Source organism: Pseudophryne corroboree, chromosome 9 (assembly GCF_028390025.1).
Source record: "Pseudophryne corroboree isolate aPseCor3 chromosome 9, aPseCor3.hap2, whole genome shotgun sequence".
Taxonomy (NCBI): Eukaryota; Metazoa; Chordata; class Amphibia; order Anura; family Myobatrachidae; genus Pseudophryne; species Pseudophryne corroboree.
In genome coordinates this window covers 317,071,086-318,224,518 of record NC_086452.1, presented here as the reverse complement: position 1 = coordinate 318,224,518, position 1,153,433 = coordinate 317,071,086, and the positions used below count along the sequence as shown (strand labels likewise).

At 47.9% G+C, this 1,153,433-nt stretch overlaps 7 protein-coding genes and 2 pseudogenes across 11 annotated transcripts; 4 read left to right on the top strand and 5 right to left on the bottom strand.

Annotated features, from left to right (window-relative positions):
* Window positions 1–41,786: 41,786 nt before the first annotated feature.
* On the bottom strand, window positions 41,787–197,345 carry POLR3H (RNA polymerase III subunit H). The gene is made up of 7 exons (XM_063940466.1): window positions 197,217–197,345; window positions 147,436–147,564; window positions 128,398–128,494; window positions 86,435–86,521; window positions 85,552–85,615; window positions 67,467–67,674; window positions 41,787–42,607 (listed from the first exon to the last, which is right to left on the bottom strand). The coding sequence occupies exons 2-7, from the start codon at window positions 147,544–147,546 to the stop codon at window positions 42,554–42,556; spliced, it is 621 nt and encodes a 206-aa protein (XP_063796536.1). The 5' UTR covers window positions 147,547–147,564; window positions 197,217–197,345; the 3' UTR covers window positions 41,787–42,553.
* Window positions 197,346–203,677: 6,332 nt separating this feature from the next.
* CSDC2 (cold shock domain containing C2) lies at window positions 203,678–336,611 on the top strand. 3 transcript variants are annotated; one of them, XM_063940463.1, is made up of 4 exons: window positions 203,678–203,911; window positions 315,674–315,886; window positions 319,800–319,922; window positions 329,390–336,611. In XM_063940463.1, the coding sequence occupies exons 2-4, from the start codon at window positions 315,717–315,719 to the stop codon at window positions 329,550–329,552; spliced, it is 456 nt and encodes a 151-aa protein (XP_063796533.1). In that variant the 5' UTR covers window positions 203,678–203,911; window positions 315,674–315,716; the 3' UTR covers window positions 329,553–336,611. The 3 variants fall into 3 exon arrangements, with proteins under 3 accessions (XP_063796533.1, XP_063796534.1, XP_063796535.1); XM_063940464.1 differs by having other exon boundaries at window positions 203,908–203,993; XM_063940465.1 differs by lacking the exon at window positions 203,678–203,911 and adding an exon at window positions 304,490–304,658.
* A 2,974-nt stretch (window positions 336,612–339,585) lies between these two features.
* PMM1 (phosphomannomutase 1) lies at window positions 339,586–442,886 on the bottom strand. 2 transcript variants are annotated; one of them, XM_063940461.1, is made up of 8 exons: window positions 442,751–442,886; window positions 383,917–384,034; window positions 380,948–381,024; window positions 363,947–364,038; window positions 349,103–349,202; window positions 346,906–346,981; window positions 344,905–345,020; window positions 339,586–342,390 (listed from the first exon to the last, which is right to left on the bottom strand). In XM_063940461.1, exons 1-8 carry the CDS (start codon window positions 442,829–442,831, stop codon window positions 342,268–342,270), a joined length of 783 nt encoding a protein of 260 aa, XP_063796531.1. In that variant the 5' UTR covers window positions 442,832–442,886; the 3' UTR covers window positions 339,586–342,267. The 2 variants fall into 2 exon arrangements, with proteins under 2 accessions (XP_063796531.1, XP_063796532.1); XM_063940462.1 differs by lacking the exon at window positions 442,751–442,886 and adding an exon at window positions 435,579–435,640.
* A 24,054-nt stretch (window positions 442,887–466,940) lies between these two features.
* On the bottom strand, window positions 466,941–571,581 carry DESI1 (desumoylating isopeptidase 1). Its single transcript, XM_063940460.1, has 6 exons — window positions 571,257–571,581; window positions 568,499–568,520; window positions 534,969–535,038; window positions 515,292–515,401; window positions 502,574–502,696; window positions 466,941–467,930 (listed from the first exon to the last, which is right to left on the bottom strand). Exons 1-6 carry the CDS (start codon window positions 571,345–571,347, stop codon window positions 467,837–467,839), a joined length of 510 nt encoding a protein of 169 aa, XP_063796530.1. The 5' UTR covers window positions 571,348–571,581; the 3' UTR covers window positions 466,941–467,836.
* Window positions 571,582–571,619: 38 nt separating this feature from the next.
* On the top strand, window positions 571,620–793,082 carry XRCC6 (X-ray repair cross complementing 6). 2 transcript variants are annotated; one of them, XM_063940459.1, is made up of 13 exons: window positions 571,620–571,729; window positions 607,466–607,559; window positions 612,270–612,382; window positions 618,603–618,741; window positions 626,272–626,526; window positions 626,839–627,022; window positions 634,347–634,533; window positions 659,358–659,526; window positions 756,589–756,750; window positions 758,159–758,288; window positions 759,103–759,203; window positions 791,046–791,159; window positions 792,330–793,082. In XM_063940459.1, exons 2-13 carry the CDS (start codon window positions 607,478–607,480, stop codon window positions 792,530–792,532), a joined length of 1,839 nt encoding a protein of 612 aa, XP_063796529.1. In that variant the 5' UTR covers window positions 571,620–571,729; window positions 607,466–607,477; the 3' UTR covers window positions 792,533–793,082. The 2 variants fall into 2 exon arrangements, with proteins under 2 accessions (XP_063796529.1, XP_063796528.1); XM_063940458.1 differs by having other exon boundaries at window positions 571,632–571,776.
* Window positions 708,409–708,527, bottom strand: LOC134961895 (5S ribosomal RNA; annotated as a pseudogene).
* On the top strand, window positions 711,768–711,886 carry LOC134961894 (5S ribosomal RNA; annotated as a pseudogene).
* A 280,216-nt stretch (window positions 793,083–1,073,298) lies between the features above and the next one.
* On the bottom strand, window positions 1,073,299–1,151,743 carry LOC134958092 (uncharacterized). Its single transcript, XM_063940451.1, has 6 exons — window positions 1,151,627–1,151,743; window positions 1,147,152–1,147,426; window positions 1,145,055–1,145,219; window positions 1,126,881–1,126,996; window positions 1,126,130–1,126,215; window positions 1,073,299–1,073,929 (listed from the first exon to the last, which is right to left on the bottom strand). Exons 1-6 carry the CDS (start codon window positions 1,151,640–1,151,642, stop codon window positions 1,073,748–1,073,750), a joined length of 840 nt encoding a protein of 279 aa, XP_063796521.1. The 5' UTR covers window positions 1,151,643–1,151,743; the 3' UTR covers window positions 1,073,299–1,073,747.
* Window positions 1,142,182–1,143,526, top strand: LOC134956994 (cyclin-dependent kinase 5 activator 1-like). The gene has a single exon (XM_063938792.1). The coding sequence runs from the start codon at window positions 1,142,451–1,142,453 to the stop codon at window positions 1,143,231–1,143,233; it is 783 nt and encodes a 260-aa protein (XP_063794862.1). The 5' UTR covers window positions 1,142,182–1,142,450; the 3' UTR covers window positions 1,143,234–1,143,526.
* Window positions 1,151,744–1,153,433: the final 1,690 nt, after the last annotated feature.

Below are 1,153,433 nucleotides of genomic sequence, written 5' to 3'. Positions count from 1 at the left end.
CCCGAAGTTCCAATACATTTATTGGTAGGCAACTTTCTTCTTTGGTTCATTGCCCCTGGAAACACAATCTTCCAGACACTGCTCCCCAGCCCTGAAGACTGGCATCTGTTGTCATAATCTCCCAATCTGATATCCAAAAGGGTCTTCCCTTGTCCAGATGGGATGTCTGTAGCCACCAGGCTAATGACCTTCTTACTTTTACCGAAAGTACCATAGTCTGTTTCTTTATCGTCTGATGTAATCCATTCCATTTGGCAAGAATCAGACGCTGCAGAAGTCTTGAGTGAAATTGTGCATATTCCACCATGTCGAAAGTTGACACCATCAAACCCATTACTCCCATTGCTGCATGAATGGATACCGTTTGACTGTGTAGCAAGTCCTGAATCTTTGACTGTACCTTGGATATCTTGTTCCGAGGTAAAATTACTCTCAGACGTCCGGAATCCAGTACAGCCCCCAAGTGAATCATCCGTTGTGACGGAACTAGAGACGATTTGCCAAATTTATGAGCCACCCATGTCTCTGCAGACATGTTATTGTCTGTTGGAGATGACATAGCAGCAATTCCTGTGACTGTGCCAGGATTAAAAGATTGTTGCGGTATGGGAAAATTCTTATCCCCTGCTGGCGGAGATAAGCTGCCATAATCACCATAATCTTGTTAAATACTCTGGGGGCCGTGGCTAACCCAAAGGGTAGAGCTTGGAACTGTTGGAGGATAGCGAACCTGAGTTAACACTGATGGGACAGTGCTATAGGAACATGTAGTTAAGCATCCTGTATATCCGGGGATACCATTGAAAAAGTCTAGTTGCTTTCTAACAAATATTTAAGATGCCAGCTCTATTATATACTGCAGACGCCAGGTGCATTTTATTACCATATACGATAAAAGTACGCTGTACATCGCAAAACACTGCATCCCATAAGAGAAAAGAATACACCCACACATTATCTGAGTTCCAAAGCTCATTGATGTATATATACTGTATTTGTTATTAAAAGGATATGTATTCAATATATCACAATGTACAGTATATATATATATATATATATATATATATATATATATATATAGTTACATGGTTACAATTTATACAGTAAGCAGTTAATACAATCTAAGTCAAATACAGCCACAGCCAGTAATACATCACCATCTCTCTCAATGCACTTTATAATCGCTCCAGTTCCTCCATCTTCAGCTGTGTCTCAACTCCAGCTAACAGAAGCAAAATATTGCCAACACTCCATCTCGCTCAGGACCCAGGGGAAAAATCATGCTTCTGTGTGTCTCTTCAGCAATACACTGAGAGTTGAGGGCATGCACAGATCTCTTGTGTCTAGTCTAGGGGAGGGAACTTTCTCATTCATGATGAGTCATTGGTCAGTTCATATGCAAGCCTTGAAGACATCAAAAGGGCTGGCATGAGTTTCCTGTCCATCACATGCTTGGAATGTCCATTGTTCTAATAAGAATGACTTTAGCTTTCATACATTTAATCATATCTACTTGTTGCAATGAGCTACAACTTAATAACAGGCATCAAATTGATATACACATTAATCTGGTTGCTTTAATACCAAACACGACATGTCATCTTGCTTCGTTCCAATAATACACATACATGACGTTACTCCATTATATAATTAAAACATTATGATGTCTGGCGCTTGATATGTTCAAATTATGTGCTGTATGAAATATGTGTCGAATCTATCTCTGTGGCATGTCTGTGTAAATGCATATGTTACCATATATTGCTGCGCGTATTTGCAAGCATAGTGACTCATAATGTGGGGAGTCTGTATGTTCTCTCTATGTAATATTGTTTTGACTTTGACACCCTTTAGCAGTTAACAATAACTGCCATAAATTATTAACATAAGAAAAATATTTCAGACAATAATCGGTGACCTAGACACAAGTATGTATTCATTTTGCAAATCAGACATTTAACTATATTTGGGGAAGACAGGGAGGAGGACAAGACATCCTCTATATACACTCGGCGGTCACGGGACCACTGGTTGGGTGTGGGACAACATTCAACCTATAGAGTATGCTGGGACAGTGCTTTGGCCTATAATGTCTGATTTGGACGAACATTTCACACATACATGTACCTACGTCTTTGTACACTGATGTTCGGATTCGATTGAGGTTCTGCTGGGTAGATGAAGAAAACACAAACAAATCGTGAAAGTGACATATAAAATTTTCATGATTTACATATTCCTATCATTTTCTGAACATTGTTTCCATTTCTGGAACGTATGCTAGGTCTGTTTAATCATTGAACAAGGGTTATAAGTAGCGTTCTTCCTAAATAACATAAACCTTCGGAGTTCGGGGAGAGCCACTCATAAACCTTTCTTCCACACATATTAATGAGCTCTTTATCTGCAATGTGTGAATAGCCATTGTCTGATTGTTCCTGATTACCTCCCAATTTCCTGAAATTGGTGAGATTTAAACATACCAAGGATTTATCTGTGGTACTGATGGATCTTAAGGCTAGGGGGTCTAGTTATATTATACTCTTTGTCCACCAGTCCCCTCCCCCTTCCGTGTAATTCAAGTACCTCAGCTAACTCTAAAAAAAAAATGGCACTAATCCTGCATCTTTTCGTCTTAGAGGTACCTGTGAGCACATCCAACATTCCGTTTGGTTTAAGACCTTACCCACTAGTGAGTGGTAATCACTCAAGGGATGTCTGTCACCTTATTGCTAGACTGACATCTCTGGATGCTCTTATCTTTAAATATGGGGTCACAATAGCTACAACAAACAGTATTCCTCAGACAATAGCCTATCACATTACCTCTGAACTCCGTAACTACTAGACCTTTGATTTTTCTCTGGCATTAACAAACTGATCAGCTAATCCTGGGATCCTATAAGGAAATCACTCCTTCCTCCAGAACCAGTTCCAGTCCCACACTCGACTCCTCATGAAAAACCTTGCAAAAATAGAATGTCCTGAAAAAAAATGTTTGTCAGCGGGAAAAAGAGAAATAGAACAAAAAAACTCTTGTCCATAGCAAATCAATTACAACGACTGGTCTTTCTGTGATCCTTTAGCACGCTCAGGTAGTGTTCAACAGTGCTGGCTCTCAGTTTTCACGGAACAGACTCTCTGGTGATACTTTTGCGATCTCACTCCATTTACGAGTTCCTTCCGGACTACAGACTTTCCTGCAGTGGGAATCGTGGACACAAGTCTCTCTCTCAGCTACTTTCACTGGGATAGTGCTGTCAACAAAACTTGGTATGGTCCTTCCCACCTATCTATTAGGCAACCTGAGCGTAAGAACAATCACAGTCTCTTGGTTCACAATCAAGACAGTATTTGGCACACCAGCAATCAACAGAAGTTCTTTTGTCAAATTCTCAAATGCTGGCTCCTCTCGATAAGGTACTATACTGTCACCTCACTGGTGTATTTCTGATCATTGTGCGGATCTATCATGACATGAGGTTGTCTTCCAAAAATACAAAAACCAAAAACACATTTAGAAGAGGGTGATAATACTAGTGGCAGTGTCTATGACCACAAAAGTCCAATTTCAAGCACTGCTCCTACTCCTAGGTGTACCATTATCTACACACAAATTTCTGCGCAATTTTTCTTTGCGGTAAACACAGCAGCATCCGTGGCGTCAGGAAATGCCTCTACCCAGTTTGAGAAAACATCAGTGCACACCAATACATAACAATAATTCCTAAAGGGTATTAACTGTACGAAGTCGATTTGTATTACCTGAAAAGGTCCGTCTGCAGGAGGGATATGGGATGGCTCTGTTGGTATTGCCTTACCAATATTATTCCTCAAGCAAGTAAGACATGTCATTGCTTTCTTACCTGCATGAGAAGAGTACCCTGGTGCACTCCAGTAGGCACTTACCAGCTTGCACATACCTTCCTTACCCTAGGTGAGTTAGACCATATGCCGCCTCAGCTAGGCTTGGGAGATGCGTCCTGGGGGCCACTAGCTTACCTTGTCCATCTCTCCAGAGTACTGGGGACTCCTAACCATACCCCTTCAACTTCCAGACCTCCTTTTCCTGTAGGGAACACAAATTTGTATCTTAATTTAACTGTTGCGTTTGCAATGTAGAGTATCATGAGCATAACTAAAAAAAAAAAAAACATCTCTAGAGGAGAGAAAGAAGGAGAAAATTAAAAAGAAAATGTCAGGTTTGCCATTCACCAACAGGCATATCAGTGTCTATACAAAATTTCCCTTCACCAGTATTCTCATCCTTCCTTCACCCTTTGTGCATGACAAGGCACACTGCAGTAATACTGGTGTTATTGTGCTGGTGAGATATACTGGTTCGGGCAGAACTCTGAAGGACCAATTAGGCATGTAGTGTTTGAACTGTAATCGGGTCCATGTATTGTACCACCCTGTGTGAACGCAAAAGATGAAGAGGAAACTGTGGAGAAACAGAATAAAGGTTGGTGACAGATGAGTTTGTAGGGTAAAGAAGATTTTATAAAAATTTGACAACTGGATTGGGCACTACGGGGAAGTGATTCTCTACTTGGTCTACTCCCCTTAAAAAAATTCTGTTTGTTGTATCGCTATTGGGACTATCCCAGCCATCAATCCAGTGTCGTGTCCATCCTAAGTTCATAGGAAACCCGGTATCTCGGAGATAATTTCCTCTACCTGTGATGGACATGAATCTAGAACAGTGAAATGTAATATTAGTCTTCGTGGGTGTCTAACATACTTTGTACTTCCTGAGCGGGAGCACATTATATGTATATCATATCTAACAAAGCTCCTGTTAAGTTAATCAGGGGCCATTTCTGCTAGGAAAAAGAAGCAAAGTTTAGAGGCCCCATCTTAACCCCAGCAAGTTTTGTCAAAGGGTAATGTTGCATTTATTTTGTTCTTCCCATTAGCCGAATCTGTGTTTTCTATATGGCTTGTGATTCCTTACTATATGTCCCTTGGTCCCGTCTATGTGTTTAATAATGTGGCTTGTGTTTTCTGTCTAGGGGGTCTATATTGACTATGTGTCCTACTACTCCTACAATCTCTGGCAAACTGCCCTTCCTTCCTACAAGTGTAACATATTATTGACCTTGACTTACCAATAGGGATCTGGGGTTTCGACTGATGGGTCTTTCCTGTATGTGCCTGTATACTTACCGTCCTCAACCTCTCCTCCTGTTGTTCTCTGCACCTAGCAATATTCTTGTGATGTTCAATAGCGCACTCTCTAAGATTAGCTACTGTGATCCCTTTCCAATTTGGCAAAGAAGTCTGCACCCTGACCCTCAATGCCTTATTGAGCCCGTCCATTAGCACAGACAGCCACCTCCCATTTGCCGAATTAGTGTTTACCAGTGATCTTATCCAGACAGAGAGTTTTCTATTACTGTAAAAGACAAAAAAAATATTTAACAAGCTTCTAGGTCAGGCTTTTTCAACCAGTGTGCCGTGGCACACTAGTGTGCCGCGACCAGTTGCAAGGTGTGCCGCGGAGCCAGAGCAGCTTCCTGCACCTTCAGAGTGAACTGTTGTCTCGGGCTCTTCTTAGAGGATCAGTCGTGCTCTGGCCGTGACCTATGCCTTGAAGACACGGCGGTGTGATATCATAGGTCACAGCCGCCGCATATCACCACCCAGCCAACCCACCCGCCTGCATACACATCTTCCAGTTCCCGCCTGCATACACAGCTTTCCTTGCCGACCCACATCCACACCTGCCCGACCGCCCACTGCTCAGTATTCACAGCACTCCACTATGAACAATCCCCACCACTGAGGAACAGGGAGGAGGTCAGCTGACCGGTAGGGGCTAATATGTTATGTTATTTCTCCTGTGGGGAACAATAGGTTTTCAATAGGATTTATGTGGGGACAATAAGGATTTGTGCATTTATGGGGGAACAATGTGAATAATTCATTGGGGGGGGGAGCAATAGGATTTATCTAGGGAGTAACATGATTTATGTGGGGAGCAATGTGATTGTTTTTTTCTGTGTAGGCCAATGTGTGGGGGGGGTTTTCTGTGGGGAACTGATGGTGTGCCTCGGGAGTTTTAAAATGTTGTTCGGTGTGCCGCGAGTAAAAAAAAGGTTGAAAATCACTGTTCTAGGTCATGCAAAGTATTAATTTAATCCTTCCCATCCCGTATTAAGGGTCTGTACATGGTCCAACAAACTTTTCCGAGCTCATCTTGACTAGGGGCATTACAAGGAATGAATACTTCTTATATGGTAACTAAAAGAAATACCCGGGGGTTACCCTGTCTCTGTCCGCTTTCCTACTGGCAAATACTAATGTGCGGACACATTTTTCTCCATTTCTGACGTTACTTTCTTGATTTTTATTTTATTTTTGGGTTTTACTATATATGTACACGAATGATACCATACTTACCAGTTCCACTGGTCTCAGCCACTTCCCCCGCAGGCTACTGCTCTTCTTTTACCGGTTGGATACTCCTCTGAGTGCATGAGAAATGGCTGAAACCAATCAGGTCGCCTTCTCCTCCTAAATAAAACTTTGACATTCATTAGTACATATATAGGTTACATTCAAATTTTTATTATTTTCTATAGTTTGTATGCTGGCCGTAACTGCTTCCACATCTACATATGGCGGTGTACTTGCCTTCTCTTTTTCTTCCTACTTGTTTATTGTTGCTACAAGTTCAAACAGTTCTTATATTTCCGTACTTGTCTTATATGACTTTGGTTAGACATACCACCTGCAATACCTTAGGATCAAACTCACCATCCCCAGGGAATGGTGCCCTATCTTCAGCAGTCATACGTACCCATTCATTGAAATAAGCCACCGTGTGTGAACCAGGGCCCTCATTCCGAGTTGTTCGCTCGCAAGCTGCTTTTAGCAGCTTTGCACACGCTAAGCCACCGCCTACTGGGAGTGAATCTTAGCTTATCAAAATTGCGAACGAAAGATTCGCAATATTGCAAAAAGACTTCTCTGTTCAGTTTCTGAGTAGCTCGAGACTTACTCTTCCAGTGCGATCAGTTCAGTGCTTGTCGTTCCTGGTTTGACGTCACAAACACCCAGCGTTCGCCCAGACACTCCTCCATTTCTCCAGCCACTCCCGCGTTTTTTCCAGAAACGGTAGCGTTTTTTCACTCATTCCCATAAAACGGCCTGTTTCCGCCCAGAAACACCCACTTCCTGTCAATCACACTCCGATCCCCAGAACGAAGAAAAAACCTCGTAATGCCGTGAGTAAAATACCTAACTGCATAGCAAATCTACTTGGCGCAGTCGCAGTGCGAACATTGCGCATGCGCAGTTAGCGGAAAATCGCTGCGATGCTAAGAAAATTACCGAGCGGACAATTCGGAATGACCACCCATATTTCTCACACATAATAAACCTTGCTGGCCCTTTTAGCCTTAATTCTCCAGCCTGAACCCTGCATAAATGTCTTTCACTTGAGCAACTGGCTCCCATATTTGTGGGTCTTGCCTTCTCAGCCGTTCCCACAAACACAAACTCCAAAATACTCAATGCAAGCAGACGGTGAAAGTTACTCTAGCGCCTTTCACTCGCTCTTGCCCACGCTGGCCAGTACAACGATACACTGTCGATAGTGGATCGCAATGTACCCAACTTAGGGCTTCTATAAGACATTACAACACCGTAACTTCTTTCAGTGGAGGTTCTGTTGGAATATTTTCCTGAGAGAGGCAGCGAAAAATTCCTTTTCGGTATCTTTCCACTGGAATTTTTTGTAGGGTGAAAAACAGAGAAATTAGATAACTATTGTTCACCCTTTCCAATGGACTTCCACCAGGGAGATTTCCCGACGTTATCAAAGAAAACCCCCTTATTCTATACAATCACGTCTGCGTATGCTTTTCCACAGCGCATATGGCACAATGGTATCACGTTGTGCTGTGTAGAACACACGGACATGCGATTCAATCGCACAGCCTATAGATTAGGGGTGGGCAAAATACGGCCCGCGGGCCGGATGCGGCCCGCAAACCGATCCTGCCCGGCCCACTGCCTCCCACCAGCGAGCAATGACAAGCGGCCCGACTGCTTGTCATTGCTCTGCAGTACCTTCAAGCTGCCGATGCAGTCTCCCCTGCTGCTGCACGTCGCTTCCAGAGTCCCCAGTGACAACGGCTGTGTTCAGCCAAAAAAGGGGCGGAGCTACGGGCTGACGAGGGGGCGTGACTACTCGGGACCTAAGGGGGCGGGGCTACACGGGACAAGAGCAGACTACTACAGATCAATCCTTCCTGCCACTACCAGCCAGATCAGTGAGTTACTGGAAAAAGTGAGTGAAAGAAATAAAGTGTGTGTGTTAGTGTGCGTATATTTGTGTGTGCGGGCAGTGGCGTCAGACTGTTTTTAGGTTGGGGGTAGAGATATTTAGCTCTCGCTGTACCAACCCCTCCCGTGTTCTGTCACCATGTCACCCCCCCATGTTCTGTCACAGTGACACCCCCGTGTTCTGTCACTGTCACCCCAGTTTTCTGTCACCGTGTCCCCCCCGTGTTCTGTCACTGTCTCACCCCCACCATGTTCTGTCACTGTGTCACACCCCCGTGTTCTGTTACTGTCACACCCCAGTGTTCTGTCACCCCCACCGTGTTCTGTCACCGTGTCACCCCCACCGTGTTCTGTCACCGTGTCACCCCCACCGTGTTCTGTCACCGTGTCACACCCCCGTGTTCTGTCACCGTGTCACACCCCCGTGTTCTGTCACCGTGTCACACCCCCGTGTTCTGTCACTGTGTCACCCCCACCGTGTTCTGTCACTGTCACCCCCAGTGTTCTGTCACCGTGTCATCCCCCGTGTTCTGTCACAGTGTCATACCCCCTGTGTTCTGTCACAGTGTCACCCCCACCGTGTTCTGTCACTGTGTCACCCCCACCGTGTTCTGTCACCGTGTCACCCCAGTGTTCTGTCACTGTGTCACCCCCACCGTGTTCTGTCACTCCCACTGTGTCCTGTCACTGTCACCCCCCCCCCCCCGTGTTCTGTCATTGTGTCACCCCCCCCCCCCCCCCGTGTTCTGTCACTGTGTCACCCCCTGAGTTCTATCACTGTGTCACACCTTTCCCCAGGGGCCATAAGACACTGGATAATTTGCTTGCTGCGCAATGATTATCCCAAATAAAAATGTTAATGTGTAAAAGGGGGCTCTACCTGCTGTAATGTGTAAAAGGGGGCTCTACCATCCATACTGTGTATAAGGGAGCTCTACCTGCCATAATTTGTGTAAAAGAGGCTCTACCTGCCATAATGTGTGTAAAAGGGGCTCTACCTGCCATAATGTGTGTAAAAGGGGCTCTACCTGGTGTAATGTGTGTAAGTGGCGCTACTGTGTGGCGCAATTTGAATAATGGAGCAGCCTAATATGAATCTGTATTATTTTTTGCCCATGCCCCTTCCACACAAAGCCACGTCCCTATATTTTTGGCACGTGGGGGGGGGGGGGGGGAGCTGCTATTTTATGCGTGGCCCACGGATAGTGACAAGAAAGTGTCAAGTGGCCCCTCAGCTGAAATAATTGCCCACCCCTGCTATAGATACTAGTTATCTATATGCCCTACAATTGCTGTAGACCACCTAGAACACTTAGACCACTCTAGACCACCTAGATTTGGGACACCTAGACCACCTAGATCACTTAGACCACCTAGTTCTGATCACGCAAGGTAGCAAACTCTACACCACTGGGCCTCTACTAACCCAGTGTTTCCACGGGACCCGAATTTCCGGGGTTCAGCTCCACTCACTCCGCTTTCGCTCACTCAATTACACCTTGTTTTTCTTTTCTGTACAGAAAATTCCACCTCCCTTAGGTTGGTGGTTTTAACCCAGAGGCAGTACCATTTAAACAAAGTCTTACACTAATCTGCTTTTGAAATCGGAAAGTTATGTGCTATTGTATTAAATGTATACTATCCCACCTTTGATTGAACTATCGTGTGATTTGTACTTTGTGCCTGCAATCCTACGCAACCTTGCGTAAACATGCGACCGTGCGTGCCTTTTACGCCGCGAGTGCGATCCTGTACTTTGTCCATACCACGTGTACAACGTATGTCCGCAATTCAACAAACCACACAGTCTCTATATATATGAGCAATAAAAGCTACTATCACTCAAACACAACACCCAGTTTTTCTGTATAAACCTTTAACGACTAGGCCAGAACTGCATTTCATGTCTTTATAATTACACCCTTAAATACATTTATTTCAAATGTATCTATATATCTATTATCTATATAGCATACAAATGTTTCCGATTTCACACAGATCTATAATCCATTCACTATATACTGTACTTCTATAAAACCCCTTCATATGTATTTGTGGGCACACTGAATAACTTGTTTCTCTCAGGGCCTCTAATTTGCATATCAAAGATATTTGCTTTTCACTACTACTAAAAAAAAAAAAAAAGTAGTTACACAGGTTAATTTGCATTTCAATGCCTATACTCCAAAGTTTGGAAGAAAATCAAGGGCAAAAAAACAAAACTTTTTTTCTCTCTTTTTCTATCTGTGTGCAACCCCCCACTTGACGTAAGGTTATTACACACAGACAAGAAGGGAAAACAAAAACATTCACTTATCTCACCATTTACTCTCACTAGGCCCAATTGAAACTATTTGTAATTGATTATGGCATGGGTTAAATAAATTCATTGGTAACTCATAAATGGTATAAGAAAAGAACACTCTGCGCTATTTGAGAACCTTCCAGACTCCAAATAAAGTGAATTCACATGTATACATAAAACACCTTTTTATTCTGGATTAGATTAATCACATAAATCTCTAATTAGTAGATGGAACCACATAAAATTCTTAATCTAATAAAAAAGCTAGCATATGCATATATAAATTTAACAACTCTAATTAATTCTTATTTTCAAAAGCCGGCTTTCTATATGCATCTAAAATAAAATATGGATCAGCTCTCATGCGTATATAATAACCACAATATGTGCAATAGGGGATATACTTATTAATTGATGTGCAAATCAGTATTCTCAGATTGTCCACTAACTGCTTGTAGAGCGACGGAATAATCAGATGTAGTAATCACCGCTTGTTGTTACAAAGTCTCAAAACGGCTCCTTGTTTTATTACACTGAACACTCGTTGTTACAAAGTCTCAAGCAATTCCTTTTGCATAGATAATAGTAACAGTTCCTGATTGCCTAATCAGGCTGGCTAAATAGTAAAAACTCTCACCCTCCGTTTTACACGTAGACGGATCCAGCTGGAGATACACTGCACTGCCGGTCAGGTGCGGCTAGGGAGCTCCGGACGTCTCCGGCCCCCAACGTATGAAATGCCGCTGCAGTCCCAAATGAAGCCGCTGATGTAATTTCGCTGGCGTCCGGCATGGTGCAGTGATTCTTAGGTGATAACCGCAATGAATGATATTGTCATCAGATGTCCCTTCTTTCCTCTGACTAGTTTCGCTCGTCACTGGAGCGAAACTAGTCAGAGGAAAGAAGGGACATCTGATGACAATATAATTCATTGCGGTTATCACCTAAGAATCACTGCACCACGCCGGACGCCAGCGAAATTACATCAGTGGCTTCATTTGAAACTGCAGCGGCATTTCATACGTTGGGGGCCGGAGACGTCCGGAGCTCCCTAGCCGCACCTGACCGGCAGTGCAGTGTATCTCCAGCTGGATCCGTCTACGTGTAAGACGGAGGGTGAGAGTTTTTACTATTTAGCCAGCCTGATTAGGCAATCAGGAACTGTTACTATTATCTATGCAAAAGGAATTGCTTGAGACTTTGTAACAACGAGTGTTCAGTGTAATAACACAAGGAGCCGTTTTGAGACTTTGTAACAACAAGCGGTGATTACTACATCTGATTATTCCGTCGCTCTATAAGCAGTTAGTGGACAATCTGAGAATACTGATTTGCACATCAATTAATAAGTATATCCCCTATTGCACATACTGTGGTTATTATACACGCATGAGAGCTGATCCATATTTTATTTTAGGTGCATATAGAAAGCCGGCTTTTGAAAATGAGAATTAATTAGAGTTGTTAAATTAGTATATGCATATGCTAGCTTTTTTATTAGATTAAGAATTTTATGTGGTTCCATCTACTAATTAGAGATTTATGCGATTAATCTAATCCAGAATAAAAAGGTGTTTTTATGTATACATGTGAATTCACTTTATTTGAAGTCTGGAAGGTTCTCAAATAGCGCAGAGTGTTCTTTTCTTATATTGTCTAGCTGGTAATCCCCCTTTCTTAAAGGGGAACCACTGATTTTGTGCTTACACTAGCACAATTAACATTCAGCAGCTGATTAATATCTGTATTCCTATTAACTATTAAGGTTTGTTTTAGAATAAATATAAAATTTTAAATTTAGTACTAGCGCCGTGAGACATTCTTGTATGAAGTAACTCATAAATGGTGCTGAATTTTGTAGATATGTGGAAACTTTGTGACAAAGGAAACTGATTGTTCTGAGCAGACTGAAAATCAGCTATTTAGAAAGTGACCTTCCTAAAATGGCCACTGCTCCTCCCCCTTCCACATCCATGAGGTTTACACAAGATGGTGGACACACCATGTGGCTAGGCCAAAATGGAGGACAAACCATGCGGCTCCTTTGTCACAGAGAGATCACACTCCACTCAGGCACCAATGTTACTTTAGGCCTGAGTTTAAAAATATACACATTTTCTCAGCATGCTAACACAGCTATATCATGGCTATGCAGCAACTTTTAAATGTATTTTAAATATACTTAACGGATAAATAAACAATCTAATCTGAATCAAACACAACATGATTTATTTGAACTTTGTTTTGCAACAATAAAAATACGCTTTAGCATCTTATATTATGAGAAACACAATGTCCCTTGAATTTCATATCAGCGGCTTACTGGTAACACAACAATACACATGGATGTGATTCGTCAGCATGTCGCGATGCGTCCATCGTTAGCCGGTCGATCACAGCCATGTTTGTAATGTACAGTGCATCATTAAGAACGTGATATCGCAGACGCAGCCCCCATCTGTAAATGCCAAATTGCTTTCAAACAAATATTTAAGATGTCAGCTCTATTATATACTGCGGACGCCAGGCGCATCTTATTACCATATATGATAAAAGTGCGCTGTACATTGCAAAACACTGCATCCCATAAGAGAAAACAATACACCCACACATTATCGGAGTTCCAAAGCTCATTGATGTATATATATTTGTTATTAAAAGGATATGTATTCAATATTTCACAATGTACAGTATATATATATATATATATATATATATATATATATACATACATACATCTGGAGGTCCGGCTCTCCCGTCAAAAGTAGTTATGCGCTGGGTGCCTGAACGAGGAAGCAACAGCAACAGCAAGTGGATGGTACGGCACTCCAAGCGTCTCAATAAATCAAATTCAAACCAACATAGGGAATGACAACGTTTCAGTGCTTTTAATATAGCACTTTCGTCAGGTCAGCATATATTAAAAGCACTGAAACGTTGTCATTCCCTATGTTGGTTTGAATTTGATTTATTAAGACGCTTGGAGTGCCGTACAATCCACTTGCTGTTGCTATATATATATATATATATATATATATAGTTACATGTTTACAATTTATACAGTAAGCAGTTAATACAATCTAATTCAAATACAGCCACAGCCAGTAATACATCACCATCTCCCTCAATGCACTTTATGAATGCTCCAGTTCCTCCATCTTCAGCTGTGTCTCAACTCCAGCTAACAGAAGCAAAATATTACCAACACTCCATCTCGCTCAGGACCCAGGGGAGAAATCATGCTTCTGTGTGTCTCTTCAGCAATACACTGAGAGTTGGGGGCGTGCACAGATCTCTTGTGTCTAGTCTAGGGGAGGGAACTTTCTCATTCATGATGAGTCATTGGTAAGTTCATATGCAAGCCTTGAAGACATCAAAAGGGCTGGCATGAGTTTCCTGTCCATCACATGCTTGGAATGTCCATTGTTCTAATAAGAGTGACTTTAGCTTTCATACATTTAATCATATCTACTTGTTGCAATGAGCTACAACTTAATAACAGGCATCCAATTGATATACACATTAATCTGGTTGCTTTAATAACAAACACGACATGTCTATCTTGCTTTGTTCCAATAATACACATACATGACGTTACTCCATTACATAATTAAAACATTATAATGTCTGGCGCTTGATATGTTCAAATTATGTGCTGTATGAAATATGTGTCGAATCTATCTCTGTGGCATGTCTGTGCAAATGCGTATGTTACCATATATTGCTGTGCTCGCTGCGCGAGATGCCACTGTTGATGTACTGACAGCCGGTATCCCGTCCATCGGCAAATCACATTGCACCTGAGCAGAAGCATCTTTCCGGGTAAATTACCATATATTTTCAAATTTAACATTGGGGGTGGTTCAGAAGTGGACATAGGTAAAACAATGGGCACTAGTGCCCTATGTTTTACCCCTGTGCGTGTGCCTCTGAGGAGATGCAAAACAAAAATTGTATAGGCGTTTCTGGGCAGCAACAGTTGCAGATGTTCAGTGACTGCGCCTAAATCGGCAGTTGTACCGACACTGACGCCCATGGTCACTCGGATATTCTCTGCTGCCATGGGCAGATGCCATCGGCCGTTGCTTTAGCACAAAGATACAGTAGCAGCTGTGATAGACACTACTAATCTGTGTCCACCTCAGACTAACCCAGGGGTGGACTGGCCCACAGGGGTACAGGGGGTAACCCCTGGTGGCCCCATTGCCTGAGAACCCATCCCAACTTCTAGGGCTCAGGTTCCACACTGTGTAAATGAATTATACATGATACATTATACCGCAGAGAACTATGGTGTATTTTCCCCAGTCCGACACTGGACTAACCCCCCTTGTCTCTGTATTTTATTATCATGTCTAGCACAGGCCTTATTATGCTGACTTATTGCAATGTGTTGGCTGAAAAGCTCTTTTCTCCTAAATTATGCTAGGCATGACTACATGTCATCATTGAGCATATTATACAGGAGATGTGTGTATGTATGTGTATATATATATATATATATATATATATATATATATATATACATACATACATACATACACACACACACACACAAACAAACAGAAAGTTCAGCACTCACCAGTTGCTAGGTTTTAATTTTGAGACTCTGTGATAGTGTAGGACCTGCATGGAGATGGGGTAGCTTGGCGAGCGGTTTGCAGGCTTCCGTGCATTGGCCAATTCACTAACTAAACCCCCATCATTTATTTATTGATGTTGTGAAAATAAGTGAGCTTGCTTTGGTGAGTGCTGAACTTTGTATATTTTTAAGTAGGTGGCCATTGGCTGCATGCACCCCACCCTATGAGTGGTGAGTGCAGACACTGCACCCCGCTTCTGGGGTGGTGAATGCTGTGGTTTTACATTTGTTGGTGTATATATATATATATATATAATAAAATGAACAGCAAAAGACTGTGGCACTCCAAGACTTGAAAAGATAGTTTACTGGTTCACATCCAAAAACATGCCATTCGTAAATTTTCAGAATGAATGGCTGCCCACAGATCAGCGATTAAACTTACCCTTGAAGGCAAATTTGTTGACCAGCCGGTGGCCAAACATTTCAAACAGGTTGGCCACTCCTTAGAATCCCTCAAGTACTTCATGATTGATCATGTCCCCCTATCAATTCGTGGGGGTGACAGATCTAAATCTCTTCTTATTAAGGAAGCACGCTGGATTACCCGATTGGGGACTATATCTCCAGGTGGCCTTAATGAGAAAATTAATTGGAGTACATTGATGTAGCGTTGAGCTCTGAACTTATATTTATATATATTTATTTATGCTGGTTTAATGCGTTGTGAAAACACGTATATCCTGATATCCTGTGATGTATGGTTTAGGGCCAACAGTATGGTGCTTGCCACAGATGTCCGATACATGTATGTTTCTCCAATCTCAGCACATTTTTTAACTTTGTTTTGCTTTTTTATGTATTTTGTTCCTATATATTAGGTATGGGGACGTTATGGTTTATCTTTGTATGTCACGGTGCTTCCGACCCTCCCCTCTCCCTATGCAGAATCTCCCCTGTTCGAGCCTCCTATTTCCTTATTGAGGTGGATCCAGCGATTGGCTGATGGTGGAACGCATACCAAAGCGTTCCCTTAGCAACCATCAGCGGCAGGATGCGGAAATGACGTCGCGGACGGAGCAGTGGGACCGGAACGCGAGGGAGCAGGCGATGGGAGGAAACGCCGTCGGTGGGGGTCTCTATTTATTGTGGTAAGTGTTCTTGTATTTCATTTCTGTCCATTCTGAGGACGGGGCTTGCTGCCCCGAAACGTTAATGGGATGAATTAAACTGTTTTCTATGGTTTTCCTGTCTCTGAGTGCCGTTTTCAATTGGATTGCTATTTCTTTGCTCTAACTGGCACCAGAGCAAGCTGATTTGATTTGAGTGCCGGCACATACTGGAAGTTTATATATATATATATATATATATATATATATATATATATACATACATACACACAAACAGAAAGTTCAGCACTCACCAGTTGCTAGGTTTTAATTTTGAGACTCTGTGATAGTGTAGGACCTGCATGGAGATGGGGTAGCTTGGCGAGCGGTTTGCAGGCTTCCGTGCATTGGCCAATTCACTAACTAAACCCCCATCATTTATTTATTGATGTTGTGAAAATAAGTGAGCTTGCTTTGGTGAGTGCTGAACTTTGTATATTTTTAAGTAGGTGGCCATTGGCTGCATGCACCCCACCCTATGAGTGGTGAGTGCAGACACTGCACCCCGCTTCTGGGGTGGTGAATGCTGTGGTTTTACATTTGTTGGTGTATATATATATATATATATATATAAAATGAACAGCAAAAGACTGTGGCACTCCAAGACTTGAAAAGATAGTTTACTGGTTCACATCCAAAAACATGCCTATAGCTGCTGCCCTTCTTGGGTGCTGAAATAGGAAGCATGATGTTTCCATGGTGGCCATTTTCAAGTAGTCATATATGCAGATAGGTACTGTATTATGCATGCGATGCCGTCGGCCATGTTATTATGGACAATATTCATTCAAAACTTATAGGTTGGCATAGACGATTGTCTCCGCGTGTAGTACATGCAAAAGAGATGGACTTAAATCAGAAAGCACTTGTGGAGAACTACATTAATATTACATATAATAATCAAATACTGGTTGCAGATTGGGATCCACTATTTAAGGGTATTGTTTTAGATCAAATAAATTTGCTTATCAAATGCTCCCTAGAAGTCTAATATGCTGACTATGAGGAGACAAATATTAATAGGACATGGAAAAAAAAGACTATTAATTTAACTACAAAATTTGCATATAGGTAAAACGGGCAAGAGAATTAACCGACTGGAATAATACACAAAAATTGTATAAATGTACGCAGAATAAATAGACAAGTGCGACAAAAAGGAAAGCTCAAAGTATAAATTAAGCAAATAAACCCCAAGTTCATTTCATAGAACAGCACCCGGTCTTCCCAGGTAGTCTCCTAACCCAGTACTGACCGGGTCCAACACTGCTTGGCTTCCAAGATCGAACGGTACGTGGATTATAAAAAGAACAGAAGAGGACCGATCTACACTGGATTATGTGAGTATAATTTTTCCCACAGGTACACCATGGATTCTACATGGAGAAGAGGACCAACCCTCGTGTGAACATAGGTAAGTATGTATGTTTGGAGGTGTGCATGTATGTAATAAACTTATACTTTTAAGGTGTGTGTCTCCTGTTTTTATTGGGGTATTTTTTTTAGTAGTAGTACAACAGGTACCAGCGGGCCCGGTTTTCCACCGCATGCTGGTACTTGTGGTTCTCCAACTACCAGCTTGCGGGGGAGGCTTGCTGGTACTTGTAGTACTGCTACTAAAAACAATATTCACATTTTTACAAAAAGGCTATCAGCCCCCCATCCGCCGCCCTTGGAAGGGGGGGGACAGCCTCGGGCTTCACCCCTGGCCCTTGGGTGGCTGGAGGGGGGGACCCCTTGATTTAAGGGGTTCCCACTCCTCCAGGGTACCCCGGCCAGGGGTGACTAGTTGGGTATGTAATGCCAGGGCCGCAGGGACCAATATAAAAGTGTCCCCCGGCTGTGGCATTATGTACCTGGCTAGTGGAGCCCGGTGCTGGTTTCAAAAATACGGGGGACCCCTACGCTTTTTGTCCCCCGTATTTTTGGAACCAGGACCAGGCGCAGAGCCCGGTGCTGGTTGATTAAATATGGGGGAACCCCTGTCATTTTTCCCCCCATATTTTTTTAACCAGGACCGGCTCATAGAGCCCGAGGCTGGTTTTGCTTAGGAGGGGGGACCCCACGCATTTTTTTCCAGCAAATTTAACACTTTCCCACCCCTTCCCACTGATAAACATGCACGGATCTCATGGATCCGTGCATGCCTATCAGAACACGGTTAAAAAAAGCAGGTCTGTTTTATTTTAGCTTTTTTTTACGATTTGTATTGTTTCACGGCAGTGTTTGGCTATTGAAAGACAAAGGGCGATCTGGCACAGGATTATTCAAATGTGATAATTTGTAAATTAGGAAGAAAAGGACCAAAGTTGGACAGTATATTACCCCTATTAATAGGGAGAAAACAATATAAGTTATCTAAGGTATGCTGTCCTTGTTGGTGGTGCACCCAGAGCCAGAAAGTACGTAGACTTACAAGGGGAGAAAACAGAAGGCTCTTGTGTGGGCGCACTCTTAAGAAAAAAAGTTGATAATGTATGAAAATCTAGAAAATGCTTAAGACATAACTTTTATTGACATTATTAAGAGCAAGAATACACCTCCCAAAGATCTATAAAACAAATTAAAAAATTGAAAAAATATATTAAAAATGTTCTGGTCTCTTTAATACAAAGAGTATTGGAAAGGTTGTAGACATTGAATTGTCATACCCCCATTTCCCCTGACCAGTACAGTGTTTCTGTATTGATGGTTGGTCAAAACACAGTTTCTATAAGGAAGTCAAAATGAATAGACTAGAATGGTAATCAGTGGTCACCACTCTAGGGATTGTACACCTGAGTTACATATAAATACCATATTTGCAGGCAATAATTGTAGGCATCATATTACAGTCAAACAACTGTTATTATTGTAAACACTATGATAGAAGAATACAGATGAGTATTAGTGGTGATACTGCTGTTGGTGTTTTTATCACATAAGGGAGGAAATTAATTAATGATAAACATGCACGGATCTCATGGATCCGTGCATGCCTATCAGAACACGGCATGCACGGTAAAGTGGTGTCTGAAGATACTAAAGGCCACAGAGCTCTAGAGGCACGTGGAATTACAGGGCTCGTCGTGTTATATTGAGTGACAAACGGAATTACCTCCCCTTTAGCCATCTTGGTACTCGGGGACATGAGATTGCTTCTGGGGATGGCCAGAACCTCCTCTTTTTTGTGTCAGCAATCTTTTGCGGTCATATCCTCTTTGCAAGAATTTGATGATGTGTGCTATCCTTATCATCTGTGACCTTGGGAGTCCGTTGACTAAGCCTTTAGGATGGTGGCTATTAGCCCTGAGGAGGGTATTTTGGTCCGTCGGTTTGGTATAGAGGCCTGTTTGTATCTGTCCATCTTTGATTGTTATTTGGACATCCAGATAGTTGATAGATGATTAGTTGGTAACGTAAGTAAACTTGATGGAGGATTCTCGTGCATTCGCTGCAGTCATCAGTGACTCAAACATAGGTAGAGGTCCGGTCCAGATGATGAATAAATCATCTATAAAGCGGGTGTACAAGAGAATATGCTGGGCCACTGTTTGATCCTTGAAAAAGATCTCCATTTCCTCCTTGAACATAAAAATATTAGCAAACGACGGGGAGACGTTGCTCCCCATCGCACACCCCGTTCTTTGGCGGAAAAAATGACCATCGAACAGAAAGAAATTGTGTGTTAGAGTGAGCTCTAATAGGTCAAGGAACAACTTGTGGTCCAGGTCAGACATACGCTCCGCAGTGATGAATTCTTCTACAGCTTTCATGCCCTGTTGGTGTGGGATACTAGTGTAGAGGCACAGTTACTGTTAGACACTAGAACAGTGGGTTCTTTAGCATATCATATATTCTCACATTTCCTGACCATTGCAGCACGGTAATTCCCTTTTATGATACGTTTCTCCCCATTCCACTACTCCCACCCAGGTTCTGGGCACAAGGGCTGTGCATTCTTATTTCACCTTTCTCACTGTATTTTATCATAGTCCCACACTACCCGCTGTAGGCACACAGCAGGCAGTCCCTCTCACTAGCGCAGTGTAAACCATACTGCTTATTCGTTACATGGACTGTGGGTGATTCAAGTCTAACCTCACCAAAGTATAAGTATATAAGTATATAATAAGAATTTACTTACCGATAATTCTATTTCTCATAGTCCGTAGTGGATGCTGGGAACTCCGAAAGGACCATGGGGAATAGCGGCTCCGCAGGAGACTGGGCACAAAAGTAAAAGCTTTAGGACTAGCTGGTGTGCACTGGCTCCTCCCCTATGACCCTCCTCCAAGCCTCAGTTAGGATACTGTGCCCGGACGAGCGTACACAATAAGGAAGGATTTTGAATCCCGGGTAAGACTCATACCAGCCACACCAATCACACCGTACAACCTGTGATCTGAACCCAGTTAACAGCATGATAACAGAGGAGCCTCTGAAAAGATGGCTCACAACAATAATAACCCGATTTTTGTAACTATGTACAAGTATTGCAGACAATCCGCACTTGGGATGGGCGCCCAGCATCCACTACGGACTATGAGAAATAGAATTATCGGTAAGTAAATTCTTATTTTCTCTGACGTCCTAGTGGATGCTGGGAACTCCGAAAGGACCATGGGGATTATACCAAAGCTCCCAAACGGGCGGGAGAGTGCGGATGACTCTGCAGCACCAAATGAGAGAACTCCAGGTCCTCCTCAGCCAGGGTATCAATTTTGTAGAATTTTACAAACGTATTTGCTCCTGACCAAGTAGCTGCTCGGCAAAGTTGTAAAGCCGAGACCCCTCGGGCAGCCGCCCAAGATGAGCCCATCTTCCTTGTGGAGTGGGCATTTACAGATTTTTGGCTGTGGCAGGCCTGCCACAGAATGTGCAAGCTGAATTGTACTACAAATCCAACGAGCAATAGTCTGCTTAGAAGCAGGAGCACCCAGCTTGTTGGGTGCATACAGGATAAACAGCGAGTCAGATTTTCTGACTCCAGCCGTCCTGGAAACATATATTTTCAGGGCCCTGACAACGTCTAGCAACTTGGAGTCCTCCAAGTCCCTAGTAGCCGCAGGCACCACAATAGGTTGGTTCAGGTGAAACGCTGAAACCACCTTAGGGAGAAACTGAGGACGAGTCCTCAATTCCGCCCTGTCCGAATGGAAAATCAGATAAGGGCTTTTACAGGATAAAGCCGCCAATTCTGACACGCGCCTGGCCCAGGCCAGGGCCAACAGCATGACCACTTTCCATGTGAGATATTTTAACTCCACAGATTTAAGTGGTTCAAACCAATGTGACTTTTTTTGGAACCCAAAAACTACATTGAGATCCCAAGGTGCCACTGGAGGCACAAAAGGAGGCTGTATATGCAGTACCCCTTTTACAACGTCTGAACTTCAGGGACTGAAGCTAGTTCTTTTTGGAAGAAAATTGACAGGGCCGAAATTTGAACCTTAATGGACCCCAATTTCAGGCCCATAGACACTCCTGTTTGCAGGAAATGTAGGAATCGACCCAGTTGAATTTCCTCCGTCGGGCCTTACTGGCCTCGCACCACGCAACATATTTTCGCCAAATGCGGTGATAATGTTTTGCGGTTACATCCTTCCTGGCTTTGATCAGGATAGGGATGACTTCATCCGGAATGCCTTTTTTCCTTCAGGATCCGGCGTTCAACCGCCATGCCGTCAAACGCAGTCGCGGTAAGTCTTGGAACAGACAGGGTCCTTGCTGAAGCAGGTCCCTTCTTAGAGGTAGAGGCCACGGATCCTCCGTGAGCATCTTTTGAAGTTCCGGTTACCAAGTCCTTCTTGGCCAATCCGGAGCCACGAATATAGTGCTTACTCCTCTCCATCTTATCAATCTCAGTACCTTGGGTATGAGAGGCAGATGAGGGAACACATACACTGACTGGTACACCCACGGTGTTACCAGAGCGTCTACAGCTATTGCCTGAGGGTCCCTTGACCTGGCGCAATACCTGTCGAGTTTTTCCCAACGGTTTATAATCATGTGGAAGACTTCTGGGTGAAGTCCCCACTCTCCCGGGTGGAGGTCGTGTCTGCTGAGGAAGTCTGCTTCCTAGTTGTCCACTCCCGGAATTGCTGACAGTGCTATCACATGATTTTCCGCCCAGCGAAGAATCCTTGCAGCTTCTGCCATTGCCCTCCTGCTTCTTGTGCCACCCTGTCTGTTTACGTGGGTGACTGCCGTGATGTTGTCCGACTGGATCAACACCGGCTGACCTTGAAGCAGAGGTCTTGCTAAGCTTAGAGCATTGTAAATGGCCCTTAGCTTCAGGATATTTATGTGAAGTGATGTCTCCAGGCTTGACCATAAGCCCTGGAAATTCCTTCCCTGTGTGACTGCTCCCCAGCCTCGCAGGCTGGCATCCGTGGTCACTAGGACCCAGTCCTGAATGCCGAATCTGCGGCCCTCTAGAAGATGAGCACTCTGCAACCACCACAGGAGGGACACCCTTGTTCTTGGTGACAGGGTTATCCGCTGATGCATCTGAAGATGCGACCCGGACCATTTGTCCAGCAGGTCCCACTGGAAAGTTCTTGCATGGAATCTGCCAAATGGGATTGCTTCGTAGGAAGCCACCATTTTACCCAGAACCCTTGTGCATTGATGCACTGAGACTTGGCTCGGTTTTAGGAGGTTCCTGACTAGCTCGGATAACTCCCTGGCTTTCTCATCCGGGAGAAACACCTTTTTCTGGACTGTGTCCAGGATCATCCCTAGGAACAGAAGACGAGTCGTCGGAACCAGCTGCGATTTTGGAATATTGAGAATCCAATCGTGCTGCCGCAACACTACCTGAGATAGTGCTACACCGACCTCCAACTGTTCCCTGGATCTTACCCTTATCAGGGAATCGTCCAAGTAAGGGATAACTAAAATTCCCTTCCTTCGAAGGAATATCATCATTTCGGCCATTACCTTGGTAAAGACCCGGGGTGCCGTGGACCATCCCTACGGCAGCGTCTGAACTGATAGTGACAGTTCTGTACCATAAACCTGAGGTACCCTTGGTGAGAAGGGTAAATTTGGACATGAAGGTAAGCATCCTTGATGTCCCGAGACATCATGTAGTCCCCTTCTTCCAGGTTCGCAATCACTGCTCTGAGTGACTCAATCTTGAATTTGAACCTCTGTATGTAAGTGTTCAAAGATTTTAGATTTAGAATCGGTCTCACCGAGCCGTCCGGCTTCGGTACCACAACAGTGTGGAATAATACCCCGTTCCCTGTTGCAGGAGGGGTACCTTGATTATCACCTGCTGGGAATACAGCTTGTGAATGGCTTCCAAAACTGTCTCCCTGTCAGAAGGAGACATCGGTAAAGCCGACTTTAGGAAACGGCGAGGGGGAGACGTCTCGAATTCCAATTTGTACCCCTGAGATATCACCTGAAGGATCCAGGGGTCTACTTGCGAGTGAGCCCACTGCGCGCTGAAATTCATTGAGACGGGCCCCCCACCGTGCCTGATTCTGCTTGTAAAGCCCCAGCGTCATACTGAGGGCTTGGCAGAGGCGGGAGAGGTTTTCTGTTCTTGGGAACTGGCTGATTTCTGCAGCCTTATTCCTCTCCCTCTGTCACGGGGCAGAAATGAGGAACCTTTTGCCCGCTTGTCCACGAAAAGACTGCGCCTGATAATACGGCGTCTTCTCATGTTGAGAGGCGACCTGGGGTACAAACGTGGATTTCCCAGCTGTTGCCGTGGCCACCAGGTCTGAAAGACCGACCCCAAATAACTCCTCCCCTTAATAAGGCAATACTTCCAAATGCCATTTGAAATCCGCATCACCTGACCACTGTCGTGTCCATAACCCTCTACTGGTAGAAATGGACAACGCACTTAGACATGATGCCAGTCGGCAAATATTCCGCTGTGCATCACGCATATATAGAAATGCATCTTTTAAATGCTCTATAGGCAAAAATATACTGTCCCTATCTAGGGTATCAATATTTTCAGTCAGGGAATCCGACCACGCCAACCCAGCACTGCACATCCAGGCTGAGGCGATTGCTGGTCGCAGTATAACACCAGTATGTGTGTAAATACATTTTAGGATACCCTCCTGCTTTCTATCAGCAGGATCCTTAAGAGCGGCCATCTCAGGAGAGGGTAGAGCCCTTACAAGCGTGTGAGCGCTTTATCCACCCTAGGGGGTGTTTCCCAACGCACCCTAACCTCTGGCGGGAAAGGATATAATGCCAATAACATTTTAGAAATTATCAGTTGTTATCGGGGGAAACCCACGCATCATCACACACCTCATTTAATTTCTCAGATTCAGGAAAACTACAGGTAGTTTTTCCTCACCGAACATAATACCCCTTTTTGGTGGTACTCGTATTATCAGAAATGTGTAAAAACATTTTTCGTTGCCTCAATCATGTAACGTGTGGCCCTACTGGAAGTCACATTTGTCTCTTCACCGTCGACACTGGAGTCAGTATCCGTGTCGGCGTCTATATCTGCCATCTGAGGTAACGGGCGCTTTAGAGCCCCTGACGGCCTATGAGACGTCTGGACAGGCACAAACTGAGTAGCCGGCTGTCTCATGTCAACCACTGTCTTTTATACAGAGCTGACACTGTCACGTAATTCCTTCCAACAGTTCATCCACTCAGGTGTCGACCCCCTAGGGGGTGACATCACTATTACAGGCAATCTGCTCCGTCTCCACATCATTTTTCTCCTCATACATGGTCGACACAAACGTACCGACATACAGCACACACGCAGGGAATGCTCTGATAGAGGACAGGACCCAACTAGCCCTTTGGGGAGACAGAGGGAGAGTTTGCCAGCACACACCAGAGCGCTATATATATACAGGGATAACCTTATATAAGTGTTTTTCCCCTTATAGCTGCTGTATCTTTAATACTGCGCGTAATTAGTGCCCCCCCTCTCTTTTTTAACCCTTTCTGTAGTGTAGTGACTGCAGGGGAGAGCCAGGGAGCTTCCCTCCAACGGAGCTGTGAGGGAAAATGGCGCCAGTGTGCTGAGGAGATAGGCTCCGCCCCCTTATCGGCGGCCTTATCTCCCGTTTTTCTATGTATTCTGGCAGGGGTTAAATGCATCCATATAGCCCAGGAGCTATATGTGATGTATTTTTTGCCATCTAAGGTATTTTTATTGCGTCTCAGGGCGCCCCCCCCCAGCGCCCTGCACCCTCAGTGACCGGAGTGTGAAGTGTGCTGAGAGCAATGGCGCACAGCTGCGGTGCTGTGCGCTACCTTATTGAAGACAGGACGTCTTCTGCCGCCGATTTTCCGGACCTCTTCTGCTCTTCTGGCTCTGTAAGGGGGACGGCGGCGCGGCTCTGGGACCCATCCATGGCTGGGCCTGTGATCGTCCCTCTGGAGCTAATGTCCAGTAGCCTAAGAAGCCCAATCCACTCTGCACGCAGGTGAGTTCGCTTCTTCTCCCCTTAGTCCCTTGATGCAGTGAGCCTGTTGCCAGCAGGACTCACTGAAAATAAAAAACCTAATTTAAACTTTTACTCTAAGCAGCTCAGGAGAGCCACCTAGATTGCACCTTTCTCGTTCGGGCACAAAAATCTAACTGAGGCTTGGAGGAGGGTCATAGGGGGAGGAGCCAGTGCACACCAGCTAGTCCTAAAGCTTTTACTTTTGTGCCCAGTCTCCTGCGGAGCCGCTATTCCCCATGGTCCTTTCGGAGTTCCCAGCATCCACTAGGACGTCAGAGAAATATATATTTTTACTTTAAGTACATTTATGACTGGTGGTTTTCTGCCATGGCAGTGTTCTTTAGTAGGGTAATGTGTGTATTTGGTGCAGGGTACTGTACTCCCTCTATGTCACCCACAGCGCACTACAATTCCCGTCAGGCTCTGCGGCAACGACGGAGCCTAGGTTGCCATGGCTCCGGGCGGCTGCTTGACGATGACGTCACTCGCTAGCGCCGAACGGCGGTTCCGTTTGGCACATGCTGCACGAACACCAGGGGTGTCCACACTATAAAGGTATGTTCTATTTTATCTTTCACTGTTGTACACCTTGACAAAGGGGCATGTGAGCCCCGAAACGTCGGTTTTCCATGTGTTGTTTCAATACAAGTTTGTGATTTCAAGACTCCGAGTGCCGCTCTTTCTTCCTACTATTATATATATATATATATATATATATATATATATATAAACGAGAACCCTGCCCTCTCAGTTGTTTCATTCACCTTAATACATAACAGGATAAATAATGGGGATTTAGTTCATGAATTGTACAATGCATATAAACTTGCAGCCCACATCAAGGAGCCCCATCTCACTGCAAGTCCTACTCTATCACAAACTTTCACATAGATTTTTTTGAGTCCTGGCAACTGCTATCACATAGGAGAAAATGTGCTTACCTGGTTTAAAGCTCACCTGTCAACTAACTTATGGCTTTATAAAGTGAGACAGTCACCAACACACCAAAGGAGCAGGTGACACAGGTTTAAAGTAAATTAGCTTAGAAAGGGGTACATAAATGAGAGCTATGATCACCAATGGACCAATTAGAAATGAACTCTGTTATACACATACAGGAATACAGATGCCGGAATCCCAGGAACAGTCGCCCAGTATTCCCACTAGAGTGGTGGCCCACGCCACCAGCCGAGGGTGTACACCGGTTCCTGCAAGTTGCCTTCCTCCGGCAGGGTCCACAGGTTATCCACAGGATAACATTGGGATATGATGGAGCGACAGCGGATTGGCACCAAACGATCACAAGCTTTCTGGCCTCCCAGAATGCACCGGGCTCGTCCATATAATCCCACCCACTGACTTAGTCAAATCAGTTTCTTGTTTGGTGCGGCAGGAGTAGGACCATGGTCACAGGGCTGCTGTGTTATGGCAACCCTAAGCTTTATTTGATTTTTATAGTCTTACTATGGTTTTTAAATTATCTTTCCTAACAGCATCTTACACGCATATTGGAAACAGTTGCTCCAACAACTCTCCGCCGGGTCGCAACAAGGCTTACCCACGGTACAAGTGCTGTCTCGACGGGCATCTGTGTCGGATGTTACTAGCAGGTCCAGAAGACTTTACCAGGCTGTGGCCGGAGCATGGGGAGAAGGTAAGGCATCGGTTCTGCTTAGAAGGGGAATACAGACACAGCCGCACTGTTTTGGGAGGAGACTACCAAACAGTAGATGGCACGCCACTACCACGGGTGCTCTAGAAGCTAGGCTTTAGGGATCATAAGGCACCAGGATTAGTTGAGGCTGCGATCCCTAGAGTTGATGTCAGCAGTGGGGAGTCAGACGCTCTCCTGGTCGCCCCTCCCCCCGGTTCATGACCAGTTACCGTGCGTCTCCCGCCATGAACTGATTGCCTCACTTCCGTCTCAGACGCTACCACAAGGGGACTCGGTCGCAGCATAGGCCGCAGCGTTTGTATACACTAAGGTGTACCGCTAAGAGACTGGGTTGCAGACATGAGCGTCTGCATGCACTAATGTTCACTGAGCGTCTGTGTCCACAAAAAATGACCGGAGCGGCAGTGTACACTAGTAGCATCTGGATCCACTCAGCGTTCGCTAATGTATTGATCGATCCTGGAAGTGGGGTAAGTCTCCTACTCTGAGTACGGGTTATACAGCACTAAATTTCTATCTACTTTTGTTAGTATGAATAGTTAACTTTAGTGCCTATTGCATATGAGTTTTATGTACAATACTGTGGTTTTCTTCGCATGCGTCTGAATACTTTAAAGATCTGTATAGAACAGAATTCAGTCATATGTACTCCTACATGCTTTGAGATGTGTTCGTAGTTGATAATCTGCTCATATGATGTGTATGTGTGTGTATATATATATATATATATATATATATATATAATATGTGACTGACTGCTAGTGTGATGCTGACTTAATAAATGATTGTCGGTTGATACTTCTGATCCTTAATGCAGGTGCATGGGAAGGGTCACACATCACTTTAGAGGAAAAGTGATTACAGTCACAAATTGTGTAGTACACTGTGAAGGTGCTGAGTATTTATCATGTCTAAGGGCGGCATACACTGACAGAAACACTCATATGTTGTTATTGGGCAAAAACTATTATCCTCTATGATCTGGTACTGGATGGTTATGTGTAAAAAAGGATTTGCTGTTTAGCATAATACATTCCTGATTTACATCAGGTATAGATAGACCCATTGAGGCGATGTTTGCACAGACCTTGTACAGTTTAGCTGAAATGTTAATTCTTACATTATTAACACATGCTGCTCACTGATTGTGGTATATCCCCAACAGCGTCTTCAATAAGACAAGCTGATGAACCGAATGTAAATAAATCAACGACTTCACAGACTACACATGATAATCATCAGACGATGAAAGCTCCATATACTCTACTTCAGCATTCGAAGAACAGGTAAAAGATATCAGCTAAATAAATAAGCTGAATAAATGAGAGCAGAAATAGGCTAGTCTGTCAATAGAGGCAGCAGAGTCTGGGGTAAAAAATAAGGTACTTCTGTTTAAACGTCCCAAAAGGGCATCTGCACAAGGGCAGAATTCAGGAAAAAGGTTTGGGTTACACTCAATAAAGTAGAATGCCCGGTAAATGGGATTTCAATACCTTTTTCAAGCTAGGGACTGTTTAAAATACGGAAATGCCTCCCAAAATAGATATGCATATCATTGGATAATGCAAAAATCTATAGGGCCTCTGCCATCAAAAGAATAAGACCATATTGTCTTTGTCTGGGGCAGTCATAAGGCCAGCCAGGACTTCACCTTGGAGTACGGCTACACCACACTGGATAGGCCCAATCTCACTAGATTTTGGAAGCTAAGCAGTGTTCGGCCTGGTTAGTTCTTGGAGGGGAGACCACCTTGAAATACCAGGTGCTGTAGGTACATTGGGCTGAGGTACTGGAAGACAGGTTTCAGCGCCCTGCAAGGGAGTAAGTATCCCATATAGCTCATATGGACACTAATGTTCTAGGGCATCAGCATAACAAACGCTGTTCAAGAACAGCTTAGTTCACATACATGGGAAGCTGATTCAGAATCTAAGAAGGTTCTGGAAATTTTTGCCTGGGCTGGAAGTTTCTGTTTGAGTTAACAGTTATTCCGGAGTCAGAAACAGACTCCAAGAAGGTCACGTTCCCTTCCACATATAACCCCAAATCTAGGGGTCTGGTTTGGCCTTGTCGGTCATATAGGAACGTAACATCCCCAATACAATAAGTTTGGTAAGGCAAAGAAGCAAAGGCAACCAGAGGCCAGCTTCCAAACCAGAGGCCATCAGCATGATGGTGTGGGTCTCCTTCTGGCAGATTCCAGAAAGATAAGGGGCCGACTTCTTCAGTTTGCACAGATTTGATAGCAATCTACAGATAGATGCCTGGGTGCAAGAAGCGGTAATTCTAAGGTAATACTTTCCCTTCTGGAATGATGCTCTTAAAAGGCTTCGGTCTCAGCCCATCTCGGGTAGAGGCGTAGGCGAGGGATTGGCATGAAGCAATTCAGAAAATGTTTTGTCAGGAATAATCCTTCCAGTAACCCATGCACTGTGGGGGGGTTATTCCCACCTGGGTCAAAAACAATCCCTCACCCCATTATCAAGTTCAAAAACAGAGAAATTTGGGTAACACGGTTTACGTGGAGGCAACTCAATAGTTGGGTGGGGAGCCGATATATTATAGGATATTCCTGGATAAATCAGGAATCTTACCTTCAGGCTCCTATAACACTGTCCATCAGTGTTATCTCAAGGTTTACCATCCTTCAGCAAGATTTCAGTTAGGCCTTACCCTTTGGGTTAGCCACAACCCCAGAGTATTTACCAGAATGATTATGCCAATTCATCTCCATTAGTAGAGGTTCATAAAATTACCATACCTTGACCACCTTCCTATCCTGACACAAATACAGGATTATACAAATAACTTGTCTGCAGAGGCACGGGTGGATCGTAAATGGGATCATCTCTGGTTCCGTAACATAACTCATGGTGGGGCTATACTGAATTCGAGTTTGCAGAAAGTAGTTACCTCGGAACAAGATATCCAAGGCAAAGCTAAGAGAGTGGTTACAATGACAAACAATATCAATTCACGCAGCAATAAGAATGATGGGTTTGATGGTGTTAACAATACACATGGTGGAGTGGGCATAATTCCACTCAAAACTTTTTCAGCATCTCCTCCATCTAAGGCCGCATCACACTGGATATGTCCAATCTCAATGATGTTGGAAGTTAAGCAGTGTTGTACCTGGTTAAATTCTCGGAGCGCAACACCATCGGTGAATACCAGGTGGTGTAGATGGGCCAGATGGACAGTACACAAACAAGGGCTACAGACATTCCATCTAGATTAGAGGATACCTTTTTCTTTTTGGATATCAGGTGGGGAAATCCTGACAAAAAAATACAACTCTTTACGGATATGGAAGCCATTATCTGGAAATGTATGATTCTGGGGATTATGGACCACAGAAGAAAGATGCCTGCTAATAAATCTGATTCAGGCACGGGACATTCATCTGTCCAGATCTGCAAGGACAAGGAAATGGCAATAGTGTACATCAACTTTCAGAGAGGAACACGCAGACAAAATAGCAAGAAAGGAGGTAAATCACATACTAAAGTGTGCAGAACTCCATCTTTCAGCTTTGTCCTCAGGGTTTGTTCCGGGAGTCCTAAACTGAAGAGCTGATTTCTCAGTCGACATTCCATTCAGATAAATGAATGGGCTTTACACCCTAAAGTAGTGTCAAACTCGGGTAGACAAATGGGCTTGGCCAGAGATAATTCTCATGGTGTCCCATCTGAACAACAAAAGCCATAATAGGGACAGGAACAATGGAAGTGATCTTTGTGGATATCTTTTTAATGGGAATTTTTATTTCTCTTACAGTATGTGTTTCTCTGACGTCCTAGTGGATGCTGGGAACTCCGTAAGGACCATGGGGAATAGCGGCTCCGCAGGAGACTGGGCACAAAAGTAAAAGCTTTAGGACTACCTGGTGTGCACTGGCTCCTCCCCCTATGACCCTCCTCCAAGCCTCAGTTAGATTTTTGTGCCCGGCCGAGAAGGGTGCACACTAGGGGCTCTCCTGAGCTTCTTAGTGAAAAGTTTAGTTTTAGGTTTTTTATTTTCAGTGAGACCTGCTGGCAACAGGCTCACTGCATCGAGGGACTAAGGGGAGAAGAAGCGAACTCACCTGCGTGCAGAGTGGATTGGGCTTCTTAGGCTACTGGACACCATTAGCTCCAGAGGGACCGAACACAGGCCCAGCCTCGGAGCTCGGTCCCGGAGCCGCGCCGCCGGCCCCCTTACAGAGCCAGAAGCAAGAAAAGGTCCGGAAAAATCGGCGGCAGAAGACATCAGTCTTCAACAAGGTAGCGCACAGCACTGCAGCTGTGCGCCATTGTTACTCAGGCACACTTCACACTCCGGTCACTGAGGGTGCAGGGCGCTAGGGGGGGGCGCCCTGAGCAGCAATGTAAAACACCTTGGCTGGCATAAATACACCACATATAACCCCCAGGGCTATATGGGTGTATTTTAACCCCTGCCAGAATTACCAAAAAAGCGGGAGAAAAGGCCGCCGAGAAGGGGGCGGAGCCTATCTCCTCAGCACACGGGCGCCATTTTCCATCACAGCTCCGCTGGAAGGACGTCTCCCTGACTCTCCCCTGCAGTCCTGCACTACAGAAAAGAGTAAAAAAGAGAGGGGGGGCACTAATTTGGCGCAGTTTTATATTAACAGCAGCTATAAAGGAAAAGCACACTTGATAGTGGTATTCCTGTATATATATAGCGCTCTGGTGTGTGCTGGCATACTCTCCCTCTGTCTCCCCAAAGGGCTAGTGGGGTCCTGTCCTCTATCAGAGCATTCCCTGTGTGTGTGCGGTGTGTCGGTACGATTGTGTCGACATGTTTGAGGAGGAAAATGAGATGGAAGCGGAACAATTGCCTATTATACAGTTGTCACCCCCTAGGGAGTCGACACCTGAGTGGATGAGCTTGTGGAAGGAACTGCGTGACAGTGTCAGCTCCTTACGACAGACAGTTGACGACATGAGACAGCCGGCTAATCAGCTTGTGCCTGTCCAGGGGTCTCAAACGCCATCAGGGGCTTTAAAACGCCCGTTACCTCAAATGGCAGACACAGACACGGATACTGACTCCAGTGTCGATGATGAGGAGACAAACGTGACTTCCACTAGGGCCACACGTTACATGATTGAAGCAATGAAAAATGTATTGCATATATCTGATAATACAAGTACCACTAAGAAGGGTATTATGTTTGGTGAGAAAAAACTGCCTGTAGTTTTTCCTGTATCCGAGGAATTAAATTAAGTGTGTGATGAGGCGTGGGTTTCCCCCGATAAAAAACTGATAATTCCTAAAAGGTTATTGGCATCGTACCCTTTCCCGCCAGAGGATAGGGCACGTTGGGAAACACCCCCTATGGTGGATAAAGCGCTCACACGCTTGTCTAAACAGGTAGCACTACCCTCTCCTGATACGGCCGCCCTAAAGGAACCTGCCGATAGAAAGCTGGAGAATATCCTAAAATGTATATACTCTCACACGGGTGTTATACTGCGACCAGCAATAGCCTCAGCCTGGATGTGCAGTGCGGGCCTGGCGTGGTCGGATTCCCTGACTGAAAATATTGATACCCTTGATAGGGACAGTATATTATTGACTATAGAGCATTTGAAGGATGCATTTCTATATATGCGTGATGCACAGAGGGATATTTGCCGACTGGCATCAAGAGTTAGCGCGCTGTCCATTTCTGCAAGAAGAGGTTTATGGACGCGGCAGTGGTCAGGTGATGCGGATTCTAAAAGGCACATGGAAGTATTGCCTTATAAGGGGGAGGAGTTATTTGGGGTAGGTCTATCAGACCTGGTAGCCACGGCAACTGCTGGAAAATCCACATTTTTACCCCAGGTAGCTTCTCAACCTAAGAAGACGCCATATTATCAGACGCAGTCCTTTCGGCCCCATAAGGGCAAGCGAGCAAAAGGCGCCTCATTTCTGCCCCGTGGCAGAGGGAGAGGAAAAAGGCTGCAACAAACAGCCAGTTCCCAGGAACAAAAGCCCTCTCCCGCCTCCGCAAAGTCCTCAGCATGACGCTGGGGCTTTACAAGCGGACTCAGGCACGGTGGGGGCCCGTCTCAAGAAGTTCAGTGCGCAGTGGGCCCACTCGCAAGTGGACCCCTGGATCCTTCAGGTGGTATCTCAGGGGTACAAATTGGAATTCGAGACGTCTCCCCCTCGCCGTTTTCTAAAGTCTGCTTTACCGACGTCTCCCTCAGACAGGGAGGCAGTATTGGAAGCCATTCACAAGCTGTATTCCCAGCAGGTGATAATCAAGGTACCCCTCCTACAACAGGGAAAGGGGTACTATTCCACACTATTTGTGGTACCGAAGCCGGACGGCTCGGTGAGACCAATTTTAAACCTGAAATCCTTGAACACTTACATACAAAGGTTCAAATTCAAGATGGAGTCACTCAGAGCAGTGATTGCAAACCTGGAAGAAGGGGACTATATGGTGTCTCTGGACATCAAAGATGCTTACCTACACGTCCCAATTTACCCTTCTCACCAAGGGTACCTCAGGTTTGTGGTACAGAACTGTCACTATCTGTTTCAGACGCTGCCGTTTGGATTGTCCACGGCACCCCGGGTCTTTACCAAGGTAATGGCCGAAATGATGATACTCCTTCGAAGGAAGGGAGTTTTAGTTATCCCTTACTTGGACGATCTCCTGATAAGGGCAAGATCCAGGGAACAGTTGGAAGTCGGGGTAGCACTATCTCAGATAGTGCTGCGCCAGCACGGTTCGATTCTCAATATTCCAAAATCGCAGCTGATCCCGACGACACGACTTCTATTCCTAGGGATGATCCTGGACACAGTCCAGAAAAAGGTGTTTCTCCCGGAGGAGAAAGCCAGGGAGTTATCCGAACTAGTCAGAAAGCTCCTAAAACCAGGCCAAGTCTCAGTGCATCAATGCACAAGGGTTCTGGGAAAAATGGTGGCTTCTTACGAAGCAATCCCATTCGGCAGATTCCACGCAAGAACCTTCCAGTGGGATCTGCTAGACAAATGGTCCGGGTCGCATCTTCAGATGCATCAGCGGATAATCTTGTCTCCAAGGACAAGAGTGTCTCTCCTGTGGTGGTTGCAGAGTGCTCATCTTCTAGAGGGCCGCAGATTCGGCATTCAGAACTGGGTCCTGGTGACCACGGATGCCAGCCTGAGAGGCTGGGGAGCAGTCACACAGGGAAGAAATTTCCAGGGCTTGTGGTCAAGCCTGGAGACATCACTTCACATAAATATCCTGGAGCTAAGAGCCATCTACAATGCTCTGAGCCTAGCAAGACCTCTGCTTCAAGGTCAGCCGGTGCTGATCCAGTCGGACATCATCACGGCAGTCGCCCACGTAAACAGACAGGGCGGCACAAGAAGCAGGAGGGCAATGACAGAAGTTGCAAGGATTCTTCGCTGGGCAGAAAATCATGTGATCGCACTGTCAGCAGTGTTCATTCCGGGAGTGGACAACTGGGAAGCAGACTTCCTCAGCAGACACGACCTCCACCCGGGGGAGTGGGGACTTCACCCAGAAGTCTTCCACATGATTGTGAACCGTTGGGAAAAACCAAAAGGTGGACATGATGGCGTCCCGCCTCAACAAAAAACTAGACAGGTATTGCGCCAGGTCGAGGGACCCTCAGGCAATAGCTGTGGACGCTCTGGTAACACCATGGGTGTACCAGTCAGTGTATGTGTTCCCTCCTCTGCCTCTCATACCCAAGGTACTGAGGATCATAAGAAGGAGAGGAGTAAGGACTATACTCGTGGCTCCGGATTGGCCAAGAAGGACTTGGTACCCGGAACTTCAAGAGATGCTCACAGAGGACCCGTGGCCTCTACCTCTAAGAAAGGACCTGCTCCAGCAGGGACCCTGTCTGTTCCAAGACTTACCGCGGCTGCGTTTGACGGCATGGCGGTTGAACGCCGGATCCTGAAGGAAAAAGGCATTCCGGATGAAGTCATCCCTACCCTGATCAAAGCCAGGAAGGATGTAACCGTACAACATTATCACCGTATTTGGCGTAAATATGTTGCGTGGTGCGAGGCCAGGAAGGCCCCTACAGAGGAATTTCAACTGGGTCGTTTCCTGCATTTCCTGCAAACAGGACTGTCTATGGGCCTAAAATTAGGGTCCATTAAGGTTCAAATTTCGGCCCTGTCAATTTTCTTCCAAAAAGAACTGGCTTCAGTTCCTGAAGTACAGACGTTTGTCAAGGGGGTACTGCATATACAACCTCCTTTTGTGCCTCCAGTGGCACCTTGGGATCTCAATGTAGTTTTGGGATTCCTAAAATCACATTGGTTTGAACCACTTTCCACTGTGGACTTAAAATATCTCACATGGAAGGTGGTAATGCTGTTAGCCCTGGCTTCAGCCAGGCGTGTCTCAGAATTGGCGGCTTTATCCTATAAAAGCCCTTACCTAATTTTTTATACGGACAGGGCAGGAATTGAGGACTCGTCCTCAATTTCTCCCTAAGGTGGTTTCAGCATTTCACTTGAACCAGCCTATTGTGGTGCCTGCGGCTACTAGGGACTTGGAGGACTCCAAGTTGCTGGACGTAGTCAGGGCCCTGAAAATATATGTTTCCAGGACGGCTGGAGTCAGGAAATCTGACTCGCTGTTTATCCTGTATGCACTTAACAAGCTGGGTGCTCCTGCTTCTAAGCAGACTATTGCGCGTTGGATTTGTAGTACAATTCAGCTTGCACATTCTGTGGCAGGCCTGCCACAGCCAAAATCTGTAAAAGCCCATTCCACAAGGAAGGTGGGCTCATCTTGGGCGGCTGCCCGAGGGGTCTCGGCTTTACAACTTTGCCGAGCAGCTACTTGGTCAGGGGCAAACACGTTTGCTAAATTCTACAAATTTGATACCCTGGCTGAGGAGGACCTGGAGTTCTCTCATTCGGTGCTGCAGAGTCATCCGCACTCTCCCGCCCGTTTGGGAGCTTTGGTATAATCCCCATGGTCCTTACGGAGTTCCCAGCATCCACTAGGACGTCAGAGAAAATAAGAATTTACTTACCGATAATTCTATTTCTCGTAGTCCGTAGTGGATGCTGGGCGCCCATCCCAAGTGCGGATTGTCTGCAATACTTGTACATAGTTATTGTTACAAAAATCGGGTTATTATTGTTGTGAGCCATCTTTTCAGAGGCTCCTCTGTTATCATGCTGTTAACTGGGTTCAGATCACAGGTTGTACGGTGTGATTGGTGTGGCTGGTATGAGTCTTACCCGGGATTCAATATCCTTCCTTATTGTGTACGCTCGTCCGGGCACAGTATCCTAACTGAGGCTTGGAGGAGGGTCATAGGGGGAGGAGCCAGTGCACACCAGGTAGTCCTAAAGCTTTTACTTTTGTGCCCAGTCTCCTGCGGAGCCGCTATTCCCCATGGTCCTTACGGAGTTCCCAGCATCCACTACGGACTACGAGAAATAGAATTATCGGTAAGTAAATTCTTATTTTCTCAAATCATCCTGCTACTCAGGATAAGTGAGGAAAATACAACAAAGATGCCGGGATCCTAATAAGCCCCGGCTTGGCCCAGAAGGCGTTGGTACACTGATCCACAGAAAATGTTGAATACCTTTTCTATTTCCTCTACGCTCAGACTCACAGATATCTGGATCAACTGTTTTGATGGCGTGGCTCTTGTAATCTATATACTGGAGGTCCAGAGAATTCTCACAAATGCTCAGAGCAAGGAAAAACTTCTTCGACTCATATTTATCACCAAATTTGGCAAGCTTAAATGCATTGGTGCAATGAAAGAGGTATGGACCCGAAATCTTGCAGAGTTTCCAGGGTTTTAGCATTCCTTCAAACAGGAATAGATAAAGGTTTAGCGGTGGCTTCCTTGGAAATACAAGTGTCAGCATTGACTGTATGGTTCCAAAAGGAAAATGCCAAATTGCAGGATGTGCACACTTTTTCCCAGGGAATGCTGCGCATTCAACCTTCCATTTTTCCTACTACAGGGTCAGGGAATCTAAAATCTAGTCCTCAAAGCCTGTCTAGTTGCTCTGTTTAAACCACTAAGTGAAGTGGATTCTAAATGGTTGACATCTAAAGTTCTCGTTCGGCTGACTATGGCATCAGCTAGAAGAGAGTCAGATTTAGGAGCACTGTCATGTTAATCTCCTTTTCTGATGTTATCCAGATAAAGTAGTTCTCAGAACTAGGTCTAGGTATCTTCCTAAGGGGTGATCTATATTCCACCTTAATGAAGATATTATGGTCCTGGTTTTTCAGGAATCGGGATTTTTCTGTGGGAGATGCGTCGCTGGACGTAGTCCGGGCATTAAATATCTACATGGATTGTACCAGTGCCATTACAAAGACACATTCTCTTTTCATCCTCTACGGTTTTCACAAGAGGAGACGGGCTGCTACTAAACAGACGCTAGCAAAATGGCTTCGAATGACGATTTCAGAAGCATATTCTTAAGCTGATCTCTCTGTCCCGGCTAATGTCTCTGCTCACTTTACATGTAAGGAAGGTCTTTCATGGGTAGCACAATATTGTGCTTGGGCAGAACAGATATGTAAGGCAGCCACATGGCTTCCAATGAACACACTCAATCAGACAATATGCCTGGGATATCTTTGCCTCTCATGATGCTCAATTCGGGCGTAAGGTTCTCCTATTAATCAGGATAATATTTGGACTTCCCACTAAAAATTGCTTTGGGAAGTCCAAATATTATCCTGTGGATAACCTGTGGACCCTGCCGGAGAAATATACGTTGTGGTAAGAACTTACCGTTGATAACGGTATTTCTCCTATGTCCACAGGTTTCCACAGGGATCCCACCCTGACGCACCTGATTTGAGAATCTTTATATTCCCTAAACTCTTCCCTTTCGCATGGAAGAGTGTGCATGTGTATTTTTCGCCTGAATAGAGTTCTACATAATGCTCCTGCCTAAATGCTATGGAAATAACTGATTTGACTGAGTCAGTGGGCGGGATTATATGGACGAGCCCAGTGCATTCTGGGAGGCCAGAAAGCTTGTGATCGTTTGGTGCCAATCCGCTGTTGCTCCATCATATCCCAATGTTATCCTGTGGAAACCTGTGGACATAGGAGAAATACAGTTATCAATGGTAAGTTCTTACCATAACGCATATATTTTTGCCACAAATACTCAGCTCCTGTTCTACTCAGCAAGTATATATCGGAATCAATACCAGCTTTTGACACTAACCATCGGTGGTACCAGCAATGGTGGTTAATTTTACTTCTGGTTCTATTGATTGCTGATGTCTGTACAGAATTTCTGGTAGTTGGACCATCCCTAGGTACTGAGTTGTAGGTCCTGGATTGTGTGCCTACATTATGGAACATATCTCAGCTGCCAAGCTGGAGTTCCTGAGAAGAGCACAATATGCAGATGGAGCCTTCTTTATCCCACCCTGCCTAGTTGCAGGTGTGCACTCCCGGTGTGACTAGGCGATCCGTCCGTCTAGTCACGCCGGGAGTGCACAAGCCGCTTCCCATTCAGAGAGTCTCTGCCCGGGTGAAGACGCTCTCCATTAAAGTGAATGGGGAGCGTCTCTGTCCGGGGGCACGCGTCCAAACCGAGGCACTCACAGTGATTAGGTGCGCCCAGGCGGGCACGCCTAGTCACATAAAGAGCCAAGATAAAGAAGGTTCCATCTGTATCAGATACATATTTGGCTACAGTTTGCAGAATTCTACTAGTCCAGTTCCCGCAGTTCCTGGCTGAGGGTTCCAACTTCTCAGTTCTGTGATATATGCCTAAAACAGAGTTCCTCTCAGTGGTTCCAGATGCTGGCTGGCGAGTTTCAGTTCCCTGATTCAGTTACCTGCATGGGCCAGTGTCATTCCCTCTTGTTGGTCCACTGTGGCCTATGCACAGTAGTCACATCCAACCTCCCAAGTTTTTATTTTCCTTATCAGACCTGCGTAAGGGTCCTGACTCGAATTAGAAACCACCAGACAGTGACAGATATTTGAATCTCCAAAAAGGAGAGAAAACATTGTTATTGCCCATATCAACAACGAGAAAGAGCATTCTCCACCTACTGATCCAGTTACCCTATTATACCTTGAGATCTTTAAAGAAATAATTCTTGGCATTCTTTGTATCGATTGATTGTATACTTCTCTCTAAAAAGAAACACAAACCGAAGTAAAAAAAAAAAAAAAAAAAAAAACACGCCAGAGTGTGAATTCTGGCTACACTTCTTGGTATATTTGGCAGGGGCGGATTTAAGAGTGAGGCTGCCCCTAGGCACAACAGTAATGGCCGAACCCCATGCCTGCCTAATTTTATTATTTTTGTTGATAGATTATAAGCCCTCATTTGATGATAGCCAAATATTATTATTACAACAACAACAACAACAACAACAACGCCACATAGCCTACCCCCATAATTACACAGTGCCCCGTGGCCTGCAAACAGTCACATACTGACCTATACCACGCCCATAGTCGCACACTGCCATTAGCCTGCCCATAGTCACACAGTGCACAATAGCTGCCCCTCAGTCACACAAACACTGTAAAAGTCCAAGTCACCATACACAGACATACACACTGCCCCAATTGTCCTGCACATATATACCTCCTCCTTCTGTGGTCCAGTATACCGGCAAGCTCCGAGTCCTCTCTTCGTGGTCACCTTCTATCTCGCGGGCCGGGAAGAGCCTGCTAACTCCGCAGCAGGAGCAAACAACTATGAAAGCAAAGTAGGCGGGCCGGATCATGCTAGGACCAGCAGAGAGGACGGTCGGTGACTCACAGGTTTCAGCACTTCGGGTAGGGCCCTTAACCAGTTGCTAGGCAGTATTTTATCTGACCTGGTCGCAGAGGCACTCGCCTCCTGTACACCCAGTGCGGAGGCTGAAAAAGGGGGCGTGGATTCATGTGAATGGGTGGGGCTTCATTGGAGGGTCAGGTCTTCAGGGGTGGCACCTGCTTTTCAACTGTTTACGGACCGAAAAGGGGCTTTGCGTCCCGACACCCTTTTTTTTTTTTTTGTCACCTGGGTGGTTTGGGAGGTGAGGGCTGACTCCCAGGGATTGTTGTCCATGCAGTTCTGGCTCCTACACAGTGATGGGAGCCGAGTGCTGCACATAATGTAACAGTGCAGCACTCGGTTCCTGTCACTGTGCAGGAGCCGGCATTTTGGTGTCACCCCTTGGTGGATGACACCCGGGAGCGGGCCGCAGCCCCCTTGTGATGCCACTGCCTGGTCGCGCAGGATGCGACCAGTCAGATAAACAGTGCTAGCAGCAGCAGGGAAGGGAAACTTCCCTCCGCTGCTGCTGTCACAGGGACCGGAAGGTCCCTCTACCCCCCTGCACCCTCCCTAGTGTTGCTGTGCTGCCGATCATTGCTGATCGGTCAGCACGGCAGGATCCCCCCCTTTCCCCCCAGCGGCTGCAGACAATAGCAGCCGCTGGGGAAGTGTAAAAGAAACCCAGCCCCAAGCCACCCCCAGCCCCGTGTACCTGGCGGCTGTCCGGGCTCTAACAAGGTAAAATCACAATGATCGCGATGTTACCGATGTTTCCGACCGATGTTTGACCCCCCGAAAAAGTGTTGTTTTTTTATTTTCTTTTTTACTAAAATCATTTTGCATAGGGTTAAATTCATGTTCTTCACCTAATTCACTCATAAAAAAAACCTGACAATTTCTGAGCGTTTTTTTGGGGGGGAAATAGTCAGTTAAGTGGTTAAAGGCTGCGGTTTCTGGCTAGCCTGTGCCTTCAAATGCTCCTGACATTTGGACCACAAGAGAAAAATGCCTCTGAGATAGTCAGGGCCGGATTCCGGGGACCCGTGAATGGGCCCATTGGGAACTGCTGGGCCCTAGGCAAGTGCTTAGGCTGCATAGCGATAAAGCCGGTACTCATTTCATGCATATATCCGTTTAGAAAATATAGTCTTTAAAGGGGCGAAGGACTAAAAAATATATAATACAAGTTCTGTAAATTCTGATTTAGTTCAAGAGTAAGAGGGGATCAGAGGTTTTTTGTTTCCTGCAGCATTCTTAGCTCTGTATTCACAATCATGGTCCTGATAAAATGCATGGACTTTCCTACAGGGTTTCATGAAGAGTGGTGCTTAGAGTAGTGGCAAAAAAAAAAGAAGAGGAGGAAGAGCGTTACCAGCAGCAGGAGTTGCCAGAGAAAGAGCGATTTTCCTGCAGTCAGGAAACCACTGCCTGAAAAGTTCTTCATAATAGCCCAGCAGCTGTTGAATCGCTCATGTGACAGGTGTAGGACTTCCTTTATGCATACGTCACAGTTGCACAAAAGTCACTGCTTTACCAATAGATATAAAAATACACATAAGCGCTAAAGTTATAAGAGATGAACACCATGTTTATTACAGCCTTTAAAAAAAAAAAAAAATTAAAAAGCCACATGAAATTTACAAATCTTTACAGAAATACAGAGCTACACAGAAGAGGATACTGCATAATGCCCATGAGTTCTGTTCAAAAAGCTATTTTATTAACACTGCCAGTGATCTTAAAGCTACAATCTCAGTTTTTGCTTTTTTAACTTAATAAATTCCACTTTTCACTGTAAGATATACATCACTCTTTTGTTTTTCACTTATCTTTTTCAGCTATTACTTCTAGTTTTTCAAGTTTCATGTGACCACCATGGCAACCACAGTCACATGACAAATAATACAAAGAGTCAGGAAAGCCTAATTTACAACTGAAACTCAAATCTGTTTCCCCAATCTGTTTCTTTGGGAATGAGCTTGAAATGCTCTGCAGCTTTAAATAAGACAATTTGATTTGTTGGTTTCAACTTAATTTCTTTAGTCGAAAGTAAAAGAATACCACCTTAGATAAAAAGAGCCCCCCATGCTGGTAATTTTCGGTCTTTAGCATAAAGGATTCTGAACCAAGCTTACAAGGAAAAATGTGCTCCTTCTCTTCCTTAAAATCAGGTTTCAACATCTGATTTTATAAGCCTCATAAGCTCCCATTGGTCTCAATAGCTGAGCAATGTCCTTCAGTGGCTACAGCGGTACTATATTTTAGTCTTCAGTATTCTGGATGACGGAGAGGCTTACAGAACTGGAAAAGCCACAAATACAGCATTGTTGTTCATCAGTTGTTGGTCCACCAGGAAAGAAGGCCCAGCCCCGGCTCACTTATGGAGCCCTTAATGGAATGGAAACAAGGAACAGGTTTTAGAATTCAAATTGTTATCATTCAAAAAGACAAGAGGCGGGATGTAATGACGCCCAAGTTCGGAGGCTGTGCAGGATGCTGGCCGAAATCAGAGGTTTTTTTAAAGGGGTAATTACTTTCAAGCCAAAACATGCCTTATAAGTGATTGCGCCATTAAAAAAAAAAGTCATTCCACACGGCCACCGAACTAGGGCGTCATTACATCCCACCAAAGATGTTTGTTTATTCACAAATGAGTGATCTAGGAAGGAAAGAGTTAAAACCTTTCTAAACACTGCAATGCGCATATTAATATCCATTATTTTTCTTACACTGAAGATAATTTCCAATGGGCAAAACCAGCTAGAAGAGTTCTTCAGTTTGTACAACTGTGCCTAGCTTTTCACGAAGGGAACATTTGCAGAGAAGCTGATGTTTGCACAGACAAACAGAAAAATTTATGTTGAGAATTCTCCTTTGCCAAGTACACAATAGGCGTATCTAATTTGGCAAAGCAAGATTTCACCATGAGATTAGCATAATAGGGTGGAGCGTGCAGTTTAATAGTGTTACTTGATACGCAGACAAAGGGAAGCCATTCACATGTGACAGTGCGTGTGTATGTAAATAAATATATATATATATATATATATATATATATATATATATATATATATATATAAAAATATAAAAGAAACAACGATATTCAAACTCTGCGCTGCATAACCGTGTTTTCCAGAGTCTCTTTCAAGCAATTGTCCCAATGCAGCTCAATCCATCTCCCAGCCCAGGAGCAAACGGTATTGGTGCTAAAATTCTATCTCCCATGTGAATTAGACAGCTGTATACTAATCAGATCACTGATCCCTAACTATCCATATGAGCAATTAGAATGGTGTCCGTTGTAATAGTGAATATATAAACCTCCGTATTTAATAGAGAACTGGTTCTACATAAAATGTCTTAATATGAATTTTTGTTATATATGTATATATTGTGGTAGATATGCTACTTGTAAAGGTAAAATATGATATTGTAAAGTGAGAGGTATTAATCTCGTTCTTTGCTCTCATATGGATAGTTAGGGATCAGTGATCTGATTAGTATACAGCTGTCTAATTCACATGGGAGATAGTATTTTAAATATCTAATTAAATTGGGCTTTTTTAATATATAAAAAAAGATGATATAAACTATGTGGATCGAACGAGATAAACACCTCCTGCTAAAAAGTTTTTTTTATATGTATTGTGTTGGTGAGTTTTTATGCTGCTATAACATTACCAAGTTTAAATGTGTCACTAATTAGTGTAACCAATGAATAACGGTAGTTTAAATTGGAATGGGCATATAACATCCAGCCTATGTACACCAACCACACCCCCTGACGAAGACACTGATTGGTCGAAACGTGTTGGGTGTGGCTACTTGCTGTGGACGTTGTGACGTCACCTGCGGGTCCGGAGCCGGCGAGAGAGATTCAGCACGACTGGGCACAACGGTGACGGGTCTCTGAACTCTATTGAGCTTGGAATTTTAAACTGCAATGTATGTGGATATTACATATTCTTTATAAAAGTGAATACACTTACCAGTGCGCTCTCCTGATTTGTTTTTATATATATATATATATATATATATATATATATATATATATCTATACATACATACATACATATATACACACACACACATATATATATATATATATATATATATACACACATATACACTGCTCAAAAAAATAAAGGGAACACTAAACTAACTCATCCTAGATCTGAATGAATGAAATATTTTTATTAAATACTTTGTTCTTTACATAGATGAATGTGCTGACAACAAAATCACACAAAAATGATCAATGGAAATCAAATTTATTAACCCGTGGAGGTCTGGATTTGGAGTCACACTCAAAATTAAAGTGGAAAAACACACTACAGGCTGATCCAACTTTGATGTAATGTCCTTAAAACAAGTCAAAATGAGGCTCAGTAGTGTGTGTGGCCTCCACGTGCCTGTATGACCTCCCTACAATGCCTGGGCATGCTCCTGATGAGGTGGCAGATGGTCTCCTGAGGGATCTCTTCCCAGACCTGGACTAAAGCATCCGCCAACTCCTGGACAGTCTGTGGTGCAACGTGGCGTTGGTGGATGGAGCGAGACATGATGTCCCAGATGTGCTCAACTGGATTCAGGTCTGGGGAACGGGCGGGCGAGTCCATAGCATCAATGCCTTCGTCTTGCAGGAACTGCTGACACACTCCAGCCACATAAGGTCTAGCATTGTCTTGCATTAGGAGGAACCCAGGGCCAACCGCACCAGCATATGGTCTCACAAGGGGTCTTAGGATCTCATCTCAGTACCTAATGGCAGTCAGGCTACCTCTGGCAAGCACATGGAGGGCTGTGTGGCCCCCCAAAGAAATGCCACCCCACACCATTACTGACCCACTGCCAAACCGGTCATGCTGGAGGATGTTGCAGGCAGCAGAACGTTCTCCTTGGCGTCTCCAGACTCTGTCACGTCTGTCACATGTGCTCAGTGAGAACCTGCTTTCATCTGTGAAGAGCACAGGGCGCCAGTGGCGAATTTGCCTTTCTTGGTGTTCTCTGGCAAATGCCAAACGTCCTGCACGGTGTTGGGCTGTAAGAACAACCCCCACCTGTGGACGTCGGGCCCTTATACCACCCTCATGGAGTCTGTTTCTGATCATTTGAGTAGACACATGCACATTTGTGGCTTGCTGGAGGTCATTTTGCAGGGCTCTGGCAGTGCTCCTCCTGTTCCTCATTGCACAAAGGCGGAGGTAGCGGTCCTGCTGCTGGGTTGTTGCCCTCCTACGGCCTCCTCCACGTCTCCTGATGTACTGGCCTGTCTCCTGGTAGCGCCTCCATGCTCTGGACACTACGCTGACAGATTGGATGAGCTGCACTACCTGAGCCACTTGTGTGGGTTGTAGACTCCGTCTCATGCTACCACTAGAGTGAGAGCACCGCCAGCTTTCAAAAGTGACCAAAACATCAGCCAGAAAGCATAGGAGCTGAGACGTGGTCTGTGGTCACCACCTGCAGAACAACTCCTTTATTGGTGGTGTCTTGCTAATTGCCTATAATTTCCACCTGTTGTGCATTCCATTTGCACAACAGCATGTGAAATTGATTGTCAATCAGTGTTGCTTCCTAAGTAGACAGTTTGATTTCACAGAAGTGTGATTGACTTGGAGTTACATTGTGTTGTTTAAGTGTTCCCTTTATTTTTTTGAGCAGTATATATATATATATATATATTATATATATATATATATATATACACACATATACATATACATATATATATATATATATATATATATATAGATATATAGAGGAAAATACTGGCGGCACTCAAAGGACTTATAAAAATAGTAATAGATAAAGACACTTGCGCCTATAATGATAATTATAGGCGCAAGTGCCTTTATCTATTACTATTTTTATAAGTCCTTTGAGTGCTGCCAGTATTTTCCTCGCTATAATTTCCACTGTGAGTGGTAAGGAAGGCACCAAGGCATTTCTGGACTTGGCTGGCACTCCGTCTGACAACGCCGAATCTCTCTCTCTCTCAATATATATATATATATATATATATATATATATATATATATATATATATATATATATATATATATATATATATATATATATATATATATATATAATAGAATTTACTCACCGGTAATTCTATTTCTCGTAGTCCGTAGTGGATGCTGGGTACTCCGTAAGGACCATGGGGTATAGACGGGCTCCGCAGGAGACTGGGCACTCTTAAAAGAAAGATTAGGTACTATATATGGTGTGCACTGGCTCCTCCCTCTATGCTCCTCCTCCAGACCTCAGTTAGGAAAACTGTGCCCGGAAGAGCTGACATTACTAGGAAAGGATTTGGAATCCAGGGTAAGACTCATACCAGCCACACCAATCACACCGTACAACTCGTGATAACTATACCCAGTTAACAGTATGAACAATAACTGAGCCTCTCTCAACAGATGGCTCATACAATAACCCTTTAGTTAAGCAATAACTATATACATGTATTGCAGAGAGTCCACACTTGGGACGGGCTCCCAGCATCCACTACGGACTACGAGAAATAGAATTACCGGTGAGTAAATTCTTATTTTCTCTGACGTCCTAGTGGATGCTGGGTACTCAGTAAGGACCATGGGGATTATACCAAAGCTCCCAAACGGGCGGGAGAGTGCGGATGACTCTGCAGCACCGAATGAGCAAACTCAAGGTCCTCCTCAGCCAGGGTATCAAACTTGTAGAATTTTGCAAAAGTGTTTGAACCCGACCAAGTAGCAGCTCGGCAAAGTTGTAAAGCCGAGACCCCTCGGGCAGCCGCCCAAGAAGAGCCCACCTTCCTCGTGGAATGTGCTTTTACTAATTTAGGATGCGGCAGTCCAGCCGCAGAATGTGCAAGCTGAATCGTGCTACAGATCCAGCGAGCAATAGTCTGCTTTGAAGCAGGAGCACCCAGCTTGTTGGGTGCATGCAGGATAAATAGCGAGTCAGTTTTTCTGACTCTAGCCGTCCTGGACACAAAGTTTCAGGGCCCGGACTACGTCCAGCAACTTGGAATCCTCCAAGTCCCTAGTAGCCGCAGGCACCACAATAGGTTGGTTCAAATGAAACGATGATACCACCTTAGGGAGAAATTGGGGACGAGTCCTCCATTCTGCCCTTTCCATATGGAAGATCAGATATGGGCTTTTACACGACAAAGCCGCCAATTCTGATACACGCCTAGTCCAAGCTAAGGCCAAAAGCATGACCACTTTCCACGTGAGATATTTTAGCTCCACGGTCTTAAGTGGCTCAAACCAGTGGGATTTTAGGAATCCAAAACACGTTAAGATCCCAAGGTGCCACTGGAGGCACAAAAGGGGCTGAATATGCAGCACCCCTGTAACAACGTCCGAACTTCAGGCAGTGAAGCCGGTTCTTTTTGAGAGAAAAAGGGATAGGGCCGAAATCTTGGCCTTTATGGATCCTAATTTTAGGCCCATAGTCACTCCTGACTGTAGGAAGTGCAGGAATCGACCCCCCTGGAATTCCTCTGTAGGGCCTTCACGGCCACACACCAAGCAACCTATTTTCGCCATATACAGTGAAAAAGTCTTGCTGTCACGTCTTTCCTAGCCTATATCAGCGTAGGAATAACTGCATCCGGAATGCCCTTTTCCGCTAGGATCCGGCGTTCAACCGCCATGCCGTCCAACGCAGCCGCGGTAAGTCTTGGATCAGACAGGGTCCCTGTTGCAACATGTCCTGACTGAGAGGCAGAGGCCATGGGTCCTCAGAGCATTTCTTGCAGTTCCGGGTACCGAGTCCTTCTTGGCCAATCCGGAGCAAAGAATATTGTTCACACTCCTCCGTTTATTACAATTCTCAGCCCTTGGGTCTGAGAGGAAGAGGAGGGAATATATAGACCGACTCGAACACCCACGGTGTTACTAGTGCGACCACAGCTATCGCCCGAGAGTCCCTTGACCCAGCGTAAAACCTTTTTTATCTTTTTATTGAGGTGGGACGCCATGTAGTCCACCTGAGGCAGTTTCCATCAATTTGCAAAACTGCATGAAGACTTCCTGATGAAGTCACCACTTTCCCGGGTGGAGGTCGTGTCCACTCCCGGAATGAACACTGCTGACAGTGCGCTTACTTGATTCTCCGCCCAGCTAAGAATTCTGGTGGCTTCTACCCTCGCCACCCTGCTCCTTGTGCCGCCCTGGCGGTTTACATGAGCCCCTGCGGTCTGACTGGATCAGAACCGGTTGGTCGCGAAGCAGGAACTCCGCTTGACTTAGGGCGTTGTATATGGCCCTTAGTTCCAGGATATTGATGTGAAGGCAAGTCTGTTGGCTTGACCACAAACCTTGGAATTTTCTTCCCTGTGTAACTGCCCCCCACCCTCGGAGGCTTGCATCCGTGGTCACCAGGACCCAGTCCTGAATGCCGAATCTGCGGCCCTCGAGAAGGTGAGCACTCCGCAGCCACCACAGGAGAGACACCCTGGCCCTGGGGGATAGGGTGATTAACCGATGCATCTGAAGATGTGATCCGGACCACTTGTCCAGTAAGTTCCATTGTCCTTGCATGGAACCAGCCGAAGGGGATGGCCTCGTATGATGCCATCATCCTTCCCAGGACTCGAGTGCAGTGATGCACTGACACCTGTTTTGGTTTTCAATGGATTCCTGACCAGTGTCATGAGCTCCTGAGCTCTCTCTATCGGGAGATAAACCCTCTTCTGGTCTGTGTCTAGGATCATGCCTAGGCGAGGCAGATGAGCTGTAGGAACCAACTGCGACTTTGGAATATATAGAATCCAGTCGTGTTGCCGTTTCACTTCCAGAGAAGGTGATACGCTGTCCAGCAACTGCTCTCTTGATCTCGCTTTTATGAGGAGATCATCCAAGTATGTGATAATAGTGACACCTTGCTTCCGCAGGAGCACCATCATATCCGCCATTACCTTGGTGAAATTGGTAATGACAATCCCGTACCGCAATTCTGAGGTACGCCTGATGAGGTGGATAAATGGGGACACGAAGGTATGCATCCGTTATGTCCCGATTCATTTCAGGCTTGCATTGACCGCTCTTAGCGATTCCATCTTGAACCTGAACCTTTTCAGGTATATGTTCAGGGCTTTTAATACAATATGGGTCTAACCGAACCGTCTGGTTTCGGGATTATAACATGGTCGAATAATAACACCCTCTTGTTGAAGGAGGGGACCCTTGACCACCACCTGTTGAAGATACAATTTACGAATTGCAGTTAACACTGGCTCCCTCTCTTGGGGGGAAGCCCGCCGGGTCCTCGGTGAGGGGGCATCTTCTCACAGTCCAGCCTGTATCCCTGCGATACAATTACTATTGCCCAGGGATCTAACAGGGAGTGAACCCACTTGTGGCTGAACTTACGAAGGCGTGTCCCCACCGGGCCTAGCTCCGCCTGTGGAGCCCCAGCGACATGCGGTGTATTTTTGTAGAGGCCGGGGAGGACTTCTGTTCCTGGGGACTAGCTGTGTTGTACAGCTTCTTTCCTCTGCCCCCGGCTCTGACAAGAAAGGACGCACCTCAGACTTTCTTGTTTCTTTATTCGAAAAGCTGCATTTAATAATGTCGTGCTTTCCTAGGCTGTGCAGGAATATAAGGCAAAATATCAGAATTACCAGCTATAGCTGTGGAGACCAGGCCCGAGAACCTTTCTCCACACAATCCTCAGCCTTCCATATGCCTCTTAAGTCGGCATCATCTGTCTAATGTATATTCTACAGGACACGTCAAGCAGAAATCGACATAGCTTTTGTCTCTAGGACCCAGTATACTCATGTCCCTTTGGGCATGCTTTATAATTATATATCTATCACTTAAGACAGCATCTTAAAATATTTATATGCATACTAGGGTCTCAATCTCTGCTGATAAGGTACCTGTCCACGCTGCCACAGCGCTATAAACCCATGCCGACACAATCGCCGGTCTGGGTAGTATACTAGAATGTGCACACTATCTGCAGGATCCCTGAGAATAGCTAGTGCAAACCGGACACCCAAGGGGAAGATTCTCAACACATCCTGGCCCTAGTGGGGAAAGGATACAGCCTGAGAATTCTCTTGTGGGAAGCTGCCGTCTCTTGTCTGGAGATTCCCGCTCTTTTTCCTCATGAGAGGAGGGAAATTTACCTCAGCATTCTTCCCCTTAACATGTGTACTCTCGTGTCAGGGACAGATGAGTCATCAGTGATATGCAAATCATCTTTTATTCCAATAATCATATATTGAATATCTTTTAGCCCTCTTGGCTGTAACTTTGCATTATCGTAGTCGACAGTGGAGTTAAACTCCGTGTCGATACTTTGTTATTTTGGATAGTGAACATAGAGAGACTCTGAAGGACTCTGTGACATAGGGACAGACCAGGGTAGATTTCCTTTCTGTTCCCTAACCTTTTGTGCAATAATTTTAACTCAGCACTTACACATATCCAAACAGGTGTCGGCGTTGTCGACGGAGACACCCTCCCACACACATATCCGCTCTATCACCTCCTTAGAGGAGCCTTTTACCTCAGACATGTCGACACACGCGTACCGACACACCGCACACACAGGGGATGCTCTATTTGAAGACAGTTCCCCCACCAGGCCCTTTGGAGAGACAGAGAGAGAGTATGCCAGCACACACCACAGCGCTATATAATACAGGGATGTACACTATACGGAGTGATTTTTCCCCTATAGCAGCTTATATACACAGTTTTGCGCCTAAATTTATGTGCCCCCCCTCTCTTTTTTACCCTTTGTGTACCAGGATACTGCAGGGGAGAGCCTGGGAAGCTTCCTTCCAGCTGAGCTGTGAAGAGAAAATGGCGCCGGTGTGCTGAGGAAGAAGGCCCGGCCCCCTCAGCGGCGGGCTTCTGTCCTTTTATGTACTTTAATGGCGGGGGTTAATGCACATATACAGTTTATCAGACTGTATTATGTGCTTTTCGCCAAGTAAGGTAATCTAATTGCTGCCCAGGGCGCCCAGCACCCATCAGTGACCGGAGTGTGTGGTGTGCTAAGGGAGCAATGGCGCACAGCTGCAGTGCTGTGCGCTACCTTAATGAAGACCGGAGTCTTCAGCCGCCGATTTTCAACTTCTCTTCGTTCTGCTGGCTCTGCAAGGGGGACGGCGGCGCGGCTCCGGGACCGGACGACCGAGGACTGGGCCTGTGTTCGATCCCTCTGGAGCTAATGGTGTCCAGTAGCCTTAGAAGCCCAAGCTAGCTGCAAGCAGGTAGGTTCGCTTCTCTCCCCTCAGTCCCACGTAGCAGTGAGTCTGTTGCCAGCAGATCTCACTGAAAATAAAAAACCTAACAAATACTTTCTTTTCTAGGAAGCTCAGGAGAGCCCCTAGGGTGCATCCAGCTCTGGCCGGGCACAGATACTAACTGAGGTCTGGAGGAGGGGCATAGAGGGAGGAGCCAGTGCACACCAGATATAGTACCTAATCTTTCTTTTAAGAGTGCCCAGTCTCCTGCGGAGCCCGTCTATACCCCATGGTCCTTACGGAGTACCCAGCATCCACTAGGACGTCAGAGAAATATAATATATTTATATTATATATGCACACATATACATACATATATATATATATATATATATATATATATATATATCACACACACACACAGAAATCACAGAGCTCTGAGCTTACCATAATAAACTCACTCACCATAATAACAACCGTACATCAATAGACCCAATTTCACTGCAAGCTTAAATGCATTAATCAATTCATGAACCACAACCCCACTGTTGGTTCTGTATTATGGTGAGTTTAAAATATCTGTCCATCTATGGTTCCCTGGATGGGAATAGGCTTGCCCCCCCAGCGTAGAGCAGGAACCAGGTGGTACTCAGTGGGTTTTCCCAAGAATGCAAGTGTATTCAAACAGAAACAGGCATAGTGGTAGTGGTTTTTGTTTGAATACACTTACCATCTTGTGAAAACCCACTGAGTGCTACCTGATTCCCGCTCTGCGCTGAGGGACAAGCCTATTCCCATCCAGGAAACCAAGCTTTGTATGTATTTTTTGAGGAGGGCACCGTGGGTCATGTATTCTATATAGGAGTGCTTATTTAACTATTATATATATATATATCTATCCTCCACAGACAGCCGGCACTCGGGTACTCAGGTAAAACGGGCTCAGGTGCTCCATCCACAGCAATAATACAGTTTCCCAGATAGAGAGGTGGCACTCAGAGGCTTGAAGATACACATGCAAAAAGCTGTATTGAGATCAACGTTTCGGGGTGCAATCCCCTTTCTCAAGATTACATTACAGCACACAAAGACACGACAAGAATGTAAAACACTTACCCTCTAAATACCCCACCACCGAGTGCACAAGCGGCTCCCGCCAGTGTCCGCGTCCCAGAGCACTTTTGCAGCTCTCAGCCGGACTTCCGGTCAGTGCGTTCCACTCGACGGCGGAAGTCAGACCTGCGTTCCACCTGTTGCTATGGCACCGCCACTGGATCAAGGCGGTGCAGCGCTTCCCTAGCCCTCACGGTAACCGCTCTGTATGTGTTGAGAGTCTGATAGATCCTTCGGGGATCGCAGTAGCTACAGCGGCACGCTCCAAACCCTCACCTATGTGACAAAATATTTAAAAAAAAAACATTAAAAACACAGGAGTGTAAAAATACTAACTAAATAAATCGATGTATACATCAACCTGACATCTATATAGAAAAAAAAAAAAGAGTATGCAGAACACAATCTACCAAAATATATGGTTATAGCGCCAACAACTGATAATACATATTCAAGAATTTATCAAGCAAATATGCATAATGAATCTAGAAACCAGCTGGATTTTTAGATTTCAGTACAACCGTATGGTTTGAATGAAAAGATCAACTGGAACTCCCTAGTCTAAGTGTCATCCAAGCAACATGATCATTATGCATATTTGCTTGATAAATTCTTGAATATGTATTATCAGTTGTTGGCGCTATAACTATATATTTTGGTAGATTGTGTTCTGCATACTCTTTTTTTCTATATAGATGTCAGGTTGATGTATACATCGATTTATTTAGTTAGTATTTTTACACTCCTGTGTTTTTAATGTTTTTTTAATATTTTGTCACATAGGTGAGGGTTTGGAGCGTGCCGCTCTAGCTACTGCGATCCCCGAAGGATCTGTCAGACTCTCAACACATACAGAGCGGTTACCGTGAGGGCTAGGGAAGCGCTGCACCGCCTTGATGCAGTGGCAGTGCCATAGCAACAGGTGGAACGCAGGTCTGACTTCCGCCGTCGAGTGGAACGCACTGACCGGAAGTCCGGCTGAGAGCTGCGGAAGTGCTCGCGGACGCCGGCGGGAGCCGCTTGTGCACTTGGTGGTGGGGTATTTAGAGATAGATAGATATATAATCTTACACACATATATATATATATATATCTCTCTCTCTATCTCTCTCAAAGAAGGAGAAAAAAATAAGAATTTACTTACCGATAATTCTATTTCTCGTAGTCCGTAGTGGATGCTGGGGACTCCGTCAGGACCATGGGGAATAGCGGCTCCGCAGGAGACAGGGCACAAAAGTAAAAGCTTTAGGATCAGGTGGTGTGCACTGGCTCCTCCCCCTATGACCCTCCTCCAAGCCTCAGTTAGGATACTGTGCCCGGACGAGCGTACACAATAAGGAAGGATTTTGAATCCCGGGTAAGACTCATACCAGCCACACCAATCACACTGTACAACCTGTGATCTGAACCCAGTTAACAGCATGATAACAGAGGAGCCTCTGAAAAGATGGCTCACAACAATAACCCGATTTTTGTAACAATAACTATGTACAAGTATTGCAGACAATCCGCACTTGGGATGGGTGCCCAGCATCCACTACGGACTACGAGAAATAGAATTATCGGTAAGTAAATTCTTATTTTCTCTGACGTCCTAAGTGGATGCTGGGGACTCCGTCAGGACCATGGGGATTATACCAAAGCTCCCAAACGGGCGGGAGAGTGCGGATGACTCTGCAGCACCGAGTGAGAGAACTCCAGGTCCTCCTCAGCCAGGGTGTGCCCCTGACCAAGTAGCAGCTCGGCAAAGTTGTAAAGCCGAGACCCCTCGGGCAGCCGCCCAAGATGAGCCCACCTTCCTTGTGGAATGGGCATTTACATATTTTGGCTGTGGCAGGCCTGCCACAGAATGTGCAAGCTGAATTGTACTACACATCCAACTAGCAATCGTTTGCTTAGAAGCAAGAGCACCCAGTTTGTTGGGTGCATACAGGATAACAGCAAGTCAGTTTTCCTGACTCCAGCCGTCCTGGAAACCTATATTTTCAGGGCCCTGACAACATCTAGCAACTTGGAGTCCTCCAAGTCCCTAGTAGCCGCAGGTACCACAATAAGCTGGTTCAGGTGAAACGCTGACACCACCTTAAGGAGAAACTGGGGACGAGTCCGCAGCTCTGCCCTGTCCGAATGGACAATCAGATATGGGCTTTTGTGAGACAAAGCCGCCAATTCTGACACTCGCCTGGCCGAGGCCAGGGCCAACATCATGGTCACTTTCCATGTGAGATATTTCAAATCCACAGATTTGAGCGGTTTAAACCAATGTGATTTGAGGAATCCCAGAACTACGTTGAGATCCCACAGTGCCACTGGAGGCACAAAAGGGGGTTGTATATGCAGTACTCCCTTGACAAACTTCTGGACTTCAGGAACTGAAGCCAATTCTTTCTGGAAGAAAATCGACAGGGCCGAAATTTGAACCTTAATGGACCCCAATTTGAGGCCCATAGACACTCCTGTTTGCAGGAAATGCAGGAATCGACCGAGTTGAAATTTCGTCGTGGGGCCTTCCTGGCCTCACACCACGCAACATATTTTCGCCACATGTGGTGATAATGTTGTGCGGTCACCTCCTTCCTGGCTTTGACCAGGGTAGGAATGACCTCTTCCGGAATGCCTTTTTCCCTTAGGATCCGGCGTTCAACCGCCATGCCGTCAAACGCAGCCGCGGTAAGTCTTGGAACAGACATGGTACTTGCTGAAGCAAGTCCCTTCTTAGCGGCAGAGGCCATGAGTCCTCTGTGAGCATCTCTTGAAGTTCCGGGTACCAAGTCCTTCTTGGCCAATCCGGAGCCACGAGTATAGTTCTTACTCCTCTACGTCTTATAATTCTCAGTACCTTAGGTATGAGAAGCAGAGGAGGGAACACATACACCGACTGGTACACCCACGGTGTTACCAGAACGTCCACAGCTATTGCGCTATTGCCTGAGGGTCTCTTGACCTGGCGCAATACCTGTCCAGTTTTTTGTTCAGGCGGGACGCCATCATGTCCACCTTTGGTCTTTCCCAACGGTTCACAATCATGTGGAAGACTTCCCGATGAAGTCCCCACTCTCCCGGGTGGAGGTCGTGCTGAGGAAGTCTGCTTCCCAGTTGTCCACTCCCGGAATGAACACTGCTGACAGTGCTATCACATGATTTTCCACCCAGCGAAGAATCCTTGCAGTTTCTGCCATTGCCCTCCTGCTTCTTGTGCCGCCCTGTCTGTTTACGTGGGCGACTGCCGTGATGTTGTCCCACTGGATCAATACCGGCTGACCTTGAAGCAGAGGTCTTGCTAAGCTTAGAGCATTGTAAATTGCTCTTAGCTCCAGTATATTTATGTGGAGAGAAGTCTCCAGACTTGATCACACTCCCTGGAAATTTTTTCCTTGTGTGACTGCTCCCCAGCCTTTCAGGCTGGCATCCGTGGTCACCAGGACCCAGTCCTGAATGCCGAATCTGTGGCCCTTTAGTAGATGAGCACTCTGCAGCCACCACAGGAGGGACACCCTTGTCCTTGGTGACAGGGTTATCCGCTGATGCATCTGAAGATGCGACCCGGACCATTTGTCCAGCAGGTCCCACTGGAAAGTTCTTGCGTGAAATCTGCCGAATGGAATCGCTTCGTAAGAAGCCACCATTTTTCCCAGGACCCTTGTGCATTGATGCACTGAGACTTGGCTCGGTTTTAGGAGGTTCCTGACTAGCTCGGATAACTCCCTGGCTTTCTCCTCCGGGAGAAACACCTTTTTCTGGACTGTGTCCAGGATCATCCCTAGGAACAGAAGACAAGTCGTCGGAACCAGCTGCGATTTTGGAATATTGAGAATCCAACCGTGCTGCAGCAACACTACCTGAGATAGTGCTACACCGACCTCCAACTGTTCCCTGGATCTTACCCTTATCAGGGAATTGTCCAAGAAAGGGATAACTAAAATTCCCTTCCTTTGAAGGAATATCATCATTTCGGCCATTACCTTGGTAAAGACCCGGGGTGCCGTGGACCATCCATACGGCAGCGTCTGAACTGATAGTGACAGTTCTGTATCATAAACCTGAGGTACCCTTGGTGAGAAGGGTAAATTTTAACATGAAGGTAAGCATCCTTGATGTCCCGAGACATCATGTAGTCCCCTTCTTCCAGGTTCGCAATCACTGCTCTGAGTGACTCAATCTTGAATTTGAACCTCTGTATGTAAGTGTTCAAAGATTTTAGATTTAGAATCGGTCTCACCGAGCCGTCCGGCTTCGGTACCACAACAGTGTGGAATAATACCCCGTTCCCTGTTGCAGGAGGGGTATCTTGATTATCACCTGCTGGGAATACAGCTTGTGAATGGCTTCCAAAACTGTCTCCCTGTCAGAAGGAGACATCGGTAAAGCCGACTTTAGGAAACGGCAAGGGGGAGACGTCTCAAATTCTAATTTGTACCCCTGAGATATCACCTGAAGGATCCAGGGGTCTACTTGCCAGTGAGCCCACTGCGCGCTGAAATTCATTGAGACAGGCCCCCCACCGTGCCTGATTCTGCTTGTAAAGCCCCAGCGTATACTGAGGGCTTGGCAGAGGCGGGAGAGGGTTTCTGTTCCTGGGAACTGGCTGATTTCTGCAGCCTTTTTCCTCTCCCTCTGTCACGGGGCAGAAATGAGGAACCTTTTGGCCGCTTATCCACGAAAAGACTGCGCCTGATAATACGGCGTCTTCTCATGTTGAGAGGCGACCTGGGGTACAAACTTGGCTTTCCCAGCTGTTGCCGTGGCCACCAGGTCTGAAAGACCGACCCCAAATAACTCCTCCCCTTAATAAGGCAATACTTCGAAATGCCGTTTGGAATACGCATCACCTGACCACTGACGTGTCCATAACCCTCTACTGGTAGAAATGGACAACGCACTTAGACTTGATGCCAGTCGGCAAATATTCCGCTGTGCATCACGCATATATAGAAATGCATCTTTCAAATGCTCTATAGGCAAAAATATACTGTCCCTATCTAGGGTATCAATATTTTCAGTCAGGGAATCCGACCACGCCAACCCAGCACTGCACATCCAGGCTGAGGCGATTGCTGGTCGCAGTATAACACCAGTATGTGTGTAAATACATTTTAGGATATCCTCCTGCTTTCTATCAGCAGGATCCTTAAGGGCGGCCATCTCAGGAGAGGATAGAGCCCCTACAAGCGTGTGAGCGCTTTATCCACCCTAGGGGGTGTTTCCCAACGCACCCTAACCTCTGGCGGGAAAGGATATAATGCCAATAACATTTTAGAAATTATCAGTTGTTATCGGGGGAAACCCACACATCATCACACACCTCATTTAATTTCTCAGATTCAGGAAAACTACAGGTAGTTTTTCCTCACCGAACATAATACCCCTTATTGGTGGTACTCGTATTATCAGAAATGTGTAAAACATTTTTCATTGCCTCAATCATGTAACGTGTGGCCCTACTGGAAGTCACATTTGTCTCTTCACCGTCGACACTGGAGTCAGTATCCGTGTCGGCGTCTATATCTGCCATCTGAGGTAACGGGCGCTTTATAGCCCCTGACGGCCTATGAGACGTCTGGACAGGCACAAGCTGAGTAGCCGGCTGTCTCATGTCAACCACTGTCTTTTATACAGAGCTGACACTGTCACGTAATTTCTTCCAACAGTTCATCCACTCAGGTGTCGACCCCCTAGGGGGTGACATCACTATTACAGGCAATCTGCTCCGTCTCCACATCATTTTTCTCCTCATACATGTCGACACAAAAGTACCGACATACAGCACACACACAGGGAATGCTCTGATTGAGGACAGGACCCCACTAGCCCTTTGGGGAGACAGAGGGAGAGTTTGCCAGCACACACCAGAGTGCTATATATATACAGGGATAACCTTATATAAGTGTTTTTCCCCTTATAGCTGCTGTATAGTTAATACTGCGCCTAATTTGTGCCCCCCTCTCTTTTTTAACCCTTTCTGTAGTGTAGTGACTGCAGGGGAGAGCCAGGGAGCTTCCCTCCAACGGAGCTGTGAGGGAAAATGGCGCCAGTGTGCTGAGGAGATAAGGCCGCCGATAAGGGGGCGGAGCCTATCTCCCGTTTTTTTATGTATTTTGGCAGGGGTTAAATGCATCCATATAGCCCAGGAGCTATATGTGATGCATTTTTTGCCATCCAAGGTGTTTATTATTGCGTCTCAGGGCGCCCCCCCCAGCGCCCTGCACCCTCAGTGACCGGAGTGTGAAGTGTGCTGAGAGCAATGGCGCACAGCTGCAGTGCTGTGCGCTACCTTGTTGAAGACAGGACGTCTTCTGCCGCCGATTTTCCGGACCTCTTCTGCCTTCTGGCTCTGTAAGGGGGCCGGCGGCGCGGCTCTGGGACCCATCCAAGCTGGGCCTGTGATCGTCCCTCTGGAGCTAATGTCCAGTAGCCTAAGAAGCCCAATCCACTCTGCACGCAGGTGAGTTCGCTTCTTCTCCCCTTAGTCCCTCGATGCAGTGAGCCTGTTGCCAGCAGGTCTCACTGAAAATAAAAAACCTAAACTAAAACTTTCACTAAGAAGCTCAGGAGAGCCCCTAGTGTGCACCCTTCTCGTTCGGGCACAGAGATCTAACTGAGGCTTGGAGGAGGGTCATAGGGGGAGGAGCCAGTGCACACCAGATAGTCCTAAAGCTTTCTTTAGATGTGCCCAGTCTCCTGCGGAGCCGCTATTCCCCATGGTCCTTACGGAGTCCCCAGCATCCACTTAGGACGTTAGAGAAAGAGGGGGTGCTCCATAGTGCATAAATGTTTTCATTTTAAAACATTAAAAAGGCACTGCACAAGACAAAATCCAGTACTGCGCATACCGCAGTGTAACCAGTGTGGGCTGGATACCGCACAATATCACACAGAATCCATCCGGCATACACAGGATTACCACTGCAGGGCAACAATCACCTGCTACTGACCGCCACTGGAGATCGTCACAGGTTGGATAACAATAGCCGCTGATGGCAGGACAGTGAGCACTGGGAATCGTGACAGTCACACACAACGCATTAAAACGCATTTAGTCAATGGACTTTGTCAGAGGGCTGTGCTCTGTGACGTTCTGACACGCCTTTATTGTCCGGTCTGACCAATCATAACATGTATAAAACTACATCAGTACCAATCACCCTGTTTGGCACGTCAGTTTTGTACTGCTGAATCACAGCATTATAAAATATAATACTTAATTACCGCCTAAATACTAAAACAACTACAGGTTGAGTATCCCATATCCAAATATTCCGAAATACGGAATATTCTGAAATACGGACTTTTTTGAGTGAGAGTGAGATAGTGAAAACTTTGTTTTTTGATGGCTCAATGTACACAAACTTTGTTTAATACACAAAGTTATTAAAGATATTGTATTAAATGACCTTCAGGCTGTGTGTATAAGGTGTATATGAAACATAAATGATTTGTGTGAATGTAGACACACTTTGTTTAATGCACAAAGTTATAAAAATATTGGCTAAAATGACCTTCAGGCTGTGTGTATAAGGTGTATATGTAACATAAATGCATCCTGTGCTTAGATTTAGGTCCCATCACCATGATATCTCATTATGGTATGCAATTATTCCAAAATACGGAAAAATCCCATATCCAAAATACCTCTGGTCCCAAGCATTTTGGATAAGGGATACTCAACCTGTATTAGATATAATGATTTATCACGAGGATAGGTATAGTTATTATAATGTTTTAAAAATAAGATTTTACTCACCGGTAAATCTATTTCTCGTAGTCCGTAGTGGATGCTGGGACTCCGTAAGGACCATGGGGAATAGCGGCTCCGCAGGAGACTGGGCACAACTAAAGAAAGCTTTAGGACTACCTGGTGTGCACTGGCTCCTCCCACTATGACCCTCCTCCAGACCTCAGTTAGGATACTGTGCCCGGAAGAGCTGACACAATAAGGAAGGATTTTGAATCCCGGGTAAGACTCATACCAGCCACACCGTATAACTCGTGATACTATACCCAGTTAACAGTATGAAATACAACTGAGCCTCTCAACAGATGGCTCAACAATAACCCTTTAGTTAGGCAATAACTATATACAAGTATTGCAGAAAATCCGCACTTGGGATGGGTGCCCAGCATCCACTACGGACTACGAGAAATAGATTTACCGGTGAGTAAAATCTTATTTTCTCTGACGTCCTAAGTGGATGCTGGGACTCCGTAAGGACCATGGGGATTATACCAAAGCTCCCAAACGGGCGGGAGAGTGCGGATGACTCTGCAGCACCGAATGAGCAAACTCTAGGCCTTCCTCAGCCAGGGTATCAAACTTGTAGACTCTTGCAAAAGTGTTTGAACCCGACCAAGTAACAGCTCGGCAAATTTGTAAAGCCGAGACCCCTCGGGCAGCCGCCCAAGAAGAGCCCACTTTCCTCGTGGAATGGGCTTTTACAGATTTAGGGTGCGGCAGTCCAGCCACAGAATGTGCAAGTTGAATCGTGCTACAGATCCAGCGAGCAATAGTCTGCTTAGAAGCAGGAGCACCCAGCTTGTTGAGTGCATACAGGATAAATAGCGAGTCAGTTTTCCTGACTCCAGCCGTCCCGGAAACATATTTTTCAGGGCCCTGACTACGTCCAGTAACTTGGAATCCTCCAAGGCCCCAGTAGCCGCAGGCACCACAATAGGTTGGTTCACATGAAAAACTGATACCACCTTAGGAAGGAATTGGGAACGAGTCCTCAATTCCGCCCTATCCATATAAAAAAATTAGATAAGGGCTTTTGCATGATAAAGCCGCTAATTCTGATACACGCCTGGCCGACGCCAAGGCCAACAGCATGACCACTTTCCACATGAGGTATTTTAGCTCCACGGATTTAAGTGGCTCAACCCAATGCGACTTCAGGAAATCCAACACCACGTTGAGATCCCACGGTGCCACTGGAGGCACAAACAGGGGCTGACTATGCAGCACTCCCTTAACAAAAGTCTGAACTTCAGGCAGTGAAGTCAGTTCTATTTTGGAAGAAAATCGATAGAGCCGAAATCTGGACCTTAATGGAACCCAATTTTAGGCCCATAGTCACCCCTGACTGTTGGAAGTGCAGAAATCGACCTAGCTGAAATTCCTCCGTTGGGGCCTTCCTGGCCTCACAGCACGCAACATATTTCCGCCATATGCGGTGATAATGGTTTGCGTTCACTTCTTTCCTAGCTTTAATTAGCGTAGGAGTAACTTCCTCTGGAATGCCCTTTTCCTTCAGGATCCGGCGTTCAACCGCCATGCCGTCAAACGCAGCCGCGGTACGTCTTGGAACAGACAGGCCCCCTGCTGCAGCAGGTCCTGTCTGAGCGGCAGAGGCCATGGGTCCTCTGAGATCATTTCTTGGAGTTCTGGGTACCAAGCTCTTTTTGGCCAATCCGGAACAATGAGTATAGTTCTTACTCCTGTCCTTCTTATTATTCTCATTACCCTGGGTATGAGAGGCAGAGAAGGGAACACATACACCGACTGGTACACCCACGGTGTTACCAGAGCGTCCACAGCTATCGCCTGAGGGTCCCGTGACCAGGCGCAATATCTTTTTAGCTTTTTGTTGAGGCGGGACGCCATCATGTCCACCTGTGGCCTTTCCCAACGGTATACCATCATTTGGAAGACTTCTGGATGAAGTCCCCACTCTCCTGGGTGGAGTTCCTGTCTGCTGAGAAAGTCTGCTTCCCAGTTATCCACTCCGGGAATGAACACTGCTGACAGTGCTAACACATGATTTTCTGCCCTTCGGAGAATCCTTGTGGCTTCTGCCATCGCCATCCTGCTTCTTGTGCCGCCCTGTTGGTTTACATGAGCGACCGCCGTGATGTTGTCTGACTGGATCAGCACCGGCCGGTGTTGAAGCAGGGGTCTAGCCTGACTTAGGGCATTGTAAATGGCCCTTAGTTCCAGAATATTTTTGTGTAGGGAAGTCTCCTGACTTGTCCATAGTCCTTGGAAGTTTCTTCCCTGTGTGACTGCCCCCCAGCCTCGAAGGCTGGCATCCGTGGTCACCAGGACCCAGTCCTGTATGCCGAATCTGCGGCCCTCTAGAAGATGAGCACTCTGCAGCCACCACAACAGCGACACCCTGGCCCTTGGAGACAGGGTTATCCGCCGATGCATCTGAAGATGCGACCCGGACCACTTGTCCAACAGATCCCACTGGAAGATCCTTGCATGGGACCTGGCGAATGGAATTTCTTCGTAAGAAGCTACCATCTTTCCCAGGCCTCGCGTGCATTGATGCACCGACACCTGTATTTGTATTAGGAGGTCTCTGTCTAGAGACGACAACTCCTTGGACTTCTCCTCCGGGAGAAACCCTTTTTTCTTGTTCTGTGTCCCGAACCCTACCCAGGAACAGTAGACGCGTCGTAGGAACCAGCTGCGACTTTGGAATATTCAGAATCCAGCCGTGCTGTTGTAGCACTTCCCGAGATAGTGCTACTCCGACGAACAACTGCTCCCTGGACCTCGCCTTTATAAGGAGATCGTCCAAGTACGGGTTAATTATTTCGGCCATTACCTTGGTAAATACCCTCGGTGCCGGGGATAGACCAACGGCAACGTCTGGAATTGGTAATGACAATCCTGGTGAGGAGGGTAAATAGGGACATGCAGGTAAGCATCCTTGATGTCCAGTGATACCATGAAATTCTCCAGGCTTGCACTAATCGCCCTGAGCGATTCCATTTTGAACTTGAACCTTCGTATATAAGTGTTCAAGGATTTCAATTTTAGAATGGGTCTCACCGAACCGTCTGGTTTCGGTACCACAAACATTTTGGAATAGTAACCCCGGCCTTGTTGAAGGAGGGGTACCTTGATTTCACCTGCTGGAAGTACAGCTTGTGAATTGCCGCCAGTACTACCTCCCTTTTTCCGAGGGCAGCAGGCAAGGCTGATGTGAGGTAACGGCGAGGGGGAGTCGCCTCGAACTCCAGCTTGTATCCCTGTGATACTACTTGCAGAGCCTAGGGATCCACCTGTGGGCAAGCCCACTGGTCCCTGAAGTTCCCGAGACGCGCCACCACCACACCTGTCTCCACCTGTGGAGCCCCAGCGTCATGCGGTGGACTCAGAGGAAGCGGGGGGAGATTTTTGATCCTGGGAACTGGCTGTCTGGTGCAGCTTTTTCCTTCTTCCCTTGTCTCTGTGCAGAAAGGAAGCGCCTTTGACCCACTTGCTTTTCTGAAGCCGAAAGGACTGTACCTGAAAATACGGTGCTTTCTTAGGCTGTGAGGAAACCTTAGGTAAATTTTTTTCTTTTCAGCTGTTGCTGTGGATACGAGGTCCCAGAGACTATCCCCAAACAATTCCTCACCCTTATAAGGCAGAATCTCCATGTGCCTTTTAAAGTCAGCATCACCTGTCCACTGCCGGGTCTCTAATACCCTCCTGGCAGAATGGACATTGCATTAATTCTGGATGTCAGCTGGCAAATATCCCTCTGTGCATCCCTCATATATAAGACGACGTCTTTAAAATGCTCTATTTTAGCAAAATATTATCCCTGTCTAGGGTATTAATATTATCTGACAGGGTATCAGACCACGCTGCAGCAGCACTATTCATGCTGAGGCAATTGCAGGTCTCAGTATAGTACCTGAGTGTGTATATACAGACTTCAGGATAGCCTCCTGCTTTTTATCAGCAGGCTCCTTCAAAGTGGCCGTATCCTAAGACGGCAGTGCCACCTTTTTTGACAAACGTGTGAGCGCCTTATCCACCCTAGGGGATATCTCCCAACGTGACCTATCCTCTGGCGGAAAGGGTACGCCAGCAGTAACTTTTTAGAAATTACCAGTTTCTTATCGGGGGAACCCACGCTTCTTTACACACTTCATTCACTCATCTGATGGGGGAACAAAACACTGGCTGCTTTTTCTCCCCAAACATAAAACCCCTTTTATGTGGTACTTGGGTTAATGTCATAAATGTGTAACACATTTTTCATTGCCGAGATCATGCAACGGATGTTCCTAGTGGATTGTGTATATGTCTCAACCTTGTCGACACTGGAGTCAGACTCCGTGTCGACATCTGTGTCTGCCATCTGAGGTAACGGGCGTTTTTTGAGCCCCTGATGGCCTTTGAGACGCCTGGGCAGGCGCGGGCTGAGAAGCCGGCTGTCCCACAGCTGTTACGTCATCCAGCCTTTATGTAAGGAGTTGACATTGTCGGTTAATACCCTCCACCTATCCATCCACTCTGGTGTCGGCCCCACAGGGGGCGACATCCCATTTATCGGCCTCTGCTCCACCTCCACGTAACCTTCCTCATCCAACATGTCGACACAGCCGTACCGACACACCGCACACACACAGGGAATGCTCTGACTGAGGACAGGACCCCACAAAGTCCTTTGGGGAGACAGAGAGAGAGTATGCCAGCACACACCAGAGCGCTATATAATGCAGGGATTAACACTATAACTGAGTGATTTTTCCCCCAATAGCTGCTTGTATACACATATTGCGCCTAAATTTGGTCCCCCCCCCCTCTCTTTTTAACCCTTTGAGCCTGAAAACTACAGGGGAGAGCCTGGGGAGCTGTCTTCCAGCTGCACTGTGAAGAAAAAATGGCGCCAGTGTGCTGAGGGAGATAGCCCCGCCCCTTTTTCGGCTGACTTTTCTCCCGCTTTTTTCATGGATTCTGGCAGGGGTAATTTATCACATATATAGCCCTGGGACTATATATTGTGATGATTTGCCAGCCAAGGTGTTTACATTGCCCTCAGGGCGCCCCCCCCCCCAGCGCCCTGCACCCATCAGTGACCGGAGTGTGAGGTGTGCATGAGGAGCAATGGCGCACAGCTGCAGTGCTGTGCGCTACCTTGTTGAAGACTGAAGTCTTCTGCCGCCGATTTTCCGGAACACTTCTTGCTTCTGGCTCTGTAAGGGGGCTCCGGGAACGAACACCAAGGTCGGGTCCTGCGGTCGATCCCTCTGGAGCTAATGGTGTCCAGTAGCCTAAGAAGCCCAAACTACCACCAGTTAGGTAGGTTCGCTTCTTCTCCCCTTAGTCCCTCGCTGCAGTGAGTCTGTTGCCAGCAGATCTCACTGTAAAATAAAAAAACTAAAATATACTTTCTTTCTAGGAGCTCAGGAGAGCCCCTAGTGTGCATCCAGCTCAGCCGGGCACAAGATTCTAACTGAGGTCTGGAGGAGGGTCATAGTGGGAGGAGCCAGTGCACACCAGGTAGTCCTAAAGCTTTCTTTAGTTGTGCCCAGTCTCCTGCGGAGCCGCTATTACCCATGGTCCTTATGGAGTCCCAGCATCCACTTAGGACGTCAGAGAAAAATCATTGTGTCATTCTGATACATTTTAAAGTTTATACAGGCCATACATTGTAACCTTTTACTCAGCAATATTGCTGAGTAAAAGAGTACATTTCGAAGAACTTTTAAAACAAACGCATCGCAATATGTATACAAATATACTTTTTTGGAGGAGGCTAAACATTAATGATCAGCGAAAATTCTTATTAAACAAGTTGACAATTTATTTCAGTAATCAAATTATACCAGTCAAACCACACAAAAACCCCAGTAATTTGCGGGGTCAACGCAGGTCGATGTATGGCGTGAAAGGGGTAAGTCCCGAATTCCCAGGTCACCTGGCCCCATATTTTAACCCGGGAATAAAGCAAAGTAGTGTCAGGTGTGGTGTGAACAGTTTACCCGGGTCAATGGGATCCGGGACCCGTTCACACTATGCAGAACGTGACGTGGAAATTATCTCCTCTCCAAGCGCCGCCTCCACACCTGCCCCTGATGACATCAGTGTTGCCTCTGCACCAGCTGGCAACCCAACCCAGCATTTTGCCGGGTCGTGTTGCCAGTCTGAAACGGGTCTCATGGTGGGTCGAACCCATGTACAATTTGATGTGAAAGCGGAATGAATGGGATGATTTATAACCCTTCATTTAGCCCTTAAGGGGTCTGGGTATTTAAAGCCAGGATCCATTCTGTTTCCCTTCTCGTTAATTCCTTTTCTCTATCAACCCCTCTTAACCTAATTCCAACATGTTCAATGCCTTTAAATTTCAAGGTATCTGGATCACTATTGTGACAGTCCTGCAAATGGCGGGGTAGGCTATGATTTAAAACTGTTTTTTATATTACGCATATGTTCCAAAATACGTGAATATGGTTGCCTGATGAAAATGCACTAATAAAAGCGTTGAAACGTTGATATTTAACATGGGGGTTTGACACTCTCTTTTTCCCCAAGACTTCCAGAGTGTCACCTCTTCGTTTACTACTATTGGGTCCAGTTTCTGAAAGATTGGGTAACCAGGTCACCAAGACACAGATAGATAGATAGATAGATAGATAGATAGATAGATAGATAGATAGATAGATAGATAGATAGATAGATAGATATCTATCTATCTAACAACAGCTGTGACCGGCACTCCTACAGCAAAAGATGGATACCCGGGTGCCTTCCCGTGGAACCACAAGGCCCAGCAAACAAAAAACCATGTAATGGGCGGCACTCCAATGGATTTTAAGAAATTATACAGCTCACCAAGCCAGCCTAGTTCAACGTTTCAGGTGCCTTTATTTACACCTTTCGTCAGGATACTGACTAAAGGTTTTTTAGATATGGTTTTATATATATATATATATATATATATATATATATATATATATATATATATATATATACATACATACACATATGCACACACACATACACACACACACACCTACACGTGTGTGTGTGTGTGTGTGTGTGTGTGTGTGTGTGTGTGTGTGTGTGTGTGTGTGTGTGTGTGTGATGTTTATTATTCTCTCTATTGTTTTTGTAAAGGATTGACACAGAAAGTGGAGGGCTTTGTAGAATAACTTCAACACAGACATATATACATAAAATAATATACAGTATGTTGTGCCTCTCACCACCAATGTATATGGTGCTTCCTTGCGTTGCGTCTCCTCTGCAGTTGTGGAGGAGGAAGCTTCAGCAGAGCTGGGCCCAGTTGGAGAAGTATCTATGAAGGTCTCATCTACCACACGGAATCTGATGTCCTCTCCAATATCCATGTACAGATCATGAGCTCCTTCCTCGGTCTCATACTCCCATACCCATACTTGCTCTGCTTCATCACTGGTGTAAAGGCGATAAGGACAAATAATAGTAATTTCTTCCACATAAAATCAGGGCTGGACAAAGCCCATAGGTATACAATCATTATTATTTTTTTCGACAGTAGGCAACAAGTCTTAAAGCTGGATACACAGTAGAGTTAGAAGGTGCATGTCCAAACTGAAATTTAAATTGCAGTGTAACCATAAAGCTGTTTAACATTTGTTGGGTACATGCAAAAGCAGCCAGTATTTACCCTGCACATAAAAAAATATATAATTGTATTTGCTCCCCTTACATTGCAACATGGTCTGTTCCAGATAGAAAGTTACTGGAGTTTTTTTTTCTTCTTTACTTCCAAATCAGAAACTGTCCTTTATACCGTAAAATAAAAAAGTTTCCCTATTTTCACCTGCTTAGGAAGAAATGTGATTTTAGTCTGTAAAATCAATGAGAGTTTGGATTTGAATTACAAATGTCATTTGGAGTGTGAGTTCGCCAGGAGGACAGCTCGCAGGACCCAATTCGTACCCAATTAGTTCACATGCTTTAACAACAACGAAAACAACAACCTGAAACTCTTACCAGATTATACAGATGTGTCCTCTTACATCCATGTTGCGGTCACGCGAAACAGCCCTTGAAGCCGTGCCATGCCATGGCGGGACTCTGTAGCGCAGAGCATATAATTTAGCATTTATTTCCACAAAAATGCGTCTAAATAAGGTGTGTACACATGGTGACATTTCTTCTTTCTATTTTGACTATATAGTTAAAATCGGAAGGAAAGTTAGTGCAAATCGGAAGGTGTTTTGCTGCTTGCGATACTAATCCAGATGCGCGGTCAGTATTGCAAGGCTAGATAGACTGTGCAGGCAAGTCAATCTTGCCTATCTAGTGTACTACTATCTAGTACAAAGTATAGTCAAAATTGGCACGTAGTCAAAATCGTACATAGTCAAAATCAAAAGCACAGATAGTCACAATTGGTGCTTCTGGGCTCTGAGGGAGTTCAAGGGAAATCGCTCAGTCAAAATCAGGTATAGCATGGATCTTTGCACCTTTAGTCGCAAAGTAATTCAATAGGACACACCAGCAGATCCTGTTGACTAAAACGATATGCAGCATGCCTATATTCTGTGTGTAATTGCAGCTGTATATGCACCCGAAATGCCACATTACAGTGTTTTCCAGGAAAACACTGATGCATAGCATTTTCTATGCAAATACAGTTGCAGTTACAAACAGAATATAGGCATGCTGTATATAATTTTAATCAGCAGGCTCTGCTTGTGCGTCCTATTGCATTACTTTGTGAACAAGACCCTTTATTGCAGTAAAATGCAGAAAAAGATGCTAGGCGCTACAGTCACGTGGCACTCACGCGTTGTGTAACACGACATGTAGCGCACGGAGCAAAGTTGTAAGAGGACACATCTGTACATTACATTCTGATTCCATTACTGCCTGTGCATAGTGCCATGTGCACAATGCATTTATCCAAAACACAAATAGGGTTCCTCTGTGCAGCTATTGCCATGAGAGACAACACTAATATATTGTATTATTCATGCAAAATAGTTCTACTCATCTTCAAAATACAGTTCAAGATTGCAATTTGCTCTCGCAAAAGACAGACTAACCCATAACCCACTGCTCTTCCACTGTAACGAACAGAAGATCAGTTTTTCCTTTTTTTCCAAACACATAGTACATGTTGTAATAAATTTGTTACATGCCAGTGAAGAAACTGGAGGCAGGTGCTATACATTTCTAGCAGAATAATAGAAGGAACCAACACATGGGATTCCTATCCCATTTTAAATGTTAGTAATATAAATGCGATTTGAATGGTTTAAGTCAGTTATTTCATCTCGGTAGATTTGGGAGAACTGGATTAAATGTCTGTTTTTAAACAATAAGACAAATACTGGTCACTTGTAACCATCAGACAATTGCGTAACTACAAAACTCAGCATGTTATTATTTGTAGTTCCGCAACTTCTAAAACTTAATTTGTAGAACCCATTGAATTCAATCTCAATATTGAGTGAAGCTTGAAGCAGCAGAAAATGACCTTTTACTTCAGTTTAGTTCAGCAAATCAGGAAGACGGAAGAAGTTGGCAGGACACAACAGACTCACCCAAATAACTCTGCATTCCTGTCCTGTATGGAAAGCAATGACTCACTATCTTCCTGACAGCTCCCCCTGTGCCTCTGACATCAGCGTCAGCTTCCAGAACTAATAATAACTAACTGTACATGAACAAAGTACCTCCTGTCCCAGTTGTATTATGCAGAATGTAAGGATTGTTGCACACGATTTCAATTAGTACCTAGTGTAAATGGGGACAGATGGCCACACCTCTAATTTCCCCAGTCACCGCAGCTGGAAGGTCACCTCCACCCAGCACATAATATAAAAGGTACCATCACTGAGACGGGATCAGTACGATTTGTCGGTGGACAGGATCCCGGCTCTCATGATCCCGACAGCGGGATCCCATCCGCCGGCAGCGCGGCATGCGCTAGAAAGCCCATTGCGGGCTTGCTGCGCTCGCCATGGGTTCTATTCTCCCACTTTGGGTGTCGTGGACACCCACAGACAGGAGAATAGCCTGTGTCGCCGGTATACAGTCGGGATTCTAGTGTCAGCATTGTGACCTCCAGGATCCCGACTAGCGGTATTTTCACCACTTCCCACTGAGACTACTTCATACATAGGGACTAAAATCTCCCTTTGGCCGAGAATGAATTCAATTACATGCACTGTGCAGAAAATAAACACAGTAATGACTAAACTGCCCACGTCTTGCCCAGAACCAATAGCCCCACCCACAACTTACAACTCCCCCACATATGCTTGTTCAACTGAGGACATATTTAGCTTTCGTAAGACAGAACTGTAAATAATAAGACCTCAATACAGAAACATTATACAGGAAAGGGGAGTTCTCCCTCTCTACTCAGCAGGTGGAGCTTTGATTAGGTAGTTTCCAGTTCTAGTACACATTAGGCAACAAGTCTTAAAGTCCATTTATGTCTGTTTTCCAGTGTTTGGGAGCAAATGGTCAATTGTCATCTGCTCCCATACATTACCAGATTTTTGTTCCAACCAGAAAGATTGGACAGATATTCTTATAGAGTGGAAGACTACGGTCAGTGTGTATTGTTGCAACTTTTCTGGTTCCTTATTGCAGAATGAAAAATGAATACCTAGATTGTATGGCATGCATTATAGAGCAGCCTTCTAAAATTCAGGATAATGTTTGGGAATCATAGCCAAAGCACTTTAAACTGCACATCCTTTATGAAAATAAGAATTTACTTACCGATAATTCTATTTCTCGTAGTCCGTAGTGGATGCTGGGAACTCCGTAAGGACCATGGGGAATAGCGGCTACGCAGGAGACTGGGCACAAAAGTAAAGCTTTAGGACTACCTGGTGTGCACTGGCTCCTCCCCCTATGACCCTCCTCCAAGCCTCAGTTAGGATACTGTGCCCGGACGAGCGTACACAATAAGGAAGGATTTTGAATCCCGGGTAAGACTCATACCAGCCACACCAATCACACCGTATAACTTGTGATCTAAACCCAGTTAACAGTATGATAACAGAGGAGCCTCTAGAAAAGATGGCTCACTACAACAATAACCCGATTTAGTTAACAATAACTATGTACAAGTATTGCAGACAATCCGCACTTGGGATGGGCGCCCAGCATCCACTACGGACTACGAGAAATAGAATTATCGGTAAGTAAATTCTTATTTTCTCTGACGTCCTAGTGGATGCTGGGAACTCCGTAAGGACCATGGGGATTATACCAAAGAACCCAAACGGGCGGGAGAGTGCGGATGACTCTGCAGCACCGAATGAGAGAACTCCAGGTCCTCCTCAGCCAGGGTATCAAATTTATAGAATTTAGCAAAACGTGTTTGCCCCTGACCAAGTAGCTGCTCGGCAAAGTTGTAAAGCCGAGACCCCTCGGGCAGCCGCCCAAGATGAGCCCACTTTCCGTGTGGAATGGGCTTTAACAGATTTTGGCTGTGGCAGGCCTGCCACAGAATGTGCAAGCTGAATTGTACTACAAATCCAACGAGCAATAGTCTGCTTAGAAGCAGGAGCACCCAGCTTGTTGGGTGCATACAGGATAAACAGCGAGTCAGATTTTCTGACTCCAGCCGTCCTGGAAACATATATTTTCAGGGCCCTGACAACGTCTAGCAACTTGGAGTCCTCCAAGTCCCTAGTAGCCGCAGGCACCACAATAGGTTGGTTCAGGTGAAACGCTGAAACCACCTTAGGGAGAAACCGAGGACGAGTCCTCAATTCCGCCTTGTCCGTATGGAAAATCAGATAAGGGCTTTTACAGAATAAAGCCGCCAATTCTGACACGCGCCTGGCCCAGGCCAGGGCCAACATCTTTAAGTGGTTCAAACCAATGTGACTTTTGGAACCCAAAAGCTACATTGAGATCCCAAGGTGCCACTGGAGGCACAAAAGGAGGCTGTATATGCAGTACCCCTTTTACAAACGTCTGCACTTCAGGGACTGAAGCTAGTTCTTTCTGGAAGAAAATTGACAGGGCCGAAATTTTAACCTTAATGGACCCCAATTTCAGGCCCATAGACACTCCTGTTTGCAGGAAATGTAGGAATCGACCCAGTTGAAATTCCTCCGTCGGGCCTTACTGGCCTCGCACCACGCAACATATTTTCGCCAAATGCGGTGATAATGTTTTGCGGTTACATCCTTCCTGGCTTTGATCAGGATAGGGATGACTTCATCCGGAATGCCTTTTTTCAGGATCCGGCGTTCAACCGCCATGCCGTCAAACGCAGCCGCGGTAAGTCTTGAAACAGACAGGGTCCTTGCTGGAGCAGGTCCCTTCTTAGAGGTAGAGGCCACGGATCCTCCGTGAGCCTCTCTTGAAGTTCCGGGTACCAAGTCCTTCTTGGCCAATCCGGAGCCACGAATATAGTGCTTACTCCTCTCCATCTTATAATTCTCAGTACCTTGGGTATGAGAGGCAGAGGAGGGAAAACATACACTGACTGGTACACCCACGGTGTTACCAGAGCGTCTACAGCTATTGCCTGAGGGTCCCTTGACCTGGCGCAATACCTGTCGAGTTTTTTGTTGAGGTGGGACGCCATCATGTCCACCTTTGGTTTTACCCAACGGTTTATAATCATGTGGAAGACTTCTGGGTGAAGTCCCCATTCTCCCGGGTGGAGGTCGTGTCTGCTGAGGAAGTCTGCTTCCCAGTTGTCCACTCCCGGAATGAATACTGCTGACAGTGCTATCACATGATTTTCCGCCCAGCGAAGAATCCTTGCAGCTTCTGCCATTGACTGCTTCTTGTGCCACCCTGTCTGTTTACGTGGGTGACTGCCGTGATGTTGTCCGACTGGATCAACCCGGCTGACCTTGAAGCAGAGGTCTTGCTAAGCTTAGAGCATTGTAAATGGCTCTTAGCACCAGGATATTTATGTGAAGTGATGTCTCCAGGCTTGACCATAAGCCCTGGAAATTTCTTCCCTGTGTGACTGCTCCCCAGCCTCGCAGGCTGGCATCCGTGGTCACCAGGACCCAGTCCTGAATGCCGAATCTGCGGCCCTCTAGAAGATGAGCACTCTGCAACCACCACAGGAGGGACACCCTTGTCCTTGGTGACCGGGTTATCCGCTGATGCATCTGAAGATGCAACCCCGACCATTTGTCCAGCAGGTCCCACTGGAAAGTTCTTGCGTGGAATCTGCCGAATGGGCTTGCTTCGTAGGAAGCCACCATTTTTCCCAGAACCCTTGTGCATTGATGCACTGAGACTTGGCTTGGTTTTAGGAGGTTCCTGACTAGCTCGGATAACTCCCTGGCTTTCTCCTCCGGGAGAAACACCTTTTTCTGGACTGTGTCCAGAATCATCCCTAGGAACAGAAAACGAGTAGTCGGAACCAGCTGAGATTTTGGAATATTGAGAATCCAACCGTGCTGTCGCAACACTACCTGAGATAGTGCTACACCGACCTCCAACTGTTCCCTGGATCTTACCCTTATCAGGAGATCGTCCAAGTAAGGGATAACTAAAACTCCCTTCCTTCGAAGGAGTATCATCATTTCGGCCATTACCTTGGTAAAGACCCGGGGTGCGGTGGACCATCCAACGGCAGCGTCTGAAACTGATAGTGACAGTTCTGTACCACAAACCTGAGGTACCCTTGGTGAGAAGGGTAAATTGGGACACGAAGGTAAGCATCCTTGATGTCCAGAGACACCATGTAGTCCCCTTCTCTTGAATTTGAACCTCTGTATGTAAGTGTTCAAAGATTTTAGATTTAAAATCGGTCTCACCGAGCCGTCCGGCTTCAGTACCACAACAGTGTGGAATAATACCCCTTTCCCTGTTGCAGGAGGGGTACCTTGATTATCACCTGCTGGGAATACAGCTTGTGAATGGCTTCCAAAACTGCCTCCCTGTCTGCTTGTAAAGCCCCAGCGTCATGCTGAGGGCTTGGCAGAGGCGGGAGAGGGCTTCTGTTCCTGGGAACTGGCTGATTTCTGCAGCCTTTTTCCTCTCCCTCTGTCACGGGGCAGAAATGAGGAACCTTTTGCCCACTTGCCCTTATGGGAACGAAAGGACTGCGCCTGATAATACGGCGTCTTCTTATGTTGAGAGGCGACCTGGGGTAAAAAACGTGGATTTCCCAGCTGTTTCCGTGGCCACCAGGTCTGAAAGACCGACCCCAAATAACTCCTCCCCTTTATAAGGCAATACTTCCATATGCCATTTGGAATCCGCATCACCTGACCACTGTCGTGTCCATAACCCTCTTCTGGCAGAAATGGACAGCGCACTTACTCTTGATGCCAGTCGACAAATATCCCGCTGTGCATCACACATATATAGAAATGCATCTTTTAAATGCTCTATAGGCAATAATATACTGTCCCTATCTAGGGTATCAATATTTTCAGTCAGGGAATCCGACCACGCCAACCCAGCACTGCACATCCAGGCTGAGGCGATTGCTGGTCGCAGTATAACACCAGTATGTTGTGTAAATACATTTTAGGATACCCTCCTGCTTTCTATCAGCAGGATCCTTAAGGGCGGCCATCTCAGGAGAGGGTAGAGCCCCTGTTTTGACAAGCGTGTGAGCGCTTTATCCACCCTAGGGGGTGTTTCCCAACGCACCCTAACCTCTGGCGGGAAAGGATATAATGCCAATAACTGTTTAGAAATTATCAGTTTTTTTATCGGGGGAAACCCACGCTTCATCACACACCTCATTTAATTTCTCAGATTCAGGAAAACTACAGGTAGTTTTTCCTCACCGAACATAATACCCCTATTGGTGGTACTCGTATTATCAGAAATGTGTAAAACATTTTTCATTGCCTCAATCATGTAACGTGTGGCCCTACTGGAAGTCATATTTGTCTCTTCACCGTCGACACTGGAGTCAGTATCCGTGTCGGCGTCTGTATTTGCCATCTGAGGTAACGGGCGCTTTAGAGCCCCTGACGGCCTATGAGACGTCTGGACAGGCACAAGCTGAGTAGCCGGCTGTCTCATGTCAATCACTGTCTTTTGTAAAGAGCTGACACTGTCATGTAATTCCTTCCAACAATTCATCCACTCAGGTGTCGACCCCCTAGGGGGTGACATCCCTATTACAGGCAATTTGCTCCGCCTCCACATCATTTTCCTCCTCATACATGTCGACACAAACGTACCGACACACAGCACACACACAGGGAATGCTCTGATAGAGGACAGGACCCCACTAGCCCTTTGGGGAGACAGAGGGAGAGTTTGCCAGCACACACCAGAGCGCTATATATATGTATACAGGGATAACCTTATATAAGTGTTTTTCCCCTTATAGCTGCTGTATTGTTTATACTGCGCCTAATTAGTGCCCCCCTCTCTTTTTTAACCCTTTCTGTAGTGTAGTGACTGCAGGGGAGAGCCAGGGAGCTTCCCTCCAACGGAGCTGTGAGGGAAAATGGCGCCAGTGTGCTGAGGAGATAGGCTCCGCCCCTTTCTCGGCGGCCTTTTCTCCCGTTTTTCAGTGTAATCTGGCAGGGGTTAAAATTCATCCATATAGCCCTGGGGGCTATATGTGATGTATTTTCGCCAGCCAAGGTGTTTTTATTGCTGCTCAGGGCGCCCCCCCCAGCGCCCTGCACCCTCAGTGACCGGAGTGTGAAGTGTGCTGAGGAGCAATGGCGCACAGCTGCAGTGCTGTGCGCTACCTTGGTGAAGACAGGATGTCTTCTGCCGCCGATTTTCCGGACCTCTTCTTGCTTCTGGCTCTGTAAGGGGGCCGGCGGCGCGGCTCTGGGACCGGACTCCATGGCTGGGCCTGTGTTCGATCCCTCTGGAGCTAATGGTGTCCAGTAGCCTAAGAAGCCCAATCCACTCTGCACGCAGGTGAGTTCGCTTCTTCTCCCCTTAGTCCCTCGATGCAGTGAGCCTGTTGCCAGCAGGTCTCACTGAAAATAAAAAACCTAAAACTAAACTTTTCACTAAGCAGCTCAGGAGAGCCCCTAGTGTGCACCCTTCTCGTTCGGGCACAAAAATCTAACTGAGGCTTGGAGGAGGGTCATAGGGGGAGGAGCCAGTGCACACCAGGTAGTCCTAAAGCTTTACTTTTGTGCCCAGTCTCCTGCGGAGCCGCTATTCCCCATGGTCCTTACGGAGTTCCCAGCATCCACTAGGACGTCAGAGAAATGTAGGCTGGTGCACTCCAATGGTGCCAGTGGGATCATGCCAAAATTGTCTTCGCAAATGGCGACATGCTACCTTTTTTTTATATACTTTCTGTATACACAGGGGGCACAGGCATAAGCACCTTGCAGATAAGCTACTTCTGGTCCCACCTATACTACTCTACTCTTTGCTCCTCCACTTGCTGTGCGGTTCCTGGGCAGCTTTTCTCATCCACCTTCATTGTGCCACTGTCTGCAACACTTCCATCCCCTTTGTGTCTGCCTCTGTCTCCAGTTTCGGATATATAACCCTGTTGCCCATGTGGGCCTCTGACCTCTCTTTCTGTTTAGTGCCATCCTCTTATTCTGCTGTAGTTGATTGGAGCCCTGGTGGCTGCCTATCCGAACCAATAGAGATTAACTTTAGGATGACAGGTAAAGCACAATCATCTGAGCAACTGGATAGTAAAGATGTAGGAGGTGTTTCTATTGCATAAAATGACCAATTTCTGTGGGAGAGAGAGATATGTACTTACATTGAGGGTAACCTCACCTTAGACTGGTCCGTGAGATAGCTCTGACAATATAAAAAAAAAAAATTGCATTGATCATTATTATAGGAGTTCTCCTTTTTAGGAATGTATTATTTTTTTCACCTTTTGCTGTTTATATCTATGGAGTATTTTCTTTTCTTTTCTACAGCTCTAATTCATTATGTAGATCTTATATTTAGTACTATATCTGGTTAGTATATTGATTTATATTAATTTAGTTATTATAGCTCTTATTGTTCAGTTATAGTTATTTCGCTTTAAAGCTCTTGTTGTTTATGGCTCTTTTACGTCTGAAAATGAGGTGAAATGTAAATGAATCATCTAAAGCTCTAATAGGTGTTTATGTAAATAGGGATGTGTCTGATATGCAGGATCTCTCTTTGGTCCTTATTATTACTTAAAAAAAAAAAAAAAATAAGAATTTACTTACCGATAATTCTATTTCTCGGAGTCCGTAGTGGATGCTGGGGTTCCTGAAAGGACCATGGGGAATAGCGGCTCCGCAGGAGACAGGGCACAAAAGTAAAGCTTTCCGATCAGGTGGTGTGCACTGGCTCCTCCCCCTATGACCCTCCTCCAAGCCAGTTAGGTACTGTGCCCGGACGAGCGTACACAATAAGGGAGGAATTTTGAATCCCGGGTAAGACTCATACCAGCCACACCAATCACACCGTACAACTTGTGATCTAAACCCAGTTAACAGTATGATAACAGCGGAGCCTCTGAAAAGATGGCTCACAACAATAATAACCCGATTTTTGTAACTATGTACAAGTATTGCAGATAATCCGCACTTGGGATGGGCGCCCAGCATCCACTACGGACTCCGAGAAATAGAATTATCGGTAAGTAAATTCTTATTTTCTCTATCGTCCTAGTGGATGCTGGGGTTCCTGAAAGGACCATGGGGATTATACCAAAGCTCCCAAACGGGCGGGAGAGTGCGGATGACTCTGCAGCACCGAATGAGAGAACTCCAGGTCCTCCTTAGCCAGGGTATCAAATTTGTAGAATTTAGCAAACGTGTTTGCCCCTGACCAAGTAGCTGCTCGGCAAAGTTGTAAAGCCGAGACCCCTCGGGCAGCCGCCCAAGATGAGCCCACCTTCCTTGTGGAATGGGCATTTACATATTTTGGCTGTGGCAGGCCTGCCACAGAATGTGCAAGCTGAATTGTATTACACATCCAACTAGCAATAGTCTGCTTAGAAGCAAGAGCACCCAGTTTGTTGGGTGCATACAGGATAACAGCAAGTCAGTTTTCCTGACTCCAGCCGTCCTGGAACATATTTTCAGGGCCCTGACAACATCTAGCAACTTGGAGTCCTCCAAGTCCCTAGTAGGTGCAAGGCACCACAATAAGCCGGTTCAGGTGAAACACTGACACCACCTTAGGGAGAGAACTGGGGACGCGTCCGCAGCTCTGCCCTGTCCGAATGGACAAACAGATATGGGCTTTTTTGAGAAAAAACCACCAATTTGACACTCGCCTGGTCCAGGCCAGGGCCAAGAGCATGGTCACTTTTCATGTGAGATGCTTCAAATCCACAGATTTGACTGGTTTTAAACCAATGTGATTTGAGGAATCCCAGAACTACGTTGAGATCCCACAGTGCCACTGGAGGCACAAAAAGGGGGTTGTATATGCAATACTCCCTTGACAAACTTCTGGACTTCAGGAACTGAAGCCAATTCTTTCTGGAAGAAAATCGACAGGGCCGAAATTTGAACCTTAATGGACCCCAATTTGAGGCCCATAGACACTCCTGTTTGCAGGAAATGCAGGAAACGACCGAGTTGAAATTTCTTTGTGGGGCCTTCCTGGCCTCACACCACGCAACATATTTTCGCCACATGTGGTGATAATGTTGTGCGGTCACCTCCTTTCTGGCTTTGACCAGGGTAGGAATGACCTCTTCCGGAATGCCTTTTTCCCTTAGGATCCGGCTTTCCACCGCCATGCCGACAAACGCAGCTGCGGTAAGTCTTGGAACAGACATGGTACTTGCTGAAGCAAGTCCCTTCTTAGCGGCAGAGGCCATAAGACCTCTGTAAGCATCTCTTGAAGTTCCGGGTACCAAGTCCTTCTTGGCCAATCCGGAGCCATGAGTATAGTTCTTACTCCTCTACGTCTTATAATTCTCAGCACCTTAGGTATGAGAAGCAGAGGAGGGAACACATACACCGACTGGTACACCCACGGTGTTACCAGAACGTCCACAGCTATTGCCTGAGAGTCTCTTGACCTGGCGCAATACCTGTCCCGTTTTTTGTTCAGACGGGACGCCATCATGTCCACCTTTGGTATTTCCCAACGGTTTACAATCATGTGGAAAAAACTTCCCGATGAAGTTTCCACTCTCCCGGGTGGAGGTCGTGCCTGCTGAGGAAGTCTGCTTCCCAGTTTCCATTCCCGGGATGAAACACTGCTGACAGTGCTATCACATGATTTTCCGCCCAGCGAAAAGTCCTTGCAGTTTTTGCCATTGCCCTCCTGCTTCTTGTGTCGCCCTGTCTGTTTACGTGGGCGACTGCCGTGATGTTTTTCCCACTGGATCAATACCGGCTGACCTTGAAGCAGAGGTCTTGCTAAGCTTAGAGCATTATAAATTTACCCTTAGCTCCAGAATATTTATGTGGAGAAAAATCTCCAGACTTGATCACACTCCCTGGAAATTTTTTCCTTGTGTGACTGCTCCCCAGCCTCTCGGGCTGGGCTCCGTGGTCACCAGCATCCAATCCTGAATGCCGAATCTGCGGCCCTCTAGAAGATGAGCACTCTATAACCACCACAGGAGAGACACCCTTGTCCTTGGATATAGGGTTATCCGCTGATGCATCTGAAGATGCGATCCGGACCATTTGTCCAGCAGATCCCACTGAAAAGTTCTTGCGTGAAATCTGCCGAATGGAATTGCTTCGTAGGAAGCCACCATTTTTACCAGGACCCTTGTGCAATGATGCACTGTTTTTAGGAGGTTCCTGACTAGCTCGGATAACTCCCTGGCTTTCTCTTCCGGGAGAAACACCTTTTTCTGGACTGTGTCCAGAATCATCCCTAGGCACAGCAGACGTGTCGTCGGGATCAGCTGCGATTTTGGAATATTTAGAATCCACCCGTGCTGTTGTAGCAGTATCCTAGATAGTGCTACTCCGACCTCCAACTGTTCCCTGGACTATGCCCTTATCAGGAGATCGTCCAAGTAAGGGATAATTAAGACGCCTTTTCTTCGAAGAAGAATCATCATTTCGGCCATTACCTTGGTAAAGACCCGGGGTGCCGTGGACAATCCAAACGGCAGCGTCTGAAACTGATAGTGACAGTTCTGCACCACGAACCTGAGGTACCCTTAGTGAGAAGGGCAAATTTGGGACATAGAGGTAAGCATCCCTGATGTCCCGGGACACTATATAGTCCCCTTCTTCCTGGTTCGTTATCACTGCTCTGAGTGACTCCATCTTGATTTGAACCTTTGTAAGTGTTCAAAAAATTTTTTAGAATAAGTCTCACCTAGCCTTCTGGCTTCAGTACCACAATATAGTGTGGAATAATACCCCTTTTCTTGTAGTAGGAGGGGTAATTTAATTATCACCTGCTGGGAATACAGCTTGTGAATTTTTTCCCATACTGCCTCCTTGTCGGAGGGAGACCTTGGTAAAGCAGACTTCAGGAGCCTGCGAAGGGGAAACGTCTCGACATTCCAATTTGTACCCCTGGGATACTACTTGTAGGATCCAGGGGTCCTGTACGGTCTCAGCGCCATGCTGAGAACTTGTCAGAAGCGGTGGAACGCTTCTGTTCCTGGGAATGGGCTGCCTGCTGCAGTCTTCTTCCCTTTCCTCTATCCCTGGGCAGATATGATCTTATAGGGACGAAAGGACTGAGGCTGAAAAGACGGTGTCTTTTTCTGCAGAGATGTGACCTAGGGTAAAAACGGTGGATTTTCCAGCAGTTGCCGTGGCCACCAGGTCCGATGGACCGACCCCAAATAACTCCTCTTCCTTTATACGGCAATACAACTTTGTGCCGTTTGGAATCTGCATCACCTGACCACTGTCGTGTCCATAACATCTTCTGGCAGTTATGGACATCGCATTTACTCTTGATGCCAGAGTGCAAATATCCCTCTGTGCATCTCGCATATATAGAAATGCATCCTTTAAATGCTCTATAGTCAATAAAATACTGTCCCTGTCAAGGGTATCAATATTTTTAGTCAGGGAATCCGACCAAGCCACCCCAGCTCTGCACATCCAGGCTGAGGCGATCGCTGGTCGCAGTATAACACCAGTATGTGTGTATATACTTTTTATGATATTTTCCAGCCTCCTGTCAGCTGGTCCTTGAGGACGGCCCTATCTATAGACGGTACCGCCACTTGTTTTGATAAGCGTGTGAGCGCCTTATCCACCCTAAGGGGTGTTTCCCAACTCGCCCTAACTTCTGGCGGGAAAGGGTATACCGCCCATAATTTTCTATCGGGGGGAACCCACGCATCATCACACACTTTATTTAATTTATCTGATTCAGGAAAAACTATGGTAGTTTTTTCACATCCCACATAATACCCTCTTTTGTGGTACTTGTAGTATCAGAAATATGTAACACCTCCTTCATTGCCTTTAACGTGTGGCCCTAATAAGGAATACGTTTGTTTATTCACCGTCGACACTGGACTCAGTGTCTCTGTCTGTGTCTGTGTCGACCGACTAAAGTAAACGGGCGTTTTAAAACCCCTGACGGTGTTTTTGAGACGTCTGGACCGGTACTAATTGTTTGTCGGCCGTCTCATGTCGTCAACCGACCTTGCAGCGTGTTGACATTATCACGTAATTCCCTAAATAAGCCATCCATTCCGGTGTCGACTCCCTAGAGAGTGACATCACCATTACAGGCAATTGCTCCGCCTCCTCACCAACATCGTCCTCCTACATGTCGACACACACGTACCGACACACAGCACACACACAGGGAATGCTCTGATAGAGGACAGGACCCACTAGCCCTTTGGAGAGACAGAGGGAGAGTTTGCCAGCACACACCAAAAACGCTATAATTATATAGGGACAACCTTATATAAGTGTGTTCCCTTATAGCATCTTTTTTATATATTTCTAACGCCAAATTAGTGCCCCCCCTCTCTGTTTTAACCCTGTTTCTGTAGTGCAGTGCAGGGGAGAGTCTGGGAGCCTTCCCTCCAGCCTTTCTGTGAGGGAAAATGGCGCTGTGTGCTGAGGAGATAGGCCCCGCCCCTTTTTCGGCGGCCTCGTCTCCCGCTCTTAACGGATTCTGGCAGGGGTTAAATATCTCCATATAGCCTCCGGAGGCTATATGTGAGGTATTTTTAGCCAAAATAGGTATTCATTTGCCTCCCAGGGCGCCCCCCTCCCAGCGCCCTGCACCCTCAGTGACTGCCGTGTGAAGTGTGCTAAGAGGAAAATGGCGCACAGCTGCAGTGCTGTGCGCTACCTTTAGAAGACTGAGGAGTCTTCTGCCGCCGATTCTGGACCTCTTCTTACTTCAGCATCTGCAAGGGGGCCGGCGGCAAGGCTCCGGTGACCATCCAGGCTGTACCTGTGATCGTCCCTCTGGAGCTGATGTCCAGTAGCCAAGAAGCCAATCCATCCTGCACGCAGGTGAGTTCACTTCTTCTCCCCTAAGTCCCTCGTTGCAGTGATCCTGTTGCCAGCAGGACTCACTGTAAAATAAAAAACCTAAGCTAAACTTTTCTAAGCAGCTCTTTAGGAGAGCCACCTAGATTGCACCCTTCTCGGCCGGGCACAAAAATCTAACTGGCTTGGAGGAGGGTCATAGGGGGAGGAGCCAGTGCACACCACCTGATCGGAAAGCTTTACTTTTGTGCCCTGTCTCCTGCGGAGCCGCTATTCCCCATGGTCCTTTCAGGAACCCCAGCATCCACTAGGACGATAGAGAAAAAACTCTTTCTTAGTTCATTCAGGCTTTGGTTACTTTGTAAAGTGTATTTTTGTATGTGGTTGGTGTGTTGTGTTCTATTCTATTGCTCTGATGCTGTGTGTGTTAGGTTCTAATTATATGGTGGTAGGTGCAAGTAGGGAGCAGCGGATTATGCTAGGTATGCACCTGACCAACAGATCGATCATCTGAACCTGATAATTGGTAAGTGCACATACAATTACCAATCTTCTGCCCGATGTGTCATGCCTGTCCAGCTGAGATGTCATTCACAGGTAGTTCCTGCAGCAAGTGTACAGTCTGTCTGTAGATATATCGGGCATCGGCTATCTTGCAGGGCTGACGCAATATGTCCGAACAAAGTCATTCACAGGTGGTCTGGTCATGTGACCGGCGCTCGGGATCCCGGCGGTTACCATGACAGCACCGGGATCCCGAGCGATCAAAAGTCCTACAGTCGGCATGATTCCCACTAATAGGGACTACTACCACTCGTAGGTGTCAGCTGCACCCACAGAGTGGGAATAGAATCTGTGGCGAGCGCAGTGAGCCACCGAGCCCCTGCATGGCGAGCGCAGCAAGCCCGCAAGGGGCTTTGTGCTCACCCTCCCCGCTGGCATTCTGCGGCCGGGATCCCGGGGTCGGTATGCTGACCACTGAGATCCCCACCGCTGGTCACCCAGCCCCAATCCATTCTCATACTTATTTTGGGTGTACTCACCCGCCGACCATCTCGTGATATATCGGCCGTTCAATTAAATGGCCAAAATGTTAGTCTGTACCCAGCAATAGTCAGGGATGACACAAAAAAATAAAATTAAAGTTTATGTGATGGATACTATTCATAAACTTAAAAACCTCATTAGCACACACTGAAATGGTCTTTTGAGACACGTCTTGTCAAGGATTTGTCGGTGAAGGCTTCACCATGCAAACTCAGCAAATGTTAAGGTGATACACATTACGCCTTTGGGTTATTGGGTTAAGCTTCTTTGGTTATGTCTATCTCAGGGTGGCAATAGCTGGTTTAGACTTTTAAAAAGGATTTTAGATTATTATAAAAAAAAATTCCAATGGACCTGAAGCCTAAATTTGTCAAACGAGCTAGGACATTTGATTCATTGTCATAATTTACACTGCTATGGACTCAGGAAAATATAGCGCTCCTGATTAGGCTTGTGGGGGATGGTAAGCAGTGGCATGACTGCAGCTGCTGCAAGCTCCCAGCTCAATTTCAACTTGTACTGACTCCTCTAACCTTGGCAGATACTGTATTATACAGATCATGGCTGACATGGGTACGGAATACTAATTGTTCAATATTTACTACACAAAAGCAGTATACATGGTATTCTTTCTTTGACTAACTCTAAAACATGGTGAAATTGTATGTGGTACTATATATATTGTATGTGGCACTATTTATTTATTTTTTTGACTTTTTTTCCCCCCTACTACAACCTGTGACCAGTGAACTTCCTGTATATCAGCCCAAGACGTTAATTAGCTAAACTGGGTTCATTGTGGGCTGTATTCTCCATATACTTTGTTTAAAAAACTGCTTTGGACAGAGCTGTCCAGGACAAACGCTGTATCTCTTTAATCCGAGTTCCCCTTTGTATATGGCCACATTAAGGACCACAATGGACCCATATTCCATATATCTTGTATAAAATCTCTTTTGGAAAGAATTGTCCAGGCAAAAGCTGTATTTCTTCATTCGGAGTTCTATTTTGCGTATGATACCTGCCCCTGAAGAAGTCCTTGTCAGGATGAAATGCATAGGAGTGTATCAGTTCAATGTCCATTGTCCAATCCTGTGAGGAACCTATCTCTTGAGCTCACACCTGAATAAGGTGAAGGTGGGAGTTGGTGTCATCTCTCCTGTATTGGGCGTGGCCTACTGTCTTCAAATTGAATTTTATATGCAAGCTGTTTTTTAAATAAAATAAAAAATTGATAGGCCATTTGGCCTCTTTGGGGTGTTTTTAGTGAGAGGGCATCTCCACAGAATTTCCTTTTGTTTCCACCAATTATACCAAAGAAAGGTCGTCATAAGATCTATAATGGTTAGCATTACTGCCTCACTGCACTGAGGTCATGGGTTCGATTCCCACCATGACCCCATCTGTGTGGAGTTTGTATATTCTCCCCATACCTGCGTGGGTTTCCTCCGGTTACTCCAGTTTCCTCCCATAATTGAAAAATATATTGGTAGGTTAATTGGATCCCAACAAAATTAACCCTAGCGTGAATGTGTGTGTGTACATGTGGTAGGGAAAATAAATTGTAAGCTCCACTGGGGCAGGGACTGATGTGAATGCCCAAATATTCTCTGTAAAGTGCTACGGAATGTGTGCGCTATATAAATAATTGGTAATAAAACTAAATAAATAATCTTCAACCAAATATTCTCTCCACAGATGAACATTTAATTCCAAATAGAACAGAATACGCCCTCTGGAACTTTTTTCTGTATACTCAAGAGTCCTGTGACTCCTATAGAGGAAATCAGTTATTATAATAATAGACAATAGCCAATAGCAGAGACATCATATGTTATTCTTCATAATATTTCTAATGTAAGCTGAATAAATGACCTAACGATTTTCTGCATATTGTAAAATAACACGCACTACAATTACATTCATATCATATTCATATACATGACCGACTGCTTGAAAAGGATACAATTTAGCAGGCTGCTGCAGGGACTCTGGAGGTATAATGATATCATCAAAAAAGCCAAGAGACACTGAAGGAAAACAAGAGTGAATTATTACCGTGCCAGCTCTGAAAGATCTTACAGTACAGCGAACATAAGACAGATGTCTTGTTTAATAACATGCTTAATATCATTTCCTACCTAGAGAATGGTCTGTGTACGTTATGATGCCAGATACATAAAATTGCTGGTTCAGTATTGCTATGGCAGATCTCTTGTAGTACAGAATGTAACATATCACACTACAGGTTGAGTATCCCATATCCAAATATTCCGAAATACGGAATATTCCGAAATACGGACTTTTTTGAGTCAGAGTGAGATAGTGAAACCTTTGTTTTCTGATGGCTCAATGTACACAAACTTTGTTTAATACACAAAGTTATTAAAAATATTGTATTAAATGACCTTCAGGCTGTGTGTATAAGGTGTATATGAAACATAAATGAATTGTGTGAATGTAGACACACTTTGTTTAATGCACAAAGTTATAAAAAAATATTGGCTAAAATTACCTTCAGGTTGTGTGTATAAGGTGTATATGAAACGTAAATGCATTCTGTGCTTAGATTTAGGTCCCATCACCATGATATCTCATTATGGTATGCAATTATTCCAAAATACGGAAAAATCCCATATCCAAAATACCCCTGGTCCCGAGCATTTTGGATAAGGGAGACTCAACCTGTATCAGACAGTGTTTGATTCTTAAGGGAATGGACCAAATGGTCATTACACTGGTCTATTATCCAAGGACAAACCACAGCATCAGTTAAAATGGGATGTCTAAAATAGGACAACTCTAAACTTGCTATGCTCATTCATATAAGAAGGAACAAACACCCTTACCATGAACCCCTTCCTGGCTGCAGCCTTTGATTTTTCCCATTAGGATCTCATCAAGAAAAGGATGGAAGACAACATATCGGAAATGAACTGAAAGGCAAGAACACAACACAACACATAAGACCGAACAGAAACATAATTGCCGAGAAATGAAGCGCTGTTGATAGATTTCATATTCTCTATTTCCAATCTAATGGCATGTCACAGTGATCGCGCTGAGACCAAAAAAAAGTGGGTCCCAGGGACCCCTCACTTTTAAAAATTGGGGTCCTACCTGTCCTTTCTGGCTCCCATCGGAATGAAGGTTTTAATTAGTCTTATTAATGATTCAAATATAAAAACACAAACTTGATTTGGACACTACAAAAGTGGTGCAAGGGGGAGGATGGGGTTACGATGCTGCTGGGCTGTGTAGCATGCAGGACACCACACACTATAGACGTAAAAAGACATTTTGGTGCCCTTGTGGCAGTAAGAGAATTGGTGCTCCCTCACCCACACTGTAAACAGCGACAGTGCGCACCAAAGGCGTGCCAACATTTTTTAGGGGTGTGACTTTGTGGGGAATGGGCGTGGTCACATAATAGTATCAATTCAAATTACTCCACACAGTAGTGCCGCTTATACACATTGCACCAGGTAGAACCTCCTATACACACTGAGCCAAGGAGAGCACGTTATACACATTGCGCCAGGCAGAGCACGTTATACACAGTGCACCAGGTAGAGCATGTTATACACATTGCGCCAGCAGAGCACGTTATACACATTGCGCCACACATTGCGCCAGGCAGAACACGTTATACACAGTGCACCAGGTAGAGCAAGTTATACACAGTGCACCAGGTAGAGCACGTTATACACACTGCGCCAGGCAGAGCACGTTATACACATTGCGCCAGGCAGAGCACGTTATACACACTGCGCCAGGCAGAGCACATTATACACATTGCACCAGGCAGAGCACATTATACACATTGCGCCAGGTAGAGCACATTATACACATTGCGCCAGGCAGGGCTTGTTATACACAGTGCACCAGGTAGAGCATGTTATACTAGAGCACGTTATACACCTGCGTCAGGCAGACCACGTTATACACATTGCGCCACACATTGCACCAGGCAGAGCACGTTATACACACTGCGCCAGGCAGAGCACATTATACACATTGCACCAGGCAGAGCACATTATACACATTGCGCCAGGTAGAGCACATTATACACATTGCACCAGGCAGAGCACGTTATACACACTGCACTAGGCAGAGCACATTATACACATTTCACCAGGTAGAGCATGTTATACACATTGCACCAGGCAGAACACGTTATACACATTGCGCCAGGCAGAGCACATTGTGCACATTGCGCCAGGCAGAGCAAGTTATACACAGTGCACCAGGTAGAGCACGTTATACACACTGCGCCAGGCAGAGCACGTTATACACATTGCGCCACACAATGCACCAGGCAGAGCACGTTATACACACTGCGCCAGGTAGAGCATGTTATACACATTGCGCCAGGCAGAGCAAGTTATACACAGTGCACCAGGTAGAGCACGTTATACACACTGCGCCAGGCAGAGCACGTTATACACATTGCGCCACACATTGCGCCAGGCAGAGCACGTTATACACACTGCGCCAGGCAGAGCACATTATACACATTGCACCAGGCAGAGCACATTATACACATTGCGCCAGGTAGAGCACGTTATACACAGTGCGCCAGGTAGAGCATGTTATACACATTGCGCCACACATTGCGCCACACATTGCGCCAGGCAGAGCACGTTATACACAGTGCACCAGGTAGAGCATGTTATACACATTGCGCCAGGCAGAGCACGTTATACACATTGCGCCAGGCAGAGCACATTATGCACATTGCGCCAGGCAGAGCAAGTAATACACAGTGCACCGGGTAGAGCACGTTATACACACTGCATCAGGCAGAGCACGTTATACACATTGCGCCACACATTGCACCAGGCAGAGCACGTTATACACACTGCGCCAGGCAGAGCACATTATACACATTGCACCAGGCAGAGCACATTATACACATTGCACCAGGCAGAGCACATTATACACATTGCGCCAGGTAGAGCACATTATACACATTGCACCAGGCAGAGCACGTTCTACACACTGCACTAGGCAGAGCACGTTATACACATTGCACCAGGCAGAGCACTTAATTATATGATAAAAAAACAGGACAACATTATTAAATAATACATTTTATATATGTAATGGGTTTATGGTGCCGCTATAATAGGAGCCCCGAACTGGATTTAGACCCTACAGTGTTGTGGGGGAGCGAGGGGTGAGAGGGTGACAATGCTGTTGGGCTGTTATCATATCGGAAGTATGCGTTCAGGATCCCGGCTGTCGGGATCCCAGCAGCCGTAATACCGACGCCGAAATCCTGACAGCCGCCAGAATGCCGATGCTGGCATCCCGAGGAGATCAGGATACCAGCAACGATATCCTGGCAGTCAGGATCCTGAAGGTAAGTATGCACTGCCGCCACTGGTTTAGCGTGCACGCGACGGGGGGGGGGGGGGGGGGGGTTAGGATATGGTGTTGGGGAGGTTAGGGTTAGGCTGCAGAGAGGGGGGATAAGTGTTAGGCACTAAGGGGGTTTAGGCTGCGGGAAACGGAGGGTTAGGGGTGGGAGGTTAGGGTACCCTCTGCACCCTTGTCGGCATTGCTGCGATCGGGATGCTGGTGTCGGTATACTGAATGTCGGCATCCTGACCGCCGACTTCGGACACTGGTTTCGAGTCATGCTGCCTGTAATTTATGTGCTGAGTGATCAATTTCAGTGACAATAACTGTGCTGGCTGTCTTTACAGTAACCAGCAGCAACCAACAATAACCAACAGTAACCAACAAAGACAGCCAGCACAGCGAATGTCACTGAAGTTGATCACTCAGCACATAAATTACAGGCAGCATGACTCGAATCCAGTGGTTGTACCCAGTGTCCTCTATGCTGCACAGGTCAGCAGCATCACACCCCCACCCCATGCAACATTTTTGGGATGTTTAACACCTGTTTGCCGGCGCCATGCAGCCCCCATCTCTGCCTTCCCACCGATATGAGCAGCCCCCCAGCCGCCATCGCAAATCCAGCTCACCCTTCCTCAGTGTGATGGCACTTACAGTCCTCGGTCACCGGCGTTCACCTCCCCCCGCAGCACAGTGTATATCGCGCCGCAGAGCCGTCCTCGTACTCTGGGGGTCATTCCGAGTTGTTCGCTCAGTATTTTTTTGTCGCAACGGAGCGATTAGTCGCTAATGCGCATGCGCAATGCCCGCAGTGCGACTGCGCCAAGTAAATTTGCTATGCAGTTAGGTATTTTACTCACGGCATTACGAGGTTTTTTCTTCGTTCTGGTGATCGTAATGTGATCGACAGGAAGTGGGTGTTTCTGGGCGGAAACAGGCCGTTTTATGGGTGTGTGCGAAAAAACGCTACCGTTTCTGGGAAAAACGCGGGAGTGGCTGGAGAAACGGAGGAGTGTCTGGGCGAACGCTGGGTGTGTTTATGACGTCAAACCAGGAACGACAAGCACTGAACTGATCGCAGATGCCGAGTAAGTGTGGAGCTACTCAGAAACTGCTACTGTACACTTAAAGTATTATCCAACTCTCAGAATGTAAGAGTGCTATCAAGACAGTTAACTAAGGCCACGTGTGTGTGTGTGTGTGTGTGTGTGTGTGTGTGTGTGTGTGTGTGTGTGTGTGTGTGAAGATAGGCAGGATACGAGCAGGTGGGATAAAAAGTAATACATTTATTTTATATTATAAAGATTAAAAAAAAAATAGACTAAACATGAAAGGTAAAAGTGCTCAAAAAATACTAGGATTAAAAGTGGTTAGAACCATAAAACATGAAAAGTATATAAATATGAGATAAGAGAATGCTGCTTATCTTAAATGTGGAGAGTCATATAGGACACACCCACATTCTCTTATCTCATATTTATATACTTTTAATGTTTTATGGTTCTAGCCAATTTTAATCCTAGTATTTTTTGAGCACTTTTACCTTTCATGTTTAGTCTATTTTTTACTATTTTTTTTCTTTAGAATATAAAATAAATGTATTACTTTTTATCCCACCTTCTCGTATCCTGCCTATCTTCATAAATTGTATTTAGTTGAACAGACACAGTCGGTCGCTGGTACCCCTATCCCCCCCATCCCATTTAACTTATTAAAAGCACCTTACCCATGCTGAAAACTTAGGGGGTAGCTGACACCTTATATGAACAAGGGAGTGTCTGTATAGTAATAATTTTATTTAACTATTTCTGTCCACACCCACCTGTGGCGCCATACTCTCATTGCTTTTATATATACACACACATTATATATATATATATATATATATATATATATATATCTCTCTCTGTGGAGCGCACTTATTGTGATATGATATGGTGTATTTCTATCTGATTATTAGTTGAATACAATTTAATATAATTATACTCGGTTGCTAATAAAGAGAGGATGACTTTACAAACACACCCTTTTTCTTCAAAAACATTTATTTTTTATTGCTAAAAATGATTTAAAATTCTCATTTCATTAAAAGAAGTTGATAAACATTTTCCCAATGTATTATTGTTCATTATAAGTACAATATTGAATTTCAACTTTTCCAAACAATAAAACATGTCTTTTCACCCAATGCGTTTCGTCTTATGACTTCTTCAGGGGTGTTTTTTATGGATAACAGATAATTATTTAATTTGAAACGGCTGTTTTTTCATAAAAATATGGTCCATATTAAACTGAAAGTTATTTTTAAAAATAACAAGCTTCCATGATTTAGCAGTGTTTGTAGAGCTTCCTATTTGAAACCGCTGATAATTTATATTATCCTTGTAAATGATTTATCAAACTTTTTATTTATAATCTTCCTACAATCATATATCAATAAAAATAAGGATCCCAAAGTGAACTGAATATTATTAGGCCTCTTAATTCCCAGCAGCTCTCATATGTGTCCGCATACATAGGGATCCAAAAGTAGAATGAGACATTATACACTGCTCAAAAAAATAAAGGGAACACTAAAATAACACATCCTAGATCTGAATGAATGAAATATTCTTATTAAATACTTCGTTCTTTACATAGTTGAATCTGCTGACAACAAAATCACACAAAAATTATCAATGGAAATCAAATTTATTAACCCATGGAGGTCTGGATTTGGAGTCACACTCAAAATTAAAGTGGAAAAACACACTACAGGCTGATCCAACTTTGATGTAATGTCCTTAAAACAAGTCAAAATGAGGCTCAGTAGTGTGTGTGGCCTCCACTTGCCTGTGTGACCTCCCTACAACCCACACAAGTGGCTCAGGTAGTGCAGCTCATCCAGGATGGCACATCAGTGCGAGCTGTGGCAAGAAGGTTTGCTGTGTCTGTCAGCGTAGTGTCCAGAGCATGGAGGCGCTACCAGGAGACAGGCCAGTACATCAGGAGACGTGGAGGAGGCTGTAGGAGGGCAACAACCCAGCAGCAGGACCGCTACCTCCGCCTTTGTGCAAGGAGGAACAGGAGGAGCACTGCCAGAGCCCTGCAAAATGACCTCCAGCAAGCAGCAAATGTGCATGTGTCTACTTAAACGATCAGAAACAGACTCCATGAGGGTGGTATGAGGGCCCAACGTCCACAGGTGAGGGTTGTGCTTACAGCCCAACACTGTGCAGGACGTTTGGCATTTGCCAGAGAACACCAAGATTGGCAAATTCGGCACTGGCGCTCTGTGCTCTTCATAGATGAAAGCAGGTTCTCACTGAGCACATGTGACAGACGTGAAAGAGTCCGGAGACGCCAAGGAGAACGTTCTGCTGCCTGCAACATCCTCCAGCATGACCGGTTTGGCAGTGGGTCAGTAATGGTGTGGGGTGGCATTTCTTTGGGGGGCCGCACAGCCCTCCATGTGCTCGCCAGAGATAGCCTGACTGCCATTAGGTACTGAGATGAGATCCTCAGACCCCTTGTGAGACCATATGCTGGTGCGGTTGGCCCTGGGTTCCTCCTAATGCAAGACAATGCTAGACCTCATGTGGCTGGAGTGTGTGTCAGCAGTTCCTGCAAGACGAAGGCATTGATGCTATGGACTGGCCCGCCCGTTCACCAGACCTGAATCCAATTGAGCATATCTGGGACATCATGTCTCGCTCCATCCACCAATGCCACGTTGCACCACAGACTGTCCAGGAGTTGACGGATGCTTTAGTCCAGGTCTGGGAGGAGATCCCTCAGGAGACCATCCGCCACCCCATCAGGAGCATGCCCAGGCGTTGTAGGGAGGTCATACAGGCACGTGGAGGCCACACACACTACTGAGCCTCATTTTGACTTGTTTTAAGGACATTACATCAAAGTTGGATCAGCCTGTAGTGTGTTTTTCCACTTTAATTTTGAGTGTGACTCCAAATCCAGACCTCCATGGGTTAATAAATTTGATTTCCATTGATAATTTTTGTGTGATTTTGTTTTCAGCACAGTCAACTATGTAAAGAACAAAGTATTTAATAAGAATATTTCATTCATTCAGATCTAGGATGTGTTATTTTAGTGTTCCCTTTATTTTTTTGAGCAGTGTGTATATATATATATATATATATATATATATATATATATATATATATATATATATATATATATATAAACAAACATACATATATATATATATATATATATATATATATACACACACACACACACATATATACATACATACACACACACACACACACACACACACACACACACATGCATACACATATACACACATTTAAAGAAAAAAATATTTCCTACTGCACTCCGGTCGTGCCAATAACTGGCTCGGGTGTCCTCCTATGGGTTACAGTCCCCAAATACACTTGCACACAATATGACAGGCAGCACTGAGAGACTTATACTCAGCTGCATAGATGCATAAATACCCCGTAGGGTGTGCCTTAATGTGGTGACGTTTCGGGGACTTCTCCCCTTCTTCAGACGGTCTTCTTGGTCTGAAGAAGGGGAGAAGTCCCCGAAACGTCACCACATTAAAGCACACCCTACGGGGTAGGTAGATAGATAGATAGATAGATAGATAGATAGATAGATAGATAGATAGATAGATAGATAGATAGATAGATAGATAGATAGAAAATTGTATCTTTAGGGGGCGCCTATTGTTAAGATTTGTGTAGATTAACACCTTTCAGAGACATCAAAGCATGTGTCTACGGTATAGAGATTGGTCTATTTGTTACAACCAATTGTACATTGAATACAACAACATTAATTATTCTTCAAAGTATATATAATTTATTAAAACATTTATATAAAAAATAAATCTTAAAAATGTTGATATCTTGTAGCAATAGAACAATAATTTGTACTAAAAAATAGGTACTCTTATGTTTCTAGATAGTTGAAAAACGAGTTTTATGGTAAGAACTTACCCTTGTTAAAACTCTTTCTGCGAGGTACCCTGGGCTCCACAAGCCTGGACAATGGGGTGTAGAGTAGGATCTTGATCCGAGGCACCAACAGGCTCAAAGCTTTGACCTTCTTCCCAAGATGCATAGCGCCACCTCCTAGATCACCCCGCCTCCCAGCATAGGAGCTCAGTTTAGTTAACCAGCCCAATGCAGTAGCAGAAAAAGAGACGACAACGGTTAGTAGCCACATACACAACACTCTCACGACAAGAGAAGTGTCAGCGGCTAATGCCATATCAACCCAAAGAAGCTAAGTGCGTCAGGGTGGGCGCCTTGTGGAGCCCAGTGTACCTCGCAGAAAGAGTTTTAACAAGGGTAAGTTCTTACCATAAAACTCGTTTTCTGCTGCGGGGTACACTGGGCTCCACAAGTCTGGACAATGGGGATGTCCTAAAGCAGTTCCTTATGGGAGGGGACGCACTGTAGCGGGCACAAGAACCCGGCGTCCAACTGGAAGCATCCTGGGAAGCGGCAGTATCGAAGGCATAGAACCTTATGAACGTGTTCCCGGAGGACCACGTAGCCGCCTTGCACAGTTGATCAAGGGTCGCACCACGTTGGGCCGCCCAAGAAGGTCCAACAGACAGAGTAGATTGGGCCGTAATGTGAACAGGAGCTGACAGACTAGCCTTCACATAAGCATGCGCAATCACCATTCTGATCCACCTGGCCAGGGTCTGCTTGTGAGCAAGCCAGCCACGTTTGTGAAATCCAAACAAAACAAAGAGAATCAGACTTTCGAATAGAAGCAGTTCTCTTCACATAGATACGGAGAGCCCGTACCACATCCAAAGACTGCTCTTTGGGAGACAAATCAGGAGAGACAAAAACTGGAACCACAATATCCTGATTAAGGTGGAACTAAGAAACCACCTTAGGCAAATATCCGGGACGAGTCCTAAGAACCGCCCGGTCACGGTGAAAAATCAGCTATGGGGAACTACAAGACAAGGCACCCAAATCCGACACTCTTCTAGCAGAGGCAATAACCAACAGAAACACCACCTTAAGGGAAAGCCACTTAAGGTCAGCTGAACCAAGAGGTTCAAATGGAGACTCCTGCAACGCCTCCAAAACCACCGACAAGTTCCAAGGAGCCACAGGCGGGACATAGGGAGGTTGGATACGCAACACACCCTGAGTGAAAGTATGAACATCAGGTAAAGTCGCAATTTTTCTCTGAAACCACACCGACAAGGCAGAAATAAGAACCTTGAGGGAGGCCAGACGTAGGCCTAAATCTAGGCCCTGCTGTAGAAAAGCCAAAAGTTTGGCTGTGCTAAACTTGGAAGCACCATAATGGTTAGATGCGCACCAAACAAAGTAGGAATGCCAGACCCGATGGTAAATCCGAGCAGAGGCCGGTTTCCGGGCCTGCAACATAGTTTTAATGACCTCTTCAGAAAAACCCTTAGCTCTTAAGACGGAAGCTTCAAGAGCCACGCCGTCAAAGACAGCCGGGCTAGGTCCTGGTAGACACAGGGGCCCTGAACGAGGAGGTCTGGGCGTTGTGGAAGTAGAAGTGGACGCTCTGACGATAGGCCTTGCAGGTCTGAGAACCAGTGCCGTCTGGGCCACGCCGGAGCTATGAGAAGCAGATTTCCTTTTTCTTGCTTGAACTTCCGAATTACCCTGGGCAGGAGTAACACCGGAGGGAACACGTACGGCAGCCGAAACCTCCACGGCACTGCCAGCGCATCCACGAATGCTGCTTGAGTATCCCTTGTCCTTGCTCCAAAAACCGGAACCTTGTGATTGTGTCGAGACGCCATCAGATCCACATCTGGAAGACCCCACCTTTCCACGAGGAGTTGAAACACTTCTGGATGGAGGCCCCACTCGCCGGCATGCACGTCCTGACGACTGAGAAAGTCCGCTTCCTAATTCAGGACTCCCGGAATGAATATTGCCAATATTGCCGGTAGATGGCGTTCTGCCCAACGTAGAATCCGTGAGGCTTCCTTCATTGCCAAACGGCTTTGAGTGCCGCCTTTATGATTTATGTAAGCCACTGTGGTGGCGTTGTCAGACTGTACTTGAACAGGACGGTTCTGAATCAAATGCTGGGCTAGGTTCAACGCATTGAAGACCGCCCGCAATTCCAGAATGTTGATAGAGAGGAGAGATTCCTCCTTGGTCCACAGGCCCTGCAAGGAGTGCTGCTCCAGCACCGCGCCCCAACCTCTTAGACTGGCATCTGTCGTCAACAGGACCCAGTTGGATATCCAGAAAGGACGGCCTCTGCACAATTGTCGGTCCTGGAGCCACAGGAAACAAAAGACGGACCCCCGGAGTCAAAGAGATCATTTGAGACCTGATCCGGTGAGGCAGACCGTCCCACTTTGCTAGAATCAGCTTCTGGAGGGGGCGAGAATGGAATCGGTCATACTCCACCATGTCGAATGCTGATACCTTGAGGCCCAGCACCTGCATTGTCGAATGTATCGACACTTGCGGACGAGATAGGAAGCAACGAATCCTGTCCTGAAGTTTCTGGACTTTCTCCTGAAACAAGAACAACCTCTGGTTGTGAGTGTCCAACAGCGCTCCCAGATGCACCATGCTCTGAGCAGGGACCAGGGAGGATTTCTTCCAGTTGATGAGCCACCCGTGGGCTTGTAGAAACCAGACCGTCATATCCAGATGACGCAGGAGAAGATCTGGGGAATTTGCCAGGATTAACAAGTCGTCCAGATACGGCAGTATCCTGACCCCTTGACGGCGGAGTACCACAGTCATCACCGCCATAACTTTGGTGAAGACTCGCGGAGCCGTTGTTAAACCAAAAGGTAACGCCCGAAACTGGTAATGGAGGTTGCCAATAGCGAGCCTCAGGTATTGTTGCTGTGTCACTGCTATAGGAATATGCAGGTAAGCATCCTGTATGTCCAGAGAGACCATGTAGTCCCCAGGTTCCAAGGCCAGAGCTATAGAGCGAAGGGTTTCCATACGGAACTTGGAAACCTTCACAAACTTGTTCAGTGCCTTGAGGTTGAGAATGGGCTGGGAGGACCCATTCGGTTTCGGGACTAGAAACAGCGGAGAATAGTACCCCCGGGCCCTCTGAGCAAGAGGCACCTGTACTACGACTCCTGTATCCAGGAGGGTCTGTACCACCGAATGTAGAGTGTTTGCCTTTGTCTGATCCGACGGGACGTCTGTCTGGCAAAATCGATGAGGGGGTCGGTTTTTGAAGGCTATGGCGTAACCTTGAGTGACGACTTCCCATACCCAGGCATCTGAAGTGGTCTTCAACCATTCCTGGGTATACCCTAGAAGCCGGCCCCCCACCCTGGGATCCCCCAGGGGGAGGCCCGCCCCGTCATGCGGCAGGCTTATCGGTCTTGGCTGCTGGCTGACGGCCAGCCCAGGCTCTTTTGGGCTTCGTCTTACCAGGTTTGGAAGTGCAGGCCTGCTTATGGTACGCCTGACCTTTTTGCTTTACCTGAAGGACGAAAGGGGCGAAAGGACGTGCCTTTGGCCTTCGACACAGAAGGAGCTGTATTAGGCAGACAGGCAGTTTTGGCAGTAGCCAAGTCAGCCACTATCTTATTTAAGTCCTCCCCAAACAGAATATCCCCCTTGAAAGGGAGTACCTCCAGGGTTTTTCTAGAGTCCAGATCCACAGACCAGGATCTCAGCCACAATATCCTGCGAGCCAGGACTGACGTAGTGCCTTGGCTGCTAGGATACCGGCATCAGAAGCCACCTCTTTAATATAGCGAGAAGCTGTGACAATATATGACAAGCATTGTCTAGCATGGTCAGAGGAGATTTCAGCTTCTAACTCCAAGGCCCATGCTTCAATAGCCTCTGCCGCCCATGTAGCTGCAATAGTGGGCCTTTGTGCAGCACCCGTGAGGGTGTAAATCGCTTTTAGACAACCCTCGACACGTTTATCCGTAGGCTCTTTTAGAGACGTGACGGTAGTGACAGGCAGAGCTGAGGAAACCACCATCCTAGCCACATGTGAGTCTACTGGAGGAGGAGTCTACTGGAGGAGGAGTTTCCCAATTCTTAGACAGCTCTGGCTCGAGGGGATAGCGAGCCAGCATCTTCTTTTGAGGCACAAACCCCGGCTTTGCCAGGGTTCCTGACGTATATCCACTAGGTGGTCAGAGTGAGGTAAAACTTGTTTAATCACCTTCTGACGCTTGAACCTATCTGGTTTCTTAGGAGGAACGGATGGCTCCGGATCATCCGTAATCTGCAGAATTAACTTAATAGCCTCCAAAAGATCAGGAACATCCACATGTGAACTACCCTCCCCATCAGCTGTATCCGAGTCAGAACCTGTGGGGTCAGCGTATGTGCTGTCTTCATCAGACGAGATGTCAGTGACAGCAGTGGATTGTGAGGAGACTAGCGCTCGCTTAGAGGACCTCTTGGACTTAGGCGAGCGTTGGTCAGACTTTTTAGTAGTCAGGGACTGGTTCAACTTCTTTAATTGAGCAGATAAATCGTCCGCCCACGGCAGGTTAGCTGCAGGGACCACATACGGTTGTACCGGCATTGGGGGTCCCGTAGGGGGTGTTAGTTTATGAACTCGCATATGCAGAAGCGTGGAAAAATCGGCCCACGGAGGGTCAGTATGTGCCTCCGTTGCCACAGTCCCACTGGGGGGCAAGGAGCCCCCAGAACCAGAGCCCACAGTTGCTATATTCTCCCCATATGTGCCTGTGGCTTCAGCAACACCAGCAGTGTGTTCTGCCCCAGAACCGTTACCCTCAGAAGCAGACATGATATAACTTGCAGTATGAGGTAACACAGTACAATTATTAGCAGCACTATATCCCTAAACCCAAACCCCTGCGCAGTGTAGTCAGCACCAGCAGAGATAAAGGAGAGATATGGTGACTAAATCACAGGAGAAAAATACGTAATACAGTATATCTTTGTGAAAATCCTATATTAAATAACACCTGACGCACCAAGCCCCCTCAGGTTATAGAAAATAGGGATAGCAAGTTGAGTGAAAGACACGAGATGGACACCACTCAGCTATCAATGCACACACAAATAGTCACAGTTTGTACAATGCAGAGGTTATTGCAGACAATAATACTGCACTGGACTAGCTTACACAGCTATATAGTCAATAGATATAACACTACACAGTAAGAAACTGGATGTATATCACAGGGTAATTGTACTATAAACCCCTGACTAAATGCACTCTTTCTTACTAACACTGACTAAAAAGGCAGGTAGAATACTTAAGTGTCATGTAAAGGCACAGCGCTGACAACCAGGCGGCTTTACATAGGAGGATTTGCCCAAGCAGTCCCAGGAACAGTGAGCTGAGGAGTAATGGCGCCGCAGACACTGACAGGGAGTGAGGAAAAGACAGAGATGCAGCTCCAGGGCGGGAACACTTGCTGGAAATGGCGCCATAGGGCTGGGGGAGGGGCTTCAGGTCTAAGCCTTATCCCCCTTGCTGGCAAAACCACGGGGTACTGTGGGCGATATTAAAATCGGTTTTAAGAGAAAACCTGACCTGCGCCCATGCCCTGGTGATCTAGTGGGATCGCCTGTATCCACAGTGTCCACCGCCAGCGCGCGTTGACTGCCTCCCACTGACCACGCCGGATCGCGATAAAGACCGGGTCCTGCGAGCGGGACCCACTTACCACCTCCCGAAGCGCGGCCACGCGATCCTGGAGAGCCCCAGCCGTGTGTGTCTAACATGAAGAAAACCGGAGCCTCCGCTGTAGGTACCTGGCAACCAGGGCTCGGGAGTGTACAGCGCCGCTGGGGAGAGCTGGAGCTGCAGCAGTGAATGTCACAAGACATTTACCACCGCTGCTGCCCTTGATGTCTTCACTTTTTACCTCATAAAAAGCTTTTCTCAGGGCTGCTTGGAGCAGCCCCTCTGTTAAGTGCCTGCTTACTGCAGCACCAACTGACAAAACTGAGCTCCTGTGCTGGGAGGCGGGGTGATATAGGAGGCAGCGCTAGGCATCTTGGGAAGAAGGTCAAAGCTTTGAGCCTGTTGGTGCCTCGGATCAAGATCCTACTCTACACCCCATTGTCCAGACTTGTGGAGCCCAGTGTACCCGCAGCAGAAAATAGCTTTTGAGTCCTTTCAGGCAGAGGACCAATCTGTGGGGTTGCTGCCGATCATAAGAAATTACTGGCTACAGTAATTATAACCAAACAATAACATCATTAGAGTTTAATAATCATCATTTGTCGTAAAAAAAAAAGCAGTGGCACACCGACACTTATGAAATAAGTTTCAAACAGCAGTGGTCATTAATCCACGTTTCGAGCTGTTACCCCCTTCATCAGGACTTACCCGAAACGTTGATTAAATGACCACTGCTGTTTGAAACCTTTTTTCATAAGTCACGGCTTTTTGTCTTTATAGTAGGGGTGCTGTCCCCTTACTGAAGGCACTTGGGCAAGTATGCAGCATAAACAGACCGTGCCAGATCACAAGTGAGAATATATTATAAACATACACACACACATACATATTTATATGTATATACATATGTACAGGAACCAGCACACCACCTCTTCAAAGTAGTATAAATCATTTAATGAAAGTGCATGAGCAGCAAATATTAATCCATAAAAATAAGATTTTACTTACCGATAAATCTATTTCTCGTAGTCCGTAGTGGATGCTGGGGACTCCGTCAGGACCATGGGGATTAGCGGCTCCGCAGGAGACAGGGCACAAAAATAAAGCTTTAGGATCAGGTGGTGTGCACTGGCTCCTCCCCCTATGACCCTCCTCCAAGCCTCAGTTAGGATACTGTGCCCGGACGAGCGTACACAATAAGGAAGGATTTTGAATCCCGGGTAAGACTCATACCAGCCACACCAATCACACCGTACAACTTGTGATCTGAACCCAGTTAACAGTATGACAACGTAGGAGCCTCTGAACAGACGGCTCACAACAAGAACAACCCGATTTTTTTGTAACAATAACTATGTACAAGTATTGCAGACAATCCGCACTTGGGATGGGCGCCCAGCATCCACTACGGACTACGAGAAATAGATTTATCGGTAAGTAAAATCTTATTTTCTCTAACGTCCTAGTGGATGCTGGGGACTCAGTCAGGACCATGGGGATTATACCAAAGCTCCCAAACGGGCGGGAGAGTGCGGATGACTCTGCAGCACCGAATGAGAGAACTCCAGGTCCTCTTTAGCCAGGGTATCAAATTTGTAGAATTTTACAAACGTGTTCTCCCCCGACCACGTAGCTGCTCGGCAGAGTTGTAATGCCGAGACCCCTCGGGCAGCCGCCCAGGATGAGCCCACCTTCCTTGTGGAATGGGCCTTGACAGATTTAGGCTGTGGCATGCCTGCCACAGAATGTGCAAGTTGAATTGTGCTACAAATCCAACGAGCAATCGTCTGCTTAGAAGCAGGAGCACCCAGCTTGTTGGGTGCATACAGTATAAACAGCGAGTCAGATTTTCTGACTCCAGCCGTCCTTGAAATATATATTTTCAATGCCCTGACAACGTCCAGCAACTTGGAATCCTCCAAATCGCTAGTAGCCGCAGGCACCACAATAGGCTGGTTCAGGTGAAACGCTGACACCACCTTAGGCAGAAAATGAGGACGCGTCCGCAGTTCTGCCCTGTCCGAATGGAAAATCAGATATGGGCTTTTATACGATAAGGCCGCCAATTCTGACACTCTCCTGGCTGAAGCCAGGGCCAGTAGCATGGTTACTTTCCATGTAAGATATTTCAAATCCGCCGATTTGAGTGGCTCAAACCAATGGGATTTGAGAAAATCCAAAACTACATTAAGGTCCCACGGAGCCACTGGGGGCACAACCGGGGGCTGTATATGTAGTACTCCTTTTACAAAAGTCTGGACTTCAGGAACTGAAGCCAATTCTTTCTGGAAGAAAATCGACAGGGCCGAAATTTGAACCTTAATGGACCCCAACTTGAGGCCCATAGACAATCCTGTTTGCAGGAAATGTAGGAATCGACCCAATTGAAATTCCTCCGTGGGGGCCTTCCTGGCCTCGCACCACGCAACATATTTTCTCCAAATGCGGTGATAATGTTGTGCAGTCACCTCCTTCCTGGCTTTAACCAGTGTAGGAATGACCTCTTCCGGAATGCCTTTTTCCCTTAGAATTCGGCGTTCAACCGCCACGCCATCAAACGCAGCCGCGGTAAGTCTTGGAATAGACACGGCCCCTGCTGAATCAGGTCCCGTCTTAGAGGTAGAGGCCACGGATTTTCCGTGAGCATCTCCTGAAGTTCCGGGTACCAAGTTCTTCTTGGCCAATCCGGAGCCACGAGTATCGTTCTTACTCCCCTTTGCCGTATAATTCTCAGTACTTTGGGTATGAGAGGCAGAGGAGGAAACACATACACTGACTGGAACACCCACGGTGTTACCAGAGCGTCCACAGCTATTGCCTGAGGGTCTCTTGACCTGGCGCAATACCCGTCCAGTTTTTTGTTGAGGCGAGACGCCATCATATCCACCTTTGGTTTTTCCCAACGGTTCACAATCATGTGGAAGACTTCTGGATGAAGTCCCCACTCTCCCGGGTGTAGATCGTGTCTGCTGAGGAAGTCTGCTTCCCAGTTGTCCACTTCCGGAATGAACACTGCTGACAGTGCTATCACATGATCTTCCGCCCAGCGAAGAATCCTTGCAGCTTCTGCCATTGCTCTCCTGCTTCTTGTGCTGCCCTGTCTGTTTACGTGGGCGACTGCCGTGATGTTGTCCGACTGGATCAACACCGGCTGACCCTGAAGCAGGGGTTTTGCCAGGCTTAGAGCATTGTAAATCGCTCTTAGCTCCAGTATATTTATGTGAAGAGACATCTCCAGGCTTGACCATACTCCCTGGAAGTTTCTTCCCTGTGTGACCGCTCCCCAGCCTCTCAGACTGGCATCCGTGGTCACCAGGACCCAGTCCTGTATGCCGAATCTGCGGCCTTCTAACAGATGAGCACTCTGCAACCACCACAGAAGAGACACCCTTGTCCGTGGCGATAAGGTTATCCGCTGATGCATCTGCAGATGCGATCCGGACCATTTGTCCAGCAGATCCCACTGAAAAGTTCGTGCGTGGAATCTGCCGAATGGGATTGCTTCGTAAGAAGCCACCATCTTTCCCAGGACTCTTGTGCATTGATGCACAGACACTTTTCCTGGTTTTAGGAGGTTCCTGACAAGTTCGGATAACTCCTTGGCTTTCTCCTCCGGAAGAAACACCTTTTTCTGAACCGTGTCCAGAATCATTCCCAGGAACAGCAGACGTGTTGTCGGGGTCAACTGAGATTTTGGGAAATTCAGAATCCACCCGTGTTGTTGCAGCACTACTTGGGTTAGTGCTACTCCGTCCTCCAGCTGTTCTCTGGACCTTGCCCTTATCAGGAGATCGTCCAAGTAAGGGATAATTAATACGCCTCTTCTTCGCAGAAGAATCATCATTTCGGCCATTACCTTGGTAAAGACCCGAGGTGCCGTGGACAATCCAAACGGCAGCGTCTGAAACTGATAATGACAGTTTTGCACCACGAACCTGAGGTACCCTTGATGTGAAGGGCAAATTGGGACATGCAGGTAAGCCTCTTTTATGTCCAGGGACACCATAAAGTCCCCTTCTTCCAGATTCGCTATCACTGCTCTGAGTGATTCCACCTTGAACTTGAATTTTTGTATGTACAGGTTCAAAGATTTGAGATTTAGAATAGGTCTTACCGAGCCGTCCGGCTTCGGTACCACAAATAGCGTGGAGTAATACCCCTTTCCCTGTTGTAGGAGGGGTACCTTGACTATCACCTGCTGAGAAAACAGCTTGTGAATGGCTTCCAATACCGTCGCCCTGTCTGAGGGAGACGTTGGCAAAGCAGACTTTAGGAACCGGCGAGGGGGAGACTTCTCGAATTCCAACCTGTAACCCTGAGATACTACCTGCAGGATCCAGAGGTCCACCTGTGAGCAAGCCCACTGCGCGCTGAAATTCTTGAGTCGACCCCCCACCGCTCCTGAGTCCGCTTGTAAAGCCCCAGCGTCATGCTGAGGGCTTTGCAGAACCCGCGGAGGGCTTCTGTTCCTGGGAAGGAGCTGCTTGCTGCCCTCTCTTACCCTTTCCTCTGCCTCGGGGCAGATATGACTGTCCTTTTGCCCGCTTGTTCTTATAGGACCGAAAGGACTGCGGCTGAAAAGACGGTGTCTTTTTCTGTTGGGAGGGGGTCTGAGGTAAAAAGGTGGATTTCCCGGCAGTTGCCGTGGCCACCAAATCCGATAGACCGACGCCAAATAATTCCTCCCCTTTATACGGCAATACTTCCATATGCCGTTTGGAATCTGCATCACCTGACCACTGTCGTGTCCATAAACTTCTTCTGGCAGATATGGACATCGCACTTACTCTCGATGCCAGAGTGCAAATATCCCTCTGAGCATCTCGCATATAAAGAAAAGCATCCTTTAATTGCTCTAAAGTCTGTAAAATACTGTCCCTATCCAGGGTATCAATATTTTCAGTCAGGGAATCCGACCAGACCACTCCAGCACTGCACATCCAGGCTGAGGCGATGGCTGGTCGCAGTATAACACCAGTATGTGTGTATATACTTTTTAGAGTAGTTTCCAGCCTCCTATCACTGTGTGTTTATTGCTAAAAAGATATATTTGGTAACTACAGCAGAGAGCTGATCACTGTGTGTTTATTGCTAAAAAGATATATTTGGTAACTACAGCAGAGAGCTGATCACTGTGTATTTATTGCTAAAAAGATATATTTGGTAAATTGTTAAGTGGATTAATATCTGTAGTCAGCAAAAACCTTGTGATTGACTGGGGCTTAGTGATCTCACAGTTGGTAGTTGATTATCACCTTTTGGTTGAGGGTTGCTGTGTGGGGGAGGGGGTGTAATCACAAAGAGCATGTGTTTGTAGACTTACTTAACCAGTATAGTATAGGACGTCAGGCCTATAAGGACGTTGCAGTGACTAGTATATGAAGTGGCTAGTTATTAAGTGGCAGCTAATATCAATAGCAGTGTTATACCTGTGTTAAACCGAAGGAAAACAGAAGGCAAACAAACTTACAAATTAACAAAAGGCCTGCATTACAACCTAAAAACTCTGGAACTTTATGTGGCCTCTCCTCGCCTCAAACATGAGAACACCAAGACCATGCTTACAACCTCTCTGTCTGAGAACATCAAGTCTGTCCCTGGGCCTAACCATCAAGATGAACAGGGAACTGTGGGGGAAGAGCACCAGGACCGGGATCAGCAGGGACATCCCCATTGCGTCTGAGTATGCCCCCCTCATTCTCATACCCAACCGAACTAAGATCTGATCAAAATGTTATCCCAATCCTACTTCTGCCACTAGTTACCTGCTATTGTGTTTTTTTTTTTTTTTTTTCTCTCCATTGCTCGCTTCCAACCCACCATGTGTTTTCCTGTAATGTTTACCTCCACTGATTGCACACCTTTCCATTGTGCCCTACATGCAGGGTACATCATACTATTACTTAAGCATCAGTTTTCCCATATATGAACTTGGCCCTTGCATGGCTCACCTCCCACAGTGTAACCTTCAAAGTGCGCCCAACATGGCTACCCCATATGGTACACTTGTGGATGGGATGAAAAAATACATGGACCTTGTGGTTTTGTTGGAACCCTACTCTAAACTGTAGGACTCTGAAATCACCCCCATTTTGTGTCATCTCTTCTAGGGGTAGACTATTCCACCTGGGTAATCCTACGCTTAGCGCCCAAGATGGCTGCTGCACTTGGTACCTATAAGGGTGGAATACACAACCCTTGGAAGTTATTACCCAAAATGCCTTCACCAATCCTGCATTATGCTTTCTGTGGACTTAAGATTTTTCTTTTATGTCTGTGTTGCTTGTCTATTGTTGTATTACTCAAATCCTCTGTATCATGTGCATTGTTTTTGATGTCTGTAAAGCGCCTTGAGTCCTGTTGGAGAAAGAGCGCTATATAAATAAAATTATTATTATTATAATTATTACTATCAGCTGGATCCTTGAGGGCGGCCGTATCAGGAGACGGTAACGCCACTTGTTTTGATAAGCGTGTGAGCGCCTTATCCACCTTAGGGGGTGTTTCCCAGCGCGCCCTAACCTCTGGCGGGAAAGGGTATAATGCCAATAACTTTTTAGAAATTAGCCCTTTTCTATCTGGGTTAACCCACGCTTCATCACATACATCATTCAATTCCTCTGATTCAGGAAAAAATAAGAATTTACTTACCGATAATTCTATTTCTCGTAGTCCGTAGTGGATGCTGGGAACTCCGTAAGGACCATGGGGAATAGCGGCTCCGCAGGAGACTGGGCACATCTAAAGAAAGCTTTAGGATCACCTGGTGTGCACTGGCTCCTCCCCCTATGACCCTCCTCCAAGCCTCAGTTAGGATACTGTGCCCGGACGAGCGTACACAATAAGGAAGGATTTTGAATCCCGGGTAAGACTCATACCAGCCACACCAATCACACTGTACAACTTGTGATCTGAACCCAGTTAACAGCATGATAATAGAGGAGCCTCTAGAAAAGATGGCTCACTACAACAATAACCCGAATTTTTTGGTAACAATAATTATGTACCAGTATTGCAGACAATCCGCACTTGGGATGGGCGCCCAGCATCCACTACGGACTACGAGAAATAGAATTATCGGTAAGTAAATTCTTATTTTCTCTGACGTCCTAGTGGATGCTGGGAACTCCGTAAGGACCATGGGGATTATACCAAAGCTCCCAAACGGGCGGGAGAGTGCGGATGACTCTGCATCACCGAATGAGAGAACTCCAGGTCCTCCTCAGCCAAGATATCAAATTTGTAGAATTTTACAAACGTATTTGCTCCTGACCAAGTAACTGCTCGGCAAAGTTGTAAAGCCGAGACCCCTCGGGCAGCTGCCCAAGATGAGCCCACCTTCCTTGTGGAGTGGGCATTTTAAGATTTTTTGGCTGTGGCAGGCCTGCCACAGAATGTGCAAGCTGAATTGTACTACAAATCCAACGAGCAATCGTCTGCTTAGAAGCAGGAGCACCCAGTTTGTTGGGTGCATACAGGATAAACAGCGAGTCAGATTTTCTGACTCCAGCCGTCCTGGAAACATGTATTTTCAGGGTCCTGACCACGTCAAGCAACTTGGAATCCTCCAAGTCCTTAGTAGCCGCAGGTACCACAATAGGTTGGTTCATGTGAAATGCAGAAACCACCTTAGGTAGAAAATTTGAGGACGAGTCCTCAATTCTGCCCTTTCAGAATGAAATATTAAGTAAGGGCTTTTATATGATAAAGCCGCCAATTCTGACACCCGCCTGGCTGAAACCAGGGCTAACTCGTCACTTCCATGTGAGATATTTTAAGTCCACAGTGGTGAGTGGTTCAAACCAATGTGACTTTAGGAAACTCAACACAACATTGAGATCCCCAAGGTGCCACTGGAGGCACAAAAGGAGACTGTATATGCAGTACCCCTTTTACAAATGTCTGAACTTCAGTCACTGAAGCCAGTTCTTTTTGGAAGAAAATCGACAGGGCCAAAATTTGAACCTTAATGGACCCTAATTTTAGGCCCATAGACAGTCCTGTTTGCAGGAAATGGAGGAAACGACCCAGTTGAAATTCCTCTGTAGGGGCCTTCTTGGCCTCACCCCACGCAACATATTTTCGCCAAATGCGGTGATAATGTTTTGCGGTTACGTCTTTCCTGGCCTTGACCAGGGTAGGGATCTTCAGGATCCGGCGTTCAACCGCCATGCCGTCAAACGCAGCAGCGGTAAGTCTTGGAACAGACAAGGCCCTTGCTGGAGCAGGTCCTTTCTTAGAGGTAGAGGCCACGGTTCGTCCGTGAGCATCTCTTGAAGTTCCGGATACCAAGTCCTTCTTGGCCAATCCGGAACCACGAGTATAGTTCTTACTCCTCTCCTTCTTATGATTCTCAGTACTTTTGGTATGAGGGGCAGAGGAGGGAACACATACACTGACTGGTACACCCACGGTGTTACCAGAGCGTCTACCGCTATTGCCTGAGGGTCCCTTGACCTGGCGCAATATCTGTCTAGTTTTTTGTTTAGACGGGACGCCATTATGTCCACCTTTTGTTTTTCCCAACGGTTTACAATCAGGTGGAAGACTTCTGGGTGAAGTCCCCACTCTCCCGGGTGAAGGTCGTGTCTGCTGAGGAAGTCTGCTTCCCAGTTGTCCACTCCCGGAATGAACACTGCTGACAGTGCTATCACATGATTTTCCGCCCAGCGAAAATCCTTGCAGCTTCTGCCATTGCCCTCCTGCTTCTCGTGCCGCCCTGTCTGTTTACGTGGGCGACTGACGTGATGTTGTCCGATTGGATCAATACCGCCTGACCCTGAAGCAGGGGTTTCGCTTGACTTAGGGCATTGTAAATGGCCCTTAGTTCCAGAATGTTTATATGAAGAGATGTCTCCAGGCTTGACCATAAGCCCTGGAAATTCCTTCCCTGTGTGACTGCTCCCCAGCCTCGCAGGCTGGCATCCGTGGCCACCAGGACCCAGTCCCGAATGCCGAATCTGCGGCCCTCTAGAAGATGAGCACTCTGCAACCACCACAGGAGGGATACCCTTGTCCCTGGTGACAGGGTTATCCGCTGAAGCATCTGAAGATGCGACCCGGACCATTTGTCCAGAAGGTTCCACTGTGCGTGGAATCTGCCGAATGGGATTGCTTCGTAGGAAGCCACCATTTTTACCCAGAACCCTTGTGCATTGATGCACTGAGACTTGGTTCGGTTTTAGGAGGTTCCTGACTAGCTCGGATAACTCCCTGGCTTTCTCCTCCGGGAGAAGCACCTTCTTTCTGGACTATGTCCAGAATCATCCCTAGGAACAGAAGACAAGTCGTCGGAACCAGCTGCGATTTTGGAATATTGAAAATCCAATCGTGCTGCCGCAACACTACCTGATATAGTGCTACACCGATCTCCAACTGTTCCCTGGATCTTACCCTTATCAGGGAATCGTCCAAGTAAAGGATAACTAAAATTCCCTTCCTTCGAAGGAATATCATAATTTCGGTCATTACTTCAGTAAAGACCCGGGGTGCCGTGGACCATTCCTACGGCAGCGTCCGAACTGATACAGTTCTGTACCATAACCTGAAATACCCTTGGTGAGAAGGGTAAATTTTGACATGAAGGTAAGCCTCCTTGATGTCCCGAGACATCATGTAGTCCCCTTCTTCCAGGTTTGCAATCACTGCTCTGAGTGACTCAATTTTGAATTTGAACCTCTGTATGCAAGTGTTCAAAGATTTTAGATTTTAGATTTTAAAATCGGTCTCACCGAGCCGTCTGGCTTCGGTACCACAATAGTGTGGAATAATACCCCGTTCCCTGTTGCAGGAGGGGTACCTTGATTATCACCTGCTGGGAATACAGCTTGTGAATGGCTTCCAAAACTGCCTCCCTGTCAGCGGGAGACGTCGGTAAAACAGACTTTTGGAAACGGCGAGGGGAATACGTCTCGAATTCCAATTTGTACCCCTGAAATATTATCTGAAGGATCCAGGGGTCTACTTGCGAGTGAGCCCACTGCGCACTGAAATTCATTGAGAACGGGACCCCACCGTGCCTGAACTTGTAAAGCCCTAGCGTCATACTGAGGGCTTGGCAGCGGCGGAAAAGGGTTTCTGTTCCTTGGAACTGGCTGATCTCTGCAGCCATTTTCCTCTCCCTCTGTCACGAGCAGAAAAGAGGAACCCTTTTGTCCGCTTGCCAACCAGGACTGCGCCTGATAATACGGCGTCTTATTTTGAGAGGCGACCTGGGGTACATCCCCTCTTTTAAGGCAATACTTCCAAATGCCGTTTGGAATCCGCATCACCTGACCACTTTACTGGAATAATTGGACAACGCACTTATACTTGATGCCAGTCGGCAAATATTCCGCTGTGCATCCTGCATATATAGAAATGCATCTTTTAATTGCTCTATAGGCAATAATATACTGTCCTTATCTAGGATATCACATTTCCAGTCAGGGAATCCGACCACGCCAACCCAGCACTGCACATCCAGGCTGAGGCGATTGCTGGTCGCAGTATAACACCAGTATGTGTGTAAATACATTTTAGGATACGCTCCTGCTTTCTATCAGCAGGATCCTTAAGGGCGGCCATCTCAGGAGAGGGTAGAGCCCTTGTTTTTACAAGCGTGTGAGCGCTTTATCCACCCTAGGGGGTGTTTCCCAACGCACCCTAACCTCTGGCGGGAAAAGGTATACTGCCAATAACTTTTTAGAAAATATCAATTGTTATCGGGGGGAAACCCACGCATCATCACACACCTCATTTTATTTCTCAGATTCAGGAAAACTACAGGAAGTTTTTCCTCACCAAACATAATACCCTTTTTTTTGGTGGTATTCATATTATCAGAAAAGTGGAAACTTTTTCCATTGCCTCAATCATGCAATGTGTGGCCCTATTGGAAATCACGGTTGTCTCTTCACCGTCGACACAGGAGTCAGTACCCCTGTCGGCGTCTGTATCTGAGGTAACGGGCGCTTTAGGGCCCCTGTATGAGACGTCTGGACATGCACAAGCTGAGTAGCCGGCTGTCTCATGTCAACCACTGTCTTTTATACAAAGCTGACACTGTCACGCAATTTCAACAGTACATCCACTCAGGTGTCGACCCCCTAGGGGGTGACAACACTATTTCAGACACTCTACTCCGTCTCCTCATCATTTTTCTCCTCATACATGTCGACACCAACGTACCGACACACAGCACACACACAGGGAATGCTCTGATAGAGGACAGGACCCCACTAGCCCTTTGGGGAGACAGAGGGAGAGTTTGCCAGCACACACCAGAGCGCTATATATATACAGGGATAACCTTATATAAGTGTTTTTCCCTTTATAGCTGCTGTATTGTTATATACTGCGCCTAATTTGTGCCCCCCTCTCTTTTTTAACCCCTTTCTGTAGTGTAGTGACTGCAGGGGAGAGCCAGGGAGCTTCCCTCCAACTGAGCTGTGAGGGAAAATGGCGCCAGTGTGCTGAGGAGATAGGCTCCGCCCCTTTCTCGGCGTCCTTATCATCCTTTTTCTGTATGTTTTGGCAGGGGTTAAATGCATCCATATAGCCCAGGAGTTATATGTGATGCATTTATTTTAGCCATATAAGGTTTTTTTATCGATTTATTGCGTCTCAGGGCGCTGCCCCCCCCAGCGCCCTGCACCCTCAGTGACCGGAGTGTGAAGTGTGCTGAGAGCAATGGCGCACAGCTGCGGTGCTGTGCGCTACCTTATCTGAAGACAGGATCGTCTTCTGCCGCCGATTTTTCCGGACCTCTTCGCTCTTCTGGCTCTGTAAGGGGGACGGCGGCGCGGCTCCGGTGACCCATCCAGGCTGAACCTGTGATCGTCCCTCTGGAGCTAATGTCCAGTAGCCTAAGAAGCCCAATCCACTCTGCACGCAGGTGAGTTCGCTTCTTCTCCCCTTAGTCCCTCGATGCAGTGAGCCTGTTGCCAGCAGGTCTCACTGAAAATAATAAACCTAAACTAAAACTTTCACAAAGAGCTCAGGAGAGCCCCTAGTGTGCACCCTTCTCGTCGGGCACAGAAATCTAACTGAGGCTTGGAGGAGGGTCATAGGGGGAGGAGCCAGTGCACACCAGGTGATCCTAAAGCTTTCTTTAGATGTGCCCAGTCTCCTGCGGAGCCGCTATTCCCCATGGTCCTTACGGAGTTCCCAGCATCCACTAGGACGTCAGAGAAACTACAGGTAGTTTTTTCACCCCCCACATAATACCCCTTTTTGTGGTACTTGTAGTATCAGAGATATGCAAAGTCTCCTTCATTGCCGTGATCATATAACGTGTGGCCCTACTGGAAAATACGTTTGTTTCTTCACCGTCGACACTAGATTCAGTGTCCGTGTCTGGGTCTGTATCAACCGACTGAGGTAAAGGGCGTTTTACAGCCCCTGACGGTGTCTGAGACGCCTGGGCAGGTACCAACTGGTTTGACGGCCGTCTCATGTCGTCAACTGATTTTTGTAATGTGCTGACATTATCACGTAATTCCATAAACAAAGCCATCCATTCCGGTGTCGACTCCCTAGGGGGTGACATTACCATTACCGGCAATTGCTCTGCCTCCACACCAACATAGTCCTCATACAGGTCGACACACACCAGACACACAGGGAATGCTCTATTGAAGACAGGACCCCACTAGCCCTTTGGGGAGACAGAGTTAGAGTTTGCCAGCACACACCCAAGCGCTATAATATATATGGGAACAACCCTATATAAGTGTTGTATCCTTATAGCAGCTTAAATATAGTAATATCGCCAAAAAAAAGTGCCCCCCCTCTCTGTTTTACCCTGTTTCTGTAGTGCAGTGCAGGGGAGAGTCCTGGGAGCCTTCCTCACAGCGGAGCTGAGCAGGAAAATGGCGCTGTGTGCTGAGGAGAATAAGCCCCGCCCCCTATTTCGGCGGGCTCTTCTCCGGAGTCTGTGAGATCTGGCAGGGGTTAAATACATCCATATAGCCTCAAGGGCTATATGTGATGTATTTTTAGCCATAAAAAGGTATTATACATTGCTGCCCAGGGCGCCCCCCCAACGCCCTGCACCCTCCGTGACCGCTGTGTGAAGTGTGCTGACAACAATGGCGCACAGCTGCAGTGCTGTGCGCTACCTCAGGAAGACTGAAAAGTCTTCTGCCGCCTGCTTCTGGACCTCTTCCATCTTCGGCATCTGCAAGGGGGGTCAGCGGCGCGGCTCCGGGACGAACCCCAGGGTGAGACCTGTGTTTCGATTCCCTCTGGAGCTAATGGTGTCCAGTAGCCTAAGAAGCCAATCCATCCTGCACGCAGGTGAGTTCACTTCTCTCCTCTAAGTCCCTCGATGCAGTGAGCCTGTTGCCAGCAGGACTCACTGAAAATAAAAAACCTAAAAAACTTTTTCTAAGCAGCTCTTTAGGAGAGCCACCTAGATTGCACCCTGCTCGGACGGGCACAAAAACCTAACTGAGGCTTGGAGGAGGGTCATAGGGGGAGGAGCCAGTGCACACCACCTGATCCTAAAGCTTTATTTTTGTGCCCTGTCTCCTGCGGAGCCGCTAATCCCCATGGTCCTGACGGAGTTCCCAGCATCCACTAGGACGTTAGAGAAAGTATAATTATCAGACATGCAGTGACAAAGCATGTATAGCATCAAATTGGCTCAGGCAGGCCCGACAGCCGTTTCAGTGTATAAACACCTTCCTCAAGGGTCAGCCATTTCAAACAAATGCTCACCGAGGACATTAAATACCCACCCTAATAAAACATAAAGATCTCATCCGTGCATGAACAACAAGTTATAGACATATCCACCGGCCACCGCGTACCATCTCCCAGTGCCCAGAACCAATGTACAACAAACCTTAGTATGGGGAGGAGACAAAGGTTCCGGTGTACTTATTGATAATGCACAGATGACTTTTTTTTATTTTTTTAAATTTGAGTGGGTATTTAATGCCCTCAGTGAGCAGTTGTTAAAGTTAATAGGGCCCTGCTTGTGCTGGATTACAGTCTAAAGGGGGGGGGGGGGGGCAGACACGAGTGATAGAGAGGGAAGAGACTGGAAGCAAGTAGCAATGAGCAGTGGGCTTTAATAAAGATGTGGGTCTTTAAAGCCCATTTGAAATTTTGTAGAGAGGTGGAGAGTCTGATTTGGAGAGGGTGTGAGTTCCAGAGGTAAGGAGTGGCATGGCAAAATCTTGGGAGTTGGGAGTGGAAGGAAGTAATCAGTTGGAATGAGAGTTGGTGATCATAGGTGGGTGGGAGTCTAAAGTGAGATGAGGTCAGCGATGTGAATAGGAGATGATTGGGTGAGAGCTATTGTAAGTCAGTGAAATAAGTTAGAAATGAGTTCTGAAGGGGAAGTGGAACCAGTGTAGGACTTGTAGGAGAGGGGAGGCACATAACAGAAAGCATAGCGTTAAAGAAGTCAACCCAGCTAATGCTCTGACAGAAGCAATAAAATGCTTATTTTGCTCAAAGGATGAACACATTGAAGCAGGTACGCGATAAACACAGAGACAAAATCCTCTTAATATGGGTTACATCAAGCACAGCGTCCAATCTGTTGCACACCCCCACACATCTAGTTTGAACATGGGGATAAATCAGCAGGTGATATTCCTCCTATACAGTAGCTCCTATTACACACCTCAGTGACTACATACCACTCCTACATGTGAATTAATATTGGAATTTGAGAGTGCTATAACCTGCTGCAGTGGGTACTACTGGTAAAAGATTCACTAGATAGTCTATTTCCTTTTCATTTAAATTGCAACAACACAAATGTATTGTTACTTGTTTCACTATTCTTCAGTATTTATCATCATTGTTTACATTACACTCTTTGATAAATAATCTGTCAATTTTATAAAAAAAATAGTATCTTTTGCTAACCAAAGTGTCTAAGATGGTGACTGAAAATTATATGATGGCGATACATGGATAGGTCCTTTGATGGCATCAAAACTGCACATCATTGACTTAATAATACATGTCCACACAAGAAGACCAGGGAAAATGTATCCACGTCTGCAGGGACAGGATATCAATGAAAGGACCGCATTATCCAATCGGACGCTGTGTAATTTCATTGATATGCTTTGGAACCGTTAACGGTTATAATTTCTGTAGGATGTGTACTATGGTTTTATTATGTACACACTTTATTTTTTGGAAAACAACAACTGACTCAAACTACCAATTATTTACATTTAGTAAACCGGTTGTTACACAAGTATGGAAAGACCAGGTTACATAGAGGAATAACCTTCAGAGCTTTCTGTTAGGTGTTTCCCCAGCTCTCTGCACTACAAAAAAAAGGAAGCAAACCATAAAGGGATTTTGAAGTTTTGGACCTCTTCATGTACTAGTAGAAGGGAGGACCTCTCCCAACCCCTTTACTTGTAGTGAAAGATGATAATCAGTACAGTGCTCCTAAATAGCAATACATAAAAATAAGAATTTACTCACCGGTAATTCTGTTTCTCGTAGTCCGTAGTGGATGCTGGGAACTCCGTAAGGACCATGGGGAATAGCGGGCTCCGAAGGAGGCTGGGCACTCTAGAAAGATCTTAGACTACCTGGTGTGCACTGGCTCCTCCCACTATGACCCTCCTCCAAGCCTCAGTTAGGTACTGTGCCCGGACGAGCGTACACAATAAGGAAGGATTTTGAATCCCGGGTAAGACTCATACCAGCCACACCAATCACACCGAACAACTCGTGATATGAAACACAGTTAACAGTATGAAACGATAGAGCCTCTCAACAGATGGCTCAACAATAACCCGATTTAGTTAACAATAACTATGTACAAGTATTGCAGATAGACCGCACTTGGGATGGGCGCCCAGCATCCACTACGGACTACGAGAAACAGAATTACCGGTGAGTAAATTCTTATTTTCTCTAACGTCCTAGTGGATGCTGGGAACTCCGTAAGGACCATGGGGATTATACCAAAGCTCCCAAACGGGCGGGAGAGTGCGGATGACTCTGCAGCACCGAATGAGAGAACTCCAGGTCCTCCTCAGCCAGGGTATCAAATTTATAGAATTTTGCAAACGTGTTTGCCCCTGACCAAGTAGCTGCTCGGCAAAGTTGTAAAGCCGAGACCCCTCGGGCAGCCGCCCAAGATGAGCCCACCTTCCTTGTGGAATGGGCATTGACAGATTTAGGCTGTGGCAGGCCTGCCACAGTATGTGCAAGCTGAATTGTACTACAAATCCAACGAGCAATAGTCTGCTTAGAAGCAGGAGCACCCAGCTTGTTGGGTGCATATAGGATAAACAGCGAGTCAGATTTTCTGACTCCAGCCGTCCTGGAAACATATATTTTCAGGGCCCTGACAACGTCTAGCAACTTGGAGTCCTCCAAATCCTTAGTAGCCGCAGGCACCACAATAGGCTGGTTCAGGTGAAACGCTGACACCACCTTAGGGAGAAACTGGGGACGAGTCCTCAATTCTGCCCTATCCATATGAAAAATCAGATAAGGGCTTTTACATGATAAAGCCGCCAATTCTGACACTCGCCTGGCTGATGCCAGGGCCAATAACATGACCACTTTCCACGTGAGATATTTCAGATCCACGGTTTTTAGTGGCTCAAACCAATGTGATTTCAAGAAATTCAACATCACGTTGAGATCCCACGGTGCCACAGGAGGCACAAATGGGGGCTGAATATGCAGCACTCCTTTCACAAATGTCTGAACTTCAGGTACTGAAGCTAGTTCCTTTTGAAAGAAAATCGACAGAGCCGAGATCTGTACTTTAATGGAGCCTAGTTTTAGGCCCATATTCACTCCTGCTTGCAGGAAATGCAGAAATCGACCCAGTTGAAATTCCTCTGTTGGGGCCTTTTTGGCCTCGCACCATGCAACATATTTCCGCCATATGCGGTGATAATGTTTTGCCGTAACATCTTTCCTGGCTTTAATAAGCGTAGGAATGACTTCCTCCGGAATGCCCTTTTCCTTCAGGATCCGGCGTTCAACCGCCATGCCGTCAAACGCAGCCGCGGTAAGTCTTGGAACAGACAGGGGCCCTGCTGTAGCAGGTCCTGTCTGAGCGGCAGGGACCAAGGGTCCTCTGAGATCATCTCTTGAAGTTCCGGGTACCACGCTCTTCTTGGCCAATCCGGAACCACGAGAATTGTGTTTACTCCTCGCTTTCTTATTATTCTCAGTACCTTTGGTATGAGAGGTAGAGGAGGGAACACATACACTGACCGGTACACCCACGGTGTCACTAGGGCGTCCACCGCTATCGCCTGAGGGTCTCTTGACCTGACGCAATACTTCTCTAGTTTTTTGTTTATGCGGGACGCCATCATGTCCACCTGTGGACGACCCCATTGATTTACAATCATTTGGAAGACTTCTGGATGAAGTCCCCACTCTCCCGGGTGGAGGTCGTGCCTGCTGAGAAAGTCTGCTTCCCAGTTGTCCACTCCCGGGATGAACACTGCTGACAGTGCTAGTACATGATTCTCCGCCCATCGGAGAATTTTTGTGGCTTCTGCCATTGCCGTCCTGCTTCTTGTGCCGCCCTGTCGATTCACATGGGCGACTGCCGTGATGTTGTCTGACTGGATCAGCACCGGCTGGTGTAGGAGCAGGGATTTTGCTTGACTTAGGGCATTGTAAATGGCCCTTCGTTCCAGAATATTTATGTGAAAGGCAGTCTCCTGACTTGACCATAGTCCTTGGAAATTTCTTCCCTTTGTGACTGCCCCCCAGCCTCGTAGGCTGGCATCCGTGGTCACCAGGACCCAGTCCTGTATGCCGAATCTGCGGCCCTCCAGAAGATGAGCACTGTTCAGCCACCACAGAAGAGACACCCTGGTTCGTGGAGACAGGGTTATTAAACGATGCATCTGAAGATGCGATCCGGACCACTTGTCCAACAGGTCCCACTGAAAGATTCTGGCATGGAACCTGCCGAATGGAATTGCTTCGTAAGAAGCTACCATCTTTCCCAGGACCCGCGTGCAGTGATGCACCGATACCTGTTTTGGTTTTAGGAGGTCTCGGACTAGAGAAGACAACTCCCTGGCTTTCTCCTCCGGGAGAAACACTTTTTTCTGGGCCGTGTCCAGAATCATTCCCAGGAACATTAGACGTGTCGTGGGGACCAGCTGTGACTTTGGGATATTCAGAATCCAACCGTGCTGGCTCAGCACTTCCTGAGATAGTGCTACTCCCACTAATAACTGTTCCTTGGATCGTGCCTTTATTAGGAGATCGTCCAAGTATGGGATAATTAAAACTCCCTTTTTTCGAAGGAGTATCATCATTTCCGCCATAACCTTGGTAAATACCCTCGGTGCCGTGGAGAGTCCAAACGGCAGCGTCTGGAATTGGTAATGGCAATCCTGTACCACAAATCTGAGGTACTCCTGGTGAGAATTGTAAATGGGGACATGCAGGTAAGCATCCTTGATGTCCAGGGATACCATGTAATCCCCCTCGTCCAGGCTTGCAATAACCGCCCTGAGCGATTCCATCTTGAACTTGAAATTCTTTATGTATGTGTTCAAGGACTTCAAATTTAAAATGGGTCTCACCGAACCGTCCGGTTTCGGTACCACAAATAGTGTGGAATAGTAACCCCGGCCTTGTTGAAGTAGGGGTACCTTGATTATCACCTGCTGGGAATACAGCTTGTGAATTGCCGCTAGCACTGCCTCCCTGTCTGAGGGAGCAATCGGCAAGGCGGATTTTAGGAAACGGCGGGGTGGAATCGCCTCGAATTCCAGCCTGTATCCCTGAGATACTATTTGAAGGATCCAGGGATCCACCTGTGAGCGAACCCACTGATCGCTGAAATTCCTGAGGCGGGCCCCCACCGTACCTGGCTCCGCTTGTGAAGCCCCACCGTCATGCGGCGGACTTGGAAGAGGAAGCGGGGGAGGACTTTTGTTCCTGGGAACCTGCTGTTTGCTGCAGCCTTTTTCCCCTGCCTCTGCCTCTTGACAGAAAAGACCCTCCTTTTCCCCGCTTGTTTTTCTGGGATCGAAAGGACTGAACCTGATAAAATGGCGCCTTCTTAGGCTGTGAGGGGACATGGGGTAAAAATGCTGACTTCCCAGACGTTGCTGTGGAAACTAGGTCGGAGAGACCATCCCCAAATAATTCCTCCCCTTTATAAGGCAAAACTTCCATGTGCCTTTTGGAATCTGCATCTCCAGTCCACTGGCGAGTCCATAAGCATCTCCTAGCAGAGATAGATAGTGCACTTACTTTAGATGCCAGCCGGCAGATTTCCCTCTGTGCATCTCTCATGTATAAGACGGAGTCTTTGATATGGTCAATTGTTAACAGGATCGTGTCTCTGTCTAGTGTGTCAATATTTTCTGACAGGTTATCTGACCATGCAGCGGCAGCACTGCACATCCAAGCTGACGCAATTGCTGGTCTGAGTATAATGCCTGAGTGTGTATATACAGACTTCAGGATCGCCTCCTGCCTTCTATCAGCAGGTTCCTTAAGGGCGGCCGTATCCTGGGACGGTAGTGCCACCTTTTTTGACAAACGTGTGAGCGCTTTATCCACCCTCGGGGGTGTTTCCCAACGTAACCTATCCTCTGGCGGGAAAGGGAACGCCATTAGTAATTTCTTAGGAATCACCAATTTCTTATCAGGGGAAGCCCACGCTTCTTCACACACTTCATTTAATTCATCTGACGGGGGAAAAACTACAGGTAGCTTTTTCTCCCCAAACATAATACCCTTTTTTGTGGTACCTGGATGTAAATCAGAAATTTTTAACACCTCTTTCATTGCCTCAATCATGCAGCGAATGGCCTTAACGGGCATTAAATTTGACTCATCGTCGTAGACACTGGCGTCAGTATCCGTGTCGACATCTACTTGTGCCACCTGAGATAACGGGCGTTTTAGAGCCCCTGATGACTTTTGAGACCCTTGGACAGGCACGAGCTGAAGACTCGGCTGTCCCACAGTCGGCATGTCGTCAAATTTTTTATGTAAGGAGTCTATACGTGCACTCATTTCTTGCCATAATACCATCCACTCAGGTGTCTGCCCCGCAGGGGGTGACATCTCTGCTAAAGGCATCTGCTCCCCCTCCACATCATTATCCTCCTCAAACATGTCGACACAGCCGTACCGACACACTCCACACACACAGGGAATGCTCAAATAGAGGACAGGACCCACAAAAGCCCTTTGGGGGGACAGAGTAAGAGTATGCCAGCACACACCAGAGCGCTATATATATACAGGGACTAACTGAGTTATGTCCCTAATAGCTGCTTATACTGTATACAGTGCCAATTTAGTGCCCCCCCTCTCTTTTCCCTCTTACTGTACTGTAGAAATGCAGGGAAGAGCCAGGGAGCTTCCTTCCAGCCGAGCTGTGAGGGAAAAATGGCGCCAGTGTGCTGAGGAGATAGGCTCCGCCCCTTTTTCGCGGCCTATTCTCCCGCTTTTTTTGGGATTCTGGCAGGGGTATTTACCTCATATATAGCCCCAGGGGCTATATATTGAGGTATTTTAGCCAGCCAAGGTGTTTTTATTGCTGCCTCAGGGCGCCCCCCCCCAGCGCCCTGCACCCTCAGTGACCGGAGTGTGAAGTGTGTATGAGGAGCAATGGCGCACAGCTGCAGTGCTGTGCGCTACCTTGGTGAAGACAGGATGTCTTCATGCCGCCGATTTTCCGGACCATCTTCCTGCTTCTGGCTCTGTAAGGGGGACGGCGGCGCGGCTCCGGGACCGAACATCAAGGCTGGGCCTGCGGTCGATCCCTCTGGAGCTAATGGTGTCCAGTAGCCTAAGAAGCCCAATCCGGCTGCAAGCAGGCGAGTTCGCTTCTTCTCCCCTTAGTCCCTCGCTGCAGTGAGCCTGTTGCCAGCAGGTCTCACTGAAAAAAACAAATTCTAAGACTATAACTTTCTAAGAGCTCAGGAGAGCCCCTAGTGTGCATCCAACCTCGGCCGGGCACGAAATCTAACTGAGGCTTGGAGGAGGGTCATAGTGGGAGGAGCCAGTGCACACCAGGTAGTCTAAGATCTTTCTAGAGTGCCCAGCCTCCTTCGGAGCCCGCTATTCCCCATGGTCCTTACGGAGTTCCCAGCATCCACTAGGACGTTAGAGAAATAGAATAAAGTGCTGTTAGCCCAGAACCTAAGTTAAAATAATTTTTCAAAAATATGTAACACAAACGGCCGGTGTTTGCACATACGAAATTAGTTAAAAACACATTATTATTATTATTTGTTATTTATATAGCGCACACATATTCCGCAGCGCTTTACAGGGAATATTTTGGCCATTCACATCAGTCCCTGCCCCAGAGGAGCTTACAAACTATATTCCCTATCACATGTACACACACACATTCATGCTAGGGTTAATTTTGTTGGGAACCAATTAACCTACCAGTATATTTTTTGGGCTTGTTGGAGGAAACCGGAGTACCCGGCCCGGAGGAAACCCACGCAAGTACGGGGAGAATATACAAATTTCACACAGTTAGGACCATGGTGGGATTTGAACCCATGCCCTAAGTGCTGGGAGGCAGTAATGCTAACCATTACACCATCCATACTGCCCATAAAACTACTATTGCTCCCTATAGCCAAATTATTTCTTGAAATAGGTTATAACTATATAAAATAGTTAATTCTAAACTGCTGTTATTATGTATCTGATAAATGTTTTACCACAAAATCATCTGTAACTTGTATCCTCTAATCAATTCAAAACAACTGATACATTCACTTCCTAGATTATTCCTGTTATAATAGCAATCCAAACAATATGCTTAACGGCAATCCCAAATAAGTGATTTGAAAAATATGACTAGTAATTCATTCAGATTACAAATAACTTATGCGGTCAAGATTTCATCAATGGAACCGCATAGATAGCTGTGGTAAATAAAAGGTTGTTACATCTTCAATAGTTATGATTGCCCTTCCATAATGAATATTTGTTCACTATACTTGCTCTACCAGTGATTCAGGCACTGTATACTGACCGTATGCCTGCTCCCATTTTTGAGCCATGGCACCCTAGAGTATCAGATTATTTTTTTATTATATTTTTTACCGGCACCCCTAGGCCAAAAGTTTCTTATTAAAAAGTTTAGAAAATAGGATTTTAATATACCTACCGGTAAATCCTTTTCTCATAGTCCGTAGAGGATGCTGGGGTCCATTTTAGTACCATGGGTATAGACGGTTCCGCAGAAGCCTTCAGCACTTTCAGACTTTTCAACAGTGTGAACTGGCTCCTCCCTCTATGCCCCTCCTCCAGACCTCAGTATAGGAACTGTGCCCGAGGAGACGGACAACTTCGAGAGAAGGATGATATTAAGCTAGTGGCGAGATTCACACCAGCTCACACCGCTCAACCATGCCACACAACATGGCATACAACTCAAAACATGCCAACGAGCATGAATAACTTTACAGCAACTGCTGAATAACAACTTAACACGTGATAACTTGTGTAAGAAGAAAAAACATAATGCAGGAAAAAGGAGCACTGGGCGGGCGCCCAGCATCCTCTACAGACTATGAGAAAAAGATTTACCGGTAGGTATATTAAAATCCTATTTTCTCTTACGTCCTAGAGGATGCTGGGGTCCATTTTAGTACCATGGGGATGTACCAAAGCTCCCAGTACGGGCGGGAAGGTGCGGATGTCCCTGCAATACTGACTGACCAAATTGAAGGTCGTCAGCAGCCAAGGTGTCAAACTTGTAGAATTTAGCAAACGTGTTTGCCCCTGACCAAGTAGCTGCTCGGCAAATCTGCTCAGCAGCCGCTCAGGAAGAACCCACTTTCCATGTAGAATGGGCCTTTAACGAAGTCAGTATCGGCAATCCTGCCGTGGAATGAGCGTGCTGAATCGTACATCTGATCCAGCGTGCAATAGTCTGCTTAGAAGCAGGACACCCAATCTTGTTGGGGTCATACAGGACAAACAAAACTTCTGTTTTCCTTATCCAAGCTGTTTTCGTGACATAAGTCCTCAAAGCTCTGATGACATCCAAGGATCTTGAAACAGCTGAGGTGTCAGAAGCCACTGGCACCACAATAGGTTGGTTCATATGGAAAGAAGACACAACCTTTGGAAGAAATTGCTGACGCATTCGCAGTTCAGCCCTATCTTCATGAAGTAAGGGCTCTTGTGAGACAAAGCCCCTAACTCAGACACTCGTCTGCCTGATGCCAAGTCCAACAGCATGACCACCTTCCAAGTGAGAAACTTCAAGTCCACTTCTTGCAGAGGTTCAAACCAATATGATTTAAGGAACTGCAACACCACATTAAGATCCCATGGTGCCGCAGGTGGTACAAATGGAGGTTGGATGCGCAGAACCCCCTTCACGAACGTCTGAACCTCAGGAAGGGAAGCCAACTGTTTCTGAAAGAAAATGGACAAGGCCGAAATTTGGACCTTGATACGTCCCAATCTTAACCCTGCATCCACACCAGCCTGTAGAAATAGGAGAAGACGTCCTAATTGAAACTCCACCGTTGGAGAATTCTTGGATTCACACCAAGATACATATTTTCTCCAAATGCGATGATAATGTCTAGACGTTACTCCTTTCCTGGCCTGAATAAGTGTGGGAATGACTTCACTGGGAATACCCTTTCGAGCTAGGTTCTGGCGCTCAACAGCCATGCCGTCAAATGTAGCCGAGAGGGTCCTTGCAGCCACAGCAGATGATGGTAGATAGTGTGGTCAGGCTCTCCAAGTGCCTGATAGCATACAGAGTAAAACCCCAAAGGTGGCTGTGTCCGTATGTCCCAGGGTCAATAGCAGGTAAAAAGCAAGAGCCACGCTTAACGCGTATCGGACTATGGGGGTAATTCCAAGTTGATCGCAGCAGGAAATTTTTTAGCAATTGGGCAAAACCATGTACACTGCAGGGGAGGCAGATTTCACATGTGCAGAGAGAGTTAGATTTGGGTGTGGTGTGTTCAATCTGCAATCTAATTTGCAGTGTAAAAATAAAGCAGCCAGTGTTTACCCTGCACAGAAACAAAATAACCCACCCAAATCTAACTCTCTCTGCACAGGTTATATCTGCCTCCCCTGCAGTGAACATGGTTTTGCCCAACTGCTAACAAAAACCCTGCTGCAATCAACTTGGAATTACCCCCTATATGTCCTTCATCAGAAGCGTGGTTAACGGCTACAGAGATGTGCTTTTATACCCAGTAGGATAAAAGTTCCAGCTGGCTCCAACTGTTCACTCCAGGTCGCGCTCCGAACAGTGCACATGCGCGGTCATTGATCGCCGGAACCGGAAGTCGTTCATGCAGTTCACGTGCGTTCCAGGCTACTGGAAGTTGTATACTCGGCTCCCCTTCACCAAAGAATGCAGATATCCTTGCGGTTCACATGCATTCCACTAATCAGGAAACGCTGTCAGCCGCTCTTTGAGCCCATGGTGAAGTGATCCTTTTTGTGACGGTTTATGTAAGCTACTGCTGTTACATTGTCCGACTGGATCTATATGAGACGATCTTGAAGAAGATGCGCCGCTTGTAGAAGGCTGTTGTAAACGGCCCTCAACTCCAGAATGAGTTTGTGAAGAAGTGTTTCTTGACTTGACCATCTTCCTTGGAAGCTTTCCCCTTGCGTGACTGCTCCCCAACCTCAGAGACTTGCATCCGTGGTCACTAGTATCCAGGCTTGAATCCCGAACCTGCGTCCCTCCAGGAGGTGAGAACTTTGTAGCCACCACAGGAGCGAAATTCTGGCTTTCGTTGACAGGAGTATTCTCTGGTGCATGTGTAGATGCGATCCGGACCACTTGTCCAGTAGATCCCACTGGAACACCGTGGCATAGAATCGGCCATATTGTAGAGCCTCGTAGGCCGCTACCATCTTCCTCAGCAGGCGAATGCACTGATGAATCGACACGTGTGCTGGTTTCAAAATTTGTTTGACCATCCTCTGGATCTCCAGAGCCTTTTCCACCAGTAGAAATACTTTCTGTACCTCAGTGTCCAGTATCATTCCCAGAAAGGATAACCTCATTGTCGGTTCCAATTGTGATTTTGGAAGGTTTATGATCCAACCGTGCTGTTGAAGCACCGTCAGAGATAGTGCAATGTTTTGCACTAACTTCTCCCTGGATCTCGCTTTTATCAGGAGAACGTCCAGGTAAGGAATTATGTTGACTCCTTTCTTGCGAAGGAGAACCATCATCTCCGCCATCACCTTGGTGAATACTCTCGGTGCCGCGGAGAGTCCGAATGGCAATGTATGTCCACCGACACCATAAATTTCTTTCCTCCAAGCTGGAGATTACTGCTCTCAGGGACTCCATCTTGAACTTGAATCTTTTTAGACAAAGGTTCAGCGATTTTAGGTTTAAAAAAATCGGTCTGACTGAGCCGTCCGGCTTCGGAACCACAAACAGGCTTGAATAAAATCCTTTTTCCTGTTGCAGCCCAGGAACTAAGGTAATTACTTTTTCCTGACATAATTTCTGTATTGCTTCCAGTAAATTTATTCTGTCTTGAACAGAAACTGGTAAGGCTGATTTGAAAAATCGGCATGGGGGGAGATCTTGAAACTCTAACTTGTAACCTTGGGATACTATTTGTAGTATCCAAGGATCTAGATCTGATTGTACCCAGATCTGGCTGAAGAGTTGTAGGTGTGCCCCCATCTGAGCGGACTCCCGTAGGGGAGCCCCAGCGTCATGCTGTGGTTTTAGCAGGAGCAGCGGCTGACTCCTGGTGCAGTTGTAGGTTTCCTACCTCTTCCCCGCCCTCTTCCTGCGAAGAAGGGGGTACCTTTGGCTTTTTTTGTGTTTGTTGGGCTGAACGGACTGCATCGTATGCGAATGATATGCTTTCTTTGCAGGTGCCGGTGCATAAGGGAGAAATGCTGATTTACCTGAGGTTGTCGTCGAAATCATGACATCCAGCTGGTCCCCAAATACCGCCTCACCTTTGTAGGGGAGCGCTTCAATATTCCTCTTTGATTCTGCATCTGCATTCCACTGGCGAATCCACAGTGCTCTGTGAGCTGAAACCGCCATAGCTGAGGATTTGGAACCTAATAACCCAACATGGTGGGCCTGAGTAACGTTCCGGTAGCCATATAAAGGGACTTTAAGGTCGTCTCTAAGTTACTGTCAGCAGGCTCCTTTAATGACGCCAACCCTGGGGCAGGTAAAATTATTTTCTTAGACAACCTAGAAACTGAGGTGTCCACCATGGGGGGGTGACTCCCACCTTTTCCTGTCTTCCTCCGGGAAAGGGTACGCCAAACGTACTCTCCTAGGAATATTACATTTCTTTTCTGGGTTAGACCAGGAATTTTCAAAGAACGTATTCAATTCCTTTGAAGGAGGAAAAGTTATCACCTGCTTTTTATTTAAATTAAAATAAGCCTTTTCCTTAGGTTCAGGTGTTGAATCTGTAATCTCTAACACCTCCCTAATAGCAACTATCATACATTGAATGCTTTTTGCTAATTTGGGGTCCACCCCTCTCATATCCCCAGTGTCGACATCTGTGTCGGAATCTGTGTCTGTGTCACCTTGCATAATCTGCTCAAGTGACCTTTTCTGGGAACTTGAGGGGTCCCGTGTGGATGACGTGGAGGGATCAGCAAATACTACATCCTCCACTGACTTTCTCCAGTATTTTGTATGTTGTTCAGACTCAGAGAATTTTCTAGAAAGCTTTGACATATTATTTTGTAATTTTCTCACCCACTCTGGCTCCTTCTGTGATGGAAGGGCCACCACATTACACTCCTGCGTATCTAAAATGGCTTCCTCAGGGACAATGTCTCCATTGTCTGACATGTCACAAACGTGCACTTTCACACCATAATCATACAGGGGAGCCATCGGTGACAGACCCACACTAAAATCTGTCAGAGAAACGCAGAGATTTGCCAGTTCACACACTGCGCCCTATATGAAGAGAATTGTATATGTATATTTATTATACAAAACCTTCAGCGCTTTATTTCAATATTAGGCACACTCACCTAATGTAATAAACACTCTCCTCCCTCTCTATAACACCCTGATACTTGTTTCAGCGTTGTTATGAGGAGGAACAGTGTCTGTCAGCTTTTCTCTGTGACCCTGCATGAGAAAATGGCAGAGTGAGTGTCTGGAAAGTCTGAGGAGAAGCCCGCCTTCCTGCCTCGGCTACAATGATTTTTATACTGGCTGGGGTTTGTAAATCAGAGGCTATACATGCATTTACCGTTTTGCCAGTGAGAGTAAGGATTTTCCATGCAGTTCAGGGCGCCCTCTCCGTGCCCTGCACCCTGTGTGTGTTTTGAGATGCATGCTCGCGCAGCTTCAGCCGCTGCGCTGTACCTTTTTTGCCGCCAACGATGACCGGAGCTGCAGGACTCCGGTAATATACTCACCAGCCTTTTGACTTCTGGCTCTGTTAGGGGGTGGCGGCAGTGCTGTGGGAGTGAACGCTGGCCAGGCTTGGGCTGTGTTCAGTACCCTTCAGGAGCTAATGGTGTCCTGTCAGCAGAAGCAGAACCATTAACCATACCTCCCAACTGTCCCGATTTTTGCGGGACAGTCCCGTTTTTTGGGGACTGTCCCGCTGTCCCACCCGCGGGCCACAGTGTCCCGTGGGGGGGGTGACAGTTGGGAGGCTCTGTCTGTCGCTGCCCTGCTTAGCAGAGCAGCGTTGAATAGACGCTGTGCACATGCGCACAGCATCTATTCAGTGCAGACAGGGGGAGAGGGGGCATGCCAGCGGCTCACAGAGCGCTGGGCATGACCCCTCAGTGACGAAAACGGGGGCATGGCTCGCGATCGCGGGTCCTCCCGCGAAGTCACGCCCCCTTTTCATAGGCCATGCCCCCTTTTCGGGAGCGCGTGCGGCTTCGCCGCGCGTGTGTCCCTCTTTGAAAGCGGGCAAAGTTGGGAGGTATGCATTAACTAATTGAGAAGTTGGTTCCTACTTCCCCCCATATGTCCCACGAAGCAGGGAAGCTGTTGCCAGCAGCTTCCCTGTAAAACAGAAAATCTAACAAAGTCTTTTTCTAGCAGAACTCTTCAGAGCTCCACTAGAGTGCATCCAGTCTCCCGACACATTTTCTAAACTGAGGTCTGGAGGAGGGGCATAGAGGGAGGAGCTAGTTTACAATGTTGAAAAGTCTTAAAGTGCCGAAGGCTCCTGCGGAACCATCTATACCCATGGTACTAAATGGACCCCAGCATCCTCTAGGACGTAAGAGAAAGAAATATTAAAAGTAAATTGTGTTTATATGTCATCCTTAGGTTCAATTGTGTGGTGAGGAACAAAGTTTGCTTCGGCTTGTCCACATATTTTATTATTGACAGTCACCAGCACACTGGTTTTGCCTATTGCACTGACCATAAATAATTTGCATTGGTCCTGGATCCAATACAAAGCACCCCTGCAAGTGTCCTGAGGCACCCCAGGTTTCCGCCCAAATTTTCCCACTTAATAATGTAATGTTAAAGCGTTTGAAAGCGGAGTAGTTCATAGGGTCAACCATACTTAGGTCAACAGTCACTAGGTCGACTACTACTGGTCAACAGAGACTAAGTCGACACCTAAAATAGGTCGACACAAAAAAATTGGTGCCATTTTCTTCTTAGAGTGACCGGGAACCCCAATTAGTGCACCGTGTCCCCTCGCATGACTTGCGTCGCCCAGGTTACCGTTCCCAATCGTAGTCCACGTGGATTGTGAAGCATGAAAAAGTTCCAACAATGAAAAAAAAAAAAACTCATGTCGACCTTTTGGCATGTTGACCTAGAAACCATGTCGACCAAAAGGGGTCGAATTAAGTGTGGTCGACCTAGAGACCGGATACCGATTGAAAGGCAGGAAACAAACAGATAATATCTAGCACTAACCTTTGGTGTGAGAAGCTCCATCGCCAGGGAAAATATAAGAGTCTTCCAGTTTAGTAATGTCATGTAGGCAAATACAAAGGCCCACATTATATACAACCTGGGAGAGTTTAGAACAAGAAATGGTCATGAATAATAAGACGTAACATGTAAATTACCAGTCAAGTTTTTGTCTTCTCTAAATGCAAACAAATAAAGACACTGCATTATAAAAGTGTCACAACAGAGAATTAAAAAAATAAAATAAAAATCATTGCATGAAGTTTATTAAAACAGAAACACGTGAAGGGGCAGACGAGGAGGGGCCAAGTGGTTCTTATCTGCCGTCAAATTCTATGTTTCTATCTGACCTAATCTGTCATTTTTATGTGCAGCACAAAGTAAAAAATAGAGTTATGACAGACTTACCATTGTTAACTCTCTTTCTGCGAGGTACATTGGTTCCACCGGAAAACAATCGGGGTGTAGAGTGGATCTTGATCCAGAGGCATCAACTGGCTAAAGCTTTAGGCTGTCCCAGGATGCATTGGGGCCTCCTCTATAAACCCCACCTCCAGGCACTGGAGCTCAGTTTTGTTAACCAGTCTAATGCAGGAGCAGGCAAGAGAGAAGGCAGATGTTAGTCTCATAGAACCACATTGTCACGAAAGGAGAAGATACCAGCGGCTAATGCCATACAAACCCATAGAAGCAAGGTTCGTCAAGGGTGGGCGCCCTGTGGAAAAAAATGTACCTCACAGAAAGAGAGTTAACAATGGTAAGTCTACCATAACTATTTTCTGCAGCAGGATACATTGGTTTTAACAGGAAAACATCAGTGATGTCCTAAAGCAGTTCCCCAAGGGAGGGGATGCACCTTAGCGTGTATGAAAACCCGATGTCCAAAGGAAGCATCCCAGGAGTCGGAAATATCAATGAACTGCCCGGTCTCTGTGAAAAACCAAATAGGGTGAACGACAGAACAAAGCACCTAAGTCAGACACCTGTCTTGGCGAGGCAATAGCCAGCAAGAACGGGACCTTGGCCGTGAGCCATTTAAGGTCCGCTGACTCAAGAGGTTTAAATGGAGACTCTTGCAGGGATTTCAGTCCCACAGTTAAATCCCATGGAGCCACAGGGGGACATAGGGAGGCTGAATCCGAAGAACACCCTGAGTGAAAGTATGAACATTAGGTATAGATGCAATTTTTCTCTGAAACCATACCCACAAGGCAGATATGTGAACCTTGAGGGAGGCCAGACGGAGACCTGAGTCAAGGCCTCATTGCAGAAAAACCAGATTCTGGACATTCTGAATGTAGACATCATATTTCTTATCAGCATACCACGTGAAGTAAGAATTACAAACCCTGTAATAAATCCGGGCAGAGGCCGGTTTGCGGGCTTTCAACATAGGCTGATAAACATTTTCAGAAAAACCTTTGGCCCTCATGAGTGATGCTTCAAGAGCCATGCCGTCAAAGCCAGTCTGGCCAGGTCTGGGTAGAAACAAGGGGCCTGCATGAGGAGGTCCGGGCGCTGTGGAAGTAGAAGGGGGTTATCTGTCGACAGACCCTGCAGGTCTGAGAACCAATGCCTTCGAGGCCACGCTGGGGTGACTAGAAGTAGTATTCCTCCTTCTTGTTGATCTTCCGTAGTACCCTGGGCAGGAGTGACATTGGAGGGAACATGTAAGGCAGCCGAAAGTTCCATGGAACCACCAGTGCGTCCACAAACGCTGCTTGAGGATCCCTCGTCCTTGATTCAAAGACCGGAACCTTGTGATTGTGTCGAGACGCCATCAGGTCTACATCTAGTAGGCCCCATCTGTCCACTAGGAGTTGAAAAAGACTTCCAGATGAAGACTCAACTCTCCGGCGTGCACGTCCTGGCGACTGAGGAAGTCCGCTTCCCAGTTCAGGACACCTAGAATAAATACTGCCGATATGGCTGGCAGATGGCATTCCGCCCAACACAGGATTTTTTACACTTCCATTACTGCCAAGCGGCTTTGAGTGCCGCCTTGATGGTTTATGTATGCCACTGTGGTGGCATTGTCTGATCATACTTGAACAGGCCTGTTCTGTACTAGAGGTAGGGTGATAAATAGTTCATTGAACACTGCCCTCAGCTCCACAATATTTATTGGAAGGAGTGATTCCTCCTTGACCCAACGGCCTTGAAAATAAGATTTTACTCACCGGTAAATCTATTTCTCGTAGTCCGTAGTGGATGCTGGGGACTCCGTAAGGACCATGGGGAATAGACGGGCTCCGCAGGAGACTGCTAAGAAAGATTTAGTACTACTGGTGTGCACTGGCTCCTCCCTCTATGCCCCTCCTCCAGACCTCAGTTAAGGAAACTGTGCCCGGAAGAGCTGACATTACAAGGAAAGGATTTTGGAATCCAGGGTAAGATTCATACCAGCCACACCAATCACACCGTATAACTTGTGAAAACTTACCCAGTCAACAGTATGAACAACAATAGAGCATCAACAATGGATGCCAACATAACGTAAGCCTTTATTAAGCAATAACTATATACACGTATTGCAGAAAGTCCGCACTTGGGACGGGCGCCCAGCATCCACTACGGACTATGAGAAAATAAGAATTTACTTACCGATAATTCTATTTCTCGTAGTCCGTAGTGGATGCTGGGGACTCCGTCAGGACCATGGGGATTAGCGGCTCCGCAGGAGACAGGGCACAAAAGTAAAAGCTTTAGGACTAGGTGGTGTGCACTGGCTCCTCCCCCTATGACCCTCCTCCAAGCCTCAGTTAGGATACTGTGCCCGGACGAGCGTACACAATAAGGAAAGATTTTGAATCCCGGGTAAGACTCATACCAGCCACACCAATCACACTGTACAACTTGTGATCTGAACCCAGTTAACAGCATGATAACAGAGGAGCCTCTGAAAAGATGGCTCACAACAATAATAACCCGATTTTTGTAACAATAACTATGTACAAGTATTGCAGACAATCCGCACTTGGGATGGGCGCCCAGCATCCACTACGGACTACGAGAAATAGAATTATCGGTAAGTAAATTCTTATTTTCTCTGACGTCCTAAGTGGATGCTGGGGACTCCGTCAGGACCATGGGGATTATACCAAAGCTCCCAAACGGGCGGGAGAGTGCGGATGACTCTGCAGCACCGAATGAGAGAACTCCAGGTCCTCCTCAGCCAGGGTATCAAATTTGTAGAATTTAGCAAACGTGTTTGCCCCTGACCAAGTAGCAGCTCGGCAAAGTTGTAAAGCCGAGACCCCTCGGGCAGCCGCCCAAGATGAGCCCACCTTCCTTGTGGAATGGGCATTTACAGATTTTGGCTGTGGCAGGCCTGCCACAGAATGTGCAAGCTGAATTGTACTACAAATCCAACGAGCAATCGTCTGCTTAGAAGCAGGAGCACCCAGCTTGTTGGGTGCATACAGGATAAACAGCGAGTCAGTTTTCCTGACTCCAGCCGTCCTGGAAATATATATTTTCAGGGCCCTGACAACATCTAGCAACTTGGAGTCCTCCAAGTCCCTAGTAGCCGCAGGCACCACAATAGGTTGGTTCAGGTGAAACGCTGACACCACCTTAGGGAGAAACTGGGGACGAGTCCGCAGTTCTGCCCTGTCCGAATGGAAAATCAGATATGGGCTTTTGTGAGACAAAGCCGCCAATTCTGACACTCGCCTGGCAGAGGCCAGGGCCAACAGCATGGTCACTTTCCATGTGAGATATTTCAAATCCACAGATTTGAGCGGTTCAAACCAATGTGATTTGAGGAATCCCAGAACTACGTTGAGATCCCACGGTGCCACTGGAGGCACAAAAGGGGGTTGTATAGGCAGTACTCCCTTGACGAATGTCTGGACTTCAGGAACTGAAGCCAATTCTTTCTGGAAGAAAATCGACAGGGCCGAAATTTGAACCTTAATGGACCCCAATTTGAGGCCCATAGACACTCCTGTTTGCAGGAAATGCAGGAATCGACCGAGTTGAAATTCCTCCGTGGGGGCCTTCCTGGCCTCACACCACGCAACATATTTTCGACAAATGCGGTGATAATGTTGTGCGGTCACCTCCTTCCTGGCGTTGACCAGGGTAGGTATGACCTCTTCCGGAATGCCTTTTTCCGTTAGGATCCGGCGTTCAACCGCCATGCCGTCAAACGCAGCCACGGTAAGTCTTGGAACAGACAGGGTCCTTGCTGAAGCAAGTCCCTTCTTAACGGCAGAGGCCATGGGTCCTCTGTGAGCATCTCTTGAAGTTCCGGGTACCAAGTCCTCCTTGGCCAATCCGGAGCCACGAGTATAGTTCTTACTCCTCTCCGTCTTATAATTCTCAGTACCTTGGGTATGAGAGGAAGAGGAGGGAACACATACACTGACTGGTACACCCACGGTGTTACCAGAGCGTCCACAGCTATTGCCTGAGGGTCCCTTGACCTGGCGCAATACCTGTCCAGTTTTTTGTTGAGGCGGGACGCCATCATGTCCACCTTTGGTTTTTCCCAATGGTTCACAATCATGTGGAAGACTTCCGTGTGAAGTCCCCACTCTCCCGGGTGGAGGTCGTGCCTGCTGAGGAAGTCTGCTTCCCAGTTGTCCACTCCCGGAATGAACACTGCTGACAGTGCTATCACATGATTTTCCGCCCAGCGAAGAATCCTTGCAGCTTCTGCCATTGCCCTCCTGCTTCTTGTGCCGCCCTGTCTGTTTACGTGGGCGACTGCCGTAATGTTGTCCGACTGGATCAGCACCGGCTGACCTTGAAGCAGAGGTCTTGCTAGGCATAGAGCATTGTAAATTGCCCTTAGCTCCAGTATATTTATGTGGAGAGAAGTCTCTAGACTTGACCACGTTCCCTGGAAATTTCTTCCCTGTGTGACTGCTCCCCAGCCTCTCAGGCTGGCATCCGTGGTCACCAGGATCCAATCCTGAATGCCGAATCTGCGGCCCTCTAGTAGATGAGCACTCTGCAGCCACCACAGAAGAGACACCCTTGTCCTCGGAGACAGGGTTATCCGCTGATGCATCTGAAGATGCGATCCGGACCATTTGTCCAGCAGATCCCACTGAAAAGTTCTTGCGTGAAATCTGCCGAATGGAATCGCTTCGTAAGAAGCCACCATTTTTCCCAGGACCCTTGTGCAATGATGCACTGACACTTTTCCTGGTTTTAGGAGGTTCCTGACTAGCTCGGATAACTCCCTGGCTTTCTCCTCCGGGAGAAACACCTTTTTCTGGACTGTGTCCAGAATCATCCCTAGGAACAGCAGACGTGTCGTCGGGATCAGCTGCGATTTTGGAATATTTAGAATCCACCCGTGCTGTTCTAGCAGTACCCGAGATAGTGCTACTCCGACCTCCAACTGTTCCCTGGACTTTGCCCTTATCAGGAGATCGTCCAAGTAAGGGATAATTAAGACACCTTTTCTTCGAAGAAGAATCATCATTTCGGCCATTACCTTGGTAAAGACCCGGGGTGCCGTGGACAATCCAAACGGCAGCGTCTGAAACTGATAATGACAGTTCTGTACTACGAACCTGAGGTACCCTTGGTGAGAAGGGCAAATTGGGACATGAAGGTAAGCATCCTTGATGTCCAGGGACACCATATAGTCCCCTTCTTCCAGGTTCGCTATCACTGCTCTGAGTGACTCCATCTTGAATTTGAACCTTTGTATGTAAGTGTTCAAAGATTTCAGATTTAGAATAGGTCTCACGAGCCGTCTGGCTTCGGTACCACAAATAGTGTGGAATAATACCCCTTTCCCTGTTGTAGGAGGGGTACTTTGATTATCACCTGCTGGGAATACAGCTTGTGAATTGCTTCCAATACTGCCTCCCTGTCGGAGGGAGACGTTGGTAAAGCAGACTTCAGGAACCTGCGAGGGGGAGACGTCTCGAATTCCAATCTGTACCCCTGGGATACTACCTGTAGGATCCAGGGGTCCACTTGCGAGTGAGCCCACTGCGCGCTGAAACTCTTGAGACGACCCCCCACCGCACCTGAGTCCGCTTGTAAGGCCCCAGCGTCATGCTGAGGACTTGGCAGAAGCGGTGGAGGGCTTCTGTTCCTGGGAAGAGGCTGTCTGCTGCAGTCTTTTTCCCTTTCCTCTACCCCGGGGCAGATATGACTGGCCTTTTGCCCGCTTGCCCTTATGGGGACGAAAGGACTGAGGCTGAAAAGACGGTGTCTTTTTCTGCTGAGAGGTGAGTTGGGGTAAAAAGGTGGATTTTCCAGCTGTTGCCGTGGCCACCAGGTCCGAAAGACCGACCCCAAATAACTCCTCCCCTTTATACGGCAATACTTCCATATGCCGTTTGGAATCCGCATCACCTGACCACTGTCGTGTCCATAAACATCTTCTGGCAGAAATGGACATCGCACTTACTCTTGATGCCAATGTGCAAATATCCCTCTGTGCATCACGCATATATAGAAACGCATCTTTTAAACGCTCTATAGTCAATAAAATACTGTCCCTGTCCAGGGTATCAATATTTTCAGTCAGGGACTCCGACCACGCCACCCCAGCGCTGCACATCCAGGCTGAGGCAATCGCTGGTCGCAGTATAACACCAGTATGTGTGTATATACTTTTTAGGACATTTTCCAGCTTCCTATCAACTGGCTCCTTGAGGGCGGCCGTATCAGGAGACGGTAACGCCACTTGTTTTGATAAGCGTGTGAGTACCTTATCCACCCTAGGGGGTGTTTCCCAACGCGCCCTAACTTCTGGCGGGAAAGGGTATAATGCCAATAATTTCTTAGATATCAGCAATTTTTTATCGGGGGAGACCCACGTATCATCACACACTTCATTTAATTCTTCTGATTCAGGAAAAACTACGGGTAGTTTTTTCACACCCCACATAATACCCTTTTTTGTGGTACTTGTAGTATCAGAAATATGCAAAGCCTCCTTCATTGCCGTGATCATGTAACGTGTGGCCCTACTGGAAAATACGTTTGTTTCTTCACCGTCGACACTGGAGTCAGTGTCCGTGTCTGTGTCTGTGTCGACCGACTGAGGTAATGGGCGCTTTAGAGCCCCTGACGGTGTTTGAGACGCCTGGACAGGCACTAACTGACTTGCCGGCTGTCTCATGTCGTCAACAGTTTTTTGTAAAGTGCTGACACTATCACGTAATTCCTTAAATAAGACCATCCAGTCAGGTGTCGACTCCCTAGGGGGTGACATCACTAATACAGGCAATTGCTCCGCCTCCACACCATTTTCCTCCTCATACATGTCGACACACGCGTACCGACACACAGCACACACACAGGGAATGCTCTGATAGAGGACAGGACCACACTAGCCCTTTGGGGAGACAGAGGGAGAGTTTGCCAGCACACACCAGAGCGCTATATATGTATAGGGACAACCTTATAAATAAGTGTTTCTCCCTTATAGCTGCTATATATGTTTTTATATGCCAAATTAGTGCCCCCCCCCCCTCTCTTTTTTACCCTGTTTCTGTAGTGCAGGACTGCAGGGGAGAGTCAGGGAGACGTCCTTCCAGCGGAGCTGTGAGGGAAAATGGCGCTTGTGTGCTGAGGAGATAGGCTCCGCCCCCTTCACGGCGGCCTTTCTCCCGCTTTTTATGAGGTAAAATGGCAGGGGTTAAATACATCCATATAGCCCAAGAGCTATATGTGATGTATTTTTTACCATAAATAGTGTTTTCATTGCGTCTCAGGGCGCCCCCCCCCAGCGCCCTGCACCCTCAGTGACCGGAGTGTGAAGTGTGCTGAGAGCAATGGCGCACAGCTGCAGTGCTGTGCGCTACCTTTCTTGAAGACAAGATGCCTTCTGCCGCCGATTTCTGGACCTCTTCACTCTTCTGGCTCTGTAAGGGGGCCGGCGGCGCGGCTCCGGGACCCATCCATGGCTGGGCCTGTGATCGTCCCTCTGGAGCTAATGTCCAGTAGCCAAGAAGCCCAATCCACTCTGCACGCAGGTGAGTTCGCTTCTTCTCCCCTTAGTCCCTCGATGCAGTGAGCCTGTTGCCAGCAGGACTCACTGAAAATAAAAAAACCTAAGTCTATACTTTTATTCTAAGCAGCTCAGGAGAGCTACCTAGATTGCACCCTTCTCGGCCGGGCACAAAAACCTAACTGAGGCTTGGAGGAGGGTCATAGGGGGAGGAGCCAGTGCACACCACCTAGTCCTAAAGCTTTTACTTTTGTGCCCTGTCTCCTGCGGAGCCGCTAATCCCCATGGTCCTGACGGAGTCCCCAGCATCCACTTAGGACGTCAGAGAAATAGATTTACTGGTGAGTAAAATCTTATTTTCTCTAACGTCCTAGTGGATGCTGGGGACTCCGTAAGGACCATGGGGATTATACCAAAGCTCCCAAACGGGCAGGAGAGTGCGGATGACTCTGCAGCACCGAATGGGCAAACACAAGGTCCTCCTCAGCCAGGGTATCAAACTTGTAGAACTTAGCAAATGTGTTTGAACCCGACCAAGTAGCTGCTCGGCAAAGCTGTAATGCCGAGACCCCTCGGGCAGCCGCCCAAGAAGAGCCCACTTTCCTTGTGGAATGGGCTTTCACTGATTTTGGATGCGGCAATCCAGCCGCAGAATGAGCCTGCTGAATCGTGCTACAGATCCAGCGAGCAATAGTTTGCTTTGAAGCAGGAGCACCCAGCTTGTTGGATGCATACAGGATAAACAGCGAGTCAGTCTTCCTGACTCCAGCCGTCCTGGCTACATAGATCTTCAAAGCCCTGACTACATCAAGCAACTTGGAATCCTCCAATTCACGAGTAGCCGCAGGCACCACAATAGGTTGGTTCAAATGAAAAGATGACACCACTTTCGGCAGAAATTGCGGACGAATCCGTAATTCTGCCCTGTTTATATGGAAAACCAGATAGGGGCTTTTACATGACAAAGCCGCCAATTCTGACACACGCCTAGCCGAAGCCAAGGTCAACAACATGACCACCTTCCACGTGAGATACTTTAGCTCCACAGTCTTAAGTGGCTCAAACCAGTGGGATTTCAGGAAACCCAACACCACGTTGAGATCCCAAGGTGCCACTGGTGGCACAAAAGGGGGCTAAATATGCAGCACTCCCTTAACAAACGTCTGAACTTCAGGAAGAGAAGCCAGTTCCTTTTGAAAGAAAATGGATAGGGCCGAAATCTGGACCTTTGTGGACCCCAACTTCAGGCCCATAGTCACTCCCGACTGTAGGAAGTGCAGGAACCGGCCCAGCTGGAATTCCTCTGTAGGGGCCTTCCTGGCCTCACACCAGGTAACATATCTTCGCCATATACGGTGATAGTGTTTTGCTGTCACGTCCTTCCTAGCCTTTATCAGCGTAGGAATAACATCATCCGGAATGCCTTTTTCCGCTAGGATCCTGCGTTCAACCGCCATGCCGTCAAACGCAGCCGCGGTAAGTCTTGGAACAGACAGGGCCCCTGTTGCAACAGGTCCTGTCCGAGAGGCAGAGGCCATGGGTCCTCTGTGAGCATTTCTTGCAGTTCCGGGTACCAAGTCCTTCTTGGCCAATCTGGAACAATGAGTATTGTTCTCACTCCTCTTTTTCTTACGATTCTCAGCACCTTGGGTATGAGAGGAAGAGGAGGAAACACATAGACCGACTGGAACACCCACGGTGTTACCAGGGCGTCCACAGCTATCGCCTGAGGGTCTCTTGACCTGGCGCAATACCTTTGTAGCTTTTTGTTGAGACGGGACGCCATTATGTCCACCTGTGGCAGTTCCCATCGATTTGTAATCTGAGTGAAGACTTCTTGATGAAGTCCCCACTCTCCCGGGTGGAGGTCGTGCCTGCTGAGGAAGTCTGCTTCCCAGTTGTCCACTCCCGGAATGAACACTGCTGACAGTGCTTGCACGTGATTCACCGCCCAACGAAGAATCCTGGTGGCTTCTGCCATCGCCACTCTGCTTCTTGTGCCGCCCTGGCGGTTTACATTAGCCACTGCGGTGATGTTGTCTGACTGAATCAGCACCGGTTGGTTGCGAAGCAGAGGCTCCGCTTGACTCAGGGCGTTGTATATGGCCCTTAGCTCCAGGATATTTATGTGCAGACAAGCCTCCTGACTTGTCCACAACCCTTGGAAGTTTCTTCCCTGAGTGACTGCCCCCCATCCTCGGAGGCTCGCATCCGTGGTCACCAGGACCCAGTCCTGTATGCCGAACCTGCGGCCCTCGAGAAGGTGAGCACTCTGCAGCCACCACAGAAGAGACACCCTGGCCCTCGGGGACAGGGTGATCAGCCGATGCATCTGAAGATGCGATCCGGACCACTTGTCCAACAGATCCCACTGAAAGATCCTCGCATGGAACCTGCCGAAGGGAATGGCTTCGTATGATGCCACCATCTTTCCCAGGACTCGCGTGCAGCGATGCACCGACACCTGTTTCGGTTTTAAGAGGTCTCTGACTAGAGTCACGAGCTCTTGAGCCTTCTCCGCCGGGAGAAACACCTTCTTCTGGTCCGTGTCCAGAATCATGCCCAGAAAAGGCAGACGCGTAGTAGGAATCAGCTGCGACTTTGGAATATTCAGAATCCAGCCGTGCTGTTGCAACACTTCCTGAGAGTGTGCTACGCTGATTAGCAACTGCTCTCTGGACCTTGCCTTTATGAGGAGATCGTCCAAGTATGGGATAATTGTGACTCCTTGCTTTCGAAGGAGCACTATCATTTCTGCCATTACCTTGGTAAATATTCTCGGTGCCGTGGAGAGCCCAAACGGCAACGTCTGGAATTGGTAATGACAGTCCTGTACCACAAATCTGAGGTACTCCTGATGAGGTGGATAAATGGGGACATGCAAGTAAGCATCCTTGATGTCCAGAGACACCATAAAAGCCCCCTCTTCCAGGCTTGCAATGACCGCTCTGAGCGATTCCATTTTGAACTTGAATCTTTTCAGATAAATGTTCAGGGATTTTAAATTCAATATGGGTCTGACCGAACCGTCCGGTTTCGGTACCACAAACATTGTGGAATAGTATCCTCTTCCTTGTTGAAGGAGGGGAACCTTCACCACCACCTGCTGGAGATATAACTTGTGAATTGCCGCCAACACTACTTCCCTTTCTATGGGGGAAGCTGGCAGGGCCGATTTGAGGTAACGGCGAGGGGGCATCACTTCGAATTCCAGCTTGTATCCCTGAGACACAATCTGTATAGCCCAGGGATCCACCTGTGAGCGAACCCACTGGTGGCTAAAATTTCGGAGACGCGCCCCCACCGCTCCAGGCTCCTGTGGAGCCCCAGCGTCATGCGGTGGATTTAGTGGAAGCCGGGGAGGACTTCTGTTCCTGGGAACTAGCTGTATGGTGCAGCTTCTTTCCTCTACCCCTGCCTCTGGCAAGAAAGGACGCACCTCTGACCTTCTTGCTTCTCTGTGATCGAAAGGACTGCATTTGGTAATACGGTGCTTTCTTAGGCTGTGAGGGAATATATGGCAAAAAGTTTGACTTCCCAGCCGTAGCTATGGAAACTAGGTCCGAGAGACCGTCCCCAAACAATTCCTCACCCTTGTAAGGTAACACCTCCATGGGCTTTTTGGAGTCGGCATCACCTGTCAATTGCCGAGTCCACAGGACCCTTCTGGCAGAAATTGACATTGCATTTATTCTAGAGCCCAGTAGGCAAATGTCCCTCTGGGCATCCCTCATATATAGGACAGCGTCTTTTATATGCCCCAGGGTCAGTAAAATGGTATCCTTGTCTAAGGTATCCATTTCCTCAGACAGATTATCTGTCCATGCTGCTACAGCACTACACATCCAGGCCGACGCGATTGCCGGCCTCAGTATAGTACCTGAGTGTGCATAAACAGACTTCAGGAATACTTTCCTGCTTCCTATCTGCAGGATCCTTTAGGGCGGCCGTATCCTGTGACGGCAGGGCCACCTTTTTAGATAAGCGTGTCAGAGCTTTATCTACCCTAGGGGAGGATTCCCAGCGCATCCTGTCCGTTGGCGGGAAAGGGTACGCCATAAGTAACCTTTTGGAAATCAGCACTTTCTTATCGGGGGAATCCCACGCTTTTTCACATAATTCATTTAATTCATGTGAAGGGGGAAAAGTCACCTCTTGCTTTTTCTCCCCATACATATACACCCTTTTGTCAGGGACAGGGTTTACCTCTGATATGTGCAATACATCCTTCATTGCTATAATCATGTAGCGGATGGCTTTAGCCATTTTAGGCTGCAATTTTGCATCATCGTCATCGACACTGGAGTCAGAATCCGTGTCGATATCTGTGTCAACCATTTTGGATAGTGGGCGCTTCTGAGACCCTGACGGCCTCTGCACTGTAGGATCAGGCATGGGCTGAAACCCCGACTGTCCCAAGGCATCAGCTTTATCCAACCTTTTATGTAAGGAGTTTACATGATCATTTAACACCTTCCACATATCCATCCAATCAGGTGTCGGCGCCGTCGGCGGAGACACGTCATTCATTTGCACCTGCTCTGCTTCCACATAGCCTTCCTCGTCAAACATGTCGACACAATCGTACCGACACACCACACACACAGGGGATGCTCTATTTGAGGACAGACCCCCCACAAGGCCTTTTGGAGAGACAGAGAGAGAGTTTGCCAGCACACACCCCAGCGTTATATAACCCAGGAATTACACAGTAACTTAGTGTTTACCCAGTAGCTGCTGTATTTGTGATTTTGCGCTAAATTTATGTGCCCCCCTCTCTTTTTACCCTCTTTCTACCGTGATTCTGCAGGGGAGAGCCTGGGGAGCTTCCTCTCAGCGGAGCTGTGGAGAGAAAATGGCGCTGGTGAGTGCTGAGGAAGAAGCCCCGCCCCCTCAGCGGCGGGCTTCTGTCCCGCGATTTTGTGCAAAATAATGGCGGGGGCTCATGCATATATACAGTGCCCAACTGTACATATGCTCTATTTATGCCAGAGGTACTTAATTGCTGCCCAGGGCGCCCCCCCCCCCCCTGCACCCTACAGTGACCGGAGTGTGTGGGTGTAATATGGGAGCAATGGCGCACAGCTGCAGTGCTGTGCGCTACCTCATATGAAGACAGGAGTATTCTGCCGCCGCTTTTGACGTCTTCTTACTTCTCTCGCCGGCTTCTTGCTTCTGGCTCTGCGAGGGGGACGGCGGCGCGGCTCCGGGATCGGACGACCAAGGGTGAGTTCCTGTGTTCGATCCCTCTGGAGCTAATGGTGCCCAGTAGCCTAAGAAGCACGACCTAGCCGCAGTTAGTAGGTTTGCTTCTCTCCCCTCAGTCCCACGTAGCAGAGAGTCTGTTGCCAGCAGATCTCTCTGAAAATAAAAAAACCTAACAAAATACTTTCTTATTAGCAAGCTCAGGAGAGCTCACTAAAGTGCACCCAGCTCTGTCCGGGCACAGATTCTAACAGAAGTCTGGAGGAGGGACATAGAGGGAGGAGCCAGTGCACACCAGTAGACCTAATTCTTTCTTAGAGTGCCCTGTCTCCTGCGGAGCCCGTCTATTCCCCATGGTCCTTACGGAGTCCCCAGCATCCACTAGGACGTTAGAGAAAATATCCACGGAAAAGAAACCTTTATGTGCTTTCTAACTCACTTTTTCAAGTAAGCATACACGTAAGGATTCATTACCGTATCTTCACGGCATCACTTTTGGGTGACCCCATAAGAAGGTGGACGTCGTATCTCTTTTCTGGGACCATCGTCATCACCTAGTTTCCCCTTTACACAGTGGAAAGAACTGTAGTGTCCATACAGGATTACATTATTGTATTTTGCTTTTCTTTTTTTTTCATGCATATCATGACATCGCTGTGAGGATCGTTTAAAACAAGGGGACATTTGGAGCGCAGAAAGTGAGACAGTATTTTTCTGTTACATATTGTTTTTGTAGGTTGGTGACCTATTTGTACTGTCTTCTGCTGCTCCATTTTGCAGCGCCTTAGAAAGATTTCTTTATTTATTTGTTGTACCCCAGAAGGAGGCCCGCCCCGTCATGCAGCAGGCTTGTCATGTTTTAAAGCAGGCTGACAGGCTGCCCAGGATTGTTTGGCCTTGGGCTTTGTGGTTTTGGAAGCACGAGATTGTCTCGTGTATGCCTGACCTCTTGCATTCCCTTGAGGCCGAAAGGAACGGAAAGTAGTACCTATTGCCTTCTGTGCAGAAGGATTAGTAGTGGGGAGAAAAGCAGTCTTAGCAGCTGCTATTTCAGACACTATTTTATTTAGGTATACCCCAAACAACGTCCCCAGTGAAGGAGAGTACCTCCAAGGTCATTTGGAGTTCAGGTCCACTTTCCATGACCTCAACCACAGTATGCAGCGAACCAGGACAGATGTGATCGAAGCCTTGGCAGCCAATACACCCACCTCAGAGGACGTCTCCTGAACGTATCAGGTGGCGGTGGTATTGTGAGACCGGTATTGTCTGGCATTGTCAGATATGTCCTCGGGCAGCTCTTCCTCTAATGCCTGAACCCACGCCTCAATTGCAGCCCAGGAGGCAGCTATAGTAGGTCTATGAATGGCTCCAGTAAGGGAGTATACAGACTTCAGGCATCCCTACCTACGCGGTTCCTTCAGTGAGGTAACAGTGTTGACAGGCAGAGTGAATGAGACCATAAGGCGGGTGAAGAGAGAATCCACCAGTGGTGAAGTTTCCCATTGTTACATGACTCTGCAGGGAGGGGATAGCGAGCCAAGGCCCGTTTTTGGTAGAGGGAATTTCCTCCCTGGATTAATCAGGGTTCCCGTCTGATATCTACAAAATGATCAGAATGGGTTAATAAGGTTTTAACCACCTTCTGCTGTATAAACTTATCAGTTTTATTTGCCACAGTAGTGAAATCCTCCTCTTTGAAGGAAATGCTTCTTAGCAACCACTAAGGCTAGGACATCAATCTGCAGGGGAGAATCCTCAGCAATAACACAGGATTCAGTGTCTGTCAGGACCGTATGCTCCCCCTCCTCTTCAGATGGAACATCAGAGGATTTTGGATTGCAAGGAGGAAGCAGTCCGCTTAGAGGGCCTAGAGACACGGGAGTGACCTGATGTAAGTTTCTGTTAAACCAAAGACTAATACATTGCTGCAGTTGGTTAGACAGTTTCTCCACTCAAGGCGGACTAACCATAGGGACATATGAGGTGCACTGCACCGGTGGTCCCATAGGGGGCGCTTATGCGTTTCACCAGTGTACCCAGTAGGTTGGTGAATGCAGCACAGGGTGCTCTATTGCATGAGCTGTGGACTGACTGGGAGGCATATGACATTTAGTACACAGACCATCATATATAACACTTCCCCCTCTGGTAAAACCATGAAGCATGCTCTGCATGATGCAGGAGCTTCCACTGATTTACTGCCCTTTCTGTTCGACATTATACGAGAATGCAACAACAGAGCAAATAAATCCGAGAAGAATACTCGCACAATATATTCTGTAACAGGTACACTCTTTCTTAACGAACGCTGTCTGTATAAAAATACGTAGAATACTCATGTGTTTGTAAAGTCACAGCGCTGTATACAGACGGCTTTACAAGGGAGACCTTGCCCTGCAATCCCAGAGACCAGTAGCAACTATGCTAAGAAGAGGGCGCCCGGCGTCTCTGTCAGGGAATGAGGGAGAGTGTGAGGCAGCTCCAGGCCGGGATAATCTACTCAGAGATGGTGCCCTGGGCTGGGGGAAAGGCTACGGGTCAAGCGCCGATTCCCCTCTACTGGACTTCCACCGCCGGTACTACAAAGCCTTATTAAATGGGGCGTTAGTAAACCCAACCTGTACTCTTACGCCATGGCGGTCTAGTGGGGTCCCTGCTCGGTGACAGTGTCCAACCAGCCCCGCAACCCTTCTCCCTAGGTCGCGGATGGAAAGCAATTTTATGGCGGGTGCCGCCTGGGGGACCCTCTTACCTCCTCCCCGTAGCAGCCACGCGATCCACGTGAGCGGTCGGCGACTGTGTGCCTAAGCCGTAGCGTCTCCGCCGCAAGTAACCGACAACAGAGCAGCGGGAGTTTGCGACACCGCTTGGTAGGTGATGGAGCTGCAGCGCTGAAGTGTCTCCTGACATACAGCGCTGACAGCCCAATTCTTGGAAAGGCATTTTCAGGGCTGCCCAGTGCAGCCCTCCTGTTAGGTGACCTGCAAGCACCAACTAAAAAAAAAAAAAAAAACTGAGCTCCAGTGCCTGGAGGCGGGGTATAGCGGAGGCCCCAATGTATCCTGGGTCTGCCTAAAGCTTTAGCCTGTTGGTGCCTCTGGATCAAGATCCACTCTACACCCCAATGTTTTCCTGTGGACACCAATGTATCCTGCTGCAGAAATCGTGGTTGATATTAGTAACATTATCTATTTCCTTTTACTTGGTTTTCATAATGTTTCCCCTATTTATTCACTAATACGCAGCAGACCATGAAGCAGGGATGAGGGGTGTAAGGCAAAACCATTTTATAACCACAATTCCTGTACCTACACATTACACTTAACACTTAATTTAGTACATACTCCTCAAACACAATGCTGAGGCCACCCAACGTCCCCGTACTCTTCCCCTCCCCGGCGCTAACTACCATACTTTGCCACTCTATGTATCACCTTCTAGTGCAGGGGTGTCAAACTCGCGGCCCACATGCGGCCCCTACCGCATCCTTTTGCGGCCCGGGGACAAGGGTCCTTTTGCGGCCGGACCACCTTGCATGCAGCGCCGGTTCGTGAGCCAATCAGAGCTCGTGGACCCGCAGCCAACAGGAGCTCTGATTGGCTCATTGGCCTGATTTAAGATACGCGTGCCGTCGGAGACTGGACTGAGGAGCAGGAGAGGCGTGCGCAGCGATCTCCTGCCCTCACACACAGCCAGGCAGCAGAGGCGGCGATCACATTGGGGGCATATGTTTATCTGGCACTTTTAGGGGCATATGTGTATCTGACACTGCACTACTGGTGGCATAGGCCCTCATTCCGAGTTGATCGCTCGCTAGCTGCTTTTAGCAGCAGTGCAAACGCTAAGCCACCACCCTCTGGGAGTGTATCTTAGCTTAGCAGAAGTGCGAACGAAAGGATCGCAGCGCTGCTACAAAAAAAGATTGTGCAGTTTCAGAGTAGCTCCAGACCTACTCCTAGCTTGCGATCATTTCAGACTATTTAGTTCCTGTTTTGACGTCACAAACACGCCCTGCGTTCGGCCAGCCACTCCCCCGTTTCCCCAGCCACTCCTGCGTTTTTATCTGGCATACCTGCGTTTTTCAGCACACTCCCCGAAAACGGTCAGTTACCACCCAGAAACACCCACTTCCTGTCAATCACTCAACGATCAGCAGTGCGACTGAAAAGCGTTGCTCGAGCTTGTGTAAAACTGCATCGGCTTTTGTGAAAAGTACGTCGCGCGTGCGCAGTGCGCACCATGCGCAGAAGTGCCGAATTTTAGTCTGATCGCTGCGCTGCGAACAACGGCAGCTAGCGATCAACTCGGAATGACCCCCATAGTTGTATCTGGCACTATTGGTGGCATATGTGTATCTGGCACTGCACTACTGAGGGTATATTTGTATTTGGCCCCCATTTGTGTATCACACACACTTTTTTTGGCCTTCGGTGCGCACACACAGTGCCACTAAGAAATTTTTCCTACCTGCATCATAGTTGCCACGCCCCCCCTCCCGCCACACCGCCCCCGCAATGCTCCGTCTCCACCCTGGAAACGGAGCGTTGCCGCCCCCCTCCCTCCCCCGAGACTGCCTCTGCCTGATTGACGGACAAAAGTAATTGCATTTACTGCACTGCCGCGCCGCCACCCCCCCCCCCCCCCCCCCCAAAAGAAAGTGCCGGCACAAGTGCAGGACAGGCGCTGTGCATGCGCACGAGGGGCAATCGCAATAATTCTGGATGGAACGAGATTTGCGATCCAACCTGATTAGCCCCTATGTAAGTACACAGTTGGTGCATGGGAGGAATCGATCCTAACTTAAATACACATGCAGTAATCGGTACTACTCAACAAAACCATTTCCAAGTAAATTACTGTTGAAATATGACTTTTCTGTAATTTGACCCAAAAAAAAAAAAGAAACGTTTATACATTGAAGACTATTTAAACACAAACACCATCAATCCATTTATTGTTATATCAATATTAAGTCCCACCTGACCAATTCTCTTTACTGTGTAAAGCTGGGTACACACCTATACAAAAGTCTGGCCGTTCTTTAGACCTTGGGCGAATGGCCATTGGATTGTATAGGTGTGTACGCTGTCCCAATTTGTGTTATATGATCGATAAACGGATAAAAATGTTCTGCAACATTTGGCCTCAGTCAGGCGAATCTGGTATCCGTTTGGATGGTTGACCATGTTATGGTCGACAGTCATTAGGTCAACATTGACGATACATGAAAATAGTCGACACATGAAAAGGTCGACATGAGTTTTAAAAAAAAATTGTGGAACTTTTCCATATTTTACGATCCACGTGTACTATGATTGGGAATGGTAACCTGTGCCGAGCGCAGCGGTAGCAGAGCGAAGCACCTTGCACGAAGCATGGCGAGCAAAGCGAGGGGACGCGGTGCCCTAATTGGGGTTCCCCGTCATTTTACGCAGAAAAAGACACCAAAAAAAGTTTTTTTTAAAACATGTCGACCTTTTCATGTGTCGACCATTCCAATGTCGACCAATAGTGTTGACCATTCATACCAGAACTGGTGAATCTTATGTGCAGTTTAATATTCAGCCGTCTGGACGGGCCATATAAGAACAAAAGTGCAGTAGGGTTATTTGGTTCACATCGGACGTGACTGTAGCCAGATTCAGGAGAATGTGTACAGTGGTACAATCATTTTCTTGCGATAGTTTGTACGGGAGGAGATCGAACATTGCAAGTAAAATTGTATAGGTGTGTAGGTGCATATAGGCTGTAGTTTGGGGACGTTCGATCGAATGCTGAAATTAAAAGCTTGATTGTATATGTTTGTACTCAGCTTTACACTTAACTCAAACCACAAAAAAGATGGAGTGAATCCATAGCTTTAGCTTGACGCCTGAGAACAACTTATATTTAAAGTTTCCCACCTTATTGGCCAATTTCTTGTTCAGCTCTTCTGCGATTGAATCATTTAGTTTGCGTTCAAACTGCCACGGAGTTGTCCGCACAGTGTCCATCATCTCTACTAGGACAAACATCGCGAACAGTGGCAAGGACTTTATTAGAAGAAGAGAGGAAACAAAATAAAAAAAGGAAATTAAAAAACAAAACAAAAAAAAACCCCAACATTATATGCCGCAGCCTACTAATTAAATATATTGCAACATAATTCACTTACAAAATCATTAAAGACAATAAGACATGTATTCAATTTAGACATCCAGTACTGCCCTAGTTGCTCAACCAATTAAAGATGGTTATATGGATTATATTACTGGTCGCACTGGTTTGTATATATTAAAGGACTGAACACCCATTTTAATAATGGCTCCAAACATTATGTATTCATGTCAGGGGGGTGCTACCACAGGCAGAGAGATATCAATTGGAAATACTCGGGAAAGGGTATAGGACAGGGGTGGCCAACCAGTCAGAGACAAAGAGCCAAGAAATCTTGTTAGGTATATCAAAGAGCCGACTTCGAGCCGAAGATGCACGTGCAAAATGGGGTGTGACCTTGTGCCTGCTAGGCCACGCCCCTGGTATGAAATACATTGAAAAAGACAGATCCAACATAAAATACAATGAAAAAGCCACTTCTACAGTACATCAAATAACTGATATGCCAGATCCGCATAATATATATTGAAAAAGTCAGATTCACATAATACACTTCATTTCCCCCAGCACCCGCCTGTGTCACTCCAGCCAGCAGCCTCTTGTGTCACTCCAGACAGCTCCCCCATGTGTATTTGGCTCCCTCAATTCTCAGTCTACGTAATGCTGCTGCATGTCTGGCTGGAGTGCAGCGGTTTACAGATCTCTGGTGGTGACGTGACTTTCAGTGTTGGGAGCCACATTTGAATAAAGAAAGAGCCACATGTGGCTCAAGAGCCACGCGTTGGCCTCCACTGGTATAGGAGAAAAATCGACTGCCCTAGAGTGGTGCTCAGTAATAAACAACAAATAAAACATAACTTTTATTCTATAGTCTACATTTTAAAAGCTAGCGAAATATAGATTAAAATCAAAAAGATAAGTGTGAAGAAAAAAAAGTTGTGATTAAAAATAAAATTCTGCACACTGAAGGTCTTCGTGTTATTCAATTCTCATAATAAATTTATATACCGGTAAATTGATGTTCGTGTCTCGTTTATGAAATATTTTTAGAGTTATCTAATATTCTTGGCTATTCAGCTCAGACAATTTCACTTGTGTGTTTATTTCACTGTAGAGTTGACAGCACCGTGTGTATCAGTTTGCTACATTTGTTTCAATTTAACAGTGATTTCACATAGTTTCTTTTTTAGAAATATTGAATCATTATTGTGTCCATCTCACACTGTCAATGCAAGTACAGCAATAATAAAGAATTTAATTGTTCTATGCAGTTTATCCGTACGAGTATGTTCCTTTGGCTGTGAATCTGTCTCTCGCTCATAAATGATTATACACTACGTTGGATAGTATTAGATGATGTAGAGTTTAATGTTATTGATGCATCTATCAGCTTCTTATCCAAATAACCAAACGTGCATTATAAACCCCACAATGTGAGTTAAAGATGTTACTGATCAGATCGTACCACAATGACACCAATCTTTATGTAACATCTTTAACTCAAGTTATGCCACGGGTTCCGTTGCATAACTTGGGTGAAGTCATGTTCCACAGAAGCATGATCGGAACACCAGCTTTCAGTGCGCATAGAGTCAAGCATCTAGTTTTTCCATTATTGTTCCTCTCCCTGATGTCACATTGAGATCAGTTTCTTTCTAGGGGCCTAATTCAGTGACCGTGGGCCTAATTCAGACCTGATCGCAGCAGCAAATTTGGGCTCTAATGGGCAAAACCATGTACACTGCAGGTGGGGCAGATGTAACATGTGCAGAGAGAGTTATGGTGCCCATATACTTGTGAGATATCTGGTACAATCCTTCCATTTTGACCAAATTGGTGCGATAAATCGCAGGATTGTATGCGCATCTCAAGATATTATGTGCTGCACTTAATATTTAATCGGATCGCACGTGCGATCGCTTGCCGTTTTTACCACATTCAATTTATCACACTGCGATGTGCGATCTGTGAGGTATTTAGTTCACTTCCTGGACACTCCCCTCCACCCACTGATTTCTGGTCACAAGGGGCATGCGATAAACTGCATGATTGTATGCGCATTGAATGCACAAAAAAAGCACTGTCTATGCTTTTTATCGCATGGGGAGCTTCGAGGGAAATCGAAGCGCGATATCGCATTGCGTGATATCGCACAAGTGTATGGGCACCTTTAGATTTGGGTGGGTTATATTATTTCTGTACAGGGTAAATACTGACTGCTTTATTTTTACACTGCAATTTAGATTTCAGTTTGAACACACCCCACCCAAATCTAACTCTCTCTGCACGTTATATCTGCCCGCTCCCCCCCCTGCGGCGAACATTGTTTTGCACATAAGATAACAAATTTGCTGCTGCCATCAGGTCTGTATAAGGCCCACGGTCACTAAGCTATACATATCCAAATTCATCCGTTTTTCGTTTGATGCCGGGATGAACGGACAGATTAAAAAAAAATTGTCTCCATAGTCCATAAACTGTCCCTAGAAGTTTCTTTCTCAAAACAATAGGCACAAGTCTTCAGTTTTATTATATGTATACACAAACCCTTTATTTTGTTGCTATGCTTAACAACACAAATTGACCAAATACTACTAGGGTTTTATGTGGAAGGTGATAGCAAAATTTCTACATCACACACAGACATCCAACCAGTATAGTCCCATATAACACACCACCAATACATTTAGATTCTTGCAAATATGACTTCCATAAATTACAATTCTTTAACCTGGCCATCCTCTTCTTCATTTAAATACATGCACTACTTTACTGACAATTTCCATTTTGCCTGGTCGACTAATGTGCTTTATTTTCTTTAACCTCTTTCCCCAAAGAGACTAGTTTTTTCTAAATTGCTTCCATATTACACAGCTTTCAAAAGCATTTTCCATTTGCTCTTTGTGATCGTTGAAAAACTCAAACATTATGGTTAATCTAATCAATTTGACCCACATGGATGATTTACGTCCCCCACCCTCAAGTCACTTGTTTTAATTCATTTCTATCCCAACCTTTATAGTCCAGCTAAAGTATCTCACCAGCATATTAATGCACCTCCCTATATTGCACTACGTAGATAATCCCTAAAATGTTGCACTACTCCCCGGAACCCATACCCATTGCACTCCTATACCTCAGAATTTCATTTTAATTTCACTTAGATTGGACCAACACCACGCTTCACAAAGAAAAACATTTTGACACATGGCTCCCGTATATTCACACTTTATCCCCAATACTTAAAGAGGCCTTACGGAAATGTTTCCAAAATACAAATTGGTACAATCTGGAAGTGTAAAGGGCCCCATACACAAGAACGATAATGCCCGATTTCAGCCAATTTAGGGCATTCAGGCCGATATATCGGGTGAAATCGGGCATTTTGGATGTGTTTCCGATCCGATGCGCATTCCCGTGAGGGTCGAATCGGCTCCCCTAGATCGTTCGTGCTGCACTCGTGATATGTCGGATCCCGCAGGCATGGCTGGGATCACATGCGATATATCGCATGCAAAATGTACCAAATCGTATGGAACCACTCCCGGGAAGCTCCCGGGACAGTTCAAGGGAAATCGCCTCCGACTTCAGCCTCAGGACATATCGTTGTAGTGTATGGGGCTGATCATGCTGATTTGATTACCTTATAACCTTCACAATAATGGGTAAGAGACACAGTACGCAATTGGCGTATGGGGTACCGTAAGGGTACGCACTTAGCGTAGCATACGCTCGGCCGTGATCGAGACGCACATGCGGCACGCTCGCTCACAGCTTAATGCGTGGTGTCGAGCACGCTATAGGCGAGCGACTACCGTAATGCTACGCTACCAGCGTGGCGGACGCTCGAGACCACGAGGAGATCACGAGCGGCGCAGACGCTTACAAGATGACAATCAGTAAACCTTGAATGATACACACAGAACGGATACTCTTATACTGTAAACCTTTGTACTAGAACACTGTAGCACACAGAACGGATACTCTTATACTGTAAACCTTTGTACTAGAACACTGTAGCGATATAACGCTGCTTAACCTGATTTACACTAAAGCTGTTTGAGCGATCGAGACGCTCCTATTACCCTCTGCAATGTAATGAACACACGATACCGTGCTAAGGATCCAACACCTTTACTAACAAGCTTTTAAGTTATATCGAAAAAGGTAAACAGTTCACAAGTCATACACTACAGACTAACATATAATTCTAACAGAATATCTAGACAGAAAATATACAATAGCGTCACAAACTTATACTATAACAGAGAGAAAGGGAATGGCCAATACACACAGAGAATAAGTTGGTTTGCAGAGAATTCCTTACACACACTGGGAATGATCGCTGCGCAGCCTGGTACCAGCTCCGAGTTAGTCAACATGAAAACCGTTTGTGGAGTGAGAGTGAGCTGCCCAGGCTGGCTGATCTTATATACACTGTGTACAGTATACTACAAAGGGACCCATAATCTCATTGTTCATTGGACACAGGAATGTCTCCTCGCATCATAACAAAAGGTCATAGGTTAGTTTGAACAGGTGGGCTGTGACTATATCAAACTGCTCAAGTGGGATGGAATCTGAAGATTCCCGCCGCATGGGTAATGAATCGCAAATATATGAAATGTCCAGAATCTACTAATGGCCATAACTATACGCAGGAGCGATTAATCTTTACCTAACCAACACCGGATTGTTGCTATTAAAATGTTCTTTAGTTAGGTACCAGACACAGCTGTTCAAACCCTGTCTGACCCTTCGTACCATACAAAGAGGAATTCCTCTGTCCAGCGACCATTTACATTAACCAAACTTAGTCATTATTAAGGGGAACATTATCTATAAAACATGCTATTTGGTTCTATTATTAAACGATTGAGTCGCCCGCTAGACACACACAAACTCTACCGTAAATGCACATACCACGCGCTCGAGCGCATGGCCGAGGCGCCATCACGCGGCTGCGTATATCCGCACGCACGGGAAAGAATGTGCACGTGCAGCAGGCACGCGCATGAGGTGAATATATGGCAACGTGTAGCATGATATTTTTCTGACTTTGACAGGGCCCTTTAGACTCTGGTACTCCATTCTGACCTGTCCCTGAATAAGGATGTCACCTCATTTCCTAAATCTGTAATTTGACTATATTATGTATGTGTTTTCCATCTTACATATTACTCCGTACTTGCTCTGGATTTTCACATGTGTAATGTTTCTTCCCTTAATTGGTTGCTGTATTGTACTACAAGTTTATTCTGTTTTGATTCTGTATATTTGTGCAATATACATGTATTGCTTACACTGATTTTGCCTGTCAAAAAAAATAAGAATTTACTCACCGGTAATTCTATTTCTCGTAGTCCGTAGTGGATGCTGGGAACTCCGTAAGGACCATGGGGAATAGACGGCTCCGCAGGAGACTGGGCACATCTAAAGAAAGAATTAGGACTATCTGGTGTGCACTGGCTCCTCCCCCTATGACCCTCCTCCAAGCCTCAGTTAGGACACTGTGCCCGGAAGAGCTGACACAAGAAGGAAGGATTTTGAATCCCGGGTAAGACTCATACCAGCCACACCAATCACACCGTATAACTCGTGATAGGAAACCCCGGTTAACAGTATGATAACAAAAGCTGCACCAGCAGTGAAACGCGTTGGTGACTAAGACTGGGATCCTTAAATTGCAAGATCTGCCGGCTGTCCATCTCTGGGAAAGGTGATCCGTATGGAATAATCTCTGGGAAGATATTGCATCAGGACCTGCCAGGGTTCATCTCCCATACTAATTTCCTGCACAGGACAATCAAACAAGTGAGAGAATCCCCATGACTACGGAGTGCTAACCGAGTGGAGGACTCACTACAGTAAACCGGTAAAAACACCATCTACCTATTTCCCTAGGATAAGGCACCTTGCTATATACCCAGCAATTCAAGATTTCTTCGACCAATAAGCAGTGTTGATTTAGGCCCTATTTTTTGGAGCTTTTAATTTTCTCATTTATACTTTTTTGTATCTGTGGTACCACCATTTTTTATCTGTTGCAACAGTGAAATGTATGTAAATATACAGTGAAATGTATGTTCTCAATAAATTTTAATATCTATTTAACTAGTTATTAGCGCTGAATTACCTTTCATCTATGATAACAAAAGGAGCCTCTGAACAGATGGCTCGCAATAATAACCCGATTTGTATAACAATAACTATTTACAAGTATTGCAGACAATCCGCACTTGGGATGGGTGCCCAGCATCCACTACGGACTACAAGAAATAGAATTACCGGTGAGTAAATTCTTATTTTCTCTGACGTCCTAGTGGATGCTGGGAACTCCGTAAGGACCATGGGGATTATACCAAAGCTCCCAAACGGGCGGGAGAGTGCGGACGACTCTGCAACACCGAATGAGAGAACTCCAGGTCCTCCTCAGCCAGGGTATCAAATTTGTAGAATTTTGCAAACGTGTTTGCCCCTGACCAAGTAGCAGCTCGGCAAAGTTGCAAAGCCGAGACCCCTCGGGCAGCCGCCCAAGAAGAGCCCACCTTCCTTGCGGAATGGGCTTTTACAGATTTAGGCTGCGGTAGTCCTACCGCAGAATGTGCCAGCTGAATAGTGCTACAAATCCAGCGCGCAATAGTCTGCTTAGAAGCAGGAGCACCCAGTTTGTTGGGTGCATACAGGATAAACAGCGAATCAGTTTTCCTGACTCCAGCCGTCCTGGAAACATAAATTTTCAGGGCCCTGACTACGTCCAGTAACTTGGAATCCTCCAAGTTCCCAGTAGCCGCAGGCACCACAATAGGTTGGTTCAAGTGAAAAGCTGATACCACCTTCGGGAGAAATTGAGGACGAGTCCTCAATTCTGCCCTATCCATATGGAAAATCAGATAAGGACTTTTATAGGACAAAGCCGCCAATTCTGACACACGCCTGGCTGAAGCCAGGGCCAACAGCATGACCACTTTCCACGTGAGATATTTCAAATCCACAGTCTTAAGTGGTTCAAACCAATGTGATTTCAGGAACTCCAAAACCACATTGAGATCCCAAGGTGCCACTGGGGGCACAAAAGGAGGCTGAATATGCAGAACTCCCTTGACAAAAGTCTGAACTTCAGGCAGGGAAGCCAGTTCTTTCTGGAAGAAAATCGACAGGGCCGAAATCTGGACCTTAATGGACCCCAATTTGAGGCCCAACGTCACCCCTGTTTGCAGGAAATGTAGGAATCGACCCAGTTGAAATTCCTCCGTTGGGGCCTTCCTGGCCTCACACCACGCAACATATTTTCGCCAAATGCGGTGATAATGGTTCGCGGTGACATCCTTCCTGGCTTTGATCAGGGTAGGAATGACTTCCTCCGGAATACCCTTTTCCTTCAGGATCCGGTGTTCAACTGCCATGCCGTCAAACGCAGCCGCGGTAAGTCTTGGAACAGACAGGGGCCCTGCTGCAGCAGGTCCTATCTGAGCGGCAGAGGCCAAGGGTCCTCTGAAAGCATCTCTTGAGGTTCCGGGTACCAAGCTCTTCTTGGCCAATCCGGAACCACGAGTATAGTTTTCACTCCTCGCCTTCGTATTATTCTCAGTACCATGGGAATGAGAGGCAGAGGAGGAAACACATAAACCGACTGGTACACCCACGGTGTTACTAGAGCGTCCACAGCGATCGCCTGAGGGTCCCTTGACCTGGCGCAATATCTTTTTAGCTTTTTGTTGAGGCGGGACGCCATCATGTCCACCTGTGGTCTTTCCCACCGGTGTACAATCATTTGGAAGACTTCTGGATGAAGTCCCCATTCTCCCGGGTGGAGGTCGTGCCTGCTGAGGAAGTCTGCTTCCCAGTTGTCCACTCCCGGAATGAACACTGCTGTCAGTGCTAACACATGATTTTCCGCCCATCGGAGAATCCTTGTGGCTTCTGCCATTGCCCTCCTGCTTCTTGTACCGCCCTGTCTGTTTACATGGGCGACCGTCGTGATGTTGTCTGATTGGATCAGTACCGACTGGTTCTGAAGCAGGGGCCTTGCTTGGCTTAGGGCATTGTAGATGGCCCTTAGCTCCAGAATATTTATGTGAAGCGAAATCTCCTGATCTGACCACAGTCCTTGGAAATTTCTTCCCTGTGTGACTGCCCCCCCAGCCCCGAAGGCTGGCATCCGTGGTCACCAGGACCCAGTCCTGTATTCCGAATCTGCGGCCCTCTAGTAGATGAGCCCTCTGCAGCCACCACAGCAGCGACACCCTGGTCCTTGCTGACAGGGTTATCCGCTGTTGCATCTGGAGATGGGACCCGGACCATTTGTCTAACAGGTCCCACTGGAAAGTCCTTGCGTGGAACCTTCCGAATGGAATTGCTTCGTACGAAGCGACCATTTTTCCCAGGACTCGTGTGCATTGATGTACCGACACCTGTCCTGGTTTTAGGAGGTCTCTGACTAGAGATGACAACTCCTCGGCTTTTTCCACTGGAAGAAACACTTTTTTCTGGTCTGTGTCCAGAATCATTCCCAGGAACAGAAGACGTGTCGTCGGGACCAGCTGTGACTTTGGAATATTGAGAATCCAGCCGTGCTGTTGTAGCACTTCCCGAGAAAGTGCTACCCCCACTACCAACTGTTCTTTGGACCTCGCCTTTATCAGGAGATCGTCCAAGTACGGGATAATTGAAACTCCCTTCTTGCGAAGGAGTATCATCATTTCGGCCATTACCTTGGTAAAGACCCTCGGTGCCGTGGATAACCCAAACGGCAGCGTCTGGAACTGATAGTGACAGTCCTGTACCACAAATCTGAGGTACTCCTGGTGAGGGGGGTAAATGGGGACATGTAGGTACGCATCCTTGATGTCCAGGGAGACCATGTAATCCCCCTCTTCCAGGCTCGCAATAACCGCCCTGAGCGATTCCATCTTGAACTTGAACTTTTTGATATAAGTGTTCAAGGCTTTTAAATTTAAGATGGGTCTCACCGAACTGTCCGGTTTCGGTACCACAAACATTGTGGAATAGTAACCCTTTCCTTGCTGAAGGAGGGGTACCTTGACAATCACTTGCTGTGAATACAGTTTTTGGATAGCCACCAACACTGCCTCCCTGGCAGAGGGAGTTGCTGGTAAGGCAGATTTTAGAAAACAGCGGGGGGGGGGGGGACGTCTCGACTTCCAGCCTGTACCCCTGAGATACTACTTGAAGGGTCCAGGGATCCACCTGTGAGAGCCCACTGTGTGTTGATATTTCTGAGACGAGCCCCCACCGTACCCGGGTCCGTCTGTGAAGCCCCAGCGTCATGCTGTGGACTTACCGGACGCGGGGGAGGACTTTTGCTCTTGGGAACTGGCTGTATGCTGCAGCTTTTTCCCTCTACCTTTGCCTCTCGGCAGAAAGGACGCGCCTCGAGCCCTCTTGTGTTTTTGGGGCCGAAAGGACTGTACTTGATAATACGGTGCTTTCTTTTGCTGTGGGGTAGCTTGTGGCAAAAATTTCGATTTCCCAGCCGTAGCTGTGGAAACGAGGTCTGAGAGACCATCCCCAAACAGTTCTACCCCCTTATAAGGCAAAACTTCCATGTGCCTTTTTGAATCGACATCACCGGACCACTGCCGAGTCCATAACCCCCTTCTGGCGGCAATGGACATTGCACTTATATTTGATGCCAGCCGGCAAATATCCCTCTGTGCATCACGCATGTATAAGACAGCGTCTTTTATATGCTCTACTGTCAGCAAAATATTGTCCCTATCTAGGGTATCAATATTATCCAACAGGGAATCTGACCACGCAGCAGCAGCACTGCACATCCATGCTGATGCAATCGCTGGTCGCAATATAATGCCCGTGTGTGTATATATAGCTTTTAGGGTAGCTTCCTGCTTTCTAACGGCAGGATCCTTTAGGGCGACCGTATCCGGAGACGGTAGTGCCACCTGTTTTGATAAACGTGTAAGCGCTTTATCTACCCTAGGGGATGTTTCCCAACGTGACCTATCCTCTGGCGGGAAAGGGTACGCTGCCAATAGCCGTTTAGAAATTATCAATTTCTTATCGGGGGAAGTCCAGGCTTCCGCACACACCGCATTTAATTCCTCAGATGCAGGAAAAACTACTGGGAGTTTTTTCTCACCGAACATAATACCCTTTTTTGTGGTACTATCAGAAATGTGTAATACATTTTTCATTGCCTCAATCATGTAACGGGTGGACCTATTGGAGGGTACATTTGTCTCATCGTTGTCGACACTGGAGTCGGTATCTGTGTCGACATCTGTACCTGCCATCTGAGGTAGCGGGCGTTTTAAAGCCCCTGATGACATTTGAGACGCTGGAACAGTCACAAGCTGAGTAGCCGGCTGTCCTATGTCGTCAAACCTTTTATGTAATGAGCGGACACTGTCACGTAATTCCTTCCATAAGTCCATCCACACAGGTGTCGACCCTTCAGGGGGTGACAACACACTTACAGGCATTTGCTCTGCCTCCACATCATTTTCCTCATCATACATGTCGACACAGCGGTACCGACACACAGCACACACACAGGGAATGCTCTGACAGAGGATAGGACCCCACAAAGCCCTTTGGGGAGACAGAGGGAGAGTATGCCAGCACACACCAGAGCGCTATATACCACAGGGATATCACCTATAAAGTGTGTTTTCCCCTTATAGCTGCATTATATTATACTGCGCCTAAATTTGTGCCCCCCTCTCTTTTTTACCCTTTCTGTAGTGCAGGACTGCAGGGGAGAGCCAGGGAGCGATCCTTCCAGCGGAGCTGTGAGGGAAAATGGCGCCAGTGTGCTGAGGGAGATGGCTCCGCCCCTTTTTCGGCTGGCTTTCTCCCGCAATTTTAAGATTTCTGGCAGGGGTTAATATACACCTATATAGCCTCTGGGGCTATATATGGTGTCAGTTTGCCAGCCAAGGTGTTATTTATTGCTGCTCAGGGCACCCCCCCCCCAGCGCCCTGCACCCATCAGTGACCGCAGTGTGTGGTGTGCATGAGGAGCAATGGCGCACAGCTGCAGTGCTGTGCGCTACCTTGGAGAAGACAGAAGTCTTCAGCCGCCGATTTTCCGGACCTTCTTGCTTCTGGCTCTGTAAGGGGGACGGCGGCGCGGCTCCGGGAACGGACGACGAGGTCGGGTCCTGTGTGCGATCCCTCTGGAGCTAATGGTGTCCAGTAGCCTAAGAAGCCCAAGCTACCACCACTTAGGTAGGTTCGCTTCTTCTCCCCTTAGTCCCTCGGTGCAGTGAGCCTGTTGCCAGCAGGTCTCACTGTAAAATAAAAAACCTAAATTATACTTTCTTTCTAGGAGCTCAGGAGAGCCCCTAGTGTGCATCCAGCTCAGCCGGGCACAGAAATCTAACTGAGGCTTGGAGGAGGGTCATAGGGGGAGGAGCCAGTGCACACCAGATAGTCCTAATTCTTTCTTTAGATGTGCCCAGTCTCCTGCGGAGCAGTCTATTCCCCATGGTCCTTACGGAGTTCCCAGCATCCACTAGGACGTCAGAGAAAAATAAAAATGTTGCACTACTAAGAAAAAAATGGAGCATATATGTATTTAACATCTGCCTCGTGTACACAGAGGAAAGAGGTTCTTTTCCCCATAATTTACAGCAGACCGGTATTATAAAATGCGCTAATAAGTAGTAGGCTAGAACGTACAACTACAACTTTCAAATATGCCAATTTGTGGGGACTGCCCACTTTGCCCCCAACAGTTGGCTACTCTCTTCCTACTGCCGGGAAGATGGCAGTACTGCTCTGGTGTTCATTTTTTTTTTTTTTTCTACATCAATAGTTTTTATTGAGAGAAAATAAACATTTTTGCGGGGTACAGAAAAGAAAAAAAAGGGGGGGGGGAGGCATTAGAACATAAAAATGGGAGGGGGGGGGGGGACATAGGGGACGAAGTAAATAATAAGAATTTACTTACCGATAATTCTATTTCTCGGAGTCCGTAGTGGATGCTGGGGTTCCTGAAAGGACCATGGGGAATAGCGGCTCCGCAGGAGACAGGGCACAAAAAGTAAAGCTTTAGGATCAGGTGGTGTGCACTGGCTCCTCCCCCTATGACCCTCCTCCAAGCCTCAGTTAGGATACTGTGCCCGGACGAGCGTACACAATAAGGAAGGATTTTGAATCCCGGGTAAGACTCATACCAGCCACACCAATCACACTGTACAACCTGTGATCTGAACCCAGTTAACAGTATGATAACAGCGGAGCCTCTGAAAAGATGGCTCACAACAATAATAACCCGATTTTTGTAACTATGTACAAGTATTGCAGATAATCCGCACTTGGGATGGGCGCCCAGCATCCACTACGGACTCCGAGAAATAGAATTATCGGTAAGTAAATTCTTATTTTCTCTATCGTCCTAGTGGATGCTGGGGTTCCTGAAAGGACCATGGGGATTATACCAAAGCTCCCAAACGGGCGGGAGAGTGCGGATGACTCTGCAGCACCGAATGAGAGAACTCCAGGTCCTCCTTAGCCAGGGTATCAAATTTGTAGGATTTTACAAACGTGTTTGCCCCTGACTAAGTAGCCGCTCGGCAAAGTTGTAAAGCCGAGACCCCTCGGGCAGCCGCCCAAGATGAGCCCACCTTCCTTGTGGAATGGGCATTTACATATTTTGGCTGTGGCAGGCCTGCCACAGAATGTGCAAGCTGAATTGTATTACACATCCAACTAGCAATAGTCTGCTTAGAAGCAAGAGCACCCAGTTTGTTGGGTGCATACAGGATAACAGCAAGTCAGTTTTCCTGACTCCAGCCGTCCTGGAACCTATATTTTCAGGGCCCTGACAACATCTAGCAACTTGGAGTCCTCCAAGTCCTTAGTAGGCGCAAGGCACCACAATAAGCTGGTTCAGGTGAAACACTGACACCACCTTAGGGAGAGAACTGGGGACGAGTCCGCAGCTCTGCCCTGTCCGAATGGACAAACAGATATGGGCTTTTTTGAGAAAAAAACCACCAATTTGACACTCGCCTGGCCCAGGCCAGGGCCAAGAGCATGGTCACTTTTCATGTGAGATGCCTCAAATCCACAGATTTGACTGGTTGTAAACCAATGTGATCTGAGGAATCCCAGAACTACGTTGAGATCCCACAGTGCCACTGGAGGCACAAAAGGGGGTTGTATATGCAATACTCCCTTGACAAACTTCTGGACTTCAGGAACTGAAGCCAATTCTTTCTGGAAGAAAATCGACAGGGCCGAAATTTGAACCTTAATGGACCCCAATTTGAGGCCCATAGACACTCCTGTTTGCAGGAAATGCAGGAATCGACCGAGTTGAAATTTCCTCGTGGGGCCTTCCTGGCCTCACACCACGCAACATATTTTCGCCCCATGTGGCGATAATGCTGTGCGGTCACCTCCTTCCTGGCTTTGACCAGGGTAGGAATGACCTCTTCCGGAATGCCTTTTTCCCTTAGGATCCGGCGTTCCACCGCCATGCCGTCAAACGTAGCTGCGGTAAATCTTGGAACAGACATGGTACTTGCTGAAGCAAGTCCCTTCTTAGCGGCAGAGGCCATAAGTCCTCTGTGAGCATCTCTTGAAGTTCCGGGTACCAAGTCCTTCTTGGCCAATCCGGAGCCATGAGTATAGTTCTTACTCCTCTACGTCTTATAATTCTCAGTACCTTAGGTATGAGAAGCAGAGGAGGGAACACATACACCGACTGGTACACCCACGGTGTTACCAGAACGTCCACAGCTATTGCCTGAGGGTCTCTTGACCTGGCGCAATACCTGTCCCGTTTTTTGTTCAGACGGGACGCCATCATGTCCACCTTTGGTATTTCCCAACGGTTCACAATCATGTGGAAAAACTTCCCGATGAAGTTTCCACTCTCCCGGGTGGAGGTCGTGCCTGCTGAGGAAGTCTGCTTCCCAGTTTCCATTCCCGGAATGAAACACTGCTGACAGTGCTATCACATGATTTTTCCGCCCAGCGAAAAGTCCTTGCAGTTTTTGCCATTGCCCTCCTGCTTCTTGTGCCGCCCTGTCTGTTTACGTGGGCGACTGCCGTGATGTTTTTCCCACTGGATCAATACCGGCTGACCTTGAAGCAGAGGTCTTGCTAAGCTTAGAGCATTATAAAATTACCCTTAGCTCCAGTATATTTATGTGGAGAAAAATCTCCAGACTTGATCACACTCCCTGGAAATTTTTTCCTTGTGTGACTGCTCCCCAGCCTCTCGGGCTGGCCTCCGTGGTCACCAGCATCCAATCCTGAATGCCGAATCTGCGGCCCTCTAGAAGATGAGCACTCTGTAACCACCACAGGAGAGACACCCTTGTCCTTGGATATAGGGTTATCCGCTGATGCATCTGAAGATGCGATCCGGACCATTTGTCCAGCAGATCCCACTGAAAAGTTCTTGCGTGAAATCTGCCGAATGGAATTGCTTCGTAGGAAGCCTCTTTTCCTGGTTTTAGGAGGTTCCTGACTAGCTCGGATAACTCCCTGGCTTTCTCTTCCGGGAGAAACACCTTTTTCTGGACTGTGTCCAGAATCATCCCTAGGCACAGCAGACGTGTCGTCGGGAACAGCTGCGATTTTGGAATATTTAGAATCCACCCGTGCTGTTGTAGCAGTATCCGAGATAGTGCTACTCCGACCTCCAACTGTTCCCTGGACTTTGCCCTTATCAGGAGATCGTCCAAGTAAGGGATAATTAAGACGCCTTTTCTTTGAAGAAGACTCATCATTTCGGCCATTACCTTGGTAAAGACCCGGGGTGCCGTGGACAATCCAAACGGCAGCGTCTGAAACTGATAGTGACAGTTCTGTACCACGAACCTGAAGTACCCTTAGTGAGAAGGGCAAATTTGGGACATGGAGGTAAGCATCCCTGATGTCCCGGGACACTATATAGTCCCCTTCTTCCTGGTTCGTTATCACTGCTCTGAGTGACTCCATCTTGATTTGAACCTTTGTAAGTGTTCAAATTTTTTAGATTTAGAATAGGTCTCACCTAGCCTTCTGGCTTCAGTACCACAATATAGTGTGGAATAATACCCCTTTCCTTGTTGTAGGAGGGGTAATTTGATTATCACCTGCTGGGAATACAGCTTGTGAATTGTTTCCCATACTGCCTCCTTGTCGGAGGGAGACCTTGGTAAAGCAGACTTCAGGAGCCTGCGAGGGGGAAACGTCTCGACATTCCAATCTGTACCCCTGGGATACTACTTGTAGGATCCAGGGGTCCTGTACGGTCCCAGCGTTATGCTGAGAGCTTGGCAGAAGCGGTGGAAGGCTTCTGTTCCTGGGAATGGGCTGCCTGCTGCAGTCTTCTTCCCTTTCCTCTATCCCTGGGCAGATATGACTCTTATAGGGACGAAAGGACTGAGGCTGAAAAGACGGTGTCTTTTTCTGCAGAGATGTGACTTAGGGTAAAAACGGTGGATTTTCCAGCAGTTGCCGTGGCCACCAGGTCCGATGGACCGACCCCAAATAACTCCTCTTCCTTTATACGGCAATACACCTTTGTGCCGTTTGGAATCTGCATCACCTGACCACTGTCGTGTCCATAAACATCTTGTGGCAGATATGGACATCGCACTTACTCTTGATGCCAGAGTGCAAATATCCCTCAGTGCATCTCGTATATATAGAAATGCATCCTTTAAATGCTCTATAGTCAATAAAATACTGTCCCTGTCAAGGGTATCAATATTTTTAGTCAGGGAATCCGACCAAGCCACCCCAGCTCTGCACATCCAGGCTGAGGCGATCGCTGGTCGCAGTATAACACCAGTATGTGTGTATATACTTTTTATGATATTTTCCAGCCTCCTGTCAGCTGGCTCCTTGAGGACGGCCCTATCTATAGACGGTACCGCCACTTGTTTTGATAAGCGTGTGAGCGCCTTATCCACCCTAAGGGGTGTTTCCCAACGCGCCCTAACTTCTGGCGGGAAAGGGTATACCGCCAATAATTTTCTATCGGGGGGAACCCACGCATCATCACACACTTCCTTTAATTTATCTGATTCAGGAAAAACTACAGGTAGTTTTTTCACATCCCACATAATACCCTCTTTTGTGGTACTTGTAGTATCAGAAATATGTAACACCTCCTTCATTGCCCTTAACATGTAACGTGTGGCCCTAAAGGGAAATACGTTTGTTTCTTCACCGTCGACACTGAAATCAGTGTCCGTGTCTGTGTCTGTCGACCGACTGAGGTAAAAGGACGTTTTAACGCCCCTGACGGTGTTTGAGACGCCTGGACAGGTACTAATTTGTTTGCCAGCCGTCTCATGTCGCCAACCGACCTTGCAGCGTGTTGACATTATCACGTAATTCCATAAATAAGCCATCCATTCCGGTGTCGACTCCCTAGAGAGTGACATCACCATTACAGGCAATTTGCTCCGCCTCCTCACCAACATCGTCCTCATACATGTCGACACACACGTACAGACATATAGCACACACACACAGGGAATGCTCTGATAGAGGACAGGACCCCACTAGCCCCTTGGGGAGACAGAGGGAGAGTTTGCCAGCACACACCAAAGCGCTATATTTTACAGGGATAGCCTTATAATAAGTGCTCCCTTATAGCTGCTTTTATAAAATCACAATTTCGCCAAATTTTGCCCCCCCTCTCTTGATTTAACCCTGTTTCTGTAGTGCAGTGCAGGGGAGAGCCTGGGAGCCTTCCTGACCAGCGGAACTGTGTGAGGAAATGGCGCTGTGTGCTGAGGAGATAGGCCCCGCCCCTTTTTCGGCGGGCTCGTCTCCCGCTCTTTAACGGATTCTGGCAGGGGTTAAATATCTCCATATAGCCCCCGGAGGCTATATGTGAGGTATTTTATGCCAAAAAATAGGTTTACATTGCTTCCCAGGGCGCCCCCCCCCCAGCGCCCTGCACCCTCAGTGACTGCCGTGTGAAGTGTGCTGAGAGCAATGGCGCACAGCTGCAGTGCTGTGCGCTACCTTAAGAAGACTGAGGAGTCTTCTGCCGCCGATTCTGGACCTTCTTCTCTTTTCAGCATCTGCAAGGGGGCCGGCGGCGAGGCTCCGGTGACCATCCAGGCTGTACCTGTGATCGTCCCTCTGGAGCTAATGTCCAGTAGCCAAAGAAGCCAATCCATCCTGCACGCAGGTGAGTTCACTTCTTCTCCCCTAAGTCCCTCGATGCAGTGATCCTGTTGCCAGCAGGACTCACTGTAAAATAAAAAACCTAAGCTAAACTTTTCTAAGCAGCTCTTTAGGAGAGCCACCTAGATTGCACCCTTCTCGGCCGGGCACAAAAACCTAACTGAGGCTTGGAGGAGGGTCATAGGGGGAGGAGCCAGTGCACACCACCTGATCCTAAAGCTTTACTTTTTGTGCCCTGTCTCCTGCGGAGCCGCTATTCCCCATGGTCCTTTCAGGAACCCCAGCATCCACTAGGACGATAGAGAAATCCAGTTAGAGATACCACCACACGTAAGGGAGCAGAGGGAATATAGATATTACAATGGAAGCGATGGGGTAACAGTAATTCTCATAGACCAATGAAATAAGACCACATGAAACATATAAAATTCACAATACATAGGAGAAAATAATACATGACACTAAGTACCGGTGGAGTTGCTCATGGGGCGTAAATGAAAATCAGGGCAAAATCAACAGAATGGTATGAGAAAAACAACCTATGACATTGAAAGGAAGGGGCTAAAAAGCAGGTGGATGAGCGACTACTCAACAGGAGGGGATTCATTTAGACTGAATTGGATTGGATCACTTTGTAGTGTATTCGGAAAGTATCGTGAGCCCGCACCTTCAGTAACATACAGGCGCCATGGGGACCAACGGGTCGAGAGAGAGGAAGAAGCGTTGGGGGAAGGAATATATTCTGTTTCCATGAGGAAATGGTGTTTTGTCTTGTATATAACTTTTGATAAGGTAGGAGGTAGGGGTTGTTTCCACATCTGTGCAAGATTGGCTCGAGCAGCTATTAAAATATGGCCTAGGACATATTTACTGGCAGGGGGAACATTAGCGGGGAAAATATGGACTAATGCCATAATTGGGTCTGGAGAGAGACGTAAATCCAGCACTGTGTTTATCAAATTGAAAACCTCAGACCAGTAACTAGAGATCGCTGGACAGGACCAGAAGATGTGGAATGTGTGACCTATAGAGCCACAGAGCATCCAGCATTTGTTGCTACAGGAGGGCCAGAATCTATGTAGTCGATCTGGTGTCAGATAAAGTCTGTGGACTAATTGTATATACATTTCAGTGTGGTTCATGCAGCAGGACCTGGAGAAGGAGGACAGAAAGACTTTTTCCCATTCAGTAGATGTTAATGTTCTACCCAGATCCAATTCCCATTAAAAGTTGGGAGTTAGATTTAGGAGGGGAAGCAGGGGTAATTCAAACTTTGTACCAGAATGAGATATCGCCTTTAAATTCGATAAAAGAGTGTTTGCAGGTTTGCATCAGGGGAGGTCAAGGCAGAGGGGATCGATTTCCACCAGTGAGCGATTTGCAAGTAGTGAAGAAATTCGGAAGTAGGTAAGGAGAATTTCTGCTGCAGGACTGAAAAGGGGGATAGGAAAAGGCCATCTAGTAAGTCACTTAAGGACAAAATCCCTAGATTTCTCCACCTGGAGAGGTTTAGGTGAGGTATTAGTAATGAAAGCGTCGCGATAGAGATGTGTGATAAATTGCAAGCAGGGGATGTCATGTTGCCGGATAGCTTATCCCAGACTTTTAAAGAGGCTTTGGTGGACGGGAGTAGGTCTGGGAGGTATGGACAGAGCGATTTAGGCATGTAAATCAGGTCTGCAAGCGGTAAGGGGCGTGTTCGAGACTGTTCAAGCCTCACCCAACCAATCTTGGAGTTAGGAGTAAAATAGTGTTTAAGGGAAGCCAGTAGACATGCTTCTTGATAAATATGGATGTCAGGAAGACAAAGTCCCCCAAGAGCCTTAGGTAGTACCATTCTAGAGTGGGCTAATGTGGGTGGCTTTGAAGACCAGACATATTTTGTCAAAATAGAAGAGCAGGCTTGAAGGATCGTGCAGAACAAGTACATTAGTTTGGGCAGAAGGGGCATTTTAAAAGGCAGCCATGCGACCCAACCAGGATACATCATACGAGAGTCAGGAGTTTGATAGGGCTTCCAGCTTCAGCACCAGAGGGGAAAGGTTGGAGATGAAGGCTGATGAGGTGTCTAAGGGAATATTGATGCCTAAATATTTTATCGCAGAATTTTGCCAATTATACGGGTATGTAACTTGAAGGGAGGGTAAAGAATGGGCCAAATTGTTAGGGAGAGCATCAGTTTTGTGGTGTAGAGCTTGTAATAAGAAGCCGAGCTATAGGCATCGAGTATAGAGTGTAAAGAAGGGAGAGTGGAAATGGTGTCAGAAACAAAGAGGAGAACATCGTCTGCAAAAAGGCTCAGTTTATGACAGGAAGGGCCAACCCCCAGGGCCGGGATATTGGGGTCGTCACGTATAGCGGTGGCAAAGGCTTCAATTGACAGGACGAATATTAGTGGGGAGAGGGGGCAGCCCTGACTGGTCCCATTTGTGATAGAAAACGTGTCGGATAGGAATCCATTGCTGAACACCCGGGCCGTGGGAGAGCTATATAGGGCCAAGATAGAGGATAGGATGTGATCGTTAAAGCCAAAACGGGAGAGAACTTCACACATATATAACCAATTTAGTCTGTCGAATGCTTTCTCAGCATCAAGGGACAGTAGAAGGAGGCCTTGGTCAGACGTTAAAGAGTCGACCAAATTGAAAACTCTGCGTGTGTTATCTGACGCTTGTCTTCCCAGGACGAAACCTGTTTTAGGCCGGGTGTATCAGCAATGGAAGGAATTTGTTGATGCGGGTAGCGATCAATTTGGCATATAGCTTAATGTCGCAATTAAGCAGCGCAATGGGGCGGTAATTGCGACAGTAAGCGGGATCTTTCCCGGGTTTGGGGATAGCTATAATTTGTGCTTCTAAGAGCTCCGTGGGCAGGGTGCCCAGGGTGGAAAATTCGGTAAAGAGGTCAAATAGGGAGATAATAGGTCTTGGAATGTAGTTAAAAAAATCGGTGACAAACCTATCAGGGCCTGGGGCTTTACCACGTGGTAGCGACTGAATAACTGCAGAAATTTCAGTGGTGGACCAGGGAGCATTGAGTACTGATAGTTGTTCCTGGGTGAGGGTGGGAAGAGACAATTTATTGAGAAAGGAGGAAATAGAGGAAGGAGTGGGTTGAGGTGTGGAGAAATCAGATGACAAATTGTAAAGAGTCGAATAGTATTGTGCAAACTGATTCGTTATATCTCCAGGGTTCAGGATTTTTAGCTTGGAAGGGGAATAAATATACTTAATCCTGTTTCTGGCTTGTTGGGCTCGGAGTTTACGGGCTAGCATTCTACCAGATTTATTACCAAATAGGTAGAACTTTTGGCGCAGTCTATTCAGAGCCGCATGGGTACGGACTAAAAGTAGTTTCTGGAGTTGGCTGCGATATCGGCAAGTTCCTTTTTGAGGGTTTTAGTGGGACCAGTCATATTTTTTGATTCTAAGTCTTTCAGTTTAGCTTCTAAGGATAACTGTAGTTGGATGGCTTGTTTTTTGAGGGCTGCTCCAGCTTGAATAGCAGCTAAATGAGTGACCGCTTTGAAAGCACACCAGTGATTAATAGTGTATTTATCAATAGGGGAATTAACAGCTAGAAAGGAGTGTATTGAATCTAAGATGTGTTTTTGGATAGGGTGTTCTGTAAGAGATATGGATCGAGAAGCCACGGTCTGGGAGGGGTCGGGGCATCGTGGAGGTTCCATTTCCAAACAATAGGGGCATGGTCAGATCAAGCGATTGGTAAGATATCGATGTCTTGAGACTTTTGGAGAGACCATCTGTCAGAGGATTAAATCAATTCTGGTATAGGAGTTGCGGACCGGGGAGAAAAATGTATATTCCCGACCAGAAGGATTGTTAGTCCTCCAAATGTTGTAGAAGTCAAATTCGGTCAGTAGTTACGGAAGGCTAGGGAGGGACCCGCTTGGGCGGAAGGGATGGGATGTTGGGGAAGGTAAGATTTGTCCATCTTGGGATCTAAAACTAGATTGTAGTCACCCAAAATGACCAGAGAACCTTTAAGTGATTTGCGGATGAGGAGAAACGGTTTACGGAGAAACGGCACCTGGTTAGAGTTGGGAGCATATAGGCAAACAAAAGTAGTGAGTTTGTCTTCTAGGAGGCCCGTAACGATCAGGTAACGGCCACTTTTATCTGCGATTTGGGAGTGTAGAACAAGAGAGACATGTTTGCTAAATAGTAAGGCAACTCCATTACGCTTGAATGGGCCATTCACGTGATACCTTACAGGGTAATGACTGTTTTTGAGTAGGGGAGGGTTAATAGAGGAAAAATGCGTTTCCTGTAACGCAACAACATCTGCCTTCTGGGAATGAAAAAAGGAAAGAGCCAGCCTACGTTTATTGGGTGAATTCAGCCCTTTGACATTGAGGGAGAGTAGGTTCAGCATTGAGAATACGGGTTAGGGACGTGTTGTAGGAGTCTATGTTGTAAATAAGAGAGACATCTGAACTTGAAGAAGGTACCTCGCTGGATAGGGGGATGATGAGTATTGAAAAGATGGAGGGGGAGGGGGACAAAAGGGGAGCAAATAATATAGGGGAAACCAAAAAATGTAGGAGGGAACCAGAAAAGGTCCGGTATATTGGACCTGCATGACTACTGCAGGGGACAGGGAGCAAACTGGCAATAGTATAAGAAGGATCGGGGGTAACCTGGCGGTGCAGACACTGCAGACACCGCCACTCAGTGATATCAACTAAACAGAACCAAAACATGCAGCACAGTATCACATGAACCTATAGAGAACAGAGAGAGGGGGGGTGGGGTTGACAAATAGCTGACAAACCGCACACACCACATGCAACAGGCCCCTCTGAGATAGCAGCTAACATCAACTTACAAAAATCAGTGAAAGAGTGAACCTGATGAAGGTAGACCTTGGAAAAATCCAACAATGAGATTGCATATAATATGTAGTATATACTTCCCGTCCCAGTGGAGGGGAAGAAGGTCTAGAACTGCAGAGGACCAAAGTATAAGTGAAAGGACCTGTGGCATACTCAAACATTTCAAGTGTTCGACCATTCCTGGTGGACAGTTGAGGCACGGGCTGAATCGGGGGCTTCTTAACAGAGATATCCGAGTCCATCAGTAGCTTGACTCCCGCATCCAAGGAGGAGATAGTGTAGGTGGAGTCCTCATAGAAAACTAGCAATTTGACTGGAAATCCCCAGCGGTAAGGGATGTCATGGGACCGTAGAGCCACCATGACAGGGGCAAAAGCACGCCTCTTAGCGAAGGTAGCAGCCGAAAAATCCTGAAATATCTGAAGACCTCCGAGGACGTCAGAATGTTTGGATTCTCTAGCAGCTCTCAGGATGCGTTCCTTTACCGTAAAAAAATGAACTCGAAGGAGAGTGTATCTAGGTAGGTCAGATGAGACGTGCGGGGACTGGGGAGACGATGAATACGGAGCTCTTTGGTATCAGCAGCAGGGAGGAGTTTTCTGAACAGGGCAGTAGCATAGGATTCCAGATCGGAATTGGAGACGGAGTCGGGGATGCCTCTGATTTTGACATTACTGCGTCGAGATCTGTCCTCTATATCTGCTAATTTAGATTTAAACTGCTCCTAATCTTGTTGTTGACGATCATGGGAGGAGAGCAAGTCATTGTGTGAGACGACAAGTTCTCCCATTTTACGTTCCAAGTGGTCAGTTCTGTCACCTAAGGCAACCAAATTGGTCTTAACTTCGCGGATAGCCGAGGTGACGTCTTTAGAAAGGTCTGACTTGAAAGCAGATTTTGGCAAAGGGACTTCACGGTCAAAGGTGCATCAGATTCGCAGTCCACCCCTGATGCTGAAAAGGTGGACGACAGAGCGTCCGGTACGGCATAGGTAGTATTGGCGGTCGCAGTGGAGCCGCCCTGTGAGGGGGTGATTGGAGGAGGCTTCTGGGGAGGGAAGGAGATTTTGGCGGGTAACGGATCCTTATTTTTCTTGGGAGGCATATCTTGACAACAAAAATGTCCCAGGCGATAAATATAAGGCTCACCGACACCGCTGGGTCCAGTCAAAAAACAAGTATGGAGGGGGTTCACTCAGTCAGATTGAAAGGTAGATCATATAATCACATTGCAGAGAGGACAGTAGTATAGGAGAGCTCACACTTTCTCACAACTGCCGGAACACAGAGCTTGGTGCACTCTACTGAGGTGATTTAGTATTTGATGGGAAGGTGCAGCTGTCTGTCCCTAAAAGCTGCAGACAGGGAGGGAATGAGCAGGCAGGAACACTGTATAAGGAGCAAGCAGAGTATGGCTGCAATCTCCACAATGCTGGGCTAAGGAGTTTTAATAGATTAGGGCAGAGGTTCCAAGCTGTGTGCCGTGGCTCCCTGTGGTGCCTCAGGACACTTGCAGGGGTGCCCTGGGTTGGTGGTCCAGGACAAATTCAAATTATTCATGGTCAATATAATAGGCAAAACCAGTGCTGGTGGCTTCCAGTCATAAAATATGTGGTCAAACAGAAGCAAATCTTGTCCCTCACCACACAACTGACCGTAAGGATGACATATAAACACGATCTACTTAATGTAATATTTCTTTCTAAATTTCTCAATAAGAAATTTTTAGCCTAGGGGTGCCGTGAAAAAAATTCTGATATTCTAGGGCGATGTGATTCAAAAAATGTTTTAAACCGCTGGATTAGGGACTGCACCTGCCACTGCAGAAATGCACGGAGATTAGGTCAGGAGGGGTAGGTTGTGAAGTGAGGGCTATTGCCTCACTGATATTAGCATACCTCCCAACATGACCCTCTCCAGGAGGGACAGAATGCTCTGCTTCTGGACTTTTCTCTTAATTTATGACTGCCAGCACCTGTTTTGAACAGGTAAATGGATAAGAAAGGTGTTTCCAAACAGGTGATGGCAATCATACATTAAGAGGGAAGTCCAGTAGCACAGTATTCTGTCCCTCCTGGAGAGGGTCATGTTGGGTGGTATGTATTAGGAGACCCCGTCCAGCAGATGAGTCACTGGCCCTGACACGGAGCCCTCCACCCAGCAGCAGCAGGAGTTCAGACCCCGGCCTCCGAAGCAGAAATGGGCCACAGCTCACAAGGTAGAGGCAGGTTTTTCCCACCATGAATGCTCGGCTACATTTCCTCAAAAATAATGGAAAAAGGCCGCCATAGTATAACAAAATTTAATAACAAAACATTACATACAAAATGTACAAAAAAAGGCAGTCGTACTAGACTCTAACCCTGTGGATTCGATACTTCCCAGTATCTTTTTCAAATGCTTTGAAAAAGATAATGGGAAGTATCGAAACGCATTGTACTGAGGTTGAAGGCAGGAGTTTGGACTATCACCAGGTCGGATAGAGCTTGCAGGGACGCCTGTTTCATACTATCTAACGCTTGTTTGTCTACTTTTCGGAGTGGACCAATCCACAGGGTGAGAGTCTAGTACGACTGCCTTTTTTTGTACATTTTGTATGTAATGTTTTGTTGTTATTAAATTTTATTATGCTATGGCTGCCTTTTTCCATTATTTTTGAGGAAACGTAGCTGAGCGTTCATGGTGGGAAAAACCTATTAATACATCTGTGCTATTGTCTACTTGCATGGTAGACCAACACACAGGGTAGGAGTCCATCTATATACTGTTGATGCCCATATACATTGGAACACGTTTCTTTGCCCTATGATGTGTTTTCATTGTTTTTGAGGACACGTGGTTGATTATCTGTGGTGGGGAAAACCCTCTCAACACACCTGCACATTTGTCTACTTTGATTGTAGACCAATATATATGGTAGGAGTCCATCTTATTGTTGGTATCCTGGTTCTTTAAGAATAAACATCTCTGCCCTATGAAGTATTTTTCTTCTTTTTGAGGAATCGTACAGGATAAAGGGAGAATCTTCATGTGACAAGAACAGTTGTTCATCAGAGTCCATTAGCGCCGAGGGATACAATATTGGTGAAATTGTTGTGTATTGCTTTTGGGAGTGTTGGTGACACTCTTCGCCAATTGTATCACAAAGGCTGCCTGTTGTTGCGCAGGTGTTGGGCTCATAACTTTTCTTTTAGTATGACCTAATACTTAAAATTATACTTAATACCGAACAGTTAGTTTGTCATGGATACAATTTTTTTCAAGTGCCCAAATACTGCACAATTAGTGTGTCACAGACACAATTACTGCCCTGCCATAGAATGCTAAGCAGCTCCCAGATGATGCCCCCACTAGTTGGCACCACAGAATGCTAAGCAGCTCTCATAACAGATAATGCCCCCACAGAATGCTAAGCAGCTCCCAGATACTGCCCTATCTTTCTGGCACCACATAGGTTTTTTGTTTTGTTTTGTTTTTTTTAACAGCTCACAGCATATACTACACAGAACAGAGAGATACTGAAGTTGTGTTCACTGCTGCTCAGTCATGCGACTGTTCCCGCCTGAACAGCACGCCCTTACTTTGATTCAGGGGGGAGGGAACGCAGCCCTCACCTTGCTCTGTGACGGGCCACGCACCCGCCCCGTCTCCACAACACTGACCTTGCAGCCAAAGGAGTCCATCCCCTGACATCCAACACTCTCACCAATTATTATTACCAGTTATTTATATAGCGCACACATATTCCGCTGCGCTTTACAGAGAATATTTGGCACACATTCATGCTAGGGTTAATTTTGTTGGGATCCAATTAACCTACCAGTATATTTTTGGGATTGTGGGAGGAAACCGGAGCACCCAGAGGAAACCCATGCAAGTACGGGGAGAATGGGGGGTAATTCCAAGTTGATCGCAGCAGGAAATTTTTTAGCAGTTGGGTAAAACCATGTGCACTGCAGGGGGGGCAGATATAACATTTGCAGAGAGAGTTAGATTTGGGTGGGTTATTTTGTTTCTGTGCAGGCTGCTTTATTTTTACACTGCAATTTAGATTGCAGATTGAACTCACCACACCCAAATCTAACTCTCTCTGCACATGTTATATCTGCCCCCCTGCAGTGCATATGGTTTTGCCCAACTGCTAAAAAATTTCCTGCTGCAATCAACTTGGAATTACCCCCAATATACAAACTACACACAGTTAGAGCCATGGTGGGAACCCATGACCTCAGTGCTGTGAGGCAGTAATGCGAATCATTACACCATCCGTACTGCCCAATCAGACCTTGGTGCAGGTGGACACTGATTCTGGACTGAGCACCCAATGGTAAGATCATGTGACACGTACGTCGGCATAGCTAGGCCGTGTCACAGTCACACGATCTTCCCATTGGGCGGTCCATCTGGAATCAGCGTCTACCTGCAACAAGGTGTAATTGTTGAGAGTGCCAGGTGTTAGGGGACTCGGAGTCCGTGAGTGCCGGGTGGCATGGCTTCTCTTGACGGGCGGACCGCCCAAAACTTTAAGCCTGGTGAGAAGACTGCAGGGAATTCAACTGTTTTGGGAGCTACTGCAATTAATGGGTGACAAATGAAGCAACTCAATTACTCCGGGTAACCATTAATTATTGCTCTTGCTGCGCCCAAAAAGACATTTAAAATTCTGGTTAGGGTGTGCAAACAGTTGTTTAGGCACCTAAAATCACAGAAGTTTTGCACATTTCTTCTTTCCACCTCAGGAGGCTGTAAAAAAAAAAAATAAAAAAAAAAAAATGTGTGACCGCATTCAGCAGCTACCTATCATTTTATACAGTGTACTAGATCAATACTACCTCAAAGCTGGTTGGTTGTTATGGGCAACTTCTCCACTGTGCCATTATAGGCCAATTAAAAATAATTAAAAACTTTTAAGTGCCTAATTAATCATGCAGGGGGGTGTCCCAGGGGTTCAGAACCAAATCCCTATTTTTAACTTAAAATAGGGATTTTCCCTAAGTTCATCACCTGCCCAGAGTTGGTAAATTTAAATTTGCAGTAAAATTACTGCAAAAACAGTTTTTACGGATAATTGAATACGCGATTTCACGGATTTCATGGTAAATAACCTTTTTTTTTTACAGCAATTTTTGCGGCTAATTGAATTCACCCCATCGTTTCTTTATTTTGAGAAAGCGTCATTTCAAAGCCCCCTCTAGAAATTATATGTTCCTTGGAAATATACAGAAAAATAAAGAGAGGGAGCCGAGAGCAAAGGCTGTCCAAAATGGAAGCTTCATAATATTAAGCAGGTCTAGAACATGAAGTGACGCACATTAACTGTAAACTAATTAGTTTACAGTTCATTAGTAAATTATCCCAACCCCATGGATATTGAAGGAATCAAAACTACTGTATAGGGCAGAGGTAGGCAACATGCGGCACTTTAGCTGCTGTGTAACTACACATCCAGCCTGCCTGTCTACAGTTTTAGCATGATCTAACAGTAGAACTGTGGCATGTCATGCTGGGATCTTTAGTTCCACTGCTGCTGGAGTGCCACAAGTTGCCTACCCATGATACAATGGGAGGGGTGTAGTATGGTATGCCGGCGGCCGGACTCCCGGCGACGAGCATACCGGCGCCGGGAGCCCGACCGCCGGCATACCGACAGTGTGGCAAGCGCAAAGGAGCCCCTTGCGGGCTCGCTGCGCTCGCCACGCTGCGGGCACGGTGGCGCGCTACGCTATTTTATTCTCCCTCCAGGGGGTTCGTGGACCCCCACGAGGGAGAATAGCTGTCGGTATGCCGGGTGTCGGGATCCCGGCGCCGATATACTGTGCGCCGGGATCCCGACATTCGGCATACTGAAGACCACCCAATGGGAGCTGTATCAATCATACAAAAGAGAACAAGTGGGTGTGTTGCCTAAGGCAGACAATAAGGTTCTAGCTATTTTTTTTATTTTTTTTTATTTTTATCTAGTACACTGGTTCTCAAACTCGGTCCTCGGGACCTCACACAGTGCATGTTTTGCAGGTCTCCTCACAAAATCACAAGTGAAATAATTAGCTCCACCCGTGGACCCGTTAAAAAGTGTCAGCGAGTAATTAATACACCTGTGCACCTGCTGGGTTACCTGCAAAACATGCACTGTGTGGGGTCCTGAGGACCGAGTTTGAGAACCACTGATCTAGTACATAGGTTCTCAAACTCCAACCTCAGGTCCTCAAACAGCTCATGTGTTTCAGGTCCCCTAGCAGGGGATCAGGTGTATTCATTCTTGACATAGGGGGTAATTCCAAGTTGATCGCAGCAGGACATTTTTTAGCAGTTGGGCAAAACCATGTGCAGTGCAGGGGAGGCAGATATAACATGTGCAGAAAGAGTTAGATTTGGGTGGGTTCTTTTATTTCTGTGCAGAGTAAATACTGGCTGCTTTATTTTTACACTGCAAATTAGATTGCAGATTGAACACACCACACCCAAATCTAATTGGCCCTACACACATGCCGATATCACTGCACGATATGAACGATCTCGTTCATTAATGAACGAGATAAAGTTCATATCATGCAGTGTGGAGGCTCCAGCGATGAACGATGCGCGGCCCCGCACTCGTTTATCGCTGGGGCCATGTCAGCTGTGCATGCAGGCCAATATGGACGAGATCGTCCATATTTGCCTGCAAGTCTACGGAGCCGGGTGACGGGGGGAGTGAAGAAACTTCACTCCCCCCGCCACTGCCCCCCCGCCACCGGGTCGCCCGTATCGGCGGTCGGGCAGCTCGGCGGCACATCGCCGAGTGTGTAGGGCCTATAACTCTCTCTGCACATGTTAAATCTGCCTCCCCTGCAGTGCACATGGTTTTGCCCAACTGCTAAAAAATTTCCTGCTGCGATCAACTTGAAATTACCCCCATAGTGCGGTAAGAGCATGAAAACGCATTGGACGGACACTAGGACCCTCATTCCGAGTTGATCGCTAGCTGCCTTCGTTCGCAGCTATCAGGCAAAAAAAATCGGCACTGGTGCGCAATGCGCACGCCCGGCGTACTTTCACAAAAGCCATTGCAGTTTCACACAAGGTCTAGCAACGCTTTTGATTCGCACTGCTGACTGCAGAGTCATTGACAGGAAATGGGTGTTTCTGAGTGGTAACAGACCGTTTTCGGGGAGTGTGTGTAAAAACGCAGGCGTGTCAGATACTAACGCGGGCGTGCCTGGAAAAACGCAGGCGTGGCTGGCCGAATGCCGGGTGTGTTTGTGACGTCAAAACAGGAACTAAACAGTCTGAAGTGATCTCTAGCTAGGAGTAAGTCTTGAGCTGCTCAGAAACTGCACAATCTTTTTCTGTAGCAGCGCTGCGATCCTTTCGTTCGCACTTCTGCTAAGCTAAGATACACTCCCACAGGGCGGCGGCTTAGCGTTTGCACTGCTGCTAAAATCAGCTAGCGAGCGATCAACTCGGAATGAGGGCCTATAGCGATACCAGCATTATTCCTGCACCGAACCGAGCCATCTGTGATTATTGCGACACCCTCCAGTGATGTCATCATCCTGCACTCCACCGGACTTGGTGGAAGTGTGTCACAAGCAGCGGCCAGCCAACATCAGGCTGAGGAATACCACTGCCACCATAGGGTAAGCCAGTTAGGGACAGACCATCTGCAAGACTGGTGTCGCCTTTACTTTTCCCAAAAGGGCTTAAACATTGTATTTAACCATTATTTTCTTTACAGGTGCCACTTTAACACATTTTAACATCATTCAAGCGCTTTAATATTAATTTAATGTACCTATTTTTAATCGAGCTGCTGACACATTAAGCGCAAGATCCAAAAGGTGGAAATACCTGTAATTATTTCACTTGTGATTCTGTGAGACGTACTTCTGAGAGCCAAAAGGTGGCAGCTCCCCAGTAAATGTATTGCATATTAACAATTCTGGCAGTCAAAAACAGGTTTTGGTACCCCAGTTCACCCATCATATTAGAAGAAAAAGATAAAACTAACAAGGCACTAAAATAAATTAGTTGGTATGGTAACTGAAATGTATGGGATGTAAAAAGCATAAGCAATTGTACCAGGGGGCCTGTATGCAGATTCTGGGTGGGCCCCCTCTCCATAGCGCCGTAGGCTCTGGCATTCTGCCGGAGTATACAGCACATGCGCAGGTCTCTGGAAACATTGCACCCGCCATGGTCCAGAGACAAATTTTGTACTCCACATGCACAGCGGCCATTTTTGGTGTTACTGTTGCCGCTGCTGTAGCGCCCATCGCGGGACTCCGGAAAGGTAAACATTACAAGAACATGATAGAAACGCCCATGACTTATATACATCTGCCCTTAAAATGGAAGGTCTGGAAACCTAAACCAATATCACAACGAAAGAAACATATAATAATCATATAATAAGTGCCCATATAAACAGCTGTCAATTTGAAAAATTCAATAAAAAAGGTATTTATTAGACAAAAGTATAAAAAAATTATTTAAAAATATTGTGACCGGACGCCTTCCTGCCCTCACTGGCTGCATCCTACGATCACAGAATAAGTTTGGGTCACATAGGACCTGGCCAATTAGGGGATTCCCGCTTACAGTCAGTTACTGACTCAACCTACTGCGCAGTGGGCGGGTACAATATTGCCACCACCAGGCTCCTTATTTCTGTGGCACCTGGAACCACGTTTTTGCTCAGGCTGCTACCGCCGGCACCTGACAAACTGCTTGCTGCGGTGTATGCATCGACACGCTTTTTGCCACACCTGTTTGGCGTTGGCTAACCCCCACTGGTCACTGACCAGGCCTCTGCACGGTAGCATGGCAGAGGCAGAACTTGGAGACGTTAGGCTTATACCCTGGACAGCAGGAGAACGGGAATGCTATTGGGCATTCCTGGGTGGCGCAAAATGGAAGACAATAGTTGTCTTAAGGCAAGGATGTTTACTGCTTAATAGCCTTAAAAAAATAAAATTAAAATAAAAAAAAGACTCTTCCCTGTTGCCAGGGGGAACAGCATACAATAAGATGTTCACAGCAGAATGAAATAAGATGGTATACATTTCTGATTTTTTATCTCAATTCTACATACTGTACCACAGGGGGTAAGTCCTCCCTGTTCTCTCCAACCAATCACCGCTCGTGTATGTGCTGTCCATGCCTTGAACACATGCAGTTACTATTGTTCCCTATGGACAGTGGGTAGTGGTTATTCCTTTAGGTTGCTGTTCTCCTGCGGAGTTAGACACTTTCAGTATGGGAGGAGAGAAAAAAAAAAGAAGTTTTCCTCCGAAAACTTCTTCCAGAAACTGCCCACCGATGGGGAACCCTAAGGAGCTCCAGGAAAGCAGTTAGCTGATTGGGAAGCTAACTCTTTTCTCTGCCTCCCCATGCAACTCCCACCTTGGAGGCTATTTGGGAGGCATTCCATTTTTGTGGGAGAGGGCTGGGGGGAATCCAGCAGCCTACACAAAGCCCTGGATCCCCCTGGGACACTAGCAGCCAAGTAAGTGTATTTTAACTTTAAATACATTTAAAATTCCTTTCACATAAATGTTTAAATATCCACTGACAGGCTCTAACCATAGCACGCACTGCAGCTGGGGATCTGCTTTCCCCAGCTCAGTGCTACGCTGAGTGTACACATACACTTGAAACACAGTTAAAATACACATCTTGTGCCTGATGCCCTGCACATATATTTACACAATGTTTGTATGCATTTTATGTTTTCACTGGGCGTCCATGTCGGCGGGAGACTGCTGGGGATCTCCCTGCACTGCTGAGGCGCCTGGAGCTAAGCTCTCGAACCTCAGCGACTGGCATCCCACATATCGCCACCTCAGTACGGGGTACAAGGAGCTGGCTCTCCCAGAACCCCAGCGTGTGACACACAACACCTTTCTCCCGCCATCCATGGAGCTGGCCAGTCCGGTCTCCCTTTGTATGGCACACTCAGGCTGCAGAAGCTCTGATATCCCCCCGCCGCACTATGAGCCGGAGGTCAAGGACTCCCAGTCGCAGCCCCGTGCAGCTCCCTCCACCCCCGACGCACAGGGGGTTAACATAGTTGCCTGCCGTTAGGTTATGCTGGGGACCTCAGTAGTCGGCACTGAGTGCTGCAGCCTGGGACGGTTCCCCCGGCTGCAGCAACTCCTGGCAACCCTTGTGTCCTGGCACAGCGCACCAGGGGTTAACACCTCACTGCCACAGGAGAGGGTCCGGCCACAGAGGCCAAACATAATTTTATATTAATATTTTAACCCCATCGGCGCCTAGTGCCGAAGATGAGTTTGAAAATGGCGCCTAGCGCCAGTGTCATTTTAGAAGTGGTGCCAAGCGCGCATTATCTTCAAGATGGCGCCGGAAACGGAGGGTTAACCCCTTCCCATGCGGCAGACGCCATTAACCATGTGGCCGAGGGGGGGATCTCCGGTCACAAATACATATATAAAAAATTCATGCAAGACCAGATACGCAGATGAAATAATACATCGGTGGCCACAGATATATATGAACAATTAGTGAAGAAAAAAAGTAGATCCAGCTAAAATAGAATAGCGGACAAGTTGCTCATAGCAACCGATCAGGATAAAGGTCTCACATACATTTCTATAAAATGATGGGTAAAAAGGTTGCTATGGGCAACTTCTCCACTGCTTGATACATCAATCCCATAGTGAGACTCCCAACTGCCCACATCCTAGTTAGGGTCCCATTTATCATTAATTGCATTTGCAATGCGACCTGGGTGCAATGGGGGTCATTCCGAGTTGTTCGCTCTGTAAATTTCTTCGCATCGCAGCGATTTTCCGCTTAGTGCGCATGCGCAATGTTCGCACTGCGACTGCGCCAAGTAAATTTGCTATACAGGTAGGTATTTTACTCACGGCTTTTTCTTCGTTCAGGCGATCGGAGTGTGATTGACAGGAAGTGGGTGTTTCTAGGCGGAAACAGGCCGTTTTATGGGAGTGAGGGAAAAAACGCTACCGTTTCTGGGAAAAACGCGGGAGTGGCTGGAGAAACGGAGGAGTGTCTGAGCGAACGCTGGGTGTGTTTATGACGTCAAACCAGGAACGAAAAGCATTGAACTGATCGCAGATGCCGAGTAAGGTTGAAGCTACTCCGAAACTGCTAAGAGGTGTGTAATCGCAATTTTGAGAATCTTTCGTTCGCAATTTTACTATGCTAAGATTCACTCCCAGTAGGCGGCGGCTTAGCGTGTGTAAAGCTGCTAAAAGCAGCTTGCGAGCGAACAACTCGGAATGAGGGCCAATATTAGCTCCCAGATCACATTTTATAATGCGATTAAATTAGCGGGTTGTATCTTTCTGCAGCCGCAGTGACAGGCACTCTGAAAATAAGAATTTACTCACCGGTAATTCTATTTCTCGTAGTCCGTAGTGGATGCTGGGAACTCCGAAAGGACCATGGGGAATAGCGGGCTCCGAAGGAGGCTGGGCACTCTAGAAAGATTTAGGACTACCTGGTGTGCACTGGCTCCTCCCACTATGACCCTCCTCCAAGCCTCAGTTAGGTCACTGTGCCCGGACGAGCGTACACAATAAGGAAGGATTTTGAATCCCGGGTAAGACTCATACCAGCCACACCAATCACACCGTACAACTCGTGATATGAATCCCAGTTAACAGTATGAAACAACTGAGCCTCTCAACAGATGGCTCAACAATAACCCGATTTAGTTAACAATAACTATGTACAAGTATTGCAGATAAACCGCACTTGGGATGGGCGCCCAGCATCCACTACGGACTACGAGAAATAGAATTACCGGTGAGTAAATTCTTATTTTCTCTAACGTCCTAGTGGATGCTGGGAACTCCGAAAGGACCATGGGGATTATACCAAAGCTCCCAAACGGGCGGGAGAGTGCGGATGACTCTGCAGCACCGAATGAGAGAACTCCAGGTCCTCCTCAGCCAGGGTATCAAATTTGTAGAATTTTGCAAACGTGTTTGCCCCTGACCAAGTAGCTGCTCGGCAAAGTTGTAAAGCCGAGACCCCTCGGGCAGCCGCCCAAGATGAGCCCACCTTCCTAGTGGAATGGGCATTTACAGATTTTGGCTGTGGCAGGCCTGCCACAGAATGAGCAAGCTGAATTGTACTACAAATCCAGCGAGCAATAGTCTGCTTAGAAGCAGGAGCACCCAGCTTGTTGGGTGCATACAGGATAAACAGCGAGTCAGATTTTCTGACTCCAGCCGTCCTGGAAACATATATTTTCAGGGCCCTGACAACGTCTAGCAACTTGGAGTCCTCCAAGTCCCTAGTAGCCGCAGGCACCACAATAGGCTGGTTCAGGTGAAACGCTGACACCACCTTTGGGAGAAATTGGGGACGAGTCCTCAATTCTGCCCTATCCATATGGAAAATCAGATAAGGGCTTTTACATGATAAAGCCGCCAATTCTGACACACGCCTGGCTGTGAAAGAAAATCGACAGAGCCGAGATCTGTACTTTAATGGAGCCTAGTTTTAGGCCCATATTAACTCCTGCTTGCAGGAAATGCAGAAATCGACCTAGTTGAAATTCCTCTGTTGGGGCCTTTTCGGCCTCACACCATGCAACATACTTCCACCATCTGCGGTGATAATGATTTGCTGTAACCTCTTTTCTAGCTTTAATAAGCGTAGGAATGACTTCCTCCGGAATGCCCTTTTCCTTCAGGATCCGGCGTTCAACCGCCATGCCGTCAAACGCAGCCGCGGTAAGTCTTGGAACAGACAGGGCCCCTGCTGTAGCAGGTCTTGTCTGAGCGGCAGAGACCACGGGTCCTCTGAGATCATCTCTTGAAGTTCCGGGTACCACGCTCTTCTTGGCCAATCCGGAACCACGAGAATTGTGTTTACACCTCGCTTTCTTATTATTCTCAATACCTTTGGTATGAGAGGTAGAGGAGGGAACACATAAACTGACTGGTACACCCACGGTGTCACTAGAGCGTCCACAGCTATCGCCTGAGGGTCTCTTGACCTGGCGCAATACCTCTCTAGTTTTTTGTTTAGGCGGGACGCCATCATGTCCACCTGTGGATGACCCCACTGATTTACAATCATTTGGAAGACTTCTGGATGAAGTCCCCACTCTCCCGGGTGGAGGTCGTGCCTGCTGAGAAAGTCTGCTTCCCAGTTGTCCACTCCCGGGATGAACACTGCTGACAGTGCTAGTACATGATTTTCCGCCCATCGGAGAATCCTTGTGGCTTCTGCCATTGCCATCCTGCTTCTTGTGCCGCCCTGTCGATTCACATGGGCGACTGCCGTGATGTTGTCTGACTGGATCAGCACCGGCTGGTGTAGGAGCAGGGATTTTGCTTGACTTAGGGCATTGTAAATGGCCCTTAGTTCCAGAATATTTATGTGAAGGGAAGTCTCCTGACTTGACCATAGTCCTTGGAAGTTTCTTCCCTTTGTGACTGCCCCCCAGCCTCGTAGGCTGGCATCCGTGGTCACCAGGACCCAGTCCTGTATGCCGAATCTGCAGCCCTCCAAAAGATGAGCACTCTGCAGCCACCACAGAAGAGACACCCTGGTTCTTGGGGACAGGGTTATCAGGCGATGCATCTGAAGATGCGATCCGGACCACTTGTCCAACAGGTCCCACTGAAAAATCCTGGCATGGAACCTGCTGAATGGAATTGCTTCGTAAGAAGCTACCATCTTTCCCAGGACCCGCGTGCAGTGATGCACAGATACCTGTTTTGGTTTTAGGAGGTCTCTGACTAGAGAAGGCAACTCCCTGGCTTTCTCCTCCGGGAGAAACACTTTTTTCTGGACTGTGTCCAGAATCATTCCCAGGAACATTAGACGTGTCGTCGGGACCAGCTGTGACTTTGGGATATTCAGAATCCAGCCGTGCTGGCGCAGCACTTCCTGAGATAGTGCTACTCCCACTAACAACTGTTCCTTGGATCGTGCCTTTATTAGGAGATCGTCCAAGTATGGGATAATTAAAACTCCCTTTTTTCGAAGGAGTATCATCATTTCCGCCATAACCTTGGTAAATACCCTCGGTGCCGTGGAGAGTCCAAACGGCAGCGTCTGGAATTGGTAATGGCAATCCTGTACCACAAATCTGAGGTACTCCTGGTGAGGATGGTAAATGGGGACATGCAGGTAAGCATCCTTGATGTCCAGGGATACCATGTAATCGCCCTCCTCCAGGCTTGCAATAACCGCCCTGAGCGATTCCATCTTGAACTTGAATTTTTTTATGTATATGTTCAAGGATTTCAAATTTAAAATGGGTCTCACCGAACCGTCCGGTTTCGGCACCACAAATAGTGTGGAATAGTAACCCCGGCCTTGTTGAAGTAGGGGTACCTTGATTATCACCTGCTGGGAATACAGCTTGTGAATCGCTGCTAGCACCGCCTCCCTGTCTGAGGGAGCAATCGGCAAGGCAGATTTTAGGAACCGGTGGGGTGGAGCCGCCTCGAATTCTAGCTTGTACCCCTGAGATACTATTTGAAGGATCCACCTGTGAGCGAGCCCACTGATCGCTGAAATTCATGAGGCGGGCCCCCACCGTACCTGGCTCCGCCTGTGGAGCCCCACCGTCATGCGGCGGACTTGGAAGAGGAAGCGGGGGAGGACTTTTGCTCCTGGGAACCTGCTGTTTGTTGCAGCCTTTTTCCCCTACCTCTGCCTCTAGAGAGAAAAGACCCTCCTTTTCCCCGCTTGTTTTTCTGGGTCCGAAAGGACTGAACCTGATAAAATGGCGCCTTCTTAGGCTGTGAGGGGACATGGGGTAAAAATGCTGACTTCCCAGACGTTGCTGTGGAAACTAGGTCGGAGAGACCATCCCCAAATAATTCCTCCCCCTTATAAGGCAAAACTTCCATGTGCCTTTTGGAATCTGCATCTTCAGTCCACTGGCGAGTCCATAAGCATCTCCTAGCAGAGATGGACAATGCACTTATTTTAGATGCCAGCCGGCAGACTTCCCTCTGTGCATCTCTCATATATAAGACTGAGTCTTTGATATGGTCAATTGTTAGCAGAATCGTGTCTCTGTCTAGTGTGTCAATATTTTCTGACAGTTTATCCGACCACGCAGCGGCAGCACTGCACATCCATGCTGACGCAATAGCTGGTCTAAGTATAATGCCTGAGTGTGTATATACAGACTTCAGGATCGCCTCCTGCTTTCTATCAGCAGGTTCCTTAAGGGCGGCCGTATCCTGAGACGGTAGTGCCACCTTTTTAGACAAACGTGTGAGCGCTTTATCCACTCTAGGAGGTGTTTCCCAACGTAACCTATCCTCTGGCGGGAAAGGGAACGCCATTAGTACCTTCTTAGGAATTACCAATTTCTTATCAGGGGAAGCCCACGCTTCTTCACACACTTCATTTAATTCATCTGACGGGGGAAAAACTACAGGTAGTTTTTTCTCCCCAAACATAATACCCTTTTTTGTGGTACCTGGATGTAAATCAGAGATATTTAACACCTCTTTCATTGCCTCAATCATGCAGTGAATGGCCTTAATGGGCATTAAATTTGACTCCTCGTCGTCGACACTGGTGTCAGTATCCGTGTCGACATCTACTTGTGCCATCTGAGATAGCGGGCGTTTCAGAGCCCCTGAAGACTTTTGAGACACCTGGACAGGCACGAGCTGAGAACTCGGCTGTCCCGCAGTCGGCATGTCGGCAAATTTCTTATGTAATGAGTCTATACGTGCACTCATTTCCTTCCATAAGCACATCCACTCAGGTGTCTGCCCCCCAGGGGGTGACATCCCTTCTAAAGGCATCTGCTCCGCCTCATTATCCTCATCAAACATGTCGACACAGCCGTACCGACACACTCCACACACACAGGGAATGCTCAATATAGAGGACAGGACCCACAAAAGCCCTTTGGGGGGACAGAGTGAGAGTATGCCAGCACACACCAGAGCGCTATATAAGGCAGGGACTAACTGAGTTATGTCCCTTATAGCTGCTTTTTAATATAAACTATATACTGCGCCAAATTAAATGCCCCCCTCTCTCTTTTTTACCCTTTTCTGTAGAGTAGTCTGCAGGGGAGAGCCAGGGAGCTTCCTTCCAGCGGAACTGTGAGGGAAAAATGGCGCCCAGTGTGCTGAGGGAGATAGCTCCGCCCCTTTTCCGCGGCCTATTCTCCCGCTTTTTTATGGAATCTGGCAGGGGTATTTACCTCATATATAGCCCCTGGGGCTATATATTGAGGTATTTTTGCCAGCCAAGGTGTTTTTATTGCTACCTCAGGGCGCCCCCCCCCCCCCCCCCAGCGCCCTGCACCCTCAGTGACCGGAGTGTGAAGTGTGAGAGGAGCAATGGCGCACAGCTGCAGTGCTGTGCGCTACCTTGGTGAAGACTGATGTCTTCATGCAGCCGATTTTCCGGACCATCTTCTTGCTTCTGGCTCTGTAAGGGGGACGGCGGCGCGGCTCCGGGACCGAACATCAAGGCTGGGCCTGCGGTCGATCCCTCTGGAGCTAATGGTGTCCAGTAGCCTAAGAAGCCCAATCCGGCTGCAAGCAGGCGAGTTCGCTTCTTCTCCCCTTAGTCCCTCGCTGCAGTGAGCCTGTTGCCAGCAGGTCTCACTGAAAATAATAAACCTAAGACTATCTTTCTTCTAAGAGCTCAGGAGAGCCCCCCTAGTGTGCATCCAACCTCGGCCGGGCACAAAATCTAACTGAGGCTTGGAGGAGGGTCATAATGGGAGGAGCCAGTGCACACCAGGTAGTCCTAAATCTTTCTAGAGTGCCCAGCCTCCTTCGGAGCCCGCTATTCCCCATGGTCCTTTCGAAGTTCCCAGCATCCACTAGGACGTTAGAGAAAGGAGCCTGTACCTAAGTTGTGCCGAGTGTGGTAACAGAGGGGGTCATTCTTACCTGAACGCTCGCTGCAGTTCTTCGCAGCGCATCGATCAGGTCAGAACTGCACGTGTCAGCGCTGCAGTGCGCCGGCGCATGGCTGACAGCAGACGGCTGTTGTTGCCTAGCGATCGCCTCTGCCTGATTGACAGAGGCGGTCGCTGGGCGAGAGGGGGCATCACGGTCTGGCCAACGCAGGAGTGGCCGGACCGCGCGGGGGGGGGGGGGGGGGGAATGGGGGCGCAGCTGCTGCGTGACGTCACACGCAGCCACTGCAAGCCGGGCAGCGATGAGTAGCTACCGGCCAGCATGCAAAAGCTGCACAGCTACAATCAAGTCGGAATCACCCCCAGAGCTGCTAAATACACACGGCCCCATTGACCACACATGCACAGCAGCCTTTTCCAGTGAGGGTTCTGGGGGAGCCCTCTGCCGGATGCAAATGTGATGAGTAGGCCATAGTCTACTTCAGGGCTGCAAATGTGATGAGTAGGCCATAGGCTATTTCAGATAGCGGTAGCTGCAGGGAACAATCGCTGGAATGCTTCACATTTCAGATATTGGTAAAGCTATAGAGGATGCAGCTGCAGGTGGGAATGGAGGGATCGTAGCAGGTGTCGGAGATATCTGCTGCGATCCCTCCTACATAAATTCAGGGGAAACTTAATATTTTAGTTTAACAGCTGAAAGTGTGCATTTTCGGGGCAATAGCCACAAATACGGTTTGATAAATGGGCCCCTCAGTCTGCCAGTGACTTACTTTGTGTTGTCACAATAGACCCTAGGTTTGTCAATGCTGTTACTTGTTCATCACCTGTACAGTGCTGCAGAAATTGTGTGGCACCTTAAAAATGAATATATAATAATAAGATTTTACTCACCGGTAAATATATTTCTCGTAGTCCGTAGTGGATGCTGGGACTCCGTAAGGACCATGGGGAATAGCGGCTCCGCAGGAGACTGGGCACAACTAAAGAAAGCTTTAGGACTACCTGGTGTGCACTGGCTCCTCCCTCTATGACCCTCCTCCAGACCTCAGTTAGGATACTGTGCCCGGAAGAGCTGACACAATAAGGAAGGATTTTGAATCCCGGGTAAGACTCATACCAGCCACACCAATCACACCGTATAACTCGTGATACTATACCCAGTTAACAGTATGAAATATAACTGAGCCTCTCAACAGATGGCTCAACAATAACCCTTTAGTTAAGCAATAACTATATACAAGTATTGCAGACAATCCGCACTTGGGATGGGCGCCCAGCATCCACTACGGACTACGAGAAATAGATTTACCGGTGAGTAAAATTTTATTTTCTCTGACGTCCTAAGTGGATGCTGGGACTCCGTAAGGACCATGGGGATTATACCAAAGCTCCCAAACGGGCAGGAGAGTGCGGATGACTCTGCAGCCCCGAATGAGCAAACTCTAGGTCCTCCTCAGCCAGGGTATCAAACTTGTAGACTCTTGCAAAAGTGTTTGAACCCGACCAAGTAACAGCTCGGCAAATTTGTAAAGCCGAGACCCCTCGGGCAGCCGCCCAATAAGAGCCCACTTTCCTCGTGGAATGGGCTTTTACAGATTTAGGGTGCGGCAGTCCAGCCGCAGAATGTGCAAGTTGAATCGTGCTACAGATCCAGCGAGCAATAGTCTGCTTAGAAGCAGGAGCACCCAGCTTGTTGGGTGCATACAGGATAAATAGCGAGTCAGTCAGTTTTCCTGACTCCAGCCGTCCTGGAAACATATTTTTCAGGGCCCTGACTACGTCCAGTAACTTGGAATCCTCCAAGTCCCAAGTAGCCGCAGGCACCACAATAGGTTGGTTCACATGAAAACAGATACCACCTTAGGAAGGAATTGGGAACGAGTCCTCAATTCCGCCCTATCCATATAAAAAAATTTAGATAAGGGCTTTTGCATGATAAAGCCGCTAATTCTGATACACGCCTGGCCGACGCCAAGGCCAACAGCATGACCACTTTCCACGTGAGGTATTTTAGCTCCACGGATTTAAGTGGCTCAACCCAATGCGACTTCAGGAAATCCAACACCACGTTGAGATCCCACGGTGCCACTGGAGGCACAAACGGGGGCTGACTACGCAGCACTCCCTTAACAAAAGTCTGAACTTCAGGCAGTGAAGTCAGTTCCATTTTGGAAGAAAATCGATAGAGCCGAAATCTGGACCTTAATGGAACCCAATTTTAGGCCCATAGTCACCCCTGACTGTAGGAAGTGCAGAAATCGACCTAGCTGAAATTCCTCCGTTGGGGCCGTCCTGGCCTCACAGCACGCAACATATTTCTGCCATATGCGGTGATAATAGTTTGCGTTCACTTCTTTCCTAGCTTTAATTAGCGTAGGGATAACTTCCTCCGGAATGCCCTTTTCCTTCAGGATCCGGCGTTCAACCGCCATGCCGTCAAACGCAGCCGCGGTACGTCTTGGAACAGACAGGCCCCCTGCTGCAGCAGGTCCTGTCTGAGCGGCAGAGGCCATGGGTCCTCTGAGATCATTTCTTGGAGTACTGGGTACCAAGCTCTTCTTGGCCAATCCGGAACAATGAGTATAGTTCTTACTCCTCTCCTTTTTATTATTCTCATTACCCTGGGTATGAGAGGCAGAGAAGGGAACACATACACCGACTGGTACACCCACGGTGTTACCAGAGCATCCACAGCTATCGCCTGAAGGTCCCTTGACCTGGCGCAACATCTTTTTAGCTTTTTGTTGAGGTGGGACGCCATCATGTCCACCTGTGGCCTTTCCCAACGGTGTACAATCATTTGGAAGACTTCTGGATGAAGTCCCCACTCTCCCGGGTGGAGGTCGTGTCTGCTGAGAAAGTCTGCTTCCCAGTTGTCCACTCCGGGAATGAACACTGCTGACAGTGCTAACACATGATTTTCCGCTCATCTGAGAATCCTTGTGGCTTCTGCCATCGCCATCCTGCTTCTTGTGCCGCCCTGTCGGTTTACATGAGCGACCGCCGTGATGTTGTCTGACTGGATCAGCATCGGCCGGTGTTGAAGCAGGGGTCTAGCCTGACTTAGGGCATTGTAAATGGCCCATAGTTCCAGAATATTTATGTGTAGGGAAGTCTCCTGACTTTTCCATAGTCCTTGGAAGTTTCTTCCCTGTGTGACTGCCCCCCAGCCTCGAAGGCTGGCATCCGTGGTCACCAGGACCCAGTCCTGTATGCCGAATCTGCAGCCCCCTAGAAGATGAGCACTCTGCAGCCACCACAACAGCAACACCCTGGCCCTTGGAGACAGGGTTATCCGCCGATGCATCTGAAGATGCGACCCGGACCACTTGTCCAACAGATCCCACTGGAAGATCCTTGCATGGGACCTGGCGAATGGAATTTCTTCGTAAGAAGCTACCATCTTTCCCAGGGCTCGCGTGCATTGATGCACCGACACCTGTATTTGTATTAGGAGGTCTCTGTCTAGAGACGACAACTCCTTGGACTTCTCCTCAGGGAGAAACCCTTTTTTCCTGTTCTGTGTCCAGAACCATACCCAGGAACAGTAGACGCGTCGTAGGAACCAGCTGCGACTTTGGAATATTCAGAATCCAGCCGTGCTGTTGTAGCACTTCCCGAGATAGTGCTACTCTGACGAACAACTGCTCCCTGGACCTCGCCTTTATAAGGAGATCGTCCAAGTACGGAATAATTATTTCGGCCATTACCTTGGTTAATACCCTCGGTGCCGGGGACAGACCAACGGCAACGTCTGGAATTGGTAATGACAATCCTGTACCACAATTTTGAGGTACTCCTGGTGAAGAGGGTAAATAGGGACATGCAGGTAAGCATCCTTTATGTCCAGTGATACCATGAAATTCTCCAGGCTTGCAATAATCGCCCTGAGCGATTCCATTTTGAACTTGAACCTTCGTATATAAGTGTTCAAGGAGTTCAATTTTAGAATGGATCTCACCGAACCGTCTGGTTTCGGTACCACAACATTCTGGAATAGTAACCCCGGCGTTGTTGAAGGAGGGGTACCTTGATTTCACCTGCTGGAAGTACAGCTTGTGAATTGCCGCCAGTACTACCTCCCTTTCTCCGAGGGCAGCAGGCAAGGCTGATGTGAGGTAACGGCGAGGGGGAGTCGCCTCGAACTCCAGCCTGTATCCCTGTGATACTACTTGCAGAACCTAGGGATCCACCTGTGGACAAGCCCACTGGTCCATGAAGTTCCCGAGACGCGCCCCCACCGCACCTGTCTCCACCTGTGGAGCCCCAGCGTCATGCGGTGGACTCAGAGGAAGCGGGGGAAGATTTTTGATCCTGGGAACTTGCTGTCTGGTGCAGCTTTTTCCTTCTTCCCTTGTCTCTGTGCAGAAAGGAAGCACCTTTGACCCGCTTGCTTTTCTGAAGCCGAAAGGACTGTACCTGAAAATACGGTGCTTTCTTAGGCTGTGAGGAAACCTGAGGTAAATATTTTTCTTCCCAGCTGTTGCTGTGGATACGAGGTCCCAGAGACCATCCCCAAACAATTCCTCACCCTTATAAGGCAGAATCTCCATGTGCCTTTTAAAGGCAGCATCACCTGTCCACTGCCGGGTCTCTAATACCCTCCTGGCAGAATGGACATTGCATTAATTCTGGATGCCAGCTGGCAAATATCCCTCCGTGCATCCTTCATATATAAGACGACGTCTTTAATATGCTCTATGTTAGCAAAATATTATCCCTGTCTAGGGTATTAATATTATCTGACAGGGTATCAGACCACGCTGCAGCAGCACTATTTATGCTGAGGGAAATGCAGGTCTCAGTATAGTACCTGAGTGTGTATATACAGACTTCAGGATAGCCTCCTGCTTTTTCTCAGCAGGCTCCTTCAAAGTGGCCGTATCCCCAGACGGCAGTGCCACCTTTTTTGACAAACGTGTGAGCGCCTTATCCACCCTAGGGGATATCTCCCAACGTGACCTATCCTCTGGCGGGAAAGGATACGCCAGCAGTAACTTTTTAGAAATTACCAGTTTCTTATCGGGGGAACCCACGCTTCTTTACACATTCATTCACTCATCTGATGGGGGAACAAAACACTGGCTGCTTTTTCTCCCCAAACATAAAACCCCTTTTATGTGGTACTTGGGTTAATGTCAGAAATGTGTAACACATTTATCATTGCCGAGATCATGCAACGGATGTTCCTAGTGGATTGTGTATATGTCTCAACCTCGTCGACACTGGAGTCAGACTCCGTGTCGACATATGTGTCTGCCATCTGAGGTAACGGGCGTTTTTTGAGCCCCTGATGGCCTTTGAGACGCCTGGGCAGGCGCGGGCTGAGAAGCCGGCTGTCCCACAGCTGTTACGTCATCCAGCCTTTTATGTAAGGAGTTGACATTGTCGGTTAATACCGTCCACCTATCCATCCACTCTGGTGTCGGCCCCACAGGGAGCGACATCCCATTTATCGGCCTCTGCTCCGCCTCCACGTAACCTTCCTCATCCAACATGTCGACACAGCCGTACCGACACACCGCACACACACAGGGAATGCTCTGACTGAGGACAGGACCCCACAAAGTCCTTTGGGGAGACAGAGAGTATGCCAGCACACACCAGAGCGCTATATAATGCAGGGATTAACACTATAACTGAGTGATTTTTCCCCCAATAGCTGCTTGTATACACATATTTGCGCCTAAATTTAGTGCCCCCCCTCTCTTTTTAACCCTTTGAGCCTGAAAACTACAGGGGAGAGCCTGGGGAGCTGTCTTCCAGCTGCACTGTGAAGAAAAAATGGCGCCAGTGTGCTGAGGGAGATAGCCCCGCCCCTTTTTCGGCTGACTTTTCTCCCGCTTTTTTCATGGATTCTGGCAGGGGTAATTTATCACATATATAGCCCTGGGACTATATATTGTGATGATTTGCCAGCCAAGGTGTTTATATTGCCCTCAGGGCGCCCCCCCCCAGCGCCCTGCACCCATCAGTGACCGGAGTGTGAGGTGTGCATGAGGAGCAATGGCGCACAGCTGCAGTGCTGTGCGCTACCTTGTTGAAGACTGAAGTCTTCTGCCGCCGATTTTCCGGAACACTTCTTGCTCCTGGCTCTGTAAGGGGGGCGGCGACGCGGCTCCGGGAACGAACACCAAGGTCGGGTCCTGCGGTCGATCCCTCTGGAGCTAATGGTGTCCAGTAGCCTAAGAAGCCCAAACTACCACCAGTTAGGTAGGTTCGCTTCTTCTCCCCTTAGTCCCTCGCTGCAGTGAGTCTGTTGCCAGCAGATCTCACTGTAAAATAAAAAAACTAAAATATACTTTCTTTCTAGGAGCTCAGAAGAGCCCCTATTGTGCATCCAGCTCAGCCAGGCACAAGATTCTAACTGAGGTCTGGAGGAGGGTCATAGTGGGAGGAGCCAGTGCACACCAGGTAGTCCTAAAGCTTTCTTTAGTTGTGCCCAGTCTCCTGCGGAGCCGCTATTCCCCATGGTCCTTACGGAGTCCCAGCATCCACTTAGGACGTCAGAGAAATTAATAATAACTTCCACGTGACATAAATAACATTCACAGAGTAAAACATGTTATTTGTGAAAACCAGTTTTTCTTCTCAGCAGGGGCGTATCTACCCATTGGCCAGGAAGGCACTCGCCAGGGGCGCCACCCTCGACCAATAGGTGGAATCGCTTAGTAGTGGCATTGCCTGGAGGATCTCACAGCAGTGGCAAACGCAGGATTTGCATGGGGGGGGTTTCCAGAACTGGGTGGAGGCAATCACGGGGGAGGGGACTAAGGTGACCCAGTATATGCTGGGTCCGTAAAACTAGTGTGTGTGTGTGTGTGTGTGTGTGTGTGTGTATATATATATATATATATATATCATATTAAACATGCATACACATATACAGGTTGAGTATCCCATATCCAAATATCCGAAATACAGAATATTCCGAAATACGGACTTTTTTGAGCGAGAGTGAGATAGTGAAACCTTTGTTTTCTGATGGCTCAATGTACACAAACTTTGTTTAATGCACAAAGTTATAAAAAATATTGGCTAAAATTACCTTCAGGCTGTGTGTATAAGGTGCATATAAAACATAAATGCATTCTGTGCTTAGATTTAGGTCCCATTGCCATGATATCTCATTATGGTATGCAATTATTCCAAAATACGGAAAAATCCGATATCCAAAATACCTCTGGTCCCAAGCATTTTGGATAAGGGATACTCAACGTGTGTGTGTGTGTGTGTGTGTGTGTGTGTGTGTGTGTGTGTGTGTGTGTGTGTGTGTGTGTGTGTGTGTGTGTGTATATATATATATATATATATATATATATTAGTATGTTCCCTTAGTGCGCTCTTATTATACACTACTGAAATGTCTAATTACTTTATGTCAGTTAGTGTCTGAGTTTACTAACATAAATACTATTATATTTCCAAACGGGAAAGCAAGCTTCAACACAGAGAGAATCCTTTGTCGGTAAGGATCAAAAAAAGATAAAAGAAGAAATATCTCTGTGGAGCGCTCTTATTCTATAATCTGATATAATTAGATGATTGTTGGTGGATGTTATATAAAGAGAGGATGACCTTACACATTTATACACCCATATTAGAATCACATATATCTCTTTATTAAAAGATTTTGATTTAAAACTTATCATAAAACTTTTCCTTTTCTTTTACATTGGAGATACAATTGTATATTTCAACATTATTTGTATAAGGAAAAAAACAACAATATAATGAGCTTTCACCCAACGCGTTTCGTCTATATCGACTTCTTCAGGGGTGTTTTCTAAATAACAGCTCTCTGTTTATATTGGAATAACTGTAGTATTCAAAAGGTATGAAGTTCTAATTGAACCAAAGTTGTACTGAAAAATATTTATTACCAAGTTGAAAAAACTTGAAGAAAATTATTCCCAGAATATGATAGCATTTATTGGGATTCCTTATTATAGGCCACCTAATGAATTATATTCTTCTCCAGCATGTAGATATATATTTCATTCATTTTTCTTGGCTCATTGGGTTGGCATTTCCTCAGTTTTTCAAAGTATCAGTGAAGTCCAACAGAAGAGATCCACTTGTAAACTTAGGATAAAAATATCCCTTTAATTTTCCAGCAGTTGTCCTATAGGTCTGCCTGCATAGGTATCCAATATTGGAAGGGAATATATATATATATATATATATATATATATATATATATATATATATATATATATATATATATATATATATATATATATATATATATATATATATATATGTACACACATACAGTACACGTATATATACACATGTATAGATATCATATGTGTGTGTGTTTATATGTATGTATGTATGTATATATGTATATATATGTACTATAATTAAAATAAAGTAAACTTTTATTTAACACTTACAAGTGCCACCAGGAAGACATCAGGTTGCAGAGGACGCTAGACAGCCATTAATAATACTCATGCAGTTTAAAAAATAAAAAAAAATTATTATTTTTTTAGTGGAGGGGGGTTTCTGGGTGCTTGGAAACCCCCCCTGAGTGCGCCATTGGACAGTAGGCAGGAACAGTCGCAAGTGTTCAGCACCGCAGTGCACTAGTGAAGAATGTGAAAGTAAACTACAGTTCCCAGCAGCCCTTGCTGTCGGGAGCTCCTGGAAGCAAGGGTTGTTGGGAGCTGTAGTTTACTTTCACTTTCTTCACAAAGTGTGGTGCGGTGCTGAGGAGTGGTGTTCCTGCAACATATTAATTGATATGTGCTTTGAGGGGGAGGACTATATGCTGGGAGGGGAGAGGACTATATGCAGAGGGGGAGGGGAGGACTATATGCAGGGAGGAGGGAGACCATGGCTATGTGCTGGAAGGGGAATAGAGATTACGCCTATGTGCAGGGAGGAGGGCAACTACGGCTAAGTACTGGGAGCATGATGGAGACTATGGCTATGTGCTGCGAGCGGGATGGAGACTACTTCTATGTGCTGGGAGGGCGATGGGGGCTACTCCTATGTGCTGGGAGGGGGAGGGGAACTACGGCTATGTGCTGGGAGCGGGATGGAGATTACGGCTATGTTCTGGGAGCGAGATGGAGATTACGGCTATGTGCTGGGAGCGAGATGGAGATTACGGCTATGTGCTGGGAGCGAGATGGAGATTACGGCTATGTGCTGGGAGCGGGATGGAGATTACGGCTATGTGCTGGGAGCGGGATGGAGATTACGGCTATGTGCTGGGAGCGGGATGGAGATTACGGCTATGTGCTGGGAGCGGGATGGAGATTACGGCTATGTGCTGGGAGCGGGATGGAGATTACGGCTATGTGCTGGGAGCGGTATGGAGACTACGGCTATGTGCTGGGAGCGGGATGGAGATTACGGCCATGTGCTGGGAGCGGGCTGGGAGGGGGATGGGGACTATGGCTATGTGCTGGGAGCGGTATGGAGACTACGGCTATGTGCTGGGAGCGGGATGGAGACTACGCCTATGTGCTGGGAACAGGATGGAGACTACGGCTATGTGCTGGGAGGGGAATTGAGACTACAGCTATGTGCTGGGAGCGGAATAGAGACTACAGCTATGTGCTGGGAGCGGAATAGAGACTACGGCTATGTGCTGGGAGCGGGATGGAGACTACGGCTCTGTGCTAGGAGGGGAATAGAGACTACGGCTATGTGCTGGGAGCGGGATGGGGACTACTTTTATGTGCTGGGAGCGGGATGGGGACTACTTTTATGTGCTGGGAGCGGGCTGAAGACTACTTTTATGTGCTGGGAGGGGGTGGGGACTACTTTTATGTGCTGGGAGGGGGTGGGGACTACTTCTATGTGCTGGGAGGGGGTGGGGACTACGGCTATGTGCCTGGGACAGGAAGTTATCTACCTATTGGCCAGGATAGCACTCACCAGGTGCACTGGCCGAGGAATGGGCGCTGCCTGGTGGTGCCACCCTTGGCCAGGGCGCGGAATCACTTAGTAGTGGCTGTGCCTTGGCTGGTGGGTCGCACAGCAGCCAAGAGCTGGCGCCGGTGTTCGGTACCACAGTGAAGAAACTAAAAACTACTAGAATGCTATTCTTAATATATCACTACATCACCACTACTAGGTAGTGTGCAGAGATACCTTTTCACTGCCATTAATATTTGATTATACCCCCTGGCCGTGGGTGGCATAGCCAGGCACTGCTGCTTTCTGCACAGTGTGACAAAGATTACTGTGTGGGCATGATTTGTAAGGGGCACTAGTGTGTGATATAATTTGAATTGGGAGTACTATTGTGTGCTCATGCCCCTTTTTTGAACATGCACCTTCCCTATTTCAAATACGGGAGGGGGCCACCAAGTCCCTTACTTTGCCAGGGGCGCCCGGTCCCCTAGAATACACGGTTGGTTCTATATCGGAGTGGCTGAAGGGACCTTGTGACGTATTGAGGGGAGGAGCTACGTCACCAGGGGGAGGAGCTACGGGCGAACAGGGTACCCGAAAAGTACGCTCGCTCCGCTCACCACCTAATTACTAAAGGTAATAGTTGGTGGCGTGGATAGTAGAGGAACTATCCCGCTGGCCTAGCTCCTCCCCCTTGCGTCGTAACTCCTCCCCTTTACGGAAAAGGTCCCTTAGCCCACTTGATTCTAGCATCTACCCTAGATTTACACCTCTGCTTCTCAGTAGTCTCACTCTCCATCTACAGTTACTTGGAACTCCCCTTTGCCACCACATGGGGCCCCACACCCAGCAGACTGGCTCTGTCCTGCACCCTGACAACATTAGTACCTGCAGCCCTCCTCAGGAAGATCCTGCATACAGCACACGTGTAGTAGGGTCCACGAACAGTGATCACTCTCTCTGCAACATTTCCGTTCAGCAAACGTCACCCAGGCAACTATTCCGCCCTCTTAACCCGTAGCCAATCACCTTACGCAAAAGTGGCAGGAGAGACAGCGCATGCGTGCGTCGCACACTCTCAGGAGTGTCAGCTCTGGCGTCCTATGGGAAAACGCTCTTCCTGCGCAGGCGCACTGGGGACTGTACGATACACACGATTGTTTTCCTTCTTGTTTTCACCCCAAGTTTAGGTGTTTGTGCAATTTGTATACGCATGCGCATGCGCAGTTGCTTTTTCTTCCCCGACTATTAAATAGAGTAGGGCAGCAGTTTGTTGTCACTGTTGTTTGTCAGTATGTGTCAGTTATACCATTACCAATATATACCCGTCAGGTCTATTAACCCCTGTGCCTCTTTTTCTCTCTATGTAAATAATTTTAATATGTCCCGCGAGATAGAGATCTAGCAAACTGTCCCTGACTTGCTGGCACTTGTTGTTCCATCCAGCAGCAGAGAGCCGCATGCTGCATACAGCGGCCTTGGCAGACGTAGCAGACGAGCTTCATCAGGAAGAGCTTTGCTTTTCACAAATGTTAACATATTTTCTCTATCGTCCTAAGTGGATGCTGGGGTTCCTGAAAGGACCATGGGGAATAGCGGCTCCGCAGGAGACAGGGCACAAAAAAGTAAAGCTTTACTAGGTCAGGTGGTGTGCACTGGCTCCTCCCCCTATGACCCTCCTCCAGACTTCAGTTAGATTTTGTGCCCGAACGAGAAGGGTGCAATCTAGGTGGCTCTCCTAAAGAGCTGCTTAGAGAAAGTTTAGTTTAGGTTTTTTTTCTTTACAGTGAGTCCTGCTGGCAACAGGATCACTGCAACGTGGGACTTAGGGGGAAAGTAGTAAACTCACCTGCATGCAGAGTGGATTTGCTGCTTGGCTACTGGACACCATTAGCTCCAGAGGGATCGAACACAGGCCCAGCCGTGGAGTCCGGTCCCGGAGCCGCGCCGCCGACCCCCTTGCAGATGCTGAAGCGTGAAGAGGTCCGGAAACCGGCGGCTGAAGACTCCTCAGTCTTCATAAGGTAGCGCACAGCACTGCAGCTGTGCGCCATTTTCCTCTCAGCACACTTCACTGGGCAGTCACTGAGGGTGCAGAGCGCTGGGGGGGGGCGCTCTGAGAGGCAAATATAAACCTTATACAAGGCTAAAAATACCTCACATATAGCCCATAGGGGCTATATGGAGATATTTAACCCCTGCCTGACTGGAAAAATAGCGGGAGAAGAACCCGCCGAAAAAGGGGCGGGGCCTATCTCCTCAGCACACGGCGCCATTTTCTGTCACAGCTCCGCTGGTCAGAACGGCTCCCAGGTCTCTCCCCTGCACTGCACTACAGAAACAGGGTAAAACAGAGAGGGGGGGCACATTAATGGCTATATATATATATATATTAAAGCAGCTATAAGGGAGCACTTAATATAAGGATATCCCTTGTATATATAGCGCTTTGTGGTGTGTGCTGGCAGACTCTCCCTCTGTCTCCCCAAAAGGGCTAGTGGGTCCTGTCTTCATTAGAGCATTCCCTGTGAGTTTGCGGTGTGTGTCGGTACGTGGTGTCGACATGTATGAGGACGATATTGGTGTGGAGGCGGAGCAATTGCCAAATATGCAGATGTCACCCCCCAGGGGGTCGACACCAGAATGGATGCCTTTATTTGTGGAATTACGTGATGGTTTATCTTCCCTTAAACAATGAGGCGGCCGGACAATCAATTAATGCCTGTCCAGGCGCCTCAAACACCGTCAGGGGCTGTAAAACGCCCTTTGCCTCAGTCGGTCGACACAGACCCAGACACGGGCACTGATTAGCTGATACTACAGATACCGTAAAACAGGGTATTATGTATGGTGTGAAAAAACTACAAACAGTTTTTCCTGAATCAGAAGAATTAAATGACGTGTGTGATGAAGCGTGGGTTGCTCCTGATAAAAAGTTGATAATTTCAAAAAAGTTATTGGCATTATACCCTTTCCCGCCAGAGGTTAGGGCGCGCTGGGAAACACCCCCTAAGGTGGACAAGGCGCTCACACGCTTATCCAAACAAGTGGCGTTACCCTCTCCTGAGACGGCCGCACTTAAGGATCCATCAGATAGAAAGATGGAAGTTATTCAAAAGAATATATACACACATGCAGGTGTTATACTACGACCAGCTATAGCAACTGCCTGGATGTGCAGTGCTGGAGTAGTTTGGTCAGAATCCCTGATTGAAAATATTGATACCCTAGATAGGGACAATGTTTTACTGTCGTTAGAACAAATAAAGGATGCATTTATCTATATGCGTGATGCACAGAGGGATATTTGCACACTGGCATCTCGGGTGAGTGCTATGTCCATTTCAGCCAGAAGAGCCTTATGGACACGACAGTGGACAGGCGATGCGGATTCAAAACGTCACATGGAGGTTTTGCCGTATAAAGGGGAGGAGTTATTTGGAGTTGGTCTATCAGACTTGGTGGCCACGGCTACTGCCGGGAAATCCACTTTTTTACCTCAAGTCACTCCCCAACAGAGAAAGGCACCGACCTTTCAACCGCAGCCTTTTCGCTCCTACAAAAATAAGAGAGCAAAGGGCTTGTCGTACCTGCCACGAGGCAGAGGAAGAGGGAAGAGACACCAACAGGCAGCTCCTTCCCAGGAACAGAAGCCCTCCCCGGCTCCTGCAAAAACCTCAGCATGACGCTGGGGCCTCTCAAGCGGACTCGGGGACAGTGGGGGGCCGTCTCAAAAATTACAGCGCGCAGTGGGCTCACTCGCAGGTAGACCCCTGGATCCTGCAGATAATATCTCAGGGGTACAGGTTGGAATTAGAGACGGATCCTCCTCATCGTTTCCTGAAGTCTGCCTTACCAACCGTCTCTTCCGAAAGGGAGAGGGTGTTGGAAGCCATTCACAAGCTGTACGCTCAGCAGGTGATAGTCAAAGTACCCCTATTACAACAAGGAAAGGGGTATTATTCCACTCTATTTGTGGTACCGAAGCCGGATGGCTCGGTAAGGCCTATTCTAAATCTGAAGTCCTTGAACCTCTACATAAAAAAGTTCAAGTTCAAGATGGAGTCACTCAGAGCAGTGATAGCGAACCTGGAAGAAGGGGACTTTATGGTATCCTTGGACATCAAGGATGCGTATCTACACGTTCCGATTTACCCCGCACACCAGGGGTACCTCAGGTTCATTGTTCAAAACTGTCACTATCAGTTTCAGACGCTGCCGTTCGGATTGTCCACGGCGCCTCGGGTCTTTACCAAGGTAATGGCCGAGATGATGATTCTTCTTCGAAGAAAAGGCGTATTAGTTATCCCATACTTGGACGATCTCCTAATAAGGGCAAGGTCCAGAGAACAGCTGGAGACAGCTTTAGCACTATCTCAAGAGGTGCTAAGACAACACGGGTGGATTCTGAATATTCCAAAATCCCATTTAATCCCGACAACTCGTCTGCTGTTCCTAGGAATGATTCTGGACACGGTTCAGAAAAAGGTTTTCCTTCCAGAGGAAAAAGCCAAGGAGTTATCCGATCTGGTCAGGAACCTCCTAAAACCAGGAAAAGTGTCAGTACATCAATGCACAAGAGTCCTGGGAAAAATGGTGGCTTCTTACGAAGCAATTCCATTCGGCAGATTCCATGCAAGAATATTCCAAAGGGATCTGTTGGACAAATGGTCAGGGTCGCATCTGCAGATGCACCTGCGAATAACCCTGTCACCAAAGACAAGGGTGTCACTTCTGTGGTGGTTGCAGAAGGCTCACCTATTAGAAGGCCGCAGATTCGGCATTCAGGATTGGATCCTGGTGACCACGGACGCCAGCCTGAGAGGCTGGGGAGCAGTCACACAAGGAAGAAACTTCCAGGGAGTATGGACGAGTCTGGAAAAGTCTCTTCACATAAACATTCTGGAACTAAGAGCAATCTACAATGCTCTAAGCCAGGCGGAACTTCTCCTGCAAGGAAAGCCGGTGTTGATTCAGTCGGACAACATCACGGCGGTCGCCCATGTAAACAGGCAGGGCGGCACAAGAAGCAGGAGTGCAATGGCAGAAGCTGCCAAGATTCTTCGCTGGGCGGAGAATCACGTGATAGCACTGTCAGCAGTGTTCATCCCGGGCGTGGACAACTGGGAAGCAGACTTCCTCAGCAGACACGATCTTCATCCGGGAGAGTGGGGTCTACATCCAGAAGTCTTCAACATGTTAATAGACCGTTGGGAAAGACCAATTGTAGACATGATGGCGTCTCGCCTCAACAAGAAACTGGACAAATATTGCGCCAGGTCAAGAGATCCACAGGCAATAGCTGTGGACGCACTGGTAACTCCTTGGGTGTACCAGTCAGTGTATGTGTTTCCTCCTCTGCCGCTCATACCAAAGGTATTGAAGATCATACGGCAAAGAAGAGTAAGAACAATACTAGTGGTTCCGGATTGGCCGAGAAGGACTTGGTATCCGGAACTTCAAGAGATGCTCACGGACGAACCGTGGCCTCTACCTCTGAGAAGGGACCTGCTACAGCAGGGTCCCTGTCTTTTTCAAGACTTACCGCGGCTGCGTTTGACGGCATGGCGGTTGAACGCCAGATCCTAAAAGGGAAAGGCATTCCAGAAGAAGTCATTCCTACCTTGATTAAGGCACGGAAGGAAGTCACCGTGAAACATTATCACCGCATTTGGCGAAAATATGTAGCGTGGTGCGAGGATCGGAGGGTTCCGACGGAGGAATTCCAACTGGGTCGTTTCCTACATTTCCTGCAATCAGGATTATCTATGGGTCTCAAATTGGGATCCATTAAGGTTCAAATTTCGGCCCTGTCAATATTCTTCCAAAAAGAATTGGCCTCTGTCCCTGAGGTCCAGACTTTTGTCAAGGGAGTACTGCATATACAGCCTCCTGTGGTGCCTCCGGTGGCACCGTGGGATCTAAATGTAGTTTTAGATTTCCTCAAATCCCATTGGTTTGAACCATTGAAAAAGGTGGATTTGAAATATCTCACATTGAAAGTGACTATGTTACTAGCCCTGGCCTCTGCCAGGAGAGTATCTGAATTGGCGGCTTTATCTTATAAAAGTCCTTATCTAATCTTCCATTCGGATAGGGCAGAACTGCGGACTCGTCCGCATTTTCTCCCTAAAGTGGTATCAGCATTTCATCTGAACCAACCTATTGTGGTGCCTGCGGCCACTAGCGACTTGGAGGACTCCAAGTTGTTGGACGTTGTCAGAGCCTTAAAAATATACATTGCAAGGACGGCTGGAGTCAGAAAATCTGACTCGCTGTTTATATTGTATGCACCCAACAAGTTGGGCGCACCTGCTTCTAAGCAGTCGATTGCTCGTTGGATTTGTAACACAATTCAACTTGCACATTCTGTGGCAGGCCTGCCACAGCCTAAAACTGTAAAAGCCCACTCCACAAGGAAGGTGGGCTCATCTTGGGCGGCTGCCCGAGGGGTCTCGGCATTACAACTCTGCCGAGCAGCTACGTGGTCGGGGGAGAACACGTTTGTAAAATTTTACAAATTTGATACCCTGGCAAAGGAGGACCTGGAGTTCTCTCATTCGGTGCTGCAGAGTCATCCGCACTCTCCCGCCCGTTTGGGAGCTTTGGTATAATCCCCATGGTCCTTTCAGGAACCCCAGCATCCACTTAGGACGATAGAGAAAATAAGAATTTACTTACCGATAATTCTATTTCTCGGAGTCCGTAGTGGATGCTGGGCGCCCATCCCAAGTGCGGATTATCTGCAATACTTGTACATAGTTATTGTTAACTAATTCGGGTTATTGTTAAGGAGCCATCTTTAAGAGGCCCTTTCTGTTGTCATACTGTTAACTGGGTTTAGATCACAAGTTGTACGGTGTGATTGGTGTGGCTGGTATGAGTCTTACCCGGGATTCAAAATGCCTCCCTTATTGTGTATGCTCGTCCGGGCACAGTACCTAACTGGAGTCTGGAGGAGGGTCATAGGGGGAGGAGCCAGTGCACACCACCTGACCTAGTAAAGCTTTACTTTTTTGTGCCCTGTCTCCTGCGGAGCCGCTATTCCCCATGGTCCTTTCAGGAACCCCAGCATCCACTACGGACTCCGAGAAATAGAATTATCGGTAAGTAAATTCTTATTAAAACATTGTTAATGTTGTTGGATTACATTTTCGTCTAGTTAAAGTGTCCATTATCTCTCACGCACCACACATACATTTCTTTTAAAAGCAATGATTTCAGTATTGTAAGGGATATAGATTATGGGTAATCAAGGGTGTAGTCCTCATTGTTATACATGCAGTGTAATTGTAATTAGCTTTCTAACATAAGTAAGTGACCCATTTGTAGTCATCCGGTAGCCAGTGGGTTAATCTGCCCTATCCCTGGCACAGGTGGGAGATCTGCTGTGTGAGCAGTGAAGCCTGGCACATTGCTGTTCACTCTGACTGTGGCTTTAATGGGACAGCCTTTTAAAAACCACTCCTATCTCTGGTCACGGACGTCAGGCTAAGGGGTGTGAAGGAGATGTGCTGTAGCTACAAAATAACAAGAAAGATTTGGATCGTGGGAGAACGTTACCCTTTAAGTGTCTCTCCAAGGTGAGGAATGGGGATACATACAGTAATACATGTCTGTTTGGGGAGAAGGAAATATTAATGGTCTTCAGTGTGGGAAGCCAAGGTAAGGAATAGCTTCTAAAGCCAGAATCCAAATGAGCTTTGTCGTGCACAGCGTTCTAGAATTTGTGAGCAGTCATGTTGTTCACTACTAGATTATTCTACAAAAGCTTGGTCTGGCCATGGAGAAAAGGGACTGGTTAAATAGGAATTGACATTGTTATTACACGCCCACCTACAACCCAAATCAAATTGTAAACTGTATTTACATTGAATTCTTACATTTGGAAAATAACTATTGTTACATTTTTAAGATGTTGTGAAGTTTGTGCAAATAAAAAAAAAAATTGTAATGCAGTCAAGATGACAGCCACAACATAAAACTCTATGTGTATTAAACAGTACTTGTACCAGATTATCTTCTCACACAGAATAATATGCATCATTTTAGGATGATTACAAAAACTAAATTATTTCTTGGTTGCAGTGTTTGGACCTGCGCTTCTCAAATGCAATATTCTGTGTATTGTTGCTTGCCGAAAAAGGAGAGATTTCTCAATATGTCACAATCCCAGTAGAGTAGGGGCTGATTGCAGTAGTACATTGTTGAGCTTCCTTGTGTGCTTCAGCAACATTTCCATTTACCAATAATAGGATTTTTCGTCTGGATCTCATTTTTAATGTTCTGTAGTATGCACCTGCCTATAAAATGAGACACTAAGAAAGATTCAGACATTTGTATGGCAGGGTGTTAAATATTATCTGGTGAAATCCTTTTGCAACAACACCTCAAGGGACTACCCTAATACCCAAAGCAGGCAGTTTTTTGCAGAGCAGCTTTTAGCAATACTTATTACATGGCTGGCAGCTTCTATGCAAAATCTATTTCCCTAGTGTTGAGTACAGATAATGCTTTGGTCTGGCAGAATGGAGGTGCAAACTGAATTGTGAAGGAGCAAATTATTCATCATTGCAATTAACCAATCCACAGGACTACAAAATGAAAATGTGGAACAGTTTGTAGTCTTACACATTTTGTCTTATTTTTGTTCCTGGTCCTTTTTATTATGGTTGGCAGATAAAAACTTGCAGTTAGTTAATAAAAGACAAAGGGCTGTTACAGAATCTTGTCTAAAAAAGATTTATGTCCAAAATATGTGCTCAGAACTGTGCTATGGCTATAACATGATGAGAATATTTTAGCATGTGATCATCTATCTAAAAGAAGGACATCATTATTGCATGTAGTCTATAAATGGGAGGTATCATTGTACTAGTATGTATAAGGATGAGATATATAAAGTGTATTAGATGTTCACTGGTATTATTGAAGGCAAACCATGTTGCAATATTGTACATTTTACAGTATGTATGGATTATTTCTTTATTCACTACATATTAATGGAACCCCACTGCATGGTGACGTGTGCTGGGGAGAACCTATGTGTGTGATTGGTGCATGTCACTGTGGATGCCTTACTATTCATTGTGGCCTATAAGCTATATTTGTTGCCACTCATGAAGCATACTGTATGTTATAGTTGCCTCGTCCCTGTTGTACAGGGACAGACCCAGGTGTTGGTGATATATTTACCTGGAATATACTTATTCTTTAACAGTGAAAATCTGCATAATAAGGTTCCTCTTTTTGTGCCTTTTAGTTGCTATGTTTGTACAGGTTGAGTATCCCATATCCAAATATTCCAAAATACGGAATATTCCGAATTACGGACTTTTTTGAGTGAGCGTGAAATAATGAAACCTTTGTTTTTTGATGGCTCAATGTACACAAACTTTGTTTATTACACAAAGTTATTTAAAAATATTGTATTAAATTACCTTCAGGCTGTGTGTATAAGGTGTATATGAAACATAAATGAGTTGTGTGAATGTACACACACTTTGTTTAATGCACAAAGTTGTAAAAAAATATTGGCTAAAATTACCTTCCGGCTGTGTGTATAAGGTGTATATAAAACATAAATGTATTCTGTGCTTAGATTTAGGTCCCATCACCATGATATCTCATTATGGTATGCAATTATTCCAAAATACGGAAAAATCCGATATCCAAAATACCTGTGGTCCTAAGCATTTTGGATAAGGGATACTCAACCTGTATATATGTTTATTTGCTATGTGTTATAAGATTATTTCTGCAGCAGGGTACATTGGGATTCCACAGGGAATACATTGGGGTGTAGTGTTAGATCTTGATCCGAGGCACCAACAGGCTAAAGCTTTGACTGGTTCCAGGATGCATTGCACCGCCTCCTCTATAACCCCACCTCCAGGCACTGGAGTCAGTTTGTAAGTTGGTGCGTGCAGTGCAGGTTACTAACAGGTAGGCTGCGCTAGGGAGTCCTGAAAAGAGCTTTTTAAGAAGACTTCAAGGGCCACAGCACTATTTATGTCAATCTGACATTCTGTGCTGCGGCTCCATCACCTCTCCAGCAGCGCTGCATACTCCCGCAGCTGGGTTCCCGGGTACTTGCAGCGGAGGTGCATCGGTCACCAGGCACACCACCGCTGACGCTTTCCAGGATTACATGGCTGCACATCAGGGAGATGGTAAGAGGGTCCCCCAGGTGGGACGTGCCGGTTAATCGCGGTCCCACGAAATGGACCGCGCCGCTGGCGTGGATAGTGTACTCCACTATATCCACCAGGGCAAGGGAGCACAGGTCAGATTTACTAAAATCCATTTGATCTAGGCTCCACAGTACCCGGTGGTGAGGACAAGCGTAGGGGATAAGGCGCTGACCCATCTACTGCTGGTGTTCCCGCCCTGGAGCTGCATTTCACTCCCTAACAGATCAGCCCATCTTCACTACTAGCTGGGCTGATCTCCGGGACTGCAGGGCTCTGTCTCTTCTGTAAAGCCACCTGTCTCATCAGCGCTGTGCATTTACAGGCACTTAAGTCGGTGGCGTAACTAGAAATTTTTCTCCCCCAAGCCAAAAAATCCTTCGGCGCCCCCCCCCCCCCCCCCCCCCATACCTCTCATAATTGGCACTAGTAAAGGGACAAATATGCGTGCGCCGCAGGTGCGCCCCGCCAAAAAGGGGGTGGGGCTTCGTTGAAATGGGCGTGACTTTGCGTAAAGGGGCGTGGCATTGCAGGAAAAGACTACCTTATACCCCAGTTTTGCAACCTGCACGCCCAGACGTTAGCCACCACAGGAAAGAAAAATAATCCTGATTCATGCCCCTTACATTATTTGTCATTTCTCTGACGTCCTAGTGGATGCTGGGTACTCCGTAAGGACCATGGGGAATAGACGGCTCCGCAGGAGACTGGGCACATCTAAAGAAAGATTTAGGTCTATCTGGTGTGCACTGGCTCCTCCCCCTATGACCCTCCTCCAAGCCTCAGTTAGATTTCTGTGCCCGGCCGAGCTGGATGCACACTAGGGGCTCTCCTGAGCTCCTAGAAAGAAAGTATAGTTTAGTTTTTTTATTTTACAGTGAGACCTGCTGGCAACAGGCTCACTGCAGCGAGGGACTAAGGGGAGAAGAAGCGAACCTACCTAAGTGGTGGTAGCTTGGGCTTCTTAGGCTACTGGACACCATTAGCTCCAGAGGGATCGCACACAGGACCCGACCTCGTCGTCCGTTCCCGGAGCCGCGCCGCCGTCCCCCTTACAGAGCCAGAAGCAAGAAGGTCCGGAAAATCGGCGGCTGAAGACTTCTGTCCTCTCCAAGGTAGCGCACAGCACTGCAGCTGTGCGCCATTGCTCCTCATGCACACCACACACTTCGGTCACTGATGGGTGCAGGGCGCTGGGGGGGGGGGGGGGGGCGCCCTGAGCAGCAATATTAACACCTTGGCTGGCAAAACTGACACCAAATATAGCCCCAGAGGCTATATAGGTGTAAATTACCCCTGCCAGAATAACACAAAAAGCGAGAGAAAGCCCGACAAAAAAGGGGCGGAGCCATCTCCCTTAGCACACTGGCGCCATTTTCCCTCACAGCTCCGCTGGAAGGATCGCTCCCTGGCTCTCCCCTGCAGTCCTGCACTACAGAAAGGGTAAAAAAGAGAGGGGGGGCACAATTTTAGGCTCAGTATAATATATATATGCAGCTATAAGGGAAAACACTCTTTATAGGTGATACCCCTTGTGTATATAGCGCTCTGGTGTGTGCTGGCATACTCTCCTGTTATGCACACCAGTGCCTGCAGGAAAGTACTGGTGTTTGAACTGTTATGCAAAACAAATGGACTTACAGACAGACTGGGGAATATGACATAACGTACACAGAAGGTGATAGGGTAACAAAATACACACAAAGTGAACAGAGAAGCCCAGAGGCTAAGGAACTGGGTATCTCCCTTGTATTAGAACTGCTCAGATGGGAAAAGCAAGATGTTGTGTTTTAATACGTAGAGAACCCGAAATGCTGTTGCTAAGGGCAACAGCAAAACCCTAAAGGGTTACCAACGGGTGTGGCAGTAAACTCCTTGGTCAGAGATGGAATGATAGACACAAGGAGAGTCTCCACAATCCTAATTCTCACTTGCAGTGCACAGGTTCAGCTTACTGCCACTAAACTGACCCCTGACACCTAGCACAGTGAGACAGGATTAGACAGGCAAGTCTTAGAATACAGCCGCAAACTTGCTAAGTTCACAGAGTAGTAACAGAACCCCAGCAAGCTAAACGACTGACTCCAGTCTTACTGCTAGGTCTGGATTGGCAGAGTGTAATACCAAATCCCCAGGCCTATTTGCAGTAAGCAACAAACAAATACAAAGCTACACAGTACTGGCTAACTTTCAGAAACTGACTAACCAACAAAGATTCAGCAGCATCTGCTTACCCTGAGAAGAGGCCTTATAAAGCAGGTGCTGTCCACGCCCCACTCAGACCTCACAGACTGTGAGCACAAAAACCAGCACCGGATCCCCTGCCATGCACAGAGCCTATAACCACTGCACAGCAAAAGACCCGAACCGGAGTATCAGCTGCGCTCAGGTCACTCCGCTAGCACTTGTCTCCCGGTTGCCATGACGACGTGGCAGCACAGGGCAGGAGACCCTAACAGTACCCCCCCTCTGACGAGGGGTCAAAGAACCCCTACCACCGGGTTTATCGGGGAACTGCGAGAAGAAAGAGCGTATCAGTCTGGGAGCATGAAGATCACAACTGCGCACCCACGACCGCTCCTCCGGGCCATACCCCTTCCAGTGCACCAAAAATGACAGCCGACCCCGAACCACCTTGGAGTCAAGAATCCTTTCAACAACAAACTCCCTCTGGCCACGTATCAGAAGAGGGGAAGGTCTTCCACTGGAAGAAGGATTACTAATCGCCCGTTTTAAAAGGGAACAATGAAATGTTTTATTGATACCCAAAGAACGGGGCAGATCTAACTGAAATGCCACCGGATTGATAACCCTGGTGATCTTATAAGGGCCGATGAACCGGGGGCCTAACTTATGAGATGGCTGTCTCAACTTCAAATTCTTGGTAGACAACCAGACGAAGTCTCCTAATTTGAAGCTGCAGGGTCTTTTCCGCTTATCAAAAACCCTTTTGGTCACTAATGACACAGACACAAGGGCTTTCTTCACTTTCCGCCAAATACCTCTAAGGACCGAAACCACAGAGGAACCACCAGGCGTGGAGTCCAGGGGGTCAAAAGAATTGGCCTTAGCATGATGCCCATACACACAAAGGAAGGGAGAGATCCCTGTAGCAGAGTGAGCCGCGTTGTTATAGGCAAACTCCGCCATGGACAGATGAGCAACCCAGTCAGTCTGACACTTGGAGACATAACACCTGAGGAACTGCTCCAAGGACTGGTTCACCCTTTCAGTCTGCCCATTAGACTGCGGATGGTAGCCCGACGACAAGCTGACAGAAATCTGGAGATCGGAACAAAATGCCCTCCAGAATTTGGCCACAAACTGGGATCCGCGGTCAGAGACCACATCAAGTGGCAACCCGTGGAGACGCACAACATGCAGCATAAATAATTCAGACAGGCGTCTGGCCGATGGCAGCCCAACCAGTGGAACGAAGTGCGCCATCTTCGAAAACCTGTCAACGACAACCCAGATGGCTGTCATCCCCGAGGATTTGGGCAAGTCCACCACAAAATCCATTGAAATGTGGGTCCATGGCTTAGATGGGATAGAGAGTGGATGTAATGGGCCAACAGGAACCCCTCTAGGAGTCTTATTTCGGGCACAGATGTCACATGCCCGAACCCACTGATCCACATCCTTAGCCACCGAGGGCCACCACACCGCCCTAGATAGCAACTCCCGAGTTCTGGCAATACCCGGGTGACCTGCAGACTTCTTGGCATGGAATTCCAGGAACACTCGCTGTCTTAACCTAGGAGGCACAAACAAAAGACCTACCGGAAGGTCTGGAGGAGCCTGCTCCTGTGCTCTAAGGACTAATGATAAGAGGTCCTGGGTAATGCCCACTTTAATACATGATGGGGAAACAATGGGCAACGGCTCCTCGGTGGTCTCCTGGATTGGAGCAAAACTCCGCGAGAGCGCATCAGCCTTGATGTTTTTTGACCCAGGGCGATATGTTATCAAAAAATTAAAGCGAGCAAAAAACAAAGCCCATCGTGCCTGCCTGGCATTGAGACGCTTCGCTGACTCTAAATATGCCAGATTCTTATGGTCAGTGAGAATTGAGACCACAAACTTAGCCCCCTCAAGCCAGTGTCTCCACTCCTCGAGTGCATCCTTAATAGCCAACAATTCCCGGTTACCCACGTCATAATTCATCTCGGCAGGCGAAAATTTACGGGAAAAGTAAGCACAGGGATGAAGGCGATTATCAGACACTCCCATCTGAGAAAGCACTGCCCCAATACCCATCTCAGAGGCATCCACCTCCACCACAAAAGGACGCTCTGGATCTGGGTGTCGCAGCACCTTGGCCGAAACAAATGCCCTTTTGAGACGGGCAAAAGCCGCTTTAGCCTCACAAGACCAGTGAGCAACATCCGCCCCTTTCTTAGTGAGTGCCACCAAGGGCGCCACTATAGACGAAAATCCAGCGATAAATCGTCTATAAAAATTTGCAAAGCCCAGGAAACGCTGAAGCGCCTTCAAACTAGTGGGCTGCACCCAATCCAGGACTGCCTGTACCTTGGAACCCTCCATTTGGAAACCTTCTGGGGAGATAATATATCCTAGAAATGCGATTTGCTGAACTTCAAATTCGCACTTCTCCAGCTTCGCCCCAAGCCGGTGGTCTCTGAGTTTCTGGAGGACTAAGCGTACATGCTTCCGATGTTCCTCCAGGGAATGGGAGAAGATTAGGATGTCCTCTAAGTATACAACTAAGAATCTATCCAAATATTCCCTGAGTACATCGTTCATGAAATCCTGGAAGACTGCCGGGGCATTACAGAGCCCAAAAGGCATCACCAAATATTCATAATGCCCTGAGTGGGTATTAAAGGCAGTCTTCCATTCATCCCCCTCTCTTATTCGGATTAGATTGTACGCCCCGCGTAGGTCAATCTTAGAAAAAATGGTGGCAGTACGAAGCTGGTCAAACAAGACCGAAATGAGAGGCAGTGGGTATGAGTTTTTAATCGTGATACGGTTCAATTCCCTGAAGTCGATGCAGGGTCGCAACGAACCGTCCTTTTTTACCCACGAAGAAGAACCCCGACCCAACTGGAGACTGTGAAGGTCTGATAAATCCCTTAGCCAAGTTCTCCTGAATGTACTCTGCCATAGCCTGAGTCTCAGGACGTGACAGGGAGTACAACCTGCTCTTGGGAAGCTTAGCATTTGGCAACAAATCAATGGCACAGTCATAGGGGCGATAGGGAGGTAGTACCTCTGCAACTTTTTTGGAGAACACGTCCGCAAAATCTGCATAACACCCTGGCAATCCTGGCAAACTTAGCTGCGAGAGCCTGACTGGAAGGCTCAAGCAACTCCTGAAACAATCAGTACCCCAACTAAGAATCTCCCCAGAGACCCAGTCAAATTGAGGATTGTGGGCCCTTAACCAGGGTAACCCCAACACCAATGGGGCAAAAGTACAGACAGTCACATAAAAGGACAATTTTTCAGAGTGTGTGGCTCCAATAAACAAAGAAATCTGGCTAGTGCAAGAGGTAATTTTACCTTGGGATAATGGTTCCCCGTTTAACCCACAAATCTCAATTTCCGATGCCAAGGGTACTAAGGGAACAGAGTGTTTCAGGGCGAATTGGCGGTCCATAAAAACCCCGTCGGCCCCACTGTCCACAAAGGCCTCAGTCTTGACAGTTTGACCGAGGATCTTCAAGGTCACCGGAATGATAAAAGTCTTCTTGGGAAATTCTGACTTCTGGCCTGACAGGATATTTCCCATCACCCTCAGGCCCTGAAGTTTTCCGGCTTTTCTGGGCATGATACTACCACATGACCTTTATTCCCACAGTACAAACACAACCCCTGCTGTCTCCTCCGCGTCTTCTCACGCGAGGAGAGGCGGGTAGCCCCAATCTGCATAGGCTCCTCGGAAAATTCCTCAGAGTCTGAGGTTCCCTTGGGAAGGAAGGAAATCTCAGTCTCCCTTTCAAGCCTACGCTCTCTCAGCCGTCTATCCACCCGGATGGATAACTGCATGAGCTGATCCAAGCTATCAGGCAAGGGATATTGTACCAGTTGGTCCTTTATCTGGTTAGAAAGACCTCTTCGGTACTGGTGTCTCAGGGCTGGGTCATTCCACTGGGTATCATGGGCCAACCTCCGAAACTCCGTACAGTAAACCTCAACTGGCCTTCGCCCTTGCTTAAGGATCGAAATCTGAGCCTCGGCTGAGGCCGTCTTGTCAGGGTCATCATACAACATGCCCAGTGCCGTAAAAAAAGCATCAACACTTTTAAGCGACGGACAGTCAGGCTGCAACCCATATGCCCAGACCTGTGGGTCTCCTTGTAGCAAGGAAATCACTATGCCCACCCGCTGAATCTCCGACCCAGAAGACTGAGGCCTAAGCCGGAAGTATAGCTTGCAGCTCTCCTTGAAACAAAAGAACTGCGAGCGATCTCCAGAAAAATGATCCGGGAGATTTACTTTCGGCTCCTTAACCCCTGCAAGTGCTGCTGCTGCGGGAGCTCCGCCAGCAGCCTGGGAGGTGTGCATTTTAATGGACAAATCATTAAATTGTCGAGTCAGGACCTGCACCTGATCGACCACCTGTTGCAACGTATTTTGAGGGGTATGCTCCATATTCCCACAAAATTTCAACAGGAGTATTAGGCTGCTGAATATGTTATGCACACCAGTGCCTGCAGGAAAGTACTGGTGTCAGGACTGTTATGCACTCCAGTGCCTGCAGGAATGTACTGGTGTTTGAACTGTTATGCAAAACAAATGGACTTACAGACAGACTGGGGAATATGACATAACGTACACAGAAGGTGATAGGGTAACAAAATACACACAAAGTGAACAGAGAAGCCCAGAGGCTAAGGAACTGGGTATCTCCCTTGTATTAGAACTGCTCAGATGGGAAAAGCAAGATGTTGTGTTTTAATACGTAGAGAACCCGAAATGCTGTTGCTAAGGGCAACAGCAAAACCCTAAAGGGTTACCAACGGGTGTGGCAGTAAACTCCTTGGTCAGAGATGGAATGATAGACACAAGGAGAGTCTCCACAATCCTAATTCTCACTTGCAGTGCACAGGTTCAGCTTACTGCCACTAAACTGACCCCTGACACCTAGCACAGTGAGACAGGATTAGACAGGCAAGTCTTAGAATACAGCCGCAAACTTGCTAAGTTCACAGAGTAGTAACAGAACCCCAGCAAGCTAAACGACTGACTCCAGTCTTACTGCTAGGTCTGGATTGGCAGAGTGTAATACCAAATCCCCAGGCCTATTTGCAGTAAGCAACAAACAAATACAAAGCTACACAGTACTGGCTAACTTTCAGAAACTGACTAACCAACAAAGATTCAGCAGCATCTGCTTACCCTGAGAAGAGGCCTTATAAAGCAGGTGCTGTCCACGCCCCACTCAGACCTCACAGACTGTGAGCACAAAAACCAGCACCGGATCCCCTGCCATGCACAGAGCCTATAACCACTGCACAGCAAAAGACCCGAACCGGAGTATCAGCTGCGCTCAGGTCACTCCGCTAGCACTTGTCTCCCGGTTGCCATGACGACGTGGCAGCACAGGGCAGGAGACCCTAACATCTCCCTCTGTCTCCCCAAAGGGCTTTGTGGGGTCCTGTCCTCTGTCAGAGCATTCCCTGTGTGTGTGCTGTGTGTCGGTACCGCTGTGTCGACATGTATGATGAGGAAAATGATGTGGAGGCAGAGCAAATGCCTGTAAATGTGTTGTCACCCCCTGAGGGGTCGACACCTGTGTGGATGGATTTATGGAAGGAATTACGTGACAGTGTCAGCTCCTTACATAAAAGGTTTGACGACATAGGACAGCCGGCTACTCAGCTTGTGACTGGTCCAGCGTCTCAAATGTCATCAGGGGCTTTAACACGCCTGCTACCTCAGATGGCAGACACAGATGTCGACACGGATACCGACTCCAGTGTCGACGACGATGAGACTAGTGTACCCTCCAATAAGGCCACCCGTTACATGATTGAGGCAATGAAAAATGTATTACACATTTCTGATAGTACCCCAGGTACCACAAAAAAGGGTATTATGTTCGGTGAGAAAAAACTACCAGTAGTTTTTCCTGCATCTGAGGAATTAAATGAGGTGTGTGTGAAGAAGCCTGGACTTCCCCCGATAAGAAATTGATAATTTCTAAACGGTTATTGGCAGCGTACCCTTTCCCGCCAGAGGATAGGTCACGTTGGGAAACGTCCCCTAGGGTAGATAAAGCGCTTACACGTTTATCAAAACAGGTGGCACTACCGTCTCCGGATACGGCCGCCCTAAAGGATCCTGCTGATAGAAAGCAGGAGGCTACCCTAAAAGCTATATATACACACACGGGCATTATATTGCGACCAGCGATTGCATCAGCACTGATGTGCAGTGCTGCTGCTGCGTGGTCAGATTCCCTGTCGGATAATATTGATACCCTGGATAGGGTCACTATTTTGCTGACAGTAGAGCATATAAAGGACGCTGTCTTATACATGCGTGATGCACAGAGGGATATTTGCCGGCTGGCATCAAAAATAAGCGCAATGTCCATTGCCGCCAGAAGGGGGTTATGGACTCGGCAGTGGTCAGGTGATGCCGATTCAAAAAGGCACATGGAAGTTTTGCCTTATAAGGGGGTGGAACTGTTTGGGGATGGTCTTTCAGACCTCGTTTCCACAGCTACGGCTGGGAAATCGACATTTTTGCCACAGGCTACCCCACAGCAAAAGAAGGCACCGTATTATCAAGTACAGTCCTTTCGGCCCCATAAACACAAGAGGGCTCGAGGCGCATCCTTTCTGCCGAGAGGCAAAGGTAGAGGGAAAAAGCTGCAGCATACAGCCAGTTCCCAAGAGCAAAAGTCCTCCCCCGCGTCCGGTAAGTCCACAGCATGACGCTGGGGCTTCACAGGCGGATCCGGGTACGGTGGGGGCCCGTCTCAGAAATTTCAGCACACAGTGGGCTCTCTCACAGGTGGATCCCTGGGCCCTTCAAGTAGTATCTCAGGGGTACAGGCTGGAATTCGAGACGTCCCCCCCCCCGCCGTTTTCTAAAATCTGCCTTACCAGCAACTCCCTCTGCCAGGGAGGCGGTGTTGGTGGCTATCCAAAAACTGTACTCACAGCAAGTGATTGTCAAGGTACCCCTCCTTCAGCAAGGGAAGGGTTACTATTCCACAATGTTTGTGGTACCGAAACCGGACGGTTCGGTGAGACCCATCTTAAATCTAAAATCCTTGAACACATATCAAAAGGTTCAAGTTCAAGATGGAATCGCTCAGGGCGGTTATTGCGAGCCTGGACGAGGGGGATTACATGGTCTCCCTGGACATCAAGGATGCGTACCTGCATGTCCCCATTTACCCTCCTCACCAGGAGTACCTCAGATTTGTGGTACAGGATTGTCATTATCAGTTCCAGACGCTGCCGTTTGGGTTATCCACGGCACCGAGGGTCTTTACCAAGGTATTGGCCGAGATGATGATACTCCTTCGAAAGAAGGGAGTTTTAATTATCCCGTACTTGGACGATCTCCTGATAAAGGCGAGGTCCAAGGAACAGTTGTTGATCGGAGTAGCACTTGCTCGGCAGGTGCTACAACAGCACGGCTGGATTCTCAATATTCCAAAGTCACAGCTGGTCCCGACGACACGTCTTCTGTTCCTGGGAATGATTCTGGACACAGACCAGAAAAAAGTGTTTCTTCCAGTGGAAAAAGCCGAGGAGTTGTCATCTCTAGTCAGAGACCTCCTAAAACCGGGACAGGTGTCGGTACATCAATGCACACGAGTCCTGGGAAAAATGGTAGCTTCGTACGAAGCAATTCCATTCGGAAGGTTCCACGCAAGGACTTTCCAGTGGGACCTGTTGGACAAATGGTCCGGGTCCCATCTCCAGATGCAACAGCGGATAACCCTGTCGGCAAGGACCAGGGTGTCGCTGCTGTGGTGGCTGCAGAGGGCTCATCTACTAGAGGGCCGCAGATTCGGAATACAGGACTGGGTCCTGGTGACCACGGATGCCAGCCTTCGGGGCTGGGGCGCAGTCACACAGGGAAGAAATTTCCAAGGACTGTGGTCAAATCAGGAGATTTCGCTTCACATAAATATTCTAGAGCTAAGGGACATTTACAATGCCCTAAGCCAAGCAAGGCCCCTGCTTCAGAACCAGCCGGTACTGATCCAATCAGACAACATCACGGCGGTCGCCCATGTAAAAAGACAGGGCGGCACAAGAAGCAGGAGGGCAATGGCAGAAGCCACAGATATTGCGCCAGGTCAAGGGACCCTCAGGCGATCGCTGTGGACGCTCTGGTAGCACCGTGGGTGTACCAGTCGGTTTATGTGTTTCCTCCTCTGCCTCTCATTCCCAAGGTACTGAGAATAATACGAAGGCGAGGAGTGAAAACTATACTCGTGGTTCCGGATTGGCCAAGAACAGCTTGGTACCCGGAACTTCAAGAGATGCTTTCAGAGGACCCTTGGCCTCTGCCGCTCAGACAGGACCTGCTGCAGCAGGGGCCCTGTCTGTTCCAAGACTTACCGCGGCTACGTTTGACGGCATGGCGGTTGAACACCGGATCCTGAAGGAAAAGGGCATTCCGGAGGAAGTCATCCCTACCCTGATCAAAGCCAGGAAGGATGTCACCGCAAAACATTATCACCGCATTTGGCGGAAATATGTTGCTTGGTGTGAGGCCAGGAAGGCCCCAAAGGAGGAATTTCAACTGGGTCGATTCCTGCATTTCCTGCAAGCAGGGGTGACGTTGGGCCTCAAATTGGGGTCCATTAAGGTCCAGATTTCGGCCCTGTCGATTTTCTTCCAGAAAGAACTGGCTTCACTGCCTGAAGTTCAGACTTTTGTCAAAGGAGTTCTGCGTATTCAGCCTCCTTTTGTGCCCCCAGTGGCACCTTGGGATCTCAATGTGGTTTTGGAGTTCCTGAAATCACATTGGTTTGAACCACTTAAAACTGTGGATTTGAAGTATCTCACGTGGAAAGTGGTCATGCTGTTGGCTCTGGCTTCGGCCAGGCGTGTGTCAGAATTGGCGGCTTTGTCCTATAAAAGCCCTTATCTGATTTTCCATATGGATAGGGCAGAGTTGAGGACTCGTCCTCAGTTTCTCCCGAAGGTGGTATCAGCGTTTCACTTGAACCAGCCTATTGTGGTGCCTGCGGCTACTAGGAACTTGGAGGATTCCAAGTTACTGGACGTAGTCAGGGCCCTGAAAATTTATGTTTCCAGGACGGCTGGAGTCAGGAAAACTGACTCGCTGTTTATCCTGTATGCACCCAACAAGCTGGGTGCTCCTGCTTCTAAGCAGACTATCGCGCGCTGGATTTGTAGCACTATTCAGCTGGCGCATTCTGCGGTGGGACTACCGCAGCCTAAATCTGTAAAAGCCCATTCCACAAGGAAGGTGGGCTCGTCTTGGGCGGCTGCCCGAGGGGTCTCGGTTTTATAACTTGGCCGAGCTGCTACTTGGTCAGGGGCAAACACGTTTGCAAAATTCTACAAATTTGATACCCTGGCTGAGGAGGACCTGGAGTTCTCTCATTCGGTGTTGCAGAGTCATCCGCACTCTCCCGCCCGTTTGGGAGCTTTGGTATAATCCCCATGGTCCTTACGGAGTCCCCAGCATCCACTAGGACGTCAGAGAAAATAAGATTTTACTCACCGGTAATTCTATTTCTCGTAGTCCGTAGTGGATGCTGGGCGCCCATCCCAAGTGCGGATTGTCTGCAATACTTGTAAATAGTTATTGTTACACAAATCAGGTTGTTATTGCGAGCCATCTGTTCAGAGGCTCCGTTGTTATCATACTGTTAACCGGGGTTCCTATCACGAGTTATACGGTGTGATTGGTGTGGCTGGTATGAGTCTTACCCGGGATTCAAAATCCTTCCTTATTGTGTCAGCTCTTCCGGGCACAGTGTCCTAACTGAGGCTTGGAGGAGGGACATAGGGGGAGGAGCCAGTGCACACCAGATAGACCTAAATCTTTCTTTAGATGTGCCCAGTCTCCTGCGGAGCCGTCTATTCCCCATGGTCCTTACGGAGTCCCCAGCATCCACTACGGACTACGAGAAATAGAATTACCGGTGAGTAAATTCTTATTTTTTCCTCCTTTTATAGTAATGCCCAGTATACATTATTCCACATACTGCAATGGCCTTAGCCATTATGCCACACACAATAATGCACATGACACAATATGCACACACTGTAATGCCCCCGACACATTATGCCACACACCGTAATGCCTGTGACACATTGACAGGAATCGCAATGCCCGTTATACATTATGCTACACACTGCAATGCCCCTGATACATTATAGCACATACAATGTCTGTGACACAGTATGACACACACCACAATGATCCTGAGACATTATACCACATACCACAATGCCCGTGATATAGTATACAACACACCGTAATGCCTGACACATTATGACACACACCGCAATGTCCGTGATACATTATGCCACACACCGTAATGCCCATTACACATTAAGTTCTACAGTAAGGCTTCTAATTACTTTTAAATTACCTGCTCGTTGCCAGGGGTTTCATGCTCTTGGTTCCATGCACGGTGCCAGGGGTTTTCATGCTCAGGGTGTCATGCTCGTTGCCAGGGGTTTCATGCACTGGGTGTCATGCTCGTTGCCAGGGGTTTCATGCACTGGGTGTCATGCTTGTTGCCAGGGGTTTCATGCACTGGGTGTCATGCTCGTTGCTAGGGGGTAGTGCTTGTTGCTAGGGCCATGCTCCCAGTGCCACATATGCCCCCAGTGCCAGATATTCCCCCACAGTGCCAGGTATATGCCCCCAGTGCCAGATATTCCCCCACAGTGCCAGGTACATGCCCCCAGTGCCACATATACCCCCCCCCCCCCAGTGCCACATATGCCCCCTCAGTGCCTGCTCCCCACAGTGCCACATATGCCCCCTCAGTGCCTGCTCCCCCTAGTGCCAGATATTCCCCCACAGTGCCAGGTATATGCCCCCAGTGCCACATATGCCCCCTCAGTGCCTGCTGCCCCCAGTGCCAAATATTCCCCCACAGTGCCAGATATATGCCCACAGTGCCAGATCTTCCCCCACAGTGCCAGGTATATGCCCCCAGTGCCAGATCTTCCCCCACAGTGCCAGGTATATGCCCCCAGTGCCAGATCTTCCCCCACAGTGCCAGGTATATGCCCTTAGTGCCAGATATTCCCCCACAGTGCCAGGTATATGCCCCCAGTGCCAGATATTCCCCCACAGTGCCACATATGCCCCCTCAGTGCCTGCTCCCCACAGTGCCAAATATTCCCCCACAGTGCCAGGTATATGCCCCAGTGCCAGGTATATGCCCCCAGTGCCAGATCTTCCCCCTCAGTGCCAGGTATATGCCCCCAGTGCCAGATCTTCCCCCACAGTGCCAGGTATATGCCCCCAGTGCCAGATCTTCCCCCACAGTGCCAGGTGTATGCCCCCAGTGCCAGATCTTCCCCCACAGTGCCAGGTATATGCCCCCAGTGCCAGATATTCCCCCACAGTGCCTGCTCACCCCCCCCCCCCCCCCCCCCCGCTCCTTTGTGTTGGAGGGACACGGAGCGCATAGCGCGCCTCTCCTGTGTCCCTCCTGGCTCTCCTGCCGGTCTAATAAAGGAAGTGCCGGTTCGTGAGCCAATCAGAGCTCACGAACGGCACTTCCTTTATTAGACAGGCCGGGGGAGAGCCAGGGAGGGACACAGGAGAGGGGCGCGATGTGCGCTCCGTGTCCCTCCTTACAGCAGCGGAGGGAAGGAGACCGCAGATTGACATGCGGACGCTCGTCCGCATGTCAATCTGTGCAAAGTCAGTGGCGCCCCCGCAGCCCCTCGCCCCCAAGCCACCGCGAGGACTGCGGGGGCAGTAGTTACGCCACTGACTTAAGTATTCTACATGTCATTTTAGACCGTGTTAGTTAAGAACAAGTGTACTGCTATCTAAATATTTGGTACAAGTATTCTGTGATATACATCCAGTATCTACTGTGCATTGTTATATCTATACTCATACATATTTATATGTAAATTACTAGTCCAGTGCAGTTTTATTGTTTATATGTAATAACTTCTGCATTACACATGTGACTGAGTGTGCCTGTAGCTGTTGTGTGGGATTCCATTCTCCTGTATCACATATTGCTATCACTATATTCTGTACCCTAAGGGGCTAGGTGCGTCAGGGTCCCATATATATAGTTACACAGAATATACAATTTGGTATTTTTACTGTGTGTTTCAGTCACCTCATACCGCTTAAATCGTTTGTTTACTGTCACATAACATAGGTTTTTTTTGCAGGTATTGTGTTTGGCTATATTGTACTGTTACGTCCTAAGGCCACATTCCTTATGTCTGCCACACAGGGCTGGAAATCTGCGGACGCTTCTGCATCCTGCAGTACTGTCACCACGGATTTACCTGAGGGGGGAGTTTTTGCTGCTGGTTCAGGCGCTGAGTGCCATACACCCAGTCAACCTGCAGCACCTGTGACCAATCAGGACCCACCTGGGGCAGCGTTCTTAATTATGCTGAGTACACTTGTGACACGTCTTACGCCCCCTGTGGGACCTTCAGTGCCATTGCAGCCACATATTGTCCCTGTAGTTAATCCGCCCTGGGCGGATACTCTGTCTACCTAATTACAACAATTAAATCAATCCTTGGTTAGACAAAAGTCTACCCCATGCCCCCCTGGGGCCAAGGGGTCATCTAAACCGGCCATTTGTTCCTCACAATCCACTAATATTCCGGATAATTCTTCCGATGAGGATGGGGAATATACTGATCCATCAGACACTGATACAGTTGCTTCTGATGAGGAATCTACAACCCAGGTTGATGTTCCTGACCTAGTGGAGGCTATTAAGCGAATTCTTCAAATAGATGATAACATCGAGCCTACTACTGCGTCTAAGAAACCTGATAAGTTCAAACGTCAGAAGGTTGCTAAGGTAGTCTTACCACATTCTGACCATTTAATAGACATACGTCAGGAATCCTGATCATCGCCAGGAAATAAATTTTCCCTGTCTAAAAAGATGCTAGCTCGTTATCCTATCCATGCGGAGTTGAGTAACAAGTGGGAAACTCCACCACCGGTGGACTCTTATGTCACTCGTCTTGTGGTGTCATCTACTCTGCCTGTCACCACTGTCACCTCACTGAAGGAACTGACTTATAAGCGTGTGGAGGGATGCCTTAAGTCTATTTTCTCTTACTGGTGCAGTACATAGACCCACTATGGCCGCCTCCTGGGCTGCAAAAGGAATTGAAGCATGGGTTCAGGTAATTGAGGATGAGCTGCCTCAGGATTTTTCTGACACTGCCAGGCAATATCTGTCTTCTGTTACCACAGCCTTCCACTATATTCAGGAGGCGGCCTCTGATGCAGGTGTAATGGCAGCCAAGGAATCTACTACGTCTATCCTGGCTCGTCGAATTATGTGGTTGAGGTCCTGGAAGGTGGACCTGGACTCCAAAAAGACCTTGGAGGTGCTCACTTTTAAGGGAGATATCCTATTTGTGGAGGATCTGAACAAGATTGTAAATGACTTGGCTACTGCCAAGACTGTGTTTTCTCCCAAATACTAATCCTTCTGCTCCGAAAGCTAAGAGTACCACCTTTCGTTCCTTTCAACCTCCAGGGAAAGCAAAGGGTCAGGCGTATCCGCGACAGGCTCGTGCTTCCAAAACCACTAAGCCTAAATCTAAACAATCCTGGGCCGCCCGTCAGCCTGCTTCCAAACAAGACAAACCTGCCGTATGACGGGGCACGCCTCCCTCCCCCTGGGGGACCCCAGGGTGGGAGGCCGACTTCTGCACCCTGGCCTGGTTAAAGACCACTTTGCGTACCTGTGAGACACAACTCTAATCTCTTTCAAGAGACGCCCCCCTCGCCAGTTTTGCACAACATTATCTTTGCGGATCCGTTAAAAGCGCAAGCTCTACACTTGGTTGTACAATCCCTCCTGGATACAGGCGTAGTAGTGCCAGTACCTCTGTCTCAGAGAGACACGGGATACTATTCAACCCTGTTTCTAGTTCCAAAGCCAAAGGGGTCCTTCCGGCCTATACTCAACCTCAAATCCTTGGACAAGTTTAAGAGTATCCAAATTCCGTATGGTAATTCTGCACTCTATAGTACTGGCCATGGAACCCGAAGACTATATGGTATCCCTGGACATACAGGTTGCTTACCTGCACATACCTATTGCCATGTCGCATCTGCAATATCTGCGGTTTGCTATTGGCGACCTACATTATCAATTCCAGGCACTGCCTTTTGGATTGGCCACAGCCCCTCGGATCTTCACCAAGGTCGTGGCCATGATGACGTCTCTTCTCCGCCGTCAGGGAATCAGGATCCTGCCGTATCTGGACGACTTGCTGATCCTGGCGAACTCCCAAGAGGTTCTTCGCAGTCATCTGGAACTGACGGTCCAATTCCTACAAGCCCTCGGGTGGCTCATCAACTGGAAAAAAAGTCCTTGCTGGTCCCTGCTCGGAGCATGGTGCACCTGGGGGGACTACTGGACACACACAACCAACGATTGTTTCTGTCTTCAGAGAAAGTCCTGAAACTTTAGGACAGGATCAGATATTTCCTCTCTCACCCAAGAGTGTAGATACACTCGGCGATGCAAGTAGTAGGCCTCGTGGTGTCTGCTTTCGACATGGTAGAGTACGCTCTATTTCATTATTTCATCTATTTCACTCCGCCGTCTGCAGAGGTTGATCCTTTCCAAGTGGGACGGCCTGTCTCATCGGATCAGGTCTCAAATGATCTCCTTGACTCCGGAGGTTCATCTGTCACTGAGCTGGTGGCTACAGGACCAACCGTTGAGCAGGGGTCGTCCCTTCTGGATCTCCAGCTGGGTCCTCCTAACAACAGATGCCAGTCTGCGGGGTTGGGGCATGATGTTGGAGCAACACTCTCTCCAGGGTCGGTGGACCAGGGAGGAGTCTCTCCTCCCGATAAACATTCTGGAATTGCAGGCGGTGTTCAATGCATTGACACTGGCCATGCCCCTAGTACAAAACAGGCCTGTTCAAGTACAATCGGAGAATGCCACCACGGTGGCATACATAAATCATCAAGGCGGCACTCGAAGCCGCATGGCAATGCTGGAAGTATTAAAAATCCTCCTTTGGGCGGAACGCCATCTGCCAGCAATATTGGCAGTGTTCATCCTCGGAGTCTTCAACTGGGAAGTGGATTTCCTCAGTCGTCAGGACGTTCACGCCGGAGAGTGGAGTCTTCATCTTGAAGTCTTTCAACTCCTAGTGGACAAGTGGGGCCTACCAGATGTAGACTTGATGGCGTCTCGACATGATCACAAGGTTCCGGTCTTCGGAGCAAGGACAAGGGATCCTCAAGCAGCGTTCGTTGACGCACTGGCAATTCCATGGAACTTTCGGCTGCCAAACGTGTTCCCTCCAGTGTCACTCCTGCCCAGGGTACTACAGAAGTTCAAGCAAGAAAGAGGAATACTACTTCTAGTCGCTCCAGCGTGGCCCAGACGGCATTGGTTCTCAGACATGCAGGGTCTATCAATAGAGCGTCCTCTTCTACTTCCTAAAAGCCCAGATCTCCTCATTCAGGGCCCTTGTGTCTATCCGGACCTGGCCAGACTGGCTTTGACGGCGTGGCTCTTGAAGCTTCACTCCTGAGGGCCAAGGGATTCTCTGAGGGGGTTATTCAAACTATGTTGAAGGCCAGCAAACCGGCTTCTGCACTGATTTGTTACAGGGTCTGGAACTCTTACTACACATGGTGTGCTGCTCAAAATTATGATGCCTATTTGTTCAGAACTTCTAGGCTTTTGGCTTTTCTGCAACAAGACCTAGATTTAGGCCTTCGTCTGGCCTCCCTCAAGGTTCATATATCTGCCTTGTCGGTGTGGTTTCAGAGGAAAATTGCGTCTATTCCTGACGTTTATACTTTCACTCAGGGCGTTTTACGGATTCACCCTCCCTATGTCCCTCCTGTGGCTCCATGGGATCTGTCTGTTGTCTTAAAGGCCCTACAAGAGTCTCCATTTGAACCTCTTGAGGCTGTGGACCTAAAATGCCTTACGCTTAAGGTTTTGTTTTTACTGGCTATTGCCTCTGCTAGGAGGGTGTCGGACTTGGGCGCTTTGTCCTGTTGTCCACCCTTTCTGATTTTTCACTGGGACCGGGCAGTTCTTCGAACTCGCCCTGTTTATCTACCTAAGGTGGTATCATCTTATCTTTTCATCTTAACCAAGAGATTGTGGTTCCCGCCTTTTTTCTCTTCTGGTTTGTGCTCCAAAGAGCAGTCTTTGGATGTGGTACGGGCTCTCCGTATTTACGTAGAGAGGACTGCCTCCCTCAGCAGGTCAGATACCCTTTTTTTTTCACAAACGTGGCTGGCCTGCGAATAAGCCTACCTTGGCCAGATGGATTACAATGGTGATTGCACAAGCCTATGCACAGGCTGGTCTTCCAGCTCCTGCTGCTATTAAAGCCCATTCTACTCTGCCTGTTGGACCTTCTTGGGCAGCCCGCCCAGGTGCGTCCGCTGAACAATTGTGCAAGGCAGCTACGTGGTCCTCAAGGAACACGTTCATCCGGTTCTATGCCTTTGAGATTTCCGCCTCCCAGGATGCTTCCTTTGGACGCTGGGTTCTTGTGCCAGCTATGGTGCGTTCCCTCCCATGAGGAACTGATTTAGGACAACCCCGATGTATTCCCTGTGGAATCACAGTGTACCCCACTGCAGAAAAGGAGATTTATGGCAAACCTTCCATGGTTAAATCTTTTTCTGCAAGGTACACTGGATTCCACAGTGCGCCCACCCTGAGGCACTTAGCTTCTTTGGGTTTGTATGGCATTAGCCGCTAGTCCCTTCTCCTGTCTTGAGAATGTGGTTCTATGTGACTAACATCTACCGTCTCTTTTACCTGCTACTGCATTGGACTGGTTAACGAAACTGAGCTCCAGTGCCTGGAGGCGGGGTTATAGAGGAGGCAGTGCAATGCATCCTGGGAACAGTCACAGCTTTAGCCTGTTGGTGCCTCAGATCAAGATCCAACTCTACACCCCGATATATTCCCTGTGGAATCCAGTGTACCTCGCAGAAAGATTTAACCATGGTAAGTCTACCATAAATCTCCTTATTTATTGAAGACAACTATTTAAAATCTGAAAAAAATGTCCTACAGATTGTAAGCTTGCGAGCAGGGCCTTCCTACCTCTGTCTGTTTTTACCCAATTTGTCTTATCACTGTTGATTCCAGTTGTAAAGTGCAGCAGAATATGCTGTGCTATATATGAAACTGTAACTAAATGTCATACTGTAATGCGCCATTCATGTATGCAGCAATATATAGGGTTTTTGACCGTGAACGCACATCAGCCCAGGTTTTTGCAGTGTGTGAACAGAAATAACTCAGGACCTGGGTCCGCTATCCTGCTCTGTACCAGAGTTTTTCCCAGGTGCAACCCAGATCACCTGTAGTGTGACTGTATTCAACCCAGGTTTTTAGACCTGGGGTGTAAGAAAGGTTTTCATTGGCTGTTACTTAGCTGACAGAGGAGGAGAAGCTGCAGACAAGCCAGAGAGCAGCATACATGTAACATCTCTGGGTCTTTCTCGGGTTCTCAATGTAGGGGGGGCAGTATGGAATGTGTATATACTGTAGGTCCAGAGTTCTGCTATATTCCTTTGTATTGTGCTGCCTTTAGCAGTCTTCCGCAGCCATCTCCGTCTCCCCGCTCTGACCCACTGACGAGGGAAAAGCGGTGATGAGCACGGCCTCACTATGCAAGAGCTGCCTCACAGGCAGATAACACCTCCAAACAGATTGGATTAATTGCGACCAGGAGGACACACCCCCAGCACATGTTTGGCTCACCTTGGGATCTCTGTTGCAGCAGATTTTGGGCAAAAGGGATCCGAAGTAATCCACAGAGAAGGTGACCAGGATAAGAGGTGGCAGCGTCAATCAGATCACCTGTAGCACCCCCACAGATTCCCCTAATGCCCCTCTCCCTCCACTGCAGTTGTCATCGGCTAAGGTAAATGTGCACATAAAGCAGAATTAGCATTACTGTGAACCAAAATAAAGCATCTCCTTTAAGTACACACCAAATTTCAGGGCAGATCTGGGTTCACTGTGGAGGCAGCCAACGTAGGGATTTCCCGGGTGTTACGTGTAGTGTTAATGGGGTCTCATCTCAGACCTGTGAATTTCCCGGGTTGATAGACCTGGGTCATACCTGTGTATTTCTCGGGTCTTATGTCTGAAAGAGGTAAAATGAAGGAAGCATAATGGGGATTGTAGTGCTCACTAAAGGGCCCTACACACTCGGCGATGCGCCGCCGAGGTGCCCGACGGCCGATACGGCCGACGAGCAACCCGGCGGCGGGGCGGCAGTGACGGGGGGAGTGAAGTTTCTTCACTCCCCCCGTCACCCGGCTGCATTGAAGTGCAGGCAAATATGGACGAGATCGTCCATATTGGCCTGCATGCACAGCCGACGGGAGATCAGCGATGAACGAGCGCGGGGCCGCGCATCGTTCATCGCTGGAGTCTCCACACTGAAAGATATGAACGAGTTCTCGTTCATTTATGAACGAGATCGTTCATATCTTTCAGAATATCGGCATGTGTGTAGGGCCTATAAGACAGTATCTTCATGATGTATCAGCTCCCAGGTTATTACTTTAAAATCTTGACAAGAATGAAGTCATACTTCTAATTTAGGGATACCTGGATTATTTACGGGTAGGAAAGCTTTTCCTGTAATGTGGTTGGTATTGCACAACACAGCAAATTAAGTGAAAGAAGGGAGAGATTACACAAAATGACAGCATTGTAGGGTGGAGTGCATATACCTTTTGTCACTAGCATTTTTTTCTTTTATCTCAATGGAAGCTTGTATGTTCTAAATTGGAATGTCAGATGCAGACTCTGATGATCTTTTTCAGATAATGGGGCTCACATTGAAATGGATGCAAGAAGGAAAGATGCATTACGGAAAAAAGGAATTTCTGTACATTTGTTCAGTTGGATGTACAGTATGCCATCACACAGGAGCGTAGCTGTACCTACAGGGGCCCCATAGCACAATTTCCACAGGAGACACACACACACACACACACACACACACACACACACACACACACACACACACACACACCAGCATACTACACAGACTACTCAGAGGATGCAGCGCAGGAATACACTGGTAAAAAATAAAAAGCGGATAAAGAGGACCGGTAGCGCAACTAGATGCGGAGGGTGGGAGCTGGGCCGTGGAGGCAGACTGGGCCCCATACAGATGCACCCCCTGCACTTGTATTGTACGTAATCTAAGAATGTAATGAAGTCTCTCATACACATAGAAGAGAGAATAGTGTCTGGACAGTCTTTAATAAATATGAAAGATGTGTGTGTGTGTGTGTGTGTGTGTGTGTGTGTGTGTGTGTGTGTGTGTGTGTGTGTGTGTGTGTGTATATGTGTGTGTATATGTGTATATATATATATATATATATATATATATAAATAAAAATACAAGCTAAAATAAATACAAAGATCTGGGTTTTTTAATGCTTTCAACTTAAAATGGGAATTGTTTTTACTGCCTCAGTCCAAATGAAAATATCAATTAAGTAATGCAAATAGGTGAATGCAAGTTCATATACTATAGCACGTCTAGCCAAGTTGTGACCCGCCATCTGATGTGAAACTTCAAGTCTCAGCATGTCCTGCCCCAGTTTTGTTATTAGGGAACACTAAAACTGTGGCAGAGCATACTGGGATGCAGGACTGCCATCAGAAATGATAGGGCCCGGGACGTACAAACTAGGAAGGCCCCCCCCCCCCAATCCCGGACCCATAGCTCCCCCAAAGCTTACCGGAGGGGTCCCGGGTGGCAGCAATGAGGATCGCGAGGACAGGCCAGCTGCCTGCGCAGTGCGCACCGGCAGGGCAGACAGCCACGGAGGCACACAGAGCAGCAGTGTGTATTCTTTCTATTGGTTCGTGGCCGGCCCAATCAGAGCTCACAGACCGGCAACCAATCAGGAGCTGGTAGCTCCTGATTGGCTGCCAGTCCGTGAGCTCCATTTGGCTCAGCTGGGGCCTGGGACTGGAATCCCCACCGTCCCCCCTTGATGGCGAGCCTGCTGGGATGTGTAGTTTTACAACAGCTGGAGAGCCACAGTGCCTGTGATACAGCAACCACACTAATGTAATAAGGGATCAATCCGCATTAGGGAATCAGAAGTTGCTAACTCGTGCAAATGGTTGTACCAGTTCCCCAGTGGTACGGCTCCTGAGAGGTGTCGCTAGCCTTGGTGTCACCTGGTGCAGGTGAAAGACTCTATGCGTGTGCCATAAAAATGGGGGCTGTCTATGTGTGAAGGGGCGTGGCTTTGCAGGAAGAGCGTAGTTTCGCTTCCCAACCCCTGTTTTCATCACTCCAGGAGGCAAATTTACTAAGATGAAAGTTCTATTTAAGATGGGATGTTGCCCATAGCACCCAATCAAATTCCAGGTATTATCTTCTAGAAGGTGCTAGATAAATGAGAAGTAGAATCTGATTGGTTGCTATGGGCAACATCCCATCTTAAATAGAACTCCCATTTTAGTAAATTTACCCCCTGGGGTCCTGGAGATGTCACTGAAGAGGAGCCGGCATTCAAGTGTCATTTGGAGCAGCCTCCACACTATACGCATCTGACACAGGGGTCAATCCAATTAGCTGTGAGCTGCCTTGTGCAAGCTGCAAGTTGCCGTTTTCAGTGAAAATTTGCTATGCAAATTCATTATATGCCCCAACTTTAATGAACGCATTTATTTAAGCCCAAAATAATTTCTTTGGAAACATTTTTTTTAATTATTTTTCTACTTTTAAACTGCCAAAATCACTTTTTTTTTTCTATATTTTTTTTTTTTTTGCATTTTTGTTGGTTTAATTCCTTTGTAATTAAATGAAATTCGTAAGATTTTTACATTCCTTTACTTTTTTTAAAAAGCATAAATCAGCCCTTTGACACCTTTTCAAAAGCATCTAGTATTTTCCTTTTGCCCACTAACATCCTTCTATATAATTCAGCTAATGAAATTGTCACTCTTCTAGTGTCCAGGAAGGTCTACCAACTTTTTAATTCAGTTCACCTACATCGCATATTATAGAATATTTGCACACCCCTGCTGTGAGTTCCGCGTATAGGCATTTTTTAATTGGATTGGAGAATTCTCGGATGCATTTTGTGAAGTCTGAGTTTCATGGAACAAACTTGCACTCACAAACTTGCACGAAATTGGAATGGAAGCATAGAATTTGCTGACAGATAAACCACATGGCCGACCCAGTCTGCCCTTTAGGGTTATGGGTTAGAGTATTAGGATTCTTTTAGGAGTTCGGGGTATTAGGGTTAGTTTAGAGTAGGGTGGCCAGTCCCGGGCCATTTTTTTTTTTTTTTTCAATCCCGGGAACACCCGGGATTGGCTGCATTTCAGTGGCCCATCCCCCCCCCCCCCCCCCTTCCCGCCCTGCCCAGGTCATATAAAACACACCAATCTCATCGGGCTAAGGGGTGGGACACTTCCAAGACGTTCTGGCGGCTGGGTGGGTGCAGCGGTGAGATCCTGCTGTGCGGTGTCACGTAGAGTAAGAGGTCACACTGCGCAGCCGCTGGATCTTACCGCTAGAGCCGGGGGAGGTGAGCAGAAGGTGCCGGGCAGCGTTTGAGCATCCTAAGGGCGCTCAACGCTGCCCGACATATAAAAAAATAGGTGGGTGGCCAAATCTCGAAATCCCCAGGATTGGAAGCTCTAATCCCGGGATTGAATCCCGGACAATTTTAGATTGGATCCTGCCAATCTCGATCCCGGGATTGGCCACCCTAGTTTAGAGGTTTGCATATTAGGGATAGGGTATTAGGGTTGTTTATAGCGGTTTGGGCTAGTTTTAGGGTTAAGGGTTATAGTTAGAGCATACCTGCCTACTTTTCTATTGTCCTCTCCAGGAAAAGTCACAAACACTTGCATCATTAGGCCCTGCCCCCTCACAGTAAAGTGCCATGAATCTCACATATTTGAATAGGGACAGGACCTAAATTACACCATTACCAGAGAATCACATCACTAAGCTCCACCCCCTCAGCACGGACTGCGGATTCCCAGTATTGTTTTTCAGATTCTGCCCACTTTACTAGGAAGCGTGCAGGATGCCGGAGGTGTCTCCTGCAGGTTCTGGGAGAGCAGGCTACTATGAGTTAGGGTGAGGATTGCGGTTATGTATAGGCAAACGCAGTTGCCCGGAAACCCCCTTCCCCACAGCCTGGCCAGTGGCAACTGCATGCAGTATAAAGGGTGGAATGGAGTTGCTGCACATGCCCAGTGGCAGCAGATTTTCCTAACAAGTCTCAGTCTGTGTGTCTGTAGATATGAGTGTTCAATTAACTTACTGCATACCTCCCAACATTGGAAGATGGCAACACGGAACTCCCTGGTCGAATAGGATGCATGGCCTATATAAAAGGGGGCATTGCTTTGTGGAAGTGCCGCAATTGCGAACCACACCCCTATTTTCCATTTACCATAGGGGCATGCCCAGCGCTCTGTGAGCGGCTGGCATGCCCCAAACCCAGTGCCAGATTAAGGTCCACATGGGCCTGGAGCTGAAATTTACAAAGGGTGTATTATATGCAGCCGCCAAGGGTGTGACTAATGATGTGGAGGGGCATGACCAGTAGAACCCATTACTACACTCACAGGAGCACCCATGACTACTCACACCGCAGCACCCAATTCTACACTGACACCACAGAACCCATTACGACACTCATACAGCAGAACCCGTTACCACTCTCACACACACACACACACACACACACACACACACACCAGCACCCATTAACTACCCCCACCTAGCACTCATAAGCCATTAATCGATCAATTTCAACATCCTAGTGCCCACTAACACATTCACCTCCCCACACCACCACATATACACACCCACATATATACACACACAAAGTACACATAGACACACCACATATATATACACACACACACACACACACACACACACACACACCTCCACCACCACATATACACACACAACTACACATTACATACACACACATAGAATACACACAAGCTCCCCTACCACAACATATACACACAGACGCAGTTTGCTATTAAAATCTGGTATAATCCAATTTATTAGGATATAAAGCATAAAAACTCTATATTATTTACAGTTTTTATGGTTTATATAATGCTGATGGTCCTAATACCAGTATACATAGACCGTACAATACATGACAAACAAAAAAAGAAACATTTAAACACTTAAAATGGCATTTGAATAATGCAGTGGCAGGAAGGAATATTTCTGCTGACCTATTTGATTGGAGAAAAATCTGAATATAGGTAGAGACGCCTTATGCGGTTTACTCTCCCTTGATGGCTATTGTACCTCTACAAACAGGTAAAAACTGGGGGGGAAATGTATTCCTTATGATGCATTCCTTAGGAAAAATAGGGGAAAACAGGGATTTTGCTCCAATCAAACAGGACAACAGAAATATTACTTTTCGCCACTGCATTATTCAAATGGCTGTTTAAATGTTTGTTTATTTTTTTGTTTTTTTGTCATGTATTGTATTGTATTGTATTGTATTGTATTGTATTGTACTGTCTATGTATACTGGTATTAGGACCATCTGCATTATATAAACTGTAAATAATATTGTGTTTTTATGCTTTGTATCCTAATAAATTGGATTATACCAGAATGTAAAAGTAAACTGCATATGTGATATTATTTGTTTAGGAATGTGCACTGGGAGTTATATACGCTAAGCATCCAATCTGTAAGGGCTAGTGCAGTGATTTTCAACCTTTTTCAAGTTGCGGCACACCAGCCAAGATCTTAAAATTGCCAAGGCACACCACCCCAGTAACACTCCCCCCCCCCCCCCCCCCCAAAAAAAAAAACACAAAAAAACCCCACACAGTGGCCCACCGGGAGATAAAACACACACATTGGTCCCCGCAGTAATTGAACACATTGCCCCCCCCCCAGTAGTGCCACACATTTGCCCCCACAGTAATACCACACATTAGCTCCCACTGTAATAAAACAGATTTATAGTAATGCCACACACCTGCCCCCATAGTAATTATACACACCTGCCCCATAGTACTTATACACACCTGCCCCCATAAAAATGACACACACCTGCCCCCCAGTAATACCACACACCTGCCCCCCATAGTAATGCTACACACCTGCCCCCCCCGTAATTCCACACATTGCCTGCCTGCCCCCACCCGCTGTAATTACACAGATTAATATATATATTTTGATATACAGTTACACAGTACCTGTACAAAGGGAACCTGAAATATTTCCCTCTCAGTGGGGAGAAGTGAAAGCAGGCAGCACGGAGCAGCAGTGGGCAGGCAGACATGAATGTGACGGCCTGGGTAGCATAGCGCTGCACTTCCGTGAAAACAGGCCTGCTCTCACGGAAGTGTAGCACTGTGCTACCCGTGCACTGGATAGTAAGGACGGCGGAAGTTATCTGGGGCCGGCGGCAGCAGCAGGTCTCTAATGGCTGTGGAGGGCACCCCTGGCTGGCGGCAGCGGCGGGTCTCTGGCGGCGCGGAGGGCACCTCTGGCCGGCGGCAGCGGCGGGTCTCTAATGGCGGCGGAGGGCACCTCTGGCTGGCGGCAGCAACGGGTCTCTGGTGGGCGGCGGCAGGCATCACGTGCGGGCGATGGCGGCACACCTGGCAATCCCTCGCAGCACACTAGTGTGCCGCGGCACACCTGTTGAAAAACACTGGGCTAGTGGAACCCCTTCCCTCCTCAGCTGCTTCTTATATAACAAATAGGTATTAGCGCAGCCCTCCCAAACCTAGCATATACACACAGACCCCCATCACCACATATAAACACACACACACACACCACATATATACACACACACACAGTACACACATTACACACACATAAAGTACACACCTCCACCTCTATCTATTATTATTATTATTATTATTATTATCCTTTATTTATATGGCGCCACAAGGGTTCCGCAGCGCCCAATTACAGAGTACAAATGCACATTAAAAAAATAGGAAAACAGTGACTTACAGTTGAATACAATATAGGACAAGTACAGGGCAACTAAGCATAACTACACCAGTAAACATAGAGATAAGTTCCAGGTGGTCAAAAAACTGTGGGATCTGGGCAGTTGAGGATTATTAAAGTAAGAAAAGTATAAGCACATGAGGGAAGAGGGCCCTACTCGTGAGAGCTTACATTCTAAGGGGAGGGGTAGACAGACAGGGATGACACAGATGGGGTACATAGAGAGCGTGGAACAGAGGGTTATGTTGAGATTTGGCTAGGTTTGGTAAAGAAATGGGTCTTAAGAGCCCGTTTGAAGTTTTGTAGAGAGGTGGAGAGTCTAAGGGGGAGAGGTAAAGAATTCCAGAGAAAGGGAGCAGCACGTGAAAAATCTTGGAGATAGGAGTGGGAGGAAGTAATCAGAAGACAGGAGAGTCGGCGTGCATTAGCAGAGCGAAGAGGACGGGTGGGAGAGTAAAGGGAGATAAGGTCAGAGATGTAGATGGGAGAGGAGTGGGTGAGGGCTTTGTAAGTGAGTGTGAGAAGTTTGAATTGGATTCTGAAAGGGAAGGGAAGCCAGTGGAGGGCCTGTAGGAGAGGGGAGGTAGATGTAGTGCGTTTGGTGAGGAAGATGAGCCGGGCAGCAGCATTGAGGATAGATTGGAGTGGAGAGAGGTAATTGTCAGGGAAGCCAGTTAAGAGGAGATTACAGTAGTCCAGTCTGGAAATAATCAGTGAGTGAATAATGATCTTAGTGGCATCCTGGGTGAGAAAAGGTCTGATTCTAGAAATGTTTTTGAGATGAAAATGACAGGTTTGTGAGAGGTGCTGAATGTGTGGTTTGAAGGAGAGGGAGGAGTCAAGGATTACGCCAAGACAGCGTACTTGGGGGCTAGGGGAGATAGTCGTGCCATCAATGGATAATGAGATTGTGGGAGGTGAGGCTGTGCGGGAGGGTGGGAAGATGATCAGCTCAGTCTTAGACATGTTGAGTTTAAGAAAGCGCTGAGACATCCAGGAAGAGATAGCAGAAAGACAGTTTGAGGTACGAGTGAGGAGAGCCGTGGAGAGATCAGGGGAGGAGAGGTAGATTTGAGTGTCATCAGCATAGAGGTGGTATTGGAAGTTAAAAGAACTAAGGAGTTCACCTAAAGAGGACGTATAGAGAGAGAAAAGGAGAGGACCAAGAACAGAGCCTTGGGGGACACCAACAGTTAGTGGAAGTGGGGGGGAGGTAGCATCATGAGAGGAGACAGAGAAGGAACGATCAGAGAGGTAGGATGACAGCCAGGAGAGGGCAGTATCACGCAGACCAAGAGAGTGAAGGATTTGCAGAAGGAGAGGGTGGTCCACAGTGTCAAAAGCAGCAGAGAGGTCAAGAAGAATAAGCAGAGAGTAGTGGCCCTTAGATTTGGCTGCATGGAGGTCATTGCAGACTTTTGTGAGGGCAGTTTCAGTGGAGTGGAGAGAACGGAAACCAGACTGGAATGGGTCAAGCAGTGAGTGAGAGGAAAGAAAGGCAGTGAGGCGATTATAGACAATACGCTCAAGAAGTTTGGAGGCAAAGGGGAGGAGAGAGATGGGTCGATAGTTGGAGAGAGTGTTAGGATCAAGAGTAGGTTTTTTAAGAATAGGGGAGACAAGAGCATGCTTGAAGGCAGAGGGGACAGTGCCTGATGAAAGGAAGAGATTGAGAAGGTGGGCAAGATGGGAACAGGCAGAAGGGGAGAGGTAACGGAGGAGGTGGGAGGGGATAGGGTTGAGCGGGGAGGTTGTGGGGGGGGAGGAACGGATGAGGGCCATGACTTCCTCGCCAGATACATGGGAGAACGATGTCACAGTTGGTAAGAGGGAAGGGGAGGGGTGGCAAGGGATGGGTGGTGGCTGGTTGCTGGTCTGGTGGGAAGTGATATCCTGACGTATGGAGTCAATCTTGGATGTGAAATAAGTGGCAAAGTCAAGAGCAGACAATGAGGAAGGGAGAGGAGGTGGTGGTGGGCAGAGGAGGGAGTTAACAGTGGCAAAGAGGCGCCGGGGGTTGGAAGACTGTGTAGAAATGAGGATTTTGAAGTATGATTGTTTAGCAAGGGAAAGGGCAGATATGGTATGTATCGTTTTTTTCAGGCAGAGAACGGATTATAATAAAACTGGTGGTCAGTGTCACTATCAGCAAAACTCTGCACTGTACTGAGTACTCCTAACAACTGCTCCCCAAAATTAGTAGTAAATCAAATGTCGCTCGTCTCTCTAAACGGAGAGGACGCCAGCCATGTCCTCCTGCCTATCAATCTCAATGCACGTGTGAAAATGGCGGCGACGCGCGGCTCCTTATATAGAATCCGAGTCTCTCGAGAATCCGACAGCGGGATGATGACGTTCGGGCGCGCTCGGGTTAACCGAGCAAGGCGGGAGGATCAGAGTCTGCTCGGACCCGTGCAAAAAAGGCTGAAGTTCGGGGGGGTTCGGATTCCGAGGAACCGAACCCGCTCATCTCTAATACACACTGGGCGATATTGAGCTGAAAGCAGCTCACTTTTGGTGTGTTGTGCTGCTCAAAGCCACCCAATGTGTATTGTGACAAGAACACTGGGATAGTGTTTGAGGGCAGGTATGTTTGTCCCAGGTTCTTGTCTTACATGTATTAGAAAAATTAAAACTTCTAGGAATGTTTTTTGTTTTGTTAGAACCTTTTCAGTTTGTTGGAAAAGCTGGGTAAGGGCCCTGAAAGAGAGATGGGGCAAGTTCCAGACATTGGGCCCAGTTCGGGTCTTTGGCCTCACAGAAGGCTAATCAGGCTTTCAGCTGTGTAAGAGTGTTATAGAGCTGCTGGCCTGATTAGGATGTGCAGGCTGCCTGGGAAGACTGCAGGATCTCTGTGAGAGAAACACGCTTCCTGATACAAGTGAGCTATACAGTGTTTGCTGGAGAACTCTGTGTTTTTTGTTTTAGTGATAGTTCGGAACATCTTGTGTTTAGTTAGTGCCGGACAGGCAAGGTATTTTCTTTTGGTGTTTGTTTTATTTTCTGTACAATAAAACTGGCTGGGGCCAGTTGTACCAGAAACTGGACTTGTGTTGTTCCTCAGCTGCTGCGTGCTGCCATATACCCCAGGAAACGGCACCTTGCACCCTTACAGTGTAACAGTATGGACAAACGATGAGCACTGATGCGCGCTCCCGCTTCAGTGCTGGCGGCCGCCGTTAATCTACTGGTATTACCAGTAGATGAACGGTGGGGTGAGCGGCTTTCCATAGAGTTCTGCTATGGAAAGCTGCTCATCCCCGCTGACATCGCTGGGCAGCGGGGAAAAGCGCTCGGTGTCAGTAGCGGATCTTGCCACGGGCAAGCAGGACTTTTGCCCGGGGCGCCGCCTTCCGGAGGGCGCCGCACCATGGCAAGATCCGCTGCTGCTGTGCCCCCCGATGCCGCTGTGAAGGGAAACTAGACGCTACGCGTCTAGTTTCCCTTCGTCGGCTGCCCGTTGTGAAGGGAAACTAGACGCTACGCGTCTAGTTTCCCTTCGTGGAGAGGACCTTTACTGTAACGATGTGCGGTGCGCGTTGACGTCATCACGCACCGCACAGCAAAGGTCCTCTCCACGAAGGGAACTAGACGCTTAGCGCCTAGTTTTCCTTCGTGGAGAGGACCTTTGTTGTGCGGTGCGCAATGACGTCATCGCGTACCGCACATCCTACTACAGTACAGGGGGCGTAACTGACCACGCCCCTTGCATGAAGCCACACCTCCTAATGCCGCCCGGGGCGCAAGAAGCCCCGGAACCGGCCCTGCTCAGTGTGTATGCACCTTTTAGGGTGAAAATCCCTGTGTACTTATGTCACTGTCCTATCAGTATTTTGTTGGGTATCCTTTATTTTTAATGACAGCAGCACAGCGATGTGGCATTGAGCCAACCAATGTTTGGAGCTCTTCCTCCTTTATGTGGTGCCATGAGACAATTATAGCCTCGATTAATTTGTTTATTGAATGGACGCTTCAGATGTACCAGTTTTTTCAAACGGAACCACAAATGTTATATGGGGTTCAGGTCCTGATTTTCACGGGACTATCCCACCCGCAGGCTGCAGTGTCACGCAATGGGAATGGGGGGGGGGGGGGGGTGTTGGGAGGCTCCTGTCACTCACAGAGCAGCTGCGAATAGATGCTGTGTGCATGAGCACAACCTCTATTATTCATGAGAGACAGAGGGTCTGGGCAGAGCCGGATTAACAATGGGGCGGATGCCCCTTATGCACATAATGCCCACAGTAGTGCCACTTACAACATCTTTGTCACTCCAGCAGCTCAACACCTGTGTCCCACCAGCAGCTCCATGCCCTGTGTCCCTCCAGTAGCTTCCCTGTCTCTCTTTGTCACTCCATCTTGTCTTTAGCATGCACAGAGCCTGCTCCTCTTCTGGCTCTTCATCAGCAGTGACGCATGACATCCCATACTCCGTACCGGAAAAGAAAGCCGCTGGGACCTAAGGAGGGGATGAACGCCACCCAAAAGACACAGCCTGTGAGAGTACCAGGAGGGGCAGGCCGCAGGTGAAGGAGGACCATGGAGCCGCCAGGACCTGAGGAAGGGGGAGATGGCTACAGCTCATCAGTGACATTAGCACCTCCTGCATCATCTAATTGATGTTGGTGTTGAGGCGGGCTTTTCTGTTGGAATTACTGTGGAGGAGATGGAATTAGTTCCACCTACCATTACAGGTGGTGGAACTCTGTTCCACCCCGTCCCCCACCACTTTAACCCCTGGTCCACATTGTCCAGTGTGTATTCACTATATCCCGCGGGTCATTAACAATGTACAATATGTTTAGTTGTTACCTTGAAATTTAAAGATATTGTACAAGACTGGATGTGGCCGGGTGCCATCACAGACGATATAGTAAATCATATCATTCAGTGTGTATGGACTATATAATTTGCAGGGGGAAATCTTGCACAATGTCACATCCGATGTGCATCGTGAAGTGTTTATCCAGCCTTAGAGTTGGGGAACTGAACTACAGGCATATTAGTGAAACATTCAGTTTTTAATGTAATGGTTTATTTATCATTGATGCTTTAGTTGGTGAATTCTGTGCTGCTGTATATTGCAGCGATGCAGAAGACAGGTGTACTCCCTCACTCCCTATTTATCAATCCAGTGGCTTTCTACCCTTCACCAGCAGCTTGAAACTGCCAGCTAGGGTTTCAGGTAATAGGCACATGCACACTAGTTGGAGGGGTGACTAGGCTGAGAGGGGATCCAGCAAAGTCTCTCTCTCTCCTCTTTCTCTCTCTCTCTCTTTCTCTCTTTCTCTTTCTCTTTCTCTCTCTCTCTCTTTCTCTTTCTCTCTCTCTTTCTCTCTCTCTCTCTCTCTCTCTCTCTCTCTCTCTCGTATTTTTTAAATCCCCAAACCATCTGAGTTGGTGATTGAAGAGCAATCACCTGAATGAGTCAATACCCCTCCCCAAGCAGTACATTTATACAGAAAATATTGATGCTGATTCCTGTAGTACTCTAACTATGTATGTGTTGTGACAAGCAATGTTTTAAGGTATCCTATAGCATTGTTATCAAATTGGGCGCACATTAAGATGTAGTCACAATTCATTCATAAAGGCAACTACTAGGCTTTTTTTTAGATATTAGCATTTTAGCAAATGATCCCCCATATAGGGGTATCATTTGCTTCAATCCACATTCTAACTATTCTCTTTACCCACCTCAGTCTTCTCCATTAAACTGCTGTGTCCCCCTTCATGTTAATTCTCATTGCCCTCATTACTTAAACCTATTCATCCCCTCATCAGCATTCACTGCCCACTCAAACCTCTACACCATCCCAATGCCCCCACATTATAATCTTCCTATCAACATGATACCCTCATCATCATTATTCTTTCACCGTCATCGATTCATCATTGCAAAAACACCCTTGTCCACAGGGTTGGCAAACTAAATATTAGGGCTCAGCACACTCATGCAGTTGGGGACCCCCCCGCCCATCCCTCCCTGGTAGGTACACACTGGTCAGCCATCGGCACATCCCCCTGTGTCTTTCAGACTTATCCCCCCGTGTTTCTCCAGCCTCAAACCACTTCTCTCCAGCCATCAAGTCATCATTGCCTGTGTCTGTCCAGTACCATCCCTTTGTCTCCAGCTTCATCCCCCTTGTGTTTCTTCATCTCCAGTCATCCACTCATCTCCCCTATGTCTCTTAGCCCCATCCTCCTGTGTCTCTCATCCTCCTTCCCTACCCTGTCTTTCAGACTCACTACCGCTTCCAGTATCACTCAACTTCGCCCCCAACCGATTTGTCTCACCGCTTCACCCCCCATCCTCGTGTCTCTCGGGCTTATCCTCCCCTGTGTCTCTCCACGTCATTACTCCCTACTGTCCCTTACCACCTGTTACCTGCTGAGGTTGCTGATCCTGTTTGCAGGTGGCTCGGCTCCTCTTTGAACCAGAGGTATGACCGCACGGAACTGACAACAATAACTATGCTATTGCTCCGGGCTCTTGCTGCTGTCTGTACTATGCTGAAAACAGCAGCAGAGCAGCGCCATTGTGCCGGCAAGGGGGACACACGTGCTGTACTCTTGAGATTTGTTGAGAGGCTAGGGCCCCTCAAAATCTCAGGCCCAGTACAAGAATCCTCTTTATACCACCCTGGCGCCATGCCTGCCTATTCACAAACTATTCATTAACTCGCCTATTACTCAGGCATTATTAAAAGCTTCTTCTGGCTTCATTCACTGAAATCCTCCATCATTAATCCCTTATTTAGACACCAAAAGCCATCTATTTTTGGAAATGGAGCCCACCGTCTCCTCTAAATGGCTGCAGACTGTCAATCTCATCTGCAGCCCAGTGACGTGCGGCGTGGTAAATGGCTGGGGAGGCACTGGCTAGTATCAGAGCCAGATTTATACACACATATATGAACCTGAGGGCTCATTTGGGCATTACAGTATACAGAGTTGCGGCAGTATATACTGCTGAAATTTGGTGAGTTTTGACAGAGCCGTAACTAGACATTTTAGTGCCCTGTTTCAGAAAGAAAATTGGTGCCCCTTCTCCCTCCATATTTAAAGCAACGACCGTGCGAGCATAAAAAAATATAAGGGTGTGGCTTCATGGGGAAGGGGCGTGCCCAAGAAATCCCAAATTCAATTACACCACACTATTCACATTACTCTACACTAGGGGTGGGTAACATGCGGCCCGCGGACCGATCCTGCCTGGCCCGCTGTGCCCCACCAGAGTGCAATGACAAGAGGCCCGACAGGCTGCTTGTCATTGCACTGCTCGCAGACGCGGCGCCGCTGAGGAAAGCCCGGTCACGTCACATGGTCAGCTGACCGGGATTTCCTCTATCTCATGCGCTGGGCGTCACGGGGGGCGGCGCTGGGCGGGCACTGCAGAGTGGGACTCGGAGCAGAACGAAGCGGCCAGTGGGGAGCACAAGCGGAGGCCAGTGGGGAGCACAAGCGGAGGCCAGTGGGGAGAAGAAACGGCGGCCAGCGGGGATCAGCAGCAGCAGCAGCGCGGATCATCACTGACAGTGGGGATAGTCACTGACAAATAGGTAAACCCCCTGGATAAAGCTAAAGCTGCCCTATAAGTTATGGGGAGGGGAGTTAAAAACGGTTGTATGGGTTTAGGGGAGTGTGTGGGGGGGGGGGGGGGAGGGTAAGGACTGCTATATAGGTTTAGGGGAGGGTGGGGAAAGGGGGGTAGGGACTGTCTGCCGTAATGTGTAAAAACGGGGGCGCTGTCTGCCGTAATGTGTAAAAACGGGGGTGCTGTCTGCCGTAATGTATAAAAACGGGGGCGCTGTCTGCCGTAATTATAAAAACGGGGGTGCTGTCTGCCGTAATTATAAAAACGGGGGTGCTGTCTGCCGTAATGTGTAAAAACGGGGGGTGCTGTCTGCCGTAATGTGTAAAAACGGGGGCACTGTCTGCCGTAATGTATAAAAACGGGGGTGATGTCTGCCGTAATGTGTAAAAAGGGGATGCTGTCTGCCGTAATGTGTAAAAACGGGGGCGCTTGCTGCCGTAATGTGTAAAAACGGGGGCGCTTGCTGCCGTAATGTGTAAAAACGGGGGTGCTGTCTGCCGTAATGTGTAAAAACGGGGGCACTGTCTGCCGTAATGTATAAAAGCGGGGGCGCTGTCTGCCGTAATGTATAAAAGCGGGGGCGCTGTCTGCCGTAATGTATAAAAGCGGGGGCGCTGTCTGCCGTAATGTATAAAAGCGGGGGCGCTGTCTGCCGTAATGTATAAAAGCGGGGGCGCTGTCTGCCGTAATGTATAAAAGCGGGGGCGCTGTCTGCCGTAATGTATAAAAGCGGGGGCGCTGTCTGCCGTAATTATAAAAATGGGGGTGCTGTCTGTCGTAATCTGTAAAAAGGGGACGCTGTCTGTCGTAATGTGTAAAAAGGGGGACACTGTCTGCCATAATGTGTAAAAAGGGCACGCTGTCTGCCGTAATGTGTAAAAAGGGATCTCTTTTTGAGTATTTTGTGTGTGGCCCTCGAATATTCGCTGGAAGTGTTAAGCGGCCCCCCAGCAGAAATAATTGCCCACCCCTGCTCTACACAGTAGTGCTGCTTATACATGTTTCACCACAGAAGAACCCCTCACGCACATTACTGCCATGTAGAGCCCCTCACACACATTACTGCCATGTAGAACCCCTTCACCTCATTCATCCTCCCCATCTTTCTTCCCCCCCCCCCCGAATTCATTGTGAGCCATCCAGTGTAACGGAGTGCATAACGCCATGACAACAACCGGCGCCTGTCTCCTAAACCCGGAAGTCCCTCTTCAGTCCCTGACACTGCAGGGGAGAAAGAGGGTGGGCTGAGCGCACGGAACACAGATTCTGCCTGCCCAGCGCTACAGCTGCTTGCTCCTCTAATATATACCACCTAGGGCTGCACAGTGCACACAGCTATCCACACGATCGCATACATAGGTGGGGTGGATGTGGATGGTGCACCCACAGGGCAAATGGGTATCCAGTGTCTAGGTCGACAGGGTCTCTAGGTTGACATGCTCTAGGTCGACAGATCAAAAGGTCGACTTGAGTTTTTCCCCTTTTTTTTTTTTTTTTTTACTTTTTCATACTTAACGATCCACCTGGACTACGTTTGGGAATAGTAACCTTGCCCGAAGCATGGCGAGCGGGCGCGGTACACTAATTGGGGTTCCCCGTCACTGTACAGAGAAAATGACCGCAAAAAAACAAACTCATGTCGACCTTTTGACCTGTCGACCCAGACCATGTCGACCTACAGACCCAGTCGACCTAGCATCCCTAGTTACTGTCTTACCAATAGTGGTCGACCTAGACACTGTCGACCCTCCATACCACACCCGGGCAAATGTGCTGTGGGCAAAGCGCTGTCTGCCCTCCCTAGTTATGACCCTGAGTTTTGATCAGAGATATGAGGACAAGGTATGCAGGGAAGGCAGTGCCTAACCTGACGTAGTCCAGTATACATCCGAGTTTTGTCAATAAATAAATAATCAGAGACCCAAGGCGCAAAACACTTATGCAGCTATCCGAGAATGTGAGGGCCACTTCACCCTCGTAAAAGAACAAAATACAAAAGTAAATACTCGAATACAAGCGCTCAGTGTTATTCCATACAAATGATATGTAACACCTTGGTAAAATGTGAATGTAGTCTTTTGCTAAGTCCCCTGTGTGGGCAACGAGTTGTAATAGGATAAGATTATAAGGTTAATAAATGTGCCCTGTGTAGAGAGAGTTAAAAAGAAAATTCATATAATTACACCTAGCCTCTCATAGGAGGATACTGGCATATTTGGTATAGATACTTTCACAGAAAGAGGTAATAGGGAACAAATGCCCCTCACAGAGGGGAGTTGGTGCTGTCGGCCTGAATTTGGGTCTACTGGACTGCCACACTGCCTACCTAGGAAGGGGGTGCTGGCACGAGGCTATTATCGGAGCAACCAGCTCGTGCAAGAGGCTTCTGGCGGGACAGATCCGGGGCCCTGGCGAAAAGGTTATAAAAAGGAGAGGGGAGAGGAGAACCGTTGAGCGACTGAGGAGACGGAGATCGGGTCCGGAGCTGCGCAGTGAGAAGCAGCGCGACCGCTAAATAGGACACATAGATCCGGACAGTGACAGCGGAGAAGATCGTGAGATTACCCCGTTCGTGACTCTAGTTTCCCTCGTCTGTGCAGTAAAGTCCCGGTCCGGGTGCAGGGCGAAAGGCGGCGGTGAACGAGGAGGTCTGACGGAGCCGAACGAGTGAGGAGGCTTCAGCTGAGTCGCGCCCTCCGGGAGGTGGCTGCAGCAGGTTAAACCAACCCGAGCAGAGCTGGGCGGCCACCGGATCAGTGAGTGACACTAGCTGGGAGTCGAGGAGGCGGCTCCGGTGATTCCTTATAAGGTTAGAGGTGGGCCTGAATAGTTATTAACACAGTGGCCTCACGCTGAAGGGAAAATATCCCAGTGTTACAGCAGTAACCATTCAACTGCCACAGAGCGTCCCTGTACTGAAGGGGAAATAGCCTAATGTCACAGTAGAGACTGTTTAGTTGCAGCTTCACAACAAGAGGAATTTATTATAAGAATACCCAATTCTGCATTTGTCATATTTACAAGTGAAAGCTTATTTCTCAGAGTGACAGTCAGCACTAAAAGAAACAGTATTAAATTCCTGTTAAGCAACCAAAGTTAAATAGAGAAAGTACTGTTTTAGTTGAATCTGGAACCACACTTACCTCAGGCACAGCGTAGACATAGTGAGTAAGAGTAATACCGGCAGCTCACTTTGTCAATCGGAAAGATTGATTTAGACACAGAGACTCCTTCAGGAAGCTATAGTAATTAAAGAAGTGAAGAGATATTTGTTATTCCACTCTCGGACACACTCAAGGAATTCTAGTATAGTACAGTGTCACAGAATTTATTGAGAATAACTAGATGCCGTCACATGCAAATAACTTAAGGACATATTACAGTTAGCCCACAATTCACACCCCTCTGTATTTATTTTGAGTTGGACAACATCGAGAGTACATTGCAGTTAACATCAGAGATCAGAAAGAGGATTCTATTAGAAGCACGTATACAGGAGACCACAAGCTTTTATTGAATGTACTTCCGATTAATTCTTTAAAAAAAAAAAAAAAACTTCATGTGCACCAACGTTATGGCCAATAGTCACTGCGCAGTGTAGACATTAATGGGAGGTAATAAGGAGTAATAAAGCGTCTAGAACGTATATGATAATAAGCTATAAGAATAAATGCTGGGTACAACGATATTTCTGTTTTAAATGTGAGCAGTTACTGTATGTATTTATTGTGTATGTAAGAACATTAATATTGAGTTCAGTTTGCCACGTCCCAGTTCCAAGGTGGAGATCTACGGAAATCAACAGTTGCTCTGAAATAAAGTAAACCTTTATCTTTACCTGTTGAGTGTGTGAATATATATGCTATTGTTTGATAGGATTTCTTGAACTACTAAATATTTGTTAGCCACAATATCAAGGAATAAGCGAGAGTGCATTACAGATATACTTAATGTCCATATAAGACTGTTGGAGGAGTCCAACTTCCAAATGGGTCCCGCTGCTGTAATGTGGATCCAAAGGGAAACTTCTGCTCCGCAAATTGACTCAGGATGATATACAATGGAAACAGAAATAAAACACCATGGTGCAATATATCCTTATATAAGGAAAGGTGATGTCATTTCTGGTAGCAATGAATCCACTGTGAAATAAATTGCATACCCCACTCACAGTAAAGATAGCATATCTCCGCATATAAAGGTATCTTTGCCTCTATCACACAAAAGAGCCGTGACGATAAATGCGTACCATTACTCACTCAAGAATGGGCGCTGATCCTCATGTAACGGTTTCTTTTCACGCTGCTCCACAAATGAATGAACGGGTGGTAGTAAAATAAAACACTTTATTCAAAATACATACAGGGGACCCCACATACAACTCAGGGGTGGAAAGTGTAACAACTGGTAGGCCGTTGGCCGAAAACGGCACTCGCCAGCTAGATGAAAAAACACAATTCCAGCCTCAAGAGGAGAGATGTGTATGAATCCACCTGTCAGATCTAATCCAACGCGTTTCTCCCCATTAATGGGGCTTTTTCAATGAACAAGAGTGCTCAATATCTGTGCCTATTTAAATAAAACCACAGGAAATCGTTACCAATGAAAATTTAATTGGTTCAAATTAGAAACAGACAGGTTACCTAGGTAACGCGTCTCCACGTGTACCCAGAATCCCGTGCTGTTCAATTGAGCTATACTGGCGAAGAACACTTCCGCCCGTTCTGAGCATCTCCATAGTAACATCTCCCTGACGCATCAACGGACTTCCGCCCACACCCAGCGTATGAGGGCTAGAACCCGCACTGACGGACTTCCGCCCTCAGTACCCAGCGCTAACGGACTTCCGCCCTCAATCCCAATGTCTCAATTTGATCTCTGGTGACCTAACTAATTATCCGCGTTACCATGGTACCGTGCCCGAAATAAACGAGCATAATGTTATTATGACAGATAGTTTCCTGGGTAATATTACATAAATCACTATATTGAGTAAAAACCCTAGTACACAAAACCTGCTTGAGGCTGCAATTATGTGCTAGAATAAAAGAAAATACAATGCAAGATAAAAACACCTTATAGAAACCACCTTAATTCAAATTCATGGTTCAAGGCATGCGGGACTAAAGTTTGTAGATTAAAAATCCACTTCATTTCGCTTTTTGCTAATCTTATATCTCTGTCATTGCTACGCCATAAATCTTTAGTCAACTCTATACCCCAAAAAGATATAATGTGGTCAGTGGAACAGTTATGTACCTCCTTAAAATGTAGAGAAAATGGATGGGTAACAAGTCCCTTACGTATATTTCGTACGTGTTCTCCCCAACGAATTTTCAAAACCCTGCTAGTTTTACCTATATATAATTTTTTACATGAGCATTGTATCACGTAAATGGCATATTTGCTATTCCAGGTGATGAACTGTTGAATTTTGAATTCTTTCCCATTCCAATTAAAGGAATCGAATTTTCTCTGACGTCCTAGTGGATGCTGGGAACTCCGTAAGGACCATGGGGAATAGCGGCTCCGCAGGAGACTGGGCACAAAAAGAAAGCTTTAGGACTACCTGGTGTGCACTGGCTCCTCCCCCCATGACCCTCCTCCAAGCCTCAGTTAGATTTTTGTGCCCGACCGAGCAGGGTGCAATCTAGGGGGCTCTCCTGAGCTTCTTAGATAAAAGTTAGTTTTAGTTTTTTTATTTTCAGTGAGACCTGCTGGCAACAGGCTCACTGCATCGAGGGACTAAGGGGAGAAGAAGCGAACCTGCCTGCTTGCAGCCAGCTTGGGCTTCTTAGGCTACTGGACACCATTAGCTCCAGAGGGATCGAACACAGGCCCAGTCTCGGAGTCCGGTCCCAGAGCCGCGCCACCGGCCCCCTTACAGAGCCAGAAGCAAGAAGAGGTCCGGAAAATCGGCGGCAGAAGACATCAGTCTTCATCAAGGTAGCGCACAGCACTGCAGCTGTGCGCCATTGCTCCTCATGCACACCTCACACTGGTCACTGATGGGTGCAGGGCGCTGGGGGGGGGGGGCGCCCTGAGCAGCAATATTAACACCTTGGCTGGCAAAAATACATCACATATAACCCCCAGGGCTATATGGATGTACATTAACCCCTGCCAGAATCCATAAAAATGCGGGAGAAAAGTCAGCGAAAAAGGGGCGGAGCTATCTCCTCAGCACACTGGCGCCATTTTTCCCTCACAGCTCCGTTGGAGGGAAGCTCCCTGGCTCTCCCCTGCAGTTAATACACTACAGAAAGGGTTAAAAAGAGAGGGGGGGCACAATTTAGGCGCAGTATACATATATATGCAGCTATAAGGGAAAACACTTTTTATAGGTGCTATCCCTGTGATATATAGCGCCCTGGTGTGTGCTGGCATACTCTCCCTCTGTCTCCCCAAAGGGCTTTGTGGGGTCCTGTCCTCTATCAGAGCATTCCCTGTGTGTGTGCTGTGTGTCGGTATGGCTGTGTCGACAGGTATGTGGAGGATAATGAGGAGGAGGCGGAGCGAATGCCTGTAAATATGTTGTCACCCCCTGCGGGGTCGACACCGGTGTGGTTGAACTTATGGAAAGATTACGTGAAAGTGTCAACTCCTTACATAAAAGGTCGACGACACAGAACAGCCGGCTACTCAGCTTGTGCCTGTTCCAGCGTCTCAAATGTCATGGGGGGCTCTAAAATCGCCCGCTACCTCAGATAACAGACACAGATGTCGACACGGATACTGACTCCAGTGTCGACGTCGATGAGACTGGTGTACCCTCCAAATAGGTCCACCCGTTACAGGATTGAGGCAATGAAAAATGTATTACACATTTATGATTATACCCCAGGTACCACATAAAAGGGTATTGTGTTTGGTGAGAGAAAACTATTAGTAGTTTTTCCTGCATCTGAGAAATTAAATGAGGTGTGTGAGGAAGAGTGGTCTTCCCCCGGTAAGAAATTGATAATTTCTAAAACGGTTATTGGCAGCGTACCCTTTCCCGCCAGAGGATAGGTCACGCGGGGAAACACCCCATAGGGTAGATACAGCGCTTACACGCTTATCAGAAAAGGTGGCACTACCGTCTCCGGATACGGCCGCCTTGAAGGGACCTGCTGATAGAAAGCAGGAGGTTACCCTATAAGATATAGTCACACACTAGGGCATTATATTGCGACCAGCCGTTGCTTCGGCATGGATGTGCAGTGCTCCCGCTGCGTGGTCAGATTCCCTGTCGGAAAATAACTATGGATAGGGACAATATTTTGCTGAAAATAGAGCATATAAAAGACGTGGTCTTATACATACGTGATGCACAGAGGGATATTTGCCGGCTGGCATCAAAAATAAGCGCTAGGTCCATTGCCGCCAGACGGGGGTTATGGACTTGGCAATGGTCAGGCGATGCCGACTCGAATCGGCACATGGAAGTTGCCCTATAAGGGGGTAAAACTGTTTGGGTATGGTTTTTCAGACCTCGTTTCCACAGCTACTGTTGGGAAATCGATTTTTTTGCCACAGGCTACCCCACAACAAAAGAAAGCACCGTATCATCAAGTACAGTCCTTTCGGCCCCAGAAAAGCAAGAGGGCTAGAGGCTCATCCTTTCTGCCGAGAGGCAAAGGTAGAGGAAAAAGCTGCAACACACAGCTAGTTCCCAAGAGCAGAAATCCTAACTGCGTCCGGTAGGTCCACAGCATGGTGCGGGGGCTGCTCAGGCGGACCCGGGTACGGTGGGGGCCCGTCTCAGAAATTTCAGCGGACAGTGGGCTCTCACATGGATCCCTGGGTCCTTCAAGTAGTATCTCAGGGGTACAGGCTGGAGTTCGAGACGTTCTTCCCCCCGCCGTTTCCTAAAATCTGCCTTACCAGCACCTCCCTCTGCCAGGGAGACGGTGTTGGTGGATATTCAACACTATAATCACAACAAGTGATTGTCAAGGTGCCCCTCCTTCAGCAAGGAAGGGGTTACTATTCCACAGTGGTTGTGGTACCGAAACGTTTCGGTGAGATCGATATTGAAATTAAAATACTTGAACTTTTATATCAGAAGATTCAAGTTCAAGATGAAATCGCTCAGGGCGGATATTACGAGCCTGGACGAGGGGGATTACAGGGTCTCCCTGGACATCAAGGATGCGTACCTGCATGTCCCCATTTACCCTCCTCACCAGGAGTACCTCAGATATGTGGTACAGGACTGTCACTATCCGTTCCAGATGCGGCCGGTGGAGTTGTCCACGGCACCGAAGGTCTTTACCTAGGTAATGGCAGAAGTGATGATACTCCTTCGCAAGAAGGAAGTTTTTATTATCCGTACTTGGACGATCTCCTGATAAAGGCGAGGTCCAAAGAACAGTTGGTAGTGGGGGTAGCACTCTCTCGGGAAGTGCTACAACAGCACGACTGGATTCTCAATATTCCAAAGTCACAGCTGGTCCTGACGACACGTCTTCTGTTCCTGGAAATGTTTCTGAACGCAGACCAGAAAAGAGTGTTTCTTCCAGTGGAAAAAGCCGAGAAGTTGTCATCTCTAGTCAGAGACATCCTATAACCAGGACAGGTGTCGGTACATCAATGCACACGAGTCCTGGGAAAAATGTTAGCTTCGTACGAAGCATAATTCCATTCGGAAGACTCCACGCAAGGACGTTCCAGTGGGACCTGTGGGACTAATGGTCCGGGTCCCATCTACAGATACAACAGCAGATAACCCTGTCAGCAAGAAACGGTGTCGCTGCTGTGGTGGCTGCAGAGGGCTCATCTACTAGAGGGCCGCAGATTCGGAATACAGGACTGGGTCCTGGTGACCACGGATGCCAGCCTTCGGGGCTGGGATGCAGTCACACAGGGAAGAAATTTCCAAGGAGATTTCGCTTCACATAAATATTCTGCAGCGAAGGGCCATTTACAATGCCCTAAGCCAAGCAAGGCCCCTGCTTCAGAACCAGCCGGTACTGATCCAATCAGACGACATCACGGCGGTCGCCCATGTAAACAGACAGGGCGGCACAAGAAGCAGGATGGCGATGGCAGAAGCCACAAGGATTCTCCGATGAGCGACCTACACCCAGGAGAATGGGGACTTCATTCAGAAGTTTTCCAAATGCGGGTAAACCGTTGGGAATGACCACGGGTGGACATGATGGCGTCCCGCCTCAACAAGAAGTTGAAAAGCTATTGCGCCAGGTCAAGGGACCCTCAGGCGATCGCTGGGGACGCTCTAGTGACACCGTGGGTGTACCAGTCGGTTTATGTGTCTCCTCCTCTACCTCTCATACCCAAGGTACTGAGAATAATAAGAAGGCGAGGAGTGAAAACCATACTCGGGGTTCCGGATTGGCCATGAAGAGCTTGGTACCCGGAACTTCAAGAGATGCTTACAGAGGACCCTTGGCCTCTGCCGCTTAGACAAGACCTGCAGCAGCAGGGACACTGTCTGTTCCAAGACTTACCGCGGCTGCGTTTGACGGCATGGCGGTAGAACACCGGATCCTAAAGGAAAAGGGTATTCCGAAGGAAGTCATCCCTACCCTGATCATAGCCAGGAAGGATGTCACCGCAAGACATTATCGCCGCGTTTGGCGAAAATTTATTGCTTGGTGGGAGGCCATGAAGGCCCCGACGGAGGAATTTCAACTATGTCGATTCCTGCACTTCCTGCAAGCAGGGGTGACGTTTGGGCCTCAAATTGGGGTCCATCAAGGTCCAGATTTCGGCTCTGTCGATTTTCTTCCAGAAAGAACTGGCTTCACTGCCTGAAGTTCAGAATTTGGTTAAAGGAGTACTACATATTCAGCCTCCTTTTGTGCCTCCTGTGGCACTTTTTGGATCTCAACGTGGTGTTGGATTTCCTAAAGTCGCATTGTTTGAGCCACTTAAAACCATGGAGCTAAAGTATCTCGCGTGGAAAGTGGTCATGCTGTTGGCCTTGGCCAGGCGTGTGTCAGAATTGGCGGCTTTGTCATGTAAAAGCCTTATCTGATTTTCTATATGGATAGGGCAGAGTTGAGGACTCGTCCTCAGTTTCTCCCAAAGGTGGTCTCAGGTTTTCACTTGAACCAACCTATTGTGGTGCCTGCGGCTACTAGGGACTTGGAGGATTCCAAGTTGCTGGACGTAGTCAGGGCCCTGAAAATTTTATTTTTCCAAGACGGCTGGAGTCAGGAAAACTGACTCGCTGTTTATCCTGATGGCACCCAACAAGCTGGATGCTCCTGCTTCTAAGCAGTCTATTGCGCGCTGGATTTGTAGCACTATTCAGCTGGCGCATTCTGCGGTAGGATGACCGCAGCCTAAATCAATAAAAGCCCATTCCACAAGGAAGGTGGGCTCATCTTGGGCGGCTGCCCGAGGGGTCTCGGCTTTACAACTTTGCCGAGCAGCTACTTGGTCAGGGGCAAAACACGTTTGCAAAATTCTATGAATTTGATACCCTGGCTGAGGAGGACCTGGAGTTCTCTCATTCGGTGCTGCAGAGTCATCCGCACTCTCCCGCCCGTTTGGGAGCTTTGGTATAATCCCCATGGTCCTTACGGAGTTCCCAGCATCCACTAGGACGTCAGAGAAAATAAGAATTTACTTACCGATAATTCTATTTCTCGTAGTCCGTAGTGGATGCTGGGCGCCCATCCCAAGTGCGGATTGTCTGCAATACTTGTACATAGTTATTGTTAACTAATCGGGTTCTTGTTGTGAGCCATCTATTCAGAGGCTCCTCTGTTATCATGCTGTTAACTGGGTTTCATATCACAAGTTGTACGGTGTGATTGGTGTGGCTGGTATGAGTCTTACCCGGGATTCAAAATCCTTCCTTATTGTGTACGCTCGTCCGGGCACAGTATCCTAACTGAGGCTTGGAGGAGGGTCATGGGGGGAGGAGCCAGTGCACACCAGGTAGTCCTAAAGCTTTCTTTTTGTGCCCAGTCTCCTGCGGAGCCGCTATTCCCCATGGTCCTTACGGAGTTCCCAGCATCCACTACGGACTACGAGAAATAGAATTATCGGTAAGTAAATTCTTATTTTCTGATCTTAGAAGGCTCTTACACATACTACAATCCCCGCAACTATGGAAACCTCGATTTCTCACAGTGCCCCCTAATGGTTTATCTATATATGCACTCGCTGTTCGTTTGTCCTTCAGGTTGGGTGCACTTGTATAAATGAACTTTGGTTTCTCCGGTAAAATGGAAGCTAAAACCGGATCCCTTTTGAGGAGATGCCAGTTCTTCTGGAACACCCTCTCAACCTGTTTATGATAACCATTAAACTGAGTAATGAAGGCTATATTTTGCTGTGTCCCTAGCTCAGATTCTTTCACTCTTGTACTGAGCAGAGTTTCCCTATCAATCTCAGAGATTTTTTCTAGGGATCTCTGTAAAGAAAGGGGCTTGTAACCTTTTTGGATACATTTCTTTTTCATAACTTGTGCCTCTGCAATATAATTCTGATTCTCTGAACAATTACGTCTCAGGCGGGTGAACTGACCTTCTGGTACGTTCTTAAGCCACTGTGGTAAATGATTGCTTTGTGTACTAATATAAGTATTTGAATCTGTCGGTTTAATATAAACCGTAGATTCAACTTTATTCACAATGTATATATTCAGATCCAAAAAATTTACCTTGATGTTACTCCAATTAAAGGTCAAATTAATGCCCAAATCGTTATTATTTAGATAAAGACAAAACTCGCCAAGGGTATTAAGGTCCCCCTTCCATATAAAGAGGACGTCGTCTATGTACCGCCACCATTGGACCAGGCTCGCCCCCCAGCTATTACCACCCCACACTGAGGCATCTTCCCACCTGGACATGAAAAGATTGGCATAGCTGGGGGCGAACCTGATCCCCATGGCGGTACCGACCTCCTGATTATAGTACTCTCCGTCAAAATTAAAATAATTATTCTGTAAAATGAAAGCAATTCCCCTTAGAATAAAATCCCGGAGATTATCTTGTATATCTGCAGTTATTAAGGTCTGTTTAACTGCCTCTATCCCATCTTCATGTTTAATGATCGTATACAGGGATGTAACATCACCTGTTACTAACCACATGTCACTCTCCCATTTTATAATTAAACCCGCTGACAAGGGGGGAGGGATTTTATTCTAAGGGGAATTGCTTTCATTTTACAGAATAATTATTTTAATTTTGACGGAGAGTACTATAATCAGGAGGTCGGTACCACCATGGGGACCAAGTTCGCCCCCAGCTATGCCAATCTTTTCATGTCCAGGTGGGAAGATGCCTCAGTGTGGGGTGGTCATGGCTGGGGGGCGAGCCTGGTCCAATGGTGGCGGTACATAGACGACGTCCTCTTTATATGGAAGGGGGACCTTAATACCCTTGGCGAGTTTTGTCTTTATCTCAATAATAACTGATAAAGCTAAAAATGTATCTTATATAATACCCTTTATGAGGTCTAAGAACACTGTACGCTAACTACGTATGAAGTACCGTAAGGGTACGCACGTTGCGTAACAATCGCTTAGCCGTGGTCGAGACGCTCAAGCGTTACGTTCGCTCACGGCCAAGAGATCACTGGCAGGCACTCTATTGGCTGCCGACTACCGTAATGATTCGCTATAGCGATGCGACCGCTCGAGACCACGAAGAGATCACCAGCGGCACACACGCTCACAATGTAAAACCTTTATATCTAAACCATAAACAGTGTATTATGCAGTAAACCCTTTGTGTAGTGATATGGTGTAAATGCAACACAGTATAACCTTACTAGCTTAAAAGCAGTTTGAGCGTCACCGACGCTCTGAGAATACTTAACCCTATAAGAAATGCACAGATACCTGGGCTTAGGGTCCAACGCCTAATATATATATATATTTGATTGATATACTTGCAAAAGAATTAATACAAATACAAATCATACACTACAATATAACATAGACTAACTAACCAGGTAACTACACAGTGAATACAATACAATTAAGTTTAAGAGAAAAATGAGAGAAAGAGAAGAGAGAAAGATATGGCCCACAATAACCAGAGAGAAACAGTATGATTACGGAGAAAAACTTACGCACAAAGGAAACGATCGCATGCGCCTCTGGACATCCAGCTCCCGATTTTCAGCAATGATAACCGTTGAAGAGTGAGAGCTGGATGTGATCGGCCTTCCTATTTATGCCCCACACACAATGCAATTCAATGGTCCCTACAATCTCATTGTTCATTGGACACAGGAATTCGGCTTCGCATTATAACAAAAGGTCATAGGTTGATTCATACAGGTGGGCTGTGACTATTTCCAACAGCTCAGGTGGGAGGGAAACTGGGTTTCCCGCCGCATGGGTAATAAAGTGCAAATAAAGTAAATGTTCATAAACTTCTTATGTCCATAACTATTCGCACGAGCGATTTGATCTGCTTCAAACCAACACCGGAATATTTCTAATTACATATTCTTCCGATGGATACTAAACACCACTGTATTACTCCTGTCTGACCCTTCGTATCAAACAAAGAGGGATTTCTCTGTTCATGAACATTCTATATTAACCAAACTTTCAGAATCTATCAAAGGGACCATGATCTACAAAATACATTATATAGTGAAAATATGTAACGATTGAGTCGCACGCTACGATCACATAAACTCTACCGTAAATACGCATACCGTGCGCCTGCGGGTGCCCGCGACTGTGAGTATGCGCACGTACGGGAGAGCGTACGCATGCGCAGCACGGACCTGTGTGAGGTGCAAACATGGTAGTGTGCATAGAGATATTTTTCTGACTTTGACATAACGATTTGGGCATTAATTTGACCTTTAATTGGAGTAACATCAAGGTCAATTTTTTGGATCTGAATATATACATTGTGGATAATAAAGTTGAATCTACGGTTTATATTAAACCGACAGATTCAAATACTTATATTAGTACACAAAGCAATCATTTACCACAGTGGCTTAAGAACGTACCAGAAGGTCAGTTCACCCGCCTGAGACGTAATTGTTCAGAGAATTAGAATTATATTGCAGAGGCACAAGTTATGAAAAATAAATTTATCCAAAAAGGTTACAAGCCCCTTTCTTTACAGAAATCCCTAGAAAAAATCTCTGAGATTGATAGGGAAACTCTGCTCAGTACAAGAGTGAAAGAATCTGAGCTAGGGACACAGCAAAATATAGCCTTCATTACTCAGTTTAATGGTTATCATAAACAGGTTGAGAGGGTGTTCCAGAAGAACTGGCATCTCCTCAAAAGGGATCCGGTTTTAGCTTCCATTTTACCGGAGAAACCAAAGTTCATTTATACAAGGGCACCCAACCTGAAGGACAAACGAACAGCGAGTGCATATATAGATAAACCATTAGGGGGCACTGTGAGAAATTGAGGTTTCCATAGGTGCGGGGATTGTAGTATGTGTAAGAGTTGCCCTACTAAGATCAGAAAATTAGATTCCTTTAATTGGAATGGGAAAGAATTCAAAATTCAACAGTTCATCACCTGTAATAGCAAATGTGCTATTTACGTGATACAATGCTCATGTAAAAAATTATATATAGGTAAAACTAGCAGGGTTTTGAAAATTCGTTGGGGAGAACACGTACGAAATATACGTAAGGGACTTGTTACCCATCCATTTTCTCTACATTTTAAGGAGGTACATAACTGTTCCACTGACCACATTATATCTTTTTGGGGTATAGAGTTGACTAAAGATTTATGGCGTAGCAATGACAGAGATATAAGATAAGCAAAAAGCGAAATTAAATGGATTTTTTATCTACAAACTTTAGTCCCGCATGGCTTGAACCATGAATTTAAATTAAGGTGGTTTCTATAAGGTGTTTTTATCTTGCATTGTATTTTCTTTTATTCTAGCACATAATTGCAGCCTCAAGCAGGTTTTGTGTACTAGGGTTTTTACTCAATATAGTGATTTATGTAGTATTACCCAGGAAACTATCTGTCATAATAACATTATGCTCGTTTATTTCGGGCACGGTACCATGGTAACGCGGATAATTAGTTAGGACACCAGAGATCAAATTGAGACATTGGGATTGAGGGCGGAAGTCCGTTAGCGCTGGGTACTGAGGGCGGAAGTCCGTCAGTGCGGGTTCTAGCCCTCGTACGCTGGGTGTGGGCGGAAGTCCGTTCATGCGTCAGGAGACGTTACTATGGAGATGCTCAGAACGGGCGGAAGTGTTCTTCGCCAGTATAGCTCAATTGAACCGCACGGGATTCTGGGTACACGTGGAGATGCGTTACTTAGGTAACCCGTCTGTTTCTAATTTTAACCAATTAAACTTTCATTGGTAACTATTTCCTGTGGTTTTATTTAAATAGGCTCAGATATTGAGCACTCTTGTTACTTGAAAAAGCCCCATTAATGGGGAGAAACGCGTTGGATTAGATCTGACAGGTGGATTCATACACATCTCTCCTCTTGAGGCTGGAATTGTGTTTTTTCATCTAGCTGGCGAGTGCCGTTTTCGGCCAACGGCCTACCAGTTGTTACACTTTCCACCCCTGAGTTGTATGTGGGGTCCCCTGTATGTATTTTAAATAAAGTGTTTTTATTTTACTACCACCCGTTCATTCATTTGTGGAGCAGTGTGAAAAGAAACCGTTACATGAGGATCAGCGCCCATTCTTGAGTGAGTAATGGTACGCATTTATCGTCACGGCTCTTTTGTGTGATAGAGGCAAAGATACCTTTATATGCGGAGATATGCTATATTTACTGTGAGTGGGGTACACCATTTATGTCACAGTGGATTCATTGCTACCAGAAATTACATCACCTTTCATTATATAAGGATATATTGCACCATGGTGTTTTATTTCTGTTTCCATTGTATATCATCAATTTGCGGAGCAGAAGTTTCCCTTTGGATCCACATTACAGCAGCAGGACCCATTTGGAAGTTGGACTCCTCCCACAGTCTTATATGGACATTAAGTATATCATTTGTATGGAATAACACTGAACGCTTGTATTCGAGTATTTACTTTTATACATCAGAGTTTTAACTATAAAAATGGTTAGAATAACAAAAAGAAGATATTTACAATATCTTCTTTGTTTTTTTCGTATCATTTTTATAGTCCAAACATCAGAGTGTACTAGAGTATGACCGGAGAGGCTCTGCCTTACCTGCGTCACCTGACTGCATGTCACTGCTGTAGCTGTAGTGCGTCCAAAGATGCAGGAAACGTACTGCGGCATTAATTCACAGATCTGTCTGGCACATATACCATCAGTACTTTGTGCTATGTGCCTCAGATCCTTCTGGATCTAAATTAAGCCCAGTGTTAAATATATAAAATACCTAAAATAAGCTCCTTCCCACACACATATGTGTGCCCTATAAATCTGCAAGAGAACAAAATGTCCTATAGATGCATTGGTAAAAAAAAACAAAAAAAAAACGGGGATAGGATGGCTTGAAACTCGATGGGTGGCTATGTCAAAGGAGATAAAGAAATTGTCGCTGTCTAAATAACTATTATTGTATTCACTGCTGAAAATCCATAGGAGACACCTACACTAGAGGCAAAAAAAGACCCTGTTGTATTGTAGATCCAAATATAATTATTACAGAACGGATGTTACTTGAACTCTAAATTTAAAGTATAATGGGTGTACATCAATAGAATAAAATAGTGCATGCAGTTTAATAAGCAAACCTTTTAGCCAATCACTGTTGAGAGCTATAATTCCATTTGACATGAGAGTAGAAAATGTAGGCAGTAGGGAAAAATATGTTCACTATGGACCTGTTGCAAAAAATGTATGACGGAAAGATATCAATATTTTGCAGGGATGTGGCTGAGAGCACACTTGCATGTCCACAGAGCTCCTGCATGTTACATTGGGATCTCCATAACCAAAAACTCATCTTCTACTACACTGTTCCCCTTCATTCCTAGGAATGCTGGGGACCCATCTATTGACTCCCTTAATTCCACATCTTCATATGGTACCACATGTCTGCCACCGCAAATCTGAGACCTTGTCCTTTTAATTGGTATTTTCTGTGCTTGTGGCCTCAGCTCCCCAACAGCACCTCTCGGGGCTTTGGTCTTAGCTGCTAGCTCTATTGTGCTGGGGTTGTAAGCTGTTCTGAGAGCTGGTCAGTAGTTGGGGTTGTTGCCTCACCCTCCATGACCTTCCCCGGGCCGTATTAACAGCAGTGTAGGCCCCTGGGCAAAAAAAATGCACTGGGGCCCCTAACCATCCTCCAGGAGTAATGGTGGGGGTGCTATCAGCGGCAGCTTTGATCTTCTGCTCAGCATGTAGGATCTGGAGCAGTAATTTCTGCTAACTACCCCTTTTACTGCACACATGGTGGGAGATGGGGCAGGATGGAGAACACTGAACTGTAGAAGGGGGCATTGGGCTGAATGAAGGGGCCCTGGTACATGACTTCCAGGGTGGTAGGGGGTGTTTAATACGCAGGGGAGGGGTGTGTAGTGGAGTGGGCTTAATATTACTAATTTTCTGGTGGGAGGGCAGCTTGCTTGACTACAGATATCTGCAGTTCCTGGAAATAGATCTCTTAGCTTTCAATGGGGTAAAAAAACTTGAGAGACCCACCTTTCAGGAGGTACTGGAAACTAGGAACAGCGTTCAGGAGCCAGAGCAATCTACCGAAGAAAATATGAAACTGCATACAAGGCATGTGGAGCTGGAGCAAGGACCAGCTGCTGGAAGACTGATGTCTCTGGTTCTGAGCATAGTAGAGACCAGCTGCCAGTGTCCCACGAAAGGGGACTAACCCCTCAGAAAAACTCTTAAGTCAGACCGATCCTGAGATATCTGACTGGAAGAGCAATTAACAGGCTCAGGTGGGGACCTCTGCTTTGAAGTTGTGTATATCCGGTTCCCCAGGGCCGATTTTCAAAAATCTGGTACCCCTGGAAATCAGCCTAGGGCCCTTATACTCCTGGGGCCCTTGGACAACTGCCCACTGAGCCCATATAAAACGACGGCCCTGGACCTTCCTGACTCGTGGCCTCTGTTCTTGCTCTTTTTAATTTTGCTTGTGAGCATCTTCAGGACCACCCATACAGCCTGTTGTTGTTGTTGTTGTTGTTGTTGTTGTTGTTGTTTTGTATTTTTAAGGCCTGTAGCCCAAGGCCTGCCTCTGAAATATTGACCTAGTTTTAGTCTGGATTCTTATAGATTTCATCTATTTAGTGCATCCATGTGTTAATATTCTGCTCAACTGTATCCAAGTTACTATTTATCATGCATATTGATCTCATCTTTGTAAATTTTGGGTGATGTAAAAAATGTTAGAAGATAATATATAATGATTGTTGTAACCTAGGAAATACTAGGTAGCGAAAACCATAGCATTGATTACAACACACACACACACACACACACACACACACACACACACACACACACACACACACGCAATACTCAAATATGTGTGCCTGGTGTGAGATGGGGGTGAGGAGAGGTGCCATTGCATGCCTTTTGTAGCTGCATTTAGTCCTACACCTCTCAAACTTACCACTATATGAATGATGTTCACCACAAAAAAAAAAAATATATATATCCTTGGAAGGACCTGACTTAAACAGTCCAGTCTAAAGCAAGAGTGAATCTTCCCAGGTGATTGACCTTTAGGCCAAGAAACGTGTTGGGAGTTGGGGAGTCATAGCTTACTCATACTGGTCAGTGCTCCCTGAATATAAGGGAGAATCCCTGAAATACTAGCTACCTCTCTGACTCCCTGAAGAGTCTAGCAATCTCCCTGATTGCAGCATACCTTCGTTATGTAGCTGTTTTATACTTGGAATAATTTCAAATAGGATAATTTCCCTGCATTGTTTATGAGGCACAATGGGCCTGATTCAGGTTCAAAAACAGAAGAGTACCGATGTTTGGTCTGGGCAAAGATCTCCATCCAAGGATGGAGATTTCCTGGCCTCTTTATAGCAGATGCCATGGACTGTTTGCCCAACTCCATGAGTCACGCAGCCAACGAATAGTGCGCAGATGACCAATGTTGCATCCTAGAATGCAGCTCAGACCAGTAATATATGCAGGTGGCGTGACCAGTGCCAGATTACCAAATAGACACAGTAGGCACCGGCCTATGGGCCCATGCCTTTTAGGGGCTCCATGACAATAGATCAAAATAATATTGATTTGATCTTGAAAGAAAAATACAATCAAGCTATCTTAAATTGTTTCCAAAAGATAGAACAAACCGACTCAAAGAAACAACAAGTTTACATTAGACTTTATAGAGAAATTCCTGTATTAATGTAAAGTACCCATTAACAACTTAAAGTACCTAAACCATAGATATCAGAGTCACATTACAGTTTCCAGATCGTAAACTATAGGTTGGTAAAATGTAAAAACCTATTGGGAGATCATTTGTGGGGCGTGTTTGTGTGTGGTGGTGAGGGGTGTTTGTGAGATTTCATCTGCCTAGGGGCCTCCACAGGGTTTAATCAGACACTGGGTGTGACACCTCCTGCTGCACTGCCATATTATAGTTACTTCTGCTGCTTTCCTGTAATATCTCATCCAACCACATCTGAATCTAGCCCAAGTAGCCCTATAGCTACATGCATTTGCAAATAATGTTTACAATCTTACAGTACCTATGCTTTTTCTACACTGCTGTTATAGAATGTAACATGGAAAATGTCTTTACTAACTCCAGAGATTTCCTAGAAAACCTGCAGAAATGCACAAATGTGTTAATTGTATCCTAATATGGTGTCATTAATGTGGATATTGTAGAGAGCTAGTAACCCGTTTTTAAAAGGACTCCAGTGCCAGAAACAATTTCACCAAAGCCTACGATGCAAGCACAAGATGCCTGAAGGGTTTTACATAGCAAACATTTATTACAACATAACTGGCAAGTGGGGACCTGTTTAAGGCAGCACGGCGTATGGGTTGTGGCAACTGTCTTTTAGGTAAAATCACAGATCATAATCTGTATGCTGACAGAAGAACTTGACAGTACAGAAATGAAATCTGTATATCTATGAATAATTGAATGTCTTAAGAGGTATTATTTATAAAGAGCCAACATAGTTTAGAGCACTATGCAAATAAGGTAGCACATGCAATACATACTTACAGACTTTTTGGCTGCTCTCTCTGGGAGAGAGCAGCCAGGTCGGCTCGGCAGGGGGGCGGGCTGCGATGTGCGTGCAGAGGGGGGCGGGCCGGGGGTGAGGTGGGGCGTGGTGGGGCGGGGGCGTGACCACGGGATCGTGTCGTGTAAGCCCCGCCCCCCGTTGTGTAATGCCGCTATTACCGGCATTATACAGCAGGGGGCGTGGCTATGATGACGCGATTCAACAAGAATCGCGTCATCGCCTGCCCGGACCACCCACTTTACTCGCTAAGTGGGCGGCCGGGCAGGGAGGGACCCCTGTAATCGGGAGACTTGCCTGCTCTTCCGGGGGGCCGGGAGGGTCACCCGATTTTTGGGAGCCTCCAGGCCATTCCGGGAGAGTAGGCAAGTCTGATGCAATAGGAAGTCTGGGCCTGGGAACGGACGCAGTAACATAGTGGCCGTGTCTGTATACGCAGCTATTGTGCTAAATGATGCTAATGCAGCAGGAGGAGTCTTATGTTAATAGACTCTTCCCGGCTGCTTCTCTGATTTGCAGCCGAGCCCAAGGACACCGCATCGGCCTTACACCATACTTGCCTACTTTTGAAAACTAGTTTCAGGGAGATTTCAGGTGGCAGCAGAATACGCAGCGCTTTCCGTTGGTGGGGGTGGGGGGTGGGGGGGGTCATGCATGTCTAGGTCCACCTATGAGGGAATTTATTGCCACTCGGGTGTGTCCTGATGAAAACTATAGTAGTAAAAGTAGCACAAAAAAAAAGCGTGTAATAATATAGGTACACTAGAGTATTAATAGGTGCGCTATATATTAAGGTAGTGTGTACTGTACGTACACTTGTGAGAAGAGACGGACAAATAGAAAACCTACAGTATATATACTGGTGTGTGTATATGTATGTGTGTGTAAAATACACATACACACACACACACACTACACCCAGTACACACAGCACCATAATACATTACATTATATACACACAGCCAGAGCCGTAACTAGACATTTTGGCGCCCTGTGCCAGAAAAAGAATTGGTGCGCCCCACCACCCACCCACATGTAAGACAGGGACTGCACGCCGAAAGCGCGCATAAAAAATATAGGGGCGTGGCTTCATGGGAAAGGGGCATGACCACATAATTCACATTACATTACCCTGCACAGTAGTGTACATTTTGTCACATTACACCACACAGTAGTACCCCTTATACACATTACGCCAGGTAGCCTCTTACACACATTACGCCAGGTAGCCTATGCCAGTTAGCCTCCTACACACATTACCGACAGTATCACATTAAATTACACCCCCCCATATTACATACAGTAGCACATTACATTTTACCCTACCCCATATTACACACAGTAGCACATTGCATTACCTGCCCATATTACACACAGTAGCACATTACACCACCCCATATTACACACAGTAGAACAATACATTACACTCCCCGTATTACACACAGTAGCATATTACATTATACCCCCCATATTAAACACAGTAGCACAGTACATTACACTCCCCATATTACACACAGTAGCGCATTACATTACATTACACTCCCCCATATTACACATAGTAGCACATTACATTACACTACCCCCATATTACACGCAGTAGCACATTACACCCCCCATATTACACACAGTAGCACATTACATCACACCCCCCATATTACACACAGTAGCACATTACATCACACCCCCCATATTACACACAGTAGCACATTACACCCCCCATATTACACACAGTGGAGCTATTATTTATTTATTTTTTCACAACTCTTCATGCGCCAAAGACACACTGTGCATGTGCAACGATTGATTAGCGATTGTACATGCACAGAGGTTTTATTCGCAAAGTGAGTGACCTTGAGGGAAAATAATGGGTGTCACTGACCTAGGTTGGGGGTGTTGTGAACTCGGGGGTTCTCCCGATGGTAGGGGAGAGGAACCACAGTTAGGTCGGAACAGGGATGGCTTGATATAGGTCTTCCTCATACAGGACTCTGACAGTAAAGCTTGGTGAAAATATTGAAGGACTTTATTACAGGAAGGGAGCAACACAATGTCACATAACAGAGAAGGAGTGTATGGAGAAATGTCCAGGAAGTACTTGTGAGTGATGGTAAAGGATACTGGTGACAGAAGAACTTGAGAGCGGTGGTTAAAAGACACTGATGATTTGAGGAACTTGAGAGCGGTGGTTAAAGACACTGATGATTTGAAGAACTTGAGAGCGGTGGTTAAAGACACTGCTGATTTGAGAGCGGTGGTTAAAGACACTGATGATTTGAAGAACTTGAGAGCGGTGGTTAAAGACACTGATGATTTGAAGAACTTGAGAGCGACGTTTAACCTGCAGGCCACGCTGACTCCAAGAAGCACTGGTGACTGGAGCACAGTGGAACCCAGCAGCGGCTGGGAGCGCTGGAAGCTGTGCAACAACTGACACCTGGAAATGCCGGAGGCACTGGGTTATGCTGCAGAGAGATCCGCCGAGAACAGAAGCACTGGCATCCACTTCTGGGGAAAGACGATACTCAGGCGCCGAGGCTCTGCCCGGCGTCTGCATTTGAATCTCCCGCCTCCGCTGGATTGGCGGAACAGTCCAATGATGTCACCTGCTCCCCGCCCACGTGATGCCGGGTGTCATGGCGGCGCCCCTGCCCCGGGGAACCGCCGGGAGCCGCGCCAGCCAGACGCCGGAGCCCGTGGACCACCGAAGGCGGAGGCCGCAACACAGACCAGCAAGCACGCAGGGGTAAGCGCGGCGAACGCCGCCTATGACGTGTGACAGTACCCCCTCCTCCAGGAGTGGCCCCCGGATACTTTCCAGGTTTTGTTGGATGTCTGGAATGGAAAATCCGCACCAGTCGGGGAGCCATAACTTCAGTAGCCTTGACCCAGCTCCTCTCCTCGGGGCCAAACCCTTTCCACTCCACCAAATACTGTAGATTCATGTGAAGATAACGAGAGTCGAGAATAGCTTTGATTTCAAAGTCCGTTCCAGCTTTAGACTCAGCAGAGGTTGGCCTCGGGGATTTTAAATGGAACCGGTTTAAAATAAGGGGGCGAAGGAGAGAGACATGAAAGGAGTTTGGTATCCGGAGGTGGGAAGGCAATCCCAATTTGCAGACAACCGGGTTCAGGACTTGTAACACGGGGTAAGGACCAATAAACTTTGGGGCAAACTTCATAGTGGGCACCCTTAACCGGAGGTTGCGGGTGGAGAGCCATACCCTGTCACCAACCTTGTATTGGGGAGCTGCCCGTCGCTTCCTATCCGCAAAGAACTTATAGCGGCCGGAGACTTTCTTGAGATTAGCATGAACTCGACTCCAAATTTGGCTGAAGTGTCGAAGAGTAGAGGCTGCAGCAGGAACATCCTCCGGAGGGCAAATGGGTAATTCAGGAACTTGAGGATGGAACCCATAATTAATGAAAAATGGGGACTCACCAGTCGAAGAGTGGTACAGATGATTATGGGCAAACTCGGCCCATGGCAACAGTTCCACCCAATCATCTTACGAGGGAGAGAGATAAACACGGAGAAAAGTGTCTCTAAATCTTGATTGACGCGTTCAGTTTGCCCATTGGTTTGTGGATGGTAAGCGGATGAAAACTTGAGTTTTATTTCTAAGGCCGCACAGAGAGCTCTCCAGAATCTTGCAGTGAATTGTACCCCCCGGTCAGAGACGATTTCCTGAGGTAAGCCGTGCAGGCGGAAATGTTCTCTGATAAATAACAACGCCAACTTGGGATCTGATGGTAACCCAGTCAAAGGTACGAAATGTGCCATCTTAGAGAAACGGTCGATAATTACCCAGACAGTATTGTGACCCTTGGAGAGGGGCAATTCGGTGACAAAGTCCATAGAGATATGGGTCCAAGGCCTCTGAGGAATGGACAGTGGATGCAACAACCCCGCAGGAGGCAAACGAGGAATTTTGTGCTGAGCACACTGAGGACATGAGTTGACATAATCTTGAATATCCTTCTTCATAGTGTCCCACCAGTTAGACCTTCGTAGAAACTCCCACATCTTTTGAACTCCAGGGTGACCGGAAAACTTGGAAATATGAGCCCACTGTAACAACCTTGGTCGAAATTTAGCTGGCACAGACATTCTCCCAGGAGGAGGACCCAGAGCGGTGGGAGCCGCTGACATAGAAACTGGACTGAGAATCAAAGCCTTCTCAACGGAATTCTCCTCATCCGAAGCTGTTAAGGAACGGGATAAAGCATCAGCCTTGGTGTTAAAAGTCCCGGCCCGGTACTTAATAACAAACGAGAACCGAGTAAAGAAGAGCGCCCATCTAGCTTGACGGGGATTCAAGCACTGGGCCGTCTTGATGTACAGCAAATTCTTATGATCAGTGAAAATTGTAATTAGGTGTTTAGCACCTTCCAAAAGATATCTCTACCTCTCCTCTCCTGATCTGTCCCCCTCTGTCCTCTCTCAGGTCTCCAGCTGCTTCTCTGCCATCTCCTCCTGGATGTCTGAGCGCTCTCTGAAGCTCAACATGGATAAAACTGAACTTATTATCTTTCCCCCAGCCAGAGCAACACCCCCTACAAACATCTCTATCACTGTTGACAACACTATCATCTCCACCGTTCCCCAACTCCGCTGCCTGGGCATCACTCTTGACTCCTCCCTCCTTTGCACCCTACATCCAAGCTCTGGCGCAATCTTGTCGGTTCCAGCTACGCAACATTGCTCGCATCAGGCCATTTCTCTCCCAGAGTGCAACTAAACTAATCATCCACTCACTGGTCATCTCACGACTTGACTACTGCAATGTGCTCCTCACTGGCCTCACTTGCTCCCACATCGCTCCCCTCCAATCTGTCCTCAACTCTGCAGCTAGGCTCATCTTCCTCTCCCGCCGCACCACTTCTGCCACTCCCCTTCCACAAAATCTACACTGGCTCTCATTCCCCTACAGAATCCTCTTCAAACTCCTCACCCTCACATACAAGGCCATCTCTAATTCCACTGCTCCCTACATCTCCAACCTCCTCTCCCTTCATACTCCCTCCCGCCCACTACGGTCGGCTGATGACCGTCGCCTCTCCTCTGCCTTGGTCACTGCTTCCCATGCACGAGTTCAGGATTTTGCCCGTGCTGCACCCCTTCATTGGAATGCGCTCCCCCGTTCATTAGACTCTCCCCGACCTTGCAAAGCTTCAAATGGGCATTGAAAACCCACCTATTCATCAAAGCGTACCCCTCCAATGCATAACCTAGTCCTTAGGCTGCTCCTCCATCCCCCTGCCCCATGCCTTGGACATCTCTGCTTTGCTCGCATACCACCATCAGGCTTACCTGCTTGCACCTCATGTCATCTGTCTGTTGCCCCTCCCCACTAGATTGTTAGCTCTTCAGAGCAGGGCCCTCTTTCCTCTTGTCTAAACCCTCTTCTTGACACATTTCACTCAGCGACCATCTTTACCTGCTTTCTCTCCTGCTGGTAAAGGCTCATCTCTATCTATGGCCGCCAGCCCCAAGTAGTACAATGATTACTCCTTCGCTACTTACATCTAAGCTGTATTATGTTTTGAGAATTGTGTTGCTCTTTGTTACCTGCACTCCATTTTTGTTATTTATTTACTGTTATGCTAAGTTTTGTCTCCCTGTACTGTCCTTTGTACGGCGCTGCGAAACACTTGTGGCGCCCTATAAATAAAATGTAATAATAATAATAATATCTCCATTCCTCCAAGGCAGAGTTTATTGGCAAAAGCTCTTTGTCTACAATGGTGTAATTCTGTTCCGCAGGAGAGAATTTGCGAGAATGGAAACCACATGGATGTAACTTCCCATCTGTAGCGTACTGCGAAAGCACGGCACCTATGCCTACCGTGGAGGCATCAACTTCCAAAAAGAATGGTTCTGAAAAATTTGGTTGTTGAAGTACTGGAGCAGACATAAAGGCTGCCTTTAACTGAGCGAATGCTGCTACAGCTTCGGAGGACCAATGGCTTGGGTCAGAACCCTTCTTGGTTAGGGCAGTAATAGGTGCCACGATGGTAGAAAATCCCTTTATGAATTTCCGGTAGTAATTTGCAAAACCCAGAAATCGTTGTACCGCTTTCAAGGAAAGAGGCGGAGTCCAGTCCCGGATGGCAGTGAGTTTCTCTGGATCCATACGAAGCTCCGTGCCCGAAATGATGTAACCAAGAAATGGAATAGAAGGAACCTCAAAAGTACATTTTGAAATCTTGCCATAAAGATGATTCTCTCGCAATCGAAGCAGTACCTCCTTGACCTGTGCTCTGTGAGATTTTTAGAAAATATCAGAATGTCATCCAAATATACCACTACACTTAGGTATAGCATATCCTGAAAGACTTCATTAATGAATCCTTGGAAGACGGCAGGGGCGTTGCTGAGGCCAAACGGCATTACCAGATACTCGTAATGCCCGTCCCTGGTATTAAAGGCCGTCTTCCATTCGTCCCCCTGTCGGATACGTATCAAATTATAAGCTCCCCTTAAATCAAGCTTGGTGAAAACTCGGGCTCCGCGAACTCTATCAAAAAGCTCAGTAATGAGTGGCAAAGGATACTTATTTTTAATGGTGACATCATTTAGACCACGATAGTCAATACATGGTCTCAGACCTCCGTCCTTTTTCTTTACAAAAAAGAAACCCGCCCCCACCGGGGAGGTAGAGGGGCGGATGAATCCTTTCTGCAGATTAGACTTGATATAGTCCGACATAGCTTGGGTCTCTGGTAATGATAAGGGATAAGTGCGACCCCGAGGTGGCATTTTCCCTGGAATGAGCTCAATGGGGCAGTCCCAGGGTCTATGCGGTGGTAGCTGATCGACCGCTTGCTCAGAGAACACGTCAGAAAACTCCCGACAGGCCTCCGGAATGAGCCCTTCAGCTGACTTGGAAGATACACGGAGTGGATAGACAGGGGTGAGACAATTCGAATGACAAAAAGGACTCCAAGATGTTATCTGTGTCGAACTCCAGTCGACGTGAGGGTTGTGAAGTTTGAGCCAAGGAAGGCCAAGGACCAGATCGTGGGGCATCTCCCGAATCGCTAGAAATTCCAGGTGTTCTTGATGCAGAGCTCCCACTTGCAATTTGATTGGTACTGTACAACTTGAAATCAGACCGTTAGAAAGTTGGGTACCATTGATAGCAGTTAACGTAATAGGTCGTTCGACCGACCGTAGCTGAACACCCAGATCCTGGGCACAGGAAAGGGAAATAAAATTCCCTGCAGCCCCTGAGTCCAGCAAAGCCTTAATGGGTTTGGCTAATGACCCGGAGAACAGAGACACGGAGAGTAAACAGTCCACTGGCGGAGAAGGTTTAGAAGAAACCCCTAGCTCGAATCCTCCGGAACAAGCTAGGACTGCCGGGCGAGACTTGCAAAACTTGAGAAAATGATCCGTGGCTCCACAGTAGAGGCAGAGTCTACCCTCACGACGACGCTGATGTTCCTCTGGGGACAGCCGAGATCGATTAATCTGCGTGGGTTCATCAGGACTTGGAATAACCGTCTGCTTGGACGGAAGAGATCGGACCCTTGATCGATCTGACCGACTACGTTCGCCACCTTGTTCCTGCATGCGAAGATCCAACTTTACACAGAGCAAGATCAAATGTTCTAAAGAATCCGGCAAATCTCTAGTGACCAACTCGTCCTTTAGACGATCGGAGAGCCCGTTCCAAAAGGCAGCCCGAAGGGAATCCTTATTCCAGCGCAATTCTGAGGCTATGGTCTGAAAGTTAATCACATACTGTCCCACTGAACGAGAGCCTTGCCGGACACTAAGCAAGTCTGCAGAGGCAGGGGTCGTCCTGCCGGGCTCATCAAAGATCCTCCGGAATGACGTAATAAAATTGGTGTAACTAGAAACCAATGGATCAGATCGCTCCCATAATGGAGACACCCAATCCAACGCTGAACCCTCGAGCAAAGAAATTAATGTATGCCACCTTGGACCGATCAGTAGGGAAGTTATGTGAAAGCAGTTCAAAATGTACCTCGCACTGATTGAGAAAACCACGGCAATTCTTTGGATTCCCATTATAGCGAGAAGGAGTAGGGAGCTGAAGGCATGACCTGGTTCCAGAGGATGATGGAACATTACTAGAGACAACCACTGGAGCGGGTACTGGAGCTGGGGCAGGTACTACTGAAGCCAGAGAAGCCTGAATTTGATCCAGCCGGCCAGATAATTCCTGGAGATAATGCATCACCTGGCCTTGTGCTGCTTCCTGACTTTGTACTCGAGAAATCAAGTCCTGGATGGTACTTGCCTCTGGGCTCCGATCCCCCGGGTCCATGAGGCCTGAGTATACTGTCACTGACCTAGGTTGGGGGTGTTGTGAACTCGGGGGTTCTCCCGATGGTAGGGGAGAGGAACCACAGTTAGGTCGGAACAGGGATGGCTTGATATAGGTCTTCCTCACACAGGACTCTGACAGTAAAGCTTGGTGAAAATATTAAAGGACTTTATTACAGGAAGAGAGCAACACAATGTCACATAACAGAGAAGGAGTGTATGGAGAAATGTCCAGGAAGTACTTGTGAGTGATGGTAAAGGATACTGGTGACAGAAGAACTTGAGAGCGGTGGTTAAAAGACACTGATGATTTGAGGAACTTGAGAGCGGTGGTTAAGACACTGATAATTTGAAGAACTTGAGAGCGGTGGTTAAAGACACTGATGATTTGAGAGCGGTGGTTAAAGACACTAATAATTTGAAGAACTTGAGAGCGGTGGTTAAAGACACTGATGATTTGTAGAACTTGAGAGCGACGTTTAACCTGCAGGCCACGCTGACTCCAAGAAGCACTGGTGACTGGCGCACAGTGGAACCCAGCAGCGGCTGGGAGCGCTGGAAGCTGTGCAACAACTGACACCTCGAAATGCCGGAGGCACTGGGGTAACCTGCAGCCCACGCTGACTCCAAGAAGCACTGGTGACTGGAGCGCAGTGGAACCCAGCAGCGGCTGGGAGCGCTGGAAGCTGTGCAACAACTGACACCTGGAAATGCCGGAGACACTGGGGTATGCTGCAGAGAGATCCGCCGAGAACAGAAGCACTGGCATCCACTTCTGGGGAAAGACGATACTCAGGCGCCGAGGCTCTGCCCGGTGTCTGCCTTTTAATCTCCCGCCGCCGCTGGATTGGCGGAACAGTCCAATGACGTCACCTGCTCCCCGCCCACGTGATGCCGGGTGTCATGGCGGCGCCCCTGCCCCGGGGAACCGCCGGGAGCTGCGCCAGCCAGACGCCGGAGCCCGTGGACCACCGAAGGCTGAGGCCGCAACACAGACCAGCAAGCACGCAGGGGTAAGCGCAGCGAACGCCGCATATGGCGTGTGACAATGGGAGTGTCTAGAAAATCGCTGGCATGTCTGTACCATTTTCTGAACGTTTCCTAGTCAGTCACTGCAAATTCGTTTGCAGCCAGAGAGGCCCTGGCATCTTATGAGAGCTGCTAAGTCTGAGACAGCATAGGGTTGCTCAGAGTTCCGATAGTGCAACCGATGTGCATCCAATGTTCTTCCTTATGTACACGAGTGTTGGAACTAAGACACCGGCAGTGCGTGACTCTGTGCACAAGACGCCGGCTGGGTCATTAGTATATTTTTGCAAGTACCATGTAAGCGAAATTACAGCTGCACATGCAACTGCATGCACCTCTGACCCAAGCCATATATCTTATAGTTATACTTGCCCACCTCCTGGCTGCTCTCTCCAGAAGAGAGCAGCCAGGTCATCTCAGCAGGGGGGCAGGGCAGAGCTATGATGGCTAGAGGGGGCGGGATGGAGGTGGGGTGTGGTTACCGTGATCGCATAATTTAAGCCACACCCCCACTCTGTAATGCTGATATTACCAGCATTATACTGTAGGGGGTGTGGCTAGGTGGGCGGCCGGGCTGGGGGGACATTAAAAATCAGGAGACTTGCCTGCTCTTCCGGGAAGCCGGAAGGGCCTCCCAATTTTCTGGAGCCTCCCGGCCATTCCGGGAAAGCAGGCAAGTACAATTAGTCACTAAAGGTACTGTAAATGTTTGGGCCTCACAGGAAAATTGTGATGGTGCCGTCTGTACACTAGAAAAAAGTCAGACGCACCACAATGTCTTCTCCATCGCCAATCCGTATCCACGGTGTCAGTGTATGAATTGCATTTGTAACAGTCTCATACATTTGTGTGAATTATATATACTGTAATTTTACTATTTTTAGTTTCAAAATCATATGTCTGCCTGGACAAATTTATTATAAAGCCATAAAAGTTTGACTTAAATCCACATTTCTTTATCTCTGGGACAGAAGGCCTGATTCATGTGTGTAAGGTATTGCGGCGGTGCATTTCAGTCTAATTCAAATTTGAATGCAGCAGGAGGCGTCTGTAGGAGATAGCATTAGCGTGGATCTAACAGTCTGGGTGCTGTGTGTGAGGACTCCAGCTTGGATCACCATCGCGACCATCGGTAGCAAAACTTGATGGTTACAGGCATCGGCCAGCCTGCATAAGTTGAAGCTCACTCAGGGTGGCTGTAGGATCTGGACAACGGGGTCCAGGAAGTCTGTGTCAGACGATGCAGACCCTGGACCTGTCACCCCTTCAAAATGGGGGCAACTGGGAAAAAAGGGGGATCCCCTGGTTGTTGCCCCCCCCCCCCCCCCCCCCTCCCTATTTTCCCATATCAGCCCAGGCTCAGCGTCTGTCCATCCCCACTATACGCACACACACACACACACACACACATACATACATACATACACACACACACACACACACACACACACACACACACACACACACACACACACACACACACACACACACACACACACACACACACACACACCCACCCCCTCCCCTCCTTAAATGTAACAATTTTGTTGCTCCTAGATTGCAGCATCTAAAGTGGCATGCACCCACATCCAGGTACATGCAGTCTTGTACAGTATCTTTAGATTTCAAGTTGAAAACTAAACATATTGTACATCGGTAATGACTTGCTGGAGTGAACATCGTTAACGATATACTGAATACACACTGGACGATGTGAACGATATATATCGTCCAATCCACCGGATCCGAGAATATATTGGGTGCATATCGCCAAGTGTGTACGATGTACCCAGCCTAAAATGCCAGATTTTAGTAGCATCTAAGATGTGGGTCAGAAGGGGAAGCTGTGTCATGTTATCATTATTTCTCTGACGTCCTAAGTGGATGCTGGGACTCCGTAAGGACCATGGGGAATAGCGGCTCCGCAGGAGACTGGGCACAACTAAAGAAAGCTATAGGACTACCTGGTGTGCACTGGCTCCTCCCACTATGACCCTCCTCCAGACCTCAGTTAGAATCTTGTGCCCGGCTGAGCTGGATGCACACTAGGGGTTCTCCTGAGCTCCTAGAAAGAAAGTCTATTTTAGTTTTTTTATTTTACAGTGAGATCTGCTGGCAACAGACTCACTGCAGCGAGGGACTAAGGGGAGAAGAAGCGAACCTACCTAACTGGTGGTAGTTTGGGCTTCAGAGGCTACTGGACACCATTAGCTCCAGAGGGATCGACCGCAGGACCCGACCTTGGTGTTCGTTCCCGGAGCCGCGCCGCCGGCCCCCTTACAGAGCCAGAAGCAAGAAGTGTTCCGGAAAATTGGCGGCAGAAGACTTCTGTCTTCAACAAGGTAGCGCACAGCACTGCAGCTGTGCGCCATTGCTCCTCATGCACACCTCACACTCCGGTCACTGATGGGTGCAGGGCGCTGGGGGGGGCGCGCCCTGAGGGCAATATAAGACACCTTGGCTGGCAAATCTACACCATATATAGTCAGGAAGGCTATATAGGTGTAAAAATACCCCTGCCAGAATTCCAGAAAAAGCGGGAGAAGTCCGCCGGAAAAGGGGCGGGGCCATCTCCCTCAGCACACTGGCGCCATTTTTTCTTCACAGTGCAGCTGGAAGACAGCTCCCCAGGCTCTCCCCTGTAGTTTTCGGGCTCAAAGGGTTAAAAAGAGAGGGGGGGGGCACTAAATTTAGGCGCAATATGTGTATACAAGCAGCTATTGGGGGAAAAATCACTCAGTTATAGTGTTAATCCCTGCATTATATAGCGCTCTGGTGTGTGCTGGCATACTCTCTCTCTGTCTCCCCAAAGGACTTTGTGGGGTCCTGTCCTCAGTCAGAGCATTCCCTGTGTGTGTGCGGTGTGTCGGTACGGCTGTGTCGACATGTTGGATGAGGAAGGTTACGTGGAGGCGGAGCAGTGGCCGATAAATGGGATGTCGCCCCCTGTGGGGCCGACACCAGAGTGGATGGATAGGTGGAAGGTATTAACCGACAATATCAACTCCTTACATAAAAGGCTGGATGACGTAACAGCTGTGGGACAGCCGGCTTCTCAGCCCGCGCTTGCCCAGGCGTCTCAAAGGCCATCAGGGGCTCAAAAAAACGCCCGTTCCCTCAGATGGCAGACACAGATGTCGGCACGGAGTCTGACTCCAGTGTCGACGAGGTTGAGACATATACACAATCCACTAGGAACATCCGTTGTATGATCTCGGCAATGAAAAATGTGTTACACATTTCTGACATGAACCCAAGTACCACATAAAAGGGGTTTTATGTTTGGGGAGAAAAAGCAGCCAGTGTTTTGTTCCCCCATCAGATGAGTGAATGAAGTGTGTAAAGAGCGTGGGTTCCCCCGATAAGAAAATGGTAATTTCTAAAAAGTTACTGCTGGCGTACCCTTTCCCGCCAGAGGATAGGTCACGTTGGGAGATATCCCCTAGGGTGGATAAGGCGCTCACACGTTTGTCAAAAAAGGTGGCACTGCCGTCATTGTGATATGGCCACTTTGAAGGAGCCTGCTGATAAAAAGCAGGAGACTATCCTGAAGTCTGTATATACACACTCAGGTACTATACTGAGACCTGCATTTGCCTCAGCATAAATAGTGCTGCTGCAGCGTGGTCTGATACCCTGTCAGATAATATTAATACCCTAGACAGGGATAATATTTTGCTAACATAGAGCATATTAAAGACGTCGTCTTATATATGAAGGATGCACATAGGGATATTTGCCGGCTGGCATCCAGAATTAATGCAATGTCCATTCTGCCAGGAGGGTATTAGAGACCCGGCAGTGGACAGGTGATGCTGCCTTTAAAAGGCACATGGAGATTCTGCCTTATAAGGGTGAGGAATTGTTTGGGGATGGTCTCTGGGACCTCGTATCCACAGCAACAGCTGGGAAGAAAAATATTTACCTCAGGTTTCCTCACAGCCTAAGAAAGCACCGTATTTTCAGATACAGTCCTTTCGGCTTCAGAAAAGCAAGCGGGTCAAAGGCGCTTCCTTTCTGCACAGAGACAAGGGAAGAAGGAAAAAGCTGCACCAGACAGCCAGTTCCCAGGATCAAAAATCTTCCCCCGCTTCCTCTGAGTCCACCGCATGACGCTGGGGCTCCACAGGTGGAGACAGGTGCGGTGGGGGCGCGTCTCGGGAACTTCAGGGACCAGTGGGCTTGCCCACAGGTGGATCCCTAGGTTCTGCAAGTAGTATCACAGGGATACAGGCTGGAGTTCGAGGCGACTCCCCCTCGCCGTTACCTCACATCAGCCTTGCCTGCTGCCCTCGGAGAAAGGGAGGTAGTACTGGCGGCAATTCACAAGCTGTACTTCCAGCAGGTTAAATCAAGGTACCCCTCCTTCAACAAGGCCGGGGTTACTATTCCAAAATGTTGTGGTACCGAAACCAGACGGTTCGGTGAGACCCATTCTAAAATTGAAATCCTTGAACACTTATATACGAAGGTTCAAGTTCAAAATGGAATCGCTCAGGGCGATTATTGCAAGCCTGGAGAATTTCATGGTATCACTGGACATCAAGGATGCTTACCTGCATGTCCCTATTTACCCTCTTCACCAGGAGTACCTCAAAATTGTGGTACAGGATGGTCATTACCAATTCCAGACGGTGCCGTTGGTCTGTCCCCGACACCGAGGGTATTTACCAAGGTAATGGCCGAAATAATTATCCCGTGCTTGGACGATCTCCTTATAAAGGCGAGGTCCAGGGAGCAGTTGTTCGTCGGAGTAGCACTATCTCGGGAAGTCCTACAACAGCACGGCTGGATTCTGAATATTCCAAAGTCGCAGCTGGTTCCTACGACACGTCTACTGTTCCTGGGTATGGTTCTGGACACAGAACAGGATAAAAAGGGTTTCTCCCGGAGGAGAAGTCCTAGGAGTTGTCGTCTCTAGACAGAGACCTCCTAATACAAATACAGGTGTCGGTGCATCAATGCAAGCGTGCCCTGGGAAAGATGGTAGCTTCTTAAGAAGAAATTCCATTCGCCAGGTCCCATACAAGGATCTTCCAGTGGGATCTGTTGGACAAGTGGTCCGGGTCGCATCTTCAGATGCATCGGCGGATAACCCTGTCTCCAAGGGCCAGGGTGTCGCTGTTGTGGTGGCTGCAGAGTGCTCATCTTCTAGGGGGCCGCAGATTCAGCATACAGGACTGGGTCCTGGTGACCACGGATGCCAGCCTTCGAGGCTGGGGGGCAGTCACACAGGGAAGAAACTTCCAAGGACTATGGAAAAGTCAGGAGACTTCCCTACACATAAATATTCTGGAACTAAGGGCCATTTACAATGTCCTAAGTCAGGCTAGACCCCTGCTTCAACACCGGCCGGTGCTGATCTGGTCAGGCAACATCACGGCGGTCGCTCATGTAAACCGACAGGGCGGCACAAGAAACAGGATGGCGATGGCAGTAGCCACAAGGATTCTCCGATGGGCGGAAAATCATGTGTTAGCACTGTCAGCAGTGTTCATTCCCGGAGTGGACAACTGGGAAGCAGACTTTCTCAGCAGACACGACCTCCACCCGGGAGAGTGGGGACTTCATCCAGAAGTCTTCCAAATTATTGTACACCGTTGGGAAAGGCCACAGGTGGACATGATGGCGTCCCGCCTCAACTAAAAGCTACAAAGATATTGCGCCAGGTCAAGGGACCCTCAGGCAGAGCTGTGGACGCTCTGGTGACACCGTGGGTGTACCAGTCGGTGTATGTGTTCCCTTCTCTGCCTCTCTTACCCAGGGTAATGAGAATAATAAGAAGGAGAGGAGTAAGAACTATACTCATTGTTCCGGATTGGCCAAGAAGAGCTTGGTACCCAGAACTCCAAGAATTGATCTCAGAGGACCCATACAGTCAGGGTGACTATGGGCCTAAAATTGAGTTCCATTAAGGTCCAGATTTTGGCTCTATCGATTTTCTTCCAAAATAGAACTGGCTTCACTGCCTGAAGTTCAGACTTTTGTTAAGGGAGTGCTGCATAGTCAGCCCCCGTTTGTGCCTCCAGTGGCACCGTGGGATCTCAACGTGGTGTTGGATTTCCTGAAGTCGCATTGGGTTGAGCCACTTAAATCCGTGGAGCTACAATACCTCACGTGGAAAGTGGTCATGCTGTTGGCCTTGGCGTCGGCCAGGCGTGTATCAGAATTGGCGGCTTTGTCAAGCAAAAGCCCGTATCTGATTTTTTTATATGGATAAGGCGGAATTGAGGACTCGTTCCCAATTCTTTCCTAAGGTGGTATCAGTTTTTCATGTGAACCAACCTATTGTGGTGCCTGCGGCTACTTGGGACTTGGAGGATTCCAAGTTACTGGACGTAGTCAGGGCCCTGAAAAGTATATGTTTCCAGGACGGCTGGAGTCCGGAAAACTGACTCGCTATTTATCCTGTATGCACCCAACAAGCTGGGTGCTCCTGCTTCTAAGCAGACTATTGCTCGCTGGATCTGTAGCACGATTCAGCTTGCACATTCTGCGGCTAGACTGCTGCATCCTAAATCAGTGAAAGCCCATTCCACGAGGAAAGTGGGCTCTTCTTGGGCGGCTGCCCGAGGGGTCTCGGCTCTACAACTTTGCCGAGCAGCTACTTGGTCGTGGTCAAACACATTTGCTAAATTCTACAAGTTTGACACCCTGGCTAAGGAGGACCTAGAGTTTGCCCATTCGGTGCTGCAGAGTCATCCGCACTTTCCCGCCCGTTTGGGAGCTTTGGTATAATCCCCATGGTCCTTACGGAGTCCCAGCATCCACTTAGGACGTCAGAGAAAATAAGATTTTACTCACCGGTAAATCTATTTCTCGTAGTCCGTAGTGGATGCTGGGCGCCCATCCCAAGTGCGGATTGTCTGCAATACTTGTTTATAGTTATTGCCTAACTAAAGGGTTATTGTTGAGCCATCTGTTGAGAGGCTCAGTTATATTTCATACTGTTAACTGGGTATAGTATCATGAGTTATACGGTGTGATTGGTGTGGCTGGTATGAGTCTTACCCGGGATTCAAAATCCTTCCTTATTGTGTTAGCTCTTCCGGGCACAGTATCCTAACTGAGGTCTGGAGGAGGGTCATAGTGGGAGGAGCCAGTGCACACCAGGTAGTCCTAAAGCTTTCTTTAGTTGTGCCCAGTCTCCTGCGGAGCCGCTATTCCCCATAGTCCTTACGGAGTCCCAGCATCCACTACGGACTACGAGAAATAGATTTACCGGTGAGTAAAATCTTATTTTTTTTTTTTTTACCTGTGTTGACATTTTGGTTGCTGACATTATAACTGTCTAGCTGCTTCTACATTTTTATTTAATTTTTTTATACATATTTATTTAAAGTTTTAGAATACACGGTAAAGAATGCAAAAACTTATTTTTAGGTGCGAAGCTAAGAAAGTCAACAATAACGGGGAGTTAAATGTAAGAAACGTGAATACGGGGAAGAGAAAAGTTACATAGGGAGGAGGATAGAGAGGGGGGGGGGGGGCGGCAGGAAGAGGGAGAGGCCTAATCCAGGCCCACAGCATTATACTGGGGTAAATAGGTAAAAAATAGTATAAAGAATGACTATGGTAAAGAGAGGTCCCACCAGCACAGTGCCGTAACTATAGGCATTTTAGCGCTGTGTGCAAGAAACGGCATTGCGCCCTCCCCCCCCCCCCCCCCATGCAAGATAGGGGCAGTGCATGCCGCAGGCGCGCAAAAAATATATAGGGCGTGGCTTAATGGGGAAGGGGCGTGGTCACAAAATAATATCTATTCATACTACGGTGCACAGTAGTCTCCTCCATTATTCAAATTACGCTGCACAGTAGCGCCACTACACCAGGTAGAGCCCCTTTCACACATTACGGCAGACAGTCCCCCTTTTTACACATTACGGCAGACAGCGTCCCCCTTTCACGCATTACGGCAGACAGCGTCCCCTTTTTACACATTACGGCAGAGTGTCCCCCTTTTTACACATTACGGCAGACAGCGTCCCCCTTTCACGCATTACGGCAGACAGCGTCCCCTTTTTACACATTACGGCAGAGTGTCCCCCTTTTTACACATTACGGCAGACAGCGTCCCCCTTTCACGCATTACGGCAGACAGCGTCCCCCTTTTTACACATTTACGGCAGCCAGTCCCCCTTTTAACACATTGCGGCAGACAGAATAGAGAGAGAGAGATATACTTACCATCTCTCCCACTGGCAGTCAGGCTCCTCGTGCTGGCAGCTCCGGATGCAGAGGGGAAGGAGGAGGAGGGAGGGGGACTGGAGCCGCAGCAGCGCTATGTAATTGGTAGAGGCGCCGCTGCAGCAGTCCCCTCTCCTTTCGTATTGGCTGCCCGCCGCCGCCGCTGTGAATGCAGGGATGAAGGTACCGCATCCCAGCATTCACAGTAGCGCCGGGCAGCCAATACGGAAGGAGAAGGGACTGCTGCAGCAGCGCCTCTACCAATTACATAGCGCTGATGCGGCTCCAGTCCAGTCCCCCTCCCTCCTTCTCTGCTGACTCCGGCGCTGCTGCTCTCCTCCCCTGCCTCCGGACCGGCTTCTCCAGCGCGGCGCACACAGCAGAGGCGGCTTGTAATGAGTCAGTTTGACTCAATACAAGCCGCTGGCCGTTGCACCCTCAGGGCAACTGCGCTGTGTGCCAGGCACACCTGGCACACATGTAGTTACGGCGCTGTACCAGCATTAAGGCGAGGGGTCCAAATAGCCTGAGGGAACAGCTTCATGGGGTGTAGAGTTATAATATACAATCCAGTCACACCAAACCATGAGAAGTTTATTGAAGGTATTGTGTAAATAAGCAGATATTTTTTTTTTCCTTTGATTAGCAAGTGCCACATTTTATTCATATGCTGCTGACTGGAAGGAGGCTCAATACACTTCCACTGTCTAGCAATCAACAGGGCAGATGTATTAACCTGGAGAAGTGATAAAGTAGTGATACACCAGTGATAAGTGCAAGGTGATAATGCACCAGCCAATCATTATGGATCTGGAAAATGACAGAATCTGACTAGCTGGTGCGTTATCACCAGAGGCAGAACTCTGGGAGGCAACGGAGTCATCTGCCGCCGGGCTCCTGCTCTGAAGGGGGGCACTTCTCCTCCCATTCTGTGACACCATTGAATTAAGTTATTTGATAGCTGTCGCTATCTTTTCACTGGCCGACTTCCTCACTGGTCCCTGCACCATACAAATCACACCCTCTTTATTATACTGAATATACACATTTTACAAGTATCACACCCAGGATTAGAAACCACAACCTATTACACTGGAAGCAGACACCTTACTGATGAAGCCGTTTGCTCCTGTATAGGAAATATGAGAATTTTAACTATATGAAGTTACTTCTCTGACATTTACACCTAACTTCATATAGTTAGAATTCTCATGCTTCCTCTAAAGGAGCAAATAGCTCCATCATTAAAGTGTCTGCTGTTAGTGTAAAAGGTCATGAGTTCTAATCCTGGGTATGACTGCTAAGAAATGTGGGGGTCGCATCAACTCCCACTATTCCAACCCCTAATTGGTTAATACTTTTTTCCATCATAAAACATTTATTCAAAACATATTCAAATTAATACAGAGGAGATATATTATTCCACACTTTTAGATGTATGACTCTTAGCGCTGAATACAAATGTTGAAGGATCACAACAATCTCCTCCTTCTCCTTATAGTTGGTTCGGAGATGGCTTCACAACACAGACAACCCAACGCGTTTCGTCTTATACAAAAGATTTCATCAGGGGTATCTCTCAAGCAGCTGAGAAGTACAGTAGTTTATACAAACAGTATAATGCGACAAAACTTGTTCATACATGCATGATGGAAACTTCAATATAACACCGAGGCTTTCTGATGAACAATCAGTGTGGCCTTGTGGTGAGATAACTTGTACAAAAATTCGGAAACCAAGGTACTGAAGGGTCACTTAGAAAGGAAACCTTCTATACATCTGCACTGGATGCTCAGTACAGGCTGGATTTGGTGCAGTTGAAGATTATTAAAGTAAGAAAGGATAAGCACATGAGGGAAGAGGGCCCTGCTCGTGAGAGCTTACATGCTAAAGGGGAGGGGTAGACAGACAGGGGTGACACAGATGGGGTACACAGAGCGCGTAGAACAGAGGGTTAGGATGAGATTTGGCTGGGTTTGGTGAAGAAGTTGGTCTTGAGAGCCCGTTTGAATTTTTGTAGAGAGGTGGAGAGTCTGAGGGGGAGAAGTATGGAATTCCAGAGAAGTGGTGCAGCACATGAAAAATCTTGGAGGTAGGAGTGGGAGGAAGTAATCCGTAGGCAGGAGAGTCGGCGTGCATTAGCAGAGCGAAGAGGACGGGTGGGAGTGTAAAGGGAGATTAGGTCAGAGATGTAGATGAGAGAGGAGTGGGTGAGGGCTTTGTAAGCGAGTGTGAGAAGCTTGAAATGGATTCTGAAAGGTAAGGGGAGCCAGTGAAGGTCTAGTAAGAGAGGAGAGGTGGACGTAGTGCATTTGGGGAGGAAGATGAGCTGGGCAGCAGCATTGAGGATAGATTGGAGTGGAGAGAGGTATTTGTCATAAATGCCAGTCAGGAGGAGATTACAGTAGTCCAGTCTGGAGATGACCAGTGAGTGGATAAGAGTCTTAGTAGCATCCTGGGTCAGAAAGGGTCTGATCCTGGAAATATTTTTTAGATGAAAATGGCAGGTTTGTGAGAGGTGCTGAATGAGTGGTTTGAAGGAGAGGGAGGAGTCAAGGATTACTCCAAGACAGCGCACTTGGGGGCTAGAGGAGATAGTAGTGCCATCAATAGATAATGAGATTGTAGGAGGTGAGGTTATGCTGGAGGGAGGGAAGATGATATGTGTCGGCTGTCGTTATCACATTAATTGTACACCATAAAATACACTGCTCAAAAAAATAAAGGGAACACTTAAACAACACATCCTAGATCTGAATGAATGAAATATTCTTATTAAATACTTTGTTCTTTACATAATTGAATGTGCTGATAACAAAATCACACAAAAATGATCAATGGAAATCAAATTTATTAACCCATGGAGGTCTGGATTTGGAGTCACTCAAAATGAAAGTGGAAAAACACACTACAGGCTGATCCAACTTTTTAAATATTAATTTTTATTATTTTGCGGGTAAACCAAGCAAAAGGGAGAGGGGTACAGAAAAGAAAAAAGGGGAAGGGTTAGGGGGGTACACAGACTGTTCAGCAAAAAACATAATTGCATAGAGGATTATACAGGAAAACAACGTGAGGCTAAATCCAACCAACAGTAAATACATAATAAAATGGTAACCTATAGTCCTAAGTGTCGTGAGGGGGTGTGGGATCTGGTGAGCGATTGTGCCAATAGGTAGACCACGAATACCAGCGGAGCAGTGGGCAGGATGGGGTAGAGGCATAGGCCACTCCCGCTGTCTCAAATTCGCAGTGCGACTGTACGGCCATCTCTATCGCTGTAATATGGGGAACCCCTGTGGAGCGCCATTGGCGAGCAATTAGTAGTTTGGCTGAGATAAGAATATGGCCTAAGATGTATCGATCGCCCGGCGATAAGTCGCCATAATATAGGTGAAGGAGAGCCAGTCGTGGGTGGGGAGTTATATAAAGGCCCAGCACCAATTCTAAAAGGTGGAAGACAGAGTTCCACAGCGGGGTAAGCACTGGGCAGTCCCAGAAGATATGCATTAAGATACCGACCTTACCACAATTACGCCAGCACAGATTGGATGTGGATGGTTGCATCGCATGTAAGCGAGATGGGGTGAAATATAAACGGTGGAGGAGTTTATAGGATAGCTCTATATGTGATATACATTTAGATACTGTATAACAGGATCGGAAAATCGTCTCCCATTCCTCCTCCGAGACGGAACACCTAAGGTCCGCCTCCCATTTCGCTTGGAAGGGGGATTTCTGCGGTGGTCGGGGATTGATAATGTAGTTATACCATTTAGTGATGCCTCCCCTGCCCTCCCCGGTATCCAGGAACTTCTGAACAAGTTTGGGTAAGGTGGATAGAGTGTGGGGGGGATACTGAGGCCCCGTGAAGCCAATGTCTGAGTTGCAAATATTTATAAAATTCCCCGTGTGGCAACTGGAATCTTTCCTGTATCTGGGCAAAAGAAAGGAGAGTATTATTCACCATGATATCCTGCAGAGACAGGATTCCCCTCAATATCCAGGAATTGAATCTCAAGTCAGGGATCAAGGAGGCTATGCCCGTCAATGAGAGAGCAGGGGTGGGGAGAGTTATAACGCTTCCACTATGCGCTACTTCCAACCAAGCCCTCCGAGCAGATTGGACAGAGAGATCTATTGGCTAATAGTTTGCCCTCTGACTTCGGGAGTAGCAAAACATCGGTCAGGGGTAGCAGGGCAACGAGCCCTTGTTCGAGTTTGACCCACGATTTATATGGAGGATGTGAACACCAGGCTCCTATTTGCGCAAGTCGGCATGCTAGTTGATAGGAATGCAAATCTGGATATGCTAGACCCCCTTCTCGTTTGGCCCGGATCATTGTTTTCCTGGCTAACCTCGGTTTCTTACCTTTCCATACATAAGAGTTGAATATAGCATTACATTTAGACAAAAGATAGTTGGGTGTGAGGATAGGGATGGCCCGAAATAGATACATGAGCCTGGGGAGGACCGTCATCTTCAGTGCAGCTATTCGCCCTAACCATGAGACATGATGCATCATCCAGTCCGAGACCAAAGCTGTAAATTTACGCAATAGCGGGGGGTAGTTAGCGGAGACCAGATCATCCAACTTCTGGGTGATATGAATCCCCAGATATTTGAGGCTTCTATCCTGCCAGGAACACGAGTAGGAAGCTTTCAGCGCGGATAAGAGGGGGCGGCGGAAAGTTAATAGGGAGTGCCTCCGTCTTGGTATTATTAAGTTTATAATAGGATACAGCTGAATATTCAGACAAGAGTGTGTGTAAAGCTCGCAGGGAGGTAGTAGGAGTAGTGAGTGTCAGGAGGACATCGTCCGCGAATAAACATATCTTATGAGATTGTCCCAGATATTCCACTCCTTTAATCAAGGACGAAGATTTTATTTTCTCAGCCAAAGGCTCTATTGCCAGAGCAAATACTAGCGGGGACAGGGGGCACCCTTGGCGTGTGCCATTCGTGATCCTAAAAGAAGAGGAGAGGAGCCCATTCACACACACTCTTGCTGAGGGGTGAGAGTATAAAGCCAAAATGGAGGAGAGAACTCTGCCGGTAAGACCAAACTTACAAAGAACCGCCTGTAAGTACCCCTAGTGAAGGCGATCGAACGCCTTCTCCGCGTCCAGTGAAAGCAACAATAATGGAGAATCGGACGTAGAAAAGGCGTCTAGCACGTTTATTACCCGCCTAGTGTTATCGGGGGACTGTCTGCCGGGGACAAAACCCACTTGATCACAATGGACGAGCGAGGGGAGCAGGGGGTTAAGCCTGTTGGCCACAAGTTTTGCATAGATTTTCAAATTAGTATTTAATAGAGCTATGGGGCGATAGTTGGGCATCATAGCGGGATTCTTCCCTGGCTTGGGAAAGGCAACTACACGAGCCTCCAACATTTCTACCGGGAAATTCCCGACGGAGGAAGCATGATTATAGACTCTGTCCAGAACAGGGGTAAGAGTGTCTTTGAAGCATTTATAGAATTTATTTATGAACCCATCGGGGCCTGGAGCTTTGTCCAACGGGAGTGAGTCTATAGCTTGAGTAATTTCCGTACGGGACCAAGGTTGGTTTAAAGCCTGTAGAGTAGTTGAGTCGATGGAGGGGAGATGGACCTCTTTCAAAAAGGCCGCTATTTTAGCTGGTGTAGGTTGTGGGATAGATACATTGTCTTTTAAATTATAGAGGGAGGAGTAGTATGTAGCAAAGGAGTCGGCAATATCTGACGGGTCGGTTATTTTGATATTATTTAAATTGATAATGGATTTCACCCTCTCTTTAGCATTTTTCTCCCTCCGCTTGCGTGCAAGCATTCTACCTGCCCTGTCCCCCTGCGTATAAAACTTTTGTCGCAATCGGAAAAGGTTTTTGTGGACCTCTGTTAAAGCCAATTTATTCATCTCGTCTCTGACCCGAGTCAGGTCCCGATATATTTTCTTATTAGAAGGATTCAGCTTAAGTAGGGTTTCTAAATCTTTAAGACGGGCTTCGAGTTCTAACTGTTTTTCCCGGGAGGTCCTACGAATATAAGCAGCCGCCTGGATTGCCGCTCCCCGGACCACCGCCTTAAGGGCACTCAATGTGTAAATACGGACGTGTCGGCTGGGACATTGGTTTCGATGTACAGGGAAAGGGCCTGTGTAATAGACCGGTTAGCATCCGCATTTGAGAGGAGATAGTCCCCAAGGTGCCACAGGGTAGGAGAGGTCCGCACGCGGCGGAGGTTCCAATGGATAGAGAGGGCAGAATGATCGGACCATGATACTGGCAGGATAGAAGCCTTCAAACCTGTTGGAGGGTCCACTTATCCGTTATTGCTAGATCGATCCTAGAAAAAGAGCCACATACCGGGGAGAAGAACGAGTAATCCCTACAAGTCGGGTTTTTAGCTCTCCAGACATCATAGAGGTCATACTCATGTAATGTATTCCGAAAGGCATGAGAGCTATCCCGCAACGAGCTCGCACTGGAGGTGGGGCGGGCTAAAGATTTATCTACCGCGGGGTCAAGGACCATGTTAAAATCCCCCAGCAATAACAAAGCACCCGATAAGTGCATCTGAAGGGTTTTAAAGAATTTCCTAAAGAAAGGTATTTGTTTGGTATTAGGAGCATACAGCGTGGCTATAGTGACTGTCCTGTCTTCCAGTTTACCTATCAGAATAAGGTATCTACCCCCTTGATCTTTAATGTGATGATCTAGAGAGAAATCACATGTACTAGAAAATAAGATAGCAACCCCAGCCTTTTTCTTTGGGCCATTGGACGTATAACAAGTGGGGAATTTGTTATCTTTAAGGGAGGGGGGTGACAAAGACATGAAGTGGGTCTCCTGTAAGGCCACTATGTGCGCCTTACATTTGGCAAAATGGCGCAAGGCCAGTCGCCGTTTATTGGGCGAATTCAGCCCTTTCACGTTTAAGGAAAGAACATTAACCATTAGGCATGTCAGTGAATAATGCAAAAATCAATCTACATACATAAACTGTGTATCGGGACCTACGTGAGTACTTGTGTACCAAAACATGGAGAGGCAGGGAAGGTAGAAGAAATAGTAAGAGAGTAAAACAGAGCGGGCACCACAAGGATGCCAAACAGGGTTGCCTAAATAGGCAACACATGGGGTCGTGGCGAGGTTCGGGGAGATATCCCCCCCTCACTCCTAGAACAATCAACATATAATAACAACATCAAAGAGACATAGGGTAAATACCTCCTCCCGGACAGCGCCAGGATCCACGCACATAGCGTTAAAAGAAGTAAAGATATCTCTCTGAGGGAGTGCAAGGCAAACATTGGGCAACAAGGTTATAATAGAAATAGTACCCTGCAAGCTAAACTTATACCACACATATGCATAAATATACATCTTGCTCCGTGGCCATCCGAAGCACTGCCGGGAGGGCAAAGTAAAGGCCTACATTAACGTAAAAAGGAACAAGAAGATCAAGTCCGGCTACAGCATACAACCTGGGTGAAGTAAGTAATCTCTAGAGTCAGTTGCCGGCTATTGACCACTCCTGAGCCAATTTGAGGGTTGCAGGTGCCTTTTCAGATGAATCATCCCTCTTCCAGGAATCTAACAGTTTCAAACCAGCCTCCGGCGTGATTATCGCGTGCATGACACCGTTACGCCTAACAAGCAATTTTGTCGGAAACCCCCATCGGTAAAGGATATCAGCTCTCTTTAGTGCCGTAGTCACCGGATAGAACGAGCGTCTCATAGCTAGGGTAGCCGCTGAGAGGTCTCCGTACACTTGTATATCTCCCAAGGTCGTGGCCGGCAGATCCGGGCGCATAGCTGCCTGCAGGATTTGTTCCTTGACATGGAAGTAATGCATCCTCATCAAAGTGTCTCTCGGAGCGTCTTTCGGGGCGTTTCTAGCCTTTGGTAGGCGATGGATACGATCAATGAGGAAATCATCAATAGAGCTGGTAGGGAGAAGAGTCATGAAGAGGTCTGTCGCGAATTGTTTGAGCTCTGAGTTGGAGACCGTTTCTGGGATGCCGCGGAGTTTTACATTGTTACGGCATGACCTGTCCTCAAGGTCACAGGTCTTCCGTCTTAGGTCCGCGACCTCGGCTTGTAGCTCTTCAAGTTGATTAATCATCTCATTATGAGACTTCACCACCTCCTCACACTTATTATCGAGGTGGTCCGTACGTTGGCCTATGGCATCGACCGTCTGCTGGCAACTTTTGAGCGCCGTCTTAACTTCCATCGTAATATCATCTTTAAAGGAAGCCAGGAGTTGCCGCATAGAGCCGAGTGTGAGGGGTGCGTCGTCATCCAGTTGAGAGAGTTTTGTTTGATTCACACGGGAAGTCATAGACACGTCGTCACCTCCCGGGAATTGCTTGGAGAGGGGATCTGACACAGCAGGACTTTTCAGGCTCTGGGATGCCGGAGACTGTTTGAAGAAAGTGACCGGACGGACCGGGGTCGGGTCTTTTTGGCGTTTAGGCGGCATTATCCCAGAGGGTATGCCCCACCGCGGTAGTCGTTGACAAGAGAAATCGGAAGTAGGAGGATAAGTAAACCTATGTCAGCTTGATATATGCGCCAGGGGCGGGATCACAGCATCAGGAGTGAGGGAGAGTTCCAGACATCACTTCAATGGTTACATCAGCATGGCTCAGGCAGAGGTGAGTCTCCCCGTGGCACCCAGCAACCCAGTGCAGCGAGGGGGGAATCTGCCAGATGGATATGAAGGGCTAAGGGAAGCGCCTGAGGTTTCCCAACAATAATGCCAGATGGTCTCCCTTTTATGGCTGCGTACCAAGTATCAAAGAATGAAGGAACAGAGAGAGGTCTCGTATATAGAGGGTACACAAACATGGAGCCTTGTAGGGATGAGGAGACTCAGGCTGATCCAACTTTGATGTAATGTCCTTAAAACAAGTCAAAATGAGGCTCAGTAGTGTGTGTGGCCTCCACATGCCTGTATGACCTCCCTACAATACCTGGGCATGCTCCTGATGAGGTGGCGGATGGTCTCCTGAGGGACCTCCTCCCAGACCTGGACTAAATCATCCGCCAACTCCTGGACAGTCTGTGGTGCAATGTGGCGTTGGTGGATGGAGCGAGACATGATGGTTCAGATGTGCTCAATTGGATTCAGGTCTGGGGAACGGGTGGGCCAGTCCATAGAATCAATGCCTTCATCTTGCAGGAACTGCTGACACACTCCAGCCACATGAGGTCTAGCATTGTCTTGCATTAGGAGGAACCCAGGGCCAACCGCACCAGCATATGGTCTCACAAGGGGTCTGAGGATCTCATCTCGGTACCTAATGGCAGTCAGGCTACCTCTGGCGAGCACATGGAGGTCTGTGTGGCCGCCCAAAGAAATGCCACCCCACACAATTACTGAACCACTGCGAAACCGGTCATGCTGGAGGATGCTGCAGGCAGCAGAATGTTCACCTTGGCGTCTCCAGACTCTGTCACGTCTGTCACATGTGCTCAGTGAGAACCTGCTTTCATCTGTGAAGAGCACAGGGCGCCAGTGGCGAATTTGCCAATCTTGGTGTTCTCTGGCAAATGCCAAACGTCCTGCACGGTGTTGGGCTGTAAGCACAACCCCCACCTGTGGACGTCGGGCCCTCATATCACCCTCGTGGAGTCTGTTTCTAATCGTTTGAGAAACGCATGCAAATTTGTGGCTTGCTGGAGGTCATTTTGCAGGACTCTGGCAGTGCTCCTTGTGTTCCTCCTTGCACAAAGGTGGAGGTAGCGGTCCTGCTGCTGGGTTGTTGCCCTCCTACAGCCTCCTCCACGTCTCCTGATGTACTGGCCTGTCTCCTGGTAGCGCCTCCATGCTCTGGACACTACGCTGACAAACACAGCAAACCTTCTTGCCACAGCTCGCATTGATGTGCCATCCTGGATGAGCTGCACTACCTGAGCCACTTGTGTGGGTTGTAGGCTCCGTCTCATGCTACCACTAGAGTGAAAGCACCGCCAGCTTTCAAAAGTGACCAAAACATCAGCCAGAAAGCATAGGAGCTGAGAAGTGGTCTGTGGTCACCACCTGCAGAACAACTCCTTTATTGGGGGTGTCTTGCTACTTGCCTATAATTTCCACCTGTTGTCTATTCCATTTGTACAACAGCATGTGAAATTGATTGATTGTCAATCAGTGTTGCTTCCTAATGGGCCCTACACACTTGTAGATTCGAAAGATTTAAAAGATGAAAGATATGATTTCCCATGAACGATTCTGTGCATACACACTGAACAATGTCTGATGAAAGATTTGAAAGATTTGAAAGATCCAGCTTCATTTAAATACTGGGCATGGTTTTAGGAAGGTGGGCAGGTCTTCTTTGTACAATAAAGAACAGCATCCATTTAAAATCACTGCATATCTGCTCTGTAGTTTGTTTGGTGCAGTGTATACCTGGTAAACCTTTTTAGCACAACCCATAAATAAAGACTCCACACAATTTTTAGTAACAATTTGTAATTATAAATTTTAGAAAAATAATAAATTAGAAACATTCTGGGCTGGATTCATTGATTTTTGAGCCATGACAGCAGGGATTACACTAATAGCGGCATCAGGCATTCCAACAATTAGCCAGATACAGTGCAGAAAAAACAGTGGTGCCAACATAACTTGGGATGAAGAAGAAGTAAAAGAATTTGAGGACAGTATTTCAAAAGTGCACATGAAATAAAAGCATTCACAACGTTCTATTACAGGGGCAAATGAAGTGTAGAAAACCAACATTATGGTACAATTGACTTCAAGAAAAAACATATTGGATGAGGCAGGTCAAATACAAATCTGAAGCCAGCAAACAAACGCAAATTCAAAAATTCAAAAACATTTTGAATAAAAATTTTGGTCGCCTTGAACAGTGGAGTGTGCACTCAACAGAGTGGTGTACACTCCACCTGAAAAGGTGCCAGGGAAGGGGGATTGTGGCATTTGGTAACCCGGAGCAGGATATGTGGGGTATTGTTGAGGAGGAATTACCGGCGCAGAATACATGGGAGGGTGAGTTGGGGGAGGGGCATAAGATGTACTAGGCACCTGTCTGGTATCTAACACAACGCCACTGTGGTTGGTCAATTCATCATCCTGGCCATGTGATATAATGGCATGTACCAGACGCTGGGCGTATTTTTGCTGAGTGGGGTTCATGGCCCGCAACTCACAGGCTAAATGGTCTCCAATAGCTTCAAATCTATCCGGACTGTTTTTTAGGACCTCCTCTGCCTGCCTCAGAAATGTATCTGACCTGCTGGACGAGACAGATCTTCCAGGGATAGTCGGCCGGCGTCTCTTTCTAGCCGGAGGCTGGGGCGTTCCCATCGCCGCCTCACTCTCCTCCAGCTCCGGCATTACAGTGGCTTGGTCTGCCGGCTCATCCACTGCAGGTTCCACGTCCAGCTCCCTCGAAGACAGCTGACTTATCCCCAAAAATTAAGAAAAATATGTGAAAACAATAAGGCAACAAATTAAACAAGAAACAGTGACATCTGTATTGTGCGGACACTTACCGGATCCACACTCTCCTCTTCCTCAGGCTCGAACATCTCGGGCGTGTTCGGCTCCTCCATGCTCCGCGCTGTCGTCGAAGGCTCCTCATCCAATACGAACTTCATCAAGTCATAATACCATAATGTTGGCTTCTTGACTTGATCTGACCCCGCTCCTGAACGTTGGGAATCTTTGTATTTCCTGTGCTCCTTAAGAAATACTGTCCTCAGATTCTGGATCTTCCTCTTCACCCACTTGATGTCTGCACCACTATCTTGGACAAGGCTGTACCTGGCCAATTGCTGGTATGCCAGATTTTTCTTTCCTCTGTTGGCGTAATCCCTTGTTCCCACACGCCACAAGCACTCATTGGTCTGGTATAGATTGATGAATCCAGCCCAGAACTCACGGTTTGCATCCATGTCTCTGTGAAAGGTGAGATTTAATTTTAAAATATTAAAATCAGAACTTAACACAGTAATCAGATATAATATGTTCAACTAATTATTTATATATATATAATCATGGTGAGAGAGCTTGTGTTTCACCACATATGCCCACATTCGAGAAGAAAAAAAGTCCTGCACATTCTGCACAGCTGCAGCTGGAGAAACAGATGTCCGTGATTTCATGCTCACCCAGAGACAGCAGGAAGTCAGGAGCACGAAAGGGGTTTAAAAATCCCTCTTGCCCAAAATGCATTGCGCTGGTGCCTGTTAGATGCCAGTGAGCCGGGTTGAGTTTATAGGACCATGGTATGTGTAGCTGCAAGCCACTGCAGCAGAGTTACTTTTCAGTACGGGAATTGCTAGGACCTTTTATGTCTGTCTGTTTATTTTCTCTATGTACCTCTGTGACCAGGCCCAAGCCTGTGTATGCTGTGCTACAGTGTCTGATATCATTAAAGACACTGTGGTTATAACCTGAAAATCTGCCTACGAGTCCTTGTTTACAATACCCATGTTACGAAATATATATGCACAAAATAATATAATAAAAATGTATGTGTGTGTGTGTGTGTGTGTGTGTGTGTGTGTGTGTGTGTGTGTGTGTGTATGTATGTATGTATATATATATATATATATATATATATATATATATATATATATATATATAATGAGAGAGAGAAAACAAATGGAGGCTGCAGGCAATGAGTACACAACTTATAACTCTTTTAATATGAGTATATGTATACATACATCTAGTTTGAGTATCACAACATAGAGGACTATCACTGGCGCCTCCGGACAGCACACACAGAAAGCCGCTAGTTGCCGCTCGTCAGATACTCCTGGTCTGAGACCGCACACCGTCAGGTCAGCCAAAGAGACTTAGTACGTCCAGTGTCCCGCTATCACGCCAACATGTTTCGTCCCAAGGACTTCGTCAGAGGGTGTGACACCTCCTTTTGGCTGATCGTTCAAATCGTGCAGTATTATCTACAAGTGTGTAGGGCCTATAAGTGGACAGTTTGATTTCACAGAAGTGTGATTGACTTGGAGTTACATTGTGTTGTTTAAGTGTTCCCTTTATTTTTTTGAGCAGTGTATATTGCTTCTGTTGGCTTAGTACATTTACCCCAAAAGTCTCTCTTTCCCATGTGGTCTATGCAATGATACTAGTAGATTGTAATACAAACAGAAACTACGTAGTGTGGAAACCTAAACTGTGCAATAAATAAAAAAAACAATATGCAGTCTACAGAAAGGCCAGACACCTTACATCATATGTTGTACTGGATAAAACAAAAGATTTGTAGAGTGGTCAGGAATAAATAAAAGATGCGCCTCAATGTATATCCTTAGGTGGTTATGCTGGGATCAAAGCATGTATGATAAAACAGGTGAACAAGTCCGGTTACCGGTTCCCTCTTCAATCGCTCAAGCAGCATGTTCCGGATGGTGGCTGAAGTGGGGCAGAGGTCCTTTCGACAGCTCTGGATACTCTGGTTGGAGACCGGGGGAACTTCAGAGGAGAGTTTTAGATTTGATATCTATATATTATATATTTATATTTGATGCCTGCATTTGTTTTTACTCTTGTAAATGAATTTATGGACTGTGTGTTTAATAAATAAGAATTTACTTACCGATAATTCTATTTCTCGTAGTCCGTAGTGGATGCTGGGGACTCCGTAAGGACCATGGGGAATAGCGGCTCCGCAGGAGACTGGGCACAAAAGTAAAAGCTTTAGGGCTACCTGGTGTGCACTGGCTCCTCCCCCTATGACCCTCCTCCAAGCCTCAGTTAGGATACTGTGCCCGGACGAGCGTACACAATAAGGAAGGATTTTGAATCCCGGGCAAGACTCATACCAGCCACACCAATCATACCGTACAACCTGTGATCTGAACCCAGTTAACAGCATGATAACAGAAGAGCCTCTGAAAAGATGGCTCACAACAATAATAACCCGATTTTTTGGTAACAATAACTATGTACCAGTATTGCAGACAATCCGCACTTGGGATGGGCGCCCAGCATCCACTACGGACTACGAGAAATAGAATTATCGGTAAGTAAATTCTTATTTTCTCTAACGTCCTAAGTGGATGCTGGGGACTCCGTAAGGACCATGGGGATTATACCAAAGCTCCCAAACGGGCGGGAGAGTGCGGATGACTCTGCAGCACCAAATGAGAGAACTCCAGGTCCTCCTCAGCCAGGGTATCAAATTTTGTAGAATTTTACAAACGTATTTGCTCCTGACCAAGTAGCTGCTCGGCAAAGTTGTAAAGCCGAGACCCCCTCGGGCAGCCGCCCAAGATGAGCCCACCTTCCTTGTGGAATGGGCTTTTACAGATTTTGGCTGTGGCAGGCCTGCCACAGAATGTGCAAGCTGAATTGTACTACAAATCCAACGAGCAATAGTCTGCTTAGAAGCAGGAGCACCCAGCTTGTTGGGTGCATACAGAATAAACAACGAGTCAGATTTTCTGACTCCAGCCGTCCTGGAAACCTATATTTCCAGGGCTCTGACAACGTCCAGCAACTTGGAGTCCTCCAAGTCCCTAGTAGCCGCAGGCACCACAATAGGTTGATTCAGGTGAAACGCTGAAAACCACCTTAGGGAGAAACTGAGGACAAGTCCTCAATTCCGCCCTGTCCGAATGGAAAATCAGATGAGGGCTTTTACAGGATAAAGCCGCCAATTCTGACACGCACCTGGCCCAGGCCAGGGCCAACAGCATGACCACTTTCCATGTGAGATATTTTAACTCCACATATTTAAGTGGTTCAAACCAATGTGACTTTTGGAACCCAAAAACTACATTTAGATCCCAAGGTGCCACTGGAGGCACAAAAGGAGGCTGTATATACAGTACCCCTTTCACAAACGTCTGAACTTCAGGGACTGAAGCTAGTTCTTTTTGGAAGAAAATTGACAGGGCCGAAATTTGAACCTTAATGGACCTCCATTTCAGGCCCATAGACACTCCTGTTTGCAGGAAATGTAGGAATCGACCTAGTTGAAAATTCCTCCGTCTGGGCCTTACTGGCCTCGCACCACGCAACATATTTTCGCCAAATGCGGTGATAATGTTTTGCGGTTATATCTTTCCTGGCTTTGATCAGGATAGGGATGACTTCATCCGGAATGCCTTTTTCCTTCAGGATCCGGCGTTCAACCGCCCTGCCGTTAAACGCAGCCGCGGTAAGTCTTGGAACAGACAGGGTCCTTGCTGGAGCAGGTCCCTTCTTAGAGGTAGAGGCCACGGATCCTCCGTGAGCATCTCTTGAAGTTCCGGTTACCAAGTCCTTCTTGGCCAATCCGGAGCCACGAATATAGTGCTTACTCCTCTCCATCTTATAATTCTCAGTACCTTGGTTATGAGAGGCAGAGGAGGGAACACATACACTGACTGGTACACCCACTGTGTTACCAGAGCGTCTACAGCTATTGCCTGAGGGTCCCTTGACCTGGCGCAATACTTGTCGAGTTTTATAAACATGTGGAAGACTTCTGGGTGAAGTCCCCACTCTCCCGGGTGGAGGTCGTCCACTCCCGGAATGAATACTGCTGACAGTGCTATCACATGATTTTCCGCCCAGCGAAGAATCCTTGCAGCTTCTGCCATTGCCCTTCTGCTTCTTGTGTCACCCTGTCTGTTTACGTGGGTGACTGCCGTGATGTTGTCCGAATGGATCAACTCCGGGTGACCTTGAAGCAGAGGTCTTGCTGAGCTTAGAGCATTGTAAATGGCCCTTAGCTTCAGGATATTTATGTGAAGTGATGTCTCCAGGCTTGACCATAAGCTCTGGAAATTCCTTCCCTGTGTGACTGCTCCCCAGCCTCGCAGGCTGGTATCCGTGGTCACCAGGACCCAGTCCTGAATGTGCGGCCCTCTAGAAGATGAGCACTCTGCAACCACCACAGGAGAGACACCCTTGTGCTTGGTGACAGGGTTATCCGCTGATGCATCTGAAGATGCGACCCGGACCATTTGTCCAGCAGGTCCCACTGGAAAGTTCTTGCGTGGAATCTGCCGCATGGGATTGCTTCATAGGAAGCCACCATTTTTCCCAAAACCATCTCATTGATGTACTGAGACTTGGCTCGGTTATAGGAGGTTCCCGACTAGCTCGGATAACTCCCTGACTTTCTCCTCCGGGAGAAACACCTTTTTCTGAACTGTGTCCAGGTTCATCCCTAAGAACAGAAGACGAGTCGTCGGAATCAGCTGCGATTTTGGAATATTGAGAATTCAATTGTGCTGCCGCAACACTACCTGAGATAGTGCTACACCGACCTCCAACTGTTCCCTGGATCTTACCCTTATCAGGGAATCGTCCAAGTAAGGGATAACTAAAATTCCCTTCCTTCGAAGGAGTATCATCATTTCGACCATTACCTTGGTAAAGACCCGGGGTGCCGTGGACCATCCATACGGCAGCGTCTGAAACTGATAGTGACAGTTCTGTACCATAAACCTGAGGTACCCTTGGTGAGAAGGGTAAATTTGGACATGAAGGTAAGCATCCTTGATGTCCCGAGACATCATGTAGTCCTCTTCTTCCAGGTTCGCAATCACTGCTCTGAGTGACTCAATCTTGAATTTGAACCTCTGTATGTAAGTGTTCAAAGATTTTAGATTTAGAATCGGTCTCACCGAGCAGTCCGGCTTCGGTACCACAACAGTGTGGAATAATACCCCGTTCCCTGTTGCAGGAGGGGTACCTTGATTATCACCTGCTGGGAATACAGCTTGTGAATGGCTTCCAAAACTGTCTCCCTGTCAGAAGGAGACATCGGTAAAGCCGACTTTAGGAAACGGCGAGGGGGAGACGTCTCGAATTCCAATTTGTACCCCTGAGATATCACCTGAAGGATCCAGGGGTCTACTTGCGAGTGAGCCCACTGCGCGCTGAAATTCATTGAGACGGGCCCCCGCCGTGCCTGATTCTGCTTGTGAAGCCCCAGCGTCATACTGAGGGCTTGGCAGAGGCGGGAGAGGGTTTCTGTTCCTGGGAACTGGCTGATTTCTGTAGCCTTTTTCCTCTCCCTCTGTCACGGGGCAGAAATGAGGAACCTTTTGCCCGCTTGCCCCCGAAAAGACTGCGCCTGATAATACGGCGTCTTCTCATGTTGAGAGGCGACCTGGGGTACAAACGTGGATTTCCCAGCTGTTGCCGTGGCCACCAGGTCTGAAAGACCGACCCCAAATAACTCCTCCCCTTAATAAGGCAATACTTCCAAATGCCGTTTGGAATCCGCATCACCTGACCACTGTCGTGTCCATAACCCTCTACTGTTAGAAATGGACAACGCACTTAGACTTGATGCCAGTCGGCAAATATTCCGCTGTGCATCACGCATATATAGAAATGCATCTTTTAAATGCTCTATAGGCAATAATATACTGTCCCTATCTAGGGTATCAATATTTTCAGTCAGGGAATCCGACCACGCCAACCCAGCACTGCACATCCAGGCTGAGGCGATTGCTGGTCGCAGTATAACACCAGTATGTGTGTAAATACCTTTTAGGATGCCCTCCTGCTTTCTATCAGCAGGATCCTTAAGGGCGGCCATCTCAGGAGAGGGTAGAGCCCTTGTTCTTACAAGCGTGTGAGCGCTTTATCCACCCTAGGGGGTGTTTCCCAACGCACCCTAACCTCTGGCGGGAAAGGATATAATGCCAATAACATTTTAGAAATTATCAGTTGTTATCGGGGGAAAACCACGCATCATCACACACCTCATTTAATTTCTTAGATTCAGGAAAACTACAGGTAGTTTTTCCTCACCGAACATAATACCCCTTTTTGGTGGTACTCGTATTATCAGAAATGTGTAAAACATTTTTCATTGCCTCAATCATGTAACGTGTGGCCAGTGCCGTTTCTAGCGGCGGGCGAGCCGTGCAACCGCACGGGGCACCCGCCGCGGCACTTTGTTACTCCTTATCGCCTCTGCCGAGCGCTCCTGCTCGGGGGCGGGGCTTCGCGGAATGACGCGTTGCGTCGTGACGTCACGACGCAATCGCGTCATTCCGCGAAGCCCCGCCCCCCGAGCAGGAGCGCTCGGCAGAGGCGATAAGGAGATAAGCAAGAAGGAGGCGGCGGCCGGCGCGAGGGACGTGAGGCGGCGGGACCGAAGAGCGGGAAGACGTAAGTATTCTCTCTCTCTCTCTCCCCCCCTCTCCCCCTTCCTTCCCCTCAACTTGAAACCTGCCTGCCGCTGCCGCACTGTGTAAAATGGGGACACCTGCCTATGGGGATACCTGCCTGCCGCACTGTGTAAAATGGGGGCACCTGCCTGCGTACTGTGTAATATGGGGGCACCTGCCTGCGTACTATGTAATATGGGGGCACCTGCCTGCGTACTGTGTAATATGGGGGCACCTGCCTGCGTACTGTGTAATATGGGGGCACCTGCCTGCGTACTGTGTAATATGGGGGCACCTGCCTGCGTACTGTGTAATATGGGGGCACCTGCCTGCGTACTGTGTAATATGGGGGCATCTGCCTGCGTACTGTGTAATATGGGGGCATCTGCCTACGTACTGTGTAATATGGGGGCATCTGCCTGCGTACTGTGTAATATGGGGGCACCTGCCTGCGTACTGTGTAATATGGGGGCACCTGCCTGCGTACTGTGTAATATGGGGGCATCTGCCTGCGTACTGTGTAATATGGGGGCATCTGCCTGCGTACTGTGTAATATGGGGGCACCTGCCTGCGTACTGTGTAATATGGGGGCATCTGCCTGCGTACTGTGTAAAATGGGGATATCTGCCTGCCGCGCTGTGTAAAATGGGGATACCTGCCTGCCGCACTGTGTAAAATAGGAATACCTGCCTGCGTACTGTGTAAAATGGGGGCACCTGCCTGCGTACTGTGTAAAATGGGGTTATCTGCCTGCCGTGCTTTGTAAAATGGGGATATCTGCCTGCCGTGCTGTGTAAAATGGGGATATCTGCCTGCCGTGCTGTGTAAAATGGGGATACCTGCCTGCCGTGCTGTGTAAAATGGGGATACCTGCCTGCCGTGCTGTGTAAAATGGGGATACCTGCCTGCCGTGCTGTGTAAAATGGGGATACCTGCCTGCCGTGCTGTGTAAAATGGGGATACCTGCCTGCCGCACTGTGTAAAATGGGGATACCTGCCTGCTGCACTTTGTAAAATGGGGGCACCTGCCTGCGTACTGTGTAAAATGGGGATACCTGCCTACCGTACTGTGTAAAATGGGGACACCTGCCTTCCGTACTGTGTAAAATGGGGACACCTGCCTGCCGCGCTGTGTAATATGGGGACACTTGCCTGCTGTAATGTGTAAAAAGGGGACTTTTTTATTTTTATTCCCCCCCCCCTGTGGTGGGTGTGATGATATCAGATGAGGCCATGCCCACTTTAATGAGACCACGCCCATTTTAATCAGGCCACACACCCTTGTCGGGAGCGCGCGCGCCTACGGCGCGCGCATGCATTTTCTTTTTATGGCTATATGGGGGGGGCACACTTTTTTTTTTTTTTTTTTAGAGCAATTGGGAGGGGGGGGGGGCGCATTTTGAAATCTCGCACTGGGAGCCAAATTGTCTAGAAACGGCCCTGCGTGTGGCCCTACTGGAAGTCACATTTGTCTCTTCACCGTCGACACTGGAGTCAGTATCCGTGTCGGCGTCTATATCTGCCATCTGAGGTAACGGGCGCTTTAGAGCCCCTGACGGCCTATGAGACGTCTGGACAGGCACAAGCTGAGTAGCCGGCTGTCTCATGTCAACCACTGTCTTTTATACAGAGCTGACACTGTTACGTAATTCCTTCCAACAGTTCATCCACTCAGGTGTCGACCCCCTAGGGGGTGACATCACTATTACAGGCAATCTGCTCCGTCTCCATCATTTTTCTCCTCATACATGTCGACACAAACGTACCGACATACAGCACACACACAGGGAATGCTCTGATAGAGGACAGGACCCCACTAGCCCTTTGGGGAGACAGAGGGAGAGTTTGCCAGCACACACCAGAGCGCTATATATATATATACAGGGATAACCTTATATAAGTGTTTTTCCCCTTATAGCTGCTGTATCTTTAATACTGCGCGTAATTAGTGCCCCCCCTCTCTTTTTTAACCCTTTCTGTAGTGTAGTGACTGCAGGGGAGAGCCAGGGAGCTTCCCTCCAACGGAGCTGTGAGGGAAAATGGCGCCAGTGTGCTGAGGAGATAGGCTCCGCCCCCTTATCGGCGGCCTTATCTCCCGTTTTTCTATGTATTTTGGCAGGGGTTAAATTCATCCATATAGCCCAGGAGCTATATGTGATGCATTTTTTTGCCATCCAAGGTGTTTTATTGCGTCTCAGGGCGCCCCCCCCCCAGCGCCCTGCACCCTCAGTGACCGGAGTGTGAAGTGTGCTGAGAGCAATGGCGCACAGCTGCAGTGCTGTGCGCTACCTTGTTGAAGACAGGACGTCTTCTGCCGCCGATTTTCCGGACCTCTTCTGTCTTCTGGCTCTGTAAGGGGGCCGGCGGCGCGGCTCTGGGACCCATCCATGGCTGGGCCTGTGATCGTCCCTCTGGAGCTAATGTCCAGTAGCCTAAGAAGCCCAATCCACTCTGCACGCAGGTGAGTTCGCTTCTTCTCCCCTTAGTCCCTCGATGCAGTGAAGCCTGTTGCCAGCAGGTCTCACTGAAAATAAAAAACCTAAAACTAAACTTTTCACTAAGCAGCTCAGGAGAGCCACCTAGTGTGCACCCTTCTCGTTCGGGCACAAAAATCTAACTGAGGCTTGGAGGAGGGTCATAGGGGGAGGAGCCAGTGCACACCAGGTAGTCCTAAAGCTTTTACTTTTGTGCCCAGTCTCCTGCGGAGCGGCTATTCCCCATGGTCCTTACGGAGTCCCCAGCATCCACTTAGGACGTTAGAGAAAATTACCTTTACTGCATGGACGTATTTATTATGGGTGCAGGGTGTGCAATGCACATGGGCCCCTGCATTTTGGGGGGCCCACCCTGCATCCATTGAAAATACCTCTCCATCGGCAGCCACAAATATCACCGGAAACATGACACAGGCACATGTTTCCGGATGTCTGTGCATACACCCTATAAAAATGCCCAGTAGAGTTCTGGCACTAACCAGGAGTCTACTGTACTGCGGGTAAAGCCAGTGAGAGTGAAGGACCCTGAACAGGGGCTGCACAGGGGCCCTCTCCTCTCTTGATACGTCCCTGCTTTCCTGGTATACACAATGTATATATTTTTCTTCTACTTGGTATTATATGTCAGTCTGAGGAGACAAGATTGGGGAGACTACTATAAGGAAATACATTAAGGTGCATCTTTCATTTACTCCTGTAAGAATAATAGCATATTGGTGATGGACTCTCTCGTCTCTTCACTATATCCATCCAGGCTTGGACTGGCCCACATGGGTACAGGGGAAACCACCGGTGGGCCCCACTGCCTGGGGGCCCACCTCCTGCTCTAAGGATCAGGTTCCAGACTATGCACTTGAATGATACATTATATATATGTTGCCTTATACTGGGCTGTAGTGTATTTTCTAGAGTGCATTGCTGTTATTAATCTGTTATTAATCTGATACATAGTCATGCATGCAGCATCTGAATTTACTGTATATATTTATGAAGGGGGCCAGACGTTGCACTCTCTAATGGTTAGTCAAACCAATGAGGTGGCAGGCCACACCCCCTCTGCAGACTGACCACACCCCTAAACATGGGCCCCTACCACTGCATTCCCCCGGTGGGCCCTATATGCCCCAGTCCGACACTGTATCCATCTGAATATGGAGCATAAAGGGGACTTTGGGGGTCATTCAGACCTGGTTGCAAGCAGGCGATTTTTGCACTGCTGCGACCAGGTAGTTGCCGCTTACATGGGTGGGGGGCTAATTGCTGTGCAGGGGTGCGAATGCATGTGCAGAGAGCTGCACAAACAGGCTTGTGCAGTCTTTGCACAGCTCAGGACTTACTCTTCCTGTGCGATGATCCGGCCCGGAGCTAACGTCCGGAACCCTCCCTTCAAACGGCTGGACACGCCTGCGTTTCTCCGGACACTCCTAGAAAACGGTCAGTTGACACCCACAAACGGCCTCTTCCTGTCAATCTTCATGAAATCGCTTTCTTCGTTCATCCGGTCGCTGTCCAGTGATCCCCATCGCCGTGGGGCGACGCAGTGCATATGCATGCGCAGTTCCCAATGTTCCCAACCGCAGTTAAAGCAACTACTTCAAGCATACTGAGTTAGCATCAGCGGTGCAAGTGGGCGGCTACGGGTGGGTACGGCGTACCCTTAAGAATTTAGCCGTGAGTACGCCGTACCCACGCCGACAGGCCGCTGTTACTCGCTGCTGCTCCCCTCCCTCCGCTGCTGATCGGCACAGCTGCTTGAGGGGAGGAGAGCGCAGCGTTCGCTCTCCTGCCCCTCACTGTCTTTCTTCAATTCAGCGCTGGCCCGTGAGCCAATCAGAGCTCGCGGACCTGCAGCCAAGGCTGCCGGACCGCGAGCTTTGATTGGCTCACAGATGGCGCTGAATTGAAGGAAGACAGTGACACCCGCACCGACTGAGGGGCAGGAGAGGCGCAGGCTGCGTTCTCCTTCCCGCACACGCACATGATAGGATCAAGACTCCAGCAGCAAGGGAAGGGGGGCATGTATAACTGGCACTGGGGGCATATCTGGCACTGGGGGGACATGTGTACCTGGCTCTGGGGGCATATCTGGCACTGCGGGCGACGTGTATTTGGCACTGTGGGCATATCTGGCACTGTCGGGGCATTTGTGTATCTGGCACTGGGGGCATATCTGACACTGAGGGCATATCTGGGACTGGGGGGCATATCTGGCACTAGGGGGACATGTGTATCTGGCACTGGGGGCATATCTGGCACTGGGGGGCATTTCTGTATCTGGCACTGGGGGGCAATGTATATCTGACACAGTGGGGGCATTTGTGTATCTGGCACTGTGAGGCAATGTATATCTGGCACTCTGGGGGCATTTGTGTATCTGGCACTGTGGGGCAACGTGTATCTGGCACTAATGGGGTCATATGTGTATATGTCCCTCCCCCATATGTGTATCACGACCCCATTTTCATTGGCCACGCCCCATGTGGCATATGGTCACACCCATTTTTGGGCGTGCGCACCTTCGGCGTGCGCACACAGTACCTATAAGGCATTTTTTTTCTACTTGCCCCACTGGTTAGCATAAACCCCAGATATCTATATTTTATGTTGTCATCTGTTGTACAAGGAACAGCTTAATTGTCCAGGTCTGAAATTAAGATCTGGACATCCCACTGTCCCATTCTAATGTGAAACCCATGTACAAAGTTAGTGTTGAGGACTGGAGTAAGAAAAACAGCAGCCTTTTATTTTGTACATTTGTATGAGACAAAAAATGAAAGGGGTCCCAGTCATAGAATATTCACACGAATTTCACAGAAAGTGAATACAAATAAAAAAGTATTGCTAGATTTTGCCCTATATTTGGTTCTTGTACTGTGTATGCCGTCTGCAAAGCCGTGCTAGCCGCATTGACGCTGCACCCCAAATAGGTTGTCTAGCAGTAAGTTTTTGGGATCATCAGTATCATTTTGTTAGGGTCTACTTAGATGATGAATTAATTTATTTACAGATCTGTCCTTTCACCAGCAGGATGTCAGTGCTGCAACGCCTACAAGACAGCAGTCTCTATGCAAAATCCAAGACTTCCAGATTCCTTTCCTTTCCTTTCCTTTCCTTTTTGCAGAGTGCTGGCAGCCACTTTTAGTACAATTTTCTGTCTGGATTGAAGCCCCTTTTAAAGGAATTTGGAATGCTACTTTTTAAAGGAGACATTTTTTTTTAACAGATATTATATATAATATATTATTAATATATATGTTTATCTGTCTAGGATTTAGCATGAAATGAATTAAAGGTGCCCACACACAGTACAATATAGCTGATGATCCGACTCATAGAAACAATAAAACAGCTATATCGTTCCGTGTGTGTGCATGATATAGTCATTGCGTGCTCCCGTGGGATTGTCTGACGCTTTGCCTGATCTTTCTGCATGTTCAAATGATCAGCGATGAGACTGACGATCCCATGCAGCGCTATGTGTGTGTGTATGGGGGGTGTTATGGCATAGCGGGTGGGCACTGGAAATCATGTGTACACGTCGTACCCTGTGTGGCCGCCTTAAGTCCAAAATATCCTATAATAGCAGCCACTCCCCCTCTGACCTGTTCCATCTCCAGATAAAAGACAAACAATTTGTAAAAATAAGAGGAGAGCACTAATAGTGTAGTATGTACAGGCTCTTAATCAGTGGGCAGTGGACACCCTGCCTTCTAAGAGCCATCCAGAGTTCATAGTATGCCACACTGTTTCAGACTCCGAACCCCCCCCCCCCCCCCCACCCCCGTCTGCCATTACCCCCCCAGCTATGCCACTGGTCCAAGGCAATCCCAACTGGTAGCAATCTGACGGCTGCCAGCACTACAGATCATCAATGATGATCCAATCAGCAGTGGGGGCCTGGTAGGCCCCTTAAGCACCAGGTGCCCCGCTGCGACAAATCAGATGCACCACCGGTAGTTCCGCCCCTGATGTTACCCCTTTCAGTAAGGTGCCAAATTACTATGTACATTTCATAAAGGAAAATAGGTTTAACTGATAACACTTTCAGATCTTCCAAATCCAGATATACAAAAACTCCGGTCTCCTGGAGTATAATCTACAATAAACCTATAAATGATTGGAAAGTACTGTAGGTGTATGTGACTCACTATTGCACTCTTACCAGTAGGTAAAGTTGTAATGGATGAATTTTATTTTTTGAACAGATACCAAACACCTGAATTTAGTACTTGAAGTTTGGATCATAGCTATGTCTTTTATGAATTTCAACAAAATGCCGCCGGCCAGAATCTCGACAAATACGGGTAATTCCCACTCGGTTGGTGGGTCCACGCCACCAACGGAGTGGGAATACAACCTGTGACGAGCGAAGAAAGCCACTGCGCCTGAAGTGTGGTGAGTGCAGGGAGCCCGCGAGTGGACTCGCCGCCTCGCTGTTAGGTTTCCGACAGATGGGATGCCGCTGTCGGTACAGTAACAGCCGGCATCTCGTCTGCTGTGATATGCTATGTATTCTGTTTAAAAACTCCATTGATTTGTGAGTTTGTTTTTTACTTTCTGTTTGGAGCCTTTTTGAAATAGTCTCTGTTACTTTGCTTTCCATATTAAGCAATTTTTCTTCAGTTAACCTTCATTCTTAAACATGCTCTTTTTTTACTTTTATTGTGTGACTTTATATACATTGGCAGATTTTATCTATGGGCTGCATGAATGCAGCTCCACCCCAGGTTAAATCTGCCACCCAGCTCAAGGTCAGTGAAGCCAGATGCAGTTTGTGACTGCACTGGCTTCACTGTGGCTGGCAGTGACTTCCTATTCCCACACAAGGCAGACCGGGCTGCGATTAGCAGAGAGCTGGCTTCCTGTTGGGAGCTCTCCCTGCCTGGTCGTCTGTCCAATCCGACTTCTATGGGATGAGATGATGCAGAGCATAGAAGCCGGGGGTTTGTGCACATGTGCTGGTCCCGGGGGCCTGTCAGCTCCATTGTGCAGGCACTGGGATTCGGGACATGGGACTCTTTGGCAAAAGAAAACCTAAACAAACAAAAAAAAAGTAGGAGCCGCTGCTGTTTACATCTGTGGATTGAAGGGTCACTCTGGTATAATTTTTCCATGTTGTCAGGTATGAGTTCTTTTCTACACCTGTGTACATCTATAAACCTATTTTTTAAGTGTGGTTTTAATTCTGCTACAGATCTTATTTCCAGGGTGTTAATCAACGGCTATTATCAGTGGAGTAGGCAGCTTTTGGATGAACAAAAGGCTCCCCAGGCTCAGGTGTTTCCAACATTCCCCTTGTAAGGCCCATCAGACCCCCCCCACCCCACCACCACCACTGCCCCACCTGTATATTCTCTATTGCCCCCCCCCCCCCCCACACACACACACACACACACACACACACACACACACACACACACACACACACACACACTGCATTATGTTCTTCAACAAAATAAATTATAATATATGCCCTGTTTTGAGCCCTTCCCTACCCCTCACCTGTATATCCTGTAGTGTACACCCCATCTGTATGTTCTGTACTGTTCTGCCCCCACCAAGAACGCAGTAAAAAAAAAAAACCACATAAATCACCCCAAAAAAAACAGTGTAAACGGTACGCCCGCATCGCTGGGACAGGCATAGGTGAAATTTTTCAACTTGGGGAGTGTGTCGCCCATAGTAACTTGAAGTTGCAAATGCAGGCCCTGATGCATGCACAGTATGATCAGTTCACAGACTGCTTTGGTTGCAACTCTGAATCCGACCCTGATAGTTTAATCTCTAAACTACAGTGTGTTCTCTTCTTTTCTTCATTAACATAGTGTTAAATTCCATACAATTTACATGTTTCACTGGAAGATTGCCTTTATGATGTGCTGAGTCTGGGCCACATAACCTGTTGCTGAATATGCTCGTCTGTTCAAGCATCAACACGCAGGGAAGATTGTGGGTTAAACTATTCTGTCACCAGAACAGAGAACACATATTAAGTAACGTAAAATGGAGATATGGAGAATTAACAAGTTCTCACCATACATAATAGTACTTTTCCGGCTGTCATTATCCCAACAGCGGGATTCCAGCCACAATTTATGCCGGCAGCGGAGCAAGCACTAGAAAGCCCCTAGCGGGCTTGCTTGCGCTCGCCACGCTACGGACACCCATAGAGGGAGAAAAGCCTGTGGCACCGGGATCCTGGTGGCGGCAATTCACTGCCTGTCAGGATTCCGCCGTCTGCATTGTGACCGCCAGGATCCCGACAGGTGGTCTCGTGATTGCCTCCCGGCCAGTGTACTTACCACTGGAGATTGCAGCTTCATGAGGGAAGGTGTTAAGGGGACTCCTTTGTTCCTATATGTAAGGTGCCAAATGGAGTTGAAAACAAATGTATTCCTGTACCTATATATTGTATGAGGGGAAGAAGGAAATTGGGTTTGGAATCTGTATTGATTCATGTAGCTGGTTTGATTGATTTACGAATCCTAAATGGTATAACGTATGCAGGAATAGGATAAGAAACATTTGTTCATTTGAGAAGTCAAACACCAACCTTATTTTGAATGTTTGTGATAAATACTGTATATCAAAGGAGAATTGTAAATGACCAGTTGATAATAAGAATTTACTTACCGATAATTCTATTTCTCATAGTCCGTAGTGGATGCTGGGGACTCCGAAAGGACCATGGGGAATAGCGGCTCCGCAGGAGACTGGGCACAAAGTAAAAGCTTTAGGACTAGCTGGTGTGCACTGGCTCCTCCCCCCATGACCCCCCTCCAAGCCTCAGTTAGGATACTGTGCCCGGACGAGCGTACACAATAAGGAAGGATTTTGAATCCCGGGTAAGACTCATACCAGCCACACCAATCACACCGTACAACTTGTGATCTGAACCCAGTTAACAGCATGATAACAGAAGGAGCCTCTGAAAAGATGGCTCACAACAACAATAACCCGATTTTTGTAACAATAACTATGTACAAGTAATGCAGACAATCCGCACTTGGGATGGGCGCCCAGCATCCACTACGGACTATGAGAAATAGAATTATCGGTAAGTAAATTCTTATTTTCTCTAACGTCCTAGTGGATGCTGGGGACTCCGAAAGGACCATGGGGATTATACCAAAGCTCCCAAACGGGCGGGAGAGTGCGGATGACTCTGCAGCACCGAATGAGAGAACTCCAGGTCCTCCTCAGCCAGGGTATCAAATTTGTAGAATTTAGCAAACGTGTTTGCCCCTGACCAAGTAGCTGCTCGGCAAAGTTGTAAAGCCGAGACCCCTCGGGCAGCCGCCCAAGATGAGCCCACTTTCCGTGTGGAATGGGCTTTTACAGATTTTGGCTGTGGCAGGCCTGCCACAGAATGTGCAAGCTGAATTGTACTACAAATCCAACGAGCAATCGTCTGCTTAGAAGCAGGAGCACCCAGCTTGCTGGGTGCATACAGGATAAACAGCGAATCAGATTTTCTGACTCCAGCCGCCCTGGAAACATATATTTTCAGGGCCCTGACTACGTCCAGCAACTTGGAATCCTCCAAGTCCCTAGTAGCCGCAGGCACCACAATAGGCTGGTTTAAGTGAAATGCTGAAACCACCTTAGGAAGAAATTGAGGACGAGTCCTCAATTCTGCCCTGTCCGTATGAAAAATTAGGTAAGGGCTTTTATAGAATAAAGCCGCCAATTCTGAGACACGCCTGGCTGAAGCCAGGGCTAACAGCATTACCACTTTCCATGTGAGATATTTTAAGTCCACAGTGGTGAGTGGTTCAAACCAATGTGATTTTAGGAATCCCAAAACTACATTGAGATCCCAAGGTGCCACTGGAGGCACAAAAGGAGGCTGTATATGCAGTACTCCCTTGACAAACGTCTGAACTTCAGGAACAGAAGCCAGTTCTTTTTGGAAGAATATTGACAGGGCCGAAATTTGAACCTTAATGGACCCTAATTTGAGGCCCATAGACAGTCCTGTTTGCAGGAAATGCAGGAACCGACCCAGTTGAAATTCCTCTGTAGGGGCCTTCCTGGCCTCGCACCACGCAACATATTTACGCCAAATACGGTGATAATGTTGTACGGTTACATCCTTCCTGGCTTTGATCAGGGTAGGGATGACTTCATCCGGAATGCCTTTTTCCTTCAGGATCCGGCGTTCAACCGCCATGCCGTCAAACGCAGCCGCGGTAAGTCTTGGAACAGACATGGTCCCTGCTGGAGCAGGTCCTTTCTTAGAGGTAGAGGCCACGGGTTTTCCGTGAGCATCTCTTGAATTTCCGGGTACCAAGTCCTTCTTGGCCAATCCGGAGCCACGAGTATAGTCTTTACTCCTCTCCTTCTTATGATTCTCAGTACTTTTGGTATGAGAGGAAGAGGAGGGAACACATACACTGACTGGTACACCCACGGTGTTACCAGAGCGTCCACAGCTATTGCCTGAGGGTCCCTTGACCTGGCGCAATATCTGTCCAGTTTTTTGTTGAGGCGGGACGCCATCATGTCCACCTTTTGGTTTTTCCCAACGGTTCACAATCATGTGGAAGACTTCTGGGTGAAGTCCCCACTCCCCCGGGTGAAGATCGTGTCTGCTGAGGAAGTCTGCTTCCCAGTTGTCCACTCCCGGAATGAACACTGCTGACAGTGCTATCACATGATTCTCCGCCCAGCGAAGAATCCTTGCCACTTCCATCATAGCCCTCCTGCTTCTTGTGCCGCCCTGTCTGTTTACGTGGGCGACTGCCGTGATGTTGTCCGACTGGATCAACACCGGCTGACCCTGAAGCAGAGGTCTTGCCTGACTTAGGGCATTGTAAATGGCCCTTAGTTCCAGGATATTTATGTGAAGTGACGTTTCCATGCTTGACCACAAGCCCTGGAAATTTCTTCCCTGTGTGACTGCTCCCCAACCTCTCAGGCTGGCATCCGTGGTCACCAGGACCCAATCCTGAATGCCGAATCTGCGGCCCTCTAGGAGATGAGCACTCTGTAACCACCACAGGAGAGACACCCTTGTCCTTGGAGACAGGGTTATCCGCTGATGCATTTGAAGATGCGATCCGGACCATTTGTCCAGCAGATCCCACTGAAAAGTTCTTGCGTGGAATCTGCCGAATGGAATCGCTTCGTAAGAAGCCACCATCTTTCCCAGGACCCTTGTGCATTGATGTACTGACACTTGGCCTGGTCTTAGGAGGTTCCTGACTAGGTCGGATAACTCCTTGGCTTTCTCCTCCGGGAGAAACACCTTTTTCTGTACTGTGTCCAGAATCATCCCTAAGAACAGCAGACGTGTCGTCGGAATCAGCTGCGATTTTGGAATATTTAGAATCCATCCGTGCTGTCGTAGTACTACTTGAGATAGTGCTACTCCGACCTCTAACTGTTCTCTGGACCTTGCCCTTATCAGGAGATCGTCCAAGTAAGGGATAATTAAGACGCCTTTTCTTCGAAGAAGAATCATCATTTCGGCCATTACCTTGGTAAAGACCTGGGGTGCCGTGGACAATCCAAACGGCAGCGTCTGAAACTGATAGTGACAGTTCTGTACCACAAACCTGAGGTACCCTTGGTGAGAAGGGCAAATTGGGACATGGAGGTAAGCATCCTTGATGTCCAGAGACACCATATAGTCCCCTTCTTCCAGGTTCGCTATCACTGCTCTGAGTGACTCCATCTTGAACTTGAACCTTTTTATGTAAGTGTTCAAGGATTTCAGATTTAAAATGGGTCTCACCGAGCCGTCCGGCTTCGGTACCACAAACAGCGTGGAATAATACCCCTTTCCCTGTTGTAGGAGGGGTACCTTGATTATCACCTGCTGGGAATACAGCTTGTGAATGGCTTCCAATACCGCCTCCCTGTCGGGGGGAGACGTTGGTAAAGCAGACTTCAGGAACCGGCGAGGGGGAGACGTCTCGAATTCCAATTTGTACCCCTGAGATACTACCTGCAGGATCCAGGGGTCCACTTGCGAGTGTGCCCACTGCGCGCTGAAATTCTTGAGACGGGCCCCCACCGTGCCTGAGTCCGCTTGTAAGGCCCCAGCGTCATGCTGAGGACTTGGCAGAAGCGGGGGAGGGCTTCTGTTCGTGGGAAGAGGCTGTTTGCTGCAGTCTTTTTCCCCTTCCTCTGCCCCGGGGCAGATATGAGTGGCCTTTTGCCCGCTTGCCCTTATGGGGACGAAAGGACTGAGCCTGAAAAGACGGTATCTTTTTCTGCTGCGAGGTGACTTGGGGTAAAAAGGTGGATTTTCCAGCCGTTGCCGTGGCCACCAGGTCCGATAGACCGACCCCAAATAACTCCTCCCCTTTATACGGCAATACTTCCATATGCAGTTTGGAATCCGCATCCCCTGACCACTGTCGCGTCCATAATCCTCTTCTGGCAGAAATGGACATCGCACTTACTCTTGATGCCAGAGTGCAAATATCCCTCTGTGCATCTCGCATATATAGAAATGCATCCTTTAAATGCTCTATAGTCAATAATATATTGTCCCTGTCCAGGGTATCAATATTTTCAGTCAGGGAATCCGACCAAGCCACCCCAGCACTGCACATCCAGGCTGAGGCGATTGCTGGTCGCAGTATAATACCAGTATGTGTGTATATACTTTTAAGGATATTTTCCAGCTTCCTATCAGCTGGTTCCTTGAGGGCGGCCGTATCAGGGGACGGTAACGCCACTTGTTTTGATAAGCGTTTGAGCGCCTTATCTACGCTAGGGGGTGTTTCCCAACGCGCCCTAACCTCTGGCGGGAAAGGGTATAATGCCAATAATTTTTTAGAAATTAGCATTTTTTTATCGGGGGAAACCCACGCTTCATCACACACCTCATTTAATTCATCTGATTCAGGAAAAACTACGGGTAGTTTTTTCACACCCCACATAATACCCTTTTTTGTGGTACTTGTAGTATCAGAAATGTTCAAAACCTCCTTCATTGCCGTGATCATGTAACGTGTGGCCCTACTGGAAAATACGTTTGTTTCCTCACCGTCGACACTGGAGTCAGTGTCCGTGTCAGTGTCTGTATCGACCTGAGGTAACGGGCGTTTTATAGCCCCTGACGGTGTTTGAGACGCCTGTACAGGTATTAACTGATTTGCCGGCTGTCTCATGTCGTCAACAGTCTTTTGTAAAGTGCCGACACTATCACGTAATTCTTTCCATAAGACCATCCAGTCAGGTGTCGACTCCCTAGGGGGTGACATCACTAACACAGGCAATTGCTCCGCCTCCACACCATTTTCCTCCTCATACATGTCGACACAGCGTACCGACACACAGCACACAAACAGGGAATGCTCTGATAGAGGACAGGACCCCACTAGCCCTTTGGGGAGACAGAGGGAGAGTTTGCCAGCACACACCAGAGCGCTATATATATATACAGGGATAACCTTATATAAGTGTTTTTCCCTAATATAGCTGCTGTATATATTAATATGCCAATTTAGTGCCCCCCCTCTCTTGTTTTACCCTGTTTCTGTTGTGCAGGACTGCAGGGGAGAGTCAGGGAGCCTTCCTCCAACGGAGCTGTGAGGAAAAAATGGCGCTTGTGTGCTGAGGAGATAGGCTCCGCCCCTTTTTCGGCGGCCTTTCTCCCGCTTTTTTGTGGAAAACTGGCAGGGGTTAAATACATCCATATAGCCCAGGAGCTATATGTGATGTATTTTTAGCCATTTAAGGTATTTTCATTGCGTCCCAGGGCGCCCCCCCCCCAGCGCCCTGCACCCTCAGTGACCGGAGTGTGAAGTGTGCTGAGAGCAATGGCGCACAGCTGCGGTGCTGTGCGCTACCTTATTGAAGACAGGACGTCTTCTGCCGCCGATTTTCCGGACCTCTTCACTCTTCTGGCTCTGTAAGGGGGCCGGCGGCGCGGCTCCGGGACCCATCCATGGCTGGGCCTGTGATCGTCCCTCTGGAGCTAATGTCCAGTAGCCTAAGAAGCCCAATCCACTCTGCACGCAGGTGAGTTCGCTTCTTCTCCCCTTAGTCCCTCGATGCAGTGAGCCTGTTGCCAGCAGGTCTCACTGAAAATAAAAAAACCTATTTAAACTTTTACTCTAAGCAGCTCAGGAGAGCCACCTAGATTGCAGCCTTCTCGTTCGGGCACAAAATCTTAACTGAGGCTTGGAGGGGGGTCATGGGGGGAGGAGCCAGTGCACACCAGCTAGTCCTAAAGCTTTTACTTTGTGCCCAGTCTCCTGCGGAGCCGCTATTCCCCATGGTCCTTTCGGAGTCCCCAGCATCCACTAGGACGTTAGAGAAAATATGAGTTGTATTGGACCTTCTGACTATATATAGGGGTCCAGAAAGCCTCAGAGGGGATACCATCTTACTTTATTTTGCTGTTAACAACATCTTTTTGTATTCGGTTACTCCTGGCAACAGGGGGGGTCCTTTTCAGGGCTTGATTTGAGCAATAAACATCCTTGCCTCATTGAGCAATAAACATGCTTGCCTCAAGATGACAATTGCCTTCCATCTTGTGACACCCAGGAATGCCCAATAGCAGTCCCGTTCTCCGGCTGTCCAGGGTAAACCCATCATCTCCACGTTTCGCCTTCTGCCACGCTACATGCAGAGGCCTGGTCAGTGACCAGTGGGGGTCAGCCAATGCCAAACAGGAGGTGTGGCAAAAGCATGTCGACGCATACTTATAAGTAAGTGGGTATTTAGGTGCCGGCGGTAGGAGCCTGAGCAGAACCGTGGTGGCAGCATCATACCAGCCCATGTGCAGTGGGTGGAGTCAGTAACAGGCGGTCCTGTGTGACCCAAACCGATTCTGTGATCGTAGGACACAGCCAGTGAGGGCGGGAAGGTGTCCGGTCACACCAACTGTCTCTAATTTTCATGAACAGACCCAGGTTTTTAAGATATGTCCCTGAAAATGTATCTGGTTACTCTGACAAATCACACATTACGTTACCACTCTTGGTTGGACCACAGCAGAGATGAGGAAGGTAATGCAGACTGCTTCTATTATTGACCTCACAAAGTCATATAGGAGTAAAGCTGGGTACACATTATGCGATATATTGTTTGTCTAGCTGAGGACTGATGTATTGCGAAGGTGCGCGCTAAAAAGGGTGTGAAGCTTTGCAGAAAGGGGCCATGGTCTATGGCTTGTTAGGCCACGCCCCTCCTATTGCCATTTTAGGGGGCGCGACTGCAAGTCATGCCCCCTTTGCAGAGCTGGCCCTAACCAATATGATGCCCTAGGCAAGATTTTGGTTGGTGCCCCCTAGCACCGCCGCTAGGTTAGCCTCTGACCCTGCACCCCCTTCCTAGCACCATCTCCCCTCACCTATATCAGTCCTCATTATATTTTAAATAGGAACAGCGTGCACATTTGGCTCACAGCCAAAAAGGGGTGTGTTCTTGCTGGTAAGGTGCATTGCCACACAATAGTACCCCCAATTCAATTTACACCACAAAGTAGTGCAACTTTATACACATTTTATCATGTGATAGTGTCCCTTATTCATGTTACATCACACAATAGTACCACTTTACCTTATATACGTTACTTCTCACAGTAGTGCCCCTTTTTCACCTTACATCACACTGAATTGCTCCTTATTAACATTACACCACACCATATTCCTTTATTCACATTAGACCACACAGTAGTGCCCTTTCTATAACTTACACCACACAGTAGAGAACCTTGTACTCATAATGCCACACAATAATGCCCCTTACAAATATGACACACATTATTAATGTCCTTAGAAACATAATGCACCTTTCACATGATGCCAACCTTTATTAATGTCCTTATACACATAATGTCCCTTACACATATGCCGCACATTATTAATGTCCCTTATAGGCCCTACACACATGCTGATTTGTTTGAAAGATATGAACGATCTCGTTCATAAATGAACGAGAACTCGTTCATATCTTTCATTGTGGAGGCTCCAGCGATGAACGATGCGCAGCCCCACGCTCGTTCATCGCTGGTCCCCCGTCGGCTGTGCATGCAGGCCAATATGGACGACCTCGAGGGTATATACCACTTCAGATACAGCAGATGTCATATCTCACAGTATACTTCTTATTAGGCTCATTCAGATATACCCAAAATGGAAGAGATAAGCAAATATAGTGAAAAACTGAAAATGAAACATGTAAACCTCATAACAAAATCACAATGAAACATGTTTTCATGGGGGAGTATCAGGATGTGCCCTATTCCTCTAATGCATAGGTTCTCAAACTCGGTCCTCAGGACCCCACACAGTGCATGTTTCGCAGGTCTCCGTCCTCACAGATCGCAAGTGAAATAATTAGCTCCATCTGTGGACTTTTTAAAATGTGTCTGTGAGTAATTAATACACCTGTGCGCTTGCTGGGTTACCTGCAAAACATGCACTGTGTGGGGTCCTGGGGACCGAGTTTGAGAATCCCTGCTCTAATGAATGTTGCCACCATCGGTAAAGACTGAGATATAAATTGCCTCACACATTTTTAACTTTGCAGCTGTGTATAAATCCTGAATTGCGCAAGCAGCTCTCTTCAATGTTTAGATTACTGATCTCAGTCCCTAATAAAATTATTTTATCACTGGTCAGTCCCTCAGAATGGTTACTGGCTATTGGATGCTTGAAGCAGCTGCACCTACTCTCATCTCTGACCTTTTGTCTCTGCCACATGGCAAGTTTGCAACAATCTTTGTATCCACAGTTGTAGTGGACGTCTGGTATGTGACAATATTTATGAGGATAGTGACATGGATTTTCCACATTTCGTAAGCTGACGGCTCCATTTTAAAGGTTATAGCTGAATATACAGTACAGGGGGCGAAACTCACAAAATTTGAAAGAGAATATTGGGGGTAATTCTTAGTTGATCGCAGCAGCAAGTTTGTTAGCAATTGGGCAAAACCATGTGCACTGCAGGGGGGCAGATATAACATGTGCAGAGAGAATAAAGGCCCGTACACACTGGTCGATATATCGGCCGTTCTCTTGAACGGCCGATACATCGCGGGACCGTCGGCCAGTGTGTACGGCCGATACGTCTGTGAACTCCGTCGTTCACAGACGTATCGCGTCGGCTGCGCAGCACAGCCGACGGCCAATATATCTAACGATATATTGGCGCGTCGCTGTGTGTGTACGGCCGCCCGTACACATGCTGCGGCGGCTGGCGGTGATTGACAGGTGAACTGGGCGGGCGCCCGCCCGGCCAGTTCATGACGTCAGTCCCCCGACGGATCGTGCCCGATCCGTACATAGATATATCTGCAGATCAATTGATCTGCAGATATATCTACTAGTGTGTACCCACCTTAAGATTTCGGTGGGTTATTTTGTTTCTGTGCAGGGTAAATACTGGCTGCTTTATTTTTACACTGCAATTTAGATTTCAGTTTGAACACAGCACACCCAAGTCTAACTCTCTGCACATGTTATATCTGCCCCCCATGCAGTGCACATGGTTTTGCCCGACTGCTAACAAAATTGCTGCTGCGATCAACTCAGAATTAGGCCCCTTGGTGGTAAAAATGGGGAAAGAAGAGAAAGCAGAACATAGTATAAGGGCCATGTACACAACAATTCTAAATGTCATGAAAAAGAACTGCGACTCTGGGGGCGATTCAATTGTTAGGCATCTGCCACTAGAGAGCAAACCCTCAACCCCCCCCCCCCCCCTCCATCCCATGGCAGCAATTAAGTTGTTGTGCTGTGCAAGCGTGAATGCAGCAGGCGCTGACATTTCTGCTTGCTGCCTTCCGAGGTGGTGGCCAGAAATGTGCGAAAAGTGTTGCATTGAGGACAGGTCGGGTTTAGCTAAACCTGGTGCTTTTGTGCGCCGAATCAGAGCAACAATTTAATTGCTGTGACGGGCACCCAAAAGACAATTAAGTAACTAATTTCCAGTTGCAGAGAACAGATTTGAATGCATTGATCAAAAATATCTAATAAAATACTAATTAGTGGCTTGCTGACTTTTGAAGCAAGAGTATTCTATCTACATATATAATAAGATGTGGGTATATACTATCCAAAGAATCAGAATCATGGTAATATGTCCTCTAATGATAAAATACATTACTTTTGTTGTTAGTAACATACTATTTTTACTTTGTCAGTAATTCATTATATCTTTCTTTAGGTAAGAGAAGATTAAACCCGTCTACATTTTGATCTGTGCAGAAATGTCGTCAAATCCTACCACTCCAACGCAACCTATACAGTCCCCAAAGTCGCCAATGGCTCTATCATATCCTTTCCACAGAGAAGGGAGCAGACTCTGGGAAAGGAGTCACTTTCATTTAGGGGAGTTGCCAAGCCCCCTCCCAACCAAAAGGACTCGGACATATTCTGCGTATGTATCATACACGATTGTATAATGTCCATCTGTGGCCTTTTTGCAAGGATGTGTTTTACAAATGTACACATCATTTTGTTTGTGTAGTCTTTTACATAGTACAAATAATAAACTTACAGGAATAAAAATGGATCAGGCAGCATTTTTTTTACATAGGTTAGTAAGATAGCATATTCTTCCTCTTATTAACCACTGGAAGTAATAGTATTTTATATCAATCAGTTCCTTTAATAATCTAAGCGGTATGCGGTTAACATACCGACAGTCGGGATCCCAGCGGTCACAATACAGACACGGGGATCCCAACAGGGGCACCATACCGCTGCCAGTATACCGGCGAGGTAGGTAATTTCCCCCTCTATGGGTGTCCACAACACCCATAGAGGGAGAATAGAACCTTTGCGCCCACCAAGCCCGCAGTGTGGCGAGTGCAGCGAGCCCGCAAGGGGCTTAGGGCCTAATCAGACCTGATCTTAGCAGCAAATTTGTTAGCAGATGGGCAGAACCATGTGCACTGCAGGGGGAGCAGATATAACATGTGCAGAGAGAGTAAGATTTGGGTGGGTTATTTTGTTTCTGTGCAGGGTAAATACTGGCTGCTTTATTTTTACACTGCAATTTAGATTTCAGTTTGAACACACCGCACCCAAATCTAACTCTCTCTGCACATGTTATATCTGCCCCCCCCCCCCCTCCCCTGCAGTGCACATAGTTTTGCCCATCTGCTAACAAATTTGCTGCTACGAACAGGTCTGAATTAGGCCCTAAGTTGCGCTCGCCCACCTGCCGGCATTCCACCGATGTCGGCAATATTACATTCTGCATCCCGAGCGGCGGAAATCATACCGAACCCTTTCCAGCAGCATTATTGAAGTCAGTCCTGATACGACATCCCATTGACGCTGGGCTGAGCTGCCCTTTATAATTTACCAGAATTCAGACACTGAATGCCAGCGCGAATCTCGTGCAGTGAAGGGTCACTCTGATATTGAATATGACTGTTGTTACTTAAGTAGCTGAACATAGCTTAGACAGGTCCGGTATTATTTCCCATTGAGTCCTTTTTACCTAGTAATGTTGATAATATCACGCGAGATCTCTTGCATTAGGCTAAAGAACTTCAAAGACCTAAAACACTGGCGTGATGGGATATATATATATATATATATATATATATATATATATATATATAACTATTCATAAAGACCGCAGTCCCTATTTATAATATTATTATTATTATTATTATTATTATTTTGTATGTGGACGCCGGCATTGTGTCCTCCATTGGGATCCCGGCGTCAGTATATTGATGGCTGGGATCCCAGCCATTTGGAAGCTAACTGCTTCCTATGACAAGACTATTTTTATGCTGCTGTTTCAGCAGAAGGATGGAATGAGGATTGTTCAGGATGTGATTAGTGACACTTTCTATCTGCCCCTCTCCTGGAGACGGTAAATGATATCACTTTCTAGTTTTAAATAGCTTGCACTGTACGAGGATAGATCACATTGATGACAGGCCCTTTTTATTAAGCCATTTTCCCACCTCATTTAGAGCCATACGTTAATGATGAAAACAAAAAGGCATCTGTCTGCCTCTGCCTGCCTCCCTTAGGCACAAGTGTACTATGGCCCTCATTCCGAGTTGTTCGCTCGCTAGCTGCTTTTAGCAGCCGTGCAAACGCTAGGCCGCCGTCCTCTGGGAATGTGTATCTTAGCTTAGCAGAAGTGCGAATGAAAGGATCGCAGAGCGGCTACAAACTATTTTTGAGCAGTTTCAGAGTAGCTTCAGACCATTCAGTTCCTGTTTTGACGTCACAAACACGCCCTGCGTTCGGCCAGCCACGCCTGCGTTTTTCCAGGCCCGCCTGCGTTTTTCCGATCACTCCCTGAAAACGGTCAGTTGACACCCAGAAACGCCCCCTTCCTGTCAATCACTCTGCGGCCAACAGTGCGACTGAAAAGCTTCGCTAGACCTTGTGTAAAAAACCATTGGCTGTTGTGAAAGTATGTCGCGCATGCGCATTGCGCCGCATGTGCAGAAGTGACGCTTTTTTGCCTAATCATTGCGCTGCAAACGAAAACAGCTAGCGAATAACTCGGAATGACCACCTATGTCTAATCCAGGCCTGCCTGTAGAACATTCATATAAACCACACTGCTCTATAAATGTTAAAATGACATCTGTAGACAGGGACCCATGTATCCCAGTATTTCCAAGTAGTCTTTTTTTTTCTGTTACCTATTTCGTAATAATTCCAGACTACTGACAAACCTATATGAACAGAAAAAATAGTACATCAGGGAGAATACCCCTGCTCTAAGGGCCTAATTCGGAGTTGATTGCAGCAGCAAATTTGTTAGCAGTTGGGTAAAACCATGGGGGTCATTCCGAGTTGTTCGCTCGCTAGCTGCTTTTAGCAGCATTGCACACGCTAAGCCGCCGCCCTCTGGGAGTGTATCTTAGCATAGCAGAATTGCGAACGAAAAATTTGCAGAATTGCGAATAGAAATTTCTTAGCAGTTTCTGAGTAGCTCCAGACCTACTCACAGATTGCGATTAGCTCAGGCCGTTTCGTTCCTGGTTTGACGTCACACACATGCCCAGCGTTCGGCCAGCCACTCCCCCGTTTCTCCAGACACTCCCGCGTTTTTCCCTGACACGCCTGCGTTTTTCCGCACACTCCCAGAAAACGGCCAGTTTACGCCCAGAAACACCCACTTCCTGTCAATCACACTCCGATCACATCAACGATCAAAAATCTTCGTTCGGACGTGAGTACATCTACTAAGTTTTGTGCTAAAATACTAACCGCATGCGCACTGCGTACCATGCACATGCGCATTTTTGCCTTAATCGCTCCGTTGCGAAAATCGTCAACGAGCGATCAACTCGGAATGACCCCCAATGTGCAGTGCAGGTGGGGCAGATATAACATGTGCAGAGAGAATTAGATTTGGGTGGGGCGTGTTCAAACTGAAATCTAAATTGCAGTGTAAGAATAAAGCAGCCAGTATATACCCTGCACAGAAACAATATAACCCACCCAAATCTAACTCTCTCTGCACGTTATATCTGTCACCCCCGCAGTGCACATGGGGGGTAATTCAGAGTTGATCGCAGCAGCAGATTTGTGAGCAGTTGGGCAAAACCATGTGCATTGCGGAGGGGGGGGGGGGGGGGCAGATGTAACATTCACAGAGAGAGTTAGATTTGGGCGGGTTATTTTGTATCTATGCAGGGTAAATAAATACTGGCTGCTTTATTGTTACACTGCAATTTAGATTTCAGTTTGAACACACCTCACGCAAATCTAACTCTCTCTGCACATGTTATATCTGCACAGCGGCGATGCTTTTGCATTTCAGGAGTAACTCCCGGCCAGCGCAGCTCCTGCGGCTGGCCGGGAGAACCTCCTCGCTACTCGGGTCGCAGCGGCTGCGTGTGACGTCACGCAGCCGCCGCTACCCGGCCCGGCTCCCCCAACGGACCGGCCATGCCTGCTTAATGCCGCCGCCCAGCCACCGCCTCTGCCTGTCAATCAGGCAAAGGCGATCGCTACAATACAACGGCCTTCGGCGTATGCGCAGATCCGACCCGATCGCTGCGAAAAACTGCAACGAGTTATCGGGTCGTAATGACCCCCTAAGTGGTTTACCCTATTTGCAAATCAACAAAGCACATGACACAGTATATGTATGGGCTGAATAAATCACTGGTTACATGGGTGTCCCCGGTTTTAATCTCAAAACATTGGCATCCCTTGATCTTTGCAAATAATGTGAGATAGGAAAATGTGCTTACATAGTGGATCACTGACCGTATTATCTGCAGACAGAGTGCTTTACTCATATGACATTAGTGACCACAGCACGCTAATACCCTGCTTCATGCTTTGCCCTCCCCCAGCACTGCCCGGGCTTCTGCAGGACCTATCTACAAAGGTGTCTGCAAGCAGTTTTCCCGCTCCCAGGGTCACGGATTCATCACTCCTGAGAATGGAACAGAAGACATATTTGTGCACATCTCCGAGTAAGTGCTCTGCTTAGTTTCAGTACATTTTCTTATTGGCTACCTGTCAGTTTATTGTTCATCAGTTATATTTCATATTGATTTTACAAGGGGAAACTATCCTTTTGTTGGTCCTTAATGTTAACAATATATTTTAGTGTTTGCAAATATCATCATGTTTGCTCTACGTGTGCATTTTTACAGATCAATACTGATAAATGAGAACTCTGGGCAACATTTGGTAGCACATCATGATATATGTAGTACAGTCTAGCAAGATACAAGCAGCTTGATGATTCTGACACAAACTGGACAATGGACCTAATTCAGTAAGGATTGCAGAAACTAGAGATGGTTCCTGCTGGCGCAGCTTAGCTGCGCCCACAGGAGTTTCCTGCCGCCATATTCTTGATCACGGTGGCTGCGTATGACATCACGAAGCCGCCTTGAAAATGCCCCCGTTTGGCCGTCTCTGCCTCCATTTGCGCCGCACCGCCCCGCGCAACTCTGTCTCCTCCCTGGAAACTGAGCGTTGACCCACCCCCCCTCCCGCCCCGCAACCGCCTCTGCCTGATTGACAGGCAAAGGTGATCGCATTTTCTGCGGCATGCGCCCGCATCTTTTTCTCAATATTTGCAGTTTGATCGCTTACTGTGATCCAACCTGAATTAGGCCCAAAGTCTGGGTTTTCTCACTCTACTGTGATCACCTCTCCTGTAGGTTTAGCTAGAACACATAATATTACAAAATTCACAATTTATGTCTAACAGATACTGGGGGCTGAATTCAAGTAACCACATAAACGAGGCTAATCGAAACCCAGGGCTGTGACTTTTTCCTACACCATTAGAAATGCACACTGGTCGCAATGGGGGTTAACACGGACTTTAGTTTGCACCTCCTGAGTATGGGTAAAGTAGGAAACAAATCTTTATTTTAAGCTAAAAACTAGGTTCAAAACCTCTTGTACACCCCCCTAATGATTAATAAGGCACCAGGCCATTTTCCCAGTGATTTCTCTACTACGCCTGAACCAGTGCCATTTTCTTGGAGATGAGACCACAAGGTAAGTATCTGTTGTCAGGGGCAAACGCAGGATTTGTGAAGGGGGGTTTCCAATGTGGGTGTGGAGCCATGCATACTGTAGGTGGGGGCAGGGGAAGGACTAAAGTGACACTATATGTGTACATAAATATATAGCACACATACCTCTTTCATTTTATACGCACACACACAATCTCTTTCACTTTGTATATGCACACACACCCCTTTCACTTTATACGCACACCTCTTTCACTTATAATGCACACACACCTCTTTCACTTTTCTCTAACGTCCTAGTGGATGCTGGGGACTCCGTAAGGACCATGGGGATAGACAGGCTCCGCAGGAGACATGGGCACTTTAAGAAAGAATTTAGGTTCTGGTGTGCACTGGCTCCTCCCCCTATGCCCCTCCTCCAGACCTCAGTTTGATACTGTGCCCAGACAAGCTGGGTGCTTTTCAGTGAGCTCTCCTGAGTTTACTGATAGAAAGTATTTTGTTAGGTTTTTTATTTTCAGGGAGATCTGCTGGCAACAGACTCCCTGCATCGTGGGACTGAGGGGAGAGAAGCAGCCCTACTCTCTGAAGCTAAGTCCTGCTTCTTAGGCTACTGGACACCATTAGCTCCAGAGGGATTGGTACGCAGGATCTCACCCTTGCCGTCCGTCCTGGAGCCGCGCCGCCGTACCCCTCGCAGAGCCGGAAGATAGAAGCCGGGTGAGTATGAGAAGTAAAGAAGACTTCAGAGGCGGCAGAAGACTTCATGATCTTCACTGAGGTAACGCGCAGCACTGCAGCTGTGCGCCATTGCTCCCACACACCTCACATACTTCAGTCACTGTAAGGGTGCAGGGCGCAGGGGGGGGAGCCCTGGGCAGCAATATAAACCTCTTATTTGGCAAAAGGAGCATATATACAGCTGGACACTGTATATATGCATGAGCCCCCGCCAATTTTACACTTTTAGCGGGACAGAAGCCCGCCGTCGAGGGGGCGGGGCTTCTCCCTCAGCACTCACCAGCGCCATGTTTTTCTCCACAGCACCGCTGAGAGGAAGCTCCCCGGACTCTCCCCTGCTTATACCACAGTAGAAGAGAGGGTTTTAAAGAACAGGGGGGCACATAATTCGGCGCAGACAATAACAGCGCTACTGGGTAAACATTAAATTGCTGTGTTTTTCCTGGGTCATATAGCACTGGGGTGTGTGCTGGCATACTCTCTCTCTGTCTCTCCAAAGGGCCTTGTGGGGGAATTATCTTCAGATGAGCATTCCCTGAGTGTGTGGTGTGTCGGTACGTGTGTGTCGACATGTCTGAGGTAAAAGGCTCTCATAAGGAGGAGATGGAGCAAATGTGTGTGTGAGTGGTGTCTCCGTCGACAACGCCGACACCTGATTGGATATGTGAAATTAAGTGCTGAGGTAAATTTATTGCACAAAAGATTAGAGAACAGACAGTGAATCTACACAGGTCTGTCCCTATGTCGCAGAGACCTTCAGAGTCTCACAATGCTCACTATCCAAAATAATAGACACTGATATCGACACGGAGTTTGACTCCAGTGTCGAATACGATAATGCAAAGTTACAGCCAAAACTGGCAGAAAAGTATTCAATATATGATTATTGTAATAAAAGTTGTTTTGCATATCACTGATGACTCATCTGTCCCTGACACGAGGGTACACATGTTTAAGGGGAAGAAAGCTGAGGTAAATTTCCCTCCTCTCATGAAGAAAAAGAGCGGGAATCTCCAGACAAGAAGCTGCAGCTTCCCAAAAAGAATTTTCAGGGAGTATCCTTTCCCTAATGGGGCCAGGATACGAGGGGAATCTTCCCCTAGGGTGAACAAAGCCTTGTCACGTTTACCCAAAAGGTAGCGCTGACTTAACAGCTATCCTCAGGGATCCTGCAGATAGCTTGCAGTAAAAGTACTTTGAAGTCCATTTACACACATGCTGGTACACTACTCAGACCGGCGATTGTGTCGGCATGGGTTTATAGCGCTGTAGCAGCGTGGACAGATACCTTATCAGCGGAGATTGAAACTCTAGATAAGGATACCATGGTATTGACCCTAGTATATGTGTATATATGTGTGTGTGTGTATGTGTATATATATATATATATATATATACATATATATACATATATATATATATATATTAGACATACGAACCGTCACTCCGTGCTGGAACTGTAATTTATAGGTGCCTTCAGTGAAGAGGGTGAATAGCAGACAAAGGGACTGCGGCACTCAAATCCAAATGATTTGGATTTGAGTGCCGCAGTCCCTTTGTCTGATTTTTATATATATATTTATATATATATATATATATATATATATCAGACAAAGGGACTGCGGCACTCAAATCCAAATGATTTGGATTTGAGTGCCGCAGTCCCTTTGTCTGATATATATATATATATATATATATATATATATATATATATATAATATATATATAAAACATGCCCAAAGAGACATTAGTCTACTGGGTTCTAGAGTCAACGCTATGTCGATTTCTGCTAGAAGTGTCCTGTGGAACATGCAATGGACAGGTGATGCCGACTAAAAGAGGCATATGGAAGGTTTACCTTACAAGGCTGAGGAATTGTGTGGAGAAGGGCTCTCGGACCTGGTCTCCACAGTTATAGCTGGTAATTCTGATCTTTTGCCTTATATTCCCTCACAGCCTAAGAAAGCACGACATTATCAAATGCAGTCCTTTCGGTCGCAGAATAACAAGAAAGTACGAGGAGCGTCCTTTCTTACCAGAGGTAAGGGTACAGGGCACAGCTAGTTCCCAGGAACAGAAGTCCTCCCCGGCCTCTACTACATCCAACGCATGACGCTGGAGCTCCGCTAAGGGTGTCCGCCCCAGTGGGAGCACGTCTTCGACTCTTCAGCCACATCTGAGTTTACTCACAGGTGGTTCCCAGGGCAATAAAAAAATGTTTCTCAGGGTTACAAGCTGGATTCGAAAGGTGTCTCCTCGACGGTTTTTCCTTATCGGACCTACCGGCTTCTCCCCCAGGAAGGGAGATAATATTAAATACAATTCACACATTGTATCTCCAACAGGTGGTGCTCAAGGTTCCCTTCCTGCAACAAGGAAGGCGATATGACTCAACCTTGGGTGTAGTCCCGAAACCGTACGGTTCGGTCAGACCTATTTTTAGAAATTAAAATCTCTGAACCTATACGGGAAAAGGTTCAAATTTAAAGTGGAATCGCCCAGAGCGATCATCGCCAGTCTGAAAGGGGGGGATTTGATGGTGTATCTAAACATAAAGGCTGCATACCTTCATGTTCCCATTTATCCACCCCATCAGGCGTACCTGACAATTGCGGTACAGGATTGTCATTACCAATTTCAGGGTAATTGGTTGAAATAATGGTGCTCCTACGCAAGCAAGGAGTCACAGTTGTCCCATACTTGGACGATCTCCTAATAAGGGCGAGATCAAAAGAGCAGTTGTTGAACAGCGTGTCACTTTCGCTAAAGGTGTCACAGCAACACGGCTGGATTCTCAATTTCCCGAGGTCACAGTTGGTTCCTATAACTCGTCTGGCCTTCTTGGGTATGTTTCTGGATACAGACCAAAAATGGGTTTACCTTGAGATAGAGAAGGCCCAGGAACTCATGACTCTGGTCAGGGACCTATTGAAACCAAGACAGGCGTCAGTGCATCACTGCACTCGAGTCCTGGGAAAAACATTCCCTTCAGCAGGTTCCATGCGAGGACTTTCCAATGGGACCTACTGGACAAGTGGTCCGGGTCACATCTACAGATTCATCAGTTGATCACCCTATCCCCCAGGGCCAGGGTATCTCTCCTGTGGTGGCTGCAGAGTGCTCACCTTCTAGAGGGCCGCAGATTCGGCATTCAGGACTAGATCCTGGTGACCACGGACGCGAGCCTCCGAGGCTGGGGAGCAGTCACACAGGGAAGAAATTTCCAAGGTCTTTGGTCAAGTCAAGAGACTTGTCTTCACATCAACATATTGGAACTAAGGGCCATATACAACGCCCTAAGTCAAGCGGAGATCTTTCTTCGCGACCAACCGGTTCTGATCCAGTCAGACAACGTCACCGCAGTAGCTCATGTAAACCACCAAGGCGGCACAAGGAGCAGAGTGGCGATGGCGAAAGCCACCAGAATTCTTCGCTGGGCGGAGAATCATGTAAGAGCACTGTCAACAGTGTTCATTCCGGAAGTGAACAACTGGGAAGCAGACTACCTCACCAGACATACGTCCTGGAGAGGGGAGACTTCATCAGGAAGTCTTCGCACAGATTGCAGTTCGGTGGGGACTGCCACAGATAGACAGGATGGCATCCCGCCTCAACAAAAAGCTGCAGAGTTATTGCGCCTGGTCAAGAGACCCTCAGGCAGTAGCGGTAGACGCCCTAGTGACACCGTGGGTGTTCCAGTCAGTCTATGTATTTCCTCCTCTTCCTCTCATACCCAACGGTTGAGAATAATAAGAAAAAGGAGGAGTGAGAACAATCCTCATTGTTCCAGATTGGCCACGAAGGATCTGGTATCCGGATCTGCAGGAAATGCTTACAGAAAATCCGTGGCCTCTTCCTCTAAGGCAGGACCTGTTGCAACAGGGCCCATGTCTGTTCCAAGACTTACCGCGGCTGCGTTTGACGGCATGGCGGTTGAACGCCGGATCCTAGCAGAAAAAGGCATTCCGGATGAGGTTATTCCTACGCTGATAAAGGCTAGGAAGGATGTGACATCTTAACATTATCACCGTATATGGCGAAAATATGTTTCTTGGTGTGAGGCCAGGAATGCTCCCACGGAAGAATTCCATCTGGGCCGTTTCCTTCACTTCCTACAAACTGGAGTGAATTTGGGCCTAAAACTTAGGCTCCATTAAGGTTCAGATTTCGGCCCTATCCATTTTCTTTCAAAAAGAGTTGGCTTCTCTACCAGAAGTTCAGACGTTTGTAAAAGGAGTGCTGAGTATTCAGCTTCTTTTTGTGCCTCCGGTGGCACCTTGGGATCTTAACGTGGTGTTAAGTTTCCTAAAGTCACACTGGTTTTAACCACTTAGAACGGCGGAGTTAAAATATCTCACGTGGAAGGTGGTCATGTTATTAGCCTTGGCTTCGGCTAGACGTGTGTCAGAATTAGCGGCTTTGTCACATAAAAGCCCCTATCTGGTTTTCCATATGGATAGAGCAGAATTGCGGACCCGTCCACAATTTCTGCCGAAAGTGGTTTCATCTTTTCATATGAACCAACCTATTGTAGTGCCTGTGGCTACTCGTGACTTGGAGGATTCCGAGTTGCTTGATGTGGTCAGGGCTTTGAAGGTTTATGTAGCCAGAACGGCTAGGGTCAGGAAAACAGAGTTGTTGTTTATCCTGTATGCATCCAACAAGCTTGGTGCTCCTGCTTCAAAGCAAACTATTGCTCGCTGGATCTGTAACACGATTCAGCAGGCTCATTCTGCGGCTGGATTGCCGCTGCCAAAATCAGTTAAGGCCCATTCCACTAGAAAGGTGGGCTCTTCTTGGGCGGCTGCCCGAGGGGTCTCGGCATTACAACTTTGCCGAGTGGCTACTTGGTCAGGTTCCAACACTTATGCAAAGTTCTACAAGTTTGATACCCTGGCTGAGGAGGACCTCTTGTTTGCTCAATCGGTGCTGCAGAGTCATCCGCACTCTACCGCCCGTTTGGGAGCTTTGGTATAATCCCCATGGTCCTTACGGAGTCCCCAGCATCCACTAGGACGTTAGAGAAAATAAGATTTTACTTACCGGTAAATCTATTTCTCGTAGTCCGCAGTGGATGCTGGGCGCCCGTCCCAAGTGCGGACTTCTTCTGCAATACTTGTATATAGTTATTGCTTCAATAAGGGTTAAGTTATGGTTGCATCAGGGTTTGACCTGATGCTCTGTTATTTGTCATACTGTTAACTGGTTGTTATCACATGTTATATGGTGTGATTGGTGTGGCTGGTATGAATCTTGCCCTGGATTACCAAAATCCTTTCCTTGTACTGTCAGCTCTTCTGGGCACAGTTTCTCTAACTGAGGTCTGGAGGAGGGGCATAGAGGGAGGAGCCAGTGCACACCAGAACCTAAATTCTTTCTTAAAGTGCCCATGTCTCCTGCGGAGCCCGTCTATCCCCATGGTCCTTACGGAGTCCCCAGCATCCACTACGGACTACGAGAAATAGATTTACCGGTAAGTAAAATCTTATTATTACACTCCTCTCACTTATTACACACACACACACATCTTTCACTTTATATGCACACACACCCTTTTTCATTTTATACGCACACCTCTTTCACTTATTACGCACACACACTTTTCACTTATTACGCACACACACATCTTTCACTTTAAACGCACAAACACATTTCACTTATTATGCACTCACACCTCTTTCACTTATTACGCACACATACATCTCTTTCACTTTATACGCACACCGCTTTCACTTATTACGCACACACACATCTCTTTCACTTTATACGCACACCGCTTTCACTTATTACGCGCACACACAAACACACACACTTCTTTCACTTTATATGCACACACACCTCTTTCACTTATTACACACACACACACTCCTTTCACTTTATATGCACACTGCTTTCACTTATTACGCACACACACTTTTCAATTATTACGCACACACACACCTCTTCACTTATTACAAACACACACTTCACCTTAATAACACACACACTTCACCTTAATAACACACACACACACTTCACCTTAATAACACACACACACACACACACACACACACACACACACACACACACACACACACACACACACACACACTTCACCTTAATAACACACATACACTTTACTTTCCCCTCTCCCCTATATCACTTAATAATATGTATGCACATAAACACAGGTGGATGCGATGCCTCCCCTGCCGTCCCCCAGCACCCCACACTTGCGCCACACATGCTTGAGCCGCGGGCTTCATATCTGTGACTATGTCTGGCCGGGACGGAGGAAGAGAGTGCTTATCCCGGCCAGCATTGTTACCATGGGCACTGCTGCTCCTGAGAAGCTGTGCTCCCCAGCGCCACCTATTGTCGAGTCAGCCCGCTGCCGGCGGCTCTATGAATAGACCAGCTCCTCCGTCTTTATTACAAAAAACAAACAAAACCTAATCGTTCAGCTGGGGCAATGGAGTGGAGAGCAGGGGGGATTTCTAGGTACTCAGAGACCCCCTCTGCGTGCGCTAGTGGTTGTCTATGTATTAAGAGCCGGATTATTTATAAGGCAGTACAGGTGGTGGACCAAGGGCCCGGTGGCTCAAAGGGGCCCCATCTGCTGCCCACTGCCTTTTATAACCTTTTACAAATGAAATAGTAATAAGGGGAGAGGAGGGTGTTACAGAGGCTGTGATGCCATTACACTGGCACAGGCAGTACAGCAGGAGAGGTCCATTTCTGCAGCTCCTTCACCCTACAGAGAGCAAAGGACATCACATCAGGCTGAGCTGCATCAGGGGTCAGTGAAGCCAAGCCCTGATTGGAGGAGCTCCCCTGAACCCACTGGTGCTCAGCGTCATGGGGCTTGATTACACTAGTGTCTGGCTGCAGCCGAAATCATGACAATCAGCCAATCACTGACCAAGTAGATGCCACTTTTTTTTTTACGAGTTCTGCATATTATCTTAGACATTTAGTAATCACTGCACACCTGTCCCCTTCGTGTACCAATACCTGACAACATACATGTGAAAGCACTCAGTTAACAGAGACATATATATTATATAATAATTTACTTTTATTTTACTTTTATAAACAGGTGGTGAATTGTTTATTTTTTTATGTTTTATTTGGGTGAGGAGTCTGAATTCCTGTGTGCCACTGTCCTTGTAATGTTTATGGAGGACTATGCAACATGTCCTATTATAGGTTCATCTCTTACAGAGCCGCTGCTTTCTTCTACCACTTAAGCATCACAGCATCATTATGTCATGTCACGTTAAAGCAAAAAAGAGAAACAGTTTGAAGTGAAAAGGAGCTTGGGAGAGGGGAAGCTAAAGGAGAGATCTGGGGATAAAAGAGAGCAGAATAAGGAGAGGAGTAGAAAAGAAGAGCTAAATTTAGAAAAACAATCTGGAGGGGTGGGGGAGAGATGCTCAAGTGAAGACGCAAGATAGCTATGCCAAGAAAAGGGATTTTGGCTGTGACAGGTGATGCTTCTGGTAGAGAGAAATCCTAGGCTAGAGACACCATGGAACAGGAAAACCACTAGGTGTCAGGTAAGTATTGTGCATTATAGAGGAGATGAGCTGCTGTTTGGCCTGCTTCCCTGAAAGCTAAGGTAATAGAATTGTTGTATTTTGAATAGAATTTATTATATTTTGTGGATGAAATACCTATGTGTATTCTGTCTCATTCTAATTCAGGCTTGCATTACTCTGTTACAGCATTGAGGGAGAATATGTGCCTGTCGAAGGTGATGAGGTCACTTACAAGATGTGCCCAATCCCACCCAAGAACCAGAAACTTCAAGCTGTGGAGGTTATCCTCACTCACCTTTCTCCTCACACAAAGCACGAGACATGGTCAGGACAGATCATCAGCTCCTAGACTGCGTAACAGCCTTTCATAGGTGGCGGGGACCATAAAGAGACATACTACTGCCATATAGACAGTGTCTACACCTACAGCAATGGCACCAGATCTTCTGGAAAGGTTGAGCCAGTTTCATGCTGGGAATATATCTTTATAAAGGAAGATGAGGAATATGGACTGGTTCAAGCTGTCCCTAAGATCTGGAATCAATTACTAGATTTGTCACTTGTCCTAAAGCTAACATTATTGAGCTGGACTTCAACCAGTTCATGACATGATTGTCCAGAATATAAGATCAGCAGATAGCAGTGAATGGTAACCATGATGAGGAGTTCTCACCTGCTCCTTTCTCTTGTAATTCTTTAGTGATGACATTTTCTTAATTCACAGAGATGTATAAGGGTCAGGGTTTCTGTTGCAGTAGTTGTTTTACGGAGCTCTCTAGGGATTCTCCACTTTTTTTAATCTTTATCCCGAATTTGTGGGACTTCAAGTTTTAAAGCATTAACAATATCTGCTTTTCTATATTTTGTATCATTGTATTATCATTGTTAAATTGGTATTTGTACCATACAATTTTCTAATGCTTCATTATATGATTAGTAACTGCAACATGTCGGTTAATCTTGGGGCTTGATATATAGTACATTGACTGTGTAGATGGAGGAGGAAAATAATTTTATACATTGATTATTGGTGGACATTAATGTGGCCTGCTTTCAGCCTTCGAAATAGAGCTCTCCATTTAAGTATTGTTCAAAGAATTTTATTGTGAATTATTTTTTTATTTAATATATTTTTATGTGTGTGCCTTAAATCTTGTAGCCTAGTGTATTGTTGTGCACTGAGCACAACTTTTATTTTTGTTGATTTCTTCTTTATTTTATATTTTTATCTTTTTGTTAATAGATTATTGTTGCCCGTTGTGCATGTTGGGAATTTTATTTGTTAATTATGTCTTGTTCCCCTTAGACAGCACAACAGTGCAATTATGTTGGTGCTGTACAGTTTCCCTTTATTCAAATTTACAAACACACCATAAGATGCATCAGTCGGTTTCACTCGTTTCTGTGACATGACTGTACACTGCCAGGTGATATGTAAGATCTCTTTCCATAAAGTTCTGTTATGACATTGTTTTGAACTTGATAATGATCCATCATTACGCCATAACTAATGCTTTACAAATGGGATTGTTGGCAATATGTTGGGGTGCATACATATATCTACACATATATCATCTTTTAGAAGATATTTTGAGTTTTCCTCTGGAATACCAAAGCGGAGTAGCTGATATAGCTATCATGAGTCTGGTTGTGAGGTCGGGGCCCGGTGATGTGGGTCTCTTACTACAGGGATCTCTGCTTGCCTCTTCTACAAATCTGTGGGGCCAACCCATGTGCAGTGATCTGTAAGGCCAAACAGGGCTTCACTGCATAGAAGAGCAGATTGTGGACTTTCGGCGTGGATAGTACTTCCTCTCAAAATTATGCTATGGTCCCAGCAATTGAATGTTATGTCCCTTATCTAATACCATTACTGCACATTTGTACCATCCTACCAAGTCCTTCATTGTCCGCATGATGGACAATGTTTCTAATATAAGTCTGTATTTTGTATCTAAAAACTTAAATTGACGTCTGTAAAAGGGATTGAAAACTATTCCCTAACGTTGGTGATAATGGATAATCATAGGAGCGTAGTATTGTATTAAATTCAGAGACCACAACTACTGTAAAGGGCCCTACACACTTATAGATAACAATGGTAGATATGAACAATATCATTCACAAATGAACCATAAATCATTCATATCGACCAGTGTGGATGTACCAACGATGAACGATGCGCGTCCCTGCAGTCGTTCATCTTTGATCTATCCTCGTTTACATCTGGATCGTCCAAATTGGCTTGCATGTATAATGTACTGTCATATCGGCCATAGATATCGTCCAGTGTGTATGTATTGCAAACATCTTTGGGGGGAAAAAAGACCGTTAAAATTGCCCAGTGTGTAGGGCCCTTAAGTCAGTTATTTCTATAGCAACAATAAAAGTAGTGAGATGGTGCTAGTCATGTTCTTCTTGCATAGCTGAAAAAAATCACTGAGTATGGTAATGGCCATCAAGGTGCATTTATGGTTTTCTATGTATTCATTAATCTGCTTGGCAATGCAGCTATAGACAGCAAATAGTTAATTAGCAGCCTATGCTTAACCACTACAAGAAAGGGTGTAGTACGGGTGACCGGCGGTCTCCTGACCGCCGGTCACCTTACCGACGCTGGGATCCCGGCAGCATACCGACGCCGGGATCCCGGCGGGGAGGGGCGAGTGCAGCAAGCCCCTTGCGGGCTCGCTGCGCTCGCCACGCTGCGGGCTCGGTGGCGACCTGCGGCTGCCACGGGTTCTATTCCCACTCTATGGGTGTCGTGGACACCCACGAGTGGAAATAGTCCCTGTTGGTCGGCATGCCGACCATCGGGATAGTGAGCCGTCGGGCTCACGGAGGAGGTCATGTGACTGTCGGTCAGCCGACCGGCGGTCACATGACTACCACCCACAAGAAACTGTATTATTTAGCTGTTTAGGAAATCAGAACTAATTTGTAAATTGTACAGACATGAAAAGCTATGATCTTTTCTTTGAGGACTAAAATGACAAGTAAAATAAAGCTAAAAGCACATTTAAATAATTAGCAAAGAAAAAATAAGTGAGTCAGAGCAACTTCAGATACTGTTCCTATTGCATGATTATAAAATGCACTACTTAATAAAGATATACTAATATATATATATATATATATATATAAACATAGCTTAGTATAATGGGTCTAAATCAGAGATGTATGCTAATGCATTTATACGCAGCTAAAGGCCCTCATTCCGAGTTGATCGGTCGCAAGGCGAATTTAGCAGAGTTACACACGCTAAGCCTACGCCTACTGGGAGTGAATCTTAGCTTCTTAAAATTGCGACCGATGTATTCGCAATATTGCGATTACTAACTACTTAGCAGTTTCAGAGTAGCTCCAGACTTACTCTGCCTGTGCGATCAGTTCAGTGCTTGTCGTTCCTGGTTGACGTCACAAACACACCCAGCGTTCGCCCAGGCACTCCCACCGTTTCTCCGGCCACTCCTGCGTTTTTTCCGGAAACGGTAGCGTTTTCAGCCACACGCCCCTGAAACGCCGTGTTTCCGCCCAGTAACACCCATTTCCTGTCAATCACATTACGTTCGCCGGAGCGATGAAAAAGCAGTGAGTAAAATTACTTTCTACATAGCAAAGTTACTTGGCGCAGTCGCAGTGCGAACATTGCGCATGCGTACTAAGCGGATTTTCACTGCGATGCGATGAAAAATACCGAGCGAACAACTCGGAATGAGGGCCAATGTGCGAACATATGCTAATGCTGTAGCTGCCTGGAAATGGATTGAGACGCCCACTGGCGGCTTTACAGATTGAAGCAAGTGCATACAAATATGCAGTGGTGGGCACAATCCTTTGCTTCTACTCTCCGTTACCTCCCCCAAATGGTCCCTGACTGTCAATCAATTTGCAAATAAACAATCACTCAACTCTATAAACATCGCCATTGCGTACATCTCTGAATGAGGCCCAATGTCCTCTATGATGTTTGGTTGTGTGTATTCTCAAGGTATTTGTGTAAGTGAAGTGTAGTTTGGCCTAAAAGTTGATATGATGATCCCTAAACAAGCTAAGCAAGTGCGTAGATATCACAGCTACAGGTATACAACATAAAATATACACAGGTATGGGGTCTCTGCTCTGAATACCCCTAATCCAAACAGTACAGTTCAGAAAACGAATAGAATAATGCTGATGGATTCATAGATCAGGTATACAAACATGATCGCCAGGTGCTTCATTCTACAGCCACTTGGAGGGATGCTGCTGCTAAATCTAATGAGGAAGGTAGCAGCAGTGTGGCCCTGTGGGGAGTAACAGTTACCCAATGTAATTGTAGGAATTTTTTGGCTTCGTGCCCCAAATTACAGGAAGAAAACATTTTACAGAGAAGTCTCAGTCTGGAAAATGGATCCCGTTGCTGTATATGTGTGTTGTGTGGCCCATAACAACCATTCAGATTCTAGCTATTATCTTCTAGAAGGTGCCAAATGAATAAGTAGAATATGTTTTGGTTGCTATGGGCAACATCACCACTTCTAAAAAAAAACCGGCCACAGATATGTGGTGGCATATGCAAAGCCGCAGTGCTCTCTTCAGCGATTCTATTATTTTTAGATTTGTGATTGTATTTAGTTTTAGTATTTTTTTTTTCTTTTTTATTGCTATAGCATTGCTCCCAAACGGTCAGACCTATGACCATGTGGCTATGCCTTGTGAAGTGCTCAGTGATGCCTTAGTCACGTCCTCTTTCTTCTGAACACCCACATATTGGCAGTGGCACCAGCACCATTGGTTATGCAGAACAGTGGTGACTAGGACATATCTTTCAACTTGTCTCAAGGCAGGACAGAGCTGAGACTTTCCTGCTTAATTTGGGAGAACTGGGAGGTATGATATAGCAACCTTGCTTCTACAGTAGATCTCATACATACTTGCCAACTCTCCCAGCATTAATAGTGCAAAGTTAAGGGGGGTTCTCCAGGGTCTCCCAACAGGCCAGTCCCCTCCATGCCGCCCACATCCTGACTGAGGCACTGAGGTTGGATGACGTGAGGCCATGACACTGTGTTGCCCTACTCCCACTGTAAAATTCCACAAACCGCGGCTTTGAAGATAAGGGGTGGGGTACAATGACATAATTGTGCCCTCCCACCCCCCTTCCCAACACTCCCCTCATTGACTTTCCTGGAGATGCCCTGAAAAAGCTATCAAGATTGGTCTCATAACAGATGTAGAGGAGTTATATGTTGTGGCCGCAAAACAACTGAAGATATTTACCACCTAAATTGATTCCTTACAGCCTTAATACCAATTTTGTCAAACATGTGAATTGCCAAATTGGGCACTACTGGCTGCATAGTGGTCATTTGTACAGTCGGCTGATGACATACACAGGTGCCAACTGTGGTTTTCTGACAAAAATGTTGAAAATCTGTTTTCATTTTCATTGTTCTTGACAATCGTCCACACACACAACCATTTGGTGGTAAATTGGTATATTTTGAGTATATGACTTGCAAAATCACATTTTTATGCATAGTTGATTGCTCTCCTGAAATATCCGTGAGACTCCCAGATTGACTGAACTACAGACTTCTGGGGATGGGTTGGGTATGGGATCCCAGCAATCAGAATACAGACGCAGGGATCTCAACCGCCAGAATACTGGCAGGGGTGCGAGCGCAATGAAGCCCCTTGCGGGCTCAGTGGCTCGCTGCACTTTGCAACAGGTTCTATTCCCACTCCATTGGTGTCGTGGACACCCAGGAGTGGGAATAGCTGTGGCGGCACTGCCGGCATTCTGGCGGTCGGGATCCCGGCATCAGTATTCTGACCGCCGGGATCCTGACTACATCTCCTGGGGAGTAGGTAATTCTCAGTGAATGCATCTCACTGGCTTGCAATGTGTCATAATGATGAAGCTCAGACATCAGAGGCCTGAAGATGTGATGTGAACCACCCACATGGTGCTAGTTGCATCTTCACTGCCCCCCATCCATAAACCTTTTTCTCTGAGAAAAGAATACAAATAGGTAAGTTAGCTTTTCCCCAATTGATTAGGAAGGAATTACAATAAGCTACTGGTCAGTTGCAGCAAATTTCAATTGATATACAAAAAAAAGTAAGCTACAGACTTGAGCTATGTGTAACAACACTATGCATGTTACTGTCTACATTACTCATTTATCATGATGTATAGTGTACGTTAAGCATATAGCGGGGGTGTTTCAAACCATTGAGAGAGATAAAGTACCAACCAATCAGCAGCTATGCCTTTTTACAGACTGTATTTGTTAGAAGCTGATTGATTGGTACTTTATCTCTCTACACTTTAACACTCTCCAAGGTTTGATACATCTCCCTCATAATTTTTTTCTTTTTAGGGCTATTTTAGTATGATATTAGGTTACTCGCACTGAATATAGAAGTTAAATGCACTGAGATTTTTATTAGATTTCTGCATATATATTATTCTTTCCCAACTGTATTTTAATTGATGTATAATAGTGATGAAAGGGTAAATGCACTATATGACACATTAAATGGATATACATACAGTCTATTAATGCATTTGATACTATATAATATTATAATTATCTTACATGAATTGAATTTATTGCAGTAGGTAGAGTATATGGACAGAAAGTCAGACTTGCTTAATTTGCGATAGTTTTAAAGCTCTACAAAGGAACCCAATTAAAGACAAAGGGTCGGATGTAAGGACGTCCGAATTCAGCGGCCGGGTGGGATGCTGGCCGAACTCTGACGTTTTTTTAAAGGGGCAACACTTACAATACAAAACCATGCCTTGTAAGGGATTGCCCCTTTAAGAAAACGTCTGAGTTCGGCTGGCATCCCACACGGCCGCCAAATTTAGGCGTCATTACATCCGGCACAAAGTTTATTTTTTTGGGTTAGATATGCAGATCATTAAAACCTCTGAATGTGATTTTTATTTCTTTTTTTCTTGTCTGAAGTGACAAGCCTGCTATGGAATGTCTGGGCCAATTTTACACAAGACTTGCCTAACAGACTAGCCACACTGACCTATATGGCTTGTGTTACTGTGGAAATCCCCAGCTTTGTGCAGGTCAGCACTGGGAGGGAATTCTGGAACTACTTAGCTGGCAACAACCAGAAGTGGAGCAGGGGAAAACAAGATAACTGCATGGGAATATTTAGTAATTATTTGCTCAGCTATGGAAAAATCAGTTTATGTATTTTTTTTTTATTGGACTCATAAGTTAGTTCCATTTAGTTAGTTGGTTCTGGCAGGACCATCTTAACAGCATGGTATGCCCTGGGCAAAGCAATATATTGTAGTCTGTGGCCCCTATCCATCCATTCACAGGAATAAAGAAAAAAATAAAATTTATTTATATATATATATATATATATATATATATATATATATATATATATATATATATACGCACACAAAGTAATAATACTGCGCCACATGTGAAACTGACAACTGTCTCAGAGGATTTTAACAATGTTGAAGTTTTCAAACAAATGTATATTGACACTCCCCAAAATATAGGGCGTCTGCTGGCCCCCAAGGATACAGGGATGGATGGTAAATCCCTGAAACAAATGGGTCTACCGAAAAAAAAGGAAGGGGGGTACAAGCGACTAATGGTGTCTCTAATAAAATGATATACCCAGTGTAAAAGTATAAGAAGCAACTTCTTAACAATATTCTAAAATATCACATCGATATACAATTCTCTTTAAAAAAATGGGATAAAAAGTTCATACAAAAAAATAAATAATATAAATAAATAAATATATAAGTAAAGTGCAGGATATTTTTAAAAAGAGGTAAATATCTTATCTGGATTAGAGGTCAGGACAGTTCTCCAACGCATTTCGTCTCAGACTTCATCAAGAAATATTAAATTAAGTAAATTGTGTTTATATGTCATCCCTAGGTTCAATTATGTGGTGAGGGACAAGATTTGCTTCTGTTCATCTGCCTATTTTATGATTGTCAACCACCAGCACTGGTTTTGACTATTACATTTACCACAAATAATATGAACTGGTCCTGGAACGCCAACCCAGGGCACCCCTACAAGTTCCTTAAGGCACCCTAGGGTGCCACGGCACCCAGTTTGAGAGCAACTGAATTAATGTATTTGCCAACATAAGTGCAAAATAATCTCTTGATTTAATAGGAGACATGTTACATTTTCCCCAAGCGAAAAGTGTCTAAATACAGAAACATGTTTTTATTGAAGCACAAATTGTTCACACACAGGAAAAAAAAATGTTTATAGAAAACGGTATGTAAAGCATTTTGTTAAAATGTGTCTTTTAATTTTTTTAAACACTGTGCTCATTTTCTATTGGTTAGAGCTCACAGTTAGTGAAGGCAGCCATTTTGTGGCCTGTACTTAATGACAATGGGACTCATTACTTAATTAGTGATTATCCCTTAGGCATGCCTTAATGAATTTACAAGGGTGCATTCTCATGAACACTGGTTCCATAGAATGACTGCCTCCCAGTTAGGCATACTAGCCGCTTTTCCCAGACCTTCTACAGTACGCCCCTCTTCCTCAGACATAATAATTATGGATTGGATGGGGAAGGGACTCAAGAACCCTCACTCAAAATACAGAAAAGTAGAAGATGGAGTGGAACATTATTTTGATGTTGTAGGATCTTGTATTCAGACTTCATTGGACAAACTTTACTTCCTGAATTCTTCACAACAAATAGATGGCTGTTCATACACCTGTCCAACATGCATAGGTAAAGATGAAGTTCATGAACATATCATTTGTAAAACAAATCTGCATTTACCACTGCAAATGTTTGGGGATATAATACATGTATTTTAATAACTTTATCAAAATTATTTTACCACAAACATGCTTTTTCCATAAACAAGTTGCGTTGAGAGTATGTTCAAAAACTACTGACTGACATTACTTGGGGCGGTATAGTATCATGCTATTGAAGCCTGTTTACATACAAGTTAAGATATTTTTTTCTGTGGTGAATTGCTATAAGCAAAATGAAATACTACCATCTGCTCTTACAAAAATCTGTTTTTATCTCATGAAAGTCTTTTGCCAATATTAGCATTACCACTAGCGCATCTTTTTTATAATAACAACACCCTGTTTTTTTTTTATAATAAAAACACATACTGGACAGTTTTATAATATAAAACCACAGAACCATGCTGTTTTGTATAATAAAAAACACAATCACACACTTTATACAACAAAAGTGTTTATTCTTTTTCTTCTTTTCAAGTTCCATATTGTTAATATTCCAAATTGTCCATATGTGGTTTAAAAATCTACCTTGCTATATATATTTGCTTGCAAACAACAGGTTTCACTCATCACTTGGACAGTCATTTAAATCCAAGTTAAAATAGATGCACACAATACTGCCATCTTGAGGACACTGCAAAAATTGCTGCATTCTACAGCGGCTAGGTGACTTTGGGGTAGATGTATTAACCCGGAGAAGGCATAAGGAAGTGATAAAGCAGTGTTAAGTGCAAGGTAAAATGCACCAGCCAATCAGCTCCTAACTGTTAATTTACATATGGGAGCTGATTGGCTGGTGCGTGTATCACCTTGCATTTATCACTGGTTTATCACTTCCCTATGCCTTCTCCAGGTTAATACATCTGCCCCTTTATTTGGAATCTCACTTATGATAGGAAATGGAAATGCTGCCTAATTAATCCATATAAAACTAAAGTACAACTAACAGATTGTAAAATATATTTTCTTACATTTGTTTATGGATTTGCAATTCAAATTTTATTTGTCAAATTGTAATTTTTTGGGGTTAATTCACTGTTCTAAAGACTTCCCATACATTTTCATTTTAATCAGATGACTGGGTTTCACATAGCTGAAATCCATTAGTACAATGAATAAAAAAACAGATTGGACCCTGTTATTTGCTAACTGTACACTTGGAAAGATCGTGCTTTATAAAGCAGATGACATTTGATTTGCTAGTATATAATTCCTTCATAGTTTCAATTAAGAAAATCTAGACAACAGAATCATACTGTACCACCCAGTTCCGATAATTATGATAAATTATGCTTGTCTTTCTATTGTAGCAAGGAATTTTATAAATGCATAAAAACAAAACTGTACAATATGTCTATGTTTAAAGATTTATGTCTGATTGTTTCACAGTTTGTGTGTTGGCAATAAATCAATAAAAATGCAATAAAACTAGTTACACTTGTGTGTATTGTTAACAGGCGTCCCATCAAGTATAGGGTAACTGTGTTTTCCATCAAACATTCATAACACGTAAGTTTCTCATTTATCTATGTAATCTATCAAACATTCTGTGAGTAAAGGTAATATGTAAAAAGCACACCTGGGGAGACCAAATGAAAATGGCACTTTCATTAGAAATAATTTTATTCTTTTCACATTAATAGAAGACAATCTTTCAATAAAATGTAATTTTAGCAGCACTTAAACATTTTTATATTGTCTGGCTCTAGAACTGCAGGATTATAGCTGGCCTGACGCCTCATGGCCACTGGGAGACTGATGGCTCAAAAAGGGCAGGGTTCCAGTAGTGCTGCAATAAGCAGTATCCAGTCACTTTATATAGTTTCAGTACTAGACAATGGGGATTTACCTACTACAGCCATAGTTGCTGCTGCATCTGAATTTCTTCCAATAATGACCTTATGTAACAATGGGGGTGATTCAGACCTGATCGTAGCTGTGCTAAATTTAGCACAGCTACAATCATCCACACTGACATGCGGGGGGACGCCCAGCACAGGGCTAGTCCGCCCCGCATGTCAGGTCCGGCCCCACCGCACAAGTACAAAAGCATCGCACAGCGGCAGCCGTCGGCTGTTTGGCATGCGCCGGCGCATGCGCACTTCTGACCTGATCACTGCGCTGCGATGAACGGCAGCGTGCGATCAGGTCAGAACGACACCCCTATGTGCAGTGCGTTGTATAACTAGCCATTTGTTTGTGCAAGTTTGTTTTTTACATTTCCAACCCTGTAATTCCCATCAGCTGGGCGTAATGTTATTACATTTATTTACATTTACCAATGATCCGGTAAGGAATAACGGGTCGACACAGTAAAGGTTGACATGAACTTTTTGTTTAAAAAAAAAAAGTTTAGTTTACTCCGTAACATCAACAGGAACTCCAATTAGTGCTGCACTCGGCACAGGTTACTATTCCCAATCGTAGTCCACTTGGATTGTAAAGTATGGAAAAGTAAAAAAATAAAATGTGAAAAACTCATGTCGACATTTCCCTGTGTTGACCTTTGACATGTTGACCTGTCAATGTCAACATTGGAACCATGTCGACCTAATGCATGTCGACCAACACCTGTTGACTGTCGATCTAAGTGTGGTTGACCTAGCAACCGCATAATGTTATTTCAAACTGTACCTATAGTCTATTTTGTGGGCTAAACAAATAGTAACGAGAATATAGCCAGTCTTTTTAGTAACTAATGACATCACTGTAATAGAGAGAACACAGGGCGTGATGTACTTACAGGAAAATGCTGTAAAAACTGCGGGTTTACAGCATTTCCTGAATGTACTAAGACCCAGATGCCAGGTTTCCGATGTGGAGGGTAACGCCAGCAAAATCTGGCATTACCCTATAGAAGCCTATGGGCTTCTTTCTGTATCAGTGATGTCAGAGGGATCCAATCGGATCCCTCCCAGCATCCCCAGTGGACCGCCTCGTCACTGTGCATGCGCAGAGGGACTCCCGGGTCATAAACCCGGAAGTCCAAGGACCAGCGGCCGTCGTAAAGGGCAGCTCTTATCGATACTAATTGCATATGTACTAACATATGTAATTAGTATCGGCACGCTGTGTGGTGAGATGTACTGCAAAACGTTGGTACATCTTGCCCACAGTACCTGAATAACCTTATAAAAGGCATGCCTGCGAAGGTCCAATAAGAAAAATACTATTTTAAGTGCTTTTCAACTGGATTCGTCAATCCAGTTGAAATCATGAACAGTGTTTTATTGGGATTGTAAAATATTAACTAATTAACTAATGAATGATATTTACTAATGATATGTTACATGATGTTACATGGAAATTACTAAAGAGGAAGAAACCAATGTATAGCTACACACTACAACCTCTCAGCATAGATATAGACATAAAAATATATACAAAATTCACACACAAATATAATATACAATTCATGTATCTATAAACATTGGTATAACAGAATCAAATAATGGACAGTAACAAAAGAAAGGGTCATAAATATTCACATCTAAAAGACAAACTATCCTGCTAAAAACACTTTGGGGATAAGAAAACTTCTATGTTGGATGTTGTTTTACTTGGCAGTTTGTTCACACATGTTATACATGGAACATGAATATACTTACTGTATTAAACTGGGAACTTTACAAATGCGTGTGACTACAAACAACTACTGTATTTGAATCTCTAGTTTATGAATAATTTCAAAGCAACAATAGTGCAACAAGCAACAACAGTAAATAAAATGTGTTTTATCTGCATGAGTCAGTTACTGGAATATCAGTTAAAAAATAACAACACATCAAATAATCAATTTCTAATTAAAAATGCAGTAGGCTTGTGTGGTTATGTAATCATTCATTCGGCAGTACAATTATTCAAACCAAAAAGATGGCCTTATAGTTGGCAAGACACATCTTAACAAACCAACAACAGTAACAACTACACACAACTTTGGTACTTGTGATTAAACCCCGTTGTTAGATCACATATAACATCTAACATTTAATGTAAACCATCATCATACTGATCCTGCATAGTTAGAATCTAAAAGGTAGTAGAGGAAAATGCCTCACTATTTATTGTCTTCAGCTTTGCTATCAGTGATGTATCCATTGCATTACCCAGAACACCAGAAAATGGATCCAGGTGTAGCTTCCAATACAGCCAGCTCTTCTCAGTAATGACACCATCTAAGAACACGAAGACAGATTCTGATCCATGATAACAGACCTTTCTAGCAGGGTGTCTTTATACACTAGTCTCTGGTCCAATTCTACATTCAGTGACACTCAGAAACCAGGTTCAAATCTCATGGTTTCTCTCAGAGAAGAAGAGCCTCCGACACCTCCGTACAGTGTCCTCAGGAGATGCCACTGTATGCCCAACCGTACGTGGGTCTGTATATATTTCATAATCATTGCCACCCTGTAAAGCAACAATACGGTCAGTAAGGTCGAGTATATACATATGCTAAAAGTCCTTTCTGACAGGTTTATATCGATTTAAACACTTGCAACATCATAATGCCCAATAAAATGCAATGGTGTTATAACAGAATGTACATTAAATATTAAGGAGATGTATGAAACCTTCAAAAGAGTGGAGAAGTTGCCCAAATCAACTAATCAGCATTTACTTATGATTTTATAGAATGTACTTAATAAATGTAAGCTATGAGCTGATTGGTTGCTATGGGCAACCTCTCCAGGTTTAATGCATTTGTACCTTAGTACAGTATGCACGCTTCAGGTATTCTGCTAAAAGCAATGACCATATACAAAGTAACTGCAAACCCAAATATCTACAAATTAGTATGAGTAGACTGAGCTTTGGATCTAGGAGTGGAGACGTACATAAGGTATTGCTACAATTTGAGGGCTCTGTCTTACTGCCCTGATGGGAAAAACTTTGTACTTAGGTTCAAAAAGTTAACTGTTGCTCTGCGTGCCTTCTGTCAGCATGCACACCAATGAGTGGAAATCTGAAAAGTGAGCTGCACTAAAAAAAAAAAAAAAAAAAAAAAAGTTTATTTACGGTTACGTGCAGGGTCTGCTCTACCATCAGGAAGCTTTAGGTGGCTGCCTAGGGGCGCCATGCCCTGGAGACAGTAGCAGCTCTTGACACGGGCAAGCAGACTTTTTGCCCGGGGTGCCGCTGTCCTGAGGGCGCCGCCGCCGCTGCTGTGGCAAGAGCCGCTACCGTGCGCTGCGCCTGACGTCATCGCGCACCGCACGGCATTGTGGGAGCAGACACTAGAGATCAATTATGACCTCTAGCGTCTGCTCCCACAGTGCCATGCGGTGCGCAATGACGTCAGGTGCAGCGCACGGCACCGACAGTGTGCGGCGCTATGGGAGAGACATCACAACGTCTCTCCCATAGATCCAAGGTGCGGCGGCCGGAGATGGAGGGCAGCAGCAGCGGTTTGGAAGCAGGAGCGGGGCTGGTGAGTATTTTTTTCTTCAAGCGTCGCTACTAGGGGCACAGCAACAGGGGGCAAAACTACAGGGGCACAACTACTGAGGGCACAGCAACAGGGGGCACAACTACTGAGGGCACAGCAACAGGGGGCAAAACTACAGGGGCACAACTACTGAGGGCACAGCAACAGGGGGCACAACTACTGAGGGCACAGCAACAGGGGGCACAACTACTGAGGGCACAGCAACAGGGGGCAAAACTACAGGGGCACAACTACTGAGGGCACAGCAACAGGGGGCACAGCAACAGGAGGCAAAACTACAGGGGTACAACTACTGAGGGCACAGCAACAGGGGGCAAAACTACAGGGGCACAACTACTGAGGGCATAGCAACAGGGGGCACAACTACTGAGGGCACAGCAACAGGGAGCAAAACTAAAGGGGCACAACTACTGAGGGCACAGCAACAGGGAGCAAATCTACAGGGGCACATCTACTGAGGGCACAGCAACAGGGGGCACAACTACTGAAGGCACAGCAACACGGGTAAAAACTACAGGGGCACAACTACTGAGGGCACAGCAACAGGGGTCAAAACTACAGGGGAACAACTACTGAGGGCACAGCTACAGGGGATAAAACCTACAGGGGGCAAATCTACTGGTGGTACAGCTACAGGGCGCATAACTGTGGCCACACCCCTTCCCTATGAGGCCAAGACCGCATTTTGTGCCGCAGGACTGCGGCGCGCACTAACCCTTTTTAAGCTATTTGATATATTTTTTTAGATTTTTTTTTTTTTTTTTTTTTGTGGGGGGGGCATTGGAAACTTTAGCCCTGGGCGCCACAGGGTCTAGAACCGGCCCTGCCTGGAGAGCACCACTGAATTCATCTAGTAAAAACGGAGGGATGTCTCTGTATGCGGCCTCCTTTTACACTGTGCTGGTTGCTGCTGCGGGACTAATCAGGCTGCACCACGTAGTGCTCAGCGCTTCCTCTGTGCTGACACGTGTAATATCAAGTCATGATAAGGCACACAGGAGGCGAATATCCTATGACTTCCGAGGGGTGACACCATGGGCGCTCCTCATAGCCCTGATGCACCTCCTCCATGCCTCTGGATACCGGCTCTCCAGCAGCAAGCAGCACCTGACTACATATTTGCACACAGCAGCGTTGCTTTAATGCTGCTGCCGCCTGTAAGAGTAAACATGCCAATTACAAGGGAAAACAAAGAAACAACTTTTAAGTAAGTAACCCATAGGGGTTTCTGCGGGACTACAGACAGTATAGATATTAGATCTTACAGCCCTATAGATGGTTTGCACTTGTAAACAGCATAATAGTGAAACGCAGGCACTGGGGCACAATACACAGGGGGGCCCCGGTGGAGGGTGCTGGTATATTAGATTGTGCACACCTCCAAACATGACACATTCCAGGAGGGACAAAATGCTTTCTACTTGGACTTTCTCCCCAAAATAAAAATAAAATAAAAAATAAAGGCAGAATCTCACCGGTGATGTTTCGTTGCCAAAAAAGTGAATGCGGCTAAATTTCTCCTCAGCCAGAATATCCAGGCAGTAACGCTTGTCCCAGCCTTCTGGGAATATGTCAAAGCTGATCATCCCACCTAGAAACAGGCAGGGAAAGAGTGAGAGAACAGAGCAGAGGTCATGGGTGGACGGGGTGGGAGTAAATGCGAGAGTGGTAACATTTGTATGCCATAGGTTTCTCATCAGCAATCATTAAGCTTCAAAAGTAAGATAACGAAAGATGAAAATATTCCTGGGGGAATTATGATGTGATGTGTGTGGGCCTCAGTGACATGGAGAAAAGGAGACTACAGCTGCAGAGCTCTTATATCAATGGAAACAACCTCTCATAAACTTACTGCTCACTAATGCAATAGTGGCATATGTATATAACTAAGGATTTGGTGAAAGCCAGATTGGTCCGCACTCTGGAGCACCAGACCGGACTGGTTCCCTGGAGCAGTGCTGGTTATAAACCCGGAAGTCCTTGTATCGCAAAGGTCAGCAGATCTCTTCTCTGTGATTTTGTCAAGTATCTTGTGATCAGAGGTGGAATGCATCCCATGCAAAATGTGCTGCTTCATGCATCTCGCCTCAAGCAGTACGGATGGTGTAATGGTTAGCATTACGGCCTCACAGTACTGAAGTCATGGGTTCAATTCCCACCATGGCCCTAACTTTGCAGAGTTTGTATATTCTCCTCGTACTTGCGTGGGTTTCCTCCCACAATCCAAAAATATACTGGTAGGTTAATTGGCTCCCAACAAAATTAACCCTATCGTGAATGTGTCTGTGTATACATGTGATATATAAATAACTGGTAATAAATAATAAAAAATAAAAAAAATAAAAGTGTGTAACTGCTGTAAAATCAAAGGGTGCTGCTGCAACTATGGTATGGAGGGATGCGGTTACATTGCCGGCAGTCTGAATCTCAGGCAGTCCGGAAACAGACGCCGGATTCTTGACCACTGACAATGCAGACAGCTGGAATGCCGGCTAACGGGCTATTCCCACTCGTGGGTCTCCACTGCACCCATAGGGTGGAATTCAGTTGTTTGAAAAGTCGGTTGGGTGTCTATTAGGTAGGACAAAACAGACACCCAACTGACTTTTCAAACAATTGAATTCCCCACATAGAGTGGCAATAGAATTTGTGGCGAGCTTCATTGCGCTCGCCCCCCGGCATTCTGGCGGCCTGGATCCCGGCATCGGTATGCTGACCGCCGAGATCCCAGCCGCTGGCATACCATACCCAAAGCGGTATGGGGGCTAGCCTTTTATGTCAAAGTCACTTCCTACCACTAGAGAGCAGATCTTGACAACTGTAACAGTAATCAAAAGGATGCATGTAGTTAGATTGCTCCATTAGTTACTGTGTATCAGCAAGCATGGACTGACCACTAGAAGGATCTTTACTTGCCAAAGGAGGTGACAAATTGTCTACGTGCCCCCTGCTTCTGCCTCCTCTCCTTTTCTCATCAGAGCTTACAGGATGCTGTACAAGTGGACGATGCACAGACATAAATCAAAGAAATTGGAATGAGACAGAGCCGGCTCAGCATTTCAAAGCCGCCTTCATCTTTCTTTGGAGGCTAAAGTCAAATCAGTTACAGAAATGTGGGTTTTCCAAGAGTATGAGGATTAGGAAAATAAAGAATTGAAGATGAATATTGTGTTTTGGAAATTAGTAGGTACGGGAGAACTAGCCATATTGTTACTGCTCTACTGCTTCCATATACTGATTGACAGATAGTATTGGAAAAAAACAAGGAAATGTGCCTTCTACACCTGCGTTGGCACCCACATTTGCTGTATGACAGATGTCACATACATGGCGCACAGAGAGCTCCATAAAGGGCGCACTGCAGGGAGCAGGTCCAGTTCCTGAGTCCGGACCATTCCAGCTTTCACCCAATCCCTAAGTAAATTGAGAATAAAGTGGAAAACATGACATATCAGTGAGCAAGAAAGAGAGATCACCTCTTGTAAAGCGCAGTCCTTTTCCTGCAAACTCTTTCTGCAGCGCCGCCACAAACTTCTCACGGATTTTTTCTTTCTGTAAATACAGACAAATTGAAGGATAAACAACAAGAACCGTTGCTTAGTGACTGGACACTGTTCTGTCCTATAATCTCACTCATCACTTTTAACACACACAATAAGATATCTTTAGCATCAGTGCATCATCCTATGAAAACATCATACATAGGAAATCAGATTTTGTAACTGCAGGATGACTCTTGATCTATTGATATTCAGATTGTTGTGTATTATTTATTTCATAATACTGATCAGGATCCAAAATCATATATATATCATCTAGTGCAGATATTTCCAGGTTACAGTTTTATGTAATAAAAACAGAAGCAAAAGCCGGAAGAAAACAGGAAAAAGACATCACTACTTGTATTATTTGTTATTTATATGTTTACACAAGTTCCACACATAGAGGAAACCAGTACTATTTTTTTGGAAAAATAGGTTTAGGAACTACGGGTCTGAGGGCGGAGCTATTAAAAAAGTTATAGATAGTTTTAAAAAAAGAAGGCACTCAAAATAGACTTTAATTGAAACTATAGATCGATAGTTTATAGAAAAGAAGGCACTCAAAATGAACTTCAAAATAAAATGTATCTTATGGAAATTACATTGTTGTCCAGGACAGGTTCAGGAACCCAGTATTTTTCAGCAGGAACTGCTGGTTCCTGCTGAAAAATAGCACTGGAAATAACACATAATCTGCACAAGTAGCGCATAGTAACAAGCAAGAACATAACTAACATAAAGTGCTGAAATGACATAAATATAGAATACAGATGCCAGAAGGCCCTGCTTGCTAGAAACAAAAAGGGAGGGGGAGTTCAGATGGCAATATTATCTACAGAGTAGCCTACAGTACCAATATTAAAGCATATATTACATCACTGCTCTGATAATCTGTGGCTAACCTGAGGGGATTGGAAGGAGGGAAAAGTTTGAACTGCGAAGCGGAAAGAGATGGGGAGAGAGAGATGATAGCTTAAGGTAGTGGTTCCCAAACGCGGAATGCGGTCACGTGACCGGCGCTCGGGATCCCAGCGGTCAACATGCCGACGCCGGAATCCCAAGCGCTCAAAATGCCGGCAGTCAGAATGTCTACCCACAGGGTCTATTCCCACAGGGTCTATTCCCACTATGGCGAGAAGCTATGGCTTTGTTGTGCTCCATTCCAGCCCCCAGCCCCCCCCCCCCCCCGCTAGCATATGGAAGCTAGTCCTTGGTTACATGATGAGGCAGTTCTCTATGCTTGGCTTTTGTACTCAGATTACTATTTCTCAGAATTCCTGAGAAAGGTCCACATAACCCCAGTTTGCTAAGGAATTAAAAGTTTCCATTATTGAATCTGACCTTGATCACCATATACATTCGCATCGACTTTCATTTTTACTTTCGAGTACTGAAGAACACTAGGAGGTCTAATTTATGTAATAAGTTTCAAATTCCTTGATCTGTGTGGTTTCTGCGATATAGCTGTTAAATTTAAAGTGCCAATTTGTTCTCTAAGGCAAAACCTGGTTTTGCCTTAAAACAAATTGCCACTTTAAATTTAGCGGCTGTATTGCTAAAATCACGCTAGGTACAGGAATACAGAACCTAATACAGATACTGTAGTGATCGCTAAGCTTCTGCTGGACATCTGAATTGCGCTGCATGTCATCTTGGGGCATATTCATCATCATTTAACTTTCAGAATTGATTCAAATTGTAATTTTTTAACTCCATTCCCCATTCAGCAAAGCTGTAACATAGGAAATGTGACTAATATCTCCTTTATTACAGCCTGCTTCGGTAATTTTCTACACCCCCCCCCCCCCCGACGCAGCGCTCCCTTTACCAGCCAGGCAGCCCCATAATCAGTGCAGGCAGGGGGTCGGGGGGTGGGGTGGGACTGCGGCTGCAGTGCTCCCTTTATTAGCTAGGAGACACTTGTGATGCGAAGGGGAGGGGGAGGGGAATCGAACAGCTTACACCTGGATAAGGTATGCAGGGGGCTTTGGCTACACTGAATAATACACAGTCTAATAAAATGACCTTCAAATCTGTTTAAAGTGTCCTGGACGTTTAATATTTATTTACAAAGTAACAATAAAGTTCTGCTATTAAGTTCTGCAGTTTAATAACATATGATATAGCATACCTTATCTAACTCATTAAATTCAATCCTCTCCTCCTGACTGCAGCTACGGCCGATGGGCGAGATGTTCAACATTCCGTTGCGAAATTCAATGAATGTTCCCCTGTAGATCCACAAGAATGAGGGTAGAATATAAATCACTGGTAATGAGCAATTCTATGCAGAACATTATGCTGAATAAGTCATTCCCCAGAATGTAAGAATAGCACATATTAGCAGTGCTTTTCTATGATGGCACACAGGGGTAGGCAGTACCAGCACTGTTTTATCAGTCTAAGTTTTAATTACAATAACTAGTTCCACATACAGGAAGAAACCAGTTGAATAATTTCAGAAAGTAAGAAAATATTCATCCGCACACTTATTCAGAGTATGGATGACGGATCATACTATAAATCTTATAACAGCTTTAGGCGAGCACCTGCATCTTCTTTCATAGAAAAAAAAGCACCGTAAATTAGGAAGCAATATGCAATGTAAAATAACAGAGCTACATATTGATGTATTGTACTCATGCTTACACAGCAAGGTATATAAAAGGGTTACTTTCAATACCGAAATACCGTCGCAGGAATCCTGACACCCGCCAGAACACCGACACTGTAATACAGAAAACCTCTGTATCCAGACGCCCAAATCTCAGCAGCCGGGATACCGAAGGTAAATATACAGGGCGATGTTAGGATTAGGCTCTGAGGGGAAGTGGGGTGGGGGGACGGGGACATTTTGCCAGACATACGGGGGATTAGGTTTAGGCTGCTGGGGTAGGGAGGTTACGGTTAGGCTGCAGACAGGGGGCAGGGTTAGGCACCACGGGGGGAGGGGTGGGTGGGTTAGGCACTAAAAGGGGAGGGTTAGGTTTAGGAAGCAGGGTGTGTAGGGTTAGGTTTAGGCACTTACCGGGGAGGTTATGGTTAGGCACTCACGTGGGAGGTTAGGGTTAGGCTGCGGTCACGAAGGGTTAGGATCATGGGGTTATGGTGGTGAGTTACAATACATAACTCAACCCTGTCATCAGGATGCTGGCGTCGATATTCTGAGCACCAGCACCCTGTGCTTGTTTCATGCTTCATTATACCCCATTTTAACATGAAAATGACCAGTGCCCCTGTATGAAAGATATACTGCTGCTTCAGAATGAGGGGGCAGATTTAGAGATGCATGCAAGTACGATCGCAAATTGCCCATGAATTTTATGCATGGGCCAAATGAGGATATTTACCAATATACATGTGGCTGCACTCCGGGCTGTCGGAAGACGACAAGGGTCTAGGTACTGGGGGTTGTGGGCAAATATGGGAGGCACGAGCATACCCCCTCCCAAAAAAATGTGACAATGTCCCCCTCAGCAGCTGAACGGGGCCAACTGATCCATCTTTCAGACCCGTCAGAAAGGCATGTCTGTGAGTCACTCCTACACATACCTGTATGCAGCCTGGCCCCGCCCACCAGCCCTGTCACAGCTGAAAACACCCACTGACACGGGGTTACTGCATTAAAAGGTGGAGCCAGGTGCAGTATGAATGACAAGGTGATGCCAGTAAACGCATCATTGGCTGGTGGAGAAGAGTGGAGGTGTCACAGTGTGAGGTTCCCGGAAGTGGCGTGTGTGCCTGGAGCAATGAGACCTGGGCCAAAGGCAGGTTCGGGTAATCAGTACACGCATGCTCCTCTCTCTGCGACCCCGGCTGCCCTTCCACTTATCCATTCACTTAGTTTCATAGCCGTCATCATTATCAGTGTGCACTTGCGCTAGCCCTACACTAAGCTCAAGAGATGCGCCTGAAAATAGACAAATCTCTGCATAGCCCATAACTCTATATGTTCTTACTAAACTTAGCGTACGTATAAACACCTAGTTACCACAAAGTGACGTCATTTTGCCTGCAAGTGGAGCTGCGGCTGATTTGCATACAATTCTGAATCGCCTGTAGAAGCATGTACTAAGCTGGGAACGGGATGTACTTATGTGACCGGTGTTCAGGAGACCGCCGGTCACAATATCTCCCTCTACATCCAGCCCCCTCACAATTCCGATGGTCAGCATGCCGACCAACAGAGACTATTCCCACTCGTGGGTATCCACGACACCCATAGAGTGGGAATAGAACCCGTGGCGACCACAGTTCGCCACCGAGCCCGCAAGGGGCTTGTTGTGCTCGCTGTAAATGAGGCATCATCAGTAGACATGTTTTCACCAGTTTCGCCAATGAGTACCAACTCTATGGAAATTGTGCAGTTGTCTCAGTGGTTTTATAAGGTAGCGCTCAGTGTCTGACAGGGGCCCATATTAAAGGGTGTGGCCAGCCTCCACAGAGGTGTGTGTAACCCTATATATATATATATATATATATATATATAAAAAAACAATGTAAGAACAGATAGTATGAGCGCAAATAACAAGGTAAAAGCTTTTTTTAAATATGCTACAGGCGATGCAAGTACTGACACCCAACTGTGAGGATTGATACAACTGCTGTGAACAAAAAAGACCAGGCCTACTGACGAAGTCGAATGACGAAACGCGTATGGGCGTGGTCTGACGTTTGGATTTGGAATTAAGAATATTCCGTTTGCACGGTGGGGTAAATCATATGCTGGTTATACGAGCGGTGGTTTGACCGCCTTTTATGGTACGGGTTTTACTTGTCACCAATTTGGACTTTTTAAATAAAATTCCTGTACTCTTTTAATGCACTATTGGCGCTCCCTGCTTCTTCAATTTTTTGGCAATATATATATATATATATATATATATATATATATATATATATAGTAAATACTGCTAGTACATAGTAATGTACAAGATTAAGAACAGCAATGCACTGTGGAGAATACACCATAGTCCTGTGCAGTATAATGTACAATTCAAGTGCACAGTCGGGAGGTTCCCTTGTACTCCTGGGGGTCAGTTCAACTCAGGCACCACTACATACATTGCACCATTTTTATGGATCCTAGGTCACAAAACTGTCATTGTGATTTACTATCTACTTTTTTTACATAAAAATAAATGGCTTGTTTTAAAAACAGTAAACAATTATATTTTACATATTATGATTTGGAATCTTTCCTTAAACAACTCTTGTCAGTGAGGAGCTAAAGTGAAACATGTTTTATGTGCGCGTATTCAGTTTCTGGTGCATATATGTAATAGATATACCACTCTTGGGTGTGCGATCGCACTCTGATATTCAACCACCCGAGAGTGCGACCACACACCCAAGAGTGGTTTATCTGTCTTATAAAATGGTCCCTATTGTGACAAAATAGTTGTATGTGGAGATGAAACATATGTCTTTGTATGATGCCTAATTTACAGGTGATCACTAAAATCCAGCTGCAAAAGTCATCTTAAACACAGATGTTTGCTGATTGAATAAATTATCATTGTACAAGTCCTGTGTGATAAGGTCTGATGTCATATTATTTTAGTTATGTGGTACATTTGTCATTTGGGAAATGTTTCTGTCAGAAATATCAGCCATAGGGGCATATTCATTATCCTTTTTTATGTCACAATTTCTGCACTCCTGTATCTCTTCACAAGTTGCCGGGACACAAATGTAAAGTGCAAGCGGGGGGGGAGAGGGGGGGAGGGCACGGCTGCAGCACTGCCTACATACAAGCCAGGCAGCCCTGTACAGCTCCGGGGGATGGGGGAGAGGAGAGACACTTAAGATGCGGGGAGGGATTGGGCAGTTTACACATGGATGGGGGGGGGGGCTTTGGCTACTGCTGTGGGTTACTCTGGCGGTGACATGCGCAGTGGGAGGAAGTCCTAATGGACACCTCAGCTGCAGGGGGGAAAATATCACTTTTCCTAAAACCTGCTTCTCAAAATTTGCAGTATTTTGGAAAATAGGATTTTAATACCTACCGGTAAATCCTTTTCTCTTAGTCCGTAGAGAATGCTGGGGACGCATCAAGAACCATGGGGTATAGACGGGATCCGCAGGAGACATGGGCACTTTAAGACTTTGAATGGGTGTGAACTGGCTCCTCCCTCTATGCCCCTCCTCCAGACTCCAGTTACAGGAACTGTGCCCAGGGAGATGGACATTTCGAGGAAAGGATTTATTGTTAAACCACGGTGAGCATCTTACCAGCTCACACCTCAAACATGCCGCAGAACGTGGCATTCCACAGAATACAAGCCAACGGAATGAACAATTGCAGCACCTGGCTGACAAGAAACATAACACAACATGTGTGTAACCACAAATAATCACTGCAGATATAGTACGCACTGGGACGGGCGCCCAGCATCCTCTACGGACTAAGAGAAAAGGATTTACCGGTAGGTATTAAAATCCTATTTTCTCATACGTCCTAGAGGATGCTGGGGACACATCAAGAACCATGGGGTTATACCAAAGCTCTAGAATGGGCGGGAGAGTGCGGACGACTCTGCAGTACCGAATGACCAAACATGAGGTCAACCTCGGCCAAGGTATTAAACTGTATTATTTAGCCAAATTGTTTGCTAAAAGGCTGCTCGGCAAAGTTGCAATGCCGAGACTCCCCCGGTCAACCGCCCCGGACGAGCCCACCTTTCTAGTAGAATGGGCCTTCACCTATTTCGGTAACGGCAATCCTGCCGTGAGATGAGCATGCTGAATCGTACCACAGATCCAGCGCGCAACGGTCTGCTTGGAAGCAAGACACCCAATCTTTTTGGAAGCACACCTTAGACACTCCACATCTTCGGCACCACCCGGGATGCAGAGCACCGCACCGGGTATGCACCTTTTTCAGTGTGGTCTGCTGCGCTCCGAAGGGGTTCTTGTTTCATGCTGCAGGATCCCGATGTGCGCCTTCCTCCCCGCTGTTACTGTCACGGTAAGCATTAGTATCGTTTACCGCAGAGGCCATTTTCTGAGGCATATGTGTTAAACCTCAGGAACTGAGATGCCCTTCTCACCATACAGCTGTGTGGCCGAGCCGGGCGGGGGGACAGTCAGGAGAAGCATGCCGGATATCAGCAGCAGAGGGTGCGGGCTGTACATACTTGAGGCAGCTGGATATTCAACAGTGCTGAAAGCCTCCGGAGCCCGCACCCCCGGAGCTGCAGTACACCGGCAGAGGACACCCATCCCCCGAACCCTGCGTAGCCCAAAGCCGGAGATCAGCAGCATGTTGAACGCGGAAGTAGAAGCTGCTTATTGCCGGTCAACGTGCTGCTGATCTCCGGCTTTGGGCTCCGCACGTGCCTTACAGCCCCCACCCTCGGCTGCTGATATCCGGCATGCTGCCCCTGCTGCTGGCTTTCCACCCGCCCGGCTCGCCCACCCAGCTGGATGGTGAGTGAGAAGGGCATCTCAGTGCCCGTGGTTTAATACATATCTCTCTTCAGTAAATGGCCATTAGTACATCCCACACACACTGATTACACACACACAGACTGGCCACCCCCAAATCCTACACACACCCACTCAGACTACACACACACATTCTCATACTTTCCTCTCCCCCACACACACACTGGACTGCAAAAATGTACACACACTGACACTGTTCCACACACACAATTAACACACACTCACTGTCCCACACACACAATTAACACACACGCACACTGTCCCACACACCAGTGGCGTGCGGTGAGGTCAGTGACGTGCGGTGAGGCACTACAGCCATAATGTCTGCCGAATCATGCCGATGACCCCTACTGCCACCGAGCCAATGCCCGCCACTGCCTCTGAGCCGATGCCCGCTGCCACCACCAATGGCTTACAAACTCGCCCACCATCAACTGACCCAGCCCTCCGCCACTAATTTGCAACTCAGTCCAAAGCCGCCAATGCCCGCTGCATGCCTGCTCATCATACTTGTGATATATTGTACATTTTTATAGAAAACAATAATAATTTGTGTTTGGGACTGGGAAGGGAGTGGGAGGAGGACATGAATGCAATTTTGGCTTCCATTAACTTAATGGAGAAGGGTCTGAATGGGTTAAAAATTAAAAAAAAAAAAAACTGCGTGAGGTCCCCCCTCCTAAGTATAACCAGCCTCGGGCTCTTTGAGCCGGTCCTGGTTGTTTAAATACTGGGAAAAAATTGGACAGGGGTTCCCCGTATTTAGACAACCAGCATCGGGCTCTTAGTCCGCTCCTGGTTCCAAAAATACGGGGGACAAAAGATGTAGGGGTCCCCCCGTATTTAAAACCAGCACCGAGCTCCACTAGCCAGGGACATAATGCCACAGCCGGGGGACACATTTATGTAGGTCCCTGCGGCCGTGGCATTACCCCCCCCCAACTAGTCACCACTGGCTGGGGTTCCCTGGAGGAGTGGGGACCCCTTAAATCAAGGGGTCACCCCCCTCCAGGCACCCAAGGGCCAGGGGTGAAGCCCGAGGCTGTCCCCCCCATCCGTGGGCTGTGGATGGGAGGCTGATAGCCATGTAAGTAAAAAAAGAATATTGTTTTTTGTTGTTGAACTACAAGGCCCAGAAAGCCTCCCCCGCTTGCTGGTACTTGGAGAACCTCAAGTACCAACATGCAGGGAAATAACGGGCCCGCCGGAACCTGTAGTTCTACAACAGAAAAAGAGAGAGAGACTAACCTGCTGCTGCTGCTGGGGAGACCACACACTGCAGGGCCACGACGGGAAGACGGAGCTGGCGGAGGAGGGGGAGAGCCGCACACCGCCGCTCCTGTCAGCGGCAGCGGAGGAGGACGGGGCGCACACTACAGACGCCAATAACCGCCGGGACAATTAACACACACAATTAACACACACTGTCCCACACACACACACACACACACACTGTCCCACACACACACACACACACACAATTAACACACACGCACGCACACTGTCCCACACATACAAATAACACACACGCACTGTCCAACACACACACACAATTAACACACACTCACACTGTCCCACACACACACACAATTAACACAACCACACAATTAACACACATTCACACTGTCACACACACACACAATTAACACAACCACACAATTAACACACATTCACACTGTCCCACACAATTAACACACATTCACACTGTCCCACACACACACACAATTAACACACATTCACACTGTCCCACACACACACACACACACACACACACAATTAACACACTCACACTGTCACACACTCACACAATTAACACACACTCACACACAATAAACACACACACACTGTCCCGCACCCCCCTCTCCCGACAGAAAAAATATATAAACATAATTGTAAAGCCCGCTCACCTGTTAAGGTCGCGCGCGCGCACCTCCGAGGTCGCGGTCGCGCGCACGCGCGATCGCGTACAGTACAATGTGCAGGGAGGAGGGGGGGGATCCGGGGAGGCTCCTGGCTGCCGCTGCCTGTCCAGTGTGACAGGCACAGTAGCCGGGGAGACAGGGAGAGCACCGCAGGTAGCGCCGGCGGAATCCCTGTCGCATGGGGTGAGCGGGCCGTGCCGGTGGCGCCCCCACTGTTGGGGCTTCCACAGCGCCCAGGGCACGTGCCCTGCTCGCCCCGTGCTAGATACGCCTCTGCGGACTAGGATTGGGCAGTCAACCGCCATGTCGTCAAATGTAGCCGCGGTAAATTCTAATACACGCACGGCCCCTGCCGCAACAGGTCTTCGCACAAAGGAAAAAAACAGGGATCTCCTATGAGTAATTCCTGGGATCTGGATACCAAGCTCTCCTTGGCCAGTCTGGGACCATGAGGCTCGCTCGAATTCCCTTTTATGATCCCAGAACTTTTGGAACGAGAGAAAACGTAGGGAATACATATACCAACTGAAAATACCCACGGTGCCACCATTGCATTCCCTGTTCCTGTTTGAGGGTCCCTTGACCTGGAACTCTGAAGCTTCTTGTTAAGACGAGATGTCATCATTCCTACTTGAGGAAATCCCAAAGACATGTCACCTCTTCAAGGACTACTTGGAGGAGGTCTCCCCTCCTCTGGATGGATATCGTGTCTGCTGAGGAAGTCTGCTTCTCAGTTGTCCACTCTTGGAACGAACATCGCCGACAGAGCGCTTGTATGATTTTCTGCCATTGCTGTTCTGCTTTTCGTCTGTAGAAAACAGTTGTAAACGGCCCTTAACTCTAGACCGTTTATGTGGTGACAAGTTTCCTAACTTGACCATCTTCCTTGGAAGTTTTCCGCCCTGTGTGACTGCCCCCCCCCCCCCAACCTTGGAGGCTTGCGTCCGTGGTCTCCAGGATAGAGACCTGGATCTCGAACCTGCTCCCTTCTAGGAGGTGAGAACTGCGCAGCCACCACAGGAGTGAGATTCTGGTCTTGGAAGACAGGATTATCCTCCGGTGTATGTGTAGGTGGGAACCGGACCACTTGTCCAACAAGCCCCACTGGAACACCCTGGCATAGAACCTGCCAAACTGAGTGGCCTCGTAGGCCGCAACCATCTTTCCCAGCAAACGAATGTATTGATGAATCGACACTCTTGCTGGTCTCGGAATTTGTTGAAGAACTGTTAGGGAGAGTGCAATGTTTTGCACCAACTGGTTCCTTGACCTCGCCGTTATCAGGAGACCGTCCCAGTATGGGAAAATTGTGACTCCTTACTAGCGACAGAGAACCATCATTACTGCCATTACCCTAGTGAAAATCCTTGGAGCCATGGATAGACCAAACGGCAACGTCTGAAATTGTTTAATGACAACCCTGAATTGCAAACCTCAGGTAAGCCTAATGAGGAAGAAAATGTAATTAGGCCTCCGTTATGTCTGAGACCATGAAAAATACTCCTTTTTCCAGATTGGAAATCACTGCCCTGAGAGATTCCATCTTGGATTTGAATTTCTTTAAGTAGAAATTGAGGGATTTCAGATTTAGGATTGGTCTGAACGAGCCGTCTGGCTTCGGGATCATAAAGAGGCTTGAATAAAAGCCTTCTCCCTGTTGTGACAGGGGAAACCAGGCCAATGACCTGATCCTGATACAACCTTTGTATTGCGTCACATACTACCTCCCTGTCCGGAGGAGAATCGGTAATTTGAAAAATTGGTGAGGGGAAACGTCTGGAAACTCCAGTATGTACCCTTGTGACACTATTTGTAAAAACTCCCGGGTCCAGGTCCGTTCCAGGACTGACTAAAGAGTTTTAGACGTGGCCCCACCAGTGTGGGCTCCCACAAGAGAGTCCCAGCGTCATGCGGTGGATGTGGCAGAAAACAGAGAATGATCTCTTCTTCTGTGATCTTGAAGAGGTTGCGGACCTCTTCCCTTTTCTCCTTCCTCTACCTGCAAAGAAAGAGGAATCTGTACCTATTGGGCCGAAATGACTGCATCCGACAATGATGTGTCATCATCCGCAGTGAGGGAACATAGGGCAAGAAGGCGGACTTACCAGCGGCAGCTGTCGAGATCAAATTAACTAGGCCGTCACCAAACCAGGCTTCACCTTCATAGGGAAGAGACTCCCCTTCTTCTCGGAGTCCCCATCAGCATTGCATTAGTGAATCCACAACGCCCTCCTAGCCGAGACCGCCATGGAATTGGCCCGTGAACCCAAGAGTCCTATATCCCTTGCAGTCGCACGAAAGTATGCTGCAGTGTACCTGATATGACCCAACATAAAGAGTATCCCATCTCTCCCCAGGGTATCTACATCGGATGACAAGGTACCCGACCATATTTGAATACTACTAGTCCTCCATGCGCATGTAATGGCAGGACTAACTAACGTAGTTGTGTACACATAACTAGAATATAACGTAGCTTCCTACATACGATCCGCTGGATTTGTGACAGGGCCCCGTGCAGAACAGGGGGCGACTCCCACTTTATTCTGTCCGCGGCAGGAAAAAGAAATAAACAATCAGAATCGTCATGAGGATTTGAAAACATCTTGTCAGGGATGACCCAGACTTTCTCACATAGAGCTCTCAGCACATGAGAAGGAGGCACGATACCTCAGCTTTCATTATTATATATATATACAGGTACACCACCTATTTTCCGGCATCCTCGGTTCCAGTGCCGTGCCGGATTATCGATTTTGCCGGATTAACGGTGGAAAATAATTTTGCACCTTCAGAACATTCAAGTTTTAGTGCTGTATGATATAACTTAGCTTGTTCCTGTACCATGATGCCTGACAAGTCTACACCATCACTCCGACGTTGTCGAAACCATTCCAACAACACTCGATCAAGCTCAGTGCTTTTACTAGATTTCATAGTTTTCCTAATGCTCATTTGCTTCTTAGATTGACTTTCTGCAAAGAACTGTAATATTTTCTCCCTGTGTTTTTTTATGTCATACACTGTTGAGGAACCGAGACCGTATGTATCACACAGCTTCTTCACTGAAACACAGCGGTCGAGTTTTCGTAATATCTCAACTTTGGCCTGCACCGATATAGACTTGTGTTTACGCTTTATTCCTGTACCATCACTGTTCTTGGAAGGCATAGCAGCACTACTGTCACTTGAACTGTCTGCGAACGCCATAACAGCCCCACTGTTGCTTGCTGTGTCACCTGCAGTGCCCTCAGAAGCTGTACTCACTGACACTTGTGCGCGCTGTGTCTTCCGCCCATGTGCGGTACTTGCTGTGACCTTGGACGCCATAACAGCCCCACTGATGCTTGCTGTGTCACCTGCAGTGCCCTCAGAAGCTGTACTCACTGACACTTGTGCGCGCTGTGTCTTCCACCCATGTGCGGTACTTGCTGTGACATTGGACGCCATAACAGCCCCACTGTTGCTTGCTTTGTCACCTGCAGTGCCCTCAGAAGCTGTACTCACTGACACTTGTGCGCGCTGCGTCTTCCGCCCATGTGCGGTACTTGCTGTGACCTTGGACGCCATAACTGCCCCACTGATGCTTGCTGTGTCACCTGCAGTGTCCGTGGAAGCTGTACCCACTGACACTTGCGCGTATTGCGTGTTACGCCCATGTGCAGAAAATGTTCCGGATTAAAGGATGTCCCTAACCCCCTTTAATCCGGACAAATCAAAATTGTCCGGATTAAAAGAGGTTCCGGATCATCGGTTGACGGAAAATCGGTGGTGTACCTGTATATACATATCCACACATAGACCCTTCTGTCAGGAACAGCCAGAGTCCCCAGCGACGTCTTTAATGTGCACTACTGATGTACTGAATGCTCTTTTTTTTTTTTTTTTAAGCGTAACTAATCAGGAAACATTATGGTCGACATAGGAAGACACAGTATCCGTGTCGATATCAGAGAGTAGTAACTGGGCAAAATAAAAAAGGGGTCTGCGGGAAATATAGCTATGAACATGACATCCATAGATATTCTTACGTCCGTGTTTGGTACCTGGGACACAGATTTATGCAACCTTACTATGTATATATGTATATATATGTATATATATATATATATATATATATATATATATACATACATACATACATACATACATACATATACACAGTGGCGGATCCAGGGGGGGGGGGGCACGGGCTGTCATTTGTGGCTACCCCCCCGTCCCCCGTCCCCCCCCCCCGCGGCGTCGGCGCCGCACAGGGAGATGACGGGCGCCCGCTGAGATTGTGTTACCAGCGGGCGCCCGTCTCCCTGCACAGCGGTAGCCGGAGGCAGGAGCTCAGTACTGAGCTCCGGCTTCCGGCGCTGTCACTGCGCCGTGCGCTATGGGAGAGACGTCAGTCATGACGTCTCTCTCATAGTACTGAGGAGAGGACGCCAGCCAGAAGGAGGACTGCAGCGGCGCGGGAACGGGGCTCGGTAAGTATTATGTTTTTTCTTCCTTAATGCAGCGGGGGCATCTCCTGGGGGAAACTACGGGGGGACATTACTACTGGGGGGGGGGCACCAACAAGGGGCATTACTACTGGGGGGGGGCATCAACAAGGGGCATTACTACTGAGGGGGGGCATTACTACTGGGGGCATTATAACTGGGGGTATCACTACTGGGGGGGCAGCTACTGGGGGCATTATTACTGGGGGGGGCAGCTACTGGGGGCATTATTACTGGGGGGCACCTACAGGGGCATTACTACTTGGGGGCTAAACTACAGGGGCATTACTACTTGGGGGCTAAACTACAGGGGGAGCCAAACTACTGGGGGCATAACTACAGGGGCCAAACTATTGGGGGCATTACTACTTGGGGGCTAAACTACAGGGGCATTACTACTTGGGGGCTAAACTACAGGGGGAGCCAAACTACTGGGGGCATAACTACAGGGGCCAAACTATTGGGGGCATTACTACAGGAGGCTAAACTATAAGGGGGGCATAACTACAGGGGCTAAACTGCAATGGGGCATTACTACTGGTGGCTAAACTATAAGGGGGGCATAACTACAGGGGCTAAACTACAATGGGGCAAACTATAGGGGGGCATTACTACTGGTGGCTAAACTACTGGGGTCATAACTGCAGGGGCATTACCACTGGGGGCATAACTACTAGGGCGCTAAATGACTGAGGGCATTACTACAGGCAACATTACTACTGGGGGCAATACGGGCATTGCATAAGGGACACCACTACTATGGGGTCTATATAAGGGGCACTACCAGTACAGTGGACATTGCATAATGAGCGCTACAACTGTGGGCATTGTATAAGAAACGCCACCTCACATGCACCGAAGCTGCACGCAAATGTACTTGCCCCTTCCATGGTGCCCCCCCTATCATTTTCTTCTGGATCCGCCCCTGCATATACATACATGTACAGCCCTTATGCATCACATTATCATGCACATTTTTGCCCAGTCAGATATTTGTGGTGCTGACAGGGCCACCCGCACACGTCTGTGTCCCCCATATAGTTTTCTCTTGGGAAAAACATTAATCTACTGACATGCAACCCCGCCCTGCACCCTGTAGTGCCGCTGTGTGTGGGAGCATGGCGCGCAGCTTGAGATCGCTGTGCGGTACCTCAAAGCCGTCACTGAAGTCTTCTGATCTTCTTCTACTCACCTGTCTTCTGACTTCTGGCTCTGCAAGGTGGGTGACGGAGGGCTCTGGGAATGAACCCCTAGGCGTACCTAGTGTTCCAAACCCTCAGGAGCTAATGGTGTCCTGTAGCCAGAAGCAGAGCCTTTAAACTCACAGAAGTAGGTCTGACTTCTCTCCCCTAAGTCCCACGAAGCAGGGAGACTGTTGCCAGCAGCCTCCCTGAAAATAAAAAACCTAACAAAAGTATTTTCAGAGAAACTCAGTAGAGCCCCCTGTAGTGCATCCAGTCTCCCTGAGCACAATTCTAAAACTGGAGTCTGGAGGAGGGGCATAGAGGGAGGAGCCAGTTCACACCCATTCAAAGTCTTAAAGTGCCCATGTCTCCTGCGGATCCCGTCTATACCCCATGGTTCTTGATGTGTCCCCAGCATCCTCTAGGACGTATGAGAAATTATATTTTTCTCAGAGAGCCATGATGAATAGTGAAAACATTGTGAAATAAAAGAGCGAGAACTGAAAACTACAAATTCTCCTTTCACAAGGCGGTCGTTGAGAAATAATGCAGGGTCATGTGATCTAATGTGTCCAATCATGTGGGTGAAATCTGTGTCAATATGCCACACCATTTTATAATTGTGCATAATGCACAGTGCAACCATAATCACCAAAGGAAAGGTGGTACAAATGCTGTGTTTGTGTTAGTAACAAGTTTGACAGCCAGTCACATAACAACGGCCTAATTATTGTATAAACAGGAAGTGGCATCTTTACCTAACTGTGGCAACGAAAATAAGGGAAGCAAAAAAAAATAAGCTTTGTGGCATTATGTGTCATATTGTCAATGCATGTGACAGTCTGAGCAAGTCAGAGAACGAATCCAATAGCATCTGTGTGGCTATCCTGTCTGTGGTTAATCTTCATTTAGACACTATTTTTTCTTATGCTTCAAGAATATTTCCCTTGCACATAGAGGGGGTTATTCATAGTTGTTAGCAAACCAAACAAGTTAGTAATTGGGCAAAACCATGCGGCACTGCAGGTGGGGCAGTGATATTTAGATTGGTTATTTTGTTTCTGTGCATGGTAAATACTGGCTGCTTTATTTTTAATAATCTACAACAAGGCAGGATGGATCTGTAGATTCATGTTGTATATGCCAAATTGATACCCTATATCTACATGTCCCAGTAGAATGTTCATCAGAACATTTTACAGGTTTTCAACCATCCTGTTTTGGTTAGCCAGTGCCCACAAGTTAGCAATTGGGCAAAACCATGCTGCACGGCAGGTGGGGCAGATGTAACATGTGCAGAGAGATTTAGATTGGTTATATTGTTTCTGTGCATGGTAAATACTGGCTGCTTTATTTCTACACTGCAACTTAGATTTCAGTTTGAACACACCCCATCCAAACTCTCTGTGCACATGTTACATTCTGCCCCACCTGCAGCGCAACATGGTTTTGCCCAATTGCTAACTTTTTTTGGTTTGCTATCAACTCTGAATAACCTGCAGAGTAATGTATTAAAAAGTCTTTAGCCTTTTAAGCCTTTAGCTTTCAAATTAACTTTGTATTTTAAATATCCCATATGATAGTGTGCTGTCTATATATAGCATTAACGCTATAGGTCCCAATTTTAGCCAGTGTTTTTGCTTATTCAGAAAATATAGCCCTAAACATTGTGCTCATACCTCCCAACATGACCCTCTCCAGGACGGACAGAGTGCTCTGCTTCTGGATTTTTCTCTTAATGTATGATTGCAGGCACCTGTGTTGAACAGGTAATGGATAAGAAAGGTGTTTCACTAGAGGTGCAGGCAATCATACAGTAAGAGAAAAGTCCAGAATCAGAGCATTCTGTCCCTCCTGGGGAGGGTCATGTTGGGAGGTATGTTGTGCTCTAGTGTCAGCAGATTGGCAAGAAGTGCATGCTGCTACTTACCGTTTCTTTGGCAGCTTAAGCCTCGCAATATAACGGAGGCAGAAGTTAATGAGATCCTGAAGCAGTTCCTCCCCCAGGTGATTTTGGATGGCCTTGGAAAACAAGTCATATGTCAATATGTGTTGGATACACCGGACATACTTTTGTTGTTCTCAAATGCACATTTGCTCTGAATTACTCAGACAATGGGGGAAATTCAATTAGCCCGTTAATTTACCAGGGCGTGAAAAAGGGGGGTAGCCTCGAGACTTAACACCCAAGGCTATTCAAATAGAGACTCTTTTTTTTTTGCCCCGTGTGTTAACCCATAGAATCCAGGATAAATTACCGGACCTATGAGTTAACACGATCACAGCACCCAAAAACAGGTAAATTATCGCCGGGGATTTCTTTCTAGGTCTGCCCAGACATGAAAACAAATCCATGTTAAGTGCATCCTGCAGGCTGCCTTTGGGGTTAATTGGATAGCTCTGGGGGTAAATTACCGCAGCTAAATGAATTCCCCTCCATGATTTTAAAGGCTTCCCATGATAAAAGATCAGTGGGTGCTTATCATGCAAACTACTGTAGAATTGATAAATTTATAATAAATATTAGTTCAAACATAGAACAAAAAATAAATATTAGTTCAAAAAGAACATATAAAAAAATAGATATTTAGCTTTACAACATATTTTGGGGGATTATTAATATATACTGTACTTAGTATGTTCTATCAGGGCCGTAACTACCTGTGTGCCAGGTGTGCCTGGCACACAGCGTAGTTGCTCTGAGGGCGCAACGGCCAGCGGCATGTAATGAGTCAAATTGACTCATTACATGCCGCCTCTGCTGTGTGCGCCGCGCTGTGGAGGAGAAAGCAGCGCCGGAGGCAGCAGAGAAGGAGGAGGAGGGAGGGGGACTGGAGCCGCAGCAGCGTTATGTCATTGGTAGTAAGCGCCGCTGCAGCAGTCCCCTCTCCTTCCGTATTGGCTGCCCGGCGCTGCTGTGGATACTGGGATGCGGTTCCTTCATCCCAGCATCCACAGCAGCGCCGGGCAGCCAATACGGAAGGAGAGGGGACTGCTGCAGCGGCGCTTACTACCAATGAAATAGCGCTGCTGCAGCTCGAGTCCCCCTCCCTCCTCCTCCTTCTCCCCTGCCTCCGGAGCTGCCAGCACGAGGAGCCTGACTGCCAGCAGGAGAGATGGTAAGTATCTCTCTCTCTATCTTGTCTGCCGTTATGTGTAAAAAGGGGGACTGGCTGCCGTTATGTGTAAAAAGGGGGACGCTGTCTGCCGCAATGTGTAAAAAGGGGGACTGGCTGCCGTTATGTGTAAAAAGGGGGTCTGGCTGCCGTTATGTGTAAAAAGGGGGACGCTGTCTCCCGCAATGTGTAAAAAGGGGGACTGTCTGCCGTTATGTGTAAAAAGGGGGACTGTGCCTGCCGCAATGTGTAAAAAGGGGGACTGGCTGCCGCAATGTGTAAAAAGGGGACGCTGTCTGCCGCAATGTGTAAAAAGGGGGACTGGCTGCCGTTATGTGTAAAAAGGGGGACTGTGCCTGCCGCAATGTGTAAAAATGGGGACTGGCTGCCGTTATGTGTAAAAAGGGGGACGCTGTCTGCTGCAATGTGTAAAAAGGGGGACTGGCTTCCGTTATGTGTAAAAAGGGGGACTGTGCCTGCCGTAATGTGTAAAAAGGGGGACTGTGCCTGCCGTAATGTGTAAAAAGGGGGACTGTGCCTGCCGTAATGTGTAAAAAGGGGACGCTGTCTGCCGTAATGTGTAAAAAGGGGACGCTGTCTGCCGTAATGTGTAAAAAGGGGACGCTGTCTGCCGTAATGTGTAAAAATGGGACGCTGTCTGCCGTAATGTGTAAAAAGGGGGGCGCTGTCTGCCGTAATGTGTAAAAAGGGGGGCGCTGTCTGCCGTAATGCGTAAAAAGGGCGGCGCTGTCTGCCGTAATGTGTAAAAAAGGGGATGCTGTCTGCCGTAATGTGAAAAAAAGGGGATGCTGTCTGCCGTAATGTGAAAAAAAGGGGACGCTGTCTGCCGTAATGTGTAAAAAGGGGGGGTGCTGTCTGCCGTAATGTGTAAAAATGCGGGTGCTGTCTGATGTAATGTGTAAAAAGGGGACGCTGTCTGATGTAATGTGTAAAAAGGGGGACTGTCTGCTGTAATGTGTAAAAGGGGCTCTACCTGGTGTAGTAGCGCTACTGTGCAGCGTTATTTGAATAATGGAGACTACTGTGCACCGTAGTATGGATTGGTATAATTGTGTGGCCACGCCCCTTCCCCATGAAGCCCCCCCCCCTTTTTTTTTGCGTGCCTATGGCGCACACTGCCCCTATCTTGCATGGGGGGGGGGGGGAGGGCGCCAATGCCGTTTCTTGTTACGGCACTGTGTACTATTAAACTGTAATAAGCTGACTGTATGCTTATAAGTATATTGTATATACACAATGGCCACTTCATTATATAAACCTTTCTATAGTAATGGGTAGGACCTCACAGACCCATAGAGATTCTGCTCCGTATTTAATTGACAATATCATACAGTTGATGCGCATTTTATTGGGTTCACATTCATGTTGCGAATATCTCATACCATCACTTCCCAAGGGTGCTCTATGGTAGTGAGACCTGGTAATTGTGCAGGCCATTGGGGAACATGAAACTCATTGCCATGTTTGTGGAAGCAGCCTGAGAGATGTCATGCTCTTTGTGGCAGGACACGTTATCGCACTGGAAGTAGCCATTAATAGATGGGTAGACAGTGACCATAAAGGAATGCACATGTTCAGCAACAGTACTCAGGTAGGCTGTGATAATTATATTGTATACAGGGGTCTAATGTGTGCCAAGGGAACATAATCTACAACACTGCACCACAACCACCAGCCTGGTGATACAAAGCTGGATGGATCTGTAGATTCAAGTTGTATATGCCAAATTGATACCCTATACAGCAGGGCTGGCCAAACCGGTCCTCATGATCTACCAACAGTTCACATTTTCCAGACTACCTAGCTGGTGCACAGGTGTAGTCATTACTAATTAAGATGTGCTGCATTCATTCCTAACTGACAATTCTACAGATCTCCAGGAGGCCTGGAAAACATGCACTGTTGGTAGATCTCGAGGACAAGTTTGGCCAGCCCTGCTATACAGGTTGAGTATCCCTTATCCAAAATCCCACATTTTTGGGTTCCCTACAGAGATAATGACATATATATTATACTAGGTGATAAATCGCGCCCTACAGGCGCTCTTCACACCGTCGCAAGGTGCTACACCCCCTTAACCCTTGCACGCCCTTGGGGCATGCAATATTTTTATTATATAGAGTATTACCACCAACCATAATTTTGTGAGTGGTTAAATATTGCACGGACAAAGGGCGTGTGATGGTTAAGGGGCCGTAGCCCCTTGCGACGGCGTGAACAGCGCATGCAGGGCCCGATGAATCACCTAGTAGGTGCTGTGGTTGGGGGAGTGGCGGAGACGTGGATGGGGGTACCGCAGGTGGGGGAGGGGCAGTTGTGGGGGTGCCGAGGGTGAGGGAGGGTGCGGTGGTGACGCGGGTGGAGGAGGAGCAGGTGCGGGTGTGCTGTGGGTGGGGGAGGGAGTCAGGAGTCACCGCAGGTGGGGGAGGAGCAGTTGCGGGGGTGCCACGGGTGGGAAGGGACAGGTGTGGTGGTGCCATGGGTGGGGGAGGGGCGCGTGTGGGGGTGCTGTGGGTGAGGGAGGGGTCCGGAGCCACCGCGAGTGGTAGAGGGGAATGCCGCGGTTGGGCAGAGGTACTGCGAGTGGGGGAGGGGCGGGTAATGCTTCACCTACTTCTCCTCCTGGAAGTAGCTAAGCTGTTGTCCTCTCTTTGGCAGTGGCTCTCCTGGAGACTCGCACAGCAGCCAAGCAGCCAGTCACTATTGTGAGCATCGGTGTCCCAACGCGCCGCATTACAGGGAAGAAGATGCACTCAATTAACTACAGCTCCCAGCTGTAGTTTGAGTGCATCTTCTTCCCTGTAATGCGGCACGTTGGGACACTGGCGCTAACAATAGTGACTGGCAGAACTGACTGACTCGCTGAATCAATGTAAAAGTTGAGAGTACTGTGCAGTGTCAGTGACACTGCACACCCACTGCACTGCACAGCACTGTCACCTTTTACATTGATTCAGCGTCCAGACATTACCCTCCGCGATATCACCCACTCTATCCGTTACAGTAGCCATCTCGGGGCTTCCAGGCCCAGGAGCTGTGTTGCAGAGTCAGGGCCTCTGGGGATCTGAGCGCGGCTGTGGCGGGGAGGCACTTCTGTGACATCACGCGCAGAGGAGGCTCCGGGTCTCAGAGAGTATGCGGTGCAGGGAGGGCTATGAAAGCCTTCCACTGCGCCGCTTTCATACACATATATGCCGGTGGCCGCAGCAGCTTTTGTTCCACCTGCGCCGCAGCTAGGGAGTGGGGATTGTTGATGCCGGAGGGGGCAGGTGGACTGGCAGCAGGACTTAGGACGCGTGTCCACGTCCTTTTACCCGCGGCCACACCCCTTTTCGAATTTGTAGCAATTTGTTTGTGTAAATTGTTGGAGGGTATGTTGCTGCAGATGCAGTGGGCCTATTTTGGGGTGTGGACCTGGAGCTGCAGCTCCATCAGCCCCATTGTTAATCCTGCTCTGGGAACACACAGCAGCCAAAGGGCAGAGCCTCCCATTGGATGTAACCTGTGTGGGGGGGCGTTTCTCGCCCAATCAGCTGTAGACTGTGTGTGATAGACATGCTGCTAACCCAATGAGAGCTCCAAGCCATGCCCAGCGTTATACACAAAGGCACAGAGTTACAGATCTGGGCTATTATATAGGAGATATTATGTGTATATATAGATATTATATATGTCATTATCTCAGTAGGGGAACCAAAAATGTGTAATTCTGAATTTTGGATATGGGATACTCAACCTGTATCTACATGTCCCAGTAGAATGTTCATCAGAGCATTTTACAGGTCTTCAACCATCCTGTTTTGGTTAGCCAGTGCCCACTGTACCCTCAGTTTTCTGCTTTTAGCTAGACGGACAGAGGCATATTAACCAAGGATGCGGTACATGTGCAGTTTATGATTGTGCTTACCCCTCGTGCTGGTGCATGTGTAGTGAAGACTCTAGCAGAGGGAAAGTGCACAGATGCCATATTCTCAGTGAGTTCTTCAGTGGCAGCCTCTAGGTTAGTATATTTAATAGGTGCCGATGGGTCATCCACTGCAAGGTTTGATGTGTTGTGCATTTCAAAATACTCTTCTACAGTATATACTACAGTTTTAATTTTGGTTATTTGAGTTAGGCTGGGTACACACTTGCAGATGTCACATAAGATCGATATCCGCAAAACGATATCTTTACTTCTCGTCAGCGCGGTGCATGCCCTCTTGTACAATTTCTTTAGATTTCAAGCTAAAAACGAAAGATATTGTACATCGTCAGTGACCTGTGGGAGCGCGCATCGTTAACGATATACTGAATACACACTGGACGATGTAAACGATATATGGGCCCTCATTCCGAGTTGTTCGCTCGCTGCTAATTTTAGCAGAATTGCTAATAGGCTAAAATCCGGCAGTTCTGCGCATGTGTATGCACAGCAGGGCGCACGCGCTAAGCAAATTTACACAAAACTATGCTATTTTACTCACAGGCGAACAAAGCTTTTCAATCGCTCTGCTGATTGACAGGAAGTGGGTGTTTCTGGGCGGAAACTGGCCGTTTTCAGGGAGTGTGCTAAAAAACGCAGGTGTGCCAGGTAAAAACGCAGGAGTGGCTGGAGAAACGGAGGAGTGGCTGGTCGGACGCTGGGCGTGTTTGTGACGTCAAACCAGGAACTAAACGGACTGAGGTGATCGCAATCTAGGAGTAGGTCTGGAGCTACTCAGAAACTGCAAGGAAATTGCTTTCGTTAGCAATTCTGCTAATATTAGCAGAATTGATAATCTTTCGTTTAGCAATTCTGCTATGCTAACATACACTCCCAGAGGGCAGCGGCTTTGTGTTTGCATTTCTGCTAAAAGTAGCTAGCGAGCGAACAACTCAGAATGAGGGCCATTGTCCGATCCGACAGATCGGGAGATATATTGGGTGCATATCACCAAGTGTGTACCCAGCCTAACTCTTGCTTTACGGTCAAATTTAAGTCTGCCATTCTCCTCACTGACAAAGCATTATCACCCACAAAAGTCACTGTCACAGATCATATTTCTTCACCAATCTGGCATTGGGTTTAAACAACTGAACCTCTTCACTGCATGTTCTTATACAGTGAGATGCTGCCTCGTTGGCCAATTAGATAATTGGATTTACAAGCAGTAGTATAGGTTTAGTTAACAGAGTGGACCTTTTGTTGCAGTCACCTGTGACTTTATACTAATGCCACTAGTACTGAGATTCCCACTCACACTGTCTATAGATGCTGCACTACCGTTCAAACTTACACAAACCATATGGCAGTATGGCCAAATATGTGAGTGGCTTGTGCATATATGTATGCAACCACTTGCAGCTACACTCCCGCAACATTCCTGCAAAACTCCCATAAGATGCTACATCTTCATGCATCTCTTTAACCACCCACCTGTTACCTCCCAATCACTGTGCAGGAACGCCCCTTTACACTTCTGCTATAATGCATCTAAATTTGTTCTGCGACTCTGTATGAACAAAATTGGGACGCATCCGCAGACAAAAAAAATTGCTCCACTTTGTCCGATATCGCAGCTGCATCCGGCCCTGAATCAGGTGCAAAATTAATGTCAATGGGGATAATTCAGACCTGATCGTAGCAGCAAATTTGTTAGCAGTTGGGCAAAACCATGTGCACTGCAGGGGGGACAGATGTAACGTGTAGAGAGAGTTAGATTTGGGTGGGGTGTATTCAAACTCAAATCTAACTTGTAGTGTAAAAATAAAGCAGACAGTATTTACTCTGCACATAAACAAAATAACCCACCCAAATCTAACTCTCTCTGCAAATGTTATATCTGCCACATCTGCAGTGCACATGGGCCCTCATTCAGAGTTGATCGCTCGCTGGCTACTTTTTGCAGCCGTCCAAACGCATAGTCGCCGCCCACGGGGGAGTGTATTTTCACTTTGCAAGTGTGCGATCGCATGTGCAGCCGAGCGGTACGAAAACGTTTTTTGCAGTTTCAGAGTAGGTCTGAACTTACTCAGCCCTTGCGATCACTTCAGCCTGTCCCGGCCCGGAAATGACGTCAGACACCCGCCCTGCAAATGTCTGGACACGCCTGCGTTTTCCCTACCACTCACAGGAAACTGTCAGTTGACACCCACAAACGCGCTCTTCCTGTCAATCTCCTTGCAATCGGCTGTGCGAATGGATTAGTCGCTAGAAGCATTGCACAGCAACGATGCTGTTTGTACCCGTGCGACGCGGTGCATGCGCAGTAGTAACCCGATCGCTGCGCTGCGAAAAACGTCAGCGAGCGATCAACTCGGAATGAGGGCCATGGTTTTGCCCAACTGCTAACAAATTTGCTGCTACGATCAGGTTTATATTACCCCCAATGTTCCTTAATGAAACATTCCATTCCTATGCACCACAAAGTGTCAGCTAAGAAGGGCTTCCTTGGTTTATCAGTGGCGATGGCACTGTGAGGCTTGCAACAATCATGGGGTCAGGACTCAGAGGCAAACCTTATCCTGTATATCTCACCTCCTTATAAAATCACAGTGCTAAAGTCAAAGTTTGTTCTATCTTGAAATTTAACAAGACATACGTGACGTGTGACCATTAGCACTGCGATTTTGTGTTTGTACACTGCACGATCATACAAAATTACAGGCGATGCAGTTGTACACAATACACAACTCCTACATACGTATGTAGGCTAAGTTCAGAGAAGGTGTGTTAATGGAATGCCATGCTATACAGAACTGTGCTTATCATAAAACATTGTATGAAAGTATGTTTTCAGGTGGATCTTTTGCACCAGGGTAAGGTGAGTGCAGGTACACACTGATCAGGGGTTAAAGCAGAGCCGGCCCTAACCAATATGATGCCCTAGGCAAGATTTTGGCTGGTGCCCCCTAGCACCACCCCTGGTTCCGCCTCTGACCTTGCACTTCTTTACCAGAACCATAACCCCTCAGCCATAACAGTCCTTATTTTGGTGTTTGTACCCCCTATATTTTAAATAGGAACAGTTCGCACATTTGGCGCACAGCCCAAAAAGGGGTGTGTTTTTGCTGGCAAGGGGCATGGCCACACAATAGTAACCCCAATTCCAAATACGCCACACAGTACTGCACTTTATTCACATTTGATCATGCGATAGTTTCCATAATTAATATTACATCCCACAGTAGTATCACTTTACCTTATAAACGTTACTCCTCACAGTAGAGCCCCTTATTCACATTACATCACACTGAATTGCTCCTTATTCACATTACACTACACCCTATTGCTCTTTATTCACATTAGACTACACAGTAGTACCCTTTCTATACGCAACACCACATAGAAGAGCACCTTAAACACATAATTCCACACAGTAATGCCCCTAACACATATGAGACACATTATTAATGTCCTTCTAAACATAATGTGCTTACACATTATGACAACCTTTATTAATGCCCTTTTACACAGAATGTCCCTTACACATATGCCGCACATTATTAATGCCCTAATACACATAATGACACACATAGTGCCCCCTACACATTTGCTGCACATTGTTAGTGCCCCTATACACATAATGACAAATACAGTAGTACCCTGTTACACATACTGTATGCCACACATTATTAATGCCCTTATACACATAATGACACATAGTGCCCCTTATACATATGTTGCACATTAATGCATTTTTACATGACACACATAATGCTCCTTACACATATTCCGAACACTACTGCACAACCAACCCACTCACATGCACACAGCACTCACACTGCTGCTAACACTGTGACCTCTGCCTCTGCTTGGATACAGATGTGTCCTCATAAATCTTGCCTCAGTGCTAACGTCGGGCACATTTTTTAATGAAAATGCATCTTATTTGCATTGTTATGTGGCTAGGATGCACAAGCAGCTTCTGCTGATTAAAATGATATACAGCATGCCTTTATACTGTGAGAGACTGTGGCTGTATCTGCATATGAAATGTTACACACAGAATATAGGCATGCTGCATATCCTTTTAATCAGCAGAAGCTGCTGATGCCCCTGGGCATATCAAATGCCCTAGGCAATTGCCTAGTTTGCCTATAGCTATGGCCGGCTCTGGGTTAAAGTGTGTGTGTGTGTGTGTGTGTGTGTGTGTGTGTGTGTGTGTGTGAGTGTGTGGGGGGGGGGGACAGGGTGGACATGAGTTCCTCCACCTGTAATGGTAGGTGGGACTAGTTCCACCTCTTCCATGGCCCTGCACAGTAATTCCTACTGAAAAGTCCACCCAAATACTCACGTCAATATATGATACGGGGAGTGCTGGTGTCACTGACAAGCTGCAGCCACCTCCCCTTCCTCAGGTCCTGGCAGGTCCATGATCCTCCTCCACATGCTGCCTACCCCTCCTGGTACACGGATGGGAGGAGGAGGGAAACTATTGTGTGAACACGACCTTTCCTTGTGAGACCAATGTCTCTTTATATAGTATGGGAGGTAGGGCGCAAATCTTATAGTTTGCAGGAGGTGCCAAAAACACTAGCACTGGCACTGGCTATGCCTAAAGGGAGGGAAGGGGGGTAGATGGCGGAGGAAATTTGTTCCACCGCCTCCCCAAGGCCACTTTAAGCCTTGATGATAATGATGACAGCTATGAGACCAAGCATATGGATGGGGGAGGTCCAGCCACAGATGCATACATGCGGATGGACGGCCACCAGCATGCAATAGAAAGGATTTCAGATTCTGCTAAAAAGCAGAATCTGCAATCCTTACTGAATATTTCCTAGGGCTTCCATTCCCAGTGAGCTCTGCCTCAGCCTGAAGTCTGCACTGCTGTACACTGTAACACTCACTACTACTGTGTGGGGTGGGCGCTCACCTCTCCGGAGTCCTGACTACCTTGATTGACCTTCGGCTGATTTTATCAGTGCAGCAGCTGCAGCTTAGAGCTCTGTTCAGTATCCAGTATGCTGGGTCTGCCTCTTCTCAGTGATGTCGGGAGGAGGTGTGGTCGGGAGGAGGTGTGGTCTCTGCAAGCAAGACAACTGCTAGCCTGCTACTGTACTGTAACTGTGTAAACCTGTGCAACTGGGTTGGAGCAGCTCCAGCCGGGGGCTTCTCCCAGAGAGAGGGGAGCCCAGGGATACTCACCCTCTGTGCCCCCTTCCTGTTAATCCAGCTGTGTCCATTAGCACAAATCAGATAACTCCATCTGAAGTTGGCATTACATATGGGCCAGACTGCAATCCCTATCCTATATAATAAAAGCCAACACTGCTCCTCACCTCTGTTAGCTGACACAGCTCAAACTGAAAGTGAAACTGCAGGGAGATGTTACAGCCTCCTAACCTGCTACTGGTACTATTAATAATACTGAATTAGTCTTGACGTCTCTCTCATCGTGCTGAGGAGAGGACGCCAGGAGGAGGTCTGGAAGCGGGAACGGGGCTCGGTAAGTATGTAGTTTTTTATCTTTCTTAGTGCAGCGGGGGCATCTACAAGGGGCATTACTGCTGGGGGGGCATTACTATTGGGGGCATTATTACTGGGGGGCATCTACTGGGGGCATTACTACTGGGGGGGTCGTCTATTGGGGCATTACTACTGGGGGCAGCTACTGGGGGGCATCTACTGGGGGCAAACTACTGGGGGCCATTATTACTGGGGGCAAACTACTGGGGGACATTATTACTGGGGGGCATTATTACTGGGGCAAACTACTGGGGGTAAGCTACAAGGGGGCAAACTACAAAGGGATAACTACTGGGGGTATACTGCAGGAGGGCATTACTACTGGCGGCGTAACTACAGGGGCATTACTACTGGCAGCGTAACTACAGGGGCATTACTACTGGTGGCGTAATTACAGGGGCATTACTACTTGGGGGCTAAACTACAAGGGGGCATAACTACAGGGGCCAAACTACTGGGGGCATTACTACTGGGGGCTAAACTACAAGGGGGGCATAACTACAGGGGCTAAACTACAATGGGGCAAACTACAGGGGTCATTACTACTGGTGGCTAAACTACAAGCAGGCAAACTACTGGGGGCATTACTACTGGGAGGCTAAACTAAAGGGGGGGTAAACTACTGGGGTCATAACTGCAGGGGCATTACCACTGGGGGCATAACTACTATGGTGCTAAATGACTGGGGGTATTACTACAGGCAACATTACTACTGGGGGCAATACGGGCATTGCATAAGGGGCACCACTACTATGGGGTCTATATAAGGGGCACTACCAGTACAATGGACATTGCATAATGAGCGCTACAACTGTGGGCATTGTATAAGAAGCGCTACTGTGGTGGGCATTATGTGTATTATGGGGTGCTACTACTGTGGGCATTATTACGCTGCCCCCTGCCCCTCACACACTGCCCCCTGTACCCAGCACCTCACACACTGACCCCTGCATATGACCCTCACACGCTGCCCCCTGTCCCTCAAACGCTGCCCCCTGCACACTGCACCATGCAACGAAGCCGCACGCAAATGTACTTGCCCCTTCCATGGTGCCCCCCCTATCATTTTCTTCTGGATCCGCCCCTGGTAGGGGCAGATAGGGACAGTGGAGAGAGATGCAGATTTTTTTCAATATAGTCACCTCTGAGTGACACGGGCACACACTCAAACACTCCCTCTGTACACTGCACCCCCCACCATATACTGCCCCTATATACACTGCATCCCCATCCTCTTCGATATTCTGCACCACCCACAATATACTGCCCCTATATACACACTGCACCCCTATACCCCTTCATATAGTGCCCCCTATATACATGACACATCCTCCTCCATATACTGTTCCTGCCATATACAGCATACTCTGCACCCCCTCCTGTACTATGCTGCAACCCCAGGTTACTTGCCATCCCAGTATTCAGCAACAAGAAGCAGCAGTAACCAGGAAACGGATACAGGAACTACCAGACGGTCCCGCAGTGCTCAGAGCTGAGGCATCGGGGACACGTGTGGCCACTTACTGGTGGAGGTAAAAGGCAAATCAATCTGGCAGAAAGAGGTGAGACCCTGTGTTGGGAGAGCAGTGCGGTGACCGGGAGGAAGAGGGGTCGGTGCTGGGGCTGCAGATGATGCAGGTGAGTCGGAGGCAGATAACCAGCTCAGCTGCTTTATATATACTGCGCACAAACGGAGGGGCAGGGTCCTGTGCTCGGTCCTCTCACACCCTGGACAGGCCATGCCCAGCTTCTGGTGGCTACTGGTGTCCTCTTACCCCCAGACTGCCCGGGAGCTTGGCGGGGACTGGTGAGCTGACACGTGCCAGTACTGGTGTATATAGTGCAGCATCATTATAGCCTACCCATCGCCCGCCCTTCCAATATAATCCAGCCCTGGTGTCTGTCATTTTGATGTGCTTTTAACTAGTTAAAGATAATAGAGACTTAGGTCTCTTTTGCATAAGATATCTGTGCTATCTCCTGCATTAGGCTATCGTTGCATACCCCTGATACTTACAATCCTGTGGAAACAGCAGTGTACCTTTCCCATTACCGTTTGTAAATCAGACTATAATTTCAGTTAACAGTTTGATGACTGCACATGTGTGAGCGCAGAGTGCCTACAGATCCCTCTCCTAGTAACTATTGCGATCCATAGCCCATAGAGTACAACGGCTAACACCATCTGAAGATAACCTTAGCTACCAGGGCCAATCTCCTTAATGCTTCACAGTCCAGAGCATAGTAAATTTAGCATATAAGCACCTCCCATATAAAGCTATGGGGCAGTGGTGGAACATGTAAGTGGTGGGCCCAGGTGCAAAAATATGCTCTGGGCCCCTACTCCTCTACCCCATGGGGAAAGGCAGTGAGTGACTGTGGAGAAGCAGTGGGGGACAGCAGAAGAGACTGTGGGTGATGAAGAGGCAGGTGTTGACTGGGGAGACAGTGGGTAATGGAGAGGCAGTCATTGAAAGGAAGATGCAGAGGGTAACTGCAGAGTAAGTGGGAGATGGAGAGGGTGACAGGTAGAGGCAGGGGGTGACAGGTAAGAAGCAGACAGGAAGAGGCAGTGAGTGACTGGGGAGTCAGTGGGTGACAGGAAGATGTACAGGGTGACAGGGAGTGGCAATTCATAACAGCAGAAGGCAGTGGGTGACAGGGAGAGGCAGAGGGAGACAGGGAAAGGCAGTGGCAAACAGCTGAAGACAGTGGGTGACAACAGAAGGCAGTGGGTAAAAGGAACAAGCAGTGGATGTTAGGGAGGCAGATGGTGACAGCAAAGGCAGTGGGAGACAGGGAAAGGTAGTGGGTCACAGTGGCAAACAGTGGGCAACAGAAGGCAGTGGGTGGCAACAGAAGGCAGTGGGTGATGGAGAGACCGATGGTGATGGGGAGAGAAAGTTGGTGACAAGTGAAGTGAAAGCAGTGGGTGACAATGAGATAGTGGGTGAATGGGGAGGCAGTGGATGACATCTGTAAGGTGCCTGCAGGCAGAGACACTGCAGTATTGTGCATGTATGGTACCTTTCTGAATAAAGATCTCTGTAACATCCATTATGTACAGCCAGCGCCAAATGTGAAAACTAATAGTTGATGATAGAGTTGGGCTCAGCTCCTGCATGAAGTGAAAGTCCTGTAATGTGTGTATACCCCTGTTTTGCCACCTAATGAAGAGCCGCCCTGGCTCGGATGGATGGATGGGCGCAGGCAAGGGAAGATTGGCTCTTCATATCTGTCCCGCAGAGACTGGCACTTCATCCTTGGCGGAAACGCCTCCCCCTTAGCACCTAGCCAGTCATTTGGGAGGAGACAGGCAGAGAGGTGGAGGCAGGGATAGATGAGAGGGAAGGCCCCCTCCTCCTCTGGATGGAACGCTGCACATGATCATGTACCACCATGTTACTCTTACACAGTAACAAGATGGTGCTGCACATGCACAGTACTAAGGTCGTGGCCATTATAGTACAGTTGCTGAAGCCTCCCCGGAGGAGCAGCAACACGGAGCCGCACAGTAGTGAACTCCATTCTCAACATTAAATGCATTGCATCAGATTTTAAATATACTTGTTTCCAAGCTAAATTGGTGTATAAGTGATAAAACCAGAGAGCTGTTTATGTAGCGCTGCCATTCGTATTATGTATTTTTCTCTGTTTTAGACTTAAATGGAAAGAAGACTCCCCAGATGTCTTATAACTCTGCATTATTTATATATATATATATATATATATATATATATATATATATATATATATATATATATGTAGCGGTTGCGGTTTGGCACTCAAGGTGGGGATACAAGGATACTTGCTGCGGTGCCCTCCGAGGATCTATGGCTAGATCCAATATAGTAGCAGAAGAATCAGCGGCACTCAGCAGACTTGATATAAGGTAAAAAAGTCTTTAATCTGGTCTGGATTAAAGACTCTTTTACCTTATATCAAGTGTCTGCTGAGTGCCGCTGATTTATATATATATATATATATATATATATATACATACAATTAGAATGGTGCTCGGCACTCCTTGTAGGTAGCAGGTGTATAAATTGCCCGGTGCCCTCCGAAGCAAATATGCAGAGATGATCAATGAATAGGTGGGCGGCACTCACTCACAAGACCCGTGAGTGCCGCCCACCTATTCATTGATCATCTCTATATATATATATATATATTCCAAGTAGAAGATACGGCACTCCAGGACTAATATAACATTCATGATGATGTGTGTAACAGCAGTGAAGTAGTCAGGTTTTAAAACGCTGTGATAGTGTAGGACCTGCATGAAGGTGGGGTACCTTGAAAATCGGTATGCAGGCTTCCGTGCATTGGCCAATCCACTAACTAAACCCCCATCATTTATTTATTGAATTGTTGAGGATAAGTGAGTTTACTTTTGTGAGTGCTGGGTTCTTTGTTTGTATTTATTAGAGCGATGTGGTCATGGGCTACATGCACCCCGCCCTGTGAGTGGTAAGTACAGCTGTGTACCCCGCTTCTGTGGTGGAGAGTGCTGTGTTACATGCACCCCACCCTGTGAGTGGTAAGTGCATAGCTGTGCCCCGCTTCTGGTGTGGTGAGTGCTGTGTTTTTTTCTCTGTGCGTATACGATGGGGTTAATCTATGGTTAGCTCTTATTAACCGTGGCCACTAGCTTTCTCATGCACCCCTGTGTGGACTTTATTATCCTGAACCTGTCTCAGCTGTTCCTTAGCAATCATCTTTGAGCCAGTGCAAAAGGTGACTAGTGTACCTTTAAAAGCCATAAAGGGTGTGGCAGGTACACATTAAATCTAGCAGGCAGATGATGTGTGTAACAGCAGTGAAGTAGTCAGGTTTTAAGACTCTGTGATAGTGTAGGACCTGCATGAAGGTGGGGTACCTTGAAAATCGGTATGCAGGCTTCCGTGCATTGGCCAATCCACTAACTAAACCCCCATCATTTATTTATTGAATTGTTGAGGATAAGTGAGTTTACTTTGGTGAGTGCTGGGTTCTTTGTTTATATATATATATATATATATATATATATATATATATATATATATATATATATATATAAAGGAGATTGACTCACTGATTGACTCATCACAAATTCTCTTAAACCACAAGGCCTACAATCTTGAAACTTGACAGGTAGCTTCTCCTTAGGTCCCAGGTACTTGCTAAGAACCGGTTTTACAAATGTCACTGCTCATCAATGGAATACGTCAAAAATGTATGTGTGTATGTATGTATGTATGCAAGTATGTATGTGTATATGTATGTTCCAGCATAACTACGGAATGCCTGCAGCAATTTACACCAAACTTGGTACACATATGACTTACAATCTGGGAACAAACACTGTGGGGGTAACACACCACTGGCATCCCTAGGGGTGAGGCAGCAGCACAGAGTATTTCTGCACACAGCATGCCTGGAGCAATTTACACCAAACTTGGTACACATATGACTTACAATCTGGGAACAAACACTGTGGGGGTAAGACACCCCTAGCACCCCTAGTGGTGGGACAGCAGTGCCGAGTATATCAGGAGACAGCATAACTCCAGAATGCCTGGACCAATTTACACCAAACTTGCTACACATATGACTAACAATCAATGACATGATGTGAGGAAGGGAATGGAGGCAGCAAGAAGCCACAGACTGAGAGTTGTATAGTGGGAAGAGCAGGGTCCCTGGGGGGACCAAAATGGGGTCTGGCCACTACACATAGTGGGTCAGGGAAGCAAGATATGCCTATATACTAGATCTCCAACCAAAGTCAATTAACAAACAACTATAATTCTAATTTACCATCCTCATCCCGTAGCGAAGCACGGGTATTCGGCAGGTAGTTTATATACCCCTAGATTTAGTACCTGAAGTCTATATCTGTATGGCATTTTTACTGTATGCCCTTGCTGTGTGTACATGGGTTTCCCCTGGCTGCTGTGGTTGACACCCACAATCCAAAAACATACTGATAGAATAATTGGCTCCTGACAAAATGGACTTGTGTGCATTTGTGCAGTAGGGAATTTCAACTGTAAGCTCCAGTGGTGCAGGGACTGATGTGAATGAATGATTAAACAATCTTGTAAAATAAGAAATAATAATTCAGTTATAACACAATACAAACCATAGTATTAAATGTTTTTACCAATCTAAGGCCCAGATTTATCAAGCCTTGGAGAGTGATAAATAGCATGATGATAAAGTACCAACCAGTCAGCTCCTAACTGTCATTTTCAAACACAGCCCCCACAGTTAGGAGTTAATTGGTTGGTACTTCATCACCATGGAATTTATCATTCTGCAAAGCTTGAAAAATCTTGGCCTAAGCTTAATAGACAAAACTGTGTTCGAGTCTTACTTGTCTTGAAAGCAGTTGGCCATCCTTATACTGAACCGTTCCATTCTCAGCAAACACATAGTCAAATTTGTGAACCACTACATGAGGAAACACAAAAGACAGAGCCTGTGATCACCATTATACTGTAGGTCAAGAACCTCATCTGTAAATAATGAACATGCAAACAACAATCTTATTTGTAGTAGTTAATATGAGATATATTGCAGTATTCCTATTGTAGATAAAGAAGAGTTGGAACTTGCACAAAATTAAATTATCAAAGATCCAATCAGCACACAGCAGTCTATTCTACCACATGTATAGGAAGAACTGCAAACGTATTCATGAACATTTATATTCCATGACAACTCAAAAATTAAGAGGCCATACTCCCATCCTCATCGGTACGTTGTTTCTCATTTTATGGAAATAAATTTGAAATACGAAAAAAAAAAAATCCAAATCACAGGTTCAATATACAGTCCATCTGCATCACTGAACTTATACTTTACACCAGTGGTTCTCAAATGCGGTCCTTAAGGCATCCCAATGGTCCAGGTTTTAAGTAGATAAATCGCTCAGCACAAATGGTTAAATAAAATTAACTGAGGTACTAATCAAGTCACCCTGTGGCCAATTATAGATATACTTAAGATCTGGACCATTGTGCCTTGAGGACCACATTTGAGAACCTCTTCTTTACACTGACATTGGAGGGGGAGGGGGGGTATCGAATTAGGTATGAGCCATTTTTGGTGGATCAAAATGGCCAGATATTGCGATTTTGACCAATGGTTATTATTGCAGTATCCAATTAGGGTCCATTTTGATCGCCCGAAAACAGACCCTCGATTGCGTGAAAACACATGGGATTGTTATTGCAGCCCCGGCAGCCGCTTATCGCGGATTATGCTTTGGGTGCCTGAGGCACCCTAAGCATAATGTGCAATAAGTACCGGCATCGGGGGGAGGAGTGCGCTATATCAGGGGTAATTGACCACGGGTAATTGGATACCCCCCTTTGTGTTACCACATAGAGGATCTGGAGAGATAATCACACCTTTTTAGATTGATATGGTAAATATCAGCACTTAGGGCCTCATTCAGGCTGGATCGCAGTGTGCGATCCAACCGCAAAAAAACACGAAAAAGACGTGGGAGCATGCGCAGCACCTCTCCTGCGCATGTGTCCTTATTTCCGGAGACGGAGAGTTGCGGGGGCGGTGACGGAGAAACGGGGGCGGCGACGGGGAAATGGGGGGCAGGTGGCGGTCAGCATGCTGTGTGGCCTTGCCCTGCAATGGGCGGCCCCCAGCATGCTAACAAAAAGATTGCAAATTCTGCTAATTAGCAGAATTTGCAATCCTTACTGAATTAGCCCCTTAGAGGGAATATTGCCCCTTTATCATAAGCACGTCTGACATTATTTTCTACACATGTTCTGTAAAGTTTCATTCCATGAACTGGTCGCATCAGTTACAAAACAAAACAAAAAAATCCAGAACTGACAAATACATGAAATTATCATAGCAATCTTGAACACTATACAGTAAACTGGACTATTAATACTAGGCCACAATTATTTGCAGTTCAGAAAATATCTCATGTGACTTCACTTGGAAACAAATAGTGTGTTTTTTTTTGCCTCAGTCATAACTCTGTATTATTACAGGTTGAGTATCCCTTATCCAAAATGCTCGGGACCAGAGGTATTTTGGATATCGGATTTTTCCGTATTTTGGAATAATTGCATACCATAATGAGATATCATGGTGATGGGACCTAAATCTAAGCACAGAATACATTTATGTTACATATACACCTTATATACACAGCCTGAAGGTTATTTTAGACAATATTTTTTATAACTTTTGCATTAAACAAAGTGTGTCTACATTCACACAATTAATTTATGTTTCATATACACCTTATACACACAGCCTAAGGTCATTTAATACAATATTTTTAATAACTTTGTGTATTAAACAAAGTTTGTGTACATTGAGCCATCAAAAAACAAAGGTTTCACTATCTCACTCTCACTCAAAAAAGTCCGTATTTCGGAATATTTGGATATGGGATACTCAACCTGTATTATTATTATTATTATTATTATTATTATGCTAGACAATGTCAGGGTTGTCAATGGTCATAATTGTAACTAAGCACATTTACTGTTTATCCACAGTTCCCATATGAAAATAACAAACATATAGTAAGACATATAATAAATAATGTTAAATCGGTTACAACATTATGGCCTGGTGCTGGGTTCTCTGGTACTGCCCTGCACAAGATTGGCACATGTGCTATGAAGCCCCATTAGCTGGATGAAGAATGTTTATCCCACTGCTGGCCAGGCTCCTCAGCAGCACTGCACGCTCCTGCTGCGCGTTCCAGGTTCAGACAGCCCAGACAATCAACAAACATTATACAAAACCTCCCAGGTGCGTGGCACTCATGGCTTCCTAAAGATTCATGTAAATTGTTTACTACATGAAAAATAATCCAAGTATGTGATCTCATAATAACATGTCTGGAACTGTCCACAAACAGGGAAACTTATTTATTTGGACTTGGGGCTGAAAATGTGGTCATATTGGCCAAACAACAGGATCACACGGTCCTCAATTAGAATGTTCATCCCATGAGTGCTGACACCTAATGATTGTGGCAACCGGGTAACTATTTCCATATTAGTGCCCAGAAAAAATATTTTGATGAGGCATTTATGGAAATGCAATGTTTAGAGAATTTGCTTGTGACAATCCTCTAAGACATAGGTTCTCAAAGTTCTCAAGGCAACCAACGGTCCTGGTTTTAGGTATATCCATGGCTCAGCACAGATGGTTAAATCAAATTGTCTGAAGTACTAATTAAGTCAACTTTGGCCAAGCATGGATATACTTAAAACCTAGACCGTTGGGGTGCCTTAAGGACTGCATTTGAAAACCTCTGCCCCAATAAATAACCTTTGATGTTTACGTTACCTTGGTCTCCATCTCCAAGCTGCTCTGCAATCTTTGAGTAATCTGAGCCTCCTACCACTCCAATCTTTACCCTCTGCCGGAGCTCCTGTAAAAACATGTCCACTTCTGGATCCACTTTCTGTAATAGAGGAAAGACAGGAAGATTGGAAAGAGTGCACAATCATACCTCTCATTACTAAATGGTACAAGTAAAGTATTGAAAATGAATACAGGTGGAGTCTCCCACATCCAAAATTCTGAACTATGGAATATTTTGAAATACAGAAATTTTGGGAGCTTGACTGAGGTAGTGAAATCTTTGTTATCTGATGGCCTCTTCCTGCCAATCACTCTGCGACTGGTTCCTCACTATGAGCGACATCCCAAAAGGTACCCTTGTGCATGCCCGGACTACCGATAATTACTCAGTTGTGACACCATCAAAGTTGTGACCGCATTTGATTCAAGCCCACAGTGCTGAACCCCTGGCACACCCCCTCCTAACGGGATGTAGTTGGCATACGTACTGGATGCCGGTGGTCAGGAGACCCAAGCCGGAATCCTGACGCCTGCTGGAATGTTATTGCTGGAATCTCGTCAGCTGGAATCCTGAACGCAAGTTTCCTGGGGAGGGTTAGGGTTAGGCTGCAGGGAAGGGGTATGTTAAGGTGCATACACACGGTGCGATTTTCTGTACCATATGGACTATATAGTCCATATTACACAGAAACATTGTGCATGTCACACCGTGTGTATAAGCTTGCGATGCCAATGCGCGGTCCCGCAGGATCAGCATCGCAAGAAAATATAGTGGGTGCAGGAAGGGCTGATACTGACTACATGTCTCCGGGCACAATATAGTCGGTATCGGCTGCGACACCCCATTGCACCCTGAGTATGCACCTTTAGAGTTATGCTGCTGGGGAGAGGGGGGGGGGGTGTTTGTAGGATAGGGTTAGGAGAAGGGATAGGATTAGGGTTAGTTTACTTGAGCGCCCCTTATGGAATTATGGCAGTCGGGATGCTGGAGACCACCGGCATCCTAACTGCCACCATCCCGTGCCCAACCCCTCCTAATGAATACACTTGGAGGGGTTAAAAATAGCATAATTTGGCTAGCATGTCAGTTTTCAGCTAAAGCTCTAAAAACCCAAAAATGGTTTAAATGATGTGGGACAGGTATGTGGAGATTTTTATTTATGGGATAGGGGTTTTTAAAAGTTGCAGATGAGAGGTAAATGTGTTTATTCCAACTTTTTATAAACCATACTTGCCTACCTGACCCTCTCCATGAGGGAGAAAATGCTCTGTTCCTGGACTTTCCTGGTAATGTATGATTGCCATCACCTGTGGTGAGCTAGTTAATTGATAAGAAAGGTGTCTCACCACAGGTGATGGCAATCATACATTACCAGGAAAGCCCAGGAACAGAGCATTTTCTCCCTCATGGAGAGGGTCAGGTAGGCAAGTATGTTATAAACTTGTATAAAAACACACTGAAAATAAAAAAAATTGACAGTCATTTCTGTACCCCAAAATGCTGGAAGGACATTAATTCTGACCAGGGCTGCCATCAAGGGGGTGGTTGGGGCACAACTGTCCAGGGCCCAGCCGCTCTGACAAAGAGTGGAGGGCCCAGGCCTCGTGCCACCCACCACCTGCTACTGAGAAGGCCCCCAGCTCTTAGTACTGAAAATGCCCCTCACAAAATGGCCACTGCCTCAGAGGAGACAACTTAAATGCTAGAGGAGGCGGACATTTTGGGAGGGACATTTTCAAAAGGTTGAAATAGACAGGTGGCCTACGCCAGGACAGCAGACTTCTTGTGGTGGCGGTGGCCTTTCCCCTGACAGTGAGCAGAACCCCTGAAAATGAGCAGAACCTCTAACATCAAACAAAACCCCTGAAAGCAGGTAATGGGACATAATATGGTGACAGAGGCACTACTGTGGGGACATAATATGGTGTCGGGGGAATTACTGTGGGGCATACTTGCCTACCTGACCCTCTCCATGAGGAAGAAAATGCTCTGTTCCTGGACTTTCCTGGTAATGTATGATTGCCATCACCTGTGGTGAAACACCTTTCTTATCAATTAACTAGCTCACCACAAGTGATGGCAATCATACATTACCAGGAAAGTCCAGGAACAGAGCATTTTCTCCCTCATGGAGAGGGTCAGGTAGGCAAGTATGCTGTGGGGCTTTTTATGGTTACTTTGTGGGGCATAATATAGTGTTGCTCAAAGTATGTGCACAGGAATATATACAGTACCAGTCAAAAGTTTGGACCATACTTGCCTACCTGACCCTATCCATGAGGGAGAAAATGCTCTGTACCTGGACTTTCCTGGTAATGTATGATTGCCATCACCTGTGGTGAAACACTGTTCTTATCAATTAAGTAGCTCACCACAGGTGATGGCAATAATACATTACCAGGAAAGTCTAGGAACAGAGCATTTTCTCCCTCATGGAGAGGGTCAGGTAGGCAAGTATGCTGTGGGGCTTTTTATGGTTACTTTGTGGGGCATAATATAGTGTTGCTCAAAGTATGTGCACAGGAATATATACAGTACCAGACAAAAGTTTGGACCATACTTGCCTACCTGACCCTATCCATGAGGGAGAAAATGCTCTGTACCTGGACTTTCCTGGTAATGTATGATTGCCATCACCTGTGGTGAAACACTGTTCTTATCAATGAAGTAGCTCACCACAGGTGATGGCAATAATACATTACCAGGAAAGTCTAGGAACAGAGCATTTTCTCCCTCATGGAGAGGGTCAGGTAGGCAAGTATGGTTTGGACACACCTTCTCATTGAATTGTTTTTATTTCTTTTAATTATTTTCTACATTGTATATATTAATACTTGTTGTAAACAAAAAAGTGTTAAATAAAACAAAATATGTTTTATATTTTAGATTCCTCAAAGTAGCCCCCTTTTGCTTTGATGACAGCTTTGCACACTCTTGGCATTCTCTCAATCAGCTTCATGAGGTAGTCTCCTGGAATGGTTTTGAATTAACAGGTGTGTGCCTTGTCAAGAGTCAATCTGTGGCATTACTTGCCTTCTTAATGTGTTTGAGACCGTCACGTGTTGTGCAGAGGTAGGGTTAGTACACAGTGGACACCCTATATGACTACTGTTGTAATCCATATTCTCTACCATATCATCTCCTCAGGGTGGGTGTGTACATAACAAACCCTAATTTCATCAAGAAAATTGAGGCGAGTTTGGAATTGGATTGCAAATATAGGACCTAATGCAGTAAGGATTGCAAATTCTGCTAAATAGCAGAATTTGCAGTCCTTTTGCTAGCATGCTGGGGGCCGGCCATCGCAGGGCAAGGCTGCCCAGCATGCTAACCGCCACCTGACCCCCTTCAACAAGCAGAAACTGCCCATAGGAGGTCGGCCGCCATGTTCCCGATTGCGGCAACTGCATGTAATGTCACGCAGCTGCCGCTAGCACACCCCCATTCATGCCGAACCGCCCCCGCAATGCTCCATCTCTGCCCTGGAAACGGAGCGTTGCCACCCACCCCGTGACCGCCTCTTCCTGATTGACAGGCAGAGGCGATCACATTTTCTGTGGGCACATGCGCAGGACAGGCACTGCGCATGTATCCACAGGGCGATCGTAATAATTCTGTTTGGATTGCGATTTGCGATCCAACCTGAATTAGCCCCATAATTTGCAGTGCGATCTGTACACATGGCAAACTTAAATTATTTTGTTTTGCATATTAGACTACTAGCAAAAACACATTGCCAAAATGTTGCAAGTTGCAACCACCATTGTGATTCTGGCAATTTATCCCTACAGCAAGATTTAAAGCGGCAATATGTAAAACCAGATTGGCATTTTAAGTTTTTCCTCTTTAAATCTAGTGGCTAAATAACGGAAATCGCACCACTGCCTGCATCTTGCAGGCTATTACATTCTGGCCATTGCATTTGTGCTCACTGTTGGTCTCTATAAATTATTATTATTACTACTACCAGTTATTTATGGTTCCGGTATGAAAGATAGATAGTGTCTAGTTAGACAGTCAATAGATAGACACCATATGTTAGATGGACATTAGGTCGACAGGGTCAAAAGGTCGACAGGGTCAAAAGGTCGACATGAAAAAGGTAGACACCATGTTTTTTGCATTTTTGTGGTTTGTGTGGATAGTTTTGTCATCTGGGACCCCCAATTGTAGAAAGGCATACGCTCGCCACGCTTCGGGCACGGTGGCTCGCTGCGCTCGCCACAAGGCTTATAACCAACTCTATGCCGACATGGATAGAGAAAGTATGAAATAATCCAAAAACATGTTACATTTAAAAAAAAAACATTTGTCTATCTTTTTTCATGTCGACCATTTTCACCATGTCGACCTTTTGACCCTGTCGACCTTTTGACCCTGTCGACCTTTTGACCCTGTCGACCTAATGTCTGTCTAATATATGGTGTCTATCTATTGACTGTCTAACTAGACACTGTTTATCTATCAAACGGATAGGGTTATTTATATAGCGCACACTTAATCCAGAACGCTTAACAGAGAACATTTGGCCATTCACATAAGTCCCTGCCCCAGTGGAGCTTACATTCTATATTTCCCTATCACATGTTGGGAGCCAATTAACCTACCAGTATATTTTTAGATTGTGGGAGGAAACCGGAGTACCCAGAGGAAACCCATCCAAGTATGCGGAGAATATACAAACTCCACACAGTTTGGGCCATAGTGGGAAATATGTTTACTTATGATGAATTAAATAGAATAGAATAGAATACAGTAAACTATGAAAACTGCAATGCAACCAGAATTCTATTACAAAGTATCTGTGGTCACAGACTCAGTGACCTATCAGAATTAAAGGTTCCTAGTGTCAGATTTCTTTACATGTATTCTATTTTAGAGCTAAAAACATTGTAAGGGGAAACATTTCTAACTATAATGTTGACGAGGTAATCAAAGTATTACAGCAATAAAGGTTGTGACACATGTTACTAGAGTACTGCAAAATAGGAAAATCAGGAGATACTGTAGCAAAGAAACAGAACTATAAAAGTGGGAACAAAGGTTCAAAGGGCAAACATCATATAGTTTAGTTAATTTACGGAGTTTGATATTTCCATCGCTGAGCTACACTAATCTTAAGTATTCTTGACAACTCTATGGTGCTGAACATGTTGTACTAACCAGCTACTTTGGTATGTGTTGTGAATGTAGAGAAAAACCAAGTCTATTTCAGAAAGGAATGAGGCACTGAGACTGATGCAGATTTGTCCACAAAATGAGTGTAATTTACTATTGAAAAATCCACAAATAGGGTATTTCCTCTTATGTGCAGTGTTGGATATGCACCAGCTCTGTGTAGGTTATGTGAGGAGTTGGATATGCACCAGCTCTGTGTAGGTTATGTGAGGAGTTGGATATGCACCAGCTCTGTGTAGGTTATGTGAGGAGTTGGATATGCACCAGCTCTGTGTAGGTTATGTGAGGAGTTGGATATGCACCAGCTCTGTGTAGGTTATGTGAGGAGTTGGATATGCACCAGCTCTGTGTAGGTTATGTGCAGAGTTGGATATGCACCAGCTCTGTATAGGTTATGTGCAGAGTTGGATATGCACCAGCTCTGTATAGGTTATGTGCAGTGTTGGATATGCACCAGCTCTGTGTAGGTTATGTGCAGAGTTGGATATGCACCAGCTCTGTATAGGTTATGTGCAGAGTTGGATATGCACCAGCTCTGTATAGGTTATGTGAGGAGTTGGATATGCACCAGCTCTGTGTAGGTTATGTGCAGAGTTGGATATGCACCAGCTCTGTGTAGGTTATGTGCAGAGTTGGATATGCTCTGTATAGGTTATGTGCAGAGTTGGATATGCACCAGCTCTGTGTAGGTTATGTGAGGAGTTGGATATGCACCAGCTCTGTGTAGGTTATGTGAGGAGTTGGATATGCACCAGGTCTGTGTAGGTTATGTGAGGAGTTGGATATGCACCAGCTCTGTGTAGGTTATGTGAGGAGTTGGATATGCACCAGGTCTGTGTAGGTTATGTGAGGAGTTGGATATGCACCAGCTCTGTGTAGGTTATGTGAGGAGTTGGATATGCACCAGCTCTGTGTAGGTTATGTGAGGAGTTGGATATGCACCAGCTCTGTATAGGTTATGTACAGAGTTGGATATGCACCAGCTCTGTATAGTTTATGTGCAGAGTTGGATATGCACCAGCTCTGTGTAGGTTATGTGCAGAGTTGGATATACAGCAGCTCTGTGTAGGTTATGTGCAGAGTTGGATATGCACCAGCTCTGTATAGGTTGTGAGGAGTTGGATATGCACCAGCTCTGTATAGGTTATGTGAGGAGTTGGATATGCACCAGCTCTGTATAGGTTATGTGAGGAGTTGGATATGCACCAGCTCTGTGTAGGTTATGTGAGGAGTTGGATATGCACCAGCTCTGTATAGGTTATGTGCAGAGTTGGATATGCACCAGCTCTGTGTAGGTTATGTGAGGAGTTGGATATGCACCAGCTCTGTGTAGGTTATGTGAGGAGTTGGATATGCACCAGCTCTGTGTAGGTTATGTGCAGAGTTGGATATGCACCAGCTCTGTATAGGTTATGTAAGGAGTTGGATATGCACCAGGTCTGTGTAGGTTATGTGAGGAGTTGGATATGCACCAGCTCTGTGTAGGTTATGTGCAGAGTTGGATATGCACCAGCTCTGTATAGGTTGTGAGGAGTTGGATATGCACCAGCTCTGTATAGGTTATGTGAGGAGTTGGATATGCACCAGCTCTGTATAGGTTATGTGGGGAGTTGGATATGCACCAGCTCTGTGTAGGTTATGTGAGGAGTTGGATATGCACCAGCTCTGTATAGGTTATGTGCAGAGTTGGATATGCACCAGCTCTGTGTAGGTTATGTGAGGAGTTGGATATGCACCAGCTCTGTGGAGGTTATGTGCAGAGTTGGATATGCACCAGCTCTGTGGAGGTTATGTGAGGAGTTGGATATGCACCAGCTCTGTGGAGGTTATGTGCAGAGTTGGATATGCACCAGCTCTGTGTAGGTTATGTGAGGAGTTGGATATGCACCAGCTCTGTGTAGGTTATGTGCAGAGTTGGATATGCACCAGCTCTGTATAGGTTATGTGAGGAGTTGGATATGCACCAGCTCTGTGGAGGTTATGTGCAGAGTTGGATATGCACCAGCTCTGTGTAGGTTATGTGAGGAGTTGGATATGCACCAGCTCTGTGTAGGTTATGTGCAGAGTTGGATATGCACCAGCTCTGTATAGGTTATGTGAGGAGTTGGATATGCACCAGCACTGTATAGGTTATGTGAGGAGTTGGATATGCACCAGCTCTGTATAGGTTATGTGCAGAGTTGGATATGCACCAGCTCTGTGGAGGTTATGTGCAGAGTTGGATATGCACCAGCTCTGTGTAGGTTATGTGAGGAGTTGGATATGCACCAGCTCTGTGTAGGTTATGTGAGGAGTTGGATATGCACCAGCTCTGTATAGGTTATGTGAGGAGTTGGATATGCACCAGCTCTGTGGAGGTTATGTGCAGAGTTGGATATGCACCAGCTCTGTGTAGGTTATGTGAGGAGTTGGATATGCACCAGCTCTGTGTAGGTTATGTGAGGAGTTGGATATGCACCAGCTCTGTATAGGTTATGTGAGGAGTTGGATATGCACCAGCTCTGTATAGGTTATGTGAGGAGTTGGATATGCACCAGCTCTGTATAGGTTATGTGCAGAGTTGGATATGCACCAGCTCTGTATAGGTTATGTGAGGAGTTGGATATGCACCAGCTCTGTATAGGTTATGTGCAGAGTTGGATATGCACCAGCTCTGTGGAGGTTATGTGCAGAGTTGGATATGCACCAGCTCTGTGTAGGTTATGTGAGGAGTTGGATATGCACCAGCTCTGTGTAGGTTATGTGAGGAGTTGGATATGCACCAGCTCTGTATAGGTTATGTGAGGAGTTGGATATGCACCAGCTCTGTATAGGTTATGTGAGGAGTTGGATATGCACCAGCTCTGTGGAGGTTATGTGCAGAGTTGGATATGCACCAGCTCTGTGTAGGTTATGTGAGGAGTTGGATATGCACCAGCTCTGTGTAGGTTATGTGAGGAGTTGGATATGCACCAGCTCTGTATAGGTTATGTGAGGAGTTGGATATGCACCAGCTCTGTATAGGTTATGTGAGGAGTTGGATATGCACCAGCTCTGTTTAGGTTATGTGAGGAGTTGGATATGCACCAGCTCTGTATAGGTTATGTGAGGAGTTGGATATGCACCAGCTCTGTATAGGTTATGTGCAGAGTTGGATATGCACCAGCTCTGTATAGGTTATGTGAGGAGTTGGATATGCACCAGCTCTGTATAGGTTATGTGTGTCACGATCCGGGTATCTGGACGCCATTTCTTACCCATCAGATGCCTCCTAAGGCTGGCTCAGCGCTCCAGGACCGGATCCCATCTGTTATCCTGATGTGTACATTCCTGTATCCTCTCCTGTCACTCTGGGACGCTGTCACAGTAAACGCCATATTACACCTGGCATGGCGTCTCCCGCGGCCTCCGCCGCCGTCCCTGAACTTCTGCATGCAGAGTGTCGATTACGTCAGCCGCGGCCTCCGCTGTGTCCGCGTGGTTGGATGTGCATCTGTCAGCCTGGCGCCTCCTGTCTCCGGTGGCCGGCGCCGCCATTACTGTTTTCATTACCACATGGATTACAAACCAAACTTCCCTCCAAGTGTCTGCATGGGCGCAGCCATCTTGGATTCTGTCAGCTGATCATTTCCACCAATCTGTTCTCAGTATTGATAATCTGCATAATTGCCTAGCCAATCCCTTCCTTGCTGCAGGTATAAATACACTGTGCCTGAGCAAGGAAGGCGTCAGTGCTTTGGTTGTCAAACCTAGTTCCTGTTTGTCTCTCTCCTGTGATTGTCTTCCAGGTTCCAGCTCCTGTCTCAAGACTTCCACCATAGAGACCCGCACCAGCATTCCACCTGCGGTGTAGCCTGACTCTCCAATCCATTGTGGATTCATCTGTTTCCAGCTACAACATTACCTGCTTCCAGCTCAGCTTCCAGCAGAGTACAGCTTCCCTTAAAGGGCCGGTGTCCTTTCTACACTTTACCACTCTCCACCGGTATTATTATTTCTCCGCTCTCAAGTTCTACATTTCAGTTCATATTTCATCGCTCCCAAGTTCATTTATTATTTAACTGGTTCCAGCCAGTATCCACTCCGTGCTAACAACAGTCTGGTTCCAGCCAGTATCCACAGCAGCTGTTTTATCTTCAGCAACCCAGCTTTTCCTGGAACACCAGCTGGCACAATCCTGGGTTATCTCCATTGCTACAGTCGGGCCTGGTAAGGACTTTCCATCTAGAAGATCATAAGAACTATCTCACACTACCAGTGCCCTGTGGCTCCTGCCATCCTGTAGTACCCAGGAACTGTATTTATTCTTTGCTGACTTTTTACGTTTTCTTTTACTGCTGCTGTGTTGCGGAGTTGTCATAATAAACATCATTGACTTTTATCCAAGTTGTCGTGGTCACGCCTTCGGGCAGTTATTATTCATGTTACTTACATGTCCAGGGGTCTGATACAACCTCCCAGGTTCCGGTACATCTCAGCCCCTACAACTGAGGCTGCCTCCCGTCAGCTCAGGCCCTCAGTTGTGACAGTAAGCACTGACCTAATGAATCCAGCCGGAGACCAGGATCAAGCGGCCAGGCCGATGCAAGAACTGGCAGCCCGACTAGAACATCAGGAGGCTGCACAGGGCCACATCATCCGCTGTCTCCAGGATCTCTCTACTCGGCTGGATGGGATTCAGACAACTCTCCGTGGATCAGGCGCGTCTGGTGCGTCAACCACAGTGACTCCAGCTATAACCCCACCCACCTTACCCATTTCTGCTCCACGTCTTCATCTTCCAACGCCAGCAAAATTTGACGGATCTCCAAGATTCTGCAGGGGATTTCTCAACCAGTGTGAGATTCAGTTTGAGCTACAACCTGGCAATTTTCCCAGTGACCGTACAAAAATTGCCTACATTATTTCTCTTCTCAGTGGCTCAGCCCTTGATTGGGCATCACCGTTATGGGAGAGGTCCGACACCCTGCTATCTTCCTACACTGCCTTCGTGTCAACATTCAGGCGCATCTTCGACGAGCCAGGCCGGGTAACCTCAGCTTCATCCGAGATTCTCCGTTTACGCCAGGGGTCACGTACTGTAGGACAATATCTGATACAGTTCCAGATCCTGGCATCCGAACTGGCATGGAACGACGAGGCCCTGTATGCTGCATTCTGGCATGGCTTATCTGAGCGTATTAAAGATGAGTTAGCTACCAGAGACTTACCTTCTAAGTTAGATGAGCTAATCTCACTCTGCACGAAAGTTGATTTACGTTTCAGAGAGAGAGCAACTGAGCGTGGAAGATCATCTGCTCCAAAATCTTCTGCTCCTCCTCCTCGTCAACTGTCACCATCTAAAGATGAGCCCATGCAACTTGGCCGTTCCCGTTTAACTCCTGCTGAGCGCCGAAGACGTCTCTCCGAGTCTCTCTGTCTCTATTGTGCAGCTCCGTCTCACACCATTAATGCCTGTCCCAAACGTCCGGGAAACTCCAAATCCTAGCTCGCCAAGGAGAGGGCCGGCTAGGAGTAATGATCTCCTCTCCATCTCCTCAAGATTGTAATCTCCCAGTCTCGCTTCAAGTTGCTCAACGTTATCGGAACGTCATTGCCCTCCTTGATTCCGGAGCAGCTGGGAACTTTATTACCGAAGCCTATGTTAACGGTGGTCCCTACCCACCGAGAGACTTCCTTCGTCCATTTCTTTAACTGCCGTGGATGGCAGCAAAATTTTTGATGCAGTTATTTCTTTAAGGACTCTACCAGTTCGTCTGAGAGTGGGAGTTCTTCATTCCGAACTTATTTCTTTTTTAGTGATTCCAAGAGCCACACATCCTGTGGTCCTGGGCCTTCCATGGCTCCGTCTTCACAATCCTACAATTGATTGGACGACTACGCAAATCCTGGCATGGGGTTCCTCCTGTGCTGAGACATGTTTGTTTAAAGTATTGCCTGTCTGTTCTTCCTCCCCCAGGTCGTCTGATGTTCCACCTCCTCCATATCAAGATTTCACGGATGTGTTCAGTAAAGCTTCTGCTGATATCCTTCCTCCTCATAGAGAATGGGACTGCCCGATTGATCTCGTTCCAGGGAAGGTTCCACCTCGAGGCCGAACTTATCCGTTGTCTCTGCCTGAGACGCATTATATGGAGGAATATATTAAAGAGAACCTAGCAAAGGGGTTCATTCGACCTTCTTCTTCTCCAGCCGGCGCAGGCTCCTTTTTTGTAAAAAAGAAAGATGGTGGTCTGCGGCCGTGCATCGACTACAGAGGTTTGAACGACATTACCATCAAGAACCGTTATCCTTTACCCCTGATTACTGAGCTCTTTGACAGAGTTAGCGGAGCTACCATCTTTACAAAGCTGGACTTGAGAGGTGCATACAATCTCATCCGGATCCGTGAGGGTGACGAGTGGAAGACCGCCTTTAACACCCGTGACGGACATTATGAGTACCTCGTCATGCCCTTCGGATTGAGCAATGCTCCAGCTGTCTTCCAGCATTTTGTCAATGAGATCTTCAGAGACATTCTATACCGTCATGTCGTGGTCTATCTAGACGATATCCTCATTTTTGCCAACGATTTAGAGGAACATCGTTTTTGGGTTAAAGAGGTTCTGTCCCGTCTCCGTGTCAATCATCTCTATTGCAAATTAGAAAAATGCGTCTTTGAAGTCAAGTCCATTCCGTTTCTAGGGTACATTGTGTCCGGTTCCGGACAAGAGATGGATCCTGAGAAACTACAAGCAATCCAAAATTGGCCGGTACCCTTAACCCTCAAAGGGGTCCAGAGGTTCTTAGGGTTCGCCAACTATTACCGAAAGTTTATACGAGACTTTTCCACCATTGTGGCGCCTATTACTGCTTTCACTAAGAAGGGTGCTAACCCGTCCAAGTGGTCTGAAGAAGCCATGCAAGCATTTCATCTTTTAAAACAAAGGTTCATCTCTGCGCCTGTTCTGAAACAGCCTGACATCGACTCTCCTTTCATCTTAGAGGTGGATGCCTCCTCCGTTGGAGTAGGAGCGGTGTTATCTCAGAGGGCTAAAGATGGCCATTTACACCCTTGCAGTTTCTTCTCCCGGAAGTTCTCCCCAGCTGAGCGCAACTATGCCATTGGCGACCAGGAGTTGCTAGCCATCAAGCTCGCTCTAGAAGAGTGGAGGTATCTGTTGGAGGGAGCTTCTCATTCAATCACCATACTTACAGACCACAAGAACCTTTTATACCTGAAGGGCGCACAATGTCTCAACCCTCGTCAGGCCAGATGGGCACTTTTCTTTTCCAGGTTCGACTTTAAACTCCAGTTCTGTCCGGGCTCTCAGAATCGCAAGGCCGATGCCCTTTCCCGCTCATGGGAGCAAGAAAATGAGTCAGAGTCTTCAGACAAGCATCCTATTATAAATCCGTTGGCATTCTCCACGGTAGGGATGGACTCTACGCCCCCATCAGGGAAAAGTTTTGTGAAGCCGATGCTAAGGAAGAAGCTCATGCATTGGGCCCATGCTTCCCGTTTTGCCGGACATACAGGTATCCAAAAAACCCTGGAGTTTATCTCTAGGTCCTATTGGTGGCCAACTCTGAAAAAGGACGTCTTGGAGTTTATTGCATCTTGCCCAAAGTGTGCCCAACATAAAGTATCCCGCCAGTCGCCTGCGGGGCAACTGGTTCCACTATCCGTTCCCCGTCGACCACGGACCCACTTGTCGATGGATTTCATTACAGACTTACCCATGTGCAACAAGTTCAATACCATCTGGGTGGTAGTTGACCGGTTCACCAAGATGGCACACTTCATTCCTCTCACCGGTCTTCCGTCAGCTTCCAAGTTGGCTCAAGTATTCATACAAGAGATCTTCCGACTCCACGGTCTTCCTGAAGAAATTATCTCAGATCGAGGAGTTCAATTCACAGCCAAATTCTGGCGAAGTTTATGTCAAGTCCTCCAAGTCAAGCTAAAGTTTTCCACGGCTTACCATCCTCAGACCAATGGTCAAACCGAGAGGGTGAATCAGGACTTGGAGGCCTTCCTCCGCATCTATGTGTCCTCCTCTCAAGATGACTGGGTTCAATTACTTCCCTGGGCCGAGTTCTGTCATAACAACCAGTATCATTCTTCATCTGCTTCAACACCATTCTTCACTAACTTTGGATTCCACCCTAAAGTCCCTGAGTTCCAACCGCTTCCAGCAACTTCTGTTCCCGCAGTGGATATCACCTTGCATCAGTTTGCCAATATCTGGAAGAGCGTACGATCAGCTCTGCTCAAGGCATCGTTCAGGTACAAGAAGTTTGCGGATAAGAAGCGTCGAGCAGTTCCTGCTCTCAAGGTGGGTGATCGGGTATGGTTATCCACGAAGAATTTGAGGTTAAGAGTTCCCAGTATGAAGTTTGCACCTCGCTATATCGGTCCTTTCAAGATTGAACAAGTCATCAATCCTGTTGCTTACAGACTCCAGTTGCCTCCCTTCTTAAAAATACCCAGGACATTCCATGTTTCCCTGTTGAAACCGCTGATCTTGAATCGGTTTCATTCCTCACTTCCTCCAACTCCGAAAGTCCAAACTCAACGAGGCGTTGAGTATGAAGTGGCCAAGATCCTGGACTCACGTCACCGTTACGGTCAACTACAATATCTTATTGACTGGAAGGGTTATGGTCCTGAGGAACATTCATGGACCAATGCTTCTGATGTCCATGCTCCTGCCTTGGTCCGGAGATTCCATTCCAAGTTTCCTCAAAAGCCAAAGAAGTGTCCTGGGGCCACTCCTAAAGGGGGGGGTGCTGTCACGATCCGGGTATCTGGACGCCATTTCTTACCCATCAGATGCCTCCTAAGGCTGGCTCAGCGCTCCAGGACCGGATCCCATCTGTTATCCTGATGTGTACATTCCTGTATCCTCTCCTGTCACTCAGGGACGCTGTCACAGTAAACGCCATATTACACCTGGCATGGCGTCTCCCGCGGCCTCCGCCGCCGTCCCTGAACTTCTGCATGCAGAGTGTCGATTACGTCAGCCGCGGCCTCCGCTGTGTCCGCGTGGTTGGATGTGCATCTGTCAGCCTGGCGCCTCCTGTCTCCGGTGGCCGGCGCCGCCATTACTGTTTTCATTACCACATGGATTACAAACCAAACTTCCCTCCAAGTGTCTGCATGGGCGCAGCCATCTTGGATTCTGTCAGCTGATCATTTCCACCAATCTGTTCTCAGTATTGATAATCTGCATAATTGCCTAGCCAATCCCTTCCTTGCTGCAGGTATAAATACACTGTGCCTGAGCAAGGAAGGCGTCAGTGCTTTGGTTGTCAAACCTAGTTCCTGTTTGTCTCTCTCCTGTGATTGTCTTCCAGGTTCCAGCTCCTGTCTCAAGACTTCCACCATAGAGACCCGCACCAGCATTCCACCTGCGGTGTAGCCTGACTCTCCAATCCATTGTGGATTCATCTGTTTCCAGCTACAACATTACCTGCTTCCAGCTCAGCTTCCAGCAGAGTACAGCTTCCCTTAAAGGGCCGGTGTCCTTTCTACACTTTACCACTCTCCACCGGTATTATTATTTCTCCGCTCTCAAGTTCTACATTTCAGTTCATATTTCATCGCTCCCAAGTTCATTTATTATTTAACTGGTTCCAGCCAGTATCCACTCCGTGCTAACAACAGTCTGGTTCCAGCCAGTATCCACAGCAGCTGTTTTATCTTCAGCAACCCAGTTTTTCCTGGAACACCAGCTGGCACAATCCTGGGTTATCTCCATTGCTACAGTCGGGCCTGGTAAGGACTTTCCATCTAGAAGATCATAAGAACTATCTCACACTACCAGTGCCCTGTGGCTCCTGCCATCCTGTAGTACCCAGGAACTGTATTTATTCTTTGCTGACTTTTACGTTTTCTTTTACTGCTGCTGTGTTGCGGAGTTGTCATAATAAACATCATTGACTTTTATCCAAGTTGTCGTGGTCACGCCTTCGGGCAGTTATTATTCATGTTACTTACATGTCCAGGGGTCTGATACAACCTCCCAGGTTCCGGTACATCTCAGCCCCTACAACTGAGGCTGCCTCCCGTCAGCTCAGGCCCTCAGTTGTGACAATGTGCAGAGTTGGATATGCACCAGCTCTGTGGAGGTTATGTGCAGAGTTGGATATGCACCAGCTCTGTGTAGGTTATGTGAGGAGTTGGATATGCACCAGCTCTGTGTAGGTTATGTGAGGAGTTGGATATGCACCAGCTCTGTATAGGTTATGTGAGGAGTTGGATATGCACCAGCTCTGTATAGGTTATGTGAGGAGTTGGATATGCACCAGCTCTGTATAGGTTATGTGCAGAGTTGGATATGCACCAGCTCTGTGTAGGTTATGTGAGGAGTTGGATATGCACCAGCTCTGTATAGGTTATGTGCAGAGTTGGATATGCACCAGCTCTGTGTAGGTTATGTGAGGAGTTGGATATGCACCAGCTCTGTGTAGGTTATGTGAGGAGTTGGATATGCACCAGCTCTGTGTAGGTAACATATGTCAACCACCATTTTGTAAAATCAGGTATTTTATGTGCAACAAACACCTTTGCTTTTAGCCATGAATAAAACTGCTGCTTCCTCTGTAAAACAGCAGAAACAAATCATGTACGAAGAAGAAAAATATATATTTACCACACACACACACACACACACACACACACACACACACACACACACACACACACACACACACGTATATTGCCACGAAGAATAACCAGCAAGCAGTCACAGTCAGTCACAAGCTGTTCCCTAGTGTCTGAAACATTCAGCAGCATCCTGCTCTGCTATTTTCACCTGCATACAGTACAGGCATCTTTTTCCATATATATGTATCTCTTTGTGCAGTTATTCTGAATGTCCATTTACATCTCACACATACGTAAGTGGCAGAATCACATAATTACATTAGTGTATATATGTGTGTGCCACCGTTCTGGGCACAGTACTCACTCCGCATCACCCCATTATGTTTCAGGGCACATGTAATGCATCATTCAGTCTTGAATTAAACACATTATCTACTATTTAGGCTACTTATTATTTAATATAAGATCCTGAGGCAGCAGTTCTTTCACCTATTAGTATCGGGAATAAATAAATAATATGTTGTTAATGCAGCTTGAGCTGTCTGCCATGTCTTGTTCATAATTGCCAGCTAATTATCATTCCAGACATACCAGAAATACAAGCTGGGGGTCATAACTGTATGTAAAGTGTTGAGTAAATGTCCATTGGCCTAATGAACTACATTCCTCAGATGTTCTAGCTAGTAATGTCTATTTAAGTTTAAGGAACATTATTACAATTATATGACAATTGTTTCCACAAATATCAGCAACCTCAATAATATTTGTCTGTTGTTCAAGTTTATTTCCCCCAGATTAAATTTTATTAAAACTTTACATGTGAAATAGAGAAAAGAAAACAAAACAAGAAAAGGGTATAAAAGTAAAACTATCCAAAGGAGGTGACAGTGTAGGGGGAAGGGTGGACACAGTGCTATAATTCAACCATATTTCATGTAATACAATGTTTTGCAACAGACTTCTTGGTTTATACGTAACACATAGATAAAAGACATTGGTCAACAAAAAAAATGTATTTTATTTGAATGACTATTTTCTGATTCTCTATATTGAAAAAGAACCAAAACCTTCGTTTATTTTTGAAAAACGTTGCTTTTGTCCCTTTTACGATCAATAAATATTAAAGATTTTGAATGACCATATAAGGAAAAGTGTGTTTTAGTAAGTAAGGGAGGGGACGAGTGGGGGGAAAGCAAGTGGTATTTTGACCCTCATTACACGTAAGCAGTGTGTAACTATCAGAGGCGTCACTAGGGTTGGTGTCACCCGGTGTGGTAACTCATGGTGTCACCCCCCATGATCCTCCTCCTGTATCACACCACACGGAACCCTTAGTAATGTACTAGTACTAGTTTTACTTGTAAATCATAATTCCTGTATATCACTGAATGCAATGGCAATAGTAGTGACATAAACAGCTAACAAAATTAATATCATACCTTTAAATTACAATATCATATGCACAGCCCACATGAACAAAAAAAAAACCTGTAAAAGCCATATACACTTAAAAAAAAAAAGTTACAGCACTATACTCACCATTGGCTGAAGTCTTACTGTTATGCGGGTCCCTCACCGTGGAGCTCACAAACGGGCAGGCTGTGGGAGACCAAGCAGCAGGAATGCGAAGCTGCAATGCATCAGGCCATCAGTGGGATGGGGATAACCAGGCACAGTGGTGGGCGGCCAGGAGCCATTTTAAATGTGGCGCCTACTTGCAAACCAATAGGAGCTTGCGGTCCGGCAACGCTCCTGATCGGCTGTCGGTCCGTGAGCTCAGAATGGCTGGAGGTCGGCGCCTCATTTGAAGTATCGTCAGCGCTATCATCCATAGCTGTCCAGCCCCTGCCTTACCGCTTGTGTCGATGTTCCCTTCGTGATCAGGACCAGGAAGTGACAGCACGAGAGGGCAGTAGATTACTTCCGCCCTTACAGCACCTTAATGTTTTATCCATTCTCCGTTCGTTTGTGGTTATTTCGTTTTACCTATGCACCATTGGACGCTCGACACGCTTTGGGCTGGGTGTCTCGCTCTGCTTCGCTCGCCACAGGTTACTATTAAAAATAGTTTGTGACATGGACCCAGGAGGTTATGGGAAAGGTCCCCTCACGAAAGATAACTAGACGCTACCCTACCTGACCGCATGCCCGGCCCCATCCTCACTACGTTCCCAGTCCCCTCCTCATAGTGTTCACGGCCCTGGTCGCCAGGCACCAATAGTCGCCATGGCGTCTTGGCCGCCGGAATTTGTCGTGCCATGCAATACACACTTACAAAATCTAATCTAAATTACCTTTTATCTTTTTGATAATCAAATAAACATTTAGTATCAGTTGTACAGCAGTCACATAGGGTTGTGTCTATGTTGCCTTCGTGCAAAGGACCTGGACGTGACAAAATGAGTGGGCATGAGAGAACTTCCGCCCTTACAGCTCCTACATGTTTTCTTTGTTCTCTGATTGGGGTATTTTTTTTGTCTATGCAGCATTGGACCCTCGCCACGCATCGGGCTCGGTGTCTCGCTCGCCACACTTTTCTATTCCAAATAGATTGTGACATGGACCCAGGGGGTTATGGGAAAGGTCCTCTGCACGAAGAGAATCTAGACTCTACCAGTCACATAGGTGTACTAACCTCCCCTGCAGTATTATTTGGCTTGTCTCAGAGCTCTTTTTGTATTATCTTTGCGGATACTGGTCACCGCTCCGCTGCCCGGCGCTACCCATTGCTCCCCGTCTTCATTCTCCTCTCTGCCATCCGCATCATCACCGCTGTGGCCACTGATTCCTCTGCTCTCCGTAGAGCTTAGTCAGCACTGCGCTCCCCCTGTCATCTGCCTAACAGGAAGTTGTGACAAGTGCGCATGCGCAGCTGACAGGAGGAGCGCAGCGCAGACCAAGCTCTACGGAGAGCAGAGGAATCAGTGGCCGCGGCGGAGATGATGCGGATGGCAGAGAGGATAATGAAGATGGGGAGCGTGGGGGCGCAACGGGTAGCGCCAGGCAGCGGAGCGGTGACCAGTAGCCGCAAAGATAATACAAAAATTGCGCTGAGAAAAGCCAAATAACATGGTGGGGGAGGTTAGTACATCCCACCCTGAGACTGTACAGGAGAAGCTTATATCCACTTACTCAGCACTGCAGTCTCAGCTCCAGATGAAAATACAGGCCAGCCCAGCCCCTGCTTCAAGATGTGAGCTGCGCCACAGGACTCAGCTACATGCACCGACCCACACAGTGTCAGCTTATCCCGCAGAGTCCCCGCCCGCTCCTCCCAGCCCCTCCCAGCCTCCCTCTACAGCCGCTACAGTGCAAAGAGAAAGACTCGCGAGATGATGATGTCATCATCTCACGAGTCTGTTCTCCGTCGATAGCTCCGCAGCGGCACAGACTGAGACACAGTGCCGCTGCGCTGCGGCTGCCGGACCCCAGTAGCAATGACAATACCCCAGGCGGCAGCGCACACGAAGCGCGCTGTCCGGTGTCTGTTTAACTTTAAACATAGCGGGCGTGAGTGACTGCGGTCCGCTTTAGGAGGAGGGGGTGCGGACGTGAGAGTGCCTGTACTTGGTGTCACCCTATTGAAGGGTGACACCGGGTGCGGGCCGCACCCCCCGCACCCACTAAGTGACGCCACTGGTAACTATTCAGATAGCTAAACCATGTCTATCTCTCAATGCACAGACATTGAGATTTCTGGAACTGTAAACCTTTTATTAATACAGACTGGAATGATTGTCCATATAATACATAGTTGCCTACCCTCCTGCATTCTGCAGGAGACTCCCTGAAATAGTAGCGATCTCCCTGACTCCCTGAATAGACCAGCAATCTCCCTAATTGCACCTTTTCCCCATTATGTAGCTGTTACACTCTTGTGGGGAAAAGAAATCAGAGGTACATACATTCAAATGGGATCATCAGTGCTATTCACCTGCATTGGGTATAAGGCACAATTATCCCTATGGCTACATACATTTTAAATAAGGTTTCTTATGGCCACTTACAGTATATGGAACCTCTTGTAAAACACAATACACAAAAAAACCTGCAAAATATAAGAATCTTTTCTTCAACAAGTAGAACTTACTAACTGTGGGGCTCATTTACATTTGGATGCAAGTCATTTTTAGGACACGCCTCTCTGAGGTAGCAGTATGCGTCCGCGCTGATAGGTGTTACTGTCACAATCTCCCTGAAATTATGTTTCAAAAGTAGGCAAGTATGATATAATATAGCTGTAGTTCTGCAGAATAGATCACTGTACATGTTACAAATAAGAGAATAAACAGTGCACAGAAATAAGATACAAGTCTCTGGGGTAGAGGAGACTTAACACAGCCTGCCAGCAACTCATGCACAGATAACTGAGTAGTAACAAGAATGAAGGATCTAACCCTTTGACCTGTCACATGGCAAAAGGCAGCTAAGCATAGACAAACAAATGCAGAAAAGATAACATGGGTGCCTATTCGGAAGAGCAAGGTAAACATTTTCATCAAGATGGGATGGACTTTGAACTCGTTATCAGGGACAATACTATGAGAATATGATGGGGGATTATATTTGGGGGCTAATACGAGAAAGTCCATACAATCACAGAAAAAATATGAAAAATATTAATTTCTAAACTTTTTTTTTATATATTCTGTTACAGTAGTTGTTTGTTTAAAAAAATAAATAGTAATTTAATACCTACCGGTAATTCCTTTTCTCATAGTCCGTAGTGGATACTGGGGTAACTTTAGTACCATGGGGTATAGATCGGGTCCATTGGAGCCTGGGCACTTTAAGAAATCAATAGTGTGTGCTGGCTCCTCCCCTCTATGCCTCACCTGCAGACTCAGTCTAGGAAAACTGTGCCCGAGGAGATGGACATACCATGAGAGAAGGAATAACAGTAAACCAGTGAGATAACAAACCAACACACAACAGTAAGAAGTATAGCAGAGCACACCCGAACAGAGGAGAACAACGCTAACCATACAAGGATAACAACGTTAACCAAACATGGAACTGGGACCGCAACAGCAGACCCAACCAAGAACACTTGCAACCAAGTAAGCAGGAGTACGAAGCACTGAGGCGGGCGCCCAGTATCCACTACGGACTACGAGAAAAGGAATTACCGGTAGGTATTAAATTCCTATTTTCTCTGACGTCCTAATGGATATTGGGGTAACTTTAGTACCATGAGGAAGTCCCAAAGCTCCCAGAATGGGTGGGAGAGTGCGGAGACCCCTGTAAAACTGCCTGACCAAACTGAAGGTCATCTCGAACCTATAGAACTTGATGAACGTGTTCGAACCAGACCAAGTAGCTGCTCGGCACAATTGTAAGGCCGAGACGGCCCGGGCAGCCGCCTATGAAGAACCCACCAATCTTTTGGAATGGGCCAGGACAGAAAATCGACAGTGGCAACGCTGCTGAGGAATAGGCTTGTTGGATAGTCAATCTGAGCAAACGAGCAATGGACTGCTTAGAAGCAGGACATCCAATCATGGTAGCGTCATAAAGGACAAACAGCGAGTCAGACTTTCTGTGACAAGCTGTCCTTTTGACATAAATCGTCAAAGCCCTTACCACGTCCAAGGACTTTGGAGCAACCGACGGATCTGACAGTACCGGAACCACTATCGGTTGATTAATGTGAAAGGCCGAAACCACCTTCGGCAAAAATCCTGAGCTCTTGCCCCATCCTCATAAAATATCAAATACGGGCTCTAATAAGATAAGGCCCCCAATTCTGACCCACATCTAGCAGAGGCTAGAGCCAGAAGCATGACAGTTATCCAGGTAAGATATTTCAAGTCCACCTTGTGTAAAGGTTCAAACCAGTCTGACTGGAGAAAAGTCAAGACCACAGAGAGATCCCACGGAGCCGTGGGAGGTACAAAGGGCAGTTGAATGCAAAGAACACCCTTAAGGAAAGTCTGTACTTCCGGTAGGACCGACAGTTGTCTCTTGAAGAAGATGGAGAGAGCCGAAATCTGAACCTTGATAGAGCCTAACTGTAGGCCCATATCCACGCCTGCTTGCAGGAAGAGCAGAAACGGGCCAAATTGGAACTCCACAGAAGGATGTTTTCTACCCTCACACCAAGAAACGTATTTCTTCCAGATGCTGTGGTAATGTTTTGACGTAACCACCTTATGGACCTGGACCATAGTGGAAATAACCTTAGACCTTTTCTGGTTAGAATCTCCTTCTCAACTTCCAAGCCGTCAAACAAAGCCACAGTAAGTCTGGATAGACGAACGGACGTTATTGCAGAAGGTCCTTGCGAAGCGTCAGAGGCCAGGGTTCCTCCAGAGACAGGGTCAGGACGTCTGCGTACCAGGCCCATCCAGGCCAATCTGGGGCAATTAGAATTGCCTGAACTCATTCCTTTTTGAGTCTTTTTAGAACTCTTGGAATGAGAGGGATTGGAGGAAACAGGTAAACAAACTGGTAAGACCACGGCGCCGTCAGAGCGTCCACTGCTGCCGCCTGCGGATCCCTCATTCTGGAACAGTAACGGCGAAGCTTCTTGTTGAGACAAGAAGCCATGAGGTCTATCTGCGGCCAGCCCCACCGGTGAACCAGTTGTTGAAACACCTGAGGATCAAGGCCCCATTCCCCCATATGGAGGTCGTGCCTGCTGAGGAAGTCCGCCTCCCAATTGTCCACTCCTGGAATGAATATGGTGGAGATGGCCCTTGCGTTGACTTCCGCGCAGAGGAAAAATCTGCAACACTTCTCGCATGGTGGGGGTCATTCCGAGTTGTTCGCTCGTTATTTTTTTGTCGCAACGGAGCGAATAGTCGCTAATGCGCATGCGCAATGTCCGCAGTGCGACTGCGCCAAGTAAATTTGCTATGCAGTTAGGAATTTTACTCACGGCATTACAAGGTTTTTTCTTCGTTCTGGTGATTGTAATGTGATTGACAGGAAGTGGGTGTTTCTGGGCGGAAACTGGCCGTTTTATGGGAGTGTGTGAAAAAACGCTACCGTTTCTGGGAAAAACGTGGGAGTGGCTGGAGAAACGGAGGAGTGTCTGGGCGAACGCTGGGTGTATTTGTGACGTCAAACCAGGAACGACAAGCACTGAACTGATCGCAGAAGCCGAGTAAGTCTGGAGCTACTCAGAAACTGCTAAGAAGTGTCTATTCGCAATTCTGCAAATCTTTCGTTCGCAATTTTGATAAGCTAAGATTCACTCCCAGTAGGCGGCGGCTTAGCGTGTGCAAAGCTGCTAAAAGCAGCTTGCGAGCGAACAACTCGGAATGACCCCCGGTGTCCCTGCTTTTTTCCCCTCCTTGTCTGTTTATGTACGCCACTGCCGTAGCAGTGTCTGACTTCCCCTAGATGGCTTGATCTCGGAGAAGATAGGAGGCTTGCAGAAGAGCCTTGTAAATCGCCCTGAGTTCTAGAACATTTTTCAGGAGTGCAGATTCCGGACTCGACCGCTTCCCCTGGAACTGAACCCCCTGGGTTACAGCCCCCCAACCTCGGAGGCTGGCATCCGTTGTTAGTAGAACCCAAGACTGGATAGCGAAACTCCGACCCTCCATGAGGTGAGAGAATTGTAGCCACCATCACAGGGAGATTCGGGCGACAGAGTTACACTCATAACATAGGTGAGACCCCGAACACTAGTCCAACTGATCCAGTTGGAATGAACGTGCATGGAATATGCCGTACTGGATTGCCTCATAGGAGGCTACCATAATACCCAATAGGCGAATGCAGAGATGAATTGAAACCCTGCGGGGTCTGGGAACGGAGTGGACCATGGCCTGGAGAGTCAGGGCCTTGTCCAGTGGAAGGAATACCTTCTGAGACACCGTGTCCAGTATCATACCCAGGAACTTAATTCTATGAGACGGTTCCATGTGCGATTTCTGAAAATTTCAGGATCCACCCATGTTGGAGAATGTCCAAGCAGGGGACTATGTTGACTCCCATCTTGCGTAATTGCAGGATCATCTCTGCCATGACCTCTGTGAACACCCTCTGAACTGTTGAGAGACATCACCGATGAAGCTGTTTCAACAAAGGTGACGGCAATCGCAAATTCAGAGGATCGAAACGCGTCAGTGGGACTTCTTCTTTCTATGGTGTACCTGTCTGGAAAAGCGGTGAGACTTTTTCCCCCCACTTTTTGGGATCCATATAACATCTAGGGAATTAAGTCTCCCCTAAACTGGACAAAATAGGTCACCTTTTTATGTTAATTTTTAAGTGTTTTTATTGAATACTTTGTGTACTTTGGAGAATATTTCCAAATCTTGTGGAATAAAACTCGTTGTTTTTATACTACCGGGTGGTTACTGCTCTCCATAAATGACGAGGTGGATGTGAAATTTATGAGGAAGACGTTTGAGACACACTATATGCAAACAAACCAAGAGAACCACAGTGAGTTTGATGTAGAGGAGGGAACCCCGACACACTTGTCCTATATGGTGAATTCGTTTAAAGAGAGAAATACTATGAAAGGCTTGTAATATAACCCCTTCTTGTGAGTGTTCTGTAATAGGGGGTAACCCCAAGAACAGTTCTACACAGGTGGTGGGATAACTTCAGAAAGGTGTTAAAGAAACTCCAGAATATTGTGGAATATCAGCATAGGACTTTAACATCTGCAGTTCATACCATCAACACTTTAGTGTGAATGCTTCACCTAGGGGGTAACCCCGATAACATATGTGTATGAAGAGTGGTGGTGAAAAAATTCCAGGGACTCACCAATCAGTGTTGAAATATTGTGCAATATTGTTAACAGTACTACACTATCTTTTGTATTTTATCTTTTTCCTTTTATGTTAATTGAATCCTCACCTGGGAAGATCACAAGACGCTCATGTGAACAGGGGAGTAGATATTTTTCTATACTTAGCGCTGTTTCTGTTTGATCGAATTTTTACTGTCTGCATTGTGTGAAGTGAGTGGTGTATCACTTAGATCTACGGATTGGCTGCTTTGTATTGCACCCAGTAAGAAGAACCTCCAAATCTTTGTTGGAGCCGCTACAGTGTATACACAAACATTTTTTAAGCCGTAATCAGCAGTGCACTTGCTATTAAAAGTTCTTGAAAACTTCCCATACTCTAATGAATTGCAATTTTGTATCAAGGAGTGAAGTTTGTTATTAATTGCCATTTGAACCATTCTGTGGAATACGGAGTTAATGTCTCTGAAGGAAAAAATAAGATTTTACTTACCGGTAAATCTATTTCTCGTCGTCCGTAGAGGATGCTGGGGACTCCGTAAGGACCATGGGGAGAGACGGGCTCCGCAGGAGTCATGGGCACTTTAAGAAAGAATTTAGTTCCTGGTGTGCACTGGCTCCTCCCTCTCTGCCCCTCCTCCAGACCTCAGTTAGAGAACTGTGCCCAGAGGAGATGGACAGTACGAGGAAAGGATTTTTGTTAATCCAAGGGCAAGATTCATACCAGCCACACCAATCACACCGTATAACTTGTGATAACAATCCAGTAAACAGTATGACAATAACATAGCATCAGTTCACGCCCGATGCAACAATAACGTACCCCTTATTGAAGCAATAACTATATACAAGTATTGCAGAAGAAGTCCGCACTTGGGACGGGCACCCAGCATCCTCTACGGACTACGAGAAATAGATTTACCGGTAAGTAAAATCTTATTTTCTCTAACGTCCTAGAGGATGCTGGGGACTCCGTAAGGACCATGGGGATTATACCAAAGCTCCCAAACGGGCGGGAGAGTGCGGATGACTCTGCAGCACCGATTGAGCAAACATGAGGTCCTCCTCAGCCAGGGTATCAAACTTATAGAATTTTGCAAAGGTGTTTGTACCCGACCAAGTAGCAGCTCGACACAGCTGTAATGCCGAGACCGCTCGGGCAGCCGCCCAAGAAGAGCCCACTTTCCTAGTGGAATGGGCCTTGATCGATTTAGGTAACGGCAATCCTGCCGTAGAATGCGCCTGCTGAATCGTGATACAGATCCAGCGAGCAAGAGTCTGCTTTGAAGCAGGGCCGCCAAGCTTGTTGGCTGCATACAGAACAAACAGTGCTTCTGTTTTTCGGACTCTAGCCGTCCTGGCTACATGAATTTTCAAAGCCCTGACCACATCAAGGGACTTGGAATCCTCTAAGTCCCGTGTAGCCACAGGCACCACAATAGGTTGGTTCATATGAAAGGATGAAACCACTTTTGGCAGGAACTGAGGACGTGTCCGCAATTCCGCTCTATCCATATGGAAAACCAGATAGGGGCTTTTATGTGATAAAGCCACTAATTCCGACACTCGCCTAGCCGAAGCCAGGGCTAATAACATGACCACCTTCCAAGTGAGATATTTCAACTCCACCGTTTTCAGTGTGTCACGATCCGGGTATCTGGACGCCATTTCTTACCCATCAGATGCCTCCTAAGGCTGGCTCAGCGCTCCAGGACCGGATCCCATCTGTTATCCTGATGTGTACATTCCTGTATCCTCTCCTGTCACTCTGGGACGCTGTCACAGTGGACGCCATATTACACCTGGCATGGCGTCTCCCGCGGCCTCCGCCGCCGTCCCTGAACTTCTGCATGCAGAGTGTCTGAGTGGCGATTGCGTCAGCCGCGGCCTCCGCTGTGTCCGCGTGGTTGGATGTGCATCTGTCAGCCTGGCGCCTCCTGTCTCCGGTGGCCGGCGCCGCCATTACTGTTTTCATTACCACATGGATTACAAACCAAACTTCCCTCCAAGTGTCTGCATGGGCGCAGCCATCTTGGATTCTGTCAGCTGATCATTTCCACCAATCTGTTCTCAGTATTGATAATCTGCATAATTGCCTAGCCAATCCCTTCCTTGCTGCAGGTATAAATACACTGTGCCTGAGCAAGGAAGGCGTCAGTGCTTTGGTTGTCAAACCTAGTTCCTGTTTGTCTCTCTCCTGTGATTGTCTTCCAGGTTCCAGCTCCTGTCTCAAGACTTCCACCATAGAGACCCGCACCAGCATTCCACCTGCGGTGTAGCCTGACTCTCCAATCCATTGTGGATTCATCTGTTTCCAGCTACAACATTACCTGCTTCCAGCTCAGCTTCCAGCAGAGTACAGCTTCCCTTAAAGGGCCGGTGTCCTTTCTACACTTTACCACTCTCCACCGGTATTATTATTTCTCCGCTCTCAAGTTCTACATTTCAGTTCATATTTCATCGCTCCCAAGTTCATTTATTATTTAACTGGTTCCAGCCAGTATCCACTCCGTGCTAACAACAGTCTGGTTCCAGCCAGTATCCACAGCAGCTGTTTTATCTTCAGCAACCCAGCTTTTCCTGGAACACCAGCTGGCACAATCCTGGGTTATCTCCATTGCTACAGTCGGGCCTGGTAAGGACTTTCCATCTAGAAGATCATAAGAACTATCTCACACTACCAGTGCCCTGTGGCTCCTGCCATCCTGTAGTACCCAGGAACTGTATTTATTCTTTGCTGACTTTTACGTTTTCTTTTACTGCTGCTGTGTTGCGGAGTTGTCATAATAAACATCATTGACTTTTATCTAAGTTGTCGTGGTCACGCCTTCGGGCAGTTATTATTTATGTTACTTACATGTCCAGGGGTCTGATACAACCTCCCAGGTTCCGGTACATCTCAGCCCCTACAACTGAGGCTGCCTCCCGTCAGCTCAGGCCCTCAGTTGTGACAGTAAGCACTGACCTAATGAATCCAGCCGGAGACCAGGATCAAGCGGCCAGGCCGATGCAAGAACTGGCAGCCCGACTAGAACATCAGGAGGCTGCACAGGGCCACATCATCCGCTGTCTCCAGGATCTCTCTACTCGGCTGGATGGGATTCAGACAACTCTCCGTGGATCAGGCGCGTCTGGTGCGTCAACCACAGTGACTCCAGCTATAACCCCACCCACCTTACCCATTTCTGCTCCACGTCTTCATCTTCCAACGCCAGCAAAATTTGACGGATCTCCAAGATTCTGCAGGGGATTTCTCAACCAGTGTGAGATTCAGTTTGAGCTACAACCTGGCAATTTTCCCAGTGACCGTACAAAAATTGCCTACATTATTTCTCTTCTCAGTGGCTCAGCCCTTGATTGGGCATCACCGTTATGGGAGAGGTCCGACACCCTGCTATCTTCCTACACTGCCTTCGTGTCAACATTCAGGCGCATCTTCGACGAGCCAGGCCGGGTAACCTCAGCTTCATCCGAGATTCTCCGTTTACGCCAGGGGTCACGTACTGTAGGACAATATCTGATACAGTTCCAGATCCTGGCATCCGAACTGGCATGGAACGACGAGGCCCTGTATGCTGCATTCTGGCATGGCTTATCTGAGCGTATTAAAGATGAGTTAGCTACCAGAGACTTACCTTCTAAGTTAGATGAGCTAATCTCACTCTGCACGAAAGTTGATTTACGTTTCAGAGAGAGAGCAACTGAGCGTGGAAGATCATCTGCTCCAAAATCTTCTGCTCCTCCTCCTCGTCAACTGTCACCATCTAAAGATGAGCCCATGCAACTTGGCCGTTCCCGTTTAACTCCTGCTGAGCGCCGAAGACGTCTCTCCGAGTCTCTCTGTCTCTATTGTGCAGCTCCGTCTCACACCATTAATGCCTGTCCCAAACGTCCGGGAAACTCCAAATCCTAGCTCGCCAAGGAGAGGGCCGGCTAGGAGTAATGATCTCCTCTCCATCTCCTCAAGATTGTAATCTCCCAGTCTCGCTTCAAGTTGCTCAACGTTATCGGAACGTCATTGCCCTCCTTGATTCCGGAGCAGCTGGGAACTTTATTACCGAAGCCTATGTTAAACGGTGGTCCCTACCCACCGAGAGACTTCCTTCGTCCATTTCTTTAACTGCCGTGGATGGCAGCAAAATTTTTGATGCAGTTATTTCTTTAAGGACTCTACCAGTTCGTCTGAGAGTGGGAGTTCTTCATTCCGAACTTATTTCTTTTTTAGTGATTCCAAGAGCCACACATCCTGTGGTCCTGGGCCTTCCATGGCTCCGTCTTCACAATCCTACAATTGATTGGACGACTACGCAAATCCTGGCATGGGGTTCCTCCTGTGCTGAGACATGTTTGTTTAAAGTATTGCCTGTCTGTTCTTCCTCCCCCAGGTCGTCTGATGTTCCACCTCCTCCATATCAAGATTTCACGGATGTGTTCAGTAAAGCTTCTGCTGATATCCTTCCTCCTCATAGAGAATGGGACTGCCCGATTGATCTCGTTCCAGGGAAGGTTCCACCTCGAGGCCGAACTTATCCGTTGTCTCTGCCTGAGACGCATTCTATGGAGGAATATATTAAAGAGAACCTAGCAAAGGGGTTCATTCGACCTTCTTCTTCTCCAGCCGGCGCAGGCTTCTTTTTTGTAAAAAAGAAAGATGGTGGTCTGCGGCCGTGCATCGACTACAGAGGTTTGAACGACATTACCATCAAGAACCGTTATCCTTTACCCCTGATTACTGAGCTCTTTGACAGAGTTAGCGGAGCTACCATCTTTACAAAGCTGTACTTGAGAGGTGCATACAATCTCATCCGGATCCGTGAGGGTGACGAGTGGAAGACCGCCTTTAACACCCGTGACGGACATTATGAGTACCTCGTCATGCCCTTCGGATTGAGCAATGCTCCAGCTGTCTTCCAGCATTTTGTCAATGAGATCTTCAGAGACATTCTATACCGTCATGTCGTGGTCTATCTAGACGATATCCTCATTTTTGCCAACGATTTACAGGAACATCGTTTTTGGGTTAAAGAGGTTCTGTCCCGTCTCCGTGTCAATCATCTCTATTGCAAATTAGAAAAATGCGTCTTTGAAGTCAAGTCCATTCCGTTTCTAGGGTACATTGTGTCCGGTTCCGGACTAGAGATGGATCCTGAGAAACTACAAGCAATCCAAAATTGGCCGGTACCCTTAACCCTCAAAGGGGTCCAGAGGTTCTTAGGGTTCGCCAACTATTACCGAAAGTTTATACAAGACTTTTCCACCATTGTGGCGCCTATTACTGCTTTCACTAAGAAGGGTGCTAACCCGTCCAAGTGGTCTGAAGAAGCCATGCAAGCATTTCATCTTTTAAAACAAAGGTTCATCTCTGCGCCTGTTCTGAAACAGCCTGACATCGACTCTCCTTTCATCTTAGAGGTGGATGCCTCCTCCGTTGGAGTAGGAGCGGTGTTATCTCAGAGGGCTAAAGATGGCCATTTACACCCTTGCAGTTTCTTCTCCCGGAAGTTCTCCCCAGCTGAGCGCAACTATGCCATTGGCGACCAGGAGTTGCTAGCCATCAAGCTCGCTCTAGAAGAGTGGAGGTATCTGTTGGAGGGAGCTTCTCATTCAATCACCATACTTACAGACCACAAGAACCTTTTATACCTGAAGGGCGCACAATGTCTCAACCCTCGTCAGGCCAGATGGGCACTTTTCTTTTCCAGGTTCGACTTTAAACTCCAGTTCTGTCCGGGCTCTCAGAATCGCAAGGCCGATGCCCTTTCCCGCTCATGGGAGCAAGAAAATGAGTCAGAGTCTTCAGACAAGCATCCTATTATAAATCCGTTGGCATTCTCCACGGTAGGGATGGACTCTACGCCCCCATCAGGGAAAAGTTTTGTGAAGCCGATGCTAAGGAAGAAGCTCATGCATTGGGCCCATGCTTCCCGTTTTGCCGGACATACAGGTATCCAAAAAACCCTGGAGTTTATCTCTAGGTCCTATTGGTGGCCAACTCTGAAAAAGGACGTCTTGGAGTTTATTGCATCTTGCCCAAAGTGTGCCCAACAAAGTATCCCGCCAGTCGCCTGCGGGGCAACTGGTTCCACTATCCGTTCCCCGTCGACCATGGACCCACTTGTCGATGGATTTCATTACAGACTTACCCATGTGCAACAAGTTCAATACCATCTGGGTGGTAGTTGACCGGTTCACCAAGATGGCACACTTCATTCCTCTCACCGGTCTTCCGTCAGCTTCCAAGTTGGCTCAAGTATTCATACAAGAGATCTTCCGACTCCACGGTCTTCCTGAAGAAATTATCTCAGATCGAGGAGTTCAATTCACAGCCAAATTCTGGCGAAGTTTATGTCAAGTCCTCCAAGTCAAGCTAAAGTTTTCCACGGCTTACCATCCTCAGACCAATGGTCAAACCGAGAGGGTGAATCAGGACTTGGAGGCCTTCCTCCGCATCTATGTGTCCTCCTCTCAAGATGACTGGGTTCAATTACTTCCCTGGGCCGAGTTCTGTCATAACAACCAGTATCATTCTTCATCTGCTTCAACACCATTCTTCACTAACTTTGGATTCCACCCTAAAGTCCCTGAGTTCCAACCGCTTCCAGCAACTTCTGTTCCCGCAGTGGATATCACCTTGCATCAGTTTGCCAATATCTGGAAGAGCGTACGATCAGCTCTGCTCAAGGCATCGTTCGGGTACAAGAAGTTTGCAGATAAGAAGCGTCGAGCAGTTCCTGCTCTCAAGGTGGGTGATCGGGTATGGTTATCCACGAAGAATTTGAGGTTAAGAGTTCCCAGTATGAAGTTTGCACCTCGCTATATCGGTCCTTTCAAGATTGAACAAGTCATCAATCCTGTTGCTTACAGACTCCAGTTGCCTCCCTTCTTAAAAATACCCAGGACATTCCATGTTTCCCTATTGAAACCGCTGATCTTGAATCGGTTTCATTCCTCACTTCCTCCAACTCCGAAAGTCCAAACTCAACGAGGCGTTGAGTATGAAGTGGCCAAGATCCTGGACTCACGTCACCATTACGGTCAACTACAATATCTTATTGACTGGAAGGGTTATGGTCCTGAGGAACGTTCATGGACCAATGCTTCTGATGTCCATGCTCCTGCCTTGGTCCGGAGATTCCATTCCAAGTTTCCTCAAAAGCCAAAGAAGTGTCCTGGGGCCACTCCTAAAGGGGGGGGTGCTGTCACGATCCGGGTATCTGGACGCCATTTCTTACCCATCAGATGCCTCCTAAGGCTGGCTCAGCGCTCCAGGACCGGATCCCATCTGTTATCCTGATGTGTACATTCCTGTATCCTCTCCTGTCACTCTGGGACGCTGTCACAGTGGATGCCATATTACACCTGGCATGGCGTCTCCCGCGGCCTCCGCCGCCGTCCCTGAACTTCTGCATGCAGAGTGTCTGAGTGGCGATTGCGTCAGCCGCGGCCTCCGCTGTGTCCGCGTGGTTGGATGTGCATCTGTCAGCCTGGCGCCTCCTGTCTCCGGTGGCCGGCGCCGCCATTACTGTTTTCATTACCACATGGATTACAAACCAAACTTCCCTCCAAGTGTCTGCATGGGCGCAGCCATCTTGGATTCCGTCAGCTGATCATTTCCACCAATCTGTTCTCAGTATTGATAATCTGCATAATTGCCTAGCCAATCCCTTCCTTGCTGCAGGTATAAATACACTGTGCCTGAGCAAGGAAGGCGTCAGTGCTTTGGTTGTCAAACCTAGTTCCTGTTTGTCTCTCTCCTGTGATTGTCTTCCAGGTTCCAGCTCCTGTCTCAAGACTTCCACCATAGAGACCCGCACCAGCATTCCACCTGCGGTGTAGCCTGACTCTCCAATCCATTGTGGATTCATCTGTTTCCAGCTACAACATTACCTGCTTCCAGCTCAGCTTCCAGCAGAGTACAGCTTCCCTTAAAGGGCCGGTGTCCTTTCTACACTTTACCACTCTCCACCGGTATTATTATTTCTCCGCTCTCAAGTTCTACATTTCAGTTCATATTTCATCGCTCCCAAGTTCATTTATTATTTAACTGGTTCCAGCCAGTATCCACTCCGTGCTAACAACAGTCTGGTTCCAGCCAGTATCCACAGCAGCTGTTTTATCTTCAGCAACCCAGTTTTTCCTGGAACACCAGCTGGCACAATCCTGGGTTATCTCCATTGCTACAGTCGGGCCTGGTAAGGACTTTCCATCTAGAAGATCATAAGAACTATCTCACACTACCAGTGCCCTGTGGCTCCTGCCATCCTGTAGTACCCAGGAACTGTATTTATTCTTTGCTGACTTTTACATTTTCTTTTACTGCTGCTGTGTTGCGGAGTTGTCATAATAAACATCATTGACTTTTATCTAAGTTGTCGTGGTCACGCCTTCGGGCAGTTATTATTTATGTTACTTACATGTCCAGGGGTCTGATACAACCTCCCAGGTTCCGGTACATCTCAGCCCCTACAACTGAGGCTGCCTCCCGTCAGCTCAGGCCCTCAGTTGTGACACAGTGGTTCAAACCAGTGTGACTTTAGGAAGTCCAAGACCACATTAAGGTCCCAAGGCGCCACCGGAGGCTGAATATGCAGTACTCCCTTAACAAAAGTTTGAACTTCTGGGAGAGAAGCCAATTCTTTTTGAAAGAAAATGGATAGGGCCGAAATCTGGACCTTAATGGAGCCTAATTTAAGGCCCAAATCCACTTCAGTTTGTAGGAAGTGAAGGAAACGGCCCAGATGGAATTCTTCCGTAGGAGCATTCCTGGCCTCACACCAAGAAACATATCTTCGCCATATATGGTGATAATGTTTTGCTGTTACTTCCTTCCTAGCCTTTATCAGCATAGGGATAACCTCAACCGGAATACCTTTTTCCGCTAGGATCCGGCGTTCAACCGCCATGCCGTCAAACGCAGACGCGTTAAGTCTTGGAACAGACAGGGTCCCTGTTGCAACAGGTCCTGCCTTAGAGGAAGAGGGCACGGATCTTCCGTGAGCATTTCCTGCAGATCTGGATACCAGGTCCGTCGTGGCCAATCTGGAACAACGAGGATTGTTCTCACTCCTTTTCTTCTTACTATTCTCAACACCTTGGGTATGAGAGGAAGAGGAGGAAATACATAGACGGACGGGAACACCCACGGTGTCACGAGGGCGTCTACCGCTACTGCCTGAGGGTCTGTGGACCTGGCGCAATACCTCCAGCTTTTTGTTGAGGCGGGACGCCATTATGTCTATCTGTGGCAGTTCCCACCGACTCACAATCTGTGCGAAGACTTCTTGATGAAGTCCCCACTCTCCCGGGTGTAGGTCGTGTCTGCTGAGGAAGTCTGCTTCCCAGTTGTCCACTCCCGGAATGAACACTGCTGACAGTGCGCTTACATGATTCTCTGCCCAGCGAAGAATCCTGGTAGCTTCCGCCATTGCCGCTCTGCTCCTTGTGCCGCCTTGGCGGTTTACCTAAGCCACTGCAGTGATGCTGTCTGACTGGATCAGAACTGGTTGGTCGCGAAGTAAGGCCTCCGCTTGACGTAGGGCGTTGTATATGGCCCTTAGTTCCAGGATGTTGATGTGCAGACAAGTCTCTTGACTTGACCAAAGACCCTGGAAATTTCTTCCCTGTGTGACTGCTCCCAAACCTCGTAGGCTTGCGTCCGTGGTCACCAGGATCCAATCCTGAATGCCGAATCTGCGGCCCTCGAGAAGGTGAGCACTCTGCAGCCACCACAGGAGCAACACCCTGGCCCTGGGGGACAGGGTGATCAACCGTTGCATCTGTAGATGTGATCCGGACCACTTGTCCAACAGATCCCATTGGAAAGTCCTCGCATGGAACCTGCCAAAGGGAATGGCCTCGTATGAGGCCACCATCTTTCCCAGGACTCGAGTGCAATGATGCACGGACACCTGCCTTGATTTCAAAAGGTTCCTGACCAGAGTCATAAGTTCCTGGGCTTTTTCTATCGGAAGATAAACCCTTTTCTGGGTCGTGTCCAGAATCATGCCCAAGAAAGGCAGACGAGTCGTAGGAACCAACTGCGACTTTGGGATATTGAGAATCCAGCCGTGTTGTTGTAACACTTTCAGTGAAAGAGATACGCTGTTCAGCAACTGCTCTCTTGATCTCGCTTTTATGAGGGGATCGTCCAAGTACGGGATAATTGTGACACCCTGCTTGCGCAGGCGCACCATAATTTCCGCCATTACCTTGGTGAAAATCCTCGGAGCCGTTGAGAGACCAAACGGCAATGTCTGAAATTGGTAATGACAGTCCTGTACCGCAAATCTTAGGTACGCCTGATGAGGTGGATAAATGGGGACATGAAGGTACGCATCCTTTATGTCCAGTGACACCATAAAATCCCCCCCTTCCAGGCTGGTGAGGACCGCTCTTAGCGATTCCATCTTGAACTTAAACCTCTTCAAGTATAGGTTCAGAGATTTTAAATTAAATATGGGTCTTACCGAACCGTCCGGTTTCGGAACCACAAACATGGTCGAATAATAACCCCTTCCCTGTTGAAGGAGGGGAACCTCGACCACCACCTGCTGAAGATACAATTTTTGTATTGCATTTAACACTATATCCCTCTCTAGGGGGGAAGACGGTAGGGACGATTTGAAAAACCGTCGAGGAGGCACCTCTTCGAATTCCAGCTTGTAACCCTGAGACACAATTTCTATTGCTCAGGGATCCACCTGGGAGTGAACCCACATGTGGCTGAAATTCCGAAGACGCACCCCCACTGGCCCCGACTCCGCCAGTGGAGCCCCAGCGTCATGCGGTGGATTTTGCAGAGGTCGGGGAGGACTTCTGTTCCTGGGAACTAGCTGTATTGTGCAGCTTCTTTCCTCTGCCCCTCCCTTTGGCAAGAAAGGACGCACCTCGGACTTTGTTTCTTTGTGAACGAAAGGACTGCATTTGATAATGCAGTGCTCTCTTAGGCTGTGAGGGAACATAAGGCAAAAAATTTGACTTTCCAGCCGTAGCTGTGGAGACCAGGTCAGAGAGACCTTTACCGAACAATTCCTCACCCCTGTAAGGTAAAACCTCCATATGCCGTTTTGAGTCGGCATCACCTGTCCATTGCCGAGTCCACAGGACCCTTCTGGCAGAAATCGACATAGCGTTTATTCTAGAACCCAGTAGACTAATGTCTCTTTGAGCATCTCTCATATAAAGGACAGCGTCTTTAATATGCCCCAGGGTCAATAAAACAGTATCCCTATCTAGGGTATCAAACTTCTCTGATAAGGTATCAGTCCATGCCGCTACTGCACTACAGACCCAGGCCGACGCGATTGCCGGTCTGAGCAAGGTACCTGAATGTGTATAAATGGACTTCAGGGTACCCTCCTGTTTGCGATCAGCAGCTTCCTTGAGGGTAGCCGTATCCTGGGACGGCAGGGCTACCTTTTTGGATAAGCGTGTTAAAGCTTTGTCCACCCTAGGGGAGGATTCCCATCGTAACCTGTCCGTTGGCGGGAAAGGATACGCCATAAGAATCCGTTTGGAAATCTGCAGTTTTTTATCTGGAGATTCCCAAGCTTTTTCACATAACTCATTCAGTTCGTGTGAGGGGGGGAAAGTAACCTCAGGTTTCTTTCCCTTATACATATAAACCCTTGTGTCAGGGACAGGGGTTTCCTCTGTGATGTGCAAAACCTCCTTAATTGCTATAATCATATATTGGAGTGATTTAGCCAACTTTGGCTGTAACTTTGCATCATCGTAATCGACACTGGAGTCAGAATCCATGTCGGTATCTGTGTCAACAATTTGGGATAGTGGGCGCTTATGAGACCCCGACGGTCCCTGCGACATAGGATCAGGCACGGGTTGAGACCCTGACTGTCCCAATGCATCAGCCTTGTCTAATCTTTTATGCAAGGAATTTACAATATCATTTAAAACCTTCCACATATCCATCCAATCAGGTGTCGGCGCCGTCGGCGGAGACACCACATTCATTTGCTCCCTCTCCTCTCCCACATAGCCTTCCACATCAGACATGTCGACACAAGCGTACCGACACACCACACACACAGGGAATGTCCTTTCTGAAGACAGTTCCCCCACGAGGCCCTTTGGAGAGACAGAGTATGCCAGCACACACCCCAGCGCTATATAACCCAGGAATAACACAGTAACTTAATGTTAACCCAGTAGCTGCTGTTTATATACTTTTTTGCGCCTAATTATGTGCCCCCCCTCTCTTTTCAACCCTCTTCTACCGTGTATCAGCAGGGGAGAGCCTGGGGAGCTTCCTCTCAGCGTGCTGTGGAGAAAAAATGGCGCTGGTGAGTGCTGAGGGAGGAGCCCCGCCCCCTCGGCGGCGGGCTTCTGTCCCGCTTAAATTTTATATAGTTGGCGGGGGCTCCTACATATATACAGTTCCCAGCTGTATATATGTGTTCATTTGCCAGAATGAGGTCCCAAATGCTGCCCAGGGAGCCCCCCCCCCTGCGCCCTGCACCCTAACAGTGACCGGAGTATGAGTAGGTGTGTGGAGCAATGGCGCACAGCTGCAGTGCTGTGCGTTACCTCCAGTGAAGATCACGAAGTCTTCTGCTGCCTGTGAAGTCTTCTTGCTTCTCATACTCACCCGGCTTCAGTCTTCCGGCTCTGCGAGGGGGACGGCGGCGCGGCTCTGGGACGGACAGAGAGGGTGAGATCCTGCGTACCGATCCCTCTTGAGCTAATGGTGTCCAGTAGCCTAAGAAGCAGGACCTAGCTTCAGAGAGTAGGGCTGCTTCTCTCCCCTCAGTCCCACGATGCAGGGAGTCTGTTGCCAGCAGAGCTCCCTGAAAATAAAAAACCTAACAAAAAACTTTCTATCAGCAAACTCAGGAGAGCTCACTGAAAAGCACCCAGCTCCTCTGGGCATAGAATCAAACTGAGGTCTGTAGGAGGGGCATAGAGGGAGGAGCCAGTGCAAACCAGGAACTAAATTCTTTCTTAAAGTGCCCATGTCTCCTGCGGAGCCCGTCTCTCCCCATGGTCCTTACGGAGTCCCCAGCATCCTCTAGGACGTTAGAGAAACACCGGTTATAACCTTTATATGTCATCGGATTCATTTAACTGCTGTGCCATAAGGAGAACTTTGTGTCCAGTCATTTGGAATTGCTTATGAACTTTATTTTTGAGGATCCCATTTATTTATTTACCTATTTTAGGTTTTTAATGTATGTACATATGTGCAATATAACTTATGACTGTTATTAATTCCATACTCAGTTTATATGGGTTTCGTAATTAAATGTTAAACAATATTAATTAAGTCGGTTGCGCTCTCTGTGTTTTCTTTATACTGGCCATAACAGTGTGTTTTTTGGTGTAAAAAGAGTGCAAAGCCCATGGTACTAACGTTAGAGAAATTGTAAAAAAAAAGTAATTCAAATTCATAACAAAAGTTTGTTTTAATTTTACATATAATAAAGTTATGAAAATAGGGACATTTTCTTAAAATCCGTAATTTCATTCTGATAGCTACAAAAGCAAACTTTTTTGGGTAAAACTATTTTTTTCTTTAATTAGTAATGTGGAAGAAATAAAAATCAGAAATGCAGAACCCAGACTCAAAATTCGTGTTGACCAGTGTGATCAAACAAAAAATTGACCTACCCCTCAAAACACCTGTACATTAAACCAGTATTTTCACTCTCTATACTGGCTGGTTAGAGTAATCAGCATCTTTTTCGGCCATGTAATCAAATGAGTAAAACCACTGGGCTCTGCAGTGAGTAATGTTATCTTGTAAACCACTGAACACTCCTGTGTCCAGGTTGGGTTTGTGTGTGTGGGGGAGGTGAGCGCAACGAAGCCCCCATGCAGCGGGCTCATGGCTCGCTGCGTTCGCCACAGGTACTATTCCCACTCTATGGGTGTTGTGGACACCCCACCCACGAGTGGGAATAGTCCCTGTTGGTCGGCATGCCGACCGGTGGGATATTCATGGTTCGGGATCCCAGCATCGGGATTGTGACCAGCGGTCTGTCACATAACTGCATCTGCTGTGTATGTATACAGTGACATGAAAAAGCTATTGCCCCCTTCCTGATTTTTTTTTTCATATTTGTCAGACTTAATTGTTTTAGATATTCAAACAAATTTGAATATATGAAAGATAACCTGAGCAAACACAAAATAAAATGATCATTTCATTTATTGAAGGAGACAAGTTATCCAACACTTATATCACCCATGTGAAAAAAATAATTGCCTCTACACCTTATAACTGGTTGCGCCACCTTCAGCAGCAACAAATGCTTCTGAGATCTGGAGAGCAGACTTTCACATCACTGAGGAGGCATTTTGTCCCACTCTACTTTGCAGAATTGTTTCAATTCAGCCACACTGGAGGGTTTTTGACCATGAACTGCCAGTTTAAGGTCCTGCCACAGCATCTCAACTGGATTCAAGTCAGGACTTTGATAAGAGAAAAACCTTAATTTTGTTTCTTTGGAGCCATTTAGAGGTGGATTTGCTATTTTGCTTTGGATCTTTGTCTTGTTATATAACCCGTTCGGGCCGCACAGAAGACGTAAAGTTTAGCATTACTGCCTCACAGCACTGAGATTGTGGTTTCAAGTCCCATCAATGCCCTGTGTGGAGTTTGTATATTCTCCCTTTGCTTGCATGACTTTCCTCTGGGTACTCCGCTTTCCTTCACAATTCAAAAATATACGTGTAGTTTAATTGACAACCAGGAAAAAAATGAACCCTATTGTGTACTTGTGCGTAAACATGTAGTAGGGAATTTAAATTGTAAGTCAAATTGACTCTTTACATGCCGCCTCTGCTGGGTGCCGTGCGCCGCGCTGGAGGCAGAGAAGGAGGAGGAGGGAGGAGGACTTGAGCCGCAGCAGCGCTATTTCATTGATAGTGGCGCCGCTGCAGCACTCCCCTCTTCTTCTGTACTGGCTGCCCAGCGCTGCTGTGAATGCTGGGATGCGGTTCCCTCATCCCAGCATTCTTAGCAGCGGCCAGCCAATACGGAAGGAGAGGGGAGTGCTGCAGCGGCGCCGCTACCAATGACATAGCGCTGCTGCGGCTCAAGTCCCCCTCCCTCCTCCTCCTTCTCCCCTGTGGCTGCCCGGGATCTCTGCCAGCACGAGGAGCCTGAGAGATAGTAAGTATCTCTCTCTCTCTCTCTCTTTTTCTCTCTCTCTCTCTGGTGTCTGTCTGCCGCAATGTGTAAAAAGGGGGACTGGCTGCCGCAATGTGTAAAAAGGGGGACTGGCTGCCGCAATGTGTAAAAAGGGGGACTGGCTGCCGCAATGTGTAAAAATGGGGGACTGGCTGCTGCAATGTGTAAAAAAGGGGGACTGGCTGCCATAATGTGTACAAAAAGGCGACGCTGTCTGCCGTAATGTGTAATAAGGGGGACGTTGTCTGCTGTAATGTGTAAAAAGGGGGACGCTGTCTGCCGTAATGTGTAATAAGGGGGACGCTGTCTGCCGTAATGTGTAATAAGGGGGACGCCGTCTGCCGTAATGTGTAATAAGGGGGACGCCGTCTGCCGTAATGTGTAATAAGGGGGACGCCGTCTGCCGTAATGTGTAATAAGGGGGACGCCGTCTGCCGTAATGTGTAATAAGGGGGACGTTGTCTGCGTAATGTGTAATAAGGGGGACGTTGTCTGCCGTAATGTGCAATAAGGGGGACGTTGTCTGCCGTAATGTGTAATAAGGGGGACTGTCTGCCGTAATGTATAAAAAGGGGGACGCTGTCTGCCATAATGTGTAAAAAGGCACACCTTCTGCCGTAATTTGTAAAAAGGGGCTCTACCCGGTGTAGTGGCTCTACTGTGCAGCGTAATTTGAATAATGGAGACTACTATGCACCGTAGTATGAATTGGCATTATTTTGTGACCACGCCCCTTCCCCATGAAGCCACGCCCCTATATATTTTTTGCGCGCCTGAGGCGCGTACTGCTCCGGTCTTGCGTGTGTGTGTGTGTGGGGGGGGGGTGCCAATGCCATTTCCTGCACACAGCACCAAAATACCTCGTTACGGCACTGCTGGCAGTAATAAGGTATGGTTATCATTATAACTAGTCTAATTGAACCCAATCATTAATTCGATTTGATTTATTGGTTGAATAAGAAACGAAGGGGTAACAATAGTTTTTTTCTTTAATAAATTAAATGATCATTTAAAAACTGTAACTTGCGTTTAGTCAGGTTGTCTTTGATATATATTCAATTTTGTTTGACAATCTGAACAATTAAGTGTGACAAATATGGGAAAATAGAAACCAGGAAGGGGCAAAAACTTTTTCACGCCACTGCAAGCACTGCACTGGACATTAAAGTTGAGAAATGACTTAAGAGAAAGCTCTCTTGCTTAGACAGAGTACACACTAAAGAGATATTGTCGTGATTTGCTGAATCATGCATATTGCCTAGTGTGTATGCCCGACTGTGTGCTCCCGTAGGTCACATGCTACATCTTCTAGTCGCCTGTGCTGCCGTGGCTAATCAGATGATATCGTTTGCAGCGCTGTGAAGTGTAATGATGGACAGAATTAGGTATTTGTTCATTACATCGTGTAATGTGTACTGTCCTGACAATATGCATGACTGCCGGTGGTCTTAGTGTGAATGCGGCCTAATGATTAATTATATCATGTGTAAAAGTATAAAAATAGATCCATCGTTGACCATTTTACCGGGTTAGTATCGGGAGACCGGCGTCTGGGATCCCGGAGGTCACCATACCGACTCCGGTCGCCAGATTGCCGGCAGGGGGAGGGGCGAGTGCAAGGAAGCCCCTTGCGGGCTCGCTGTGCTTGCTACGCAGCAGGCTCAGTGGCTTGCTGCGCTTGCCACAGGTTCTATTCCCACTCTATTGGTGTCGTGGACACCCACGAGTGGGAATAGTCTTTGCTAGTCGGAATGCCGACTGTCGGGCTGATTAGAGAGCCGGCTGTCGGGCTGACTAGAGAGCAGACTGTCGGGATGGCCAGAGATAGGGATTCCGTGGACGATATAGTGACCGCAGGGATCCCGACTGCAGGTCACATGACTACATCCCATTTTACCAGCCATACTTCCCTTTCTTTACTAAATGCCAAAATAGTGAAGTTTGCAAATGTACATTAGCAGTAACAAATACTTGGTACATAAAAGGAGGTGAACCCTCTGGTTATGTACGTGTAGTGTTGCTATTAAATGTCTGCATAACAGATAAACAATTACCTGCACTAGGTATGTCAGGCTACACCTTTATAATATAACGTGGAATAACAAAAACAAAGCAATGAGTAGTACAAAGGTTAGCTGTCCCTGTAGTAAACAATTCAGAGCAGTCAGATGAGTCAGCTATGTACTGTAACATGTGCAAAGGTTTTCAGTATGAAATATAGATTCTGGCTTCTGGTATAAAGCCTTTTTTTACAATTATCTTTTATGGCAAAGAAGCCACATCATGAGATCAATTAATGTTGAACCAGCAGTCTACAAGATTCAACTATGGCTCTGCATATTTGCATATATCTATGTGAAATGACTCATGAGCTTAATGTGTCTTCAGAAAATTAATGCAATTTACTTTCATTATTACTTTTTTATCATTTTTTGTATGGCAGTGGGCGGTCATGCATGGCGTTAACAAAAAAAGTTTGATAGGCAGCGCGAGAGGGAGAGCATCTCCCACCGTCACCCCTCTGCTACCCCCCTGCCCCCTCTATCCCTCCCCTCCATCTATCCCACCCTGTCCTCCTTCCACCCGACTTCAGAAAAGGAAGTCCACTCCCTCATCTTATCCTCTCCCCCCACCACCTGCCCCCTGGACCCCCTCCCCTCCCGTCTTCTCCGCTCCCTCTCCCCCACTGCCTGCTCCCACCTTGCTCACCTCTTTAACCTGTCCCTCTCCACCGGCATCTTCCCCTCACCATTCAAACATGCTCTGGTCTCACCTATTCTCAAAAAACCCAACCTCGACCCCTCATCACCCACTAACTACCGCCCCATCTCTCTTCTCCCTTTCGCCTCCAAATTACTTGAACGACTAGTCTACAGCCGTCTCACAAGCTACCTCTCTGACAACTCCATCCTCGATCAACTACAATCTGGCTTTCGCCCACTCCACTCAACTGAGACTGCCCTGGTGAAAGTCACCAATGACCTGCTTTCGGCCAAATCCAGGGGCCACTTCTCTCTGCTCATCCTTCTGGACCTCTCTGCTGCCTTTGACACCGTAGATCATCCTCTCCTCCTCGGCACACTACAAAACGCTGGCCTCTCTAGCACTGTCCTTGACTGGTTTTCTTCTTACCTCACTAACCGCTCCTTCTCTGTGTCTGCCTCAAGCACCACCTCACACCCTTCTATGCTTCCTGTTGGTGTCCCTCAGGGTTCTGTCCTTGGACCCCTTCTGTTCTCCCTGTATACCTCTTCCCTGGGTGCGCTCATTAACTCATTTGGCCTTCAATACCACCTCTATGCTGATGACACACAACTCTACCTCTCATCTCCTGATCTGTCCCCCTCTGTCCTCTCTCAGGTTTCCAGCTGCCTCTCTGCAATCTCCTCCTGGATGTCTGAACGCTCTCTAAAGCTCAACATGGACAAAACAGAACTCATCATCTTCCCCCCATCCAGAGCAACACCCCCGACCAATATCTCCATCATTGTTGACAACACCACCATCTCCCCCGTTCCCCAACTCCGCTGCCTGGGCGTCACTCTTGACTCCTCCCTCTCCTTTGCACCCCACATCCAAGCTCTGGCACAATCCTGTCGTTTCCAGCTACGCAACATTGCTCGTATCAGGCCATATCTCTCCCAGAGTGCAACTAAACTCATCATCCACTCACTGGTCATCTCACGACTTGATTACTGCAATGTCCTCCTCACTGGCCTCGCTTGCTCCCATCTTGCTCCCCTCCAATCTGTCCTGAACTCCGCAGCTAGGCTTATCTTCCTCTCCCGCCGCACCACATCTGCCACTCCCCTTCAACAAAATCTACACTGGCTCCCATTCCCCTACAGAATCCTCTTCAAACTCCTCACCCTCACATACAAGGCCATCTCTAATTCCACTGCTCCCTACATCTCCAACCTCCTTTCCCTTCATACTCCCTCCCGCCCCCTACGGTCGACTAGTGACCGTCGCCTCTCCACCGCCCTGGTCACTGCTTCCCATGCACGAGTTCAGGATTTTGCCCGTGCTGCACCCCTTCAGTGGAACGCGTTCCCCCGCTCCATTAGACTCTCCCCAACCTTGCAAAGCTTCAAACTGGCACTAAAAACCCACCTATTCATCAAAGCGTACCCTTCTAATGCATAACCCAGAGCAGTAGCCGCGCCTCCACCCCCTGCCTCATGCCGTGAACATCTCAGCTTTGCTTGCATACTGCCATCAGGCTACCTCCCGCTTGCCTGCACCTCTTGTCGTCTGTCTGTCGCCCCTCCCCAATAGATTGTTAGCTCTTCAGAGCAGGGCCCTCTTTCCTCTTGTTATCTAAGCCCTCGTCTCAACACATTTCACTCACAGCTCTCCCCTACTCAACGACCATTTTTATCCTGCTAGCAGGGCCGGCGCCACCATTAGGCAGCTTTAGGCAGCTGCCTATGGGCGCCTGCCACTGGAGGGCGGTATGATCCTGCTAAAACAACTTTTTTGTCCAAACAGCTGCATCTGTTGTTTGACTAGGGGATCGGAGGAGGCGGCGGTGGTTACGGCGGACCCGCGTATGCTGCAGCGTTTGCGGGAGTGACAGGCTCGGGGGATGCCTGGGTATACTTTCTCTTGACAGAGAGAGACACTGGTGAGTGGAGGAGGCGGCGGAGCCGAGCGTGCTGCTGCGGCTGATGTGTGCGGAAGTGACGGGTTCAGGGGCTGCTTGCCTGGACGGAGACGGCGGCGGAGCAGGGCATGCTATTGCTGTGTGGGGAAGTGATGGGTTCGGGGGGGCGCAGCTTCTCTGGACGGGAGCAGAGGTACAGTGGTGGATCAGCAGCCTGAATCCTGGAGGTCAGGACACTGCGCCCTGCTGCCCTCTCCCTGCTGTGCCATATTAACTGGATGCGGAAGACCCTGTGTCACAACAAGGCTGGTAGTGGACAGAGTGCGGACAGGAGCAAAGCTGTGTTTGTATATGTGTAGGCTCAGGCTGTACAGTATATGTGTGTCTATGTGCAATGCATGCTGTATGTGTGTGTATATATACCTTGTGTATACTGTATGTGTGTGTACATGTTCAATGCATGCTGTATGTGTGTATATATACTGTAAATATGCATACTGTATGTGTGTGATATGCGTGTGTGTATATATGTGCAATGCATTCTGTATTCATAGGTGTGCCATGGGGGGTGCCTGGTGCGCACAGGCACCCCACACACACGCGCCTGCTGCTGCAGTATCAGAGTGCAGAATGCCGATTCCTGTGTCGTCCTCTCCCCCTGCTGCACCGCTGCACCCGGTCAGGAACGTCTTACTATGCTTAGCAGCCATGGAGATACAGAACAGCTGGCAGCATTTGAAATGTGGCACTGGCCGCGAGCCAATTGGAGGCCACAGACCAGCAGCCAATCAGGAGCGGCAGCTTCTGATTGGCTGCCAGAACGTGAGCTCGGGCGCCACATTTGAAATGCTGTCAGCGCTCATCGCTGACAAGTGCGCATACAGGGAGGTTTCAGTAGTTGTAAGTTTCCCCTGAAACTTCAGAGAGACGCGATCGCATATCCATGGTGGTCCAGAAGGGGGGCACATGTTGTGCTCCGCAGAGTATGAGGCCGAGCTGTACTGAGGAAAACAGCATATCCTCACAGCCATGCCATGCAGCTCCTTCCCTCCAGAGTACCGTACAGCAAGTGCAAGCACACATTCTTGTGTGTGATGAATTGCACGCTGCCCAAGATTCGCATACAGGCCTGCTAGATCTCGACTCCCTCACTCTACTACAGAAAAAAAAGAGTGAGAAACATGTCAAAATGAAAGTGACAGGATGAGAAAGAAAAGTAATAGGCCCTACACACTCGGCGATGTGCCGCCGAGCTGCCCGAACGCCGATACGGGCGACCCGGCGGCGGGGGGGCAGTGACAGGGGGAGTGAAGTTTCTTCACTCCCCCCGTCACCCGGCTCCGTAGACGTGCAGGCAAATATGAACGATCTCGTCCATATTGGCCTGCATGCACAGCCGACATGGCCCCAGCGATGAACGAGCGCGAGGCCGCGCATCGTTCAACGCTGGTGCCTCCACACTGCACGATATGAACGTTATCTCGTTCATTAATGAACAAGATCGTTCATATCGTGCAGTGATATCGGCCAGTGTGTAGGGCCCATAACAGACAGTAAGTTAATAGTATATAGTGAGTAAAGTGGGGTTTAGAAAACAGAGGGAGTGAGACACACAGAGGTGGGAGGCTGAGAGGCACAGAGTGAAAGGGGGGCAGACTGAGAGACACAACGGTGAGAGGCACAGACTGAAGGGGGAGCAGTTGAGAGACCTAGAGTAAGTGTGGGTGTTAAGCCAAGAGGCAGATAGTGTAGGGGGCAAGCTGAGAAACAGCGAAGAGTAGGAGGCTGAGAGGCACAGAGTGAAGGGGGATGGTGAAAGATGCAGATGGGAGGTGATGGCGTGGCAGGGAGATGCAGAGCGGGATATGATGGTGTGGCTGAGAGACAGGGAGGTGATTATGGTGTGGCTGAGACAACTCAGCTGAGATGATGGTGTGCAGAGAAACAACTCGGAGGAGATGATGGTGTGCAGAGAGACAACTCGGCTGAGATGATGTGGCCGAGATGATGGTGTGGCCGAGAGACAACTCGGAGGAGATGATGGTGTGCAGAGAGATGCAGGGAGGAGATGATGATGGGGCTGTGAGATGCAGGCAGGAGATGGGGTGGCTGAGAAACTCAGAGGACAGGAGGTGACATGAGTCTGGCTGAACCTCTGTTGTATGTTGACATTGGTTCTATTCCTACACAAACAGGCATCTTCTGGACCATGTATTATCCTACATGATAGTGAATACTGACTGAAGACGCCGTCTGCCCAGGGAGAACACATTTCTTCAGAGGTTCCTTGTTGTGAGAAACCACCAAATGGGTAAGCTGCATTTGGAATGGAAAGGAATGACATTAGGTGGCACTAGACACGCCCCTCCGATGGTGCACCCCCTAATAAAATGTGCTGCGCACGCCTATGGCTGTGTGTGTGTGTGTGTGTGTGTGTGTGTGTTATTACTAATGAGATAGTGCCTATCTATAATATAAAACAACAGTCTGTGGTACTGTATTATACCTTATCTGTTTTTGGGACTGGGTTCATATTAACATTTCATTTACGTAATACTGTATAAATCATAAGTTTTTATTTTTGTGCTATGTGCCGCTTCAGGAAGACCAGAATCAGACTACACAGCTTCTATATCACACCTCACACTTCACGTGTTTATTAGAATTCACTTTCAGAAATATTGATGGAGGGGGGGGAGCAGTGGGATGAAATTTTGCCTAGGGCGCCGAGAAACCTTGCACCGGCCGTGCCTGCTAGTAAAGGCTCATCTCCATCTATGACCACCAGCCTCTAGTAGTACGATGATCACTCCCTCAATACTTACATCTTAGCTGTACTATGTCTTGAGAATGTGTGGTGCTCTGTTACCTGTACTCTATTTCTGTTATTTATTTACTGTAATGCAATGTTTTGTCCCCTGTACTGTCCTTTGTACGGCGCTGCGTAACACATGTGGCGCCTTATAAATAAAATTTAATAATAAAATAGCTAGACAAGAAGTGGCATGTGAGAGTTTAATGTGTTTAATAGTAAGGAGCTGAGTTCAGTAGCGACTTTGGGGTCAGTGACACCTGGTGTGGATAATAGACTCCCCATTTGCGGACAGGTGGCATGGCCTTGCAGGAATCCCCCATTTGTGTTACTATGGGGGCGTAGCCTCGCTGGAAGTCCCTCTGGTTACATCACTCTGGGGGTGTGGCCAGCATTCCCATAAATGCTGGGCTGCCTCCAGAGACTGGCGGCACTGCTGTCTACTCTTCAATGACAGGAGCCGAGTGCTACACACTGACTAGGGTAACAGTGCAGCACCCAACTACCTGTTACTGAGGAGGAGCAGGCAATTTGGTGTCACCACCTGGAAGAGTGACACACGGGTGTGGCCCGTGTCATGATCCAGGCTATTTCAAGTAGGAATAGGCCTGTTAATATGTATGTGACATCAAGATATGTGATTGCTGTATCAATGTATTTTGTATTGAAAAAAATGTCTGTGGATGAAACCTGGTTTGAGAGTTACTTGCCTTGTAGTGTTTACTCAGGCACCCCAGGAGTCCAGAAATAGTAAATCATTCAAAGGTTTGTGCTATGTAGAAAGGTAACAAGCTTCAATGCTATTCCTGATCTTATCTGTATATTGTGGCAAATTACATTGCAAAGGAACAGAATTTCAAAGGCCAGGGTCAGGCCTGGCTTGTGTCATTTCAAACAAGTTGTTTACTTTCACAACAGGGGGTGCATCCTTATGGGTCAGCAAAGACGTTTTGGCTACAACAGGTGATAAACATCCTTTTAGCCAGTTGTAAAAACTGTCCCAGTATAAACCTGGTTCATACCTTCAAACAAAATGAGATGGGTAATTAAATAATCCCTACTCATGTGACCAGGAGGGCCCGTACTAACTCTCTAAGCATCAAACAAGCCATTAAAAAATAAGGCCATCCACCCCTGTTAGTATGGTTAAGAGAAGCCACAGTATAAGCTAAGACTCCATTCACTCCTGCCTTGGAAGGGTTAAACAAACTCTCCAGAGGGAGGGGGCCTGTGAGTGCAGCCTGGGTTTTAAATAGGTGAAACACAGGCTGTTCAGGGTTCATTCTGCATGAGGCTATCGAAGGATACAGGTGTTCCATGTCATCAAGGGGAGGCCTCGCGCTGGGCGTGGTCCCTCAAAGTCATCACATTGCGATCATTACATGGAATTTCTATTGGACCCAGGGGCGGATCCAGAAGAAAATGATAGGGGGGGCACCATGGAAGGGGAAGTACATTTGCGTGCGGCTTCGGTGCATGTGAGGTGGCGCTCCTTATACAATGCCCACAGTTGTAGCGCTCATTATGCAATGTCCACTGTACTGGTAGTGCCCCTTATATAGACCCCATAGTAGTGGTGCCCCTTATGCAATGCCCGTATTGCCCCCAGTAGTAATGTTGCCTGTAGTAATGCCCGCAGTCATTTAGTGAGTGTGGCCAATTAAAATGAGACGTGATACACAGACATATGCCCCCAATAGTGCAGTGCCAAATCCACAATTGCACCCACAGTGCCAGATCCACAATTGCACCCACAGTGCCAGATCCAAAAATGCCCCCACAGTGCCAGATCCAAAAATGCCCCCACAGCGCCAGATCCAAAAATGCCCCCACAGTGTCAGGTATACAAATGCCCCCACAGTGCCAGGTAAACAATTGCCCCCACAGTGCCAGGTAAACAATTGCCCCCACAGTGCCAGGTAAACAATTGCCCCCACAGTGCCAGGTAAACAATTGCCCCCACAGTGCCAGGTAAACAATTGCCCCCACAGTGCCAGGTAAACAATTGCCCCAACAGCAGTGCTGCAGCTGCTTACCGCTGCTGCTGCTGCTTATCTGCCCGCCTCTGAGGGTGTCAGAAGGAGAGCGCGGCTATGCCTGACGCCGGTGGCGGCGGCATGTAGGACTTCAAACTAGCCGCCGGTTCGTGAGCCAATCAGAGCTCGCGGACCGGCGGCTCCTGATTGGCTCACGAACCGGCGACTGGTTTGAAGTCCGCAACACGCCGCCAGATAGCCGCGCTCTCCTCCTGACAGCTGAGACACGCTGCCGCCGGACTGAGCGGCAGCATGTCTCAGTGACACAAGCGGGGGGGACGGGAGGGGCCACAAATCAGTGCCGTAACTAGACTTTTCAGCGCTGTGTGCAAGTAACCGCAACGGCGCCCCCCCCCCCCCCCCTTGTCATGTTTTGAAATGAATGCTGCCTCTCCCCCCTCCCATAATTCACATACTGCTAGTTACGCCACTGCCAGAGCGGCAACTAGACATTTTGGTGCCCTCTGCCAGAAAAAGAAATGCCCCCCTCCGTTAGCCACATTACACTGCACAGTTACATTACACAGCACGGTAGCGTCCACCAGTCACATTACACCGCACGGTAGCGTCCGCCAGTCACATTACACCGCACGGTAGCGTCCGCCAGTCACATTACACCGCACGGTAGCGTCCGCCAGTCACATTACACCGCACGGTAGCGTCCGCCAGTCACATTACACCGCACGGTAGCGTCCGCCAGTCACATTACACCGCACGGTAGCGTCCGCCAGTCACATTACACCGCACGGTAGCGTCCGCCAGTCACATTACACCGCACGGTAGCGTCCGCCAGTCACATTACACCGCACGGTAGCGTCCGCCAGTCACATTACACCGCACGGTAGCGTCCGCCAGTCACATTACACCGCACGGTAGCGTCCGCCAGTCACATTACACCGCACGGTAGCGTCCGCCAGTCACATTACACCGCACGGTAGCGTCCGCCAGTCACATTACACCGCACGGTAGCGTCCGCCAGTCACATTACACCGCACGGTAGCGTCCGCCAGTTACATTACACCGCACGGTAGCTTCCGCCAGTTACATTACACCGCACGGTAGCTTCCGCCAGTTACATTACACCGCACGGTAGCATCCGCCAGTTACATTACACCGCACGGTAGCATCCGCCAGTTACATTACACCGCACGGTAGCATCCGCCAGTTACATTACACCGCACGGTAGCATCCGCCAGTCACATTACACAGCACGGTAGCGTCCGCCAGTCACATTACACAGCACGGTAGCGTCCGCCAGTCACATTACACAGCACGGTAGCGTCCGCCAGTCACATTACACAGCACGGTAGCTTCCGCCAGTTACATTACACCGCACGGTAGCTTCCGCCAGTTACATTACACCGCACGGTAGCATCCGCCAGTTACATTACACCGCACGGTAGCATCCGCCAGTTACATTACACCGCACGGTAGCATCCGCCAGTCACATTACACAGCACGGTAGCGTCCGCCAGTCACATTACACAGCACGGTAGCGTCCGCCAGTCACATTACACCGCACGGTAGCGTCCGCCAGTCACATTACACCGCACGGTAGCTTCCGCCAGTTACATTACACCGCACGGTAGCATCCGCCAGTTACATTACACCGCACGGTAGCATCCGCCAGTCACATTACACAGCACGGTAGCATCCGCCAGTCACATTACACAGCACGGTAGCATCCGCCAGTCACATTACACAGCACGGTAGCATCCGCCAGTCACATTACACCGCACGGTAGCATCCGCCAGTCACATTACACCGCACGGTAGCATCCGCCAGTTACATTACACCGCACGGTAGCATCCGCCAGTTACATTACACCGCACGGTAGCATCCGCCAGTCACATTACACAGCACGTTAGCATCCGCCAGTTACATTACACCGCACGGTAGCATCCGCCAGTCACATTACACAGCACGTTAGCATCCGCCAGTTACATTACACTGCACGGTAGCTTCCGCCAGTTACATTACACTGCACGGTAACGTCCGCCAGTCACATTACACCGCACGGTAGCATCCGCCAGTTACATTACACCGCACGGTAGCATCCGCCAGTTACATTACACCGCACGGTAGCTTCCGCCAGTTACATTACACCGCACGGTAGCATCCGCCAGTTACATTACACAGCACGGTAGCTTCCGCCAGTTACATTACACTGCACGGTAACGTCCGCCAGTTACATTACACCGCACGGTAACGTCCGCCAGTTACATTACACCGCATGGTAGCGTCTGCAGTCACATTACACCGCACATTAGCGTCCATTAGTTACATTACACCGCATGGTAGCGTCTGCAGTCACATTACACCAGACAGTAATACTCCAAATATACATATAGTTTTATACCATAGCAGAAGAATATTTACACACAATCTTATGTATTCAATTTACAGGGGACATTACATAAATGTATATGCAGTTTTGGGGTTTGTTTTTTTACAAAATCTCTGCACTAGTAGTTTATCTAAAAAGTCACAGAGAGAAAGTCCAGAATTTCCAAACACAAGAAAAGTATTTCTTAATGTTTTACTGAAATAAGTAGTAATTAGCAGCACATACTGTACCTACAATATAAGCAGCACTTGCTCGAGGGGTGGGAGGGACGAAGGAAGAGACTTCACTTGCTGTGTTAAGCAGCAGCAGCAACAGCCGTCTCTCCTGTACTCGGAAGTCAGTGTACAGAGCAGGAGGAGGGGGGGCGGAGCAGAGCCCAGCAGCACACGGAGGAGAGACTCACAGACACAGATTGCCCAGCGCTGCCTGCTGTGCCTGTGATCTATATTAGCAGCGCTGCCTCCGGCGGGGAAGGAGCCGGGCGCAGCGCTACTAATATACTGTACACTACAGCGGGCAGCGCAGCAGCTGGGGGCAGCCAGGGGCGGATCCAGAAGAAAATGATAGGGGGGGCACCATGGAAGGGGAAGTACATTTGCGTGCGGCTTCGGTGCATGTGAGGTGGCGCTCCTTATACAATGCCCACAGTTGTAGCGCTCATTATGCAATGTCCACTGTACTGGTAGTGCCCCTTATATAGACCCCATAGTAGTGGTGCCCCTTATGCAATGCCCGTATTGCCCCCAGTAGTAATGTTGCCTGTAGTAATGCCCGCGGTCATTTAGTGAGTGTGGCCAATTAAAATGAGACGTGATACACAGACATATGCCCCCAATAGTGCAGTGCCAAATCCACAATTGCACCCACAGTGCCAGATCCACAATTGCACCCACAGTGCCAGATCCACAATTGCCCCCACAGTGCCAGATCCAAAAATGCCCCCACAGTGCCAGATCCAAAAATGCCCCCACAGTGCCAGATCCAAAAATGCCCCTACAGTGCCAGGTATACAAATGCCCCCACAGTGTCAGGTATACAAATGCCCCCACAGTGCCAGGTAAACAATTGCCCCCACAGTGCCAGGTAAACAATTGCCCCCACAGTGCCAGGTAAACAATTGCCCCCACAGTGCCAGGTAAACAATTGCCCCCACAGTGCCAGGTAAACAATTGCCCCCACAGTGCCAGGTAAACAATTGCCCCCACAGTGCCAGGTAAACAATTGCCCCCACAGTGCCAGGTAAACAATTGCCCTCACAGTGCCAGGTAAACAATTGCCCCCACAGTGCCAGGTAAACAATTGCCCCAACAGCAGTGCTGCAGCTGCTTACCGCTGCTGCTGCTGCTTATCTGCCCGCCTCTGAGGGTGTCAGAAGGAGAGCGCGGCTATGCCTGACGCCGGTGGCGGCGGCATGTAGGACTTCAAACTAGCCGCCGGTTCGTGAGCCAATCAGAGCTCGCGGACCGGCGGCTCCTGATTGGCTGCCGGTCCGCGAGCTCTGATTGGCTCACGAACCGGCGACTGGTTTGAAGTCCGCAACACGCCGCCAGATAGCCGCGCTCTCCTCCTGACAGCTGAGACACGCTGCCGCCGGACTGAGCGGCAGCATGTCTCAGTGACACAAGCGGGGGGGACGGGAGGGGCCACAAATCAGTGCCGTAACTAGACTTTTCAGCGCTGTGTGCAAGTAACCGCAACGGCGCCCCCCCCCCTTGTCATGTTTTGAAATGAATGCTGCCTCTCCCCCCTCCCATAATTCACATACTGCTAGTTACGCCACTGCCAGAGCGGCAACCAGACATTTTGGTGCCCTCTGCCAGAAAAAGAAATGCCCCCCTCCGTTAGCCACATTACACTGCACAGTTACATTACACAGCACGGTAGCGTCCACCAGTCACATTACACCGCACGGTAGCGTCCGCCAGTCACATTACACCGCACGGTAGCGTCCACCAGTCACATTACACCGCACGGTAGCGTCCGCCAGTCACATTACACCGCACGGTAGCGTCCGCCAGTCACATTACACCGCACGGTAGCGTCCGCCAGTCACATTACACCGCACGGTAGCGTCCGCCAGTCACATTACACCGCACGGTAGCGTCCGCCAGTCACATTACACCGCACGGTAGCGTCCGCCAGTCACATTACACCGCACTGTAGCGTCCGCCAGTCACATTACACCGCACGGTAGCGTCCACCAGTCACATTACACCGCACGGTAGCTTCCGCCAGTCACATTACACCGCACGGTAGCATCCGCCAGTCACATTACACCGCACGGTAGCATCCGCCAGTTACATTACACCGCACGGTAGCATCCGCCAGTTACATTACACCGCACGGTAGCTTCCGCCAGTCACATTACACCGCACGGTAGCATCCGCCAGTTACATTACACCGCACGGTAGCATCCGCCAGTTACATTACACCGCACGGTAGCTTCCGCCAGTTACATTACACCGCACGGTAGCATCCGCCAGTCACATTACACAGCACGGTAGCTTCCGCCAGTTACATTACACTGCACGGTAACGTCCGCCAGTTACATTACACCGCACGGTAACGTCCGCCAGTTACATTACACCGCATGGTAGCGTCTGCAGTCACATTACACCGCACATTAGCGTCCATTAGTTACATTACACCGCATGGTAGCGTCTGCAGTCACATTACACCAGACAGTAATACTCCAAATATACATATAGTTTTATACCATAGCAGAAGAATATTTACACACAATCTTATGTATTCAATTTACAGGGGACATTACATAAATGTATATGCAGTTTTGGGGTTTGTTTTTTTACAAAATCTCTGCACTAGTAGTTTATCTAAAAAGTCACAGAGAGAAAGTCCAGAATTTCCAAACACAAGAAAAGTATTTCTTAATGTTTTACTGAAATAAGTAGTAATTAGCAGCACATACTGTACCTACAATATAAGCAGCACTTGCTCGAGGGGTGGGAGGGACGAAGGAAGAGACTTCACTTGCTGTGTTAAGCAGCAGCAGCAACAGCCGTCTCTCCTGTACTCGGAAGTCAGTGTACAGAGCAGGAGGAGGGGGGGCGGAGCAGAGCCCAGCAGCACACGGAGGAGAGACTCACAGACACAGATTGCCCAGCGCTGCCTGCTGTGCCTGTGATCTATATTAGCAGCGCTGCCTCCGGCGGGGAAGGAGCCGGGCGCAGCGCTACTAATATACTGTACACTACAGCGGGCAGCGCAGCAGCTGGGGGCAGCTAATCAGTGTGGATGCGGATGCTGCCACAAATGACAGGGGGGGCACGGGCCCGAGTGCCCCTCCCCTGGATCCGCCACTGGGGGCAGCTAATCAGTGTGGATGCGGATGCTGCCACAAATGACAGGGGGGGCACGGGCCCGAGTGCCCCCCCCCTGGATCCGCCACTGATTGGATCAAAACCATTCATGGTTTATATATATCGACCATAGAAAGGCCATCCCTAAGTGTCAGTCATTGGTAAAGTGGAAAGAGTTAGAGGATAAGGATTAAGGCTGTGGCCACACATAGCGGCCAAGCGAGTCCTGTTCAGCAGGACCCGCTTGGCCGGGATGAGCCTGCACATAGGGCGGCCCACACATGTGCGGCAGTCCTGCCGCCGCCGGATCCGACCGCAGCATGCTGCTGTAGGGTCGGATGACAGGACGGCGGGATTTAATAGTGAACACATACATTTCAATGTATGTGTTCCAGCAGCACTGAAATCCTGTGTCACTGGCCGGATCCTGTTCTGCGGGATCCCGCAGGACAGGATCCATGTGCACACAAATCCCCCCTACTGGCCAAGCGGGCCCTGTTCAGCGGGACGCTATGTGTTGCCCAGCACTTAGGAGAGAGCTCTTTGCAAGTGACTGTGATCAGTTTGAATAGGAATCTTGACGTGATTTAGAAATGGACATAGTTAGGACAGCTCCTCTGTCCAGTGTTGGACTGGCCTGCAGGGGTACAGAGGAAACCCCCAATGGGTCCCACTGCCTGAGGGCCCATCACTCTTCTAGGGATCAGGTTCCAGACTGTGCACTTGAATTATATATTATTATTATTTAAAATGTTATATTACACTGCACAGGACTGTTGTGTATTTTCTACAGGGTACTGCTCATACCTCCCAACTGTCGATTTTTTTTAGATTGTCCCGCTGTTGCACCTACTGGCCGCAGTGTCCCATGAGAGGGGGGGCACTTGGGAGACTCGGTCACTGGCTGCTCTGCTTAGCAGAGCAGCGGTGAATAGACGCTGTGCGCATGCATACAGAGTCTGTTTACGGAGACAAAAGGGACAGGGGGACATGCCAGCAGCTCACAGAGCGCTGGCAATGCCCCCATAGTGACGTGGAATGGGGGCGTGTCTCACGATAGAGGCTTTATTGCGAGGCCACACACCCATTTCCAGGCAGGCACGGCTACACCGCGCAGGAGTCACTCCTTCTGCCTCTCAAAAGTTGGGAGGTATGCATTGCTGGTACAGTATCATACATACACCTGCAGTATGTGTGTGTATATATATATATATATATATATATATATATATATCTCTCTCTCTCAAGGGGACCATACTACTGCCCTTCATGCCCCAGTACAACATTGCCATGCAGTGACTGTGCTGAAATATGCACGGAGCATATTTCTTTCCTGTTTTGATTCAATTTGCCTATTGCTTTTAGGGACTTGCAGAAATTTGAGGTCCACTGATGTGGGCTGCAAGCTTAAATGTTTTGATCAAAATCCGCTCTGTTTTATTTACTACATACACACAGATTTGCAGTACATTATTGTTAGCGCACATAAAACAAGTCTTTCTGTTTTATATAAAATATGAAAAAGCCACAGGAGGCTTCTTGAGACGCTCCCTGCTGGCTTCTGTGATCCACTGCTGCATCCAAGGATGCTGCATCGAAACATCTGTGTGAGCATCGGTAATCTGAGTAAGCTGAGGGTTATTGGGATGTCCAGGAAAATCTCACTGGAGACACTGGCTTTAGCACGTCCAGAAAATGGGGTCAACATGTCCCCATTTTCTGGAATGGTGCCTGTTGCCCCCAAACACCAGTAGCAGTATGGCAACAATCGCAGCCCCAGATCTGCATATATGCAGTGCAGCTTATGTGCATGCACAGTTCTAAAAACATCGGAGATGGGCATAAACATTGGTTTTATGTACATCTCTGAATTAGGCCCTCTATTGGTAAAGGAGAGGCAGATCTGGCAGCAACATTACTGCTGGATGAGAAATGTGTAAGAGGAAGGTCAGACTGAAGGAGGTGCAGTAGTCCGTGTGATACAATGAAAGCGGGCACAAGAATTTTGGTAACATCAAAGTTGAGGAAGAGTCTTACTGTGGTGATGTTTAAAAGGTGAAAAGAACAGGCTAGAGAAAGAAACTGTATGTGGGCCTGCGTTTTTACCGCTACTCCCTGTAAACATCTCATTAACACCTCCAAATGGTCACTTTCTTGAAACTCTCATTGCGAGCAGGATCAGAGCGCATTGTGATCGCAACACATGCGCAGTCTGATGATGATCGTGATGGTTGTATGTACCGGCCAGCCTGTGTAAGCTGAAGCCTACTCAGGCTGACAGTCTGATCCGGACACCCAGATCCAGGAAGTCTATGACTAAAAGGAGAGACACAGAGAGGGCAGAGGTGAGGAGTGCACCAGAGTGAAGTGGAGCCCCCAACATTATTGTCACGCCAATTTTTGCATTGCGTTCCCTGTGAAAAGCTGGGCCACTTGCTTGTGTCTGCCCCCCAGGCTGAGAGTTGCTAGTCAGTCCCTGCCCATCAGTATTTAAGCATCTACAGATTTAGAATACAGCATCTAAAGTGGGCGTCTCAGTCCTTACAACATTTAGATCTCGGCTGTATACAGGGGAAAGGCTTATAGCAGTATTTTAACAAAATCGGAGACACAAGACTGGATGCTGCAGCATCCAACTCAGAATCAGGCCCATTGTGTTGAACAGGTTTGGTATCTAGAACTGGACTTGCATTCTGGCACATCGAAGTCATGCCTGAAAGTAGCAGTGATCTTATCAGTGTTCCCAAACTCTTAATTCTTCTGAGACTTGCTATTAATAAAAGTCATGGGCTGCACTCATTGCAATCTGAACTACGGGCCTGCTTCAGAAATGTACATGGGGGGTGGCTGTGCATGTGCAGAACCCGTTGTGCATAACAGGTCCTATGTCCTTGCATACTGTGGGTGTTTGTGGGTGGATGAAGCTGGCCAACGTTCATGAAAACGGGCAAGTGGCCCCCGTTTTCTGGCCGTCGTGAGCCCATGGTCTGCATCAGATACAGATTTCCTGGCCTCAGCAGCGTGAACAGCCAGACCATCCTATGTAACCTGAGGGTTACTCAGATGGCCGATGTTCACACAATGATCCTATGCTGCATCTTCAGGCACAGCAGCGGATCACACAAGCATCCAATCAGGAGAAGCCAATTTACACATGCAGCCTTGTGAAGCATTGGCATGTTTTTGTACAACAGCTGCATCCAAAGACATAGCTAATGTACAAGCTGCATCATCTCTGAACCAGGCCCTAAGCCATACGGATGTATGATGCTTACAGCAAAATATATTAAATCTGATTAGGATTAATAGGGTTATTTCTTTTTATAGATATGGGAAATATAACAGCGCATTTGTTGTCATCTATATCGGAGGTAAGAAATCTGTACGACTGATGTAGAACTACATATCCCAGCATGCTGGGTTACCTTGCCCCGTGCAAGGCGGCCCCCAGCATGCGATTTTATCAGTAGCAGTTTTTGCTTTTTTAGCAAAACTGCTACTGAAGCTGAATGAAGTCCTATGTACACAGGACCCCAAAACACTAGTAAGTATTTGTTTCTCTTACTATCAGGTGAAATCCAACACAGCAGCTTTAACTCTGTAATTAGAGCAGCTGCGCTGGACTTTGACTGATACAGAGAGGGTGACGCGATAAGTGATCGCCACAGAAGAGACCCCCCTCTAAATGCTTTTGAAAGAGAAGGGATTTAGGGGTCTATGTACGAAGCCTTGGAGAGAGATAAAGTGGATGGAGATAAAGTACCAACCAAACAGCTCCTAATTGTCACGTTACAGGCCGTGTTTCAAAAATATCAGGAGCCGATTGGTACTTCATCCCCGTCCACTTTATCTCTCTCCAAGGCTTAGTACAAGTGTAAAAGCCCATTAAATAGTTGAAAAATATGCATTGATATGTCAGATTGTATTAAACAAATGTGTACAAGAAAATAACATTCCTTGCAAGTATAAGAAACAACACTCATTTAGAATAATATTCTGGATGTCGATAAACACATAAACATGTACTGAAAATGCATGTGAGATACTGAGACAGTTGAAGCATGCAGCGGGTTTTTTCATACCTTTCGTGCTGGGGTTAATGTCCCATCCACATCAAAAAGACACAGTATGTCTCTTTGTTTTTGGATCTCTGTCTCTGCCATTGCAACTCCATCTGCAGAGGCGGTTGCCTGTGCAATGAATGGAAGTAGGGTGGGTAGGGGGCTGGTTCGGGTCAAAGGGAGGTGTGGCAGCTTTGCTAGCCAATTAAACAGTAGACACGTAGTCAGCTGGTTGTGATAAACAAGACAGACTCATCACGTACCACAGACTGCTTCCTGCAGCATGTTACAATAACACTAAAGCCAAGTGGGTTAAAGGTCGCTGAGGGAAAGGACTGTGAACCTGCACCTACTGTATGTAACCTGAGAGCTCAACAAGAGGAAGCTGATGCAAAGAGCAGTCATTATTCAGGATGCTGATAAACAATAGTATGCACTGAGAAAAACCTACAAGATAAATGAAGATCTATAAGTTTAACAAAAACGGTCACAATCAACTTTGTCTCAGTAAAGTTGCATACACACTGGCTGTTTTTGCCCAGTGTGGTTGCATAGCGATGATGTGAACATCACTGGCAGGAAAATCGCTCTGTGCATACACACTGAGCGATTTTCACCAAGCCCAGCGATGTTCACGGGGGAATAAACCACTTTCCACAGTAGGAGACTGTGGAAAGTGGTTCACTCGGCTGGTAAAACTGTCTGACGGACAGCAGTGGCCAGCAATGATGCGGAAGCGCGCAGCAGTGCTCACCGCCAGTGTTGCCAACTCTGAAATGAAAAACAAGCAACCAATGACTGAAAAATAAGCCCAAAACAAGCCCAAACCAATCCTAAAAAGCCCCAAAAAAGCCCAACTCAAGTTTTGTTTTGTTTTTAATAAAAAAATAAACATTATTGTTTGTCTTATTAAAATACATATAATGATTTATACAATCTGCCTTTAAGGTCTTTACAATGATATTTATCAGCACAAAACTGGCTTTTAAAGAATACTGGAATTTGTATAAATATTATAGTTAGAGTTGTGAATTTAAGATATTAAACTTTCATGTTTCCTCTAAAGAAAAATCTCAAGTGAAAATTGGCAACTGTATATACTGTATCTGTGGTCATTTGTATTCACTGTGAAATAGTTATTCTATGGAAAGATAAAACAAATAATCTTACAACATCCAACTTTGTACTTCTATTAAATAAATAAAGAGGCCAAATCAAGGTAACAAAATAAAAGTACTTTATTATTAAAACATTGTAGGTAACATTTTTGTATTATTAAGACAATTAAAAATAATAAATGCATATATAAATATTAAATAGTAACTAAATTCAAATAACAAAGGAATTACTGAGAGGTAAAGTGCATTGCAGATGGCACACTGTGAGGTAAAGTGCATGGCACACTGTGCAAAGTAAAGTGCATTGCAGATGGCATACTGCGAGGTAAAGTGCATGGCACACTGTGTGAAGTAGGGTGGTCTTCAGTATGCCGGCTGTCGGGATCCCGGCGCACAGTATACCGGCGCCGGAATCCCGACACCCGGCATACCGACACTTATTCTCCCTCATGGGGGTCCACGACCCCCCTAAAGGGAGAATAAAATAGCGTGCCGCGCCACCGTGCCCGCAGCGAGCCCGCAAGGGGCTCATTTGCGCTTGACACACTGTCGGTATGCCGGCGGTCGGGCTCCCGGCGCCAGTATGCTGGGCGCCGGGAGCCCGACCGCCAGCATACCATACTTACCCTGTGAAGTAAACTGCATTGCAGATGGCATACTGTGAGGCTAAGTACACGGCACACTGAATTACAAAGGTTTTATGTAAAATGGATATAAGCAAATTAATCTGAGCTGTCTCCATCGTCTATAGAAGCTTCCATGTTATACATCCCTGAGTTGAAGCGCTGAAGCATATTGGTAGTTTGTTTAAAATCCTTGCAACAAATACCCAAGCGTCTTAAACCATATCTGACATAAAGAATACCACATAAAGTGGTCCTGAATTGCTTCACTGTTGTGTGTCTGGTCAGTGTCTTTGTTGTTGTCATTGTTAAAAACAAATTAGCCCTACTGAATACACACAACCGGCAATCTGCAACAATAGACATAATGAATGACTCATCATCATTTCTTTAAGACTCTATTCATCCACAACGTCTCACCTACAGTATGTCTGTGTGAGGATCTGTGTTATATGGATGAATGACTAATTATCTCTGAAAGTCGGTGTCAGTGATACCTAAAAACAAAAGAAGCCCAAAATCAAGCAGCAAAAAACAAAAATTATAAGCCCAAAAACAAGCAACCACCCAAAAAAATAAGCAACCAGAAAAAAAAAACAAGCCCAATTCCGCTTGTTATAAGCTGAATTGGCAACTATGCTCACCGCCCGGCCATACACATTAGGAGGTTTTGAGCTCAAAGTAGCACAAAACACCAAAAGTTAGCTACTTTGAGCTCAACATCGACTAGTGTGTATACACCTTAAGTCAAATCCTTATATTGGATAAAACATCTAATTTAATAATTCTCACTTACCAAACTAGATTGAAGCATCAGGTGTATTAAGAAGAACTATAACCTAAAAATAAAATAAAAAATTCCAAAACATTACTCAAACCATTAAAGTACTTATTCATATTTCTGGTCAATGGTCACAACAGGTCAAATTAACATAGAATTTGACGGCAGATAAGACCCCCTTAGTCCATGTACTCGGCATTTTTTTAACCTCAGCCCTTTTCAGGGGCAAACGCAGGATTTGGGATGGGGGGTTTCCGCATGTGTGAAATAAAAAATAAATATATATATATATATATATATATCTACCACCCACAGTATGTCTATTACCAAAATGGGGACAGACTGTTGTCGTGCCCATCCCCGCCCCCCCCCCCCCCACACACACACACACTGGGACTGCAGAGTACCCAGCAACCAACACCCTCCACAGACAGACAGCACCGCCCTTACCTCCACAAACAGCACCCCCCTCCTCTCCCCAGACAGAGAGATGGACAGCACCCCTCCTCCCTCCTGAACAGAAGCAACGCGGTCACGCTCCCGGCAGCAGCCCTAGCAAAATGGAGGCTAGGAGCCGCTGCTGCTGTAACACCGCCGAGCACCACGGACCTTGCTCGGCGCCGCAGTTACCTGAGCCCCAGCTAATAAAGAAAAAATAGGATTTTAATACCTACCGGCAAATCCTTTTCTCTTAGTCCGTAGAGGATGCTGGGGACTCCAAAAGGACCATGGGGTATAGATGGGATCCGCAGGAGACATGGGCACTTCAAGACTCTAAATGGGTGTGAACTGGCTCCTCCCTCTATGCCCCTCCTCCAGACCTCAGTTACAGGAACTGTGCCCAGGGAGACGGACATTTCGAGGGAAAGGAATTTTGTTAACCAAGGGTGAGATACATACCAGCTCACACCACAACACACCGTACAAAAAATCAGCAACAGGCTGATCGAAACCAAAACACAACCTTTGTGTAACAAAAGCAATAACTATGAACAAGTACTGCAGATAGAGTCCGCACGGGGACGGGCGCCCAGCATCCTCTACGGACTAAGGGGGTAATTCTGAGTTGATTGCAGCACCAAGTTTGTTAGCAATTGGGCAAAACCATGTGCACTGCAGGGGGGGCAAATAAAACATTTGCAGAGAGAGTTAGATTTGGGTGGGTTATTTCGTTTCTGTGCAGGGTAAATACTGTCTGCTTTATTTTTACACTGCAATTTAGATTTCAGTTTGAATACACCCCACCCATATCTAACTCTCTCTGCACATGTTATATCTGTCCCCCCTGCAGTGCACATGGTTTTGCCCAACTGCTAAAAAATTTGCTGCTGCGATCAACTCAGAATTAGGCCCTAAGAGAAAAGGATTTACCGGTAGGTATTAAAGGATCATGGGGTTTATACCAAAGCTCCAGACCGGGCGGGAGAGTGCGGATGACTCTGCAGCACCGATTGAGCAAACATGAGGTCCTCATCAGCCAGGGTATCAAACTTGTAGAATTTCGCAAAAGTGTTTGAACCCGACCAAGTAGCTGCTCTGCAAAGTTGTAGCACTGAGACTCCCCGGGCAGCCGCTCAAGATGAGCCCACCTTCCTGGTAGAATGGGCCTTCACTGATTTTGGTAACGGCAATCCAGCCGTAGAATGAGCATGCTGAATCGTATTACAGATCAAGCGCGCAATAGTCTGCTTAGAAGCAGGAGCCCCAATCTTGTTGGAAGCGTACAGGACAAACAGAGCCTCCGTTTTCCTAATACGAGCCGTTCTGGCTACATACATTTTCAAAGCTCTGACCACATCGAGAGACTTTGAATCAGCCTAGGCTTCAGTAGCCACAGGTACCACAATAGGTTGGTTCATGTGAAACGAAGAAACCACCTTTGGTAGAAATTGTTGACGAGTTCTCAACTCCGCTCTATCCCCGTGGAAAATCAAATAGGGGCTTTTTGTGAGACAAAGCCGCCAATTCCGACACCCGCCTTGCGGACGCCAAGGCCAATAGCATGACCACTTTCCAAGTGAGAAATTTCAACTCAACCGTTTGTAAAGGTTCAAACCAATGTGACATAAGGAACTGTAACACCACGTTAAGGTCCCATGGTGCCACAAATGGAGGTTGGATGTGCAGCACGCCTTTCACAAAAGTCTGTACTTCTGGAAGAGAGGCCAATTCCCTTTGAAAGAAAATTGATAAGGCCGAAATCTGCACTTTAATGGAGCCTAACTTCAGGCCCGCATCCACACCTGCTTGTAAAAAATGGAGAAACCGACCCAGCTGAAATTCTTCCGTAGGAGCCTTCTTGGATTCACACCAAGACACATATTTTATCCATATACGGTGGTAATGCTTCGCCGTTGCCTCCTTCCTAGCTTTCAGTAGAGTGGGGATGACCTCACCGGGAATACCCTTTTGCGCTAGGATTTTGCATTCAACCGCCACGCCATCAAACGCAACGGCGGTAAGTCTTGGAACACGCACGGCCCTTGCTGTAACAGATCCTCTCTTAGAGGAAGAGGCCAGGGATCTTCTATGAGTAATTCCTGAAGATCCGTATACCAGGCCCTCCGTGGCCAATCTGGAACAACGAGTATCACCTGAACCCTTGTTCTTCTTATGATCCGTATCACCTTTGGGATGAGTGGAAGTGGAGGGAACACATAGACCGACTGATACACCCACGGTGTCACTACGGCGTCCACTGCTACTGCTTGAGGGTCCCTCGACCTGGAACAATATGTCTGAAGTTTCTTGTTGAGGCGAGACGCCATCATGTCTATTTGAGGAATTCCCCGACGACTTGTCACTTCTGCAAAGACCTCTTGATGAAGACCCCACTCTCCTGGATGGAGATCGTGTCTGCTGAGGAAGTCTGCTTCCCAGTTATCCACGCCTGGAATGAAGACCGCCGACAGAGCACTTGCCTGTTTTTCCGCACAGCAAAGAACTTTTGTGGGCTCCGCCATCGCCGCCCTGCTCCTTGTTCCGCCCTGGCGGTTTATGTGCGCCACTGCTGTTATGTTGTCCGACTGAATCAGGACGGGCAGGCCGCGAAGAAGATGTTCTGTTTGTAGAAGGCCGTTGTAGATGGCCCTTAATTCCAGAATGTTTATGTGCAGACAAGCCTCCTGGCTTGACCATTTTCCCTGGAAATTTTGTCCCTGTGTGACTGCTCCCCAACCTCGGAGACTTGCATCCGTGGTTACTAGGAACCAATCTTGGATCCCGAACCTGCGACCCTCTAGAAGGTGAGAACTTTGGAGTCACCACAGGAGAGAAATCCTGGCCCTGGGACATAGGCTTATCTTCCGGTGCATGTGTAGGTGAGACCCGGACCACTTGTCCAACAGGTCCCACTGAAAAACCCTGGCATGGAACCTGCCAAACGGGATTGCCTCGTAGGCCGCCACCATCTTCCCCAGCACCCGAGTGCATTGATGAATCTCCTTGACCATGTTCTGTATTTCCAGAGCTTTTTCCATCTGGAGAAAAATTCTCTGTAGTTCTGTGTCCAGAATCATGCCCAAGAACGACAGCCATGTTGTCGGAATCAACTGCGACTTTGGCAAATTTAGGAGCCAACCATGTTGCTGCAGAACTGCCAGGGAGAGCGCAACTTTTTTTAGTAACTGCTCCTTTGATCTCGCCTTTATCAGGAGATCGTCCAAGTACGGGATAATTGTGACACCCTGCTTGCGCAGGAGCACCATCATTTCTGCCATTACTTTGGTGAAAATCCTCGGGGCCGTGGAAAGACCAAACGGCAACGTCTGAAATTGGTAATGACAATCCTGAACAGCAAACCTCAGGTAAGTCTGATGAGGAGGATATATGGGGACATGTAGGTAAGCATCCTTTATGTCGACTGACACCATAAAATCCCCCCCTTCCAGACTGGAAATAACTGCTCGGAGAGATTCCATCTTGAATTTGAATCTTTTCAAATATAGATTTAGGGATTTTAAGTTCAGAATCGGTATGACCGAGCCATCCGGCTTCAGGACCACGAACAGGCTTGAATAAAACCCTTCTCCCCGTTGTGACGGGGGTACCGTGACAATGACTTGCCGTTGACACAGCCTTTGTATTGCAGCGCACACCACTTCTCTTTCCAGAAGAGATGCTGGCAAGGCCGATTTGAAAAAAATCAGTGGGGGGGGCACGTCTTGAAACTCCAGTTTGTATCCTTGGGCCACAATTTCCAGCACCCAAGGATCCAGGCCTGAGTGAGCCCAGACCCAACTGAAGAGCTGAAGACGTGCCCCCACCGGTGCGGACTCCCGCAGCGGAGCCCCAGCGTCATGCGGTGGACTTGGCAGAAGCCGGGGAGGACTTCTGCTCCTGGGAGATGGCCACAACCGGTGATCTTTTTCCCCTTCTCTTACCTCTAGCAGCAAGGAAGGAGGACCCTCGTCCTTTTTTGAATTTACTAGACCGAAAGGACTGCATCTGATACTGAGGCGTTTTCTTTTGCTGTGGAGGGACAAAAGATAGAAAAGATGCCTTACACGCGGTAGCTGTAGATACCAGGTCCGCGAGGCCCTCACCAAAACAAAACACCATAGCCCTCTTAGAGTCAGCATCACCATTCCATTGATGAGTCCGTAATGCTCTCCTAGCCGAGATTGCCATGGCATTGGCCCTTGATCCCAATATCTCTCGCAGCCTCCCTTAGATAGACTGCAGCGTCCCTGATATGACCCAGCGTCAAAAGAACGCTATCCCTATCCAGGGTGTCTGTGAATGCCAAATTAATTTCTCACAAATATTTAAAATGCCTGCTCTAATATATATTGTAAATGCCTGCACCTCTTATTACCATATCCCATGAATGTGCGCTATACATCGCAAAACACTGCATCCCATAAGAGAAAACAATACACCCACACATTATCTGAGTTCCAAAGCTCATTGATGTATATATTTGTTATTAAAAAGGATATGGATTCAATATATATTACAAAGTACAGTATACCTATAGTTACATGGTTACACTCACACAGTAAGCAGTTAAAACATATAGTTACATACAGTTACATGCCATTACATACAGTTTCAGTTACAGGCCAGCGATACAATTACCATTCCCTCCAATGCATTTTATGTCTCTCTCTCTTTGTAAATAAATACAGGAACTGATCTGGCAGCAAGTCCATCATCCTCTGAGACCAAAAAGCCACTGAGCTCCTGTGTGATCAATAAGTGTTATCTAGTTTTTGGGTGAGGGATTCACGGTGAGTCACCAGTCCCTTTGTATATGCTAATCAGGTTCAGCCTTGAAGACATCCAAAGGGCTGGTCTGAGTTTCCTGTTCATTACCTGTTTGGAATATCTATTGTTCTAATAAAAGTGATTTTAGCTTTTATACATTTAATCATAATTCTGTGTTGCAATGTCCTACAATTTAATAACAAGTATCAAATGAATCCACACATTAATCTGGTCGTTTCAATAGTAAACATGACCGGTCTATCTTGTTTCGTTCAAATAATACACATACATGACACCACTCCATCATATACAATTCTAAATCATCATGATGTCTGGCGCTTGATACCACCACAATTATGTACTGCATGAAATAAGTGCCGAATCCATCTCTGTGGCATGTCCGTGTAAATGCGTGTGTTACCATATATTGCTGTGCTCGCTGCGCGTATTTGCAAGTATAGCGACTCATATGTGTGTAGTTTGTATGTTCTCTTCATGTAATATTTTTTTTGACTTCGACAGTGTCCAAGTCAGATAATAAATTATCTGCCCACTTTTCAATTGCACTGCTCACCCATGATGATGCCACTGCAGGTCTGAGCAGTGTACCCATAGTGACATAAATAGATTTCAAGGTAGTTTCCTGCTTACGATCCGCAGGATCCTTTAGGGCCGCCGTGTCAGGGGACGGGAGCGCCACCTTCTTGGACAGCCGTGCTAGAGCCTTGTCTACATTGGGGGTCGACTCCCACTTTTTCCTGTCCTCAGAGGGAAACGGGTATGCCATAATAATTCTCTTGGGAATCAGCAACTTTTTGTCAGGAATTTCCAGCGCCTTTTCAAAAAGAGTATTCAGTTCAAGAGAGGGAGGAAACGTTACCGGAGTTTTCTTTCCTTTAAACATACAGACCCTTGTCTCAGTAACAGCAGGGTCTTCCGTGATATGGAACACCTCTTTTATTGCCACAATCATGTACTGAATGCTCTTAGCCAGTTTAGGATTCAACCTGGCATCACCATAGTCGACACTGGAGGCCGAATCCATGTCGGTATCTGTGTCTGCTATCTGGGTAAACGAAAATTTCTGTGATCCTGAGGAGGTCTGAGTTGTGACAAAACATCTTCCATGGATTGTCTCCATGCTTGGTTCTGAGACTCCGATTTAAGACACTCCACATATCTACCCAATCAGCAGTCGGCGGTGCCGACAGAGTCACTCCCACATTCTGTTCTGCACCCACATCAGCCTCCTCCTGGGAAGAGCATTCAGCCTCAGACATGTCGACACACGCGTACCGACACCCACTATCACACTGGGCTATAGGGAACAGACCCACAGTAAGGCCCTTCAGAGAGACATAGATGGAGTTTGCCAGCTCACACCCAGTGCCTCACCCGGTCTGAAGGAATATACAATGCCCCAGACCTTGCAGCGCTATATATATATATATATATATATATATATATATATATATATTTTTTTTTTTTTTTTTTCCAACACCAAATATGCTGTGCCCACCGTTTTTTGCACCCTGTTACTTGTGACAGAAGTGAAGGGCCAGGACCAGCGTCTCTGCAGCTTGCTGCGAAGAGAAAAGATGGTGCTGATAAGAGCTGGAAGGACGAAGCCCCGCCCCCTAAATGGCGCGCTTGTGTCCCGCTTATTTTTATATTGGTGGGGGTCTGTAATCTGTATACAGTGCATGCGCACTGTATACCTCTGTGCCAGATCTTAAAAGAGGTTTTATTGCTGCCCAGGGCGCCCCCCCCTGCACCCTGCACCCGTGTAGTGCCGTTTGGGAGCGGGAGCAATGGCGCGTAGCGCGACCGCTGCGTGGTACCTCCGAGACTGATGTCTTCTGCCGCCTTCACTGAAGTCTTTTTTGCTTCGGTTACTTACCCGGCTTCTCTCTTCTGGCTCTGTGAGGGAGATGGCGGCGCGGCTCCAGGAATGAGCAGCTAGGCTATACCAAGTGATCAGACCCTCTGGAGCTAATGGTGTCCAGTAGCCTAAGAAGCAGAGCCTTTAACTCACAGAAGTAGGTCTGCTTCTCTCCCCTCAGTCCCACGAAGCAGGGAGCCTGTTGCCAGCAGTGCTCCCTGAAAATAAACCTAACAGAGAGTCTTTTCTAGAGAAACTCAGTAGAGCTCCCCTAGTGTGTGTCCAGTCTCTCTGGGCACAGAATCTAACTGAGGTCTGGAGGAGGGGCATAGAGGGAAGAGCCAGTTCACACCCATTTAGAGTCTCCTGCGGATCCCCTCTATACCCCATGGTCCTTTTTGAGTCCCCAGCATCCTCTAGGACGAAGGAGAAAAATATATGTATACACCATATATCGCCAGCTGCGTGATGGATCAGTGGACAGGGGGGGAGGGGTTTCCAGAGACTCGGAACCCCCCCCCTGGCTGTGCTAGTGCCTTTTGATCCTTAAGATGTGTGGGTACACACTTGACGATGCGCTCCATGAGCGATATCGCCTAGTGTTTTCCCTATCCTCCCGGGCGGCCGACATAGTGCGTACAAACTGTACGTTATCACTAACGATATTGTTCAGTGATGTCACACTGCCACCGGCCCATACATGAAGTTTTGGACAAGAACTCCAAATTAAGCTGCATGTATAGGCGACGGAGGCTGTTGCTAATGCCCCTCGTGTGCACGCATCATTCGTTTGTAGCGTACACTGGGCGATATTACAAACGATATTGCTCAAAAGGGTGAAAATGAGCGATATCATTTAAAATAAGAATTTACTTACCGATAATTCTATTTCTCATAGTCCGTAGTGGATGCTGGGACTCCGTAAGGACCATGGGGAATAGCGGCTCCGCAGGAGACTGGGCACAAAAGTAAAAGCTTGAACTAGCTGGTGTGCACTGGCTCCTCCCCCTATGACCCTCCTCCAAGCCTCAGTTAGGATACTGTGCCCGGACGAGCGTACATAATAAGGAAGGATATTGAATCCCGGGTAAGACTCATACCAGCCACACCAATCACACCGTACAAGCTGTGATCTGAACCCAGTTAACAGTATGATAAACGAAGGAGCCTCTGAAAAGATGGCTCACAACAATAATAACCCGAATTTTGTAACAATAACTATATACAAGTATTGCAGACAATCCGCACTTGGGATGGGCGCCCAGCATCCACTACGGACTATGAGAAATAGAATTATCGGGAAGTAAATTCTTATTTTCTCTAACGTCCTAAGTGGATGCTGGGACTCCGTAAGGACCATGGGGATTATACCAAAGCTCCCAAACGGGCGGGAGAGTGCGGATGACTCTGCAGCACCGAATGAGAGAACTCCAGGTCCTCCTCAGCCAGGGTATCAAATTTGTAGAATTTAGCAAACGTGTTTGCCCCTGACCAAGTAGCTGCTCGGCAAAGTTGTAAAGCCGAGACCCCTCGGGCAGCCGCCCAAGATGAGCCCACCTTCCTTGTGGAATGGGCTTTTACAGATTTTGGCTGTGGCAGGCCTGCCACAGAATGTGCAAGCTGAATTGTACTACAAATCCAACGAGCAATCGTCTGCTTAGAAGCAGGAGCACCCAGCTTGTTGGGTGCATACAGGATAAACAGCGAGTCAGATTTCCTGACTCCAGCCGTCCTGGAAATATATATTTTCAGGGCCCTGACTACGTCCAGTAACTTGGAGTCCTCCAAGTCCCTAGTAGCCGCAGGCACCACAATAGGCTGGTTCACGTGAAACGCTGAAACCACCTTTGGGAGAAATTGAGGACGAGTCCTCAATTCTGCCCTATCCGTGTGAAAAATCAGGTAAGGGCTTTTATAAGATAAAGCCGCCAATTCTGAGACACGCCTGGCTGAAGCCAGGGCTAACAGCATTACCACCTTCCATGTGAGATATTTTAATTCCACAGTGGTGAGTGGTTCAAACCAATGTGATTTTAGGAACCCCAAAACCACATTGAGATCCCAAGGTGCCACCGGGGGCACAAAAGGAGGCTGTATATGCAGTACCCCTTTGACAAACGTCTGGACTTCAGGCACTGAAGCCAGTTCTTTTTGGAAGAAAATCGACAGGGCCGAAATTTGAACCTTAATAGACCCTAATTTTAGGCCCATAGACAGTCCTGTTTGCAGGAAATGTAGGAAGCGACCCAGTTGAAATTCCTCTGTAGGGGCCTCTTTGGCCTCACACCACGCAACATATTTTCGCCAAATGCGGTGATAATGTTTCGCGGTTACATCCTTCCTGGCCTTTATCAGGGTAGGGATGACTTCTTCTGGAATGCCTTTTTCCTTCAGGATCCGGCGTTCAACCGCCATGCCGTCAAACGCAGCCGCGGTAAGTCTTGGAACAGATAAGGTCCCTGCTGGAGCAGGTCCTTTCTTAGAGGTAGAGGCCACGGGTCCTCCGTGAGCATCTCTTGAAGTTCCGGGTACCAAGTCCTTCTTGGCCAATCCGGAACCACGAGTATAGTTCTTACTCCTCTCCTTTTTATGATTCTCAGTACTTTTGGTATGAGAGGCAGAGGAGGGAACACATACACTGACTGGTACACCCATGGTGTTACCAGAGCGTCCACCGCTATTGCCTGAGGGTCCCTTGACCTGGCGCAATATCTGTCTAGTTTTTTGTTGAGACGGGACGCCATCATGTCCACCTTTTGGTTTTTCCCAACGGTTTACCATCTCTTGGAAGACTTCTGGATGAAGTCCCCACTCCCCCGGGTGAAGGTCGTGTCTGCTGAGGAAGTCCGCTTCCCAGTTGTCCACTCCCGGAATGAACACTGCTGACAGTGCTATCACATGATTCTCCGCCCAGCGAAGAATCCTTGCAGCTTCTGCCATCGCCCTCCTGCTTCTCGTGCCGCCCTGTCTGTTTACGTGGGCGACTGACGTGATGTTGTCCGATTGGATCAATACCGCCTGACCCTGAAGCAGGGGTTTTGCTTGACTTAGGGCATTGTAAATGGCCCTTAGTTCCAGAATGTTTATATGAAGAGATGTTTCCATGCTTGACCACAAGCCCTGGAAATTTTGTCCCTGTGTGACTGCTCCCCAGCCTCTCAGGCTGGCATCTGTGGTCACCAGGATCCAATCCTGAATGCCGAATCTGCGGCCCTCTAGTAGATGAGCACTCTGCAGCCACCACAGAAGAGACACCCTTGTCCTTGGCGACAGGGTTATCCGCTGATGCATCTGAAGATGCGATCCGGACCATTTGTCCAGAAGATCCCACTGAAACGTTCTTGCATGGAATCTTCCGAATGGAATCGCTTCGTAAGAAGCCACCATTTTTCCCAGGACCCTCGTGCACTGATGCACTGACACCTGGCCTGGTTTTAGGAGATTCCTGACTAGCTCGGATAACTCCCTGGCCTTCTCCTCTGGGAGAAACACCTTTTTCTGGACTGTGTCCAGAATCATTCCTAGGAACAGGAGATGTGTCGTTGGAATCAGCTGCGATTTTGGAATATTTAGAATCCACCCGTGCTGACGTAACACTAACTGAGATAGTCCTACTCCGACTTCTAACTGTTCCCTGGACCTTGCCCTTATCAGGAGATCGTCCAAGTAAGGGATAATTAAAACGCCTTTTCTTCGAAGAAGAATCATCATTTCGGCCATTACCTTGGTAAAGACCCGAGGTGCCGTGGACAATCCAAACGGCAGCGTCTGAAACTGATGACAGTTTTGTACTACAAACCTGAGGTACCCTTGGTGAGAAGGGTAGATTGGGACGTGGAGATAAGCATCTCTGATGTCCAGAGACACCATATAGTCCCCTTCTTCCAGGTTTGCTATCACTGCTCTGAGTGACTCCATCTTGAATTTGAACCTCTTTATGTAAGTGTTCAAGGATTTTAGATTTAAAATTGGTCTCACCGAGCCGTCTGGCTTCGGTACCACAAACAGCGTGGAATAATACCCCTTTCCCTGTTGTAGGAGAGGTACCTTGATTATCACCTGCTGGGAATACAGCTTGTGAATGGCTTCCAAAACTGCCTCCCTGTCGGAGGGAGACTTTGGTAGAGCAGACTTCAGGAACCGGCGAGGGGGAGACGTCTCGAATTCCAGTTTGTACCCCTGTGATACTACCTGCAGAATCCAGGGGTCCACTTGCGAGTGAGCCCACTGCGCGTTGAAATTTTTGAGACGGGCCCCCACCGTGTCAGAGTCCGCTTGTAAAGCCCCAGCGTCATGCTGAAGACTTGGCAGAAGCAGAGGAGGGCTTCTGCTCCTGGGAAGAGGCTGCCTGGTGCAGTCTTTTTCTTCTTCCTCTGCCCCGGGGCAGAAATGAGTGGCCTTTTGCCCGCCTGTACTTATGGGAACGAAAGGACTGAGTTTGAAAAGACGGTGTCTTTTTCTGCTGAGAGGTGACCTGGGGTAAAAAGGTGGACTTTCCGGCCGTTGCCGTGGCCACCAGGTCCGATAGACCGGCCCCAAATAACTCCTCCCCTTTAAACGGCAATACTTCCATATGTCGTTTGGAATCCGCATCCCCTGACCACTGTCGCGTCCATAACGCTCTTCTGGCAGAAATGGACATAGCACTCACTCTTGATGCCAGGGTGCAAATATCCCTCTGTGCATCACGCATATATAGTAATGCATCCTTCAAATGCTCTATAGTTAGTAATATACTGTCCCTATCCAGGGTATCAATATTTTCAGACAGGGAATCCGACCACGCCACTCCAGCACTGCACATCCAGGCTGATGCGATTGCTGGTCGCAGAATAACACCAGTATGTGTGTATATACCCTTCAGGATATTTTCCAGCCTTCTATCCGCTGGTTCTTTGAGGGCGGCCGTATCAGGAGACGGTAACGCTACTTGTTTAGATAAACGTGCGAGCGCTTTATCTACTCTAGGGGGTGTTTCCCAACGCGCCCTAACCTCTGGCGGGAAAGGGTATAGTGCCAATAATTTATTAGAAATTAGCACTTTTTTATCGGGGGAAACCCACGCTTTATCACACACCTCATTTAATTCATCTGACTCAGGAAAAGCTACTGGTAGTTTTTTCACTCCCCACATAATACCCTTCTTTATGGTACTTGTAGTGTCAGAAATGTTCAATGCCTCCTTCATTGCCGTGATCATGTAACGTGTGGCCCTACTGGACATTACGTTTGTCTCCTCACCGTCGACACTGGACTCAGTATCCGTGTCTGGGTCTGTGTCGACCCACTGAGGTAACGGGCGTTTTATCGCCCCTGACGGTGTCTGAGACGCCTGGACAGGCACTAATTGATTTGTCGGCTGTCTCATGTCGTCAACAGTTTTTTGTAAAGTGCTGACATTGTCACGTAGTTCTTTAAATACAACCATCCAGTCAGGTGTCGACTCCCTAGGGGGTGACATCACTAATACAGGCAATTGCTCTGCTTCCACATCATTTTCCTCCTCATACATGTCGACACAATCGTACCGACACCCAGCACACACACAGGGAATGCTCTGATAGAGGACAGGACCCCACTAGCCCTTTGGGGAGACAGAGGGAGAGTTTGCCAGCACACACCATAGCGCTATATATATATATATATATATATATATATATATATATATATATATATATACATACATACATATAGGGATAACCTTATATAAGTGTTACTCCCTTTTATAGCTGCTGTTTATAATTTAGCTGCCAATAGTGCCCCCCCTCTCTCGTTTTTACCCTGATTCTGTAGGGACTGCAGGGGAGAGTCAGGGAGCCGTCCTTCCAGCGGAACTGTGAGGGAAAATGGCGCTTGTGTGCTGAGGAGATAGGCTTCGCCCCTTCACGACGGCCTTATCTCCCGCTTTTTTCTGGAAAACTGGCAGGGGTTAAATACATCCATATAGCCCAGGAGCTATATGTGATGTATTTCTTTTGCCATCCTAAGGTATTTCTGTTTTTATTGCGTCTCAGGGCGCTCCCCCCCAGCACCCTGCACCCTCAGTGACCGGAGTGTGAAGTGTGCTGAGAGCAATGGCGCACAGCTGCAGTGCTGTGCGCTACCTTAGTTGAAGACAGGAACGTCTTCTGCCGCCGATTTCACCTGACCTCTTCGTTCTTCTGGCTCTGTAAGGGGGCCGGCGGCGTGGCTCCGGGACCCATCCAGGCTGAACCTGTGATCGTCCCTCTGGAGCTAATGTCCAGTAGCCTAAGAAACCCAATCCACTCTGCACGCAGGTGAGTTCGTTTCTTCTCCCCTTAGTCCCACGATGCAGTGAGCCTGTTGCCAGCAGGACTCACTGAAAATAAAAAACCTAAAATAAACTTTTACTCTAAGCAGCTCAGGAGAGCCACCTAGCATGCACCCTTCTCGTTCGGGCACAAAAATCTAACTGAGGCTTGGAGGAGGGTCATAGGGGGAGGAGCCAGTGCACACCAGCTAGTTCAAGCTTTTACTTTTGTGCCCAGTCTCCTGCGGAGCCGCTATTCCCCATGGTCCTTACGGAGTCCCAGCATCCACTTAGGACGTTAAGAGAAAATATATTGCCTAGTGTGCATGTACCATTACTTCATCGTAAGGATATCCTTATGCCTATGCATGTTTAAATTGCTCTACTGTTTTTGCATCTACCACCTCTGATGGAAGGCTATTCCACTTCATAAAACAATTACTTCACAGAAAGGATAGTTGTTAAGTCATTTTTCCTTTGAACCTACCTCGCTCCAGTTTCAGTGCATGTCCTGTTTCTATCATGTTCCCCCTTTCCCTTCTGTGCCCCAAACTAAATCCTTGGATAAGGTCCTCTTATAGTAGCCACCAGTTTACGGCAAGATTGGACCACGAGTTGAGGTCCGTTGGCGATGTTTCCACGCCAGTACAATGCCAACTCACTAATTGACCCCTAAATATCACACTACTGTGCTCTTGATTGACAGCTACCTATTACAAGATTTTTTTTTATTATCAGCTATATAAAAGACCAATTTGTTCTACAGCGTGTAGTGCAATTAGGGCTGCCACCTCTCCCTGATTTCCTGGATTCTTCAGGATTTGGTGGCAACCCTCCAGGAAGCTTTTCCCTTCACCCGGATTCCAGGATTCTGCAGGAATAAGGGGACCCTGCGAGCACCAGTATTGCTCCTTGGCAGCCGAGTAACTCGGTGAACTACAGTGACTGTCTCGCGAGATGATGACATCAAATATCGCGAGACTGTATTCAGCCCAGACTGAGCCGAAGCTGCCATCGGCAGCTCTTCCTCAGCGTTTCCCCAGGCTGCACCTGCGGACCGCAGACTGAGCCGAAGCTGCCATCGACAGCTCTTCCTCAGCGTTTCCCCGGGCTGCGCCTGCAGACTGAGCCAAAGCTGCCTTGACGCTGCCATCGACAGCTCTTCCTCAGTGTTTCCACGGGCTGCACCTGCGGACCGCAGACTGAGCTGAAGCTGCCTCGACTCTGCCAACGGCAGCTCTTCCTCAGCGTTTCCCCGGGCTGCAGTGGTGAAGTAACGCCAGCCCAGCCCATGTGAGAAGAGCAACGAGAGCTCACAGGCATGTCACACATATATTTATAATATAATGAGCATACATGAAACAAATAGAGGTTCAAGTTATATATAGATATATGTATATTTTGTAATCACTAACAGACACCTTTTAGTAGAGCATTTGTTTGTTTAACCTGTTGAAGCTTGATATTGATTAGGTTGTGTGCAACACTTACACTTCCATGGTTCTTCCCTTTTTCACACAATCTAGTTTTAAGGCACCAAATGCCTGTACTTTGTCCAAGTGGCGACTATTATATTCCTATTTATATAGATACACTGTTCCATTTAGATTGTAAGTAAAATATTTTATAAACATGGTACATCATTTTATTTACATGAACAGTGCTTGGTGCCGCATTGTGGTGGTGGTGGTGGGGGGGTTTGAATTAGGGGGGTGGATCTCCATGAATCGATGATGCATGAGGTGGCAACCCTAAGTGCAATGTATCACAATTAGTTATTTTTTGGTTATGTTATGTTTATATCACTACACTGTACTATTATACCACATAGAACTTCCATTTTTGTACTAAGAGTCAGTCCACATTGCTGCCTGTGTTTTTTTCTGCTAAAAGAATATTTTTCCTAGATGATGGATGAGAGTGTGTTAACAAGAAAGTAGGGTACTACTAGCAAATGTGTTAGCAGTTGGGCAAAACCATGTGCACTGCAGGGGAGGGGCAGATATAACATGTGCAGAGAGTTAGATTTGGGTGGGTTATTTTGATTCTGTGCAGGGTAAATAATGGCTGCTTTATTTTTACACTACAATTTAGATTTCAGTTTGAACACACCCCACCCAAATCTAACTCTCTGCACATGTTATATCTGCCTCCCCTGCAGTGCACATTGTTTTGCCCAACTGCTAACAAATGTATTGCTGTGGTCAACTCTGAATTAGGCCCAATATCAGAGCCAGCTCCACAAAGCTTCCTTTTCAAATAGGAAAGGCTTTAGGAGGTCTCCCTGCCCACGTATGTGCATTAGATACAGACATGTTGACAGAGGTGCCTGTAGTTCTTGCTCACTGTCCAGCTCTAATAAAATGACATCCTGGCAGAGCATGTAGAGAAAGATCACACTGGCCGGGGTGATGAAGCATGTGTCCTACTAGCATCCAATAGGTAAGTTTTGTGATGTAGGCCATGCACCATTTAGTTGCCCTTCTTTGTACAGTCTCTAATGTATTTATATCCTTCTGGAGATAAGACCACCAGAACTGAACATTGTATTCTAGATGAGGCCGCACCAATGACTTATACAGGGCATTAGTACTTCTTTTTGCTACTGAATCCTGTCCTTATGGCACCAAGATCCATCATAATTTTCAACCCAGGATATGTCCTTTATAATTTATACCTCCAAAACAAATGTATCATACATAAAAGTAGTTTAAAACCTACAATTTGAACCTAGATACCAAATAAGGGGTGTAGTATGTTATGCTGGTGCTTGGGATCCCGACCGCCGGCACGCAGGGTGAGCGCAAAAGAGCCCCTTGCAGGCACGGTGAATAGTTGTCGGTATGCTGGCTGTTAGGATTCCAGCGTCGGTATGGTGAGCGCCGGGATCCCGACAGCTGGCATATCAAATGCCTCCCCCAAATAAGATATGGATGAGAATATTGTATAAGATTTAATAGTACATATTGTTCCCATTGCATAGGTACATCTTTGCATTGCATGTACTTTACAGATTCAGTCATTTTATTATACAATATAAAATGGACACTTTTCGCACAAGGACATGGGCTTCCTGAACAGACCCTGACAATAATGCCAAGCAAAAGACTAGCCATACTTCTGTCATTTAAAGAGAATGGTTTTTAACAGGACTATTAACTATGGGCCTAATTCAAATCTGACCGCATCAGCAAATTTGTTAGCTAATGGACAAAAACCATGCGCACTGCAGGTGGGGCAGATATAACATGGGCAGAGAGAATTAGATTTGGGTGGGTTATTTTGTTTCTCTGCAGGGTAAATAATGGCTGCTTTATTTTTACACTGCAATTTAGATTTCAATTTGAACACACAACACCCAAATCCAACTCTCTCTGCACATGCGCCCCCCCCCCCCCCCCCCCTGCAGTGCTGCGATCAGATCTGAATTAGGCCCTATGTACGCTTTCCTGGAAACACTGGCAAATAATTAGTCTCATCCCTGCTATATATTACAGTACACATACCTGGTCAAGTCACATTATTATGACCACAAGCTAATAGCCAGATTAACTGCCGTGTGTATCACGGACAGTAGCTAGACGGGCTAGGAGTGACTCAATAAGGTGCTGGTAGTTTGGCACAGGTACATTTTCACAGTGAGCTGCTCCACTATAGTCTGTTAAACCTCACGCACCTTTATAGGAGACGTTGGATATGTGTGCAGACGGCCTATCACACACCTTATATACCCACCAGGCCAGCGCATGGACTACGCACTGCTGACATCAAATGTAGGAGGTGGTCATAATAATGTGACCGAAAATATACATACATACACACACATACATACATTCCATATTACATAGTGCTTTAGCAGAGAGCAAATAATCACTGACTTCAGTGGTTGCCCCATTGCGGCTTATACAGTGACCCTGGTGAAGTGAGTATTAGAACCAATTATAGCCTAAGAAGTAGGTCACTATGTTCAGTTGTCAGGATGGGATTAAAATATTCAGAGGAACTCATGATTATTAAACCCACATATTTTATGTAACACCACCTATTTTAAGGGGATGTAGTTATGTGACCGGCGGTCAGGAGAATGGAATAGAACCTGTGGCGAGCGCAGCTTGCCATCGAGCCCGCAGCGTGGCAAGTGCAGTGAGCCCGCAAGGGACTTCATTGTGCTTGTTTCCCATTCTGCGGCCGGGATCCTAACGTCGGGATGCTGACCGCCGAGATCTCGTCCGCCAATTACTCATACCAACCCATTTTAAGTACTGCTACAACTACTTTAGCAATAATTCCTCCATTATTCTTTTCTAGTGTAAAATGTGGACTGCTACCACTGCAGACTCTGCACTGCTTCCAGTTGGACATACTTTATGGGTTTTGCACATTATAACATTAGCTACAGTAGCATTTGTATCATAGTATAGCACATTATAAGCAATGGCAGATAGAGTCTAGAAACCAACATCTAAAAAACTCCAAAGCCTATAAGTTGAATTACTTGAAGCCACCCCCAGAGGTAGCAATGCAGGCCCAGCAGCGTTAGCAATTATTAAAAGTAAATTTGGTCTATTAAGAATCTGTTAAATATGATAATAAGATTAAAAATATATTAAAAGCACTAAGATGCAGAAATGCAGTAATTTGAGTGGCTAATTCTGTAGTTTTTTTCCAGGTTGGCCACAAAACATTGTACACAACCTTAAATGTTTCCAGCAATCATGACTATTTCAGTCCTATAGTACAGTACTGAAAGAAAATAAGGTTGAGTGAAATGGCTGAGATCTAGCAGTGTGTGAATGATTCATCTGGGCCGGTATATGTGCACAAAATGGGAACTTCACATGTACTGTATATATTTGTAATGGTATTAATAGTACATAAATAAACATTTTTTGCATAGTACCTTATATTAGGTTGAACTGTTTTTAATCTGTATCTTGTAAATAACAAAATATTAGGATAATACAACATATTTTTTATTATACATTCAATTCCTATATTTTCATAGGAAAATGACACAGGGATAGAATCCATAACACATACAAAAAAAACAAAAAAACAAATGATGTTAAAACTGTATGTACAAAACGGATACACCATGTAAGATGTATTAAATCAACGGTTACATTGCAAGACTACAGTCAATATAAATTATCTGCTCATACATGTGTACATACCTTAAACGCACTTCAAGGCACGAATAATTTAAAAACATGTATGTAGAGCTAGTGTATTAAAAGAACACAACTGTGGTTCAGCAGCTATAATGTGTCAGTTGGCCATGGAGTCAGTGGCGTTTAGCCAATCCCAACTCTGCTTTGAACTTTATACTTCATATGAAACAAAATTAAAGAAAATGTGTGATTTGAAGTAAACAGAGTATTATGGCATTGCATACTGTTGATTGTAGCACAAGTAACTTCATGAGCATCATACTGTAGGTGTAGTTCAACTGAAAACAGAAGTGCTGGAAGCTGTGCATCAGATAGTCAACATTAGAGCATTCTAGGTAATTTTCATTGTAAAGTTTAAGACTACAGAGAAAGTCCAAAATACATGCACAGGAAATCTGGGAGATGAAGCTAAATTTCCAGTTTAGGAAACCCCAGCTACCTGAATTAAATAAAGGCTAGTGTCAATACTTAGTGCTTTGCATAATGCAGGCATGGCCAACCTGTGGCTTTCCAGCTGTTGTGAAATTACAATCCCAGCATGCCTTGCCACAGTTTTGCTATTATGGAATGCTAAAACTGTGGCAGGGCATGCTGGGATGTGTAGTTTCACAACATCTGGAGAGCCACATGTTGGCTAGGCCTGGCATAATGGTAACACTATTAAACCGGCCCAAGAAAATTCTGAAATAGACAGGGATTTCAGCTCCACCCCTCTCAGGGTCCATGTATACCCAGCATTACCTTATCACCAAATATAAAACTCAATATTTAATTTGCAAAATAGGAGGTCTATAACAGCAGCAAATACTTTGCCATACAATACATAGTAATGACATACAATAGATTTTTTAACTAGATTGAAAAGGAAAACTTTTACATTTGGAAGGAAAGCTGCAATTGAAAAATACAATAAATATTTTTTTAAATTTATCAATTATACCTTTTGCTCTGTAATAACTTTACTTTTACTATATTACAGTGTCAACCTAATGCATGTCGACCTAGACATGGTAGATCTTCTACACCACACCCCTACAGCTTGAAAATAATTTACCATTGGTATAAAAATTACTGTGTGCTTCCACCACTAGAACTAACAATGAGGCTTTCTGCGCTGAAACACTTACAATACAGTATAGTGCACATAAAACTACATTGGTAGTACATTAGAATTTCAATATGCATAAATGAGATCTCAGAAAAACAACTAAGAGCACTGTCAAAATGTATTTTACAACACCATCATTATCTGATGAGGTGATCACTGCAAAGTGGTTTCACTGTGAGACTGCGGCAAGTGGCCTTTTCAATGTGGAATCACTTTGGTTTCACAGTGCATTAGCTTTTCCCATTCACTTTTTTGTTAAGCTGAAGGAACATATTTATCTCTTTACACCTTGAATGACAGTAAGTCAGAAATAAAGAAAGAACATTGTTTTTCTTCAAGTTAATTTTTAACCAAAGCCCATGTGGATTTGGAGAAAAACACGGTGAAGTGCTATTCAATGTACTTTGCCCCTTCCTTGTTGAATAAAGACAATGACAGATCAAACACTCAGTGCTAATTCAGTTGCACGCAATTCTATTTTGTGGCTGGATCTTAAGATTTTCAGCACCGAGCATACTCTGTAGCAGAGCATATGAAGCTTTGAGTACTATATGCATCGCAATGTGCGCCTGAATAGGTGTAACTGGGTGATCACACATAGGATAAGTGTTTGGGGAATTTGGGAGCAATGCAATTATACACATATGCAGAAATCCATCTGGTTTCAAAATAATATTATATATACCCAGATGCAGGAGAGTTAAATTTATAAGATGTAATGGTTTTACTGCTGTTTATGGGATGCTCAGCCCCATTAAAGGAAAAACTAATGGTATGAAGAAAACAGCGCTGAGACAGTTAAGTAAGAGTTATGTGGGTGTTCAATTAGGTCCGTTGTTTTCGCCTAGGCGAAATTTTTTTAACTTTTCACTATTTTTAGGGCGAATGGAAAATCGCCCTATTAAATAGCAGGGCTATTTTTTCGCCTAGGCAAAAAATTCAGCAGTAGCGAAATACACGTGGATCGGCGAAGCCACGTGTTTTCTCTCCTTTGCCTGCGAAAACGTTAGCCGTTTTTGCAGATTTTGAGGCATTTTTCACCAATACCTTTTCACAAAAATAAAAAAAATAAAAAAAGGCATTGGTGAAAATACCTTAAAAAGTCAAAAAACGAACTGAATACCCCCTACAATCTGCAAATGGCATACATTACTTACAACATATTTTTATTTATTTATTTTCTAATGTTGAAAGGCCTGTATGCCATTTATAGACTGGGTATCCAATTAGCTGCAATAACCACTTTTTCTACACAAAAAAAACAGTTATCACCCAATTTAATTGCAGGTGAAGTTAAAGCGTGATAATTCTTCATAGGATTTAATGCACATTTTTTTCACCACCACCTGAGCAGGTAAAAAGTTAGAGAAAATCACTATTTTAAAAGGTAAAAATGATGGCACATCCTCCCTAATGATACTTAGATTTTTTTTTTTATTATGTTAATTTGGCCAATAATGACATGTCATATTTGGGGTGAAAATGTGCAAAATAGGTTCATTTATTTGGGACAGGTATATGCGGGTGCTGTATGAATGGGACAGGTGTTTTTAAGATTGCATGTGGGTGTTAGCTCTAGGAATTAAAAATAACACCAATTAGGGCTTAAAATAACACAAATATATACTTAGTCATTTTTATGAATCCCTAATTTAAGTATAGCATTATTTTACAGAAAGATACTTGCTTTCTTTCATTTTTTCACTGTATTAGAAAAATGCTTATAACAGCCATTTGACGCAATTTAAGAACCCCAAATACTTTTATTATGGCCACTCATAGACTTCTATACTGTTAGCCAATATTATATTGTCCTTTTTTATGAGGTACAGCCAGATTTCCCCATTTTATACTGTACTTATTGGTTACAGCAAGGGGGGAGTTGAATCCTTGTGTTTTCCTTTTTAAGATAACCCTTTCCTTTACACATTTACAGACATACATACATATACACACAAATACAATCCAAGGTGTGGGTGCATCAGGTGTTGTACTTTCAGCCACAGCATTTGGGTGTGTGGACCAACACTCCTGGAATATTTATATTCATTTCTTTAAAGTTATGTTTATTTTTCTTGAAAGGTAATTTCACAGAGAACTATATATACACACACATCTCAATTTTGGGTATTCGGAGTTAAAATAAAAGACAAAAACATAACAATCACATATACATACCCGTACTTTCTGTTCTCTGGATCCACCAATGTGTCATAGGTAAAGAAGCACAGCCAGTTAAATGTTGAAGATTTATGGAGCACACCTTTCCCCTTAGCAACCCCCCGGGATAGGCTTAAGAAGTTTCCTTTAGCTATACTCAGGTCCTGGCTTGCCACACAGGTTATACGTGTACTACATAGGTTATGTGTGTTAACCAGTCGAATAGATATGCATTTTCCCAAACTAAGGGGAAGGGCAGCTCATTTAAAATTTGACATTTAGCTCCTTTAATGCAACACTGCATTAGCCATGCAAGTGCTGCTTGTTTGCCATTCAATGACGCCCAACTGCACCTACTCTGCCCCCAACGCCACACTCTTGCGCCTACCCAGAGATCTGCACATTCAGGAATATAAGACATTCACAAAGAGCTGTATCTAAAGTTTTTTAATTTGATTCATACAGACTAAGCAGAAAAAAGATGTAGGAGTATGGCATAACTATTAGCCCTCTCAGGACATTGGTGGATCCAGGAAATGGATTGCAGCAGGCTGTGTGATTGGTTTTTGTTAACACTTTGTACTCCACCCAAAAACCGCTTATATTAACTTTTAATGGAGCTCTTTTCTGACGCAATGCCAAACATGAACAATCACAATATGTATGTTATAGAGGCCTGGTGTAAATGGAAAGAAACAAAGAACACTTATGGTCAGAACAGATACTAAAAAGTGTTAAGTTAAAAAGCGGAGGCACAGCCCACGCTGGGAGGCAGCCCATCCCGGTTAACTTGGTCCACTGTGCCTGTTAAAACTGTTTCCCCCTGGAGGTTGAATTTGCACAGAATCCAGAAATGGACGGAGGGCTTGTCCAAAAGGTCTGGAAGAAATAACAAACATTTATGATTAATAAAATGAGAAATCCTTTTTAAGTACTGAAGGAAAGAGTCAAGAACAGCAACCCAAGTTCTGGTAAACGGAGGCAGGAAATGTTGCTTACAACCATAGCATAACTTGAAAAATCCTAAAAGGTAAGCTGCTTTTCTTGATGCAAGTATGCTATATAATATAGTATGAAAAAGTACCTCAAATAAAGGATTGTGTGAGATGGGCAAAATACAACATAATGACAATATTAATAATGGTATGGCAATGACAATTAATATGCAATTAGTAGGAAAATACATAAAAGCCAAAAAACAACCACATATGTTAACACTGGCAAGAACTTGGATAGCAATGGAGCCACCCAGTTTATTGAGACCATGAAAGATATGTGTATGCTGGTGGGAAATATTACTGATGTAATAAATTATGATCATACTGGTACATCTAGTCCAGCACTAAAGATTAGGTTGTATATGCAGGAAACTGAAGGATGTTTTCTTACATTTAATGCTTACAGTGTGAAATGACTGAAGACTGTTGTTAGTGACTGCCTGACAATTGTTACTTGTGTGTAATATGGTTATATCTTCATACCGTTATTTTGCCAAGTTGGGAGAGGTCTATTCCTTGACTTTTTCTGTCTATTTAAACTATAAAAAAACCCTCAAGAAAAAAAATTATAATACTAGATTTACAAAGCTTGACAGAGGGAAAAGGGGGGGGGGGGGGGGGGGGGGGGTTTCGCACCAGATCTTATATATATTTTGAAAAAATATATTGATCTATTTGATGGACTCTAGATAATGAGGCATATACGTCCCGTTATTAGTACATCAATCCATAGATCAAGTGCAACCCTCCAATATGGAATGGACTAAACAGTATAGACAAAGAGGAAAAGAATTGGATTTTAATGGGTGCACATTTTTTTCAATTACTCAGGGAAAACATAACTTATTAACCTTTTGCATTAAAATTTCTCAGCAATTCCCATACTCTCAGCCTGTCTGGCTGGTATGATGTTTTATATTTACAAAATAACCCACTCAGGGGCTGACTGGAGTGAAATATAAATTTGGTGTAAAAAGTGTAGAGTAAAGTGAATACAAAGACGTGTTCTGTGAATAAAGAAAAAAAAAAATTATTAGATGCGTCCTGTCTCTATTGCATAATTATTATATTATCGTACATATTTTGCAACTTGTCTATTCAATTTACATGGATTTAATCAGCTTTAATCTGATATCACATTCACCACTGTAGTTGAATTGTCTTGGCTACAAATGGTTACACTTTAGAAAAGGGAAGGGATACATTTAGAAATGTTTCTAGACAGCCAAATGTATCTTTATTGGCTGCTCATGCTGTCAGAAGTTTCACTGATTCATGCTCAGTGGGATTTTATACCATAGCCATTATTCATAAAATGGTAAATGGTCCTATGACTATGAGACCTGAGGAAGCTTGTAATAAGTGAAATGCGCATCGGCACACGATGCGTCCTGCAAATAATATATTAATATAATATTAATATTATGTCATGCATGTAATGTATTAGCAACTGTCATATATATAGGGGGAGGAGCCTCTGTAATCGAGTGCACTGATAGGCTTTCATGGTGCTGCTTATAGCACATGCAGCTATAGCAGAAAAGACACCAGCGGGCAGTACAGATTGAATCCTGTCAGAATAACCAATTATTGCCTGCTACAGGAAGGGGACGCTCACCCTGTTTGCAGGAATATTATATGGGGGATAAGCATTAATTATCTAGTGCATAGATTGATTTAACCATTATTAAAGTATTGCCACAGTGCATATTCTAGTAATCAGAAGGATACAGAGGTTTACCAATTAATGCACAGTATGAGATGCCCTAGCACTCTATGGCATAGCACAATAAAGGGTTTCTGTATAGGAAATAAGTACCATGAGATGTTGATAAGACACTGATTTTTACCCAACTATAAGGCTGCCAATTCATGAGACATTCCTAGAAAGTACATCACTAGGATGTAAGTTCCCATGAATAATATGATCACGACATGAGGATTGTAAATGTTTGCATCCAAACAGGCATTGAATAAATATCATTTGTGATTAGGGGACACCCTATTACAAAGATTTAAGTTCCCATGAATTGAAGGTGCACACATACACAGAGATGCATTCAGATCACTGCATACTATAATTGGAGCAAGTGATCAAATAAAAGCAAATGGGTGTGGTATAAAAGATAGTGTCTAGTTAGACAGTCAATAGATAGACACAACATGTTAGACAGACATTAGGTCGACAGGGTCAAAAGGTCGACTTGAAAAAGGTAGACACCATGTTTTTTGCATTTTTGTGGTTTGTGTTGATAGCTTTCTCATCTGGGACCCCCAATTGTAAAAAGGCATGCGCTCGGCTCGCCACAAGGTTTATAACCAACTCTATGCCGACATGGATAGAGAAGGTATGAAAATAGTCCAAAAACATGTTAAATAGAAAAAAACATTTATCTTGTTTTTATGTCGACCATTTTCATGTCGACCTTTTTACCCTGTCGACCTTTTGTACGTCTACCTTTTTCATGTCGACCTTTTGACCTTGTCGACCTTTTGTACGTCTACCTTTTTCATGTCGACCTTTTGACCCTGTCGACCTAATGTCTGTCTAACATATGGTGTCTATCTATTGACTGTCTAACTAGACACTATCAACCAGATACCAAAGCAAACATATATTATCTGGGAAGAGTGCATATGTGTGTATCACAAACTACAATATCTGCATAGATATATCCTATACAGGCAGAGGCAGACATTATTACCATTTTATGAATAATGGCTATGGTATAAAATCCCACTGTGCAGATACATTTGGCTGACTAGAAACATTTCTAAATGTATCCCTTCCCTTTTCTAAAGTGTAACCATTTGTAGCCAAGACAATTCAACTACAGTGGTGAATGTGATATCAGATTAAAGCTGATTAAGTCCATGTAAACTGAATAGACAAGTTGCAAAATATGTACGATAATAATTACGCAATAAAGACAGGACGCATCTAATAATTTTCTTTATTCACAGAACACATCTTTGTATTCACTTTACACTTTTTACACTAAATTTATATTTCACTCCAGTTAGCCCCTGAGTGGGTTATTTTGTAAATATAAAACTTCATAAGAGCCAGACAGGCTGAGAGTATGTGAATTGCTGAGAAATTTTAATGCAAAAGGTTAATAAAAGTTATGTTTTACCTGAGTAATTGAAAAAATGTGCAAACATTAAAATCCAATTCTTTTCCTCTTTGTCTATACTGTTTAGATTTACAAAGCAACTACACGTACTGCATATGCACACACTAATATCACATACCTGTTACATCCTCTTTAAACACATATGTACTCTCTTATATCAAATTCATATTAGGATTACTTACTGCTCCCAGAGCAGACTGCAGCAGCGTTCTCCCTGGGGCCTATTTCACTTGTGCACCACAAAGCATTTTTCCCAAACCACTACACCACTAATCCACTGCAAAGTCAGTGACTGACAGACAGGGATCGTGGCAGCAGTTCTCAATCCTTATTATATCATCCCACTCACTGTACTGTATGTGCCACTCCTCATTATATCCCTCCAACATACTATCCATCCCACTCCTCATTCAATCTCGCCCACTCAGTGAGGCATAGCATACACTTCTGTACAGACAGAGTGCGCTCTTCAGAATGCATATTGTAAAGCACTTTTCAGGACTTCCAGTGCAAATATAGATTAGATAAACGGTGCCGCGCTATTGCTCAGTCCTCTCATGGGTGTTCTGTACATTATTCCACTATATACTTGGTGACTCACTATTCAAGTTATTTAGAAACTGGTGAGGAACTGTATCAGGCCTATTAAATAGTGGAGAAGTTGCTCATTGCAACCAATCAGATTCTACCTATCATTTTATATATTGTACTTGATAAATACTAGCTAGAAGCTAACTGGCTATTATGGGCAACTTCTCTCTTTAGAAGTTTTGGTACATAACCTCCTAAGCTGAAGTCTCCCTGACACACAGCTGAAGCATGGAGAACACACTTATCTGCACTACTGCACAAATGTAATGTGCTCTTCCACATAGCCTGTAACACCAGAGACTTCGTAATTAGTCTAAAGGCCCATACACACTAGAAGACTTGAACAATGTGGAAGATGAGCAATTTCCCTTGAACTCCCTGACAAACTAAATATAGAGTGTACACACTAAGCTTTGTTACAAATGATCTGAACAACGAACGATCTGCTCATATGTTTGGAAAAGATCGTCTAGTGTGTATGGGCCATAAGAGTGTTCAGTTTGCTCCCATCCAGCTACATCATAATACCACCTGACAGTGCCGTATCTAGACATTTTGGCGCTGTGTGCAAGAAACAGCATCAGCGCCCCCCCTTAACGCAAACCGGCGGCAGTGCGCGCCGTAGGCGCGCGCCAAAAAATATAGGGAAAGGGGTGTGGCCACAAAATAATACTGATTCATATAATGGTGCACAGTAGTCTCCATTATTCAAATTACGCCGCACAGTAGCGCCACTACACCAGGTAGACCCGCTTTTTCACATTACGGCAGACAGATTCCCCTTTTTACACATTACGGCAGACCGCGTCCCCTCTTTACACATTACGGCAGACAGCGTCCCCTTATTACACATTCAAGCAGACAGCGTCCCCTTTTTTACACATTACGGCAGACAGCGTCCCCCTTTCTCTAACGTCCTAGTGGATGCTGGGGACTCCGTCAGGACCATGGGGATTAGCGGCTCCGCAGGAGACAGGGCACAAAAATAAAGCTTTAGGATCAGGTGGTGTGCACTGGCTCCTCCCCCTATGACCCTCCTCCAAGCCCCAGTTAGGTTTTTGTGCCCGTCCGAGCAGGGTGCAATCTAGGTGGCTCTCCTAAAGAGCTGCTTAGAAAAAGTTTTTAGGTTTTTTATTTTCAGTGAGTCCTGCTGGCAACAGGCTCACTGCATCGAGGGACTTAGGGGAGAGTAGTCAACTCACCTGCGTGCAGGATGGATTGGCTTCTTAGGCTACTGGACACCATTAGCTCCAGAGGGATCGAACACCGGCCCAGCCATGGAGTCCGGTCCCGAAGCCGCGCCGCCGACCCCCCTTGCAGATGCCGAAGATGGAAGAGGTCCAGAAGCAGGCGGCAGAAGACTTTTCAGTCTTCCTGAGGTAGCGCACAGCACTGCAGCTGTGCGCCATTGTTGTCAGCACACTTCACACAGCGGTCACGGAGGGTGCAGGGCGCTGGGGGGGGCGCCCTGGGCAGCAATGTATAATACCTTTTTATGGCTAAAAAATACATCACATATAGCCCTTGAGGCTATATGGATGTATTTAACCCCTGCCAGATCTCACAAACTCCGGAGAAGAGCCCGCCGAAATAGGGGGCGGGGCTTATTCTCCTCAGCACACAGCGCCATTTTCCTGCTCAGCTCCGCTGTGAGGAAGGCTCCCAGGACTCTCCCCTGCACTGCACTACAGAAACAGGGTAAAACAGAGAGGGGGGGCACTTTTTTTGGCGATATTACTATATTTAAGCTGCTATAAGGATACAACACTTATATAGGGTTGTTCCCATATATATTATAGCGCTTGGGTGTGTGCTGGCAAACTCTCCCTCTGTCTCCCCAAAGGGCTAGTGGGGTCCTGTCTTCAATAGAGCATTCCCTGTGTGTCTGCTGTGTGTCGGTACGTGTGTGTCGACATGTATGAGGACGATGTTGGTGTGGAGGCAGAGCAATTGCCGGTAATGGTGATGTCACCCCCCAGGGAGTCGACACCGGAATGGATGGCTTTGTTTATGGAATTACGTGATAATGTCAGCACATTACAAAAATCAGTTGACGACATGAGACGGCCGGAAGACCAGTTAGTACCTGCCCAGGCGTCTCAGACACCGTCAGGGGCTGTAAAACACCCTTTACCTCAGTCGGTCGACACAGACCCAGACACGGACACTGAATCTAGTGTCGACGGTGAAGAAACAAACGTATTTTCCAGTAGGGCCACACGTTATATGATCACGGCAATGAAGGAGGCTTTGCATATCTCTGATACTACAAGTACCACAAAAAGGGGTATTATGTGGGGGGTGAAAAAACTACCTGTAGTTTTTCCTGAATCAGAGGAATTGAATGATGTATGTGATGAAGCGTGGGTTAACCCAGATAGAAAAGTGCTAATTTCAAAAAAGTTATTGGCATTATACCCTTTCCCGCCAGAGGTTAGGGCGCGCTGGGAAACACCCCCTAAGGTGGATAAGGCGCTCACACGCTTATCAAAACAAGTGGCGTTACCGTCTCCTGATACGGTCGCCCTCAAGGATCCAGCTGATAGGAGGCTGGAAACTACCCTAAAAAGTATATACACACATACTGGTGTTATACTGCGACCAGCCATCGCCTCAGCCTGGATGTGCAGTGCTGGGGTGGTCTGGTCGGATTCCCTGACTGAAAATATTGATACCCTGGATAGGGACAGTATTTTACAGACTTTAGAGCAATTAAAGGATGCTTTTCTTTATATGCGAGATGCTCAGAGGGATATTTGCACTCTGGCATCGAGAGTAAGTGCGATGTCCATATCTGCCAGAAGAAGTTTATGGACACGACAGTGGTCAGGTGATGCGGATTCCAAACGGCATATGGAAGTATTGCCGTATAAAGGGGAGGAATTATTTGGCGTCGGTCTATCGGATTTGGTGGCCACGCCAACTGCCGGGAAATCCACCTTTTTACCTCAGACCCCCTCCCAACAGAAAAAGACACCGTCTTTTCAGCCGCAGTCCTTTCGGTCCTATAAGAAGCGGGCAAAAGGACAGTCATATCTGCCCCGAGGCAGAGGAAAGGGTAAGAGAGGGCAGCAAGCAGCTCCTTCCCAGGAACAGAAGCCCTCCGCGGGTTCTGCAAAGCCCTCAGCATGACGCTGGGGCTTTACAAGCGGACTCAGGAACGGTGGGGGGGTCGACTCAAGAATTTCAGCGCGCAGTGGGCTTGCTCACAGGTGGACCCCTGGATCCTGCAGGTAGTATCTCAGGGTTACAGGTTGGAATTCGAGAAGTCTCCCCCTCGCCGGTTCCTAAAGTCTGCTTTGCCAACGTCTCCCTCAGACAGGGCGACGGTATTGGAAGCCATTCACAAGCTGTTTTCTCAGCAGGTGATAGTCAAGGTACCCCTCCTACAACAGGAAAAGGGGTATTACTCCACGCTATTTGTGGTACCGAAGCCGGACGGCTCGGTAAGACCTATTCTAAATCTGAAATCTTTGAACCTGTACATACAAAAATTCAAGTTCAAGATGGAATCACTCAGAGCAGTGATAGCGAATCTGGAAGAAGGGGACTTTATGGTGTCCCTGGACATAAAAGATGCTTACCTGCATGTCCCAATTTGCCCTTCACATCAAGGGTACCTCAGGTTCGTGGTGCAAAACTGTCATTATCAGTTTCAGACGCTGCCGTTTGGATTGTCCACGGCACCTCGGGTCTTTACCAAGGTAATGGCCGAAATGATGATTCTTCTGCGAAGAAGAGGCGTATTAATTATCCCTTACTTGGACGATCTCCTGATAAGGGCAAGGTCCAGAGAACAGCTGGAGGACGGAGTAGCACTAACCCAAGTAGTGCTGCAACAACACGGGTGGATTCTGAATTTTCCAAAATCTCAGTTGACCCCGACAACACGTCTGCTGTTCCTGGGAATGATTCTGGACACGGTTCAGAAAAAGGTGTTTCTTCCGGAGGAGAAAGCCAAGGAGTTATCCGAACTTGTCAGGAACCTCCTAAAACCAGGAAAAGTGTCTGTGCATCAATGCACAAGAGTCCTGGGAAAGATGGTGGCTTCTTACGAAGCAATCCCATTCGGCAGATTCCACGCACGAACTTTTCAGTGGGATCTGCTGGACAAATGGTCCGGATCGCATCTGCAGATGCATCAGCGGATAACCTTATCGCCACGGACAAGGGTGTCTCTTCTGTGGTGGTTGCAGAGTGCTCATCTGTTAGAAGGCCGCAGATTCGGCATACAGGACTGGGTCCTGGTGACCACGGATGCCAGTCTGAGAGGCTGGGGAGCGGTCACACAGGGAAGAAACTTCCAGGGAGTATGGTCAAGCCTGGAGATGTCTCTTCACATAAATATACTGGAGCTAAGAGCGATTTACAATGCTCTAAGCCTGGCAAAACCCCTGCTTCAGGGTCAGCCGGTGTTGATCCAGTCGGACAACATCACGGCAGTCGCCCACGTAAACAGACAGGGCGGCACAAGAAGCAGGAGAGCAATGGCAGAAGCTGCAAGGATTCTTCGCTGGGCGGAAGATCATGTGATAGCACTGTCAGCAGTGTTCATTCCGGGAGTGGACAACTGGGAAGCAGACTTCCTCAGCAGACACAATCTACACCCGGGAGAGTGGGGACTTCATCCAGAAGTCTTCCACATGATTGTGAACCATTGGGAAAAACCAAAGGTGGATATGATGGCATCTCGCCTCAACAAAAAAACTGGACAGGTATTGCGCCAGGTCAAGAGACCCTCAGGCAATAGCTGTGGACGCTCTGGTAACACCGTGGGTGTTCCAGTCAGTGTATGTGTTTCCTCCTCTGCCTCTCATACCCAAAGTACTGAGAATTATACGGCAAAGGGGAGTAAGAACGATACTCGTGGCTCCGGATTGGCCAAGAAGAACTTGGTACCCGGAACTTCAGGAGATGCTCACGGAAAATCCGTGGCCTCTACCTCTAAGACGGGACCTGATTCAGCAGGGACCGTGTCTATTCCAAGACTTACCGCAGCTGCGTTTGACGGCGTGGCGGTTGAACGCCGAATTCTAAGGGAAAAAGGCATTCCAGAAGAGGTCATTCCTACACTGGTTAAAGCCAGGAAGGAGGTGACTGCACAACATTATCACCGCATTTGGAGAAAATATGTTGCGTGGTGTGAGGCCAGGAAGGCCCCCACGGAGGAATTTCAATTGGGTCGATTCCTACATTTCCTGCAAACAGGATTGTCTATGGGCCTCAAGTTGGGGTCCATTAAGGTTCAAATTTCGGCCCTGTCGATTTTCTTCCAGAAAGAATTGGCTTCAGTTCCTGAAGTCCAGACTTTTGTAAAAGGAGTACTACATATACAGCCCCCGGTTGTGCCCCCAGTGGCTCCGTGGGACCTTAATGTAGTTTTGGATTTTCTCAAATCCCATTGGTTTGAGCCACTCAAATCGGCGGATTTGAAATATCTTACATGGAAAGTAACCATGCTACTGGCCCTGGCTTCAGCCAGGAGAGTGTCAGAATTGGCGGCTTTATCGTATAAAAGCCCATATCTGATTTTCCATTCGGACAGGGCAGAACTGCGGACGCGTCCTCATTTTCTGCCTAAGGTGGTGTCAGCGTTTCACCTGAACCAGCCTATTGTGGTGCCTGCGGCTACTAGCGATTTGGAGGATTCCAAGTTGCTGGACGTTGTCAGGGCATTGAAAATATATATTTCAAGGACGGCTGGAGTCAGAAAATCTGACTCGCTGTTTATACTGTATGCACCCAACAAGCTGGGTGCTCCTGCTTCTAAGCAGACGATTGCTCGTTGGATTTGTAGCACAATTCAACTTGCACATTCTGTGGCAGGCCTGCCACAGCCTAAATCTGTCAAGGCCCATTCCACAAGGAAGGTGGGCTCATCCTGGGCGGCTGCCCGAGGGGTCTCGGCATTACAACTCTGCCGAGCAGCTACGTGGTCGGGGGAGAACACGTTTGTAAAATTCTACAAATTTGATACCCTTGCTAAAGAGGACCCGGAGTTCTCTCATTCGGTGCTGCAGAGTCATCCGCACTCTCCCGCCCGTTTGGGAGCTTTGGTATAATCCCCATGGTCCTGACAGAGTCCCCAGCATCCACTAGGACGTTAGAGAAAATAAGATTTTACTTACCGATAAATCTATTTCTCGTAGTCCGTAGTGGATGCTGGGCGCCCATCCCAAGTGCGGATTGTCTGCAATATTTGTACATAGTTATTGTTACAAAAAAATCGGGTTGTTCTTGTTGTGAGCCGTCTGTTCAGAGGCTCCTACGTTGTCATACTGTTAACTGGGTTCAGATCACAAGTTGTACGGTGTGATTGGTGTGGCTGGTATGAGTCTTACCCGGGATTCAAAATCCTTCCTTATTGTGTACGCTCGTCCGGGCACAGTATCCTAACTGAGGCTTGGAGGAGGGTCATAGGGGGAGGAGCCAGTGCACACCACCTGATCCTAAAGCTTTATTTTTGTGCCCTGTCTCCTGCGGAGCCGCTAATCCCCATGGTCCTGACGGAGTCCCCAGCATCCACTACGGACTACGAGAAATAGATTTATCGGTAAGTAAAATCTTATTTTTTACACATTACGGCAGACAGCATCCCCCTTTTTACACATTACGGCAGACAGCGTCCCATATAAACATACGTATATATATATATATATATATATATATATATATATATATATATATATATATATATACACACATATACACACACACACACACACACACACACACTACATACATAGACACACACACACATAAAGCAACACAGAGAGCCAAAAATTCTAATTTTATAAACCGCAGCATAATAAAAAACAACATTATAACAGCAGGATGATTTAAACAAAAAATAAAAAAATACAGCTAGCTTACTTTTTTTCTCTGCAGCTGGCAAGCTGCTTGTGGCACTCTGCTGGCTGGCTCCACAAACTCTTCTTTCCTGCAGCCTGCGTGCCCAGCCAATGACTGAGCCGCAGGCTGCACCTTAACACCATTGGACAGCTGAGCCGTCGCTCAGCTGTCCTGAACTTCTATGCGGTGCTGGAGCCTCTGCTGTTCGGTTGCCAGGGCAACCTACAGAGAGCCGTCGGAGGAGCGCAGTGCCGCAGATCGGAGGCTCTGACCGCGACTGCCGCCTGCCCAATCACCCGCCGATCAGTGAGCCGCCTCCTCAGGGACGGGCAGTGGGAGCACAGCCAGGGGGAATATGCGCTCTAACTAGGTGTGCGCTGTGGGCAATGCCCCTTCAGCACACACCTAGTTACGGCGCTGCCACCTGACTTCAAACATTTTCTGGGGAGAACACTGTGCAGTAATAGAAAGTGACAGTATAGCGACAAGTTTGGCTTTGTATTACATGCCTTATTGTCACTCCCACACAGAAATAAATATGTAATTATTGAATATATGCATACAATGGCAAATATAACACTTAACAGTTTCATCTGTCGATATCTATGCCAGCCACTAGATAGGCGAGGTGTCCTGACCCTACGTAAAATAATTAGTATACTTCAGGGACTAGGGTGCTCCAAGACATCTTTGTGCAGTAAAATGATGATGAAAAGATGTAGTCTTTCAGTTGATAACCAGAAATGTCCCGAAATATTCTTTAAGTGGTCTAATAATGTGATAATGATCAGTGTCCATAATGCACAAGTCCGTATTCCAACTGATCACAGTCCAGCAGCACAATTTAAACCAAAAATACAGTTCAGAAGAAAATGTTTGCTCCAGCAAAAACTCCCAATTCAATATGACTGTATCCAGCAAGGCTGTTACCTGAATCATTCCAGTCACATGTGCAACATGCCACATGTCTTAAAACAGCGCCTCAAAAAACAGGGGGATGGGTATGAGCAGTTGCTTGAATCATAAATAGTCCAAATATATGTTTATTCAAGTATCTTGAGCAAACGTCAATGTAAGTAACAGTATAAAATATATTGTTTTACAATAGTTAAAATTAGATAATGGAGGTAGGGGACTTTTTCAAGGGAGCAAAAATTTTCTTCTGGACTGTGTTTTTGGTTCAAATTGTGCTGGACATTGTGCTGCTGGACTGTGGTTGTTTGAAATTATATTCCACACTAAACACATTGATCACTCCCACTCACGCTACATGTAGAGGAACAAGGAAGGACAGACCTGCACAGAAGGGGGATCTGACGGGTAGGGATAATGTTGGTTTCTTCATCTGTCAGGGTGGTCACGACTCACTTACTAGATTCATCACCTATATATATACCCATATCAATAACAACAACCAAAACTTAGAATTCACCACTGTATACAGTAAAACGAAGGTAGAATTTTTAGATCTAAATATATTCATCACAGATAACGAAAAACATACCAACACGTTCAACAAACCAGTGGCTGTCAATAGCTTCATACTAGCCTCCAGCACCCACCACCCAAACTGGTTGAACAGTATCCCAGTAGGCCAATTCAAAAGACTCAAGAGGAACTGCTCCCGAGTCAGCGATTATGAGACACAAGGACAAGAACTAAGTTTAAAATTTAGAAAGAAACAGTATGATACAGAAAAGGAATAGACAGCATATACCACGGTTAAGGGAAATGATAGGCCTCCCGTCCTACAACACAAAATGAACAGAACAGAAAACAGACAAAGAGATCCTTCTCATAACACAATACACAAAACAAGCAATTCAGATTAAAAAGATCATAGACAAACACTGGCCGATTCTACTTCAAGATGACACATTAGCAGATATCATACCTCCAAAACCAAAAGTAGTTTTCTGGAAAGAGCCATACATTAAGAAGAAGTTGGTACACAGCCATATACCACCAAAAAGCAAAACACAAACAACTACAGACGAAACACATAAAAAGGGGGGCTTCTACCACTGTGGGACCGGCATGGGCTGCAAAACTACAAAAGCTAGAAGCACCACACCTTGCCAAGCAGTAATGTCTGTTTCAAATTCCACAAACATTTAAAATACAGGACAACATAACATGCCACAGCAAGGGCATCATATACATGTTAGAATGTCCATGCACGCAACAATACATAGGAAGGACTATACGACCACTCAAAATTAGAAAAAACGAACACCTACGGAATATAAAAAAAGGTTAGGAAGAACATCCACTTTCCTTATATTGCAAAGGATATCATGAATCGAACCCCACACTACTCAAGTTCACAGGGCTGAAGGAGGTTAAGAAAAACAGGAAGGGGGGGGGGGTGGAAGGGGGACTACATACACACCATCAACAGGGAGGAACTGCATATGATAATCAATATGGGGACCCTAACACCCAAAGGCCTCAACCAGGACAATGAAGTACGATCCATAATTTGTAAATTAAGATACAGGTTGAGTATCCCTTATCCAAAACGCTTGGGACCAGAGGTATTTTGGATAACGGATTTTTCCGTATTTTGGAATAATTAGATACCATAATGAGATATCATGGTGATGGGACCTAAATCTAAGCACAGAATGCATTTATGTTTCATATACACCTTATACACACAGCCTGAAGGTCATTTTTGCGAATATTTTTTATAACTTTGTGCATTAAACAAAGTGTGTCTACATTCACACAATTCAATTATGTTTCATATACACCTTGTATACACAGCCTGAAGGTCCTTTATTACAATATTATTAATAACTTTGTGTATTAAACAAAGTTTGTGTACACTGAGCCATCAAAAAACAAAGATTTCACTATCTCACTCTCACTCAAAAAAGTCCGTATTTCGGAATATATGGATATGGGATACTCAACCTGTAATACCTTTACATCCTGGGTTCAAACACTCTCTACAAGCACACTAGTATCCAAGTAAATATATTCATAACAACTAGCTAACAACTTTTTGATAGGGATAATACATTTATACAGAAAACAGGCACAAAATTAACTATTTTATTCAATTCACACTTATTGAAAAAACATAATATAATCTGCTGTTACATATTCACATGCAATGTTCAAAACAGACTGCATGAACAATGGGAATTTATGTATAAAATGTGAGATCTAGTTGCAAACAATTTAAGTCATTTGCTTGTACCAAAAAATGTTACTTTCATCAAGAAAATAGGATTTTAATTACCTCCCTGTAAATCCTTTTCTCGTGTAGTCCCTAGAGGATACTGGGGTCCATTTAGTACCATGGGGTATAGACGAGTCCACTAGGAGCCATGGGCACTAAGAATTTGATAGTGTGGGCTGGCTCCTCCTACCAGACTCAGTCTAGAAACTGTGCCCGAGGAGATGGACATACTTCGAGAGAAGGATAGATAAGGATAGTGGTGAGATTCCGAACGAGCACACACACACACAAGAGGAAAGCCAAGCTAACCAAACTTGAAACAGGAACAGCAACGGCTGAACCAACATTACTTAACCAAGTAACAGTGCAGGAAGAACGAAGCACTGGGCGGGCGCCCAGTATCCTCTACTAACTACGGACTACGAGAAAAGGATTTACCGGTAGGTAATCAAAATCCTATTTTCTCTTACGTCCTAGAGGATACTGGGGTTCCATTTAGTACCATGGGGATGTACCAAAGCTCCCAAACCGGGTGGGAGAGTGCTGAGGTTCCTGCAAAACTGATTGTACTCTGAGGACCTTCAGTTTGGCCAAAGTATCAAACTTGTAGAAGTTAGCAAACGTGTTCGAACCTGACCAAGTAGCTGTTCGGCAGAGCTGTAAAGCAGAGACACCCCAGGCAGCCGCCCAGGAAGAACCAACTGACCAAGTAGAGTGGGTCTGTACAGATTTTGGACGTGGCAAATTTGCAGAGGAATAAGCATGCTGGATAGTAAGTCTGATCCAGGGTGCAATTGTCTGCTTTGAAGCAGGACACCCAATCTTATTGGGAGAACACCTTTCAAGAACGTCTGGAGCTCAGAGAGAGAAGCCAATTGTTTCTGAAAGAAAATGGACAAGGCAGAAATCTGGACTTTTATGGAGCCCAGACGTAGGCCCACATCCACGCCTGACTGCAGAAAAAGCAGGAAACGTCCCAGATGAAATTACACAGCAGAATAATTTCTGCTATCACACCAAGAGATATATTTTTTCCAAATACAATGGTAATGCTTAGACGTTACCCCCTTCCTGGCTTGGATCATAGTCGGGATAACCTTGTTAGGGATCCCTCTCCTGGCTAGAATCAGCCGTTCAACTTACATGCTGGCAAACGTAGCCACGGTAAGTCCTGATAGACGAACGGGCCCTGTTGCAGAAGATCCTCGCGCAGAGGTAGAGGCCATGGATCTTCAAGGAGAAACTCCAGAAGGTCCGCGTACCATGCCCTTCTTGGCCAGTCCGGAGCAATGAGTATTGCTTGAACCTCTTCCCTCTTTATTCAATTTAGAATTCTTGGGATCAGATTAATTGGAGGAAACACATACACCATCTGATAGAACCATGGAGTCGTCAGGGTATCTATCGCCACAGCCTGTGGGTCTCTCGACCTGGAACAATACCGCCTGAGCTTCTTGTTGAGATGAGAGGCCATCATGTCGATCTGTGGATATCCCCACCGACTTGTCAAACACCTGAACACTTCCGGGTGAAGGCCCCACTCCCCCGGGTGTAGGTCGTGTCTGCTGAGGAAGTCTGCATCCCAGTTGTCTACTCCCGGAATGAAGACTGCTGACAACGCCACAGATTACTTTCTGCCCAGAGGAGAATTCTTGACACCTCTGACATTGCTGCTCTGCTTTTCGTTCCACCCTGTCGGTTTATGTACATTACTACCGTTACATTGTCCACTTAGATCTGAATTGCCCGATCCTGAAGAAGATAGGAGGCCTGCAGTAGGGCGTTGTATATGGCCCTGAGTTCCAGAATGTTGATTGGAAGGATAACTTTCTGACTTTACCATCTTCCCTGAAACTGCACCCCCTGAGTGACTGCTCACCAACCTCTGAGGCTTGCATCCGTGGTTAACAGAATCCAGTTCTGAATTCCGAACCTCCGTCCTGTGACGAGGTGAGAAGACTGTAGCCACCACAGAAGGGAGATCCTGGACTTTGGTGACAGATGGATCCTCTGGTGCATTTGAAGATGCGATCCGGACCATTTGTCCAACAGATCGAGCTGGAAGGGTCTTGCGTGAAACCTTCCGTACTGAAGTGCCTCGTAAGAAGCCACCATTTTTCCCAGAAGGCAAATGCACAGATGCACAGACACCCGGGTTGGCTTCAGGACATCCCGAACCATCGACTGCATTACCAATCCCTTTTCCAACGGAAGGAACACCTTTTGTGACTTTGTGTCCAGTATCATTCCCAGGAATGGGAGCCTCCGTGTTGGCTCTAGGTGAGATTTCGGATGGTTCAGAATCCACCCGTGATCCTGGAGGAGTTTGTTTGAGAAAGCAAAGCTGTCCAGCAACCTTTCCCTGAACGGCGCTTTTATCAGCAGATCGCCCAGGTACAAAATGACGTTCACTCCCTGTTTGCGGAGTAGAAACATAATCTCTGCCATCACCTTGGCGAACACCCTCGGTGCCGTGGAGAGACCAAATGGCATGGCCTGGAACTGGTAGTGACAGTCCTGTAGTGTAAACCGGAGATAAGCCTGATGAGGCACGCATCCTTGATATCCAGAGACACTAGGAATTTCCCCTCCTCCAGACCCGAGATCACCGCTCTCAGAGTCCTTCTTGAATTTTAACATCCGTAAGTATGGGTTCAAAGATTTGACGTTCAGAATAGGTCTTACCGAACCATCCGGCTTCGGTACTAAGAACAAGTTGGAATAGCATCCCTTGTTTAGTAGATAAGGTGGAACTGGAACAATGACCTGAGTCTGTACCAGTTTTTGGATGGCATGCTGTAAAGTTATACTTGCCTCTTGTGAAACAGGTAAGCCTGATTTGAAGAATCTGTGAGGTGGGAGCTTTTGGAACTCCAGTCTGTAACGCTGGGAAATAAGATCTATGACCCAGGGATCCTGGCACGAATTTGACTGAAGAATTGTAGACTGAAGAATTGTAGTCGGGCTCCCATCTGACAGTCCACAGTCATGCTGAAATCTTTAAAGGAAGTAGAGCCTGAGCTCTGTTCCTGAGCACCCGTTGTTGCTGGTTTGCGTGGTTTACCTCTTGCGCTGCTGGAGGACATAGAAGCACCTCTGGATTTGCCCTTGAACCTGGCTGTCTGAAAGGACTGTAAATTAGAAGCTGAATAAGTCTTCTTGGTTAGGGGGGCTGCAGAAGGAAGATACGTAGACTTACCCACAGTAGCTGTGGAGATCCATTTGTCTAATTCATCTCCAAACAAGGCCTCTCCAGTGAATGGTAGGCCTTCCACACCTTTCCTGGAGTCCGCGTCAGCAGTCCTCTGGCATAGCCACAAGCCCCTGCATGCCGACACTGCCATAGCAGTTGTGCGTGCGTTAAGCACGCCTATTTCCTATATGGCTTCCACCATAAAGTTTGCAGAGTCCTGAGTAAGACAACATCCCCCCTAGATAAGGAATCTAACCCCTCAATTAGGTTAAATGACCATTTAGCAATGGCTTTTGTGATCCACGCACATGCAATAGTGGGTCTTTGGGCCACCCCCGCAGCTGTGTACAATGATTTGAGTGTAGTCTCAATTTTACGATCAGCCGTGTCTTTCAGGGAGGCTGCACCTGCAACAGGCAATACAATTTTACGTGACAGCCTGGAGACTGATGCGTCCACTATCGGTGGATTTTCCCATTTTTTCCTATCCTCCAGAGGAAAAGGAAAAGATGAGAACAACCTTTTAGGGGTCTGAAACTTCTTATCAGGATTAACCCATGGTTCTTCAAACAGGGTATTCAATTCCTTTGACACAGGAAAAGTAACTGAGGGCTTCTTTTTTTTTTTTTTTTTTTTTAAATTGTTTATTTAAATTTACAGGTTATAGACATTACAATAACTTTCCCCCACATGTGGGGTGATCCGATACATTTTAACAGTATGCTACTCAAAGCAGTGTTATAACCTTATGACAAAGAATATACGGTTCCCACAATGTAAAACAGAAAAAAAAAAAAAAAAAAATTAAAAACGTTGTTGGTACGAGCAACAGTGATGGGTATACATAGTATATTCAGTTGGGCGGGAACCGAAACTTAAACACAACGTTATAGCAATGAAAGGAGGATAGTTAAAGAGAAAGAGCAAGAAGAGTGAGAAAGAGGGACGGTTAAGACGAGAAGGGAGAAGAGTGGGAGGGGGGAGAAGAAACAGGGTTAGTGGGGCCGTTGATGCGCCCCCAGATTCCGCCAACCGCGCTCCTGTTGTCCGAACCGGTTGAAGAGTACTCCTGAGTGACACGATAAGGGCATGCTAGGGGTAAACTCCGATCAACACGACCGATTATAAGATTACAAAGATCATAGTAAGAGAGCCATCGAGCCCCCGTGGGATCGTGAACCATGCGCAGGCGTCTGAGAGTCGAACCATAGTTCCCATATCAGGAGGTACTGGAAAGATCTATTATGGAGGTATGCAGTGATTTTTTCCATGCTTGCGAAGTACCATACTTTGTTGATGACCTGCTGTATAGGGGGGGGCTCCCTCTGTTTCCAGTGGAGAGCGATTGAGCACCGGGCTGCGTTTAGGATTTGTGTCAGTAGTTTACCAGAGTTTGGAGGTGCGTTAACAATGGGGAGGCCCAGCAGGAAAGACCAAGGGTCTTTGTATATCCGAGACTGGAGCACACCACTCATCAGGTGTGCGACTGAGTCCCAGAATAGGGTGATTTTAGGGCATGTCCACCATATGTGAAGGAAAGAGCCCTGTCCGCCGCATCCTCTCCAGCACATGGGTGAAGAGGAAGGAAACATTTTGTGGAGTCTAGAGGGGACAAAGTACCACCTATATAAGATTTTATATGCGTTTTCCTTTACTAGGGTTGAGATAGAGGACTTCGCGGCCGCAGTGAAAACGTCCGACCAGTCATAGTCAGTTGGTATCGGGCCTAAGTCCCGTTCCCATTGGAGTATAAAAGCCGGGGTCGCCGCCTGATCCCATGTCTGGAGAAGGGAATACAGTAGGGAGATGATTCCTCGGGCTAGTGGTTTGTGGTAGCAGTGGGATTCCAAAGTAGAGAGAGGTTGGAATGGGGACGAATTCAATAAAGAAGCGACAAAGTGTCTCACCTGGAGATAGGTGAAAGGGTTCGCATCTGGGAAGTCGTATTTTGCCATGATCTCCGGTAAAGGTGCACTGGTACCCCTGGACAGCACGTCTTGGACAAATCGGATGTTGTGATCCGCCCATGGGCGCGAACGGGTCAATGACTGACCCGGGACGAAAGAAGGATTGTCCCACAGGGGGGTAAGCGCCGAGGGGGATGACCGCAGGTGATAGCGGCGCGTGCAGTAGTCCCAAGCCTGGCACGTGAATTCCAACACAGGGTGCAGTTGTAAATGGGGAGGTCTTGCCCTAGGGGGAGTTAAGAGTAAAGAAGACAGAGATGTGGTGTGACTAAGCGCCGTTTCCAGCTGAAGCCACCGTAAGGACTGTGTAGGGGCAAACCAGGCCACCGCCTGACTGAGGTGGGTAGCCAGATAGTAAAGACGGATATCTGGGAAACCTCTGCCCCCGTCCTGCACTGGTTTGCGTAGGGTAGAAAAACCTATTCTAGGGGTCTTATTTCTCCATACAAAGCGGAGCAACCATGAGTGTATTTGTGTTAAGACCGCATCCGGAACTTTCACCGGTAGAGTCTGAAACAGATAAAGGAGACGAGGTATGATATTCATCTTAAGAGTAACAATTCGGCCCAACCAGGAAATGATCAAAGATTGCCATTTATGGAGGTCGGCCTTAAGGTTTTTAAGCAGTGGTGAGAAGTTTTCTTTATATAAGTCTCCATAGCGGCTTGTAATAAAGATCCCTAGGTATCGGATCTTAGAGGTGCACCAGGAAAATTTAAAGTTGTTTTGCATGTGGGAGAGTCGGGGAGGGGGAATGTGGAAGGGGAGAGCTTCCGTCTTGGACCAGTTAACCTTGTAACCCGAGACACGTCCGTATTCCGACAGGAGTTTAAACAGGTTCGGCAGAGAAGTGTGCGGTGATGAGAGCGATAGAAGGACGTCATCTGCGAACAAAGAGATCTTGTAGACAGAGTCCCCCACCTCCAGTCCTCCAATATCGGGCGAGGCACGTTATGCGGGCTGCCAATGGCTCTATCACTAGGGCAAAGATCAGAGGCGAGAGTGGGCAGCCCTGTCTGGTGCCGTTGGAGATGTCCAAAGGGTCTGACTGCACCCCATTCACGGAAACCCTGGCGGAAGGGTTCGTGTACAGGGCCTGAATCCCTGCAAGAAATTCCCCCTGAAAACCAAAGTGAGCAAGAGTTTCGAACATAAAGGGCCACCCTATCCTGTCAAATGCTTTCTCCGCGTCCAGAGAGAGCAAGAGAGCAGGAGTACGTGTTAGGTTGATGTGGTGAGCCAGAGTAACAACTCGTCTCGTGTTGTCTCGGGCTTGGCGACCGGGGATAAATCCCACCTGGTCATTATGGACCAGGTGGGGTAAGATATTATTCAGTCGGAGGGCTAGGATTTTTGCGTATATCTTGATGTCCGTGTTAAGTAGCGAGATAGGTCTGTAGTTCGCACAGTTGGATGCGATCTTTGGGAATTGGATGCCATCTTTGGGAATTACTATGATCTTAGCCTCCAGAGCCGATTTGGAAAATGAGGCTCCCTGTAAGACGGCATTGAAGAGGGTCGTGAGGTGGGGCGTCAGTTGTGGGAGAAAAGATTTGTAATAGGCGGCTGTGAAGCCATCTGGTCCAGGGGCCTTGTTAAGTTTTAGAGATTTGACAACGGTGGCAATCTCTTCGTCGGATATCTTTGAGTTCAGTTCGGCGGAAACCGAAGAACTCAAAGTAGGTAGGTGGCATTGCGACAGGAAGGTGCGAATGGCCCCAAGAAAGTCTGGGCTTGATTGAGTGGCCCCATGGGCATTATACAACTTCTCGTAGAAGCGGGAAAAGGCGTCAGTGATGTGTTTGGGGTCGTTTGTTTTCTCACCCGAGGATGACTGGATCGACATTACATTGTTCCTTGCGAGTTTAGCCCGAAGCCTAGAGGCTAAAAGCCGATCCGCCTTATCCCCTTTTTCATAGAAGGATTGATTGAGCCATTTTAAGCTAGTTTCCACCTTAGCCGTCAGTAACATATTCAGTTCACCTCTGGCCGCGGACAAGGAGGAAAGGTCTGCTTCTGAACCTGACTGTTTATGTGCCAGTGAGAGGGAGGTAACCAGATCCGAGAGCTCTCGGATGCGTCTGGATCTGGCCTTTTTATTGTAAGACGAGGCGCTGATCAGGCAACCTCGTATTACCGCCTTGTGGGCGTCCCATAATAACATCGGGGGAACCGACGGAGATATGTTTGTCTCAAAGTAATGGGAGATTTCGGTGGCTAGATGGGCTTTCGTTTGGGGGTTAAGAAAGAGTCTGTCGTTTAACCTCCACACATGGTGGCGGGCTGGGGGATGCGGGCCTGGAACATCCACGGTGACCGGGCCGTGATCCGACCAAGTGCTAGGGTGAATGGAGGTGTCCAGGATACATTGAGCGGGTTCTGAGCTCAGAAAAATCATGTCCAGTCTAGTGTAAACATCGTATATGGGGGAGTAGTATGTGTAGTCCTTAGCATTCGGTTCCTTCACTCTCCATGCGTCGAAAAGAAGGTGATGTGATAATAGAAGGTTCAGAGCAGCTGCATTACGCGTGTGAGAGGAGCGCATAGATCTGGGCAGGGGTTTCGATCTATCTAGGGCACTGTCCAGAGCCACATTAAAGTCCCCCCCCAATACCACGTTACCCCGTCTGTGCAGGGTTATGAGATTATTTAGGGAATGGAAGAAAGGGGCCTGAAGTTGATTTGGGGCATAAATATTCAGGAAAGTGTAGGGGGACCCATTTAACAGCCCCACTAAGAGCAGATATCTACCTTCAGGGTCCCGCAGTATTTCAGAGGGGATGAAATCCAGATGTCTAGCAAAGAGTATTGATACCCCCTTCTTCTTACGTATGGGGTCGCAAGCATGGAAAGTGTTTGGGAAGGATTTTGACTTAAGTTCTGGGTGTGACTTACCAGTAAAGTGGGTCTCCTGTAGAAATATAATGTCGCCTCTCAGTTGTTTAAGGGACTGAAATAACAGAGATCGCTTACGTGGGCTGTTTAAGCCTTTCGTGTTCAGGGTAATTATTCTAAGAACCATGGTACAGGAGCGGAGCTCTCTTCACGTGGCGGCGCACCCGCGGAACCCTGAAAGAGATTGGGGAAAGAGAGGAGGAGAAGGACAGAAAAAGATAGGGAGAAGGAGAAGGAGAACAGATGGGGAACAAACAAAACTTAGTATCAGTAACTGGAAGACATATCAAATCCATTCTCGCTGGTCGGACCCAAGGAGGAAATAGACCCGTAGGTCTGGGTCGTCCGACGTCGACCCTTGGGGTCGAGTGGGGGGTAGGTGAACCTAGCAGCCCAGAGAGGGAACCGGGTCCCGTGTGTGAACAAACTCGGTTAAAATAAGCAGATTGCAATTAGTAAGCTAAGGGAGCTACAGGGGGAGGGAAGAGGGAGGGGGGGGGGGGGGAGGGAGGGGAGCAGAGGCAATGGAGTCAAGGGTAAAACTTGGCATGGTGATCCCATAACAACTATAGTAACAGCAAAACTTGGTAGAAATCGACAGAGGGGGCCCGAATCAGTCGGGCCACCCGGGACCGGCGCCCACACGGTCGCCCGCGTAGAGCCCCGGCCCCGAGGGCCCGACCCGACCCCCACACAATAAATTTAGTAAGGCCTTGAACGGTAAACAGTAACCAACCCGAGGGCCCCATACCCTACTGCATCTCAGCATGACTCTTAAGTAATACTCTAAGTACCGTTAGAAGGCTAACGCAATTGACAAGTCCTTGTGGTGAGAACCACTAATGTTGGATCATGTATCTAGAGAGGCATGAGGAGTAGTTCCGACGGTGGTCCAACTTGAGGATGGAGCTGTGAGGGAAGGGGAGGTGTTGACTGGTAGAGAGTTTTGAGGAGCGGTCTGGGGGCCAGAGATGTTCAGTCGGTTGAGAAGCTGAAGGGCCTCGTCGGGGGATCTGGCGGAGAGGAATTTGCCATCTGCCTTGACTTGGAGGGCAAACGGGAAGCCCCACCTATATCTGATGTTGTTGTCTCTCAGGGTTTTGGTTATGTCCTTTAACTCCCTCCTTCTATTTAATGTGACTGGCGACAGGTCTTGGAAGATCGCGAGATCAGAGCCTTCAAAAGGGATAGTCGAGGACCTCCGGGCTTTGGCATAAACTTGGTCTTTGACCACAAAGTAATGAAAGCGCAGGATTACATCTCTCGGTGTCTTGGCGTCTTGGGATCTGGGACGTAGAGCTCTGTGTGCCCTGTCAAGGAGTAGCATGTCATCCGGGATGGAGGGAGCAAGGGAGCGGAAGAGGCGGAGTAGATAATCCGTGAGGTGATTTTGTTCTACCGTCTCGGGAACGTTACGGACTCTAAGATTGTTCCGACGCCCTCTGTTGTCCAAATCTTCTTGTTTGTCCGCTAGTAGCATAACGTCTGTACGCATTTGTGCTATCTCCTGTTCTGATTCTTGTTGGAAAGCGATAAGCTCCTCTTGTTTCCGTTCGATAGCATCTACCCTGGAGCCCAGGCCGTCCACATCGGTTTTCAGACCTGAGATAGCCTCTTGTACCTCCGCGCGGATTGATTTTTTAATATTGCGCATTTCGGACAGGAGAAGGGCGACGTCAGCTTTTGTAGCGGGAGTGGAGGAAGAGTCTTCATCCGAATCTCGGTCTGACGTCACCGAGGCAGGAGGGGGCGAGGAAGTTTTCCTAGCGGATGATGGGGCAGAGTTCTTAAAGTAGCCCACCAGGTTGTGGGCGTTCGATTTCTTCCCCCCTTTTGGCATGGTGGCAGAAAGACGTGAGATAAGCTGGTAGTCAACACCTGGGCGGAGTAGCTCCTATAGCATTAGAGACACACACGGGATCGGGTGCATTACGAAACGAGATCACATGATAGGCACTTCACAGATGATGATCAGGAAGATCCAGACGGGTGCGCTCTGAAGTTTAGGTATTGATCAGGCCCCAACGTAGTGGGTGTATTCTCCCGGCCTGCGAAAGCGTTGGAAACCTCTGAAGGGAGGGCCCCCGCAGTGAGCTGTAAGCGGGCCTGTCTGGAAGGGTGTCCCACAGATGCAGCACTAGCCCAGGTTGGAGTATTGCAGACCTATCGGAGAGGACTTAGTATGAGCAGCTTGTCCCCGTGAGATCTCAATCTGAGGGTATACTGCTGGGGAGAGAGAGTGCTCATGCAGGGGTATTCTCCCAGCAGCAATGCAGAGAGCTTCACAGCAGTGTAATGTGAGGCTGTGTGGAGATATTTATACCCAGGGGTATCTAACAGGCATCCCGGGGGTCAGTGGGTGCTACTAAGCTGGAGATCCAGGGAAGAGCTGAGACCCCTCCAAGATGGCCGCCGGGTGTCCCTCAGCTCCGCCAAGCAGCGCGGCCCACGGCGTGGTCCAATACAAGGGCAGCAGGGAGGCCTCCAAGAGGGTGAGCATCGGCGTGTTGAGTGCTCAGGAGCGAGGGTGAGGGTGGGGAGCCTGAACCGCGGACCTCGCCGGCCCGGCGGTAAAATCCAGGTCCCGGCTTGTAGTAAGCTGCTAGGCCGCTATCCGCGGGAGCTCCAGGGTCTGCTCCCCGATTCCGCGGCACGCACCCGGCTGTAGCAGGCAAGTCGAGAGGGGTAGGGACAGCGGCGGGAGGGGGGGAAGGTTCTCCGATGCTGCGCCGGAGTAAACCCGCGAGAGAGGACTCACCCGCCATACGGAGCCGCCGCCGCCGCCAGCACCCCTCAGTCCCGATATCAGCTGCACGTCTCAGGCTCCGGGGAGATCACCAGTCGATGCTCCGGAGTATGCGTGTGCACACCCAGGTCCCTCCTTCTGTCGGCCCGCACAACCACGTCTCCGGGCGGGGGGGGGGGGGGGGGGGGGGGGGGGGAGTCCCACTTCAGTCCCCGGCTTCTTGTGGAGGGGAAGGCCGCAACCTGCAGGAACCCTGAAAAGGGCTCCCCGGCTCTGCAGTCCAGACCCTCCAGTCCCAGGTGTAATAGGGAGAGGGTACACTACTTTGCAGGTGTGTGTAAGCCCCCAATTCACTTTTTAGAGCTAGAATAAGAGACTCCATGTGTTTTGGCCCTCATGTTCAAAATTCTGTTGGCGGAACCCTGAGGGCTTCTTTTTTACATTAAGATAAGATTCCTCCCACTCCTCTGACACCTTATCAGGAATATGCAGAACATCTCTGATAGCCTCTATTCCCTGTGACAGAGCTGCATCCCCCCTCTGAAACCACCTCTCCCATGTCTGACCTGCAGGATATGGGCGAGAGATCGTTTTTGCGGACAAATGGAAGGGATTGAGACGCTGTTTTGGTGACTGAGTCTCTGTTCATAAACTCATCCACAGTCTATTTTAAGTATTGCGTCTCTTTCTCATTGCGGGACAATTTTGTAGAAAGAGTGGAGATCATTCCCTTAAGAGAATTAACCCATTCCGGTTCAGCCCCGCTAGTCTGTGAACCCTGAGTACCCAGTAGTGAGCCCCCAGGTGAAGAGGAACACACTGCGGTACAAGAGACACACTCTTTGGGCTGTATTCAATAGCTGTCGGAAGCTGCCGACTTGTGGATCGGTGGAATAGGCGCCGATCCGCATGCTTCTGTCGTAAAGGGGCCAAATCAGACAGGTTTTGGCCCCCTTTCCAACATTCTCTCCGCTATCAGCCCCTCCCCTGCTGCCGCTGTCAGCGCACACGGCAACCGCTGACAGCAGCTGCAGGGCAGGACACCAGGAATGGCCAAATCCGACAGGATTTGGCCGTTCATTTAATAGCCCTTGTCGGATCCATTCCGACAAAATGCATGTCGGAATGGATCCGACACTTATCGAATATACCCCTTTGCCTGACATAATGTAAATGTGACAGAGCACACACACACACACACACACACACACACACACACACACACACACACACACACACACGAAGCGTTAAGCACAATTAATACACAAAAAGCCCTTCAGGGAGACAGAGTTGTTTGGAGCCAGCCCGCACCTCGCCCTTATCGCTAATGCCAAGCTTGACCGGGTCACATACTAAGTACCCTGATAGGGGACTTTGTACACTAATAGTCGCTCCCCCCCCTCCTATGACCCCCTGGTACCGCTGAGGTAATCTGGAGTCACACTGGAGGAGCTGCGTGTCCCTGACCTGTCAGCGTCTGTGTCCACTGCAGAGGGAAAATGGTGCTGGTGAGCTGCTGCATCCTCTCATAATGAAGCACCTTCCCTTCAATGGCACGCGGTCTTCCCGCTTTTTTTATACTGGCTGAGGTAATCTGGTGCTTAAAATGAGAGCACTGTTTTAAGGCTGTTGTGCCAGTATGGGTACTGTGTACAGTGTACTGAGACGCAGTTGTGTACTGTGTCCGGAGACGCATTCCGCCCTGTGTAGAAGCCGTGCGTCTCCGTACCCTCATGCCTCCATAATGGCTGGCGCCCTGCTAGCCGGGATGCCGGCTCAGTACTCATCACTCTTCTGGCTCTGTTAGGGGTGGCGGCGTGCTGCGGGAATGTACGCTCGCCGTGATGGGGCTTGCGAATAGTTTCCTCAGGAGCTCAGTGTCCTGCCAGCGGGGAACGGGACCATTAACCCTTCAAGAGGTTGGGGCCCCCCCCCCTAAGTCCCATGAAGCAGGCAGGCTGGTGCCAACCAGTCCTGCCTGAAAATAACAAACATAGAAAATAAATGCAGAAAACTGTTCAGGAGCTTCCTTCAGAGTGACCGGCTCCTCCGGGCACATTTTCTAAACGGAGTCTGGTAGCAGGGGCATAGAGGGAGGAGCCAGCCCATACTATCAAATTCTTAAAGTGCCCATGGCTCCTAGTGGACCAGTCTATACCCCATGGTACTAAATGGATCCCAGTATCCTTCAGGACGTAAGAGAAATCTGCAACACTAAACAGTAACTGAACAACCAATCCACAGAAGAACTATTGCTTGACATCTAGAAAAACCAATCACAATCTAAGTATGAACTACCAACAGTAAATGCTCCCACCCACAAGATGGCTTCTTAACCTCACTTATGTTAGAGAACAGTGAATCACACAGACTCCCAGAGGAAGGCCGGCAAGACAAAACGCGTTGGAAGATACAAACACAAAGTCACCCAGAAGTACGGATATTAAGGACACGGATACTCCTAAGAAGCCTGGCGCTGGGTGTACAAAAACGGAACCAGCACAGCAAGGAACATCGCAAGTGGAAAGGACAGACAGGTGGCACCCAAAGGAGAGCAAAAAGGCGAGTCTCTGCAAGTGAGGGGGTGTGTCCGGCAAAAAGTTCTGCAGAGCCCAAGCCGGCACATTCCCTCCCCAGGCAACGATGAGCCAGGTCCACGACACAAGCTCCCGGGGAATTCTGGAACAAGACCAACCGAGGAAGCAGGCATGGCACCCAGAGTGGAGTCAGCCCGGAGCCCCTGTGTTCATCCTGAACGCTGCCCGAGTCCCACTTTCTGAGACGAATGGCCGCAACGGTAGCGCTCAAGACCACACAGACTTTTAGCCACTGGACGCCGGTCTCTACCACCGATAGTGATCATTGGATATCTCATTCATCTCCGCATTAGATACTGAGTGCACAGAACTTTCAAATTAACTGAATTATTTTTGCACCACAGTACTTTACATATGTGATTTATGCATTAATGCACTGTATATGTATGCATACTCCATTTTAATTAATCATAAGTAAAGGTTTCAGAACCAGTTCAGGTTATTGCATTCATTGGCAGTTATCGATCATTATACAACAAAGGCATTAACAAGCCAGACTACAGGCATTAGACACAGAGGGGCGATAGCGCAGTTAGGTTAATAAACCAACCATATCCCAATTATTTGAAAAGGGGAGTGGACATCCCCTATAACTGTAGCACACCCCGTTCACATTAGCATCATAACTCAGACCTTTCCATTACATAGTTAGTGAGGTTGAAAAAAAGACCAATAGCCCATTGAGTTCCACCTGAATTATATTATATTCCCTATTCTATTCTGGTTAAAGGTGATGTATAAATTAATGATTCTTAGCAATTTAGTGAATTCTTAAGGGTGTACACTAGAGGGCAGCAAAGGCCTGTAGAATGCCCAACTTTCCTCGGTATAGGATTGGAATACATTATTTGTTTTCAACTTTGTATACATGGTGAGCATTTTATTTTCATATTATTATTGCATTTTTGTCAATAATCCTGCACTCAAAATGACTACTGTACATTATTGGTATTCACTTGATTTTTGAAGTAGTACACGGAAAAACGATTTTTTAAACAATTTTTTAAACGTGTTTATTGTCTCTAAGTTTGTACATATATATTGTGATGCACTTGTGTCTAAATGAATTGTATATTTTGCACTGTATGGCACTTTAAAATCACGATTTATGCATGCACATTGTTCATTACACACTGCTCTGTTTAACAGTGTGTAACCATGGTGACTGGGGCCGGACGGGTGACGTCACTTCCGGTGCGCCGGGGGACCCGCGGCCGGAAGCGCCACTGTAGAAAGGCGTCCACGACTGCCTGGGGACACACTGGAGGAAGGAGGGTAAGATGTCTAATACTGTTATCTATTTAATGCACTGTTTGTGGTTTGTTCTGGTTGTCTGAGGAAGGGGATCTTTGCCCCGAAACGTCACATTAAAATAGCCCCAAGGGGCTTGTTCACTGTTTTTTGGTTTGTGAAAGTCTCTGAGTGCCGCCCAACCCATGGAATATATACAGCAGGGACAAGACTGATGGGAAGGCACCCGAGCAAGTTACACGTAAGACCGGAGTGCCAGGGTCTTACTTTGGAAGCAATATATGGACACAGCGCACTGCTGCGGTAGATAAGTTCGCTGGTTCTGACCAAAGGCACCCGGCTGTGCAATTTTCCCTCCACAGTATCTCTGTCTTGCACTGAGTCTGCACTTGCACTTTTCATACTTTTGATTCCCGCAGTGGAATGACACATTGCACTTTATGAACTGGGCACTTTTTTGGCACAAGAGCACTTTACTTTTTACTGAGGAAAGGTGAAACCACATTGGATATAATATGGCTACCTCTACCTGTGATGAGGATTTCACTTCATTTTGAATAGAATGCGATAATTATGAAACTTTAAGCTTCTCTGATGTGGATGCCGAGAACATTTTACATAAAGATACTGCTCTCACTGAAGAATTAATTGAATCTAATGCAGAGATCTACAAGGAATTTAAACTAAAAAAAACGCGAAATTGATTTTTTGTACCACAGTCGCACATTGTCCGACTATTTTAGAGCCAAACAGATACCCCGTGGCTTTAGGGTTCATAATATACCAACAATATGTCGGCACAACACAAGTTTCTGTAAGCACAGGATCTCCATCCTTAACAAGTGTTCCATGGACTTAATGCTGCTAGTGATCGAGGAGTCGACGAAGGAGTGGAATGTAACTAAAGAAAAAATTGTTACATATGAGCATGAACACTTGGAGACGCTGACACTGGACCAGGTGGGGAATTGGATGGTTAAACTCAAAGACAGTTGGAGACTTACAAAAACGACCTACTGAGATACAAAAAAGAAAAACACCGGAAGGTGCAGGCTGATTATGCACAGCACCAGGTTTATAATTGGCTGCACCAGACCCCTAATACCTTTCGGGGAAGACAGAACTTGCAGGCCTATAAGAAGCCCCTGAGAGTGAGATTCTCCAGCACATCGGCTAGTGAATCTGAGGATGCCACTCACATTTCCTCCCACAGCACTGTTGCGACGACCCCTTTAGGGGTACGTACCCGGGCGGACACGAGGTCAACACGGCGCTTGGGGGGGACACAGTCGCAAAGACAAGCAAAGGGGAAGACAATGCAAGCACAAGTAGAATCCATCTTTAACTTATCTAAACATGTGCTTACTGCTTCTGAAAAAAGTCTTTTAAATAAAGGCCTGTCGTTCATTCCAACAAATAAAGCAGACAAGTTTAAATGGAAAGTGGAATCATTTAAATTTAATAGGGCATTGAAATTGCGAGAACATTTTTCTAAACAGCCTACTAGGAATATTTCCTTTCCATTACCTGAGCGGATACAGCACATGGGCCGCCGGTCAAGTTTTGAGCCCCAATCCTTCAACCCTACTTTGAAGACATTCCATCGGCTCCTGGAGGACAGTTTGGGTCCCCCAGAACAGCCGATTAAATATAACTTGTCTCGTGAAGAGAGGGACGCTTTGAAAGGATTACAAACGCGCACAGATATCATTATCCGTGCAGCTGACAAGGGGGGTTCCATAGTCATCCAGGACACAACCACCTATATGCAGGAATGCGAATGCCTGTTGAGTGACACTACAACATATCAAAGATTGGAATGTGACCCCACCTTGAGGTTTAAGCACGAGTTGGACTTTATCTTGACAGAAGCAGTTGAGCAGGGGGTGTTAACCCAGGTACTGGCGGACAAACTGTCTACAGCCTTTTCGGTCACCCCGATATTTTATACATTACCCAAGGTCCACAAGGATGCACAGCGGCCCCCGGGTAGACCAATCATCTCTGCTCGTTGGTCTCTATGCGAACCAGTGTCTATCTTCTTAGACACTTTTCTACAACCATGTATTCAAAATACCTTTACGCACCTTAAAGATTCCAGCACTATATTAAAGAAATTTGCACAAATACATGAGGTACCGAAAGGTGTGACGCTGGTGACACTTGATGTCACCAGCCTATACACATGTATTCCGCATAAGGCTGGAGTGGAGGCGGTACGTAAGTTGATCTATGGTAATGCACTTTACAATGGACCCGATATTGATCTGTTTTTAACATTACTTCTTTTTACCTTGGAGCACAATTATTTTATGTTCAATGGGGTGTTTTATAAACAGGTCACGGGCTGTGTAATGGGGTCCTCGGTGGCTCCGTCTTTCTGACCCAGACACCCTTCAGGATACCATTGCAGCTATTACCATCTTGGACATTTTTCAACATATGGACGTGGAAAATTAATAAAATTAATAGAGGGAAAACCACCAAACATCTGCGTCGGATCGGAGACAGCCTCTGGACCCTCGCTAGGTGGGATACCCGGCCAATCCACTGCAATTTTGGTAACTATACCACAAGATTGGATACATCTGCATATTTAAAACTAAGGATCCTGTTGATATTGTGACCGGTCACAGGGACATTACTAATACCAAGAGGTGTGCACATTTACATCAAAATGTCGGTGGTCAGAGACTGGCTATAGAGGCTCTATATATATTTTTTATGGTTCATATCTGTGAGAGTTTTCTTTTTTTATATATATGTTGAATAATATTAAAACGTATGTAATTTATTTTAAGGAAACACCTGTTTTTTAGATTCTTTATTAGCGCTGTTTTCATGTTCTACACGTTGTATTCCATATTCGTATTGCCCTTACAGTGAAGAATCCCTTCCTGCGAAGAGTACGAAATTTCCTCTCCTCAAGCCTTAACAGGTGTCCACGCGTTTTGTGTAGAGGTCTCTTAACAAATCACCTGATAGCTCCGCATATTGCCCCTTTATATATTTGTAAAGATTAATCATATCTCCTCTTAGTCGTCTCATTTCTAGTGTAAACATATCTAACCTAGAAAGCCTCTCCTCATAGTCTAGTGTCTCCAACCCCTTAATTTATTTGGTTGCACACCTCTGAACCTTTTCAAGTTCTAATATAGATCTGTTTTATAGTGTGGTGCCCAGAACTGTACACAATACTCAAGATGCGGCAGTGCCAAAGATTTGTACAGTGGCAGGATTACGCTCTCATCCCTTGTCTCAATTGCCCTTTTAATGCATGCCTAATACCTTGTTTGTCTTTGTTGACACTTTGACATTGTGTACTGCTGGTAAATCGACTATCAATGAGCACCCCTAAATCCTTTTCTAATACCGTTTCCCCTATATTTTCCCCATTTAATTGGTAGGTTGCATGTTTATTCTTAGTCCTAAAGTGCATAACTTTACATTTTTCCCACATTAAACCTCATGCTCCATTTCGTTGCCCAAACCTCAAGTTTAATTAAATTGCTCCGAAGAGACTCCACAGCCACATCTGATTTGATTACCCTACATATTTTAGTATCATCTGCAAAAATGTACACTGTGCTTTCTAGTCAGTCATTCCCCTAGATCATTTATGAATATGTTAAACCACAGGTTCTCAAACTTTGTCCTCAGGACCCCCCACACAGTGCATGTTTTGTAGATCTCCTCACAGAATCACAAGTGAAATAATTAGCTCCATCTGCAGATCTTTTAAAATGGGTCAGTGAGTAATGAATACACCTGTGCACCAGCTGGGTTACATGCAAAACATGCACTGTGTGCGGTCCCGAGGACAGAGTTTGAGAACCTGTGTGTTAAACAATAGTGGCCCCAGCACAGAACCCTGTGGTATTTCACGGATTACTTTAGCCCAGGTGGAAAACATCCCATTAACCACCACTCTGTTCCCTGTTATCAACCCAATTACTCACCCATGCATACCTCCCAACTTTTGATTTTCCTAAAGAGGGCCACACGCGCGGCGAGGCCACGCGCGCCCCTGAAAAAAGGGTGTGGTGTAAGAAAATGGGCGTGGCTTTGCGAAGGGAGAATATTTCAGGTCATATCTTTTCATTGCGCAAAGACATCTTGGAGCACCATAGTCTCTGAAGTGTACTAAATATCGATTAGAGAATTGTGCATAGTGTCTGTGGACAACATACACTTAGAGGTCACTTGGTGATGCACACAAGCTCCATGCAACACTTCGTGGTTCTTCATACATACCATGTGTGGATGTTCTAAGGAAGGATTTTTGGTGCCTTCTTCATGTGTGTCAAACCTGTAAGACTGCTGCATGCACACGTGACGGTGTGGAACCCAGCCCCAGAGGAAAACACATCCCACTAGGGACATCTTGGCAGTGTATCAACTGTGTCCTCTTGTACTGCCCACCCAACAACTGCATTTGATATCCAAGTCCCCAGGACAATTTGCTACACCGGGAGCTGGGGAGAGGAAGCCAAGGGACCTACCAGGTGCACTGTAGTGAAAAAAGCCCTCCGAGGAGAAAAGAGGACAGATCCAATAGCAGCAGAAATTACGTTATACACTCGAAGGGGTAAAGATGGGAGTTCTATTCAAGATAGGACCAATCAGATTCTACTTCTCAATTATCTAGCACTTTCTAGAAGATAATACCTGGAATATCATTGGTTGCTATGGGCAACATCCCATCTTAAATAGAACTGCCACCTTAGTAAATTTACCCCGAAGACAGTGGTTCCCAAACTTGGTCATCAAGGAGAAATAACGCTCCACGGTTTATCAATATCCATGCTTGGACACAGGTGACTAAATTAGTACCTCAGTCAATATGATTTAACCAGCTGTGCTGAGCCAGAGATCTTTAAAACCTGGACTGCGAGTGCTCCTCAAGGTCAGAGTTTGGGAACAACTGCTCCAAGAGATCCTCTCTGCAATCTGGACAGATATCACCCAGAGACTGAACGGACGTGCACTGTGGGGGGAGGGGTGGAAAAATAAAAATCCTGTAACGGAGGTGTCAATAGCTAGCGAACTAGTAAATGATGATCCAAAATACCAGTAAAAGATTTGTGTGTGTAATACTGGCGAGTATGATGGTACCTATGTGTAGGGATCAGTGTGTATGAGAGGATGTAAGCAGTGTATTGGCATCACTGTATATCTAGTTTGAGAAATAATCAATGTATATCCAGTTGGCTTAAAATTAATGAGACTCTTTTGTAGTGATCACAGCATATCACGTGCGTGAGAGTGTGTGACCAGTATATAGCGATCAGTGTGTATTGTGTGTATCAGTCTAATACGGAAAATTGGAAGCAGAAGGAAACTTTTTTTTTTTTTTTTTCATTGGGTGGGAGGGACAGTGCTACATGTTATTACCATGGTAATAGAATGTCAGACATATCACCACTTACTATTACCTCTGTATTACTATAGGACCAGCATAATAATCATACCTGCTATGGACGAGGCATAAGGGGGATTGCTTTGTTTTGTCAGCATTCGTCACGTTGCCAGTGATAAAATACGGACATGATTAGAATGTTTACAAAATAGTCCAGGTAGTGCAGCGGTTTCACTATCCTGCTCCGTCAGTGTCACGGAGTCCCAGCAGAGTCTAATGAAGCAGTTCCGGGTGGGAATACACTCCCCCTATCCCTCTCCTAGTGCCTAAGCCTAACCCTTCACTCCAGCAGCATAACTCTAATGTTGGCATTGTGCAGAATCTAGACACTGTGGTGCAACATTATGCTTTGTTGACATGGTGAATGGGCAGAAAAAATATATACAATCAACTAAATGATAAAAAAGATTTTATGGCTTAGAGATCAGTTCAGCTGCGAATAAATGGATGCAATAAGTGAACAGATGTAGGGTTAACGTCATGCAAAATGAAAAGGGCAAAGTGCAGCAGTTTAGAAATGGAAAATTGGAACATTTTGCGCCATAAATCATGCAAATATATGACATTGTCAAGTCTGTATATATTTTACTTATTTCTGCTTCCCTGTCCATAGCTGTACTAGGGTTTCAAATAACTACTACACTGTATCATGTGGAGACCCTCAGAAACTTAGGGAAGGCACTCACGTGGACAGGACCTCGGATGGCAGTTCTGTGATGTATGAAGGGATTTTCCTCCCTGTTAGGAACTGAGCCACTTCATTGGAAAAAGTATTACAGTTGTGATCAAACAAATGGTAGGACTCCCCACTGTGAAACAAAACAGAGCAGCAAATATGAAACTTACCATTGCCTGACAGAATGAATGAGATTGGTAACAAACTAGTGTTCTTAATTTACAAAAAAACAACAAATGGCAATAGAGAAGCCTGGGTCTTCCTGTCGTGGCACCTCTATCTTTTACAGCACAAGAAAATAAATGAGGATGTGATGAGGTTACCATAGACATGCAGTGGAACACTTCTGGATAAAAATAAAATCAAATCAACATTAACAGTATATTTTAAACTGAAACTGATCAAGAAGACTTAAGTTGTGTACACACGGTGAGATAGTTGCTATGTTCCGATTTTGACTATGCGATTTCCCTTGAACTCCCCCAGATCCCAGATTTTGACTATCTGTGCTTGAGATTTTGTCTATGTACGATTTTGACTAAGGGCCAATTTTGACTATACTTTGTACTAGATAGTACACTAGATAGTCAAGATTGACTTGCCTGCAAAATCTATCTAGCCTTACGATACCGACCCCACTGTGGCGCGCATCGGGATCGAATCTGTATCGCAAGCTGCCTAATGGCCCATACACACGATTCTCACTATGCGACAGGGGCTAGGTCGGCACATAGTCAGTATCGCAAGCACACGATACTGACTATGTGCGATTTTGGCCAAGTGTCAATTTTGACTATATCTCTTCTACAGAGAGTCAAAATTGACTTGCCTGCACAGTCTATCTATTCTTGCGATGCCAACCCCGTGGGACCGCGCATCGGCATTGAATCGGGATCGCAAGGTGACTTTCACCGTGCGATCTGCACTAACTATTCATACGATTTTGACTATATAGTCAAAATCTTACAGATTTATCTCACCGTGTGTACACACCTTAACATTCAAAATGTAAAATACAAACTACAAACATCTCCATAACTGTACAGGAAACCATTCCTAAAATAGTACAAACTACTCTAACTTGTATCTGTTTTTTTTCTTTTCTTTAGAATATGTCAATATATTGTGCAGTGCTGCACAGTGAATAAATATAAAAAGTATACAGATGACATAATACAAATAGGGAATAGCCACTGTGACAACAGTGGTTGTCACAGTGCAGTCTAGCTGGAAACCATTAAAACATAGGGTACAAAAGCATGGTTTTAGCAATGGACTAGTCACATGCAAGCATGTTGGAGAGGGGGAGAGATATAATAAGATGACCCTGGACTTTTCCACCTACTTCACATCCATACGCCAGGACATCACATCCTAACAGACCCTCAGCAGCCTCCCCCACCCTATTCCTGACAGTCCCTCTCCACCCATCTCACCAACCCTGACATCTTTTTCTCCTGTATCTGGAGATAAAAATAATGGCCCTCATCTGGTCCCCCCCAACCACATTCCCACTTGACCCTATCCACTCCCGCCTCTTCCACTATCTGTCTCCTGCTGCCTGTTTTCATGCTGCCCACCTCCTCAATCGCTCCCTCTCATCAGACATGGTTCCCTTCAAGAATGTCCTCGTCTCCCCTATTCTTAAAATACCTACCCTTGATACCAACACTCTCTCCAACTACTGACGCATCTTCCCCCCCCACCCCCCCTTTGCCTCCAAACTCCTCGAGTGTATTGTCTGCAACCGCCTTACTGCCTTTCTTTCCTCCCACTCCCTGCTTAACCCATTTCAGTCCGGCTTCCGTCCTCTTCACTCCAAAGTCTGCAATGACCTCCATGCTGCCAAATCCAAGGGCCACTACTCTGCTCATTCTCTTTGACCTCTCTGCTTATTTTCGACCACCCTCTCTTCCTGCAAATTCATTAACTCTATTGGTCTGCATGATACAGCTCTCTCCTGGCTATTCTCCTACCTCTGTGACTGCTCCTTCTCAGTCTCCTCTCATGACTTCACCTCCCTCCAAAGTCCACTAACAGTAAGTGTGTCCCAAGCCTCTTTTCATGGGTATCTCCTTTTCTCTCTATACGTCCTCTTTAGGTGAGCTCATTCGCTCTTTCAACTTCCAAGATCACCTCTGTACTGATGATACTCAAATCCTTACCTCCCCTGATCTCTCTCCTCACTCGTATTTCCAACTGTCTCTCTGCTATCTCTTCTTGGATGTCTCAGCGCTTTCTTAAACTTAACATGTCTAAGACTGAGCTGATCAGTCAACCTCATGACAATTTCACTATCTATTGATGGCACAACTATCTCCACTAGCCCTCAATTATGTTGTTTTGGAGTTATCCTTGATTCCACCCTCTACTTCAAACCACACATTCAGTACCTCTCGCAGTCCTGCCATTTTCATCTCAAAAGATATTTACAGGATTAGATCCTCTCTCACACAGGATGCTACTAAGACCCTCATCCACTCACTGGTCATCTCCAGATTGGAATACTGTAATCTCCTCCTATCTGGCCTACATGACAAACACCTCTCTCCACTCCAATCTATCCTCAGTGCTGCTGCCCAGCTCATCTTCCCCTCCAAACATACTACGCCCACCTCTCCTCTCTTATAAGCCCAACCCTGGCTCCCCTTCAGAATCCAATTCAAGCTTCTCACAATCACTTACAAAGCCCTCACCCATTCTTCTCCTGGTTACATATCTGATCTTATCTCTTTACACTCCCACCGCCCTCTTCGCTCTACAAATACAGGCTGTCTCTTCTGTCAACTGGTTACTTCCTACCTTCCTGTCTCAAAGATTTTGGCCATGGTGCTCCCTATCTCTGGAATTCTCTAGGTGCTCTCAAGACCCACTTCTTCATCAAACCCAGCCATCTCGCATTCTAAATCCTCTGTTTCATACTCACTTGGACCTCATCAGCCCAATCTGTCTGCTCCTCCCCTTCAGAATTTAAGCTCTCATGAGCAGGGCCCTCTCCCCTTATGTGCTTTTCCCTCTCTATTTTCTTCTTCATACTCTCTACAATGGCACCTTACCCTCAGTTTCTGCCTCCCTAATGATTATTTTAGTGTCCTGTCGCCTGATGCAACTATGTTTATATACCCTGTACTTCTCCTTCATTGTCTTGTACAGTAAGTTGTCGTTTTTTTGTCTGGTCCATTTGTTTATGTTTTTTGTTAGGCGCTTTGGAAACTTTGTGGCGCCATATAAATATACAAAATAATAATAATAATAATAATAATAATAGAGACAAGCTATTGAAATAGTTTGAATGTGACAAGAAAACGACAAGCCAGAATCTTGTGATGCCCTGGACAATGGGCTTGTGTCTTTGGAGCGATAACATTGTTATAATAAGCCGATATAGGACTTGGGAGAGTTAACTGAAAATGTTAACGACCAGCAGTATACTTTTAAAGAATACATTATGGAGCAGAGAACAGAATTACATTTATAAGTGTTCATTAGAGGGTGGGAACTGGGTTTCATGAGAAAAACCATTTAATCAAACCTAACATTGTAGATGATATTGCAAAGATGAGAAGATTAAATGGAAGATAGGAGATGAGATAAAGGCCAGAACTACCATTAAGGGGGGTACACACTAGAGAGATGTGTGCTGAGCAATCTATCACAGACTGCTCAGCACACATTTCTCCCCCCCCGTTCAGCACACAGCACGATGTGTGCTGAGCAAGGGGGGCGGGGGCCGCTCACTTCACACAGTGCTGAAGTGAGCGACCCACTAGATCAGGCCTGGCCAACCTGTGGCTCTCCAGCTGTTGTGAAACTACAAATCCCAGCATCCGCTTCCACAGTTCTAGCATTCCCTAATAGCAAAACTGTGGCAGAGCATGCTGGGACTTGTAGTTTTACAACAGCTGGAGAGTCACAGGTTGGCCAATCTAGCACCGGCGATAGCGTGCTATTGCTGGGGGGCATACACACGAGAGATCCCTGCTTAAAATCTAAGCAATTTAGTCAGATTGCTTAGATTTGAAGCAGGGATCGCACCGTGTGTACCCACCTTTAGACTAGCCAATGGTTAGGTGGCACCTAAAACATTGAATGACTGACATAAGGCCTAATTCAGGGATGATTGCACAAGCAAAATCTCTCCCTAACGGGCAAAACCATGTGCACTGCAGGTGGGGCAGATACTTTATAACATGTGCAGAGAGTGTTAGATTTGCAGAGTCGGCCTTAGGCATAGGCAAACGCCTAGGGCATTTGGTATGCTTAGGGGCACCAGCAGCTTCTGCTGATTAAAATGATATGCAGCATGCCTATATTCTGTGTGTGTGACTGCGGCCGTATCTGCATATGAAATGCTACGTTGCAGTGTATTCCTGCAAATCACTGTAATGTAGCATTTCGTATGCATATACAGCCGCCGTCACACACAGAATATAGGCATGCCGCATATCATTTTAATCAGCAGAAGCTGCTTGTGCATCCTAGCCACATAGTAATGCAAATATTATGATGCATTTTCATAAACAAAAGGCGCCCGACGTTAGCAGATCTGTCAGCTGACTCATGCCAGGCATCTCCTGCAGAACTAGCGGCGGTGCTAGGGGACACCAGACAAAATCTTGCCTAGGGCATCATATTGGTTATGGCCGGCTCTGTAGATTTGGGTGGGGTGTGTTTAAACTAAAATCTAAAATTGCAGTGTAAAAATAAAGCAGCCAGTATTTACTCTGCACAGAAAATAGGAATTTGATACCTATCAGTAATTCCTTTTCTCGCAGTCCATGGTAGATACTGGGGAACTGTACTTTAGTACCATGGGGTATAGATCGGGTCTACTGGAGCCTGACACTTTAAAAACCTTTAATGTGTGTATGTGTGTGCTGGCTCCTCCACTCTGTGCCCCTCCTACCAGACTCCGTCTAGGAAACTATGCCTGAGGAGAAGGACATACCACGAGACAAGAAAACAGGTACAACAGCAGTGAGGCAATATGCCAACACACAACCATAAGCAAAAGGAGGGCACTAACCCTAACAGCGGATAGCAACACCAACCAAACCAGGATAGCAAAGCTATGCCAACAACATAAGGGGACCGCAACGGCCGCCCAACCACTGACTCAGGTAAGCAGGAATTGAAGCACTGAGGCGGGCTCCCAGTATCCACTACAGACTAAGAGAGAAAGGATTTACCGGTAGGTATTCCTATTTTCTCTTACGTCCTAGTGGATACTGGGGAACTGTACCCTAGTACCATGGGGAAGTGCTCCCAAACGATTGGGAGAGTGCTGAGACCCCTGTAAAACCGCCTGACCATACTGAAGGTCATCTTTGGCCAAGGAATCGAACCAATAGAATTTAACAAAAGTGTTCGAACCAGACCATGTAGCAGCTCGGCACAACTGCAAAGAAGAGACCCCCCCGGGCAGCCGCCCAGGAAGAGCCCACAGACCTCGTCGAGTGGTCCTGAATAGACGTCGGCAAAGGCACAGCCGCCAAAGTATAGGCCTGTTAACCTGAGCCAACGAGCAACTGATTGCTTAGAAGCCGGACGACCAATATTGGTGGCATCATAAAGGACAAACAGCGAGTCAGATTTCAGATGACGAGCAGTCCGTTTGACATAAATCTTCAGAGCCCTCACCACATCCAAGGACTCTGGACCAACGGAAGCGTCCGACAACACCAAAACCACAATGGGTTGATTCACATGAAAAGCCGATACCACTTTTGGCAAAAACGGAGGTCAGGTCCTGAGTTCTGCCCTGTCTTCATGAAAAATCAAATAAGGATAAGGCCCCCAATTCAGAGACACGTCTGGCAGACGCCAATGCTAATAACATCACCGTCTTCCAGGTAAGAAATTTAAACTCCACCCTATGTAAGAGTTCAAACCAGTCCGATTGAAGGAAGGACAGAGCCAATTGAGATCCCATGGAGCCGTGGGAGGTAAGAAGGGTGGTTGCATATGAAGAACTCCTTTAAGGAAAGTTTGTACTTCCGGCAACATGGCAAGTTGTTTCTGGAAGAAAATAGAGAGCGCCGAAATCTGCACTATGATGGAGCCTAAACGTAGGCCCATATCCACTCCCAGTTGCAGGAAAAGCAGAGAACGACCAATTCTAAATTCCATGGGAGAAACCTTTCTACTTTCACACCAGGAAACATACTTTTTCCAGATACGATGATAATGTTTAGACATAACCATCTTCCTGGCCTGGACCATGGTGGAAATAACCCTGGAGGGAAGAGCTTTTCTTGCTAGAATCTCCCTCTCAACTTCCAAGCAGTCAAACATAGCCGCTGTAAGTCTGGATAGACTAACGGACCTTGTTGAAGATCCTTTTGAAGCGGCAGAGGCCAGGTATCCTCCAGAGCCATGGTTAGGAGGTCCGAGTACCACGCCCGTCGAATGAATGCTTTCCCTTCTTAAGTCTTTTTAGAACCCTTGGGATTAGTGGTAGAGGAGGGAACAGGCACACAAACTGGTACGTCCATGGTGCCGTCAGCGCGTCCACTCCTACGGCCTGCGGATCCCTTGTTCTGGAACAGTAACGGCATAGCTTCTTGTTGAGACGAGAAGCCATCAGATCTATCTGCGGACAGCCGCACCGGTGAATTAACTGTTGAAACACCTGGGGATGTAGGCCCCATTCCCCCGGATGGAGGTCGTGTCTGCTGAGGAAGTCTGCTTCCCAGTTGTTCACTCCTGAAATGAATATGGCCGAGATGGCCCTTGCGTTGGCCTCCGCACAGAAGAGTATTTTTGACACTTCTCGCATTGCCGCTCTGCTTCTTGTTCCCCCTTGTCGGTGTATGTACGCCACAACCGTGGCGTTGTCTGTTTGAACATGGATCGCCTGATCTTTCAGGAGATGGGAAGCTTGCAGAAGAGCATTGTAAATTGCCCTGAGTTCCAGGATGTTTATCGGCAGAGCAGATTCCTGAATGGACCATATCCCCTGGAACTGGGCCCATTAGGTCACAGTCCCCCAACCCCGGAGGCTGGCATCCGTTGTCAGTAGAATCCATGAGGGGATATTGAAATTCCTGCCTTCTACCAGGTGAGGAACTTGTAGCCACCATAATAGAGAAATCTGGGCTTTCGGAGATAAGGTCACTTCCTGATGCATGTGAAGGCGAGACCCCGACCATTTGTCCAGCAGATCCAGCTGAAATCGGCAGGCATGAAATCTGCCATATTGGATTGCCTCGTAAGCAGCAACCATCCTGCCCAGCAAGTGGATGCAAAGATGTACGGATACCTTGCGAGGACGGAGCACTGAGCGGACCATAGCCTGGATAGCCAAGGCCTTGCCCATCGGAAGAAACACCTTAGTCTTTATCAGGAGATCGTCCAAGTAGGGGACTATGTTGACTCCCATCATGCTTAGTTGCAGCATCATCTCCGCCATGACTTTGGCGAAGACCCTCGGAGCTGTGGATAGGCCAAAGGGCAAGGCCTGAAACTGGAAATGGTCGTCCAATATGGCAAACCTGAGGTAAGCCTGATGAGAAGGCCACATGGGAATATGTAGGTAAGCAACCTCGACATCTAGAGATACCAGGAATTCCTCTCCTGCAGACCAGACACCAATGCCCGCAGGGATTCCATCTTGAATTTGAACACCTGCAGATACGGGTTTAGAGACTTCAGGTTCAAGATGGGTTGCACCGAACAGTCTGGTTTTGGAAGGACAAAAAGACTGGAGTAAAAACCCCTGTTGTGTAACGGATGAGGTACCAGAACCACCACCCCTGTCCGCAAAAGTTTTTGAATAGCCTCTTGAAAGGTAACTTTTGCTGCAGGCAAAACTAGTAAGCTCGAAAAATCTGTGAGAAGGAAGCACTTAAAATTCGAGCCGGTATCCCTGGGAAATTAGGTACCTCACCCAAGGATCCCAGCAGGACTTCGCCTACACGTGGATGAAATGTTGAAGGCGAGCACCTACCTGAAAATCGCCTTGCTGCATTGGCCAACCGTCACGCGGAAGGCTTAGCGGCAGGGGATCCGGTGGGCTGGTCCAGGGATGCAGCAGTTGCAGGTTTACGGGACTTACCATGAGATCCTCTCGGAGTGCTGGAGACCCCTCTGCCCCTGCCTCTGAACCTCGCCACACGAAAGGACTGCAAGGAGGGTCCTGTGTAAGAACGTCTAGCAGGGGGCGCAGCCGACGGCAGATAGGTAGACTTACCCGCTGTTGCCTGGGATCCATTTATTTAAAATGTCACAAAACAAGGCATCACCTGTAAAGGGAAGATTTTCTACAACATTTTTGGATTCAGCGTCCGCTGACTATAGACGTATCCACAGAGCTCCGAGTGTCGAAACTGCCATAGCAGTAGTGCGGCCATTTATCTTACATAATTCCTTTATAGCCTCGCTCATAAAATTTGCAGCATGCTGTATGTGTTGCAGCAGAGTAATGACCGCATCCTGGGGCAGAGTATATAATCCATTAATACTATTAATCGGACCACTTGACTACTGCCCTAGAAATCCACCCACAAACTATTGTGGGGAGCTGTGCTACGCCTGCTGCCGTATAAATTGCCTTGAGACTGGTCTCAATTTTACGGTCAGCAGGATCTTTTAGGGATATAGCCCCTGGCATCGGCAGTACCAATTTCTTAGACAGTCTGGACACAGACATATCAACCGACTGGGGGATTTTCCCATACCTTCCTGGCCTCAACTGGGAGGGGAAAAGTAGATAAGTTTTAAATTTCTTGCCAGGGTTTACCCATGCCTCCCTGGCCAGGGAGTTTAATTCCTTAGACACAGAAAAAGTGGCTGAGGTCTTGGGTCTAACATTACAGTACAACTCCACATCTGGTTCTGCTTCCTGATTTGATATGTGAAGAACCTCTCTTACAGCATAAATGAGGGCCTCCACCCTGGGGGACAGAGAGCTGTCCTCATCCATATCATCATCATCATCATCATCATCCACATCAGGCTGATCAGAATCAGACTGGAGCACCTGTGGCAGTGAGTGTTTATGTGAAACCAACAGAGGGGGCTGAGAAGCCTTTCCGGTATCTGCTGCTTTGGCCATACAATCAACAGACTGTTTTAACACCCGTCTCTCCTTTTTAGCTGCAGCTAATTCTGAATTCACATTCTGAATCATGCTTTTAAAAGTATTTACCCAGTCAGGTGCCTATGAACTGCATCTCTGTGGAGATAAGGAGCACTGTTGACACACACATGAGGGACCCCGCTGAAGAAGAGTTACAACCAGCACACATAACCATGTCAATAGACATATTGTACACAACTGTAGTATAGCGCAACTCACTGAAAAACCACCTCCACACAGACCCAAGAGAGCCCCTGGAGTGACACAGAGAAACAGAGACCAGCACACAGAACACAGCAGCACAGTATATGAAAATATGTGTATCACCTTATAGATGTGCAGCGGCGCTACCGCTGATGTGTTCCCCCCCTGCTATGACCCCCTGGTACCAATACAGAGTGTGCAACAGCGTGGGTCCGTGGAGGAGCAGCGTGCATGCAGCCTTCATGATCCGCAGCAGCAGGAAATGGCGCCTTCCTGCCTCTGGTCCCGCTCTCTGGAAAGCCCCGATCTATACCCCATGGTACTAAAGTACAGTTCCCCAGTATCCACTAGGATGTAAGAGAAACAATATAACCCACCCAAATCTAACTCTCTCTGCACATATTATATTTGCTCCATGGAAGGGACAGAAGAAACAATATCTGCCCCAATGGAGTCCTGTGACAGTGACCACTTAAAATTGGTCAATACACAGAGCTAGCGGGGGAATCGTTTATGGCAAGATCAAACAAAGGACATGTGGACACCCGCTTAGGTTAGAGGAGAGGAGATTTTGCACACAGAGATGGAAAGGTTTTTTCACAGTAAGGACCATACATATTTGGAATTCTCTGCCTGATAGAGTAGTAATGGTGGACTCGGTTGTTGCTTTTAAGAATGGGCTAGATAAATTCCTAATGGATAAGGATATAAAGGGTCATGGTGGGTAAATCATGCAATATAGTATTAAAATGAAGAAAGAAAAAAAAAGGAATTGACATAACGGCTAAACATTTACCACAGTTAAATTAGTCTTAAAAATATTACAGAGTAGGAGAGCACTAACAGGTTGAACTTGATGGAAAAATTGTCTTATTTTCAACCTTGGAAACTATGGGCCTAATTCAGACCTGATCGGTGCTGTGCGTTTTTTGCACAGCAGCCGATCAGGTCTGAACTGCGCATGTGCCGGCACATGCTGGACAGCTGTCTCAGCCCTGTGATCGCCTCTGCCTGATTCAGAGGCATAGGCGGTCACTGGGCGGGCCGCCGTTTAGGTCTGAATTAGCCCCTATGTTACTATGTTAAACCAAGAGGTGATCCCATGGCAGAAGCTGGTGGTAAGCAGTATGAGGTGCCTAGTGCAGCACCTCTGCAGCTTGCTCTGGGCATTTCAAACTGAGGGGGAGTAGCTTGAGCTTTTGTCCACTACACTACAAGGCTGTTGGTATGCGGCCACGGTGCGATACATACCCTAAAATGTGAAAGTACTTAACTAGCTATCCATGGCACAGCATCTAAGTCGCGCCAACCGTCTCACACCATAGAGCACAAAAATGCTAGGTGTATGAGGACATGTGTGGCCATTACAGGTCACTCAGTGACTGAGATATAGGGGTATATGCAATTGCAGTTGAAGTGCCGAAAATGTCGAACAATGGGTCATTTTCAAAAAACCTGTCGAATTTGATTCGACAATGCAACACAGTACTTTGACAAAAAACCTGTCGTTTCATTTTCGACTTTTGGCAATTCGACATTTTTTTCAATTCGACATGTCTGCGATGTTAAAATGCGGCTTTTCGACAAAAGTATATTCAATTGAAGAATGTCGATTCGACAACAGTGCTTTTCGACAGTTATTTCGTCAATTTCATTCCGCCTCATTTTCCTGTCGTGATCTAATAAATTTTTTTAAAAACATGAATTTTTTTGTGCTGTTTTTTATTGCTAATAACATATCTATTTATATTAGAAGGGATTATCTACTTGGTTTGTCCTTAGGAGCCACAAGTATTATTTAATCGATTTTTTAAAAGAATATATATTTTTTTTATATTAACTACAATAATATGGAGAGATCAGTGCATGTTATTAGGTTGGAAAAGGTGTGAAAGTGTTAAAATTCCTGAAAAAAAAAAAATGCGTGGGGTCCCCCCTCCTAAGCATAACCAGCCTCGGGCTCTTTGAGCCGGTCCTGGTTGTAAAAATACGGGGGGAAAAAAAATGACAGGGGTTCCCCCGTATTTTAACAACCAGCACCGGGCTCTGCGCCTGGTCCTGGTGCAAGAAATACAGGGGACAAAAGATGTAGGGGTCCCCCGTATTTTAATCACCAGCACCTGGCTCCACTAGCCAGAGAGATAATGCCACAGCCGGGGGACACTTTTATATAGGTGCCTGCGGCCGTGGCATTAAATCCCCAACTAGTCACCCCTGGCCGGGGTACCCTGGAGGAGTGGGGACCCCTTAAATCAAGAGGACCCCCCTCCAGCCACCCAAGGGCCACGGGTGAAGCCCGAGGCTGTGTCCCCCCCCGCCCCCAAGGGCGGCGGATGGGGGGCTGATAGCCAGTGTAAAAAAAAAAGAATATTGTTTTTTGTAGCAGAACTACAAGTCCCAGCAAGCCTCGCCCGCAAGCTGGTACTTGGAGAACCACAAGTACCAGCATGCAGGGGATAAACCCAAATAAAAACAGCACACAAACACACACACACACAGTGACAGTATAACTTTATTACATACATGCACACCAACATACACACATACTTACCTAGGTTGACACGAAGAGTCGGTCCCCTTCTCCACGTAGAATCCACGGGGTACCTGTAAATAAATTTATACTCACAACAATCCAGTGTAGATCGGTCCTCTTCTTGTTTGTAATCCAAGTACTTGGCAAAAAAAAAAAATGAAGAACCCGAACCACGCGCTGAAAGGGGTCCCAGCCTCGGGCTACATCCCTGGCTCTTGGGTGGCAGGAGGAAGGGGACCCCTTGATTTAAAGGGTCCCCACTCCTCCAGGGTACCCCGGCCAGGGTTGACTAGTTTGGGATTTAATGCCACGGCCGCAGGGACCAATATAAAAGTGTCCACCGGCTGTGGCATTATCTCTCTGGCTAGTGGAGCCCGGTGCTGGTGTGAAAAATACGGGGAACCCCTACGTCTTTTGTCCCCCGTATTTTTTGCACCAGGACAGGACGCAGAGCCCGGTGCGGGTTGTTAAAATACGGGGGAACCCCTGTCATTTCCCCCCCCGTATTTTTACAACCAGGACCGGCTCAAAGAGCCTGAGGCTGGTTATGCTTAGGAGGGGGGACCCCACGCTTTTTTTTCCCGTGATTTTTTGAACACTTTTGTGCCGTCCATGAAGTCGAATCCAGGCTGCCCACTATTCGTCAATTGGTCCGTTTTTCGACAGCGGGACTGTCGAATCCGTTATTTATGGAATATGTCGAATTCGAGTCCCGGCGGGAGGGTTTTGACTGTCGAATTGTGTCGAATCAAAAAAACGGTCGAATTCCAGCTGGAATTCGACCACAATTGCATATACCTATTAGTTTGTAAACTATAGAAATAAAGGATTGCAAATGCATGATACGTAGCAGTGTTTACTTTTTTATTTTAAGAAACAGTAAGTTTTACTAATGTTTAGGACAAGGCCTACCTGAAGCCAGATTCCCCCAAGGAAGACAGGTACTCTAGGAAGATCTCTTCTGTCACCTCAGTGCTCCCAAGATCCACCACGGTGTCTGGGTCACCCAAAAGTGTGCCCCCCTAACACAAAAAAGGAAGCATCACTGATAATCAGAATATATGCACTTTAATAGTTTCCAAATGTAATTCATTTGTGCTTATTTAGAAGCGTTAAAAAAAATAAAAACAATAGCACAAATTAACCATCACGGACTATTGACCACAAATTTGATGATGTCAATACACAAACCATTTGCATTTAGGAACTCTCCAGTATATGTTGACAAGAATGTCTCTAAGCCACCATAACATTACAATATTCGTCTAGTGGAATACATTAATCATATGGAAAAATAAGAATTTACTTACCGATAATTCTATTTCTCGTAGTCCGTAGTGGATGCTGGGGACTCCGTCAGGACCATGGGGAATAGCGGCTCCGCAGGAGACAGGGCACAAAAGTAAAAGCTTTAGGATCAGGTGGTGTGCACTGGGTCCTCCCCCTATGACCCTCCTCCAAGCCTCAGTTAGGATACTGTGCCCGGACGAGCGTACACAATAAGGAAGGATTTTGAATCCCGGGTAAGACTCATACCAGCCACACCAATCACACTGTACAACCTGTGATCTGAACCCAGTTAACAGCATGATAACAGCGGAGCCTCTGAAAAGATGGCTCACAACAATAATAACCCGATTTTTGTAACAATAACTATGTACAAATATTGCAGACAATCCGCACTTGGGATGGGCGCCCAGCATCCACTACGGACTACGAGAAATAGAATTATCGGTAAGTAAATTCTTATTTTCTCTAACGTCCTAAGTGGATGCTGGGGACTCCGTCAGGACCATGGGGATTATACCAAAGCTCCCAAACGGGCGGGAGAGTGCGGATGACTCTGCAGCACCGAATGAGAGAACTCCAGGTCCTCCTCAGTCAGGGTGTGCCCCTGACCAAGTATCAGCTCGGCAAAGTTGTAAAGCCGAGACCCCTCGGGCAGCCGCCCAAGATGAGCCCACCTTCCTTGTGGAATGGGCATTTACATATTTTGGCTGTGGCAGGCCTGCCACAGAATGTGCAAGCTGAATTGTACTACACATCCAACTAGCAATCGTCTGCTTAGAAGCAAGAGCACCCAGTTTGTTGGGTACATACAGGATAACAGCAAGTCAGTTTTCCTGACTCCAGCCGTCCTGGAAACTATATTTTCAGGGCCCTGACAACATCTAGCAACTTGGAGTCCTCCAAGTCCCTAGTAGCCGCAGGTACCACAATAAGCTGGTTCAGGTGAAACACTGACACCACCTTAGGGAGAAACTGGGGATGAGTCCGCAGCTCTGCCCTGTCCGAATGGACAATCAGATATGGGCTTTTTTGAGACAAACGCCGCCAATTCTGACACTCGCCTGGCCGAGGCCAGGGCCAACAACATGGTCACTTTCCCTGTGAGATATTTCAAATCCACAGATTTGAGCGGTTTAAACCAATGTGATTTTAGGAATCCCAGAACTACGTTGAGATCCCACAGTGCCACTGGAGGCACAAAAGGGGGTTGTATATGCAGTACTCCCTTGACAAACTTCTGGACTTCAGGAACTGAAGCCAATTCTTTCTGGAAGAAAATCGACAGGGCCGAAATTTGAACCTTAATGGACCCCAATTTGAGGCCCATAGACACTCCTGTTTGCAGGAAATGCAGGAAACGACAGAGTTGAAATTTCTTCATGGGGCCTTCCTGGCCTCACACCACGCAACATATTTTCGCCACATGTGGTGATAATGTTGTGCGGTCACCTCCTTCCTGGCTTTGACCAGGGTAGGAATGACCTCTTCCGGAATGCCTTTTTCCCTTAGGATCCGGCGTTCAACCGCCATGCCGTCAAACGCAGCCGCGGTAAGTCTTGGAACAGACATGGTACTTGCTGAAGCAAGTCCCTTCTTAGCGGCAGAGGCCATGAGTCCTCTGTGAGTATCTCTTGAAGTTCCGGGTACCAAGTCCTTCTTGGCCAATCCGGAGCCACGAGTATAGTTCTTACTCCTCTACGTCTTATAATTCTCAATACCTTGGGTATGAGAAGCAGAGGAGGGAAGACATACACCGACTGGTACACCCACGGTGTTACCAGAAACGTCCACAGCTATTGCCTGAGGGTCTTTTGACCTGGCGCAATACTTGTCCAGTTTTTTGTTCAGGCGGGACGCAATCATGTCCACCTTTGGTCTTTTCCAACGGTTCACAATCATGTGGAAGACTTCCCGATGAAGTCCCCACTCTCCCGGGTGGAGGTTGTGCCTGCTGAGGAAGTCTGCTTCCCAGTTGTCCACTCCCGGAATGAACACTGCTGACAGTGCTATCACATGATTTTCCGCCCAGCGAAAAATCCTTGCAGTTTCTGCCATTGCCCTCCTGCTTCTTGTGCCGCCCTGTCTGTTTACGTGGGCGACTGCCGTGATGTTGTCCCACTGGATCAATACCGGCTGACCTTGAAGCAGAGGTCTTGCTAAGCTTAGAGCATTGTAAATTGCCCTTAGCTCCAGTATATTTATGTGGAGAAAAATCTCCAGACTTGATCACACTCCCTGGAAATTTTTTTTCCCTGTGTGACTGCTCCCCAGCCTCTCAGGCTGGCCTCCGTGGTCACCAGCATCCAATCCTGAATGCCGAATCTGCAGCCCTCTAGAAGATGAGCACTCTGTAACCACCACAGGAGAGACACCCTTGTCCTTGGAGATAGGGTTATCCGCTGATGCATCTGAAAATGCGATCCGGACCATTTGTCCAGCAGATCCCACTGAAAAGTTCTTGCGTGGAATCTGCCGAATGGAATCGCTTCGTAATAAGCCACCATTTTTCCCAGGACTCTTGTGCAATGATGCACTGACACTTTTCCTGGTTTTAGGAGGTTCCTGACTAGCTAGGATAACTCCCTGGCTTTCTCCTCCGGGAGAAACACCTTTTTCTGGACTGTGTCCAGAACCATCCCTAGGAACAGCAGACGTGTCGTCGGAAACGGCTGTGATTTTGGATATTTAGAATCCACCCGTGCTGTCGTAGAACTACTTGAGATAGTGCTACTCCGACTTCCAACTGTTCTCTGGACCTTGCCCTTATCAGGAGATCGTCCAAGTAAGGGATAATTAAGACGCCTTTTCTTTGAAGAAGAATCATCATTTTGGCCATTACTTTGGTAAAGACCCGGGGTGCCGTGGACAATCCAAACGGCAGCTTCTGAAACTGATAGTGACAGTTCCGTACCACGAACCTGAGGTACCCTTGGTGAGAAGGGCAATTTGGGACATGGAGGTAAGCATCCTTGATGTCCAGGGACACCATATAGTCCCCTTCTTCCTGGTTCGCTATCACTGCTCTGAGTGACTCCATCTTGATTTGAACCTTTGTATGTAAGTGTTCAAAGATTTCCCATTTAGAATAGGTCTCACCGAGCCGTCTGGCTTCAGTACCACAATATAGTGTGGAATAATACCCCTTTCCTTGTTGTAGGAGGGGTACTTTGATTATCACCTGCTGGGAATACAGCTTGTGAATTGTTTCCAATACTGCCTCCCTGTCGGAGGAAGACGTTGGTAAAGCAGACATCAGGAGCCTGCGAGGGGGAGACGTCTCGAATTTCCAGTCTGTACCCCTGGGATACTACTTGTAGGATCCAGGGGTCCACTTGCGAGTGAGCCCACTACGCGCTGAAACTCTTGAGACGACCCCCCACCGCACTTGAGTCCGCTTGTACGGCCCCAGCGTCATGCTGAGGACTTGGCAGAAGCTGTGGAGGGCTTCTGTTCCTGGGAATGGGCTGCCTGCTGCAGTCTTCTTCCCTTTCCTCTATCCCTGGGCAGATATGACTGGCCTTTTGCCCGCTTGCCCTTATGGGGACGAAAGGACTGAGGCTGAAAAGACGGTGTCTTTTTCTGCTGAGATGTGATTTGGGGTAAAAAAGGTGGATTTTCCAGCTGTTGCCGAGGCCACCAGGTCCGATGGACCGACCCCAAATAACTCCTCCCCTTTATACGGCAATACTTCCATGTGCCGTTTGGAATCTGCATCACCTGACCACTGTCGTGTCCATAAACATCTTCTGGCAGATATGGACATCGCACTTACTCTTGATGCCAGAGTGCAAATATCCCTCTGTGCATCTCGCATATATAGAAATGCATCCTTTAAATGCTCTATAGTCAATAAAATACTGTCCCTGTCAAGGGTATCAATATTTTCAGTCAGGGAATCCGACCAAGCCACCCCAGCGCTGCACATCCAGGCTGAGGCGATCGCTGGTCGCAGTATAACACCAGTATGTGTGTATATACCTTTTTAGGATATTTTCCAGCCTCTCAGCTGGCTCCTTGAGGGCGGCCCTATCTGGAGACGGTACCGCCACTTGTTTTGATAAGCGTGTGAGCGCCTTATCCACCCTAAATGGTGTTTCCCAACGCGCCCTAACTTCTGGCGGGAAAGGGTATACCGCCAATAATTTTCTATCGGGGGAAACCCACGCTCACACACTTCATTTAATTTATCTGATTCAGGAAAAACTACAGGTAGTTTTTTCACACCCCACATAATACCCTTCTTGTGGTACTTGTAGTATCAGAAATATGTAACACCTCCTTCATTGCCCTTAACATGTAACGTGTGGCCCTAAAGGAAAATACGTTTGTTTCTTCACCGTCGACACTGGAGTCAGTGTCCGTGTCTGTGTCTGTGTCGACCGACTGAGGTAAATGAGCGTTTTACAGCCCCTGACGGTGTTTGAGACGCCTGGACAGGTACTAATTTGTTTGCCGGCCGTCTCATGTCGTCCACCGACCTTGCAGCGTGTTGACATTATCACGTAATTCCTTAAATAAGCCATCCATTCCGGTGTCGACTCCCTAGAGAGTGACATCTCCATTTCAGGCAATTGCTCCGCCTCCTCACCAACATCGTCCTCATACATGTCGACACACACGTACCGACACACAGCACACACACAGGGAATGCTCTGATAGAGGACAGGACCCCACTAGCCCTTTGGGGAGACAGAGGGAGAGTTTGCCAGCACACACCAAAAACGCTATAATTATACAGGGACAACCTTTATATAAGTGTTTTTCCCTTATAGCATTTTAATATATATATACATATCGCCAAATAAGTGCCCCCCCTCTCTGTTTTAACCCTGTTTCTGTAGTGCAGTGCAGGGGAGAGCCTGGGAGCCTTCCCACCAGCATTTCTGTGAGGGAAAATGGCGCTGTGTGCTGAGGAGAATAGGCCCCGCCCCCTTTTCGGCGGGCTTCTTCTCCCGTTTTTCTGAGACCTGGCAGGGGTTAAATACATCCATATAGCCCCCAGGGGCTATATGTGATGTATTTTTAGCCAGAATAAGGTACTATCATTGCTGCCCAGGGCGCCCCCCCCAGCGCCCTGCACCCTCAGTGACCGCTGCTATGAAGTGTGCTGACAACAATGGCGCACAGCTGCAGTGCTGTGCGCTACCTTATGAAGACTGAAGAGTCTTCTGCCGCCGTTTCTGGACCTCTCACTTTTCGGCATCTGCAAGTGGGTCGGCGGCGCGGCTCCGGGACGAACCCCAGGGTGAGACCTGTGTTCCGACTCCCTCTGGAGCTAATGGTGTCCAGTAGCCTAAGAAGCCAATCCATCCTGCACGCAGGTGAGTTCACTTCTCTCCCCTAAGTCCCTCGTAGCAGTGAGCCTGTTGCCAGCAGGACTCACTGAAAATAAAAAACCTAACAAACTTTTACTCTAAGCAGCTCTTTAGGAGAGCCACCTAGATTGCACCCTTCTCGTTCGGGCACAAAAATCTAACTGAGGCTTGGAGGAGGGTCATAGGGGGAGGAGCCAGTGCACACCACCTGATCCTAAAGCTTTTACTTTTGTGCCCTGTCTCCTGCGGAGCCGCTATTCCCCATGGTCCTGACGGAGTCCCCAGCATCCACTTAGGACGTTAGAGAAATAAGATTTTACTTACCGGTAAATCTATTTCTCGTAGTCCGTAGTGGATGCTGGGGACTCCGTAAGGACCATGGGGAATAGACGGGCTCCGCAGGAGGCAGGGCACTTTAACAAAGAATTAGGAATACTGGTGTGCACTGGCTCCTCCCTCTATGCCCCTCCTCCAGACCTCAGTTAAGGAAACTGTGCCCGGAAGAGCTGACAGTACAAGGAAAGGATTTTGGAATCCAGGGTAAGACTCATACCAGCCACACCAATCACACCGTATAACTCGTGATAAACTTACCCAGTTAACAGTATGAACAACAACAGAGCATCAGACAAACCTGATGCAACCATAACATAACCCTTATTTAAGCAATAACTATATACAAGTATTGCAGAAGAAGTCCGCACTTGGGATGGGCGCCCAGCATCCACTACGGACTACGAGAAATAGATTTACCGGTAAGTAAAATCTTATTTTCTCTAACGTCCTAGTGGATGCTGGGGACTCCGTAAGGACCATGGGGATTATACCAAAGCTCCCAAACGGGCGGGAGAGTGCAGATGACTCTGCAGCACCGAATGAGCAAACACAAGGTCCTCCTCAGCCAGGGTATCAAACTTGTAGAATTTTGCAAAGGTGTTTGAACCCGACCAAGTAGCTGCTCGGCAAAGCTGTAATGCAGAGACCCCTCGGGCAGCCGCCCAAGAAGAGCCCACCTTCCTTGTGGAATGGGCTTTTACTAATTTTGGATGCGGCAATCCAGCCGCAGAATGAGCCTGCTGAATCGTGTTACAGATCCAGCGAGCAATAGTCTGCTTTGAAGCAGGAGCACCCAGCTTGTTGGATGCATACAGGATAAACAGCGAGTCAGTTTTCCTAACTCCAGCCGTTTTGGCTACATAAATCTTCAAAGCCCTGACCACATCTAGTAACTTGGAATCCTCCAAGTCACGAGTAGCCGCAGGCACCACAATAGGTTGGTTCAAATGAAAAGATGACACCACCTTTGGCAGAAATTGCGGACGAGTCCGTAATTCTGCACTGTCCATATGGAAAACCAGATAGGGGCTTTTACATGACAAAGCCGCCAATTCTGACACACGCCTAGCCGAAGCTAAGGCCAATAGCATGACCACTTTCCACGTGAGATATTTTAACTCCACGGTCTTAAGTTGCTCAAACCAGTGAGATTTCAGGAAACTCAACACCACGTTAAGATCCCAAGGTGGCACAAAAGGGGGCTGAATATGCAGCACTCCCTTTATAACGTCTGAACTTCAGGAAGAGAAACCAGTTCCTATTGAAAGAAATTGGATAGGGCCGAAATCTGGACCTTAATGGACCCTAATTTTAAGCCCATAGTCACTCCCGACTGTAGGAAGTGAAGAAAACGGCCCAGCTGGAATTCCTCCGTAGGGGCCTTCCTGGCCTCACACCAAGCAACATATTTTCGCCATATACGGTGATAATGTTTTGCTGTCACGTCTTTCCTAGCCTATATCAGCGTAGGAATAACCTCATCCGGAATGCCTCTTTCCGCTAGGATCCGGCGCTCAACCGCCATGCCGTCAAACGCAGCCGCGGTAAGTCTTGGAACAGACAAGGTCCCTGCTGCAACAGATCCTGCCTTAGAGGCAGAGGCCATGGGTCCTCTGTGAGCATTTCTTGCAGCTCTGGATACCAAGTCCTTCTTGGCCAATCCGGAACAATGAGTATTGTTCTCACTCCTCTTTTTCTTATGATTCTCAGCACCTTGGGTATGAGAGGAAGAGGAGGAAACACATAAACCGACTGGAACATCCACGGTGTCACCAGTGCGTCTACAGCTATCGCCTGAGGGTCTCTTGACCTGGCGCAATACCTCTGTAGCTTTTTGTTGAGTCGGGATGCCATCATATCCACCTGTGGCAGTTCCTACCGACCTACAATCTGCGCGAAGACTTCTTGATGAAGTCCCCACTCTCCCGGGTGGAGGTCGTGCCTGCTGAGGAAGTCTGCTTCCCAGTTGTCCACTCCCGGAATGAACACTGTTGACAGTGCTCGTACGTGATTCTCCGCCCATCGAAGAATTCTGGTGGCTTCCGCCATCGCCACCCTGCTCCTTGTGCCGCCTTGGCGGTTTACATGAGCCACTGCGGTGATGTTGTGATTGAATCAGCACCGTTTGGTTGCGAAGCAGGGTCTCCGCTTGACTTAGGGCATTGTATATGGCCCTTAGTTCCAGGATATTGATGTGAAGGCAAGTCTCCTGACTTGACCACAGCCCTTGGAAACTTCTTCCCTGAGTGACTGCCCCCCACCCGCGGAGGCTTGCATCCGTGGTCACCAGGACCCAGTCCTGAATGCCGAACCTGCGGCCCTCGAGAAGGTGAGTACTCTGCAGCCACCACAGAAGAGACACCCTGGCCCTGGGGGATAGGGTGATCAGCCGATGCATCTGTAGATGCGATCCGGACCATTTGTCCAACAGATCCCATTGAAAAGGTCCTCGCATGGAACCTGCCGAAGGGAATGGCCTCGTATGACGCCACCATCTTTCCCAGGACTCTCGTGCAGTGATGCACCGACACCTGTTTTGGTTTTAAGAGGTCACTGACCAGTGTTATGAGTTCCTGAGCCTTCTCCGTCTGGAGAAAAACCTTCTTCTGGTCTGCGTCCAGAATCATGCCCAGGAAGGGCAGACGTGTCGTAGGAATCAGCTGCGACTTTGGAATATTCAGAATCCAGCTGTGCTGTTGTAACACTTCCTGAGAGCGTGCTACACTAATCAGCAACTGTTCTCTGGCCCTCACCTTTATGAGGAGATCGTCCAAGTATGGGATAATTGTGACTCCCTGCTTTCGCAGGAGCACCATCATTACCTTGGTAAATACTCTCGGTGCCGTGGACAGACCACACGGCAACGTCTGGAATTGGTAATGACAATCCTGTACCACAAATCTGAGGTACTCCTGATGAGGTGGATAAACGGGTACATGAAGGTAAGCATCCTTTATGTCCAGAGACACCATAAAATCCCCCCCCCCTTGCGATGACCGCTCTGAGCGATTCCATCTTGAACTTGAACTTTTCAAGTATATATTCAGCGATTTTAAATTCAATATGGGTCTGACCGAACCATCTGGTTTTGGGACTACAACATGGTCGAATAATAACCCCCTCCTTGTTGAAGGAGGGTAACCTTGATCACCACCTGTTGATACAATTTGTGAATTGCAGTTAACCCTGTTTCCCTCTCGGGGGGAAGCCGGCAGGGCAGTCAGTGAGGAGGCATCTTCTCAAAGTCCAGCTTGTATCCCTGAGACACAATATCTATTGCCCAGGGATCTAACAGGGAGAGAACCCACTTGTGGCTGAACTTACGAAAGCGTGCCCCCACCGGGCCTAGCTCCGCCTGTGGTGCCCCAGCGACATGCGGTGGATTTTCAAAGAGGCCGGGGAGGACTTCTGTTTCTGGGAACTAGCTGTGTTGTGCAGCTTGTTTTCTCTGCCCCCGCCTCTGGCAAGAAAGGACGCACCTCAGACTTTCTTGTTTCTTTGTTCGAAAGGCTGCATTTGATAATGACGTGCTTTCCTAGGCTGTGTAGGAATATAAGGCAAAATATCAGAATTACCAGCTATAGCTGTGAAGAACCTTTCTCCACACAATCCTCAGCCTTCCATATGCCACTTAAGTTGGCATCATCTGTCCATTGCATATTCTACAGGATACGTCAAGCAGAAATCAACATAGCTTTGCCTCTGGGACCCAGTATACTCATGTCTCTTTGGGCATGTTTTATAACATATCTCTTAAGACAGCATCATATATATATACAGGTTGAGTCTCCCTTATCCAAAATGCTTGGGACCAGAGGTATTTTGGATATGGGATTTTTCCGTATTTTGGAATAATTGCATATTATAATGAGATATCATGGTGATGGAACCTAAATCTAAGCACAGAATGCATTTATGTTACATATACACCTTATACACACAGCCTGAAGGTAATTTTAGCCAATATTTTTTATAATTTTGTGCATTAAACAAAGTGTGTGTACATTCACACAATTCATTTATGTTTCATATACACCTTATACACACAACCTGAAGGTCATTTAATACAATATTTTTAATAACTTTGTGTATTAAACAAAGTTTGTGTACATTAAGCCATCAAAAAACAAAGGTTTCACAATCTCACTCTCGCTCAAAAAAGTCCGTATTTCGGAATATTCCGTACTTCGGAATATTTGGATATAGGATACTCAACCTGTATATATATTATATATAGAAAATACAATAAAGAAGGCACTCAGAGACTGTTCAAATGAAGAAAATTTTTCAATGTATTGGAAAACAAGCTAATAACGTTTTCGAGGCCAAAGCCCCGTCCTCAGGCCAATACACACATCTACAGCCTGAGGACGGGGCTTTGGCCTCGAAAACGTTATTAGCTTGTTTTCCAATACATTGAAAAATTTTCTTCATTTGAACAGTCTCTGAGTGCCTTCTTTATTGTATTTTCTATTGGACATCTTTTGGAGTGGCACCGGAGCAGCTGATCATTATAATTGAGTGCCGGTAGATTGGGGATCATATATATATATATATATATATATATATATATATATATATATATATATATATATATATATATATATATATATATATATATATATATATATATATACATACTAGGGTCTCGATTTCTGCTGATAAGGTACCTGTCTACGCAACTACAGCGCTATAAACCCATGCCGACCCAATCGCCGGTCTGAAATATGCACGCTATCTGCAGGATCCCTGAGAATAGCTAGGGCTACCTTTTGGGCAAACGTGACACCCTAGGGGAAGATTCCCATCACAACCTGGCCCTAGTGGGGAAAGGATACTGCCTGAGAATTCTTTGTGGGAAGCTGCAGTCTCTTGTCTGGAGATTCCCGCTCTTTTTCCTCATGAGAGGAGGGAAATTTACCTCAGCTTTCTTCCCCTTAAAATGTGTACCCTTGTGTCAGGGACAGATGAGTCATCAGTGATATGCAAATCATCTTTATTACAATAATCATATATTGAATACTTTTCTGCCATTTTGGCTGTAACTTTGCATTATCATAGTCGACACTGGAGTCAAACTCCGTGTCGATATCAGTGTCCATTATTTTGGATAGTGAGCATTGTGAGACTCTTAAGGTCTCTGCGCCATAGGGACAGACATGGGTAGATTTCCTGTCTGTTCTCTAATCTTTTGTGCAATAAATTCACCTTAGCACTTACACATATCCAAACAGGTGTCGGCGTTGTCGACGGAGACACCCTCTCACACACATATTAGCTCCATTTCCTCCTTAGGGGAGCCTTTTACCTCAGACATGTAGACACACACGTACCGACACACCACACACACCGGGGATGCTCTATTTGAAGACAGTTCCCCCACAAGGCCCTTTGGAGAGACAGAGAGAGAGTATGCCAGTACACACCCCAGCGCTATATGACCCAGGAATCACACAGTAACGTAGTGTTAACCCAGTAGCTGATGGATATATTGTTTTTACGCCAAATTTATGTGCCCCTCCTCTCTTTTCACCCTCTTCTATCGTGCTTCTGCAGGGGAGAGCATGGGGAGCTTCATCTCAGCGGAGCTGTGGAGAGAAAATGGCGCTGGTGAGTGCTGAGGAAGAAGCCCCGCCCCCTCAGCGGCAGGCTTCTGTCCCGCGATTTTGTGCAAAATAATGGCGGGGGCTCATGCATATATACAATGCCCAACTGTATATATGCCCACTTTGCCAAGAGGTCTCTAATTGCTGCCCAGGGTGCCCCCCCCCCTGCGCCCTGTACCCTACAGTGACCGGAGTGTGTGGGTGTAATGTGGGAGCAATGGCACACAGCTGCAGTGCTGTGCGCTACCTCATATGAAGACTGGAGTCTTCTGCCGCCACTTTCGAAGTCTTCTTGCTTCTCACGCCGGCTTCTGGCTCTGTGAGGGGGACGGCGGCGCGGCTCCGGGATCGGACGACCAAGGGTGCGTTCCTGTGTTCGATCCCTCTGGAGCTAATGGTGTCCAGTAGCCTAAGAAGCATGACCTATCCGCAGTTAGTAGGTCTGCTTCTCTCCCCTCAGTCCCACGTAGCAGAGAGTCTGTTGCCAGCAGATCTCTCTGAAAATAAAAAATCCTAACAAAATACTTTCTTATTAGCAAGCTCAGGAGAGCTCACTAAAGTGCACCCAGCTCTGTCCGGGCACAGATTCTAACTGAGGTCTGGAGGAGGGGCATAGAGGGAGGAGCCAGTGCACACCAGTATTCCTAATTCTTTCTTAAAGTGCCCTGTCTCCTGCGGAGCCCCTCTATTCCCCATGGTCCTTACGGAGTCCCCAGCATCCACTAGGACGTTAGAGAAATATTGTTTAGAAAATAAATTGAGTGCAGTACAGAGCTAGAATCCCATGGACAATAAAAACCAATAGTTACGAGGAGAACCAAAATTACTTAATAAGCTTTTTTTCCCCCTCTGATAATTTGAAATATGGCAATAAAACAAGACTGAATTAACTAACAGACAGACAAAGAAGTAAAAGGTCCCCCTACTGGCAAGCTTATAAGATATTAATGTGCAATAAAGGGCCAAAGTCAATTAGCCCTGGTTGATTAACGCAGGCTAATTGATATGCTGTGGGGTCATTCCATGCCAGTTCACCCAGACATGACACCCACCGACTTAGATTTTCATGAAACTTTGTACACTTGATACTACAACAGAGCTACTAAACCATGTTACATTTTTCTGTTCTAGGCCTCATAGTTTTTGAGCTATAGGGAGTCAAAGTTATGAAAAATTGCTAGGAAATGCCACTCCTGATGCTCCGTTTTTTTTTGTGTGAGGTGTATCTGGAAAAAAATAAATTAATAAATAATATCACATCTCAGTGCCTAATCCACGAATCACTTTGAAATTTTGACCCATCGTCAATTGAAATATGGAGATACTAGAAAAAAATGTTTTAGCAATCTTACTTTAACTATGAGAGTTCATTATACAGTACATTCCTTTATGTCACACTTAATTTTTTTTGGTGCAAAAAAAAGTGGGTTCAATTAGCATTATCAACCTAAGGCGGATGATTTGTTAGTTCAGTTTTTTTGTTTAAATTGAATCCTAAAATATACTTTAAAAGGCTATGAAAGAAAAATAATGGGATTTTGATTGCCTGTATGAGTATTTTAATGTTTAATTATAATCCTCACTTTAAAAATGAAAATGACTATTTGGTATAATCTTGCCCGCCAGGGGAGTATTTTCATTTGTATATTTCTATGTGTATGTGCAGATTTCCAATTACACATAGGGGAGTATTTAATTAGCTGCGATTTTTGTACAAAAAAATGATTTTACTGCAAACTGTGAAAGACCCCTGTCAATTAGCCGCAATAATTTGTCATTGATAATTTAACCGTGAATTTCACTTCACCTACAGGCCGATTTTTGCATTTTCACTGCAATAATTTTTGCCCAAATCCTGTTTTCGGGATTTTGAAATTGAATAGGTGCAAATTTAAAAATCTCGAAAACAGGATTTGCGTGAAAATTCTTACAGTGAAAATGGGGAAATCAGCATGTACCTCAAAAAATGCCAAATTAACATAGGATAACAGTATAGAAGTGTATTAGAGGTCATATTAAATAGATTTGGGGTATTAAATTGCGTCAAATGGCTGTTACATGCATTTTTTTTAAAATGGAAAAAAAATGATAAAAGCAATTTCTTTCCAGCAAAATAAGTGCTCTGATTAAATTAGGGGTACATAAAAATGGGTATAAGTATATATTTGGGTCATTTTAGGAGACTTTAAAAAAAAAAAAAAAAAGTGGAAAAAGACTGACTACTCCCACCTGCAAGTCTTTCCCACTCATAAAGCACCCAGTAGCGGATCTTGCCACGGGCAAGCAGGACTTTTGGCTGGGGTGCCGCCTTCCGCAGGGCGCCATCCAGAGGGCGCCGCACCAGGGCAAGATCCGCTGCTGCTGTGTGCCCCCCGCTGCCCCCCTGCTGCCGCTGGCCGCTGCCCCCCGCTGCCGCTGTGAAGTACGCATCTAGTTTCCCTTCGTGGAGAGGTCCTTTACTGTGCGGTGCGCGATGACGTCATCGCGCACCGCACATCATTTCAGTCTGTACAGGGGGCGTAAATGACCACGACCCCCATTGCCGCCCGGGGCGCACAGAGCGCCAGAACCGGCCCTGAAAGCACCCCAATGTACCGGTCACATTCTTTGAACCCCAAATTCAGTCTCTTTGCACTTTTTCACCCCAAAAATTACATTATTGTCCCGTTAAAAATAATTCAAGGTGCCTAACATAATCATTAGGAGGGAGGGGACGGGGGGGTACCAGGGCTTCTGAACCAAATCCTGACATTTTTACCTTTATTTTCCCCAACTTTGCACATGCTCAGAATGAGTGAAGTGAAATTCATGGTTAAATTGTCTGATTACAAAATAAAGCGCTGCATACCGGAAATTAATTAATGCTAATTTAATAACACATTAAAAGTGATCAATTACAACACATAAACATATTGCATTCACATAAACCCATTTATAATAAAATTATTAAAATTAATTTAATTAACCTATAAATGAATCTAGATCAAAACCTATCAATGATGCATCACTGGTATATTAGCTATCTAATAACTGCTTGACTTTCGCTGGGGGGCCCCCTGATCTCCGTTAATCGATCACAGTTATATCCTTTTAAGCCATTAATTGCCAAGATGTTAGTTTCCAGATGACCAATTAGTGAGTTAGTATAGCAAGTGTAGTTAGTAAAACCAGCAATGTCCATTCACTGATATTAGTATGACAGTTTAGTCCTCCAAGGTTAACATGGACATATAACCATAGTATTAATCAGCTCTATTGCAAATCACATAAGCTGTCCTGGGCACTGGTTGCCGAGTGGGCTTTGATAGTCAGGGAATCTCACCGACCAGCTGATTGTCTGCTCCGGCAAAGTTTCTGCTGTCGACTCCTCCCTTCGACCGTGCCTCACCTCAGACCCGCTCGAATATACGTGTCCCAGAAATCAACGTGGCTCAGTCCGGTTGTTAACCTCCTCGTTCTCAACGCGTTTCTCCGCCTTTGAATTCAGCGGCTTCCTCAGGAGAATTATTACTGACGGGGAGTCACAGTAATAATTCTCCTGAGGAAGCCGCTGAATTCAAAGGCGGAGAAACGCGTTGAGAACGAGGAGGTTAACAACCGGACTGAGCCACGTTGATTTCTGGGACACGTATATTCGAGCGGGTCTGAGGTGAGGCACGGTCGAAGGGAGGAGTCGACAGCAGAAACTTTGCCGGAGCAGACAATCAGCTGGTCGGTGAGATTCCCTGACTATCAAAGCCCACTCGGCAACCAGTGCCCAGGACAGCTTATGTGATTTGCAATAGAGCTGATTAATACTATGGTTATATGTCCATGTTAACCTTGGAGGACTAAACTGTCATACTAATATCAGTGAATGGACATTGCTGGTTTTACTAACTACACTTGCTATACTAACTCACTAATTGGTCATCTGGAAACTAACATCTTGGCAATTAATGGCTTAAAAGGATATAACTGTGATCGATTAACGGAGATCAGGGGGCCCCCCAGCGAAAGTCAAGCAGTTATTAGATAGCTAATATACCAGTGATGCATCATTGATAGGTTTTGATCTAGATTCATTTATAGGTTAATTAAATTAATTTTAATAATTTTATTATAAATGGGTTTATGTGAATGCAATATGTTTATGTGTTGTAATTGATCACTTTTAATGTGTTATTAAATTAGCATTAATTAATTTCCGGTATGCAGCGCTTTATTTTGTAATCAGGTTGTTTTTCTCAATTTTTGGGAGAATCAGTGATCTCCCATATAGAGCTGCAGCATATTGGGATATTTTTTCCTATTTGGAGGGATTCCTTAGCTCAGTCGGCGCCGAGGCTCTATATATATGTGTGGGTGTTTACTATATACACATACATATATATTATATTCTTTCTTTTTAACCATGGTTAAATTGTCGATGATAAATTATTGCGGCTAATCGTCTTTCACGATTTGCAGTAAAATCAGTTTTTCGTGCAAATAAACGGTTATCGCACCTAACTGAATACTCCCCTATGTGTAATTGGAAATTTGCACATACACATAGAAAAATACAAATGAAAATACTCCCCTGGCGGGCAAAATTATACCCAATAGTAATTTTCATTTTTAAAGTGAGAATTATAATTAAACATTAAAATACTCATACAGGCAATCAAAATCCCATTATTTTTCTTTCGCCTTTTAAAGTATATTTTAAGATTCAAATTAAACAAAAAAGGAACATGAGAACTCATCTGGCTTAGGTTGATAATTCTAATTGAACCCACTTTTAATTTTTGCACCAAAAAAAAAATCATTAAGTATGACATAAAGGAATGTATAATGAACTCTCGGAGTTAAGCAAGATTGCTAAAACATTTTTTTTTCCAGAATCTCCATATTTCAATTGACAAAGGGTCAAAATTTCAAAGTGATACGTGGACCAGATACACCACAGAAAAAAATGGAGCATCAAGAGTGGCATTTCCCAGCAATTTTTCAAAACTTTGACCCACAATATCTCAAAAACTATGAGGCCAAGAGCAGAAAAAATTGACATGGGTTAGTAGATCTGTGGTAGTATCAAGTGTACAAAGTATCATGAAAATCCGAGTCGGTGAGTGTCATGCCTGGGTGAACTGGCATGGAATGACCCAGTGGCTATTAAATTATAGCCTAAGATCAGCCCTCAATTAACGCAGATTTCTGTTCGAGCCTGAGGAGGCTCCAACAGAAATCAAAGTTAACTGCCCAGATCGCAGGTGCTGCAAAACTGTTAACCCATGGCACCGGTGAACTTATCCCAGATTCTATGGGTTAACGCCTGGTAGCAGGTGATTTATTGTGCGAGGAAAAAGGGGCTGTAATTAAATAGTCAAGGGAGTTAAATCCCAAGGCAACCACTTTTCCCAGCACAGTAAATTACCACATGTAATTGAATCCGGCCCTAAATTTTCCAATACAGACAAGTAGCTGTGTTGCCAATAGCTACCAATCAGACTCTGTTCAACACTATTTAAATGCAGCAGAGAATGGATAGCTAAAATTTGACTGACTGCTATGGGCAACACCACGACTTTACATTTTCAGAAGCTTTATTAAATCTACACCTAGATATTTATGGCACTGCCTGGGGTTTGCCTCCTCTTCAGTGCCCCCCTTTCCCTCCTTTTTTCCCTCCTCTTAATCCATCTCCCTAATCTGTCTGTTTTTGTAAACAGCACTAAATTTTATTATATAGATTACCTTTTTCCTTTTCATTCCCAAAATTGTACTATTGGTGACATCCTTGCTTTTTCTCCTCTACAGTGTTTTTCTGGCATTTTTCCTTTCTTCTATACTGTTATGTATTTTTGGTTGTGGATAAAATTGCAAAGTTGTTATTGGGCGATTTGTTTTCATCATGAGGTGGTATGTGATGAGTAAGTGTGGAATAACAAAAGTGTTTGGAGACTGCAGATGGATGTTATGCAGGGACTCTGTAGTAAACACCACTGAAACTGGTGCCAGGGGTCAGAATTCAGGCCAACTGTACTAAACGAACAACATAATTCTAATCACTCTTCAGCTTCATCTATACATAGGAACATAGGCATTATCCAGAGTTGTTAGCAAACAAAAAAAGTTAGCAATTAGGCAAAACCAAGTTGCACTGGAGGTGGGGCAGATGTAACGGTGCAGAGAGAGAGTTAGATTTGGGTTGGTTATTTTGTTTCTTTGCAGGGTAAATACTGGCTGCTTTATTTTTACACTGCAATTTAAATTTTAAACACACCCCACCCAAATCGAAATCTCTCCGTACATGTTACATCTGCCACACCTGCAGTGAAACATGGTTTTGCCCATGAGTGTGCTTTTTTGGTTTGCTAACAACTCTAAATAACCCCCATAATACTTTGCATTAGACCATATAGTGTTCCTACTATTGGTTCACACAGATTCCAATGGGGATAATGCAAGTACTCTGTGGGGTGAAATGATCCAGTCACATGGCAATGTTGATTTGGAGTGGGGGGAGGTGGGGTTTGGGGGTGTATGTCAAAGCCAGATTAACAACAGGGCGGCTGGGGCGGTCACCCAGGGGCCCTTTCACATAGCTATTTCTCCAATGGACACTGTGGCATATGTGAATTGGGGTTTCTGTCTGGCATAATGTGCGCTGAAGGCACTAAACTGTATTTAACACATTTGTGACGCCTGAAGTTATTTGATGTCTAGCTATATGAAGTCCCCCAAAGATTGTAATCCAACCCTGTTGGGTGGGGTCAGAAGGCTGTTTGATTAGGAGACTAACTGTATTTATAGGACTGTTTAGAGGTGTGGTAGGCAAGGCGGTTTAAGTGGCAGATTCAGTTGAGTTTTGCTATTCAATTAGGGGACTGACAATGGGACGCGCACTGCATATTTTTTTTTCTCACACCTCCACAGCAAATTTGATTATACAGAAAATCCTTAATTTTAGGAAAAATCACCAACACTTGCTCTGGCACCCTGGCAAGAACCCCCTTGAAGACTAATTAAGCAATTGGAGGTTTCCAATTAGCTAAATTAGGCTGTAATTACTGACCTGACCCAGCATCAGAAGCTGGGCCTTCTGCAGCAGCGGTATGTAGTGTGTGTGTGTATATATATATATATATATATATATATATATATATATATATATATGTATGAATGTGTGTCTGTGACCCCCGGTGTAAGTGTAACCCCCCCCCCCGCCCTGGATGCTGGGAGAACTACATATCCTAGCAGCACCACCTGTAGCCTCCCAGCAGTCCCCCCTCCTCAGTCAGAAGATGGAGGGAGACCACCGGACAGGTATCTTTTATTTTTTATTTTTGTTATACGCAACAGGGTTTTGAGCGCTGAAAACTCCACAACCATTTTTTTTTTTTTTTTAAATTGGATACCGTGGTTATAGGGACCGTCCAAATTGGGTGTGAGGTAAGCTAGGTTTTTTTTTACCTCACACCCAATTGAATTCCCCGCAAAGAGTGTGATTCAGGAAGTCTTGTTGAATGAGTGAGGTAATTCCATAGAATGGATGTATTCAAAATAAAGTTCAGTAAATGGTATATTTTAAATAGGTGTGGTGAATGTTCGACATTCACAATGTCTTCATGTTCATGATGCCGAAATTGACCATGTAAACATCTAAGTTACGTAGACATGGTTGAAATGCCGACACAGTCTGTTTACTGTAATTCTGCCCCTAATCCTAATGGAAATGCTAACATCTTGATCAGAGATATACTGACGGAGGGGACAGGAAATGTGCATTCACTGACCTCAACTGATATATTCTCAAAAATGAAGTTAAAGCAGCATTTGTGATTTATTTTTTATTTTTAGTAAGACTTCCTTATCAAAGATAGCCCAACACAAATGAGCATACAGGCTACAAATAGTTTATTTTATATGCTTTAGAATTGCTGATATTCTACAGACTTCATTACATTGGCATACTGTAAAATGACATTTCTGTTACACTCTTAGTTATTAAAGGGTTGCACAAATCTGAGGAAGCCATCCCATAGCAACACCGGAGACACTGGCAATCATGTTCTTACCGGCACACAGCTAGTGATGCCCCCTCCGCCATAGAAGAATTCCTCTTCAAAGACAACGATGGAAGTGTGCCTGGGCAACAAAGCACATAATGGTTAACGGCAACTGGTGAGATTGAGCTACAGTCACATGACCTTTAGCTAGGACACATGACAATCACACATTTTTGGACAGAATTATTAATGTTTCACGGGCATTAATGTTATGTATTAAATATCAGATACCAAAAAATATACTTGGAAGAAAAAGACATCATAGCCATCCAAAACAACATTGTAGATGTATGGAAAAATAGAAAACATTAATTCTTCTACAAACAATTAACAATTATGTGAATTTAACAAAAACACACCATTGTCGGAGTGATTGTAAAATGAAGACTTCGGAAACTCTTTGCTCTCCAAATGTTCTATAACTACAAGAATCAGCAAAACATTGCTGCCTCTTTAGTTCTGATGTTCTATTGTGTTTCACCCTCTTTTCTAAAGTAATTGCTTGACATAGCCAGGCAGGTATTCCACTATATTCTATGGCAGACCACATTTGTGTAACAGTAAAATAAATATATTGATAATTTAAAAAAAAAGTGGACATCTTAAAATCACACACACTAATAAAAAAAGACATACTTACATTTTTTTTGGGGTTATTCAATTAGCGCTGAAACCGAAAGAAATTTACAGGGATTGACATTTTTGCAGTGAAAAAAAATAAATTTTCGTGGGTATGCACACTCCCAAGATTCACCCTATTCATATGTAAATTCGCGAAAACGGGATTGTGCGAAAATTGGTGAAAAATGAAAAGTCCAAATAATATTCACATACAGGATGCGCAATGAATGAACCCGGCAGCCTAGTTGATACACAAATAGGGACAAACATCAATCCCTGGATATATACAATGCGGACAACAAGTGGAACAGAAACAGGCGCCTTAGTTCATGAATGTTCACATATTCAAATAGTCTTATGTTTCAAAAAGCCTTCACAGGCATAAAAAGAAACAATTTATTCCATATAAACAGAATTAAAAAGACATATACACAACATGTAAATACATGTGTTAAAAATCCCCAGAGTGTTTAAGGGAACAAGAGTGACTTGAAGATCTAAGTGCATGGAATACCTCACCCAGAAATGGTGGTGCGGTGGGCTTAGCTAAATATAAGCAAGTGTAGGTCCCGGGCTGTGGAGCCTGGCACCACCGCACAGAGATTTTCCTCAGCACACAGTCACTCGTCTTATCGATAATCACAGCTGATCATCCTGGTCTTCAACGCGTTTCGGTCACTGCATAGACCTTTTTCAAGAAGCGGATCCACAGCCCGGGACCCACACTTGCTTATACTTAGCTAAGCCCACCGCACCACCATTGCTGGGTGAGGTATTCCATGCCCTAAGATCTTCAAGTCACTTGTTTTCTTAAACACTCTGGGGATTTTTAATACATGTATTTACATGTTGTGCATATGTCTTTTTAATTCTGTTTATAGGTGTGAGCTGGTATGAACAATAAATCCTTTCCTCGAAATGTCCGTCTCCCTGGGCACAGTTCCTATAACTGGAGTCTGGAGGAGGGGCATAGAGGGAGGAGCCAGTTCACATCCTTTCAAAGTCTTAAAGTGCCCATGTCTCCTGCGGATCCAGTCTATACCCCATGGTTCTATGGTGACCCCAGCATCCTCTACGGACTAAGAGAAAAGGATTTACCGGTAGGTATTAAAATCCTATTTTCTCATACGTCCTAGAGGATGCTGGGGTCACCATCGAACCATGGGGTTATACCAAAGGTTAAGGTCTTCATCGGCCAAGGTGTCAAACTTGTAGAACTTTGCAAATGTTTTTGACCCCGACCAAGTAGCTGCTCGGCAAAGTTGCAATGCCAAGACCCCCTGGGGCAGCCGCCCAGGACGAGCCCACCTTTCTAGTAGAATAGGCCTTCACCGATTCCGGTAACGGCAATTCAGCCGTGGACTAAGCATGTTGAATCGTATTACATATCCAGCGTGCAATGGCCTGCTTGGAAGCAGGACACCCAACCTTGTTGGGAGCATACAGGACAAACAGAGCCTCTGTTTTCCTAATCTGAGCCGTTCTGGCCCGCATCCACACCAGCTTGTAGAAAATGGAGAAAATGTCCTAGCCAAAACTCTTCCGTAGGAGCCCCCTTGGATTCACACCAAGAAACATATTTTCTCCAAATACGGTGGTAATGTTTAGACGTTACCCCTTTTCTGGCCTGAATAAGTGTGGGAATGACTTCACTGGGAATACCCCTACGGGCTAGGATTTTGCGCTCAACTGCCATGCCGTCAAACGTAGCCGCGGTAAGTCCTGATACACGCACGGCCCCTGCTGTAACAGGTCCTCGCGCAGAGGAAGAGGCCAGGGATCTCCTATGAGTAATTCCTGAAGATCTGGATACCAAGCCCTCCTTGGCCAGTCTGGGACAATGAGGATCGCCCGAATCTTTGTTCTTCATATGATCTTTAGAACTTTTGGAATGAGAGGAAGTGGAGGGAATACATACACCGAATGAAACTCCCACGGTGTCACCAGTGCATCCACTGCAATTGCTTGAGGGTCCCTTGACCTGGAACAATATCTCTGAAGCTTCTTGTTTAGACGAGATGCCATCATGTCTACTTGAGGAACTCCCCAACGACTTGTCACCTCTGCGAAGACTTCTTGGTGGAGGCCCCACTCTCCTGGATGGAGATCGTGTCTGCTGAGGTAGTCTGCTTACCAGTTGTCCACTCCTGGTATGAAGATCGCTGACAGAGCGCTTGTATGCTTTTCCGCCCAGCGGAAAATCCTTGTGGCTTCTGCCATCGCCGCTCTGCCCCGACGGTTTACTGCTGTTACATTGTCCGACTGGATCAGTACGGGCAGATCTCGAAGATGTTCCGCTTGCAGAAGGCCGTTGTAAATGGCCCTTAACTCCAGAACGTTTATGTGGAGACAAGTCTCCTGACTTAACCATCTTCCTTGGAAGTTTTCTCCCAGCGTGACTGCCCCCTAGCCTCGGAGGCTTGCATCCGTGGTCACCAAGATCCAGTCCTGGATCCCGAACCCCTCTAGGAGGTGAGAGATGTGCAGCCACCACAGGAGTGCGACCCTGTTCCTGGAAGACAGGATTATCCTTCGGTGCATGTGTAGGTGGGACCCGGACCACTTGTCCAACAGGTCCCACTGGAACACTCTGGCATGGAACCTGCCAAATTGAATGGCCTCGTAGGCCGCAACCATCTTCCCCAGCAACCGAATGCATTGATGGATTGACACTCTTGCTGGTTTCAGAATTTGTTTGACCAGACTCTGAAGTTCCAGAGCCTATTCCACTGGAAGAAAGACTCTCTGTAGTTCTGTGTCCAATATCATTCCCAAAAAGGACAACCGTGTCGTCGGAATCAACTGTGATTTTGGCAAGTTCAGGAGCCAACCATGTTGCTGAAGGGAGAGTGCAACGTTTTGCACCAACTGGTCCCTGAATCTCGCCTTTATCAGGAGATCATCCAAGTATGGGATAATCGTGACTCCTTGCTTGCGAAGGAGAACCATCATCTCCACCATCACTTTGGTAAAAATCCTCGGAGCCGTGGACAGACCAAACGGCAACGTCTGAAACTGGTAATGACAATCCTGAATTGCAAATCTCAGGTAAGCCTGATGCGGAGGATAAATGGGAACATGCAAGTAGGCATCTTTTATGTCCACCGACACCATAAAATCACCTGCCTCCAGACTGGAGATCACTGCTCGGAGAGACTCCATTATGAATTTGAATTTCTTTAGGTAGAAATTTAGGAATTTCAGGTTTAGGATTGGTCTGACCGAGCCGTCCGGCTTCGGGACCACAAACAGGCTTAAAATAAGAATTTACTCACCGGTAATTCTATTTCTCGTAGTCCGTAGTGGATGCTGGGAACTCCGTAAGGACCATGGGGAATAGCGGGCTCCGAAGGAGGCTGGGCACTCTAGAAAGATCTTAGACTACCTGGTGTGCACTGGCTCCTCCCACTATGACCCTCCTCCAAGCCTCAGTTAGGTACTGTGCCCGGACGAGCGTACACAATAAGGAAGGATTTTGAATCCCGGGTAAGACTCATACCAGCCACACCAATCACACCGTACAACTCGTGATATGAAACACAGTTAACAGTATGAAACAATAGAGCCTCTCAACAGATGGCTCAACAATAACCCGATTTAGTTAACCATAACTATGTACAAGTATTGCAGATAAACCGCACTTGGGATGGGCGCCCAGCATCCACTACGGACTACGAGAAATAGAATTACCGGTGAGTAAATTCTTATTTTCTCTAACGTCCTAGTGGATGCTGGGAACTCCGTAAGGACCATGGGGATTATACCAAAGCTCCCAAACGGGCGGGAGAGTGCGGATGACTCTGCAGCACTGAATGAGAGAACTCCAGGTCCTCCTCAGCCAGGGTATCAAATTTGTAGAATTTTTGCAAACGTGTTTGCCCCTGACCAAGTAGCTGCTCGGCAAAATTGTAAAGCCGAGACCTCTCGGGCAGCCGCCCAAGATGAGCCCACCTTCCTTGTGGAATGGGCATTGACAGATTTTGGCTGTGGCAGGCCTGCCACAGTATGTGCAAGCTGAATTGTACTACAAATCCAACGAGCAATAGTCTGCTTAGAAGCAGGAGCACCCAGCTTGTTAGGTGCATATAGGATAAACAGCGAGTCAGATTTTCTGACTCTAGCCGTTCTGGAAACATATATTTTCAGTGCCCTGACAACGTCTAGCAACTTGGAGTCCTCCAAGTCCCTAGTAGCCTAGGCACCACAATAGGCTGGTTCAGGTGAAACGCTGACACCACCTTTGGGAGAAACTGGGGACGAGTCCTCAATTCTGCCCTATCCATATGGAAAATCAAATAAGGGCTTTTACAAGACAAAGCCGCCAACTTTGATACTCGCCTGGCAGAAGCCAAGGCCAATAACATAACCACCTTCCACGTGAGATATTTCAGATCCACGGTTTTTAGTGGTTCAAACCAATGTGATTTTAAGAAACTCAACACCACGTTGAGATCCCAAGGTGCCACAGGAGGCACAAACGGGGGCTGACTCTGCAGCACTCCTTTTATAAATGTCTGAACTTCAGGTACTGAAGCTAGTTCTTTTTGAAAGAAAATCGACAGAGCCGAGATCTGTACCTTAATGGAACCCAATTTAAGGCCCATAGTCACTCCTGCTTGCAGGAAATGCAGAAATCGACCTAGTTGAAATTCCTCTGTTGGGGCCCTTTCGGCCTCACACCATGCAACATATTTTCGCCATATGCGGTGATAATGAGTTGCTGTAACCTCTTTCCTGGCTTTAGTAAGCGTAGGAATGACTTCCTCCGGAATGCCCTTTTCCTTCAGGATCCGGCGTTCAACCGCCATGCCGACAAACGCAGCCGCGGTAAGTCTTGGAACAGACAGGGCCCCTGCTGCCGCAGGTCCTGTCTGAGTGGCAGAGGCCATGGGTCCTCTGATATAAATTCTTGAAGTTGTGGGTACCAAGCTCTTCTTGGCCATCCACGAGTATCGTTCTTACTCCTCGCCTTCTTATTATTCTCAGTACCTTTGGTATGAGAGGCAGAGGGGAGAACACATAAACCGACTGGTACACCCACGGTGTTACCAGAGCGTCCATAGCTATCGCCTGAGGGTCCCTTGACCCGGTGCAATATCTTTTATAGCTTTTTGTTGAGGCGGGACGCCATCATGTCCACCTGTGGCCTTTCCCAATGGTGTACAATCCTATTGGAAGACTTCTGGAGGAAGTCCCCATTCTCCCGGGTGGAGGTCGTGTCTGTTGAGAAGATCTGCTTCCCAGTTGTCCACTCCGGGAATGAACACTGCTGACAGTGCTAACACATGATTTTCCGCCTATCGGAGAATCCTTGTGGCTTCTGCCATCGCCATCCTGCTTCTTGTGCCGCCCTGTTGGTTTACATGGGCGACTGCCGTGATGTTGTCTGATTGGATCAGTACCGGCTGGTTTTGAAGCAGAGGCCTTGCCGGCCTCAGGGCATTGTAAATGGCCCTCAGGTCCAGAATATTTATGTGTAGGGAAATAACCTGACTTGACCAAAGTCCCTGGAAATTTCTTCCCTGTGTGACTGCCTCCCAGCCTCAAAGGCTGGAATCCATGGTCACTAGGACCTAGTCCTGTATGCCGAACCTGCGGCCCTCTTGAAGATGGGCACTCTGCAGCCACCACAGTAGAGATACCCTGGTCCTTGGAGACAGGGTTATCAGCCTATGCATCGGAAGATGCGATCCGGACCACTTCTCCAACAGGTCCCTCTGAAAAGTTCTTGTATGGAACCTGCCTAATGGGATTGCTTCGTAGGAAGCTACCATTTTTCCCAGGACTCGCGTGCAATGATGCACCGCTACCTATTTTGGCTTCAGGAGGTCTCTGACTAGAGATGACAACTCCTTGGCTTTCTCCTCCGGGAGAAACACTATTTCTGGTTTATGTCCAGAACCATCCCCAGGAACAGTAGACGTGTCATAGGAACCAGCTGTGACTTTGGACTGTTTAGAATCCAACCATGCTGTTGTAGCACTTTCCAAAATAGTGCTACCCCGACTACCAACTGCTCCTTGGACCTCGCCCTTATAACGAGATTGTCCAAGTACGGGATAATTACAACTCCCTTTTTTTGAAGGAGTATCAACATTTCGGCCATTACCTTGATAAAACACCCTCGGTGCCATGTACAGTCCAAACGGCAGTGTCTGGACTTGGTAATGGTAATCCTGTACCACAAATCTGAGGTACTCCTGGCGAGGATGGTAAATGGGGACATGCAGGTAAGCATCCTTGATGTCCCAGGATACCATGTAATCCCCCTCGTCCAGGCTTGGAATAACCGCCCTGAGCGATTCCATCTTGAACTTGAATTTTTGTGTTCAAGGATTTTAAATATAAAATGGGTCACACCGAACCATGCGGTTTCGGTACCCCAACCCGTGTGGAATAGTAACCCCGTCCTTGTTGAAGTAGGGGCACCTTGAGTATTACCCGCTGGGAATACCGCTTATTAATTGCCTCTAGCACAGCCTCCCTGCCTGAGGGAGTTGTCAGCAAGGCATATTTTAGGAAACGGCTGGGGGGAGACATCTCGAATTCCAGCTTGTACCCCTGAAATACTACTTGAAAGAAACAGGGATCCACCTGTGAGCGAGCCCACTAATTGCTGAAATTTTTGAGACGGCCCCCCACCGTACCTGGCTACACCTGTGGAGCACCCGCATCATGGTGTGGCCTCACAGGAGGCGGGGGAAGAATCTTGATTCTGGGAACAGGCTGACTGGTGCAGCTTTTTTCCCTCTACCCTTGTCTCTGTACAGAAAGGAAGCGCCATTTGACCCGCTTGCTTTTCTGAAGCCGAAAGGATTGTACCTTTGTCTGTGAGGAAACCTGAGGTAAAATTATTTCTTCCCAGCAGTTGCTGTGGATACGAGGTCCCAGAGACCATCCCCAAATAATTCCTCACCCTTATAAGGCTCTCTATGCGCTTTTTAAGTCAGCATCACCTGTCCAGTGACAGGTCTCTAATACCCTCCTGACAGAATGGACATTACATTTATTTTGGATGCCAGCCGGCAAAATATCCCTCTGTGCATCCCCCATATATAAGACGACGTCTTTAATATGTTTTTATGTTTTCCAACTAGTATCCCTGTTTGACAGGGTCACCGACTACGCTGCAGCAGCACTATCTGCAGGTCTCAGTCTAGTACCTGAGTGTGTAAATACAGACTTCAGGATAGCCTCCTGTTTTTTATCAACAGGCACCTATTAAAGTGGCCGTATCCTAAGACGGCAGTGCCACCTTTTTTGACAAACGTGTGAGCGCCTTATCCACCCTAGGGGATATCTCCCAGCGTAACTTATCCACCTGGCGGGAAAGGGTACGCCATCAGTAACTTTTTATAAATTACCAGTTTCTTAACGGGGGAACCCACGCTTTCACACACTTCGTTTATTCATCTGATGGGGGAACAAAACACTGCCTGTTTTTTCTCCCCAAACCTAAAACCCATTTTTAGAGGTGCTTGGGTTAAAGTCAGAAATGTATAACACATTTTTTATTGCCGGGATCACGTCACGGATGTTCCTAGTGGATTGTGTATATGTCTCCACCTTGTCGACACTGGAGTCAGACTCCGTGTCGACATCTGTGTCTGCCATCTGAGAGAGCGGGCGTTTTTGAGCCCCTGATGGCCTTTGAGACGCCTGGGTAAGCGCGGGCTGCGAAGCCGGCTGTCCCACAGCTGTTACGTCATCCACCCTTTTATGTAAGGAGTTGACACTGTCGGTTAATACCTTTCACCTATCCATCCACTCTGGTGTCGGCCCCACAGGGGGCGACATCACATATATCGGCCTCTGTTCTGTCACCATATAAGCCTCCTCATTCAACATGTCGACACAGCCGTACCGACACACCGCAGACACACAGGGAATGCTCTAAACGAGGACAGGACCCACAAAAGCCCTTTGGGGGGACAGAGTAAGAGTATGCCAGCACACACCAGAGCGCTATATATATACAGGGACTAACTGAGTTATGTCCCTAATAGCTTTTATATAATATACTGTATACAGTGCCAATTTTAATGCCCCCCCTCTCTTTTCCCTCTTACTGTACTGTAGAATTGCAGGGAAGAGCCAGGGAGCTTCCCTCCAGCCGAGCTGTGAGGGAAAAATGGCGCCAGTGTGCTGAGGAGATAGGCTCCGCCCCTTTTTCGCGGCCTATTCTCCCGTTTTTTATGGAATTCTGGCAGGGGTATTTACCTCATATATAGCCCCTGGGGCCATATATTGAGGTATTTTAGCCAGCCAAGGTGTTTTTATTGCTGCCTCAGGGCGCCCCCCCCAGCGCCCTGCACCCTCAGTGACCGGAGTGTGAAGTGTGTGAGAGGAGCAATGGCGCACAGCTGCAGTGCTGTGCGCTACCTTGGTGAAGACAGAGTCTTCATGCCGCCGATTTTCCGGACCATCTTCTTGCTTCTGGCTCTGTAAGGGGGACGGCGGCGCGGCTCCGGGACCGAACATCAAGGCTGGGCCTGCGGTCGATCCCTCTGGAGCTAATGGTGTCCAGTAGCCTAAGAAGCCCAATCCGGCTGCAAGCAGGCGAGTTCGCTTCTTCTCCCCTTAGTCCCTCGCTGCAGTGAGCCTGTTGCCAGCAGGTCTCACTGAAAATAACAAATTCTAAGACTATAACTTTCTAAGAGCTCAGGAGAGCCCCTAGTGTGCATCCAACCTCGGCCGGGCACGAAATCTAACTGAGGCTTGGAGGAGGGTCATAGTGGGAGGAGCCAGTGCACACCAGGTAGTCTAAGATCTTTCTAGAGTGCCCAGCCTCCTTCGGAGCCCGCTATTCCCCATGGTCCTTACGGAGTTCCCAGCATCCACTAGGACGTTAGAGAAATAAAAGCTTTCTCCCTGTTGTGACTGGGGAACCCTGACGATAACTTGATTTTGACACAACTTTTGTATTGCATCGCAAACTACCTCCCTGTCCAGGAGAGAAGCTGGTAAGGCAGATTTGAAAAAACGGCGAGGGGGAACGTCTTGAAACTCCAGTTTGTACCCTTGGGATACTATTTGTAAAACCCATGGCTCCAGGTCCGAACGAACCCAGAACTGACTGAAGAATTTGAGAGGTGCTCCCACCGGTGCGGACTCCCGCATTGGAGCCCCAACGTCATGCGGTGGAATTGGCAGAAGCCTGGGAGGACTTCTGCTCCTGGGAGGCCGACAAGGCTGGTGATCGTTTACCTCTTCCCCTTCCTCTAGTAGCCAGGAAGGAAGAACCTCGGCTCTTTCTGTATTTATTGAGCCGAAAGGACTGCATCTGATAATGGTGCGTTTTCTTTTGTTGTGGAGGAACATAAGGCAAAAAGGATGACTTACCTGCGGTAGCCGTAGATACCAAATCATTGAGGCAGTCACCAAACAAGGCCTTACCTTTATATGGAAGAGATTCCATACTTTTCTTGGAATCAACATCAGCATTCCATTGGTGAATCCACAATGCTCATCTAGCTGAGACTGCCATGGCATTGGCCTTTGATCCCAAAAGGCCAATATCTCTCTCAGCTTCCTTTAGGTATGCTGCAGCGTCCTTGATATAACCCAGCATCAAGAGGATGCTATCCCTATCTAGGGTATCAACATCAGAAGAAAAGTTGTCTGCCCACTTTTCGATCGCACTACTTACCCACGCAGATGCAATGACAGGCCTGAGTAGCGTACCAGTGGTCGCATAAATGGACTTTAACGTAGTTTCTTGTTTACGATCCGCAGGATCCTTAAGGGCTGCCGTACCCGGAGACGGGAGAGCCACCTTTTTAGACAAACGTGACAGGGCCTTGTCTACAGTGGGGGGTGACTCCCACTTTTCCCTATCTGCAGAGGGAAATGGATAAGCTACCGTAATTCTTTTGGGAATCTGAAACTTTCGGTCAGGACTTTCCCAGACTTTTTCAAATAGCGTGTTCAGCTCATGAGAGGGAGGAAACGTTATCTCAGGTTTTCTTTCCTTATACATACAGACCATTTTACAGGGACAGCCGGGTCCTCAGTGATATGTAATACCTCTTTAACCTCCACAATCATGTACTGAATGCTTTTTGCCAATTTTGGATCTAATCTGGAATCGCTATAGTCGACACTGGAATCCGAGTCCGTGTCGGTATCAGTGTCTGCCAACTGGGCCAACGTACGTTTTTTGTGACCCTGAGGGGACCTGAACATGCAATAACATATCTTCCACAGATTTCTTCCATGCTTGGGTCTGAGACTCAGAGTTATCCAACCTCTTACTAATAAGAGCCACATTAGCATTCAAGGCGTTCAACACATTTGCCCAATCAGGCATCGGCGGTGCCGACAGGGTCACCCCCGCAGCCATTTGTGTCCCTAATACAGCCTCCTCCTGGGAAGAGCCTAAAGCCTCAGACATGTCGACACACGTGCACCAATCACCCACAGACACACCGGGCATATAGGGGACAGACCCACAGTAAAGTCTGTCAGAGAGACACAGAGGGGATTTGCCAGCTCACAACCCAGCGCCAAATCAACGGATCTGAAACCACTAAGAAATTGCCTCAGACCTGTAGCGCTTTAACTATCACGTATATTGCACCAATTTATATTGTGCCTCCCCCCGTTTTGCACCCGATACTTGTCAGTGTGAGGAGGACCAGCGTCTCTGCAGCTTGCGGAGCGGAAATGGCGCCGTGAGGAGAAAGCTCCGCCCCCGTAATGGCGCGCTTCTGTCCCGCTTTTTTAATACTTATACTGGCGGGGGTGAGGACAGTGCCTTGGCACTAGTGTTCCATCTTGCCAGCGGTAGATTGAGGATTTTTTTTAGCTGCACAGGGCACCCCCCCCCCTTCCCCCACGCCCTGCACCCTGTAGTGCTGTGTGGGAGACGCTGCGCGGTACCTCAGAAAATGCCGTCACTGAAGAAGAAGTCTTTTTTTCTTCGGTTACTCACCTGTCTCCTGGCTCTGAAAGGGGGTGACGGCCGGCTGCGGGAGTGAGCATCTCGGCGTACCCAGCGATCAGCACCCTCAGGAGCTAATGGTGTCCTGTAGCCAGAAACAGAGCCATTGAACTCACTAGAAGTTGGTCATACTTCTCTCCCTTAAGTCCCACGAAGCAGGGAGACTGTTGCCAGCAGCCTCCACGAACATAAAAAACCTAACAAAAGTATATTTCAGAGAAACTCAGTAGAGCTCCAATGTAATGCGTCCAGTCTCACTGGGCACAATTCTAAAACTGGAGTCTGGAGGAGGAGTGGCATAGAGGGAGGAGCCAGTTCACACCCTTTGAAAGTCTTAAGTCTCCCCATGTCTCCTGCGGATCCCGTCTATACCCCATGGTTCTATGGTGACCCCAGCATCCTCTAGGACGTATGAGAAAAGCATTTGACAGGGTGGATTGGGGTTTCATGTGCGGCGTTCTACGACACCTTGGACTCGGCAATGCCTATCTCCATAGAATCTTGTCCATTTATGACCCCCGACCGAGCGACTTAGTACTAACATCGGATTCCTTTACGATATCTAATGGTACCAGACAGGGATGCCCCTTATCTCACTTGTTATTCGTGTTATGTATAGAAGTTCAGGTCAGGGCTATTAGAGCTAACCAAAATATTTCAGGCTTGTGATGGAAAGGACAAGAATATAAATTGTCTCTCTATGCGGACGATTTACTTGCTCTGATTTCGAACCCAACGTTTTCTCTCCCAAACTTGATCTCTGAATCTCACAGATTTGGAGCTCTTTCAAACTTTAAGATAAACTATTCCAAATCTACAGCAATGAACTTGACGGCCCCACCTCATGTGGTGGATAGTATGAAGCAATCATTCCCCTTTACATGGCACGATCACAAGCTGAAATATTTAGGTGTTCAGATCTCAAATGATTTGACTAAATTGTTTTCTTTTAAGTTTATTCCATTACTGAAGTCACTCCGTGTAGACTATCAAAGGTGGAGATGTTTACGTCTATCATGGTTTGGTAGAATAAACGTGGTTAAAATGAATTCTTTGCCCAAAATATTGTTTTTTTTTCTGCAAACTCTCCCCATATATATTCCACCCTCACGGTTTTGTTCCATTCAGAGTCTTATCTGTATATTCGTCTGGGGAAGCAACACCACAGTGATGTTAAATAGAATTCTTGAATGGTCCAGAGCAAAAGACCGTAAACAATGGGTGTCGTTGGAAGAAGGTTGCTTCTCACACTACATTGAAGTTGTTCCTTGGCTGCCTTCCCATCCAAAGGTTACTCACCCTACGGCCTCTCCCACTCTTAAAATAAATGGGGTAAGCTTCGGTTATGTAGCCATATATTGTTCAAATAGTCCCCTCTCACCTCTTTCCTTTTTAACCCAGATTTTATTCCTGGTCTTCATGGTGCCGCTTTTACACAGTGGGCTGAGACTTCAGAGTGGGTCAGCTGGTGTGCTCAGGCAGGGTACAGTCTTTTTCAGATATTCAATCACTCTGGAACCTACCAGGCTCCGAATTCTGGAAATACCTTCAATTAGGCCACTTTATTACATCCTCTGACAATATTTCTGATATAACGAGTGATCTAACCGCTTTTGAACGATTGTGTGTTTCCCCTCAATCTCCCAGATATATACTATTATAATTGAAAACCTTTTTACCTGCCCATTTCAGTTTACTATTTCTTGGGAGAGAGAACTTCAGGGCCTAGTCGCACAGTTTAACTGGGACTTGATATTTCGCACAACGCAAGCGAGTTTGCTCTGCCTATCCACGTTGCAAAATCTTTATAAGATTTTGTATAGATGGTATAGAATATCCCTGATTCTCAATAAGATGTATTCTACTGTATCTGGCCAATATTGGAGATGTAAATCTGCTCCAGGAAGTTTTTTTACATATATGGTGGGATTGTACCCTTATATCTCCTTTTTGGATTGAAGTGCTCAGAGTTAATACTTAAAGATGTGGTGACCAAAGACCCAGGGTTCTGGGTACTTAATTTAACTTCTGCCAACGCACACAACTACAAACAATTGCTGCGGAGACATCTTAATAATGCGGCTAAGGCTATAATACCTGCAAACTGGAGATCTACTACGCCTCCCTTGATTAAACACTGGCTTAAGAAGATTGAGTATTTCATGGAGATGGAGGCTCTTATATCTTTCTCCACAGGGCGAATCTCCAATTTCGCAGCTATTTGGCTATCTTGGCTTGAATTTAAGGAATCACCCACATACCACACTTACATGAATTTGTAGGTAGGTTTTCAGTGCTTTTTACATTACAATTTAGTTTATTGGAAGTGGAGATGTTTATAATATGTCTATTTTGCTTGTCACCTTGTTTTCACTAGGGATACCTTTTCTCCTGTCTTTCTTACTCTTTCTTTTTACTTTCTTTCCTTTCTGTTTCTTCTAATCGGTTGTTTTGATGTTTAGTTTTAAAGACAGACTTTTCTGTATTATTGTAAATGAAGACATTTATTTTTGAAGATTGTACGAAATATTTAAATGTTTCTGGCTGTCTCTCACTGTGCTTTTACAGAAAAAATTTTGATATCTGTATAAATTGCTCTATCTGTATGTTTACTGTCTTAATAAAAGCAGTTTAAATAAAAAATAAAAAAAATGAAAAAAAAAAGCCAAAGTGCCTAATTAGTCATTCAGGGGGTTGTCCCAGGGGCAGAGCCGGCCATAGGTATAGGCAAACTAGGCAATTGCCTATGGCATTTAATATGCCCAGGGGCATCAGCAGCTTCTGCTGATTAAAATGATATGCGGCATGCCTATATTCTGTGTGTAGCATTTCTTATGCAGATACAGCCACAGTCTCACACAGTATATAGGCATGCTACATATCATTTTAATCAGCAGAAGCTGCTTGTGCACTGTAGCCACATAGAAATGCAAATAAGATGCATTTTCATAAAAAAAGGTGCCCAACGTTAGCATTGAGGCAAGATTTATGAGGACACATCTGTATCCAAGCAGAGGCAGAGGTCACAGTGTTAGTGGCAGTGTGAGTGCTGTGTGCATGTGAGTGGGTTGGTTGTGCAGTAGTGTTCAGAATATGTGTAAGGAGCATTATGTGTGTCATGTAAAAATGAATTAATAATGTGCAACATATGTTTAAGGGGCACTATGTGTATAAGGGTATTAATAATGTGCGGCATATGTGTAACCGGGTACTACTGTATGTGTGTCATTATGTGTATAGGGGCACTAATAATTAGTGATGAGCGGATTCGGTTTTACTCGGTTCTCAAAACCGAATCTTATTGACTCACGTGTTTTGGATAGCCAATAAGATTCTGTTTTGAGAACAGAGTAAAACCGAATCCGCTCATCACTACTAATAATGTGCATCAAATGTGTAGGGGGCATTGTGTGTGTCATTATGTGTATAAGGGAATTAATAATGTGCAGCATATATGTAAGGGACATTACGTGTAAAAGAGCATTAATAAATAAAGGGGCATTACTGTGTGGAATTATGTGTATAAGGTGCTCTACTATGTGGCGTTGCGTATAGAAAGGGCACTACGGTGTCGTCTAATATGAATAAAGAGCAATAGGGTGTGGTGTAATGTGAATAAGGAGCAATTCAGTGTGATGTAATGTGAATAAGGGGCTCTACTGTGAGGAGTAATGTTTATAAGGTAAAGTAATACTACTGTGGGATGTAATATGAATTATGGACACTATCGCATGATCAAATGTGAATAAAGTTGCAGTACTGTGTGGCGTAATTGGAATTGGGGTTACTATTGTGTGGCCATGCCCCTTGCCAGCAAAAACACACCCCTTTTTGGGCTGTGTGCCAAATGTGCGAACTGTTCCTATTTAAAATATAGGGGGTACAAACACCAAAATAAGGACTGCTATGGGTGAGGGGTGATGGTGGTGGGAAAGAGGTGCAAGGTCAGAGGCGGAACTAGCGGTGGTGCTAGGGGGCACCAGCCAAAATTTTGCCTAGGGCATCATATTGGTTAGGGCCGGCTCTGCCCAGGGGTTCAGAATCAAATCCCAACATTTAACTGAAAATGGGATTTTCCCCAAGTTTATCACCTGCTCAGAGTAGGTGAATTGAAATTTGCGGTAAAATTACTGTGAAAAAGTTTTTGCGGACAATTGAATAGGCGTTTGGCGAATTTACCACGTATCGGTAATTTCACATCTTATCACGAAAATGCTTTTTCGCCAGTAATTCAATTCCCCCTTAGTGTCTAGAAAGCTTTGATACTCTTAGTATATCAGTATATATGAGAAAGTATCACTATTAAAAAATTCCAAATATTTTTCTATTTTTTAACCAGGTAGCCTGTAGCATTTCTTTCCTATTGTCAGATTGGTAGATTCATGTAACTTAGATCTAACCGCATATGACGTCAGCCACCAATAACTTTGGGTTACAAAGATCCTAGGACTCATCGCAGGTAAGAAAACCAAGACAGAGTGCTTTTCCAGCATTCTTGATTTACATACACAGAGGGAAATTCATGGTAGCACAATTTTAACTAATTGAAGCAATAGCATAGGCTTCAGACGGAAGGCAACACTCCTGATGACACTTTTTATTTTGTTCCCAAAATCACTATTGTGAGTTAGTGTAACGATAAAAAGCTACACCGGTTATTGTGTGTTAAGACACAAGAGGTTTTCTATTATCCAAACCCCAACACCTTTATTTAAAATGGAAAGACACACACACACACACACACACACACACACACACACACACACACACACACACACACACACACACTCACTGATGGGCCCTACACACTTGCCGATGTGTGCAGCCGATACGACTCAGTGAGGGTCATTCTGACCCGATTGCACGCTGCGCTTCGTCGCAGCTGTGTGATCGGGTCGGAACTGCGCATGCACTGCGCCCGCATTGTGCAGGCAGGTCGTTGCCCGCAGCGATTCCGTTAGCGACGAAAGCGGTCGCAGCGGCGACCGTAAAAAGATGGACAGGAGGAAGGCGTTCCCCGGGCGTCAACTCACCATTTTCTGGGCGTGAAGATCCGAACGCAGGCGTGTCGAGGCGTTTGGAGGGCGGATGTCGGACGTCAATTCTGGGACCTGCAACGCTGGATTCATCGCACAGGGTAGGTAAGTATTACCCTGGTATTATTTTACAAAAAACTTTTTGCATAGCAGGGCTGCACAAGCGATCACAGCCTTGCTATGCAAAAAAACACCCCCCCCCCATAGGCGGCGTCTAGTTGATCGCACAGGCAGCAAAAAGTTGCTACATGCGATCAACTCGGAATGACCCCCAGTGTGTATGTACCAACGATGAACGACGTGCGGTCCCGCGGTCGTTCATCGTTGGTTTTCCCTCATTCTGCATAACAAGCTAATTTGGATGATGGTCGTTGAAATCGACCATCGTCCAAATCGGAAATGTTGGCAAGTGAGTAGGGCCCATTAGAGTTGACAAATTACAAGTGAAAAACCCATTCATATGGCATGAGATTTCCTTGGGCCTCATCATTCAACCCAAATTTCATTTTGGAATCTAAATAAAAAGTTATCTTAAAACAGAAAGTATCCTCATTTTTTCCGGTTACGTTTAATATATAGGAAGCTTGAGTTACGGTAAGTTAGACATGATGAGGAGGTAAATATCTAGAAGAAACGAAAATGAGCTATCAAAACCAGGACACACAGGAACCAAAGCATTACTACAAGGCAAAGGGAGGTCACAGTTGCTAGCATGGCACTTGTGTGTAACATGGCTACTTAGTCCCAATTACAGCTGAAGGTGGCTGCCAGAAGTTATGTTTAATATTATAAAGTACAACATGCACAAATAGGATTTTAATTACCTACTGGTAAATCCTTTTCTCGTAGTCCGTAGAGGATGCTGGGGTCCATATTAGTACCATGGGGTATAGACGGGTCCACCAGGAGCCATTGGCACTTTAAGAGTTTAACAGTGTGGGCTGGCTCCTCCCTCTATGCCTCTCCTACCAGACTCAGTCTAGAAACTGTGCCCGAAGAGACAACATACTTCGAGAGAAGGAAATACACAGATAGTGGCGAGATTCATACCAGCTCACACAACAAGGCAAATCCAGACAACATGCCGGAAAACTCAGCAACAGCTGAAACAGTACTGAAACAGTAAAGAACGCAGAACTTACCTAGGAGTCAGGCAGTACTGAACTAAGGCCTTTGAAGCAATTGAAGAGTCAGTAGCCACTGGCACCACAATAGGTTGGTTGATATGAAAAGCTGATACAACCTTAGGCAGAAACTGCGGACGAATCCGGAGTTCCGCCCTATCTTCATGGAAGACCAAATAGGGACTTTTACAGGACAAAGCCCCCAATTCCGACATGCATCGAGCAGAAGTTAAGGCCAACAAAGTGACCGCCTTCCACGTAAGAAATCCGATTTCAGCCTCCTGTAGAGGCTCAAACCGATCCGATTGTAGGAACTGCAATACCACAACAAGATCCCAGGGTGCCGTTGGTGCCACAAAGGCAGGCTGGATGTGCAGAAACCCTTTCAAAAAGGTCTGAACCTCAGGGAGGACAGGCAATTGTTTTTGGAAGACAATGGACAAAGCTGAGATCTGGACCTTGATGGAGCCCAATCTCAGGCCCATATCCACACCAGCTTGCAGGAAAAGGGGAAAACGTCCAAGATGGAACTCCACCGCAGGAAATTTCTTGGATTCACACCAAGACACATATCTTTTCCAATTTCGATGGTAATGTTTAGATGTTACCCCCTTCCTAGCCTGTATCAGGGTAGGAATCACCTCGTTCAGAATTCCCTTTCGAAGCTAAGATCTGGCGCTCAACCACCATGCCATCAAACGTAGCCGTGGTAAGTCTTGATAAGCCAACGGCTCCTGCAGCAGCAGATCCTCCCGAAGAGGTAAGGGCCTTGGATCTTCCAGCAGAAGATCCAGCAGATCCGCGTACCAAGCCCTCCTTGGCCAGTCCGGAGCAATGAGGAATGCCAGAACTTTTGTTCTTTTTACAAGTTGAAGAACTTTTGGAATCAGAGGAAGTGGAGGGAACACATACACCGACACGAACACCCACAGTGTTACCAGTGCGTCCACCGCCACTGCCTGTGGGTCTCTCGACCTGGAAAAGTACCTCCGCAGCTTCTTGTTGAGGCGGGAGGCCATCATGTCTATGTGAGGAACCCCCCACCAACTGGCTACCTCCTCGAACACCTCCGGATGGAGACCCCACTCTACTGGTCCAAGAGATCCAGCATGAAACCTTCCGTACTGCAGAGCCTCGTAGGAGGCAACCAACTTCCCCAGAAGGCGGATGCACTGATGAACCGATACCTGGGTAGGCTTCAAGACATCCCGGACCATTGTTTGAATCACCAACGCTTTCTCCACCGGTAGAAACACCCTCTGCACCTCAGTGTCGAGGATCATCCCCAAGAAAGACAGCCTCCTTGTTGGCTCCAGATGAGATTTTGGAAGGTTCAGGATCCAACTGTGCCCCTTGAGCAGATGTTTTGTGAGAGCAATGGATGTTAACAACTTCTCCCTGGACGACGCCTTGATCAGAAAATCGTCCAGATACGTTCACCACTTGTTTGCGGATTACCATCATCTCTGCCATCACCTTGGTGAAGACCCTCGGTGCCGCGCAGAGACCGAACGGCAGTGCCTGAAACGGGTAGTGATCATCTAGCAGTGCAAACTTGAGATATGCCTGATGCGGTGACCAAGTGGGCATGTGGAGGTACGCATCCTTGATGTCCAGGGACACCAGGAACTCCCCCTCCATCAGTCCTGAGATGACAGCTCTCAGAGACTCCATCTTGAATTTGAACTCCCTGAGATAAGGGTTCAAAGATTTTAAGTTCAGAATCGACCGTACCGAACCATCCGGCTTCGGTACTACAAAAAGGTTTGCATAGTAACCTTTGTTCCACTGATGAGGCGGAACTGGAACAATGACCTCGGACACAACCAATTTTCGGATAGCTTCCAGAAGAATTGCTCTGTCTGCCGGCAAAGCTGGAAAGCCTGACTTGAAAAAACGGTGAGGTGGGAGAGCTTGAAACTCCAGCCCGTACCCCCTGAACACTATATCTTGTATCCAAGGGTCCAGGCCAGACGACACCCAGACGTGGCTGAACTGCCGGAGTCTTGCTCCCACCTGACCTTCCTCCAGGCTATGCGGTCCACCGTCATGTGGAGGACTTTGAAGTACCAGAAGCAGGCTTCTGGTCTTGGGAACCTGCGGGAGCAGGCTTTTTCCCTTTAGCATGACTACCTCTGAAGAAGGTGTGAGAAGGCCTGTTTTTAATAGGCCTCGCGGGTCGAAAGGACTGTGACGTGGCTGGTGTAAAAGGCTCCTTCGTAGCCGGGGGAGAAAAAGAGACTTACCCGCAGTAGACGTGGCAATCCACGCATCCAGCACCTCCCCAAACAGAGCCTGACCTGTATAGGGTAGGCCCTCCACACTTTTCCTGGATTCCACGTCTGCAGACCATTGGCGCAGCCAAAGACCCCTGCATGTCGAGACGGACATGAAGGAGATCCCCGCAGCCATGGAACCTAGGTCCTTCATGGAATCTACCAGGAACCCTGCAGAATCCTGAATGTTATATAAAAATAAATCAACGTTACCTCTATCCATCGTAGGCAAGACCTCCTGCAGAGTGATTGACCACCTGGCTATAGCTTTAGAAATCCATGCACAGGCAATAGCAGGCTGTAGTATAGCCCCTGAAGCCGTGTATATGGATTTGAACGTAGCATCTACCTTGCGATCTGCCGGGTCCTTCAACGCGGTAGATCCCGGGACTGGTAAAACCACCTGTTTTGACAGCCTGGAGACAGAGGCGTCAACTATAGGCGGAGACTCACATTTTTTTCTATTGTCTTCTGGGAAGGGAAAAGCAACCAGGACCCTTTTAAGGATCTGGAATTTTTTCTCCAGGTTTTCCCAGGCTTATTCAAATAATAAGATTTTAAACCTACCGGTAAATCTTTTTCTCCTAATCCGTAGAGGATGCTGGGGACTCCGTAAGGACCATGGGGAATAGACGGGCTCCACAGGAGACATGGGCACTATAAAGAACTTTAGAATGGGTGTGCACTGGCTCCTCCCTCTATGCCCCTCCTCCAGACCTCAGTTAGAGAAACTGTGCCCAGAGGAGACGGACAGTACGAGGAAAGGATTTTTGTTAATATAAGGGCAAGATTCATACCAGCCCACACCATCCACACCATACAACATGGAATATACGAACCAGTTAACAGCATGGAACAAAACAGTATCAGCCCGATACTGATCAAAACTGTAACAAAACCCTTAAGTAAGCAAAAACTATATACAATTCTTGCAGAGGTAATCCGCACTGGGACGGGCACCCAGCATCCTCTACGGACTAGGAGAAAAAGATTTACCGGTAGGTTTAAAATCTTATTTTCTCTTACGTCCTAGAGGATGCTGGGGACTCCGTAAGGACCATGGGGATTATACCAAAGCTCCCAAACGGGCGGGAGAGTGCGGATGACTCTGCAGCACCGATTGAGCAAACAGGAGGTCCTCATCAGCCAGGGTATCAAACTTGTAGAACTTCGCAAAGGTGTTTGAACCCGACCAAGTAGCAGCTCGGCACAGCTGTAATGCCGAGACACCTCGGGCAGCCGCCCAAGAAGAGCCCACCTTCCTAGTGGAATGGGCCTTTACAGAATTCGGTAACGGCAATCCAGCCATAGAATGAGCCTGCTGAATCGTGTTACAGATCCAGCGAGCAATAGTCTGCTTCGAAGCAGGAGCGCCAACCTTGTCGGCTGCATACAGAACAAACAGTGCCTCTGTTTTTCTAACCCGAGCCGTTCTGGCCACATAAATTTTCAATGCCCTGACCACATCCAGGGACTCTGAATCCTCCACGTCCCACGTAGCCACAGGCACCACAATAGGTTGGTTCATATTAAAAGAAGAAACCACCTTGGGCCAAAATTGAGGACGAGTCCGCAATTCTGCTCTATCCACATGGAATATCAGATAGGGGCTCTTGTGAGACAAAGCCGCCAACTCCGACACTCGCCTTGCAGATGCCAAGGCCAACAACATGACCACTTTCCAAGTGAGATATTTTAATTCCACCGTTTTAAGTGGTTCAAACGAGTGAGACTTAAGGAACCGCAACACCACGTTAAGGTCCCAGGGTGCCACTGGGGGCACAAAAGGAGGCTGGATATGCAGCACTCCCTTCACAAAAGTCTGGACTTCTGGGAAAGAAGCCAATTCCTTCTGAAAGAAAATGGATAGGGCCGAAATCTGAACCTTAATGGAACCTAATTTTAGGCCCAAATTCACTCCCGTCTGTAGGAAGTGAAGGAAACGGCCCAAATGGAATTCTTCCGGAGGAGCATTCCTGGACTCACACCACGATGGGTTCACTATGGTATGCCGGCGGTCGGGCTCCCGGCGACCAGCATACTGACGCCGGGAGCCCGACCGCTGGCTTACCGACAGTGTGGCGAGCGCAAATGAGCCCCTTGCGGACTCGCTGCGCTCGCCACGCTACGGGCACGGCTATTTTATTCTCCCTCCAGGGGGGTCGTGGACCCCCACGAGGGAGAATAAGTGTCGGTATGCCAGCTGTCGGGATCCCGGCGCCGGTATACTGTGCGCCGGGATCCCGTCAGTCGGCATACTAAAGACCACCCCACCACTATATATACTTTCGCCATATACGGTGATAATGTTTCGCCGTCACGTCTTTCCTAGCCTTTATCAGAGTAGGAATGACCTCATCCGGAATGCCCTTTTCCGCTAGGATCCGGCGTTCAACCGCCATGCAGTCAAACGCAGCCGCTGTAAGTCTTGGAACAGACAGGGCCCCTGTTGTAAAAGGTCCTCTCTGAGAGGAAGAGGCCACGGATCTTCTGTGAGCATCTCCTGCAGATCCGGATACCAGGCCCTTCGCGGACAATCTGGAACAATGAGAATAGTCTGTACTCCTTTTCGTCTTATGATTCTCAATATCTTTGAGATGAGCGGAAGAGGAGGAAACACATAGACCGACTGAAACACCCATGGTGTCACCAGAGCGTCCACCGCCACTGCCTGAGGGTCCCTCGACCTGGCGCAATACTTCGGTAGTTTCTCGTTGAGGCGTGACGCCATCATGTCTATCTGAGGCAGTCACCACCGACTTGCAATCTCTGCGAAGACTTCCTGATGAAGTCCCCACTCTCCTGGATGTAGATCGTGTCTGCTGAGGAAGTCTGCTTCCCAGTTGTCCACTCCCGGAATGAAGACTGCTGTCATGGCGCTTACATGATTTTCCGCCCAGCGAAGAATCCTGGTGGCTTCTGCCATTGCCACTCTGCTCTTTGTTCCGCCTTGGCGGTTTACATGCGCCACTGCGGTGATGTTGTCTGACTGGATCAGAACTGGTAGGTCGCGAAGCAAATCTTCCGCTTGTCGAAGGGCATTGTATATGGCCCTCAACTCCAGTATGTTGATGTGAAGACAAGCCTCCTGGCTTGACCACAGACCCTGGAAGTTTCTTCCCTTTGTGACTACTCCCCAACCTCGGAGGCTCTCGTCCGTGGTTACCAGAACCCAGTCCTGAATGCCGAACCTGCGACCCTCCAGAAGGTGAGCACTCTGCAGCCACCACAGGAGAGATACCCTGGCCCTGTGGGCAGGGTGATCATCTGATGAATCTGTAGATGAGACCCGGACCACTTGTCCAGAAGGTCCCATTGAAAAGTTCTCGTATGGAACCTGCCGAATGGGATGGCCTCGTAAGTCGCCACCATCTTTCCCAGAACTCGAGTTCAGTGATGCACCAACACCCTCTTTGGCTTCAATAGGCCCTTGACCAAAGACATGAGTTCTTGGGCCTTTTCCGTCGGAAGATAAACCCTTTTCTGGTCCGTATCCAGAATCATGCCTAAGAAAGGCAACCGAGTCGTTGGTACCAACTGTGACTTCGGGAAATTGAGAATCCAGCCGTGCTGTTGCAACACCCTCAGGGAGAGTGATACGCTGTTCAGTAACTGTTCTCTCGATCTCGCTTTTATCAGGAGATCGTCCAAGTACAGGATAATTGTGACACCCTGCTTGCGCAGGAGCACCATCATTTCCGCCATTACCTTGGTGAAAATCCTCGGGGCCGTGGAAAGCCCAAAACGGCAACGTCTGAAATTGGTAATGACAATCCTGTACAGCAAACCTCAGGAACGCTTGATGAGGCGGATATATGGGGACATGAAGGTATGCATCCTTTATGTCCAGGGACACCATATAATCTCCCCCTTCCAGGCAGGCGATGACCGCTCTGAGCGACTCCATCTTGAACTTGAACATTTTTAAGTATAGGTTTAAGGATTTTAAATTCTAAATGGGCCTGACCGAACCGTCCGGTTTCGGGACTACAAACAGGGTTGAGTAATACCCAATGCCCTGCTGCAGCAGGGGGACTTTGACCACCACTTGTTGAAGACACAATTTTTGAATCGCATTTAACACTATCTCCATCTCTGGGGGAGAAGCCGGTAGGCCGATTTGAAAAACCGGCGAGGAGGCACCTCTTCGAATTCCAGCTTGTAACCCTGGGAAACAATATCTATTGCCCAGGGATCCACCTGTGAGTGAACCCAAACGTGGCTGAAAAGTCGAAGACGTGCCCCCACTGGGGCGGACTCCCTCAGCGGAGCCCCAGCGTCATGCGGTGGATTTTGTAGAGGCCGGGGAGGACTTCTGCTCCTGGGAACTAGCTGTGGTTGGCAGCTTTTTCCCCTTACCCTTACCTCTGGCAAGAAAGGAAGATCCTCGCACTCTCTTGGGTTTATGCGACCGAAAAGGACTGCATCTGATAATGTGGTGCTTTCTTAGGCTGTGAGGAAACATAAGGCAAAAAAGTTGATTTACCTGCCGTAGCCGTGGAAACAAGGTCCGTGAGACCTTCCCCAAACAATTCCTCACTCTTGTAAGGTAAAACCTCCATATGCCTCTTCGAGTCGGCATCGCCCGTCCATTGTCGGGTCCATAGGGCTCGTCTAGCCGAAATGGCCCTAGCATTGGCTCTGGAACCCAGTAGGCCAATGCCTCTCTGAGCCTCCCTCATATATAGGACAGCATCTTCAATATGACCCAGGGTCAATAAAATGTTTTCCTTATCCAACGTATCTATATCAGCAGATAAGGTATCTGTCCACACTGCTATCGCGCTACAAACCCAAGCCGATGCTATCGCTGGACTGAGTAAGGTACCAGTATGTGTGTAAATAGACTTCAAGGTAGTCTCCTGCCTGCGATCAGCAGGATCCTTGAGGGTTGCCGTATCTTGAGATGGCAGCGCTACCTTTTTGGATAAGCGGGTCAATGCTTTATCCACCCTCGGGGAGGATTCCCACCGTATCCTGTCCTTAGTCGGGAAAGGATACGCCATAAGAATCCTTTTGGGAATCTGCAGTTTTTTGTCTGGAGATTCCCAAGCCTTTTCAAATAATTCGTTCAGTTCATATAATGAATACTTTTAGCCAATTTTGGCTGCAACTTTGCAACATCTTAGTCGACACTGGAGTCAGAATCCGTGTCGGTATCAGTGTCTACTATTTGGGATAGTGGGCGCTTTTGAGACCCAGAAGGTCCCTGCGACATAGTGAAAGGCAGACTTTGACTCCCTGTACACTCCCTGTACTCAGCTTTGTCCAACCTTTTGTGCAATAAATTCACATTTGCATTTAAAACATTCCACATATCCAACCAGTCAGGTGTCTGCGTTGCCGACGGAGACACCACACTCATTTGCTCCACCTCCTCCCTAGAAGAGCCTTCCGCTTCAGACATGCCGACACACGCGTACCGAAACACCACACACTCAGGGAATTCTCTCATCTGGAGACAGTTCCCACACAAGGCCCTTTGGAGAGACAGAGAGTGAGTATGCCAGCACACACCCAGCGCCAATGACCCAGGGAAAAAAAATTACCCAGATAGCGCTATATAATAAGAATTTACTTACCGATAATTCTATTTCTCGGAGTCCGTAGTGGATGCTGGGGTTCCTGAAAGGACCATGGGGAATAGCGGCTCCGCAGGAGACAGGGCACAAAAGTAAAGCTTTTACAGGTCAGGTGGTGTGTACTGGCTCCTCCCCCTATGACCCTCCTCCAGACTCCAGTTAGGTACTGTGCCCGGACGAGCGTACACAATAAGGGAGGATTTTGAATCCCGGGTAAGACTCATACCAGCCACACCAATCACACCGTACAACTTGTGATCTAAACCCAGTTAACAGTATGATAACAGAGGAGCCTCTGAAAGATGGCTTCCTAAACAATAACCCGAATTAGTTAACAATAACTATGTACAAGTATTGCAGATAATCCGCACTTGGGATGGGCGCCCAGCATCCACTACGGACTCCGAGAAATAGAATTATCGGTAAGTAAATTCTTATTTTCTCTATCGTCCTAAGTGGATGCTGGGGTTCCTGAAAGGACCATGGGGATTATACCAAAGCTCCCAAACGGGCGGGAGAGTGCGGATGACTCTGCAGCACCGAATGAGAGAACTCCAGGTCCTCCTTTGCCAGGGTATCAAATTTGTAAAAATTTACAAACGTGTTCTCCCCTGACCACGTAGCTGCTCGGCAGAGTTGTAATGCCGAGACCCCTCGGGCAGCCGCCCAAGATGAGCCCACCTTCCTTGCGGAATGGGCCTTAACAGATTTAGGCTGTGGCAGGCCTGCCACAGAATGTACAAGTTGAATTTTGTTACAAATCCAACGAGCAATCGACTGCTTAGAAGCAGGTGCACCCAACTTGTTGGGTGCATACAGTATAAACAGCGAGTCAGATTTTCTGACTCCAGCCGTCCTTTAAATGTATATTTTTAAGGCTCTGACAACGTCCAACAACTTGGAGTCCTTCAAGTCGTCTGTAGCCGCAGGCACTACAATAGGCTGGTTCAGGTGAAACGCTGATACCACCTTAGGGAGAAAATGCGGACGCGTCCGCAGCTCTGCCCTATGTCGAATGGAAAATTAAATAAGGGCTTTTATAAAACAAAGCCGCCAGTTCAGATACTCTCCCGGCCGAAGCCAGGGCCAGTAACATAGTCACTTTCCATGTGAGATATTTCAAATCCACATTCTTTAGTGGTTCAAACCAATTGGATTTGAGGAAATCTAAAACTACATTTAGATCCCACGGTGCCACCTTAGGCACCACAGGAGGCTGTATATGCAGTACTCCTTTGATAAAAATCTGGACCTCAGGGACTGAGGCCAATTCTTTTTGGAAGAATATTGATAGGGCCGAAATTTGAACCTTAATAGATCCCAATTTGAGACCCATAGACAATCCTGATTGCAGGAAATGTAGGAAAACGACCCAGTTGAAATTCCTCCATCGGAGCACTCCGCTGCTCGCACCACGCAACATATTTTCGCCAAATACGGCGATAATGCTTCGCGGTGACTTCCTTCCTTGCCTTTATCAAGGTAGGAATGACTTCTTCTGGAATGCCTTTTCCTTTTAGGATCTGGCATTCAAACGCCATGCCGTCAAACGCAGCCGCGGTAATTCTTGAAAAAGACAAGTACCCTGCTGAAGCAGGTCCCTTCTCAGAAGTAGAGGCCACGGATCGTCCGTGACCATCTCTTGAAGTTCCGGGTACCAAGTCCTTCTTGGCCAATCCGGAGCCACTAGTCTTACTCCTCTTTGCCGTATAATCCTCAATACCTTTGGTATGAGAGGCAGAGGAGGAAACACATATACCGACTGGTACACCCAAGGTGTTACCAGCGCGTCCACAGCTATTGCCTGCGGATCTCTTGACCTGGCGCAATACCTGTCCAGTGTTTTGTTGAGGCGAGACGCCATCATGTCCACCATTGGTTTTACCCAACGGTTTAATAGCATGTGGAAAACTTCTGGATGAAGTCCCCACTCTCCCGGGTGAAGGTCGTGTCTGCTGAGGAAGTCTGCTTCCCAGTTGTCCACGCCCGGGATGAATACTGCTGACAGTGCTATCACGTGATTCTCCGCCCAGCGAAGGATCCTGGCAGCTTCTGCCATTGCCCTCCTGCTTCTTGTGCCGCCCTGTCTGTTTACATGGGCGACTGCCGTGATGTTGTCCGACTGGATCAACACCGGTCTTCCTTGAAGCAGAGGTTCCGCCTGGCTTAGAGCATTGTAGATTGCTCTTAGTTCCAGAATGCTTATGTGAAGAGACTTTTTCAGGCTCGACCACACTCCCTGGAAATTTCTTCCCTGTGTGACTGCTCCCCAGCCTCTCAGGCTGGCCTCCGTGGTCACCAGGATCCAATCCTGCATGCCGAATCTGCGGCCCTCCAATAGATGAGCCTCCTGCAACCACCACAGAAGGGATACCCTTGTCCTCGGCGACAGGGTTATCCGCAGGTGCATCTGAAGATGCGACCCTGACCATTTGTCCAACAGATCCCTTTGCATGGAATCTGCCGAAAGGGATTGCTTCGTAAGAAGCTACCATTTTTTCCCAGGACTCTTGTGCATTGATGTACAGACACCTTTCCTGGTTTTAGGAGGTTCCTGACCAGGTCAGATAACTCCTTGGCTTTTTCTTCGGGAAGAAAAACCTTTTTCTGAACTGTGTCCAGAATCATCCCCAGGAACAGCAGACGAGTTGTCGGCATTAATTGGGATTTTGGAATATTCAGAATCCATCCGTGCTGCTTTAGCACCTCTTGAGATAGTGCTAAACCCATCTCTAGCTGTTCTCTGGACCTTGCCCTTATTAGGAGATCGTCCAAGTATGGGATAATTAATACGCCTTTTCTTCGAAGAAGAAATATTATCTCGGCCATTACCTTTGTAAAGACCCGAGGTGCCGTGGACAAACCAATCGGCAGCGTCTGAAACTGATAGTGACAGTTTTGTACAACGAACCTGAGGTACCCCTGGTGTGAGGGGTAATTGGAACGTGGAGATACGCATCCTTGATGTCCAAGGATACCATAAAGTCCCCTTCTTCCAGGTTCGCTATCACTGCTCTGAGTGACTCCATCTTGAACTTGGACTTCTTTATGTACAGGTTCAAGGACTTCAGATTTAGAATAGGCCTTACCGAGCCATCCGGCTTCGGTACCACAAAAAGAGTGGAATAATACCCCTTCCCTTGTTGTAGAAGAGGTACCTTGACTATCACCTGCTGAGAATACAGCTTGTGAATGGCTTCCAAAACCGTCTCCCTTTCTGAGGGGGACGTTGGTAAAGCAGACTTCAGGAAACGGCGAGGTGGCTCTGTCTCTAATTTCAACCTGTACCCCTGAGATATTATCTGCAGGATCCAGGGATTTACCTGCGAGTGAGCCCACTGCGCGCTGTAATTCTTGAGACGACCGCCTACCGCCCCCGAGTCCGCTTGCGAAGCCCCAGCGTCATGCTGAGGCTTTTGTAGAAGCCGGGGAGGGCTTCTGTTCCTGGGAAGGAGCTGCCTGTTGCTGTCTCTTCCCTCGTCCTCTGCCTCGTGGCAGATATGAATAGCCCTTTGCTCTCTTATTTTTAAAGGAACGAAAGGGCTGCGTTGAAAAGTCGGTGCCTTTTTCTGTTGGGGAGTGACTTGAGGTAGAAAGGTGGATTTCCCGGCCGTAGCCGTGGCCACCAAATCCGATAGACCGACCCCAAATAACTCCTCTACGCATCGCCTGTCCACTGTCGTGTCCATAAAGCTCTTCTGGCCGAAATGGACATAGCACTTACCCGTGATGCCAGTGTGCAGATATCTCTCTGTGCATCACGCATATAAAGAAATGCATCCTTTATTTGTTCTAACGACAGTAAAATATTGTCCCTGTCCAGGGTATCAATATTTTCGATCAGGGACTCTGACCAAACTACCCCAGCACTGCACATCCAGGCAGTCGCAATAGCTGGTCGTAGTATAACACCTGCATGTGTGTATATACCTTTTTGGATATTTTCCATCCTCCTATCTGATGGATCTTTAAGTGCGGCCGTCTCAGGAGAGGGTAACGCCACTTGTTTTGATGAGCGTGTTAGCGCTTTGTCCACCCTAGGAGGTGTTTCCCAGCGCTCCCTAACCTCTGGCGGGAAAGGGTATAAAGCCAATAACTTCTTTGAAATTAGCAGTTTTTTATCGGGGCACCCCACGCTTCATCACACACGTCATTTAATTCTTCTGATTCGGTAAAAACTACTGGTAGTTTTTTCACACCCCACATAATACCCTGTTTAGTGGTACCTGTAGTATCAGCTAAATGTAACATCTCCTTTATTGCCAAAATCATATAACGTGTGGCCCTACTGGAAAATACGGTTGATTCGTCACCTTCACCACCGGAATCAGTGCCTGTGTCTGGGTCTGTGTCGACCGACTGAGGCAAGGGGCGTTTTACAGCCCCTGACGGTGTTTGAGGCGCCTGGACAGGCACTAATTGAGTGTCCGGCCGCCTCATGTCGGCAAACGACTGCTTAAGCGAGTTGACGCTATCCCGTAATTCCACAAATAAAGGCATCCATTCTGGTGTCGACCCCCTAGAAGGTGACATCCTCATATTTGGCAATTGCTCCGCCTCCACACCAATAACGTCCTCATACATGTCGACACACACGTACCGACACACAGCAGACACACAGGGAATGCTCTATACGAAGACAGGACCCACTAGCCCTTTGGGGAGACAGAGGGAGAGTCTGCCAGCACACACCAAAAAGCGCTATATATGACAGGGATAGCCTTATGATTAAGTGCTCCCTTATAGCTGCTTTTATATTAATATATTGCCATTTATTTTGCCCCCCCTCTCTGTTATACCCTGTTTCTGTAGTGCAGTGCAGGGGAGAGACCTGGGAGCCTTCCTGACCAGCGGAGCTGTGACAGAAAATGGCGCCGTGTGCTGAGGAGATAGGCCCCGCCCCTTTTCCGGCGGGCTCGTCTCCCGCTATTTAGTACATTTAGGCAGGGGTAAATATCTCCATATAGCCTCTGGGGCTATATGTGAGGTATTTTTAGCCTTTTTAAAGGTTTTCATTTGCCTCCCAGGGCGCCCCCCCCCCAGCGCCCTGCACCCTCAGTGACTGCCGTGTGAAGTGTGCTGAGAGGAAAATGGCGCACAGCTGCAGTGCTGTGCGCTACCTTAAGAAGACTGCAGGAGTCTTCAGCCGCCGATTCTGGACCTCTTCTTGCTTCAGCATCTGTGAGGGGGCCGGCGGCGTGGCTCCGGTGACCATCCAGGCTGTACCTGTGATCGTCCCTCTGGAGCTTCATGTCCAGTAGCCAAGAAGCCAATCCATCCTGCACGCAGGTGAGTTCACTTCTTCTCCCCTCTGTCCCTCGTTGCAGTGATCCTGTTGCCAGCAGGAATCACTGTAAAATAAAAAACCTAAGCTAAACTCTCTAAGCAGCTCTTTATGAGAGCCACCTAGAATTGCACCCTTCTCGGCCGGGCACAAAAATCTAACTGGAGTCTGGAGGAGGGTCATAGGGGGAGGAGCCAGTACACACCACCTGACCTGTAAAAGCTTTACTTTTGTGCCCTGTCTCCTGCGGAGCCGCTATTCCCCATGGTCCTTTCAGGAACCCCAGCATCCACTTAGGACGATAGAGAAATATATATATATATAAAAAAAAAACACTGCGCCAAATTATGTGCCCCCCCCCCCCCTTCTTTCAAACCCTCTGTCACCGTGTTCAGCAGGGGAGAGTCCGGGGAGCCAGCTTCTCAGCGGTGTGCTGTGGAGAAAATGGCGCTGGTGAGTGCTGAGGATCAAGCTCCGCCCCCACAGCGGCGGGCTTTGGTCCCGCTTGATTTCTTTTAAAAACTGGCGGGGGATCTCTTATATATAGTGTAGAGCCCATATATGTCCTGATTTTGCCAGACCAGAGGTTTAATTGCTGCCCAGGGCGCCCCCCCTGCGCCCTGCACCCTTACAGTGCCTGCCGTGTGTGTGTTGTGCGGGAGCAATGGCGCGCAGCGTTACCGCTGCGCGTTACCTCAGTGAAGAGTCAAAGTCTTCTGCCGCCTCTGAAGTCTTCTTTCTTCTCATACTCACCCGGCTTCTATCTTCCGGCTCTGTGAGGAGGATGGCGGCGTGGCTCCGGGACGAACAGCTAAGAGAGACCTGCGTTCCGACTCCCTCTGGAGCTAATGGTGTCCAGCAGCCTAAGAAGCAGAGCCTAGTAGTTAAGTAGGTCTGCTTCTCTCCCCTCAGAACCTCGTTGCAGGGAGCCTGTTGCCAGCAGGCTCCCTAAAAATAAAAAACCTAACAACATTTCTTTCTTTCAGGAAACTCAGGAGAGCTCCCTGTAATGCACCCAGTCTCCTCTGGGCACAGTATCAAACTGAGGTCTGGAGGAGGGAGGAGCCAGTGCACACCCATATCTAAAGTTCTTTTTAGTGCCCATGTCTCCTGCGGAGCCCGTCTATTCCCCATGGTCCTTACGGAGTCCCCAGCATCCTCTAGGACGTAAGAGAAATATCATTTAATTACTTCGATGCCGGGAAGGTGAGAGGGGCCTTCTTACTGTCCGTGAAAAAGGCCTCCTCAACCTGCTCAGGAGGTGTGTCAGAAATATGCAACACATCCCGTACGGCCTCAATAATCAATTGCACCCCCTTAGCAAGTGATGCCGTCCCCCTCGACACATCCCCATCACCGTCTGCAGTGTCAGAATCGGTGTCCGTATCATTCTGCATAATCTTGGCAAGTGCACGTTTGTGAGAATGTACCGCAGGGGACCCCGAGGGAGCAGTATCAGACCATACAGCCATAGAGGATTGCAATACCCGAGTTGCATGCTCAGTTCTTGTAACCCTCTCAGAAATCTGAGAAATAGTCCCCCTAAGAGAGGCTAACCACTCCGGTTCTCTAGCTGGGATCTGCGCTACAACAGTGCAATCCTGATTACATGGGATGGGATCTTCCCGAGAAGATAAATACTCTGCAGCATATGAAACAGAGTCTCTAGACATGTTTGCTAATACACCCCACATACACACGGGGTACAAGGCAGACAGAGTTTCCTCCCCAAGAATGGCAAAGAGACACAGAGATTGGAGCCAACCCACACACAGCGCTATTACAGGTATAGGGAGACCCTAAACCAGCGCTGTGTCCCTTAATAGGTGACAGTCTTTACACAGCCTCCCCTCCCTTCTACAACCCCCTGGTACCGTACAAATAGCGGGAGTTGCACTGGAGGGACTGTTCTTCCACTTGCATCCGACTGCAGGCAGGAAAATGGTGCTGAAACGCTGCTGGGTCCGCTCTGAGGAGAAGCTCCGCCCCCTTAATGGAGCTGTCTTCCCGCTCTTCTTAGATTATACTGACCTGAGGTGTTTGTGCTGGCTGAGTTCCACAGACCCCGACAGGCTTTTTTGGTCAGTGTAGGGTCAGGCGCTGGCTCGGGCAGCGCCACACCCTGGTACCGCTGAGCAGTCCGGGATCTACCCTTATGCCGCCATCTTCACACCGACCCCCCCGCTTGTTAGGGGGGGGGGGGGGGCGATGACTCACTCGCCACACTTCAGCTCTGCAAGGGGGTGGCGGCATGCTGCTGGGAGCGATCTATCCCCTCTGGAGCTCAGTGTCCAGTCAGCGGAGACGGTTGCTCAGACTCTGCAGGGCGGACACTGCTCCCCCCCTCAGTCTCGCGATGCAGGGAGGCTGTTGCCACCAGCCTCCCTCTAAAATAAAAACTCTAAGATAAACTTTTTCTAAGAAAGCTCTGTAGAACTCCCCTAGCTGTGACCGGCTCCTCCGGGCACATTTTCTAAACTGAGTCTGGTAGGTGGGGCATAGAGGGAGGAGCCAGCCCACACTGTTAAACTGCCAATGGCTCCTGGTGGACCCGTCTATACCCCATGGTACTAATATGGACCCCAGCATCCTCTAGGACGTAAGAGAAAACATGTTTCCTGAGCATAATTATTAATATATTTTAGAAACACAAACAATAAAGTAAAACACTTACCAGATACCTTCTAGCTGTTTCCCTGAGGAGAACAAAGAGAGTATGACAATAAGTACATAAACCACAGGGTGACAGCACCAGATTACACACATATACACGACATATGTGACAACACCATATTACAAACACATACACACTACATATGTGACAATGGGTGCCACAGGGTGGCAGCATCCTAACACCCACATACACCCCCCCCCCTCATATGTGACAATGGTGCCACAGGGTGGCATCACCCTATTACACACATAAACACACTACATATGTGACAATGGGTACCACAGGGTGGCAGCATCCTAACACACACACACACACACACACACACACACACACACACACACACACACACACATGTGACAATGGTGCCACAGGGTGGCATCACCCTATTACACACAAACACACTACATATGTGACAATGGGTACCACAGGGCGGCAGCACCCTATTACACACATTACATATGTGACAATGGGTGCCACAGGGTGACAGCACCCTATTACACACACGTGACAATGGTGCCACAGGGTGACAGCACCCTATTACACACACACACTGCATATGTGACAATGGGTGTCACACATGTGAAAATGTGTGCCACCGGGTGACAGCACCCCATTACACACACTACATGAGAAAATGGGTGCCACAGGGTCACAGCGCCCTATTACACATACATACACATGTGACAATGGGTGCCACAGGGTGACAGCACCCTATTACACACACTACACGTGACAATGGGTGCCACAAAGTGACAGCACCCTATTACACACACATACACGTGACAATGGGTGCCACAGGGTGACAGCACCCTACTACACACACGTATACATTACATATGAGACAATGGGTGCCACAGGGTGACAGCACCCTATTACACACACTACACGTGACAATGGGTGCCACAGGGTGACAGCACCCTATTACACACACTATATATGTGACAATGGGCGCCACAGAGTGACAGCACCCTATTATGCACACACTACACATGTGACAATGGGCGCCACAGGGTGACAGCACCCTATTACACACACATGTGACAATGGGCGCCACAGGGTGACAGCACCCTATTACACACACATGTGACAATGGGTGCCACAGGGTGACAGCACCCTATTACACACACATGTGACAATGGGCGCCACAAGGTGACAGCACCCTATTACACACACATGTGGCAATGGGTGCCACAGGGTGACAGCACCCTGTGGCAATGGGTGCCACAGGGTGACAGCACCCTATTACACACACATGTGACAATGGGTGCCACAGGGTGACAGCACCCTATTACACACACACTGCATATGTGACAATGGGTGCCACAGTGTGCCACACATGTGAAAATGTGTGCCACCGGGTGACAGCACCCCATTACACACACTACATGAGAAAATGGGTGCCACAGGGTCACAGCGCCCTATTACACATACATACACATGTGACAATGGGTGCCACAGGGTGACAGCACCCTATTACACACACTACACATGTGACAATGGGTGCCACAGGGTGACAGCACCCTATTACACACACACTGCATATGTGACAATGGGTGCCACAGTGTGCCACACATGTGAAAATGTGTGCCACCGGGTGACAGCACCCCATTACACACACTACATGAGAAAATGGGTGCCACAGGGTCACAGCGCCCTATTACACATACATACACATGTGACAATGGGTGCCACAGGGTGACAGCACCCTATTACACACACTACACATGTGACAATGGGTGCCACAAAGTGACAGCACCCTATTACACACACATACACGTGACAATGGGTGCCACAGGGTGACAGCACCCGACTACACACACGTATACATTACATATGTGACAATGGGTGCCACAGGGTGACAGCACCCTATTACACACACTACATGTGACAATGGGTGCCACAGGGTGACAGCACCCTATTACACACACTACATGTGACAATGGGTGCCACAGGGTGACAGCACCCTATTACACACACTATATATGTGACAATGGGTGCCACAGAGTGACAGCACCCTATTATGCACACACTACACATGTGACAATGGGCGCCACAGGGTGACAGCACCCTATTACACACACTATATATGTGACAATGGGCGCCACAGAGTGACAGCACCCTATTATGCACACACTACACATGTGACAATGGGCGCCACAGGGTGACAGCACCCTATTACACACACATGTGACAATGGGCGCCACAGGGTGACAGCACCCTATTACACACACATGTGACAATGGGTGCCACAGGGGGACAGCACCCTATTACACACACACGTGACAATGGGCGCCACAGGGTGACAGCACCCTATTACACACACACGTGACAATGGGCGCCACAGGGTGACAGCACCCTATTACACACACATGTGACAATGGGCGCCACAGGGTGACAGCACCCTATTACACACACATGTGACAATGGGCGCCACAGGGTGACAGCACCCATTACACACACATGTGACAATGGGTGCCACAGGATGACAGCACCCTATTACACACACACTACACATGTGACAATGGGTGCCACAGGATGACAGCACCCTATTACACACACACTACACATGTGACAATGGGTGCATGGTTGCCAACACATCTCTGACTACAGACCTGGGTAGGTTTTCAGGGTCTCCTCCCACCTGATAGCTCTGCCAGTGACAGACAGTGGTGGCTGCAGGTGGCAGTTTATAGCATAACATCCTACTAGCACTGTTCCCTCATGACCCCATACATGGCACACACATATTCATATTTACCCAGCATGACAGGGCTGAGGCGGCGGGCCAGGCCCCTGGAGAGGTCGTACACATACAGACGGACGGGATTCGGTACCGGAGCTTGGTCCATAGCTACAACGTAGAGTCTCACACCCACCGCAGACCGAGAACAGCAGCAGCTTCTGTTCTGACTGACAACCCGGCAACAGTAGGCGGGCTTACGTTACTGCACACGCCCACTGCGGGGAGCTTCGCCATTCAGAGCCATCACCTTGTACACAAAAACCCGCCTATCGTAGGCTGCACAATATGGTATGGAGGAGGCCACGCCTATTTGCCATGTCATTACCAATAAGGACGCTGCTGTGTCACTGAGAACATGCTGATACATCATGACACGCCCCCTGGCTGCGGCGCTGGGTAATGACGTTTAGCTCATGGCGTCACTAAAGTGACCCGGGAAGGTGGAACGCAAATAACGTGTCTCTTCAGCGGCGGGAAGTTCCTGGGAGGTATTACCTGTATTACAGACTATTATATCGCACTGCAATAGACACAGGTGACTTATCCGCTGCTGTCGGCGAACTATAAGGTCCAGCATTCTGCCAGGGATTTTTGGTAGATAGTACTAGCAGCTCGGACATGTGTTGCTGTAGCTGGTATCGCCACATCACTGCTCAGGGTTAGCCGTGGTGGTGCTATACTCCTATCTGTCATGTCACAGGCTGTGTTTGAAATATGCCAGTTAGGAGCTGATTGGTTGGTATCACTGTGCTATCTATTACTCTCAAAGGCTTGATAAATCTGGGCCATGGTAAGATAGCCCAGAGTTCCACAATGACACATACTTTCCAAATACTTCCTAAATTCCGTGGATGTATAGGAGTTGCCACAGTCTCCCTCCGCTCTAATGGCTTCCGCTGCTCTGCACCACCCTCAGCGCTGCATACTGTGCTTGGGGGAAACTGCTTCTGCCCAATGCTAAATTGTGCCTGCAAGATATCGTATGTTTATTCTGCTGTACGAGAAAAACTAATTGTGGGAAATACTAAAAGCAGTGTAAATACACGTGTCAGCTGTGATATGTGTCAAATTTCATTCAGTGAAAACAGAAATCTTTGCACAATATTGTGAGCGCTCTCCAGATTCCAAGTCACATTAAAAATTCAAAACACCAGTGTGTATCACACAAAGGTAAGATAATAAGATTTTAAACCTACCGGTAAATCTTTTTCTCCTAGTCCGTAGAGGATGCTGGGGACTCCGTAAGGACCATGGGATATAGACGGGCTCCGCAAGAGACATGGGCACTCTAAGACTTTAGATGGGTGTCAACTGGCTCCTCCCTCTATGCCCCTCCTCCAGACCTCAGTTAAAGAACTGTGCCCAGAGGAGACGGACAGTACGAGGAAAGGATTTTTGTTAATCTAAGGGCGAGATACATACCAGCCCACACCATACACACCGTACAATCTGGAATATACCAAACCAGTTAACAGTATAAACAAAACCGCATCAGCCAGAGACTGATCACAACTGTAACATAACCCTTATGTAAGCAAAAACTATATACAAGCCTTGCAGAAATTGTCCGCACTGGGACGGGCGCCCAGCATCCTCTACGGACTAGGAGAAAAAGATTTACCGGTAGGTTTAAAATCTTATTTTCTCTTACGTTCTAGAGGATGCTGGGGACTCCGTAAGGACCATGGGGATTATACCAAAGCTCCAGACTGGGCGGGAGAGTGCGGATGACTCTGCAGCACCGATTGAGCAAACATGAGGTCCTCATCAGCCAGGGTATCAAACTTGTAGAATTTTGCAAAAGTGTTTGAACCCGACCAAGTAGCTGCTCGGCACAGCTGTAATGCCGAGACGCCTCGGGCAGCCGCCCGAGAAGAGCCCACCTTCCTAGTGGAATGGGCCTTTACCGAATTTGGTAACGGCAATCCAGCCGTAGAATGAGCCTGCTGAATCGTGTTACAGATCCAGCGAGCAATAGTCTGCTTAGAAGCAGGAGCGCCAACCTTGTTGGCCGCATACAAGACAAACAGTGCCTCTGTTTTCCTAACTCGAGCCGTCCTGGCTACATACATTTTTAAGGCCCTGACCACATCAAGGGACTTGGAATCCTCCAAGTCACCCGTAACCACAGGCACCACAATAGGTTGGTTCATATGGAACGACGAAACCACCTTAGGTAGAAATTGAGGACGAGTTCCACATGGAAAATCAGATAGGGGCTCTTGTGAGACAAAGCCGCCTATTCGGACACCCGCCTCGCAGATGCCAAGGCCAACAACATGACCACTTTCCAAGTGAGAAATTTTAACTCCACCGTTTGAAGAGGTTCAAACCAGTGTGATTTAAGGAACCGTAACACCACATTAAGGTGCCACTGTGAGCACAAAAGGAGGCTGGATGTGCAGTACTCCCTTTACAAAAGTCTGGACTTCTGGGAGAGAAGCCAATTCCTTCTGAAAGAATATAGATAAGGGCGAAATCTGCACCTTAATGGAGCCTAACTTAAGGTCCAAATCCACTCCTGTCTGTAGAAAGTGGAGAAAACGACCCAGCTGAAAATCTTCCGTAGGAGCATTCTTGTCTTCACACCAAGAAACATATTTCCTCCAGATACGGTGATAAATTCTTCGCCGTTACCTCCTTCCTAGCTTTGATTAGAGTAGGGATGACTTCCCCCAGAATACCTTTCCTAGCTAGGATTTGGTGTTCAACCGTCATGCCGTCAAACGTAACCGCGGTAAGTCTTGGAACACACAGAGCCCCTGCTGCAACAGGTCCTCCCTGGGAGGAAGAGGCCACGGATCTTCTACGATCATTTCCTGAAGATCTGAATACCAGGCCCTTCGTGGCCAATCTGGAACAATGAGTATTGTCTGCACTCTTGTTCGTCTTATGATTCTCAATATTTTTGAGATGAGTGGAAGTGGAGGGAACACATAGAACGACTGAAACACCCACAGTATCACTAGTGTGTCCACCGCCACTACCTGAGGGTCCCTCGACCTGGAACAATACGTCCGAAGCTTTTTGTTGAGGCGTGACGCCATCATGTCTATTTGAGGAAGTCCCCAATGACTTGTTATCTCTGCAAAGACCTCTTGATGAAGTCCCCACTCTCCTGGATGGAGATCGTGTCTGCTGAGGAAGTCTGCTTCCCAGTTGTCCACTCCCGGAATGAAGATTGCTGACAGAGCGCTTACATGATTTTTCGCCCAGCGAAGAATCCTGGTGGCTTCTGCCATTGCTGCTCTGCTCCTTGTCCCGCCCTGGCGTTTACATGCACCACGGCTGTGACGTTGTCTTACTGAATCAGAATGGGTAGGTTGCGAAGAAGACTCTCCGCTTGTTGTAGGCCGTTGTATATGGCCCTTAATTCCTGCACATTGATGTGTAGACAAGCCTCCTGGCTTGACCATATTCCTTGAAAATTTCTTCCTTGTGTGACTGCTCCCCATCCTCGGAGGCTCGCGTCCGTGGTCACAAGAACTCAGTCTTGAATGCCGAATCTGCGACCCTCTAGAAGATGAGCACTCTGAAGCCACCACAGGAGAGACACCCTGGCCCTGGGGGACAGGCTTATTCTCTGATGAATTCGTAGATGGGACCCCGACCACTTGTCCAGAAGGTCCCACTGAAAAGTTCTCGCATGGATCCTGCCGAACGGAATGGCCTCGTAGGCCGCCACCATCTTCCCCAATACTCGAGTGCATTGATGAACTGACACTCTTTTTGGTTTTAGCAGGTCCCTGACCATGTTCTGGAATTCCTGGGCTTTTTCCGTCGGGAGAAAAACCCTCTTTTTTCCCGCGTCCAGAACCATGCCCAAAAATGACAGCCGAGTCGTCGGAACCAACTGCGACTTTGGTAGATTTCGAATCCAGCCAAGTTGTTGTAGTACTCTCAGGGAGAGAGACGCTTTTCAGTAACTGATCTCAATCTCGCCTTTATCAGGAGATCGTCCAAGTATGGGATAATTGTGACTCCTTGCTTTTGCAGGAGCACCATCATTTCCGCCATTACCTTGGTGAAAATTCTTGGGGCCGTGGAAAGCCCAAACGGCAGCGTCTGAAACTGGTAATGACAATCCTGTACAGCGAATCTCAGGTATGCCTGATGAGGAGGATATATGGGGACATGAAGGTATGCATCCTTTATGTCTAGTGACACCATAAAATTCCCCCCTTCCAGGCTGGAGATCACTGCCCGGAGAGATTCCATCTTGAATTTTAACCTTTTCAAATATAGGTTCAGGGATTTTAGATTCAGAATTGGTCTGACCGAGCCATCCGGCTTCGGGACCACAAACAGGGTTGAATAAAACCCCTTCCCCTGTTGCATTAGGGGATCCTTGATAATCAGCCGCTGTTGACACAGCTTTTGTATGGCAGCTGAAACTATTTCCCTCTCTGGGGGAGAAGCTGGCAAGGCTGATTTGAAAAATCGGTGTGGAGGCACCTCTTCGAACTCCAGTTTGTAGCCTTGGGATACAATTTCTACCGCCCAAGGATCCACATCCGACTGAACCCAGACCTGGCTGAAGAGCCGAAGACGTGCCCCCACCGGTGCGGACTCCCTCAGCGGAGCCCCAGCGTCATGCGGTGGATTTTGTAGAGGCCGGGGAGGACTTTTGTTCCTGGGAACTAGCCGTAGCTGGTGTTCTTTTCCCTCTACCTCTGGCGAGGAAGGAAGAGCCCTGACCCTTTCTGAACTTATGCGACCGAAAGGACTGCATCTGGTACTGAGGTGTTTTCTTTTTCTGTGGGGGAACGTAAGGCAAAAAAGAAGACTTACCCGCGGTAGCTTTGGAAACCAGGTCCGCGAGGCCCTCCCCAAATAAAACTTCACCTTTGTAAGGCAAAGCCTCCATATGTCTCTTTGAATCAGCATCACCTGTCCATTGACGGGTCCACAGGGACCTTCTAGCAGAAACTGCCATGGCATTGGCTCTTGAACCCAAGAGCCCAATATCTCACGCAGCCTCTCTCATATATAACGCTGCGTCCTTAATGTGACCCAAGGTCAACAAAATACTATCTTTATCTAGGGCAGGCATTCCCAACCATGGTCCTCAAGGCACACTAACAGTGCAGGTTTTAGTGATATCCAGGCTTCAGCACAGGTGAATTAATTAGTAGCTCAGTTATTTTGATTTAACCATCTGTGCTGCAGCCTGGATATCACTAAAACCTGCACTGTTGGTGTGCCTTGAGGACCGTGATTGGGAATGCCTGATCTAAGGTGTCGATGTCAGATGACAAGTTATCTGCCCACGCTGCAGTTGCGCTACCCACCCATGCCGACGCGGTAGTCTCCTGTCTGCGATCCGCAGGATCCTTGAGGGCTGCCGTGTCCGGGGACGGTAATGCAACCTTTTTGGACAAGCGCGTCAAGGCCTTGTCCACCGTGGGCGAGGATTCCCACCGTAACCTGTCCTGTGAGGGGAAAGGATACGCCATAATAATCCTCTTGGGAACCTGCAGTCTCTTGTCAGGAGTTTCCCAAGCCTTTTCAAATAAAGCGTTCAGCTCATGAGATGGGGGAAACGGAACCTCAGGTTTCTTTTCCTTAAACATGCAGACCCTCGTGTCAGGGACAGAGGGGTCCTCTGTGAGATGCAAAACATCTTTTATTGCAATAATCATATATTGAATACTCTTGGCCACCCTTGGGTGCAACCTTGCATCATCATAGTCGACACTGGAGTCGGAATCCGTGTCGGGATCAGTGTCTGCTATCTGGGAAAAGGGACGTTTATGGGACTCTGAAGGGCCTTGTGATACAGTCAAAGCCATGGATTGACTCCCTGCTTTTTCCTTGGACTCTGCTTTGTCCGATCTCTTATGTAATAAGGTCACATTAGCATTTAAAACATTCCACATATCCAACCAATCCGGTGTCGGCTGTGCCGACGGAAACACCACCACCATCTGCTCTGCATCCTCCCATGACGAGCCTTCCGCTTCAGACATGTCGACACACACGTACTGACACCCCCACACACACTGGGATATATGAATATGGGGACAGCCCCCCAATAAGGCCCTTTGGAGAGACAGAGAGAGAGTATGCCAGCACACACCCAGCGCTACTAGACACTGAAAACACAGTCCCAGCCTGTACAGCGCTTTTGTTTTTTTCTCTAACGTCCTAGAGGATGCTGGGGACTCCGTAAGGACCATGGGGAGAGACGGGCTCCGCAGGAGACATGGGCACTTTAAGAAAGAATTTAGTTCCTGGTGTGCACTGGCTCCTCCCTCTCTGCCCCTCCTCCAGACCTCAGTTTGATTCTGTGCCCAGAGGAGCTGGGTGCTTTTCAGTGAGCTCTAATGAGTTTGCTGATAGAAAGTTTTTTGTTAGGTTTTTTATTTTCAGGGAGCTCTGCTGGCAACAGACTCCCTGCATCGTGGGACTGAGGGGAGAGAAGCAGCCCTACTCTCTGAAGCTAGGTCCTGCTTCTTAGGCTACTGGACACCATTAGCTCCAGAGGGATCGGTACGCAGGATCTCACCCTCGCCGTCCGTCCCAGAGCCGCGCCGCCGTCCCCCTCGCAGAGCCGGAAGACTGAAGCCGGGTGAGTATGAGAAGCAAGAAGACTTCACAGGCGGAAGAAGACTTTGTGATCTTCACTGGTGGTAACGCACAGCACTGCAGCTGTGCGCCATTGCTCCACACACCTACACATACTCCGGTCACTGTTAGGGTGCAGGGCTCGGGGGGGGGCGCCCTGGGCAGCATTTGGGACCTCATTCTGGCAAATAAACACATATATACAGCTGGGCACTGTATATATGTAGGAGCCCCCGCCAAAGAAATAAAATTTAAGCGGGACAGAAGCCCGCCGCCGAGGGGGCGGGGCTTCTCCCTCAGCACTCACCAGCGCCATTTTTTCTCCACAGCACGCTGAGAGGAAGCTCCCCAGGCTCTCCCCTGCTGATACAGAAGAGGGTTGAAAAAAGAGGGGGGGCACATAATTAGGCGCAAAAAAGTATATAAACAGCAGCTACTGGGTTAACATTAAGTTACTGTGTTATTCCTGGGTTATATAGCGCTGGGGTGTGTGCTGGCATACTCTCTCTCTGTCTCTCCAAAGGGCCTCGTGGGGGAACTGTCTTCAGAAAGGACATTCCCTGTGTGTGTGGTGTGTTGGTACGCTTGTGTCGATATGTCTGACGTGGAAGGCTATGTGGGAGAGGAGCGGGAGCAAATGAATGTGGTGTCTCCGCCGACGGCGCCGACACCTGATTGGATGGATATGTGGAAGGTTTTAAATGATAATGTTAATTCTTTGCATAAAAGATTAGACAAGGCTGATGCATTGGGACAGTCAGGGTCTCAACCCGTGCCTGATCCTATGTCGCAGGGACCGTCGGGGTCTCATAAGCACCCACTATCCCAAATTGTTGACACAGATACCGACATGGATTCTGACTCCAGTGTCGATTACGATGATGCAAAGTTACAGCCAAAGTTGGCTAAATCACTCCGATATATGATTATAGCAATTAAGGAGGTTTTGCACATCACAGAGGAAACCCCTGTCCCTGACACAAGGGTTTCTATGTATAAGGGAAAGAAGCCTGAGGTAACTTTTCCCCCCTCACACAAACTGAATGAGTTATGTGAAAAAGCTTGGGAATCTCCAGATAAAAAACTGCAGATTTCCAAACGGATTCTTATGGCGTATCCTTTCCCGCCAACGGACAGGTTACGATGGGAATCCTCCCCTAGGGTGGACAAAGCTTTAACTCGCTTATCCAAAAAGGTAGCCCTGCCGTCCCAGGATACGGCTACCCTCAAGGATGCTGCTGATCGCAAACAGGAGGGTACCCTGAAGTACATTTATACACATTCAGGTACCTTGCTCAGACCGGCAATCGCGTCGGCCTGGGTCTGTAGTGCAGTAGCGGCATGGACTGATACCTTTTCTTTTTCATCCACTAGGGGTCACTGGAGTACTCTTGGGATATGGACGGTGCGTAGCAAAGGAAGGCACATTTAAATATTTAAATGAGCAACCCTCCACTTCCCTCCTCCATACTCCCAGGATCCCCAGTGTTTTTATGTGCCTCAAGGAAGCACATCATGAGCTGAAAGCTCACGTTTGATTTTACTTTTTATTTCATTTTTGATTGATTTTACAGACAATACCTTCCCCACTTACTAAGAAGTGTGGGTCCGGAATTGTACTGCCTCCAGCCGCTGCTGACACGTGGGCGCTTGCAGGAGAAGCACGGCCGTGTCAGCCAGGCAGCATGCGGTCCTTTCCCCACTTCCCCACGGTACCTCTCTGAAGATCTGAAGTTTTCTGCCGCCTTTGTCGTTTTCTTACTTCATATACTTACCCGGCTTCTATCTTCCGGCTCTGTGAGGAGGACGGCGGCGCGGCTCTGGGACGAACAGCGAGAACGACACCTGTGTTCCGACCCTCTGGAGCTAATGGTGTCCAGTAGCCTAAGAAGCAGAGCCTATCAGTAAAGTAGGTCTGCTTCTCTCCCCTCAGTCCCACGAAGCAGGGAGCCTGTTGCCAGCAGTGCTCCCTGAAAATAAAAAAACCTTACAAAAGTCTTTTCTTAGAAACTCAGTAGAGCTCCCCTGTAGTGCACCCAGTCTCCTCTGGGCACAGGATCTAACTGAGGTCTGGAGGAGGGGCATAGAGGGAGGAGCCAGTGCACACCCATCTAAAGTCTTAGAGTGCCCATGTCTCCTGCGGAGCCCGTCTATACCCCATGGTCCTTACGGAGTCCCCAGCATCCTCTAGGACGTAAGAGAAAATCACATTAATCACCATTAAATCGTTAAAATCCTCTGACATACACTGGAATAAGGCAAAGATACACAGTTGAAGTCCCCTTAAATAGCATTCTTGAGTATGTGATGCTGATTTCCTTAGTGCTTTTCACTACTTGAAAGACAAGTGTCTCCCTATCACAATGTAACACTTTGCAGTGATATTGGTAATGGAAGACACTCAGAACAGAACATAATTCAGGCCTGATTGTTGCTGTGCGTTTTCGCACAGTAGACGATCAGGTCTGAACTGCACAGGTGCCGCAGTGCGCCGACGCATGCCAGAGATGCGATAGGCAACTCAGCCCAGCGATCGCCTCTGCCTGATTGACAGGCAGAGGCATTCGCTGGGCGGGAGGGGGTGTGCAGGCGGTGTTGGGCCACAGTTTTGGGGGCGCGGTCCGGGCAACGCAGGTGTGACCGGACTGTTTTGGGGGGGGGGGGGGGGGGGGGGGGGCGAAAGCGGCCCACAGCGGCTGCGTGATGTCACATGCAGCTGCTACGATCTGAAGAGCCAAGGTTAGCTCCCTTCCAGTGTGCAGGAGCTGCGCAGGTAGGGAGCTACTCTTCAGGCACAAAAGCATTGCCACCGTGGGATGCTTTTGTACCTGTGCGGGGGGGCAGACTAGCCCTGTGTTGGGCGTCCCCCTGCATGTCTGTCAAAAGTGATCGTAGATATGCTAAATTTAGCACATCTACGGTTAAGTCTGAATTACCCGGATAGTGTAGAGATCCTTTTTAAAAAACATGTTTAATATGCACGATCCACTTACAATAAATGGCAAAGAAAAACAACATAACATGAAGCTCCATTATGGCATAACAACATCAGCCTGGGGTATCCCAGGAATCACAGATGTTCCAGAGTAAGTAGGTTCCAAGCTATTTACGGGAACTTCAACAGTGTATCTTTGCCTTACTCCAGTGGATATCAGAGGATTTTGTACTTTTTATGGTGATTAATGTGATTATCTTTTGAGTAATACACACTGGTGTTTTTAATGTTTAATTGAACTTGGTATCTGGAGAGTGCTCATAATATTGTGCAAAGATTTTTTTGTTTCATTATTGTTAAATGAGTTCGTATGGTATGTGTACTCTTTTGTAGCTGCACCCCAGGTTCTATTGCGCACTTTAAAAAAAAAAATATTTCTCTGACGTCCTAGTGGATGCTGGGAACTCCGTAAGGACCATGGGGAATAGACTGGCTCCGCAGGAGACTGGGCACTCTAAAGAAAAGATTAGGTATTATCTGGTGTGCACTGGCTCCTCCCTCTATGCCCCTCCTCCAGACCTCAGTTAGAATCTGTGCCCGGCCAGAGCTGGGTGCTCCTAGTGGGCTCTCCTGAGCTTACTAGTAAAGAAAGTATTTATTAGGTTTTTTATTTTCAGTGAGCTTCTGCTGGCAACAGACTCACTGCTACGTGGGACTAAGTGGAGAGAAGCAAACCTACCTGCTTGCAGCTAGCTTGTGCTTCTTAGGCTACTGGACACCATTAGCTCCAGAGGGTTCGAACACAGGCACCTGTCCTCGATCGTCCGTTCCCGTGGCCGCGCCGCCGTCCCCCTCGCAGAGCCAGAAGAACAGAAGCTTGAAGACGACGAAATCGGCGGCAGAAGACTCCTGTCTTCATTTAAGGTAGCGCACAGCACCGCAGCTGTGCGCCATTGCTCCCAGCACACTTACACACTCCGGTCACTGTAGGGTGCAGGGCGCTGGGGGGGGGGGGGGGGGGCGCCCAGGGCAGCAATTGAAGTACCTTTTGGCAATAAAAATACATATATACAGTCTGGCACTGTATATATGTAAAAACCCCCGCCATTTTTTTACACAGAAAGCAGGACAGAAGCCCGCCACTGAGGGGGCGGGGCCTTATTCCTCAGCACACCAGAGCCATTTTCTCTTCACAGCTCCGCTGGAAGCAGCTCCCCAGGCTCTCCCCTGCAGTATCCAGGTACAAGAAGTGTAAAAAAGAGAGGGGGGGCACATAAATTTAGGCACAAATAAAACATATAAGGCAGCTATTGGGTAATCACTTATTATAAGTGAAAATCCCTGTGTTATATAGCGCTGTGGTGTGTGCTGGCATACTCTCTCTCTGTCTCCTCAAAGGACTTTGTGGGGTCCTGTCCTCAGTCTGAGCATTCCCTGTGTGTGTGCGGTGTCGGTACGGCTGTGTCGACATGTTTGATGAGGAGGGTTACGTGGAGGCAGAGATAAGTGATAACATAACATAAGTGTGGTGTGGCCCCCGTCGGGGCCGACACCTGATTGGATGGATATGTGGAAGGTCTTAAACGACAATGTAAGCTCCTTACATAAGAGGTTTGATGACGCTGCAGCCTTGGGACAGCCGGGGTCTCAGCCCGCGCCTGCCCAGGCGACTCAGAAACCGTCAGGGGCTCATAAACGCCCTCTATCTCAGATGGTTGACACAGATGTCGACACGGAGTCCGACTCCAGTGTCGACGATGATGAGGCACATTTACAGTCTAAAATTACCAAGGCCATCCGATACATGATTATTGCAATGAAAGATGTATTACACATTTCTGAGATTAACCCTGTTAATACCAAGAGGGTTTATATGTTTGGGGTTAAAAAGCAGCCAGTGACTTTTCCCCCATCTGATGAATTAAATGAATTATGTGAAGAAGCGTGGAGTTCCCCTGATAAGAAACTAGTGATTACTAAGAGGTTACTGATGGCGTACCCTTTCCCGCCAACGGACAGGTTACGTTGGGAAACATCCCCTAGGGTGAACAAGGCGCTGACACGCTTATCTAAAAAGGTGGCCCTGCCGTCTCAGGATACGGCCGCCCTAAAGGAGCCTGCAGATAGAAAGCAGGAAGCTATCCTGAAGTCAGTGTATACACACTCTGGTACTCTACTGAGACCTGCTATTGCTTCAGCATGGATGTGTAGTGCTGTAGCTGCATGGACAGATACTCTGTCAGACGACAGAGATTCCCTCGACAGGGATACTGTTTTGCTAACCCTGGGCCATATAAAAGACGTCGTCTTATATATTCGGGATGCTCAGAGGGACATTTGCCTGCTGGGCTCTAGAATTAATGCTATGTCCATTTCTGCCAGGAGGGTCTTATGGACTCGGCAATGGACAGGAGATGCTGATTCTAAAAAACACATGGAGGTTTTGCCTTATAAGGGTGAGGAATTCTTTGGGGACGGTCTATCGGACCTCGTGTCCACAGCGACAGCTGGAAAGTCGACTTTCTCGCCTCAGGTTTCCTCACAGCCTAAGAAAGCACCGTATTATCAAATGCAGTCCTTTCGTTCTCAGAAAGGCAAGAGGGTCAGGGGCGCATCCTTTCTTGCCAGAGGCAGGGGTAGAGGTAAGAAGCTGCACCATGCAGCCAGTTTCCAGGAACAAAGGTCCTCCCCTGCTTCCACTAAGTCCACTGCATGACGTTGGGGCTCCACAGGCGGAGCCAGGTGCGGTGGGGGCGCGTCTCCGAAACTTCAGCAACCAGTGGGTTCGCTCACAGGTGGATCTCTGGGCTTTACAAATTGTATCTCAGGGATACAAGCTGGAATTCGAAGCGACTCCCCCCCGCCGTTACCTCATATCAGCCTTGCCAGCTTCCCACATGGAAAGGGAGGTAGTACTGGCGGCAATTCACAAGCTGTACCTCCAGCAAGTGATTATCAGGGTCCCCCTCCTTCAACAGGGAAGGGGTTACTATTCCACAATGTTTGGTGTACCGAAACCGGACTGTTCGGTGAGACCCATTCTGAATTTAAAATCCTTGAACACTTATATAAAGAAATTCAAGTTCAAAATGGAATCGCTCAGAGCGGTTATTGCAAGCCTGGAAGAGGGGGATTTTATGGTGTCGCTGGACATCAAGGATGCTTACTTGCATGTCCCCATTTACCCACTTCACCAGGAGTACCTCAGGTTTGTGGTACAGGACTGTCATTACCAGTTCCAGACGTTGCCGTTTGGCCTGTCCACGGCACCGAGGATATTTACCAAGGTAATGGCCGAAATGATGATACTCCTTCGGAAGAAGGGAGTTATAGTTATTCCGTACTTGGACGATCTCCTCATAAAGGCGAGGTCCAGAGAGCAGTTGTTGATCAGCGTAGCACTCTCTCAGGAAGTGTTGCAACAGCACGGCTGGATTCTGAATGTTCCAAAGTCGCAGCTGATTCCTACGACGCGTCTGCTTTTCCTGGGCATAATTCTGGACACAGAACAGAAGAAGGTGTTTCTCCCGGTGGAGAAGGCCCATGAATTAGCATCTCTGGTCAGGGACCTCCTGAAACCAACACAGGTATCGGTGCATCACTGCACGCGAGTCCTGGGAAAGATGGTGGCTTCATACGAAGCCATTCCCTTCGGCAGGTTCCATGCAAGGATCTTTCAGTGGGATCTGTTGGACAAGAGGTCCGGATCGCATCTTCAGATGCATCGGCTGATCACCCTGTCCCCAAGGGCCAGGGTGTCTCTTCTGTGGTGGCTGCAGAGTGCTCACCTTCTCGAGGGCCGCAGGTTCGGCATACAGGACTGGGTCCTGGTGACCACGGACGCAAGCCTCCGAGGATGGGGGGCCGTTACTCAGGGAAGAAACTTCCAAGGGCTGTGGTCAAGTCTGGAGACTTCTCTACACATAAATATACTGGAACTAAGGGCCATTTACAACGCCCTGAGTCAAGCAGAGCCCCTGCTTCAAAACCGGCCAGTGCTGATTCAGTCAGACAACATCACGGCGGTCGCCCATGTAAACCGCCAGGGCGGCACAAGAAGCAGGATGGCAATGGCGGAAGCCACAAAGATTCTTCGGTGGGCGGAGAATCACGTGCAAGCACTGTCAGCAGTGTTCATTCCGGGAGTGGACAACTGGGAAGCAGACTTCCTCAGCAGACACGACCTCCACCCGGGAGAGTGGGGACTTCATCAAGAAGTCTTCACACAGATTGCAAAGCGATGGGAACTGCCACAGGTGGACATGATGGCGTCCCGCCTCAACAAAAAGCTAAAAAGATATTGCGCCAGGTCAAGGGACCCTCAGGCAATAGCTGTGGACGCCCTAGTGACACCGTGGGTGTACCAGTCGGTATATGTGTTTCCTCCTCTTCCTCTCATACCCAAGGTACTGAGAATAGTAAGAAAGAGGGGAATAAAAACAATACTCATTGTTCCGGATTGGCCAAGAAGGACTTGGTACCCGGAACTGCAAGATATGCGCACAGAGGACCCATGGCCTCTGCCTCTCAGACAGGACCTGCTACAACAAGGGCCCTGTCTGTTCCAAGACTTACCGCGGCTGCGTTTGACGGCATGGCGGTTGAACGCCGGATCCTAGCGGAAAAAGGCATTCCGGATGAAGTTATTCCTACGCTGATAAAGGCTAGGAAGGACGTGACAGCAAAGCATTATCACCGTATATGGCGAAAATATGTTGCTTGGTGTGAGGCCAGGACGGCCCCTACAGAGGAATTCCACCTGGGTCGATTCCTGCACTTCCTACAGTCAGGGGTGACTATGGGCCTAAAATTGGGGTCCATAAAGGTCCAGATTTCGGCCCTATCCATTTTCTTTCAAAAAGAACTGGCTTCACTGCCTGAGGTTCAGACGTTTGTTAAGGGAGTGCTGCATATTCAGCCCCCTTTTGTGCCACCAGTGGCACCCTGGGATCTTAACGTTGTGTTGGATTTCCTGAAATCCCACTGGTTTGAGCCACTTAAGACCGTGGAACTAAAGTATCTCACGTGGAAAGTGGTCATGCTGTTGGCCTTAGCATCGGCTAGGCGTGTGGCGGAATTGGCGGCTTTGTCATGTAAAAGCCCATATCTGATCTTCCATATGGACAGGGCAGAATTGAGGACTCGTCCCCAATTTCTCCCAAAGGTGGTATCATCGTTTCATTTGAACCAACCTATTGTGGTGCCTGCGGCTACTCAGGACTTGGAGGATTCCAAGTTGCTGGACGTAGTCAGGGCTTTGAAAATATATGTTTCCAGAACGGCGGGAGTCGGGAAGACTGACTCGCTGTTTATCCTGCATGCACCCAACAAGCTGGGTGCTCCTGCTTCAAAGCAAACTATTGCTCGCTGGATCTGTAACACGATTCAGCTGGCTCATTCTGCGGCTGGATTGCCGCATCCGAAATCAGTAAAAGCCCATTCCACAAGGAAGGTGGGCTCTTCTTGGGCGGCTGCCCGAGGGGTCTCGGCTTTACAGCTTTGCCGAGCGGCTACTTGGTCGGGTTCAAACACCTTTGCAAAGTTCTACAAGTTTGATACCCTGGCTGAGGAGGACCTTGTGTTTGCTCATTCGGTGCTACAGAGTCATCCGCACTCTCCCGCCCGTTTGGGAGCTTTGGTATAATCCCCATGGCCCAGCATCCACTAGGACGTCAGAGAAAAATAAGAATTTACTCACCGGTAATTCTATTTCTCGTAGTCCGTAGTGGATGCTGGGCGCCCGTCCCAAGTGCGGACTTTCTGCAATAAATGTATATAGTTATTGCTTAAATAAGGGTTATTGTTATGAGCCATCCGTTGAGTGAGGCTCAGTTGTTGTTCATATTGTTAACTGGGTAAGGTTATCACAAGTTGTACGGTGTGATTGGTGTGGCTGGTATGAGTCTTACCCTGGATTCCAAAAATCCTTTCCTTGTAATGTCAGCTTTTCCGGGCACAGTTTCCCTAACTGAGGTCTGGAGGAGGGGCATAGAGGGAGGAGCCAGTGCACACCAGATAGTACCTAATCTTTTCTTTAGAGTGCCCAGTCTCCTGCGGAGCCCGTCTATTCCCCATGGTCCTTACGGAGTTCCCAGCATCCACTACGGACTACGAGAAATAGAATTACCGGTGAGTAAATTCTTATTTTCTGCAGCCGGGTACACTGGTATTCCACAGGGAATAACATCGGGGTGTAGAGTTGGATCTTGATCCAAGGCACCAACAGGCTAAAGCTTTGACTGTTTCCGGGATGCATTGCACCGCCTCCTCTATAACCCCGCCTCCAGGCACTGTAGCTCATTTTGTTAGTTGGTGCCTGCAGTGCAAGTCACTAACAGGTGGGACTGCGCTAGGCAGCCCTGAAAAGAGCTTTTTTAGAAGACTTCACAGGCCGCAGCACTATTTATGTCAATCTGACATTCTGTGCTGCGGCTCCATCACCTCCCCCAGCAGCACTGCATACTCCTGCGGCTGGGTTCCTGGGTACTTGCAGCGGAGGCGCACCGGACTTCAGGCACACACCGCTGATGCTCTCCTGGATCGCGTGGCTGCACATCAGGGAGGAGGTAAGAGGGTCCCCCAGGTGGGAGCTGCCGGTAAATCGCAGTCCCAGGAGACGGACTGCGCCACTGGCGTGGACACTGTACTGTACACGGACCCCACTATATCCACCAGGGCAGGGAGGGAGCACAGGTCGGATTTACTAAAATCCATTCACAATAGGCTCCATAGTACCCGGTGGTGAAGTGCAGCATAGGGGAAAAGGTACTGACCTGTAGCTTCTCCCCCAGCTCCGGGCGCCATCTACTGCTGGTGTTCCCTCCCTGGAGCTGCATCTCTCCCTCCCTCACTCCATGACAGAGATTTTGGCGTCATCTTCACTACTAGCTGGGGTGATCTCCGGGGGTGCAGGGCTCTGTCTCCTCTGTAAAGCCGCCTGTCTCATCAGCGCTGTGCATTTACAGGACACTTAAGTATTCTACATGTCATTTTAGACAGTGTTAGTTAAGAACAAGTGTACTTATATCTGAATATTTGGTACAAGTATTCTGTGATATATATCCATATATATATTGGGTGTAGTGTGGTATGCCGGCAGTCGGGCTCCCGGCGACCAGCATACTGGCGCCGGGAACCCGACCGCCGGCATACCGACAGTGTGGCGAGCGCAAATGAGCCCTTTGCGGGCTCGCTGCGCTCGCCACACTGCGGGCACGGTGCACGCTATTTTATTCTCCCTCCAGTGTTGTCGGAGTGCCGGCTGTCGGGATTCCGGCGCCGGTATACTGTGCGCCGGGATCCCGACAGCCGGCATACTGAAGACCACCCTACATATTTATATGTAGTTTTACTAGTCCAGTGCAGTTTTATTGTTTATCTGTAATAACTTCTGCATTGTACTTGTGACTGAGTGTGCCTGTAGGTGTTGTGTGGGATTCCATTCTCCTGTATCACATATTGCTATTAGGGAAGCCAATCCCGGGCCATTTTTTCAATCCCGGGTATCGGGATTGAAAAATGGGGGATTGGCTCTTAGCTATGTGGCCGCCCCCTCGCCCCGCACACATAACTCTCACCATATACCGTGGGCGGGCGCGCGGTTGTGGAACATCCTTTGATCGCTGCTGGCGGGTCCCAGCAGCGGCTGACGGCGCAGCGTGACCTCTCACGCTGTGCTGGGGAGCCGGAAGAAGGGAGCCGGGCGGCGTCTGCGCGTCCTGTGGACGCTCAGCGCTGATCCCTCAATACCCGGGATTGAAGCTTCCAATCCCGGGATTGAATCCCAGCCATTTTTGGCCCTAAATCCATTTTTGGCCCTATATCTGTCACATAACATAGGGCAGGGGTGGCCAGACTTTTGGAGTCGGCGATCTACTTTGATAGCTGCAAAGCTTTTGTGATCTACCTAGGTGGGATAATACCCCCCCAAAAGGGGCGTGGCATAATAAAGTGGGCGTGGTATAACAAAAAGTGGGCGTGGTATAACAAAAAAAGGGACGTAGCCTTGCTACACAGAGTGTAATGACTGTCTCGCACGAAATAACACATTGGCCCCCACAGGTAAAACCTCAAACACATATGCCCGCACAGTGCCAGATACACATGCCCCCACAGTGCCAGATATGCCCCCACAGTGCCAGATATGCCCCCACGGTCCAGATACAAATATGACCCCACAGTCCAGATACAAATATGACCCCACAGTCCAGATACAAATATGACCCCACAGTCCAGATACAAATATGACCCCACAGTCCAGATACAAATATGACCCCACAGTCCAGATACAAATATGACCCCACAGTCCAGATACAAATATGACCCCACAGTCCAGATACAAATATGACCCCACAGTCCAGATACAAATATGACCCCACAGTCCAGATACAAATATGACTCCACAGTCCAGATACAAATATGACCCCACAGTGCCATGTGCCCACAGTGCCAGATATGCCCCCACAGTGCCAGATACAGATATGACCCCACAGTACCATGTGCCCACAGTGCTAGATTTGCCCCCACAGTGCTAGATTTGCCCCCACAGTTCCAGATATGCCCCCACAGTGCCAGATACAGATATGACCCCACAGTGCCACATATGATCCCACAGTGCCAGATATGCCCCCACAGTCCAGATACAGATGACCCCACAATGCCATGTGCCCACAGTGCTAGATTTGCCCCCACAGTGCCAGATACAGATATGCCCCCACAGTGCCACATATGCCCCCACAGTGCCACATATGCCCCCACAGTGCCACATATGCCCCCACAGTGCCACATATGCCCCCACAGTGCCAGATACAGATATGATCCCACAGTGCCACATATGCCCCCACAGTGCCACATATGCCCCCACAGTGCCACATATGCCCCCACAGTGCCACATATGCCCCCACAGTGCCACATATGCCCCCACAGTGCCACATATGCCCCCACAGTGCCAGATACAGATATGACCCCACAGTGCCATGTGCCCACAGTGCTAGATTTGCCCCCACAGTGCTAGATTTTCCCCCACAGTGCTAGATTTTCCCCCACAGTGCTAGATTTGCCCCCACAGTTCCAGATATGCCCCCACAGTGCCAGATACAGATATGACCCCACAGTGCCACATATGATCCCACAATGCCATGTGCCCACAGTGCTAGATTTGCCCCCACAGTGCCAGATACAGATATGCCCCCACAGTGCCAGATATGCCCCCACAGTGCTAGATATGCCCCCACAGTGCCAGATACAGATATGACCCCACAGTGCCATGTGCCCACAGTGCTAGATTTGCCCCCACAGTGCTAGATTTGCCCCCACAGTTCCAGATATGCCCCCACAGTGCCAGATACAGATATGACCCCACAGTGCCACATATGATCCCACAATGCCATGTGCCCACAGTGCTAGATTTGCCCCCACAGTGCCAGATACAGATATGCCCCCACAGTGCAAGATACAGATATGACCCCACAGTGCCATGCTGCACAGAGTGTAATGACTGTCTCGCACGAAATAACACATTGGCCCCCACAGGTAAAAAAACCTCAAACACATATGCCCGCACAGTGCCAGATACACATATGCCCCCACAGTGCCAGATATGCCCCCACAGTGCCACATATGCCCCCACAGTCCAGATACAAATATGCCCCCACAGTGCCACATATGCCCCCACAGTGCCAGATACAGATATGACCCCACAGTGCCATGCTGCACAGAGTGTAATGACTGTCTCGCACGAAATAACACATTGGCCCCCACAGGTAAAAACCTAAAACACATATGCCCGCACAGTGCCAGATACAGATATGCCCCCACAGTGCCATGTGCCCACAGTGCCAGATATGCCCCCACAGTGCCAGATATGCCCCCACAGTGCCAGATACAGATATGCCCCCACAGTGCCACATATGCCCCCACAGTCCAGATACAAATATGACCCCACAGTGCCATGTGCCCACAGTGCTAGATTTTCCCCCACAGTGCCAGATATAGATATTCCCCCACAGTGCCAGATATGCCCCCACAGTGCCAGATACAGATATGACCCCACAGTGCCATGTGCCCACAGTGCCATGTGCCCACAGTGCTAGATTTGCCCCCACAGTGCTAGATTTGCCCCCACAGTGCTAGATTTGCCCCCACAGTTCCAGATACAGATATGACCCCACAGTGCCACATATGATCCCACAGTTCCAGATATGCCCCCACAGTCCAGATACAGATATGACCCCACAATGCCATGTGCCCACAGTGCTAGATTTGCCCCCACAGTGCCAGATATGCCCCCACAGTGCCAGAAACAGATATGACCCCACAGTGCCATGCCCCCACAGTGCCAGATATGCCCCCACAGTGCCACATATGCCCCGACAGTGCTGCTCACCGCTGTGTAGAGAGCGCAGCGCGCGCTTCTCCTGCCTGCCGCCCTGCCTCTCAGTCTGGTCTCCGGCGGTGACGGCAGCGTGTATATCTCAAATCAGGCGCCGGTCCGCGGGCTCATTGGCTAACGATCCGGCGCCTGATTCGAGCTATACACTCCGCCGTCACTGCCGGAGACCAGACTGAGGGGCAGGGTAGCAGGCAGGAGAGGCGCGCGCTGCGCTCTCCTTGCCTCGGGTGGATGGGCGGCGGATCGCGATTGACTGGTCGCATGTCCGCGATCGACTGTTTGGCCACACCTGACATAGGGGTTTTTCGCAGATATTGTGTTTGTCTGGCTATATTGTACAGTTACTCCCTACGGATACATTCCCTATATTGTCTGCTACACAAGGCGGGAAATATGCGGGCGCTTCTGCAACCTGCAGTGCTGGCGCCACGGATTAACCTGAAGGGTAAGTTTTAGCTGCTGATTCAGGCGCTGCGTGCCATACACCCAGTCTACCTGCGGTACCTGTGGCCAATCAAGTCCCACCTTGCGCAGCGTTCTCAGGTATGCTAAGTACAGTTGTGACATGTCTTGCGCCCCCTGTGGGACCTCCTCTGCCATTGCAGCCACATGTTGTCCCTGTAGTTAATCCGCCCTGGGCGGATACTCTGTCTACCCAATTACAACAATTAAATCAATCCTTGGTTAGACAAAAGTCTACCCCATGCCCCTCTGGGGCCTAGGGGTCATCTAAAAGGGCCATTTCTTCCTCACAATCCACTAATATTTTGGATAATTCTTCTGATGAGGATGGGGAATATACTGATCCGTCAGACACTGATACAGTTGCTTCTGATGAGGAATCTACAACCCAGGTTGACGTTCCTGACCTAGTGGAGGCTATTAAGCTAATTCTTCAAATAGATTATGACATTGAGCCTATTTCTGCATCTAAGAAACCTGATAAGTTCAAACGTCAGAAAGTTGCTAAGGTAGTCTTACCACATTCTGACCACTTAATTGCAATATGTCAGGAATCCTGGTCATCGCCAGGAAATACATTTTCTCTGTCTAAAAAGATGCTAGCTTGTTATCCTATTCCTGTGGAGTTGAGTAACTTCTGGATCTCCAGCTGGGTCCTCCTGACAATGGATGACAATCTGTGGGATTGGGGCGCGGTGTTGGAGCAACACTCTCTCCAGGGTTGGTGGACCAGGGAGGAATCTCTCCTCCTGATAAACATTCTGGAATTGCGGACAGTGTTCAATGCGTTGACACTGGCCCTGCCTCTAGTACAGAACAGGCCTGTTCAAGTACAGTCAGACAACGCCACCACGGTGGCATACATAAATCATCAAGGCGGCATTCAAAGCCGCATGGCAATGCTGGAAGTATCAAAGATTCTAAATTGGGCGGAACGCCATCTGCCAGCAATATCAGCAGTGTTCATTCCCTGAGTCCTCAACTGGGAAGCGGATTTCCTCAGTCGTCAGGACATTGACGCCGGAGAGTGGAGTCTTCATCTGGAAGGCTTTCAACTCCTGGTTGACAAGTGGGGCCTACCAGATGTAGACCTGATGGCGTCTCGACACAATCACAAGGTACCGGTCTTCAGATCAAGGACAAGGGATCCTTAAACAGCATTCGTGGACGCACTGGCAATTCCATGGAACTTTCGGCTGCCATACGTGTTCCCTCCAGTGTCACTCCTGCCCAGGGTACTACGGAAGTTCAAGCAAGAAAGAGGAATACTACTTTTAGTCGCTCCAGTGTGCCCCAGACGGCTTTGGTTCTCAGACCTGCAGGGTCTCTCGATAGAGCGTCCTCTTCTACTTCAACGCCCATACCTCCTCGTTCAGGGCCCTTGTGTCTACCCGTACCTGGCAAGACTGGCTTTGACGGTGTGGATCTTGAAGCTTCACTCGTGAGGGCCAAGGGATTCTCTGAGGCGGTTATTCAAACTATGTTGAAAGCCCGTAAACCGGCTTCTGCACGGATTTATCATAGGGTCTGGAATTCTTACTTCACCTGGTGTGCTGGTAAGAATTATGATGCATATACTTTCAAAACTTTCAGACTTTTGGCTTTTCTACAACAGGGCCTGGACTTAGGCCTTCGTCTGGCCTCCCTCAAGGTTCATATATCTGCCTTGTCGGTATTGTTTCAGAGGAAAATTACGTCTATTCCTGACATTCATTCTTTCACTCAGTGTTTTAAGGATTCAGCCTCCCTATGTCCCTCCTGTGGCTCCATGGAATCTGTCTGTTGTCTTAAATGCCCTGCAAGAGTCTCCATTCGAACCTCTTGATTCTGTGGATCTTAAATGTCTTACGCTTAAGGTCGTGTTTTTATTGGATTTTGCCTCTGCTAGGAGGGTGTCGGACTTAGGCGCTTTGTCCTGTCGTCCACCATTTCTGATTTCTCTGACGTCCTAGAGGATGCTGGGACTCCGTAAGGACCATGGGGAATAGACGGGCTCCGCAGGAGACAGGCACTTTAAGAAAGACTTTAGACTCTGGGTGTGCACTGGCTCCTCCCTCTATGCCCCTCCTCCAGACCTCAGTTTTAGACTGTGCCCAGAAGAGATGGGTGCACTGCAGGGAGCTCTCCTGAGTTTCCTGCTAAGAAAGCATATTTGTTAGGTTTTTTTCTTATTTTCAGGGAGCACTGCTGGCAACAGACTCCCTGCATCGAGGGACTGAGGAGAGAGGAGCAGACCTACTTAAATGATAGGCTCTGCTTCTCGGCTACTGGACACCATTCGCTCCAGAGGGAGTGGAACACAGGTCCGTACTGGGCGTTCATCCCAGAGCTGCGCCGCCGTTCTCCTCACAGAGCCGGAAGAAAGAAGACTCTGAGGCGGCAGAAGCCTTTCGGGTGCTTCACTGAGGTAACGCACAGCACTGCAGCTGTGCGCCATTGCTCCCATACACTTCACACACTCCGGTCACTGTAAGTGTGCAGGGCGCAGGTGGGGCGCCCTAGGCAGCAATGAATACCTCTCCTATGGCAAAATGACCTATATACATGTACAGGTGGGCACTGTACATGTATATAAAAGAGCCCCCGCCATGTTTTACAAAGTTTGAGCGGGACAGAAGCCCGCCGCCGAGGGGGCGGGGCTTCTCCCTCAGCACTCACCAGCGCCATTTTCTCTCCACAGCACCGCTGAGAGGAAGCTCCCCGGACTCTCCCCTGCTTGACACACGGTGAAAGAGGGTTTTAAAGTAGAGGGGGGGGGGGGGGGGGGGGGGGCACATAATTGGCGATTATACATTACAGAAGCGCTACTGGGTAAACATTCTGTGTTTTTCTCCGGGGTCATATAGCGCTGGGGTGTGTGCTGGCATACTCTCTCTCTGTCTCTCCAAAGGGCCTAAAGGGGAACCTGTCTTCAGAAAAGAGTTTCCCTGTGTGTGTGGAGTGTGTCGGTACGCGTGTGTCGACATGTTTGACGAAGGCTCGCCTAAGGAGGAGGGGGGAGAGCATGATTGTCAGGTCGCCGTCGGCAACGCCGACACCGGACTGGATGGATATGTGGAATGTCTTGAATGCTAATGTAAATTTATTGCATAAGAGATTAGACAAGACTGAGGCTAGGGATCAGTCAGGTAGTCAGACCATGCCTGTCCCAGTGGCACCGGGACCTTCTAGGTCTCAGAAACGCACATTATCCCAGATCACTGACACAGATACCGACACGGATTCAGATTCCAGTGTTGACTATGAGGATGCAAAATTACAGCCAAAAGTGGCTAAAGGTATTCGTTACATGATCATTGCTATTAAAGAGGTTTTGCATATTACTGAGGAACCCCCTGTCCCTGACACAAGGGTACACATGTATAAAGAGAAAAAGCCTGAGATCACCTTTCCGTCCTCATTTGAGCTAAGCGAATTGTGCGAAAAGGCTTGGGAGTCTCCAGACAGGAGACTACAAGTTCCCAAAAGGATTCTTATGGCGTATCCCTTCCCACAAAAGGACAGGATACGATGGGAATCTTCGCCTAAAGTAGACAAGGCGTTGACACGCTTATTCAAGAAGGTGGCACTGCCTTCCCAGGATACTGCTACCCTTAAGGATCCTGCGGATCGTAAGCAGGAAGTTACCATGAAGTACATTTACACACATTCTGGTACTATTGTTAGGTCGGCTATGGCATCAGTCTGGGGTTGTAGTGCTGTCGCAGCATGGACAGATTCCTTGTCTACGGAGATTGAGACCCTAGATAAGGATACCATACTAATGACCCTAGAGCATATCAAGGATGCTGCGTTATATATGAGGGATGCTCAAAGAGACATTTGTTTACTAAGCTCCAGAATAAATGTCTATTTCTGCTAGGCGACTCTTGTGGACCCGACAGTGGACGGGGGATGCCGACTCAAAGCGGCATATGGAGTCGTTGCCTTACAAGGGGGAGGAGTTGTCTGGAGAAGGCCTCTCGGACCTGGTCTCTACTGCTACGGCTGGTAAATCGAATTTTTTACCTTATGTTCCCCCACAACGTACTAAGAAGGCACCTCATTACCAAATGCAGTCCTTTCGTTCAAATAAAAGCAAAAAGGTACGGGGATCGTCCTTTCTTGCCAGAGGTAAAGGCAAGGGAAAAAAGCTGCACACAGCTAGTTCCCAGGAGCAGAAGTCCCCCCCCTACATCTGCAAAATCCACCGCATGACGCTGGGGCTTCCCTGGGGGGGGTCAGCTCAAGTGGGGGCACGTCTTCGATTTTTCAGCCACGTCTGGGTTCACTCACAGGTGGATCCCTGGGCAATAGAGATTGTTTCTCAGGGATACAGGCTGGAATTCGAAGAGATGCCTCCTCGCCGGTTTTTCAAATCGGCTCTGCCAGCTTCTCCGTCAGAAAGGGAGTTAGTGTTAACTGCAATTCAAAAATTGTACCTGCAACAGGTGATAGTCAAGGTTCCTCTTCTCCAGCAAGGAAAGGGGTATTACTCAACCCTGTTTGTGGTTCCGAAACCGGACGGTTCGGTCAGACCCATTTTGAATCTGAAATCCCTGAACCTGTACTTGAAAAAAGTTCAAGTTCAAGATGGAATCGCTCAGAGCGGTCATCGCCAGCCAGGAGGGGGGGGATTGGATGGTTTCCCTGGACATAAAGGATGCTTACCTTCATGTTCCGATTTTTCTTCCTCACCAGGCTTTCCTGAGATTTGCGGTACAGGACTGTCCTTTCCAATTTAGACGTTGCCGTTTGGGCTTTCCACGGCCTCGAGAATTTTCACCAAGGTAATGGCGGAAATTATGGTGCTCCTGCGCAAGCAGAGTGTCACAATTATCCCATACTTGGACGATCTCCTCATAAAGGCGAGATCTCGAGAGAAGTTACTGGACAGCGTGTCACTGTCTGTGAGGACGTTGCAACAGCACTGCTGGATTCTCAATATTCCGAAGTCCCAGCTGGTTCCTACAACGCGTCTGACCTTTTTGGGCCTGATTCTGGACACAGAACAGAAAAAGGTTTTTCTTCCGATGGAAAAGGCTCAGGAGCTCATAGCTCTGGTCAGGAACCTATTAAAGCCAAAAAAGGTTTCAGTGCTTCACTGCACACGTGTCCTGGGGAAGATGGTGGCATCGTACGAGGCCATCCCCTTCGGCAGGTTCCATGCGAGGACTTTTCAATGGGACCTACTGGACAAATGGTCCGGGTCTCATTTACAAATGCATCAAAGGATCACCCTGTCTCCCAGAGCCAGGATATCTCTCCTGTGGTGGCTGCACAGTGCTCACCTCCTGGAAGGCCGCAGGTTCGGCATTCAGGACTGGATCCTGGTGACCACGGACGCAAGCCTCCGAGGTTGGGGAGCAGTCACACTGGGAAGAAATTTCCAAGGTCTCTGGTCAACTCTAGAGACTTGTCTCCACATCAACGTCCTGGAGTTGAGGGCCATATACAACGGCCTACGTCAAGCGGAGGCATTACTTCGGGACAAACCGGTTCTGATTCAGTCGGACAATGTCACAGCAGTGGCTCATGTAAACCGCCAAGGCGGCACAAGGAGCAGAGTGGCCATGGCAGAAGCAACCAGGATTCTTCGCTGGGCGGAGAATCATGTAAGTGCACTGTCGGCAGTGTTCATCCAGGAGTGGACAACTGGGAAGCGGACTTCCTCAGCAGACACGACCTGCATCCGGGAGAGTGGGGACTTCATCACGAAGTCTTCGCACAGATCGCGGGTCGGTGGGGACTGCCTCAGATAGACATGATGGGGGTCCCGTCTCAACAAAAAGCTAAAGCGATATTGCGCCAGGTCAAGAGACCCTCAGGCGGTAGCTGTAGACGCTCTGGTGACACCATGGGTGTTCAGATCGGTCTATGTGTTCCCTCCTTTGCCTCTCATACCCAAGGTGTTGAGAATAATAAGGCAAAGAAGAGTGAGAACAATCCTCATTGTTCTAGATTGGCCACGAAGGACTTGATATCCGGATCTGCAAGAGTTGCTCACAGAAGATCTGTGGCCTCTTCCTCTAAGGCAGGACCTGCTGCAACAGGGGCCCTGTCTGTTCCCAGACTTACCGCGGCTGCGTTTGACGGCATGGCGGTTGAACGCCGAATCCTAGTGGAAAAAGGTATTCCGGAGGAGGTCATTCCTACCCTGATTAAGGCTAGGAAGGACGTGACATAGAAACATTATCACCGCATATGGCGAAAATATGTTTCTTGGTGTGAGGCCAGGACTGCTACTACGGAGGAGTTCCATTTGGGCCGTTTACTCCACTTCCTTCAAACAGGAGTAAATTTGGGCCTAAAATTAGGATCCATAAAGGTTCAAATTTCGTCCTTGTCCATTTTTCTTTCAAAAAGAATTGGCTTCTCTTTCTGAAGTACAGACATTTGTGAAGGGAGTGCTGCATATTCAGCCTCCTTTTATACCTCCGGTGGCGCCTTGGGATCTTAACGTGGTATTAAGTTTCCTCAAGTCACCTTGGTTTGAACCACTCAAAACAGTGGAGTTGATATATCTCACTTGGAAGGTGGTCATGTTGTTGGCCTTAGCTTCTGCAAGGCGTGTTTCGGAATTAGCGGCTTTGTCATATGAAAGTCCCTATCTGGTTTTTCACGTGGATAGGGCAGAATTGAGAACTCGTCCTCAATTCCTGCCTAAAGTGGTTTCATCCTTTCATATGAACCAACCTATTGTCGTGCCTGTGGCTACGCGAGACTTGGAGGATTCCGAGTCACTTGATGTGGTCAGGGCTTTGAAGATTTATGTGGCCAGAACAGCTAGGGTCAGGAAGGCAGAGGCACTGTTTATCCTGTATGCAGCCAATAAGGTTGGCGCACCTGCTTCAAAGCAGACTATTGCTCGCTGGATCTGTAACACGATTCAGCAAGCACATTCTTCGGCAGGATTGCCATTGCCAAAATCGGTTAAGGCCCATTCCACTAGGAAGGTGGGCTCTTCTTGGGCGGCTGCCCGAGGGGTCTCGGCATTACATTTGTGCCGAGCAGCTACTTGGTCGGGATCAAACACCTTTGCAAGGTTCTATAAGTTTGATACCCTAGCTGAGGAGGACCTCCTGTTTGCTCAATCGGTGCTGCAGAGTCATCCGCACTCTCCCGCCCGCTTGGGAGCTTTGGTATAATCCCCATGGTCCTTACGGAGTCCCAGCATCCTCTAGGACGTTAGAGAAAATAAGATTTTACACTTACCGGTAAATCTATTTCTCGTAGTCCGTAGAGGATGCTGGGCGCCCGTCCCAAGTGCGGACTTCTTCTGCAAGACTTGTATATAGTTATTGCTTACATAAGGGTTATATTATAGTTCATCGGTTTGGACCGAGACTATGTTGTTTGTTCATACTGTTAACTGGGTAGTTTATCACAAGTTATACGGTGTGATTGGTGTGGCTGGTATGAATCTTGCCCTTGGATTAACAAAAATCCTTTCCTCGTACTGTCCATCTCCTCTGGGCACAGTTTCTCTAACTGAGGTCTGGAGGAGGGGCATAGAGGGAGGAGCCAGTGCACACCCAGAGTCTAAAGTCTTTCTTAAAGTGCCCATGTCTCCTGCGGAGCCCGTCTATTCCCCATGGTCCTTACGGAGTCCCAGCATCCTCTACGGACTACGAGAAAGAGATTTACCAGTAAGTGTAAAATCTTATTTCTCTAACGTCCTAGTGGATGCTGGGGACTCCGAAAGGACCATGGGGAATAGCGGCTCCGCAGGAGACTGGGCACAAAGTAAAAGCTTTAGGACTAGCTGGTGTGCACTGGCTCCTCCCCCTATGACCCTCCTCCAAGCCTCAGTTAAGATTTTGTGCCCGAACGAGAAGGGTGCAATCTAGGTGGCTCTCCTGAGCTGCTTAGAGTAAAAGTTTAAATAGGTTTTTTATTTTCAGTGAGACCTGCTGGCAACAGGCTCACTGCATCGAGGGACTAAGGGGAGAAGAAGCGAACTCACCTGCGTGCAAAGTGGATTGGGCTTCTTAGGCTACTGGACATTAGCTCCAGAGGGACGATCACAGGCCCAGCCATGGATGGGTCCCGGAGCCGCGCCGCCGGCCCCCTTACAGATGCTGAAGCAAGAAGAGGTCCATAAATCGGCGGCAGAAGACTTTCCTGTCTTCATAAGGTAGCGCACAGCACTGCAGCTGTGCGCCATTGCTCTCAGCACACTTCACACTTCGGTCACTGAGGGTGCAGGGCGCTGGGGGGGGCGCCCTGGGAAGCAATGAATTTACCTTATTTGGCAAAAAATACATCACATATAGCTCCTGGGCTATATGGATGTATTTAACTCCTGCCAGTTTTCCAGAAAAAAGCGGGAGAAGAGCCCGCCGTGAAGGGGGCGGGGCCTATCTCCTCAGCACACAGCGCCATTTTTCCCACACAGCTCCGCTGGTAGGAAGGCTCCCAGAATCTCCCCTGCATCCTGCAACTACAGAAACAGGGTAAAAAAGAGAGGGGGGCACTTATTTGGCAAAATAACAGATATAAGCAGCTATAAGGGATAGACACTTATTGTAAGGTTGTCCCTATACATATATAGCGCTCTGGTGTGTGCTGGCAAACTCTCCCTCTGTCTCCCCAAGGGGCTAAGTGGGTCCTGTCCTCTATCAGAGCATTCCCTGTGTGTGTGCTGGGTGTCGGTACGTGTGTGTCGACATGTATGAGGAGGAAAATGATGTGGAGGCGGAGCAATTGCCTATAATGGTGATGTCACCCCCTAGGGAGTCGACACCTGAATGGATGGCCGTAATTAAGGAATTACGTGACAGTGTCGGCACGTTACAGAAAACTGTTGACTACATGAGACAGCCGGCAGCTCAGTTAGTGCCTGTCCAGGCGTCTCAAACACCGTCAGGGGCTATTAAACGCCCGTTACCTCAGTGGGTCGACACGGACCCAGACACAGACTCCAGTGTCGACGGTGAAGAAACAAACGTATTTTCAGTAGGGCCACACGTTACATGATCACGGCAATGAAGGAGGTTTTGCACATCTCTGATACTGCAAGTACCACAAAAAGGGGTATTATGTGGGGTGTGAAAAAACTACCCGTAGTTTTTCCTGAATCAGATGAATTGAATGAAGTGTGTGATGAAGAGTGGGTTACCCCCGACAAAAAACTGCTAATTTCTAAAAAATTATTGGCACTATATCCCTTCCCACCAGAGGTTAGGGCTCATTGGGAAACACCCCCTAGGGTGGATAAGGCGCTCACACGCTTATCAAAACAAGTGGCGTTACCGTCTCCAGAAACGGCCGCCCTTAAGGAGCCAGCAGATAGGAGGCTGGAAAATATCCTTAAAAGTATATACACTCATACTGGTGTTATACTGCGACCAGCAATCGCCTCAGCCTGGATGTGCAGTGCTGGGGTGGCTTGGTCGGATTCCCTGACTGAAAATATTGATACCCTGGACAGGGACAATATATTATTGACTATAGAGCATTTAAAGGATGCATTCCTATATATGCGAGATGCACAGAGAGACATTTGCACTCTGGCATCAAGAGTAAGTGCGATGTCCATTTCTGCCAGAAGAGGATTATGGACGCGACAGTGGTCAGGGGATGCGGATTCCAAACGGCATATGGAAGTATTGCCGTATAAAGGGGAGGAGTTATTTGGGGGCGGTCTAGCGGACCTGGTGGCCACGGCAAAATCCACCTTTTTACCCCAAGTCACCTCGCAGCAGAAAAAGATACCGTCTTTTCAGGCTCAGTCCTTTCGTCCCCATAAGGGCAAGCGGGCAAAAGGCCACTCATATCTGCCCCGGGGCAGAGGAAGGGGAAAAAGACTGCAACAGACAGCTTCTTCCCACGAACAGAAGCCCTCCCCCGCTTCTGCCAAGTCCTCAGCATGACGCTGGGGCCTTACAAGCGGACTCAGGCACGGTGGGGGCCCGTCTCAAGAATTTCAGCGCGCAGTGGGCTCACTCGCAAGTGGACCCCTGGATCCTGCAGGTAGTATCTCAGGGGTACAAATTGGAATTCGAGACGTCTCCCCCTCGCCGGTTCCTGAAGTCTGCTTTACCAACGTCTACCCCCGACAGGGAGGCGGTATTGGAAGCCATTCACAAGCTGTATTCCCAGCAAGTGATAATCAAGGTACCCCTCCTACAACAGGGAAAGGGGTATTACTCCACGCTGTTTGTGGTACCGAAGCCGGACGGCTCGGTGAGACCCATTTTAAATCTGAAAGCCTTGAACACTTACATAAAAAGGTTCAAGTTCAAGAAGAAGGGGACTACATGGTGTCTCTGGACATCAAGGATGCTTACCTCCATGTCCCAATTTGCCCTTCTCACCAAGGGTACCTCAGGTTTGTGGTACAGAACTGTCACTATCAGTTTCAGACGCTGCCGTTTGGATTGTCCACGGCACCCCGGGTCTTTACCAAGGTAATGGCCGAAATGATGATTCTTCTTCGAAGAAAAGGCGTCTTAATTATCCCTTACTTGGACGATCTCCTGATAAGGGCACGGTCCAGAGAACAGTTAGAGGTCGGAGTAGCACTATCTCAAATAGTACTACGACAGCACAGATGGATTCTAAATATTCCAAAATCGCAGCTGATTCCGACGACACGTCTGCTGTTCCTAGGGATGATTCTGGACACAGTACAGAAAAAGGTGTTTCTCCCGGAAGAGAAAGCCAGGGAGTTATCCGACCTAGTCAGGAAACTCCTAAGACCAGGCCAGGTGTCAGTGCATCAGTGCACAAGGGTCCTGGGAAAGATGGTGGCTTCTTACGAAGCGATTCCATTCGGCAGATTCCACGCAAGAACTTTTCAGTTGGATCTGCTAGACAAATGGTCCGGATCGCATCTTCAAATGCATCAGCGGATAACCCTGTCTCCGAGGACAAGGGTGTCTCTCCTGTGGTGGTTACAGAGTGCTCATCTCCTAGAGGGCCGCAGATTCGGCATTCAGGATTGGGTCCTGGTGACCACGGATGCCAGCCTGAGAGGCTGGGGAGCAGTCACACAGGGAAAAAATTTCCAGGGCTTGTGGTCAAGCATGGAAACGTCACTTCACATAAATATCCTGGAACTAAGGGCCATTTACAATGCCCTAAGTCAGGCAAGGCCTCTGCTTCAGGGTCAGCCAGTATTGATCCAGTCGGACAACATCACGGCAGTCGCCCACGTAAACAGACAGGGCGGCACAAGAAGCAGGAGGGCAATGACGGAAGTGGCAAGGATTCTTCGCTGGGCGGAAAATCATGTGATAGCACTGTCAGCAGTGTTCATTCCGGGAGTGGACAACTGGGAAGCAGACTTCCTCAGCAGACACTATCTTTACCCGGGGGAGTGGGGACTTCACCCAGAAGTCTTCCACATGATTGTAAACCGTTGGGAAAAACCAAAGGTGGACATGATGGCGTCTCGCCTCAACAAAAAACTGGACAGATATTGCTCCAGGTCAAGGGACCCTCAGGCAATAGCTGTGGACGCTCTGGTAACACCGTGGGTGTACCGGTCGGTGTGTGTGTTCCCTCCTCTTCCTCTCATACCAAAAGTACTGAGAATCATAAGAAGGAGAGGAGTAAAGACTATACTCGTGGCTCCGGATTGGCCAAGAAGGACTTGGTACCCGGAAATTCAAGAGATGCTCACGGAAGACCCGTGGCCTCTACCTCTAAGACAGGACCTGCTCCAGCAGGGACCATGTCTGTTCCAAGACTTACCGCGGCTGCGTTTGACGGCATGGCGGTTGAACGCCGGATCCTGAAGGAAAAAGGCATTCCGGATGAAGTCATCCCTACCCTGATCAAAGCCAGGAAGGATGTAACCGTACAACATTATCACCGTATTTGGCGTAAATATGTTGCGTGGTGCGAGGCCAGGAAGGCCCCTACGGAGGAATTTCAACTGGGTCGATTCCTGCATTTCCTGCAAACAGGACTGTCTATGGGCCTCAAATTAGGGTCCATTAAGGTTCAAATTTCGGCCCTGTCGATATTCTTCCAAAAAGAACTAGCTTCTGTTCCTGAAGTTCAGACGTTTGTCAAGGGAGTACTGCATATACAGCCTCCTTTTGTGCCTCCAGTGGCACCTTGGGATCTCAATGTAGTGTTGGGATTCCTAAAATCACATTGGTTTGAACCACTCACCACTGTGGACTTGAAATATCTCACATGGAAAGTGGTAATGCTGTTAGCCCTGGCTTCAGCCAGGCGTGTATCAGAATTGGCGGCTTTATCCTATAAAAGCCCTTACCTAATTTTTCATACGGACAGGGCAGAATTGAGGACTCGTCCTCAATTTCTCCCTAAGGTGGTTTCAGCATTTCACTTAAACCAACCTATTGTGGTGCCTGCGGCTACTAGGGACTTGGAGGATTCCAAGTTGCTGGACGTAGTCAGGGCCCTGAAAATATATGTTTCCAGGACGGCTGGAGTCAGAAAATCTGACTCGCTGTTTATCCTGTATGCACCCAACAAGCTGGGTGCTCCTGCTTCTAAGCAGACGATTGCTCGTTGGATTTGTAGTACAATTCAGCTTGCACATTCTGTGGCAGGCCTGCCACAGCCAAAATCTGTAAAAGCCCATTCCACACGGAAAGTGGGCTCATCTTGGGCGGCTGCCCGAGGGGTCTCGGCTTTACAACTTTGCCGAGCAGCTACTTGGTCAGGGGCAAACACGTTTGCTAAATTCTACAAATTTGATACCCTGGCTGAGGAGGACCTGGAGTTCTCTCATTCGGTGCTGCAGAGTCATCCGCACTCTCCCGCCCGTTTGGGAGCTTTGGTATAATCCCCATGGTCCTTTCGGAGTCCCCAGCATCCACTAGGACGTTAGAGAAAATAAGAATTTACTTACCGATAATTCTATTTCTCATAGTCCGTAGTGGATGCTGGGCGCCCATCCCAAGTGCGGATTGTCTGCATTACTTGTACATAATTATTGTTACAAAAATCAGGTTATTGTTGTTGTGAGCCATCTTTTCAGAGGCTCCTTCTGTTATCATGCTGTTAACTGGGTTCAGATCACAAGTTGTACGGTGTGATTGGTGTGGCTGGTATGAGTCTTACCCGGGATTCAAAATCCTTCCTTATTGTGTACGCTCGTCCGGGCACAGTATCCTAACTGAGGCTTGGAGGAGGGTCATAGGGGGAGGAGCCAGTGCACACCAGCTAGTCCTAAAGCTTTTACTTTGTGCCCAGTCTCCTGCGGAGCCGCTATTCCCCATGGTCCTTTCGGAGTCCCCAGCATCCACTACGGACTATGAGAAATAGAATTATCGGTAAGTAAATTCTTATTTTTTTCACCGTGACCAGGCAGTTCTTAAAACTCGCCTGGTTATCTAACTAAGGTGGTACAGGTTGAGTATCCCTTATCCAATATGCTTGGGACCAGAGGTATTTTGGATATCGGATTTTTCCGTATTTTGGAATAATTGCATACCAGAATGAGATATCATGGTGATGGGACCTAAATCTAAGCACAGAATGCATTTATGTTTCATATACACCTTATACACACAGCCTGAAGATCATTTTAGCCAATATTTTTAATAACTTTGTGCATTAAACAAAGTGTGTGTACATTCACACAATTCATTTATGTTTCATATACACCTTATACACACAGCCAGAAGGTTATTTAATACAATATTTTTTATAACTTTGTGTATTAAACAAAGTTTGTGTACATTGAGCCATCAAAAAACAAAGGTTTCACTATCTCACTCTCACTCAAAAAAGTCCGTATTTTGGAATATTCCGTATTTCGGAATATTTGGATATGGGATACTCAACCTGTATCATCTTTTCATCTTAACCAAGAGATTGTGGTTCCGGCCTTTATCTCTTCTGGTTTGTCCTCCAAAGAGTGGTCTTTGGCTGTGGTACGGGCTCTCCGTATTTACATAGAGAGGACTGCCTCCCTCAGGAGGTCAGATACTCTTTTTGTACTTTTTGGTGCTCCTGCTGCTATCAAAGCCCATTCTACTTGTTCTGTTGGACCTTCTTGGGTGGCCCGCCGTGGTGCGTCCGCTGAACAATTGTGCAAGGCGGCTACATTGTCCTCCGTGAACACGTTCATCAGGTTCTATGCCTTTGATACTTCCGCCTCCCAGGATGCTTCCTTTGGATGCCGGGTACTTGTACCCACTACAGTGCGTCCCCTCTCATGAGGAACTGCTTTTGGACATCCCCAATGTTTTTCCCTGTGGAATACCACTGTACCCCGCTGCAGAAAAGGAGATTTATGGTAGACTTACCATAGTTAAATCTCTTTCTGCGAGGTACACTGGATTCCACAGGGCGCCCACATTGACGTACTTCTTTGGGTTTGTGTGGCATTAGCCGCTAGTACCTTCTCCTGTCGTGAGAATGTGGGTCTATGTGACTAATATTTACCGTCTCTTTTACCTGCTACTGCATTGGACTGGTTAACGAAACTGAGCTCCAGTGCCTGGAGGTGGGTTATAGAGGAGGCGGTGCAATGCATCCTGGGAACAGTCAAAGCTTTAGCCTGTTGGTGCCTCTGGATCAAGATCCAACTCTACACCCCAATGTTATTCCCTGTGGAATCCAGTGTACCTCGCAGAAAGAGATTTAACTATGGTAAGTCTACCATAAATCTCCTTTTCCAAATTTAATTCAGTCTAAAAGTTAGAGTGACATGTGGGAATACATAAATATCTGCCAGATTCATTTTCTATAAAGACTACTTCAGTTTGATAATATTAACCAGGCATTGCCTATACGTGTGTCCTCATACACTGATGTTTAAGTCGCGGCAAACGCCCATCTTGGTGCGCCAGCTCGCAGAGCGTCTTTCTCACACAAAATGTGAGACCTTCGTATGAGTAACACTACTGGGAGCGACAGAACTACTTTGTTGGCGTGCACAAATCAGTTTGATGTACACAACATATGTATGTTTGTGTGTGACAAGTCTGAATCTATGTAACAAGGGCTCTGATGCAGTGGCCGCAGATTTTGTCCCACGCCAAGTTCCATTGTGCTTCAACTGCATCATTTTACATGCTTAGAATTCCTGTACAGTTGAAGTCGCAGCCCAGCGTCTCTAGTACACGGAGAGTGGTGTTTTGCTGCTTCTTCGATGCAAGTTTTAAAGAAAAATCTGTTAGCTACACCTTTCATGGCATGTCAGTCACTTGCTGTAGGGCGTAGTGTTCACTCTAGGCTGTTTTAGCAGGGCGCCGCGCCCTGCACGATTTTTTTTTGTATGGTCAAAATCCGTCCTGCCCTTTCTGCGGCGCCCTGCTAGAACAGCCGCCAGCTTCCTGCTCTCCCAGCGTGTAAAGATGCTGTGCACATGCGCGCGGCATCCATTCACGCTGTGAAAGAGCTTGGAGGAAGCCCAGCACCTACGGAGGCCGCTGGGATGCCAAACGCATCCCTCGCATTGTACTGCGTCTTATTTTCGTAGCGATGCAAATTAAGATGCATTTTTTTGGAAAAAACACGCTCATAGCTGGCCGAGTCACACAGGAACTTGCAGCTCTCCTGCGCCCTGTGTGCGTGAATCATTACATACGGATGGTAGTTGAGGAAGGACGCTTATTCAACTGCTGTTAGTTAACAAATCTTGCTTCAATGGTTGTACAGTAAAATACCTCGGGGCAGTTACTAACCAGCATGCTGTCAAAGCCTTTAATTATTTCAGAGCAGTATAAGCATGACGTTGCATATGTTGCAAATTGTTGCTTGAAGAAATGCTGTTTTCTAGCGTTCGTCCTGTCTTTTAACTTAGTAACAACACAATGTCAGGCTATGGTTTCCTCTTTGTTCTGGAATCGCTATGCATGCAGATCTTGTGTTTTTCCCACTTTGTAAATTTTCATTTCACTTATGTAGCCTAAATTTTATTTACATACGGTACTTTAATATATGCATTCCTTCCAGACATCCGTAAGCATGCCAGAATGGGGTTCCTACTATGCCAATGAGGAGGGAGATGAAGGTGAAGATGTGGAAGATGGAGAAGCAGAACATAGTGGTAAGAGAACTTGGATGTCATTTCTTATGTCACAGAAGTAGGTGGACACTGTCAGCCTACATTCGCATGTTAAAACATAAAAGCAGAAACAATATAAAGAGAAAAAAATGCATGTTGGGCCTGCCACCTTTTAGCCAGCACTGGCACTTTTAGACTAGTGCTGGTTTCTCTAAAATCAGAGGAATGCCATAGTGGGTTCCCTCTGATTTGGGGGTAACCAGCACAGGGTTTTGCCAGTCTTGGTTAGTGGAACCAGAGGGGATAGAGCGGGTACTAGTAGTGTGGGGGTCCCCCCACCATAGTTTCAGATAGAACCAGTCCAGTTGGCAAGACTGTTCAAAAATGCGTGCGGTCCCCCTCATGGGTATAACCAGTCCTGGCGCTACCTGATACACTTGGGTTATGGGAACAAATGTAAAAAAAAAAAAAAAAAAGATTTTTTTTATACTTTGGAGAACCACAATTGCCAGCTTGCCCTGTGGTTTGACAAGGATTAATTCAACTAAAGATGCATACATGGTTTAATAAAAAAAAACACAGTTTACTTTCAGACATCTTTTAGTATATTCGTACCTATTGTTCACTCTAGGATTTTTTTAAAGCAGGGTGCTGATCACGGGGAGGGCACATTTTTCATTCGTGAGGGCACATTTTTAAGTTAGAAGGGCAAAATTATGTACATACTATAATGCTTGGTGCTCCCATTCCTATAGCAAAAATTTAGTGGCGTTGTTTCACGGGGAAGAGGCGTGACCATATAATAGTACCAAATCACACTATACCACACAATAGTGCCGCTTATACACATTGCACCAGGTAGAACCTCCTATATACACTGCGCCAGGTAGAACACGTTATACACACTGCGCCAGATAGAACACATTGCGCCAGATAGAGTACGCTATACACATTGCGCCAGCAGAGCACGCTATACACATTGCGCCAGCAGAGCACGCTATACACATTGCACCAGCAGAGCACGTTATACACATTGCGCCAGCAGAGCACGTTATACACATTGCGCCAGGCAGAGCACGTTATACACATTGCGCCAGGCAGAGCACGTTATACACATTGCGCCAGGCAGAGCACGTTATACACATTGCGCCAGGCAGAGCACGTTATACACATTGCGCCAGGCAGAGCACGTTATACACATTGCGCCAGGCAGAGCACGTTATACACATTGCGCCAGGCAGAGCACGTTATACACATTGCGCCAGGCAGAGCACGTTATACACATTGCGCCAGGCAGAGCACGTTATACACAGAGCATTGAGGCACACTGCACCAGGGAGAGAGCACTGAGGCACACTGCACCAGGGAGAGAGCACTGAGGCACACTGCACCAGGGAGAGAGCACTGAGGCACACTGCACCAGGGAGAGAGCACTGAGGCACACTGCACCAGGGAGAGAGCACTGAGGCACACTGCACCAGGGAGAGAGCACTAGGAGGGAGGGGAGGACGGGCACAGGGCATTTGCAGAGCGGCACTCACCGTTGCGGAGGAGGGCGCTGTGCCGGGTCAGCGGGGCCGGTCTCTTGATGCTGACGGCGGAGACCAGGTCAGCGCGCAGCGCCATGGTGAGGGAGAATCAAACCATGCCGGAGGACTGGCGGGAGACACTGCAGGCTCTGATTGGCTGCTCCTCCCCGCTGCACGCTGACCCAGTCTCCGCCTTCAGCTGAGAGCTATCAGTAAGGCAGGGGGAGGAGTAACAGCGCGGCGGGGACAGGGAGAAGTGGAAGTGACAGTGGGACGGGGAGAAGTGACAGCGCTGCGGGGACGGGGAGAAGGCAGTCCTTGGCAGGGCGGGCACAAACAGGCAGGGCGCAGTCTGTCACTCAAAAAAGGGGCAGGGTGCAGCGCCCTGCGAAAGAAGCTTCGAGTGAACACTACCTACCTGATCCAAAGGTTCTGAAATGGTTAAAATGGATGCTGTGAAGAAAAAAATTAAACATAACTTTTATAAATGTCAAATTATGATTGTCATCCATGTATTCCTATTACTGAAACTGAACTGTCTGATTTAAGTTGGATCCTGGCCTCTAATCACTGGAATACCGCATTCTAAGGGGTATATTCAATTGAAGTCGGATCTATTCAGACATTCATTTGTCGGAATGGATCCGACAAGGGCTATTCAATGCCATCTCAATTCGACTTTAACAAAAGTCGGATTGAGATGTGGGTGCTGAGACGGGGGAGAGCCGCGGGCAGACGGGGGAGAATAGCGCTACAGCAGCAGCTATAGCAGCGTAGCCGGAGGATGTGTCACAGCCGCCGCTCACGGCAGCATCCACCCGGCTCCAGCAGGTCTCGCTTGCTGGAGCCGGGTGGACGCTGCTGTGAGCGGGTGCTGTGACACATCCTCTGGTTACGCTGTGCCCCTGCTGTAGCGCCGCTCTCCCCCGTCTGCCCGCTGGTCTCCCCCTCTCCTCCTCTCGGCTTCCTCATCTCAATCCGACTGTTTTTAAAGTCAGATCGAGATGGTCGAAACCCGTTTTCGTCAGAAGCATGCGAATCGGCAGCTATTTCGACGATCCACGTGCTTTTCGACAAGTCGAATTTTTCGACTTGTCGAATAATTTGGGGTTATATTGAATAGGTAGGAAACCTCTTCCGACCTAAAAAAGGCAAAAACTGCCGTCTTTTTGACAGACGGCAGCTTTCGACTTCAATTGAATATACCCCTAAGGTATGTATTTGCAGAGGTTTGCGCTAAATCCAGTGGTGTCTTAGCAACACCTCTTTAGCCACTGTGAGGCCATGAAAAATATGGCGCAAACCAATACCGGAGCACAGAATATTATTAATGTGCAATATAAATATCAGCATAAATATGTGTGTTCAGTAGATGAACAAAATGGTAGTGCAGTCAAATTACCTATAGCAGTAGTTCCCAAACTCTGTCTTCAAGGAGCACTAACATTCCAGGTTTTAAGTATATCCATGGCTCAGCACAGATGGTTAAACCATATTGACTGAGGTACTAATTAAGTCACCTGTGGCCAAGTATGGATATGCCGATAGTGCTTCATGAGAACCGAATTTGGGAATCACTGACCTTCAGTGTACTGTACAACTCAGCAGTTTCAAGTAAGATTTTTATTTATTTATTTGGGAACAATAAATGAACACACTGCCATTTAGACAATCCATTAACTTGCAAAAAAAGTTCACATCAGAAATGTACTACATAAAATTTCTACAGAACTTTAAAACCTCCCATTTCACATGCTGAGTGATCAGCAAAGAACATGTGCCAAATGTAGAAATCATTCCACAGAGATTCTCAGATTTGGTGAAAACTCACAATCTAATCTAGTGAATATAGGTGGTCATTCTGAGTTGATCGCTAGCTGAAAATGTTCGCTGCGCAGCGATGATGCAAAAAAACAGCACTTCTGCGCATGCATATACGGCGCAATGCGCACGCACGACGTACTTTCACAACGGCCAATGTAGTATGTTCTAGCGATGCTTTTCAGTCGCAATGGCCGCCACAGAGTGATTGACATGAAGTGGGCGTTTCTGGGTGGCAACTGACCGTTTTCAGGGAGTGTTCGGAAAAATACAGGCGTGCCAGGAAAAACGCAGGCGTGGCTGGGTGAACTCAGGGCGTGTTTGTGACTTCAAATCCAGAACTGAATGGTCTGAAGTGATCGCGAGCGCTGAGTAGGTCTGGAGCTACTCTAAAACTGCACTATTTTTTTGTAGCTGCTCTATGATGGAAGCAATCGCACTATTGCAAAGCTAAAATACACTCCCAGAGGGCGGCGGCGGCTTAGCGTTTGCACGGCAGCGAAAAACTGCTAGCGAGCGACCAACTCGGAATGACCCCCATAGTGTCTGTAAATTTGTAATTCTATTTTTAAGGGATTAGCATACATTCAGAACTAGTCAGATTTCTCCATTGCAGAGCTGGATTTAATAAATATGAACCAACAGATGTCCATTTATTTAGCAGGGATGCGTGATTTGAGTTTTAACACATTAGGCCTGATTCTAAGTCGCATGCAAGTTTGAATGTGTACATATTTAGCAAGCTTTATCAAACTGCGCATATTCCACAGTGAACATCCGAGCGTTCCTGAGTTGGTTGAATCTTGGTTTTCTCTGTCCGTAAAATTGGGCTTCATTAGGTGTCATCTGGGCCTATGCCCTTAAGAGAATAGTTTAGTGGTCATGTAGCCAGAATTACCCAGTCATGCCTATTTCGAGGGGAGGCGTATTTGGTATCTCTTGCGCCTAGAATGGGGTAGATCTAAGTCCTGATAATAGTGAGCCAACTGCGTAAGTGGACAGAAGGCTGCGGGCAGTACAATTCTATAGATCATTGCAACTCAGAATACTGCAGACACTTACTCGAGACTTCTGATAGCGATGACGTTTGGAATTTTTCAGAGATGTGTGTGACGTTTTTTAAAATTTATAAATTTATAAATATTGTGACTGTTGCTGTGATTCTTAGGGGCAGATTTATTAAAGTTTCCAAACGGTACAAGTGGAGGTGTTTCCCACAGCAGCCAATTAGATTCTCTGTCATTTTGTAGAATGCAATAGAGAAATGATAGCTAGAATCTAGGTTTCTGTGGGCAACACTTGTCAGGTTTAGAAGCTTTAGTTACTCTACCCCTCAATGTTGTTCTCCACTGGTGCAGGTTTTCATGTTACATTGTTATACATATTCTCTGTACTGTATTAGAGTTCCGTTTCGGGGGTAGAGACAGCCTAATCTTCCTTGTTGATGCCTCAAAACAAATGTTTAGGAGTCTGGATGATGATGATGCTTCAACACCATTTGACATTGCTCTGCAGGTAATAACCATTTTCACTGATACATCATTCTAAATGAACCTTTGGATTAGACCTGTAACAACATTATAATTCTCTATGAATCATCTTAAAGTTAACTTTTTAATACTAAATTCAACTCCTAAGTAATAGGCTTCTAAATCTCTAGATCTATAATACAATAAATCCTGAGACTATATAAGGGATAAGATGAGAGGATGTCTCTCTTCAAATTCGATTAATGCGAAAATAGGTCTTAATTACTCTTGTTTGGCTTTTATTGATTATTATGACTGTCATCCAATTTTATAAATGTATACATTGTTTATTGTTAAGATTCACCTGTGCATTAAAATTATGTGCTGAAAGATTAGAATTATTTAGCAATTTTTGTTTAAAAAAGAAGAAGAAAACACTGCCCATTAGAGTATATGCTATGGATTTTATTTATTTTTTAATTAAAAAACTCATAATTGTATCCTATAATTATTATTTTTATAAAATCTGAAAGGTATACAAGTAAATATTAATTAGGTCATAACTAGTTAGTTGGAAGCCGGCAGCGGATAGTGTAATAGGAATTCCATTTGTATTCTGTGACAGAGGAGTGCAGTCACTTCTGCAGAATATGGTCACACAGCGATGTACGATGTGCAAACATGCACTTTTTACAGTCAAGATTAGTCCTTGAGAGGTTATCAGACTTTCTCTGACGTCCTAGTGGATGCTGGGACTCCGTAAGGACCATGGGGAATAGCGGCTCCGCAGGAGACAGGGCACAAGAATAAAAGCTTTAGGATCAGGTGGTGTGCACTGGCTCCTCCCCCTATGACCCTCCTCCAAGCCTCAGTTAGATTTTTGTGCCCGAACGAGAAGGGTGCAGGCTAGGTGGCTCTCCTGAGCTGCTTAGAATAAAAGTATATTTTAGGTTTTTTATTTTCAGTGAGTCCTGCTGGCAACAGGCTCACTGCATCGTGGGACTAAGGGGAGAAGAAACGGACTCACCTGCGTGCAGAGTGGATCGGGTTTCTTAGGCTACTGGACATTAGCTCCAGAGGGACGATCACAGGTTCAGCCTGGATGGGTCCCGGAGCCGCGCCGCCGGCCCCCTTACAGAGCCAGAAGAGCGAAGAGGTCCGGTGAAATCGGCGGCAGAAGACGATCCTGTCTTCAGACTAAGGTAGCGCACAGCACCGCAGCTGTGCGCCATTGCTCTCAGCACACTTCACACTCCGGTCACTGAGGGTGCAGGGCGCTGGGGGGGAGCGCCCTGAGACGCAATATAACATGATATACCTTAGATTGGCTAAAGAATACATCACATATAGCTCTGGGGCTATATGGATGTATTTTAACCCCTGCCATTTTTTACAGAAAAAGCGGGAGATAAGGACGTCGTGAAGGGGCGGAGCCTATCTCCTCAGCACACAAGCGCCATTTTCCCTCACAGCTCCGCTGGAAGGATGGCTCCCTGACTCTCCCCTGCAGACTTGCTACTGAATCAGGGTAAAAAAGAGAAGGGGGGGCACTATTGGCAGCTAAAAACTATATAAACAGCAGCTATAAGGGAATAACACTTATATAAGGTTATCCCTGTATATATATATAGCGCTTGGTGTGTGCTGGCAGACTCTCCCTCTGTCTCTCCAAAGGGCTTGTGGGGTCCTGTCCTCTATCAGAGCATTCCCGGTGTGTGTGCTGTGTGTCGGTACGTGTGTGTCGACATGTATGAGAAGGAAAATGATGTGGAGGCGGAGCAATTGCCTGGGTTAGTGATGTCACCCCCTAGGGAGTCGACACCTGACTGGATGATCGTATTTAAAGAATTAAGTGATAATGTCAGCACTTTGCAAAGAACGGTTGATGACATGAGACAGCCGGCAAATCAATTAGTGCCTGTCCAGGCGTCTCAGACACCGTCAGGGGCCCTAAAACGCCCGTTACCTCAGTGGGTCGACACAGATCCAGACACAGATACTGAGTCTAGTGTCGACGGTGAGGAGACAAACGTAATGTCCAGTAGGGCCACACGTTACATGATCACGGCAATGAAGGAAGCATTGAACATTTCTGACACTACAAGTACCACAAAGAAGGGTATTATGTGGGGTGTGAAAAAACTACCAATAGTTTTCCCTGAGTCAGATGAGTTAAATGAGGTGTGTGATAAAGCGTGGGTTTCCCCCGACAAAAAACTGCTAATTTCTAAAAAATTATTGGCACTATATCCTTTCCCGTTAGAGGTTAGGACACGTTGGGAAACACCCCCTAGGGTAGATAAGGCGCTCACACGTTTATCTAAACAAGTAGCGTTACCGTCTCCTGATACGGCCACCCTCAAAGAACCAGCAGATAGGATGCATTACTATATATGCGTGATGCACAGAGGGATATTTGCACCCTGGCATCAAGAGTAAGTGCTATGTCCATTTCTGCCAGAAGAGCGTTATGGAGGCGACAGTGGTCAGGCGATGCGGATTCCAAACGACATATGGAAGTATTGCCGTATAAAGGGGAGGAGTTATTTGGGGCTGGTCTATCGGACCTGGTGGCCACGGCAATGGCTGGAAAATCCACCTTTTTACCCCAGGTCACTTCACATCAGCAGAAAAAGACACCGTCTTTTCAAACTCAGTCCTTTCGTTCCCATAAGTACAAGCGAGCTAAAGGCCATTCCTTCCTGCCCCGGGGCAGAGGAAGGGGAAAAAGACTGCACCATGCAGCCGCTTCCCAGGAGCAGAAGCCCTCCCCTGCTTCTGCCAAGTCTTCAGCATGACGCTGGGGCTTTACAAGCAGACTCAGACATGGTGGGGGCCCGTCTCAAGAATTTCAACGCGCAGTGGGCTCACTCGCAAGTGGACCCCTGGATTCTACAGGTGGTATCGCAGGGGTACAAACTGGAATTCGAGGCGTTTCCCCCTCGCCGGTTCCTGAAGTCTGCTCTACCAAAGTCTCCCTCCGACAGGGAGGCAGTTTTGGAAGCCAGTCACAAGCTGTATTCCCAGCAGGTGATAATCAAGGTACCCCTCCTACAACAGGGAAAGGGGTATTATTCCACGCTGTTTGTGGTACCGAAGCCGGACGGCTCGGTGAGACCAATTTTAAATCTAAAATCCCTGAACACTTACATAAAGAGGTTCAAATTCAAGATGGAATCACTCAGAGCGGTGATAGCAAACCTGGAAGAAGGGGACTATATGGTGTCTCTGGACATCAAGGATGCTTATCTCCACGTCCCAATCTACCCGTCTCACCAAGGGTACCTCAGGTTTGTAGTACAAAACTGTCATTATCAGTTTCAGACGCTGCCGTTTGGGTTGTCCACGGCACCTCGGGTCTTTACCAAGGTAATGGCCGAAATGATGATTCTTCTTCGAAGAAAAGGCATCTTAATTATCCCTTACTTGGACGATCTCCTGATAAGGGCAAGGTCCAGGGAACAGTTAGAAGTCGGAGTAGCACTATCTCAGGTAGTGTTACGTCAGCACGGGTGGATCCTAAATATTCCAAAATCGCAGCTGATTCCAACGACACGTCTACTGTTCCTAGGAATGATTCTGGACACAGTCCAGAAAAAGGTGTTTCTCCCGGAGGAGAAGGCCAGGGAGTTATCCGAGCTAGTCAGGAACCTCCTAAAACCAGGCCAGGTGTCAGTGCATCAGTGCACGAGGGTCCTGGGAAAAATGGTGGCTTCTTACGAAGCGATTCCATTCGGAAGATTCCATGCAAGAACGTTTCAGTGGGATCTACTGGACAAATGGTCCGGATCGCATCTTCAGATGCATCAGCGGATAACCCTGTCGACAAGGACAAGGGTGTCTCTTCTGTGGTGGCTGCAGAGTGCTCATCTACTAGAGGGCCGCAGATTTGGCATTCAGGATTGGGTCCTGGTGACCACGGACGCCAGCCTGAGAGGCTGGGGGGCAGTCACACAGGGAAAAAATTTCCAGGGCTTGTGGTCAAGCATGGAAACATCTCTTCATATAAACATTCTGGAACTAAGGGCCATTTACAATGCCCTAAGTCAAGCGAAACCCCTGCTTCAGGGTCAGGCGGTATTGATCCAATCGGACAACATCACGTCAGTCGCCCACGTAAACAGACAGGGCGGCACGAGAAGCAGGAGGGCAATGGCAGAAGCTGCAAGGATTCTTCGCTGGGCGGAAAATCATGTGATAGCTCTGTCAGCAGTGTTCATTCCGGGAGTGGACAACTGGGAAGCAGACTTCCTCAGCAGACACGACCTTCACCCGGGAGAGTGGGGACTTCACCCAGAAGTCTTCCACCTGATTGTAAACCGTTGGGAAAAACCAAAGGTGGACATGATGGCGTCACGTCTAAACAAAAAACTAGACAGATATTGCGCCAGGTCAAGGGACCCTCAGGCAATAGCGGTGGACGCTCTGGTGACACCGTGGGTGTACCAGTCAGTGTATGTGTTCCCTCCTCTGCCTCTCATACCAAAAGTACTGAGAATCATAAGAAGGAGAGGAGTAAGAACGATACTCGTGGTTCCGGATTGGCCAAGAAGGACTTGGTACCCGGAACTTCAAGAGATGCTCACGGAAGACCCGTGGCCTCTACCTCTAAGAAAGGACCTGCTCCAACAGGGGCCTTGTCTGTTCCAAGACTTACCGCGGCTGCGTTTGACGGCATGGCGGTTGAACGCCGGATCCTGAAGGAAAAAGGCATTCCAGAAGAAGTCATCCCTACCCTGGTCAAAGCCAGGAAGGATGTAACCGCAAAACATTATCACCGCATTTGGCGAAAATATGTTGCGTGGTGTGAGGCCAGGAAGGCCCCTACAGAGGAATTTCAACTGGGTCGTTTCCTCCATTTCCTGCAAACAGGACTGTCTATGGGCCTAAAATTAGGGTCCATTAAGGTTCAAATTTCGGCCCTGTCGATTTTCTTCCAGAAAGAACTGGCTTCAGTACCTGAAGTTCAGACATTTGTAAAAGGGGTACTGCATATACAACCTCCTTTTGTGCCTCCAGTGGCACCTTGGGATCTCAATGTTGTTTTGAGGTTCCTTAAGTCACATTGGTTTGAACCACTCACCACTGTGGACTTAAAATATCTCACATGGAAGGTGACGATGCTGTTAGCCCTGGCTTCAGCCAGGCGTGTGTCAGAATTGGCGGCTTTATCATATAAAAGCCCTTACTTAATTTTTCATTCTGACAGGGCAGAATTGAGGACTCGTCCTCAATTTCTTCCTAAGGTGGTTTCTGCTTTTCACATGAACCAACCTATTGTGGTGCCTGCGGCTACTAGGGACTTGGAGGACTCCAAGTTACTTGACGTTGTCAGGGCCCTGAAAATATATGTTTCCAGGACGGCGGGAGTCAGAAAGTCTGACTCGCTGTTTATCCTGTATGCACCCAACAAGCTGGGTGCTCCTGCTTCTAAGCAGACTATTGCTCGTTGGATTTGTAGTACAATTCAGCTTGCACATTCTGTGGCAGGCCTGCCACAGCCAAAATCTGTGAAAGCCCATTCCACAAGGAAAGTGGGCTCATCTTGGGCGGCTGCCCGAGGGGTCTCGGCTTTACAACTTTGCCGAGCAGCTACTTGGTCAGGGGCAAACACGTTTGCTAAATTCTACAAATTTGATACCCTGGCTGAGGAGGACCTGGAGTTCTCTCATTCGGTGCTGCAGAGTCATCCGCACTCTCCCGCCCGTTTGGGAGCTTTGGTATAATCCCCATGGTCCTTACGGAGTCCCAGCATCCACTAGGACGTCAGAGAAAATAAGATTTTACTTACCGATAAATCTATTTCTCGTAGTCCGTAGTGGATGCTGGGCGCCCATCCCAAGTGCGGATTGTCTGCAATACTTGTACATAGTTATTGTTAACTAAATCGGGTTATTGTTGTTGTGAGCCATCTTTTCAGAGGCTCCGCTGTTATCATGCTGTTAACTGGGTTCAGATCACAAGTTGTACGGTGTGATTGGTGTGGCTGGTATGAGTCTTACCCGGGATTCAAAATCCTTCCTTATTGTGTACGCTCGTCCGGGCACAGTATCCTAACTGAGGCTTGGAGGAGGGTCATAGGGGGAGGAGCCAGTGCACACCACCTGATCCTAAAGCTTTTATTCTTGTGCCCTGTCTCCTGCGGAGCCGCTATTCCCCATGGTCCTTACGGAGTCCCAGCATCCACTACGGACTACGAGAAATAGATTTATAGGTAAGTAAAATCTTATTTTTTTGTTTTGGGTTTGACCTGATTTTTATTTTAGTGCATCCGTAGTGTCTACACCAGCAAGATCATCAGCAGTGACCGTGATCTCTTGTCTGTGGTGTTTTTTGGTACCAGAGAAAGCAAAGATCCGCTTTCTATAAAACACACGTATGTTCTTCATGATTTGGATACACCAGGTAATTTTTAGTTTAGTTTTGTTTCATCCAACAATTGTTATTAAAAGTGCTTTGAGAATACAGATATAAATCTTGAAAAGTAACTTGATTTAATTTCATGCTGTTTCTGGGAGAATGTTATATCTAAATGCATGTTGTACAATACAATATTAGGCGAATGATTCAGTGCAGGGCGATGTTTGGCTGTGCACACAACCATTATATACGGCACCCTTAACATCAGTAGTTTTTCGGTGTAACCTTTATGAGATGCAGAGTACAACTAGCGATGTTGTTGGCCGCAGTGTGAGATTTTGGATGTCATAGCCATTGCATTTAACTGAATTGCTCCCAGGATTTTAGTTAATGAAAAAGATTAGCAGATCTAATCACTGCAATTGCCAATAAAATAACACCTTTTCTCTAACGTCCTAGTGGATGCTGGGAACTCCGTAAGGACCATGGGGAATAGCGGGCTCCGAAGGAGGCTGGGCACTCTAGAAAGATTTATGACTACCTGGTGTGCACTGGCTCCTCCCACTATGACCCTCCTCCAAGCCTCAGTTAGATTTCGTGCCCGGCCGAGGTTGGATGCACACTAGGGGCTCTCCTGAGCCCTTAGAAAGAAAGTATAGTTTAGGTTTTTTATTTTCAGTGAGACCTGCTGGCAACAGGCTCACTGCAGCGAGGGACTAAGGGGAGAAGAAGCGAACTCGCCTGCTTGCAGCCGGATTGGGCTTCTTAGGCTACTGGACACCATTAGCTCCAGAGGGATCGACCGCAGGCCCAGTCCTTGGTGTTCGGTCCCGGAGACGCGCCGCCGTCCCCCTTACAGAGCCAGAAGCAAGAAGAGGTCCGGAAAAACGGCGGCAGAAGACATCAGTCTTCACCAAGGTAGCGCACAGCACTGCAGCTGTGCGCCATTGCTCCTCATGCACACTTCACACTCCGGTCACTGAGGGTGCAGGGCGCTTGGGGGGGGCGCCCTGAGCAGCAATAAAAACACCTTGGCTGGCAAAAATACCACAATATATAGCCCCAGAGGCTATATATGTGGTAAATACCCCTGCCAGAATCCAGAAAAAAGCGGGAGAATAGGCCGCGGAAAAGGGGCGGAGCTATCTCCCTCAGACACACTGGCGCCATTTCTCCTTCACAGATCCGCTGGAAGGAAGCTCCCTGGCTCTCCCCTGCAGTCTACACTACAGAACAGGGTAAAAACAGAGAGGGGGGGCACTAAATTTAGGCGCAATATATATATAATATAAAAAGCAGCTATAGGGGACATAACTCAGTTAGTCCCTGCATTATATAGCGCTCTGGTGTGTGCTGGCATACTCTCACTCTGTCCCCCCAAAGGGCTTTTGTGGGTCCTGTCCTCATTCGGAGCATTCCTTGTGTGTGTGCGGTGTGTCGGTACGGCTGTGTCGACATGTTTGATGAGGATAATGATGTGGAGGCGGAGCAGATGCCTTTAAAAGGGATGTCATCCCCTGCTGGGCAGACACCTGAGTGGATGGGCTTATGGAAAGTAATGAGTGCACGTATAGACTCCTTATATAAGAAAATCGACGACATGCCAAATGTGGGACAGCCGACTTCTCAGCTCGTGCCTGCCCAGGCGTCGCATGGGTCGTCAGGGGCTCTAAAACGCCCGCTACCTCAAGCAGACCCAGATGTCGACACTGATACTGACACCAGTGTCGACGACGATGAGTCTAACCTGATGCCCACTAAGGCCATTCACTGCATGATTGAGGCAATGAAAGAGGTGTTACACATTTCTGATATAACTACAGGTACCACTAAAAAGGGTATTATGTTTGGAGAGAAAAAACTACCCGTAGTTTTTCCCCCATCAGATGAATTAAATGAAGTGTGTGAAGAAGCGTGGGCTTTCCCTGATAAAAAATTGGTAATTCCTAAGAAGGTACTAATGGCGTTCCCTTTCCCGCCAGAGGATAGGTCACGTTGGGAAACACCACCTAGAGTGGATAAAGCGCTCACACGTTTGTCTAAAAAGGTGGCACTACCGTCTCCGGATACGGCCGCCCTCAAGGAACCTGCTGATAGAAAGCAGGAGGCGATCCTGAAGTCTGTATATACACACACAGGCATTATACTTAGGCTAGCTATTGCGTCAGCTTGGATGTGCAGTGCTGTCGCTGCGTGGTCAGATAAACTGTCAGAAAATATTGACACATTAGACAGAGACACGATCCTGTTAACCATAGACCATATAAAAGACTCAGTCTTATATATGAGAGATGCACAAAGGGAAATCTGTCGACTGGCATCTAAAGTAAGTGCATTGTCCATTTCTGCTAGGAGAGGCTTATGGACTCGCCAGTGGACAGGAGATGATGCAGATTCAAAAAAGCACATGGAAGTGTTACCATATAAGGGTGAGGAATTATTTGGGGATGGTCTCTCGGACCTAGTTTCCACAGCAACGTCTGGGAAGTCAGCATTTTTACCCCATGTCCCCTCACAGCCTAAGAAGGCGCCGTTTTATCAGGTTCAGTCCTTTCGGACCCAGAAAAACAGGCGTGGAAAAGGCGGGTCCTTTCTGTCCAGAGGCAGAGGTAGGGGAAAAAGGCTGCAACAAACAGCAGGTTCCCAGGAGCAAAAGTCCTCCCCCGCTTCTTCTTCCAAGTCCGCCGCATGACGGTGGGGCTCCACAGGCGGAGCCAGGTACGGTGGGGGGTCGCCTCAAAAATTTCAGCGATCAGTGGGTTCGCTCACAGGTGGATCCCTGGATCCTGCAAATAGTATCTCAGGGGTACAAGCTGGAATTCGAGGCGTCCCCACCCCACCGGTTCCTAAAATCTGCCTTGCCGATTGCTCCCTCAGACAGGGAGGCGGTGCTAGCGGCAATTCACAAGCTGTATTCCCAGCAGGTGATAATCAAGGTACCCCTACTTCAACAAGGCCGGGGTTATTATTCCACACTATTTGTGGTACCGAAACCGGACGGTTCGGTGAGACCCATTCTAAATTTGAAATCTTTGAACACGTACATAAAGAATTTCAAGTTCAAGATGGAATCGCTCAGGGCGGTTATTGCAAGCCTGGACGAGGGGGATTACATGGTATCCCTGGACATCAAGGATGCTTACTTGCATGTCCCCATTTACCATCCTCACCAGGAGTACCTCAGATTTGTGGTACAGGATTGCCATTACCAATTCCAGACGCTGCCGTTTGGACTGTCCACGGCACCGAGGGTATTTACCAAGGTTATGGCGGAAATGATGATACTCCTTCGAAGAAAGGGAGTTTTAATTATCTCGTACTTGGACGATCTCCTAATAAAAGCGAGGTCCAAGGAACAGTTGTTGGTGGGAGTAGCACTATCTCAGGAGGTGCTGCACCAGCACGGCTGGATTCTGAATATCCCAAAGTCACAGCTGGTTCCGACGACACGGCTACTGTTCCTGGGTATGATTCTGGATACAGTCCAGAAGAAAGTGTTTCTCCCGGAGGAGAAAGCCAGGGAGTTGTCATCTCTTGTCAGAGACCACCTGAAACCAAAACAGGTATCAGTGCATCGCTGCACACGGGTCCTGGGAAAGATGGTAGCTTCTTACGAAGCAATTCCCTTCGGCAGGTTCCATGCCAGAATCTTTCAGTGGGACCTGTTGGACTAGTGGTCCGGATCGCATCTTCAGATGCATCGCTTAATAACCCTGTCTCCAAGAACCAGGGTGTCTCTACTGTGGTGGCTGCAGAGTGCCCATCTTCTAGAGGGCCGCAGGTTCGGAATACAGGACTGGGTCCTGGTGACCACGGATGCCAGCCTTCGAGGCTGGGGGGCAGTCATACAGGGAAGAAACTTCCAAGGACTATGGTCGAGTCAGGAGACTTCCCTTCACATAAATATTCTGGAACTAAGGGCCATCTACAATGCCCTAAGTCGAGCAAAAGCCCTGCTCCTACACCAGCCGGTGCTGATCCAGTCAGACAACATCACGGCAGTCGCCCATGTAAATCGACAGGGCGGCACAAGAAGCAGGATGGCGATGGCAGAAGCCACAAAAATTCTCCGATGGGCGGAGAATCATGTACTAGCACTGTCAGCAGTGTTCATTCCGGGAGTGGACAACTGGGAAGCAGACTTCCTCAGCAGACACGACCTCCACCCGGGGGAGTGGGGACTTCACCCAGAAGTCTTCCAGATGCTGGTAAACCGTTGGGAAAAACCACAGGTGGACATGATGGCGTCCCGTCTCAACAAAAAGTTAAAAAGATATTGCGCCAGGTCAAGGGACCCTCAGGCGATAGCTGTGGACGCTCTAGTGACACCGTGGGTGTTCCAGTCGGTTTATGTGTTCCCTCCTCTGCCTCTCATTCCAAAGGTATTGAGAATAATAAGAAAGCGAGGAGTAAACACAATTCTCGTGGTTCCGGATTGGCCAAGACGAGCGTGGTACCCGGAACTTCAAGAGATGCTCTCAGAGGACCCGTGGCCTCTACCGCTCAGACAGGACCTGATGCAGCAGGGGCCCTGTCTGTTCCAAGACTTACCGCGGCTGCGTTTGACGGCATGGCGGTTGAACACCGGATCCTAAAGGAAAAGGGTATTCCGGAAGAAGTCATTCCTACGCTTATTAAGGCCAGGAAAGATGTTACGGCAACGCATTATCACCGCATATGGCGAAAATATGTTGCATGGTGCGAGGCCAATAAGGCCCCAACAGAGGAATTTCAACTAGGTCGATTTCTGCATTTCCTGCAAGCAGGAGTGGATATGGGTCTAAAACTAGGCTCCATTAAAGTACAGATCTCGGCTCTGTCGATTTTCTTTCAAAAAGAACTAGCTTCAGTACCTGAAGTTCAGACTTTTGTAAAAGGAGTGCTGCATATTCAGCCCCCATTTGTGCCTCCGGTGGCACCTTGGGATCTCAACGTGATGTTGAGTTTCTTAAAATCACATTGGTTTGAGCCACTAAAAACCGTGGATCTGAAATATCTCACGTGGAAAGTGGTCATGTTATTAGCCTTGGCTTCAGCCAGGCGAGTGTCAGAATTGGCGGCTTTATCATGTAAAAGCCCTTATCTGATTTTCCATATGGATAGGGCAGAGTTGAGGACTCGTCCCCAATTTCTCCCTAAGGTGGTGTCAGCGTTTCACCTGAACCAGCCTATTGTGGTGCCGGCGGCTACTAGTGAATTGGAGGACTCCAAGTTGCTAGACCTTGTCAGGGCCCTGAAAATATATGTTTCCAGGACGGCTGGAGTCAGAAAATCTGACTCGCTGTTTATCCTGTATGCACCCAACAAGCTGGGTGCTCCTGCTTCTAAGCAGTCTATTGCTCGCTGGATTTGTAGTACAATTCAGCTTGCACATTCTGTGGCAGGCATACCACAGCCAAAATCTGTAAATGCCCATTCCACAAGGAAGGTGGGCTCATCTTGGGCGGCTGCCCGAGGGGTCTCGGCTTTACAACTTTGCCGAGCAGCTACTTGGTCAGGGGCAAACACATTTGCAAAATTCTACAAATTTGATACCCTGGCTGAGGAGGACCTGGAGTTCTCTCATTCGGTGCTACAGAGTCATCCGCACTCTCCCGCCCGTTTGGGAGCTTTGGTATAATCCCCATGGTCCTTACGGAGTTCCCAGCATCCACTAGGACGTTAGAGAAAATAAGAATTTACTCACCGGTAATTCTATTTCTCGTAGTCCGTAGTGGATGCTGGGCGCCCATCCCAAGTGCGGATTGTCTGCAATACTTGTAAATAGTTATTGTTAACTAAAGGGTTATTGTTGAGCCATCTGTTGAGAGGCTCAGTTGTTTTCATACTGTCAAACTGGATATAGTATCACGAGTTGTACGGTGTGATTGGTGTGGCTGGTAAGAGTCTTACCCGGGATTCTAAATCCTTCCTTATTATGTCTGCTTGTCCGGGCACAGTGTCCTAACTGAGGCTTGGAGGAGGGTCATAGTGGGAGGAGCCAGTGCACACCAGGTAGTCATAAATCTTTCTAGAGTGCCCAGCCTCCTTCGGAGCCCGCTATTCCCCATGGTCCTTACGGAGTTCCCAGCATCCACTACGGACTACGAGAAATAGAATTACCGGTGAGTAAATTCTTATTTTATTACAAATATGGGGTATTGTTGTCCCATATGGATATTATAATTTGAATGATGGATGTCTGAGTTAAAAATATTCAATGGTAATGGCGTGTTTTAAGTATTTTGCTTTTAAGAAAATGAACCAGCTCCTTTCTGTGATGGCTGTGGCTATTCATTGGTTCTTACACATAACACCTTTATAATCTCTATCAGTACCTTCCTTTATGCATAAGTAAGGTGAAAAATATGCACACCGGTTGTACAAGCAAATCTTCTAAGCACTGTCTTTCATACTTTATAAACTTTTATTAAACATAGACAAAAACCACCCAGAAAATAAATAAATAACCAGATGGCTGGTGTTAAAATTAATTGTCCCTATAGGGACATATACATAAAAAAGGCAATTTTTTTGGCAGAGCAACTACTCCGCAACGACATAGATTGTAAGCTTGCGAGTAGGGCTTTCCTACCTCTAGTACTGTTATTGCCCAGTTTTCTTTTATCATTGTTGTTTTCAGTTGTAAAGCACAACAGAATTTGCTGCGCTATATAAGAAACTTAATAAAATAAATAAATTGACTTTGATAGTTCAGGTTGGTTAAATAACTTGTCAGAGTCGAAAATTGAGTGGAGGGCACGTGCTTTTTCCCTTTGGGTTGTAAAAGCCATGTGTGATGTAGTTTAAATGAATTTAATAAGTGGTCAGGTTGTTTAAGAATAGTGCGTCAAAGCCGTGCATTTTTCCCATAGAAAAAGCATTTAGTGGGGGAAACGCGCTTTTTCTCTTTGAGTTGTAGATTGCAGCAATACCCTTGCCAATTTTTTTCTGCCCTAAATTCGGTTGATATAATGAATTCTATCTAAATTCTGTACCCAAAAGTGTACAATTTCGGTATACGAAACTTGCGGGTTTCATTTAACTGTCGGTATACAAACCTTAGATGAACACATTGTAGAATACAATACATTCCTTTTTGCTCGATTTTGAGCAGTGCATTGACTAGTTCATGTGGTTTTGGTTTATTTTATGTGTTGTTTTTGTGTATGTTTAATGTTGTATAGTATGAAATACAGTGCTTCTGTTTTTCTTTAATATCACATTGCCTTTCAACAATTTTAAACTACATTGCAAATTGAATATTTTTTTTTTCTTTTCAAATTTGATTTTATGACATAAAAATACTTGTAAAATAATAAAATTATTGATACCTTGTTTATTTAATTGCTATATAAAAGAATTTTGCAAAAGAGAATCTAAAAAACCCACTGTAAACTTTAGGGGAATTACTTTTTTGTATCTTGCGAATAAGTTATAAGTTACCTGACCATACATTTTAAAGTGGTTTTTAGGATTTAATTTGTTTGAATGAAAAAGCTTGTTGGTGTTCGTACTTGATTCAGACATGATTTTATAGAAGACAAGCGTTATGAGATTACCTGTAGATCATTATACTGTCCGTCCTTTGTATAGGTGCAAAGCGAATTCTGGATCTGGACAAATACCGGGAGGCGAAAGGAAGATTGTACTTCTCTGAAACCATAGGTCATTCAGAAGATTTCTCCCTGGGGGATGCTCTCTGGCAATGCTCAAACCTCTTTAGTAAAGTTAAATTACAAATGAGTCACAAGCGCATAATGCTGTTCACTAATGAAGACAATCCACATTCCAATGATGCTGCCAAAACAACGCAGGCAAGAATCAAGGCAAAGGACCTGCGTGACACTGGTAAGGGTCAGCTTGTATTGTTTACTAATGTGGCAATAGTCCCAAAGTGTGGTGATACTTGACTGTTATGCATTGTATGCCTGAATCTGTGTTTGGAGCAGTGTATGGGCATATGGACATTTACAGCAGATAAATGAAGAATGAACACGTGAACCTTAAAACTGAAGTAGGGCTTGATTCATCCTATGAGTTGAAGTGTATTACTATTTCTAGGTGACGTCCTAAAATGTTTGGGTAGCTGTGGGGACCTAGCTTTCATACAGAGTAATAAATGTCTTACCCGAGCTTGACTTAAGTTTATGACTTTTTCAGGGATCTTCTTGGATCTCATGAATCTTGAGAAAACTGGTGGTTTTGACATATCTTTATTTTATCGTGATATTGTAAACACTGATGAGGATGAGGACCTTGGTGTGCAGAATAAAGCATCCAGCAAGGTAGAGGACCTCATGAGAAGAGTGCGGGCCAAGGAGAACAAGAAGAGGGCCCAGTGCAGGTAATGGCCAGCATTTGTCTGTCCTCCACGACTCTTGGTAACATTGTGAAAATTCTGGATGTTTGCAGCACCTGCTGATTTATAAATGTTACGCCAATATGAGTTATAATAACAATGTGATTTGTATGGCACGTTTCTCCCAATATGACTCAAAGTAATTGTAAGTACAGTACTATATTTAAAAGGAAAAACACCTACATTTATAGACACTTTTTTTTTTTGTGCCAGTTTATATATTTTTTAATCACATTTCAATAGAAACCCAAACCAGTAAACCCCAACCAGTGTTTCTGGTGTGTAACAGAAATGTAGTAAACTAATATGGAATATTCTGTAGTTAATTTTTACCTTTTTACATAATTTTTGTTTTTCAATCGGTTTTCTTTATTGAAGCATGACAAATACATAGCATCAAATAAGTCCTTGCAATATAAATACAGTATAACACACACCAGGAGTAAGTGTCACGTTCCACAATGGTGGCAATAGCGTATTCCTAAAACACTGTTCCTTATGTGAGTGGGAGAGGGTATGTATGTTCCTTTCCCATGTCTCGAAAAATCTTTCGGTGAGCTTCTCCTTTTTATTATGACATTAAATTAGTGTTGTAATTTACAATATAGGAAACAAAACGGGCAGTTTTTATTTTAATTTTTTTGAGGGGGGGTTACATGATCTTTGTAAGCGAGGATACAGTTAAGTGCTAAGCAGGAACATTTTATATGAATCCTAAGCCTATTCTGTGCTAATTTCATATTAATTTTATCCTCTATTTCTCTCGCATCCATAAGGGATACTGGGGTTCACTTAATACGATTGAGTATAGAAGGGGTCGAAAGGAGCCAGTGCACTTTAAATTTCTTAGACTGGGTGTGCTGGCTCCTCCCCTCTATGCCCACTCCCACAGGCAGTTTAGAAAAAAGTGCCCTCAGGAGAGGATGCACACTCTGGGAGCTCCAGAGGATTTTTCTTCAGTTTCTTTTAAACTTTATTATTTTAGGTATACTGTCTGGGCAACAGTATACCTGCACCGTGGGAGTTAGGGGGGAGGGGGAGGTGTTGGTCACCGACCTCTGTAAGGTGTCAGAGCAGCTTCCCTGCTGCAGGACCACCGTCCTGAGAGGTTGTCAGTTCCGGGGTCACTATCGCAGCACGCCGTACACCCTTAACAAAGCCTGAAGGTGACATCAGTGGTGAGTACAAATCGGGGGCCCCGCTAGGGTGCGGCAAAACGCAGGGGCGGCATACGGGACCCTCCAGAGGGGGACCCGCTATAGCTCCCCCCTGTGTACACTGGCAGCGGTAGTGCAAACTAGCAGCCTCTGTGATGTTTGCACATGATAGGGAGACTTTGCCAGTATAAATATTCTCTGTAGCTCTGGCGCCATTATAGGGGGCGGAGCTTTCTCTTAGCGGGACCAGCGGCATTTTGGCGCCTTCCTCTGCCCAGCGCTGCAGCAGCAAGGACACACTGCTCCTCCAGACACTCCGGGGTACACAGGAAACTGGTACAGGGGTGTGTTACAAGGGGGAGAGCCGCTATTGTACACAATCTAATGTCTTGAATAGGACAAGTAATGAGTGTTGTTACTGTAATTATGGTCAAACACGCAATATGCAAGGTTTGTCACACCAGATTCTCCCCTTTTATAACTGGTTCCCTATCGTGTGACCAATGCAGTCAGTCTTCCCAAGTTAGTGTGGAGACTGGGGGCTGAGGGTCAGGAGCCATCCTGGCTCAGTGCCATAAAGGCTATGATGGCAGACATGTCATCTCAGCTCAATGCTAATAAACAGACAACACAACAACAACTGCAACAGGCTGTTGCAGACCTCTCTGCTAAGGCTGATGAAAGACCGCTTCCCCTCACTGGTTCAGGGCCTCTTAAACGTAGACTGCCTGCTGTACTCTCAGAATCTGATGAGGATATTCAGGAGGAGGGGGAGGATTTGGAACCTAATATAGAAGATTCCACTTCTGCACAGGTTATTGAGCCCCTTATTCTTGCTATCAGGGATGTATTAAAAATACCTTTGGAAGACGCTGCTGCACCGCAATCGTTTTTCCTAGAGCAGAAGAAGCTTAGCATAACCTTCCCTGATTCTATGGAACTAGACGAGGTTTTTAAACAAGCCTGGAAAACTCCTGAAAAAAGATATCGGGTTACAAGGAAGTTTTCACGCTCTTTCCCATTTACACCAGAAGGTAGGAAGAACCCCCAGCCGTTGATGTCTCAGTCTCCCGCCTCTAAGAAGGTGGTACTGCCGGCCCCTGAGTCTTTTCAGCTCAAAGACCCTAGGGACAGGAAAATTAGAAATTACAGTAAAGTCTATTTACACAGCGGCTGGTGTATCGCAAAGACCTGTGATCGCGGGTTGCTGGGTGTCTCATGCCATCCATACCTGGGCGACTCAACTTTAAGAGGTCTTTGCGGGGGATATGCCCCTGGTCACTACGGTGACACTCCTCAAACACATTCAAGACACTGCACGCGTGTTGTGTGACTCTCAAGGAAATAGGCACTATTAATGCTAGGACTACTACCATGGCAGTGTCAGCGCGCAGAGCTTTGGGGATGCGTCAGTGGATTGCGGACGCAGATTACAAGCGCAGTGTTGAGTATTTACCTTTCTCAGGGGAGTGGCTCTTCGGGGTTGAATTAAATACATGGATTTCTAAGGTCACTGCAGGAAAATCCACGTTTCTCCCCTCAGGGGCCCCGCCGGCTAGGCGTTCCTACCCAGGGCCGTCCAACCAGTCCTTTCGGACCACTAGGTTCAGATCAAGAGAGTGAGGTGCCTCCAATGCGGCACGAGGCACCAGAGGTAAGTCAAGAAAACCAGTTGCTGCTGTTTCCCAGGTACCAAGCACCAGTGCAGTTTCCACAAAAGCCTCAGCATGACGGTGCCTACCCACCCCGAGGGGACCTCGAGGTGGGAGCTCATCTGCACCACTTCAGCCGCATCTGGGACAGATCCTGCCAGGATACCTGGGTAAGGGACCTAATTTCCCAGGGCTATAAGCTGGAGTTCAACAGCGCTCCTCTCCAATGATGTTTCATATCAGGCTTAGCAGCTTTGGAGGATATACGGGTTACGCTGCAACTGGCTATCCTAAAGTTGGTCCAGTCCCAGGGCATTGTTCCAGTACCACTGCCACAACAGGGAGAGGGCTACTACTTCAACCTGTTTGTGGTGCCAAAACCGGACGGTTCGGTACGGCCCATTCTGAATCTGAAATCCTTGAACCCTTACCTCAGGGTTTTCAAGTTCTAGATGGAATCCTTGAGAGCAGTGATTGCGGGCCTGGAGGAATGGGAGTTCCTGGTCTCTCTGGATATAAAACGACGCTTATCTCCATATCCCTATTTAGCCGCCTCACCAGGCTTACCTGCGGTTTGCTCTGCTGAACGATCACTACCAGTTCCAGGCCCTACCCTTCGGCCTATCCACAGCCCTGAGGTTATTCACCAAAGTGATGGCGGAGATGATGTTCCAACTCCGGGTCCAGGGGGTCAATATTGTCCCTAATCTGGATGATCTCTTGATAAAGGCAAGATCCAGAGAGCTTTTATGGCTCCATATAGACCGCACTATCCAACTTCTGTCACACCATGGGTGGATCCTCAATTTCCAGAAGTCCCACTTGGAGCCAACCCAGCGGCTCCTTTTCCTGGGAATGTGGCTGGATACTGTGGCCCAGAAAGTGTTCCTCCCAGATGACAAAGCAAAAACACTTCAGGAGATGGTACGACTAGTCCTACGGCCTACTCTGATATCCATTCATCTTTGATAAAGTTGTTGGAAAAGATGGTAGCCTCCTACGAAGCCATTCAATACGGAAGGTTCCATGCCAGAACTTTTTAATTGGATCTCCTGTGCAAGTGGTCCGGATCACATCTTCTAATGCACCGGATAATTCGGCTGTCACCTCAGGCCAGGCTCTCCCTCCTGTGGTGACTACAGTCCTCCAACCTACTGGAAGGTTGCAGTTTTGGGATTCAGGATTGGATCCTTACAACAGATGCGATTCTGAAAGGATGAAGAGCTGTCACCCAAGCAGCTCAGTTCCAGGGCAGATGGTCAACCCACGAAGCCCTTTTTCCAATCAATGTTCTAGAACTTCGAGCGATCTACAATGCTCTGCTTCAGGTCTGTCCTCTGCTCAGGGATCAGGCGATTCAAGTTCAGTCGGACAACGCCACAGCAGCGGCTGACATAAATCGACAAGGAGGGACAAAAAACAGAGCCTGCATGCGAGAGGTGTCAAAAATACTCCTCTGGGCAGAAAGAAACGCAAAAGCGATGTCCGCCATCTTCATTCCGGGGGTGGACAACTGGGAAGTGGACCTCCTCAGTTGCCACGATCTCCACCCGAGAGAGTGGGGTCTCCACCAACAGGTGTTTCAGCAGATCATCGACTTGGGGATTCCTACAGATAGACATGATGGCTTCGCAACTCAACAAGAAGTTTCGCTGGTATTGCTCAAGATGCGCTGACGTCTCCTTGGCCTTATCGCTTGGTCTACCTGTTTTCTCCGATTCTGTTGCTTCCGAGGGTGCTCAAACGAATCGGGAATCAAAGAGCCCAGGCGATTCTGATTGCCCCAGATTGGCCTTGGAGGGCGCGGTATGCAGATCTGCTGGACATGTCTGCAACAGGGGCCTATGTGTCTACCCGGACTTACGGCGACTTATTTTGACAGCTTGGAGGTTGAGCGGAGCATCCTAGCTCGCAAAGGCCTTTCCAAGAAGGTTATTGCAACCATGGTTCAGGCCAGAAAACCTTTAACGTCAAAACACTATCATCATATCTGGAGGAGATATGTCTCCTGGTGTAAGGAACGCACATATCCACCTGCAGAGTTCCACTTAGGACGTCTCTTACGTTTCCTGCAGGCTGTTGTGGATAAGGGCTTACGTCTGGGTTTTCTTAAGGTCCAGATTTAATCTCTCTCAATTTTCTTCCAGAAGAAGTTGAGTGTTGCCAGAAGTTCAGACCTTCTTGCAAGGAGTTCTACACATACATCCTCCCAATGTGCCATCCACAGCACCCTGGGACTTGAATGTGCTGTTGGAATTTCTACAGTCCTCCTGGTTTGAACCTTTGATGATGGTAGAAGACAAGTACCTCACGTGGAAGACTGTGATGTTGCCAGCCCTGGCTTCTGCTAGGCGTGTCTCAGAATTGGGGGCCCTATCGAGTAAAAGTCCTTACTTGGTCTTTTATGAGGACAGAGCTGAGGTCAGGACTAGACAGCAGTTCCTGCCGAAGGTGGTCTCTGCATTACACTTGAATCAACCGATTGTAGTCCCGTCAAGTTCTCGTACATCTGCTCCTCCGGAGTCGTTGGGTGCCATGAGGGCCTTGAAGAGAACGGCTCGTATCAGAAAGACTGATTCCTTGTTCGTGCTGTATGATTCAGAAAAAGGGTTGCCCCGCTTCAAAGCAGTCCATTACTCGTTGGATTAAGTTGACTATCCAACAGGCCTATGTGTCGGCAGCCTTGCCCGTTCCACAGTCTCTGAAGGCCCACTCCACATGATCAGTGGGGTCTTCCTGGGCTGATGCCCGTGGAGTCTCGGCCTTGCAACTATGCCGAGCTGCTACCTGGTCGGGGGAAGAACACCTTTGTGAAGTTCTACAAGTTTGATACCCTTGCCAAAGAGGATACCCAGTTTGGGCAGGCAGTACTACAGGCGTCTACGCACGTTCCCGCCCTGTCTGGATGCTTTGGGACATCTTCATCGTATTAAGTGAACCCCAGTATCCCTTATGGATGCCAGAGAAAACGGGATTTTAATACCTACCGGTAAATTCCTTTCTTGTAGTCCATAAGGGATACTGGGCGCCCGCCTCTGTGCGTTGACTTCTCTGCAGGTTTTTCTTTTTCAAACAATACCTGTTCAGCTGTTGCTGTTTTTGTTCCAGTCGTTGCTGGTCATTTTATGTTGTGGTGTGCTGGTGTGTGAATCTCACCACTCATTGTTATGTTCCTTCTCTCAAGTATGTCCTTTCTCCTTCGGGCACTGTTTTACTTATAACTGCCTGTGGGAGAGGACATAGAGGGGAGGAGCCAGCACACCCAGTTGAAGAAATTTTAAAGTGCACTAGCTCCTTTGGACCCCGTCTATACCCCATCATATTAAGTGAACCCCGGTATCCCTTATGGACTACAAGAAAGGGATTTACCGGTAGGTATTAAAATCACATTTTCTAAAGATGGTGGCTGATCACTCCATACTGTGATGCACCAAGACGATCGTTGCCTGTCTAAAGCAGTGTTTCTTAAACTCTTTCCTCATGGCCCCCTAACAGAGTGTGCCTTCAGGGTATCCTTAGGTATAATTGGTACCACCTGTAAATAGAACCTGTGCTCCAGCTAGATGATCAGGAAAACATGCACTGTTAGGGTTCCATGAGGACTGGGTTAGAGAAAAGCTAGTCTAAATGTATAGTGGGGTTGCCAAGAATTGTATCTTCCAGTTCTTTGCCACTTTTAGTTCATAATACAGTGTTCAATCTAAATTCTGTGTTTTGCAAAACAAAAGTGAGTGCTTTATAGTGACCTCATATAAATCACCAGAATTTTTACTTGCCAACTGAAGATGTAGGGAGATTAAAAGATACCTGGATCAGTATTTGTTTTTACAGCATCTTGCTATCTTAAAGGCTTTTAGCAATTACATGTGGGTGAAGTTTGAAAGGGCAAATGAGTGTTTAATATCACCAAGGGCTGCATATGATTCGTTATGAGAGCTTCTTAGCACCAATCCCCCTTTCAAACTAACCTTACCATTCACTAACAAAAGAATTAGGGCAGGATGTACTAAGGCAATGTTGCAGTCAAAACTCGGAAAGCTGCCAGTTTCGGTGGTTTGACGCATTCCCATGTATCAAGCAAAACTTTCCGGTTTCTCACCACAGAATTCCCCTGAGAGAGATTGGACATGAACAGTCTGACTCCTAGGTCATTAAACCTTGGAGACCTCTGAACGCAAAGGACAGCTCTTATCCGGAAGAGTTGTTCCTTTGTGTTTTTGTTGCATTTATTCATGCATACGTTAATAAACAATGCTATGCTTGCAGTAAGTTGTGGAATGTATCGCATGCAATATGCGATGCAGGATACATCCCGCCCTTAATTAGAGTTTATACAACCCGTTTTACAACAAAGCATTTCTTATAACCTTATAGTGTATATGTGATAACTACATTCAAGGCCCCTTTGTAGCGGTAGAGCATACCATCCACAGCTAAAAGTATATAATTAACATCTGTGTAATATACATAGTCAATAATAATTTATCTTGCCTATTATAGAATCTCTCTGAAGCTGAGTGATGACCTGTGTCTCACAGTGGGTGTGTTTAATTTGGTGATAAAAGCTACGAAACCCTACCCTGTAAAGCTGTACCGTGAGACCAATGAGCCCGTAAAAACCAAGACACGTTCTTTCAACAAGGAGACGGGCAGCCTGCTGCTTCCCAGTGACACGAAGAAAGCTCAGGTACATAGAGTGTAAAAGGTTCTGCTGCTATGTTGAAATGATTTAATAACATATAATTAATTAACCGTTCACAAAGGTAACTTCCAGTTTATCCAGGAAATATACACAGTCGAGTCACATTATTCTGACCACCATCTTATAGCCAGAGTAACCCCTTTGGAGCCCCATACGCAGCAGGGTTCGCTGAACTGTTCATTTCTCTAACGTCCTAGTGGATGCTGGGGACTCCGTAAGGACCATGGGGAATAGACGGGCTCCGCAGGAGACTGGGCACTCTAAGAAAGATTTAGTACTACTGGTGTGCACTGGCTCCTCCCTCTATGCCCCTCCTCCAGACCTCAGTTAGAATCTGTGCCCAGCCAGAGCTGGGTGCTTTTAGTGAGCTCTCCTGAGCTTGCTAATAAAGTATTTTAGTTAGGTTTTTTTTATTTTCAGAGAGCTTCTGCTGGCAACAGACTCTCTGCTACGTGGGACTGAGTGGAGAGAAGCAAACCTACTAACTGCGGCTAGGTTGCGCTTCTTAGGCTACTGGACACCATTAGCTCCAGAGGGATCGAACACAGGACCTGACCTTGTCGTCCATTCCCGGAGCCGCGCCGCCGTCCCCCTCGCAGAGCCAGAAGACAGAAGCCGGCGGGTTGAAGCAAGAAGACGTCAAAATCGGCGGCAGAAGACTCCTGTCTTCATATGAGGTAGCGCACAGCACTGCAGCTGTGCGCCATTGCGCCCACACTAACCCACACACTCCGGTCACTGTAGGGTGCAGGGCGCAGGGGAATTACCTCCTGGCAAAAAGCAGCATATATACAGTTGGACACTGCTATATGCATGAGCCCCCGCCATTAATTTTACACAAAATCGCGGGAGAAGCCCGCGGCTGAGGGGGCGGGGCCTTCTTCCTCAGCACTCACCAGCGCCATTTTCTCTCCACAGCTCCGCTGAGAGGAAGCTCCCCAGGCTGTCCCCTGCACTATAGAGAGGGTGAAAAAGAGAGGGGGGGCACATAAATTTGGCGTAAAAAACAATATATACAGCAGCTACTGGGTTAACACTAAGTTACTGTGTGATTCCTGGGTCATATAGCGCTGGGGTGTGTGCTGGCATACTCTCTCTCTGTCTCTCCAAAGGGCCTTGTGGGGGAACGGTCTTCAAATAGAGCATCCCCTGTGTGTGTGGTGTGTCGGTACGTGTGTGTCGACATGTCTGAGGTAAAAGGTTCCCCTAAGGAGGAGAGAGAGCAAATATGTGTGTGAGAGGGTGTCTCCGTCGACAACGCCGACACCTGTTTGGATATGTGTAAGTGCTGAGGTGAATTTATTGCACAAAAGATTAGAGAACACACGGGAAATCTACCCATGTCTGTCCCTATGTCACAGAGACCTTCAGAGTCTCACAATGCTCACTATCCACAATAATAAACACTGATATCGACAAGGAGTTTGACTCCAGTGTCGACTACGATAATGCAAAGTTACAGCCAAAATGGCTGAAAGGTATTCAATATATGATTATTGTAATAAAAGATGATTTGCATATCACTGATGACTCATTTGTCCCTGACACAAGGGTACACATGTTAAGGGGAAGAAAGCTGAGGTCAATTTCCCTCCTCTCATGAGGAAAAAGAGCGGGAATCTCCAGACAAGAGACTGCAGCTTCCCACAAAAGATTCTCGGGCAGTATCCTTTCCCCACTAGGGCCAGGATGTGATGGGAATCTTCCCCTAGGGTGTCACGTTTGCACAGAAGGTAGCACTAGCTATTCTCAGGGATCCTGCAGATAGCGTGCACATTCTAGTACACTACTCAGACCGGCGATTGTGTCGGCATGGGTTTATAGCGCTGTGGCAGCGTGGACAGGTACTTTATCAGCAGAGATTGAGACCCTAGTATGCATAGAGATATATTTTTATATATATATATATATATATATATATATATATGTATATATGGAGATATATATATATTAAAGATGCTGTCTTAAGAGATGGGTATATATATATATATATATATATATATATATATATATATAAAACATGCCCAAAGAGACATGGGTATACTGGGTCCTAGAGTCAAAGCTATGTCGATTTCTGCTTGACGTGTCCTGTAGAATATGCAATGGACAGATGATGCCGACTTAAGAGGCATATGGAAGGCTGAGGATTGTGTGCAGAAGGGTTCTCGGACCTGGTCTCCACAGCTATAGCTGGTAATTCTGATATTTTGCCTTATATTCCTGCACAGCCTAGGAAAGCACGACGTTATTAAATGCAGCCTTTCGAATAAAGAAACAAGAAAGTCCGAGGTGCGTCCTTTCTTGCCAGAGGCGGGGGCAGAGAAAAGAAGCTGCACAACACAGCTAGTTCCCAGGAACAGAAGTCCTCCCCGGCCTCTACAAAAATCCACCGCATGTCGCTGGGGCTCCACAGGCGGAGCTAGGTCCGGTGGGGGCACGCCTTCGTAAGTTCAGCCACAAGTGGGTTCACTCCCTGTTAGATCCCTGGGCAATAGATATTGTGTCTCAGGGATACAAGCTGGACTTTGAGAAGATGCCCCCTCACCGACGGCCCGGCCGGCTTCCCCCCACGAGAGGGAAACAGTGTTAACTGCAATTCACAAATTGTATCTTCAACAAGGTGGTGATCAAGGTTCCCCTCCTTCTACAAGGAGGGGGTTATTATTCGACCATGTTGTAGTCCCGAAACCAGACGGTTCGGTCGGACCCATATTGAATTTAAAATCCCTGAACCTGAAAGGGTTCAAGTTCAAGATGGAATCGCTAAGAGCGGTTGTTGCAAGCCTGAAAGGGGGAGATTTTATGGTGACTCGGGACATAAAGGATGCATACCTTCATGTCCCCATTTATCCACCTCATCAGGCGTACCTCAGAATTGCGGTACGGGATTGTCATTACCAATTTCAGACGTTGCCGTTTGGTCTCTCCACGGCCTTGAGAATATTCAGCAAGGTAATGGTGGAAATGATGGTGCTCCTGCGGAAACAAGGTGTCACTATTATCACGTACTTAGACGATCTCCTCATAAAAGCGAGATCAAGAGAGCAGTTGCTGAACAGCGTATCACTTTCTCTGGAAGTGTAACGGCAACACGGCTGGATTCTATATATTCCAAAGTCGCAGTTAGTTCTTACAGCTCATCTGCCTCTCCTAGGCATGATCCTAGACACAGACCAGAAAAGGGTTTATCTCCCGATAGAGAGAGCTCAGGAGCTCGTGACACTGGTCAGGAATCTATTAAAACCAAAACAGGTGTCAGTGCATCACTGCACTCGAGTCCTGGGAAGGAGGGTGGCATCATACGAGGCCATTCCCTTCAGCAGGTTCCATACGAGGACCTTCCAATGGGACTTACTGGACAAGTGGTCCGGATCACATCTTCAGATGCATCGGTTAATCACCCTATCCCCCAGAGCCAGGGTGTCTCTCCTGTGGTGACTGCAGAGTGCTCACCGTATCGAAGGTCGCAGATTCGGCATTCAGGACTGGGTCCTGGTGACCATGGATGCAAGCCTCCGAGGGTGGGGGGCAGTCACACAGAGAAGAAATTTCCAAGGGCTGTGGTCAAGGCAGGAGACTTGCCTTCACATCAATATCCTGGAACTAAGGGCCATATACAACGCCCTAAGTCAAGCGGAGACCCTGCTTCGCGACCAACCGGTTCTGATTCAGTCAGACAATATCACCGCAGTGGCTCATGTAAACCGCCAAGGCGGCACAAGGAGCAGGGTGGCGATGGTAGAAACCACCAGAATTCTTCGCTGGGCGGAGAATCACGCAAGCGCACTGTCAGTAGTGTTCATTCCGGGAGTGGACAACTGGGAAGCAGACTTCCTCAGCAGGCACGACCTCCTCCCGGGAGAGTGGGGACTTCATCAAGAAGTCTTCGCGCAGATTGTAGGTCGGTGGGAACTGCCACTGGTGGACATGATGGCATCCCGCCTCAACAAAAAGCTACAGAGGTATTGCGCCAGGTCAAGGGACTCTCAGGCGATAGCTGTAGACGCACTGGTGACACCGTGGATGTTCCAGTTGGTTTATGTGTTTCCTCCTTTTCCTCTCTTACCCAAGCTGCTGAGAATCATAAGGAAAAGAGGAGTGAGAACAATACTCATTGTTCCGGATTGGCCAAGAAGTACTTGGTATCCAGAGCTGCAAGAAATGCTCACAGAGGACCCATGGCCTCTGCCTCTAGGACAGGATCTGTTGCAGCAGGGACCTTGTATGTTCCAAGACTTACCGCAGCTGTGTTTGACGGCATGGCGGTTGGACGCCGGATCCTAGTAGAAAAGAGGGATTCCGGATGAGGTTATTCCTACGCTAATAAGGGCTAGGAAGGACGTGACGGCTAAACATCATCACCGTATACGGCGAAAATATGTTGCTGGGTGTGAGGCCAGGAATGCCTCTACAGAGGAAGTCCAGCTGGGCCGTTTCCTTCACTTCCTACAGTCGGGAGTGACTTTGGGCCTAGAATTGGGGTCCATTAAGGTCCAGATTTCGGCCTGATCCATTTTCTTTCATACAAAACCTAGCTTCTCTACCTGAAGTTCAGACGTTTGTAAAGGGAGTGCTGCATATTCAGCCCCTTTTTTGTGCCACCAGTGGCACCTTGGGATCTTAACGTGGTGTTGAGTTTCCTGAAATCTCACTGGTTTGAGCCGCTTAAGACCGTGGAGTTAAAATATCTCACGTGGAAAGTGGTCAAAAATTGGCTGCTTTGTCATGTAAAAGCCCCTATCTGGTTTTCCATATGGACAGGGCAGAATTACGGACTCGTCCGCAATTTATGCCAAAGGTGGTGTCATCTTTTCATGTGAACCAACCTATTGTGGTGCCTGCGGCTACTCGTGACTTGGAGGATTCCAAGTTACTAGATGTAGTCAGGGCTTTGAAGATTTATGTAGCCAGATCGGCTGGAGTCAGGAAACCTGACTCGCTGTTTATCCTGTATGCATCCATCAAGCTGGGTGCTCATGCTTCAAAGCAAACTATTGCTGGCTGGATCTGTAACACGATTCAGCAGGCTCATTCTGCGGCTGGCTTGCCGCCTCCAAAATCAGTAAAAGCCCATTCCACAAGGAAGGTGGGCTCTTCTTGGGCGGCTGCCCGAGGGGTCTCGGCATTACAGCTTTGCCGAGCAGCTACTTGGTCGGGTTCAAACACTTTTGCAAAGTACTACAAGTTTGATACCCTGGCTGAGGAGGACCTTGTGTTTGCTCATTCGGTGCTGCAGAGTCATCCGCATTCTCCCGCCCGTTTGGGAGCTTTGGTATAATCCCCATGGTCCTTACGGAGTCCCAGCATCCACTAGGACGTTAGAGAAAATAAGATTTTACTCACCGGTAAATCTATTTCTCGTAGTCCGTAGTGGATGCTGGGCGCCCGTCCCAAGTGCGGACTTCTTCTGCAATACTTGTATATAGTTATTGCTTAAATAAGGGTTATGTTATGGTTGCATCAGGTTTGTCTGATGCTCTGTTGTTGTTCATACTGTTGGATATGTTATCACAAGTTATATGGTGTGATTGGTGTGGCTGGTATGAGTCTTACCCTGGATTCCAAAATCCTTTCCTTGTAATGTCAGCTCTAACGGGCACAGTTTCCTTAACTGAGGTCTGGAGGAGGGGCATAGAGGGAGGAGCCAGTGCACACCAGTAGTACTAAATCTTTCTTAGAGTGCCCAGTCTCCTGCGGAGCCCGTCTATTCCCCATGGTCCTTACGGAGTCCCCAACATCCACTACGGACTACGAGAAATAGATTTACCGGTGAGTAAAATCTTATTTTTACTGTAGCGCGTTGGTCGGCCCTTCGCAGTCGATGTTCACCTCTCACATCAGTGGCACCTGATACTCCGCAATTTCCACGCTGACTATTCGTAATGGTGTTATTTCTGCTGCGGGGTACACTGGGCTCCACAGGGAATGACATTGGGGGGTGTAGAGTAGGATCTTGATCCGAGGCACCAACAGGCTAAAAGCTTTTGACTGTTCCCAGAATGCATAGCGCCGCCTCCTCTATAACCCTGCCTCCGTGCACAGAAGCTCAGTTTTGTAGTTGGTGCCATGCACTGCAGGCACACAACAGGTGGGCTGCTCCAGCAGCCCTGAGAAGAGCTTTTCAAAGTAAAAAATGAAGACTTCAAGGGCTGCAGCAGAGGCACTGTAAGTGTTACATGTCAGTCAGATATCTCCTGCTGCAGCTCCATCACCTCTCCCTGGTTGCCGGGTACCTACAGCGGAGGCTCCGGTTCTTCTTTGTCAGTCACAGACACCACCGCTGCCCTCCTGGATCGCATGGCCGCACACAGGGAGGAGATAAGAGGGTCCCCCAGGCGGGACCCGCGGGAATCGCGATTCGGCACGGCCGGTGGGAGGCGGGCCGCGCGCGCTGGCGTGGACACTGTGGCAGTACAGGGACCACACTAGACCACCAGGGCAAGGCAAGGGCACAGGTCGGTTTTATTAATAACCGTTTATTATACAGCCCACAGTACCCGGTGGTGAAGTCCAGTAGGGGGATAAGGCGTTGACCTGTAGCCCCTCCCCCCAGCCCCAGGGCGCCATTTAGCGTAAATGTTCCCACCCTGGAGCTGCATATCTCTCTCTCCCTCACTCCCTGTCACCGTTTGGGCGCCATTAGGACAAGCTGAGCTGATCCTGGGACTGTTTGGGCAAATCCTCCTCTGTAAAGCCGCCTGCATGTCAGCGCTGTGCATTTTACAGGACACTTAAGTATTCTACATGTCTGCTGACAGTGTTAGTTAAGAAAGAGTGCATTTAGTCAGTGTTCTATAGTACAAGTACCCTGTGATATACATCCAGTATTTCTCTAACGTCCTAAGTGGATGCTGGGGACTCCGTAAGGACCATGGGGAATAGCGGCTCCGCAGGAGACTGGGCACAAAAGTAAAGCTTTAGAACTACCTGGTGTGCACTGGCTCCTCCCCCTATGACCCTCCTCCAAGCCTCAGTTAGATTTTTGTGCCCGAACGAGAAGGGTGCACACTAGGTGGCTCTCCTGAGCTGCTTAGTGAAAAGTTTAGTTTTAGGTTTTTTATTTTCAGTGAGACCTGCTGGCAACAGGCTCACTGCATCGAGGGACTAAGGGGAGAAGAAGCGAACTCACCTGCGTGCAGAGTGGATTGGGCTTCTTAGGCTACTGGACATTAGCTCCAGAGGGACGATCACAGGCCCAGCCATGGATGGGTCCCAGAGCCGCGCCGCCGGCCCCCTTACAGAGCCAGAAGACAGAAGAGGTCCGGAAAATCGGCGGCAGAAGACATCCTGTCTTCACCAAGGTAGCGCACAGCACTGCAGCTGTGCGCCATTGCTCCTCAGCACACTTCACACTTCGGTCACTGAGGGTGCAGGGCGCTAGGGGGGGGCGCCCTGAGCAGCAATAAAAACACCTTGGCTGGCGAAAATACATCACATATAGCCCCCAGGGCTATATGGATGAATTTTAACCCCTGCCAGAATCCATAAAAAAGCAGGAGAAAAGTCCGCGAAAAAAGGGGCGGAGCCTATCTCCTCAGCACACTGGCGCCATTTTCCCTCACAGCTCAGTTGGAGGGAAGCTCCCCTGGCTCTCCCCTGCAGTCACTACACTACAGAAAGGGTTAAAAAAGAGAGGGGGGCACTAATTAGGCGCAGTATTAACAATACAGCAGCTATAAGGGGAAAAACACTTATATAAGGTTATCCCTGTATATATATAGCGCTCTGGTGTGTGCTGGCAAACTCTCCCTCTGTCTCCCCAAAGGGCTAGTGGGGTCCTGTCCTCTATCAGAGCATTCCCTGTGTGTGTGCTGTGTGTCGGTACGTTTGTGTCGACATGTATGAGGAGAAAAATGATGTGGAGACGGAGCAGATTGCCTATAATAGTGATGTCACCCCCTAGGGGGTCGACACCTGAGTGGATGAACTGTTGGAAGGAATTACGTGACAGTGTCAGCTCTGTATAAAAGACAGTGGTTGACATGAGACAGCCGGCTACTCAGCTTGTGTCTGTCCAGACGTCTCATAGGCCGTCAGGGGCTCTAAAGCGCCCGTTACCTCAGATGGCAGATATAGACGCCGACACGGATACTGACTCCAGTGTCGACGGTGAAGAGACAAATGTGACTTCCAGTAGGGCCACACGTTACATGATTGAGGCAATGAAAAATGTTTTACACATTTCTGATAATACGAGTACCACCAAAAAGGGGTATTATGTTCGGTGAGGAAAAACTACCTGTAGTTTTCCTGAATCTGAGAAATTAAATGAGGTGTGTGATGAAGCGTGGGTTTCCCCCGATAACAACTGATAATTTCTAAAATGTTATTGGCATTATATCCTTTCCCGCCGGAGGTTAGGGTGCGTTGGGAAACACCCCCTAGGGTGGATAAAGCGCTCACACGCTTGTAAGAACAAGGGCTCTACCCTCTCCTGAGATGGCCGCCCTTAAGGATCCTGCTGATAGAAAGCAGGAGGGTATCCTAAAATGTATTTACACACATACTGGTGTTATACTGCGACCAGCAATCGCCTCAGCCTGGATGTGCAGTGCTGGGTTGGCGTGGTCGGATTCCCTGACTGAAAATATTGATACCCTAGATAGGGACAGTATATTATTGCCTATAGAGCATTTGAAAGATGCATTTCTTTATATGCGTGATGCACAGCGGAATATTTGCCGACTGGCATCAAGTCTAAGTGCGTTGTCCATTTCTACCAGTAGAGGGTTATGGACACGACAGTGGTCAGGTGATGCGGATTCCAAACGGCATTTGGAAGTATTGCCTTATTAAGGGGAGGAGTTATTTGGGGTCGGTCTTTCAGACCTGGTGGCCACGGCAACAGCTGGGAAATCCACGTTTGTACCCCAGGTCGCCTCTCAACATGAGAAGACGCCGTATTATCAGGCGCAGTCTTTTCGTGGACAAGCGGGCAAAAGGTTCCTCATTTCTGCCCCGTGACAGAGGGAGAGGAAAAAGGCTGCAGAAATCAGCCAGTTCCCAGGAACAGAAACCCTCTCCCGCCTCTGCCAAGCCCTCAGTATGACGCTGGGGCTTTACAAGCAGAATCAGGCACGGTGGGGGGCCGTCTCAATGAATTTCAGCGCGCAGTGGGCTCACTCGCAAGTAGACCCCTGGATCCTTCAGGTGATATCTCAGGGGTATAAATTGGAATTCGAGACGTCTCCCCCTCGCCGTTTCCTAAAGTCGGCTTTACCGATGTCTCCTTCTGACAGGGAGACAGTTTTGGAAGCCATTCACAAGCTGTATTCCCAGCAGGTGATAATCAAGGTACCCCTCCTGCAACAGGGAACGGGGTATTATTCCACACTGTTGTGGTACCGAAGCCGGACGGCTCGGTGAGACCGATTCTAAATCTAAAATCTTTGAACACTTACATACAGAGGTTCAAATTCAAGATTGAGTCACTCAGAGCAGTGATTGCGAACCTGGAAGAAGGGGACTACATGATGTCTCGGGACATCAAGGATGCTTACCTTCATGTCCCAATTTACCCTTCTCACCAAGGGTACCTCAGGTTTATGGTACAGAACTGTCACTATCAGTTCAGATGCTGCCGTATGGATGGTCCACGGCACCCCGGGTCTTTACCAAGGTAATGGCCGAAATGATGATATTCCTTCGAAGGAAGGGAATTTTAGTTATCCCTTACTTGGACGATTCCCTGATAAGGGTAAGATCCAGGGAACAGTTGGAGGTCGGTGTAGCACTATCTCAGGTAGTGTTGCGGCAGCATGATTGGATTCTCAATATTCCAAAATCGCAGCTGGTTCCGACGACTCGTCTTCTGTTCCTAGGGATGATCCTGGACACAGTCCAGAAAAAGGTGTTTCTCCCGGAGGAGAAAGCCAGGGAGTTATCCGAGCTAGTCAGGAACCTCCTAAAACCGAGCCAACTCTCAGTGCATCAATGCACAAGGGTTCTGGGTAAAATTGTGGCTTCCTACGAAGCAATCCCATTCGGCAGATTCCACGCAAGAACTTTCCAGTGGGACCTGCTGGACAAATGGTCCGGGTCGCATCTTCAGATGCATCAGCGGATAACCCTGTCACCAAGGACAAGGGTGTCCCTCCTGTGGTGGTGGCAGAGTGCTCATCTTCTAGAGGGCCGCAGATTCGGCATTCAGGACTGGGTCCTGGTGACCACGGATGCCAGCCTGCGAGGCTGGGGAGCAGTCACACAGGGAAGGAATTTCCAGGGCTTATGGTCAAGCCTGGAGACATCACTTCACATAAATATCCTGAAGCTAAGGGCCATTTACAATGCTCTAAGCTTAGCAAGACCTCTGCTTCAAGGTCAGCCGGTGTTGATCCAGTCGGACAACATCACGGCAGTCACCCACGTAAACAGACAGGGTGGCACAAGAAGCAGGAGGGCAATGGCAGAAGCTGCAAGGATTCTTCGCTAGGCGGAAAATCATGTGATAGCACTGTCAGCAGTATTCATTCCGGGAGTGGACAACTGGGAAGCAGACTTCCTCAGCACGACCTCCACCCGGGAGAGTGGGGACTTCACCCAGAAGTCTTCCACATGATTAAAAACTCGACAGGTATTGCGCCAGGTCCAGGGACCCTCAGGCAATAAGCTGTAGACGCTCTGGTAACACCGTGGGTGTATCAGTCAGGGTATGTGTTCCCTCCTCTGCCTCTCATACCCAAGGTACTGAGATTGATAAGATGGAGAGGAGTAAGCACTATATTCGTTGTTCCGGATTGGCCAAGAAGGACTTGGTAACCGGAACTTCAAGAGATGCTCACGGAGGATCCGTGGCCTCTACCTCTAAGAAGGGACCTGCTCCAGCAAGGACCCTGTCTGTTCCAAGACTTACCGCGGCTGCGTTTGACGGCATGGCGGTTGAACGCCGGATCCTGAAGGAAAAAAGGCATTCCGGATGAAGTCATCCCTATCCTGATCAAAGCCAGGAAGGATGTAACCGCAAAAACATTATCACCGCAATTGGCGAAAATATGTTGCGTGGTGCGAGGCCAGTAAGGCCCGACGGAGGAAATTCAACTGGGTCGATTCCTACATTTCCTGCAAACAGGAGTGTCTATGGGCCTGAAATTGGGGTCCATTAAGGTTCAAATTTCGGCCCTGTCAATTTTCTTCCAAAAAGAACTAGCTTCAGTCCCTGAAGTTCAGACGTTTGTAAAAGGGGTACTGCATATACAGCCTCCTTTTGTGCCTCCAGTGGCACTTTGGGATCTCAATGTAGTTTTTGGGTTCCAAAAGTCACATTGGTTTGAACCACTTAAATCTGTGGAGTTAAAATATCTCACATGGAAAGTGGTCATGCTGTTGGCCCTGGCCTGGGCCAGGCGCGTGTCAGAATTGGCGGCTTTATCCTGTAAAAGCCCTTATCTGATTTTCCATTCGGACAGGGCGGAATTGAGGACTCGTCCTCAGTTTCTCCCTAAGGTGTTTTCAGCGTTTCACCTGAACCAACCTATTGTGGTGCCTGCGGCTACTAGGGACTTGGAGGACTCCAGGTTGCTAGACGTTGTCAGGGCCCTGAAAATATATGTTTCCAGGACGGCTGGAGTCAGAAAATCTGACTCGCTGTTTATCCTGTATGCACCCAACAAGCTGGGTGCTCCTGCTTCTAAGCAGACTATTGCTCGTTGGATTTGTAGTACAATTCAGCTTGCACATTCTGTGGCAGGCCTGCCACAGCCAAAAATCTGTAAATGCCCACTCCACAAGGAAGGTGGGCTCCATCTTGGGCGGCTGCCCGAGGGGTCTCGGCTTTACAACTTTGCCGAGCAGCTACTTGGTCAGGAGCAAATACGTTTGTAAAATTCTACAAAATTGATACCCTGGCTGAGGAGGACCTGGAGTTCTCTCATTTGGTGCTGCAGAGTCATCCGCACTCTCCCGCCCGTTTGGGAGCTTTGGTATAATCCCCATGGTCCTTACAGAGTCCCCAGCATCCACTTAGGACGTTAGAGAAAATAAGAATTTACTTACCGATAATTCTATTTCTCGTAGTCCGTAGTGGATGCTGGGCGCCCATCCCAAGTGCGGATTGTCTGCAATACTGGTACATAGTTATTGTTACCAAAAAATCGGGTTATTGCTGTAGTGAGCCATCTTTTCTAGAGGCTCCTCTGTTATCATGCTGTTAACTGGGTTTAGATCACGAGTTATACGGTGTGATTGGTGTGGCTGGTATGAGTCTTACCCGGGATTCAAAATCCTTCCTTATTGTGTACGCTCGTCCGGGCACAGTATCCTAACTGAGGCTTGGAGGAGGGTCATAGGGGGAGGAGCCAGTGCACACCAGGTAGTTCTAAAGCTTTACTTTTGTGCCCAGTCTCCTGCGGAGCCGCTATTCCCCATGGTCCTTACGGAGTCCCCAGCATCCACTACGGACTACGAGAAATAGAATTATCGGTAAGTAAATTCTTATTTTACTGTGCATTGTTATATCTATTGTCTGTATAGCCATACTTAGTATTACTCTGTATTACTAGTTCAGTGCAGTTTTATTGCATGTCATAATTTCTGCATTGTACAATGTGACTATGTGTGTGTGCATATAGCTGCTGTGTGACCTCCATTTCGTGTATCTCACTCAGATTGCTATCCCTATATTCTATAACCTGAGGGGGCTACGTGCGTCAGGGTTATTATCTAATATAGGTGTTTCACAAGATATACTTATTGTGTATTTTTCTCTGTGAATTTTAGTCACCATATATCTCTGGAATTCTCTGTTTGTGCAAATACACTACACAGGGGGTTCTTGTAAGGTATTGTGCTGCTGTTATTGTACTGGGTTGCCTCGCATTGAGCTTTCAGATATGTCAGCTACGAGGGGTGACAGAGCTGGGGCTGATCCCATATTGCGTGGTGGTGACGCTGCAGACACGTTTGAGGAGAATATAGCAGCTGGGGGTTCATTGCCCCCCAGTGGGACCTTAGCAACGGGGGTTCAAAATTACCCGCCTTGGCCTACTTCTTCCACACTATTGACTACGCTAGTAACTAGACTTGTGCCCCCTATGGGACCTTTGGTACATCCCCATGGTACTAATGTGGACCCCAGCATCCTCTAGGACTTAAGAGAAAATAGGATTTTGGTTACCTACTGGTAAATCCTTTTCTCGTAGTCCGTAGAGGATGATGGGGGCCCGCCCAGCGCTTCGTTTTCCTGCGATCGTTATCTGGTTTAGTACAACTTTGTTTAGTTATGTACTGTATTGTTACTTGGTGCTGTAAGTAATGTTTCAGCAGTTGCTGCAGTTTTTCAAGCTAGTTAGCTTGATGTGCTTTGTATGTGTGAGCTGGTATGAAATTCGCCATTATCTGTGTTAAATCCTTCTCTCGAAGATGTCAGTCTCCTCGGGCACAGTTTCTAGACTGAGTCTGGTAGGAGGGGCATAGAGGGAGGAGCCAGCCCACACTCTCAAACTCTTAAAGTGCCAATGGCTCCTGGTGGACCCGTCTATACCCCATGGTACTAATGTGGAGCCCAGCATCTTCTACGGACTACGAGAAAAGGATTTACCGGTAGGTAACCAAAATCCTATTTTCGCTCCTTTCATCCTTCAGGGAAAACAAAGGGTCAGGCGTACCCGAAACAGGCTCGCACTTTCAAACCTACTAAGCCCAAACCCAAACGGGCCTGGGCTGCCCGTCAGCCTGCTTCCAAGACTGACAAGCCTGCTGCATGACGGGGCGGGCCTCCCTCTGGGGGATCCCAAAGTGGGGGGCCGACTTCTAGGGTATACCCAGGAATGGTTGAAGACCACTTCCGATGCCTGGGTACGGGAAGTCGACACTCGAGGTTACGCCGTATTCTTCAAAAATCGTCCCCCTCATCGATTTTGCCTGACAGACGTCCCTCACCGGAGTGAGTGGTAGTACAGGTGCCTCTGGCTCAGAGAGGCAAGTGTTACTATTCACCCCTGTTCCTTTTCCTGAAACCGAATGTGTCCTCCCGGCCCATTCTCAACCTCAAGTCCTTCAAAAATTTGTGAGGGTCTCCAAGTTTCGTATGGAAACTCTTCGCTCTATTGTTCTGGCCTTGGAACCTGGGGATTATATGGTCTCCCTGGACATACAAGATGCTTACCTGGATATTCGTATTGCAATGTCGCATCATCAATACCTGAGGTTTGCGGTTGGCAACCTCCATTACCAATTTCGGGCGTTACCTTTTGGTTTGACCACGGCTCCGCGAGTCTTCACCAAAGTCATGGCGGTAATAACGGCTGTACTCCGCCGTCAAGGCTTCTGCTCGGATTTACCATAGGGTCTGGAATTCTTACTTTGCTTGGTGCGCATCTAACAATCATGACGCTTACAAGTTTAGTACGGCCAAACTTTTGGCCTCTCTACAACAGGGCCTGGACTTGGGCCTTCGTTTGGCCTCCATCATGGTTCATATATCTGCCTTGTCGGTTTGGTTCCAGAAAAAATTGCAACCTTACCTGATGTGCATACGTTCACTCGGGGTGTTTTGCGAATTCAACCTCCTTATGTCCCGCCTGTGGCTCCTTGGGACTTGGTGGTTCTGGAGGCGTTGCAAGGGTATCCTTTTGAGCCCCTTGAATCTGCAGACCTTAAGTGGCTTTCTCTTAAGGTAGTGCTTCTGCTGGCTATTACCTCTGCTAGACGGGTGTCGTATTTGGGTGCCTTGTCTTGTAGGTCACCATATCTAATATTTCACCGTGATTGGGCGGTTCTTCGGACACGTCCCGGGTATTTACCTAAGGTGGTGTCTTCTTTCTACCTTAATCAGGAGATTGTGGTTCTGGCCTTTGCCTCTTCTGAATTGTCTTCCAAAGAGCGGTCTTTGGATGTGGTACGGGCTCTCCGTATCTATTTGAAGAGAACTGCTTCCCTCCGGAAGTCTGATTCTCTCTTTGTACTGTTTGGTTTTCACAAACGTGGCTGGCCTGCTCACAAGCAGACCCTGGCCAGATGGATTAGAATGGTGATTGCACATGCTTAGGTACATGCTGGCCTTCCAGCTCCTGCTACCATTAAGGTTCGTTCTACTCGGTCTGTTGGACCTTCTTGGGCGGCCGGCCGTGGTGCGACCCTTGAACAATTGTGCAAGGCGGCTACGTGATCCTCAGTGAACACGTTCATAAGGTTCTATGCCTTCGATACTTCCGCCTCCCAAGATGCTTCCTTTGGACGCCGGATTCTTGTGCCCGCTACAGTGCGTCCCCTCCCATAAGGAACTGCTTTAGGACATCCCCAATGTTATTACCTGTGGAACCCAGTGTACCCCGCAGCAGAAAAAGAGATTTATGGTAAGGACTTACCCTTGTTAAATCTCTTTCTGCGAGGTACACTGGGCTCCACAGGGCGCCCACCCTGACGCACTTAGCTTCTTTGGGTTGGTTAGGCATTAGCTGCTGACACCTTCTCCTGTCGTGAGAATGTGGTGTATGTGGCTACTAACGGTTGTCGACTCTTTTACCTACTAATGCATTGGACTGGTTAACAAAAACTGAGCTCCTGTGCACAAAGGCGGGGTTATAGAGGAGGCGGCGCTATGCATTCTGGGAACAGTCAAAGCTTTTAGCCTATTGGTGCCTCGGATCAAGATCCTACTCTACACCCCCCAATGTCATTCCCTGTGGAGCCCAGTGTACCTTGCAGAAAGAGATTTAACAACAGTAAGTTCTTACCATAAATCTCGTTTTATCTAGTCATGATTCACCTTCACGACAGCAGACGCAAACAGTTCACAAACTGCGCTGTTACAGAAATACTGCCACCCTTGGCCTGAAAGACGATAATCATCCCTTTTTGCAAATCTGATAAATCGTTCCTTTTATCTATGACTGCAGCGGGTGTTATGTGTGAAGAAGGCCTATCGCACACCTTATATACCCACAAAACTAGCGCAAGAAAGTTTTGTAGTGTGCCTGCCACACTTAATTTATATACAGCTTTGTGAGTTTATACACTTTCTCATATGTACCTTTACTATGTATTGGTGACATGCTAAGTTTGTCTAGTTTGTATGTATTTAATGCTTTCAGAATATACTCCATTTATTAAAAAAAAGTACTTTCATCAGTTTTGATAATATTCCCACACACACACACACACACACACACACACACACACACACACACACACACACACACACACACACACACACACACACACACACACACACACACATACTTGTTTTTGTGACCTCATCGGGACACATGTCTGGAACATCCCTCACGGGGACACCATTTTCCTTACCCCTGGAAGGTCCCAGCCTGGAGCCTGTGCATGGGGACAGAGGGTGGGGTCATGTGTGGCATGGGAGGGGACCATGGGGACATACCATATGGATCAATTTATGTGTGACACCCTCCCCCCAGGTGGCCATCTGGTGCAATGGCACCCTTATTTGATTATGTATTGATTTATTTATTCATTTATTTATGTATGTATGTATGCATGTGTTTGTTTGTTTGTTTGTTTGTTTGTTTACTTATTTTTTTATTTATTTAGTTAGTTCATGCTCTCATTATCGCAGTTATTCGGTTCTTTATTTAGAATTTAACTGAAAGCCAGTTCCGAGCCTTTAGCGCTTGGCTTTCAGCCCTTCGGCACGCATCACAAATCCTTCTTTCCCGGGACCTTGCAGGAGTGGATGAACTGCATCAGGTGTCTTTCAACAGCTCTGACTTCCGCTGGGGTCCATGGTTTCCTCTTAGCACCTCTGCTGTCACCTACGTGGGAGAGGAAAGGACTGTCACCCTGCAAAGCCATTACCAGCCAAGGCCACCCTCCACCAACCCCCACCGGTATGGAAGGTTGCACCCACCTTTAGAAGTGGCTCCCTCTACTGCCACACTGTTTGCTTCTTTCTTGGTTTGCACCACTGTCGCCTCACTGGCTTGCCTCTCTGGCTCATCCCCAGAGTCATCACTTGCCACCTGGATTGGTTCTGGAAATAGAGAGAGACAGTAAATCCCATCACACCAGCCCCACTTACAGTGTCGGTCCCAGGAGCCACCCGTCGAGTGATACTTACTTACCATCTGGATCGATGGAGATCTCCTCCAGACTGCGGCCCCTGAATTCAGCCATTCTCCCTTGCTCCAGGGCCACGAAGATCTTGCTTAACTTAGCCAGCTGCAGGGTACCTTCTGGAAGACTGTAATACTGTCTGTGCACCCGGATTTCATGCCCGAGGAAATCTGCTAGCTGGTCCATCTCGGTGTCGCTTAGGTTGAGGACCCTGGAAAGGGTGGCCACATGCTTCCGGAGGCGGGTGGAGGACAGTGCTTTGGGATGCTTGGCCCCACACTCCCGGGCATAGAGACGAATGCAGTCGGATCCCCTGAAGTGTGATAAGGCGGCTGGCCTGGCAAACTTAGAAATTGTCAGGCCTGACACCACACCCTGCCCTCAGGAGTTCCATCGCTTTCTGCATGCATGGGGATAACAGGACGAGAACCTTCCTGCCTTTTTTTCCATGTATCTCAATACAGGTGAAGTGGTGACAGAAAGCCTTCTCCATCTCCTGGTCCATGTCGCCCTGCAAGTCGGCAGTGTGCCGTGATTCAAATGAGGATAGCCGCATCTTGGAATCCTCACCTTCCCTCCTGCGGTTGAAGAGGATCAGCTGCGTGAGGGTAACCTTGGCCAGCATTAAACACTGCTTTGCAGAAGGGTGGGCAGACAACCCATTGATGTACTCACGTTGCCGGTCAAGGAGGTACAGGTTCAATCGCTACACATCGTCAGTGAAGGGTAGGAGGAACGGGGTATTCCATTTTATCTCTCGCAGGGTCTTCAGGGCAGCAGTTGAGATGAGCTCGCTCCACCTCGCCTCGTACAGTTTCCTGAAGCTCCGTGCGCTGTCCACTGTCAGGGCACCTCCCTCCATCAGTGCCTGGCACTTGACCATGGCGGAAATTTTTTGCAAGCTGTGGCCCACCTTCAGGGCCAGCGAGTGGACTTTATAGGTGTTGGTCTTTTCATTGTAGTCGGCCAGGCTCCTGACGGCATGCACCACATGGAAGAAGTTGGGTGGGCAAATGAAATCTTCCATGCTCCGCAATGGAGTGAGCTTCATCGCATGCAGCAGGAGCCAACCCACCTCTCGGAGCTTCTGGCGGATGTACTCGTGCTTGCCGACATCAGACCCCAGTCGGTTGTAGAGGTGGCGCCCGAACTGTATGATGCAGCTGTCCCCCTTGATCACGGCTACCACATAATCGTAATTCATTTGGCTCAACAACTTCCACAGGCCGGTGCCAACACCTGGCGGAACGGGTGTGGCGTAAGTGCAGAGGGACTGGACCCTGGTTCTACTGGGTTTGGGGTGGCCACCCTTTTTTCGAAGAGGGCACCTCTTCACATGTCGCCACAGGTGTCGCCTGGAGAACAGACCTTGGTTGTGTGCGCAGTGCATGAAATCTTGGGGAGCTGCTGCTTTGGCCGGCTGCTTGCAAGGTAGTAGGACACCACTGCCCTCGCGCAGAACACCGATATTATGTGCCCCAGGTGGTGAATCAGGTCCAGCTTCACTGACCTTTCCCTGTAGTTCTTGTCAAAGCTCAGTGCCCTTGCAACCTCCGGCTCACTGCGGTGGACGGCTTCCACGTGCCTCGCAATTTTGGAGTATGGCCTCTCACACCATAGGCAGAAGTTTTTCTTGTTGCTATATGTTCTGGAACCATCCCCTTTTAGGTTAAGAACCTGGACTGACACGCCGTGATGCGTCCGTCGGTTCAGGCCGCCGTCTGTGGAGGAAGCCTTGGCTACTTCCAGCGCCTGTCTCCCGTTACAAGATTTCTCTTCCCCGCTGCTGTCAACTGAACTGCTGAACTCAGATGAGTCAGGGAGATAGTCTTCATCACTGCCATCCGTTTTACTGTCTGCCCGATCCGCGTTCATTGTCTTGAGGAAACAAGCCAAGGACTTCCGGGAGTGGAAAACAAACCGAGGACTTCTGGGAGTGAGCAATATAACTGGTAACTTCTGGGGGTGGGAGACAAACCAAGGACTTCCGGGAGTGTGTGATGCTGTGTGTTTTTTGCCTGCTCCGTTAAAAAAAAAATGCATGCAGCTGGGTTGTCCAATATACCCATCCACTGCTGCAGCAGAAGGCATAAAAATAATACGCACGCAAAACCATAATGAACCCCCCCCCCCCCCCCCCAACAAAAACACACACAAAAAAACACACACATTTTTTTTAAACTCTCCCCAAAACCCCCCAAAATAAACAGTACGAGAAAAATACCTTGAGCGGCAGCGGGGTTTGTCCAGTATTCCCGTCCGCCACTGCAGTGCCTGGGGCAAGATCAAGACACCCTCCTCCCCTCCGCTCCCCTCCCCCCCCCCCCCCCCCAAAAAAAAAAACCAACCCAAAAAAACAAGAAAAACAACACACCCCAAAACCCCCCAAAATAAACAAAAAGACCCACCAAAAACCAGTACGGGAAAAATGGAAAAATACACACGGGCCGGTAGCAGGTGTGTCCCCCCACCCCTAAAAAATAATAATGATAAAAACACCCACACAAAAAAGAGGACCTTCCACCCCCCTCCTCCCCTCCCAAGAAAAAAATAAAAATAACCACAGAACGGGGGAAAAAATCCCCATGTCCGGGGTTGTCCTGTATCCGCATCTGCTATTGCCCCGCTGGGGGTTCTGGCCGAGTATTAAGCCCAGGGAGGGAGCAGCCACGGGGGACGGGAGGACCAGGGGACAGACACCCCCCCCGACACCCGACCCAACGGCGTACCCGCCGACCGGAGTGTCACCGCCCAAGTCCCCGGGCCGGGAATTCGGGCGCAACAGCTTCAAGCAAGCTTTGGGTGCGAGGGCACGAGACGCCCCATATGCCCACCCCCGCAGTCAGCCAAATTTTGACTGACTTTGTGGCATTTGATTATAATATCGGAGATGGTAGCTCAGGCTCCTCTGGCTCCTCAGCTTTGCACATGCAACAAATGTCTGATCTTTTATAGTTCTTCTCTTATTTAGGAGTTCAATGGTGACAACACATCATCAGTAGGCCAAAACTAACCTGTCTTCACAATCGTCTCTCGAGAACAGTCTCACCAAGCGCGGTGGGGGGTGCCCAATCCCCTAACCGCCAGCGCCCAACACCCCTCCCTGACACTGAAGGGAGAGACAACAGCAGACAGATAACCTCCTGCAATAGCCCGCGGCGATGACATTCAACCATGGGAAATTATTAAGGGATCCAGGGTAGCCGGAGGAGGTGACCCCTCCAGTCACCAGCACCACCCTGCAGTGCCTGTCACATACCCCCACCGCCTAAGTGGGGGAAAAACATATCTATCAACCCCCTCCAGAATGGAGAGGAGTACGGACAACCTCAGTCGACAGCCCCTGCCCATGCCACTCGAACGCGAGCAAGCATTGGGGATTCCGGCAGCCCTCCGAACACTGTGGTGATGCTGGGGGAGGCTGCAGGCGGGGCAGCGGATCGGCCGTGGGAGGATACCCCCTCCAGCTGACATCACCACCATGCAGAGCCTGTCTCGCACCCCCGCCGCCTAAGGGGGACAAGGGTGGCTATCTCCCCCCCCCCCTCCAGGATAGGGGGGGGACACAGACAACCTCAATCGATCCCCAACCCATGCTTCTCAGCCGTGAGCAAGCAGTGGGGAATCCGCACCCCCGCCACCTATGGGGGACGATGGTGGATATCACCCCACTTCTGAGATGGAAGTGGAACTGACAACTTCCCGCGACAGCCCTCACCCGTGCCACTCAACCGCAAGCAAGCATCGGGGAATCCGGCAGCCCTCCGGATCCTGTGGTGATGGGGGGGAGTTAAGAGGCTGCAGGCGGGGCGGTGGAGCGGACAGTGAAGGTGACACCTCTGGGCCAATATCACTGCCCTACAGAGCCTGTCCCGCACCCCTGCCACCTAAGGGGGACGAGGGTGGCAATCTCCCCCCACCCTCCAAGATGGAGGGAGAACTGACAACCTCCCACGACAACCTACAGTTGTGCCACTCAGCCGAGGGCAAGCATTTTGGGATACAGCAGTCCTCCATACCCTGCAGTGATGCGGGGGGCTACCGGCAGGATCTTGGTAGCCAGCAGTAACAGAAGATGAGTCAGCCGCCGCCATCTTGAAAGCAGCAGCAAACACCACGGAGGACAAGGGGCCATGTGCCAAGTTGGCACCAGCAAGAGCAGTAGGGCCTGGTGGATGGCCATCAAAGGCGGGCCAAGGGGGAAGTTCGGAGTCAGAAGGATGGTGAGACCCACTCCGTGTGGTTCCCAGGCGCCGGTGCACATCGAACAGCCCCCAGGTAAAGGGGGACCGCACCCGCTCAATCTCACATTTTTCTCCTCACCCAACAACCCGTATGCTGGGAAAACATTTCAAGCCGTTCTGGGGTATGGTTTGGGTAAGCAGCGATTTAAAAAGGTCGCCTCAAGCCTCCCGACCCAGATCCCCGTCGGTTGAGGCGAGGGTGAGCTGTCCGCCCCCAGGGAACCCCGCTGTCCCCAACCCACCACATCCCGATCTACACCTGACAGGTTTCATCTTGTCCCGAGGGGTTAAAGGGTATAAAAGGTTCATCTCACGGAGCACTGACACCACGCTCCAGGATACAGACGTCGACACATGGGTAGTCCCGGGCCCACTCAGCATGCAGCTTCCACTGACTCGCTCCAAAGGGGCCTCCCGTTCTCCCTTTCTCTCCTGGACGGTCTCCAGCCAGACTTGCTCAGAGCGTACGCTTCACTCTCACGCCATGTGAGACTTTCTCATGCGCTTTCTCTACCTCCGCCCTGTCTGGCTCTTCTCTCCGCAGGGCCCCGCAGCTGAACCCTTCCGTGCGGCCACCTTACCATGGCAGCGCACGGGGCCCTCTCCAGGGACTCATGAGGAGCTGCCGTTGACGAACCGCATCCTTGGTCCAAGGGTAAACTTTGCTAGGCGATGGGCACACTTCCCCGGCTCCCCTGGTGTTGTCATACACCTGCTGGACTGACAGAGCAGACCATACTGCCTGGAGTCAGAAACCGGGCCCACCCAGCTCTGGCCCGGAGCACTGGGCGGACACCTGGGGAACAGAAACCCTTACAGCGGAGGGGTTCCAGGCACGCTGTGGGCAGAAGGAGGGCCGAGTTTTCTGGAGCTGGCCGGGACCTTTGGGTTCCAGCCAAGCGAGCGTCCCTCCCAGCTGGGTCTCTGGGTGCCACATCGATCAGTTTGCGGGACAAAGAAAAGAGGACCTTCTATCGCGTACCTGTCTTTTCCCAGCTGGACTCTGTTCTCAGCCTGTGAATCTCTCAGCGGGGTTCTCAGACATAGCAGGACAGGTGATGCGTGCAGCACTTTTGCAGTACACTCTCTGATTTTCCCCAGGCTCTTGGAACCACTCCCAGCCTAAGGGTTTGCCCATACACACTCATCGGCATGATTTCCGCAAATTGCAGTACCCAGTTCAGCCCGCCATCCCAGTCCGTGGGCTCCAACCAACGCCCGGAGGAGCCCCATTTCGGGCTCTGAGGGGAGGTCGGAGAAACGGGTGACTGGAAGTCCCGGAGGGACTGCGCCTTCCCAGTCTACCAAGGGGGGGGACGCTGCACCAGTGGATAGGGAACCGTGCCAAGCCCAGTCCGCAGGCTCCAGCCGACACCCGGAGGAGCCCCATTTCAGCCTCGGAGGGGAGGTCAGAGGAACGGTAGACTGGAAATACCGGAGGGACTGCATTTCCCTCATCTGCCACCGGGGCACGCTGCGCCAGGGGTGAGGGAGCCGGGCCAAGCCCGGTCCGCGTGCTCCAACCGACGCCTGGAGGAGCCCCATTTCGGCCTCGGAGGGGAGGTCGGAGTAACGGAAGACTGGAAATACCGGAGGGACTGCGCTTCTCCTGTCTTCCACTGGGGTGCGCTGCTCCAGGGGAGAGGGAGCCGGGTAAAGCGCGGTCCGTGGGCTCCAACCGACGCCCGGAGGAGCCCCATTTCAGCCTTGGAGCCCTGCCTGGGTTGCCTCTGAAAGGGAAGACCACTCTCTATTGTTTAGTCTGTATCCAGTCTCTAAGCTCCAAAGCATTTTTGTCACAGATCCTTACCTGCAGTTCCAGCCTCTCAGCCACATCACCTTCCCCTGAGGAACTGGCCATATCGGTATGCCTGAGGGGTTCTTTTCAGTTTAGCAGATCGGGTGGAGCGAGCGTCATTCTCGCGGGCCATGCTCAGATTTTACCCTAGCTCCTGGAAACGTGTCCAGGCACGAGGGATAACTGTCCACACTCATTTGGGGGAGTTCCAGAATGGGAAATTCAGCACTTTTTATTGAGATAAGTCGAATAGCTCCTCTCCAGCGCCCTGGAAAATTATAAGAAGGGCCCCGGCTAGAGCCCCTACCAGGGGATAGAGGGAGGGAGCACGTGCGGCGCCCCCTGGTGCCCGCCGGGCTGAACTGCAGTGGGCCTAGATAATTATAGGAAGGCGTCCCGGGTCCCCAAAATTACGGGAGGCGCCCTGTCTGCTACACCTGCAGGGGCACGCCCTGTCTGCTGCTTCTGTAGGGAGCAGAAAGAGGGGGCACGCGCGGCGCCCCCCGGTGGCCGCCTGGCGGAACTGCAGCGGAACCCCGAAAATTATGGAAAGGCGCCCTGGGTCCCCAAAATTACAGGGAGGCGCCCTGTCTGCTACACCTGCAGGGGCACGCACGGCACCTCCCGGTGGCTGCCGGGCGGAACTGCAGCGGGCCCAGATAATTATAGGAAGGCACCCCGGGTCCCCAAAATTACGGGAGGCGCCCTGTCTGCTGCTACTGCAGAGAGCAAAAAGAGGGGGCACGCGCGGCGCCCCTCGGTGGCCACCTGGCGGAACTGCAGCAGGGGCTGAAAATTATTGGAAGGCGTCCCGGGTCCCCAAAATTACGGGGAGGCGCCCTGTATTCTGCTCCTGCAGGGGGCAGAGGGAGGGGGCTAGCACGGCGCCCCTGGTGGCCACTGGGCAGAACTGCAGTGGGGCCCCAAAATTATTGGAAGGTGCCCCGGGTCCCCAAAATTACGGGCAGGGGCAGTGGGCAGGGGCATGCGCGATGCCCCCCGGTGGATGCCTGGCAGAACTGCAGCATTCCCCCAAAATTATTAGAAGGCTCCCCGTGTCCCCAAAATTACGGGGAGGTGCCCTGCCTGCTGCTCCTTAAGCGGGAGGGTGCACGCGTGGCGCCCCCGGTGGCCACCTGGTGGAACTGCAGCGGGCCCTGAAAATTATGGGAAGGCACCCCGGGTTCCTAAAATTACGGGGAGGCGCCCTGTCTGCTGCTCCTGCAGGGGGCAGGGGGAGGGGACACGCGCGGTGCCCACCTGGCGAAACTGCAGTGGGCCCCTAAAATATATAAATCTATATTTTTTAGGGGACTAGTCAGTTGCTTTAACACACAATCTGCATTGCGCACACATACACACACAGTATTGTCTGGAAAATGTGATTCTCGAGGACATGTCCGATTTTGATGCTGGGTAGTTGGTACATGCCTTTAATATCACCTTGTGGGGTCTGAATCATGGGGACCTCATTTCAGGTTCCCACCATGTTGAAAGTCCCACCAGTGTTGGTGTGCTGTCTGGTCTGTGTCCCCATAAGGATAGTAATACGAGTATACACACATACACACACCTTTTTGCTGCCACATTCTGAAATAGAAGTGCATTTTTTAATTCCATTATGAAATCGCCTGTCTTTTAATGCCATATTTTGGGTAGTGCTATGAAATGGGATCGTCCTATTTCTATTTGACATTGAAAGACTACCATGAACAAACATTTACTGTTCCTCCTTTTTCTTTGTGCAGACTTACAGTAACCGGCAGATTGTTTTGGAGAAGGAAGAGACAGAAGAGCTGAAGAGGTTTGATGATCCTAGCTTAGTATTAATTGGGTTTAAACCAATCAGTCTGCTTAAGAAACACCATTTTATAAGGCCTGCACAGTTTATTTACCCAGAGGAGTCTCTCATCAGTGGTAAGTCGGAAGGAATCTATAAAAGACATGTAAATAACCACTTACTCCTCCGCTATGTTTGTGTGATGAGAATTGCTTACTAACCAAATTGCAGGCACATACACTACTAGTCGAAAGCTTTAGAACACAACTATTTCTTTTTTCAGCCACGGGGGACACTGGGATCACTGTGGGTATAGAGTGGAGCAGCGGAGCCTGGGCACCAAATAGTTAATTTCTCATACGTCATAGAGGATGCTGGGGTCCACTTCATGACCATGGGGTATAGACGGTTCTGCAGGAGCCATGGGCACTCTTAGACTTTTCAATGGGTGTGAACTTACTCCTCCCTCTATGCCCCTCCTCCATACCTCAGTTTTAGAAATGTACCCAGGCAGACTGGATGCACTCTGAGGAGCTCTACTGAGTTTCTCTGAAAAAACTTTTATGTTAGGTTTTTTTATTTTCAGGGAGAACTGCTGGCAACAGTCTCCCTGCTTCGTGGGACTGAGGGGGCAGAAGTAGGAACCAACGTCCTGAAGAGTTTCATGGCTCTGCTTCTGGCTGACAGGACACCATTAGCTCCTGAAGGGAACTGAACGCTAGCCGTGTCTAGATGCTCACTCCCACAGCACGCCGTCACCCCCCTCACAGAGCCAGAAGTCAGAAGACAGGTGAGTGTAAGAAGACAGATCTTCAATCAAGTAAAGTGACGGCTGAGGTACTGCGTGGCTGGCGGGAGCGCAGCGCGCCATTGCTGTCCACACATACACAGGCACTGCAGGGCGCAGGGGAGGGGCGCCCTGGGCAGCAAATAACCTCGTAAACTGGATAAAAGGGGGGCATAAGATGCCAAGACACAGCCCTACACTCGCCAGTATAAATATTATGTGAAAAATCTCTGAGGAGAAACGCGCCATTGCGGGGGCGGAGCTTCCTCCTCAGGCAGCCAGCACACTGTTCAGCACCATTTTCTCTAATTCACAGACTGCAGAGAAGACGCTGGTCCTCCTCCACTTCTGAACAAGTATCGTGGTGAAAAAAGGGGGGGCCTTGGTGCTAAATCATATTGTTCATAATATAATAGCGTTTAAAGGTTTCTGTGTACGGAGTATGCGACACGGGGATTTTGTCTCTGTGTACAAAGTACGCGGCACAGGGATTTTTTCTTTGTCGCTGGGTTGTGAACTGGCTGCTCCAAAACTATGTCCCTCTGACAGATTTTACTGTGGGTCTGTCTCCTATAAGTCCCAGTGTGTCTGTGAGAGTGTGTTGTACACGTGTGTGGCATGTCTGAGGCAGGGAGTTCCTCCCCGGAGGAAGGCATTTTAGGGACACAGAGTTGTAATGTGGTGGCGCTACACCAAGAGCCTGCATGGGTGAAAGAAATACGTGATAGTATGCATCATATCAATAGGAGATTAGATAAGTCTGAATCTCATGCTAAGTGCTGGAGAAAATCTGTGTAAGATGTGATTTTTCAGGGCTCTGTTCTTCCATCCGCAGGCGACCCCTCTGGGTCACATAAGAGACCATTTGCGAATATTGTGAATACTGATACCGACACGGACACTGATTCTTGTGTCGACGATAGTGACTCCAGAGAAATAAATCATAAATTGGCAAAAAATATACAATATATGATTGTAGCTATAAGGGAAGTGCTGGAAGTCACGGAAGCCACCCCTGTACCTCAAGAGAAGGTTTATTTCTATAAAGAAAAGAAATCCAAGGTCACCTTCCCTCCTTCCCACGAGCTTAATACTCTCTTTGAAGGGATGCGGGTGAATCCCGAAAAGAAATTTCGTATTCCCAGTGAATTCAGCTAGCTTATCCTTTCCCGGTGGAGGACAGGAAAAAATGGGAGACACCCCGTGTTAGACAGAGCACTGTCCAGGCTGACAAAGAAGGTAATTCTCCCTGCACCTGGCACGGCTTCACTAAAAGAGCCGGCAGACCGAAAGATGGAAACTACATTGAAATCCATTTATGTTGCCAATGGTACGCTGCTCAGGCCCACTATTGTGCTATTGAAAAATGGTCAGAAAGCGTGTCATCAGAAATTGACACGATTGATAAAGATGAGATACTCCTTAAGTTAGGGAATATCAAAGACGCTGCCGCATACATGCTAGAAGCGATGAAAGATATTGGACTCTTAAGTTCACAAGCCGCTACCATGGCAGTATCGGCTCGGCGGGCGTTGTGGATTTGCCAATGGAACGCGGATGCAGATTCCAAAAGAAATATGGAGGCTCTCCCATATGAAGGTGAGGCCTTATTTGGCGATGGCCTGGATGCGTTGGTCTCGGCGGCTACCGCAGGTAAGTCAACATTTTTGCCCTCTGCACCTGCACCGGCAAAAAAGACATATCACCCACACATGCAGTCCTTTCGGCCCAATAAATACAAAAAAAGCAAGAGGTTCCTCCTTCTTTGCAGGAAGGGGAAAGGGAAAGAAGTCCACAGTGATTTCAGGTTCCCAGGAGCAGAAGTCTACCCCTACTTCTGCCAAATCTTCAGCATGACGCTGGGGCTCCTTTGCGGGAGGCCGCTCGGGTAGGGGCACGTCTCAAACTGTTCAGCCAAGGTTGGATTCTGTCTGGCCTGGATCCCTGGGTGTTGCAAATGGTGTCCCAGGGATACAAGCTGGAGTTTCAAGACGTTCCCCCATGCCGATTTTTCAAATCGACCTTGCCAGCTTCTCTTCCGGAAAGGGAAGCAGTAACAGCGGCAATCCAAAAATTATGTCAGGATCAGGTCATATTCCTGGTACCTTTGTCACAACATGGAGAAGGGTTTTATTCAAGCCTTTTTGTAGTTCCGAAGCCAGACGGCTCGGTCAGACCGATCCTAATCATAAAAAATCTGAATCTCTACTTGAAACGATTCAAGTTCAAAATGGAATCACTGAGGACAGTGATTTCCAATCTGGAGGAGGGGGACTACATGGTGTCTGTAAACATAAAGGATGCTTACCTGCATGTTCCCATTTATCCTCCTCACCAGGCTTATCTGAGATTTGCGGTTCAGGATTGCCATTACCAATTCCAAACGTTACCTTTCGGTCTCTCCACGGCGCCGAGGGTATTCACCAAGGTGATGGCGGAGATGATGGTTCTCCTGCGTCAAAAAGGAGTCAATATAATTCCTTATCTAGACGATCTCTTGATAAAGGCGAGATCCAGGGAGCAGTTGGTACAAAACATCACACTCTCCCTGTCGATACTCCAACAACACGGTTGGATCATAAATTATCCAAAGTCACAGTTGGAACTGACGACAAGATTGTCTTTTCTCGGGCTGATTCTGGACACAGAAGTTCAGAGAGTTTTTCTTCCGGTGGAAAAGGCAATGAAAATCCAGAAAATGGTAAAACAAATATTGAAACCATCAAGTGTGTCGATCCATCAGTCCATTCGGTTGTTGGGGAAGTTGGTGGCGGCCTACGAGGCCATACAGTTTGGCAGGTTCCATGCCAGAGTATTCCAGTGGGACCTGTTGGACAAGTGGTTGGGATCCCACCTTCACATGCACCGGAAGATAATCCTGTCGTCAAAAGCCAGGATTTCGCTCCTGTGGTGGCTACACAGTTCTCACCTACTAGAGGGACGCAGGTTCGGAATTCATGACTGGCTCCTGGTAACCACGGATGCAAGTCTCCGAGGCTGGGGAGCTGTCACTCAGGGAGAAAGCTTCCAGGGAAAATGGTCAAGTTAGGAAGCCTGCCTTCACATAAACATGCTGGAATTGAGAGCCATTTACAACGGCCTACAATAAGCGGTACATCATCTTCAAGATCATCCCGTGCAGATCCAGTCAGACAATTTAACAGCAGTCGCGTACATAAACAGGCAGGGCGTAACGAAAAGCAGATCGGCAATGGCAGAGGTGACGAAGATCCTCCTCTGGGCAGAAAGACATGTAAAGGCTCTGTCGGCAATTTTAATTCCGGGAGTAGACAACTCGGAAGCAGACTTCCTCAGCAGACACGATCTCCATCCAGGAGAGTGGGGCCTCCACCAAGAAGTCTTCACAGAGGTGACAAGTCTTTGGGGAGTTCCTCAAGTAGACGTGATGGCATCTCGTCTCAACAAGAAGCTTCAGAAATATTGTTCCAGGTCGAGAGATCCTCAAGCAATAGCAGTGGATGCGCTGGTGGCCCAGTGGGTGTTCAGGTCGGTGTATGTCTTCCCTCCACTTCCGCCGATCCCAAAAGTGCTCAGGATCATAAGAAGAACAAGAGTTCGAGCAATCTTCATTGCCCCAGACTGGCCAAGGAGGGCTTGGTACCCAGATCTTCAGGAGTTGCTCATAGAAGATCCTCTTCCTCTTCGCGAGGACCTGCTGCAGCAGGGGCCGTGCGTGTATCAAGACTTACCGCAGCTATGTTTGATGGCATGGCTGTTGAGCGTCGGATCCTACCCCGAAAGGGTATTCCCAAGGAAGTCATCCCCACCCTTATTCAGGCCAGGAAAGGAGTAACGTCGAAACATTACCACCGTATTTGGAGAAAATATGTGTCTTGGTGTGAATCCAAAAAGGCTCCTACGGAGGAGTTTCAGTTAGGACGTTTTCTCCATTTTCTGCAGGCTGGTGTGGAGGCGGGCCTCCGATTGGGATCAATCAAGGTCCAGATTTCGGCCTTGTCAGTGTTCTTCCAAAAACAATTGGCCTCTCTTCCAGAGGTTCAGACCTTCGTGAAAGGGGTTCTGCACATCCAGCCTCCGTTTGTGCCTCCAGTGGCACCATGGGACCTTAACGTGGTGTTGCAGTTCCTTCAATCAGTTTGGTTTGAGCCTCTACAAGAGATAGAGTTGAAGTTTCTCACTTGGAAAGTGGTGATGCTTTTGGCATTGGCATCCGCACGGCGGGTGTCTGAATTGGGGGCCTTGTCTCACATGAGCCCTTACCTGATCTTCCATGAAGATAGGGCAGAGTTGAGGACTCGTCAACATTTTCTTCCGTAGGTGGTTTCATCTTTCCACATAAACCAACTTGTGGTGCCAGTAGTTACTGACACGTTCACCGAGTCAAAGTCTCCTAGATGTGGTTAGGGCTTTGAAGATTTATGTCGCTAGAACAGCTCGAATACGGAAAACAGAGTCTTTGTTTGTTCTGTATGCTCCCAACAAAATTGGGTGTCCTGCTTCCAAGCAGACTATTGCGCGTTGGATCAAAAGTACGATTCAGCACGCTCATACTACGGCTGGATTGCCGTTACCGACGTCGGTGAAGGCCCATTCCACTAGGAAGGTGGGCTCATCCTGGGCGGCTGCCCGGGGGGTCTCGGCATTGCAACTTTGCCGAGCAGCTACTTGGTCGGGGTCAAACACATTTGCTAAATTCTACAAGTTTGACACCTTGGCCGATGAATACCTCAAGTTCGGTCAATCGGTGCTGCAGGGTCATCCGCACCCCAGCATCCTCTAGGACGTATGAGAAAACAGGATTTTGATACCTACCGGTAAATCCTTTTCTCCTAGTCCGTAGAGGATGCTGGGCGCCCGTCCCCGTGCGTACTTTACCTGCAGTTTTATTAGTTTCAGCACGTTGCTGTAATTGGTTCATGCCTGTTGGCGTGTGTTATGTTGAATGCCATGTTGTGCAGCATAGTTGAGGTGTGAGCTGGTATGTATCTCACCACTAGTTTAAAGTAAATCCTTTCCTCGAAATGTCCGTCTCCCTGGGCACAGTTCCTATAACTGAGGTCTGGAGGAGGGGCATAGAGGGAGGAGCCAGTTCACACCCATTGAAAAGTCTTGAGTGCCCATGGCTCCTGCGGAACAGTCTATACCCCATGGTCATGAAGTGGACCCCAGCATCCTCCTACGGACTAGGAGAAAAAAAAATTACCGGTAGGTATCAAAAACCTGTTTTTTCTTTCCCACTAGCACAGGCTTCCTCTACCCTTTACCCCGCCCTCGCTTATAGGACCACCTGGCCCCTCAGCCTATAGGATCAGTTTAAGTTTGGAGCCCGAGGAGCGGGGACGGGTTTGAGAGGCTACTTGTAAGCATCCTCTTTCCTTAACTTATTTATTTTTCTTTACTGAGCAGGCAGTGAGTCAGCATCAGACGCCCTCACCACCGCTCCCCTTTCACTGCGACACTGGCCAGCTCCTGCGCACACCATACAGGGCAAGCCTCATCCGGAAAGTGGGGAGCAGATAAGGCTTTCTTTATGGTGTGGGAGGCCACTGGTGCTGCCAGCAAGTGGGGGCCAGGTCCATTCCTTTGTGGGAACACAAAGAAGTTACAGGGGCCATGTCTGAACTGTATGGCAGATGACCATGCTCCTGGATGCATGCATGGGCCAGAAAATGCACCACCTTCCTGCACTTGTGGCAGGTGTATAGTTGTGATGGAGTAGAGCACCACGAGTGCAGGTTCTTGTATGGCGCATGGAAATGGCTTCCAGCGCTTGTGGCAGGCACTGGTTGGCGTACCAGTGATATTGCACTGTTGTTACGGTAGCTACATGACCAGTCTTGGCCACAGCCACATTCTGCTTGACCAGTCTGCGCTCATGTCGGAACTTCTGTAGTGGTGCACCTCCAACTGGGGTCCACTAGGCCGACAGTTATTTGGTCAAGGGGCAAAACTGTTTATCCAGGATTCATCACTACTGATGATCTTCCAGACAGAGTTTGAGCATCTGCCATCAAACCTGGCTGCCATGTTGCAGAACCAAGTCGCCCGAGTCTTCTCCTGCTCTCAAGTCAACTGATGGGCCACCCATCATGCAGAAACCCTGCTCAGACCAAGCTCTTTGTGGAGTATCAAGTGGATAAATCCCGGTGAGATGACTATTTCCTTATCTAGTCACCCTGGTGTCCACCTCAACTTATGGCCCATGTGGCAGCAATGTTGTCCCCAGTGATGGTGGACACAGGTTGGTCACAGGGCTTCTAGTCTTCCAGGGACCTTTATCCGTGCAAAAATTCTGCAAACCACTCAAACACAGTGGTTCAGGATGGTTCTACCTCCACAAAAGCAGCTTGCAGTTTGTCAAAAGTTTCCCGCTGTCTTGTAGCTATAAAAGATCATGGCTCTCCAGTGGTCCACCCACTTACTGCACACCCCTTGCATGCGTGTATGTATATATAAGCACACACACAATATATATGTATACATTCCTTTTATCATCCATCTATGGGATGCATTACCTGTTGGAAATGCCTTAAGTGGATTGGAGGCGGGCACTAGCTAGTTCAAACTAACCCTTCCCTATAACCTGGCTCCTCAGTTTTGTTTTTAGTGCCTTGGAGAAGGCTTTAACTAGGTCCTAGTTTTATACTTAAGTATTTATTCTCCTGCAGGGCCCACAGGTTATCCACAGGATAAAATTGGGATATGATGATGCGACAGCGGATTTGCACCAAACGGTCAAATCTTTCGGCCTCCCAGCATGCAACGGGGCCGTCCATATATTCCTGGCTCAGGCAAATCAGTTTTTTGTTTGGTGCGGCAGGAGCCGGACCATGGTCAAGATTCCAATCCTCAATGCTGGTGCAAAGCAGGGTAGGGTCAAATTGTATGTCACTTTAACAAAATTGAAAGTGATTACAGTCACAAATTGTGTAGAACACTGCAAGTGTGTGATTATTTATCATGTCTAAGACCGGCATGGGTGAGGAAAATACACTCATGTCATGTTTTTCTTGCAAAGCTGGGTTAACCTCTCAGGATCTGGCTCAGAATGGTTTGTGTGTAAATTGTTTTAGCTTTCTCCAAAGTCTCTTGAAAAATCCAAGGCAGACACAGGTGCAAGAACCCCCATGGGCTACGTTTGCACAGACATTATCCAGTATAGCAAAAACAGGATGAAAGGCCAGTGGTAAGTAAATCACATAGACATGAAACAACATCTTCACAGTCTACACATGTTTCAGATTAGGATTCATCTGAGGATGAAGACGCATTACACTCCGGTTCTGCATACGAAGATGAGGAGGAAGGTCTCAGCCCAGTGGACATATCTGAGTTAATGCGATGAAAGCCATTCTATCTTTAGAAGAATCAGCAGAGCCTTTGTTAAAATCCAAGGCACCTGTGTTTAAACATCCCAAAACAGTTAGGACTGAGTTTCCTGGGTCAGAACAGCTGAAGAAAATTATGAAAGAGGCTTGGGCTACGCCCAGTAAGAAATTTAGAATTCCAAGGAAATGGAATTCCAATTATCCTCTTCCGGCTGGGGACTGTTTAAAGAGGGAGGTGGCCCCCAAAGTAGATACGTATGTCATTCGATTAGTGCGATAATCTACATTACCTTTACCTTCAACATCATTAAATGATGTCACGGATAGGAGAGTAGATGGGACAATCATAAGACCAGCCATGGCTTCAGCCTGGATGGCAAAAGCAGTGGCCTCCTGGGCTGATGCACTGAAAGGGGATCTTTCAATGGCATCTAGAGAGCAAAAATCCCATGTTGCTCATATCAAACAGGCTGCAATGTTTTTGGAAGAAGCAGCTTTGGATATGGGTACAATTGCCTCTCAGGCATCAGCTTCAGCACTAGCCGCTCACAGAGTAGTTTGGCTATGTACATGGAAAGCTGATTCAGAACAAAAAAGGTTTTGGAGTCTTTACCTTTTAGTGGAGATATTCTTTTTGGTAAAGAATTAACCAATATTTTGGAGTCAGAAGCAGACTCCAAGAAAGTGAAGTTTCCTTCCACTTACAAATTCAAGTGTAAAATTCCAGCTTTTCGGTCTCAAGGGAAAGCAAAAGATGATGGCAAACAGTCCCAATACAACAAGTCTGGTAAGACTCGAAAACATTGGGCTACCAGAGGACCGCCTTCTAAAATAGAAGATAAGGCATCAGCCTGATGGTGTGGGCCTCCACCTGGGGGATCCCAGGGTGGGAGGCAGACTTCTTCAATTTGCACATATCTGGCAGCAGTCTACCACAGATGCCTGGGTGCAAGAAGTGGTATCTCTCGGTTATGCATTTGCTTTCAAGAAACGCCCTCCTCAAAGGGTTTTTTGTACCAGCCCATCTTTAGTAGAGATGAAGGCCAGGGCTTTGCAAGAGGCAGTTTAGAAATTGCCTCAGTCAGGAGTAATCATTCCAGTTCCTCCTGCACAACGAGGACAGGGTTTTTACTCCAACCTGTTTCTAATCCAGAAGCCAAATGGGTCGTTCCGGCCCATATTCAATCTCAAAGTGCTAAACAAGAACATTTGGGTGCCTCTGTTTCATATGGAGACCATCATTTTGGCCATGGAGCCAGGGGATTTTATGGTATCCCTGGATATCCAGGATGCTTACCTACATGCTCCTATAGCCCTGTCCCATCAGTGCTATCTCAGGTTCGCTATCCTCCAACAGCATTTTCAGTTCCGGTCCCTTCCATTTGGATTGGCCACAGCCCCTGTAGTATTTACCAAGATTATGGCAGCTTATCTCCGCCAGCAGGGTATAAGAATTTTTCCATACCTTAAGAATCTTTTAATCCTGGCACAGTCTCAGGAATTGCTTTTGTATCATCTGCAACAGACAACAGCGTGTCTGCAGAAGCACGGTTGACTCATAAATTGGACAAAATTGTCTGGTTCCGTCACAGTGGATGACTCGCTTGGGGGCTGTATTGGATTTGAGCCTTCAGAGAGTAACTTTACCTCTGAACAAAATAGCCAAAGTTCAGTCAAGGATTCAGGAGCTGCTACACAATCTAAAGATAACCATTCACGCAGCAATGCATGTGATGGGATTGATGGTGTCGACATTCGACACAATGGAGTATGCACAGTTCCACTTGAGGCCTCTGCAGCATCTGATCCTTGCCAAATGGAATGGGTTGCATCAGATGATAAAAATGCAGACTATGGTCCTTACACTGGAAGTAAGGAGGTCATTAGCCTGGTGGCTACAGACATCCCATCTGGACAAAGGGAGACCCTTTTGGATATCAGATTGGGAAATTCGGATAACGGATGCCCGCCTTCAGGGCTGGGGAGTGGTGTCAGGAAGGATTTGTTTCCAGGGGCAGTGGACCAAGGAAGAAAGTTGCCTGCCAATACATATATTGGAACTCCGGGCCATATACATGGCACTGATTCAGGCAAAGGACATCCTTCAGGGGAACCAGTTAAGGAGGTAAGTCGCACGTTAAAGTGGGCAGAACTTCATCATCTAGCCTTGTCCGCAGTGTTTGTTCCGGGAGTCCTAAACTGGGAAATGGATTTTCTCAGTCGGCACGCCATTCATGCAAACAAATGGGCTCTACACCCTGAGGTCTTCCAGACCCTGGTCGACAGGTGGGGGTTGCCGGATATAGGTTTCATGGTGTCCTGTCAGAACAACAAAGTTTCTCACATACTGGTCAAGAACAAAGGATCCTAAAGCGATCTTTGTGGATGCCCTGTCGGTGAGATGGGACTTTCATCTGGCCTATGTGTTTCCCCCAATCGCCATATTACCCAGGGTGATGAGAAAGGTAAAACAAGGAACGGGTGCCGTGAAACTAATAGCCACGGCTTGGCCCAGAAGACATTGGTACTCAGAGAAAAGAAAATGGCCCAGACGCGCTGTCACAGCTGCCAGAAGGGATTGTCAGTCCCTGAAAATATTTCAGAATAAGAAAGTGTAAACTGGCGCTTATGTGTTTCTCCAATATTAATAATGACTGTGGATCAATTTCAATAAAAATAACATGAAATTTATTACCTATACATCACAAACTAAAAAACTAAACACATCCTGAACATATATATCCGATATAAAATTGAGGCATATATGGAGCTGAGAAATGTTTAAAGGTGGCTGCTTTCAGTGTCCACAAAAGGATCCCGGACTAAGTGCCTTGTGCAAAGTTCTCTGGTGAGAGGAAATATGTACAGCTGGTATTACCCGTGTTGATGGAGGCTTCCAGAGGTGTGGAGATTTTTCAGCAAGCAAGCTGTGGCAATGGAACAACCTGGGTCTCTCCCATCAATGCTGTACAGATGAAATTCCTCAGAGTTCAAAAAAGGCAGGTTTGAAAGTCCATATCTGGATCCGTCTTGAAAGTGGAACACTTGTAATAGTCGTCGCAGCTTCAACACTTCTCAGATCTGCAGAGGTTGTCGATGGATGCTCCATTCCTACTCCCTCAATGTCCAGATCTACTGTCTCAAGGTCCTCATCACAGACACCTGGATCGACTGTCTTCGAAGGCGTGGCTCTTGAGACTTCCATTCTGAAGTCAAGAGGATTCTCACAACAGGTAATTCAAACAATGCTCAGAGCAAGGAAACCTTCCTCAGCTCGCATTTATCACCGAATATGGCTAGCCTATTTTCAATGGTGCAGTGAACGAAAATTTGACCCTAGGTCTTTCAGAGTTTCCAGGGTCTTAGCATTCCTTCAAGCAGGAATGGATAAAGGTTTAAGGGTGGCTTCCTTGAGAGCGCACGTGAGAGCATTGAATGTATGGTTCCAAGGACTAACACTATCAGAATGGGAGCAATTACTTAGAGGTTTGTGTGAACCAGTTTTTCCCACTCTGAAAGGCGGCCTCTGGAAAGTCACTACACTTCACTGCAATGTCACTAGTACTCGCCCTATCCAGACACACATCTGAGGGGGCCACAGACAAACTTGGTAAAGTATAAATGGAATTACCTTGTTTGTCAATATACTGCAGGACAGCACGCTACTTCCATATAGTTTAGGTGGCCGTCCATTAGCCTCCCCATGTTTCAGCATCCAATGGTGTCAGGTTACAGAGTGAGCTGGTCTTTGGCATTTTTTTGTGCTGTAACAGCAAGCCAGGGTAACGCCCTAATCACTCAGGATAACGATTAACAGTCGGGCAATCAGTACAAAAGACTCACTCCCCAAATAAGCTGTGGTTTAGATGGAGTTAGAGCTGATGGCTGTCTGACTGGGATGCATTTGCACTGGGGGATTGCTGAAAGAGTTAAGGAGCAGTAACAATAATTTCTCTGGCAGGGTCCACAGGTTATCCACAGGATAACAATGGGATATGATGAAGCAACAGGGGATTTGCACCAATCGGTCAGCTTTCCGGCCTCCCAACATGCAACGGGCCCGTCCATATATCCCCGCCTACTGGCTCAGGCAAATCAGTTTTTTTGTTTGGTGCGGCAGGAGCCGGACCATGGTCAGAGGGCTGCTGGTTTTTAGCAGCCCTAAGCTTTCTTATGGTGGTGAGAAAGATACCTCAACCATCAGGAAGAAACTCGCAGCCGTAAAGCGATGAAGGAGGTAAGTCACATACTAAAGTGGGCAGAACTTCATCATCCAGCCTTGTCCGCAGTGTTTGTCCCGGGAGTCCTAAACTGGGAAGCGGACTTTCTCAGTCGACACGCCATTCAGGCAAGCGAATGGGCTCTACCCCTGGAGGTCTTCCAGACTCTAATAGACAAGTAGGGGTTGCCAGAGATAGATCTCATGGCGTCCCGTCTGAACAGCAAAGTTCTCACATACGGGTCAAGAATAAAGGATACCAAAGCGATCTTTGTGGATGCCCTGTCAGTGAGATGGGACTTTCAGATGGCTTATGCGTTTCCTCCAATCACCCTATTACCTAGGGTGGTGAGAAAGATAAAGCAAGGGAAAGGTGCCATGATACTAATAGCTCCGGCTTGGCCTAGATGGCATTGGTACACCGATCTGCAGAAAATGTTGATGGATGCTCCACGTCTGCTCCCTCAACGTCCAGATCTACTGATGCAGGGTCCTTGTTATCACAGACATCTGGATCTACTGTCTTTGATGGTGTGGCTCTTGAAACCTCTATCCTGAAGTAAAGAGGATTCTCACAACAGATAATTCACACTATGCTCAGAGCAAGGAAACCTTCCTCAGCTCGCATTTATCACCGAATATGGCAAACCTATATTCATTGGTGCAGTGAACAGAAAATGGACCCTAAGTCTTTCAGAGTTTCCAGGATCTTAGCATTCCTTCAGGCAGAAATGGATAAAGGTTTGAAGGTGGCTTCCTTGAGAGTGCTAGTGTCAGCATTGACTGTATGGTTCCAAAAGAAAATTGCCAATTTACAGGATGTGCATACTTTTTTCCAGGGAATGCTGCGCATTCAACCTCCTTTTGTTCCTCCTACAGTGCCTTGGGACTTAAGTTAAGTCCTGAAAGCCCTTCAAGTTGCCCCATTTGTACCACTTGATAAAGTGGATCTTAAATGGTTGACAGCTAAAGTTCTCTTTCTACTGGCTATGGTGTCAGCTAGAAGAGTATCAGATTTAGGGACATTATCTTGTCGTTCCCCATTTCTGATTTTTCTCTTACGTCCTAGAGGATGCTGGGGTCCATCTAGCACCATGGGGTATAGATGGGTCCTTTGGGAGCCACTGGCACTTTAAGAGTTTAATAGTGTGGGCTGGACCCCCCCCCCTTTATGCCCCTCCTACCAGACTCAGTTTAGAAAATGTGCCCGGAATAGCCGGTCACCGCTAGGGGAGCTCTTAGGAGTTTTTCTAGTTTTAATATTTTCTGAGTTTAGTTAGGTACAGGCAGGCTGCTGGCAACAGCCTCCCTGCTTCGTGGGACTTAGGGGGGGAGTAGGAACCAACTCTTGAAGTTAATGGTTCTATATCTCTGCTGACAGGACACTGAGCTCCTGAGGGAGCTGATCGCAAGCCCACGAGGCGACCTCTCACTCCCGCAGCACGGCCGCCACCCCCTAACAGAGCCAGAAGAAAGAAGAGTGGTGAGTACAGCGCCTGCGGCTCAGGAAGTGGGTCGCCGGCAGGTATGGCGGCACAAGGGTGGGAGTGCAGCTCTGACAGGCTGCGCTCCAAAAGGCTCAGCAGCATTTGGTGTACAGCGCTGTGAGGGGCGTCCTGGGCCAGCGCAAACACCCTACATTGGTCAAAGACTGCTAACAGGGGCTAATCCCGCTGTTAGCGATAAAATTCCTCAGGCCAGAATAAACCTCTTAGTGCGGGACTTCTCAGAACGGATCCAGCACTCACCAGAGCCATTTTCTCCCTGCAGATCATCAGAAAGAGACGAATGAGGGGCTGGAATTTGAGATCAAATTCCAGTAAGGGTTACTTCTAATTAATTAATTAATTTTTGTATATATTTCCTAATGCAATTGATAATGTGCCCCTCATTCTCTTAGGTTATGATCCTCTGTATACAAACCTACCAGTGTCAAATAAGCTTGGTTTTTATATTGGTAGGTATTTTGTCTCAAAAAATTCCCCATATCATCTTCATACTCTATATTTTATACTCATTTTGTCTCTGTTTTGGGACAGCAGTCCTTAAGTTATTCTTTTTATCCTTTCCCAAACAAGTTACCCCTGATGAAGTATTTCTAGACTAAACGCGTTGGGTCTGTCAGTCAAAAACAATCCACCCAGTCTGTGAAGATACTCCCCCCTGAGCTCTCACCTTGTAAAAGGTGAGGGAGTATCTAAAAGTTATCATTGTATACTAAACATTCTGGATACAATTTACTGGCACTAATTTTAAAAAGAATGAGACAAACTAATTGTGACATCTTTTTGTTCAATTATATGTTATTAAACTATTGTTTTACTAATTGGCCTTGGGCCTCTTGTTTGGGTGACTATTTGGTGAGGGGTTGTCTGTTACAGGTCCCCTGATATAAGTATTCTCCAGTGTGGTTATTGTTGGAAGAATCATCGTAAATTACGTTTCACTCAGCGCGCTTGGGAATTGTGTTTTTATCTTGTATGTTGTTGAGATCTGCCAACAGGGATCTCTCCCAGAGTGCTGCTCTTATTATAGGCGCAAGATAAGGGTACTATTGGGTTTTATATATATATATATATATATATATATGATATTATAAGGTATGCATACAAAATAACATATGTACAGTATATCATTCAGGATAACTTATATAAGTATAAGATAGGGTTGCAGTGTTACAGTTACATAAGAAACAGTTACATCCAGCATACATCACCCTTAGCTCAGTGGACAGTCATCTCCATTTAGAATTAGCAACAACTGAATTCCTGGGTAAGGGAAAATACTTATATACTGTGTATTGGAGAAGGTATGTGTCTGGGGCTGGGTCTTCTGCTATTGGTCCAGGGATGGGACATATCCAGTACACTGGGGATCATTGGTTGGCTCAAACGGTGGGCGATAACGAAGTCCTTGAGATGTGATTACTGTTGTTTACATCTGAGTTCCCGCCCCAAGACCATTCAAACCCACCACATTATCATACAGTAATATACATGAATCCGGTATTGCTAATAACTTGTTGCCGTAATATGTGACAATATCCTCGCAACCGCCGAATTATTTTTTATGTGACCCTGAACAATTTGATCCCACACACGGTATCCTTTTGCAGTGTCCTTGATATTTAATGGAACAATACCTTTATATTTATATATACATATACATATACACAGTTAATCAGTTGTGTAAAGGCTATGTATAACTCATTGTGTAGGGGACAGGTCAGTGCTGTGTAAATCATAAAACCTGAATACATAATACCTATGACATATCACTCTTAGTGCAAGTATCAATATCTGGTCTGTATTTTATTGAATATAAATACACAGAATTCTGAAGTGCATGAATGTGTGTTAAGCACACAATCAAGAATCTGCATGTCCTTGCTATTGTATCGTATCTGGCTTCTTGTTTGTTCTGACCTATGGTGTAACAATGACAGTCCAGGATCTATTGACTCGACACACAACAATTGTTTGTGCTTACAGTAAGGCACACATAAGGTATTTACCTTTCCAACAGAACAAAAGTCTATGAGTAAAGAACACTAGATTGTATGTTCACAATGGCTGTTTAAGCAATCTGATATGTTTAAGACACTATTTGATTTGTATTCCTGGAGATACTACATTTGAGTGTGTAAGAATTATTTGCAATTTTTGTCACAGTATGATATTTATTAACTAATGCATCTTCTACTGTATTGATGCATGCATCGTAGATGCATCCATTAATAAATGCCATAGTGTATTCTAAATATCGAAATATGCAATTTGACTTTGACAGTATCTTCTCCTGAAGAGTCTATTCCATGTACTCAGGACTGCAATATATACCTTCTCAGCCTTCTGAGTCCAAACCCCCATGGGTGTATTCTATAAGGGGAATGATATCCCAGATTTCATGTAGGATTTCACATAATTAGAAAGAAACGCAGGTTTTGAGGAAATCTGTAGAGGGTTTGAAGTATTCAGCTCCCACTACCTCATCTAGGACCCCTACTACATACGCGAAAAAGCGTGCTCTTGCCGAGATAATGCAAGCTGACACGATACCGACTCTGATACAGGGGACGGTGAAGGGGATATGCAGGGGGGAGATGCATCCCTGGCTAAGGGGGTGCACCTAAACCTGAGCAGGTAGAGGAGGCTTACTTTACAGAAAATAAGAAATCCTCCCTTACCTTCCCTGCTTCTAAGGAGTTATACTCCTTGTTTAAAAAATCCTGGGAAAACCCAGAGAAAAAATTCTAGATCCCAAAAAGGGTTCTCATTGCTTTTCCTTTCCCTGAAGAGGACAGGAAAAAGTGGGAAAACCCGCCTATAGTAGACGCTTCTGTATCTACAGTAGGTTGTCTAAAAATGTGGTTTTACCTATCCCTGGTTCAACCGCTTTGAAACAGCCTGCTGACCGCAAAATTGAGTCTACGCTGAAATCACTATACACTGCTACAGGGGTAGCTTTAAGGACCACTATTGCTTGTGCGTGGATTTCTAAAGCCATAGTAAAGTGGTCAGGCACATTACTAGAGGAATTAGATACTATGGATAGGAGTGACATTGAATTGTTTTTGCGTCACATACAGGATTCTGCAGGTTTCATGGTGGAGGCCATGGAGGACCTTAGCCTGCTTAATGCAAGGGCTTCTTCCATGGCTGTCTCGGCACGCAGTGGAGTCTGGCTACGGCAATGGACTGCGGTTGCGGAATCCAAGAGAAGTGTGGGGCACCTACCCTTCACAAGTCAGGCTCTGTTTGGGGACGCATTGGATGCGTGGATCTCCACGGCAACTGTGGTTAAGTCAACCTTCCTTCCCTCAGCAACACCACCGACTAGGAAATCTTATCTTACATCTATAATGCAGTCCTTTTGGACCGCGAAAGTTAAAAAGTTCAAACCCACTTCCACTTTCTTTAGAGGAGGTCGGGGGAAATCCAGAAAACCTGCACCAACAGGTTCCCAGGAACAGAAACCAGGTTCTGCTTCCTCCGAGTCTTCAGCATGACGGTGGACCTCCCAGCCTGGAGATCAGGCAGGTGGGAGCAAGTGATTTCAGTCACATCTGGGCGTCTTCTTGCCTAGACCTCTGGGTAAAAGATATTTCTCTATCGTCCTAAGTGGATGCTGGGGTTCCTGAAAGGACCATGGGGAATAGCGGCTCCGCAGGAGACAGGGCACAAAAAAGTAAAGCTTTTACCAGATCAGGTGGTGTGCACTGGCTCCTCCCCCTATGACCCTCCTCCAGACTCCAGTTAGATTTTGTGCCCGAACGAGAAGGGTGCAATCTAGGTGGCTCTCCTAAAGAGCTGCTTAGAGAAAGTTTAGCTTAGGTTTTTTACTTTACAGTGAGTCCTGCTGGCAACAGGATCACTGCAACGAGGGACTTAGGGGAGAAGTAGTGAACTCACCTGCGTGCAGAGTGGATTTGCTGCTTGGCTACTGGACACTAGCTCCAGAGGGACGATCACAGGTACAGCCTGGATGGTCACCGGAGCCGCGCCGCCGGCCCCCTTGCAGACGCTGAAGAGAGAAGAGGTCCAAAATCGGCGGCTGAAGACTCCTGAGTCTTCATAAAGGTAGCGCACAGCACTGCAGCTGTACGCCATTTTCCTCTCAGCACACTTCACACAACAGTCACTGAGGGTGCAGAGCGCTGGGGGGGGCGCTCTGAGAGGCAAATAAAAACCTTATTAGAGGCAAAAAATACCTCACATATAGCCCACAGAGGCTATATGGAGATATTTAACCCCTGCCTAACTTCAAAAATAGCGGGAGACGAGGCCGCCGAAAAAGGGGCGGGGCCTATCTCCTCAGCACACAGCGCCATTTTCTCTCACAGAAAAGCTGGAGAGAAGGCTCCCAGGCTCTCCCCTGCACTGCACTACAGAAACAGGGTAAAACAGAGAGGGGGGGCACTGATTTTGGCGATATTGTATATATATAAAAGATGCTATAAGGGAGAAACACTTATATAAGGTTGTCCCTATATAATTATAGCGTTTTTGGTGTGTGCTGGCAGACTCTCCCTCTGTCTCCCCAAAGGGCTAGTGGGTCCTGTCCTCTGTCAGAGCATCCCCGGTGTGTGTGCTGTGTGTCGGTACGTGTGTGTCGACATGTATGAGGACGATGTTGGTGAGGAGGCGGAGAAATTGCCTGTAATGGTGATGTCACTCTCTAGGGAGTCGACACCGGAATGGATGGCTTATTTAGAGAATTACGTGAGAATGTCAACACGCTGCAAGGTCGGTTGACGACATGAGACGGCCGACAATCTATTAGGACCGGTCCAGGCGTCTCAGAAACACCGTCAGGGGTTTTAAAAACGCCCATTTACCTCAGTCGGTCGACACAGACACAGACACGGACACTGAATACAGTGTCGACGGTGAATAAACAAACGTATTTCTCATTAGGGCCACACGTTAAGGGCAATGAAGGAGGTGTTACGTGTTTCTGATACTACAAGTACCACAAGAAAGGGTATTATGTGGGAGTGAAAAAACTACCTGTAGTTTTTCCTGAATCAGATAAAATAAAATGAAGTGTGTGATGATGCGTAGGGTTACCCCGATAGCAAATATTGGCGTTATACCCTTTCCCGCCAGAAATTAGGGTACGTTGGGAAACACCCCTTAGGGTGATAAGGCGCTCACACGCTTATCAAGTGGCGTTACCGTCTCCAGATACGGCCGCCCTCAAGGAGCCAGCTGATAGGAAGCTGGAAAAATATCCTAAAAAGTATATACACACATACGGTGGTTATACTGCGACCAGCGATCGCCATCAGCCTGGAGATGCAGTGCTGGGTTGGCTTGGTCGGATTCCCTGACTGAAAATATTTTATTCATGTAGAGCATTTAATAGGATGCATTCTATATATATGTATGTGAGATGCACAGAGGGATACTTGCTCTCTGGCATCAAGATAAGTGCGTTGTCCATATCTCCCAGAAGATGTCAGGGACACGACAGTGGTCAGGTGATACAGATCCCATACGGCAGATGGAAGTATTGCTGTATAAAGGGAAGGAGTTATTTGGGGGTCGGTCCATCGGACCTGGGGACCACAGCAACAGCTGGGAAATCCAACCTTTTTTACCCCAAGTTACATCTCAGCTAAAAAAGACACCGTCTTTTCAGCCTCAATCTTTCCTTTCCCATGAGGGCATGCAGGCAAAAGGCCAGTCATATCTGCCCAGACATAGAGGTAAGGGAAGTAGACTGCAGCAGGCAGCCCTTTCCCAGGAAAAGAAGCCCTCCACCGCGTCTGCCAAGTCCTCAGCATGACGCTGGGGCCGTGCAAGCGGACTCAAGGTGGGGGGGTAGTCTCAAGAGTCTCAGGGCGCAGTGGGATCACTCGCAAGTTGACCCCTAGATCGTACGAGTATTATCCCAGGGGTAAAGATTGGAGAGTCGAGACATCTTCTCCTCGCAGCTTCCTGAAGTCTGCTTTACCAACGGCTCCCTCCGACAGGGAGGCAGCATTGGAAACAATTCACAAGCTGTATATCCAGCAGGTGATAATCAAAGTACCCCTCCTACGACAAGGAAAAGGGTATTATTTTTCCACACTATATTGTGGTACTGAAGCCAGACGGCTTGGTGACACATAGTCTAAATCTAAAATGTTTTGAACACTTACATAAAAGGTTCAAATCGAGATAAAGTCACTCAGAGCAGTGATAGCGAACCGGAAAAAAGGGGACTATATGGTGTCCCTGGACATCAAGGATTACCTCCATGTCCAAAATTTGTCCTTCTCATCAAGGGTACCTCTGGTTCGTGGTACAGAACTGTCAATATCAGTTTCAGACGATGCCGTTTGAATTATCCACGGCACCCCGGGCCTTTTTACCAAGGTAATGGCCGAAAAGATGTTTCTTCAAAGAAAAAAGGCATCTAAATTATCCCTTACTTGCACGACCTAAAAAGGGCAAGTTCCAGAGAACAGTTGGAGGTCGGAAGAGCACTATCTAAAGTAGTTCTTCGACGGCACGACTGGATTCTAAATATTCCAAGAATCGCAGCTGTTTTCCGACGATACGTCTGCTGTTCCTAGGGATGATTCTGGACACGGTTCAGAAAAAGGTTTTTCTTCCCGAGGAAAAAGCCAAGGAGTTATCCGACCTGTCAGGAACCTCCTAAAACCAGGAAAGGTGTCTGTACATCAATGCACAAGAGTCCTGGGAAAAATGGTGGCTTTTTACGAAGCAATTCCATTCGGCAGATTCCATGCAAGAATTTTCCAAAGGGATCTGTTGGACAAATGGTCAGGGTCGCATCCTCAGATGCACCTGCGAATAACCCTGTCGCCAAGGACAAGGGTATATCTTCTGTGGTGGTTGCAAAAGGCTCATCTATTGGAGGGCCGCAGATTCGGCATACAGGATTTGACCCTGGTGACCACGGACGCCAGCCTGAGAGGTTGGGGAGCAGTCACACAAGGAAGAAACTTCCAGGGGGTATGGACGAACCTGGAAAAGTCTATTCACATAAACATTCTGGTACTAAGAGCAATCTAAAATGCTCTAAGCCAGGCGGAACCACTCCTGCAAGGAAAACCGGTGTTGATTCAGTCGGACAACATCACGGCGGTCGCCCATGTAAACAGACAGGGCGGCACAAGAAGCAGGAGTGCAATGGCAGAAGCTGCCAAGATTCTTCGCTGGGCGGAGAATCACGTAATAGCACTGTCAGCAGTGTTCTTCCCGGGCGTGGACAACTGGGAAGCAGACTTCCTCAGCAGACACGATATACACCCGGGAGAGGGGGGTCTTCATCCAGAAGTCTTCCACATGCTAATAAACTGTTGGGAAAGACCAATGGTAGACATGATGGCGTCTCGCCTCAACAAGAAACTGGACAAGTATTGCGCCAGGTCAAGAGATCCACAGGCAATAGCTGTGGACGCACTGGTAACACCTTGGGTGTACAAATCAGTATATGTGTTTCCTCCTCTGCCTCTCATACCAAAGGTATTGAAGTTTATACGGTGAGGAGGAGTAAGAAATACTAGTGGCTCCGGATTGGCCAAGAAGGACTTGGTACCCGGAACTTCAAGAGTTGGTCACGGACGACCCGTGCCCTCTACTTCTGAGAAGGGACCTGCTACAACAGGGTCCCTGTCTCTTTCAAGACTTACCGCGGCTGCGTTTGACGGCATGGCGGTTGAACGCCAGATCCTAAAAGGGAAAGGCATTCCAGAAGAAGTCATTCCTACCTTGATTAAGGCAAGGAAGGAAGTCACCGCGAAACATTATCACCGCATTTGGCGAAAATATGTCGCGTGGTGCGAGGATCGGAGTGTTCCGACGGAGGAATTTCAACTGGGTCGTTTCCTACATTTCCTACAATCAGGATTGTCTAGGGGTCTCAAATTGAGATCTATTAAGGTTCAAATTTCGGCCCTGTCAATATTCTTCCAAAAAGAATTGGCCTCAGTTCCTGAGGTACAGACTTTTGTTAAAGGAGTACTGCATATACAGCCTCCTGTGGTGCCTCCGGTGGCACCGTGGGATCTAAATGTAGTTTTAGATTTCCTCAAATCCCATTGGTTTGAACCATTGAAAAAGGTGGATTTTAAATATCTCACATGGAAAGTGACTATGTTACTGGCCCTGGCTTCCGCCAGGAGAGTATCTGAATTGGCGGCTTTATCTTATAAAAGCCCTTATCTAATCTTCCATTCGGATAGGGCAGAACTGAGGACTCGTCCGCATTTTCTCCCTAAGGTGGTATCAGCGTTTCACCTGAACCAACCTATTGTGGTGCCTGCGGCCACTGGCGACTTGGAGGACTCCAAGTTGTTGGACGTTGTCAGAGCCTTAAAAATATACATTTCAAGGACGGCTGAAGTCAGAAAATCTGACTCGCTGTTGATACTATATGCACCCAACAAGTTGGGTGCCCCTGCTTCTAAGCAGACGATTGCTCGTTGGATTTGTAACACAATTCAACTTGCTCATTCTGTGGCAGGCCTGCCACAGCCTAAATCTGTTAAGGCCCATTCCACAAGGAAGGTGGGCTCATCTTGGGCGGCTGCCCGAGGGGTCTCGGCATTACAATTCTGCCGAGCAGCTACGTGGTCGGGGGAAAACACGTTTGTAAAATTCTACAAATTTGATACCCTGGCAAAAGAGGACTTGGAATTCTCTCATTCGGTGCTGCAGAGTCATCCGCACTCTCCCGCCCGTTTGGGAGCTTTGGTATAATCCCCATGGTCCTTTCAGGAACCCCAGCATCCACTTAGGACGATAGAGAAAATAAGAATTTACTTACCGATAATTCTATTTCTCGGAGTCCGTAGTGGATGCTGGGCGCCCATCCCAAGTGCGGATTATCTGCAATACTGTACATAGTTATTGTTAACAAATTCGGGTTATATTGTTAAGGAGCCATCTTTAAGAGGCTCTTTCTGTTATCATACTGTTAACTGGGTTTAGATCACAAGTTGTACGGTGTGATTGGTGTGGCTGGTATGAGTCTTACCCGGGATTCAAATTGCCTCCCTTATTGTGTACGCTCGTCCGGGCACAGTACCTAACTGGAGTCTGGAGGAGGGTCATAGGGGGAGGAGCCAGTGCACACCACCTGATCTGGTAAAAGCTTTACTTTTTTGTGCCCTGTCTCCTGCGGAGCCGCTATTCCCCATGGTCCTTTCAGGAACCCCAGCATCCACTACGGACTCCGAGAAATAGAATTATCGGTAAGTAAATTCTTATTTTTCTCTATCGTCCTAGTGGATGCTGGGGTTCCTGAAAGGACCATGGGGAATAGCGGCTCCGCAGGAGACAGGGCACAAAAAGTAAAGCTTTTTCCGATCAGGTGGTGTGCACTGGCTCCTCCCCCTATGACCCTCCTCCAGACTCCAGTTAGATTTTTGTGCCCGGCCGAGAAGGGTGCAATCTAGGTGGCTCTCCTAAAGAGCTGCTTAGAAAAAGTTTAGCTAGGTTTTTTATTTTACAGTGATTCCTGCTGGCAACAGGATCACTGCAGCGAGGGACTGAGGGGAGAAGGAGTCAACTCACCTGCGTGCAGGATGGATTGGCTTCTTGGCTACTGGACATCAAGCTCCAGAGGGACGATCACAGGTACAGCCTGGATGGTCACCGGAGCCGCGCCGCCGGCCCCCTTGCAGATGCTGAAGTCAGAAGAGGTCCAGAATCGGCGGCTGAAGACTCCTGCAGTCTTCTAAAGGTAGCGCACAGCACTGCAGCTGTGCGCCATTTTCCTCTCAGCACACTTCACACGGCAGTCACTGAGGGTGCAGGGCGCTGGGAGGGGGGCGCCCTGGGAGGCAAATGAGTACCTATAAAGGCTAAAAATACCTCACATATAGCCCTAGAGGCTATATGGAGATATTTAACCCCTGCCTAATTTTTCTAAATAGCGGGAGACGAGCCCGCCGGAAAGGGGGCGGGGCCTATCTCCTCAGCACACGGCGCCATTTCCTCTCACAGCTCCGCTGGTCAGGACGGCTCCCAAGTCTCTCCCCTGCACTGCACTACAGAAACAGGGTAAAACAGAGAGGGGGGGGCACATTTATGGCGATATTTTGATATAACAAAGCAGCTATAAGGGAGCACTTATTATAAGGCTATCCCTGATATATATATAGCGCTTTTGGTGTGTGCTGGCAAACTCTCCCTCTGTCTCCCCAAAGGGCTAGTGGGTCCTGTCTTCATTAGGAGCATTCCCTGTGTGTCTGCTGTGTGTCGGTACGTGTGTGTCGACATGTATGAGGACGATATTGGTGTGGAGGCGGAGCAATTGCCAAATATGAGGATGTCACCCCCTAGGGAGTCGACACCAGAATGGATGCCTTTATTTATGGAACTACGGGATAGTGTCAACACGCTAAAGCAGTCGTTTGACGACATGAGACGGCCGGACAATCAATTAGTGCCTGTCCAGGCGACTCAAACACCGTCAGGGGCTGTGAAACGCCCTTTGCCTCAGTCGGTCGACACAGACCCAGACACAGGCGATGACTCCAGTGGTGACGGTGACGAATCAACCGTATTTTCCAGTAGGGCCACACGTTATATGATTTTGGCAATGAAGGAGGCGTTACATTTAGCTGATACTACAGGTACCACTAAACAGGGTATTATGTGGGGTATGAAAAAACTACCTATAGTTTTTCCTGAATCAGAAGAACTAAATGACGTGTGTAATGAAGCATGGGTTGCCCCTGATAAAAAGCTGATAATTTCAAAGAAATTATTGGCATTATACCCTTTCCCGCCAGAGGTTAGGGAGCGCTGGGAAACACCTCCTAGGGTGGACAAGGCGCTAACACGCTTATCTAAACAAGTGGCGTTACCCTCTCCTGAGACGGCCGCACTTAAAGATCCATCAGATAGGAGGATGGAAAATATCCAAAAAAGTATATACACACATGCAGGTGTTATACTACGACCAGCTGTAGCGACTGCCTGGATGGGCAGTGCGGGGGTAGTTTGGTCAGAGTCCCTGATTGAAAATATTGATACCCTGGACAGGGACAATATTTTACTGTCGTTAGAACAAATAAAGGATGCATTTCTTTATATGCGTGATGCACAGAGGGATATATGCACACTGGCATCACGGGTAAGTGCAATGTCCATTTCGGCCAGAAGAGCTTTATGGACGCGACAGTGGACAGGCGATGCGGATTCAAAACGGCATATGGAAGTTTTGCCGTATAAGGGGGAGGAGTTATTTGGAGTCGGTCTATCAGATTTGGTGGCCACGGCTACAGCCGGGAAATCCACCTTTCTACCTCAAGTCACTCCCCAACAGAAAAAGGCACCGACTTTTCAACCGCAGCCCTTTCGTTCCTTTAAAAATAAGAGAGCAAAGGGCTATTCATATCTGCCACGAGGCAAAGGTCGAGGGAAGAGACAGCAACACGCAGCTCCTTCCCAGGATCAGAAGCCCTCCCCGGCTTCTACAAAAGCCTCAGCATGACGCTGGGGCTTCTCAAGCGGACTCGGGGACGGTGGGGGGTCGTCTCAAAAATTACAGCGCGCAGTGGGCTCACTCGCAAGTAGATCCCTGGATCCTGCAGATAATATCTCAGGGATACAGGTTGGAATTAGAGACAGATCCACCTCGCCGTTTCCTGAAGTCTGCTTTACCAACGTCCCCCTCCGAAAGGGAGACGGTGTTGGAAGCCATTCACAAGCTGTACTCTCAGCAGGTGATAGTCAAGGTACCTCTTCTGCAACAAGGGAAGGGGTATTATTCCACTCTTTTTGTGGTACCGAAGCCGGATGGCTCGGTAAGGCCTATTCTAAATCTGAAGTCCTTGAACCTGTACATAAAGAAGTTCAAGTTCAAAATGGAGTCACTCAGAGCAGTGATAGCGAACCTGGAAGAGGGGGACTTTATGGTATCCTTGGACATCAAGGATGCGTATCTCCACGTTCCAATTTACCCCTCACACCAGGGGTACCTCAGGTTCGTTGTACAAAACTGTCACTATCAGTTTCAGACGCTGCCGTTCGGATTGTCCACGGCACCTCGGATCTTTACAAAGGTAATGGCCGAGATGATGATTCTTCTTCGAAGAAAAGGCGTATTAATTATCCCATACTTGGACGATCTCCTAATAAGGGCGAGGTCCAGAGAACAGCTAGAGATGGGATTAGCACTGTCTCAAGAAGTGCTAAAACAGCACGGGTGGATTCTGAATATTCCAAAATCCCAGTTAATGCCGACAACTCGTCTGCTGTTCCTAGGGATGATTCTGGACACGGTTCAGAAAAAGGTTTTTCTCCCGGAGGAAAAAGCCAAGGAGTTATCCGAGCTTGTCAGGAACCTCCTAAAACCAGGAAAGGTGTCTGTACATCAATGCACAAGAGTCCTGGGAAAAATGGTGGCTTCTTACGAAGCAATTCCATTCGGCAGATTCCACGCAAGAATTTTCCAAAGGGATCTGTTGGACAAATGGTCAGGGTCGCATCTTCAGATGCACCTGCGGATAACCCTGTCTCCAAGGACAAGGGTGTCTCTTCTGTGGTGGTTGCAGAGTGCTCATCTATTGGAGGGCCGCAGATTCGGCATACAGGATTGGATCCTGGTGACCACGGACGCCAGCCTGAGAGGCTGGGGAGCAGTCACACAAGGAAGAAACTTCCAGGGAGTATGGACGAGTCTGGAAACGTCTCTTCACATAAACATTCTGGAACTAAGAGCAATATACAATGCTCTAAGCCAGGCAGAACCTCTGCTTCAGGGAAAACCGGTGTTGATCCAGTCGGACAACATCACGGCAGTCGCCCATGTGAACAGACAGGGCGGCACAAGAAGCAGGAGTGCAATGGCAGAAGCTGCAAGGATTCTTCGCTGGGCAGAGAATCATGTGATAGCACTGTCAGCAGTGTTCATCCCGGGAGTGGACAACTGGGAAGCAGACTTCCTCAGCAGACACGATCTTCACCCGGGAGAGTGGGGACTTCATCCAGAAGTCTTCCACATGCTGGTAACCCGTTGGGAAAGACCAATGGTGGACATGATGGCGTCTCGCCTCAACAAAAAACTGGACAGGTATTGCGCCAGGTCAAGAGATCCGCAGGCAATAGCTGTGGACGCGCTGGTAACGCCTTGGGTGTACCAGTCGGTGTATGTGTTTCCTCCTCTGCCTCTCATACCAAAAGTATTGAGAATTATACGGCAAAGAGGCGTAAGAACGATACTAGTGGTTCCGGATTGGCCAAGAAGGACTTGGTACCCGGAACTTCAAGAGATGATCACGGAAGATCCGTGGCCTCTACCTCTAAGGAGGGACTTGCTTCAGCAGGGTCCCTGTCTGTTTCAAGACTTACCGCGGCTGCGTTTGACGGCATGGCGGTTGAACGCCGGATCCTAAAGGAAAAAGGCATGCCGGAAGAAGTCATTCCTACTTTGATTAAAGCAAGGAAGGAAGTAACCGTGCAACATTATCACCGAATTTGGCGAAAATATGTTGCGTGGTGCGAAGATCGGAGTGCTCCGACGGAGGAATTTCAACTGAGTCGATTCCTACATTTCCTGCAATCAGGATTGTCAATGGGTCTCAAATTGGGATCTATTAAGGTTCAAATTTCGGCCCTGTCGATTTTCTTTCAAAAAGAATTGGCTTCAGTCCCTGAAGTCCAGACCTTTGTTAAGGGAGTGCTGCATATACAGCCTCCTGTGGTGCCTCCAGTGGCACCGTGGGATCTCAATGTGGTTTTGGACTTCCTAAAATCTCATTGGTTTGAACCACTAAAAAAGGTGGATTTGAAATATCTCACATGGAAAGTGACCATGCTTCTAGCCCTGGCTTCTGCCAGGAGAGTGTCAGAATTGGCAGCTTTATCTTACAAAAGCCCATATCTGATTTTCCATTCGGACAGGGCAGAACTGCGGACTCATCCGCATTTTCTCCCTAAGGTGGTGTCAGCATTTCATCTGAACCAGCCTATTGTAGTGCCTGCGGCTACAAGTGACTTGGAGGACTCCAAGTTACTGGACGTTGTCAGAGCATTAAAAATATATATTGCAAGGACAGCTGGAGTCAGAAAATCTGACTCGTTGTTTATATTGTATGCACCCAACAAGATGGGTGCTCCTGCGTCTAAGCAGACGATTGCTCGTTGGATCTGTAGCACAATCCAACTTGCACATTCTGTGGCAGGCCTGCCACAGCCTAAATCTGTAAAGGCCCACTCCACAAGGAAGGTGGGCTCATCTTGGGCGGCTGCCCGAGGGGTCTCGGCATTACAACTTTGCCGAGCAGCTACGTGGTCAGGGGAGAACACGTTTGTAAAATTTTACAAATTTGATACTCTGGCTAAGGAGGACCTGGAGTTCTCTCATTCGGTGCTGCAGAGTCATCCGCACTCTCCCGCCCGTTTGGGAGCTTTGGTATAATCCCCATGGTCCTTTCAGGAACCCCAGCATCCACTAGGACGATAGAGAAAATAAGATTTTACTTACCGATAAATCTATTTCTCGGAGTCCGTAGTGGATGCTGGGCGCCCATCCCAAGTGCGGATTATCTGCATAAATTGTACATAGTTATTGTTAACTAATTCGGGTTATTGTTGAAGGAAGCCATCTTTCAGAGGCTCCGCTGTTATCATACTGTTAACTGGGTTTAGATCACAAGTTGTACGGTGTGATTGGTGTGGCTGGTATGAGTCTTACCCGGGATTCAAAATCCTCCCTTATTGTGTACGCTCGTCCGGGCACAGTACCTAACTGGAGTCTGGAGGAGGGTCATAGGGGGAGGAGCCAGTGCACACCACCTGATCGGAAAAAGCTTTACTTTTTGTGCCCTGTCTCCTGCGGAGCCGCTATTCCCCATGGTCCTTTCAGGAACCCCAGCATCCACTACGGACTCCGAGAAATAGATTTATCGGTAAGTAAAATCTTATTGTTGCCCAGGTGTACAAACTGGAGTTTCAGGAACTCCCACCTCACCTATTCTTCAAATCAGGCTTACCAGCTTTGCTGACATAAAGTGCTATCCTAGAGTAAGCCATTCACAAATTGGTGCAAGCAAATGTCATTGTTCCAGTTCCACCTCACCTAAAACCCAAGGGTTATTACTCAAACCTGTTTGTGGCACCGAAACCGGATGGTTCGGTAGGGCCGATATTAAACCTAAAATCATTGAACCCCTTCTTGAGGGAATTCAAATTCAAGGTGGAGTCTCTGAGAGCGGTAATCTCGGGTCTGGAGGAGGGGGAATTCCTGGTATCCCTGGATATCAAGGATGTGTACCTTCACATTCCGATCTGGCCACCTCACCAGTCTTATCTAAGATTTGCACTGCTGGACTGTCACTATCAATTCCAGGCGCTGCCATTTGGCCTCTCCACTGCACCGAGTGTGTTCACCGAGGTCATGGCAAAGATGATGCTACTCCTCCGCAAGCAGGGAGTGAACATAATTCCATATCTGGACGATTTGCTGATAACAGCATCTTCCAGGGAGAAGCTGTTACAGAGCATTGCTCTCTCAACTCGTTTACTCCAGGATCATGGGTGGATCCTGAACCTTTCAAAGTCACATTTGGAGTCGACAAGGAGACTGCCTTTCCTGGGGATGATTCTCAACACGGAAGTGCAGAGGGTGTTTCTACCAGTGGAGAAAGCGTTGGTGATCCACTAAATGGTCCGGGATGTCCTGAAGCCTCCCCGTGTATTGGTTCATCAATGCATTAGATTTCTGGGGAAGATGGTTGCCTCCTACGAGGCTTTACAGTACGGAAGATTTCATGCACGGTCTTTCCAACAGGATCTCCTGGACAAATGGTCGGGATCTCATCTTCACATGCACCAGCGAATACGCCTGTTGCCGAAAGCCAAAATCTCGCTCCTCTGGTGGCTGCAAATTTGTCACCTTCTCGAGGGCCGCAGGTTCGGGATTCAGAATTCGATCCTTCTAACTGGATGCAAGTCTCAGAGGTTGGGGAGCAGTCACCCAAGGGGAAAACTTCCAAGGAAAGTGGTCAAGTATGGAATCCATCCTTTCGATAAACATTCTGGAACTGAGGGCCGTGTACTACCGCCTTCTACAAGCGGCACATCTTCTCCAAGATCAGGACACGATCTCCATCCAGGAGAATGGGGCCTCCATCTGGAGGTATTCGCAGAGGTAACAGGCCGATGGGGTGTACCTCAGTTACTGATTTCCTGATTTCGGCCTTGTCCATTTTTCCCCAGAAACAATTGGCTGCTCTCCCTGAGGTTCAGACATTCTTGAAAGGGGTTCTGCACATCCAGCCACCCTTTGTGCCTCCAACGGCACCTTTGGATCTTAATGTGGTGCTGCAGCTCCTGCAATCGGATTGGTTCGAACCTTTGCAGGAGGTGGACCTCAAGTTTCTTACTTGGAAGGCGGTCACACTGCTGGCATTGGCATCTACTAGACGTGTGTCAGAATTGGGGGCTTTGTCATGCAAGAGCCGCTACTTGATTTTCCATGACGATAGAGCTGAGCTCAGAACTCGTCAGCAATTTCTTCCGAGGGTTGTGTCAGCTTTTCATATCAACCAACCTATTGTGGTACCAGTGGCTACTGACTCCTCAATTACCTCAAAGTCCTTGGATGTGGTGAGGGCTTTGAAAATTTATGTGAAGAGAACTTCTCGTCACAGAAAGGGATCGCGGCTAGCTGTTAGGTCGCGGCTCGATGACGTCACACTGCGGCTCGGCGTCGGAGTGTTCGGGCCGGTCAGATGGTATACTGTAGCTCTGTGCCTCCAACGCGTTTCGTGCGTCACCACGCACTTAATCATGGTGACGCGATCCCTTACCGCTGGACGCAGCGGTATGGGAGAGAAGGGTTCAACATACCACCTCTTGGACTCCTGCATGGTACCGGTTAGTAGTCAGGGACAGTTAGAACGTTCACATTTTGTGAATCGGAATGGACTGAGCTCAAATTCTCCAAAAGGAGCTGTAAACACGTTTTATACTAACAGTCTTTTCTCTGACGTCCTAGTGGATGCTGGGAACTCCGTAAGGACCATGGGGAATAGACGGGCTCCGCAGGAGACTGGGCACTCTAAAAGAAAGATTAGGTATTATCTGGTGTGCACTGGCTCCTCCCTCTATGCCCCTCCTCCAGACCTCAGTTAGAATCTGTGCCCGGCCAGAGCTGGGTACTCCTAGTGGGCTCTCCTGAGCTTGCTAGAAAAGAAAGTATTTGTTAGGTTTTTTATTTTCAGTGAGATCTGCTGGCAACAGACTCACTGCTACGTGGGACTGAGGGGAGAGAAGCAAACCTACCTGCTTGCAGCTAGCTTGTGCTTCTTAGGCTACTGGACACCATTAGCTCCAGAGGATTCGAACACAGGGCCTGGCCTCGATCGTCTGTTCCCGGAGCCGCGGCGCCGTCCCCCTTGCAGAGCCAGAAGACAGAAGAGAAGCGATGAAATCGGCGGCAGAAGACTCCTGTCTTCATTAAGGTAGCGCACAGCACCGCAGCTGTGCGCCATTGCTCCCACAGCACACCACACACTCCGGTCACTGTAGGGTGCAGGGCGCTGGGGGGGGGCGCCCTGGGCAGCAATTATAATACCTTTTGGCATAAAATACACATAATACAGTCTGAAAACTGTATATGTGTAAAAACCCCTGCCATTAAGTTACACAAAACGCGGGACAGAAGCCCGCCGCTGAGGGGGCGGGGCCTTCTTCCTCAGCACACCAGCACCATTTTCCCTTCACAGCTCCGCTGGAAGCAGCTCCCCAGGCTCTCCCCTGCAGTATCCTGATACAAGAAGGGTAAAAAAGAGAGGGGGGGCACATAAATTTAGGCGCAAATAAGATATTTAAGCAGCTATTGGGTAAATAACTTTTTATAGTGTAAATCCCTGTGTTATATAGCGCTGTGGTGTGTGCTGGCATACTCTCTCTCTGTTCTACCCAAAGGACTTTGTGGGGTCCTGTCCTCAGTCTGAGCATTCCCTGTGTGTATGCGGTGTGTCGGTACGGCTGTGTCGACATGTTTGATGAGGGTTACGTGGAGGCGGAGCAGGGGCAGATAAGTGTGGTGTCGCCCCCGACGGGGCCGACACCTGATTGGATGGATATGTGGAAGGTCTTAACCGACAGTGTCAACTCCTTACATAAAAGGTTCGATGACGCAGCAGCCTTTGGACAGCCGGGGTCTCAGCCCGCGCCTGCCAAGGCGACTCAGAAGCCGTCAGGGGCTCATAAACGCCCGCTAGCTCTGATGGTAGACACAGATGTCGACACGGAGTCTGACTCCAGTGTAGATGAGGATGAGACAAATGTACAGTCTACAAAAGCCATCCGATGCATGATTACTGCAATGAAAGATGTATTGCACATTTCTGATATTAACCCGGTTACCACCAAGAGGGGTATTATGTTTGGGGAGAAAAAACAGCCAGTGACTTTTCCCCCATCTGATGAATTAAATGATTTGTGTGAAGAAGCGTGGAGTTCCCCTGATAAGAAACTAGTGATTTCTAAGAGGTTACTGATGGCGTACCCTTTCCCGCCAACGGATAGGTTACGTTGGGAAACATCCCCTAGGGTGGACAAGGCGCTAACACGCTTATCTAAAAGGGTGGCACTGCCGTCTCAGGATACGGCCGCCCTAAAGGATCCTGCAGATAGAAAGCAGGAAGCTATCCTGAAGTCTGTGTATACACACTCTGGTACTCTACTGAGACCTGCTATTGCTTCAGCCTGGATGTGTAGTGCTGCAGCAGCATGGACTGATACCCTGTCAGACAACATTGATTCCCTCGACAGGGATACTGTTTTGCTAACCATCGAACATATAAAAGACGTCGTCTTATATATGCGGCATGCACAGAGGGACATTTGCCTGCTGGCATCTAGAATTAATGCAATGTCCATTTCTGCCAGGAGAGTATTATGGACTCTGCAGTGGACAGGTGATGCTGATTCTAAAAAACACATGGAGGTTTTGCCTTATAAGGGTGAGGAATTGTTTGGGGACGGTCTCTCGGACCTCGTATCCACAGCAACAGCTGGGAAGTCGACTTTTTTACCTCCGGTTCCCTCACAGCCTAAGAAAGCACCGTATTATCAAGTGCAGTCCTTTCGGCCTCAGAAAGGCAAGCGGGTCAGAGGAGCATCCTTTCTGGCCAGAGGCAAGGGTAGAGGAAAGACGCTGCACCAGGCAGCCAGTTCCCAGCAACAAAAATCCTCCCCTGCTTCCACTAAGTCCACCGCATGACGTTGGGGCTCCACAGGCGGAGCCAGGTGCGGTGGGGGCGCGTCTCCGAAACTTCAGCAACCAGTGGGTTCGCTCACAAGTGGATCTCTGAGCTGTACAAACTGTATCTCAGGGATACAAGCTGGAGTTCGAGGCGACTCCTCCTCGCCGTTACCTCAAATCAGCCTTGCCAGCTGCTCCCAGGGAAAGGGAGGTAGTACTGGCGGCAATTCACAAGCTGTACCTCCAGCAGGTGATAATCAAGGTCCCCCTCCTTCAACAGGGCAGGGGTTACTATTCCACAATGTTTGTGGTACCGAAACCGGACGGTTCGGTGAGACCCATTCTGAATTTAAAATCCTTGAACACTTATATAAAGAAGTTCAAGTTCAAAATGGAATCGCTCAGGGCGGTTATTGCAAGCCTGGAAGAGGGGGATTTTATGGTGTCGCTGGACATCAAGGATGCTTACTTGCATGTCCCCATTTACCCACCTCACCAGAAATACCTCAGGTTTGTGGTACAGGACTGTCATTACCAATTCCAGACGTTGCCGTTTGGTCTCTCCACGGCACCGAGAATATTTACCAGGTAATGGCCGAAATGATGATACTCCTTCGGAAGAAGGGAGTTATAATTATCCCGTACTTGGACGATCTCCTCATAAAGGCGAGGTCCAGAGAGCAGTTGTTGGTCAGCGTAGCACTCTCTCAGGAAGTGTTGCAACAGCACGGCTGGATTCTGAATATCCCAAAGTCGCAGCTGATTCCTGCAACGCGTCTGCTTTTCCTGGGCATGATTCTGGACACAGAACAGAAAAAGGTGTTTCTCCCGGTGGAGAAAGCCCAGGAATTGTCATCTCTGGTCAGGGACCTCCTGAAACCAAAACAGGTGACGGTGCATCACTGCACGCGAGTCCTGGGAAAGATGGTTGCTTCTTACGAAGCAATTCCCTTCGGCAGGTTCCATGCAAGGATCTTTCAGTGGGATCTGTGTGACAAATGGTCCGGATCGCATCTTCAGATGCATCGGTTGATCACCCTTTCCCCAAGGGCCAGTGTGTCTCTGCTGTGGTGGCTGCAGAGTGCTCATCTTCTCGAGGGCCGCAGGTTCGGCATACAGGACTGGGTCCTGGTGACCACGGATGCAAGCCTCCGAGGATGGGGGGCAGTCACTCAGGGAAGAAACTTCCAAGGACAGTGGTCAAGTCTGGAGACTTGACTACACATAAATATACTGGAACTAAGGGCCATTTACAACGCCCTGAGTCAAGCAGAGCCCCTGCTTCAAAACCACCCAGTACTGATTCAGTCAGACAACACCACGGCGGTCGCCCATGTAAACCGCCAGGGCAGCACGAGAAGCAGGATGGCAATGGCAGAAGCCACAAGGATTCTTCGATGGGCGGAGAATCACGTGCTAGCACTGTCAGCAGTGTTCATTCCGGGAGTGGACAACTGGGAAGCAGACTTCCTCAGCAGGCACGACCTCCACCCGGGAGAGTGGGGACTTCATCAAGAAGTCTTCACACAGATTGTAAATCGCTGGGAACTGCCACGGGTGGACATGATGGCGTCCCGCCTCAACAAAAAGCTAAAAAAATATTGCGCCAGGTCAAGGGACCCTCAGGCGATAGCTGTGGACATACTAGTGACACCGTGGGTGTACCAGTCGGTTTATGTGTTCCCTCCTCTTCCTCTCATACCCAAGGTACTGAGGATAGTAAGAAAGAGAGGAGTAAGAACTATACTCATCGTTCCGGATTGGCCAAGAAGAACTTGGTACCCAGAACTACAAGAGATGATCTCAGAGGACCCATGGCATCTGCCTCTCAGACAGGACCTGTACAGCAGGGGCCCTGTATGTTCCAAGACTTACCGCGGCTGTGTTTGACGGCATGGCGGTTGAACGCCGGATCCTAACGGAAAAGGGCATTCCAGATGAAGTGATTCCTACGCTGATAAAAGCTAGGAAGGATGTGACAGCAAAGCATTATCACCGCATATGGCGGAAATATGTCGCTTGGTGTGAGGCCAGGAAGGCCCCAACAGAGGAATTCCAGCTGGGTCGATTTCTGCACTTCCTACAGTCAGGGGTGACTATGGGCCTAAAATTGGGGTCCATAAAGGTCCAGATTTCGGCCCTATCTATTTTCTGTCAAAAAGAACTGGCTTCACTGCCTGAAGTTCAGACGTTTGTAAAGGGAGTGCTGCATATTCAGCCCCCTTTTGTGCCTCCAGTGGCACCTTGGGATCTTAACGTTGTGTTGGATTTCCTGAAATCACACTGGTTTGAGCCACTTAGGACCGTGGAGCTAAAGTATCTCACGTGGAAGGTGGTCATGCTGTTAGCCTTAGCTTCAGCTAGGCGTGTGTCAGAATTGGCGTCTTTGTCATGTAAAAGCCCGTATCTGATCTTCCATATGGACAGGGCAGAATTGAGGACTCGTCCCCAATTTCTCCCAAAGGTGGTATCAGCGTTTCATTTGAACCAACCTATTGTGGTGCCTGCGGCTACTCGGGACTTGGAGGATTCCAAGTTGCTGGACGTAGTCCGGGCTTTGAAAATGTATGTTTCCAGGACGGCTGGAGTCAGGAAAACTGACTCGCTATTTATCCTGCATGCACCCAACAAGCTGGGTGCTCCTGCTTCAAAGCAAACTATTGCTCACTGGATCTGTTGCACGATTCAGCTGGCACATTCTGCGGCTGGACTGCCGCATCCTAAATCAGTGAAAGCCCATTCCACAAGGAAGGTGGGCTCTTCTTGGGCGGCTGCCCGAGGGGTCTCGGCTTTACAGCTTTGCCGAGCTGCTACTTGGTCGGGTTCAAACACATTTGCTAAATTCTACAAGTTTGATACCCTGGCTGAGGAGGACCTTGAGTTTGCTCATTCGGTGCTGCAGAGTCATCCGCACTCTCCCGCCCGTTTGGGAGCTTTGGTATAATCCCCATGGTCCTTACGGAGTTCCCAGCATCCACTAGGACGTCAGAGAAAATAAGAATTTACTCACCGGTAATTCTATTTCTCGTAGTCCGTAGTGGATGCTGGGCGCCCGTCCCAAGTGCGGACTCTCTGCAATACATGTATATAGTTATTGCTTCACTAAAGGGTTATTGTTATGAGCCATCCGTAAAAGGAGGCTCAGTTGTTGTTCATACTGTTAACTGGGTATGGTTATCACAAGTTGTACAGTGTGATTGGTGTGGCTGGTATGAGTCTTACCCTGGATTCTAAATCCTTTCCTTGTTGTGTCAGCTCTTCCGGGCACAGTTTCCCTAACTGAGGTCTGGAGGAGGGGCATAGAGGGAGGAGCCAGTGCACACCAGATAGTACCTAATCTTTCTTTTAGAGTGCCCAGTCTCCTGCGGAGCCCGTCTATTCCCCATGGTCCTTACGGAGTTCCCAGCATCCACTACGGACTACGAGAAATAGAATTACCGGTGAGTAAATTCTTATTTTTTCTACAGGTGCCACTGTTTTCATACATTTTTTCATAACTTTTTACAGCGCTCGTTATATGAATTTTATTAGTGTCCGTTTTAAACAGAGCAGCTTAGATACGTACTGCGCAGTTGTTCACACATTCCAGTTCTCAGAACTAGATCTGGGTATATTCCGAAGGTTGTGTCTAAACTCCACCTTAATGAAGAAATTGAGGTAGTCCCGGCTTTCCAGGTAGCGGGTCTTTCTGCGGGAGATGCATCGCTGGACGTGGTCCGTGCATTAAGGATCTACGTGGATCGTGCCAGTGCCATCAGAAAGACAGATTCTCTCTTCATTCTCTACGGATTTCACAAGAAAGGATGGCCTGCTGATAAGCAGACACTGGCAAGATGGCTTTGGATGACTATTTCAGAAGCATGTTCTCAGGCTGATCTCCCTGTTCCGGCTAATGTCTCTGCTTACTCTACTCATAAGGTAGGTCCATCATGGGCAGCACAATGTGGTGCTTCAGCAGAACAGATATGTAAGGTAGCCACATCGTCTTCCATTAACACGTTCATTAGACATTATGTCTTGGGTACCTTTGCCTCTCATGACGCTGAATTCGGGCGAAGGATTCTCCTTTCCAATCGGGAGCGTCCCCACCACTAAATTGCTTTGGGAAATCCCATTGTTATCCTGTGGATAACCTGTGGACCCTGCTGGAGAAATATACGTTATGGTAAGAACTTGCCGTTGATAGCGGTATTTCTCCTAAGTCCACAGGGATCCCACCCTGAGGCACCTGATTTGAGGATCCTTTTACTCACTAACCTCTTCCTTCTTGTACGGAAGTGTGTGCATTTGTGTTCTTATCTCCTGATTAGGGCTATCTATGATGCTACTGCCTTGAGCTTTGGAATGCAACTGATTTGCCTGAGCCAGGAGGCGGGGATATATGGACGGTCCCGTTGCATGCTGGGAGGCCGAAAAGCTTTGACCGATTTGTGTAAATCCGCTGTTGCTTCATCATATCCCATTGTTATCCTGTGGACTTAAGAGAAATACCGTTATCAACGGTAAGTTTTTTCCATAACGTATATTTTTTACCATGTGTATGTAACTTATTGTGGTTGAGTGTTGACTGTTTGGCATTTAGACATCATCACTGGTGCAGTGTATTCATATGATTGTGTGTACAGAACTAAGGTCATAAGTCAGTTACATCACTCCCAAGAGTTGCCCTATTCTCAGCCAGTTAGGGTGCCTGGGGGGGATCTTTCGGGCCTATCAGGGAATGCCTAGAGGTATCAGCAGAGGGACCTTCAGTGGGCGTGTTGTATCAGGCCCCTCCCGTCCTGCGGCAAAGTAGGCAGGGCAATCGGCATGAATATTTAGAGCCAGGAACCTGTCCTTGAGTGGGTGCCTGGTTGCTCATGTTCAAGGATACTTGGAGTCGTTAAGAATCCAGATGATTGGGTAAAGGGTTTGGTCACAAGAGGATAATCCTTGATCAAGAGAGTCATGTTCCAAGAAAAAGTTCTGGTTATCCCTCCCAAGGTAGGTGAAAAGGAAAAAGACAGGTGAGACTTTGTCAGGTTCCAGGGGAATTGTTCCAGTACCAAAAATCAGAAAAGGGTACTCCAGCCTGTTGCTGGTGGACAAACCAGAAGGGTCATTCTGATTTTTTTTTTCTCAATCTGATATGGCTGAATCCTAAAATTCAAGATGAAGTCGGTAAGGACAGTAATTGGTTCTATGGAAAAGGACTAATTCCTGACATCAGTAGACATAAAAGATGCCTACCTTCATATTCCCATATTGAGGGGTCATCAATGCCTTCTGAGGTTTGCAGTAGGGATTGTCATGATCAGTTTCAGGCTCTGCCTTTCTGTCTCTACTGCTTCCAGAGTTTTCACTAAGATCATGGCACATATGTTCTGTCTGTTAAGAAAAGAGGGAGTGAATGGGTTAGCATACCTAGATGACCTTTTGATAAGGGCCTCTACGGTAGGCCTTTTGCATCAAAATTTGCAGTTCTCTACAGAACTGTCACAAACTTTGGCAGGCTCATAAATTTGCCAAAATCAAATTCGGTCCCATTTCAATAGATGATGTTTCTGGGGCTCCTCTTCGACACTCTGTGTCATCGGTTGTTCCTTTTTCAGGTGAAGATTCAGGAGCTCAAATCCAATAAAAGGGTAGTCCCCGGACTGCCAAGGATTTCAATCCTCAGGGCCATGCAGTTACTGGGAAGAATGGTAGCTTCATTCAAAGCCGTACTGTTCGCCAGATTTTATGCTCATCTTTTGCAAAATCAGTTATTACATCACTGGGTAAAGTAAGACCCTCATCTGAAAAGACATGTTTAGATTAGCACTCCAAGTACGTCAGTCCCTTCGTTGGTGGGTGGAGGAGAGAAATCGAAACAAAGGTTGCCTCCTGGTGGTAATGGACTGGATTATGGTTACCACAGATGCCAGCCTAACAGGCTGGGGTGCCGTGGTACTGGGGAGACACCTTCAGCCAGCGAGGAAGTCTTGCTTCCTATCAGTATCCTGGAGCTAAGAGCAGTCCGAAACACTGATTCAGGGCTAAGCTCTGTTAAAAGGCCAGTCTCTGCGAATCCAATCGGACAATGGCACAACAGTTGTTTACATAAACAAGCAGGGTGACACTCGCAGCTGGGGAACAATGAAGGAAGTATCTCACATTCTTCAGAGGCAGACTGAGTACATACAGGAGAATGGTAATTACACCAAGTGGTGTTCAACGAGATAGTTTCCAAGTGAGGACAGCAGACCTAGATGTGTTGGCCTCCCGTATCAACAGGCAACTACCAAAATACGGAGCATGCTCCTGGGACACTCAGCCATTTCTAATAGATGCCATGAGAACACCCTGGTTGTTCCAGTTGGGGTACATATTTCCTCCTCTGGTGATGATCCCAATGGTATTATGGAGGATTCAATCAGTGGCTCGGTCGTCATTCTGGTAGCACCAGATTGACAGTGCCGACATTGGTATGTAACCCTTCAGAGCACGGTGGCAGACGTTCCATTTTCGGTTACCTCTGTGACTAGATCTATTGATTCAGGGTCCCTGCCAGCATCCAGATTGGCCTCAATTGGTTTTGACAGCATGGTTCTTTAATTCAACATTCTGAGATCTAAAGGTTTTTCCAAATCTATGGCAAATACTTTGATCCAGGCTCGTAAGCCAGGCATGTCAAAAATATATCATTGCATCTGGAAGAGGTATATTAATTGGGGTGACCAGAACAAGTTCAAACCTGAGAGTTTTCATTTATCTCGGCTTTTGTCTTTCTTACAGTATGGAGTAGTGATGGGACTTAGGTTATCCTTGCTCAAAGGACAGGTATCAGTCCTGTCTATCTTGTTTCAAAGGAAGTTGGCTGTTATTCCTGAAGTACATACTTTCCTTCAGGGGGTAACTCGCAAATAGCTTCCATATGTTCCGCCAGTTCCACCTTGAAACCTGAACTTTGTGTTAGAGGAGCTTCAGAAAGCACCATTGAACCTTTGGAGTCTGGAATTGCGATACATTTCCTTGAAAGTGTTTTTTCTGCTGCTAATTGCTTCAGCAAGAAGAGTTTTTGTGTTAGCGGCCCTTTCCTGTAAGTCTCCTCTCCTCATTTTTCATAAGGAGAGGGTGGTGTTACGCACTAAACCTTCCTTTCTTCCAAAGGTGGTTTCAGCATTTCACATTAACCAGGACATAGGGCCTAATTCACACCTTGTCACAAGCAGGCGTTTTTTGCACTGCTGCGACCAGGTAGTCGCTGCCTACAGGGGGAGGGGGAAATCGCTGTGCAGGAGTGCGATCGGATGCTCAGAGATCTGCACAAACCAAACTTTGTGCAGTCTCTGCACAGCCCAGGACTTACTCTTGCCGTGCGATGATCGGGCCCGGAGCTGACGTCAGAATCCTTCCCTCCAAATGGCTGGAGACACCTGCGTTTTTCTGGACACTACCTGGAAACGGTCAGTTGCCACCCACAAACTGCCTTTTCCTGTCCATCTTCTTGCGATCGCCGGTGCGATCGCTTTCTTCGTACATCCCGTCGCTGCGGGGCATAAGCATGCGCAGTTCAGACCTGAATGCTGCTGAGCATAAACGCACAGCAGCGATTGGGTCTGAATTACCCCCATAGTCCTTCCAGCTTTTCAGCAGGCTTCAACCAATGAAGCCTTGCCATTAAGTTTGTTGGATATGGTCTATGCCTTACAGTGCATCCGGAAAGTATTCACAGAACTTCACCTTTTCCACATTTTGTTACGTTACAGCCTTATTCCAAACTGGAATAAATTCATTTTTCCCCTCAAAATTCTATACACAATACCTCATAATGACAATGTGACAAGTTTTTTTTTTTAGATTTTTGCATATTTATTAAAAATAAAAAACTAAGAAATCACATGTACATAAGTATTCACAGCTTTTGCTCAATACTTTGTGATGCACCTTTGGCAGCAATTACAGCCTCAAATCACACAAACTTTTTCACATTGGGGTATTGTGTGTAGAATTTTGAGGGGAAAAATACATTTATTCCATTTTGGAATAAGGCTGTAACTTTTTGAATATGATGCCACAACAATCTTTAGACAGTTTCGCCTATTCCTCTTCGCAGCACCTCTCAAGCTCCATTGGATGGGAAGCGTCAGTGCACAGCCATTTTCAGATCTCTCCAGAGATGTTCAATCAGATTCAAGTCTGGGGTCTGGCTGGGCCACTCAAGGACATTCACAGAGTTCCACTGAAGCCACTCCTTTGATACCTTGGCTGTGTGCTTAGGGTCATTGTCCTGCTGGCAGATGAGCCATCTCCCCAGTCTGAGGTCAAGAGCGTTCTGGAGCAGGTTTTCATCCAGGATGTCTCTGTGCATTACTGCATTCATCTTTCCCTTTATCCTCACTAGTTTTCCAGTTCCTACTGCTGAAAAACATCGCCACAGCATAATGCTGCCACCACCATGCTTCTTTGTAGGGATTGTATTGGCCTGGTGATAAGCAGTGCCTGGTTTCCTCCAAACATGACGCCTGGCATTCACGTCAGAGAGTTCAATCTTTGTCTCATCAGACCAGAGAATTTTGTATCTCATGGTCTGAGAGTCCTTCAGGTGCATTTTGGCAAACTCCAGGCGGGCTGCCATGTGCTTTATACTAAGAAGTGGCTTCGGTCTGGCCACTCTACCATACAGGCCTAATTGGCGGATTGCTGCAGAGATGGTTGTCCTTCTGGAAGGTTCTCCTCTCTCCACAGAGGAATGCTGTAGCTCTGACAGAGTGACCATGTGGTTCTTGGTTACCTCCCTGACTAGGGCCCTTCTCCCCCGACAGGGCAGTTTAAACGGCCGGCCAGCTCTAGGAAGAGTCCTGGTGGTTCCGAACTTCTTCCATTTATGGATGATGGAGGCCACTGTGCTCATTGGGACCTTCAAAGCAGCAGATATTTTTCTGTACCCTTCCCCAGATTTTTGTATCGAGACAATCCTGTCTCGGAGGTCTACAGACAATTCCTTTGACTTCAAGATTGGTATGTGCTCAGACATGCACTGTCAAGTGTGGTACCTTATATAGACAGGTGTGTGCTGCACCTGAGCTCAATTTTGAGCTTCATGGCAAAGGCTGTGAATACTTATGTACATGTGATTTCTTAGTTTTTTATTTTTAATAAATTTGCAAAAATCACACAAACTTTTTCACATTGGGGTATTGTGTGTAGAATTTTGAGGGGGAAAAATAAATTTATATTTACTTTCCGGATGCACTGTATGCATTTACGTGGAATATACTGCGTCTTTACGACGTACGGATTCCGTTAGTCCTAATTGATGCTGCTGAAAGAGGATCCATTGCAAGATGAGTTACAGCTGCCATCAGGCAGGCTTATCTGTCCTCCAATGTGATAGTTCCAGACTCAATTCGGATCCAGTCGATTCATGAGGTCAGAGCTTCCTGGGCAGTATGACTTGGAGCCTCGGTAGAACAGTTGTGCAGTGTAGCCACCTGGTCTTCCGTACATACATTTACAAACTTTACCATTTCCATACATTTGGCACTATTGAGGCCAATGTAGGGCGGAGAATTTTGAGAGCAGTTGCTTTCGATCCCCTCCCCTTAATTTGGCTTGCTTGGTTATGATCCCACAGGTAATGGCATCCCCCAGATGGACGATAAAGGAAACAGGATTTTAACTCACCAGTAAAATCCGTTCCTTGAAGTCCATCTGGGGGGTGCTGAGATCTCTCCCTTGTTTGATTTCAGGTTCTGTTAGTTGGGTTCTCAGTTCTTTTGTGAGTTTTTCTCCAGGCTTGGTTAAACAATAGACTGAGGATCCAGGTTATGGGATGGGGATATATCGAGGGTGGGAGTCAGTTTGAACTAGTGAGTGTCTGCCTCCAACCCACCTAAGGCATAACCCACAGGTAATGGCATCCCCCAGATGGACTTCAAGGAATTGATTTTACTGGTGACTAAAAATCCTGTTTTATAATTTAAACATTTTTTGTAAGCCTTGTACATACTGTTATTTCTACAGCACCACTTATTTTTTTTATTTGTGGTACTTTTACATTTATTGCCTTCCCCCATTTTACACACTCCTATCCCCAGGTAATACATTGAGTATGGTCATACTGTTAACGCACCTAGGGATAGAGGTACTGTGTATAGTTCCCTGCATGAACTGCAACAAGGTTATTTCTGTGCAGCCTCAGGACCTTGATGGTTTGCATGAGGATTGCTTTACAGAGGTGCAGCGTGACGGTTCTTTTGTCACAGCTCCCCTTTCGGAACCCTTTCGCAGACATTGATACAATTAGCTAATCAACTGGCATGCTCCCAGCCCTTACCCTCCCTTACAGAAATCTGTGGGTGGGGGTCATTCTCTACCTCCTCATTTGGGTGCAGGTGTTCCCAGTGTAAGATACCAGAATCAGCATCTGTTCAGGGCCTCTCTCAATCTTTTCAGGGCTTCATGTAGATGTCTACTTCATTACAACATATACTTGAGCACTCGTCTAAGCCAGCCAGACGGGATAAATCTATCCCCCTTCACTCTGGGTATGACTTTTTAGAACCAGAGGAGGAGCTATCTGTTACCAGTGCCAGGTTGAAGTGGATGTATTGGTAAAGGCCATTCGGTCCATTCTGCTTTTCAAGAACTCATATGCTGCCTCCTGTTGACGCACTGCTTTTTAAAGTTAAGGAGAATGAGTCTGCAATATTTCCCTCCTCTTCTCAATTAGAGGACTTCCTAGCAGAAGCCTTTTACCTAGCATTTGCACATTTTGACCTTTTACCCTATTCTGATAGTTAATTGCGAAGCTCCCCCATTGGTGGATGCTCATAGTGCCAGGTTAGTTGAGTCCACTACTTTGCTTATCCCGAACACTATTTCTCTTAAGGATCCTACTGACAGAAAGGTGGAAAACTTTCTAAAGTCTATCTATGCTGTACGTCCAGCACTAGCGTCGACTTAAGTTGCTTAGGCGTTTGGCCACCAGGCAGACTCCCTTGGGGAAGGTCTGCGTAAGGGTACTAATAGGTCGTAATTGTTGTCCAAGGTGGACCTCATTTTGGAGGCCTGTGTTTATCTTGGCGAGGCGGCCTTTGATTCGGGACGTCTAGTCACTAATGCCTCTGCTTCTGCTGTGGTTGCTACACGAAACCTTTAATCACGGTACTTGCGGGCAGACTCGGATTCCAACGAGATATTGGAAGCTCTCCCTTAAGCGGGGATATATTTTTTGGTCCGGAAATAGACAAGATTGTGGCCATGGTAGTGGCATCTAAGACATCCTTTTTGCCTTCCACAGGCCTAAATCGATCTGTCCTTTCGCCCACAGGTAAAGGCAAAGGGACAGTCCTACTCCAGATCTGAGGGATCCTCGTCTTAAGGTACCAAGCCCCGAGGCCGCCAGTTCTACCCCACCCATAGTCCAACACCCAAGCTTATAGACAAGCCTGCCACATGCCGGGGCAGGTCCCAACCTGGGAACTTCTAGCATTCGAGGCCGGCTTCTGCTTTTTTCCAAGGCCTGGCTACATGCCACTTCTGATGTGTGGGTAAGAGTTTTTCTCTCTAAGGGTTAGACTGTCACATTTCAGGAGTTGTTTCCCACTCAATTCTTTTCCACAGGCCTCCTCTCAGATTCTGGAAAATCTGGCCACCCACGTGATTGTCCCAGTTCCTTCTCAGAAGGTCACCAGTTTTTACATCAATTTCTTTTTGATGCAAATGCCCTATTTTCAACCTCAAATCCACGTCAAATCACTCAATCTGTACCTCAGATGAAGTCACTATGTTCTGTCATTTTAAAGTTGGGTATACACTAGACGACGTGAACCCAGCCGACCCGGCGGGCGATGGGACCCTGCTTTGGCAAGTGTATACACACTTGCTGATGCAGGGAGAGACGGAGCAACGTGGAATGCCTTGCTGCATTTTGCAGCATGGCATCGCTAGAGAGGTTTTCTGTCAGTCCTTCAGCATGGTGTTCACGAATGTTCTGGCAGTGATGGCAGCGCATTCTCTTTATATGGACGACTTACTCATTCTGGCTCAGTCTCTGGAGGTCCTTCAATAGCACCATCGTCTCACTGTGGATGTTCTTGAATCACATCGATCTGGCGAAAATCATCCATTTCTCAATTCCAAGAAATGCATCACTTGGGAGCCTTGCTCAACTCCAAGGTACAGTGAGTGTTTTTTCCCAAAGATAAACTCCAGGCTCTACAGGACAAAATTCAGGCCTTCCTGTGTCAGCGCACAGTGTCAATTCATTCTTGCGTACAGATTTTGTGTACTCTGGTCCCCACCTTCAACATGGTGGAGTATGCTCAGCTCCACTGCAGACTGCTTGAGTTACAGATACTAGCTGCTGGTCACAATTGATCAGTCTGTCTCAGGAGATGTATCACTCCTTGACGAGGAGGCTCCAATCCTCACACTTGAACAAGGGTCATCACTTCTGGTTCCAGGATTGGGTACTTCTCTTGACTAATGCAAGCCCTCGGGGTTGGGAAGCGGTTACATGTCAACACTGCGTTCAGGGTCAGTGGACAGCGCAGGAGGTGGTCCTTCCAATCAACATCCTTGAACTCAGGGCTCTTTGTCATACCAAGTTCTTCCTTCATTGCAGACCGGTCAAAGTTCAGTTTGACAACGCAACAGCGGTTGTGTATATAGATCGTCAGGGCGGAACTCGCAGCAAAGGAGTTCATGAAGGAGGTCAGCCATATTCTTTGATAGGCTTAATGGCATCTACCGGTGCTGTTAGCAGTTCACATTTCTCGCAACCAAAACTGGGAGGTGGAATTTCTAAGCTGCCAGGATGTCCACTTGGAAGAATGGTCTCCTCACCCCGACGTGTTTCACGTTTTGGTGCATTGCTGAGGTTGCCCAGACATAAACATGATGGCATCACCTCTTTAAATCTCCCCCAATCTCGATGATATCTTGGTGATATCTTGGATCATTCGGAAAACTGAATTTGTGGTAATTTACCGCAGGTAATTGAATTCCCCCTCGGGCTGTTAGACTTCACTTAAGCTATTTAAAATGTAGCAGCTTCCTAGAATGCTTTAGCAAACCTTAATAGGTTTAAACATTTTTTTTATCTTTCACACTGTTACAGGTATATTCTTCAGTGTAGTTTACTAAAAGTTTTACAGGTCAGAGCTCATTCTATTCTCACCTGAATATTTGTAACTGTAAGGGATTATGATTCCTGACACATATATACAAGAAAGGTATCTTAATTTGTACTTCCGCATTTATGTGTAGTTTTTCATTATTAATTTACGTTTTTCACAAGCAGGGCTGGCCTGCTAGCAAGCGAACTTTAGGCTGATGGCTTTGTTTTATGATCTAACATGCTTATTTACTCACGGATCGACCGGTCCCGAGTTCGGTGGGTGCTCATTAAGCCAGGGTAGTTGGGGCTTCCTGCGCAGCCCAACGTGGTGCGGGGAAGAGGGGGGGGGGGGTTACACTAGCACTTCATGTGGATAACCTAAAATGATACAAAAGTAATCAGTAAGCTGCTAAGAAAAATAATTAAGTTTAGCAAATCCTGAAAAATAATGTAAACGGGTTAGAAACTTACAGCTGTTCTGCTGCAATGAAAAAAGACTGGCCTGGGCCATGAAGCATCGCCAGTGGAAGACTGGAAGAAGCTCTTATGTACTCATGAATCAAAATTTTTGGTTCATCACACAGGGTTTTTGTACACAATCGAGTAGGCATGAGGAGGATTCCTTTGTTTGTGGGGTCTGTTACTAAATTGCAGCTTGTAAAAGACACTGCTTAGTAAATCCCATACACTGAGGAACCATCCTTTAGTCTACTCAACAGGGTACACAAAAACACTGCGTGTTTTAAGTCCAATAATTATAAGGGCAATGCTTTTAATATCAAAACACCCCATGTTTTACTATTAAAAGTAATGCCCTTTTAAATTGTGGGCTTAAACGTGCTGCTAAATGGTGACTTTTACAAACTGCTGCTTAGTAAATAAACCCTTGTGACACAAACTGTCAAATATGGAGGTGGAAGCATGATGGTATGGTACTCTTTTACTGGAACTTGAGTCGTTGACTGGTACCATAGCATTTTGTATTTCCATGCAATTCCCTCTGGTCTATGCCTAGTTAGACCAAATTGTTCATCCTACAGCAAGAAGATAAACCAAAACATACCTACGTCAGTTATTTTTCAGGAAAAAGAATGGCTACTACAGTCTCCAGACTTAAACCCCATCCATCTCTTTTGGGATGAACTCTGTGAAAGCAAAGCAATCTACAAGTGTAACACATTTGCTGGAATTTCTGCAGCAGTGTTGGGAATAACTTCCCGAACAATATTTGATTTTCATTGTAGGAAGATTGCCACCAGTGTATCATTGATGAGTCCAAAATGCAGATAACATTTTGTTAATCATTCTATGGGCAAGATTCTGATGTTTTTACCGCCGGCAGCCACTATATGGCGTCGAATAGAGCTATTCAAATGTAGCTCCGTTCGGGCGCGATCGGCTGCTGGCTTCTACATTTCAGCTCACACCCGCGAGCTTTACGCGCCAAAACCCAACACTAATGGACGTGATCAGTGCACTAGGGGACCTCATTTGTATATCACCCCCTGCGATCTCCCGTCATTTTAGATGGGAAATTGGTGGCAATAACATTTGAATTCCCCCTATGACTTCTTTTTAATCTCCATTTGTGTATTTGTTCTATGCTTTAAGACATTAAATTGCGTCCATTTTAATAAAAACTGGACAATTGGAGGTGTTAAAAAAACAATAGTTCTCAGTCATCCAATCTGGGGGACACTGCTCACCATGGGTGAGCTGGTATTTAATATACAACTATAAGACTGAAGCTCCTCCCCCTGCAACGTTTGGCCTTCATTGTTATTTAAGTGGTGTGTGCTTCTCATAATAACTCATATTTGGAGTCCGGCGTCAGTATAACAGTTGTTAATAACATTTATAACCACCCATGCTGATTCTTGTAGTACATCTGGTATGCCTCAGGAGCCCAACTGATAAATGGCCCCTTTACAACCAACCATTTCCCCTCTATGGGGTGTGTTCAATTGAACTCGGAAACTGCCGTCTTGTCGGAAAGACGGCAGTTTCCGACTTTAGGTCGGAAGGGGTTCCGACCTATTCAATGCTGCCTCCTTTAAGCCGCCGAGCCACGTGTTTTGACGGAAACGTGGCCAAATCCGTCAGGTTTTATCCTCGTTTCTGACAATGTCAATCCGACTTTACTAAAACTCATTGAATACTCAGATGTCGGATCCTTTCTGTAGGAAAGGATCCGACATCTATTGAATACATGCAAGTAGACAGGGGGCGATCGGGCACAGGTTTGATTTAGATACAATATTTTGAAAAATAGCAGAAAAAAGACCAAAATTGGACAGTGTATTGACCTAAGTAGGGAGATAACAATATATGTTATCAGTAATATACAGTCCTGGTTGGTGGTGCACCCAGAGCCAGAAGTACGTAGACTATACAGTGGGAGAGAACAGAAGGCTCTTGTGTGGGCGCACTCTTAAATAGAAAAAGATACTAGATGAATGTGAAAATATTATAGAGAATATTTTAAGATATAACTTTTATTAATAAAGTTAAAACAAGATAAACTTCCCACAAATCTTGTAAAATAATCGGAGATTATTGAGAAATTAAAAAATGTTCTGGTCTCTTAATTCGCAAGAGTATGGAAAGGGTTGTAGACATGGAGTAGTCATACCCCCATTTCCCCTGACCAGTACAGGAATTCTGTATTGATGGAACCGGGGGTTTAGTCAAAACACAGTTTCAATGAAATTAAGCTAAAAATAGCTGGAATGGTAATCAGTGGTCACCACTCAAGGAATTATACACCTGAGTATTATTAGTATGCCATAGCCCTATTTGCGGGCAGGAATTGTGAGCAAGAGGTTATGGTCAGTTGATGTAGATATTGAAAGCATTATATGAAAGAGAAAATAGAATTAGTGGTGATACTGCTGTTGGTGTATGTTGGTCACATAAGAGAGGAAATTAATTCCAGACCTACCACACCAGGTATTCACAGGCAGTCACCTCTCCTGATACTAACCTGGCCCAACGCTGTTTGGCTTCCAAGATCGGACGAGATCGGGCACTGACAGCGTGGTATGGTCGTAGGGATTTATGTGTACACCAATGAGAGTGCACCTATATAGGAAATTGAAATTGAAAAATGAAGGGTAAAGATGATAGAAAAAGGAATTGCAGATGAGGTAAGTGCGTGAAAATATGTGGATCTGCTTTCCACGTTAGACCCGGTTTAGGAGATTCCACTGGTGTGGTACTCTATCCCGAGAATCGTGAATGAGAGTCCACGAAAATTGGTGAAAAAAGATTATAGATTTGGATAGAGATATTAAGGTTTGTATCTGTAATAAGATGATGCAAAGGTTAAGCTGTCACTAAGAGGTGTAAAAAATGCAGGTGGGGCTAAGCCCAATAACCGACCTCAGACGTTATTAGGCGTCAGAAAATTGTAACCTTAGGCAAATAACTGTTGTTTTTTTAATAACCTTGAGCAAAAGAATATATAAAAGATACAGATAATACAACCCCTAAAAAGTAAATAAACATACAAATAAACATGAAAAATGAAAAAATGAAAATGTAAAAGTGAGCTGTATTAGGTAATATGACCCGGCACCGGCAGCATAAAGCGAACTACTCGGTGTGCTGTACAGTGCAGGGTGATGATATTGTTAATACAAATGATATATCCCTTAAGGATAAGAGCTATATAAGATACAGATAATAAGACCCATAAACAGAATCAGATGTAAGAAATATAACCCCTAATAAAGGAAGCTATATGAGTTGATATGACCAAGTTATTATGACACAAAGTGAAATACTTAGTATGCTGCACAGGACAAGGCTAAGATCCTGTTGCAGACATAATGAATACTGATAACAAATTGATAGGACATAAACAATTTGTCCCTATCCATAGAAAAAAATGTCAGAGCAGATGAGAGACAAACTGACCAAAACCAATGCTGGCATATAAACAATGATATACGGTGACTCAAAGAATGGCCTCAGATACATAGGAGGCTAAGTGCTGGCTGGTCTAACGGAAGTAATCCTTGCAACAAGGATAATCAAAGTAATTTGTGGGAGCTTACGATTCTCCAATGAATTAGTTATGATCCGTTAGGATGGCGCCATGATATGACTGTGTGGACGGAATTCCCCGCAGAAAACGCGTTTCACCCTGAGGGCTTGTTCACTTCCTGGTTCCGTACAGTGAGGTGGGTTGGGATGCTATTTGAGGGCGGCTGGTGGTGTAATTAACCAATGAAAGAGAGCCGCGTATTACCGCTGTACTTAGCGGTTGCTAGGTAACGAAATAGCGGAGGTGCAGCCGGAGTTGAGGATCTGATTGGAGGACGCGATCTCGCGAGATTAAAGACGCCATCTTTGTTATGGGAAAAGGAAGAAGGGAAAATGCGGAGGGGACACAAGTGAGAAAAAAGTGTGTATAGAGCCGCTTGGCTAAATGACAGTCTAGCGGAGGTGGGCAGGGAACATGTATATATGCACACACATGAGTTTGTTATGCTGCCTATTAACATGATTATATCGATTGTATTAGAATGGGGAAAAAAATGTGTGTAATAACCGGGATAGGGTGGGATATGAATGGGAAACAATTTGTTACTATGAATAGATAGGACGTGCCATTGTGTTGGCTGGGATTGAAGGAGGGGCAAATGAAATGAGTGAGAGGGCCCTCTCACTCATTTCATTTGCCCCTCCTTCAATCCCAGCCAACACAATGGCACGTCCTATCTATTCATAGTAACAAATTGTTTCCCATTCATATCCCACCCTATCCCGGTTATTACACACATTTTTTTCCCCATTCTAATACAATCGATATAATCATGTTAATAGGCAGCATAACAAACTCATGTGTGTGCATATATACATGTTCCCTGCCCACCTCCGCTAGACTGTCATTTAGCCAAGCGGCTCTATACACACTTTTTTCTCACTTGTGTCCCCTCCGCATTTTCCCTTCTTCCTTTTCCCATAACAAAGATGGCGTCTTTAATCTCGCGAGATCGCGTCCTCCAATCAGATCCTCAACTCCGGCTGCACCTCCGCTATTTCGTTACCTAGCAACCGCTAAGTACAGCGGTAATACGCGGCTCTCTTTCATTGGTTAATTACACCACCAGCCGCCCTCAAATAGCATCCCAACCCACCTCACTGTACGGAACCAGGAAGTGAACAAGCCCTCAGGGTGAAACGCGTTTTCTGCGGGGAATTCCGTCCACACAGTCATATCATGGCGCCATCCTAACGGATCATAACTAATTCATTGGAGAATCGTAAGCTCCCACAAATTACTTTGATTATCCTTGTTGCAAGGATTACTTCCGTTAGACCAGCCAGCACTTAGCCTCCTATGTATCTGAGGCCATTCTTTGAGTCACCGTATATCATTGTTTATATGCCAGCATTGGTTTTGGTCAGTTTGTCTCTCATCTGCTCTGACATTTTTTTCTATGGATAGGGACAAATTGTTTATGTCCTATCAATTTGTTATCAGTATTCATTATGTCTGCAACAGGATCTTAGCCTTGTCCTGTGCAGCATACTAAGTATTTCACTTTGTGTCATAATAACTTGGTCATATCAACTCATATAGCTTCCTTTATTAGGGGTTATATTTCTTACATCTGATTCTGTTTATGGGTCTTATTATCTGTATCTTATATAGCTCTTATCCTTAAGGGATATATCATTTGTATTAACAATATCATCACCCTGCACTGTACAGCACACCGAGTAGTTCGCTTTATGCTGCCGGTGCCGGGTCATATTACCTAATACAGCTCACTTTTACATTTACATTTTCATCTTCATTTTCATTTTTTCATTTTTCATGTTTATTTGTATGTTTATTTACTTTTTAGGGGTTGTATTATCTGTATCTTTTATATATTCTTTTGCTCAAGGTTATTAAAAAAACAACAGTTATTTGCCTAAGGTTACAATTTTCTGACGCCTAATAACGTCTGAGGTCGGTTATTGGGCTTAGCCCCACCTGCATTTTTTACACCTCTTAGTGACAGCTTAACCTTTGCATCATCTTATTACAGATACAAACCTTAATATCTCTATCCAAATCTATAATCTTTTTTCACCAATTTTCGTGGACTCTCATTCACGATTCTCGGGATAGAGTACCACACCAGTGGAATCTCCTAAACCGGGTCTAACGTGGAAAGCAGATCCACATATTTTCACGCACTTACCTCATCTGCAATTCCTTTTTCTATCATCTTTACCCTTCATTTTTCAATTTAAATTTCCTATATAGGTGCACTCTCATTGGTGTACACATAAATCCCTACGACCATACCACGCTGTCAGTGCCCGATCTCGTCCGATCTTGGAAGCCAAACAGCGTTGGGCCAGGTTAGTATCAGGAGAGGTGACTGCCTGTGAATACCTGGTGTGGTAGGTCTGGAATTAATTTCCTCTCTTATGTGACCAACATACACCAACAGCAGTATCACCACTAATTCTATTTTCTCTTTCATATATTGCTTTCAATATCTACATCAACTGACCATAACCTCTTGCTCACAATTCCTGCCCGCAAATAGGGCTATGGCATACTAATAATACTCAGGTGTATAATTCCTTGAGTGGTGACCACTGATTACCATTCCAGCTATTTTTAGCTTAATTTCATTGAAACTGTGTTTTGACTAAACCCCCGGTTCCATCAATACAGAATTCCTGTACTGGTCAGGGGAAATGGGGGTATGACTACTCCATGTCTACAACCCTTTCCATACTCTTGCGAATTAAGAGACCAGAACATTTTTTAATTTCTCAATAATCTCCGATTATTTTACAAGATTTGTGGGAAGTTTATCTTGTTTTAACTTTATTAATAAAAGTTATATCTTAAAATATTCTCTATAATATTTTCACATATTCATCTAGTATCTTTTTCTATTTAAGAGTGCGCCCACACAAGAGCCTTCTGTTCTCTCCCACTGTATAATCTATTGAATACACCCCTATATCTGTGAGGCTCCTGTGTCCTTTACAGGGTATTATTGCTCAACTCCTCATCTGACTTTTTTTCTCTAGCATCCATAAGGGATATTGGGGACACATTAGGACGATGGGTATAGACGGGGTCCAAAGTGTCACGATTCGGGTACTGAGACACCATTTTCTACCCGTTAGGTGTCTCCTGAGGTTGACTCAGCGGGCCAGGGCCGGGCTTTAACTATGGTTAATGCTCGCAGCGCTGGTTTTAGCGGCAGCCTCGGTATATGTACTCGCAGAGGTGCGGCGCTCTCAGCCCCGTCGCGGCCGTCACCGCCGCGCCGTTGGTCCTCTCCTGGATGTACGTCCTCCGTGTGTCTCTGCTGCCGCTTCTGTTCCTGTGGCCGCTGTGCGCGTCTGGGCGCGTGAAGTTCTGCTGCTGCGGCCTCAGCTGCCATTGTTACACATGCTTCACAGTACTTAATTCCCCTTCAGTTCCTGTCTATGGGCGCAGCCATGATGGACTCTAGTCACATGTCCTTATTCCACCTATCCTCAGTGCTGCTGGAGCCCAGGTATTATGGTCAGCCAATCCCTGCTGTTCATCAGGTATAAATATCCTGTCTCCACACCCAGAAGGTTGTCAGTGCTTCCATTGTCTATCCTGTGTATACAGTGTGCAGTTCACTGTGGACTTCTCCTGCAGTTCAGCCTGACTCCCTGGTGGTTTCCCCTTGTGGTGTTGTTCCAGCTCTCCAGTGTTTAAGCCCTGTGGTGCAGCCTGTCATCTTTGCTCCCGCACCCAGTGCTAAACCAAGGATTGTGCTCCGGCTTTCTAGTAGCCACTCTCCGGTTACCCTCTGTGGTCCTGCGAACCCCAGCTTCTTCTACAGCTCTCCTGCGAACCCCAGCTTCTTCTACAGCTCTCCTGCGAACCCCAGCTTCTTTTACAGCTCTCATACGAACCCCAGCTTCTTCTACAGCTCTCCTATGAACCCCAGCTTCTTTTACAGCTCTCATACGAACCCCAGCTTCTTCTACAGCTCTCCTGCGAACCCCAGCTTCGCCTACACTTTTTCCACGAACCCCAGCTTTATTTATTATTTACCTGAGCACCCCAGTATCATTTACAGTTCACCTGCTACTCCCAACTTCACGTTATACCTCACCTGGGCTCCCAAGTGTTATACTGAACTTTCTCATTCCGGATTACTGGTCCTAACCAGCTGTATTATACTCACCTGTGACTTTTGTTTGTTTCATTGCACCTTATATGACTTTTTATTTAATAAATATCCTCAAAGATATTTCCAGTTGTCGTGGTCACGTCTTCGGGCACTTAATGCTACTGTCTGACGTATATGTCTAGGAGTCCACTCACTCCTCCTAAATTCTGGTACCCGTCAGCCCCTATAACTGAGGCTTCCAGCTACCTTCACCAGCCCTCAGTTGTGACACAAAAGAGCCAATGCACTTCAAATTTCTTCCACTGGGTGTGCTGTCTCCTCCCCTCCATGTCCCCTCCCACAGGCAGTTTAGAAAAAAGTGCCCTCAGGAGAGGATGCGCGCTCTGCTAGCTCCAGAGTTTTTCTTCATTTTATTTTAAACTTTTGTTTCGGTATGCTGTCTGGGCAACCGCATACCTGCGCCGTGGAAGTTAGGGGAGGGGACGGTCACCGGCCTCCCGAGGTGCAGAGCCGCTTCCCAGCTGCAGGACCACCATCCCGAGGGGTTGTTTGTTCAGCGGGGCACTGCGCCTTAGCTGTCGCAACCGCAGCAAGCCGCACACCCCTAACATTGCCTGAAGGTGATCGTCGGTGGTGAATACACATTGGGGGCCCGCTAGGGGGACTCCCCCGGTTCTTGGTGCGGCAAAAATGTGGGTGAGGCATACGGGACCCTCCTGGGGAAAACCCGCTATAGCCCGTGCGTGAGACTGGCTAGCGATGGCTGTACTAAACATTTATGTAAGGCTACAGCGTGTTTAAGAGACATGGCCAGTATAAATATATATCTGTAGCTCTGGCGCCATTACGGGGGGCGGAGTTACATCAGAGCGGGCTCAGCTGCATTTTGGCGCCTTCCTCGGCATAAGCAGCAGCTGCCTCACACAGCTCCTCCAGACTGTCGCACGCTGGATCACTGGTACAAGGTGTTGATTATTTGTTATTTGTGCACAGATATTATTCCTCTGAAGGAATTACATTATATAAACAGTTCTCACTGTTATGTAAAAACGCTGACTGCCTCACTGGGGCTCTGCAGCGTTGGGTGTGCTGGCGTCCTCTCTTCCTCTGCGTCTCCTCTCACATGCAATAGGGCAGGCATTGTAATCAGTCTGTGTTGTATGTGTATGGTGTGTTTCATAATGGTAAAACAAAAGTTATGCTGTGTATGTAATACCAGATTCTCCCCTCTTTCATCTGGTTCCATATCATATGAGCAATGTAGTGAGTCATCACAAAATGCTGAGGACAATGAGGGGGGGGAGTCACGAGCCCACCTGGCTGGGGCTATCAAAACTATGATGTCTGATATGGCACATCGGCTCACTGCAAATGCCAACAAAACACAAGAACTGCAAAAAGCAGTAGCAGATCTAGCTGCCAAGGCTGAGGTTCCCATCCCCCCTATCTAATACAGGTTTACAAAACGTGCTTTTCCTACACTTCTATCAGATTCTGATGATGATATACAGGGTGATGGGGACGGTGTGGATCCCTTAAGTGGGGATTCCACTGCTACACAGGGTATTTAACCCTTAATTTTAGCAATAAGGGATGTGCTAAAGCTCCCCCTAGAGGACGCTGCATATCAGCAGTCGTTTTTCATCCCTCAAGACAAACTGACTGTCACATTTCCTGATTCTAAAGAATTAGATGATTTATTTAAGCTAGCCTGGAAGAATCCAGATAAGAAATATCAGGTGTCAAAACGGTTTTTGCATACATTCCCCTTTGCCCCTGAGGATAGAAAGTTCTTGGAAGAATCTCCGGCTGTAGACGTCTCAGTCTCTCTAAGAAGGCGGTACTCCCAGCTCCAGGCTCCTTTATGGTAATGGACCCGGTGGATAGGAAAATTGAGGCTACACTGAAATCTATCTACATTGTTGCAGGTGTATCTCAAAGACTGGTTATTGTAGGTTTCTGGATGACACATGCAATTCACTCCTGGGCTACTCAAATTCAGGAGGGTCTCTCGGGTGACATGACCCTAGTTACTACGGTGACTTTGCTAAAACACATTCAGAACACGGCAAGAGTCCTCTGTGACTCCCTAAAAGAGATTGGCAATATTAATGCTAGGACTACTGCTATGGCTGTGTCAGCACGCAGAGCCATATGGTTGCGCCAGTGGATTGCAGAGGCTGACTCCAAACGCAATGTGGAATTTCTTCCCTTTACAGGTGAATGTCATTTCGGAGGCGAATTGGACGCATGGATCTCCATAGCTACTGCTGGGAAATCCGCGTTTCTTCCTTCGGGGGATCCGCCTGCCTTCCTTCGGGGGATCCGCCTGCTAGACATACCTACCCGGGACCATCTACTCAGTCCTTTCGGTCCACCAGATTTCGATCTAGAGCCAGAGGTGCATCAAATGCAGCTAGAAGCACCAGGAGTAAACCTAAGAAACCAGCCATTGCCAGCTCTCAAGAACAGAGCACCAGTTCAGCTTCCACAAAGACCTCAGCATGACGGTGCCCACCCCGGGTAGATCTCAAGGTGGGAGCCCGGTTACGTCACTTCAGCCACATCTGGGAAAGTTCCTGCCAGGTCGCCTGGGTAAGGAACCTTATTTCTCAGGGTTACAAGCTGGAGTTCGATGGTGCTCCTCCCCAACGATTTTTCAAATCAAGCTTACCAGCTTTGGAAAATATGCGTGTTATGCTACTACAGGCCATCACAAAGATGGTCCAGTCCCAAGTCATTGTTCCATTACCCCTGCAACAGCAAGGAAAAGGTTACTACTCCAGTCTGTTTGTTGTACCAAAACCAGACAGGTCTGTGAGTCCAATTTTGATTCTGAAGTTCTTGAATCCTTACCTAAAGGTTTTCAAATTCTAGATTGAATCTTTGAGAGCAGTGATCGCAGGCGTGGAACGTCAGGAATTCCTAGTGTCCCTGGATATCAAGGACGTCTACCTCCATATCCCAATTTGGCCTCCTCATCAGGCCTATCTGAGGTTCACGCTGCTGAACGATCACTACCAGTTCCAGGCGTTACCCTTTGGCCTGTCTACATCTCCGAGGGTGTTCACGAAGGTGATGGTGGAAATGATGTTCCAGTTCAGGATCCAGGGGGTCAACGTGGGCCCTTACCTGGACAATCTCCAGATAAAAGCAAGTTCCAGGGAGCTCCTACTGCTTCATATAGATCGCACTATGGGGGTCATTCCGAGTTGATCGCTAGCTGCCGTTGTTTGCCATGCAGCAATCAGGCTAAAAATTGGCATTTCTGCGCATGCGTATGGGCAGCAATGCGCACGTGCGTCGTACGGGTACAAAGCCCTTTGTGGTTGTGCACAGGTTGTAGCAAAGTTTTCAATCGCACTGACGGCCGCAAGAAGATTGACAAGAAGGGGGCATTTCTGGGTGTCCGTTTTCAGGGAGTGTTTGCAAAAAATGCAGGCGTGTCTGAAAAAAATGCAGGCGTGGCTGGGCGTATGCTGGGTGGGTGTATGACGTCAAATCCGGACACGAATAGGCTGAAGTGATCGCAAGCGCTGAGTAGGTTCAGAGCTACTCTGAAACTGCACAAACTTTTTTTGCAGAGCTCGGCTGCACATGTGTTCGCACTTCTGCTAAGCTATAATACACTCCCCAGTGGGCGGCGGCATAGCGTTTTCATGGCTGCTAAAACTAGCTAGCGAGCGATCAACTCGGAATGACCCCCCATATACCTTCTGTCACACCACGTGTGGATCCTCAATCTACAGAAGTCCCACCTGGAGCCATCTCAATGGCTCCTGTTTCTGGGAATGCTACTGGATACTGTAGCGCAGAAAGTGTTCCTCCCAGAGGACAAAGTGGGAACTCTCCAGGAAATGGTTTGCATGGTTCTCTGACCGACTCAGATTTCCATTCATCTTTGCATAAGATTGTTGGGAAAAATGGTAGCCTCGTATGAGGCCATTCAGTATGGACGGTTCCATGCCAGACCCTTTCAACTGGACATCCTGAACAAGTGCTCCGGTTCTCATCTTCAGAACCACCGGATGATTTAACTGTCACCCCGGGCCAGGATTTCACTCCTGTGGTGGCTGCAGTCTTCCAATCTCCAGGAAGGTCGATGCTTTGGGATTCAGGATTGGATTCTCCTCACGACGGATGCAAGTCTGAGAGGATGGGGAGCTGTCACCCAAGGGGTGCGATTCCAGGGCAGGTGGTCTGCCCAAAAGGCCGTACTACCGATCAACATCCTGGAACTTCGGGCTATCTACAATGCAATGATTCAGGCCTCCTTTCTGCTCCGGGATCAGGTAATCCAGGTACAGTTGGACAACGCCATGGCTGTGGCGTACATCAGTTGACAAGGAGGGACAAAGAGCAGGGCCTGCATGCGAGAAGTATCAAGAATACTCCTTTGGGCGGAAAGAAATGCAATAGCACTGTCCGCAATCTTCATTCCAGGAGTAGACAACTCGGACTTCCTGAGTCGCCACGATCTCCACCCAGGGGAGTGGGGCCTACATCCTCAAATGTTTCAACAGATCATGGACCGGTGGGGTTGCCCCCAGGTCGACATGATAGCGTCTCGCCTCAACAAGAAACTTCGCTCCTATTGCTCACGAACCAGAGACCCTCAGGCGTGCGCAGTGGATGCACTGACGTTGCTTTGGCTTTACCAGCTGGTCTACATATTTCCTCCGATTCCGTTGATCCCAAAGGTTCTCAAGAGGATTCGGCATCAAGGAGTACAAGCAATTCTTCTTGCCCCAGATTGGCCTTGGAGAGCATGGTACACGGATCTAATGGACATGTCCGTCGAAGACCCTTGGCCTCTACCACTCAGAAGAGATCATCTTCAACAAGTCCGTTCGTCTACCCGGACTTACGGTGGCTTCGTTTGACGGCATGGAAGTTGAGCTGAACATCCTAGCTCACAAGAGCCTTTCCAAAAAGGTTATTGCTACCATGGTTCACGCCAGGAAACCTGTGACGTCAAAACACTATCATAATATCTGGCGGAGATACGGCTCCTGGCGCGAGGAACCCACATATCCATCTGCAGATTTTAACTTGGGAAGACTTCTTCGTTTTCTGCAGGCTAGAGTGGATCAAGGCTTACGACTGCGATCCATTAAGGTTCAAATTTTAGCTCTTTCAATCTTATTTCAAAAGAAGTTGGCTATTCTGCCTGAAGTCCAGACCTTCTTGCAAGGGGTGCTTCATATCCAACCTCCGTTTATGCCGTCTACGGCACCTTGGGATTTGGATGTGGTATTACGATTTCTACAGTCCTCCTGGTTTGAACCTCTGATGACGGTAAAAGACAAGTATCTCATGTATAAGATGGTGATGTTACTGGCCCTGGCTTCTGCTAGATGTGTCTCAGAATCGGGGGCCTTATCGTATAAAAGCCGTATTTGGTCTTTTACGAAGACAGAGCGGAGCTCTGGACTAGACAGCAGTTCCTGCTGAAGGTTGTTTCGGTTAATTCATCTGAATTAACCTATTGTGGTTCCATCCTGTTCTGACGCTTCTGCTCCTCCAGAGACATTGGATGCTGTACGTGCCTTGAAGATCTATGTCATGCGTACAGCTCGGACCAGAAAGACTGATTCCTTGTTCGTGCTCTATGATGCGCAGAAGAAGGGTTGCCCTGCTTCAAAGCAGTCCATTGCTCGTTGGATTCGACTTACTATCCAACAGGCCTATGTGTCGGCAGTAGGGAGGCCAATCCCGGGCCGTTTTTTCAATCCCGGGATTCGGGATTGAAAAACGGTCAATCCCGGGATCCCGGGATTACAGTAGGGATTAGAGAAAATTGTAGTGAGCAGGGCTGGAGGGAGTGTGTAGGTAGCGGGAGCGGGAGGTAGGGAGTGTGTAGGTAGCGGTGCGGGAGGTAGGGAGGGTGTAGGTAGCGGTGCGGGAGGTAGGGAGGGTGTAGTAGGTAGCGGTGCGGGACTCAGTCAGGACAGAGGGTGTAGGTCGCGGCAGGGAGGGAGGAAGGCTGCATGGAGGGAGATAGGGTGGGTGTAAGTAATAGTACTTACTATTAGACGGGCGGCAACCATTAAAACACTGAACGCGGCGGCATTTCAAATGAAGCGCCGGCCGCCAGCCAACCAGAGCTGGCGGACCGGCAGCCAATCAGGGAAGCGGCCGCAGCAGTCGCTCCTGATTGGCTGCCGCTGCAGCTTCCCTGATTGGCTGCCGGTCCGCCAGCTCTGATTGGCTGGCGGTCGGCGCTACATTTGAAGTGCTGCGCGCGTTCTACTTGTTCATGGCTGCTGCCCGCCTAAATGAGTAAGTATTATTACTTACACACCAACCCTCCTGCCGCCGCGCATGCGCAGAATAATCCCGTGAATCCCGGGATTGGATGCTCCAATCCCGGGATTCAAATCCCGGCATTTTTGGGCCCAAATCCCGGGATCCCGCCGATCCCGGGATTGGCCTCCCTAGTCGGCAGCCTTACCTGTTCCTAAGTCTTTAAAGGCCCTCTCTACTAGATTGGTGGGCTCTACCTGGTTGGCTGCCCGTGGAATCTTGGCCTTGCAACTATGCCAAGCCGCTACCTGGTTGGGGAAGAACACTTTGAATTTCTATAAGTTTGACACCCTGGCCAAAGAGGATACCCAGTTTGGGCAGGCGGTGCTGCAGATGTCTCCGCACGTTCCCGCCCGTTCTGGATGCTTTGGGACATCCCCATCATACTAATGTGTCCACAATATCCCTTTTGGATGCTAGAGAAAATAGAATTTTAAATATCTACAGGTAAATCCTTTTCTCGTAGTCCATAAGGGATATTTGGCCTCTGTGCGGTGACTTTCTGCAGGTTCTCTGATAGGTATTTCTGTTCAGCCGATGCTGTTTATGTTGCCAGACGTTGCTGACTCAGTTGTGTTATGGTGTGCTGGTGTTTAAATCTAACCAACCTTATCATTGTTATGTTCCTTCTCTCAAGTATGCCATTCTCCTTCGGGAACTGTTTTACCTATAACTGCCTGTGGGAGGGGGCATGGAGGGGAGGAGCCTGCACACCCAGTGGAAGAAATTTGAAGTGTACTGGCTCCTTTGGACCCCGTCTATACCCATCGTACTAATGTGTCCCCAATATCCCTTATGGACTACGAGAAAAGGATTTACCGGTAGGTATTTAAAATCCTATTTTTCCGCCTTTTGGCTACTGATGCTATGGGTTTTAAGGTGCTGGAAATCTTCTGAATTCCACCAACATCATCTCCTGCTGCCTTTGCCATTCTTTGTGTTTCATTGTTAGTATGACTGTGACTTCAGGAAGACATGGATACTGGTCTCACACACTCCTCTTGTTCAGATTTGCTCTCCTTCTCTCCTCCACCTGCATGACCTTCCTCTAGGTATGAAATCTCTATGTCCAACCATGCACATATGGATCATTCTTTCCAACCCAAAGGTGCCCTTACTTTGGATATTTATTTTATTTGTCATAGTTACAAAGCTAAATTGCCCTTAGGATAGCATAACATGTATTGCATTATGTATGCATAACTGCATCCTGCACTGTCTATTTTGATGCTGTTCTATCCCCTGTGCCAGCCTCTGTTATATGTGGCCAGCCAGGGGGCAAAAAACTATCCATATTATTATGATGATGGCTTCCTTCTAAATTATGAATTTTAGGAATATTAATGACTCTTACAAGGTTGTTCGCTCTACATTTTAAGTCTGTAAAATTCAAAATCCTTTCTCCAAAACCAGTAGGGTATTTTTTAAGATGCAAAAGAACATGACAAGGATTTCATACAGTATGAACCAGTAACAATATTGTTTTGACCAAGTGGAAATTGCCAGTCACTGGGTATATTATGAACCTCTTGCAATCAGCCAATCTCCTCTCTTCCAACATCACAATTATCCAGACGTCAGGGCCCCTACTGTAAGAACCTTTCCCCAGTCTTGTGGCTAGCTTTGTTCTCCTTTCCCATGGCCTGGATCAGTCAAGCTACAATTTTCTTACGAAACCATCTAAAAGGATACATTTTGATATTGCACCATTGTCTGAGCTGGGTGTGATACTAAATGCCGGTGGTCGGGGTGCCAGCGGTCACATAACTGACCGCTGCATCCTAACTTTTAGAATGTTGACAGGGGACGGGGTAAATAATTTATCCCTCCCCTGCCCTTTACTCTAACCTGCCTGGGGTGGCGGCTAGTGCCAAGGACACAAGGATTCTGCACGGTGTCAGGATTCTGGGGTCGGTCATCTGACCGCTGGCGTCCACCACGCCGGGATGCTGACTGCATCCCATCTGAGCTACCACCCTTGTCTGAGCTCTCAGCTTTTAGCTCTGTCATACCCTTAGACTCAAGACCTTGTCACCAGACCCTTCCTCTTAGCCATTTTTGGGCAACATTTCTATTCAGGTAAATCTTATTTCAGAAATGATCAATCAAGAGTTTCCTTCTCTTAAATCACTCAGTAGTTGAAGGGGAAAGATTTTTCTGTTAATCCCAAGGCTGGGAACAGGAGGTCCATATGAGGAAGGTATGTCAACATTTCTGCAGTGGGGTACACTGTGTTCCACAGGGAATACATTGGGGTGTAGAGTTGGATCTTGATCCAGAGGCACCAACAGGCTAAAGCTTTGACTCTTCCCTGGATGCATTGCACCGCCTCCTCTACTGGAGCTCAGTTTGTAAGTTGGTGCCTGCACAGCAGGTCACTTAACAGGGGGGCTGCGCTAGGCAGCACTGAAAATAGGATTTTAATACCTACCGGTAAATCCTTTTCTCGTAGTCCGTAGAGGATGCTGGGGATGCTTCAAGAACCATGGGGTATAGACGGGATCCGCAGGAGACATGGGCACACTATAAGACTTTGAATGGGTGTGAACTGCTCCTCCCCCTATGCCCCTCCTCCAGACTCCAGTTATAGGAACTGTGCCCAGGGAGACGGACATTTCGAGGAAAAGGATTTATTCAATTATTTTAATCTAAGGTGAGATACATACCAGCTCACACCACTAACACGCCGTACAACATGGCATTCAACAACAACGCATGCAACGGCATGATCAAAATCAGTCACAAACTGGCTGAACTCAACACAACCTGTGTGTAACTATAACCAATAACTGCAGATACAGGCCGCACTGGGACGGGCGCCCAGCATCCTCTATGGACTAAGAGAAAATTTTTATCACCTCTGGAATGAGTGGAAGTGGAGGGAACACATAGACCGACTGAAACACCCACGGTGTCACTAGAGCGTCCACCGCTATCGCTTGAGGGTCCCTTGACCTGGAACAATATCTCTGAAGTTTCTTGTTGAGGCGGGACGCCATCATGTCCACTTGAGGAACTCCCCAACGACTTGTCACTTCTGCAAAGACCTCTTGATGAAGACCCCACTCTCCTGGATGAAGATCGTGTCTGCTGAGGAAGTCTGCTTCCCAGTTGTCCACTCCTGGAATGAAGACCGCTGACAGAGCGCTGGCCTGCTTTTCCGCCCAGCGAAGAATTTTCGTTGCCTCGACCATCGCCGCTCTGCTCTTCGTTCTGCCTTGGCGGTTTATGTACGCCACTGCTGTCACGTTGTCTGACTGAATCAAGACCAGCAGACCTCGAAGAAGATGTGCTGCTTGCAGTATGCCGTTGTATATGGCTCTTAATTCCAGAATATTTATGTGTAGACAAGCTTCCTGGCTTGACCACTTTCCCTGAAAATTTCTTCCCTGTGTGACTGCTCCCCAGCCTTGGAGGCTTGCATCTGTGGTCACCAGGATCCAGTCCTGAATCCCGAACCTGTGTCCTTCCAGAAGGTGAGAACTGTGCAGCCACCACAGAAGTGAAATTCTGGTTCTGGGAGATGGAATTATTTTCCGGTGCATGTCCAGGTGAGACCCGGACCACTGGTCCAGCAGGTTCCACTGAAACACCCTGGCATGGAACCTGCCATACGGAATGGCCTCGTAGGCTGACACCGTCTTCCCCAGCAACCGAGTGCAGGGAAGAACTGACACCTTTGCCGGTTTCAGAATCTGTTTCACCATGTTCTGTATTTCCAGAGCTTTTTCCACTGGAAGAAAAACTCTTTGCAATTCTGTATCCAGAATCATACCCAGGAACGACAGCCGTGTTGTCGGATCCAAAAATATACACAAAAGATTGGCGCTCTACAATACACACACTATATGTGGTTGGATTCAGACGGCTGCTCACCAGTTGTGGGCGGGCTGCCCCAACAATGGATCAAAGTAAGTGTGAAAAAAGAAAGAGTGGGAGCGCAGAATGAATCCAATATATTGTTTTATTTAAAATATTAATATGTCATCCACATAAAAATGCAGTACATGAACTAGCCTAAGAATAAACAATTGATATTATATAAATGTAAACGAGACTGCCATATCTCCTGAACAAATATGAATAAAAAACCTTTAATAAACCCTAGTTAGGGCTGCATTAATGCTTCATGAAAATCAGCCGTGCGTCCACGAGCTGAAATGATTGTAAAAAGGAGACTGATAAAAAGTGCCTCTGTTATAAGTCACTGTCCTCCTTATACACAATAGAATCTCATTGGTAGAGAGTGTCCCAGTACTGGACTTGCGGACAGCCGTGCTGTAGTATTATGTGGCAAATGGATAGTGATGGTCAAATTCACTTTGTGGTATATCACCTGATGTAGAAGCCTCTCCGTCAAAGGCGCTGTACTGAGCCGGGTTTGCAGCGGCTCTGTGCAGTGAACGTACAGCTGGTCTCGTCACCGGTGAACCATCCAGATGAACACGGTTGTTTAATTCTGCTGAAGGATGCTGTACCAGTCTGGATATGCAACAGTGTAAAAAGACTGGAGCAGCAGATTCTCCGGCCGCTGGTGGAAAAATCCGTATTAATTGCGGCTACGGTCCACTCGATGCATGCGGCTCACAGGGTGTCAGGAGAATATAGCAGTCCAAATGAGGTCCTTCAAAGGAGTACCTTAACGCGTTTCTCGGCCCACAACGCTGGCCGTTTCATCAGAAGGAAATGAATAAGCAGATCATGGCTAGCCTTGGTATATATACCTTGTTAATTAGTAAATCTTAATCAGCTGTGCCGTTACATTCAATTGATTCTAAACACAGGTCTCCTGTTAAACTAGTAAGTCTTAATCAGCTGTGCCGTTACATTCAATTGATTCTAAACACAGGTCTCCTGTTAAACTAGTAAATCTTAATCAGCTGTGCCGTTACATTCAATTGATTCTAAACACAGGTCTCCTGTTGAACTAAGCCAGTAAATTGAACCACTAAAAGAATTAGTGAAAAGAAAAGTGTATAATAATGTAGATATATGGACATGTATATTCAAACACAAATATACAAATCTACTACAAGGTATATAGAATATAATATTATCTGAGATATATCAGTTGCTATTCATCTACTGATTCTAAAGACATTGAATATCTTCCATGGGCTCAAAATAATCATTCTAAAAAAGGAAAAAAGTTTTTTTTTTTATATTGTGAAATGGATTTAAATCCTTCATTTATATTGTAAATTACATAGTAAATATCGTTATAAACTCATTTAAAGAACAACAGTGAACTTCATCTATATATTTAGATAGCGATAGTAAATGTATTGTTAATCGAATAATAAGTACAACAATTTTCTTAAGATAGCATATAATTTAAATATACAGGAATTCTTTGAGGAGATACTTCTTTAGAAAAGAAAGGGAAAAGAGAGAGGAGAAGAATCCATGCCGTGTGTCAGTGCCTCACCCAAGACCTCCAGAATAGCATACACTGGAGGTAGTCAGGTGAGGCAGTAGCACACGGCATAAATGTCAATGCTAGATAATGTAAAGGATCTACCCGAGACTATCATATCAGAAGAAACGATTATCTTTGATAGCATACCTCATCTATCAAAAGGATCATACATTATTTAATTCTACTGTATCATTAAGACCTTCTGGGCATAATGTACTGAGTTTAAAGATCCAAAAAGCTTCACGTTTGCATAGAAGATTATACCTATCTCCTCCTCTTTTGGTGGAATTTATTTTTTCGATGGCCGTAATGGTCACATCTTCGATTGCTCCTTGTGTGCATCTATAGATGTGTTGAGACAGACTATGGGTTAGTAAACCTTTGAGAATATTTCTCCTATGTTCTAAAAAACGAATGTTAACAGTTCTAATGGTCCTGCCCACATATTGTAATCCACACCTACATTGGACTACATAGATTACATATTGTGATTGACAATTTAGAAAATCGGTTATTTCAAATGTTTCTTGAGTAGTATAAGAAACTATCTTGTTGTTATTTTTTACCACATGTTTGCAAGTCAGACATTTGTCTCTACCACATTTGAAAAAACCTTTTGGCTTAGGAGGCAGCCAATTTAGTTTATTCAAAGTGGGTTCAACCGTATTGGGAGTAACGTATGGGGTAAACATACTAGGAGCAAGTTTTTGTTTGAGTGACATTGCCTTTCTAAAGGTGACATTACCATATTCTGGGAGTACTGAATTTAGATATTTATCACTACGCAAAAGAGACCAATTCTTAGATATTATATTTTTAATCTCCTTAGAAGAAGAATTATATTGAGTAATGAAAGTGGGGGAACGTTCAACTTTAATCTTTGAGTGAGAGTTCTTTTTCTTATTCTTAAATAGGATGGAGTTTCTTGGAATAGTAGAGATTTCTCTCAGAGCTCCATCTAACAGTGAAGAAGGATAGCCTTGTTTGACAAAGGACGTGTATAAAATCTTACTTTGTGACTGAAAATCAAATTCGGTGGAACAGTTCCTCCTAAGTCGGAGGAACTGTCCTTTAGGAATGTTATCTTTCCAAGGTCGAAAGTGACTACTGTCATAGTGCAAATAATTGTGACAGTCAACAGTTTTGGTGTATGTGGTAGAATCAATTTTACCGTCATTAACAGTGAGTAAAATATCTAAAAAATTAATCTGGTTAGTACTGAAAGAATGTGTAAATTTCAAACCAAAGGTGTTAGAGTTAAGTGATCTCATGAAATCCGGTATCAATTTATTGTCCCCATCCCAAATAATAAAAATGTCATCAATGTAACGGCCATAGAGGACCAGGTCTCCCCCGCAGGCGCCACCCCAAATGTGCCTCTCTTCGAAGAGGCCCATATAGAGGTTCGCATAACTGGGGGCAAACCTGGTCCCCATGGCCGTCCCACATGTCTGAAGAAAAAATTTGGAATTAAAAGTAAAATAATTGTGTTCTAAGATGAATCTGATAGAGAGAAGTAAGAAATCTCTCAAACCAGTTTCAATTTCGTGATCTCTATGAAGAAAATGATTAATGGCCATCAGGCCAAATTCATGTGGAATATTACTATAAAGTGACTCTACATCACAAGTGAGGAAAGTGTAAGAATTTTTCCAAGTAATAGAATCTATAAGTCTAAGAAAATGTGCAGAATCCTGTATGTATGAAGGAAGAGCTGTCACATATTTTTGTAGATGTGCATCCACATAAGCGGAAAGATTAGTGGTTAATGAACCTATGCCCGATATAATGGGCCTCCCCGGTGGGGACTTCAGACACTTGTGCACTTTCGGCAGATGGTAATAAATTGGAATAATAGGATAATCAACTTTCAAAAATCTATAGACATCATCTGATATTGTGCCTTGATTCAAGGCCGAATCTAATAGTGAAATTAATTTATCTTTAAAAGAAGAGGTAGGATTGCATGACAGTTTTTTGTAAAAAAGGGGATTATTTAATTGACGAGAGGCTTCGGCTAGATAGTCCACTGTGTTTTGTAAAACCAAGCCGCCACCCTTATCAGCCTGCTTGATGATGATATTCTTATCTTTGATAAGTTCTTTCAAGGCTTTTCTTTCGGCCTTAGTCAGATTATCTCTGAAACCCACCTTTTCTGCTTTAGTACACAAGTCTCTGAAGTCATTCAGAGTAGTGGTGTAAAAACTTTCTAAAAAGGGTCCTCTGTGCTGAAGGGGATAGAAATCTGAAGGTTTTTTGAAAATCTTTTTGGGAGGGCTTGAAATGTCAAACACTCTCACTGTAGTATTTGTATTTTCACTTTCCTCATAAAGACTCTCTAACATGTCTAATGCTAGTGTGTCATTCTTATCCAGTACTATTGGCAAAGCATCAATGTCTTGTTTTTGTAAAGATTTGATGCAAAAATATCTTTTCCTGCTCAAAGTGCGAATATATTTATTTAAATCCACAAAGAGTGTAAATAGATTAGGTTTAGCTTGAGGTGCAAATTTTAAACCTTTTGATAATTTGTTTTCAGAATCATTCAGAATTTTATCTGAAAGGTTAAAGATGGTAGAAGGTGATTCTAATCCCATCTCACACTCTTTGTGGACTTTCTGTAATCTTCGTCTCCTCCCTCCTCTACATCCTCGTCTCTTCCTCTTTTTTGTGTGGGAAGTGATTGGGGGTAATCTCTTGGTGTCTGAACGTTCCGTACCCTTGGAGAGTGGGGGGTTGGACCTCTTTCTAAAAAAGAGGTTGATGTATTGGAATGGTATTTAGAATGATTGAATGGTCTCTTATTGTCATAGTATTTGTCTACATTTTCATAGGTCCCGGTCTCCACAGGGAGCCTATCTGCAAGAGGTGCAAATCTATTAGGGTGAGACCAACTTTTTTTCTTATAGTTCTCTCTATAAGGAGAGAAATTATCCCTCAAAGGTCTAGAGGAATAATGTCTGTCTCTTGACCCATCATAATGTTGTCTATGAGACCATTGGTCTCTGTTTCTAACTCTCCCTGGAGATCTGAATGTCTGTTGGGAGGTCTGATTGGAATAACTGTCAGTCCTCTTTTTGTTGTAAGTTCTAACTTGTCCTTTAGCATAATCCTCCCTATCTCTAACAAGTTTTTTATCCTTATTCTGTATTAATGATTTCTCAAAATCTTCAATTTTTTTATTTAATTTAGAATCCCTATGATCAAAGTTCTCCTGCTTAGAAAAAGGAGCAAGTGCATGTTGTACTTCTTCGATCTCTTTCTGTATTTTATTGACTTTTTGTTCTCTGTATCTAATCAGGAGGCGTATGAGGTTTTTTGAACATTGATCAAGTATAGTTTCCCATTCAGATGCAAAAACAGCATCCTCTTTAAATGAACAAGATTTAAAAATCCTCAAGCCTCTAGGAATCATGTCTCTGTCGAGGTATTTCTGTAAGGTCACTTGATCCCACCAGTGTCTAGTTTCAGTCAATGATAGATCTTCTAGTTTGTTAAATAATTTATACATATCACTGGTGGTATCGCTGTGGTTCTCACCATAATCTTCTTTACCTTCTCCATGTAAATATTTCTGTCTACGCTCTAGGCGTTCACTTAAGCATCTTAATTGAGACATTTAGATTGAAAAGAGAAATAAACAATATTTATATATGTATAAAAAAGCCCACTGAAAAATAAATAAGTGATTGAATAAATAAATTAATCTGTGAATATAGTATGAATAGCAATCTTAACAAGTTTAAGGAGACCTGTGTATGAAACCACTAATGGCATATATATATATATATATATATATATATGTGTATAAATAAAAAAGGCACAGCAATTATACGTGTTGTGTATTTGTAGAGCTGCCAAAAGAGCCCAAAAAAAGGAATAAACCAAAAATATACACAAAAGATTGGCGTTCTACAATACACACACTATATGTGGTTGGATTCAGACGGCTGCTCACCAGTTGTGGGCGGGCTGCCCCAACAATGGATCAAAGTAAGTGTGAAAAAAGAAAGAGTGGGAGCGCAGAATGAATCCAATATATTGTTTTATTTAAAATATTAATATGTCATCCACATAAAAATGCAGTACATGAACTAGCCTAAGAATAAACAATTGATATTATATAAATGTAAACGAGACTGCCATATCTCCTGATGTCGGATCCAACTGTGATTTTGGCAAATTTAGGAGCCAACCATGTTGTTGCAGAATCGTCAGTGAAAGGGCAACATTCTTCAACAATTGCTCCTTGGACCTCGCCTTTATGAGGAGATCGTCCAAGTACGGGATAATTGTGATTCCCTGCTTACGCAGGAGAACCATCATTTCCGCCATTACTTTGGTGAAAATCCTCGGAGCCGTGTATAGACCAAACGGCAACGTCTGAAATTGGTAATGACAACCCTGCACCGCAAATCTCAGGTAAGCCTGATGTGGAGGATATGTGGGGACATGTAAGTATGCATCTTTTATGTCGACCGACACCATAAAATCCCCCTCCTCCAGACTGGAGATCACTGCTCGTAGAGACTCCATCTTGAACTTGTATCTTTTCAGAAAGAAATTGAGGGATTTTAGGTTTAGAATCGGTCTGATTGAGCCATCCGGCTTCGGGACCACGAACAGGCTCGAATAAAAACCTTCCCCCGTTGAGACGGGGGTACCGTGATAATCACTTGATTTTGACACAACTTTAATATCGCAGCGCTTACTATCTCTCTTTCTGGAAGAGAAGCTGCTAAGGCCGATTTGAAAAATCGGTGAGGGGGCATGTCGTGAAACTCTAACTTGTACCCCTGGGTTACAATGTCTACTATCCAGGGATCCAGGTCCGAGTGTACCCAGACGTGGCTGAAGAGCTTGAGACGTGCCCACACTGGTGCGGACTCCCACAGAGGAGCCCCAACGTCATGCGGTGGATTTGGTAGAAGCCGGAGAGGACTTCTGTTCCTGGGAACTTGCCACAGCCTGTGACTTTTTTCCCCGACCTCTCCCCCTTGCAGCAAGGAAGGAGGACCCACGTCCTTTTTAAATCTATTGGGCTGAAAGGACTGCATCTGATAGTGATGCGATTTCTTCTGCTGCGCAGGGACATAAGGTAAAAAGGAAGACTTACCCGCGGTAGCCGTAGACACCAGGTCAGTGAGGCCGTCGCCAAACAAAACCCTACCGTTAAATGGTAGAGTCTCCATCGCCTTCTTAGAGTCAGCATCAGCATTCCACTGATGTAACCACAACGCTCTCCTTGCAGAGACTGCCATGGCATTGGCTCTTGAACCCAAAAGGCTAATATCCCTTACAGCTTCTTTTAAATATGCTGCAGCGTCCCTGATATGACCCAGAGTCAAAAGTACACTATCCCTGTCTAGGGAAACTACCTCAGATGACAAGTTATCTGCCCACTTTTCAATAGCGCTGCTCACCCATGCCGCAGCAACGGCAGGCCTGAGTAGCGACCCTGTAGTGACATAAATGGATTTTAGTGTATTTTCCTGCTTATGATCCGCAGGATCCTTTAGGGCTGCCGTGTCAGCGGACGGATGTCACAACTGAGGGCCTGAGCTGACGGGAGGCAGCCTCAGTTGTAGGGGCTGAGATGTACCGGAACCTGGGAGGTTGTATCAGACCCCTGGACATGTAAGTAACATGAATAATAACTGCCCGAAGGCGTGACCACGACAACTTGGATAAAAGTCAATGATGTTTATTATGACAACTCCGCAACACAGCAGCAGTAAAAGAAAACATAAGTCAGCAAAGAATAAATACAGTTCCTGGATACTACAGGGTGGCAGGAGCCACAGGGCACTGGTAGTGTGAGATAGTTCTTATAATCTTCTAGATGGAAAGTCCTTACCAGGCCCGACTGTAGCAATGGAGATAACCCAGGATTGTACCAGCTGGTGTTCCAGGAAAAGCTGGGTTGCTGAAGATAAAACAGCTGCTGTGGATACTGGCTGGAACCAGACTGTTGTTAACACGGAGTGGATACTGGCTGGAACCAGTTAAATAATAAATGAAGCTTGAGAGCGATGCAATATGAGTAAAATGTAGAGTTTGAGAGCGGAGAAATAATAATACCGGTGGAGAGTGGTAAAGTGTAGAAAGGACACCGGCCCTTTAAGAGAAGCTGTACTCTGCTGGAAGCTGGGCTGGAAGCAGGTAATGTTGAAGCTGGAAACAGATGAATCCACAATGGATCAGAGAGTCAGGCTACACCGCAGGTGGAATGCTGGTGCGGGTCTCTATGGTGGAAGTCTTGAGACAGGAGCTGGAACCTGGAAGACAATCACAGGAGAGAGACAAACAGGAACTAGGTTTGACAACCAAAGCACTGACGCCTTCCTTGCTCAGGCACAGTGTATTTATACCTGCAGCAAGGAAGGGATTGGCTAGGCAATTATGCAGATTAACAATACTGACAACAGATTGGAGGAAATGATCAGCTGACAGAATCCAAGATGGCTGCGCCCATGCAGACACTTGGAGGGAAGTTTGGTTTGTAATCCATGTGGTAATGAAAACAGTAATGGCGGCGCCGGCCACTGGAGACAGGAGACGCCAGGCTGACAAGTGCACATCCAACCACGCGGACACAGCGGAGGCCGCGGCTGACGTAATCGCCACTCTGACACTCTGCATGCAGAAGCTCAGGGACGGCGGCGGAGGCCGCGGGAGACGCCATGCCAGATGTAATATGGCGTTACTGTGACAGCGTCTCAGAGAGACAGGAGAGGATGCAGAAATGTGAACATTAGGATAACAGATGGGATCCGGTCCTGGAGCGCTGAGCCAGCCTTAGGAGGCATCTGATGGGTAAGAAATGGCGTCCAGATACCCGGATCGTGACAGCACCCCCCCTTTAGGAGTGGCCCCAGGACACTTCTTTGGCTTTTGAGGAAACTTGGAATGGAATCTCCGGACCAAGGCAGGAGCATGGACATCAGAAGCATTGGTCCATGAACGTTCCTCAGGGCCATAACCCTTCCAGTCAATAAGATATTGTAGTTGACCGTAACGGTGACGTGAGTCCAGGATCTTGGCTACTTCATACTCAACACCTCGTTGAGTTTGGACTTTCGGAGTTGGAGGAAGTGAGGAATGAAACCGATTCAAGATCAGCGGTTTCAACAGGGAAATATGGAATGTCCTGGGTATTTTTAAGAAGGGAGGCAACTGAAGTCTGTAAGCAACAGGATTGATGACTTGTTCAATCTTGAAAGGACCGATATAGCGAGGTGCAAACTTCATACTGGGAACTCTTAACCTCAAATTCTTCGTGGATAACCATACCCAATCACCCACCTTGAGAGCAGGAACTGCTCGATGCTTCTTATCCGCAAACTTCTTGTACCTGAACGATGCCTTGAGCAGAGCTGATCGTACGCTCTTCCAGATATTGGCAAACTGATGCAAGGTGATATCCACTGCGGGAACAGAAGTTGCTGGAAGCGGTTGGAACTCAGGGACTTTAGGGTGGAATCCAAAGTTAGTGAAGAATGGTGTTGAAGCAGATGAAGAATGATACTGGTTGTTATGACAGAACTCGGCCCAGGGAAGTAATTGAACCCAGTCATCTTGAGAGGAGGACACAGATGCGGAGGAAGGCCTCCAAGTCCTGATTCACCCTCTCGGTTTGACCATTGGTCTGAGGATGGTAAGCCGTAGAAAACTTTAGCTTGACTTGGAGGACTTGACATAAACTTCGCCAGAATTTGGCTGTGAATTGAACTCCTCGATCTGAGATAATTTCTTCAGGAAGACCGTGGAGTCGGAAGATCTCTTGTATGAATACTTGAGCCAACTTGGAAGCTGACGGAAGACCGGTGAGAAGGGATGAAGTGTGCCATCTTGGTGAACCGGTCAACTACCACCCAGATGGTATTGAACTTGTTGCACATGGGTAACTCTGTAATAAAATCCATCGACAAATGGGTCCAAGATCGACGGGGAACAGATAGTGGAACCAGTTGCCCCGCAGGCGACTGGCGGGATACCTTATGTTGAGCACACTTTGGGCAAGATGCAATAAACTCCAAGACGTCCTTTTTCAGAGTTGGCCACCAATAGGACCTAGAGATAAACTCCAGGGTTTTTTGGATACCTGTATGTCCGGCAAAACGGGAAGCATGGGCCCAATGCATGAGCTTCTTCCTTAGCATCGGTTTCACAAAACTTTTCCCTGATGGGGGCGTAGAGTCCATCCCTACCGTGGAGAATGCCAACTGATTTATAATAGGATGCTTGTCTGAAGACTCTGACTCATTTTCTTGCTCCCATGAGCGGGAAAGGGCATCGGCCTTGCGATTCTGAGAGCCCGGACAGAACTGGAGTTTAAAGTCGAACCTGGAAAAGAAAAGTGCCCATCTGGCCTGACGAGGGTTGAGACATTGTGCGCCTTTCAGATATAAAAGGTTCTTGTGGTCTGTAAGTATGGTGATTGAATGAGAAGCTCCCTCCAACAGATACCTCCACTCTTCTAGAGCGAGCTTGATGGCTAGCAACTCCTGGTCGCCAATGGCATAGTTGCGCTCAGCTGGGGAGAACTTCCGGGAGAAGAAACTGCAAGGGTGTAAATGGCCATCTTTAGCCCTCTGAGATAACACCGCTCCTACTCCAACGGAGGAGGCATCCACCTCTAAGATGAAAGGAGAGTCGATGTCAGGCTGTTTCAGAACAGGCGCAGAGATGAACCTTTGTTTTAAAAGATGAAATGCTTGCATGGCTTCTTCAGACCACTTGGACGGGTTAGCACCCTTCTTAGTGAAAGCAGTAATAGGCGCCACAATGGTGGAAAAGTCTCGTATAAACTTTCGGTAATAGTTGGCGAACCCTAAGAACCTCTGGACCCCTTTGAGGGTTAAGGGTACCGGCCAATTTTGGATTGCTTGTAGTTTCTCAGGATCCATCTCTAGTCCGGAACCGGACACAATGTACCCTAGAAACGGAATGGACTTGACTTCAAAGACGCATTTCTCTAATTTGCAATAGAGATGATTGACACGGAGACGGGACAGAACCTCTTTAACCCAAAAACGATGTTCCTCTAAATCGTTGGCAAAAATGAGGATATCGTCTAGATAGACCACAACATGACGGTATAGAATGTCTCTGAAGATCTCATTGACAAAATGCTGGAAGACAGCTGGAGCATTGCTCAATCCGAAGGGCATGACGAGGTACTCATAATGTCCGTCACGGGTGTTAAAGGCGGTCTTCCACTCGTCACCCTCACGGATCCGGATGAGATTGTATGCACCTCTCAAGTCCAGCTTTGTAAAGATGGTAGCTCCGCTAACTCTGTCAAAGAGCTCAGTAATCAGGGGTAAAGGATAACGGTTCTTGATGGTAATGTCGTTCAAACCTCTGTAGTCGATGCACGGCCGCAGACCACCATCTTTCTTTTTTACAAAAAAGAAGCCTGCGCCGGCTGGAGAAGAAGAAGGTCGAATGAACCCCTTTGCTAGGTTCTCTTTAATGTATTCCTCCATAGAATGCGTCTCAGGCAGAGACAACGGGTAAGTTCGGCCTCGAGGTGGAACCTTCCCTGGAACGAGATCAATCGGGCAGTCCCATTCTCTATGAGGATGAAGGATATCAGCAGAAGCTTTACTGAACACATCCGTGAAATCTTGATATGGAGGAGGTGGAACATCAGACGACCTGGGGGAGGAAGAACAGACAGGCAATACTTTAAACAAACATGTCTCAGCACAGGAGGAACCCCATGCCAGGATTTGCGTAGTCGTCCAATCAATTGTAGGATTGTGAAGACGGAGCCATGGAAGGCCCAGGACCACAGGATGTGTGGCTCTTGGAATCACTAAAAAAGAAATAAGTTCGGAATGAAGAACTCCCACTCTCAGACGAACTGGTAGAGTCCTTAAAGAAATAACTGCCTCAAAGATCTTGCTGCCATCCACGGCAGTTAAGGAGATGGACGCAGGAAGTCTCTCGGTGGGTAGGGACCACCGTTTAACATAGGCTTCGGTAATAAAGTTCCCAGCTGCTCCGGAATCAAGGAGGGCAATGACGTTCCGATAACGTTGAGCAACTTGAAGCGAGACTGGGAGATTACAATCTTGAGGAGATGGAGAGGAGATCATTACTCCTAGCCGGCCCTCTCCTTGGCGAGCTAGGGTCTGGAGTCCTGGACGTTTGGGACAGGCATTAATGGTGTGAGACGGAGCTGCACAATAAAGACAGAGAGACTTGGAGAGACGTCTTCGGCGCTCAGCAGGAGTTAAACGGGAACGGCCAATTTGCATGGGCTCATCTTTAGTTGGTGACAGTTGGCGAGGAGGAGGAGCAGAAGATTTTGGAGCAGATGATCTTCCACGCTCAATTGCTCTCTCTCTGAAACGTAAATCAACTTTCGTGCAGAGTGAGATTAGCTCATCTAACTTAGAGGGTAAGTCTCTGGTAGCTAACTCATCTTTAATACGCTCAGATAAGCCATGCCAGAATGCAGCATACAGGGCCTCGTCGTTCCATGCCAGTTCGGATGCCAGGATCTGGAACTGTATCAGATATTGTCCTACAGTACGTGACCCCTGGCGTAAACGGAGAATCTCGGATGAAGTTGAGGTTACCCGGCCTGGCTCGTCGAAGATGCGCCTGAATGTTGACACGAAGGCAGTGTAGGAAGATAGCAGGGTGTCGGACCTCTCCCATAACGGTGATGCCCAATCAAGGGCTGAGCCACTGAGAAGAGAAATAATGTAGGCAATTTTTGTACGGTCACTGGGAAAATTGCCAGGTTGTAGCTCAAACTGAATCTCACACTGGTTGAGAAATCCCCTGCAGAATCTTGGAGATCCGTCAAGTTTTGCTGGCGTTGGAAGATGAAGACGTGGAGCAGAAATGGGTAAGGTGGGTGGGGTTATAGCTGGAGTCACTGTGGTTGACGCACCAGACGCGCCTGATCCACAGAGAGTTGTCTGAATCCCATCCAGCCGAGTAGAGAAATCCTGGAGACAGCGGATGATGTGGCCCTGTGCAGCCTCCTGATGTTCTAGTCGGGCTGCCAGTTCTTGCATCGGCCTGGCCGCTTTATCCTGGTCTCCGGCTGGATTCATTAGGTCAGTGCTTACTGTCACAACTGAGGGCCTGAGCTGACGGGAGGCAGCCTCAGTTGTAAGGGCTGAGATGTACCGGAACCTGGGAGGTTGTATCAGACCCCTGGACATGTAAGTAACATGAATAATAACTGCCCGAAGGCGTGACCACGACAACTTGGATAAAAGTCAATGATGTTTATTATGACAACTCCGCAACACAGCAGCAGTAAAAGAAAACATAAAAGTCAGCAAAGAATAAATACAGTTCCTGGATACTACAGGGTGGCAGGAGCCACAGGGCACTGGTAGTGTGAGATAGTTCTTATAATCTTCTAGATGGAAAGTCCTTACCAGGCCCGACTGTAGCAATGGAGATAACCCAGGATTGTACCAGCTGGTGTTCCAGGAAAAGCTGGGTTGCTGAAGATAAAACAGCTGCTGTGGATACTGGCTGGAACCAGACTGTTGTTAACACGGAGTGGATACTGGCTGGAACCAGTTAAATAATAAATGAAGCTTGAGAGCGATGCAATATGAGTAAAATGTAGAGTTTGAGAGCGGAGAAATAATAATACCGGTGGAGAGTGGTAAAGTGTAGAAAGGACACCGGCCCTTTAAGAGAAGCTGTACTCTGCTGGAAGCTGGGCTGGAAGCAGGTAATGTTGAAGCTGGAAACAGATGAATCCACAATGGATCAGAGAGTCAGGCTACACCGCAGGTGGAATGCTGGTGCGGGTCTCTATGGTGGAAGTCTTGAGACAGGAGCTGGAACCTGGAAGACAATCACAGGAGAGAGACAAACAGGAACTAGGTTTGACAACCAAAGCACTGACGCCTTCCTTGCTCAGGCACAGTGTATTTATACCAGCAGCAAGGAAGGAATTGGCTAGGCAATTATGCAGATTAACAATACTGACAACAGATTGGAGGAAATGATCAGCTGACAGAATCCAAGATGGCTGCGCCCATGCAGACACTTGGAGGGAAGTTTGGTTTGTAATCCATGTGGTAATGAAAACAGTAATGGCGGCGCCGGCCACTGGAGACAGGAGACGCCAGGCTGACAAGTGCACATCCAACCACGCGGACACAGCGGAGGCCGCGGCTGACGTAATCGCCACTCTGACACTCTGCATGCAGAAGCTCAGGGACGGCGGCGGAGGCCGCGGGAGACGCCATGCCAGATGTAATATGGCGTTACTGTGACAGCGTCTCAGAGAGACAGGAGAGGATGCAGAAATGTGAACATTAGGATAACAGATGGGATCCGGTCCTGGAGCGCTGAGCCAGCCTTAGGAGGCATCTGACGGGTAAGAAATGGCGTCCAGATACCCGGATCGTGACAACGGAAGCGCCACCTTTTTGGATAGACGCGATAAAGCTTTGTCTACCGTGGGGATTGACTCCCACCTTTCCCTGTCCCCAGAGGGGAATGGATATGCCACTGGAATTCTTTTGGGAACATGTATCTTTTTGTCAGGATTTTCCCAAGCCTTTTCAAAAAGTTCGTTCAGTTCATGAGAGGGAGGAAACGTTACCTCAGGTTTCTTTCCTTTAAACATGCAGACCCTTGTATCAGGGACAGCAGGGTCCTCAGTAATATGTAGTACGTCCTTTATCGCCACAATCATGTACCGAATACTCTTGGCAAGTTTTGGATGTAATCTGGCATCACTATAGTCGACACTGGAATCAGAGTCCGTGTCTGTATCTACTATCTGGGCAAATGCACGTTTCTGCGACCCCGAAGGGGTCTGGGTCTGTGACAAAGGATCTTCCATGGATTTTCTCCATGTTTGGTTCTTAAACTCAGATTTATCAAATCTCTTAGTCAATTTTGTCACATTTTCATTTAAAACACTCAACATATTCACCCAATCATCCGTCGGCGGTGCCGACAGCCACTCACAGTATTTTCTGTCCCCACTCCAGCCTCCTCCTGGGAAGAGCATACCGCCTCAGACATGTCGACACACACGTACCGACAGCCACAAGCACACTGGGGCTATAGGAGACAGACCCACAATAAAGCCTGCAAGAGCGACACAGAGAGATCTGCCATCTCACACCCAGCGCCTATCCCGGTACTGAGGCCAGTAAGGTGACTGCCCAGCCCTGTTAGCACTTTTAATATAATCAATCAGCACCAAATTGCCTGTGCCCCCCCCCCCCCCCTCCCTGTTTTTCACCCTGTTACTTGTACAGCAGTGCGGAGGACAGGGTCAGCGTCTCTGCAGCTTCTGAGGAGAGAGAAGATGGTGCTGGTCAGAGCTGTGCTGCTAAGCCACGCCCCCTACATGGCGCGCCTCAGTCCCGCTCAAAATACTGATTATACTGGCGGGGGTCCCTGAACTAGTGCCCGGAGCACTGTTGCTATACGTGCCAGTCTGATCTGAGGTCTCATGCTGCCAAGGGCGCCCCCCCTGCGCCCTGCACCCTGCAGTGCCGTGATAAGCGTGGGAGCATGGCGCTCAGCGCGCCCGCTGCGCGGTAACTCTTTTGCCGTCACTGAAGTCTTCTGCATTCTTATACTCACCCGGCTTCTATCTTCCGGCTTTTGTGAGGGGGCGACTGCGCGGCTCTTGGAACAAGCAGCTAGGCGTACCGTAGTGATCGAACCCTCTGGAGCTAATGGTGTCCAGTAGCCTAAGAAGCAGAGCCTTTGAACTCTTAAGAAGTAGGTCAGCTTCTCTCCCCTCACTCCCACGATGCAGGGAGCCTGTAGCCAGCAGGTCTCCCTGAAAATAACAAAACTAAATAAAGTATTTTTCTGAGAAACTCAGGAGAGCTCCTCAGTGTGCATCCAGTCTCACTGGGCACAGAATCTAACTGGAGGAGGAGGGGCATAGGGGAGGAGCCAGTTCACACCCATTCAAAGTCTTATAGTGTGCCCATGTCTCCTGCGGATCCTGTCTATACCCCATGGTTCTTGAAGCATCCCCAGCATCCTCTAGGACGTATGAGAAAAGAGCTTTTTAGAAGACTTAAAGGACCGCAGTACTTTCTGTGTCATTATGACGTGCTGTGCTGCAGCTCCGTCGCCTCCCCTGCAGCGCTACATACTCCCGCGATCGGTTCCCCGATACTTGCAGCGGAGGCGCACCGGTTCACAGGCACACCACCGCTGACGCTCTCCAGGATCACGTGGCTGCACATCAGGGAGGAGGTAAGAGGGTCCCCAAGGCGGGATCTGCTGGTAAATCGCGTTCCAGTCGTGGTTCCAGTAGACGGACCGTGTCGCTGGCGTGGACACTGTACTGCACAGGGACCCCACTATATCCACCGGGGCAGGGAGCACAGGTCGGATTAAAAAAAATCCTTTTTACATAGGCTCCAGAGTACCCGGTGGTGAGGACCAGTATGGGGGATAAGGAGCTTACCTGTAGCCCCTCCCCCAGTTCTGGCCGCCAGCTACTGCTGGTGTTCTCGCCCTGGAACTGCTTCTCACCCTCCCTCACTCCTTGGCTGAGATTTGGGCGCCATCTTTCCAAAGTAGCTGCGGCTGATCTCCGGGACTGCAGGGCTGTGTCTCCTCTGTAAATCCGCCTGTTTACTCAGTGCTGTGCATTTACAGACACTTAAGTATTCTACTTGTAATTTTAGACAGTGTTAGTTAAGAACAAGTGCCCTTCTGCCTAAACATTTAGTACAAGTGTTCTAAGATATACATCCAGTATCTAACTGTGCATTGTTATATCTGTTTTTGTCTGAATTAATTTCTGCATTGTAACTGTGATTGAGTGTGCCTGTAGCTGCTGTGTGGATTTCACTAGTGTATCCCACCTATTGCTATCACTGTATTCTGTACCCTGGGGGGCTAGGTTCGTCTGGGTCTCGCGTGTGTGTATGTATATATATATATATATATATATATAGATATATATATAGATATATATAGATATATATAGATAGATATAGTGTTACACAGTATTTACTGTTTAGTGTATTTACTGTCTTTCAGTCACATCATACTGCTTTAATCCTCTGTTTGTGTCCCATAACGCAGGGGGTTATTTGCAGGTATTGTATTTGTCTGGCTATATTGTACTGTTTAGCTCTGCGGATACATCTATTATCATGTTTGCAATGAAGGGCGTGCACCAAGGATTTACCTGAGGGGGAAGTTATAACTGATGGTTTGTGTACTGGGTGCCATACATCTCCCAGTCAGCCCGCAGCGTCGGTAGCCACTCAGAAGCCACCTTGGCAAGCGTTCTCCAGTATGTTGCATACGCTTGTGTCACGTCTTACGCCCCCTGTGGGACCTCCTGTGCCATTGCAACCACATATTGTCCCTGTAGTTAATCCACCCTGGGCGGACACTCTGTCTACCCAGATACAACATTTAAATCAATCCTTGGTGGTACAAAAATCTGCCTCACGTCCCTCTGCGGTCAAGAGGTCATCTAAGCGGGCCGCTTCCTCCTCACAATCCACTAACATTTCAGTTAATTCTTCTGATGAGTGTTCCGTCAGACACTGAATCAGTTACTTTTGACGAGGAACCTACAACTCAGGTTGATGTCCCTGAACTAGTGGAGGCTATTAAGCTGATTCTACAAATTGACGACGAGGTAGATCCCACTACTGCGTCGAAGAAACCTGATAAATTCAAACGTCAGAAGGTTCCTAAATTAGTTTTACCGCATTCTGACCATTTAATTGACATACGTCAGGAATCCTGGTCTTCTTCAGGAAAGAAATTCTCCCTAAGAAGATTCTAGTTCGTTATCCTATCCCCATGGAGTTGAGTAACAAGTGGGAAAATCCACCGCTTGTGGACTCTCATGTCGCCCGTCTTGTTGTGTCATCTACTCTGCCTGTCACCACTGTCACCTCATTGAAGGAACGACGGATAAGCATGTGGAGGGATGCCTGAAGTCTATTTACTCACTTACCGGTGCTGTACATAGACTCACTATAGCAGCCTTGTGGGCCGCAAAAGAAATTGAAGCATGGGTTCAGGCATTGACAGTGATCGCGCTGAGCCCCCAAAAAAGTGGGTCCCACGGACCCCTCGCTTTTAAAAATTGGGGTCCTACCTGTTCTTTTCTGGGTCCCATTGGAAAGAAGGTTCATATTAATGTTATTAATTATTCAAATTTAAAAACAGACTTGACTTGGACACTACAAAAGTGTTGCAAGAGGGAGGGAGGGGGTGACAGTGCTGCTGAGCTGTGTAGCAAACAGGACACTGGCGCAGAGCTGTAACTAGACATTTTCGGTGACCTTTGGCAACAAGTAATTGGTGGTCCTCCTCCCATAATTAAAATCAAGGACAGTGCGCGCCGGAGGCGCGCACCAAAAGTTTAGGTGCGTGGCTTCATGGGGAAAGAGCATGGCAACATAAATGTACCAATTCACATTACACCACACAGGTAGAGCACGTTATACACATTTCGCCAGGTAGAGCACGTTGCACGCATTGCACCAGGTAGAGCACGTTACACGCATTGCGCCAGTTAGAACACCATATACACATTGCACCAGCTAGAGCACGTTATACAGATTGCACCAGTTAGAACACCCTATACACACTGCACCAGGTAGAGCATGTTGTACACATTGCACCAGCACGTAATACAGATTGCGCTAGTTAGAACCACCTATACACACTGCACCAGGTAGAGCACGTTATACACACTGCACCAGGTAGAGCATGTTCCAGACATTGCACGTTATACACGTTTTATATGGTAGCAGGGAGTAAGGACAGAGCGGCACCAGAGAGTAGGGACAGAGAGAGGCACCAGAGAGAGTAGGGACAGAGAGAGGCACCAGGGAGTAGGGACAGAGGTAGCAGGTTGTAGGGACAGAGATAGACACCAGGGAGTAGGGACAGAGGGAATAAGGACAGAGAGTGGCACCAGGTAGTAAGGACAGAGAGTGGCACCAGGGAGTAGGGACAGAGTTAGCAGGGACAGAGAGAGGCACCAGGGAGTAGGGACAGAGAGAGTCACCACAGAGTAGGGACAGAGGTAGCAGGGAGTAGGGACAGAGAGAGGCACCAGGGAGTAGGGACAAAGAGTGGCACCAGGGAGTAGGGACAGACTTAGCAGGGACAGAGAGAGGCACCAGGGAGTAGGGACAGAGGTAGCAGGGAGTAGGGACAGAGAGAGGAACCACGGAGTAGGGACAGAGGTAGCAGGGAGTAGGGACAGAGAGAGGAACCACGGAGTAGGGACAGAGGTAGCAGGGACAGAGAGAGGCACCAGGGAGTAAGGACAAAGAGTGGCACCAGGGAGTAGGGACAGACTTAGCAGGCACAGAGAGAGGCACCAGAGACAGAGGTAGCAGGAAGTGGGGACAGAGAGAGGCACCACGGAGTAGGGACAGAGGTAGCAGGGACAGAGAGAGGCACCGGGAAATAATGACAGAGGTAGCAGGGACATAGAGAGGCACCAGGGAGTAGGGACAGAGAGAGGCACCAGGAAGTAGGGACAGAGTGTGGCACCAGGGAGAAGGGACAGTGTGTGGCACCAGGGAGTAGGGACAGAGTTAGCATGGACAGAGAGAGGCACCAGGGAGTAGGGACAGAGGTAGCAGGGAGTAGGGACAGAGAGAGGCACCACGGAGTAGGGACAGAGAGAGGCACCAGGGAGTAGGTACAGAGAGAGGCACCAGGGAGTAGGGACAGAGAGAGGCACCAGGGACAGAGTGTGGCACCAGGGAGTAGGGACAGAGTGGTAGGAGAGAGTGCAGCCTGGAACTCCCATTGGGGAGCACCACCATACCAACACCCTCCAGGGACCAGGCCCCCACCGCATACCTGTAAAAAGAACACTCTGGGCTCCTCCATGGACATGCCGGCAGCAGCAGCGGAGTCACGCCGGGGGTATCCCTCACCTTCCCTGGCCAGCTCGTATCTCTTCATCCCAGAGCTCTCCGTCCTCGGCCCCGCAGGACTCAGGCCGCGCCGCAGCACACAGGACAGTCCGGGGATCGACATGAGGCCTACACCGGAGTCAGAGGATGCGGCCAGGGGGGAGCTGAAAACACGGAGGGGGCGGCCGCCTGGGTGGTGAGAAGAGGGGAAATTAGCGCGGGGAGCGGCAGCAGCGGACTTAGCCGGGCGGGTGTCCAGTGGGCTGCCAGGGAGCAGCGGTTAAATCACGGCCACACTACTTGCGGAGGGGGGCACCTGCAGCCGTTATACGTGTGGAGGAAGGGGGGGAGCATGCGGAGCAGAGGATAAGGGGAGGGCGGAGATTATCACACTCTTCATGGTCTCCGCCTCTTCCAAGTTCCTCCCTCTGTTGCTGTGGAGACCTGCCTGACTGACCGCACAGGACAGCGCTGCGTGTGAGAGCGCGTCCTGAGGGACCCAGTGCTTTTTTATATTTGTGTCCCCATCATCAATTTTGGGGTAAAATACGCGCTATAGCGCGTTTTTGCGATCACTGCATTGAAGGATGAGCTGCCTCAGGATATATCTGAAACTGCCAGACAATATCTGTCTCATATTACCACCGCCTCTCACTATATTCAGGAGGCGTCATCTGAGGCAGGTGTAATGGCTGCAAAGGCATCTACTACGTCTATACTGGCTCGCAGAATTCTATGGTTAAGGTCCTGGAAGGTGGACCTGGACTCCAAAAAGACCTTGGAGGTGCTCCCTTTTAAGGGAGACATCCACTTTGGGGAGGATCTAAACAAGATTGTGACTGACTTGGCGACTGTTAATATCTACTTATTGGCAGTTGCCAAAAAAACACCACAATGTATATCTGGTAAAATCTGCTTTGTGTTTGCATTTGACATCAAGTTGCCGTGTGATGTGCTTAATATGGAGGGCATGCTTTTTCTCCTCTTATGCAGCCGTAATGCATAGCTGCATTTAATAATTGAATTAAAAGGTGCAGCATAATTAGAGAAAAAGTATAACCACCTATCTGTGTAACTGGAATGTGCAAACTGTATCCGTTATTATGAGGTCTCCATTGAAAAGCAATAATGTATTATGTCAATACTGATTTAGAATCCTAAAGACCATCTGCTATAAGAAGGTGATACACTCCTTGTTGTGCATAGCAAGGAACCACTGCCTGGGTTATTGATTACGGTCTGATGATTCTATATTGTGAAATTATATATAGGAGTGTGTCTATGACAGCTATGTAATATTCTTCTTACATTCAGGATATATGTACAGGTGTTAACGGGTGAAGGTTTTATGAAATAATTGTCAATAAGGTTGAAAACCGATTCCTAACCTATAATCTTATATGGAAATGTTTTGTATGCTGTAGCGGCCATAACAACATATCACTGCTAAAATAATAGGCGAATAACTAGGCCTTAAAATAACTATTTATGATACTTTGATTTAAGGCTCTAAGCTGTATGACTTAGGCATTGATTTAAATTGGATTTAAGTAAAAATTTCATTCATACAAAAAAATCACCACGGTGATAAATATTGTCCTTTAATAAATATTTAGAATAAGGAGGGGGTGACTTACATTTGAATTATTTACAAACTCACACAAATCACAACTACTTACCCCTATTATCTTAAGTAAAAACATTAAACGTTACGTTTTAAAATTAACAATCATATCAATTTAATCATCACATATACAAATATAAAAGAGTGCACCAAAAAAGCAAGCTTTCTTTTTTTTGGCAACTGCCAATAAGTAGATATTAACATGTTAAGGTTTTGATTGTTGGGAGCACTTCCAGCACCATAAACTATAAACCTATTATAGAGGATTCATTTTTAGTGGCTGTTTTTTTACGAATTGAAAGTATCAATTATATTTCAGGTCTGGTGCAGGATACTAAAATGCAACTGCACATTGACTTGGCGTTTTTCCCAAGTACTAATCCTTCTGCGCTGAAGGCTGAGTACCACTTTTTGTTCCTTTCGACCTCCAGGAAAAACGACTGGTCAGGCGTACCCGAGACATGCTCGTGCTTCCAAAGCAACTAAGCCCAAACCTAAACAATCCTGGGGTGCCCTTTAGCCTGCTTCCAAACAAGACATGCCTGCTACTTGACGGGGCGGGCCTTCTCCTGGGGGATCTCAGGGTGGGAGGCCGACTTCTGCAATTCGCCCAGGTCTGGTTAAAGACCACGTCAGACGCCTGGGAGAAGTTGTCTTTCACGGTTACACTGTCTCTTTCAAGAGTTGTCCCCCTCGCCAGTTCTGCACAACGGTTATTCCTTTGGATCCGTTTAAAGCGCAAGCCCTACACCGGGTTGTGCGATCTCTCCTGGACACAGGAGTAGTAGTGCCGGTACCCCTGTCCCAGGGAGGCAGGGGATACTATTCGACCCTGTTTCTAGTCCTGAAACCAAATGGGTCCTTCCGGCCTATACTCCACCTCAAATCATTGAACAAATTTGTGAGAGTGTCCAAATTCCGCATGGAAACCCTGCGCTCTATTGTACTGGCCATGGAACCCGAGGACTATATGGTATCCCTGGACATATAGGATGCTTACCTGCACATACCTATTGCCATTTCGCATCAGCCATATCTGCGGTTTGCTATTGGCAACCTACATTATCAATTCCAGGCTCTGCCATTTGGACTGGCCACGGCCCCTCGGATTTTCACCAAGGTCCTTCTCCGTCGTCAGGGTATCAGGATCCTGCCGTATCTGGACGACTTGCTGATTCTCGCAAACTCCCAAGATGTTCTCCACAGTCATCTGGAAATGACGGTCCAATTCCTACAAGCCCACGGGTGGCTCATCAACTGGAAGAAGTCCTCGCTGGTCCCTGCTCGGAGCATGGTGCACCTGGGGTCACTGCTGAACACACACAGCCAAAGACTGTTTCTGTCTCCAGAGAAGGTGCTGAAACTTCACGACAAGATCAGATACTTCCTTTGCAAGTACTAGGCCTCATGGTGTCGGATTTCGACATGATAGATTTTGCTCAATTTCATTCCCGCCCTCTGCGGAGGTTAATCCTTAACAAGTGGGACGGCCTGCCTCATCGGATCAGGTCTCAAATGATCTCCTTGACTCCGGAGGTTTGTCTGTCACTGAGCTGGTGGCTACAGGACCAACAGTTGAGCAGCGGCCGTCCCTTCTGGAAACCCAACTGGGTCCTACTGACAATGGATGCCAGTCTGCAGGGTTGGGGCACGGTGCTGGAGCAACACTCTCTCTCTCTCTCCAGGGTCAGTGGACCAAGGAGGAATCTCTCCTCCCAATAAACATTCTGGAATTGCGGGCAGTGTTCAGTGCCTTGACTCTTGCCCTGCCTCTAGTACAGAACAGGACTGTTCAAGTACAATCAGACAACACCACCATGGTGGCATACATAAATCATCAAGGCGGCACTCGAAGCCGCATGGCAATGATGGAAGTGTCAAAGTGGATCATTTCCGACCCATGCGCACGCAGCGGTTCTTCGCTGCGGTGTGAACGGGTCAGAAATGCGCATGCACGGCGGTCGCATTGCGTATCGTCGCTGGGCAACGACGCCACCAGCGACGGATGTGATCGCAGCGGCAATCGCAAGAAGATGGACAGGTGGGAGGCGTTCCGGGGCGGATACTCACCGTTTCCAGCCGTTTTCGGGGAGTGGTAAGAAAAACACAGGCATGTCCAGGCGGACGGAGGGCGGATGTCTGACATCAGGACCGGGACCTTCATCGCTGGATCCATAGCACTGGGTGAGTAACTGCAGGGCTAGTCTTGTTTTGAGTTAAACTTTTTTAGCATAGCAGGGCTGCACAAGCGGTCGCAGCCCTGCTATGCTAAAAAAAACACTCCCCCCATAGTCGGAGATTAGTTGATCGCAACAGCAGCAAAAAGTTGCTTGATGCGATCAACTCGGAATGAGGGCCAAAAATCCTTTGTTGGGTGGAACGCCATCTGCCAGCGATATCAGCAGTGTTCATTCCGAGAGTCCTCAGCTGGGAAGCGGATTTCCTCAGTCGTCAGGACGTGCACGCCGGAGAGTGGTGTCTTCATCGGGAAGTCTTTCAACTCATAGTGGACAAGTGGGGTCTACCAGATGTAAACCTGATGGTGTCTCAACACAATCACAAAGTTCCGGTCTTCGGATCAAGAACAAGGGATCCTCAAGCAGCATTCATGGACGCAGTGACAATTCCATGGAGCTTTCGGCTGCCATACGTGTTCCCTCCAGTGTCACTGCTGCCCAGGGTACTACGGAAGTTCAAGCAAGGAGGAGGAATACTACTTCTAGTCGCTTCAGCGTGGCCCAGACCGCATTGGACCTCAGACCTGCAGGGTGTCTCGATAGAGCGTCCTCTTCTACTTTTTCAACGCCCAGACCTCCTCGTTTAGGGCCCTTGGGGTAAATTTACTAAGTTCCCGATTTTGACCGAGATGCCGTTTTTTCATCAAAGTGTCATCTCGGTAATTTACTAAACACTAATCACGGCAGAGATGAGGGCATTCGTAATTTTTTGCAAGTCCAAGTAAAAAATTACGAATGAATACACCATCGGTCAAAACGCGGCTGTTTAAGTATGAATCTCGGTCATTTACTAAGAAGTGCAAAGCAAAAAACAAACAAACACTGCCGTGAAAAATTACAACTCGTAAAAAAGTGCTAAAAAAAACAGACCTACTTTTTTTTTCCGTGATTGGATAGGCATGCAGGGATCCATGAGATCCGTGCATGTATATCAGTGGGAAGGGGTGGGAAAGTTGTTATTTTATTTAAAAAAATTGCGTGGGGTCCCCCCTCCTAAGCATAACCAGCCTCGGGCTCTTTGAGCCGATCCTGGTTGCAGAAATATGGGGAAAAAATTGACAGGGGTTCCCCCATATTTAAGCAACCAGCATCGGGCTCTGCGCCTGGTCCTGGTTCCAAAAATACGGGGGACAAAAAGAGTAGGGGTCCCCCGTATTTTTAAAACCAGCACCGGGCTCCACTAGCTGGACAGATAATGCCACAGCCGGGGGTCACTTTGATATAGTGCCCTGCGGCCGTGGCATCAAAAATCCAACTAGTCACCCCTGGCCGGGGTACCCTGGGGGAGTGGGGACCCCTTCAATCAAGGGGTCCACCCCCCCCAGCCACCCAAGGGCCAGGGGTGAAGCCCGAGGCTGTCCCCCCCCATCCAATGGGCTGCGGATGGGGAGGCTGATAGCTGAAAAACCCGAATACGACAGCTTAGTAAATTAGTCGTAATCAATTCAAAAAGTTGCAGTTTTACACTTTCGATGTCATTCGTGATTGAACTTTGACCTGAAACGGGAAAATACGAATCTTAGTAAATGTACCCCCTTGTGTCTACCTGGACCTGGCCAGGCTGTCTTTGACGGCATGGCTCTTGAAGCTTCACTCCTGAGGGCCAAAGGATTCTCTGAGGCGGTTATCCAAACTATGCTGAAGGCCTGCAAACCAGCTTCGGTACGGATTTATTATAGGGTCTGGAGTTCTTACTTCACCTGATGTGCTGCTATGAATTACGATGCATACAAGTTCAGCACTGCCAGACTTTTGGCTTTTCTGCAACAAGGCCTGGACTTAGACCTTCGTCTGGCCTCCATCAAGGTTCATATATCTGCCTTGTCATTGTGGTTTCAGAGGAAAATTGCGTCTATTCCTGACGTTCATACTGTCACTCAGGGTATTTTACGTATTCAGCCTCCCTATGTCCCTCCTGTTGCTCCATGGGATCTGTCTGTTGTCTTGAATGCTCTGCAAGAGTCTCCATTTGAACCTCTTCAGTCTGTGGACCTTAAATGCCTTACGCTTAAGTTCGTGTTTCTGCTGGCTATTGCATCTGCTAGGAGGGTGTCAGACTTAGGCGCTTTGTCCTGTCTTCCGCCCTTTCTGATTTTTTCACCGTGACCGGGCAGTTCTTAGAACTCGCCTCGGTTATCTACCTAAAGTGGTGTCATCTTTCCATCTTAACCAAGGGATTGTGGGTCTGGCTTTTATCTCTTCTGGTTTGTCCTCCAAAGAGCGGTCTTTGGATGTGGTACGGGCTCTTCATATTTACGTGGAGAGGACTGCACCTATCAGGAGGTCAGTTACTCTTTTTTTGTACTTTTTGGTTTTCACTATGCGCAGGCTGGACTACCAGCTCCTGCTGCTATAAAAGCCCATTTTACTCGGTCTGTTGGACCTTCTTGGGCGGCCCGCCAAGGCGCGTCTGCTGATCAATTGTGCAAGGCGGCTACGTGGTTCTTAGTGAACACGTTCATTAGGTTCTATGGGGTATATGCAATAGCGGGCGAATCGCGGCATTAGATCCGCCTCTGTGTGATTCGCCCGCTATCGCCAGCTGCAGCCCTGTCGCCGGGACGCTGGTTTCACTATATTCAATGTAAAACTGATTCGCCCCTCCCGCAGGCGGATCCAGGCCAATCGGCGAGCAGTGGGCGTGCTGAATTCGCCTTCCTGCCCAATAGCTAGGAACGGTAAAATCATGGAAAAAAATGGCGTGGGGTCCCCCCTCCAAAGCATAACCAGCCTCGGGCTCATTGAGCTGGTCCTGGTTCTAAAAATGCGGGGGAAAAAATGACAGGGGATCCCCCGTATTTTTAAAACCAGCACCGGGCTCTGCACCTGATGCTGGTGCCAAAAATACGGGGGACAAAACGAGTAGGGGTCCCCCGTATTTTTAACACCAGCATCGGGCTCCACTAGCTGGACAGATAATGCCACAGCCGGGGGTCACTTTTATATAGTGCCCTGCGGCCGTGGCATCAAATATCCAACTAGTCACCCCTGGCCGGGGTACCCTGGGGGAGTGGGGACCCCTTCAATCAAGGGGTCCCCCCCCCCCAGCCACCCAAGGGCCAGGGGTGAAGCCCGAGGCTGTCCCCCCCCCATCCAATGGGCTGCGGATGGGAGGGCTGATAGCCTTTTTGTGTAAAAAAAAAAGATATTGTTTTTTCCATTAGTACTACAAGTCCCAGCAAGCCTCCCCTGCAAGCTGGTACTTGGAGAACCACAAGTACCAGCATGCGGGAGAAAAACGGGCCCGCTGGTACCTGTAGTACTACTGAAAAAAAAATACCCAAATAAAAACAGGACACAGACACCTTGATAGTAAAACTTTATTTCATACGTCGACACACACATACTTACCTATGTTGACACGCCGACTGCAACGATCTCCGACGATCCGAGGGTACCTGTCAAAAAATTATACTCACCTTCCAGCGTCCGTCCAGAGGTCCAGGTCCAGTGGTAAATCCACGTACTTGGCAAAATAAAAAACGATCAGCGAGCCATACGTACTAGAAAGGAGTGTAATGTTTTCACATTACACTACTTTCTCCCGAATGCCGGGACATCACGTGACTCTTGTCACTGATGTCCCTTCAGCCAATCAGGAAGCGCTACTTCCGTGGCGCTCAGCTGATTGGCTGGACGCCGTCTGTATTCTGACAGCGCCTTGCAAAGCCGCTCCATTACTTTCAATGGTGGGAACTTAGCGGCTAGCGGTGGGGTCACCCGCCGGTCACCGCTGACCGGCGGGTGACCTCACCGCTAGCCGCTAAGTTCCCACCATTGAATATAATGGAGCGGCTTTGCAAGGCGCTGTCACAGCGATCAGCCAATCAGGTGAGCGCAACGAATTTGCGCTTCCTGATTGGCTTAGAGACCTGTCAGTGACAACTGTCACTGTCAGATCTTAATCGTGGAAAGGTGACCCATGTGTCAACATGGGACACCTTTCAGTCCGTTATGGAGCGGGTAAATGCGCTTTCTTTTTTTGCCAAGTACGTGGATTTATCTCTGGAGCCTGTTGAGGTGAGTATATTGATCTTTTATTTTCAGGTACCCCGGGATTCTACATGGAGAAGAGGACCGATGTCGGCGTGTGAACATAGGTAAGTATGTGTGTGTCGGCAGTGTGTAATAAAGTTTTACTGTCGACGGTGTCTGTGTCCTGTTTTTATTTTGGTATTTTTTTTTCAGTAGTACTACACGTACCAGCGGGCCCGTTTTTCTCCCGCATGCTGGTACTTGTGGTTCTCCAAGTACCAGCTTGCGGGGGAGGCTTGCTGGGACTTGTAGTACTAATGGAAAAAACAATATCTTTTTTTTACAACAAAGGCTATCAGCCCTCCCATCCGCAGCCCATTGGATGGGGGGGGACAGCCTCGGGCTTCACCCCTGGCCCTTGGGTGGCTGGGGGGGGGGACCCCTTGATTGAAGGGGTCCCCACTCCCCCAGGGTACCCCGGCCAGGGGTGACTAGTTGGATATTTAATGCCACGGCCGCAGGGCACGGCATAAAAGTGACCCCCGGCTGTGGCATTATCTGTCCAGCTAGTGGAGCCCGGTGCTGGTGTTAAAAATACGGGGGACCCCTACTCGTTTTGTCCCCCGTATTTTTGGCACCAGCATCAGGCGCAGAGCCCGGTGCTGGTTTTAAAAATACGGGGGATCCCTGCCCGATTTTTCCCCTGCATTTTTAGAACCAGGACCAGCTCAATGAGCCCGAGGCTGGTTATGCTTTGGAGGGGGGACCTCACGCCATTTTTTTTTCTGATTTTACGTTCCAGCAATAAAAAAAAAAAAATATTATTTTAAAAAATATATAAATAATATTTGTGCCTCCCCCAAAAAAAAAAAAAAAACCTAATCCCTTCTAATATAAATAGATCTACTATTCCCAAAAAAAAAAACACAAAAAAAAACATGTTTAAATTTTTTTTATTGGTTTTCACCCTCCAAAGTGTGGCGGATGGAAAATCGCGAATTTGCTGTCTAAAAGCACTGCAGGCGAATTTCCAAACTTGAATTGAATATGCTGGAGGCGAATTGCAGCATCTGTACCATTGCAGAAAAGGCGAATTCGGAAAAACGCGAATTGAAAAAAGGCGAATTTTGACGGGCCGTTTTTTTGCGAAAAATGACTGCACTGCATAGGCGAATTGATTTTTGGAGGCGAAAACGGCCCGGAATTCGCCTTTTTTGCCGATTCGCCCGCTATTGCATATACCTCTATGCCTTTGATACTTCCGCCTCCCAGGATGCTTCCTTTGGACGCCGGGTTCTTGTGCACGCTACAGTGCATCCCCTCCCATGAGGAACTGCTTTAGGACATCCCCGATGTATTCCCAGTGGAACACAGTGTACCCCACTGCAGAAAAGGAGATTTATGGTAGACTTACCATAGTTTAATCTCTTTCTGCGAGGTACACTGGGTTCCACAGGGCGCCCACCCTGATGCACATAGCTTTTTTGGGTTTGTATGGCACTAGCCGCTGGTCCCTTTTCCTGTCATGAGAATGTGGTTATATGTAATGAACATCTGCTGTCTCTCTTACCTGCTACTGCATTGGACTGTTTAACGAAACTGAGGTCCAGTGATCGGAGGCGGGGTTATAGAGGAGGCGGTGCAGTGCATCTTGGGGACAGTCAAAGCTTTAACCTGTTGGTGCCTCTGGATCAAGATCCAACTCTACACCCCGATGTATTCCCTGTGGAACCCAGTGTACCTCGCAGATAGAGATTTAACTATGGTAAGTCTACCATAAATCTCCTTTTTCTTTTTCCCTAGAATAGGTTTTATTTTATTTTTATTTTTGACCATTTACCGTCATAACCTAGAACAGTGCTACTCCTTTGTCTGGAAGAGGTGGTTACAGTGCTAATAGAGGACCTTTTCAAGTCAGTTGAACCTCTTTGGAGAGTCCAAAAAGGTTGTTTAGTCCAATTTGTACAATATCTCAATGCGTGCGTACCCTCAAGGTCAAATGGCTTGACAAGCGCAACAGTGCCCTTGTAGTACAAAGGCAGTTTCTCCAGAACCAGGAGAGGAAGTATTTTCATTTAAGGAAAATGTTGAAAGACAGTCATGATTGCAAGGTACATAGGGGCAGATGTATTAAGCTTGGAGAAGTGATACATGGAAGCTGATAACGCACCAGCTAATCAGCTCTTAACTGTTATTTTTTAAGCCCATAATGATTGGCTGATGCATTATCACCTTTCACTTCTCTAGGCTTAATACATCTGTACCATAATACTGTCTTACGATTTGTACAATTGCTAGTTCATCTGATCATGTCTCTTCTTTAGTCACACAATCGTTAACTACACAGACATACAGATTTAATATTGATGGCAGACAGTGCGTTTGCCTTACAGTAGCCACACACTGTCCAGCAAAAGCTGCAATTATTTCCCTATGGTACCTTATGCATCATTTTTATTCGCAGAAAAATAAAATAAAAAAACATGAATGCAGGGATGGTTGTGCTATCAATGTCCTTAAATTCACTGATTAGATCGTCCACAGTTCAAACGATGCAAGTGCTGGCACTCCAAAAGACAGCGTAACCACAGCTGTAATTTTCCAATGTGCACTAAAAGAGAGTGAAGGCGCACTCAATGAGCAAGTATAACAGGTAATTTATTACAATGATAAAAGCTCACATACATCTCGGATTAAAATAGCCGGCTCACGAACACATCCAGAGTGCCTCCGGATAGCAGCGTGTGAATTGTTCTCTGCCGCTCAATCATCAGATGGTCTCATCAGCGTGTATGCTTGTGGACTCCGCAACAAACTCCGATCACTCAGAGCCGTCCTTCCCGGCCACGCCCAACGCGTTTCGTCACTGCCGGACTATAATAAGCTCATTTAGGCAGAGTCATCTTTCCCTTCTGTTTGATGTTATTGCACTTTGATTGTTTTTGTGTATCATGAACCAATGTACAGAGTGGTAGAGAATACTCGTAGATGGATCCAAACACGTCTCTTTATTCCAAGCAATGTTCGTTGCACCCTTGCACCTCCGTTTTAGGTTTGTAAAGTCCTTTACACCTGCTGCCATAACAATATAGAAGAACTGGAAGCGGTCAGTTTACCTATAATCAAAATCCAGACTGTCAAAATCCCGACATCTATTGACCGACGGTCAAAACCTGACATTTAAAATACTGACATGGTCATAATACTGACATTTAAAATGTCGACAGGTCAAAAAGTCGATGTGTGTTTTTCATGATTTTTTCATTTAAACTGACTTGCTCATACTTTACCATCCCAGTGGATCTGGAGGGGGAACATAATAGTGTGCCAAGCGTAGTGTGGCACCGTGCCCGAAGCATGGCGAGCGGACGCGGTACATTTATACGGTGTTCATGTCGACCTATGTTGACATACACACACACACCAAAAAAAAAAACTTGTCGACTTGTTGACCTGTTGACATTTTAAATGTGTATTTTGACCTTATCAGTATTTTGACCATCTGTCATTTGTTGTCGGGATTTTGACTATAGATATGTCATACTGATCCCAGAAGAACATTAGACTGAATCTCATTGATTTAAGATGCAAAAAATGCATTTGCTGAAAGCAAACCATATCATTTATATGTGAGTACTATTCTGGTTACTGTCAACAGTAGCAGATCCAAACCAAATGGTTTTTGTTTGGAGAAAGCAGCTGACAATAAAAACAAAGTATCAGTCTTGACAGAGGTCCTGATGTGTTTCTTCATGTGATTGTGATTTATTCGGGGGCAGTAGTGTGTAATAGATCCTCCCGTAAGTCTGTAAACCCTTCTGGGGCTTATTTCACACCTAATTTTGTTTACCTTCTAATGAATATCTGTGTAACGTCCTTTTGAGCATTGTATCCCATTTAAGGTTACTTCGGGACCTACTGGATTTGTCAATTCATAGAATGGGTTTATTCCGCCAAGAAGAAGGATTTCCTCTCTAGGCTCACAACTCACTACGAAACTCCAATTGTTAGAAACTTTTGCGCTATATTATAAATTTATATGATATGGCTGACAAAAATAACAGACTCCTATTGAATTAAAAATATTTAATAATATATGAATAATCACAAATCATAAAACAAGACCGGTCTTAGTAGTTTAAACATCTAAGATGACAAGTATATATTCTTTCCAATAAAAGGAGGTGGACTTAAGCATATTCTGTGCACAGAGGTGTAAAAACTAGCTCTATAGCTAAATGACTTGATTTACAAAGTAAAAAAAAAATAGATCAAGTGTAGCTGCTGGTAGAACCCGTATAATAGATGTTTCCAATAGACAGTCACTTTGTATCAAAGTTCCTTTGAATGTAATAATCCAACATAGGTCAGTAAAATGAATGAGAGCCGTTTTCAACCGGAATCTTACGTGAGGTGTGAGCAAGTAGTATCAGCAGGTGTACATCCCGACGTCCACCACACTGGCTTCTAGCTGCGGGGAAAACGGCACCTGCACTGGCGCCTGCTACAACCTGTCCTGCTGGGTCTGAATGCTCCACAGGTCTCCACCTCTACGTGCCGTTTGCGGGCACCGGTGAGCAGCTCCTCTCCACTCAAGAATAAACAACCAGCAGATGAATGCTGCGGCCAGTATGTACTACGGGTCTAACTCCAGCTGTGGTCCAACAGTTCAGCCTCTGACGCGTTTCGCTCCTCCCACACGGGCTTCCTCAAAGAAACAATTCATAGAATGGGTTTATTCTGCCAAGAAGAAGGATTTCCTCTCTAGGCTCACAACTCACTACGCCAGAACCATCAGTAACATATGTGAAACTGGACTTCTATGAAAACTTCACTGAATATTTATAAACTCAGTGCATTTTGTATTTTTGTGGCTTGTGATTGACTGCACTCTTATATCCACTATGTTGTTTCTGTGGGACAACTTTAGAACTGCACACTGTTTCTGTGTCCCTCTACGCAGCAGATGAGGAAACTGGACTTTCATACTTGCTTTAAGATTATTTTCTTGTAGTTTATTGTTGGGTTACAGGGCTTTTCCACTTTTTTTTACCTTGGTCGTTTTTCTGTGGCTGACGTGTTGCTTATTTATTGGTTGTGTTCTCCTCCTAGGTTTTCTTTAAGACTGACTGGATAGCTGGTCATGCTTTGGTCTGTGGGTATAAATATAACCTGCAGCAGGAGTAGATGTCTCTTTTTTTTCACTTAGTGGCAAATCTACAGGAATCAGGGACTTCACTGTTCCTGTGGCAGTTTATGAACGGAGGGGTAAATGTATGAAGCAGTGATAACTGTGGAGAAGTTTCCCATGGCAACTAATCAGCATTGAAGTAACATTTATAATTTGCATACTATAATATTATACAGAGCAGCTGATTGGTTACCATGGGCATCTTCTCCACTGGCTCACTTCTCCACTCTTGTGACTGCTTCATACATTTACCCCTGTAAGAGGAAAAGATTCCATGTTATGTTAAAAAATGTTTTATTTTATAGTTCTAGACATGTTTTTTTTTTCTTCCCCTTTCAGGTAGCAGCACTTTATTTCAGGCCTTGCTTATCAAATGCCTAGAACGACAGGTTATGGCCATTTGCAGGTATACCCCCCGGAGAAATACACCACCACGTTTTGTTGCATTGGTACCACAGGAGGAAAAACTGGATGAGGAAAACGTACAGGTTAAACCCCCAGGTGAGCACAGTCAGAAGTAATCTGAATGGCTAATTGTCAGTGACCGGGGGTTGATGTGACTGTTATCACTGCTTGATACACCAACTCTTATAGTCCCTACACATTAGGTGATTTCACTGAACGATAATGATTGAGAACTCGTTCATATTGTTCAGTGTGTAGGCACCAACGATGAACGATGTGCGGCCCCGTGCTCATTCATCGTTGGTGCCGGATCGCTCATGCATGCAAGCCAATATGGACAATCTTTTCCATATTAGCTTGCATTGCTATGGTGCCGAATGATGGGGGGAGTGAAGAAACTTCACTCCACCCCCATCACCCCCGATGCCAGGTCGGCCGTATCTGCCGTCGGGCAGCTCGGCGGATATCTCCTTATGTGTAGGGCCCATGAGGTTTGGTAGCACTTATACTTCTAGATCTATCTGCTGCCTTTGACACTGTTGACCACTCTCTTCTCATACAAACACTACAATCCCTAGGTCTTAAAGACACAGCCCTTTCTTTGTTCCTACCCTACCTATCTAATAGCACCTTCAGTGTTCGCTTCTCTGAATCTACCTCCACTTCGCTACCTCTTTTAATTGGAGTACCGCAAGGCTCAGTCTTGGGTCCTCTGCCTTCATCTATACCTCATCTCTTGGTAAACTAATCATCTCTTTTCAGTATCGCGACTTGTGTAGCGCCATGGGTACCTCAAAGGGCCGGATGGTGAGTGAGAGAGCCAATGCTGCGTCCTAGAACGCAGGTCAGATCACTACTGCAGCAGGAGGCGTCTGCTTGTAATAGACGCCTTCTGCTGTATTACCATACAGAGCTGTCACTGCTGGTTCCAAGGCAGCAGCAGTGATCGCAACTCCAACCACCAGTGGGATGTAATGCAGTCCGAGATCGCCGGAGGTGCAGGATCTCGGACATTTCTTTAAAGCGCAATCACTTACAAGGCATGGTTTTATCTTGTCCCTTTAAAAAAATGTCCGAGATCGGCTAGCAACCCTCCGGTGATCTCAGACTGCATTACATCCTGCCGCAAATCTGAATCAGGCCCAGGGTACACGCAATCTGCATGGAATACTGAGAACAAACGAAAATTAATGAATAGGTTGCATTTCAGCCATATCAATAATGGGGGCATGGTGGAATTTGTTGATTATCTTTATATTTCCGTAACCTGAAAATAGTCTATGGGCCTAGACTGTAATTTATTGCTCAGTATGATCTGTGTCCATCTATCCAATCATTTATGTGAAGGCTTACTGCGCGGAATTAGGGGAGTGTATATGCACATGCCCTTTCCATCCTTCCTGTGGCAGAAATCAAAATGTTTTGCCTTTTTGGTTTCAGAAATCAGAATTTTGGGGAAACAATAGAAAATAAATTGGTTTTTTTTCTGTTTATCTGGATACAGGTTTCAATCTTATTTTCATTCCATTTGCTGATGACATTCGTAAAATTGAATACCCAGAACATATACCGGCTAATGACGAACAGGTGGACAAGATGAAGGAAATTGTGCATAAACTCAGATTTAAATACAGGTGTGTTGCTTTATAAATTTATTAATCAGTGTTAAATGTAATCAAGACTAATACAGTATTGTAGATAAATGTATTCGCTCAAAGTAAGAATAGCACTTGCAGCACCAACAACCAAACTTTTCAACCAATCGGTGATGGCCAGTATAATTCCAGGTGACTGGTGAATGTAAACCTTTAGTATTAGGAAGAGAGCTGTTGTTGTGTGATATTATAGGTTACTGGTATGACTTCATCTCCAGTACTTTGTACAGTTCTGACGGACTGGTCTCCAAAAGGCATTATTAAAATAGAAAAGTAAAAAAAATGTAAAGAAGGACTTCTAACATGGAGAATGCACTGCATACCTGAACTTCTCAGGAATTACTTCAGAAGTTGTAGAGATACATTCATATTTATCAAAAGGCATTATTCACGCTCGGGAAGACCATAAACGCTTTGATAGTGGAGGGTGACAAATTGAAAGGTAATAAAGGAAAGAAGAGTTAATGGACCAAGAGAATAGTCAGTAATGGGCAAGAGGTGGCCTTCGGCTATAGGTTGTAATGCTTGTTTAAAATGTTTGATTAGATTTTATTAAGGATAGGTTACTCTTTCATTGATTAAATGTATTTATTTAACTTACTACTGAGATTAAGGGTAAAGTTGCTGCCTTTTGAAGGTTTGAGGGTTGCCTAATGCGGCCTCTGAAGTGTATCATGTTCCCTTTCACTGTCCTAGATCCTCCTGTAGGTTGTTCTATGCCATCATGTTACGTTTTTATGTAGCTCTCACAAGCTGGTCATGTCTCTAAAGCCCATTGTACATGGTTTCCCAGGAGTGATGCCTTTGAGAATCCCGCACTGCAGCAGCACTTCCGGAACTTGGAAGCCCTTGCTCTTAATTTGACTGAGCCTGAACCCATTGAAGATCTGACACGTAAGATCCAGCCCAGCATCCCTCTTTTTAACCACACCTATCAGCTTTTAGGGCTATTAAACCCCTCTGTGCTTTCTCTTCACATGTCATCCAGTTATTTCTTGTCTTCTGTTAAGAATGATAATAATTATTAATAAATTAAATAAAGTAGTGCCTTGATGAAGCCTGTACAAGTGAAATGTGCATTGGCTCTATAGCTATGTGCTCCCTATATGATTCAAATGCATATTTAATATTGTAATCGTGAGCTAGTGATTTGTTTATATATGTGGATGTTTTTCATACATGTTGCAGAACGAAGGAACACTGGGGGTAATTCCAAGTTGATCGCAGCAGGAAATTTTTTAGCAGTTGGGCAAAACCATGTGCACTGCAGGGGAGGCAGATATAACATGTGCAGAAAGAGTTAGATTTGGGTGGGTTATTTTATTTCTGTGCAGGGTAAATACTGGCTGCTTTATTTTGACACTGCAAATTAGATTGCAGATTGAACACACCACACCCAAATCTAACTCTCTCTGCACACATGGTTTTGCCCAACTGCTAAAAAATTCCTGCTGCGATCAACTTGGAATTACCCCCCCTGAGAATACAATAAAGGCACACAGGCTACTGCATTGAACACTCGGTTAGGTGCTTCTGCTATTACAGTACAGCATGGTGTAACATATAGTACCATCTTCCGCTGGAAATAGAAATCCACAAAATGAAATGTCACTGTGGTCATTGAATAATCTGTTCACTGATATCAATCCCTAATATCAGGACTTGATGCTACAGTCCTATACAGTTATTTAAGGGACATAGGGGGTAATTCCAAGTTGATCCCAGCAGGATTTTTGATAGCAACTGGGCAAAACCATGTGCAGTGCAGGAGAGGCAGATATAACATGTGCAGAAAGAGTTAGATTTGGGTGGGTTATTTTATTTCTGTGCAGGGTAAATACTGGCTGCTTTATTTTTACACTGCAAATTAGATTGCAGATTGAACACACCACACCCAAATCTAACTCTCTCTGCACGTGTTATATCTGCCTCCCCTGCAGTGCACATGGTTTTGCCCAGTTGCTATCAAAAATCCTGCTGCGATCAACTTGAAATTACCCCCATAGCCCAGATTTAATCTGCCTTATTTATGATCAAACGCACAGTTCACATGGTGCACATATTATGTGTTTGAGAACGAACTATTAGATAACGTGGAAACACATCAAAGATTAACTACTGATTTAATTCCTGTATGTTGCATGAACTGTGTGATTACATGTGATGGTATAAGTGCAGACCATGTGACAATACCATAAGTGGATATGTGAAGTGATCATTTGTGGAACACATCAAATGCAGTACAACTATCTTTCAGTATTAGAGATTAACTATAGAACCCACAGGGACATTTATCCTGCAGGCGTGCTAATCTATTGGCAGTATTGTGCACATCCCCTAGAACAGCAGTATAACAGCTGTACATTATTGAGCATTTGAATATACTACACTAGCTATATCAATAATATTGGAAAAGGTGATGATTTATACCTATTATCTGTCTTATCCATAATATACGGGCCACAAATACATGGTACACTCGTCATAATTATAGATACGCTCAAATCAGCCTTCAAATCAGTTCAAAAGCAAACATGAATGGAAGCATTCACGATTGCACCTGCTTACAGTGTTCCTGACACACATCATTTACGTGCATATATGTAAATTCATAATCAATCTATACACTGTGTAAGATCCTTTTTATAAGCCATTTTATGGATGTCTAATACTCACCTCTGCATAAAAAGTATCCTTATTGTAGAAGATAAGTGGCAACAAAAGATTATTACATTACTCGGATACATTTGTATAAACTACATTGCATAAATCCACCTAGCTCAGGGATAACCATCTAAACAGATACATTTGACAGTGTTTCAGAACACAGAAGATAACAGGTGTAGTTACATATTTATTTATACATAGAGTACTGTTACAGTACCAGATTTGTGGATAATTCATACTCCTGTATGTGCAATCAATAAAGACACTGAAACACACCATTGATGAGTACATAAGCTCTTGTTTTTAAATCTTTATTCACTTATATTATTTTTTTCACATTTATTATCATTTTCTTAAGTTTTAATATTTCACTTGAACGTACATCATAAAGGATATTTAGAATCCAGGAATAAAAATTAAACATACTGTATACATTTTTTCTCTTACGTCCTAGAGGATGCTGGGGTCCACATTAGTACCATGGGGTATAGACTAGTCCACCAGGAGCCATTGGCACTTTAAGAGTTTGAGAGTGTGGGCTGGCTCCTCCCTCTATGCCCCTCCTACCAGACTTGGTTAAGAAAATGTGCCCGGAGGATCCGGTCACAGCTAGGGGAGCTCTACAGAGCTTCTTTAGTAAAGTTTTTGTTTTTAGAGTTTATTATTTCACAGGGAGGCTGCTGGCAACAGCCTCCCTGCTTCGAGGAACTAACGGGGGGAGTAGTGCCCGCCCTACGGGGTCTGAGCCACTATCTCCGCTGACAGGACACTGAGCTCCTGAGGGGATAGATCGTTTCCCGCCACAGGGGATTGCTCACTCCAGCAGCATGCCGCAACCCCCTTACAGAGCTGAAGATCAGTGGCGAGTGAGTCACTGACACCCCTATCAAGCAGGGGGCCGGTGTGAAGATGGCGGCAACAGGGCAGGAGCGCAGTACTAACTGCACTCCGGAGGCTCAGCGGTACTTAGTGCGGTGCTGTGAGGGGGGCCCTGAGCCAGCGCCTGAACCCTGCACTGGTCAGCAAGCATGTCGGGGTCCGTGGATCTCAGCCAGCATTTTACCTCAGGCTAGTATAATCTTTGTGAAGAGCGGGAAGACGGTGCCATTTTGGGGGCGGAGCTTCCCCTCAGAACGGACCCAGCAGCGTTCAGCGCCATTTTCCTGCCTGCAAAGCGCTGTCCAGGAATAGCAAGTCCATCCATAGCAACTCCAGCTATATCTTACGGTACCAGGGGGTTGTAGAAGGGGGGGGGCTGCATAAAGACTGTGTAACCTATTAAGGTGCGCAGTCAGCGCTGGTAGGGGTCGCGCTTTACATTAAAAGCGTTGTGTGTGTGGGTTGGCTCCAATCTCTGTGTCGCTCTTGCGATTCTTGGGGGTGAAACTCTGTCTGTCCTCCCCTGTGTGTGTGTGGAGTGTCTGTGGTCTCCATTAAGCAATGTCCAGGGACTCTGTGTCATATACTGCAGAGGATATGTCCTCTCAGGATGATCCCATTCCATGTAATCAGGATTGCACTGGTTTAGCACAGATATCAGCAAGGGAGCCTGAGTGGTTATCCTCTATCAAATCTATGATTTCTCTGACGTCCTAAGTGGATGCTGGGGACTCCATAAGGACCATGGGGAATAGCGGCTCCGCAGGAGACTGGGCACAACTAAAGAAAGCTTTAGGACTATCTGGTGTGCACTGGCTCCTCCCTCTATGACCCTCCCCCAAACCTCAGTTAGAATTTTGAGCCCGGCCGAGCTGGATGCTCACTAGGGGCTCTCCTGAGCTTCCTAGAAAAGAAAGTATATTTAGGTTTTTTATTTTCAGTGAGATCTGCTGGCAACAGACTCACTGCTACGAGGGACTTAGGGGAGAGAAGCGGACCTACCTGCTTGCAGCTAGCTTGGGCTTCTTAGGCTACTGGACACCATTAGCTCCAGAGGGATCGAACACAGGCCCAGCCTCGGTCGTCCGGTCCCGGAGCCGCGCCGCCGTCCCCCTTGCAGAGCCAGAAGCAAGAAGATGTTCCTGAAAATCGGCGGCAGAAGACTTCGGTCTTCATTAAGGTAGCGCACAGCACTGCAGCTGTGCGCCATTGCTCCCCATGCACACCACACACTCCGGTCACTGATGGGTGCAGGGCGCTGGGGGGGGGGGCGCCCTGGGGCTGCAATAAGAGTACCTTACCGGCAAAATAACACATAATATAGTCACTAAGACTATATATGTGTAAAATCCCCTGCCATATATTCCATAAAAAAGCGGGAGAAGCCCGCCGAGAAAGGGGTGGGGCTATCTCCCTCAGCACACTGGCGCCATTTCCTCTCACAGCTCCGCTGGAAGGACGCTCCCCAGGCTCTCCGCTGCAGTTTCCAGACTTCATAGGGTAAAAAAGAGAGGGGGGCACTAAATTTAGGCGCAGTATCTGTATATTAATAGCAGCTATAAGGGAAAAATCACTATGTATTGTGTGAATCCCTACATTATATAGCGCTCTGGTGTGTGCTGGCATACTCTCTCTCTGTCTCCCCAAAGGACTTTGTGGGGTCCTGTCCTCAGTCAGAGCATTCCCTGTGTGTGTGCGGTGTGTCGGTACGGCTGTGTCGACATGTTTGATGAGGAGGCTTATGTGGAGGCGGAGCAGGTGCCGATAAATGTGATGTCACCCCCTGCGGGGCCGACACCTGAATGGATGGACTTGTGGAAGGAATTACTTGAAAGTGTCAACTCCTTACATAAAAGGTTTGACGACATAGCAGATGTGGGACAGCCGGCTTCTCAGCTCGTGCCTGCCCAGCTGTCTCAAAAGCCATCAGGGGCTCTAAAACGCCCACTACCTCAGATGGCAGACACAGATGTCGACACAGATACTGAATCCAGTGTCGACGACGATGAGACAAATGTACATTCCAATAGGGCCACACGTTACATGATTGCGGCAATGAAAAATGTATTGCACATTTCTGATATTACCCCAGGAACCACAAAAAAGGGTATTATGTTTGGGGAGAAAAAACTACCAGTGGTTTTTCCCCCATCTAAGGAATTGAATGAAGTGTGTGAAGAAGCGTGGGCTTCCCCCGATAAGAAACTGGTAATCTCTAAAAGGTTACTAATGGCGTACCCTTTCCCGCCAGAGGATAGGTCACGTTGGGAAACATCCCCTAGGGTGGAAAAAGCGCTCACACGTCTGTCAAAGAAGGTGGCACTACCGTCTCCGGACACGGCCGCCCTAAAGGAGCCTGCTGATAGAAAGCAGGAGGCTATCCTGAAGTCTGTATATACACACTCAGGTATTATACTGAGACCAGCTATTGCTTCAGCATGGATGTGCAGTGCTGCAGCTGCGTGGTCAGATTCCCTGTCGGAAAATATTGATACCCTAGACAGGGACACTATATTGCTAACCATAGAGCATATTAAAGACGCAGTCTTATACATGAGAGATGCACAGAGGGATATTTGCCGGCTGGCATCTAAAATAAATGCAATGTCCATTTCTGCCAGGAGAGGATTATGGACTCGGCAGTGGACAGGGGATGCAGATTCTAAAAGGCACATGGAAGTTTTGCCTTACAAGGGTGAGGAGTTGTTTGGGGATGGTCTCTCGGACCTCGTTTCCACAGCGACAGCTGGGAAGTCAGCATTTTTACCCCATGTTCCCTCACAGCCAAAGAAAGCACCGTATTATCAGGTACAGTCCTTTTGGCCCCAGAAAGGCAAGCGGGTTAAAGGCGCGTCCTTTCTGCCCAGAGGCAGAGGTAGAGGGAAAAAGCTGCAGCATACAGCCAGTTCCCAGGAACAAAAGTCCTCCCCCGCTTCCTCTAAGTCCACCGCATGACGCTGGGGCTCCACAGGCGGAGCCAGGTACGGTACGGTGGGGGCCCGTCTCAAGAACTTCAGCAATCAGTGGGCTCGCTCACGGGTGGATACCTGGATTCTTCAAGTGGTATCTCAGGGGTACAAGCTGGAATTCGAGACGTCTCCCCCTCGCCGTTTCCTCAAATCTGCCTTGCCAACAACTCCCTCAGACAGGGAGGCAGTGCTAGAGGCAATTCACAAGCTGTATTCCCAGCAGGTGATAGTCAAGGTGCCCCTCCTTCAACAAGGACGGGGTTACTATTCCACAATGTTTGTGGTACCGAAACCGGACGGTTCGGTGAGACCCATTTTAAATTTGAAATCCTTGAACACTTATATAAAAAAATTCAAGTTCAAGATGGAATCGCTCAGGGCGGTTATTTCAAGCCTGGACGAGGGGGATTACATGGTATCACTGGACATCAAGGATGCTTACCTGCATGTCCTCATTTACCATCCTCACCAGGAGTACCCCAGATTTGTGGTACAGGATTGTCATTACCAATTCCAGACGTTGCCGTTTGGTCTCTCCACGGCACCGAGGGTATTTACCAAGGTAATGGCCGAAATGATGATACTCCTTCGAAAAAAGGGAGCTTTAATTATCCCGTACTTGGACGATCTCCTGATGAAGGCGAGGTCCAGGGAGCAGTCGTTGGTCGGGGTAGCACTATCTCGTGAGGTGCTACAACAGCACGGTTGGATTCTAAATATTCCAAAGTCACAGCTGGTCCCTACGACACGTCTACTGTTCCTGGGGATGGTTCTGGACACAGAACAGAAGAAAGTGTTTCTCCCGGAGGAGAAAGTCAAGGAGCTGTCATCTCTAGTCAGAGGCCTCCTGAAACCAAAACAGGTGTCGGTGCATCACTGCACGCGAGTCCTGGGAAAAATGGTAGCTTCCTACGAAGCAATTCCATTCGGCAGGTTCCATGCAAGGACGTTTCATTGGGACCTGTTGGACAAGTGGTCCGGGTCGCATCTTCAGATGCATCGGCTGATAACCCTATCTCCAAGGACCAGGGTGTCTCTGCTGTGGTAGCTGCAGAGTGCTCATCTTCAAGAGGGCCGCAGATTCGGCATACAGGACTGGGTCCTGGTGACCACGGATGCCAGCCTTCGAGGCTGGGGGGCAGTCACACAGGGAAGAAACTTCCAAGGACTATGGTCAAGCCAGGAGACTTCCCTACATATAAATATTCTGGAACTGAGGGCCATTTACAATGCCCTAAGTCAGGCAAGACCCCTGCTTCAAAACCAGCCGGTACTGATCCAGTCAGACAACATCACGGCTGTCGCCCATGTAAACCGACAGGGCGGCACAAGAAGCAGGATGGCGATGGCAGAAGCCACAAGGATTCTCCGATGGGCGGAAGATCACGTGTTAGCACTGTCAGCAGTGTTCATTCCGGGAGTGGACAACTGGGAAGCAGACTTCCTCAGCAGGCACGACCTCCACCCGGGAGAGTGGGGACTTCATCCAGAAGTCTTCCAGCTGATTGTAAACCGTTGGGAACGGCCACAGGTGGACATGATGGCGTCCCGCCTAAACAAAAAGCTAGAAAGATATTGCGCCAGATCGAGAGACCCTCAGGCAATAGCTGTGGACGCTCTAGTGACACCGTGGGTGTACCAGTCGGTTTATGTGTTCCCTCCTCTTCCTCTCATACCCAAGGTACTGAGGATAATAAGGAAATGAGGAGTAAGAACTATACTCATTGTTCCGGATTGGCCAAGAAGAGCTTGGTACCCGGAACTTCAAGAAATTATCTCAGAGGACCCATGGCCTCTGCCGCTCAGACAGGACCTGCTGCAGCAGGGGCCCTGTCTGTTCCAAGACTTACCGCTGCTGCGTTTGACAGCATGGCGGTTGAACGCCGGATCCTGAAGGGAAAGGGCATTCCGGAGGAAGTCATCCCTACGCTGATTAAAGCTAGGAAAGAAGTGACCGCAAACCATTATCACCGCATATGGCGAAAATATGTTGCGTGGTGTGAGGAGGAATTTCAGCCGGGCCGTTTTCTGCACTTCCTACAGTCAGGGGTGACTATGGGCCTAAAATTGGGTTCCATTAAGGTCCAGATTTCGGCTCTATCGATTTTCTTCCAGAAAGAACTGGCTTCACTACCTGAAGTTCAGACATTTGTTAAGGGAGTGCTGCATATTCAGCCCCCTTTTGTGCCTCCAGTGGCACCTTGGGATCTCAACGTGGTGTTGGATTTCCTAAAGTCACATTGGTTTGAGCCACTTAAAACCGTGGAATTAAAATATCTCACGTGGAAAGTGGTCATGCTGTTGGCCTTGGCTTCGGCCAGGCGTGTGTCAGAATTTGCGGCTTTGTCATGTAAAAGCCCTTATCTGATTTTCCATATGGATAGGGCAGAATTGAGGACTCGTCCCCAGTTTCTCCCTAAGGTGGTATCAGCCTTTCATTTGAACCAACCTATTGTGGTGCCTGCGGCTACTAAAGACTTGGAGGATTCCAAGTTCTTGGACGTAGTCAGGGCCCTGAAAATTTATGTTTCCAGGACAGCTAGTGTCAGGAAAACTGACTCGCTATTTATCCTGTATGCACCCAACAAGCTGGGTGCTCCTGCTTCAAAGCAGACTATTGCTCGCTGGATCTGTAGTACGATTCAGCTTGCACATTCTGCGGCTGGACTGCCGCATCCTAGATCAGTGAAAGCCCATTCCACGAGGAAGGTGGGCTCTTCTTGGGCGGCTGCCCGAGGGGTCTCGGCTTTACAACTTTGCCGAGCAGATACTTGGTCGGGGTCAAACACATTTGCTAAATTCTACAAGTTTGATACCCTGGCTGAGGAGGACCTAGAGTTTGCTCATTCGGTGCTGCAGAGTCATCCGCACTCTCCCGCTCGTTTGGGAGCTTTGGTATAATCCCCATGGTCCTTACGGAGTCCCCAGCATCCACTTAGGACGTCAGAGAAAATAAGATTTTACTCACCGGTAAATCTATTTCTCGTAGTCCGTAGTGGATGCTGGGCGCCCATCCCAAGTGCGGATTGTCTGCAATACTTGTATATAGTTATTGTTTAACTAAAGGGTTATTGTTGAGCCATCTGTTGAGAGGCTCAGTTATATTTCATACTGTTAACTGGGTATAGTATCACGAGTTATACGGTGTGATTGGTGTGGCTGGTATGAGTCTTACCCGGGATTCAAAATCCTTCCTTATTGTGTCAGCTCTTCCGGGCACAGTATCCTAGCTGAGGTCTGGGGGAGGGTCATAGAGGGAGGAGCCAGTGCACACCAGATAGTCCTAAAGCTTTCTTTAGTTGTGCCCAGTCTCCTGCGGAGCCGCTATTCCCCATGGTCCTTACGGAGTCCCCAGCATCCACTACGGACTACGAGAAATAGATTTACCGGTGAGTAAAATCCTTTTTTTCTCAGATTTCAAATAGGGTTGCACAAAATTAATCTGCAACTTTGGCTTTACAGAACTCTATGGCAGTCTGGCCCAGTTCTGGTACCTCAGGGCTCCCCGCTGTATATTCACATAAACGTGCTCTTGCGCAGATTATGCAAGATGATACGGATACCGATTCTGACACTGCAGACGGTGATGGGGATGTGTTGCGGGGGGTGGCATCTCTTGCTAAAGGGGTGCAGTTGATGATAGAGGCTATTAGAGATGTGTTGAATATTGCTGATACAACACCCGAACAGGTTGCGAAGGCTTACTTCACTGAAAATAAGAAAGCCTTGCTAAACTTCCCTGCGTCTAAGGAATTAAATGATATTTTTGAAAAGGCTTGGAAAAACCCGGATAAAAAATTCCAGATACCTAATAGGGTTCTGGTGGCATTTCCTTTCCTGGTAGAGGATAGGAAAAAATGGGAAAACCCGCCTATTGTTGATGCGTCAGTATCCAGACTCTCAAATAAAGTTGGTTTTACCTGTTCCAGGATCTACCGCCTTGAAAGAGCCGGCTGATCGTAAAATTGATAATACGCCCAAATCCATGTACACGGCTTCTGGGGCAATACTACGTCCCACTATTGCCAGTGCTTGGATTGCCAAAGCTATAGTAAAGTGGTCAGGCACGTTACTTGAAGACTTGGCTACTATGGAGAAATGTGATGTTGAAATGTTTTTACGTAACATTCAGGATTCGGCAGGATTTCTGGTAGAATCCATGAAAGACCTGGTTTCCATGGCTGCGGGAATTTCTTCCATGTCTATATCAGCTCGTCGAGGACTGTGGTTGCGCCAGTGGTCTGCCGACACGGAATCCAGGAGAAGTGTGGAGACCCTACCCTACACAGGTCAGGCTCTCTTTGGGGAAGCGTTAGATGCGTGGATCTCCACGGCTACGGCAGGTAAGTCACCTTTTCTTCCCTCAGCTACACATGCTCCGAAGAAACCCTTTTCTTCAGCTACATCACAAAAAGGCCAAGCTGTCAAATGCCTTCTTTCGGGGCTGCAGCTTCCCAGGAACAGAAACCTGCTTCAGGTACACCAAAGTCCTCCGCATGACGGTGGACTGCACGCCCCGGAGGTGGGACCGGAAGGAGCGAGACTCAGGCATTTCAGTCACGTCTGGGTGTCATCCGACCTGGACCCCTGGGTGCAAGATATTGTGTCTCAGGGGTACAGGCTGGAATTTCAAGATCTCCCTACTCACCGATATTTCAAATAAGCCTTGCCAGCTCTGCTGGCAGACAGGACTGTCCTGCAAGAAGCCGTCCAGAAGTTGGTGGAGGCACAGGTCATTGTGCCAGTACCACCTCATATGCAAAACAAGGCATACTATTCAAACCTTTTCGTGGTACCGAAACCGTATGGTTCGGTCAGGCCCATTCTGAACTTAAAATCACTAACACCCTTTCTGAAGGAGTTCAAGTTCAAAATGGAGTCTCTAAGGGCAGTGATATCAGGTCTGGAGGAGGGGGAATTCCTGGTATCCCTGGATATCAGGAATGCGTACCTCCACATTCCGATTTGGCTGCCGCACTTCGATTCGCTCTGCTGGACTGTAATTTTTCGGTTCCAGGCCCCATCATTTGGCCTCTCCACAGCACTGAGGGTATTCACCAAGGTGATGGCGGAAATGATGGTTCTCCTCCGCAGACAGGGGGTGAACATAATTCCATATCTGGACGATCTGCTGATAAAGGCATCTTCCAAGGAGAAGCTGTTACAGTCCATTCTTCTCACGACCCACCTGCTCAGGGAACACGGTTGGATCCTGAATCTTCCAAATCTCATTTGGAACCAACCAGGAGGTTGTCCTTCCTGGGAATGATCCTCGACACGGAAGTGCAGAGGGTGTTTCTTCCAGAGGAAAAGGCGTTGGTGATACAAACAATGGTCAGAGATGTCCTGAAGCCAGCCCGGGTGTCGGTTCATCAGTGCATTCGCCTTCTGGGGAAGATGGTGGCTTCTTACGAGGCCCTGCAGTACGGGAGGTTTCACGCTCTGTCCTTCCAACTGGATCTCCTGGACAAGTGGTCGGGATCCCATCTACACATGCACCAGAGAATACGTCTGTCACCAAAGGCCAGGATTTCACTCTGGTGGCTGCAATTACCTCACCTTCTGGAGGGCCGCAGGTTCGAGATTCAGGACTTGATCCTTCTAACCATGGATACAAGTCTCCGGGGCTGGGGCGCAGTCACTCAAGGGGAAACCTTCCAAGGAAGGTGGTCAAGTCTGGAAGCTGGCCTACTGATAAACATTCTGGAACTAAGAGCCGTCTACAACGGTCTTCTCCAAGCGGCCTATCTTCTGAGAAATTGAGCCGTTCAAGTGCAGTCGGACAGTGTGACAACAGTGGCTTACATAAACCGACAGGACGGAACGAAGAGCAGAGCTGCAATGTCAGAAGTAACAAGAATCATCCTCTGTGCAGAAAAACACGCGTTGGCGCTGTCAGCAATCTTCATTCCAGGGGAACACAACTGGGAAGCGGACTTCCTCAGCAGACACGATCTCCATCGGGGGGAGTGGGGTCTCCATCCGGAGGTGTTCAAGGAGGTAACAGATCTTTGGGGCGTACCCCATATCTACATGATGGCCTCTCGTATCATTAAGAAGCTTCGGCTGTATTGTTCCAGGTTGAGGGACCCGCAAGCAGTGGCGGTGGACGCCCTAGTGACTCCGTGGGTGTTCCAGTCTGTGTACATGTTTCCTCCACTTCCACTCATCCCAAGAGTTCTAAAGCTCATAAGGAGAACAAAGGTTCAAGCGATCCTCATTGCTCCAGACTGGCCAAGAAGGGCTTGGTACACGGATCTTCTGAATTTACTGCAAGAAGAGCCGAGGCCTCTTCCTCTTCGGTAGAACCTGCTGCAGCAGGGGCCGTTCGCCTATCAAGACTTACCGCGGCTATATTTGACGGCATGGAGGTTAACGCCTGATACTAGCTCGAAAGGGCATACCGAACAAGGTTATTCCTACCCTGATAAAGGCTAGGAAAGGAGTAACGTCTAAATATTACCATCGAATTTACAAGAAATATATATCTTGGTGTGAGTCCAAGAAATTTTCTGCAGTGGAATTTCAACTGGGACGGTTTCTCCTCTTCCTACAGGCCGGTGTGGATATGGGCCTGAGGTTGGGATCTGTGAAGGTCCAGATTTCGCCCCTATCCATTTTATTCCAGAAACAATTGGCTGCCCTTCCTGAGGTTCAGACCTTTTTGAAGGGAGTTCTGCACATCCAACCTCCCTTTGTACCGCCTATGGCGCCTTGGGACCTTAACGTGGTGTTGCAGTTCCTCCAATCGGACTGGTTCGAGCCTCTACAGGAGGTTGAGGTCAAATTTCTTACTTGGAAAGCTGTCACGTTGTTGGCCTTAGCTTCTGCTAGACGTGTGTCGGAGTTGGTGACTTTGTCCTGTAAAAGCCCATACTTTATCTTCCACGAAGATAGAGCTGAGCTCCGGACACGTCGGCAGTTTCTTCCGAAGGTTGTGCCTGGGGTGTCTCGGCGTTACAACTTTGCCGAGCTGCAACTTGGTCTGGGTCGAACACGTTTGCAAAGTTCTACAAGTTCGATACTTTGGCCTCTGATGATCTGAAGTTCAGTCAATCAGTTCTGCGGGAGCCTCAGCGCTCTCCCTACCGTTCTGGGAGCTTTGGTACATCCCCATGGTACTAATGTGAACCCCAGAATCCTTTAGGATGTAAGAGAAAATAGGATTTTGGTTACCTACCGGTAAATCCTTTTCTCGTAGTCCGTAGAGGATGCTGGGCGCCCGTCCAGCGTTTCGTTTTCCTGCTGTCGTTATTTGGTTCAGTACAACTTCATTTTAGTTGAGTACTGCATTGTTACTTGGTAAATAATGTTTCAGCGGTTGCTGAGTTTTTAAGCTAAGTTAGCTTGATGTGCCTTGTATGTGTGAGCTGAATCTTGCCACTATCTGTGTTAAATCCTTCTCTCGAAGATGTCTGTCTCCTCAGGCACAGTTTCTAGACTGAGTCTGGTAGGAGGGGCACAGAGGGAGGAGCCAGCCCATACTCTCAAACTCTTTAAGTGCCAATGACTCCTGGTGGATCCGTCTATACCCCATGGTACTAATGTGGACCCCATCATCCTCTACCGACTACGAGAAAAGGATTTACCGGTAGGTAACCAAAATCCTATTTTTACCTATATGATATTTGGGCATTAAAGCCAATACTTTATATTAATACTGGGGATTTTGAATTCTAACAAAGTTAATATTTTAATTTACCTATCAGTTGAGTTTGTGTGCACCCAAGCAGTAACTAGCTTCTTTTTCTACCCTCTTTGGTGATCTTTTATTATAATAAGCTTAAGATAGGGGTTCACTACGATCTGCCGGCAACCAGCATACCGGCGCCGGGAGGCCGGCCGCCGGCTTACCGACAGTGTGGCGAGCGCAAATGTGCCCCTTGCGGGCTCGCTGCGCTCGCCACGCAACGGGCACGGTGGCGCGCTACGCTATTTTATTCTCCCTCCAGGGGGGTCGTGAACCCCCACGAGGGAGAATAAGTGTCGGTATGCCGGATGTCGGGCTCCCGGCGCCGGTATTCTGGTCCCCGGGAGCCCGACCGCCGGCATACTGAAGACCACCCTAAGATAGTCGGTAGCACCATTTGAACCTTTATTTATTCCACTACATAGTCAAGTATACTATCATTCTCCTTTCTACTTATAAGACAAGGTACACCCAAAAGTGAGATATATACTGTATTTATGTATGTATGTATGTATGTATGTGTATGTATGTGTATATGTGTATATATATATATATATATATATATATATTGCTGCTGCGGGGTACACTGGGCTCCACAAGGATTAACATTTGGGGTGTGGGGTGTGATCTTGATCCAAGGCACCAACAGGCTCAAAGCTTTGACTGTTCCCAAGATGCACAGCGCCGTCTCCTCTATAACCCCACCTCCGTGCACAGGAGCTCAGTTTGTAAGTTGGTGCCATGCAGTAAGCAGGCAATCAACAGGGGGGCTGCTCCTGCAGCCCATATTATAAGCTAATTTCAGAAGAAATCTGAAGACTACAAGGGCTGCAGCTTAATGAATGTCAGACAGACATACTCTGCTGCAGCTCCATCACTCCCCCAGCGGCGCTGTATACTCCCGCGCCCTGGTTGCCGGGTAACTACAGCGGAGGCTCCGGTGTCCTTCTTGGTCAATCACACACACTCGCTGCTGCCCTCCGGAATCGCGTGGCCGCAGGTACAAGGGGAGGTAAGCGGTCTCTTTGGCCCGCTGTTATCGCAATCCGGCGCGGCCGTGGACACTGTAAAGGGCAGCCGCTCCACTAGCCATCGGGACAGGTGGGTTTTTTTCTCTCTATAAAAACCCGTTTTTGTACAGCCCGCAGTGCCCGGTGGGGAAGCCAGCAGGGGGATAAGGCCTAACCTGTAGCCCCTCCGCCAGCCCCAGGGCGCCATTTGGGTAAATGTTCCCGCCATGGAGCTGCATATCTCTCCCTCACTCCGTCAGCCGCCATCACACGGAGCTGCGCTGTTCCTGGGACTGCTGGGGCAAATCCTCCTCTGATAAGCCGCCTGCTCACCAGCGCTGTGCATTTTAAAGGACACTTAAGTATTCTACCTGTCAAGGGAACAGTGTTAGTTAAGAAAGAGTGCATACAGTCAGGGTTGTGTGATACAAACACCCTGTGATATACATCCAGTATTACTTTGTATTGCAAGTCCAGTGCAGTTTTATGGCTTAGTATAATTTCTGCATTGTACACTTGTGACTATATATGTGTGTGTGCATGTAGCTGCTGCGTGGCTGCCATCTCGTGTATTGCACTCAGCCTGCTGCTTCTATATTCTGTAACCTGAGGGGGCTACGTGTGTCAGGTTTATGAACTGATATAGGTATTTCACAAGATATTCTTGCTGTGTATTTTTCTTTGTGATTTATAGTCACTATATATCTCTTGGATTCCCGGTTTGTGCTGACAGGAAAGTAGCACTGCTCTGGGAGTTCTTGCTAGGTATATCGCTGCTAAGATTGTACTAGGTTGCCTGATATTGTGCTTCTTATTATGTCAGCTACACGAGGCAACGGAACTCGGGCTTCTCCCACATTGCGTGGTGGTGATGCTGCAGTCACTTTTGAGGAAAACATGGCAGCAGAGAGTTCAGGTTCAGGGGGTTCCTTACCTCCCCCAGTGGATCTGTAGCACCGGGGGCAACTAATGACCCACCTTGGGCTACCTTCTCCACGTTGTTAAATCCGCTGGTAACTAAACTTACGCCCCCTTTGGGACCTCCTATGCCAGTGCAGCAATTTATGGTCCCTATACTCAATCCGCCGTGGGTGGACCAAATTTCAACATAGTTACAGCACTTGAACCGATCGCTGACTAAAAATAAGTCTCACTCTCGCCCACCTAAGACTAAGGCATCTTCTAAACATGCGCTACATCCTCACAATCCACCGCTGTCTCGGACACATCCTCTGAGGAGGATGGTGCATATACTGACCCCACAGACACTGACTGATGGGGAAGAGATGTTACTGGTGGATGTCCCTGATTTGATTGAGGCTACCAGGTTCATTCTTCAGGTCTCTGATGAACGTGAGCCTGCGGCTGTCTCTAAAAATCAGGACAGATTTAAACGTAAGAAGGTGGTTAAACAAGTTTTACCTCATTCTCAACACCTGACTGACATACGTCAGGAATCATGGGAAAATCCGGGAACAAAATTCACACCGCATAAGAGACTGTTGGCTCGCTAGCCTCTCTCTGCGGAGCTATGTAAAAATTGGGAAACTCCTCCGCCTGTAGATTCTCATGTGGCACGCATGGTAGTTTCCTCAGTTATGCCAGTAACTACCGTCACCTCTCTGAAGGAACCGACGGATAGACATGTGGAGGGTTGTTTGAAAGCGATTTACACCCTAACGGGGGCTGTGCATAGACCAACCATTGCAGCAACATGGACTGTTGAGGCGTGGGCTCAGGAGCTGGAGGTGGAGCTTCCTTCCAACACTTCTGAGCATGCTCGACAATGTCTCTCATATATTGCCACTGCTTCTCTGTACCTTAAGGAGGCAGCATCCGATGCCGGGGTGCTGGCGGCCAAGGTTGCCACTACATCCATTTTGGCTCGTCGTATCCTTTGGTTGAGATCCTGGTCGGTAAATATGGATTCTAAGAAAACCCCGGAGGTGCTTCCTTTCAAGGGAGACATTCTTTTTGGCGAAGACTTAAATAAGATTGTGGCTGATCTGGCTACTGCTAAAACAGCTTGCCTACCTAGTACGGCTCTTCCCGCACTGAAGGCTAAAAGTACTTTCCCTCTGCCCTTTCGTCCTCCAGGTAAAGCAAAAGGTCAGGAGTACTCAAAGCAAGCTCATGCTTCCAAACCTACCAAGCCCAGCCCGAAGCGGGCCTGGGCTGCCCGTCAGCCTGCTTCCAAAACTGACAATACTGCCGCATGACAGGGCGGGTCTCCCTCTGGGGGATCCAAGGGTGGGGGGCCGGCTTCTAGGTTTTACCCAGGAATGGTTAAAGACCACTTCCGATGCCTGGGTAAGGGAAGTTGTCACTTGAGTTTACGCCGTACCCTTCAAGAACCGTCCCCCTCATCGATTTACCGGACAGACGTATATTTGGACCCGGTGAAGGCAGACACTTTTCATTCGGTGGTACATTCCCTCCTGACCACAGGAGTGGTAGTACAGATGCCTCTGGCTCAGAGAGGCAAGGGGTACTATTCACCGCTGTTTCTAGTCCCGAAACCGAACTGGTCCTCGCGGCCCATTCTCAATCTGAAGTCCTTGAACAAGAATGTGAGGGTCTCCAAGTTTCGTATGGAAACTCTGCGCTCTATTGTTCTGGCCTTGGAGCCTGGGAACTATATGGTCTCCCTGGACATACAGGATGCCTACCTGCATATTCCTATTGCAATGTCACATCAGCAGTACCTGAGATTTGCGGTGGGCAACCTTCATTACCAGTTTCGGGCGTTACCTTTTGATTTGGCCACGGCTCCGTGGGTATTCACCAAAGTCATGGCGGTAATGACGGCTGTGCTACGCCGTCAGGGGATCAGGATCCTCCCGTATCTAGACGACTTGCTGATCCTGGCAAACTCCCCAGAAATTCTCCTACGTCATTTGGATGTGACAATCCAGTTTATTCAAACTCACGGGTGGCTCATCAACTGGAAGAAATCTTCCCTGTCCCTGCTCAGCATGGTACACCTGGGGGCATTGTTGGACACTCACAACCAGCGGTTGTTCTTGTCTCAGGAGAAGATCCTGAAACTTCAGGACAAGATTCGATGCTTCCTATGTCATCCGCAAGTGTCGATACATTCAGCAATGCAAGTACTGGGTCTCATGGTGTCGGCCTTTGACATGGAGGAGTACGCTCAATTCCATTCCTGCCCTCTATAGAAGTTGATTCTGGCCAAGTAGGATGGCCTGCCTCACCAGATCAGGTCTCAAATGATCTCCTTGTCTCCGGAGGTCCCTTCTGTCACTGAGCTGGTGGCTTCAGGACCACCAATTGAGTGGGGGTCGTCCCTACTGGATCTCCAACTGGGTTCTTCTGACAACGGATGCCAGTCTGAGGGGTTGGGGCGCGGTGTTGGAGCAACACTCCCTTCAAGGCCGGTGGACCGAGGAGGAGTCTCTCCTCCCGATAAACATTCTGGAACTGCAGGCGGTGTTCAATGCACTGAACTTGGCCCAGCATTTGATACAGAACAGACCTGTTCAAGTACAATCAGACAATGCCACCACGGTTGCGTACATAAATCATCAGGGCGGCACTCAAAGCCGTATGGCGATGAAGGAAGTATCAAGGATTCTTCAATGGGCAGAATGCCATCTGCCAGCCATATCTGCAGTGTTCATTCCGGGGTCCTCAACTGGGAAGCGGACTTTCTCAGTCGTCAGGAAGTACACGCCGGAGAGTGGAACCTCCATCAAGAAGTATTTATACTCCTCGTGGACAAGTGGGGCCTTCCAGATGTGGACTTGATGGCATCTCCGGCACAATCACAAGGTTCCGGTCTTCGGAGCAAGAACAAGGGCGTTCGTAGAAGCACTGGCAATCCCATGGAGCTTTCAGCTACTATATGTGTTCCCTCCGGTGTCACTCCTGCGCAGAGTACTACGGAAGTTCAAACAAGAAGGAGGAACCCTGCTTCTGATCGCTCCGGCGTGGCCCAGACGGCACTGGTTTTCAGATCTACAGGGTCTCTTGATAGAGCGTCTTCTTCTACTTCCACTACGACCAGTCCTCCTTGTTCAGGGCCCTTGTGTATAGCAGGATTTAGCCCGACTGGCTTTGAGGGCGTGGCTCTTGAAGCTTCCGTATTGAGGGCCAAGAGCTTTTCTGAGGCGGTCATTCATACTATGTTGAAGGCCCGTAAGCCAGCTTCTGCTTGGATTTACCATAGGGTCTGGAATTCTTACTTTGCTTGGTGCGCATCTAACAATCATGACGCTTACAAGTTTAGTACTGCCAAACTTTTGGCCTTCCTACAACAGGGCCTGGACTTAGGCCTTCGTCTAGCATCCCTCAAGGTTCACATTTCTGCCTTGTCGGTATGGTTTCAGAGGAAGATTGCTACCCTGCCTGATGTACATACTTTCACTCGGGCTGTTACGGCTTCAACCTCCTTATGTGCCACCAGTGGCCCTTTGGGATTTGTCAGTGGTTCTTGAGGCCTTGCAAGAGTATCCGTTTGAACCTCTTGCGTCTGCAGACCTTAAGTGGCTTTCCCTTAAGGTTTTGTTTTTGCTGGCTATTGCCTCTGCTATATGGGTCTCAGACTTGGGTGCCTTTATCCTGTACGACCCGCTATCTGATTTTTCACCTTGATCGGGCTGTTCTTAGAACGCGCCCTGGTTATTTGCCTAAGGTGGTGTTTTCCTTCCACCTTAACCAGGAGATTGTGGTTCCGGCTTTTAGTTCTCCTGAGTTGTCCTCCAAAGAGCGGTCTTTGGATGTGGTACGGGCTCTCCGTATCTACGTGAAGAGAACTGCCCCCATTAGGAAGTCTGATTCTCTCTTTGTGCTGTTTGGATTTCACAAACGTGGCTGGCCTGCTAATAAGCAGACCTTGGCCAGATGGATTAGAATGGTGATTGCACATGCTTATGTGCAGGCTGGTCTTCCAGCTCCTGCTACCATCAAATCCCATTCTACATGGTCTGTTGGACCTTCTTGGACGGCCGGCCGTGATGCGACCCCTGAACAATTGTGCAAGGCGGCTTCATGGTCCTCGATGAACACGTTCATAAGGTTCTATGCCTTCAATACTTCCGCCTGCCAGGATGCTTCCTTTGGACGCCGGGTTCTTGTGCCCGCTACAATTCGTTCCCTCCCGTAAGGAACTGCTTTAGGACATCCCCGATGTTATTCCTTGTGGAGCCCAGTGTACCCCGCAGCAGAAAATGAGATTTATGGTAAGAACTTACCGTTGTTAAATCTCTTTCTGCGAGGTACACTGGGCTCCACAAGGCACCCACCCTGACGCTTTTTGCTTCTTTGGGTTGGTATGGCATTAGCCGCTGACACCCTCTTCTGTAGTGAGTGTGTGGTGTGTCTGGCTTCTAACGATTGTCGTCTCTGTTACCTGCTACTGCATTGGACTGGTTAACGAAAACTGAGCTCCTGTGCACGGAGGCAGGGTTATAGAGGAGGCGGCGCTATGCATCTTGGGAACAGTCAAAGCTTTGAGCCTGTTGGTGCCTCGGATCAAGATCCTACTCTACACCCCGATGTTATTCCTTGTGGAGCCCAGTGTACCTCGCAGAAAGAGATTTAGCAACGGTAAGTTCTTACCATAAATCTCGTTATATTGTTCTGGGGAGCCGCCATGCTTTGGTGGTATCAGTCTTATTGCCTCATTCTTATTATTTTTTGCTATACGTTGAATTTACTGCCAACAGTGAGTGTTTAGCGTATACTTGGGGGTTTTAGGTTTGGTTTAGGGGATAAAGTATGCCACTGTTTGGGGAGGTATAGGGGGAGGGGGGAAGTTGGGGTATTGGTTGTTTTTTGGGGGTTTTTTTTTGTGTTGCTGCTGTTTTTTTTGCTGACTTTATGATTGTTCAATGCAACTGTCTATATGCTCTTTATTCTTGTGGAAAGTCTGTGTGTGCCCTCCAGCGTACCTCTCTATTTTGGATGCAGTTAATCTTCAATTGAATTTTCCCCTGTGTGATCTATGTCTATATTGAAACTTCTAGCATGGAATGTCCGGGGACTTAATGATAGAGTGAAGCGCTCCTTAGTCCTCAAAATGCTTAAGAAATATGACCCGGATATTGCATGCCTTAATGAGACTCATTTAGAAGGTAACAGACTGTTATCGCTTCGTAGACCGTGGGTTGGGTGGGCATACCACGCATCGCAGTCTTCCTTCTCGAGGGGTGTGTCTGTTCTGATAAAAAAAAAATCGGTACAATTTCAGTTATCTTTGCAGATGGATCGCCATGGTAGATTTTTTTTTTGTAAATTGTACTCGCAGACGTTTTTTCTACTGGCTGCCTATGTCCCCCCACCTTTTTCATACAATGTTTTACAAAAGGCTGCCACCTTTATAGCTTCTTCTCCTTGTACTCCTGTTCTCTGTTTGGGTGACTTTAATAACCTTTTAGACTTCTCCCTCGACAAATGGAGATCACCCCCCAACTCCATGATTAGCGGTGGCCCCTCAAAGTTTGCAGGATATATTGACAGTTTAGGTTGGGTAGATGCATGGAGAACTCGTAACCCGCCGTTAAAGCAATTCTGCTGTTTTTCTAGAACGCATGGCTCTTTTTTCCAGAATCGACCTGGCCTTGGTTCCCCTTCCCTGCTTCCTAGGATTACTGATTATGAGGCTAGGGGAATCTCTGACCATTCACCTTTATTGTTGTCCCTTATCGTTGAATGCCAAAGGGGTCACTCCTACTGGAAACTACATCCGTCCCGGCTGGCTCAGATGGGGACTGATGCTGCTTTGGTGGAGCAGTGGGAGGGGATACATTACCACTAAAATTGGTTCTGCCCACGTGGCTGTTGTCTGGGATTCGTTTAAAGCCTTCTTACGAGGCATGTTTATTAGAAGTATGGCAGCCTTTAAATCATCACGGCGGCGTACTGAGAAAGATTTGGAGTCTGACTTTCGGGAGTTAGAGATACAGTACCTGAGAGAGAGTTCGCCCATTACCAAAACTCGCTGGCTATTGGCTCAATCTGTTAGCCCACTTGGCAGATAAAAACTCCCGTAGTCTTATGTTTCGTGCAAATTCCATATACATCCAGGCTGACAGGCCTGATAGCTTATTGGCCCACTTAGTTCATTATGAACGCCCTGGGACTGTTGTCACACAAATGATTGGCCCTGCTGGTTCACTGCTAATACAGCGCCTGACATTGCACAAGTTTTTCTATCTTTCTATGAGGAGGTATATAGGTCTAGACTGTATTGCTCTGACGGAGAACTGTGCCAATATCTGGCAACAGTTCCTTTTGCGAAGTAGTCCGCTGAATCGTGTGCCTTTCTAGACGTTCCTACTACTATTGAGGAGATTTCTGCAGCCATTAGAGCCTTCCCCAATGGTAAAGCTCCGGGAAGCGATGGACTTCCCATTGAGCTCTAGAAACACTATATAGATGTATTTGCCCCAAAAGTTCATGCTTTATATTCGGAGATGTTTGCAACAAATAGACTTCCTGCTGCTATGGTTGAATCCGTCATTATTGTACTTCCAAAGCCCGGGAAAGACCTCAAATATCCAGATTCCTATAGGCCTATTTCCCTTATTCCCACTGGCGCCAAGATCATGGCAAAGGTTTTAGCTATCAGACTGAATACAGTTATATCTACCATAGTACATCCAGACCAATCTGGCTTTATGCCAGGCATGTCTACCGCTATTAATTTACGCCGTGTGTATACCTTACTTCAGTCCCCAAATGTATACCCTTCTGACTCTGTCCTGGTCTCCCTGGATGCAGCTAAAGCCTTTTATAGTGTGGCCATATCTTTGGGGAGTCATGAGAGCCATGGGTTTTGGTCCTAAGTACATTCAATGGACCCAATTATTATATCAACAGCCAAGTGCCAGGATCTCGGTGAATGGGTTTGTAACACTCCCCTTTACACTGTCTCGTGGCATCAGACAGGGGTGTTCTCTCTCTACTACATTATTTGCGTTGGCCATCGAGCCACTCGCCTGTATTCTTAGGGATTGAGTGTAGGTACCAGATCTGATAAGGTGGCCCTTTATGCAGAAGACCTCCTATTGTTTTTACATGATTACACGCTATCCATGCCTTTTGGTTTTGCAAATTATTGATGACTTTGGTAAATACTCATGTCTCTGCATAAACTGGAACAAGTCTTATATTATGCCTGTGGTGGGTCCTCCTCCCACTGTCCCGAAGGTCTTGTTGCCTTTGTGCTGCACTAGTCAATTTAAATACCTAGGTATTCAGGTTACAAATGACCCTTCTGAGTTTGTCCCCTTGAATTTAGACCCACTGATGCGACACATTATACATGAATCTAAGATTTGGTGCAAACTCCCTTTGACGTTGACCGGCAGGGTCAATATGGTCAAAATGATACTGTTGCCCAAGATTCTGTATATTCTATTACAGTCTCCAGTTTATATAGTCCCCTCATTTTTTAGGAAACTGGACAGCGTACTCTCCTCTCTAATCTGGGCCAGTAGGAGACCTAAAATTCAATTGGTTACCCTTACTAGATCTAGACTGGATGGGGCACTCGCCAATTTTCAATTATACTATTATGCTGCTCAAATGTCACATATGAGGGCATGACTCCAGGAGGTGAATGTCTCCTCTTTGCATTATGCGTTTATCCACTCTTATTACCCTGATTTCACTCCATTGTAGGTTCTACTGAGTGGGAATATGTCTACTTATTCTCCCCCAATTGTTTTCCAATCTGTAAAAATTTGGCAGGCGCTTAGAAAATTGGCTAGGTTTGAGGACTTTGATCCATATACCCCCCTTTGGCATTCTCGTTGTCTTCCTGAATTAAACTCTTTTAATGGGAGGGTAGCATGGGCCCCTAAAGCTGTAGTATCCTTATCTCAGGTGTACTGTGATGGTGTATTGAAATCATTCCAACCACTTAAGGAAGAATTGACTTTACCTCATTCCTATTTTTATCGGTACCTCCAACTCAGACATGCATTACAAACACATTTTGGGGAATCCCCGCCCTCAATTAGTGTTTTTCCCACTAAGGCCTTCATTATTAGTCTTGGACGTGTTAAGACTGACTCTCTGGCCTATTCCTTTCTCCTTGCTCAGTTTCACATTGACCCTCTCTCCCGTCTCCTTGCGAGCTGGGAGACTGATTTGGGTCGTCTGGACAATGAAGAGTGGGATCTCGCTAGGGAATACCCACGTACGGTCACGAAATCTCTTAGATTTCAGCAGATCCAGTTTTATATAATTCATAGAACCTATATGACCTCTGTGAGGCTGAGCAGGATTGGAACCAGTCACTCCACAATATGCCCTAAGTGCAATACTGCCCAGGGAACTTTTTGGCATCTGGTGTGGGAATGTAGTGTGTGACAGACATTCTGGATGGGGGTCAGATCGATTCTGGAGGACACGTGTATTCCTTCAGTACTGCTTACTCCAAAGTTATGTGTTCTTGGAGCAGATGTCTCTGGCTCTCTCTCTGAATGGGAGGAACTGTATGTTCTTAATATGTGTGCCTTAGTGAAGGTGTGTATTGCTAGGGGATGGATGGCACTTCATGGACCCACCCAATCCGCCTTTAAAATGCTTGTTAATGATACCGTTTTTAAGGAACGCTATGTTAATATGCAAAATAATGCTAGCTCTAGGTTTGGGAAGATAAGGTCTTTTTGGCTTGATTCTACTCACACTGCACCGGATTTTCCTCCATGAAACTTTTTCTCATCATCTATAGGGCTGTTGAGTATTTTTTGTTTTTGAGCAAAGTTATATATAGTTCAGAGTGTATGCTTTTGGCTTTCTAACTTTTGCTTAATTTTGCAATATAATTGGGGTTTATGTCAGCGTGTTGGGATTTCCCCCCCCTTTTTATTTAATTTTTTGTTTTATTTTTCCTTGCTAGGTCTTAGGATCAGTTTAGGTTAGTTGTACAAATAAAAATTGAAAACCATATTGAGGAGGGTATAGGAATACACGTACCAATTCTTTTTTCTTGCACAAATTCTTTAATTGCATTACAGATCAATTGTTTTTCTCTTTTAGATATGTGCTAGATGTACATGGAGTCTATTGTAACTCTGTATACTTACACTGTTTACTGCTGCATCCGACTATGTATAATGTTTTTTTCTTTTCTTTCATCTTTCTTGTGATATTTATGCGTGCAAGCCTTGTTTTCTCTTCAATAAAAAAAATACTTTATTAAAATGAAAAAAGGCGACGGAATCCATTTTAAGCACTAAAAATTACATCAGCCAGTATAAAAAAGCGGGAAGACCGCCGTTGACGGGGCGGGGCTTCACTATGAACGGATCCAGAAGCTCACCAGCGCCATTTTCCCTCTGCAGTGGACCCAGATACTGTAAGGCACAGTGTTCCTCTTCTCCAGGGGGTTCACTGCAATGTACTCAGTGCAGTATACCCTCCCAGGCTAGTGGGGCAGAGCCAGTTTGGCTGGATAACATTAGGGGAATGATTTCCAATATCTCTTCTAAATTGTCCCGCAACGAGAAAGAGACGCAATACTTAAGACAATCGATGACTGACTGAGTTTATGAACACAGACTCAGTACCCAAACCAGCGTCTCAGTCCCCTGCCATTTGTCCGCAAAAACATCCTTTGGCTCATATCCTGCAGTCTGACTCTGATGATGACGGGTCAGACATGGAGGAGGGGGAGGTGGACTCAGAGGTGGGGGAGGCTACTCTGTCACAGGGAATAGGAGGCTCTCATAGAAGCTATCGGAGACGTTCTGCATATCCCTGATAAGGTAACTGAGGAGACTGAGTAGTCTTATTTTAATATAAAAAAGAAATTCTCAGCCACTTTTCCTGTGTCAAAGGAACTAAATATCCTGTTTGAAGAACCGTGGGTTAATCCTGACAGGAAATTTAAAATCCATAAAAGGTTGATATCATCTATACCTTTTCCTCCTGAAGATAGGAAAGAATGGGAAAATCCACCGATAGTGGATGCATCAGTATCCAGGCTGTCACGGAAAATTGTACTGCCTGTCCCGGGTGCAGCTTCCTTAAAAGACAGGGCTGATCGTAGAATTGAGAATACACTCAAATCTTTGTATACAGCTGCTGGGGTGGCCCAGAGACCCAAAACCTTGCCTCAGGGGGAGATTTTTTTTTACTTCTGCAACATATACAGGACTTTGCGAATTTTATGGTGGAAGCCATAAAAGAAATAGGATTGCTTAATGCACGCACCACAGCTATGGCAGTGTCAGCACGCAGAGACTTATGGCTACGCCAGTGGACTGCTGACGTGGACTCCAGGAAAGACGTGGAAGGCCTACCCTTCACAGGAGAGGCCTTATTTGGAGATGAACTCCAAAGCTACTGCGAGTAAGTCCACGTATCTTCCTTCTGCAGCTATCCCAGCCAGGAAGGCCTACTCAGGACCTAATCTACAGTCCTTTTGGAATGCCAAGTTTAAGGGCAAAACCAGAGGTTCTTCTACAGCCACCAGAGGCGCTAGAGGTAAACCACGAAAACCAGCATCTGCCGGTTCACAGGAACAGCTCTGCTTCCTCAAAGCCTTCTGCATGACTGTGGACCGCGATGCCTGGAAGGCTGTCAGGTGGGAGCCCGACTAAAAATTTTTAGTCACATCTGTACAACATTTTGCCAGGATCTCTGGGTCATAGATCTTATTTCCCAGGGCTACAGACTGGAGTTTCAGGAGCACCCACCTCACAGATTCTTCAAATCAGGCTTACCAGTTTCACAGGAAGCAAGTATAACCTTATAGGATGCCATTCAAAAACTGGAACAGACTCAGGTCATTGTTCCAGTTCCACCTCATCTGCAAAACAAGGGATATTATTCCAACTTGTTTGTAGTACTGAAACCGGACGGTTCGGTAAGACCGATTTTGAACCTCAAGTCGTTGAACCCGTACTTACGAGTGTTCAAATTCAAGATGGAATCTCTGAGAGCAGTGATCTCAGGTCTGGAGGAGGGGGAATTCCTAGTGTCTCTGGATATCAAGGATGCGTACCTTCACATTCCGATCTGGCCGCCCCATCAGGCTTATCTACGGTTTGCACTGCAGGACTGCCACTACCAGTTCCAGACCCTGCCATTTGGTCTCTCCACTGCACAGAGAGTGTTCACCAAGGTGGCGGCGGAGATAATGTTTCTACTCCGCAAACATGGAGTGAACATAATTCCGTACCTGGACGATCTTCTGATAAAGGCACCGTCCAGGGAGCGGTTGTTGGACAGCATTGGCCTCTCAACCAGACTACTCTTGGATCACGGGTGGATTCTGAACTTGCCAAAATCTCACCTGGTACCGTCGCAGAGGCTCTCCTTCCTGGGAATGATACTGGACACAGAGCCTCAGAGAGTGTTCCTTCCCTTGGAGAAGGCTATGGAAATCCAGTCGATGATTTGGGCTGTCCTGAAGCCAACCCGGATCTCGCTGCATCTGTGCATTCGTCTTCTGGGGAAAATGGTGGCCTCTTACGAGGTGCTTCAGTACGGAAGGTTTCATGCGAGGCCCTTCCAGCTGGATCTGTTGGACAGATGGTCCGGATCGCATCTTTACATGCACTAGAGGATCTGTCTGTCGTCAAGAGCCAGAACCTCCCTTCTGTGGTGGCTACAGACTTCTCACCTCGTCAAGGGTCGGAGATTCGGGATTCAGAATTGGATTCTGCTAACCACAGACGCAAGCCTCAGAGGTTGGGGAGCAGTCACCCAGAGGGTGCAGTTTCAAGGAAGATGGTCAAGTCGGGAAGTCGTCCTTCCAATACACATCTTGTAACTCAGGGCAGTCTACAACGCCCTTCTGCAGGCTTCATCTCTACTTCGGAATCAGGCCACTCAGGTCCAGTTGGACAATGTAACGGCGGTAACGTACATAAACCGACAGGGCGGAATGAAAAGCAGAGCAGCAATGTCAGAGGTGTCAAGAATTCTCCTCTGTACGGAAAAACGCGCTGTGGCGGTCTTCATTGCGTGAGTAGACAACTGGGATGCAGACTTCCTTAGCAGACACGAACTGCGCCTAGGGGAGTGGGGCCTCCACCCGGAGGTGTTCTGGTGGTTGACACGTTGGCGGGGATATACACAGATCGACATGATGGCCTGACAAGATAAGCAGTGGCGGTAGACGCTCTGACAACTCTGTGGGTCTACCAAATGGTGTACGTGTTTCCTCCTCTTCCTCTGATCCCAAGAATTCTACAAAGAATAAAGAGGGAAAAGGTTCAAGCAATCCTCACTGCTCCAGACTGGCCTGGTACGCGCATCTTCTCGAGGTGCTGATAGAAGATCCATGGCCTCTACCTCTTCCGAGGATCTTCTGCAACAGGGCCCGTTCGTCTATCAAGACTTACCGTGGCTACGTTTAATGGCATGGAAGTTGAACGGCTGATACTAGCCAAGAGAGGGATTCCTGGCAAGGTCATCCCGACTATGATCCAACCCAGGAATGGGGTAACGTCAAAACATTACCACCGTATGTGGAAGAAGTACGTCTCTTGGTGTAAGAGCAGATCATATTCCGCGGTGGAATTTCATCTTGGACGTTTCCTGCTTTTTTTCTGCAATCGGGAGTGGATGTGGGCATACGCCTAGGCTCTATTAAAGTCCAGATTTCGGCTTTGTCTATTTTCTTTCAGAAACAATTGGCTTCTCTCCGTGAAGACCAGACGTTCTTGAAAGGTGTTCTGCACATCCAGCCTCCCTTGGTGCCTCCCACGGCACCTTGGGATCTCAGTTTGGTGCTGCAGTTCCTCCAGTCAGACTGGTTAGGACCGTTATAGGAGGTTGACGTAAAGTACCTTACGTGGAAGACCATCACACTGTTGGCCTTGGCCTCAGCAAGACGTGTGTCGGAGCTAGGGGCGTTGTCTCACAAGAGTCCTTACTTAATTTTCCATGAGGACAGAGCTGAACTCAGAACTTGTCAGCAATTTGTTCCTAAGGTGGTGTCCACTTTTCACATCAACCAACCTATTGTGGTTCCGCCTGTGACGGACACCTCTGCTACTTCAAAGTCTTTGGATGTTGTGAGGGCTTTGAAGGTGTATGTAAAGAAAACAGCTCGTCACAGAAAATCTGACTCGCTGTTCATTCTCTGATCCCAATAAAATTGGGTGTCCTGCTTCAAAGCAGTCTATCGCACGCTGGATTAGGCTCACTATCCAGCATGCTCAGCAGGATTGCCGGTTCCAAAATCTGTACAAGCCCACTCTACTAGCTCGGTGGGTTCTTCTTGAGCGGCTGCCCGGGGTGTCTCGGCTTTACAGCTCTGCCAAGCAGCTACTTGATCAGTTTCGAACATGTTTGCAAAGTTTTACAAGTTCAGTACTTTGGCCTCTGAGGACCTTCAGTTTGGTCTTGTCATTTCTGCAGGAACCTCAGCACTCCCAACCGGTTTGGGAGCTTTTGTTCTTCCCCATGGTACTCAGAAATCCTATTCTCGTAGTCTATAGAGGATACTGGGCGCCCCCGCCCGGTGCTTCGTTCGTCCTGCACTGTTACTTGGTTAAGTATTCTGGTTTGTTCAGCTGTTGCTGTTCATATTTTATGGCTTTCCTATTGTTCTGTGTAGTGGTGCGTAATCTCTCCACTTTCCTTATCTATCCTTCTCTCAAAGTATGTCCGTCTCCTCGGGCACAGTTTCCTAGACTGAGTCTGGTAGGGGGGGCATAGAGGGAGGAGCCTGCGCACACTATCAAATTCCTAAAGTGTCCAAGGCTCCTAGTGGACCCGTCTATACCCTATGGTATTAAATGGGTTCACTACGGATTGCCGGCGGTCGGGCTCCCGGCGACCAGCATACCGGCGCCGGGAGCCCGACCGCCGGCTTACCGACAGTGTGGCGAGCGCAAATGAGCCACACTATTTTATTCTCCCTCCAGGGGGGTCGTGGACCCCCACGAGGGAGAATAAGTGTCGGTATGCCGGCTGTCGGGCTCCCGGCGCCGGTATACTGAGCGCCGGGAGCCCGACCGCCGGCATACAGAAGACCACCCGTATTAAATGGATTCCCAGTATCCTCTATGGACTACGAGAAAAGGATTTACCGGTAGATAATTGAAATCCTATTATTTCTGACACTAACAACCTTGCTGGTTTATTAACCCCCAGCTTGTGACTGTTATGAGTAATACACTCTGGATCTGACTAAGAGCTCATATCAGGTTAAATTAAGAATGACTACTTACTAATAATTGTCTTGTCAGCTTTTTGAATTTTTCAGTTTCTCAATTTCTAATTAACATGTATTTTAAAATTATGAATTCCAAACTTTTTGATTGACCCATTGTCATCTGGTGTCTAGGCAGTACTCCTCCTCAGTTTTGTTTTTGTAGGTTGTGCATTCTTTGAGGGTCAGCTCCTCCTTGTGGTAGCGAGTGTAATCATTAGGTGACAATTGTGGTGTGATGTGAGTAGCAGTAGTCAGCGCCTTTCAAATATTTTCTTTCTTTTTGCAGATAATTGTAAAGTGTGTACCTAGCTTAAGGGCTGAGTGATCTAGAGGTGTCCTTAAAAACCCGTAAGTTGTAGGGGGGTCTCATTAGAAGATTGTCCGACGGTTGTCCCAGTCACCAGCTGGTATCTATTTTAAAACCTTGTTAACATTATATTGGGCTTGACAGAAGGAAAGGCCAAACACTCCGTTAAAAGGAAATTTAGTGATAGCATCAGAGTAACAAAGTGTTTGTTGTATAGTGCTGAATCAATGAGGAGGCCATCAAAACGGTGTCTTTCCCGTCTTCATATGTGAAAGGATGAAAAGCCTCCCATCTGAAAAATCTGGGTTCTGCTGAAATAATAATTTTATTTATATAGCGCTGTTTCTCCCATAGGACTCAAGGCGCTTTACAGGCATCAAAGACATATAGCATATGGTACAAAGGATTTAGTAATACAGCAAGTAGAAAAATATTCTAGAGAGCACAATAAGCATACTGCATTGGTGCAGACGTTTTGAGTAGTAACTTCCTCTGGTTATATATTTCACCCATGAAAGGTACCAGATGAGGCAGCCGTGTTGGGCGTACTACTTAGTATTACCATGGGTGGGATAAATCACGCCTAGAAGAAATGACACCAAATGGGATGATTGCAGCGTCTGAACATTAAAAATAGGTCCCCAACATAACCTTCAGGTCCATGTATTTTTCATCCCATCCAAGAGGGTGTCAGATGAGGCAGCCGTGTTGGGCGCACTACTAGAATTACCCTGGGTGGGTTAGGTCACGCCTAGAAGAAATGACATAACATGGGGTGATTGCAGCGTCTGAACATTAAAAATAAGCCCCCATCATAACCTTCAGTTCCATGTATTTTTTTATCCCATCCACGAGCGTACCAGATGAGGCAGCCGTGTTGGGCGCACTACTAGAATTACCCTGGGTGGGTTAGGTCACACCTAGAAGAAATGACACAACATGGGGTGATTGCAGCGTCTGAACATTAAAAATAAGCCCCCATCATAACCTTCAGTTCCATGTATTTTTTTATCCCATCCACGAGCGTACCAGATGAGGCAGCCGTGTTGGGCGCACTACTAGAATTACCCTGGGTGGGTTAGGTCACGCCTAGAAGAAATGACACAACATGGGGTGACTGCAGCGTCTGAACATTAAAAATAGGCCTCCAACATAACCTTCAGGTCCATGTATTTTTTTTCCTATCCACTAGTGTACCAGGGGAATCAGCCATGTTGGGCACACTGCGATGATTACACTGTGTGAGATAAGCCATACAAGGCATATTTGTGAAAACTGATACGTGTAATAGTCAACACCTGTATGAATGGATAGGCATTTATCAAAATATAAGAGAAGATTAAAACAACGTGGCAAAAGACAATATTAAAGTACTGATAAGTACAGTATAAAAATGAGTCCTGCAATACAAAAGATCAAAATTATAACAGCGAGAGCAAATATGGGGAGGAAGGGGATGTAACATTAAGAGTAAGGTGAAATAAAACAGGCTGCTGCAAAAGAAGCTGCCAGTCCGATTGTCTCCTACCACAGCCTATACTGCCGGATGTGGCTGGTGCCACACTTGTCCACATGCGGTGGGGTGAATGGGCTTGACTGGATAGATGCAGCGCGGCCAAGTAGATTAGTGGGCTGCAAGATGGTGAGCTGCAATACATCAGGAAACCTGCACGTCTGATCTCTCTCCCAGCGCAGTCACAGGAGCCGGCAGCTGATGCAGGCTGGTGAGGTGGTCCTGGAGCAAGAAAACCACTTTCGGAGCCCATGTAGATGTAGAATGAAACATACTGCCTGTGTAATCGCATCCTGCAATGATAGTCTGGGTGCTAATATCGCATCCAGAGCTCATTGAGTATGCGATTATTGATAAATAGACCACCCTGTGTTTATGCTGTGGAGGGCTTTGTGTTTCCACCTTCTCTCTCCACATTTTACATTTCGCATAGTCTTTAGTAAAGTTTCTTAAGACGTGAAAATGTAACTTTGAAAATGTCACCAAGTGGAACAGTGTCTTGGGGTGGTGTTTTGCAGGATGATTTTGTCTTCATACAATTTCATTTTACTTCTAGTGCCAAAGGTTGAGATGATTGATAAACGTTTAGGAAGTCTCGCAGAAGAGTTTAAAGAGCTAGTCTATCCACCTGGCTACAACCCAGAGGGCAAGGCCGTGAAAAGAAAACAAGGTACTGTAAAACACAAGCCACAACCGCACACTTTTTGGGAGACTTGACTCATTCATGGGTTTGCATACAGTTTCTCATCTATGCGGTATCTCCTAACCAAACTGTCCCCAGGTTGTAATATCTTAAATGTTAAACCTCATAACCAAATTTACCACCTCATTAAAGGACGTCTTGCTGGATAACATACCCATGTTTGGGTACTCCCTTGTGTTATCTAATGGTCATTTTTTTGTCAAGTGAGCTACAATTTTTCCGGTTCATAGTTGTATGCTCTTCTGATCACGCAGTTGTGCGATTATCAGTGGTCTGCGCATATGCAGCGATTCAATTGCGATTATGGACGCAGTCAGGATTCATTCGCAAGTGATAGCCAGAGAGAGTCTGTTTTGTGGGAGGTAACGGAGAGTGGTGGCAAAAACACGTGCATGTCAGGACTGTTTTTGGGGTGTGCATCAGCTGCAGACTGCGATCATGTATGCAGGAATGGCAGCTGCTATGGCGTATCAATTGCGTCAGCCATTCTGAGTGACTACAGACTCACGCAGGAATTCAATGTTTGCCTGATCTGCGTGGATGCCGCAAATGTGTACGCAGGTGAGGGCAGCTGCGAAGGCTCTGGTCGGCGTTTCTATGCAAATCCCTGCGGCTGTTACATTAGAATATTTTCACACATCCTCTGAGTCAGAAATTGTATCTGTGGCGGCTTTCGAGTACAACTATGAGTCGGGGCCCAAGTGTGGTAATATGTGAATTCTTTTTCATTGCCTATTCACAGGGAAGAGACATTGCAGCTCTCATGCTAGTTATTAGACTGAACATATATATATATATATATATATATATATATATATAGGACATTTATTTATTGCATCCACAGCTATCCATGCATCAAAATTTGCATTGCCCATATCAGCCACATACTGGTTTTATTTTGTTTGCTTTAACAAGAATGAAAAAAATTTGCCCAAAAATGACTTCTGCATATACACATCCCAAATGGGAAAATGCCCAATATAGGGTAGGTGCTAGTACTGATGTGGAGGATCATAAATAATAAACCAGAGAGAGACACGCGCGCGCAACTGCTCTGGGGTCCAAATAATGGTTGTCAACAAGACGTATATATCCCTGTGTAATTGAGTTTTAAAAGTTTATTTTGTTATTTTACAGGTGGTGGGGATGGCCAGGCTGAAAAGAAAGCCAAGACTGACACTGCTCTCTCTGAAGCAGAACTTAGAGCCTATGTGAAGAATGGCACCCTGGGAAAATTAACTGTACCAGTGCTTAAGGAATCATGTCGGGTTTATGGGCTGAAGGGTGGTAAAAAGCAGGAATTGCTGGATGCGCTTATAGATTACTTTAAGAAACACTGAACTATTAATCCTTATTCAACAGTTAACTGTGTTTGTGTTTCCAAAGACCTAATTATAATACTATACAGTTTGTCTGAAACCAAATTTACTGAAGCCTTAATCTATCCAGTAGTGTGTTGTGATTAGTCTGGTTACAATGGAATGCTTTCTAAAAAAATAAATCCCAGTTGCATAAAAGTGAGCAGACAGCTATTTTGTGGACTGTACCATTTTTCACTTGTCTAGGTAATAGGTTAGTCTGTTTAATATAGAGACTACATTGTTTTAGCTCTCTGAATTGCTGTCCTTAGTGTAAATTATATCACATTCTTTTAACTGCTTTCACCAGGAGCAATATGGTTAGAGATATCCTACGAGTTGTGTCAGATAATTGGAACAAGCACTTATTTGGTTTTTTTTCTATATTGAGCAACTTTTCCTCTGATCTGCAAGCAGCTTTCCACTTGCACTATGACAGTTTCATTGGACAGGCTCAGAGAATGTGGATTCTTGTAAAAACATCTGCCTTCTGTAATGTTTTTTGTTATTAAAGGAAAGAAATTTGATTGAATTTTTGAGTGTAACCAACACTAATGGAATTAAACTTTTGTATGGCATTTCTTACCTATAGATGTGTCCACATAGATCTTTGCTACAGTTGCGCCATAAGCCCTTCCTGGCTCCCCAGGTCCCGTGAGACTTACTGTACCTAGTGTCGGGCATCTTTTTGCCAAAAATGTGTCTTAGTCTCAATGAGATGCAGCTAGGATGTACCAGGAGATGTGATATGCGACACTTGTATATCTGTGTGCATACGTATATTCAGAAACTCAGTTGAAGTGCAGTGGCTGCAGGTTTTCTGCATGTCAAGTGCAGTCTCGCTTTATATACAGCATCAATTGTACACAGATATACAAGTGTTGCATATCAAATTAATCAGTATCTCCGTGTGCATACTAGTCGCATCATATTGCAAATAAGACACATGGCAAAAAAGACGCCTAATGCTAGTGGAGTTACATGTGACCAGCTCACTCACACCAGGAAGCTGCTGTGTGGCGTTTTCAGGCTAAATGTACAGTATGAGGACACATCTGTGCATGTCTGTTTTTGTTTAACAACTTGCCCGGCATGGTTGCATCAGATGCGACCACACCAGGCAGTGTTTTATGTGACCAGTCCGATAAACAGTGCTAGCAGCGGCAGGGAAGGGAAACTTCCCTCCGCTGCTGCTGCAAGAGGTGCCAGAAGGTCCCTCTACCCCCCTGCACCCTTCCCACGGTGTTACTGTGCTGCCAACCATTGCTGATCGGTCAGCACGGCAGGATCCCCCCCCCCCCCCAGTGGCTGCAGACAATAGCAGCGGCTGGGGAAGTGTAAAAGAAGCCCCCCCCAAGCTACCCCCAGCCCCCACCTGTGTACCTGCAGGCTGTCCGGGCTCTAAAAGGTAAAATCACAATGTTACCGATGGTCACGATGTTCCCGACCGATGTTTAAAAAATGATTTGTAAAATAAAACTTTTTTTTTATTATTTAAACTAAAATCATTAAATAGGGTTAAATTCATGTTCTTCACATAATTTACTGATAAAAAAAACAGACAATTTCTGAGTTGGTTTTTTGGGGAAAAAAATCGTCAGTTAAGTGGTTAATAGCTATAGGGGGGGGATGCAATTAGCTCCGATCATTTCGGAACTAATTAATTCACCCCACTGAGTATTCAATTGTGGCCCGTTTTGAATGCTTTTTCACCAATGCCATTTGAAAAGGCATCAGGGGAAAATGCCTCAAAATCTGCGAAAATGGTTTTAGCAATCCATGTGTTTTTTTGTCCCTGACACATTGTTCAAGTGTCCATTTGAAGGCTCCATTAGTTTTAGGATTTGGTATCAAAATAGGATTTTGGTACTTACCAGATAAATCCTTTTCTTTGAATCCATAGAGGGCACTGGAATACTCTTGGGGTGGTTCCGGTATGAATGATCGACCATGTTATGGTCGACAGTCATTAGGTCGACCACTATTGGTTGACATGGTCGACATGGACACATGGTCGACACATGAAAATGGTCAACACATGAAAAGGTCAACATGAGTTTTTTAACTTTTTTTGGTGTCTTTTTTTTGCGTAAAGTGACTGGGAACCCCAATTAGTGCACCGCTTCGCTCGCCATGCTTCGGGCATGGTGCCTTCGCTCCGCTACGCTCGGCACAGATTACAGTTCCAATCGTAGTCCACGTGGATCGTAAAGTATGGAAAAGTTCCCCAAAAGAAAAAAAAGTTAAAAGACTCATGTCGACCATGTCAATGTCAACCAATAGTGGTCGACCTAATGACTGTCAACCATAACATGGTCGACCATGTGAACGGATACCTCTTGGGGTATGGATGCTGCGATAGCAGGGATAGACACATTTAAATGTGTAACCCTCCTTCCCCTCCATACTCCCAAGATGCCTCAGTGTTTTTTGCTGAGCCGAACAGGAACGAAAGAGAGGATGAACAATGGAGAATTACATATAATATTATAACCTAACGAACAACTAGATAGTTGAAACGACCACGGATAACAGTCACCTTAACATTCAAACAAGCAGGTGATAATGTGTTCCATAAGATAAACTAAACTTACCACAAGACAGGTGAAATTGCTCTGGGAGGGCATCCAGTGCCCCCTATGGATTCAAAGAAAAGGATTTATCTGGTAAGTACCAAAATCCTATTTTCTTTTTAATCCACTAGGGGTCAATGGAGTACTCTTGGGACGTACCAAAGTTTCTCCATTGGGTGAGAGAGCTGTGTGGCACCTGTAACACTAGACAGCCAAAGCTAAATGCTGATGCCGAAAAGGTATGAAAATTGTAAAAGCGCACAAACGTGCACTGACGACCATGTAGCAGCACGGCAAAGTTGCGTCGTGGAAGCCCCGTGACCTGCTGGTCATGAGATTCCCATGGAACGTGTGAAATGTGCTGAAATCGATGCAGGCGGTTGTAGACTTAGTATGAAAGTAAGTTTGAAGAATGGTCAGATTAATCTCTCTAGCCAAGGTCTGTTTGGAAGATGGCCAACGTATCTTAACTGCATCATAGAGAACAAACAATGTATCTGGTTTACGTACTGTTGATGTTCGGGCTACATAAATTCGAAGCGCGCAAACCACATCCAAAGAAGCTGGAGTTCCTTAACCTTCTGAGAAAACAGTAACTACGAGTGGTTGATTTATGTGAAAAGAGGATACTACCTTTGGTAGAAAAGCGGGATTCGTCCGAAGTTCCGCTCTGTCATCATGAAACACCAGATACGGTGCTTTGCATGACAAGGCACCTAATTCAGAAACACGCCTTGCCGAATCTAAGGCTAGGAGAAACTTAACATCCACCTGTAAGGGTTCAAAAATTGAGGACTGCAAAAAGTCTAAAACTAAATTCAAGTCCCCTGGAGCTGTAGGTGGTATAAACAGAGGTTGAACTCTAAGGACACCTTACAGGTAAGTGTGAACTGTTGGCAAAAGAGACAAAACGACTCTGAAAGAAAATTGACAAAACAGAGACCTGGACCTTTAGTATTGCTAAATATATTCCTCCAACTAACCCCGTCCGTAAATATAGTAAAAAATGGGATAACTTGAAAGAAAATGTTGGATACTTTCGAGATTCTCGCCACATTCTGTGATAATGAGCTACTGTAACTAACACGTAACATGGTTGGTATAACTGACTATGGAATGTTCTCTCGTCTCAAGAGAGCGGTTTCAACTGACACCCCATCAACGCAGCTGCGCTAAATTGGGATAAAGAAATGGACCCTGTTGCAGAAGGTCTGAGCTTATTGAAGCAGCCACTGAACATATGTGAGTAGACCGCGGAGATCCGAGAACCAAAGTGTCCGAAGCCAAAGAGGCACCACAATTTATTGATCTGCTTAACCAACCGAAGAAGCAGCGGAAATAGTGGAAATAGATACACGAGTCTGTATGACCACGCTATCGTGAGAGCACCCACGGTCTCTGCCTATGGATCTCTTGTCCTGGATACATATCTGTGTGTCTGATGATTTTGACGAAATGCCATTAGATTCACCAGTGGCTAACACCACCGCTGGACCAGCATCTGTGGATGTAATGCCCAATTCCCCTGGTTGAAAATCTTGACGCTTAGATAAACTGCTTACCAGGTGTCTACGCCTAGAATGAACACTGCTGATAGCAACACTTGGTAATGTTCAGCCAAATTAGAAGACGAGCCATTTCTCGCAAAGCCATCCCTGTTTTGTGTGCGACAGCACTGCCTGCCTGAACCGGAATAGACGGAGACTGGTCTGTTGACTGCATGTGGGAGAACGTTAAAAATTGCTTAGAGGTCTAAGAAATTTATTGACAGGAAACATTCTCGGTCTAACCATAGACCCTGAAACTGACAATGCAGGAAACCTGCTCCCACCCTTCAGAGATCTACATTCATCGTCAGAATTTTCCAATTCCAAACTCCGCACCTGTTCCCTACTGAGAGCATTATGTTTGGAGCCACCAGAGTAGAGAAACTGGCAGAACAACAGAATGAATTTGTATATAAGACTGACCACTATGTGAGAGGGTCTAGCTGAAAAGATGTGAGTGAAATATTCCCAACTGGATAGCTGTAACAAGGTATCCTGTTTTCTAACAGTCGAATGCACAAGTGCATCAAGACTGTCTCTAGTCTGAGCAATAACTGCTGAACTTGGAAATCGTACATTTGGTAAGGTATTTTAAATGATCATTTGTTGAGATGAAGCCTGATAAGGAGATCATCTAAGTATGTACTATCAACATATTATAACTCTGAGGTAGCTGAAATGAGCAATCATCACAGACTTGTGAATACTGTAGATGCTGAGGACAGGCCAAACGGTAGTGCCTGAAATTGATTATGGTTTTGTTAAAATGCAAACCTCAGGAACGCCTGAAGTGGTGGCCCAATGATCTTTGAGATCCAGTGAAATCATAAATTCCTGTGGTTGCAACCTACAATTTCCTGAATTTGTATTAAGTGATGTACTGATTGAGTCCCCTTTAGGTTCAATATTGGTCTGACTGAGCCGCCCGGCCTCAGTACTAAAAAAAAAAAAAAAAAGTTGAAAAATCTTTGACCCTATTAGTGTACTGGTACCTGAATTAAACTGCTCAATCTATGAGAGATTGAATATTGGTGTGCAGAACTGTTCTCTTGTCTACTGACATCGGCAGTCCTGTCTTTGAACACCGCAATGGTGAACACTACATTTCGGAAACAACCACGTCTGGATGTCTAAAACCATGCCAAAAGTAAACTTTAAAAAGCGTGTTCGTACAATTGAAGAATCAAGATGGGTTCTCGAACACGGCCTTGAAAGGACCAAAGGGTAAATTATCTGAACACTGGTCCAGAGTACTTCCTTTTAGAAACTGGCTCGGCCAACTGTAGGAACCCAGATTTCCTCTCAGTAGCCGGAGAACTGCATTTGTGTATTCAGGATGAAATAAAATTTTGCTAATATAAGGCAACACCTCTATTCCTTGTTTTGACATAGCCTTGGCCTGCCAAAACTGCAACCAAAGCACCCTACGGGTCGTAATAGTAGAAAAACGAGAACTGTTTTACAACAGAACCACGGTGAGGCCTGAAGTCCTGACAATATGCACCGCCAGCATGGCAAGCATGCAGCTTAGCCATTTGGCCCCCAGACAGCTGTTGCAGTATTCATAGTTGCCATAGTCAAATACTCAGCCGTTTCACAATGTAATTGGTTAAAATAATAGGATTTTAATTACCTACCGGTAAATCCTTTTCTCGCAGTCTGTAGAGGATGCTGGGGTCCACATTAGTACCATGGGGTATAGACGGTTCCTTGGGAGCCATGGGCACTTTAAGAGTTTAGTAGTGTGGGCTGGCTCCTCCCTCTATGCCCCTCCTACCAGACTCAGTCTAGAAACTGTGCCCGAGGAGACGGACATACTTCGAGAGAAGGAAATACAGAGATAGTGGTGAGATTCATACCAGCTCACACATAACAACAGAACACCAAGCTAACCAGCTTGAGTCAAGTCAGAAACAGCTGAACAACAGTACTTAACCAAGTAACAACTGCAGGAAAACGAAGCGCTGGGCGGGCGCCCAGCATCCTCTACGGACTACGAGAAAAGGACTTACCGGTAGGTAATTAAAATCCATATTTTCTCTTACGTCCTAGAGGATGCTGGGGTCCACATTAGTACCATGGGGATGTACCAAAGCTCCCAATACGGGAGGGAGAGCGAGGAGGCTCCTGCAGAACCGATTGACCAAAGTTCAGGTCCTCAGAGGCCAAAGTATCGAACTTGTAGAACTTAGCAAACGTGTTCGATCCTAACCAAGTAGCCGTTCGGCAAGGTAGAGGAAAAGAGAAAAGAAAAGGATCTGTTTATGGTGCACAACGAATTAAAATATAACTTTCTCATACGTCCTAGATGATGCTAGGCTCCACTTCAGTACCATGGGGTATAGACTGTTTCGCAGGCGCTATGGGCACTTTAAGACTTTTCAGGGATCTGAACTTGTTCCTCCCTCTTTGCCCCTCCTCCAGACCTCAGTTTAGAAAATGTGCCCAGGCAGACTGGATGCACTCCAGGGGATCTCTACTGAGTTTCTCTGAAAGACTTATGTTAGGTTTTTTATTTTCAGGGAGGACTGCTGGCAACAGTCTCCCTGCTTCGTGGGACTTAGGGGGCAAAAGTAGGAACCAACTTCCTGAATAGTTTCATGGCTCTGCTTCTGGCTGACAGGACACCATTAGCTCCTGAAGGGTACTGAACGCTAGCTGCGGCTATGTGCTCACTCCCACAGCCCGCGGTCACCCCCCTTACAGAGCCAGAAGTCAGAAGACAGGTGAGTGTAAGAAGAAAAGGATCTTCAGGCATCGTGACGGCTAAAAGGTACCGCGCAGCGGGCGGGAACGCTGCGTGCCATGCTACCCATCACACACAGGCACTGCAGGGTGCAGGGGGGCGGGCGCCCTGGGCTGCATGAAACCTAGTAAAACTGGCAGATAAGGGGCATAAGATGCTGAGGCACAGTCCTACCCCGCCAGTATAAATATTAGTAGTAAAAAGTCTGGGGAAACGCGCCACTACGGGGGCGGGGCTTCCTACTCAGTCAGCCAGCACACTGCTGAGCGCCATTTTCTCTCCTTCCAGGCTGCAGAGAAGAATTCTGGTCCTCCGCTGCTGAACCAAGTATCAGGGTGAAAAAGGGGTTGGGGGGGGGGGGGCACAGTGAAATTTGGTGCTATACATTGTGTAATTATCATCATAAAAGCGCTGCAGGTCTGTGGGCATTTTGTGTTTCACAGACATTTTATTGCTGGCGCTGGGTTGTGAACTGGCAAGTCCTATCTGTGTCCTTCTGATAGATTTTACTGTGGGTCTGTCCCCTATAAGTCCCGGAGTGTCTATGGTGTGGTTGTGCACGTGTGTGACATGTCTGAGGCAGGGAGCTCTTCCCCTGAGGTAGCCATTTTAGGGACACAGAGTTGTAATGTGGTGGCACTGCCGGCACACCATGAGCCTGAATGGGTGAAAGAATTACGTGAGAGTGTGAATCATATCAGTAAGAGTTTAGATAAGTCTGAGTCTCATGCAGAAAGCTGGAGAAAATCAGTGGAAGATGTGATTTTTAGTGGTTCTGCTTTTTCATCTGCAGGCAACCCCTCTGGGTCACATAAAAGACCATTTGCACAAATAGTACAAACTGATACCGACACGGACTCTGATTCCTGTGTCGACACTAGTGATTCCAGGGGAATAGATCCTAAATTGGCAAAAAAACATTCAATACATTATTGTTGCTATAAGGGAGGTTTTGGAAGTTACGGAAGCCCCTCCTGTACCTCAGGAGAAGGCTTATTTTTATAAAGAAAAGAAAATTTATGTAACTTTCCCTCCTTCTCACGAGCTAAATACTCTCTTTGAGGGAATTTGGGCAAACCCTGAAAAGAAATTTCAGATTCCCAAAAGGATTCAGGTTGCTTAGCCTTTCCTGGCAGGGGACAGGAAAAGGTGGGAGTCACCCCCAGTTTTAGACAGGGCCCTGTCACGGTTAACAAAAAAGGTGATTCTCCCTGCGCTTGGGACGGCTTCACTAAAGGAGCCGGCAGACCACAAGTTGGAGACTACGTTAAAATCTATTAATGTTGCGTTAGATCCTTTGTTAAGAGTTCTCCAATCCTGGCCCCTTTTCCGAGGTATGTCATATGGCAATACAGAAATCAAGATAGCTGCTTTTGCTGATGATCTTCTCCTTTTTATCTCTAATCCACACGAATGTTTAATGCCCCTTCTCTCTAAATTTGAAGACTTTGGTAAGATATCAGGTTTTACCATAAATCACTCCAAGTCTACCATTATGGCCCTGAGCGCTTCCTTTCGTAGAAATACATTACAGGTTGGTAATCTGAAATGGGCAGATACTTACATCTCTTTTTTTTTTTGTGTAAACTGTTTTTATTATTAGTCAAAGCAGTATTCAAAAACATTACAGAAACATTTTCAAAAACAAAAGGAGGGCATACAAAAATATCGCGTAGCATATATTCATCAGTACACCACACATAGAGCGCCCTTAGCCAAAAAATATCTGTCTGCATTTCTGACAACATTAAAGCTTATAAAAGAAGAGCATAATATCAAAACAGCATCAATGAATGGGAAAGAGAAAAAAGAGAGAGAAGAGAAGAGGATAAGTAAGGGAAGGTTAGGGTGGGCAGGGTCAGGTGTGACAGTCTGCATAGTGCGGGCAGACTATTTGGGGAGCGTATAGGCGTTCCCCACCAATCCTGAGTCTGGGCCACAGTACAGAAACAACATTGTCGGAATATGAGTATGGGTATAAATAATGATACAGGTATGGATATGGGCCCGTCTACCAACATGAGGGGGGTTATGTCGCAATATAGGACCGATACTGCGATGTGTCCTTAAAGTCGTACCAGGGAAACCAAATAGCTATGAAGTTAACTGTTTTCCCAGATGAGAAGGAAACCAGGTCTTCCATATCCAAGAAGTGATCAATCTTTGTGAACCACATTTTAATTGAGGGTGGAGAGGTGGATCTCCAAAGAATTGGGATCACCGCTTTAGCAGCGTTGCAAAGGTGTCTTAACAGGGAATGTTTGTAGGAGTGTGACCCTGCGGGGGTGTAATTAAGGAGCCAGAAATCTGGGTCTTTCGGGATTTCGTCACCCACTATCTGTTCGGTGCATTTAAATACTTCTGCCCAGAATGGAGTTATAAGAGGGCAATCCCACCAAATATGTATAAAACTCCCTGGGGCATTTTTGCATCTCCAACACATATTCGAAAGAGAGGGAAACATTTTATTGAGAACACGAGGGGTCCTATACCACCTATATATAAGTTTATAAAGGGTCTCTAGTGTCGAGATGCCTAAAGAACTCGCCTGAGCGTTCTTAAACACGTATTCCCAGTTAATTTGAGTAGGTAGCCCCGACAATTCCCTCTCCCAGGAAGCCAAAAAGGTAGGAGGTTGTGGGAAGAAATTTTCCATAATCAACGTATAGATTTGTGAAATAGTATGCGTGGGTGAACTGGGGGAGATACATAGTTTCTCAAACCCAGTGAGGTCCCTAGTTACGTCAGAGAAGTTCTTAGGAGATGATATAAAATGGTGGACCTGCAGGAACCTCCAAAACTCAGCACTGTGTAGGTTCCAAGAGGATTGAACATCTGAAAAAGAGCGCACCCTACCCGAGCTCACCAGCTGACCGACTCTAAAGATCCCAGCTTCTGCCCATGGGGCGAAAGCAGTCCCTTGAAGGCCAGGGGCAAATTCGGAGTTATAGAGAAAAGAGGTTAAGGGGGACCATTTGGAGGATATATGACTCTGGGATCTCAGCTTGGCCCATAATCTGAGCGTGGGAGAGACCGTGGGGTGTGACACCTTCGGGAGGGTAGGAAGCCAAGGTGCAATTTCAATATAATGTGGGAGACAGTCCTCCTCTAGGAGGACCCATTGTTTGCGATCCTTGGCACGTGTCCATTCCAGTATCCTATTCAGGTGTACCGCGTGGTAATAGTTAGGGATATGTGGGAGTTGTTGCCCCCCTTGATGTTTTCTCCTGAACAAAATGTCATGTTTAAATCTAGGTGTATTACCACCCCATACAAATGTACGGATAAGCCTCTGGACATCCCGAAGCCATAGCAGGGGGATGTGTATCGGAAGGGTCTGGAGAAAGAATAAAATCCTGGGGAGGGCATTCATTTTAACTACGTTGATCCTTCCGAACCAGGACAGTCTCAGCTTTTTCCATAACAGGAAGTCTAAACGAAGCCTAGACAATAAGGGTTTAAAATTTAGGGAGAACACTTTGGATAAGTCATTGGTCAGTAACACCCCCAAATATTTTAATTTATGATCATGCCAGGTGAAGGGGAAGGCTTGTTTCAGGCTTTCTACTATAGCAGGAGGTGTAGTTAAGTTCATGGCAATAGATTTGGAATAATTTATTTTGAAGTTAGAGAGGACTCCAAACTTCTCAAACTCCACCATTAAGTTTGGCAAAGAGGTGACCGGATTCGTGATTATTGCGAGTAGATCATCGGCATATAAGGCCAGTTTGTATTCGGTCCCCCTTACCAACAAGCCCGAAATATTTGGGTTAGCCCTAATGCTTCGGGCTAGTGTTTCCATGCAAAGGACAAAGAGCAATGGGGATAGCGGGCATCCCTGTCGCGTACCGTTGAAAATTGGAAAGGAGTCAGAAAGGGAGCCATTAATCCTAATTTTGGCGGATGGGGAGGTATAGAGGGATAGGATTCTGTGGAGACAGATGTTACCAAGTCCCAGATGCCTCAATATTCCGGTCAAAAAATCCCAGTCCACTCTGTCAAAAGCTTTTTCTGCATCAGTCGACAGTAGGATAGATGGGGATGAGAGCTGGCCGGCATAGTGAATCATGCTGAGCACTTTGGAGGTATTGTCCCTTGCTTCTCGGCCTAAAACAAACCCAGCTTGATCTCCATGTATCAAGCCAGGCAACAGTAGTTTAAGGCGGTTTGCAATCAATTTAGCGAAAAGCTTTATATCAATATTTAATAGGGAGATTGGGCGGTAGCTGGAGCAAAGACTGGGGTCCTTACCCTCTTTGGGTAGAACTGCAATATGGGCTTCGAGAGATTGTGGGGAGAAGGGCGATTGATCTGATATGGTGTTAAAGGCTCTTGTGAGTATAGGGATTAATTTCTCCTTAAAAGCTTTGTAATAGGCAATAGTATATCCGTCGGGGCCGGTACTCTTGCCATTAGGAGAGGATTCAATAACTCTCTGAACCTCCTCAGTAGAAAACGGGGCGTCTAGATCTTCTACTTCTGTTGCGGTCAGTGTGGGGAAATGTAAGGTCCGTAAATAGTCAGCTATGGCTTTTTGATGGGACGACCTGTCGATTCTGCCGGTTGGGCCGGAGAGGTTATACAGAGTGGAGTAATATGTCCTGAAGGCCCTGGCTATGTGGGATGTCTGGTGTTGGGGTTGGCCATGATTGTCTTTAATTGTATGAATAAAAGTAAGAGCACGTTGTTCTCTAAGTGCTTTGGCCAGTAATTTTCCAGGCTTATTGCCCCATTGATAGTATCTGCTACGGCACTTCCGATAAGAAAACTTGACTCGGGATTCCGGTGGGCGGGCCATCCAGCATGGCTGCTTTTTAGCTGGGCTCCGGCTTGCAGGAGGGAAATCCACAAACATCCCCTGCTATCTGCCCTCTAGTCTCCTGCGAGACACTCCATTGCAACCCCTACACCTTAGGGAACCGGGAAATACCCTGCAAGGGTAGGAGCGTATAAGGGTGCCCCCGAAGTTTGGCCCTCAGAGAGACGGCCTGCATGACCGCCGGCGTGGGTCCCGGCGCGAAAACAAACAGCCTGGCATTAACCGTCCCTAGCCGCTCACGAGGAGACACCCCAACACCTGCAATCCTTTGGTGGAGATTCCGCTCTGCTGCGGTGCTGAGGATCCGTGTGCGGTTGGCGGTCCGGCGGCTCCTGCTCCCTGACGCTCGGCTACCCCTGGTGAGGTGCGGCGCTGCGAGATCGCCTCTGGAGTGGAGAGACTTACCCGGCTTCCCCCCACTTCCGCGAGCGGCGCGGCGGTGTATGAAGACGAATCCGAGGGACGGGACGAGAGGGAGCTGGCGACAGTGAAGCGCTGTGACAGAAGCGGCACCAGAAGCGGAAGACAACGGCCTGTCCCCTGCTTCAGCGTCTGTGCTGAGGAGTCCGGAGAGGAGACGGGAGGAGGGTGTTCGGCTGCCGTGGCGGACGCTGGCGGAGAGGAGACGGAAGACCCTGGGAATCACCTCTCATCGTGGGTGAAGTGCCTGCTGAACCAAGGCTGCCTGCTGTACGGGGGGTGAACGCTGTTGCCCTTGAAACCTGGAGTGCCGCAGCCCTTCTTCAGCCCTGCCTGTGTCCCCATACTCCACAACGACAGTGAACGTTAAGGGGAGCCCGGTGCCGGTTTAAGTGGACCCTTCAAACGTGGTTGGTTCAATAGGCTAGGAAGTGTCCCCAGAATCACGCTATCAGAGCTAACGCTACTCTGGAGGGGGGTGGCGGTTTGGGGTCCTGCCTGTTGCTGGCCGCTGACTGCGCGGTCCTAATATCCGGGACTGCAACACTACACAAGAAACTTATAATACCCTCTTGTATGATGCTTGATGCATACCTGATGTGTGCCTTTCCCTAAGCTTGCTTCCAGTGCCCTATACCCTTTTCCAGAGGGATCCTCAGTCTCTCATATTTGTTTAAGCTCTTTGGTACTGAGGAGTGGGGGCCCGGACCTCTATCGCACTCTTCCCTTTACATCTTGCTGGTCTCTACCCTTTTAGTTTAATCCTTCTTCTTCTGTCCCTATCTGCCCTCCATTAATTCTGTATTTATAAGTATTTGTGATAAGTGCCCTATGCGACACTGTTACAGGAGTGTGTGGAGATCTCTGAGCAGCAATTTCTGAGGGTACGTCGCCATCTGGTGGCTGCTTAGAATTAGCAGTGAATTGGCTATACTCATCCACTGTTATCCTTTAAAAAGCCCTTGTATGGGAGAAATTTACACTACCTTTCTTAATAGTCGCCCCACAGCTGTTTTGCCCTGACTTAGGCTCCAACCGGGAGATTTTAAGGTGCGATGCCCCTACATTACCCCTATCTGTATACGGTGTAAACTAATGTCCACTTAAATGTTATAATTGTTTGGTTTTTTTTCGCTGAGTAGCACTGACATATCTTCTGATTCAGGCCCTTACGTGAGGTGTTTTATTATCATATACTGCAGTGTGTTGGTATAGGAGCCCCTAGCTTATTGCAGATAGTGGTCCACGGACCGGGGGATGGACAAATGCGTCCATAAAACTCCAGCGGTTAGATCTTCCCAGTCCTCCGTTACCACAAGAATGAGTAAGACCAAGACCACGGCGGGGAAGCCTAGCCCCCCCTCGCCCCCGGAGGCAGGGAACTCCCGAGACCAAATTCAGGAGGTGGAGGCGCTTCCTGAACAAACCTCATTAATACATATGGCGCAGGAGCTCTCCCGCCTCCTCATGCCCCAAATTGATAAAAAACTTGAAAATATCCCTTTAATTGATAAAAGGCTTGAACAGATACAGACACTACTAGATTCGACACTTGCGAAAATTGACCACAACACCTCACGGATCACCTCATTAGAACAGCGGGTTAGCGATGGGGAGGATCAGATACACACACTTCAACGCTCCACTGACACTCAAGATTCCTCTCTTAGAACTCTACAGGCAAAAATAGATGAACTTGAAAACAGGGACAGAAGATCGAATTTACGCTTTGTGGGCGTCCCCGAAGCAGTTAAAGACAGACAACTATCAGAATTTGTAACGTCTGATATATTTCAGGCGTTGGGTATCACAGATGCCCCATTCTTATATCACATTGAAAGGGTGCACAGAATAGGTCCTGCTCGACCTGATGCTGAAACGAAACCGAGGCCAGTTATTGCGAAATTCATGGACTTTCGTATGAAGGAACATGTAATGCGCGCTTATCGCAAACTCCCGCAATTGGTAGTGCAGGGAAAACGTATTTTGATCTTTCAAGACTTCTCAGCCTCTGTGGCACAGAAGAGAAGGGAGTTCTCAGATGTTTGCAAAATACTCCATGAGAGCAATACTAGATTCGCATTGATGTATCCCGCTAAATTACGCATCCAAGATAATGGCCGCACACTGATATTTGTTGACCCCGCCACCGCACACTCACATGTTACACACATGTTGAATCCTGGAAATCCACAGCACCAAGACTAGACATTTTTTGTCGTTAGATAATTTATGCCTGAATCGGTTTAACTTTCACACGAACGAGACAATGGGTCTCTCTATATGCTACTCAGCTTGAATCTTAATGTTACAAACATTTTTGATAAGTTTTTCGCCAGTGCTGCCGGAGGGTTTAGCACTTGCGTGGTTACTAGTTTGGTTTGGAAAAAAAGGAAAATGTTCTATGAAGCAATGTGTGTTTTTTTGTTTGTTTATTTATTTTTTGTTCTGCCCGTGTCGTGCCTTCCTCGCCCGATCTGTTCCTGGGCTTTATGATACTGCTTGGTTGCGGTCGTTCCTCCCCGCTCGCTGGGAAGGAGGAGGGCGACGATATGACATGACATTCCTGCTGAAGCGTTACCCGCGGGTGGGGGTAGGTTAGTAGACTAATGACTGACCCTAGAGTAGGGACCCCTTCAGCAGATTCTAGCTTTAAGATTATGTCGTGGAACGTGGGCGGCCTTAACTCCCCGATAAAACGTAAGAGAGTTGTCACACACCTGAAAAGGTTCAAACCTCAAATTATATTTCTCCAAGAGACCCACTGGGTGGCGGGCGCCTCCTCTGCTCTTCGGGCAACATGGTTAGATAGCTGTGTCTCTGCAGACAACACGAGGAAGACTAGGGGGGTGGCGATTCTCTTTAGCAAACACCTACACTACACAGTTTTAAATTCTGTTGCTGACCCAGAGGGGCGTTATTTGATTTTAGATGTAGAAATCTGGGGTAACAAATACACACTGGTAAATGTATACGCACCAAATTGCGAGACGGCTGATTTTCTCCAGGAACGGAGCTCTCAACTGCTTCAACGTGATAATTCCCAACTTATCCTGGGAGGTGACTGGAATACTGTTGACGATTCCACTATTGACAAACGCCCTGTCCCGCGCAATTCCGGTTCGCCTTCTTGGACACATCTCCAGACATTGAAAACCTCCCTTCAGCTCACTGATGTTTGGTGCCTCCTCAATCCAACGGACAGATCCTTTACTTTCTTCTCTGGGGTTCATGGCTCCTGGTCCAGGATTGACTCCATACTGGTTGCAGACTCCCTAGCGACGCTAGTTAAGAAAGCTGATATCCACAACATTCTGATATCAGATCATGCTCCTGTGACGCTGACGTTGCAGAGAACTCTCCACTCGGGAGGCTCGAGGATTTGGAGATTTCCGAGTTATCTTTATAACTGTGATGAGTTTAGGAAATTTTTGATAACCAATTGGGCCAACTATCTAGACGATAACCTGGAACACTGGGACCGCCCAAATATTATTTGGAGTGCGGCAAAGGCAGTTCTAAGGGGTCAAATTATTGAATATGTTCATAGAATGAAAAAGAAAAACTTGGCAATTTATAACACCCTACACTCAGATTTAACTGATGCACTGCAGCGTCACCTTACCCTACAGACTGAGGAGTCTTTGCAGCTATATATACAGGCCAAGCAGCTCTTAAATGACCATTTGCTAGCGCAAGCGAAACGTGACGTGGTATTTTCTTCCCATAAGTACTATCAATGGGGAAATAAATCCGGTCGACTACTGGCAAATATGGCCAGGAAAAAAAACTACTCTCAAATTCATAACAGCTGTTAAACACCGAGCCTCGGGACAACTCCTTACCAACTCCCCGGACATATTGAATCAATTTGAATCCTACTTTGCTGACCTATACGCTGATCTCCCCTTCAATGAATCCACCCATAACACGCTCCTTCCAGACACAGTACTACCACCAATAACGAATGCACAGTCGGACTTGCTGGTGAGAGCTATCACCGAGGAAGAGCTAATCTCGGCAATGTCCAAGCTCAAATTGCATAAATCTCCGGGCCCCGATGGCCTCTCTAATGAATTATATAAAATCCTTCAGCCTCACGTAGTTCCGACTCTGCTAGAAGTGTTCAACAGCCTTTTGAAGCATCGCTCCCCTTTTCACCACTTCACAACAGCACATACTATTCTAATCCCTAAACCCGCACAAGACCCACAACTGGTGTCCTCATATAGGCCAATCACGTTGTTAAATACTGACACAAAACTATTTACTAAAATTCTAGCAGACCGGCTGCAAACTATCCTCCCCCACACTTTAACTAGTCACCAACTTGGCTTTGTTCGCAATACCCACTCGGTTAAGGGAATTAGGGCGGCGGTCGCGGCAGTTGTAACTTCTGCTCAATCGCCCCAATCCAAAAATATACTCCTTAGCTTAGACACCACTAAGGCCTTCGACACGGTACTCTGGCCCCATTTACTCAAGGTCTTAGAACGAAGACTATTCCATCAGGACTTCATTGATATTATTCGCTACTTATATGATTCTCCCTCTACTAACCTCTTGCTCAATGGACATATTAGCAGCCCGGTGGTTATGTGCCGTGGCACACGGCAGGGTTGCCACCTGTCTCCCCTGCTGTTTAACTTGGCCATAGATCCCCTACATCGGTTGCTGTTAAGCGATACCCAATTTCATGGAATTCAGGTTGGTCGCAGAGAACTAAAACTTACTGCTTTTGCCGATGATCTTCTGCTATATATCTCAGACCCGGAGGCTTCTTTGACCCATATATTTAATATATTGCAGGCTTATGGACAAGTCTCAGGCTTCAACGTAAATTGGGCAAAATCGGTGGCACTCAGATTGGGGAATGGTTCATTTTTGAAACAGGGGGTGAGGAACCTACCATTACAATGGAGTTCAGACCACATAACTTATTTGGGAATTCAAATTCCGAGAAAGCCGGAGCGATTATATACCCTAAATTTTACCTCGGCCATTCGAATAATTGAAACAGAACTTGAGACCTGGAAGTCTATGCCCTTATCATATTTGGGGAGAGCTAGCTTAATTAAGATGATATCATTCCCCCGTCTGATGTACTTCATTCAAGCCATGCCACATGCACTTCTACCTAAAGACGTTCAACGTCTTAACTTTCTTTTTAGGAGATTTATCTGGCAGGAAGGGAAACCGCGTATAGCATTGATCAAACTCCAGCAAACTACAAAAAATGGAGGAATTAACTTCCCTAATATCCTCTGGTACTCACAGGCGGCCCAACTGCGATACCTACATGACTGGATGCACAATGATGACACGTACACAAACACAGACTTAGATAGGGAATTTGTAAATGGGGGGGACCTAATTACCTTCCTACATATGCACGACCGGGAGGTGTCCGAGGAGCAGAGGAGTAACCCCTTACTGTGGAACGTCAAGAAACTATGGACAGATATGAGACATAAACTTAATCTAAATGTCCACAAATCATTACATCTTCCGTTCATGGCTAATCCGGACTTTCAAGATGGCCAGGCACAATATCCGTTTAACATATGGCGACTGGGGGGCGTGTCCAGGATCGGCGATATAGTGGACATGCGGGGCTCGAGGCCGCTCACGTTCCATGAGGCCACTACTAGATACCCAACTTTGCTGGCCTATCCTGTGGCCTTTTTATTGGCTCAACATTATGTTTCATCCACTATTAGATGTTTTTCACCTGGGGATTGGGACAATCCGTTGGATAAATTGCTGAGATAAACCCCCAAGGCTCGGAAGGCAATCTCGACGGCATATGGGTATTTTAGAACCGTCCTAGACTACTCACAGGGACTGGGAGGTATTATGTCTTGGAAGGACTGTCTCCCAGACATTGAAATTATAGACTTACTGGCGGCACACGTTAAAGCCTGCAAATTATTTCCCTCTTCTAGATATAAAGAAATGTCCCTCAATATTTTACATAGGACCTACTTATCCCCCCACAGACGACACCTGATAGGACTTGCTGACACACATGCATGTTGGAAATGTGGCACTCTTCAGGCAGACTTATTTCACTGCCTGTGGACATGTCCTTTGGTCAGACAGTTTTGGACCCAAATAAGAAACTACCTGACGGCCAATCTGGTGAACTATTGGAGGTTGTCTCCGGAGTGGGCGCTTTTTGGTATCTTACCACCGAATCAACGCCTTTCTCTTGGCAGTAAAAAACTGTTGCTGGCAGTTAGTTTAGCAGCCAGAAAAGCCATTTTGCAGGTGTGGATAGCGAAAGACCCACCTACTCTATCATTATTTAAAGCCAAACTATTCTATCTCTTTAGGATGGAATGGATAGGCGTTTTGCTGGAAAAAGACACCAAGATACATAATTTTTTTGAAGTTTGGGAGAGTTACATAACGACTTTATCGTTAACGGTTAGGAAACAGCTCCATGACTCGTTATTAAACACAGAATGGTTTCTGACTAGATTGGCTGCTGGAGATCCGCCGATTATGCTTGAGATTTGAATAACAGTCGGGGTCTTGTGGGCCGATGGGTGGGGAAACCAGGCACGTATGCGGGCTTTTTTTTTTTTTTGTCTGTTTTGTTTTTATTCTTCTCTCATCTTCGAATGTATAACTTTGGGTCAATCGATTGAACTAAACTTTAAATCAGTGGAGCAAATGGTCTCCGGGGACTTGTTTCATGCAGATGCGATGTTATTGTTTGCTTATACTGAAAGTGTCCCATGCTTAAAGACTCAATTGTATTCTTCTTTGCTCTATTTTCACATGACACCCTTATACTGATGTTTTGAAATATAGTGAATGTTCATGTATTGCATGTATTGCTTCAATAAAAAAATTATTAAAAAAAAAAAAAAAAAAAACTTGACTCTATCTGAGAGTAACTTATTCAGAGCCGCCCTAGCAGTTTCGAGATCGGCGTAGTGTTGTTGGGTTTGGGATTTTTTATGTAGAAGCTCGAGAGATTGTATTTTAGACAGTAAATCCTCTCGGAGTTTCTCCCTCTGCCTTTTGCGAAAGGATCCTATTTGAACACAAACCCCCCTGATGACACATTTGTGAGCTTCCCATACTGAGACTTTGGAGATGTCATCTAAGTCGTTGGTACAAATATAAGAGTCCAGAGCGTTGCCAATTCGGGGCTTACAGTCTGCATCTTGCAGGAAAGTGTCGTTAAAACGCCAGGACCATTGGCGATGTGCGTTGGGAGGTAAGCGTATGGTGAGGTTGACTGGGGCATGATCGGACCATACAATCTGTCCTATAGAGGCATCAGACAGAAGGTGTAAGTGTCGGTGACTCAAAAATAAATAATCAATCCTGGAATATGTCTGATGTGGGTGTGAGAAATAGGTGTAATCTATATCAGTGGGGTGTGTCAATCTCCATGTGTCGATCAGCTGGTGGTCGAGCAGAGCACGTCTCATTCCCCTATGCTCCCTCTCTGGCTTGTAGGAGATCTTTTTAGAATTGTCCTGGCGAGGATCCAGGGTCCAATTTAGATCACCTCCCATCACTACCACCCCCTCCAAAAGAGGTTCCGCGTCTTCTAGAACTGAGGATAGAAAGGAAGGTTGTTTAGCGTTAGGGGCATATATATTTAAAAAAGAGAAACGTTGGCCATGTATGTCGCATTTCACCAGCAACCCCCTACCCTCAGCTATTCTGTGGGAGGCTATATTGAGGACAGGCAGGTGGCGGGCAAGTAGGATGGCTACACCTAGTGTCTTACCAGCCGAATTATTGGACAGGAAAACATGCGGGTAATAGTGACATTTTAGGGACGGCACGTGTCCCATCTTGAAGTGTGTTTCCTGAATAAAAGCAACGTCTATTTTCTCGTCTCTAAGCCATTTAAGAAGTTTAGACCTTTTTTCAGGGACATTCAGCCCTTTGACGTTAAGGGTAGTTACGTGTAAATCACTCACCCCCATTATCAGTCAGATCCAATCGTTTCACGATAGTCTTCTCTTCGGCAGACCCTGGGAAAGGTGAGGGAAAAATAACAGGGGGGGGGAGATAGGAAAAAAAGGAAAAGCAAAGAAATAGAAAGAAAAAGCTGCGGCGGGGGAATCTCCGCCAAAAAGCACTTTAACATTAAACAGAAGTGGTGTTACTACAAAAACTGCTGCAAAAAGGACAGGAGCGGAATCCTGCCGACTCCCGGTCCAAAGAAACAGGGGATGCAGCATATTGGGGTCCTGTGGGGAGCTCAGGACAGCGACCACTCCCAAAATAGAAACTCGTTAAATATACGGTATTACCGAGGTGTGCATTAAGCACATGCGAAACATGAAAAATAGAGCATACAAATATATAAGTATATATATATTGGCATCAGAGTGTACAGATAATCCTCAAGTTATCAAACCGGGTTTCAGTAGACTTTAGCGTCTGTACACTATTATCCATCTACATAAACAAGAACAAAAAAAAATAAAAATTTAAAAACAAAAACCGATCACATTGGTGAGCAACACATTGCACTATAAAGAAAGAGAAAAACTCAATGTATAACATATTCAGCAAGCAAGTTTGCATCCACTCGGGACAAGGCATCTCATTCAAGGAGGCTTCGAAGGTCGTGGGCCAGGAGTGGATCCCCGCATCCGCGGGGTGCGAACTTGCTGCCACGCGTCATCTGGAGGGAGCACAACAGGCAAGTCCGGAAGGTGATGAGAGGCGTCCCAGTCAGGAACCGGAACCGGAGGGATTCCCAGGATCGTGAAGAAAGCCTGTAAGTCCGACGGTCTAGAAAGACTCGCAATTTTGCCGCCATGAGAGACCTGGAGGGAGAATGGGAAGCCCCATCTGTATTTCAGCTCGAGCTTCCTAAGAGAGTCTGTAAGAGGTTTCAAGGCGCGACGTTGTTGTAAGGTTGACCAGGCAAGGTCAGGAAATATCTGAATCTTGTCGCCTTGAAAGACGATGCCGTCCAGTTGACGGGCCGACCTCATTATTTCCTCTTTTTGGGCGTAATAGTGGAGCCTACAAATCACGTCCCGTGGTCTGTCGGAGGGCAAGCCTCGAGGACGAAGGGCTCTGTGAGCTCTATCGAATATAATGTCTTTGTTCGGGTCCAGGTCAATAAGTTCCCCAAATATCTTAGATAAGGCGTCTACCAGGTCTGTTTGCTGGACGCTCTCAGGCAGGCCCCTGACTCTAATATTATTTCGCCGGCCGCGATTATCCATGTCCTCAATGCGTGACTTTAAGAAGGAGATATCGTCCCGTTGGTGAGATAGCACTTCCCGAAATTTAGTCAAAGAGTCCACAGTAGACGATTCATGGCGTTCCAGGACATCAACTCGAGTCGCGATTTGAGACATATCTTGTCGGAGTGCTGTCACTTCCTGAGTGATGGTGGATAGTAGACGAGTCTCCAAGGCTGAAAAGTCTCGTTTCGTAGGAAGTGATCGTACATGAGACAATATTTCACTTATCTCCGCAGACAGAGAGAGGGCCTGTGGGGGCTCCGGAGTCCCAGGGGAGGCCATGTCGTCCACCGGGTCGTGTAAACTCGAGAAGGTCGGGACGTTAGATTGAGCAGCGGGGGTCGAGGTCGGAGAAGTTAGGAACTGACGTAGATCTGATGAGCGTCGATTCGCGGGGGGTGGGATCGTGTCCGGCTTAGTCTTGGCCTTCTTTTTTTTCTTTATCCCTTTCACCATGAGATCGGTCTTTAGCTAAAGCAGTTTAGAATTACACTTTCACATATCCTCGGCACTATGAAGCATGAGGGCCGTCACCGTGCAAGAACCCCCCTCGTGGTCTTAGGGTAGCATCAGGAAGGCATGCATGAGGCTAAGGGCCCATTCGTTCACTTGCAGTGGTGGTACCTCTGATATAGCCCGATGGGGGTGTAGTTACAGGACCCCAGGCCACTGAGCAGGAAGTCAGCCAGCAAATGTACCGAGTTGTTAAATGGGTGGATGGGTGAGGGGAGCACTGTGACTGTTTTTATAATGTACCCAGGCCTATATGGACCAGCCTTGTGGGTCCCCCCTTTTTCCCTTATACACAGGTGCTGCAGCTGCAGAGAGAGCTCAGTAGCTTTCACTGACATCAAGATGGCCGCCGAGCGTCCTCTATCGCCGTCCCTTTCGACGGGTTGCCGGGTCCCCGCCGGGCGGATACACAGCAGTAGGAGCTGAGAGCAGGGAGACACAACTAGCCGCGGCCGACGGCAGCAGAGATTATGGAGCTCCGTGTAGCGTCTACGGCCCGAGCAGCGGGTCCCGGAGCCGTCTCCGGCCTAATGCCCAAATCGAGGCCCCGGCTTCTCCCAGCCCCGTAGGCCGCAATCCGCGGGAGCAGTTAAAACTGCTCCCCGATTCCGCGGCACTTCAGGGGTCCCAGCCGGGGGGCACAAGGAGAGCAGCAAAGGAAGCAGGGTGTCACAACTGAGGGCCTGAGCTGACGGGAGGCAGCCTCAGTTGTAGGGGCTGAGATGTACCGGAACCTGGGAGGTTGTATCAGACCCCTGGACATGTAAGTAACATGAATAATAACTGCCCGAAGGCGTGACCACGACAACTTGGATAAAAGTCAATGATGTTTATTATGACAACTCCGCAACACAGCAGCAGTAAAAGAAAACGTAAAAGTCAGCAAAGAATAAATACAGTTCCTGGGTACTACAGGATGGCAGGAGCCACAGGGCACTGGTAGTGTGAGATAGTTCTTATGATCTTCTAGATGGAAAGTCCTTACCAGGCCCGACTGTAGCAATGGAGATAACCCAGGATTGTGCCAGCTGGTGTTCCAGGAAAAGCTGGGTTGCTGAAGATAAAACAGCTGCTGTGGATACTGGCTGGAACCAGACTGTTGTTAGCACGGAGTGGATACTGGCTGGAACCAGTTAAATAATAAATGAACTTGGGAGCGATGAAATATGAACTGAAATGTAGAACTTGAGAGCGGAGAAATAATAATACCGGTGGAGAGTGGTAAAGTGTAGAAAGGACACCGGCCCTTTAAGGGAAGCTGTACTCTGCTGGAAGCTGAGCTGGAAGCAGGTAATGTTGTAGCTGGAAACAGATGAATCCACAATGGATTGGAGAGTCAGGCTACACCGCAGGTGGAATGCTGGTGCGGGTCTCTATGGTGGAAGTCTTGAGACAGGAGCTGGAACCTGGAAGACAATCACAGGAGAGAGACAAACAGGAACTAGGTTTGACAACCAAAGCACTGACGCCTTCCTTGCTCAGGCACAGTGTATTTATACCTGCAGCAAGGAAGGGATTGGCTAGGCAATTATGCAGATTATCAATACTGAGAACAGATTGGTGGAAATGATCAGCTGACAGAATCCAAGATGGCTGCGCCCATGCAGACACTTGGAGGGAAGTTTGGTTTGTAATCCATGTGGTAATGAAAACAGTAATGGCGGCGCCGGCCACCGGAGACAGGAGGCGCCAGGCTGACAGATGCACATCCAACCACGCGGACACAGCGGAGGCCGCGGCTGACGTAATCGCCACTCAGACACTCTGCATGCAGAAGTTCAGGGACGGCGGCGGAGGCCGCGGGAGACGCCATGCCAGGTGTAATATGGCGTTTACTGTGACAGCGTCCCAGAGTGACAGGAGAGGATACAGGAATGTACACATCAGGATAACAGATGGGATCCGGTCCTGGAGCGCTGAGCCAGCCTTAGGAGGCATCTGATGGGTAAGAAATGGCGTCCAGATACCCGGATCGTGACAGCACCCCCCCCCTTTAGGAGTGGCCCCAGGACACTTCTTTGGCTTTTGAGGAAACTTGGAATGGAATCTCCGGACCAAGGCAGGAGCATGGACATCAGAAGCATTGGTCCATGAACGTTCCTCAGGACCATAACCCTTCCAGTCAATAAGATATTGTAGTTGACCGTAACGGTGACGTGAGTCCAGGATCTTGGCCACTTCATACTCAACGCCTCGTTGGACTTTCGGAGTTGGAGGAAGTGAGGAATGAAACCGATTCAAGATCAGCGGTTTCAACAGGGAAACATGGAATGTCCTGGGTATTTTTAAGAAGGGAGGCAACTGGAGTCTGTAAGCAACAGGATTGATGACTTGTTCAATCTTGAAAGGACCGATATAGCGAGGTGCAAACTTCATACTGGGAACTCTTAACCTCAAATTCTTCGTGGATAACCATACCCGATCACCCACCTTGAGAGCAGGAACTGCTCGACGCTTCTTATCCGCAAACTTCTTGTACCTGAACGATGCCTTGAGCAGAGCTGATCGTACGCTCTTCCAGATATTGGCAAACTGATGCAAGGTGATATCCACTGCGGGAACAGAAGTTGCTGGAAGCGGTTGGAACTCAGGGACTTTAGGGTGGAATCCAAAGTTAGTGAAGAATGGTGTTGAAGCAGATGAAGAATGATACTGGTTGTTATGACAGAACTCGGCCCAGGGAAGTAATTGAACCCAGTCATCTTGAGAGGAGGACACATAGATGCGGAGGAAGGCCTCCAAGCCCTGATTCACCCTCTCGGTTTGACCATTGGTCTGAGGATGGTAAGCCGTGGAAAACTTTAGCTTGACTTGGAGGACTTGACATAAACTTTGCCAGAATTTGGCTGTGAATTGAACTCCTCGATCTGAGATAATTTCTTCAGGAAGACCGTGGAGTCGGAAGATCTCTTGTATGAATACTTGAGCCAACTTGGAAGCTGACAGAAGACCGGTGAGAGGAATGAAGTGTGCCATCTTGGTGAACCGGTCAACTACCTCCCAGATGGTATTGAACTTGTTGCACATGGGTAAGTCTGTAATGAAATCCATCGACAAGTGGGTCCATGGTCGACGGGGAACGGATAGTGGAACCAGTTGCCCCGCAGGCGACTGGCGGGATACTTTATGTTGGGCACACTTTGGGCAAGATGCAATAAACTCCAAGACGTCCTTTTTCAGAGTTGGCCACCAATAGGACCTAGAGATAAACTCCAGGGTTTTTTGGATACCTGTATGTCCGGCAAAACGGGAAGCATGGGCCCAATGCATGAGCTTCTTCCTTAGCATCGGCTTCACAAAACTTTTCCCTGATGGGGGCGTAGAGTCCATCCCTACCGTGGAGAATGCCAACGGATTTATAATAGGATGCTTGTCTGAAGACTCTGACTCATTTTCTTGCTCCCATGAGCGGGAAAGGGCATCGGCCTTGCGATTCTGAGAGCCCGGACAGAACTGGAGTTTAAAGTCGAACCTGGAAAAGAAAAGTGCCCATCTGGCCTGACGAGGGTTGAGACATTGTGCGCCCTTCAGGTATAAAAGGTTCTTGTGGTCTGTAAGTATGGTGATTGAATGAGAAGCTCCCTCCAACAGATACCTCCACTCTTCTAGAGCGAGCTTGATAGCTAGCAACTCCTGGTCGCCAATGGCATAGTTGCGCTCAGCTGGGGAGAACTTCCGGGAGAAGAAACTGCAAGGGTGTAAATGGCCATCTTTAGCCCTCTGAGATAACACCGCTCCTACTCCAACGGAGGAGGCATCCACCTCTAAGATGAAAGGAGAGTCGATGTCAGGCTGTTTCAGAACAGGCGCAGAGATGAACCTTTGTTTTAAAAGATGAAATGCTTGCATGGCTTCTTCAGACCACTTGGACGGGTTAGCACCCTTCTTAGTGAAAGCAGTAATAGGCGCCACAATGGTGGAAAAGTCTCGTATAAACTTTCGGTAATAGTTGGCGAACCCTAAGAACCTCTGGACCCCTTTGAGGGTTAAGGGTACCGGCCAATTTTGGATTGCTTGTAGTTTCTCAGGATCCATCTCTAGTCCGGAACCGGACACAATGTACCCTAGAAACGGAATGGACTTGACTTCAAAGACGCATTTTTCTAATTTGCAATAGAGATGATTGACACGGAGACGGGACAGAACCTCTTTAACCCAAAAACGATGTTCCTCTAAATCGTTGGCAAAAATGAGGATATCGTCTAGATAGACCACGACATGACGGTATAGAATGTCTCTGAAGATCTCATTGACAAAATGCTGGAAGACAGCTGGAGCATTGCTCAATCCGAAGGGCATGACGAGGTACTCATAATGTCCGTCACGGGTGTTAAAGGCGGTCTTCCACTCGTCACCCTCACGGATCCGGATGAGATTGTATGCACCTCGCAAGTCCAGCTTTGTAAAGATGGTAGCTCCGCTAACTCTGTCAAAGAGCTCAGTAATCAGGGGTAAAGGATAACGGTTCTTGATGGTAATGTCGTTCAAACCTCTGTAGTCGATGCACGGCCGCAGACCACCATCTTTCTTTTTTACAAAAAAGAAGCCTGCGCCGGCTGGAGAAGAAGGTCGAATGAACCCCTTTGCTAGGTTCTCTTTAATATATTCCTCCATAGAATGCGTCTCAGGTAGAGACAACGGATAAGTTCGGCCTCGAGGTGGAACCTTCCCTGGAACGAGATCAATCGGACAGTCCCATTCTCTATGAGGAGGAAGGATATCAGCAGAAGCTTTACTGAACACATCCGTGAAATCTTGATATGGAGGAGGTGGAACATCAGACGACCTGGGGGAGGAAGAACAGACAGGCAATACTTTAAACAAACATGTCTCAGCACAGGAGGAACTCCATGCCAGGATTTGCGTAGTCGTCCAATCAATTGTAGGATTGTGAAGACGGAGCCATGGAAGGCCCAGGACCACAGGACGTGTGGCTCTTGGAATCACTAAAAAAGAAATAAGTTCGGAATGAAGAACTCCCACTCTCAGACGAACTGGTAGAGTCCTTAAAGAAATAACTGCATCAAAAATTTTGCTGCCATCCACGGCAGTTAAAGAAATGGACGAAGGAAGTCTCTCGGTGGGTAGGGACCACCGTTTAACATAGGCTTCGGTAATAAAGTTCCCAGCTGCTCCAGAATCAAGGAGGGCAATGACGTTCCGATAACGTTGAGCAACTTGAAGCGAGACTGGGAGATTACAATCTTGAGGAGATGGAGAGGAGATCATTACTCCTAGCCGGCCCTCTCCTTGGCGAGCTAGGATTTGGAGTTTCCCGGACATTTGGGACAGGCATTAATGGTGTGAGACGGAGCTGCACAATAGAGACAGAGAAACTCGGAGAGACGTCTTCGGCGCTCAGCAGGAGTTAAACGGGAACGGCCAAGTTGCATGGGCTCATCTTTAGATGGTGACAGTTGACGAAGAGGAGGAGCAGAAGATTTTGGAGCAGATGATCTTCCACGCTCAGTTGCTCTCTCTCTGAAACGTAAATCAACTTTCGTGCAGAGTGAGATTAGCTCATCTAACTTAGAAGGTAAGTCTCTGGTAGCTAACTCATCTTTAATATGCTCAGATAAGCCATGCCAGAATGCAGCATACAGGGCCTCGTCGTTCCATGCCAGTTCGGATGCCAGGATCTGGAACTGTATCAGATATTGTCCTACAGTACGTGACCCCTGGCGTAAACGGAGAATCTCGGATGAAGCTGAGGTTACCCGGCCTGGCTCGTCGAAGATGCGCCTGAATGTTGACACGAAGGCAGTGTAGGAAGATAGCAGGGTGTCGGACCTCTCCCATAACGGTGATGCCCAATCAAGGGCTAAGCCACTGAGAAGATAAATAATGTAGGCAATTTTTGTACGGTCACTGGGAAAATTGCCAGGTTGTAGCTCAAACTGAATCTCACACTGGTTGAGAAATCCCCTGCAGAATCTTGGAGATCCGTCAAATTTTGCTGGCGTTGGAAGATGAAGACGTGGAGCAGAAATGGGTAAGGTGGGTGGGGTTATAGCTGGAGTCACTGTGGTTGACGCACCAGACGCGCCTGATCCACGGAGAGTTGTCTGAATCCCATCCAGCCGAGTAGAGAGATCCTGGAGACAGCGGATGATGTGGCCCTGTGCAGCCTCCTGATGTTCTAGTCGGGCTGCCAGTTCTTGCATCGGCCTGGCCGCTTGATCCTGGTCTCCGGCTGGATTCATTAGGTCAGTGCTTACTGTCACAACTGAGGGCCTGAGCTGACGGGAGGCAGCCTCAGTTGTAGGGGCTGAGATGTACCGGAACCTGGGAGGTTGTATTAGACCCCTGGACATGTAAGTAACATGAATAATAACTGCCCGAAGGCGTGACCACGACAACTTGGATAAAAGTCAATGATGTTTATTATGACAACTCCGCAACACAGCAGCAGTAAAAGAAAACGTAAAAGTCAGCAAAGAATAAATACAGTTCCTGGGTACTACAGGATGGCAGGAGCCACAGGGCACTGGTAGTGTGAGATAGTTCTTATGATCTTCTAGATGGAAAGTCCTTACCAGGCCCGACTGTAGCAATGGAGATAACCCAGGATTGTGCCAGATGGTGTTCCAGGAAAAGCTGGGTTGCTGAAGATAAAACAGCTGCTGTGGATACTGGCTGGAACCAGACTGTTGTTAGCACGGAGTGGATACTGGCTGGAACCAGTTAAATAATAAATGAACTTGGGAGCGATGAAATATGAACTGAAATGTAGAACTTGAGAGCGGAGAAATAATAATACCGGTGGAGAGTGGTAAAGTGTAGAAAGGACACCGGCCCTTTAAGGGAAGCTGTACTCTGCTGGAAGCTGAGCTGGAAGCAGGTAATGTTGTAGCTGGAAACAGATGAATCCACAATGGATTGGAGAGTCAGGCTACACCGCAGGTGGAATGCTGGTGCGGGTCTCTATGGTGGAAGTCTTGAGACAGGAGCTGGAACCTGGAAGACAATCACAGGAGAGAGACAAACAGGAACTAGGTTTGACAACCAAAGCACTGACGCCTTCCTTGCTCAGGCACAGTGTATTTATACCTGCAGCAAGGAAGGGATTGGCTAGGCAATTATGCAGATTATCAATACTGAGAACAGATTGGTGGAAATGATCAGCTGACAGAATCCAAGATGGCTGCGCCCATGCAGACACTTGGAGGGAAGTTTGGTTTGTAATCCATGTGGTAATGAAAACAGTAATGGCGGCGCCGGCCACCGGAGACAGGAGGCGCCAGGCTGACAGATGCACATCCAACCACGCGGACACAGCGGAGGCCGCGGCTGACGTAATCGCCACTCAGACACTCTGCATGCAGAAGTTCAGGGACGGCGGCGGAGGCCGCGGGAGACGCCATGCCAGGTGTAATATGGCGTTTACTGTGACAACGTCCCAGAGTGACAGGAGAGGATACAGGAATGTACACATCAGGATAACAGATGGGATCCGGTCCTGGAGCGCTGAGCCAGCCTTAGGAGGCATCTGATGGGTAAGAAATGGCGTCCAGATACCCGGATCGTGACACAGGGCGGCCTAGGAGGCGCAGATGCAAGGGGAATGAGTAGTTTGGGCTATGGGTCTAAGGAGCTCTCATCACACACCCTGCCTCCTTCAGACCTCAGACCACGCCCCCGATACTTACATCTCTTACTTAGGGATTCGCCTTCCTAGAAATATTTATGATTTATTATACCATTAATATAAAAAGTACTATTGATACAGTCCTTAAGGAATTGGACGGTTGGCAGCATTTACGGTTATCTTTTCTGGGAAGAGCTAACCTTATAAAGATGATTACCTTCCCAAAGCTGCTGTATCCTATTCAGGTTCTGCCACTTGTGTTTACCAAGACGGATCTTAAACGAATTGATGCGGCTTTCCGACAATTTATTTGGAAAAAAACAAAACCTCGCCTTAGTCTCTGGTTGTTACAAAGAACTAAATCTGAAGGAGGTATTAATTTTCCAAATATGGAGATCTATAATTATGCCGCTGTATGCAGACATATTAAGGATTGGATTTCACATTCTGAATTATATTCCAATTATTCAGTGGAACAGTCCTTCCTCACCAATATAGACTTGGTTTGTTTTTTACATTTTCATAAATCTGACATCCCAACAGAAATATTAGACAACCCTCTCTTAATGTCAGCATGGTCAGTTTGGCATACGATCCGTAATAAATGGAGACTTAGCGCCTCATACTCTTTGTTTCTTCCTTGGCTTGGCAATGTAAACTTTCAACACGGTTTGGCTTTTGCCCCCTTTACTTTGTGGGCCCAACAGGGACTTACCGCAATTCGTCAGCTTACTGATACAACCATACAACGTACTCTTACCTTTTCTCAGGCTCAATCTAAATTTTCTTTCTTAAAAATTCACAATTTAGCCTTTTTTGCAAGCACAACATTATGTTTCTAAAGTGACCTCTTATCTTTCTCCCATGGACTGGACGAACCAGTTGGATATCGCCTTTCAATCTTAATCTAACACTAGAGGAACTATTTCAAGGTTCTATAAAATATTAAGGACGCCGTATTATGAAGGCCACTACGACACTGGCATTACTAGATGGCAGAGACACTTTCCTGATCTTAGTGAAGCAATCATCCTAAAAGCGCTTTTATATTCCAATCGTACCCTTCCAACCATTATGTACCAGGAAATGTTCTTCAAAATTTTTTATAGGGGATACTTATCACCGTCTCGTTGTCAGTTGGTGGGGATGTCTTCCACTTCGACATGTTCAAAATGTACTCGACCTGAGGCTACTCTTTTTCACTGCTTGTGGGATTGTACTTATATTAAAAAATTCTGGCTTCAAATAAAACAATTCGCCATTTCAGATTTGGTTAATTTTCTACCACTGTCCCCTGTATGGGCCATTTTTGGCATATTGACAACCACTTCTAGAATATCTCCGGGTTGTCGCAAACTATTGTTGATCCTATCAGCTGTGGCGAAAAAATGTATCTTACAACAATGGATACATCCATCCCCTCCTTCCTTACAAATGTTTAAAAATAAACTTTTTCACGTGTTCAAAATGGATTGGATGGAAACTTCACTACACAAAGAACAACGCATAGAGAAATTTTTCGAGGTTTGGGAATCCTTTATTGATACTTTAAACATTTCAACAAAAACTCAGATTCATAATTGTTTTCGCACAACTCTATGGTATGAAACTGCAGTATTTCTATCTGAACCCCCCATTCGATTGAGTTAACATCCTTTTCCTTCCCCCCCCCCCCCCCTTTTTTTTGTTTTTTTGCTTTTTTGTTTGGTGTTGCGGGGCTACAGGCGATCCCTTCCCTACCCTCTTTTCTTAACATCATACATCTGTTCATTCTCCTTTTCCCACTCTTCTATACCTTTTTCTCATCTTCTTTTCTTCTCTTTCTTTACTCTCTCTCCTTGGAAGATTATTTCTTTTTCTTTTTTTCTTTTTCTCTCCTGATCGATTACATAACGTTTTGATACTGTACGGACTCTATATTCTGGATACAACATTTTGTATTACAGTCATTTTCTACTGTATCGCTTTCTTACTTATTATTCCAATTACTGCTTTGTTGGCATTGTAATGAAAATGTTTAAAAGGAAAATTGAAAATAAAAACATTTTTGAAAAAAAAAAAAAAATCTATTAATGTGGCCAATGGTACACTGCTCAGGCCCACCATTGCTTGCGCGTGGGCGAGTACTGCTATCGAAAAATGGTCAGATAACTTGTCATCTGAAATTGACACGATAGATAGAGACGAGATTCTCCTAAAGTTAGGTCATATCAAAGATGCTGCTGCATACATGCTAGAAGCCATGAAGGATATTGGGCTTTTAGGTTCAAAAGCCGCTACCATGGCAGTCTCGGCTCGGAGGGCGTTGTGGAATCGCCAGTGGAATGCTGACGCAGATTCCAAAATAAATATGGAGGCTCTCCCGTATAAGGGTGAGGCCTTGTTTGGAGATGGGCTGGATGCGTTGGTCCCTGCGGCTACCGCAGGTAAGTCGACATTCTTGCCTTATGCTCCTGCACCGGCGAAAAAGACACATCACTCTCAGATGCACTCCTTTATGACCAACAAATACAAAAAGGCCAAAGGTTCCCCCTTCTTTGCAGGTAGAGGGAGAGGACGAGGAAAAAAGTTTGCAGCGTCTCCCGGATCGCAGGAGCAGAAGTCCACCCCTGCTTCTGCCAAATCTGCAGCATGACGCTGGGGCTCCCTTGCGGGAGTCCGCTCGGGTGGGAGTTTCAAGATGTCCCCCCATGCCGATTTTTCAAATCGACCTTACCAGCTTTTCTTCCAGACAGAGAAGTAGTAAAGGTAGTTAAGGCTGCAATTCAGAAATTATGTCAGGATCAAGTCATTGTCCTAGTACCCTTGTCACAGCAGGGAGGAGGTTTTTATTCAAGCCTCAACTCATCAATTACAACGGAAATTAAAACTTAAGGAGTTCTTCCGGGATAAATCTGACGATCAAATATGCACAATCCCTGAGAAATTACAGAAATTTAAATCACCATCTACTTTTGAGCCTCTTTCTAATAACTCCAGTATCAAAACGTACATGAGAGTTGTAGATCAGGAGGTTAAGGCTCTAATCACACAGGGTGAACCTACATACTCTAATCTGTCCAAGCTTGAGCAGCAAGCTCTCCGCTCATTAATGAATAATGACCAACTGATAATTCGCCCCGCCGACAAAGGGGGCGCAATTGTACTGCAGGATCTCCCAGATTATATAGCAGAGATTCAACGTCAACTGGATGAACCGGGTACCTATAGCCAACTGAGGAGCAACCCTACCCACCAGTACAAACAAGAATTGAGAGATGCTTTGCTGCTGGCTAAAGATGCCAAGATTATCACGGCAGAGACCCTTGAACTATTATTGCCATCTCATCCTTTGGTACCTGTTTTGTACACGGTACCCAAAATTCACAAAGGAATATCTCCCCCACCGGGTAGACCGATAATATCAGCCCGAGGTTCACTGTTCCAACCAACAGCAGTACTGCTGGATTCCATATTACAACCTTTTGTTTCGGCACATCCACGAAGTCTTTTGGACACCACAATGCTGCTCAATAAATTAAAAGCCATTGGTCCTCTCCCTACAGGTACCTGGCTGGTGACAGCTGACGTCACTAGCTTATACACTGTTATACCTCACCAGGAAAGTCTCTCTGCAGTAAAGACCAAGCTGCAGAGTGACAGCCTGTTTGAGGCTCAACAGATTAATATCTTGATATGTCTACTAGAACTCATTCTAACAAGGAATTTTTTCTTATTTAACAATAAGTATTACCTACAAGAGCGGGGTTGTGCCATGGGGTCGGCGGTGGCCCCTACCTACGCCAACCTCTATATGCTCCAGGTAGAGGAAGACATCTTTTTTCCAAAACCCCCAAGTGGCTGAACACATAGTATTCTATTCTAGATTCATTGACGATCTATTATTACTGTGGAAAGGACCCAAGGAACAACTGGAAACAATCATTGCTGAACACAATAGATCTGACAGTCCAGTAAAATTAACCGTTAAAATGGACACACAGAGCATAGACTTCCTAGATGTCCGTATTTCCATTACCGACTCTGTAATCACCACTACGGTATACACTAAGGACACTGACCGGAACTCCTACCTACACTGGAACAGTTGTTACCCTAGGAGCCTTAAGGCTGGTCTCCCCTATTCACAGATGCTGAGAATCCACAGGATTAACAGTGACCACCAGGTGGCCTCTCTACAAATGGATGAACTCATAATACGGTTTGCACAAAGAGGCTATAATCTTAAAAACCTGCAGACTACCAAACAAAAAGTTCTCAGTTTGGACAGGGAATCCCTCCTTCTTCCAAAAGTAAAAGTTTCCAACCATACCAGACTCCCATGGGTCACCACCTACAATACGTCTTCTGAGAGTACCATGAAAGTCGCCAAGAAACACTGGCCCATAATTAAATCTGATCAACATCTACCTCTCCAACAGATGGACCTTATGCCGTGTTATAAGAGATCTAGGAACCTACGAGACTTATTGGTGAAAGCTGACATTTCAGAGTTAACTAAATCCCCCAACAGGGGCTTTTTAGCACCCCTGAAAATGGGTTGTTTTAGATGTACCTGTGTCACGTGTAACTACATGATCACAGGAAATTCATTTTTTCACCCTCACCTGGGTACTAAATTCTACATTAAACATCACTTGACCTGTGAGACCACACACACAGTGTATCAGATAGTATGCCCGTGTGGCTTAACATATGTGGGTAAAACCACACGAAAATTCAAAGAACGCATGACCGCCCACAGGTCTTCTATCAGATTAGGTCTACAAAAAGGAAGTAGCGACCAACCGGTCGCCCGCCACTTCATATTAGCCAAACACGCTTTGGCGACCATTAAATACAGAATGATAGACCATATACCCCCATCACTTCGGGGGGGTGATCGTGGCAGTGCCCTACTGAGGTGTGAATCCAAATGGATTCACAAACTGGATACAGTAACTCCCAGGGGCCTTAATGATCTGGTACCTCTTTCCTGCTTTATGTAAACTTTGCAGTATGTAAATTTCATGTTGTCTTCACAAATCATATGTTTGACCGTACTATCCGGGCTGATTGAGGTACTAATGGTTTGTCTCTCTTTATCTTCCCTTTTTTCTTTTGTCTCATGCTATCTCTTTCCTCATTCCTTCCCCTTTTTCCTGCTCTCTTCTCTGTTCTACGTTTCTCCTTATCTTCATTCTTCGTTTTTGGCCTTTGACTTGATACATATTTAAAATTTCATATGATTACAGCCTTACTAAGTATATGTATTAGACCTGTTTGGCTTTGTGTCTCTGTATTTACACCATAGAGATGCTGCCAGCAACTAGCACTTTGACATTGTTATTGTTTACAGCCGGTTTCTATGACACTGGACGTGCATCGCGTTAAGCGCGATGACGTCATCAGACCGCGCCACAGCTGACGGGAGATTGCCGCCCGACAGACTCCGGCGGGAGGCAGTCCCCGCACCGGCCCGCGCAACATGCACAAGTAGTGAGGGGATATAAGGTGAGTGCTTTTATGTATATGTGTGTATGTCTTGAGAAAAATTTATTAAATTGAAACGTTGACAGCTACCAAGGGCTCCCATTCAATTTGACTATCAGCATCTGAGTGCCGTACTACCCAGCATCTATATATATGTATATATATATATATATATCTACACACATATATATATATATATATATATACATACATACATATATATATGTGTACACACACATACAGTACATATATATATATATATATATATATATATATATATACACACACACACGTGTGTGTGTGTATGTGTATATATATATATATATATATCGTGTGTGTGTGTGTGTTATATGTATGTATGTATATACATGTGTATATATGTATGCACATGGATATATTATTATTATTATTCTTTATTTATATGGCGCCACAAGGGTTCCGCAGCGCCCAATTACAGAGTACATGAATAATCAAACCGGAAAACAGCAACTTACAGTTGATGACAGTATAGGACAAGTACAGGGTAAATAAACATAGTTACATCAGCAGATGACACTGGAATAAGTATCAGGTGGCAGAAGACTGCTGGAGTTGATGCAGTTGAAGATTATTAAAGTAAGAATGGATAAGCATATGAGGGAAATATATATATATGTACTATAATTAAAATAAACTTGTATTGCACTTACAAGTGCCACCAGGAAGACAGCAGGCTGCAGAGGATGCTAGACAGCCATTAATAATACTCATGCAGCTTTAAAAAAAAATTTTTTAGTGGAGGGGGGTTTCTTGGTGCTCATAAACCCCCCCTGGGTGCGCCACTGCCAAGTGTTGTGTTACGGTTATTTTCAGCATGTTGCTGCAAAGATTGTTCATGCCCGTTGGCATGTGTTGTGTTGAATGCCATGTTGTGCAGAATGGTTGAGGTGTGAGCTGGTATGAATCTCGCCATTAATTTAAACGTAAATCCTTTCCTCGAAATGTCTGTCTCCCTGGGCACAGTTCCTATACTGAGGTCTGGAAGAGGGGCATAGAGGGATAAGCCAGTTCACACCCTTGAAAAGTCTTAAAGTGCCCATGGCTTCTGCGGAACCATCTATACCCCATGGTACTTAAGTGGACCCCAGCATCCTCTACCGACTCGGAGAAAAGGATTTACCGGTAGGTATTTTAAATCCTGTTTTTAATTGTTTTAATTAAAATACTGACGTGTTACGCTTTTACATGTCTTGATTACAAACTTGTATGCAAAATATTTATAAAAACATGAACGACACTTTTGTGAATGTATGACAACATTGTGAACTACAGATAAGAAATAATAAACATAGATTTATTAAAAAACTGAGCATCTGTTTTGTGTCTGTCCTGTTATCACTGTCTTAATATAAGTTAGTATTGCTCTGTATTTGTTTTCAATTTGTGATACACTATACTACTATTGTATCCGAGTTGCTACTTTAATGTTTCTATAAAGACCTTGGCACAGACTCCTTGGGGTTTGGATACAAATATGTCTCTCAAACTTCAGTAATGTAACAAGGTAATCCTGTGGGTCAAATTGTGCCTTAATTGGCTAGAGGGACAAGTATTATAGAAACAGGTTGTTTCTATCTTAAGACTGTCTATTTGTGTGATAATCGCTAATAGATACATCTGATCTCTACATTTTCCTTCATGATGGCAAAAAATGTTACTCTCATTTAGTATAAAGGAGTGGGGAATCGCATATAGAGAAATTGATTAAACAGCAGTATCCTTCAGTTTACCTCTCACATATAATATCAGATATATTGGCAGGTCATCACTTTTATGTGATCAAATATACACTGCTCAAAAAAATAAAGGGAACACTAAAATAACACATCCTAGATCTGAATGAATGAAATATTCTTATTAAATACTTTGTTCTTTACATAGTTGAATGTGCTTACAACAAAATCACACAAAAATTATCAATGGAAATCAAATTTATTAACCCATGGAGGTCTGGATTTGGAGTCACACTCAAAATTAAAGTGGAAAAACACACTACATGCTGATCCAACTTTGATGTAATGTCCTTAAAACAAGTCAAAATGAGGCTCAGTAGTGTGTGTGCCCCTCATGTGCCTGTATGACCTCCCTACAACGCCTGGGCATACTCCTGATGAGGTGGTGGATGGTCTCCTGAGGGATCTCCTCCCAGACCTGGACTAAAGCATCCGCCAACTCCTGGACAGTCCGTTGGTGGATGGAGCGAGACATGATTTCCCAGATGTGCTCAATTGGATTCAGGTCTGGGGAACGGGCTGGCCAGTCCATAGCATCAATGCCTTCGTCTTGCAGGAACTGCTGACACACTCCAGCCACATGAGGTCTAGCATTGTCTTGCATTAGGAGGAACCCAGGGCCAACCGCACCAGCATATGGTCTCACAAGGAGTCTGAGGATCTCATCTCGGTACCTAATGGCAGTCAGGGTACCTATGGCGAGCACATGGAGGGCTGTGCAGCCCCCCAAAGAAATGCCACCCCACACCATTACTGACCCACTGCCAAACCGGAAGAAGCCGATACAACCTTCGGAAGAAATTGCTGACACGTCCTGAGCTCAGCTCTATCTTCATGGGAAATCAAGTAGGGGCTCTTGCAGAACAATGCCCCCAATTCTGACACACATCTAGCAGATGCCAATGCCAATAGTGTGACTTCCTTCTAAGTAAGAAACTTGACCTCAACCTCCTGTAAAGGCTCGAACCAATCCGATTGCAGGAACTGCAGCACCACGTCAAGATCCCATGGTGCCGTAGGAGGCACAAAGGGAGGTTGGATGTGCAGAACCCCCTTCAAGGAAGTCTGAACCTCAGGGAGGGCAGCCAATTGTTTCTGGAAGAAAATGGACAAGGCCGAAATCTGGACCTTTATGGAGCCCAGGCGCAGGCCCACATCCACTCCTGCTTGCAGGAAGAGGAGAAACCGTCCAAGTTGAAACTCCACCGTAGGAAACTTCTTGGATTCACACCAAGACCGGTACTTTTTCCAAATCTGATGATAATGTTTTGACGTTACTCCTTTCCTAACCTGTATCAGGGTAGGAATAACTTTGTTCGGAATGCCCTTCCGAGCTAAGATCTGGTGTTCAACCTCCATGCCATCAAACGTAGCCGTGGTAAGTCTTAATAAGCGAACGGCCCCTGTTGCAGAAGGTCCTCTCGAAGAGGAAGAGGCCTCGGATCTTCCAGCAGTAACTCCAGAAGATCCGCGTACCAAGCCCTGCTTGGCCAGTCCAGAGCAATGAGGATCGCCTGAACTCTTGTTCTTTTTATACGTTTGAGAATCCTTGGGATAAGTGGAGGGAACACATACACTGACTTGAACACCCACGGAGTTACCAGGGCATCCACCGCCACTGCCTGTGGCTCCCTCGATCTGGAACAGTACCTCAGAAGCTTCTTGTTGAGGCGTGAGGCCATCATGTCTATATGAGGTACGCCCCAAAGACTTGTCACCTCTGCGAACACCTCTGGGTGGAGGCCCCACTCTCCCGGATGGAGATTGTGTCTGCTGAGGAAGTCCGCTTCCCAGTTGTCCACTCCCGGAATGAAGATTGCCGACAGTGCCAATGCATGCTTTTCCGCCCAGAGAATGATCCTTGTTACCTCTAACATTGCCGCTCTGCTCCTCGTTCCACCATGTCGGTTTATGTAAGCCACCGTCGTTACATTGTCCAAATGACCCTGAATGGCCTGATCTTTTAGAAGATGTGTCACTTGTAGAAGACCATTGTACACGGCTCTTAGTTCGAGAATGTTTATCGGAAGGATGGATTCCAGACTTGACCACCTTCCTTGGAAGTTTTCCCCTTGGGTGACTGCTCCCCAACCTCTGAGGCTTGCATCTGTGGTTACGAGGATTCAATTCTGAATCCTGAACCTGCGTCCCTCTAGTAGGTGAGAAGTTTGCAGCCACCAGAGGAGCGATATTCTGGCTTTCGGCGACAGACGTATTCTCTGGTGCATGTGAAAATGTGATGCCGACCATTTGTCCAGGAGATCTAGTTGGAAAGACTGTGCATGAAATCTTCCATACTGTAGAGCCTCGTAGGAGGCAACAATCTTCCCCAGAAGGTGACTGCACTGATGAACCGATACCCGGGCTTGCTTCACGACATCCCGGACCATTGTTTGTATCATCAACGCCTTCTCTTCTGGCAGAAACACCCTCTGAACTTCCGTGCCGAGGGTCATCCCCAGGAAGAACAGCCTCCTTGTCGGCTCCAAGTGCGATTTTGGAAGGTTCAGTATCCATCCATGATCCTGGAGCAGCTGAGTTGAGAGAGCAATACTCTGTAACAGCTGTTTCCTGGAAGATGCTTTTATTAGTAGATCGTCCAGATAAGGAATTATGGTGGTCATTACGAGTTGTTCGCTCGTTGCCGTTTTTCGCAACGGAGCGATAAGGTGGAAAATGTGCAGGCGCATGGTACGCAGCGCGCATGCGCTTAGTTATTTAACACAAATCTTAGTAGATTTACACAAGCTTGAGCAACGTTTTTTCAACGCTCGAGTGATCGTAGTGTGATTGACAGGAAGTGGGTGTTTCTGGGCGGCAACATAGCGTTTTCAGGGAGTGTGTTAAAAAACGCAAGCGTGCCAGGTAAAAACGCAGGAGTGGCTGGCCAAACGCAGGGCGTGTTTGTGACGTCAAACCAGGAACTAAACGGACTGAGGTGATCACAATCTAGGAGTAGATGTGGAGCTATTCTGCTAAGCTAAGATACACTCCCAGAGGGCGGCGGCCAAGCGTTTGCGATGCTGCTAAAAGCAGCTAGCGAGCGAACAACTTGGAATGAGGGCCCATGTTCACACCCTTCTTGCGTAGGAGTAGCATCATCTCCGCCATTACCTTGGTGAACACTCTTGGTGCCGTGGAGAGGCCGAACGGCAGTGCTTGGAACTGATAGTGACAGTCCAGCAGCGCAAATCTGAGATAAGCCTGGTGAGGCGGCCAGATCAGGATGTGACGGTAGGCATCCTTGATATCCAGAGATACCAGGAATTCCCCCTCCTCCAGAACTGAGATCACCGCTCTCAGAGGCTCCATCTTGAATTTGAATTACCTCAAGAAAGGGTTCAGTGATTTTTAGGTTTACTATCGGCCTTACCGAACCCTTCCGGTTTTGGTACCATAAACAGGTTTGAGTAATAACCCTTGTGTTGCAGGTGAGGTGGAACTGGGACAATGACATTTGACGTTAGCAATTTTTGAATGGCTTCCTGTAGGATAGCACTTTCAGCGAAATTGGCCTGATTTGAAGAATCTGTAAGGTGGAAGTTCTTGAAACTCCAGTCTGTACCCCTGGGTAACAATATCTTGTACCTAGGGATCCAGGCATGAGGATGCCCAAACCTGACTGAAATTTCTTAGTCTTGCTTCCACCTGCCCGATCTCCAGGCTGGGAGGTCCACCGTCATGCCGAGGATTTTGAGGAAACCAAACCAGGTTTCTGATCCTGGGAACCTGCGGGTGCAGATTTTCTGGATTTCCCCCGACCACCTCTAAAGAAAGTGGAGGGGGATTTGGACTTTTCAACTCTACCGGTCCAAAAGGAATGCATCGCAGACATAGGATATGATTTCCTAGTCGGTGGTGTAGCAGAGGGAAGAAAAGTTGACTTACCTGCAGTTGCCATGGAGATCCACGTATCTAACGCTTCCCCAAACAAAGCGTGACCTGTGAAGGGTAGGTTCTCCACACTCTTCTTGGATTCCGCAGACCATTGACGCAGCCAGAGTCCTCTGCGTGCCGAGACAGCCATGGAAGAAGCCCTCGCGTTCAGATGTCCAAGGTCTTTCATGGCTTCCACCATGAAACCTGCAGAATCCTGTATGTGACGTAAAAACAATTCAATGTCACTTCTATCCATAGAATCTAACTCCTCTAGTAAAGTGCCTGACCACTTTACTATGGCTTTAGAAATCCATGCACAAGCAATAGTGGGTCTTAAAGCTACGCCATTAGCTGTGTATAAAGATTTGAGTGTAGTCTCAATCTTGCGGTCGACCGGCTCTTTTAAAGCGGTGGACCCAGGGACAGGCAAAACCACTTTCTTAACCTAGAAACAGAAGCGTCTACTACCGGCAGGTTTTCTCACTTTTTCCTATCTTTCTCAAGGAAAGGGAAATCAATGATAACCCTTTTAGGGATCTGGAATTTTTTCTCTGGGTTTTCCCAGGATTTTTCAAACAATGCGTTTAATTCTTTAGACACAGGGAACGTAAGGGAGGATTTCTGAATGTCAGTAAAGTTAGCGTCCTCTACTTGTTCAGATACCTTATCAGTAATGTGTAAAATGCCCCTAATAGCCTCAATCATGAGTTGCACTCCCTTAGAAAGGGATGCCTCACCCCCCAGCATATCCCTCTCACCGCCTCATGTGTCGTTATCTGTGTCGACTTGCATTATTTGGGCAAGAGCACGCTTTTTAGGATATTTATCAGGGGTCTTGGATGAGGCAGCGGCAGCAGAATATGACAAAACCTCTACAGACCCTTTCAAACCTGTGTTTCAGTCTCATTATGAGCTATCCTAGATGAAATCTGGGATATCATTCCCTTAATAGAAGCCATCCATGGGGGTTCAGCAGGCTGAGACAGTATATTGCATTCCTGAGTACATGGAATAGACTCCTCTGGAGAGGACACACACTCTGCAGCACAAGATACAGAGTCTCTAGACATGGTAATGTGAGATACATAACATACACACACATAGGAAATTGTCAGAGTTTCCCCCAAAGTACCTTCAGAGAGACCCAGAGTATAAGGAACCAGCACACATAGCGCCCCAGTAGGCAGTTATTATGATAAATGCCTGGCGCTGACTGAGTAACCTTAATAGATTAAACAGTGAATAACACTCCCCCCCCCTCCCCCCCCCCTCCTTTCTATAACACCCTGGTACCACAGAGGATAACTGAAGTTAAGTGGAGGGCAGCGCTCCCTGTCATTGTCTCAGTAGTGTGATCTGCAGGGAGAAAATGGCGCTGGTGAGTGCTGGATCCGCTCTGAGGAGAAGCTCCGCCCCCTGTAATTGCGCGTCTTCCCGCATTTATTAGTTTATACTGGCCTGAGGTGTGTTTGTTGCTAACAGTGGGATTAGCCCCTATTAGCGCAGATGACCAGTGTTAGGGTATTGCGCTGGCCCAGGGCGCCCCTCACATTGCCACACAACTGTACCTCAGCCCCCCGGAGTGCAGCATCGGCGCTGCACTCCCACCCTTGTGCCGTCATTCCCGCCGGCGGCATTGGCATCATACTCACCACCGCATCTTCTGGCTCTGTTAGGGGGTGGCGGCAGTGCTGCGGGAGCGAGCGGTCGCCTCGGGACCTTGCGATCAACACTCTCAGGAGCTCAGTGTCCGGTCAGCGGAGATAGGAGCCATTGACCTCAAGAGTTGGATCCTACTCCCCCCGCCCCCTTTTAAGTCCCACGAAGCAGGGAGGCTGTTGACAGCAGCCGCTCTGTACCTAACAGCTCTTAAAAAATAATAAAACTAGAAAAGCCCCTAGGAGCTCCCCTAGCTGTGAGGTGGCTCCACCGGGCACATTTTCTAAACTGAGTCTGGTAGGAGGGGCATAGAGGGAGGAGCCAGCCCACACTATTTAACTCTTAAAGTGCCCATGGCTCCCAAGGGACCCATCTATACCCCAAGGTACTAATGTGGACTCCAGCATCCTCTAGGACGTAAGAGAAATTAGCTTTTTTAACTCAAATTCAACAAAGAATAGGATTTTAATTACCAGTAAATCCTTTTCTCGTAGTCCATAGAAGATACTGAGGTCCATTTAGTACCATGGGGTATAGACGGGTCCACTAGAAGCCATGGGCACTTTAAGAATTTGATAGTGTGGGCTGGCTCCTCCCTCTATGCCCCTCCTACCAGACTCAGTCTAGGAAGCTGTACCCGAGGAGACGGACATACTTCGAGAGAAGGATAGATAAGGATATAAGGATAGTGGTGAGATTCCGAACCAGCACACACAACAAGAGGAAAGCCGAGTTAACCAAACTTGAAACAGGAACAGCAACGGCTGAACCAACATTACTTAACCAAGTAACAGTGCAGGACGAACTAAGCACTGAGCGGGCGCCCAGTATCCTCTACGAACTATGAGAAAAGGATTTACCGGTAGGTAATTAAAATCCTATTTTCTCTTACGTCCTAGAGGATACTGGGGTCCATTTAGTACCATGGGGATGTACCAAAGCTCCCAAACTGGGTGGGAGAGTGCTGAGGTTCCTGCAGAACTGATTGACCAAACTGAAGGTCCTCAGAGGCCAAAGTATCGAACTTGTGGAACTTAGCAAACGTGTTCGAACCTGACCAAGTAGCTGCTCGGCAGAGCTGTAAAGCTGAGACACCCCGGGCAGCCGCCCAAGAAGAACCCACCACCGAGTAGAGTGGGCCTGTACAGATTTTGAACATGGCAAACTTGCCATGGAATAAGCATGCTGGATAGTAAGTCTGATCCATCATGCAATAGTCTGCTTTGAAGCAGGATACCCAATCTTATTGGGATCATAAAGAACAAATAGCGAGTCTGTCTTTCAGTGACGAGCTGTTCTTTTCACATACACCTTCAAAGCCCTTACAACATTCAAAGACAGTCACCAACACCTCTGCTACTTCAACCAGGACCACTATAGGTTGGTTGATGTGAACGCAGACACGACCTTAGGAAGAAATCTGTCCTCATGGAAAATTAAATAGGGACTTCTGTGAGATAAAGCCCCCAGCTACAACACGTCTTGCTGAAGTCAAGGCCAACAGTGTGACGGTCTTCCACGTAACATATTTTACGTCCACCTCCTGTAACGGATCAAACCAGTCTGATTGAAGGAAATGCAGCACCACATCGAGAGCCCAAGGTGCCGTCTCAGGAGGCACAAAGGGAGGTTGGATGCGCAGAACACCTTTTAAGAACGTCTGGACCTCAGGGAGAGAAGTTAATTGTTTCTGAAAGAAAATGGACAAGGCCAAAATCTGGACTTTTATGGAGGCTAGACGTAGGCCCACATCCACTCCTGCTTGTAGAAAAAGCAGGAACCGTCCTAGATGGAATTCCATAACAGAAACTTTTCTGCTCTCACACCAAGAGACGTATCTCTTCTAAATACGATGGTAATGCTTAGATGTTATCCCCTTCCTGGCTTGGATCATAGGGGGTAATTCCAAGTTGATCGCAGCAGGATTTTTAAATAGCAACTGGGCAAAACCATGTGCACTGCAGGGAAGGCAGCTATAACATGTGCAGAAATAGTTAGATTTGGGTGTGGTGTGTTCAATCTGCAATCTAATTTGCAGTGTAAAAATAAAGCAGCCAGTATTTACCCTGCACAGAAACAATATAACCCACCCAAAGCTAACTCTTTCTGCACATGTTATATCTGCCTTCCCTGCAGTGCACATGGTTTTGCCCAGTTGCTATCAAAAATCCTGCTGCGATCAACTTGGAATTAGCCCCATAGTCGGGATAACCTTGTTAGGGATACCTCTCCTGGCTAGAATCAGCCGTTCAACTTCCATGCCGTCAAACGTATCCGCGGTAAGTCCTGATAGATGAACGGGCCCTGTTGCAGAAGATCCTTGCAAAGAGGTAGAGGGCACGGATCTTCGAGGAGCGTTTCCAGATAGTCCGCGTACCAGGCCCTTCTTGGCCAGTCCGGAGAAATTAGAATTGCTTGAACCTTTTTCCCTTTTTATTCTCTTTAGATTTCTTGGGATCAGAGGAAGTGGAGGAAACATGTACACCCTCTGATAGACCCATAGAGTCATCAGGGCATCTACTGCCACCGCCTGTGGATCTCTCAACTTGGAACAATACCGCCTGAGCTTCTTCTTGAGACGAGAGGCCATCATGTCGATCTCTGGATATCCCCATCGACTTGTCAAGCACCTGAACACTTCTGGGTGAAGGCCCCACTCCCCCGGGTGCAGGTCATGTCTGCTGAGGAAGTCTGCTTCCCAGTTGTCTACTCCCGGAATGAAGACCGCTGACAACGCCACAGCGTGTTTTTCTGCCCAGAGGAGAATTCTTGACACCTCTGACATTGCTGTTCTGTTTTTTTGTTCCACCCTGCCGGTTTATGTACGTTACTGCCGTCACATTGTCCGACTGGACCTGGCTGACACGATCTTGAAGAAAATGTGAAGCCTGCAGAAGGGCACTGTATATGGCCCTGAGTTCCAGAATGTTGATTGGAAGGACGACTTCCTGACTGGACCATCTTTCTTGAAACGGCACCACCTGAGTGACTGCTCCTCAACCTCTGAGGCTTGAGTCTGTGGTTAGCAGAATCCAGTTCTGAATTCCGAACCTCCGACCCTCGACGAGGTGAGAAGTCTGTAGCCACCACAGAAAGGAGATCCTGGCCTTTGGCGACAGACCTATCCTCTGGTGCATGTGAAGATGCGATCCGGACCATTTGTCCAACAGATCGAGCTGGAAGGGTCTTGTGTGAAATCTTTTGTTTTGAAGCGCCTCGTAAGAGGCCACCATTTTCCAGAAGGCGAATGCATAGATGCACCGATATCCGGGTTGGCTTCAGGACATCCCGAACCATCGACTGGATTACTAATGCCTTTTCCAACAGAAGGAACAACTTCTGCGACTCCGTATCCAGTATCATTCCCAGGAATGGGACCCTCCGTGTTGGCTCTAGGTGAGATTTCGGAAGATTCAGAATCCACACATGTTCCTGGAGAAGTTTGGTTGAGAAAGCAATGCTGTCCAGCAACCTTTCCCTGGACGGTGCTTTTATCAGGAGATCGTCCAGGTACGGAATTATGTTCACTCCCTGTTTGCGGAGTAAAGCATAATCTCTGCCATCACCTTGGTGAACATCCTCGGTGCCGTAGAGAGGCCAAGTGGCAGGGCCTGGAACTGGTAGTGACAGTCCTGCAGTGCAAACAGTAAATAAGCCTGATGAGGCGGCCAGATCGGAATTTGAAGGTACACATCCTAGATATCCAGAGACACTAGGAATTTCCTCTCCTCCAGACCTGAGATCACCGCTCTCAGAGACTGCATCTTGAATTTGAACACACGTAAGTACGAGTTCAACGACTTGAGGTTCAAAATTGGTCTTATCGAACCGTCCGGTTTCGGCACTGCAAACCAGCTGGAATAGTACCCCTTGTTTATCTGATGAGGTGGAACTGGAACAATGACGTGAGTCTGTACCAGTTTTTGGATGGCATGTTGTAAAGTAAGTTATACTTGCCTCTTGTGAAACTGGCAAGCCTGATTTGAAGAATCTGTGAGGTGGGAGCTCTTGGAACTTCAGTCTGTAGCCCTGGGAAATAAGATTTATGACCCAGGGATCCTGGCTCGAATTTGACCAGATTTGACTGAAGAATTGTAGGCGTGCTCCCACCTGACAGCCTTCCAGGCATTGCGGACCACCGTCATGCTGAAGTCTTTGAAAAAGCAGAGCCTGAGCTTTGTTCCCGAGTACCTGCAGTTGCTGGTTTGCGTGGTTTACCTCTTGCACCGCTGGAGGACATAGATGCACCTCTGGATTTGCCTTTGAACTTGGCTGTCCAAAAGGACTGTAACTTAGAAGCTGAATACGTCTTCTTGGTTGGGGGGGGGGGGGCAGCGGAAGGAAGATACGTAGACTTACCCACAGTAGCTGTGGCGATCCATTTGCCTAATTCATATCCGAACAAGGCCTCTCCTGTGAATGGTAGGCCTTCCGCATCTTTCCTGGAATCCGCGTCAGCAGTCCACTGGCGTAGCCACAAGCCCCTGCGTGCCGACATTGCCATAGCGGGGGTGCATGCGTTAAGCACGCCTATTTCCTTTATGGCTTCCAGCATAAAATAAGATTCCTCACACTCCTCTGACACCTTATCAGGATTATGCGGAACATCTCAGATAGCCTCTATAAGAGCCTCTATTCCCTGTGACAGAGCTGCAACCCCCCCCCCCCCCCCCCCCCCCCCTCTCCCCCCCCCCCCCCCCCCCCCTCTGAGTCCACCTCCCCCTCCTCCATGTCTGACCTGTCAGCGTGAGACTGCAGGATATGTGCCAGAGATCGTTTTTGCGGACAAATGGGAGGGGACTGAGATGCTGTTTTGGGGACTGAGTCTCTGTTCATAAACTCATCCATAGTCTGTTTTAAGTATTGTCTCTTTCTCATTGCGGGACAATTTTGTAGAAAGAGTTGAGATCATTCCCTTAATAGAATTAACCCATTCTGGTTCAGCCTAGCTAGCCTGTGAACCCTGGGTACCCAGTAGTGAGCCCCCTGGTGAAGAGGAACACTCTGCGGTACAAGAAACACACTCTTTGCCTGACATAATGTAAATGTGACAGCTCACACACACACACACACACACAGGAAAGGTTGAGCACAATTAACCCACATAGAGCCCTTCAGGTAGACACAGAGTTGTTTGGAGTCAGCCCCCACTGTGCCCTTACCACTAATGCCAAGCTTAGCCAGGTTGCAGACTAACTACCCTGATAGAGGACTTAGTACACTAATAGTCGCTCCCCCTGGTACTGCTGAGGTAATCTGGATTCACACTGGAGGAGCTGCGCGTCCCTGTCCTGTTAGCGTCTGTGTCCACTGCAGAGGGAAAATGGTGCTGGTAAGCTGCTGGATCCTCTCATAGTGAAGACCCACCCCTTGAATGGCACACAGTCTTCCCGCTTTTTTTATACTGGCTGAGGAATCTGGTTCTTAAAATGGAGAAAACCGTTTTAAGGCTGTTGTGCTAGTATGGGTACGCAGTTGTGTACTGTGTCCGGAGACGCATTCCGCCCCGTGTAGAAGCCGTGTGTCTCCGTACCCTCATGCCGCTATAATGGCCGGTGACCCGCTAGCCGGGATGCCGGCTCAGTACTCACCACTCTTCAGTCTTCTGGCTCTGTTAGGGGTGGCGGCGTGCTGCGGGAATGTAAGCCCGCCGTGGTGGGGCTTGCGAATAGTTCCCTCATGAGCTCAGCGTCCAGTAGGCGGGGAAGGGGACCATTAAACCTTCAAGAGGTTGGCCCCCCACCCATCTCCCTAAGTCCCACGAAGCAGGCAGGCTGGTGCCAACCAGCCCTGCCTGAAAATAACAAACATATAAAATAAATGCAAAAAACTCTTCAGGAGCTTCCTTCAGCGTGACTGGCTCCACCGGTCACATTTTCTAAACTGAGTCTGGTAGGAGGGGCATAGACGGAGGAGCCAGCCCATAAATTCTTACAGTGCCCATGACTCCTAGTGGACTGGTCCATACCCCATGGTACCAAATGGACCCCAGTATCCTCTAGGACGTAAGAGAAATAGGACTAAACAACACACCTGGTGCTGTATAGTTGGACTGAATAGCGGTCTGCAGAACTGAATCTTCGTAACTGACATAGGCAGTCCTGTGTTAAGGGGCAAATTCAGTAAGGATTGCAAAAATTACAAATTAGCAAAAATGGCGAGCAAAAGCAAAATTGCGAAAGCACGCCCAAACGGAAAAACTGCAACACTAATTTAATTTAACAAAAAGAAGGTTGCCTTGTGAAATGTGCAAATATTGCGAAAACCATCCTAATAATCGCAATTTTTGCGTACATATTACAAATGTATGCAATTTTTGCGTACGTTTCTGATGTTGCATTTTTTGCTAACAACAGTGTTTTTCCCTTAAACATTGCACAACCTTCTTTCCTGCACTCAAATTAAAGAAACTACTCAACAATTGTAAATCAATTCAATCACTTAATTGGTCAAATGATCTTGTGGTAATTTAGCAATTATTATCTTAAAGACACCATAGTGTTTTTCGTCAAACATTGACTAATGCCCATAACTGTGTTCAAATATATTCAACTAGAGAGAGTGTGAATTCTAGCCTCTAAACCCTACACAACAGCAATTATTGGTACATGTTTTAACAAACACACTTTTTTTGGAGTAAAAATATTTGAATTCAGAAACAACAGTAACATTTTTATCAAAAGTTTAAAAAAGTGTTTTTTTTTAATTGTGAAGTGGTCAAACATTACATATTATTGTTTCTTTGCTTTTATTTACATACCTTACTTTAAGGAATTATGTGTAAATATTTGTTTCAATAAGTATACAAATGGTGCAGAATTTGCAAAACTTGAAAATAAAAAGATGGTGTTGCTGTTCTTCAACATATGTTTATGTGTGTAGCGCACAAATAAAATTAAAAAAGTACAGTATGTGGGTATGTTTTGTTTAACAAAAAAATGGTTGTTTACAAAAAATAAAAAAAAATGTTAGGAAGCTAAATGCCATTCAGCAGATACTACTAAGCAAAATGCTTGTAAAGGTTATTTTACATTTGCTTCTATTAAATAGTGTGGTTGTCAAACCTCGATTGTTAGTAAGTGTAAACACAATCGGTTAGTGACATATATTTTCACAATCAACATGTGTTACAGAGTTATAGGCCCTACACAATGGCCGATCGGGCCGCTGAGCTGCCCGACGGCGGATACGACCAATGGGGCGACCTGGCGGCGGAAGGGCAGTGACGGGGGGAGTGAAGTTACTTCACCCACAGTCTTAAGTTTTGCGTCTCTCATTGTGGGACAATTTGTTAGAGATATTAGAAATCATTCCTTTGGGGAATCCAGCCACGCTGGTTCAGCCCAGCTAGGCTGTTGATAAAGCTAATTATTTATCTTGAACCTAAGCTATATACTTATTAAAGACAACATACGCAATAGGCGCACAAGGTGCCGTAATGGTACGCACTTAGCGTAGCAGACGCTAGGCCGTGGTCGAGACGCACGAGCGGCACGTTCGCTCACGGCTTACGCTTGGTATCGAGCACGCTATAGGTGGCCCGAGTACCGTAATGCTACGCTATTAGCGGCGCTGACGCTCACTGATCTACACACAGACAACCTTGTAACAACACACTGTAAGGGTATGCTTATACTGTAAACTTAGTACTGTAATATTACCACAATGTAACGCTGATTAACCTTTATGATATGAAAGCTGTTTGAGCGACTGAGACGCTCAGAAACCCTTTATACTAACTAGTGAAACACACACTCCTTGCTAAGGTTCCAACACCTTTACTGACGATATTTAGTACGTAAAAAGTGGAAAACAGATACAGTTCATACACTACAGACCTGACATTAATACCTAAACACAATAACTAAGCAGAAATACAAACATTAGCAAACGATTGCAAATACAAATAAACGGAAAGAGGATAAATGGCAAACACTTATAAGTTAGCTACAAAAGAACAATTGCATACATACAGAGTAACAAAATGCCACAGAGAAAAACTTACACACGTGGGAATGATCGCTAGCGCAGTCCTGGACCAGGGACCCATCCTTCAGTGTGAAAACCTTGCAGAGTCTTGTGTGACCAAGCCTATTGCAAGCTATATTTATTTACTAACTCAAGACATACTACAATAGATACTGTGTGCTCTCTTTCCATTGGTTAGGGGTGGGACATGTACTGCACCGGGGATCATTGGTTAGTTCAAGAAGTGGGCGATGGCTAGGACTTGTTAGTATTCTAAATTCCTCTTTGATTATATTGAGGAAAGCTATTGTTTTGGATCTTACAAACAAACTCTGTCTCTGGGCTTTGTTCACCCCACTGTCCCCTCCTTCAGTTGAGACAATTGACAACTCAGCCCTCATTATTCTGGAGAGAAACCTGGTTCTATTCATAAACAAAGGTGTAAGCCCTCTTCATAGAATCTCAAAGCTTAGTGTAAATAAGGCTATTGTATTCAGTCTGTGGGAAAGAAATGACTGAATTCCATTCACCTACCCTGCACTTATGTGTAATTTATTCGGAATACAATTAATCTTATTTTCTACTTCTGTGCATAACTATGCGTAAGAACATGTGAATCCCTCCCAACTATCATAGGCACAACACCCCTTCAATACCCCACAGCTGGACACCAAACACTACCCTCCAACCTTTGTCTGAGCCCTCCCAGCATGCCAAGAGGAATCTCTCTGTCCAAGAAGTTTTAAACTTACCATACTTGCTGACATTGTTAAGGGGAATATTAACTATAATATATTATTACGCTATTTGGGTTAAATATGTCACGATCGAGTTGCACGCTACAAGCTCACAAACTCCGCCGTATTTACACATCCCATGCGCACGAGACGCTGGAGCGTCCCTTACAAAATCTGCGGGGATGTGTAACGCACGGGGGACCAGGCGACGAGCAGCATGCGCACACATTAGGGGTTAATAGAAGGCATATGAATCATGATATTTTTTGACTCTGACAGTCCAGCCTTTGGCAGTCAACAATAACTGCCACTATCTAAATAATCCAAACAGAAAAATATATGTCATCATGTAAATACCTTTTTATGATTGGGTAAAGGGAGGAGAGGAGAAGGTGGGAAAGATATGACCTAGGTGAGATAGTAAAAGCATGTGTGTATGAATCCATGTCTGAGGGGTCATGTATCATCGTGCCGTACATGTTCTAAATCAAGCTTCGATGTATTGCGAAGTATACATTAGAATCCTTCTTATCCCGTATCAAGGGTCTGTGGATGGGCTGTCAAACTCTACCGAGCTCTTTTCGGCTTTTGGTTACAACAAATGGGGTGCACATTAGTTGATGATACATGAAGGGGGAGAGTATGTGGATGCTAATATGTGAGAATCACCTGTCGACTATGTGGGATACTACCTGGGGGTTGTAGAGATGAAGATAAGAAACAAGCGTTATAAATGCAGTCATATAACTATGTGAGTTTTAGTAGACAGTCGCCGATTGGGGTCTTGTTGATGTCTTGTCTGATGTACATGTTGTCTGATGTCTCGCGGTGCTTTTGCTGTAAGTGGTGAACAAAAGCTTTTCCAGTGTCCATAAAATTACAGTCTCTAAAGTATTGGGTTTCCAGTAGATAGTTAAAGTCACTAAAAGTATTGGGTGTCTGTGACACAGTTCATCAATGGTCTGTATAAAAGAGGTTGTCAAATTCTTCTTCCAAGTGGATGTCCTTGTACCTTGGAGGAAAACAAAGGAGAAACGGGTGAAAGAAACGGACCGTGGAATCACATTTTCATCACAACATTGTCTCAATCGTTGGGTAACAAATTCACTTCAGGCAACACTTTTCCAATGTAACACAATCCCTCTGAGTTTGGGGCAAGGAACCTATACGCCTTTCTCCCACATATGAAATATGAATCATCGGGGAGAACATATGGGACGGAGTATGACATAACCATGTTACAAACTTTCCATGTGAAATCTCCTAACCCTAATTCTCCCATCTGTCTAGTACACGTATCCGGTTGTACGATATGTGCACAGTATCCTGGTGATACTTCTCCAACTCACATGGTCCTACTTCCTAGAGTGTACCTATACCGGAAATATTTTCCACTGTTGGCTATCTGGCGTATAAGCTCTGAATCTATGTGCATTCTATCGGCTCTATGTGAAAATGTCATGGTTTGATTACTCCATGACACTTCCCAATTTCCCGGCTTTCGGGGATTGGAAATATTAAAGCATAACCTATCTAAATGATATTGGTGGAGCTTCACACTAGGAGGACTAGAGATATTAAACCTCTTGTCCACCGGCCTCCCACTACTTAACTCAAGTACCTCTCCTGACGTTAAAGGGAATGGTACTAGTCCTGATTTGCTATGACCTTGAGGTACTTGAGAGCACACCCAACAGTCTGTCTGGTTTAACACTTTACCCACTAAGGAGTGATAGTCACTCAATGGATGCCGGTCCATGTTGATATTAAAACTGGACTGACATTTCTTGATGCACCCATCCTCGACTACACTGTCACAATGCCTACAGATGCAGTTCTCTTCAGCTAACAATCCTTCACAATGTCTATCAATAACATGGCTACTAGATCGTTTTCTGGTACTCGCCTTTGCTCGGTGATTATGTTGCTATTGGAATTCTACGAATCCATCCTGATCATCAGAACCCATTCCAGATCCTTTCTCGACCTCACTGGTACTCTCACCGAAACAGACTGATCTGGTCAACAACAGGGTCAACAGGAAAACACGGATCACAGTCTCTTGGGGCAAGTCCATCTTACAGGAGGAGAAAGAGAAAGTTGTAATGGGGGTACAGAAAAATAATTGAAGGGGGAAAAAAACTTGTTACGATGATTTGTCCTCTGGTCTTGTTGTTCTTCTTGCTCAGATGTCATCTCAAAGGTGCTGTCTTTCAGTCTTCCAAACGAACATTCCGGTGATACAATATTCTTTCCGACTCAGCGATCTTTCTGTAAGGAGAATAAATCTTGCATTACCATTTGTCTAACTTTTGTGTGACATACCATCCGTAAAACATGAAAGAACAAAAAGAGAGAGAACAATTTGGAAAGGGAAAAAAAACATTATCAGATTTTTTTCATCAACAGGCTGTCACATCAACATGTCCACCAGTATCTCTGCATAATCTCCCCCCCCCCCCCCCCACCAGTATTTCCCCTCTCCACCCTTTGCGTCTGGCCAAACACAACGATGCTGGTAAGACATACTGGGGTTCGGTAGACTTCTGCAAAGACCAAGTAGCCATGTGATGTTTGAGTTCTGCCGATAAAAGTTACAGACGAGAAGAAAACATTCAAAGATAAATTACAAAGTTTACCCGGCCGTTCCCGTGTCTACAAGGAACTGACCTCCCAATTTCATTAACTAACCTCAGGCTTACTGTCACGACTAATGATCAACTTTACTGACTGCACATTACAGGTGCGGCCCAAACTTCTTCCTAGGTGATTCCTGATTACAATTTCGTGTATCATGACTTTGCTCGTGTTTTTTTTTTCTAGGGGGTTTATCTACCTTTTGTGTATCTTCAAAACCTACAATTTCGTGCAAAATGACCTTCCCTCTGGCAATTATAACATCTTATCACCTTTGACTTACCCACAGGGATCTGAGGCTTCTTACCTCCCTGTGCCTCCCTGTGCTTGCTGATGTTTTGATCATGCCCAACAGCGGACTTTCTTAATGCAGCCACCGAGATATTTATCCAGTTTGGGTTGGTGGTCTGTACCCTTGTTCTCAATACTACCTTTAAACCATCCATTAATACTTTACCCGCTATCTCTCTATGCTGTGCATTTTCCTCAATGTCCGTGATCCCAGTGTCTCTAGCCATTTCTTGCAGTGCTCGATTGAAATAATCAGAAGTACTTTCCCCTTCTCTTTGTCTTATGGAGAAGATTTTGTTCCACTCGACAACGGCTGGGAAATATACTCCTAACTGTAGGTTGATTTGCTTAATATTTTCCTGATTGTATTCCTCCGTATGAGGTACTTCTGCGTTTAACTTACAATCAGTTATAAATTTCGCAAGGTCAACATAAGAGGGCAAACATGCCCTCAGCACTGTCTGCCAACCTTTGTTGGTGGGTTCTGTGGAGTTTCCTAGTTCTTTAATAAACCTCTGACATGCAACTAGATCTTTCCTAGGATCAGGGAATTCAGACATAATTGCTCTTAATTCTGTCCGGGACCAGGGACGGTGCATTGCACTGTTCCTGGCGGGAGTGATTCCCAGAGCGTCAGTCTGTCCATTTGGGACTGTGATCACCCTGACAGGATTAAATTCAACCACATCATCTTGTGTTGGCTCTACAATATGAGGTACATTTGTTTGTGCATGATATATAACACCGTACTTACCTGTGGACACGACCTCACCTGACCCTCCGTTAGGGGGTTTGACTACTGCCTTTACCGATTGGGTCGCGTCTACCTGGATGTCTTGTATGATGGCTGCTGGAAAAGGTGCCGACATCGTGCTGGGCTCACTTTCTTGCTTGTAATCCTGAGGGAAGTTTAACATGGAGTGCAACTTGCACGGGTTAGAATTTGTACATTTATCAGTTTTCCTTCTATCATTATTACATTTGTTAAAATTATTCTTATCATTAATAATACAGTTGCTAAGTGCACAATTATCATATACCAGTATGCCATTCCCTGCAGCCATTTGTTCTCTATTTGCCATGTTTTTCTTACCAAAGTGAGAGTCAGCGGTGTAAGCTAATCCTCCTTGTATCTCACCTTCCTGTTGCCATAAATGTAAATAATCATTATGTCTAATCCTCTGTTTTACAGATGTTATTAGACATATCCTTTTTCTTTAAATTTTGTAACACCTCAGGACTAAAACTGCCTACTCGTGGGAACTTTTCCCCATTATGCACAGTCATTCGTTCCCACTCATTGCATAAAACCTCTGCGTGTGATTTCTCACACATTATGTACCTCGCTGACCAGGCTGGGCGCGGAATATTATCAACCTGAACCTTGGTTGATCGCCCCTTACTTGAGCAACTAGCCCCCATTATTTGCAGGCGTTGCCTTCTCAGCGAATCCTTACAAAAAAACAAGTTCCCAGAGGTAAGGCGACGGTGAAAGTTTACCGAGTACCTTCACACACTCTCGCCCACGTCGACCAATATGCCCACACGCTGCCTTAGCGCTGGCGTACTCAACCCAGGGCCCCTGCAACCTGAACCTCTATTTACTGGGACGTGTGGGTGTGATCCGCAGAGCACTTACCCTTCCCAGTAAATATCAGTTGCTGGAGAATTCCTGAGTGATCAGTGAACCTCCCTTAAAATAAAAAAAACCTACACAAATCACGTTAGAATGTACAAGTAGCGTTTATGATCCCACAGTAAATCTTAGTGGGTATCAAGGTAACAAACTAATGCACACACTTACGTGCGGTACAGTCGCACTGTGTATAAATTACTATTATTTATACGCCTTACGACCAACGGAATCGGTTGTTTGGGCTGCGAAACCTTCAGCCGGAGCTTTATTTACACGGGCCTATATGGGTCTTACCTTAGCGGACCTCCTGGTCGGCTATAACACTATTTGCTCTCTTTTGCGTCGCCAACCCTTTCTTGGGCGCGGAATATTTATTTTAACGCAAGATGCCTCCCACGCCAGCACGCGATATCACTCCACGGATGTACACACCTACGAGACTCGATTTCTAAGGTTCACCAAAGAGGAAAAAAAAACTTTTGCATACACACGATCTTTCACCTCATATACTCTTTGACTTTTCTGTACAGAAAATTTTTCTTCCACTCAGGTAACACAGCCTAATCCCAGAGGAGTTGCAACAAGAGAAGGATCTTTTTAAACTAGTTTTAGGAGACTGAAATCAATTTGTGCTATTATCGCGTTGCTCCCGTATCGCCTTACTAAAACAATGTTATCGTGTGATTTGTGTTTAGCGGGCGCATCCGTACGCTTGTTGCATAATACATGCTACTTGCGTAGGCCTTTGCGTCGCGTACGCTTGACTCGCACTCGGAGAGAGACACGTGTACACAGCCTAGATACGTCCGCAGTAACACAAGTAACACGCTTCTATAAATGTAAACGATATTTAACTATAATCGCTTACTGCACATCACACAGTATTCCACTGTAGCAACCTTTAATTAGGCCAGGCTATGTGTGTGCCTTACAATTACTCCCTTTAAGTATTTAATCTTGCGTTTAACTAAAATAGCAACAAATTATTCTCAGCACGTTATCAAATGCAAATGGCAAACAGGAAGGAGATATGTGAAAAATACACAAATGAAAAGTTTGCAATTTGTATCAGTACAGAAATTTAAACCAGATTTAAAATACAATAGCTTACCGTTCTTACCTTCCGGTTCCGGAATCCACCAGCATCCCTACAAACCAAGGGAATCAGACGCAGACGCTCATCTGATCAGCACTACAAGATACTACCTATTCGCCCTTTGCTGATCGATAAAGTCTGCGTGTCTTCGCCTGACTGCGGATATAAGGTGGACCGGACGAGCCGCCAATTGATAAAGCTAATTATTTATCTTGAACCTAAGCTATATACTTATTAAAGACAACATACGCAATAGGCGCACGAGGTGCCGTAATGGTACGCACTTAGCGTAGCAGACGCTAGGCCGTGGTCGAGACGCACGAGCGGCATGTTCGCTCACGGCTTACGCTTGGTATCGAGCACGCTATAGGCGGCCTGAGTACCGTAATGCTACGCTATTAGCGTAGCAGACGCTGTACCGCGAGAGCGGGATACGAGCGGCGCTGACGCTCACTGATCTACACACAGACAACCTTGTAACAACACACTGTAAGGGTATGCTTATACTGTAAACCTTAGTACTGTAATATTACCACAATGTAACGCTGATTAACCTTTATGATATGAAAGCTGTTTGAGCGACTGAGACGCTCAGAAACCCTTTATACTAACTAGTGAAACACACACTCCTTGCTAAGGTTCCAACACCTTTACTGACGATATTTAGTACGTAAAAAGGGGAAAACAGATACAGTTCATACACTACAGACCTGACATTAATACCTAAACACAATAACTAAGCAGAAATACAAACATTAGCAAACGATTGCAAATACAAATAAACGGAAAGAGGATAAATGGCAAACACTTATAAGTTAGCTACAAAAGAACAATTGCATACATACAGAGTAACAAAATGGCCACAGAGAAAAACTTACACACGTGGGAATGATCGCTAGCGCAGTCCTGGACCAGGGACCCAGCCTTCAGTGTGAAAACCTTGCAGAGTCTTGTGTGACCAAGCCTATTGCAAGCTATATTTATTTACTAACTCAAGACATACTACAATAGATACTGTGTGCTCTCTTTCCATTGGTTAGGGGGTGGGACATGTACTGCACCGGGGATCATTGGTTAGTTCAAGAAGTGGGCGATGGCTAGGACTTGTTAGTATTCTAAATTCCTCTTTGTCTGATTATATTGAGGAAAGCTATTGTTTTGGATCTTACAAACAAACTCTGTCTCTGGGCTTTGGTTGAGACAATTGACAACTCAGCCCTCATTCTGGAGAGAAACCTGGTTCTATTCATAAACAAAGGTGTAAGCCCTCTTCATAGAATCTCAAAGCTTAGTGTAAATAAGGCTATTGTATTCAGTCTGTGGGAAAGAAATGACTGAATTCCATTCACCTACCCTGCACTTATGTGTAATTTATTCGGAATACAATTAATCTTATTTTCTACTTCTGTGCATAACTATGCGTAACAACATGTGAATCCCTCCCAACTATCATAGGCACAACACCCCTTCAATACCCCACAGCTGGACACCAAACACTACCCTCCAACCTTTGTCTGAGCCCTCCCAGCATGCCAAGAGGAATCTCTCTGTCCAAGAAGTTTTAAACTTACCATACTTGCTGACATTGTTAAAGGGAATATTAACTATAATATATTATTACGCTATTTGGGTTAAATATGTCACGATCGAGTCGCACGCTACAAGCTCACAAACTCCGCCGTATTTACACATCCCATGCGCACGAGACGCTGGAGCGTCCCTTACAAAATCTGCGGGGATGTGTACGCACGGGGGACCAGGCGACGAGCAGCATGCGCACACATTTAGGGGTTAATACAAGGCATATGAATCATGATATTTTTCGACTCTGACACTGTGAAGGTGCACTACACCGAGTACATAGTAGCGAGCTACCTGGGGAAGAGGAACACTCTGCCGTACATGAAACACACTCTTTGCATGACATATTGTAAATGTGACAGCAGATACACACACAGGAAAGGTTAAAACCACAATTAACCCACAAAGAGCCCTTCTAGGGAGAGACAGAAGTATTAGGAGCCAGCACACCGCGCCCTTATTGCTAATGCCAAGCTTAGCCAGGTCGCAGACTAAGTACCCAGATTAGGGATTTAGTACACTAATAATCACTCCCCCCTGCTATGACCCCCTGGTACCGTCCCTGTCAGTCAGCGTCTGTGTCCATTGCAAAGGGAAAATGGCGGTTGATATGCTGGATCCACTCATAGTAAAGCCCCGCCCCTTCAACGGCGTGCGGTCTTCCCACTTTTGTATACTGGCTGAGGTAATTTGTGCTTAAAATGGAGAAAGAACCATTTTAAGGCTTAGTTTGCCATTGTGGGTACTGTATACAGTGTACTGAGACGCAGTTGTGTACTGAGTCTGGAGACGCAATCCGCCCCGATTAGAAGCCGTGCGTCTCCGTATCCTCATGCCGCCATTATGGCCGGCGACCTGCTAACTGGGACGCCGGCTTAGTACTCACCACTGTTCTTTCTTCTGGCTCTGTTAGGGGTGGCGGCGTGCTGCGGAAATGTGCGCTCGCCGAGGTGGGGCTTGCAAATAGTTCCCTCAGGAGCTAGTGTCCTGTCAGCGGGGAACGGGACCATTAACCCCCCCGAACTCCCACAAAGCAGGCAGGCTGAAAATAACAAACAAAAATAATGCAGAAAACTCTTCAGGAGCTTCCATAAGCGTGATCGGCTTCTCCGGGCACATTTTCTAAACTGAGTCTGGTAGGAGGGGCATAGAGGGAGGAGCCAGCCCACACTATCAAATTCTTAAAGTGCCCATGGCTCCTAGTGGACCCGTCTATACCCCATAGTACTAAATGGATCGCCAGTATCCTCTAGGACATAAGAGAAAGTTTAATGAGATGTTATGTGCACATTTACATATTTGGAGAACAATGGAGACGTAAAATCTGGTGCTTCATTAGAAATTTATAGTTTGGAGATCATAAGTAACCCTACCAATATTTATTATAAATATGGTAAGAGGGTATCCGGTCTTTAGGTTGGCAACACTTAGGTCGACAGTCATTAGATCGACCACTATTGGTCGACATGCATTAGGTCGATACATGCAAAGGCAGACATGAGTTTTTCACTTTTTTTTTTTTTTTTACATTTTCCATACTTTATGACTCATGTGGACTACGACTGGGAATAGTAACCTGTCCGAAGCACAGCGAGAGAAGCGAGCCATGCGAGGGGACACGGTGCACTCATTTAGGGTTCCCAGTCACTTACAAAGAAAACGACACCAAAAAAACTCATGTTGATCTTTTTCCATGTCTATGGAACTGGTAGGATATGGTTTACAGATTGTGTTAGCTGCACAATGTTACCAGTTAAGCATTTCAAATTATCCTTAAATAACTAGTAACTCCAACTCACACTGATGCAGATATACAAGATGTTTTATTTGAAATAACTTCTGTTCATTCTGTATTTTTTACTGACCATTTACACAATACTTTCAATACATAGTCTAGTAGAATTGACCTAACAATGGTGGTCATTCCGAGTTGATCGCTAGCTGCCGTTGTTCGCAGCGTAGCGACCAGGCTAAAAATCAGCATTTTTGTGCATGCGTACGGGCCGCAGTGTACTTTCACAAAAAACTATGCAGTTTTACACAAGGGCGAGCTACTCTTTTCCGTCGCTCTGTTGATCGGTGAGTGATTGACAGGAATGGGGCGTTCCTTTGAGGTAACTGACCGTTTTCCGGGAGTGTGCTAAAAAACGCAGGCGTGTCAGGTAAAAACGCAGGCATGCCTGGGGAAAGAGATTTACAGAAAGAGATTTAACAACGGTAAGTTCTTACCATAAATCTCGTTTTCTGCTGCGGGGTACAGTGGGCTCCACAAGGAATAACATCGGGGATGTCCTAAAGCAGTTCCTTATGGGAGGGGACGCACTGTAGCGGGCACAAGAACCCGGCGTCCAAAGGAAGCATCCTGGGAGGCGGAAGTATCGAAGGCATAGAACCTTATGAACGTGTTCACTGAGGACCACGTAGCCGCCTTGCACAATTGTTCAAGGGTTGCACCACGGCGAGCCGCCCAAGAAGGTCCAACCGACCGAGTAGAATTGGCTTTGATGGTAGCAGGAGCTTGAAGACCAGCCTGTAAATAAGCATGTGCAATCACCATTCTAATCCATCTGGCCAAGGTCTGCTTGTTAGCAGGCCAGCCACGTTTGTGAAAACCAAACAGTACAAAAAGAGAATCCGACTTCCTGAAGGATGCAGTTCTCTTCACATAGATATGGAGAGCCCGTACCACATCCAAAGACCGCTCTTTGGAGGACAACTCGGGAGAACAAAAGTCCGGAACCACAATCTCCTGGTTGAGGTGAAAGGAAGATACCACCATAGGCAAATAACCAGGGCACGTTATAAGAACCGCCCGGTCACGGTGAAAAATCAGATAGGGGGACTTACAGGATAATGCACCAAAGTCCGAGACCCTTCTAGCAGAGGCAATAGCCAGCAAAAAAAAAAACCTTAATGGAAAGCCATTTAAGGTCCGCAGACGCAAGAGGTTCAAACGGATACTCTTGCAAGGCCTCCAGAATCACCGACAAATCCCAAGGGGCCACAGGTGGCACATAAGGAAGTTGAATCCGTAACACCCCCTGAGTGAACGTATGAACATCAGGCAGGGTAGCAATCTTTCTCTGAAACCATAACGACAAGGCAGAAATGTGAACCTTGAGGGAGGCCAGACGAAGGCCTAAGTCCAGGCGCTGTTGTAGGAAGGCCAAAAGTTTGGCCGTATTAAACTTGTAAACGTCATGGTTATTAGACATGCACCAAGTAAAGTAAGAATTCCAGACCCTATGGTAAATCCGAGCAGAACCTGGCTTACGGGCCTTTAACATAGTTTGAATGACCGCCTCAGAAAAACCCTTGGCCCTCAAGACGGAAGCTTCAAGAGCCACGCCATCAAAGCCAGTCGGGCCAAATCCTGGTAAATACAAGGGCCCTGAATGAGGAGGTCTGGTCGTTGTGGAAGTAGAAGGGGACGATCTAGCGAGAGGCCCTGTAGATCGGAAAACCAGTGCCATCTGGGCCAGGCTGAAGCGATCAGAAGTAGTATTCCTCCTTCTTGCTTGTCACGATCCGGGTATCTGGACGCCATTTCTTACCCATCAGATGCCTCCTAAGGCTGGCTCAGCGCTCCAGGACCGGATCCCATCTGTTATCCTGATGTGTACATTCCTGTATCCTCTCCTGTCACTCTGGGACGCTGTCACAGTAAACGCCATATTACACCTGGCATGGCGTCTCCCGCGGCCTCCGCCGCCGTCCCTGAACTTCTGCATGCAGAGTGTCTGAGTGGCGATTACGTCAGCCGCGGCCTCCGCTGTGTCCGCGTGGTTGGATGTGCATCTGTCAGCCTGGCGCCTCCTGTCTCCGGTGGCCGGCGCCGCCATTACTGTTTTCATTACCACATGGATTACAAACCAAACTTCCCTCCAAGTGTCTGCATGGGCGCAGCCATCTTGGATTCTGTCAGCTGATCATTTCCACCAATCTGTTCTCAGTATTGATAATCTGCATAATTGCCTAGCCAATCCCTTCCTTGCTGCAGGTATAAATACACTGTGCCTGAGCAAGGAAGGCGTCAGTGCTTTGGTTGTCAAACCTAGTTCCTGTTTGTCTCTCTCCTGTGATTGTCTTCCAGGTTCCAGCTCCTGTCTCAAGACTTCCACCATAAAGACCCGCACCAGCATTCCACCTGCGGTGTAGCCTGACTCTCCAATCCATTGTGGATTCATCTGTTTCCAGCTACAACATTACCTGCTTCCAGCTCAGCTTCCAGCAGAGTACAGCTTCCCTTAAAGGGCCGGTGTCCTTTCTACACTTTACCACTCTCCACCGGTATTATTATTTCTCCGCTCTCAAGTTCTACATTTCAGTTCATATTTCATCGCTCCCAAGTTCATTTATTATTTAACTGGTTCCAGCCAGTATCCACTCCGTGCTAACAACAGTCTGGTTCCAGCCAGTATCCACAGCAGCTGTTTTATCTTCAGCAACCCAGCTTTTCCTGGAACACCAGCTGGCACAATCCTGGGTTATCTCCATTGCTACAGTCGGGCCTGGTAAGGACTTTCCATCTAGAAGATCATAAGAACTATCTCACACTACCAGTGCCCTGTGGCTCCTGCCATCCTGTAGTACCCAGGAACTGTATTTATTCTTTGCTGACTTTTACGTTTTCTTTTACTGCTGCTGTGTTGCGGAGTTGTCATAATAAACATCATTGACTTTTATCCAAGTTGTCGTGGTCACGCCTTCGGGCAGTTATTATTCATGTTACTTACATGTCCAGGGGTCTGATACAACCTCCCAGGTTCCGGTACATCTCAGCCCCTACAACTGAGGCTGCCTCCCGTCAGCTCAGGCCCTAAGTTGTGACAGTAAGCACTGACCTAATGAATCCAGCCGGAGACCAGGATCAAGCGGCCAGGCCGATGCAAGAACTGGCAGCCCGACTAGAACATCAGGAGGCTGCACAGGGCCACATCATCCGCTGTCTCCAGGATCTCTCTACTCGGCTGGATGGGATTCAGACAACTCTCCGTGGATCAGGCGCGTCTGGTGCGTCAACCACAGTGACTCCAGCTATAACCCCACCCACCTTACCCATTTCTGCTCCACGTCTTCATCTTCCAACGCCAGCAAAATTTGACGGATCTCCAAGATTCTGCAGGGGATTTCTCAACCAGTGTGAGATTCAGTTTGAGCTACAACCTGGCAATTTTCCCAGTGACCGTACAAAAATTGCCTACATTATTTCTCTTCTCAGTGGCTCAGCCCTTGATTGGGCATCACCGTTATGGGAGAGGTCCGACACCCTGCTATCTTCCTACACTACCTTCATGTCAACATTCAGGCGCATCTTCGACGAGCCAGGCCGGGTAACCTCAGCTTCATCCGAGATTCTCAGTTTACGCCAGGGGTCACGTACTGTAGGACAATATCTGATACAGTTCCAGATCCTGGCATCCGAACTGGCATGGAACGACGAGGCCCTGTATGCTGCATTCTGGCATGGCTTATCTGAGCGTATTAAAGATGAGTTAGCTACCAGAGACTTACCTTCTAAGTTAGATGAGCTAATCTCACTCTGCACGAAAGTTGATTTACGTTTCAGAGAGAGAGCAACTGAGCGTGGAAGATCATCTGCTCCAAAATCTTCTGCTCCTCCTCCTCGTCAACTGTCACCATCTAAAGATGAGCCCATGCAACTTGGCCGTTCCCGTTTAACTCCTGCTGAGCGCCGAAGACGTCTCTCCGAGTTTCTCTGTCTCTATTGTGCAGCTCCGTCTCACACCATTAATGCCTGTCCCAAACGTCCGGGAAACTCCAAATCCTAGCTCGCCAAGGAGAGGGCCGGCTAGGAGTAATGATCTCCTCTCCATCTCCTCAAGATTGTAATCTCCCAGTCTCGCTTCAAGTTGCTCAACGTTATCGGAACGTCATTGCCCTCCTTGATTCCGGAGCAGCTGGGAACTTTATTACCGAAGCCTATGTTAAACGGTGGTCCCTACCCACCGAGAGACTTCCTTCGTCCATTTCTTTAACTGCCGTGGATGGCAGCAAAATTTTTGATGCAGTTATTTCTTTAAGGACTCTACCAGTTCGTCTGAGAGTGGGAGTTCTTCATTCCGAACTTATTTCTTTTTTAGTGATTCCAAGAGCCACACATCCTGTGGTCCTGGGCCTTCCATGGCTCCATCTTCACAATCCTACAATTGATTGGACGACTACGCAAATCCTGGCATGGGGTTCCTCCTGTGCTGAGACATGTTTGTTTAAAGTATTGCCTGTCTGTTCTTCCTCCCCCAGGTCGTCTGATGTTCCACCTCCTCCATATCAAGATTTCACGGATGTGTTCAGTAAAGCTTCTGCTGATATCCTTCCTCCTCATAGAGAATGGGACTGTCCGATTGATCTCGTTCCAGGGAAGGTTCCACCTCGAGGCCGAACTTATCCGTTGTCTCTGCCTGAGACGCATTCTATGGAGGAATATATTAAAGAGAACCTAGCAAAGGGGTTCATTCGACCTTCTTCTTCTCCAGCCGGCGCAGGCTTCTTTTTTGTAAAAAAGAAAGATGGTGGTCTGCGGCCGTGCATCGACTACAGAGGTTTGAACGACATTACCATCAAGAACCGTTATCCTTTACCCCTGATTACTGAGCTCTTTGACAGAGTTAGCGGAGCTACCATCTTTACAAAGCTGGACTTGCGAGGTGCATACAATCTCATCCGGATCCGTGAGGGTGACGAGTGGAAGACCGCCTTTAACACCCGTGACGGACATTATGAGTACCTCGTCATGCCCTTCGGATTGAGCAATGCTCCAGCTGTCTTCCAGCATTTTGTCAATGAGATCTTCAGAGACATTCTATACCGTCATGTCGTGGTCTATCTAGACGATATCCTCATTTTTGCCAACGATTTAGAGGAACATCGTTTTTGGGTTAAAGAGATTCTGTCCCGTCTCCGTGTCAATCATCTCTATTGCAAATTAGAAAAATGCGTCTTTGAAGTCAAGTCCATTCCGTTTCTAGGGTACATTGTGTCCGGTTCCGGACTAGAGATGGATCCTGAGAAACTACAAGCAATCCAAAATTGGCCGGTACCCTTAACCCTCAAAGGGGTCCAGAGGTTCTTAGGGTTCGCCAACTATTACCGAAAGTTTATACGAGACTTTTCCACCATTGTGGCGCCTATTACTGCTTTCACTAAGAAGGGTGCTAACCCGTCCAAGTGGTCTGAAGAAGCCATGCAAGCATTTCATCTTTTAAAACAAAGGTTCATCTCTGCGCCTGTTCTGAAACAGCCTGACATCGACTCTCCTTTCATCTTAGAGGTGGATGCCTCCTCCGTTGGAGTAGGAGCGGTGTTATCTCAGAGGGCTAAAGATGGCCATTTACACCCTTGCAGTTTCTTCTCCCGGAAGTTCTCCCCAGCTGAGCGCAACTATGCCATTGGCGACCAGGAGTTGCTAGCCATCAAGCTCGCTCTAGAAGAGTGGAGGTATCTGTTGGAGGGAGCTTCTCATTCAATCACCATACTTACAGACCACAAGAACCTTTTATACCTGAAGGGCGCACAATGTCTCAACCCTCGTCAGGCCAGATGGGCACTTTTCTTTTCCAGGTTCGACTTTAAACTCCAGTTCTGTCCGGGCTCTCAGAATCGCAAGGCCGATGCCCTTTCCCGCTCATGGGAGCAAGAAAATGAGTCAGAGTCTTCAGACAAGCATCCTATTATAAATCCGTTGGCATTCTCCACGGTAGGGATGGACTCTACGCCCCCATCAGGGAAAAGTTTTGTGAAGCCGATGCTAAGGAAGAAGCTCATGCATTGGGCCCATGCTTCCCGTTTTGCCGGACATACAGGTATCCAAAAAACCCTGGAGTTTATCTCTAGGTCCTATTGGTGGCCAACTCTGAAAAAGGACGTCTTGGAGTTTATTGCATCTTGCCCAAAGTGTGCCCAACATAAAGTATCCCGCCAGTCGCCTGCGGGGCAACTGGTTCCACTATCCGTTCCCCGTCGACCATGGACCCACTTGTCGATGGATTTCATTACAGACTTACCCATGTGCAACAAGTTCAATACCATCTGGGTGGTAGTTGACCGGTTCACCAAGATGGCACACTTCATTCCTCTCACCGGTCTTCCGTCAGCTTCCAAGTTGGCTCAAGTATTCATACAAGAGATCTTCCGACTCCACGGTCTTCCTGAAGAAATTATCTCAGATCGAGGAGTTCAATTCACAGCCAAATTCTGGCGAAGTTTATGTCAAGTCCTCCAAGTCAAGCTAAAGTTTTCCACGGCTTACCATCCTCAGACCAATGGTCAAACCGAGAGGGTGAATCAGGACTTGGAGGCCTTCCTCCGCATCTATGTGTCCTCCTCTCAAGATGACTGGGTTCAATTACTTCCCTGGGCCGAGTTCTGTCATAACAACCAGTATCATTCTTCATCTGCTTCAACACCATTCTTCACTAACTTTGGATTCCACCCTAAAGTCCCTGAGTTCCAACCGCTTCCAGCAACTTCTGTTCCCGCAGTGGATATCACCTTGCATCAGTTTGCCAATATCTGGAAGAGCGTACGATCAGCTCTGCTCAAGGCATCGTTCAGGTACAAGAAGTTTGCGGATAAGAAGCGTCGAGCAGTTCCTGCTCTCAAGGTGGGTGATCGGGTATGGTTATCCACGAAGAATTTGAGGTTAAGAGTTCCCAGTATGAAGTTTGCACCTCGCTATATCGGTCCTTTCAAGATTGAACAAGTCATCAATCCTGTTGCTTACAGACTCCAGTTGCCTCCCTTCTTAAAAATACCCAGGACATTCTATGTTTCCCTGTTGAAACCGCTGATCTTGAATCGGTTTCATTCCTCACTTCCTCCAACTCCGAAAGTCCAAACTCAACGAGGCGTTGAGTATGAAGTGGCCAAGATCTTGGACTCACGTCACCGTTACGGTCAACTACAATATCTTATTGACTGGAAGGGTTATGGTCCTGAGGAACGTTCATGGACCAATGCTTCTGATGTCCATGCTCCTGCCTTGGTCCGGAGATTCCATTCCAAGTTTCCTCAAAAGCCAAAGAAGTGTCCTGGGGCCACTCCTAAAGGGGGAGGTGCTGTCACGATCCGGGTATCTGGACGCCATTTCTTACCCATCAGATGCCTCCTAAGGCTGGCTCAGCGCTCCAGGACCAGATCCCATCTGTTATCCTGATGTGTACATTCCTGTATCCTCTCCTGTCACTCTGGGACGCTGTCACAGTAAACGCCATATTACACCTGGCATGGCGTCTCCCGCGGCCTCCGCCGCCGTCCCTGAACTTCTGCATGCAGAGTGTCTGAGTGGCGATTACGTCAGCCGCGGCCTCCGCTGTGTCCGCGTGGTTGGATGTGCATCTGTCAGCCTGGCGCCTCCTGTCTCCGGTGGCCGGCGCCGCCATTACTGTTTTCATTACCACATGGATTACAAACCAAACTTCCCTCCAAGTGTCTGCATGGGCGCAGCCATCTTGGATTCTGTCAGCTGATCATTTCCACCAATCTGTTCTCAGTATTGATAATCTGCATAATTGCCTAGCCAATCCCTTCCTTACTGCAGGTATAAATACACTGTGCCTGAGCAAGGAAGGCGTCAGTGCTTTGGTTGTCAAACCTAGTTCCTGTTTGTCTCTCTCCTGTGATTGTCTTCCAGGTTCCAGCTCCTGTCTCAAGACTTCCACCATAAAGACCCGCACCAGCATTCCACCTGCGGTGTAGCCTGACTCTCCAATCCATTGTGGATTCATCTGTTTCCAGCTACAACATTACCTGCTTCCAGCTCAGCTTCCAGCAGAGTACAGCTTCCCTTAAAGGGCCGGTGTCCTTTCTACACTTTACCACTCTCCACCGGTATTATTATTTCTCCGCTCTCAAGTTCTACATTTCAGTTCATATTTCATCGCTCCCAAGTTCATTTATTATTTAACTGGTTCCAGCCAGTATCCACTCCGTGCTAACAACAGTCTGGTTCCAGCCAGTATCCACAGCAGCTGTTTTATCTTCAGCAACCCAGCTTTTCCTGGAACACCAGCTGGCACAATCCTGGGTTATCTCCATTGCTACAGTCGGGCCTGGTAAGGACTTTCCATCTAGAAGATCATAAGAACTATCTCACACTACCAGTGCCCTGTGGCTCCTGCCATCCTGTAGTACCCAGGAACTGTATTTATTCTTTGCTGACTTTTACGTTTTCTTTTACTGCTGCTGTGTTGCGGAGTTGTCATAATAAACATCATTGACTTTTATCCAAGTTGTCGTGGTCACGCCTTCGGGCAGTTATTATTCATGTTACTTACATGTCCAGGGGTCTGATACAACCTCCCAGGTTCCGGTACATCTCAGCCCCTACAACTGAGGCTGCCTCCCGTCAGCTCAGGCCCTCAGTTGTGACATTGCTTGAACTTCCTTATTACTCTGGGCAGGAGTGACACCGGAGGGAACACGTATGGCAGCTGAAAGTTCCATGGAATTGCCAGTGCGTCCACGAGCGCAGCTTGAGGATCCCTTGTCCTTGCTCCGAAGACCGGAACCTTGTGATTGTGTCGAGACGCCATCAGGTCCACATCTGGAAGGCCCCACCTGTCCACTAGGAAAGAAAGTCCGCTTCCCAGTTTAGGACCCCCGGAATGAACACTACCGACATGGCTGGCAGATGGCGTTCAGCCTACTGAAGAATCCGTGATACTTCCCTCATTGCCATGCGGCTTTGAGTGCCGCCTTGATGATTGATGTATGCCACCGTGGTGGCGTTGTCCGACTGTACCTGAACAGGTCTGTTCTGTATCAAATGCTGGGCCAAGTTCAGTGCATTGAACACTGCCCGCAGTTCCAGAATGTTTATCGGGAGGAGAGACTCCTCCTTGGTCCACCGACCCTGAAGGAAGTGTTGCTCCAACACTGCGCCCCAACCCCTGAGACTGGCATCCGTTGTCAGTAGGACCCAGTTGGAGATCCAGAAGGGACGACCCCTGCTCAATCGTTGGTCCTGAAGCCACCAGCTCAGTGACAGACGGACTTCCGGAGACAAGGCGATCATGCGAGATCTGATCCGGTGAGGCAGGCCGTCCCACTTGGCCAGAATCAACTTCTGAAGAGGGCGGGAATGGAATTGAGCGTACTCCACCATGTCGAAGGCAGACACCATGAGACCTAGTTCTTGCATTGCCGAATGTATCGAATCTTGTCCTGAAGTTTCAGGACCTTCTCCTGAGACAAGAACAACCGCTGGTTGCGAGTGTCCAACAATGCCCCCAGGTGCACCATGCTCTGAGAAGGGACCAGGGAAGATTTTTTCCAGTTGATGAGCCACCCGTGAGTTTGCATAAACTGGATCGTCACATCCAAATGACGTAGGAGGATTTCTGCGGAGTTCGCCAGGATGAGTAAGTCGTCTAGATACGGGAGGATCCTGATCGCCTGACAGCGTAGTACAGCCGTCATTGTCACCATGACTTTGGTAAATACCCGCGGAGCCATGGCCAAACCAAAGGGTAACGCCTGAAATTGGTAATGAAGGTTGCCCACCACAAACCTCAGGTACTTGTGATGTGACATTGCAATAGGAATATGCAGGTAGGCATCCTGTATGTCCAGGGAGACCATATAGTCCCTAGGCTCCAAGGCCAGAACAATAAAGCGTAGAGTTTCCATACGAAACTTGGAGACCCTCACAAACTTGTTCAAAGATTTGAGATTGAGAATGGGCCGCAAGGACCCGTTCGGTTCCGGGACTAGAAACAGCGGTGAATAGTACCCCTTGCCTCCTTTGTCCAGGAGGGACTGTACCACTGAATGAAGAGTTTTTGCCTTCACCGGATCCAGAGGGACGTCTGTCAGGCAAAATCGATGAGGGGGACATTTCTTGAAGGATATCTCGAGTGACAACTTCCCGTCCCCAGGCATCTAAAGTGGTCTTCAACCATTCCTGGGCAAACCATAGAATTCGGACCCCCACCCTGGGATCCTCCAGAGGGAGGCCCGCCCCGTCATGCGGCAAGCTTGTCTGTTTTGGAAGCAGGCTGACGGGCAGCCCAGGCCCGCTTGGGTCTGGGCTTAGCAGGTTTGGAAGTACAAGCTTGTTTCGGGTACGCCTGACCTTTTGCCTTTCCTGGAGGACGAAAGGGGAGAGAGAAAGTACTTTTAGCCTTCTGCGCCGAACTCGGTAGGCAAGCTGTTTTAGCAGATGCCAAGTCAGCCACAATCTTATTGAGGTCTTCCTCGAAAATAATGTCTCCCTTAAAAGGGAGCACCTCCAGGGTTTTCTTAAAATCCAGATACACAGACCAGGATCTCAACCAAAAGATACGTCGAGCCAAGATGGACGTAGTAGCAGCTTTGGCCGCCAGCACCCCGGCATCGGAAGCTGCCTCCTTAAGAAAATGAGAAGCCGTGGTAATATATGAGAGACATTGTTTAGCATGATCAGAAGCGCTGGAAGGTAGCTCCGCCTCCAACTCCTGAGCCCATGCTTCAACAGGTTCAGCAGCCCATGTCGCTGCAATGGTTGACCTATGCACAGCCCCTGTAAGGGTGTAAATCGCCTTTAAACAACCCTCCACACATCTATACGTCGGTCCCTTCAGAGAGGTCACGGTAGTTACTGGCAGAGCTGAGGAAATTACCAATCTTGCCACCTGGGAATCTACAGGCTGAAGAGTTTCCCAATTTTTACTCAGCTCCGTAGAAAGAGGATAGTGAGCCAACATTTTCTTGTGCGGCGTGAACTTTGTTCCTGGATTTTCCCAGGATTCCTGACGTATGTCAGTCAGGTGCTGAGAATGAGGTAAAACTTGTTTAACCACTTTCTTACGTTTAAATCTGTCCGGATTTTTAGAAACAGCCTCAGGCTCTGGTTCATCAGAAACTTGAAGAATCAGCCTGATAGCCTCAATCAAATCAGGGACATCCACCTGTGACCGTACTTCCCCAACTGAAGTATCAGAGTCAGTGTCTGTGGGGTCAGTGTATGCGCCATCCTCATCAGAGGTGGTGTCTGGAACGGTGGTGGATTGTGAGGGAATAGCGGCCCGTTTAGAAGACGTCTTAGGTGGGAGAGAGTTAGACTTCTTTTTAATCAGTGATTGGTTCAAGTGCTGTAACTGAGAAGAGATATGATCTGCCCATGGCGGATTGACTGCAGGGACCATAAACTGCTGTACTGGCATAGGAGGTCCCACAGGGGGCGTAAGTTTAGTTACTAGCGTATTTAATAACGTGAAGAAGGTAGCCCAGGGTGGGTCATTTTGGACCCCCGTTGCTACAAACCCACTGGGGGGCAAAGAACCCCCAGAACCTGAACTCTCTGCTGCCATGTGTTCCTCAAATCTGTCTGCAGCGTCACCTCCACCCAATGTGGGATCAGCCCCAGTCCCATTGCCCCTTGTAGCTGACATAATAATAAGCTCAATACCAGGCAACCTAGTACAATATTAGCAGCACTATATCTAGCAAGAACTCCCAGTATAGTGTATCAGCACAAACCGGGAATCCAAGAGATATATGGTGACTAGAAATCACAGAGAAAAATACACAGCAGGTATATCTTGTGAAACACCTATATCTACTAATAAACCTGACGCACTGAGCACTCTCAGGTTACAGAATATGGTATCCGGACTCCAGGTCGACAACAAAAAGGTCGACACACCTTAGGTCGACACCAATTGGTCGACACACCTTAGGTCGACATTGACAAAAGGTCGACAGGAACAAGGTCGACATGAGTTTTTCACCATTTTATTCTTTTTTGGAACCTTTTCATACTTAACGATCCACGTGGTCTACGATTGGAACAGTAATCTGTGCCGAGCAAAGCAGTAGCGGAGCGAAGGCACCATGCCCGAAGCATGGCGAGCGAAGCGGTGCACTAATTGGAGTTCACGGTCACTCTACGAAGAAAACGACACCAAAAAAACATAAAAAACTCATGTTGACCTTGTTCCTGTCGACCTTTTGTCCATGTCGACCTTTTGGCCATGTCGACATAAGGTGTGTCGACCAATTGGCATCGACCTAAGGTGTGTCGACCTTGTTGTTGTCAACCTGGAGTCCCAGACCCACAGAATATAGGGGTAGCAGGCTGAGTGAAATACACGAAATGCCAGACACTCAGCAGCTACATGCACACACACAGAAAGTCACAATGGTGGTCATTCTGAGTTGATCGCAGCAGCAAGTTTGTTAGCAATTGGCCAAAACCATGTGCACTGCAGGGGGGCAGATATATCATGTGCAGAGAGTTAGATTTGGGTGGGGTGTGTTCAATCTGCAATCTAAATTGCAGTGTAAAAATAAAGCAGCCAGTATTTACCCTGTACAGAAACAAAATAACCCACCAAAATCTAACTCTCTCTGCAAATGTTATATCTGCCCCCCCCCCCCCCCCCTGCAGTGCACATGGTTTTGCCCAACTGCTAAAAAATTTCCTGCTGCGATCAACTCACAATTTCCCCCAATGTACAATGCAGAAGTTATATCACAATAAGACTGCACTGGACCAGCAATACAAGGTAATACTCATTAGAGCTATATATATATATATACACATACAGTAGATAAAGCAAAACGAAGTAAAAACTGGATGTATATCACAGGGTATGTGTACTACCCAACCCTGATTGTATGCACTCTTTCTTAACTAACACTGTCCACTGACAGGTAGAATACTTAAGTGTCCTGTAAAATGCACAGCGCTGATGTGCAGGCGGCTTTACAGAGGAGGATTTGCCCAAGCAGTCCAGGAACGGCGCAGCTCCGTGTAATGGTGGCTGACAAGGAGTGAGGGAGAGAGATATGCATTTTCCTAAATGGCGCCCTGGGGCTGGGGGAGGGGCTACAGGTCAAAGCCTTATCCCCCTTGCTGGCTTCCCCACCGGGCGCTGCGGGCTGTAATCAAACGGTTTTTGAAGAAAACCGACCTGTGCCCAGTGTCCTGGTAATAGTGAAGCGTCTTCCCCTTACAGTGTCCATGCCAGCTCGCGGCCGGCCGGCCACATCGCAATTACAGCGGGCCAAAGAGACCCCTTACCTCCCCTTGTATGCGGCCACACCGGAACCTCCTCTGTAGTTACCAGACAACCAGGGCGCAGGAGTATACAGCGCCGCTGGGGGGTGATGTAGCTGCAGCAGGGGATGTCTGTCTGACATCTAGTCACTGCTGCAGCCCTTGAAGTCTTTTTTTTCTTTCTAAAATATGCTTTTCTTAGGGCTGCAGGAGCAGCCCCCCTGTTGACTGCCTGCTTACTGCAAGGCACCAACTACAAAACTGAGCTCCTGTGCACGGAGGCGGGCTTATAGAGGAGGCGGCGCTATGCATCTTGGGAACAGTCAAAGCTTTGAGCCTGTTGGTGCCTCGGATCAAGATCCTACTCTACACCCCGATGTTATTCCTTGTGGAGCCCAGTGTACTTCGCAGCAGAAATAAATCCTGAAATATATCAGTGTCTTTCCTTCAACGAGTAGATCTTACTAAATTTGGCGCTCATTTACATTTGGATGTAAGTTATGTTTATGACACGCCTCTCAGATGTAGCAGTACACAGGTGCGCTGATAGGTGTTACTTTCACAATCTCCCTGAAACGCTTTTTCAAAAGATGGCAAGTATGCACATAGGGGGCAAGGGAGAGAGCAGGTGAGAGGCATAAAGGGAGAGAGATAGAAAGGAGAGCAGGGTAGAGGCACACAGGGAGAGAGAGAGGGAGAGCAGGTGAGTGGCACATGGGGGGGCTAGGGAGAGAGCAGGTGAGAGGCACATGGGGGGGCTAGGGAGAGAGGAGGTGAGAGGCACACGGGGGAGAGATAGAGACAGTGCAAGGGAGAGGCACACGGGCAGGGATAGGGAGAGAGCAGCGAGAGGCACACAGAGGGTGGGGGATAAGGACAGAGCAGGTGAGAGGTACACAGAGGGTGGGGGATAGAGACAGAGCAGGTGAGAGGCACACGGGGTGGAGAATAGGGACAGAGCAGGTGAGAGACACAAGTGGGGAGAGAGCAGTGAGAGGCACACAGGGGGAGAGATAGGGAGTGAGCAGGTGAGAGGTACACGGGGGGGAAGGGTAAGGAGAGAGCAGGTGAGAGGTACACAGATGTCGGGAAGTAGCAAAAATAGGATTTTAATATCTACCGGTAAATCCTTTTCTCTTAGTCCGTAGAGGATGCTGGGGTCACATCAAGAACCATGGGGTATAGACGGGATCCGCAGGAGACATGGGCACTTTAAGACTTTAAAAGGGGTGTGAACTCGCTCCTCCCTCTATGCCCCTCCTCCAGTTATAGGAACTGTGTCCAGGGAGACGGACATTTCGAGGAAAAGGATTTATTGTTAAACTAAGGTGAGCTACATACCAGCTCACACCTCAAGCACGCCGTACAACATGGCATTTAACATAACACAAAGCGACGGCATGAACGTCAGCAACAGGCTGACTAAACGTAACACAACTCGTGTTAAAACCATAACATAAACTGCAGATACAGTACACACTGGGATGGGCGCCCAGCATCCTCTACGGTAGGGGTGGGCAAAATACGGCCCGCGAACCGATCCTGCCCGGCCCGCTGCCTCCAACCTGCACGCAATGACAAGTGGCCCGACTGGGCCGCTTGTCATTGTCCCGGCCAGCTTCCAGCCCAGGTCACCGGCAGCGAGATGATGCCTGCGACAGCACGGCTCTGTTAGCCGCAGCCGGCACTGTGTGATCTTTTGCTCCCTGTCATGCGCTGACAGGGAGCAGGGGACAAAAGATCACACAGTGCCGGCTGCGGCTAATAGAGCCGCAGCCCCTCCTCCCCCTGCTAGTCTCACCTTCCCAGCCAGCCCAGGCAAAGCTCCGCCCGCGAGATGAGGGGGATTGGGGAAGGACTGCTTGCTTTGCAGTGGGAGAATGGTGGGCTCTCAGCAGCAGGGGTCTCTCGGGGCATGGGTCTTGCCCCCACCCCCCTGCCCTGATTATCAGAAGGAAAGAGGAAGCAGTGTCCCAGCAGGGGGCGGGGCTACCCAGAACGGAGCACAGCCTTGATGCTCCTGCACTTTATCATGCATGGCAGGTAGAATGAAGGACCTGCCAAAGCAGCCAAAGTTTTCATGCAGAGACATTCTTTAAGGTATGAGGGACCATAAATTATATTATGTCTGTGTAACTGTATATGATAATGTGCCTGTAACTCTGTGTATGTGTCTGTATATGTCTCTGTGTAACTCTATGTGTCTGTAGCTCTGTATATATGTCTGTAGCTCTGTATATGTGTCTGCGTAACTCTATGTATACTGTATGTCTGTAACTATGTATCTGTAGCTCTGTGTATGTGTTGGATCAGTATGATTCAATGCCGCTTGGGATCCCGGCGGTCAAAATACTGAAGATGGGATCCCGATACCTCGAAACCGACAGGGGTGGGTAAGGAGTGTTCTCCCCTCTCCCCAGCCCCCTAACCCTCCCACCCGGCAGCCTAACCCTAACCTCCTTCATTGGTGCCTAACCAGTGGCGTAACTAGAAATTTTTCTCCCTCAAGCCAAAAAATTCTTTGCCCCCTCCCCCCCATAATTGGCAGTAGTAAAGGGAAAAACACGAGCGTGCCGCGATAAAATGGGGTGTGGCTTCGTTTAAATGGGCGTGGCTTCACATAAAGGGGCGTGGCATTGCAGGAAAAGACTACCTTATACCCCAGTTTTGCAACCTGCACGCCCAGATGTTAGAAGAGTGGAATAACCCAGAGTTCTCGGGCGCTTAGATATGGGGTGCTCTGTCAAGCAGCATCCGTAAAAAGACGGGAAGTCACTCCCACAAGGTGAACAAAAAAAGCAAGTGAAGGCTGCGCTAAATTATTACATAGAACAACAATGATATCTGATAAATAAGTATTTAATATTAAAATTGAATATATGTAGTATAGGAATATAAACCATCAATGGTAGTTCCAAAAAATAACATTAAAATGTACACATGATAGAATAAATAAAACCAGGGTAACCCATGAGCCAGGAATGTATGCAGTATTTAGTTAAGGAAGTCCGTTCCAAATTTGTTCCCCAATGATCAATATGTCCAGCAATTACAGATTAAGGAGGTGTGTATATATCCAGAATTATGGCTTTACCGCTAGAGGATATGTTGCTCCAAGGTGGTAAATGGTGAGCTCCTCATGCAGTGCGGTGGACAAAGTTCAGTAGTTCAGCGAAATAGCAGACATCCTCCGGTGTAGATCTTGTGCAGGAATGCAGTAGGGGATGGTCCAGACTTTTTTGGATAGAAGTTCCTGGCGTTGGTCCCTGTAGGCTGACGCGTTTCGCTGCACTAGGGTGGCAGCTTTTTCAAAGGTGTCCATGGATAAAACATGTGGGGTTTATATACCCATTTCAATATGGTGGCTAATTAGCACCTGGAACTGGTGTGGCATAATTATCAGATAATAAACAAATAATAATACATATTTATGAAGAAGACAGACCTACTTCTCTTGTGGTGGGAAATTATAGGTAAAAATGCAATTTTAATCATAGAATATAGGGTTTAAAGAAAGATATCTAATTGTAACAGCTGGGTGGACCAGGAAGTATATATAGGTTAGCAACCAATCAGAGACTTTGTTAGGACTTGAGTCGCTATGGAACCTTTCTTCAGAAACTCTGATTGGGTGGGGACAGTATTGAGGAGACACATGACTTTCTTGTCAAGGATATATGCATCAAAGCCCGGTCACGTGACCGCCGTCATGTCACGTGATCGGAGCTAGAACCAATACCATTTCCCATAATATGGACCAAAGCCAGTAACACCTATAGTATTTAAATGGTAAATAATCCAGTTACGAGACCTAAAGTCATGTAACGTGTTCGGCTATATTTATTACTAATGTCAGGGCGGGCGCCGAAACGGGTTACTTCCGCCCTTTGGCGCGACATCACTTCCGCCCTTCAGTGTGACATCACTTCCGCCCTTAGTATAAGCATGAAGGACTAAAGGAATCAAGAGGCCGATCATGTGACCTATATCACGTCACGTGAGCGGCACTCTCCATCACTAGGACGTGGGCAAACACAGAGGAGGTCACTTCCGCCCTCAGCATGGCGTTATTTATGCCCTCAACTTGTATCTAAGAGAGGGGAATGCTCAAGTGTTGTTATAATAGCACTTCCACCCTCATTAGCATCACTTTAGGTATCAGCCCTATATATTCAGTGTATGTTAAGTCAGGAAATAGGAAAAAACAAAGGATGGAAAATAATAATAAAAAGGTCACCTGACTACATCTTCTAACAATATTGCATAAAATAGTCTAAAGGTGAGAATGATATTTATATCTGAGAAAACATTTTTTAGGAGAATAGTATATCTTCTAGTAAAACCAGAAGGAGATGGAGAATTGATTTCTCCTATATACTCAATACTATAAAGCGATAAATAATGAAAGAATGTATAGGTACTATGAATTTACTACGTTACCATGGTATTACCACTTTTGTATTGGGGACAGAGGAAAAAATAAAGCATAAAAGCAGGAAATATATCACTTCAGAAGATAAGTGTATTAGATTATAGAATTAAATTCAACCGCCTCATTTAGGCCTCCCGGGTAAATTGTACCCAATCTTAAACATCCAATAGGCTTCTTGTTGGCAAAGCCTCTTATATCTATCACCCCCTCTACTTGTCACTGGGATATATTCCACTCCAATAATTCTAAGATTTTGAGGATTACCATTATGAAAGACATGAAAGTGTTGAGAAACACTATGTGACTCAAGCCTCTTAATAATGTTCCTATGATGTTCGAGGAACCTGACTTGTAATTTCCTTGTTGTGCATCCCACATATTTGAGGCCGCATTCGCAGACGAGGATGTAAATAACATAGGTGGAATTACAATTAATAAGGTGTTTTTTTTTCATATAACTCATCATTACTCTCTATTTTAATATGTTTGGTTTTATTGTCAATGTAATTGTAGGTGATACATCTATTTGCTCCACATTTGAAGAATCCTCTAGTTTCTGACTGTAACCATGTATGATTGTGAGATAGTATCTTTGGTTCTGGCTCAAGAAAACTAGGTACTAGTCTATTTTTAAGGGATTTATTCTTTCGAAAGACAAATATTGGTTCTGCTGGTAATAGAGGTGCTAATAGGTAATCTTGTTTAAGAATACCGTGAGTTTTCTCTATAATCTGTTTAATTTGAGAGCAATGGTTAGTATAGGTAGAGATAAAGGCCAGTTGTTTACTTTCGACTGGTTCATCATTTCTATCTTTCTTCTGGGATAGCAATATGTCTCTATCCATTCTTTTCACATCCTCAAATGCTTTTTTTAAGAGGGCTTCTGGATAGCCTCTCTGTTCGAAAGTCACAAGCATCTCCAGTGCTTGGATTTCGAAGGATTCTAGATCAGAACAGTTACGTCTAAGACGTATGAGTTGTCCCCGAGGGATACTCTTCTTCCAGGGGGGGTAATGTGCGCTAGAATAGTGCAGATATGCATTAGTGCCAATCTCTTTGGTGTAATTTGTGGTGCATATCTCATCGTTCAAAACTTGTAGTGATATATCCAGAAAATTAATACAATGTGGATGATACTGGTGGGTGAAAATCAAATCATAAGTGTTGTGATTAAGAGTGTCAACAAAAATTTGTGCTGAAAGTGCATCCCCATCCCAAATAATAAACAAATCGTCAATGTATCTGCCATATAGGACCAGGCTCGCGCCCCAGTCTCCCCCCCAAATAAGATGGTCCTCCAACTCCCCCATAGAGAGGTTGGCATAACTGGGCGCGAACCTGGTCCCCATGGCAGTACCCCTGACTTGAAGGTAAAATGAATCTAGAAACAAAAAGTAATTGTGAGAAAGAATGTAGGTAATAGCATCTATGATAAATTTTTGATGTGCCACACTCAGGTCTCCATCTCGGACTAGTCGATTAGAGATAGTCTGTATACCTTTTTCGTGAGGAATATTTGAGTATAGACTTTGAACGTCTAGAGTAAGGAATGCGTACGTATCTTTCCATTTTACATCTTTAATAAGGGATAGAAAATGAGTCGTATCTTTGATGTGAGACCTGAGTGTGGACACCCGTGGTTGTAGAAATAAATCAACGTAAAATTATAAATTGGAGGTGAGGGAGTGAATACCAGAAATTATAGGTCGCCCAGGAGGTGTAGTGAGGGATTTGTGTATCTTAGGTAGGTGATAATAAACTGGAGTGACCGGATGTGGTAAATATAGGAAATTATATTCCTCTTTGGATATAATTTCAGCATCTACACCGCCTTCCAGCAGAGTCACAAGTTCCCGAAGGAAACTTTGTGTGGGATCTCTAGTTAATTTTATGTAGAAGTTCCGATCATCTAGTTGTCTTATTGCTTCTGATATATAATCAGTTTTATTTTGTATAACAAGCCCACCCCCCTTGTCTGCCTCTTTAATAATAATCGTTTGATCTTTAGTTAGATTTTTCAGGGCTCTCTTCTCTTGTTTTGAGAGGTTGGACTTTCCCTTATTTGGGTTGATGTCAATATCTATACACATTCTTTTGAAATCATCTAGGGTAACTTTATAGAAGGTTTCTAAACTAGTACCTTTTGATTTGATGTGAAAAAAATAAGAATTTACTCACCGGTAATTCTATTTCTCGTAGTTCGTAGTGGATGCTGGGAACTCCGTAAGGACCATGGGGAATAGACGGGCTCCGCAGAAGACTGGGCACTCTAAAAGAAAGATTAGGTACTATCTGGTGTGCACTGGCTCCTCCCTCTATGCCCCTCCTCCAGACCTCAGTTAGGGAAACTGTGCCCGGAAGAGCTGACACAACAAGGAAAGGATTTGGAATCCAGGGTAAGACTCATACCAGCCACACCAATCACACTGTACAACTTGTGATAACCATACCCAGTTAACAGTATGAACAACAACTGAGCCTCATTCAACGGATGGCTCATAACAGTAACCCTTTAGTTAAGCAATAACTATATACATGTATTGCAGAGAGTCCGCACTTGGGACGGGCGCCCAGCATCCACTACGGACTACGAGAAATAGAATTACCGGTGAGTAAATTCTTATTTTCTCTGACGTCCTAGTGGATGCTGGGAACTCCGTAAGGACCATGGGGATTATACCAAAGCTCCCAAACGGGCGGGAGAGTGCGGATGACTCTGCAGCACCGAATGAGCGAACTCAAGGTCCTCCTCAGCCAGGGTATCAAACTTGTAGAATTTAGCAAATGTGTTTGAACCAGACCAAGTAGCAGCTCGGCAAAGCTGTAAAGCCGAGACCCCTCGGGCAGCCGCTCAAGAAGAGCCCACCTTCCTCGTGGAATGGGCTTTTACTGATTTAGGATGCAGCAGTCCAGCCGCAGAATGTGCCAGCTGAATCGTGCTACAGATCCAGCGAGCAATAGTCTGCTTTGAAGCAGGAGCACCCAGCTTGTTGGGTGCATGCAGGATAAATAGCGAGTCAGTTTTCCTGACTCCAGCCGTCCTGGAAACATAAATTTTCAGAGCCCGGACTACGTCCAGCAACTTGGAATCCTCCAAGTCCCGAGTAGCCGCAGGCACCACAATAGGTTGGTTCAAATGAAACGCTGATACCACCTTTGGGAGAAATTGGGGACGAGTCCTCAATTCTGCCCTGTCCATATGGAAGATCAGATATGGGCTTTTACATGACAAAGCCGCCAATTCTGACACACGCCTAGCCGAAGCCAAGGCCAACAGCATGACCACCTTCCACGTGAGATACTTTAGCTCCATGGTCTTAAGTGGCTCAAACCAGTGGGATTTCAGGAAATTCAGGATATCCAACACAACGTTAAGATCCCAAGGTGCCACTGGAGGCACAAAAGGGGGCTGAATATGCAGCACTCCCTTAACAAACGTCTGAACTTCAGGCAGTGAAGCCAGTTTTTTTGTGAAAGAAAATAGATAGGGCCGAAATCTGGACCTTTATGGACCCCAATTTTAGGCCCATAGTCACCCCTGACTGTAGGAAGTGCAGAAATCGACCCAGCAGGAATTCCTCTGTTGGGGCCTTCCTGGCCTCACACCAAGCAACATATTTCCGCCATATGCGGTGATAATGCTTTGCTGTCACATCCTTCCTAGCTTTTATTAGCGTAGGAATCACTTCATCTGGAATGCTCTTTTCCGTTAGGATCCGGCGTTCAACCGCCATGCCGTCAAATGCAGCCGCGGTAAGTCTTGGAACAGACAGGGCCCCTGCTGCAACAGGTCCTGTCTGAGCGGCAGAGGCCATGTTATGATCCTGATACTCAGGTCAGGGGAGATCTTATACGGTGGGACCTGAGTACCAGTACGTAATGCTGGGAAAGGGAAATGGAAACCTCCGCAAATGCACCAGTACAATGAAATAATACTAAAGTGACCTAGGCCACAACATGCGGCAGGGCCGCAACTCACGAAACCAAGAGAGAACCTCAATCGACAGCCACAGGTAACTTAGGACCAGAAGAACTCCTTGGGACCAGGTGACTAACTCCAAGACTCAGGAACTCAGAGAACTGGAGGGACCGGACACAGCTAACCAGGAACAGACGTTCACCAAACATGAGCAGCATGCAGGAAGCTATCACCGGCGTCTGTGTGAGGCACTGAGGAGGCATTTAACAGGGAACCCTCCACTCAGAGTACAGAGCCTAATCACAATAAATGTCGTGCAGCTGCCTTGCTGCACGACCAGAGAAACATGTGTAAGTACTTTAATAATCAACCCTGCAACGGGGAACGCGGTCCGCCTGTGGCGTCCCCGTTGCTAAGGTCCCGGCGGCTCGGCGTGCCCGGCGTCCTAGCGTTGCTAGGGACCCGGCGGCTCAGCGCGCACGGCGTCCTAGCGTTGCTAGGGACCCGGCGGCTCAGCGCGCACGGCGTCCCTAGTTGCTAGGTGCCGGGCAAGGAGGAAGCCCCGGACCGCGGCGCCTAACAGTACCCCCCCCCCCCTTGAGGAGGGGTCAACGAACCCCTAAAGCCAGGTTTCTGAGGAAATTCCTGAAAGAATAATCTCTTGAGTTTAGGGGCATGTAGATCCTTATCCAGGACCCAAGACCTTTCCTCCGGACCATAGCCTTTCCAGTGAACCAAAAAATAAAGCCGGCCCCGGGAAACTTTTGAATCTAAAACCTTCTCTACCAAGAACTCCTGTTGTCCCTGCACACCCACCGGAGACCTACCCTGGGGAGACCTCCGAGGAAATCTCCTGGAAGAAAAATACTGTTTCAAAAGGGAACAGTGAAAAGTATTTCCAATTCTGAGAGATCTTGGCAAGCATAGCCGAAAAGCAACTGGATTGACCTTCTTAATAATAAGGAATGGTCCAATAAATTTGGGTCCCAATCTAGCCGAGGGTTGTCGGAGCTTGATGTTGCGAGTTGACAACCACACCTTATCTCCCACTTTAAAAGTGCAAGGACGTCGGAGCCTATCAGAAAATTTATTTTCTCGGAAGGCAGCTTTTTTCAGGGCAAGGTGCACTCTTCTCCAAATAGTTCTGAGATGGGAGGTTAAGGTCAAGGAGGAGACTGGAGAATGATGGAAAAAAGAGTTGGCTCTAGGATGAAAACCAAAGACTGAAAAGAATGGGGACTCCTTGGTGGAGGAATGACAGGAGTTATTATAAGCAAATTCGGCTAAAGGAAGAAATTCAGACCAATCATTCTGGAGTTTGGCCGAATACAAGCGTAAATATTGTTTTAATGACTGGTTGACTCGTTCGGTTTGCCCGTTAGACTGTGGATGGTAACCAGATGTTAAAGACAGTTTCATATTCAATGAGGCACAAAAACGTTTCCAGAATCGTGCGATAAATTGCGGACCCCGATCAGAGACAATATCAGTGGGCAAACCATGGAGCCTGAACACATGGCGGAGGAACAAAACTGCCAACCCTTGAGCAGAGGGTAATCAGGGAAGAGCAATGAAATGAGCCATTTTACTAAAACGGTCCACTACCACCCAAATGACTCGACATCCGGCTGAAAGGGGAAGGTCCACCACGAAATCCATGGAAATATGAGACCATGGCCTGAGAGGAACGGCTAAAGGTATGAGTTGCCCGATCGGCAACGAACGAGGGACCTTATGCTGTGCACAAACCTGACAGGAGTGGACAAATTCTTTTACGTCTTTAGAAAGACTAGGCCACCATACCGAACGAGAGACCAGCTCCAAGGTCTTAGTGATACCTGGATGACCAGAGACCTTGTTGTCATGAAACTCAGCTAAAACAGTGCCTCTCAAAAATTCAGGGACAAAAAGACGACCAGCAGGAGTAAGTCTAGGAGCCTGGTGTTGAAGATGGTTTAACTGAGTAAATAAATCCTGTGTGAGGCCTGCCCGGATGACTGAAGATGGAACTATGGGGGTAGTAACAGGATTGCTATTGTGAACCGGAAGAAAGCAACGTGACAGGGCATCAGCTTTCGTATTCTTGGAACCAGGCCTGAAGGTGATAATAAAAAACAATGCCCAACGTGCCTGCCGAGCATTAAGCCGTTTAGCTGACTCAATATATTGCAGATTTTTATGGTCAGTAAATACTGTAATAGTATGCCTAGCTCCCTCCAGCCAATGCCTCCACTCCTCGAAAGCCCATTTTACTGCCAGTAATTCTCGATTACCAACGTCATAGTTAGATTCTGCGGAGGAGAATTTCCTGGACATGAAGGCACAAGGATGTAACTCCTGAGACTCCGGATCTTCCTGAGAAAGGATAGCCCCCACTCCAACCTCTGAGGCATCAACCTCAACAATAAAGGGGAGCTGCAGATTAGGGTGTCTGAGGACAGGAGCCGAGACAAAGGCCTGCTTCAAGGCCCGAAAGGCAGATTCAGCTTCAGGCGACCAATTGGAAGGATCCGCTCCTTTTTTAGTCAAAGCTACTATAGGAGCGACCAGGTCAGAAAAAGTATGAATGAACCGCCTATAATAATTTGCAAACCCTAAAAAGCGCTGAATTGCTTTTAAATTAGTGGGTTGCGCCCAATTAAGGATGGCCTGAAGTTTTTTCGGTTCAATAAAAAATCCCTGGGGAGAAATAATATACCCCAAGAAGGACACTTCTGTGATGTGAAAATCACACTTCTCAAGCTTAGCGTATAAATGATTCTCTCGTAATTTTTGAAGAACCTGACGCACCTGGGCAACATGTTGTTCCATAGACTTAGAATATATCAAAATGTCGTCTAAATAAACGACCACGAACTTCCCAAGGAAGTCACGGAGAACATTGTTGATGAGGTCTTGGAATACCGCAGGAGCATTTGACAGGCCAAACGGCATCACCAGGTATTCATAGTGACCCGACTGAGTGCTGAAAGCCGTCTTCCACTCATCCCCAGATCTTATTCGGATGAGGTTGTAAGCTCCCCCAAGATCTATTTTTGAAAAGATCACGGCGGATCGTAATTGATCAAAAAGCACAGAAATCAATGGTAAAGGATAGGTATTCTTAACAGAAATTTTATTCAGAGCCCGAAAATCAATACATGGTCTGAGTGACCCATCTTTTTTCTCAACAAAGAAAAAACCTGCACTCAACGGAGATTTCGAAGACCTAATAAAGCCTTTTTTCAGGCTTTCCTGAATGTAATTATTCATGGCTGTGGTTTCTGGCCCGGACAGTGCATATAATCTCCCCTTAGGCAAAGTGGCACCTGGTATTAACTCTATCGCACAGTCATAGGACCGATGGGGAGGCAGAATGTCCGCATTGCCTTTTGAGAACACATCGGCAAAATCCTGATATTCCACAGGAATAAGTTCTGGGACGACTGCGGCAACCCGGACTGGATGGGAAATACATTCCTTAACACAAAAAGGACCCCATTGGGAAATCTCCCCAGACCGCCAATCAATGGTGGGATTATGAAAGGCAAGCCAAGGGTGACCCAAAACTACAGGAACTGCCGGACAATGTGTAAGGTAAAATTCTATGTCTTCTGAATGTAAGGCCCCCACTGTCAATAATACTGGAGGTGTGCGGTGAGTAATTATCCCATTGGAAAGCGGACCCCCATCCAAGCCGTGCATGGTAATACGTTTTTCCAATGGTATCTGTGGAATGCCTAAAGCCTTAGCCCAAGCTAAGTCCATAAAATTTCCTGCAGCTCCACTGTCGACGAAGGCCGACACCAATGAACTGAGGCTGCCAAAGGAAATCTTAACAGGAACTAAAAGAGAATCATTTGAGGAGATAAGCTGCAGACCCAAGTGAACCCCCTCACAATTCACTTAGTCAGAGCGTTTCCTGACTTATTCAGGCAATTACGAGCAATATGTCCTTTACCACCACAATACAAACAAAGACCAGACGTTAATCTTCTGGTTCTTTCCTCTGGGGACAGCCGGGAGAGACCCATCTGCATGGGCTCCTCGACGTCCTCAGGAAAGGTATAAACACAAGGATTAGGTCTAAAAGTTGTTCCTCTTTCAGCCCTCCGCTCTCGGAGACGACGATCTATTTTAATAGCAAGCTCCATGAGTTTGTCGAGAGTCTCAGGAGCGGGGTACTGAAGGAGACTGTCTTTAATAAGTTCAGACAAACCGAGGCGAAACTGACTGCGCAGGGCAGGGTCATTCCAGCCACAGTCGTTCGACCAACGGCGAAATTCGGTACAATACACCTCTGCTGGATTTTTGCCTTGTTTAAGGGCACGTAGGTGACTCTCAGCTGAAGCCTCTCTATCTGGGTCATCATATAACAGGCCTAAAGATTTAAAAAAGGCGTCTACTGACAACAAGGCAGGATCATCTGTTCTTAACCCAAACGCCCAGGTCTGAGGATCACCCTGGAGCAATGACATTACTATCCCAACCCGCTGAGACTCAGTACCAGAGGAACGAGGCCTTAAACGAAAATAAAGCTTACAAGCTTCCTTAAAATTAAAGAAATCTTTTCGGTTACCCAAAAAACGGTCAGGTAAGTGCATTTTTGGTTCTGGTACCACACTCGGGGAGGCTCGCAACAGATCTTCCTGCGATTTCACCCGAAGAGTAAGGTCCTGAACCATCTGAGTTAGTTCTTGAATTTGGTTGACCAAAAACTGACCGGGATTCGGCCCTAAAACTGACGGATTCATGAAGCCGAATTTTTAAACTAACCAAAACAAAGAATGGAAAAAATTAAACCCATTTTTTTTTTAATGTTTTGGGCCGGTGATAATGTTATGATCCTGATACTCAGGTCAGGGGAGATCTTATACGGTGGGACCTGAGTACCAGGACGTAATGCTGGGAAAGGGAAATGGAATGGGAATAGCCCCTGGCACCCTATCGTTGTCTCGCCCGTGCTGTCAGTACACTCTTGCGAGACTATGGTTTCTTGGGCCCATGGCAGCCGCGTTTGAAGGACGGATTACGTCTGCCCAACTCCGATGCCCCCTCAGGTCTTAATGAGAGACAAAGAGTGAACTGAGATAGGGTGATAACAAGGGGCCCTCTAACTAAACAACAAGGCCAGGGGCTACTGGCAAACCTGAAACTAAAAGTATGCGCGGATTACCGCCAGGGAAAAGAACAACCAAAATATTCCACTTGTCCACTCTCCTACACGACACCGCCGAGTACCGGAGAGGACTATGGAAGCGGAAACCTCCGCAAATGCACCAGTACAATGAAATAATACTAAAGTGACCTAGGCCACAACATGCGGCAGGGCCGCAACTCACGAAACCAAGAGAGAACCTCAATCGACAGCCACAGGTAACTTAGGACCAGAAGAACTCCTTGGGACCAGGTGACTAACTCCAAGACTCAGGAACTCAGAGAACTGGAGGGACCAGACACAGCTAGCCAGGAACAGACGTTCACCAAACATGAGCAGCATGCAGGAAGCTATCACCGGCGTCTGTGTGAGGCACTGAGGAGGCATTTAACAGGGAACCCTCCAATCAGAGTACAGAGCCTAATCACAATAAATGTCGTGCAGCTGCCTTGCTGCAGACCAGAGAAACATGTGTAAGTACTTTAATAATCAACCCTGCAATGGGGAACGCGGTCCGCCTGTGGCGTCCCCGTTGCTAAGGTCCCGGCGGCTCGGCGCGCCCGGCGTCGACGTTGCTAGGGACCCGGCGGCTCAGCGCGCATGGCGTCCTAGCGTTGCTAGGGACCCGGCGGCTCAGCGCGCACGGCGTCCCTAGTTGCTAGGCGCCGGGCAAGGAGGAAGCCCCGGACCGCGGCGCCCAACAGGCCATGGGTCCTCTGAGATCATTTCTTGTAGTTATGGGTACCAAGTTCTTCTTGGCCAATCCGGAACGATGAGTATAGTTCTTACTCCTCTCTTTCTTACTATCCTCAGTACCTTGGGTATGAGAGGAAGAGGAGGGAACACATAAACCGACTGGTACACCCACGGTGTCACTAGTGCGTCCACAGCTATCGCCTGAGGGTCCCTTGACCTGGCGCAATATTTTTTTAGCTTTTGTTGAGGCGGAACGCCATCATGTCCACCTGTGGCAGTTCCCAACGATGTACAATCTGTGTGAAGACTTCTTGATGAAGTCCCCACTCTCCCGGGTGGAGGTCGTGCCTGCTGAGGAAGTCTGCTTCCCAGTTGTCCACTCCCGGAATGAACACTGCTGACAGTGCTAGCACGTGATTCTCCGCCCATCGAAGAATCCTTGTGGCTTCTGCCATCGCCATCCTGCTTCTTGTGCCGCCCTGGCGGTTTACATGGGCGACCGCCGTGATGTTGTCTGACTGGATCAGTACTGGTTGGTTTTTAAGCAGGGGCTCTGCTTGACTCATGGCGTTGTAAATGGCCCTTAGTTCCAGTATATTTATGTGTAGTGAAGTCTCCAGACTTGACCACTGTCCTTGGAAGTTTCTTCCCTGAGTGACTGCCCCCCATCCTCGGAGGCTTGCATCCGTGGTCACCAGGACCCAGTCCTGTATGCCGAACCTGCGGCCCTCGAGAAGATGAGCACTCTGCAGCCACCACAGCAGAGACACCCTGGCCCTCGGGGACAGGGTGATCAACCGATGCATCTGAAGATGCGATCCGGACCATTTGTCCAACAGATCCCATTGAAAGTTCCTTGCATGGAACCTGCCGAAGGGAATTGCTTCGTAAGAAGCCACCATCTTTCCCAGGACTCGCGTGCAGTGATGCACCGACACCTGTTTTGGTTTCAGGAGGTCCCTGACCAGAGATGACAATTCCTGGGCCTTCTCCACCGGGAGAAACACCTTCTTCTGTTCTGTGTTCAGAATCATGCCCAGGAAAGGCAGACGCGTCGTAGGAATCAGCTGCGACTTTGGGATATTCAGAATCCAGCCGTGCTGTTGCAACACTTCCTGAGAGAGTGCTACGCTGACCAACAACTGCTCTCTGGACCTCGCCTTTATAAGGAGATCATCCAAGTATGGGATAATTATAACTCCCTTCTTCCGAAGGAGTATCATCATTTCGGGCATTACCTTGGTAAATATTCTCGGTGCCGTGGAGAGACCAAACGGCAACGTCTGGAATTGGTAATGACAGTCCTGTACCACAAACCTGAGGTACTCCTGGTGAGGTGGGTAAATGGGGACATGCAAGTAAGCATCCTTGATGTCCAGCGACACCATAAAATCCCCCTCTTCCAGGCTTGCAATAACCGCCCTGAGCGATTCCATTTTGAACTTGAACTTCTTTATATAAGTGTTCAAAGATTTTAAATTCAGAATGGGTCTCACCGAACCGTCCGGTTTCGGTACCACAAACATTGTGGAATAGTAACCCCTTCCCTGTTGAAGGAGGGGGACCTTGATTATCACCTGCTGGAGGTACAGCTTGTGAATTGCCGCCAGTACTAACTCCCTTTCCCTGGGAGCAGCTGGCAAGGCTGATTTGAGGTAACGGCGAGGGGGAGTCGCCTCGAACTCCAGCTTGTATCCCTGAGATACAATTTGTACAGCCCAGAGATCCACCTGTGAGCGAACCCACTGGTTGCTGAAGTTTCGGAGACGCGCCCCCACCGCACCTGGCTCCGCCTCTGGAGCCCCAACGTCATGCGGTGGACTTAGTGGAAGCAGGGGAGGATTTTTGTTCCTGGGAACTGGCTGCTTGGTGCAGCTTCTTTCCTCTACCCTTGCCTCTGGGCAGAAAGGATGCGCCTCTGACCCGCTTGCCTTTCTGAGGCCGAAAGGACTGCATTTGATAATACGGTGCTTTCTTAGGCTGTGAGGGAACCTGAGGTAAAAAAGTCGACTTCCCAGCTGTTGCTGTGGATACGAGGTCCGAGAGACCGTCCCCAAACAATTCCTCACCCTTATAAGGCAAAACCTCCATGTGTTTTTTAGAATCAGCATCACCTGTCCACTGCCGAATCCATAATACTCTCCTGGCAGAAATGGACATTGCATTAATTCTAGATGCCAGCAGGCAAATGTCCCTCTGGGCATCCCGCATATATAAGACAACGTCTTTTATATGTTCTATGGTTAGCAAAATAGTATCCCTGTCGAGGGAATCAATGTTGTCTGACAGGGTATCAGTCCATGCTGCTGCAGCACTACACATCCAGGCTGAAGTAATAGCAGGTCTCAGTAGAGTACCAGAGTGTGTATACACAGACTTCAGGATAGCTTCCTGCTTTCTATCCGCAGGCTCCTTTAGGGCGGCCGTATCCTGAGACGGCAGTGCCACCCTTTTAGATAAGCGTGTGAGCGCCTTGTCCATCCTAGGGGATGTTTCCCAACGTAACCTATCCGTTGGCGGGAAAGGGTACGCCATCAGTAACCTCTTAGAAATCACTAGTTTCTTATCAGGGGAACTCCACGCTTCTTCACACAATTCATTTAATTAATCAGATGGGGGAAAAGTCACTGGCTGCTTTTTCTCCCCAAACATAATACCCCTTTTGGTGGTAACCGGGTTAACGTCAGATATGTGCAATACATCTTTCATTGCAGTAATCATGCATCGGATTGCCTTTGTAGACTGTACATTTGTCTCATCCTCATCTACACTGGAGTCAGACTCCGTGTCGACATCTGTGTCTGCCATCTGAGCCTAGCGGCGTTTATGAGCCCCCGACGGCTTCTGAGTCGCTCAGTCCCATGTAGCAGTGAGTCTGTTGCCAGCAGATCTCACTGAAAATAAAAAACCTAACAAATACTTTCTTTTCTAGCAAGCTCAGGAGAGCCCACTAGGAGTACCCAGCTCTGGCCGGGCACAGATTCTAACTGAGGTCTGGAGGAGGGGCATAGAGGGAGGAGCCAGTGCACACCAGATAGTACCTAATCTTTCTTTTAGAGTGCCCAGTCTCCTGCGGAGCCCGTCTATTCCCCATGGTCCTTACGGAGTTCCCAGCATCCACTAGGACGCCAGAGAAATTCTGATTTCTGTTTGAAATTTTTCCTGGATATGTCAAATAATTTTTCTGTTTGTGTGTTAGTCAAAGTATCACCACTTAATTCCTCTAGTATATGGAGTATATTTGTTTATTATCTGATAATTATGCCACACCAGTTCCAGGTGCTAATTAGCCACCATATTGAAATGGGTATATAAACCCCACATGTTTTATCCATGTACACCTTTGAAAAAACTGCCACCCTAGTGCAGCGAAACGCGTCAGTCTACAGGGACCCACGCCAGGAACTTCTATCCAAAAAAGTCTGGACCATCCCCTACTGCATTCCAGCACAAGATCTACACCGGATGATGTCTGCTATTTGGCTGAACTACTGAACTTTGTCCACCGCACTGCATGAGGAGCTCACCATTTACCACCTTGGAGCAACATATCCTCTAGCGGTAAAACCATAATTCTGGATATATACACACCTCCTTAATCTGTAATTGCTGGACATAATGATCATTGGGGAACAAATTTGGAACGGACTTCCTTAACTAAATACTGCATACATTCCTGGCTCATGGGTTACCCTGGTTTTATTTATTCTATCATGTGTACATTTTAATGTTATTTTTTGGAACTACCATTGATGGTTTATATTCCTATACTACATATATTCAATTTTAATATTAAATACTGATTTATCAGATATCATTGTTGTTCTATGTAATAATTTAGCGCAGCCTTCACTTGCTTTTTTTACGCCCAGATGTTAGCCATCACAGGAAAGAAAAATAATCCTGATTCATGCCCCTTACATTATTTGTCATTTTTCCTCCTTATAGTAATGCCCAGTATACATTATGCCACATACCGCAATGGCCCTTAGACATTATACCACACACAATAATGCACATGACACAATATGCACACACTGCAATGCCCCCGACACATTATGCCACACACCGTAATGCCTGTGACACATTATGACAGGAATCGCAATGCCCGTTATACATTATGCTACACACTGCAATGCCCCTGATACATTATAGCACATACAATGTCTGTGACACATTATGACACATACCGCAATGACCCTGAGACATTATAACACATACCACAATGATCGTGATATAGTATACAACACACCGTAATGCCTGACACATTATGACACACACCGCAATGTCCGTGATACATTATGCGACACACCGTAATGCCCATTACACATTAAGTTCTACAGTAAGGCTTCTAATTACTTTTAAATTACCTGCTCATTGCCAGGGGTTTCATGCTCTTGGTTCCATGCACGGTGCCAGGGATTTTCATGCTCAGGGTGTCATGCTCGTTGCCAGGAGTTTCATGCTCTTGGTTCCATGCACGGTGCCAGGGATTTTCATGCTCAGGGTGTCATGCTCTTTGCCAGGGGTTTCATGCACTGGGTGTCATGCTCGTTGCTAGGGGGTAGTGCTTGTTGGTAGGGCCGTGCTCCCAGTGCCACATATGCCCCCAGTGCCAGATATTCCCCCACAGTGCCAGGTACATGCCCCCAGTGCCAAATATACCCCCCCAGTGCCACATATGCCCCCAGTGCCAGATATTCCCCCACAGTGCCAGGTATATGCCCCCAGTGCCAGATATTCCCCCACAGTGCCACATATGCCCCCTCAGTGCCTGCTCCCCCCAGTGCCAGATATTCCCCCACAGTGCCAGGTATATGCCCCCAGTGCCAGATATTCCCCCACAGTGTCACATATGCCCCCTCAGTGCCTGCTCCCCCCAGTGCCAGATATTTCCCCACAGTGCCAGGTATATGCCCCCAGTGCCAGATATTCCCCCCAGTGTCACATATGCCCCCTCAGTGCCAGATATTCCCCCACAGTGCCAGGTATATGCCCCCAGTGCCAGATATTCCTCCACACAGTGCCAGGTATATGCCCCCAGTGCCAGATATTCCCCCCCCCCCCCGCCACCGCACCTTTGTGTTGGAGGGACACAGAGGGCACCGCGCGCGCCTCTCCCGTGTCCTTCCTGGCTCTCCTGCGGGTCTAATAAAGGAAGTGCCGGCTCGTGAGCCAATCAGAGCTCACGAACGGCACTACCTTTATTAGAGTGGCCGGAGAGCCAGGAGGAACACTGGAGAGGTGCGCGCGGTGCCCTCCGTGTCCCTCCAACACAGCAGCGGAGGGAAGGAGACCGCAGATTGACATGCGGACGCTCGTCCGCATGTCAATCTGTTCTAAGTCAGTGGCACCCCCGCAGCCCCTCGCCCCCAAGCCACCGCGAGGAATGCGGGGGCAGTAGTTACGCCACTGTGCCTAACCCTAACCACCCCCCATGGTTACCTAAACCTAGCCCGTCCCTGATGCCTAAACCTACCTGGAGTAATGTGTAAAATGGGTCTCTACCTAGCATAATGTGTAAAAGGGGCTCTACCTGGTGTAATGTGTGTAAGTGGCGCTACTGTGTGGCGTAATTTGAATAATGGAGACTGTCGTGTAGCCTAATATGAATCTGTATTTTTTTGGGCCACGCCCCTTCCACACGAAGCCACGTCCCTATATTTTTGGTGCATGGGGGGGGCTGCTATTTTGTGTCAAGTGGCCCCTCGGCTGAAATAATTGCCCACCCCTGCTCTACGGACTAAGAGAAAAGGATTTACCAGTAGGTATTAAAATCCTATTTTCTGCTGCGGGGTACACTGGGCTCCACAAGGAATGGACAATGGGGTGTAGAGTAGGATCTTGATCCGAGGCACCAACAGGCTCAAAGCTTTGACTGTTCCCAGAATGCATAGCACCACCTCCCATATCACCCCGCACAGGATCTCAGTTTTGTAGTTAGTACTGCAGTAGCAGGCACTTAACAGAGGGGCTGCTCCAGGCAGCCCTAAGAAGAGCTTTTTTTCTGAGGAAAAAAGTGAAGACTTCAAGGGCAACAGCAGTGTTACATGTCAGTGGACATTCACAGCTGCAGCTCCGGCTCTCCCCAGCGGCGCTGTACACTCCCGAGCCCTGGTTGCCCGGGTAACTACAGCAGGAGGCTCCGGTTTTCTTCTTGTTAGGCTCACGCGACGGGGGCTCTCCGGGATCGCGTGGCCGCGCTTGCGGGACCCGGTCTTTATCACGATCCGGTGCGGTCAGTGGGAGGCGAGTCGCGCGCGCTGCCGGTGGACACTGTGGCAGTACAGGCGATCCCACTAGATCACCAGGGCATGGGACAGGTCAGGTTTTCTCTATAAACCATTTTATTAGAGCCCGCAGTACCCGGTGGTTTTGCCAGCAGGGGGATAGAGCTTGGACCTGAAGGCCCTCCCCCAGCCCCAGGGTGCCATTTTCTGCAAATGTTCCCGCCCTGGAGCTGCATATCTGTCTCTCCCTCACTCCCTGGCAGTGTCTGCGGCGCCATTATCCCTCAGCTCACTGTTCCTGGGAATGCTTGGGCAAATCCTCCTATGTAAAGCCGCCTGGTTGTCAGTGCTGTGACTTTACAAGACACTTAAGTATTCTACCTTCCTTTTTTAGTCAGTGTTAGTTAAGAAAGAGTGCATTTAGTCAGGGTTTCCTAGTACAATTACCCTGTGATATACATCCAGTTCTTACTGTGTACTGTTATATCTATTGTTATATAGCTGTGTAAGCTAGTCCAGTGCAGTATTATTGTTAGTAATAACCTCTGCATTGTACAAACTGTGACTATTTGTGTGTGCATTTGATAGCTGAGTGGTGTCCATTTCGTGTCTTTCACTCAACCTGCTATCCCTACATTCTATAACCTGAGGGGGCTTGGTGCGTCAGGTTTTATCTAATATAGGATTTTCACAAAGATATACTGTATTACGTATTTTTCTCTGTGATTTAGTCACCATATCTCTCCTTTATCTCTGCTGGTGCTGACTACACTGCGCAGGGGTTTGGGCTAGAGGTATTGTGCTGCTGACAAATTGTACTGTGTAACCTGATACTGCAAGTTATATCATGTCTGCTTCTAAGGGGAACGGTTCTGGGGCTGAACACACTGCCGGTGTTGCTGAAGCCGCAGATACCTATGAGGAGAATATAGCAGCTTTGGGCTCTGGTTCTGGGGGCTCCTTGCCCCCCCCCCCCCAGTGGGATGGTGGCAAATAATGACCCGCCGTGGGCCGCTTTTTCCAAGCTTCTGCATACGCTAGTTCATAAACTAACACCCCCTATGGGACCCCCAATGCCGGTACAACCGTTTGCGGTCCCTGCAGCTAACCCGCCGTGGGCGGATGATTTATCTGCTCAAATAAAGAAGTTGAACCAGTCCCTGACTACTAAAAAGTCTGACCGTCGCTCGTCTACGTCCAAGGGGTCCTCTAAGTGAGCGCCTGTCTCCTCACAATCCACTGCTGTCACTGACACCTCGTCGGATGAAGACGGCACTTACACTGACCCCACAGGTTCTGACTCAGATATGGCTGATGGGGAGGGTGGTTCACATGTGGATGTTCCTGATCTTTTGGAGGCTATTAAATTAATTTTACAGATTACGGATTATCCCGAGCCATCCGTTCCTCCTTAGAAACCAGATAGATAGTTTCATACGTCAGAAGGTGATTAAACAAGTTTTACCTCACTCTGACCACCTAATTGATATACGTCAGGAACCCTGGGAAAACCCGGGTACGAAGTTTGTGCCTCAAAAGAAGATGCTGGCTCGCTATCCCCTCGCTCCGGAGCTGTCTAAGAATTGGGAAACGCCTCCTCCAGTGGACTCACATGTGGCTAGGATGGTGGTTTCCTCAGCTCTGCCGGTCACCACCATCACGTCTCTAAAAGAGCCTACGGATAAACGTGTGGATGGTTGTCTGAAAGCGATTTACACCCTCACGGATGCTGCACAAAGGCCCACTATTGCAGCTACTTGGGCTGCAGAGGCCATTGAAGCATGGGCCTTGGAGTTAGATGCTGAAATCTTCTCTGACCATGCTAGACAATGCTTGTCTTATATTGTCACAGCTTCTCGTTATATTAAAGAGGCGGCTTCTGATGCCGGTATCCTGGCAGCCAAGGCCTCTACTACGTCAGTCCTGGCTCGCCGGATATTGTGGCTGAGATCCTGGTCTGTGGATCTGGACTCTAGAAAAACCCTGGAGGTACTCCCTTTTAAGGGAGATATTCTGTTTGGGGAGGACTTAAATAAGATTGTGGCTGACTTGGCTACTGCCAAAACTGCCTGTTTGCCAAGTACTGCTCCTTCTGTGTCGAAAGCTAAAGGTACTTCCTTTCACCCCTTTCGTCCTTCAGGTAAAGCAAAAGGTCAGGCGTACAACAAGCAGGCCCGCACTTTCAAACTTGGTAAGCCTAAGCCCAAAAGAGCCTGGGTGGCCCATCAGCCAGCTTCCAAGACAGATAAGCCTGCCGCATGACGGGGCGGGACTCCCTCTGGGGGATCCCAGGGTGGGGGGCCGGCTTCTAGGGTATACCCAGGAATGGTTGAAGACCACTTCAGATGCCTGGGTACGGAAGTCGTCACTGGAGGTTACGCCATAGCCTTCAAAAACTGACCCCCTCATCGATTTTGGACAAGACAAAGGCAAACACTCTACATTCGGTGGTACAGACTCTCCTGGATACAGGAGTCGTAGTACAGGTGCCTCTTGCGCAGAGGGGTCGGGGGTACTATTCTCCGCTGTTTCTAGTCCCGAAACCAAATGGGTCCTCCCAGCCCATTCTCAACCTCAAGGCATTGAACAGGTTTGTGAAGGTTTCCAAGTTCCGGCTAGAAACCCTTCGCTCTATAGTTCTGGCCTTGGAACCTGGGGACTTCATGGTCTCCCTGGATATACAGGATGCTTACCTGCATATTCCTATAGCAGTGTCTCATCAGCAATACCTGATATTTGCGATTGGCAACTGCAATTACCAGTTTCGGGCGTTACCTTTTGGTTTAACAACGGCTCCGCGAGTCTTCACAAAAGTCATGGTGGTGATGACGGTGGTACTCCGCCGTCAAGGGATCAGGATACTGCCGTATTTGGATGACTTGTTAATCCTGGCACTGTGGGGGCATTTATGTATCTGGCACTGTGGAGGCATATCTGCACTGTAGGGGCACTAATGTATCTGCACTGTGGGGCCATTTATGTATCTGGCACTATGGGGGCATATCTGCACTGTGGGGGCATTTATGTATCTGGCACTGTGGGGGCATTTATGTATCTGGCACTGGGGGCATTTATGTATCTGGCACTGTGGAGGCATATCTGCACTGTAGGGGCATTTATATATCTGGCACTGTGGGGGCATTTATGTATCTGAACTGTGGGGGCATATCTGGCACTGTGTGGCCATTTATGTAGCTGGCACTGCTGGGGGGCATGTCACGTGTAGCTGGCACTGCTGGGGGGCATGTCATGTAGTGTTCCCGCTAGGCATCTGTGGCTAGGCAATGTGTCTCAGTGCTCTCCCTGGTGCAGTGTGTCTCAGTGCTCTCCCTGGTTCAATGTGTCTCAGTGCTGTGCCTGGCGCAAAGTGTATAGGAGGTTCTACCTGGTGCAGTGTGTATTAGATGCACTACTGTGTGGTGTAATGCGAATTGCCACTATTATGTGGCCACGTACCTTCCCCACGAAGTAACTCCCCTTAATTTTTGCTGCACGCCTTTGGCGTGCACTGTCCATGCTTTAGCATGTAGGTTTGGGAACAACAAGCATTACAGCATGTACATAATTTTGCCCTCCTAACTTAAAAATGTGCGGAGCTTCCCTGTGATCAGCACCGTGCCTTAAAAAGTGAACACTATCATGTGTAGCTGGCACTGCTGGGGGGCATGTCATGTGTAGCTGGCACTGCTGCGGGGCATGTCATGTGTAGCTGGCACTGCTGCGGGGCATATCATGTCTATCTGGCACTGCACATTATGTGTATCTGGCACTATACTGGAGACATTGTGTGTAAGGAACACTACTGTGGCTATGTATAAGGCTGCTAATTGTGTGCGTAGAGGGGGTGTGAAAATATATTTATAGTTTGATGATATGAAGTTACGAGGCCACACCCACTTTTCCAGAGGCCACCCTTACTTTTCCAGGAGCGCGCGCACCACATATTGGAGGGGGGTGCTTTTGAATTTTCTCGCTCAGGGTGGTAGTAGGCCTGGAGTCGGCCCTGGGCCCGCACCATCAGGCTGACGGCTTCTGTTTTAGTTTGGAAGCTGGCCCTCTAGTGGTCCACTGCATCCTTGCTGTACCAGACTTATTGTACTGGGTCTGTTTTGATTCAATTTTACCTTGCCACTGAAATGGCTGAATTCCCGAGCCCTTAGGCTTATAACTGGCAGGAAGCCGGACCTTCTTGGATTCAGCTTCTGACTCCAGAATATCTGTCAATTTCTTAACAAAAAGAACTGTTTGCTAAACGTTGCTATATGCTACTAATTATTAGTGCACTAATTAAGCAAATTGAATCAGGAGTGGCCACTAGGATTTTTACAATTTATGTTATTTTAATTAATTTTAAACACCGGCCGTGTGATTAATGTTTTGCGTGTAATGTCCATTAAATGTTTTATGTTTTAAATATGTACTGATCTGGACAGCGCTTAATTTTTGTTGTTGTGTATCCTCCATGATTTGTCAGTTCCTCTGACCCTGGAAACTCAACCCTAACTGTTTTGGGACGTTTAAACACAGGTGCTTTAGTTTTAACTATTGGCTCAGCTGAATCTTCTAGAGACAGAATAGCCTGCATTGCTCCAATTAACTCAGCTATATCTTCTGAGCTGAAACCCTCCATTTGTTCTTCATATGGTGAAGTAGAGTCATCATCCATTGTATCATCCTGCGTAGCCTGTGAATTTGATGATATATTTACCCTTGGTTTATCAGCTTGTTGACTATAAGATGGGTGCTGCATGTATGGGTTATTAGTGTACCCTATTCCTGCAGTTGGAGCTGCAGGGACTAACCTGTCAGCTATACTAGATAGGGTTTGTGCAAATATGGCCCAAGGTGGATCTATTTGTTGTTGAACAGGGATCTGCCTTGTAATCTGCTGAAACGCAAAACAATTTGCACATAATAACTCAATCTTTGGCAAAAGAGGGGTTAACCCCACCTTGCAGGATAAACATGTTTTGAGTGTTGGTGTTAATGTAACCTCGTCACCTTTGCCTCTCTTATGGGCCCTACACACTGGCCGACATGACTGCGCGATATGAACAATCTCGTTCATTAATGAACGAGATACCATTCATATCTTTGAGTGTGGAGGCAGCAGCGATGAACGATGCGCGGCCCCGCGCTCGTTCATCACTGGTCCCCCGTCGGCTGTACATGCAGGCCAATATGGACAATCTCGTCCATATTTGCCTGCACTTCAATACACCCGGGTGACGGGGGGAGTGAAGAAACTTCACTCCCCCCCATCACTGCCCCCTGCCGCCGGGTCGCCCATATCTATCGTCGGGCAGCTCGGCGGCGGATCGGCCAGTGTGTAGGGCCTATTGGACATGATAAACAATCAGCTTTTCCACAGTATACTACACAATCTGTGACTGAAAACACTTTATATGCTAAAAATGATATCAATCTGACCCCAACCCAAGCACCAGCATTGAGGTTCAGAAGAAAAAAACAAAAACAAAAACACTGAAACATATATAAAGTCAGCAATCACACTAGCAGTCAGTCACATGTTATATATTAGTCATATGAGCATATTATCAACTACGAACACATTTCAAGTATGCAGGCATACATTTACTGTTTTCTGTACTATACAGTCATTTTAATGTATTCAGATGCAATTGCAGAGAAAACCACAGTATTGTACAAAACTCATATGCAATAGGCACTAAACTCTACTATTCATACTAACAGTAGCTAGAAATTTAGTGCTGTGTAACCCTTACTCTGTAGAGTGGGATACAGGGAGACTTACTCCACTTCCAGGAACAATCAATACGTTTAGCAATCGCTGAGTGGATCCAGACGCTACTAGTGTACACTGCCGCTCCAGCATTATTAATGGACACAGACGCTCAGTGAACGTTAGTGCATGCAGACGCTCAAGTCTGCGACCCAGTCTCTTAGCTGTAAACCTTAGTGTATACAGACGCAGCGGCCTATGCTGCGACCGAGTCCCCTCGTAGTAGCATCTGAGACGAAAGTGAGGCAATCAGTTCATGGCGGGAGATGCACGGAAACTTGTCATGAACTGGGGGGAGGGGCAAACAGGAGAGCGTCTGACTCCCCACTGCTGACATCATCCCTAGGGATCGCAGCCTCAAACTAATCCTGGCGCCTTATGATCCCTAAAGCCTAGCGCTAGATGGTGAATGGCTGGAGAGTGCTGAGGAGGTGGCAGAGGCAGGAGCACCTGATGGTGAATGGCTGGAGAGTGCTGAGGAGGCGGCAGAGGCACCTGATGATGGAGTGCTGGGTGGTGCTGAGGAGGCGACAGAGGCAGGAGCACCTGATGGTGAATGGCTGGAGAGTGCTGCGGAGGCGGCAGAGCCAGGAGCACCTGATGGTGAATGGCTGGAGAGTGCTGAGGCGGCAGAGGCAGGAGCACTTGATGGTGAATGGCTGGAGAGTGCTGAGGAGGCGGCAGAGGTAGGAGCACCTGATGGTGAATGGCTGGAGAGTGCTGAGGAGGCGGCAGAGGCAGGAGCACTTGATGGTGAATGGCTGGAGAGTGCTGAGGAGGAGGCAGAGGCAGGAGCACCTGTTGGTGAATGGCTGGAGAGTGCTGGTGAATGGCTGGAGAGTGCTGAGGAGGCGGCAGAGGCAGGAGCACTTGATGGTGAATGGCTGGAGAGTGCTGAGGAGGCAGCAGAGGCAGGAGCACCTGATGGTGAATGGCTGGAGAGTGCTGAGGAGGCGGCAGAGGCAGGAGCACCTGATGGTGAATGGCTGGAGAGTGCTGAGGAGGCGGCAGAGGCAGGAGCACCTGATGGTGAATGGCTGGAGAGTGCTGAGGAGGCGGCAGAGGCAGGAGCACCAGATGGTGAATGGCTGGAGAGTGCTGAGGAGGCGGCAGAGGCAGGAGCACCAGATAGTGAATGGCTGGAGAGTGCTGAGGAGGCGGCAGAGGCAGGAGCACCAGATAGTGAATGGCTGGAGAGTGCTGAGGAGGCGGCAGAGGCAGGAGCACCAGATAGTGAATGGCTGGAGAGTGCTGAGGAGGCGGCAGAGGCAGGAGCACCTGATGATGGAGTGCTGGGTGGTGCTGAGGAGGCGGCAGAGGCAGGAGCACCTGATGGTGAATGGCTGGAGAGTGCTGAGGAGGCGGCAGAGCCAGGAGCACCTGATGGTGAATGGCTGGAGAGTGTTGAGGAGGCGGCAGAGGCAGGAGCACTTGATGGTGAATGGCTGGAGAGTGCTGAGGAGGCGGCAGAGGTAGGAGCACCTGATGGTGAATGGCTGGAGAGTGCTGAGGAGGCGGCAGAGGCAGGAGCACTTGATGGTGAATGGCTGGAGAGTGCTGAGGAGGCGGCAGAGGCAGGAGCACCTGATGGTGAATGGCTGGAGAGTGCTGAGGAGGTGGCAGAGGCAGGAGCACCTGATGGTGAATGGCTGGAGAGTGCTGGTGAATGGCTGGAGAGTGCTGAGGAGGCAGCAGAGGCAGGAGCACTTGATAGTGAATGGCTGGAGAGTGCTGGTGAATGGCTGGAGAGTGCTGAGGAGGCAGCAGAGGCAGGAGCACCTGATGGTGAATGGCTGGAGAGTGCTGAGGAGGCGGCAAAGGCAGGAGCACCAGATAGTGAATGGATGGAGAGTGCTGAGGAGGCAGCAGCACCTGATGGTGAATGGCTGAAGAGTGCTGAGGAGGCGGCAGAGGCAGGAGCACCTGATGGTGAATGGCTGGAGAGTGCTGAGGAGACGGCAGAGGCAGGAGCACCTGATGGTGAATGGCTGGAGAGTGCTGAGTGGCAGAGGCAGGAGCACTTGATGGTGAATGGCTGGAGAGTGCTGAGGAGGCGGCAGAGGTAGGAGCACCTGATGGTGAATGGCTGGAGAGTGCTGAGGAGGCGGCAGAGGCAGGAGCACTTGATGGTGAATGGCTGGAGAGTGCTGAGGAGGAGGCAGAGGCAGGAGCACCTGTTGGTGAATGGCTGGAGAGTGCTGGTGAATGGCTGGAGAGTGCTGAGGAGGCGGCAGAGGCAGGAGCACTTGATGGTGAATGGCTGGAGAGTGCTGAGGAGGCAGCAGAGGCAGGAGCACCTGATGGTGAATGGCTGGAGAGTGCTGAGGAGGCGGCAGAGGCAGGAGCACCTGATGGTGAATGGCTGGAGAGTGCTGAGGAGGCGGCAGAGGCAGGAGCACCTGATGGTGAATGGCTGGAGAGTGCTGAGGAGGCGGCAGAGGCAGGAGCACCAGATAGTGAATGGCTGGAGAGTGCTGAGGAGGCGGCAGAGGCAGGAGCACCAGATAGTGAATGGCTGGAGAGTGCTGAGGAGGCGGCAGAGGCAGGAGCACCAGATAGTGAATGGCTGGAGAGTGCTGAGGAGGCGGCAGAGGCAGGAGCACCTGATGATGGAGTGCTGGGTGGTGCTGAGGAGGCGGCAGAGGCAGGAGCACCTGATGGTGAATGGCTGGAGAGTGCTGAGGAGGCGGCAGAGCCAGGAGCACCTGATGGTGAATGGCTGGAGAGTGTTGAGGAGGCGGCAGAGGCAGGAGCACTTGATGGTGAATGGCTGGAGAGTGCTGAGGAGGCGGCAGAGGTAGGAGCACCTGATGGTGAATGGCTGGAGAGTGCTGAGGAGGCGGCAGAGGCAGGAGCACTTGATGGTGAATGGCTGGAGAGTGCTGAGGAGGAGGCAGAGGCAGGAGCACCTGTTGGTGAATGGCTGGAGAGTGCTGGTGAATGGCTGGAGAGTGCTGAGGAGGCGGCAGAGGCAGGAGCACCAGATAGTGAATGGCTGGAGAGTGCTGAGGAGGCGGCAGAGGCAGGAGCACCTGATGATGGAGTGCTGGGTGGTGCTGAGGAGGCGGCAGAGGCAGGAGCACCTGATGGTGAATGGCTGGAGAGTGCTGAGGAGGCGGCAGAGCCAGGAGCACCTGATGGTGAATGGCTGGAGAGTGTTGAGGAGGCGGCAGAGGCAGGAGCACTTGATGGTGAATGGCTGGAGAGTGCTGAGGAGGCGGCAGAGGTAGGAGCACCTGATGGTGAATGGCTGGAGAGTGCTGAGGAGGCGGCAGAGGCAGGAGCACCTGATGGTGAATGGCTGGAGAGTGCTGAGGAGGTGGCAGAGGCAGGAGCACCTGATGGTGAATGGCTGGAGAGTGCTGGTGAATGGCTGGAGAGTGCTGAGGAGGCAGCAGAGGCAGGAGCACTTGATAGTGAATGGCTGGAGAGTGCTGGTGAATGGCTGGAGAGTGCTAAGGAGGCAGCAGAGGCAGGAGCACCTGATGGTGAATGGCTGGAGAGTGCTGAGGAGGCGGCAAAGGCAGGAGCACCAGATAGTGAATGGATGGAGAGTGCTGAGGAGACGGCAGAGGCAGGAGCACCTGATGGTGAATGGCTGGAGAGTGCTGAGGAGACGGCAGAGGCAGGAGCACCTGATGATGGAGTGCTGGGTGGTGCTGAGGAGGCGGCAGAGGCAGGAGCACTTGATGGTGAATGGCTGGAGAGTGCTATGGAGGCGGCAGAGGCAGGAGCACCTGATGGTGAATGGCTGGAGAGTGCTGAGGAGGCGGCAGAGGCAGGAGCACCTGATGGTGAATGGCTGGAGAGTGCTATGGAGGCGGCAGAGGCAGGAGCACCTGATGGTGAATGGCTGGAGAGTGCTGAGGAGGCGGCAGAGGCAGGAGCACTTGATGGTGAATGGCTGGAGAGTGCTGAGGAGGCGGCAGAGGCAGGAGCACCTGATGGTGAATGGCTGGAGAGTGCTGAGGAGACGGCAGAGGCAGGAGCACCTGATGATGGAGTGCTGGGTGGTGCTGAGGAGGCGGCAGAGGCAGGAGCACCTGATGGTGAATGGCTGGAGAGTGCTGAGGAGGCGGCAAAGCCAGGAGCACCTGATGGTGAATGGCTGGAGAGTGCTGAGGAGGCGGCAGAGGCAGGAGCACTTGATGGTGAATGGCTGGAGAGTGCTGAGGAGGCGGCAGAAGTAGGAGCACCTGATGGTGAATGGCTGGAGAGTGCTGAGGAGGCGGCAGAGCCAGGAGCACCTGATGGTGAATGGCTGGAGAGTGCTGAGGAGGCGGCAGAGGCAGGAGCACTTGATGGTGAATGGCTGGAGAGTGCTGAGGAGGCGGCAGAGGTAGGAGCACCTGATGGTGAATGGCTGGAGAGTGCTGAGGAGGTGGCAGAGGCAGGAGCACTTGATGGTGAATGGCTGGAGAGTGCTGAGGAGGCGGCAGAGGCAGGAGCACCTGATGGTGAATAGCTGGAGAGTGCTGAGGAGGTGGCAGAGGCAGGAGCACCTGATGGTGAATGGCTGGAGAGTGCTGAGGAGACGGCAGAGGCAGGAGCACCTGATGATGGAGTGCTGGGTGGTGCTGAGGAGGCGGTAGAGGCAGGAGCACCTGATAGTGAATGGCTGGAGAGTGCTGAGAAGGCGGCAGAGCCAGGAGCACCTGATGGTGAATGGCTGGAGAGTGCTGAGGAGGCGGCAGAGGCAGGAGCACTTGATGGTGAATGGCTGGAGAGTGCTGCGGAGGCGGCAGAGGTAGGAGCACCTGATGGTGAATGGCTGGAGAGTGCTGAGGAGGCGGCAGAGCCAGGAGCACCTGATGGTGAATGGCTGGAGAGTGCTGAGGAGGCGGCAGAGGCAGGAGCACTTGATGGTGAATGGCTGGAGAGTGCTGAGGAGGCGGCAGAGGTAGGAGCACCTGATGGTGAATGGCTGGAGAGTGCTGAGGAGGTGCCAGAGGCAGGAGCACTTGATGGTGAATGGCTGGAGAGTGCTGAGGAGGCGGCAGAGGCAGGAGCACCTGTTGGTGAATGGCTGGAGAGTGCTGGTGAATGGCTGGAGAGTGCTGAGGAGGCGGCAGAGGCAGGAGCACTTGATGGTGAATGGCTGGAGAGTGCTGAGGAGGCGGCAGAGGCAGGAGCACCAGATAGTGAATGGCTGGAGAGTGCTGAGGAGGCGGCAGAGGCAGGAGCACCTGATGATGGAGTGCTGGGTGGTGCTGAGAAGGTGTCTGCAGATGTTCCTGATTTGCAGGGTTGCACAGTGTGTCGCATTGCGGTGCACGTGCATTTAGTACCTAATCGCCCGCTGTGCGGAAACACACAGCAGCGATCAGATCTGAATGACCCCTAAGTCCGTTTAGTTATTTTTAAAAATGAAGAAATATTTGCTAAATTTTTGCATGAACAACAAAGAGTTTTTCAGATTACAGTAACGCGTCAATTCAATTAGTTACGTGTGAGGCAAAGTGCAATGGCGTGGAAACGTCGGCAACAAGACCTCATCTCACCCTGGATATATGGATTTTTGTATTCAACCCTATGGGGCTGTGACCAAAAATCCACAAGCTGGTGGTTACCGTAATAGCGGCATCGTGGCTAATTGGATTGACCCTTTAATTGCATTTGTCATAGAAAAGAGTAAACAAGAAGCATTCAAATCTTGATACTTACATTTCTTTAGTAAAACCTTATTTTATTTATTTGTGGGTTTAAAAAAAAAAAAAAAAAGTATTATTAGCATCCAAGAGGGGCAGACTAGATGGACCAAGTGGTTCTTATCTGCCGTCACATTCTATCTTTCCATCTTTATTCCCTCAGTCAGCACCTCGGGGTAGCACCATGCATCAATTGGTTCCAGGGGTCTTACAGTCCCTATCACAGCCGGGCCACTAACTTGGTGTCTATGGAGAACCAATCACAAACTACTATTGCTGGTTGTCATTGGTCCTCTTACGTGCGTTCCTCCTTCCATTAATTAGATGTAGCAGCCTTGGGGGGGGGGGGGTTCCGCTTTGGATAAGGAGGGAAGTGTTGGCTTTCTGCACAAATAACAGAAGCTCTAGCACTTTGGGGCTCATCTATCAGTGATAAGACTCATTGTGAATTATAAAACTAGTTGTGTGTGATAAATGGTTCCCCAGCCAATCAGCTCTGGATTGTCATGTGTTCAGCTCCTGTCATGTGTTTGAAAAGTGACAATTAGAAGTTGATTGGCTGGAGCACCATTCATCATACGCAACAAGTTTTATCAGTCAGACACCGAGCCCGCAAGGGACTTCGTTGCGCTGCCCCCCATCTGACATCCTGAACGACGGGATCCCGGACGCTGGTCCCCTGTACCCAACGCACATTACCTCAGGAGTTCCCATACTTCTGAAACAGAAAATTGCATTTTATCATTCTCAAGGGAACATGGGTGGTCATTCCGAGTTGATCGCTCTTTATTTTTTTTCGCAACGGAGCGATTAGTCGCTAATGCGCATGCGCAATGTCCGCAGTGCGACTGCGCCAAGTAAATTTGCTATTAAGTTTGGTATTTTACTCACGGCATTACAAGGTTTTTTTCTTCGTTCTAGTGATCGTAGTGTGATGGACAGGAAGTGGGTGTTTCTGGGCGGAAACTGGCAGTTTTATGGGAGTGTGTGAAAAAACGCTGCCGTTTCTGGGAAAAACGCGGTAGTGGCTGGAGAAACGGGGGGGTGTCTGGGCGAACGCTGGGTGTGTTTGTGACGTCAAACCAGGAACGAAACTGACTGAACTGATCGCAGTGGCAGAGTAAGTCTCGATCTACTCAGAAACTGCTAAGAAGTGTCTATTCGCAATTCTGCTAATCTTTCGTCCGCAAATCTATTATGCTAAGATTCACTACCAGTAGGCGGCGGCTTAGCGTGTGCAAAGCTGCTAAAAGCAGCTTGCGAGCGAACAACTCGGAATGACCACCATCGTTTTCTGCAGCGGGGTACACTGGTATTCCACAGGGAATAACATTGGGGTGTAGAGTTGGATCTTGATCCGAGGCACCAACAGGCTAAAGCTTTGACTGTTCCCAGGATGCATTGCACCGCCTCCTCTATATCCCCGCCTCCAGGCACTGGAGCACAGTTTGTAAGTTGGTGCATGCAGTGTAGGCAGCTAACAGGGAGGGCTGCGCTAGGTAGCCCTGAAAAGAGCTTTTCTGACAAGAAGACTTCAAGGGCCTCAGCATAGGCACTTGGGGCCTAATTCTGAGTTGATCGCAGCAGCAACTTTGTTAGCAGTTGGGCAAAACCATGTGCACTGCAGGGGGGGGGGCAGATATAACATGTGCAGAGAGAGTTAGATTTGGGTGTGGTGTATTCAAACTGAAATCTAAATTGCAGTGTAAAAATAAAGTAGCCAGTATTTACTAGAGATGTGCACAGGACATTTTTCGGGTTTTGTTTTTGGATTCGGTTCCGCGGCCGTGTTTTGGATTCGGACGCGTTTTGGCAAAACCTCCCTGAAAATTTTTTGTCGGATTCGGGTGTGTTTTGGATTCGGGTGTTTTTTTTACAAAAAAAGCCTCAAAAACAGCTTAAATCATAGAATTTGGGGGTCATTTTGATCCCATAGTATTATTAACCTCAATAACCTGTCAAAGTCGAAAAATATCGTGATCCACAATTGCCTTGTACTAACCCCAATGCACGTGCCCGCTGCTCCTGCACGACTCCCCCGTGCGTACGCATCCCCTTAGGTTGCGTAGGGGACGCTCCGACGTCGCCTGCGCACGGAGATGTGTATTTACGGCGGTGTTTGTGCGCGACTAGCGAGCGACTCGATCGCGACATATTTAACCAATATAATGTGTTTTATAGGTAATAGTCCCCTTAATAATATCTGTAAGTATGTTTAGTGTAAATGGTTCATGGACTTGGGAATTCCTCTTTTCATGATACGAAGGGTCTGACAAAGGTTGAACAGTGGTGTCTGGTACCTAACTGAAAAGTATTTTATTAGAAACAATCCGGTGCTGGTTAGGTAGAGATTAATCGCTCCTGCGTATAGTTATGTCTATGAGTAGTTTATGGACATTTACTGTATTTGCGGTTCATTATCCTGAGGATACCTCCCATCTGAGCAGTTTGAAATAGTCACAGCCCACCTGTTCGAATCCACCTATGACCTTTTGTTATAATGCAGAGGGACATTCCTGTGTCCAATGAACAATGAGATTGTAGGGCCCTTTGTAGTGTACTGTATGTTGTGTATATAAGGCAGCCAGCCTGGGCCAGCTCACTCACTTCTCTCTACAAGGTTTTCTCTGTGATGACTGAGAGCTGGTTTCCAGGACTGCACTTGCGATCATTCCCACGTGTGTAAGTTTCTCTGTGACCATCTTGTTCTCCTTCTGTGTTAGCCATTTACTCTCTCTCTCTCTCTGTTATTGTTTGCGATTGTGCCGCTATTGTATATTCATGTCTTGTTATTCTGTTTAGATATTAATGTTAGTTTTGTAGTGTATAAGCTGTTAACTGTACTTTTTCCCTTTTTACCTACTAATATCATCTAGTAAAGGTGTTGGAACCTTAGCAAGGAGTGTGTGTTTTACTAGTTATTATATAGGGTTTCTGAGCGTCTTAATCGCTCCAACAGCTTTCATATGATAAGGGTTAATCAGCGTTACATTGTGGTAATATTACAGTAATAAGGTTTACAGCATAAGCATACCCTTACAGTGTGTTGATAACAAGGCTTTGTGTGTGTAATTCAGTGAGCGTCAGCGCCGCTCGTATCCCGCTCTCGCGGTACAGCGTCCGCTACGCCAATAGCGTAGCATTACGGTACTTGAGCCGCCTGTAGCGTACTCGATACTAAGCGTAAGCTGTGAGCGAACGTGCCGCTCATGCGTCTCGACCACGGCCTAGTATCTGCTACGCTAAGTGCGTACCATTACGGTACTTCATACGCCAATTGCGTACTGAGTCTGTTACAAATATATGGTGAATATTATAAGGTAAAGAATAAGCTTTATCAATTGGGGCCTCGTCCGTCCTCCACATATCCGCACTAGCGAAAACACGCAGACTTTATCCGTCAGCAAAGGGCGGAAAGACAGTATCCCTTGTATCCCTGTTGGTGGTTGGGGATACGGTAGTGCTGACTAGATAAGCGTCTGCATCGCTTAGTTGTAGGAGTGCTGGTGGAATCCGGAACCGGAAGGTAAGAACGGTACGCTATTGTCTTTTAAAACTGTTTATTTCTGTTTGATACACATTGCGTACGCAACACACGCACACACCTGCATTTTAATTTGTGTACGTTCACATATCTCACTTTCCTGTTTGCCATTTATCATTGATAACGTGCTGAGAAAGATTTGTTGCTATTGGTAGTTAAATAAAATTAATACTTAAGGGAGTAATTATAAAAACACGCACACAGCCTGGCCTAGTTAAAGGTTGATATAGTGGAATCTGTGTGGTGTTCGGTAAATGATTATAGCTAAATATCATTTGCATTGATAGACACGTGTTATTTGTGTTACTGCGGACGTGTCTGGCCCGTGTACACGTGTCCCTAACAAAGGGCCTACACACGTAGCGTATATTACGCAACGGAGCGTACGAGTACACCCACTTAATACAAATCACGATAGCATTGTTTTAGTAAGGCGATACGGAAGCAACGCGATAATAGCGCCAGTTAATCTCAGTGTCCAAAATTTTAATCCTTCTCTAGTTGCAACTCCTCTGGGACTAGCCTGTGTTACCTGAGTGAAAGGAATTTTCTGTACAGAAAAAGTAAAGAGTATATGAGGTGAAAGAGTGTGTGTATATATATATATATATATATATATATATATATATATATGTTTCTCATTTTGGTTGGAACCCCCGGAAATCGAGTTCTCGTGAGGTACATCCGTGAAAGTGATAGCACGTGGTGGCTTGGGAGGCATCCCTTGTTAATATTGAAATAAGAGCATTAGAAGTACAGCAGACTAGGAAGTCTACTGTAGATACAGACCAGGAGGTCCAGGTACAGCAGACTAGGAAGTCCGCTAGAGATAGAGTCAAGAGGCACAACCCCGGGAGGGTTGGTGCAATACCCATATAGGCCATTACGCTCTGGCTGAAAGGAATTCGCAGCCGCAATTATCGATTCCGCTGGTCGTTCAGCGCATAAGTATAGTTACTTATACGCAGTGCGACTGTACCGCACGTAATTGTGTGCATTAGTTTGTTACCTTGATACCCACTAAAAATTTGCTGTGGGATCATAAACGCTACTTGTACATTCTAACGTGATTTGTGTAGATTTTTTTTATTTTAAGGGAGGTTCGCTGATCACTCGGGAATTCTCTAACAACCGATACTTGCTGGGGAAGGGTAGCATACTCCCACGCACCCCAGTAAATAAAGATTCATAGGGGCCCTAGGTTGGATACGCAGCTCTGTGACAGTGATTGAAGTATTGGCCAACGTGGGCGAGAGTGAGTGGAAGCACTCGGTTGAACTTTCACTGTCGGCTTACCCCGGGCAACTTGGTTTTTGTAAAGGTTCGCTGAAGACCCTGATTTGAAGGTCAGAGGTAGTGAAAGCAACACCTGCAAAGATGGGGGCCAGTTGTTCAGGTAAGGGACGATCAACCCAGGTTCAGGTTGATTTAGTAACCCGGCCAATAGGGTCGGCAAGGTATATCATGTGTGAAAAATACGGATCACACACAGAGGTTTTGTGCAATGATTGGGAAAGAATGACTGAACATGACGGGGAGAAGTTCCCAAGCGTAGGCAGTTTTAGTCCTGAGGTGTTACAAAATTTAAAGAAAAGGATATGTCTAATAACATCTGCAAAACAGAGGATTAGGCATTATGATTGTTTACAGTTATGGCAACGGGAAGGTGAGATACAAGGAGGATTAGCTTACACAGCTGACTCTCACTTTGGTAAGAAAAATATGGCAACAGGAGAACAAATGGCTGCAGAGAATGGCACACTGGTGTATGATAATTGTGCACTTAGCAACTGTATTAATAACGATAAGAATAAATGTAATAATAATAATAGAAGTAAAACTGATAAATGTACAAATTCTAACCCGTGCAAGTTGCACCCCATGTTAAACTTCCCTCAGGATTACAAGCAAGAAAGTGAGCCCAGCACGATGTCGGCACCTTTTCCAGCAGCCATCATACAAGACATCCAGGTGGACACGGCCCAATCGGTAAAGGCAGTAGTAGAACCCCCTAACGGAGGGTCAGGTGAGGTCGTGTCCACAGTTAAGTACGGTATTGTATGTTACGCACAAACAAATGCACCTCACATTGTAGAGTCAACACAAGATAGTGTAATTGAACTAAATCCTGTCAGGGTAATCACAGTCCCCAATGGGAAGACTGACGCTCAGGGAATCATTCCCGCCAGGAACATTGCAATGCATTGTCCCTGGTCCCGGATGGAATTGAGGACAATTATGTCTGAATTTCCTGATCCCAGGAGAGATCTAACCACATGTCAGAGGTTTATTAAAGAACTAGGAAACTCCGCCGAACCCACCAACAAAGGTTGGCGGACAGTGCTGAGGGCATGTTTGCCCTCCTATGTTGACCTTGCGAAATTTATTACTGATTGTAAGTTAAACGCAGAAGTACCTCATACGGAGGAATACAATCAGGAAAATATTAAGCAGATCAACCTACAGTTAGGAGTATATTTCCCAGCCGTTGTCGAGTGGAACAAAATCTTCTCCATAAGACAAAGAGAAGGGGAAAGTACTTCTGATTATTTCAATCGAGCACTGCAAGTAATGGCTAGAGACACTGGGATCACGGACATTGAGGAAAATGCACAGCATAGAGAGATAGCGGTTAAGGTATTAATGGATGGTTTAAAGGAAGTGTTGAGAACAAGGATACAGACCACTCAACCAAACTGGAGAAATATCTTGGTGGCTGCATTAAGAAAGTCCGCTGTTGGGCACGATCGGAACATCAGCAAACACAGGGAGTCACAGGGGAGTAAGCAAATGACAATCAGTAGACAGGCCCTGACAACGAAGCCACATCAGCTTAAGCCCCAGACCCCTGTGGGTTAGTCAAAGGTGTTAAGATGTTATAGCTGCCAGGAGGAAGGTCATTATGCACGAGATTGTATGTTTAAAGATCTACAGAAGGTATATCAACCCCCTAGACAACAACATAACTGTGGTATCCAAGGAATCAGGGAAGCACAGGGAGAGCGGTCAATGGTGATGAGCATCCAAACACTAGAGGAGGCATCAAATCGACCGAAACCCCAGGCCACTGGCACACGGAGGAAGCCAAGGGTTTGTTATCTTTGTAAAAGAGAAGGACATTATGCCAGCAACTGTAACAGCCCACATAAAGTCAGACCCCCTAGACAAGAACACGAGCAAAGTCATGACACACGAAATTGTAATCAGGGATCACATATGAAGAATCTTGGGCCACACCTATAATTTGCAACCAGGATAGTTGGTCATTAGCCTTGATAGTAAGCCTGAGGTTACAGTCAATGTAATTGGGAGGTCATTCCTTGAAGACACAGGGACGGCCGGGTAAGCTTTGTAATTTATCTGTAAATGTTTATTTTTCCCATCTCTGACGTTCACCACGACAGCTCCGACGTCACATGACTACTTGGTCTTTTCAGAGGTCTACCCAACCCCAGTATGTCCTACCAGCATCGTTGTGTCCTGGCCAGGCACAAAAGGGTGAAGTGTGGAAATACTGGTGGGGGAGACTGTGCAAAGATACCAATGGATGTGTTGATGTGACAGCCTGATGGTGTACGGAAGATCTGACAATGTTTTTTTTTGTTGTTGTGTCTTATGTAACATATATATATTGTTCTCTCTCTCTTTAGTTTTTTCTCATGTTTTCATGCTTTACAGATGATATGTCACACATCAGTTAGACAAATGGTAATGCAAGATTTATTCTCCTTACAGAAAGATCGCTGAGTCGGAAAGAATATTGCATCACCGGAATGTTCGTTTGGAAGACTGAGAGACAGCACCTTTAAGATGACGACAGAGCAAGAAGAACAACAAGACTAGAAGAAAAAAAATATATATATATCATCGTAACATTTTCCTTTCCCCTCAATTATTTTCTGTACCCCCATTACAAATTTCTCTTTCTCCTCCTGTAAGATGGACTCGCCCCAAGAGACTGCAGTCCGTGTTTTCCTGTTGACCCTGTTGTTGACCAGAGCAGTCTGTTTCGGTGAGAGTACCAGTGAGGTCGAGAAAGGACCTGGAATGGGTTCTGATGATCAGGATGGATTCGTAGAATTCCAATAGCAACACAATCACCGAGCAAAGGCGAGTACCAGAAAACGATCTAGTAGCCATGTTATTGATAGACATTGTGAAGGATTGTTAGCTGAAGAGAACTGCATCTGTAGGCATTGTGACAGTGTAGTCGAGGATGGGTGCATCAAGAAATGTCAGTCCAGTTTTAATATCCACATGGACCGGCATCCATTGAGTGACTATCACTCCTTAGTGGGTAAAGTGTTAAACCAGACAGACTGTTGGGTGTGCTCTCAAGTACCTCAAGGTCATAGCAAATCAGGACTAGTACCATTCCCTTTAACGACAGGAGAGGTACTTGAGTTAAGTGGTGGGAGGCCGGTGGACAAGAGGTTTAATATCTCTAGTCCTCCTAGTTTGAAGCTCCACCAATATCATGTGGATAGGTCCTTAGTATGCTTTAACATATCCAATCCCCGAAAGCCGGGAAATTGGAAAGTGTCATGGAACAACCAAACCATGACATTTTCACATAGAGCCGATAGAATGCCCATAGATTCAGAGCTTATACGCCAGATAGCCGACAGTGGAAAATATTTCCGGTATAGGTACACTCTAGGAAGTAGGACCATGCGAGTTGGAGAAGTATCACCAGGATACTGTGCACATATCGTACAACCGGATACGTGTACTAGACAGATGGGAGAATTAGGGTTAGGAGATTTCACATGGAAAGTTTGTAATATGGTTATGTCATACTCCGTCCCATATGTTCTCCCCGATGATGCATATTTCATATGCGGGAGAAAGGCGTATAGGTTCCATGCCCCAAACTCAGAGGGATTGTGTTACATTGGAAAAGTACTGCCTGAAGTAATGACTGTATCCCATAACAAAATGAAAGACATTCACTGCGGTGCCCAAGCTCCTTATACTCACACTCATTACGAGCACGTCGTTAAAAGGCACCTGATAGAGAGGACAGAGCATCCGGCCTCTGATCTGATCCATGAATCCACCGGGATTCAATTCCTACTCGCGTTAGATATCACTCGTACCGCCAGAGGAGTGATAAATTATAGGTATATATCTGCTCTAGCGAACCTGTTAGACAATATCACCGAAATGTATGACGACACGTTCAGGTATACTGGGAGAGAGCTACAAGCCTACAAAACAGAGCTGGTTCAGCATAGGATGATTCTCAATTACCTCACAGCAGTGACAGGCGGGTATTGTGTTACCTTAGCAACTCAGTATGGTGTAAAGTGCTGCACGTATATTACAAACAGCACTGAGGACCCGGCCGAGGTCATAGACCAAAAGATGGATGACATTTTGCAATTGAAGTGGGAGTTCTGAAGGAGACACAACCTTACACTCGCTGCAGTGAGTAATGAGCTGACCGGCTGGGTGTCATGGTTGAACCCACGAAATTGGTTCTCTGGTTTAGGAGAATGGGCCCAAGGCATTATCATGGATGTAGGGAAATTTCTCTTGTGTATTCTGGGAGTCGTCATATTGATTGGTCTGGTATTTAGATGCGTTCGGACTTTAATGAAGTGTAAACGTAGTACCAGAGTGATGAGTCTGAGGAGCGAGGACACTGTAATACCAATTGGTTTAATTTACGACCCAACGATAGAGACAGTGGGGTATATTTACTAACATTCGTATTAGTACCGATTTAGAGTGAGATTCATCACGAATGACATCGACAGTGTATTTGTGCAACTTTTTGAATTTGTTACGCCTCATTTACTAAGCTGTCGTATTTGTATTTTTAGTGTTTTCCGATGTCGATGTCATTCGTGTTTTTTACGTTATAATGCGGCCGATTTTGTGGTTTGTCGGCCGTGTTCTTAGGTTTTTTTTACGACTGCGTCACATGTCGGTTATGGCAGTGTTTGTCCGGAACCTGACCGCTGTACCTCACCGATACTGCACTGTCTCCAGAGTCCGGAATCTGACCGCTGTACCTCACCCACACTGCACTGTCTCCAGAGTCCGGAATCTGACCACTCTCCAGAGTCCGGAATATGACCGCTGTACCTCACCCATACTGCTCTGTCTCCAGAGTCCAGAATCTGACATCTGACCACTGTACCTCACCCATACTGCTCTGTCTCCAGAGTCCGGAATCTGACCGCTGTACCTCACCCATACTGCTCTGTCTCCAGAGTCCAGAATCTGACATCTGACCACTGTACCTCACCCATACTGCTCTGTCTCCAGAGTCCGGAATCTGACCACTTTACCTCACCCATACTGCTCTGTCTCCAGAGTCCGGAATCTGACCAATTTACCTCACCCTTACTGCTCTGTCTCCAGAGTCCGGAATCTGACCGCTGTACCTCACCCATACTGCTCTGTCTCCAGAGTCCGGAACCTGACCGCTGTACCTCACCCATACTGCTCTGTCTCCAGAGTCCGTAATCTGACCGCTGTACCTCACCCATACTGCTCTGTCTCCAGAGTCCGTAATCTGACCGCTGTACCTCACCCATACTGCTCTGTCTCCAGAGTCCGGAATCTAACCACTGTACCTCACCCATAACTGCTCTGTCTCCAGAGTCCGGAATCTGACCGCTGTACCTCACCCATACTGCTCTGTCTCCAGAGTCCGGAATCTGACCGCTGTACTTCACCCATACTACTCTGACTCCAGAGTCCGGAATCTGACCACTTTACCTCACCCATACTGCTCTGTCTCCAGAGTCCGGAATCTGACCAATTTACCTCACCCTTACTGCTCTGTCTCCAGAGTCCGGAATCTGACCGCTGTACCTCACCCATACTGCTCTGTCTCCAGAGTCCGGAACCTGACCGCTGTACCTCACCCATACTGCTCTGTCTCCAGAGTCCGTAATCTGACCGCTGTACCTTACCCATACTGCTCTGTCTCCAGAGTCCGGAATCTGACCACTTTACCTCACCCATACTGCTCTGACTCCAGAGTCCAGAATCTGACATCTGACCACTGTACCTCACCCATACTGCTCTGTCTCCAGAGTCCGGAATCTGACCACTTTACCTCACCCATACTGCTCTGTCTCCAGAGTCCGGAATCTGACCGCTGTACTCCACCAATACTGCTCTGTCTCCAGAGTCCGGTATCTGACATCTGACCACTGTACCTCACCCATACTGCTCTGTCTCCAGAGTCCGGAATCTGACCGCTGTACCTCACCCATACTGCTCTGTCTCCAGAGTCCGGAATCTGACATCTGACCACTGTACCTCACCCATACTGCTCTGTCTCCAGAGTCCGGAATCTGACCGCTGTACCTCACCCATACTGCTCTGTCTCCAGAGTACGGAATCTGACCGCTGTACATCACCCATACTGTTCTGTCTCCAGAGTCCGGAATCTGACCGCTGTACCTCACCCATACTGCTCTGTCTCCAGAGTCCGGAATCTGACCACTGTACCTCACCCATACTGCTCTGTCTCCAGAGTCCGGAATCTGACCACTGTACCTCACCCATACTGCTCTGTCTCCAGAGTCCGGAATCTGACCGCTGTACCTTACCCATACTACTATGTCTCCAGAGTCCGGAATCTGACCGCTGTACCTCACCCATACTGCTCTGTCTCCAGAGTCCGGAATCTGACCGCTGTACCTTACCCATACTGCTCTGTCTCCAGAGTCCAGAATCTGACATCTGACCACTGTACCTCACCCATACTGCTCTGTCTCCAGAGTCCGGAATCTGACCACTTTACCTCACCCATACTGCTCTGTCTCCAGAGTCCGGAATCTGACCGCTGTACCTCACCCATACTGCTCTGTCTCCAGAGTCCAGAATCTGACCGCTGTACCTCACCCATACTGCTCTGTCTCCAGAGTCCAGAATCTGACATCTGACCACTGTACCTCACCCATACTGCTCTGTCTCCAGAGTCCGGAATCTGACCGCTGTACCTCACCCATACTGCTCTGTCTCCAGAGTCCAGAATCTGACATCTGACCACTGTACCTCACCCATACTGCTCTGTCTCCAGAGTCCAGAATCTGACATCTGACCACTGTACCTCACCCATACTGCTCTGTCTCCAGAGTCCGGAATCTAACCACTTTACCTCACCCATACTGCTCTGTCTCTAGAGTCCGGAATCTGACCACTTTACCTCACCCATACTGCTCTGTCTCCAGAGTCCAGAATCTGACATCTGACCACTGTACCTCACCCATACTGCTCTGTCTCCAGAGTCCGGAATCTGACCGCTGTACCTCACCCATACTGCTCTGTCTCCAGAGTCCAGAATCTGACATCTGACCACTGTACCTCACCCATACTGCTCTGTCCCCAGAGTCCGGAATCTGACATCTGTCCACTGTACCTCACCCATACTGCTCTGTCTCCAGAGTCCGGAATCTGACCGCTGTACCTCACCCATACTGCTCCGTCTCCAGAGTCCGGAATCTGACCGCTGTACCTCACCCATACTGCTCTGTCTCCAGAGTCCGGAATCTGACCGCTGTACCTCACCCATACTGCTCTGTCTCCTGAGTCCGGAACCTGACCGCTGTACCTCACCCATACTGCTCTGTCTCCAGAGTCCGGAATCTGACCGCTGTACCTCACCCATACTGCTCTGTCTCCAGAGTCCGGAATCTGACATCTGACCACTGTACCTCACCCATACTGCTCTGTCTCCAGAGTCCGGAATCTGACCGCTGTACCTCACCCATACTGCTCTGTCTCCAGAGTCCGTAATCTGACCGCTGTACCTCACCCATACTACTCTGTCTCCAGAGTCCGGAATCTAACCACTGTACCTCACCCATAACTGCTCTGTCTCCAGAGTCCGGAATCTGACCGCTGTACCTCACCCATACTGCTCTGTCTCCAGAGTCCGGAATCTGACCGCTGTACTTCACCCATACTACTCTGACTCCAGAGTCCGGAATCTGACATCTGACCACTGTACCTCACCCATACTGCTCTGTCTCCAGAGTCCGGAATCTAACCACTTTACCTCACCCATACTGCTCTGTCTCTAGAGTCCGGAATCTGACATCTGACCACTGTACCTCACCCATACTGCTCTGTCTCCAGAGTCCGGAATCTGACCACTTTACCTCACCCATACTGCTCTGTCTCCAGAGTCCGGAATCTGACCGCTGTACCTCACCCATACTGCTCTGTCTCCAGAGTCCGCAATCTGACCACTTTACCTCACCCATACTGCTCTGTCTCCAGAGTCCGGAATCTGACCGCTGTACCTCACCCATACTGCTCTGTCTCCAGAGTCTGGAATCTGACCGCTGTACCTCACCCATACTGCTCTGTCTCCAGAGTCCAGAATCTGACATCTGACCACTGTACCTCACCCATACTGCTCTGTCTCCAGAGTCCGGAATCTGACCGCTGTACCTTACCCATACTGCTCTGTCTCCAGAGTCCGGAACCTGACCGCTGTACCTCACCCATACTGCTCTGTCTCCAGAGTCCGGAACATGACCACTGTACCTCACCCATACTGCTCTGTCTCCAGAGTCCAGAATCTGACCACTCTCCAGAGTTCGGAATCTGACCGCTGTACCTCACCCATACTGCTCTGTCTCCATAGTCCGGAATCTGACCGCTGTACATCACCCATACTGCTCTGTCTCCAGAGTCCGGAATCTGACCGCTGTACATCACCCATACTGCTCTGTCTCCAGAGTCCGGAATCTGACCGCTGTACCTCACCCATACTGCAATGTCTCCAGAGTCCGGAACCTGACCGCTGTACCTCACCCATACTGCTCTCTCTCCAGAGTCCGGAATCTGACCGCTGTACCTCACCCATACTGCTCTGTCTCCAGAGTCCGTAATCTGACCGCTGTACCTCACCCATACTGCTCTGTCTCCAGAGTCCGTAATCTGACCGCTGTACCTCACCCATACTGCTCTGTCTCCAGAGTCCGGAATCTAACCACTGTACCTCACCCATAACTGCTCTGTCTCCAGAGTCCGGAATCTGACCGCTGTACCTCACCCATACTGCTCTGTCTCCAGAGTCCGGAATCTGACCGCTGTACTTCACCCATACTACTCTGACTCCAGAGTCCGGAATCTGACATCTGACCACTGTACCTCACCCATACTGCTCTGTCTCCAGAGTCCGGAATCTGACCGCTGTACCTCACCCATACTGCTCTGTCTCCAGAGTCCGGAATCTGACCGCTGTACCTCACCCATACTGCTCTGTCTCCAGAGTCCGGAACCTGACCGCTGTACCTCACCCATACTGCTCTGTCTCCAGAGTCCGGAATCTGACATCTGTCCACTGTACCTCACCCATACTGCTCTGTCTCCAGAGTCCGGAATCTGACCGCTGTACCTCACCCATACTGCTCTGTCTCCAGAGTCCAGAATCTGACATCTGACCACTGTACCTCACCCATACTGCTCTGTCTCCAGAGTCCAGAATCTGACATCTGACCACTGTACCTCACCCATACTGCTCTGTCTCCAGAGTCCGGAATCTAACCACTTTACCTCACCCATACTGCTCTGTCTCTAGAGTCCGGAATCTGACCACTTTACCTCACCCATACTGCTCTGTCTCCAGAGTCCAGAATCTGACATCTGACCACTGTACCTCACCCATACTGCTCTGTCTCCAGAGTCCGGAATCTGACCACTTTACCTCACCCATACTGCTCTGTCTCCAGAGTCCGGAATCTGACCGCTGTACCTCACCCATACTGCTCTGTCTCCAGAGTCCGCAATCTGACCGCTGTACCTCACCCATACTGCTCTGTCTCCAGAGTCCAGAATCTGACATCTGACCACTGTACCTCACCCATACTGCTCTGTCTCCAGAGTCCGGAATCTGACCGCTGTACCTTACCCATACTGCTCTGTCTCCAGAGTCCGGAACCTGACCGCTGTACCTCACCCATACTGCTCTGTCTCCAGAGTCCGGAACATGACCACTGTACCTCACCCATACTGCTCTGTCTCCAGAGTCCGGAATCTGACCACTCTCCAGAGTTCGGAATCTGACCGCTGTACCTCACCCATACTGCTCTGTCTCCATAGTCCGGAATCTGACCGCTGTACATCACCCATACTGCTCTGTCTCCAGAGTCCGGAATCTGACCGCTGTACCTCACCCATACTGCAATGTCTCCAGAGTCCGGAACCTGACCGCTGTACCTCACCCATACTGCTCTCTCTCCAGAGTCCGGAATCTGACCGCTGTACCTCACCCATACTGCACTGTCTCCATAGTCCGGTATCTGACCGCTGTTCCTCACCCATACTGCTCTGTCTCCAGAGTCCAGAATCTGACATCTGACCACTGGTACCTCACCCATACTGCTCTGTCTCCAGAGTCCAGAATCTGACATCTGACCACTGTACCTCACCCATACTGCTCTGTCTCCAGAGTCCGGAATCTGACCACTTTACCTCACCCATACTGCTCTGTCTCCAGAGTCCGGAATCTGACCACTTTACCTCACCCATACTGCTCTGTCTCCAGAGTCCGGAATCTGACCACTTTACCTCACCCATACTGCTCTGTCTCCAGAGTCCGGAACCTGACCGCTGTACCTCACCCATACTGCTCTCTCTCCAGAGTCCGGAATCTGACCACTGTACCTCACCCATACTGCACTGTCTCCAGAGTCCGGAATCTGTCCGCTGTACCTCACCCATACTGCTCTGTCTCCAGAGTCCGGAATCTGACCGCTGTACCTCACCCATACTGCAGTGTCTCCAGAGTCCAGAATCTGACCGCTGTACCTCACCCATACTGCTCTGTCTCCATAGTCCGGAATCTGACCGCTGTACCTCACCCATACTGCTCTGTCTCCAGAGTCCAGAATCTGACATCTGACCGCTGTACCTCACCCATACTGCTCTCTCTGCAGAGTCCGGAATCTGACCGCTGTACCTCACCGATACTGCACTGTCTCCAGAGTCCAGAATCTGACCGCTGTACCTCACCCATACTGCTCTGTCTCCAGAGTCTGGAATCTGACCGCTGTACCTCACCCATACTGTTCTGTCTCCAGAATCTGGAATCTGACCGCTGTACCTCACCCATACTGCTCTGTCTCCAGAGTCCGGAATCTGACCGCTGTACATCACCCATACTGCTCTGTCTCGAGTCCGGAATCTGACCACTGTACCTCACCCATACTGCTCTGTCTCCAGAGTCCGTAATCTGACCGCTGTACCTCACCCATACTACTCTGTCTCCAGAGTCCGGAATCTAACCACTGTACCTCACCCATAACTGCTCTGTCTCCAGAGTCCGGAATCTGACCGCTGTACCTCACCCATACTGCTCTGTCTCCAGAGTCCGGAATCTGACCGCTGTACTTCACCCATACTACTCTGACTCCAGAGTCCGGAATCTGACATCTGACCACTGTACCTCACCCATACTGCTCTGTCTCCAGAGTCCGGAATCTAACCACTTTACCTCACCCATACTGCTCTGTCTCTAGAGTCCGGAATCTGACATCTGACCACTGTACCTCACCCATACTGCTCTGTCTCCAGAGTCCGGAATCTGATCACTTTACCTCACCCATACTGCTCTGTCTCCAGAGTCCGGAATCTGACCGCTGTACCTCACCCATACTGCTCTGTCTCCAGAGTCCGCAATCTGACCACTTTACCTCACCCATACTGCTCTGTCTCCAGAGTCCGGAATCTGACCGCTGTACCTCACCCATACTGCTCTGTCTCCAGAGTCTGGAATCTGACCGCTGTACCTCACCCATACTGCTCTGTCTCCAGAGTCCAGAATCTGACATCTGACCACTGTACCTCACCCATACTGCTCTGTCTCCAGAGTCCGGAATCTGACCGCTGTACCTTACCCATACTGCTCTGTCTCCAGAGTCCGGAACCTGACCGCTGTACCTCACCCATACTGCTCTGTCTCCAGAGTCCGGAACATGACCACTGTACCTCACCCATACTGCTCTGTCTCCAGAGTCCAGAATCTGACCACTCTCCAGAGTTCGGAATCTGACCGCTGTACCTCACCCATACTGCTCTGTCTCCATAGTCCGGAATCTGACCGCTGTACATCACCCATACTGCTCTGTCTCCAGAGTCCGGAATCTGACCGCTGTACATCACCCATACTGCTCTGTCTCCAGAGTCCGGAATCTGACCGCTGTACCTCACCCATACTGCAATGTCTCCAGAGTCCGGAACCTGACCGCTGTACCTCACCCATACTGCTCTCTCTCCAGAGTCCGGAATCTGACCGCTGTACCTCACCCATACTGCTCTGTCTCCAGAGTCCGTAATCTGACCGCTGTACCTCACCCATACTGCTCTGTCTCCAGAGTCCGTAATCTGACCGCTGTACCTCACCCATACTGCTCTGTCTCCAGAGTCCGGAATCTAACCACTGTACCTCACCCATAACTGCTCTGTCTCCAGAGTCCGGAATCTGACCGCTGTACCTCACCCATACTGCTCTGTCTCCAGAGTCCGGAATCTGACCGCTGTACTTCACCCATACTACTCTGACTCCAGAGTCCGGAATCTGACATCTGACCACTGTACCTCACCCATACTGCTCTGTCTCCAGAGTCCGGAATCTGACCGCTGTACCTCACCCATACTGCTCTGTCTCCAGAGTCCGGAATCTGACCGCTGTACCTCACCCATACTGCTCTGTCTCCAGAGTCCGGAACCTGACCGCTGTACCTCACCCATACTGCTCTGTCTCCAGAGTCCGGAATCTGACATCTGTCCACTGTACCTCACCCATACTGCTCTGTCTCCAGAGTCCGGAATCTGACCGCTGTACCTCACCCATACTGCTCTGTCTCCAGAGTCCAGAATCTGACATCTGACCACTGTACCTCACCCATACTGCTCTGTCTCCAGAGTCCAGAATCTGACATCTGACCACTGTACCTCACCCATACTGCTCTGTCTCCAGAGTCCGGAATCTAACCACTTTACCTCACCCATACTGCTCTGTCTCTAGAGTCCGGAATCTGACCACTTTACCTCACCCATACTGCTCTGTCTCCAGAGTCCAGAATCTGACATCTGACCACTGTACCTCACCCATACTGCTCTGTCTCCAGAGTCCGGAATCTGACCACTTTACCTCACCCATACTGCTCTGTCTCCAGAGTCCGGAATCTGACCGCTGTTCCTCACCCATACTGCTCTGTCTCCAGAGTCCGCAATCTGACCGCTGTACCTCACCCATACTGCTCTGTCTCCAGAGTCCAGAATCTGACATCTGACCACTGTACCTCACCCATACTGCTCTGTCTCCAGAGTCCGGAATCTGACCGCTGTACCTTACCCATACTGCTCTGTCTCCAGAGTCCGGAACCTGACCGCTGTACCTCACCCATACTGCTCTGTCTCCAGAGTCCGGAACATGACCACTTTACCTCACCCATACTGCTCTTTCTCCAGAGTCCGGAATCTGACCACTCTCCAGAGTTCGGAATCTGACCGCTGTACCTCACCCATACTGCTCTGTCTCCATAGTCCGGAATCTGACCGCTGTACATCACCCATACTGCTCTGTCTCCAGAGTCCGGAATCTGACCGCTGTACATCACCCATACTGCTCTGTCTCCAGAGTCCGGAATCTGACCGCTGTACCTCACCCATACTGCAATGTCTCCAGAGTCCGGAACCTGACCGCTGTACCTCACCCATACTGCTCTCTCTCCAGAGTCCGGAATCTGACCGCTGTACCTCACCCATACTGCACTGTCTCCATAGTCCGGTATCTGACCGCTGTTCCTCACCCATACTGCTCTGTCTCCAGAGTCCAGAATCTGACATCTGACCACTGGTACCTCACCCATACTGCTCTGTCTCCAGAGTCCAGAATCTGACATCTGACCACTGTACCTCACCCATACTGCTCTGTCTCCAGAGTCCGGAATCTGACCACTTTACCTCACCCATACTGCTCTGTCTCCAGAGTCCGGAATCTGACCACTTTACCTCACCCATACTGCTCTGTCTCCAGAGTCCGGAATCTGACCACTTTACCTCACCCATACTGCTCTGTCTCCAGAGTCCGGAACCTGACCGCTGTACCTCACCCATACTGCTCTCTCTCCAGAGTCCGGAATCTGACCACTGTACCTCACCCATACTGCACTGTCTCCAGAGTCCGGAATCTGTCCGCTGTACCTCACCCATACTGCTCTGTCTCCAGAGTCCGGAATCTGACCGCTGTACCTCACCCATACTGCAGTGTCTCCAGAGTCCAGAATCTGACCGCTGTACCTCACCCATACTGCTCTGTCTCCATAGTCCGGAATCTGACCGCTGTACCTCACCCATACTGCTCTGTCTCCAGAGTCCAGAATCTGACATCTGACCGCTGTACCTCACCCATACTGCTCTCTCTGCAGAGTCCGGAATCTGACCGCTGTACCTCACCGATACTGCACTGTCTCCAGAGTCCAGAATCTGACCGCTGTACCTCACCCATACTGCTCTGTCTCCAGAGTCTGGAATCTGACCGCTGTACCTCACCCATACTGTTCTGTCTCCAGAATCTGGAATCTGACCGCTGTACCTCACCCATACTGCTCTGTCTCCAGAGTCCGGAATCTGACCGCTGTACATCACCCATACTGCTCTGTCTCGAGTCCGGAATCTGACCACTGTACCTCACCCATACTGCTCTGTCTCCAGAGTCCGGAATCTGACCGCTGTACCTCACCCATACTGCTCTGTCTCCATAGTCCGGAATCTGACCGCTGTACATCACCCATACTGCTCTGTCTCCAGAGTCCGGAATCTGACCCGCTGTACCTCACCCATACTGCTCTCCAGAGTCCGGAATCTGACCGCTGTACTTCACCCATACTGCTCTGTCTCCAGAGTCCGGAATCTGACCGCTGTACCTCACCCATACTGCTCTGTCTCCAGAGTCCGGAATCTGACCGCTGTACCTCACCCATACTGCTCTGTCTCCAGAGTCCGGAACCTGACCGCTGTACCTCACCCATACTGCTCTCTCTCCAGAGTCCGGAATCTGACCGCTGTACCTCACCCATACTGCACTGTCTCCATAGTCCGGTATCTGACCGCTGTTCCTCACCCATACTGCTCTGTCTCCAGAGTCCGGAATCTGTCCGCTGTACCTCACCCATACTGCACTGTCTCCAGAGTCCGGAATCTGTCCGCTGTACCTCACCCATACTGCTCTGTCTCCAGAGTCCGGAATCTGACCGCTGTACCTCACCCATACTGCAGTTTCTCCAGAGTCCAGAATCTGACCGCTGTACCTCACCCATACTGCTCTGTCTCCATAGTCCGGAATCTGACCGCTGTACATCACCCATACTGCTCTGTCTCTAGAGTCCAGAATCTGACATCTGACCACTGTACCTCACCCATACTGCTCTCTCTGCAGAGTCCGGAATCTGACCGCTGTACCTCACCGATACTGCACTGTCTCCAGAGTCCAGAATCTGACCGCTGTACCTCACCCATACTGCTCTGTCTCCAGAGTCTGGAATCTGACTGCTGTACCTCACCCATACTGTTCTGTCTCCAGAGTCTGGAATCTGACCGCTGTACCTCACCCATACTGCTCTGTCTCCAGAGTCCGGAATCTGACCGCTGTACCTCACCCATACTGCTCTGTCTCCAGAGTCCGGAATCTGACCACTGTACCTCACCCATACTGCTCTGTCTCCAGAGTCCGGAATCTGACCACTTTACCTCACCCATACTGCTCTGTCTCCAGAGTCCGGAATCTGACCGCTGTACCTTACCCATACTGCAGTGTCTCCAGAGTCCGGAATCTGACCACTTTACCTCACCCATACTGCTCTGTCTCCAGAGTCCGGAATCTGACCGCTGTACTCCACCCATACTACTCTGACTCCAGAGTCCGGAATCTGACATCTGACCACTGTACCTCACCCATACTGCTCTGTCTCCAGAGTCCGGAATCTGACCGCTGTACCTCACCCATACTGCTCTGTCTCCAGAGTCCAGAATCTGACATCTGACCACTGTACCTCACCCATACTGCTCTGTCTCCAGAGTCCAGAATCTGACATCTGACCACTGTACCTCACCCATACTGCTCTGTCTCCAGAGTCCGGAATCTGGCCACTTTACCTCACCCATACTGCTCTGTCTCCAGAGTCCGGAATCTGACCACTTTACCTCACCCATACTGCTCTGTCTCCAGAGTCCGGAATCTGACCGCTGTACCTCACCCATACTGCTCTGTCTCCAGAGTCCGGAATCTGACCACTGTACCTCATCCATACTGCTCTGTCTCCAGAGTCCGGAATCTGACCACTGTACCTCACCCATACTGCTCTGTCTCCAGAGTCCGGAATCTGACCGCTGTACTTCACCCATACTACTCTGACTCCAGAGTCCGGAATCTGACATCTGACCACTGTACCTCACCCATACTGCTCTGTCTCCAGAGTCCGGAATCTGACCGCTGTACCTCACCCATACTGCTCTGTCTCCAGAGTCTGGAATCTGACCGCTGTACCTTACCCATACTGCTCTGTCTCCAGAGTCCGGAATCTGACCACTTTACCTCACCCATACTGCTCTGACTCCAGAGTCCAGAATCTGACATCTGACCACTGTACCTCACCCATACTGCTCTGTCTCCAGAGTCCGGAATCTGACCACTTTACCTCACCCATACTGCTCTGTCTCCAGAGTCCGGAATCTGACCGCTGTACTCCACCCATACTGCTCTGTCTCCAGAGTCCGGAATCTGACCGCTGTACCTCACCCATACTGCTCTGTCTCCAGAGTCCAGAATCTGACATCTGACCACTGTACCTCACCCATACTGCTCTGTCTCCAGAGTCCAGAATCTGACATCTGACCACTGTACCTCACCCATACTGCTCTGTCTCCAGAGTCCGGAATCTGACCACTTTACCTCACCCATACTGCTCTGTCTCCAGAGTCCGGAATCTGACCACTTTACCTCACCCATACTGCTCTGTCTCCAGAGTCCGGAATCTGACCGCTGTACCTCACCCATACTGCTCTGTCTCCAGAGTCCGGAATCTGACCACTGTACCTCATCCATACTGCTCTGTCTCCAGAGTCCGGAATCTGACCGCTGTACCTCACCCACACTGCTCTGTCTCCAAAGTCCGGAATCTGACCGCTGTACCTCACCCACACTGCTCTGTCTCCAGAGTCCGGAATCTGACCACTGTACCTCACCCATACTGCACTGTCTCCATAGTCCGGTATCTGACCGCTGCACCTCACCCATACTGCTCTGTCTCCAGAGTCCGGAATCTGACCACTTTACCTCACCCATACTGCTCTGTCTCCAGAGTCCGGAATCTGACCGCTGTACTCCACCCATACTGCTCTGTCTCCAGAGTCCGGTATCTGACATCTGACCACTGTACCTCACCCATACTGCTCTGTCTCCAGAGTCCGGAATCTGACCACTTTACCTCACCTATACTGCTCTGTCTCCAGAGTCCGGAATCTGACCACTTTACCTCACCCATACTGCTCTGTCTCCAGAGTCCGGAATCTGACTACTTTACCTCACCCATACTGCACTGTCTCCATAGTCCGGTATCTGACCGCTGTTCCTCACCCATACTGCTCTGTCTCCAGAGTCCGGAATCTGTCCGCTGTACCTCACCCATACTGCACTGTCTCCAGAGTCCGGAATCTGTCCGCTGTACCTCACCCATACTGCTCTGTCTCCAGAGTCCGGAATCTGACCGCTGTACCTCACCCATACTGCAGTTTCTCCAGAGTCCAGAATCTGACCGCTGTACCTCACCCATACTGCTCTGTCTCCATAGTCCGGAATCTGACCGCTGTACATCACCCATACTGCTCTGTCTCCAGAGTCCAGAATCTGACATCTGACCACTGTACCTCACCCATACTGCTCTCTCTGCAGAGTCCGGAATCTGACAGCTGTACCTCACCGATACTGCACTGTCTCCAGAGTCCAGAATCTGACCGCTGTACCTCACCCATACTGCTCTGTCTCCAGAGTCTGGAATCTGACTGCTGTACCTCACCCATACTGTTCTGTCTCCAGAGTCTGGAATCTGACCGCTGTACCTCACCCATACTGCTCTGTCTCCAGAGTCCGGAATCTGACCGCTGTACCTCACCCATACTGCTCTGTCTCCAGAGTCCGGAATCTGACCACTGTACCTCACCCATACTGCTCTGTCTCCAGAGTCCGGAATCTGACCACTTTACCTCACCCATACTGCTCTGTCTCCAGAGTCCGGAATCTGACCGCTGTACCTTACCCATACTGCAGTGTCTCCAGAGTCCGGAATCTGACCACTTTACCTCACCCATACTGCTCTGTCTCCAGAGTCCGGAATCTGACCGCTGTACTCCACCCATACTGCTCTGTCTCCAGAGTCCGGAATCTGACCACTGTACCTCACCCATACTGCTCTGTCTCCAGAGTCCGGAATCTGACCGCTGTACTTCACCCATACTACTCTGACTCCAGAGTCCGGAATCTGACATCTGACCACTGTACCTCACCCATACTGCTCTGTCTCCAGAGTCCGGAATCTGACCGCTGTACCTCACCCATACTGCTCTGTCTCCAGAGTCCAGAATCTGACATCTGACCACTGTACCTCACCCATACTGCTCTGTCTCCAGAGTCCAGAATCTGACATCTGACCACTGTACCTCACCCATACTGCTCTGTCTCCAGAGTCCGGAATCTGACCACTTTACCTCACCCATACTGCTCTGTCTCCAGAGTCCGGAATCTGACCACTTTACCTCACCCATACTGCTCTGTCTCCAGAGTCCGGAATCTGACCGCTGTACCTCACCCATACTGCTCTGTCTCCAGAGTCCGGAATCTGACCACTGTACCTCATCCATACTGCTCTGTCTCCAGAGTCCGGAATCTGACCGCTTTACCTCACCCACACTGCTCTGTCTCCAGAGTCCGGAATCTGACCGCTGTACCTCACCCACACTGCTCTGTCTCCAGAGTCCGGAATCTGACCACTGTACCTCACCCATACTGCTCTGTCTCCAGAGTCCGGAATCTGACCACTGTACCTCACCCATACTGCTCTGTCTCCAGAGTCCGGAATCTGACCGCTGTACTTCACCCATACTACTCTGACTCCAGAGTCCGGAATCTGACATCTGACCACTGTACCTCACCCATACTGCTCTGTCTCCAGAGTCCGGAATCTGACCGCTGTACCTCACCCATACTGCTCTGTCTCCAGAGTCTGGAATCTGACCGCTGTACCTTACCCATACTGCTCTGTCTCCAGAGTCCGGAATCTGACCACTTTACCTCACCCATACTGCTCTGACTCCAGAGTCCAGAATCTGACATCTGACCACTGTACCTCACCCATACTGCTCTGTCTCCAGAGTCCGGAATCTGACCACTTTACCTCACCCATACTGCTCTGTCTCCAGAGTCCGGAATCTGACCGCTGTACTCCACCCATACTGCTCTGTCTCCAGAGTCCGGAATCTGACCGCTGTACCTCACCCATACTGCTCTGTCTCCAGAGTCCAGAATCTGACATCTGACCACTGTACCTCACCCATACTGCTCTGTCTCCAGAGTCCAGAATCTGACATCTGACCACTGTACCTCACCCATACTGCTCTGTCTCCAGAGTCCGGAATCTGACCACTTTACCTCACCCATACTGCTCTGTCTCCAGAGTCCGGAATCTGACCACTTTACCTCACCCATACTGCTCTGTCTCCAGAGTCCGGAATCTGACCGCTGTACCTCACCCATACTGCTCTGTCTCCAGAGTCCGGAATCTGACCGCTGTACCTCACCCATACTGCTCTGTCTCCAGAGTCCGTAATCTGACCGCTGTACCTCACCCATACTGCTCTGTCTCCAGAGTCCGGAATCTAACCACTGTACCTCACCCATAACTGCTCTGTCTCCAGAGTCCGGAATCTGACCGCTGTACCTCACCCATACTGCTCTGTCTCCAGAGTCCGGAATCTGACCGCTGTACTTCACCCATACTACTCTGACTCCAGAGTCCGGAATCTGACATCTGACCACTGTACCTCACCCATACTGCTCTGTCTCCAGAGTCCGGAATCTGACCGCTGTACCTCACCCATACTGCTCTGTCTCCAGAGTCCGGAATCTGACCGCTGTACCTCACCCATACTGCTCTGTCTCCAGAGTCCGTAATCTGACCGCTGTACCTCACCCATACTGCTCTGTCTCCAGAGTCCGGAATCTAACCACTGTACCTCACCCATAACTGCTCTGTCTCCAGAGTCCGGAATCTGACCGCTGTACCTCACCCATACTGCTCTGTCTCCAGAGTCCGGAATCTGACCGCTGTACTTCACCCATACTACTTTGACTCCAGAGTCCGGAATCTGACATCTGACCACTGTACCTCACCCATACTGCTCTGTCTCCAGAGTCCGGAATCTGACCGCTGTACCTCACCAATACTGCTCTGTCTCCAGAGTCCGGAATCTGACCGCTGTACCTCACCCATACTGCTCTGTCTCCAGAGTCCGGAATCTGACCGCTGTACCTCACCCATACTGCTCTGTCTCCAGAGTCCAGAATCTGACCACTGTACCTCACCCATACTGCTCTGTCTCCAGAGTCCGGAATCTGAACGCTGTACCTCACCCATACTGCTCTGTCTCCAGAGTCCGGAATCTGACATCTGACCACTGTACCTCACCCATACTGCTCTGTCTCCAGAGTCCGGAATCTGACCGCTGTACCTCACCAATACTGCTCTGTCTCCAGAGTCCGGAACCTGACCGCTGTACCTCACCCATACTGCTCTGTCTCCAGAGTCCGGAATCTGACCGCTGTACCTCACCCATACTGCTCTGTCTCCAGAGTCCAGAATCTGACCACTGTACCTCACCCATACTGCTCTGTCTCCAGAGTCCGGAATCTGAACGCTGTACCTCACCCATACTGCTCTGTCTCCAGAGTCCGGAATCTGACATCTGACCACTGTACCTCACCCATACTGCTCTGTCTCCAGAGTCCAGAATCTGACATCTGACCACTGTACCTCACCCATACTGCTCTGTCTCCAGAGTCCGGAATCTAACCACTTTACCTCACCCATACTGCTCTGTCTCTAGAGTCCGGAATCTGACCACTTTACCTCACCCATACTGCTCTGTCTCCAGAGTCCGGAATCTGACCGCTGTACCTCACCCATACTGCTCTGTCTCCAGAGTCCAGAATCTGACATCTGACCACTGTACCTCACCCATACTGCTCTGTCTCCAGAGTCCGGAATCTGACATCTGTCCACTGTACCTCACCCATACTGCTCTGTCTCCAGAGTCCGGAATCTGACCGCTGTACCTCACCCATACTGCTCTGTCTCCAGAGTCCGTAATCTGACCGCTGTACCTCACCCATACTGCTCTGTCTCCAGAGTCCGTAATCTGACCGCTGTACCTCACCCATACTGCTCTGTCTCCAGAGTCCGGAATCTAACCACTGTACCTCACCCATAACTGCTCTGTCTCCAGAGTCCGGAATCTGACCGCTGTACCTCACCCATACTGCTCTGTCTCCAGAGTCCGGAATCTGACCGCTGTACTTCACCCATACTACTTTGACTCCAGAGTCCGGAATCTGACATCTGACCACTGTACCTCACCCATACTGCTCTGTCTCCAGAGTCCGGAATCTGACCGCTGTACCTCACCCATACTGCTCTGTCTCCAGAGTCCGGAATCTGACCGCTGTACCTCACCCATACTGCTTTGTCTCCAGAGTCCGCAATCTGACCACTTTACCTCACCCATACTGCTCTGTCTCCAGAGTCCGGAATCTGACCGCTGTACCTCACCCATACTGCTCTGTCTCCAGAGTCCGGAATCTGACCACTGTACCTCACCCATACTGCTCTGTCTCCAGAGTCCGGAATCTGACCGCTGTACCTCACCCATACTGCTCTGTCTCCAGAGTCCGGAATCTGACCGCTGTACCTCACCCATACTGCTCTGTCTCCAGAGTCCGGAATCTGACCGCTGTACTTCACCCATATTACTCTGACTCCAGAGTCCGGAATCTGACCGCTGTACCTCACCCATACTGCTCTGTCTCCAGAGTCCGGAATCTGACCGCTGTACCTCACCCATACTGCTCTTTCTCCAGAGTCCGTAATCTGACCGCTGTACCTCACCCATACTGCTCTTTCTCCAGAGTCCGTAATCTGACCGCTGTACCTCACCCATACTGCTCTGTCTCCAGAGTTCGGAATCTGACCGCTGTACCTCACCCATACTGCTCTGTCTCCAGAGTACAGAATCTGACATCTGACCACTGTACCTCACCCATACTGCTCTGTCTCCAGAGTCCGGAATCTGACCACTTTACCTCACCCATACTGCTCTGTCTCCAGAGTCCGGAATCTGACCGCTGTACCTCACCCATACTGCTCTGTCTCCAGAGTCCGGAACCTGACCGCTGTACCTCACCCATACTGCTCTGTCTCCAGAGTCCGGAATCTGACCGCTGTACCTCACCCATACTGCAGTGTCTCCAGAGTCCGGAATCTGACCGCTGTACCTCACCCATACTGCAATGTCTCCAGAGTCCGGAATCTGACCGCTGTACCTCACCCATACTGCAGTGTCTCCAGAGTCCGGAATCTGACCGCTGTATCTCACCCATACTGCACTGTCTCCAGAGTCCAGAATCTGACATCTGACCACTGTACCTCACCCATACTGCTCTGTCTCCAGAGTCCGGAATCTGACCGCTGTACCTCACCCATACTGCTCTGTCTCCAGAGTCCGGAATCTAACCACTGTACCTCACCCATAACTGCTCTGTCTCCAGAGTCCGGAATCTGACCGCTGTACCTCACCCATACTGCTCTGTCTCCAGAGTCCGGAATCTGACCGCTGTACTTCACCCATACTACTTTGACTCCAGAGTCCGGAATCTGACATCTGACCACTGTACCTCACCCATACTGCTCTGTCTCCAGAGTCCGGAATCTGACCGCTGTACCTCACCCATACTGCTCTGTCTCCAGAGTCCGGAATCTGACCGCTGTACTCCACCCATACTGCTCTGTCTCCAGAGTCCGGTATCTGACATCTGACCACTGTACCTCACCCATACTGCTCTGTCTCCAGAGTCCGGAATCTGACCGCTGTACCTCACCCATACTGCTCTGTCTCCAGAGTCCGGAATCTGACCGCTGTACTCCACCCATACTGCTCTGTCTCCAGAGTCCGGTATCTGACATCTGACCACTGTACCTCACCCATACTGCTCTGTCTCCAGAGTCCGGAATCTGACCACTTTACCTCACCCATACTGCTCTGTCTCCAGAGTCCGGAATCTGACCGCTGTACCTCACCCATACTGCTTTGTCTCCAGAGTCCGCAATCTGACCACTTTACCTCACCCATACTGCTCTGTCTCCAGAGTCCGGAATCTGACCGCTGTACCTCACCCATACTGCTCTGTCTCCAGAGTCCGGAATCTGACCGCTGTACCTCACCCATACTGCTCTGTCTCCAGAGTCCGGAATCTGACCGCTGTACTTCACCCATATTACTCTGACTCCAGAGTCCGGAATCTGACCGCTGTACCTCACCCATACTGCTCTGTCTCCAGAGTCCGGAATCTGACCGCTGTACCTCACCCATACTGCTCTTTCTCCAGAGTCCGGAATCTGACCGCTGTACCTCACCCATACTGCTCTGTCTCCAGAGTCCGTAATCTGACCGCTGTACCTCACCCATACTGCTCTGTCTCCAGAGTCCGGAATCTAACCACTGTACCTCACCCATAACTGCTCTGTCTCCAGAGTCCGGAATCTGACCGCTGTACCTCACCCATACTGCTCTGTCTCCAGAGTCCGGAATCTGACCGCTGTACTTCACCCATACTACTCTGACTCCAGAGTCCGGAATCTGACATCTGACCACTGTACCTCACCCATACTGCTCTGTCTCCAGAGTCCGGAATCTGACCGCTGTACCTCACCCATACTGCTCTGTCTCCAGAGTCTGGAATCTGACCGCTGTACCTTACCCATACTGCTCTGTCTCCAGAGTCCGGAATCTGACCACTTTACCTCACCCATACTGCTCTGACTCCAGAGTCCAGAATCTGACATCTGACCACTGTACCTCACCCATACTGCTCTGTCTCCAGAGTCCGGAATCTGACCACTTTACCTCACCCATACTGCTCTGTCTCCAGAGTCCGGAATCTGACCGCTGTACTCCACCCATACTGCTCTGTCTCCAGAGTCCGGAATCTGACCGCTGTACCTCACCCATACTGCTCTGTCTCCAGAGTCCAGAATCTGACATCTGACCACTGTACCTCACCCATACTGCTCTGTCTCCAGAGTCCAGAATCTGACCACTGTACCTCACCCATACTGCTCTGTCTCCAGAGTCCGGAATCTGACCACTTTACCTCACCCATACTGCTCTGTCTCCAGAGTCCGGAATCTGACCACTTTACCTCACCCATACTGCTCTGTCTCCAGAGTCCGGAATCTGACCGCTGTACCTCACCCATACTGCTCTGTCTCCAGAGTCCGGAATCTGACCACTGTACCTCATCCATACTGCTCTGTCTCCAGAGTCCGGAATCTGACCGCTGTACCTCACCCACACTGCTCTGTCTCCAAAGTCCGGAATCTGACCGCTGTACCTCACCCACACTGCTCTGTCTCCAGAGTCCGGAATCTGACCACTGTACCTCACCCATACTGCACTGTCTCCATAGTCCGGTATCTGACCGCTGTACCTCACCCATACTGCTCTGTCTCCAGAGTCCGGAATCTGACCACTTTACCTCACCCATACTGCTCTGTCTCCAGAGTCCGGAATCTGACCGCTGTACTCCACCCATACTGCTCTGTCTCCAGAGTCCGGTATCTGACATCTGACCACTGTACCTCACCCATACTGCTCTGTCTCCAGAGTCCGGAATCTGACCACTTTACCTCACCTATACTGCTCTGTCTCCAGAGTCCGGAATCTGACCACTTTACCTCACCCATACTGCTCTGTCTCCAGAGTCCGGAATCTGACTACTTTACCTCACCCATACTGCACTGTCTCCATAGTCCGGTATCTGACCGCTGTTCCTCACCCATACTGCTCTGTCTCCAGAGTCCGGAATCTGTCCGCTGTACCTCACCCATACTGCACTGTCTCCAGTGTCCGGAATCTGTCCGCTGTACCTCACCCATACTGCTCTGTCTCCAGAGTCCGGAATCTGACCGCTGTACCTCACCCATACTGCTCTGTCTCCAGAGTCCGGAATCTGACCGCTGTACTTCACCCATATTACTCTGACTCCAGAGTCCGGAATCTGACCGCTGTACCTCACCCATACTGCTCTGTCTCCAGAGTCCGGAATCTGACCGCTGTACCTCACCCATACTGCAGTTTCTCCAGAGTCCAGAATCTGACCGCTGTACCTCACCCATACTGCTCTGTCTCCATAGTCCGGAATCTGACCGCTGTACATCACCCATACTGCTCTGTCTCCAGAGTCCAGAATCTGACATCTGACCACTGTACCTCACCCATACTGCTCTCTCTGCAGAGTCCGGAATCTGACCGCTGTACCTCACCGATACTGCACTGTCTCCAGAGTCCAGAATCTGACCGCTGTACCTCACCCTTACTGCTCTGTCTCCAGAGTCTGGAATCTGACTGCTGTACCTCACCCATACTGTTCTGTATCCAGAGTCTGGAATCTGACCGCTGTACATCACCCATACTGCTCTGTCTCCAGAGTCCGGAATCTGACCACTGTACCTCACCCATACTGCTCTGTCTCCAGAGTCCGGAATCTGACCACTTTACCTCACCCATACTGCTCTGTCTCCAGAGTCCGGAATCTGACCGCTGTACCTTACCCATACTGCAGTGTCTCCAGAGTCCGGAATCTGACCACTTTACCTCACCCATACTGCTCTGTCTCCAGAGTCCGGAATCTGACCGCTGTACTCCACCCATACTGCTCTGTCTCCAGAGTCCGGAATCTGACCACTGTACCTCACCCATACTGCTCTGTCTCCAGAGTCCGGAATCTGACCGCTGTACTTCACCCATACTACTCTGACTCCAGAGTCCGGAATCTGACATCTGACCACTGTACCTCACCCATACTGCTCTGTCTCCAGAGTCCGGAATCTGACCGCTGTACCTCACCCATACTGCTCTGTCTCCAGAGTCCAGAATCTGACATCTGACCACTGTACCTCACCCATACTGCTCTGTCTCCAGAGTCCAGAATCTGACATCTGACCACTGTACCTCACCCATACTGCTCTGTCTCCAGAGTCCGGAATCTGACCACTTTACCTCACCCATACTGCTCTGTCTCCAGAGTCCGGAATCTGACCACTTTACCTCACCCATACTGCTCTGTCTCCAGAGTCCGGAATCTGACCGCTGTACCTCACCCATACTGCTCTGTCTCCAGAGTCCGGAATCTGACCACTGTACCTCATCCATACTGCTCTGTCTCCAGAGTCCGGAATCTGACCGCTGTACCTCACCCACACTGCTCTGTCTCCAGAGTCCGGAATCTGACCGCTGTACCTCACCCACACTGCTCTGTCTCCAGAGTCCGGAATCTGACCACTGTACCTCACCCATACTGCTCTGTCTCCAGAGTCCGGAATCTGACCACTGTACCTCACCCATACTGCTCTGTCTCCAGAGTCCGGAATCTGACCGCTGTACTTCACCCATACTACTCTGACTCCAGAGTCCGGAATCTGACATCTGACCACTGTACCTCACCCATACTGCTCTGTCTCCAGAGTCCGGAATCTGACCGCTGTACCTCACCCATACTGCTCTGTCTCCAGAGTCCGGAATCTGACCGCTGTACTTCACCCATACTACTCTGACTCCAGAGTCCAGAATCTGACCACTGTACCTCACCCATACTGCTCTGTCTCCAGAGTCCGGAATCTGACCGCTGTACCTCACCCATACTGCTCTGTCTCCAGAGTCCGGAATCTGACCGCTGTACCTCACCCATACTGCTCTGTCTCCAGAGTCCGGAACCTGACCGCTGTACCTCACCCATACTGCTCTGTCTCCAGAGTTCGGAATCTGACCGCTGTACCTCACCCATACTGCTCTGTCTCCAGAGTACAGAATCTGACATCTGACCACTGTACCTCACCCATACTGCTCTGTCTCCAGAGTCCGGAATCTGACCACTTTTCCTCACCCATACTGCTCTGTCTCCAGAGTCCGGAATCTGACCGCTGTACCTCACCCATACTGCTCTGTCTCCAGAGTCCGGAACCTGACCGCTGTACCTCACCCATACTGCTCTGTCTCCAGAGTCCGGAATCTGACCGCTGTACCTCACCCATACTGCAGTGTCTCCAGAGTCCGGAATCTGACCGCTGTACCTCACCCATACTGCAATGTCTCCAGAGTCCGGAATCTGACCGCTGTACCTCACCCATACTGCAGTGTCTCCAGAGTCCGGAATCTGACCGCTGTATCTCACCCATACTGCACTGTCTCCAGAGTCTGGAATCTGACCGCTGTACTTCACCCATACTGCTCTGTCTCCAGAGTCCAGAATCTGACATCTGACCACTGTACCTCACCCATACTGCTCTGTCTCCAGAGTCCGGAATCTGACCGCTGTACCTCACCCATACTGCTCTGTCTCCAGAGTCCGGAATCTAACCACTGTACCTCACCCATAACTGCTCTGTCTCCAGAGTCCGGAATCTGACCGCTGTACCTCACCCATACTGCTCTGTCTCCAGAGTCCGGAATCTGACCGCTGTACTTCACCCATACTACTTTGACTCCAGAGTCCGGAATCTGACATCTGACCACTGTACCTCACCCATACTGCTCTGTCTCCAGAGTCCGGAATCTGACCGCTGTACCTCACCCATACTGCTCTGTCTCCAGAGTCCGGAATCTGACCGCTGTACCTCACCCATACTGCTCTGTCTCCAGAGTCCGGAATCTGACCGCTGTACTCCACCCATACTGCTCTGTCTCCAGAGTCCGGTATCTGACATCTGACCACTGTACCTCACCCATACTGCTCTGTCTCCAGAGTCCGGAATCTGACCACTTTACCTCACCCATACTGCTCTGTCTCCAGAGTCCGGAATCTGACCGCTGTACCTCACCCATACTGCTTTGTCTCCAGAGTCCGCAATCTGACCACTTTACCTCACCCATACTGCTCTGTCTCCAGAGTCCGGAATCTGACCGCTGTACCTCACCCATACTGCTCTGTCTCCAGAGTCCGGAATCTGACCACTGTACCTCACCCATACTGCTCTGTCTCCAGAGTCCGGAATCTGACCGCTGTACCTCACCCATACTGCTCTGTCTCCAGAGTCCGGAATCTGACCGCTGTACTTCACCCATATTACTCTGACTCCAGAGTCCGGAATCTGACCGCTGTACCTCACCCATACTGCTCTGTCTCCAGAGTCCGGAATCTGACCGCTGTACCTCACCCATACTGCTCTTTCTCCAGAGTCCGGAACCTGACCGCTGTACCTCACCCATACTGCTCTGTCTCCAGAGTCCGTAATCTGACCGCTGTACCTCACCCATACTGCTCTGTCTCCAGAGTCCGGAATCTAACCACTGTACCTCACCCATAACTGCTCTGTCTCCAGAGTCCGGAATCTGACCGCTGTACCTCACCCATACTGCTCTGTCTCCAGAGTCCGGAATCTGACCGCTGTACCTCACCCACACTGCTCTGTCTCCAGAGTCCGGAATCTGACCACTGTACCTCACCCATACTGCTCTGTCTCCAGAGTCCGGAATCTGACCACTGTACCTCACCCATACTGCTCTGTCTCCAGAGTCCGGAATCTGACCGCTGTACTTCACCCATACTACTCTGACTCCAGAGTCCGGAATCTGACATCTGACCACTGTACCTCACCCATACTGCTCTGTCTCCAGAGTCCGGAATCTGACCGCTGTACCTCACCCATACTGCTCTGTCTCCAGAGTCTGGAATCTGACCGCTGTACCTTACCCATACTGCTCTGTCTCCAGAGTCCGGAATCTGACCACTTTACCTCACCCATACTGCTCTGACTCCAGAGTCCAGAATCTGACATCTGACCACTGTACCTCACCCATACTGCTCTGTCTCCAGAGTCCGGAATCTGACCACTTTACCTCACCCATACTGCTCTGTCTCCAGAGTCCGGAATCTGACCGCTGTACCTTACCCATACTGCAGTGTCTCCAGAGTCCGGAATCTGACCACTTTACCTCACCCATACTGCTCTGTCTCCAGAGTCCGGAATCTGACCGCTGTACTCCACCCATACTGCTCTGTCTCCAGAGTCCGGAATCTGACCACTGTACCTCACCCATACTGCTCTGTCTCCAGAGTCCGGAATCTGACCGCTGTACTTCACCCATACTACTCTGACTCCAGAGTCCGGAATCTGACATCTGACCACTGTACCTCACCCATACTGCTCTGTCTCCAGAGTCCGGAATCTGACCGCTGTACCTCACCCATACTGCTCTGTCTCCAGAGTCCAGAATCTGACATCTGACCACTGTACCTCACCCATACTGCTCTGTCTCCAGAGTCCAGTATCTGACATCTGACCACTGTACCTCACCCATACTGCTCTGTCTCCAGAGTCCGGAATCTGACCACTTTACCTCACCCATACTGCCCTGTCTCCAGAGTCCGGAATCTGACCACTTTACCTCACCCATACTGCTCTGTCTCCAGAGTCCGGAATCTGACCGCTGTACCTCACCCATACTGCTCTGTCTCCAGAGTCCGGAATCTGACCACTGTACCTCATCCATACTGCTCTGTCTCCAGAGTCCGGAATCTGACCGCTGTACCTCACCCACACTGCTCTGTCTCCACAGTCCGGAATCTGACCGCTGTACCTCACCCACACTGCTCTGTCTCCAGAGTCCGGAATCTGACCACTGTACCTCACCCATACTGCTCTGTTTCCAGAGTCCGGAATCTGACCACTGTACCTCACCCATACTGCTCTGTCTCCAGAGTCCGGAATCTGACCGCTGTACTTCACCCATACTACTCTGACTCCAGAGTCCGGAATCTGACATCTGACCACTGTACCTCACCCATACTGCTCTGTCTCCAGAGTCCGGAATCTGACCGCTGTACCTCACCCATACTGCTCTGTCTCCAGAGTCTGGAATCTGACCGCTGTACCTTACCCATACTGCTCTGTCTCCAGAGTCCGGAATCTGACCACTTTACCTCACCCATACTGCTCTGACTCCAGAGTCCAGAATCTGACATCTGACCACTGTACCTCACCCATACTGCTCTGTCTCCAGAGTCCGGAATCTGACCACTTTACCTCACCCATACTGCTCTGTCTCCAGAGTCCGGAATCTGACCGCTGTACTCCACCCATACTGCTCTGTCTCCAGAGTCCGGAATCTGACCGCTGTACCTCACCCATACTGCTCTGTCTCCAGAGTCCAGAATCTGACATCTGACCACTGTACCTCACCCATACTGCTCTGTCTCCAGAGTCCGGAATCTGACCACTTTACCTCACCCATACTGCTCTGTCTCCAGAGTCCGGAATCTGACCACTTTGCCTCACCCATACTGCTCTGTCTCCAGAGTCCGGAATCTGACCGCTGTACCTCACCCATACTGCTCTGTCTCCAGAGTCCGTAATCTGACCGCTGTACCTCACCCATACTGCTCTGTCTCCAGAGTCCGGAATCTAACCACTGTACCTCACCCATAACTGCTCTGTCTCCAGAGTCCGGAATCTGACCGCTGTACCTCACCCATACTGCTCTGTCTCCAGAGTCCGGAATCTGACCGCTGTACTTCACCCATACTACTCTGACTCCAGAGTCCGGAATCTGACATCTGACCACTGTACCTCACCCATACTGCTCTGTCTCCAGAGTCCGGAATCTGACCGCTGTACCTCACCCATACTGCTCTGTCTCCAGAGTCCGGAATCTGACCGCTGTACCTCACCCATACTGCTCTGTCTCCAGAGTCCGTAATCTGACCGCTGTACCTCACCCATACTGCTCTGTCTCCAGAGTCCGGAATCTAACCACTGTACCTCACCCATAACTGCTCTGTCTCCAGAGTCCGGAATCTGACCGCTGTACCTCACCCATACTGCTCTGTCTCCAGAGTCCGGAATCTGACCGCTGTACTTCACCCATACTACTTTGACTCCAGAGTCCGGAATCTGACATCTGACCACTGTACCTCACCCATACTGCTCTGTCTCCAGAGTCCAGAATCTGACCACTGTAACTCACCCATACTGCTCTGTCTCCAGAGTCCAGAATCTGACCACTGTAACTCACCCATACTGCTCTGTCTCCAGAGTCCGGAATCTGAACGCTGTACCTCACCCATACTGCTCTGTCTCCAGAGTCCGGAATCTGACATCTGACCACTGTACCTCACCCATACTGCTCTGTCTCCAGAGTCCGGAATCTGACCACTTTACCTCACCCATACTGCTCTGTCTCCAGAGTCCGGAATCTGACCGCTGTACCTCACCCATACTGCTTTGTCTCCAGAGTCCGCAATCTGACCACTTTACCTCACCCATACTGCTCTGTCTCCAGAGTCCGGAATCTGACCGCTGTACCTCACCCATACTGCTCTGTCTCCAGAGTCCGGAATCTGACCACTGTACCTCACCCATACTGCTCTGTCTCCAGAGTCCGGAATCTGACCGCTGTACCTCACCCATACTGCTCTGTCTCCAGAGTCCGGAATCTGACCGCTGTACTTCACCCATATTACTCTGACTCCAGAGTCCGGAATCTGACCGCTGTACCTCACCCATACTGCTCTGTCTCCAGAGTCCGGAATCTGACCGCTGTACCTCACCCATACTGCTCTTTCTCCAGAGTCCGGAATCTGACCGCTGTACCTCACCCATACTGCTCTGTCTCCAGAGTCCGTAATCTGACCGCTGTACCTCACCCATACTGCTCTGTCTCCAGAGTCCGGAATCTAACCACTGTACCTCACCCATAACTGCTCTGTCTCCAGAGTCCGGAATCTGACCGCTGTACCTCACCCATACTGCTCTGTCTCCAGAGTCCGGAATCTGACCGCTGTACCTCACCCACACTGCTCTGTCTCCAGAGTCCGGAATCTGACCACTGTACCTCACCCATACTGCTCTGTCTCCAGAGTCCGGAATCTGACCACTGTACCTCACCCATACTGCTCTGTCTCCAGAGTCCGGAATCTGACCGCTGTACTTCACCCATACTACTCTGACTCCAGAGTCCGGAATCTTGACATCTGACCACTGTACCTCACCCATACTGCTCTGTCTCCAGAGTCCGGAATCTGACCGCTGTACCTCACCCATACTGCTCTGTCTCCAGAGTCTGGAATCTGACCGCTGTACCTTACCCATACTGCTCTGTCTCCAGAGTCCGGAATCTGACCACTTTACCTCACCCATACTGCTCTGACTCCAGAGTCCAGAATCTGACATCTGACCACTGTACCTCACCCATACTGCTCTGTCTCCAGAGTCCGGAATCTGACCACTTTACCTCACCCATACTGCTCTGTCTCCAGAGTCCGGAATCTGACCGCTGTACTCCACCCATACTGCTCTGTCTCCAGAGTCCGGAATCTGACCGCTGTACCTCACCCATACTGCTCTGTCTCCAGAGTCCAGAATCTGACATCTGACCACTGTACCTCACCCATACTGCTCTGTCTCCAGAGTCCAGAATCTGACCACTGTACCTCACCCATACTGCTCTGTCTCCAGAGTCCGGAATCTGACCACTTTACCTCACCCATACTGCTCTGTCTCCAGAGTCCGGAATCTGACCACTTTACCTCACCCATACTGCTCTGTCTCCAGAGTCCGGAATCTGACCGCTGTACCTCACCCATACTGCTCTGTCTCCAGAGTCCGGAATCTGACCACTGTACCTCATCCATACTGCTCTGTCTCCAGAGTCCGGAATCTGACCGCTGTACCTCACCCACACTGCTCTGTCTCCAAAGTCCGGAATCTGACCGCTGTACCTCACCCACACTGCTCTGTCTCCAGAGTCCGGAATCTGACCACTGTACCTCACCCATACTGCACTGTCTCCATAGTCCGGTATCTGACCGCTGTACCTCACCCATACTGCTCTGTCTCCAGAGTCCGGAATCTGACCACTTTACCTCACCCATACTGCTCTGTCTCCAGAGTCCGGAATCTGACCGCTGTACTCCACCCATACTGCTCTGTCTCCAGAGTCCGGTATCTGACATCTGACCACTGTACCTCACCCATACTGCTCTGTCTCCAGAGTCCGGAATCTGACCACTTTACCTCACCTATACTGCTCTGTCTCCAGAGTCCGGAATCTGACCACTTTACCTCACCCATACTGCTCTGTCTCCAGAGTCCGGAATCTGACTACTTTACCTCACCCATACTGCACTGTCTCCATAGTCCGGTATCTGACCGCTGTTCCTCACCCATACTGCTCTGTCTCCAGAGTCCGGAATCTGTCCGCTGTACCTCACCCATACTGCACTGTCTCCAGAGTCCGGAATCTGTCCGCTGTACCTCACCCATACTGCTCTGTCTCCAGAGTCCGGAATCTGACCGCTGTACCTCACCCATACTGCAGTTTCTCCAGAGTCCAGAATCTGACCGCTGTACCTCACCCATACTGCTCTGTCTCCATAGTCCGGAATCTGACCGCTGTACATCACCCATACTGCTCTGTCTCCAGAGTCCAGAATCTGACATCTGACCACTGTACCTCACCCATACTGCTCTCTCTGCAGAGTCCGGAATCTGACCGCTGTACCTCACCGATACTGCACTGTCTCCAGAGTCCAGAATCTGACCGCTGTACCTCACCCTTACTGCTCTGTCTCCAGAGTCTGGAATCTGACTGCTGTACCTCACCCATACTGTTCTGTATCCAGAGTCTGGAATCTGACCGCTGTACATCACCCATACTGCTCTGTCTCCAGAGTCCGGAATCTGACCGCTGTACCTCACCCATACTGCTCTGTCTCCAGAGTCCGGAATCTGACCACTGTACCTCACCCATACTGCTCTGTCTCCAGAGTCCGGAATCTGACCACTTTACCTCACCCATACTGCTCTGTCTCCAGAGTCCGGAATCTGACCGCTGTACCTTACCCATACTGCAGTGTCTCCAGAGTCCGGAATCTGACCACTTTACCTCACCCATACTGCTCTGTCTCCAGAGTCCGGAATCTGACCGCTGTACTCCACCCATACTGCTCTGTCTCCAGAGTCCGGAATCTGACCACTGTACCTCACCCATACTGCTCTGTCTCCAGAGTCCGGAATCTGACCGCTGTACTTCACCCATACTACTCTGACTCCAGAGTCCGGAATCTGACATCTGACCACTGTACCTCACCCATACTGCTCTGTCTCCAGAGTCCGGAATCTGACCGCTGTACCTCACCCATACTGCTCTGTCTCCAGAGTCCAGAATCTGACATCTGACCACTGTACCTCACCCATACTGCTCTGTCTCCAGAGTCCAGAATCTGACATCTGACCACTGTACCTCACCCATACTGCTCTGTCTCCAGAGTCCGGAATCTGACCACTTTACCTCACCCATACTGCCCTGTCTCCAGAGTCCGGAATCTGACCACTTTACCTCACCCATACTGCTCTGTCTCCAGAGTCCAGAATCTGACATCTGACCACTGTACCTCACCCATACTGCTCTGTCTCCAGAGTCCGGAATCTGACCGCTGTACCTCACCCATACTGCTCTGTCTCCAGAGTCCGGAATCTGACCGCTGTACCTCACCCATACTGCTCTGTCTCCAGAGTCCGTAATCTGACCGCTGTACCTCACCCATACTGCTCTGTCTCCAGAGTCCGGAATCTAACCACTGTACCTCACCCATAACTGCTCTGTCTCCAGAGTCCGGAATCTGACCGCTGTACCTCACCCATACTGCTCTGTCTCCAGAGTCCGGAATCTGACCGCTGTACTTCACCCATACTACTTTGACTCCAGAGTCCGGAATCTGACATCTGACCACTGTACCTCACCCATACTGCTCTGTCTCCAGAGTCCAGAATCTGACCACTGTAACTCACCCATACTGCTCTGTCTCCAGAGTCCAGAATCTGACCACTGTAACTCACCCATACTGCTCTGTCTCCAGAGTCCGGAATCTGAACGCTGTACCTCACCCATACTGCTCTGTCTCCAGAGTCCGGAATCTGACATCTGACCACTGTACCTCACCCATACTGCTCTGTCTCCAGAGTCCGGAATCTGACCACTTTACCTCACCCATACTGCTCTGTCTCCAGAGTCCGGAATCTGACCGCTGTACCTCACCCATACTGCTTTGTCTCCAGAGTCGGCAATCTGACCACTTTACCTCACCCATACTGCTCTGTCTCCAGAGTCCGGAATCTGACCGCTGTACCTCACCCATACTGCTCTGTCTCCAGAGTCCGGAATCTGACCACTGTACCTCACCCATACTGCTCTGTCTCCAGAGTCCGGAATCTGACCGCTGTACCTCACCCATACTGCTCTGTCTCCAGAGTCCGGAATCTGACCGCTGTACTTCACCCATATTACTCTGACTCCAGAGTCCGGAATCTGACCGCTGTACCTCACCCATACTGCTCTGTCTCCAGAGTCCGGAATCTGACCGCTGTACCTCACCCATACTGCTCTTTCTCCAGAGTCCGGAATCTGACCGCTGTACCTCACCCATACTGCTCTGTCTCCAGAGTCCGTAATCTGACCGCTGTACCTCACCCATACTGCTCTGTCTCCAGAGTCCGGAATCTAACCACTGTACCTCACCCATAACTGCTCTGTCTCCAGAGTCCGGAATCTGACCGCTGTACCTCACCCATACTGCTCTGTCTCCAGAGTCCGGAATCTGACCGCTGTACCTCACCCACACTGCTCTGTCTCCAGAGTCCGGAATCTGACCACTGTACCTCACCCATACTGCTCTGTCTCCAGAGTCCGGAATCTGACCACTGTACCTCACCCATACTGCTCTGTCTCCAGAGTCCGGAATCTGACCGCTGTACTTCACCCATACTACTCTGACTCCAGAGTCCGGAATCTGACATCTGACCACTGTACCTCACCCATACTGCTCTGTCTCCAGAGTCCGGAATCTGACCGCTGTACCTCACCCATACTGCTCTGTCTCCAGAGTCTGGAATCTGACCGCTGTACCTTACCCATACTGCTCTGTCTCCAGAGTCCGGAATCTGACCACTTTACCTCACCCATACTGCTCTGACTCCAGAGTCCAGAATCTGACATCTGACCACTGTACCTCACCCATACTGCTCTGTCTCCAGAGTCCGGAATCTGACCACTTTACCTCACCCATACTGCTCTGTCTCCAGAGTCCGGAATCTGACCGCTGTACTCCACCCATACTGCTCTGTCTCCAGAGTCCGGAATCTGACCGCTGTACCTCACCCATACTGCTCTGTCTCCAGAGTCCAGAATCTGACATCTGACCACTGTACCTCACCCATACTGCTCTGTCTCCAGAGTCCAGAATCTGACCACTGTACCTCACCCATACTGCTCTGTCTCCAGAGTCCGGAATCTGACCACTTTACCTCACCCATACTGCTCTGTCTCCAGAGTCCGGAATCTGACCACTTTACCTCACCCATACTGCTCTGTCTCCAGAGTCCGGAATCTGACCGCTGTACCTCACCCATACTGCTCTGTCTCCAGAGTCCGGAATCTGACCACTGTACCTCATCCATACTGCTCTGTCTCCAGAGTCCGGAATCTGACCGCTGTACCTCACCCACACTGCTCTGTCTCCAAAGTCCGGAATCTGACCGCTGTACCTCACCCACACTGCTCTGTCTCCAGAGTCCGGAATCTGACCACTGTACCTCACCCATACTGCACTGTCTCCATAGTCCGGTATCTGACCGCTGTACCTCACCCATACTGCTCTGTCTCCAGAGTCCGGAATCTGACCACTTTACCTCACCCATACTGCTCTGTCTCCAGAGTCCGGAATCTGACCGCTGTACTCCACCCATACTGCTCTGTCTCCAGAGTCCGGTATCTGACATCTGACCACTGTACCTCACCCATACTGCTCTGTCTCCAGAGTCCGGAATCTGACCACTTTACCTCACCTATACTGCTCTGTCTCCAGAGTCCGGAATCTGTCCGCTGTACCTCACCCATACTGCTCTGTCTCCAGAGTCCGGAATCTGACCGCTGTACCTCACCCATACTGCAGTTTCTCCAGAGTCCAGAATCTGACCGCTGTACCTCACCCATACTGCTCTGTCTCCATAGTCCGGAATCTGACCGCTGTACATCACCCATACTGCTCTGTCTCCAGAGTCCAGAATCTGACATCTGACCACTGTACCTCACCCATACTGCTCTCTCTGCAGAGTCCGGAATCTGACCGCTGTACCTCACCGATACTGCACTGTCTCCAGAGTCCAGAATCTGACCGCTGTACCTCACCCTTACTGCTCTGTCTCCAGAGTCTGGAATCTGACTGCTGTACCTCACCCATACTGTTCTGTATCCAGAGTCTGGAATCTGACCGCTGTACATCACCCATACTGCTCTGTCTCCAGAGTCCGGAATCTGACCGCTGTACCTCACCCATACTGCTCTGTCTCCAGAGTCAGGAATCTGACCACTGTACCTCACCCATACTGCTCTGTCTCCAGAGTCCGGAATCTGACCACTTTACCTCACCCATACTGCTCTGTCTCCAGAGTCCGGAATCTGACCGCTGTACCTTACCCATACTGAAGTGTCTCCAGAGTCCGGAATCTGACCACTTTACCTCACCCATACTGCTCTGTCTCCAGAGTCCGGAATCTGACCGCTGTACTCCACCCATACTGCTCTGTCTCCAGAGTCCGGAATCTGACCACTGTACCTCACCCATACTGCTCTGTCTCCAGAGTCCGGAATCTGACCGCTGTACTTCACCCATACTACTCTGACTCCAGAGTCCGGAATCTGACATCTGACCACTGTACCTCACCCATACTGCTCTGTCTCCAGAGTCCGGAATCTGACCGCTGTACCTCACCCATACTGCTCTGTCTCCAGAGTCCAGAATCTGACATCTGACCACTGTACCTCACCCATACTGCTCTGTCTCCAGAGTCCAGAATCTGACATCTGACCACTGTACCTCACCCATACTGCTCTGTCTCCAGAGTCCGGAATCTGACCACTTTACCTCACCCATACTGCTCTGTCTCCAGAGTCCGGAATCTGACCACTTTACCTCACCCATACTGCTCTGTCTCCAGAGTCCGGAATCTGACCGCTGTACCTCACCCATACTGCTCTGTCTCCAGAGTCCGGAATCTGACCACTGTACCTCATCCATACTGCTCTGTCTCCAGAGTCCGGAATCTGACCGCTGTACCTCACCCACACTGCTCTGTCTCCAGAGTCCGGAATCTGACCACTGTACCTCACCCATACTGCTCTGTCTCCAGAGTCCGGAATCTGACCACTGTACCTCACCCATACTGCTCTGTCTCCAGAGTCCGGAATCTGACCGCTGTACTTCACCCATACTACTCTGACTCCAGAGTCCGGAATCTGACATCTGACCACTGTACCTCACCCATACTGCTCTGTCTCCAGAGTCCGGAATCTGACCGCTGTACCTCACCCATACTGCTCTGTCTCCAGAGTCTGGAATCTGACCGCTGTACCTTACCCATACTGCTCTGTCTCCAGAGTCCGGAATCTGACCACTTTACCTCACCCATACTGCTCTGACTCCAGAGTCCAGAATCTGACATCTGACCACTGTACCTCACCCATACTGCTCTGTCTCCAGAGTCCGGAATCTGACCACTTTACCTCACCCATACTGCTCTGTCTCCAGAGTCCGGAATCTGACCGCTGTACTCCACCCATACTGCTCTGTCTCCAGAGTCCGGAATCTGACCGCTGTACCTCACCCATACTGCTCTGTCTCCAGAGTCCAGAATCTGACATCTGACCACTGTACCTCACCCATACTGCTCTGTCTCCAGAGTCCAGAATCTGACATCTGACCACTGTACCTCACCCATACTGCTCTGTCTCCAGAGTCCGGAATCTGACCACTTTACCTCACCCATACTGCTCTGTCTCCAGAGTCCGGAATCTGACCACTTTACCTCACCCATACTGCTCTGTCTCCAGAGTCCGGAATCTGACCGCTGTACCTCACCCATACTGCTCTGTCTCCAGAGTCCGTAATCTGACCGCTGTACCTCACCCATACTGCTCTGTCTCCAGAGTCCGGAATCTAACCACTGTACCTCACCCATAACTGCTCTGTCTCCAGAGTCCGGAATCTGACCGCTGTACCTCACCCATACTGCTCTGTCTCCAGAGTCCGGAATCTGACCGCTGTACTTCACCCATACTACTCTGACTCCAGAGTCCGGAATCTGACATCTGACCACTGTACCTCACCCATACTGCTCTGTCTCCAGAGTCCGGAATCTGACCGCTGTACCTCACCCATACTGCTCTGTCTCCAGAGTCCGGAATCTGACCGCTGTACCTCACCCATACTGCTCTGTCTCCAGAGTCCGTAATCTGACCGCTGTACCTCACCCATACTGCTCTGTCTCCAGAGTCCGGAATCTAACCACTGTACCTCACCCATAACTGCTCTGTCTCCAGAGTCCGGAATCTGACCGCTGTACCTCACCCATACTGCTCTGTCTCCAGAGTCCGGAATCTGACCGCTGTACTTCACCCATACTACTTTGACTCCAGAGTCCGGAATCTGACATCTGACCACTGTACCTCACCCATACTGCTCTGTCTCCAGAGTCCGGAATCTGACCGCTGTACCTCACCAATACTGCTCTGTCTCCAGAGTCCGGAATCTGACCGCTGTACCTCACCCATACTGCTCTGTCTCCAGAGTCCGGAATCTGACCGCTGTACCTCACCCATACTGCTCTGTCTCCAGAGTCCAGAATCTGACCACTGTAACTCACCCATACTGCTCTGTCTCCAGAGTCCGGAATCTGAACGCTGTACCTCACCCATACTGCTCTGTCTCCAGAGTCCGGAATCTGACATCTGACCACTGTACCTCACCCATACTGCTCTGTCTCCAGAGTCCAGAATCTGACATCTGACCACTGTACCTCACCCATACTGCTCTGTCTCCAGAGTCCGGAATCTAACCACTTTACCTCACCCATACTGCTCTGTCTCTAGAGTCCGGAATCTGACCACTTTACCTCACCCATACTGCTCTGTCTCCAGAGTCCAGAATCTGACATCTGACCACTGTACCTCACCCATACTGCTCTGTCTCCAGAGTCCGGAATCTGACCGCTGTACCTCACCCATACTGCTCTGTCTCCAGAGTCCAGAATCTGACATCTGACCACTGTACCTCACCCATACTGCTCTGTCTCCAGAGTCCGGAATCTGACATCTGTCCACTTTACCTCACCCATACTGCTCTGTCTCCAGAGTCCGGAATCTGACCGCTGTACCTCACCCATACTGCTCTGTCTCCAGAGTCCGGAATCTGACCGCTGTACCTCACCCATACTGCTCTGTCTCCAGAGTCCGTAATCTGACCGCTGTACCTCACCCATACTGCTCTGTCTCCAGAGTCCGGAATCTAACCACTGTACCTCACCCATAACTGCTCTGTCTCCAGAGTCCGGAATCTGACCGCTGTACCTCACCCATACTGCTCTGTCTCCAGAGTCCGGAATCTGACCGCTGTACTTCACCCATACTACTTTGACTCCAGAGTCCGGAATCTGACATCTGACCACTGTACCTCACCCATACTGCTCTGTCTCCAGAGTCCGGAATCTGACCGCTGTACCTCACCCATACTGCTCTGTCTCCAGAGTCCGGAATCTGACCGCTGTACCTCACCCATACTGCTTTGTCTCCAGAGTCCGCAATCTGACCACTTTACCTCACCCATACTGCTCTGTCTCCAGAGTCCGGAATCTGACCGCTGTACCTCACCCATACTGCTCTGTCTCCAGAGTCCGGAATCTGACCACTGTACCTCACCCATACTGCTCTGTCTCCAGAGTCCGGAATCTGACCGCTGTACCTCACCCATACTGCTCTGTCTCCAGAGTCCGGAATCTGACCGCTGTACTTCACCCATATTACTCTGACTCCAGAGTCCGGAATCTGACCGCTGTACCTCACCCATACTGCTCTTTCTCCAGAGTCCGCAATCTGACCACTTTACCTCACCCATACTGCTCTGTCTCCAGAGTCCGGAATCTGACCGCTGTACCTCACCCATACTGCTCTGTCTCCAGAGTCCGGAATCTGACCACTGTACCTCACCCATACTGCTCTGTCTCCAGAGTCCGGAATCTGACCGCTGTACCTCACCCATACTGCTCTGTCTCCAGAGTCCGGAATCTGACCGCTGTACTTCACCCATATTACTCTGACTCCAGAGTCCGGAATCTGACCGCTGTACCTCACCCATACTGCTCTGTCTCCAGAGTCCGGAATCTAACCACTGTACCTCACCCATAACTGCTCTGTCTCCAGAGTCCGGAATCTGACCGCTGTACCTCACCCATACTGCTCTGTCTCCAGAGTCCGGAATCTGACCGCTGTACTTCACCCATACTACTCTGACTCCAGAGTCCAGAATCTGACCACTGTACCTCACCCATACTGCTCTGTCTCCAGAGTCCGGAATCTGACCGCTGTACCTCACCCATACTGCTCTGTCTCCAGAGTCCGGAATCTGACCGCTGTACCTCACCCATACTGCTCTGTCTCCAGAGTCCGGAACCTGACCGCTGTACCTCACCCATACTGCTCTGTCTCCAGAGTTCGGAATCTGACCGCTGTACCTCACCCATACTGCTCTGTCTCCAGAGTACAGAATCTGACATCTGACCACTGTACCTCACCCATACTGCTCTGTCTCCGGAGTCCGGAATCTGACCACTTTACCTCACCCATACTGCTCTGTCTCCAGAGTCCGGAATCTGACCGCTGTACCTCACCCATACTGCTCTGTCTCCAGAGTCCGGAACCTGACCGCTGTACCTCACCCATACTGCTCTGTCTCCAGAGTCCGGAATCTGACCGCTGTACCTCACCCATACTGCAGTGTCTCCAGAGTCCGGAATCTGACCGCTGTACCTCACCCATACTGCAATGTCTCCAGAGTCCGGAATCTGACCGCTGTACCTCACCCATACTGCAGTGTCTCCAGAGTCTGGAATCTGACCGCTGTACTTCACCCATACTGCTCTGTCTCCAGAGTCCAGAATCTGACATCTGACCACTGTACCTCACCCATACTGCTCTGTCTCCAGAGTCCGGAATCTGACCGCTGTACCTCACCCATACTGCTCTGTCTCCAGAGTCCGGAATCTAACCACTGTACCTCACCCATAACTGCTCTGTCTCCAGAGTCCGGAATCTGACCGCTGTACCTCACCCATACTGCTCTGTCTCCAGAGTCCGGAATCTGACCGCTGTACTTCACCCATACTACTTTGACTCCAGAGTCCGGAATCTGACATCTGACCACTGTACCTCACCCATACTGCTCTGTCTCCAGAGTCCGGAATCTGACCGCTGTACCTCACCCATACTGCTCTGTCTCCAGAGTCCGGAATCTGACCGCTGTACCTCACCCATACTGCTCTGTCTCCAGAGTCCGGAATCTGACCGCTGTACTCCACCCATACTGCTCTGTCTCCAGAGTCCGGTATCTGACATCTGACCACTGTACCTCACCCATACTGCTCTGTCTCCAGAGTCCGGAATCTGACCACTTTACCTCACCCATACTGCTCTGTCTCCAGAGTCCGGAATCTGACCGCTGTACCTCACGCATACTGCTTTGTCTCCAGAGTCCGCAATCTGACCACTTTACCTCACCCATACTGCTCTGTCTCCAGAGTCCGGAATCTGACCGCTGTACCTCACCCATACTGCTCTGTCTCCAGAGTCCGGAATCTGACCACTGTACCTCACCCATACTGCTCTGTCTCCAGAGTCCGGAATCTGACCGCTGTACCTCACCCATACTGCTCTGTCTCCAGAGTCCGGAATCTGACCGCTGTACTTCACCCATATTACTCTGACTCCAGAGTCCGGAATCTGACCGCTGTACCTCACCCATACTGCTCTGTCTCCAGAGTCCGGAATCTGACCGCTGTACCTCACCCATACTGCTCTTTCTCCAGAGTCCGGAATCTGACCGCTGTACCTCACCCATACTGCTCTGTCTCCAGAGTCCGTAATCTGACCGCTGTACCTCACCCATACTGCTCTGTCTCCAGAGTCCGGAATCTAACCACTGTACCTCACCCATAACTGCTCTGTCTCCAGAGTCCGGAATCTGACCGCTGTACCTCACCCATACTGCTCTGTCTCCAGAGTCCGGAATCTGACCACTTTACCTCACCCATACTGCTCTGTCTCCAGAGTCCGGAATCTGACCGCTGTACCTCACCCATACTGCTCTGTCTCCAGAGTCCGGAATCTGACCACTGTACCTCATCCATACTGCTCTGTCTCCAGAGTCCGGAATCTGACCGCTGTACCTCACCCACACTGCTCTGTCTCCAGAGTCCGGAATCTGACCGCTGTACCTCACCCACACTGCTCTGTCTCCAGAGTCCGGAATCTGACCACTGTACCTCACCCATACTGCTCTGTCTCCAGAGTCCGGAATCTGACCACTGTACCTCACCCATACTGCTCTGTCTCCAGAGTCCGGAATCTGACCGCTGTACTTCACCCATACTACTCTGACTCCAGAGTCCGGAATCTGACATCTGACCACTGTACCTCACCCATACTGCTCTGTCTCCAGAGTCCGGAATCTGACCGCTGTACCTCACCCATACTGCTCTGTCTCCAGAGTCTGGAATCTGACCGCTGTACCTTACCCATACTGCTCTGTCTCCAGAGTCCGGAATCTGACCACTTTACCTCACCCATACTGCTCTGACTCCAGAGTCCAGAATCTGACATCTGACCACTGTACCTCACCCATACTGCCTTTGTCTCCAGAGTCCGGAATCTGACCACTTTACCTCACCCATACTGCTCTGTCTCCAGAGTCCGGAATCTGACCGCTGTACTCCACCCATACTGCTCTGTCTCCAGAGTCCGGAATCTGACCGCTGTACCTCACCCATACTGCTCTGTCTCCAGAGTCCAGAATCTGACATCTGACCACTGTACCTCACCCATACTGCTCTGTCTCCAGAGTCCAGAATCTGACATCTGACCACTGTACCTCACCCATACTGCTCTGTCTCCAGAGTCCGGAATCTGACCACTTTACCTCACCCATACTGCTCTGTCTCCAGAGTCCGGAATCTGACCACTTTACCTCACCCATACTGCTCTGTCTCCAGAGTCCGGAATCTGACCGCTGTACCTCACCCATACTGCTCTGTCTCCAGAGTCCGGAATCTGACCGCTGTACCTCACCCATACTGCTCTGTCTCCAGAGTCCGTAATCTGACCGCTGTACCTCACCCATACTGCTCTGTCTCCAGAGTCCGGAATCTAACCACTGTACCTCACCCATAACTGCTCTGTCTCCAGAGTCCGGAATCTGACCGCTGTACCTCACCCATACTGCTCTGTCTCCAGAGTCCGGAATCTGACCGCTGTACCTCACCCATACTGCTCTGTCTCCAGAGTCCGGAATCTGACCGCTGTACCTCACCCATACTGCTCTGTCTCCAGAGTCCGGAATCTAACCACTGTACCTCACCCATAACTGCTCTGTCTCCAGAGTCCGGAATCTGACCGCTGTACCTCACCCATACTGCTCTGTCTCCAGAGTCCGGAATCTGACCGCTGTACTTCACCCATACTACTTTGACTCCAGAGTCCGGAATCTGACATCTGACCACTGTACCTCACCCATACTGCTCTGTCTCCAGAGTCCGGAATCTGACCGCTGTACCTCACCAATACTGCTCTGTCTCCAGAGTCCGGAATCTGACCGCTGTACCTCACCCATACTGCTCTGTCTCCAGAGTCCGGAATCTGACCGCTGTACCTCACCCATACTGCTCTGTCTCCAGAGTCCAGAATCTGACCACTGTACCTCACCCATACTGCTCTGTCTCCAGAGTCCGGAATCTGAACGCTGTACCTCACCCATACTGCTCTGTCTCCAGAGTCCGGAATCTGACCGCTGTACCTCACCCATACTGCTCTGTCTCCAGAGTCCGTAATCTGACCGCTGTACCTCACCCATACTGCTCTGTCTCCAGAGTCCGGAATCTAACCACTGTACCTCACCCATAACTGCTCTGTCTCCAGAGTCCGGAATCTGACCGCTGTACCTCACCCATACTGCTCTGTCTCCAGAGTCCGGAATCTGACCGCTGTACCTCACCCATACTGCTCTGTCTCCAGAGTCCGGAATCTGACCACTGTACCTCACCCATACTGCTCTGTCTCCAGAGTCCGGAATCTGACCGCTGTACCTCACCAATACTGCTCTGTCTCCAGAGTCCGGAACCTGACCGCTGTACCTCACCCATACTGCTCTGTCTCCAGAGTCCGGAAACTGACCACTGTACCTCACCCATACTGCTCTGTCTCCAGAGTCCAGAATCTGACCACTGTACCTCACCCATACTGCTCTGTCTCCAGAGTCCGGAATCTGAACGCTGTACCTCACCCATACTGCTCTGTCTCCAGAGTCCGGAATCTGACATCTGACCACTGTACCTCACCCATACTGCTCTGTCTCCAGAGTCCGGAATCTAACCACTTTACCTCACCCATACTGCTCTGTCTCTAGAGTCCGGAATCTGACCACTTTACCTCACCCATACTGCTCTGTCTCCAGAGTCCAGAATCTGACATCTGACCACTGTACCTCACCCATACTGCTCTGTCTCCAGAGTCCGGAATCTGACCGCTGTACCTCACCCATACTGCTCTGTCTCCAGAGTCCAGAATCTGACCACTGTACCTCACCCATACTGCTCTGTCTCCAGAGTCCGGAATCTGACATCTGTCCACTGTACCTCACCCATACTGCTCTGTCTCCAGAGTCCGGAATCTGACCGCTGTACCTCACCCATACTGCTCTGTCTCCAGAGTCCGGAATCTGACCGCTGTACCTCACCCATACTGCTCTGTTCCAGAGTCGTAATCTGACCGCTGTACCTCACCCATACTGCTCTGTCTCCAGAGTCCGGAATCTAACCACTGTACCTCACCCATAACTGCTCTGTCTCCAGAGTCCGGAACCTGACCGTTGTACCTCACCCATACTGCTCTGTCTCCAGAGTCCGGAATCTGACATCTGTCCACTGTACCTCACCCATACTGCTCTGTCTCCAGAGTCCGGAATCTGACCGCTGTACCTCAACCCCATACTGCTCTGTCTCCAGAGTCCGGAATCTGACCGCTGTACCTCACCCATACTGCTCTGTCTCCAGAGTCCGTAATCTGACCGCTGTACCTCACCCATACTGCTCTGTCTCCAGAGTCCGGAATCTAACCACTGTACCTCACCCATAACTGCTCTGTCTCCAGAGTCCGGAATCTGACCGCTGTACCTCACCCATACTGCTCTGTCTCCAGAGTCCGGAATCTGACCGCTGTACTTCACCCATACTACTTTGACTCCAGAGTCCGGAATCTGACATCTGACCACTGTACCTCACCCATACTGCTCTGTCTCCAGAGTCCGGAATCTGACCGCTGTACCTCACCCATACTGCTCTGTCTCCAGAGTCCGGAATCTGACCGCTGTACCTCACCCATACTGCTCTGTCTCCAGAGTCCGGAATCTGACCGCTGTACTCCACCCATACTGCTCTGTCTCCAGAGTCCGGTATCTGACATCTGACCACTGTACCTCACCCATACTGCTCTGTCTCCAGAGTCCGGAATCTGACCACTTTACCTCACCCATACTGCTCTGTCTCCAGAGTCCGGAATCTGACCGCTGTACCTCACCCATACTGCTTTGTCTCCAGAGTCCGCAATCTGACCACTTTACCTCACCCATACTGCTCTGTCTCCAGAGTCCGGAATCTGACCGCTGTACCTCACCCATACTGCTCTGTCTCCAGAGTCCGGAATCTGACCACTGTACCTCACCCATACTGCTCTGTCTCCAGAGTCCGGAATCTGACCGCTGTACCTCACCCATACTGCTCTGTCTCCAGAGTCCGGAATCTGACCGCTGTACTTCACCCATATTACTCTGACTCCAGAGTCCGGAATCTGACCGCTGTACCTCACCCATACTGCTCTGTCTCCAGAGTCCGGAATCTGACCGCTGTACTTCACCCATACTACTCTGACTCCAGAGTCCGGAATCTGACCACTGTACCTCACCCATACTGCTCTGTCTCCAGAGTCCGGAATCTGACCGCTGTACCTCACCCATACTGCTCTGTCTCCAGAGTCCGGAATCTGACCGCTGTACCTCACCCATACTGCTCTGTCTCCAGAGTCCGGAACCTGACCGCTGTACCTCACCCATACTGCTCTGTCTCCAGAGTTCGGAATCTGACCGCTGTACCTCACCCATACTGCTCTGTCTCCAGAGTACAGAATCTGACATCTGACCACTGTACCTCACCCATACTGCTCTGTCTCCAGAGTCCGGAATCTGACCACTTTACCTCACCCATACTGCTCTGTCTCCAGAGTCCGGAATCTGACCGCTGTACCTCACCCATACTGCTCTGTCTCCAGAGTCCGGAACCTGACCGCTGTACCTCACCCATACTGCTCTGTCTCCAGAGTCCGGAATCTGACCGCTGTACCTCACCCATACTGCAGTGTCTCCAGAGTCCGGAATCTGACCGCTGTACCTCACCCATACTGCAATGTCTCCAGAGTCCGGAATCTGACCGCTGTACCTCACCCATACTGCAGTGTCTCCAGAGTCCGGAATCTGACCGCTGTATCTCACCCATGCTGCACTGTCTACAGAGTCTGGAATCTGACCGCTGTACTTCACCCATACTGCTCTGTCTCCAGAGTCCAGAATCTGACATCTGACCACTGTACCTCACCCATACTGCTCTGTCTCCAGAGTCCGGAATCTGACCGCTGTACCTCACCCATACTGCTCTGTCTCCAGAGTCCGGAATCTAACCACTGTACCTCACCCATAACTGCTCTGTCTCCAGAGTCCGGAATCTGACCGCTGTACCTCACCCATACTGCTCTGTCTCCAGAGTCCGGAATCTGACCGCTGTACTTCACCCATACTACTTTGACTCCAGAGTCCGGAATCTGACATCTGACCACTGTACCTCACCCATACTGCTCTGTCTCCAGAGTCCGGAATCTGACCGCTGTACCTCACCCATACTGCTCTGTCTCCAGAGTCCGGAATCTGACCGCTGTACCTCACCTATACTGCTCTGTCTCCAGAGTCCGGAATCTGACCGCTGTACTCCACCCATACTGCTCTGTCTCCAGAGTCCGGTATCTGACATCTGACCACTGTACCTCACCCATACTGCTCTGTCTCCAGAGTCCGGAATCTGACCACTTTACCTCACCCATACTGCTCTGTCTCCAGAGTCCGGAATCTGACCGCTGTACCTCACCCATACTGCTTTGTCTCCAGAGTCCGCAATCTGACCACTTCACCTCACCCATACTGCTCTGTCTCCAGAGTCCGGAATCTGACCGCTGTACCTCACCCATACTGCTCTGTCTCCAGAGTCCGGAATCTGACCACTGTACCTCACCCATACTGCTCTGTCTCCAGAGTCTGGAATCTGACCGCTGTACCTCACCCATACTGCTCTGTCTCCAGAGTCCGGAATCTGACCGCTGTACTTCACCCATATTACTCTGACTCCAGAGTCCGGAATCTGACCGCTGTACCTCACCCATACTGCTCTGTCTCCAGAGTCCGGAATCTGACCGCTGTACCTCACCCATACTGCTCTTTCTCCAGAGTCCGGAATCTGACCGCTGTACCTCACCCATACTGCTCTGTCTCCAGAGTCCGTAATCTGACCGCTGTACCTCACCCATACTGCTCTGTCTCCAGAGTCCGGAATCTAACCACTGTACCTCACCCATAACTGCTCTGTCTCCAGAGTCCGGAATCTGACCGCTGTACCTCACCCATACTGCTCTGTCTCCAGAGTCCGGAATCTGACCGCTGTACTTCACCCATACTACTCTGACTCCAGAGTCCGGAATCTGACCACTGTACCTCACCCATACTGCTCTGTCTCCAGAGTCCGGAATCTGACCGCTGTACCTCACCCATACTGCTCTGTCTCCAGAGTCCGGAATCTGACCGCTGTACCTCACCCATACTGCTCTGTCTCCAGAGTCCGGAACCTGACCGCTGTACCTCACCCATACTGCTCTGTCTCCAGAGTTCGGAATCTGACCGCTGTACCTCACCCATACTGCTCTGTCTCCAGAGTACAGAATCTGACATCTGACCACTGTACCTCACCCATACTGCTCTGTCTCCAGAGTCCGGAATCTGACCACTTTACCTCACCCATACTGCTCTGTCTCCAGAGTCCGGAATCTGACCGCTGTACCTCACCCATACTGCTCTGTCTCCAGAGTCCGGAACCTGACCGCTGTACCTCACCCATACTGCTCTGTCTCCAGAGTCCGGAATCTGACCGCTGTACCTCACCCATACTGCAGTGTCTCCAGAGTCCGGAATCTGACCGCTGTACCTCACCCATACTGCAATGTCTCCAGAGTCCGGAATCTGACCGCTGTACCTCACCCATACTGCAGTGTCTCCAGAGTCCGGAATCTGACCGCTGTATCTCACCCATACTGCACTGTCTCCAGAGTCTGGAATCTGACCGCTGTACTTCACCCATACTGCTCTGTCTCCAGAGTCCAGAATCTGACATCTGACCACTGTACCTCACCCATACTGCTCTGTCTCCAGAGTCCGGAATCTGACCGCTGTACCTCACCCATACTGCTCTGTCTCCAGAGTCTGGAATCTGACCGCTGTACTTCACCCATACTGCTCTGTCTCCAGAGTCCGGAATCTGACATCTGACCACTGTACCTCACCCATACTGCTCTGTCTCCAGAGTCCGGAATCTGACCGATGTACATCACCCATACTGCTCTGTCTCCAGAGTCCGGAATCTGACCGCTGTACCTCACCCATACTGCTCTGTCTCCAGAGTCCAGAATCTGACATCTGACCACTGTACCTCACCCATACTGCTCTGTCTCCAGAGTCCGGAATCTGACCACTTTACCTCACCCATACTGCTCTGTCTCCAGAGTCCGGAATCTGACCGCTGTACTCCACCCATACTGCTCTGTCTCCAGAGTCCGGTATCTGACATCTGACCACTGTACCTCACCCATACTGCTCTGTCTCCAGAGTCCGGAATCTGACCACTTTACCTCACCTATACTGCTCTGTCTCCAGAGTCCGGAATCTGACCGCTGTACCTCACCCATACTGCTTTGTCTCCAGAGTCCGCAATCTGACCACTTTACCTCACCCATACTGCTCTGTCTCCAGAGTCCGGAATCTGACCGCTGTACCTCACCCATACTGCTCTGTCTCCAGAGTCCGGAATCTGACCACTGTACCTCACCCATACTGCTCTGTCTCCAGAGTCCGGAATCTGACCGCTGTACCTCACCCATACTGCTCTGACTCCAGAGTCCGGAATCTGACCGCTGTACCTCACCCATACTGCTCTGTCTCCAGAGTCCGTAATCTGACCGCTGTACCTCACCCATACTGCTCTGTCTCCAGAGTCCGTAATCTGACCGCTGTACCTCACCCATACTGCTCTGTCTCCAGAGTCCGGAATCTAACCACTGTACCTCACCCATAACTGCTCTGTCTCCAGAGTCCGGAATCTGACCGCTGTACTTCACCCATACTGCTCTGTCTCCAGAGTCTGGAATCTGACCGCTGTACCTCACCCACACTGCTCTGTCTCCAGAGTCCGGAATCTGACATCTGACCACTGTACTTCACCCACACTGCTCTGTCTCCAGAGTCCGGAATCTGACCGCTGTACCTCACCCACACTGCTCTGTCTCCAGAGTCCGGAATCTGACCACTGTACCTCACCCATACTGCTCTGTCTCCAGAGTCCGGAATCTGACCACTGTACCTCACCCATACTGCTCTGTCTCCAGAGTCCGGAATCTGACCGCTGTACTTCACCGATACTACTCTGACTCCAGAGTCCGGAATCTGACATCTGACCACTGTACCTCACCCATACTGCTCTGTCTCCAGAGTCCGGAATCTGACCGCTGTACCTCACCCATACTGCTCTGTCTCCAGAGTCTGGAATCTGACCGCTGTACCTTACCCATACTGCTCTGTCTCCAGAGTCCGGAATCTGACCACTTTACCTCACCCATACTGCTCTGACTCCAGAGTCCAGAATCTGACATCTGACCACTGTACCTCACCCATACTGCTCTGTCTCCAGAGTCCGGAATCTGACCACTTTACCTCACCCATACTGCTCTGTCTCCAAAGTCAGGAATCTGACCGCTGTACTCCACCCATACTGCTCTGTCTCCAGAGTCCGGAATCTGACCGCTGTACCTCACCCATACTGCTCTGTCTCCAGAGTCCAGAATCTGACATCTGACCACTGTACCTCACCCATACTGCTCTGTCTCCAGATTCCAGAATCTGACATCTGACCACTGTACCTCACCCATACTGCTCTGTCTCCAGAGTCCGGAATCTGACCACTTTACCTCACCCATACTGCTCTGTCTCCAGAGTCCGGAATCTGACCACTTTACCTCACCCATACTGCTCTGTCTCCAGAGTCCGGAATCTGACCGCTGTACCTCACCCATACTGCTCTGTCTCCAGAGTCCGGAATCTGACCACTGTACCTCATCCATACTGCTCTGTCTCCAGAGTCCGGAATCTGACCGCTGTACCTCACCCACACTGCTCTGTCTCCAGAGTCCGGAATCTGACCGCTTTACCTCACCCACACTGCTCTGTCTCCAGAGTCCGGAATCTGACCACTGTACCTCACCCATACTGCTCTGTCTCCAGAGTCCGGAATCTGACCGCTGTACTTCACCCATACTACTCTGACTCCAGAGTCCGGAATCTGACATCTGACCACTGTACCTCACCCATACTGCTCTGTCTCCAGAGTCCGGAATCTGACCGCTGTACCTCACCCATACTGCTCTGTCTCCAGAGTCTGGAATCTGACCGCTGTACCTTACCCATACTGCTCTGTCTCCAGAGTCCGGAATATGACCACTTTACCTCACCCATACTGCTCTGACTCCAGAGTCCAGAATCTGACATCTGACCACTGTACCTCACCCATACTGCTCTGTCTCCAGAGTCCGGAATCTGACCACTTTACCTCACCCATACTGCTCTGTCTCCAGAGTCCGGAATCTGACCGCTGTACTCCACCAATACTGCTCTGTCTCCAGAGTCCGGTATCTGACATCTGACCACTGTACCTCACCCATACTGCTCTGTCTCCAGAGTCCGGAATCTGACCGCTGTACCTCACCCATACTGCTCTGTCTCCAGAGTCCGGAATCTGACATCTGACCACTGTACCTCACCCATACTGCTCTGTCTCCAGAGTCCGGAATCTGACCGCTGTACCTCACCCATACTGCTCTGTCTCCAGAGTCTGGAATCTGACCGCTGTACCTTACCCATACTGCTCTGTCTCCAGAGTCCGGAATCTGACCACTTTACCTCACCCATACTACTCTGACTCCAGAGTCCAGAATCTGACATCTGACCACTGTACCTCACCCATACTGCTCTGTCTCCAGAGTCCGGAATCTGACCACTTTACCTCACCCATACTGCTCTGTCTCCAGAGTCCGGAATCTGACCGCTGTACTCCACCCATACTGCTCTGTCTCCAGAGTCCGGTATCTGACATCTGACCACTGTACCTCACCCATACTGCTCTGTCTCCAGAGTCCGGAATCTGACCGCTGTACCTCACCCATACTGCTCTGTCTCCAGAGTCTGGAATCTGACTGCTGTACCTCACCCATACTGTTCTGTCTCCAGAGTCTGGAATCTGACATCTGACCACTGTACTTCACCCATACTGCTCTGTCTCCAGAGTCCGGAATCTGACCACTTTACCTCACCCATACTGCTCTGTCTCCAGAGTCCGGAATCTGACCACTTTACCACACCCATACTGCTCTGTCTCCAGAGTCCGGAATCTGACCGCTGTACTCCACCCATACTACTCTGACTCCAGAGTCCGGAATCTGACATCTGACCACTGTACCTCACCCATACTGCTCTGTCTCCAGAGTCCGGAATCTGACCGCTGTACCTCACCCATACTGCTCTGTCTCCAGAGTCCAGAATCTGACATCTGACCACTGTACCTCACCCATACTGCTCTGTCTCCAGAGTCCGGAATCTGACCACTTTACCTCACCCATACTGCTCTGTCTCCAGAGTCCGGAATCTGACCACTTTACCTCACCCATACTGCTCTGTCTCCAGAGTCCGGAATCTGACCGCTGTACCTCACCCATACTGCTCTGTCTCCAGAGTCCGGAATCTGACCACTGTACCTCATCCATACTGCTCTGTCTCCAGAGTCTGGAATCTGACCGCTGTACCTCACCCACACTGCTCTGTCTCCAGAGTCCGGAATCTGACCACTGTACCTCACCCATACTGCTCTGTCTCCAGAGTCCGGAATCTGACCGCTGTACCTCACCCATACTGCTCTGGCTCCAGAGTCCGGAATCTGACCGCTGTACCTCACCCATACTGCTCTGTCTCCAGAGTCCAGAATCTGACATCTGACCACTGTACCTCACCCCTACTGCTCTGTCTCCAGAGTCTGGAATCTGACCACTTTACCTCACCCATACTGCTCTGTCTCCAGAGTCCGGAATCTGACCGCTGTACTCCACCCATACTGCTCTGTCTCCAGAGTCCGGAATCTGACATCTGACCACTGTACCTCACCCATACTACTCTGTGTCCAGAGTCCGGAATCTGACCGCTGTACCTCACCCATACTGCTCTGTCTCCAGAGTCCGGAATCTGACATCTGACCACTGTACCTCACCCATACTGCTCTGTCTCCAGAGTCCGGAATCTGACCACTTTACCTCACCCATACTGCTCTGTCTCCAGAGTTCGGAATCTGACCACTTTACCTCACCCATACTGCTCTGTCTCCAGGGTCCGGAATCTGACCGCTGTACCTCACCCATACTGCTTTGTCTCCATAGTCCGCAATCTGACCACTTTACCTCACCCATACTGCTCTGTCTCCAGAGTCCGGAATCTGACCGCTGTACCTCACCCATACTGCTCTGTCTCCAGAGTCCGGAATCTGACCACTGTACCTCACCCATACTGCTCTGTCTCCAGAGTCCGGAATCTGACCGCTGTACTTCACCCATACTACTCTGACTCCAGAGTCCGGAATCTGACCGCTGTACCTCACTCATACTGCTCTGTCTCCAGAGTCCGGAATCTGACCGCTGTACCTCACCCATACTGCTCTGTCTCCAGAGTCCGGAACCTGACCGCTGTACCTCACCCATACTGCTCTGTCTCCAGAGTCCGGAATCTGACCACTCTCCAGAGTCCGGAATATGACCGCTGTACCTCACCCATACTGCTCTGTCTCCATAGTCCGGAATCTGACCGCTGTACATCCCCCATACTGCTCTGTCTCCAGAGTCCGGAATCTGACCGCTGTACATCACCCACACTGCTCTGTCTCAAGAGTCCGGAATCTGACCGCTGTACCTCACATATACTGCTCTGTCTCCAGAGTCCGGAATCTGACCGCTGTACATCACCCATACTGCTCTGTCTCCAGAGTCCGGAATCTGACCGCTGTACATCACCCATACTGCTCTGTCTCCAGAGTCCGGACTCTGACCACTGTACCTCACCCATACTGCTCTGTCTCCAGAGTCCGGAATCTGACCGCTGTACCTTACCCATACTACTCTGTCTCAAGAGTCCGGAATCTGACCCGCTGTACCTCACCCATACTGCTCTGTCTCCAGAGTCTGGAATCTGACCGCTGTACCTCACCCATACTGCTCTGTCTCCAGAGTCCGGAATCTAACCACTGTACCTCACCCATACTGCTCTGTCTCCAGAGTCCGGAATCTGACCGCTGTACTTCACCCATACTACTCTGACTCCAGAGTCCGGAATCTGACATCTGACCACTGTACCTCACCCATATTACTCTGTCTCCAGAGTCCGGAATCTGACCGCTGTACCTCACCCATACTGCTCTGTCTCCAGTGTCCGGAATCTGACCACTGTACCTCACCCATACTGCTCTGTCTCCAGAGTCCGGAATCTGACCGCTGTACCTCACCCATACTGCTCTGACTCCAGAGTCCGGAATCTGACCGCTGTACCTCACCCATACTACTCTGTCTCCAGAGTCCGTAATCTGACCGCTGTACCTCACCCATACTGTTCTGTCTCCAGAGTCTGGAATCTGACCGCTGTACCTTACCCATACTGCTCTGTCTCCAGAGTCCGGAATCTGACCACTTTACCTCACCCATACTGCTCTGACTCCAGAGTCCAGAATCTGACCACTGTACCTCACCCATACTGCTCTGTCTCCAGAGTCCGGAATCTGACCACTTTACCTCACCCATACTGCTCTGTCTCCAGAGTCAGGAATCTGACCGCTGTACTCCACCCATACTGCTCTGTCTCCAGAGTCCGGAATCTGACCGCTGTACCTCACCCATACTGCTCTGTCTCCAGAGTCCAGAATCTGACATCTGACCACTGTACCTCACCCATACTGCTCTGTCTCCAGAGTCCGGAATCTGACCACTTTACCTCACCCATACTGCTCTGTCTCCAGAGTCCGGAATCTGACTACTTTACCTCACCCACACTGCTCTGTCTCCAGAGTCCGGAATCTGACCGCTGTACCTCACCCATACTGCTCTGTCTCCAGAGTCCGGAATCTGACCACTGTACCTCATCCATACTGCTCTGTCTCCAGAGTCCGGAATCTGACCGCTGTACCTCACCCACACTGCTCTGTCTCCAGAGTCCGGAATCTGCCGCTGTACCTCACCCACACTGCTCTGTCTCCAGAGTCCGGAATCTGACCACTGTACCTCACCCATACTGCTCTGTCTCCAGAGTCCGGAATCTGACCACTGTACCTCACCCATACTGCTCTGTCTCCAGAGTCTGGAATCTGACCGCTGTACTTCACCCATACTGCTCTGTCTCCAGAGTCCAGAATCTGACATCTGACCACTGTACCTCACCCATACTGCTCTGTCTCCAGAGTCCGGAATCTGACCGCTGTACCTCACCCATACTGCTCTGTCTCCAGAGTCTGGAATCTGACCGCTGTACTTCACCCATACTGCTCTGTCTCCAGAGTCCGGAATCTGACATCTGACCACTGTACCTCACCCATACTGCTCTGTCTCCAGAGTCCGGAATCTGACCGATGTACATCACCCATACTGCTCTGTCTCCAGAGTCCGGAATCTGACCGCTGTACCTCACCCATACTGCTCTGTCTCCAGAGTCCAGAATCTGACATCTGACCACTGTACCTCACCCATACTGCTCTGTCTCCAGAGTCCGGAATCTGACCACTTTACCTCACCCATACTGCTCTGTCTCCAGAGTCCGGAATCTGACCGCTGTACTCCACCCATACTGCTCTGTCTCCAGAGTCCGGTATCTGACATCTGACCACTGTACCTCACCCATACTGCTCTGTCTCCAGAGTCCGGAATCTGACCACTTTACCTCACCTATACTGCTCTGTCTCCAGAGTCCGGAATCTGACCGCTGTACCTCACCCATACTGCTTTGTCTCCAGAGTCCGCAATCTGACCACTTTACCTCACCCATACTGCTCTGTCTCCAGAGTCCGGAATCTGACCGCTGTACCTCACCCATACTGCTCTGTCTCCAGAGTCCGGAATCTGACCACTGTACCTCACCCATACTGCTCTGTCTCCAGAGTCCGGAATCTGACCGCTGTACCTCACCCATACTGCTCTGACTCCAGAGTCCGGAATCTGACCGCTGTACCTCACCCATACTGCTCTGTCTCCAGAGTCCGTAATCTGACCGCTGTACCTCACCCATACTGCTCTGTCTCCAGAGTCCGTAATCTGACCGCTGTACCTCACCCATACTGCTCTGTCTCCAGAGTCCGGAATCTAACCACTGTACCTCACCCATAACTGCTCTGTCTCCAGAGTCCGGAATCTGACCGCTGTACTTCACCCATACTGCTCTGTCTCCAGAGTCTGGAATCTGACCGCTGTACCTCACCCACACTGCTCTGTCTCCAGAGTCCGGAATCTGACATCTGACCACTGTACTTCACCCACACTGCTCTGTCTCCAGAGTCCGGAATCTGACCGCTGTACCTCACCCACACTGCTCTGTCTCCAGAGTCCGGAATCTGACCACTGTACCTCACCCATACTGCTCTGTCTCCAGAGTCCGGAATCTGACCACTGTACCTCACCCATACTGCTCTGTCTCCAGAGTCCGGAATCTGACCGCTGTACTTCACCGATACTACTCTGACTCCAGAGTCCGGAATCTGACATCTGACCACTGTACCTCACCCATACTGCTCTGTCTCCAGAGTCCGGAATCTGACCGCTGTACCTCACCCATACTGCTCTGTCTCCAGAGTCTGGAATCTGACCGCTGTACCTTACCCATACTGCTCTGTCTCCAGAGTCCGGAATCTGACCACTTTACCTCACCCATACTGCTCTGACTCCAGAGTCCAGAATCTGACATCTGACCACTGTACCTCACCCATACTGCTCTGTCTCCAGAGTCCGGAATCTGACCACTTTACCTCACCCATACTGCTCTGTCTCCAAAGTCAGGAATCTGACCGCTGTACTCCACCCATACTGCTCTGTCTCCAGAGTCCGGAATCTGACCGCTGTACCTCACCCATACTGCTCTGTCTCCAGAGTCCAGAATCTGACATCTGACCACTGTACCTCACCCATACTGCTCTGTCTCCAGATTCCAGAATCTGACATCTGACCACTGTACCTCACCCATACTGCTCTGTCTCCAGAGTCCGGAATCTGACCACTTTACCTCACCCATACTGCTCTGTCTCCAGAGTCCGGAATCTGACCACTTTACCTCACCCATACTGCTCTGTCTCCAGAGTCCGGAATCTGACCGCTGTACCTCACCCATACTGCTCTGTCTCCAGAGTCCGGAATCTGACCACTGTACCTCATCCATACTGCTCTGTCTCCAGAGTCCGGAATCTGACCGCTGTACCTCACCCACACTGCTCTGTCTCCAGAGTCCGGAATCTGACCGCTTTACCTCACCCACACTGCTCTGTCTCCAGAGTCCGGAATCTGACCACTGTACCTCACCCATACTGCTCTGTCTCCAGAGTCCGGAATCTGACCGCTGTACTTCACCCATACTACTCTGACTCCAGAGTCCGGAATCTGACATCTGACCACTGTACCTCACCCATACTGCTCTGTCTCCAGAGTCCGGAATCTGACCGCTGTACCTCACCCATACTGCTCTGTCTCCAGAGTCTGGAATCTGACCGCTGTACCTTACCCATACTGCTCTGTCTCCAGAGTCCGGAATATGACCACTTTACCTCACCCATACTGCTCTGACTCCAGAGTCCAGAATCTGACATCTGACCACTGTACCTCACCCATACTGCTCTGTCTCCAGAGTCCGGAATCTGACCACTTTACCTCACCCATACTGCTCTGTCTCCAGAGTCCGGAATCTGACCGCTGTACTCCACCAATACTGCTCTGTCTCCAGAGTCCGGTATCTGACATCTGACCACTGTACCTCACCCATACTGCTCTGTCTCCAGAGTCCGGAATCTGACCGCTGTACCTCACCCATACTGCTCTGTCTCCAGAGTCCGGAATCTGACATCTGACCACTGTACCTCACCCATACTGCTCTGTCTCCAGAGTCCGGAATCTGACCGCTGTACCTCACCCATACTGCTCTGTCTCCAGAGTCTGGAATCTGACCGCTGTACCTTACCCATACTGCTCTGTCTCCAGAGTCCGGAATCTGACCACTTTACCTCACCCATACTACTCTGACTCCAGAGTCCAGAATCTGACATCTGACCACTGTACCTCACCCATACTGCTCTGTCTCCAGAGTCCGGAATCTGACCACTTTACCTCACCCATACTGCTCTGTCTCCAGAGTCCGGAATCTGACCGCTGTACTCCACCCATACTGCTCTGTCTCCAGAGTCCGGTATCTGACATCTGACCACTGTACCTCACCCATACTGCTCTGTCTCCAGAGTCCGGAATCTGACCGCTGTACCTCACCCATACTGCTCTGTCTCCAGAGTCTGGAATCTGACTGCTGTACCTCACCCATACTGTTCTGTCTCCAGAGTCTGGAATCTGACATCTGACCACTGTACTTCACCCATACTGCTCTGTCTCCAGAGTCCGGAATCTGACCACTTTACCTCACCCATACTGCTCTGTCTCCAGAGTCCGGAATCTGACCACTTTACCACACCCATACTGCTCTGTCTCCAGAGTCCGGAATCTGACCGCTGTACTCCACCCATACTACTCTGACTCCAGAGTCCGGAATCTGACATCTGACCACTGTACCTCACCCATACTGCTCTGTCTCCAGAGTCCGGAATCTGACCGCTGTACCTCACCCATACTGCTCTGTCTCCAGAGTCCAGAATCTGACATCTGACCACTGTACCTCACCCATACTGCTCTGTCTCCAGAGTCCGGAATCTGACCACTTTACCTCACCCATACTGCTCTGTCTCCAGAGTCCGGAATCTGACCACTTTACCTCACCCATACTGCTCTGTCTCCAGAGTCCGGAATCTGACCGCTGTACCTCACCCATACTGCTCTGTCTCCAGAGTCCGGAATCTGACCACTGTACCTCATCCATACTGCTCTGTCTCCAGAGTCTGGAATCTGACCGCTGTACCTCACCCACACTGCTCTGTCTCCAGAGTCCGGAATCTGACCACTGTACCTCACCCATACTGCTCTGTCTCCAGAGTCCGGAATCTGACCGCTGTACCTCACCCATACTGCTCTGGCTCCAGAGTCCGGAATCTGACCGCTGTACCTCACCCATACTGCTCTGTCTCCAGAGTCCAGAATCTGACATCTGACCACTGTACCTCACCCCTACTGCTCTGTCTCCAGAGTCTGGAATCTGACCACTTTACCTCACCCATACTGCTCTGTCTCCAGAGTCCGGAATCTGACCGCTGTACTCCACCCATACTGCTCTGTCTCCAGAGTCCGGAATCTGACATCTGACCACTGTACCTCACCCATACTACTCTGTGTCCAGAGTCCGGAATCTGACCGCTGTACCTCACCCATACTGCTCTGTCTCCAGAGTCCGGAATCTGACATCTGACCACTGTACCTCACCCATACTGCTCTGTCTCCAGAGTCCGGAATCTGACCACTTTACCTCACCCATACTGCTCTGTCTCCAGAGTTCGGAATCTGACCACTTTACCTCACCCATACTGCTCTGTCTCCAGGGTCCGGAATCTGACCGCTGTACCTCACCCATACTGCTTTGTCTCCATAGTCCGCAATCTGACCACTTTACCTCACCCATACTGCTCTGTCTCCAGAGTCCGGAATCTGACCGCTGTACCTCACCCATACTGCTCTGTCTCCAGAGTCCGGAATCTGACCACTGTACCTCACCCATACTGCTCTGTCTCCAGAGTCCGGAATCTGACCGCTGTACTTCACCCATACTACTCTGACTCCAGAGTCCGGAATCTGACCGCTGTACCTCACTCATACTGCTCTGTCTCCAGAGTCCGGAATCTGACCGCTGTACCTCACCCATACTGCTCTGTCTCCAGAGTCCGGAACCTGACCGCTGTACCTCACCCATACTGCTCTGTCTCCAGAGTCCGGAATCTGACCACTCTCCAGAGTCCGGAATATGACCGCTGTACCTCACCCATACTGCTCTGTCTCCATAGTCCGGAATCTGACCGCTGTACATCCCCCATACTGCTCTGTCTCCAGAGTCCGGAATCTGACCGCTGTACATCACCCACACTGCTCTGTCTCAAGAGTCCGGAATCTGACCGCTGTACCTCACATATACTGCTCTGTCTCCAGAGTCCGGAATCTGACCGCTGTACATCACCCATACTGCTCTGTCTCCAGAGTCCGGAATCTGACCGCTGTACATCACCCATACTGCTCTGTCTCCAGAGTCCGGACTCTGACCACTGTACCTCACCCATACTGCTCTGTCTCCAGAGTCCGGAATCTGACCGCTGTACCTTACCCATACTACTCTGTCTCAAGAGTCCGGAATCTGACCCGCTGTACCTCACCCATACTGCTCTGTCTCCAGAGTCTGGAATCTGACCGCTGTACCTCACCCATACTGCTCTGTCTCCAGAGTCCGGAATCTAACCACTGTACCTCACCCATACTGCTCTGTCTCCAGAGTCCGGAATCTGACCGCTGTACTTCACCCATACTACTCTGACTCCAGAGTCCGGAATCTGACATCTGACCACTGTACCTCACCCATATTACTCTGTCTCCAGAGTCCGGAATCTGACCGCTGTACCTCACCCATACTGCTCTGTCTCCAGTGTCCGGAATCTGACCACTGTACCTCACCCATACTGCTCTGTCTCCAGAGTCCGGAATCTGACCGCTGTACCTCACCCATACTGCTCTGACTCCAGAGTCCGGAATCTGACCGCTGTACCTCACCCATACTACTCTGTCTCCAGAGTCCGTAATCTGACCGCTGTACCTCACCCATACTGTTCTGTCTCCAGAGTCTGGAATCTGACCGCTGTACCTTACCCATACTGCTCTGTCTCCAGAGTCCGGAATCTGACCACTTTACCTCACCCATACTGCTCTGACTCCAGAGTCCAGAATCTGACCACTGTACCTCACCCATACTGCTCTGTCTCCAGAGTCCGGAATCTGACCACTTTACCTCACCCATACTGCTCTGTCTCCAGAGTCAGGAATCTGACCGCTGTACTCCACCCATACTGCTCTGTCTCCAGAGTCCGGAATCTGACCGCTGTACCTCACCCATACTGCTCTGTCTCCAGAGTCCAGAATCTGACATCTGACCACTGTACCTCACCCATACTGCTCTGTCTCCAGAGTCCGGAATCTGACCACTTTACCTCACCCATACTGCTCTGTCTCCAGAGTCCGGAATCTGACTACTTTACCTCACCCACACTGCTCTGTCTCCAGAGTCCGGAATCTGACCGCTGTACCTCACCCATACTGCTCTGTCTCCAGAGTCCGGAATCTGACCACTGTACCTCATCCATACTGCTCTGTCTCCAGAGTCCGGAATCTGACCGCTGTACCTCACCCACACTGCTCTGTCTCCAGAGTCCGGAATCTGCCGCTGTACCTCACCCACACTGCTCTGTCTCCAGAGTCCGGAATCTGACCACTGTACCTCACCCATACTGCTCTGTCTCCAGAGTCCGGAATCTGACCACTGTACCTCACCCATACTGCTCTGTCTCCAGAGTCCGGAATCTGACCGCTGTACTTTACCCATACTACTCTGACTCCAGAGTCCGGAATCTGACATCTGACCACTGTACCTCACCCATACTGCTCTGTCTCCAGAGTCCGGAATCTGACCGCTGTACCTCACCCATACTGCTCTGTCTCCAGAGTCTGGAATCTGACCGCTGTACCTTACCCATACTGCTCTGTCTCCAGAGTCCGGAATCTGACCACTTTACCTCACCCATACTGCTCTGACTCCAGAGTCCAGAATCTGACATCTGACCACTGTACCTCACCCATACTGCTCTGTCTCCAGAGTCCGGAATCTGACCACTTTACCTCACCCATACTGCTCTGTCTCCAGAGTCCGGAATCTGACCGCTGTACTCCACCAATACTGCTCTGTCTCCAGAGTCCGGTATCTGACATCTGACCACTGTACCTCACCCATACTGCTCTGTCTCCAGAGTCCGGAATCTGACCGCTGTACCTCACCCATACTGCTCTGTCTCCAGAGTCCGGAATCTGACATCTGACCACTGTACCTCACCCATACTGCTCTGTCTCCAGAGTCCGGAATCTGACCGCTGTACCTCACCCATACTGCTCTGTCTCCAGAGTCTGGAATCTGACCGCTGTACCTTACCCATACTGCTCTGTCTCCAGAGTCCGGAATCTGACCACTTTACCTCACCCATACTACTCTGACTCCAGAGTCCAGAATCTGACATCTGACCACTGTACCTCACCCATACTGCTCTGTCTCCAGAGTCCGGAATCTGACCACTTTACCTCACCCATACTGCTCTGTCTCCAGAGTCCGGAATCTGACCGCTGTACTCCACCCATACTGCTCTGTCTCCAGAGTCCGGTATCTGACATCTGACCACTGTACCTCACCCATACTGCTCTGTCTCCAGAGTCCGGAATCTGACCGCTGTACCTCACCCATACTGCTCTGTCTCCAGAGTCTGGAATCTGACTGCTGTACCTCACCCATACTGTTCTGTCTCCAGAGTCTGGAATCTGACATCTGACCACTGTACTTCACCCATACTGCTCTGTCTCCAGAGTCCGGAATCTGACCACTTTACCTCACCCATACTGCTCTGTCTCCAGAGTCCGGAATCTGACCACTTTACCACACCCATACTGCTCTGTCTCCAGAGTCCGGAATCTGACCGCTGTACTCCACCCATACTACTCTGACTCCAGAGTCCGGAATCTGACATCTGACCACTGTACCTCACCCATACTGCTCTGTCTCCAGAGTCCGGAATCTGACCGCTGTACCTCACCCATACTGCTCTGTCTCCAGAGTCCGGAATCTGACCACTGTACCTCACCCATACTGCTCTGTCTCCAGAGTCCGGAATCTGACCGCTGTACTTCACCCATACTACTCTGACTCCAGAGTCCGGAATCTGACCGCTGTACCTCACTCATACTGCTCTGTCTCCAGAGTCCGGAATCTGACCGCTGTACCTCACCCATACTGCTCTGTCTCCAGAGTCCGGAACCTGACCGCTGTACCTCACCCATACTGCTCTGTGTCCAGAGTCCGGAATCTGACCACTCTCCAGAGTCCGGAATATGACCGCTGTACCTCACCCATACTGCTCTGTCTCCATAGTCCGGAATCTGACCGCTGTACATCCCCCATACTGCTCTGTCTCCAGAGTCCGGAATCTGACCGCTGTACATCACCCACACTGCTCTGTCTCAAGAGTCCGGAATCTGACCGCTGTACCTCACATATACTGCACTGTCTCCAGAGTCCGGAATCTGACCGCTGTACATCACCCATACTGCTCTGTCTCCAGAGTCCGGAATCTGACCGCTGTACATCACCCATACTGTTCTGTCTCCAGAGTCCGGAATCTGACCGCTGTACCTCACCCATACTGCTCTGTCTCCAGAGTCAGGAATCTGACCGCTGTACTCCACCCATACTGCTCTGTCTCCAGAGTCCAGAATCTGACCACTGTACCTCACCCATACTGCTCTGTCTCCAGAGTCCGGAATCTGACCACTTTACCTCACCCATACTGCTCTGTCTCCAGAGTCAGGAATCTGACCGCTGTACTCCACCCATACTGCTCTGTCTCCAGAGTCCGGAATCTGACCGCTGTACCTCACCCATACTGCTCTGTCTCCAGAGTCCAGAATCTGACGTCTGACCACTGTACCTCACCCATACTGCTCTGTCTCCAGAGTCCGGAATCTGACCACTTTACCTCACCCATACTGCTCTGTCTCCAGAGTCCGGAATCTGACTACTTTACCTCACCCACACTGCTCTGTCTCCAGAGTCCGGAATCTGACCGCTGTACCTCACCCATACTGCTCTGTCTCCAGAGTCCGGAATCTGACCACTGTACCTCATCCATACTGCTCTGTCTCCAGAGTCCGGAATCTGACCGCTGTACCTCACCCACACTGCTCTGTCTCCAGAGTCCGGAATCTGCCGCTGTACCTCACCCACACTGCTCTGTCTCCAGAGTCCGGAATCTGACCACTGTACCTCACCCATACTGCTCTGTCTCCAGAGTCCGGAATCTGACCACTGTACCTCACCCATACTGCTCTGTCTCCAGAGTCCGGAATCTGACCGCTGTACTTCACCCATACTACTCTGACTCCAGAGTCCGGAATCTGACATCTGACCACTGTACCTCACCCATACTGCTCTGTCTCCAGAGTCCGGAATCTGACCGCTGTACCTCACCCATACTGCTCTGTCTCCAGAGTCTGGAATCTGACCGCTGTACCTTACCCATACTGCTCTGTCTCCAGAGTCCGGAATCTGACCACTTTACCTCACCCATACTGCTCTGACTCCAGAGTCCAGAATCTGACATCTGACCACTGTACCTCACCCATACTGCTCTGTCTCCAGAGTCCGGAATCTGACCACTTTACCTCACCCATACTGCTCTGTCTCCAGAGTCCGGAATCTGACCGCTGTACTCCACCAATACTGCTCTGTCTCCAGAGTCCGGTATCTGACATCTGACCACTGTACCTCACCCATACTGCTCTGTCTCCAGAGTCCGGAATCTGACCGCTGTACCTCACCCATACTGCTCTGTCTCCAGAGTCCGGAATCTGACATCTGACCACTGTACCTCACCCATACTGCTCTGTCTCCAGAGTCCGGAATCTGACCGCTGTACCTCACCCATACTGCTCTGTCTCCAGAGTCTGGAATCTGACCGCTGTACCTTACCCATACTGCTCTGTCTCCAGAGTCCGGAATCTGACCACTTTACCTCACCCATACTACTCTGACTCCAGAGTCCAGAATCTGACATCTGACCACTGTACCTCACCCATACTGCTCTGTCTCCAGAGTCCGGAATCTGACCACTTTACCTCACCCATACTGCTCTGTCTCCAGAGTCCGGAATCTGACCGCTGTACTCCACCCATACTGCTCTGTCTCCAGAGTCCGGTATCTGACATCTGACCACTGTACCTCACCCATACTGCTCTGTCTCCAGAGTCCGGAATCTGACCGCTGTACCTCACCCATACTGCTCTGTCTCCAGAGTCTGGAATCTGACTGCTGTACCTCACCCATACTGTTCTGTCTCCAGAGTCTGGAATCTGACATCTGACCACTGTACTTCACCCATACTGCTCTGTCTCCAGAGTCCGGAATCTGACCACTTTACCTCACCCATACTGCTCTGTCTCCAGAGTCCGGAATCTGACCACTTTACCACACCCATACTGCTCTGTCTCCAGAGTCCGGAATCTGACCGCTGTACTCCACCCATACTACTCTGACTCCAGAGTCCGGAATCTGACATCTGACCACTGTACCTCACCCATACTGCTCTGTCTCCAGAGTCCGGAATCTGACCGCTGTACCTCACCCATACTGCTCTGTCTCCAGAGTCCGGAATCTGACCACTGTACCTCACCCATACTGCTCTGTCTCCAGAGTCCGGAATCTGACCGCTGTACTTCACCCATACTACTCTGACTCCAGAGTCCGGAATCTGACCGCTGTACCTCACTCATACTGCTCTGTCTCCAGAGTCCGGAATCTGACCGCTGTACCTCACCCATACTGCTCTGTCTCCAGAGTCCGGAACCTGACCGCTGTACCTCACCCATACTGCTCTGTGTCCAGAGTCCGGAATCTGACCACTCTCCAGAGTCCGGAATATGACCGCTGTACCTCACCCATACTGCTCTGTCTCCATAGTCCGGAATCTGACCGCTGTACATCCCCCATACTGCTCTGTCTCCAGAGTCCGGAATCTGACCGCTGTACATCACCCACACTGCTCTGTCTCAAGAGTCCGGAATCTGACCGCTGTACCTCACATATACTGCACTGTCTCCAGAGTCCGGAATCTGACCGCTGTACATCACCCATACTGCTCTGTCTCCAGAGTCTGGAATCTGACCGCTGTACCTCACCCACACTGCTCTGTCTCCAGAGTCCGGAATCTGACCACTGTACCTCACCCATACTGCTCTGTCTCCAGAGTCCGGAATCTGACCGCTGTACCTCACCCATACTGCTCTGGCTCCAGAGTCCGGAATCTGACCGCTGTACCTCACCCATACTGCTCTGTCTCCAGAGTCCAGAATCTGACATCTGACCACTGTACCTCACCCCTACTGCTCTGTCTCCAGAGTCTGGAATCTGACCACTTTACCTCACCCATACTGCTCTGTCTCCAGAGTCCGGAATCTGACCGCTGTACTCCACCCATACTGCTCTGTCTCCAGAGTCCGGTATCTGACATCTGACCACTGTACCTCACCCATACTACTCTGTGTCCAGAGTCCGGAATCTGACCGCTGTACCTCACCCATACTGCTCTGTCTCCAGAGTCCGGAATCTGACATCTGACCACTGTACCTCACCCATACTGCTCTGTCTCCAGAGTCCGGAATCTGACCACTTTACCTCACCCATACTGCTCTGTCTCCAGAGTTCGGAATCTGACCACTTTACCTCACCCATACTGCTCTGTCTCCAGGGTCCGGAATCTGACCGCTGTACCTCACCCATACTGCTTTGTCTCCATAGTCCGCAATCTGACCACTTTACCTCACCCATACTGCTCTGTCTCCAGAGTCCGGAATCTGACCGCTGTACCTCACCCATACTGCTCTGTCTCCAGAGTCCGGAATCTGACCACTGTACCTCACCCATACTGCTCTGTCTCCAGAGTCCGGAATCTGACCGCTGTACTTCACCCATACTACTCTGACTCCAGAGTCCGGAATCTGACCGCTGTACCTCACTCATACTGCTCTGTCTCCAGAGTCCGGAATCTGACCGCTGTACCTCACCCATACTGCTCTGTCTCCAGAGTCCGGAACCTGACCGCTGTACCTCACCCATACTGCTCTGTCTCCAGAGTCCGGAATCTGACCACTCTCCAGAGTCCGGAATATGACCGCTGTACCTCACCCATACTGCTCTGTCTCCATAGTCCGGAATCTGACCGCTGTACATCCCCCATACTGCTCTGTCTCCAGAGTCCGGAATCTGACCGCTGTACATCACCCACACTGCTCTGTCTCAAGAGTCCGGAATCTGACCGCTGTACCTCACATATACTGCTCTGTCTCCAGAGTCCGGAATCTGACCGCTGTACATCACCCATACTGCTCTGTCTCCAGAGTCCGGAATCTGACCGCTGTACATCACCCATACTGCTCTGTCTCCAGAGTCCGGACTCTGACCACTGTACCTCACCCATACTGCTCTGTCTCCAGAGTCCGGAATCTGACCGCTGTACCTTACCCATACTACTCTGTCTCAAGAGTCCGGAATCTGACCCGCTGTACCTCACCCATACTGCTCTGTCTCCAGAGTCTGGAATCTGACCGCTGTACCTCACCCATACTGCTCTGTCTCCAGAGTCCGGAATCTAACCACTGTACCTCACCCATACTGCTCTGTCTCCAGAGTCCGGAATCTGACCGCTGTACTTCACCCATACTACTCTGACTCCAGAGTCCGGAATCTGACATCTGACCACTGTACCTCACCCATATTGCTCTGTCTCCAGAGTCCGGAATCTGACCGCTGTACCTCACCCATACTGCTCTGTCTCCAGTGTCCGGAATCTGACCACTGTACCTCACCCATACTGCTCTGTCTCCAGAGTCCGGAATCTGACCGCTGTACCTCACCCATACTGCTCTGACTCCAGAGTCCGGAATCTGACCGCTGTACCTCACCCATACTACTCTGTCTCCAGAGTCCGTAATCTGACCGCTGTACCTCACCCATACTGTTCTGTCTCCAGAGTCTGGAATCTGACCGCTGTACCTTACCCATACTGCTCTGTCTCCAGAGTCCGGAATCTGACCACTTTACCTCACCCATACTGCTGTGACTCCAGAGTCCAGAATCTGACCACTGTACCTCACCCATACTGCTCTGTCTCCAGAGTCCGGAATCTGACCACTTTACCTCACCCATACTGCTCTGTCTCCAGAGTCAGGAATCTGACCGCTGTACTCCACCCATACTGCTCTGTCTCCAGAGTCCGGAATCTGACCGCTGTACCTCACCCATACTGCTCTGTCTCCAGAGTCCAGAATCTGACATCTGACCACTGTACCTCACCCATACTGCTCTGTCTCCAGAGTCCGGAATCTGACCACTTTACCTCACCCATACTGCTCTGTCTCCAGAGTCCGGAATCTGACTACTTTACCTCACCCATACTGCTCTGTCTCCAGAGTCCGGAATCTGACCGCTGTACCTCACCCATACTGCTCTGTCTCCAGAGTCCGGAATCTGACCACTGTACCTCATCCATACTGCTCTGTCTCCAGAGTCCGGAATCTGACCGCTGTACCTCACCCACACTGCTCTGTCTCCAGAGTCCGGAATCTGCCGCTGTACCTCACCCACACTGCTCTGTCTCCAGAGTCCGGAATCTGACCACTGTACCTCACCCATACTGCTCTGTCTCCAGAGTCCGGAATCTGACCGCTGTACTTCACCCATACTACTCTGACTCCAGAGTCCGGAATCTGACATCTGACCACTGTACCTCACCCATACTGCTCTGTCTCCAGAGTCCGGAATCTGACCGCTGTACCTCACCCATACTGCTCTGTCTCCAGAGTCTGGAATCTGACCGCTGTACCTTACCCATACTGCTCTGTCTCCAGAGTCCGGAATCTGACCACTTTACCTCACCCATACTGCTCTGACTCCAGAGTCCAGAATCTGACATCTGACCACTGTACCTCACCCATACTGCTCTGTCTCCAGAGTCCGGAATCTGACCACTTTACCTCACCCATACTGCTCTGTCTCCAGAGTCCGGAATCTGACCGCTGTACTCCACCAATACTGCTCTGTCTCCAGAGTCCGGTATCTGACATCTGACCACTGTACCTCACCCATACTGCTCTGTCTCCAGAGTCCGGAATCTGACCGCTGTACCTCACCCATACTGCTCTGTCTCCAGAGTCCGGAATCTGACATCTGACCACTGTACCTCACCCATACTGCTCTGTCTCCAGAGTCCGGAATCTGACATCTGACCGCTGTACCTCACCCATACTGCTCTGTCTCCAGAGTCTGGAATCTGACCGCTGTACCTTACCCATACTGCTCTGTCTCCAGAGTCCGGAATCTGACCACTTTACCTCACCCATACTGCTCTGTCTCCAGAGTCTGGAATCTGACTGCTGTACCTCACCCATACTGTTCTGTCTCCAGAGTCTGGAATCTGACCACTGTACTTCACCCATACTGCTCTGTCTCCAGAGTCCGGAATCTGACCACTTTACCTCACCCATACTGCTCTGTCTCCAGAGTCCGGAATCTGACCACTTTACCACACCCATACTGCTCTGTCTCCAGAGTCCGGAATCTGACCGCTGTACTCCACCCATACTACTCTGACTCCAGAGTCCGGAATCTGACATCTGACCACTGTACCTCACCCATACTGCTCTGTCTCCAGAGTCCGGAATCTGACCGCTGTACCTCACCCATACTGCTCTGTCTCCAGAGTCCGGAATCTGACCACTGTACCTCACCCATACTGCTCTGTCTCCAGAGTCCGGAATCTGACCGCTGTACTTCACCCATACTACTCTGACTCCAGAGTCCGGAATCTGACCGCTGTACCTCACTCATACTGCTCTGTCTCCAGAGTCCGGAATCTGACCGCTGTACCTCACCCATACTGCTCTGTCTCCAGAGTCCGGAACCTGACCGCTGTACCTCACCCATACTGCTCTGTGTCCAGAGTCCGGAATCTGACCACTCTCCAGAGTCCGGAATATGACCGCTGTACCTCACCCATACTGCTCTGTCTCCATAGTCCGGAATCTGACCGCTGTACATCCCCCATACTGCTCTGTCTCCAGAGTCCGGAATCTGACCGCTGTACATCACCCACACTGCTCTGTCTCAAGAGTCCGGAATCTGACCGCTGTACCTCACATATACTGCACTGTCTCCAGAGTCCGGAATCTGACCGCTGTACATCACCCATACTGCTCTGTCTCCAGAGTCCGGAATCTGACCGCTGTACATCACCCATACTGCTCTGTCTCCAGAGTCCGGACTCTGACCACTGTACCTCACCCATACTGCTCTGTCTCCAGAGTCCGGAATCTGACCGCTGTACCTTACCCATACTACTCTGTCTCAAGAGTCCGGAATCTGACCCGCTGTACCTCACCCATACTGCTCTGTCTCCAGAGTCTGGAATCTGACCGCTGTACCTCACCCATACTGCTCTGTCTCCAGAGTCCGGAATCTAACCACTGTACCTCACCCATACTGCTCTGTCTCCAGAGTCCGGAATCTGACCGCTGTACTTCACCCATACTACTCTGACTCCAGAGTCCGGAATCTGACATCTGACCACTGTACCTCACCCATATTGCTCTGTCTCCAGAGTCCGGAATCTGACCGCTGTACCTCACCCATACTGCTCTGTCTCCAGTGTCCGGAATCTGACCACTGTACCTCACCCATACTGCTCTGTCTCCAGAGTCCGGAATCTGACCGCTGTACCTCACCCATACTGCTCTGACTCCAGAGTCCGGAATCTGACCGCTGTACCTCACCCATACTACTCTGTCTCCAGAGTCCGTAATCTGACCGCTGTACCTCACCCATACTGTTCTGTCTCCAGAGTCCGGAATCTGACCGCTGTACCTCACCCATACTGCTCTGTCTCCAGAGTCCGTAATCTGACCGCTGTACCTCACCCATACTGCTCTGTCTCCAGAGTCCGGAATCTAACCACTGTACCTCACCCATAACTGCTCTGTCTCCAGAGTCCGGAATCTGACCGCTGTACCTCACCCATACTGCTCTGTCTCCAGAGTCCGGAATCTGACCGCTGTACTTCACCCATACTACTCTGACTCCAGAGTCCGGAATCTGACCGCTGTACCTCACCCATACTGCTCTGTCTCCAGAGTCCGGAACCTGACCGCTGTACCTCACCCATACTGCTCTGTCTCCAGAGATCGGAATCTGACCGCTGTACCTCACCCATACTGCTCTGTCTCCAGAGTACAGAATCTGACATCTGACCACTGTACCTCACCCATACTGCTCTGTCTCCAGAGTCCGGAATCTGACCACTTTACCTCACCCATACTGCTCTGTCTCCAGAGTCCGGAATCTGACCGCTGTACTCCACCCATACTGCTCTGTCTCCAGAGTCCGGAATCTGACATCTGTCCACTGTACCTCACCCATACTGCTCTGTCTCCAGAGTCCGGAATCTGACCGCTGTACCTCACCCATACTGCTCTGTCTCCAGAGTCCAGAATCTGACATCTGACCACTGTACCTCACCCATACTGCTCTGTCTCCAGAGTCCGGAATCTGACCGCTGTACCTCACCCATACTGCTCTGTCTCCAGAGTCCAGAATCTGACATCTAACCACTGTACCTCACCCATACTGCTCTGTCTCCAGAGTCCAGAATCTGACATATGACCACTGTACCTCACCCATACTGCTCTGTCTCCAGAGTCCGGAATCTGACCACTTTACCTCACCCATACTGCTCTGTCTCCAGAGTCCGGAATCTGACCGCTGTACCTCACCCATACTGCTCTGTCTCCAGAGTCCGCAATCTGACCACTTTACCTCACCCATACTGCTCTGTCTCCAGAGTCCGGAATCTGACCGCTGTACCTCACCCATACTGCTCTGTCTCCAGAGTCTGGAATCTGACCGCTGTACCTCACCCATACTGCTCTGTCTCCAGAGTCCAGAATCTGACATCTGACCACTGTACCTCACCCATACTGCTCTGTCTCCAGAGTCCGGAATCTGACCGCTGTACCTTACCCATACTGCTCTGTCTCCAGAGTCCGGAACCTGACAGCTGTACCTCACCCATACTGCTCTGTCTCCAGAGTCCGGAACATGACCACTGTACCTCACCCATACTGCTCTGTCTCCAGAGTCCGGAATCTGACCACTCTCCAGAGTTCGGAATCTGACCGCTGTACCTCACCCATACTGCTCAGTCTCCATAGTCCGGAATCTGACCGCTGTACATCACCCATACTGCTCTGTCTCCAGAGTCCGCAATCTGACCGCTGTACATCACCCATACTGCTCTGTCTCCAGAGTCCGGAATCTGACCGCTGTACCTCACCCATACTACTCTGTCTCCAGAGTCCGGAATCTGACCGCTGTACCTCACCCATACTGTTCTGTCTCCAGAGTCCGGAATCTGACCGCTGTACCTCACCCATACTGCTCTGTCTCCAGAGTCCGGAATCTGACCGCTGTACCTCACCCATACTGTTCTGTCTCCAGAGTCCGGAATCTGACCGCTGTACCTCACCCATACTGCTCTGTCTCCAGAGTCCGGAATCTGACATCTGACCACTGTACCTCACCCATACTGCTCTGTCTCCAGAGTCCGGAATCTGACCGCTGTACCTCACCCATACTGCTCTGTCTCCAGAGTCCGGAACCTGACCGCTGTACCTCACCCATACTGCTCTGTCTCCAGAGATCGGAATCTGACCGCTGTACCTCACCCATACTGCTCTGTCTCCAGAGTACAGAATCTGACATCTGACCACTGTACCTCACCCATACTGCTCTGTCTCCAGAGTCCGGAATCTGACCACTTTACCTCACCCATACTGCTCTGTCTCCAGAGTCCGGAATCTGACCGCTGTACTCCACCCATACTGCTCTGTCTCCAGAGTCCGGAATCTGACATCTGTCCACTGTACCTCACCCATACTGCTCTGTCTCCAGAGTCCGCAATCTGACCACTTTACCTCACCCATACTGCTCTGTCTCCAGAGTCCGGAATCTGACCGCTGTACCTCACCCATACTGCTCTGTCTCCAGAGTCTGGAATCTGACCGCTGTACCTCACCCATACTGCTCTGTCTCCAGAGTCCAGAATCTGACATCTGACCACTGTACCTCACCCATGCTGCTCTGTCTCCAGAGTCCGGAATCTGACCGCTGTACCTTACCCATACTGCTCTGTCTCCAGAGTCCGGAACCTGACAGCTGTACCTCACCCATACTGCTCTGTCTCCAGAGTCCGGAACATGACCACTGTACCTCACCCATACTGCTCTGTCTCCAGAGTCCGGAATCTGACCACTCTCCAGAGTTCGGAATCTGACCGCTGTACCTCACCCATACTGCTCAGTCTCCATAGTCCGGAATCTGACCGCTGTACATCACCCATACTGCTCTGTCTCCAGAGTCCGGAATCTGACCGCTGTACATCACCCATACTGCTCTGTCTCCAGAGTCCGGAACCTGACCGCTGTACCTCACCCATACTGCTCTGTCTCCAGAGTCCGGAACCTGACCGCTGTACCTCACCCATACTGCTCTCTCTCCAGAGTCCGGAATCTGACCGCTGTACCTCACCCATACTGCACTGTCTCCATAGTCCGGTATCTGACCGCTGTTCCTCACCCATACTGCTCTGTCTCCAGAGTCCGGAATCTGTCCGCTGTACCTCACCCATACTGCTCTGTCTCCAGAGTCCGGAATCTGACCGCTGTACCTCACCCATACTGCAGTGTCTCCAGAGTCCAGAATCTGACCTCTGTACCTCACCCATACTGCTCTGTCTCCAGAGTCTGGAATCTGACATCTGATCACTGTACCTCACCCAAACTGCTTTCTCTGCAGAGTCCGGAATCTGACCGCTGTACCTCACCGATACTGCACTGTCTCCAGAGTCCAGAATCTGACCGCTGTACCTCACCCATACTGCTCTGTCTCCAGAGTCTGGAATCTGACTGCTGTACCTCACCCATACTGTTCTGTCTCCAGAGTCTGGAATCTGACCGCTGTACCTCACCCATACTGCTCTGTCTCCAGAGTCCGGAATCTGACCGCTGTACATCACCCATACTGCTCTGTCTCGAGTCCGGAATCTGACCACTGTACCTCACCCATACTGCTCTGTCTCCAGAGTCCGGAATCTGACCGCTGTACCTCACCCATACTACTCTGTCTCCAGAGTCCGGAATCTGACCCGCTGTACCTCACCCATACTGCTCTGTCTCCAGAGTCCGGAATCTGACCACTGTACCTCACCCATACTGCTCTGTCTCCAGAGTCCGGAACCTGACCGCTGTACCTCACCCATACTGCTCTGTCTCCAGAGTCCGGAACCTGACCGTTGTACCTCACCCATACTGCTCTGTCTCCAGAGTCCGGAATCTGACCGCTGTACTTCACCCATACTGCTCTGTCTCCAGAGTCCGGAATCTGACCGCTGTACCTCACCCATACTGCTCTCTCTCCAGAGTCCGGAATCTGACCGCTGTACCTCACCCATACTGCTCTCCAGAGTCCGGAATCTGACCGCTGTACTTCACCCATACTGCTCTGTCTCCAGAGTCCGGAATCTGACCGCTGTACCTCACCCATACTGCTCTGTCTCCAGAGTCCGGAATCTGACCGCTGTACCTCACCCATACTGCTCTGTCTCCAGAGTCCGGAATCTGACCGCTGTACCTCACCCATACTGCTCTGTCTCCATAGTCCGGAATCTGACCGCTGTACCTCACCCATACTGCTCTGTCTCCAGAGTCCAGAATCTGACATCTGACCACTGTACCTCACCCATACTGCTCTGTCTCCAGAGTCCGGAATCTGACCACTTTACCTCACCCATACTGCTCTGTCTCCAGAGTCCGGAATCTGACCACTTTACCTCACCCATACTGCTCTGTCTCCAGAGTCCGGAATCTGACCGCTGTACCTCACCCATACTGCTCTGTCTCCAGAGTACGGAATCTGACCACTGTACCTCATCCATACTGCTCTGTCTCCAGAGTCCGGAATCTGACCGCTGTACCTCACCCACACTGCTCTGTCTCCAGAGTCCGGAATCTGACCGCTGTACCTCACCCACACTGCTCTGTCTCCAGAGTCCGGAATCTGACCACTGTACCTCACCCATACTGCTCTGTCTCCAGAGTCCGGAATCTGACCACTGTACCTCACCCATACTGCTCTGTCTCCAGAGTCCGGAATCTGACCGCTGTACTTCACCCATACTACTCTGACTCCAGGGTCCGGAATCTGACATCTGACCACTGTACCTCACCCATACTGCTCTGTCTCCAGAGTCCGGAATCTGACCGCTGTACCTCACCCATACTGCTCTGTCTCCAGAGTCCGGAATCTGACCGCTGTACCTTACCCATACTGCTCTGTCTCCAGAGTCCAGAATCTGACATCTGACCACTGTACCTCACCCATACTGCTCTGTCTCCAGAGTCCGGAATCTGACCACTTTACCTCACCCATACTGCTCTGTCTCCAGAGTCCGGAATCTGACCGCTGTACTCCACACATACTGCTCTGTCTCCAGAGTCCGGTATCTGACATCTGACCAGTATACCTCACCCATACTGCTCTGTCTCCATAGTCCGGAATCTGACCGCTGTACCTCACCCATACTGCTCTGTCTCCAGAGTCCGGAATCTGACATCTGACCACTGTACCTCACCCATACTGCTCTGTCTCCAGAGTCCGGAATCTGACCACTTTACCTCACCCAAACTGCTCTGTCTCCAGAGTCCGGAATCTGACCACTTTACCTCACCCATACTGCTCTGTCTCCAGAGTCCGGAATCTGACCGCTGTACCTCACCCATACTGCATTGTCTCCATAGTCCGCAATCTGACCACTTTACCTCACCCATACTGCTCTGTCTCCAGAGTCCGGAATCTGACCGCTGTACCTCACCCATACTGCTCTGTCTCCAGAGTCCGGAATCTGACCACTGTACCTCACCCATACTGCTCTGTCTCCAGAGTCCGGAATCTGACCGCTGTACCTCACCCATACTGCTCTGCAGAGTCCGGAATCTGACCGCTGTACTTCACCCATACTGCTCTGTCTCCAGAGTCCGGAATCTGACCACTGTACCTCACCCATACTTCTCTGTCTCCAGAGTCCGGAATCTGACCGCTGTACCTCACCCATACTGCTCTGTCTCCAGAGTCTGGAATCTGACCGCTGTACCTCACCCATACTGCTCTCTCTCCAGAGTCCGGAATCTGACCGCTGTACCTCACCCATACTGCACTGTCTCCATAGTCCGGAATCTGACCGCTGTACATCACCCATACTGCTCTGTCTCCAGAGTCCGGAATCTGACCGCTGTACATCACCCATACTGCTCTCTCTCCAGAGTCCGGAATCTGACCGCTTTACCTCACCCATACTGCACTGTCTCCAGAGTCCAGAATCTGACCGCTGTACCTCACCCATACTGCAGTGCCTCCAGAGTCCGGAATCTGACCGCTGTACCTCACCCATACTGCTCTGTCTCCAGAGTCCGGAATCTGACCGCTGTACCTCACCCATACTGCTTTGTCTCCATAGTCCGCAATCTGACCACTTTACCTCACCCATACTGCTCTGTCTCCAGAGTCCGGAATCTGACCGCTGTACCTCACCCATACTGCTCTGTCTCCAGAGTCCGCAATCTGACCACTTTACCTCACCCATACTGCTCTGTCTCCAGAGTCCGGAATCTGACCGCTGTACCTCACCCATACTGCTCTGTCTCCAGAGTCTGGAATCTGACCGCTGTACCTCACCCATACTGCTCTGTCTCCAGAGTCCAGAATCTGACATCTGACCACTGTACCTCACCCATGCTGCTCTGTCTCCAGAGTCCGGAATCTGACCGCTGTACCTTACCCATACTGCTCTGTCTCCAGAGTCCGGAACCTGACAGCTGTACCTCACCCATACTGCTCTGTCTCCAGAGTCCGGAACATGACCACTGTACCTCACCCATACTGCTCTGTCTCCAGAGTCCGGAATCTGACCACTCTCCAGAGTTCGGAATCTGACCGCTGTACCTCACCCATACTGCTCAGTCTCCATAGTCCGGAATCTGACCGCTGTACATCACCCATACTGCTCTGTCTCCAGAGTCCGGAATCTGACCGCTGTACATCACCCATACTGCTCTGTCTCCAGAGTCCGGAACCTGACCGCTGTACCTCACCCATACTGCTCTGTCTCCAGAGTCCGGAACCTGACCGCTGTACCTCACCCATACTGCTCTCTCTCCAGAGTCCGGAATCTGACCGCTGTACCTCACCCATACTGCACTGTCTCCATAGTCCGGTATCTGACCGCTGTTCCTCACCCATACTGCTCTGTCTCCAGAGTCCGGAATCTGTCCGCTGTACCTCACCCATACTGCTCTGTCTCCAGAGTCCGGAATCTGACCGCTGTACCTCACCCATACTGCAGTGTCTCCAGAGTCCAGAATCTGACCGCTGTACCTCACCCATACTGCTCTGTCTCCATAGTCCGGAATCTGACATCTGATCACTGTACCTCACCCAAACTGCTTTCTCTGCAGAGTCCGGAATCTGACCGCTGTACCTCACCGATACTGCACTGTCTCCAGAGTCCAGAATCTGACCGCTGTACCTCACCCATACTGCTCTGTCTCCAGAGTCTGGAATCTGACTGCTGTACCTCACCCATACTGTTCTGTCTCCAGAGTCTGGAATCTGACCGCTGTACCTCACCCATACTGCTCTGTCTCCAGAGTCCGGAATCTGACCGCTGTACATCACCCATACTGCTCTGTCTCGAGTCCGGAATCTGACCACTGTACCTCACCCATACTGCTCTGTCTCCAGAGTCCGGAATCTGACCGCTGTACCTCACCCATACTACTCTGTCTCCAGAGTCCGGAATCTGACCCGCTGAACCTCACCCATACTGCTCTGTCTCCAGAGTCCGGAATCTGACCACTGTACCTCACCCATACTGCTCTGTCTCCAGAGTCCGGAACCTGACCGCTGTACCTCACCCATACTGCTCTGTCTCCAGAGTCCGGAACCTGACCGTTGTACCTCACCCATACTGCTCTGTCTCCAGAGTCCGGAATCTGACCGCTGTACTTCACCCATACTGCTCTGTCTCCAGAGTCCGGAATCTGACCGCTGTACCTCACCCATACTGCTCTCTCTCCAGAGTCCGGAATCTGACCGCTGTACCTCACCCATACTGCTCTCCAGAGTCCGGAATCTGACCGCTGTACTTCACCCATACTGCTCTGTCTCCAGAGTCCGGAATCTGACCGCTGTACCTCACCCATACTGCTCTGTCTCCATAGTCCGGAATCTGACCGCTGTACCTCACCCATACTGCTCTGTCTCCAGAGTCCAGAATCTGACATCTGACCACTGTACCTCACCCATACTGCTCTCTCTGCAGAGTCCGGAATCTGACCGCTGTACCTCACCGATACTGCACTGTCTCCAGAGTCCGGAATCTGACCACTCTCCAGAGTTCGGAATCTGACCGCTGTACCTCACCCATACTGCTCAGTCTCCAGAGTCTGGAATCTGACCGCTGTACCTCACCCATACAGCTCTGTCTCCAGAGTCCGGAATCTGACCGCTGTACCTCACCCATACTGCTCTGTCTCCAGAGTCCGGAATCTGACCACTGTACCTCACCCATACTGCTCTGTCTCCAGAGTCCGGAATCTGACCACTTTACCTCACCCATACTGCTCTGTCTCCAGAGTCCGGAATCTGACCACTTTACCTCACCCATACTGCTCTGTCTCCAGAGTCCGGAATCTGACCGCTGTACATCACCCATACTGCTCTGTCTCGAGTCCGGAATCTGACCACTGTACCTCACCCATACTGCTCTGTCTCCAGAGTCCGGAATCTGACCGCTGTACCTCACCCATACTACTCTGTCTCCAGAGTCCGGAATCTGACCCGCTGTACCTCACCCATACTGCTCTGTCTCCAGAGTCCGGAATCTGACCACTGTACCTCACCCATACTGCTCTGTCTCCAGAGTCCGGAACCTGACCGCTGTACCTCACACATACTGCTCTGTCTCCAGAGTCCGGAACCTGACCGTTGTACCTCACCCATACTGCTCTGTCTCCAGAGTCCGGAATCTGACCGCTGTACTTCACCCATACTGCTCTGTCTCCAGAGTCCGGAATCTGACCGCTGTACCTCACCCATACTGCTCTCTCTCCAGAGTCCGGAATCTGACCGCTGTACCTCACCCATACTGCTCTCCAGAGTCCGGAATCTGACCGCTGTACTTCACCCATACTGCTCTGTCTCCAGAGTCCGGAATCTGACCGCTGTACCTCACCCATACTGCTCTGTCTCCAGAGTCCGGAATCTGACCGCTGTACTCCACCCATACTACTCTGACTCCAGAGTCCGGAATCTGACATCTGACCACTGTACCTCAGCCATACTGCTCTGTCTCCAGAGTCCGGAATCTGACCGCTGTACCTCACCCATACTGCTCTGTCTCCAGAGTCCGGAATCTGACCGCTGTACCTCACCCATACTGCTCTGTCTCCAGAGTCCGGAACCTGACCGCTGTACCTCACCCATACTGCTCTGTGTCCAGAGTCCGGAATCTGACCACTCTCCAGAGTCCGGAATATGACCGCTGTACCTCACCCATACTGCTCTGTCTCCATAGTCCGGAATCTGACCGCTGTACATCCCCCATACTGCTCTGTCTCCAGAGTCCGGAATCTGACCGCTGTACATCACCCACACTGCTCTGTCTCAAGAGTCCGGAATCTGACCGCTGTACCTCACATATACTGCACTGTCTCCAGAGTCCGGAATCTGACCGCTGTACATCACCCATACTGCTCTGTCTCCAGAGTCCGGAATCTGACCGCTGTACATCACCCATACTGCTCTGTCTCCAGAGTCCGGACTCTGACCACTGTACCTCACCCATACTGCTCTGTCTCCAGAGTCCGGAATCTGACCGCTGTACCTTACCCATACTACTCTGTCTCAAGAGTCCGGAATCTGACCCGCTGTACCTCACCCATACTGCTCTGTCTCCAGAGTCTGGAATCTGACCGCTGTACCTCACCCATACTGCTCTGTCTCCAGAGTCCGGAATCTAACCACTGTACCTCACCCATACTGCTCTGTCTCCAGAGTCCGGAATCTGACCGCTGTACTTCACCCATACTACTCTGACTCCAGAGTCCGGAATCTGACATCTGACCACTGTACCTCACCCATATTGCTCTGTCTCCAGAGTCCGGAATCTGACCGCTGTACCTCACCCATACTGCTCTGTCTCCAGTGTCCGGAATCTGACCACTGTACCTCACCCATACTGCTCTGTCTCCAGAGTCCGGAATCTGACCGCTGTACCTCACCCATACTGCTCTGACTCCAGAGTCCGGAATCTGACCGCTGTACCTCACCCATACTACTCTGTCTCCAGAGTCCGTAATCTGACCGCTGTACCTCACCCATACTGTTCTGTCTCCAGAGTCCGGAATCTGACCGCTGTACCTCACCCATACTGCTCTGTCTCCAGAGTCCGTAATCTGACCGCTGAACCTCACCCATACTGCTCTGTCTCCAGAGTCCGGAATCTAACCACTGTACCTCACCCATAACTGCTCTGTCTCCAGAGTCCGGAATCTGACCGCTGTACCTCACCCATACTGCTCTGTCTCCAGAGTCCGGAATCTGACCGCTGTACTTCACCCATACTACTCTGACTCCAGAGTCCGGAATCTGACCGCTGTACCTCACCCATACTGCTCTGTCTCCAGAGTCCGGAACCTGACCGCTGTACCTCACCCATACTGCTCTGTCTCCAGAGATCGGAATCTGACCGCTGTACCTCACCCATACTGCTCTGTCTCCAGAGTACAGAATCTGACATCTGACCACTGTACCTCACCCATACTGCTCTGTCTCCAGAGTCCGGAATCTGACCACTTTACCTCACCCATACTGCTCTGTCTCCAGAGTCCGGAATCTGACCGCTGTACTCCACCCATACTGCTCTGTCTCCAGAGTCCGGAATCTGACATCTGTCCACTGTACCTCACCCATACTGCTCTGTCTCCAGAGTCCGGAATCTGACCGCTGTACCTCACCCATACTGCTCTGTCTCCAGAGTCCAGAATCTGACATCTGACCACTGTACCTCACCCATACTGCTCTGTCTCCAGAGTCCGGAATCTGACCGCTGTACCTCACCCATACTGCTCTGTCTCCAGAGTCCAGAATCTGACATCTAACCACTGTACCTCACCCATACTGCTCTGTCTCCAGAGTCCAGAATCTGACATATGACCACTGTACCTCACCCATACTGCTCTGTCTCCAGAGTCCGGAATCTGACCGCTGTACCTCACCCATACTGCTCTGTCTCCAGAGTCCGGAACCTGACCGCTGTACCTCACCCATACTGCTCTGTCTCCAGAGATCGGAATCTGACCGCTGTACCTCACCCATACTGCTCTGTCTCCAGAGTACAGAATCTGACATCTGACCACTGTACCTCACCCATACTGCTCTGTCTCCAGAGTCCGGAATCTGACCACTTTACCTCACCCATACTGCTCTGTCTCCAGAGTCCGGAATCTGACCGCTGTACTCCACCCATACTGCTCTGTCTCCAGAGTCCGGAATCTGACATCTGTCCACTGTACCTCACCCATACTGCTCTGTCTCCAGAGTCCGCAATCTGACCACTTTACCTCACCCATACTGCTCTGTCTCCAGAGTCCGGAATCTGACCGCTGTACCTCACCCATACTGCTCTGTCTCCAGAGTCTGGAATCTGACCGCTGTACCTCACCCATACTGCTCTGTCTCCAGAGTCCAGAATCTGACATCTGACCACTGTACCTCACCCATGCTGCTCTGTCTCCAGAGTCCGGAATCTGACCGCTGTACCTTACCCATACTGCTCTGTCTCCAGAGTCCGGAACCTGACAGCTGTACCTCACCCATACTGCTCTGTCTCCAGAGTCCGGAACATGACCACTGTACCTCACCCATACTGCTCTGTCTCCAGAGTCCGGAATCTGACCACTCTCCAGAGTTCGGAATCTGACCGCTGTACCTCACCCATACTGCTCAGTCTCCATAGTCCGGAATCTGACCGCTGTACATCACCCATACTGCTCTGTCTCCAGAGTCCGGAATCTGACCGCTGTACATCACCCATACTGCTCTGTCTCCAGAGTCCGGAACCTGACCGCTGTACCTCACCCATACTGCTCTGTCTCCAGAGTCCGGAACCTGACCGCTGTACCTCACCCATACTGCTCTCTCTCCAGAGTCCGGAATCTGACCGCTGTACCTCACCCATACTGCACTGTCTCCATAGTCCGGTATCTGACCGCTGTTCCTCACCCATACTGCTCTGTCTCCAGAGTCCGGAATCTGTCCGCTGTACCTCACCCATACTGCTCTGTCTCCAGAGTCCGGAATCTGACCGCTGTACCTCACCCATACTGCAGTGTCTCCAGAGTCCAGAATCTGACCTCTGTACCTCACCCATACTGCTCTGTCTCCATAGTCCGGAATCTGACATCTGATCACTGTACCTCACCCAAACTGCTTTCTCTGCAGAGTCCGGAATCTGACCGCTGTACCTCACCGATACTGCACTGTCTCCAGAGTCCAGAATCTGACCGCTGTACCTCACCCATACTGCTCTGTCTCCAGAGTCTGGAATCTGACTGCTGTACCTCACCCATACTGTTCTGTCTCCAGAGTCTGGAATCTGACCGCTGTACCTCACCCATACTGCTCTGTCTCCAGAGTCCGGAATCTGACCGCTGTACATCACCCATACTGCTCTGTCTCGAGTCCGGAATCTGACCACTGTACCTCACCCATACTGCTCTGTCTCCAGAGTCCGGAATCTGACCGCTGTACCTCACCCATACTACTCTGTCTCCAGAGTCCGGAATCTGACCCGCTGTACCTCACCCATACTGCTCTGTCTCCAGAGTCCGGAATCTGACCACTGTACCTCACCCATACTGCTCTGTCTCCAGAGTCCGGAACCTGACCGCTGTACCTCACCCATACTGCTCTGTCTCCAGAGTCCGGAACCTGACCGTTGTACCTCACCCATACTGCTCTGTCTCCAGAGTCCGGAATCTGACCGCTGTACTTCACCCATACTGCTCTGTCTCCAGAGTCCGGAATCTGACCGCTGTACCTCACCCATACTGCTCTCTCTCCAGAGTCCGGAATCTGACCGCTGTACCTCACCCATACTGCTCTCCAGAGTCCGGAATCTGACCGCTGTACTTCACCCATACTGCTCTGTCTCCAGAGTCCGGAATCTGACCGCTGTACCTCACCCATACTGCTCTGTCTCCAGAGTCCGGAATCTGACCGCTGTACCTCACCCATACTGCTCTGTCTCCAGAGTCCGGAATCTGACCGCTGTACCTCACCCATACTGCTCTGTCTCCATAGTCCGGAATCTGACCGCTGTACCTCACCCATACTGCTCTGTCTCCAGAGTCCAGAATCTGACATCTGACCACTGTACCTCACCCATACTGCTCTCTCTGCAGAGTCCGGAATCTGACCGCTGTACCTCACCGATACTGCACTGTCTCCAGAGTCCGGAATCTGACCACTCTCCAGAGTTCGGAATCTGACCGCTGTACCTCACCCATACTGCTCAGTCTCCAGAGTCCGGAATCTGACCGCTGTACCTCACCCATACTGCTCTGTCTCCAGAGTCCGGAATCTGACCGCTGTACCTCACCCATACTGCTCTGTCTCCAGAGTCCGGAATCTGACCACTGTACCTCACCCATACTGCTCTGTCTCCAGAGTCCGGAATCTGACCACTTTACCTCACCCATACTGCTCTGTCTCCAGAGTCCGGAATCTGACCACTTTACCTCACCCATACTGCTCTGTCTCCAGAGTCCGGAATCTGACCGCTGTACATCACCCATACTGCTCTGTCTCGAGTCCGGAATCTGACCACTGTACCTCACCCATACTGCTCTGTCTCCAGAGTCCGGAATCTGACCGCTGTACCTCACCCATACTGCTCTGTCTCCAGAGTCCGGAATCTGACCACTGTACCTCACCCATACTGCTCTGTCTCCAGAGTCCGGAACCTGACCGCTGTACCTCACACATACTGCTCTGTCTCCAGAGTCCGGAACCTGACCGTTGTACCTCACCCATACTGCTCTGTCTCCAGAGTCCGGAATCTGACCGCTGTACTTCACCCATACTGCTCTGTCTCCAGAGTTCGGAATCTGACCGCTGTACCTCACCCATACTGCTCTCTCTCCAGAGTCCGGAATCTGACCGCTGTACCTCACCCATACTGCTCTCCAGAGTCCGGAATCTGACCGCTGTACTTCACCCATACTGCTCTGTCTCCAGAGTCCGGAATCTGACCGCTGTACCTCACCCATACTGCTCTGTCTCCAGAGTCCGGAATCTGACCGCTGTACTCCACCCATACTACTCTGACTCCAGAGTCCGGAATCTGACATCTGACCACTGTACCTCAGCCATACTGCTCTGTCTCCAGAGTCCGGAATCTGACCGCTGTACCTCACCCATACTGCTCTGTCTCCAGAGTCCAGAATCTGACCACTGTACCTCACCCATACTGCTCTGTCTCCAGAGTCCAGAATCTGACATCTGACCACTGTACCTCACCCATACTGCTCTGTCTCCAGAGTCCGGAATCTGACCACTTTACCTCACCCATACTGCTCTGTCTCCAGAGTCCGGAATCTGACCACTTTACCTCACCCATACTGCTCTGTCTCCAGAGTCCGGAATCTGACCGCTGTACCTCACCCATACTGCTCTGTCTCCAGAGTACGGAATCTGACCACTGTACCTCATCCATACTGCTCTGTCTCCAGAGTCCGGAATCTGACCGCTGTACCTCACCCACACTGCTCTGTCTCCAGAGTCCGGAATCTGACCGCTGTACCTCACCCACACTGCTCTGTCTCCAGAGTCCGGAATCTGACCACTGTACCTCACCCATACTGCTCTGTCTCCAGAGTCCGGAATCTGACCACTGTACCTCACCCATACTGCTCTGTCTCCAGAGTCCGGAATCTGACCGCTGTACTTCACCCATACTACTCTGACTCCAGGGTCCGGAATCTGACATCTGACCACTGTACCTCACCCATACTGCTCTGTCTCCAGAGTCCGGAATCTGACCGCTGTACCTCACCCATACTGCTCTGTCTCCAGAGTCCGGAATCTGACCGCTGTACCTTACCCATACTGCTCTGTCTCCAGAGTCCGGAATCTGACATCTGACCAGTATACCTCACCCATACTGCTCTGTCTCCATAGTCCGGAATCTGACCGCTGTACCTCACCCATACTGCTCTGTCTCCAGAGTCCGGAATCTGACATCTGACCACTGTACCTCACCCATACTGCTCTGTCTCCAGAGTCCGGAATCTGACCACTTTACCTCACCCATACTGCTCTGTCTCCAGAGTCCGGAATCTGACCACTTTACCTCACCCATACTGCTCTGTCTCCAGAGTCCGGAATCTGACCGCTGTACCTCACCCATACTGCATTGTCTCCATAGTCCGCAATCTGACCACTTTACCTCACCCATACTGCTCTGTCTCCAGAGTCCGGAATCTGACCGCTGTACCTCACCCATACTGCTCTGTCTCCAGAGTCCGGAATCTGACCACTGTACCTCACCCATACTGCTCTGTCTCCAGAGTCCGGAATCTGACCGCTGTACCTCACCCATACTGCTCTGCAGAGTCCGGAATCTGACCGCTGTACTTCACCCATACTGCTCTGTCTCCAGAGTCCGGAATCTGACCACTGTACCTCACCCATACTGCTCTGTCTCCAGAGTCCGGAATCTGACCGCTGTACCTCACCCATACTGCTCTGTCTCCAGAGTCTGGAATCTGACCGCTGTACCTCACCCATACTGCTCTCTCTCCAGAGTCCGGAATCTGACCGCTGTACCTCACCCATACTGCACTGTCTCCATAGTCCGGAATCTGACCGCTGTACATCACCCATACTGCTCTGTCTCCAGAGTCCGGAATCTGACCGCTGTACATCACCCATACTGCTCTCTCTCCAGAGTCCGGAATCTGACCGCTTTACCTCACCCATACTGCACTGTCTCCAGAGTCCAGAATCTGACCGCTGTACCTCACCCATACTGCAGTGCCTCCAGAGTCCGGAATCTGACCGCTGTACCTCACCCATACTGCTCTGTCTCCAGAGTCCGGAATCTGACCGCTGTACCTCACCCATACTGCTTTGTCTCCATAGTCCGCAATCTGACCACTTTACCTCACCCATACTGCTCTGTCTCCAGAGTCCGGAATCTGACCGCTGTACCTCACCCATACTGCTCTGTCTCCAGAGTCCGCAATCTGACCACTTTACCTCACCCATACTGCTCTGTCTCCAGAGTCCGGAATCTGACCGCTGTACCTCACCCATACTGCTCTGTCTCCAGAGTCTGGAATCTGACCGCTGTACCTCACCCATACTGCTCTGTCTCCAGAGTCCAGAATCTGACATCTGACCACTGTACCTCACCCATGCTGCTCTGTCTCCAGAGTCCGGAATCTGACCGCTGTACCTTACCCATACTGCTCTGTCTCCAGAGTCCGGAACCTGACAGCTGTACCTCACCCATACTGCTCTGTCTCCAGAGTCCGGAACATGACCACTGTACCTCACCCATACTGCTCTGTCTCCAGAGTCCGGAATCTGACCACTCTCCAGAGTTCGGAATCTGACCGCTGTACCTCACCCATACTGCTCAGTCTCCATAGTCCGGAATCTGACCGCTGTACATCACCCATACTGCTCTGTCTCCAGAGTCCGGAATCTGACCGCTGTACATCACCCATACTGCTCTGTCTCCAGAGTCCGGAACCTGACCGCTGTACCTCACCCATACTGCTCTGTCTCCAGAGTCCGGAACCTGACCGCTGTACCTCACCCATACTGCTCTCTCTCCAGAGTCCGGAATCTGACCGCTGTACCTCACCCATACTGCACTGTCTCCATAGTCCGGTATCTGACCGCTGTTCCTCACCCATACTGCTCTGTCTCCAGAGTCCGGAATCTGTCCGCTGTACCTCACCCATACTGCTCTGTCTCCAGAGTCCGGAATCTGACCGCTGTACCTCACCCATACTGCAGTGTCTCCAGAGTCCAGAATCTGACCGCTGTACCTCACCCATACTGCTCTGTCTCCATAGTCCGGAATCTGACATCTGATCACTGTACCTCACCCAAACTGCTTTCTCTGCAGAGTCCGGAATCTGACCGCTGTACCTCACCGATACTGCACTGTCTCCAGAGTCCAGAATCTGACCGCTGTACCTCACCCATACTGCTCTGTCTCCAGAGTCTGGAATCTGACTGCTGTACCTCACCCATACTGTTCTGTCTCCAGAGTCTGGAATCTGACCGCTGTACCTCACCCATACTGCTCTGTCTCCAGAGTCCGGAATCTGACCGCTGTACATCACCCATACTGCTCTGTCTCGAGTCCGGAATCTGACCACTGTACCTCACCCATACTGCTCTGTCTCCAGAGTCCGGAATCTGACCGCTGTACCTCACCCATACTACTCTGTCTCCAGAGTCCGGAATCTGACCCGCTGTACCTCACCCATACTGCTCTGTCTCCAGAGTCCGGAATCTGACCACTGTACCTCACCCATACTGCTCTGTCTCCAGAGTCCGGAACCTGACCGCTGTACCTCACCCATACTGCTCTGTCTCCAGAGTCCGGAACCTGACCGTTGTACCTCACCCATACTGCTCTGTCTCCAGAGTCCGGAATCTGACCGCTGTACTTCACCCATACTGCTCTGTCTCCAGAGTCCGGAATCTGACCGCTGTACCTCACCCATACTGCTCTCTCTCCAGAGTCCGGAATCTGACCGCTGTACCTCACCCATACTGCTCTCCAGAGTCCGGAATCTGACCGCTGTACTTCACCCATACTGCTCTGTCTCCAGAGTCCGGAATCTGACCGCTGTACCTCACCCATACTGCTCTGTCTCCAGAGTCCGGAATCTGACCGCTGTACCTCACCCATACTGCTCTGTCTCCAGAGTCCGGAATCTGACCGCTGTACCTCACCCATACTGCTCTGTCTCCATAGTCCGGAATCTGACCGCTGTACCTCACCCATACTGCTCTGTCTCCAGAGTCCAGAATCTGACATCTGACCACTGTACCTCACCCATACTGCTCTCTCTGCAGAGTCCGGAATCTGACCGCTGTACCTCACCGATACTGCACTGTCTCCAGAGTCCGGAATCTGACCACTCTCCAGAGTTCGGAATCTGACCGCTGTACCTCACCCATACTGCTCAGTCTCCAGAGTCTGGAATCTGACCGCTGTACCTCACCCATACAGCTCTGTCTCCAGAGTCCGGAATCTGACCGCTGTACCTCACCCATACTGCTCTGTCTCCAGAGTCCGGAATCTGACCACTGTACCTCACCCATACTGCTCTGTCTCCAGAGTCCGGAATCTGACCACTTTACCTCACCCATACTGCTCTGTCTCCAGAGTCCGGAATCTGACCACTTTACCTCACCCATACTGCTCTGTCTCCAGAGTCCGGAATCTGACCGCTGTACATCACCCATACTGCTCTGTCTCGAGTCCGGAATCTGACCACTGTACCTCACCCATACTGCTCTGTCTCCAGAGTCCGGAATCTGACCGCTGTACCTCACCCATACTACTCTGTCTCCAGAGTCCGGAATCTGACCCGCTGTACCTCACCCATACTGCTCTGTCTCCAGAGTCCGGAATCTGACCACTGTACCTCACCCATACTGCTCTGTCTCCAGAGTCCGGAACCTGACCGCTGTACCTCACACATACTGCTCTGTCTCCAGAGTCCGGAACCTGACCGTTGTACCTCACCCATACTGCTCTGTCTCCAGAGTCCGGAATCTGACCGCTGTACTTCACCCATACTGCTCTGTCTCCAGAGTCCGGAATCTGACCGCTGTACCTCACCCATACTGCTCTCTCTCCAGAGTCCGGAATCTGACCGCTGTACCTCACCCATACTGCTCTCCAGAGTCCGGAATCTGACCGCTATACTTCACCCATACTGCTCTGTCTCCAGAGTCCGGAATCTGACCGCTGTACCTCACCCATACTGCTCTGTCTCCAGAGTCCGGAATCTGACCGCTGTACTCCACCCATACTACTCTGACTCTAGAGTCCGGAATCTGACATCTGACCACTGTACCTCACCCATACTGCTCTGTCTCCAGAGTCCGGAATCTGACCGCTGTACCTCACCCACACTGCTCTGTCTCCAGAGTCCGGAATCTGACCACTGTACCTCACCCATACTGCTCTGTCTCCAGAGTCCGGAATCTGACCACTGTACCTCACCCATACTGCTCTGTCTCCAGAGTCCGGAATCTGACCGCTGTACTTCACCCATACTACTCTGACTCCAGGGTCCGGAATCTGACATCTGACCACTGTACCTCACCCATACTGCTCTGTCTCCAGAGTCCGGAATCTGACCGCTGTACCTCACCCATACTGCTCTGTCTCCAGAGTCCGGAATCTGACCGCTGTACCTTACCCATACTGCTCTGTCTCCAGAGTCCAGAATCTGACATCTGACCACTGTACCTCACCCATACTGCTCTGTCTCCAGAGTCCGGAATCTGACCACTTTACCTCACCCATACTGCTCTGTCTCCAGAGTCCGGAATCTGACCGCTGTACTCCACCCATACTGCTCTGTCTCCAGAGTCCGGTATCTGACATCTGACCAGTATACCTCACCCATACTGCTCTGTCTCCATAGTCCGGAATCTGACCGCTGTACCTCACCCATACTGCTCTGTCTCCAGAGTCCGGAATCTGACATCTGACCACTGTACCTCACCCATACTGCTCTGTCTCCAGAGTCCGGAATCTGACCGCTGTACCTCACCCATACTGCTCTGTCTCCAGAGTCCGGAATCTGACCACTGTACCTCACCCATACTGCTCTGTCTCCAGAGTCCGGAATCTGACCGCTGTACCTCACCCATACTGCTCTGCAGAGTCCGGAATCTGACCGCTGTACTTCACCCATACTGCTCTGTCTCCAGAGTCCGGAATCTGACCACTGTACCTCACCCATACTGCTCTGTCTCCAGAGTCCGGAATCTGACCGCTGTACCTCACCCATACTGCTCTGTCTCCAGAGTCTGGAATCTGACCGCTGTACCTCACCCATACTGCTCTCTCTCCAGAGTCCGGAATCTGACCGCTGTACCTCACCCATACTGCTCTGTCTCCAGAGTCCGGAATCTGACCGCTGTACCTCACCCATACTGCTCTCTCTCCATAGTCCGGAATCTGACCGCTGTACATCACCCATACTGCTCTGTCTCCAGAGTCCGGAATCTGACCGCTGTACATCACCCATACTGCTCTCTCTCCAGAGTCCGGAATCTGACCGCTTTACCTCACCCATACTGCACTGTCTCCAGAGTCCAGAATCTGACCGCTGTACCTCACCCATACTGCAGTGCCTCCAGAGTCGGGAATCTGACCGCTGTACCTCACCCATACTGCTCTGTCTCCAGAGTCCGGAATCTGACCGCTGTACCTCACCCATACTGCTTTGTCTCCATAGTCCGCAATCTGACCACTTTACCTCACCCATACTGCTCTGTCTCCAGAGTCCGGAATCTGACCGCTGTACCTCACCCATACTGCTCTGTCTCCAGAGTCCGGAATCTGACCGCTGTACTTCACCCATACTACTCTGACTCCAGGGTCCGGAATCTGACATCTGACCACTGTACCTCACCCATACTGCTCTGTCTCCAGAGTCCGGAATCTGACCACTTTACCTCACCCATACTGCTCTGTCTCCAGAGTCCGGAATCTGACTACTTTACCACACCCATACTGCTCGGTCTCCAGAGTCCGGAATCTGACCGCTGTACTCCACCCATACTACTCTGACTCCAGAGTCCGGAATCTGACATCTGACCACTGTACCTCACCCATACTGCTCTGTCTCCAGAGTCCGGAATCTGACCGCTGTACCTCACCCATACTGCTCTGTCTCCAGAGTCCAGAATCTGACATCTGACCACTGTACCTCACCCATACTGCTCTGTCTCCAGAGTAAAGAATCTGACATCTGACCACTGTACCTCACCCATACTGCTCTGTCTCCAGAGTCCCGAATCTGACCACTTTACCTCACCCATACTGCTCTGTCTCCAGAGTCCCGAATCTGACCACTTTACCTCACCCATACTGCTCTGTCTCCAGAGTCCGGAATCTGACCGCTGTACCTCACCCATACTGCTCTGTCTCCAGAGTCCGGAATCTGACCACTGTACCTCATCCATACTGCTCTGTCTCCAGAGTCCGGAATCTGACCGCTGTACCTCACCCACACTGCTCTGTCTCCAGAGTCCAGAATCTGACCACTGTACCTCACCCATACTGCTCTGTCTCCAGAGTCCGGAATCTGACCGCTGTACCTCACCCATACTGCTCTGTCTCCAGTGTCCGGAATCTGACCACTGTACCTCACCCATACTGCTCTGTCTCCAGAGTCCGGAATCTGACCGCTGTACCTCACCCATACTGCTCTGACTCCAGAGTCCGGAATCTGACCGCTGTACCTCACCCATACTACTCTGTCTCCAGAGTCCGTAATCTGACCGCTGTACCTCACCCATACTGTTCTGTCTCCAGAGTCTGGAATCTGACCGCTGTACCTTACCCATACTGCTCTGTCTCCAGAGTCCGGAATCTGACCACTTTACCTCACCCATACTGCTGTGACTCCAGAGTCCAGAATCTGACCACTGTACCTCACCCATACTGCTCTGTCTCCAGAGTCCGGAATCTGACCACTTTACCTCACCCATACTGCTCTGTCTCCAGAGTCAGGAATCTGACCGCTGTACTCCACCCATACTGCTCTGTCTCCAGAGTCCGGAATCTGACCGCTGTACCTCACCCATACTGCTCTGTCTCCAGAGTCCAGAATCTGACATCTGACCACTGTACCTCACCCATACTGCTCTGTCTCCAGAGTCCGGAATCTGACCACTTTACCTCACCCATACTGCTCTGTCTCCAGAGTCCGGAATCTGACTACTTTACCTCACCCATACTGCTCTGTCTCCAGAGTCCGGAATCTGACCGCTGTACCTCACCCATACTGCTCTGTCTCCAGAGTCCGGAATCTGACCACTGTACCTCATCCATACTGCTCTGTCTCCAGAGTCCGGAATCTGACCGCTGTACCTCACCCACACTGCTCTGTCTCCAGAGTCCGGAATCTGCCGCTGTACCTCACCCACACTGCTCTGTCTCCAGAGTCCGGAATCTGACCACTGTACCTCACCCATACTGCTCTGTCTCCAGAGTCCGGAATCTGACCACTGTACCTCACCCATACTGCTCTGTCTCCAGAGTCCGGAATCTGACCGCTGTACTTCACCCATACTACTCTGACTCCAGAGTCCGGAATCTGACATCTGACCACTGTACCTCACCCATACTGCTCTGTCTCCAGAGTCCGGAATCTGACCGCTGTACCTCACCCATACTGCTCTGTCTCCAGAGTCTGGAATCTGACCGCTGTACCTTACCCATACTGCTCTGTCTCCAGAGTCCGGAATCTGACCACTTTACCTCACCCATACTGCTCTGACTCCAGAGTCCAGAATCTGACATCTGACCACTGTACCTCACCCATACTGCTCTGTCTCCAGAGTCCGGAATCTGACCACTTTACCTCACCCATACTGCTCTGTCTCCAGAGTCCGGAATCTGACCGCTGTACTCCACCAATACTGCTCTGTCTCCAGAGTCCGGTATCTGACATCTGACCACTGTACCTCACCCATACTGCTCTGTCTCCAGAGTCCGGAATCTGACCGCTGTACCTCACCCATACTGCTCTGTCTCCAGAGTCCGGAATCTGACATCTGACCACTGTACCTCACCCATACTGCTCTGTCTCCAGAGTCCGGAATCTGACCGCTGTACCTCACCCATACTGCTCTGTCTCCAGAGTCTGGAATCTGACCGCTGTACCTTACCCATACTGCTCTGTCTCCAGAGTCCGGAATCTGACCACTTTACCTCACCCATACTACTCTGACTCCAGAGTCCAGAATCTGACATCTGACCACTGTACCTCACCCATACTGCTCTGTCTCCAGAGTCCGGAATCTGACCACTTTACCTCACCCATACTGCTCTGTCTCCAGAGTCCGGAATCTGACCACTTTACCTCACCCATACTACTCTGACTCCAGAGTCCAGAATCTGACATCTGACCACTGTACATCCCCCATACTGCTCTGTCTCCAGAGTCCGGAATCTGACCACTTTACCTCACCCATACTGCTCTGTCTCCAGAGTCCGGAATCTGACCACTTTACCTCACCCATACTGCTCTGTCTCCAGAGTCCGGAATCTGACCGCTGTACTCCACCCATACTGCTCTGTCTCCAGAGTCCGGTATCTGACATCTGACCACTGTACCTCACCCATACTGCTCTGTCTCCAGAGTCCGGAATCTGACCGCTGTACCTCACCCATACTGCTCTGTCTCCAGAGTCTGGAATCTGACTGCTGTACCTCACCCATACTGTTCTGTCTCCAGAGTCTGGAATCTGACATCTGACCACTGTACTTCACCCATACTGCTCTGTCTCCAGAGTCCGGAATCTGACCACTTTACCTCACCCATACTGCTCTGTCTCCAGAGTCCGGAATCTGACCACTTTACCACACCCATACTGCTCTGTCTCCAGAGTCCGGAATCTGACCGCTGTACTCCACCCATACTACTCTGACTCCAGAGTCCGGAATCTGACATCTGACCACTGTACCTCACCCATACTGCTCTGTCTCCAGAGTCCGGAATCTGACCGCTGTACCTCACCCATACTGCTCTGTCTCCAGAGTCCGGAATCTGACCACTGTACCTCACCCATACTGCTCTGTCTCCAGAGTCCGGAATCTGACCGCTGTACTTCACCCATACTACTCTGACTCCAGAGTCCGGAATCTGACCGCTGTACCTCACTCATACTGCTCTGTCTCCAGAGTCCGGAATCTGACCGCTGTACCTCACCCATACTGCTCTGTCTCCAGAGTCCGGAACCTGACCGCTGTACCTCACCCATACTGCTCTGTGTCCAGAGTCCGGAATCTGACCACTCTCCAGAGTCCGGAATATGACCGCTGTACCTCACCCATACTGCTCTGTCTCCATAGTCCGGAATCTGACCGCTGTACATCCCCCATACTGCTCTGTCTCCAGAGTCCGGAATCTGACCGCTGTACATCACCCACACTGCTCTGTCTCAAGAGTCCGGAATCTGACCGCTGTACCTCACATATACTGCACTGTCTCCAGAGTCCGGAATCTGACCGCTGTACATCACCCATACTGCTCTGTCTCCAGAGTCCGGAATCTGACCGCTGTACATCACCCATACTGCTCTGTCTCCAGAGTCCGGACTCTGACCACTGTACCTCACCCATACTGCTCTGTCTCCAGAGTCCGGAATCTGACCGCTGTACCTTACCCATACTACTCTGTCTCAAGAGTCCGGAATCTGACCCGCTGTACCTCACCCATACTGCTCTGTCTCCAGAGTCTGGAATCTGACCGCTGTACCTCACCCATACTGCTCTGTCTCCAGAGTCCGGAATCTAACCACTGTACCTCACCCATACTGCTCTGTCTCCAGAGTCCGGAATCTGACCGCTGTACTTCACCCATACTACTCTGACTCCAGAGTCCGGAATCTGACATCTGACCACTGTACCTCACCCATATTGCTCTGTCTCCAGAGTCCGGAATCTGACCGCTGTACCTCACCCATACTGCTCTGTCTCCAGTGTCCGGAATCTGACCACTGTACCTCACCCATACTGCTCTGTCTCCAGAGTCCGGAATCTGACCGCTGTACCTCACCCATACTGCTCTGACTCCAGAGTCCGGAATCTGACCGCTGTACCTCACCCATACTACTCTGTCTCCAGAGTCCGTAATCTGACCGCTGTACCTCACCCATACTGTTCTGTCTCCAGAGTCCGGAATCTGACCGCTGTACCTCACCCATACTGCTCTGTCTCCAGAGTCCGTAATCTGACCGCTGTACCTCACCCATACTGCTCTGTCTCCAGAGTCCGGAATCTAACCACTGTACCTCACCCATAACTGCTCTGTCTCCAGAGTCCGGAATCTGACCGCTGTACCTCACCCATACTGCTCTGTCTCCAGAGTCCGGAATCTGACCGCTGTACTTCACCCATACTACTCTGACTCCAGAGTCCGGAATCTGACCGCTGTACCTCACCCATACTGCTCTGTCTCCAGAGTCCGGAACCTGACCGCTGTACCTCACCCATACTGCTCTGTCTCCAGAGATCGGAATCTGACCGCTGTACCTCACCCATACTGCTCTGTCTCCAGAGTACAGAATCTGACATCTGACCACTGTACCTCACCCATACTGCTCTGTCTCCAGAGTCCGGAATCTGACCACTTTACCTCACCCATACTGCTCTGTCTCCAGAGTCCGGAATCTGACCGCTGTACTCCACCCATACTGCTCTGTCTCCAGAGTCCGGAATCTGACATCTGTCCACTGTACCTCACCCATACTGCTCTGTCTCCAGAGTCCGGAATCTGACCGCTGTACCTCACCCATACTGCTCTGTCTCCAGAGTCCAGAATCTGACATCTGACCACTGTACCTCACCCATACTGCTCTGTCTCCAGAGTCCGGAATCTGACCGCTGTACCTCACCCATACTGCTCTGTCTCCAGAGTCCAGAATCTGACATCTAACCACTGTACCTCACCCATACTGCTCTGTCTCCAGAGTCCAGAATCTGACATATGACCACTGTACCTCACCCATACTGCTCTGTCTCCAGAGTCCGGAATCTGACCACTTTACCTCACCCATACTGCTCTGTCTCCAGAGTCCGGAATCTGACCGCTGTACCTCACCCATACTGCTCTGTCTCCAGAGTCCGCAATCTGACCACTTTACCTCACCCATACTGCTCTGTCTCCAGAGTCCGGAATCTGACCGCTGTACCTCACCCATACTGCTCTGTCTCCAGAGTCTGGAATCTGACCGCTGTACCTCACCCATACTGCTCTGTCTCCAGAGTCCAGAATCTGACATCTGACCACTGTACCTCACCCATACTGCTCTGTCTCCAGAGTCCGGAATCTGACCGCTGTACCTTACCCATACTGCTCTGTCTCCAGAGTCCGGAACCTGACAGCTGTACCTCACCCATACTGCTCTGTCTCCAGAGTCCGGAACATGACCACTGTACCTCACCCATACTGCTCTGTCTCCAGAGTCCGGAATCTGACCACTCTCCAGAGTTCGGAATCTGACCGCTGTACCTCACCCATACTGCTCAGTCTCCATAGTCCGGAATCTGACCGCTGTACATCACCCATACTGCTCTGTCTCCAGAGTCCGCAATCTGACCGCTGTACATCACCCATACTGCTCTGTCTCCAGAGTCCGGAATCTGACCGCTGTACCTCACCCATACTACTCTGTCTCCAGAGTCCGGAATCTGACCGCTGTACCTCACCCATACTGTTCTGTCTCCAGAGTCCGGAATCTGACCGCTGTACCTCACCCATACTGCTCTGTCTCCAGAGTCCGGAATCTGACCGCTGTACCTCACCCATACTGTTCTGTCTCCAGAGTCCGGAATCTGACCGCTGTACCTCACCCATACTGCTCTGTCTCCAGAGTCCGTAATCTGACCGCTGTACCTCACCCATACTGCTCTGTCTCCAGAGTCCGGAATCTAACCACTGTACCTCACCCATAACTGCTCTGTCTCCAGAGTCCGGAATCTGACCGCTGTACCTCACCCATACTGCTCTGTCTCCAGAGTCCGGAATCTGACCGCTGTACTTCACCCATACTACTCTGACTCCAGAGTCCGGAATCTGACATCTGACCACTGTACCTCACCCATACTGCTCTGTCTCCAGAGTCCGGAATCTGACCGCTGTACCTCACCCATACTGCTCTGTCTCCAGAGTCCGGAACCTGACCGCTGTACCTCACCCATACTGCTCTGTCTCCAGAGATCGGAATCTGACCGCTGTACCTCACCCATACTGCTCTGTCTCCAGAGTACAGAATCTGACATCTGACCACTGTACCTCACCCATACTGCTCTGTCTCCAGAGTCCGGAATCTGACCACTTTACCTCACCCATACTGCTCTGTCTCCAGAGTCCGGAATCTGACCGCTGTACCTCACCCATACTGCTCTGTCTCCAGAGTCCGGAATCTGACCGCTGTACTCCACCCATACTGCTCTGTCTCCAGAGTCCGGAATCTGACATCTGTCCACTGTACCTCACCCATACTGCTCTGTCTCCAGAGTCCGCAATCTGACCACTTTACCTCACCCATACTGCTCTGTCTCCAGAGTCCGGAATCTGACCGCTGTACCTCACCCATACTGCTCTGTCTCCAGAGTCTGGAATCTGACCGCTGTACCTCACCCATACTGCTCTGTCTCCAGAGTCCAGAATCTGACATCTGACCACTGTACCTCACCCATGCTGCTCTGTCTCCAGAGTCCGGAATCTGACCGCTGTACCTTACCCATACTGCTCTGTCTCCAGAGTCCGGAACCTGACAGCTGTACCTCACCCATACTGCTCTGTCTCCAGAGTCCGGAACATGACCACTGTACCTCACCCATACTGCTCTGTCTCCAGAGTCCGGAATCTGACCACTCTCCAGAGTTCGGAATCTGACCGCTGTACCTCACCCATACTGCTCAGTCTCCATAGTCCGGAATCTGACCGCTGTACATCACCCATACTGCTCTGTCTCCAGAGTCCGGAACCTGACCGCTGTACCTCACCCATACTGCTCTGTCTCCAGAGTCCGGAACCTGACCGCTGTACCTCACCCATACTGCTCTCTCTCCAGAGTCCGGAATCTGACCGCTGTACCTCACCCATACTGCACTGTCTCCATAGTCCGGTATCTGACCGCTGTTCCTCACCCATACTGCTCTGTCTCCAGAGTCCGGAATCTGTCCGCTGTACCTCACCCATACTGCTCTGTCTCCAGAGTCCGGAATCTGACCGCTGTACCTCACCCATACTGCAGTGTCTCCAGAGTCCAGAATCTGACCTCTGTACCTCACCCATACTGCTCTGTCTCCATAGTCCGGAATCTGACATCTGATCACTGTACCTCACCCAAACTGCTTTCTCTGCAGAGTCCGGAATCTGACCGCTGTACCTCACCGATACTGCACTGTCTCCAGAGTCCAGAATCTGACCGCTGTACCTCACCCATACTGCTCTGTCTCCAGAGTCTGGAATCTGACTGCTGTACCTCACCCATACTGTTCTGTCTCCAGAGTCTGGAATCTGACCGCTGTACCTCACCCATACTGCTCTGTCTCCAGAGTCCGGAATCTGACCGCTGTACATCACCCATACTGCTCTGTCTCGAGTCCGGAATCTGACCACTGTACCTCACCCATACTGCTCTGTCTCCAGAGTCCGGAATCTGACCGCTGTACCTCACCCATACTACTCTGTCTCCAGAGTCCGGAATCTGACCCGCTGTACCTCACCCATACTGCTCTGTCTCCAGAGTCCGGAATCTGACCGCTGTACTTCACCCATACTACTCTGACTCCAGAGTCCGGAATCTGACCGCTGTACTTCACCCATACTGCTCTGTCTCCAGAGTCCGGAATCTGACCGCTGTACCTCACCCATACTGCTCTCTCTCCAGAGTCCGGAATCTGACCGCTGTACCTCACCCATACTGCTCTCCAGAGTCCGGAATCTGACCGCTGTACTTCACCCATACTGCTCTGTCTCCAGAGTCCGGAATCTGACCGCTGTACCTCACCCATACTGCTCTGTCTCCAGAGTCCGGAATCTGACCGCTGTACCTCACCCATACTGCTCTGTCTCCAGAGTCCGGAATCTGACCGCTGTACCTCACCCATACTGCTCTGTCTCCATAGTCCGGAATCTGACCGCTGTACCTCACCCATACTGCTCTGTCTCCAGAGTCCAGAATCTGACATCTGACCACTGTACCTCACCCATACTGCTCTCTCTGCAGAGTCCGGAATCTGACCGCTGTACCTCACCGATACTGCACTGTCTCCAGAGTCCGGAATCTGACCACTCTCCAGAGTTCGGAATCTGACCGCTGTACCTCACCCATACTGCTCAGTCTCCAGAGTCTGGAATCTGACCGCTGTACCTCACCCATACTGCTCTGTCTCCAGAGTCCGGAATCTGACCGCTGTACCTCACCCATACTGCTCTGTCTCCAGAGTCCGGAATCTGACCACTGTACCTCACCCATACTGCTCTGTCTCCAGAGTCCGGAATCTGACCACTTTACCTCACCCATACTGCTCTGTCTCCAGAGTCCGGAATCTGACCACTTTACCTCACCCATACTGCTCTGTCTCCAGAGTCCGGAATCTGACCGCTGTACATCACCCATACTGCTCTGTCTCGAGTCCGGAATCTGACCACTGTACCTCACCCATACTGCTCTGTCTCCAGAGTCCGGAATCTGACCGCTGTACCTCACCCATACTGCTCTGTCTCCAGAGTCCGGAATCTGACCACTGTACCTCACCCATACTGCTCTGTCTCCAGAGTCCGGAACCTGACCGCTGTACCTCACACATACTGCTCTGTCTCCAGAGTCCGGAACCTGACCGTTGTACCTCACCCATACTGCTCTGTCTCCAGAGTCCGGAATCTGACCGCTGTACTTCACCCATACTGCTCTGTCTCCAGAGTTCGGAATCTGACCGCTGTACCTCACCCATACTGCTCTCTCTCCAGAGTCCGGAATCTGACCGCTGTACCTCACCCATACTGCTCTCCAGAGTCCGGAATCTGACCGCTGTACTTCACCCATACTGCTCTGTCTCCAGAGTCCGGAATCTGACCGCTGTACCTCACCCATACTGCTCTGTCTCCAGAGTCCGGAATCTGACCGCTGTACTCCACCCATACTACTCTGACTCCAGAGTCCGGAATCTGACATCTGACCACTGTACCTCAGCCATACTGCTCTGTCTCCAGAGTCCGGAATCTGACCGCTGTACCTCACCCATACTGCTCTGTCTCCAGAGTCCAGAATCTGACCACTGTACCTCACCCATACTGCTCTGTCTCCAGAGTCCAGAATCTGACATCTGACCACTGTACCTCACCCATACTGCTCTGTCTCCAGAGTCCGGAATCTGACCACTTTACCTCACCCATACTGCTCTGTCTCCAGAGTCCGGAATCTGACCACTTTACCTCACCCATACTGCTCTGTCTCCAGAGTCCGGAATCTGACCGCTGTACCTCACCCATACTGCTCTGTCTCCAGAGTACGGAATCTGACCACTGTACCTCATCCATACTGCTCTGTCTCCAGAGTCCGGAATCTGACCGCTGTACCTCACCCACACTGCTCTGTCTCCAGAGTCCGGAATCTGACCGCTGTACCTCACCCACACTGCTCTGTCTCCAGAGTCCGGAATCTGACCACTGTACCTCACCCATACTGCTCTGTCTCCAGAGTCCGGAATCTGACCACTGTACCTCACCCATACTGCTCTGTCTCCAGAGTCCGGAATCTGACCGCTGTACTTCACCCATACTACTCTGACTCCAGGGTCCGGAATCTGACATCTGACCACTGTACCTCACCCATACTGCTCTGTCTCCAGAGTCCGGAATCTGACCGCTGTACCTCACCCATACTGCTCTGTCTCCAGAGTCCGGAATCTGACCGCTGTACCTTACCCATACTGCTCTGTCTCCAGAGTCCAGAATCTGACATCTGACCACTGTACCTCACCCATACTGCTCTGTCTCCAGAGTCCGGAATCTGACCACTTTACCTCACCCATACTGCTCTGTCTCCAGAGTCCGGAATCTGACCGCTGTACTCCACCCATACTGCTCTGTCTCCAGAGTCCGGTATCTGACATCTGACCAGTATACCTCACCCATACTGCTCTGTCTCCATAGTCCGGAATCTGACCGCTGTACCTCACCCATACTGCTCTGTCTCCAGAGTCCGGAATCTGACATCTGACCACTGTACCTCACCCATACTGCTCTGTCTCCAGAGTCCGGGGGGAATCTGACCACTTTACCTCACCCATACTGCTCTGTCTCCAGAGTCCGGAATCTGACCACTTTACCTCACCCATACTGCTCTGTCTCCAGAGTCCGGAATCTGACCGCTGTACCTCACCCATACTGCATTGTCTCCATAGTCCGCAATCTGACCACTTTACCTCACCCATACTGCTCTGTCTCCAGAGTCCGGAATCTGACCGCTGTACCTCACCCATACTGCTCTGTCTCCAGAGTCCGGAATCTGACCACTGTACCTCACCCATACTGCTCTGTCTCCAGAGTCCGGAATCTGACCGCTGTACCTCACCCATACTGCTCTGCAGAGTCCGGAATCTGACCGCTGTACTTCACCCATACTGCTCTGTCTCCAGAGTCCGGAATCTGACCACTGTACCTCACCCATACTGCTCTGTCTCCAGAGTCCGGAATCTGACCGCTGTACCTCACCCATACTGCTCTGTCTCCAGAGTCTGGAATCTGACCGCTGTACCTCACCCATACTGCTCTCTCTCCAGAGTCCGGAATCTGACCGCTGTACCTCACCCATACTGCACTGTCTCCATAGTCCGGAATCTGACCGCTGTACATCACCCATACTGCTCTGTCTCCAGAGTCCGGAATCTGACCGCTGTACATCACCCATACTGCTCTCTCTCCAGAGTCCGGAATCTGACCGCTTTACCTCACCCATACTGCACTGTCTCCAGAGTCCAGAATCTGACCGCTGTACCTCACCCATACTGCAGTGCCTCCAGAGTCCGGAATCTGACCGCTGTACCTCACCCATACTGCTCTGTCTCCAGAGTCCGGAATCTGACCGCTGTACCTCACCCATACTGCTTTGTCTCCATAGTCCGCAATCTGACCACTTTACCTCACCCATACTGCTCTGTCTCCAGAGTCCGGAATCTGACCGCTGTACCTCACCCATACTGCTCTGTCTCCAGAGTCCGCAATCTGACCACTTTACCTCACCCATACTGCTCTGTCTCCAGAGTCCGGAATCTGACCGCTGTACCTCACCCATACTGCTCTGTCTCCAGAGTCTGGAATCTGACCGCTGTACCTCACCCATACTGCTCTGTCTCCAGAGTCCAGAATCTGACATCTGACCACTGTACCTCACCCATGCTGCTCTGTCTCCAGAGTCCGGAATCTGACCGCTGTACCTTACCCATACTGCTCTGTCTCCAGAGTCCGGAACCTGACAGCTGTACCTCACCCATACTGCTCTGTCTCCAGAGTCCGGAACATGACCACTGTACCTCACCCATACTGCTCTGTCTCCAGAGTCCGGAATCTGACCACTCTCCAGAGTTCGGAATCTGACCGCTGTACCTCACCCATACTGCTCAGTCTCCATAGTCCGGAATCTGACCGCTGTACATCACCCATACTGCTCTGTCTCCAGAGTCCGGAATCTGACCGCTGTACATCACCCATACTGCTCTGTCTCCAGAGTCCGGAACCTGACCGCTGTACCTCACCCATACTGCTCTGTCTCCAGAGTCCGGAACCTGACCGCTGTACCTCACCCATACTGCTCTCTCTCCAGAGTCCGGAATCTGACCGCTGTACCTCACCCATACTGCACTGTCTCCATAGTCCGGTATCTGACCGCTGTTCCTCACCCATACTGCTCTGTCTCCAGAGTCCGGAATCTGTCCGCTGTACCTCACCCATACTGCTCTGTCTCCAGAGTCCGGAATCTGACCGCTGTACCTCACCCATACTGCAGTGTCTCCAGAGTCCAGAATCTGACCTCTGTACCTCACCCATACTGCTCTGTCTCCATAGTCCGGAATCTGACATCTGATCACTGTACCTCACCCAAACTGCTTTCTCTGCAGAGTCCGGAATCTGACCGCTGTACCTCACCGATACTGCACTGTCTCCAGAGTCCAGAATCTGACCGCTGTACCTCACCCATACTGCTCTGTCTCCAGAGTCTGGAATCTGACTGCTGTACCTCACCCATACTGTTCTGTCTCCAGAGTCTGGAATCTGACCGCTGTACCTCACCCATACTGCTCTGTCTCCAGAGTCCGGAATCTGACCGCTGTACATCACCCATACTGCTCTGTCTCGAGTCCGGAATCTGACCACTGTACCTCACCCATACTGCTCTGTCTCCAGAGTCCGGAATCTGACCGCTGTACCTCACCCATACTACTCTGTCTCCAGAGTCCGGAATCTGACCCGCTGTACCTCACCCATACTGCTCTGTCTCCAGAGTCCGGAATCTGACCACTGTACCTCACCCATACTGCTCTGTCTCCAGAGTCCGGAACCTGACCGCTGTACCTCACCCATACTGCTCTGTCTCCAGAGTCCGGAACCTGACCGTTGTACCTCACCCATACTGCTCTGTCTCCAGAGTCCGGAATCTGACCGCTGTACTTCACCCATACTGCTCTGTCTCCAGAGTCCGGAATCTGACCGCTGTACCTCACCCATACTGCTCTCTCTCCAGAGTCCGGAATCTGACCGCTGTAACCTCACCCATACTGCTCTCCAGAGTCCGGAATCTGACCGCTGTACTTCACCCATACTGCTCTGTCTCCAGAGTCCGGAATCTGACCGCTGTACCTCACCCATACTGCTCTGTCTCCAGAGTCCGGAATCTGACCGCTGTACCTCACCCATACTGCTCTGTCTCCAGAGTCCGGAATCTGACCGCTGTACCTCACCCATACTGCTCTGTCTCCATAGTCCGGAATCTGACCGCTGTACCTCACCCATACTGCTCTGTCTCCAGAGTCCAGAATCTGACATCTGACCACTGTACCTCACCCATACTGCTCTCTCTGCAGAGTCCGGAATCTGACCGCTGTACCTCACCGATACTGCACTGTCTCCAGAGTCCGGAATCTGACCACTCTCCAGAGTTCGGAATCTGACCGCTGTACCTCACCCATACTGCTCAGTCTCCAGAGTCCGGAATCTGACCGCTGTACCTCACCCATACTGCTCTGTCTCCAGAGTCCGGAATCTGACCGCTGTACCTCACCCATACTGCTCTGTCTCCAGAGTCCGGAATCTGACCACTGTACCTCACCCATACTGCTCTGTCTCCAGAGTCCGGAATCTGACCACTTTACCTCACCCATACTGCTCTGTCTCCAGAGTCCGGAATCTGACCACTTTACCTCACCCATACTGCTCTGTCTCCAGAGTCCGGAATCTGACCGCTGTACATCACCCATACTGCTCTGTCTCGAGTCCGGAATCTGACCACTGTACCTCACCCATACTGCTCTGTCTCCAGAGTCCGGAATCTGACCGCTGTACCTCACCCATACTGCTCTGTCTCCAGAGTCCGGAATCTGACCACTGTACCTCACCCATACTGCTCTGTCTCCAGAGTCCGGAACCTGACCGCTGTACCTCACACATACTGCTCTGTCTCCAGAGTCCGGAACCTGACCGTTGTACCTCACCCATACTGCTCTGTCTCCAGAGTCCGGAATCTGACCGCTGTACTTCACCCATACTGCTCTGTCTCCAGAGTTCGGAATCTGACCGCTGTACCTCACCCATACTGCTCTCTCTCCAGAGTCCGGAATCTGACCGCTGTACCTCACCCATACTGCTCTCCAGAGTCCGGAATCTGACCGCTGTACTTCACCCATACTGCTCTGTCTCCAGAGTCCGGAATCTGACCGCTGTACCTCACCCATACTGCTCTGTCTCCAGAGTCCGGAATCTGACCGCTGTACTCCACCCATACTACTCTGACTCCAGAGTCCGGAATCTGACATCTGACCACTGTACCTCAGCCATACTGCTCTGTCTCCAGAGTCCGGAATCTGACCGCTGTACCTCACCCATACTGCTCTGTCTCCAGAGTCCAGAATCTGACCACTGTACCTCACCCATACTGCTCTGTCTCCAGAGTCCAGAATCTGACATCTGACCACTGTACCTCACCCATACTGCTCTGTCTCCAGAGTCCGGAATCTGACCACTTTACCTCACCCATACTGCTCTGTCTCCAGAGTCCGGAATCTGACCACTTTACCTCACCCATACTGCTCTGTCTCCAGAGTCCGGAATCTGACCGCTGTACCTCACCCATACTGCTCTGTCTCCAGAGTACGGAATCTGACCACTGTACCTCATCCATACTGCTCTGTCTCCAGAGTCCGGAATCTGACCGCTGTACCTCACCCACACTGCTCTGTCTCCAGAGTCCGGAATCTGACCGCTGTACCTCACCCACACTGCTCTGTCTCCAGAGTCCGGAATCTGACCACTGTACCTCACCCATACTGCTCTGTCTCCAGAGTCCGGAATCTGACCACTGTACCTCACCCATACTGCTCTGTCTCCAGAGTCCGGAATCTGACCGCTGTACTTCACCCATACTACTCTGACTCCAGGGTCCGGAATCTGACATCTGACCACTGTACCTCACCCATACTGCTCTGTCTCCAGAGTCCGGAATCTGACCGCTGTACCTCACCCATACTGCTCTGTCTCCAGAGTCCGGAATCTGACCGCTGTACCTTACCCATACTGCTCTGTCTCCAGAGTCCAGAATCTGACATCTGACCACTGTACCTCACCCATACTGCTCTGTCTCCAGAGTCCGGAATCTGACCACTTTACCTCACCCATACTGCTCTGTCTCCAGAGTCCGGAATCTGACCGCTGTACTCCACCCATACTGCTCTGTCTCCAGAGTCCGGTATCTGACATCTGACCAGTATACCTCACCCATACTGCTCTGTCTCCATAGTCCGGAATCTGACCGCTGTACCTCACCCATACTGCTCTGTCTCCAGAGTCCGGAATCTGACATCTGACCACTGTACCTCACCCATACTGCTCTGTCTCCAGAGTCCGGAATCTGACCACTTTACCTCACCCATACTGCTCTGTCTCCAGAGTCCGGAATCTGACCACTTTACCTCACCCATACTGCTCTGTCTCCAGAGTCCGGAATCTGACCGCTGTACCTCACCCATACTGCATTGTCTCCATAGTCCGCAATCTGACCACTTTACCTCACCCATACTGCTCTGTCTCCAGAGTCCGGAATCTGACCGCTGTACCTCACCCATACTGCTCTGTCTCCAGAGTCCGGAATCTGACCACTGTACCTCACCCATACTGCTCTGTCTCCAGAGTCCGGAATCTGACCGCTGTACCTCACCCATACTGCTCTGCAGAGTCCGGAATCTGACCGCTGTACTTCACCCATACTGCTCTGTCTCCAGAGTCCGGAATCTGACCACTGTACCTCACCCATACTGCTCTGTCTCCAGAGTCCGGAATCTGACCGCTGTACCTCACCCATACTGCTCTGTCTCCAGAGTCTGGAATCTGACCGCTGTACCTCACCCATACTGCTCTCTCTCCAGAGTCCGGAATCTGACCGCTGTACCTCACCCATACTGCACTGTCTCCATAGTCCGGAATCTGACCGCTGTACATCACCCATACTGCTCTGTCTCCAGAGTCCGGAATCTGACCGCTGTACATCACCCATACTGCTCTCTCTCCAGAGTCCGGAATCTGACCGCTTTACCTCACCCATACTGCACTGTCTCCAGAGTCCAGAATCTGACCGCTGTACCTCACCCATACTGCAGTGCCTCCAGAGTCCGGAATCTGACCGCTGTACCTCACCCATACTGCTCTGTCTCCAGAGTCCGGAATCTGACCGCTGTACCTCACCCATACTGCTTTGTCTCCATAGTCCGCAATCTGACCACTTTACCTCACCCATACTGCTCTGTCTCCAGAGTCCGGAATCTGACCGCTGTACCTCACCCATACTGCTCTGTCTCCAGAGTCCGCAATCTGACCACTTTACCTCACCCATACTGCTCTGTCTCCAGAGTCCGGAATCTGACCGCTGTACCTCACCCATACTGCTCTGTCTCCAGAGTCTGGAATCTGACCGCTGTACCTCACCCATACTGCTCTGTCTCCAGAGTCCAGAATCTGACATCTGACCACTGTACCTCACCCATGCTGCTCTGTCTCCAGAGTCCGGAATCTGACCGCTGTACCTTACCCATACTGCTCTGTCTCCAGAGTCCGGAACCTGACAGCTGTACCTCACCCATACTGCTCTGTCTCCAGAGTCCGGAACATGACCACTGTACCTCACCCATACTGCTCTGTCTCCAGAGTCCGGAATCTGACCACTCTCCAGAGTTCGGAATCTGACCGCTGTACCTCACCCATACTGCTCAGTCTCCATAGTCCGGAATCTGACCGCTGTACATCACCCATACTGCTCTGTCTCCAGAGTCCGGAATCTGACCGCTGTACATCACCCATACTGCTCTGTCTCCAGAGTCCGGAACCTGACCGCTGTACCTCACCCATACTGCTCTGTCTCCAGAGTCCGGAACCTGACCGCTGTACCTCACCCATACTGCTCTCTCTCCAGAGTCCGGAATCTGACCGCTGTACCTCACCCATACTGCACTGTCTCCATAGTCCGGTATCTGACCGCTGTTCCTCACCCATACTGCTCTGTCTCCAGAGTCCGGAATCTGTCCGCTGTACCTCACCCATACTGCTCTGTCTCCAGAGTCCGGAATCTGACCGCTGTACCTCACCCATACTGCAGTGTCTCCAGAGTCCAGAATCTGACCGCTGTACCTCACCCATACTGCTCTGTCTCCATAGTCCGGAATCTGACATCTGATCACTGTACCTCACCCAAACTGCTTTCTCTGCAGAGTCCGGAATCTGACCGCTGTACCTCACCGATACTGCACTGTCTCCAGAGTCCAGAATCTGACCGCTGTACCTCACCCATACTGCTCTGTCTCCAGAGTCTGGAATCTGACTGCTGTACCTCACCCATACTGTTCTGTCTCCAGAGTCTGGAATCTGACCGCTGTACCTCACCCATACTGCTCTGTCTCCAGAGTCCGGAATCTGACCGCTGTACATCACCCATACTGCTCTGTCTCGAGTCCGGAATCTGACCACTGTACCTCACCCATACTGCTCTGTCTCCAGAGTCCGGAATCTGACCGCTGTACCTCACCCATACTACTCTGTCTCCAGAGTCCGGAATCTGACCCGCTGTACCTCACCCATACTGCTCTGTCTCCAGAGTCCGGAATCTGACCACTGTACCTCACCCATACTGCTCTGTCTCCAGAGTCCGGAACCTGACCGCTGTACCTCACCCATACTGCTCTGTCTCCAGAGTCCGGAACCTGACCGTTGTACCTCACCCATACTGCTCTGTCTCCAGAGTCCGGAATCTGACCGCTGTACTTCACCCATACTGCTCTGTCTCCAGAGTCCGGAATCTGACCGCTGTACCTCACCCATACTGCTCTCTCTCCAGAGTCCGGAATCTGACCGCTGTACCTCACCCATACTGCTCTCCAGAGTCCGGAATCTGACCGCTGTACTTCACCCATACTGCTCTGTCTCCAGAGTCCGGAATCTGACCGCTGTACCTCACCCATACTGCTCTGTCTCCAGAGTCCGGAATCTGACCGCTGTACCTCACCCATACTGCTCTGTCTCCAGAGTCCGGAATCTGACCGCTGTACCTCACCCATACTGCTCTGTCTCCATAGTCCGGAATCTGACCGCTGTACCTCACCCATACTGCTCTGTCTCCAGAGTCCAGAATCTGACATCTGACCACTGTACCTCACCCATACTGCTCTCTCTGCAGAGTCCGGAATCTGACCGCTGTACCTCACCGATACTGCACTGTCTCCAGAGTCCGGAATCTGACCACTCTCCAGAGTTCGGAATCTGACCGCTGTACCTCACCCATACTGCTCAGTCTCCAGAGTCTGGAATCTGACCGCTGTACCTCACCCATACAGCTCTGTCTCCAGAGTCCGGAATCTGACCGCTGTACCTCACCCATACTGCTCTGTCTCCAGAGTCCGGAATCTGACCACTGTACCTCACCCATACTGCTCTGTCTCCAGAGTCCGGAATCTGACCACTTTACCTCACCCATACTGCTCTGTCTCCAGAGTCCGGAATCTGACCACTTTACCTCACCCATACTGCTCTGTCTCCAGAGTCCGGAATCTGACCGCTGTACATCACCCATACTGCTCTGTCTCGAGTCCGGAATCTGACCACTGTACCTCACCCATACTGCTCTGTCTCCAGAGTCCGGAATCTGACCGCTGTACCTCACCCATACTACTCTGTCTCCAGAGTCCGGAATCTGACCCGCTGTACCTCACCCATACTGCTCTGTCTCCAGAGTCCGGAATCTGACCACTGTACCTCACCCATACTGCTCTGTCTCCAGAGTCCGGAACCTGACCGCTGTACCTCACACATACTGCTCTGTCTCCAGAGTCCGGAACCTGACCGTTGTACCTCACCCATACTGCTCTGTCTCCAGAGTCCGGAATCTGACCGCTGTACTTCACCCATACTGCTCTGTCTCCAGAGTCCGGAATCTGACCGCTGTACCTCACCCATACTGCTCTCTCTCCAGAGTCCGGAATCTGACCGCTGTACCTCACCCATACTGCTCTCCAGAGTCCGGAATCTGACCGCTGTACTTCACCCATACTGCTCTGTCTCCAGAGTCCGGAATCTGACCGCTGTACCTCACCCATACTGCTCTGTCTCCAGAGTCCGGAATCTGACCGCTGTACTCCACCCATACTACTCTGACTCCAGAGTCCGGAATCTGACATCTGACCACTGTACCTCAGCCATACTGCTCTGTCTCCAGAGTCCGGAATCTGACCGCTGTACCTCACCCATACTGCTCTGTCTCCAGAGTCCAGAATCTGACCACTGTACCTCACCCATACTGCTCTGTCTCCAGAGTCCAGAATCTGACATCTGACCACTGTACCTCACCCATACTGCTCTGTCTCCAGAGTCCGGAATCTGACCACTTTACCTCACCCATACTGCTCTGTCTCCAGAGTCCGGAATCTGACCACTTTACCTCACCCATACTGCTCTGTCTCCAGAGTCCGGAATCTGACCGCTGTACCTCACCCATACTGCTCTGTCTCCAGAGTACGGAATCTGACCACTGTACCTCATCCATACTGCTCTGTCTCCAGAGTCCGGAATCTGACCGCTGTACCTCACCCACACTGCTCTGTCTCCAGAGTCCGGAATCTGACCGCTGTACCTCACCCACACTGCTCTGTCTCCAGAGTCCGGAATCTGACCACTGTACCTCACCCATACTGCTCTGTCTCCAGAGTCCGGAATCTGACCACTGTACCTCACCCATACTGCTCTGTCTCCAGAGTCCGGAATCTGACCGCTGTACTTCACCCATACTACTCTGACTCCAGGGTCCGGAATCTGACATCTGACCACTGTACCTCACCCATACTGCTCTGTCTCCAGAGTCCGGAATCTGACCGCTGTACCTCACCCATACTGCTCTGTCTCCAGAGTCCGGAATCTGACCGCTGTACCTTACCCATACTGCTCTGTCTCCAGAGTCCAGAATCTGACATCTGACCACTGTACCTCACCCATACTGCTCTGTCTCCAGAGTCCGGAATCTGACCACTTTACCTCACCCATACTGCTCTGTCTCCAGAGTCCGGAATCTGACCGCTGTACTCCACCCATACTGCTCTGTCTCCAGAGTCCGGTATCTGACATCTGACCAGTATACCTCACCCATACTGCTCTGTCTCCATAGTCCGGAATCTGACCGCTGTACCTCACCCATACTGCTCTGTCTCCAGAGTCCGGAATCTGACATCTGACCACTGTACCTCACCCATACTGCTCTGTCTCCAGAGTCCGGAATCTGACCACTTTACCTCACCCATACTGCTCTGTCTCCAGAGTCCGGAATCTGACCACTTTACCTCACCCATACTGCTCTGTCTCCAGAGTCCGGAATCTGACCGCTGTACCTCACCCATACTGCATTGTCTCCATAGTCCGCAATCTGACCACTTTACCTCACCCATACTGCTCTGTCTCCAGAGTCCGGAATCTGACCGCTGTACCTCACCCATACTGCTCTGTCTCCAGAGTCCGGAATCTGACCACTGTACCTCACCCATACTGCTCTGTCTCCAGAGTCCGGAATCTGACCGCTGTACCTCACCCATACTGCTCTGCAGAGTCCGGAATCTGACCGCTGTACTTCACCCATACTGCTCTGTCTCCAGAGTCCGGAATCTGACCACTGTACCTCACCCATACTGCTCTGTCTCCAGAGTCCGGAATCTGACCGCTGTACCTCACCCATACTGCTCTGTCTCCAGAGTCTGGAATCTGACCGCTGTACCTCACCCATACTGCTCTCTCTCCAGAGTCCGGAATCTGACCGCTGTACCTCACCCATACTGCACTGTCTCCATAGTCCGGAATCTGACCGCTGTACATCACCCATACTGCTCTGTCTCCAGAGTCCGGAATCTGACCGCTGTACATCACCCATACTGCTCTCTCTCCAGAGTCCGGAATCTGACCGCTTTACCTCACCCATACTGCACTGTCTCCAGAGTCCAGAATCTGACCGCTGTACCTCACCCATACTGCAGTGCCTCCAGAGTCCGGAATCTGACCGCTGTACCTCACCCATACTGCTCTGTCTCCAGAGTCCGGAATCTGACCGCTGTACCTCACCCATACTGCTTTGTCTCCATAGTCCGCAATCTGACCACTTTACCTCACCCATACTGCTCTGTCTCCAGAGTCCGGAATCTGACCGCTGTACCTCACCCATACTGCTCTGTCTCCAGAGTCTGGAATCTGACCGCTGTACTCCACCCATACTACTCTGACTCTAGAGTCCGGAATCTGACATCTGACCACTGTACCTCACCCATACTGCTCTGTCTCCAGAGTCCGGAATCTGACCACTTTACCTCACCCATACTGCTCTGTCTCCAGAGTCCGGAATCTGACTACTTTACCACACCCATACTGCTCGGTCTCCAGAGTCCGGAATCTGACCGCTGTACTCCACCCATACTACTCTGACTCCAGAGTCCGGAATCTGACATCTGACCACTGTACCTCACCCATACTGCTCTGTCTCCAGAGTCCGGAATCTGACCGCTGTACCTCACCCATACTGCTCTGTCTCCAGAGTCCAGAATCTGACATCTGACCACTGTACCTCACCCATACTGCTCTATCTCCAGAGTAAAGAATCTGACATCTGACCACTGTACCTCACCCATACTGCTCTGTCTCCAGAGTCCCGAATCTGACCACTTTACCTCACCCATACTGCTCTGTCTCCAGAGTCCCGAATCTGACCACTTTACCTCACCCATACTGCTCTGTCTCCAGAGTCCGGAATCTGACCGCTGTACCTCACCCATACTGCTCTGTCTCCAGAGTCCGGAATCTGACCGCTGTACTTCACCCATACTACTCTGACTCCAGAGTCCGGAATCTGACATCTGACCACTGGACCTCACCCATACTGCTCTGTCTCCAGAGTCCGGAATATGACCGCTGTACCTCACCCGTACTGCTCTGTCTCCAGAGTCCGGAATCTGACTGCTGTACTTCACCCATACTGCTCTGTCTCCAGAGTCCAGAATCTGACATCTGACCACTGTACCTCACCCCTACTGCTCTGTCTCCAGAGTCCGGAATCTGACCACTTTACCTCACCCCTACTGCTCTGTCTCCAGAGTCCGGAATCTGACCACTTTACCTCACCCATACTGCTCTGTCTCCAGAGTCCGGAATCTGACCGCTGTACTCCACCCATACTGCTCTGTCTCCAGAGTCCGGTATCTGACATCTGACCACTGTACCTCACCCATACTGCTCTGTCTCCAGAGTCCGGAATCTGACCGCTGTACTCCACCCATACTACTCTGACTCCAGAGTCCGGAATCTGACATCTGACCACTGTACCTCAGCCATACTGCTCTGTCTCCAGAGTCCGGAATCTGACCACTTTACCTCACCCATACTGCTCTGTCTCCAGAGTCCGGAATCTGACCGCTGTACCTCACCCATACTGCTTTGTCTCCATAGTCCGCAATCTGACCACTTTACCTCACCCATACTGCTCTGTCTCCAGAGTCCGGAATCTGACCGCTGTACCTCACCCATACTGCTCTGTCTCCAGAGTCCGGAATCTGACCACTGTACCTCACCCATACTGCTCTGTCTCCAGAGTCCGGAATCTGACCGCTGTACCTCACCCATACTGCTCTGTCTCCAGAGTCCGGAATCTGACCGCTGTACCTCACCCATACTGCTCTGTCTCCAGAGTCCGGAACCTGACCGCTGTACCTCACCCATACTGCTCTGTCTCCGGAGTCCGGAATCTGACCGCTGTACCTCACCCATACTGCTCTGTCTCCAGAGTCCGGAATCTGACCGCTGTACCTCACCCATACTGCTCTGTCTCCAGAGTCCGGAACCTGACCGCTGTACCTCACCCATACTGCTCTGTCTCCAGAGTCCGGAATATGACCACTGTACCTCACCCATACTGCTCTGTCTCCAGAGTCCGGAATCTGACCACTCTCCAGAGTCCGGAATATGACCGCTGTACCTCACCCATACTGCTCTGTCTCCATAGTCCGGAATCTGACCGCTGTACATCACCCATACTGCTCTGTCTCCAGAGTCCGGAATCTGACCGCTGTACATCACCCACACTGCTCTGTCTCCAGAGTCCGGAATCTGACCGCTGTACCTCACATATACTGCTCTGTCTCCAGAGTCCGGAATCTGACCGCTGTACATCACCCATACTGCTCTGTCTCCAGAGTCCGGAATCTGACCACTGTACCTCACCCATACTGCTCTGTCTCCAGAGTCCGGAATCTGACCGCTGTACCTTACCCATACTACTATGTCTCCAGAGTCCGGAATCTGACCCGCTGTACCTGACCCATACTGCTCTGTCTCCAGAGTCCGGAATCTGACCGCTGTACCTCACCCATACTGCTTTGTCTCCAGAGTCCGGAATCTGACCACTGTACCTCATCCATACTGCTCTGTCTCCAGAGTCCAGAATCTGACATCTGACCACTGTACCTCACCCATACTGCTCTGTCTCCAGAGTCCGGAATCTGACCACTTTACCTCACCCATACTGCTCTGTTTCCAGAGTCCGGAATCTGACCGCTGTACCTCACCCATACTGCTCTGTCTCCAGAGTCCAGAATCTGACCGCTGTACCTCACCCATACTGCTCTGTCTCCAGAGTCAAGAATCTGACATCTGACCACTGTACCTCACCCATACTGCTCTGTCTCCAGAGGCCGGAATCTGACCGCTGTACCTTACCCATACTGCTCTGTCTCCAGAGTCCGGAATCTGACCGCTGTACCTCACCCATACTGCTCTGTCTCCAGAGTCCGGAACCTGACCGCTGTACCTCACCCATGCTGCTCTGTCTCCAGAGTCCGGAATCTGACCACTCTCCAGAGTTCGGAATCTGACCGCTGTACCTCACCCATACTGCTCTGTCTCCAGAGTCCGGAATCTGACCGCTGTACATCACCCATACTGCTCTGTCTCCAGAGTCCGGAATCTGACCGCTGTACCTCACACATACTGCTCTGTCTCCAGAGTCCGGAACCTGACCGCTGTACATCACCCATACTGCTCTGTCTCCAGAGACCGGAATCTGACCGCTGTACATCACCCATACTGCTCTGTCTCCAGAGTCCGGAATCTGACCACTGTACCTCACCCATACTGCTCTGTCTCCAGAGTCCGGAATCTGACCCGCTGTACCTCACCCATACTGCTCTGTCTCCAGAGTCCGGAATCTGACCACTGTACCTCACCCATACTGCTCTGTCTCCAGAGTCCGGAACCTGACCGCTGTACCTCACACATACTGCTCTGTCTCCAGAGTCCGGAACCTGACCGTTGTACCTCACCCATAGTGCTCTGTCTCCAGAGTCCGGAATCTGACCGCTGTACTTCACCCATACTGCTCTGTCTCCAGAGTCCGGAATCTGACCGCTGTACCTCACCCATACTGCTCTCTCTCCAGAGTCCGGAATCTGACCGCTGTACCTTACCCATACTACTCTGTCTCCAGAGTCCGGAATCTGACCCGCTGTACCTCACCCATACTGCTCTGTCTCCAGAGTCCGGAATCTGACCGCTATACCTCACCCATACTGCTTTGTCTCCAGAGTCCGGAATCTGACCACTGTACCTCATCCATACTGCTCTGTCTCCAGAGTCCGTAATCTGACCGCTGTACCTCACCCATACTGCTCTGTCTCCAGAGTCCGGAATCTGACATCTGACCACTGTACCTCACCCATATTGCTCTGTCTCCAGAGTCCGGAATCTGACCGCTGTACCTCACCCATACTGCTCTGTCTCCAGAGTCCGGAATCTGACCGCTGTACCTCACCCATACTGCTCTGTCTCCAGAGTCCGGATTCTGACCGCTGTACCTCACCCATACTGCTCTGTCTCCAGAGTCCGGAACCTGACCGCTGTACCTCACCCATACTGCTCTGTCTCCAGAGTCCGGAATCTGACCGCTGTACCTCACCCATACTGCTCTGTCTCCAGAGTCCGGAACCTGACCGCTGTACCTCACCCATACTGCTCTGTCTCCAGAGTCCGGAACCTGACCGTTGTACCTCACCCATACTGCTCTGTCTCCAGAGTCCGGAATCTGACCGCTGTACTTCACCCATACTGCTCTGTCTCCAGAGTCCGGAATCTGACCGCTGTACCTCACCCATACTGCTCTCTCTCCAGAGTCCGGAATCTGACCGCTGTACCTCACCCATACTGCTCTCCAGAGTCCGGAATCTGACCGCTGTACTTCACCCATACTGCTCTGTCTCCAGAGTCCGGAATCTGACCGCTGTACCTCACCCATACTGCTCTGTCTCCAGAGTCCGGAATCTGACCGCTGTACCTCACCCATACTGCTCTGTCTCCAGAGTCCGGAATCTGACCGCTGTACCTCACCCATACTGCTCTGTCTCCATAGTCCGGAATCTGACCGCTGTACCTCACCCATACTGCTCTGTCTCCAGAGTCCAGAATCTGACATCTGACCACTGTACCTCACCCATACTGCTCTCTCTGCAGAGTCCGGAATCTGACCGCTGTACCTCACCGATACTGCACTGTCTCCAGAGTCCGGAATCTGACCACTCTCCAGAGTTCGGAATCTGACCGCTGTACCTCACCCATACTGCTCAGTCTCCAGAGTCTGGAATCTGACCGCTGTACCTCACCCATACAGCTCTGTCTCCAGAGTCCGGAATCTGACCGCTGTACCTCACCCATACTGCTCTGTCTCCAGAGTCCGGAATCTGACCACTGTACCTCACCCATACTGCTCTGTCTCCAGAGTCCGGAATCTGACCACTTTACCTCACCCATACTGCTCTGTCTCCAGAGTCCGGAATCTGACCACTTTACCTCACCCATACTGCTCTGTCTCCAGAGTCCGGAATCTGACCGCTGTACATCACCCATACTGCTCTGTCTCGAGTCCGGAATCTGACCACTGTACCTCACCCATACTGCTCTGTCTCCAGAGTCCGGAATCTGACCGCTGTACCTCACCCATACTACTCTGTCTCCAGAGTCCGGAATCTGACCCGCTGTACCTCACCCATACTGCTCTGTCTCCAGAGTCCGGAATCTGACCACTGTACCTCACCCATACTGCTCTGTCTCCAGAGTCCGGAACCTGACCGCTGTACCTCACACATACTGCTCTGTCTCCAGAGTCCGGAACCTGACCGTTGTACCTCACCCATACTGCTCTGTCTCCAGAGTCCGGAATCTGACCGCTGTACTTCACCCATACTGCTCTGTCTCCAGAGTCCGGAATCTGACCGCTGTACCTCACCCATACTGCTCTCTCTCCAGAGTCCGGAATCTGACCGCTGTACCTCACCCATACTGCTCTCCAGAGTCCGGAATCTGACCGCTGTACTTCACCCATACTGCTCTGTCTCCAGAGTCCGGAATCTGACCGCTGTACCTCACCCATACTGCTCTGTCTCCAGAGTCCGGAATCTGACCGCTGTACTCCACCCATACTACTCTGACTCCAGAGTCCGGAATCTGACATCTGACCACTGTACCTCAGCCATACTGCTCTGTCTCCAGAGTCCGGAATCTGACCGCTGTACCTCACCCATACTGCTCTGTCTCCAGAGTCCAGAATCTGACCACTGTACCTCACCCATACTGCTCTGTCTCCAGAGTCCAGAATCTGACATCTGACCACTGTACCTCACCCATACTGCTCTGTCTCCAGAGTCCGGAATCTGACCACTTTACCTCACCCATACTGCTCTGTCTCCAGAGTCCGGAATCTGACCACTTTACCTCACCCATACTGCTCTGTCTCCAGAGTCCGGAATCTGACCGCTGTACCTCACCCATACTGCTCTGTCTCCAGAGTACGGAATCTGACCACTGTACCTCATCCATACTGCTCTGTCTCCAGAGTCCGGAATCTGACCGCTGTACCTCACCCACACTGCTCTGTCTCCAGAGTCCGGAATCTGACCGCTGTACCTCACCCACACTGCTCTGTCTCCAGAGTCCGGAATCTGACCACTGTACCTCACCCATACTGCTCTGTCTCCAGAGTCCGGAATCTGACCACTGTACCTCACCCATACTGCTCTGTCTCCAGAGTCCGGAATCTGACCGCTGTACTTCACCCATACTACTCTGACTCCAGGGTCCGGAATCTGACATCTGACCACTGTACCTCACCCATACTGCTCTGTCTCCAGAGTCCGGAATCTGACCGCTGTACCTCACCCATACTGCTCTGTCTCCAGAGTCCGGAATCTGACCGCTGTACCTTACCCATACTGCTCTGTCTCCAGAGTCCAGAATCTGACATCTGACCACTGTACCTCACCCATACTGCTCTGTCTCCAGAGTCCGGAATCTGACCACTTTACCTCACCCATACTGCTCTGTCTCCAGAGTCCGGAATCTGACCGCTGTACTCCACCCATACTGCTCTGTCTCCAGAGTCCGGTATCTGACATCTGACCAGTATACCTCACCCATACTGCTCTGTCTCCATAGTCCGGAATCTGACCGCTGTACCTCACCCATACTGCTCTGTCTCCAGAGTCCGGAATCTGACATCTGACCACTGTACCTCACCCATACTGCTCTGTCTCCAGAGTCCGGAATCTGACCACTTTACCTCACCCATACTGCTCTGTCTCCAGAGTCCGGAATCTGACCACTTTACCTCACCCATACTGCTCTGTCTCCAGAGTCCGGAATCTGACCGCTGTACCTCACCCATACTGCATTGTCTCCATAGTCCGCAATCTGACCACTTTACCTCACCCATACTGCTCTGTCTCCAGAGTCCGGAATCTGACCGCTGTACCTCACCCATACTGCTCTGTCTCCAGAGTCCGGAATCTGACCACTGTACCTCACCCATACTGCTCTGTCTCCAGAGTCCGGAATCTGACCGCTGTACCTCACCCATACTGCTCTGCAGAGTCCGGAATCTGACCGCTGTACTTCACCCATACTGCTCTGTCTCCAGAGTCCGGAATCTGACCACTGTACCTCACCCATACTGCTCTGTCTCCAGAGTCCGGAATCTGACCGCTGTACCTCACCCATACTGCTCTGTCTCCAGAGTCTGGAATCTGACCGCTGTACCTCACCCATACTGCTCTCTCTCCAGAGTCCGGAATCTGACCGCTGTACCTCACCCATACTGCACTGTCTCCATAGTCCGGAATCTGACCGCTGTACATCACCCATACTGCTCTGTCTCCAGAGTCCGGAATCTGACCGCTGTACATCACCCATACTGCTCTCTCTCCAGAGTCCGGAATCTGACCGCTTTACCTCACCCATACTGCACTGTCTCCAGAGTCCAGAATCTGACCGCTGTACCTCACCCATACTGCAGTGCCTCCAGAGTCCGGAATCTGACCGCTGTACCTCACCCATACTGCTCTGTCTCCAGAGTCCGGAATCTGACCGCTGTACCTCACCCATACTGCTTTGTCTCCATAGTCCGCAATCTGACCACTTTACCTCACCCATACTGCTCTGTCTCCAGAGTCCGGAATCTGACCGCTGTACCTCACCCATACTGCTCTGTCTCCAGAGTCTGGAATCTGACCGCTGTACTCCACCCATACTACTCTGACTCTAGAGTCCGGAATCTGACATCTGACCACTGTACCTCACCCATACTGCTCTGTCTCCAGAGTCCGGAATCTGACCACTTTACCTCACCCATACTGCTCTGTCTCCAGAGTCCGGAATCTGACTACTTTACCACACCCATACTGCTCGGTCTCCAGAGTCCGGAATCTGACCGCTGTACTCCACCCATACTACTCTGACTCCAGAGTCCGGAATCTGACATCTGACCACTGTACCTCACCCATACTGCTCTGTCTCCAGAGTCCGGAATCTGACCGCTGTACCTCACCCATACTGCTCTGTCTCCAGAGTCCAGAATCTGACATCTGACCACTGTACCTCACCCATACTGCTCTGTCTCCAGAGTAAAGAATCTGACATCTGACCACTGTACCTCACCCATACTGCTCTGTCTCCAGAGTCCCGAATCTGACCACTTTACCTCACCCATACTGCTCTGTCTCCAGAGTCCCGAATCTGACCACTTTACCTCACCCATACTGCTCTGTCTCCAGAGTCCGGAATCTGACCGCTGTACCTCACCCATACTGCTCTGTCTCCAGAGTCCGGAATCTGACCACTGTACCTCATCCATACTGCTCTGTCTCCAGAGTCCGGAATCTGACCGCTGTACCTCACCCACACTGCTCTGTCTCCAGAGTCCAGAATCTGACCACTGTACCTCACCCATACTGCTCTGTCTCCAGAGTCCGGAATCTGACCGCTGTACCTCACCCATACTGCTCTGTCTCCAGAGTCCGGAATCTGACCGCTGTACTTCACCCATACTACTCTGACTCCAGAGTCCGGAATCTGACATCTGACCACTGGACCTCACCCATACTGCTCTGTCTCCAGAGTCCGGAATATGACCGCTGTACCTCACCCGTACTGCTCTGTCTCCAGAGTCCGGAATCTGACTGCTGTACTTCACCCATACTGCTCTGTCTCCAGAGTCCAGAATCTGACATCTGACCACTGTACCTCACCCCTACTGCTCTGTCTCCAGAGTCCGGAATCTGACCACTTTACCTCACCCCTACTGCTCTGTCTCCAGAGTCCGGAATCTGACCACTTTACCTCACCCATACTGCTCTGTCTCCAGAGTCCGGAATCTGACCGCTGTACTCCACCCATACTGCTCTGTCTCCAGAGTCCGGTATCTGACATCTGACCACTGTACCTCACCCATACTGCTCTGTCTCCAGAGTCCGGAATCTGACCGCTGTACTCCACCCATACTACTCTGACTCCAGAGTCCGGAATCTGACATCTGACCACTGTACCTCAGCCATACTGCTCTGTCTCCAGAGTCCGGAATCTGACCACTTTACCTCACCCATACTGCTCTGTCTCCAGAGTCCGGAATCTGACCGCTGTACCTCACCCATACTGCTTTGTCTCCATAGTCCGCAATCTGACCACTTTACCTCACCCATACTGCTCTGTCTCCAGAGTCCGGAATCTGACCGCTGTACCTCACCCATACTGCTCTGTCTCCAGAGTCCGGAATCTGACCACTGTACCTCACCCATACTGCTCTGTCTCCAGAGTCCGGAATCTGACCGCTGTACCTCACCCATACTGCTCTGTCTCCAGAGTCCGGAATCTGACCGCTGTACCTCACCCATACTGCTCTGTCTCCAGAGTCCGGAACCTGACCGCTGTACCTCACCCATACTGCTCTGTCTCCGGAGTCCGGAATCTGACCGCTGTACCTCACCCATACTGCTCTGTCTCCAGAGTCCGGAATCTGACCGCTGTACCTCACCCATACTGCTCTGTCTCCAGAGTCCGGAACCTGACCGCTGTACCTCACCCATACTGCTCTGTCTCCAGAGTCCGGAATATGACCACTGTACCTCACCCATACTGCTCTGTCTCCAGAGTCCGGAATCTGACCACTCTCCAGAGTCCGGAATATGACCGCTGTACCTCACCCATACTGCTCTGTCTCCATAGTCCGGAATCTGACCGCTGTACATCACCCATACTGCTCTGTCTCCAGAGTCCGGAATCTGACCGCTGTACATCACCCACACTGCTCTGTCTCCAGAGTCCGGAATCTGACCGCTGTACCTCACATATACTGCTCTGTCTCCAGAGTCCGGAATCTGACCGCTGTACATCACCCATACTGCTCTGTCTCCAGAGTCCGGAATCTGACCACTGTACCTCACCCATACTGCTCTGTCTCCAGAGTCCGGAATCTGACCGCTGTACCTTACCCATACTACTATGTCTCCAGAGTCCGGAATCTGACCCGCTGTACCTCACCCATACTGCTCTGTCTCCAGAGTCCGGAATCTGACCGCTGTACCTCACCCATACTGCTTTGTCTCCAGAGTCCGGAATCTGACCACTGTACCTCATCCATACTGCTCTGTCTCCAGAGTCCAGAATCTGACATCTGACCACTGTACCTCACCCATACTGCTCTGTCTCCAGAGTCCGGAATCTGACCACTTTACCTCACCCATACTGCTCTGTTTCCAGAGTCCGGAATCTGACCGCTGTACCTCACCCATACTGCTCTGTCTCCAGAGTCCAGAATCTGACCGCTGTACCTCACCCATACTGCTCTGTCTCCAGAGTCAAGAATCTGACATCTGACCACTGTACCTCACCCATACTGCTCTGTCTCCAGAGGCCGGAATCTGACCGCTGTACCTTACCCATACTGCTCTGTCTCCAGAGTCCGGAATCTGACCGCTGTACCTCACCCATACTGCTCTGTCTCCAGAGTCCGGAACCTGACCGCTGTACCTCACCCATGCTGCTCTGTCTCCAGAGTCCGGAATCTGACCACTCTCCAGAGTTCGGAATCTGACCGCTGTACCTCACCCATACTGCTCTGTCTCCAGAGTCCGGAATCTGACCGCTGTACATCACCCATACTGCTCTGTCTCCAGAGTCCGGAATCTGACCGCTGTACCTCACACATACTGCTCTGTCTCCAGAGTCCGGAACCTGACCGCTGTACATCACCCATACTGCTCTGTCTCCAGAGACCGGAATCTGACCGCTGTACATCACCCATACTGCTCTGTCTCCAGAGTCCGGAATCTGACCACTGTACCTCACCCATACTGCTCTGTCTCCAGAGTCCGGAATCTGACCCGCTGTACCTCACCCATACTGCTCTGTCTCCAGAGTCCGGAATCTGACCACTGTACCTCACCCATACTGCTCTGTCTCCAGAGTCCGGAACCTGACCGCTGTACCTCACACATACTGCTCTGTCTCCAGAGTCCGGAACCTGACCGTTGTACCTCACCCATAGTGCTCTGTCTCCAGAGTCCGGAATCTGACCGCTGTACTTCACCCATACTGCTCTGTCTCCAGAGTCCGGAATCTGACCGCTGTACCTCACCCATACTGCTCTCTCTCCAGAGTCCGGAATCTGACCGCTGTACCTTACCCATACTACTCTGTCTCCAGAGTCCGGAATCTGACCCGCTGTACCTCACCCATACTGCTCTGTCTCCAGAGTCCGGAATCTGACCGCTATACCTCACCCATACTGCTTTGTCTCCAGAGTCCGGAATCTGACCACTGTACCTCATCCATACTGCTCTGTCTCCAGAGTCCGTAATCTGACCGCTGTACCTCACCCATACTGCTCTGTCTCCAGAGTCCGGAATCTGACATCTGACCACTGTACCTCACCCATATTGCTCTGTCTCCAGAGTCCGGAATCTGACCGCTGTACCTCACCCATACTGCTCTGTCTCCAGAGTCCGGAATCTGACCGCTGTACCTCACCCATACTGCTCTGTCTCCAGAGTCCGGATTCTGACCGCTGTACCTCACCCATACTGCTCTGTCTCCAGAGTCCGGAATCTGACCGCTGTACCTCACCCATACTGCTCTGTCTCCAGAGTCCAGAATCTGACATCTGACCACTGTACCTCACCCATACTGCTCTGTCTCCAGAGTCCGGAATCTGACCACTTTACCTCACCCATACTGCTCTGTCTCCAGAGTCCGGAATCTGATCGCTGTACTCCACCCATACTGCTCTGTCTCCAGAGTCCAGAATCTGACATCTGACCACTGTACCTCACCCATACTGCTCTGTCTCCAGAGTCCAGAATCTGACATCTGACCACTGTACCTCACCCATACTGCTCTGTCTCCAGAGTCCGGAATCTGACCACTTTACCTCACCCATACTGCTCTGTCTCCAGAGTCCGGAATCTGACCGCTGTACCTCACCCATACTGCTCTGTCTCCAGAGTCCAGAATCTGACCGCTGTACCTCACCCATACTGCTCTGTCTCCAGAGTCAAGAATCTGACATCTGACCACTGTACCTCACCCATACTGCTCTGTCTCCAGAGTCCGGAATCTGACCGCTGTACCTTACCCATACTGCTCTGTCTCCAGAGTCCGGAATCTGACCGCTGTACCTCACCCATACTGCTCTGTCTCCAGAGTCCGGAACCTGACCGCTGTACCTCACCCATACTGCTCTGTCTCCAGAGTCCGGAACATGACCACCGTACCTTACCCATACTGCTCTGTCTCCAGAGTCCGGAATCTGACCCGCTGTACCTCACCCATACTACTCTGTCTCCAGAGTCCGGAATCTGACCCGCTGTACCTCACCCATACTACTCTGTCTCCAGAGTCCGGAATCTGACCACTGTACCTCACCCATACTGCTCTGTCTCCAGAGTCCGGAACCTGACCGCTGTACCTCACACATACTGCTCTGTCTCCAGAGTCCGGAACCTGACCGTTGTACCTCACCCATACTGCTCTGTCTCCAGAGTCCGGAATCTGACCGCTGTACTTCACCCATACTGCTCTGTCTCCAGAGTCCGGAATCTGACCGCTGTACCTCACCCATACTGCTCTGTCTCCAGAGTCCGCAATCTGACCGCTGTACTTCACCCATACTGCTCTGTCTCCAGAGTCCGGAATCTGACCGCTGTACCTCACCCATACTGCTCTGTCTCCAGAGTCCGGAATCTGACCGCTGTACCTCACCCATACTGCTCTGTCTCCAGAGTCCGGAACCTGACAGCTGTACCTCACCCATACTGCTCTGTCTCCAGAGTCCGGAATCTGACCGCTGTACCTCACCCATACTGCACTGTCTCCATAGTCCGGTATCTGACCGCTGTTCCTCACCCATACTGCTCTGTCTCCAGAGTCCGGAATCTGTCCGCTGTACCTCACCCATACTGCACTGTCTCCAGAGTCCGGAATCTGTCCGCTGTACCTCACCCATACTGCTCTGTCTCCAGAGTCCGGAATCTGACCGCTGTACCTCACCCATACTGCAGTGTCTCCAGAGTCCAGAATCTGACCGCTGTACCTCACCCATACTGCTCTGTCTCCATAGTCCGGAATCTGACCGCTGTACCTCACCCATACTGCTCTGTCTCCAGAGTCCGGAACCTGACCGCTGTACCTCACCCATACTGCTCTCTCTGCAGAGTCCGGAATCTGACCGCTGTACCTCACCGATACTGCACTGTCTCCAGAGTCCAGAATCTGACCGCTGTACCTCACCCATACTGCTCTGTCTCCAGAGTCCGGAACCTGACCGCTGTACCTCACCCATACTGCTCTCTCTGCAGAGTCCGGAATCTGACCGCTGTACCTCACCGATACTGCACTGTCTCCAGAGTCCGGAATCTGACCGCTGTACCTCACCCACACTGCACTGTTTCCAGAGTCCGGAACCTGACCGCTGTACCTCACCCATCCTGCTCTCTCTCCAGAGTCCGGAATCTGACCGCTTTACCTCACCCATACTGCACTGTCTCCAGAGTCCGGAATCTGACCGCTGTACCTCACCCATACTGCAGTGTCTCCAGAGTCCGGAATCTGACCGCTGTACCTCACCCATACTGCTCTGTCTCCAGAGTCTGGAATCTGACTGCTGTACCTCACCCATACTGTTCTGTCTCCAGAGTCTGGAATCTGACCGCTGTACCTCACCCCTACTGCTCTGTCTCCAGAGTCCGGAATCTGACCGCTGTACCTCACCCGTACTGCTCTGTCTCCAGAGTCCGGAATCTGATCGCTGTACTCCACCCATACTACTCTGACTCCAGAGTCCGGAATCTGACATCTGACCACTGTACCTCACCCATACTGCTCTGTCTCCAGAGTCCGGAATCTGACCACTTTACCTCACCCATACTGCTCTGTCTCCAGAGTCCGGAATCTGACCACTTTACCTCACCCATACTGCTCTGTCTCCAGAGTCCGGAATCTGACCGCTGTACTCCACCCAGACTACTCTGACTCCAGAGTCCGGACTCTGACCACTGTCCCTCACCCATACTGCTCTGTCTCCAGAGTCCGGAATCTGACCGCTGTTCCTCACCCATACTGCTCTGTCTCCAGAGTCCAGAATCTGACATCTGACCACTGTACCTCACCCATACTGCTCTGTCTCCAGAGTCCAGAATCTGACCACTGTACCTCACCCATACTGCTCTGTCTCCAGAGTCCGGAATCTGACCACTTTACCTCACCCATACTGCTCTGTCTCCAGAGTCCGGAATCTGACCACTGTACCTTATCCATACTGCTCTGTCTCCAGAGTCCGGAATCTGACCGCTGTACCTCACCCACACTGCTCTGTCTCCAGAGTCCGGAATCTGACCACTGTACCTCACCCATACTGCTCTGTCTCCAGAGTCCGGAATCTGACCGCTGTACCTCACCCATACTGCACTGTCTCCAGAGTCCGGAATCTGACCGCTGTACCTCACCCATACTGCAGTGTCTCCAGAGTCCGGAATCTGACCGCTGTACCTCACCCATACTGCTCTGTCTCCAGAGTACGGAATCTGACCGCTGTACCTCACCCCTACTGCTCTGTCTCCAGAGTCCGGAATCTGACCGCTGTACCTCACCTGTACTGCTCTGTCTCCAGAGTCCGGAATCTGACCGCTGTACTCCACCCATACTACTCTGACTCCAGAGTCCGGAATCTGACCGCTGTACCTCACCCATACTGCTCTGTCTCCAGAGTCCGGAATCTGACCGCTGTACCTCACCCATACTGCTCTGTCTCCAGAGTCCGGAATCTGACCGCTGTACTTCACCCATACTACTCTGACTCCAGAGTCCGGAATCTGACATCTGACCACTGTACCTCACCCATACTGCTCTGTCTCCAGAGTCCGGAATCTGACCGCTGTACCTCACCCATACTGCTCTGTCTCCAGAGTCCGGAATCTGACCGCTGTACCTCACCCATACTGCTCTGTCTCCAGAGTCCATAATCTGACATCTGACCACTGTACCTCACCCATACTGCTCTGTCTCCAGAGTCCGGAATCTGACCACTTTACCTCACCCATACTGCTCTGTCGCCAGAGTCCGGAATCTGACCGCTGTACTCCACCCATACTGCTCTGTCTCCAGAGTCCGGTATCTGACCACTGTACCTCACCCATACTGCTCTGTCTCCAGAGTCCGAAATCTGACCGCTGTACCTCACCCATACTGCTCTGTCTCCAGAGTCCGGAATCTGACATCTGACCACTGTACCTCACCCATACTGCTCTGTCTCCAGAGTCCGGAATCTGACCACTTAACCTCACCCATACTGCTCTGTCTCCAGAGCCCGGAATCTGACCACTTTACCTCACCCATACTGCTCTGTCTCCAGAGTCCGGAATCTGACCGCTGTACCTCACCCATACTGCTTTGTCTCCATAGTGTCAAAGTCAGAAAAATATCTCTATGCACACTACCATATTTGCACCTCACACAGGTCCGTGCTGCGCATGCGTACGCTCCCCCGTACGTGCGCATACTCACAGTCGCGGGCACCCGCAGGCGCACGGTATGCGTATTTACGGTAGAGTTTATGTGATCTTAGCGTGCGACTCAATCGTTACATATTTTCACTATATCATGTATTTTGTAGATCATGGTCCCTTTGATAGATTCTGAAAGTTTAGTTAACATAGCATGTTCCTGAACAGAGAGATCCCTCTTTGTATTGTACGAAGGGTCTAACAGGGGTCATACAGTGGTGTTTGGTACCCATCGGAAGAGTATTTAAATAGCAATATTCCGGTGTTGGTTTGGAGCGGATAAATCGCTCGTGCGAATAGTTATGGACATAAGAAGTTTATGTCCATTTACTATTATTTGTTCTTACTTAGTCATGCGGCGGGAAACCCAGTATCCCACCCACCTGGACAGTTGGAAACAGTCACAGCCCACCTGTATGAATCAACCTATGACCTTTTGTTATAATGCGAAGCCGAATTCCTGTGTCCAATGAACAATGAGATTGTAGGGACCATTGAATTGTATTGTGTGTGGGGCATAAATAGGCAGGCCGACCGTATCCAGTTCACTCTCTTCAACGGTTCTCATTGCTGATAATCGGGAGCTGGATATCGAGGCGCATGCGATCGTTTCCCCTTGTGCGTAAGTGTTTCTCCGCAATCATATTGTCTTGATGTTATTGTGAGCCATTTCTCTCTCTCTCTCTCTTCTATTTCTCCCGTATTTTTCCCTTAATTGTATTGTATTGTATTTCCTGTGTAGTTATCTGGTTAGTTAGTCTATGTTATATTGTAGTGTATGCTTTGTTCTGTGATTCTTTTGCAAGTATAATAGTCATAATACATATAATAGGTTTTGGACCCTAAGCCCAGGTATCTGTGTATTTCTTATAGTGTTAAGTATTCCCTGAGCGTCGGTGACGCCCAAGCAGCTTTGTAGTTAATCAGGTTACACCAGGTTGCATTTACACTCTGTCACCACACTAAGGTTTACTGTATATTTCGTTGTTAAAGGTATAGATATAAAGGTTTAACGTTATAAGCGTCTGCACCGCTGGTGATCTCCTCGTGGTCCCGAGCGTCCGCTACGCTATAGCGAATCATTACGTTAGTCGGCAGCCAATAGCGTGCCTGCCTGTGATCTCTGGGCCGTAAGCGAACGTGACGCTTGAGCGTCTCGACTACGGTTGAGCGATCGTTACGCAACTTGCGTACCCTTACGGTACTTCTTACGTAGATAGCGTACAGTGTTCGTAGACCTCTTAAAGGGTAATATATAAGATAAATATTTAGCTTTATCAATTGGGGGCCGTCCAGTCCTTCACATATCTGCACTAGGTAATATCAGCAGACATTATCCATCAGCAAAGGGCGGGAGGTTGTATCCCTCGTAGTGCTGACGGGATAAGCGTCTGCTTCGCTTAGGTAAAGGGTGCTGAAGGAATCCGGGAACCGGAGGTAAGAGCAAAACGCTAGTGTCTTTTAAAACTGTTTATTTTTCTGTCTTGCACGCACACATATATATCTGCATTTCCTTTTCATTTGTGTATTTTCGTATATCACTCTCCTGTTTGCCAGGTTTATAGTTGATAAACGTGCTAAAAGAGATTTGCCGTTATTTCATAGTTTAAGAATAGAGGTAATATAGTTAAAGTGTAGACAAACACACAGTTTTTGCCTGGGAGATAAGGCGAAGTCAGTGTGGTGTGTGGTAGATGATCAAGGATCATCTACATTGATAAAAGTATAAATTGTGTTACGGTGGATCTTTGCTTTGCGTACACGTGTCTCTAACAAAGACTTGCGTACGCAATCCAAAGGCCGACGCACGCAGCGTATATTACGCAACGGAGCGTCTGGGTACGCCCACGTAACTCAAACAACAGGCGATAAGTAGCGCAACGCGGTAAATAACGCAAAGCGATAAATAGCACAAATTGATTTCAGCTTTCCAAAACTTAGTTTAAATACCTTACTTTACTGTAATACCTCTGGGGAGAGCTATCAGACTACGGGAAATGATTTTTCTGATCAGAAAACTATAAGAATGATAGTGGGTTGAAAACGGTATGAGTGTATTGAATCCCGCTTTGTGGACTTTGTGGTCTATGTGATAAAACGGTATTAAATCCCGCTTTGTGGACTTTGTGATCTGTGTGATCTATGAGCACGGCCTGAAGTGAAAACGTGCAACAGAGTGTGATAAAGTTTTCGTTGTGTTACGCTCTGGCTGTTTTGGAGCACAGTAGGGAGACTCCAATGATCCTACCATTTATGGGCAACAAGTGTCTATAAGTGGTACGATTGGACCGCACGGTTGTATGTGTGACCAATAACGCAACGTGATATGAGGTCGTATATCTTGCCCTCATACGTGTTGTAGGGAGCACATGCAAGCGTGATTTGTGTAAAGAAAAAGGAAGGGAATTTTTCTCAGGAAAATCTCTAAAGATAGGGCCTGCAACGGCTACACGTGTCTGCTAGAAGGCGGACCGGAGATACCCGGAGCAGAAGAAGTTCAGTGGAAGAGCTTTAAGGATTTCCAACGTAGATTTCTGTGTTTGGTGCATTTTAGGAAGTTTTTCTGTGTTAAAAAGGTCCACAATGGAAGCCAAGTGCACAACACAGAGACAGTCGGCAGTCAGGATTCAGACTCCAGAAGCTTGCAGACCCCGAGGGTCTGCTCGGTTAGTAATGTGGGGGAAATATGGTCCCCACACTGAGACCTTTTGTGATGAATGGACACGAATGACTGCGGGGGATAAGGCACCATTTCCCGGGATAGGTAGTTTTGACTCAGAGGTGTTGCATAATTTAAGGAGAAGGATATGTCTCATTAAATCAGCAAAGAGACGAATCAAGCATTATGATTGTTTACAGTTATGGCAACAGGAGGGTGAAATGCAAAGAAATGTAACTCACATACCTAACTTTCATCTTGAGAGGAGAGACATGGCAATGGAGGGGATTATGGTTGCGGAGAAAAGCACAAGGGTGAACAATAAAAACGCTCTTAGCAACTGTAGTATAGATGATAAGAATAAGTGTAATAAATGTAACAATGCTAATTGTAATACTGTTGAATGTACAACTATTAACCCATGCAAGTCGCACCCCATGTTAAACTTTCCTCAGGAACACCAACAAGAAAGCGAGCCCAGAACGATGTCGGCACCTCTTCCAGAAGCCATCACACAAGACATCCAGGTGGACGCGACCAAATCGGTAAAGACTGTAATCAAACCCCCTAACGGAGGGTCAGGTGAGGTCGTGTCCACAGGTACGTATGGTATTATACATTACGCACAAACAAATGTACCTCATATTGTAGAATCAATTCAGAATGACGTTACTGGACTTAATCCTGTCAGGGTAATTGCAGTACCAAATGGGAAAACGGACTCTTCAGGAGTCACCCCCGTCAGGAACATCGCCATGTACTGCCCTTTTTCCCGAACAGAATTAAGAACAATTCTGTCTGAATTTCCTGATCCCAGGAAAGACTTAGTTGCTTGTCAAAGATACATTAGAGTGCTAGGACACACTGCAGAGCCAAATAACAAAGATTGGAGGACAGTTTTGAGGGCATGTTTACCCCCCGATGTTGATTCATTGAAATTTATCGCTGATTGTAAGCTAGATGAGGAAGTGCCACTAACAAACGAGTATAACCAAGATAATGTAAAAAGAATCAATCTACAGTTGAAAGAATATTTTCCTACAGTAGTAAAGTGGAATAAAATCTTTTCAATAAAACAAAAAGAAGGTGAATCCGCATCAGAGTATTTTCACCGGGCTCTGCAGGATATGGCTAGGTACACTGGTATAGATGACATTGAAACTAATGTACACCACAGAGAGGTAGCTGTGTCCGTATTAATGAACAACTTAAAAGACACACTAAAAATTAGGGTACAAACTTCCATACCACATTGGAGAGGTATCTCGGTGGCGGCATTAAGAGAGTCCGCTATCGAGCATGACCGAAATATCCAAAGAACCAGGGAAGCGCAGGGAGAGCGGTTGATGGCACTGAACATCCAAGCACTAGAGGATGCATCAAGTCGACCGGAATCCCAGGCCCCTAGCACATGGAGAAAGCCAAGGATTTGTTATCATTGTAGAAGAGAAGGGCATTATGCCAGCAACTGTAATAACCCACATAAAGTCAGACCCCCTAGACCAAGAAATGAGCAAAATTATAACACACACGATTATAATCAGGGATCACATAGGAAGAATTTTGGGCCACACCCATGATATGTAGTCAGGAAAAGGTGATCATTAGGACTGATGGTAAGCCTGAGGTAACGGTTAATAAATTGGGAGGTCATTCACTAAAGACACAGGAATGACCGGGTGAAAAGTTGTAAATGTATCTGTGAAATGTTTCTTTTTCTATCCCCATCTCCGACGATTATTGGTAAGAATTCAAACATTGCATATCCGCTTGGTCCTTGCAGAAGTCTACCAAACCCCAGCATGACCTATCCACCACAATGTATTCTGGCCAGATACAGACAGTGGAATATGGAGGTGCTGGTGGGGAGGGACTGCTCAAGGAAACCATTAGACACGTAGATATGACAGCCTGATAAATCTGACAATGTTTTCTTAATGCTGACCATGTTTTAAAATGTTTGAAAAAAAATGTTTAATTTCTCTTTTCCTATTGATGGTTATTGTCGAGTTATGTAAAATATATATGCATATGAATTGTTCTCTATCTCTTTTGTTTTTTTTTTTCGTTTTCTCTCTCTTCTCACTCATGTTTTCATGGTTTAAAGATGGTATGTCACCCCTCAGTTGGACCAATGGTAATGCCAGATTTTTGCTCCTTACAGAAAGATCGCTGGTTAGGAAGGAATATTGCATCACCAGAATGTTCGTTTGGAAGACTGAGAGATAGCACCTTTGAGATGACAGCAGAACAAGAAGAACTACAAGACTAGAGAACTTATTATCGTAACAAGTTCTCTCCCCCACAAACTGTTTTCTTATACCCCCTTTACAAATTTCTTCTTTTCTCCTCCTGTAAGATGGACTTGCCCCAGGAGACTGTGATATGGATTTTCATGTTGACCCTGATGTTGACCAGAGCAGTCTGTTTCGGTGAGAGTACCAGTGAGGTCGAGAAAGGATCCAGAAAGGTTCTGATGACTGAGACGGAGGTGTAAATTTCCAATAGCAACCCAATCACTAAGCAAAGGCGAGTACCGGAAACGATCCAGCAGCCATGTTATCTGTAAACATTTTTCTTTTAAGGATTGTTGGCTGAAGAAAACTATCTGTAGGCTCTGTAACAATGTCATTGAGGATGGGTGCATTAAGAAATGCCAATCCAGTTTTAATATCCATATGGACCGGCATCCATTGAGTGACTATCACTCCTTAGTGGGTAGTGTGTTAAACAAAACAGATTGTTGGGTATGCTCTCAAGTACCTCAGGGTCATAGCAAATCAGGGCTAGTACCATTTCCTTTAACGATAGAGGAGGTACTTGAGTTAAATGGTGGGAGACCGGTGGACCGGAGGTTTAACATCTCCAGCCCTCCTAGTTTGAAGCTCCACCAATACCACGTGGATAGGTCCCTATTATGTTTCAACATCTCCAATCCCAGAAAGCCGGGAAATTGGGAAGTGTCATGGAGTAACCACACCATGACCTTTTCGCATAGAGCAGATAGAATGCCTACAGATACAGAGCTTGTACGCCACATAGCCAGTAGAGCAGGCCTGGCCAACCTGTGGCTCTCCAGCTGTTGTAAAACTACAATTCCCAGCATGCTTTGCCACAGTTTTGCTATTAGGGAATGCTAAAACTGTGGTAGAGCAAGCTGGGATGTGTAGTTTCACAACAGCTGGAGAGCCACAGGTTGGCCAGGCCTGCAGTAGAGGAAAATCTTTCCGGTATAGGTACACCTTAGGAAATAGGATTACGAGAGTTGGAGAAGTATCACCAGGATACTGTGCACATATCGTACAACCTGATACGTGTACTAAGCAGATGGAAGAATTAGGGTCAGGAGATTTCACATGGAAGGTGTGTAATATGGTTATGTCCTACTCCGTCCCATATGTTCTCCCCGATGATGCATATTTCATATGCGGGAGAAAGGCGTACAAGTGGCTTGCCCCAAACTCTGAAGGATTGTGTTATATTGGAAAAGTATTGCCTGAAGTAATGACTGTGTCACATGACAAAATGAAAAACATACACCGTGGTGCCCAAGCTCCTTATACTCACACTCATTACGAGCACATTGTTAAAAGGCAACTGACAGAAAGGTTAGAGCATCCGGCCTCTGATCTGATCCATGAATCCACCGGGATTCAGGTTCTGGTGGCTTTAGATTTCACTCGCACCGCTCGAGGAGTGATGAATTATAGATACATCTCTGCGCTTGCAAATTTGTTAGATAATATCACTGAAATGTATGATGACACGTTTAGATATACTGGAAGGGAACTTCAAGCTTATAAAACAGAACTGGTGCAGCATAGAATGGTTCTTAATTACCTCACAGCAGTGACAGGCGGATATTGTGTCACACTGGCAACACAATACGGCGTGAAATGTTGCACATATATTACGAATAGCACAGAGGACCCGGTCGAGGTCATAGACCAAAAGATGGACGATATTCTCCAACTGAAGTGGGAATTTCGCAGGAGACACAATCTCACTCTTGCTGCTGTAGGTAATGAGCTGACTGGTTGGGTGTCATGGTTGAACCCGCGAAATTGGTTCTCTGGTTTAGGAGACTGGGCTCAAGGAGTGATAATGGATGTTGGGAAGTTTCTCCTATGTATCTTAGGTGTTATCATAACGATTGGTTTGATATTTAGATGCGGTCAGGCTTTAATGAGGTGCAATCATCGTACTAGGGTAATGAGTTTAAGGAGTGAGGAAACTGTAATTCCAATGGACTTGATTTATGACCCAAATGTAGAAACAATGATGTGATGAAAATGCGATTTCTACGGTCCGTTTCTTTCACCTGTTTTTCGGTTTCCTCCAAGGTAAAAAGACCCACTTGGACGAGGAATTTGATGAGCCGATATACAGACAACAGAGGGATTAAAGAAGAAGTTTTGACAACCTGATACACAGATTTTTGATGAACTATGCCATGGATCCCCAGTTTCCCTAGAAATTTTAAAATTACGCTAGCCCAACACTTTTTGTAAATCTATGGACATTGACAGCTTTTGCTCGCACCTTATGGGCAAAAGCACAAAGAAGACTGCATTCAACAGACACCAAACAAGACCTCAATCGACGAATGTACATTTACCTGACATAGAATACCACCGCATTTACCGTAATTATGTCTTTTCTTCATTTCTACAACCCTCAGGTAATGACACACATAGTCGATAGGGAATACAGGCACAGATACCAGCAATCACATATCTCCCCCATTCATGTATCATCAACTAAAATGTGCTCCCCCATTTTGTTACAACCAAAGCCGAAAAGAGCTCGGTAAAGTTTGACAGCCCATCCACAGACCCGTACCACGGGATAAGAAGGAATTCAAATGTATACTTCGCAATACCTCGAAGCTTGATTTAAAACACGTACGGCACGATGATACATGACCCCCAAGCACGGATTCATACACACATGCTTCTGCTATCTCACTAGGTCATACCCTTTTCCTACCTTCTCCTCTCCTCCCCTACCCAACCATGTAAATGTATTAACCCCTGACATATATTTTTCTCTTTTTGAAATGTTTTAGAAGGTGGCAGTTATTGTTGACTGCCAAAGGGTGGACTGTCAAAGTCAGAAAAATATCTCTATGCACACTACCATATTTGCACCTCACACAGGTCCGTGCTGCGCATGCGTACGCTCCCCCGTACGTGCGCATACTCACAGTCGCGGGCACCCGCAGGCGCACGGTATGCGTATTTACGGTAGAGTTTATGTGATCGTAGCGTGCGACTCAATCGTTACATATTTTCACTATATCATGTATTTTGTAGATCATGGTCCCTTTGATAGATTCTGAAAGTTTAGTTAACATAGCATGTTCCTGAACAGAGAGATCCCTCTTTGTATTGTACGAAGGGTCTAACAGGGGTCATACAGTGGTGTTTGGTACCCATCGGAAGAGTATTTAAATAGCAATATTCCGGTGTTGGTTTGGAGCGGATAAATCGCTCGTGCGAATAGTTATGGACATAAGAAGTTTATGAACATTTACTATTATTTGTTCTTACTTAGTCATGCGGCGGGAAACCCAGTATCCCACCCACCTGGACAGTTGGAAACAGTCACAGCCCACCTGTATGAATCAACCTATGACCTTTTGTTATAATGCGAAGCCGAATTCCTGTGTCCAATGAACAATGAGATTGTAGGGACCATTGAATTGTATTGTGTGTGGGGCATAAATAGGCAGGCCGACCGTATCCAGTTCACTCTCTTCAACGGTTCTCATTGCTGATAATCGGGAGCTGGATATCGAGGCGCATGCGATCGTTTCCCCTTGTGCGTAAGTGTTTCTCCGCAATCATATTGTCTTGATGTTATTGTGAGCCATTTCTCTCTCTCTCTCTCTTCTATTTCTCCCGTATTTTTCCCTTAATTGTACTGTATTGTATTTCCTGTCAAAGTCAGAAAAATATCTCTATGCACGCTACCATATTTGCACCGCACACAGGTCCGTGCTGCGCATGCGTACGCTCTCCCGTACGTGCGCATACTCACAGTCGCGGGCACCCGCAGGCGCATGGTATGCGTATTTACGGTAGAGTTTATGCGATCATAGCGTGCGACTCAATCATTACATATTTTCACTAATAATGTATTTTGTAGGTCATGGTCCCTTTAATAGATTCTGAAAGTTTGGTTAATATAGAATGTTCATGAACAGAGGAATCCCTCTTTGTTTGATACGAAGGGTCAGATAGGAGTAATACAGTGGTGTTTAGTATCCATCGGAAGAATATTTAATTAGAAATATTCCGGTGTTGGTTTGAAGCAGATCAATCGCTCGTGCGAATAGTTATGGACATAAGAAGTTTATGAACATTTACTTTATTTGCACTTTATTACCCATGCGGCGGGAAACTCAGTTTCCCTCCCACCTGAGCAGTTGGAAATAGTCACAGCCCACCTGTATGAATCAACCTATGACCTTTTGTTATAATGCGAAGCCGAATTCCTGTGTCCAATGAACAATGAGATTGTAGGGACCATTGAATTGTATTGTGTGTGGAGCATAAATAGCAGGCCGACCATATCCAACTTCACTCTCTTCAACGGTTCTCATTGCTGATAATCGGGAGCTGGATATCGAGGCGCATGCGATCGTTCCCCTTGTGCGTAAGTTTTCTCCGTAATCATATTGTCTTACTGTGAGCCATTTCTCTCTCTCTCCCTCTCTTCTCTTTCTCTCGTATTTTCCCTTGATTAGACTTGAATTGTATTGTATTATATTTCCTGTGTAGTTATCTGGTTAGTTGGTTTATGTTATACTGTAGTGTATGCTTTGTACTGTGATTCTTTTTGCAAGTAGTCATAATACATATAATAGGTTTCGGACCCTAAGCCAGGTATCTGTGTATTCTTTATAGTGTTAAGTATTCTCTGAGCGTCGGTGACGCTCAAGCAGCTTTGTAGGTAATCAGGTTACACAAGGTTGCACTTACACATTGTCTCCACACTAAGGTTTACTGTGTATTTCATTGTTAGAGGTATAGATATAAAGGTTTAACGTTGTGAGCGTCTGCATCGCTGGTGATCTCCTCGTGGTCCCGAGCGCCGCTACGCTATAGCGAATCATTACGATAGTCAACAGCCAATAACGTGTCTGCCTGTGATCTCTTGGCCGTGAGTGAACGTGACGCTTGAGCGTCTAGATCACGGCTAAGCGATCGATACGCAACTAGCGTACCCTTACGGTACTTCTTACGTAGCTAGCGTACAGTGTTCCTAGACCTCATAAAGGGTTATATACACGATAAATATTTAGCTTTATCAATTGGCGGCTCGTCCTGTCCTTCACATATCTGCACTAGGTAGATCAGCAGACATTATCCCTCAGCAAAGGGCGGGAGGTTGTCTCGTAGTGCTGACGGGATAAGCGTCTGCTTCGCTTAGACAAAAGAGTGCTGAAGGAATCCGGGAACCGGAGGTAAGAACAAAACGCTAGTGTCTTTTAAAACTGTATTTTTCTGTCTTGCGTACACACGCACGCACACATATATCTGCATTTCTTTTCTTTTTTCATTTTCGTATATCACTCTCCTGTCTGCCAGTTTTATAGTCGATAGAAGTGCTAAAAAAAAAAAGATTTGTCGTTATTTCATAGTTTAAGAGTAAAGGTAATATAGTTAAAAGATAGACAAACACACAGTTTTGCCTGGGAGATAAGGCGAAGTCAGTGTGTTGTGTGGTAGATGACCAGGGATCATCTACATTGATAAAAATATAAATTGTGTTACGGTGGATCTTTGCTTTGCGTACACGTGTCCCTAACAAAAGACTTGTGTACGCAATCCAAAGGCGGACGCACGCAGCGTACATTACGCAACGGAGCGTCCGGTTACGCCCACGTAGCTCGTCACGATAAGTTGATTTTTAACGCAACGCGATAAGTAACGCAACGCGATAAGTAACGCAAAGCGGTAAATAGCGCCACAGGCGATAAATAACGCAAGTCTATTTTTGGAAATCCAAAATTTAAATTAACAGATCCTGCTCCTAATTGGTAACACAGCTGGGCTAAAGAAAAATTTCTGCGCAGAAATAGAAATAGAAGCAAAAGTGTACATGTGATGAGTGAGTGTTTTTGTATTACATAAGTTTATATAACTTAAAGGTTGAACCACAAGAAAAGTCGAGTACTCGTGAGGTACACGCGTGTAAGTGACGTGCACGGTGGCTAGGGAGGCATCCTTGGTTAAACATAATATTTGAGCATTAGAGTATAGCGGACCAGTATAGAACAAGACCAGGAGGTCAGACCAGGAGGTCGTACAGAACAAGACCAGGAGGTCAGACCAGGAGGTCGTACAGAACAAGACCAGGAGGTCATAACAGACCAGGAGGTCCAGGTACAGTAAACAGGGAAGTCCGCTATACAGTTCAGAGGCACAACACCGAGAAGGGTTGGTGCAAGACCCATATAGGCCGTACAAGCTCTGGCTGAAGGAATTCGCAGTCGTAAGTTTCGATTCCATTGGTCTTTCTGTACACAAGCTTAGTTGTTTGTGTACTGAACGACTGGACCGCACGTAATTGTGTACAGTAGTTAGTAATCTGACCTAGTACCATTAGAGTAAAGGGGTCACAAACGCTATTTGTACATTCTGACGTGATTTGTGTAATTTTTTATTTTTCAAGAAGGGAAGTTCGCTGGTCACTCAGGAACTATCTGACAAACCTCACCTTTACTGGAAAGAGTAAGTGTTCTGCGGATAACCCTCACATGTTCCAGTAAACAACGGTTTTTATAGGTGCCCTGGGTCGAGTACGCCAGCACCATATCGGTGTGATCAGGTCGTATTGGTCGGCGTGGGCGAGTGAGTGGGGTACTCGGTAAACCGCCACCGTCGGCCTATTGTGAACAATCTGGTTTTCTGTAAGGGTTCGCTGACGACCTTGATATAGAGATCAGAGGTAGAGCAAGCAACGCCTGCAGAGTTATGGGGGCCAGTTGTTCAGGTAGGGGGCGATCAACCTCGGTTCGGGTTGATTCAGTGGTCCGACCAATTGGGTTGGCCAGGTATATCATGTGTGAGAAATATGGAAGTCACACAGAGGTTTTATGTGATGAATGGGAGAGAATGACGGTACAAGACCGGGAGAAATTCCCAAGAATAGGTAGCTTCAGCCCAGAGGTGTTACAAAATTTAAGGAGGAGGATATGTCTCATAAAATCAACAAAGAGACGAGTTCAGCATTATGATTATTTACAGTTGTGGCAACAGGAAGGTGAGATACAGAGAGGTTTGGCTCAGGCGGCGGGATCTGGCTCTAACAGAAAACTAATTGCCACGGCCCCGCCGCCACCATATATATCAGGAGAAAAGTTGATTACGGAGAAAGACGCACTAAGGGGTAACACAAAACCACTTAGTAACTGTGTAAATGTTAATGATAATGTTAACCCATTAACCCATGCAAGTATTAACCCGTGCAAGTTGTACCCTGTTTTGAACTTTCCTCAGGAGTGTGATCAAGAGGACGAAGCGACAACGATTTCAGCGCTCTCTCTAGCAGCCACCATAGCAGAGACCACAGTAGGCACAGCAACACCCACGAGATTAGTAAAGGCCCCTAGCGGAGGGATAGGTGAGGTCGTATCAACTGGTAAGTACGGCACCATACATTATACTGAGACTATTTCACCACAAGCTGTAGAATCTACACAGAATGAGGTTGTTAGAATTACTCCTGTTAGGGTAATAGCAGTTCCCAATGGGAAAACAGATGTATCAGGAGCCACTCCCATAAGGAACATTGCCATGTACAGCCCATTTTCCCGAATGGAATTAAGGACCATAGTGTCTGAATTCCCTGACCCTAGAAAAGATTTAGTTGCCAGCCAAAAATACATCACAGACTTAGGAAACACTTTAGAGCCCAATAATAAAGATTGGCAGATATTGCTAAAAGCTTGTTTACCCTCCAATGTCGACTCAGCTCAATTTTTAGCTGATTGTGGACTAGATCTGGATGTACCTCTTACAGATGTGTACAACAAAGATAACGTAAGAAGGATAAACCTACAGTTAAAGGAGCAATTCCCAGCAGTTGTTAAATGGAACAAAATATTTTCCATTAAACAAAAAGAGTCAGAAACAGCTGCAGAATATTTTCACCGGGCACTATTAGAAATGGCAAAGTACACTGGTATAGAGGACATTAGGACAAATCCAAACCATCGAGAAATAGCAGTGTCTGTACTAATGGATGGTTTGAAGGAAACATTAAAGGCAAGGGTACAGACCACGTAACCATGTTGGCGAGGTCTGTCAGTGTCCACTTTGAGAGAGGCTGCTATTGATCACGACCGAAACATCACCAGACACAGGGAGTCGCAGAGTGATAAGCTAATGTCAGTAAGTATACAGGCTCTGACCACAAAGCAGCCTGCGTATGTACCATCCAACCCTGTGGGTAAGTCAACTATGATAACATGTTATTCTTGTCAAAGACAGGGGCACTATGCACGAGACTGTAGAGCGAAAAATTCGCAAAGATCATACCAACCCCCTAGACAACGACACGACACACGACATTGGGAGCAAGGTCCGCAGAAACGGAGTTATGAGCCACATACAGGGGAAACAAAAAGATATCCCCCAAACAGAGACTGGCATGCCTCTGGTAGTTCCCAACTATCTCCCTCACAAATAGTTGCTGCCAGCGGGATTCAGGGAGGTCACCATACCCAATAGGGGTGTGGCCATACCTGTAATCTGCAGCCAGTGAAATTGATTGCCAACCTTGAAAGTGAACCCGAGGTCGCAATTAATGTAGCTGGTAAAACTTTAAACTTTCTTGTAGACACAGGGGCGGCCAAGTCAGTGATAAATTCGACAGTGGGCATGAGGACCACTGGTAGGACAATTCCAGCCATGGGAGTAACAGGAGTAGTCCAGCACTACCCTGTTAGCAAACCAGCCGAGATTACAATAGGGCCTTTGCATACCAAGCATTCCTTTTTGCTGGCTGCATCGGCACCAACCAATCTCCTGGGAAGAGATTTACTGTGTAAAATGGGGTGCGTCATTTATTGTACTCCTGAAGGTGTATTCTTGGACATACCTGAGAAACACGCTCAGGAAGTGCGAGACATGTTAGACTCCCCATCAAAATTAATGTCACATACCATTATGACAAATAGGAATCCATCCCAGATAGAAGAGATGACATCTCAGATACCAGAGTCACTTTGGACAAAAGACGGACAGGACACTGGATTAATGGCAAACGTAGCTCCAGTAGTTGTACAAGTAAAAGATGGTAGGATAGCTCCAAAAATCCCACAATATCCTCTGAAGCCAGAGGTGGAGTTAGGAGTTTACCCAGTAATAGAGCGCTTGCTACAACAGGGCATTCTGGTAAGAACGTCCAGCACTGCCAATAGTCCCATCTTCCCTGTTAAGAAGAGTGGGGGGAGGGGTTACAGGCTAGTGCAGGATCTAAGGGGGATTAACAAAATAGTTGAGTCAGTTCCCCGTAGTGCCAAATCCAGCTGTCATCCTAATGCAAATCCCTCCCACTGCCAAATTTTTCACTGTTATTGACCTCTGCTCCGCTTTCTTTTCGGTACCTCTGCACCCTGACAGCCAATATTTGTTTGCATTCACATACAGAGGAGTCCAATACACGTGGACTCGATTACCCCAAGGTTTCATAGATAGTCCAAGTATATTTTCTCAGGCTTTGCATGATTGTTTACAGTCTTTTCAACCAGACAGTGGATCAGTATTGATACAGTATGTGGACGATTTATTACTGTGTTCAGATTCACTGGAAGCATCTCTGAAGGATACGAAACAGCTTCTGTTTCATCTTTCAGACACCGGACACAAGGTGTCCAAAGACAAGTTGCAATTATGCCAAACTAAGGTAAAATATTTGGGACACTGTCTAACACAAGGACTGAGACACCTGACCGCTGATAGAATCCAAGCAATTAGAGACATGACCCTGCCACAAACCCAGCAACAGATCAGAACGTTTTTAGGAATGTGTGGGTATTGTCGTAATTGGATCCCAGGGTTTTCCATATTGGCATTACCTTTGCAGGAAATGGTCTCCTCAAACAAACCTGATCGGATTTCGCATACAGACGAATCTGAGATGGCATTTGAGAGACTTAAACAGTGCCTAACGCAGGCACCAGCACTAGGTATGCCAGACTATGGGAAACCCTTTGAACTATACGGAACAGAAAGTGCTGGTTGCGCGGCAGGCGTACTAACCCAAAAACACGGTGATGCCAGCAGGCCAGTTGCATACTACAGCGCTCAGCTAGATACGGTAGCGCGATCCCTCCCCACATGCTTGCGAAGCGTTGCTGCGATAGCATTGCTAGTGACAAAAAGCGAAGATGTCGTGCTAGGCCACAACCTCACAATCCATACACCACATGCAGTATCAGCCTTATTGAATTCTGCCCAAACCAGACACGTCTCATCAGCGAGGTTTACAAGATGGGAATTGGCACTAATGGCCCCCGTAAACATCACCATAAGGAGATGCAGTGCATTAAACCCTGCAACATATCTCCCAGGTGTGCCTGGTCAGGCACAAAGGGTGGAAGGTGAGAGTGCTGGGGAAGGAGGATTTAATACAAAGGAAGATACACATGATTGTATGGAATATTTGACCCAAAATTTTACCGCAAGGCCTGACATCAGTGACAACCCACTGGAAGATGCAGAACTCACGTTCTACACGGACGGTAGTTGTCACAGACAGTCAGACTCGGGAGACTTGTGTACTGGATACGCAGTCGTAGATGACCAAGACACCATAGAAGCGGAACCGCTAGGCCCACCTCACTCAGCCCAGGTTGCTGAACTGGTCGCCCTAACCAGAGCATGTGAATTGGCTAAGGGTAAGTCAGCCAATATCTACACCGATTCTAGATACGCATTCGGGGTAGTCCATGATTTCGGAGCCCTATGGCGCCTCAGAAATTTCATGACGGCAGCTGGTACACCGGTAGCGCATGCAGCTCACATAAAAAGGCTTCTAACAGCGATACAGGAACCCGACAGAGTGGCTGTTATCAAGTGTAAAGCACACACATATAGCCAAGACCCGGTATCACTTGGTAACAGCCGAGCAGACGAAGCTGCTAAGTTAGCAGCTGCTACCCCCATACAGACAGACACCACACAACTGATGGTATTCAATACCATCAACACACAGAAGTTGTGTAAAATGCAAAATTTGTGTTCCACACAGGAAAAGGCAGTCTGGAAGGCAAAGGGATGTGGCCAAGAGTCCTCAGGACTCTGGACGGATGGACATGGTAAACCAGTGGCCCCCAGAGCATATCTTCCATGTCTGGCTGAAGCAGCTCACGGGCTGACTCATCTAGGCAAGGAGGGAATGTGCAAATTGGTAAGAGCCTATTGGTGCGCCCCAGGATTCTCCTCTCATGCGAGTAAAAGAGCAATGTCATGCCTTACCTGTCTGAGAAAGAATATTGGAAAGGCAATACCAACAGAACCATCCCATATCCCACCTGCCGGCGGCCCTTTCCAGGTAATACAAATTGACTTCATTCAATTACCCCCTTGTCGGAATTTGAAATATGTACTTGTTTGTATAGATGTTTTCTCAAATTGGGTCGAAGCATTTCCTGCAGCTACAAATACCGCTATGTTTACAGCTAAGAAAATTGTGCAGGAATTTGTATGTAGATATGGTATCCCTAGAATAATCGAAAGTGATAGGGGTACCCATTTTACAGGTGATGTCTTTCAAGGAATGTGTAAGTTGATGGGAATTGATAGCAAGCTGCACACTCCGTACCGTCCACAGGCGAGTGCGAAGGTCGAAAGAGTGAACAGCACTATTAAAAATAAATTGAGTAAAGTGATGGCAGAGACAGGATTGACATGGCCAGAAGCTTTACCCATTGTATTGTACAGTATCAGAACCACTCCCAGGTCCCCTCTTAATCTGTCTCCCTTTGAAATCTTATTTGGTCGACAACCGCATGTCATGATTAACCCTCAGGATGATTTGAAATGTAACAATGAAGTAACTGTAAAGTACTTGATTAACATGAGTAAACAGTTAAGGAATCAAAATGATAATCTAAAGTTGGTGATTCCTGATCTACCTGATAGTAGTTGTCATGACATTGAACCTGGGGATTATGTAATGATACGAAATTTTCTACGCTCAGGTTGCCTTATTGACAGATGGGAAGGACCATACCAGGTCTTATTGACTAGCACGACAGCATTGAAGGTTGCTGAGAGAGAGACTTGGGTCCATTCATCCCACTGCAAGAAGGTTGCTGATCCAGAGAAGTCCCGTGATAAGGAACAGACGGTAGAGGTTGTATCACTGGAGTGTCTGTTCCAGGAGGACTGAGGCGGCACCTGAGCCTTGAAGACCGAGAGCTGTTGTCGACTCCCCACTCCCTTTTATTGTTTTTCTCCACTTCCCATCCCCTCTCCCTCAAATGTATTTTTCCTCCTTCTCACTCTTCTTCGTCTCCTCCTCAAAGATGGACTTGCCCCAAGAGACTGTGATCCGGATTTTCCTGTTGACCAAGATGTTGACCAGAGCAGTCTGTTCCGGCGAGAGTACCATGGAGGTCGATAGAGGTTCTGGAATGGGTTCTGATGATAAAGATGGAGGCGTAGTTTTCCAAGATCAACCTAACCAACAAGCAAAGGCGAGTATCAGAAAACGATCCGATAGCATTGACCATAGAAGAAATTGTGACGGATTGTTAGCTGAAGAAAACTGTATCTGTAGGCTCTGTAACAATGTCATTGAAGATGGGTGCATTAAGAAATGCCAATCCAGTTTTAATATCCATATGGACCGGCATCCATTGAGTGATTATCACTCCTTAGTGGGTAATGTATTAAACAAAACAGATTGTTGGGTATGCTCTCAAGTACCTCAGGGTCATAGCAAATCAGGGCTAGTACCATTTCCTTTAACGATAGGGGAGGTACTTGAGTTAAATGGTGGGAGACCGGTGGACCGGAGGTTTAATATCTCCAGCCCTCCTAGTTTGAAGCTCCACCAATACCACGTGGATAGGTCCCTATTATGTTTTAACATCTCCAATTCCAGAAAGCCGGGAAATTGGGAAGTATCATGGAGCGACCACACCATGACCTTTTCACACAGAGCAGATAGAATGCCTACAGATACTGAGCTTGTACGCCACATAGCCAGTAGAGGAAAATCTTTCCGGTATAGATACACCCTAGGAAATAGGATTACTAGAGTTGGAGAAGTATCACCAGGATACTGTGCACATATTGTACAACCTGATACGTGCATTAAGCAGATGGAAGAATTAGGGCTAGGAGATTTCACATGGAAGGTGTGTAATATGGTAATGTCCTTCTCCGTCCCATATGTTCTCCCCGATGATGCATATTTCATATGCGGGAGAAAGGCGTACAAGTGGCTTGCCCCAAACTCTGAAGGATTGTGTTATATTGGAAGAGTATTGCCTGAAGTAATGACTGTAACTCACGATAAAATGAAAGACATACACCGTGGTGCCCAAGCTCCTTATACTCACACTCATTACGAGCACCTCGTTAAAAGACAACTGTCAGAAAGGTTAGAGCATCCGGCCTCTGATCTGATCCATGAATCCACCGGGATTCAGGTTCTGGTGGCGTTAGATTTCACTCGCACCGCTCGAGGAGTGATGAATTATAGATACATTTCCGCACTCGCCAATTTGTTAGATAATATCACTGAAATGTATGATGACACGTTTAGATATACTGGAAGAGAACTCCAGGCTTATAAAACAGAACTGGTACAGCATAGAATGGTTCTTAATTACCTCACAGCAGTGACAGGCGGATATTGTGTTACATTAGCGACACAGTACGGCGTGAAGTGTTGCACTTATATCACGAACAGCACCGAGGATCCGGTAGAGGTCATAGACCAAAAGATGGACGACATTCTCCAATTAAAGTGGGAATTTCGTCGAAAACACAATCTCACTCTTGCTGCTGTAGGTAATGAGCTGACTGGTTGGGTGTCATGGTTGAACCCGCGAAATTGGTTCTCTGGTTTAGGAGACTGGGCTCAAGGAGTCATAATGGATGTTGGAAAGTTTCTACTATGTATCTTAGGTGTCGTTATATCGATTGGATTGATATTTAGATGCGGGCAGGCTTTAATGAGGTGCAAACAAAGTACCAGAGTGATGAGTTTGAGGAGTGAGGAAACTGTAATTAACCTGGATTTGATTTACGACCCAACGATAGAAACAATGATGTGATGAAAATGCGATTTCTACGGTCCGTTTCTTTCACCTGTTTTTCTGGTTTTTCTCCAAGATAACAAGACCCCCTTGGACGAGGAAGTTGATGAGACGCTATACAGACAACGGATAGACCAAAGAAGAAGTTTTGACCACTTGAGATATGGACACGTGATGAACTTTGCCATGGATCCCCAGTTTCCCTAGAATTCTTAAAATTACGCTAGCCCAACATTTTTTGTAAATCTAATGGCATTGACAAAGCTTATTGCTCACGCTTAATGAGCAAAACAGCGCAAAGAAGACGACTTTCAACTGATACCGAACAAAACTTCAACTGACAGATGTACATTAACCTGACATAGAATACCACCGCATTTACCGTAATTATGTCTTTTCTTCATTTCTACAACCCTCAGGTAATGACACACATAGTATAGAGAATACAGGCACAGATATCAGCAATCACATATTCCCCCATTCATGTATCATCAACTAAAATGTGCTCCCCATTTTGTTCAAAATCCGAAAAGAGCTCGGTAAAGTTTGACAGCCCATCCACAGACCTGTACCACATGATAAGAAGGAATTCAAATGTATACTTCGCAATACCTCGAAGCTTGATTTACAACATGTACGGCACGATGATACATGACCCCCCAAACATGGACTCATACACACATGCTTCTGCTATCTCACTAGGTCATACCCTCTTCCCACCTACTCCTCTCTCCTCCCTTACCCAACCATGGAAATGAATTAACCCCTGACATATATTTTTCTCCTTTTGAAATGTTTTCAGGAAGTGGCAGTTATTATTGACTGCCAAAGGGTGGACTGTCAAAGTCAGAAAAATATCTCTATGCACGCTACCATATTTGCACCGCACACAGGTCCGTGCTGCGCATGCGTACGCTCTCCCGTACGTGCGCATACTCACAGTCGCGGGCACCCGCAGGCGCATGGTATGCGTATTTACGGTAGAGTTTATGCGATCATAGCGTGCGACTCAATCATTACATATTTTCACTAATAATGTATTTTGTAGGTCATGGTCCCTTTAATAGATTCTGAAAGTTTGGTTAATATAGAATGTTCATGAACAGAGGAATCCCTCTTTGTTTGATACGAAGGGTCAGATAGGAGTAATACAGTGGTGTTTAGTATCCATCGGAAGAATATTTAATTAGAAATATTCTGGTGTTGGTTTGAAGCAGATCAATCGTTCGTGCGAATAGTTATGGACATAAGAAGTTTATGAACATTTACTTTATTTGCACTTTATTACCCATGCGGCGGGAAACTCAGTTTCCCTCCCACCTGAGCAGTTGGAAATAGTCACAGCCCACCTGTATGAATCAACCTATGACCTTTTGTTATAATGCGAAGCCGAATTCCTGTGTCCAATGAACAATGAGATTGTAGGGACCATTGAATTGTATTGTGTGTGGAGCATAAATAGCAGGCCGACCATATCCAACTTCACTCTCTTCAACGGTTCTCATTGCTGATAATCGGGAGCTGGATATCGAGGCGCATGCGATCGTTCCCCTTGTGCGTAAGTTTTCTCCGTAATCATATTGTCTTACTGTGAGCCATTTCTCTCTCTCTCCCTCTCTTCTCTTTCTCTCGTATTTTCCCTTGATTAGACTTGAATTGTATTGTATTATATTTCCTGTGTAGTTATCTGGTTAGTTGGTTTATGTTATACTGTAGTGTATGCTTTGTACTGTGATTCTTTTTGCAAGTAGTCATAATACATATAATAGGTTTCGGACCCTAAGCCAGGTATCTGTGTATTCTTTATAGTGTTAAGTATTCTCTGAGCGTCGGTGACGCTCAAGCAGCTTTGTAGGTAATCAGGTTACACAAGGTTGCACTTACACATTGTCTCCACACTAAGGTTTACTGTGTATTTCATTGTTAGAGGTATAGATATAAAGGTTTAACGTTGTGAGCGTCTGCATCGCTGGTGATCTCCTCGTGGTCCCGAGCGCCGCTACGCTATAGCGAATCATTACGATAGTCAACAGCCAATAACGTGTCTGCCTGTGATCTCTTGGCCGTGAGTGAACGTGACGCTTGAGCGTCTAGATCACGGCTAAGCGATCGATACGCAACTAGCGTACCCTTACGGTACTTCTTACGTAGCTAGCGTACAGTGTTCCTAGACCTCATAAAGGGTTATATACACGATAAATATTTAGCTTTATCAATTGGCGGCTCGTCCTGTCCTTCACATATCTGCACTAGGTAGATCAGCAGACATTATCCCTCAGCAAAGGGCGGGAGGTTGTCTCGTAGTGCTGACGGGATAAGCGTCTGCTTCGCTTAGACAAAAGAGTGCTGAAGGAATCCGGGAACCGGAGGTAAGAACAAAACGCTAGTGTCTTTTAAAACTGTATTTTTCTGCCTTGCGTACACACGCACGCACACATATATCTGCATTTCTTTTCTTTTTTCATTTTCGTATATCACTCTCCTGTCTGCCAGTTTTATAGTCGATAGAAGTGCTAAAAAAAAAAAGATTTGTCGTTATTTCATAGTTTAAGAGTAAAGGTAATATAGTTAAAAGATAGACAAACACACAGTTTTGCCTGGGAGATAAGGCGAAGTCAGTGTGTTGTGTGGTAGATGACCAGGGATCATCTACATTGATAAAAATATAAATTGTGTTACGGTGGATCTTTGCTTTGCGTACACGTGTCCCTAACAAAAGACTTGTGTACGCAATCCAAAGGCGGACGCACGCAGCGTACATTACGCAACGGAGCGTCCGGTTACGCCCACGTAGCTCGTCACGATAAGTTGATTTTTAACGCAACGCGATAAGTAACGCAACGCGATAAGTAACGCAAAGCGGTAAATAGCGCCACAGGCGATAAATAACGCAAGTCTATTTTTGGAAATCCAAAATTTAAATTAACAGATCCTGCTCCTAATTGGTAACACAGCTGGGCTAAAGAAAAATTTCTGCGCAGAAATAGAAATAGAAGCAAAAGTGTACATGTGATAGTGAGTGTTTTTGTATTACATAAGTTTATATAACTTAAAGGTTGAACCACAAGAAAAGTCGAGTACTCGTGAGGTACACGCGTGTAAGTGACGTGCACGGTGGCTAGGGAGGCATCCTTGGTTAAACATAATATTTGAGCATTAGAGTATAGCGGACCAGTATAGAACAAGACCAGGAGGTCGTACAGAACAAGACCAGGAGGTCAGACCAGGAGGTCGTACAGAACAAGACCAGGAGGTCATAACAGACCAGGAGGTCCAGGTACAGTAAACAGGGAAGTCCGCTATACAGTTCAGAGGCACAACACCGAGAAGGGTTGGTGCAAGACCCATATAGGCCGTACAAGCTCTGGCTGAAGGAATTCGCAGTCGTAAGTTTCGATTCCATTGGTCTTTCTGTACACAAGCTTAGTTGTTTGTGTACTGAACGACTGGACCGCACGTAATTGTGTACAGTAGTTAGTAATCTGACCTAGTACCATTAGAGTAAAGGGGTCACAAACGCTATTTGTACATTCTGACGTGATTTGTGTAATTTTTTATTTTTCAAGAAGGGAAGTTCGCTGGTCACTCAGGAACTATCTGACAAACCTCACCTTTACTGGAAAGAGTAAGTGTTCTGCGGATAACCCTCACATGTTCCAGTAAACAACGGTTTTTATAGGTGCCCTGGGTCGAGTACGCCAGCACCATATCGGTGTGATCAGGTCGTATTGGTCGGCGTGGGCGAGTGAGTGGGGTACTCGGTAAACCGCCACCGTCGGCCTATTGTGAACAATCTGGTTTTCTGTAAGGGTTCGCTGACGACCTTGATATAGAGATCAGAGGTAGAGCAAGCAACGCCTGCAGAGTTATGGGGGCCAGTTGTTCAGGTAGGGGGCGATCAACCTCGGTTCGGGTTGATTCAGTGGTCCGACCAATTGGGTCGGCCAGGTATATCATGTGTGAGAAATATGGAAGTCACACAGAGGTTTTATGTGATGAATGGGAGAGAATGACGGTACAAGACCGGGAGAAATTCCCAAGAATAGGTAGCTTCAGCCCAGAGGTGTTACAAAATTTAAGGAGGAGGATATGTCTCATAAAATCAACAAAGAGACGAGTTCAGCATTATGATTATTTACAGTTGTGGCAACAGGAAGGTGAGATACAGAGAGGTTTGGCTCAGGCGGCGGGATCTGGCTCTAACAGAAAACTAATTGCCACGGCCCCGCCGCCACCATATATATCAGGAGAAAAGTTGATTACGGAGAAAGACGCACTAAGGTGTAACGCACAATCACTTAGTAACTGTGTAAATGTTAATGATAATGTTAACCCATTAACCCATGCAAGTATTAACCCGTGCAAGTTGTACCCTGTTTTGAACTTTCCTCAGGAGTGTGATCAAGAGGACGAAGCGACAACGATTTCAGCGCTCTCTCTAGCAGCCACCATAGCAGAGACCACAGTAGGCACAGCAACACCCACGAGATTAGTAAAGGCCCCTAGCGGAGGGATAGGTGAGGTCGTATCAACTGGTAAGTACGGGCACCATACATTATACTGAGACTATTTCACCACAAGCTGTAGAATCTACACAGAATGAGGTTGTTAGAATTACTCCTGTTAGGGTAATAGCAGTTCCCAATGGGAAAACAGATGTATCAGGAGCCACTCCCATAAGGAACATTGCCATGTACAGCCCATTTTCCCGAATGGAATTAAGGACCATAGTGTCTGAATTCCCTGACCCTAGAAAAGATTTAGTTGCCAGCCAAAAATACATCACAGACTTAGGAAACACTTTAGAGCCCAATAATAAAGATTGGCAGATATTGCTAAAAGCTTGTTTACCCTCCAATGTCGACTCAGCTCAATTTTTAGCTGATTGTGGACTAGATCTGGATGTACCTCTTACAGATGTGTACAACAAAGATAACGTAAGAAGGATAAACCTACAGTTAAAGGAGCAATTCCCAGCAGTTGTTAAATGGAACAAATATTTTCCATTAAACAAAAAGAGTCAGAAACAGCTGCAGAATATTTTCACCGGGCACTATTAGAAATGGCAAAGTACACTGGTATAGAGGACATTAGGACAAATCCAAACCATCGAGAAATAGCAGTGTCTGTACTAATGGATGGTTTGAAGGAAACATTAAAGGCAAGGGTACAGACCACGCAACCATGTTGGCGAGGTCTGTCAGTGTCCACTTTGAGAGAGGCTGCTATTGATCACGACCGAAACATCACCAGACACAGGGAGTCGCAGAGTGATAAGCTAATGTCAGTAAGTATACAGGCTCTGACCACAAAGCAGCCTGCGTATGTACCATCCAACCCTGTGGGTAAGTCAACTATGATAACATGTTATTCTTGTCAAAGACAGGGGCACTATGCACGAGAACTGTAGAGCGAAAAATTCGCAAAGATCATACCAACCCCCTAGACAACGACACGACACACGACATTGGGAGCAAGGTCCGCAGAAACGGAGTTATGAGCCACATACAGGGGAAACAAAAAGATATCCCCCAAACAGAGACTGGCATGCCTCTGGTAGTTCCCAACTATCTCCCTCACAAATAGTTGCTGCCAGCAGGATTCAGGGAGGTCACCATACCCAATAGGGGTGTGGCCATACCTGTAATCTGCAGCCAGTGAAATTGATTGCCAACCTTGAAAGTGAACCCGAGGTCGCAATTAATGTAGCTGGTAAAACTTTAAACTTTCTTGTAGACACAGGGGCGGCCAAGTCAGTGATAAATTCGACAGTGGGCATGAGGACCACTGGTAGGACAATTCCAGCCATGGGAGTAACAGGAGTAGTCCAGCACTACCCTGTTAGCAAACCAGCCGAGATTACAATAGGGCCTTTGCATACCAAGCATTCCTTTTTGCTGGCTGCATCGGCACCAACCAATCTCCTGGGAAGAGATTTACTGTGTAAAATGGGGTGCGTCATTTATTGTACTCCTGAAGGTGTATTCTTGGACATACCTGAGAAACACGCTCAGGAAGTGCGAGACATGTTAGACTCCCCATCAAAATTAATGTCACATACCATTATGACAAATAGGAATCCATCCCAGATAGAAGAGATGACATCTCAGATACCAGAGTCACTTTGGACAAAAGACGGACAGGACACTGGATTAATGGCAAACGTAGCTCCAGTAGTTGTACAAGTAAAAGATGGTAGGATAGCTCCAAAAATCCCACAATATCCTCTGAAGCCAGAGGTGGAGTTAGGAGTTTACCCAGTAATAGAGCGCTTGCTACAACAGGGCATTCTGGTAAGAACGTCCAGCACTGCCAATAGTCCCATCTTCCCTGTTAAGAAGAGTGGGGGGAGGGGTTACAGGCTAGTGCAGGATCTAAGGGGGATTAACAAAATAGTTGAGAGTCAGTTCCCCGTAGTGCCAAATCCAGCTGTCATCCTAATGCAAATCCCTCCCACTGCCAAATTTTTCACTGTTATTGACCTCTGCTCCGCTTTCTTTTCGGTACCTCTGCACCCTGACAGCCAATATTTGTTTGCATTCACATACAGAGGAGTCCAATACACGTGGACTCGATTACCCCAAGGTTTCATAGATAGTCCAAGTATATTTTCTCAGGCTTTGCATGATTGTTTACAGTCTTTTCAACCAGACAGTGGATCAGTATTGATACAGTATGTGGACGATTTATTACTGTGTTCAGATTCACTGGAAGCATCTCTGAAGGATACGAAACAGCTTCTGTTTCATCTTTCAGACACCGGACACAAGGTGTCCAAAGACAAGTTGCAATTATGCCAAACTAAGGTAAAATATTTGGGACACTGTCTAACACAAGGACTGAGACACCTGACCGCTGATAGAATCCAAGCAATTAGAGACATGACCCTGCCACAAACCCAGCAACAGATCAGAACGTTTTTAGGAATGTGTGGGTATTGTCGTAATTGGATCCCAGGGTTTTCCATATTGGCATTACCTTTGCAGGAAATGGTCTCCTCAAACAAACCTGATCGGATTTCGCATACAGACGAATCTGAGATGGCATTTGAGAGACTTAAACAGTGCCTAACGCAGGCACCAGCACTAGGTATGCCAGACTATGGGAAACCCTTTGAACTATACGGAACAGAAAGTGCTGGTTGCGCGGCAGGCGTACTAACCCAAAAACACGGTGATGCCAGCAGGCCAGTTGCATACTACAGCGCTCAGCTAGATACGGTAGCGCGATCCCTCCCCACATGCTTGCGAAGCGTTGCTGCGATAGCATTGCTAGTGACAAAAAGCGAAGATGTCGTGCTAGGCCACAACCTCACAATCCATACACCACATGCAGTATCAGCCTTATTGAATTCTGCCCAAACCAGACACGTCTCATCAGCGAGGTTTACAAGATGGGAATTGGCACTAATGGCCCCCGTAAACATCACCATAAGGAGATGCAGTGCATTAAACCCTGCAACATATCTCCCAGGTGTGCCTGGTCAGGCACAAAGGGTGGAAGGTGAGAGTGCTGGGGAAGGAGGATTTAATACAAAGGAAGATACACATGATTGTATGGAATATTTGACCCAAAATTTTACCGCAAGGCCTGACATCAGTGACAACCCACTGGAAGATGCAGAACTCACGTTCTACACGGACGGTAGTTGTCACAGACAGTCAGACTCGGGAGACTTGTGTACTGGATACGCAGTCGTAGATGACCAAGACACCATAGAAGCGGAACCGCTAGGCCCACCTCACTCAGCCCAGGTTGCTGAACTGGTCGCCCTAACCAGAGCATGTGAATTGGCTAAGGGTAAGTCAGCCAATATCTACACCGATTCTAGATACGCATTCGGGGTAGTCCATGATTTCGGAGCCCTATGGCGCCTCAGAAATTTCATGACGGCAGCTGGTACACCGGTAGCGCATGCAGCTCACATAAAAAGGCTTCTAACAGCGATACAGGAACCCGACAGAGTGGCTGTTATCAAGTGTAAAGCACACACATATAGCCAAGACCCGGTATCACTTGGTAACAGCCGAGCAGACGAAGCTGCTAAGTTAGCAGCTGCTACCCCCATACAGACAGACACCACACAACTGATGGTATTCAATACCATCAACACACAGAAGTTGTGTAAAATGCAAAATTTGTGTTCCACACAGGAAAAGGCAGTCTGGAAGGCAAAGGGATGTGGCCAAGAGTCCTCAGGACTCTGGACGGATGGACATGGTAAACCAGTGGCCCCCAGAGCATATCTTCCATGTCTGGCTGAAGCAGCTCACGGGCTGACTCATCTAGGCAAGGAGGGAATGTGCAAATTGGTAAGAGCCTATTGGTGCGCCCCAGGATTCTCCTCTCATGCGAGTAAAAGAGCAATGTCATGCCTTACCTGTCTGAGAAAGAATATTGGAAAGGCAATACCAACAGAACCATCCCATATCCCACCTGCCGGCGGCCCTTTCCAGGTAATACAAATTGACTTCATTCAATTACCCCCTTGTCGGAATTTGAAATATGTACTTGTTTGTATAGATGTTTTCTCAAATTGGGTCGAAGCATTTCCTGCAGCTACAAATACCGCTATGTTTACAGCTAAGAAAATTGTGCAGGAATTTGTATGTAGATATGGTATCCCTAGAATAATCGAAAGTGATAGGGGTACCCATTTTACAGGTGATGTCTTTCAAGGAATGTGTAAGTTGATGGGAATTGATAGCAAGCTGCACACTCCGTACCGTCCACAGGCGAGTGCGAAGGTCGAAAGAGTGAACAGCACTATTAAAAATAAATTGAGTAAAGTGATGGCAGAGACAGGATTGACATGGCCAGAAGCTTTACCCATTGTATTGTACAGTATCAGAACCACTCCCAGGTCCCCTCTTAATCTGTCTCCCTTTGAAATCTTATTTGGTCGACAACCGCATGTCATGATTAACCCTCAGGATGATTTGAAATGTAACAATGAAGTAACTGTAAAGTACTTGATTAACACGAGTAAACAGTTAAGGAATCAAAATGATAATCTAAAGTTGGTGATTCCTGATCTACCTGATAGTAGTTGTCATGACATTGAACCTGGGGATTATGTAATGATACGAAATTTTCTACGCTCAGGTTGCCTTATTGACAGATGGGAAGGACCATACCAGGTCTTATTGACTAGCACGACAGCATTGAAGGTTGCTGAGAGAGAGACTTGGGTCCATTCATCCCACTGCAAGAAGGTTGCTGATCCAGAGAAGTCCCGTGATAAGGAACAGACGGTAGAGGTTGTATCACTGGAGTGTCTGTTCCAGGAGGACTGAGGCGGCACCTGAGCCTTGAAGACCGAGAGCTGTTGTCGACTCCCCACTCCCTTTTATTGTTTTTCTCCACTTCCCATCCCCTCTCCCTCAAATGTATTTTTCCTCCTTCTCACTCTTCTTCGTCTCCTCCTCAAAGATGGACTTGCCCCAAGAGACTGTGATCCGGATTTTCCTGTTGACCAAGATGTTGACCAGAGCAGTCTGTTCCGGCGAGAGTACCATGGAGGTCGATAGAGGTTCTGGAATGGGTTCTGATGATAAAGATGGAGGCGTAGTTTTCCAAGATCAACCTAACCAACAAGCAAAGGCGAGTATCAGAAAACGATCCGATAGCATTGACCATAGAAGAAATTGTGACGGATTGTTAGCTGAAGAAAACTGTATCTGTAGGCTCTGTAACAATGTCATTGAAGATGGGTGCATTAAGAAATGCCAATCCAGTTTTAATATCCATATGGACCGGCATCCATTGAGTGATTATCACTCCTTAGTGGGTAATGTATTAAACAAAACAGATTGTTGGGTATGCTCTCAAGTACCTCAGGGTCATAGCAAATCAGGGCTAGTACCATTTCCTTTAACGATAGGGGAGGTACTTGAGTTAAATGGTGGGAGACCGGTGGACCGGAGGTTTAATATCTCCAGCCCTCCTAGTTTGAAGCTCCACCAATACCACGTGGATAGGTCCCTATTATGTTTTAACATCTCCAATTCCAGAAAGCCGGGAAATTGGGAAGTATCATGGAGCGACCACACCATGACCTTTTCACACAGAGCAGATAGAATGCCTACAGATACTGAGCTTGTACGCCACATAGCCAGTAGAGGAAAATCTTTCCGGTATAGATACACCCTAGGAAATAGGATTACTAGAGTTGGAGAAGTATCACCAGGATACTGTGCACATATTGTACAACCTGATACGTGCATTAAGCAGATGGAAGAATTAGGGCTAGGAGATTTCACATGGAAGGTGTGTAATATGGTAATGTCCTTCTCCGTCCCATATGTTCTCCCCGATGATGCATATTTCATATGCGGGAGAAAGGCGTACAAGTGGCTTGCCCCAAACTCTGAAGGATTGTGTTATATTGGAAGAGTATTGCCTGAAGTAATGACTGTAACTCACGATAAAATGAAAGACATACACCGTGGTGCCCAAGCTCCTTATACTCACACTCATTACGAGCACCTCGTTAAAAGACAACTGTCAGAAAGGTTAGAGCATCCGGCCTCTGATCTGATCCATGAATCCACCGGGATTCAGGTTCTGGTGGCGTTAGATTTCACTCGCACCGCTCGAGGAGTGATGAATTATAGATACATTTCCGCACTCGCCAATTTGTTAGATAATATCACTGAAATGTATGATGACACGTTTAGATATACTGGAAGAGAACTCCAGGCTTATAAAACAGAACTGGTACAGCATAGAATGGTTCTTAATTACCTCACAGCAGTGACAGGCGGATATTGTGTTACATTAGCGACACAGTACGGCGTGAAGTGTTGCACTTATATCACGAACAGCACCGAGGATCCGGTAGAGGTCATAGACCAAAAGATGGACGACATTCTCCAATTAAAGTGGGAATTTCGTCGAAAACACAATCTCACTCTTGCTGCTGTAGGTAATGAGCTGACTGGTTGGGTGTCATGGTTGAACCCGCGAAATTGGTTCTCTGGTTTAGGAGACTGGGCTCAAGGAGTCATAATGGATGTTGGAAAGTTTCTACTATGTATCTTAGGTGTCGTTATATCGATTGGATTGATATTTAGATGCGGGCAGGCTTTAATGAGGTGCAAACAAAGTACCAGAGTGATGAGTTTGAGGAGTGAGGAAACTGTAATTAACCTGGATTTGATTTACGACCCAACGATAGAAACAATGATGTGATGAAAATGCGATTTCTACGGTCCGTTTCTTTCACCTGTTTTTCTGGTTTTTCTCCAAGATAACAAGACCCCCTTGGACGAGGAAGTTGATGAGACGCTATACAGACAACGGATAGACCAAAGAAGAAGTTTTGACCACTTGAGATATGGACACGTGATGAACTTTGCCATGGATCCCCAGTTTCCCTAGAATTCTTAAAATTACGCTAGCCCAACATTTTTTGTAAATCTAATGGCATTGACAAAGCTTATTGCTCACGCTTAATGAGCAAAACAGCGCAAAGAAGACGACTTTCAACTGATACCGAACAAAACTTCAACTGACAGATGTACATTAACCTGACATAGAATACCACCGCATTTACCGTAATTATGTCTTTTCTTCATTTCTACAACCCTCAGGTAATGACACACATAGTATAGAGAATACAGGCACAGATATCAGCAATCACATATTCCCCCATTCATGTATCATCAACTAAAATGTGCTCCCCATTTTGTTCAAAATCCGAAAAGAGCTCGGTAAAGTTTGACAGCCCATCCACAGACCTGTACCACATGATAAGAAGGAATTCAAATGTATACTTCGCAATACCTCGAAGCTTGATTTACAACATGTACGGCACGATGATACATGACCCCCCAAACATGGACTCATACACACATGCTTCTGCTATCTCACTAGGTCATACCCTCTTCCCACCTACTCCTCTCTCCTCCCTTACCCAACCATGGAAATGAATTAACCCCTGACATATATTTTTCTCCTTTTGAAATGTTTTCAGGAAGTGGCAGTTATTATTGACTGCCAAAGGGTGGACTGTCAAAGTCAGAAAAATATCTCTATGCACGCTACCATATTTGCACCGCACACAGGTCCGTGCTGCGCATGCGTACGCTCTCCCGTACGTGCGCATACTCACAGTCGCGGGCACCCGCAGGCGCATGGTATGCGTATTTACGGTAGAGTTTATGCGATCATAGCGTGCGACTCAATCATTACATATTTTCACTAATAATGTATTTTGTAGGTCATGGTCCCTTTAATAGATTCTGAAAGTTTGGTTAATATAGAATGTTCATGAACAGAGGAATCCCTCTTTGTTTGATACGAAGGGTCAGATAGGAGTAATACAGTGGTGTTTAGTATCCATCGGAAGAATATTTAATTAGAAATATTCTGGTGTTGGTTTGAAGCAGATCAATCGTTCGTGCGAATAGTTATGGACATAAGAAGTTTATGAACATTTACTTTATTTGCACTTTATTACCCATGCGGCGGGAAACTCAGTTTCCCTCCCACCTGAGCAGTTGGAAATAGTCACAGCCCACCTGTATGAATCAACCTATGACCTTTTGTTATAATGCGAAGCCGAATTCCTGTGTCCAATGAACAATGAGATTGTAGGGACCATTGAATTGTATTGTGTGTGGAGCATAAATAGCAGGCCGACCATATCCAACTTCACTCTCTTCAACGGTTCTCATTGCTGATAATCGGGAGCTGGATATCGAGGCGCATGCGATCGTTCCCCTTGTGCGTAAGTTTTCTCCGTAATCATATTGTCTTACTGTGAGCCATTTCTCTCTCTCTCCCTCTCTTCTCTTTCTCTCGTATTTTCCCTTGATTAGACTTGAATTGTATTGTATTATATTTCCTGTGTAGTTATCTGGTTAGTTGGTTTATGTTATACTGTAGTGTATGCTTTGTACTGTGATTCTTTTTGCAAGTAGTCATAATACATATAATAGGTTTCGGACCCTAAGCCAGGTATCTGTGTATTCTTTATAGTGTTAAGTATTCTCTGAGCGTCGGTGACGCTCAAGCAGCTTTGTAGGTAATCAGGTTACACAAGGTTGCACTTACACATTGTCTCCACACTAAGGTTTACTGTGTATTTCATTGTTAGAGGTATAGATATAAAGGTTTAACGTTGTGAGCGTCTGCATCGCTGGTGATCTCCTCGTGGTCCCGAGCGCCGCTACGCTATAGCGAATCATTACGATAGTCAACAGCCAATAACGTGTCTGCCTGTGATCTCTTGGCCGTGAGTGAACGTGACGCTTGAGCGTCTAGATCACGGCTAAGCGATCGATACGCAACTAGCGTACCCTTACGGTACTTCTTACGTAGCTAGCGTACAGTGTTCCTAGACCTCATAAAGGGTTATATACACGATAAATATTTAGCTTTATCAATTGGCGGCTCGTCCTGTCCTTCACATATCTGCACTAGGTAGATCAGCAGACATTATCCCTCAGCAAAGGGCGGGAGGTTGTCTCGTAGTGCTGACGGGATAAGCGTCTGCTTCGCTTAGACAAAAGAGTGCTGAAGGAATCCGGGAACCGGAGGTAAGAACAAAACGCTAGTGTCTTTTAAAACTGTATTTTTCTGCCTTGCGTACACACGCACGCACACATATATCTGCATTTCTTTTCTTTTTTCATTTTCGTATATCACTCTCCTGTCTGCCAGTTTTATAGTCGATAGAAGTGCTAAAAAAAAAAAGATTTGTCGTTATTTCATAGTTTAAGAGTAAAGGTAATATAGTTAAAAGATAGACAAACACACAGTTTTGCCTGGGAGATAAGGCGAAGTCAGTGTGTTGTGTGGTAGATGACCAGGGATCATCTACATTGATAAAAATATAAATTGTGTTACGGTGGATCTTTGCTTTGCGTACACGTGTCCCTAACAAAAGACTTGTGTACGCAATCCAAAGGCGGACGCACGCAGCGTACATTACGCAACGGAGCGTCCGGTTACGCCCACGTAGCTCGTCACGATAAGTTGATTTTTAACGCAACGCGATAAGTAACGCAACGCGATAAGTAACGCAAAGCGGTAAATAGCGCCACAGGCGATAAATAACGCAAGTCTATTTTTGGAAATCCAAAATTTAAATTAACAGATCCTGCTCCTAATTGGTAACACAGCTGGGCTAAAGAAAAATTTCTGCGCAGAAATAGAAATAGAAGCAAAAGTGTACATGTGATAGTGAGTGTTTTTGTATTACATAAGTTTATATAACTTAAAGGTTGAACCACAAGAAAAGTCGAGTACTCGTGAGGTACACGCGTGTAAGTGACGTGCACGGTGGCTAGGGAGGCATCCTTGGTTAAACATAATATTTGAGCATTAGAGTATAGCGGACCAGTATAGAACAAGACCAGGAGGTCGTACAGAACAAGACCAGGAGGTCAGACCAGGAGGTCGTACAGAACAAGACCAGGAGGTCATAACAGACCAGGAGGTCCAGGTACAGTAAACAGGGAAGTCCGCTATACAGTTCAGAGGCACAACACCGAGAAGGGTTGGTGCAAGACCCATATAGGCCGTACAAGCTCTGGCTGAAGGAATTCGCAGTCGTAAGTTTCGATTCCATTGGTCTTTCTGTACACAAGCTTAGTTGTTTGTGTACTGAACGACTGGACCGCACGTAATTGTGTACAGTAGTTAGTAATCTGACCTAGTACCATTAGAGTAAAGGGGTCACAAACGCTATTTGTACATTCTGACGTGATTTGTGTAATTTTTTATTTTTCAAGAAGGGAAGTTCGCTGGTCACTCAGGAACTATCTGACAAACCTCACCTTTACTGGAAAGAGTAAGTGTTCTGCGGATAACCCTCACATGTTCCAGTAAACAACGGTTTTTATAGGTGCCCTGGGTCGAGTACGCCAGCACCATATCGGTGTGATCAGGTCGTATTGGTCGGCGTGGGCGAGTGAGTGGGGTACTCGGTAAACCGCCACCGTCGGCCTATTGTGAACAATCTGGTTTTCTGTAAGGGTTCGCTGACGACCTTGATATAGAGATCAGAGGTAGAGCAAGCAACGCCTGCAGAGTTATGGGGGCCAGTTGTTCAGGTAGGGGGCGATCAACCTCGGTTCGGGTTGATTCAGTGGTCCGACCAATTGGGTCGGCCAGGTATATCATGTGTGAGAAATATGGAAGTCACACAGAGGTTTTATGTGATGAATGGGAGAGAATGACGGTACAAGACCGGGAGAAATTCCCAAGAATAGGTAGCTTCAGCCCAGAGGTGTTACAAAATTTAAGGAGGAGGATATGTCTCATAAAATCAACAAAGAGACGAGTTCAGCATTATGATTATTTACAGTTGTGGCAACAGGAAGGTGAGATACAGAGAGGTTTGGCTCAGGCGGCGGGATCTGGCTCTAACAGAAAACTAATTGCCACGGCCCCGCCGCCACCATATATATCAGGAGAAAAGTTGATTACGGAGAAAGACGCACTAAGGTGTAACGCACAATCACTTAGTAACTGTGTAAATGTTAATGATAATGTTAACCCATTAACCCATGCAAGTATTAACCCGTGCAAGTTGTACCCTGTTTTGAACTTTCCTCAGGAGTGTGATCAAGAGGACGAAGCGACAACGATTTCAGCGCTCTCTCTAGCAGCCACCATAGCAGAGACCACAGTAGGCACAGCAACACCCACGAGATTAGTAAAGGCCCCTAGCGGAGGGATAGGTGAGGTCGTATCAACTGGTAAGTACGGCACCATACATTATACTGAGACTATTTCACCACAAGCTGTAGAATCTACACAGAATGAGGTTGTTAGAATTACTCCTGTTAGGGTAATAGCAGTTCCCAATGGGAAAACAGATGTATCAGGAGCCACTCCCATAAGGAACATTGCCATGTACAGCCCATTTTCCCGAATGGAATTAAGGACCATAGTGTCTGAATTCCCTGACCCTAGAAAAGATTTAGTTGCCAGCCAAAAATACATCACAGACTTAGGAAACACTTTAGAGCCCAATAATAAAGATTGGCAGATATTGCTAAAAGCTTGTTTACCCTCCAATGTCGACTCAGCTCAATTTTTAGCTGATTGTGGACTAGATCTGGATGTACCTCTTACAGATGTGTACAACAAAGATAACGTAAGAAGGATAAACCTACAGTTAAAGGAGCAATTCCCAGCAGTTGTTAAATGGAACAAAATATTTTCCATTAAACAAAAAGAGTCAGAAACAGCTGCAGAATATTTTCACCGGGCACTATTAGAAATGGCAAAGTACACTGGTATAGAGGACATTAGGACAAATCCAAACCATCGAGAAATAGCAGTGTCTGTACTAATGGATGGTTTGAAGGAAACATTAAAGGCAAGGGTACAGACCACGCAACCATGTTGGCGAGGTCTGTCAGTGTCCACTTTGAGAGAGGCTGCTATTGATCACGACCGAAACATCACCAGACACAGGGAGTCGCAGAGTGATAAGCTAATGTCAGTAAGTATACAGGCTCTGACCACAAAGCAGCCTGCGTATGTACCATCCAACCCTGTGGGTAAGTCAACTATGATAACATGTTATTCTTGTCAAAGACAGGGGCACTATGCACGAGACTGTAGAGCGAAAAATTCGCAAAGATCATACCAACCCCCTAGACAACGACACGACACACGACATTGGGAGCAAGGTCCGCAGAAACGGAGTTATGAGCCACATACAGGGGAAACAAAAAGATATCCCCCAAACAGAGACTGGCATGCCTCTGGTAGTTCCCAACTATCTCCCTCACAAATAGTTGCTGCCAGCAGGATTCAGGGAGGTCACCATACCCAATAGGGGTGTGGCCATACCTGTAATCTGCAGCCAGTGAAATTGATTGCCAACCTTGAAAGTGAACCCGAGGTCGCAATTAATGTAGCTGGTAAAACTTTAAACTTTCTTGTAGACACAGGGGCGGCCAAGTCAGTGATAAATTCGACAGTGGGCATGAGGACCACTGGTAGGACAATTCCAGCCATGGGAGTAACAGGAGTAGTCCAGCACTACCCTGTTAGCAAACCAGCCGAGATTACAATAGGGCCTTTGCATACCAAGCATTCCTTTTTGCTGGCTGCATCGGCACCAACCAATCTCCTGGGAAGAGATTTACTGTGTAAAATGGGGTGCGTCATTTATTGTACTCCTGAAGGTGTATTCTTGGACATACCTGAGAAACACGCTCAGGAAGTGCGAGACATGTTAGACTCCCCATCAAAATTAATGTCACATACCATTATGACAAATAGGAATCCATCCCAGATAGAAGAGATGACATCTCAGATACCAGAGTCACTTTGGACAAAAGACGGACAGGACACTGGATTAATGGCAAACGTAGCTCCAGTAGTTGTACAAGTAAAAGATGGTAGGATAGCTCCAAAAATCCCACAATATCCTCTGAAGCCAGAGGTGGAGTTAGGAGTTTACCCAGTAATAGAGCGCTTGCTACAACAGGGCATTCTGGTAAGAACGTCCAGCACTGCCAATAGTCCCATCTTCCCTGTTAAGAAGAGTGGGGGGAGGGGTTACAGGCTAGTGCAGGATCTAAGGGGGATTAACAAAATAGTTGAGAGTCAGTTCCCCGTAGTGCCAAATCCAGCTGTCATCCTAATGCAAATCCCTCCCACTGCCAAATTTTTCACTGTTATTGACCTCTGCTCCGCTTTCTTTTCGGTACCTCTGCACCCTGACAGCCAATATTTGTTTGCATTCACATACAGAGGAGTCCAATACACGTGGACTCGATTACCCCAAGGTTTCATAGATAGTCCAAGTATATTTTCTCAGGCTTTGCATGATTGTTTACAGTCTTTTCAACCAGACAGTGGATCAGTATTGATACAGTATGTGGACGATTTATTACTGTGTTCAGATTCACTGGAAGCATCTCTGAAGGATACGAAACAGCTTCTGTTTCATCTTTCAGACACCGGACACAAGGTGTCCAAAGACAAGTTGCAATTATGCCAAACTAAGGTAAAATATTTGGGACACTGTCTAACACAAGGACTGAGACACCTGACCGCTGATAGAATCCAAGCAATTAGAGACATGACCCTGCCACAAACCCAGCAACAGATCAGAACGTTTTTAGGAATGTGTGGGTATTGTCGTAATTGGATCCCAGGGTTTTCCATATTGGCATTACCTTTGCAGGAAATGGTCTCCTCAAACAAACCTGATCGGATTTCGCATACAGACGAATCTGAGATGGCATTTGAGAGACTTAAACAGTGCCTAACGCAGGCACCAGCACTAGGTATGCCAGACTATGGGAAACCCTTTGAACTATACGGAACAGAAAGTGCTGGTTGCGCGGCAGGCGTACTAACCCAAAAACACGGTGATGCCAGCAGGCCAGTTGCATACTACAGCGCTCAGCTAGATACGGTAGCGCGATCCCTCCCCACATGCTTGCGAAGCGTTGCTGCGATAGCATTGCTAGTGACAAAAAGCGAAGATGTCGTGCTAGGCCACAACCTCACAATCCATACACCACATGCAGTATCAGCCTTATTGAATTCTGCCCAAACCAGACACGTCTCATCAGCGAGGTTTACAAGATGGGAATTGGCACTAATGGCCCCCGTAAACATCACCATAAGGAGATGCAGTGCATTAAACCCTGCAACATATCTCCCAGGTGTGCCTGGTCAGGCACAAAGGGTGGAAGGTGAGAGTGCTGGGGAAGGAGGATTTAATACAAAGGAAGATACACATGATTGTATGGAATATTTGACCCAAAATTTTACCGCAAGGCCTGACATCAGTGACAACCCACTGGAAGATGCAGAACTCACGTTCTACACGGACGGTAGTTGTCACAGACAGTCAGACTCGGGAGACTTGTGTACTGGATACGCAGTCGTAGATGACCAAGACACCATAGAAGCGGAACCGCTAGGCCCACCTCACTCAGCCCAGGTTGCTGAACTGGTCGCCCTAACCAGAGCATGTGAATTGGCTAAGGGTAAGTCAGCCAATATCTACACCGATTCTAGATACGCATTCGGGGTAGTCCATGATTTCGGAGCCCTATGGCGCCTCAGAAATTTCATGACGGCAGCTGGTACACCGGTAGCGCATGCAGCTCACATAAAAAGGCTTCTAACAGCGATACAGGAACCCGACAGAGTGGCTGTTATCAAGTGTAAAGCACACACATATAGCCAAGACCCGGTATCACTTGGTAACAGCCGAGCAGACGAAGCTGCTAAGTTAGCAGCTGCTACCCCCATACAGACAGACACCACACAACTGATGGTATTCAATACCATCAACACACAGAAGTTGTGTAAAATGCAAAATTTGTGTTCCACACAGGAAAAGGCAGTCTGGAAGGCAAAGGGATGTGGCCAAGAGTCCTCAGGACTCTGGACGGATGGACATGGTAAACCAGTGGCCCCCAGAGCATATCTTCCATGTCTGGCTGAAGCAGCTCACGGGCTGACTCATCTAGGCAAGGAGGGAATGTGCAAATTGGTAAGAGCCTATTGGTGCGCCCCAGGATTCTCCTCTCATGCGAGTAAAAGAGCAATGTCATGCCTTACCTGTCTGAGAAAGAATATTGGAAAGGCAATACCAACAGAACCATCCCATATCCCACCTGCCGGCGGCCCTTTCCAGGTAATACAAATTGACTTCATTCAATTACCCCCTTGTCGGAATTTGAAATATGTACTTGTTTGTATAGATGTTTTCTCAAATTGGGTCGAAGCATTTCCTGCAGCTACAAATACCGCTATGTTTACAGCTAAGAAAATTGTGCAGGAATTTGTATGTAGATATGGTATCCCTAGAATAATCGAAAGTGATAGGGGTACCCATTTTACAGGTGATGTCTTTCAAGGAATGTGTAAGTTGATGGGAATTGATAGCAAGCTGCACACTCCGTACCGTCCACAGGCGAGTGCGAAGGTCGAAAGAGTGAACAGCACTATTAAAAATAAATTGAGTAAAGTGATGGCAGAGACAGGATTGACATGGCCAGAAGCTTTACCCATTGTATTGTACAGTATCAGAACCACTCCCAGGTCCCCTCTTAATCTGTCTCCCTTTGAAATCTTATTTGGTCGACAACCGCATGTCATGATTAACCCTCAGGATGATTTGAAATGTAACAATGAAGTAACTGTAAAGTACTTGATTAACACGAGTAAACAGTTAAGGAATCAAAATGATAATCTAAAGTTGGTGATTCCTGATCTACCTGATAGTAGTTGTCATGACATTGAACCTGGGGATTATGTAATGATACGAAATTTTCTACGCTCAGGTTGCCTTATTGACAGATGGGAAGGACCATACCAGGTCTTATTGACTAGCACGACAGCATTGAAGGTTGCTGAGAGAGAGACTTGGGTCCATTCATCCCACTGCAAGAAGGTTGCTGATCCAGAGAAGTCCCGTGATAAGGAACAGACGGTAGAGGTTGTATCACTGGAGTGTCTGTTCCAGGAGGACTGAGGCGGCACCTGAGCCTTGAAGACCGAGAGCTGTTGTCGACTCCCCACTCCCTTTTATTGTTTTTCTCCACTTCCCATCCCCTCTCCCTCAAATGTATTTTTCCTCCTTCTCACTCTTCTTCGTCTCCTCCTCAAAGATGGACTTGCCCCAAGAGACTGTGATCCGGATTTTCCTGTTGACCAAGATGTTGACCAGAGCAGTCTGTTCCGGCGAGAGTACCATGGAGGTCGATAGAGGTTCTGGAATGGGTTCTGATGATAAAGATGGAGGCGTAGTTTTCCAAGATCAACCTAACCAACAAGCAAAGGCGAGTATCAGAAAACGATCCGATAGCATTGACCATAGAAGAAATTGTGACGGATTGTTAGCTGAAGAAAACTGTATCTGTAGGCTCTGTAACAATGTCATTGAAGATGGGTGCATTAAGAAATGCCAATCCAGTTTTAATATCCATATGGACCGGCATCCATTGAGTGATTATCACTCCTTAGTGGGTAATGTATTAAACAAAACAGATTGTTGGGTATGCTCTCAAGTACCTCAGGGTCATAGCAAATCAGGGCTAGTACCATTTCCTTTAACGATAGGGGAGGTACTTGAGTTAAATGGTGGGAGACCGGTGGACCGGAGGTTTAATATCTCCAGCCCTCCTAGTTTGAAGCTCCACCAATACCACGTGGATAGGTCCCTATTATGTTTTAACATCTCCAATTCCAGAAAGCCGGGAAATTGGGAAGTATCATGGAGCGACCACACCATGACCTTTTCACACAGAGCAGATAGAATGCCTACAGATACTGAGCTTGTACGCCACATAGCCAGTAGAGGAAAATCTTTCCGGTATAGATACACCCTAGGAAATAGGATTACTAGAGTTGGAGAAGTATCACCAGGATACTGTGCACATATTGTACAACCTGATACGTGCATTAAGCAGATGGAAGAATTAGGGCTAGGAGATTTCACATGGAAGGTGTGTAATATGGTAATGTCCTTCTCCGTCCCATATGTTCTCCCCGATGATGCATATTTCATATGCGGGAGAAAGGCGTACAAGTGGCTTGCCCCAAACTCTGAAGGATTGTGTTATATTGGAAGAGTATTGCCTGAAGTAATGACTGTAACTCACGATAAAATGAAAGACATACACCGTGGTGCCCAAGCTCCTTATACTCACACTCATTACGAGCACCTCGTTAAAAGACAACTGTCAGAAAGGTTAGAGCATCCGGCCTCTGATCTGATCCATGAATCCACCGGGATTCAGGTTCTGGTGGCGTTAGATTTCACTCGCACCGCTCGAGGAGTGATGAATTATAGATACATTTCCGCACTCGCCAATTTGTTAGATAATATCACTGAAATGTATGATGACACGTTTAGATATACTGGAAGAGAACTCCAGGCTTATAAAACAGAACTGGTACAGCATAGAATGGTTCTTAATTACCTCACAGCAGTGACAGGCGGATATTGTGTTACATTAGCGACACAGTACGGCGTGAAGTGTTGCACTTATATCACGAACAGCACCGAGGATCCGGTAGAGGTCATAGACCAAAAGATGGACGACATTCTCCAATTAAAGTGGGAATTTCGTCGAAAACACAATCTCACTCTTGCTGCTGTAGGTAATGAGCTGACTGGTTGGGTGTCATGGTTGAACCCGCGAAATTGGTTCTCTGGTTTAGGAGACTGGGCTCAAGGAGTCATAATGGATGTTGGAAAGTTTCTACTATGTATCTTAGGTGTCGTTATATCGATTGGATTGATATTTAGATGCGGGCAGGCTTTAATGAGGTGCAAACAAAGTACCAGAGTGATGAGTTTGAGGAGTGAGGAAACTGTAATTAACCTGGATTTGATTTACGACCCAACGATAGAAACAATGATGTGATGAAAATGCGATTTCTACGGTCCGTTTCTTTCACCTGTTTTTCTGGTTTTTCTCCAAGATAACAAGACCCCCTTGGACGAGGAAGTTGATGAGACGCTATACAGACAACGGATAGACCAAAGAAGAAGTTTTGACCACTTGAGATATGGACACGTGATGAACTTTGCCATGGATCCCCAGTTTCCCTAGAATTCTTAAAATTACGCTAGCCCAACATTTTTTGTAAATCTAATGGCATTGACAAAGCTTATTGCTCACGCTTAATGAGCAAAACAGCGCAAAGAAGACGACTTTCAACTGATACCGAACAAAACTTCAACTGACAGATGTACATTAACCTGACATAGAATACCACCGCATTTACCGTAATTATGTCTTTTCTTCATTTCTACAACCCTCAGGTAATGACACACATAGTATAGAGAATACAGGCACAGATATCAGCAATCACATATTCCCCCATTCATGTATCATCAACTAAAATGTGCTCCCCATTTTGTTCAAAATCCGAAAAGAGCTCGGTAAAGTTTGACAGCCCATCCACAGACCTGTACCACATGATAAGAAGGAATTCAAATGTATACTTCGCAATACCTCGAAGCTTGATTTACAACATGTACGGCACGATGATACATGACCCCCCAAACATGGACTCATACACACATGCTTCTGCTATCTCACTAGGTCATACCCTCTTCCCACCTACTCCTCTCTCCTCCCTTACCCAACCATGGAAATGAATTAACCCCTGACATATATTTTTCTCCTTTTGAAATGTTTTCAGGAAGTGGCAGTTATTATTGACTGCCAAAGGGTGGACTGTCAAAGTCAGAAAAATATCTCTATGCACGCTACCATATTTGCACCGCACACAGGTCCGTGCTGCGCATGCGTACGCTCTCCCGTACGTGCGCATACTCACAGTCGCGGGCACCCGCAGGCGCATGGTATGCGTATTTACGGTAGAGTTTATGCGATCATAGCGTGCGACTCAATCATTACATATTTTCACTAATAATGTATTTTGTAGGTCATGGTCCCTTTAATAGATTCTGAAAGTTTGGTTAATATAGAATGTTCATGAACAGAGGAATCCCTCTTTGTTTGATACGAAGGGTCAGATAGGAGTAATACAGTGGTGTTTAGTATCCATCGGAAGAATATTTAATTAGAAATATTCTGGTGTTGGTTTGAAGCAGATCAATCGTTCGTGCGAATAGTTATGGACATAAGAAGTTTATGAACATTTACTTTATTTGCACTTTATTACCCATGCGGCGGGAAACTCAGTTTCCCTCCCACCTGAGCAGTTGGAAATAGTCACAGCCCACCTGTATGAATCAACCTATGACCTTTTGTTATAATGCGAAGCCGAATTCCTGTGTCCAATGAACAATGAGATTGTAGGGACCATTGAATTGTATTGTGTGTGGAGCATAAATAGCAGGCCGACCATATCCAACTTCACTCTCTTCAACGGTTCTCATTGCTGATAATCGGGAGCTGGATATCGAGGCGCATGCGATCGTTCCCCTTGTGCGTAAGTTTTCTCCGTAATCATATTGTCTTACTGTGAGCCATTTCTCTCTCTCTCCCTCTCTTCTCTTTCTCTCGTATTTTCCCTTGATTAGACTTGAATTGTATTGTATTATATTTCCTGTGTAGTTATCTGGTTAGTTGGTTTATGTTATACTGTAGTGTATGCTTTGTACTGTGATTCTTTTTGCAAGTAGTCATAATACATATAATAGGTTTCGGACCCTAAGCCAGGTATCTGTGTATTCTTTATAGTGTTAAGTATTCTCTGAGCGTCGGTGACGCTCAAGCAGCTTTGTAGGTAATCAGGTTACACAAGGTTGCACTTACACATTGTCTCCACACTAAGGTTTACTGTGTATTTCATTGTTAGAGGTATAGATATAAAGGTTTAACGTTGTGAGCGTCTGCATCGCTGGTGATCTCCTCGTGGTCCCGAGCGCCGCTACGCTATAGCGAATCATTACGATAGTCAACAGCCAATAACGTGTCTGCCTGTGATCTCTTGGCCGTGAGTGAACGTGACGCTTGAGCGTCTAGATCACGGCTAAGCGATCGATACGCAACTAGCGTACCCTTACGGTACTTCTTACGTAGCTAGCGTACAGTGTTCCTAGACCTCATAAAGGGTTATATACACGATAAATATTTAGCTTTATCAATTGGCGGCTCGTCCTGTCCTTCACATATCTGCACTAGGTAGATCAGCAGACATTATCCCTCAGCAAAGGGCGGGAGGTTGTCTCGTAGTGCTGACGGGATAAGCGTCTGCTTCGCTTAGACAAAAGAGTGCTGAAGGAATCCGGGAACCGGAGGTAAGAACAAAACGCTAGTGTCTTTTAAAACTGTATTTTTCTGCCTTGCGTACACACGCACGCACACATATATCTGCATTTCTTTTCTTTTTTCATTTTCGTATATCACTCTCCTGTCTGCCAGTTTTATAGTCGATAGAAGTGCTAAAAAAAAAAAGATTTGTCGTTATTTCATAGTTTAAGAGTAAAGGTAATATAGTTAAAAGATAGACAAACACACAGTTTTGCCTGGGAGATAAGGCGAAGTCAGTGTGTTGTGTGGTAGATGACCAGGGATCATCTACATTGATAAAAATATAAATTGTGTTACGGTGGATCTTTGCTTTGCGTACACGTGTCCCTAACAAAAGACTTGTGTACGCAATCCAAAGGCGGACGCACGCAGCGTACATTACGCAACGGAGCGTCCGGTTACGCCCACGTAGCTCGTCACGATAAGTTGATTTTTAACGCAACGCGATAAGTAACGCAACGCGATAAGTAACGCAAAGCGGTAAATAGCGCCACAGGCGATAAATAACGCAAGTCTATTTTTGGAAATCCAAAATTTAAATTAACAGATCCTGCTCCTAATTGGTAACACAGCTGGGCTAAAGAAAAATTTCTGCGCAGAAATAGAAATAGAAGCAAAAGTGTACATGTGATAGTGAGTGTTTTTGTATTACATAAGTTTATATAACTTAAAGGTTGAACCACAAGAAAAGTCGAGTACTCGTGAGGTACACGCGTGTAAGTGACGTGCACGGTGGCTAGGGAGGCATCCTTGGTTAAACATAATATTTGAGCATTAGAGTATAGCGGACCAGTATAGAACAAGACCAGGAGGTCGTACAGAACAAGACCAGGAGGTCAGACCAGGAGGTCGTACAGAACAAGACCAGGAGGTCATAACAGACCAGGAGGTCCAGGTACAGTAAACAGGGAAGTCCGCTATACAGTTCAGAGGCACAACACCGAGAAGGGTTGGTGCAAGACCCATATAGGCCGTACAAGCTCTGGCTGAAGGAATTCGCAGTCGTAAGTTTCGATTCCATTGGTCTTTCTGTACACAAGCTTAGTTGTTTGTGTACTGAACGACTGGACCGCACGTAATTGTGTACAGTAGTTAGTAATCTGACCTAGTACCATTAGAGTAAAGGGGTCACAAACGCTATTTGTACATTCTGACGTGATTTGTGTAATTTTTTATTTTTCAAGAAGGGAAGTTCGCTGGTCACTCAGGAACTATCTGACAAACCTCACCTTTACTGGAAAGAGTAAGTGTTCTGCGGATAACCCTCACATGTTCCAGTAAACAACGGTTTTTATAGGTGCCCTGGGTCGAGTACGCCAGCACCATATCGGTGTGATCAGGTCGTATTGGTCGGCGTGGGCGAGTGAGTGGGGTACTCGGTAAACCGCCACCGTCGGCCTATTGTGAACAATCTGGTTTTCTGTAAGGGTTCGCTGACGACCTTGATATAGAGATCAGAGGTAGAGCAAGCAACGCCTGCAGAGTTATGGGGGCCAGTTGTTCAGGTAGGGGGCGATCAACCTCGGTTCGGGTTGATTCAGTGGTCCGACCAATTGGGTCGGCCAGGTATATCATGTGTGAGAAATATGGAAGTCACACAGAGGTTTTATGTGATGAATGGGAGAGAATGACGGTACAAGACCGGGAGAAATTCCCAAGAATAGGTAGCTTCAGCCCAGAGGTGTTACAAAATTTAAGGAGGAGGATATGTCTCATAAAATCAACAAAGAGACGAGTTCAGCATTATGATTATTTACAGTTGTGGCAACAGGAAGGTGAGATACAGAGAGGTTTGGCTCAGGCGGCGGGATCTGGCTCTAACAGAAAACTAATTGCCACGGCCCCGCCGCCACCATATATATCAGGAGAAAAGTTGATTACGGAGAAAGACGCACTAAGGTGTAACGCACAATCACTTAGTAACTGTGTAAATGTTAATGATAATGTTAACCCATTAACCCATGCAAGTATTAACCCGTGCAAGTTGTACCCTGTTTTGAACTTTCCTCAGGAGTGTGATCAAGAGGACGAAGCGACAACGATTTCAGCGCTCTCTCTAGCAGCCACCATAGCAGAGACCACAGTAGGCACAGCAACACCCACGAGATTAGTAAAGGCCCCTAGCGGAGGGATAGGTGAGGTCGTATCAACTGGTAAGTACGGCACCATACATTATACTGAGACTATTTCACCACAAGCTGTAGAATCTACACAGAATGAGGTTGTTAGAATTACTCCTGTTAGGGTAATAGCAGTTCCCAATGGGAAAACAGATGTATCAGGAGCCACTCCCATAAGGAACATTGCCATGTACAGCCCATTTTCCCGAATGGAATTAAGGACCATAGTGTCTGAATTCCCTGACCCTAGAAAAGATTTAGTTGCCAGCCAAAAATACATCACAGACTTAGGAAACACTTTAGAGCCCAATAATAAAGATTGGCAGATATTGCTAAAAGCTTGTTTACCCTCCAATGTCGACTCAGCTCAATTTTTAGCTGATTGTGGACTAGATCTGGATGTACCTCTTACAGATGTGTACAACAAAGATAACGTAAGAAGGATAAACCTACAGTTAAAGGAGCAATTCCCAGCAGTTGTTAAATGGAACAAAATATTTTCCATTAAACAAAAAGAGTCAGAAACAGCTGCAGAATATTTTCACCGGGCACTATTAGAAATGGCAAAGTACACTGGTATAGAGGACATTAGGACAAATCCAAACCATCGAGAAATAGCAGTGTCTGTACTAATGGATGGTTTGAAGGAAACATTAAAGGCAAGGGTACAGACCACGCAACCATGTTGGCGAGGTCTGTCAGTGTCCACTTTGAGAGAGGCTGCTATTGATCACGACCGAAACATCACCAGACACAGGGAGTCGCAGAGTGATAAGCTAATGTCAGTAAGTATACAGGCTCTGACCACAAAGCAGCCTGCGTATGTACCATCCAACCCTGTGGGTAAGTCAACTATGATAACATGTTATTCTTGTCAAAGACAGGGGCACTATGCACGAGACTGTAGAGCGAAAAATTCGCAAAGATCATACCAACCCCCTAGACAACGACACGACACACGACATTGGGAGCAAGGTCCGCAGAAACGGAGTTATGAGCCACATACAGGGGAAACAAAAAGATATCCCCCAAACAGAGACTGGCATGCCTCTGGTAGTTCCCAACTATCTCCCTCACAAATAGTTGCTGCCAGCAGGATTCAGGGAGGTCACCATACCCAATAGGGGTGTGGCCATACCTGTAATCTGCAGCCAGTGAAATTGATTGCCAACCTTGAAAGTGAACCCGAGGTCGCAATTAATGTAGCTGGTAAAACTTTAAACTTTCTTGTAGACACAGGGGCGGCCAAGTCAGTGATAAATTCGACAGTGGGCATGAGGACCACTGGTAGGACAATTCCAGCCATGGGAGTAACAGGAGTAGTCCAGCACTACCCTGTTAGCAAACCAGCCGAGATTACAATAGGGCCTTTGCATACCAAGCATTCCTTTTTGCTGGCTGCATCGGCACCAACCAATCTCCTGGGAAGAGATTTACTGTGTAAAATGGGGTGCGTCATTTATTGTACTCCTGAAGGTGTATTCTTGGACATACCTGAGAAACACGCTCAGGAAGTGCGAGACATGTTAGACTCCCCATCAAAATTAATGTCACATACCATTATGACAAATAGGAATCCATCCCAGATAGAAGAGATGACATCTCAGATACCAGAGTCACTTTGGACAAAAGACGGACAGGACACTGGATTAATGGCAAACGTAGCTCCAGTAGTTGTACAAGTAAAAGATGGTAGGATAGCTCCAAAAATCCCACAATATCCTCTGAAGCCAGAGGTGGAGTTAGGAGTTTACCCAGTAATAGAGCGCTTGCTACAACAGGGCATTCTGGTAAGAACGTCCAGCACTGCCAATAGTCCCATCTTCCCTGTTAAGAAGAGTGGGGGGAGGGGTTACAGGCTAGTGCAGGATCTAAGGGGGATTAACAAAATAGTTGAGAGTCAGTTCCCCGTAGTGCCAAATCCAGCTGTCATCCTAATGCAAATCCCTCCCACTGCCAAATTTTTCACTGTTATTGACCTCTGCTCCGCTTTCTTTTCGGTACCTCTGCACCCTGACAGCCAATATTTGTTTGCATTCACATACAGAGGAGTCCAATACACGTGGACTCGATTACCCCAAGGTTTCATAGATAGTCCAAGTATATTTTCTCAGGCTTTGCATGATTGTTTACAGTCTTTTCAACCAGACAGTGGATCAGTATTGATACAGTATGTGGACGATTTATTACTGTGTTCAGATTCACTGGAAGCATCTCTGAAGGATACGAAACAGCTTCTGTTTCATCTTTCAGACACCGGACACAAGGTGTCCAAAGACAAGTTGCAATTATGCCAAACTAAGGTAAAATATTTGGGACACTGTCTAACACAAGGACTGAGACACCTGACCGCTGATAGAATCCAAGCAATTAGAGACATGACCCTGCCACAAACCCAGCAACAGATCAGAACGTTTTTAGGAATGTGTGGGTATTGTCGTAATTGGATCCCAGGGTTTTCCATATTGGCATTACCTTTGCAGGAAATGGTCTCCTCAAACAAACCTGATCGGATTTCGCATACAGACGAATCTGAGATGGCATTTGAGAGACTTAAACAGTGCCTAACGCAGGCACCAGCACTAGGTATGCCAGACTATGGGAAACCCTTTGAACTATACGGAACAGAAAGTGCTGGTTGCGCGGCAGGCGTACTAACCCAAAAACACGGTGATGCCAGCAGGCCAGTTGCATACTACAGCGCTCAGCTAGATACGGTAGCGCGATCCCTCCCCACATGCTTGCGAAGCGTTGCTGCGATAGCATTGCTAGTGACAAAAAGCGAAGATGTCGTGCTAGGCCACAACCTCACAATCCATACACCACATGCAGTATCAGCCTTATTGAATTCTGCCCAAACCAGACACGTCTCATCAGCGAGGTTTACAAGATGGGAATTGGCACTAATGGCCCCCGTAAACATCACCATAAGGAGATGCAGTGCATTAAACCCTGCAACATATCTCCCAGGTGTGCCTGGTCAGGCACAAAGGGTGGAAGGTGAGAGTGCTGGGGAAGGAGGATTTAATACAAAGGAAGATACACATGATTGTATGGAATATTTGACCCAAAATTTTACCGCAAGGCCTGACATCAGTGACAACCCACTGGAAGATGCAGAACTCACGTTCTACACGGACGGTAGTTGTCACAGACAGTCAGACTCGGGAGACTTGTGTACTGGATACGCAGTCGTAGATGACCAAGACACCATAGAAGCGGAACCGCTAGGCCCACCTCACTCAGCCCAGGTTGCTGAACTGGTCGCCCTAACCAGAGCATGTGAATTGGCTAAGGGTAAGTCAGCCAATATCTACACCGATTCTAGATACGCATTCGGGGTAGTCCATGATTTCGGAGCCCTATGGCGCCTCAGAAATTTCATGACGGCAGCTGGTACACCGGTAGCGCATGCAGCTCACATAAAAAGGCTTCTAACAGCGATACAGGAACCCGACAGAGTGGCTGTTATCAAGTGTAAAGCACACACATATAGCCAAGACCCGGTATCACTTGGTAACAGCCGAGCAGACGAAGCTGCTAAGTTAGCAGCTGCTACCCCCATACAGACAGACACCACACAACTGATGGTATTCAATACCATCAACACACAGAAGTTGTGTAAAATGCAAAATTTGTGTTCCACACAGGAAAAGGCAGTCTGGAAGGCAAAGGGATGTGGCCAAGAGTCCTCAGGACTCTGGACGGATGGACATGGTAAACCAGTGGCCCCCAGAGCATATCTTCCATGTCTGGCTGAAGCAGCTCACGGGCTGACTCATCTAGGCAAGGAGGGAATGTGCAAATTGGTAAGAGCCTATTGGTGCGCCCCAGGATTCTCCTCTCATGCGAGTAAAAGAGCAATGTCATGCCTTACCTGTCTGAGAAAGAATATTGGAAAGGCAATACCAACAGAACCATCCCATATCCCACCTGCCGGCGGCCCTTTCCAGGTAATACAAATTGACTTCATTCAATTACCCCCTTGTCGGAATTTGAAATATGTACTTGTTTGTATAGATGTTTTCTCAAATTGGGTCGAAGCATTTCCTGCAGCTACAAATACCGCTATGTTTACAGCTAAGAAAATTGTGCAGGAATTTGTATGTAGATATGGTATCCCTAGAATAATCGAAAGTGATAGGGGTACCCATTTTACAGGTGATGTCTTTCAAGGAATGTGTAAGTTGATGGGAATTGATAGCAAGCTGCACACTCCGTACCGTCCACAGGCGAGTGCGAAGGTCGAAAGAGTGAACAGCACTATTAAAAATAAATTGAGTAAAGTGATGGCAGAGACAGGATTGACATGGCCAGAAGCTTTACCCATTGTATTGTACAGTATCAGAACCACTCCCAGGTCCCCTCTTAATCTGTCTCCCTTTGAAATCTTATTTGGTCGACAACCGCATGTCATGATTAACCCTCAGGATGATTTGAAATGTAACAATGAAGTAACTGTAAAGTACTTGATTAACATGAGTAAACAGTTAAGGAATCAAAATGATAATCTAAAGTTGGTGATTCCTGATCTACCTGATAGTAGTTGTCATGACATTGAACCTGGGGATTATGTAATGATACGAAATTTTCTACGCTCAGGTTGCCTTATTGACAGATGGGAAGGACCATACCAGGTCTTATTGACTAGCACGACAGCATTGAAGGTTGCTGAGAGAGAGACTTGGGTCCATTCATCCCACTGCAAGAAGGTTGCTGATCCAGAGAAGTCCCGTGATAAGGAACAGACGGTAGAGGTTGTATCACTGGAGTGTCTGTTCCAGGAGGACTGAGGCGGCACCTGAGCCTTGAAGACCGAGAGCTGTTGTCGACTCCCCACTCCCTTTTATTGTTTTTCTCCACTTCCCATCCCCTCTCCCTCAAATGTATTTTTCCTCCTTCTCACTCTTCTTCGTCTCCTCCTCAAAGATGGACTTGCCCCAAGAGACTGTGATCCGGATTTTCCTGTTGACCATGATGTTGACCAGAGCAGTCTGTTCCGGCGAGAGTACCATGGAGGTCGATAGAGGTTCTGGAATGGGTTCTGATGATAAAGATGGAGGCGTAGTTTTCCAAGATCAACCTAACCAACAAGCAAAGGCGAGTATCAGAAAACGATCCGATAGCATTGACCATAGAAGAAATTGTGACGGATTGTTAGCTGAAGAAAACTGTATCTGTAGGCTCTGTAACAATGTCATTGAAGATGGGTGCATTAAGAAATGCCAATCCAGTTTTAATATCCATATGGACCGGCATCCATTGAGTGATTATCACTCCTTAGTGGGTAATGTATTAAACAAAACAGATTGTTGGGTATGCTCTCAAGTACCTCAGGGTCATAGCAAATCAGGGCTAGTACCATTTCCTTTAACGATAGGGGAGGTACTTGAGTTAAATGGTGGGAGACCGGTGGACCGGAGGTTTAATATCTCCAGCCCTCCTAGTTTGAAGCTCCACCAATACCACGTGGATAGGTCCCTATTATGTTTTAACATCTCCAATTCCAGAAAGCCGGGAAATTGGGAAGTATCATGGAGCGACCACACCATGACCTTTTCACACAGAGCAGATAGAATGCCTACAGATACTGAGCTTGTACGCCACATAGCCAGTAGAGGAAAATCTTTCCGGTATAGATACACCCTAGGAAATAGGATTACTAGAGTTGGAGAAGTATCACCAGGATACTGTGCACATATTGTACAACCTGATACGTGCATTAAGCAGATGGAAGAATTAGGGCTAGGAGATTTCACATGGAAGGTGTGTAATATGGTAATGTCCTTCTCCGTCCCATATGTTCTCCCCGATGATGCATATTTCATATGCGGGAGAAAGGCGTACAAGTGGCTTGCCCCAAACTCTGAAGGATTGTGTTATATTGGAAGAGTATTGCCTGAAGTAATGACTGTAACTCACGATAAAATGAAAGACATACACCGTGGTGCCCAAGCTCCTTATACTCACACTCATTACGAGCACCTCGTTAAAAGACAACTGTCAGAAAGGTTAGAGCATCCGGCCTCTGATCTGATCCATGAATCCACCGGGATTCAGGTTCTGGTGGCGTTAGATTTCACTCGCACCGCTCGAGGAGTGATGAATTATAGATACATTTCCGCACTCGCCAATTTGTTAGATAATATCACTGAAATGTATGATGACACGTTTAGATATACTGGAAGAGAACTCCAGGCTTATAAAACAGAACTGGTACAGCATAGAATGGTTCTTAATTACCTCACAGCAGTGACAGGCGGATATTGTGTTACATTAGCGACACAGTACGGCGTGAAGTGTTGCACTTATATCACGAACAGCACCGAGGATCCGGTAGAGGTCATAGACCAAAAGATGGACGACATTCTCCAATTAAAGTGGGAATTTCGTCGAAAACACAATCTCACTCTTGCTGCTGTAGGTAATGAGCTGACTGGTTGGGTGTCATGGTTGAACCCGCGAAATTGGTTCTCTGGTTGAGGAGAATGGGCTCACGGAGTTATAATGGATGTAGGGAAGTTTCTTCTATGTATCTTGGGTGTTGTCATATCGATTGGCTTGATATTTAGATGCGTTCAGGCTTTAACGAAGTGTAAACGGAGTACTAAAGTGATGAGTCTAAGGAGTGAGGACATTATAATTCCAATGGATGTGATTTATGACCCAACGATAGAGACACTGTTGTGATGAAAATGTGATTCCACGGTCCGTTTCTTTCACCTGTTTCTCGTTTTTCTCCAAGGTAAAAAGACCCGCTGGAAGAGGAATTTGATGACCCGGTATACAACAGATGGACTAAAGAAGAAGTTTGACAACCTTGTACACAGACATCAGATGGACTATGCCATAGACCCCCCATGTCCCTAGTACTTTAATGAAAACGCTAGCCCAACACTTTTTGTAAGTCTATGGACATTGATAAAGCTTTGCTTACGTTTATTAGCAAAAGCACAAAGAGACTACAGTCAACATGTACATCAAGACAAGACAAGACAAGACAAGACCTCAATCGGCAAATGTATATTAAACTCACATAGTTTATCAATGCATTTACCATAAGTGTCCTTTATCTTCATCTTTACAACCTTCAGGTAATGACACACATAGTCGATAGGGAATACAGGCACAGATATCAGCACTCACATATTCCCCCATTCATGTATCATCAACTAAAATGTGCTCCCCCATTTTGTTGCAACTAAAAGCCGAAGAGAGCTCGGTAAAGTTTGACAGGCCATCCACAGACCCGTACCACGGGATAAGAAGGAATTCAAATGTATACTTCGCAATACCTCGAAGCTTGATTTAAGACACGTACGGCAATATGATACATGACCCCCCCAAAACATGGATTCATACACACATGCTTCTGCTATCTCACTAGGTCATAACCGTTTCCTACCTTCTCCTCTCCTACCCAACCATAGAAATGTATTTACACATGACATATATTTTTCTCTTTTTGAAATGTTTTAGAAAGTGGCAGTTATTGGTGACTGCCAAAGGGTGGACTGTCAAAGTCAGAAAAATATCACGCTACACACTGCCATATTTGCACCTCATGCGAGTGCCTGTTGCACGTTCATGAGCCCTGCAGTGCGTGCGCATACTCGCTGTTGCGTGCACCCGCAGGCGCACGGTGTGCGCATTTACGGTAAAGTTTATGTGCGTCTAGCGGGCGACTCGTTCATAACATATTTTAACTATATAATGTATTTTGTAGATTATGGTCCCTTTGATAGAATCTGAAAGTTTAGTTAATGTAGCATGTTCATAGACAAAGAGATCCCTCTTTGTTTGATACGAAGGGTCAGACAGGGGTTATACAGTGGTGTTTAGTATCCATCGGAAGAGTATTTAATTAGCAATATTCCGGTGTTGGTTTGAAGCAGATTAATCGCTCGTGCGAATAATTATGGACATAAGAAGTTTATGGACATTTGCTATTATTTGCACGTTATTATCCATGCGGCGGGAAACCTAGTTTCCCACCCACCTGAGCAGTTGGAAATAGTCACAGCCCACCTGTATGAATCAACCTATGACCTTTTGTTATAATACGAAGACGAATTCCTGTGTCCAATGAACAATAAGAATATAGGGACCATTGTACTGTATTATGTGTAGGGTATAAAAGGACAAGCCACTCTGGGCCAGCTCTCTATTCTCTTCAACGGTTCTCATTGCTGATAATCGGGAGCTGGATATCCAGAGGCGCATGCGATTGTTTCCCTTGAGCGTAAGTTTCTCCGCAACCATATTCCCTTAATAGTTATCGTGAGCCATATCTCTCTCTCTCTTCTCCTCTTTCTCTCTCTTTCTCTTAAGTATTATTGTACTACTATTGTATTTTATGTGTAGTTTTCTGGTTAGGTGGTCAATGTTATTTTGGTAGTGTATGACTTGTATTGTATTATTCTTTTGCAAATAGAACGTTCATATAAGGTGTTAGAACCTAATACCGGTATCTGTGTATTTCTTATATTTCTAAGTATTCTCAGAGCGTCGGAGACGCTCGCACAGCTATCTAGTTATTAAGGTTACACTGTTTTACATTTACACCCTATCACTGCACCAAGGTTTACTGCATAAATACATTGTTTTATGGTATAGTTATAAAGGTTTAACACGGTAAGCATCAGCGCCGCTTGTGATCTCCTCGTGGTCCCAAGCGCCCGCTACGCTAGTAGCATATCATTACGTTAGTCGGCAGCCTATAGCGTGCCTGCCTGTGATCTCTTGGCCGTGAGCGAACGTGACGCTCGAGCGTCTCGACTACGGCTAAGCGATTGTTACGCAACGTGCGTACCCTTACGGTATACCATACGCCAATAGCGTACTGTGTTCTTTCACCTTTTAGAGGGTTTTAAGTAAGATAAATATTAGGCTTTAACACCACTTTACCTCACCCATACTGCTCTGTCTCCAGAGTCCGGAATCTGACCGCTGTACCTCACCCATACTGCTCTGTCTCCAGAGTCCGGAATCTGACCACTGTACCTCACCCATACTGCTCTGTCTCCAGAGTCCGGAATCTGACCGCTGTACCTCACCCATACTGCTCTGTCTCCAGAGTCCGGAATCTGACCGCTGTACTTCACCCATACTACTCTGACTCCAGAGTCCGGAATCTGACCGCTGTACCTCACCCATACTGCTTTGTCTCCAGAGTCCGGAATCTGACCACTCTCCAGAGTCCGGAATATGACCGCTGTACCTCACCCATACTGCTCTGTCTCCATAGTCCGGAATCTGACCGCTGTACATCACCCATACTGCTCTGTCTCCAAAGTCCGGAATCTGACCACTGTACCTCACACATACTGCTCTGTCTCCAGAGTCCGGAATCTGACCGCTGTACATCACCCATACTGCTCTGTCTCCAGAGTCCGGAATCTGACCGCTGTACATCACCCATACTGCTCTGTCTCCAGAGTCCGGACTCTGACCACTGTACCTCACCCATACTGCTCTGTCTCCAGAGTCCGGAATCTGACCGCTGTACCTTACCCATACTGCTCTGTCTCCAGAGTCCGGACTCTGACCACTGTACCTCACCCATACTGCTCTGTCTCCAGAGTCCGGAATCTGACCCGCTGTACCTCACCCATACTGCTCTGTCTCCAGAGTCCGGAATCTGACCGCTGTACCTCACCGATACTGCACTGTCTCCAGAGTCCAGAATCTGACCGCTGTACCTCACCCATACTGCGCTGTCTCCAGAGTCCGGAACCTGACCGCTGTACCTCACCCATACTGCTCTCTCTGCAGAGTCCGGAATCTGACTGCTGTACCTCACCGATACTGCACTGTCTCCAGAGTCCGGAATCTGACCGCTGTACCTCACCCACACTGCACTGTCTCCAGAGTCCGGAACCTGACCGCTGTACCTCACCCATCCTGCTCTCTCTCCAGAGTCCGGAATCTGACCGCTTTACCTCACCCATACTGCACTGTCTCCAGAGTCCGGAATCTGACCGCTGTACCTCACCCATACTGCAGTGTCTCCAGAGTCCGGAATCTGACCGCTGTACCTCACCCATACTGCTCTGTCTCCAGAGTCCGGAATCTGACCGCTGTACCTCACCCATACTGCTCTGTCTCCAGAGTCCGGAATCTGACCGCTGTACCTCACCCATACTACTCTGTCTCCAGAGTCCGGAATCTGACCCGCTATACCTCACCCATACTGCTCTGTTTCCAGAGTCCGGAATCTGACCACTGTACCTCACCCATACTGCTCTGTCTCCAGAGTCCGGAACCTGACCGCTGTACCTCACACATACTGCTCTGTCTCCAGAGTCCGGAACCTGACCGTTGTACCTCACCCATACTGCTCTGCCTCCAGAGTCCGAAATCTGACCACTGTACTCCACCCATACTACTCTGACTCCAGAGTCCGGAATCTGACATCTGACCACTGTACCTCACCCATACTGCTCTGTCTCCAGAGTCCAGAATCTGACATCTGACCACTGTACCTCACCCATACTGCTCTGTCTCCAGAGTCCGGAATCTGACCACTTTACCTCACCCATACTGCTCTGTCTCCAGAGTCCGGAATCTGACCACTTTACCTCACCCACACTGCTCTGTCTCCAGAGTCCGGAATCTGACCACTTTACCTCACCCATACTGCTCTGTCTCCAGAGTCCGGAATCTGACCGCTGTACCTCACCCATACTGCTCTGTCTCCAGAGTCCGGAATCTGACCACTGTACCTCATCCATACTGCTCTGTCTCCAGAGTCCGGAATCTGACTGCTGTACCTCACCCACACTGCTCTGTCTCCAGAGTCCGGAATCTGATCACTGTACCTCACCCATACTGCTCTGTCTCCAGAGTCCGGAATCTGACCGCTGTACCTCACCCATACTGCTCTGTCTCCAGAGTCCGGAATCTGACCGCTGTACTTCACCCATACTACTCTGACTCCAGAGTCCGGAATTTGACATCTGACCACTGTACCTCACCCATACTGCTCTGTCTCCAGAGTCCAGAATCTGACATCTGACCACTGTACCTCACCCATACTGCTCTGTCTCCAGAGTCCGGAATCTGACCACTTTACCTCACCCATACTGCTCTGTCTCCAGAGTCCGGAATCTGACCACTTTACCTCACCCACACTGCTCTGTCTCCAGAGTCCGGAATCTGACCACTTTACCTCACCCATACTGCTCTGTCTCCAGAGTCCGGAATCTGACCGCTGTACCTCACCCATACTGCTCTGTCTCCAGAGTCCGGAATCTGACCGCTGTACTTCACCCATACTACTCTGACTCCAGAGTCCGGAATCTGACATCTGACCACTATACCTCACCCATACTGCTCTGTCTCCAGAGTCCGGAATCTGACCGCTGTACCTCACCCACACTGCACTGTCTCCAGAGTCCGGAACCTGACCGCTGTACGTCACCCATCCTGCTCTCTCTCCAGAGTCCGGAATCTGACCGCTTTACCTCACCCATACTGCACTGTCTCCAGAGTCCGGAATCTGACCGCTGTACCTCACCCATACTGCAGTGTCTCCAGAGTCCGGAATCTGACCGCTGTACCTCACCCATACTGCAGTGTCTCCAGAGTCTGGAATCTGACTGCTGTACCTCACCCATACTGTTCTGTCTCCAGAGTCTGGAATCTGACCGCTGTACCTCACCCATACTGCTCTGTCTCCAGAGTCCGGAATCTGACCGCTGTACCTCACCCATACTGCTCTGTCTCCAGAGTCCGGAATCTGACCACTGTACCTCACCCATACTGCTCTGTCTCCAGAGTCCGGAATCTGACCACTTTACCACACCCATACTGCTCTGTCTCCAGAGTCCGGAATCTGACCGCTGTACTCCACCCATACTACTCTGACTCCAGAGTCCGGAATCTGACATCTGACCACTGTACCTCACCCATACTGCTCTGTCTCCAGAGTCCGGAATCTGACCGCTGTACCTCACCCATACTGCTCTGTCTCCAGAGTCCAGAATCTGACATCTGACCGCTGTACCTCACCCATACTGCTCTGTCTCCAGAGTCCAGAATCTGACATCTGACCACTGTACCTCACCCATACTGCTCTGTCTCCAGAGTCCGGAATCTGACCACTTTACCTCACCCATACTGCTCTGTCTCCAGAGTCCGGAATCTGACCACTTTACCTCACCCATACTGCTCTGTCTCCAGAGTCCGGAATCTGACCGCTGTACCTCACCCATACTGCTCTGTCTCCAGAGTCCGGAACCTGACCGCTGTACCTCACCCATACTGCTCTGTCTCCAGAGTCCGGAATCTGACCACTCTCCAGAGTCCGGAATCTGACCGCTGTACCTCACCCATACTGCTCTGTCTCCATAGTCCGGAATCTGACCGCTGTACATCACCCATACTGCTCTGTCTCCAGAGTCCGGAATCTGACCACTGTACCTTATCCATACTGCTCTGTCTCCAGAGTCCGGAATCTGACCGCTGTACCTCACCCACACTGCTCTGTCTCCAGAGTCCGGAATCTGACCACTGTACCTCACCCATACTGCTCTGTCTCCAGAGTCCGGAACCTGACCGCTGTACCTCACCCATACTGCTCTGTCTCCAGAGTCCGGAATCTGACCACTCTCCAGAGTCCGGAATCTGACCGCTGTACCTCACCCATACTGCTCTGTCTCCATAGTCCGGAATCTGACCGCTGTACATCACCCATACTGCTCTGTCTCCAGAGTCCGGAATCTGACCACTGTACCTTATCCATACTGCTCTGTCTCCAGAGTCCGGAATCTGACCGCTGTACCTCACCCACACTGCTCTGTCTCCAGAGTCCGGAATCTGACCACTGTACCTCACCCATACTGCTCTGTCTCCAGAGTCCGGAATCTGACCGCTGTACCTCACCCATACTGCTCTGTCTCCAGAGTCCAGAATCTGACATCTGACCACTGTACCTCACCCATACTGCTCTGTCTCCAGAGTCCAGAATCTGACATCTGACCACTGTACCTCACCCATACTGCTCTGTCTCCAGAGTCCGGAATCTGACCACTTTACCTCACCCATACTGCTCTGTCTCCAGAGTCCGGAATCTGACCACTTTACCTCACCCATACTGCTCTGACTCCAGAGTCCGGAATCTGACCGCTGTACCTCACCCATACTGCTTTGTCTCCATAGTCCGCAATCTGACCACTTTACCTCACCCATACTGCTCTGTCTTCAGAGTCCGGAATCTGACCGCTGTACCTCACCCATACTGCTCTGTCTCCAGAGTCCGGAATCTGACCACTGTACCTCACCCATACTGCTCTGTCTCCAGAGTCTGGAATCTGACCGCTGTACCTCACCCATACTGCTCTGTCTCCAGAGTCCGGAATCTGACCGCTGTACTTCACCCATACTACTCTGACTCCAGAGTCCGGAATCAGACCGCTGTACCTCACCCATACTGCTCTGTCTCCAGAGTCCGGAATCTGACCGCTGTACCTCACCCATACTGCTCTGTCTCCAGAGTCCGGAACATGACCACTGTACCTCACCCACACTGCTCTGTCTCCAGAGTCCGGAATCTGACCACTCTCCAGAGTCCGGAATATGACCGCTGTACCTCACCCATACTGCTCTGTCTCCATAGTCCGGAATCTGACCGCTGTACATCACCCATACTGCTCTGTCTCCAGAGTCCGGAATCTGACCGCTGTACATCACCCACACTGCTCTGTCTCCAGAGTCCGGAATCTGACCGCTGTACCTCACCCATACTGCTCTGTCTCCAGAGTCCGGAATATGACCCGCTGTACCTCACCCATACTGCTCTGTCTCCACAGTCCGGAATCTGACCGCTGTACCTCACCCATACTGCTTTGTCTCCAGAGTCCGGAATATGACCGCTGTACCTTACCCATACTGCTCTGCCTCCAGAGTCCGGACTCTGACCACTGTACCTCACCCATACTGCTCTGTCTCCAGAGTCCGGAATCTGACCCGCTGTACCTCACCCATACTGCTCTGTCTCCACAGTCCGGAATCTGACCACTGTACCTTATCCATACTGCTCTGTCTCCAGAGTCCGGAATCTGACCGCTGTACCTCACCCACACTGCTCTGTCTCCAGAGTCCGGAATCTGACCACTGTACCTCACCCATACTGCTCTGTCTCCAGAGTCCGGAATCTGACCGCTGTACCTCACCCATACTGCTCTGTCTCCAGAGTCCAGAATCTGACATCTGACCACTGTACCTCACCCATACTGCTCTGTCTCCAGAGTCCAGAATCTGACATCTGACCACTGTACCTCACCCATACTGCTCTGTCTCCAGAGTCCGGAATCTGACCACTTTACCTCACCCATACTGCTCTGTCTCCAGAGTCCGGAATCTGACCACTTTACCTCACCCATACTGCTCTGACTCCAGAGTCCGGAATCTGACCGCTGTACCTCACCCATACTGCTTTGTCTCCATAGTCCGCAATCTGACCACCTTACCTCACCCATACTGCTCTGTCTTCAGAGTCCGGAATCTGACCGCTGTACCTCACCCATACTGCTCTGTCTCCAGAGTCCGGAATCTGACCACTGTACCTCACCCATACTGCTCTGTCTCCAGAGTCTGGAATCTGACCGCTGTACCTCACCCATACTGCTCTGTCTCCAGAGTCCGGAATCTGACCGCTGTACTTCACCCATACTACTCTGACTCCAGAGTCCGGAATCTGACCGCTGTACCTCACCCATACTGCTTTGTCTCCAGAGTCCGGAATCTGACCACTCTCCAGAGTCCGGAATATGACCGCTGTACCTCACCCATACTGCTCTGTCTCCATAGTCCGGAATCTGACCGCTGTACATCACCCATACTGCTCTGTCTCCAAAGTCCGGAATCTGACCACTGTACCTCACACATACTGCTCTGTCTCCAGAGTCCGGAATCTGACCGCTGTACATCACCCATACTGCTCTGTCTCCAGAGTCCGGAATCTGACCGCTGTACATCACCCATACTGCTCTGTCTCCAGAGTCCGGACTCTGACCACTGTACCTCACCCATACTGCTCTGTCTCCAGAGTCCGGAATCTGACCGCTGTACCTTACCCATACTGCTCTGTCTCCAGAGTCCGGACTCTGACCACTGTACCTCACCCATACTGCTCTGTCTCCAGAGTCCGGAATCTGACCCGCTGTACCTCACCCATACTGCTCTGTCTCCAGAGTCCGGAATCTGACCGCTGTACCTCACCGATACTGCACTGTCTCCAGAGTCCAGAATCTGACCGCTGTACCTCACCCATACTGCGCTGTCTCCAGAGTCCGGAACCTGACCGCTGTACCTCACCCATACTGCTCTCTCTGCAGAGTCCGGAATCTGACTGCTGTACCTCACCGATACTGCACTGTCTCCAGAGTCCGGAATCTGACCGCTGTACCTCACCCACACTGCACTGTCTCCAGAGTCCGGAACCTGACCGCTGTACCTCACCCATCCTGCTCTCTCTCCAGAGTCCGGAATCTGACCGCTTTACCTCACCCATACTGCACTGTCTCCAGAGTCCGGAATCTGACCGCTGTACCTCACCCATACTGCAGTGTCTCCAGAGTCCGGAATCTGACCGCTGTACCTCACCCATACTGCTCTGTCTCCAGAGTCCGGAATCTGACCGCTGTACCTCACCCATACTGCTCTGTCTCCAGAGTCCGGAATCTGACCGCTGTACCTCACACATACTGCTCTGTCTCCAGAGTCCGGAACCTGACCGTTGTACCTCACCCATACTGCTCTGCCTCCAGAGTCCGAAATCTGACCACTGTACTCCACCCATACTACTCTGACTCCAGAGTCCGGAATCTGACATCTGACCACTGTACCTCACCCATACTGCTCTGTCTCCAGAGTCCAGAATCTGACATCTGACCACTGTACCTCACCCATACTGCTCTGTCTCCAGAGTCCGGAATCTGACCACTTTACCTCACCCATACTGCTCTGTCTCCAGAGTCCGGAATCTGACCACTTTACCTCACCCACACTGCTCTGTCTCCAGAGTCCGGAATCTGACCACTTTACCTCACCCATACTGCTCTGTCTCCAGAGTCCGGAATCTGACCGCTGTACCTCACCCATACTGCTCTGTCTCCAGAGTCCGGAATCTGACCACTGTACCTCATCCATACTGCTCTGTCTCCAGAGTCCGGAATCTGACTGCTGTACCTCACCCACACTGCTCTGTCTCCAGAGTCCGGAATCTGATCACTGTACCTCACCCATACTGCTCTGTCTCCAGAGTCCGGAATCTGACCGCTGTACCTCACCCATACTGCTCTGTCTCCAGAGTCCGGAATCTGACCGCTGTACTTCACCCATACTACTCTGACTCCAGAGTCCGGAATTTGACATCTGACCACTGTACCTCACCCATACTGCTCTGTCTCCAGAGTCCAGAATCTGACATCTGACCACTGTACCTCACCCATACTGCTCTGTCTCCAGAGTCCGGAATCTGACCACTTTACCTCACCCATACTGCTCTGTCTCCAGAGTCCGGAATCTGACCACTTTACCTCACCCACACTGCTCTGTCTCCAGAGTCCGGAATCTGACCACTTTACCTCACCCATACTGCTCTGTCTCCAGAGTCCGGAATCTGACCGCTGTACCTCACCCATACTGCTCTGTCTCCAGAGTCCGGAATCTGACCACTGTACCTCATCCATACTGCTCTGTCTCCAGAGTCCGGAATCTGACTGCTGTACCTCACCCACACTGCTCTGTCTCCAGAGTCCGGAATCTGATCACTGTACCTCACCCATACTGCTCTGTCTCCAGAGTCCGGAATCTGACCGCTGTACCTCACCCATACTGCTCTGTCTCCAGAGTCCGGAATCTGACCGCTGTACTTCACCCATACTAATCTGACTCCAGAGTCCGGAATCTGACATCTGACCACTATACCTCACCCATACTGCTCTGTCTCCAGAGTCCGGAATCTGACCGCTGTACCTCACCCACACTGCACTGTCTCCAGAGTCCGGAACCTGACCGCTGTACGTCACCCATCCTGCTCTCTCTCCAGAGTCCGGAATCTGACCGCTTTACCTCACCCATACTGCACTGTCTCCAGAGTCCGGAATCTGACCGCTGTACCTCACCCATACTGCAGTGTCTCCAGAGTCCGGAATCTGACCGCTGTACCTCACCCATACTGCAGTGTCTCCAGAGTCTGGAATCTGACTGCTGTACCTCACCCATACTGTTCTGTCTCCAGAGTCTGGAATCTGACCGCTGTACCTCACCCATACTGCTCTGTCTCCAGAGTCCGGAATCTGACCGCTGTACCTCACCCATACTGCTCTGTCTCCAGAGTCCGGAATCTGACCACTGTACCTCACCCATACTGCTCTGTCTCCAGAGTCCGGAATCTGACCACTTTACCACACCCATACTGCTCTGTCTCCAGAGTCCGGAATCTGACCGCTGTACTCCACCCATACTACTCTGACTCCAGAGTCCGGAATCTGACATCTGACCACTGTACCTCACCCATACTGCTCTGTCTCCAGAGTCCGGAATCTGACCGCTGTACCTCACCCATACTGCTCTGTCTCCAGAGTCCAGAATCTGACATCTGACCGCTGTACCTCACCCATACTGCTCTGTCTCCAGAGTCCAGAATCTGACATCTGACCACTGTACCTCACCCATACTGCTCTGTCTCCAGAGTCCGGAATCTGACCACTTTACCTCACCCATACTGCTCTGTCTCCAGAGTCCGGAATCTGACCACTTTACCTCACCCATACTGCTCTGACTCCAGAGTCCGGAATCTGACCGCTGTACCTCACCCATACTGCTCTGTCTCCAGAGTCCGGAATCTGACCGCTGTACCTCACCCATACTGCTCTGTCTCCAGAGTCCGGAACCTGACCGCTGTACCTCACCCATACTGCTCTGTCTCCAGAGTCCGGAATCTGACCACTCTCCAGAGTCCGGAATCTGACCGCTGTACCTCACCCATACTGCTCTGTCTCCATAGTCCGGAATCTGACCGCTGTACATCACCCATACTGCTCTGTCTCCAGAGTCCGGAATCTGACCACTGTACCTTATCCATACTGCTCTGTCTCCAGAGTCCGGAATCTGACCGCTGTACCTCACCCACACTGCTCTGTCTCCAGAGTCCGGAATCTGACCACTGTACCTCACCCATACTGCTCTGTCTCCAGAGTCCGGAACCTGACCGCTGTACCTCACCCATACTGCTCTGTCTCCAGAGTCCGGAATCTGACCACTCTCCAGAGTCCGGAATCTGACCGCTGTACCTCACCCATACTGCTCTGTCTCCATAGTCCGGAATCTGACCGCTGTACATCACCCATACTGCTCTGTCTCCAGAGTCCGGAATCTGACCACTGTACCTTATCCATACTGCTCTGTCTCCAGAGTCCGGAATCTGACCGCTGTACCTCACCCACACTGCTCTGTCTCCAGAGTCCGGAATCTGACCACTGTACCTCACCCATACTGCTCTGTCTCCAGAGTCCGGAATCTGACCGCTGTACCTCACCCATACTGCTCTGTCTCCAGAGTCCAGAATCTGACATCTGACCACTGTACCTCACCCATACTGCTCTGTCTCCAGAGTCCAGAATCTGACATCTGACCACTGTACCTCACCCATACTGCTCTATCTCCAGAGTCCGGAATCTGACCACTTTACCTCACCCATACTGCTCTGTCTCCAGAGTCCGGAATCTGACCACTTTACCTCACCCATACTGCTCTGACTCCAGAGTCCGGAATCTGACCGCTGTACCTCACCCATACTGCTTTGTCTCCATAGTCCGCAATCTGACCACTTTACCTCACCCATACTGCTCTGTCTTCAGAGTCCGGAATCTGACCGCTGTACCTCACCCATACTGCTCTGTCTCCAGAGTCCGGAATCTGACCACTGTACCTCACCCATACTGCTCTGTCTCCAGAGTCTGGAATCTGACCGCTGTACCTCACCCATACTGCTCTGTCTCCAGAGTCCGGAATCTGACCGCTGTACTTCACCCATACTACTCTGACTCCAGAGTCCGGAATCAGACCGCTGTACCTCACCCATACTGCTCTGTCTCCAGAGTCCGGAATCTGACCGCTGTACCTCACCCATACTGCTCTGTCTCCAGAGTCCGGAACATGACCACTGTACCTCACCCACACTGCTCTGTCTCCAGAGTCCGGAATCTGACCACTCTCCAGAGTCCGGAATATGACCGCTGTACCTCACCCATACTGCTCTGTCTCCATAGTCCGGAATCTGACCGCTGTACATCACCCATACTGCTCTGTCTCCAGAGTCCGGAATCTGACCGCTGTACATCACCCACACTGCTCTGTCTCCAGAGTCCGGAATCTGACCGCTGTACCTCACCCATACTGCTCTGTCTCCAGAGTCCGGAATATGACCCGCTGTACCTCACCCATACTGCTCTGTCTCCACAGTCCGGAATCTGACCGCTGTACCTCACCCATACTGCTTTGTCTCCAGAGTCCGGAATATGACCGCTGTACCTTACCCATACTGCTCTGCCTCCAGAGTCCGGACTCTGACCACTGTACCTCACCCATACTGCTCTGTCTCCAGAGTCCGGAATCTGACCCGCTGTACCTCACCCATACTGCTCTGTCTCCACAGTCCGGAATCTGACCGCTGTACCTCACCCATACTGCTTTGTCTCCAGAGTCCGGAATCTGACCGCTGTACATCACCCATACTGCTCTGTCTCCAGAGTCCGGAATCTGACCGCTGTACCTCACCCATACTGCTCTGTCTCCAGAGTCCGGAACCTGACCGCTGTACCTCACCCATACTGCTCTCCCTCCAGAGTCCGGAATCTGACCGCTGTACCTCACCCATACTGCACTGTCTCCATAGTCCGGTATCTGACCGCTGTTCCTCACCCATACTGCTCTGTCTCCAGAGTCCGGAATCTGTCCGCTGTACCTCACCCATACTGCACTGTCTCCAGAGTCCGGAATCTGTCCGCTGTACCTCACCCATACTGCTCTGTCTCCAAAGTCCGGAATCTGACCGCTGTATCTCACCCATACTGCAGTGTCTCCAGAGTCCAGAATCTGACCGCTGTACCTCACCCATACTGCTCTGTCTCCATAGTCCGGAATCTGACCGCTGTACCTCACCCATACTGCTCTGTCTCCAGAGTCCGGAATCTGACCGCTGTACATCACCCATACTGCTCTGTCTCCAGAGTCCGAAACCTGACCGCTGTACCTCACCCATACTGCTCTCTCTGCAGAGTCCGGAATCTGACCACTGTACCTCACCGATACTGCACTGTCTCCAGAGTCCAGAATCTGACCGCTGTACCTCACCCATACTGCGCTGTCTCCAGAGTCCGGAACCTGACCGCTGTACCTCACCCATACTGCTCTCTCTGCAGAGTCCGGAATCTGACCGCTGTACCTCACCGATACTGCACTGTCTCCAGAGTCCGGAATCTGACCGCTGTACCTCCCCCACACTGCACTGTCTCCAGAGTCCGGAACCTGACCGCTGTACGTCACCCATCCTGCTCTCTCTCCAGAGTCCGGAATCTGACCGCTTTACCTCACCCATACTGCACTGTCTCCAGAGTCCGGAATCTGACCGCTGTACCTCACCCATACTGCTCTGTCTCCAGAGTCCGGAATCTGACCACTGTACCTCACCCATACTGCTCTGTCTCCAGAGTCTGGAATCTGACCGCTGTACCTCACCCATACTGCTCTGTCTCCAGAGTCCGGAATCTGACCGCTGTACTTCACCCATACTACTCTGACTCCAGAGTCCGGAATCTGACCGCTGTACCTCACCCATACTGCTCTGTCTCCAGAGTCCGGAATCTGACCGCTGTACCTCACCCATACTGCTCTGTCTCCAGAGTCCGGAACATGACCACTGTACCTCACCCATACTGCTCTGTCTCCAGAGTCCGGAATCTGACCACTCTCCAGAGTCCGGAATATGACCGCTGTACCTCACCCATACTGCTCTGTCTCCAGAGTCCGGAATCTGACCGCTGTACATCACCCACACTGCTCTGTCTCCAGAGTCCGGAATCTGACCGCTGTACCTCACCCATACTGCTCTGTCTCCAGAGTCCGGAATCTGACCCGCTGTACCTCACCCATACTGCTCTGTCTCCACAGTCCGGAATCTGACCACTGTACCTCACCCATACTGCTCAGTCTCCAGAGTCCGGAATCTGACCGCTGTACCTCACCCATACTGCTTTGTCTCCAGAGTCCGGAATCTGACCGCTGTACCTCACCCATACTGCTCTGTCTCCAGAGTCCGGAATCTGACCGCTGTACCTCACCCATACTGCTCTGTCTCCAGAGTCCGGAACCTGACCGCTGTACCTCACCCATACTGCTCTCCCTCCAGAGTCCGGAATCTGACCGCTGTACCTCACCCATACTGCACTGTCTCCATAGTCCGGTATCTGACCGCTGTACCTCACCCATACTGCTTTGTCTCCATAGTCCGCAATCTGACCACTTTACCTCACCCATACTGCTCTGTCTTCAGAGTCCGGAATCTGACCGCTGTACCTCACCCATACTGCTCTGTCTCCAGAGTCCGGAATCTGACCACTGTACCTCACCCATACTGCTCTGTCTCCAGAGTCTGGAATCTGACCGCTGTACCTCACCCATACTGCTCTGTCTCCAGAGTCCGGAATCTGACCGCTGTACTTCACCCATACTACTCTGACTCCAGAGTCCGGAATCAGACCGCTGTACCTCACCCATACTGCTCTGTCTCCAGAGTCCGGAATCTGACCGCTGTACCTCACCCATACTGCTCTGTCTCCAGAGTCCGGAACATGACCACTGTACCTCACCCACACTGCTCTGTCTCCAGAGTCCGGAATCTGACCACTCTCCAGAGTCCGGAATATGACCGCTGTACCTCACCCATACTGCTCTGTCTCCATAGTCCGGAATCTGACCGCTGTACATCACCCATACTGCTCTGTCTCCAGAGTCCGGAATCTGACCGCTGTACATCACCCACACTGCTCTGTCTCCAGAGTCCGGAATCTGACCGCTGTACCTCACCCATACTGCTCTGTCTCCAGAGTCCGGAATATGACCCGCTGTACCTCACCCATACTGCTCTGTCTCCACAGTCCGGAATCTGACCGCTGTACCTCACCCATACTGCTTTGTCTCCAGAGTCCGGAATATGACCGCTGTACCTTACCCATACTGCTCTGCCTCCAGAGTCCGGACTCTGACCACTGTACCTCACCCATACTGCTCTGTCTCCAGAGTCCGGAATCTGACCCGCTGTACCTCACCCATACTGCTCTGTCTCCACAGTCCGGAATCTGACCGCTGTACCTCACCCATACTGCTTTGTCTCCAGAGTCCGGAATCTGACCGCTGTACATCACCCATACTGCTCTGTCTCCAGAGTCCGGAATCTGACCGCTGTACCTCACCCATACTGCTCTGTCTCCAGAGTCCGGAACCTGACCGCTGTACCTCACCCATACTGCTCTCCCTCCAGAGTCCGGAATCTGACCGCTGTACCTCACCCATACTGCACTGTCTCCATAGTCCGGTATCTGACCGCTGTTCCTCACCCATACTGCTCTGTCTCCAGAGTCCGGAATCTGTCCGCTGTACCTCACCCATACTGCACTGTCTCCAGAGTCCGGAATCTGTCCGCTGTACCTCACCCATACTGCTCTGTCTCCAAAGTCCGGAATCTGACCGCTGTATCTCACCCATACTGCAGTGTCTCCAGAGTCCAGAATCTGACCGCTGTACCTCACCCATACTGCTCTGTCTCCATAGTCCGGAATCTGACCGCTGTACCTCACCCATACTGCTCTGTCTCCAGAGTCCGGAATCTGACCGCTGTACATCACCCATACTGCTCTGTCTCCAGAGTCCGAAACCTGACCGCTGTACCTCACCCATACTGCTCTCTCTGCAGAGTCCGGAATCTGACCACTGTACCTCACCGATACTGCACTGTCTCCAGAGTCCAGAATCTGACCGCTGTACCTCACCCATACTGCGCTGTCTCCAGAGTCCGGAACCTGACCGCTGTACCTCACCCATACTGCTCTCTCTGCAGAGTCCGGAATCTGACCGCTGTACCTCACCGATACTGCACTGTCTCCAGAGTCCGGAATCTGACCGCTGTACCTCCCCCACACTGCACTGTCTCCAGAGTCCGGAACCTGACCGCTGTACGTCACCCATCCTGCTCTCTCTCCAGAGTCCGGAATCTGACCGCTTTACCTCACCCATACTGCACTGTCTCCAGAGTCCGGAATCTGACCGCTGTACCTCACCCATACTGCTCTGTCTCCAGAGTCCGGAATCTGACCACTGTACCTCACCCATACTGCTCTGTCTCCAGAGTCTGGAATCTGACCGCTGTACCTCACCCATACTGCTCTGTCTCCAGAGTCCGGAATCTGACCGCTGTACTTCACCCATACTACTCTGACTCCAGAGTCCGGAATCTGACCGCTGTACCTCACCCATACTGCTCTGTCTCCAGAGTCCGGAATCTGACCGCTGTACCTCACCCATACTGCTCTGTCTCCAGAGTCCGGAACATGACCACTGTACCTCACCCATACTGCTCTGTCTCCAGAGTCCGGAATCTGACCACTCTCCAGAGTCCGGAATATGACCGCTGTACCTCACCCATACTGCTCTGTCTCCAGAGTCCGGAATCTGACCGCTGTACATCACCCACACTGCTCTGTCTCCAGAGTCCGGAATCTGACCGCTGTACCTCACCCATACTGCTCTGTCTCCAGAGTCCGGAATCTGACCCGCTGTACCTCACCCATACTGCTCTGTCTCCACAGTCCGGAATCTGACCACTGTACCTCACCCATACTGCTCTGTCTCCAGAGTCCGGAATCTGACCGCTGTACCTCACCCATACTGCTTTGTCTCCAGAGTCCGGAATCTGACCGCTGTACCTCACCCATACTGCTCTGTCTCCAGAGTCCGGAATCTGACCGCTGTACCTCACCCATACTGCTCTGTCTCCAGAGTCCGGAACCTGACCGCTGTACCTCACCCATACTGCTCTCCCTCCAGAGTCCGGAATCTGACCGCTGTACCTCACCCATACTGCACTGTCTCCATAGTCCGGTATCTGACCGCTGTTCCTCACCCATACTGCTCTGTCTCCAGAGTCCGGAATCTGTCCGCTGTACCTCACCCATACTGCACTGTCTCCAGAGTCCGGAATCTGTCCGCTGTACCTCACCCATACTGCTCTGTCTCCAAAGTCCGGAATCTGACCGCTGTATCTCACCCATACTGCAGTGTCTCCAGAGTCCAGAATCTGACCGCTGTACCTCACCCATACTGCTCTGTCTCCATAGTCCGGAATCTGACAGCTGTACCTCACCCATACTGCTCTGTCTCCAGAGTCCGGAATCTGACCGCTGTACATCACCCATACTGCTCTGTCTCCAGAGTCCGAAACCTGACCGCTGTACCTCACCCATACTGCTCTCTCTGCAGAGTCCGGAATCTGACCACTGTACCTCACCGATACTGCACTGTCTCCAGAGTCCAGAATCTGACCGCTGTACCTCACCCATACTGCGCTGTCTCCAGAGTCCGGAACCTGACCGCTGTACCTCACCCATACTGCTCTCTCTGCAGAGTCCGGAATCTGACCGCTGTACCTCACCGATACTGCACTGTCTCCAGAGTCCGGAATCTGACCGCTGTACCTCCCCCACACTGCACTGTCTCCAGAGTCCGGAACCTGACCGCTGTACGTCACCCATCCTGCTCTCTCTCCAGAGTCCGGAATCTGACCGCTTTACCTCACCCATACTGCACTGTCTCCAGAGTCCGGAATCTGACCGCTGTACCTCACCCATACTGCAGTGTCTCCAGAGTCCGGAATCTGACCGCTGTACCTCACCCATTCTGCTCTGTCTCCAGAGTCTGGAATCTGACCGCTGTACTCCACCCATACTGCTCTGTCTCCAGAGTCCGGAATCTGACCGCTGTACCTCACCCATACTGCTCTGTCTCCAGAGTCCGGAATATGACCACTGTACCTCACCCATACTGCTCTGTCTCCAGAGTCCGGAATCTGACCACTTTACCACACCCATACTGCTCTGTCTCCAGAGTCCGGAATCTGACCGCTGTACTCCACCCATACTGCTCTGTCTCCAGAGTCCGGAACATGACCACTGTACCTCACCCATACTGCTCTGTCTCCAGAGTCCGGAATCTGACCACTCTCCAGAGTCCGGAATCTGACATCTGACCACTGTACCTCACCCATACTGCTCTGTCTCCAGAGTCCGGAATCTGACCGCTGTACCTCACCCATACTGCTCTGTCTCCAGAGTCCAGAATCTGACATCTGACCACTGTACCTCACCCATACTGCTCTGTCTCCAGAGTCCAGAATCTGACATCTGACCACTGTACCTCACCCATACTGCTCTGTCTCCAGAGTCCGGAATCTGACCACTTTACCTCACCCATACTGCTCTGTCTCCAGAGTCCGGAATCTGACCACTTTACCTCACCCATACTGCTCTGACTCCAGAGTCCGGAATCTGACCGCTGTACCTCACCCATACTGCTCTGTCTCCAGAGTCCGGAATCTGACCGCTGTACCTCACCCATACTGCTCTGTCTGCAGTGTCCGGAACCTGACCGCTGTACCTCACCCATACTGCTCTGTCTCCAGAGTCCGGAACATGACCACTGTACCTCACCCATACTGCTCTGTCTCCATAGTCCGGAATCTGACCGCTGTACCTCACCCATACTGCTCTGTCTCCAGAGTCCGGAATCTGACCGCTGTACATCACCCATACTGCTCTGTCTCCAGAGTCCGAAACCTGACCGCTGTACCTCACCCATACTGCTCTCTCTGCAGAGTCCGGAATCTGACCACTGTACCTCACCGATACTGCACTGTCTCCAGAGTCCAGAATCTGACCGCTGTACCTCACCCATACTGCGCTGTCTCCAGAGTCCGGAACCTGACCGCTGTACCTCACCCATACTGCTCTCTCTGCAGAGTCCGGAATCTGACCGCTGTACCTCACCGATACTGCACTGTCTCCAGAGTCCGGAATCTGACCGCTGTACCTCCCCCACACTGCACTGTCTCCAGAGTCCGGAACCTGACCGCTGTACGTCACCCATCCTGCTCTCTCTCCAGAGTCCGGAATCTGACCGCTTTACCTCACCCATACTGCACTGTCTCCAGAGTCCGGAATCTGACCGCTGTACCTCACCCATACTGCTCTGTCTCCAGAGTCCGGAATCTGACCACTGTACCTCACCCATACTGCTCTGTCTCCAGAGTCTGGAATCTGACCGCTGTACCTCACCCATACTGCTCTGTCTCCAGAGTCCGGAATCTGACCGCTGTACTTCACCCATACTACTCTGACTCCAGAGTCCGGAATCTGACCGCTGTACCTCACCCATACTGCTCTGTCTCCAGAGTCCGGAATCTGACCGCTGTACCTCACCCATACTGCTCTGTCTCCAGAGTCCGGAACATGACCACTGTACCTCACCCATACTGCTCTGTCTCCAGAGTCCGGAATCTGACCCGCTGTACCTCACCCATACTGCTCTGTCTCCACAGTCCGGAATCTGACCACTGTACCTCACCCATACTGCTCTGTCTCCAGAGTCCGGAATCTGACCGCTGTACCTCACCCATACTGCTTTGTCTCCAGAGTCCGGAATCTGACCGCTGTACCTCACCCATACTGCTCTGTCTCCAGAGTCCGGAATCTGACCGCTGTACCTCACCCATACTGCTCTGTCTCCAGAGTCCGGAACCTGACCGCTGTACCTCACCCATACTGCTCTCCCTCCAGAGTCCGGAATCTGACCGCTGTACCTCACCCATACTGCACTGTCTCCATAGTCCGGTATCTGACCGCTGTTCCTCACCCATACTGCTCTGTCTCCAGAGTCCGGAATCTGTCCGCTGTACCTCACCCATACTGCACTGTCTCCAGAGTCCGGAATCTGTCCGCTGTACCTCACCCATACTGCTCTGTCTCCAAAGTCCGGAATCTGACCGCTGTATCTCACCCATACTGCAGTGTCTCCAGAGTCCAGAATCTGACCGCTGTACCTCACCCATACTGCTCTGTCTCCATAGTCCGGAATCTGACAGCTGTACCTCACCCATACTGCTCTGTCTCCAGAGTCCGGAATCTGACCGCTGTACATCACCCATACTGCTCTGTCTCCAGAGTCCGAAACCTGACCGCTGTACCTCACCCATACTGCTCTCTCTGCAGAGTCCGGAATCTGACCACTGTACCTCACCGATACTGCACTGTCTCCAGAGTCCAGAATCTGACCGCTGTACCTCACCCATACTGCGCTGTCTCCAGAGTCCGGAACCTGACCGCTGTACCTCACCCATACTGCTCTCTCTGCAGAGTCCGGAATCTGACCGCTGTACCTCACCGATACTGCACTGTCTCCAGAGTCCGGAATCTGACCGCTGTACCTCCCCCACACTGCACTGTCTCCAGAGTCCGGAACCTGACCGCTGTACGTCACCCATCCTGCTCTCTCTCCAGAGTCCGGAATCTGACCGCTTTACCTCACCCATACTGCACTGTCTCCAGAGTCCGGAATCTGACCGCTGTACCTCACCCATACTGCAGTGTCTCCAGAGTCCGGAATCTGACCGCTGTACCTCACCCATTCTGCTCTGTCTCCAGAGTCTGGAATCTGACCGCTGTACTCCACCCATACTGCTCTGTCTCCAGAGTCCGGAATCTGACCGCTGTACCTCACCCATACTGCTCTGTCTCCAGAGTCCGGAATATGACCACTGTACCTCACCCATACTGCTCTGTCTCCAGAGTCCGGAATCTGACCACTTTACCACACCCATACTGCTCTGTCTCCAGAGTCCGGAATCTGACCGCTGTACTCCACCCATACTGCTCTGTCTCCAGAGTCCGGAACATGACCACTGTACCTCACCCATACTGCTCTGTCTCCAGAGTCCGGAATCTGACCACTCTCCAGAGTCCGGAATCTGACATCTGACCACTGTACCTCACCCATACTGCTCTGTCTCCAGAGTCCGGAATCTGACCGCTGTACCTCACCCATACTGCTCTGTCTCCAGAGTCCAGAATCTGACATCTGACCACTGTACCTCACCCATACTGCTCTGTCTCCAGAGTCCAGAATCTGACATCTGACCACTGTACCTCACCCATACTGCTCTGTCTCCAGAGTCCGGAATCTGACCACTTTACCTCACCCATACTGCTCTGTCTCCAGAGTCCGGAATCTGACCACTTTACCTCACCCATACTGCTCTGACTCCAGAGTCCGGAATCTGACCGCTGTACCTCACCCATACTGCTCTGTCTCCAGAGTCCGGAATCTGACCGCTGTACCTCACCCATACTGCTCTGTCTGCAGTGTCCGGAACCTGACCGCTGTACCTCACCCATACTGCTCTGTCTCCAGAGTCCGGAACATGACCACTGTACCTCACCCATACTGCTCTGTCTCCAGAGTCCGGAATCTGACCGCTGTACCTCACCCATACTGCTCTGTCTCCATAGTCCGGAATCTGACCGCTGTACATCACCCATACTGCTCTGTCTCCAGAGTCCGGAATCTGACCGCTGTACATCACCCATACTGCTCTGTCTCCAGAGTCCGGAATCTGACCGCTGTACATCACCCACACTGCTCTGTCTCCAGAGTCCGAAATCTGACCGCTGTACCTCACACATACTGCTCTGTCTCCAGAGTCCGGAATCTGACCGCTGTACATCACCCATACTGCTCTGTCTCCAGAGTCCGGAATCTGACCGCTGTACATCACCCATACTGCTCTGTCTCCAGAGTCCGGACTCTGACCACAGTACCTCACCCATACTGCTCTGTCTCCAGAGTCCGGAATCTGACCGCTGTACCTTACCCATACTACTCTGTCTCCAGAGTCCGGAATCTGACCCGCTGTACCTCACCCATACTGCTCTGTCTCCAGAGTCCGTAATCTGACCGCTGTACCTCACCCATACTGCTCTGTCTCCAGAGTCCGGAATCTAACCACTGTACCTCACCCATACTGCTCTGTCTCCAGAGTCCGGAATCTGACCGCTATACTTCACCCATACTACTCTGACTCCAGAGTCCGGAATCTGACATCTGACCACTGTACCTCACCCATACTGCTCTGTCTCCAGAGTCCGGAATCTGACCGCCGTACCTCACCCATACTGCTCTGTCTCCAGAGTCCGGAATCTGACCGCTGTACCTCACCCATATTGCTCTGTCTCCAGAGTCCGGAACCTGACCGCTGTACCTCACCCATACTGCTCTGTCTCCAGAGTCCGGAATCTGACCGCTGTACCTCACCCATACTGCTCTGTCTCCAGAGTCCAGAATCTGACATCTGACCACTGTACCTCACCCATACTGCTCTGTCTCCAGAGTCCGGAATCTGACCACTTTACCTCACCCATACTGCTCTGTCTCCAGAGTCCGGAATCTGACCGCTGTACTCCACCCATACTGCTCTGTCTCCAGAGTCCGGAATCTGACATCTGACCACTGTACCTCACCCATACTGCTCTGTCTCCAGAGTCCGGAATCTGACCGCTGTACCTCACCCATACTGCTCTGTCTCCAGAGTCCAGAATCTGACATCTGACCACTGTACCTCACCCATACTGCTCTGTCTCCAGAGTCCAGAATCTGACCGCTGTACCTCACCCATACTGCTCTGTCTCCAGAGTCCGGAATCTGACCGCTGTACCTCACCCATACTGCTCTGTCTCAAGAGTCCGGTATCTGACCGCTGTACCTTACCCATACTGCTCTGTCTCCAGAGTCCGGAATCTGACCGCTGTACCTCACCCATACTGCTCTGTCTCCAGTGTCCGGAAGCTGACCGCTGTACCTCACCCATACTGCTCTGTCTCCAGAGTCCGGAACATGACCACTGTACCTCACCCATACTGCTCTGTCTCCAGAATCCGGAATCTGACCGCTGTACATCACCCATACTGCTCTGTCTCCAGAGTCCGGAATCTGACCGCTGTACATCACCCATACTGCTCTGTCTCCAGAGTCCGGAATCTGACCGCTGTACCTCACACATACTGCTCTGTCTCCAGAGTCCGGAATCTGACCGCTGTACATCACCTATACTGCTCTGTCTCCAGAGTCCGGAATCTGACCGCTGTACATCACCCATACTGCTCTGTCTCCAGAGTCCGGAATCTGACCACTGTACCTCACCAATACTGCTCTGTCTCCAGAGTCCGGAATCTGACCGCTGTACCTCACCCATACTGCTCTGTCTCCAGAGTCCAGAATCTGACATCTGACCACTGTACCTCACCCATACTGCTCTGTCTCCAGAGTCCGGAATCTGACCACTGTACCTCACCCATACTGCTCTGTCTCCAGAGTCCGGAACCTGACCGCTGTACCTCACACCTACTGCTCTGTCTCCAGAGTCCGGAACCTGACCGTTGTACCTCACCCATACTGCTCTCTGTCTCCAGAGTCCGGAATCTGACCGCTGTACTTCACCCATACTGCTCTGTCTCCAGAGTCCGGAATCTGACCGCTGTACCTCACCCATACTGCTCTGTCTCCAGAGTCCGGAATCTGACCACTCTCACCGCTGTCCCGATGGAGTGGCCCCGACACGCGCCGCACGCAGCGATGTCCGGCTACTGATACTCACCGCTGCCTTGCTGCCGGAATCTTCTGCTGGTGGAGTGGCCCCGACACGCGCCGCACGCAGCGGTGTCCGGCCAGCTCAGGAGAGCTCAGTGTCTCCCTCAGCCGGGGCCCATACCGAGCCGCACGCAGCTGCGATGGGACCCCGCCGGCAGCTCCCGCGGTGCAGACTGGCAGTGGCAGAGCTGCCAGTCTGTGTGTGTAAGAAAGAAAAAGAAAAATAATAAAGAAAAAATTCTTCAGATAAAACCCAAGTGAACCAGCTCCCTCGGGCACTAAACTAAGACTGGGTTGGAGGGGGGACATAGTAGGGGAGGAGCTAGTCACATGGTTATAAATTTAAAGTGCCAGCTCCCAGTTACTACCTACTATTTCCCCATTGTATCTGCACTCCAGTGGCCCCTAGTGGATGAAGGAGAAAAAGAGGTGCACCAAGGTCGCTGGATGGCTAAGATAAGCGACACAAGTGGCCGACACAAACACCTGGCCCATCTAGGAGAGGCACTGCAGTGTCAGGCAGGATGGCACTTCAAAAAATAGTCTCCAAACAGCACATGATGCAAAGAAAAATGAAAGAAAAAGAGGTGTATAAACAGGACATGCACACTTTAACAACCCCATCATTTCAGCGACAGGGTCTGCCACACAACTGTGACTGAAATGACTGGTTGGTTTGGGCCCCCACCAAAAAAGAAGAAATCAATCGCTCCTTGCACAAACTGGCTCTACAGAGGCAAGATGTCCACCTCCTCCTCATCGTCCGATTCCTCACCCCTTTCACTGTGTACATCCCCCTCCTCACAGATTATTAATTCGTCCCCACTGGAATCCACCATCTCAGGTCCCTGTGTACTTTCTGGAGGCAATTGCTGGTGAATGTCTCCACGGAGGAATTGATTATAATTCATTTTGATAAACATCATCTTCTCCACATTTTCTGGAAGTAACCTCGTACGCCGATTGCTGACAAGGTGAGCGGCTGCACTAAACACTCTTTCGGAGTACACACTGGAGGGTGGGCAACTTAGGTAAAATAAAGCCAGTTTCTGCAAGGGCCTCCAAATTGCCTCTTTTTCCTGCCAGTATACGTACGGACTGTCTGACGTGCCTACTTGGATGCGGTCACTCATATAATCCTCCACCATTCTTTCAATGGTGAGAGAATCATATGCAGTGACAGTAGACGACATGTCAGTAATCGTTGGCAGGTCCTTCAGTCCGGACCAGATGTCAGCGCTCGCTCCAGACTGCCCTGCATCACCGCCAGCGGGTGGGCTCGGAATTCTTAGCCTTTTCCTCGCACCCCCAGTTGCGGGAGAATGTGAAGGAGGAGCTGTTGACGGGTCACGTTCCGCTTGACATGACAATTTTCTCACCAGCAGGTCTTTGAACCTCTGCAGACTTGTGTCTGCCGAAAAGAGAGATCCAACGTAGGTTTTAAATCTAGGATCGAGCACGGTGGCCAAAATGTAGTGCTCTGATTTCAACAGATTGACCACCCGTGAATCCTGGTTAAGCGAATTAAGGGCTCCATCCACATGTTCCACATGCCTAGCGGAATCGCTCTGTTTTAGCTCCTCCTTCAATGTCTCCAGCTTCTTCTGCAAAAGCCTGATGAGGGGAATGACCTGACTCAGGCTGGCAGTGTCTGAACTGACTTCACGTGTGGCAAGTTCAAAGGGTTGCAGAACCTTGCACAACGTTGAAATCATTCTCCACTGCGCTTGAGTCAGGTGCATTCCCCCTCCTTTGCCTATATCGTAGGCACATGTATAGGCTTGAATGGCCTTTTGCTGCTCCTCCATCCTCTGTAGCATATAGAGGGTTGAATTCCACCTCGTTACCACCTCTTGCTTCAGATGATGGCATGGCAGGTTCAGGAGTGTTTGCTGGTGCTCCAGTCTTCGGCACGCGGTGGCTGAATGCCGAAAGTGGCCCGCAATTCTTCGGGCACCGACAGCATCTCTTGCACGCCCCTGTCGTTTTTTAAATAATTCTGCACCACCAAATTCAATGTATGTGCAAAACATGGGACGTGCTGGAATTTGCCCAGATGTAATGCACGCACAATATTGCTGGCGTTGTCCGATGTCACAAATCCCCAGGAGAGTCCAATTGGGGTAAGCCATTCTGCGATGATGTTCATCAGTTACCGTAAGAGGTTTTCAGCTTTGTGCCTCTTCTGGAAAGCGGTGATACAAAGCGTAGCCTGCTTAGGAACGAGTTGGCGTTTGCGAGATGCTGCTACTGGTGCCGCCGCTGCTGTTCTTGCTGCGGGAGGCAATACATCTACCCAGTAAGCTGTCACAGTCATATAGTCCTGAGCAGTGGTGTAAGTTCGACACAGTTGCCAGGAGGCAAGATAAATATTGGTGCCCTCCTATTTCCTATATTAAGATAAATGTGTGTGTGTGTGTGTGTGTGTGTGTGTGTGTGTGTGTGTGTGTGTGTGTACTGGTTTTATACACTTAATTGTCTTTTGTTTTAAATCACACATTTCTTAGCAGTTATACCCAGGATTAGAACCCATGACCTGTTACACTAACAGCAGACACTTTACTGATGGAGTTATTTGCTCCTGTAGAGGAAGCATGAGTATTCTAACAATATGAAGTTATGTGTAATTGTCAGAGAAGTAACTTCATATAGTTAAAATTCTAATATTTCCTATACAGGAGCAAACCGCTTCATCAGTAAGGTGTCTGCTTCCAGTGTAATAGGTTGTGGTTTCTAATCCTGGGTGTGACACTTGTAAAATGTGTATATTCAGTATAATAAAGAGGGTGTGATTTGTATGGTGCAGGGACCAGTGAGGAAGTCAGCCACTGAAAAGACAGCGACAGCTATCAATTAACTTACTTCAATGGTGTCACAGAATGGGAGGAGAGGTGCCCCCCCTTCAGAGCAGGAGCCCGGCGGCAGATGAATCCGTTGCCTCCCAGAGTTCTGCCTCTGGTCCTGAGTCTGCCCTGCTCCACTTGTCCACATGTCCGTGGTTAAGTGGACATTGGGTACAACTGCATTTTTTAGGACACTGGTGACTCTTTTTCTGAGGTCTGTGTACATTTTCGGTATCGCCTGCCTAGAGAAATGGAACCTAGATGGAATTTGGTACCGGGGACACAGTACCTCAATCAAGTCTGTAGTTGCCTGTGAATTAACGGTGGATACCGGAACCACGTTTCTCACCACCCAGGCTGACAAGACCTGAGTTATCCGCTTTGCAGCAGGATGACTGCTGTGATATTTCATCTTCCTCGCAAAGGACTGTTGGACAGTCAATTGCTTACTGGAAGTAGTACAAGTGGTCTTCCGACTTCCCCTCTGGGATGACGATCAACTCCCAGCAGCAACAACAGCAGCGCCAGCAGCAGTAGGCGTTACACTCAAGGATGCATCGGAAGAATCCCAGGCAGGAGAGGACTCGTCAGACTTGACAGTGACATGGCCTGCAGGACTATTGGCTTTCCTGTGTAAGGAGGAAATTCACACTGAGGGAGTTGGTGGTGTGGTTTGCAGGAGCTTGGTTACAAGAGGAAGGGATTTAGTGGTCAGTGGACTGCTTCCGCTGTCATCCAAAGTTTTTGAACTTGTCACTGACTTATGATGAATGCGCTGCAGGTGACGTATAAGGGAGGATGTTCCGAGGTGGTTAACGTCCTTACCCCTACTTATTACAGCTTGACAAAGGCAACACACGGCTTGACACCTGTTGTCCGCATTTGTGTTAAAATAATTCCACACTGAAGGGGCGTGGCCTGGCTGCTGTGGAGAGTAGCTGTGCATCTCCTCAGCTCCTGCAATCACTGCTAATAAAAGCCCTTTTACACCCCCCTGACTGATGCCTGTCGGCCCCAGGTGCCACTCGGTGGCCACAGCTGCCCCACTGTTGTTGTTTGGGGGGAACCGCGGAGTCGGGGGGCACTTTTAAGTGCTCCTGCGGATTGCGCCCTTCCCCCCGAGGTGAAGCCGGGGCCTGGAGTTGAGAGGCGGCCCGGACTGGCCGCTGGAAGGAAGAGCCTTGCCGTGGACTGTTCCCCCTCGGCATACTGCCGCCCTGCTTGGACCCCTCGTGGCCCCCCCGGTGGACGGAGAGTCGTGCCCCGGCGAGTGGGTGAGTCCGCTCCGTGATCGGAGCTTCCCTGCTAGCCGCCGCGCTCGCTGTCCCCCGGAGCTGCGGAAGCCGCTGGGCCGCTGGACGCGCCCTCCCTCCTCTGCCTCTTACGTCCTCCGGGTAGCTGGGGACACGGAGAGCCGCGCGGCCGGCCGCCTGGGCCCCTCGGGTGGACGCACTGAGGGCCGCTATCCTCCCGCTCCCCTGTGCTGTGGGGACGGGAGGCCTACTGACAGGATAGGACAGGAGCCTAGATTGAACTCCCGGGCCGGCGCACAGCTCCGGAGCCGCAGGGAGGAACCACACACCTCTCCCCTGCCCTCTGGAGCTCCATCCATCGGGGGACCAGCCAGCTAGGGGAGCTTCTCCTGCCGGTGCTCACTACTGCGGGTGCCTGGGATAGCTGGGGCCGCCAGGGATTGGTGGTGCTGCGTGGGGCCCGGTGGCCATCTTGGAGGGGGTCCTCAGCCGACACTGGGAATCAGAGGCGCACGGAGGGGGCTGTGGGACCGCAGCGGAACAACGGGGAGCCACAACATCATCGAGGGATAAGTGAGCGGCTGCTGCTATAAGATCAGTGGCACCCCCTCACCACATTATATTACGATCCAGCTTCTACTTCCCCCCCCGTGCCGGGACATCACTGCTGTTCCCTACCTCTGCACGCACCGACTCCGTATACCGGTTTGATTGCCCCCAGGGGGCTGCGGAGTCACCAGTGGCTCCTGACATCACACACCGGGTGCTGGAAACCTCGTCCTGCTCCGCCCTGACCCCGGTGACACCGGCTCTTGAGCCCGGCGGGACCCCACTGGCACCTGACCTGCATTGAAGAACTGCCTGACCTGCTTTAATACTCGGGACTCATACCCCCTGGCCCGCAACGGCGGAGGTGTCCTTGACCAGGGGACTCCCTCCTACCTCGGACGTGGAATCCTCATTGCCGACATTCCCGCCATACCAGCCCCCGGCGCTATGACCGCCTGAAAGTGAGGAGCGCGGCCCCCCCCTGGGTTTCTCCCCCCCACCTTTTTTTTTTTGCTATTTTTTTTTGTTTTGTTTTGTGTTTGACTCCCCGTATCCCCTGACGGATCATATTTCATAGTATAATACCCTACACTGGTACGATCCACATGCAGAAATCTTCGTCCAAGACTCCTAAACAAGGGGGTGCTGATATCTCTCAACACTTTACCAGGGGCACCAAGAATACCCAACCTAGGGGTCTCCCCTCCCCTCTGCACGATTCTATGGATAACTCCGCCTTCCGCTCCGTCCACTAAAGATGATATCTTAGCCCTCCGCTCCCTTATTTCGGACTTTAAGGACTCCTTGGAGTCCAAACTGGACAAGGCGGTGGCCTCCATTAAAACGGACATCTCTTCCCTTGCTTCCAGAGCCTCGAAAATGGAATCCCGTCAGGACCATTTCCAGAAAGCTCTAAACGATACGGGGCGCGATCTGGACCACATTGTCTCAAAACTATCAGAGCTTCGCACTAAAAACGAGGATCTCGAGAACCGCGAACGCAGATCCAATCTGCGCATTCGCAACATCCCGGAATCCGTCAGCATGGATAACCTCGAACCTTATCTCCACGACCTCTTCTCCTTCCTGATCCCGGACCTGGGGGCTGTACAGATCCCTCTAGAGAGGGCTCACCGTGCCCTTCGTCCTAAGCCTAGGGATGGCGAACCTCCTCGTGATGTGGTCCTCCGCTTCCTCAAGTTTAAGGATAAGGAAAGGGTCCTCAATTCCACCCGTGGAAAGCCTTATGTACTCTACAATTCTTCTAAACTACAGTTCTTTCAAGATCTGGCCCCTCTGACCTTAGCTAAATGGAGAGAACTCCATGATCTGACAAAGGCACTACGGGACAGGAACATCCGATACCGATGGGGCTTCCCCTTCAAGCTAATCGTTGACCTCCAGGGAAAGACGGTCATCATCAGAGATCCCCGTGAGGGCAGGGACCTGCTCTCGCATATAGAGGAGGCTAGCCCCCCCCCGTTGGAGCAGACCACTCAACTTAAAATTAGATGATGCGTTAGGTTGGATGTTCTCCAACGAGCCCTTTTTCCTATCCGTCGATAACTACACCAGCCCTTGAATAATCTGCACCACTATGCATACTTCCCCCCTCAGACATCTGTATAACTTTTAATTGACTGTTTGTTGTCGGGGGATCACACCCCTTGTTATACTGTTATACAGTTATACAATGATACGACTGTAAGGATTTCAATGTTATGTTCACGTAATGCATATGTTCACTCCTCCCCACATACCCCTCTCCCCCCCCCCCTTTTTTTTTTTTCCTCCTTTCTCATCCCCCCATCCATCCATCCCTACCCCATGATGCCTTTTGTTCTTTTCTGGAATTATCTCGAGGTCACTCTTTGTAGCAGTTCAAACTCACTAAACTCCATATGTTTATAGTAGCCTGGGTGGCCAATCTCTGGTTTCTAGCAATCGCCCCTAGCCCTTTATGCTACTTCCAATTGAGGTTAGATTCTATCGCTCCCTTACGCCCCATTTTGCCTCCCATTGTTAGTTTGTTCTCAGTTCAGGGACTTAATGTCTCTCTTAGATGCTCACGGTTATAATGATAGCACCATGCATTACTAGGTCTCTTTTCTCCTGCAGTCCCAACGTTTTCAAGTTTTATCTGTTTTTGTTTGTGGTGCGGTCCACGGGCACAGGGGTCTCACATATTTAACCAGATTCTCCGCTGGTACCCTCCTAGACTTCACAAGCTGCACTGTGGGCCCCCTGTGCTGGTCGATCCCGCAGGTTTTAACAAGTGTGTATCTTTGTATACCGTAAAATTTCTGGTATCTCCAGACAATAAGTACTCAATGTATTTTCTGGTAAAGATTGTTTCTCTCCTCCTTCCATACACCCTCCAATTTTTTTTTTTCTCTTTCTCTCTTCCCCTCCCCCCTCGTCTCCCTCCCTCTACCCCCCCTCACCGAGGGGACACCGTTCCACCTCTTGTCTCTTACACTCTAGTGCTCATTTTGTTTGACGCCTTACCCCCCTCTCTCCTCGGGTTGTGCGTATACTCTCTGTTCTCCTCCATACATGTGATATTTCTCTACTCATTTAGATCTCCACCACCCCCCAATTTTATTTACTTTTTTTTTACTCCCTTTTGGCGACACGGAACTTGGGTTCCCTCGCCTCTCTGGACCACTAAGTCCTAACTACAGGAGTACCAATCTCCTTTGTGTTGAGTAACCTGTTCTTTCTCTTTTTCCTACCCGTCTCTATTCTTTTTTGGGGGGTTTTGTTTTTCTTTTTTTTCCTCTCACCTCTTTTTCTCCCTCTCTCCTCTTTTTCTTTCTCTCCCTTTTTTTTCTAAACTTTTCCTCCCGAGCGAGTCGGTCTCCTACTACTGATCTCCCTTTTCATTACCTCACCCAAACTCTCCCTGCTCCCAGCACCATGCCCTTCACCATTGCCTCTATGAATGTCCGGGGCCTTAACACGCCCCATAAACGCTCTCATCTGTTCCGTACAATCCGCACCCTACGCGCAGACATAGTTCTACTTCAAGAAACACATTTTAAGCGTAATGGCCACCCCACTTTATCTTCCAGACGATTTTCCACTGTGTTGTACTCCTCAAGTGAATCTAAGCACAACGGAGTCGCTATCCTGATAAGCAACAAACTCCCCTTCACCCAAAGCTCGGTTCATGTTGACACAGATGGGAGGTATATCATTCTGGTTGGCAGGCTGGGACACCTGGACGTAACTATAGCCAACCTATACGCACCCAACACGGGCCAACAACGGTTTTTGAGATCCTTTTTCAAAGCTCTCCAGAAACACAGAGCGGGTTATGTATTCCTGGGAGGGGACTTCAACGCAGTCCTAGACCCTCTACTAGATAAATCCGCTCCCCAGAAGCACCCCCGCACCTGTCATATATCCGACACCTTCTCCAAACTTATTAAAGAAGCATCTCTCTTCGATACCTGGCGTGCTCTTAACCCATCCTCCAAGGACTATACTTTTTTTTCCTGCCCCCATCAATCTTATTCCAGACTAGACTATCTCTTCTGCAGCCCCCCGGCCTCTAACCACATTCTTTCCTCTTCGATTATCCCCAATGTCTGGTCGGATCATTCCTCCATCGCGTCCGCATTTGATCTGTTGGATGCCCCAACTTCCCGCCCATCTTGGCGCTTGAACGAGACACTTCTTAAAATTCCCTCCTTCAAATCCAAGATAGCCGGGCTGCTCACGGAATATTTTTCTCTTAACAATCCTGAATCAGGATGTTCCCCATTAGTCTGGGAAGCCCACAAAGCTGTCCTCAGAGGCTATGTAATTAGTTATGCATCTCATCGCAATAGGGAACACAAAGCAATACTCAAGAATCTCACTGATCAGGTCCAAAACCTAGACTCTCTTCATAAAAGTAGTCCCACGGACTCGAACTACAAACAGCTTATGGTAGCCAAGGCAGCCCTCAATGCACTAATCACAGAAAAGATAGATAAATCCCTTCGTTGGCTGAATCAGCGATTTTATGAGAAAAGCAACAAGGCTGACGCCCTCTTGGCAAACAGGTTAAAAGCACGTAAAGCCCTCTCTTCTATAGTCTCACTTAAGGACTCTAATGGCAACACACATTATAAACCCTCAGACATCAACTCTATCTTTAAGGAATACTACGCCCGCTTGTATAACTCCCCAGACAGTTCGTCATCCCTACCTGACTCAAATATGCGAATTTCCGATTTCCTGACCTCATGCTCTCTTCCACAGTTGGATGATCCTTCAACCACTGCACTATGTAAGCCTATATCCGACGATGAAGTATCGGCTGCTCTTAAACTTCAGAAACCCTCTAAGGCCCCAGGACCGGACGGCCTACCCTTCGCGTACTATAAAACATTCGAATCTGATCTAGTCCCCCACTTGATGTCTACTTTTAATAAAATCCTTAACGGGGAACTCTTTCACAGCGAAACTACTAGAGCACTAATCACTGTTATTCCCAAGCCTGGTAAGGATCACCAGCAGGTCTCTAATTATCGCCCTATATCCCTTCTCAATACCGACCTGAAACTTTTTGCAAAAATTCTTGCCCTACGCCTGAACCTTCTTCTCCCGTCCCTTATACACCCCGACCAAGTCGGATTTGTCCCTACACGCCAAGCTCTAGATAATACCAGACGCACCATCAACTTGATCTATCATGCTAACTCAATCAAGCTCCCCTCTTTTATTGGCATTAGACGCGGAAAAAGCCTTCGATAGGGTTTCGTGGGCCTTCCTCGATCAAACGCTCCGCAGCTTTGGTGTCCGAGGGAAATTTCTCCAAGCAATCTCGGCACTCTATCACAACCCCTCCACTTCTGTTCTAACAAACGGAATTCTTTCGGACACCTTCGCCATCACCAATGGTACGCGACAGGGATGCCCCCTGTCGCCTCTCATCTTCGCTCTGATAATTGAACCTCTCGCCTGCCGCATCTGTCTTAATCCGGACATTACGGGCTTTTCTATCAAAGACTCACACTACAAACTTTCCCTTTTTGCGGATGACGTCCTCCTCACCCTCACTAACCCGTTAATTTCCCTACCCAATCTTTTCAAAGAATTAACTCTCTACGGGGACCTCTCTGGATATAGGGTGAACAACGACAAGTCAGAGGCTCTCCCACTACACATCCCTCTCAATACCCTAAACCTTCTGAAATCCAACTTCCCTTATGCATGGCGTCACACCTCCATTAAATATTTGGGGGTGCAAATCACCAAATCTTACCATTCTCTCTATGACGCCAACTTTCCACCCTTATTTAAGGAAATATCTCAAAACATCTTAGGATGGAAAAAACATTTCATTTCTTGGATCGGCAGGAATAATGCCATTAAGATGAACGTCATCCCCAAGATATTATACCTCTTCCAGACTCTCCCTGTCCCGGTCCCTCTTCGGATTCTATCCTCCCTCCAGACCCAATATGGTAAATTCATATGGAATGACAAGAAGCCACGACTGCGTAGGGAGACCCTCCAACAGAGCTCTCCGTGTGGTGGTCTAGGCCTTCCCTCGCTGTCAAGATACTACCACGCCACGGCACTCAGTCAACTCGTCGCCTGGCACTCTCCACGGCACACAAGGAGATGGGTGGACTTGGAGAGTGATTTGGCTCAGGTCGATTCGGTTTCTCACCTCCCATGGCTTCCCCGTCCGCACAGACCTAAAACCATTCAGCCAGTGCCAACAATATCCCTAAATTTATCGGTGTGGGATTCGCTAAAATCTAAAAACTTACACTCCACACAATTCCCTCTCCCCTAACCCCCATTTGGAACAACCCCTCCTTCTCACCGGGCCGATCCCATTAATTTGCTTCCAACTGGACCAGAGCAGGAGTCTCCCGCTTTCATCATCTACTTCACACAATGTACCGTACTCATTCGCAGACCTTCAAACAAAGCACTCTCTCCCGACGTCATATTTCAATCAATACCTTCAAATTCGAAATTTCGTTATGTCCTCAACTAGGACAACGCCTATCCCTACCGACTCCGATGGAGCGCCTTTGAATGTATCGTCCCACGGACCGAGGCACTATTTCTAATCTGTATCACTCCATTTTGTCTCCAGTTGCGTCACCCCGCACAGCACATGAACTTGCTTGGGAAACTGACTTGGGGACATCCCTGGAAGATGACGCGTGGGAATCTATCCGACTGAATATCTCTAAATGTTCTATTAGCATCTCCATTAAGGAGAACTCCTACAAAGTTTACACGCGATGGTATCTGGTTCCCGAGCGCTTACACCAAATATACCCGAACACTTCTAACCTCTGTTGGCGCCAATGTGGTCAAGTAGGCTCGTATTTTCACATCTGGTGGAGCTGCCCGAGGATAGCCTCTTTTTGGTTAATGGTCCGTATCCTTATCCAGTCGCTTATTCCGGACTGCCCCCTTTTACCCCCTGAGACGTTGCTCCTGTGTGCCCCAGCCTGTCAGCTATCCAAGCCGGAAAACAAACTGGCTATGCATATAGCCTGTGCAGCTAAACTCCAGATTGCTAAATCATGAAAACTCCCCACCCCTCCAACCCGTCCGGAACTCATGAACCGCGTTTGGTTTGTGGCAAAGATGGAATATCTCTCCTCCTTGATGAACAACACAGTGGATAAATTCCACGGCGTCTGGACACCTTGGTACACTAAATTTCAAGTAGCTCTTCCAGGTCTCTCCTAGTTCGCCTTACCCTTTTTCCCCACATGACTCTTCCCCCGACTCGCTCTCCCCCCGTTCGTGACTTGTTTCTGCTTTTTTATACTCCTTTTTTTTCTCTCTTCACTCTCTCCCCTCCTCAATTCTTTACTCCACTCTTCCTTCTTTTTCCATATTACTCTCTCGATAATCTCCTACAAATCCTCCCAAAGATCCCAATGTTTGTCCCTTTGGAATATTTTATACTGTTTCCTAATTTTGTTCCTAACTACCGACTGTTTTTGGATTTGTTTAAAATAAAGAATATAACACAAACAAAAGCAAAAAAAAAAAAAAAGTAAATATAAAAGAACAAGATAACACGAGGACAAACTCTCGCACTTAATCTTTTACTCCATGTATACTAGTTTTGTTGTGCTTAGATAATGTCCATTGCTTTCATCTGTCATTGTATTCCTCGTCAATAAACTTTTGTGATTTAAAAAAAAAAAAAAAATTCCACACCGAAGAGGCGATTTTTTTTTGTAATTTGACCAGGCATGTCAATGGCCATATTCGTCCCACGGACAACAGGTGTCTCCCCGGGTGCCTGACTTAAACAAACCACCTCACCATCAGAATCCTCCTTGCCAATTTCCTCCTCAGCGCAAGCAACACCCATATCCTCATCCTGGTGTACTTCAACAGTGACATCTTCAATTTGACTATCAGGAACTGGACTGCGGGTGCTCCTTCCAGCACTTGCAGGGGGCGTGCAAATGGTGGAAGGCGCCACCTCTTCCCGTCCAGTGTTGGGAAGGTCAGGCATCGCAGCCGACACAATTGGACTCTCCTTGGGGATTTGTGATTTAGAAGAACGCACAGTTCTTTGCTGTGCTTTTGCCAGCTTAAGTCTTTTCATTTTTCTAGCGAGAGGATGAGTGCTTCCATCGTCATGTGAAGCTGAACCACTAGCCATGAACATAGGCCAGGGCCTCAGCCGTTCTTTGCCACTCCGTGTCGTAAATGGCATATTGGCAAGTTTACGCTTCTCCTCAGACACTCTTAATTTTGATTTTTGGGTCATTTTACAGAACTTTTGTGTTTTGGATTTTACATGCTCTGTACTATGACATTGGGCATCGGCCTTGGCAGACGACGTTGATGGCATTTCATCGTCTCGGCCATGACTAGTGGCAGCAGCTTCAGCACGAGGTGGAAGTGGATCTTGATCTTTCCCTATTTTACCCTCCACAATTTTGTTCTCCATTTTTTAATGTGTGGAATTATATGCCAGTATCAATAGCAATGGCCTACTACTATATATACTGTGCACAACTGAAATGCACCACAGGTATGGATGGATAGCATACTTGACGACTCAGAGGTAGGTAGAGCAGTGGCCTACAGTACCATACTGCTAAATATTATATACTGGTGGTCAGCAAACTGTGCAAAACTGAAATGCACAACAGGTATGGATGGATAGTATACTTGACGACACAGAGGTAGGTAGAGCAGTGGCCTACTGTACCGTACTGCTATATATTATATACTGGTGGTCAGCAAACTGTGCAAAACTGAAATGCACCACAGGTATGGATGGATAGTATACTTGACGACACAGAGGTAGGTAGAGCAGTGGCCTTCTGTATCGTACTCCTATATATTATATACTGGTGGTCAGCAAAATTATGCACTGTACTCCTACTATATACTACAATGCAGCACAGATATGGAGCGTTTTTCAGGCAGAGAACGTATAATACTGGTGGTCACTGGTCAGCAAAACTCTGCACTGTACTCCTCCTATATAATACTGTTGGTCCCCAGTCCCCACAATAAAGCAGTGTGAGCACAGATATATGCAGCACACTGAGCACAGATATGGAGCGTTTTTCAGGCAGAAAACGTATAGTACTGGTGGTCACTGGTCAGCAAAACTCTGCACTGTACTCCTCCTATATAATACTGTTGGTCCCCAGTCCCCACAATAAAGCAGTGTGAGCACAGATATATGCAGCACACTGAGCACAGATATGGAGCGTTTTTCAGGCAGAGAACGTATAATACTGGTGGTCACTGGTCAGCAAAACTCTGCACTGTACTCCTCCTATAATACTGCTGGTCCCCAGAATAAAGATATTTGCAGCCCCCTGAAAGCTCTGAAACAAAGTGAGAAGACGCCAGCCACGTCCTCTCACTATCATTCCCAATGCACGAGTGAAAAATGGCGGCGACGCGCGGCTCCTTATATAGAATCCGAATCTCGCGAGAATCCGACAGCGGGATGATGACGTTCGGGCGCGCTCGGGTTAACCGAGCAATACTGGAGTATCCGAGTATGCCTCGGACCCGTGTAAAAATAAGATTTTACTCACCGGTAAATCTATTTCTTGTAGTCCGTAGTGGATGCTGGGAACTCCGAAAGGACCATGGGGATAGCGGCTCCGCAGGAGACTGGGCACAACTAAAGAAAGCTTTTAGGTCACCTGGTGTGCACTGGCTCCTCCCACCATGACCCTCCTCCAAGCCTCAGTTAGGACACTGTGCCCGGACGAGCTGACATAATAAGGAAGGATTTTGAATCCCGGGTAAGACTCTTACCAGCTACACCAATCACACCGTATAACTCGTGATACCATACCCAGTTTTACAGTATGAAAACAACTGAGCCTCTCAACAGATGGCTCAACAATAACCCTTTAGTTAACAATAACTATGTACAAGTATTGCAGACAATCCGCACTTGGGACGGACGCCCAGCATCCACTACGGACTACGAGAAATAGATTTACCGGTGAGTAAAATCTTATTTTCTCTGACGTCCTAGTGGATGCTGGGAACTCCGAAAGGACCATGGGGATTATACCAAAGCTCCCAAACGGGCGGGAGAGTGCGGATGACTCTGCAGCACCGAATGAGAGAACTCAAGGTCCTCCTCAGCCAGGGTATCAAATTTGTAGAATTTTGCAAACGTGTTTGCCCCTGACCAAGTAGCAGCTCGGCAAAGTTGTAAAGCCGAGACCCCTCGGGCAGCCGCCCAAGATGAGCCCACCTTCCTTATGGAATGGGCTTTTACTGATTTAGGATGCGGCAGTCCATCCGCAGAATGCGCCAGCTGAATTGTGCTACAAATCCAGCGAGCAATAGTCTGCTTAGGAGCAGGAGCACCCAGCTTGTTGGGTGCATACAGGATAAATAGCGAGTCAGTTTTCCTGACTCTAGCCGTCCTGGAAACATAAATTTTCAAGGCCCTGACTACGTCCAGCAACTTGGAATCCTCCAAGTCCCTAGTAGCCGCAGGCACCACAATAGGTTGGTTCAAGTGAAAAGCTGATACCACCTTAGGGAGAAACTGGGGACGAGTCCTCAATTCTGCCCTATCCATATGGAAAATCAGATAAGGGCTTTTACATGACAAAGCCGCCAATTCTGACACACGCCTGGCTGAAGCCAAGGCCAATAACATGACCACTTTCCACGTGAGATATTTTAGATCCACGGTTTTAAGTGGCTCAAACCAATGTGATTTTAAGAAACTCAACACCACGTTGAGATCCCAAGGTGCCACTGGAGGCACAAAAGGGGGCTGAATATGCAGCACTCCCTTAACAAACGTCTGAACTTCAGGTAGTGAAGCTAGTTCTTTCTGGAAGAAAATCGACAGAGCCGAGATCTGTACCTTAATGGAGCCTAATTTCAGGCCCATAGTCACTCCTGCTTGTAGGAAATGCAGAAATCGACCCAGTTAAAATTCCTCTGTTGGGGCCGTTTTGGCCTCACACCAAGCAACACACATCCGCCATATGCGGTGATAATGCTTTGCAGTTACATCTTTCCTGGCTTTAATCAGCGTAGGAATGACTTCCTCCGGAATGCCCTTTTCCTTCAGGATCCGGCATTCAACCGCCCTGCTGTCAAACGCAGCCGCGGTAAGTCTTGGAACAGACAGGGCCCCTGCTGTAGCAGATCCTGTCTGAGCGGCAGAGGCCATGGGTCCTCTGAGATCATCTCTTGAAGTTCCGGGTACCACGCTCGTCTTGGCCAATCCGGAACCACGAGTATTGTTCTTACTCCTCGTTTTCTTATTATTCTCAGTACCCTTGGTATGAGAGGCAGAGGAGGGAACACATAAACTGACTGGTACACCCACGGTGTCACTAGAGCGTCCACAGCTATCGCCTGAGGGTCCCTTGACCTGGCGCAATATCTCTCTAGTTTTTTGTTTAGGCGGGACGCCATCATGTCCACCTGTGGCCTTTCCCAACGGTTTACCAAAAGTTGGAAGACTTCTGGATGAAGTCCCCACTCTCCCGGGTGTAGGTCGTGTCCGCTGAGGAAGTCTGCTTCCCAGTTGTCCACTCCCGGAATGAACACTGCTGACAGTGCTAAGACGTGATTTTCCGCCCATCGGAGAATCCTTGTGGCTTCTGCCATCACCATCCTGCTTCTTGTGCCGTCCTGTCGGTTTACATGGGCGACTGCCGTGATGTTGTCTGATTGGATCAGTACCGGCTGGTTTTGAAGCAGAGGCCTTGCCAGACTTAGGGCATTGTAAATGGCCCTCAGTTCCAGAATATTTATGTGTAGGGACGACTCCCGACTTGACCAAAGTCCTTGGAAATTTCTTCCCTGTGTGACTGCCCCCCAGCCTCGAAGGCTGGCATCCGTGGTTACCAGGACCCAGTCCTGTATGCCGAATCTGCGGCCCTCTTGAAGATGAGCACTCTGCAGCCACCACAGTAGAGATACCCTGGTCCTTGGAGACAGGGTTATCAGCCGATGCATCTGAAGATGCGATCCCGACCACTTGTCCAAGAGGTCCCACTGAAAGGTTCTTGCATGGAACCTGCCGAATGGAATTTTGCTTCGTAAGAAGCTACCATTTTTCCCAGGACTCGTGTGCAGTGATGCACCGATACCTGTTTTGGTTTCAGGAGGTCTCTGACTAGAGATGACAGCTCCTTGGCTTTCTCCTGCGGGAGAAACACTTTTTTCTGTTCTGTGTCCAGAACCATCCCCAGGAACAGTAGGCGTGTGGTAGGAACCAGCTGTGACTTTGGAATGTATAGAATCCATCCGTGCTGTTGTAGCACTTCCCGAGATAGTGCTACTCCGACCAGCAATTGCTCCTTGGACCTTGCCTTTATAAGGAGATCGTCCAAGTACGGGATAATTAAAACTTCCTTTCTCGAAGGAGTATAATCATTTCTGCCATTACCTTGGTAAAGACCCTCGGTGCCGTGGACAGTCCAAACGGCAGTGTTTGGAATTGGTAATGGCAATCATGTACCACAAATCTGAGGTACTCCTGGTGAGGATGGTAAATGGGGACATGTAGGTAAGCCTCCTTGATGTCCAGGGATACCATGTAATCCCCCTCCTCCAGGCTTGCAATAATCGCCCTGAGCGATTCCATCTTGAACTTGAATTTTTTTATGTATGTGTTCAAGGATTTCAAATATAAAATGGGTCTCACCGAACCATCCGGTTTCGGTATGTGGAATAGTAACCCCGTCCTTGTTGAAGTAGGGGCACCGTGACTATCACCTGCTGGGAATACAGCTTGTGAATTGCCTCTAGCACAGTCTCCCTGCCTGAGGGAGTTGTCGGCAAGGCAGATTTGAGGAAACAGCGGGGGGGAGACGCCTCGAATTCCAGCTTGTACCCCTGAAATACTACTTGAAGGATCTAGGGATCCACCTGTAAGCGAGCCCACTGATCGCTGAAATTTTTGAGGCGGCCCCCCACCGTACCTGGCTACGCCTGTGGAGCCCCACCGTCATGCGGTGGACTCAGAGGAAGCGGGGGAAGAATTTTGATTCTGGGAACTGGCTGACTGGTGCAGCTTTTTCCCTCTTCCCTCGTTTTACACGCTTGCATTTCTGAAGCCGAAAGGACTGTACCTGATAATACAGTGCTTTCTGAGGCTGTGAGGAAACCTGAGGTAAAAATTTTTCCTTCCCAGCTGTTGCTGTGGATACGAGGTCCCAGAGACCATCCCCAAACAATTCCTCACCCTTATAAGGCTCTATGTGCCTTTTAAAGTCAGCATCACCTGTCCAGTGTCGGGTCTCTAATAACCTCCTGACCGAATGGACATTGCATTAATTCTGGATGCCAGCCGGCAAAATATCCCTCTGTGCATCCCTCATATATAAGACGTCTTATGTTCGCAAAATAGTATCCCTGTTTGACAGGGTTACAGACCACGCTGCAGCAGCACTATCTGCAGGTCTCAGTCTAATACCCGAGTGTGTAAATACAGACTTCAGGATAGCCTCCTGCTTTTTATCAGCAGGTACCTTCAAAGTGTCCGTATCCTAAGACGGCAGTGCCACCTTTTTTGACAAACGTGTGAGCGCCTTATCCACCCTAGGGGATATCTCCCAGCGTAACTTATCCTCTGGCGGGAAAGGGTACGCCATCAGTAACTTTTTAGAAATTACCAGTTTCTTATCGGGGGAACCCACGCTTTTTCACACTTCATTCACTCATTTGATGGGGGAACAAAACACTGCCTGCTTTTTCTCCCCAAACATAAAACCCTTTTTTAGTGGTACTTGGGTTAATGTCAGAAATGTGTAACACATTTTTTATTGCCGGGATCATGTAACGGATGTTCCTAGTGGATTGTGTATATGTCTCAACCTTGTCGACACTGGAGTCAGACTCCGTGTCGACATCTGTGTCTGCCACCTGAGGGAGCGGGCGTTTTTGAGCCCCTGATGGCCTTTGAGACGCCTGGGCAGGCGCGGGCTGAGAAGCCGGCTGTCCCATAGCTGTTACGTCATCCAGCCTTTTATGTAAGGAGTTGACACTGTCGGTTTATACCTTCCACCTATCCATCCACTCTGGTGTCGGCCCCACAGGGGGCGACATCCCATTTATCGGCATCTGCTCTGCCATCACATAAGCCTCCTCATCAAACGTGTCGACACAGCCATACCGACACACCGCACACACACAGGGAATGCTCTGACTGAGGACAGGACCCCACACAGCCCTTTGGGGAGACAGAGAGAGAGTATGCCAGCACACACCAGAGCGCTATATAATTTTGGGATTAACACTATATTGAGTGAATTTTTCCCAATAGCTGCTTGTATATACAATATTGCGCCTAAATTTAGTGCCCCCCCCTCTCTTTTTAACCCTTTGAGCCTGAAAACTACAGGGGAGAGCCTGGGGAGCTGTCTTCCAGTTGCACTGTGAAGAGAAAATGGCGCCAGTGTGCTGAGAGAGATAGCTCCGCCCCTTTTTCGCTGACTTTTCTCCCGCATTTTTATGGATTCTGGCAGGGGTATTTATCACATATATAGCCTCTGGGGCTATATATTGTGATATATATGCCAGCCAAGGTGTTTTTATTGCTGCTCAGGGCGCCCCCCCCCAGCGCCCTGCACCCTCAGTGACCGGAGTGTGAAGTGTGCATGAGGAGCAACGGCGCACAGCTGCAGTGCTGTGCGCTACCTTGGTGAAGACTGATGTCTTCTGCCGCCGATTTTCCGGACCTCTTCTTGCTTCTGGCTCTGTAAGGGGGACGGCGGCGCGGCTCCGGGACCGAACACCAAGGCCAGTTCCATGCGGTCGATCCCTCTGGAGCTAATGGTGTCCAGTAGCCTAAGAAGCCCAAGCTAGCTGCAAGCAGGTAGGTTCGCTTCTTCTCCCCTTAGTCCCTCGCTGCAGTGAGCCTGTTGCCAGCAGGTCTCACTGTAAAATAAAAAACCTAATTATATACTTTCTTTCTAGAAGCTCAGGAGAGCCCCTAGTGTGCATCCAACCTCGGCCGGGCACAAAATCTAACTGAGGCTTGGAGGAGGGTCATGGTGGGAGGAGCCAGTGCACACCAGGTGACCTAAAAGCTTTCTTTAGTTGTGCCCAGTCTCCTGCGGAGCCGCTATCCCCATGGTCCTTTCGGAGTTCCCAGCATCCACTAGGACGTCAGAGAAATGGGTGAAGTTCGGGGGGGTTCGGATTCCGAGGAACCGAACCCGCTCATCACTAATTAGAAATTACAGTGACTCCTGGATATAAAATAATAATTAGAATAATTCTTAAAATAATACAGCACATTACAGTGACCATGTGGAGTCACACGAAGAATTTTGTTGTGTAATTCATTTGTCTTCCTGTCTTACCAATCCAAAATGGCTTCTTCCCAGCAAACTTCCAGAGCCAGCTCATATCTGCCTCCGAATGCACGCTGGTTAGATGGCTGTTAGACCTGAAATGTAAAATGCGCAATCACATTAGACTGACAGTTCTGAATATTGGGCCTAATTCAGACCTGATCGCAGCAGCAAACTTTTTCTCTAATGGGCAAAACCATGTGCACTGCAGGGGGGGCAGATATAACATGTGCAGAGAGAGTTAGATTTGGGTGGGGTGTGTTCAAACTGAAATCTAAATTGCAGTGTAAAAATAAAGCAGCCAGTATTTACCCTGCACAGAAACAAAATAACCCACCCAAATCTAACTCTCTCTGCACATGTTACATCTGCCCCACCTGCACTGCACATGATTTTGCCCATTAGAGAAAGATTTTGCTGCTGCAATTAGGTCCGAATTAGGACCCTAATAAGGTGGATAAAGACCCGATAGGATAGAATTTACATCCAGAACTCTTATTGCCATTAACCCGGACCGCAATTCAACAACAGACCAATAAATCGTTATAGAAAACTACTGGAATTAATTGAGCATGTGAGTTTGCCCACCAACCCATATGAACATAGTGCCCCGTGTATGTATAAAAACAGGATTGAGAACCAATTGGTCTTTTCTATGCCTCGCTGTGTGTTACACGGAAGGCCGCGTCCGTTAATATCGTTATACTAAGACTAGGAGTAACGAGCGGATCCCGCACAGCAGGAGGGCCCTGTTTCTTACCTCTGTGCGCAGTCGTGCTCCGCCCCCTCCCAGGTGGACTTTTGTAGAGTGTTGTGATAATAACAGTGTTTCTGATGAAGGGTCCACCCTGCCGGACATTCCCTGAGCTTTCTATCCTGCAAAACAGGATTGCAGGCTTGATCAAAGTGATAAATGTAACGCAAACAGTTCAAGGACATAATCTGATTTATTGCGTTCTGCTTCTGTACATTATACCGTCAGTCTGCAAACTATCATCTAATGGGGAGAACAGAGAGCTACTTCCACTCGGAGACAATGTCACATTAACCCTCAGGACACCAGCAAGTAAAGCACAAGTGGGCTGATTTCATAGAATGGTGCAATATGCATGATGCATTGTAACCCGTATCACGTAAGACACTGGGGGTTATTCAGAGTTGTTAGCAAACCAAAAAAGTTAGCATTTGGGCAAAATCATGCTGCAGTGCAGGTGGGGCAGATGTAACATGTGCAGAGAGAGTTAGATTTGGGTGGGGTGTGGCAAACTGAAATCTAAATTGCAGTGTAAAAATAAATTAAAAAAAGCCAGTATTTACCCTGCACAGAAACAATGTAACGTGACGGCAGATAAGAACCACTTGGCCCATCTAGTCTGCCCCTTTTTTATCCTTTAGGTAACTTACAACCTATTTGCTACTTAGATGATGATCTTAGGCTATTCATATGCCTATCTGGGTTAGATATGTGTGACTGTATCCATGCCTAGGTTTGAGATGTCCAGCGTGCGGGGGGGGACAAGCGCAGTGAAGCCCCTTTCTGCGAGCTCGCCACAGGTTCTATTCCCACTGGGAAGAGTCCCTGACAGGGGGCGGGATCCCGGCATCAGTATTGTGACCGGCGGTCTCCTGACCGCCATTCATACAACTACATCCCACCTATCCCAAGCATGCTTAAATTGCTTTACTGTATTAGCCCCCCAACATCCACTAGTGCGATATGGCCACTTTTCATCGATTCCGAGCTTTCCATGAATATCGGAGGAAAAGGTGCACATCGGAGTGCATTTGTACACAATCGGATGCGATTATCGGATGTAAAAAAACCCACTCAAGTAGGAAATCGTAATGGCAGGACTCCCGGGAAGCTGCCGGGCAGATCGAGGGAAAATCAGATCCAACTTTTAGTTCAGTCTCACTAGTGGATGGGGGCCTTTACCCTCAACTACCTCTGACAGGAGGCTATTCCACTTATCCACTACCCTAATATGAAGTCATTTTTCATTACCCCTAAATCTACCTACCATCAAGTCTGCCCTTAGATAGACAGATATAAAATACATAGACACATATCAGATAGATAGATAGATAGATAGATAGATATTATATAGATATGAGCTAGATCAGGGGTGGGCAATTATTTCAGCTGGGGGGCCGCTTAATACTTCCAGCGAATATTCGAGTGCCACACACAAAATACACAAAAAAAATACGATTTTACTCACCGGTAAATCTATTTTTCGTAGTCCGTTGTGGATGCTGGGGACTCCATAAGGACCATGGGGAATAGACGGGCTCCGCAGGAGACTGGGCACTCTAAGAAAGATTTAGTACTACTGGTGTGCACTGGCTCCTCCCTCTATGCCCCTCCTCCAGACCTCAGTTAAGGAAACTGTGCCCGGAAGAGCTGACATTATAAGGAAAGGATTTTGGAATCCAGGGTAAGACTCATACCAGCCACACCAATCACACCGTATAACTTGTGATAAACTTACCCAGTCAACAGTATGAACAACAACAGGGCATCAAACAATGGATGCCAACATAACATAACCCTTTATTAAGCAATAACTATATACACGTATTGCAGAAAGTCCGCACTTGGGACGGGCGCCTAGCATCCACTACGGACTACGAGAAATAGATTTACCGGTGAGTAAAATCTTAATTTCTCTAACTTCCTAGTGGATGCTGGGGACTCCGTAAGGACCATGGGGATTATACCAAAGCTCCCAAACGGGCAGGAGAGTGCGGATGACTCTGCAGCACCGAATGGGCAAACACAAGGTCCTCCTCAGCCAGGGTATCAAACTTGTAGAACCTAGCAAAGGTGTTTGAACCCGACCAAGTAGCTGCTCGGCAAAGCTGTAATGCCGAGACCCCTTGGGCAGCCGCACAAGAAGAGCCCACTTTCCGTGTGGAATGGGCTATCACTGATTTTGGATGCGGTAATCCAGCCGCAGAATGAGCCTGCTGAATCGTGTTACAGATCCAGCGAGCAATAGTTTGCTTTGAAGCAGGAGCACCCAGCTTGTTGGATGCATACAGGATAAACAGCGAGTCAGTTTTCCTGACTCCAGTCGTCCTGGCTACATAGATCTTCAAAGCCCATACTACATCAAGCAACTTGGAATCCTCCAAGTCACGAGTAGCCGCAGGCACCACAATAGGTTGGTTCAAATAAAAAGATGACACCACCTTCGGCAGAAATTGCGGACGAGTTCGTAATTCTACCCTGTCCATATGGAAAACCAGAGAGGGGCTTTTACATGACAACGCCGCCAATTCTGACACACGCCTAGCCGAAGCTAAGGCCAATAGCATGACCACTTTCTACGTGAGATATTTTAACTCCACGGTCTTAAGTGGCTCAAACCAGTGAGATTTTAGGAAACTCAACACCACGTTAAGATCCCAAGGTGCCACTGGTGGCACAAAAGGGGGCTGAATATGCAGCACTCCCTTAACAAACGTCTGAACCTCAGGAAGTGAAGCCAGTTCCTTTTGAAAGAAAATGGAGCGGGCCGAAATCTGGACCTTTATGGACCCCAATTTTAAGCCCATAGTCACTCCCGACTGTAGGAAGTGAAGGAAACGGCCCAGCTGGAATTCCTCTGTAGGGGCCTTCCTGGCCTCACACCAAGCAACATATTTTCGCCATATACGGTGATAATGTTTTGCTGTCACATCCTTCCTAGCCTTTATTAGCGTAGGAATAACTTCATCCGGAATGCCTTTTTCCGCTAGGATCCGGCGTTCAACCGCCATGCCGTCAAACGCAGCCGCGGTAAGTCTTGGAACAGACAGGGCCCCTGTTGCAACAGGTCCTGTCTGAGAGGCAGGGGCCATGGGTCCTCTGTGAGCATTTCTTGCAGTTCCGGGTACCAAGTCCTTCTTGGCCAATCCGGGACAATGAGTATTGTTCTCACTCCTCTTTCTCTATCGTCCTAGTGGATGCTGGGGTTCCTGAAAGGACCATGGGGAATAGCGGCTCCGCAGGAGACAGGGCACAAAAAGTAAAGCTTTTCCAGATCAGGTGGTGTGCACTGGCTCCTCCCCCTATGACCCTCCTCCAGACTCCAGTTAGATTTTTGTGCCCGGCCGAGAAGGGTGCAATCTAGGTGGCTCTCCTAAAGAGCTGCTTAGAAAAAGTTTAGCTTAGGTTTTTTATTTTACAGTGAGTCCTGCTGGCAACAGGATCACTGCAACGAGGGACTGAGGGGAGAAGAAGTGAACTCACCTGCGTGCAGGATGGATTGGCTTCTTGGCTACTGGACATCAGCTCCAGAGGGACGATCACAGGTACAGCCTGGATGGTCACCGGAGCCGCGCCGCCGGCCCCCTTGCAGATGCTGAAGTCAGAAGAGGTCCAGAATCGGCGGCTGAAGACTCCTGCAGTCTTCTAAAGGTAGCGCACAGCACTGCAGCTGTGCGCCATTTTCCTCTCAGCACACTTCACACGCAGTCACTGAGGGTGCAGGGCGCTGGGGGGGGGCGCCCTGGGAGGCAAATGTAACCTATATAAAGGCTAAAAATACCTCACATATAGCCCCCAGAGGCTATATGGAGATATTTAACCCCTGCCTGGATTCACTAAATAGCGGGAGACGAGCCCGCCGGAAAAGGGGCGGGGCCTATCTCCTCAGCACACGGCGCCATTTCCTCTCACAGCTCCGCTGGTCAGGACGGCTCCCAGGTCTCTCCCCTGCACTGCACTACAGAAACAGGGTAAAACAGAGAGGGGGGGCAAATTTATGGCGATATTTTGATATATATAAAGCAGCTATAAGGGAGCACTTATTAGAAGGCTATCCCTGTTATATATAGCGCTTTTGGTGTGTGCTGGCAAACTCTCCCTCTGTCTCCCCAAAGGGCTAGTGGGTCCTGTCTTCGTTAGGAGCATTCCCTGTGTGTCTGCTGTGTGTCGGTACGTGTGTGTCGACATGTATGAGGACGATATTGGTGTGGAGGCGGAGCAATTGCCAAATATGAGGATGTCACCCCCTAGGGAGTCGACACCAGAATGGATGCCTTTATTTATGGAACTACGGGATAGTGTCAACACGCTAAAGCAGTCGTTTGACGACATGAGACGGCCGGACAATCAATTAGTGCCTGTCCAGGCGACTCAAACACCGTCAGGGGCTGTGAAACGCCTTTTGCCTCAGTCGGTCGACACAGACCCAGACGCAGGCACTGACTCCAGTGGTGACGGTGACGAATCAACCGTATTTTCCAGTAGGGCCACACGTTATATGATTTTGGCAATGAAGGAGGCGTTACATTTAGCTGATACTACAGGTACCACTAAACAGGGTATTATGTGGGGTGTGAAAAAACTACCTATAGTTTTTCCTGAATCAGAAGAATTAAATGACGTGTGTAATGAAGCGTGGGTTGCCCCTGATAAAAAGCTGATAATTTCAAAGAAATTATTGGCATTATACCCTTTCCCGCCAGAGGTTAGGGAGCGCTGGGAAACACCTCCTAGGGTGGACAAGGCGCTAACACGCTTATCTAAACAAGTGGCGTTACCCTCTCCTGAGACGGCCGCACTTAAAGATCCATCAGATAGGAGGATGGAAAATATCCAAAAAAGTATATACACACATGCAGGTGTTATACTACGACCAGCTATAGCGACTGCCTGGATGTGCAGTGCTGGGGTAGTTTGGTCAGAGTCCCTGATTGAAAATATTGATACCCTGGACAGGGACAATATTTTACTGTCGTTAGAACAAATAAAGGATGCATTTCTTTATATGCGTGATGCACAGAGGGATATCTGCACACTGGCATCACGGGTAAGTGCTATGTCCATTTCGGCCAGAAGAGCTTTATGGACGCGACAGTGGACAGGCGATGCGGATTCAAAACGACATATGGAAGTTTTGCCGTATAAAGGGGAGGAGTTATTTGGAGTCGGTCTATCAGATTTGGTGGCCACGGCTACAGCCGGGAAATCCACCTTTCTACCTCAAGTCACTCCCCAACAGAGGCAGAGGTCGAGGGAAGAGACAGCAACAGGCAGCTCCTTCCCAGGAACAGAAGCCTTCCCCGGCTTCTACAAAAGCCTCAGCATGACGCTGGGGCTTCTCAAGCGGACTCGGGGACGGTGGGTGGTCGTCTCAAAAATTACAGCGCGCAGTGGGCTCACTCGCAGGTAGATCCCTGGATCCTGCAGATAATATCTCAGGGGTACAGGTTGGAATTAGAGACAGATCCACCTCGCCGTTTCCTGAAGTCTGCTTTACCAACGTCCCCCTCCGAAAGGGAGACGGTTTTGGAAGCCATTCACAAGCTGTACTCTCAGCAGGTGATAGTCAAGGTACCTCTTCTACAACAAGGGAAGGGGTATTATTCCACTCTTTTTGTGGTACCGAAGCCGGATGGCTCGGTAAGGCCTATTCTAAATCTGAAGTCCTTGAACCTGTACATAAAGAAGTTCAAGTTCAAGATGGAGTCACTCAGAGCAGTGATAGCGAACCTGGAAGAGGGGGACTTTATGGTATCCTTGGACATCAAGGATGCGTATCTCCACGTTCCAATTTACCCCTCACACCAGGGGTACCTCAGGTTCGTTGTACAAAACTGTCACTATCAGTTTCAGACGCTGCCGTTCGGATTGTCCACGGCACCTCGGGTCTTTACAAAGGTAATGGCCGAGATGATGATTCTTCTTCGAAGAAAAGGCATATTAATTATCCCATACTTGGACGATCTCCTAATAAGGGCAAGGTCCAGAGAACAGCTAGAGATGGGATTAGCACTGTCGCAAGAAGTGCTAAAACAGCACGGGTGGATTCTGAATATTCCAAAATCCCAGTTAATGCCGACAACTCGTCTGCTGTTCCTAGGGATGATTCTGGACACGGTTCAGAAAAAGGTTTTTCTCCCGGAGGAAAAAGCCAAGGAGTTATCCGAGCTTGTCAGGAACCTCCTAAAACCAGGAAAGGTGTCTGTACATCAATGCACAAGAGTCCTGGGAAAAATGGTGGCTTCTTACGAAGCAATTCCATTCGGCAGATTCCACGCAAGAATTTTCCAAAGGGATCTGTTGGACAAATGGTCAGGGTCGCATCTTCAGATGCACCTGCGGATAACCCTGTCTCCAAGGACAAGGGTGTCTCTTCTGTGGTGGTTGCAGAGTGCTCATCTATTGGAGGGCCGCAGATTCGGCATACAGGATTGGATCCTGGTGACCACGGACGCCAGCCTGAGAGGCTGGGGAGCAGTCACACAAGGAAGAAACTTCCAGGGAGTATGGACGAGCCTGGAAACGTCTCTTCACATAAACATTCTGGAACTAAGAGCAATATACAATGCTCTAAGCCAGGCAGAACCTCTGCTTCAGGGAAAACCGGTGTTGATCCAGTCGGACAACATCACGGCAGTCGCCCATGTGAACAGACAGGGCGGCACAAGAAGCAGGAGTGCAATGGCAGAAGCTGCAAGGATTCTTCGCTGGGCAGAGAATCATGTGTTAGCACTGTCAGCAGTGTTCATCCCGGGAGTGGACAACTGGGAAGCAGACTTCCTCAGCAGACACGATCTTCACCCGGGAGAGTGGGGACTTCATCCAGAAGTCTTCCACTTGCTGGTAACCCGTTGGGAAAGACCAATGGTGGACATGATGGCGTCTCGCCTCAACAAAAAACTGGACAGGTATTGCGCCAGGTCAAGAGATCCGCAGGCAATAGCTGTGGACGCGCTGGTAACGCCTTGGGTGTACCAGTCGGTGTATGTGTTTCCTCCTCTGCCTATCATACCAAAAGTATTGAGAATTATACGGCAAAGAGGCGTAAGGACGATACTAGTGGTTCCGGATTGGCCAAGAAGGACTTGGTACCCGGAACTTCAAGAGATGATCACGGAAGATCCGTGGCCTCTACCTCTAAGGAGGGACTTGCTTCAGCAGGGTCCCTGTCTGTTTCAAGACTTACCGCGGCTGCGTTTGACGGCATGGCGGTTGAACGCCGGATCCTAAAGGAAAAAGGCATGCCGGAAGAAGTCATTCCTACTTTGATTAAAGCAAGGAAGGAAGTAACCGTGCAACATTATCACCGAATTTGGCGAAAATATGTTGCGTGGTGCGAAGATCGGAGTGCTCCGACGGAGGAATTTCAACTGGGTCGATTCCTACATTTCCTGCAATCAGGATTGTCTATGGGTCTCAAATTGGGATCTATTAAGGTTCAAATTTCGGCCCTGTCGATTTTCTTTCAAAAAGAATTGGCTTCAGTCCCTGAAGTCCAGACCTTTGTTAAGGGAGTGCTACATATACAGCCTCCTGTGGTGCCTCCAGTGGCACCGTGGGATCTCAATGTGGTTTTGGACTTTCTAAAATCTCATTGGTTTGAACCACTAAAGAAGGTGGATTTGAAATATCTCACATGGAAAGTGACCATGCTTCTAGCCCTGGCTTCGGCCAGGAGAGTGTCAGAACTGGCAGCTTTATCTTACAAAAGCCCATATCTGATTTTCCATTCGGACAGGGCAGAACTGCGGACTCGTCCGCATTTTCTCCCTAAGGTGGTGTCAGCATTTCATCTGAACCAGCCTATTGTAGTGCCTGCGGCTACAAGTGACTTGGAGGACTCCAAGTTACTGGACGTTGTCAGAGCATTAAAAATATATATTGCAAGGACAGCTGGAGTCAGAAAATCTGACTCGTTGTTTATATTGTATGCACCCAACAAGATGGGTGCTCCTGCGTCTAAGCAGACGATTGCTCGTTGGATCTGTAGCACAATCCAACTTGCACATTCTGTGGCAGGCCTGCCACAGCCTAAATCTGTGAAGGCCCACTCCACAAGGAAGGTGGGTTCATCTTGGGCGGCTGCCCGAGGGGTCTCGGCATTACAACTTTGCCGAGCAGCTACGTGGTCAGGGGAGAACACGTTTGTAAAATTTTACAAATTTGATACTCTGGCTAAGGAGGACCTGGAGTTCTCTCATTCGGTGCTGCAGAGTCATCCGCACTCTCCCGCCCGTTTGGGAGCTTTGGTATAATCCCCATGGTCCTTTCAGGAACCCCAGCATCCACTAGGACGATAGAGAAAATAAGATTTTACTTACCGATAAATCTATTTCTCGGAGTCCGTAGTGGATGCTGGGCGCCCATCCCAAGTGCGGATTATCTGCAATAATTGTACATAGTTATTGTTAACTAATTCGGGTTATTGTTGAAGGAAGCCATCTTTCAGAGGCTCCGCTGTTATCATACTGTTAACTGGGTTTAGATCACAAGTTGTACGGTGTGATTGGTGTGGCTGGTATGAGTCTTACCCGGGATTCAAAATCCTCCCTTATTGTGTACGCTCGTCCGGGCACAGTACCTAACTGGAGTCTGGAGGAGGGTCATAGGGGGAGGAGCCAGTGCACACCACCTGATCTGGAAAAGCTTTACTTTTTGTGCCCTGTCTCCTGCGGAGCCGCTATTCCCCATGGTCCTTTCAGGAACCCCAGCATCCACTACGGACTCCGAGAAATAGATTTATCGGTAAGTAAAATCTTATTTTTTCTTATGCCTGCTGAGGAAGTCTGCTTCCCAGTTGTCCACTCCCGGAATGAACACTGCTGACAGTGCTTGCACGTGATTCTCCGCCCAACGAAGAATCCTGGTGGCTTCCGCCATCGCCACCCTGCTCCTTGTGCCGCCTTGGTGGCTTACATGAGCCACTGCGGTGATGTTGTCTGACTGAATCAGCACCGGTTGGTTGCGAAGCAGAGGCTCCGCTTGACTCAGGGCGTTGTATATAGCCCTTAATTCCAGGACATCGATGTGCAGACAAGCCTCCTGACTTGACCACAGCCCCTGGAAGTTTCTTCCCTGAGTGACTGCCCCCCACCCTCGGAGGCTTGCATCCGTGGTCACCAGGACCCAGTCCTGAATGCCGAATCTGCGGCCCTCGAGAAGGTGAGCAATCTGCAGCCACCACAGAAGAGACACCCTGGCCCTGGGGGATAGGGTGATCAGCCGATGCTTCTGAAGATGCGATCCGGACCACTTGTCCAACAGATCCCACTGAAAGGTCCTCGCATGGAGCCTGCCGAAGAGAATAGCTTCGTATGACGCCACCATCTTTCCCAGGACTCGCGTGCAGTGATGCACCGACACCTGTTTTGGTTTTAAGAGGTCTCTGACCAGAGTCACAAGCTCCTGAGCCTTCTCCGCCGGGAGAAACACCTTCTTCTGGTCCGTGTCCAGAATCATGCCCAGGAAGGGCAGACGAGTCGTAGGGATCAGCTGCGACTTTGGAATATTCAAAATCCAGCCGTGCTGTTGCAACACTTCCTGAGAGTGTGCTACGCTGATCAGCAACTGCTCTCTGGACCTCGCCTTTATGAGGAGATCGTCCAAGTATGGGATAACTGTGACCCCTTGCTTTCGAAGGAGCACCATTATTTCCGCCATTACCTTGGTAAATATTCTCGGTACCGTGGAGAGACCAAACGGCAACGTCTGGAATTGGTAATGACAGTCCTGTACCACAAATCTGAGGTACTCCTGATTAGGTGGATAAATGGGGACATGCAGGTAAGCATCCTTTATGTCCAGAGACACCATAAAATCCCCCTCTTCCAGGCTTGCAATGACCGCTCTGAGCGATTCCATCTTGAACTTGAACCTTTTCAGGTACATGTTCAGGGATTTTAAATTCAATATTGGTCTGACCGAACCGTCCGGTTTCGGAACCACAAACATTGTGGAATAGTAACCCATTCCCTGTTGAGGGAGGGGAACCTGTACCACCACCTGCTGGAGATATAACTTGTGAATTGCCGCTAACACTACTTCCCTTTCTATGGGAGAAGCAGGCAGGGCTGATTTTAGGTAACGGTGAGGGGGCATCACTTCGAATTCCAGCTTGTATCCCTGAGACACAATCTGTATAGCCCAGGGATCCACCTGTGAACGAACCCACTAGTAGCTGAATTTTCGGAGACGCGCCCCCACTGCTCTCAGCTCCACCTGTGGAGCCCCAGCGTCATGCAGTGGATTTAGTGGAAGCTGGGGAGGACTTCTGTTCCTGGGAACTAGCTGTATTGTGCAGCTTCTTTCCTCTACCCCTGCCTCTGGCAAGAAAAGATGCACCTCTGACTTTCTTGCCTTTTTGTGATCGAAAGGACTGCATTTGGTAATACGGTGCTTTCTTAGGCTGTGAGGGAATATATGGCAAAAAATTTGACTTCCCAGCTGTAGCTGTGGAAACTAGGTCCGAGAGACGGTCCCCAAACAATTCCTCACCCTTATAGGGTAAAACCTCCATGTGCTTTTTAGAGTCGGCATCACCCGTCCATTGCCGAGTCCACAGGACCCTTCTGGCCGAAATAGACATAGCATTTATTCTAGAGCCCAGTAGGCAAATGTCCCTCTGGGCATCCCTCATATATAGGACAGCGTCTTTTATATGCCCCAGGGTCAGTAAAATAATATCCTTGTCCAAGGTATCCAGTTCCTCAGACAGAGTATCTGTCCATGCTGCTACAGCACTACACATCCAGGCCGACGCAATTGCCGGCCGCAGTATGGTACCTGAATGTGTATAAACAGACTTCAGGATACCTTCCTGCTACCTATCCGCAGGATCCTTTAGGGAGGCCGTATCCTGTGACGGCAGGGCCACCTTATTAGATAAGCGTGTCAGAGCTTTGTCTACCCTAGGGGAGGATTCCCAGCGCATCCTGTCCGTTGGCGGGAAGGGGTACGCCATAAGTAACCTTTTGGAAATCAGCACTTTCCTATCAGGAGAATCCCAAGCTTTTTCACATAACTCATTTAACTCATGTGAAGGGGGAAAGGTCACCTCTTGCTTTTTCTCCCCAAACATATAAACCCTCTTGTCAGGGACTGGGTTTACCTCTGATATGTGCAATACATCCTTCATTGCTATAATCATGTAGCGGATGGCTTTAGCCATTTTAGGCTGCAATTTTGCATCATCGCCATCGACACTGGAGTCAGAATCCGTGTCGATATCTGTGTCAACAATATGGGATAGTGGGCGCTTCTGAGACCCTGACGGCCTCTGCGCTGTAGGATCAGGCATGGGTTGGGACCCTGACTATCCCAAGGCTTCAGCTTTATCCAACCTTTTATGCAAGGAGTTTACATTATCATTTAACACCTTCCACCTATCGATCCAATCAGGTGTCGGCGCCGTCGGCGGGGACACCTCATTCATCTGCACCTGCTCTGCCTCCACATAGCCCTCCTCCTCAAACATGTCGACGCAAGCGTACCGACACACCACACACACAGGGGATGCTCTATATGAGGACAGGACCCCCACAAGGCCTTTTGGAGAGACAGAGAGAGAGTATGCCAGCACACACCCCAGCGCTATATGACCCAGGAACCACACAGTAACTTAGTGTTTACCCAGTAGCTGCTGTATATATGATTATTGCGCTAAATTTATGTGCCCCCCCTCTCTTTTTACCCTCTTTCTACCGTGGTCTGCAGGGGAGAGCCTGGGGAGCTTCCTCTCAGCGGAGCTGTGGAGAGAAAATGGCGCTGGTGAGTGCTGAGGAAGAAGCCCCGCCCCCTCAGCGGCGGGCTTCTGTCCCGCGATTTGGTGTAAAAAATGTCGGGGGCTCATGCATATATACAGTGCCCAGCTGTATATATGCTGCTTTTGCCAGGAGGTACTCAATTGCTACCCTGGACGCCCCCCCCCTGCGCCCTGCACCCTACAGTGACCGGAGTGTGTGGGTTAGTGTGGGCGCAATGGCGCACAGCTGCAGTGCTGTACGCTACCTCATGTGAAGACAGGAGTCTTCTGCCGCCGATTTTGACGCCTTCTTGCTTCATCCGCCGGCTTCTGTCTTCTGGCTCTGCGAGGGGGACGGCGGCGCGGCTCCGGACGACCACGGTTAAGTTCCTGTGTTCGAACCCTCTGGAGCTAATGGTGTCCAGTAGCCTAAGAAGCACAACCTAGCCGCAGTTAGTAGGTTTGCTTCTCTCCCCTCAGTCCCACGTAGCAGAGTCTGTTGCCAGCAGAAGCTCTCTGAAAATAAAAAAACCTAACTAAAATACTTTCTTAATAGCAAGCACAGGAGAGCTCACTAAAATGCACCCAGCTCCTTCCGGGCACAGATTCTAACTGAGGTCTGGAGGAGGGGCATAGAGGGAGGAGCCAGTGCACACCAGTAGTACTAATTCTTTCTTAGAGTGCCCAGTCTCCTGCGGAGCCCGTTTATTCCCCATAGTCCTTACGGAGTCCCCAGCATCCACTAGGACGTTAGAGAAAGATAGATAGATAGATAGATAGATAGATAGATAGATAGATAGATAGGTATATATGATATAGATATTAGATAGATAGATAGATAGATAGATATGATATAGATATTAGATAGATCGATAGATAGATAGATAGATATATGTTATAGACAGACAGACAGACAGACAGATAGACAATGATGCAGATAAGTATATATGTTATAGATAGATAGATAGATAGATAGATAGAGATAGATACTGTAGATAGATATGATGCAGATAGGTATATATGATATGGATAGATAGATAGATAGATAGATAGATAGATAGATAGATAGATAGATAGATAGATAGATAGGATATGATATAGATTTTAGATAGATAGATAGATATGATGCAGATAGGTATATATGAGATAGATAGATAGATAGATAGATAGATAGATAGATAGATAGGATATGATATAGATTTTAGATAGACAGATAGATAGATATGATGCAGATAGGTATATATGATATAGATAGATAGATAGATAGATAGATAGATAGATAGATAGGATGCAGATAGGTATATATGATATAGATAGATAGATAGATAGATAGATAGATAGATATGATGCAGATAGGTATATATGATATAGATAGATAGATAGATAGATAGATAGATAGATATGATGCAGATAGGTATATATGATATAGATAGATAGATAGATAGATAGATATGATGCAGATAGGTATATATGATATAGATAGATAGATAGATAGGATATGATATAGATTTTAGATAGATAGATAGACAGATAGATAGATATGATGCAGATAGGTATATACTGTATGATATAGATATGAGATAAGTTAGGCGCTGATTCTAAGCATATTTCCACCAAATGTCCAATACTAAGCCAGAACAGCCTCCGCTTCTGTTACATTATTAATGTAACACCGGCTGACACAGCCAGGGGCGTGGGGACGGTGGCTCAGGAGGAGCTCAAGCTCCAGGCGCACCAGCCGCCGGGCCACCCTCAGCTCACAGCTGTTAACAGCCGCCTGAGCTGCTTCCTCCCTCCGCGCTCCCGAGTTGTGCCTATCCCTATTGTGTGTTTTGTTTCAATGTAATTCATTTCTTACCTTCACTTTTCACTACTTTACCTCTCACTACTTTATCTCTCCCTTCATTACCTCTCACTAGAGAGATACCTAGTATCGGCTGCTAAAGTGATTGCGATTGCTGTCACTGTTAAAGATATTATTACTCTTAGAACAAGGAGTCCGTGGGACGGTTGAAATATAAATATAAATGTGTTTGTTTAATGTGATATGCATAATATGTATTCATTTAACAGAATATATATAGGTGTTGAATATCAAACCGAGCGATTTCGCTCGTCGATGTCGATGTTGTTTTGTTGTTTTTTTGTATAATTGAATTTAATTGGTTCCATGTATTCCATTGTTACTTATTTATATATATTTTGATGCCTGGATGAATTTCTCTGTTATAATTTTCATGTGGATATATAATATTCATTGTTCTTAATTATCTGTGCACTAGAGAGATTTGACTATTGTATTCTATGTTATGTCTAAACCCATTTGAATGTAAGTTGTATGGGTTAAATTGAACAGTGATATGTATATTTAAAACAATGTTTTTGTGACTTCAGACCAAGCCTACTGACGAAGTCGAATGACGAAACGCGTATGGGCGTGGTCTGACGTTGTGGATTTGAAACTGAGAATACTTCTTTGCACAGCGGGGTAAAATTCTTATGCTGGTTATACAAGCGGTGGTTTGACCGCCTTTTATGGTATGGGTTTTTTACTTGTGACCGATCTGGATTTTTTAAAATAAAAATCATTGTACTCTTTTAATGCACTATTGGCGCTCCCTGCTTCTTTAATCTTTTGGCAGGACTACCACCCGTTCGGGATCGGGTAACATTGGGGAAGCGACAGCTGGAAATTCCAGAAGTGCACACTGACAAAACTTCTTTTCCAAACGATATTGGCTGTCAGCGAGTTTGAGGAACACTGCTTCTTTTAGTTCTACGGGACTTTATATATATATATATATACATACACACACACACACACACACACACACACTTAAATATGTACACATATATAGTATGTTACTTTACTACACATATATACACAGTATATATATATATATATATATATATATATATATATTTAGATACACATATATAATGCAAGTGGTACTTTTGTCAGGTGACAAAAGTGGCACACATTAAAGGGCACTGAAACGTTGCCGCACCCGCCAGGAGTGCGGCACACTTGCATTATATATTGATTGTTTTACGCGGACATGCAGCGCCATTTGACATTATACTGGGAGAGCAGGAGCATGATGTTGGACACCAATTTAGGATTTTTGTCTTTTGTTTTCTTTTCAAGTGTAACATGCCCCCACATGTTGGCCATGCCTCCAATTAAGTACAGGGGTGGGGGGCACCGAAACATATCCATGCTCCGGGCACCATGGCACCTAGCTACATCTCTGGACACAGCCAGTGACCCGCTATTGTCGCAGCGTTCCGTCCGCAGACCGGAACGCATCTGCCGTTATATTATTTTATAAACAAATCATTTTTCTTGACACAAAGGAAGAGTAGGAGGAGCTGAATGGAGCCGTTGCTGAAGGAAACATTGTTTATGCATTTGTTTATTTTCAACCAATTAGCGTTCAGATTATTCCAATATCCTATCTACTTCTCTATAGTTTATTTTACACATACTCCTTTCCTTACAGGGCTGTAATAAGGTGATAACACTTTCTATATGTCACCAGTTTTCAACACTTGTTGAATTGCCTCCATGTGACCAGCAGCTCATTTGCATAACGCATCACAACAGCCACGCGTGTCACAAACGTGTCACAATGCCACTGTAAGCAGGGAAGCCTATAAATACAACCTGCTGGCCCAGCTGCTGCTCAACCCTTAATGGGACAGTGAAGGAGACAGACCGTATCTATCTGATTGCTTTCCGCAGTCAGAGCCACCGCAGTCTGAATCCAAAACTTGATTCTTGCAGATATTTTGTTTGCAGGTTTCGCAGATAGAGAAGAAGATCTTGAATAAGAATGTGGAACGGTTTCCCATTCTCGTGCTGCCGCAAGGCAAGCCTACCGGATGAAGAGTCATCAACTGGGGCCCATCGCCCTGCTGTCCTGGACAGCGTGACCGGAAGATCTGGTGAGAGACGATCGCTCCTCTGGTGCTTTAGACGCCTTATGACCAAACGGAGACAACCCAAAGCTGGCCAAACCGATGTCACCCACCTCGTCAGTGACAGCCTAAAGAGTTCCCTGTCGTGCGTTGACTTAACAAACTTCACCCAGGCCACAGATAATACTTTTGGGAAGAGATCTGCGTCTCCAAAATGCCAGATGGTGCGGGCAACCACCAGCGAGCTCCTGAGCAATCTTGGGGAGTTCATATGCCGGAGATGTGACAAGATGAAGAATCTGTCACCAACAAACATAATTTCATGGATGACATATATAGACAAGCTTCTCACTGGATGGGAACAGCCAGTAGGCTTTCTTACCCCAGGCAATGTCGTCTTTCTATACATGCTCTGCCGAGAAGTCATTTCATCAGAGCTGGACAACGAGCAAGAACTACAGGCACATATGTCAACATGCCTGTACCTGGCTTTCACATACATGGGCAGTGAGACCACCTACCCACTGAGGCCTTTCCTGGTCGAAAGCTCAAAGGAGGCCTTCTGGAGCCGTTGCCTCTCTGTGATTAACCAGATGAGCTCAAAGATGCTGCGCATCAATGCCGACCTTGAATATTTCACCGAGGTCTTTAATGATCTCAGAGCTGAGGGTGGACAGGAGAACACAAATATGGCTTAAACATCATGTCCATCCAAGCTGTCAGAATATGGATGACGTCACCTTGGCCTATATCACCTGACTTTAAACCAGCTATGGAAGAGAAGTCATTGCCAGAACAACGTCTCCTGCTATCTTGCTATCAGCTCCAGGCTCTGCACCATACACCACAAGCTCCATCATCAGCTCCAGGCTGTGCGCCAGAGACAGCCTGTGCTCCACACAAAGCAAGATCTCCCACCAATCCAGCCTATGTGACCTTCATAGCCTGTCCCAAGCCCAGGTAAATGGGAAGGGGTGGTTTCCGTGGCGAATGAACCATAACACCCAGCTAAAAAGTGTGGAGAAGTGAGCCAGTGGAGAAGTTGTCCATGGCAACCAATTAGCTGCTACGTATGATTTTATAGAATGCACTTTATAAATATTATCACAACACTGACTGGTTACCCCGGGCAACTTCCCCACTGGCTCACTTTTCCACACTTTTCACTGCTTCATGAGTAGACCCCTTAGTTCTTCTTATTTAAAGCTGCACTACCACCTAGGGAACATTTCTCCTATAGCAGTAATGCGCCCTGGTACAGCCCTGCTGCCCCAGCACGTGACACCAAGACGTCACAGAAGAGGTAGGTAGGACCACGAGCACTGGCCATGCCCTAAGGATGCACTGGTAGGCTCTCCAGCCTGCAAGGAGTGTTCCAGGTACCCTGCAAGCCAAATACAGGTGCCTCCTCTGCCTTGTATCCTGGCAGAATTGGTCGCTCACCCCTAGTTATGGCACTGCCTGGCCCTCCCCCTAGCTGTAGCACTGAGGCTTGCTCAAAACAGCTATCTTCCTGTGGCCCTGACGCTTCTCTAATTCATGTCAGCTAAGCTTAGGTGTCTGCGGAGGGGGTGTGACGTGAGTGAGAAGACCAATAATCATAAACCATAATTCCACCCACAAAACCCAGTTGTCACCCCAGGGAGGAACCCCGGGAATAACAGCTGCACGTACCAGCCCCATGGGCTCCAGCTGGGGTTACACTATCTTAGGAGAAATAGTTTCCTAAGTGGTATTAGATGGATTCCAGAGAATAATAGTATCAAGGGGGTAAATTTACTAAGATGGGAGTTCTATTTAAGATGGGATGTTGCCCATAGCAACCAATCAGATTCTACTTCTCATTTATCTAGCACCTTCTAGAAGATAATACCTGTAATCTGATTGGTTGCTATGGGTAATATCCCATCTTAAATAGAACTCCCATCTTAGTAAATTTGCCCCAATGTCTATAAGACTAACCAGAGGTATCCAGTAAATGTAAATAGGAACGCAGACGTGAGTCAGAGAAATAGGCTACTCTCCTTTTGGGGGAGATTTATCAAAGTTTGGAGAGGGATAAAGTACCAGCTAACCAGCTCCTAACCATCATTTTTCCAACACAGCCTGTAACATGGCAGTTAGGTGCTGGTTGTCTGGTACATGGAGGTCTATTTACTAACCCTTGGAGAGAGAAAGTGGACGGAGATAAAGTACTAACCAATCAGCTCCTAACTGCCATGTCACAGGCCGTGTTTGAAAAATGACAGTTAGGAGCTGATTGGCTGAGACTTTATCTCCGTCCAAGGCTTAGTAAATAGACCCCCCTCTCCAAGCTTTGAAAAATCTTCCCTTTTATCGTCACTGTGCAGCAATCAACATAATTAATCAACGTCACTGAAATTCCCCATCAAACAAAGTGTTGGCCTTTTCTTTTCAGTTATTCAGAGATTGTATATGCTAAAATTCTGCATTTAGTCAAAGTTGTTTACCATGATTACGCCGCACGATTACGATTTGAGCATTTGCTGTACCCGTACCTGCTGTGTCTCATTACTTGACTTGTGCACAGAGTCCAGTGGAGCAGAGTCCTGCAGGGGGCGCTCCTCAGGATCTTGAGAAAGACTTGGCCCAGCGCCAAGCAGCCAGACATCTCCTCTCCTATTGGTCGGTTGAGGTCCGCTCATTGGGATGATCCCGTGATACTACAACAACAATACACAACAGGTTAGACACAATGGGGGATATTTTTTTGCAGAAGCAGACAATATTCTGCGTCATGTCTGAGAATGCATCCTTAGATATATCGGTTCATGGGCTGACTCTACTGTGTCAGCAACAGGGGCTGTATAATTAACATACTGCATTTCAGTGCATTTACAGTGGGAACATTTTATGGGGCTCTCTGAATGATTTCTAAAGCTGCAAACACATTTATTTTCTGCAAATATGTCAGATGTGGGCACCAAAACTGTTGGATTTTACTTTTCCGTGTCACTTCTAATATACTAACCTATTGATTCTTATATACAATATAATCATAATAGTGCAGGGATATGGAGATTTCCATGCGGATCTTTATAGCCTGCCACATACCTGTATAGGGGGCTATGTAATAGGGTATGAATTTACAGAAGCGGTGCGATTCCAGCGATCTGGGCTGACGATTTAAAGCGCCAATAATTTAAATGGCAAGATCCAACTTTCTCTTTTTCGTTAAATCTGCAGCAATCGCACTGCTTCTGACGTCTCGGACTCTATTAAATGACTCCCATGCACACACATACTGTTGTTTTTTTTTTATACAGTATCGTGATTTTTAAATAAACGATCGGTAGCTGATTTAGAGATATACATAAATGCATTTGCATGACGTAGCCTGTTGGTGACCGCACTATTGCACCTTGGCCCCACTTGCATCCATATTTACAGTTGCACATATCTTGCACCTTTAGAGGCTGATAAGAGGTGACAACGTGGATATTAGGGGGGTCATTCCGAGTTGATCGCTCGCTAGCTAGTTTTAGCAGCCGTGCAAACGCTATGCCGCCGCCCACTGGGGAGGGTATTTTAGCTTAGCAGAAGTGCGAACGCATGTGCAGCCGAGCTCTGCAAAAACAGTTTGTGCGGTTTCAGAGTAGCTCTGAACCTACTCAGCGTTTGCGATCACTTCAGCCTATTTGTGTCCGGATTTGACGTCACACACCCGCCCAGCGAACGCCCTGCCACGCCTGCGTTTTTGCAGACACGTCTGTGTTTTTGCAAACACTCCCTGAAAACGGTCAGTTGCCACCCAGAAACGCCCCCTTCCTGTCAATCTTTTTGCGGCCGCCAGTGCGCAGAAAAACGTAGCTAGAACCTGAGCACAACCACAAAGAGCTTTGAACCCGTATGTCGCGTGTGCGCATTGCGGGGCATACGCATGCGCATAAATGCCATTTTTTCACCTGATCGCTGTGCTGCGAAAATCGTCAGCGAGCGATCAACTCGGAATGACCCCCTAGGTGATAATGCAGCTCTACGATGTGTGCAAATCCAAACGCAGAGGTAGAAACGCAAGTGTGCGGTGGCATCTTTGCATTATAGAGCTGCTGTAGAGGAATATACAATGTAACATGCACACATGGGTAAATGCCTCGTACATGGAGTTTGCGAGCTTCTGTTTCAGCCATCGTTTGAGTTGTTGCAAAATATATAGTTGAAAAAAAGAAAGAAAAAACAGACGTTGGCAACTAGCTAAATGCAGAAAGAAATTATCTCTAAGAGCTTCATCATCTTTAATATTGAATTATAGGAGACCTAAATATGCTTTTTACCACTCCCCTCAATAAGGGTCTTAATCTCATCACAGAACTCGTGTCATCTTCATCAGGCTGCTCTAAGTAAATAGCCAACCGAGGCCCAAGCACTCTTAAGACAGAATGTCGACTGCGAGCTCAATTTATTTTAACCACTTACCAAACCTGAAGCAGCGTAATTAGATAATTAGATTTGTGCAATAATCCATATAAGTTTTTCATTTGCTGGGAAGAACACTATCAATTAGGAATGAGTTATACCTTCTCATTTATTCCTAGAGTTATTAATGCTTTTTTTTTTCTTCCTTTTTTTCTTTTAAGAAAGTTAAATGAACGTACGAGAACGCTGCTTCCAGGGAGATGTAGCTGTTGCCCTGGGCGACGTGAGGGTAGCTCGCTGCCGGAGTCCGGGCCGGAATGATAAAGATGGCTTCTGGAATGCTCGGATGCACGCGTGTTGGGCAGGAGGATCTGGGTGATCTTTGGAGATGACATTTTGGCGTCGTAGGAAGATTTCTCCCTGTCATTGCTGAGGTGCTGCCTTGCGGGGCTGCCGACGTGTCCTGCGTGTAAGGACACCTCTCTTGTGTTCACATTTCGGGCTCTGCATTGACCTTGGGAAAAATACAAATGTTATTGTTTCATGCATCAAATTACAGGCTTTGTGTAATTCTGGGGCAACTCGAGCCCAGGCTTCGGCCTACAATTAGTGTTAGTGCATAGGGACCTGACAATTTCTATATTTCCCACAAAATACCCCTTTTTAGCTCTGTGTCCCAGCCTCGAGTGTCAGGTTCCCCCAGAACACACCTATCCAGTTGTCCACAGTGACTGGTGTCTTTCAGCAGTGACCATGATTCATGCTAACATGTCAACCATGGACAATGAATATTAGGGAGACCCTTGCGCGCAAAACAGACAGCAGCAAAATATGAAAATATGGTAATGGTCAGAGAGATCAGAGCGTAATTTATCTAATGTGATATGTAATATATTGAAATTTAATTTTTTAGATAATCAAATATAGTGCAGCCACATCTTATTAGTATTCACTGTCCAGAATATCCTACTGATCCATATACAATATAGGGAGCACTCTAGGGACCTCTGTACTACAATACAGGGAGCACTCTAGGGACCTCTGTACTACATAGAGAGCATCCTACTGACATACTTACTATGTGCTACATAGAGAGCATCCTACTGACATATATACAATGCACGGAGCATTCTATTGGCCTCTACATCAAACTTAGAGCTTCCTACTGATCTATATACAATTTAGGGAGCCCTCTAGTGACCTCAGTATCAAAAAGAATTCCACTGACCTATGTGCAATGCATGGAGCACTCTAGTGACCTCTACATCATACAGAGAGCATCCTACTGACCCTTATACAATACAATGCAGTTGGGAGGCTCCTGGCACTCACTGGATACTCTGTTTGGATGCAGTAGGATTTCCCGACAGTCAGGATCCCGGCTGTCAAAATACTGACGCTGGAATCCAAACAGTCAAAATCCTGACATTGAGCGCGGCGATGCCCACAAAGCCACGCCCCCTTTTTATAGGCCACGCCCCTTGGTGTCCCTTTTTACAAGGTGCCGATGTTGGGAGGTATGTGTACAGAGAGCATTGTAGTGACACTTATACAATACAGAACACATTCTAGTGACTGGTATATGATGCAGAGGGCATTCTAGTGACACTTAGACAATACAGAACACATTCTAGTGACTGGTATACGATGCAGAGGGCATTCTAGTGACACACAATACAGAACACATTCTAGTGACTGGTATACAATACAAGAAGCATTCTAGTGACACATAGAATACAGAACACATTCTTGTGACTGATATACAATACACGGAGCATTCCAGTGGCTGGTATACAATACAAAACACATTCTAGTGACTGGTATACGATACAGAGAGCATTCTAGTGACACTTATACAATACAGAACACATTCTAGTGGCTGATATACGATACAGAAAGTATTCTAGAGATAATGGCACAATAGAGAGAGCATCCTAATAGCACAGTCAAGTATTAGGACACAAGGCATCAGATTGTGGATTAGAGGGCTTGCAAAATCAGATCAAGGGGCCCACTGCAGGATGGCAGTAATTATAGATTAGGAAATCCACACATCATTCTCCAAATAGACAATCATATACAGATTAGACATGTTTCTCCGTGTTTTTTACACAGAGGGCTATAAAGTGAGTTTCTCTACGTAGACCTGGATTACAAGGAAACTATAATGTATACAAAACAGCATAATGATTAACCAGACCCACAAAGTGGATCATATACATATATATTCTTTAGTGGTTGCTGGTTCCATTCCTATTTATCAGTTTGTTACTGCCCTAGATATGGTAAATACTGAGGTTCTGCAGCCAGAATTTTGCTTTCCAGTCTCCTGCGTCTTTCAATTTGGTAAGAAGCTCAGCCTGTATAAAATAGTAAGCGACAGCATGTGCAATACACTGGGGCAAGTGTATTAAACCTGGAGAAGTGATAAAGAAGTGATAAGTGCAAGGTAATAACGCACCAGCCAATCAGCTCCAATATGTAAATCGAAAGTCAGGATCTGATTGGCTGGTACATTATCACCTTCCACTTATTATATAACTTCTCCAGGTTAATACATATGCCCCACTGTGTTCTTATGTACCAGTGAAGGCCACTATATCCTACTGTTTCCTTAAACTTAATGACAAAAGCAATGAGCTTCCTACTAAAATACATATTATTAGATTTATAGTTTCGAACAGGACCAACATAGGACACATAGTTATACTGCATGTCCACCGGGTGTCACTCTTGAACAAGACTATGGCTTATCATTGATTCCGGCACAGGATATCTGTATCTCAGCTCCTTTCCGCAGGGCGCCTCTGTTTATACTTACGCTATGGTTTGAATTATATCGTGTTTAGCATATCAAAAGCAGCAGGTGATTTTAATCCCTTTAAACCCAAACACGTAAAATGTAGACCATTCAGCACGTCACTTACAAAGGAAACAACAGGCCTGGGATGAGTTAGGGTGCGATGTACCCTGAGGAGGCGACAGAACGGCGCAGGAAATAGGACTCACGTCAGGTAAAAAATAAATGTGGGGGCTTTTTCTGCTTTTAATTTTTTTCTCTTTCATTTTTATTACAGACATCAAAGAGTTACAGTAAAATGTACACATTCGAGGCTAAATTAATACATAGACAAATACACCTTATTCTGACATATTGCCTGCGATATTCGTAGGGACAGGAGCAGTGTCGGTCTGGGGCATAAAGGGCCCACCAGGGTAATGTAGTGGTAGGGGCCTGTGTTTAGGGGTGTGGCCAGTCTCCAGAGGGGGTGTGGTCAGCTGCCATAGATGCTAAGCTATCCATTAGAGAGTGCATGGTCTGGACCTCTTGATAAATATATATAGTAAATACGACTAATGCAGGTACATTATGATAATGTACCAGATTAATAACAACAATACACTGTAGAGAATACACCATAGTCCTGTGCAGTATAAGGTAACATATGTATACTTTACCATTCAAATGCACAGTCTGGAACCTGATCCCCATAGGTGGAGGGTGTGGTCCCAGGCAGTGGTGCCCAGCGGGGGTTTCCCCTGAGCCCCCCCAACCCTGGATAGGAGGGCCGTGTCTTAAGGGGTCAGAATAATGGATCCCGTTCTGGTCTCTAACTACAGTATGAGGTGTTCTTGGTCATTAATCTGTAGGACGTTATGTAAATATAAGTAACTGATAATCTCTAAAGACGCTCAGGAAGAGACTTTTTGGGATGAAATACATTTATACAGTAGCTTCGTGTCTCCAGATCTTAAGGTCTATTCATGAAGCAGTGAAAAGAGTGGAGAAGTGAGCCAGTGGAGAAGTTGGCACATGGCAACCAATCAGTGTTGTGGTAACATTTATAAAATGCATTCTATAAAATGATACGTGGCAGCTGATTGGTTGCCAAGGACAACTTCTCCACTCTTTTCACTGCTTCATGGTTAAACCCCTTATACTGTACATCAATTGATTTACTTGTACATTTATGCGGAGAAGGAGAATCGTGGTATAAGGGGCTGATGTTGGTTTAATACTGCGCCAATGTGTATGCTGTGTCTTCAGTGATTTTCCACTGTGCACAACCATATTTGTGTGAGTTTGCGAGTTTTGCCTGCCAGTGCCTGGAAGGCTGGAATGGGGAGGGGCCAACCCAAGTACAGTAAGGTCATGTTTGCGCAATTGCGAACGACGTGGACTGGGAGATAGAATCGTATACATCTTGGTAAGCCGCATTATTTGCTGGTGGACACGGCCGGTGCGAATACCAGGTGATGACTGCGACAGACACCTGCGCTGGTGAGCCACTTATGATTGGCTGTTTGGCAATGCTCAGGGTAGAACAACTTTACTGGTTTTAGGCGGATGACAGGAGGAAAAAGCATTTTCTCCGCGTTATCCTGCAATGTTGTACTTTTGGTAATGACCTGTCTCATATCCAGGTGGAGGAGAGACGTTTCCTGAATACAACCACTACCAGCATTATAAACTATAATAATATTCATAATCATCACTGATCTAATGAGAAAAAAAACAACGTAAAAGCAGGAAATTAATTGTTCCACAGGCCTAACCAAAGATGGAGCCCGGGTTTCTCCAAGCATCAAGCAATGGCAGCTCAGAGTTCTTCTGATTGGCTGATAAGATGGACTAGCGCACATTTATTAAACAACGTTTTCTGTTAATTGATTCAGATCAAAACCTTTTACCTCCCTCCAAATCCATCCTCACCTCCTCTTGGATCCATGATTTCCACCGTGGCCTCGCTGTTCCTTCCCAGTACCGCATTCTTCGGCGTCTTCAGTAATATTTTAAGGAATTCCTTATTTTCTTCCAAACCGTCATTCTTCTAGTAAATATTCCAGAGTTTTGTGGAAACACCTAAAAGTGTTGGGGTAGAATAGAGAATGAAATATGAATATTCTGCCATTAGCTATATTGGGTTTTGGTATGTTATCCTGGTCGTCAGGATGCCGGCAGTCACATGACAGAGGGGGTATCCCGACGTCAGAGGGGGTAAGTATTTTTACTCCCCCCCCCCCCCCCCCCAACTTTCCTACCCTAACCCTCCAGAGGTGGCGCCATCTGACCGCCGGCTTCTCGTCCATCGGGATGGGTGTGGGATGATAGATAGACAGTGTCTAGTAGACAGTACAAAAGGCCGACAGGGTCAAAGGTCGACATGAAAAAAAGGTAGATAGTACAAAAGGTCGATAGGGTCAAAAGGTCGACATGAAAATTGTTGACAAAAAAAGGTAGACACCATGTTTTTTGCATTTTTGTGGTTTGTGTGGATAGTTTTGTCATCTGGGACCCCCAATTGTAGAAAGGCATCCCGTCTCCACAAGGTTTATAACCAACTCTATGCCGACATGGATAGAGAAGGTATAAAATAGTCCAAAAACATGGTGTCTATCTTTTTTATGTAGACCATTTTCATGTCGATCTTTTGACCCTGTCGACCTAATGTCTGTCTAACATATGGTGTCTATCTATTGACTGTCTATCTGTTAACCGGATACCCATCGGGATGCTAAATGCACCCCGCTACAGTGGCAAACGCAGGATTTAGCGAGGGGGGTTTCCGTGGGTGGGTGGGTGTGTATGTATATGCGCAGGTATGTGTAATAAATATATAGATATATACACACACACAAACATAAATATATATGTACGGAGGCAGGACGGCACTCATTGAGACTGGTAAACCATAGAAAATCAGCACAGGACGCTGAAGCTGTTTGTCAACGTTTCACAGTTAGACTCCTTTAAAAGAGTCTAACTCTGAAACGTTGACGTACAGCTACAGCGTTCTGTGCTGATTTTCTATGGTTTACTAGTCTCTATGAGTGCCATCCTGCTTCCGTACATTTTATCTGATTCTGACGTGCCATTCATCATTTGCAGATATATATATATATATATATATATATATATATATATATATTTATTGTGTGGGCGTCTGGCACTCTGGATGATAAAAAGCAAAGATGCCAGGGTGGCCTCCTGAAATTAATATATCTGGTAATCCTCCTTGGGTCCTGTGATAGGACCTCTATTGGAAGAAAAATAGGTGGCACTCCAAGGACTTAAATAAAGTCAAACTGTATTAAGAAAAAATAATTTCATGGATCAAAAAACAACGTTTCAAGGCTCTACAGCAGTGATTTTCAACCTTCTTTTACTCGCGGCACACCGAATAATATTTTAAAATTGTAAAGGCACACCATCAGTTCCCAACAGAAAAAAACAAAACACACACATTGGCCCTCACAGTAAAAATAAAATAAAAAAAATCCACACATGCATTGGCCTACACAGAAAAAACAATCACATTGTTCCCCACATAAATCCTATTGCTCCCCACATGAATTATTCACATTGTTCTTATTCTCCCCACATAAATCCTATTGAAATACAATTGTTCCCCACAGGAGAAATAAAATAACAAATATTATCAGCTGTCCTCCCTGTCCCTCAGTGGCGGGGGTTGTTCATAGTGGAGTTCTGCGAATACAGAGCAGCAGGCGGTCAGGCA

Coding starts and splice junctions, on each gene's coding strand:
- XRCC6 (XM_063940459.1), top strand. CDS start 607,478: ATGCCAGAATGGGGTTCCTACTATGCCAATGAGGAGGGAGATGAAGGT. Junction 618,742..626,271: donor TCATGATTTGGATACACCAG/GTAATTTTTAGT, acceptor TCCTTTGTATAG/GTGCAAAGCGAATTCTGGAT. Junction 626,527..626,838: donor AAAGGACCTGCGTGACACTG/GTAAGGGTCAGC, acceptor TGACTTTTTCAG/GGATCTTCTTGGATCTCATG.
- LOC134956994 (XM_063938792.1), top strand. CDS start 1,142,451: ATGTGGAACGGTTTCCCATTCTCGTGCTGCCGCAAGGCAAGCCTACCG.
- DESI1 (XM_063940460.1), bottom strand. CDS start 571,347: ATGGACCAAGCTCCGGTACCGAATCCCGTCCGTCTGTATGTGTACGAC. Junction 568,521..571,256: donor CCTCAGCCCTGTCATGCTGG/GTAAATATGAAT, acceptor TGTTCTCCTCAG/GGAAACAGCTAGAAGGTATC. Junction 502,697..515,291: donor TTGGGGGAATCTGGCTTCAG/GTAGGCCTTGTC, acceptor TTTGTTTCACAG/TGGGGAGTCCTACCATTTGT.
- PMM1 (XM_063940461.1), bottom strand. CDS start 442,831: ATGGCAGAGACAGAGATCCAAAAACAAAGAGACATACTGTGTCTTTTT. Junction 364,039..380,947: donor GCCAACTGCTTTCAAGACAA/GTAAGACTCGAA, acceptor TTGTTTTCCAAG/GCCATCCAAAATCACCTGGG. Junction 349,203..363,946: donor CTTAAGCTGCCAAAGAAACG/GTAAGTAGCAGC, acceptor GTGGATCTACAG/GGGAACATTCATTGAATTTC.
- POLR3H (XM_063940466.1), bottom strand. CDS start 147,546: ATGTTTGTCCTAGTAGAGATGATGGACACTGTGCGGACAACTCCGTGG. Junction 67,675..85,551: donor CTGCAGCAGCCTGCTAAATT/GTATCCTTTTCA, acceptor CCTTTACACCAG/TGATGAAGCAGAGCAAGTAT. Junction 42,608..67,466: donor AAGCACCATATACATTGGTG/GTGAGAGGCACA, acceptor CATTCCATTAAG/GGCTCCATAAGTGAGCCGGG.
- CSDC2 (XM_063940463.1), top strand. CDS start 315,717: ATGTCGTCAAATCCTACCACTCCAACGCAACCTATACAGTCCCCAAAG. Junction 315,887..319,799: donor AGGACTCGGACATATTCTGC/GTATGTATCATA, acceptor GCCCTCCCCCAG/CACTGCCCGGGCTTCTGCAG. Junction 319,923..329,389: donor ATATTTGTGCACATCTCCGA/GTAAGTGCTCTG, acceptor ACTCTGTTACAG/CATTGAGGGAGAATATGTGC.
- LOC134958092 (XM_063940451.1), bottom strand. Junction 1,126,997..1,145,054: donor CAAGTAATGAGACACAGCAG/GTACGGGTACAG, acceptor CCTGTTTTGCAG/GATAGAAAGCTCAGGGAATG. Junction 1,126,216..1,126,880: donor GAGCACGACTGCGCACAGAG/GTAAGAAACAGG, acceptor TTTACATTTCAG/GTCTAACAGCCATCTAACCA.